Raw genomic sequence first — 1,153,433 nt, 5'->3', positions numbered from 1 at the left:
TTCCTTCGTGTAAGTTGTTTTTGGCGGTGTTTGGGTCTTTGGTGAGTGAGAGGATCAGTTGAGTGTCGTCAGCGTAAGAGATGATGTTGAGGTTGTGTTGGCGTGCGATGGTTGCGAGGGGGCTCATGTATACGTTGAAGAGGGTGGGGCTGAGTGAGGATCCTTGTGGCACGCCGCAGATGACTTCAGAGGCCTCTGACTTGAATGGAGGGAGCCGGACTCTCTGAGATCTTCCGGTAAGGAGTGAGGTGATCCATTCCAGTGCTTTTCCTTGGATTCCGATGTTTCTGAGGCGCTGTAATAGGGTGCTATGACAGACTGTGTCGAAGGCTGCGGAGAGGTCGAGGAGGATGAGCGCGACTGTGTCTCCGTTGTCCAGTAGAGTTCGAATGCCGTCTGTTGCTGCGATGAGTGCGGTCTCAGTGCTGTGCTTGGCACGGAATCCGGACTGTGAGGGGTCGAGGGATTTGTTGCTTTCGAGGAAGGCGGCGAGCTGGTTGTTGACAGCTTTCTCGATGACTTTGGCCGGGAAAGGAAGAAGCGAGATGGGGCGGTAGTTTTTGAGTTCGGTGGGGTCAGCTGTGGGTTTTTTCAGGAGGGCGCTGAGTTCTGCGTGTTTCTAGCTTTCCGGGAAGGTGGCGGAGTTGAGGGAGCAGTTAATTACGTCTCGGAGGTGTGGAGCTATGATGGAATCTGCTTTGTTGAAGATGTGGTGTGGGCATGGGTCAGTTGGGGATCCCGAGTGGATGGAGTTCATCAGGCGGATGGTGTCCTCAGTTGAGATTGGGTTCCAGTTGTTAAGGATGTTCAAGGGGGGTGAGGGTCCTGCAGTAGGTTGAGTGGGTTGGTCTCCGGGTCGGTTGTCGAAGCTGTTGTGAATGTCTGCGATTTTGTTGTGGAAGAAGGAAGCTAATGAGTCGCATAGGGCTTGGGAGGGGGTGATGTCGTTGGAGTTGGCTGATGGGTTGGTAAATTCTTTGAGGATGTTGAATAATTCCTTGCTGTTGTGGGCGTTGTTGTCTAGTCGGTCTTTGAATGCGGCTTTCTTGGCGGACCGGATTAGTTGGTGGTGTATGCGGGTGGCGTTTTTGAAGGCGTCCCTGGTGCTGGTGTTTGGGTCTTTTTTCCAGGCCTTCTCGAGGGAACGACAGAGTTTCTTGGATTCCTTAAGATCATCGTTGAACCAGGAGGCGTTTTTCCTGCCTAGCTTGGTTTGACGTTTTTTCAACGGTGCTAGGATGTTGGCGCTGTTGGATAGCCATTGGGTGAAGTTAGTGGCTGCCTGGTCGGGGTTTGAAGAGTGGACAGGAGGGTTTTGAAGGAGCGATGAGGAGATCTGGTCGACGGTGAGTTTGTTCCAGTTTCTACGCAGTGTGGGTTGAGGATGGTTATGGATTGTGGTCTTATTGTAGATAAAGTGAACGCAGCTGTGGTCAGTCCAATGAAGAGCTGTGGTGTGGCTGAAGGAGACATGTTTGCTGGAGGTGAAGATAGGGTCGAGTGTGTGACCTGCAATGTGGGTGGGGGAAGTGACAAGTTGATTGAGTCCGAGGTTGGCGAGGTTGTCCAGAAGGGTGGTGGCGCTGTTGTCATTGCTATTTTCCAGGTGAAAATTGAGGTCTCCCAATAGGATGTAGTGCTCGAAGGGGAGGGCGTGTGGGGTGATGAAGTCAGTGATGTCGTTATTGAATTGTGCACGGGGTCCCGGGGGCCGGTAGACGAGGGTGCCTCTGAGAGTGGTCTTGGGGTCGGTGTGGATCTGGAAGTGAAGGTGCTCGGCGTTGGCAAGGTTGACGTCTGAACTGGTTGAGATGCGGATGGAATTCTTATGGACGATGGCGATGCCTCCTCCTGTGTGCTTGACGCGGTCTTTACGGATGATTTTGTATCCTTCCGGGATGGCAATGGTGATGTCTGGGGCTGAGGAGGCGTTCATCCATGTTTCTGTTAGGAAGGCGACGTCCGGTGAGATATTGTCTAGTAGATTCCAGAGATCGATGGCGTGTCTGTGGACCGAGCGGGTGTTGAGCAGGATGCATTTTAGGTGGTTGGTGTCAGGTCTCTGATTGGTGTTCGTGGATGAGGAGTTGTTCTTGGTGCCGTCGAACTTGCAGGAGTTGCAAGAGAAGGGTCCATGGGTGTGTCCAGGAGCGGCTTGGACGCAGTTGGGGAAACGTCCGGGGTTAAGGGCTAGGAGGGTGGTGGCATTGTAAGTGAGGCGAGTGGACTGGGAAATCTGGGAACCAGGGGGTCTGGCGCTGGGCGCGGTCCAGGCGCGGACGGGTGTAGACGGTCTTACCTTTGGCGAACCTTCGGCGTGGCCGAAGCGCGTGGACGCTGCGCGTTGGGACATCAGACATAAATGGAGAGTGGAGGGGGGGCGGAGGATGGGAGGAGCAGCTGGGGAGGCGGGTGCGGGGCGGAGAGGAGGGGCTTGCTCCAAAGCACAAACAAACAAAATGGCAGTGGAAGAAAATACGAGCTGGGCGAGCTTGGGGCCACAAAATGATTTAAGCAAAGGAGAGAAGGCACAGATAAACGAGCATCAGTATATACGGTAAAAGCTTAACAAAGTGAGCGCAGTGCGAGATGAGATATGCAAATGTTACCAGTAAAATGCGGGCCGTTACAATGAGGACAAGCGCTGCGATGCAGGTAATGAATAGCAGTGCAAATGAGAAGCGCTACGATACCAGCCAGCAGTATTCAATCAGGGAATCACTCAGAGGGTGAGGATAGCGCTGAGGGACTCGCCAGAGAGCGAGTGAGCGGCCGCCTCTTACAGCGTAAGGGAGGTCAACAGTGGCTAGGGTGCCGCAGCACGATCCGCGAGTACCTCTGGCCCCCGTGTGTGTGGACATAGGGTTCAAGGGCAGCAGCGGCCGGCAGGCGTGGGACCCGGGCTGTGGTGTGTCGGGACCCCCGCGGCGTGAGAACTACCCATTGAGGAGCTCAGACGTGGCTAGTCACAACCAGCCTGAGACATGACCCGGGGCGGAGGGGGCAGCGGGCCCTCCAAACAAGGGCCCATCGATAAATTCACTGGGCCGAGTGGAGGTGCCGGTGCGTCGGGGGGGGGAGCCAGAGTGCAGGACCGGACAATGCAGCACTTATGGCGGCGATTACCCAATCCAGAGATATGCTCGACGCCAAGATAGGAGCGGTTGGGGCAGACGTGACCTTGCTGCGCCAGGACCTTCGCAACGCGGTTGTAGGAGAGTAGGGTCTGCAATCCTATGATCACCCAGATTTTTTGCTTTTGTTTCACTGGTTTACGACTTTCTCTGGCTGTGGGCCTGCCAATCAGACCCACAGCCTGGCTGTTCTCTTTCTAAATTACGAGATGTACCCTAGGTGCATTTACCAATTGGTACTGGGCCACCTTATCAGACCCCGTAACGCAGGGCATAGGTGTACCCAGGGCCGCCAGGGACTGCAGCATATATTATGCCACCCCTGGCTGGCCTCCTAAATTTGACACAACTGGCTGCATGACAGCTGGGGCGAAGTCGTGTAATCACCCTTTGCTTTAGATATAGTAGTCCTATATCTAACCACAATGGACACCCGAGTTCCTATCAGTCACTCCTATGGCAGGCCTTGACAATCCTGAAGGCAGAGTGCGTGGGCTCGTGTGAACTGTGCTCTGGCCCGAGCCGAGCCCGGCTGCAGCTTGCGGACAAAGAACCCAATGGCTGTTCCATGATAACGCGTGCCACATCGGTAACTTCGGTGTCGCGTTATCAAGACATGTCGAGTAAGGTGTCATACGAATCGGGATGCTGCCCTCTCACCAACCCTGGCGACGAGGTTAGCATTCCGCCCTCCTAGAGGGACACGACATGTACGTAACTGTGAACCCCGGTTAAAGTTAACGAAAGCCTCAGCTCCATAAAATGGATGCTGCCACCACAGACACGAGTCTGACCTCCTGCTGCTGGGAGTCCTTCCAGCGAGGAGCGCTTGGACAAAGGGTTTCCTGTCGAGGGCGGTGTTCGCACCGTCCCAGACAGGGTTTGTGTATTCTGGGTAGGTAGGGCTTTTGCGAGAAGGTGACTGCGGAGTGGCACCCCGGCGCTCACTACGCATCTGCCGGTTAGAACCAGTTCCAGGGGCGACAGCCCGGGCCTGGGGAAAGTCCGACAGGGGAGAGGGGTGTAACTACCCCCCTTCCTGGTCCCACCCTTAGGGCAGGACCTAGTCATGTTCCCACCCCTTTCTTTAGAATAAAGGCCGGAGCGGGGACCCTTCCAAATTAGATCATCTTTGAATCAAGAATACTTTCTACGAAAGGACTTCAAGACTCTTCTCAAGGTTTCTCCCTTGTGACTAAGGAGTAGTCACCCTGCATCAGCGGGCACCATCTAAGAACTCTGCGGTTTGCTGTAAGTCCTTCCTCAAGGAATCCGACGGCCCAGCTCGACGAGAACCGGCTTCCCTGGCACCTCTGACCTCTACCCACGTCATCAGCTCAGCTGTGATCTGTGGGTGCGACGAGACCTCGAGGGACCGGCCATCATCAGAACCTGCACGCTCTTAACCAGCACGACCATCGAGATAACTCTCTGGTGAGTGCTCTGGGGTCCGAGAAGCCCCGACCCTGAGCCGCTCCAGCACCGAAGTGCAGTCTCCCAGCATCTCCACGATCTGCGTGGGGCCCTTCTGCTCGCTGCTCAGCACGTTGTCTGGTCACTAGCCGCTGGCTTGTGCCCTTCTTTGACGACATCCGAGAATCATCACTGCTGGTCTGGTTGCTCCAGACTGGCCCTTGCTTCCATCTTTGCAAGAAGCATCCCGGACCCTCCTGGTCCACTCAAGACGCCATCTTAGGCCCACCACGTGGCCCTGAGACCTGCCAAGGCTTGTTGCCCCATCCTGGGCCCAGCGACGCCGACAGCATCATCCTTCGTGGGACAGCTCGCACCTCCACCGTGGTCGCCGACAACGCCTCCTGGTCCGTGAGACTGCAGAGCCTAGCGTCGCCCACTCACCTGGTCGAGGTGACGGCCAACCGGTGCCTTCCTGGTACCCTCTGACTACTGGCTAGTAGTACGAACTTGGTCCCCTCTGCTTTCAGGTATCATCAATCTCTGATCCAGGCTTGGATCTCTACGAACTATTCATCACTGGTCGCCGGCCAGCAACTCCTTTTCTTCCGGCTCCTGGCTCGTCAGCGAAGACCCCGACGCCTGTAAGACTTGTGCAGCCGCAGCCTTCGTGGCTAGGTAACTCGGCATTTCGGTGCCTGCATAGCCTCTTTACTCTAGGGTCCCGAGTCCCTCGCTTCCGACTTGCCTTAACCTTTCCGTGTCCCCGGACACTTGTTTTAAACTGTGCACTTGAAGTATTTGCTAAAGAGATTTGGTTTGTGCTTAGTACCCTGTCCTCATAAAGAGTACAGGGCTGTTGTGATTCTTAATAAATATACTGTTTATTTTCATAGCACTTGTGTGGTGTCCTTTCACTGGGTGTTCAAGGGGTACATGTGTGGTAAACAGCTGGCTTAACGCGCCCTCTCGAGTCTTTAGCCTTAGACTGCTCGTATCCACGCTACTAGGATAGCTGGTCTATAGGTTGACTTACAACCAAACACCATAAGGGTCGTTGGAACGATACATAGCGGTCGCTAGAATAGCGAACGTTGCATATCGGGCCAACTTCTCACATTGGTGAGCAGCGGTTGGGATTTGAGCTTGCTGTTGTTTTACCACACGTATCCTAAGAATATCTTGTTGAAAGATCGCACAAGTACTGTTAGTACATATAACTAAAGCTTAGAATACTCTGAGTTCTACTGAACCAGCTGTTGTAGCTCCTCAAGGCTTAGCACACCTTGGCTACAACTCTTAGCGAGGGAAAAGTAGGTAAACACATAGTGTAGGTAGGTGCATCACTTACACCACACTAGAAACAGTATGTCGGACAAAGGTGGAAACTCCGGGTCTCCCCTTGTGTCAGTTGACCCTCCACAGGTCATCCCGTCAAGATATACTGCGCTTAACTTCCATGAGTTACGACAAGTATGTACCTCTAGGAAAATTAAGCAAGGGGCTAACCCCACCACCTCCTTTCTGATTGGTCTCCTAGAGACTTATGATGCCAGAAAGGCTGAGAAGCTTCTTAGCCCTTCTAATCCAGAAGGAGGCATGCCTCCCCTCGAGGGAACCCGGGACGATCCTGACCTCATTCTCCTCGCAACTGAGAATGAAGATGGGGAGGAGGATGAGGATGAGGATCTCTCTGGGGATGAGGCAGATAAGGGACAGGTAGAAGTCGTCAGACTAACACGGTCCAACTTAAGCAAACACGATAGTGGTACTGGGGGACCCCCGGCGCTACTGTCAGGTGCGCTTAACATTGGGAATGGACGAGTTAGGTCTCTATCAAGAGGCTCTAACAGATCCTTCCGAACCAATGGCTCTCACAACTCTTCTCAAAGAGGGATGACGTCCCCTCAGAGGAGAGTGTACGAAGCTAAGGAAAGGGCGGCTAATCTGCGGATCGAAAGGGAAGAACTTGCCCTGGCCAAAGAGAAGCTTGCCTTTGCTAGAGAGCAACAGTTAAGTGGGGTAGTCCCCACTGGTGGCAGCAATGTACCTAGTAATAGGGAAAAGAGTTTCGATACGAAACACCTTGGGAAGATAGTGCCCCCCTTTAAACAAGGGGACGACATCCACAAATGGATTACTGCTTTGGAGAGGGCCTGCACTGTGCAGGGTGTTCCCCAGAGTCAGTGGGCAGCTATCTTGTGGCTCTCCTTTGAAGGAAAAGGAAGAGACAAGCTCCTCACCACAAGGGTGGAGGATGCCAACAATTACCAAGTCTTGAAGAATACACTCGTTGAAGGGTTCGGCCTAACCACTGAGCAGTACAGGGTGCTGTTCAGGGATACCCAGAAAACGCAGTCTCAAGATTGGTCTGATTTTGTCGATTGTGCCACTAAGGCTTTTGAGGGCTGGTTGCTGGGCAGTAAGGTTACTGATTACAAAGGATTGTACAATTTGATGATGAGAGAACAAATTTTAAACAATTGTCAGAACCAGTTGTTGCATCAGCATCTTGTCGACTCGGATCTGACCTCTCCCCAAGAATTGGGACAGAAGGCAGACAAATGGGTTCGTACGAGAGTTAAACAGAACCAGGGCCAGAATCAAGGTGGTCAGAAGAAAGCAGACCAGAAGGGTAAAGATTCTAAGGGGGAACAAAATGACCAGAAGTCTTCGACAGGTCCCCAACAACCCAAAGAGGGTGGGGGTCAGGCTCCCCAAAAGAAGAAAGAAGGCCAATCCAAAAGATGGTGCCAGTACTGTAAAAGTAAATCTCACTGGTTTAGTGAGTGCACCAAGAAAGGAGGAGGGCAGACTCCTGCCACTGCAGCCCCTAAGGCACCTGTGCCCCCTAGTACAGTCAGCAGTGGTAGTGCGCCTCCCAAGGGTTTAGTAGGGTTAACCCTGGGTTCTGAGGGGCGTGACAACTTAGTTGGCACACTCACTCAGGCTGTCCTTGTCAGTACAGGGGACGTGGACGTGTCCCCTGACGTAAGCCCCAATACGCTGGGCAAATACCGACAGACGCCTTTCATAAATGGAAAGATGGCTCAGGCCTATAGGGACACTTGTGCCAGCGTCACCATGGTGACGCCTAACTTTGTGGACCCTGGACAGATCATGCCAGGTACAGAATTCCTGGTGACCAATGCAAGCAATGTCACTACCAATCACAGTATGGCAATTGTAGCTTTCTCCTGGGGAGGGGTAACTGGCCAAAAGAAGGTTGTAGTTAGTCCAGACCTCCCAGTGGATTGTTTGTTGGGCAATGATTTGGAGTCGTCACAATGGTCAGAAGTGGAGCACCGGACTCACATGGAAATGCTAGGTTTGCCAGCACATGTGTTCGCTGTGACTAGGTCACAGGTCAGGAAATGCCCCACTGAACAGGTGCTGGATCCTGGAACAACGGACCAGACACCTCCCAAGAAAAAGAGCAGTAGGGTTAAGGCTGCGCCTTCCCCCTTGCCCCAGGTCGAGGATCAAGTCTCAGAGGAGGCTGACCTCCAGGAATTGAGGGAAACTGAGCCTCGGGAGTTCGAACTTGATCAAGTTGAATTCTTGGGCTCAGGGGGACCCTCAAGGGAAGACCTGGGGAGGGACCAGTTAGACTGCCCTTCTCTTGAACCCCTCAGACAGCAGGCTGCTGCTGAGGCTGCTGGGAACGCCACAGGTACCCACAAGGTATACTGGGAAGATGGACTCCTGTACACTGAGTCAAGAGACCCCAAGCCTGGCATGACCAGGAGGCTGGTCGTACCCTTGTCTCAGCGTGGTTTCCTACTTACCTTGGCCCACGAGATTCCCTTAGCAGGTCACTTAGGCCAGACGAAAACGTGGGACAGGCTTGTCTCGCACTTTCACTGGCCTCACATGAACGAAGATACCAAGGAGTTTTGCCGCTCCTGTGTCACTTGCCAAGCCAGTGGTAAGTCAGGTGGCACGACAAAGGCCCCCCTTATACCAATGCCTGTGGTGGGGGTGCCCTTTGAACGGGTGGGGATCGACATCGTCGGTCCCATGGAACCACCGACAGCATCAGGGCACAAGTTTATACTGGTGGTAGTGGATCATGCCACCAGGTATCCTGAAGCTATTCCCCTTAGGACCACTACAGCACCTGTTGTGGCAAGAGCCCTAGTTGGAGTATTCTCCAGAGTGGGCTTCCCTAAGGAGGTCGTCTCCGACAGAGGTGCAAACTTTATGTTGAGCTACTTAACTGCTATGTGGAAGGAATGTGGTGTCAACTACAAGTTCACCACGCCCTATCATCCACAATGCAATGGGCTTGTTGAGAGATTCAACAGGACCCTAAAAGGGATGATTCATGGACTACCGGAAAAGCTTCGGCGTAGATGGGACGTCCTGATCCCCTGCCTCTTGTTCGCCTACAGAGAAGTCCCACAGAAGGGGGTTGGCTACAGCCCTTTTGAACTTTTGTACGGGCATCCTGTAAGAGGACCCCTGTGTTTGGTGAAGGAAGGATGGGAGAGACCTCTCAAAAAGCCTGCAACCAACATAGTGGACTATGTGCTCGGCCTCCGCTCGCGGATGGCTGAATACATGGAGAAGGCATCCGAAAACCTTAAGGCCAGCCAAGAACTCCAAAAAGCTTGGCATGACCAAAAGGCTGTCTTGACTGTTTACCAGCCCGGACAGAAGGTGTGGGTGTTGGAGCCAGTGGCCCCAGCAGCACTCAAGGACAAATGGTCCGGGCCCCACACCATCCTGGAGAAAAAGGGAGAGGTCACCTACCTGGTCGACCTGGGAACTCCCCGGAGCCCCCACAGGGTGCTTCATGTCAACAGGCTAAAAGCATATGTCGACAGGAAGGACATGAGTTTGCTCATGGCCCTAGATGAGGGACAGGAAGAAGAGAGTGACCCTCTCCCCGACCTGCTCACTCAGAATCCTGACGATGGCTCGGTAGATGGTGTTGTCTTTTGTGGCAGCCTCTCCGAACATCAACAGAGCGACTGTAAACAGGTTCTTCAGTCGTTCAGGCATATGTTTTCTCTAACACCCAGTCGGACCGATTGGTGCACCCATGAGGTTGACACTGGTGACAGCCTGCCCGTCAAGAGTAAAATCTACAGGCAGCCTGATCACGTTAGAGACTGCATCAAGAATGAAGTGCAGAAAATGTTGGAGCTGGGAGTCATTGAACCCTCGGATAGCCCTTGGGCTAGTCCCGTAGTTCTAGTGCCGAAACCTCACACCCAGGGTGGTAAGAGAGAGATGAGGTTTTGCGTAGACTACAGGGGTCTCAATGCAGTCACTAAGACTGACGCCCATCCAATACCAAGGGCAGACGAGCTTATCGATAGATTGGCTTCGGCCAACTACTTAAGTACGTTTGACCTGACAGCGGGGTATTGGCAAATCAGGTTAGCTGAGGACGCCAAGCCTAAAACGGCATTTTCAACCCCTGGTGGGCATTATCAGTTCGTGGTGATGCCCTTTGGTCTGAAAAATGCACCTGCCACCTTCCAACGGTTGGTGAATCAAGTCCTTACTGGGCTGGATGACTTCTGTGCGGCGTATCTTGACGATATTGCTGTCTTTAGCTCCACCTGGGAGGATCACCTGGTCCACCTGCGGAAGACGTTAGAGGCGCTGCAAGCAGCAGGTCTCACTATCAAGGCCACCAAGTGCCAGATAGGGCAGACACAGGTTGTATACCTGGGCCACCTTGTAGGTGGAGGCCAGGTTCAGCCACTGGAGAGCAAGATACAGTCAATCAGGGACTGGGCTCCTCCAACCACCCAGACTCAGGTTCGAGCTTTCTTGGGCCTGACTGGTTACTATAGGAAGTTTGTCAGGAACTATGGTTCAATTGTGACACCATTAAACGAACTGACAAGTAAGAAAATGCCAAAAAAGGTTCAGTGGACAGCGAGCTGTCAAAAAGCATTCGATGACCTAAAGCAGGCCATGTGCACGGCGCCTATCCTCAAGAGTCCGGACTACTCCAAACCATTCATTGTCCAAACAGATGCTTCTGAGTTGGGTGTGGGAGCTGTTCTTTCTCAACTGAATTTTGATGGTCAAGACCAGCCCATTGCTTTTATAAGCAGAAGGCTGACCCCTAGAGAGAAGAATTGGTCAGCTATTGAGAGGGAGGCCTTTGCTGTGGTTTGGGCCCTGAAGAAGCTGAGGCCATACTTGTTTGGCACTCACTTCAAGATTCAGACCGACCATAAGCCCCTCTTGTGGCTAAATCAGATGAAGGGTGAAAACCCCAAACTGCTTAGGTGGTCCATTTCCCTACAGGGGATGGACTTTACAGTGGAACATAGACCTGGTACTGATCATGGCAATGCCGATGGGCTCTCCAGATATTTCCACTTAGAACAAGAAGACTCACCTGGTCAAGGTTAGCTAATTGTTCCGACGTTTGGGGGGGGGTCATGTAGGAGAGTAGGGTCTGCAATCCTATGATCACCCAGATTTTTTGCTTTTGTTTCACTGGTTTACGACTTTCTCTGGCTGTGGGCCTGCCAATCAGACCCACAGCCTGGCTGTTCTCTTTCTAAATTACGAGATGTACCCTAGGTGCATTTACCAATTGGTACTGGGCCACCTTATCAGACCCCGTAACGCAGGGCATAGGTGTACCCAGGGCCGCCAGGGACTGCAGCATATATTATGCCACCCCTGGCTGGCCTCCTAAATTTGACACAACTGGCTGCATGACAGCTGGGGCGAAGTCGTGTAATCACCCTTTGCTTTAGATATAGTAGTCCTATATCTAACCACAATGGACACCCGAGTTCCTATCAGTCACTCCTATGGCAGGCCTTGACAATCCTGAAGGCAGAGTGCGTGGGCTCGTGTGAACTGTGCTCTGGCCCGAGCCGAGCCCGGCTGCAGCTTGCGGACAAAGAACCCAATGGCTGTTCCATGATAACGCGTGCCACATCGGTAACTTCGGTGTCGCGTTATCAAGACATGTCGAGTAAGGTGTCATACGAATCGGGATGCTGCCCTCTCACCAACCCTGGCGACGAGGTTAGCATTCCGCCCTCCTAGAGGGACACGACATGTACGTAACTGTGAACCCCGGTTAAAGTTAACGAAAGCCTCAGCTCCACAAAATGGATGCTGCCACCACAGACACGAGTCTGACCTCCTGCTGCTGGGAGTCCTTCCAGCGAGGAGCGCTTGGACAAAGGGTTTCCTGTCGAGGGCGGTGTTTGCACCGTCCCAGACAGGGTTTGTGTATTCTGGGTAGGTAGGGCTTTTGCGAGAAGGTGACTGCGGAGTGGCACCCCGGCGCTCACTACGCATCTGCCGGTTAGAACCAGTTCCAGGGGCGACAGCCCGGGCCTGGGGAAAGTCCGACAGGGGAGAGGGGTGTAACTACCCCCTTTCCTGGTCCCACCCTTAGGGCAGGACCTAGTCATGTTCCCACCCCTTTCTTTAGAATAAAGGCCGGAGCGGGGACCCTTCCAAATTAGATCATCTTTGAATCAAGAATACTTTCTACGAAAGGACTTCAAGACTCTTCTCAAGATTTCTCCCTTGTGACTAAGGAGTAGTCACCCTGCATCAGCGGGCACCATCTAAGAACTCTGCGGTTTGCTGTAAGTCCTTCCTCAAGGAATCCGACGGCCCAGCTCGACGAGAACCGGCTTCCCTGGCACCTCTGACCTCTACCCACGTCATCAGCTCAGCTGTGATCTGTGGGTGCGACGAGACCTCGAGGGACCGGCCATCATCAGAACCTGCACGCTCTTAACCAGCACGACCATCGAGATAACTCTCTGGTGAGTGCTCTGGGGTCCGAGAAGCCCCGACCCTGAGCCGCTCCAGCACCGAAGTGCAGTCTCCCAGCATCTCCACGATCTGCGTGGGGCCCTTCTGCTCGCTGCTCAGCACGTTGTCTGGTCACTAGCCGCTGGCTTGTGCCCTTCTTTGACGACATCCGAGAATCATCACTGCTGGTCTGGTTGCTCCAGACTGGCCCTTGCTTCCATCTTTGCAAGAAGCATCCCGGACCCTCCTGGTCCACTCAAGACGCCATCTTAGGCCCACCACGTGGCCCTGAGACCTGCCAAGGCTTGTTGCCCCATCCTGGGCCCAGCGACGCCGACAGCATCATCCTTCGTGGGACAGCTCGCACCTCCACCGTGGTCGCCGACAACGCCTCCTGGTCCGTGAGACTGCAGAGCCTAGCGTCGCCCACTCACCTGGTCGAGGTGACGGCCAACCGGTGCCTTCCTGGTACCCTCTGACTACTGGCTAGTAGTACGAACTTGGTCCCCTCTGCTTTCAGGTATCATCAATCTCTGATCCAGGCTTGGATCTCTACGAACTATTCATCACTGGTCGCCGGCCAGCAACTCCTTTTCTTCCGGCTCCTGGCTCGTCAGCGAAGACCCCGACGCCTGTAAGACTTGTGCAGCCGCAGCCTTCGTGGCTAGGTAACTCGGCATTTCGGTGCCTGCATAGCCTCTTTACTCTAGGGTCCCGAGTCCCTCGCTTCCGACTTGCCTTAACCTTTCCGTGTCCCCGGACACTTGTTTTAAACTGTGCACTTGAAGTATTTGCTAAAGAGATTTGGTTTGTGCTTAGTACCCTGTCCTCATAAAGAGTACAGGGCTGTTGTGATTCTTAATAAATATACTGTTTATTTTCATAGCACTTGTGTGGTGTCCTTTCACTGGGTGTTCAAGGGGTACATGTGTGGTAAACAGCTGGCTTAACGCGCCCTCTCGAGTCTTTAGCCTTAGACTGCTCGTATCCACGCTACTAGGATAGCTGGTCTATAGGTTGACTTACAACCAAACACCATAAGGGTCGTTGGAACGATACATAGCGGTCGCTAGAATAGCGAACGTTGCATATCGGGCCAACTTCTCACAGCGGTGACCCGCATCGCGGAGGCGGAATCCAGGCTTTCAACCGTGGAGGATGATGTGGGGACACTGAAGCAGAAAGTGATCGCAATGGAGAAGATTCAGAGGGGCCTGGCGCTGCGTGTTGAAGATGCCGAAGGGCGGGCGCGCAGGAATAACCTTTGCTTCGTGGGATTTCCTGAGGGCTGCGAGAAGGGGAACATGGAACGCTTCCTGTCCCAGTGGTTGGAGGCCTGGTTACCCCCGGACGCGCTGTCGCGGTGCTTTGTGATAGAACGCGCCCATAGAGCCCTGACGCAGAAACCGCCGGCCGTAGAGCGGCCCAGACTGGTAATTGCTCGGATTTTGAACTTTCACGACAGAGACACCATCTTAAGGGAGGCGAGGGCGAAAGACTCTGTTATGTTCGAAAATCAGAAAATCATGATTTTTCCGGATTATACGAAGATGGTGCAGCAGCAACGGCACTCATTCATAGCGGCCAAGGCGAAACTACGTGGCTTGAAGCTCCAATATTCTTTACTTTATCCGGCCCGCCTTCGAGTGATTTTTCAATCACGGACCCACTTCTTTGACACCCCAGAGGAGGTCTTCAAGTGGACGGATGAGACGGTGAGGGTTCGGCCGCATGCTTAACCGGGCCTAGACCCGGGCTCCTCCAGGAGCTCCTCTCAGGAGCGAGCCGACCAGCGTGCCCGGGGAAAGAGACATAGGAGCTCTAGGTCGCGACAGAGCTCCTCTTCTCACACTGGGGCGATGGATGGAGCACCTACAGACTCGGACCAATACATCAAGGAACATTGAAGGACATTGGAGTGTGAGGTGACCTGTTGATGTGGTAGATTCTAGCAGTGAGTGGCCGATTGATATGCCCTGCTGCCCGGCTGGTTTGGGACTGGATACCTTGACGTATGCATGTTGGGGATGATGTGTGGCTGCGGGGTGGGGTTCGGGGTGCCTGATTTTAGGGGCTACATCCCTCCTTCATAGGCGGGTATTGGTAAGGGGGGGTTCTTAATGGTTGAGCGGGTGGTTGGGATCCATTGGTATGGTTGGCCTTGGGCGCTCTGTTTTGGGCCCGAGGTTGCCCATGCCGCGACAGATACTTCTGTGTTCTATGAGGTATAGGGGTGGGGGGCGGGGGTTGTGGGATGGGAAGTTCAGGGGGGGTTTTGGGGGGGTGCGGGTGGGGGTGTGGGGGGGGGGGCTGGTTGGTTGTGCACGTGATTCTCATGCTGAGCTAGAGCTGGCGCTATGTATTTGGGCCTGCTGTTGGGTGCCTTTGCTTTGTGTTCCCTGGGATCATGGCTGGTGCACTACCTCCGGGGCCCCAAGGGGCGCCTATGCGCATATTGAGCTGGAATGTCAGGGGCATGTTGGATAAAATTAAGAGGGGTGCCGCTCTGCGATGGGCAAAGAAGGAAGGGGCGGATGTACTGCTCTTACAAGAAACGCATATGATGGGGACGAAAGCACTTTGTCTGCAGAGATTTGGCTACCACCAGGTTTTCCATGCCGGCTTTTCGAGGGGCTCTAGGGGGGTCGCCATCTTGATCCATAGACAATTAGCTTATGTGCATGAGAGACAATGGCTAGACCCGCAGGGCCGATATATTATTGTGAAAGGGATGGTAGGTATGGAGCCTGTTGTGTTTGGGAGTGTCTATGCCCCCCCCCCTCTGCAATGGTCCCTGGCTGAAAGGCTGTTTGCGGTGTGGGTGGAAGTCCCGGAGTCCTTGGCCATGCTGGGTGGAGATTGGAACGACGTACTAGATGCGAATGTGAACCGTCGTAGGCTGCAGGGGACGCCTGCGGTGGCCGCCCCCTCCCGGTTGCGTGTGATGGTGGATGGATTGGGTTGGGTTGATGCTTGGCGACATATGCATGCTGCAGCCAGAGAGTTTACGTATGCTTCAGCGGTGCATGGCTCCTTTTCATGGCTGGATTGTGTGTTTGTACCCTGTGCGTATCTGATCAGAGTGCGAGGGGCGGCTATTCTGCCTCGGGGGTTGTCCGACCACTCTCTAGTGGCTGTAGATGTTGAGTTGTGCAGGAGGAGGCAGCCGTTCCGATGGCGAATGTCCCCGTGGCATCTTCAGCAGGCTTACTATGTCCATCATATGAGGGGGCGATAGCCCACTTTTGGCAGGAAAGCCTTGGCAAGGAGACAGAGGTGACAATTGCATGGGAAGCTATGAAGCCCACGTTGCGTGGAGTAGACATAGCGTGGTGCGCGGCGGCTCGCCGCCGACGCAGGGAGGCCATAATTGCAGCAGTGGCGCGAGTGGAGGTCCTAGAACGGCGGTGCCAGGGAGAGGGAGATGGCGGGGCTGTGCGGTTACTCCTGCAGGCGCAGCAGACCTATGCGCAAGTATTGCTTGATGAGGCCCGACAGGCATGGCTAGCCACACGCAGTAGGATTTATCAATGGGGGGACAAGTCATGCACCGATGAAACGCGGGCGGTTTTGGACCTCCCTCTTATGGTGGAGGAGCTGGGAGACGCGCTGGCGCAGCTCAACACGGGTAAGGCGCCCGGGCCGAGTGGCTTTCCGTGTGAATTCTACAAGAAATTCCAGCTCCAATTGGGGACTCACTACAAGGCGGTCCAGGAGGCTGCGCGTGAGTCGGGTCGGTTGCCTGCAGACTGGCGACATGCTGAGGTGGTGGTGTTCCAGAAACCGGGTAGGCCACCTGATAGACATGATTTGTATCGCCCCATATCGTTGCTTAACATAGAGGCTAAGCTATTAGCTAAAGCACTGGCGAACCGGCTTCTCCCTTATGTGGCGGATCTAGTTCATCCGGACCAAGCAGGCTTCATGCCGAATAGAGCGACGCAACACAACGTTAGACTGGCACAGACGGCCATAGACGCGATTGGGGCCACGACTGAGCGGGCTGCCCTGCTCCTGGCGGATATAGATAGGGCGTTCGACTCGGTGAGTTGGGTTTACCTGTTTGCTTTCCTGCCTCGCCTTAATCTGGGCCTAGTCTTCATCTAATATGTTCGGCTGCTATACACTGACTCGGGGGCAGTTTCTGCGCAGTTCCCAATTGGTCGGGGGACCCGCCAGGGCTGCCTGCTGTCCCCGTACCTATTTGCGCTTGCTATGGAACCCCTAGCCTCCTGGGTGCAAATTGACGCGCAGCTGCGGGGCTTCAGATGGGACGGGGGACGCACTGATAGGATTGCATTATATGCGGATGACGTCCTCTTCTTCCTTACAGACCTAGATAGATCGGGCCTGCGGGTGTTAGAAATTATGCGCGTCTTCGGAGAGGTGTCGGGCCTGTATCTTAACCCGTGTAAGTCCACCTTGTGGGTGCTGGGCGATGGAGCGTGTGCGGGCCCCTGGGCGTCGGCCTTAAAGGTTTGCGGTTGGAGGTCTGCTGTACCTGGGTGTGTTCTTGTCCGAGTCTGCGTCGATCTCTTGGGAGCGTAATGTGGTACCGGTCTGGGACAAAGTTCAGTCGGACCTTAAAACGTGGGCCCGGATGCCCCTTACTATATTTGGTAGGTCGGCGATCTTCAAGATGGTTGCGCTTCCGCGTCTTCTGTATCAGCTGCAGAATCACCCGCATCAGATTGCACCCAGTGGTTTCGGCAGGTTAATTCGGCGCTAGGACGCTTCTTGTGGGCTGGGAGTGCCGCCAGGGTGGCGCTGCGTACCTGTTTTCTGTCCACATACTGTGGTGGTCTTGCAACATCGGACGTGCTGTCATACTACCAGGCCTCCCACTTGTTGGTCCTAATGGTGGTATGGTGATAGAGGGGACCCGGCGTACGCCTTGGAGCGCTCGCTGATGGGGGATCACACCTTACATACGATTCTATACTTGGCCAGACTGCGGCGGCGGCTGCCCCGTGCCACACAGGTAGTATTTATGATATGGCGACAAGCGCTGCGTCGCATGGGTTGGTGGGGCAGACTGATGGCTGAGACTCACCTGTGGAATAATGGGCAACTCCCCGCATTAGCCTCGCTGTCGGGGTTTGGCGGATGGGATTCAATTGGGATCTCGTCGCTAGGAAATGTCGTGTCCGGCACGGCCCTTAAATCGTTTCAAGAGCTCAGGGTTGAGTTTCATATGCCCAACACCCAATTTTTTAAATACCTCCAGCTCCACCACGCGCTTGGACCCAGTTTGGTGGGCTTGGAGTCGCTGCCGGAGTTCAGTCCTCTGGAAGCTAAGGTCTTCACGGGAGACCTTGGCGATAAGAAAGTGTCCCGTATTTATCAAACCCTTGTCACTCATTGCTCCTCCTACCTCCTTAAATTGAAGGAAGCCTGGGAGCGGGATATTGGCCCACTTGATGAGGATGAATGGAGAGAGGCTCTGGAGTCCCCGCGAGGGACTGCTATCGCGGTGCGCCTGCGACTGATTCAATTCAAATATCTACATAGGGCCTACTATACGCGAGAGCAGTTGTGGAAGGCGGGCTTGATTGGGTCCCCGGAGTGTCTGCGATGTGGTGCTGAAATGGGTACGCTGTTGCATACTGTGTGGTCCTGTACTGGTCTGACCCGGTTCTGGAGGGGTGTATGGGGCTGTCTATCGGAGGTACTGGGATGGGATCTTCCCCAGACCCATCGTCTGGCCCTTCTCCACATGCTGGAGGGTGTTGGAGGAAACATCTACAAGCGTCATCTGTTGTTGCTGGGCTTTATCGTTGCCAAGCAAGACTTGACGCGGGAGAGGAAGAGTGATCGGGCCCCCCCGTTGAGTGCTTGGAAGGCAGGGATGGATTATTGTATGGAGTTGGAGCGTCCGGTGTTTGGAGCGAGAGGGTGCCCCCGTAAGCATTTCAAGATCTGGAAGAGGTGGGCGGAATATAGGGGTTTGACACTGGATCCCCCTGTGGAGCCGGATGACGAAGTGGTTTCGATGGACGGGCAGCAGGCCTGGAGAGACGCTGGCTCTCTTACTGGATACGAATGATTACTGGTGATCAGCAATGATTACGTGCACGGGGTTGGGGAGGGATAAGGGGTGGGTAGCGGGATCGTTGGGGGGTTCTGGGTGGTGGAGGGGCAGGGTGGGGTTGTTTCTGATTGGGTTTGGGGGGGTCAATCCAGCAGAGAGCTGTACCTGCTGTCACGCCAGCACGCCGAGAGCAGCTCCTGGGTGGGGAACGCTGTGAGTCTTGCCGCCGCTGCTCCATCCTCGCGGCTGGAGACTACAGCTCCCAGTGAGCTTTGCGGGCATTTCCTGCCTCCCGCACTCTTCGCGCCCGGAGGCGCTACAAAGAACAGACGCTCCCCCCGCGTCGCGGGACGCGTGCGGGCGACGCCGGGCGGAGCCCGGGCAGAGGGCGGGCCGTCTAAGGCCGTCCAAGGACGAACAGGGACGGGACGGGCCACATCCCTTACATCATGGGTAAGCGTAAACTAGTAACATCGGTGGTAGGTGAAGTAAAGGCTAAGGTTCCAACGTACACCACCAGCATAATCACTTATCTGACTACGAAAGTGGACGAACTCTCTACCCAGATTGCGGTGTCAGAGCGTGAGCTGGGCCTCGAAACTATTCCAGTGGGCGCAGGTACACCGAACACTTCCACCATCAACTGTATTCCGTTGGAGCCAAGGGTCATTATTGAGTCTTGCAGACCTATCATGCCTCAGTTCCCCACTGTACTTCCTATCCCGGTATTGCCAGAAACAGTGACACCTCCCATACCTGTGGTCTCTGGTGACAAAGACAGCACAGCAAGCAGTCAGCCTGGGGATCAACGTGCTATTTACATTACTGAGGAGGGAATCTCGTCTCTACTAGAAAAACTCTTCTCTGACAGACTTGAATCCGCCCTAATCCAGATTGCCACTGATATAACTGAGACTCTGAAGGATTGTGTTAAGGACCTTTTGGCGAAATGCGACCGCATTAATGATTTTTTAAATAATCAGGCCCTTACTTCGTCCACACAAATGTCGTTATGTCCTCCAGTTGTACAGGTTTCTGCACCCAAGGTTGGCGGTCCCCTGACTAACACGGTTACCAATATGGTCACTGATAACCCTGTGCATAATAAAGGAAAAGCCGAAAAGGGTATATCCAGGCCTATTTTGGAAGCTGTGCCAAGTTTAACTCCAATAGAAAGGCCTCGAGGTTTACAGGGGGGACGGGCGGGAATAGTACCCCCAGTAAATTTACCACCGGATGCAACACCGTTTGTAGCAATACTGGTAAATGTGCCCAAACTTGCTGACGTGGAGGTAGAACAACACGAAACCCTTCTTAAGCATATAAAAAAATGGTGCAATGCGAACTGTTCGGGCGAAAGTAACATTGCAGATAATATACTGACAGGTAGAAGGGTCAACTGGGTGGGCAAAACTAAGAAATGTGTTGCAGGGGACTGTGTAATAGTCAACTTTAAATCTCGCAATGTCTCTAGCTGCCTCTTTTGGGATGCTTCCCCCCTGGACCCAGTAGGTAAGGGTGTTCGCGCTATGCCTCTGGGTTTTTTCTATCCCCCAGCACATAGGACAGGAGGCAGCGGGAAAACTAGGCCGCAGCATACAAATAACGCATGGGTAGAAGATAGACTAATTTCGCCTTTACAAGTTAATCAATGGGTGACAAAGCAATCCAGGGTTGGTGGCACAGTTAATATTTCAAGGAACACGCCTATTGACGATATAATCCTGTCGAATAGATTTACGGGTCTTGCAAATCAGGCAGATATTGACTGACTAGAGCACGATCAAACAAGCAAGAAAGCCCTTGGCCGTGATAATACTAATATTATCCCATCATGTAACATACCAACTACAGCCGGTTTTCCTAAAACCTGGTCATGCTCAATCATAGTTCCTATTTTTAAAAAAGGGCAAAGAAGTGACCCCAAATGCTACCGCCCTATATCCTTGTTGGATTCTTCTATGAAGGTCCTGGGTAAAGTATTGCTTGCGAGAATTAATAAGTGGACACTGGAAAATGATATTTTATCGGATGCCCAGTACGGGTTCCGTTCAGGACGAGGTACAGAGGACCAATGTTTAAATTTACATTTGATAATCTCAAAATATACAACGGCAACAAAGGGGTCAATTTTTGTTGCCTTCATGGATCTGTCCACAGCCTTCGATTTAGTTAACAGAGCTCGGCTGTGGTCCATGTTGTTAAAATTGGGACTTGACCCTCCTCTTGTCCACTTTCTGGCTGAACTTCACAAAGACTTAAAGGCATCTATTAGAATGGATCAAGAAGGAAATTGCACAGCTTGGTTTAAATCGAGCAGGGGTGTACGGCAAGGCTGTATCCTTGCCCCCATGCTGTTCACTTTATATATAAATTCTCTGGAGAAAAATCTTTTAACTGCTTCTGTGGATACACCGCGTGCAGGAGATATTCATATTCCTGTTCTCCTGTACGCGGATGACGCTGCATTAATAGCCCGGACACACTTAGGTCTTCAGAGACTTTTAAATGCATTTAGTGAATTTATGTCCTCACTTGACCTAGTGGTAAATAATTCTAAATCCCATGTTATGGCATTTGGGGCTGTTAAAAATAACACCAAATCCTTCTATTGTAATGGTGAAGCAATCACTAGTGTCAAAGTTTTTACTTACCTTGGTGTAATTTTTGATACTAAGGGAAGCTGGATCCCACAAATAACAGCCAAAACTAAAGCGGTGAGGAGCTCGGCAAATGCAATTTTAAGCTTTTCAAGGAGACTTGGTGGGAAACCGAGCGGTGCATTATTAAGCTTGTACAGGGCAAAAACACTGGCAATAGCTAGGTACGGAGCAGGTCTGTGGGGCTATGTGAAAAGTGAAACCATCCAAAGGGAGGAGAATAAGTTCCTCCGGTCTATATTAGGGCTCCCCCAGTCGACAGCCACCTTCTCAGTTCATCAGGAGCTTGGATCAGGGTACATTACCGATATCCTTTCCATGGCACCTATTCTTTTATGGATTAGGGTTTGGATCAACAACAACTTAGGTTTGAATCATAAAATACTGATGGATTGTTTAAAACTGGACAAATTTAAAGATATTGACTGACTGTCATATATCTATAAGTGTTCATTAGAACTTGGACGCCCCGAGATATTTTCCTCCCCTCTGGGTTTGAAAAAAGCAGAACTAGATTGGGTTAAGGTTAACTTTTCGAAACTGAAGAGCTTGGAGAGAGAGGAAAATCAACTAACAAAACCCACGGTCAGAGCCCATTTTTTGACGATTACTTGTCTAGCTATTCAACCGTACCTTGCCATAGTAAACATCCCTTTTCACAGGTGGCTTCTGGTTAAATTTCGGTTTAACCAGATTTATACGTTCTCTCTGATAGCCATGGTTGGTACAAGCCTGAGGATGCACCTGTGTGTAATTGCGATAATTTTTCTCTCCAAGATAATATGCATCTAATGCTGTTCTGCCATTTTTATAATATCCCAAGACAGAAGTATTTGGTGCCTTTATTGAAGGGCAAAGCTTTTTTACAGGCAAAACCAGCTCTCCTGTATTTACAAATGTTAGAATCACCCTTGGTTATGTTTAGCGTGGCTAATTACCTTGTTGCTGCTGTCAGGATTAGGAGGAGGAGAATGCAAATGTAATATAGGGATTCGTGTTGGAGGATAAAATGTTTCTTTTTTATTCATTCGAAAATTTTATCTAGCAATTATTTTAAGCTGTTTTTAAACTGTGTATACATATTGCTATTGTTGTATGAAATATTGTATGAATTTGGATTGCCTTTTTTAATTGATTGTAGCATGCTTTTATGATTTTTAACTAAATCGAATAAAGTGGTTTTGACTTGACTTGACTTGATTGGGTTTGCATCGTGCTCCTATATGCTTGATACTGTGGCAGGGCTCTCCTGACGGTGGAGGACTGCATTTATACTTTACCTGATCAATAAAATTAAAATTTTGTTGGGGGGGGACAAAAAAAAAGCAGATCAGAATATCCTGCCGTACAGATGCATCGCTATGTTCTCCATCAGTTCTGGCACGTTACCACCTACCGCCACCCGGCCTTCGGGATGTGGGCTGATGGGCTGCGTGAAGTTTACCTGTAGACCTGCAGAGTATAGGTATTACTGATGGAACTGTCGGCACAGCTGTTTATATGCTATATGAATCTGTGACAAAAATAAAGTTTAAAAAAATAAATAAATCGGAGTATTGTAACATTGTAATTTATTAAAATCACTTAATTCATACATATACATCATATCCTTCAACATGCAGCAAGTACTACTGTAATCCCTTGATAGTTCCACCTTTTTGTGGTGCTAAGGAGGAGCATTTTTAGTGCTTACTCTGTGCACTTGAGGAACACCTTAACTTTATTCATATATTTCCCCAGAGCACAGGCTATATCTAAATTCCCCATTTCCACCAAAAGGTTAACGGCTTGCATCCTGTTCATAATCTTATAATTTTTAAAAATCGGACATAAAAACTCCTTTTGTATATCTAAAAACCTCATTTACTGACTTGTATTTGCCGTGCTTTAATTTTATCCTGAGGCATTCCACCAGTTGCCTTATTATATCCTCGTACCAGGCTATACCCTCTTCTGGTGCTAGGTTATCTAAATTAACGGTTAACTGGTGGGCACTCAGTTTCTTTATATATTCATCAGTAAATTCGCGCAGTGAGTCGCTTGGGGTATTTCACCTCTACTGGTAGTACTTTTTGTCTATGCTGGGAGCTATTTTCCTGGAGTTCTACCTGCAATGGATAATGATCACTACCCTCCACCCTGAGTATTTCAAACTGTTTGATTAAATGGAAGTTCCAGGCCTGTATAAATGCGTAATCTATAGGGCACATTTGTTGCCCTACTTGAAATGTACGATTCGCGGGCCGGTCCGCTTCCTTTCTTCCATTCGCGCAGACCAGGCCCATGGCCCCCAACAGTTGCCCAAGCTCATCATCTTGAGTTGAGATGTCGCAACTGGGGAATTGTGCAAACTCTATTTTATATACTCCTAGCAGATCCCTCAGCCAGGAGTCCTTTTTTTTTGGATTTAGTCTATGATTCAAGTCCCCCAGTATCATAAGCACATCTCTTGGATAACAATCACATAAATCCTCCAAGTCTGTTTTTAAGAATTCCAGGTCAGCCTTATACTCATTTGTTTTCCCTTTCTGTATATACACATTTATAATACATAGATTTTCACCCCTAACACATTGTTTAGGGTTCGCACTCTACTACCCAATGCCCAGTTACACTTGAGTTTGAGGGGTTCATTGTCTTTAGCATCTGACCACCAGATGGTCTACCTACTATTTTCTTTTTTGCTGGTTTTACATGGTGAGTAAAGCCTTCGGTTGCAGGGGTTTCGTCGCGCAGCCAAGTTTCCTGAAAACATACAATGTCGTTTTTCCTCAAGATGTTTTAAAGTCTTCCTGTACTAATATTCTATTATATCCGTTTATATTCCAGGACAGAATAGATAGGCTGTGTGACGACCCTACTTCCTAATCAATATTACTCATATAACCATCTTCCTCACCGTTCATGTGTTCCAACTCTCTATATCTATTCCCAGCAAGGACATCTTCAACATCCCACCTCTGATCTTTTGGTCTTATAGTGATTTCAAGGGCGTCTTTCTTACATCTACCCAGGTTAATAATTTTTATTTGTCTTTTACCCAATGCGATTCAGAAAAGGGGGGGTGGTGATGAACAGAGTGTCTGAATCAAGCAGACCACTCTTACTGGAAGGGTATACTCAGATGTGAGTCCCTAGCTCATTGCACCATCAGGATTCAAGCAAGCCGGGCCGAAGACTGCTGAAATGCCAGAAACCGATCCCCGGTAGCTTGTTTCCTTCCCAGTATAAGAATTGGCTTGGTAGTTTGGTCTGCTCTGTTTCTATGATGCACTGGGCCAGGGTCAGACTAATTTGCATATAGCCAAGTTCTGAGCTGGGATGGTGCAGTGAGCTGAAAAACGGTGATGGATCAAGCCCTGATCTTGGGACTGGGTAAGAGTGGTCTGCTTAATTCAGACACTCTGTTCATCACCACCCCCTTTTCTGAATCATTTTACCCAATGCCGCATGGTTCCTGAGGAATGATTTCCCTAGTTTGTCCAACAACACTTCCTCCCTTTTTAATATTCTAATTCCTTCCCAAAGCATCTCAGTCTCCGCCTTTTCTATTGCACCTTTTATTAGGGCTGAGTGGAGTAGGACCTTAGTTATTTCCTCCCCCTTGCTATTAACCGTAAACCCAACTTCTTTTAAATCAGCAATACTAACATATCATAGACTGGGGCACTTTGCAAATGAGGAGAGGAGCTGGGAACGATTCAAAGGGTTTAATTTCTTAATTCTTCCCCCCCCCCCTTTCCTGTCCTATTAGCTCTACAAATATCTAAGTGTATGCAGACAATTCTAGCTGCCGATGTTGAAGATTTCCATCTGGCATTTCTCCCCTTGTATGCCTGCTTACTTCTTCTCTGCCTCTTATTCTGACACCCTTCCCGTGGATTGAGTTAGTAGGCCCCACACCTGGGGACGTATCCATCCCCCATTCTGCTGCTGCGCTCTCCCTTACCCCTGGGTAATTCCTCCTGGTAACCTTTTCACTTTTTCCCATACTATTCCTTGTTTTGCGCCTCAGGTCTACTGCTACTTGCTCCTATATCTGCGAAGTTTAGCTTTTTAGTTTCTTCCCTTACTACCTTATCCGTTATCTTATGTGCAGGGGTTACCCCCCCCCCCCCCACTCCTGTTGCTTCGTGGGATGGCAATTAACTGGGACCTTTTTCCCTTTCCTTCGCTGTGTTGTATTTTGCTTTCTGTACCTCTTTTTCCCATACCTTTTTATAATCATTGGGCAGTAGGATATATATTCTGTTGGTACATCCTCTAAGGGACTGCTCGCCCTTCCCGCTACTTCCCCCTGTTCCCCCTGTCCACTTTGTTTTCCTCCTGGGCTTCTACTGGTCTTACTAGTGAGGGCATCAAGTTTTTAATCTGTGCCAACTCTCCGATTATATCTTTAAATTGGTTGCCTTGTCTTTTCAAAATGTCATTATTTAGGACTGAAACCTCTAAAATGCCCTGCAGGGTTTTCTGTAGCATTAGCATAACCTCAAGCACTACGTAGAGGCACACCTGATACATCAAATCCAACAGCATTTACATTTTCTAGTCTTTCATGTCCATTAAAGCTGGATTCCCTCCCAACAATGTTTCCTTCACCCAAGGAATTGCTACAGTTTATTCTTTCTTCATTCACCACCTCTGCTCCTATGTCCTGGGTGAATATTGACTGAAACATCCTTGGCGAAGAGGACAAGCGAGGTTCCATTGGAATCTCAGCAATATTAAAGTCAGACTGGTTCAAAGCTTCCATACTTGATGCTGCCGAGTCCTCGATGGTTTGCGGAGTCTCCAGTACACTTATCTCCTTATCTGCTGTCTCTTTCCCTTTAAAATGTTTACCAATAAAATCCTTAATGGATTTTGATACCGCCGACCCCCCTTTTGCGCCTGCTGACTTAAAGGTTGTCGGCGCTAGCTCTGGGGTTAAGCTCTGGGGGGGGGGGGCTTGGGGGTAGCTCCATTGGCTGTTGCTCTACTACCGGTAGGTGTTGCCATATCTTTATTTGCGTCGTCCGGGCCTTTCGATAAATCAGTCACATCCACCGTCCCAGATTTATTTCCTGATTTTTTTTTTTATTATTATTTTAAAACCTCTTTTTATTAAACAATAATAAGACATGACACATTACAAAAACCGACCAGAGTACGTTGAGTGACCGCCGATATATACAGTGAGAACATAGACCTCCACTAGTGATAATTTAGCAGAATAAAAATGTAAAGACGGGGCTTAGGTGTCCTCCGGCTCCATGTTGTCAGGGTCTACAGCAGGTGGGGTACAGATATCACCCCTGAAGGCATTTCAAGCTCCCCAGACTTTGCCCCACTTGCGGGGTCAGCCCCTCGACACATACACAGATCTCTTCTGGAACATGCACCAGTCGAGGTCCTCCATCCATTTCCCAACCCGAGGCGCTTAAGTCGCACCCCAGAGCTGTGCTATGTTACGTTTAGCTATCGCACAAGCAAGGGTGACCCAAAGTTTTCCATTAATCGAGAGATCGGAGGGCTCCCAGACATTCAACAAACAACGGCGCGCCTCCACCTCAATCCGCAATCCCCAGACTTCACTCATCTTCAAATGTATCCTGGTCCATAAGTCACAGACCCTCTCACACTCCCATATGATATGGAGGAACGTACCAGGCATTCCACACCCTCTCCGACAATCCCCAGATGCAGCCAACCCCATCTTCAACAAACCAGGGCCTGTAGTGTAAGAGCGGTGAAGAATCCGTAGCTGGACCAAGCAGAGTCTCATCGGGACCACCACTACCCCAGGGGATGAGACCACCTCCCTCCAATCTTCCTCGTCTAGGACCAAGCCATCTGCCACCCACTGCTCCCTTAGTCGCACCAGGGGGTCACTGGAGTGATTAATAAGTTTCCTGTAGGTCGGCGATATCGCCTTGGTGGGTAAATAACCATCTAGCAATCTATCCTCCAACGGGGAGGCCACTGGCGGCGTTACACCACTAGGAACCACAGCATGTATGGCGTGGCTGACTTGAAGGTATCTAAACCGTTCCATTTCGTGCAGCTGATACTTGGCCTGCAGCTCCTCAAAAGTCAATACCCTATCTTTACTCCACACATCTCGCACTTGAGTGATTCCAATCAAATCCCATCGGTCAAACCCCTTCGTCTTCCAGAGTACCCAACTTCTCCGCGCTCCATAGAGGCGTAGCTAGCGTTATTTGTCCTTCCCATTTGAGGGCTTGTTGGCCTCATGCCATACCCTAGTCGCCGTCAATGGAGGACCCACCAATGGGAAACGACCGCACCTCGCGTACAAAACTCTAGTATACTCTCCACCGGGTACCTGGCCACGGTCCATAGCGTAACCCAGATCAACCGGTGAGCCATAAATGGCATGATTGATAGGAGCCAGTTGAGACGCACAATAATATTTCCTGATATTAGGAAGACCGATGCCTCCATCATACCAGGGCAACATCAGTTTTGATAAGGCGATACGCGGTCTCCCCACCCACAACAAGCAGCGCTGTAGAGATTCCACCTCGTTGAAGTACGACGGAGGCACCGGGTCAAAGGAGTTTTGTAGAGCGTAAAGAAAGCGCGGGAGGGCCATCATCTTGAAAAGAACTGCACGTCCCAACATAGAAATCGGCAATTCCTTCCATCTGGCGACATCACTTCGCAATCTGGCCAAAGGGGGAAGCAGATTCAGGCTAAAACGCACCTTGGGATCTTTCGAGATATGGATCCCCAGGTAACGGAAACTAATCAATTCTAGCTTTACCGGGCAGTTCTCCGGCACCCTGGGTGGATCACTGCTTAACACAAAAAGGACCGATTTCGCCCAGTTAATGGCGAAGCCGGAGAATCCACCAAAAATGGCGAGGATATCCATAAAGACCACCAGAGAGCTGCGAGGGGAGGTCAAATACAGCAGAATGTTGTCTGCGTAAAGCGAGATTTTGTCCTCCCACTCCGGTGTCCAGCGCAGCCCTCTAATCGAGCGGTCCCATCCCACCCAAGCGGCGAGTGGCTCCAGTGCAAGGGCGAACAGTAACGGTGAGAGGGGGCAACCCTGACGAGTGCCCCTCCCAAGTGGAAAGCCACGGGATCTGTGGTTGTTAACGACTACACTAGAAAGGGGAGCAGAGTAGAGAAGGCGAACCCACCCTACAAATACTGGGACAAACCCCAACTTCTACAATACCGCAAAGAGGTACGGCCACTCCACTCGATCAAAGGTCATCGTGGCATCTAGGGACAACAACACGCGGGTTCGTGAATACGGTAAGCTCCCGCCAACACCCCGTGGAGCCGTCAAAGATTGAGGGCCGTGTTCCGGCGCGGCATAAAACCAGACTGGTCCGGATGCACCAGCGTCGTGATGACCTTCACCAGGCGGGCAGCAAGCAATTTAGCCAACACTTTAGGCTCCACATTTAACAGGGAAATCAGACGATACGAAGAGCACTCCAAACGTGGTTTGCCTTCCTTATGAATAGGTACGATGTTAGCTATGCGTTGATCATACAGTAATTCACCGAGGTCCCTGCTCTCGAGATACAGGTCTTTCAGATGCGGAGCCAGACGGTCAGCATGGAGCTTAAACAATTCAATAGGAAGACCGTTTAGGCCCGATGCCTTGCCAGAATGACCCCCCCCCCTGATGGCCATCGCTACCTCAGCGTTTGTGATGTCGGAATCCCAAAAATCTCTATGCTCAGCCGATAGCACCGGCATCGGAATATCACGGATCATGTCGGCATTTTCACCCTCTGTGAAGTCCCCCGGAGAGGCATAAACCTCCTCAAAATAACGGGCAAATTCATCTACTATTAATTGAGGGTTCGACGAGACCGCCGCACCCGCAATACGCAGTTCCGGTACCAATCGAGATCCCCAATCGCCCTTTTCCAGCCACGCTATCAACTTCCCGGCCTTGGCACCATGTTCGTATATTCAACTCTGCGTGGTGGCGTATTGCATCTTTGCTCTATCACGTGTCAGGGTCCTGTACTTATCCCGGAGCAACCTGAGGCGGTGCCCCGCCCCAGGGTCCCCCCCGGAGGAGACAGCAGCCTCCAAAGCCAATAACTCCGCCTCCACTCTATCTACCTCCGCCCTGCTCTTTTTCTTCTGCCCAGAAACAAGGGATAGGACCTCCCCCCTTGCGACAGTTTTGTAGGCCTCCCACAGAGAACACTTCGGTGTAACCGATCCCACGTTCTCCCTAAAATAGTGGTCTGTTATACGTACCAGTTCCTTCCTAACAGAGGGGTCTTTCAGACACCACGCGTTAATGGGTACCACCCTACTTACATCACCCCGTCCCATCCTCAATCAAAGCCATATCGGTGAATGATCAGACACCTCCCGTGCCAAGTGAGTCACTTCCCGAACAAAGGCCGCCTGAGACGCCGGCAACAAAACGTAGTCTATCCTGGAGAGGGAGTGATGCGCTGCAGAGGCGTGCGTATAGCTAACATCACTGGGGTGCCGAAGGCACCATCCATCCACCAGACCCGAAGCGGAAGTAAAATCTGCCAGCCATCTACGGGAGGGCAACAACACACGGGAGGGATGCCTGTCTAGCACACCATCTAGTACTGCATTGAAGTCCCCACCCAGCACCATAGTCCCAATGGGCAAAGTCAAAAACACACGGCTCAAATCACGGAAGGTATCAACCTGCAACGCTGGGGGGACATATATAGACAAAAGAGTGACAGTCCTTCCCTCCCATAACCCTGAGATTCCAACGTATCGGCCTCTGTTGTCAGACCAAGTCGACTGGATGGTGAGGGGAAAGGAGTTTTTAACCAAGATCCCCACTCCTCTCGAGCCAGATGTAAAGCCAGCATAGGCCACTAGTTTGTAGCCCCCTCTGTGAAGTGCCATACAGCGCTTACCCATGACATGGGTTTCCTGCAAAAGCACCACGTCGGGCGAATGCCTTCTAATCAGTTGACTCACCATGGTGCGCTTGATCTTATCACCCAGGCCATTCACATTCCAACTGAGGACGGAAAACCCCAAGCCCAAACTAGCGGTGGCCATTCCTATCCCCAAAAAGGTACAGGATAACCTTAGGCACCCATCGCAAGCTCTGGTCACACAAAACAAACAACCTAACAATCAAACCCTCCCAAACAACAGCCCCCCAACCCCCCTCCCTGCACCCCTGCATGTAGCAATCGCACATCCCCAACTCGCAGTGTGCCTGTCACCCCCAACTAACTACGAATATCTAAATGTAGAAAACGGAGGAGGGCCTTACAACAGGCCGCCCGCCCCCACCACTCCAAACCAACCATTGTTCCCACATTCAGCCATGTACAAAAGAAAAATTCACGGATAATAGTCCAGGAGGGAAAGATAAAAATAACCCCAACCAGCACCCCCGTGTCACCAGTAATGAATAGTACAGTGCTACGACAAGTTATTGTTCCTCCTCATCTGTCCGGGCCCGACCCGCAGGGTCCGAGCCCACGATTCGATCCAGCCAGTCCGCAGCGACCTCAGGATTGTCAAAGAACCAAGTTTTCCCCTCATGTTCAATCCAAAGACGGGCCGGAAACATCATCGAGTACTTCATCTCTCGGTCCCTCAATCGACGCTTGATGGCCATAAAGCTTTGCCGTTGCCTCTGCACCAACTGGGTGAAGTCCGTAAAAAACGATAGTGATGCGTTCTTGAAGGCCAACAGACCCGTTGATCTTGCCGTTTGCAGAATCGCATCGCGGTCTCGAAAGTTCAGGACTCGGGCTATCATGGGACGGGGGGGCGCCCCCGTCTTCGGACGACCACCGGGAACTCTGTGGGCCCTCTCGACCGTAAATAATTTACTGAGGCCCTTGGACTTAAGATGTTGCATGACGAGTTCCTCAACAAAGAGATCCGGTGTCGGCCCTTATGACCTCTCCGGTAGTCCCAGTATGCGGACGTTATTGCGGCGAGCCCGTCCTTCATAATCATCGAGCTTTCGATCAAATTGTGTCCGGGCCGCCCTTAGGTCTCGCACCTCCTTCTGTAGCTCCTAGACATCCTCGATGAGGCTCGTTGTCTTGATCTCCAAGCCCTTAACCTTCTCGGCCATTTTGGTCAGATCCGCCTGTATGAGGCCCACCTAGATCGACACCGAGTCCAATTTTGTGTCCATTTTATCCAACGATGAGTGGACCCCGGTGATCTCTGCCATTAGATCTTTCATTGTGGGGTCATCAACGACCGAATCAACGTCCCGACTGCCAGTCAGAGGACGCCTCGCCTCCACCGGGTACCCCTTGGAAAGGGCATACTTGTCAATTTTGTTGGATTGGACCTGCCTGGTATTCTTCAATGATTTCGACTGGGGCTTCTCAGAGTCTCCTTTCGACGCCATCGTCACCACCGATCGGGTCCCCGCCACTTCTTCAGCGGCGTGACCCTGAGCCAATGTAGACGAAATCAGGGCATCCGATCGAGACTCTCCCAGGATAGGCAGGTGTTGTTGCACTACACCTCGGACCCCAATAAATTCAGGGTCCCGGCTTTCACTTCCGTAGGCCACAGAATTTCAGACGATGATATTCAGCCACCGGAGCGTCCAAAAGAGCCAGAATTTCACCTAGTGACTCAGGTGCTGGTCCCCCACCTGATGGTAGGGACGGGTGACAGGATAGTATGCCAGGTGGCTAGTCCGGATGCGGCGGCCAGCGGAGCCGAGACTCAAGCGGCCATCTTGGTCGCTGGCGCGGCTCCTCCCCCATTTCCTGATTTTTTAAAGGTTTTTCAGGGCTTTACGTGGTTTAGATTTCCCTAAGGCCATTGCCTTTGCTTTTTCTTTTCTTTGAATTCTTCTTCCCGGCGTTCGCAAGATTGCGATAGGGTTTTCCTTCACCTTATTGGCTTCCACCGCTTAATGTGTGCACAACTACCCCCACTCCCTATGTACTTCCCCATATTATTTATTTTATTAAAAGGGGTAATATTGTCTCTTTCACTTACCTCTCTTTCTGTAGGGCCGCACTCTTTCCTCCACCTCTCCACTTAATTTCCGGGTTGGATACTCAGCCACTTATGTACATTTAACTGCTGCAAACTCCAGTGGCTGTATTCTCCCCTCCACGAGTCCATGCATGTGATGCTTTATCCTTCTGTTGAATTGTGCCTGCCGCTTATCGATATATTTATATTTATCTTGGGCTCTACCCAAGGCAAACCGTGTCTGGCTGCCATAGTTTTTTTACGATTTAGAAAAGGGGGTGGTGATGAACAGAGTGTCTGAGTTAAACAGACCACTCTTACCCAGTCCAAAGATCAGGGCTTGATCCATCACCGTTATTTATCTCACTGCCCCATCCCAGCTCAGAACCTGGCTATATGCAAATCAGTCTGTCCCTGGCCCAGTGCATCATGGGAACAGGGCAGACTAAACTACCAAGCCAATTCTTCACCAGAAAGGAGATAAGCTACCGGGGACCGGTTTCTGGCATTTCAGCCTTCTTCGGCCCGGCTTGCTTGAATCCTGATGGAGCAGTGAGAAAGGGACTCATGTCTGAGTATACCCTGCCACACCTATAGTGGCCAAAAACGATTTAGAAAAGGGGGTGGTGATGAACAGAGTGTCTGAGTTAAACAGACCACTCTTACCCAGTCCAAAGATCAGGGCTTGATCCATCACCGTTATTTATCTCACTGCCCCATCCCAGCTCAGAACCTGGCTATATGCAAATCAGTCTGTCCCTGGCCCAGTGCATCATGGGAACAGGGCAGACTAAACTACCAAGCCAATTCTTCACCAGAAAGGAGACAAGCTACCGGGGACCGGTTTCTGGCATTTCAGCCTTCTTCGGCCCGGCTTGCTTGAATCCTGATGGAGCAGTGAGAAAGGGACTCATGTCTGAGTATACCCTGCCACACCTATAGTGGCCAAAAACGATTTAGAAAAGGGGGTGGTGATGAACAGAGTGTCTGAGTTAAACAGACCACTCTTACCCAGTCCAAAGATCAGGGCTTGATCCATCACCGTTATTTATCTCACTGCCCCATCCCAGCTCAGAACCTGGCTATATGCAAATCAGTCTGTCCCTGGCCCAGTGCATCATGGGAACAGGGCAGACTAAACTACCAAGCCAATTCTTCACCAGAAAGGAGACAAGCTACCGGGGACCGGTTTCTGGCATTTCAGCCTTCTTCGGCCCGGCTTGCTTGAATCCTGATGGAGCAGTGAGAAAGAGACTCATGTCTAAGTATACCCTGCCACACCTATAGTGGCCAAAAACGATTTAGAAAAGGGGGTGGTGATGAACAGAGTGTCTGAGTTAAACAGACCACTCTTACCCAGTCCAAAGATCAGGGCTTGATCCATCACCGTTATTTATCTCACTGCCCCATCCCAGCTCAGAACCTGGCTATATGCAAATCAGTCTGTCCCTGGCCCAGTGCATCATGGGAACAGGGCAGACTACATTTTGTCCACCCTAAGCGTGGAAGGGTATTCTCAGATGTGAGACCCTTGCTCTTTGCACCATCAGGATTCAAGCAAACCGGGCCGAAGACGGCTGTAATGCCAGAAACCGGTCCCCGGGAGCTTGTTTCCTTCCCAGTGTAAGAATTGGCTTTTGTAGTTTGGTTTGCCCTGTTCCCATCATGCACTGGGACAGGAACAGACTAATTTGCATACAGCCAGGTTCTGAAACTGGGATGGTGCAGTGAGCTAAAAAACGGTGTTGGATCTAGCCCTGATCTCTTGACTGGGTGAGAGCTTTCTGCTTAATTCAGAGACTCTGTCCCTCACCACCCCTTGTTGTAAATAATGTTGTCCACTCTAAGCGTGGAAGGGTATTCTCAGATGTGAGACCCTTGCTCATTGCACCATCAGGATTCAAGCAAACCGGGCCGAAGACGGCTGTAATGCCAGAAACCGGTCCCCGGGAGCTTGTTTCCTTCCCAGTGTAAGAATTGGCTTTTGTAGTTTGGTTTGCCCTGTTCCCATCATGCACTGGGACAGGAACAGACTAATTTGCATACAGCCAGGTTCTGAAACTGGGATGGTGCAGAGAGCTAAAAAACGGTGTTGGATCTAGCCCTGATCTCTTGACTGGGTGAGAGCTTTCTGCTTAATTCAGAGACTCTGTCCCTCACCACCCCTTGTTGTAAATATAGTTTTTTTACAACGCACGCGCCCCGCGCTCCATACCTCCTGCGGTGCAGTTCTTTCCTGCGCTTCTCGTGCTGTGATTTGTCTGGCTCTCTATCAGCCGCGGGGGGGTGCGGGCGCCGCGCCCTCTCAAACCCCCACAAACACAGCTCGTCGCGGCTCCTGCACTTGCCGCTATTGCTCAAAATCTGTGCTCCGTCCTTCGTGCGGCGGCGGTCAATGCGGCTGGCAATCCGGAAGTCGGTGTGAATGCTGGACGTGCTGGGAAGTGGGAGGTTCTGTGGGAGGTTCGGCTAGTGCTCGTGATCGGGCAGAAACAGAGACTTTCTGTTGTTGTTCAGACTAACCCTTGTGTCAGACTTCTGTCCCAAGTGATTGAAATTCCAATGGGAAGAACCTCCCAATTTGAGCTGCAGGGCACTATGAGCACTATTTGTGCAAGGGAGCACTTCAAAGTCAACTGCTAAACGCCATAGCTCTGGACCCTATAGGACATAATCAATTCTGCTGTGCTGGGACCCCTTGAAAATGAGTGAGCTCACTTTAGATCTGACAGAAACCTTCCATTGCATGCATAAATACCATCATTTAGAATTAGTGTAAACAGTTGCATCACTACCAGTGGCCAAGAGGAAAGGGAATGAATCTCAAGAGAAGGCATGCCTCTGGCCCCGTCTTCCAAACTAAAGCCGGTGACAAACCATCCAGTGGTTTGAAGATGACATTGAAATCTCCTGCAGTAACCAACAGACAGCGACCATATCTCAAAGATACCAGATATGCCAATTTGTGTAGAGTAGGAGATTCATTGTTGAAGGGAGATGAACAATTACAAACATTGTATATGTCAACCTTGGTTCCTTTACGGCTTCTCAAAGAGAGATCCAGAATATCATTACTATGGGTTACAGTTCTTTAACAGTTAAGTCCAAGGAATTCTTGATATTTGTTAGCGGAGCACTCCTAACTCTACCTTTTCCAAACTAACTGTTCCTATGACCTTAGCGTGCTACATTGGTGGGCATGATGTCAAGCATGCCAAATCTAATCACAATCATATGTCTAGTACTAGTACTTGCCCAATGTGCACTGTTGCAAGAAACTAATGTTTTCCTCAAATATTGAATTTTAAATAATCATCAGTTTCTTCAAATACGTTTCATTTCAGATCATCATACATTATTAACAAATTACGAGTACAGTTTCTCAGAGAGTACATTAACACTTTTTCATTCGCTTCACATCACAGAAGTTTAATCTTCCGATAATTCACGTAGAAATATTCTGTTCATCGTCCACGCCCAATGCATTTCGGGACATGTGTCCCTTCACCAGGGGCCCAAATCTATGAATAACAACATCTTAAATGACAATGTGCAGGGAGTCACATTCTTCCTTCATACGAAACAGAACCCCAATTTATCATTTCGCCAAACATCTCAAATGCATTTAAAAGGGTGCCGTCATGTCCTTAGTATCATCGAGCCAATCCCAATGTGCCAATGTGTCAGTTACAAAGATATGCGTGCTGCACCTCGTGCATATCAGAATCTATAATAAAAATATGTGTGAAGATTAGTACTAGCACTGAGCTTTACACGCCACTGGTAGTTAGACATGATCTAACTTGTTCAAAACACCAGTCCTGCGCTAAAATGATGACAATCGGCGCAATCAATAAATCAACTAAATCAAAAAATTATCATGATTGCAAGTTCATCTGAGTAGTAAACATCCCTAAACGCAAATGAATGTGTTCTTCTGTAATGTAAATTGTGCTCCAGCCATGTTGTCGAGTTTGCGCTATATAATATTGCAAGGAAAAATAAAGTAGGGAAACTCGAGTTCACACACTACTGAACGCGCACTCTTAAGTGCATCAGCAGTGCACTGTGAATCGAAGTGTTTCACAGGCCTGTCACAGATAAGAAATGCTATCTAAACGAAATCCTACAAAACAATATACTACTGGCCGGCAGCAATTCATACCCGGACAACGTCGGGACGGGCTGCTAGTATATATATATATATATATATATATATATCGATAGATAGATATATACACACATGGTGGAGGTGCGGGCGGTTGCCAAATAAACCCGTTTTTGCACAGGAATTTTGGTCTGCCTTTCGTTTATTCTGGGACGGATTTGAATGGGAAATCGTTCCGTGAATGCGAGCAGTTGACACACACACATATATACATATATATTCACTTGAAAAAAACAAAGGTTACAGAGACATTATAGTTAGGAAAAATAATTTGAAAAACCTTAGAAATTCACTTAAAAACCAAAGGTTAAAGGGATATTAAAGTTAGGAAATAGATTTTTTTTTAAATGTTGTAATTTAATGAAAACAAATGGTACAGGGATGTTATATTTAGGCTCAGATTTCACTTGTACAAAACCAGTCAAATTTGGCAGCTGAGCTAACTATAAATTACACCCCCCCGGAATGCACTGCTAGTGACCTGACATATTACATCACTCATGACATGCTCAGTGACATCACTCATGACATCTTAAATGAAGTCACTGATGGCATCACTGCTGACACCATCCACAGAACCACTTACACACCTACGCACATCCCCATACAACCTCTCGAACGCCCACTCACTCACCCGCACAACCACTCACACCCATTCACAGACCCATACCAGCACTCACATATAGTTATCCAGAATTACCTGAAGAAGTTTATTGTAAGTACTACGGTGGAGGCTGAAGGACACGCCCAAACAGCCACTAGCTTTAGGTGACATGAATATTCCATGGGGCTGAGGCAAGATATAATAGACACATTCTTAAGCCAGTGGTTAAAGAGGCTGGTTGAAGAAAACCAATGGTTGAAAGGGACGAACCCAATGCCCCAGGCTATGTATATTGTTAGGAGTAGGTATGTTTGACTGCTGCACTGTCAAAACACAGACCTAAAAGGGTTCAGATGCAATGTTTTCTATGAAACATTGTATGAAGGACAGAGCTAAACGAAAATAAAGCTTCAAAAGGAAAATATTTCGTTAGACAAAGTAGATAAGGAGCCACAGATTGTCCTCCTCTTTCCACAAAGTAAAAATCAGCACTCTGTAACTGGTGTTGTATTGCATAGTATGATGATGCTGAACCCTCCGGCCTTCAGCTGATAGCGCCATATATTGGTCTTCAAAAGAGGTTGTTACCTATTTTGATTCCCTTCCTGTTTTTTTCCCTCTAAAAACATGCCTAAAGTTTTTATCCACTTGTAGCTTAGTGAACATTATAATTCTAACAGGGAAAAACTAAAATGTTGTCTTAAGGTAAACAACTTAATTGTATTTATTTTTAAAAGACAATTTTCTCTTTGAATGAAACAATTAAGTGACTTCCGGCTGTGGCAGAGATACTTGGTTTCTGATGATTCCTATTAAAGTAAGTCTTTGAAATTAATCCTCATAATGTTGGCGCCTAGATGATGATTATTATAAATGTTGGGCCATTGAGGATTATTTTATTTCAGGTTCTAGATAACTATACTGATAAATGTTGGAACATTGTTAATAATTCCTTAATGAAGGACCCCTATTAATGGTCTCACTAATGATAACTAGGAATAGTGCAGATTATTATTATTGGGTCCTGATAATGATTCTTGTTAATGGTGGGCTTCTGATGATAACTGGATTCTTTATAGTGATTTATTAATGCCAGATCCTAGCTGATGATGATTGTTAATAATGCTGGTCTTTGTACTCTCTCTCTCTCTCTTCCCAGCTTTTCCCACGCCTCAAGCCTTTCCGCAGTTCCGTAATGCGCCCTTACCATTACCTACCATGAATTTTCGGGTTGGTGGCAAGCACACTACTTTGTGGTTTGATTACAGTGATGACAACACTGATCGGATCGCCGAGATCAGCAAACTTATTGGCGAGAGACCGAAATACTTGTTCTTCGGTAAGATGAGCGCACGTGGCCTTCCTGTATTCCTCTCCTTGGTGTTAACCTACTTCTGTTCACTGCCTGCTCTTTATTGCTCCATTCATGGTTCACAGTGGTCCAGGTTTTCAAGGAACAGACTTTTCAGGCTTTCCCCACTTTAGCACTTTACCTTAGAGTCTCAAGAAGTCTCACCACAAATGTCTTTCCCTTTGAAGAGGCTGCCCTGAGCAAATGGATGGCTTAGGCCTGAAAATGTATCATTATTTTTAAAAAGATAAGACATTCCTTCAGAAAAAGAACAGTTGATTTCTGACCTCATCCAACCTATTACAAGTCGAGTTGTCGCATCAAAAAACATTTTGAACCAGCACTGTCTCATGTCCTTGGTGCCAAGTGAACCTGCATTAAGTGCAAGCACCTTTCCCACCACCTTATCATGAAGCAGATTTCTGGAGCTAGTAATGTATGACAAGAATGATTGTGCATATTTGCCGTCTTGCATTTTGCAGTAGTGGTGATGTGCTCTGTCAGGCCTGTCTCTAGGTTGGTGCGACCGGTACCACCGCACCGGTGCCGACTTCAGGGGGCGCCATGGTTCCAAGGTTATTTTGGTTTTAAAAGCACCTGCTGCAGGGTTTTATTTTGGTTTTAAAAGCACCTGCTACTGCGTTCCTTGCCTCCAGCAATTTCCACGCAACAATTCAAATGTCAAGATAACTCTGGTGATTAATGCTCTTCCTGGGAAGAGATCAGAGTTTTGACTAGTTGAGGTTTTGACTGATCATAAAATAGCACAGAAGAATTACATGCCTGCTGCACACAGCATATACCATGCAGATCTCAAAGTGCATATAATGTAAATAGGTCAGTGAGCTACTGCTTTTCCAAGAGACATCCTTTTGTTACTTTCAGTTTATAAATTACAATCCTAATATGGAACAGTGAATTATTAACTGTCATCAAAGAATTGCATGCACACTGCAAAGTATAGATCAGAGCATAGATGAACGTTGCAAAAAGAGCACAATTGGGTAGAAATCGATTCTTATTACTAAAGAGACCACCCAACTATGGTGTTCAGCTTTCAATTCTGTGTTTGTGCTTCTCCAGACCAAGCACTCTTAAACTATACTGCCAACCAGTATGGATGCCATGTCACTCCTACACCTTGTATTCCTCTGGCTTATGCAACATTTCCTATACACTTATTTACACATGTATGATTAACCCCTTCACTGCGACGGCTATTCCGCGCGACGGCCGCATGCTGGTGACGGAACTGCTCCATCATCAGCCTCGGTTGAGCTGTGCTCATGACGGAGCGGTTCCGTCATGGCCCGCCCCGCTCAATAGAACGCTCAGCGCAGGCGCGGAATTCGTGCCACGCAGGCGTTCCGAGCAGGCCATGACGGAACCGCTCCGTCATCAGCACATCGCACCCGCAGCTGATGACGTAGCGGTTCCGTCATCAGCGTCCAAGGGTTTAAGTGTCTCTGTGTAATGTGTGTGTGATGCAAAGTGCTCTGACACCCTGCAGTGGTATAAGTGGTGCTATATAACTACTGAAAGAGAGTGGTTATGGAGACTTGAGGGGCACTGTTAAAAGGTGGTGGTGAGGGAATCCTTGGTGGAAGTGGTCAGCACCACGGATGGAGGGGCGCCAACAAACATTGTTGCACTGGTGCCACCAGCGCTAAAGCCCTGTGCTCTGCTGTTGTTTGTTCTGTTTCATGCTATGTTTGTAAAATGTTGTACGGTGGTTGTTGTATTGTGATCTGTTTTGACCGTTTCCGTTTTGCTGCGCCCTACTATGTTTTGGTGTGTTATGTTACTTTGTGTACTTTCTAAAGTTTAATTTACGTATGTCAATAAATGCTGCCATTACTTATAACTTCCTAGAGCGGGAAAATAGAGCCAGTTGTTCAACTATTTAAGCCGAAGGTGAGTCCAAAACTGTGGCAAAAGCCATGTCCTAAATGAGCATTATTAGTGTATCCTTTATGTGATTCTGCCCCAGATTTGCAATAGGTGTTCAGTCCCCGGCTTCAATACACTTTGGCACAGCAGCATACATTCTTTCCTTGCAGTTCAGTTTTAATCACTCTACTTCCTGAACAATAAATACAGAGCGTTGCAAAATTATCTATGTATTTTCTCTCTCTCTCTCTCTCTCTCTCTCTCTCTCTCTCTCTCTCTCTCTCTCTCTCTCTATATATATATATATATATATATATTACCTACTGGCGGTCGCCAGTAGGTATATATAGTTAGGATTTTTTCCCTATGGGATTTTTGAAAATTCTATGTCTAATAACTTTGGCGTTTGTGGACGGAATCGGCTGAAATTTTCAGGAAAATGGCACATTTTGTTTCTGAGCAGCTCCTGGAAATTTGGGGGGTGTTCGTCGAGGGGGGGCCGAGAAAAAAGGGGGGTCCCAAAACGCGTTTTTCCCATGTTAATTTCCGTAGGACGGTTGGACTCACTTTTAGCTCGATCGGCTGAATGGATTTGCACGAAACTTGGCAAAATTGTAGGGACTGTTAGCCCGATGTGCCTTTGCTAGGTCTCAATATATGTGCTTCAGTGGATTTTGAGAAATTAACGTTCAAAAAAAGATATATATCTGTAACAGCGCTCCGGGCAGCGATCCGGTTCGCGTACTTTTAGCGTAACGGAACTTTGCGATGCGAAGTTGATTGGCTCTCCGGTGTCTGTCAACATTCTAAACAGTCCGGAGCGGCCGCCATCTTGTCTCTCGGTAGGATCGAGAGACAAGAGGAGGCCAAAACAAAGGGGGAAATTACCATAAGGGGGCATAGTAGATCCTCGTTGACCCCCTAGGTTTTATGTGGAGGTTTTAAAAGGGCCCAGCAGGGTCCAAAAAAAAAAAAATTTTTTTTTTTTTGCGTGGTGAGCGCCAAGTTCGCGAACCGGGAAGCGTTCTGGGCAGCGTACTATAAGGAAAAAAGAATGATAGACTTTTCAAATACTGTATGTTAATTGTTTGTTGTTTTTGTTGTTTTTTTTTGTTTTCTTTATTTTTAAAGCTTTTTTTTTTATTTTGTTTCTGTTTCATAATTTATTAAACTTTCTAACATTTCAGTGTCTGAAATGTCATTATTTTCTTGGAATATTGTTTGCAATCTGTGAGGTTGTAAAATGTCCTCATTTTCAAGGAGGTCATCTACTGCTTGGACACATTGCAGTAGTTCTTTGTCCAAAGTTTCGTCCATAAATTCAATGTCAATTTGATCAATTGGATCAATCAATTCTTGGCTGCTCTCTTGCAGGTCCATTTCAAAAGAAACTTGGTTTTCGCCTTCCATTTTGCCTGAAATTTGGATTTAAAAAATATATATTAGTAGAGATAGGGCACTGTTGGGATTAATTTTAGATAGGCATTTTTTATCAGTGAATTTATCTTTGGGCAGTGTATAGTATCAGAGTGGAAGTAGGAATATAAAAAAGTGTATGTGATTTAATGTAAGAAAATGTATAATTATACAAGAGAAGTCTAAGTCCATCCATAACTATAACAGAGAAGTCTATCTAAATGTATAACTACTACAGAGGGATAGTATATAACTATTTGAAAAAGTTTACCATATTTACTTATAGTGCACAATATACTTCAGTTTTAAAAATAACAACTTACCTTTAGAAACAAGTTGAAGTGATTAGTGATATTCCAAATGACATATACAACAAGAAGTAGTAGTCAAAATGGCTGTGTTTCCTTATCTTCCTTTATATATATTCAGGTATATAACCAATCAAATGTCAGGTAATAAAAGTAGAAAATGAAAGTAACATTTTCATTGGTTGTCAATTCCAACACTTCAGATGTGTTTTGTGAAGTAATTTACCTCACGGTATTTAGAGAGGTCTACAGGCTAAATGGCTAAATGGAATTTCAATCAAATTTGTGAAAATAAAAGGGATTGTTATGTAGTATGAGCTAATCTATATTTGGTGAGAGTGTCTCTAGTCGTTTTTCTGTAAATTACTTTCCCACCTTTTTTTTGGACCGCTTCCCGGGAAGCGGCTCGGACCGCGAACCTTAAGCGTCACGGGAGTCCTCCATTTTGTGTTTTGGTCGCATTAAGATACAAGATGGAGGGCAAATAATGTTCAGAATGGGTAGAAGGGGGCATGGTAGATTTATTTTGACCCCCTAGGTTTTCTGAGGGTGGCTGAGGAGGCTTATATGTGCGGAAAAAAACATTTTTTTTAAAAATTCCGCGAGGTTAGCTTTCGGTTAGCGAACCGGGTAGCGCCCCGGGGAGCGTATTTTGTGGAAAATTAGTGAAAAAAGTTAGAAAAAAATAATAATTGTGAGTGATCAGATGAAGGGTAGCTCTGAGAAGAGCTTTTGGGTTTATGGTACATTTAGGTACTTATAAGTAGGTACCAATGCACAGTCTTAAATTCAGAATGAAAATTCTGTTACCCTCATCTGAGTAGTGAACTCCATCTCCTCTGTAGATATCTTGCATGTAGTAACGCAAGTTATTGTTGTACAAGGAGCCCATTCCATGGTCTCTCATGTAAGCTGAAACAGATTTGTTTACATGCTTCCTCGCTTTCTCAATTTGTGGACAAAATTGGTTGGACCACCTCCATTTCTGTCTTTGGCATATATTGGAATATACCAAGGCAGTTTGAGGAAAAAGTGCCATTAATTGCTCAAAGCATTTCCAGACCTACCCCAGTCAAAGTGCCCAAATCATTACCTCCACAGTGCACAATTAACAGGTCAGGTTTTGGCAAATGCATAAAGGTTTTCACCAATGGTATTAATTGGTGACATTTTAATCCTCTTTGGCCCAACCACTTAATTTCCACATCTTGTAAATTGAGGTTAGGTAAATTTCTGTTCTCAGCATACCTTTGAGCCCAGTGGATGTAACTATGTCCAACAATCCAGACATTAAACATGGTGGGAGAAGGTTGTGCTGCAGTCAGATGAAGTGTGGTAATGTAAGGGCAGTTGAAACAGTAGGAGTTTGTAAAGAAAAAAAACTGTGGATTTCTAGTGCTAATGATTCATTAGCAGTGATTGGTGCATTTCCATTTCTGAAAACAGAAAGTTAGGGTGCATGGATGTGTTCTTTGAAAGATGTAATTTGAATGGTCAAGGAAGAAACATTTAATGAAAGATTGCACTGGATACGCAGGTGCACTGAGAGTTCAGAGTTCAATTGAAACATTGTTGTGTGAATTTGCAAACATGAGAGGTCTTCCAGGAGGTGGTTGCTATGGAAAAAAGGCAGAGAGGGCAGAGGGGGGAAGGGTTTTGATTTGAAAAAAGTGAGGGAAGAGTTATGATTGGCTAATATGAGAGATATGTGTAAAGAATATCTGTATTTCTGTGCTTTCAATAGCTGCAGCCTCTGGAGTGCATCCTCTTTCTTCTGCTGAAGACAATTTGGTGTATTTCTGAGACTGTTTTGAAACTCAAAAAGTATTTGCTAAGGTGAGAAAAGATTTATTTAATTTAGATAGAGAATAGTATGATTTAAGGAGAAAATGATGAAGAAAGCTGTGTTTTTAAAATGTGGCTTTGTCTCAAGTGATATACAAATAGATTTTGGTTTAAAATTTTAATTGCATTTTCGGTGTAGCGTTATTGTTGTACATGGAGCCCATTCCATGCTCTCTCATGTAAGCTGAAACAGATATGTTGTTTTTAAAAACGATTTTTGAAAACAATTACATTCCGGGATATGTACTGCTAGAGCTTCATAGGTTGTATATATTTATAAGGCATTTGAGTGTCTATGATGTTATTTTTCCCTTTTTAAATGGAAAGCGTTCCTCATGGTGCAAGTTTCTTGTAAATACGCTCCCACCTGTGCTTGGCAAATTTAGATTTTGATTATGGGAGTTACATAGCCATGTTAATAATGTCCCAAAAATGGTGCTAGGGCATTCCAAAAAACGCTTTCATGTGTCTCAAGGACATTTTCAGTCATTTCCTCTTGAATGCAGGTATACGATTGATTTATATGCTGTGTTTAAAAACGATTTTTTGAAATGAATTACATTTCTGGATATGTACTGCTAGAGCTTCATAGGTTGTTTTGGGTCATATTTATAAGGCATATGAGTGTCTATTATGTTATTTTACCCTTTTTAAATGGAAAGCGTTCCTCATGGGGCAAGTTTCTTGTAAATACGCTCCCACCTGTGGTTGGCAAATTTAGATTCTGATTATGGGAGTTACATAGCCATGTTAATAATGTCCCAAAAATGGTGCTAGGGCATTCCAAAAAACGCTTTCATGTGTCTCAAGGACATTTTCAGTCTTTTCCTCTTGAATGCAGGTATACAATTGATTTATATGCTGTGTTTAAAAACGATTTTTTGAAATGAATTACATTTCTGGATATGTACTACTAGAGCTACATAGGTTGTTTTGGGTCATATTTAAAAGGCATATGAGTGTCTATGATGTTATTTTTCCTTTTTAAATGGAAAGCGTTCCTCATGGTGCAAGTTTGTTGTAAATACGCTCCCACTTGCGGTTGGCAAATTTAGATTTTGATTATGGGAGTTACATAGGCATGTTAATAATGTCCCAAAAATGGTGTAAGGGCATTCTAAAAAACTCTTTCATGTGTCTCAAGGACATTTTCAGTCCTTTCCTCTTGAATGCAGGTATATAATTGATTTATATGCTGTGTTTAAAAACGATTTTTGAAATGAATTACATTTCTGGATATATACTGCTAGAGCTACATAGGTTGTTTTGGGTCATATTTATAAGGCATATGAGTGTCTATTATGTTTTTACCCTTTTTAAATGGAAAGCGTTCCTCATGGGGCAAGTTTGTTGTAAATACGCTCCCACCTGTGCTTGGCAAATTTAGATTTTGATTATGGGAGTTAAATAGCCATGTTAATAATGTCCCAAAAATGGTGCTAGGGCATTCCAAAAAACGTTTTCATGTGTATTAAAGATATTTTAAGTCAATGAGGAAACACAGGTGATGTAATTCTGATATGAGGAAAATAAACTCCACATTTTTCAATTACATCACTAGTGTTTCCTAAGTTTATGAATGACATTGTGCAGATGAAGTTTAGGTGTGACCACAGATTCAAAAGAGGTCTGCCCTTTGTTCAAGAGTGAAGAGGACATGACTTACTTCATTGGTAGGCCTTTACATGTATTATCTCCTTTGTTTTCTTCAGTGAAAATCTTATCTGCAACCATGTGTTGGCCTCACCTCAAACAAACAAAACAGGTGATGGACCGAATGTGGATCAATGACACACATTCACCCCAGTCCAAAGATCTGGGCCTAAACAAACCTTTAGATAGGCCACACCTTATCGTCATCCTGAATTAATCATTTGAAATGTTAGGGAGAGATTTATGATTGTTGTATGCCTGTTTTGTAACACTGTGTGTCATTTTTGTGACGCAGTGCTGGTGCAAAAGATTTGCTATGTTAAATAATAAGTAGGGCATTAAGTTTTTGATGACTGTTATTTATTTACTGTTTGGTAATAGTGGTTAATAACATTTTTTATTATATTTTTCCACAGATTCAACTGCAGATCTTTTCTAAATTTGAAAAATGCCAACAAAGAATCGAATTAGAAAGGCTAGAAAACGTCAAAGACAGCAGGATGATCTTTTATTGCAGCAGTCCTCTCCCCAAAATACTTTTAAAATCACCAAGAAAGCTCCGGGTAAGAGCACGAAATCATTCTTAAGAAATATTTGTAGTAAAAAAAGTATTTATCCAAAAAATGTTTCAGTTCAGAAAAAGAAAAGCAAATTAAATGGAAAGGAAAGACCAATCAAAAATGTTACTGGTAGAGCAAGAGATAACTCTGTGCATGATAGTAGAAGGAAACAACAGTTTAGGGACATTCGAAAACGAATGTTCCGCAATAGGATAATAGTTAATTTATTAAAAAATATTAAGAAAGGCCAACAGAAAGTGGCATTTTATAAGAAGAAGAAAAATGTAGAGAAAATTATTGATCATGCTTTTGAAATTAAGCAAAAGTTGTTTATTTTGGTAATCAATAGAATTAGGAAACTAAGCAAGGTAATTTCTGATTTCAAAACAAAAAGTAAATCGTAGTAACTTTTGTGAAGTTTTTTCCGGAGAATGGATGCATAGTTCAAGTTGTGAGGCATTTTTTAATGAGGAGAGTTATTTTCAGGATAATGATTTGGTGTTTGCAGTTGACACCAGTGGTCGAGCTTATGAAGTGAAGGATGGTTGTCCAGTTGAAAAAGAAAAACTTGTGACAACAGAGACAGATGAGGTGTTGGGTCATGAGGTTTTAGGAAGACGTCCTAAGGGTCCTGTGTACATTTGGAAGTGTAGTTCTATTTGCAGTGTGCGACAGGTTTCCATCAATTTGCTTTGTGATTTTATACGGACATTTAATAAGAAAAGTTTGAAGCAGAAAATGAAGTTGTTGCAAGATTTAGATCCTTGCAGAGTGAGACAAATGACAGGTTTGCGTGGTCATTCACTGGCTTGTCTTTCCAGGAGAGTATGCCAGAGTGTTTTTCATCATTTCAGGATGCTAGCAGTGCATCATAATAAAGTGAGAAAATTAGTGAGAATGTTGTATTATGCTAAGAGTCCAGCAATTATGCTTAAACAATTATGTGCTGCTCTTTTGCATGGTTCTGAAATAGATGTGAAGAATATTTGTGAAGAAATTGAGTTTTGTTACTTTGGTAGTAAAGATGAGAATGTTCAAATTGACTCAGAAGTAGAGGGTAATGTTGAAGATAATGTACAGGTTTCCAGTACAGATAATTTTCAGAAGGAAATTGCCACGTTTCAGATGAAATCAAGTGAGAGGCCTAATTTCACTTGTGTGTGTTGTCGACGCACTTATTATAAGAATCAGACTAAGTTAGTGGATTTATATGCAGAAAGGGAAAATAATAGTGAATGGAAGGATTTTGCCACATACTTGATGGTAGAAAATTCTTTTAATTTGGGATCGGATCAACGTGTGTGTACTTATTGTTGTAACAAATTAAACAAAAACCAGATGCCTGCTAGGGCGGTTCATAATAATCTTGAACTAGTTGAGATTCCTTCTGAATTGAAGTATTTAAATACTTATGAATCTATTTTGATTCAAAGTATTCATCCTTTTCAGGCTATTGTAAGAATGGAGCCAAAGACAGGGAAGTTGCCTCCAGCAGATTTACAGAGAGGATTAAAGGGAAGAGTTGTTTATTTGCCTCTAGATTTGAACAAAAACATTAACACAATTGGAGTAGAAAAAGTGGAAGAGGAACCTCTGGTTATCTTGGTTAATGGGGTTCCGACAAAGAATAAGAAAATATGGCAAGATTTAGTGGATGTTAGGAAAGTCAAAAAGGCAACAGTGTATTTAAAGACAAATTATAAGTACTATAAGAATGTATATGTTGCAGAAGAGGAAGTAAGTGATGAAGAGGATAGCGATTTGTGTGCTGGTCAAATTGAGAAAGTAGAGGCCTCTAAAAGTGAAGAAATATATGAACATTATAGTGTTCATCCTTTGCATTCCAAGGAAGTCATGGGGAATGCTATTGAGTTGTTTCAAATGAAACAAGCCAAAGGGAGTCCCATTAGTGTTTGGGAGGAAAGTTTGGAAGCTCGGTGTTTCCCACAGCTATTTCCCACAGGTCGAGGAGGAAGATATGATGAGCGACCTCATCAAATTCCTGCGTCTGAATACCAGACTTTACGGTTGTATGCAGAAGATCCTAGGTTTCGTCAATGCATTCCCTATTTGTTTCATCTCCTGTTTGAAAGCGATCTGTCTGGACTGTCATATGCAGTGAACCACATCTTAAAAAGTGGTATACAGATGCGAAACATCTCGGCAAGTGACTTTATGCATAAAGTCAATGTCCAAGACAGTATTTTGGATTCTCACCTAATTAATCTCATGGCGTGTCAGCGTGGTACTAATGAGTATTGGTACCGTCGTCATGGTGATTTAAAATGTATGCTGAGGAACTTAGGAACTCCAACATGGTTCCTCACTCTGAGCTGTGCCGAGTATGGCTGGGAAGACTTACTTGAATTTCTACGAGAGGCAAATGGAAATATTGAAAACATTGAATTCAAGACACCTGGAGAACTGTGTTCTTTGGATCCAGTGAATGTATGCAGGTACTTCAATCATAGATTTGAAGCTATGATGTCTTTCATCACAAATAAGAAGAATCCACCTCTTGGAGAGGTGTTGGATTTCTTCTGGAGAAAGGAGTACCAAGCAAGAGGTGCTCCTCATATACATATGTTGCTGTGGATCAAGGATGCACCTAAATTTGGAACAGATCCGGATGACTTAGTGATAAATTTCATAGAACAGTATTCTACGTGTGCTGTTCCAAACGCAACGGAGAAGAAAAGCCTAAGAGAACAAGTTCTACGTTTCCAAAGCCATCGTTGTGGAAAGTACTGTCGTCGTAAATTCAGAAACAAGGACAAGTTCTACACCAAATGTCGTTTCAACTTTCCACGACCGGTGATATCTAAAGGAAGAGTGAACAGTTTGATGTCTTCGCTGCGACATAATGTGACGAGGAAATCACCCAAAAATACATACAATTTGAAAAGGAACGAAGAGTCCAAGTACATCAACGACTACAACCCAGTGATTTTGTCCATGTGGAATGCTAACATGGATATACAGTTTGTGGCTGACAACTGTATGGCTGTGGCTCGGTATGTACAACAGGGTATTGGTGGGGCGCACTACACGTGTTGTTCCTATGTTGGTTAGGTTGTTCGGTGCTCTGGAGTATCACTCTCTGACATGGAGTGTATTTAATAATAGGTGGAATATGTCCCCCAGGCTCCGTAAATGCCTTCAGATAAGAAGGTTTGTCCTTATGTAATAAACTGTTGGAAACATATGTTTAAGTTTGCTTTATTTCACAATGATCTTGTTGTATTTCACAAGATTTCTTTTGTACTGCATGTCAGTAATTCCATCACATATCCATTATTTCATTCTGTGATTCCCAATGCATTTCGGCATTAGATGCCTTCATCTGGGGATTTTTCTAAAGAAAAACGAGGAATGTTGCTTTAGCACTCTCATATGAGGAATAATAAAAACTAAAAATTACACGAGTGCATAAATATGAGTAGAACGGTGAAAAAATGGTGCTCCCCAAGATGTGTGAATAAGGATGAGCAAAACTTACGTATAACGGAGTTAAGAGGTTATTATCTAAACACGAGGTGAAATCGACTAGGTGAGTCAGTGAGGTCTTGAGCAGTGATTGTTCATGCCGACTTCGTGAATAGACGGGCCGTGCAATTAACTAGGTTCCGAGTTGTGGACACTGTGCTGTATATAAGTCCCTTGGTAGTGAAGTCTTAACAAAAAGCATGCATAAGCGTTAACTTAAAAAACATACCGGGTTTAAAAGCGGAGATTAGCTTACCGCAAAGTTAGTTGAAACGTCTGTTCGCGAGTAACACGGAAGTTGCATGAATATCCTCGGAAGTGTAAACCGAGTCTAAATACGGAAGTGAGGGCGTGAAGTGTAAGGGCATAAAGCTAAATAACGGACTATGCGACTGGAATTAATGGAAATCGGTGCTATCATAACAGTGGTGACGTTCGGTCAAGACAAGGTGCGCAAAAGAATAACGATGTGAAAATAATGTGTCAGCATAAATGAAAAATGAATAACAAGTCAATAATCAATGAAAATAACCACATAGTGACATATAATGCTGATAGTGAACCCATAGAGTTAAATGTTCAGATATGTGACATCTTACATCACCAAAAAAGAAAAGACAGAATTGAAGGATATGTGGGAGGACATTTCCCATGAAAAGAGCCTCAGCAAGAAGTTGTACAGTTTCAGTCTGAAGATGTTGTCGCATCGAGAAATCGAAGCTTACGAATGTTGTGACCGGTTGTCTTCAGCAAGTCTCTATGCCAAATCCAGGAGTATCGTTTGGGCGAGTCTTGGTCTTGCTGCAACGCGAAATCGAGTTCTAAAACCTGTCCGGGAAATTGAGTATTTGGCAGAAAAGGAACCAAACAGTACCGACATTTTGAAGACCAACATGTTGGATACATATTATCCAAATTGAAGCAGTCACCTTGAGAATGTTTGTCTATATGAGGTTCTACAAAATTATATATTCAAGAGGAACATCAAAGAAGATATTGAGAAAGGAGTGTATGCTGTAATTGGAAGTGAGGGATGTCTGGTCAAGCAAAGAAAATGCCAATTAGTAAACCATTGAAAATTGAGTGGCGAATCTCCAGAAAAAAAGGAGTTTTTCTATTTAGCACTTTTGCAACTTTTTAAGCCTTGGCGTGCAGAAGAGGAACTGCTTGGAGATTTCCTCTGTTACGAAGACTCTTTCACTGCTGCTAAGGAGACCATAGAATGTCCTGCTTTTCCCAAATATCAAGAAATGTTGACTTTGGAAATTGAGCAGGAAGCAACGATTGCAGCTGAGATTGCTAGAGACAGTTCTCAGGACAGTCAGAGTTCTCTTTCATTGAGTCAGGATCCACTAGGAGGACCTATTATCGAAAATGAAGCTGCCACTGCTATTAATGAAGTGGAAAGAGCCATGGCACATGCTCTGGAGGATTCAGTTAACTTAGAAGACTTGGAAAAACAACTCAACGTTGAGCAGAGGAAAATATATGATGAAGTTACCAAGCAAATTGAGCATGGATTAAGTCATGAGAAGAAAGAGTGCTCATGTACATCGTTGAAGCCTGTCCGACTGTACGTGAGTGGAGAAGCGGGAACTGGAAAAAGTTTCCTCATTAAAGCAATTTCTTGTTATCTGCAGGAAAGGACTGAGTCATCGCTGTCTTGTGTTGTCACCGCTCCAACTGGACTGGCTGCACATAACATTAAAGGGATTACTTTGCATCGTCTACTGATGCTGCCGGTGGAGCATGACAACAAATTACAATACCACAAGTTATCTGGAGATGCTTGTTGTGAAGTTTCAAGAGTCTTGAGGAAAATGAAACTTCTTATCATTGACGAAGTAAGCATGGTTTCCAATGTCATGCTTGCCTTTGTGCATTTGAGAATGCAAGAAGTTCTTAAAACTGAATATGATGTGTTATTTGGTGGCAAACACATCATTGTTTTCGGAGACCTTCTGCAGCTGACACCAGTAAAAGGACAACCTGTGTTCAAAATACTCACGCATGAAGATACCAGGAAGTACCTAGGGAGCATTGGCAACGTCAATATATGGTTAAATTTCAATTATGCTGAACTGCATGAAAATATGCGTCAGGCGAAGGATGAAGATTACAAGAATATTCTACAAGATGTTAGAATTGGAAAAGTGACTGAGCATGGGAAAGAAGCTTTACATGCACGATTACTGTCAAATTTATATCCCGAACAAGACGTTGTGCCTGAGAATATTTTTCAGAAAATTACTGAGAAGAAATCTGGAATATGTTTGATGCCAACTCTTGCAGAATGTGCCATCTTCAACAACAAAATGTTGAATTTAGAAAAGCAAGAGATTGTGAAACTTGAAGCTATTGACAAAATAGAGCATATGGGATCAACAATTATTTTGTCTGAGAATTTGAAATCAAAATTGGATTCATTAGAGAAGACTATATCTAAAACAGCGGGTTTTGAAAAGACTTTGAATGTGTGTTTAAATTGCCGAATCATTTTGAGAAGGAATTTACATGTTGAAAGAGGTCTGGTAAATGGATCAATGGGTAATGTTGTTGATTTTGAGAAATACAGAAGTAGAGATGGAATTGAATTTTTAAAAATTAAATTTGATGGCATTGAGGAAGTACAGCTAATTGGTCGTTGTTCTGCTAGGTTTTTGCTTGTTAAAGATTTATATGTTCGCCGTAAACAGTTTCCTGTTTGCTTGGCATATGCGGTGACAATCCATAAATCGCAAGGTTTAAATGTAGATACTGCATTGGTGAATATTGGCAGTTCTGTGTTCAAGGAGGGTATGGCATATGTGGCATTGTCACGAGTTAGAACTTTATCGGGATTGTACCTGATTGACTGTGATGTCACAAACATTTGTGCGGATCTAGATTGTGTTAAAGAATACAATAGGTTAAATAAAGAGTATGCGCCACATTTGCCTCAATATCCTTTGTTTGAGAAACGTGTGGTAGGCCGGAAACGAAGAAATATCAGTAATAGTAGGGAGGTTGTAGCAAAAAGCCCAAAAGACGATGAACCGAAAATTGTATGCAGAAAGAAAGTGGATTCTGTTGAAGATGTTGTCGGTTTTCAATTTGAAAACAGTTCTGGTGTCAACTGCTATGCAAATGTAGTGGTTAATGTTCTCTTTTCACTAGAGACTTTGAAAGAACAGATTGTGTTCAATTCGGAACAAAGTTTATGCTGTTTGTTGAATTCTGTGTTAGAGAAATGTAGCACTGATCGAACAAAAGTAGAAAGTGTGTCTGAAGTTCGTTATCTGTTAGATGAATGTTCAGGTCAAACAGACTTCTCTGAAAATAATCAGCAGGATTGTCAGGAGTTTGTAATGTATATGCTTGATGTATTGCAAGATGAGGGTGTAGATGTAGATCACCTGTTTGGGCTTTCTTATCAATGGCAGCATGACTGCGAGAACTGTATGGTATCAAGTACTACTAGTGTAGATTCAGAAAGATTTATATATTTAACTTTGCCAGACAGTAAATCAGTCTCCTTTAATAAGCTAGTAAATGCAGCGGATCACAACATGGAGTGTAGCCAATGTAAATCTGAAATGATGTCAACATTATTTATACAAAGATATGGCCAGTATGTCATTTTAATGATCCAACGATGTAGGCCTGATGGATCAAAATTGTCAACTTTAATAAAAAAATGTGTTGCTTCTCAGCTGTCAATATCAGGAAGGACTTTTGTAACTGTAGCAATTATCTATCACGATGGTCCTTCAACAACATCAGGACATTACACAGCTTATTTAAAGTCTCGAAATGGCTGGTCATTCTGCAACGATTCTGTTGTAACTTTCAAAAAAAAATTGCCGTTTGACCTTAAAAATTCTTACCTGGTGTTTTTAAAACCAAAATTTTAAGGAAAGAATCTTGGGATTTCCTCTGAGGAATTGCAAAACGTTCATGAAGTAGAGGGAATGTAAGTCTGCAATGCTGTCTAGATTATTGGTCCAAAACTTTTAATTATAATGTCAATTTAAAAATCCAACTATATAAACCTGATGCAAGTAAGTCTGCTTCATAGTAAGCAGTATCAGTGTCATAGGAAAAGGAGAACATGAGTGAGAAAGAAGGGTAAGATATTAGTAGTCCAGAATTGTGAAAATAATCTTAAATGTTTTCTTTTTGAAAGTAGCGAAAATAGAAAATGACGGGATTTGATTGGAAGAATTACAAGAGTTGTGAATCGCTGCAACATGATTTGGCCAAGTGGAAACATGTGGTAGAATGTGAGAAGTGTTTTATTGTATGTAACATATTTTTCAAAACGATGGAGGTTTTCTTTCAGAAAGTGGCGGGCTGAAAATATTTATAGCACAACAGAGTGGACGCTGTTCATAGGACATCCTTCGACGTTATGGAAAGTAAGTTAATTTTAAGGAGTTTTGAATTCAGATTTCTTAGGTTGTATGGGTTTTTTAAACACAATCATTTTGATTGTGTTTTTTTTTCCCCGCTGTTACATGATGAATACCTTCAAGTCACTGATTTAAGTGAAATTTGATACATTCTGAGAACAGCAAAAATAAACCATTTAATATGTATAGTTAATGTTCTACTTTTTGTACTTATGATATACATTTAGAAATGTAAGGTAGATATAGAGAAACTGAGTCTTCTGTAAGTGTCAAAGTTAATGCTTACAGTGCAGTACTTCTGGGTACTGTTTTTATTAAAAAAAACTGAATAGGCCTCACCTCAAAGAAACCTCTTGAAAGGACACATCTTATTTCCATTCTGAAACAATCATTTACAATGTTAGACACAATTTTATGATGGCTTTACATCTCTTTTGCGCTGCTATTGCATCACTATTGTGAGACATCAGCAGTGCAAAAGAAGCACCATGTTCCAAAATAGGCCTCACTTCATCAGCATGAAGATACTGTTTGTTTAAAATATATATCTTTAGGATTGTGTAGGGGACGTAGAGAAGCAGAGGCTTCTGTAAATGTCAAAGTTGTTGAAAAACAGTTTGTTTTTTAACCTTTTCCCTTCTCTTTTCTAATTTTTAAATACATGTTTTAATATTTTTGGAAATGTTTGTTCTCTCTTTTACAGATTGAAAGTATGAAAAAATATTTTTAAAAGTTTACAAGAATTTTAAGGTAAATGTTTTCTACTCTTTTTACCCGCAATGCACTGCTGATGATGTCACTGACCATGTCATGAATGATGTAATAAGAGGACATGACTTACTTCATTGGTAGGCCTTCACATGTATTATCTCCTCTGTATTCTTCAACAAGCGTAAAATTGATCTGTAACCCTGAGTAGGTCTCACCTTAAACAAACCTCAGGAGACACCACACCTTATCGTCATCCTGAATTAATTATTTAAAATGTTAGGGACAGATTTATGATATATGTATGCCTCTTTTGCGCCACTGTGCGTCAGTTTTGTGACGCAGTGGCGGTGCAAAAGATATGTTATGAGGCGTCAAAATTACAAATTGATGCATTTAGGCAAATGTATTATGCTGTTTTAAAACCGTGCCACATGAAACCGATGCAGCACTGATGAAAAAGATGCACCATGTTGCAAGACAGGCCTCACTTGGAGTCATATGTATCAAGCTAATTAGAATGCTTTGGCGACATATTTCTGCTGATAAAAAAAGCAAAACTTTTATTGCCTATGTTGATGATGTGGCTCTATGTTATTTACATTTCTTTGCTGTTTCAATTAATCTTTTTCAGTTATTTTTTCTTTTCTGTTTTCTATTTTTTCTCTCTGTTATTCCACATGTTTTAATCTTATTTTGAACATTCACTCACATTCTCCAAGAAACTCTTCTTTGTTATTGTTCTACTCTCTTTTTTTTCTTTCACTTCCTTATCCATTTTGTTTTTCGCAATTATACCCTCTTCCATCTTTTCTTCGTTAAATAGATCTATTAAACAGTATCTCTGGTTTACTCCCTATAGCTGTCTTTCTTTTAACATTACTCTCTGTTTACTTCCCTTATACTAACTCTTCTTTTTAAAAAAAAGAAAAATTTTTGGTTCGCTTCTAGTTCGCGAACCGGGCAGCTAACGGGAAAGCGAACCAAAAGAAATAGAGCTTGCCAGAGTGCTAAACATTCTAGCAATTTTATTTGAAAGGGGAGGTAGTTCTGAAAAGAACTTTTTTTTAAATGTTTTTGTTGTTTTTTTTTTTTTTTTTCTAAACATTTTTTGATTTTTTTGTATTTTTGAACAGTTTTATGTTTTTTTTTTGTTTTTGAAGGAGGGGAAACAACAAAAAACAGGCATTGAAAAGGGCTCAACAGGAGCAAAAAAAAAAATTATTGTCTGGGTTGGTTAGGGCAATTGTGGTTTTCGAAAGCAATGTTCATTAAGTTTATGCTCATGTTCCCACATGAAAGTAATGCCCCGCAATACAAGCAGGTTAGTTTCATGTGTTTAAAGTTCTTTTGAATGTTTGGCACGGTTTCCTGTGCCTCTCCTCCAGTCAAAGAGATATGCAAGGTTGACCTGGCCACAGGAGTTGTTGGGGGATTATCCTGCAGGTCACGCAACTCTGCACGGCTGTAGTTGAGTGGATGCCACCTGGTCATATGGCGATGCAAAGTATAGTTTCCCATGCTATACTTTTTTTCAGTGCCTCTTGATAGCCTTTGTTTACAGATAAGGCAGGTGGCATATTTTGCATTGACTTTCTTCTCCCCTTGAGGGATTGAAAAAAACTGCCAGATAAAACTAGTTTTCCGACGGGAAACACGGGGCAACTCCTGTAAGAACTCTTGTTCTTCTCTCTCCTCTTCCTCAAGTTCATCCTCTTCCTCCTCCTCTGTGTTGGCGATGAACCGAGATGATGGTCCTCTCTTCTCATGAGGAGGTGGAGGTGGTGGTGGGGGTGCACCAGCTGAAGCAAGTACAGAAGCCATTGCTCAATTATAGGTAAATGGTCTTTCTCTCACCAAGATGAAAGTCAGAGTGAGGAAAGAAGGAGGGGTTTTCATCATTTGGGAAAAGCAAAAGTTCTAAACCAATGAAAAGTGTTATTCTTAGGTCATATGACCTAGTCTTACATCATTTGGAAACTAAAAGTGAAATGAACCAATGAAAAGTTTTATAAACAAGTCACATGACTTGTTCCGCTCACGATACGCGGTGCGCGCCGCGTCCCGGATCGCTTCCGGTTCGCTGTCCGGAGCACTTCCGGGAGCGCTAACGCGGCGCGTCATAAGACACATTACGCGACAAAGTGATACGTCGCGCTTCCGCTACGCGTCACAGTTGCGCAAACGAAACGTTTACCGGTTCGCGGACTAGGTCGCGGCATCAAGATGAGCTAACGGACAGCTTCCCGGTTCGCGAACTGGAAGGGAAGAAAAAAAATATTAAAAAAAAAAATATCAATAAACATCTAAAATATATTTTTGGATTTAAAGAACAATACATTTTACAGCTACAGATGTTAGCTTTTAAAAAACCAATGAAATTCACTGAAAAAACCATAGGTTATAGACCATATATAGTTAGGAATAAGCATTTACAAAACCTTATTTTACTCGCATAAAACCATTGAAATTCCATATATAGTTAGTTGCACTAACTATATATCGCGCACCCGCAATCCACTGCTGATGATGTCACATATTACATCATTCATGACATGGTCAGTGACATCACTGATGACATCACTGATGACATCTCAAATGACATCACTGATGACATCACTGATGACATCTCATTTGTCTTTACTGATCATATCACTGATGATATCATTCATGTGATAATACGTTGAACCTCTTCAGACTCTAATATAACCTACATACACTCAGTGTAAACAGACACTCACAGACTGTCACTCATCCATGGAGTTACTCACACACCTAGTCAGTCATGCCAAGTGTCAATCACACCTCCATTTCCTCAACTATACAGTTATACACACCTTACTTATTCAAACATATACTAACACATATTTACTCTTTTATACAATCCTTGATTGAAGTTCACAATGATCCATACAGCCACTCACACATTCACTGGCTCTTATCCACAGGTATTTATATATGTCAACTCTCACATGTACTGTGTTTTACATATGTACTTACTTTGACATGTAGCACTGAGATATCCATTCACTCACCAATACACTCATGCACACAGTCAACTGCCCATACAGCTGTTTCCACCTGCACTTTTGAACCCATACATCTAGTGAATCAAAAGAGCCCAAATGTAGCCCAAATATCAGCCAGATGTAGCCCAACTATAGCCCAAAGACCGAATGTCCCAGAGTGTTCTAAAGAACAACTAGAACGCTAACAGTCTTACTTATGACAAAAGTATGGCACACCTGAAGTCATCTTGATTGGAATAAAGTGGTAACACTTAATACATTTAATTTGAAAAGGAACAAAATGAGGGGTTTCATTTTGCCATAGAAATGTGTTATATATATATATATATATATATATATATATATATATATATATATATATATATATATATATATATATATATATATATATATATATATATATTACCTACTGGCGGTCGCCAGTAGGTATATATAGTTAGGATTTTTTCCCTATGGGATTTCTGAAAATTCTATGCCTAATAACTTTTGCGTTTGTGGACGGAATTGGCTGAAATTTTCAGGAAAATGGCACATTTTGTTTCTGAGCAGCCCTTAAAAATTTGGGGGGGTTTTGTGGAGGGGGGGCCGAGAAAAAAGGGGGGTCCCAAAACGCCTTTTTCCCATGTTAATTTCCATAGGGCGGTTGGCCTCACTTTTAGCCCGAACGGCTGAATGGATTTTCACGAAACTTGGCAAAATTGTAGGGACTGTTAGCCCGATGTGCCTTTGCTAGGTCTCAATATATGTGCTTCAGTGGATTTTGAGAAATTAACGTTTAAATCAAGATATATATCTGTAACAGCGCTCCGGGCAGCGATCCGGTTAGCGAACCTTTCGCGTATCGGAACTTTGCGATGCGAAGCTGATTGGCCCTCCGGTGTCTGTCAACATTCTAAACAGTCCGGAGCGGCCGCCATCTTGTCTCTCGGTAGGATCGAGAGACAAGAGGAGGCCAAAACAAAGGGGGAAATTACCATAAGGGGGCATAGTAGATCCTCGTTGACCCCCTAGGTTTTATGTGGAGGTTTTAAAAGGGCCTAGGAGGGTCCAAAAAAAAAAAAAAAAAATTTTTTTTTGCGTGGTAAGCGCCAAGTTCGCGAACCGGAAAGCGTTCTGGGCAGCGAACTTTATGGATAAAAGAATGAAAGACTTTTCTAATACTGTATGTTAATTGTTTGTTGTTTTTCTTGTTTTTTTTTGTTTTCTTTTTTTTAAAGTGTTTTTTTTATTTTGATTCTTTTTCATAATTTATTAAACTTTCTAACATTTCAGTGTCTGAAATGTCATTATTTTCTTGAAATATTGTTTGCAATCGGTGAGGTTGCAAAATGTCCTCATTTGCAAGGAGGACATCTACTGCTTGGACACATTGCAGCAGTTCATTATCCAAGCTTTCATCCATAAATTCCATGTCAATTTGTTCATTTAATTCTTGGCTGCTCTCTTGCAGGTCCATCTCAAAAGAAACTTGCTGCTCGCCTTCCATTTTGCCTGAAATTTGGATTAAAAAAAATATATATTAGTAGAGATAGGGCACTGTTGGGATTAATTTTAGATAGGCAGTTTTTATCAGTGAATTTATCTTTTGGCAGTGTATAGTATGAGAGTGGAAATAGGACTATAAAAAAGTGTATGTGATTTAACCAAGACAAGCCTTACTCCATTCATAACTATAACAGAGAAGTCTATCTAAATACATTACTACTACAGAGGGATAGTGTATATCTAGCAGAAAAAGCCTACTATATTAAGTTATAGTGCACAATATATTAAATTATAACTTACCTTCACAAAGAAGTTGAAGTTTTTTGAAGCTATTGAAATAGGAGGTACAACAAGAAGTAGTAGTCAAAATGGCTGTGTTTCCTTCTCTCCCTTTATATATATACAGGTATATAACCAATCAAATGTCAGGTAATAAAAGTAGAAAATGAAAGTAACATTTTCATTGGTTGTCAATTCCAACAATTCAGATGTGTTTTGTGAAGTAATTTACCTCACGGTACTTGGAGAGGTCTACAGGCTAAATTGCTAAATGAAATTTCAATGAAATTTGTGAGAATGGAAGGGATTGTTATGTAGTATGAGCTAATCTATATTTGGTGAGAGTGTCTCTAGTCGTTTTTCTGTAAATTACTTTCCCACCTTTTTTTGGACCGCTTTCCGGGAAGCGGCCCGGTTAGCGAACCTTAAGCGTCACGGGAGTCCACCATTTTGTGTTTCGGTCGCATTAAGATACAAGATGGAGGGCAAATAATGTTTAGAATGGGTAGAAGGGGTCATGGTAGACTTATCTTGACCCTCTAGGTTTTCTGAGGGTGGCTGAGGAGGCTTATATGTGCGGAAAAAAACATTTTTTTTAAAAATTCCGCGAGGTTAGCTTTCGGTTCGCGAACCGGGTAGCGCCCCGGGGAGCGAATTTTGTGGAAAATTAATGAAAAAAGTTAGAAAAAAATAATAATTGTGAGTGATCAGATGAAGGGTAGCTCTGAGAAGAGCTTTTGGGTTTATGGTACATTTAGGTACTTATAAGTAGGTACCAATGCACAGTCTTAAATTCAGAATGAAAATTCTGTTGCCCTCATCTGAGAAGTGAACTCCATCTCCTCTGTAGATATCTTGCATGTAGTAACGCAAGTTATTGTTGTACAGAGAGCCCATTCCATGGTCTCTCATGAAAGCTGAAACAGATTTGTTTACATGCTTCCTCGCTTTCTCAATTTGTGGACAAAATTGGTTGGACCACTTCCATTTCTGTCTTTGGCATATATTGGAATATACCAAGGCAGTTTGAGGAAAAAGTGCCATTAATTGCTCAAAGGTGTCCTTTAAAAGCATTTCCAGACCTACCCCTGTCAAAGTGCCCAAATCATTACCTCCACAGTGCACTATTAATAGGTCAGGTTTTGGCAAATGCATAAAGGTTTTCACCAATGGTATCAATTGGTGACATTTTAATCCTCTTTGGCCCAACCACTTAATTTCCACATCTTGTAAATTGAGGTTAGGTACATTTCTGTTCTCAGCATACCTTTGAGCCCAGTGGATGTAACTATGTCCAACAATCCAGACCTTAAACATGGTGGGAGAAGGTTGTTCTGCAGTCAGATGAAGTGTGGTAATGAAAGGGCAGTTGAAACAGTAGGAGTTTCTAAAGAAAAAAAACTGTGGATTTACAATGCTAATGATTCATTAGCAGTGATTGGTGCATTTCCATTTCTGAAAACAGAAAGTTAGGGTGCATGGATGTGTTCTTTGAAACATGTAATTTGAATGGTCAAGGAAGAAACATTTAATGAAAGATTGCACTGGATACGCAGGTGCACTGAGAGTTCAGAGTTCAATTGAAACATTGTTGTGTGAATTTGCAAACATGAGAGGTCTTCCAGGAGGTGGTTGCTATGGAAACAAGGCAGACAGGGCAGAGGGGGGAAGGGTTTTGATTTGAAAAAAGTGAGGGAAGAGGTATGATTGGCTAATATGAGAGATATGTGAAAAGAATATCTGTATTTCTGTGCTTTCAATAGCTGCAGCCTTTGGAGTGCATCCTTTTTCTTCTGCTGAAGACAATTTGGTGTATTTCTTAGACTGTTTTCAAAACTCAAAAAATATTTGCTAAGGTGAGAAAAGATTTATTTAATTTAGATAGAGAATAGTATGATTTAAGGAGAAAATGATGAAGAAAGCTGTGTTTTTAAAATGTGGTTTTGTCTCTAGTGATAGAGTAATAGAATTAGTTTCATAGAGAAATTGTAATTGCATATTTGGTGTAACATTCTGGCATGCAGTAACACAAGTTATTGTGGTACATGGAGCCCATTCCATGGTCTGTTATGTAAGCTGAAACAGATATGTTGCTTTTAAAAACGATTTAAGAAATCAATTACATTTCTGGATATGTACTGCTAGAGCTTCATAGGTTGTTTTGAGCCATATTTATAAGGTATTTGAGTGTCTAAGATGTTATGTTTTCCTTTTAAAATGTAAAGTGTTCCTCATGGGGCAAGTGTCTTGTAAATACGCTCCCACTTGTGCTTGGCAAATTTAGATTTTGATTATGGGAGTTACCTAGCCATGTTAATAGTGTCCCAAAAATGGTGCTAGGGAATTGCAGAAAACACTTTCATGTGTCTCAAGGACATTTTTAGTCATTTCTTCATGAATGCAGGTATACAATTGATTTATATGCTGTGTTTAAAAACGAATTTTGAAATTAATTAAATTTCAGGATATGTACTGTTAGAGCTTCATAGGTTGTTTGGGGTCATATTTAGAAGGCATTTTAGTGTCTTTGATGTTATTTTTCCCTTTTTAAATGGAAAGCGTTCCTCATGGGGCCCTGAGCAGTTCTTAGCCATGTTATTTAATAGGAAGTGGATAACATGGCTAAGAGCATTTGCTGGAAAATGCATGAATATCGCTGACTTTTCTGCGATGTTATGTTTACCTTTTTAAATGGAAAGTGTTCCTCTTGGGGCAAGTGTCTTGTAAATACGCTCCCACTTGCGCTTGGCAAATTTAGATTTTGATTATGGGAGTTACCTAGCCATGTTAATAGTGTCCCAAAAATGGTGCTAGGGCATTCCAGAAAACACAATCATGTGTCTCAAGGACATTTTTAGTCATTTTTTCATGAATGCAGGTATACAATTGATTTATATGCTGTGTTTAAAAACGAATTTTGAAATCAATTAAATTTCAGGATATGTATTGTTAGAGGTTAATAGGTTGTTTGGGGTCATATTTAGAAGGCATTTTAGTGTCTTTGATGTTATTTTTCCCTTTTTAAATGGAAAGCGTTCCTCATGGGGCCCTGAGCAGTTCTTAGCCATGTTATTTAATAGGAAGTGGATAACATGGCTAAGAGCATTTGCTGGAAAATGCATGAATATCGCTGACTTTTCTGCGATATTCATGCATTGCGGCCGTTTTTTTTTCGCATTTGCGAGCAGTTCTTAGCCATGTTATCCAATGGGAGGTGGATAACATGGCTAAGAGCATTTGCTGGATAATGCATGAATATCGTTGACTTTTCAGCGATATTCATGCATTGCGGCTGTTTTTAATCGCATTTGTGATAAACAATTACATTTCTTGATATGTACTTTTAGAGCTTCATAGGTTGTTTGGGGCCATATTTAGAAGGCATTTTAGTGTCTTTGATGTTATGTTTACCTTTTTAAATGGAAAGCGTTGCTCTTGGGGCAAGTGTCTTGTAAATACGCTCCCACTTGCGCTTGGCAAATTTAGATTTTGATTATGGGAGTTACCTAGCCATGTTAATAGTGTCTCAAAAATGGTGCTAGGGCATTCCAGAAAACACAATCATGTGTCTCAAGGACATTTTTAGTCATTTCTTCATGAATGCAGGTATACAATTGATTTATATGCTGTGTTTAAAAACGAATTTTGAAATCAATTAAATTTCAGGATATGTACTGTTAGAGCTTCATAGGTTGTTTGGGGTCATATTTAGAAGGCATTTTAGTGTCTTTGATGTTATTTTTCCCTTTTTAAATGGAAAGCGTTCCTCATGGGGCCCTGAGCAGTTCTTAGCCATGTTATTTAATAGGAAGTGGATAACATGGCTAAGAGCATTTGCTGGAAAATGCATGAATATCGCTGACTTTTCTGCGATGTTATGTTTACCTTTTTGGACCCAGATCTTTTGACTGGGGGAGTGTGACATTGATCCACATTCAGTCCATCACTTGTTTTTTTGCGATAACATGCATTGCGGCCGTTTTTTTTCACATTTGCAAGCACTTCTTAGCCATGTTATCCAATGGGAGGTGGATAACATGGCTAAGAGCATTTGCTTCAAAGGTTGTTTGGGGTTATACGCCATTTTTGGGAAATTATTAACATGCCTATCTAACTCCCATAATCAAAATCTAAATTTGCCAACCGCAGGTGGGAGCGTATTTACAATAAATTTGCACCATGAAGAACGTAAAATAGCATACTAGACACTCAAATGCCTTATAAATATGACCCAAAACATCTTATGAAGCACTAGTAGTGCATATTTCCAGAAATGTATTGGTTTTCATTTAATGATTTACTTCATTGGTAGGCCTTCACATGTTTTTTTACCTTGGTTTTTTTCAGTGAAAATCTTATCTGCAACCATGTGTTGGCCTCACCTCAAATAAACAAAACAGGTGATGGACTGAATGTGGATCAATGACACACATTCACCCCAGTCTAAAGATCTGGGCCTAAACAAATCTTTAGATAGGTTACATCTTATCGTCATCCTGAATTAATGATTTAAAATATTAGGGAGTGATTTATGAGTGTTGTATGCCTGTTTTGTACCATTGAGTGTCATTTTTGTGATGCAGTGCTGGTGGAAAATATTTGCTATGTTAAATAATTAGTACGGCATTAAGTTTTAGATGACTGTTATTTATTTACTGTTTGCTAATAGTGGTTAATAACATTTTATATTATATTTTTCCACAGATTCAACTGCAGATTCTTTCATAGTTTGTAAAATGCCTTCCAAAAGTAGAATAAGAAAGGCTCGAAAACGTCAAAGACAGCAGGATGATGTTTTATTGCAGCAGTCCTCTTCCCCAAATACTTGTCAAAACACCAAGAAAGGTCCGGGTAAGAGCACAAAATCATTCTTAAGAAATATTTGTAGTAAAAAAAGTTTTGCTCAAAAAAATGTTTCAGTTCACAAAAAGAAAAGTAATTTAAATGGAAAGGAGAGACCCATCACAAATGTTACTGGTAGAGGAAGAGATAACTCTGTGCATGATAGTAGAAGGAAACAACAGTTTAGGGACATTCGAAATCGAATGTTCCGTAATAGGATATTAGTTAATTTATTGAAAAATATTAAAAAGAAAGGCCAACAGAAAGCGGCATTTTATAAGAAGAAGAAAAATGTAGAGAAAATTATTGATCATGCTTTTGAAATTAAGCGAAAGTTGTTTATTTTGGTAATCAATAGAATTAGGAAACTAAGCAAGGTCATTTCTGATTTCAAAACAAAAAGTAGATGGAAGAGAGTAGTAAATCGTACTAACTTTTGTGAAGTTTTTTCCGGAGAATGGATGCATAGTTCAAGTTCTGAGGCATTTTTTAATGAGGAGACTTATTTTCAGGATAATGATTTGGTGCATGCAGTTGACATCAGTGGTCGAGCTTATGAAGTGAAGGATGGTTGTCCAGTTGAAAAAGAACAACTTGTGACAACAGAGACAGAAGAGGCGCTAAGTGATGAGGTTTTAGGAAGACGTCCTAAGGGTCCTGTGTACATTTGGAAGTGTAGTTCTATTTGCAGTGTGCGACAGGTTTCCATCAATTTGCTTTGTGATTTTATGCGGACATTTAATAAGAAAAGTTTGAAGCAGAAAATGAAGTTGTTGCAAGATTTAGATCCTTGCAGAGTGAGACAAATGACAGGTTTGCGTGGTCATTCACTGGCTTGTCTTTCCAGGAGAGTATGCCAGAGTGTTTTTCATCATTTCAGGATGCTAGCAGTGCATCATAATAAAGTGAGAAAATTAGTGAGAATGTTGTATTATGCTAAGAGTCCAGCAATTATGCTTAAACAATTATGTGCTGCTCTTTTGCATGGTTCTGAAATAGATGTGAAGAATATTTGTGAAGAAATTGAGTTTTGTTACTTTGGTAGTAAAGATGAGAATGTTCAAATTGACCCTGAGGTAGAGGGTAATGTGGAAGATAATGTACAGGTTTCCAGTACAGATAATTTTCAGAAGGAAATTGCCACGTTTCAGATGAAATCAAGTGAGAGGCCTAATTTCACTTGTGTATGTTGTCGACGCACTTATTATAAGAATCAGACTAAGGTAGTGGATTTATATGCAAAAAGTGAAAGGGAAAATAATAGTGAATGGAAGGATTTTGCCACATACTTGATGGTAGAAAATTATTTTGATTTGGGATCGGATCAACGTGTGTGTACTTATTGTTGTAATAAATTAAACCAAAACCAGATGCCTGCTAGGGCAGTTCATAATAATCTGGAATTGGTTGAGATTCCTTCTGAATTGAAGGATTTAAATACTTATGAATCTATTTTGATTCAAAGTATCCATCCCTTTCAGGCTATTGTAAGAATGGAGCCAAAGACAGGGAAGTTGCCTCCAGCAGATTTACAGAGAGGATTAAAGGGAAGAGTTGTTTATTTGCCTCTAGATTTGAACAAAAACATTAACACAATTGGAATAGAAAAAGTGGAAGAGGAACCTCTGGTTATCTTGGTTAATGGGGTTCCGACAAAGAATAAGAAAATATGGCAAGATTTAGTGGATGTTAGGAAAGTCAAAAAGGCAACAGTGTATTTGAAGACAAATAATAAGTACTATAAGAATGTATATGTTGCAGAAGAGGAAGTAAGTGATGAAGAGGATAGCGATTTGTGTGCTGGCCAAATTGAGAAAGTAGAGGCCTCTAAAAGTGAAGAAATATATGAACATTATAGTGTTCATCCTTTGCATTCCAAGGAAGTCATGGGGAATGCTATTGAGTTGTTTCAAATGAAACAAGCCAAAGGGAATCCCATTAGTGTTTGGGAGGAAAGTTTGGAAGCTCGGTGTTTCCCACAGCTATTTCCCACAGGTCAAGGAGGAAGATATGATGAGCGACCTCATCAAATTCCTGCGTCTGAATACCGGACTTTACGATTGTATGCAGAAGATCCTAGGTTTCGGCAATGCATTCCCTATTTGTTTCATCTCCTGTTTGAAAGCGATCTGTCTGGACTGTCATATGCAGTGAACCACATCTTAAAAAGTGGTATACAGATGCGAAACATCTCGGCAAGTGAGTTTATGCATAAAGTCAATGTCCAAGACAGTATTTTGGATTCTCACTTAATTAATCTCATGGCGTGTCAGCGTGGTACTAATGAGTACTGGTACCGTCGTCATGGTGATTTAAAATGTATGCTGAGGAACTTAGGAACTCCAACATGGTTCCTCACTCTGAGCTGTGCCGAGTATGGCTGGGAAGACTTACTTGAATTTCTACGAGAGGCAAATGGAAATATTGAAAACATTGAATTCAAGACACCTGGAGAACTGTGTTCTTTGGATCCAGTGAATGTATGCAGGTACTTCAATCATAGATTTGAAGCTATGATGTCTTTCATCACAAATAAAAAGAATCCACCTCTTGGAGAGGTGTTGGATTTCTTCTGGAGAAAGGAGTACCAAGCAAGAGGTGCCCCTCATATACATATGTTGTTGTGGATCAAGGATGCACCTAAATTTGGAACAGATCCGGATGACTTAGTGATGAATTTCATCGAACAATATTCTACGTGTGCTGTTCCAAACGCAACGGAGAAGAAAAGTCTAAGAGAACAAGTTCTACGTTTCCAAAGCCATCGTTGTGGAAAGTACTGTCGTCGTAAATTCAGAAACAAGGAGAAGTTCTACACCAAATGTCGTTTCAACTTTCCACGACCGGTGATTTCTAAAGGAAGAGTGAACAGTTTGATGTCTTCGCTGCGACATAATGTGACGAGGAAATCACCCAAGAATACATACAATTTGAAAAGGAACGAAGAGTCCAAGTACATCAATGACTACAACCCAGTGATTTTGTCCATGTGGAATGCTAACATGGATATACAGTTTGTGGCTGACAACTGTATGGCTGTGGCTCGGTATGTGACATCTTACATCACCAAAAAAGAAAAGACCGAACTGAAGGATATGTGGGAGGACATTTCCCATGAAAAGAGCCTCAGCAAGAAGTTGTACAGTTTCAGTCTGAAGATGTTGTCGCATCGAGAAATCGGAGCTTACGAATGTTCTGATCGATTGTCTTCAGCAAGTCTCTATGCCAAATCCAGGAGTCTCGTTTGGGCGAGTCTTGGTCTTGCTGCAACGCGAAATCGAGTTCTAAAACCTGTCCGGGAAATTGAGTATTTGGCAGAAAAGGAACCAAACAGTACCGACATTTTGAAGACCAACATGTTGGATACATATTATCCAAATCGAAGCAGTCACCTTGAGAATGTTTGTCTATATGAGGTTCTCCAAAATTATATATTCAAGAGGAACATCAAAGAAGATATTGAGAAAGGAGTGTATGCTGTAATTGGAAGTGAGGGATGCCTGGTCAAGCAAAGAAAATGCCAATTAGTAAAACATCGAAAATTGAGTGGTGAATCTCCAGAAAAAAAGGAGTTTTTTTATTTAGCACTTTTGCAACTTTTCAAGCCTTGGCGTGCAGAAGAGGAACTGCTTGGAGATTTCCTCTGTTACGAAGACTCTTTCAATGCAGCCAAGGAGTCCATAGAATGTCCTGCTTTTTCTAAATATCAAGAAATGCTAACTTTGGAAATTGAGCAGGAAGCAACGATTGCAGCCGAGATTGCCAGAGACAGTTCTCAGGACAGTCAGAGTTCTGTTTCATTGAGTCAAGATCCACTTGGAGGACCTATTATCGAAAATGAAGCTGCCACTGCTATGAATGAAGTAGAAAGAGCCATGGCATATGCTCAGGAGGATTCAGTTAACTTAGAAGACTTGGAAAAACAACTCAACGTTGAGCAGAGGAAAATATATGATGCAGTTACCAAGGAAATTGAGCACGGATTAAGTCATGAGAAGAACAAGTGCTCATGTACATCGTTGAAGCCTGTCCGACTGTACGTGAGTGGAGAAGCGGGAACTGGAAAAAGTTTCCTCATTAAAGCAATCTCTTGTTATTTGCAGGAAAGGACTGAGTCATCGCTGTCTTGTGTTGTCACCGCTCCTACTGGACTGGCAGCACATAACATTAAAGGTATTACTTTGCATCGTCTACTGATGCTGCCGGTGGAGCATGACAACAAATTACAATACAACAAGTTATCTGGAGATGCTTGCTGTGAAGTTTCAAGAGTCTTGAGGAAAATGAAACTACTTATCATTGACGAAGTAAGCATGGTTTCCAATGTCATGCTTGCCTTTGTGCATTTGAGAATGCAAGAAGTACTTAAAACTGAATATGATGTGTTATTTGGTGGGAAACACATCATTGTTTTCGGAGATCTTCTGCAGCTGACACCAGTGAAAGGTCAACCTGTGTTCAAAATACTCACGCATGAAGATACCAGGAAGTGCCTAGGGAGCATTGGCAACGTCAATATATGGTTAAACTTCAATTATGCAGAACTGCATCAAAATATGCGTCAGGCAAAGGATGAAGATTACAAGAATATTCTACAAGATATTAGAATTGGAAAAGTGACTGAGCATGGGAAAGAAGCTTTAAATGCACGATTACTGACAAATTTATATCCCAAACAAGAGATTGTGCCTGAGAATATTTTTCAGAAAATTACTGAGAAGAAATCCGGGATATGTCTCATGCCAACTCTTGCAGAATGTGCCATCTTCAACAACAAAATGTTGAATTTAGAAAAGCAAGAGATTGTGAAACTTGAAGCTATCGACAAATTAGAGCATATGGGATCAACAATTATTTTGTCAGACAATTTGAAATCAAAATTGGATTCATTAGAGAAGACTATATCTAAAACAGCGGGTTTTGAAAAGACTTTGAATGTGTGTTTAAATTGCCGAATCATTTTGAGAAGGAATTTACATGTAGAAAGAGGTCTGGTAAATGGATCAATGGGTAATGTTGTTGATTTTGAGAAATACAGAAATAGAGATGGAATAGAATTTTTAAGAATTAAATTTGATGGCATTGAGGAAGTACAGCAAATTGGTCGTTGTTCTGCTAGGTTTTTGCTTGTTAAAGACTTATATGTTCGCCGTAAACAGTTTCCTGTTTGCTTGGCATATGCGGTGACAATCCATAAATCGCAAGGTTTAAGTGTAGACTGTGCATTGGTGAATATTGGCAGTTCTGTGTTCAAGGAGGGTATGGCATATGTGGCATTGTCACGAGTTAGAACTTTATCGGGATTGTACTTAATTGACTGTGATGTCAGAAACATTTCTGCGGATCTAGATTGTGTTAAGGAATACAATAGGTTAAGAAGAGAGTATGCGCCACATTTGCCTCAATATCCTTTGTTTGAGAAACGTGTGGTAGGCCGGAAACATAGAAATAGCAGTAATAGTAGGGAGGTTGTTGCAAAAAGACTAAAAGTCAATGAACCAAAAATTGTTAGCAGAAAGAAAGTGGATTCTGTTGAAGATGTTGTTGGTTTTCAATTTGAAAACAGTTCTGGTGTCAACTGCTATGCAAATGTAGTGGTTAATGTTCTCTTTTCACTAGAGAGTTTAAAAGAACAGATTCTGTTGAATTCAGAACAAATTTTATGCTGTTTGTTGAATTCTGTTTTCGAGAAATGTAGCAGTGATCGAACAAAAGTAGAAAGTGTGTCTGAAGTTCGTTATCTGTTAGATGAATGTTCAGGTCAAACAGACTTCTCTGAAAATAATCAGCAAGATTGTCAGGAGTTTTTAATGTATATGCTTGATATATTGCAAGATGAGGGTGTAGATGTAGATCAACTGTTTGGGCTTTCTTATCAATGGCAGCATGACTGCGAGAATTGTAGGGTATCAAGTACTACTAGTGTAGACTCAGAAAGATTTATATATTTAACTTTGCCAGACAGTAAATCAGTCTCCTTTAATAAGCTAGTAAATGCAGCTGATCACAACATGGAGTGTAGCCAATGTAAATCTGAAATGATGTCAACATTACTTATACGTAGATATGGCCAGTATGTCATTTTAATGATGCAACGATGTAGGCCTGATGGATCAAAATTGTCAACTTTAATAAAAAAATTTGTGGCTTCTCAGCTTTCAATATCAGGAAGGACTTTTGTAACTGTAGCAATTATCTATCACGATGGTCCTTCAACTACTTCAGGACATTATACAGCTTATTTAAAGTCTCGAAACGGCTGGTCATTCTGCAATGATTCCGTTGTAAGTTTCAAAAAAAAATTGCCATTTGACCTTAAAAATTCTTACCTGGTGTTTTTAAAACCAAAATTTTAAAGAAAGAATCTCGAGATTTCCTATGAAGAATTGGAAAAGGTTCATCAAGTTGAGGGAATGTAAGTCTGCAATGCTGTCTAGATTATTGGTCCAAAACTTTTAATTATAATGTTATTTTGTAAAATCCGACTATATAAACCTGATGCAAGTAAGTCTGCTTCATAGTAAGCAGTATCAGTGTCATAGGAAAAGGAGAACATGAGTGACAAAGAAGGGTAAGATATTGGTAGTCCAGGATTGTGAAAATAATTTTAAATGTTTTCTTTTTGAAAGTTGCGAAAACAGAAAATGTCGGGATTTGATTGGAAGAATTACAAGACTTGCGAATCGCGGCAACATGATTTGGCCTAATGGAAACATGTGATAGAATGAGAGAAGTCTTTTCTTGTATGTAACATATTTTTCGAATCGATCGAGGTTTTCTTTCAGAAAGTGGCGGGCTGAAAATATTTATAGCACAACAGAGTGGAAGCTGTTCATAGGAGATCCTTCGACGTCATTGAAAGTAAGTTAATTTTAAGGAGTTTTGAATTCAGATTTCTTAGGTTGTATGGGTTTTTTAAACACAATCATTTTGATTGTGTTTTTTTTTCCCCGCTGTTACATGATGAATACCTTGAAGTCACTGATTTAAGTGAAATTTCATACATTCTGAGAACAGCAAAAATAAACCATTTAACATGTATAATTAATATTCTGCTTTTTGTACTTATGAAATACATTTAGAAATGTGAGGTAGATATGGAGAAACTGAGTCTTCTGTAAGTGTCAATTTTAATCCTTACAGTGCTGTACTTCTGGGTACTGTTTTTTTAAAAAAAAAAATGAATAGGCCTCACCTCAAAGAAAGTTCTTGAAAGCACACATCTTATTTGCATCCTGAAACAATCATTTAAAATGTTAGACACAATTTTATGATGGCTTTACATCTTTTTTGCGCTGCAATTGCATCACTATTGTGAGACATTAGCAGTGCAAAAAAAGCACCATGTTCCAAAATAGGCCTGAGTTCATCAACATCAAGATACATTTTCTTTAAAATATATATATTTAGGATTGTGTAGGGGACGTAGACAAGCAGAGACTTCTGTAAATGTCAAAGTTGTTGAAAAACTGTTTGTTCTTGAACCTTTTCCCTTGTCTTTTCTAATTTTTAAATACATGTTTTAATATTTTTGGAAATGTTTGTTCTCTGTTTTACAGATTGAAAGTATGAAAAAATATTTTAAAAGGGTAACAAGAATTATAAGGTAAATGTTTTCTACTCTTTTTACCCGCAATGCACTGCTGATGATGTCACTGACACTATCTCTCATTTACTCTCTGTAGCTCTCTTTCTTTTTACATTATTCTGTTTACTTCCCTTATACTAACTCTTCTTTTTTTAAAAAAAATATTTTTTTAGTTCGCTTCCAGTTCGCGAACCGGTCAGCGAACTTGAAGCGAACCAAAAGAAATAGAGCTTGCCAGAGTGATAAACATTCTAGCAATTTTATTTGAAAGGGGAGGTAGTTCTGAAAAGAACTTTTTTTTTTGTTTTTGTTGTTTTATATATATATTTTTTTTTTCTGAACATTTTTTGATTTTTTTGTATTTTTAGAACAGTTTTATGTTTTTTTGTGTTTTTTATGGAGGGGAAACAACAAAAAAACAGGCATTGAAAACGGCTCAACAGGAGCAAAAAAAAAATTACTGCTTGGGTGCATTAGGGCACTTATGGTTTTCGAACACCATATTAATCAAGTTGACGCTCATGTTCCCATACGACAACATAGCACCACAATATATACAAGTAAACCTCATATGTCTAAAATTTGGTTGAATGTTTGGCACAGTTTCCTGTGCCTCTCTTCCTGTTAACGACATTGTTGAGGTAGATCTGGCCACAGGAGTTGTCGGGGGATTGTCTTGTAGGTCCCTTAACTCAGCCCGGCTGTAATTTAAGGGATGCCACCTGGTCATATGTCGATGCATAGTATAGTTCCCCATACTATATTTCTTCTCTGTGCCTCTAGACAATCTGTAATCACAGATGAGGCAGGTGGCATATTTCGCATTCACCTTCTTCTCCCCTGGAGGGATGGAAAAAAACTGCCAGATAAAACTTGTTTTTCTCTTTGAAACACGGGGCAACTCAGGGATAAATTGTGGTTGATCTGTATCCTCTTCTTCTTCTTCCTCCTCTTCCTGCTCTCTGTTAGAGGTAAATTGACTTGGTGGTCCTCTCTTCTTATGAGGAGGTGGAGGTGGTGGTGGGGGTGCACCAGCTGCAGCAACTATGGAAGCCATTGTTGAACTCCAGGTAAATGGTCTTTCTCTCACCAAGATGAAAGTCAGAGTGAGGAAAGAAGGAGGGGTTTACATAATTTGGGAAAAGCAAAAGTTCTGAACCAATGAAAAGTGTTATTTTAAGGTCACATGACCTAGTCATACATCATTTGGAAACCAAAAGTGAAATGAACCAATGAAAAGTTTGATAAACAAGTCACATGACCTGTTCCGCTTACGTTACGCGGTGCGCGCCGCGTCCCGGATAGCTTCCGGTTCGCGGTCCGGAGCACTTCCGGGAGCGCTAACGCAGCGCGTCATTAGACGCATTACGCGACAACGTGATACGTCGCGCTTCCGCGACGCGTCACAGTTCCGCTAACGTAACGTTGACCGGTTCGCGGACTAGGTCGCGGCATCAAGATGAGCTAACGGAAAGCTTCCCGGTTCGCGAACTAGAAGCGAAGAAAAAAAATATTAAAAAAAAATTATTAATAAACATCTAAAATATAATTTAAGATTTAAAGAAGAATACATTTTACAGCTACAGATGTTAGCTTTTAAAAAACCAATGAAATTCACAGAAAAAACCATAGGTTATAGACTATATATAGTTAGGAATTTGCATTTACAAAACCTTGAAAATTCACTGAAAAAACCATAGGTTATAGACCATATATAGTTAGGGATTTGCATTTACAAAACCTTATTTTACTCGCATAAAACCATTGAAATTCCATATATAGTTAGTTGCGCTAACTATATATCGCGCACCCGCAATCCACTGCTGATGATGTCACATATTACATCATTCATGACATGGTCAGTGACATCACTGATGACATCACTGATGACAACATCCAGTGACTGTATGTTTCTGTAAAGTGTAAATATGTCTTACATATTGAAGAATGAGTGGATGTATAAGTGTCTGGATGAAGGATTTAGTAGGTGCATGACTGACTGTATGAGTGAGTGATTAAATATGTCTCACTGAGTGCATGGGTTAGTGACTAAACTGTCTTAATTTGTGCATTATTATGTCTGTTGTTCTGTAAACTGCAGCATGTGTTGATAAGTAGCTATATGAGTAACTATATGGGTTATTGATTGGTAGCTCAGGTATTTGTATGGGAGACTGAGTGTGTGTGGGGGTGGCTGGGAGGTGTATGACTCTGTCCATAGATGTGTGAGCAGTTGATTCACTAGATGTATGGTTTCAAAAGTGCATGTGGAAACAGCTGTATGGGCGGTTGACTGTGTGCATGAGTGTATTGGTGAGTGAATGGATATCTCAGTGCTACATGTCAAAGTAAGTACATATGTAAAACACAGTACATGTGAGAGTTGACATATATAAATAACTGTGCATAAGAGCCAGTGAATGTGTGAGTGGCTGTATGGATCATTGTGAACTTGTATCAGGGATTGTATAAGAGAGTAAATATGTGTTAGTATATGTTTGAATAAGTAAAGTTTGTATAACTGTATAGTTGAGGAAATGGAGGTGTGATTGATTCTTTGCATGACTGACTAGGTGTGTGAGTAACTCCATGGATGAGTGACAGTCTGTGAGTGTCTGTTTACACTGATTGTATCTACGGTTATATTAGAGTCTGAAGAGGTGCATCGCATTATCACATGAATGATATCATCAGTGATGTGATCAGTAATGTCAAATGAGATGTCATCAGTGATGTCATCAGTGATGTCATTTGAGATGTCTTCAGTAATGTCATTTGAGATGTCATCAGTGACGTCATTAGAGATGTCATCAGTGATGTCATCAGTGATGTCACTGACCATGTCATGAATGATGTAATATGTGACATCATCAGCAGTGGATTGCGGGTGCGCGATATATAGTTAGCGCAACTAACTATATATGGAATTTCAATGGTTTTATGCGAGTAAAATAAGGTTTTGTAAATGCAAATCCCTAACTATATATGGTCTATAACCTATGGTTTTTTCAGTGAATTTTCAAGGTTTTGTAAATGCAAATTCCTAACTATATATGGTCTATAACCTATGGTTTTTTCTGTGAATATATATATGTATATATTACCTACTGGCGGTTGCCAGTAGGTATATATAGTTAGGATTTTTTTGAATAGGGATTTCTGAAAATTCTATGTTGAATAACTTTGGCGTTGATGTACGGAATTGGCTGAAATTTTCGGGAAAATGGCACATCTTGTTTCTGAGCGTCCCCTGAAAGTTTGGGGGGGGGGGGGGTTCGTCAAGCGGGGGCCGAGAAAAAAAGGGGGTCCCAAAACGTGTTTTTAACATTGAGTTTTCCATAGGGCGGTTGGACTCACTTTTAACTCGAACGGCTGAATGGATTTCCACAAAACTTGGCAAAATTGTAGGGACTGGTAGCTCGATGTGCCTTTGCTATGTCTCAAGATATATGCTCCAGTGGTTTTTACGAAAATTAACTTTGAAAAATATATATTGGGCTACATTGGGCTATATATATGTTAGAGCCCAAATGTAGCCCAATGTAGCCCAAAGATGGCCACCAGAGACAAAAAAAACAAATGTAGCCCAAATATCAGCCAGATGTAGCCCAACTATAGCCCAGTGACAGAATGTCCCAGAGTGTTCTAAAGAACAACTAGAGCGCTAACAGTCTTACTTATGACAAAAGTATGGCACACCTGAAGTCATCTTGATTGGAATAAAGTGTTAACACTTAAAACATTTAATTTGCAAAGGAACACAATGAGGGGGTTCATTTTGCCATAGAAATTATGATTAGTGCTGAAGAAAGAAAAATTAGGGCACATTTTGAGTGACTTCTCAAATCCTCTTATATTTCATTTAACAAATTCTGATATGCAGTCTCCCAAGATGGCCACCAGAGACAAAAGAGCCCAAATGTAGCCCAAATATCAGCCAGATGTAGCCCAACTATAGCCCAATGACAGAATGTCCCAGAGTGTTCTAAAGAACAACTAGAACGCTAACAGTCTTACTTATGACAAAAGTATGGCACACCTGAAGTTATCTTGATTGGAATAAAGTGGTAACACTTAATACATTTAATTTGAAAAGGAACAAAATGAGGGGTTTCATTTTGAGATAGAAATGTTATATATATATATATATTCACTGAAAAAACCATAGGTTATAGACCATATATAGTTAGGAATTAGCATTTACAAAACCTTGAAAATTCACTGAAAAAACCATAGGTTATAGACCATATATAGTTAGGAATTCGCATTTAGAAAACCTTATTTTACTCACACAAAACCATTGAAATTACATATATAGTTAGTTGCACTAACTATATATCGCGCACCCGCAATCCACTGCTGATGATGTCACATATTACATCATTCATGACATGGTCAGTGACATCACTGATGACATCACTGATGACATCTCAAATGACATCTCAAATGACATCACTGATGACATCACTGATGACATCTCATTTGACATTACTGATCACATCACTGATGATATCATTCATGTGATAATACGATGAACCTCTTCAGACTCTAACATAACCTTAGATACAATCAGTGTAAACAGACACTCACAGACTGTCACTCATCCATGGAGTTACTCACACACCTAGTCAGTCATGCAAAGAATCAATCACACCTCCATTTCCTCAACTATACAGTTATACAAACTTTACTTATTCAAACATATACTAACACATATTTACTCTCTTATACAATCCCTGATACAAGTTCACAATGATCCATACAGCCACTCACACATTCACTGGCTCTTATGCACAGTTATTTATATATGTCAACTCTCACATGTACTGTGTTTTACATATGTACTTACTTTGACATGTAGCATTGAGATATCCATTCACTCACCAATACACTCATGCACACAGTCAACCACCCATACAGCTGTTTCCACATGCACTTTTGAAACCATACATCTAGTGAATCAACTGCTCACACATCTATGCACAGAGTCATACACCTCCCAGCCACCCACACACACACTCAGTCTCCCATACAAATACTTGGGCAACCAATCAATAACCCATATAGTTACTCATATAGCTACTTATCAACACATGCAACAGTTTACAGAACAACAGACATAATGATGCACAAATTAAGACAGTTTAGTCACTAACCCATGCACTCAGTGAGACACATTTAATCACTCACTCATACAGTCAGTCATGCACCTACTAAATCCTTCATCCAGACACTTATACATCCACTCATTCTTCAATATGTAAGACATATTTTAACTTTACAGAAACATACAGTCACTGGATGTTGTCATCAGTGATGTCATCAGTGATGTCATTTGAGATGTCATCAGTGATGTCATCAGTGATGTCACTGACCATGTCATGAATGATGTAATATGTGACATCATCAGCAGTGGATTGCGGGTGCGCGATATATAGTTAGTGCAACTAACTATATATGGAATTTCAATGGTTTTGTGTGAGTAAAAGAAGGTTTTCTAAATGCGAATTCCTAACTATATATGGTCTATAACCTATGGTTTTTTCAGTGAATTTTCAAGGTTTTGTAAATGCTAATTCCTAACTATATATGGTCTATAGCCTATGGTTTTTTCAGTGAATATATATATATACATACATATATAAACATATATCATCTGTATATCTATATAAATACAAACATAAATGCATGCATACATATACTTATATGCATACAGATGCATGTTATTTACATGAAAGTTGAAAAAACACTAATAAAAGCAAAGCTAAAAAGCCACCTCATTACAAACAGAATGGCTTTAACTTAAACGAGGGCGAGATCTATTGCATTTTCAATGCTTGTTTACTTTGGTTCCATCAAGAAGGCATTCAGATGTGTCACACATTTGCCATAAATTCTGAATGTTAGCACTCTAGTTGCACATTAGATCACTGTAGTAAAGCTACTGCTCACCAGGGACGTCTGCTGCTGGTATTCAAAGTGCATGTTTCAGTCTGCATGTCAGAATTTTTTTAATGAAATAGAAGAGGATTTGAGAAGTCACTCAAAATGATCCCTAATTTTTCTTTCTGAAGCACTAATCATACTTTCTATGGCAAAATTAACCCCCTCATGTAGTTCCTTTTTAAATTGAGTGTTTTCAGACTTACCACTTCATTCCAATCAAGATGGCTTCTGGTGTGCCATACTTTTGCCATAAGTAAGACTGTTAGCGCTCTAGTTGTTCTTTAGAACACTCTGGGACATTCTGTCATTGGGCTATACTTGGGGTACATCTGGGTGATATTTGGGCTACATTTAGGCTCTTTTGTCTCTGGTGGCCATCTTGGGAGACTGTATGTCAGAATTTTTTAATGAAATTGAAGAGGGTTTGAGAAGTCACTCAAAATGTGCCCTAATTTTTCTTTCTGCAGCACTAATCATAATTCATATGGCAAAATATACCCCCTCATTTTGTTCCTTTTTAAATTAAATGTTTTAAGAGTTACCACTTTATTCCAATCAAGATGGCTTCAGGTGTGCCATACCTTTGTAATAAGTAGGACTGTTAGCGCTCTAGTTGTTCTTTAGAACACTCTGGGACATTCTGTCATTGGGCTATACTTGGGCTACATCTGGGTGATATTTGGGCTACATTTGGGCTCTTTTGTCTCTGGTGGCCATTTTGGGAGACTGCATGTCAGAATTTTTTAATGAAATAGAAGAGGATTTGAAAAGTCACTCAAAATGTGCCCTAATTTTTCTTTCTGCAGCACTAATAATACCTTCTATTGCATAATATACCCCCTCATTTTGTTCCTTTTTAAATAAAATGTTTTAAGAGTTACCACTTTATTCCCATCACGATGGCTCCAGGTGTGCTATACCTTTGTAATAAGTAGGACTGTTAGCGCTCTAGTTGTTCTTTAGAACACTCTGGGACATTCTGTCATTGGGCTATACTTGGGCTACATCTGGGTGATATTTGGGCTACATTTGGGCTCTTTTGTCTCTGGTGGCCATTTTGGGAGACTGCATGTCAGAATGTTTTAATGAAATAGAAAAGGATTTGAGAAGTCACTCAAAATGTGCCCTAATTTTTCATTCTGCAGCACTAATCATACTTTCTATGGCAAAATATACCCCCTCATGTTGTTTCTTTTTAAATTAAATGTTTTAAGAGTTACCACTTTATTCCAATCAAGATGGCTGTGTTCCATACCTTTGTAATAAGTAGGACTGTTAGCGCTCTAGTTGTTCTTTAGAACACTCTGGGACATTCTGTCATTGGGCTATACTTGGGCTACATCTGGGTGATATTTGGGCTACATTTGGGCTCTTTTGTCTCTGGTGGCCATTTTGGGAGACTGCATGTCAGAATGTTTTAATGAAATAGAAAAGGATTTGAGAAGTCACTCAAAATGTGCCCTAATTTTTCATTCTGCAGCACTAATCATACTTTCTAATGCAAAATTTACCCCCTCATGTTGTTTCTTTTTAAATTAAATGTTTTAAGAGTTACCACTTTATTCCAATCAAGATGGCTTCAGGTGTGCCATACCTTTGTAATAAGTAGGACTGTTAGCGCTCTAGTTGTTCTTTAGAACACTCTAGGAGGCTGCAGTAGAACACAAAGGGATCAACTGACAGTCTCTGTCCTTGTTGGATGTACATGTTTTACTGAGAATGTCAGACTTCATTTTCACATGACTGAGAAAGATAATGTGAATTTACAGAAAATATGCTTTCAGTTTAGCTTATAGATCCCCTTCCAAACCACTGTGGGAAAATCATGAGATATTAGTTTTCTTTCAAACAATATTCATGATATCACAGCAGAAGGTTTTTTCACATGGTAAAATCACCTTAGAACCCACCACAATTCCTAAAACGAGTATGGTACCATCAACAAATGATTTATAATGTAACTAAAGTCCTAAAACCCTCTATTAACTACAATGCTTTTTAATGAGGTGCTATCATGTATATTGGTCCCAAGATGGCTGCCAACACTTCTTGGATGAAGTGCTGACAGCCAATCAGATCAGATGTGTGGTTAGGCTCCGCCCAGATATATATCTTTTTTTGAACCTAAATTACTCAAAATCCACTGGAGCACATATATTGAGACCTAGCAAAGGCACATCGGGCTAACAGTCCCTACAATTTTGCCAAGTTTCGTGCAAATCCATTCAGCCGTTCGAGCTAAAAGTGAGGCCAACCGCCCTATGGAAATTAACATGGGAAAAACGCGTTTTGGGACCCCCCTTTTTTCTCGGCCCCCCCTTGACGAAACCCCCCCAAATTGTCAGGGGCTGCTCAGAAACAAAATGTGCCATTTTCCTGAAAATTTCAGCCGATTCCGTCCACAAACGCCAAAGTTATTAGACATAGAATTTTCAAAAATCCCATAGAGAAAAAATCCTAACTATATATACCTACTGGCGACCGCCAGTAGGTAATATATATATATATATATATATATATATATATATATATATATATATATATATATATATATATATATATACACACACATTACCTACTGGCGGTCGCCAGTAGGTATATATAGTTAGGATTTTTTTGAATAGTGATTTCTGAAAATTCTATGTTGAATAACTTTGGCGTTGATAGACGGAATTGGCTGAAATTTTCAGGAAAATGGCACATTTTGTTTTTGAGTGTCCCCTGAAAGTTTGGGGGGGTTTCGTCAAGCAGGGGCCGAGAAAAAAGGGGGGTCCCAAAACTTGTTTTTAACATTGAGTTTTCCATAGGGCGGTTGGACTCACTTTTAACTCGAACGGCTGAATGGATTTCCACAAAACTTGGCAAAATTGTAGGGACTGGTAGCCCGATGTGCCTTTGCTATGTCTCAAGATATATGCTCCAGTGGTTTTTACGAAAATTAACTTTGAAAAATATATATTGGGCTACATTGGGCTATATATATGTTAGAGCCCAAATGTAGCCCAATGTAGCCCAATGTAGCCCAAAGATGGCCACCAGAGACAAAAAAAACAAATGTAGCCCAAATATCAGCCAGATGTAGCCCAACTATAGCCCAGTGACAGAATGTCCCAGAGTGTTCTAAAGAACAACTAGAGCGCTAACAGTCTTACTTATGACAAAAGTATGGCACACCTGAAGTCATCTTGATTGGAATAAAGTGTTAACACTTAAAACATTTAATTTGCAAAGGAACACAATGAGGGGGTTCATTTTGCCATAGAAATTATGATTAGTGCTGAAGAAAGAAAAATTAGGGCACATTTTGAGTGACTTCTCAAATCCTCTTATATTTCATTTAACAAATTCTGATATGCAGTCTCCCAAGATGGCCACCAGAGACAAAAGAGCCCAAATAAAGCCCAAATATCAGCCAGATGTAGCCCAACTATAGCCCAATGACAGAATGTCCCAGAGTGTTCTAAAGAACAACTAGAACGCTAACAGTCTTACTTATGACATAAGTATGGCACACCTGAAGTCATCTTGATTGGAATAAAGTGGTAACACTTAATACATTTAATTTGAAAAGGAACAAAATGAGGGGTTTCATTTTGCCATAGAAATGTTATATATATATATATATTCACTGAAAAAACCATAGGTTATAGACCATATATAGTTAGGAATTAGCATTTACAAAACCTTGAAAATTCACTGAAAAAACCATAGGTTATAGACCATATATAGTTAGGAATTCGCATTTAGAAAACCTTATTTTACTCACACAAAACCATTGAAATTCCATATATAGTTAGTTGCACTAACTATGTATCGCGCACCCGCAATCCACTGCTGATGATGTCACATATTACATCATTCATGACATGGTCAGTGACATCACTGATGACATCACTGATGACATCTCAAATGACATCACTGATGACATCTCAAATGACATCACTGATGACATCACTGATGACATCTCATTTGACATTACTGATCACATCACTGATGATATCATTCATGTGATAATACGATGAACCTCTTCAGACTCTAACATAACCTTAGATACAATCAGTGTAAACAGACACTCACAGACTGTCACTCATCCATGGAGTTACTCACACACCTAGTCAGTCATGCAAAGAATCAATCACACCTCCATTTCCTCAACTATACAGTTATACAAACTTTACTTATTCAAACATATACTAACACATATTTACTCTCTTATACAATCCCTGATACAAGTTCACAATGATCCATACAGCCACTCACACATTCACTGGCTCTTATGCACAGTTATTTATATATGTCAACTCTCACATGTACTGTGTTTTACATATGTACTTACTTTGACATGTAGCATTGAGATATCCATTCACTCACCAATACACTCATGCACACAGTCAACCGCCCATACAGCTGTTTCCACATGCACTTTTGAAACCATACATCTAGTGAATCAACTGCTCACACATCTATGCACAGAGTCATACACCTCCCAGCCACCCACACACACACTCAGTCTCCCATACAAATACTTGGGCAACCAATCAATAACCCATATAGTTACTCATATAGCTACTTATCAACACATGCAACAGTTTACAGAACAACAGACATAATGATGCACAAATTAAGACAGTTTAGTCACTAACCCATGCACTCAGTGAGACACATTTAATCACTCACTCATACAGTCAGTCATGCACCTACTAAATCCTTCATCCAGACACTTATACATCCACTCATTCTTCAATATGTAAGACATATTTTAACTTTACAGAAACATACAGTCACTGGATGTTGTCATCAGTGATGTCATCAGTGATGTCATTTGAGATGTCATCAGTGATGTCATCAGTGATGTCACTGACCATGTCATGAATGATGTAATATGTGACATCATCAGCAGTGGATTGCGGGTGCGCGATATATAGTTAGTGCAACTAACTATATATGGAATTTCAATGGTTTTGTGTGAGTAAAAGAAGGTTTTCTAAATGCGAATTCCTAACTATATATGGTCTATAACCTATGGTTTTTTCAGTGAATTTTCAAGGTTTTGTAAATGCTAATTCCTAACTATATATGGTCTATAACCTATAGTTTTTTCAGTGAATTTTCAAGGTTTTGTAAATGCTAATTCCTAACTATATATGGTCTATAGCCTATGGTTTTTTCAGTGAATATATATATATACATACATATATAAACATATATCATCTGTATATCTATATAAATACAAACATAAATGCATGCATACATATACTTATATGCATACAGATGCATGTTATTTACATGAAAGTTGAAAAAACACTAATAAAAGCAAAGCTAAAAAGCCACCTCATTACAAACAGAATGGCTTTAACTTAAACGAGGGCGAGATCTATTGCATTTTCAATGCTTGTTTACTTTGGTTCCATCAAGAAGGCATTCAGATGTGTCACACATTTGCCATAAATTCTGAATGTTAGCACTCTAGTTGCACATTAGATCACTGTAGTAAAGCTACTGCTCACCAGGGACGTCTGCTGCTGGTATTCAAAGTGCATGTTTCAGTCTGCATGTCAGAATTTTTTTAATGAAATAGAAGAGGATTTGAGAAGTCACTCAAAATGATCCCTAATTTTTCTTTCTGAAGCACTAATCATACTTTCTATGGCAAAATTAACCCCCTCATGTTGTTCCTTTTTAAATTGAGTGTTTTCAGACTTACCACTTCATTCCAATCAAGATGGCTTCTGGTGTGCCATACTTTTGCCATAAGTAAGACTGTTAGCGCTCTAGTTGTTCTTTAGAACACTCTGGGACATTCTGTCATTGGGCTATACTTGGGGTACATCTGGGTGATATTTGGGCTACATTTAGGCTCTTTTGTCTCTGGTGGCCATCTTGGGAGACTGTATGTCAGAATTTTTTAATGAAATTGAAGAGGGTTTGAGAAGTCACTCAAAATGTGCCCTAATTTTTCTTTCTGCAGCACTAATCATAATTCATATGGCAAAATATACCCCCTCATTTTGTTCCTTTTTAAATTAAATGTTTTAAGAGTTACCACTTTATTCCAATCAAGATGGCTTCAGGTGTGCCATACCTTTGTAATAAGTAGGACTGTTAGCGCTCTAGTTGTTCTTTAGAACACTCTGGGACATTCTGTCATTGGGCTATACTTGGGCTACATCTGGGTGATATTTGGGCTACATTTGGGCTCTTTTGTCTCTGGTGGCCATTTTGGGAGACTGCATGTCAGAATTTTTTAATGAAATAGAAGAGGATTTGAAAAGTCACTCAAAATGTGCCCTAATTTTTCTTTCTGCAGCACTAATAATACCTTCTATTGCATAATATACCCCCTCATTTTGTTCCTTTTTAAATAAAATGTTTTAAGAGTTACCACTTTATTCCCATCACGATGGCTCCAGGTGTGCTATACCTTTGTAATAAGTAGGACTGTTAGCGCTCTAGTTGTTCTTTAGAACACTCTGGGACATTCTGTCATTGGGCTATACTTGGGCTACATCTGGGTGATATTTGGGCTACATTTGGGCTCTTTTGTCTCTGGTGGCCATTTTGGGAGACTGCATGTCAGAATGTTTTAATGAAATAGAAAAGGATTTGAGAAGTCACTCAAAATGTGCCCTAATTTTTCATTCTGCAGCACTAATCATACTTTCTATGGCAAAATATACCCCCTCATGTTGTTTCTTTTTAAATTAAATGTTTTAAGAGTTACCACTTTATTCCAATCAAGATGGCTGTGTTCCATACCTTTGTAATAAGTAGGACTGTTAGCGCTCTAGTTGTTCTTTAGAACACTCTGGGACATTCTGTCATTGGGCTATACTTGGGCTACATCTGGGTGATATTTGGGCTACATTTGGGCTCTTTTGTCTCTGGTGGCCATTTTGGGAGACTGCATGTCAGAATGTTTTAATGAAATAGAAAAGGATTTGAGAAGTCACTCAAAATGTGCCCTAATTTTTCATTCTGCAGCACTAATCATACTTTCTAATGCAAAATTTACCCCCTCATGTTGTTTCTTTTTAAATTAAATGTTTTAAGAGTTACCACTTTATTCCAATCAAGATGGCTTCAGGTGTGCCATACCTTTGTAATAAGTAGGACTGTTAGCGCTCTAGTTGTTCTTTAGAACACTCTAGGAGGCTGCAGTAGAACACAAAGGGATCAACTGACAGTCTCTGTCCTTGTTGGATGTACATGTTTTACTGAGAATGTCAGACTTCATTTTCACATGACTGAGAAAGATAATGTGAATTTACAGAAAATATGCTTTCAGTTTAGCTTATAGATCCCCTTCCAAACCACTGTGGGAAAATCATGAGATATTAGTTTTCTTTCAAACAATATTCATGATATCACAGCAGAAGGTTTTTTCACATGGTAAAATCACCTTAGAACCCACCACAATTCCTAAAACGAGTATGGTACCATCAACAAATGATTTATAATGTAACTAAAGTCCTAAAACCCTCTATTAACTACAATGCTTTTTAATGAGGTGCTATCATGTATATTGGTCCCAAGATGGCTGCCAACACTTCTTGGATGAAGTGCTGACAGCCAATCAGATCAGATGTGTGGTTAGGCTCCGCCCAGATATATATCTTTTTTTGAACCTAAATTACTCAAAATCCACTGGAGCACATATATTGAGACCTAGCAAAGGCACATCGGGCTAACAGTCCCTACAATTTTGCCAAGTTTCGTGCAAATCCATTCAGCCGTTCGAGCTAAAAGTGAGGCCAACCGCCCTATGGAAATTAACATGGGAAAAACGCGTTTTGGGACCCCCCTTTTTTCTCGGCCCCCCCTTGACGAAACCCCCCCAAATTGTCAGGGGCTGCTCAGAAACAAAATGTGCCATTTTCCTGAAAATTTCAGCCGATTCCGTCCACAAACGCCAAAGTTATTAGACATAGAATTTTCAAAAATCCCATAGAGAAAAAATCCTAACTATATATACCTACTGGCGACCGCCAGTAGGTAATATATATATATATATATATATATATATATATATATATATATATATATATATATATATATATATATATATATATATATATACACACACATTACCTACTGGCGGTCGCCAGTAGGTATATATAGTTAGGATTTTTTTGAATAGTGATTTCTGAAAATTCTATGTTGAATAACTTTGGCGTTGATAGACGGAATTGGCTGAAATTTTCAGGAAAATGGCACATTTTGTTTTTGAGTGTCCCCTGAAAGTTTGGGGGGGTTTCGTCAAGCAGGGGCCGAGAAAAAAGGGGGTCCCAAAACGTGTTTTTTACATTGAGTTTTCCATAGGGCGGTTGGACTCACTTTTAGCTCGAACGGCTGAATGGATTTCTATGAAACTTGGCAAAATTGTAGAGACGGTTTGCCCGATGTGCCTTTGCTAGGTCTCAAGATATGTGCTCCAGTGGATTTTGAGAAATTAACGTTCCAAAAAAAATATATATCTGTTTCAGCGGCCCGGTTAGCGCCCCGGTTCGCGTACCAGACGCGTAATGGAACTTCGCGAGGAGAAGCGGATTGGCTCTCCGGTGACTGTCAACATTCTAAACAGACCGGAGCGGCCGCCATCTTGTCTCTCGGTAGGATCGAGAGACAAGAGGTGGAAATAAACGAAGGGGGAAATGAATGAAAGGGGGCAAGGTAGACCCCTCCTGACCCCCTAGGATTGATGTGGGGGCTATTAAAGGGCCCCGTGGGGCATAAAGATAAAATATTTTTTTTTCGCGGTGGAAGCGCTACCCGGTACGTGAACCGGGTAGCTCACCGGTAGCGTAACGGGAGTCCGCCATCTTGTGTTTCGGACGAATTTAGTCACAAGATGGAGGATAAACAATGTTGGGAATGGGTATAAGGGGGCACGGGAGACATATCCTGACCCCCTAGGTTTTCTGAGGGTGGCTGAGGAGGCCCATATATGTAAAAAAAAATAACCTTTTTTTTTCAGATTTTCGCACGGTTAGCGCCCGGTCCGCGCACCGGGTAGCGTTCCGGAAAGCGTAACAAGGGGAAAACCAAGGGAAATAGTAAAATAATATTTTAGAGTGCTTTGAGGTAGGGTAGCTCTGAATAGAGCTGTTGTGTTGTGTGGGTGATGTAAGTACCAACATGTAGGTACCAATGAAGAGTCTAAAATTCAATGTACACCGTCTCCTCTGTAGATATTTTGTATTGTCTAATATGGGTTATTTAAATGTAAATATGTGGAAAAGCACTTCATGCTTTAAAGCAATTGTATTTTTGAACTGATTGTTCTTTCCTCTTAGTCCTCCTCTTTGTTTTTTTTCCCCACACTCTTCTTCAGCATGATAGTTGATAAATTCGTTCCCTCAAAAAATTTATATACATAAAAAAATTATATTAAATACATATAAAATATATTTTTCCTTTAAAAGAAGAATACATTTTACAGCTTTTGATATTTGCTATTAAAAAACCATTGAAATTCACTGAAAAAACCATAGGTTATAGACCATATATAGTTAGGAATTAGCATGTACAAAACCTTGAAAATTCACTGAAAAAACCATAGGTTATAGACCATATATAGTTAGGAATTAGCATTTACAAAGCCTTATTTTACTCACACAAAACCATTGAAATTCGCATATATAGTTAGTTGCACTAACTATATATCGCGCACCCGCAATCCACTGCTGATCATGTCACATATTACAACATTCATGACATGGTCAGTGACATCACTGATGACATCACTGATGACATCTCAAATGACATCACTGATGACATCACTGATGACAACATCCAGTGACTGTATGTTTCTGTAAAGTTAAAATATATCTTACATATCGAAGAATGAGTGGATGTATAAGTGTCTGGATGAAGGATTTAGTAGGTGCATGACTGACTGTTTGAGTGAGTGATTAAATGTGTTTCACTGAGTGCATGGGTTAGTGACTAAACTGTCTTAATTTGTGCATCATTATGTCTGTTGTTCTGTAAACTGCTGCATGTGTTGATCAGTAGCTATATGAGTAACTATATGGGTTATTGATTGGTTGCCCAAGTATTTGTATGGGAGACTGAGTGTGTGTGTGGGTGGCTGGGAGGTGTATGACTCTGTGCATAGATGTGTGAGCAGTTGATTCACTAGATGTATGGGTTCAAAAGTGCATGTGGAAACAGCTGTATGGGCGGTTGACTGTGTGCATGAGTGTATTGGTGAGTTAATGGATATCTCAGTGCTACATGTCAAAATAAGTACATATGTAAAACACAGTACATGTGAGAGTTGACATATATAAATAACTGTGCATAAGAGCCAGTGAATGTGTGAGTGGCTGTATGGATCATTGTGAACTTGTATCAGGGATTGTATAAGAGAGTAAATATGTGTTAGTATATGTTTGAATAAGTAAGGTGTGTATAACTGTATAGTTGAGGAAATGGAGGTGTGATTGATTCTTTGCATGACTGACTAGGTGTGTGAGTAACTCCATGGATGAGTGACAGTCTGTGAGTGTCTGTTTACACTGAGTGTATCTAAGGTTATATTAGAGTCTGAAGAGGTTCATCGTATAATCACATGAATGATGTCATCAGTGATGTGATCAGTAATGTCAAATGAGATGTCATCAGTGATGTCATCAGTGATGTCATCAGTGATGTCATTTGAGATGTCATCAGTGATGTCATTTGAGATGTCATCAGTGATGTCATCAGTGATGTCATTTGAGATGTCATCAGTGATGTCATCAGTGATGTCACTAACCATGTCATGAATGATGTAATATGTGACATGATCAGCAGTGGATTGCGGGTGCGCGATATATAGTTAGTGCAACTAACTATATATGCGAATTTCAATGGTTTTGTGTGAGTAAAATAAGGTTTTGTAAATGCTAATTCCTAACTATATATGGTCTATAACCTATGGTTTTTTCAGTGAATATATATATATATATATATATATATATATATATATATATATATATATTACCTACTGGCGGTCGCCAGTAGGTAGTTATAGTTAGGATTTTTTTCAATGTTAAATCTGAAAATTCTATTTGGAATAACTTTTGCGCCGGTTGACGAATCTGCCTGAACATTTCCTGAAAATGGCCTCGCGGCGTTCCGGTCCTTCCCTGAAAGTTTGGGGGGGATTCGTCAAGCGGGGGCCGAGATAAAAGGGGGGTCCCAAAACGCGTTTTCCCCATGTTAATTTCCATAGGGCGGTCGATTTCACTTTTAGCCCGAACGGCTGAATGGATTTGTACGAAACTTGGCAAAATTGTAGGGACTGTTAGCCCGATGTGCCTTTGCTATGTCTCAAGATATGTGCTCCAGTGGATTTTGAGTAATTTATGTTCAAAAAAATATATATATCTATAGCAGCGCTCAGGTATGCGCACCGGGGAGCGCTCCAGGCGCGCCACGCGACTTGCGCGCAGAAGGCTGATTGGCTCTCAGTTGTCTGTAAACATTCTAAACAGTCCGGAGCGGCCGCCATCTTGTCTATCGGTAAAATCTAGTCATAAGAGGTGGCAAAAACAAAGGGGGGAATTGACCATAAGGGGGTAGGGTAGACCCCCCCTGACCCCCTAGGTTTGATGTGGGGGCCATTAAAGGGCCCCGCGGGGCCTCAAAAAAAAATTTCTTTTTTGCGTTTTTCGCGGGGGAAGCGCCCGGTACGCGCACCGGGGAGCGCTCAAAGGAGGGTACTTTGGAAAAATAATCACTTTAAAAAATTGTATGTTTATTAATTGTTTTTTTTATTTTTTGTAAGTACCTACATGTAGGTACCAATGCAGAGACTTTAATTTAATGTACACCATCTCCTCTGTAGATATCTTGCATGTTGTTATTGTATTTCTTGTGGTATATGGAAGTTATAACATAGTCTGTCTGGAAAGCAGAAACAGATCTTTTAAGCACTCCCTGAGAATTTCTAGGGGATCATGAGTAGTCTATCCTGCTCCCTTATGAAAAAGAGGTGTAAAATATACATAGGAGATACTATAGTGTGAGAAAGGTAGTAACTATGAGTAAACTTACTATGTAATAGAAAAATAGTTGAACAGTATACTATAAGTCTCACTTTATATTTTAAAAATTTTTCGTAATACTTTATGAATTACATATAAAAATGAATATTGTCTCAAACAATTTGAAATTATTAAATATAAATTTATTCCTCTGATTCTTTTTCATAATTTAATAAAATTTCTAACATAATATTGTCCGGAATTTCCTCATAATTATAAGTACATGATTCCATTTGTTCCAAACATTCTATAAACTGTTCATCCAAAGAGTCATCCATGAAATCAACTTCTTTTTTTTGATCTTCTGGTTTTTCCACCTTTACTTTGATAGAAGTATCATTTGCCTGATTTTCTCCTTCCATTTTCTTTCTGAAAATTGCATACAAATTAACTATATTAGTAGAGTTAGGGTACTGTATACCAGAGAAGCCTAACTCAATCCATAACTATTACAGAGAAGTCTATCTCTATCTCTAACTATTAAAGAGGGATAGCATATAACTAACAGAATATTTTTTCAGAAATTAACTTAAAGTGTACAATATACTTCCATAATTAGAACTTTCCTTAGAGAAATCAGTTGAAGTTGTCAGTGATATTTGTTTTCAAATGTATTTCTGGAAGCAGTAGTCAAAATGGCTGTGTTTCCCTCTCTTCTTTTATATATATTCTTGTACTTAACCAATCAAACGTCAGGAAATAATCGTAGAAAATGAAAGATACTTTTTAATTGGTTGTAAATTCTAACATTACAAGTGTGTTTTTGTCATGTAATTTACCTCAGGATATTTAGACAGGCCTGTAGCCTAAATGTCTCAATGGAATTTCACCAAATTTGGGCAAATGGTAGGGACTGCTATGTAGTAGGGCCTATTCTATATTTGATGAAAGTGTCTCCATTGGGTTTTCCGTAATTTACTTTCCCTCCCTTTTTTATTGTGCGCTTACGGGTGCGCGCTCCGGTACGCGCACCGGCAGCGTAACGGGAGCCCTCCATTTTGTGTTTCGGGACAATCGAGTCACAAAATGGAGGGCAATCAATGTTCGGTATGGCTAGAAGGGGGCACAGTAGAGACTTCTTGACCCTCTACGTTTTCTGAGGGGGTCTTAGGAGGCTCATAATGGTAAAAAAAAAAAAAAATATGTGGTATTTTTCGCGGGGGAAGCGCCCGGTACGCGTACCGGGAAGCGTACTTTGGTGAAAAATAGTGAAAAAAGTAAAAAAAAAATAAACGTTTCGAATGATCAGAGGTAGGGTAGCTCTGAAAAGAGCTTTTGGGTTCTGTGATTGATTTAGGTACCTACAAGTAGGTTCCAATGCACATTCTTAAATTCAGGAGGAATACTCTATTCCCTTCATCTGAGAAGTGCACTCCATCTCCTCTGTAGATGTCTTGCATGTTGTAACGCAAGTTATTATTGTATATTGAACCCATTCCATAGTCTCTCATGTAAGCAGAAACAGATTTATTCACATGTTTCCGTGCTTTCTCAAATTGTGGACAAAATTGGTTGGACCAGTTCCATTTCTGTCTTTGGCATATATTGGAATATACCAAGGCAGTGTGGGGAAAAAGTATCATCAATTGATGAAAGGTGTCCTTTAAAAGCATATATATATATATATATATATATATATATATATTACCTACTGGCGATAGCCAGTAGGTATATATAGTTAGGATTTTTTTCCTATGGGATTTTTGAAAATTCTATGTCGAATAACTTTGGCTTATGAGGACAGAATTGGCTGAAATTTTCAGGAAAATGGAACATTTTGTTTCTGAGCAGCCCCTGAAAATTTGGGGGGGTTTCGTCAAGGGGGGGCCGAGAAAAAAGGGGGGTTCCCAAAACGTGTTTTTCCCATGCAATTTTCCATAGGGCGGTTGGCCTCACTTTTAGCCTGAACGGCTGAATGGATTTACACCAAACTTGGCAAAATTGTAGGGACTGGTAGCCCGATGTGCCTTTGCTATGTCTCAAGATATAGGCTCCAGTGGTTTTTACGAAAATTAACTTTGAAAAATATATATTGGGCTACATTGGGCTATATATATGTTGGAGCCCAAATGTAGCCCAATGTAGCCCAATGTAGCCCAATGTAGCCCAAAGATGGCCGCCAGAGACAAAAAAAAACAAATGTAGCCCAAATATCAGCCAGATGTAGCCCAACTATAGCCCAATGACAGATTGTCCCAGAGTGTTCTAAAGAACAACTAGAGTGCTAACAGTCCTACTTATTACAAAGGTATGGCACACCTGAAGCCATCTTGATTGGAATAAAGTGGTAACTCTTAAAACATTTAATTTAAAAAGGAACAAAATGAGGGGGTTCATTTTGCCATAGAAAGTATGATTAGCGAATATATGACGAAATCCCGCATACCATCAGTCCGCAAAAAAAATCCCGCATGTACTATTAGGCCACAAATTAAAATAACGAAAACTTTTAAAACGAATATGCCTTTAGCATACACTAAACAACTAAACTACCCTAAACCCTAAAACACTACCCCCAGCATGACCCTACACTACACAAACACTACAACACTACCCTAAACCCTAAAACACTACCCCCAGCATGACCCTACACTACACAAACACTACAACACTACCCTAAACCCTAAAACACTACCCCCAGCATGACCCTACACTACACAAACACTACAACACTACCCTAAACCCTAAAACACTACCCCCAGCATGACCCTACACTACAAAAACACTACAACACTACCCTAAACCCTAAAACACTACCCCCAGCATGACCCTACACTACGCAAACACTACAACACTACCCAAAACCCTAAAACACTACACCCCAGCATGACCCTACACTACGCAAACACTACAACACTACCCTAAACCCTAAAACACTACCCCCAGCATGACCCTACACTACACAAACACTACAACACAACCCTAAACCCTAAAACACTACCCCCAGCATGACCCTACACTACGCAAACACTACAACACAACCCTAAACCCTAAAACACTACCCCCAGCATGACCCTACACTACGCAAACACTACAACACTAACCTAAATCCTAAAACACTACCCCCAGCATGACCCTACACTACGCAAACACTACAACACTACCCAAAACCGTAAAACACTACACCCCAGCATGACCCTACACTACGCAAACACTACAACACTACCCTAAACCCTAAAACACTACCCCCAGCATGACCCTACACTACGCAAACACTACAACACTACCCAAAACCCTAAAACACTACACCCCAGCATGACCCTACACTACGCAAACACTACAACACTACCCTAAACCCTAAAACACTACCCCCAGCATGACCCTACACTACGCAAACACTACAACACTACCCTAAACCCTAAAACACTACCCCCAGCATGACCCTACACTACGCAAACACTACAACACTACCCTAAACCCTAAAACACTACCCCCAGCATGACCCTACACTACGCAAACACTACAACACTACCCTAAACCATAAAACACTACCCCCAGCATGACCCTACACTACGCAAACACTACAACATTACCCTAAACCCTAAAACACTACCCCCAGCATGACCCTACACTACGCAAACACTACAACACTACCCAAAACCCTAAAACACTACCCCCAGCATGACCCTACACTACGCAAACACTACAACACTACCCAAAACCCTAAAACACTACCCCCCAGCATGACCCTACACTACGCAAACACTACAACACTACCCAAAACCCTAAAACACTACCCCCAGCATGACCCTACACTACGCAAACACTACAACACTACCCTAAATCCTAAAACACTACCCCCAGCATGACCCTACACTACGCAAACACTACAACACTACCCAAAACCCTAAAACACTACACCCCAGCATGACCCTACACTACGCAAACACTACAACACTACCCTAAACCCTAAAACACTACCCCCAGCATGACCCTACACTACGCAAACACTACAACACTACCCAAAACCCTAAAACACTACACCCCAGCATGACCCTACACTACGCAAACACTACAACACTACCCTAAATGCCTAAAACACTCCCCCCAGCATGACCCTACACTACGCAAACACTACAACACTACCCTAAACCCTAAAACACTACCCCCAGCATGACCCTACACTACGCAAACACTACAACACTACCCTAAACCCTAAAACACTACCCCCAGCATGACCCTACACTACGCAAACACTACAACACTACCCTAAACCCTAAAACACTACCCTCAGCATGACCCTACACTACGCAAACACTACAACACTACCCAAAACCCTAAAACACTACCCCCAGCATGACCCTACACTACGCAAACACTACAACACTACCCAAAACCCTAAAACACTACCCCCCAGCATGACCCTACACTACGCAAACACTACAACACTACCCAAAACCCTAAAACACTACCCCCAGCATGACCCTACACTACGCAAACACTACAACACTACCCAAAACCCTAAAACACTACCCCCAGCATGACCCTATACTACGCAAACACTACAACACTACCCAAAACCCTAAAATACTACACCCCAGCATGACCCTACACTACGCAAACACTACAACACTACCCAAAACCCTAAAACACTACCCCCAGCATGACCCTACACTACGCAAACACTACAACACTATCCTAAACCCTAAAACACTACGCCCAGCATGACCCTACACTACGCAAACACTACAACACTACCCTAAACCCTAAAACACTAGCCCCAGCATGACCCTACACTACGCAAACACTACAACACAACCCTAAACCCTAAAACACTACCCCCAGCATGACCCTACACTACACAAACACTACAACACTACCCTGAACCCTAAAACACTACCCCCAGCATGACCCTACACTACGCAAACACTACAACACAACCCTAAACCCTAAAACACTACCCCCAGCATGACCCTACACTAAACAACCACCACAACTCTACACTACACTAACACAACACTACACTACACAACACTACACTACACTACACAATCACTAACCCACGAAAAAATTAACACAAACCCACTTACCTCTCTCGTCATCGTGGTTTTCACAACGCAAATGGATTTACCATACATGCCTTTAAAACGTAATTCTTTGTAAAGGCATGCGCGATAAATGCACATGCGTTTTGAAAAAATGCGGGATAATGGTATGCGAGCTCAATGACCTTGCGGGATAATGGTATGCGGACTGAAAGTCTGCTGGATAAAAAATGCGGGAAAATGGCTGCAAACCATGATTAGCAGCAGACTTCCCTGGTGAGCACTAGCTTTACTACAGTGATCTAATGAGCAACTAGAGTGCTAACATTCAGAATTTATGGCAAATGTGTGACACATCTGAATGCCTTCTTGATAGAACCAAAGTAAACAAGCATTGAAAATGCAATAGATCTCGCCCTCGTTTAAGTTAAAGCCATTCTGTTTGTAATGAGGTGGCTTTTTAGCTTTGCTTTTATTAGTGTTTTTAAAACTTTCATGTAAATAACATGCATATGTATGCATATATGTATATGTATGCATGCATTTATATTTATATAGATATGCAGATTACATATGTTTATATATGTATATTACCTACTGGCGATAGCCAGTGGGTATATATAGTTAGGATTTTTTCTCTATGGGATTTCTGAAAATTCTATGTCTAATAACTTTGGCGTTTGTGGACGGAATTGGCTGAAATTTTCAGGAAAATGGCACATTTTTTTGTCTGAGCAGCCCCTGAAAATTTGGTGGGGTTTCGTCAAGGGGGGGCCGAGAACAAAGGGGGGTCCCAAAACGCGTTTTTCCCATTCATTTTTCCATAGGGCGGTTGGACTCACTTTTAGCTCGAACGGCTGAATAGATTTACATGAAACTTGGCAAAATTGTAGATATGGTTTTCCCGACGTGCCTTTGCTATGTCTCAATATATGTGCTCCAGTGGATTTTGAGAAATTAACGTTTAAAAAAATATATATATCTGTGACAGCGCTCCGGTTAGCGCCCCGGTTCGCGTACCTGACGCGTAACGGAACTTCGCGAAGCGAATCTGATTGGCTCTCCGGTGTCTGTCAACATTCTAAACAAACCGGAGCGGCCGCCATCTTGTCTCTCGGTACGATCGAGAGACAAGATGTGGTGAAAAACGAAGGGGGAAATGAAGGAAAGTGGGCAAGGTAGACCACTCCTGACCCCCTAGGATTGATGAGGGGGATATTAAAGTGCCCCGCGGGGCAAAACATTTTGCGATTTTACGCCATAGAGGCGCGTCCCGGTACGCGAACCGGGCAGCTCACCGGGCAGCTAACCAGGCAGCTAACCGGCAGCGTAGCTGTCAACATTGTAAACAGTCCGGAGCGGCCGCCATCTTGTCTCTCGGTAGGTTCGAGAGACAAGATGTGGTGAAAAAAGAAGGGGGAAATGAAGGAAAGGGGGCAAGGTAAACCCCTCCTGACCCCCTAGGATTGATGAGGGGGATATTAAAGTCCCCCGCGAATTTTCGCGGTACAGGCGCTTCCCGGTACGCGAACCGGGCAGCTAACCGGCAGCGTAACGGGAGTCCGCCATCTTGTGTTTTTGGAGCGTCCGGTTCGCGTACCGGGTAGCGTCCCGGTAAGCGTAACAAGGGGAAAACCAAGAGAAACAGTAAAAAAAAAATTAAGGGAATAGATTTCCAGCAAACTTGGCAAAATTGTAGGGACTGTTTGTTTGATGTGCCTTTGCAAGGCCTCAAGATATGTGCACGTGTGGATTTTGTCTAATTAAGGTTAAAAAAAATATATATATCTGTAAGCGTGCTCCGGCACGCTTACGTTACGGGTTTTGTTTGCGCTGCAGAACCGATACGTCACGGTTATGCGACGCGTCATGAGGTGTCTCACGTGGCTACGTGATACGTCACGTAATAAAGAATATATTTTACAGCAATAGATATTAGCTTTTAAAAAACCAATGAAATTCACTGAAAAAACCATAGGTTATAGACCATATATAGTTAGGAATTTGCATTTACAAAACCTTGAAAATTCACTGAAAAAACCATAGGTTAGAGACCATATATAGTTAGCTGGACATTTTATTGACATAAAACCAATGAAATTCCATATATAGTTAGTTTCACTAACTATATATCGCGCACCCGCAATCCACTGCTGATGATGTCACATATTACATCATTCATGACATGGTCAGTGACATCACTGATGACATCACTGATGACATCTCAAATGACATCACTGATGACGTCACTGATGACATCTCAAATGACATCAGTGATGACATCATGACACACCAATACCAGTTACTACATACGCACTCACTGATTTCTACGTCTACACACACATTCACTCATTCACCCATACAATCACTCATACATACAGTCACTCATTATTACAACACTATCATATGCACTCATACACCTATGCAGACACTCACACACTGCCACTCATCCATGGAGTTACTCACACACCTAGTCAGTCCTGTAAAGAATCAATCACACTTCCATTTCCTCATCTATACAGTTAAACACAGAACACCATACTTCAGTGACATCACTGATGACATCACTGATGACATCTCAAATGACATCACTGATGACATCTCAAATGACATCACTGATGACATCATGACACACCAATACCAGTTACTACATACACACTCACTGATTCCTACGTCTACACACACATTCACTCATTCACCCATACAATCACTCATACATACAGTCACTCATTATTACAACACTATCATATGCACTCATACACCTAGTCAGTCCTGTGAAGAATCAATCACACTTCGATTTCCTCATCTATACAGTTAAACACAGAACACCATACTTTTCACACATATACTAACACATACTTACTCTCTTATACAATCACTGATACAAGTACACATTGATATGCACAGAGTCACACACCTCCCAGCCAGCCACACACACACTCAGTCTTCCATACATCCACTCATTCTTCAATATGTAAAACATATTTAAACTTTACAAAAACACACAGACACTAGATGATGTCATCAGTGATGTCATTTGAGATGTCATCAGTGATGTCATCAGTGATGTCATTTGAGATGTCATCAGTGATGTCATCAGTGATGTCACTGACCATGTCATGAATGATGTAATATGTGACATCATCAGCAGTGGATTGCGGGTGCGCGATATATAGTTAGTGCAACTAACTATATATGGAATTTCATTGGTTTTATGTCAATAAAATGTCCAGCTAACTATATATGGTCTCTAACCTATGGTTTTTTCAGTGAATATATATATATATATATATATATATATATATATATATATATATATATATTCACTGAAAAAACCATAGGTTTCACACCAGTTATAGTTAGGAATTAGCATTTAAAAAACCTATGAAATTCACTGAAAAAACCATAGGTTTCACACCAGTTATAGTTAGGAATTAGCATTTAAAAAACCTATTAAATTCACTGAAAAAACCATAGGTTTCACACCAGTTATAGTTAGCTGGAAATTTTACTGATATAAAACCATTGAAATTCCCACGTTATAGTTAGTCGGACTCACTATAACTTGCGCGTGCAATGCACTGCTGATGACATCACATATTACATCACTCATGACATGGTCAGTGACATCACTCATGACATCACTGATGACACCATCCAGTGAATGTGTGTCTTTCTGAAAAATAAATATGTTTTATATATGTATATGTAAAGGTCGATGGGAGAATAAATCTTTAAATAAAAGTCTAAATGGATGGTTTTAAAAAAAAAAAAATATTGAATAACTGGCTTATTAAGTGTATCTTAGTGAATACATATATTAGTGAGTAATGTTTAAATATTTAAATATATGTATCAGTGTTTCACTTTGTGTATAAGTGGCTGCATGGGTTGGTGAGTAGCTACATATGTGTGTATATGGGTTATTAGATGTTTTTTTAGTATCAGTATAAGTGTCTGTATGATTTGGTGGGAGTGTTACTTAGCACATAGATGCATAAATGACTGACTCACTGTTTGTATGTGTTTTGAAGACAGCATATGTGCCGGACTTTATGGGTGAATGAGTGTGTATATGTATGTGTTAGTAAGTCAATGACTGTCTTACTAGTGTCTTTATCAGTAACTACATATGTTTTAATCTAGTATATGTGAGTATTGATGTATATAAGTGAGTATATATGAGAGTGAGAGATTGAAAGAATTCTTGTTTTAATAAGTATGTGTTTCTATAAGTGATTTTTTAAGAGAGTAAGTATGTGTAAGTTTCTTTAGAAGTAAGGTGGTAGTGTGTGTATAGCTGTATATGCAAAAAAATGGATGTTCAATAGTTTATTTGCATGTGTGAGTATGTGTGTGAGCAACTTTTGGAAGACTGTCGGTGTGTTAACGGATGTATAGGTGTCTCACTACATATGATGAGTGAGTATATGTATGACTGACTATATAGAACTGTTGATGAATGAGTGGATGTGTATATAAATGGTGGAATTACTGAATTGGTTGTTGCAACTGGTATAGATATCTCCACTTTTTTGAAAATGTTAGTTTCTATTTTTGAATATGTGTTTCAAGGGTTACTTTACAGTGAAAGGAGGTCAGTCACTCTGTCACAAGGACGGTGTCATCAGTGATGTCATGAGTGATGTCACTGACCATGTCATGAGTGATGTAATATGTGATGTCATCAGCAGTGCATTGCACGCGCAAGTTATACTGAGTCCGACTAACTATAACGTGGGAATTTCAATGGTTTTATATCAGTAAAATTTCCAGCTAACTATAACTGGTGTGAAACCTATGGTTTTTTCAGTGAATATATATATATATATATATATATATATATATAGAGAGAGAGATATAGAGATATATAGATATATAGATAGATAATATTGCAAAGCTCTGTATTTATTGTTCAGGAAGTAGAGTTATATATATATATATTCACTGAAAAAACCATAGGTTATAGACCATATATAGTTAGGAATAAGCATTTACAAAACCATATTTTACTCACACAAAACCATTGAAATTTCATATATAGTTAGTTGCACTAACTATATATCGCGCACCCGCAATCCACTGCTGATGATGTCACATATTACATCATTCATGACATGGTCAGTGACATCACTGATGACATCACTGATGACATCTCAAATGACATCACTGATGACATCACTGATGACAACATCCAGTGACTGTATGTTTCTGTAAAGTTAAAATATGTTTTACATATTGAAGAATGAGTGGATGTATAAGTGTCTGGATGAAGGATTTAGTAGGTGCATGACTGACTGTATGAGTGAGTGATTAAATGTGTCTCACTGAGTGCATGGGTTAGTGACTAAACTGTCTTAATTTGTGCATCATTATGTCTGTTGTTCTGTAAACTGTTGCATGTGTTGATAAGTAGCTATATGAGTAACTATATGGGTTATTGATTGGTTGCCCAAGTATGTGTATGGGAGACTGAGTGTGTGTGTGGGTGGCTGGGAGGTGTTTGACTCTGTGCATAGATGTGTGAGCAGTTGATTCACTAGATGTATGGTTTCAAAAGTGCATGTGGAAACAGCTGTATGGGCGGTTGACTGTGTGCATGAGTGTATTGGTGAGTGAATGGATATCTCAGTGCTACATGTCAAAGTAAGTACATATGTAAAACACAGTACATGTGAGAGTTGACATATATAAATAACTGTGCATAAGAGCCAGTGAATGTGTGAGTGGCTGTATGGATCATTGTGAACTTGTATCAGGGATTGTATAAGAGAGTAAATATGTGTTAGTATATGTTTGAATAAGTAAAGTTTGTATAACTGTATAGTTGAGGAAATGGAGGTGTGATTGATTCTTTGCATGACTGACTAGGTGTGTGAGTAACTCCATGGATGAGTGACAGTCTGTGAGTGTCAGTTTACACTGATTGTATCTAAGGTTATATTAGAGTCTGAAGAGGTTCATCGTATTATCACATGAATGATATCATCAGTGATATCATTTGAGATGTCATTTGAGATGTCATCAGTGATGTCATCAGTGATGTCACTGACCATGTCATGAATGATGTAATATGTGACATCATCAGCAGTGGATTGCGGGTGCGTGATATATAGTTAGTGCAACTAACTATATATGAAATTTCAATGGTTTTGTGTGAGTAAAATATGGTTTTGTAAATGCTTATTCCTAACTATATATGGTCTATAACCTATGGTTTTTTCAGTGAATTTTCAAGGTTTTGTAAATGCGAATTCCTAACTATATATGGTCTATAACCTATGGTTTTTTCAGTGAATTTCATTGGTTTTTTAAAAGCTTACATCTGTAGCTGTAAAATGTATTCTTCTTTAAATCCAAAAATATATTTTAGATGTTTATTAATAATTTTTTTTTAAATATTTTTTTTCTTCGCTTCCGATTCGCGAACCGGGAAGCTTTCCGTTAGCTCATCTTGATGCCGCGACCTAGTCCGCGAACCGGTAAACGTTTCGTTTGCGCAACTGTGACGCGTCGCGGAAGCGCGACGTATCACTTTGTCGCGTAATGCGTCTTATGACGCGCCGCGTTAGCGCTCCCGGAAGTGCTCCGGACAGCGAACCGGAAGCGATCCGGGACGCGGCGCGCACCGCGTAACGTGAGCGGAACAAGTCATGTGACTTGTTTATAAAACTTTTCATTGGTTCATTTCACTTTTGGTTTCCAAATGATGTAAGACTAGGTCATATGACCTAAAAATAACACTTTTCATTGGTTTAGAACTTTTGCTTTTCCCAAATGATGAAAACCCCTCCTTCTTTCCTCACTCTGACTTTCATCTTGGTGAGAGAAAGACCATTTTCCTATAGTTGAGCAATGGCTTCTGTAGTTGCTTCAGCTGCTGCACCCCCACCACCACCTCCACCTCCTCATGGGAAGAGAGGACCACCATCTCAGTTCATCACCAACACAGAGGAGGAAGAGGATGAACTAGAGGAAGAGGAGACAGAAGAACCACAGTTCTTACAGGAGTTGCCCCGTGTTTCCAGTCGGAAAACCAGTTTCATCTGGCAGTTTTTTTCAATCCCTCGAGGGGAGAAGAAAGTGAATGCAAAGTATGCCACCTGCCTTATTTGTAAACAAAGGTTATCAAGAGGCACTGAAAAAAAGTATAGCATGGGAAACTATACCATGCATCGCCATATGAGCAGGTGGCATCCACTGAACTACAGCCGTGCAGAGTTGCGTGACCTGCAGGATAATCCACCAACAACTCCTGTGGCCAGGTCAACTTTGCAAATATCGTTGACAGGAGGAGAGGCACAGGAAACCGTGCCAAACATTCAGAAGAACTTTTTACATATGAAAGTAACCTGTTTGTATTGCCGTGCATTGCTTTCATGTGGTAACATGAGAATAAAGTTAATGAATATTGCTTATGAAAATCACAATTACCCTAACCAACCCAGACAGTAATTTTTTTTTTGCTCCTGTTGAGCCCTTTTCAATGTCTGTTTTTTGTTGTTTCCCCTCCATCAAAAACAAAAAAAACCATAAAACTGTTCAAAAAATACAAAAAAAACAAAAAATGTTTAAAAAATAAATAAATAAATAAAACAACAAAAACATTAAAAAAAAGTTCTTTTCAGAACTACCCTCCCCTTTCAAATAAAATTGCTAGAATGTTTAGCACTCTGGCAAGCTCTATTTCTTTTGGTTCGCTTTCCCGTTAGCTGCCCGGTTCGCGAACTAGGAGCGAACCAAAACATTTTTTTTTTTAAAAAAGAAGAGTAAGTATAAGGGAAGTAAACAGAGAGTAATGTTAAAAGAAAGACAGCTATAGGGAGTAAACCAGAGATACTGTTTAATAGATCTATTTACCGAAGAAAAGATGGAAGAGGGTATAATTGCGAAAAACAAAATGGATAAGGAAGTGAAAGAAAAAAAGAGAGTAGAACAATAACAAAGAAGAGTTTCTTGGAGAATGTGAGTGAATGTTCAAAATAAGATTAAAACATGTGGAATAACAGAGAGAAAAAATAGAAAACAGAAAAGAAAAAATAACAGAAAAAGATTAATTGAAACAGCAAAGAAATGTAAATAACACAGTTTTTTTCTTTACAAACTCCTACTGTTTCAACTGCCCTTTCATTACCACACTTCATCTGACTGCAGCACAACCTTCTCCCACCATGTTTAATGTCTGGATTGTTGGACATAGTTACATCCACTGGGCTCAAAGGTATGCTGAGAACAGAAATTTACCTAACCTCAATTTACAAGATGTGGAAATTAAGTGGTTGGGCCAAAGAGGATTAAAATGTCACCAATTGATACCATTGGTGAAAACCTTTATGCATTTGCCAAAACCTGACCTGTTAATTGTGCACTGTGGAGGTAATGATTTGGGCACTTTGACTGGGGTAGGTCTGGAAATGCTTTTAAAGGACACCTTTGAGCAATTAATGGCACTTTTTCCTCAAACTGCCTTGGTATATTCCAATATATGCCAAAGACAGAAATGGAGGTGGTCCAACCAATTTTGCCCACAAATTGAGAAAGCGAGGAAGCATGTAAACAAATCTGTTTCAGCTTACATGAGAGACCATGGAATGGGCTCCTTGTACAACAATAACTTGCATTACTACATGCAAGATATCTACAGAGGAGATGGAGTTCACTTCTCAGATGAGGGCAACAGAATTTTCATTCTGAATTTAAGACTGTGCATTGGTACCTACTTATAAGTACCTAAATGTACCATAAACCCAAAAGCTCTTCTCAGAGCTACCCTTCATCTGATCACTCACAATTATTATTTTTTTCTAACTTTTTTCACTAATTTTCCACAAAATACGCTCCCCGGGGCGCTACCCGGTTCGCTAACCGAAAGCTAACCTCGCGGAATTTTTTAAAAAAATGTTTTTTTCCGCACATATAAGCCTCCTCAGCCACCCTCAGAAAACCTAGGGGGTCAAGATAAATCTACCATGCCCCCTTCTACCCATTCTGAACATTATTTGCCCTCCATCTTGTATCTTAATGCGACCAAAACACAAAATGGAGGACTCCCGTGACGCTTAAGGTTCGCGAACCGAGCCGCTTCCCGGGAAGCGGTCCAAAAAAAAGGTGGGAAAGTAATTTACAGAAAAACGACTAGAGACACTCTCACCAAATATAGATTAGCTCATACTACATAACAATCCCTTTCATTTTCACAAATTTGATTGAAATTCCATTTAGCCATTTAGCCTGTAGACCTCTCTAAATACCGTGAGGTAAATTACTTCACAAAACACATCTGAAGTGTTGGAATTGACAACCAATGAAAATGTTACTTTCATTTTCTACTTTTATTACCTGACATTTGATTGGTTATATACCTGAATATATATAAAGGAAGAGAAGGAAACACAGCCATTTTGACTACTACTTCTTGTTGTATATATCATTTGGAATATCACTAATCACTTCAACTTGTTTCTAAAGGTAAGTTGTTATTTTTAAAACTGAAGTATATTGTGCACTATAAGTAAATATGGTAAACTTTTTCAGATAGTTATATACTATCCCTCTGTAGTAGTTATAGATTTAGATAGACTTCTCTGTTATAGTTATGGATGGACTTAGACTTCTCTTGTATAATTATAAATTTACTTACATTAAATCACATACACTTTTTTATATTCCTACTTCCACTCTGATACTATACACTGCCCAAAGATAAATTCACTAATAAAAAATGCCTATCTAAAATTATTCCCAACAGTGCCCTATCTCTACTAATATATATTTTTTTAATCCAAATTTCAGGCAAAATGGAAGGCGAAAACCAAGTTTCTTTTGAAATGGACCTGCAAGAGAGCAGCCAAGAATTGATTGATACAATTGATCAAATTGACATTGAATTTATGGATGAAACTTTGGACAAAGAACTACTGCAATGTGTCCAAGCAGTAGATGACCTCCTTGAAAATGAGGACATTTTACAACCTCACAGATTGCAAACAATATTCCAAGAAAATAATGACATTTCAGACACTGAAATGTTAGAAAGTTTAATAAATTATGAAACACAAACAAAATAAAAAAAAAAGCTTTAAAAATAAAGAAAACAAAAAAAAATCAACAAAAACAACAAACAATTAACATACAGTATTTGAAAAGTCTATCATTCTTTTTTCCTTATAGTACGCTGCCCAGAACGCTTCCCGGTTCGCGAACTTGGCGCTCACCACGCAAAAAAAAAAAAAATTTTTTTTTTGACCCTGCTGGGCCCTTTTAAAACCTCCACATAAAACCTAGGGGGTCAACGAGGATCTACTATGCCCCCTTATGGTAATTTCCCTCTTTGTTTTGGCCTCCTCTTGTCTCTCGATCCTACCGAGAGACAAGATGGCGGCCGCGCCGGACTGTTTAGAATGTTGACAGACACCGGAGAGCCAATCAGCTTCGCTTCGCAAAGTTCCGATACGCGAAAAGTTCGCGAACCGGAGCGCTACCCGGAGCGCTGTTACAGATATATATCTTGTTTTAAACATTAATTTCTCAAAATCCACTGAAGCACATATATTGAGACCTAGCAAAGGCACATCGGGCTAACAGTCCCTACAATTTTGCCAAGTTTCGTGGAAATCCATTCAGCCGTTCGGGCTAAAAGTGAGGCCAACCGCCCTATGGAAATTAACATGGGAAAAACGCGTTTTGGGACCCCCCTTTTTTCTCGGCCCCCCCTTGACGAACCCCCCCCCAAATTTCCAGGAGCTGCTCAGAAACAAAATGTGCCATTTTCCTGAAAATTTCAGCCGATTCCGTCCACAAACGCCAAAGTTATTAGACATAGAATTTTCAAAAATCCCATAGGGAAAAAATCCTAACTATATATACCTACTGGCGACCGCCAGTAGGTAATATATATATATATATATATATATATATATATATATATATATATATATATATATATTACCTACTGGCGATCGCCAGTAGGTATATATAGTTAGGATTTTTTCCCTATGGGATTTCTGAAAATTCTATGCCTAATAACTTTTGCGTTTGTGGACGGAATTGGCTGAAATTTTCAGGAAAATGGCACATTTTGTTTCTGAGCAGCCCTTGAAAATTTGGGGGGGTTTTGTGGAGGGGGGGCCGAGAAAAAAGGGGGGTCCCAAAACGCCTTTTTCCCATGTTAATTTCCATAGGGCGGTTGGCCTCACTTTTAGCCCGAACGGCTGAATGGATTTTCACGAAACTTGGCAAAATTGTAGGGACTGTTAGCCCGATGTGCCTTTGCTAGGTCTCAATATATGTGCTTCAGTGGATTTTGAGAAATTAATGTTTAAATCAAGATATATATCTGTAACAGCGCTCCGGGCAGCGATCCGGTTAGCGAACCTTTCGCGTATCGGAACTTTGCGATGCGAAGCTGATTGGCCCTCCGGTGTCTGTCAACATTCTAAACAGTCCGGAGCGGCCGCCATCTTGTCTCTTGGTAGGATCGAGAGACAAGAGGAGGCCAAAACAAAGGGGGAAATTACCATAAGGGGGCATAGTAGATCCTCGTTGACCCCCTAGGTTTTATGTGGAGGTTTTAAAAGGGCCTAGGATGGTCCAAAAAAAAAAATTAAAAATTTTTTTTTTTTGCGTGGTAAGCGCCAAGTTCGCGAACCGGAAAGCGTTCTGGGCAGCGAACTTTATGGATAAAAGAATGAAAGACTTTTCTAATACTGTATGTTAATTGTTTGTTGTTTTTCTTGTTTTTTTTTGTTTTCTTTTTTTTAAAGTGTTTTTTTTATTTTGATTCTTTTTCATAATTTATTAAACTTTCTAACATTTCAGTGTCTGAAATGTCCTTATTTTCTTGAAATATTGTTTGCAATCGGTGAGGTTGCAAAATGTCCTCATTTGCAAGGAGGACATCTACTGCTTGGACACATTGCAGCAGTTCATTATCCAAGCTTTCATCCATAAATTCCATGTCAATTTGTTCATTTAATTCTTGGCTGCTCTCTTGCAGGTCCATCTCAAAAGAAACTTGCTGCTCGCCTTCCATTTTGCCTGAAATTTGGATTAAAAAAAATATATATTAGTAGAGATAGGGCACTGTTGGGATTAATTTTAGATAGGCAGTTTTTATCAGTGAATTTATCTTTTGGCAGTGTATAGTATGAGAGTGGAAATAGGACTATAAAAAAGTGTATGTGATTTAACCAAGACAAGCCTTACTCCATTCATAACTATAACAGAGAAGTCTATCTAAATACATTACTACTACAGAGGGATAGTGTATATCTAGCAGAAAAAGCCTACTATATTAAGTTATAGTGCACAATATATTAAATTATAACTTACCTTCACAAAGAAGTTGAAGTTTTTTGAAGCTATTGAAATAGGAGGTACAACAAGAAGTAGTAGTCAAAATGGCTGTGTTTCCTTCTCTCCCTTTATATATATACAGGTATATAACCAATCAAATGTCAGGTAATAAAAGTAGAAAATGAAAGTAACATTTTCATTGGTTGTCAATTCCAACAATTCAGATGTGTTTTGTGAAGTAATTTACCTCACGGTACTTGGAGAGGTCTACAGGCTAAATTGCTAAATGAAATTTCAATGAAATTTGTGAGAATGGAAGGGATTGTTATGTAGTATGAGCTAATCTATATTTGGTGAGAGTGTCTCTAGTCGTTTTTCTGTAAATTACTTTCCCACCTTTTTTTGGACCGCTTTCCGGGAAGCGGCCCGGTTAGCGAACCTTAAGCGTCACGGGAGTCCACCATTTTGTGTTTCGGTCGCATTAAGATACAAGATGGAGGGCAAATAATGTTTAGAATGGGTAGAAGGGGTCATGGTAGACTTATCTTGACCCTCTAGGTTTTCTGAGGGTGGCTGAGGAGGCTTATATGTGCGGAAAAAAACATTTTTTTTAAAATTTCCGCGAGGTTAGCTTTCGGTTCGCGAACCGGGTAGCGCCCCGGGGAGCGAATTTTGTGGAAAATTAATGAAAAAAGTTAGAAAAAAATAATAATTGTGAGTGATCAGATGAAGGGTAGCTCTGAGAAGAGCTTTTGGGTTTATGGTACATTTAGGTACTTATAAGTAGGTACCAATGCACAGTCTTAAATTCAGAATGAAAATTCTGTTGCCCTCATCTGAGAAGTGAACTCCATCTCCTCTGTAGATATCTTGCATGTAGTAACGCAAGTTATTGTTGTACAGAGAGCCCATTCCATGGTCTCTCATGAAAGCTGAAACAGATTTGTTTACATGCTTCCTCGCTTTCTCAATTTGTGGACAAAATTGGTTGGACCACTTCCATTTCTGTCTTTGGCATATATTGGAATATACCAAGGCAGTTTGAGGAAAAAGTGCCATTAATTGCTCAAAGGTGTCCTTTAAAAGCATTTCCAGACCTACCCCTGTCAAAGTGCCCAAATCATTACCTCCACAGTGCACTATTAATAGGTCAGGTTTTGGCAAATGCATAAAGGTTTTCACCAATGGTATCAATTGGTGACATTTTAATCCTCTTTGGCCCAACCACTTAATTTCCACATCTTGTAAATTGAGGTTAGGTACATTTCTGTTCTCAGCATACCTTTGAGCCCAGTGGATGTAACTATGTCCAACAATCCAGACCTTAAACATGGTGGGAGAAGGTTGTTCTGCAGTCAGATGAAGTGTGGTAATGAAAGGGCAGTTGAAACAGTAGGAGTTTCTAAAGAAAAAAAACTGTGGATTTACAATGCTAATGATTCATTAGCAGTGATTGGTGCATTTCCATTTCTGAAAACAGAAAGTTAGGGTGCATGGATGTGTTCTTTGAAACATGTAATTTGAATGGTCAAGGAAGAAACATTTAATGAAAGATTGCACTGGATACGCAGGTGCACTGAGAGTTCAGAGTTCAATTGAAACATTGTTGTGTGAATTTGCAAACATGAGAGGTCTTCCAGGAGGTGGTTGCTATGGAAACAAGGCAGACAGGGCAGAGGGGGGAAGGGTTTTGATTTGAAAAAAGTGAGGGAAGAGGTATGATTGGCTAATATGAGAGATATGTGAAAAGAATATCTGTATTTCTGTGCTTTCAATAGCTGCAGCCTTTGGAGTGCATCCTTTTTCTTCTGCTGAAGACAATTTGGTGTATTTCTTAGACTGTTTTAAAAACTCAAAAAATATTTGCTAAGGTGAGAAAAGATTTATTTAATTTAGATAGAGAATAGTATGATTTAAGGAGAAAATGATGAAGAAAGCTGTGTTTTTAAAATGTGGTTTTGTCTCTAGTGATATAGTAATAGAATTAGTTTCATAGAGAAATTGTAATTGCATATTTGGTGTAACATTCTGGCATGCAGTAACACAAGTTATTGTGGTACATGGAGCCCATTCCATGGTCTGTTATGTAAGCTGAAACAGATATGTTGCTTTTAAAAACGATTTAAGAAATCAATTACATTTCTGGATATGTACTGCTAGAGCTTCATAGGTTGTTTTGAGCCATATTTATAAGGTATTTGAGTGTCTAAGATGTTATGTTTTCCTTTTAAAATGTAAAGTGTTCCTCATGGGGCAAGTGTCTTGTAAATACGCTCCCACTTGTGCTTGGCAAATTTAGATTTCATTTTTAGTCATTTTTTCATGAATGCAGGTATACAATTGATTTATATGCTGTGTTTAAAAACGAATTTTGAAATCAATTAAATTTCAGGATATGTATTGTTAGAGCTTCATAGGTTGTTTGGGGTCATATTTAGAAGGCATTTTAGTGTCTTTGATGTTATTTTTCCCTTTTTAAATGGAAAGCGTTCCTCATGGGGCCCTGAGCAGTTCTTAGCCATGTTATTTAATAGGAAGTGGATAACATGGCTAAGAGTATTTGCTGGAAAATGCATGAATATCGCTGACTTTTCTGCGATATTCATGCATTGCGGCCGTTTTTTTTTCGCATTTGCGAACAGTTCTTAGCCATGTTATCCAATGGGAGGTGGATAACATGGCTAAGAGCATTTGCTGGATAATGCATGAATATCGTTGACTTTTCAGCGATATTCATGCATTGCGGCTGTTTTTAATCGCATTTGTGATAAACAATTACATTTCTTGATATGTACTTTTAGAGCTTCATAGGTTGTTTGGGGCCATATTTAGAAGGCATTTTAGTGTCTTTGATGTTATGTTTACCTTTTTAAATGGAAAGCGTTGCTCTTGGGGCAAGTGTCTTGTAAATACGCTCCCACTTGCGCTTGGCAAATTTAGATTTTGATTATGGGAGTTACCTAGCCATGTTAATAGTGTCTCAAAAATGGTGCTAGGGCATTCCAGAAAACACAATCATGTGTCTCAAGGACATTTTTAGTCATTTCTTCATGAATGCAGGTATACAATTGATTTATATGCTGTGTTTAAAAACGAATTTTGAAATCAATTAAATTTCAGGATATGTACTGTTAGAGCTTCATAGGTTGTTTGGGGTCATATTTAGAAGGCATTTTAGTGTCTTTGATGTTATTTTTCCCTTTTTAAATGGAAAGCGTTCCTCATGGGGCCCTGAGCAGTTCTTAGCCATGTTATTTAATAGGAAGTGGATAACATGGCTAAGAGCATTTGCTGGAAAATGCATGAATATCGCTGACTTTTCTGCGATGTTATGTTTACCTTTTTGGGCCCAGATCTTTTGACTGGGGGAGTGTGACATTGATCCACATTCAGTCCATCACTTGTTTTTTTGCGATAACATGCATTGCAGCCGTTTTTTTTCACATTTGCAAGCACTTCTTAGCCATGTTATCCAATGGGAGGTGGATAACATGGCTAAGAGCATTTGCTTCAAAGGTTGTTTGGGGTTATACGCCATTTTTGGGAAATTATTAACATGCCTATCTAACTCCCATAATCAAAATCTAAATTTGCCAACCGCAGGTGGGAGCGTATTTACAATAAATCTGCACCATGAAGAACGTAAAATAGCATACTAGACACTCAAATGCCTTATAAATATGACCCAAAACATCTTATGAAGCACTAGTAGTGCATATTTCCAGAAATGTATTGGTTTTCATTTAATGATTTACTTCATTGGTAGGCCTTCACATGTTTTTTACCTTGGTTTTTTTCAGTGAAAATCTTATCTGCAACCATGTGTTGGCCTCACCTCAAATAAACAAAACAGGTGATGGACTGAATGTGGATCAATGACACACATTCACCCCAGTCTAAAGATCTGGGCCTAAACAAATCTTTAGATAGGTTACATCTTATCGTCATCCTGAATTAATGATTTAAAATATTAGGGAGTGATTTATGAGTGTTGTATGCCTGTTTTGTACCATTGAGTGTCATTTTTGTGATGCAGTGCTGGTGGAAAATATTTGCTATGTTAAATAATTAGTACGGCATTAAGTTTTAGATGACTGTTATTTATTTACTGTTTGCTAATAGTGGTTAATAACATTTTATATTATATTTTTCCACAGATTCAACTGCAGATTCTTTCATAGTTTGTAAAATGCCTTCCAAAAGTAGAATAAGAAAGGCTCGAAAACGTCAAAGACAGCAGGATGATGTTTTATTGCAGCAGTCCTCTTCCCCAAATACTTGTCAAAACACCAAGAAAGGTCCGGGTAAGAGCACGAAATCATTCTTAAGAAATATTTGTAGTAAAAAAAGTTTTGCTCAAAAAAATGTTTCAGTTCACAAAAAGAAAAGTAATTTAAATGGAAAGGAGAGACCCATCACAAATGTTACTGGTAGAGGAAGAGATAACTCTGTGCATGATAGTAGAAGGAAACAACAGTTTAGGGACATTCGAAATCGAATGTTCCGTAATAGGATATTAGTTAATTTATTGAAAAATATTAAAAAGAAAGGCCAACAGAAAGCGGCATTTTATAAGAAGAAGAAAAATGTAGAGAAAATTATTGATCATGCTTTTGAAATTAAGCGAAAGTTGTTTATTTTGGTAATCAATAGAATTAGGAAACTAAGCAAGGTAATTTCTGATTTCAAAACAAAAAGTAGATGGAAGAGAGTAGTAAATCGTACTAACTTTTGTGAAGTTTTTTCCGGAGAATGGATGCATAGTTCAAGTTCTGAGGCATTTTTTAATGAGGAGACTTATTTTCAGGATAATGATTTGGTGCATGCAGTTGACATCAGTGGTCGAGCTTATGAAGTGAAGGATGGTTGTCCAGTTGAAAAAGAACAACTTGTGACAACAGAGACAGAAGAGGCGCTAAGTGATGAGGTTTTAGGAAGACGTCCTAAGGGTCCTGTGTACATTTGGAAGTGTAGTTCTATTTGCAGTGTGCGACAGGTTTCCATCAATTTGCTTTGTGATTTTATACGGACATTTAATAAGAAAAGTTTGAAGCAGAAAATGAAGTTGTTGCAAGATTTAGATCCTTGCAGAGTGAGACAAATGACAGGTTTGCGTGGTGATTCACTGGCTTGTCTTTCCATGAGAGTATGCCAGAGTGTTTTTCATCATTTCAGGATGCTAGCAGTGCATCATAATAAAGTGAGAAAATTAGTGAGAATGTTGTATTATGCTAAGAGTCCAGCAATTATGCTTAAACAATTATGTGCTGCTCTTTTGCATGGTTCTGAAATAGATGTGAAGAATATTTGTGAAGAAATTGAGTTTTGTTACTTTGGTAGTAAAGATGAGAATGTTCAAATTGACCCTGAGGTAGAGGGTAATGTGGAAGATAATGTACAGGTTTCCAGTACAGATAATTTTCAGAAGGAAATTGCCACGTTTCAGATGAAATCAAGTGAGAGGCCTAATTTCACTTGTGTATGTTGTCGACGCACTTATTATAAGAATCAGACTAAGGTAGTGGATTTATATGCAAAAAGTGAAAGGGAAAATAATAGTGAATGGAAGGATTTTGCCACATACTTGATGGTAGAAAATTATTTTGATTTGGGATCGGATCAACGTGTGTGTACTTATTGTTGTAATAAATTAAACCAAAACCAGATGCCTGCTAGGGCAGTTCATAATAATCTGGAATTGGTTGAGATTCCTTCTGAATTGAAGGATTTAAATACTTATGAATCTATTTTGATTCAAAGTATCCATCCCTTTCAGGCTATTGTAAGAATGGAGCCAAAGACAGGGAAGTTGCCTCCAGCAGATTTACAGAGAGGATTAAAGGGAAGAGTTGTTTATTTGCCTCTAGATTTGAACAAAAACATTAACACAATTGGAATAGAAAAAGTGGAAGAGGAACCTCTGGTTATCTTGGTTAATGGGGTTCCGACAAAGAATAAGAAAATATGGCAAGATTTAGTGGATGTTAGGAAAGTCAAAAAGGCAACAGTGTATTTGAAGACAAATAATAAGTACTATAGGAATGTATATGTTGCAGAAGAGGAAGTAAGTGATGAAGAGGATAGCGATTTGTGTGCTGGCCAAATTGAGAAAGTAGAGGCCTCTAAAAGTGAAGAAATATATGAACATTATAGTGTTCATCCTTTGCATTCCAAGGAAGTCATGGGGAATGCTATTGAGTTGTTTCAAATGAAACAAGCCAAAGGGAATCCCATTAGTGTTTGGGAGGAAAGTTTGGAAGCTCGGTGTTTCCCACAGCTATTTCCCACAGGTCAAGGAGGAAGATATGATGAGCGACCTCATCAAATTCCTGCGTCTGAATACCGGACTTTACGATTGTATGCAGAAGATCCTAGGTTTCGGCAATGATTTCCCTATTTGTTTCATCTCCTGTTTGAAAGCGATCTGTCTGGACTGTCATATGCAGTGAACCACATCTTAAAAAGTGGTATACAGATGCGAAACATCTCGGCAAGTGAGTTTATGCATAAAGTCAATGTCCAAGACAGTATTTTGGATTCTCACTTAATTAATCTCATGGCGTGTCAGCGTGGTACTAATGAGTACTGGTACCGTCGTCATGGTGATTTAAAATGTATGCTGAGGAACTTAGGAACTCCAACATGGTTCCTCACTCTGAGCTGTGCCGAGTATGGCTGGGAAGACTTACTTGAATTTCTACGAGAGGCAAATGGAAATATTGAAAACATTGAATTCAAGACACCTGGAGAACTGTGTTCTTTGGATCCAGTGAATGTATGCAGGTACTTCAATCATAGATTTGAAGCTATGATGTCTTTCATCACAAATAAAAAGAATCCACCTCTTGGAGAGGTGTTGGATTTCTTCTGGAGAAAGGAGTACCAAGCAAGAGGTGCCCCTCATATACATATGTTGTTGTGGATCAAGGATGCACCTAAATTTGGAACAGATCCGGATGACTTAGTGATGAATTTCATCGAACAATATTCTACGTGTGCTGTTCCAAACGCAACGGAGAAGAAAAGTCTAAGAGAACAAGTTCTACGTTTCCAAAGCCATCGTTGTGGAAAGTACCGTCGTCGTAAATTCAGAAACAAGGAGAAGTTCTACACCAAATGTCGTTTCAACTTTCCACGACCGGTGATTTCTAAAGGAAGAGTGAACAGTTTGATGTCTTCGCTGCGACATAATGTGACGAGGAAATCACCCAAGAATACATACAATTTGAAAAGGAACGAAGAGTCCAAGTACATCAATGACTACAACCCAGTGATTTTGTCCATGTGGAATGCTAACATGGATATACAGTTTGTGGCTGACAACTGTATGGCTGTGGCTCGGTATGTGACATCTTACATCACCAAAAAAGAAAAGACCGAACTGAAGGATATGTGGGAGGACATTTCCCATGAAAAGAGCCTCAGCAAGAAGTTGTACAGTTTCAGTCTGAAGATGTTGTCGCATCGAGAAATCGGAGCTTACGAATGTTCTGATCGATTGTCTTCAGCAAGTCTCTATGCCAAATCCAGGAGTCTCGTTTGGGCGAGTCTTGGTCTTGCTGCAACGCGAAATCGAGTTCTAAAACCTGTCCGGGAAATTGAGTATTTGGCAGAAAAGGAACCAAACAGTACCGACATTTTGAAGACCAACATGTTGGATACATATTATCCAAATCGAAGCAGTCACCTTGAGAATGTTTGTCTATATGAGGTTCTCCAAAATTATATATTCAAGAGGAACATCAAAGAAGATATTGAGAAAGGAGTGTATGCTGTAATTGGAAGTGAGGGATGCCTGGTCAAGCAAAGAAAATGCCAATTAGTAAACCATCGAAAATTGAGTGGTGAATCTCCAGAAAAAAAGGAGTTTTTTTATTTAGCACTTTTGCAACTTTTCAAGCCTTGGCGTGCAGAAGAGGAACTGCTTGGAGATTTCCTCTGTTACGAAGACTCTTTCAATGCAGCCAAGGAGTCCATAGAATGTCCTGCTTTTTCTAAATATCAAGAAATGCTAACTTTGGAAATTGAGCAGGAAGCAACGATTGCAGCCGAGATTGCCAGAGACAGTTCTCAGGACAGTCAGAGTTCTGTTTCATTGAGTCAAGATCCACTTGGAGGACCTATTATCGAAAATGAAGCTGCCACTGCTATGAATGAAGTAGAAAGAGCCATGGCACATGCTCAGGAGGATTCAGTTAACTTAGAAGACTTGGAAAAACAACTCAACGTTGAGCAGAGGAAAATATATGATGAAGTTACCAAGGAAATTGAGCACGGAATAAGTCATGAGAAGAACAAGTGCTCATGTACATCGTTGAAGCCTGTCCGACTGTACGTGAGTGGAGAAGCGGGAACTGGAAAAAGTTTCCTCATTAAAGCAATCTCTTGTTATTTGCAGGAAAGGACTGAGTCATCGCTGTCTTGTGTTGTCACCGCTCCTACTGGACTGGCAGCACATAACATTAAAGGTATTACTTTGCATCGTCTACTGATGCTGCCGGTGGAGCATGACAACAAATTACAATACAACAAGTTATCTGGAGATGCTTGCTGTGAAGTTTCAAGAGTCTTGAGGAAAATGAAACTACTTATCATTGACGAAGTAAGCATGGTTTCCAATGTCATGCTTGCCTTTGTGCATTTGAGAATGCAAGAAGTACTTAAAACTGAATATGATGTGTTATTTGGTGGGAAACACATCATTGTTTTCGGAGATCTTCTGCAGCTGACACCAGTGAAAGGTCAACCTGTGTTCAAAATACTCACGCATGAAGATACCAGGAAGTGCCTAGGGAGCATTGGCAACGTCAATATATGGTTAAACTTCAATTATGCAGAACTGCATCAAAATATGCGTCAGGCAAAGGATGAAGATTACAAGAATATTCTACAAGATATTAGAATTGGAAAAGTGACTGAGCATGGGAAAGAAGCTTTAAATGCACGATTACTGACAAATTTATATCCCAAACAAGAGATTGTGCCTGAGAATATTTTTCAGAAAATTACTGAGAAGAAATCCGGGATATGTCTCATGCCAACTCTTGCAGAATGTGCCATCTTCAACAACAAAATGTTGAATTTAGAAAAGCAAGAGATTGTGAAACTTGAAGCTATCAACAAATTAGAGCATATGGGATCAACAATTATTTTGTCAGACAATTTGAAATCAAAATTGGATTCATTAGAGAAGACTATATCTAAAACAGCGGGTTTTGAAAAGACTTTGAATGTGTGTTTAAATTGCCGAATCATTTTGAGAAGGAATTTACATGTAGAAAGAGGTCTGGTAAATGGATCAATGGGTAATGTTGTTGATTTTGAGAAATACAGAAATAGAGATGGAATAGAATTTTTAAGAATTAAATTTGATGGCATTGAGGAAGTACAATGCAGGAGTGCAGCAAACTATGTGACTGTGTGTGGAAAAGGGACACAATTCCTGAACCCCAAGTATCCTTGGTGAAAAAGTGTTCCCATCAGATACCCGTCCTGTACCGCCCTACATCACTTGGGATCCTTCACCCGAAGGAAGTGGAAAGGACCACTTAGGATTAGGTAGAGTGTAACCTAATCAAAGTAGGAAGGAATGTGAAGTGTGTGGGTTTGAACTGAGTGTAGGTATCAGGGCAGTCATTAATTGTCCAACTCACGGATGTGACATAGATAGGGTGTGATTGAGTAGAGGAGCTCTCTCAGAGCATAAATCTGAACATCACCACATTTACTATGGCCACTAATCTAGGATTAGCTTTTGACGAGGATGAAATTCAGACCTTACTTGCAGACAATCCAAGCATGCTGGACATGCTGACTTCTACACCCTCTACCTCAACTAGTTCTGAAGATGGCTGGGCAAAGGTCTTGACTTTAAAAAAGAATCACGCTAGAGTGTGTGTACACGGGATTATTATGGCAGATTACCTAAGGAACAATTGTGCACCAATCGGCCTCATAGTAGGTAACGTTCCTCGTCTATTTTTAGACGATAAAACCTTCCTCCATGATTGGTACCTAATAGCGTGGAAATGCACGCGAGATTGGCTGTGCCTAATCATAAAAACGGCTAAAAAAACCGCCGACAGAATATTGATAGAGATCCAGACCTTGGAAGGTCAAATAAAAACAACAATCTCTTCAAGCAAGATATTCACCAAACACCAGGAGGACGGCAATAAGACCAGTAAAGAATTTAGAGACACGATATTGTTTACTAAATTAGAAAAATTCAAAAAGGATCTGGCTAAGTTTTCTGTTGAAAAAATATACCCATATACAAGCGATACTTTTTGTTCCACCAATCAGAAATCTGGAAACAAAAGTGGTTCCAGCTATGGAAGCTCCAGTTCGGACGGAGCCTCAAGTGATTCCGACACCAGTCAATCTTCCTCTAGACAACAAAGGGGTAGAGGAGGTAATAGGAGAGGGTGGAGAGGATTTAATCCCGCTTTCCCACAACCACAATTTCCACCTTGGTGGCAACCATCGCCATGGGGACAAGCCCCTTTCCCACCCATGATGAACCCATACGGCCCACCTCAATTCTACGGTGATCAAAATCAACAGCCTTTTTTAGGAGGGGGCCGGAGGAGCCGGGGCCGTCAAAGAACCCCCAGAGTAGGACAGGTCCGCTGGAATATACCACCCCAGACAATGGATCTGAGGAGTGGGAAAAAGATCCCACAGGAACCAACGACAACCGCAGCGGAACAAGTCTAGTGATTAATCTTAGCTCCCAACAACTTTCTGCAACCCAAGAGCAAGTGCTAAACAAAGGTCTGGGTTTTGTGGCAACAAACCACACGGATCCTTTTCAGGCCCAAATTGAACTTAGCAAACTTTATCGTAAGATCAGGCTGCACTTTTTGTTTGCGAATAAAAATAGTGGTATTACTCAAGAACCCACTAGCAGCAATACCGGTTTGAAGAAACCCTCGTCATTCAATCCTACAACGCTGGGCCAACCACCAAAGGTGTTAACGTTTGAGGGAGCGGTTAACCATGATGTTAAAGAACTCTTTTCTCACAAACAGAAAATTTTCTCCAATTTGTCCAAAGTGGAGAAACTTGCAATTAAAGAACTCACTGAGAACCCCCTAATTGTAATTAAACCAGCAGATAAGGGGGGTGGAGTGGTCATTCTGGATGCGGATGCATATCGGAATGAGTGCCTTCGCCAACTTAATGATGTGCGTTCCTACAGAAAACTCAAAGAGGATCCCACGGCTAGATTAACCAACATCATAGCTAACATAGTAGAAGAAGCATTAGCCGAAGGCTGGCTAACCCCCAAAGAGGGTCAATATCTGCAGGTATCACACCCGGTTATTCCATACTTCTACCAGCTGCCTAAAATACATAAGGCCCAACGTCCACCTCCTGGCAGACCCATAATTTCAGGGTTAGGTTCGATATTAGAACCGTTATCAACCTTCGTTGATATATTTTTGCAGCCAATGGTACGTGAGATGCCATCATATTTAAAAGATACCAAAGACGTATTAAGACTGTTGCCCGAGATTGAGTATGACATCAAAACAGATTTATTGGTATCATTTGATGTGGAAAGCCTATACACCTCTATACCGCAGACCGAGACACTCCAAGTAATAGAAGATCTGCTATTGTCTCGAGAACTCAATTCCATCACCCCTGTTAGACTCATCATGAACCTCGCTACCGTGGCCATGACGGAGAACTTCTTCGCTTTCGAAGACTCCTTGTATCTACAGATTAGCGGGACCAGCATGGGCAGCGTTTTTGCCCCAAGTCTCGCTAATCTGTATGTACATCATTTTGAACAACAGCACATTCTCGTAGACACCAACCCCTATCTTCAGTGTCTGCGTGCGTGGAAACGCTACATAGATGATATTTTGGTGGTGTGGCGAGGCACAGAAACTGAATTAAAAGAGTTTCATGAGTGGCTGAACCTCAGAAATCAGTTCTTAAAATTCACCATGGAATTTGATAAAGAAAGACTGGCATTTCTGGATTTAATGTTAATAGGCACTGCGGAGGGTTTGAAGTCTGAATTGTATCAAAAGCCCATGGCTCGCAATTCCCTTTTGAACTACCATAGTTGTCACCCAAAGGCCCTTCGAGACAATCTGCCATATGGGCAGTTTCTCCGTATACACCGAAATTGCTCAGACAAAGGTTCTTTTGAAAACCATGCTAACAACTTAAAAAAAGACCTCCTCGAGAAAGATTACCCCAAAAAATTGATAAATCGCTCCAAAAAAAGAGCACAAAATAACAATAGAGCGAGCCTCCTAGAGAATACAACACCAAAAGGCAAAATTGAAAGAATGACGTGTGTAACAACATTTGGCACAATGTCCAATCAGATAACTAGCGTCATTAAAAAACATTGGGGCATCTTGAACACGGGGAATGACACAATACCGGTCCCCCTTTTTGCCTTTAAACGGGGACCCAGCCTTAGGGACAAATTGGTCCATACAAGACCTAAAACTGAAATCCCTAGAAACATAGGCACCCTATGGGACTTGCCAGCTGTGACCGGACACCATCCTTGTGGACAATGTACAGCGTGTCCTCAAACCCGCAAATCCACAACACTTGATATTGGCACAGAATATCCCTGGGAACAGCGGAGGTTCACGAACTGTAACAGTTCGAACCTCATCTATCTAATAAACTGTCCCTGTGGTAAGAAATACGTGGGGATGACCACGAGAAAGGTAAAGATAAGGATCTCTGAGCACAAGAGCTCAATACGGTGTAACAAACAAACTACCCGTATGACCAAACACTTTTTGGAGGCACATCATACACCAACAGACCTCCAATGGACTGTGCTTGAACAGCCTATGATCCCCAAACACATTACTGATGTCAGTACATTTTTACACCGCAGAGAACAGAGGTGGGTGTACAAACTCAAAACGGACATCACGGGTTTAAATGAAGATATCCCGTGGATGTCCCTATAAATGTTGAGACCAAGAGCACAGGGCCAACTGTATTCAATCATCCAATAATGCCAGTTTGCCATTAGCCATCATCTTGATTCCAGTCAGATTATAAAGAATAAAATATTGGTCTAGAAAAAACTACATCATGGCACAGACCTAGAGCTGTAATAGATACAGACAAAATCTCTGACCTTTCTCAATTAAAATAATCTTTTTAAAAAAAACCACTTCCAACAAACCAGACATTCTTTGGGTTAATTAAATTACATAGTGATTGAACACCACTATTGCACTACAAATTCCATTAGCTTTTGTAGTCTCAACATTTATTATGCTCTGCTCCTAATACACGAAGGATGCCCGAACTACAAATTCCACCAGATTTGTAGTCCTCGCGCTACACCACATAGTGATCAAAAACGGAGCATGCGCGTTACCGCGTGGCTACGTTTAGCCAACCAGCGGATAGTTAACACCAGCTTGTTGGTAGAGGCGCCGGATGACGCGAAGCCCACGTGGAGCGCACCGGACCAACAAACATACAGATAAGTAGTTCGCTTCCTGTCCAGTCGGTACCTCCCACAAGTCAGCCTAGAGGAAGGCGAGGAGTACCGACGGACAGGTAAGCGCCATGGGGAGCAAGGGAGGAATCTTTTGTGCAGTCCAGGCTTCCCCGGGTGGAACCGCCGTCAGGCGAACGAGTCTTGGTGCGCGTTAATTAAAAACGAGGAGAACGCCAATGCAATGGGGGCAGACTCGAAGAAGCGTTTATATAGCGAAAGGCTGTTTTTCCGTTTTTGTGGTGTCGGTAATAAGGACACTGAAGCCGTTTGCTTGGGCAAATATAATTTGTTCGTTTTTGTGAACGCTACATAAATAGTCCAATACAGAACCCTGGCGGCAGTATGGCATTCCGGAAAACTCATGGTATACCATGTCAAGGCGAGTTTTTCTGGGCATATGTAGAGCTAGATGTTGTTCTGAGCCACGCTTCTTTCTATAGCAGAGCAGCATTAAACGGGCAGTTATAGACTCAACAGAGCAATCAGTGCATAATCGAAATGTGAGTTGTTCTCTACCTAATATCTCTGAGTGGAAACTTTCAGGGTGGTATAAATCACGTCACCTTGTGTAAAGCAATACTCAATAATGGAGTGGATAGGGTGCCGGATGGAGTTCTGGTGATCTCTTCCTCTTTCATGTTGTCCTTTTTCTGTCTCACATCCAATAGAGCGGTGCTCCATTTGTACCTGAGCTGTTGCCGGGTGAGGTGGAGAACGCATTCCCCAGAACTTGGGTGAGTGAAACAACTAGATCCAAGCCCAGGATGTATGCACCTGGTCCATACATTTGATTGATATGACAAATACTGACCATGAACTGTGTGGCATATTAATACTTCACGAGCATATCTCTGTGTTTTGCAGCAACTTTTTAATAACTGTGTGTGTTTTTCTCTATGTATGTTTGTCTATTGCCTATTTGTTCGGACCATATCCATTGGCGCATGCAGGTGATATGACTCTTTTCATACATTTATAATCATTGTTAATAGCAGTTGCACTTGAACATTACTAAGGTCCTGATGAAGCAGAATGGTATCTCTTGAACCAACTCACTGCAGAAACATGTCGACCCAGTTACCATCTGAGTAGTTATTTGTTACCACTACTTGCACTGTTTTTTTAACCTTGGGTGTGGGTAGGACTCCATTAAATTCTAATTTCCACTCCTACAACCCAATATTAACTTTTTCACTTCTAGTTGCCACATTGAGCACTTTATGCACTGCTTTTTTGTTAATTCTTTGTACCCCCTGATACCTACACTCAGTTCAAACCCACACACTTCACATTCCTTCCTACTTTGATTAGGTTACACTCTACCTAATCCTAAGTGGTCCTTTCCACTTCCTTCGGGTGAAGGATCCCAAGTGATGTAGGGCGGTACAGGACGGGTATCTGATGGGAACACTTTTTCACCAAGGATACTTGGGGTTCAGGAATTGTGTCCCTTTTCCACACACAGTCACATAGTTTGCTGCACTCCTGCATTGACCCATTGTTGCACATTGTTTGTTGAGTAGTTATAGGGACCGCAACAATGCAAGGTCATTAAATATTTTCCCATCCTTGCCCCCCTTATTGTATTATTGAGGAAGTACAGCAAATTGGTCGTTGTTCTGCTAGGTTTTTGCTTGTTAAAGACTTATATGTTCGCCGTAAACAGTTTCCTGTTTGCTTGGCATATGCGGTGACAATCCATAAATCGCAAGGTTTAAGTGTAGACTGTGCATTGGTGAATATTGGCAGTTCTGTGTTCAAGGAGGGTATGGCATATGTGGCATTGTCACGAGTTAGAACTTTATCGGGATTGTACTTAATTGACTGTGATGTCAGAAACATTTCTGCGGATCTAGATTGTGTTAAGGAATACAATAGGTTAAGAAGAGAGTATGCGCCACATTTGCCTCAATATCCTTTGTTTGAGAAACGTGTGGTAGGCCGGAAACGTAGAAATAGCAGTAATAGTAGGGAGGTTGTTGCAAAAAGACTAAAAGTCAATGAACCAAAAATTGTTAGCAGAAAGAAAGTGGATTCTGTTGAAGATGTTGTTGGTTTTCAATTTGAAAACAGTTCTGGTGTCAACTGCTATGCAAATGTAGTGGTTAATGTTCTCTTTTCACTAGAGAGTTTAAAAGAACAGATTCTGTTGAATTCAGAACAAATTTTATGCTGTTTGTTGAATTCTGTTTTCGAGAAATGTAGCAGTGATCGAACAAAAGTAGAAAGTGTGTCTGAAGTTCGTTATCTGTTAGATGAATGTTCAGGTCAAACAGACTTCTCTGAAAATAATCAGCAAGATTGTCAGGAGTTTTTAATGTATATGCTTGATATATTGCAAGATGAGGGTGTAGATGTAGATCAACTGTTTGGGCTTTCTTATCAATGGCAGCATGACTGCGAGAATTGTAGGGTATCAAGTACTACTAGTGTAGACTCAGAAAGATTTATATATTTAACTTTGCCAGACAGTAAATCAGTCTCCTTTAATAAGCTAGTAAATGCAGCTGATCACAACATGGAGTGTAGCCAATGTAAATCTGAAATGATGTCAACATTACTTATACGTAGATATGGCCAGTATGTCATTTTAATGATGCAACGATGTAGGCCTGATGGATCAAAATTGTCAACTTTAATAAAAGATTTTGTGGCTTCTCAGCTTTCAATATCAGGAAGGACTTTTGTAACTGTAGCAATTATCTATCACGATGGTCCTTCAACTACTTCAGGACATTATACAGCTTATTTAAAGTCTCGAAACGGCTGGTCATTCTGCAATGATTCCGTTGTAAGTTTCAAAAAAAAATTGCCATTTGACCTTAAAAATTCTTACCTGGTGTTTTTAAAACCAAAATTTTAAAGAAAGAATCTCGAGATTTCCTATGAAGAATTGGAAAAGGTTCATCAAGTTGAGGGAATGTAAGTCTGCAATGCTGTCTAGATTATTGGTCCAAAACTTTTAATTATAATGTTATTTTGTAAAATCCGACTATATAAACCTGATGCAAGTAAGTCTGCTTCATAGTAAGCAGTATCAGTGTCATAGGAAAAGGAGAACATGAGTGACAAAGAAGGGTAAGATATTGGTAGTCCAGGATTGTGAAAATAATTTTAAATGTTTTCTTTTTGAAAGTTGCGAAAACAGAAAATGTCGGGATTTGATTGGAAGAATTACAAGACTTGCGAATCGCGGCAACATGATTTGGCCTAATGGAAACATGTGATAGAATGAGAGAAGTCTTTTCTTGTATGTAACATATTTTTCGAATCGATCGAGGTTTTCTTTCAGAAAGTGGCGGGCTGAAAATATTTATAGCACAACAGAGTGGAAGCTGTTCATAGGAGATCCTTCGACGTCATTGAAAGTAAGTTAATTTTAAGGAGTTTTGAATTCAGATTTTTTAGGTTGTATGGGTTTTTTAAACACAATCATTTTGATTGTGTTTTTTTTTCCCCGCTGTTACATGATGAATACCTTGAAGTCACTGATTTAAGTGAAATTTCATACATTCTGAGAACAGCAAAAATAAACCATTTAACATGTATAATTAATATTCTGCTTTTTGTACTTATGAAATACATTTAGAAATGTGAGGTAGATATGGAGAAACTGAGTCTTCTGTAAGTGTCAATTTTAATCCTTACAGTGCTGTACTTCTGGGTACTGTTTTTTTTAAAAAAAAAATGAATAGGCCTCACCTCAAAGAAAGCTCTTGAAAGCACACATCTTATTTGCATCCTGAAACAATCATTTAAAATGTTAGACACAATTTTATGATGGCTTTACATCTTTTTTGCGCTGCAATTGCATCACTATTGTGAGACATTAGCAGTGCAAAAAAAGCACCATGTTCCAAAATAGGCCTGAGTTCATCAACATCAAGATACATTTTCTTTAAAATATATATATTTAGGATTGTGTAGGGGACGTAGACAAGCAGAGACTTCTGTAAATGTCAAAGTTGTTGAAAAACTGTTTGTTCTTGAACCTTTTCCCTTGTCTTTTCTAATTTTTAAATACATGTTTTAATATTTTTGGAAATGTTTGTTCTCTGTTTTACAGATTGAAAGTATGAAAAAATATTTTAAAAAGGTAACAAGAATTATAAGGTAAATGTTTTCTACTCTTTTTACCCGCAATGCACTGCTGATGATGTCACTGACACTATCTCTCATTTACTCTCTGTGGCTCTCTTTCTTTTTACATTATTCTGTTTACTTCCCTTATACTAACTCTTCTTTTTTTAAAAAAAATATTTTTTTAGTTCGCTTCCAGTTCGCGAACCGGTCAGCGAACTTGAAGCGAACCAAAAGAAATAGAGCTTGCCAGAGTGATAAACATTCTAGCAATTTTATTTGAAAGGGGAGGTAGTTCTGAAAAGAACTTTTTTTTTTGTTTTTGTTGTTTTATATATATATTTTTTTTTTCTGAACATTTTTTGATTTTTTTGTATTTTTAGAACAGTTTTATGTTTTATTTTGTGTTTTTTATGGAGGGGAAACAACAAAAAAACAGGCATTGAAAACGGCTCAACAGGAGCAAAAAAAAAATTACTGCTTGGGTGCATTAGGGCACTTATGGTTTTCGAACACCATATTAATCAAGTTGACGCTCATGTTCCCATACGACAACATAGCACCACAATATATACAAGTAAACCTCATATGTCTAAAATTTGGTTGAATGTTTGGCACAGTTTCCTGTGCCTCTCTTCCTGTTAACGACATTGTTGAGGTAGATCTGGCCACAGGAGTTGTCGGGGGATTGTCTTGTAGGTCCCTTAACTCAGCCCGGCTGTAATTTAAGGGATGCCACCTGGTCATATGTCGATGCATAGTATAGTTCCCCATACTATATTTCTTCTCTGTGCCTCTAGACAATCTGTAATCACAGATGAGGCAGGTGGCATATTTCGCATTCACCTTCTCCCCTGGAGGGATGGAAAAAAACTGCCAGATAAAACTTGTTTTTCTCTTTGAAACACGGGGCAACTCAGGGATAAATTGTGGTTGATCTGTATCCTCTTCTTCTTCTTCCTCCTCTTCCTGCTCTCTGTTAGAGGTAAATTGACTTGGTGGTCCTCTCTTCTTATGAGGAGGTGGAGGTGGTGGTGGGGGTGCACCAGCTGCAGCAACTATGGAAGCCATTGTTGAACTCCAGGTAAATGGTCTTTCTCTCACCAAGATGAAAGTCAGAGTGAGGAAAGAAGGAGGGGTTTACATGATTTGGGAAAAGCAAAAGTTCTGAACCAATGAAAAGTGTTATTTTAAGGTCACATGACCTAGTCATACATCATTTGGAAACCAAAAGTGAAATGAACCAATGGAAAGTTTGATAAACAAGTCACATGACCTGTTCCGCTTACGTTACGCGGTGCGCGCCGCGTCCCGGATAGCTTCCGGTTCGCGGTCCGGAGCACTTCCGGGAGCGCTAACGCAGCGCGTCATTAGACGCATTACGCGACAACGTGATACGTCGCGCTTCCGCGACGCGTCACAGTTCCGCTAACGTAACGTTGACCGGTTCGCGGACTAGGTCGCGGCATCAAGATGAGCTAACGGAAAGCTTCCCGGTTCGCGAACTAGAAGCGAAGAAAAAAAATATTAAAAAAAAATTATTAATAAACATCTAAAATATAATTTAAGATTTAAAGAAGAATACATTTTACAGCTACAGATGTTAGCTTTTAAAAAACCAATGAAATTCACAGAAAAAACCATAGGTTATAGACCATATATAGTTAGGAATTTGCATTTACAAAACCTTGAAAATTCACTGAAAAAACCATAGGTTATAGACCATATATAGTTAGGGATTTGCATTTACAAAACCTTATTTTACTCGCATAAAACCATTGAAATTCCATATATAGTTAGTTGCGCTAACTATATATCGCGCACCCGCAATCCACTGCTGATGATGTCACATCATTCATGACATGGTCAGTGACATCACTGATGACATCACTGATGACAACATCCAGTGACTGTATGTTTCTGTAAAGTGTAAATATGTCTTACATATTGAAGAATGAGTGGATGTATAAGTGTCTGGATGAAGGATTTAGTAGGTGCATGACTGACTGTATGAGTGAGTGATTAAATATGTCTCACTGAGTGCATGGGTTAGTGACTAAACTGTCTTAATTTGTGCATTATTATGTCTGTTGTTCTGTAAACTGCAGCATGTGTTGATAAGTAGCTATATGAGTAACTATATGGGTTATTGATTGGTAGCTCAGGTATTTGTATGGGAGACTGAGTGTGTGTGGGGGTGGCTGGGAGGTGTATGACTCTGTCCATAGATGTGTGAGCAGTTGATTCACTAGATGTATGGTTTCAAAAGTGCATGTGGAAACAGCTGTATGGGCGGTTGACTGTGTGCATGAGTGTATTGGTGAGTGAATGGATATCTCAGTGCTACATGTCAAAGTAAGTACATATGTAAAACACAGTACATGTGAGAGTTGACATATATAAATAACTGAGCCAGTGAATGTGTGAGTGGCTGTATGGATCATTGTGAACTTGTATCAGGGATTGTATAAGAGAGTAAATATGTGTTAGTATATGTTTGAATAAGTAAAGTTTGTATAACTGGATAGTTGAGGAAATGGAGGTGTGATTGATTCTTTGCATGACTGACTAGGTGTGTGAGTAACTGCATGGATGAGTGACAGTCTGTGAGTGTCTGTTTACACTGATTGTATCTACGGTTATATTAGAGTCTGAAGAGGTGCATCGTATTATCACATGAATGATATCATCAGTGATGTGATCAGTAATGTCAAATGAGATGTCATCAGTGATGTCATTTGAGATGTCTTCAGTAATGTCATTTGAGATGTCATCAGTGACGTCATTAGAGATGTCATCAGTGATGTCATCAGTGATGTCACTGACCATGTCATGAATGATGTAATATGTGACATCATCAGCAGTGGATTGCGGGTGCGCGATATATAGTTAGCGCAACTAACTATATATGGAATTTCAATGGTTTTATGCGAGTAAAATAAGGTTTTGTAAATGCAAATCCCTAACTATATATGGTCTATAACCTATGGTTTTTTCAGTGAATATATATATATATATATGTGAACTACTTCTAGGAAAACCAGCGATATGCCTTTTTATGTCAAAATCATCACATTTGGCAATGAACTATTAAGACTGATTCTGCTTCCTTTGAGGCAGTTTTCTTTCCTTATCTTCTGTGAATCCTGAGACAACCTGAGGCTCGTGGTTGTTATTAAATTGGCCTGACAGTCTATTCAGTAGAGCCTCCTGCTGCAGACTGGCACCAGTTGTCTCTAGATAGGACGTCAACCTATACTCTTGTCTCTTCACCCTCACATCTCCTAGTCTCTCCTTTTACTCACCACAGCCATATGCTACAGCTCAGGTTAAAGGTAGTATCTTCCAGACAATATGGAGCAATGTGAAGTCTAAGTAAACATAATGACATGTTTATTTGGAACCCTAATGAGTAGGGTGGGAATACTTCATTTTGAGCAGAACTCCTCAACAAGCATTGGCAAAGCCAATAGGTCTGGGTTTAATGTGCTAATATAGAACTAGAGTGTAAGCTAAAGGATACCAACAGTCGATAACATAAGATAAGCCATAAACACTTCTCTGGGCTGAAATAAGACAAGGCTGACAAGGTTTCAGCCAATGGTTTAAAGAGGTTGGTCAAAGAAAACTAGTGATTGAAATGGGCGGACCAAAACCTCGCCCTATGTTTATTGGTAATGACAGTCCTGTTTGACAGCTATGCTGTAAAAACCCAGACTAAAAAATGTATTATCTTGCCACATATTCTCCCCAGGCATTTGGGTGAGTTAAATAGTCTCAGTCCTATTTAAAATGTGAACTTTGCCACGAACACAATGATATTTTTCTGCTTATTAATTAACACAGAGTAGAAAAAAGGATAACTTTTTTTAACACATGAACATTCGTCACCAGCTTTGCAGGAGCACCAGTCTGTGTAAAAATTATACTGATCCTGGTTTTATTGTAGAATAGTTCATATGAAAATCTGCTGAAAGAAGCAATGGTGCTTGTGAAGTCACGTTATTTTAGAAAGCAGACTCAACTATAATGTAAATGAAAAGTTTTTTTTTTTAAAAGGTTGATATTTTGCAATTTTTTCTTTCGTTTCTCCCGGCCAAAGTATTGTTAATTTGAGTACAAGTTAATAGGAAATTGATACTGACTTTCTTCCTCAAAATCCACCTCATGATTGTTCCCAACTCACCAGCTGAAACAATTTACATCATCGTGTTTATGCCTGGAAGATGTTCAAGAAAATATTTTCAGATTGACTTGTAATCTTCACAGGGGAATCTATGTACAATTATGTAATCTGCTGGGGACAGATTCACTAAAGTTTTTCTTTAAGTTATTGTTTCTTAATACGGGTGCCGCTCGCAAGCCGTATTGTTTGACTTTGATTGCTGCTGCTCTCTGAAGCCCGTGGACTGAGAAACCTGCGTCGAGGATCCCGGGGAGAGACTTCTGTCAGTCCGGTCAGTGGGTGTGGGACTGCGAGTCCCAGCAGGAATAGCGCGTGAGGCACCACCGCACCTGCGACTCTTCCCGCCCCACTCCTCCCTCTCCTGTTCATAACGGCTCGCGGCCCCCGCTTCGCGGGAGCCGCTCGCAGCCGTATTGTTTGACTTTGATTGCTGCTGCTCTCTGAAGCCCGTGGACTGAGAAACCTGCGTCGAGGATCCCGGGGAGAGACTTCTGTCAGTCCGGTCAGTGGGTGTGGGACTGCGAGTCCCAGCAGGAATAGTGCGTGAGGCACCAGCGCACCTGCGACTCTTCCCGCCCCACTCCTCCCTCTCCTGTTCATAACGGCTCGTGGCCCCCACTTCGCGGGAGCCGCTCGCAGCCGTATTGTTTGACTTTGATTGCTGCTGCTCTCTGAAGCCCGTGGACTGAGAAACCTGCGTCGAGGATCCCGGGGAGAGACTTCTGTCAGTCCGGTCAGTGGGTGTGGGACTGCGAGTCCCAGCAGGAATAGCGCGTGAGGCACCAGCGCACCTGCGACTCTTCCCGCCCCACTCCTCCCTCTGACGTAGATAACCCCCTGTACTTAACTCCTCCTAATCTCGCGGACGCGGGACGCGCGCGGGACGGAGCACGGGGCGAAGCCCGGGCAAAGGGCGGGCCCTCTGAGGCCCTCAGAGACCGAGTGAGGCCGGGCAGGGCCTACTATTTTCCATCCATTGACTTTTATAGCTATTAGGCTCTGCGGTGGCTCAAAGATCGGGCCTATTACCTTCTGAGAAGGCTGGGTGTAGTTTCAACGGCCCCCTTGACAACTATTTTACAAAGGCTCTCAATGATCCAGTAAGGGAGAAAACTTTGGCAGAGCGTAGGGCAGATCGTCGTCGCTCTGTCGAAAGCATGAAGAACAAGGTTTCTGCCGATTCCACGCTCAATGCCCTTCCCCTTACTCTTGGATGTACTTCTACTAATGATGATCCCTTATCTTTGGAAAGCTTCCTACTTTTGTTACATGACTGTACTCCAACATCCTTGGGTCATATTGACCAGCCCGCAAATTATATCTCTCTCTCTAGTTCGATATTGCTTGATGCTGACTTGACTACCCGGACCCTGTCAAAGGCCAAACCTGCCCAAAATAAATTGAAAAAAACAGTGCAGGTAATGAGTCATGGCCCACCGCCTGCAAAAAGAAGACGGAAGGGGGGGCTCCCCACAAACCAAAGATTAGTCATTTGGACTTTGGGAAATCTTCCAAACCCACTATTAGAACTGCTCAGGCCCCAGTGGTTGCTCAAGATAACACGCGAACCCTGGCTCCTTCGCCACCAGCTGCACAAATTGTGAAAACCAATGTCCCAATCGATATTCCGGATGACCCCTCCCAAATGTATGGTTCTACTGTCGCCTCATTGGATAACAAGGAACACCTAATTAGGTCTTTCATTTTACCCATTATAGAGAGGCTGAGGAGGGTGGAGAAAAAGCTTGAAGCGATTGAAGCTGCAGTCAATAATCACCAGGGACTATCTAAGGTAGTGGTGAGTGGGGTTTCAGTTTCAGTGCCGCCAGCCGTGGTGGCTTTGAGCACCCCGTGCATTTTGAAAGGTACTTCTCAATCCATCAAACTAACGAACCCCAAACAAAAGAAGGTTCCCTCCCCTAAACTGAATAACATCTCGGTCCCCATACCAGCTAGTGTAGCCGCAACAGGTCCTGGAAAACCTTCTGTCAGGATTGCACAGCACACCACAAGGGGTCTTACTAGACATACCAGGTCACCCTCTCGAAGAAGCCCTCAAGCAGAATTGCCCCCCGAAGCTGCCCCGTATGCGGTTGTTCTGTCGGCGGTCCCTACCTTGCCAGTAAATAAGAGGGAGGGCTTCTTTCAGCTTAAATCTAAAATCATGCACTGGCTCGCCCAATTTAGACCACTTGCACATAACATCAATGGCGATATTGTGCATGTTCGCGACTCCCTTGGTTGGGTAGTGACGGAGATCTGGTTGTCATTAATTTCAGAGACCCCTGAGCAGTCACTTATATACTAAATTGGCCTCAGGGCAGAGGCAGTAACTCTATTGTCCCGCGCCCCTTGACTTATTTCTACCCTAGATCCCTGGTGTTTCCACCTAGCTACATTGGTGGTCAAATTCCTAACCAGATTGCTCCCTTATTGTCCTACAACACTGGATATCCGACACAACCCCCTCATCTCCACCATGCTGCTGACCCCTTTGGGTGGAACACGGTACCTTTTAGGTCCAATAGAAATCCTAATAAGAGAATGGAACACTTGAGACCCTTCACACCCCTGGAGACAGCAAACAGGTTTGATGTCTTCTCTGGTCTGGATAACTGCGACTGAAGATCACTGTCCAACCACTGTATGGGTGGTCAAACAAACGTAATGGGTGAGGGTTTGACCATTGGGGAGGCTCAATTTATTGAACCCCTTTCTGAGTCATTAGCTATCATTGTGGCTCCATTAGCTGATCCCACTGTGCTTTGTACTAGTAAGCGTACATCCTGGCTGTCTAGTCTCTCCTGGAATCTAGCAGGTCTCCAGGGCAAAATAGACTACCCAGATTGGGGGTCTTTTATTGATACCCAAGATGTTTGTATGTTTCAGGAGACATGGGCGCGGGAGGACAAATGGCGTTCAGGCTATGCGAGCTTTTCAATTCCAGCCCAATGGGAGGGGAGAGGACGGCCCTCGGGGGGCCTTTGCATATGGGTGGCAGTACATCGGGGTTGTAAGGCCAGGGCCCTTAACACCAACTCACTGGATGTTCAGTGCGTATTGTTGGATTGGCAGAACCACACACAACTCGCCCTGATAAATGTATATTCGAGACCAGTGGGTATAACAAGGCCATCACCCACCTTTGAGGAGCTTTCTGCATTTCTTCCTAAACTACCCAAGGGTGCTGTGATCTTGGTGGGGGGAGATTTTAATTGTCAGTTCGAGCCGCTATCTCTGACTATGGAGGAAGCACTCATGGAGGAGGATGAACAGTGGGGAATACCGCAACTTGTTGGCCCCCCGGCTAAGCCATGGACTCCCCTTGCAACACAAATTCTGGCAATTACCCGTAACAATTCTCTGAGGGCCTGCAATGGTAGAACTAGGAGCGATATTCCTCCAAAACCTACCTTCAATAAACCTGGGCAGGAGTCCCATTTGGACTACATCTTGGTCCAGACTGGGGACTGGAATAAGGTTCTGGACTTTGAAGTAGTCCAAAGAAGCGACAGCGATAACAATGCGCTGACTCTCTCGCTGGTTTCACCCTGTGACGTCAAGGATGACCAGCTGGTTGAGGCTGCCCCAGATCATAATCTAACTCTAACCAATGACAGGCGCAGAGTACGATGGACTAAGCTCTTGGATGATCCTGCCTGCATTTCTGAGCTCTATGCCCGGATACTCCCCACATTAGAATCCGTAGGGACAATCATTGACCAATCCTTTTTAGAAGATCTTTTCCCTAAGTTGGGCACCCTCCATATGGACTTGGTGGATACCCTTGGTGAACTTTTGAATCCAGTTGTAAGGAAAGGGATCCGCAGAGCCCAAAGACCTTCATGGTTCAACCCAGTCTGTAGGAAGGCAAAGGCCAATCTGCTCGCCGCACTGAAGCACCCCAGGGATATAGAGGTAATTAAGACAAGGAGGGTGGAGCTGAAGCAAGCCATCCACCATGCAAAGGTCGATTGGGACTACTCCAATTGGGAAAATATGCTGGCCTCTTTGCAGGTCACAGACGCTCGTAAATTTTGGCAGATAGTGAGAACAGGATCTGCCGAGCCGACTCAAGCTGTTGAGGCCAACATAGCGGCTTCGGTGTGGGAAGATCATTTCCGCTGTCTTTACGAAGAGGTCAACTCTGGTCTGCTGAAGCCCCGAGCCGGTTCTTCGTATGAACACCTTTTTTCCCCCGGGTGGGCCAACCGCGCAATCTTTATCGTTCGAGGGCGCCGAGTCTTTGCAATTCTCTTTAGAGGAGGTTTCCAATGCAATATCCAAATTACCATCAGGAAAAGCCCAGGGGTTAGATAAGATCCTGGGAGATCTATTTAAGCACCAACTAGGGTTTGGGTTCCCTATTTGCTATTAGTGTTCAATGCAATCCTTGCGGGAATGGCGGTACCCAGTACTTGGCTGGGAGCAGAGATTGTACCTATCTTCAAGAAGGGCTCTCCTCTGCTCCCAGCCAACTATAGGCCTATCAGCCTCATTGATGTTTCGCAAAAACGTTTTGCGAGGCTGATTCTTGACCGCCTCCAGGAATGGATGACGGATCAGTCAATCTTAAGTACGTTCCATGGGTGTTGCTGTGGGTGTTCCCATGCAACACCGATGGAATCTAAAGCGTTCCCAAATTTATGAGAAATCGTAAACCTGGAAATCCGTCAGACTCTAACGCCACCCCAGGGGTGGTGTTAGGAAGGCATAGCAAGGAGAAATATTTTAATTTCTTCTCGTCTTTTTCTTTTTCTATGTGTGCTGCATTCTGCAATACACATAGAAAGCGGAAACTACCTGAATTGATTGATTTTGTGCAGGAAAGTGTCCCTTCCTGCACAAAACCAATCAGCCCTGCAGCGCAGGCACCATTGCACCACGGTGCGAAAGTGTCTGCGATGGCGCACTGCAGTCCATTGTGCGCCGGCGCAGCGGAAAAGGACAGGAATGCACCATATCACATAGATACAGCGCATTCCTGCCTTTTAGTTTTGATGCAGGGCTGCGCAGCAATATTCCTTGTGGTGATGCCCTGCTCTAAAGCCTCATAAATGAGGAATGAATGTGCAAGCTGTTTTTTTCCGGTGGATTCTGCGCGGGATTCCTAATTTCGAGTCCAATAACACTTACATTTACCACCTGCTCTGAGCTTATTGTAGGTGCGGGCAGGGGTCAGTGTGGGTTGACAGTTAGAGGCGGTGGGGTGGGGGATGGGGAAGAGTGGTGAGATAAGGGGAGAGGGTGGCTTAGCAGGAGGGTCATTGCATGCTCCCCCCTTACCTATGAAGGGAGTTGGGCAGGTGTGAGTATTGGGCCGGGCTGGGCTTTCAGCTCATTCCCAAATCGATTTTGCCAGCCAGTAAAATCGGTTCTGCTGTTCCAGCACATGGGAACTCTGGGGACCCCGCTCTGCTCAACTTAGTACCAGTCACTCTAGAAACAAGCATTGGCAAGTCCAATTGTTTTTGGCAATTCCAGAGGTATTGGCGTTGTAAATGTCTTTTAGCCGTGTTTAGCCATTGACCCTCTGACAGTTAACTTTTTAGCTATGTTTCAAGCTGCTTAAAACTGGTAGGATATTAAACAGTAAGTGCTTAAATGAATTAAAAATTAATAGATAGATAAAAGACAGATAGATAGATAGATAGATAGATAGATAGATAGATAGATAGATAGATAGATAGATAGATAGATAGATAGATAGATAGATAGATAGATAAAATAAAGATAGGTAGAAGATAGACAGATAAAAGATAGATAGAAGAAGGATAGGTAAAATATAGGTAGATGGATACAAGATAGATAGATAGATAGATAGATAGATAGATAGATAGATAGATAGATAGATAGATAGATAGATAGATAGATGACTGACAAATGGAAGGCCCCTGGGATTGCCAGCAGCAAGCTATTTTACCATATTTCCAATAAGGCAGATTTACAATACTATGTTCTCAATTGTGAACGGTATATGAAAGGTTTATAAGAACGTTTGAACGGTTCTAAGAGGGTTAACTAAAAAAAACATTCAAAAGCAGTATGAGTATGTTTAATACTTTTTATAATTTCATGAAAAGTCCATAGAACTATCTAGTTAATGGGGTCCTGTTCATTTATACACAACTCTGATGTCACAAAAAGCAGCCAGTTAGTGATTAACAAAAAAAAAGATAATTACAATAGATTGCGAAATTGCTATTTTGGCTATAAGCCATAAAAACACATAAGATTTTTAAAAAAACATGCAATTAAAACAGTTAGGATGTGTCATATAAAATGTGCAATATTATAGACATTATGACAGCCACTACCCCCTTACTATTTAGGCAAGCTCCTGCAACCGGGTACTTTTATGCAATATGCCAAGTAGTGCAAGGTATCTCCCTGACTGATGATGTTCATTAATCCTAAAACTGCACAACAAGCTGTACATAAATTAGTACACACTAAGGTAGTTTGGCCAGCCACTAAAGGTTAAAATACATAAATACTCTAAAAAGGTTTCTATAATATTTAAATAAATGTTGCACATCCTATTCTCTAACAGTAATATCTCTTACCGTTTTACAGATCGCCACTATACAAATTTTTATGGGAAATGCTCATCTTACGCCTTACTCTCCACACACCCATCAGAAAATGAGAGAGAGCAAAAATGATGTACATATCTCAGAATCCTGAGTGCTTCTTTGTATTCCCTAGTTTACAAATTCCCACAGAATTTAGCATTTTTGCCCTCAGATGTGATCTAGGCGGCCAAGTTCCAACCTCAAATAAATATTTACAGTTCTTTTAATTTTTTTCTTCTTTCACAAAATATTGGCAAGCCTGTCTCTGAAAATTTAGCATGACAGTATGTCTCACAATGAGCAATGTGATTGGGTGACGCATAACTGATGATGGTTTCTGTTTATTCTTTTTTTTTTTTTTGGATAAACAATTTTTATTAAGGAAAGAAAAAGACAAACATAATGCAATGTCAAGACAATAATTGGGTCTACAGTATGGTTTTACACATCACAATGCAAACGGGTTCTGAAAACTCCAATACACTCCCCCCTGGTTAGACGTAGCAAGAATTGTCCAGTACAGCCACCATGCAGCCATTACAGGAATGGTAAAATGTGGAAATTGGGCACCCACACCAGTTGACACTTAGTAGTCGATAAATCACATTAATCAGTCCCGGGCGCGGGCACCTGGTCGAGCTCAAGGAGGTCCAGTAATGCATGTTGTTCACGCTGTAATTCAACTGTAGGAGATAAACAGATTGTGCCTCTGTATCTATTCCACTTCCCCCATTTGTGGTCCCATTTCTTGGGGCACCCCCTTGCTTGAATACATCTTTCTCAGCAATCACTGCTCTGTCCATGTCAACCGCCCAATCCCGTCTGGTCGGGCTGCCCCCACCGCTCACTTTTGTGCAATATTACGTTTGGCGATGGCCCACCCTAGTGAGGCCAATGTTTTCTCCATTTGTGTTAGATCTGTGGCATCCCAGACATTTAAGACACAACTGGGGGAAGGTGTTCAAAGTCTTACCACCCGCTCTCTTCATCTGCTCAGAAACTCTATCCCAATATTTTCGCACTATTGGGCAATCCCATAGAATATGAAAGAAGGTTCCCGGTTGACGGCACCGTCGGAGACAGAGGGGGTCCGCTCTCCTACCCATTTTAGCCAAGGTCTTCGCATCTAAGTAGACACGGTGGAGGATCTTCAGTTGGACTAGGTGCAGTCACATGGGAATGGCCACCACTCGAAGGAGAAGCCAAGGAGTCGCACCAGTCCTCCTTGTCGAATTCCTCTAGGTCCGCCTCCCAGAGTTGCCGCAGGCGCAGCATGGGGTCCGGGCGATCGTTTAACAGCTTTTTATATGTGAGGGATATGGCTTTATTGGGCATAAGGTCTAGTAACAGCCTGTCCTCCAGCGGAGAGGACTCGGGCAGAGGCACATCTTTGGGTAAAGCAGCTGTGATTGCATGGCTAATCTGCAAATGCCTAAATGTCTCAGTATGCGCTAATTGATATTTGGTTTGTAGTCCGCAAAAGTAGCCAGTTTCCCCTTCACCCATATGTCCCCCACTGTCGAGATGACTATCATGTCCCACCTGTCAAACCTGAGGCATTTACTAAGCTGACCCAGTGTGTCTGATTCCCAGAGCGGTGTGGCTTTCGTAAGTTTATTATGCCAGCCCCAGTTCTTATTTATTACTGCCAAATCTCCACTGTACGGGCAGTGGGTCCCGTGAGGCGAAGCTTACCGGGGTTTGTGTAGAGTGCTCTATTGTAACCACCTTTCCCTATTTTCTGTGTGAAAATTGGGGTCATTGTATTCTCCATGCACCCATTTGTTAATGCCAACCAACTGGGACGCTTGATAATATAGTCACATGTCGGTAGGGCGATGCCCCCATCGTACCATCCCATAGTCAGTTCTCCCATGGTTTTGCGTGGGGCTCGACAATCCCACAACAGGCCCCGCACCACAAGGTCAATACTGGTAAAATAGGTGTTGGGAATCTCATTGGAGGTGTTCTGTAATGCATAAAGGAATTGCGGCAGCGCCAACATCTTAAACAGAGCCGCCCGTCCCAGGAGAGTAAGGGGGAGGGAATGCCAATGCTTGACACCGGACCGGAGTCGAGTCAGGGGTCCCAGCAAATTCGATTAATAGATTAAGGTCGGGTTTGGTGTAACATATATACCAAGGTATTTGAAGCCCTGGGATGCCACTGGTATATCAAAGCCCCTAGGGCTGTATGGAGGTGCTCCCCACAACACTTAGAGTTGGGACTTAGTCCAATTAATCACATACCCTGGGAGGGCACCAAAAATATGGAATATATGGAGGACCCTTCGGAGGTACACCGAGGGCGAGGCCAAATATAAGAGGATGTCCTCGGCATAGAACGAGATACGGTCCTCGTGATCCTCTGTCCATTTCAACCCTCTAATCTCAGGGTCCCCCCTGACCCAAACAGCCAAGGGCTCCAGCACCAGGGCAAAGAGCAGGGGCGACAGGGGGCACCCCTGTCTAGTGCCCCTCTACAACGGGATTTGCCTAGAGACGTGGTTATTAACTGTCACATTAGCCGTCAGCTGGGCTTAGAGCAATTGGATCCACTTGATAAAGTTGGGCCCAAATCCCATCCTTGCCAGTACAGCAAAAAGATAGTCCCACTCAATGGTATTAAACGCCATAGATGAGTCCAAAGACAGCAGCACCGCATCGTCCCTGATTGAGTCACACCTACCCAGGACCCCATGCAGTTGCCTCAAATTCAAGGATGTGTTCCTCCCTGGCATAAACCCGGATTGATCCAGATGCACAAGGTGAGTAAGATAGGGAATGAGCCTATTGACCAATAGTTTAGCTAAGATTTTAGCCTCTGCTGTGATAAGTGAAATGGGACGATAGGCCCCACAATCATCATCAGGTTTGCCCGGCTTGTGAATGACCACTATGGAGGCAGTACTAACATCAGCTGGCAGGACCCCGACTTCTAAACTTTCGGTATACATTTGCAAAAGGTGGGGTGAGAGCTTTTGAAGCCTTTGGCTTTAAGAACTCTATTGGGAGCCCAGTGGGTCGCATGGCTTTACCGAACAGCACATCTTGAATTGCCTTCGGGATTTTGGCCTCTGTGATATCGCTCTTCAGGGAGTCTCTGTCTTGTGTAGACAGACAGGCTACTTTGAAGGTTGCGGGAAGGTCCACCGCCATGGAAGAATGGGACGTCTCGGAGGACGAATATACCAATGAGAAGTGAGAAGCAAACGCTTGGGTGATTTGCTGGGGATCAGTGATCTTGTCTCCGTTGGTCCCACAAATGGAGGGAACCAACCTAGATAACTGTTCTTTCTTCTCCAGCCATGCCAAAACCATGTTCATATATATTGTGGCGTGTGGCGTTATATCTCGCTTTGGCCTCTTCTGTCAGCAGTTGGTGATAGTCAAGGCGCACCATCACTAGCGAGTGTTGAATGTCAGGATCAAGGGTGCAGGCGAGAGCCTTTTCCCTGGCCAGAATCTCCTTCTCAAGCTCCGTTATGCGCTTGGTAAGTTCCCTTTTGTGCCTGACCATTGGCGCCAGGGCTCTGCCTTTCATCACGGCTCCAAACGTCCCCCACAACATACAGGCTGAGGTAACCGACCCACCATTTTCCTTAAAATAATAATCATTTCATGTAAGCAAAGTTTCCCTAATATGTGGTACTTTAAGTGCCCAAGGATTTATTGAGAGGGTAGTTCGACGTTTAGGCAGTCCGAGTGTGAAGGTCGCTAAGACAGGGAAATGGTCAGAGACTCCACGCGCAAGGAATCTAGAGTCAGTGAAAACCTGTATATCCTGGGCATGCGTGAACAGATGGTCAATGCGCAATTGACTATTGTGAGCCCCAGAATGAAACGTAAACTGTGTGGTGGTGGGGTTAAGCCATCTCCAGATATCCAACAAACTCACAACTGCCAAGAATTCAGCCAATTGAGACCCTCGAGGGGAGTCCCCGCGAGGCGGTAGGCGGTCCCTAGAGCCGCCTACAGTCAAGTTAAAGTCTCCCCCAGCACCAATAGCCCTAAGGGCAAATCAAGCAAACATGCCCGAGGTCTTGCAGCGTGAGACGCTGCAGCCCAGGGGGGGGCATAGCCTGATATGACGTTGAGAGTCTGCCCCTCCCAGGTCCAGAGAGCACCACATATCTGCCCTGCTCATCCGACCAAGTCTGATGGATTATATATGGACAACACCTACGTAGGAACACACCAGCTTTAAGTGAACCCGAAGTAGCGAGTGAGCGACTAGTCGATATCGCCATCTATTCAATGCCTGACATGAGTTGCCTTCTGATTGCGTCTCCTGGAGGAAAACAATATCTGGCACCTGGCGCTTCCAGTACTGGAGATCTATGCCCCGTTTAATTTTGTCTCCCAAGCCATTAACATTCCACGTGAGGAATTCAAGTGCTACGTGAGGCCCCACTGGTGCATAGGCACGTAAGTAATACCGAGACAAAAGACAAGGGGCATGCTCATAGCTGAACCACAGGTGAAGGGGATGCTCACAGGCCTGCAGTGTATCAGAAAATCAGACCGTGTGGCCATAGAGTCTAGAAATGGTCACGTGGACTGGTCCAAAAGTACTTCATGCGCCGTCCATGGTGGTGCAGTGGAACCCTGAGTGTTAACTAATCATGTCACAGAGGAGGTAAAGTGCTGTACAGTATAACGTGACCCATCAATAAAAAAGCCAGTTGACATTAGCATTGCATGAAAATAAAACCAAAAAACTGAACCCAAACCTTCCTCCCCCAACACCCAACTTTCACCTGCCTCCCTGCATAACGGGTTGAAACCACCCACCAACCCCAACTTGCATGTCGCCCACCCTCAACAGTACTGAGAACGTGATCCAACCCCTCTCCCTGGGGCATCGTTTCATGAAAACCTAGCATCCCCAGCAATCAACCCCGCATTTTCAAGTCAGATTTTTTTAAATAAGAACTATCAATAGGCAAAGGAATACAGGGGCATAGCTGCAGGAGGCCAAAAACCGCACAAAAATCCAGACTTATATGCACTCCAGCACGCTAGATGTCGTGTGGTATACGGTGAATACTAAAACAGCATGTCTTCCTCAAATTGGCACTCAAGAAGTCATTGAAACCAATGGGCAGTCTCCCGAATTTGCGGCCACCAACCTATATCCAGTAGGACTGTGCGTCATCAAGCTACCATCTGGCGGGGACCCCTGCTGCTGATGTTGTCTGCCAGCCTTACCATTGTCACCCACAAGTTTATGGGAACGTTTACCAACAGTCTGCCAGCCCTCGAGTCAGTCCCATGCGTCTTCGCGTTTAGTGAAAAAACATAATTTCCCTTCTGACTCAACCCGCACCTTAGCAAGGAACAGCATAGCATATTTCATTTATTGGTCTCTCATAGCACGCTTCACATCCAGGAAGCTGAAGGCTGTTTCTGGACTCGAAGGGTGAAGTCTGGAAAGAAGGTGACTTTGCTGTTGTAGATCGCCAGCGGTGGGGCCGTCCTCGCAGTCTATAGTATAACGTCCCTTTTTCAAAAGTTGAACCCCCTAGCCAGGAGAGGCCGGGGAGGCGCACCAGGCTTGGGCCTACCCCCAGGGACTCGTTCAATAGAGAAACATTTGGAGAGGCCCCACGGTTGGAGTTTTTGGAGTACCAGTTCCTCGACTAAAAGGTCAGCCGCCTGCCCCTCGGCCCGTTCTGGCTCCCCCAAAATGTGTATGTTATTACGCCTCATGCAGCCTTCATAGTTGAGTCGTCAAGTTGAAGGGCCATTGCCTCTTCCGTAACTTGGAGGTCAGCCACATGGCATTTAAGCAGGTCTGTATCATTCAACAGTTCTTTGGCAGTGCTTTCAACGGCACTGATTTTTCTCATGTCTGCCCTAATCAGGGAGACCTCTGTAGAGACCCTATCGATGCGGGCTTCCACTAAGGTACGCACCGTGGTTATGGCGGTTAAGATGTCCTGCAACGTGGGGCCCGATGGAGTCCCACTCAATTTGGGGTTAGCTTGTGTCTCATCCTGGCTCTTCTGCCAAGCAAATTTTTCCAATTTCGTTTGCGTGGCACTTCGGCCGCTGCGGCCACTCGCCATCACGTTGCCAGTGGGTACAATAGAGCAGATAGAGGCCTAGCCATACCAGCTACTCACCGCCACCTGCAGTGAGCACAAGCCCACAACAGCCTGTCGGTTTCCGCCAGCAGGGCCCAGGCCACAAAATAGCAGAGTCACAAGAGAGTCCCACAACTGTAAGATAGAAGGGAGGGGGGAGGAAAGACACCCAAGGAGCCAGGAGGGGTCAATAGCACCTGGCCTGTGGGCAGCACAATAGAGAGCCTTGACTGTGGCGCACCAGGGGACTCCAGTTGGGGTGGGAGCTGATATCCAACTTTCCTGCCCTCTGCAGAGAGATTATCTGTCCACAATAGTCTTGCCTCCAGGCTGTCCTCCCACGTTGGGGCCGGCGACTAGGCACGGGCAAAGGGCACACCACACTCTTGCAGCGTGCCTCACCGGTACTCCAACCATCCACACTCAGCCGCAAAGCCCACACCTTAGGCTCAGCTCAACTCCATGGTGCGGTAGTATGGATGTAACGGCGCCGCCGGGCGTCGCACTCTTGTGGCTCACAGTCCCACATTAACAAGGCCCAGCTAATGGAATGGGCCAGGAGTGATGCGCCGATGCAAGGCCATCAATCCTCCTATGGCCCCCGGGGACCCCCAAGGTGAGGCGCTGCTCGAAGTGGCTTTTTCTTTTTAATGTGCCAATACAGGCTCGCTCAAGCCTGCCACCTTCATAGACGGAGCACATTGGCTGCCGATGTCCCATTGGGCTGCCCAGCACCCAGGGCACCCAGGAGGGCAGCCGGCTCGAAACAATGTCTGTTGCTGGAGTGGTGCACTCACCGCCGGTATAGCCGCTCCCAGAATCGCCGCTCAGCCTCCTCAGTTCAGGCGGCGGCCCTTACAATGCACCACGGCGCAGATTAGTATGTACAGCCGGGGAGAGTCGGGGCATGCCCAGGACCGCCGGAGCCACTGTAACTCGCAGGCCAAAGATCCCTTATACAGACGCCTCTGATCGAGGCGAGATGTCGCACAGATGATGGGCACGATGCCAGAGCCAGGTAGGCACAGTCCCATGTAAGTGTAGCCGGGGCAGGATGCTGCAATGCGGATTTATCTGGAGTGGCACAGCGGAGCTAGGCTACTGTGCGGCCATTTCCCTCCGCAGTTGGCCACGCCCCAGTTTGCCGAGATTCTATCTCTCCGTGAGCCCGTTTGTTTTTTTCGGCTGCATGCATAGGCTGTCAGCATATTGCGCCTAGCCAGCTTATGCATGCATGGTTACCCCCACTTTTTGCTGATGTCACACTGTTTTCTGGACTAGTCTGACTGAGATCCAGCTATTCAGGACCCCAGTCTATCTGCTTTCTCCCTTAAATTGCTAAGTATGTACTTTAGTACGCTACAGATTGGATTCTGGGGTACCCTTATCAGTCCCCAGTATATGGTACCCTATGTACCCAGGGCATAGGTACCCCAGAGGCATCCCATGCACTGAAGCAAGTATTACACCACCCCTGAGAGGCCATTCAAATTGACAAGACTAGCCTGCTACAACAGACTGTAAGCTGGTGCTTGCACCACTTTCTTAAGATATAGGTTAACTATATCTATCTAAATCACTACACTTAAATACCTATCAGTCACCCCTATGGCAGGCCTAAACAGTCCTGAAGACAGGGTGCTGGGTTGTATGTGAGAGGGTTTAAGTGCATTATAACCTCATGGTAAATGCTAACTTTAAAATGGCTGCTTAGAAACATGTTGTGTTTGGTGTCAAACACCTTGGAATCATACCTCCACGACAGTAACTGGTGTGGGAGGTATGATTCCACACTTCCAAAGGGACATACATGGGTCACCGGTCTACTGGTACCTGCTTCCTCGACTAGGGCAGCACAAAATGGGCTCTGCCAGCCACAGACACGATTCTGCTCTCCTGCTACTGAGCCAAGCTCAAGCAGAGGAAGGTATGACAATAGGCATCCTGTCACATGGAGGTGTGATCGCTTCCCAGACAGGATTTAGTGTATTGGGGCTGGGTGAGTGCACTCTCAGAGTGCCAGAAAGTCTGCACTGGGGGCACATTTGGTGTCCCTGTGCATAGTCTAGCTCAAACCAGTTCTGGGAGCCATTGGCTCCTGCTCTGGTGTGAAACTGGACAAAGGACATGGGTGTAGCCACCCCTTTGTCCTGTCCCTCCCCTAGGAGGGTCCACAGAATCTTTCCACCCCTTCCCATGTGTATAAAGTGGGTTACCTGGCTACAGGACTTTAGATTTTACCTGGGCAAGATTCTGCTAAGAATAAACCAAGTATTTTGACTGCCTGCACGACTCTGGATGAGTGAAGAATCTCCCTTGGAGTAAAGGAGTTACTCCCCTGCAAAAGCAGGCACCTAAACGTGACTGACCAGTTTGCTTCTCCTAAGCTCCTGAGGACTCCGAAGATTTCCGCAACACAGGAGGTAAGTTCCCGAAGGCCCCTAAGGTCAATCTGCCCTCTCAGTGATTCTGAGACCAGTATCCCTCATGAGGAAGGTGCAGCCTGAACCCCTGGGCACCTCGTACATTTGCAGTTGCATATGTTTGTTGACAATTCCCAAGCTTGGGCTTTGGACTCTGTGTAGTCTTGACCTAGAGCAGTATTTGCATCAAAGATTTCAGGTCTCTACTCCTCGAGTGTCTTGTGGGCTGGTACTTTGCAAACTTGCTTGAGGTCTCCTCGTGATCCCTGGTCCGTTGGCCTGTGGGTCCTAGCAAGGGTCACATTGTTTGTTCTTGGGCTTACCTGGTTGCTCCAGATGTGCCCTGACTTTCCAGTGCTTGCAGAGTCCCCTGGACCTTGCTGGTCTACAATGTAACCTGTTTCCTCTGATTGCATAGGTTGCATTTGCCAAGGCTTGTTGGTACTCCAGCCAGACATCAACCCCTCAGCTGTCGTTATCCTTTGTGGGACAGCTCACCTCCAGACTCTGGCTGTCCTCAACATCTCCGGGTCCCCGTGGCTGCAGAGTCAAGCAACCCTTCTTCACTCCTGAAGCACTCGACCTCGGTGGGCATTCGACTACTGAGCCCCTGGTCACCTGAAGTAACTCAGAATCTCTCCCCTCTGCTTTCATGTTCTTCTCACCTCAAATACAGGCTTGGATTCCACCAGACACTCTTCACTCTCCTGGCATTAAAAACAACAAAGGTTTCTGACACCACTTGACCCCTATGCACCCGGCGGCTCCTCTGGGATAGGTAACACTGTTACTGCAGTACTCACTGGTGGGTTGGCCTTAGAACCTCCTATGTTCCAAAGGGTTTGCTTGAAGTCCTCTTAGAAGTGTTTTTAACTTGTAATTTAACAACCAAAACATTCCCATAGAGTTGTACGGAGCACACATCCGTGTTTCCACACTGCACCCGTCCTCCGTGGACTTCCTGTGTCCCTCCTCTGCGTGGTTCTTTGGGGTCTCAGGGATTGTACGTGCTCTAGGCACTGTGTTTAGTCAAGACTTTGTTGTTATACTATTTTTTAGTATATGGTTTGGTCTCTCCCTGTAGCCCACAGAGTATTGTGCTGTTTACGAATGTTCTATTGATTCAGTAATGTGTACTTTGTGCACTAGTCCTGTATAGAGACTAGTAGAGAGTGTTATATTAATAAATACATAATTTTATATAAACACTGTGTGGTTCTCCTTTCATTTAGTCATTTAGGAGGTGATATTTTGGTAAAACAAGCTGCTTTACATTCCTTCAAAATTAAGCCTGAAAGCTGCTCTCCACAGCTACCACTAGGATAGCTTTCTAAAGTTTATCTCTGACCTCATACATCATAAGGGTCGTGTGGACTGGTACAGGGTGCCCACTTTAAATAGTGGACAGCATATACTAGGCCACCTTCTCACAAAGTGTATCAAATTCATGGAATGCATCTGCATACAAGGTGTGCAGGGATCTGGGCTTGAACTTCCAAAGGAAGCATGAGAAACAGGAGTCGAAGAGCAAAATACTCTTATGTTTTAAACTAATCCTTTTATTGAAAAAAAGGAGTACTACTAAACAAATTTCCTGAAAAACTATCAGTTCAAATTTGCTGGCTTCCAATAGATGAACACATACTTTATTACAATGTAATTTTGTACCTCGGGGATAAGAAGGCCATGTTTAAAGATCACCTGAGGGAGATAAAGAGGCCATGTTTGCTTACTCAGGGGCATATTATCAAGAACGGCGTTAAACATTATCGCCGGTTTAGCGGCAGAAAACTGCAGCTAAAGCGGCGATAATGGGCTTGATAATATGTCCTTGGGAATTCCAATAGAAGTCCATGTTCTGGTGTGAACATGGACTTCTATTGGAATTCTCAAGGGCATATTATCAAGCCCATTATCGCCGGTTTAGCAGCAGTTTTCTGCCGCTAAACCGGCGATCATTTTAATGCCGTCCTTGTAATATGCCCCTCAGTGCTGTAAAATTAACTCTTATGGCCCCTCCGCTCCTCCCACCCAAAGGAGCATTGTAAAAGGCTGACATGAAAGCAGTGGAAATGCACTGCAAATGAGCTTGATCTTTACATCACGCGGGCATCGACATAGCTCTAGCTCAAGGAGACTCACAGGTACATGCATCATTGAATGGTTTTACTATTCCTTATTAGAGATTTTTAAGGAATTGCAAATAAGGAATCGCAAAACGGAATGCATGAAAAAATTTGCACATTTTTAAGGAATCGGTAAAATTCGCAGAAAAAATTGCGATTTCCCAATTTGCGAAATCGCAAATAGCGAAATCGCAATTTGCGAATTCGCAAATTGCGAGGTCGCACATTGATGCATGTTGATGACATCACAACCAGGAAATGTGCTGTCCAAGCCTCATTGTTATTCCTGAGGCTCAGGGAGAAGGAGGGAGCTGGCTCTGGGAGCAGAGGAGAGTGAGAGGGAGAGAGACTGTGTTACACCTGGAAAGAACTGCAAAATGGAAGCTGACAACCAAGCACAGGACAGCCAAAGTTCAAGGAAGAGAAAAATGAAATTCTCTGAAAAAGAACTAGAGACTCTAATTGAGGGTGTAGTGCACAGCAATGACAAGCTGTTTGGGAAAGCCTCACTGAAGGTTCCAGAGCAGGAAAAAACGCAAAATATGGATCCGGATTCAGAACCAAGTAAATGCCATTGGGGTCACTCACCGTTCAACAGAGGAACTTAAGAAGAGATGGTACGATTTACGCAGTCGTGCCAAGGCGAGCATTGCAGACCGTATGAAGTTGGCACAGAAGACAGGAGGGGGCACACCACCACACACAGGAAACACTCCCATGGAGGATTTGGTGGAGTCTACCATCCAGCCTGAAGCAGTTGTTGGAGTCACGCAGCTGGACACCTCCAGAGCTGCACACACCTCAGGAGGTAAGAGAAATGCATGTGTCAATAGCCCCAAGTACATAAGTCAGGATGACAGCAGAGCACAGCATAAGCACGCACTGTAAAGCCTGTATACTATTAGATTACTGAGGAAAATGCATCATGGGAGTTGTAGTCAGGCTAAGTACTGACAATGACACACACACAGTAATGCCCGAAACTGTAAGAAATAGTGTAGCAGATGTTCAGAATATGTAGAATTTTATTAAATTAGAACTGTGACATGACCTCACAAGCATACATTGATGCCGTTTTGCACTGTTTCACCTCACAGTTGCAGAACTCAATGAGGCCGGGGACATTGATGGTCAGGAAATGCAACACAGCAGCGCATCAGAACATGAGGACACACCAGCTCTGCCAACTACGCAGTCACGTGTGCCTCATTCCCGTAGGGCACCTGTCCCAACACTGCGTCCCATGGCTTCCGATGATGAGGGCAATGCTGCACCTGCAGTCCGTGTACGGCAAACAGACATCGCAACACCCACACCAACACAGATCCGGAGAGGCTTTTGTAGATCGCAAAGGAGAAGACGCAGAGCACGCAGACCACAGCAGGTGGAGGCGAGAAATCCAGTCTGGGGTGGCTTGGAGGGACAGATGCTCCGCTCACATCGCCTGCAGAGCAAGAAAACTCGGTTAGTCAAGGAGGAAATTGCACAGATGTCAGGCAACATTGCTGTACTGGCCAGTAGTGTCCAGGAACTCACCAAGGTCATGCAGGAGGGGGATGCAGCATGCAACAGACAGCACCGCCAACTGATGCAGCAACTCAAACACCAAGGAAAGACCAGCAATAGTCTGGCCACAGCCACAACACTGCTGGCACATAGATCAGTGACTTTGCAGATGGAAATGTGTCACTGTAGTGGAGATGTTGCCAAAGCACTGCATCAAGTGACTAATGCAGTAGACCTGATGACTGCATCCGGTAGGCAACTGCACATGACTGCACAGGATGACAGTAGTGAGTGTGCCACAAGCATGAGCAGTACCACAGTGCCTGTTGCAATTGCTGTGAGACGCACTACTCGCAGCGCTACCCCATCCACTGCCAACGAAAGGCAAGAAGATGCAGCGCAAGACAGACGTCTGGGTGTTCGAGGGAAAAAAACCTAGTCTCCCATCCTGACATTTTGGGTGAAATGGTGATTTAACCATTGACACGCTGTGACCATATCACTGACTTTCAAGTACATTTGATTTAAATATTTATCTTTATTTTCGAATTCCAATGAGTATTGTGACATTAGTCACTTTTGGCTGTTTGCTTATGTTCACCGGTCACAATACATTTACATAAAGTATACTTAGCATTTCATTGAATGTGTTTGTGTCTTCATTACTCACCTCAGAAGTAATTCTGTGTAATCTCCATTCTGCGCCTGCGGCCAGCTACTGCGCCGGTGCCTTGTTGGGCAGGGTGGTGTGGCACTTGTTGGTTTCCGTCCTCCGAGTCACTGTCAGACAGCTCCACTTCCAGACCTCCCTTTGTTGCAATGTTGTGCAGCATGGCACATGCTGCCACTATCTTGCAGCATTTGACAGGACTGTATTTCATTGCACCTCCGGTCTTATGGAGGCGTCTGAATCGGCTCTTGAGTAGGCCAAATGTGCGCTCAATCACGTTCCTCGTAGAGATATGTGCTGCATTGTATCTCCTTTGTGCTGCTGTGGCTGGATTTAGATATGGTGTCAGCAGGTAATTTCACAAGGCGTATGCGCTGTCACCTACATGAGAGGGTAGAAAGGCTGTCAGTGGTTGTTTGAGTTTTACATTTGTACAAGGAATGGAAAGATGTTTTGCACATAATTACCTAGCAAATGTCCCTCTCCAAACTCTCCCCTTGCTAGACGGGTCTGAATGCCACTTTTCCTGAAGATATACGAATCATGTGCACTGCCAGGGAATTGTGACACGATGTTCGTTATAATGTTCTTTGCATTGCACACCACCTGAATATTCAGGGAATGATAACTTTTCCTATTGCGATACATATATTGATGAGCTGCTGGGGGACATATCGCCACATGGGTGCAATCAATACAACCCAGTACTTGGGGGAAGCCAGCAATTTGATAGAACTCCTGCTTGGTGCAAGCTATTTCATGGGCTGTGGTAGGAAAATGTATGTGGTTGTGTATCCGTACCATCAGAGCATCTAGAAAATCAGCCAATATTCGTGACATTGCACTTTGAGACACACCTCCTGCTGCTGCTATGACTCCCTGAAAAGTGCCTGACGCCAGTAGATGTAGGCAACATAATACCTGCACATGCGTTGGGATTGCATTGGTCCTATAGGTCTGTCGTTGCAGGATAGGGTCCAGTTCATGGATCAGATCATGTATCATTTGGCCATTCAGCCTACACTTGTCATATATTTCATCATCCTCCTGACCAAGCAGAGTGACGCGTACTCTGAAGATGCGCTCATTAATTTGCCTCCCTCTCTGTTGAGCCGCTTGCAGCCTCATCCTCCTCGCCATCAGGTACAGAGCAGCCATTTTGGAAACTGGGGCCTCATTGTGGGTGTGTTTATATATGTTTCTATTGGTCTTCAGCTGTTTCTGATTTGCACTCATTTTTACCACCTGGTTGGGTCCCTTCTTAAATTGCAATTGCAAAATAGCGATTTTCAAGAAAATCGCTAATTGCGATTTTTCATGCATTTGGATTGCGATTCCTTATTTGCGATTCTTTACTTGCGAATCGCAAACGGGAAATCACAATGGTTTTCGCAGAATTTTTTAGCGATTCCTTAATTTTGCGAAAATTTACAGATTTTCGCAAAATTAAGGTTCATGCATTTCTACTCTTCAAATTGCGATCGCAAATGCCATATTTTAGCGATTCGCTATTTTACCGATTTCTAAAACGCTTGATGCATGTGCCTGTCAGTGTTTAACAAGCTGGCTGCTGAAACCAGTTCCTTACCTCCAGGCATCTAACAGAACATTTCTATCCCCCTTCCAACAGCCAAGTTGGCACCGAAAGAGGCAGGAAGTGATGAAACCTGAAGGCCACAGAGCGGCTGTAAACACAAACGAGTAAAAAAAACACAGAGCACTAGTGTATCACTTCCCCTGAAGGCGTAGGCACAATAGAATGCTGATTACTTGCTGCACGTCTCAAACTCTGCTAATAATTAAAATAAAAGGAAGAAAACAATGAGGAATGGGATGGGGCCTGGACACCCTCTGAAAACAGCATCTAACATTTGAGCTGGTCTTTAAATGTTCAGAAAATGTGATGAGAAAAGGATTAACAAACACAAACAAGGACTGATGTGTGCCATGTGCAGGAAACAAAGAAAAAAATAGTCCCACAAAACGAATACATAAACAACCAAAGTGTAAAGATACATTCATTGTTTTTGTCATTCATTTAAGTTTTATTTCGACTTTTCAAGTCATAAAAGCTACAAAAGACATACATAATAAAAGACAGTTAAAAATGTGAAAGAAAAAAATGTTGAACAAGGCATACCACAATAGACATGCGAAAACTTTGTATCACAAAATTGTTGTTTGACGGCAAATTGCCTGCATGGCGAAAATATGTGAGACCAATATAAAAAAATTACATAGGATGATCAGTTCAACTACCCGCAACAATTAAAATTGAAAACAAAACCATGTATCAGCCGGCAAATAGATACCATGTCTGTTCAGCAGCAGCCAATTGATAGTTATGCATCATAAGATCTTTCATACATTTAACAATAGGATTCATTGATTAAAAGCTAGTGTAAAATGTAAAAAACGAATAAAAGATAACAAAAACATCTAACAGAGCATGTCACAAGTTTGACCTAAGGGTCCTCCCCAGCAATCAAGTTGTGCAATCTTCAATAAAGTGCCTGTGCAACATCTAGCCAAGTGAGGGTAACCTAAATTCAGTCCCTGGGACCCGAAGAACAACTCAGACTAGGGGTCAACCTGGCCATTGCTGAGGTGCTCTCATGAGTGCCTTCCTTCTAATGCCCTACATGTGGCTTAAAAACGTAGCCAAAGCGCAGGCAAAGAGGGGCCTGGTGTCCGACTTCAGTACGCGCAGTGCATCCCAGTGGTTTCGTGTGCCCAATTGTCGGCAGACGGGTTTGAGCCACTTGTCCCTGGGCTGCGCATAAGCAGGGCATGCGAATAACACGTGGGCTACGGACTCCACCAGGGCATTGCAACCTGGGCAATTGCTTAAACTTGGAGAGTTAGGGTGCCACTTAGCTGTAACCTCACCCACAGGAAGGGTAACACACCTAAATTGAATATATAACATCCTGTCCTGGGGGATTTGGATTGTATCTAGGTAGGGTTCCAACGATCCAACCTGTTTATGGTGCAGGAATTCCTCAGTGAGTTTCCCCTGATTAGGCTTGATAGACTCGCGTTGGTCAACCCAATTCCAGTAGTATTGCTTCAGGACCTCTTTTCCAAGCAGGGTGGGGTCTGGATTATCCCAAAGACTCTGGAGCACGACATCTTTGTGAGAAGCCAGAACCCACCCTGCTTTGGTAAACATTCAGTACTTGGGCAATGCACCGTGGGAGAAAACAAAACACAAAAGGGAGGGACAAAGAAGAAGCATTCACCACGAGCAAATAGGCATTTTAAAGGAAAATGAAAGGAACAAATAAAAAAGCACTGGTTGGGCTGTTAGCCCACGATGTTTATACAACATGCCCCAAAGAGGCAGCACAAGCGCTGTCTAGCCGAGCCCTAAAATGGTATGTACAATGTTTTGTGTTATTTTCACTCATCTTGTGCACTATAGGCAGGGTAGCAGGTAAGGTAGTTCAGTGTGTTGTGCGACTACTGGAGAGAGATGCTTGTAGCCTGCCAATCCTGGTAGGGCTGACACAGTGTGTTATTAATCTGAGGACAGTAAAATGCAATAGCTGCAAGTTGGAAGAAAAGGCCTGTGTTTTATGTTAAATAATTTAGTGGCTAAGGCAGGGGGTTTCAATCACAAACAACACAAAGCCCTTGTTACATATTACACATGAACCTCAGAGCTCTAAGGAATCCCCCATGATTTCTTCTTTTTCGTGGGATAGGGTTTGATGTCTAATCAGATGTGTATCTTTTGAAGACAATAGAAGCATGCCGGTGTACCACAGTGGTGCTTGTTCAAAAAAATATGTGATGTGTCTAGGAGGTGCCTCACATAAGCAACAATCTGGGAGCTGTTGGCAGGTACTCACCAATGTGCTCACGGTTTCAACATCAGCACTTCCCTGACAGAAACGGAAACCAACCTCCAAAAATATGTGAGAGGAAAACTGTGCGTAAACTAAAGCAATATTTGTGCTCATACAAATAGTACGTTCCCTAAGGACCCCCCATTGAAGAAGGAGGCAAGCTCTGGCACTCTAAAGGTTAAACTTGAGTTTGAGGGAAACACAAAATATCTATCTTTAATTTGTTGTGCGCCCGTACTCATTTAAAAAATATTCTCATGTTTAGCCCATTTTAACCTGAACGGCCGTTCACAAATATTGCTTTAGTTTACACATAATTTTCCTCTCACTTTATTTTTGGGAGTTGGTTTTCTAGACAAATCACATTTGTTGTTTGAACACTTATCAAGCAACACTGTGGGAGACTGGCCTGCTTCTATTATTTTTTAATCAATATATATCTTTATCCGGTAAATCAAATCACCATAAAAGAGTACAAATCCATATAATAAAATCAAATTCATAAAATGACAATAAAAATAAGCAATACAGTTGCTTATAAAAACAGGAAACACATAGCGCAGTTAATCATGTCTCGATTACCTTGACGCCCAGACTGCCCATAAAAAGGATAAAACTGTAAAAATCCCCTAGACCGTGGGCACCATCTGTAAATCCAACAAGGCAGGAAAGACTTGTTTAAAGTGCAACAATTTAAGCAGAGGGATTATAAATCGCTTCCTAGGCCAACTGTAGTAAGAACAAAACATTGTAAAGTGAAGCAAAACCTGTGGAGACACGTTGTTGCAGCCACAGGTTTCCCTTCCCTCTAGCTGAACCCACCCACGCGCGGAAGCCAGAAAATGGTGCAATTGATTAAATCTGAACCTGCCCAATCAAAACCTATCATGCTGCGAGCGAACCAGGACTAGGTATGGCTCCAACCCCTGTATGGTTTTTAGAAGCATATGGCCCCTAACTGCTGGCTTCTAGAGTTCTAGGCTTTCTCTTTTCAAACGGGAGCGTTCCAGAAACAATTTTTAACACTCCCCAGCTCAAGGGCCGAGAGAGCAGTTGGATTCAGAAAAGTGTCAGGACTACCTAAAGAAAAAAAGGAAGCCTTAACATAAACTAACCATGGGATACTCAATGTCTGGTCCAGAGACAAACAGTCCTCAAGAATCAGTTGGCTTAACTGCAGCTCCTTCCTGCTCCAGATCTTAATCCAGCAAATTAGCAGGTTTAAGGTGACTAGGTCTGAAACATACGGTACAAAAGGGGGTGGTGATGGACGGAGCATCTGAATCAATCAAACACTCACACCCAGTCAAAAGATCTGGGTTTAATCCATCACCGTTCTTTAGCCCACTCTGCCACCCCAGTTCAGACATGGCTATATGCAAATCAGTCTGACCCTGTGCCTCATGGGAACAGTCCAGCCCGAACTGCCAAGCCATGTCTTCCCTGGACCGGAAACAAGCTTCCGAGGACCGGTTTCTGGCATTTCAGCCGTCTTCAGCCCGGCTTGCTTGAATCCAGTGGCAAAGTGAGCAAGGGACTCACGTCTGAGCATACCCTGCCACACTTATGGCGGCCAAAAGCGGTACAAAAGGGGGTGGTGATGGACGGAGCATCTGAATCAATCAAACACTCACACCCAGTCAAAAGATCTGGGTTTAATCCATCACCGTTCTTTAGCCCACTCTGCCACCCCAGTTCAGACATGGCTATATGCAAATCAGTCTGACCCTGTGCCTCATGGGAACAGTCCAGCCCGAACTGCCAAGCCATGTCTTCCCTGGACCGGAAACAAGCTTCCGAGGACCAGTTTCTGGCATTTTTAGCCGTCTTCAAGCCCCAGTTCCCCATGTACACAAAAAGCTGGGGTGGACTGGGGGACTTGGACCAGCTTGCGCAGGAAATTATTCTCCATTACCTGGTGCTAATCCACCTTAGTGTATCCCCAAACCTCATTCCCATATCGCAGCTGTGCAATACACTTAGATTGATACATTTTTAAAAGGTCCCTAGGTGCCCTGGAGCCAAACCTCTAACTGAAAACAGCCCCCATGGTTTTAACAGACTCTGATCTTTTAGCCTCCACCAGGGGTTTCCAGCAATTTTTGGCATCAAACAGAACTCCCAGATAAGGGAAAGCATTGACTTTGGGAAGGGTAAAGTTAGATGCCTTAAAGGTCTTACTGCTAGTTATTTCAGGGCCCACTACCATTACATGAGACTTAAAAAAATTGACCAAGAGGTCCAGGAGTCTCATGAAAGAGACATATTTGGCTAGTAGTAAATCCAACCCCTGTGCGGTCTGAACCATTAGGAACGCATAGTCTGCATATAACAAAACAGGGAGAATTGTGTTCTTAATCTTGGAACAGTGGGTCGATACTGATAGGAGCGCGAACTCCAACCCATTCACACACAAAGTAAACAAAAAGGGTGCGAGTATGCACCCTTGGCGAACCCCACCGCTTGTTGAAAATTATCGGATGCAAGCTGCTCTTTGAGAAAAATGAACTGAGGCTGAGGTCGTTGAGTGCAGATCAGATAATTGTGCCACAATACTGGAATGGACCCCCAGCTCACTAAGCAGTGCCCACAGTTTGACTCGAATCACCAAGTCCATAAACGCAAGATGTAGGAATTCAGACCGAGTCACCATGTATTTATTGATAACTAGATTGAAGTTGAAGCATTGGTCGGCTGTCAACCTCCCTTCCCTAAATCCATACTGGACGTCATTCATATGTTATTATCTTCTGTCCAGTCAGACAGCCTATTTAAAACTGCCCTCCCTAGAACCGTGACCGTGACATCCAATAATGAGACTTGTCCCCCTTCTTGAATATGGGGACAATCACAGCAGTAGACCAGGAGGGCTGCAACCCCTCCTGTGCAGCCTCTTTAAAACCTGCGTTAATAGTGGGGCCCAAACCTCAATAGTAGCTTTAAACAAATCTGGGGGTATACTATCAGGGCCGGGGTCTTGCTTCTGATCAAGGCAAGGATTCACTGCTGAATTTCATCTAAGGTGAAAACCACTCAGTTGCCGATTTTTGCCAGTTGTCCCAGGGGTTTTGCCGCCCAGCCCCTCCTTATGGTTATAGTAACCTTCAAAATGAACCATCCACTGTTGCTCCGGGATGTGATGATATAAAAGCAGGCCAGAATCCTCAGAGAAATAAAGCCTGTTTACAACACTCCAAAAAAGGCGACCATCCCCATGTCACAGACTCGCCAAAGCTCTTCCCAGGTGGTCTCCTGTAACTGTCGTGCTCTACAGGATGCGCTGCCTGTGGCAGCACTTCCTCTCATGCTTGAACACGTGGGCATGAGCCCCGCCTGCTGTTTTCTGTCAGCGAGCGAGTGCGACGCCTGTGGAGTACTTAACCCCTTCCATGCTCGTGAAGGAACCACTCCGTCACTAGCCACGAATGCGCTGTGCTGGTGACGGAGTGGTTCCGTCACGGCGAGGCCGTCCCGCCCACGCTGCAGCGATTCTGCGCCTGCGCTGCGGTTTAATTGAGCGGGCGGGGCCGTGACGGAACCACTCCGTCACAAGCATAGCGTGCCTGTGGCTCGTGATGGAGTGGTTCCGTCACGAGGATGGCGGCGCCGCACGCCCCCCCTCCCCCCCAGCGCCGCAGCGGAATTACCACCGCGGCCAAGGGATTAAGGGAGGGATCCGCATTGGTAACGCGCTTCATGTTCCAGCACGGATCCCGCCTGGCCTCCTCTGCTTAATGCTGCTGCTCTTACCTGATCTTTGAGCGCAGTTGGCTGTTTGGCATCGCTTCACTCTCGGTTGCAGGGCCTCTCCTCTAACCTTCTTCTTCTTGGGTGCTCTGGTGCTCTTCCAGAGCATTTTGTTTCGTAGCCTCTTTCCAGCATGCATGACTGTTTCTTGAAAGTCTCTTAACCCTTGGCTTCTTGGCAGCTTGTTGCTGTAATACAAAGAATAGCAAGGGTTGAAAAGAATCTCAGTTTCTTCGTTTCTAGTGTTATTTTGCTTATTTGATATAGATGGAAAGTCAATCTCATCTGATGGTCCTGTGATTAGAGGTGTGATTCTAATGGTCTTCTTAGTTTCTGTTAAATCTCTTCTTGCTGCAAAGGGAAAAGAGAGTTTATATTAATAGTATTGGATATCCAACTTTTGTTTTGTTTAAAGTGACCCAGCACTTTTTGCCCTATTTTTCCTGTGCTCTCTCCTGTCCAGGGAAATGGGTTTTTGGGTTTTTCCCTAATTCAGGAGTAACAGATATTTATTTTAAAGGGTTCTATTTACTCCTGTGCTTCTTCCAACATAGGTTTGTTTGTATATTATGGTTAATCTCTTGTTTAATGTCAAACTTCTGCAGTCCTTCCACATACTGAACATTGTCCTTCCATTTAGACACTGGGAGTATTCTACAGCCCATGGGAGTTGTTCCCCCCTCAAGTACTTGGCATATATTCATTTACAGGTATCTCATTAGAAATAGGGGGTTAACATACAGCCAGTTACTTGTATTCTTGAATAGTACGTACCTTGTGTTTTCTCCTCCAGGAGTCCTGGAGATCACCCCACAGAAGATCCAGTGGATGTCTACCCCTTCTTCCTTCCCTTGTTTGTTTTCCCTCCTTCCAAATATTCCCTCTTTTGCTTTTACCTAGTTGGGCGAAAGAGGTAGGTGAGGGAGGTTGAGACGTAGCATGGCTTCCATTAATTTCGTCCCTGTAGTAAATCCAGGTGAGCCTCACAGTAACTTGTACCCAGTGGTGGCTGGTGACATTTGAAAGTGGTGAGGCGTAAGCTTTGTCGGAGTGCGTCGGAGTGCACTGGGGTGCATTTTCAAGCAAATTTGAGAAACAAAAAGGTTAATAAAGTAATTGTGAAAGTGCACTTATACATTAATAAAGGGATGTCATACAACATGTAATAGAAACATTTCTGATGCTAGACCCTGCCAGTACCACGCACCTCTGAGCAATATACACTCTGTGTGCCAGCAGGGCCTAGCATCAGAAACATTTCTATTGTTACGTTTTTGAAGCTAGGCCCAGTTCTGGCACTCAGTTGTGTTTGATTCCCAGACAAAATTAAGTACCACAAATTCCCAATAAAAAGTGACTCGTAAAAACTTGTTGCCGCGTACATTAACAAAGCGCTATCGATTTTTTAAAATCTTTACACCTTTGAAGCTGTGGGCCCAGAAATAGGTTATTAAGCTTCCAGCGTTAAATTAGTGTTACCAAAGTGTTACAGCAAGAAAAGCTGCTTACGAAACAAATAAGAAATATAGCTGACCGTTTTTTTTACCCTCCAGCTTATCAAAAATAGATTGTGAGGGAAATGGTGACACGTAGAACGCTACAAAGCACTTAAATAGGCAAAAGGTGTCCCTGTGTCAACATGCAAGTATTGAGCAAGGCACACAGCAGTGAACATGCTGTCCTTGGTGATTGCGTCTATGAATGTGCTGGGTGATTTGTTCCTTGTTTACGTCCCAGCGGCAGGGCCATCCCGCAAGTCAAGTGTCCGCATCCAGAAACATTTCTACCAGCAGCAGAGGGACAAAAAACCTTTCAAACACTCATTTACCTTGCTAAGGTGAGGGAGGGAACACGGAAACAGACTCTGAGAAGACACTCTAAGGCTTAGAGTCTAAGCGGTGCAGGGTGCTTTTTTACTTAATATACATTATATAGTAATGAAAATGTGCTAACAAAGTAATCCGTGTCTGTTGTTCCGCTGTGTGGCACACATCCACCTCATAGCCTGAATGTAAAGAAAGAAGCGGGTGGAAGGTACGCTGGGTAGCCCTTGTCATCCGAAAGTTTTATATTTAAGCCACTACCTATCAGAAAGCCATACTCTGCTTCAGACCATCGGACTCACGGGGCACCCACCGTGGCCCATGTGCTTATGCAGCAGAGTCGTGTTCATTATGCATCAGCGCTTCCGCTCACCTTGCAGAGAAAAATGCTTTTTTCGAGATTTAAACCCGATCTGGAGGTGAGTAGAGAGGGGTCGAATCCATTGAGCTGTTCAAGCAGCGCTCACTCACACAAACCTTCTCCTGTGTGTTATTCGGTAGTTTTTCAATTGTGTCTTTGAAATAAGCTAGGTAATATTGACGAGTTATTTTCTTGTGTCAAAAGCATATCAAATATTCAGACATTGTTGTACACGAGGAGCTAACACAATTTTTGTACTGTAAACAGTTTATTGCAAAATACATCTCCTCGCTACCGAAATGAAAAGTGTCTACAATTAAACTTAGGGGAAGATTTGCTTTAATGAAACACATAAAAGAAATATTTCGAAAAACAAACCATGGCTCAAGTCTATACTCCGCACTTATTCATGATACACACTGGGAGGTATAACCACAGTACCACGACCAGAGCCCTACCTGACAGCGCCTCAACGAGGGAGCGCTCGGAGAGCAATACTTTGCGGACCAGCCAACAACACCGGATTCCCGCCACCAGTCGCGCCGCCGCCTCGGGACTGCGTTTCCCATCAGGCTCAGCGGCGGCGCGTTCCCCGACGCGGCAAAAGCGCCGGGAGGGGCACTACTAATCTGTAAGCCCTCGGTGGAGCGGGGGGAGGTATAACCACAGTACCACGACCAGAGCCCTACCTGACAGCGCCTCAACGAGGGAGCGCTCGGAGAGCAATACTTTGCGGACCAGCCAACAACACCGGATTCCCGCCACCAGTCGCGCCGCCGCCTCGGGACTACGTTTCCCATCAGGCTCAGCGGCGGCGCGTTCCCCGACGCGGCAAAAGCGCCGGGAGGGGCACTACTAATCTGTAAGCCCTCGGTGGAGCGGGGGGGAGGTATAACCACAGTACCACGACCAGAGCCCTACCTGACAGCGCCTCAACGAGGGAGCGCTCGGAGAGCAATACTTTGCGGACCAGCCAACAACACCGGATTCCCGCCACCAGTCGCGCCGCCGCCTCGGGACTACGTTTCCCATCAGGCTCAGCGGCGGCGCGTTCCCAGACGCGGCAAAAGCGCCGGGAGGGGCACTACTAATCTGTAAGCCCTCAGTGGAGCGGGGGGGGAGGTATAACCACAGTACCACGACCAGAGCCCTACCTGACAGCGCCTCAACGAGGGAGCGCTCGGAGAGCAATACTTTGCGGACCAGCCAACAACACCGGATTCCCGCCACCAGTCGCGCCGCCGCCTCGGGACTACGTTTCCCATCAGGCTCAGCGGCGGCGCGTTCCCCGACGCGGCAAAAGCGCCGGGAGGGGCACTACTAATCTGTAAGCCCTCGGTGGAGCGGGGGGGAGGTATAACCACAGTACCACGACCAGAGCCCTACCTGACAGCGCCTCAACGAGGGAGCGCTCGGAGAGCAATACTTTGCGGACCAGCCAACAACACCGGATTCCCGCCACCAGTCGCGCCGCCGCCTTGGGACTACGTTTCCCATCAGGCTCAGCGGCGGCGCGTTCCCCGACGCGGCAAAAGCGCCGGGAGGGGCACTACTAATCTGTAAGCCCTCGGTGGAGCGGGGGGGAGGTATAACCACAGTACCACGACCAGAGCCCTACCTGACAGCGCCTCAACGAGGGAGCGCTCGGAGAGCAATACTTTGCGGACCAGCCAACAACACCGGATTCCCGCCACCAGTCGCGCCGCCGCCTCGGGACTACGTTTCCCATCAGGCTCAGCGGCGGCGCGTTCCCCGACGCGGCAAAAGCGCCGGGAGGGGCACTACTAATCTGTAAGCCCTCGGTGGAGCGGGGGGGAGGTATAACCACAGTACCACGACCAGAGCCCTACCTGACAGCGCCTCAACGAGGGAGCGCTCGGAGAGCAATACTTTGCGGACCAGCCAACAACACCGGATTCCCGCCACCAGTCGCGCCGCCGCCTCGGGACTACGTTTCCCATCAGGCTCAGCGGCGGCGCGTTCCCCGACGCGGCAAAAGCGCCGGGAGGGGCACTACTAATCTGTAAGCCCTCGGTGGAGCGGGGGGGAGGTATAACCACAGTACCACGACCAGAGCCCTACCTGACAGCGCCTCAACGAGGGAGCGCTCGGAGAGCAATACTTTGCGGACCAGCCAACAACACCGGATTCCCGCCACCAGTCGCGCCGCCGCCTCGGGACTACGTTTCCCATCAGGCTCAGCGGCGGCGCGTTCCCCGACGCGGCAAAAGCGCCGGGAGGGGCACTACTAATCTGTAAGCCCTCAGCGTCGCGGGACGCGAGCGGGACGCCCGGGGCGAAGCCCGGGCAAAGGGCGGGCCCTCTACGGCCCTCAAAGGCCAGATAAGGCCGGGCTGGGCCATATTCCTTTGCAGCTAGGATCATGCCTACATCAGGCTCTGACGTTCTAATACCTGCAGCAGAGATCCCTATCCTCGGACCCCTTGATAAATTCTTCTTCAAGGCAACAGGTGAAATTGACAGAGACCTGGCCCTGGCAGAGCGCCGTATTGCACGGCGTCAATCCATAGAGTTATTAAAAAACATCACTCTACTACCAGATCCGACTCTTACTCCTGAGCCCCTTCCTCTTAACTCGACCCTAAAAAACATAGATGAAGATCTAATGAACACGGACAATGTTCCCTCAGTGTTCCGATCCTACTTTCCACCAAAAAATGGATCTTCTCTCCCATCCCCATTAAAATCCGCTCACAATACTACCTCTGCACCCCCTGATCTTATTGATTTGGTTACTCCAAATTTGCCAAAGATTGCAGAGTTCGTCCCTTCCGAAATAATTGAAATCCCTTCTTCTTTGGCCACCCAAAAAGTAACCACATTTCAACCTTTGCCACTTGTTTTAAAGTTAGACAAACCCCCACTTTCAAAAAATCAACCCAATAAGAAACAGGTTACTATTAGATCTCCACCTAAAAAACGACGCAAAAAAGCTGCTATGAAAAGTATTCCTAAAATCCAAACATCGGCTAAAGATCTACTGACCAAAGAACTACTACAAATTGCGGAAGGAACATCCAGACCATCTAGGGAAAGCTTTACTTCCTGCGTGCCCCCTACGATTAAAGATTTTGTAGACGCCATGGAACACCTTGTTAAGGCATTGTTAATACCCATACACGAGAGAGTCAAAAGAATAGCTACCCAACTTGACACTCTCTCAGAATCACTGACCCAAAAACAACCAACTAAGGGGGCCGCAAATGCAGTCTCAAATTTAACAGTTGGTAACAAACCTAGTTATGATCTAGAACTTAAAACTCCAAATACAAAACTCACTACTTCGGCTGATGGGGGAACAAATTCAAAAATAGAAAAAATGTCCAAAGCACAGAAATCTAACAAGCAATCTATGGCTTCAAATCAGCAAAAAACCCACCCCCCAGCCCCAACAAAAAAGACAGTAACCACTCATAATCCTGTTCCCCCTCCAAAAGTGTCTTCTGATACTCACCCAACACAAATTAATTCCCTCATAGCCTCAGCAAAAATGGGCAAGGCACAAACCACTTCTGAAAAAACGCAGTCCGCAGCCCCACAGGAAAAACGTCCACCCAAAAGATATGTTGACTTACCCCCTGCCGCAGCACAGAACGTTATCGTTCTGACGGGAGTGTTACCATTACCTCCTACAGGAGGCTATGAAAACCATCACAGCCTAAAAAATAAGGTGATTTTTTGGCTTAGAGAAAATAGGCCCCTACCCCCTCACATAAATGGTGACATAATAATGGTCAAAAGAACCCATTGGATTGGGATCCGCCCCAAAGATATTGAAGGGGACGTAGTAATTGTTACTTTCAAAGACCCGAGGGTCATCACGCACATTATAGACTGGTTTTCGGGTTTTAACAGGGGTCCAATTTCACCAAAACCCCTAGCCTATTTTTATCCTGAGGCATTAATGCACCCTAAATTACACCAATCAAAACCTTACTACGATAATCCCACGTCTGTGCATTACAGGAATTACAACCGAAGGAATGGAATAAGAGAACAGCCATTTTTTCCTCTGATTGACTACACTCATCTGCCGACTCCACGGCATTTCCCAGAGGGGTTCCTTCAACCCCCCCCGTTCGTTAATCCAACATGGAACTTACCTTGCCATAACCACTATGAGACACTCTACGGGATGGACGACGTAGAATGACTCAATCAACACAAGGAACTAAATCATGATAGGGGGAGTCGGGATCATATAATTACTTATACTGATGCCATACAGGACGATCCAGTAGATGGGTCCATTAAAAACCTTACAGAAAACAAGTCTAGAAACAGAGTAACAATTCTAGAAAGGGGCAATCCCACAAGTCTATCCTGTCTTTCCTTAAATACATCTGACAACCTAATCTCCATCCACAAGGCAGACCGAGACAATACGCTCATCCTCCAATTCCTTTCATGGAATTTGGCAGGACTTTCTTCAAAAACTACAATACCGGACTGGCTACAGGTTGTTAACCAGTATTCCATCTTGTGTTTTCAGGAAACCTGGGCGATTTCTCCCATCCATCTCCAAGGTTTTCAGACATTTGACTCCCCGGCTGCCATGAGTAAACAGGGCAGACATAAAGGGGGGCTATGCTCTTATATTAGCGTAGAAGTCGGTCATAGGATCAGGAAAACAATACTGAGAGACTCTTTTCAGGTAATTGTAATGGACATTGCCCCGTCACTGTCATTGTTAATTGTCAACTTCTACAACAATCTCCCGGTAGAAAAATTGGGGGCTGACTTGGAAAATCTTCATCAAGCGTTGCAAAATATTAAAGAATCATCTGGCGGAGAGTGTGCAATAGCCTTCTTGGGCGATCTAAATTGCCATATTTGCCCACACATTGTTAGAGACGATTGTGACATCTTCGTGACATATGATTCAGACTCTGGCAACGCTACTTTTAACCATTTTTTGCACACAATACCTGGGGATCTTTTCAATAATTTTGTGACCTCATTTAATCTACGTTTTGTAAATGAGCTTCTTCACACTCCGCGACCTCACAAATCAACCTTTCATGGCAGAGGTTTAAATACCACCATAGATTTTATTCTATTCTCAAAAACACACGCAACGTTAATACAAAACTGGAACACCCTCGACCACCTATACAGTGACCACTATCCTTTGTCCATGTCCATCGAGCTACCGGGTTCTATGAAAAATCAAAGACCACACAAGGTTAATTATCAACAACCTATTAAAATGGGAGCTACAAATGGATATTGTGTTAAATGGTCCAAAATCAATCCAAATAACCTTCTTAAAAACTTAGTCGACAAGAGGAAGGGGGACATCTATACCTGTCTTACTATTAATAACAACCCCGATGACATCTGTAAAGCCTTCATTAAAATTCAGGATACCCTGAAAGAACTTCTAACAAGACAGTTTAAACCAGGTCCCATTGAACATAAAGGATGGTTTGATGCAAATTGTTCAAAGGCTTTGAAATATCTAAAAAACTTACTGCATGTCATACCCAAACCCCAAACAGAAATACGTTTGGCAAGGATTCAATACCGTTTAGCCATAAAAAATAGAAAAAGGACACTAAAACAGGAAGCATGGCAGAACTTGGTCATAACATCAGAAATGGGTGATATGTCAGCCTTCTGGAGACTTATTAATTCCCCCTTACCATGGGTGAAAATACCTGAAAGGAACCTGGATATGGCAATAAGTGGAGAGACGTGGGTGGAACACTTCCAGAAGTTATATTCAAATCCCACATGCTCGAATACTCTGGAATTAGAATGCCTCTCTTTATTAAAGTCAAACCCACAGCAAGAAAGTCCTCGGATAACCCCTTTTTCACTTGAGGAGGTGGAACTGGCGATCGCAGAAAGTTCTGCAGGGAAGGCACCTGGACCGGATGCAATTCCTGCAGACGTATACAAGGCGGAAATGGAATTTTGGGTACCTCTTCTGACCTCTGTCCTAAACTCGATAAATATGGTCGATCTCCTTCCAACATGGGGAGAGGCAATTGTAATTCCAATTTTTAAAAAAGGAGACAGACATTCGCCATCATGTTATCGGCCTATATCCCTCCTCGATACCCTGATGAAAATCGTCGGACGAATAATTCTGAAAAGACTCACCATCTGGCTGGAGGAAAAAAACGTATTGTCGCAGTTACAATATGGCTTTCGGACAGGCCGAGGGACGATTGAACAGGTCCTCAATCTGCATCTAATTAAATCCAAATACATCGATATTAAAAAACGCAGCCTGTACATAACGTACATAGACCTCACGTCAGCATATGACTGCGTCCAGCATGACCTACTATGGGACACATTACAACAATTTGGGATAGATCCATCAATCCTACTATTCATTAAGGCGCTGTACAGAGAAGCCGGAGCCAGAGTTAGATTTGGTCTGAGGGGAGAGTGCTCGCCACGTTTTAATATCAATAGAGGGGTCAGACAGGGGTGCATTTTGGCACCTCTGCTCTTCTCCCTCTATATAAATGCGATTGGCGAGCATCTCAAAAACATCGAGTGTGATTTCCCAAAAATAGGAGGACAACCGATTCCAATCCTGCTATATGCAGACGATGCCGCAATCCTCTCCCAGACTAGAATGGGCCTACAAAAGGCAGTCTCAGAGTTTACGGTTTTCATGAAGATCAAGGGTCTCAAGGTGAATATAGGAAAATCTTACTCCATGCTAAGCAATAAAGGACATAAAAAAATCCCCTGCCCTATCTACATCGAGGGCCAAAAATTGGAAACAGTGGAGGTATTCACCTACTTGGGTATCTGCCTTCATAGAAAGTTATCCTGGAAGGCGGCAATAGACAAGAGGAAACTTGCTTTTGTGAGTGCAATTGGCGGGCTCCGTGATTTCGCAAGTAAAATAGGGGGAAGACCGGTGAAACAATTATTAACAGTATATAAAGCAAAATGTGTTAGCACTGCTACATATGGGGCAGGCCTTTGGGGAATTGAAAAAAACCTCTCGCCAATACAAATTGTGGAAAATAATTTTGTTAGGTATCTCCTGGCCTCCTCAAAGGCAACTTCGGTGTATCAGATGCACATCGAATTGGATCTACCGTATATATCAAATGTCATAAAATCTGAACCTCCCCTTCTTTGGCACAAAATTTGGACCACGCCTGAGACTGATTTTAATAGAGAGGTGATACAAGACATTTTGAAATTGGAAGGGGCTAAACATTCTCTACCAAAATGGTTGGCCTACGTGAAAAAGTTCTTTCTGGAAATTGGGCGCCAAGAATGGTTTACAGATCCTTCTTCATTAGAAAATATCTCACGGAAAGGCCTAAGAAAGACGCTAATGGCCCACCTGGAAACAGCCAGATGGAACAAACAGAAGCACTGTGATACTATTCTGGCATATCAAAGGGTGACACCACACAAGGGCCTTCAGCTTTACCTTTCAACAGACTTCTCGTGTTACTCAAGGATGCTGCTTACCAGATTCAGACTGGGTTCTTTTTTTCGTTATGTAACATTTCCATTATGTAATGATTGGTCTCGGACTCTTTGCTCCTGCCCCTGTGATAACATATCTCAACAAACTAATATCCATACCATTCTTTTCTGTAAATACTATGGGTTATTGAGAAAAGCTTTATTATTACCCCTGCTCAAAAGATGGAATCTCAGGTCGTGTAAACTTGCCTTTGAGCGTTTACAGGAACTCGAAGACAGGGAGGTGATAACAAAAATGGAGCAGTTTCTAAAATTATTGATAAAATTTAGGAATACTTTAGACTAATATCGGAGAAAACAATCAGTCTTGTTTTTAACTGTTGTTTTTTATTAATTTTTAATAGTCTTTGTACTAATGCTTTTTAATTTGTTTTCGACCATTGGATGATTTTTTATCTCTTCTATTTTTAATGCTTTACAAATTTGTATAACAATGTATGCTTATATGATATTTGTTTGAATATCGAATAAAGCTTATTTTGAACCTTTGAACCTTTGATACACACTGCTCAATGCTTACAGGCACGAAAGTGGTGAGAACCTACTGTTCATTAAGCACATACATTTGTAAACGTGTGCGACTGTACAACGCCTACAGTAGCGACAATAACAGCAAAGGTGCCTGTTCCCTTCACATGCAAACCTAAAACTCTAGGAGCGCAGGTGTACCACCGAAATCCACCCCTGTCCTATTTGCGCCGAATGAACCACACACAGAGAGTGAAACCGCCGTCACTCACAGGGGACACTGATAATAAACACCTCTCATCTGCGTGAGTACTCCTTCCTGCACAGAGGCAGTCAGGGGTCACGGAAGGGGTTAGTTTAAAATTAAAAGAAAACTTACCTGTTCATGCCGCCTCTGCGCCGGTGTCCCGCGTTCTGAACAGGAAGTTCAGGAACGTGCAAGGTGCAGCGCCCTCCCCTACCGGAAGCCAATCACAATGCTGTGATTGGTAAGAAGTCCCGGACGGCACCCAGCTGGGCTGCATGCAGCTCCAGGATTGGTTAGGGGGGCACATATACCATTTGCCCTTTTGACCACGGGGCTGCGGCCCTGGCTGCTGGAAACAGCACCCTTGGGTCGTGGTGGGTCTCACTCTTATTGAGGAAGGTATAGTATGCTCATGCTTGGGCTTGTGAGAGCCCAAAAATGCACATGCGCACTACTGCTGCAGCTGAGTGTGGACTGTCACTCAAGCTGCAGCAGCCCAGCCCAGCCCAGCCCCACCCCTAGCGCACTCCAATTGTGTCGGACGTATCCCGGGGGCCGAAGCGCAGTGCGTCCACGGGTGGGGCTATGCCCCTACGCCCCAATGGACGCACCGCGCCTGCCTGTACCTGCACTCCTTTTGGCTCGCCTTATAGGCTTGCCTACAATACCTAATCAGTTGCCCGCCCCGCATGGACTGCTTCAAGGCTACCTTCAAATGGCGCAGGGTTTGTGAACATTCCCTGTCGAACCATTTTGGGGATTGTGACTTGTGTGCTATTTGTTGCAACTTGTCAAGAGTTTACTGACCCCTGGACTATGCCTTCATATGCTTCTAGTACCTCCCCTCATGTCGATATTCAAGCAAGTGTTAAAATCCTGCAAACAGGAAGAGAAAAGAGACCTTTGTAGGCGCTGAGGGTCCACCTGAGCCCAGTTAAGCCTTCTCCCGTTATCCATAATGGACAAGCTCGTGAGGGTCGCCCTTGCATTGGCTGTAATTTTGGGCCCACAGCAATGTCCAAGGTTAGGGATAATGGATTGTGATCACTGAAAGGACTAAATAAAATACAGCAATTTAAGATCAGGAGGTGTAATGATGCAGAGAGAATGATACAATCAATAAGGGAACCTCTACCCCCCCTTTTTTAAGATGGACAAATAACAGCGTTCACGGAATTCAACAATTTCCCCATGGAGAAGGTCAGGTTGTAAACATCTAGGAGCTCTATTTTCTTCAAAAGATGCACATGGGTGGTGTATGAGTAGACATCAACCCCTGCCCAATGAAAAAGACGAAACTGTGGGGCACCCCTTAGAATCCTGATGTTCATGTGTAGTGTGTGACTAGGGCTCTGTGTTTTTTGTTGATATTGAGTGGAGGGAGCCCTTTGTTTATTTTCCCCTTAAATCTCCTCTTTTGTATTATGTTTTTAATCACAAACCAAGTGTGGCCTGAGCTCCTCCCTCTCTTCTTCAGGTCAGTTCTACGAGCTTGTGCAGGATCTGCTGGTGTTAGGTGTCGGTCTGCTGCTGCTGTTTTTCTTTTGGAAAATCTTCCAATCAGCGTGAGTATCAAAACAGCACTACTGCAGAACAGCCTCCTACACTTCAACACTATGAAAGCACTGTTTGCAACGACAGCATTACCAATCGGTGAATCCTGCAGCATGGAGAGTAGTTAGTACAGCTCTGTACCCGGCACAACTACAGCTTGACTAGCATGCCAGGCACTACTCCAACCCACACCATGCAACTGCTGAACTGCAGCAACATCTTGTTATTATCTGCACTACCAAAGCTGGACCCCTACTTGTACAGCGCAACCGGGCATCCTGCAGCATGGCTAGTACTTAGTACATCCTCAACAGCAGTACCACAGCACAAACAGCACTACTCTAACATGACCAGCACTCATGTATGACATTCAGTGTGACAATTACTACTACGGCCCAACCATGTTAATACAGCCCGCCAAATCTATTACAGCAGCTGTACTGTACTACCTGCACTGCTACTGGATGGTGAGCACTACTACAGCCTGACCAGCCCAGGGCTACTACGACAGCATGATGAACAGCAAAACAACAAGACCAGCACGACTGCAGCACGGCCAACACTATTACAGCAACACTGGTGTTATTAAAACACCATCGACACTACTACACAACAGTTTGCACTACTACAGCATGAACAGCACTTGCACAGCACATCACAGCCTGAGAGGCACTACCACATTCCAGCGCATGCGCCTACAACTAAGACTTAGCTCTTACAGCCTCTATGCACTATCACATGCATGTCCAGTGGCACTACAACAACATGATCAGCACAATAATGACTACTTCATCACAATCAATAATACTACAAGGTTGGCAACATTAGTGTTGCACACCCACCACAAATGCAGTATATGACTGCACAACCAACACTATCTCAGCAGAAGTGATACTACTTCAGTATATCAAGAGCACCACTACTCCACAACATGCATTACTGCATTTCCACGAGCAGAAGCAATGTTTTTGTGACCTTCGGTTTGTCTTTTTTGCAGATTGGTTGCTTATCGGAAATGATGCTCCTGGATCCACGGAGAACAAGTGATACTTTCAGCGCTTTTGTCTTTAACGTGTTTAATTTTCACAAATTTCCTTCTGAGTTGAGTTTTTAACAATAAAGAGGCAGATGTTATTTACCTGTATTGTTTTCCAGTCAGCAAGTGGGTCGGAGATAAAGGCGTTCTCACACTTCAGCGTACTTGGGGAAAAAAACCTTAACAAAACTAAGAAATGTCCCCTTTTCACTTTGTTAAGGTTGAACAACAATGGCCAAAAAAGCACTATTATATATATTGTTGGACCTGGATCTTTTGCGGAGCTATCCCCAAACTTAATGCCTTCTTCTTCCTATTTTTTCTGGCCTGTGTTTGTTAGGCTTTGAATTCTGGGCACTTTACTACTGCTAACCAGTGCCAAATTGCATATGCTCTCTGTCTAAATTGTATTGGTGATTGGTTTATCCATGATTGGCATATTTGAATTACTGGTTAAGTCCCTAGTAAAGTACACCCTGTTTGCCCATGGCCTGTAAATCAAATGCTACTCGTGGGCCTGCAGCACTGATTGTGCCACCGAAATGAGCAACCCTGCCCTGCCCTGCCCTGCCACTGCAGGTCTATGTGAGCATTTTTTAAACTGTCATGTCGACATGGAAAGTGCACCCACTTGCCAGGCCCAAACCTTCCCTTTTACTACATGTAAGTCACCCCTAAAGTAGGCCCAAGGCAGTCCCCGAGGGGCAGGGTGCAGTGTATTTAAAAGGTAGGACATGTACTGGTGTGTTTTAAATGTCCTAATAGTGAAACACTGCTAATTACATTTTCCTTTTAAAAGCGCCCAGGTTCTCTTGCGGAGCGCGAATGCTGAACATGCACAGAGGGAGATTTTGTCAAGTGCACTTTTAAATGAGCAACTTGAAAGTTTCTCTTGGTGCAGGACGGCCTTCAAGCTTCGTGAGAAGTCTTAGAGAAGTGTGAGGGCACACAAGGGTAGGTTGTGCAGAAACTAGCGTTTTTTGCAAACGCCACCAGCTTAGGACAGCTGCTGAGGTGCTTTTTGTAAATAATTTAAATATTGGAGGCCGGGTATTGGGCACAGTATGATGGGCCTTGTGCTGAGTAGAGATGGGCGGTCAGGGATGAGGGATGCTGATAAGGAGGAGTAAAGCAGTCCTGTGCGACTGGTGCCTAAGGGGGAGTCTGGTAAAATTAATTGGACACTTAGCAGTCGATTTGGGCATCAAATCGCGTTTTGCATGACACTGGCCTCTCAGTTTTCGAGCAGCCTACAGTGGAGTAATGGCTGAGGGGGTCTATGTGGGGTAGGTCCATTAAAAACAGTAATGTGTTCACACCAACTACTAAGTTCGTAACTGTAATGTTGCAGGTAAGAGCCATTTTCCTCAAAAATATGTACAAGAAACACAAAACGTAATATAGATCAGCAATTCAGTCACTGTTATATTTAACTTTTTTAAATTTGTGTTCCATGGTATATTCAATGCTGCTTCCTAGGAGTATTTTATTTTACCAGATGTGTTTCAGTGACTTATTTTTCCATTCAGCGTATGAATCGTGTACGGTGCATCATGCAAGCTGGATTTCCTCCCAGTGTTTGGGTGAGTTCAGGGTGTGAATGGGGTTGGCAAGATTGAGCATTCTGAAATTGTCTGAAATCCGTGTGAGTTTCTTCTAGTGCCTCTCACTGGGTCAATATGGTGTACAGAAAGCATGCTCGTGCAATCTTTGGCCTCTGTAGAGCACAGAGTGAAAGTAGCATTTGTGCCATTTGGAACAAAGGAAACACACAGCTTTGTAGATATTGACAGTGAAGTATAAGAGGTGTGAGGGTTAACCAATTAACAGGGTGGTCCGAGGCATGGGTATGACTTGGCTCTAATAGCCTGTGCACAAGCTAAGTCCTCATAATGTCTGGTGTGCAAATTATGTAACAAACACTACCCAAAAAGATGAGGAGGTCTCTTCAAAATTCAAGAAACATATTTCTTTAACATACTCAAGCATTTCCCTTTAGTAAATCAGAATATTTCACTGCGTTGAAAAGCATTTAATAAAACTGACAGTTTTTAAATATGAATTTATAAACAGTCATGCCGCCTGCCATGATAACAATGGCATTCGTGAACCAAAAGGTAAGTCAGTTGTCATGTACAACCTATGCATGGCCTATATTCGTATTGTAAGTGGAGCAACATTATAGTCAATTGAACCAAGCACAAGATATGGTTTGTACAACACAGATCCTCACCTTACATATTCCAAGATGCTCTCATATGCAATAATGAAGAAAAAAGAGGAACAGGTAAATAAAACATTTGCCTTGGATCACACAACTTGGTCAAGCAGGGAAGCCAAAATTGGTCCCAGTTTTTTCACATTGTCTAGTTCTGGCAATAGATGGGTATTTTATTCTTTCTCCTACTATACATCAAGGATTACTGTTTGTCTTCAGCATCTGACTCGAGCTTCCAATGGCTCGCCCACCTCTATGAAGTGCCAAAGGGGAGAAAACATTGTGAAGAGAGAGTGAAAGCATGATGCTTTGAGGGCACAAAGGAAAAGCATAATGGCAGAAGACATGTCCTGGAAGGGTGTGCGGTGCTCAACACTGCAGAACAATTGTTCCATAGTGATGGACAGCTAGTGATATAAGTGAAATTGCATCCCTCTTTTACAGGTCCCATGGGTTCCCTTAAGGGTAATCTAAAGTGGTTTTGCAATTCTGGAGAGGAGGACTGCTGCTGCTGTCCTTGGTGACCCTTGAAACCACCATGTCCTCTGAATTGAGTTCTACTTCACAGGTTATGAAGGGGGGCACTGCCAGAAGGGTACAGCATTGTCTGTGGAAGTGAAGAGCAGGGGAAACCAGGCCAATAAGCAGGGCATGCTACGACCCTGTTTAAAATGCTCTGAGGGCAAGTCATCCACCTTTCCAAAAACATGAGCATCATCAACGGGAATGTTCATGAGAATCAACTGGCCATCATCAAACAGCCAGTTGAGATCCTGCAGGCATAGTGATGCATGGCAATAAACAAGCCCATGGAACTCACCACAAATCCATAGTATATAGGATAGACCAGAAGTGGTTCTCTTGGCCATGGCCTGACCATCATGCAACATTATCGTAAAATGGTCCCAAAGGTGATCAGGGTGATTCAGGAGAAACATTTGTGCAATCTCCTAAATATCATGAGAGTAACAGTCTAGAAGGCAAGTCCCTTTCATGGAGCGAAAGGGCAAGGCTCGCTGAAAAGAACAACTTCTTCCCCATTTCCTCAATCCTCCTAGATTCCCTCTTGGGAGTTGAGAGGAAAGAGTCAGGATTTTGCTAGGAGTCTCCAGAAATGAGCCAGGGAAGGTTAAGGTGAAGGAAGAATGCATTGGGTAACCTGCTGATTTATCATCTGAGCAGAAACTTGTTTACTCCATGTGACCAACATTAGATCTATGAAGGCCTTGTTGAAAGGGAGCAAGAGATCCAAAGCAGAGGAGGCTGACTGCGTACTCTCTGTGGTTAGCTTTGTTTTCATCTACAGGCAAAGGCATTGAATAATCCTCAGCAATCTTGGGTAGTGCATCCATGAAGCAGGCACCCTCCTCTCTCACAAGTGTTGATGGACTCAATAAAAGTACGCAGGCCACTTGCTTTCTGCAGAGTCAAACTGTCCCCACCATCTGTGCTAATAAGGGGAAACAGATTACCCACTTCATTACCATCATTATGGTTGAAGATCTTGGCCATCTGAATGTGATCTGAGTAAGAGCCAATATCCATCCAAACATGCCAAAGTACCTATCACAAGGTGAAGGCCTGCAATGACTTCTTTCTCCATCAAATGTTGGGTATTGCACTGGGACCATATCAAAATTGCTTTCGCCTTTGGAAATTTGACACATTTTGTAACAGATCGGTGATGGTTAAAACACTAGCAGTGGATCAACTGCCAGTTCCTTTGGCAGAGGAAGAGGTGTGGCCTGTGGCATGGCAGTGTCAGAAAGAGGCTGAGCAGGGTAGACCAGTGCCAGGGCTAGAGTCTCTGGTGGAATCTTAGTTGGAAGCTGTGAGAAGTTGGCCTGGTATATGATGTCCACTAATTAAAATGGGCACCTTGTACCATTCCAAACAACCCTTATGGTGATTTAAGAGGTCAAAGATAACCTTATGAAAGCTATCAAAGTGGTAGATGTGGAGAGCAGCTTTCAGGCTTAGTCTTGAAGGAATGTTAAGCAGCTTGTTTTACCAGAATGCTATCTTACTGTATTGGTTGAATGAAAGGAGAACCACACCGTAGTTATAGGACTATATATTTATTATTTTAAAACCTTAAATACCTCACAGTATCTGCTACGTGCAGATAAACACAAAGTACACAATACCATAGCACAGAACAATCGTAAGTAACACTAATACACAGTGGGCTCCCAGTGGTATAAGAACCGTGAATCGAGTCAAGACAATGTCTAGAATGTTTAGAATTGCTCGGACCCCAAGGAACCACCCGAGGTGAGTGAGTAGGGACCCCGCGGAGGACGGGTGCAGTGTGAGAATACCACCGCGTGCTACGTGAAATTCAATAGAGAGTCGCGGTTGGGGAGGGTAAAGTACCCTTCCCAGTGGATTACGAGGAAACCCTTTGGAACATAGAAGGTTGGCGAGCCACCCCACCCCTGGATACCAAACTATCAGAGTTACCTATCCCAGGGAAGGCAGGTGCATAGGTCTATATTGGCGTCGGAAACCGCTGTTGTTCTCAATGGGAGTCTTCAAAGAAATGCCACTGCTGGGAAGAAGAAAAGTGTCCGGTGGAATCTGCAGGTGGACTCTTGCTGGAAGGAATCTGAAAGCAGAGGGGACAGAGTCTTGGTCACTCAAGAGTGACCAGGCGCTCGGTATGCGAATGCCCACCGATGTGGAGTGCTTCAGGTGTGAAGAACGAGACCTTGACTCTACAGCTGCAGGGACCAGGAGAATCCGAGAATGACCAGGAGCCAGATGCGAGCTGTCCTACGAAGGATGTCGAGTAATGAGGGGTTTGGTGTCTTGTTGGAGCACCAACAAGCCTTGGCAACGGCAACCCATGAAGGAGGTCAAGAAAGGTTACGGTTTGGCCCAGCAAGGACCGGAAGACTCACCACAGCAAGGGGAGTCAGGGCAGTCTTGGAGCAACTAGGGGAGCCCAGAAAAAGCAGTGTTGTCCCTCAAATGGACCAACAGGCCAAGGCATAGGAGTCGCAAAGGGACCTTTAGCAGTTTCCCAAAGTAAGAGCTTGCAGGACACAGAGTGCAAAAAGGCCAACGTCCTGTGAAGGAAATGTGCACAGAGGTTAGGGGTATCAAGAGCCTAATGCATGAAGTTGGGGAACACCAACAAGCATATGCAATTGCAAAAGTACACAGTGCATAGGGATTCAGGTTATACAGTCCCCACGAGGAATACTGGCCTCAAACCTGGTGAGAGGGCAGCTCAACCTCAACAAACATAGAAACCTACATCCTGTGTTGCTGGAGCCTTGGAGTATGCAGAAGTATGCAGAAGCTCAGGGTTAGCAGACCAGTCAGTTGCATTACAGGCCTCTGCTCATGCAGGAGCACCCTCTGATGTAAAACTCAGCACTCTGCCTTCAGGTTTGTTAAGGTCTGCTATAGAGGTGATATAAGTTTTAAGTGTAGTGACCTATAGATATAGTAAACCTATAGCTATTGTAAGTGGTGCAGGCACCAGCTTACACAGGCTGCAATGGCAGACCTGTGGTTCCATTTTGCATGATTTCCCATGGGTGGCATAATACATGCTTCTGCCCATGGGAGGCCTTTGGGGTACCTATGCCCTGGGCACATGTGTACCAAATACTAGGGACTTATAAGGGTACCCATGTATCCAATCTGTAGTGTACCTAAAGACATGTCAATACATTTTAGGGAGAAAGCTGATAGACTGGGGTCCTGATTAGCAGGATCCCATTCAGACTAGTCAAAAACAGTGCAACATCCAGCAAAACGTGACCATAAGAAGCAGATCCTACTTTCCTCCAGTAGCCCCAAGGACTCTTGGGGGTTTCAGGTGCACCAGAGAACGCTAGGGGATAAAAGAGCCAGTATAGGCTGGGTGAAGACACCAAACTGCAGTGTCAGTCCCAGGAGATGGCAGCTCTCTGTAGAAAGCAAGAGGCCTGGCAGCTATCCTAAGCTTGTGCAAAGAAGGGCTCTGCCTTCCACTCCTTCATGTTCTTGCAGTGCATGAAGCTGCACTTCTTACATGATCCAGAGTTATGTTTGGGCACCAGAGGCAGATAACTGTTGCTGTCCAATGTCAGGGCACGGCTAGCTTGTCTCGAGCTGTCCAACGTCAGGCATAGCTCGCTCATTCAATCCTTTTTTAACTTTGCATTCTACTGCTTGTAATCTTGATGTTATAATGTGGTGGAAAAAATACATGTTATGCAATGGGAGGAAACATCCTGTCTGAATCAGCTACTCATGACTTACATGGGAAAACCTGAGAGCTCTGTTTAATGCTTCCCCACATTATGCAAAGTAATTTACTTAATGGTACCTACATTTGAGTCCAGTCATTTCTATACCCGTTTATGCAGGTGCTGGTAGAGTAAATGTCATGGGGAACTGGTATGATCATGTTAGTGTATAATTTGTCTGACTTAAATATGATTATTACATGCAACTGAGTGGCAGAACCTACTGACTGGATGCTCACGAACTGCGATCACTTTCCAAGTGAGTTTTTGCATGCCTTTGGCGCACACAGACGTGGCTGCTATGCACAAGGAACCTTTATTGCCACACATAGAAGAAAGAAATGAGAGGGAACATTGATGAGGATTGCCTTTAAATATCCTTTAAGTGAAATTTCTCATTGGGCGCAGATAGAGATTTGGGGCCTCATTTATGAAAAGTGTTGCATTACTAGGGAAAAACAGCGATGCAACACTTTTCATTGCACCATCTTTGCAACACCATGGATGCGCCATATTTACACTACGGTGCTCCATGTTGCAAGGATTGCACAGAGATGTCAGGAATCCTGATGTATCATGTGGGGCAGTAATGATGCATTGCTGGAGTGTGCCAGTAAACTGGCGCAACTTCAACAATGTGTCCTTACACATGGGACGAGTCCTATGTAAAAGACCCTCCGTTACTCATTATGCCTGCTTGAAGAAAGGCATAAGGATTGTGACAGAGTCAAGTTGTAGGAGTGGCGTAGTGACATCTCATAGATTTCAGTGCGCAATTCTTACTAGGCTTTTTTATGTCGGAACACCCACCCTGCATACATTATACCTGACTCAGGTATAATGTAGCGAAGGGCTTTACAAATGGATGCATCTGTCTAAATTCATCATTTTGTAAGTAGGGCGCAGCAGGGCACATTGTTTACGCCGCCGCCTCATCATAAAACAGTATGCAATGGCGGTGCAAGCCCTCATAAATAAAGGCTTTGCAGTTTGGGGTCTTTGAACTCACAATTTAAAAGTACATCTTTTGGTGAGGTTGGTGTTTGAATTATAAATTTGAAAATACCACTTCTAGAAAGTGGGCATTTTCTTCCTTATCCATTCTGTGTCTCTGCCTGTCTTGGAGCTGAAGTGTGCCCTGCATATCCTGATGGTGATTACCAGGCCGATGGGGGTTCTGGAGCTAGAGTGGGAGGAGTTGTCACTAACTCTTGAATAGGGCTGTGCCTTTCCTCTCACAAAGCTGTCTACATTTCCTGGAGCCAGGTCAGGGAAAGGCAGGGTCTTGTATACAACAAAATCTTTCCTTTGAAGTTTGACTACTTCAAAGGCAGAAAGGGCTATAAGTACTGGACCTCTGACGCCTCAAATTCAGAACACTTCTGGACTGAGGGCATTCTGCTAGGATGAAGAGCTGGATGCTGTAGGAAAGACTACCATTCGGCGTATTGCTTTGTTGTGCTGGTCTGCAGCTTCTGTCCTGGAAGTGAAAGGACTGGCCTTTGTTTTCTGTGTCCGACTTCCAAAGTTCTCCAAGTGCTTGTGTTGAGCTTGCCTCTTGTTAAGAAGTCTCAGGGCCATCAAATACCTCACCTACCAGTGCCTTGGCTCCTCACTGAGAATCTTGACTTGCCAAGTGGTGCAAAATACAGTTCCTGGTCCCTAGTGATTAGAATCTGGTGATCTTAAAGAGAGAATCCATGCATCGACTCCCAGCACCTGTTTTTTTAATGCATCACTGCAAAAGATGGACGCACTGCTGTTGCCTGCCCTGAAGCGTGGTTCCTGATCGGTGCATCGACCACGGTTTGCACCACAGGCCCCATCTGGCTTTTGCAGATCGTCCGCATGAGTCCAGAGCACCATCTCATCCACGTCCAAGGCACCTGATCTGACTCTGATGCAGCACCTGCTTGTGACTGAAGAATTGACACAGCATCTGCTTCGTGGCTGGAAAATCAACACAGCACCTGCTTTGCCACAACTACGCAGTGCGTGTGGCTTTTTGACATATTGTCCCTGGAAGCCAATACTTCATCAACACTGCACCACAGTAAGAAACACGACCACGTGTCTGGAACCTGATGCATCATCTTCCCTACCAGTAAGGAACCAACGCATCACCTCCCCTGACAGTAAGGAACCGACTGATCATCTTCACTGCCCAGCTATAGGGAACAGAAGTATCACCTCCCCTGGCAGTAAGGAACCTACGCATCACCTCCCCTGTGTAGTAAGGAACCAACGCATCTCTTTTCTTTTCTGGCCCCTAACCTCCCCTGCACCTGGCACCATTTGATTTTTGGCGAATCTAAGGTACTTTGTGCTGAAATGAATACATCCATTGATTTCTATGGACTAAACAAGCTTAACAATTTAATCGTGATATTTTGACTTGTGTATTGTGAACTTTTTTCGTTTTGGTCTTATTTTACTAAGATAAATATTGGCTGCTTTTCTAAACTGGTGTGGACTCCTTTTATAGTGTTTTCATTGTTTTACTGTGTTTGTGCACAAAAGCTTTACACATTGCCTCTGAGATAAGCCTGACAGCTCTTGCCAAGCTACCAACGGGGTGAGCAGGGGTTGTCTTAGCTGTATGACTTCCTTACCCTGACTAGAGTGAGGGTCCCTACTTGACAAGGTGCAACCCACTGCCAACTAGAGACCCCATTTCTAACATATATGAACATGTTTCTTGATGCTCACATAGGTATGCTTCATGACGCTACAGCAGCCAATTGTATCTTTTTAACTTACCATTCCAAGTCTTTACCCCCGCAGGGCCGTGCACATTACTTCCCTGTCTAGAAGACAGACAGGCTTTTATGTTCTGTCATACTGTCAGTACCTCAAATAGAAAGTACAGACATTAAGTAATGCCCGTCCCATTTGGGTGACAATCAGGTGACCTTCGAGTACTGTGCGGAGCACTTCCTTTGAGTACTCTGTGGAGCACTTCCTTCCTTAGATGTGAAGAACTTGTAACTGGAACTAAGTGGGGTGATTTTGATCCCACTTTTATACACATTTTACAGACTGGGCATGTGGATCCACTCTCTTTAAATTTTAGAACTGGTTCAGGTTGGTTCTGTTTCAAATATAATTTTCTGGCCGTTACTCAGAACAGCCTTTCTGCAAGGCAATAACTCTTACAGCAGGTAGTAATGGTACTGGCTGCTGGCAAGAGAATCCAAAACAAAGGCACAATGAAATGCAAGATCGTGCCACTTCCCTGTCATCAGCGTTCCTGAAGCAGTGATCTGGTATAAAAAAAGAGCAGAAGATGCCAAGCAACTTCCTCACCCTGATCAACAGAAACTGCAATCCCGCCCCTTATCCCTCCCATCCAGAAAATGGCAGTGCTCAGGAAGAACTAACCAGCAGGGCTTTGCTAATAAGAGGCTCAATTAATTCTTAAGGGCAGTCTTGTCTCCCTTTCTCTTCACTACATTGTCTATGACTCCACCCTCAGCCTCTCTGCGGTAGCTGTATTTAACATCCATCTTGTGCCATGCTTATTCTGGGGACTTCAGAAATGGATCCCACTATACCAGTACTCAGACTTTCATGGTCCAAAGAGTCCTTTCACCACACATGTGCCACACAATCACATTACTATGGGAATGGTCACTTACTTCTATGTACACCATCTTGACAACCTTTGCTTTGGTGCACTCCTTGAATGACATCCTGTAAACCTTGCTCTTCTGCTGCAAGCTATCCTTTGTATATATATCATGCCCCCAGACAGGTGTCAACCCAGAAGTCAATGAAAGAAGATGGGGATAATTATCCCAATACTTTTCTACACTCCCTTTGCTGCTCTGGTGGCAGACCGAGGGAAATGTGTACCCCTTTTCACGGATTCAACTCCTCATGACAGTGCAATAGGTCAGCAAGTGGTTAGTTATCTTCCTTAACCTCCTCTGTCATTGCCAGGATGTTTACTGTAAAATCCCTTCCCAGGTAGGGCTTAGCCAGTTGACATGGAGCCTCCTCTTTAGCTCCATTGTGGCCCCTATATCCACCATGTAGTTCACTTCAGATACTTCCTATGCTTTCTTGTATGGTCCACATCACTTATCCCTCAAAGCTCTAGGAAAAATTATCTCCAGCACCAACAGCACCAGGACCAGCCTGGTCCCAGCTAGGGTCGCTTTTTTGTGATATTATTCCTTCATCAGTTCAAGGCTTGCCTGGAGATTGACTTCTTTTGACACATGTATTACGCCATCAACTAATCTAAGGCCAATCACATATCTTTCTGTAGTGACTTTGAAGTTCTTTGCCAACCTTCTCTGACTATGGTCAGTTGGTCATACACTGGGTGTGCTAACAAAATTTTCTGTAGAATCTCTGTGTGAGCAAACAGGAGAGTTGGCAGGAGAAGTTTCCACTTTGTTTTGAAATTCTCTGGCAGAGTTCCCATCATGTTCTTATGGGTCTTGTTAAACCATTCCATCAATCCATTGGTTTGTATTGAGAAGTGGTAGACTACACCAGTTTGCTGTCACATCTATATTATATAAGAGAAGATAAAAGTTAGTTCATGAGTCTGAAATTACTGTCTTACTAAGTCCGACCCTAGAAAATATGGCCAGGAGTGCCCTAGCTAATACTTTTGAAGTTGTGCTCCTCAGAGATACCACCTCTGGAGACTTGGTGACATGGTCCAAGATATACTTGTTGCCTCATGCTGTGGGGGTGAAATTGGCCATCAATGAACCTGCCGCTGCCACAAAGATTGCCCTGCTGTTTTGGGACCACAAGCCTCAGTATTCATCACTCCCAGGAGGGAGGGACTTATAAGCGCTAACAGACAACCGTTGCGCGGGACTCTGAACCTGCAGTTGCCACAAAGCTTGCTGTGCTGTCTTGGGACCATGAGCCCCAGAATTCATCACTCCCTGGAGGGAGGGAGGGGCTACATGCTTGTAAGAGCTAACAGACACCCGCCGCACGGAACGCCAAGAGCAGGCCTGTCCGCACCCTTCAGAGACCAGAGGAGCATGGGCTGGCCCACCCCTCTTGGCTCGCTGTTAGGACGTATTGTATAACAGCTGCAAAATACTTGCTTCCTGGTTAAAAGCTGGAAGAGGTGGACTAAAACCTGCCAGGGGGGATTTCGGTGAAGTAATTGGCCCTGCACGCTAGCTGGAATTTGGGAGGGAGGAGGGGGCAAGCCACACCGACAACCATTTGTGTGTGTAATTGGTTACTTTATTGAAACAGGTGCACATCGCAATTTATTTAAACTGGCACTTTGCTATACAAAACTAAAACCTCTCTAAACATCGATTTACCTGACCCCTTGACATTTCCTCCCCCAACCCTAAGATCTCCACATGATAAAAAACCCCACCCTGCAACATACAATGGATAACTTCCAATACATTAAATAGTACACAATCTTATCGCATAACATTAAAAACTCCTACCCTCCCAAGACCGACAATCCTATCTGCCTTCCTGCAACTGTAACTAACGAACCTCTAATGTAAACTTCCAACCTGCTTAACCTTTCCCCGCTCCTGTTCACCATCTCCCCAAACTTAACGATAAACTACCAAACTCCAGCCAAACTTGGCCAACTTGAAAAACAACTCCACCACCCAGGAAAAGGCGGGAGGGTAGGCGACTACACCGCTCCCCCTTTTACTGCCCCCCCCTGCACCCCCCTAACTCCCTGCCCTGATGAACCCTGCTAACTACCCTCTCACTCTCTGTGCACTCCCAGCAGCCTGGACAGCATTTCACGCAATTCTTACAAATAAAGATCCATACCAAGGCGTGAAAGGTGAACACCGCCGCCCCTAAACAACTCCGGCGCATCATACCGAATGTCCCTGTGCCACATCCTCGAAAAGCCTAAGTGCCAACAAAACCGAACCATTTCCACATTCACCTTCCTCCTGGCCTTACCTACTGCCTGAAGTTTCACTGCACCTCTCCACACCCGACGCAGAACAAACGACATCCAGACCACCGTGCACCCTGACCACTGTCTCTTAATCTCCTCCAGATCCTTCTTCGTGGCCCTCATCAACACCAATCCTGTCTCTCAGCCCGTTAAGCGTCGCCATCAAATCCCTCCAAAGCATACCCCCTTTTCCCGTCCAACACACATTAAAAACATTAGGATTAAACCCCAGGTTCTCTCCAAAATAACTGTACTATAATAGCATGCACCTGGGCCCTTTTTGCAAATGAATGGCCCACGATCCACACTGACATATCCCAGGCGAGGGGACCTGCCACCGAACCTGAAACGAAAAACAAGACTAAGTACAGGAGCCACATACCCAACGGCACTATCATTGGCTAGCAGCGCTGCGCACGTATCCCCTGTAGCATTCAGACAACCACCTGCCCAAGCGCATGATGTCCCCTCGCCCCCAACCCTCGGCTGTGCGCCTCCGGCGCCAAGCCGATCCGAAAGGAATGTGTGCCATAGCTCCTCCCATCCACTCCCAGCAGGACTACAGTCTTCCACAATATGGCCAGCAGCTGCGAGCCTGTAGCCTCCCGCCCATCCGCATGCATGAAAACCATCCCTTCCGCTGGCTCCCTAGCCCTCAGTCTCAATCTCCACCGCACAGGGCATTTTCCCACCGACCCACGCTCCTCTGGTCCTTCTTAGACTTTCGTAGCCAAAGGCATACCTCGGTCCCTCTAAAAGAAACCTCGGACCACAAAATCCCAGCACCTCCTCTGGATCCCAGCAACTCAGACACCCGAAAAGCCCCCGCAAACATCCACGCCATTAAGGTGGCAAACAGGCAATTTTCTCCCGCGTCCTTGCAGACCCGAGCCAAGGTCCCCAACACCCGTTCCAACAGAACCAAAGACAAAGGTTGCCTGACCCGACAAAACTTCCCACACTCCCGGGCCCAACCTTCTAGCATCCGAGAGCCGAGCTCTCCTGCAGATGGTGCGTAACCCCACAGGAGTTTACCCATAAAGGCAATCCCCGCCAGCTTTCCCGCTATAGTGATCCGTGTGAGCCCCCTCTCAATGAGCGACAGGATAAACTGTATAACATCCTCCTGCCTCTACCTCCCCAAAGCCGCCATCTCACCCCAGACGCCACAAACTCCTCCCATGCTGTCACGTAGGTCGCCATTGTCGACTCCGCCAAGGACCCTAAAACCAGCTGCAACATCCTGTGTTGCCTCCGTACCACAGTTGCGGCGGCATGCCGGTCGGGTCCTGATCCATATCCTTGGCTAACCCACGGAATCTCCCCCACTGCGAATGAGACAAAGCATCCACTATGTTATTGTCGACCCCAGGCACGTGCACCGCGCGAAAAGAAACATCATGGCGCAAACATCCCAGCACAAACACTAGCAACAGCTTCAGCACCTGCTCATCCCTGGCCGACTGCTGATTTACCACTTCCACCAACGCCATGTTATCTACATGAAATGTCACTCGTCTGTGGGCCAACAACTCCCCCCAAAGCGAGATCGCCACCACCAAAGGGAAGAGCTCCAGAAGCGCAATGCTCCTACCACCCCCGCCCACTCTGGGGGCCACTTCTCCGCATACCACTGCACACCACCGCCCCTACCAGTACAGCCGAATCCGTCGCTCCCCGCCGCGTCTGAAAATATTTGGACATCCCAGACCAGGTCATCTCCCCTCTACATGGGGACCCCGTTAAAATTCTGCAAAAAGAACTGCCACATCCTCAAGTCCTCGCGAATTCCGGCAGACAGCCACACATGATGATGCGATGGCCTCCGCCCAGCTAAGGCCCTGCCCAATATCCTACAGAAAGTCCCCCCACTTGCACCACTCTACAAGGAAAATTGAGGTGACCCAACAGCACCTGTATTTCCAAAACTGTTACTTTGTGTTGTGCCAACATGACCTCCAGCAGCCCCAACATTTGCTTCTTCTCCGCTGGTAACCGGGCCTCCATTGCCCCCAAGTCCAGCTCTATTCCCAAAAATGTCAGTGCCGTGCATGGCCCCACTGTCTTCTCCGGTGCCAGTGGCACACCCAACTCCCCCATGATCTCCTGAAACCTGTCCAGCGCAACCTGGCAGTCCATGGAGCCTGGGGTGCCGACCAAGAAAAAGTCATCCAGGTAGCGCGTTACTCCTTGGTGACCCGTCCATTCCGTGAACAACCATTGTAGGAACGTACTGAAACATTCAAACAATGCGCAAGACATCGAGCAGCCCATCAGCAACGCTTTGTCCACGTACCAGTGGCCATTAAACTGGATCCCCAGTAAGCCCCAATCGTCTGGGTGGACTGGAAGCAGCCGGAAAGCCGACTTGATGTCGCACTTTGCCATCCTCTCTGTTGCGCTCGCAGTCACCATCAAGGACATGGCTGCGTCAACAGATGAATAAGACACCGTGGTCTTCCGCTCATCAATGTAATTATTTACAGAGCCACCTTTGGGCCACGACAAATTTTGAATGAGGTCAAACTGCCTCTTTTTCTTTTTTGGCACTACCCTAATGGGAGACACAATCAAATCCACCAACGGCCAGTCTTCAAAGGGTCCAACCATGCGGCTATCACTGACTTCCTTATCCATTTTGCCCTGCACCACCTCCGGGTGCTCCTTGGCAGACCTCAAATTTTCAGCCCACCTCCGAACCTGTGGCCCCGCGTAGCCCAGCCGAAACCCCTACACAAACCCTGTCCGCAAACGATCAGCAGCCCCTTTATCCGGATAGTCCTGTAGAGCTGCTACCAAACGATCCACCCTAACTGGAGTACGAGCCCTTTGGCCCAGGCCCCTTGGTTGCTGTTGGGTCCCTGACCGAACACCCCCTGCCTGCCCCTGTTACCCCCCTGCTGCTGCCCCAAAACCTGACCAAGGGATGTCCATTTTTCCCGCAGCCCGAACATTCATGCCGAAACCGGCAATTTTCCCTAGCGCACGCCCCTTTATTGTAATCCCAACATGTTCCTGGGGAACCCGACTGAGCCTTGGCCCCTGCCCCCACCCCTCCACAGGTGGGGAGGCCCTGAAAGGGCTGGTAGATAATAGGCAGCCCGCTCGCAGTAAAGATGGTCTTTCCCGACCCAGCCAGCACCATTGTGTGTTGCCACAAATCAGAGTCAGCTCCCCTCATTTCGCTTCGGGGTCCCCTGCCATGCGGGCCCTGAACTCCTCATCATACTGGGCCCACGCGTAGCCTCCCCTCGTAATCTGGGCCTTTCTAATGCCGTCCATATACTTAAACATGGACACCGACCTCCCAGGGAACTTCTCTCAGTACACGCTGCCGAATATTAAAAAGGCCGATGTCCAATTTTTGATGGTCAGAGGCACCTTCGGCTTCTTCTGGAGTTCATACTCCTTCTCCTTGGAACCCCCCTCCGTCCTCACTTCCCGGTGTAAGAGTTTTAATATCTCCACATACACCCTTCCAGATGTGCTTCTTAGTAGACAGCGGTACAAAAGGGGGTGGTAATGGTCCGAGCATCTGAACCAATCAAACACTCACACCCAGTCAAAAGATCTGGGTTTAATCCATCACCGTTCTTTAGCCCACTCTGCCACCCCAGTTCAGACATGGCTATATGCAAATCAGTCTGACCCTGTGCCTCATGGGAACAGTCCAGCCCAAACTGCCAAGCCATGCCTTCCCTGGACCGGAAACAAGCTTCCAAGCTTGCTTGAATCCAGTGGCAAAGTGAGCAAGGGACTCACGTCCGAGCATACCCTTAGTAGACAGCATCAAATGCGCTCCCAACCATTTTGTTACCCCCATATACGGAAGCCGCTTGATTTCCAAACCTTACTCTCCAGTTTTACCACTCCCTCCCCGGTCGCACCATCACCCGCCGCGCCAGCCCCGCTCGTGGCCCCGGCTGCCCTGCCTCCGTTTGTCCCATCAACCCCGACCCCGAGGGCACAACACCCGCATCCTTGTTGTCCCCCAGCACCTTCCCAATGGGCCCGCCATCTCCTCGTCTGAGCCCACCCCTTTGTCAGACACATATTTCCCCCTCCGCAGCCAGTCCTCCCCTTCCCCTACCTCCTCCCCACCCCCACTGAGACCATGTGTGCCGCTGCCACCACTGCTCGTTTACCTGGAGCCAAGGAGGCCGCATGCCGCTCTCCACTTCGCCGATCCAGGGACGCCGTTCTCGCCTCCCAACTCGATGCCTGGGCCGCCGTCTCCAGCTGGCCCGTGACACCTGAAACACACTATCAACATGATTACTCGGCCCCCACCACCCTCACCATCTCTCAGCTCTCCTTCCTCCATACTATCATCATCCTCAATTAACTGCACATCTCTAGCAACATAACCCCTTCCGGCCGGCGGCGTGACTGCACCCTTCCCGAAACATTAAAACCAACCTGTGCATTGCTCCTCCTCCGGCGTTGCTCCCCAAGCCATAGTGGCCCTGTGGGTGTAGGGGTTGGCAAGCCCGCCACGGGCCTTCTTCTGCCGGCCGCGACGGGATCCCCCGCCGGTGCACGCCGCGGGAGGCTCAGCCCTCCCTTCTCCTTGGAGCCGATGGGCCGTCCCTAGCCCTGCCAAGTCTGGAACCCCACGGCGCACCTCCTCCTGAAAAAGAAACAGAAGGTCTGGTGTGCTGGGTACCTCGGTCTCGACCTCACCCGCACCCCCATAATAACCCCGCGCACCGGCCGCCCACGTCCCACCAACCACCCTGAGGCCCGCCTCCCCTCCCCCATCTTCCTCATCCTCACTACACGCCAATCCCCTGACCCCCGCCCCCCTCATCTGAGGAGGCCCCCCAACACCCCAATCCCCTCTGCCTGATGCCCCCTCTCCCCTCCCCCTTCCCCTACCCTTCCCCCCACCACGGGGACCCTGACACCCCACCCTCCCTCTGCGCCGTGCCCCCACCGGACCCCCACGTCTCCCTGACCCCCTCTGCCTAAGAGTCAAAGACATCCAACCCTTCCCAGTCCCTCTCGCTGCCCTCTGATTCCAAAAGCAGTAGAGACATCCCCCCAACTTCTGCCCACCAGCCCTCACTCCCCCAGACCTCTCAGCTACCCTGCCCTCCCTCCGCTCCCCCTGTGCCCCCGCTACCTTTTCCTGCCCGAGGACCCCCTCCCTTGCCCCTCCATCCACCTGTGGCCCTGTAAGACCCCTCCCGCCTCCTCCCCCACCGCCCTCCCGGGGCCACCTTGTTCCCCGTGTGCGGCCTCTGCCTGATAAGGACGGAGGAAGGGAGTGGCTCTTCCCCCTCCCCGCGCACACCACCACACTTGCTACCTTCCTCCCTTCATTACCGGGGGGTCCCGCCCGCTCCACCAGCATTACCGGGCAGCGCCTGCCCCTTCGCAGCCGCTCCGGAGATCGTGGAGCGGCCAGAAAGGACGAGCGCCCAGGGCAGGGAGGAGCACCCCACGCCTCTCCTAGACTGCTTTCCCCCGTCACCGCTCAGGCCCCCGGCTGCCCCCATAGAGGCCCGTGTGTCCTCCACCGGGACACCGCGCCCCGCCTCCCGGCCTACTATGACCGCCCGATGCCCCGGGGCAGTCAGAGAATGTCATTGCGGGCGGCAGGGAGACGCATACGGCGCTCCCCCGCCGCGACTTATGCCCGCTCGCTGCCCACCCCCCCTCACCCAGGCCTCCCACAACCAGGGCCGTGCCCCCAGCATCCGCGTGGCCCTGGCGGCTCACCTGTACCTTCACCGTCTTGCGTCGCAGCGAACAGGCCGGAACGGCTGCTGCCACGCCAGTGGACACGTGCCTCACGGGGCGCGCTCCGCACTGGGGGCCCACCAAGAGATCCATCCGACCTGCCTCGCTGAGCAGGCGGATGGCTTCAAGAACTCAGATATCCTCGCTGCCCATTACCACAAAACGCTCGCCAAACTGCAAAAGCAAGCCAAGGCCTCAGCCCACAACCGCCAAAACCCCCCGAAAACCTAACCTACAGCTCTCCCAGCCACCAGGTCACCAGAACCTAAAATGGTGGCTGGGCAGGCGCTATCCCCCTCTAAATAGCCTTGGGTTACTTCTCTAAAATTGGGCTGCCTTTGGGCTACTCCCAAGGCAGCCCAAAGCCACAAAATGGCTGCTCCCTTCTCGCCCCCTCCCAATCTGCCCAGGGGGGAGACCTTGCGATGCTCGGCTGCTCCCCAAACCCCCCTTAATTTAGTTTGACTGAGGCTTGGCTGAACTGAGCTGTATTGATAACGAAGCCACATATTTTTGTTAGTTTTTAATCAAGGACACTGCCGGGATAATATCGGGACCGTACGGGACAGTACATCTGTGACAAATAGACAACCGCGGGTATAAAAGTGAGAGAAAAGGCATCATCTTTAGCCCACTGACTTGGAAATTTGACTTCTGTCCAACCATTACAGGTTTTAAAGTCCGGTGTTGTAAAGCTGTTGGGTTGGGCTGTCTGACCCATTTTATGATAATTATTTTATTTAAAATTTTGCTTCATCATGCTTTGTTTATTTATTTTATTAAAAAAATAAACTTTTAGTAGTCAATTTCTATTCTCATATATTGCACATATATCATATATTGTATTTTATCTTGTAGGTCATGGCAGGTTATTTGGATTAAGTATGGGAAAAAGGAAACTATTAGCCAACTTAGGAAGGCTTATATCACCCAGAAAGGTCACAGATACATACACAGACCTCCACACTAAAGTTCGTATCAGGTGCTATAAGGGCCATTGAGAAGCAGATTACCAATGTTGAGAAGTCACTGTTAGTCTGCTGAGACCAAAATATGACTCCCCTGATCGCACTACAAAGTTTAGCTGATAATGATGAAATTCTTAAAACCTGTGCTGGAGGTGTGTCTGTGACGACTGATAAGGGTAGGAATGGGCTTATACAGAATATATCTGACTCTATCAACTCCTCCCAAACAGATTCCCCATTGCCTTCTAAACAGGTGAAAAAAACAGCGTACGTGTACCACAACAAGCTCCCAAAATAAAGTGCTACCCCGTAGCAAAAGGACCTAACCTCTAAGTAAGATTCTGAATAGGGTAACAATGGTACCCACTGAACAGTCCCAACAGTGTAGCGACTTAAATAATCAAAAATTAAATACAGCAGGTATATCTCTAGAGCTATTTCTGAAAAGTAGCTTAGAATCCATGAATACCCTCTTAAAAGAAATAGAAACTAAATGTGCAACATGCTTGGACCAATTGAACACTCGTTTGAAAAGTGAGTCTATTGGGAACGCAGCAGGTGGTAGTAACCTAGTTGTAACCAATATAGAAAGGCAATAAAATCACCCAAACACTCATAGCCCACTGGACACAACATCTCACGACCAAATTGGTCTAGGTTTAAACGAAGGGAATACATCCGTTAGACCCTTGCTTCTGCCTGATAACATCACACCAGTCCGCAAATACAGCCAACAGAGTTTTTAGATCTCCCACCAGCCACCACCCCATATATGATAGTCTTGTTGAATGTCCCTCCTTTACAACACAAGACTTTTGAAATCTTGGACCTCTCTCAAGATTAAGGCATTAATCTGGTTAGGGGTAAGATTGGGTTTGACCAAACACTTGTTTGCAGAACTAAAGATGGTTAGTCAAATTAAATGGGTGGGCAGGACCCAGAAATCTCTCCCAGGAGAATGCGTAGTTCTGTCTTTTAAAACACCGAGACTGGTAGAGACTGTCCTAAATAGAACTCGGCCCGCTCACGTCACTTCAAATATGATCTCTGCACTCCCATTGGGTAATTTTTATCAACCAGGCTCATTAGGGCCCTCTAATCGGTCCATGCCTCCAAGCATTTTCCCACCTGTTACCAATCAACTTTATAATGTTCCAACCTTCAACAGATATCAGGAACTAGAAAATCTTGATTACATAGATTGACCACCAGTGGTGAACGGGGAGAGAAGCGAGTGGATACACGAGAGGACAAATTAATTATATGATCCTGTAGCAGTGGGACAGATCTTATTACCAACTGGTCCAAGTATTCAACCTGGCCTCGATTTTTTACATCATACCAGCAGGTATAAAAAAGATGCAAAGTCAGTCACTAGTGCAGGGGATTCTTCCCATTCTTCAAATGAAGATATTATTTTTTTTGTTCTGGAACATGGCAGGCCTCCGGAATAAAATTAATAACCCAGAGTGGTTAGACTTTGTTGAAGGCTTTAACTTCATCGTCTCCAGGAGACCTGGCTGGAGGAACCTGTTCATATGAACATTCGATGTCCCCGCCGTTTCAACCACTCATGGTAGATATAAAGGTGGTTTATGCATTCTTCTAATTACTTACCACCTGTGCTAACGAGTTAAAAAACTAATCAACCCCTACTACCAAGTGATTGTATGTGATGGTTCAGGTTCGGCCAGGTTAGCAGTGATTAATTTGTATAACAACGCCTGAAGCGGTGATCTCCTAACACACTTGCATAAATGATATGATTACTTGGAGAAGCTGGATAATAGGAAGAAGAAAAAGCTATTGATTGTGTGGCTCACTTACCAAGAAAGTATACGGCATGAACAACCTAGATGGTTCGGGTAAATCACGCTTTACCCATAATTGTTATAGAAATAAATTAAATAAACTTATCTACACATTAGATTTAGCATTCTCGAATTAAATTTCATTCCCATGCGCTGCATTTAGGTGTACTTTAAATGGGAGAAATATTCACAGTATTATTGATTATGTTTTAACATCAAATAATCTAAGCCCCCATGTTTTTAACTTCGAAACTCACTCTATACCATTAAGTGATCATTACCCGCAATCTGTGCAAATCGCAAAGGCTCTATTAATCAGAAAACAGCATGGGCTTGGCCTGGCTCTTGGTGGGGAATTAGAGTTAGCCACCCTCAATGGTTTTTCACTGCGGTGGCACCATATTACCCGGGGGCGGGGGGGGGGGGGGGTGGGGGGGGGTCCTGGGAAAACAAATTTGCAATGCAGGGGAAGTCTTTGGGCCCTGCCTGGATGACATCTTACAACCTATGGAAATCATAAATGCTTTTTTAACCATTAGTCAGGCTGTGAATGTGAATTTGAAATCAACAACGAAAACTAATAAAGGTAGAAACGCCTGGTTTGATGCACAATATACTAAGGCAAAGAACAGGCTTAAAGAGAAACTAAATTAAAACCCTAGGCGCAAAGCTGAGGTTCAGCATTGCAGATTTGCTTATCGGCAGGCCCTAAAACAACGGAAAACCTGGTTAAGGGAGGATGCCTGGGCTGCGTTATGTGAAGCAAGTAGCAAGAATGACAATTACGCATTCTGGAAGATAGTAAATTCTTCCCAGTTGAGAAAGGATGCTGGACCTGGGATTGTGGTTGCGATTATTGAGGATGACTGGATTAAACATGTTCTGCCATCTATTCTGCACAGATCTCTAAACCTGACTCTATTGGGGCTCATAACAATAATGGTAATCTAGATCTTGAACAATCCTTCAGCATTACTCCATTTACCTCCGATGAAGTGACTGATGCAATAACTTATAGCAAAGGAGGTAAACCACCTGGCCCGATGCCATCCTGGTGAACAAAGCTAATATTCTTTTGTGGTGGCCCATTTGAATCGCTGTTTTAGGGCATGTTGTACTGCAGAATTTCTCCCTACATGGGCCCAATCTATAACAGTATCCATTTACTAAAAAGAGGATCAATATAATCCTGCCTGCTACAGACCAGATTTGTTACTCGACTCATTAGTTAGAGTAGTGGGAAGAATAATCTTGAATAGACTTCAAGAGTGGGTCGAATCTAGGGGTATTTTGGCTGACATACAATACGGGTTTCGCACTGGGGTAGGGACTATTGAACAGAGCCTTAACTTGAGTATGCTAGTAGGAAATTACACTAAGATCAAAGACGGAGACCTGTATCCAGGATTCGTAAATTTGTCCTCCACCTTTGACTGTGTTAACCACTCTAAGCTATGGGCAATTATTGTCAAGTACCCCACAAGGCTTACCTGTTGCTTGCGAAGTATTCTAACAGAGACGACATAAGCTATCGCCCCTCCTACCCACCTTACCCCTGTTACGGAGTGTACACCAACCGGGATGGAGATGGGACCAGGGAAGGAAGCCAAAGATGACAGGTATAGTGTTCAGAAGACCAGAAGAGAACCACCCTTGGTTTGGAGAAGAACCGTTAACTCCGGCTGTAAGGAAGATAGGAGACCGTGGTAAATCCGGCACAGGCAACACCCTATCTAGGTTTACCTCCTACGCACATATGGGTTTGCGCTTACCTTGTGGAGGGTAGAACCTTGCGTGGAGATGTCATCAGTAGTAACAGTAAGAAAAAGGCAGTGCTCCTGCGCAATGTTCAGGGACAATGCAAACAGCTCCACAAGGTTGGTGACACTAGCTCCAGGGAAACTTAGGCAAAGTAAATGGCAAGCGCACCAACGCGGTGAATAGGATTCACTGTCAAGCGCTATGGTGTAGTCAGGTAAGTATAGACTAAAACTCAAACATAGAAAGCAAGAAAATAAGCATGCACTCCTGCGCGGTATAGACAAACAAAACAAGCGCTCCTGCGCGGTGAGTGAATACCAAATCAAGACACAAAAGTGTGGTGTCTAGATATAACAAGCAAAACAAAAGTGCTCAAGCGTGGTGTTTCAGCAATGCAAATAAGCGCTCCAGCGCGGCATTTCAGGAATGCATATAAGCGCTCCATCGCAACATTACAGGAATGCAAACAAGCACTCCAACGCGGCCTCGGGAAATACCTGCAATGAGGTCCAGTGGGGAAGCAGGTAGGAACAGCAAAGTGTCGGCATCAATCTGAAGCGCTGAACCGGCGGAAACCGCTGTGGTTTATGCGTTTTCCCCCGAACCGCTGAGGACACATTGGGGGTTTCCGGTCGCAAGCTAGACCGTAACCCGCCTGTCAACCGGAAGAGAAGCAACTTGATCCCACATGCGCGCAAGAGGTAACGCGCTGCGGACTGTTCGGAGGTCAGACCCTGGGAACCATGACAGTACTCCCTCCCATGACAGAACCCCCCCCCCCAACCACACAGTTCAGACAGGGGTGGCAGGGCGAGGGCTCAGCAGGTGACTGATGTGGAAGGCATGGACTAGCTGGGGAGTGTGACAAACGTGGGATAGGGGTTCCCAGGACCGCTCCTCCGGACCATACCCTTTCCAGTCAACCCAGTAATAAAGCCGCCCCCGGGTACGGCGTGAACCCAGTATAGCCCTGACCTTGTATTCAAGGTGATCATCTCTGAGAATCGGGGGAGGAGGAGAGGAGACAGTGCACTCAGGGTGAACAGCACGCAGCAGGGAAACATGGAAGACTGGGAGTACTTTCATTTGGGGTGGTAATGTGAGTTTCATGGCAACAGGGTTAACCACCTTTCAGAAAAAAGACAACGGTGGAGGATTCCCAACCGAACAGCACCTGGTCAAATATTCTCACAATATTAGCTTAAACCCACACTATCATATATGGGAAAATCTGTGTGCACACTTCTAAAACACCCACCGTTACAATGTTGGTTCAAGACATGAACTATTGTATACTTTAAACAAGGTCAAGGTGCACCACTTTAGGATTTGTAGACACTGATAACTTTTGATGAGATTAACAGCAATAATCACATTAGTTTGTTACTTGTGTTCTTTTAGAGTTCTTTATTGAGTTCAGTTGAGAGTAAAAAACACACAGGAGCTACAGCCGACGCGTTTCGTCCTCTTGGGACTTCTTCAGGGCACAATAAAGGATGAGTTAATGTCCTAGTATCCTCTCCCGCAGTTATTTGGATTCGCTGTTCTTGATCTTAGGAGAGATGTATCTATTTGTAGTCTCGTTCTGCAACAGCTCTTTTATAGCGGGATTTCAAAGTTGTACATATGATTCTCATCAAGAAATGGGTGATGGTCCAAGAATAGAGCTGGAACCAGGGTAAAAAAGCCTGCTGCTACCTGACGGAGGAGGACGTTATAGTGCATGCTGCTCTAGGAACCAGGGGATGCTTTGGCTCACTTTATCAAGAGTGTCCAAGCAGGAGGACCAATAACCAATCCCTCTACAACAAGTTAACAATTACAGATAGTCAGACAGAATCTACATTCCATGCTTTTTTACCCTGGTTCCAGCTCTATTCTTGGACCATCACCCATTTCTTGATGAGAATCATATGTACAACTTTGAAATCCCGCTATAAAAGAGCTGTTGCAGAACGAGACTACAAATAGATACATCTCTCCTAAGATCAAGAACAGCGTGGTCAGATCAGATTCCTCCACAGAAAACTATTCTGTTGAACAGGATGCCTATTTGAGCACAGATTTTCGTCACAGACAATTCTACGAATCCAAATAACTGCGGGAGAGGATACTAGGACATTAACTCATCCTTTATTGTGCCCTGAAGAAGTCCCAAGAGGACGAAACGCGTCGGCTGTAGCTCCTGTGTGTTTTTTTACTCTCAACTGAACTCAATAAAGAACTCTAAAAGAACACAAGTAACAAACTAATGTGATTATTGCTGTTAATCTCATCAAAAGTTATCAGTGTCTACAAATCCTAAAGTGGTGCACCTTGACCAGGGTTAACCACCTTCTCAATGACGTAGGGTCCCACAAAGTGAGGCAGTAGCTTCTTAGGGCCATGCACGTTGAGGTTACGGACGGAGAGCCATACTCTGTCCCCTTTCTTGTACTCTGGTTCTGTCCTCCGGTGGTTGTCAGCGAATTGGTTGTAGGTTTCTTTGACTTTGGCCAGCTCGAAACGGGCTTGTTGCAAGAGGTCGCAAAGCTTGGCATGATAAGCCTGAACCGTGGGCAGCAGGCTGTGCTAATGTTTATCCCATGCTGTAGTACGAGGATGTTTTCCCTGGAGGCAATAGAAGGGAGACATGCCGATGGTGGAATGCCTGTGGTTGTTGTATGCATATTCCACCATCCACAGCACTTCGGCCCATCCCCTGTCCACCGCTTGCAGCAAGCAGCGGAGATACTGTTCCATGGTGTGATTTGTTCTTTCCGCTTGGCCGTCAGTCTGGCGATGATATGAGGACAATAAGCATACGTCCATGTCCATGAGCTTGCTTACTTCGCTCCAGAAACGGGACACGAACTGTGATCTCGAACCGGTCTGTTATCACTACAGACGGAGTACCTTGTAGCCGGATTACGTTTTGTAGGAACACTACAGCCAGTTCAGCTGCCGAAGGCAGTTTTTTCAGAGGTACAAAATGAGCCATCTTGGAGAGGTGGTCAACAATGGTAAGTATAGTGGTAAAACCTGATTCCGTGGCCGGTAACTCCACCACAAAATCTATGGAGATGGTGTGCCACGGATAAGGAGGAACAGGGATGGGATGCAACCGCCCAGTTGAGGGCACTGAAATGTTCTTTCCTTGGGCGCACACCGCACAACTAGCTATATAGGCCGCGGTGTCTGCTTCCAATGTAGGCCACCAGAAGTGCCTTTCTAGTAGTTCAGTGGTCTTGTGGCATCCCTGATGGTTGGACAGGATCTAATCATGACACATGTACAATGCTTGTTGTTGGTGAGTCCCCAACAGCAGGTAGTACTTGTCGTTCTTGTACAGGAACCTGTTCCGTGTGGTTATACCATTTAGTTTCTCCACTACGGCAGCTGGACCGGTCTGGTCTATGTCCTTCTATAGCTGGGTAAGGAACTCACAAGACAGAATCACCCCCTGGAAATGGTGCTCAGGAATAATGGACACCGGGTCTGGAGTGGATATGGTTTTGTTGGTTTCCTTCATACCAGACAGCGCATCGGCCTTAGCATTCTCCTTACCAGGTCGGTATGAAATGCTAAAGTCGAATTCATTGAAGAATAGAGTCCAGCGCAGTTATCTTGATGTAAGGGCACGGGCTGAGCGAAGGAATTGTAGGTTCCTGTGATCCGTGTAGTTGAACACGGGATGTTTGGCATCCTTCAGATATTGACGCCATTCCTCGAACGCTGTTTTTGTGGCCAGGAGCTCTCAGTCTGATATGGTGTAGTTGCGTTCGGCAGGTTGTAGTTTCCTTGAGTAGAACGCCACGGGATGAAGGAGACCCGTTCCGGCATCTCTTTGCGACAACACACCTCCCAGGGCGTCTTGTGAGGCATCGGCTTCCACAACAAACAGAAGTTCTGGGCTGGGGTGTCTTAGGATGGAAGCCTTGGTGAACCTTATTTTCAGCTCCCGAAAGGCATTTTTGGCTTCCGAGCCCCAACAAAAGATGACACCCTTGCGCAGCAACCGGGTGATAGGGGTAATGAACCTGGAAAAGCCTGTGATGAAGCGGCGGTAATGGTTGGAAAACCCTAAGAACCTCTGGACTCCTTTTATGGTGGTTGGAGATGGCCACTGCAGAATGGCTTCCACTTTTTTGTTATCTATCTGGATCCCGGCAGGAGTGATGATATGTCCAAGGAACTCGACTGCAGTGACGTGGAACACTCTTTTCTCCAGTTTCACGTATAAGCGATGGTGTTCCAGTTGCTGGAGGATGATACGTACGTGCTGGACATGTTATGTGATAGTACACAAGTATATCAGTATGTCGTCAATATACACTATACAAAAGACGTCGATATAGTTCCTGAGTACCTCATCGATGGAGTACTGGAACACTGCAGACATGTTACAGAGTCTGAAGGGCATGACCTGATTCTCAAAGAGGCCGAACTTTGACCCGGAAGGCGGTCTTCCATTTGTAACCACTTCGGACTCGGACGAGGTGATATGCCCACCGCAGGTCCAACTTAGTGTATATTGAGGCATTTTTTACCTGGTCAAACAGGTTGGAAATCAAAGGCAGGGGATACCTATTCTTCACGGTGATGGCGTTCATCACCCTGAAGTCAATGCAGGTCCTCAGATCTCCCTCCTTTGCCACAAAAAAAAGAGGAGAGGATACTGGTGATCTGAAATGGCGTATGAATCCGTTACGAAGGTATTCATCCAAGTAGGAGCGTAGGTGTTTATTCTCTTTTTCTGTGAGGGAATACATCCGACTGCAAGGAAGCGTGGAACCAGGAATGAGGTCTATCCGGCAGTCAAACGAGCGGTGAGGGGGGAGGGTATTAGCACATTTCCTGTCGAACACAGAAGCCAAGTCAAGGTATACATCTGGGAGGTTGTCCTGGGTCACCGCACCCATCCCTACAAAGGGCAGAGAGTGGGCCTGTATGGTTCTATTTCCGAAGTTCTCGGTCTGAGTGTAACAGGTAATTGTGACAATGCTCTGAATCCAGGTCAATGGTCTTGGATGCCCAATTAATCTGTGGGTTGTGATGCACTAGCCAAGGAAGGCCCAATATGACTCGAATCTGGGGTGCATCGATGACGTCAAAGCCTATGCTTTCTGTGTGGTTGTTTATAAGTGTCATTGCCATGTCCTCTGTCTGATACCGGATTAGACCGGAGGTAAGATCCGAGCCATCTACTGCCTTGACTGTTTCAGGTTTTTCCTTCGGTATAATGGCCATACCCAGGTCCTTTGAATGCTGGGTGTTAACGAAATTGCCAGTGGCTCCGGAATCAAGAAGAGCCATCACCTGCCATACCCGGCCTGATTGGGCTTGCAGTATTACATCAACACCCAGATGACGGTTGTCTTCTAAGAAGGCAGGGGTAGCTGTCTTGCAGGACGACAAACCCAGTAGCTGGACCCCACTGCCTACTGGGTTTCTCCGTTTCCCGGCTTCTCTCCTTTGGACACAGGCAGTGCAAAGGGTCTCCTTCCCCTTGCTCGTGTGGGCTTTACTGGGCATTCCCTGACAAAGTGACCATTTTTGCCACAGTATAAACACAGGTTCTGTTTCCTTCGCTTCTCTCTTTCCTCGCTGATGAGTGGTCACCGTATGCTACCTCCATAGATTCGGGTACATCACTGGCCGGAGCTGGTTCGTCCTTTGCTCTATCCCTAAAGGACAAGAACCGATTATCACCCCCTTTGGTCTTTTCAGTCTTTTGTTCCTTTATCCTGTAGTTCACCTTAATCACCAGATTGATGAATGGCCCTATTTCCTCTGGGGGGGTCAGGCATCTGCGAGATTAGATCTTTCAGCTTGTCCCATAAACCCCTATAAAAGACGGATCCTTTCTTGGATTCGGGCCAACGGGCCTCAATGACGAGTCTGCTGAACGTTGTGATGTAGTGGAGCAGGTCGGTGTTTCCTTATTTTAGATTGAGCTGTTTATTATCTGCGGCTTGTACAAAGATGTGGCGGGCAAACATCCGTTGCATTGTCTCTTTGAACATGGGTAGGTTAAATAGCATGGGGTCATCGTTTTCCACCAAGGATATGGACCACTGAGAGGCATCGCCTCCCATATAGGAAAGAATTAAGGTGACTCTGGACGCGTCGTCGGGGAAGGCCGTTGCTCTGGCCATGAAGTGTCGGTGGCACTGGTGAAGAAAGACGCTATATTTGGTGCTGTCACCATAAAAGCGTTCAGGAGGTGCTAGTTGCACTGGGTGGGGTGCTATCACGTGTATGGCATGGTCCCGGTTTAAAACAGAGGACGACTCCCCAAAGGTAAATAAGGGAGGCCATAGTATCTGTTCCTGTCTTACTCTGGAAGAAGGAGAAGGACGCCAAGTACTTGGTGCCCCAGCCGCCACCTGACCTTGTAAGGTCGTAACGTCATGGCGTAGGCTGAGGTTTTCGGCATGCATACTAGTAAGCATGGCTGCTATGTCCTGCAAGGAGATCTCGGGATCGCTCATGTCGTCCGGGTGAGATGAAACACTTGGGCTTCAGATTCTGTCAAGTACCCCACAAGGCTTACCTGTTGTTTGTGAAGTATTCTCACAGAGACGACATTAGCTATCGACCCCCGTACCCACCTTACCCCTGTTACGGAGTGTACACCAACCGGGATGGAGATGGGACCGGGGAAGGAAGCCAAAGATGACGGGGAGAGTGTTCAGGAGACCAGATGAGAACCACCCTTGGTTTGGAGAAGAACCGTCAACTCCGGATGTGAAGAAGATAGGAAGACCCTGTTAAATCCAGCACAGGCAACACCCTATCTAGGTTTACCTCCTATGCACATGGGTTCGCTCTTACCTTGTGGAGGGTAGAACCTTGCGTGGAGATGTCATCAGTGGTAACAGTAAGAAAAAGGCAGCGCTCCTGGGCAATGTTCAGAGACAACGCAAACAGCTCCACAAGGTTGGTGGCACTAGCTCCAGGGAAACTAGGCAAAGTATATGGCAAGCGCATCAGCGCGGTGAGTAGGATTCACTGCCAAGCGCTACGGTGTAGTCAAGTAAGTATAGTCTAGCTCCCCAACATGGAAAGAAAGAAAATAAGAATGCACTCCTGCGCAGTATAAACAAACAAAACAAGTGCTCCTGCGCGGTGAGTGAATACCAAATCAAGAAACAAAAGTGTGGTGTCTAGATATAACAAACAAAACAAAAGCGCTCCAGCGTGGCATTTCAGCAATGCAAATAAGCGCTCCAGCGCGGCATTTCAGGAATGCATATAAGCGCTCCAGCGCGGCGTTACAGGAATGCAATCAAGCGCCCCAGCACGGCCTCAGGAAATACCTGCAATGAGGTCCAGAGGGGAAGCAGGCAGTAACAGCAAAGTGTTGGCGTCAATCTGAAGCGCAGAACCGGCGGGAACCGCTGTGGTGTATGCGGTTTCCCTGGAAGCGCTGAGGACACATTGTAAATGTAAATGTAAATGTATTGGCATTTATATAGCGCACTACTTACCCGTAGGGTCCCAAGGCGCTTCGACCGCTGCGAAACCCTTCCTGGCTTCCCTGAGAGATGGTCCCTTAATGGGTATCTCCAGGGTGAGACCAGGCATCCCCGGCGGTCTGGTGGGGCCGTTAGTGAAGATGAGGCAAGCTAATGCCCAGAGTTGCCGAGTGTGATCACTGATCAGAGTGGGCACCGAGGCGAGAGAATTATCGAGTCCGCTGACCCTGGTCCAGAAACCTGCCGCGCCGGGAATCGAACCCTGGTCCCGGGCCGTCCTCTGCTCTCGGGTCTGCTGCCTCTAACCAGTGAGCCACACTACTTCACATTGGCGGTTTCCGGTCACAAGCTAAACCGTAACCCCCCTGCCAACCGGAAGAGAAGGAACTTGATCCCACATGCGTGCAAGAGGTAAACGTGCTGCGGACTGTTGGGCGGTCAGACCCTGGGAAACATGACAATTATGTTTTGATACAGGAGAGGACCCTTCGATCATCTCATTTCAGAGGGATCTATACTCTGGCACGAATGCCAGGATTAGATTTGGGAGTAGGGGTGAATGTACTAAGCCATGCAGCATAGGAAGAGGGGTAAGGCAGGGCTGTGTCCTTGCATCCTTTCTATTCTCGCTCTATATAAATAATGTAGGCACTACCCTGACCCTGCAACCGAAAGATCTTGCCCAGCTGGGACATCGTCCTGTGCCTGCCCTTTTCTATGCTAACAATGCTGTCTTGATGGCACGCACCCCAATTTCCATGCAGTCAGTACTCAATGATTTTGTTAATTATATGCAGGACCGTAAACCAAACTAAGACATTTATAATGAAGTGCTTCAGGAAAACTGGCAACTGCCATGTCATTAGAATCCTGGACTCCAGCATAGAATTTACCAACACTTTTTCGTACCTGGGCATTTTGTTCGATAAAGATGGCACATAGAACCATGCCATCAAGGCCAGTTCACTGCTTTTTACAAGTGCCTGAAGGCTTTACGGAAATTCGCCATAAGATTAGGTACAAATCCCCAGCAAGAGATGCTTACTATTTATAAGGCAAACTGTGTTAGTAAAGCAGTATTTGGGGCCGGAATATAGTAATATGCAAATTGTTTGGCACTGCAACTAGTGGAAAATTAGTTTTTGAGGTATTTACTTGTAACACCCAAAACTGCCCCAACTTTTGTGTGCCACGATGAGCTGGGTGTACAGTTTCTCACTGATTTAATTAAGATCCAACCTATCCTGTTGTGGCACAATGTATGGTCACCTGAGTACACCGCACTAAATCGGTCTGTTATAAGGGACTGTCTAAAATCAACCCTATACACACAAATCCCATGGTTGGGATATATAGAGTGCTTCTGTCAGGATTTGGGGATCCAGACTATTTTGCTAACCCTGAATGCCCACTTGAAATAAACAGGAAAGATCTCAAAGCTCGCTGTTTAACACATTTATAGAATATTAGGATGTCTGCTGAACTGTTAAAGCCTACTGTTCTAGGACATCAGCTTATTTTAACCAGCTACAATATGCAAATATACCTAAGAACTATTTCCTATTCACAAGCTGCATTTTCTAGTATGTTTAATTGTACTACAATAGTATTACTAAAGTAGTATAAAATGCTACTCACAAACCTACAAGTGTAAATTTACACCTCCACCTCTCCTATTTTTTATGTTGAGATTACGATGTCATTCGGAAAGGCTCCGGATAGTATTCGCCATTTCAGAACCAGATTCGGAACCCTTGTTCCAGAACGAATCGTATAGATTTCCCAACGACCGATTTCGATGCCTGGAAACCGTACGGGCAGTCCGAATCGGTTGCCAAGGGCATTGGCACAGCCTGAGTCTTTTGGAGCTCTATGGACACGGTTTCTGGACGAGCGATTACGATGACCGATTCCGACAACCTGTTCCGATTCAGGTTCTCCAAGATGAAACGGCTGCCGGAATCTGTCTCTGGGGCCTGTTACGGGCCCCCCTTCACCCGGAGACATACAAATGTAGCCTGTGGTGGTACCCAAGGGAGCCCTCTTACCAACCAATCACAATGTGGCAGGCACCACGGGATGCCCCCCACAGGGTGCAAGGTTATCTACAACCACCCTTTTTTTCAATGTGAGCCTGTGTTCTCGTTCGGAACACAGGCTCCCATTGAAGTCAATGCGATTCCGACCGAACAATGTTGGGAAGCATCGTAATCGGTCATCTGTACTCACAGGACCAGATTCGTTTGGAAACGAGTCAGGCACCGATGAGTTTGGGGCAGTTTCCTAACAACATCGTAATCTGACCCTTAGTAGTAAACATGGAAACAACTGGGGGAGTTGCTGAAAAGGGGGCATACTTACTGCTAAATGTCAGCTGTTTAGAAGGGAGTAAGGAGGACGTGCACCCACCCACAAAAGAGTAATCCTATTACTATTCACAAACTGCACTTTTAAAGTTACTACATCCATAAAGAGACCTACATAGCAGTAGCTGGAGTAAGTCCAACACCACATATGGCCAATGACTGGTACTGCAACACCCTCCGATTGAAAATAATGAAGGTATGGACTTAAAACAAAACCCCATAGGAGTCACGAGTCACAAGTCACGAGGTGCGGAGCAGACTGCGGGGCAGAGCCAATTGGCAGCAGAGGAGTAGAGGAGCAAGTTGCTGAGGTACTGAGGTCTGAAGCGTGTGTTTTTGCCAGCTAACTTAGGCAAGCACACACGGAGCGCACCCGGACCCAGACCCGGACCCAGACTCAGACCCGGAGCTGAAATTGAAACTGCAGAAGCCATGTAATGGGAGCCGTGGTACCGGGGTTAAGCCGTGAGAGCCGCGAGAGTGTGTGTCTCCCCCAACAAACACCGGCAATAAAAACTAACATCGGCAAGCTTACCTGGAGTCGGCACTGGGAGCCGCGGTATTGGGACTGAGCCGCAAGAGCATCTTTCCCAACAAAACACCGGCAAACACACCTGGCGCCGGAGCGGAAACTGCAGAATCCGCGTGTGCCCCTCTTTGCAGGAGATAGAGAACAAGCACGAAAAGGAGCAGAACAAGCAGAGAGTGAGCAGCGAGCACGCCGAGACACCGAGACCAGTGGCAAACGCCGGTGCCGAAACCGGAGTGGCAATCTTGGAGTTACGGACTGCTCCAGAGTGGCGGAGGGCGGTGGAGGGCCTTGGAAAAGCTGTGGAAAAGCTGCAGAAGGCTGCGGAAGGCCGGCGTGTGAGCACTGGCCATGAGTTTCTGTAAGGTGCTCTGTGTGAGATAGCGAGACAGCGAAGTGAGGAGGCGAGGGGGCGTTGTAGCTGAAGCCGAGCGGCAGCGGGTAACGTGGGGGGCAAACAAAAGTGGCCCTCTCCCATCATTACCGCCATTACCCGCCTTTATCGCCCTTAGTGCAGGCTACCGTAACTGCGACCAGCAAGGTAATGCTGGGTCCTGTGAGCCTGTGAGCCTGTGAGCTAATCCCGTTTTTTCCTGCTAGAGTCAGCCAGCCCTGCGGTTGGGCCATGTGGCGGGGAGCTATTGGGCGCTATTGAATTACAAGTAGTGCTGTGACTGTTGTCTATTGTTGTTTATTGAGCCATTAAGCCGTGGATTTGTGAGAGGCGAGTGGCATGGGAGCGGTGTTTGAAACACCTGTCGAGCAACTGTCGGAGGTCGAGTAGAGAGCAACGGTTGAACAGAGAGCACTGAGCTGTGGGGGAAGTAAAAAGGTAAAGAAGCATGAGGAGCCGTGACCCGAGTGGACACTACTGCCGTTTAACGCCGTGCTGAAAGGAGCCGAGAGGGGCTGTGATAAAAACCAAACACTGTTTCAAACTAATGTGTCCTTAAACTAATGTGAGTGGAAAAAGCTCCCGATAGTGGTCGGTCTAAGTTTACTTGATCATTGACATTGACATTGACCATTGTCTACTGAACATCAAATATTGAATTGTGCGCTTCAAAGTCTTTCTTACATATTTTGCTTTTGGTACTATTTTGTGTTGGGATTAGCTACTAGTTATTGTTATTTGTAGCCTTAGTAGGGGGACGGTTGATGATGAGATCTGGTCGTCAATGCGGGACTTTGCCAAAATTAAAACAACGCCTGAAGCCTGAGGTTTCAATTAATGTGGGGTCTCATGGAAAGCAAGATGAAAATGAGGGGTTCAGTGGGGCAAGCTGCGCAAGTAGAGGCTGCGCTTTATCAAGGGAGCTCCAGAACGAGTCAGTTGAGTCGAGTGCCACACCTTTATCCCCCATATATCCCATAACCCCTGGGAAGATTAAAAAAATCTCCAAGAACGATGCCCAACCGTCGATTAAGAGTTTCTTTTTTAAGTACCACCACAGTCAGACTTATAAACAAAAGAGAAATACAATTAAGAATATAGACTCTATTACGGAATGTGGAATATTTGACTCATCTTCTCCGGTACAATGTCTAAAAGGTGCTCTGCCTTGTGAAACAACTGAGTCTAAAACTGACTTGAAATGTGTAAAGTCATGCAAAGGGGCTAATTGTCCAGAAAGGGGTTTAAAATCTGATCAATTCAGTTCGGTTAAAGAGTCTAAAATTGCCCCTGGTTTATGTAAGCTGCATGTAGTAAGTGGCCTTGTGGAGAGGGGGCTAAAATTAGACAATGTGGTTCAGGATTCAGTACCCCTTCTTCCCGAATGGTTATTGAGGCAGCCTAGTAGGCCGCAGACTCAGGCGCAAGCTCAAATCCACTGCCAAAAGATTGTGGAACATCCTACCGGGTCAATCCCGGTGGAGGACACACACACTATCGGACCAGAGGAGCTCTGCAAAAAAAACTACTGAGAGCGCAAATGTTGTTTGCGCAGTAATCGATATCTCCTCTAGCTCGATTCAAAATGTGAGTGACGTGGCAGTGGTGTTGGATCATAATGCTGACAATTTAAATAATAAAGGTGGTGTGGTAGATTTAGTATCAAGTCCTATTGAACAACCTTTACCAACTGGTGATGCACGCCCTTTCAATTTGGACCAGAATACTAATGAGCAATGTCAATTCCTTAATGCAGCTGACTTATCTTTGTTAACAAAATTGGATGGAAATTTTCTTTCAAGATCTGGGGCCTTATTTATGAAGGCCTTGCGCTACCGGTGCGTCACTTTTTCCCATGTTAAAAGTGACGCACCGGCGGCGCAAGGCCTTCATAAATAAGGCCCCTGGTGTCTTTGAAAATAATTCCAATAAGCCAGAGCGTGGTGTATGGGATTGTATGCTAAACACTATGGATGCTATAATAAACCCCCTTAATTTTCACTCAGACAAACTAGACATGCAGGTGGACATTTTAAATACTTTAGCATCACATGTTGAAGGAATCGATGCAAAGTTATTTCAGCTAACTAAACTGATATCTAATGTGCAAGCAGACAAAGAGAATCAGCTAATATATTGCACATGTGCTCAATTAATTGATAGAATATCTCACTTACCTTCAATTGTTAGCTCAATGGTCCACGAAGTAAAATTGTTGTCAAGTAGAAAATTCGAGGGGTGTGATGAATCAACAATCTCGGGAATAACGTTAATAATACCCAAGTTCTGAAACTCACCCACTCACTGATTAATAATGACAAAAAAAACGCTCCCCCCGACGGTAGGTGGTAATATTTGTGTACTCCTGAGTCTGAGCAATCCTCAAATTTGAAGGAAAAATTGGAGTTGTATAAGATCTGTATTAAAGCAAGTAGAACTATAGAACCTAAAGCAGAGTCTGAGGTTTTATCAAAAAGGGCGAGAAAAAGGTTAAGGAAGACACATAATAAAGTAGTACAGGACAAAAAAATCCATAGTGGGAAAGTAAATAATAGTCCCTCTATAATCACTAATCTTAAATCTGTGGCTCTCTTCCCTATTTTTAGACCAACGAAAGTCTGATAAACTGATAAAAGGGAAAATCAATCTACTAAAGATGGCAGTAGTTTGATAAACGAAGAGTCTGATCTAAATGTGGGTCCCAAAATCCAGGCCCAAGTATTTTCAGGGATGGCAGGTGGGCTAGTTCAGCTTACTGATGAATCAGATTCCCAGTTTGGTAAGCAAAATTCTTTTAAGCAGAATCCGACTGGTTCCATGCAAGTTATAGTAGGGCCCAAAAATAATACGCCCAGAAATTCAGGGGAAATAGTGCCAGTTCGACCTAGAGACCATGGAATAATCCCACAGGGAGACCACCATATGGTTAACGTGAAAAGTGTAAATTCCATCTGTTTACATAATAACCAGTACAGTCAGAGTGAACAGCCCTGCAGCCAAGATCAAAACCCTCCTAATGAAAAATTATTAAAACCCGATTACCTACAATGTAATACAAATGAACAGGTAGATCGGCGTAGTATTCAGTTCCAACCACCCTTAAAGCCCAGTGAATATATAAACTTGCATGCTTTGGCCATGACAATGAATGATGGAATGATGGTACTAGGCGATTCAAGGGTAAGGGGAGATATAGAACCCCCTGAGGTATTGGCCAAAAAGAGAAACGTGTTTTTTTGTCCCCTCTCTTCTATACGAGGTACTCATGATGTTTTGAATAGGGGTAACATACTGAAATTACTAAAAGTAATCCCAGACCTAAAGGATGTAGTATCTGATGACCTGGATTCTGTGGAGTTTAAAATCGATGGTGGCAATAGGGAGTCAACCATCACGACTTGGCTAAACGATGACATTGTTAGAAAAATAGTACCCAATGCTAAAAACTACGAAAGTTGGGGGATTAAGGTAGAGAAACTCCAATGTCTTCAAAACCCGACCCCATTAATCCCGATTAAATTGTTGTGCGGTCCAGTAGTGAAGAAGGATGCTCTAAAACTAATTGAGACTGACCAGTTTAGAGTGTTGAAAGGCGCATCAGGACCAACTTCAGATTTAAACAAGTTATGTGGCATTAAATTCAAAAGTTATCAGCCTGGATCACGTGTGTGTGAGGAGTTAAAGAGGGTCCCGGAGGCGGTGGATGATTGGAGTTGGCTCCCATCCACAATATCTAGAAAAAATATAGTAAAGACAGACTGATGTCGGGGTTCTCTAGCTAATGTACCTTCCTTCAAACTTTGCTCCTGGAATACGAATGGTTTTAACTCACTGATAGAGGAGGTAAATGTTATAGGCTTTTTAAAAACATTTGATATGTTAATTTTGCAGGAAACATGGAATATGTGTAGTACTCCACTGATCGGCTATTATGAATACTTGAATGCGGCATCTAGGGATGCTGCTTTTGGTCGACCAAGTGGTGGTCTCTCTATATATGTTTCTTTAAGTCTTGATGTTAAACACTATGAGATTGACCTACAAGTTAAATGGAAACAGTGCGTTAAATTGATTGCTAGACATTCGTTAATTTTTTGTAATGTTTATTTAAGTACCAAAAAAAAGGTTCGATCGTTACAACTTATCCAGTTACGGGAAATGGTGAAAGTGCTATATTATGAACATATGGACTCACAGTTAATTATCTCTGGGGATTTTAATACTCGCCTTGTAAGTTATAAAAAGCGAAATATTCAATCAGATCTTCTAGCCCAATGGTCTAACTGTGAGTTTATTAAATATAATTTAAAGATTTTGTTTGATAGAGATCATATTCCAACCTTTAATAAAACTGAAAGTCCATCGATAATTGATTACACTATATTGTTAGATAAACTTTCTAATCTAGTTCAAAACTAGGAGGTGGTGCCAAGGATTGAGAGTGACAACAATCCTCAAATTGTCGTTTTTAGTTTCCCCTTTGAGTATTTGCCAGAAGCCAGAATACTAAGATCTGCCCCCGCCGCTTATAATCTCAAAAGGCTAATATGGAGTGAAAAAACTGAGAAGGATATTATTGAGTTTCTTTCTCATTAAATTCCAGAAGCCCTGGCTTCCAATTTTAAAGGGAATTCGATGGTTGCTCTTTGGCCGTCCTTATGTGATTCCCTCTTGAACAAATGTTCTAAGAGGCAAATCCCTGGGGGTGTTATCTTGAACCCGAAGAACCCTGGCTGGTTTTCTCATCGTTTATTGTATTTGAAAAGATCTCTTAACAAAACAATAAGATCTTTGTATATAAAAGCAAAAGGGACTTCCTACTTTTTAATGTCACTCAAAGTCAGAGACTTAAAGAGGGGTTATAAGAATGAAATCTGGAGGGCTAAACAATCATATTATGAAGAAACTTGGGCTAAACTTCATTTTGCTAGCAAATCTAAGGATTTGCGACTGTTTTGGGGCATTATTATCAATCTAGAAAATGGTAATTTTAGAAGTAGCATTGCCAATATAGATGAATTAAGTTGGATACTTTTTTTAGCAAATCGAAAACCGGACTATCATTCGTCGGCGAAAATCGTGTAGACCATGAAGGTTTTTTGGTTCCAGTAGGTGAGTGTGTCCCCTCAAGTATCAGTGACTCATTATCCTCCTACGATATTTAGCCATGGTTAGTTGATACAGTTAAAAAAGTATTATTTAAGATTAGATCTAATGGAGCACCTGGCCCCAAAGTTCTGCCGAATGGTATTTTTTAAGCTAAACTTACAAATTGGCCAGCGTTATTAACGCTCCTTTTTAATGAGGTTCTCAAAACTGGTCATATCCCAGATTCATGGCGGGGAAGTATTATCCAGCCGATCTATAAAAGTGGCCCTCAGGATAACCCAGCCAATTATCGCCTAATAACCCTCACAGATGTAGATGCGAAAATATTCGCAAGTTTTCTGTTAGAGCAGTTGGAATCCTGGGCGCTAAGAGAAGAACTGATTCCCATTTTTCAAACGGGATTTAGAAGGGGTGAATCAACTCTGACAAATTTGATTTTATTAACATTATTAGGCGAAAGAGCAAAATGTAGGAAACAAAAATTGTATATCTGTTTTATTGATTTAAAAGCCGCTTTTGATTCTGTTCCCAGAAATATTCTTTGGAAGAAGTTATCTAATTGGGGCATATCAAAAACTCTTCTAAAAATGATTAATTTATTGTACTTCAATACTTGGGTCCAGATTAAAATTGGCGACGGCATACACACCACCCGTCGCCTTGATACAAATGTCGGCTTGAAACAGGGGTGTGTGCTCGCTCCTTGCCTTTTTAATTTATTTATGGCCGATCTCCCAGCCCATTTTAATGATGTAATTTTGCACTCTCCAGCCGTGATGGGTAAAGAAATTAAATACTTACAGTATGCAGATGATACTATTTTACTCAGCCATACTATAATAGGCTTGAAGAGACTAATAAATTCATTTAACATATATGTTACCCAAAATGGTTTAACAATTAATGCAAAAAAAAAAAAATAATGTTAATAGGGAAGGGCAGATTAGGGGTAAAGAATTTGAATATTAATAGTCTGACTATAGACTGTGTAAAATCCTACAAGTACTTGGGTATAACATTTGACGATGGACTGTCATTTAGACAGCATTTTAATAACTTAGAGGCGAAAGGTTCCTCTCTTGCCTTTGCCTTTTGAAAACTGAGAGATAAGTTATTATGTCCCAATTATGATCATTTACTTAAAGTTATGAGAGCAAAGCTCATTACCTCCCTGGACTATGGATCAATAATTTTCAGGGGTAGGGATGCAAAATTACTAGAGGACATAGTTGTAAAGACTTATAAATCTGTTTTTAAGATACCTAGACAGATCTCGCGTGCTAATTTAAGACTGGAATATGGATTAAGGAACCAGATCTTGGTCTGCCAAGCTACTTTTTAAAAAACATTATTGGCATTATACCGAGCAGATGAGGGCACGTTAGCAAATCTGTGCTGGTGCGAGATCTCGAAAGGCCAATGTTCAAGAAGCTGGCAGGATTACCTATCTGAGTGCCTTTTATGTTTCGAATGCCCATATCTGGGCGATGAAGTGAGGAGCAATTCGGTATATAAAAAGATAATGAATTCAACCGTTGCTCTACTGTCAGAAATTATGGATAAAGATGAACTGAGAAAAAGAATCCACTTCTGGACTATAGCAAACTCTTTTGAGAAATTGTATGCCCAACCTTATTTACTTTACCATTTAAACCCCTTCTTTAAAAAGAAATGTATGTTCTTAATGTTTGGCATTTATCCAACTAAAGATGGAACTTCTAAGTGGGAGTATAAATGGTCATCAAATGTTTGTAGGCTTTGCAGGCTGTATGAGGAAACTTTGCTGCACATTGTTACACTATGCCCAAAAATGTGGCAGGAAAGGCAGACCATTTTAAAACCTATCTTTAAAGAAATAGGAGTTAGAACTGTAGATCTGCATTAATATCCTGTTTAAGTGGCATCAATGTCTATAATATACAGCAATTTATACAATTTATATTTAAAGCAGAAAAGAAATTGTGTAAGGCTGACACCCAAAGCAAATGATAAACCTGCTACGGCAGAGAATGAATGATTTTATTGTTCTTAGGGAGTATGTGGGCAATTTTAAGGCATTTTTAAATCATTTTAAAACAGTGTAATATTGGTATGCTGTTAGGCAATTTTTATAGCTGTGATCGATTGATCATGTTTATTTGGTGCTATGTTCTACAGATTAGTTTTATAATTAATCAATAACTTGTTGCTTTTAGCAAGATGCACTTTAGCTTTGTCGGTGAAAAATGTAATGCACTTTTCCGTTTTCTGCTGAAAGCACAGGTCACTTTAGTATTGATGTTGGGATACTATTGTATTTTTGCTACTAATAGTTATTGTTATTTTATAAATTATGTTATTTTTGCGGCTAGTACATTGCACCTTAATCATGTGAGCTCATTGCATGTTATCTAGAAATTATATGCTGCTATCAAATGCACTCATGCACTTTACTCCCTAACTGGAAAATGGTTAAACATTTGTTGGACATGTTAAATTTTGGCATTGTATTCATATATGTTCAATCAGACTTTGTGCCTGTCATGCATTTTCGTTTTTGTAATGATTTTAATTAATCAACAAATAAAGTACTATCTATCTATCTATCTATCTATCTATCTATCCATAGGAAATAAAGTTAGATGACATTATTTAAAATAGTCAAAAAATAAATAAATGTAATTTAAATTTTAACAAAAATCCCAAAATAAATCATATTTTTTATTTCATGATATGATTATTTAACAACCTCATTTGAATAAATAAATAATGGACCTTTCATTTTTTTGTTAAAATATAATTAAGTAATGTTTTATTTATTCTATACCTCACTTTTAATATTCATTAATGCACAATAAAAGCATGTTATTACTTTGGGTAGGAATTTATATTTAATGTAAACTTTAGAAAAATATTTTCTACTTAATTTAAGATATTTAAATTAATTAAACATTTAATACAAAATGAAGCTACTAGTGCTGTAACAATTTTTTTCACTACATTTAAAATAAATATGTAAAATTATTTTTCATTAAAATTTCACATAAAAATATTTTACTATCTTCTTTTAGTTAATTTCTTAATACATTTCCCTATACTTTACCATAGTGAGTCTTCACATTCGGGGGAGGCTCTCCGTATGGTAAAGTATAGTGAAAATTAAAAATGTTTACTAAACTTTATAATAAATTAGGCAAAATATTTTAGTATTTTCTTACTTGAGTAATCCTTTTTACTTTTCCCTATATTTTACCATGGGGAGACCCCACAGTCAGGGTGGAGATCTCTCTACAGTAAAGTATACGGAAAATTAAAAAAGTATATTAAACTTTATGTAAAGTAGTGAAAAGTATTTTAATGTTAAACATATAATGTACATTAAGTTAATATATCTCTTTCAAGTGGAGAACTAAGTATTTGAGGCTGTTGCAGTACCAGTGTTTGGCCATGTTTGGTGTTGGACACACTACTGTTTCTATTTTGGCAGCAGTAACGTGCACTTATAAATTAAGCTCCACCATCTTTTTCATTGGCTGGAGATGTATACATCTATGTTTGGAGCTACTTTACATTCAGATTTTCAGGATAGCCACAAGAAGTAAATTTATTTATAGGTACATGAGTGAATCACACATGTAAATTACTCACAAGTGTGAGATACTTTTGTAACTAGCTCCCTTAGTTACTAGCGGTAACTTTAGGGTTGTAAATACATTTTTAGGAGGCTCTACACCTCATGTAAGCGGTTACAGATTCACACCTCCACTACTAGGTACAGGTCACTACCCAGAATTGGTGACTTCCATTGAAGCAGAGATCTGTTCCTCTGTGAAAGCTGAAATCTACATATGTGTAGAACCTCACACATAGATCTCCCTTTGTGAATTGGCTCGAATCTTTCTGCAGTATGCTTTACATTTGATAAGGGCAGAGCTTCAGTATTTTACATTTGCTAGCTGTAGAGCTTGAGTATGAGCCAGTCTGACATTTGGAGACACCTTCACTCACTTTATAAATAAACTGGCAGAATGTTTCATCAGTTTACAGTGCTCTGCAGAGCTGCTAATTAACCTAAAGGCATTTTTGTTGTGAGAAAATGTGACCTTGAAATCAATTCTGATACCTAGTTTATCTTGAACAAAGAGATCAAAATATATGTGCCCGAAGAAGTCAAACTTCTCACTTTTGGCTGTGTGCCTAGCTCTGTTTATAAAGCTTTGATTGTCACCTTCAAGGTCTGTATCTTCAAAGTAGGAACATTTGCCCTTGCAGAAGAGCCTCATTGAAAATTCAGTATCCAGGGAGTTGTTGCTGTAGGTTGAAATACTTTCTAAATAAGCTGTATCAGCTTTCATGTTATTGCTTTGTGTAATGAAGCAGTCACCTAACATGAGCTTTGCTTAGTTAAAAATAGCAGCAATTGGGGGCAAGGTTGGGACTTGACTCTGCTGTGAACAGAAAACATTCCTGTGCACTCTGTTCTGCGCTGGGGAAATAGAATGCACCCTCCCTTTTGCAGTGCACACCTGTACCCCAGGAGCCTCTCTCTGAGTGGAGAGCCCAATGAGAACATGCATTGGCAAAGCCAATAGGTCTAGCTTATGCAAGAGCTATTTTGGTGTTGCCAATGTGTTTTAGCCATAAACTAGCTTGGCTGCTGTTCAGCATGGCTAAAAGTTAGTACTGTAGAAGAGTGTGGCATAGAGTGGAGTGGAGTACAGTGTTGTAGAATCGAGTAGCCAAGAGTGTCGTGTATTGGAGTGCCATTGTGTGGAGTTGTTTAGAGTGGCATATACTTGTGTGGCATAGAGTAGAGTGACTTGTGTAGGGTGCATTGGTATCGAGTGTTGCGTAGCATGGTGGCGTAGAGTGCAGTGGCATTGAGTGCAGTGTCATTAAATTAAGTGGCGTACAATGCAGCATCGTAGAATGCTGTGTCTGAGTGGTGCATAGCAGAGTGCCGTGGTGCAGAATGTAGTGGCGCAGAGTGCAGTGGTGCACAGTACAGTGAGTGGCGTAGAGTGCAGTGACATACTGTGCAGTGGCATAGAGTAAAGTGGAGAGGATTAGAGTTGAGTGATACAGAGGAGAGTTGAGTGGCATACAGTGCAGTGGCATAGAGTGGTGCAGAGTACAGTAGCACAGTGTGGTGCAGAGTAGACTATAGTGCTGTAGAGTTAAGTGGCATAGAGTGCAGAGGGGTAGAGTGGGGTAGCATTGAGTGGAGTAATGCTGAGTAGTGTTGCGTAGAGTTCAGTGGCAGAGAGTGCAGTGTTGCAGAGTAGAGTGTCAGGAGTGCAGTGGTGAAGAGTGGAGTAGAGTGGCAAATAAAGAAGTGGCAAAGACTACAGCGATGCAGAGTAGAGCACAGAGGCATAGAGTGTAGTGGCATACAGTGCAGTGGGCTAGAGTGCAGTTGTGTAGAGTGCATTGGTGTAGAGTGCAGTAGTAAAGAGTAGAGTGGCATAGAGTGCAGTGGCATACAGTGGAGTGGCAGAGAGTGGACTAGAGTGGTGTAGAGCAGATTGTTTCTGAGTATGGTGAAGTTGCTTAGAGTGGAGTGGTGCAGGGTAGAGTGTCCATTGTCCTCCTCATCCTGGGTACCCACCAATGACTACACCACACACAGAGCTTAATATTACCCATCTTTATTTGTCTGCATGTAACTGCGAACCCAACATTCTAAAACAAGCTTTGATTGCATTCTGCTCTGACACCTACGTCACACCTCTACGGATGCCATTAGGAGCCAAAAGGGTTCCATGATAAAACTTGCAAGACACTACAATCCCCCCTGTATTAAATATAAAAAATCATTTTTTTTACAAAGTGGTATATATATGTATGTATGTACAGTTACATCTCTTCTATAAACCTTTTTGGCACTATAATCATTTAAGCTGATCTGGTTGCTGGGAGCTGTCATATTCAGTGTCAGAGATTTCCGAAGATGGTGTAGAGGTAACAGCGGTCACTGAGTTTTCAGGTTCAATCTAACCTTTACCACGTCGATCTGAAGACCGATGAATCAAATGCCGAACGTAAGAAGAGTCTTTTGTAACATATTTACCATGTGCCCCTTGGTGGACACTGTGTGGATAGGTTCAGCATCATATGAAGCATCAGATTTCCTCCTTCACATTTGTCTCATAAACTAGATGTTCTTTGAAGGTGCCTCTTGTCAGCATAAGCTGTAATTATCTGCTTGTTTACTAAGTCCTTTGCATGAGCTCTTTTCATTTCCTTTTCTTTTGTTGGTCCATTGAGGTAACTTGGTTGTCCTTGCTCTCCCGAACATCAAAGGCGCAGGACTTTTGCCTATGGTCGAGTGAGGTGTTGAACGATAGGCTCGTAAGGGAGAATTCAATACAGTGTTTAAACTAAGCCTCTCAAGAGTTGCACACTGCACTGCTTTTTTTAGTGTACTCATAAAACGCTCAACTAGGCCATAAAGGTTTACTTGTGGATGAGAGATCTTCTATTAATGGAAAACATGAGTACTCGTCCACAGTTACCATGAGGTGATGTCCATTATTAGGTGGACCAATGAAATCAATGCAAATTCTCTCCCATGCATGCTTAGGGAGTTATGACAGGTTAAGAATATGTTGAGTAATATTTGTAGAAATGCAATTGCATAGATGATAGGCCTTGGGTTCCTTTTTAACCCTTTCATCTGCATATGGAAACCAAACTTGGTCTCGGAGAGCTCTTTTGATGGCAACAATACCATGATGTCCTTCATGATCTACTTCAACTATTTTCTGTAGCAGCCTTCCTGGAATTAGGATTCTCAAACCTCGCAGTATAAATCTTTCTTGAGTTATGAACAGTTCATCTTTAATGTATTTTGTATTTTTGCTGTTTACCATTACTGGTCAGCGGGTGAGTGTGTTGGTTCCATGACTGATGAGTTATTATATCATTCAACTTCAGCATGTCACTAGTATGTTTTGTTGCAGCAGTAATATGAGCTAACCATATAGCAGCTCGCATATTTGATTTTGCAACAAAATAAATGTAGGCATCAGCCGTCTTAAATGGAGTGCCCTGACCTTGCATAGGCACTTTGGAAAAGACGTAAGCAGGGTTTTGATTTTTCCCTAAACGATGCACAATAGTATAATTGTACTCTTGTAATCGTAGTCCCCACCATTCAATGCAAAGAGGCATCTTGGCTTTCGGATTGCCAAAGATAGTCAGTAAAGCTTGATGATCATTTACCAACGTAAAATGCTCTCCGTACAGAAATACCTGGAAACTTTCTTTCTCGGGTTGTCAGTAAGCACGTTCTGTCAGGGATAAACTTGGACTGGCATATGCCACAATATGCCATCAAGCATTTGGGTGTCTGCTGTGCAAGGATAGCGCCTAACCCGACTAGGCTAGAGTCAACAACAACCTCTGTACGAAGCTTTGTATTTAAGTAGCCCATTTCAGCAGCAGTTTCAATAGCTTGCTTGATTTTCTTGAAACTTCTCTCACATTCTTGTGTCCACTTGTATGAAGCATTTTTCTTTGTTAACTCTCATGGTGGAGCACTTATAGTAGCAACATCTTATATGTATCTTGAACAGTTACTGGCCATGCCAAGGAATTAACTTATCATAGAAACATCTTGTAGGGGATCAGCATTTGACAGGGCTTGTACTTTTGAATGATCAGGTGTCATACCGCCTTCTGAAAAGATGTGGCCAAAGAACTTTAACTTTCTTTTGTGGAACTCACATGTGCCTGCATTCAAAACCACATCTGCATTAGTAAGTAAATGACATACTTGTGTGAGAACTTTATCATGCTCCTTCTGTGTAGCTTTGAAAATCAATAGGTCATCACTGTAAGTGAATGCATTCAAAACAGGCTGTATGACACGTCAAACGATGACTTGGAAAAGTACTGCCGCCGATGACACACCAAAACTGAGTCTTTTGTATTGAAACAGACCAACAAGTGTAGAAATGGTTGTAATGTACCTGCCCTCTTCCTCAACTGAGGATAACCTTTACTTAAATCAAGGTGAGAGAAGACATCTGCACTATTTAATTGCATTATCATGTCAACAATGTGTGGACAATGTGTGGACCTAGATATATTTCTTGTTAAATTGCCTTGTTTGCTTGACGCATGTCAAAGCATATGCCTACAGCTCCCTTTTTGGGCACTACCACTATGGGAGGAACTCCTGGCATCGGACCCATTGAACGCTCAATAATGTCATGCTTTAATAGGGATTCAAGTTCTTTTTCAATAACTTCTTGTAAATGAAAAGCAATTTGTCTATGTCTCTGAGAACCAGGACGAACAACGAAGGGCATTGATTTACTCTTTTGTGGTGAGCATTCATATTGTAATTCACGGAAATCAGTCCAATATCAGCAGTTGTACTGAAACTGAGCAGAGAGGCACTTGATGCTGTACCTTTAAGCACATGTATGGGTGCTTGCACTTTCATTTTCCTGTGTTTTATTGTTGCTACTTATGAACCTTGACTTTTTATGGACATAAATGCAGCCCATGTGTACATTGGTTATTGATAGCGTACGTTTTGGCAATGGAGATAATTCATTGTATTTCTCTTCAGGGATTATGCTTATCAATGCGCCACTGTCGATGATAAAAGGTATCAAGCAACCATTCATTTTCAATGTAATCTTCGGACAATGTTTTTTTATATATATATTTTTATTTGCATTTTCAACCAAACAACCAATGTGGTACAGATGGATACTCCAGCGCCCAAACACTCACCCCCATTCCCACCCGCCTCCGATAACACCCACTCCGTGACATATACCCACTGAATAATCAGCTCTACAGCCAGTGACATATTTGGGAGTCTACTCCCCTCTTCATCTGTCTGCCCCCCAGGTCTAATACACACGTCCCCTAGCACACCGTCCCTGCACACAGTACGGCTCGAGAAGGCCCACATTTCACTATTAAGGGTCCAGACCCCAGCCCAGGCCATGATACTTCCTCCATTTCCCCCATACCCTATGGAACGTCCGGGGCACCCTCTCGCTGTATTTATTTATTACTGGCATTTATAGAGCGCAACCAAATACCCTTGGGTGTCTCGGTGCTAGACTGCAGTAATGTCTCTCCTTAGAAGTAGGAACAGAGGGCTGAGTGAATGTGTTACTGGTCAAATAACCACGTTTTCAATTTTTTCCTAAACTGTAGGAGTGAGGAGCTGGATTTAACGTAGTAGGGTAAGGTGTTCCAGATCTTGGAAGCTGCGACATGGAAGCGACGGTCGCCCCAAGTGACTGTCTTACTACGTGGGGTGATTAGTTGATTCAGTCCTAAGGAGCGGAGTGCTCTGACTGGTTTGTAAGGTTTTAATTGCTCTTTCAGGAAACGAGGCCCCTGATCCTGCATTACCTTGTAGACTATACACATGGCTTTAAACTTTATCCTATTTTGGATCGATAGCCAGTGATAGGATCTCAGAGTGTCCGAGATGTGAGCGAATTTGGGCGTTTTGGATAGCAGGCGTGCGGCCGCATTTTGTACCGTCTGAAGCTTTTTTGTGACTCTTTTTTGAGCGTTCAGAAAGAGGCCGTTGCAATAGTCCAGAGTAGTAAGGACCAGTGATGTGACCAGGGTCTTAGCGGCCGTGTCAGGTAGAAAAGGCAGGATTTTCCTGATCATCCTGAGTTTAAAATGGGCCGTAGAAGCTACCTTATTGGCATGGGCCATGAAGTTGAGCTGGTCATCAAACATGACTCCCAAATTTCTGACCTTAGAGGTAGGACAAGGTGGAGTGCCAAAAGTTGATGGCCACCAAGTTGTCGGCCAGGATGGTGAAAGGTTACCGAAGATGACTACCTCCGTTTTATCGGAGTTTAGCTTCAAGCAGTTACCTGCCATCCACTCACCTATGGCAGACATGCCAGATTGGAACCATTCGGCTACCTCCTGACCGTCGCCCTTAATGGCCAGCACCAGCTGCGTGTCGTCAGCGTAAGAGGTTAGGCTCATCCCATGTGCTTTGATGACACTAGCAAGGTCCGACACATAAATGTTAAAAAGTGTCGGACTTAGGGATGAGCCTTGAGGAACCCCACAGGGTAACGACCGACTGGCAGATTGAAAAGGGCCCAGTGTGATAGCCTGGGTTCTGTTAGCCAGAAAGGAGGCCAGCAAATTTCTCGCAGTGGACTGGATACCCATTTTTTCGACACGGTTGACTAAGGTCTTATGGTCAACCGTGTCGAATGCTGCGGAGAGATCTAAGAGTACCAGCAGGGCTGTCCCTCCTTGGTCTCGGATGGCTCTTATATCATCCGCTGCTTTAATAAGAGCGGTTTCCGTCCCGTGGTATTTACGGAACCCAAACTGAGTATCATCGAGCAGATTATATCTCTCTATATAATCTGACAGCTGTTGGTTCATAGCTTTCTCCGTAATTTTCGCTAAAAATGGGAGACTTGCTATAGGTCGATAGTTTTTCAGCTCTTGTCTGTCGAGATTGGCTTTTTTTAGTAAGGGCTTGATCAGAGTGTTTTTCAAGGAATCCGGATAGGATCTGGAGCACAAGATGGTATTGCAGACTAGGGTAAGGGTGGGAATGATAGTGTCTGAGACCATAGTCAACACTGACGTAGGGCAAGGGTCCAAGGCTGAACCTGATTTAACTGATTTCAGTAAGATCTTAGTTTGATCAGTAGTTAAAGGATTAAAACTTGTCAGAGAATTGCTCAGGCCAGACAGAGGAGGATGGGTGGGGATGGGAGATGGTTCTGAGGTAAAAGCTTGATATATGTCATTTACCTTCGCAAAGAAAAACTCTGACAATGCATCGCATAATGATTGCGAGGGGGGAGGTGTTAAATCAGGTGTGTTACCCGATAATGTTTTAGCAATATTGTATAACTGTTTGCTAGAGTTTTTGGCTTGTTCTATGTGTTTGGAGAAAAAGAACTTTTTTGCTGCCGTTATCATGGATTTATACGTGGCTAGAGCATCTTTATATTTGTCCTTACTTTCGCTGTCATAAGCTCGTCGCCAGTGCCTTTCCCTATTCCTTGTTAGTTGTTTTTGTGTTTTTAGCTCTTTTGTGTACCATTGGGCAGTCGGGGTACTCCTGTTTCTCGAAAGAGACTTAGTAGGTACTAGTTGCGAGGTGGCCACACTCAGCCATTCATGGAATTGGTGTGTAGCAACACTGGGGTCATTGGATAAATCCGGTCTGAGTTTGTTTAATAGCGTGTTTAAGCTATCATAGTTTAAATCCTTCCATGCTTTGAAAGGACCTGGCTTAAGGTGAGGGGTCTTTTTGCTCAGTTGTTCTTTAATGGTCATGTTGATGAAGATGGCCGAGTGGTCTGTCCAGGTCATGGGAAGAGTGTCGGTGACATGTAGGTCTTCGATGTTTGTGAATATGCCATCAAGCGTATGTCCTGCTTGATGGGTTGGGGTGTTAACCAATTGCCTGAGGCCGATTAATTCTAGGTCTGATATAAGGGAAATAGAGTCCTTGTCGTGGTTTTGTTCAAGATAGAAATTAAAATCGCCCATGATGGTGGTGGAGTCGTCTGTGGCTATGGATTCAGTTATAATCCCCAGATTGGCTAGGAACGCTGCTCTGGACCCAGGGGGTCGATATAGGAGCACTCCCTTAAAACTGAAGGAAGGGGTGAATTTTATAATGAAATGCATGGCTTCACATGCCATGGCTGGAATGGGGGAGGTGCGGATTTCAAATTGATCTCTGATTATAATGGCTAATCCTCCACCTCTGTTTTTCACCCTGTCCTGCCTGTGGACAGTGTATCCTTGTGGAACTGCCGTAACCAGGTCCGGGGCAGAAGCATCATCAGTCCATGTTTCTGTTACATACAGTACATCTAAATTATAGTCAATAATAAGGTCGGCGATCTCTTGGCAGTGTTTAGGCAAGGATCGAGCGTTGATAAGGGCCATATTAATATGCTTCGCCTTGGTGTGCTTGGTGGAATTAATGGCAGTGGTACTGTCAGTAAAGGGGATGATGGCATTACAGTGGGGACATTTTAAGTCAATACCTGTGGGCATATGTGCCAGGTCGATGAAAGAGCAGCAGGAGGTGGTCATTGGGCGGAGCCGCAGCAAGGAGCTCCGATGATATTGTAAGGGCCGGGCAGGGGTCTTGGCCCTAGGCCCGGTCCCGGCGCGGACGGGCGCAGACGGGCTTGCCTCTGGCGCGCCTCCGGCGCGCCGTCGGCGCGCCCGCTGCGCTCGTCCGCTGCGCGGACGGAAAGCCCTCTTCTTATATCCGGTGTGAGGAGGGTGGGAAGCGTCCTGCATCTGCAGCGCCACCCCTCCCTCACCCAAGATGGCCGAACCCTTCTCTCCAGGCGCCCCGGATACAATGCGCTCTGGGAGTCGGTTCGAGTGGCCAGGGACCTGGAATATGTGACCCTCTCTGCCGCCATGTAAAGGTCTAACCCCCGTCGCCATTCATCCAGCTGTGGGGGAAGCGCTGCCCCCCATGCGCAAGCCACATCCCTTTTTGTCACCACTATGCTAACAATGCAAAGATAAGTTGTGGACGACATAGGTCAACGTCATGAGATATTCCCAACAATACAAGTTTAGGGTCTAGGGAAGTGTAGTCTCAAGCACCTCATTTAACTCTCCTAATATTTGTTACCAGTACTTGAAAATTTGGGTGGGGTTTGCCCGAACTCCAGCGCCAAAACCCTGAAGACTTTAAGTTTCCCCTTGACAACCACATCCCCCAGGGTGGAGATTCCAATATCGTCCCAGTCCCTAAAGCCCTTAAGTTTGTGTAATTCCCTCAACCAGGCGCAATTCCATATCAGTGTTTGTTTTGTCGGTTTACGTTCCCATCCTATGGTCTTAGTCGCCCTGTCCCACACCTCAATGGTTATTTGCGAGGCTGGCAGGAGGCGTCTCTTACCCGCACCCCCTTATAAATAAAACAGGCATTATCGACGTAGGGTGTCCCTTTCCAATCTGTAGGTGGGATGATCCGCCGGGGCATGGAGCCAGTCATTCACCGACGCTAGATGTTCCGCCCAATAGTAGGCCTCAACGTCTGGTAATGATATCCCCCATTGTACTGGTTGCGCTGCAGTGTACTTAACTCAATCCTTGATTGTTTCCCTAGGCATAGCAGTGAACGCAGTTCTGCTGCTATCTTCTGGAACGTCTGTCGGGGAGAGGGAAGTTTTCATTTTGGAGGGCATACAGGAAGCGAGGTAGCGTTATCATTTTAAACATGACGTCTCGGCCAAGGATCGTAAGGGGGAGCGTTTTCCAACGTTGAGCATACAGTGTAAAATTCGCTATGACTCGCTGAATGTTTTTTTGGTAGGAGAGATTCCTGTCAGTGGCTATATAGATCTCCAGGTATGTGAACCCCGTCTGCGTAACCAGGAGAGCCCCTGGGAGAGGGGGCCATGTTACCTCAGGTCGGGCCTATACAGAATTGATTTATGCCAGTTGATCGTGTAGGTGCCATATTTGCTCAGGAGCCTGAATAATGTGGGGATCGTGCTATCCGGTTGAGTAACATATAACAGGATATCGTCCGCGTAGAGCGAGATCTTTTCTTCCACTAGGTCCATCTCCGTAAGTTGGAACCCCCGGTCTCCTTCGTCTGTCTGATCTCACAGGCCGCAATTTCAATGGTGAGGGCGAATAGCAAGGTGGATAGAGGACATCCCTGACTGGTTCCCCTTCTGAGGGGGAAGTCCTCTGACATGAGCCCATTCACTTTCACCCGAGTTCGTGGGTCCGTATACAGGAGTCCCACCCAGTGCATAAATTTGGGGCTGATGCAGAATTTGACCAGGACCACCTCTAAAAAGGGCCAGTGGACAGCATCAAATGCTTTTTCCGCATCTAGAGTAAGAAACATATGTGGATCCTCCCGGTCCTGTACCTCCATAAGCCAATTATGGGTCCGCCGTAGGTTCTGTCAGGCCGCCCGATCTGGCAAGAAGCCCATTTGATCTTGGCGCACCAGTCCCGAAATTGCTCTGCGTAATTGGAGGGCCAGTATCGTCGGCAGAAGTTTAACATCTATGTTGAGGAGGGAGATTGGGCGATAGGACACACCCGCTTCAGGGGGTTTCCCCATTTTATGGATAGGAATGATTGTGGCCAGTTTGAGATCCAGTGGAAAGGCACCCTCCTGGGCTGCATCGCTGAACAGATCTAACAGGTGGGCCGCCAGGAGGTCTGCCCCTTTCTTATAGAATTCCGCTGGGAGTCCGTTCGGGCCCGGGGACTTCCCAGGGTGCAATTTAGAAATCGCCTCCTTAAGTTTGGTCATCGATATGTCGGCTTCTAGATCTGCTATATCCTCTGCCTCTAGGTTCGGAAGTCTGAACCGTGTCCAGATATGCTTGTATCTCCTCCGGGGTAGCTGGGTCTGGCCGCATAAAAATCCCTAAAGAAGGAGGCAAAAAGTTGTACTATCTGTTCATCTCCCATACGCATCAGTCCCTGGGAGTCCACTATACGTTCAATCCAGCGTGCGTCAAGTTCCTTGGGGCTAAGCCAAGCAAGTATTTTGCCAGATTTATCCCCGACATCACACAGCCTATGGAGGGTCGCCTGCACTGCCTTTTGGCCTCCTCTGTTACTTGGGCTCTATAACGTCGTTGGGCATCAGTCAGCAGCCGAAGCACCTGGCAGTCGCGCCCTGTCAGATACTGTTGTTCCAACATCAGGATTTGAGCTTCCATTGGAGCTAGTTCCTCTTGCGCTTTGCGCTTCTCCCCGGCTATTCGATTTTGTGCCCTTTCTCGAAGTACCATCTTATATGCCGCCCACATGCCTGATTGCACTGAAACCACATTTTCCGCAAAGTAGACTTTCGTGTCAGCCCTCGGACCCTTTTATATCTCGGTGTTCTGCAAATCCCACGCTGCCAACCTCCAGTTACCACTGCTTGCCTTGGTGCCCCCTCCCGTCCTAACCATCAGTGGGGAATGATCAGAGATGCCGCGTGCCAAGTATTCCGCCTCGCAACCATCGCCCAGTGCCCGCCGTAAGAGAAAAACGTAGCGTCTTGTGTGCGCCAGAGTAATATGAGTAACTTCGAGTATCTGGGTTTAGATGCTGCCATATGTCAGTCAATCCCAGTCCTCCGGCGCTCGTCTTCCCGGGTCCCGGGACCCTCAGTGCGCTGCAGCTCCAGCCCGGCTCCTCCTCGGCGCCATCTTAGGTTCCTGGTCACGGCAGAGGGACAGGTCCGTGTCGCAGTCCACCAGAATCGCCGCAAGCAGTCCGCACCACCGCAGGTCGCTCGGCAGGTAAGCTGAGTTATAGCTGTGCAAATACAGGTTGTCCCTGGGTCTGCAGATTGCCAGGATATATGCCGGATACAGCTGTCTGCTGGAGCTCGGCAAAAGCACAACTCACTCGGCCATGCTGCTGGCCATGCCCCCAAATCTTCAGACAATGTTTGCATGACTTTGGTGCTTTGGCATGTCGACTGTTCTTTGACTGACATTTTTCCTCACATGCAGCCAGTCCTTAATGCGCACGTTTCTCTGAGGTAAACATCGACATGGCACAACAATCTTCCTCACTTTCACTTGATCTTCAGGCAAAAGAACTGTTCAAAGATGATTTAGATGATGATGTTCAGTGTCGATTTGCCTCAATTGATGTTGCCATTTGGCCTTGTGGGTGTGCATCAAATGTTGCTTCTGGGATGTTCTGGTGGCCATTTTGCCTTCGCGCTGTGAGGCACATACTTTTCCCTTCGCTTTACAAGTTGTCATAAAATGGTTCTCTTTCTCTCAGCCTTTACATATCTGTCAAATGGCGGGACATTTTAGTTTGTGTGGAAAAGAAAATCCACATCTAAAACATAACTTATTTTTATGTGTAGACATCACTTTATGTCCTTCAGTCTTTTGCTTTGGCTTACTTTTAATACTCATGACTGATTCACTCTGGGCACCTCCGGCCTTCATGTCAGCAGCTTGTCTTTCAGCAATCTCCTCAACTCTAGCAGCCATCAACACTCACTCGAGACTAAGAGTTTCTCTCAACGTTCTTTGTCTAAATGAATCTGAGAAGCATCCATCAATAATTCTAAGGAACATAGCTTCTTCAACATTAAATTAATTGAACTTACAGTTTTTGATCAGTGCATCGAGTCTCTCCACAAATTCATCAATGGTTACACCAACTTTTTGGTGTTCTTGACTGAAACTGTATCTTTTATAATCAATGTTTGGTACTGAGATTCAGTGTTTCTTTAAACTCTCAGTATTTGATGTCTTCATCAGTTTGCAGCATTTTCTTTGTGACTTCTTTCATACCATCACCAGCAAGATTTTTGAGATACTTGATGATCTTTTTGTTATCAGTCTCTTCAAGAACAGCAATGAAATCATCAAATGTCTCTATCCAAACAGTCCATCTATTGCAAATAGTTTGCATTTTGGCGGTATCAAAAGATGGTGGTGGTTTCAGGAACTCAGCAGTGTGGAACTTACTGACACTTCTGGTGGATCCCTGTGACTTGGTTTAGGCAACCCATCTGTGAGATCCTGTGACATGCTGGCCTCTGAATCTTCGTTAATGATAGCTGAAAATTTAACTTTCAAGGCTGCCATCTGAAACATTTCACCATTCCAAGAGTTGCTCTTGGCTCTTTATTCTTCAAAGACCTGTGATGTTGTTCTGAGCCCCAACCGGGCACTTTGTGAAAGAACCGCTTCAAGTGTGGACGGCTCCGTAAGCACAACCCTGAGGCTTTCTCCTTGAGCCACCTTCACAAGTGCCATGGTACGATGATCTCTTTAGTGTATTCTGTGTATCATTTATTTCTTCTCTTCAAATTTATGGGCCTGCTTATGGAAAGTGAGCACTTTGAAGGTTACTGTAAATAAGGTTTGGGCAAGGGAAGGTACGAATTAAAGAGAGACAACCAAAAAATACATTAAGCCAGCAAATGGAAGCAAGAAAACGTGAGTGACAAACCACAAAGCCAATGGTAAGCAATGGGCAGAAAGCCTTGCTAGGTCAACTTTCTGAATGTCCACAAGATATCTAACAAACCAGACTGGTAGGCTACGACCTAAAAATTGAGAACTGATTGGCAACAAGGTAGTTTCCACCAGGCATGCTGCACAGTAGGGAATGACAGACACTCTCTCGCCAAAAAGGGGAGTATACAAGATGGCCACCCCACGCTTAATTTAGATATAGTGATGGACCTGTATGCCTAGAAAGACAGTGTTGTGGAGCTGAACAGCACTGCAAACAGAGACAGTGACAAAGACTTTCACTTCCTGCGATAGAGGTAAGCTGATGTCTGGATTTCATCTAGGGACGTACAGGGAAATAGGTATGAGAACAAGTCTATTCATTTATGTTTGATGGATTACCAAAATACGGGGAATGAGTGGAGTCGTTGAGAACTAATTCTTGGCAGCTGCTCAAATGCACAGGGACAAGAACAGACAGTTCCAGGTCAGGGCAGGTAGAGGGAGCACAGCAACTCCTAGTCTCTATATAAAGGCCACCAGCTTGCAATATTGTGCCGTCAAACTTTTGCTTGTTACATTGCTCCTGCTCTCTAGTAGTACTTCACTGTATTGCATTAGCTCAACATTTGTTTTGTTCCTTTTACCGGTTTATGTTTTCCCTGGTCCCTTTTTGTCTTCTGAACTAATTTCCTGCTCGATCCCTAAGCTCTATGATCCTGTGATGTTTTGGTGCTACTGCTAGGGCTGCTTTGTCTGACTGTCCTCTGGGTGCTTCCGGGCAGTCAGGTGCCTTTGGGACTTGACATAGCCATCTCTTCTGAAGTACCCAGTGAGTCCACTGCCTTACCTTTATTTCTATGCTTTCATGTGCGATCCTCATATATGTATTTACTGGTCGTGTGCCACTTGTTCGTACAGGGCCTTCCGCCACAACTGTGAGATCCCTTATTATAATGCCATCCATTCTGGGTGTGCAGAGGCTTTCTCCTGTGATCGGTTCCCACTGGTGTAGTGTGCTTGTCTCTCACCTTCCCTTATAAGTGTTCTCCTCTTTCCCTGTTCTGGATTGATCCTATTTTTTTATACTATTCTTCTCTCTGGAGGTCCGAATGGAGAGATTGGTGGATTATCGTCTGAGCCCAGAGCCTGACTCTCTCTCTCGCATAAATGGGCGCAATCCTGACAGCTGGGGGTGGGTAACCTAAAGTAATGCCATTGGCCTCATATCCTATCCTATCAACTCTCAAAGACAAGCCTCTTCGAGCTGCCTGAAGTACAACCAAGTGCGGCACTTGAGGCAGAGGTTCTCCAGGGCGATGGAAGTGGCCTGTCTATACTGCAGGCAGATCTGAGGCCCAAAGAATGGATAGGCATATGACATGTCTTATATCACACCCCTGGGGGACCCTAGAAAGTGCATGAAAGCGAGGGGATAGTGGAAATAATTGAAGGGTAGACAGCCCACCAGGGGCCGTATTACATATGTGGGTCATTTTTCTGGTTAGCGTTAGTGCATCTTTCAGAAGATGGGCCCAGCACTAGCCAGGAAAATGTGCCGCATTACAGAGAATGCGCTACCCCCAAGGCAGCCACAAACTCGTGTGGTCTGGGGGCATTGCATTCAGGTGAAAAAACCGAGCGGTGGCTTTGAAGCCACTCTGTGTTTCACTGTTCAGGTGGCCTGCTCTTTAAAGGGGGATTAGAGATCCCCTTGCTGGCGGGTGCAGTCACAGGTTCAGTGAGTGACTGCACTGCCTGCAAGAGGATGTCTGGGGAGTCCATGGGACCCCCTTCCCCTCTCCAGGGGGCTACCATCAGGGGGCACACTGGCAGTGCACCACCCTTAAGGTGACGCTCTGTCAGTGCCTCTCCTGACAGCTTCTTTGCCTCTGTGCTCGTGTTTGTAATAAGGCGCAGGCGCAAAGGCAAAAGGCACTCTCATTCGCATGGGGCCACACCACCATACAAATAAGGGAACACCCTCTGATGATATCACTGGTGCTTTATGAGCGCCAGCACTATCAGTCTTACTGAAGAGTACGCACAAGCAGCCCCTTCTGTAATGCCAGAGTGCCTTGGGGGTGCGCCAAGCGGGCACAAATGCCCTTTTCGCCCAGGGGCACTCAGGTAATACGCCCTCAGGACTGCTCCAATAGCGATGAAGAGCCCTCTGAGCTATGGGTTGTGCCTGTGGTGACTGACGTGGCCGGAAAAGATCTTGCAAATGATAGCATCCTGATGGGTAGGTAAAGACTTTTGGCTCTACCCTCTGTAGAAAGACACAGTTGAAAGAGCGAGTGGTCTGGAACAGATCCCATCTTCTGTGGCAACCCTAAAATGGGATTCTATGCTGCTTGATGAGGTGGTTCCAGGAGAAGAGACCACAATACTACTTTTGGGTTTCTGTGGCACTAATGTCTGTTACATGCAAGGACATGTCTGGCTTATCCTCCTGTTGAGGGAACCCTGACAGTTTACTCAGTGGTGGGAAACTGCTGTGGTGGGATCTCTACTACAGATCTAAAAAAACTGCCAAATGAAGACAGACTTGCTTTAGTATTTAACACCTGTCAGGGTGCCAAACACTTCTTTAAAGAAGAGTACCAAATCGATATTAAGGTTGTGCCCAAATTCTGAAGATTTGACAATGGTCCTGTCAAAATTGGATCTGCAGAATAATGTGGTGCCCTTCAAGAATGAACTACACACCAACCTGCAGTAGCACTTTGCCTAAGGGTTGAAAGAAAGTAGGGACAGAGTGGGGTTTCAAAGAAAGTATTTTGATGTGATAGGTGGAGGGTGAAGGAACTGGAACCAAGGGTTAATCAAGTATGATATTATACAGATAGCTGACGAGTTATATGCATTGGCTGCAAATATGAGGAGGTGGATGCCTGCTCTAGATGCTAACAAATATGAGTAAAGGACCTGACAGAAAAAGGAGGGGACCAGAACTTTGAGGGTTCAATATGAAATTGTTATCTTTCTTACTTGGAAATAAAATGGAAACAGTTAGGCTTGATAGGGTCCAGAGAGAGGGCCAGAAGCATCCACAACATAATCAATGGCTCATAGATATTCTCAGAAAAAGGGGAGACCCTGAGGATCACTTGAGCATCCTCTCAATGTATGTGAAATAATGGAAAAAATAAAAATTGAGAAAACACATTAGAGGATACCAAATCATTGAAAAACAATTTTAAGGAAAGACAACTGTAAAGAAATACAAATAAATTGAAAATGAAAGGAATCATTTTAAAGGAACAATAATTTTAAGTAAACGTCCAAAATCACACCGTTGGGTGAAGGTGATGGGAAGTGAGGGACGTTTGGTTTTAGGGATTGGTGATGTTTTGGAGCAATAAGGTTTTCTTTAGGGTTTTAAGGGTTCAATATTGGGTGGAGTTTAGAGTGGTGAGGGTTTTTAGAGATCAGGCATGGTGGTGAGGGCTTTTTAGGGATTACAGATGAGTGGAGTTTAGGGGATACTGAGTTGTTTTTAGGACTCAGGGATGGGTGGCTGTAGATGTGTTGAGGTTTTACGGATGGATGGAGTTTAGTGCTGGGGAGTGATTTTTAAGTTCAGTGATGGGAAGAATTTTGGAGTGATGAAGGGTTTTTAGTGTTCGGGAAAGGGTAGAGTTTAGGATGGTGTGGAGTTTTAAGGGTTCAGGGATAGGTGGAGTTTATATGTAGAAAGGCTTTTTAGGGTATAGAAATTCAAGATTATAGGGTTTCGAGGGGCTTTTGGACCATGAATGGGTACTTTTCAGGGGTAGTGAGTGGTTTGCAGGGTTCAGAGATGAGTGGAGTTTAGGGGTGGTGTGTTATTTTAAGGGATTAGGGATAGGTGGGGTTTAGACATAAAAAGAGTTTTTTAGGGTTTATAAATGGGGAAGTTTAGGGGTAGTGGGGAGGTTTTAGGTCAAGAGATGGGTAGAGTTTAGGAGTACAAAGACACTTAGGAATTCAGTGATGGTTGTAGTTTAGGGGTCACAGATGAGTGTAAGTTATGCATGGGGAGGCTTCTTTAGGGGCAGCGATGGATGGTGTTTAGGGGTGGTGAGTGTCAGTGAATTACAAGCATCCAAAGTAATTGATTGAAAATGTAAATTATATAAATCTAAAATAATGTCCCCTGACATAAAGGATTGAAATAAATACCTTCAACAAACTTTTTTCATGGCAATTTGCTCCCTAAACTCCGGAAAAGCTCTGGGGCCCAATGGCCTCCCCATTGAACTATATAAATTGAGACCTGACAAACTCGCCCCATATTTGAAATCTATGTTTGAAGAGTCCAAAGAGGTAGGGGTATTGCCTAGGAAACAGAGGATGACTACCATTGTTGCCATTCCTAAGGAGGGCAAACCCAAAACGGAATGTGCCTCGTATAGGCCTATTTCCCTCCTTAACGCTGAGCCTAAAATACTAGCTAAGCTCTTATCCAATTGTTTGATTAAAGTGATCAGTGGCTTAATATACCCAGATCAGTCTGGTTTTATCCCACATAGGAACACAGCGCTCAATTTACGCAGAGTACATGGATTTCTGGATAGAGCTCACACTCTCTGTGAACCAGCTGTAATCATGTCCATGGACGTGACCATGGCATTTGATACCATTGAATGGCCTTACCTTTGGGCCGTTCTGGAAAGATGGGATTCGGCCCAAGATACATTCAATGGGTACGTCTTCTATACGCCGAACCCCTGGCCCAAGTGGTGGTAAACAGCAAGTTGTGAGCTCCATTTTTTCTTAGTCGGGGAACCCGTCAGGGTTGCCCGTTGTCTCCCCTTCTTTTTTGCCTAGCCTTGGAGCCATTGGCAGCATGGATCCATTGGGACCCAATGATACGAGGGTTGCGATGGTCCCCCAGCTGGGAGGACCGCATCTCCCTCTATGCAGATGACATTTTACTTTATTTGGCCTCCCCTAATAAATCTCTCATAGTGGTTCTAGACATACTTGCGGTGTTTGGTAGATTCTCGGGATTTACTGTCAACTGGGGTAAGTCCCTGCTATTTGTTCTAAGGGGCGAGCCACCTATCCCTCCTAGAAATTTCCCTATACAATTTAATACCACAGGGTTTTGACATTTGGGAATTTTCCTTTTGCTTAATCCCACAGCTCGTTACGCCCAAAACCTCCTCCCACCTCTTCACAAGCTTAAAAAAGATATTGCCAGTTGGAAGTCACTTCCCTGCTCCCTCTTGGGCAGGGGCGCCCTATTCAAAATGATGTCCCTCCCCAGGTTCCTCTATGCCCTGCAAAATACCCTTGATCTGGTCCCGCCAAGCTACTTTAAAGAGAGTGAGGGCCTACAAAGAGACCTACTCTGGGATGGTAAACCTTGGATTTCCCTGAGTAAATTAACATTAAATTGGTATGACGGAGGCAATAGCCTCCCAGATATCAAAAAGTACTACTAGGCATCCCATCTAGCAGCTATCAACCATGGTAAAAATGGCCGCCAGGACGATCCCGGCTACGCCATGGGTAGGTGGCTCTTACCAGGGGGCAACTACAACAGAGCGCTGTATTCCCGGCCTAAACGATTTGCACTGACTGGCTGAAGGAACCAAAATTTACAAAAGCAGGACTATACTTACCAATAGCCCATGTACATATATGTCATAAAGGAATAATAAGGCATTCGGCAATGGAGAAGGTCGAATCGTTTATTCAATCAAATACAGGCCCTGACAGGGGAGCCTCGGTCTACACGACCCACGAAGGTACGCAGGGGAGACTGACGAAATACAAGTAATACAAGGCATATATACGTTTTCACACATTCAGGTTAACACCCTACAAGGAAGAACACAAGTTGTCAGTAAGCCTGCAGGAAGAACCAATTAAGGCACTACTAATTGTTAATAGCTAAGCTGAAGCTATTCCGGGGGCAGGTCAGCGAGGCGCCCTCTCGTCTATCTTAAACCCGGGGAGTACAGAAACGGGCCCTGCTAGAAGTGCGCATCCCACAAGAAAGGCAGGTATGACCTTGGGTTTCCCTGAGCTACACACAAAAGATCAGAGAAGCAGACTGAGCAATTTAGCATGATTTCGTACCATGAGCTACACCACGTGACTTCTGGGAAACCGTACATGAATGAAGGGAAACGAAACAGAATGGCCCTGGCTATATCAATAGGTCTGAACGGGCCTACATGAATATATCATTAACGCAGCATATATTGTCTAATACTTTACGGTTATTCATGCATATATATACGGTTATATGGTACATAGTGGGCCAATCAAATATATATATAATTTTATATCTCAACAGACGGCCCTTTTGGCCTACTGTGGCCAATATAACTACTCTACTCTACAAACACTCCTTCATCGAGCTGCATGAGGTCTGTTACTTCCTTTTGAATCATTTGTTTTTCTACCATTTCCTCGTCGAGAAAGGGTCAGAGCAGTCGTTATCTTAGTAGCACAAAAGGAACAGCATGCCGGGCCACAGTGGAGGCACAAGCAGCAGGTGAAAATTATTCCAAATGCTCCTGCCAAGATCATGAATACCTTCCAACCCCAAGTAGCTAGGAGGCCCCAGAACCACCCACTAAGGGACCAAGTGCCGTTCTCTTCATGTAGCTCGCTAGCTAGTCGATGTAGTTTTTTAATAGCGAGATGTATGGTAGGGGCCGAATCAGGAATGAAAACGCAACAAGAGCTGCCGATCACGCGACAAGCTCCGCCCCTATCTGCCAGGATGACGTCTAACACCATCCGATTCTGAAGAGAAACAAGTCTTGTAGCCTGAAGCTCTATAGTGAGGTTGGTCAAAATTTCAGTTGTGGTTTGGACCACGTTTTCCACAATTCTAGACAGGCGCCTTATATTTCGACTATTGAAAATAGGACCCCAAAATGGGACCAAGCCCTTGGAAATGCCTTCAAATTGCTGTAGTGAGGTATCTGTCTGATCGGTACTATCAGTATCATAGCTCCTAATGGTCCGTTTAAATTCTATCTCTCTCTTCATTAGCTGATGAGCTTTATGATAATCAGAAGGGGCAATATAGACAGGGGGATAAAGGAAGGACAGATAACACCGTCCTGCCCAACCTCGTGGATGCCAGGTATAAGCATTTTCCCCGCACACAAAATATACGTTAGGGGGAGTAATCATCAGGGGAGTACTGTCGGTCTGCAATGTATAAGTGTAATTACATGTACTACTCCCTACCTTAATGTGACCTCTCCCCCTAATACAAAACAAAGAGGTGGAATTTATGATGGAGATTGGCAGGGCTCTATCATTGATAACATTGCGTTTTTTTAAATGCTGAAAATATAACGTGGAATTGAAAAGTTCAAAATCCTGCATTTCTTCTTGCAACCAAGTATCATTTTTGGAGTCAGTATGTTTACGTTCATACAGGCGTTTGGATCTAAGGAACCCTGACCTTCATCTCCTTCAGCATCAAATCCTTGGTGTCGCTCTATGTATTTTAAAATGGCTTCATAATCCCTTTCAGAATATATTTTAGGATTTACGACATAGTGGGAATACATCAACGATAACAATTGCCACCAGGCTTCACAACTGGCTAAATACGATAGAGGGAGAGAGATGAATAATTCATGCTGATGCATAACTGATGGTAACAAACCACAAACCCAGCAGTTTGTTTTGTTCGTGGTACTGTGGGTTTGGTGTAACATTTCAATGAAAACATTCTTCGAATAAGTTTCCCTATGCCTAGCCTTATGCGGAGGCAGAGAATAAAAGAGGTGTTCCTCTGGGGCAGGAGTTGTTTTCAACAATTTCTGTACTGGATGTTGAAATTCCAAGTATACAAACACACACATCATTATTACAGTGATTAGGATAATAAAAGCAACGAAGGCCACCTTCACTCTGGTGGGCCATCCGGAAAACAATTGCATATCATAAACATGGCGTTGAGGTGCGAGTGGTCGTTCATCTTCCATCATAAGCCGATCAAAGGGAAACATGCTCTCTAAAAGTCCAAATCTATCTCGGTCCCTTGCTAAAAGTCCACAACTAATCTTTGTATCCACAAAGCACACACACCACCAGAGGGTTTCTTCTTCCCACTAAGGGATCTTCTGACTGTGTCCATTTTTAGAGCCTCACAGGCAGACCCTTATCTCTCATCGAAGGAAAAGTAAACTTTCAGATTCCAAAAACACGATCGCGGCCCTTAACTCAGTCTTTCTTTCTGAACAGAGCCTTATTACACAATGTTCCAAGCTCTCTGCGAGTTCAGTCCAGTGTCTCGCTCAGTACCCCAATCACTCTACTCGATGTTTTTTATCACAAAGTCTTGATCTAATTTCTTCCATTAGAGAGTGGGGTACAGCGCTGTTTTTGGGGCCGCAGATCATATCGACAATGGCCAGGTCGCTCCTGGTCAGAAAACAATTCAGTGGCATGGGTAACAGACTCGGTCACCTCTTGTGGTGCCTCGGGATTGGCAGTTACTTCTGATTGAGCTATCTCACCTTCCCCTTTAGGCAACACTTAACTTGATTTCCCTTTTTCCTGAGCATCCGAAAAGGGCACAAAGCTGTGAATCAATTCTCCTTCCTGCCTCGGCACTCCGTCTTTGTTCTGCCGGTCAGCGGGCAGGGGCAGCGGGAGGCGCTTGACGTGGCTCGCATGGATCCAGTGCTTGCGGCCATGCACCTTCACTGCTGTCCGCGTCACTTGGAGAATTTGGTAGGGGCCAGACCATCTGGGCTCCAAACTCGATGTCCATTGATAATTCTTCACCAGTATCCACTGGCCAGGCTCCAAACGATGTCCATGACCCTCCGGTAGTGGCTGCAATGTGTCCGATACCTGTTGAATAGAACGCAGATCTTTAGTCAAAGCATAAAGGTAATCTGTCATCAACGGATAATCAATATCCCTGAAAGATCTGGGCCTAGGGACTCCTCACACATTCGCAGGACGGCCGAATATAACTTCGTGTGGAGACAGACCAGTCCTAGAATGAGGAGTCGTTCTAAGGGATAGCAAAGCCAATAGGAGGGCATCGGGCCACTTCAATCTAGTGTCTGCATAGATTTTGGCCATTTTGAGCTTCAAGATGCCATTATATTTTTCGACCAGGCCCGCGGATTGAGGGTTTCTAGCAGCGTGAAATTTTTGTCTTACTTTTAATCCGTCACGAACACTTTGTACAAGTAGGGCGTTAAAATGGGGCCCGTTGTCCGACCAGATAATTCGGGGCAAACAAAATCTAGGGAAAAATTCCTTAATTAGGACTTTTGGCAGTAGTGATTGCAGTGGCATCTTTGGTGGGGTAGGCCTCGACCCATTTACTAAAAGCACATACCACCACCAATACATATTTCAAATTATTCACACGTTCCATTTGTATATAATCTATCTGTAGGACTTCAAAGGGCAAGGATGGTGGGGCAAAATTGCCACTCAAAACAGACTGTCTAACTCCAGGATTATGTTGTAAACACACCGGGCAATATTTGACAACGTGGGCTGCTATTTAAGCAATATTGGGGTTATTCCATACCGGATCTAATGTGGTATTGGGTTCCCAAGGCCTACATGCTCCGTAGATAACCCACTTACACCGAAAGAACTGTTGGCACGGAAACTAAAAAGTACAAAGAACAAGTTTATTAAGACCCCATGGGGTGGTGGTACATTCCTACAGCACCCTTCGGCAATGCAAGAAGTATCACACCGAACGTTGGTGCGAATCCTTCTTTTATACATTTTTACAGGTAATAAAAGGTAGGCGGTACGAGGTTACAGAGCTTTATGTACATATATGGTCATTTTTGGAGCACAGCCAAATCATGGGAGGGGTTACAACTCCACTGGTCAGTTTGGCGGAACATTCCTGAGGGGTGACTGGTCAGTTGGGACTGCGCATGTACAGGCTTGACCGTTACTAAAAATAGCCTGTTGCTGGGCAAACTCGGATGGTCAGCGGTACGGACAAAGGACTAAAGGACATGCTGACCACGAGGCCGCTCATTCCCTAAAATGGCCGCCGTGACATACAAAATGGCGTTTTCTAATATGGCCAAGTTAAGGGAAATAACGTGTAGCAAAGCTAAGCGCTAACCCGGCCTTTGTCAAATTACGACAGACGACCCTTTTAGCGTTTAGCTGAAGCTACCTCATAGTGGACGTAGTCGGGATACTCATCTTCGATATCGATTAACATTATTTGAGCAACTTCTTTATGAAGCATCATTTCATTTTGAGCAAGGGCTCGTCTGGATGGAATACAAGCTGATAAGCACATAGAACATAAGGCAGGGCCACATTGTATACATAAACATACAAAGAACAGTATCCCAACAATGATACATAAAATCGTCAGCAGTTTCCAACCCCAAGTGGTGATCATTGACCAGAACCACCCTGAAAGAGTCCAAGTGCCATTGTCCGGGTGTATTTCAGCAGCTATTTTGTGGAGCTTTGAGATGGCATCATAAACAGAAGGCGAATTATCAGGCACGTACACGCAGCAGCTACTTCCGATGATTCTACATGCCCCCCCACGGTCAGCTAGAACCACATCTAGAACCATACGATTCAGGAGCGTAACAATCCTAGAAATCTGGAGTTCTTCTGTTATGTTCCCCAATGCAATAGCAGTGTAATTGGCTACAGCCTCGACAACACGAGTCAGTCGTCGTATTTTCCGACTATTCAAGGCAGCCCCCACAAAGGAAAACAGTCCCAAATTGAAGTCTACATATTGTTGTAAGGCGGTATCGGTCTGGTCGATGTCATCCAGAACCACAGTTCGTTTAACTCGATTTAACACAAAATCATGATAAAGCACGTAGTCATTGTGATACATTGGTGGGGCAATGAATACAGGGGGCAATACAAAAGATACGTAACATGTGCCTAACCATCCTAAAGGGAGCTGATGGTAGCCTTTATTACCACAGATAAAGTAGGTATTTCGAGATGCCACAAATGATATGCCATTCGGACTGTCAAATGTAAGTGTAATATTACATTCACTTTTCCCCACCGGGATTGTACCTTTATTGCAAATGCAGAGATCAGCCTTGGTAGTGATAACATGAATAACATGTGAACTGGACATATTAATATTCCTTTGATTACTGTAAACACGGGGTGCAGACACATTATCGGGGCGGTACTCTTCCCATTCAAATCGAGTACCCTCAGCTCGTGGATACCCTTCCTGGTCATGGTAACAAATTCTGTTCAAACGGAAGAGCAGCCCCCCTTTCGTTGGCCATCGTAAAGTGAATAGAAGAGTATACCAGGCATTGCAGGAACCATTATGCGAGAATGGGAGTGGGATGAGTGGAGTGCCCCCTTTCTTCTGATGACCAGGCAACATCCCACACACCCAACAATTTGAAGTGTTCGTCATATTGTGAGTATGATGCAAGATCTGAATGAAGCTATTGTTCAAGTAAGTCTGTCGGTGCCGTTCTTCATGGTAGGGCAAAGTGAAGTGAAAATGTTCAGATGGAGCCGGGGTAGTCGGCAGCAAGTGTTCGCGTACAGGCACCACAAGTTCTACTACCCAGGCTATTACTGCTATCACCACAATTGTCAGTATGAACAAAATGGCACCAAGAATTCTTTTATCTCATGATGCAGAAGACGCCATAGTTCAATAGTTCACAATGTCTCAAATGTTCAACTACAAAAATCAAAAACAATGGTGCTGAGCTCCGAGGTAGCCGTTGTTTTCTTCTCCGGGGTCAAGACGGGTGTCGCTACTCTTGGCAGAACTGACCCCCCCCCCCTTGAGATTCCCGGCCTCCGTTTCACAAACCCCAGAGCGGTAACCAACCAGTCTCGCACAAAAATCTTCTTCCTATCTTGGCCGCAGATCGTAGCGCTGTCGTCCAGAAACAGTGTGGTCCAGGAAGGCTCCCTCAGATTCGGCCGATGTCACAGCTGGGCTCTTTTCTTTATCCAAAATTTCTTTGTAGTCGGACAACACAGTAGGATTCACCAGATCCGGAGAGACACAGCGGCAGTGAGTTGAGTGCACCCACCGCTTTCTGTTGGTCACTCGCACAGCTGTTCGAGTTGCCAGGAGGACTTGCTCGGGGCCACGCCACCTCGGTTCCAAGCTATTCGCCCTCTCAAACGACTTCACCATCACAAAATCGCCAGGACGAAGATTGTGAGCCTCTCCAGTAGAATTGTCAGGGAGCGCTTCTCGAACCTGTTGATGAATAGAAAGCAAATCATTTGTTAATCGTGCCAAATAATCGTTCATCATTATGCAAGGCACATCATGTATCAATCGCGGCTTAGGCACTCCCCATATGTTCATAGGCCTTCCAAACACCACTTCATACGGTGTGAGGCCTGTTCGAGAGTGGGGCACTGATCTAAGAGAGAGCAATGCTAGCGGCAAGGCATCCGGCCACTTCAATGACGTGGACGCCACAATCTTAGCCAGTTTCAACTTCAACATAGCATTGTACCGCTCAACAAGACCTGCTGACTGAGGGTGGAACACGGCATGAAACTTCTGCTGGATCCCCAACCCCTTCAGTACATACCATTATCGCTCCACAAAAATTTGCAAACTCCAAATCGAGGGAAGTACTCCTTGAGCAACACCTTAGCTGTTGTCAAAGCTGTATTATCTTTCGTGGGGAAGGCCTCAACCCATTTGCTAAAGGCGCACACCACCACTAAGACATACTTAAGGTTATTGCAGCGCTCAAGCTGGATGTAATCCATTTGGAGTACCTCGAATGGTGCAGAAGGTGGAACGAACCCTCCTTTCGGAGTATGAGTCCCTTTTGCAGGATTGTGCTGTAAACATATCAGACAAGTCTGCACTACTCTCTTGGCAGTATTGGCAATCTCGGGATGCTCCCAAACTCGTGTTAACAATCGAGTGATTGCAAGAGCTCCCACGTGCGCTAATCCGTGTGTCATCTGAACCATTGCCTGTAAGTAAGCTGCAGGCAATTTCCATCTCTCCATATCCTTGCTTCTCCAACAACCCTCATCATCTAGTACCCCTTCTGCTGCCCATGCCGCAAGTTCTGATTCAGTCGCTGATTTTTGGATATCTAGTATCTCCGCTCTAGCATCATACCATTGCTCAGCCTGTGATTTTGTTACATACATGGGGGAGTCAGTTCAGGACATAGCTAATTGTCTTGCTATGCTGTCCGCAAAAGCATTGCCTTGACCCACTTTATCAGTGATCTTTTTATGTGCACTGCATTTAATTATCGCTACTTTCTTTGGACAAAGCAACGCGTTTAGGAGATCACGCACCAGTTCTCCGTGCATAATGTGTACTCCATGAGAAGTCAAAAACCCACGTTCTCTCCAGAGTAGCCCGAAATCATGCGCTACTCCGAAGGTGTACCGGCTGTCTGTGTATATGTTCAGAGTAGACAAGAAAGGTCGCTGTACTGTTCCTACTGGGAAGTATTATCTGGCATGACCGCAGATGTTAAGGTAACATCCTGGGGCATCCATTTTGTTGGATGGAATGGCCTCACACACCCCGAAGGATGTCATGCTTCATCATCGGCAGTTGCTCCTCGTCGGGGAGGCGGTGCAATCCCCGACGGGCTCACCTCAAGAGGGGCTCTTTAGCGGAGATCTTTTTCCAACTGCCTTTTGGTGAGTGGGGGTGTGTGGACAGGAATAGAAGTGATGGTGCGTGGGATTAAAATGTAGCAAGGGGTACCTGAATTCTATTTATTCTGGGGGTCCCCTGGTTACAGTTAAAAATGTGGTTAGGCTCACTAGGTGGTCAGCAGGTTAGGTCAAGAGACCCTAGTTGAGGCTAAAGGTGATGGTGGTCGACATGTTTCACGCAGTGGGTCAATTCACCCGCGATTCATCAGGACCGTGTTGTGGCACACATGCAAGTGTAATGTGTGTCTAGTGTTACCTCTATGTGGAGCTCCTATGTCTGAAGGTTAAGGACTACCTGCCACATGAGTGATCGGCGGGATAAGGACATCGGGGGAGAGCCCAAGGAGTGTGCTCTATCCTCCCGTGTCCAAGTGGTATGACCTACCCCTCTCCGCCGAGCTCGAGTATATGTTCACACATAGGCCAGCACTCAGTTCGCAGGCTCTTGTCAAGGCTATCAGCTCTGCTGCTTGAGCCGATTTCTGTGGTATTCTAGCTGTTTCTACCACTGTCTTAAATGTCGTGATCGCATATGCTGCGGAAGTCGTACCATCTGGCAGCCTCAAACACGATCCATCAACCCACAGTTCCCCATCCACATCTGGAAGTGGCATATCCTGTAAGTCGACACGACCCTTTTTCTGTTCCTCGGTCAGGAAAACACAATCGTGATGTTTTTCTTCCTGATCCTCCTCAACTGGATAGGGCAATAAAGTGGCAGGGTTCAGGGTAGCGCATCTTTTCAATGTAATGTGTGGCGCCAAAAGTGTGAGCTCATATCCTGTCAAACGTGCGCTCGTGAGATACTGTGTTTTCGTTTGATTCAACAGGGCATCTACTGCGTGAGGAACTAACACCAACAATTTGTGCGATAAAACTATTCCCTCACTCTGTCGTATAGCTACCGCTGTTGCTGCAACTGCTCGAAAACACCCAGGTAACCCTCGTGCTACAGGGTCAAGAACCGTTGAAAAGTATGCACCTGCACTAACACTGATAACGCGCACCCATCTTTCTCGTGCACGTACAACGTGAAGATCTTTGTATAATCTGGTGTACCTAACACGGGTGCAGAGCAAAGGGCTTGTCTCAATTGATCAAAAGCATTTTGACATTCATCTGTCCATTCGAGGGGCATTGGTGTAGTTTTTGACAGAAATGCTAACAAAGGTTTTATAATGTGCGAAAACCCCATGATCCACTGTCTACAAAAGGACGTTAATCCTATAAAGGCACGTACATCTCTCTGAGTGCGGGGGACTGGTGTGTCTAAAATTGCCTGAATTCGATCTGATGTTAATGCACGCCCCTCCTTAGACAAAAGATGACCGAGGTAGGTCACCTTGGGTCTACAGTATTGAAGCTTTTTCTTAGAAACTTTGTGGTTATTCTGAGCCAAGAAGGAAAGCAAAGCAAGAGTACTCTCCTCGCATTGTACATAGGTGTCTGCAGCTAACAAGAGGTCGTCAACATACTGTATAAGGGCTACTCCAGATTGCAATTCAAAAGAATCAAGCTGTCTTTTTAAAGCCTGGCTGTAGATGCTAGGACTCTCAGTGTGACCTTTTTTTTTTTTTTTTTTTTATTCCTCATATACCAGATTGGGTGTTCTAGTTAGGGCATCTCCTCCTCCCTACATTGCGATTCACGAAACTTAGAGGATTATATCCTTAGTAGGGAGGGAGGGCGAAAACCCCGCTCTAGACTTGGCTGTTTGCTATGTCCGCTCCATACCATTTCGACCTTGAAGACCCTTTCTTCGGCAGGAGAACAAGCACCAACAGTACCCAGGTGAAATCATAGGAACACTGTCATCGGTTCCGCCAAGCCACAAGAGCCGCCCAGATCTTATCTTGACTAGAACTATCACAAGCCATATCGGACTCACTCACATAAATAATATATTTCAGGCATTCCGTGAATGTAGGGGCATTCTCTGACTTCCAGGCCTTACAAATTTCACGCCTTGATAGAATAATTATATAAAAGATGAATTTAGTCATCAAATCCTGAAGCTGGTATTCTGCCCCTAACCCAAAAAAAATTATCCTAGAAGAGATCTCAAAATTTATGCCGAGTACGTCAGATATGAACTCTCCAATTCTAGTCCAAAAGGGTAACAAACTTGGACATTCTGCGAACATGTGTATATCATCTGCTGCAGGGGCCTTACAACGTGGACAGCTATATTCCAGCTTTGTAATTTTAACCAGTTTTTTTGGAGTTATATAGACTCTATTTAAGGTGAACAGATGATTGCGCTTTAAGGGGGCAGATTTCACCACTATATTTAACAATTTAAAAGAGTCTCCCCATAATGCTAGCAAGTTATCACATTGCAGGTCGTCTATCTCTCCCCAGAGTTTGTTAAGTTCATTCTCAGAGATTTCATCCTTCTCATTTAAGGCCTCATACCAAAAGGAGATCTCCTTTTTCCATCTACCCTTTCTCATCACAAATTCAAATTTTGGGTTGGTTGTGAACTCCCATGGAATGGTAGACCACCAACTTGATAACTGGTAGAATTTGAATCTGGTGAGAGTTCCATTTGTCAACCTGGAGAGTGAGTCCCACCCCAATAGCTGGGATTTATCCATAAAATCCTGCCATTGCATAAAACCGGCTGTTTTAAGAGGAATTGATAATTGGTCTCTGAGACATTCTGGCGTCCCAGGTGAATCCCATATAGGGGCCTGGGGGTTGTAATAGGGAATACCCAGTTTCTTTCTCACAAACACCCAGTTTCTCAGGGCAGTTCCTAGCACCTTTAATCTAACCTTCTTGTAGAATCTTGGATCTCCAAATTTGAACAAAAATAATTCTTGCCCTAAAGGGATACCATGTAGTAGCGCCTGAAATAGCCGTCCTAAAGAGGATGTATCGGCTTTGTCTGCCATACACCTAAAGTTTTTAAAGTGAAAAGAATGACAATAATACAAAATATCTGGCATAGCTAGTCCTCCAGCTTTCAATTTCCGTCGCAATTTTTTTAAGGAAATTCAGGGCGATTTACAATTCCAGATAAAGGATCCGATTCTTCCCTGTAGTTTGGCGATATCTTTAGGATCGAATGATAAGGGTAATGAATTAAATAGGAAAGTAACCTTTGGCAAAATAACCATCTTAATTAAATTAACCCTTCCAAAAATATTTAGTGGTAGGCCAGACCAGCGTTGTAAAGTCCAGCAGATTTCCTTGTAAACTCTGTCCATGTTCACCTTGGATGTTTCTACGATGTTCTGAACTAAGTGAATTCCAAGGTATCTCATCCGGGGTTTTGATTCCGGAAGTTTATCCACATAGTTCCATTGCATGACCTCCGTTTTTTCTTTATTGATTCTATATCCTGAGATCACCCCAAAACTTTCAGCATGACGAAATAGGCGGTGGATGGATATCTCAGGATTAGATGTATACATTAGGAGGTCATCAGCATATAGTGCGAATCTCAGGTCTAACTCATTAATCTGGAAGGGTTTAATCATAGTATCAGATCTTAACTGGTTTACCAAAGGCTCTATATAAAGATTAAACAATAAAGGAGACAGGGGGCATCCCTGTCTGGTACCCCGTGTTATATGAACCCAATCTGTTAGCAGATTATTTACAAGGAACTTGACCTTAGGACTGTGATATAGCGCTTTTATGGATGCTATAAAATTAGCTGGAATGCCAAACTTAGATAGAGCCTCCCATAAATATAACCAGTGGACCTGGTCAAAGGCCTTAGCGGCATCAATTGCTACAATAGTCAAGGGTTTTTTTTGCTCTGAAGCATAATCTATTGCAGCAATGGCTTGATATGTCAGTTCATTTAACTGCCTGCCTGGCATAAAGCCCCTCTGATCCTCATGTATTAAGGACTTAATTACTTTGGCCAATCTCGCCGCCAAAACCCCAGCAAAGATCTTATAATCTATATTTAGCAGCGAGATTGGCCTATATGACTCAATTGTCAGCGGGTCATTATTAGGCTTAGGAACTAACGTTACTGTGGCTTCCAGCCAGGTCGGTGGGATAGGCTGTCCCTCGAAATGTATCTTATTAAATAGAGATGTAAGAATTGGAACTATTATGGCAGCCCCCATTTGGTAGACTTCAACTGGAAGCCCATCTGGGCCAGCTGATTTTCCCCTGGCCATTCTTTTGAGCTGATCGTGGACCTCCCCCTCTTTAATCAAAGAGCCTAGCATCAAACTATCCTCGTTAGTTAAATATGGGAGGTTGAGCTCCTCCAGCCAGAGAGCTGCTTCTTCATTGGAAGTTTTATTGTCTGTACCTGTATATAGGTTCTGCATATATAGCTTAACTTCTTCCAATAGCTCATCATTGTTAAATGTTATTTCGCCAGAGCTCTGTATCTTTAGCCTGGTTATCTGGTTTCTAGTTCGATCGGACCTGGCCTTCCAAGCCAGAATACGACCACATTTTTCGCCATAGGAAAAGTTCTGCAATCTACTAGCATCCCACCTCTCTTTGATAGTCTTATCAAGATTTGCCTGGTATTTGACTTTTAAGTCCTCTAGCTCCTTCTGAATGGAAGGCAAGTTAATTTGTTGCTCTAGTGCGGCTCTTTGAAGCTCTTGCTCCTTTTGTTTGATTTTATACAGCGAGTCTTCCTCTATCTTCTTCCTACTTATATTTCTCTGTATCATTATGGTAGAAAGTACTCCCCTTAAGTAAGACTTAAATGCTTCCCATACAGTTTGTTCTGACGCAGTGGTGTTATTGATTTCAAAATACTCCTCTATACGCTTTAGTAGGTCATTTTCTAAACCTTCCTGTAATAGGAGGGACCTATCTAGGGTCCAACGTCTTACCTGGACACATTGAGAGAATACCACTGTTAATTCTACCATAGAATGGTCAGATAAGATAGCAGGAATGTAGGTGGTAGACACAGTCTTTGGAAGTAACCCTTGATCAATAAGGAAAAAGTCTATACGTGAGTGGTGTCTGTGTCTATGGCTATAGAACGAATAGTCTCTATTATTTGGATTCTTTACTCTCCAGATGTCTAGTAAGTTAAAATCCCTCATCATGTTTCTGAGCTCTCTTTTAGATTTATATGATGTGGCAGATATAGCTCTGGACGTACGATCCAATTTAGGATCAAATACTAAATTAAAATCGCCCCCTAATATAATAGGAGCATTTAAATTTTGAAAACTAGTTTTTAGATTAACCAGTGCTTCTGGAGAGTCCTGATTCGGTCCATAGTATATAGCACATGTCACCCGTGTGTTTTTTATAAATAAGGATGCTGTTAACCATCTACCCGTATAATCGGTTTGATGTTTTTCCACACTTATCCCACTGTTGGATCTAATAATCAAGGCCACACCTTTGGTACTACCAGTCTGTTCAGAGCAGAGAAGATCCTGAACCCACTTTTGATTTTTAAAAGCTGCCTTGCATTCCTGCTGCTCTAGGTGGGTTTCTTCTAGGAATATAATGTTAGCTCCAGACTTGTTCAAAAATTCACAAATCCTATTAAATTTCCTATTTTCCCTTAATCTATTGACATTCCAGCTAATTATCTTTGTCTTATTCTCTATCATCCAATTTTGTTATGACCAAGGAAAGAGTCTTTTGCCTCCATTTCACTCTGCTTAACAAGTCAGTTTCATCCAATACAAGTATATGAGGAAAATATTTTTTCTTTTTATCCATCCACCTCCCACCACCTCCCACCACCTCCCCCCACCCCCCATGAGGAACCCCCCCATTTCAGCCTTGGCGATTGTATCGCCATACGACAGCTCTACCCCTAACCTGGATTGTGGCCTCCCAAAAAAAAATATATATATAGTGCACCTAAACCAACACTAACACTAATCATACGTGATGAAAATATATATATATATATATTTTTTGTTATTTTTTTGTTGTTTATAGGTTATATATGAGCATTTTTTTTTTTAATCCTCTTTTTTTTTCCCTTTCTTCTTTCCTTCCCTTTTCACTCTTACTTTTTTTTTTTTTTTTTTTATCATCAATGATCTAGAAATATAGTAAGCAAAATAGGAATTATATGTTTGGCCCTTCATCTAACCCAAGTTCTGTGACCTTATCCTTATATTTCCTTCAGATATTTCGAACTTAGGCATCAATTTCGCCAAAAGATCTTCATGCATAGCTCTGAAAAAGCTCTCCAGATTTCCGTCTGCCCCTCCACCTCTCTCTTCCTCTCTATGGAGCTGTTGGCTCCCTTGATCCCTGCTTTCACCAACTACTTGGGTAGCTTCTTCCAATATAGTATCCAATATAGTATCAGCAGGAGACCCCTCCAAAACAGTCTCATGGTCTAATAACAATGGACCATATCTATTCTGGGACCCCTCGGAGGAGCTATCTCTAGTATTAGAGCTAGTACTTACATCCATGCTGATGCTGGGTTGAGAAATGGGTGTAGAATCGGAAATGGAGACAGAAATGATATCTGCCTGTAAGCCCGACTGTAAGCCCGACTGCGATGTCACCTGTTTTGTGCCCAAATCGGTGACAGTTTTCTCCATTGTTCGAAAATACGCCTTCACTGAGGGTGTTAACTTTGGCACAGCTTGAGGTTTCTTTTTTTTCGAACAATTTCTATTTTATTTCTTTCTGATGCAGGAGCTTGACCTAGAGATGTAGATGCAGTTTCAGTAGGTATATCTCTCTGGTGCAGAGAGCGAAGGAGATATCTGTTCTTAGGGACACGGGGAGCAACCGTTACTTCTTCTGATACTTTAAGCGGATCAATAGGCTCGGGATTACTGTCCTCCTTATTTAGCACACTTTCTTTTAAAGCCCCTGTGAAAAACGCAGATTTCTTAACTTTGGCGACCTCCACTATGTCCATCCCCTTTGGGCTTATAAGCACGTTCCTCACGCCCCTCACGGTGCCAGCAACATACAATGTTCTATCCCTAAGAGGGCACCAAGTTGGATTTGTATCTTTAAAGCCCTTTAATGCTTTAACTCGATATCGATATCTCACGGCGCTACCCACGGGATTCAAGGGACTACATTCCGTCCCTAACCCCGAACTGACTGAAAAGCACCCTCTCACCGCCGTAAAACTGCGTCCTCTGGGGTAGACTCTAGCTGCCGCTGATGCGATCCTTCTCCAGACTCCGGACTGACTCACCAAACCAGCCTCTCCTCGAACAGCTGAGTCGCGGAGTCTGACACGAAACTCAGCGTCTACAAACATCGGGCGAAGATCCCCAGGTCCTAGTGCCGCATAACCAGCTATCCCGCTCCGCTCCCGAAGCCGAAACAGAGCAACAAGGAAAAAAGGAGAAAAGGCACAAAGCAAAGGTTAGCGGGGATTTCCGTGCAAAATCATAAATGCCCGCATATGCTCACCGCTTTATGCTTTATGTTGTATATCGGGTGTTGTATCTTCAAAGGTGCATATTATTGCCGACCACTTTTCCAGGCCAGGACGGAGCTACCTCCCGGCCGACGTCATCCCGCCGCCATCTTCCTCTCAATCCGATGTCATAGCTCAGGCGCACTTCTATGCCTCGTGACTCTCAGTGTAACCTTGAGGAATCGTATAGATTTTGTCGTGTTCCTCAAGGTTTCTCAGTGTAACCTTGAGGAACACGACAAAATCTATACAATTTATTATTTAACGTAAAGCCAAATAAATATCTGCTATCAGGATGGATGGGGATAGAAAAGAACGCATTTTTAAGGTCAATGACACTAAATGTCATCGCCGTTGGGGGAACCAATGTGAGCAATGTCGTGATGTCGGACACCACCGGATATTGGGGAATGACAATTTTGTTAATTTCCCTCAAATCAATAATAAATCGATAGACCTTGTCGTCAGTGTCTTTCTTAAGAATCGGAAGAATAGGGCTGTTGCAAACATTGTAAGGAACCTCCTCCACTACTCCTGCAATGATCAAATCTTGAACAATGTGTGTCAGGGCAATTTCACCTTCCCTGGAAATCTTATACTGTGGTACACGTGGCAAAAGTACTCCCTCCTTTACAGTTATTCGAATAGGTGGAATAAGCATCTGTCCCACATCCGTATCTGAGGTCGCCCATTACGTGTGAGGGAGAGAGGCTAATGCTTCACTTTCTTGTATAGTGCAAAATCTGTCTGAATCTGGATAATTGTCGTTCAAAATAACTCGCACTCCCTTCGGAGCGCAACGTATCGTTGCTCGAAAATATTTGAGCAAATCGATGCCCAGAATGTTATCTGGGGTATGGGGTGACAACAAAAATTGACCAAAACTGAAAAATGTATCAAGACAAAGTGCAAGAGGTTTCGATAATGGGCTAGGAGAGGATGTGCCATCAAACCCTATACATGTTATCGTTTCGCCAGACAGGGGAGCCCTCGGAACCAAGTTTTTAGACAAAGCGCTACGAGTAGCTCCTGTGTCGACTAAAAACTGATCAGTAGAACCCAAAATGCCCGCTGATACGTATGGACCTCTCTAATCTACTGGCACTTCAACTGATTCCGTACCCCATCCTACGCAGTCCTATGCATGCACATAATCCTGATGCTCCACATTCTCACCCTCCGATATCTGATACTGGTTCCGTCTATCAAAGGTATTACGTTCATCCTGGCCACGGCCCCTCTCTTCAACCCTACCACGATCACCTCCGCCACCTCTCGCCCCCGAATAACTGTTCCTTGTCCTTCCACCTCCTCGACCACGCTGACTACGTTGCTCACGAAGTACCGGACAATCTTCAGCCCAATGCCCAAACTCCTTACAATAGGCACTTTGGTCCTCCGCTATATCCGTACGCCCATACGACGCATTACTCCCTCCTCTTCTGCCTCTATCATTCCCTCTAGATTGCGTTCCACGAACCTGTGCCAACATCACCTTCGTTTTCAATTCCTTCGCTTTCTTATCAACACTTTCTTTAGCCTCCAATTCCTGCCGCTCATAATACTGAGCCATAGTTAATAAAGACGCAGGGGTCGCCGTGGCCCAGGAACTTTCACTCGTCTTTAATCGTTTTGCAATCTCCGGTAGGAGATTAGCCACATACTTATCTACAAACAAATGCCTACCCGTATCACCGGTTAACGATTGACCACTGTAATCGTGAAACGCCTCTTCGAAACGTGTAAAGAAATCTGATACCGTTTCATCTAACTTTTGTTTGCACGAAGCTAGCATGGTCCAATCAATCTTTTTAGAAGGAACAAGCGTTTTTAGTTTAGTTAAGATAGCCGCTGGGAGTTCTAGAATCAAATCACATGGTTTACATGCAGGTTCTCTATCTAAATCAGCCTGGTTTATTTCTTTCCACGTTCCCCCAAGCATTGTTTCATCATTATTTTTACGAATCAATCTCCACATATCAGGCGGAAGAATTAACCCAAAAAACAGATCTATATCAACAAGAGTCATAACACAGGAGGAAATGGCCCCCTCCACCCCTTCATAGAATGCGGCTGGGTTTTTACGAAGATCGGGCAAGGAATTTTTCAACGCCATAACATCTGCTCTATTCCAAGGCGTATACACCCAATTATATATAAAATACCCCTTCGCATCCTTCGATGTTTTATCCTCATCTGTACCGTCCCCTTTAGGTGGAACATACAAAGGTGCAGCTTCACGCATAGGCATAACATGCACTTTAGAATTCTTATCTGAACCCCGGAGAGAACACTCCTTAATATGCTCTGTTGACCCCGGCACAGACTCCTTTTTCTTTTCTTCCCGCAACCTGGACGTCTCATCCCGTAGCGCAATCAGTTGCTTGAAAAATGCATCGACATCTGCAAGAACAAATAGACCTTTATCCAGATTCTCACGATGAACCGACACAGCCTTAGGTTCTAACGTCTCTGAATATTTACGAAATGTAGTAACAACTTCATCAGCAAGAGTAGTCAAAAAACACATCAGTTCTCGTTCTGTCCATTTACCCCTCTCGACAACAACGTCAGACACAGTCACATAATTTAAATTCAATTTACGGGCCCAACTACGCAAGTCCGCGGCTTTCTCCGCGGATAACCTGACACTGGACTTATCCCCTTTACCCGACTTATCCTGTCCTTCATCATCAGAATCTGCAGTCGGAGCCATAGGAAGAACGTACGGAGGCGGTGATCGATCTAATAACAAAAAATCATCAATTTCATTAGTAAGGACAGGATAAAGTGGTCGCCGAATAGGAAATTGACCGGTCTTTTGCAAATCACGTTCCCATTCCTCCCTCTCTTTCTTTTCCTGCGCCTCCTGTAAAGCTTTATCTCGAGCAGCCTTGCGATGCTCTTTGTCCGCCAAGGCAATCTCACGCTTCATACGCTCACGCACCGCTTTCTCCCACATTCGTACACAATCAAACATATTCTGTCTAGACCTGCGCTGAAACAAACATTGCTCCACAAACTGAACCTTTCGTAAATCAAACGACCCATGTAGTGGCCATTGCAACTCGGGATCGGTTCTGGTATATTTATGCCATAATTTACTATACAGTATAGGGGGAAGGCCGAATTTCACATACATCTCACGATTTGGAGTTCCTTCTGGGGGAGCCGGCTGTGATTCCGCAAACCTAATTGTGGTACCATTTCCAAAACAGCACATCCCTCGGAGCGTGCTTAAAACAGGCATGTTCAAAAAGTACCACGAAAGCGTGATACTATACAAATGGCACTTACAGTACTTCACACAAATGTGCCGCTCAGAATACAAAACACAGTTAGAGAAACATCTCTACATGCCTGCCTATGTGAAGTGCACTACACATATAGGTTCAAAGTTCACAAAGTCAAAATGTTAGCTAACTCAAATCATAGTCACAATCATAGAACTTCAGTAAGCGTCCGTAGACTACCTTACCGATTACAAATCTTACCCAAATCTCAAAAGTCCAGATTCCAACTGCCAAGGTCTTTAATCAAATCAGCCAAACGGCACTATCCAGCAACGCAGACGATCAAGAACTCAGTCGGAGACCGGTGCCACCTGGAAGGTCAGATCAGAAGGAAAGGAAGAAAACACCGTGGGTGCCAAGACTCGGGTCACTCGGTGGCAGCGTACGCGTCCAGGGCGAGTTTCCAATCCTTCGTCACGACCTCTCCTTCGGGCATCCGAGTCACCGATGAGTCCCTTCGTGGTCGCCAATTTGTGGTATTTGGTTCCCAAGGCCTACATGCTCCGTAGATAACCCACTTACACCGAAAGAACTGTTGGCACGGAAACTGAAAAGTACAAAGAACAAGTTTATTAAGACCCCATGGGGTGGTGGTACATTCCTACAGCACCCTTCAGCAATGCAAGAAGTATCACACCGAACGTTGGTGCGAATCCTTCTTTTAAACATTTTTACAGGTAATAAAAGGTAGGCGGTACGAGGTTACAGAGCTTTATGTACATATATGGTCATTTTTGGAGCACAGCCAACTCATGGGAGGGGTTACAACTCCACTGGTCAGTTTGGCGGAACATTCCTGAGGGGTGACTGGTCAGTTGGGACTGCGCATGTACAGGCTTGACCATTACTAAAAATAGCCTGTTGCTGGGCAAACTCGGATGGTCAGCGGTACGGACAAAGGACTAAAGGACATGCTGACCACGAGGCCGCTCATTCCCTAAAATGGCCGCCGTGACATACAAAATGGCGTTTTCTAATATGGCCAAGTTAAGGGAAATAACGTGTAGCAAAGCTAAGCGCTAACCCGGCCTTTGTCAAACTACGACACTAATACTGCGCTGATTCCTTTAGCACTAATATGGGCCGGGCCATGTGCCATAGTGACTACTGCATATACCAAAGGATTACCTGGACTGTTTGTTTGGCTTCCGTCTTTCTCACTGGGCGAGCGACCTCCTCGAGGGAATCAGCGTCCATTTCCAGCTTCCAAGGCGACATCGGACCTCGCCGGACCCGCTTCGCGGGTCCCGCAGCGCCTGTGACCTAAGGCTGCTGCCTGCTGTGCAAGGCTATCAGCGGAGGAGCGGGCAGGAAGAGCGCCGGCGGGGCTGCGAGCATAGGCAGGGACTCCAGTCTCCAGGAGCCCCTGCGCGCCCATTCCACACACCTGGGCTGCTCTCCCCGCTGGCCACGCTCCCCGCTTCAGCGCGTTCAAAACCGGGTTGCTCTAGCAGACCCGTGGATTACCTGGACTGTTTGTTTGGCTTCCGTCTTTCTCACTGGGCGAGCGACCTCCTCGAGGGAATCAGCGTCCATTTCCAGCTTCCAAGGCGACATCGGACCTCGCCGGACCCGCTTCCCGGGTCCCGCAGCGCCTGTGACCTAAGGCTGCTGCCTGCTGTGCAAGGCTATCAGCGGAGGAGCAGGCAGGAAGAGCGCCGGCGGGGCTGCGAGCATAGGCAGGGACTCCAGTCTCCAGGAGCCCCTGCGCGCCCATTCCACACACCTGGGCTGCTCTCCCCGCTGGCCACACCCCCCTGTCCACCGACCAATGAAAGATACTGTTATAGTATAATCCTCATCGCAGAACCCGCTGCGCGGGAGCGCACGGGAGGGCGCCGGGAGAAGCCCGGGACAAGGGCGGGACCGTCTGTGGCCGTCAGGGGCCAAAGGAGGCCGGGCTGGGCCACCCCCTTTACCAGCGACCCACAGTATTCATTCCAGTAAGTGACATTGACACGTTGGGTGTGACTGGTGAAGAATATGGCGATGTCTACACCGACAAGCTTTGCTAATAGCCACTTGATAACTCCCCCGGTTGAGTCTGGTCCACTGGCAATCGGCCCTCTAGATAAATTCTTCTTTAATCGCTCATTGACAATTGACAAAGAGTTATCCCTGGCAGAGAGGCACGCAGAGCGTAGATTATCAATAGAATTACTCAAGAATTCTACGGATAAGCTTTCAACTCTAGCGTATCCCACCCTGGTAACCCCTTTGTCATCAGTGAACCTTCCAGTTGCAAACGAACATTTTGAGGGCCAGGCACAAATAACAAACAAGGACTTGGTGACAGAATTGAATAATCCTTGTGGGAGTAATATTCAACCTACATTGCCCCCTGACTCTGGTGCTCAGGTTACATTGGCTCAACCTAAGCTTGGGTCTAAAAGAAAAAGACCAGCCCCAGTAAGAAAATGTAAGATGGTGGTCAAACCCCCTCAAAAGCATAGAAAGCTACACAAATCCGTGAATATTGGAGAGGTCGTCACAGAAGAAACTCAAAGTACAGAAAGTGCTTCACACATTAATCTTGCCCCTTTGGATAGCCAAGACAATGCGGCCAACTCTTGTACTGACTCTACTGTACTACATAATGAAAAAGTGTTATCACTTGTAAATGTGCTCCCTGAGTTGGAAAAACTATTTAGATTATTGCTTACCCCCATTGAGGATAGAATTGCCAAGCTTATAGATAGGCTAAATCATTTCGAACAGGCAACGCTAGATAATTTCTATTCCACAAAATCGCTGATTAAAGCGAACACCAGGGTGGATGCAAGCACAAAGTCTCAGGTCCTTAGTAACCCTGTTACCCAGGATAAGGGAAGAAGGCCCCAAAATAACTCTCCTTTACCCTCCAAGCAAAGCAATCTCACAGCCAAAACAACCGTAAAACCCGCAGATAGATCTGACAGAGCGCACGTTGGTTCTGTCCTATCCCAGCCTACCACTATGCACCCTACACAGTCCACAATTCCCCAGACACAAAATCCACCAATCGCTATGAGTGCTGAGGCAACAGCTCGTCCCCAAGCGGACAAAGCACCAACAACTGCAAAAATAAATAACAATAAGCAGATAGCCTCAAACATTCCGGTGGGAGGGAACAGGGCTAATGTATGCCCGCCGGTAGACAAAATTCTAGTACCGACCCAATCAAATAATAAACAACAGGCGTCCAAGCCTGCCCCCCAACCCGTCCCCCAAGCTCCTAAATCAATCCCACCGCCCTTGGCTAAGCCACCTCACAGAAAACCCCCGATTAATCTCACTCCAGATTCCTTCCCCTATGTAGCAGTTCTTATAAACGTACCACCATTACTCCCAGGACAGAGAGAAACTTTCCAGATGCTTAAAAACAAGATCATGCACTGGTTAAAGGAAAATCGTCCTCTGCCTGGTGATGTTGACGGGTTAATCATAGGGGTAAGGAGAATAGACTGGATGGGATATACACCGAAAACCTTGGGTGGGGACTGTATTGTGGTTAATTTCCAAGATCCAAGGGTGGCGGGATGGATAACTAGGCAGGGATGGGAAACAAACAAGGGAGGTATTGGAATTGTAGACCTTACCTTTTTTTACCCCCGACCAATCAGTGTAACGACTAGTTTGCTCAATGAACCCCTAATCCCCCCTACTGTATCATGGCAAGTCAATTCCTTACCACCTCCTCCAGTTGGTCATAATCATGCCACATACATAAATTACAACTCTCACGTAGGATGGCAGGACCCGGGATGGGGATATTGACAAACCAGCACAGATAGGACAGGAGGGAATAACAACGAGTCAAAAGGGGTTTGTGATGTTTATGTTGACACTATTGTTACAAACTTAATGGTCAATAATATTGTGACGGGGAGTTTGGTTGAAGAAGGTGATTCTAGACTGGGAATCTTAAACACCAATGTTATGATACCACTCTCAATGACAGCTAACACAATTGTAGATCCTATAGATGATCTGGCAAGGCTGATTAATTGTATTGAAAGCCCAATGACAGCTCAAGTATCTCCAAACACCAGTACTCGCGATGAGTCTGAGGCTAGCATTGGTACGCTTTTATCTTGGAATGTTGCGGGGTTGGCCAGTAAGTTGGATTCCCAATCCTGGGTGAACTATATAAGTGGGTATGATATCTGCTGTTTTCAAGAAACCTGGGCTTGCGATCCCCTTTTTTGTTTTGGTTATTTAAACTATTGTATACCAGCACTAAAAGGTAGAAGAGGGCGGCCCAAGGGAGGCCTCACTGTAGGGGTCAAACAGGACTTGCACATTAACACCAAAATGTTGGACCTGGGAAGTAGTGATCTACAAGCATTAAGAATCTCCACAGGCAAGGGTCCACTAATAGATTTGTATAATGTCTATGTGAGAGGTAACAATGTAACTAATTCACCCACCATTGAGCTGTTGTCTGCTGCCATAGAGGCCAAGTCCCAAGAAAGTATGATGATAATAGCAGGGGACCTCAACAGGACTTTTGAACCTCTGGACTGTACAAATGACCCCTTGGGGAATGAAGAGGATAATCCCTGGGGAGTACCATCTCTATGTTTAAAACCTGTAAAGAGATGGACAAAGGAGATTTTATTATTGAATGGAATTTGTATGGAACATGGTTTAAGAGCACTGAATGGTAGGACACCAGGGGACAAGGATGGCAGCTACACTTTTGACAACGGTATCAGCAGGAGCAGAATTGACTACATATTGTGTAGTTTCCAGCTGTGGAATGGGGTTGTTGACATGATTGTTAGGCCCTGGGTTGAAAGTGATCACAACCCTCTCTGTGTGACTCATAGGTGGTGGAACGCTGGGGCGGGAAACTCTTTTGAAACAAATGATGAAATTCCTGTTATGAGTAATGATGAACGCAGGTTAAAATGGCCAAAGGTGTTGGCAAATGAGGCTACTATGACCTATATCAATAATGTGGTTGATAGTGCAATTTCCGCGATGGAAGCAGCGGTTCCAGTGGTTCCAGGGGATAGTGGTATCACCGAAATCCACAATAAGTTATTCTCCCTCCTGAGACCATGTTTTTTTTCAAAAACAGGAAAGGGAAGAAAGCTAAAGATGTGGGAAGGTGGTTTGACAGTCAATGTAGATCGGCACGACTAGAACTGGGACAAGCTATAAGGAATAGGGACGGTGCTGCAGTAATAGAGAATAGGAAACTGTACAAAATGGCCATTTACCGAGCAAAAAAGAAATGGGATGAAGACCACTGGGCCGAACTAAAAGAGGCTTCAGGAAACAAAGACTCCAGTACATTTTGGAAAATCATTAAGTGGGGTAGAGGAGCTGGCCCTGCGAAGCCAGATAATAATGTAGCGGAGGATGCTTGGGTCGATTATTTTAGACCACAGTATGCTGAAGTCAACCATTTTGTGGTGGCTGACAGCATAACACCAGTTTACGCAACCGATGATCTGTTTTCCCTTAGAGAAGCGGAAATTGCCATTAGTTCCGTGAAATGTGGGAGGGCGCCAGGGTTAGACGGGATTCCCCCTGATATTTTTAAATACGATGTGAATAGATGGGCGAGGTATACCTTCCTTGTAGCAAATGCCCTAGCGAAGGGGGAAGTGGTCCCAGACCTCTGGAAAGGCGCAACTATTATCCCCATCCACAAAAAGGGTGATCGTTCACTGCCTGCTAACTATAGGCCTATAAGCTTAATAGCTACCATGCAGAAAGTAGTTGGGAGAATGGTAACAAACCAGCTCATGGACTGGGTTGATGACAACAACGCCCTTTCTCCATACCAAGCTGGATTTAGACGAGCAACCAGTACCATTGACCAGGTCTTCCGCTTCACTATATTGCGGTGGAAGACTGTTGTATTGGGAAGGGGCTGCCTGTATGTCGCGTTTGTCGATCTGCGAGCGGCATTCGACCTAGTCCCCCGGTTTAAGTTATGGTTGGTTCTGCAAAAGATGGGGATTCCTGCCGATCTGCTTACACTAATTATGCGATTGCATGAATCCAACTTTGCAAGAGTTCAGTGGGGTGGAAGCGGGGAGGTAACCCCGGATTTCCCAGTGGAAAGGGGCGTCCGGCAAGGTTGTTCCATGGCCCCTTTACTTTTCTCGTCATTTATTAACGGGATTGTTGAGAGAATGTTGAAGGCTAGTGTAGATGCCCCGTCGTTAGCGGACACCAGGGTTCCGATCCTGATGTTCGCTGACGACACTCTTATCTTGTCTAAAACCCCCATGGGGCTACAACGTGCACTAAACATTTTCGATGCTTTCTGCACAGAGCACGGGATAGAAGTGAACGTGGGAAAAACAAAATTAATGGCCTTCTCCCCAGGTCGCAGGAATTACCCCAAGATAACCTTAAACAGCAGCAGGTTAGATACTGTCGCAGAATTCACGTACCTGGGAGTACAGATCGCAGAGGGCACTGGCTGGACACATCATGTGGATAAAGTGGTCTTAAAACACCAGCAGCTCTCAGGTGCTTTAAGGGGGGAACACCGTAAATCTAAGACAAAACCTATAAAACCAGCACTTATAGTGTATGACGCGAAGGTCTTGGGTGCCACATTATATGGCGCGGAGTTATGGGCTTGGGATAGTCTCGCGGCTCTACAGACTTCTGAGAATAAGTTCTTGCGAGGGATCACAGGACTCCCACAGAACACCCCCTTAACCCCATTGTTTTTGGAGCTGGGTAGGCGTCCTATTGCCGACAGAGCCCGATTGCGCTCAGTCCTCTACTGGAGACGCCTCTGGACGGCTCCAGAAATAAGACAATATGCGGAGGGTTTTCTATGGATAATCAAGGAAGATATCTTCCACAAGATAAAATGGCTAAAACATCTGAAGTCCATGCTAGTTAACTTAGGGTTTTCAAACCTTTGGAACAACCCTGTGGGAGAAATCTTCCCTACTAAAGAAGCTCTCAAAGAACAATATTGGGATTGGGTGGGTGGTAAGCTGCTGAAAGACGCCAGGGCCGATTCTATGTCTGGTCGCTTCCTGGAGACAAAAATCTTTCCTATCCTAGAAAACTACTGGGATAACATCACGGTACCAATGGACAGGAAACTCGTCTTTCAGTTAAGATCTGGATCTATCCCCCTAAAGAAACTGACAGCTGGCTGGCACAGACCGACCAATAACTTATGTCCAGCATGTGAAAATGCTGAGGAGAGCATAGGCCATTTCTTCAGGTCTATTACAGAAAAATACTGAGCTGTGGGAGAAATCATAGTTAAAATGGCAGTTATATCAGGTACCACTGGATACTGTGGAACCACAATTTTATTAACTGCTCGAAGGTCAATCACAAAACGATATGTGTTCTTATAATCTGGGGCACCATCAACTGGTGTTTTCTTCAAGATCGGTAAAATCGGACTATTACAAGTATTCGCTGCTGTTTCTTCCACTACCCCCTTTTGAATAAGGTCACGAATAATTTAATAACATAGCCCGTTCACCTTCAGGTGAAATTTTATACTGTGGAATGCGAGGCAGCTGCACATTAGGTTTCAGGGTAATGGACACGGGGGCTATCTTTAACAGCCCAACATCAGTGTCTCCTGTTGCCCACAAAGTCTGAGGAATTGTAGAGAATTCAGGGGGAAGACGGTCGTTTTTCGCAAAATATTGAGCGTCCGTCAAAGAAGGTTTCTGCATTGTCAAATATACACCATCCGGTGAGCAATAAATCCGAGCATGCAATTTCTTTAAAATATCCAAACCCAAAAGGTTCTCTCCACAATTAGATGTCAACAGAAAAGATGACTGCATAGAAATAGGACCTACAGTAAAAGGCAAAGGTTTAGAAACAGGGCTTACCACAGGTATTCCAGAGAATCCTACTGACACAATATTTTGGCCAGACAGAGCAGCCCCTGGGACCATTGTATGAGCAACTGAACTATTCATTGATCCAGTATCCAATAGGAATTTTCCTGATGCACCCAACAGTTCCCCTTGTACATAAGGTCCCTCTTGGTCAACTGGTACTGTAATGTGGCCCCCTCTCTGTCCTTTACAAAAAACAATTTGATGGACAGAATAGAGATCAATGTCTTACATTCACCCCAGTACAAGGATCTGGGCCTAAATCCATCGTTTTTTGCACTCCACACCACCCTGGGTCAGATAATGGCTTCATGCAAATCAGCTCTGACCCTGTGCCCCATGGGAACAGTCCAGTCCGAACTTCAACAGCCATATCTTTCCCAGACCGGAATCAAGCATCCGAGGACCGGACCGGTTGGCAAGCACTGGAGTCAAGCTAGCCGGGCTGATGAGAGGTGTTACCTCGAAACCGGTCCGGTCCTCGGATGCTTGATTCCGTTCTGGGAAGGACATGGCTTTTGTAGTTCGGACTGGACTGTTCCCATGGGGCACAGGGTCAGAGCTGATTTGCATATCGCCATTGTCTAACCCAGGGTGGTGTGGAGTGCAAAAAAACGATGGATTAGGACCCAGATCTTTTGACTGGGTTGAATGTGTGACATTGATCCTCATTCGGTCCATCACCTGTTGTTTTTGCCCCCTCTCTGTCCTTGGCTGTCTCATGCATAATCTTGTCCATCATACCCGTCGACCCTGTAATTCTCATTATAGTACTGCCTATTCTGGGGACTATCAAAATAGTTCTTCCGGGAATCCTCGTTTTCCCTCCGCATGCTATTTCGATCTACATTTCCCCGGCTCCGTCCTCATCCCCTACTGGGGCCGCTTCTTTCCGTTAACAAAGGACAGTCCTCCCTCCAATGCCCCTCCTGCTTACAGTACGAACATTGATTCAGACCAATATTCGGGGGACCTCCTCTCCCTCTGCCTGCTATTCCCCTTTGGAAGGAACCACGCCCACTTCGACCCGCATTTTGTCCTCTACTAACTTGTTGCAACAAGACTCTAGTTTTTAAGTCTTTCGTTTTCGTTTCAGTCCTTTTCTTGCTTTCATTCTCTCGATGCTCATAATACTGAGCCATACTGAGAATCACGGACGGGGTGGCCGTAGTCCATGTACTCTCAGCTGCCTGGAGGCGAGACATAATCTCTGGTAACAGATTTGTCACAAATCTATTTACAAACAATCGTATTCCCCCATCTGTGTATAAATTCTGCCCACTAAAATCTATGAATGTTTTCTCAAACCTGGTGAAAAAATTTGAGACACTCTCATCCTTTTTCTGTTTACATGCGGCTAACTTATCCCAATCTATCTTCTTTGGAGGCAGGAGGGTCTGCATATATGTAATGATTTTATCCGGTACCGCTAAAATTTAATCTTGCGGTTTGTCTCCAGGTTTTCGTTCCTTATCCCAATTTTTCAGTTGATCCCATGTTCCCCCTAGCTCAGGAGCGTGATCCGTATCATGTATCTGCCTCCAAATATCAACTGGGATCAAAAGTCCAAAAATAACTCAATATCAGGTATAGTCATGATCGCGGAATTGGCAGCTTCGGCCAATTCTTTGTAATAGTCGGTTGGATTCTTACGAGGGTCTGGGAGCTGGGCTTTTAATGTAAGGACCTCGCTTCGCTTCCAAGGGGTATAGACCCATTGTTCTTGAAGCCTTGCGTCCACCCTTGCTCTGGTTACATTGCCCCTGTTATCCTTAAGTTCAGGTAATTCTGGAAAGAAGAGGATGTACCTCTCTCATAGGATTCTGTGTTCCCCAATCAGCACATTTCCGATGCATTTGTTCTCGATACTGCAAAAGGGTTGCTACATTCTGATATACTTCATCGGTCTGTAATTGGAATTTGTGGGCTCGATCTCTTATATCTCTCAATATTTGAGGAGCTAACCCCTCCTCAAAACACTGTTCCCATAGTGAAATCAATCGGATCGCCATATTTTCTAAAGCCAGTTGCTGAGCAACGGGCTCAAAATCTTTCATAGTACTCCAAATAGCCTCCATTGTATATATGGCAGTCCGTATCCATTGGGATGCCTGATTTACTATAGCCCTCCTTTTTTCCATTCCTAACGAGGATCTAGTACAGATCCGTTGGTCGCTCGAATCAGACCCAAGACGTTTGGGCGTAGTATCTAAGGTAGCCAAAGCTCGAGGGTCTATAGCACTCCGAGCCGGAGGGGAGAGAAATACTGGGTGCAGAACAGAAGGGACAACCGAATCTGGTTGTAGGGAAATCAAGGGTGAGGTAGATGGTCGGAGTGAGGGAGGGGGAAGCAGCGCACTCCGTACAGACCCATCCGGCAGGGCTGTAGCCGCTGCTCCTGCAGGGTCCTTAATGACCGATGCAGCTCCCTGGCGATCTATTCGGGCCACGGGCACTGCTGGGTATAAACCCTGTGGAGCATAAGGAGGAGGCGGATGAATCTCTAACAAATCCTCTATCTCATCTCCGGTATCAGGTCGGGCCACATAACTCTTGTCTGTCTCCAAACGGAACTGTCTGTCCATTTGGGCAATATTTTCCTCCACCTTTCTTTTATCGTAAGCTATGGCTTTTTGAGTTACAGTCTGTCCAGATTTAATATTTCCCAATTTCTCTTATCTTATTCGCCGTCGTTTAGCCTCCTTCAACCACAAGTTCAAGGAGTCAAACATTGACTGGCGACTTTTCTTCATAAACATTTTATTTTGTAAGAATTGATCTTTTTCTCATCAAACGACCCGGTTAAAGGATATTGCAATTCAGTATTATCCTTCGTATATCTGTGCCATAAAGTATTAAACAAAATTGGTGTAAGACCATGTTTAACATACATATCAAAACTGGGGCTTCCCTCTGGAGGGGCAGGCTGTCTTTCTTCCAGCCGAGCACCTCTCCGACAGCAGCACCCAAAACATATTTTACTGAGACACAGCATGATAACAATAATATCACAATTCTCATTTATACGTTCTCAATCATGTCTTTCACGCGGGCGCGCCCTCTCACCATTCACTCTCTCAAACTCTTTTATTCTTGGACCATATAAAGTGCTGCAAAGTGCATCAGGGTTTCAAAATGAGCTCAATACCAATTCAAATGCAAATGACATGTCTTCAAATACGAACAGAGCCTGTTGACTCTTGTTCGGGGAATCAATTCAAAAGGAATTCCAGACCAATCCGAAATTCAACCATGAATAAACCACTCGTTAGGAAAACCACAAACCCACTCCCTAGGTTTCCACTGGTCGCATTCCGGTTGGGCTGGTGTTTCGGAGCGAAGTGCTCACGAACCCTAGCTTACCCAGCTGCTCCCAGGGCTTCCCTGGAGTGAATTTGGCCGAGTGAGCACTCCAGGCTTCACAAGGCACCAAGTATTATTCTCAAAACAAAATCCAAAAAGGTGTCTGCCCGTGCAGCCCCTGCACCGCAACGTCAGACGCTTTGATTCCCTTGTGGACCGGCTTCCCCGACCACCAGCAAAAAGCAGACTGTTATTTCCAAATGGACACTTCTTCCAAGCATCCGTTTCCAAGTTTCTATTTCCAACTGGACACTTCTTCCAAGCGTCCGTTTCCAAGTTCAATCAAAAAGGTTCACTCACCTGGTGCACTCAGGCCGATCCCGACTTCTCCACTGCCGATTTCTAGACAGACCGACACAGTCTGTGTTTCTCTCGGGTTTAGCCCGTAGGACTCCGGCGTAGGGTCTTCAGCAGCTGGGAGGGATACTGGGCTCGAGGGCGGACTCTCCAATTGTCTAACCGTTAGCGGGGGTTTCGGATCAAAATACTACTTGCCCACCCACTCAGCCAGAACTCCTCCCTGTCCCTTCTGCTCCTGTTTACAGGAGGGGACGACCCTATCGCGGAGTCCCGGCTGAGTCGCCAACTGAAGGAACCAAAATTTACAAAAGCAGGACTATACTTACCAATAGCCCATGTACATATATGTCATAAAGGAATAATAAGGCAGTCGGCAATGGAGAAGGTCGAATCGTTTATTCAATCAAATACAGGCCCTGACAGGGGAGCCTCGGTCTACACGACCCACGAAGGTGCACAGAGGAGACTGACGAAATACAAGTAATACAAGGCATATATACGTTTTCACACATTCAGGTTGACACCCTACAAGGAAGAACGCAAGTTGTCAGTAAGCCAGCAGGAAGAACCATATAAGGCACTACTAATTGTTAATAGCTAAGCTGAAGCTATTCCGGGGGCAGGTCAGTGAGGCGCCCTCTCATCTATCTTAAACCCGGGGAGTACAGGAACGGGCCTTGCCAGAAGTGCGCATCCCACAAGAAGCGCAGGTGTGACCTTGGGTTTCCCTGAGCTACACACAAAAAATCAGAGAAGCAGACTGAGCAATTTAGCATGGTTTCGTACCATGAGCTACACCACGTGACTTCTGGGAAACCCTACATGAATGAAGGGAAACGAAACAGAATGGCCCTGGCTATATCAATAGGTCTGAACGGGCCTACATGAATATATCATTAACGCAGCATATATTGTCTAATACTTTACGGTTATTCATACATATATATATGGTTATATAGTACATAGTGGGCCAATCAAATATATATGTGTGGCTTCCGCTCTTTTCCTTGGGGAGGAGTTTTGGTGGATATTTTTCACGCTTGGCCAGTAGCGTGATACGGAGGCACCCGCATTTCAAGTTGGCCACGGCCTCAGCTTGCTGTTGCTGCTTCGGCATGTTTTCCTCTTCCGAGGGATTGGATGTACCGTGGCTCGCCTCTTCAATCCTGGATAGCTGAGGGCGGCGAAACGTAGGGCAGGCTGCATTTCACTCCTGCCTCTGCCTACAGGTCACCGGGAGCGAGGTGCTGATGCGGTATGCGGGGACTCGAGAAGACGCCACAAAGAATCTTGTTTGCAGATAACAGACATTGCCAACACTAGGGTGAGCCCTGCACTCCGCTATTCCATTGTGAGCGTTATTTTCCATTGGCAACACCTACCTGGATACTGCATTCTAGGACCAGTAGTTCCGATGAACTGCGATGGGGTGAGCCTAACATCAGAAGGGGGTGGAGCGGATCGCCACGAATGGGGAAGTGGCAGGACATACTAAAACGGGTGTTTCCAATGTCTCCTGATTATTCAAAGGCATCTGAGGAAGGCAGATGGAACTGCTGAAATGCATTATGCCACAATCTTGTATTAAATGCGTCTTCAAGCTGTTTCCCGTGTGTGGCTTCCGCTCTTTTCCTTGGGGAGGAGTTTTGGTGGATATTTTTCATGCTTGGCCAGTAGTGTGATACGGAGGCACCCGCATTTCAAGTTTGCCACGGACTCAGCTGGCTGTTGCTGCTTCGGCAGGTTTTCCTTTCCCGAGGGATTGGATGTACCGTGGCTCGCCTCTTCAATCCTGGATGGCTGAGGGCGGCGAAACGTAGGGCAGTCTGCATTTCACTCCTGCCTCTGCCTACAGGTCACCGGGAGCGAGGGGCTGATGCTGTATGCGGGGACTCGAGAAGACGCCACAAAGAATCTTGTTTGCAGATAACAGACATTGCCAACACTAGGGTGAGCCCTGCACTCCGCTATTCCATTGTGAGTGTTATTTTCCCTCGGCAACACCTACCTGGATACTGCATTCTGGGACCAGTAGTTCCGATGAACTGCGGTGGGGTGAGCCTAACATCAGAAGGCGGCGGAGCAGATCCCCACGAATGGGGAAGTGGCAGGACATACTAAAACGGGTGTTTCCAATGTCTCCTGATTATTCAAAGGCATCTGAGGAAGGCAGATGGAACTGCCGAAATGCATTATGCCACAATCTTGTATTAAATGCGTCTTCAAGCTGTTTCCCGTGTGTGGCTTCCGCTCTTTTCCTTGGGGAGGAGTTTTGGTGGATATTTTTCATGCTTGGCCAGTAGTGTGATACGGAGGCACCCGCATTTCAAGTTTGCCACGGACTCAGCTGGCTGTTGCTGCTTCGGCAGGTTTTCCTTTCCCGAGGGATTGGATGTACCGTGGCTTGCCTCTTCAATCCTGGATGGCTGAGGGCGGCGAAACGTAGGGCAGGCTGCATTTCACTCCTGCCTCTGCCTACAGGTCAACGGGAGCGAGGGGCTGATGCGGTATGCGGGGACTCGAGAAGACGCCACAAAGAATCTTGTTTGCAGATAACAGACATTGCCAACACTGGGGTGAGCCCTGCACTCCGCTATTCCATTGTGAGCATTATTTTCCCTCGGCAACACCTACCTTTATACTGCATTCTGGGACCAGTAGTTCCGATGAACTGCGGTGGGGTGAGCCTAACATCAGAAGGGGGCGGAGCGGATCCCCACGAATGGGGAAGTGGCAGGACATACTAAAACAGGTGTTTCCAATGTCTCCTGATTATTCAAAGGCATCTGAGGAAGGCAGATGGAACTGCCGAAATGCATTATGCCACAATCTTGTATTAAATGCATCTTCAAGCTGTTCCCCGTGTGTGGCTTCCGCTCTTTTCCTTGGGGAGGAGTTTTGGTGGATATAATTTTATATCTCAACATGGCCCTACTAAACACTCGGTTCAAATCTGGCATGACGCCAGCAATTCTCTTGGATGGAGATTGAAACTGACCGAAGCTACCCCCTTTCGGACTCTGAACAACTCGGCGATTTGTGGACCACGAAAGGTTTTGATAGGTGGGATCTCATTGGAATTTCATACATTAGGGATGTCTGGAGAGGTTGTGGGATTAAGTCCTTCGAGATGCTTCAGACTGAATACAAGCTTTCAGACTAGGAACACTTTCGCTATGCGCAGGTCCGGCACTGCCTTCAGTCCACTCTACCTAAAGGACTGCTCCACCAGAAGCTTCCCCCCTAGAGGACAGAATTTTAGATGGTCAACTTCCAGATAAAACTATTTCTCTAATCTATAAAAAGTTAATTAACCACATGATAGACACTCTCCATCTTTTACTCGATAAGTGGGTGGGAGATGGGCTAGATGATGTAAATGTAAATGTAAATGTATTGCGATTTATATAGCGCACGTATCACCCGAAGGCATCAAGGCGCTTGCCTTGGGAACCCGTCCTGGTATTCCCCTGTGAGATAACCCCAGCAGGGTATCCACAAGGTGAAAGCCAGGCATCCCGCCGCGAGGGGCCGTAGTGGAGATTAACCAAGCTATTGCCCAGAGTCGCAGAGTGTGAACCCGTGAGTCGAGTAGGCACCGGAACGAGAATTATCGAGTCCGTGGAATTTTGAGCCCAAGACCCGCCGAGGCAGGGAATTGAACCCTGAGGATTGGCAGGTAGTAGTATCCTCCCCCAATGGTGTGACTATTCCAACCCGCCTACGATTTGTACAGCTGAAGATTCTTCACAGGATATACATTACTGGACCTAGATTAATGCACATGGGGTGGTCTGACACCAGAGAATGCTAACGGCGCTGTGGCCTCCTGGGTACGTTCATACACATTATTTGGGAGTGTGAACATATTACCTCCTACTGGCTTAAGGTGCATGCTATAATTAACAAGGTACTGCATGTCTCCCTCCGCCCAGAGGTGAGGCGATACCTCTTGAATGTTTGGGAACCCACAGATCTCAACACTCACCAGACGCAGTGGGCCACATTGGGGTTTATGTTGTCAAAAATGAATATTGCCCAATTATGGGGGGCAAATCTCGCACCCACTCTGGAGGCCTGGGAAAGAAACCTTTACTGGTGCATGTTTAGAGAGAAGACAGTGTACTTGGCAAGGGGATGCTCGAAGAAGTGGCCTCATTTATGGGGCCCATGGAACACCTATCGTGGGGATATCTGTGTGTGTCACAGAGCTGGTTCCCACTAACCTGATTTGCCGGATGCAGCGGGAGCGATGTGCAAGGCTAGATTTCCTTTTCCCCTATATGGAACCACCTGTGAGTAATAGAACACTCACTAGATAAAACCACAATTGGGGAAGGGGAAAAAAGGGACAAAGCAAACAATAATGTTGCAGCAGTCAATAGTCGCAGATGTGCACTGATGAGAAGTAGCGCTGACCTCTCTCCCTTGTGTTAAATCAGTGTCTCCTGTATAACGATAAAACATATCACACATAATGCAGCAGACTCTATCAATGTGATATGTGTTGATTTTCACTTACTTTTTAAAGCTGCTGCATTCACTCAATACAAAAAGGCACAAAAGGTAAAATTAAAGAATTAAAAAAGAAATCAAGTAAGGTTCTTATCACTTCAGCATTCACAGATAGATGTTGTCACACTTCACAGTTAAAGAAACACGTTAGAAACCAGATAATACTTATCTGTTACCAGGCAGTCCTCTGGTATTAACCTGTCTTCTCAGAAGGGATCTTTGATTCACAACCCCAACCAAAAGGTGGAGACCAGCAATATACTAATCCGAGCCTCTTAACAGCTCCAGGGCTAAAAAGGATAATTTTCTATACTTCTCAGTATTGCTAGCATCTATTCTGTCCAGAAAAGTAAATGCGCTCCTGTGCATGAATAAACGACAGTCTGAGTGCAGAGTGCACTTCCGTGATATGGAAACAAATCTTCTCTTATATAAATTAAAGCAGGCGCCTCACGTAATGTACTTTCTTACAGGAAGGGTATTACGTGAATCTTTGTGCAGGTCAGCCCCCAGCACAAAGAAGAATAAAGCGGCAGTGAACGCTCCGCTCTAATACCGTAGTGTAGGAAAGCGCCCCAGCGCTTGACGAAATGTTTACAACAAGAACCCCAAACGTGTTCCGAAATAGCAGGCAGGGGGCTCCGGCGCGAAAGTACCTTCTCAGTATTCCGCGATGCCTGACACAACAAACACGTCCGTGAGCGCACAGTGAAAATGGGCGTTTCCTGAATCTCGCGCACAGGACGTGAGGAAGGCAATCGGCAATGTCAGAGCGTGTCTGCTCTCGCCGGTGAACGTGGAATTCCTGTTACGAAGAAGGCAACGTAGGAAAGGGTTACCAGTCTGTTAACTGGTCTGAAGATGGATTGTCTATGCAATTCAGGTGACAAGCACTGGCTTCAAGGGAGAGAGGATTATGTAGAGGGAAAAGGTAGACATAGAGACAGGACTGCATCCTCCCTAAGATTTCTGGGAGGCGTTTCCCTGCCTCCTCCCAGCACATTCCCGGCGCCTCGCGTCTCCCTTCCGCTCGTGGCTCAGGCAGTCAGGAAAGAGAAATGCGCCATTGTCTGTTGTCTGCAAACATCGGCAAAACTTTACAGTTGGTTCTCTCCCCCGGGGGTTAAATCATTAGTTGCTGGTGTGAAAAGTTGGCCTGGTATATGATGCTCACTAGTTCTAGTGATCACCTTGTACGATGCCAAGCAACCCTTATGATGATTGGTTATAAGCCAACCTTATAGACCAGCTATCCTAGAGGTAGCGTGGACAAAGCAGTCTTAGGATAAACTCTGTAAAGGCATGTGAAGCAAGCTGTTTTACCGTACACAATCCCCTTGAATACCAAATGAAAGGACACCACACAAATATATATTGAAAATATATATATATTTATTTACTACAAGTATCCCCTATACCCTTTATGAGCACAGAAGCAAATGTGTTAAAACAAAACAATGTTTAAATATACAAAAGCTGCACAATATGGATGAGCCCTAGGGGCCACCTAAACCATATACTAAAATAGTGATATGAGTACCACCAATCGAAAAGGAAGTAGGCCTAGGGCCTGGGGAATCGCTGGAGCTGTTCGGGACTAGCAGTGACTAAGTCGAGAAAGGCCTGCGGGACTCGGGTGCAGCGCTTAAAGTACACGCATACACCAATGCAAAGTCAATGGTGCGTAAAAGTTACAAAGTTACTGAAAAGGGAACCTTCCGGATGACCTAGAACCTAGCAACTTGGAACATAGACACTAGAGGTGTATTGCTACACTGGAGCACTGGAGTGCCAGGCTTACCTCACCCACAGGAAGCGGGTGCATATGTCTCAAAGTGTGTCGGGTTTCTTCGCGCTGGTCTATGGAGCCTGTAGATGAATATTCTGCAGGCGGGTCGTCGAGGAGAGTTCCGGTGTACCCAAGGGTGGATCTGAAGAGGTGAAGACCTGAAAGCAGAGGGGACAATGTTCAAAGTCACTAGCCAGTGACTTCCGTGGAACCAGGATGGAACCAGGCGATGTCGATGTCGGGTGCAAACAGGCGAAGAAGTGAAGATTGTCTCTGCAGCCACGTGGACACGAAGAGGTCGAGGATGTCCAGGCGTCGATCATGAGCTGTCCCACAAAGGCTCTAGCTGATGGCGGTGTCGGCTTCTTGATCGGAGTAAACAGGCCTTGGCTAATGCAAGCCACGCAGGAAACGATGCAAGCTTCTCACTCGGACCAGCAAGGTCAGAGGGGCTGCTCCTTTTTACAGGAGCGAGGGCCAGTCAGGAGCAACCAGACCAGCGGTGTTGATTTCGGATTTCGTTGCCAAGATGGCCACTAGCCAACGGGCCAGTAACCGGGATGAGGTGTCAAGTGGCAAAATGCAAAAGGGCCCCACGCAGATCGTGGAGATGCTGGGGGGCTGATCTTCGGTGCAGATGCTGCTCGATGGTGGGGCTCTCAAATCCCAAAGCACAGCGTCGAGGGTGCCTCGGGTGCTGCGCAGTCAGCTTCTCATGAATCTCCCAAGATGGCCGGTCCCACGTCTCTCGGTGCCTCCACGGGTCTCTTCTTTTCAGGGACTGTGGATCGGGCTCTGAGATGTCTGGGAATCCAGGTCTTGTTGGGCTCTGGGCTCGGGCTCCGGCGGGAGGCTGCGGCAAAGCAGACGTCGAGTTGCTGGATGGTGCCTGTGTTCACAGGGTTGTCACTCGGGAGATGCTCTTCAGTCCTCTGTGCAGCAGAATGTCGAAGTCCAGATTTCTTCTTAGTTTCAAGTCGAGTTCAGGATGATCTGAAGTCTTGGGACACAGCTCCTACTCTAATTCCAAATCTAGGGGCCGGATCACCTGCTAGGTCCCTCCTCTGGGTGGGACCAGGAAGGGGGGTGGTTACCCCAGTCCAGCTCCGCACCAGGACTGGGGCTGGAAAGCCCCAGCACCGGTTTGGACTGGCTTATGCACAGGGACACCTTGTGTGCCCCAGGCATGTCTCATTCTATTTAGCCCTGTCCTACCCAATACACAAAATGCTGTCTGGGGTGGTGCTCGCACCTCCCAAGGCAGGAAACCCTTTGTCCAAGCCTCCCTCGCTGGAAGGACTCCCAGCAGTAGGAGGTCAGACTTGTGTCTGTGGTGGCAGCATCCATTTTGTGATGCTGAGGCTCGAGTTAACTTTAACCGGGGTTCAGGTTATGTACATGTCGTGTCCCTCTAGAAGGGTGGAATGCTACCCCTGTTGCCAGAATTGGCGAGGGGGTAGTATCCAAATTCGTATGACACCTTACTCGACATGTTTTTATAAAGCCAAACCAAAGTTAGCAAGTAACCGCGAGGATTATGATGCACTTAAGAGTATATGGTTTGGCAATATCCCGGAACAGCTAAGGGAGTTGTTCCCGACAGCTGCAGACGGGCTCAGCTCGTGCCAGAGCACCATCTCACATGAAACCAAGCACTATGCCTCCAGGATTGTCGAGGCCTTCCATAGGAGTGGCTTATAGGTTAACATGTGTCCAGATATGTTAGATATAGATATACTATATCTAAGTAAGATGTGATTACACCAACTTACCCCAGCTGATGGATCAGCCAGTTGTGTCAAATTTGGAGGCCAGGCCAGGGGTGGCATAATACATGCTGCAGCCCCTGGTATGCCTTGGTTACACCTATGCCCTGGGTACCTGGGGTACACTGTTACAGGGGCCTATAAGGTGTACCAGTTCCAATTGTGTATGTACCTAAGGTACATGGAGTCCATTTTAAGGAGAGAGCAATTAGCCTGGGGCCCTGAATAGCAGGATCCCAGGCCAACTAAGTCAAGTCAAGTCAAGTCAAAAGATCTTTATTCGGAATAAAAAACATCCATAAAAGTACAAACAAAATACATTTTAAAAACATTCAATTCAGTAATTACAATTGGAGAATAGTCCGAGGACAAACGAGCATGATCAAAATCCATTTACAATTTCACAACTATACAAAATTTGTCCCTCATAATGATAGATTTTTAAATTTTTAAAAGAAGAGAATATTTTACAGCACTGTTTAAAAGACTCTGTTTAAAAACACTATTAAAAACCCCATTTTTAAAATCATTGTTAAAAAGGATGGGCATCACGTTGTCATAATTTTATCTATATACACATGAAATTTTTGTATCACAAAAAGTTAAAACAGGTAGATGAAAAATTCTCTAAAAAATGCAAAATAGAAAGTGCAGTGTGCAATAGTTATACCTCAATGTTAAGAGTGATTCTCGATCTAACAGCAGCTTTGAGAAAACAACTCATCCTAAAAATAACTTCATCTGATCCCAATACCAGGAAGGACCGAAGTGCCAATTTGAAATTAGTCAATCCGTTTTTCCTACAATAGGGCATAAGATAATGTCCAGTGAGTTTTTTTATAAAAACCACAAAAGAACAAGAAATGCATAAGATTTTGCTTCATGTCAGGGTTACAAGGGCAGTTTAAAGTTTCGAGGTGTTTGTTATATCCTAGCGGGAAGTTCAGTAGATTAACTATGCTCCCATCTCGGAAACGAAACAGTAAACCCCTTACCCATCTACCAAGATGCAAGCGTAGATATCTGTACGGTGGGCCAGGTTTTTTAGTGTGTGGTTCAGAATAGGCCAAATATTTTACAACCGTGTATTTAGTCAGGTTCTTTCTATCACGCTCTTCACTATATAAGTCATACAATGCCCTTAAAATAATGGTCTTATGGGAGTGATTTATTCGGTTTGGTGATGTAAACAGAGAATCCAAACCCACACTTGCAAGGCACTCTTTTACTGCTTTCAGCCATGGTATATGGTGTCCCCTATCACACTTTAGGCAGTCCAAAATAATTTCACGGGTCAGGGTAGCAGCCGTGTTGTTCCATATCTTTATCCAGAATAATGCTGGTCTGGATCTCACAAAATCCTCTATGTAAGGAATATTTAATTCGTTATGACATACATAGTTAGGAGAACAGATAACCCCCCCCAATACCTTACGACAAAATCTATTTTCTTCTATTTGAATATGGGAACAGTTGGTATAACCCCAAACTTCAGCGCCGTAAGTGCCGGTTGGCATACATTGGGTTTGATATATCTTAACCAGGGGAGTTATTACATCAGCTTGGTTGGGTTGTCTCAAGGAGGTTACACAGTTAATGGCCTTGCCCAACTTATTCCTGGCATAAGATACATGTGCATGCCACGTACCACTGTTTGAAAATAGCAGCCCTAGGTAGGGAAAAGTGCTGGTGCTTTTTAAAACATTTGACCCTGAAATGATCTGGGGGATTTTATGATTTTTTGGACCACAACTCATGATCAATGATTTTTTAAAATTAGTTGTTAGGCCTAAATCGGCCATAAAAAGGACAAAACCTGAGATTAAAATACGGAGTGCCTTGGGAGTGCGGCCCATCAGGACCGCATCGTATGCATAAAGGAGGGTGGGTATAGGGACTCCATTGATGTGAGGCACATCACTAGTTAGGGTGCTCAGAGAGCCGCTTAGCTTATTGATATACAAAATAAACAGGAGAGGGGCCAGCACACACCCTTGTCTGACCCCCCTACCAATGCTAATATCATCAGAGACTTCACCCATTTGATTCACACGTACACATGCTTTAAGGTCACGATGTAAAAAAGCTAAAAAATGTACCAAATGGTCATCTAAGCCATATTCAAGAAGGGTAGACCAGAGGCGGGAGCGGTTAACGAAATCAAAAGCCGAGCTCAAATCCATAAAACCAAAATATAAAGGGGATTTCTTAGCGATGTTATATTTTGCCATGATCAGGTTCAAATTCAAGCATTGTTCCACCGTTCCGACACTACTACGGAACCCAAGCTGGCTAGGGTGTAGGATGTTATTCTCATCAGTCCAAGTTCTTATCCTTTTAAATATGATCCGTCCCAGAACTTTCAAGGTGTTATCTATTAAGGAAATTGGGCGGTAACACCCAGGATCCAGCCTGTCGCCCTTTTTTAAGATGGGAACAATAATGCTACGTGACCATGTTTCCGGGATTTGCCCGTCGGTTAAGTTGTTAAAAACATTGCATAGCAATGGGGCCCAAAAATCGGGCTCACATTTTAACTGGTCTATAGAGAGCCCATCGGATCCGGGCGCTTTATTCCCGGCGCTTTCTAAAATAGCGTCAAATACCTCAGATGTAGAAATAGACATTGGGTGTAGAGGGGGTAACGACAAAGGAGGATTATCTGGTGTTGCGTAGATTTTACCAAAATGTGCAACCCAGGTAGGACCAGTAATGTTACAATTGATTTCGGTCAAATTAGAACCAATAGATCTTATTTCCTTTACCTCCTTCCAGAACCCAGTGGTATCTTTCAGGTCAGCAGATCGTGCCAGGGAATCCCAGTGGGTTTTAAGTAATTCATTTGATCTGGTGCGTAAAGCACGCTTGTACTCTGCTCTGAGCAACCTTACTCGTGGTATATCCCTCGGTTCAGCTTTTAAGGCAGCTCTAAGCATCCTATTTGCTTTGGAGCATGGGGCATCAAACCATCTAGGCGTTTCCTCAGCCTTACTAGAGGCTGGTCTGGAAATCTCACCTTTAATTACGTTACAGAGTTCAGAAAATGATTTAATCACGTTAGCCCCATGGTCCTCAGTGGTAAGACAATCTTTGATCAAAATTGGGTATTTTTTACAAATTCCTGCCAGGATTCCCTTATTGTCTGCTCCCTTCCAGATTACCCTCAACTTGTCTGTCGAGACTTCCAGACCCCTTGCGCCTATTTCATGTCTTGGACGCTTACCCTTCGGCAATGATAAATGGATGGCAATTGGGTAATGATCGCTGTGAATTTCACACACTACTTCTGCCCTTATTAATGCCTTTGCAACGGCGTGTGAAACGAAAACATAATCGATTGTTGTACCACCCCCATGTCCAATGAAAGTGGGAAATGGGGATGCGCGGTTTTCCATACCTGCATGCTCCATGCAATTAACAAGTTCACTAGTAGCAAGAAAATCTAACAGTTCTATACCTCTTTTACATGGGGGATTTCTTGGATGTACATGTGCGTTAAAATCCCCCCCTAAACAAATGCCATCAAATTTCCCGTGTACCTGTCCATCCATAATTTCATTAATAAAATCAAATAAGAGAATAAAATTTGGGTTAGGTTGGGACAAAAAATCATTGTTATAGAAGTTGATTAAACACAGTTTTATCCTCTGGGTATATGAGAGTGCCATGAAACAAGGACAATTTGTTTGTAGCTCGTCAATTTTAGCTTCAGCAGAAATTTTTATCCAAATGGACAATCCACCACTAGGACGACCAGCCAGAGGGACCGGAACAGTCCTGTTGTGGCAACTATACCCCTCAAACAACAGGTCCTCAACACACCAGGTTTCTTGAAACATTAATATGTCATAACAATTGACACAGTCCCTCCATGAAGGAATTCCCATCTTGGACTTCAGGCCCGCAATGTTCCAACTGAGAATTATTAGGTTATTGTTGTTATTATTCCTCAAACAAGGACCCTGGTTAATTCTTGAGGCGGGTTTAGTTGTAACATGCCCCTGTTGAACGCATAGTGTACTAGATGGGGAGATCTCCAGTGTTAACGGGGCCGCCTCTGGGGATGATTCCACTAACTGAAGTGCCTCAAAGCACACGGGAAGTAGTTCGGTGCTTTCAGAGGGCAGTCAGTCCAATGTGTCCAGGTCCTGGAATATTCCAAACCTATTCTGTAATGGAAAAACTGGAGGGGGTTGCATCATCTTGTGGGGAGGACGGTAAAAATATTTTAATGGTAGAGGGGTCACCACAGTAGATGGGCCTCTGTCGACCAGGGTTATAGTTCAACAAGAATTTTGCAGTGCCCGGGTTTCTGAAGTTAATTACAATACAGTCCCCATTGATGTTTTTGTAAAGGGGACCGACCCAGGTTATTCGCCGTGTGGTTATAATCTCTTTTGAAATATCATAGCCCACCCCCTTGTGTTTTGTTAACCAGTCTATACACTTATTGTGCAATTGAACCCATGATTCTCCTTGACCTTCCCTAAGCGGTGGGATACCAGCCAGAACTAGAACATACGGACAAGCCTCAGGTGGAAGATGTAGGGCCGGGCCTTGATGTTTGATAGGCCTGTTGTCCTCATGCATGGTCTTTTTATCGTGCTGGCTGGGGTTAACAGGACCCTTCTGTGCTAAGGTGGTCTGCATCGCTGTATTACTCTTTTTAATAGAATTAATTGATGATCCGCTTGCAGCGTTAGCAGAGACAGAGGGTTTGGACGAAGTAACATGTCCATGTGTAGGATTGCGTGGGAGTAAGGGGGTGTTGGTTAGATGGTCAGGCGGATTGCTGCCTGTTGTGCCCTTACTTTTAGTCACCTTAGGTGTAACAGACTGTGTTGGGTTAGTAGTGGCTTGTTGTTCCGCTGCCCTGATGTTACCATGGTCACCAGTAGTGGGGACACGAGTAGTGGATTCAAGGTCTTTTAGCAGACGTTCTACTCTCATTTTGTCCAAGTTCGCTATACCTTTTCTCTTTGCATCCTCGTTTTTAATTAAGTTCTCCAATTTGTCAAGTCTTTTAAAAATATTATTAAATTGTTTGATCATTTGACCTTCCAAGTTATTAAAAATAGTATCTGCAATAGTCTCAATAAGGTTCCCCTCTGACTTGGAATAATGACTGGATTTGTCAGTTCCGTAGGGGGATTCAGTCTGGGTGGAAATAGATATGTAATTTGACCCGTCGTTGTTTATAACAACGACGTCACCCAGATGCGGTTGTTCCTGTGTAGGTACTATATGTTGGACCAGCTTCTGTCTCTTCCCCTTATTCCACATACTTTGTGGAGTAGGTTGGTTAACAGTCCTTGGTGGCTGCTTCCGTTTGTTGTGGGTTATTTTAGCAGGGCCCCTCTTTCTCTTGGCTACAACTTTATCAGATACCTTATTAGCAGCCTCTGTAGATGTTATTACTGGGGCATGGCCAAGAGCCACTTCTGGTGCTATGTACGTGACAGTGTCATCATCGTCTAAGACAATTGGTACATCAACAGCGGGATGTGAGGGTCTTACAACAGTTATTTCAGGGTTTATATGGGTATTGCCATTGAGACTGCTCGTGGCATGTGGTGGATTAATGCTCATTGGACCCATAGAGAATCTTCTTTCAGTCTCAACAATCTCGTTGAATGCAGTGTCTATCAATGCCTCGAACGACGTTAGCAGTGTTACAGGGGACTCTGCGTCCTGGATAAGGATGTCAACATTATTACTTGTAGCGGTACAGTCAGCCATTGTAGAAAACCTATTAGGGGACTAACCTTATAGAGGAATGTTGGTGGGGTGGCCCGCCCGACCACTGTTGACCTCTGAGGGCCTCAGAGGGCCCGCCCTTTGCCCGGGCTTCGCCCCGCGCGTCCCGCTCACGTCCCGCGATGCGGGGGCTCTCCTTCCTTTCAAGGGCTCTGGCGCCCCCACGCAGCGCGACCCGCGTCACTGCAGACGCGCCGCCGCGAGGCCTGCCGGGATTTGTGGTCTCCCGGAGCGGCGGCGCGGAGTCCGGTGTCCAGGGACTCTTGGCGGTGGCTGGCTGCTGCTGCTGCTGGCTGCCCTCTGACTCTCGTGGCGGTGGCGGCAAAAACAGGTGAGTTTTAGTTCCCCCCGCTCTGCCGGGGCTCTCCTTCCTTTCAAGGGCTCTGGCGCCCCCACGCAGCGCGACCCGCGTCACTGCAGACGCGCCGCCGCGAGGCCTGCCGGGATTTGTGGTCTCCCGGAGCGGCGGCGCGGAGTCCGGTGTCCAGGGACTCTTGGCGGTGGCTGGCTGCTGCTGCTGCTGGCTGCCCTCTGACTCTCGTGGCGGTGGCGGCAAAAACAGGTGAGTTTTAGTTCCCCCCGCTCTGCCGGGGCTCTCCTTCCTTTCAAGGGCTCTGGCGCCCCCACGCAGCGCGACCCGCGTCACTGCAGACGCGCCGCCGCGAGGCCTGCCGGGATTTGTGGTCTCCCGGAGCGGCGGCGCGGAGTACGGTGTCTAGGGACTCTTGGCGGTGGCTGCCTGCTGCTGCTGCTGGCTGCCCTCTGACTCTCGTGGCGGTGGCGGCAAAAACAGGTGAGTTTTAGTTCCCCCCGCTCTGTCGGGGCTCTCCTTCCTTTCAAGGGCTCTGGCGCCCCCACGCAGCGCGACCCGCGTCACTGCAGACGCGCCGCCGCGAGGCCTGCCGGGATTTGTGGTCTCCCGGAGCGGCGGCGCGGAGACCGGTGTCCAGGGACTCTTGGCGGTGGCTGGCTGCTGCTGCTGCTGGCTGCCCTCTGACTCTCGTGGCGGTGGCGGCAAAAACAGGTCAGTTTTAGCCAACTAAGTCAAAAACCAACTAAACACCAGGCAAAAAGTATGGGGGTAACCATAGTCAGATATCCACCTTCCTACAGCTGGTACGGGAACTCCGGGAGCTAGTGGCTAGCACGCAGCCGCCATGTTCCCCGCCGAGCCACTAACACATTCTTATGCTCTTATACAATCACTAATACAAGCACACACTCATCCATACAGCCACTGTCAGAATCACACACTCTCACTTATAGCCATTTATATACTCCAACACACATATATACTGCCTTTCACATATGTAGTTAATCACACATGTACCACTGAGATATACATTCACTCACTAACACACCCATAGACACACTCACCCACCCATTCAGTCCATCACAGATGCATTCTTGAAACCATGCACCCAGTGAATCACCCACTCACACATCTATGCACAGAGTCACACACACCCCACCGACATAAACACACATGCACCCATACAGATACTCAGACAACCAATCAATAACACATATAGACACTCATGTAGCTGTTCACAAACCCATGTAGCCAGCTACACACCAACAGACAGATGAATACAGACATTCACACAGTTCAGTCACTAACTCATGCATTCAGTAAGATACGTTTAATCACTCCCTTATAGAGTCAGTCCTGCACCTACTAAATCATCCATTCAGACACTTCTACACCCACTCATTCTTCAATATGGTCGGAGTCCTGTGACCAGATGAAAAAACACAGCAGGATGCCCAACGCCACAATGCATCAGCCCACATGGGTTTTAATACTTTTAAAATTAACTTTGCTGCCACGCAGAACCTACTCACCTGAGGCATTATCATAAAGCACTACAAGAACCACAATTCCGTTTGGACACGCCCACATGGGCAGGCTCTTGAGTATGAAAGTGCAGGCAAGGTTCTCCGAGTGAACAGCTGCCATTGATAAAGGGAGGACGATCCCGAAACCGGTTTGGCAAGGAACATGAGAGATGCCTGTGCCGGAGTGCGTCTCATGCTGCATCTGATCCTGAATGAAATGGATGCAAATTTCCGACTGTGTTGCTGTTTCCCACAGAGGGCTCAAATAAAGTGTTGGGATGTTTTGCGGCCCGAGTCCAGCCGCGGGAATGAAGTATGCCGCTCCAGGGCGGACCCGTGATGGCACAAACCGGTGTCATCTCTACGGGAGGTCGGAGTCCTGTGACCAGATGAAAAAACACAGCAGGATGCCCAACGCCACAATGCATCAGCCGACATGGGTTTTAATACTTTTAAAATTAACTTTGCTGCCACGCAGAACCTACTCACATGAGGCATTATCATAAAGCACTACAAGAACCACAATTCCGTTTGGACACGCCCACATGGGCAGGCTCTTGAGTATGAAAGTGCAGGCAAGGTTCTCCGAGTGAACAGCTGCCATTGATAAAGGGAGGACGATCCCGAAACCGGTTTGGCAAGGAACATGAGAGATGCCTGTGCCGGAGTGCGTCTCATGCTGCATCTGATTCTGAATGAAATGGATGCAAATTTCCGACTGTGTTGCTGTTTCCCACAGAGGGCTCAAATAAAGTGTTGGGATGTTTTGCGGCCCGAGTCCAGCCGCGGGAATGAAGTATGCCGCTCCAGGGCGGACCCGTGATGGCACAAACCGGTGTCATCTCTACGGGAGGTCGGAGTCCTGTGACCAGATGAAAAAACGCAGCAGGATGCCCAATGCCACAATGCATCAGCCCACATGGGTTTTAATACTTTTAAAATTAACTTTGCTGCCACGCAGAACCTACTCACCTGAGGCATTATCATAAAGCACTACAAGAACCACAATTCCGTTTGGACACGCCCACATGGGCAGGCTCTTGAGTATGAAAGTGCACGCAAGGTTCTCCGAGTGAACAGCTGCCATTGATAAAGGGAGGACGATCCCGAAACCGGTTTGGAAAGGAACATGAGAGATGCCTGAGCCGGAGTGCGTCTCATGCTGCATCTGATCCTGAATGAAATGGATGCAAATTTCCGACTGTGTTGCTGTTTCCCACAGAGGGCTCAACTAAAGTGTTGGGATGTTTTGCGGCCGAGTCCAGCCGCGGGAATGAAGTATGCCGCTCCAGAGCGGACCCGTGATGGCACAAACCGGTGTCATCTCTACGGAAGATCGGAGTCCTGTGACCAGATGAAAAAACACAGCAGGATGCCCAACGCCACAATGCATCAGCCCACATGGGTTTTAATACTTTTAAAATTAGTTTTGCTGCCACGCAGAACCTACTCACCTTAGGCATTATCATAAAGAACTACAAGAACCACAATTCCGTTTGGACACGCCCACATGGGCAGGCTCTTGAGTATGAAAGTGCACGCAAGGTTCTCCGAGTGAACAGCTGCCATTGATAATAGGGAGGACGATCCCGAACCCGGTTTGGCAAGGAACATGAGAGATGCCTGTGCCGGAGAGCGTCTCATGCTGCATCTGATCCTGAATGAAATGGATGCAAATTTCCGACTGTGTTGCTGTTTCCCACAGAGGGCTCAAATAAAGTGTTGGGATGTTTTGCGGCCCGAGTCCAGCCGCGGGAATGAAGTATGCCGCTCCAGGGCGGACCCGTGATGGCACAAACCGGTGTCATCTCTACGGGAGGTCAGAGTCCTGTGACCAGATGAAAAAACGCAGCAGGATGCCCAATGCCACAATGCATCAGCCCACATGGGTTTTAATATTTTTAAAATTAACTTTGCTGCCACGCAGAACCTACTCACCTGAGGCATTATCATAAAGCACTACAAGAACCACAATTCCATTTGGACACGCCCACATGGGCAGGCTCTTGAGTATGAAAGTGCACGCAAGGTTCTCCGAGTGAACAGCTGCCATTGATAATAGGGAGGACGATCCCGAACCCGGTTTGGCAAGGAACATGAGAGATGCCTGTGCCGGAGTGCGTCTCATGCTGCATCTGATCCTGAATGAAAAGGATGCAAATTTCTGACTGTGTTGCTGTTTCCCACAGAGGGCTCAACTAAAGTGTTGGGATGTTTTGCGGCCCGAGTCCAGCCACGGGAATGAAGTATGCCGCTCCAGGGCGGACCCGTGATGGCACAAACCGGTGTCATCTCTACGGAAGATCGGAGTCCTGTGACCAGATGAAAAAACACAGCAGGATGCCCAACGCCACAATGCATCAGCCCACATGGGTTTTAATACTTTTAAAATTAGTTTTGCTGCCACGCAGAACCTACTCACCTTAGGCATTATCATAAAGAACTACAAGAACCACAATTCCGTTTGGACACGACCACATGGGCAGGCTCTTGAGTATGAAAGTGCACGCAAGGTTCTCCGAGTGAACAGCTGCCATTGATAATAGGGAGGACGATCCCGAACCCGGTTTGGCAAGGAACATGAGAGATGCCTGTGCCGGAGTGCGTCTCATGCTGCATCTGATCCTGAATGAAAAGGATGCAAATTTCTGACTGTGTTGCTGTTTCCCACAGAGGGCTCAACTAAAGTGTTGGGATATATATATATATATCTATATGTATATATATATATATATATATATATATATATATATATATATATATATATTACCTACTGGCTATCGCCAGTAGGTATATATAGTTAGGATTAATTCCCTATGGGATTTCTGAAAATTCTATGTCTAATAACTTTGGCGTTTGTGGACGGAATCGGCTGAAATTTTCAGGAAAATGGCACATTTTGTTTCTGAGCAGCCCCTGAAAATTTGGTGGGGTTTCGTCAAGGGGGGGGCTGAGAAAAAAGGGGGGTCCCAAAACGCGTTTTTTACATTGAGTTTTCCATAGGGCGGTTGGACTCACTTTTAGCTCGAACGGCTGAATGGATTTGCACGAAACTTGTCAAAATTGTAGGGACTGTTAGCCCGATGTGCCTTTGCTAGGTCTCAATATATGTGCTTCAGTGGATTTTGAGAAATTAACGTTTAAATCAAGATATATATCTGTAACAGCGCTCCGGGCAGCGATCCGGTCCGCTTACTTTTCGCGTTTCGGAACTTTGCGCGCAGAAAGCTGATTGGCTCTCCGGTGTCTGTCAACATTCTAAACAGTCCGGAGCGGCCGCCATCTTGTCTCTCGGTAGGATCGAGAGAGAAGAAGAGGTGAAAAACGAAAGGGGAATTTAATGAAAGGGGGCAAGGTATCCCCCTCTTGACCCCCTAGGAATGTTGTTGGGGTTATTAAAGGGTCCCGTGGGGAAAAGAAAAAAAAATGATTTTTCACGGTAGAAGCGCTTCCCGGGCCGCGAACTGGGCCGCAAACTGGTAGCGAAACGGGAATTCGCCATTTTGTGCTTCGTTTTAATTGTTTAGAGACAAAAATTATCGCCGCACATCGGCCACAATGCATGAATATCGTTGAAAAGTCAGCGATATTCATGCATTATCCAGCAAATGCTCTTAGCCGTGTTATCCACCTTCCATTGGATAACATGGCTAAAAACTGCTCTGTGCGTGAGCTTTTTTTTTTTTTTTTTTTTTTTTTTGCTGCGTGACGTTTGTTAACGTTCGATTCGATGGAAATCAGGAAGTGTTGACCACCATTTTGTCACTGCGAGTAAATATTTTGTTATAAATGAATCCTTATTGATAAACATTGTCTGCGCCATCTTGCGTTTTGTCCAATGCCACAATTTTGTCGTGCACGGCAGCCATTTTAGATGCCTTGACCAGGGCCACTCTCTGCACGCCGCCGATTCTCAGCATGGCTCCCCACCCTCGCACGCATCTCCCCCACGCAATGGTCACCCCCGCTCTCTCTCTCATGCATGGGCCATATACTTCCCCCCATCTGCGCTGCTCTTCTCTGAGAATCACACCCTGTGCCCACCCGACACCTCCCTTTCACCCTATTCACTACCGCACCCTCTGACACTCCTCTTCCTCTGTGTCCGATTGTCCAGGCCGGACCTAGGCTATCACCTAGCCCTGCGAATGTAGTTTATGGCCCCAGCTGTAGAGTATCCAGACATGCCAACCCTCCCGATTCAGGCGTGAGACTACTGATTTCAGTGCTAGTCTTTCGCTTCCCGATTCCTGCAAGGAAAAACCCGGGGGCATATTACCAACAACTAGCGGTAATTTTTGTCTCTAACTTGTTTAGAGACAAAAATTATCGCCGCACATCGGCGAATTTTATCGCACATAAACCTTGCTATTAGCAAGGTTTATCGCAAATGCGATAAAAAACGGCCGCAATGCATGAATATCGTTGAAAAGTCAGCGATATTCATGCATTATCCAGCAAATGCTCTTGGCCGTGTTATCCACCTTCCATTGGATAACATGGCTAAAAACTGCTCTGTGCGTGAGCTTTTTTTTTTTTTTTTTGCTGCGTGACGTTTGTTAACGTTCGATTAGATGGAAATCAGGAAGTGTTGACCACCATTTTGTCACTGCGAGTAAATATTTTGTTATAAATGAATCCTTATTGATAAACATTGTCTGCGCCATCTTGCGTTTTGTCCAATGCCACAATTTTGTCGTGCACAGCAGCCATTTTAGATGCCTTGACCAGGGCCACTCTCTGCACGCCGCCGATTCTCAGCATGGCTCCCCACCCTCGCACGCATCTCCCCCACGCAATGGTCACCCCCGCTCTCTCTCTCATGCATGGGCCATATACTTCCCCCCATCTGCGCTGCTCTTCTCTGAGAATCACACCCTGTGCCCGCCCGACACCTCCCTTTCACCCTATTCACTACCGCACCCTCTGACACTCCTCTTCCTCTGTGTCCGATTGTCCAGGCCGGACCTAGGCTATCACCTAGCCCTGCGAATGTAGTTTATGGCCCCAGCTGTAGAGTATCCAGACATGCCAACCCTCCCGATTCAGGCGTGAGACTACTGATTTCAGTGCTAGTCTTTCGCTTCCCGATTCCTGCAAGGAAAAACCCGGGGGCATATTACCAACAACTAGCGGTAATTTTTGTCTCTAACTTGTTTAGAGACAAAAATTATCGCCGCACATCGGCGAATTTTATCGCACATAAACCTTGCTATTAGCAAGGTTTATCGCAAATGCGATAAAAAACGGCTGCAATGCATGAATATCGTTGAAAAGTCAGCGATATTCATGCATTATCCAGCAAATGCTCTTAGCCATGTTATCCACTTCCCATTGAACAAGCGCATGGTCTTTTAAAGATTTGTGAAGTACTCGGGCGGCGGTGTGTGTGTGCCCTCTTTCAGGAGCTGGCGGGGGGGGCACTGCCAGCAATTTGCAGGCCAGGCAGTGTTCAACACGTGCATCACCCTTTCTCTGCCTGCTATTGCGCTCCATGCTTCGGAAAGGTAAGAAAAAGAACGTGCATTTGAGTTTGAAATGTCCGATCTTGTAGCAGTACACTTGCAAAGCCCACACATGACAATAACCCGATTCAAGGCCCCATTCACCCGATTTTTAAAAAAAATATAGTACTCCAAGACAGTTACATTTTAAAACTTTATTAACATTTAAATATAACGAACGCAACAAAAACTGTAAATATATTTAACCATTTTTTGAAATTAACCAGAACTATAACGATAACAACAACAATAATATAACTTTTATGCCTAAATTACGCAAACATTTAGCTAATCTGCTAAAGGGGGGAGTCGCAATTTCTTTACAATAATCAATAATGAAAAATCCACATCAATAGGGTTGCCCGTTTTCTCGATGCAGCACTATAGTGCAATATACACAGCACCTGGGGTGTCAAGAGTGAACAGGTCTTTCTTTGTTCCTTAAGATGTTATCTCCGAGAATGCTGATGCATTGGTGTCTGTACACTTCTTTGTCAATTCTGTCAAGATGATAACTGCTTTATAAACAGACGATATCTTTGTTTAGTCATTAGTGTTAAGTGTGTCTGAAACTACAGTGCCCTTCTGTTTTTTTTTCTTCAGGCTCTACAGAGTTTTGTGTGTTGTTCTTTTGAGCGACAATTATTCCAGAGGTTTCAGGTTCACTTGTTTTGTCCTGCAGTGAGTTAACAGCTTTAGAGAGTTCATGTTTATTTGCTATGTCCTGCTGTTCGTCAACTGCTTCAGAGACGTCAGCCTCATTTTTTATGTTTCAGTAGATCCTGGACCTGCCCGGCCGCGCCCAAAATGGCGCCGGTGTAAATGGGACTCGTAACTGCTTGTTCTGTACTGGTTGCCCAACCTTGATATCACGAGATACATATGCAGTTTTGAAGCACATGGCGGAGGCTTGTCTGCTGTAGTGGGGCGCCCCTTTATCGTTTCAGTCGCCATTCCGCCCGCTTTTGCTACACTGTGCCTTTTCCGCCATTCAGCTGTTTAGCGCCCGCTCTTACGGCTACAGCGTCTCGCTCACCATGTAGTTGAGTTGCTCCCACTCTTGCGGTGCAGCGATAGGCGGCTGCCACAGGACTCTTAAAATGGCGGCCGGCTCTTCGGATTTGGGCCTGGTCCAGTAAAATGGCCCTGGGACACCTTGGAACTCGGACGCTTGTCTGCCAGGGCTTGGGTTCCATTCTCGAAAGCGTCCCCTCAGCCTTGAAGATTGTACAAAAGTCTTGGGGGCCCTCAACTCCCGCAGGCTTCCGGTGGGGAGCGGCTGCCATGATTGCTTGCGGAATGGCCACGACGGAGCTACGAGATGGTGGTGCTCTCATGGTGACGCCAGCTTCAGTCTGAAACATCCAGAAACAAGGTGGGGCTTTCATCGTTTGGGGAAAAAAAATGTTTTAATCCAATGAAAAGTGTTATTTTTAGGTCACATGACCTAGTCTTACATAATTAGGAAAAGAAAAGTAAAATGAACCAATGAAAAGTTTTATTAATAAGTCACATGACCTGTTATGCTTACGTTACGCGCTGCGCGGCGCGCTCTGGATCGTTTCCGGGAAGCTGCGCCTTGCGCACCGGAGCACTTCCGGGTGCGCTAACGCGTCGCGTCATATGACGCATTACGCGACAATGCAGGTGCAGAATATAGTCAAAATGTCTCCACCAACCAGCGGTCGGAATACAACCGCTTTCAGCAGTCCAAAAAGTTCGGTCAAATCTTAAGAGCGGGAGCAACTCAACTACATGGTGAGCGAGACGTTGTAGTCGCAAGAGCGAGCGGTAAACAGCTGAATGGCGGAAGAGGCACAGAGTACCAAAAGCGGGCGGAATGGCAACTAAAACGGTAAAGGGGCGCCCTACGACAGCGTGTCTTCAGGTGAAACGGATTGTGGGACAAGGTCCAGAATGAAAGATTCTTCAAAAGGGAAAAAATTCCGCCGGACCCCGGGAGCCGGCCGCCTATGCCGGGGGCGATCTCAGGCCTCACCAGGGCAACACGACTTGGGGAGGGGGCAGGAGCCAAGCGCCCCCTCTCAGTCCGCGCCATCTCACCGCCCCTCGGGGGCCTCCGTCAAGCGGTTTAGGGAGGAACCGTATCACATTGTTTTCCAATGCAGTCAGGTCCACAAATGGACCCCACTTACTTTGAATAGTGAAGCTGCAGCAGGTGCAAATAAGGTTTAAACAGTGTTACAAGAGCTGCTTAGAACTCTGAACTATGGCACTCTACAACCAGGACTTATGCCATGTATGTAAGGCAGTGACATGGAAGCAAGTCAGGGACAAAAAGCATGAACGAACATTCACGTATGAAAATCTTATTTGGAGAAGGAGTAGAATCCAAACGCCCCCTGCCAGTTCGCGCCACTACACCGTATGTGGAAAATCTGAAGCCATCATTCTACAAACTCTCAACGCTTGTTATCAGTGCATGAGTTTCATGCTCGATCGATTGAGCTAGCCGGATCGGGCAATAAAAAGTATAAAATAGTTATGTAAATAGTTATTTAATAAAATGTTTTACTCTGTTTCTTTGCTGGTGTGTTGTGTATATTTATAATATTTGCATAGGGTTTGCCGTTATTTTGGGCGGTGTGGGTGGCGGAGTCGAGCTGTTTTGCAGCCCTCATGGTGTGGAGCTCAGTTCATTTCACTATTTTCGTATTTCTCATGAAGGGTTATTCCTAATGTTTGTATTTTACCGAGGTCAAAAAGAGATCGAATTAGTGGTCTACTGATTTTGCTCGATTACTTTTATTTTTTTACACGATTTTTCACTATCTGCAAAGACTAAACAGAGTATTGCGACTTTGTGCTTGTTTGTAAATAGAGAATGATCCAAAAAGAACCAATTGTAAAACAGTAAATGCTTGGATAATAATCAATCAAATGGAGAGACAAGCAGGTACGACAGATTACAACAGGGGTAAAGGTCTGAGTTAACTACCGTTCACTATCTGCAAAGAGAGAGTACTACTAAGAGAAAAGAGGGGAGTGGGGGGGGGCAGCGTTCAAAGCACATCAGCGTGCATAAACACGAAAACGTTTTTACCTATCACGTACTTGACATTTGACAGCTTTTGATATTTGCTATTAAAAAACCATTGAAATTCACAGAAAAAACCATAGGTTATACTCCATATATAGTTAGGAATTTGCATTTACAAAACCTTGAAAATTCAATGAAAAAACCATTGGTTGTAGGCCATATATAGTTAGGGATTTGCATTTAGAAAACCTTATTTTACTCGCATAAAACCATTGAAATTCCATATATAGTTATAAGCGCTAACTATATATCGCGCACCCGCAATCCACTGCTGATGATGTCACATATTACATCATTCATGACATGGTTAGTGACATCACTGATGACATCACTGATGACATCTCAAATGACATCACTGATGACATCACTGATAACATCTCATTTGACATGACTGATCACATCACTGATGATATCATTCATGTGATAATACCATGAACCTCTTCAGACTCTAATATAACCTTAGATATAATCAGTGTAAACAGACAGTCACTCATCCATGGAGTTACTCACACACCTAGTCAGTTATGCCAAAAATTAATCACACCTCCATTTTCTCAACTATACAGTTATACACACCTTACTTATTCAAACATATACTAACACATATTTACTTTACTCTCTTATACAATCTCTGATACATGTTCACAATGATCCATACAGCCACTCACACATTCACTAGCTCTTATGCACAGTTATTTATAGATGTCAACTTTCACATGTACTGTGTTTTACATATGTACTTAATTTGACATGTAGCACTGAGATATCCATTCACTCACTAATACACTCATGCACAGTCAACCGCCCATACAGCTGTTTCCACATGCAGTTTTGAATCTATACATATAGTGAATCAACTACTCACACATCTATGTACAGAGTCACACACCTCCCAGCCACCCATACACACACACTCAGTTTCCCATACAAATACTTGGACAACCAATCAATAACCCATACAGTTACTCATATAGCTACTGATCAACATATGCAGCAGTTTGTAGAACAACAGATATAATGATGCACAAATTAAAACAGTTTAGTCACTAACCCATGCACTCAGTGAGACACATTTAATCACTCACTCAATCAGTCAGTCATGCACCTAGTAAATCCTTCATCCAGACACTTATACATGCACTCATTCTTCAATATGTAAAACATGTTTTAACTTTACAGAAACATACAGTCACTGGATGTTGTCATCAGTGATGTCATCAGTGATGTCATTTGAGATGTCATCAGTGATGTCATCAGTGATGTCACTAACCATGTCATGAATGATGTAATATGTGACATCATCAGCAGTGGATTGCGGGTGCGCGATATGTAGTTAGCGCTTATAACTATATATGGAATTTCAATGGTTTTATGCGAGTAAAATAAGGTTTTCTAAATGCAAATCCCTAACTATATATGGCCTACAACCAATGGTTTTTTCATTGAATATATATATATATATATTACCTACTGGCTATCGCCAGTAGGTATATATAGTTAGGATTAATTCCCTATGGCATTTCTGAAAATTCTATATCTAATAACTTTGGCGTTTGTGGACGGAATCGGCTGAAATTTTCAGGAAAATGGCACATTTTGTTTCTGAGCAGCCCCTAAAAATCTGGGGGGGTTTCGTCAAGGGGGGGCCGAGAAAAAAGGGGGGTCCCAAAACGCGTTTTTCCCATGTTAATTTCCATAGGGCGGTTGGACTCACTTTTAGCTCGAACGGCTGAATGGATTTGCACGAAACTTGGCAAAATTGTAGGGACTGTTAGCCCGATGTGCCTTTGCTAGGTCTCAATATATGTGCTTCAGTGGATTTTGAGAAATTAACGTTCAAATCAAGATATATATCTGTAACAGCGCTCTGGGCAGCGATCCGGTCCGCTAACTTTTCGCAAAACGGAACTTTGCGCGCAGAAAGCTGATTGGCTCTCCGGTGTCTGTCAACATTTTAAACAGTCCGGAGCGGCCGCCATCTTGTCTCTCGGTAGGATCGAGAGAGAAGAGGTGAAAAACGAAAGGGGAATTTAATGAAAGGGGGCAAGGTATCCCCCTCTTGACCCCCTAGGAATGTTGTTGGGGTTATTAAAGGGTCCCGTGGGGAAAAAAAAAAAAAAATGATTTTTCACGGTAGAAGCGCTTCACGGGCCGCGAACTGGTAGCGAAACGGGAATTCGCCATTTTGTGCTTCGTTAATTAAATTACTAGGTATAAGTGGGTGCGGGAGACGTATCCTAATCCCCTATGTTTCCTGAGGGTGGCTGAGGAGGCTGATATATGTTGATACATCTCTTCCAGCGGCTGTGCGTGAGCTTTTTTTTTTTTTTGCTGCGTGACAGTCCGGAGCGGCCGCCATCTTGTCTCTCGGTAGGATCGAGAGAGAAGAAAAGGTGAAAAACTAAGGGGGAATTTAATGAAAGGGGGCAAGGTATCCCCCTCTTGACCCCCTAGGAATGTTGTTGGGGTTATTAAAGGGTCCCATGGGGAAAATAAAAAAAAATGATTTTTCACGGTAGAAGCGCTTCACGGGCCGCGAACTGGGCCGCAAACTGGTAGCGAAACGGGAATTCGCCATTTTGTGCTTCGTTAATTAAAGTACTAGGTATAAGGGGGTGCGGGAGACGTATCCTAATCCCCTATGTTTCCTGAGGGTGGCTGAGGAGGCTGATATATGTTGATACATCTCTTCCAGCGGCTGCGCCATCTTGCCTTTTTTCCAATGCCACAATTTTGTCGTGCACGGCAGCCATTTTAGATGCCAGGCTGGTCCCAGGCTATCACCTAACCCTGCGGATGTAGTTTATGGCCCCAGCTGTAGAGAATTCAGACATGCCAATCCTCCCGATTCAGGCGTGTGACTACTGATTTCAGTGCTAGTCTCCCGCCTCCCGATTTCTGCAAGCAAAAACCCGGGGGCATATTACGAACAACTAGTGATAACTTTTGTCTCTAACTTGTTTAGAGACAAAAATTATCGCCGTACATCGGCGATTTTTATCGCAGATAAACCTTGCTATTATCGCAGAAAAGTCAGCGATATTCATGTATTATCGAGCAAATGCTCTTAGCCATGTTATCCACCTCCCATTGGATAACATGGCTAAGAACTGCTCAGGGCAGGTGTTAGATTTTGGAGATATTCGCGCTTAGCGCGAATATCTCCAAAAGTTGGTAATAGAAGGTAGCGATGTTAGGGACTGTTTCCAGTCGCTAACATCTTGGCACGCCACTTTGCATGTCATTAGTGATAAGTATCACTGACATGCAAAGCGGGGCCCAAGATGGTCGCTATCTCCTTTTAGCTGTCACTAACTGGTGTTAGCGACAGCTTGGTAATAGGGAGATAATTTTATCTCCGCTTTCAAGGCTTTTAAAGCCAAAAAAGCGGAGATAAACCCCCTTGATAATATGCCCCACGATTCCTTGGGGGTTTCAGCTGACAGGGCTTGGTATTGTGTTACATGGTAATTTTTCCAGGAAACGTCAGAGGGTCGATGCAGGGGTTCTAGAAGAGGTGATAAACCATTTAAGCCTCATGAACAAGCGCATGGTCTTTTAAAGATTTGTGAAGTACTCGGAGCGGCGGTGTGTGTGTTTCCTCTTTCAGGAGCGGGCGGGGGGGCACTGCCAGCAACTTGCCAGGTCAGGTAGTGTTCAACACGTGCATCACCCTTTCTCTGCTTGCTATTGCGCTCCATGCTTCGGAAAGGTAAGAAAAAGAACGTGCATTTGAGTTTGAAATGTCCGATCCTGCAGCAGCACACTTCCAAAGCCCACACATGACAATAACCCGATTCAAGGCCCCATTCACCCGTTTAAAAAAAAATAGATAAAAAAAAATAGATAACACTCCAACAAAGTAAGGTTATAAAACTTTATTAACTATTAACTTTAACGAACGGAACAAAAACTAAAAACATTTAAACATTTCTCAACACAAAAAGCAACAATGGTTAGAAGCTGTCTTTTGTGCGAATAGTCCCAAGGCAGCACAACGTGCAGAGTTCTGGACGGCACCCAGGTGATGTCGCCTGGGTGCCGCACTGGTTTAGGGATCCTACAATGCTGCTCCGAAAATTGGCGTGGGGCGTCCCGGGTGGGGCGGGGGGAGGCCTCGTCAGTAGCGGTCTGTTGTGCGAATAGTCCCAAGGCAGCACAACGTGCAGAGTTCTGGACGCCACCCAGGTGATGTCGCCTGGGTGCCGCACTGGTTTAGGGATCCTACAATGCAGCACAGAAAAACAGCGTGGGGCGTCCCGGGTGGTGCTAGGGCTTGGGCTCCATTCTCGAAAAGCGTCCCCTCAGCCGTGAAGATTGTACAAAAGTCTTGGGAGCCCCCGACTCCCGCAGGCTTCCGGTGGGGAGCGGCTGCCATGATTGCTCGCCATGAATGACCACGACGGAGCCACGAGATGGTGGTGCTCTCATGCTGACGCCAGCTTCAGTCTGAATGATACAGAAACAAGGTGGGGCTTTCATCGTTTGGGAAAAAAAAATGTTCTAAACCAATGAAAAGTGTTATTTTTAGGTCATATGACCAAGCCTTCCATCTTTAGGAAACCAAAAGTAAAATGAACCAATGAAAAGTTTTATAAACAAGTCACATGACCTGTTATGCGGCATAGGGCTACAAAAAGCGTAGAAAATCCGTTGGCACGTGAGGCGGCGTCAGTAGCGGACCGATGTGCGAATAGGCCGAAGGCAGCACAACGGGCCGAGATCCGGATGGTACCGAGGTGGTGTCCAGCAAATTGCCGCACTGGTGTGGCCATCCTACAATGCTGCGCCGAAAGACGGCGTGTCCAGCTGAGTTGCGGTCACTGTTGCGGTACAGTGACTCGAACGCGCCGAGATCCGGATGGCACAGAGGTGGTGTCCAGCAAATTGCCGCACTGGTGTGGCCATCCTACAATGCTGCGCCGAAAGACGGCGTGTCCAGCTGAGTTGCGGTCACTGTTGCGGTACAGTGACTCGAACGCGCCGAGATCCGGATGGCACTGAGGTGGTGTCCAGCAAATTGCCGCACTGGTGTGGCCATCCTACAATGCTGCGCCGAAAGACGGCGTGTCCAGCTGAATTGCGGTCACTGTTGCGGTACAGTGACTCGAACGCGCCGAGATCCGGATGGCACCGAGGTGGTGTCCAGCAAATTGCTGCACTGGTGTGGCCATCCTACAATGCTGCGCCGAAAGACGGCGTGTCCAGCTGAGTTGCGGTCACTGTTGCGGTACAGTGAGTCGAACGCGCTGAGATCTGGATGGCCCCGATGTTGTGTCCAGCAAGTTGCCGCACTGGTGTGGCCATCCTACAATGCTGCGCCGAAAGTCGGCGTGGGGTGCCCCGTTGGCTTATGAGGTGATGTCAGTAGTGGACCGATGTGTGAATAGGTCGGAACCAGCACAAGGCGCCAAGATCCGAATGGCAAGTCCTGGATGTTGAGTGCCTCAGTTGAGAGTTCTGAGCAGTGCTTGTAAGACTGTCTGAAGCTTATTTGCACCTGCTGCAGCTTCACTAGGTCCGGCGGAACTTTTTTCCTTTTCCTTTCTGCTTCTTTTCCTACAATCCGTTTCATCTGAAGACACGATCAGGTCCCTGAATGTGTGCAGGGGGACGCTATTGATTGAATGAAAATGGCGGCTTGACACAAAGCTGACTCAAGCGTTACTGTTGGTGCTATACAGACAAAAATTGGTTTTCAGTTTGTACATTCTTCAGGTTTTTTTTTTTCCATCCAAGTCTGATTGAGAGTTTGTAGAAAAATGGCTTCAGATTTTCCACATACTACTCTTCAACATTCTTCCTAAATGTAACAATGTGAAACTCACTAGGAGAACGGCTGTTTCTGTTTCCTTTCAAAATGCTGCCAACAATATTTTCTGAATGGAAGACACCATCTTGTAGCATAAAGGGCCGAAAGGGGTTCTGGTCTGGCCGATGGTTGGTGGAGACATTTTGACTATATCTTGGACCTGCCCGGCCTCGCCCAAAATGGCGCCGGTATAAATTTCTGCTTCTTTTCCTACAATCCGTTTCATCTGAAGACACGATCAGGTCCCTGAATGTGTGCAGGGGGACGCTATTGATTGAATGAAAATGGCGGCTTGACACAAAGCTGACTCAAGCGTTACTGTTGGTGCTATACAGACAAAAATTGGTTTTCAGTTTGTACATTCTTCAGGTTTTTTTTTTTCCATCCAAGTCTGATTGAGAGTTTGTAGAAAAATGGCTTCAGATTTTCCACATACTACTCTTCAACATTCTTCCTAAATGTAACAATGTGAAACTCACTAGGAGAACGGCTGTTTCTGTTTCCTTTCAAAATGCTGCCAACAATATTTTCTGAATGGAAGACACCATCTTGTAGCATAAAGGGCCGAAAGGGGTTCTGGTCTGGCCGATGGTTGGTGGAGACATTTTGACTATATCTTGGACCTGCCCGGCCTCGCCCAAAATGGCGCCGGTATAAATGGGACTCGTAACTCCTTGCCCGCAAATGTATATCTAGAAAATGTTATTGTAAGTGGCCCTGTTCTATTTTAATTACAAAATGTATGTCCACCGATTCCGCAACTGTTAGACACCTTAGTTCTTGCAACCTAATGGCCCGCTCGTTACGTTCCTCTACAGTGTAAATGTCTCCTCATCATATACGATTTCAGTTTGCTCCGTGGCCGGCCCACGTGGTTATAGGCCCGTATTTGTATACTGACATTTTCACAATAAAGGTTTTTAAAACAAAACACGGTAGTAGTATTTACATTGGTAAAGTTTTTACTTTTAGTCACTGTTTTCGAATCAGTAAAAGGCAAGTGAAATAAAGCAGTCCAATTACATGACGGATAAAAGGTATAATATGTAGGAACGCCGTAAAGATAAATGGTCAAGGGCAGTTGTGTTTTTCATGTCTGCAACATAAAGTGATCGATAAGAATCTGATAATCAGGCGTATCGGCGACTAAGACAGCAGGCCGAATCTCTTTTACTCAACGGCTCCGTCATGGAAGGAAGAAACGCCCTTTTTCTCGAAAAAGGAATATATTTTACTTGCAAGACAGTTGTAAATTTTCCGGGAAAGTACATTAGCCTGGAATATTATAACATATGTTTGAAAAAAAAATATTGTTCGAAAATAATAAAAAGCGTAATTTTTAGGTCATATGACCAAGCTTTTCATCATTAAATTAACAAAAGTAAAATGAACCAATGAAAAGTTTTATTAACAAGTCACATGACCTGTTATGCTTACGTTACGCGCTGCGCGCCGCGCCTCGGATCACTTCCGGGTGCGCTAACGCGGCGTGTCATAAAACGCATTACGCGACAACGTAGGTCAAGAATATAGTCTAAATGTCTCCACCAACCAGCGTTCAGAACACAACCCCTTTCAGCAGTCCAAAAAGTTCTGTTAAATGACAACAGAGGGGACAGGCAACAAGAACCATCAGTCAAAGAGGGGAGGGCAAGTTCTTCTCTTCCGGGTCATGTTGGGGCGCTACCGGAACTGATCGAATTGGTAGTCTATAGTGTTTCTGGATGTTTCAGACTAAAGCTGGCGTCAGCATGAGACCACTACCATCTCGTAGCTCCGTCGTGGCCATTCCACGAGCAATCATGGCAGCCGCTCCCCACCAGAAGCTTGCGGGAGTCGGAGGCCCCCAAGACTTTTGTAGAATCTTCACGGCTGAGGGGACGCTTTTCGAGAATGGGACCCAAGCCCTATCAGGGAAGCGTCCGAGTTCCAAGGTGTCCCAGGGCCATTTTAGTGGACCAGGCCCAAAACCGAAGAGCCGGCCGCCATTTTGAGAGTCCTGTGGCAGCCGCCTATCGCTGCACCGCAAGAGCGGGCGCAACTCAACTACATGGTGAGCGAGACGCTGTAGTCGCAAGAGCGGGCGGTAAACAGCTGAATGGCGGAAGAGGCACAGTGTAGCAAAAGCGGGCGGAATGGCAACTAAAACGATAAAGGGGCGCCCCACTACAGCTTGTCTTCAGGTCAAACGGATTGTGGGACAAGGTCCAGAATTGAAGAGTCATCAAAAGGCAGAAAGTTCCGTCGGACCCCGGGAGCCGGCCGCCTATGTCGGGGGCGATCTCAGGCTACACCAGTGCTATAAGACTTGGGGAGGGTGTCGGAGCCAAGCGTCTTCTCCGAGTCCATGGCCATCACACCGCCCCTCAGGGGCCTCCGTCAAGCTGTTTAGGAAGGTAACATATCACATTGTTTTCTAATGCAGTCAGGTCCACAAACGACACTCACTTACTTTGAGAATAGTGAAGCTGCAGTAGGTGGAAATAAGCTTCAGACATTGTTACAAGCACTGCTCAGAACTCTTAACTATGGCACCCAACATCCAGAACTTATGCTATTTGAGAATGGCAGTGACATCGAAGCATCTCAGGGACCAAAACCATTAATGTACTTTCACGTATGAAAATCTTACTAGGGGAGGGGGCAGGAGCGAAGCGCCCCCTCCCAGTCAGCGCCACCACACCGTATGTTGAAAATCTGAAGCCATCGTTCTACAAAGTCAACCAAACTTGGATTGAAAAATCTAGAAAAATGTACAAACTGAAAACCAGTTTTGGTCTGCATAGCATCAGTAGCAACGCTTGAGTCAGCTTTGTGTCAAGCCGCCATTTTGATTCAACAAAGCACAGGCATTGAAAAAGGCTGAAATTCAGAACTCTAAACTATGGCACCCAACATCCAGGAGCTTGCCATCCGGATCTTGGAGCCTTGTGCTGCTTTCGATCTATTCACACATCGGTCCACTACTGACATCATCTTATAAACCAACATTATGTAAATAGTTTTTTAATAAAATGTTTTACCCTGTTTCTTTGCTGGTGTGTTGTCTATATTTTTAATATTTGCATAGGGTTTGTCGTTATTTTGTGCGGGATGGGTGATGGAGCTGAGCTGTCTTGCAGCCCTCATGGTGTGGAGCTCAGTTCATCTCACTATTTTCGTATTTCTCATGAAGGGTTGTTCCTAATATTTCTATTTTAGCGAGGTCAAAAAGAGATCCAATTAGTGGCCTACTGATTTTGCTCGATTACTTTTATTTTTTTACACGATTTTTCACTATCTGCAAAGACTAAACAGAGTATTGCGACTTTGTGCTTGTTTGTAAATAGAGAATGATCCAAAGAGAACCAATTCTAAAACAGTAAATGCTTGGACAACAATCAATCAAATGGAGAGACAAGGAGGCACGACGGATTACAACGGGGGTAAAGGCCTGCGTTAACTACCCTTCAGTATCTGCAAAGAGAGAGTACTACTAAGACAAAAGAGGGGAGGGGGGGGTGCAGCGTTCAAAGCACATCAGCGTGCATAAATACGAAAATGTTTTTATCTATCACGTACTTGACATTTTAAAGCTTTTCATATTTGCTATTAAAAAACCAATGAAATTCACAGAAAAAACCATAGGTTATAGTGGATATATAGTTAGGAATTTGCATTTACAAAACCTTGAAAATTCAATGAAAAAACCATTGGTTTTAGGCCATATATAGTTAGGAATTAGCATTTACAAAACCTTATTTTACTCGCATAAAACCATTGAAATTCCATATATAGTTAGAAGCGCTAACTATATATCGCGCACCCGCAATCCACTGCTGATGATGTCACATATTACATCATTCATGACATGGTCAGTGGCATCACTGATGACATCACTGATGACATCTCAAATGACATCACTGATGACATCACTGATGACAACTCAAATGACATCACTGATGACATCTCAAATGACATCACTGATGACATCACTGATGACAACTCAAATGACATCACTGATGACATCTCATTTGTCATCACTGATCACATCACTCATGTGATAATACAATGAACCTCTTCAGACTCTAATATAACCTTACATACACTCAGTATAAACAGACACTCACAGACTGTCACTCATCCATGGAGTTACTCACACACCTAGTCAGTCATGCAAAGAATCAATCACACCTCCATTTCCTCAACTATACAGTTATACACATCTTACTTATTCAAACATATAATAACACATATTTACTCTCTTATATAATCCCTGATACAAGCTCACAGTGATCGATACAGCCACTCACACATTCACTGGCTCTTATGTTCAGTTATTTATATATCTCAACTCTCACATGTATTGTGTTTTACATACGTACTTACTTGCACATGTAGCAATGAGAAATCCATTCACTCACCAACACACCCATGCACAGTCAACCGCCCATATAGCTGTTTCCACATGCACTCTTGAACTCATACTCCTAGTGAATCAACTGCTTACACATCTATGCACAGAGTCACGCACCTCCCAGCCACCCACACACACACTCAGCCTCCCATTCAAATACTTGGGCAACCAATCAATAACCCATATGGCCACTCTTATAGCTACTGATCAACACATGCAGCAGCTTACACAACAACAAACATACTGATGCACAAATTAAGACAGTTTAGTCACTAACCCATGCATTCAGTGAGACACATTCATTCACTCGCTCATACAGTCAGTCACGCACCTACTAAATCCTTCATCCAGGCACTTATACATCCACTCATTCTTCAATATGTAAAACATATTTAAACTTTACAGACACATACAATCACTGGATGATGTCATCAGTGATGTCATCAGTGATGTCACTGACCATGTCATGAATGATGTAATATGTGACATCATCAGCAGTGGATTGCGGGTGCGCGATATATAGTTAGCGCTTCTAACTATATATGGAATTTCAATGGTTTTATGCGAGTAAAATAAGGTTTTGTAAATGCTAATTCCTAACTATATATGGCCTAAAACCAATGGTTTTTTCATTGAATATATATATATATATTACCTACTGGCGGTCGCCAGTAGGTAGTTATAGTTAGGATTTTTTTCAATGTTAAATCTCAAAATTCTATTTGGAATAACTTTGGCACCGGTTGACGAATCTGCCTGAAAATTTCCTGAAAATGGCCTCGTCGAGCTCCGGTCCTTCCTTGAAAGTTTGGGGGGATACGTCAAGCGGGGGCCGAGATAAAAGGGGGGTCCCAAAACGCGTTTTCCCCATGTTAATTTCCATAGGGCGGTCGATTTCACTTTTAACCCGAACGGCTGAATGGATTTCCACCAAATTTGGCAAAAGTGTAGGGATTGGTAGCCTGATGTGCCTTTGCTATGTCTCAAGATATGTGCTGCAGTGGATTTTGAGTAATTTAGGTTACAAAAAATATATATATCTATAGCAGCGCACCGGTGCGCGCACCAGGGAGCGCTCCGGGCGCGTGACGCGAGGTGCGCATGGAAAGCTGATTGGCTCTCGGGTGTCTGTAAACATTCGAAACAGTCCAGAGCGGCCGCCATCTTGTGTCTCGGTAAAATCGAGACATAAGAGGTGGCTAAAAAAAAGGGGGAACTGACCATAAGGCGTCAGGGATAGACCCCTTTGACCCCCTAGGTTTGATGTGGGGGCTATAAAAGGGCCCCGCGGGGCATTTAAAATATTTTTTTTTTTCGTTTTGCGCGGGGGAAGCGCCCGGTGCGCGCACCAGGTAGCGCACCGGGGAGCGTAAAATGAGGGAAAAAGATGACAGAGTTTTTAAAAAAATGAAGTTTTTATTTAGAAATTGGAGGTAGTTCTAAAAAGAACTTTTTTTTTTCTTCTTTTTGTTGTTTTATATTTTTTTTGTGTTTTTTGAACTTTTTGAACTTTTTTTGGCTTTTCAAAACAGTTTTATATTTTTTTTGTATTTTTTTAGGGGGAGAAACAAAAAAAGGGAATTGAAACTGGCTCAACTGGAGCAAAAAAACAAAAAACAAAAAAAATTACTTCTTTTTGGGGCACTTGTGATTATCACCTGCAAGGACGATGAGCTTAACGCTTTTTTCGCCATAGGCGATAAGCTTGCCACATGCAGAACAAGTGATTTTAAAATCAGCAAATCTCGGCTGAATGCAAGGCATCACCTCGGATGTTTCTGGTTCTGATGAGGTGGGTTGGTTTCTATGGGAGGGGGTCCTTGATGACTGGGGGAGGTTACTGGCCAGTTCCCTGAACTCTGCACGAGAGTAGTTGTTTGGGTGCTTTCTGGTCATGTGCCGAATCATGGTATAGTTACCAAAAGAATATTTTTTGTTTGGGTTGCCCCGTGAAAGTTCATCATTGCAGATGAGGCAAGTCACCTTGGGCGCATTCACCTTTTTTTTCCCCTCTGGGATTGAAAAAAACTGCCATACAATGTGTGGTTTGGGTTTGTAAGGTGTATTTTCTTCTGGCAGCCATCTTCTTCTCCCCTCCTCCTCTTCCTCTTCCTCCTCCTCCTGTTCTTGACCACCAATATAATTTGGAGCTGGTCCTCTTGGTGGTTGTGGTGGTGGTGGTGGGGCAGATGCCCCAGCTGATGCTACTACTGAAGCCATTATTTGGAGCAAAAAAGTAGAGAGAGCAACAAACAGGTCTTCCTCAGTCAAAGGACAAAGTCAGAATAAGGAAAAAAGGTGGGGTCTTTCATCATTTAGAAAAAAAAACTGTCCTGAACCAATGAGAAGTGTTATTTTCAGGTCACAAGACCAGGGGCTTCATCATTATGAAACTAAAACTGTTATGAACCAATGAAAAGTGTTATTTTCTGCTCACATGACCCAACGCGCTTACGCTACGCGCCCGGGGCGCGCCCGGGGGCGCGCAGCGTAAGCGCGTCGGAAGTTTACGTTTTGCGATCGTATTCGCTCGAGTACTTCCGGGTGCGCTTACGCCGTGCGTATCACGCGGTCGCGGCTACGCGATACGTCACGATCATGTTTTCGTTTGCGATATTGGCGCTCACGGGACGCTCCCCGGAGCGCGCCCGGGGGCGCTTTTCGGAAATACGCTTTTCGGGGCGCACTCCGGGGCGCGCTCTGGGAGCGCTCCCCCCCAAAATTTTTTTTTTTAAAAATGGGATAATTGTAGGGACAGGTAGCCCTATTCTGAAGTGGTTTGTAAAAAAATTTACTTTATAAAAATATGTATTGTGCTACATTGGGCTTAATATATGTTAGAGCCAAACTGTAGCCCAAATGTAGCCCAAAGTAGCCCAATGTAGCCCAAAGATGGCCACCAGAGACCAAAAATTGTAAATGTAGCCCAAATTTCAACTAGATGTAGCCCAACTGTAGCCCAATGACAGAATGTACCAGAGTGTTAAAAAGAACAACTAGAGTGCTAACAGTCTTATTTATAAAGTGAAACTTATAGTTAGGAATTAGCATTAACAAAACCTATGAAATTCACTGAAAAAACCATAGGTTTCACACCAGTTATAGTTAGGAATTAGCATTTAAAAAACCTATGAAATTCACTGAAAAAACCATAGGTTTCACACCGGTTATAGTTAGGAATTAGCATTTAAAAAACCTATTAAATTCACTGAAAAAACCATAGGTTTCACACCAGTTATAGTTAGCTGGAAATTTTACTGATATAAAACCATTGAAATTCCCACGTTATAGTTAGTCGGACTCACTATAACTTGCGCGTGCAATGCACTGCTGATGACATCACATATTACATCACTCATGACATGGTGAGTGACATCACTCATGACATCACTGATGACACCATCCTTGTGACACAGTGACAGACCTCCTCTCAGTGTAAAGTAACCCTTGAGACACATATTCAAAAATAGAAACTGAAATTTTTAAAAAATGGACATACCTATATCAGTTACAACAAGCAATTCTGTACTTCCACTATCTATATACACATCCACTCATTCACCAACAGTTCTATATAGTCACTCATACATATACTCACTCATCATATGAAGAGATACACCTATACATCCTGTTACACACCGACATTCATCCAAAAGTTACTCACACACATATTCACACGTGCAAATAAACTATTGAACAACCATTTATTTGAATATAGAGTTATACACACACTTCCACCTTACTTCTATTGAAAATTACACATATTTATTCTCTTAAACAATCACTTATAGAAACACATACTTATTTAAACAGGAACTCTTACAATCTCTTACTCTCACATATACTCACTTATATACATCAATATTCATATATACTAGATTAAAACATATGTAGTTACTGATAAAGACACTAGTGAGACAGTCATTCACTCACTAACAAACACATATAGACACTCATCCACCCATACAGTCCTGTACATATGCTGTCTTCAAAACACATACAAACAAAGAGTCAGTCACTCATGCATCTATGTGCTAAGTAATACCCCCACCAAACCATATAGACACTCAAACTGATACTAATAAAAATATCAAATAACCCATATACATACGCATGTAGCTACTTATCAACACATGTAGCCACTTATACACAAAGTGAAACACTAATATATGTATTTAAATATTTAAACATAACTCACTAATATTTATTTTTCAGAAAGACACATATTCACTGGATGGTGTCATCAGTGATGTCATGAGTGATGTCACTCACCATATCATGAGTGATGTAATATGTGATGTCATCAGCAGTGCATTGCACGCGCAAGTTATAGTGAGTCCGACTAACTATAACGTGGGAATTTCAATGGTTTTATATCAGTAAAATTTCCAGCTAACTATAACTGGTGTGAAACCTATGGTTTTTTCAGTGAATATATATATATATATATATATATATATATTACCTACTGGCGATAGCCAGTAGGTATATATAGTTAGGATTTTTTTCCTATGGGATTTTTGAAAATTCTATGTCGAATAACTTTGGCTTATGAGGACAGAATTGGCTGAAATTTTCAGGAAAATGGAACATTTTGTTTCTGAACAGCCCCTGAAAATTTGGGGGGGTTTCGTCAAGGGGGGGCCGAGAAAAAAGGGGGGTCCCAAAACGTGTTTTTCCCATGCAATTTTCCATAGGGCGGTTGGCCTCACTTTTAGCCTGAACGGCTGAATGGATTTACACCAAACTTGGCAAAATTGTAGGGACTGGTAGCCCGATGTGCCTTTGCTATGTCTCAAGATATAGGCTCCAGCGGTTTTTACGAAAATTAACTTTGAAAAACATATATTGGGCTACATTGGGCTATATATATGTTGGAGCCCAAATGTAGCCCAATGTAGCCCAATGTAGCCCAATGTAGCCCAAAGATGGCCACCAGAGACAAAAAAAAACAAATGTAGCCCAAATATCAGCCAGATGTAGCCCAACTATAGCCCAATGACAGATTGTCCCAGAGTGCTCTAAAGAACAACTAGAGTGCTAACAGTCCTACTTATTACAAAGGTATGGCACACCTGAAGCCATCTTGATTGGAATAAAGTGGTAACTCTTAAAACATTTAATTTAAAAAGGAACAAAATGAGGGGGTTCATTTTGCCATAGAAAGTATGATTAGCGAATATATGACGAAATCCCGCATACGATCAGTCCGCAAAAAAAATCCCGCATGTACTATTAGGCCGCAAATTGAAATAACGAAAACTTTTAGAACGAATATGCCTTTAGCATACACTAAACAACTAAACTACCCTAAACCCTAAAACACTACCCCCAGCATGACCCTACACTACACAAACAGTACAACACTACCCTAAACCCTAAAACACTACCCCCAGCATGACCCTACACTACGCAAACACTACAACACTACCCTAAACCCTAAAACACTACCCCCAGCATGACCCTACACTACACAAACACTACAACACTACCCTAAACCCTAAAACACTACCCCCAGCATGACCCTACACTACGCAAACACTACAACACTACCCTAAACCCTAAAACACTACCCCCAGCATGACCCTACACTACGCAAACACTACAACACTACCCAAAACCCTAAAACACTACCCCCAGCATGACCCTACACTACGCAAACACTACAACACTACCCAAAACCCTAAAACACTACCCCCCAGCATGACCCTACACTACGCAAACACTACAACACTACCCAAAACCCTAAAACACTACCCCCAGCATGACCCTACACTACGCAAACACTACAACACTACCCTAAATCCTAAAACACTACCCCCAGCATGACCCTACACTACGCAAACACTACAACACTACCCAAAACCCTAAAACACTACACCCCAGCATGACCCTACACTACGCAAACACTACAACACTACCCTAAACCCTAAAACACTACCCCCAGCATGACCCTACACTACGCAAACACTACAACACTACCCAAAACCCTAAAACACTATACCCCAGCATGACCCTACACTACGCAAACACTACAACACTACCCTAAACCCTACAACACTACCCCCAGCATGACCCTACACTACGCAAACACTACAACACTACCCTAAACCCTAAAACACTACCCCCAGCATGACCCTACACTACGCAAACACTACAACACTACCCTAAACCCTAAAACACTACCCCCAGCATGACCCTACACTACGCAAACACTACAACACTACCCAAAACCCTAAAACACTACCCCCAGCATGACCCTACACTACGCAAACACTACAACACTACCCAAAACCCTAAAACACTACCCCCCAGCATGACCCTACACTACGCAAACACTACAACACTACCCAAAACCCTAAAACACTACACCCCAGCATGACCCTACACTACGCAAACACTACAACACTACCCAAAACCCTAAAACACTACCCCCAGCATGACCCTACACTACGCAAACACTACAACACTACCCTAAACCCTAAAACACTACCCCCAGCATGACCCTACACTACGCAAACACTACAACACTACCCAAAACCCTAAAACACTACCCCCAGCATGACCCTACACTACGCAAACACTACAACACTAGCCTAAACCCTAAAACACTACGCCCAGCATGACCCTACACTACGCAAACACTACAACACTACCCTGAACCCTAAAACACTAGCCCCAGCATGACCCTACACTACGCAAACACTACAACACAACCCTAAACCCTAAAACACTACCCCCAGCATGACCCTACACTACGCAAACACTACAACACTACCCTGAACCCTAAAACACTACCCCCAGCATGACCCTACACTACGCAAACACTACAAGACAACCCTAAACCCTAAAACACTACCCCCAGCATGACCCTACACTAAACAACCACCACAACTCTACACTACACTAACACAACACTACACTACACAACACTACACTACACTACACAATCACTAACCCACGAAAAAATTAACACAAACCCACTTACCTCTCTCGTCATCGTGCTTTTCACAACGCAAATGCATTTACCATACATGCCTTTAAAACATAATTCTTTTTAAAGGCATGCGCGATAAATGCACATGCGTTTTGAAAAAATGCGGGATAATGGTATGCGAGCTCAATGACCTTGCGGGATAATGGTATGCGGACTGAAAGTCTGCGGGATAAAAAATGCGGGAAAATGGCTGCAAACCATGATTAGCAGCAGACTTCCCTGGTGAGCACTAGCTTTACTACAGTGATCTAATGAGCAACTAGAGTGCTAACATTCAGAATTTATGGCAAATGTGTGACACATCTGAATGCCTTCTTGATAGAACCAAAGTAAACAAGCATTGAAAATGCAATAGATCTCGCCCTCGTTTAAGTTAAAGCCATTCTGTTTGTAATGAGGTGGCTTTTTAGCTTTGCTTTTATTAGTGTTTTTAAAACTTTCATGTAAATAACATGCATATGTATGCATATATGTATATGTATGCTTGCATTTATATTTATATAGATATGCAGATTACATATGTTTATATATGTATATTACCTACTGGCGATAGCCAGTGGGTATATATAGTTAGGATTTTTTCTCTATGGGATTTCTGAAAATTCTATGTCTAATAACTTTGGCGTTTGTGGACGGAATTGGCTGAAATTTTCAGGAAAATGGCACATTTTTTTCTGAGCAGCCCCTGAAAATTTGGTGGGGTTTCGTCAAGGGGGGGCCGAGAACAAAGGGGGGTCCCAAAACGCGTTTTTCCCATTCATTTTTCCATAGGGCGGTTGGACTCACTTTTAGCTCGAACGGCTGAATAGATTTACATGAAACTTGGCAAAATTGTAGATATGGTTTGCCCGACGTGCCTTTGCTATGTCTCAATATATGTGCTCCAGTGGATTTTGAGAAATTAACGTTTAAAAAAATATATATATCTGTGACAGCGCTCCGGTTAGCGCCCTGGTTCGCGTACCTGACGCGTAACGGAACTTCGCGAAGCGAATCTGATTGGCTCTCTGGTGTCTGTCAACATTCTAAACAAACCGGAGCGGCCGCCATCTTGTCTCTCGGTACGATCGAGAGACAAGATGTGGTGAAAAACGAAGGGGGAAATGAAGGAAAGGGGGCAAGGTAGACCACTCCTGACCCCCTAGGATTGATGAGGGGGATATTAAAGTGCCCCGCGGGGCAAAAAATTTTGCGATTTTACGCCGTAGAGGCGCGTCCCGGTACGCGAACCGGGCAGCTCACCGGGCAGCTAACCGGGCAGCTAACCGGCAGCGTAGCTGTCAACATTGTAAACAGTCCGGAGCGGCCGCCATCTACCGAGAGACAAGATGTGGTGAAAAAAGAAGGGGGAAATGAAGGAAAGGGGACAAGGTAAACCCCTCCTGACCCCCTAGGATTGATGAGGGGGATATTAAAGTCCCCCGCGATTTTTCGCGGTAGAGGCGCTTCCCGGTACGCGAACCGGGCAGCTAACCGGCAGCGTAACGGGAGTCCGCCATCTTGTGTTTTTGGAGCGTCCGGTTCGCGTACCGGGTAGCGTCCCGGTAAGCGTAACAAGGGGAAAACCAAGAGAAACAGTAAAAAATAAAATTAAGGGAATAGATTTCTAGCAAACTTGGCAAAATTGTAGGGACTGTTTGTTTGATGTGCCTTTGCAAGGCCTCAAGATATGTGCACGTGTGGATTTTGTCTAATTAAGGTTAAAAAAAATATATATATCTGTAAGCGTGCTCCGGCACGCTTACGTTACGGGTTTTGTTTGCGCTGCAGAACCGATACGTCACGGTTATGCGACGCGTCATGAGGCGTCTCACGTGGCTACGTGATACGTCACGTAATAAAGAATATATTTTACAGCTATAGATATTAGCTTTTAAAAAACCAATGAAATTCACTGAAAAAACCATAGGTTATAGACCATATATAGTTAGGAATTTGCATTTACAAAACCTTGAAAATTCACTGAAAAAACCATAGGTTAGAGACCATATATAGTTAGCTGGACATTTTATTGACATAAAACCAATGAAATTTCATATATAGTTAGTTGCACTAACTATATATCCCGCACCCGCAATCCACTGCTGATGATGTCACATATTACATCATTCATGACATGGTCAGTGACATCACTGATGACATCACTGATGACATCTCAAATGACATCACTGATGACATCACTGATGACATCTCAAATGACATCAGTGATGACATCATGACACACCAATACCAGTTACTACATACGCACTCACTGATTCCTACGTCTACACACACATTCACTCATTCACCCATACAATCACTCATACATACAGTCACTCATTATTACAACACTATCATATGCACTCATACACCTATGCAGACACTCACACACTGCCACTCATCCATGGAGTTACTCACACACCTAATCAGTCCTGTAAAGAATCAATCACACTTCCATTTCCTCATCTATACAGTTAAACACAGAACACCATACTTCAGTGACATCACTGATGACATCACTGATGACATCTCAAATGACATCACTGATGACATCTCAAATGACATCACTAATGACATCATGACACACCAATACCAGTTACTACATACGCACTCACTGATTCCTACGTCTACACACACATTCACTCATTCACCCATACAATCACTCATACATACAGTCACTCATTATTACAACACTATCATATGCACTCATACACCTAGTCAGTCCTGTGAAGAATCAATCACACTTCGATTTCCTCATCTATACAGTTAAACACAGAACACCATACTTTTCACACATATACTAACACATACTTACTCTCTTATACAATCACTGATACAAGTACACATTGATATGCACAGAGTCACACACCTCCCAGCCAGCCACACACACACTCAGTCTTCCATACATCCACTCATTCTTCAATATGTAAAACATATTTAAACTTTACAAAAACACACATACACTAGATGATGTCATCAGTGATGTCATTTGAGATGTCATCAGTGATGTCATCAGTGATGTCATTTGAGATGTCATCAGTGATGTCATCAGTGATGTCACTGACCATGTCATGAATGATGTAATATGTGACATCATCAGCAGTGGATTGCGGGTGCGGGATATATAGTTAGTGCAACTAACTATATATGAAATTTCATTGGTTTTATGTCAATAAAATGTCCAGCTAACTATATATGGTCTCTAACCTATGGTTTTTTCAGTGAATTTTCAAGGTTTTGTAAATGCAAATTCCTAACTATATATGGTCTATAACCTATGGTTTTTTCAGTGAATATATATATATATTCACTGAAAAAACCATAGGTTTCACACCAGTTATAGTTAGGAATTAGCATTAAAAAAACCTATGAAATTCACTGAAAAAACCATAGGTTTCACACCAGTTATAGTTAGGAATTAGCATTTAAAAAACCTATTAAATTCACTGAAAAAACCATAGGTTTCACACCAGTTATAGTTAGCTGGAAATTTTACTGATATAAAACCATTGAAATTCCCACGTTATAGTTAGTCGGACTCACTATAACTTGCGCGTGCAATGCACTGCTGATGACATCACATATTACATCACTCATGACATGGTCAGTGACATCACTCATGACATCACTGATGACATCTCAAATGACATCACTCATGACATCGTCCAGTGAATGTGTGTCTTTCTGAAAAATAAATATATTTTATATATGTATATGTTAAGGTCGATGGAAGAATAAATGTTTAAATAAGTGTCTAAATGGATGTTTTTTAAAAAAAAATTGATTGCGTAACTGGCTTATTAAGTGTATCTTAGTGAATACATATATTAGCGAGTAATGTTTAAATATTTAAATATATGTATCAGTGTTTTACTTTGTGTATAAGTGGCTGCATGGGTTGGTGAGTAGCTACATGTGTGTGTATATGGGTTATTAGATGCTTTTTTAGTATCAGTATGAGTGTCTGTATGGTTTGGTGGGGCTGTTATTTAGCACATAGATGCATCAATGACTGACTCACTGTTTGTATGTGTTTTGAAGACAGCATTTGTGTAGGATTGTATGGGTGGATGAGTGTGTATATGTGTGTGTTAGAGAGTGAATGCCTCTCTCACTAGTGTCTTTATGAGTAACTACATATGTTTTAATCTTGTATATATGAGAATTGATGTATATAAGTGAGTATATGTGAGAGTGAGAGATTGAAAGAGTTCCTGTTTAAATAAGTATGTGTTTCTATAAGTGATTGTTTAAGAGAGTAAGTATGTGCAAGTTTCCTTAGAAGTAATGTGCTAATGTGTGTATAGTTGTATATGCAAATAAATGGATGTTTATTAGTTTATTTGCATGTGTGAGTATATGTATGAGTAAGTTTTTGATGACTGTCGGTGTGTAACAGAATGAATAGGGGTATCACTACATATGATGAGTGAGTATATGTATGAGTGAATACATAAAACTGTTGGTGAATGTGTAAATTTGTATATAGATGGTGAAATTACTGAATTGGTTGTTGTAACTGGTATGGGTATATCCACTTTTTTTTAATGTTAGTTTCTATTTTTGAATATGTGTTTCAAAGGTTACTTTACAGTGAAAGGAGGTCTGTCACTGTGTCACAAGGATGTTGTCATCAGTGATGTCATGAGTGATGTCACTGACCATGTCATGAGTGATGTAATATGTGATGTCATCAGCAGTGCATTGCACGCGCAAGTTATAGTGAGTCCGACTAACTATAACGTGGGAATTTCAATGGTTTTATATCAGTAAAATTTCCAGCTAACTATAACTGGTGTGAAACCTATGGTTTTTTCAGTGAATTTAATAGGTTTTTTAAATGCTAATTCCTAACTATAACTGGTGTGAAACCTATGGTTTTTTCAGTGAATTTCATAGGTTTTTTTAATGCTAATTCCTAACTATAACTGGTGTGAAACCTATGGTTTTTTCAGTGAATTTCATAGGTTTTTTTAATGCTAATTCCTAACTATAACTGGTGTGAAACCTATGGTTTTTTCAGTGAATTTCATAGGTTTTTTCAATGCTAATTCCTAACTTTTTATACAGACTCATACCTATGTGTTTTTTAGTGAATTGCTAAAGTATGTTTTTGTAAAAATGAACACTATAATGTATATTGAGATAATATTTTTAATTTAAAATATTTTTTTTTATATTTCACTTTGGTGCGCTTTCGGTGCGCGCACCGGTGCGCGTACCGTCAGCGCACTTATAAAAAAAAAAGAAAAAAAAAATAATGAAGGAGGGACTGTGTAATAGATAGTAAGACAGATAAAAAGTGTAAAAGGAAGTAACTAAGAAAAGAAAAATGAATAAGAGAGCAAAAGAAAGAAGAAATAGGAAGAACACTAAAGCAGAGGTTAAGGGAGAATATAAATGGATATTGAAAGTAAAAAGAAGGACAGTTAAGTATGAGAATGACAGGTAGTGACGGAATCAGAGGAAAAGAATAGCAGTGATTGAGGGAAAGTAAATATCAGTGAATATAAGTAAAGAGGGCTGAAAGAGGGTACATATAAGTGAATAAGGGCAACACATGGGGAGTAATAGAGAGAAAGAAGAGAGAGAGTAAAAGAAAGACAAAAGGAAGAACTAACTGAACTACAGTATAATGAGTGTAAAAGAAAAAAAAGGAGAAAGAGGGTTAGGACACTAAAGCAGTGGTACTGTGAGAATATAGAAAAGATAAAAAGTGGTGGAAGGAACTGAGGAAATGCAGATAGTCCCTATTAGATTAAGAAGTTGTGAATGAAGTGCAGTAAAGAAACAGCGATGAAAAAAGAGTGTAAATTAGTAAAGAGAGGTAAATAAGGGTGAAAAAGAAAATGAGTGCATAACAATGTGAACACAATATAAATTACATAATGCAAACTACACAATAACTTCTACAATATGTTACATTATTTATTTTTGCTGTTTTCAGAATATATTGAATTCCACTTAAATTAGTGAGTTCAAAGTCTTCGTCATATAACAGCGGGAAAAAAAAACACAATCTAAAAGATTGTGTTTAAAAAAACCCTTTCAAACATACATCTCATATATGTACACTAATCTTTGATTCACTTACTTTTCCATGAGGCCAAGTAGAAGATAGTGAAGGTCCTTTTGGTAGAAAAAAAGTCTGCTGTTCCTTATAAGTTCCATTTCATCGACTTCCTATGAAAAAAGATCTAAAAACATCATACCATACACAATCCTCACGGCCAATTTGTGTCTGATATATCGGTATTTTTTACTTTGAGATCCACTTAAAGTATCTACATGAGATAAATAATTTAAAATATTAGATTAACTAACTAACTAACTAACTTTTATTAACTATTCCCGTCTTCAAAGGCCAATTCCCTTTACTAAAACTTTGGTTTTAAAAACACTAGATAAGAATTTGTAGAGTCATAAGGCAAACGTTGTTTATACGTTAAATGAGAATCATTGCAGTAACTCCATCCATTTTCAGATTTTAAGTAGCATGTATAATGTCCTGAGGTGGTCGAAGGTCCATCATGATAAATAATAGCTTCAGTTGTAAAGGTCCTTCCAGAAATTGATAACTGAGAAGCCACAAAATTTTTGATAGAAGTTGTCAATTTAGTTCCATCAGGTCTACATCGTTGCAAAACTAAAATGATATACTGCCCATACCTTTGTATAAATAATGTGGACAGCATTGTACAGTTACATTGGGTACACACCATATTATGATCTGCTGCTTTAAGTAGATTTTTAAAAGACACTGATTTACAGTCTGGTAAAGTCAAATATATAAATCTTTCAGTGTCTATTCTAGTAGTACTTGATAAACTACAATTGTGGCAGTCATGCTGCCATTGATAAGAAAGACTGAAAAGATTATCTACATCTACTCCTTCATCTTCCAAAACACCAAACATATACATTAAAAATTCCTGACAATCCTGCTGAATGTTTTGTGAAAATTTATCTTGACCAGAACACAAATCTAAAATATTTCGAATTTCCGTTACACTTTCTATTTGTGGTGTACCACTGCTACATTTCTGAAACACAGAATTCAATAAACCACACAATCTTTGATCCCGATTTTCAACAATCTGTTCTTGTAAACTTTTAAGAAAAAAAACAACATTAACCACTACATTAGCATAGCAGTTGACACCAGAACTATTTTCAAACTGAAATCCAACAACATTTTCTCCACAATTCTTTTTCTTCCTGTTTTCAATTATAGTTTTCTCTACTTTTTGTCTTTTTGCAACTACCTCACTACAATTATCCTCATTTCTTCTTTTTCGGCCTACCACACGTTTTTCAAACAGAGGATATTGAGGCAAATGTGGAGCATACTCTCTTCTTAACCTATTGTATTCTTTAACACAATCTAGATCGGCAGAAATCTTTGTCTCATCACACGCAATCAAGTACAATCCTGATAAAGTTCTGACTCGAGATAATGCCACATATGCCATACCCTCTTTAAACACAGATCTTCCAATGTTCACCAATGCACTATCTACACTTAAACCTTGAGATTTATGAATTGTCACCGCATACGCTAAACAAACAGGAAACTGTTTTCGGCGAACATATAAGTCTTTTACAAGTAAAAATCTAGCAGAACAACGACTTATTTGTTGTACTTCTTCAATGCCATCAAATTTTATTTTTAAAAATTCAATTCCATCTCTATTTCTGTAATTCACAAAATCAACAACATAACCCATTGCTCCATTTACCAGACCGCTTTCAACATTTAAATTCCTTCTCAAAATGATACGACAATTTAAACACACATTCAGAGTCTTTTCAAAACCAGCTGTTTTTGAAATACTTTTCTCCAATGAATGCAATTTAGTTTTCAAATTTTCTGACAAAACAATTGTTGCACCCATATGCTCTATTTTATCTATTGCTTCCAGTTTCACAATCTCTTCATTTTCTAAGTCTAACATTTTTTGATTGAAGATGGAACATTCTTGCAGAGTTGGCATCAAACATATCCCAGATTTCTTCTCAGTCATTTTTTTAAAAATATTCTCTGGAAGAATGTTTTCATTTGCATACAAATTTGAAATTAATCGACTATGCAAAGCTTTTTTCCCTTTCTCAGTCATTTTTCCAATTCTTACATCTTGTAGAATATTTTTATAATCTTCATCCTTGGCCTGTCGCATATTTTGAAGCAGTTCAGCATATTTAAAATTTAGCCATATATTAACATTTCCAATGCTTCCAAGGGACTTCCTGGTATCTTCATGCGTGAGCATTTTAAACACTGGTTGTCCTTTTACTGGAGTCAACTGCAATAGATCTCCAAAAACAATAATGTGTTTTCCTCCAAATAACACATCATAGTCTGTTTTAAGAATTTCTTGCATTCTCAAATGCACAAAAGCAAGCATTAGATTTGAGACCATGCTTACTTTATCTATGATAAGAAGTTTCATTTTCTTCAAGACTCTTGAAACTTCAGAACACGCATCTCCAGATAGCTTGTTGTAATGCAATTTATTATCATGTTCAACTGGCAGCATCAATAAACGATGTAGAGTAATCCCTTTAATGTTATGTGCTGCCAGACCAGTTGGAGCAGTTACAACACAAGACAGTGGTGAATCAGTCCTTTTCTGCAGATAACTTGCAACGGCTTTAATTAGAAAACTTTTTCCTGTCCCCGCTTCTCCACTTACATACAGTCGGACAGGGTCAAATAATATACATGAGCACTCTTTTTTCTCATGTCTGAATCCATGTTCAATCTGCTCTGTGACTTCATCATATATCTTTTTCTGCTCAATGTTTAGTTGCGTTACCAAATCTTCTAAGTTAACTCCATCCTCTTGAGCTTGTTCCATAGCTCTTTCCACCTCATCCATGGCAGTGGCAGCTTCATTTTGGATAATTGGTCCTCCTAGTGGATCCTGGCTCAATGAAGTAGAACTCTGACTATCTTGAGAACTGTTTCTAGCTATCTCTTCAGCAATTGTGGTTTCTTGCTCCATTTCTTCATTCAACATTTGCAGATAATTTAGAAAAATAGGACATTCTATGGTATCCTTAGTTGCATTAAAAGAGTCTTCATAACAGAGAAAATCTCCAAGTAGTTCCTCTTCTGTACGCCATGGCTTAAAGAGTTGCAAAAGAGCTAAATAGTAAAATTCTCTTTTGTCTGGAACTTCACAACTCAATTTTCGATGATTAATCAAATGGCCTTTTTTCTGCTTCACTAGACATCCTTCATAGCCAATGAGTGCATATTTTCCATTATTGATATCTTCTGTGATGTTCCTCTTATAACTGTAGTTTTGAAGAACTTCATACAAACATGTGTTCTCAAGGTGAGTACTTCTATTTGGATAGTATGTATCCAACATATTTGTCTTCAAAATATCTGTACTGTTTGGTTCTTTTTCCGCCAAATATTCAATTTCTTGTACAGATTTCAAAACTCGGTTTCGTGTTGCAGCAAGACCAAGACTCACCCAAATGATTGTTCTTGATTTGGCATAGAGACTTGCTGATGATAACCGATCAGAACATTCATATGCTCCAATTTCTCGATGCGACAACATCTTCAGACTGAAACTGTATAATTTCTTGCTTAGACTCTTTTCATGTGAAATGTCCTCCCACATTTCCTTCAGTTCTGTCTTTTCTTTTTTGGTGATGTAAGATGTCACATATCGAGCCACAGCAATAGAGTTGTCAGCAACGAACTGAATATCCATGTTAGCATTCCACATGGACAAAATCACTGGGTTGTAATCGTTGATGTACTTAGATTCTTCATTTCTTTTCAAATTATATGTGTTTTTGGGAGATTTTCTCGTCACAGTATGTCGTAGAGATGACATCAAATTATTTACTCTTCCCTTAGAAATCACTGGTCGAGGAAATGCAAAACGACATTTCGTGTAGTACTTTTCCTTGTTTTTAAATTTTCGACGACAATACTTTCCACAACGATGAGATTGAAAACGTAAAACTTGTTGCCTTAAATTGTTTTCTTCAGTAGATTTTGGAACAGCACATGTTGAATACTCTTCAATGAAACTCATCACTGTTTCATCTGAATCTGATCCAAATTTGGGTGCATCTTTAATCCACAACAACATATGTATATGAGGAGCACCTCTCGCTTGATATTCCTTCCTCCAAAAGAAATCCAAAACCTCTCCAAGGGGAGGATTTTTTTTGTTGGTAATAAAAGACATCATAGCTTCAAATCTATGATTAAAATATCTGCAAACATTCACTGGATCTAAAGAACACAGTTCTCCTGGTGTTTTCAATTCTATATTTGGTATGTTTTCATTTGCCTCTCGTAGAAATTGAAGTAAATCGTCCCATGCATACTCAGCACAGCTAAGAGTGAGGAACCATGTAGGAGTTCCTAAGTTTCTTAGCATACATTTCAATTCTCCATGACGACGAAACCAATACTCGTTGGTTCCACGTTGACATGCCATGAGATTGATTAGCTGAGATTCCAAAATACTGTCTTGCAGATTAACTTTCTCCATAAAGTCCCTTGCACAAACATTTTGCAAATGAGGTCCACTTTTTAATATATGATTAACTGCATAAGAAAGCCCAGACAAATCACTTTCAAACAGTAGATGAAATAAATATGGAATGCATTGACGAAACCTTGGATCTTCTGCATATAATCTTAGAGTCCGGTATTCAGCTGCAGGAATTTGAACTGGTCGATCATCATATCGTCCACCACAACCTGTTGGAAATAATTGTGGAAAACAACGAGCTTCCAAACTTTCTTCCCATACACTAATGGGACTTCCTTTTGCTGCCTTCATTTGAAACAAGTCAATTGCATTTCCCATTACTTCTTTGGAATGCAAAGGATGAACAGTATAATGTTCATATATTTCTTCAGTTCTAGACACATCAACTTTTTCAATTTGACCAACTGAAGAATCACTATCTTCTTCTGTAGCTGTTTCCTCTACTCCAACACTTACATTTTTGTAGTACTCATTGTTTTTAACTAAATACAACGTTGCCTTCTTGACTTTTTTAACATCCACTAAATCTTGCCAAATTTTCTTACTCTTTGTTGGAACCCCATTAACTAGAATAACTAAAGGATCTTCTTCTACTCTTTCTACACCAATTGTATTAATATTTTTCTTTACATCTAGAGGCAAATAAACAACTCTTCCCTTTAATCCTCTCAGTAAATCTGATGGAGGCAATTTCCCTGTCTTAGGCTCCATGCGTACAATAGCCTGAAAAGGATGGACACATTGAATCAAAATAGATTCATAAGTATTTAGATCCATCAATTCAGAAGGAATATCTATCAACTGAAGATTATTATAAACTGCTCTTGCAGGCATTCTATTTTCATTTAATTTTTTCAAACAATAAGTGCAAATACGCTGATCCAAACTCAAATCAAAAGAATTCTCCACCAACAAATAACTTACAAAATCCTCCCATTCACTATTATTTTCCAATTCACTTTTTGCATATAAATCAACTAACCTAGTCTGAATTTTATAATGAGTCCGTCGACAACACACACAAGTTAAATTAGGCCTCTCACTTGATTTCACCTTAAACTTGATAATTTCCTCATCAAACTTTTCAATACTTGAAATTTGTCCATTATCTTCTGCATTACCATCCATTACTATATCTATTTCTACACTGTCCTCTTTGTTCCCAAAATAACAAAACTCAATTTCTTCACAAATAGTCTTCACATCCACTTCAGATCCATGCAAAAGAGCACTATTTAACTGTTTAAGCTTAAGTGCAGGACTTTTTGCATAATACAACTTCCTCACTAATTTCCTTACGTTATTATGATGCACTGCTAACATCCTAAAATGATGAAAAACACTCCGACAAACTTTTCTAGAAAGACATGCTAGTGAATGCCCTTGCAAACCTGTGCTTTCTCTCACTCTGCAAGGATCTAACTCTTGCAGGATCTTCATTTTTTGTTTGAGACTTTTTTTACTATATGTACGTAAGAAATTTCGAAGCAAATCAATTGATTCCTGTCGCACACTACAAATACTACTGCATTTCCATGTGTACACTGGACCCTTAGTACGTCTCCCTAAAACTTCATCAGCTAACACCTCTTCTGCATCTCTAGATACAAGTTTCTCTTTTTCCATCACACAACTATCTTTCACCTCATATGCACGACCACTGGTGTCAACTGCATGCACCAAATCATTTTCCTGAAAGTAACTCTCCTCATTAAAAAAAGGCTCAGAACTTGAACTATGCATCCATTCACCAGAAAATACTTCACAAAAATTACTCCGATTAATAATTCTTTTCCATCTACTGTTCGATTTGAAAACATCCATTGCCTTATTAAGTATCCTAATTCTATTGATTATTAAAATAAATAATTTTTTCTTAACTTCAAAAGCCTGATCAACAATCTTTTCTACACTTTTCTTTTTCTTGTAAAAAGCAGCTTTTAGTTTACTTTTCTTTTCATTTTTTAGCAAATTTAAAACTACCCTATTGCGAAACATTCGCCTACGAATGTCCCTAAAAACATTTACCCTTCTATTGCTAACCATTCTCTTCTCTCCTGGTCCAATGGAAACATTTTTTGTGGGCTTCTCTTTCCTTTTTAGATTTGTTGACTTTTTCTGTATATTCACATTAGCAATTTCATTTTTTTTCCTACGACATATGTTGCGAAGAAAAGACTTAATTGGCTTACCAGAAGCTTTTCTGGTGTTTTTTGAAGTAGTTGTTGAAGAGGATTCCATAAACTCTGTTGTTGATGTTCTCCTTTTCCGTATGGTATTTTTGATATTTCTTTGCCTTGAAGGCATTCTTGCTTCCTTTTCAGAAGTTGATTTGAATCTGTTGTTCTGTTAAAAAAACACATGAAAGACCACTATTAGCAAACAACAAAGTAATGTTAAAAAGCAAACAATATAAACAATAAATTGCAACATATTTAAGTTTATACAATAGCAACTCATGGCTTTATTTTTAAAGGCCTTGCGCCACCAGTGCATCACTTATTACCCATGTTTAAAGTCAAGCATCAGCTGCACATGGCATTCATAAATAAGGGCCAAATACATATACCAATCAATTGCACCCAAAAATCGATTTTTCAATAACATGTAAGAAACACTGCGCAAAACCTAAGTACAACCACTCAATATCATCAAACAAAGTCAGGGTCTGATTTATAAAGGCCTTGCGCCACCAGTGCATAACTTATTACCCATGTTTAAAGTTTTGCATCGGCTGCACATGGCAATCATAAATAAGGGCCAAATACATATACCAATCAATTGCACCCAAAAATCGATTTTTGAATAACATGTAAGAAACACTGCGCAGAACCTATGTACAACCAATCAATATCATCAAACAAAGTCAGGGCCTTATTTATGAAAGCCTTGCGCCACCAGTGCGTCACTTATTACCCATGTTTAAAGTCATGCATCAGTTGCACATGGCAATCATAAATAAGGGCCAAATACATATACCAATCAATTGCACCCCAAAATCGATTTTTCAATAACATGTAAGAAACACGGCGCAGAACCTAAGTACAACCACTCAATATCATCAAACAAAGTCAGGGCCTTATTTATGAAAGCCTTGCGCCACCAGTGCGTCACGTATTACCCATGTTTAAAGTCATGCATCAGCTGCACATGGCAATCATAAATAAGGGCCAAATAAAAATACCATTCATTTGCACCCAAAATCGATTTTTCAATAACATGTAAGAAACACTGCGCAGAACCTAAGTACAACCACTCAATATCATCAAACAAAGTCAGGGCCTTATTTATGAAAGCCTTGCGCCACCAGTGCGTCACTTATTACCCATGTTTAAAGTCATGCATCAGCTGCACATAGCAATCATAAATAAGGGCCAAATACATATACCAATCAATTGCACCCAAAAATCGATTTTTGAATAACATGTAAGAAACACTGTGCAGAACCTATGTACAACCAATCAATATCATCAAACAAAGTCAGGGCCTTATTTATGAAAGCCTTGCGCCACCAGTGCGTCACTTATTACCCATGTTTAAAGTCATGCATCAGCTGCACATGGCATTCATAAATAAGGGCCAAATACATATACCAATCAATTGCACCCAAAAATCGATTTTTGAATAACATGTAAGGAACACTGCACAGAACCTAAGTACAACCACTCAATATCATCAAACAAAGTCAGGGCCTTATTTATGAAAGCCTTGCGCCACCAGTGCGTCACTTATTACCCATGTTTAAAGTAATGCATCAGCTGCACATGGCATTCATAAATAAGGGCCAAATACATATACCAATCAATTGCACCCAAAAATCGATTTTTGAATAACATGTAAGGAACACTGCACAGAACCTAAGTACAACCACTCAATATCATCAAACAAAGTCAGGGCCTCATTTATAAAGGCCTGGCGCCACCAGTGCATCACTTATTACCCATGTTTAAAGTGATGCATCAACTGCACATGGCAATCATAAAAAAGGCCAAATAAAAATACCATTCATTTGCACCCAAAATCGATTTTTAAATAACATGTAAAAAACACTGCGCAGGACTTATATACTAACATACAATTTCACTTCTAAAACAAAACTATCTGCTTCCAAATATTCTCCATAGAGCAAATAAATCTCTATCTAAATTAAATGAATCATTACTTACCTTTACAAATGCTTTTGGAGATTGAAAACAGTGTCAGACACACACACCAATTTTTCTTTAGCAGAGGAAAAGGTGTGCTCTCAATACACTGAAACCAAGACTGGCATAGAAAATCTCTATCTTTGTACACATATGCCTTAATTCAACCAATGAAAACTCTTCCCTCACTATTTTCAAACCAACACCCATCCCCCTCTCAAACCTTTCTATCTGTTACCATAGCAACTCCCTCCTAACTGAACTGTAAGGTTCAAAAGTTTATCTTACAATGTTGCAAATTAACTCAGCAAGGATGTTTGACCTGTCAATACAGCAGCCTATACAGGGTATTTTTGCTTTTGGTGACTTTTTTTAAACCATTCAAATTGCTTCTTTCACACAACATAACCATACACCCTAACTTTCAGTTTTCAACTATCTGAATCCACCAATCATTGCTTGTGATTCAAGAGCACAGAAACTCCACAATTATTTTTTTGTGAACTCCTACTGTTCCAACTGCCATTTCATTCCCACACTTCATCTGACTGGACCAGAACCTTCTCACATCATGTACTCTGTTTGGATTATTGGACATAGCTACATCCACTGGGCTCAAAGGTATGCAGCTAGCAGAAATTTTCATAACCTTGATTTATCAAATGTGGAAATCAAGTGGATTGGCCACAGAGGATTAAAATGTCACCAATTGATACCATTGGTGAAAACCTTTTTGCATCTGCCAGAACCTGACCTTATAATTGTGCACTGTGGTGGAAACGATCTAGGCACATTAACTGGGGTAGGTCTGGAAATGCTATTAAAGGACACCTTTCATCAATTGATGATACTTTTTCCCCACACTGCCTTGGTATATTCCAATATATGCCAAAGACAGAAATGGAACTGGTCCAACCAATTTGGTCCACAATTTGAGAAAGCACGGAAACATGTAAATAAATCTGTTTCTGCTTACATGAGAGACCATGGAATGGGTTCATTATACAATAATAACTTGCGTTACAACATGCAAGACATCTACAGAGGAGATGGAGTGCACTTCTCAGATGAGGGGAATAGAATATTCCTCCTGAATTTAAGAATGTGTATTGGAACCTACTTGTAGGTACCTAAATCAACCACAGAACCCAAAAGCTCTTTTCAGAGCTACCCTAACTCTGATCATTCAAAGCGTTTATTTTTTTCTAACTTTTTTCACTATTTTTCACCAAAGTACGATTTCGGGTGCGCTTAACGGTGCGCGCACCGGGCGCTCCCCCCGTGGAAAATTAATTTTTTTTTTTTTTTTTTTTTACGTTTATGAGCCTCCTAAGGCCCCCTCAGAAAACCTAGAGGGTCAAGAAGTCTCTACAGTGCCCCCTTCTACCCATACCGAACATTGTTTACCCTCCATCTTGTGTCTTGATTGTACCGAAACACAAAATGGAGGACTCCCGTAACGCTGCCGGTGCGCGTAAAGGAGCGCGCACCGGTAAGCGCTCGATAAAAAAAGGTGGGAAAGCAATTTACAAAAAAACCACTGGAGACACTTTCATCAAATATAGAATAGGCCCTACTACATAGCAGTCCCTACCATTTGCCCAAATTTGGTGAAATTCCATTGAAACATTTAGGCTACAGGCCTGTCTAAATATCCTGAGGTAAATTACATGACAAAAACACACTTGTAATGTTAGAATTTACAACCAATTAAAAAGTATCTCTCATTTTCTACGATTATTTCCTGACGTTTGATTGGTTAAGTACAAGAATATATATAAAAGAAGAGAGGGAAACACAGCCATTTTGACTACTGCTTCCTGAAGTACACTTGAAAACAAATTTCACTGACAACTTCAACTAATTTCTCTAAGGTAACTTCTAATTATGGAAGTATATTGTACACTTTAAGTTTATTTCTTAAAAAATATTCTGTTAGTGATATGCTATCCCTCTTTAATAGTTAGAGATAGAGATAGACTTCTCTGTAATAGTTATGGATTGAGTTAGGCTTCTCTGGTATACTAGCTCTACTAATATAGTTAATTTATATGCAATTTTCAGAAAGAAAATGGAAGGAGAAAATAAGGCAAATGATACTTCTATCAAAGTAAAGGTGGAAAAACCAGAAGATGAAAAAAAAGAAGTTGATTTCATGGATGACTCTTTGGATGAACAGTTTATAGAATGTTTGGAAGAAATTGAATCATGTACATATAATTATGAGGAAATTCCGGACAATATTATGTTAGAAATTTTATTAAATTATGAAAAAGAATCAGAGGAATAAATGTATCTTTAATAATTTCAATTGTTTCAGACAATATTCTTTTTTATATGTAATTCATGAAGTATTACCAAAAATGTTTAAAATATAAAGTGAGACTTATAGTATACTGTTCAACTATTTTTCTGTTACATAGTAAGTTTACTCATAGTTACTACCTTTCTCCCACTATATTATCTCATATGAACATTTTACACCTCATTTTCATAAGTGAACAGGATAGACTACTCATGATCCCCTAGAAATTCTCAGGGAGTGCTTAAAAGATCTGTTTCTCCTTTCCAGACAGACTATATTATGAATTCCATATACCACAAAAAATACAATAACAACATGCAAGATGTCTACAAAGAAGATGGTGAACATTAAATTTAAGTCTCTTCATTAGTACCTACATGTAGGTACTTACATAAAATAAAAAAATTAAAAAAAAACAATTAATAAACATACAATTTTTTAAAGTGATTATTTTTCCATAGTACCCTCCTTGGAGCGCTTCCCGGTGCGCGCACCGGGCGCTCCCCCCGCGAAAAACGCAAAAAAAAAAAAAAATTTTTGAGGCCCCGCGGGGCCCTTTAATGGCCCCCATATCAAACCTAGGGGGTCAGGGGGGGTCTACCCTGCCCCCTTATGGTCAATTCCACCCTTTGTTTTTGCCACCTCTTATGACTAGATTTTACCGATAGACAAGATGGCGGCCGCTCCGGACTGTTTAGAATGTTTACAGACAACTGAGAGCCAATCAGCTTTCTGCGCGCAAGTCGCGTGTCGCGCCCGGTGCGCGTACCGGTGCGCGCACCGGTGAGCGGCTACAGATATATATATTTTTTTGAACATAAATTACTCAAAATCCACTGGAGCACATATCTTGAGACATAGCAAAGGCACATCGGGCTAACAGTCCCTACAATTTTGCCAAGTTTCGTACAAATCCATTCAGCCGTTCGGGCTAAAAGTGAAATCGACCGCCCTATGGAAATTAACATGGGGAAAACGCGTTTTGGGACCCCCCTTTTATCTCGGCCCCCGCTTGACGAATCCCCCCCAAACTTTCAGGGAAGGACCGGAACGCCGCGAGGCCATTTTCAGGAAATTTTCAGGCACATTCGTCAACCGGCGCCAAAGTTATTCCAAATAGAATTTTCAGATTTAACATTGAAAAAAATCCTAACTATAACTACCTACTGGCGACCGCCAGTAGGTAATATATATATATATATATATTACCTACTGGCGGTCGCCAGTAGGTAGTTATAGTTAGGATAATTTTCAATGTTAAATCTCAACATTCTATTTTGAATAACTTTGGCGCCGGTTGACGAATCTGCCTGAAATTTTCAGGAAAATGGTCTCATGGCGGTCCGGTCCTTCCCTGAAAGTTTGGGGGGGATTCGTCAAGCGGGGGCCGAGATAAAAGGGGGGTCCCAAAACGCGTTTTCCCCATGTTAATTTCCATAGGGCGGTCGATTTCACTTTTAGCCCGAACGGCTGAATGGATTTCCACCAAACTTGGCAAAATTGTAGGGACTGGTAGCCCGATGTGCCTTTGCTATGTCTCAAGATATGTGCTCCAGTGGATTTTGAGTAATTTAGGTTCAAAAAAATATATATATCTATAGGCGCTCTCCCGTGCGCGCACGGGAGTGCGCTCCAGGCGCGACACGCGACTTGCGCGCAGGAAGCTGATTGGATCTCAGTTGTCTGTAAACATTCTAAACAGTGCGGAGCGGCCGCCATCTTGTGTCTCGGTAAAATCGAGACACAAGGGGTTTGAAAAAAAAAGGGGCAAATGACCATAAGGGGGAAGAGTAGACCCCCTCTGACCCCCTAGGTTTGATGTAGGGACTAAAATAGGGTCCTGCAGGGCATTAAAATTTTTTTTTCGTTTTGCGCGGGGGAAGCGCATGGTACGCGCACCGGAAGCACGGGGAAAATCCAGGACCATATTTATGAAGGCCTTGCGCTGTTAGTTTTGCGCTTCCTGTGCGTCAATTTTTGTGACGCACCAGCGGTGTAAAAAAATGCGCATTGTTATGCAATATTTAAAAAGTGACGCATCTATCTAGATGCGTCACTTTTTAAATATAGTGCAACGAGGTACATTTTATTACACTGCTGGTGTTATGCGTCACTTTTCTGTGCGCACTCCTTATGACATTCCAGATGTGTCATATTTAATGTATGACGAATCATGTTGCAGATACAATATGGCACAGAGTTTTAAAAAGTGACCCATGTACCTAGATGCGTCACTTTTTAAAAATAGCGTCAGGTATAATGTATGCAGAGGGGGTGTTCTCCCGCAAAAAGCTTTGTAATAGCGACGCAGTGAAATCTTTGAGATTTCACTGCGTCAGTTTTAGGATGCTGTTGCGTCAAAATCTTGTGCCTGCTTTACAGCAGGTGTTAGACTGAGGCAAGACCTTTCATATGCTGCTTTCCCCATTTGAAAGGACACATTACTGGAGTTGCGTCACTTTTGTGACGCACTCCAGCAATGCGTTACTTGGAATGTCATAAGGAGTGCGCACAGAAAAGTGACGCATTGCACCAGTAGTGTAAAAAAATGTGTTGCGTTGCGTTATATTTAAAAAGTGAGGTATCTAGGTAGATGGGTCACTTTTTAAAATCAAGCGCCACATTATATCTGCGTGAGGTATAATGCATGCAGAGGGGGTGTTCCCCCACAAAAAGCTTTGTAATAGCGACGCAGTGAAATGTTTGAGATTTCACTGCGTCACTTTTAGGATGCTGTTGCATCCTTTAAATATAGTGCAACGAGGCACATTTTATTACACTGCTGGTGTGATGCGTCACTTTTCTGTACACAGTCCTTATGACATTCCAGATGTGTCATATTTAATGTATGACGAATCATGTTGCAAGGAGTTACAGATACGTCAGTATTTCTGACATATGTGTAAACATAAAAGTGATGCGAGGCCGGCGCAAAATTTTGACGCAATAGCATCCTAAAAGTGACGCAGGGAAATCTCATAGATTTCAGTACGTTGTTATTACCAAGCTTTTTGCGAGGGATTGCCCCCTCTGCATACATTATACCTGATGCAGATACAATATGGCGCAGAGTTTTAAAAAGTGACCCATGTACCTAGATGCGTCACTTTTAAAAAAATAGTGTCAGGTATAATGCATGCAGAGGGGGTGTTCCTTGCAAAAAGCTTGGTAATAATGACGCAGTGCGTCACTTTTAGGATGCAGTTGCGCCAAAATCTTGCGCCTGCTTCACAGCAAACCTTTCACATGGTGCTTTTTCCATGTGAAAGGACACATTACTGGAGTTGCGTCACTTTTGTGACGCACTCCTGCAATGCGTTACTTTTGTGTTTACAGATATGTCAGAAATACTGACATATCTGTAACTCCTTGCGAATTGATTAGTCATATATTAAATATGACATATGTGGAATGTCATAAGGAGTGCGTCCAGATAAGTGACGCATCGCTATTTTCACGTAGCGATGCGTCACTTTTCAGAAATGAGGCCTCCAGTTTATTCACTGTGTCATAACTTTCTTTTCTAACACTCACCTTCTTTCAGTCTTCCTACTTCACTTCCTTTCACCTCTCATACCTTTCTGTTCTTTCTTACTCATTCTCCTTTCAATTATCAATGCACTATATTTCACTTACTCTTCATTTTTTAAGATTATAGCTCTTTGATGAGAATTGGAGGTAGTTCTGAAAAGAACTTTTGGTTTTCTTCTTTTAACTGAAGAGGAACAAAAACAGGGAATAGAAACTGCTCAACAGGAGCAAAAAGAAAAGAAAAAAATTAGGGGTGGGAAGGGCAGTGATGGTTCTCTAATGCCCGAACCATGAGCAGGACACTTTGCTCCCCATAGGTGAGGAGTTGATTGCAGTATCTGCATCTGACGACCCCATGGTTGAATGCAGGTTGAATGTTTGCTACCTGCCCCTGAGATTGTTCTCTTCCAGAAGAAGTTGCTCCTCCTGTTGATGTAGAGGCCCCATCTCTGGGAACCTCCTGTGCCAGAGCCCTGACACTTTCCCGGGCAAAATTCTGGGGGTGCCTGCTCTCCACATGGCGAATCATGGTGAAGTTGCCAAAAGAGTATTTTTTTTGGGGGTTACCCCGTGACAGGACCTTTTTGCAGATCCTGCACTCTACTTTTGGTGCATTCACCTTCTTCTGGTCTGCTGGAAACTTAAAAAATTTCCAGATGAAATGTTCCTTCACCTTTCGGGTAGGAGGCTCTTCATCAATGAAATCATTGGAGTCATCTTCACTGCTGGATGGTCTGGCAGCCATGATGAATCCAGGAATATGGAGCAGCAAAAAAGGCAGGTCTTTCAGTCACAAAAGTGAAAGAAGAAGTGAAGGAAATGGGTGGGGATTTCATTCATTGTAAAAAAAAACTGTTAGCAACCAATGAAAAGTGTTATTTTAGGGTCACATGACCCGACGCGTTTACGCTGCGCGCTCCGGTGCACTTCCGGGTGCGTTTACGCAGCGCGATCGTAGGCGCTTCCGGGGCGCAAACGTGGCGCGATCGTAGGCGCTTTTGCGTGCGTTTAGGCGCCGCGCACGTAGGCGCTTCCGAGGGCACGTACGTTGCGCGCCGAAGTGACGTCATCAATCTTTAATAGAAATGCATAATCATTTTCCATATTAAAAAAAACAAATTTTATTTGTATGGTACGAAATGTTTTGCATTATTATTAACTTTTCATTCATATTTTTTTTTCACGAACGACAGTTGCGCTCTGGGTGCGCTTTCAGATGAGCTCTCGGAGAAGCTTACAGGAGAGCTTAGCTGAAAGCTTCCGGGAGCGCGCACCCAGAGCGCAAAAGAAAAAAATTATAAAAAAAATGAATACTTAAAAAAAACAGCAAATTGTAAAAAAAAAAAAGGTTAGAAACTCGATATACAAAGGAATTAGCATTTAAATAACTATGAAATTCACTGAAAAAACCATAGGTTTCACACCAGTTATAGTTAGGAATTAGCATTTAAAAAACCTATGAAATTCACTGAAAAAACCATAGGTTTCACACCAGTTATAGTTAGGAATTAGCATTTAAAAAACCTATTAAATTCACTAAAAAAACCATAGGTTTCACACCAGTTATAGTTAGCTGGAAATTTTACTGATATAAAACCATTGAAATTCCCACGTTATAGTTAGATGGACTCACTATAACTTGCGCGTGCAATGCACTGCTGATGATGTCTTATTAAGCCAGTTAACCAATCAATTTTTAAAAACCATCCATTTAGACACTTATTTAAACATTTATTCTTCCATCAACTTTTACATATACATATATAAAATATATTTATTTTTCAGAAAGACACACATTCACTGGATGGTGTCATCAGTGATGTCATGAGTGATGTCACTGACCATGTCATGAGTGATGTAATATGTGATGTCATCAGCAGTGCATTGCACGCGCAAGTTATAGTGAGTCCATCTAACTATAACGTGGGAATTTCAATGGTTTTATATCAGTAAAATTTCCAGCTAACTATAACTGGTGTGAAACCTATGGTTTTTTTAGTGAATTTAATAGGTTTTTTAAATGCTAATTCCTAACTATAACTGGTGTGAAACCTATGGTTTTTTCAGTGAATATATATATATATATATATATATATATATATATATATTCACAGAAAAAACCATAGGTTATAGACCATATATAGTTAGGAATTAGCATTTACAAAACCTTGAAAATTCACTGAAAAAACCATAGGTTATAGACCATATATAGTTAGGGATTAGCATTTAAAAAACCTTATTTTACTCGCACAAAACCATTGAAATTCCATATATAGTTAGATGCACTAACTATATATCGCGGACCCGCAATCCACTGCTAATGATGTCACATATTACATCATTCATGACATGGTCAGTGACATCACTGATGACATCACTGATGACAACACCCAGTGACTGTATGTTTCTGTAAAGTTAAAATATATCTTACATATTGAAGAATGAGTGGATGTATAAGTGTCTGGATGAAGGATTTAGTAGGTGCATGACTGACTGTATGAGAGAATGATTAAATGTGTCTCACTGAGTGCATGGGTTAGTGATTAAAGTGTCTTAATTTGGCAATCATTATTTATGTTCTTCTGTAAACTGCTGCATGTTTAAATCAGTAGCTATATCAGTAACTATATGGGTTATTGAATGGTTGCCCAAGTATTTGTATGGGAGACTGAGTATGTGTGTGGGTGGCTGGGAGGTGTATAACTCTGTGCATAGATGTGTGAGCAGTTGATTCCCTTTTTTTTTTTTTAAACATTTTTATTGTTTGCAAGAAGTGACATGATTCATTACAATTCAGTAAGTGAGCAGTTGATTCCCTAGGTGTATGGGTTCAAAAGTGCATGTAGAAACAGCTGTATGGACAATTGACTGTGTGCATGAGTATATTGGTGAGTGAATGGATATCTCAGTTCTACATGTTAAAGTAAGTACATATGTAAAACACAGTACATGTGAGAGTTGACATATATAAATAACTGTGCATAAGAGCCAGTGAATGTGTGAGTGGCTGTATGGATCATTGTGAACTTGTATCAGGGATTGTATAAGAGAGTAAATATGTGTTAGTATATGTTTGAATAAGTAAGGTGTGTATTACTGTATAGTTGAGGAAATGGAGGTGGGATTGATTCTTTGCATGACTGACTAGGTGTGTGGGTAACTCCATGGATGTGTGACAGTCTGTGAGTGCCTGTTTACACTGAGTGTATCTAAGGTTATATTAGAGTCTGAAGATGTATTATCACATAAATGATATCATCAGTGATGTAATCAGTAATGTCAAATGAGATGTCAGTGATGTCATCAGTGATGTCATTTGAGATGTCATCAGTGATGTCATCAGTGATGTCATTTGATATGTCATCAGTGATGTCATCAGTGATGTCACTGACCATGTCATGAATGATGTAATATGTGACATCATTAGCAGTGGATTGCGGGTCCGCGATATATAGTTAGTGCATCTAACTATATATGGAATTTCAATGGTTTTGTGCGAGTAAAATAAGGTTTTTTAAATGCTAATCCCTAACTATATATGGTCTATAACCTATGGTTTTTTCAGTGAATTTTCAAGGTTTTGTAAATGCTAATTCCTAACTATATATGGTCTATAACCTATGGTTTTTTCTGTGAATTTCATTGGTTTTTTAAAAGCTAATATCTATAGCTGTAAAATATATTCTTTATTAAGTGACGTATCACATAGCCCGTGAGACGCCTCATGATGCATCGCATAACCGTGACGTATCGTCTCTGCAGCGCAAACCAAACCCAAAACGTAAGCGCGCCAGAACACGCTTAAAGATATATATATATTTTTTTTTAACCTTAATTAGACAAAATCCACACGTGCACATATCACAAACGTTCAAAAAACACAATATGTCGGACTCCCGTTATGCTGCCGGTTAGCTGCCCGGTAAACGTACCAGGAAGCACCTTTACCGCGAAAAATCGCAATTTTTTTTTTCACCCCCCAGGGAACTTTAATAGCCCCCTCATCAATCCTATGGGTTCAGGAGGGGTTTGCCTTACCCCTTTCATTCATTTACACCTTTTTTTTTCCACCTCTTGTCTCTCGATCCCACAGAGAGACAAGATGGCGGCCGCTCCAGACTGTTTACAATGATAACAGCCAATCAGCTTCTCCTCAGACTCCCGTTACACTGCCGGTTAGCTGCCCGGTTAGCTGCCCGGTTCGCGTACCAAGACGCGTCTCTACGGCGAAAAAAACGGATTTTTTTTTTTTTTTTTTTGGGGCCAGCGTGGCTCTATAATATCCCCTCATCAATCCTAGGGGGTCAGAAGAGGTCTACCTTGCCCCTTTCCTTCATTTCCCCCTTTGTTTTGGCCTCCTCTTGTCTCTCGATCCTACCGAGAGACAAGATGGCGGCCGCTCCGGACTGTTTACAATGTTGACAGCCAATCAGCTACTCGTCAGACTCCCGTTACACTGCCAGTTAGCTTCCCGGTTAGCTGCCCGGTTCGCGTACCAAGACGCGTCTCTACGGCGAAAAAAACGGATTATTTTTTTTTTTTTTTTTTGGGCCCAGCGTGGCTCTATAATATCCCCTCATCAATCCTAGGGGGTCAGAAGGGGTCTACCTTGCCCCCTTTCCTTCATTTCCCCCTTTGTTTTGGCCTCCTCTTGTCTCTCGATCCTACCGAGAGACAAGATGGCGGCCGCACCGGACTGTTTAGAATGTTGACAGACACCGGAGAGCCAATCGGCTTCGCTTCGCAAAGTTCCGATACGCGAAAAGTAAGCGGACCGGAGCGCAGCCCGGAGCGCTGTTACAGATATATGTCTTGTTTTAAACGTTAATTTCTCAAAATTCACTGAAGCACATATATTGAGACCTAGCAAAGGCACATCGGGCTAACAGTCCCTACAATTTTGCCAAGTTTCGTGGAAATCCATTCAGCCGTTCGGGCTAAAAGTGAGTCCAACCGCCCTATGGAAATTAACATGGGAAAAATGCGTTTTGGGACCCCCCTTTTTTCTCGGCCCCCCTTGACGAACCCCCCCCCAAATTTCCAGGTGCTGCTCAGAAACAATAGGTGCCATTTTCCTGAAAATTTCAGCCAATTCCGTCCACAAACGCCAAAGTTATTAGACATAGAATTTTCAGAAATCCCATAGGGAAAAAATCCTAACTATATATACCTACTGGCTATCGCCAGTAGGTAATATATATATATATATATATATATATTCAATGAAAAAACCATAGGTTATAGACCATATATAGTTAGGAATTCGCATTTACAAAACCTTATTTTACTCGCACAAAACCATTGAAATTCCATATATAGTTAGTTGCGCTAACTATATATCGCGCACCCGTAATCCACTGCTGATGATGTCACATATTACATCATTCATGACATGGTCAGTGACATCACTGATGACATCACTGATGACATCTCAAATGACATCACTGATGACATCTCATTTGACATCACTGATGACATCTCATTTGACATCACTGATCACATCACTGATGACATCACTCATGTGATAATACAATGAACCTCTTCAGACTCTAATATAACCTTACATACACTCAGTATAAACAGACACTCACAGACTGTCACTCATCCATGGAGTTACTCACACACCTAGTCAGTCATGGAAAGAATCAATCACACTCCATTTCCTCAACTATACAGTTATACACACCTTACTTATTCAAACATTTTCTTAAACATATTTACTCTCTTATACAATCCCTGATACAAGCTCACAGTGATCCATACAACCACTCACACATTCACTGGCTCTTATCCACAGTTATTTATATATGTCATCTCTCACATGTATTGTGTTTTACATACGTATTTACTTGCACATGTAGCACTGAGATATCCATTCACTCACCAACACACCCATGCACAGTCAACCGCCCATATAGCTGTTTCCACATGCACTCTTGAACTCATACACCTAGTGAATCAACTGCTTACACATCTATGCACAGACTCACACACCTCCCAGCCACCCACACACACACTCAGTCTCCCATACAAATACTTGGGCAACCAATGAATATCCCATATAGTTACTCATATAGGTACTTATCAACACATGCAGCAGTTTACAGAACAACAGACATAATAATGCACAAATTAAGACAGTTTAGTCACTAACCCATGCACTCAGTGAGACACATTTAATCACTCACTCATACAGTCAGTCATGCACCTACTAAATCCTTCATCTAGACACTTATACATCCACTCATTCTTCAATATGTAAGACATATTTCAACTTTACAGAAACATACAGTCACTGGGTGTTGTCATCAGTGATGTCATCAGTGATGTCATTTGAGATGTCATCAGTGATGTCATCAGTGATGTCACTGACCATGTCATGAATGATGTAATATGTGACATCATCAGCAGTGGATTGCGGGTGCGCGATATATAGTTAGCGCAACTAACTATATATGGAATTTCAATGGTTTTGTGCGAGTAAAATAAGGTTTTGTAAATGCGAATTCCTAACTATATATGGTCTATAACCTATGGTTTTTTCATTGAATTTCAATGGTTTTTTAAATGCAAATTTCTAACTATATATGGTCTATAACCTATGGTTTTTTCAGTGAATTTCATTGGTTTTTTAAAAGCTAACATCTGTAGCTGTAAAATATATTATTCTTTAAATCCCAAAATATATATAGATATTTATTGATAATTTTTTTTTAATATTTTTTTCTTCGCTTCTAGTTCGCGAACCGGGAAGCTTTCCGTTAGCTCATCTTGATGCCGCGATCTAGTCCGCGAACCGGTCAACGTTACGTTAGCGGAACAGTGACGCGTCGCGGAAGCGCGACATATCACGTTATCGCGTAATGCGTCTAATGACGCGTCGCGTTAGCGCTCCCGGAAGTGCTCCGGACCGCGAACCGGAAGCGATCTGGGACGCGGCGCGCGCCGCGTAACGTAAGCGGAACAGGTCATGTGACTTGTTTATCAAACTTCTCATTGGTTCATTTCACTTTTGGTTTCCAAATGATGTATGACTAGGTCATGTGACCTAAAAATAACACTTTTCATTGGCTCAGAACTTTTGTTTTCCCCAAATCATGTAAACCCCTCCTTATTTCCTCACTCTGACTTTCATCTTGGTGAGAGAAAGACCATTTATCTGAAGATCCACAATGGCTTCCATTCTTGCTGCAGCTGGTGCACCCCCACCACCACCTCCACCTCCTCATAAGAAGAGAGGACCACCTAGTCAAATTATGACTAACAGAGAGGAGGAAAATGAGGAAGAAGAAGAAGAGGAGAGAGAGGAACAACAATTTGTTGATGAGTTGCCCCGGGTTTCTAAACGAAAAACCAGTTTCATCTGGCAGTTTTTCACCATCCCTCCTGGAACAAAGAAAGTGAATGCAAAATATGCCACCTGCCTCATCTGTGACTACAGATTGTCGAGAGGCACAGAAAAGAAGTACAGTATGGGGAACTATACAATGCATCGTCACATGAGCAGGTGGCATCCCTTGAACTATAGCCGGGCTGAATTAAGGGATCTTGAAGACAATCCGACGGCAACTCCTGTGGCAAGATCTACATCCACATTGTCTTTGACGGGAAGAGAGGCACAAGAGACTGTGCCAAACATCCAACCTAACTTCCAGCACATAAAGTTATCTTGTGTTTACTGTGGAGATATGCTGTCATATGGCAACATGAGTGTCAAGCTCATGAACATTGCATATGAAAATCATAAATGCCCTAAAGCACCCAAGAAGTAATTTTCTTTTTTTTGCTCCAGTTGAGCCGTTTTGAAAGCCTGTTTTTTGTTGTCTCCCCTCCATAAAAAACACAAAAAAAACATAAAACAGTTCTAAAAATACAAAAAAATCAAAAAATGTTCAAAAAATAAAAAAGAAATATAAAACAACAAAAACAAAAAAAAACAGTTCTTTTCAGAACTACCTCCCCTTTCAAACAAAATTGCTAGAATGTTTATCACTCTGGCAAGCTCTATTTCTTTTGGTTCGCTTCAAGTTCGCTGACCGGTTCGCGAACTTTAAGCGAACTAAAAAAATATTTTTTTTAAAAAAAGAAGAGTTAGTATAAGGGAAGTAATCAGAGAATAATGTAAAAAGAAAGACAGCTAGAGAGAGTAAATGAGAGATAGTGTCAATGACATCATCAGCAGTGCATTGCGGGTAAAAAGAGTGGAAAACATTTACCTTATAATTCTTGTTACCTTTTTTAAATATTTTTTCATACTTTCAATCTGTAAAACAAAGAACAAACATTTCAAAAAATATTAAAACATGTATTTAAAAATTAGAAAAGACAAGGGAAAAGGTTCAAGAAGAAACAGTTTTTCAACTACTTTGACATTTACAGAAGTCTCTGCTTCTCTACGTCCCCTACACAATCCTAAAGATATATATTTTAAAGAAACTGTATCTTGATATTGCTGAACTGAGGCCTATTTTGGAACATGATGTTTTTCTTGCACTGCTGATGTCTCACAATAGTGATGCAATAGCAGCGCAAAAAAGATGTAAAGCCATAATAAAATTGTGTCTAACATTGTAAATGATTGTTTTAGGATGCGGACCGGACCGCTTTCCGGGAAGCGGTCCAAAAAAAAGGTGGGAAAGTAATTTACAGAAAAACGACTACAGACACTCTCACCAAATATAAATTAGCTCATACTACATAACAATCCCTTTCATTCTCACAAATTTCATTGAAATTCCATTTAGCCATTTAGCCTGTAGACCTCTCCAAGTACCGTGAGGTAAATTACTTCACAAAACACATCTGAATTGTTGGAATTGACAACCAATGAAAATGTTACTTTCATTTTCTACTTTTATTACCTGACATTTAATTGGTTATATACCTGTATATATATAAAGGGAGAGAAGGAAACACAGCCATTTTGACTACTACTTCTTGTTGTACCTCCTATTTCAATAGCTTCAAAAAACTTCAACTTCTTTGTGAAGGTAAGTTATAATTTAATATATTGTGCACTATGACTTAATATAGTAGACTTTTTCTGCTAGATATACACTATCCCTCTGTAGTAGTAATGTATTTAGATAGACTTCTCTGTTATAGTTATCAATGGAGTAAGGCTTGTCTTGGTTAAATCACATACACTTTTTTATAGTCCTATTTCCACTCTCATACTATACACTGCCAAAAGATAAATTCACTGATAAAAACTGCCTATCTAAAATTAATCCCAACAGTGCCCTATCTCTACTAATATATATTTTTTTAATCCAAATTTCAGGCAAAATGGAAGGCGAGCAGCAAGTTTCTTTTGAGATGGACCTGGAAGAGAGCAGCCAGGAATTAATAGAACCAATTGACATGGAATTTATGGATGAAAGCTTGGATAATGAACTGCTGCAATGTGTCCAAGCAGTAGATCTCCTCCTTGCAAATGAGGACATTTTGCAACCTCACAGATTGCAAACAATATTTCAAGAAAATAATGACATTTCAGACACTGAAATGTTAGAAAGTTTAATAAATTATGAAAAAGAATCAAAATAAAAAAAACACTTTAAAAAAAAAGAAAACAAAAAAAAACAAGAAAAACAACAAACAATTAACATACAGTATTAGAAAAGTCTTTCATTCTTTTATCCATAAAGTTCGCTGCCCAGAAAGCTATCCGGTTCGCGAACTTGGCGCTTACCACGCAAAAAAAAATTTTTTTTTTTGGACCCTCCTAGGCCCTTTTAAAACCTCCACATAAAACCTAGGGGGTCAACGAGGATCTACTATGCCCCCTTATGGTAATTTCCCCCTTTGTTTTGGCCTCCTCTTGTCTCTCGATCCTACCGAGAGACAAGATGGCGGCCGCTCCGGACTGTTTAGAATGTTGACAGACACCGGAGGGCCAATCAGCTTCTCATCGCAAAGTTCCGTTACGCGAAAGGTTCGCTAACCGGATAGCTGCCCGGAGCGCTGTTACAGATATATATCTTGATTTAAACGTTAATTTCTCAAAATCCACTGAAGCACATATATTGAGACCTAGCAAAGGCACATCGGGCTAACAGTCCCTACAATTTTGCCAAGTTTCGTGAAAATCCATTCAGCCGTTCGGGCTAAAAGTGAGTCCAACCGCCCTATGGAAATTAACATGGGAAAAAGGCGTTTTGGGACCCCCCTTTTTTCTCGGCCCCCCCTCCACAAAACCCCCCCAAATTTTCAGGGGCTGCTCAGAAACAAAATGTGCCATTTTCCTGAAAATTTCAGCCAATTCCGTCCACAAACGCCAAAGTTATTAGGCATAGAATTTTCAGAAATCCCATAGGGAAAAAATCCTAACTATATATACCTACTGGCGACCGCCAGTAGGTAATATATATATATATATATATATATATATATAATTACCTACTATATATATATATATTACCTACTGGCGGTCGCCAGTAGGTATATATAGTTAGGATTTTTTCCCTATGGGATTTCTGAAAATTCTATGCCTAATAACTTTGGCGTTTGTGGACGGAATTGGCTGAAATTTTCAGGAAAATGGCACATTTTGTTTCTGAGCAGCCCCTGAAAATTTGGGGGGGTTTTGTGGAGGGGGGGCCGAGAAAAAAGGGGGGTCCCAAAACGCCTTTTTCCCATGTTAATTTCCATAGGGCGGTTGGACTCACTTTTAGCCCGAACGGCTGAATGGATTTTCACGAAACTTGGCAAAATTGTAGGGACTGTTAGCCCGATGTGCCTTTGCTAGGTCTCAATATATGTGCTTCAGTGGATTTTGAGAAATTAACGTTTAAATCAAGATATATATCTGTAACAGCGCTCCGGGCAGCTATCCGGTTAGCGAACCTTTCGCGTAACGGAACTTTGCGATGAGAAGCTGATTGGCCCTCCGGTGTCTGTCAACATTCTAAACAGTCCGGAGCGGCCGCCATCTTGTCTCTCGGTAGGATCGAGAGACAAGAGGAGGCCAAAACAAAGGGGGAAATTACCATAAGGGGGCATAGTAGATCCTCGTTGACCCCCTAGGTTTTATGTGGAGGTTTTAAAAGGGCCTAGGAGGGTCCAAAAAAAAAAATTTTTTTTTGCGTGGTAAGCGCCAAGTTCGCGAACCGGATAGCTTTCTGGGCAGCGAACTTTATGGATAAAAGAATGAAAGACTTTTCTAATACTGTATGTTAATTGTTTGTTGTTTTTCTTGTTTTTTTTTGTTTTCTTTTTTTTTAAAGTGTTTTTTTTATTTTGATTCTTTTTCATAATTTATTAAACTTTCTAACATTTCAGTGTCTGAAATGTCATTATTTTCTTGAAATATTGTTTGCAATCTGTGAGGTTGCAAAATGTCCTCATTTGCAAGGAGGAGATCTACTGCTTGGACACATTGCAGCAGTTCATTATCCAAGCTTTCATCCATAAATTCCATGTCAATTGGTTCTATTAATTCCTGGCTGCTCTCTTCCAGGTCCATCTCAAAAGAAACTTGCTGCTCGCCTTCCATTTTGCCTGAAATTTGGATTAAAAAAATATATATTAGTAGAGATAGGGCACTGTTGGGATTAATTTTAGATAGGCAGTTTTTATCAGTGAATTTATCTTTTGGCAGTGTATAGTATGAGAGTGGAAATAGGACTATAAAAAAGTGTATGTGATTTAACCAAGACAAGCCTTACTCCATTGATAACTATAACAGAGAAGTCTATCTAAATACATTACTACTACAGAGGGATAGTGTATATCTAGCAGAAAAAGTCTACTATATTAAGTCATAGTGCACAATATATTAAATTATAACTTACCTTCACAAAGAAGTTGAAGTTTTTTGAAGCTATTGAAATAGGAGGTACAACAAGAAGTAGTAGTCAAAATGGCTGTGTTTCCTTCTCTCCCTTTATATATATACAGGTATATAACCAATTAAATGTCAGGTAATAAAAGTAGAAAATGAAAGTAACATTTTCATTGGTTGTCAATTCCAACAATTCAGATGTGTTTTGTGAAGTAATTTACCTCACGGTACTTGGAGAGGTCTACAGGCTAAATGGCTAAATGGAATTTCAATGAAATTTGTGAGAATGGAAGGGATTGTTATGTAGTATGAGCTAATCTATATTTGGTGAGAGTGTCTCTAGTCGTTTTTCTGTAAATTACTTTCCCGCCTTTTTTTAGGACCGCTTTCCGGGAAGCTGCCCGGTTAGCGAACCTTAAGCGTCACGGGAGTCCACCATTTTGTGTTTCGTTCGCATTAAGATACAAGATGGAGGGCAAATAATGTTTAGAATGGGTAGAAGGGGTCATGGTAGACTTATCTTGACCCCCTAGGTTTTCTGAGCGTGGCTGAGGAGGCTTATATGTGCGAAAAAAAAAAAATTTTAAAAAAAATTCCGCGAGGTTAGCTTTCGGTTAGCGAACCGGGTAGCGCTCCGGGGAGCGAATTTTGTGGAAAATTAGTGAAAAAAGTTAGAGAAAAATAATAATTGTGAGTGATCAGATGTAGGGTAGCTCTGAGAAGAGCTTTTGGGTTTATGGTACATTTAGGTACTTATAAGTAGGTACCAATGCACAGTCTTAAATTCAGAATGAAAATTCTGTTGCCCTCATCTGAGAAGTGAACTCCATCTCCTCTGTAGATATCTTGCATGTAGTAACGCAAGTTATTGTTGTACAGAGAGCCCATTCCATGGTCTCTCATGTAAGCTGAAACAGATTTGTTTACATGCTTCCTCGCTTTCTCAATTTGTGGACAAAATTGGTTGGACCACCTCCATTTCTGTCTTTGGCATATATTGGAATATACCAAGGCAGTTTGAGGAAAAAGTGCCATTAATTGCTCCAAGGTGTCCTTTAAAAGCATTTCCAGACCTACCCCTGTCAAAGTGCCCAAATCATTACCTCCACAGTGCACTATTAACAGGTCAGGTTTTGGCAAATGCATAAAGGTTTTCACCAATGGTATCAATTGGTGACATTTTAATCCTCTTTGGCCCAACCAGTTAATTTCCACATCTTGTAAATTGAGGTTGTGTAAATTTCTGCTCTCAGCATACCTTTGAGCCCAGTGGATGTAACTATGTCCAACAATCCAGACGTTAAACATGGTGGAAGAAGGTTGTTCTGCAGTCAGATGAAGTGTGGTAATGAAAGGGCAGTTGAAACAGTAGGAGTTTCTAAAGAAAAAAAACTGTGGATTTACAATGCTAATGATTCATTAGCAGTGATTGGTGCATTTCCATTTCTGAAAACAGAAAGTTAGGGTGCATGGATGTGTTCTTTGAAAGATGTAATTTGAATGGTCAAGGAAGAAACAATTAATGAAAGATTGCACTGGATACGCAGGTGCACTGAGAGTTCAGAGTTCAATTGAAACATTGTTGTGTGAATTTGCAAACATGAGAGGTCTTCCAGGAGGTGGTTGCTATGGAAACAAGGCAGACAGGGCAGAGGGGGGAAGGGTTTTGATTTGAAAAAAGTGAGGGAAGAGGTATGATTGGCTAATATGAGAGATATGTGAAAAGAATATCTGTATTTCTGTGCTTTCAATAGCTGCAGCCTTTGGAGTGCATCCTTTTTCTTCTGCTGAAGACAATTTGGTGTATTTCTGAGACTGTTTTCAAAACTCAAAAAATATTTGCTAAGGTGAGAAAAGATTTATTTAATTTAGATAGAGAATAGTATGATTTAAGGAGAAAATGATGAAGAAAGCTGTGTTTTTAAAATGTGGTTTTGTCTCTAGTTATATACTAATAGAATTAGTTTCATAGAGAAATTATAATTGCATATTTGGTGTAACATTCTGGCATGCAGTAACACAAGATATTGTAATACATGGAGGCCATTTCATGGTCTGTTATGTAAGCTGAAACAGATATGTTGCTTTTAAAAACGATTTCAGAAATCAATTACATTTCTGGATATTTACTGCTAGAGCTTCATAGGTTGTTTTGGGCCATATTTATAAGGTATTTGAGTGTCTAAGATGTTATGTTCGCCTTTTAAAATGTAAAGTGTTCCTCATGGGGCAAGTGTCTTGTAAATACGCTCCCACTTGTGCTTGGCAAATTTAGATTTTGATTATGGGAGTTACCTAGCCATGTTAATAGTGTCCCAAAAATGGTGCTAGGGCATTCCAGAAAACACTTTCATGTGTCTCAAGGACATTTTTAGTTATTTCTTCATGAATGCAGGTATACAATTGATTTATATGCTGTGTTTAAAAACGAATTTTGAAATGAATTAAATTTCAGGATATGTACTGTTAGAGCTTCATAGGTTGTTTGGGGTCATATTTAGAAGGCATTTTAGTGTCTTTGATGTTATTTTTCCCTTTTTAAATGGAAAGCGTTCCTCATGGGGCCCTGAGCAGTTCTTAGCCATGTTATTTAATAGGAAGTGGATAACATGGCTAAGAGCATTTGCTGGAAAATGCATGAATATCGCTGATTTTTCTGCTATATTCATGGATTGTGGCCGTTTTTTTTCACATTGCTTCATAGGTCGTTTGGGTTCATATTTAGAAGGCATTTTAGTGTCTTTGATGTTATTTTTCCCTTTTTAAATGGAAAGCGTTCCTCATGGGGCCCTGAGCAGTTCTTAGCCATGTTATTTAATAGGAAGTAGATAACATGGCTAAGAGCATTTGCTGGAAAATGCATGAATATCGCTGATTTTTTTGCTATATTCATGCATTGTGGCCGTTTTTTTTTCACATTGCTTCATAGGTTGTTTGGGTTCATATTTAGAAGGCATTTTAGTGTCTTTGATGTTATTTTTCCCTTTTTAAATGGAAAGCGTTCCTCATGGGGCCCTGAGCAGTTCTTAGCCATGTTATTTAATAGGAAGTGGATAACATGGCTAAGAGCATTTGCTGGAAAATGCATGAATATCGCTGATTTTTCTGCTATATTCATGGATTGTGGCCGTTTTTTTTCACATTGCTTCATAGGTTGTTTGGGTTCATATTTAGAAGGCATTTTAGTGTCTTTGATGTTATTTTTCCCTTTTTAAATGGAAAGCGTTCCTCATGGGGCCCTGAGCAGTTCTTAGCCATGTTATTTAATAGGAAGTGGATAACATGGCTAAGAGCATTTGCTGGAAAATGCATGAATATCGCTGATTTTTTTGCTATATTCATGCATTGTGGCTGTTTTTTTTCACATTGCTTCATAGGTTGTTTGGGTTCATATTTAGAAGGCATTTTAGTGTCTTTGATGTTATTTTTCCCTTTTTAAATGGAAAGCGTTCCTCATGGGGCCCTGAGCAGTTCTTAGACATGTTATTTAATTGGAAGTGGATAACATGGCTAAGAGCATTTGCTGGAAAATGCATGAATATCGCTGATTTTTCTGCTATATTCATGCATTGCGGCAGTTTTTTCCACATTGCTTCATAGGTTGTTTGGGTTCATATTTAGAAGGCATTTTAGTGTCTTTGATGTTATTTTTCCCTTTTTAAATGGAAAGCGTTCCTCATGGTGCCCTGAGCAGTTCTTAGCCATGTTATTTAATAGGAAGTGGATAACATGGCTAAGAGCATTTGCTGGAAAATGCATGAATATCGCTGATTTTTTTGCGATATTCATGCATTGCAGGCCTTTTTTTATCACATTTGCAAGCACTTCTTAGCCATGTTATCCAATGGGAGGTGGATAACATGGCTAAGAGCATTTGCTACAAAGGTTGTTTGGGGTTATATACCATTTTTGGGAAATTATTAACATGCCTATCTAACTCCCATAATCAAAATCTAAATTTGCCAACCGCAGGTGGGAGCGTATTTACAATAAATTTGCACCATGAAGAATGTAAAATAGCATACTAGATACTCAAATAACTTATAAATATGACCCAAAACATCTTATGAAGCACTAGTAGTGCATATTTCCAGAAATGTATTGGTTTTCATTTAATGATTTACTTCATTGGTAGGCCTTCACATGTTTTTTTACCTTGGTTTTTTTTCAGTGAAAATCTTATCTGCAACCATGTGTTGGCCTCACCTCAAATAAACAAAACAGGTGATGGACTGAATGTGGATCAATGACACACATTCACCCCAGTCCAAAGATCTGGGCCTAAACAAACCTTTAGATAGGCTACATCTTATCGTCATCCTGAATTAATGATTTAAAATATTAGGGAGTGATTTATGAGTGTTGTATGCCTGTTTTGTACCATTGAGTGTCATTTTTGTGATGCAGTGCTGGTGGAAAATATTTGCTATGTTAAATAATTAGTACGGCATTAAGTTTTAGATGACTGTTATTTATTTACTGTTTGGTAATAGTGGTTAATAACATTTTATATTATATTTTTTCACAGATTCAACTGCAGATTCTTTCATAGTTTGGAAAATGCCTTCCAGAAGTCAAATACGAAAGGCTAGAAAACGTCAAAGACAGCAGGATGATGTTTTATTGCAGCAGTCCTCTTCCCCAAATACTTGTCAAAACACCAAGAAAGGTCCGGGTAAGAGCACGAAATCATTCTTAAGAAATATTTGTAGTAAAAAAAAATTTGCTCAAAAAAATGTGTCTGTTCACAAAAAGAAAAGTAATTTAAATGGAAAGGAGAGACACATCACAAATGTTACTGGTAGAGGAAGAGATAACTCTGTGCATGATAGTAGAAGGAAACAACAGTTTAGGGACATTCGACAACGAATGTTCTGTAATAGGATATTAGTTAATTTATTGAAAAATATTAAAAAGAAAGGCCAACAGAAAGCGGCATTTTATAGGAAGAAGAAAAATGTAGAGAAAATTATTGATCATGCTTTTGAAATCAAGCGAAAGTTGTTTATTTTGGTAATCAATAGAATTAGGAAACTAAGCAAGGTAATTTCTGATTTCAAAACAAAAAGTAGATGGAAGAGAGTAGTAAATCGTACTAACTTTTGTGAAGTTTTTTCTGGAGAATGGATGCATAGTTCAAGTTCTGAGGCATTTTTTAATGAGGAGACTTATTTTCAGGATAATGATTTGGTGCATGCAGTTGACATCAGTGGTCGAGCTTATGAAGTGAAGGATGGTTGTCCAGTTGAAAAAGAACAACTTGTGACAACAGAGACAGAAGAGGCGCTAAGTGATGAGGTTTTAGGAAGACGTCCTAAGGGTCCTGTGTACATTTGGAAGTGTAGTTCTATTTGCAGTGTGCGACAGGTTTCCATCAATTTGCTTTGTGATTTTATACGGACATTTAATAAGAAAAGTTTGAAGCAGAAAATGAAGTTGTTGCAAGATTTAGATCCTTGCAGAGTGAGACAAATGACAGGTTTGCGTGGTCATTCACTGGCTTGTCTTTCCAGGAGAGTATGCCAGAGTGTTTTTCATCATTTCAGGATGCTAGCAGTGCATCATAATAAAGTGAGAAAATTAGTGAGAATGTTGTATTATGCTAAGAGTCCAGCAATTATGCTTAAACAGTTATGTGCTGCTCTTTTGCATGGTTCTGAAATAGATGTGAAGAATCTTTGTGAAGAAATTGAGTTTTGTTACTTTGGTAGTAAAGATGAGAATGTTCAAATTGACCCTGAAGTAGAGGGTAATGTGGAAGATAATGTACAGGTTTCCAGTACAGATAATTTTCAGAAGGAAATTGCCACGTTTCAGATGAAATCAAGTGAGAGGCCTAATTTCACTTGTGTATGTTGTCGACGCACTTATTATAAGAATCAGACTAAGGTAGTGGATTTATATGCAAAAAGTGAAAGGGAAAATAATAGTGAATGGAAGGATTTAGCCACATACTTGATGGTAGAAAATTATTTTGATTTGGGATCGGATCAACGTGTGTGTACTTATTGTTGTAATAAATTAAACCAAAACCAGATGCCTGCTAGGGCAGTTCATAATAATCTGGAATTGGTTGAGATTCCTTCTGAATTGAAGGATTTAAATACTTATGAATCTATTTTGATTCAAAGTATCCATCCCTTTCAGGCTATTGTAAGAATGGAGCCAAAGACAGGGAAGTTGCCTCCAGCAGATTTACAGAGAGGATTAAAGGGAAGAGTTGTTTATTTGCCTCTAGATTTGAACAAAAACATTAACACAATTGGAATAGAAAAAGTGGAAGAGGAACCTCTGGTTATCTTGGTTAATGGGGTTCCGACAAAGAATAAGAAAATATGGCAAGATTTAGTGGATGTTAGGAAAGTCAAAAAGGCAACAGTGTATTTGAAGAAAAATAATAAGTACTATAAGAATGTATATGTTGCAGAAGAGGAAGTAAGTGATGAAGAGGATAGCGATTTGTGTGCTGGCCAAATTGAGAAAGTAGAGGCCTCTAAAAGTGAAGAAATATATGAACATTATAGTGTTCATCCTTTGCATTCCAAGGAAGTCATGGGGAATGCTATTGAGTTGTTTCAAATGAAACAAGCCAAAGGGAGTCCCATTAGTGTTTGGGAGGAAAGTTTGGAAGCTCGGTGTTTCCCACAGCTATTTCCCACAGGTCAAGGAGGAAGATATGATGAGCGACCTCGTGAAATTCCTGCGTCTGAATACCGGACTTTACGATTGTATGCAGAAGATCCTAGGTTTCGGCAATGCATTCCCTATTTGTTTCATCTCCTGTTTGAAAGCGATCTGTCTGGACTTTCATATGCAGTGAACCACATCTTAAAAAGTGGTATACAGATGCGAAACATCTCGGCAAGTGACTTTATGCATAAAGTCAATGTCCAAGACAGTATTTTGGATTCTCACTTAATTAATCTCATGGCGTGTCAGCGTGGTACTAATGAGTACTGGTACCGTCGTCATGGTGATTTAAAATGTATGCTGAGGAACTTAGGAACTCCGACATGGTTCCTCACTCTGAGCTGTGCTGAGTATGGCTGGGATGACTTACTTGAATTTCTACGAGAGGCAAATGGAAATATTGAAAACATTGAATTCAAGACACCTGGAGAACTGTGTTCTTTGGATCCTGTGAATGTATGCAGGTACTTCAATCATAGATTTGAAGCTATGATGTCTTTCATCACAAATAAAAAGAATCCACCTCTTGGAGAGGTGTTGGATTTCTTCTGGAGAAAGGAGTATCAAGCAAGAGGTGCCCCTCATATACATATGTTGCTGTGGATCAAGGATGCACCTAAATTTGGAACAGATCCGGATGACTTAGTGATGAATTTCATCGAACAGTATTCTACGTGTGCTGTTCCAAACGCAACGGAGAAGAAAAGTCTAAGAGAACAAGTTCTACGTTTCCAAAGCCATCGTTGTGGAAAGTACTGTCGTCGTAAATTCAGAAACAAGGACAAGTTCTACACTAAATGTCGTTTCAACTTTCCACGACCGGTGATTTCTAAAGGAAGAGTGAACAGTTTGATGTCTTCGTTGCGACATAATGTGACGAGGAAATCACCCAAGAATACATACAATTTGAAAAGGAACGAAGAGTCCAAGTACATCAATGACTACAACCCAGTGATTTTGTCCATGTGGAATGCCAACATGGATATACAGTTTGTGGCTGACAACTGTATGGCTGTGGCTCGGTATGTGACATCTTACATCACCAAAAAAGAAAAGACCGAACTGAAGGATATGTGGGAGGACATTTCCCATGAAAAGAGCCTCAGCAAGAAGTTGTACAGTTTCAGTCTGAAGATGTTGTCGCATCGAGAAATCGGAGCTTACGAATGTTCTGATCGATTGTCTTCAGCAAGTCTCTATGCCAAATCCAGGAGTCTCGTTTGGGCGAGTCTTGGTCTTGCTGCAACGCGAAATCGAGTTCTAAAACCTGTTCGGGAAATTGAGTATTTGGCAGAAAAGGAACCAAACAGTACCGACATTTTGAAGACCAACATGTTGGATACATATTATCCAAATCGAAGCAGTCACCTTGAGAATGTTTGTCTATATGAGGTTCTCCAAAATTATATATTCAAGAGGAACATCAAAGAAGATATTGAGAAAGGAGTGTATGCTGTAATTGGAAGTGAGGGATGCCTGGTCAAGCAAAGAAAATGCCAATTAGTAAATCATCGAAAATTAAGTGGTGAATCTCCAGAAAAAAAGGAGTTTTTCTATTTAGCACTTTTGCAACTTTTCAAGCCTTGGCGTGCAGAAGAGGAACTGCTTGGAGATTTCCTCTGTTACGAAGACTCTTTCAATGCAGCCAAGGAGTCCATAGAATGTCCTGCTTTTTCTAAATATCAAGAAATGCTAACTTTGGAAATTGAGCAGGAAGCAACGATTGCAGCCGAGATTGCCAGAGACAGTTCTCAGGACAGTCAGAGTTCTGTTTCATTGAGTCAAGATCCACTTGGAGGACCTATTATCGAAAATGAAGCTGCCACTGCTATGAATGAAGTAGAAAGAGCCATGGCACATGCTCAGGAGGATTCAGTTAACTTACAAGACTTGGAAAAACAACTCAACGTTGAGCAGAGGAAAATATATGATGAAGTTACCAAGGAAATTGAGCACGGATTAAGTCATGAGAAGAAAGAGTGCTCGTGTACGTCGTTGAAGCCTGTCCGACTGTACGTGAGTGGAGAAGCAGGAACTGGAAAAAGTTTCCTCATTAAAGCAATCTCTTGTTATTTGCAGGAAAGGACTGAGTCATTGCTGTCTTGTGTTGTCACCGCTCCTACTGGACTGGCAGCACATAATATTAAAGGTATTACTTTGCATCGTCTATTGATGCTGCCGGTGGAGCATGACAACAAATTACAATACAACAAGTTATCTGGAGATGCTTGCTGTGAAGTTTCAAGAGTCTTGAGGAAAATGAAACTACTTATCATTGACGAAGTAAGCATGGTTTCCAATGTCATGCTTGCCTTTGTGCATTTGAGAATGCAAGAAGTACTTAAAACTGAATATGATGTCTTATTTGGTGGGAAACACATTATTGTTTTCGGAGATCTTCTACAGCTGACACCAGTAAAAGGTCAACCTGTGTTCAAAATACTCACGCATGAAGATACCAGGAAGTGCCTAGGGAGCATTGGCAATGTCAATATATGGTTAAACTTCAATTATGCAGAACTGCATCAAAATATGCGTCAGGCAAAGGATGAAGATTACAAGAATATTCTACAAGATATTAGAATTGGAAAAGTGACCGAGCATGGGAAAGAAGCTTTAAATGCACGGTTACTGTCAAATTTGTATCCCAAACAAGAGATTGTGCCTGAGAATATTTTTCAGAAAATTACTGAGAAGAAATCCGGGATATGTCTCATGCCAACTCTTGCAGAATGTGCCATCTTCAACAACAAAATGTTGAATTTAGAAAAGCAAGACATTGTGAAACTGGAAGCTATCGACAAATTAGAGCATATGGGATCAACAATTATTTTGTCAGATAATTTGAAATCAAAATTGGATTCATTAGAGAAGACTATATCTAAGACAGCGGGTTTTGAAAAGACTCTGAATGTGTGTTTAAATTGCCGAATCATTTTGAGACGGAATTTACATGTAGAAAGAGGTCTGGTAAATGGATCAATGGGTAATGTTGTTGATTTTGAGAAATACAGAAATAGAGATGGAATAGAATTTTTAAGAATTATATTTGATGGTATTGAGGAAGTACAGCAAATTGGTCGTTGTTCTGCTAGGTTTTTGCTTGTTAAAGATTTATATGTTCGCCGTAAACAGTTTCCTGTTTGCTTGGCATATGCGGTGACAATCCATAAATCGCAAGGTTTAAGTGTAGACTGTGCATTGGTGAATATTGGTAGTTCTGTGTTCAAGGAGGGTATGGCATATGTGGCATTGTCACGAGTTAGAACTTTATCGGGATTGTACTTGATTGACTGTGATGTCACAAACATTTGTGCAGATCTAGATTGTGTTAAGGAATACAATAGGTTAAGAAGAGAGTATGTGCCACATTTGCCTCAATATCCTTTGTTTGAGAAACGTGTGGTAGGCCGGAAACGTCGAAATAGCAGTAATAGTAGGGAGGTTGTTGCAAAAAGACTAAAAGTCAGTGAACCGAAAGTTGATAGCAGAAAGAAAGTGGATACTGTTGAAGAGATTGTTGGTTTTCAATTTGAAAACAGTTCTGGTGTCAACTGCTATGCAAATGTCGTTGTTAATGTTCTCTTTTCACTAGAGAGTTTAAAACAACAGATTGTGTTCAATTCAGAACAAAGTTTATGCTGCTTGTTGAATTCTGTGTTAGAGAAATGTAGCACTGATCGAACAAAAGTAGAAAGTGTGTCTGAAGTTCGTTATCTGTTAGATGAATGTTCAGGTCAAACAGACTTCTCTGAAAATAATCAGCAAGATTGTCAGGAGTTTTTAATGTATATGCTTGATATATTGCAAGATGAGGGTGTAGATGTAGATCACCTGTTTGGGCTTTCTTATCAATGGCAGCATGACTGCGAGAACTGTATGGTATCAAGTACTACTAGTGTAGACTCAGAAAGATTTATATATTTAACTTTGCCAGACAGTAAATCAGTGTCCTTTAATAAGCTAGTAAAAGCAGCTGATCACAACATGGAGTGTAGCCAATGTAAATGTGATATGATGTCAACATTATTGATACGTAGATATGGCCAGTATGTCATTTTAATGATTCAACGATGTAGGCCTGATGGATCAAAATTGTCAACTTTAATAAAAAATTTTGTGGCTTCTCAGCTGTCAATATCAGGGAGGACTTTTGTTACTGTAGCAATTATCTATCACGATGGTCCATCAACAACATCAGGACATTATACAGCTTACTTAAAGTCTGGAAACGGCTGGTCATTCTGTAATGATTCTGTTGTAACTTTCAAAAAAAAATTGCCGTTTGACCTTAAAAATTCTTACCTGGTGTTTTTAAAACCAAAATTTTAAGTAGAGGGAATGTAAGTCTGCAATGCTGTCTCGATTAAAAATCCAACTATATAAACCTGATGCAAGTAAGTCTGCTTCATAGTAAGCAGTATCAGTGTCATAGGAAAAGGAGAACATGAGTGACAAAGAAGACTAAGATATTAGTAGTCCAGGATTGTGAAAATAATCTCAAATATTTTATTTTTGAAAGTTGCGAAAATAGAAAATGTCGGGATTTGATTGGAAGAATTACAAGACTTGCGAATCGCGGCAACATGATTTGGCCTAGTGGAAACATGTGATATAATGAGAGAAGTTTTTTTTCTATGTAACATATTTCACGTATCGATGGAGGTTTTCTTTCAGAAAGTGGCGGGCTGAAAATATTTAAAGCACAACAGAGTGGATGCTGTTTATAGGAGATCGTTTGACGTCATTGAAAGTAAGTTAATTTTAAGAAGTTTTGAAATCAGATTTCTTAGGTTTTATGGGTTTTTTAAACACAGTCATTTTGATTGTGTTTTTTTTTCCCCGCTGTTACATGATGAATACCTTCAAGTCACTGATTTATGTGAAATTTGATACATTCTGAGAACAGCAAAAATAAACCATTTAACATGTATAATTAATGTTATGCTTTTTGTCCTTATGATATATATTTAGAAATGTGTGGTACATATGGGTAAGCTGAGTTCTGTAAATATCAATTTTAATGCTTAGAGTGCTGTACTTCTGGGTAGTGTTTTTTTTTAAAAAAAAAAAGAGGCCTCACCTCAAAGAAAGCTCTTGAAAGCACACATCTTATTTGCATCCTAAAACAATCATTTACAATGTTAGACACAATTTTATTATGGCTTTACATCTTTTTTGCGCTGCTATTGCATCACTATTGTGAGACATCAGCAGTGCAAGAAAAACATCATGTTCCAAAATAGGCCTCAGTTCAGCAATATCAAGATACAGTTTCTTTCAAATATATATCTTTAGGATTGTGTAGGGGACGTAGAGAAGCAGAGACTTCTGTAAATGTCAAAGTAGTTGAAAAACTGTTTCTTCTTGAACCTTTTCCCTTGTCTTTTCTAATTTTTAAATACATGTTTTAATATTTTTTGAAATGTTTGTTCTTTGTTTTACAGATTGAAAGTATGAAAAAATATTTAAAAAAGGTAACAAGAATTATAAGGTAAATGTTTTCCACTCTTTTTACCCGCAATGCACTGCTGATGATGTCATTGACACTATCTCTCATTTACTCTCTCTAGCTGTCTTTCTTTTTACATTATTCTCTGATTACTTCCCTTATACTAACTCTTCTTTTTTTTAAAAAAATATTTTTTTAGTTCGCTTAAAGTTCGCGAACCGGTCAGCGAACTTGAAGCGAACCAAAAGAAATAGAGCTTGCCAGAGTGATAAACATTCTAGCAATTTTGTTTGAAAGGGGAGGTAGTTCTGAAAAGAACTGTTTTTTTTTGTTTTTGTTGTTTTATATATTTTTTTTATTTTTTGAAAATTTTTTGATTTTTTTGTATTTTTAGAACTGTTTTATGTTTTTTTTGTGTTTTTTATGGAGGGGAGACAACAAAAAACAGGCTTTCAAAACGGCTCAACTGGAGCAAAAAAAAGAAAATTACTTCTTGGGTGCATTAGGGCATTTATGATTTTCATATGCAATGTTCATGAGCTTGACACTCATGTTGCCATATGACAGCATATCTCCACAGTAAACACAAGATAACTTTATGTGCTGGAAGTTAGGTTGGATGTTTGGCACAGTCTCTTGTGCCTCTCTTCCCGTCAAAGACAATGTGGATGTAGATCTTGCCACAGGAGTTGCCGTCGGATTGTCTTCAAGATCCCTTAATTCAGCCCGGCTATAGTTCAAGGGATGCCACCTGCTCATGTGACGATGCATTGTATAGTTCCCCATACTGTACTTCTTTTCTGTGCCTCTCGACAATCTGTAGTCACAGATGAGGCAGGTGGCATATTTTGCATTCACTTTCTTTGTTCCAGGAGGGATGGTGAAAAACTGCCAGATGAAACTGGTTTTTCGTTTAGAAACCCGGGGCAACTCATCAACAAATTGTTGTTCCTCTCTCTCCTCTTCTTCTTCTTCCTCATTTTCCTCCTCTCTGTTAGTCATAATTTGACTAGGTGGTCCTCTCTTCTTATGAGGAGGTGGAGGTGGTGGTGGGGGTGCACCAGCTGCAGCAAGAATGGAAGCCATTGTGGATCTTCAGATAAATGGTCTTTCTCTCACCAAGATGAAAGTCAGAGTGAGGAAATAAGGAGGGGTTTACATGATTTGGGGAAAACAAAAGTTCTGAGCCAATGAAAAGTGTTATTTTTAGGTCACATGACCTAGTCATACATCATTTGGAAACCAAAAGTGAAATGAACCAATGAGAAGTTTGATAAACAAGTCACATGACCTGTTCCGCTTACGTTACGCGGCGCGCGCCGCGTCCCAGATCGCTTCCGGTTCGCGGTCCGGAGCACTTCCGGGAGCGCTAACGCGACGCGTCATTAGACGCATTACGCGATAACGTGATATGTCGCGCTTCCGCGACGCGTCACTGTTCCGCTAACGTAACGTTGACCGGTTCGCGGACTAGATCGCGGCATCAAGATGAGCTAACGGAAAGCTTCCCGGTTCGCGAACTAGAAGCGAAGAAAAAAATATTTAAAAAAAATTATCAATAAATATCTATATATATTTTGGGATTTAAAGAATAATATATTTTACAGCTACAGATGTTAGCTTTTAAAAAACCAATGAAATTCACTGAAAAAACCATAGGTTATAGACCATATATAGTTAGAAATTTGCATTTAAAAAACCATTGAAATTCAATGAAAAAACCATAGGTTATAGACCATATATAGTTAGGAATTCGCATTTACAAAACCTTATTTTACTCGCACAAAACCATTGAAATTCCATATATAGTTAGTTGCGCTAACTATATATCGCGCACCCGCAATCCACTGCTGATGATGTCACATATTACATCATTCATGACATGGTCAGTGACATCACTGATGACATCACTGATGACATCTCAAATGACATCACTGATGACATCACTGATGACAACACCCAGTGACTGTATGTTTCTGTAAAGTTGAAATATGTCTTACATATTGAAGAATGAGTGGATGTATAAGTGTCTGGATGAAGGATTTAGTAGGTGCATGACTGACTGTATGAGTGAGTGATTAAATGTGTCTCACTGAGTGCATGGGTTAGTGACTAAACTGTCTTAATTTGTGCATTATTATGTCTGTTGTTCTGTAAACTGCTGCATGTGTTGATAAGTACCTATATGAGTAACTATATGGGATATTCATTGGTTGCCCAAGTATTTGTATGGGAGACTGAGTGTGTGTGTGGGTGGCTGGGAGGTGTGTGAGTCTGTGCATAGATGTGTAAGCAGTTGATTCACTAGGTGTATGAGTTCAAGAGTGCATGTGGAAACAGCTATATGGGCGGTTGACTGTGCATGGGTGTGTTGGTGAGTGAATGGATATCTCAGTGCTACATGTGCAAGTAAATACGTATGTAAAACACAATACATGTGAGAGATGACATATATAAATAACTGTGGATAAGAGCCAGTGAATGTGTGAGTGGTTGTATGGATCACTGTGAGCTTGTATCAGGGATTGTATAAGAGAGTAAATATGTCTAAGAAAATGTTTGAATAAGTAAGGTGTGTATAACTGTATAGTTGAGGAAATGGAGTGTGATTGATTCTTTCCATGACTGACTAGGTGTGTGAGTAACTCCATGGATGAGTGACAGTCTGTGAGTGTCTGTTTATACTGAGTGTATGTAAGGTTATATTAGAGTCTGAAGAGGTTCATTGTATTATCACATGAGTGATGTCATCAGTGATGTGATCAGTGATGTCAAATGAGATGTCATCAGTGATGTCAAATGAGATGTCATCAGTGATGTCATTTGAGATGTCATCAGTGATGTCATCAGTGATGTCACTGACCATGTCATGAATGATGTAATATGTGACATCATCAGCAGTGGATTGCGGGTGCGCGATATATAGTTAGCGCAACTAACTATATATGGAATTTCAATGGTTTTGTGCGAGTAAAATAAGGTTTTGTAAATGCGAATTCCTAACTATATATGGTCTATAACCTATGGTTTTTTCATTGAATATATATATATATATATTCACTAAAAAAACCATAGGTTATAGACCATATATAGTTAGGAATTCGCATTTACAAAACCTTATTTGACTCACACAAAACCATTGAAATTCCATATATAGTTAGTTGCACTAACTATATATCGCGCACCCGCAATCCACTGCTGATGATGTCACATATTACATCATTCATGACATGGTCAGTGACATCACTGATGACATCACTGATGACATCTCAAATGACATCACTGATGACATCTCAAATGACATCACTGATGACATCACTGATGACATCTCATTTGACATTACTGATCACATCACTGATGATATCATTCATGTGATAATACGATGAACCTCTTCAGACTCTAATATAACCTTAGATACAATCAGTGTAAACAGACACTCACAGACTGTCACTCATCCATGGAGTTACTCAAACACCTAGTCAGTCATGCAAAGAATCAATCACACCTCCATTTCCTCAACTATACAGTTATACAAACTTTACTTATTCAAACATATACTAACACATATTTACTCTCTTATACAATCCCTGATACAAGTTCACAATGATCCATACAGCCACTCACACATTCACTGGCTCTTATGCACAGTTATTTATATATGTCAACTCTCACATGTACTGTGTTTTACATATGTACTTACTTTGACATGTAGCACTGAGATATCCATTCACTCACCAATACACTCATGCACACAGTCAACCGCCCATACAGCTGTTTCCATATGCACTTTTGAAACCATACATCTAGTGAATCAACTGCTCACACATCTATGCACAGAGTCATACACCTCCCAGCCACCCACACACACACTCAGTCTCCCATACAAATACTTGGGCAACCAATCAATAACCCATATAGTTACTCATATAGCTACTTATCAACACATCCAACAGTTTACAGAACAACAGACATAATGATGCACAAATTAAGACAGTTTAGTCACTAACCCATGCACTCAGTGAGACACATTTAATCACTCACTCATACAGTCAGTCATGCACCTACTAAATGCTTCATCCAGACACTTATACATCCACTCATTCTGCAATATGTAAGACATATTTTAACTTTGAAGAAACTTACAGTCACTGGATGTTGTCATCAGTGATGTCATCAGTGATGTCATTTGAGATGTCATCAGTGATGTCATCAGTGATGTCACTGACCATGTCATGAATGATGTAATATGTGACATCATCAGCAGTGGATTGCGGGTGCGCGATATATAGTTAGTGCAACTAACTATATATGGAATTTCAATGGTTTTGTGTGAGTAAAATAAGGGTTTGTAAATGCGAATTCCTAACTATATATGGTCTATAACCTATGGTTTTTTTAGTGAATTTTCAAGGTTTTGTAAATGCTAATTCCTAACTATATATGGTCTATAACCTATGGTTTTTTCAGTGAATTTTCAAGGTTTTGTAAATGCTAATTCCTAACTATATATGGTCTATAGCCTATGGTTTTTTCAGTGAATATATATATATACATACATATATAAATATATATCATCTGTATATCTATATAAATACAAACATAAATGCATGCATACATATACTTATATGCATACAGATGCATGTTATTTACATGAAAGTTGAAAAAACACTAATAAAAGCAAAGCTAAAAAGCCACCTCATTACAAACAGAATGGCTTTAACTTAAACGAGGGCGAGATCTATTGCATTTTCAATGCTTGTTTACTTTGGTTCCATCAAGAAGGCATTCAGATGTGTCACACATTTGCCATAAATTCTGAATGTTAGCAGTCTAGTTGCACATTAGATCACTGTAGTAAAGCTACTGCTCACCAGGGACGTCTGCTGCTGGTATTCAAAGTGCATGTTTCAGTCTGCATGTCAGAATTTCTTTAATGAAATAGAAGAGGATTTGAGAAGTCACTCAAAATGATCCCTAATTTTTCTTTCTGAAGCACTAATCATACTTTCTATGGCAAAATTAACCCCCTCATGTTGTTCCTTTTTAAATTGAGTGTTTTCAGACTTACCACTTCATTCCAATCAAGATGGCTTCTGGTGTGCCATACTTTTGTCATAAGTAAGACTGTTAGCGCTCTAGTTGTTCTTTAGAACACTCTGGGACATTCTGTCATTGGGCTATACTTGGGGTACATCTGGGTGATATTTGGGCTACATTTAGGCTCTTTTGTCTCTGGTGGCCATCTTGGGAGACTGTCTGTCAGAATTTTTTTAATGAAATTGAAGAGGGTTTGAGAAGTCACTCAAAATGTGCCCTAATTTTTCTTTCTGCAGCACTAATCATAATTCATATGGCAAAATATACCCCCTCATTTTGTTCGTTTTTAAATTAAATGTTTTAAGAGTTACCACTTTATTCCAATCAAGATGGCTTCAGGTGTGCCATACCTTTGTAATAAGTAGGACTGTTAGCGCTCTAGTTGTTCTTTAGAACACTCTGGGACATTCTGTCATTGGGCTATACTTGGGCTACATCTGGGTGATATTTGGGCTACATTTGGGCTCTTTTGTCTCTGGTGGCCATATTGGGAGACTGCATGTCAGAATTTTTTAATGAAATAGAAGAGGATTTGAAAAGTCCCTCAAAATGTGCCCTAATTTTTCTTTCTGCAGCAGTAATAATACCTTCTATTGCATAATATACCCCCTCATTTTGTTCCTTTTTAAATTAAATGTTTTAAGAGTTACCACTTTATTCCCATCACGATGGCTCCAGGTGTGCTATACCTTTGTAATAAGTAGGACTGTTAGCGCTCTAGTTGTTCTTTAGAACACTCTGGGACATTCTGTCATTGGGCTATACTTGGGCTACATCTGGGTGATATTTGGGCTACATTTGGGCTCTTTTGTCTCTGGTGGCCATTTTGGGAGACTGCATGTCAGAATGTTTTAATGAAATAGAAAAGGATTTGAGAAGTCACTCAAAATGTGCCCTAATTTTTCATTCTGCAGCACTAATCATACTTTCTATGGCAAAATATACCCCCTCATGTTGTTTCTTTTTAAATTAAATGTTTTAAGAGTTACCACTTTATTCCAATCAAGATGGCTTCAGGTGTGCCATACCTTTGTAATAAGTAGGACTGTTCGCGCTCTAGTTGTTCTTTAGAACACTCTGGGACATTCTGTCATTGGGCGATACTTGGGCTACATCTGGGTGATATTTGGGCTACATTTGGGCTCTTTTGTCTCTGGTGGCCATTTTGGGGGACTGCATGTCAGAATGTTTTAATGAAATAGAAAAGGATTTGAGAAGTCACTCAAAATGTGCCCTAATTTTTCATTCTGCAGCACTAATCATACTTTCTATGGCAAAATATACCCCCTCATGTTGTTTCTTTTTAAATTAAATGTTTTAAGAGTTACCACTTTATTCCAATCAAGATGGCTTCAGGTGTGCCATACCTTTGTAATAAGTAGGACTGTTAGCACTCTAGTTGTTCTTTAGAACACTCTGGGACATTCTGTCATTGGGCTATACTTGGGCTACATCTGGGTGATATTTGGGCTACATTTGGGCTCTTTTGTCTCTGGTGGCCATATTGGGAGACTGAATGTCAGAATTTTTTAATGAAATAGAAGAGGATTTGAAAAGTCCCTCAAAATGTGCCCTAATTTTTCTTTCTGCAGCACTAATAATACCTTCTATTGCATAATATACCCCCTCATTTTGTTCCTTTTTAAATTAAATGTTTTAAGAGTTACCACTTTATTCCCATCACGATGGCTCCAGGTGTGCTATACCTTTGTAATAAGTAGGACTGTTAGCGCTCTAGTTGTTCTTTAGAACACTCTGGGACATTCTGTCATTGGGCTATACTTGGGCTACATCTGGGTGATATTTGGGCTACATTTGGGCTCTTTTGTCTCTGGTGGCCATTTTGGGAGACTGCATGTCAGAATGTTTTAATGAAATAGAAAAGGATTTGAGAAGTCACTCAAAATGTGCCCTAATTTTTCATTCTGCAGCACTAATCATACTTTCTATGGCAAAATATACCCCCTCATGTTGTTTCTTTTTAAATTAAATGTTTTAAGAGTTACCACTTTATTCGAATCAAGATGGCTTCAGGTGTGCCATACCTTTGTAATAAGTAGGACTGTTAGCGCTCTAGTTGTTCTTTAGAACACTCTGGGACATTCTGTCATTGGGCTATACTTGGGCTACATCTGGGTGATATTTGGGCTACATTTGGGCTCTTTTGTCTCTGGTGGCCATTTTGGGAGACTGCATGTCAGAATGTTTTAATGAAATAGAAAAGGATTTGAGAAGTCACTCAAAATGTGCCCTAATTTTTCATTCTGCAGCACTAATCATACTTTCTATGGCAAAATATACCCCCTCATGTTGTTTCTTTTTAAATTAAATGTTTTAAGAGTTACCACTTTATTCCAATCAAGATGGCTTCAGGTGTGCCATACCTTTGTAATAAGTAGGACTGTTAGCGCTCTAGTTGTTCTTTAGAACACTCTGGGACATTCTGTCATTGGGCTATACTTGGGCTACATCTGGGTGATATTTGGGCTACATTTGGGCTCTTTTGTCTCTGGTGGCCATTTTGCGAGACTGCATGTCAGAATGTTTTAATGAAATAGAAAAGGATTTGAGAAGTCACTCAAAATGTGCCCTAATTTTTCATTCTGCAGCACTAATCATACTTTCTATGGCAAAATATACCCCCTCATGTTGTTTCTTTTTAAATTAAATGTTTTAAGAGTTACCACTTTATTCCAATCAAGATGGCTTCAGGTGTGCCATACCTTTGTAATAAGTAGGACTGTTAGCGCTCTAGTTGTTCTTTAGAACACTCTAGGAGGCTGCAGTAGAACACAAAGGAATCAACTGACCTTGTTGGATGTACATGTTTTACTGAGAATGTCAGACTTCATTTTCACATGACTGAGAAAGATAATGTGAATTTACAGAAAATATGCTTTCAGTTTAGCTTATAGATCCCCTTCCAAACCACTGTGGGAAAATCATGAGATATTAGTTTTCTTTCAAACAATATTCATGATATCACAGCGGAAGGTTTTTTCACATGGTAAAATCACCTTAGAACCCACCACAATTCCTAAAACGAGTATGGTACCATCAACAAATGATTTATAATGTAACTAAAGTCCTAAAACCCTCTATTAACTACAATGCTTTTTAATGAGGTGCTATCATGTATATTGGTCCCAAGATGGCTGCCAACACTTCTTGGATGAAGTGCTGACAGCCAATCAGATCAGATGTGTGGTTAGGCTCCGCCCAGATATATATTTTTTTTTAACCTAAATTACTCAAAATCCACTGGAGCACATATATTGAGACCTAGCAAAGGCACATCGGGCTAACAGTCCCTACAATTTTGCCAAGTTTCGTGCAAATCCATTCAGCCGTTCGAGCTAAAAGTGAGGCCAACCGCCCTATGGAAATTAACATGGGAAAAACGTGTTTTGGGACCCCCCTTTTTTCTCTGCCCCCCCTTGATGAAACCCCCCCAAATTGTCAGGGGCTGCTCAGAAACAAAATGTTCCATTTTCCTGAAAATTTCAGCCAATTCCGTCCACAAACGCCAAAGTTATTAGACATAGAATTTTCAAAAATCCCATAGAGAAAAAATCCTAACTATATATACCTACTGGCGACCGCCAGTAGGTAATATAATTATATATATATATATATATATATATATATATATATATATTCACTGAAAAAACCATAGGTTATAGACCATATATAGTTAGGAATTAGCATTTGCAAAACCTTGAAAATTCACTGAAAAAACCATAGGTTATAGACCATATATAGTTAGGAATTAGCATTTACAAAACCATATTTTACTCACACAAAACCATTGAAATTTCATATATAGTTAGTTGCCCTAACTATATATCGCGCACCCGCAATCCACTGCTGATGATGACACATATTACATCATTCATGACATGGTCAGTGACATCACTGATGACATCACTGATGACATCTCAAATGACATCACTGATGACATCACTGATGACATCATCCAGTGACTGTATGTTGCAGTAAAGCAAAAATATGTCTTACATATTGAAGAATGAGTGGATGTTTAAGTGTCTGGATGAAGGATTTAGTAGGTGCATGACTGACTGTATGAGAGAGTGATTAAATGTGTGTCACTAAGTGCATGGGTTAGTGACTAAACTGTCTCATTTTGTGCATCATTATATCTGTTGTTCTGTATACTTCTGCATGTGTTGATCAGTAGCTATATGAGTAACTATATGGGTTATTGATTGTTTGCCCAAGTATTTGTATGGGAGAGTGAGTGTGTGTGTGAGTTGATGGAAGGTGTATGACTCTGTGCATAGATGTGTGAGCAGTTGATTCACTATATGTATGGGTTCAAAAGTGCATGTGGAAACAGCTGCATGGGCAGTTGACTGTGTGCATGAGTGTATTGCTGAGTGAATGGATATCTCAGTGCTACATGTCAAAGTAAGTACATATGTAAAACACAGTACATGTGAGAGTAGACATATATAAATAACTGTGCAGAAGAGCCAGTGAATGTGTGAGTGGCTGCATGGATCATTGAGAACTTGTATCAGTGATTGTATAAGAGAGTAAAAATATGTTAGAATATGTTTGAATTAGTAAGGTGTGTATAACTGTATAGTTGAGGAAATGGAGTTGTGATTGATTCTTTGCATGACTGAGTAGGTGCATGAGTAACTCCATGGATGAGTGACAATCTGTGAGTGTCTGTTTACACTGAGTGTATCTAAGGTTATATTAGAGTCTGAAGAGGTTCATCGTATTATCACATGAATGATGTCATCAGTGATGTCATCAGTGATGTCATTTTAGATGTCATCAGTGATGTCATCAGTGATGTCACTGACCATGTCATGAATGATGTAATATGTGACATCATCAGCAGTGGATTGCGGGTGCGCGATATATAGTTAGGGCAACTAACTATATATGAAATTTCAATGGTTTTGTGTGAGTAAAATATGGTTTTGTAAATGCTAATTCCTAACTATATATGGTCTATAAACTATGGTTTTTTCAGTGAATTTTCAAGGTTTTGCAAATGCTAATTCCTAACTATATATGGTCTATAACCTATGGTTTTTTCAGTGAATTTCAATGGTTTTTTAAAAGCTAATATCTGTAGCTGTAAAATGTATTTTTATTCTAATTCAAAAATATATTTAAATTTTTTGTAATTTAATGTTTTTAATTATATATATTTTTAATTATTTTTTTTTGTTTCGCTGCCGGTTCGCGAACCGGGAAGCTTTCCGTTAGCTCAATTTGATGCCGCGACCCGGTCCGCTAACCGGTAAACGTTCCGTTTGCGCAACTGCCGCATTAGAAATCAACATCGTGACGCGTCGCGGAAGCGCGACATATCACGTTGTCGCGTAATGCGTCTTATGACGCGCCGCGTTAGTGCTCCCGGAAGTGCTCCGGACCGCGAACCGGAAGCGATCCGGGGCGCGGCGCGCAGCGCGTAACGTGAGCGGAACAGGTCATGTGATTTGTTTATAACACTTTTCATTGGTTTATTTCACTTTTGGTTTCCTAATGATGTAAGACTAGGTCATGTGACCTAAAAATAACACTTTTCATTGGTTTAGAACTATTTTTTTTCCCAAATGATGAAAGCCCCCACCTTTTTTCTCACTCTGACTTTCAACTTTGAGAAAGGAAGACCTATTTTGCTCTGTGAAAAAAATGGCTTCAGTAGTAGCTTCAGCTGCTGGACCCCCACCACCACCACCACCACCTCCTTATAAGAAGAGTGGACCACCTCCACAGTTCCTTGGAAACCCAGAGGAGGAAGAGGATCCAGAAGAGGAAGAGGAAGAAGAGGCACCACGATTTTTGAAAGAGTTACCCCGGGTATCTCATTACAAAAATAGTTTTATCTAGCATTTTTTTTCTATTCCAGCAGGAAAGAAAAAAGTTAATGCACGCTATGTTACGTGCCTTATATGCCAAGATGAACTATCCAGGGGCACTGAAAAAAAGTACAGTTATGGGAACCACACTATGCACCGTCATATGCAGAGGTGGCATCCACTAAATTATAGCCGGGCAGAGATGCGTGACCTGCAAGAGAACCCTCCATCTTCTGTGGCCAGGACATCAGCTGATATTTCTCTGACGGTTGCAGAGGCACGAGAAACAGTGCCAAATATCAACAAAAAAATTGTTCATATGAAGTTTACTTGTTTATATTGTGGCACTTTAATTTCATGTGCTAATATGAGTGTTAAATTAATAAATTTAGCATTTGAAAAGCACCAACGCTCTAAACGCCCCAAGCAATAATTTTTTTTTTGCTCCTGTTGAGCCCTTTTCAATGCCTGTTTTTTGTTCTTTCCCTTTCAAAAAAAACAAAAAAAACAAAAAATTGTTCAAAAAATACAAAAAAAACAAATAATGTTCAAAAAAGAAAAAAAATATATAAAACAACAAAAACATTAAAAAAAGTTCTTTTCAGAACTACCTCCCCTTTATACAAAAATTGCTAGAAAGTGTAACACTCTGGCAAGCTGTTTTTTTTTTAGTTCGCTTTCCGGTTCGCTCGCCGGTACGCGAACCGGGAGCTAACCCCAAATTTGTTTAAAAAAAAATAAAGGAGTTAGTACAAGGGAAGTAAACAGAGAGTAATGTTAAAAGAAAGACAGCTATAGGGACTAAACCAGAGATGCTGTTTAATAGATTTATTTACCGAAGAAAAGATGGAAGAGGATATAATTGTGGAAAACAAAATAGATAAGGAAGTGAAAGAATCAAGCATTGAAAATGCAATAGGTCTCACAATAGAAGAGTTTGTCCTTTTGGTTTTGCAAATGGATGAGTGGCGTTGCGTGGATGAGTGGCGTTGCGTGGATGATTGGCGTTGTGTGGATGATTGGCGTTGCGTGGATGAGTGGCGTTGCGTGGATGAATTGCGTGTGTGAGTGGCGTAGTGTGTGTGAGTGATGTTGTGTGTGTGAGTGGCGTTGTGTGTGTGAGTGGCGTTGCGTGTGTGAGTGGCGTTGCGTGTGTGAGTGGCCTTGCGTGTGTGAGTGGCGTTACTGTGGGGGAGGGGGGGACGAGAAATGCACACAGCGGACAGGGGAGGGGACGGAGCAGGGACAGCGGAATGAGGGTGTAAAGCAGCCGGGGCCTTTGAAGTGAAGCTCATCTTCACTTCTAAGGTGTGGGAGGAGTGCGCCTGAGGGAACAGACGGCGATTTGGTAATGTGCACACGCATTTTAGGTCAATGCACTTGCGCATTGACCTAAAAGCCACGGGCACAGCTCCAAATTTCCACATTTAGTTAAACTTTGTTTAAAGCTCTATAGACTGAAGCCCTATAGTAGGTGAATGTGATAGAAATGTAACGAAAATAGTAGAAAACATTTACCTTAAAATTCTTGATAACTTATTCAATTTTTTTCATACTTTCAATCTGTGAAAGAGAGAAGAAACATTTGAAAAATATTAAAACATGTATTTAAAAATTAGAAAAGACAAGGGAAAAGGTTGAAGGACAAACAGTTTTTTTCAACAACTTTGACATTTACAGAAGCCTCTGCTTCTCTAGGCCCCCTACACAGTCCTAAAGATATATATTTTAAACTAACAGTATCTTGATGCTGATGAAGTGAGGCCTATTTTGGAACATGGTGCATCTTTTGCACTGCTGATGTCTCACAACAGTGATGCAATGGCAGCGCGAAAGAGATGTAAAGCCATCATAAAATTGTCCCTAACATTTTAAATGATTGTTTCAGGATGCAAATAAGATGTGTTCTTTCCAGAGGTTTGTTTGAGGTGAGGCCTGTTCAGGTTTAAAAAAAAAACAGTACCCAGAAGTGCAGCACTGTATGCATTAACTTTGACACTTACAGAAGCCTCAGTTTCTCCATGTCTACCTCACATTTCTAAATGCATATCATAAGTACAAAAAGTAGAAAATTTATTATACATGTTAAATGGTTTATTTTTGCTGTTCTCAGAATGTATCAAATTCACTAAAATCAGTGACTTGAAGGTATTCATCATGTAACAGCGGGGAAAAAAAAACACAATCAAAATGATTGTGTTTAAAAAACTCATACAACATAAGAAATCAGAATTCAAAACTCCTTAAAATTAACTTACTTTCCATGACGTCGAAGGATGTCCTATGAACAGCTTACACTCTGTTGTGCTGTTAATATTTTCAGACCGCCACTTTCTGAAAGAAAACCTCTATCGTTTTGAAAAATATGTTACATACGATAAAAGACTTCTCACATTCTACCACATGTTTCCACATGGCCAAATCATGTTAGAGCGATTTACAACTCTTGGAATTCTTGTAAGCAAATCCCGTCATTTTCTATTTTCGCAACTTTCAGAAAGAAAACGTTTAAGATTACTTTCACAATCCTGGACTACTAATATCTTACCCTTCTTGCTCACTCATGTTCTACTTTTCCTATGACACTGATACTGCTTACTATGAAGCAGACTTACTTGCATCAGGTTTATATAGTTGGATTTTTAAAATGACATTATAATCAAAATTTTTGACCAATAATCTAGACAGCATTGCAGACTTACATTCCATCTACTCCATGAACCTCTTGAAATTCCTCAGAGCACATCCCGAGATTCTTTCCCTAAAATTTTGGTTTTAAAAACACCAGGTAAGAATTTTTAAGGTCATACGGCAATTTTTTTTTGAAAGTTATAACAGAATCGTTGCAGAATGACCAGCCGTTTCTAGACTTTAAATAAGCTGTGTAATGTCCTGATGTTGTTGAAGGACCGTCATGATATATAATTGCTGCAGTTACAAAAGTCCTTCCTGATATTGACAACTGCGAAGCAACAATTTTTTTTATTAAAGTTGTCAATTTTGTTCCATCAGGCCTACATCATTGGAACATTAAAATGACATACTGGCCATATCTTCGTATAAATAATGTTGACATCATTTCAGATTTACATTGGCTACACTCCATGTTGTGATCAGCTGCTTTAACTAGCTTATTAAAGGACACTGATTTACTGTCTGGCAAAGTTAAATATATAAATCTTTCTGAGTCTACACTAGTAGTACTTGATACCCTACAGTTCTCGCAGTCATGCTGCCAATGATAAGAAAGTCCAAACAGGTGATCTACATCTACACCCTCATCTTGCAATACATCAAGCATATACATTAAAAACTCCTGACAATCCTGCTGAATATTTTCAGAGAATTCTGTTTGACCTGAACATTCGTCTAACAGATAACGAACTTCATACACACTTTCTACTTTTGTTCTATCAGTGCTACATTTCTCTAACACAGAATTCAACAAACAGCATAAACTTTGTTCCGAATTGATCACAATCTGTTCTTTTAAAGTCTCTAATGAAAAGAGAACATTAACAACTACATTAGCATAGCAGTTGACACCAGAACTGTTTTCAAATTGAAAACCGACAACATCTTCAACAGAATCCATTTTCTTTCTGCTTACAATTTTCGGTTCATCGACTTTTGGGCTTTTTGCTACAACCTCCCTACTATTACTGATATTTCTTCGTTTCAGGCCTACCACACGTTTCTCAAACAAAGGATATTGAGGCAAATGTGGCGCATACTCTCTTCTTAACCTATTGTATTCCTTTACACAATCTAGATCCGCACAAATGTTTGTGACATCACAGTCAATCAAGTACAATCCCGATAAACTTCTAACTCGTGACAATGCCACATATGCCATACCCTCCTTGAACACAGAACTGCCAATATTCACCAATGCACTGTCTACACTTAAACCTTGCGATTTATGGATTGTCACCGCATATGCCAAGCAAACAGGAAACTGCTTACGGCGAACATATAAGTCTTTAACAAGCAAAAACCTAGCAGAGCAACGACCAATTAGCTGTACTTCCTCAATGCCATCAAATTTAATTTTTAAAAATTCAATTCCATCTCTACTTCTGTATCTCTCAAAATCAACAACATTACCCATTGAACCATTTACCAGACCTCTTTCAACATGTAAATTCCTTCTCAAAATGATTCGGCAATTTAAGCACACATTCAAAGTCTTTTCAAAACCCGCAGTTTTAGATATAGTCTTCTCTAATGAATCCAATTTTGATTTCAAATTCTCAGACAAAATAATTGTTGATCCCATATGCTCTATTCTGTCAATAGCTTCCAGTTTCACAATCTCTTGCTTTTCTAAATGCAACATTTTGTTGTTGAAGATGGCACATTCTGCAAGAGTTGGCATCAAACATATTCCGGATTTCTTCTCAGTAATTTTCTGAAAAATATTCTCAGGCACAACGTCTTGTTCTGGATATAAATTTGACAGTAATCGTGCTTGTAAAGCTTCTTTCCCATGCTCGGTCACTTTTCCAATTCTAACATCTTGTAGAATATTCTTGTAATCTTCATCCTTCGCCTGACGCATATTTTCATGCAGTTCAGCATAATTGAAGTTTAACCATATATTGACGTTGCCAATGCTCCCTAGGCACTTCCTGGTATCTTCATGCGTGAGCATTTTGAACACAGGTTGTCCTTTCACTGGTGTCAGCTGCAGAAGATCTCCGAAAACAATGATGTGTTTGCCACCAAATAACACATCATACTCAGTTTTAAGAACTTCTTGCATTCTCAAATGCACAAAGGCAAGCATGACATTGGAAACCATGCTTACTTCGTCAATGATAAGAAGTTTCATTTTCCTCAAGACTCTTGAAACTTCACAACAAGCATCTCCAGATAACTTGTGGTATTGTAATTTGTTGTCATGCTCCACTGGCAGCATCAGTAGACGATGCAAAGTAATACCTTTAATGTTATGTGCTGCCAGTCCAGTTGGAGCGGTGACAACACAAGACAGCGATGACTCAGTCCTTTCCTGCAAATAACAAGAAATTGCTTTAATGAGGAAACTTTTTCCAGTTCCCGCTTCTCCTCTCACGTACAGTCGGACAGGCTTCAACGATGTACACGAGCACTCTTTCTTCTCATGACTTAATCCATGATCAATTTGCTTGGTAACTTCGTCATATATTTTCCTCTGCTCAACGTTGAGTTGTTTTTCCAAGTCTTCTAAGTTAACCGCATCCTCCTGAGCATGTGCCATGGCTCTTTCCACTTCATTCATAGCAGTGGCAGCTTCATTTTCGATAACAGGTCCTCCTAGTGGATCCTGACTCATTGAAACAGAACTCTGACTGTCCTGAGAACTGTCTCTGGCAATCTCGGCTGCAATCGTTGCTTCCTGCTCAATTTCCAAAGTCAACATTTCTTGATATTTGGGAAAAGCAGGACATCCTATGGTCTCCTTGGCAGCAGTGAAAGAGTCTTCGTAACAGAGGAAATCTCCAAGCAGTTCCTCTTCTGCACGCCAAGGCTTGAAAAGTTGCAAAAGTGCTAAATAGAAAAACTCCTTTTTTTCTGGAGATTCGCCACTCAATTTTCGATGGTTTACCAAGTGGCATTTTCTTTGCTTGACCAGACATCCCTCACTTCCAATTACAGCATACACTCCTTTCTCAATATCTTCTTTGATGTTCCTCTTGAATATGTAATTTTGTAGAACCTCATACAAACAAACATTCTCAAGGTGACTACTTCGATTTGGATAATATGTATCCAACATGTTGGTCTTTAAAATTTCGGTACTGTTTGGCTCCTTTTCCGCCAAATACTCAATTTCCCGCACAGGTTTCAGAACTCGATTACGCGTTGCAGCAAGACCAAGACTCGCCCAAACGATACTCCTGGATTTGGCATAGAGACTTGCTGAAGATAACCGGTCAGAACATTCGTAAGCTCCAATTTCTCGATGCGACAACATCTTCAGACTGAAACTGTACAACTTCTTGCTGAGGCTCTTTTCATGGGAAAAATCCTCCCACATATCCTTCAATTCTGTCTTTTCTTTTTTGGTGATGTAAGATGTCACATACCGAGCCACAGCCATAAAGTTATCAGCCACAAACTGTATATCCATGTTAGCATTCCACACGGACAAAATCACTGGGTTGTAGTCATTGATGTACTTGGACTCTTCGTTCCTTTTCAAATTGTATGTATTTTTGGGTGATTTCCTCGTCACATTATGTCGCAGAGAAGACATCAAACTGTTTACTCTTCCTTTAGAAATCACCGGTCGTGGAAAGTTGAACCGACATTTGGTGTAGAACTTGTCCTTGTTTCTGAATTTACGACGACAGTACTTTCCACAACGATGGCTTTGGACACGTAGAACTTGTTCTCTTAGGCTTTTCTTCTCCTTTGCGTTTGGAACAGCACACGTAGAATACTGTTCTATGAAACTCATCACTAAGTCATCCGGATCTGTTCCAAATTTAGGTGCATCCTTGATCCACAGCAGCATATGTATATGAGGAGCACCTCTTGCTTGGTACTCCTTTCTAGAGAAGAAATCCAACACCTCTCCAAGAGGTGGATTCTTCTTATTCATGATGAAAGACATCATAGCTTCAAATCTATGATTGAAGTACCTGCATACATTGACTGGATCCAAAGAGCACAGTTCTCCGGGTGTCTTGAATTCGATGTTTTCAATGTTTCCATTTGCCTCTCGTAGAAATTCAAGTAAGTCTTCCCAGCCATACTCGGCACAGCTCAGAGTGAGGAACCATGTCGGAGTTCCTAAGTTCCTCAGCATACATTTTAAATCACCATGACGACGGTACCAGTACTCATTAGTACCACGCTGACACGCCATGAGATTAATTAGGTGAGAATCCAAAATACTGTCTTGGACATTGACTTTATCCATAAAGTCACTTGCCGAGATGTTTCGCATCTGTATATCACTTTTCAAGATGTGGTTCACTGCATATGACAGTCCAGACAGATCGCTTTCAAACAGGAGATAAAACAAATAGGGAATGCATTGTCGAAACCTAGCATCTTCTTTGAAGTGAAGCTAATCTTCACTTCTAAGGTGTGGGAGGAGTGCGTCTGAGGGAACAGACGGCGATTTGGTAATGTGCACACGCATTTTAGGTCAATGCACTTGCGCATTGACCTAAAAGCCACGGGCACAGCTCCAAATTTCCACATTTAGTTAAACTTTGTTTAAAGCTCTATAGACTGAAGCCCTATAGTAGGTGAATGTGATAGAAATGTAACGAAAAGAGTAGAAAACATTTACCTTAAAATTCTTGATAACTTATTCAATTTTTTTCATACTTTCAATCTGTGAAAGAGAGAAGAAACATTTGAAAAATATTAAAACATGTATTTAAAAATTAGAAAAGACAAGGGAAAAGGTTGAAGGACAAACAGTTTTTCAACAACTTTGACATTTACAGAAGCCTCTGCTTCTCTAGGCCCCCTACACAGTCCTAAAGATATATATTTTAAACTAACAGTATCTTGATGCTGATGAAGTGAGGCCTATTTTGGAACATGGTGCATCTTTTGCACTGCTGATGTCTCACAACAGTGATGCAATGGCAGCGCGAAAGAGATGTAAAGCCATCATAAAATTGTCCCTAACATTTTAAATGATTGTTTCAGGATGCAAATAAGATGTGTTCTTTCCAGAGGTTTGTTTGAGGTGAGGCCTATTCAGGTTTAAAAAAAAACAGTACCCAGAAGTGCAGCACTGTATGCATTAACTTTGACACTTACAGAAGCCTCAGTTTCTCCATGTCTACCTCACATTTCTAAATGCATATCATAAGTACAAAAAGTAGAAAATTTATTATACATGTTAAATGGTTTATTTTTGCTGTTCTCAGAATGTATCAAATTCACTAAAATCAGTGACTTGAAGGTATTCATCATGTAACAGCGGGGAAAAAAAAACACAATCAAAATGATTGTGTTTAAAAAACCCATACAACATAAGAAATCAGAATTCAAAACTCCTTAAAATTAACTTACTTTCCATGACGTCGAAGGATGTCCTATGAACAGGTTACACTCTGTTGTGCTGTTAATATTGTCAGCCCGCCACTTTCTGAAAGAAAACCTCTATCGTTTTGAAAATATGTTACATACGATAAAAGACTTCTCACATTCTACCACATGTTTCCACATGGCCAAATCATGTTAGAGCGATTTACAACTCTTGGAATTCTTGTAAGCAAATCCCGTCATTTTCTATTTTCGCAACTTTCAGAAAGAAAACGTTTAAGATTACTTTCACAATCCTGGACTACTAATATCTTACCCTTCTTGCTCACTCATGTTCTACTTTTCCTATGACACTGATACTGCTTACTATGAAGCAGACTTACTTGCATCAGGTTTATATAGTTGGATTTTTAAAATGACATTATAATCAAAATTTTTGACCAATAATCTAGACAGCATTGCAGACTTACATTCCATCTACTCCATGAACCTCTTGAAATTCCTCAGAGCACATCCCGAGATTCTTTCCCTAAAATTTTGGTTTTAAAAACACCAGGTAAGAATTTTTAAGGTCATACGGCAATTTTTTTTTGAAAGTTATAACAGAATCGTTGCAGAATGACCAGCCGTTTCTAGACTTTAAATAAGCTGTGTAATGTCCTGATGTTGTTGAAGGACCGTCATGATATATAATTGCTGCAGTTACAAAAGTCCTTCCTGATATTGACAACTGCGAAGCAACAAAGTTTTTTATTAAAGTTGTCAATTTTGTTCCATCAGGCCTACATCGTTGGAACATTAAAATGACATACTGGCCATATCTTCGTATAAATAATGTTGACATCATTTCAGATTTACATTGGCTACACTCCATGTTGTGATCAGCTGCTTTAACTAGCTTATTAAAGGACACTGATTTACTGTCTGGCAAAGTTAAATATATAACTCTTTCTGAGTCTACACTAGTAGTACTTGATACCCTACAGTTCTCGCAGTCATGCTGCCAATGATAAGAAAGTCCAAACAGGTGATCTACATCTACACCCTCATCTTGCAATACATCAAGCATATACATTAAAAACTCCTGACAATCCTGCTGAATATTTTCAGAGAATTCTGTTTGACCTGAACATTCGTCTAACAGATAACGAACTTCAGACACACTTTCTACTTTTGTTCTATCAGTGCAACATTTCTCTAACACAGAATTCAACAAACAGCATAAACTTTGTTCCGAATTGATCACAATCTGTTCTTTTAAAGTCTCTAATGAAAAGAGAACATTAAAAACTACATTAGCATAGCAGTTGACACCAGAACTGTTTTCAAATTGAAAACCGACAACATCTTCAACAGTATCCATTTTCTTTCTGCTTACAATTTTCGGTTCATCAACTTTTGGGCTTTTTGCTACAACCTCCCTACTATTACTGATATTTCTTCATTTCAGGCCTACCACACGTTTCTCAAACAAAGGATATTGAGGCAAATGTGGCGCATACTCTCTTCTTAACCTATTGTATTCCTTTACACAATCTAGATCCGCACAAATGTTTGTGACATCACAGTCAATCAAGTACAATCCCGATAAACTTCTAACTCGTGACAATGCCACATATGCCATACCCTCCTTGAACACAGAACTGCCAATATTCACCAATGCACTGTCTACACTTAAACCTTGCGATTTATGGATTGTCACTGCATATGCCAAGCAAACAGGAAACTGCTTACGGCGAACATATAAGTCTTTAACAAGCAAAAACCTAGCAGAGCAACGACCAATTAGCTGTACTTCCTCAATGCCATCAAATTTAATTTTTAAAAATTCAATTCCATCTCTACTTCTGTATCTCTCAAAATCAACAACATTACCCATTGCTCCATTTACCAGACCTCTTTCAACATGTAAATTCCTTCTCAAAATGATTCGGCAATTTAAGCACACATTCAAAGTCTTTTCAAAACCCGCAGTTTTAGATATAGTCTTCTCTAATGAATCCAATTTTGATTTCAAATTCTCAGACAAAATAATTGTTGATCCCATATGCTCTATTCTGTCAATAGCTTCCAGTTTCACAATCTCTTGCTTTTCTAAATGCAACATTTTGTTGTTGAAGATGGCACATTCTGCAAGAGTTGGCATCAAACATATTCCGGATTTCTTCTCAGTAATTTTCTGAAAAATATTCTCAGGCACAACGTCTTGTTCTGGATATAAATTTGACAGTAATCGTGCTTGTAAAGCTTCTTTCCCATGCTCGGTCACTTTTCCAATTCTAACATCTTGTAGAATATTCTTGTAATCTTCATCCTTCGCCTGACGCATATTTTCATGCAGTTCAGCATAATTGAAGTTTAACCATATATTGACGTTGCCAATGCTCCCTAGGCACTTCCTGGTATGTTCATGCGTGAGCATTTTGAACACAGGTTGTCCTTTCACTGGTGTCAGCTGCAGAAGATCTCCGAAAACAATGATGTGTTTGCCACCAAATAACACATCATACTCAGTTTTAAGAACTTCTTGCATTCTCAAATGCACAAAGGCAAGCATGACATTGGAAACCATGCTTACTTCGTCAATGATAAGAAGTTTCATTTTCCTCAAGACTCTTGAAACTTCACAACAAGCATCTCCAGATAACTTGTGGTATTGTAATTTGTTGTCATGCTCCACTGGCAGCATCAGTAGACGATGCAAAGTAATACCTTTAATGTTATGTGCTGCCAGTCCAGTTGGAGCGGTGACAACACAAGACAGCGATGACTCAGTCCTTTCCTGCAAATAACAAGAAATTGCTTTAATGAGGAAACTTTTTCCAGTTCCCGCTTCTCCACTCACGTACAGTCGGACAGGCTTCAACGACTTACACAAGCACTCTTTCTTCTCATGACTTAATCCATGATCAATTTGCTTTGTAACTTCGTCATATATTTTCCTCTGCTCAACGTTGAGTTGTTTTTCCAAGTCTTCTAAGTTAACCGCATCCTCCTGAGCATGTGCCATGGCTCTTTCCACTTCATTCATAGCAGTGGCAGCTTCATTTTCGATAACAGGTCCTCCTAGTGGATCCTGACTCAATGAAACAGAACTCTGACTGTCCTGAGAACTGTCTCTGGCAATCTCGGCTGCAATCGTTGCTTCCTGCTCAATTTCCAAAGTCAACATTTCTTGATATTTGGGAAAAGCAGGACATTCTTTGGTCTCCTTGGCAGCAGTGAAAGAGTCTTCGTAACAGAGGAAATCTCCAAGCAGTTCCTCTTCTGCACGCCAAGGCTTGAAAAGTTGCAAAAGTGCTAAATAGAAAAACTCCTTTTTTTCTGGAGATTCGCCACTCAATTTTCGATGGTTTACCAAGTGGCATTTTCTTTGCTTGACCAGACATCCCTCACTTCCAATTACAGCATACACTCCTTTCTCAATATCTTCTTTGATGTTCCTCTTGAATATGTAATTTTGTAGAACCTCATACAAACAAACATTCTCAAGGTGACTACTTCGATTTGGATAATATGTATCCAACATGTTGGTCTTCAAAATGTCGGTACTGTTTGGCTCCTTTTCCGCCAAATACTCAATTTCCCGCACAGGTTTCAGAACTCGATTACGCGTTGCAGCAAGACCAAGACTCGCCCAAACGATACTCCTGGATTGGGCATAGAGACTTGCTGAAGATAACCGGTCAGAACATTCGTAAGCTCCAATTTCTCGATGCGACAACATCTTCAGACTGAAACTGTACAACTTCTTGCTGAGGCTCTTTTCATGGGAAATATCCTCCCACATATCCTTCAATTCTGTCTTTTCTTTTTTGGTGATGTAAGATGTCACATACCGAGCCACAGCCATACAGTTATCAGCCACAAACTGTATATCCATGTTAGCATTCCACATGGACAAAATCACTGGGTTGTAGTCATTGATGTACTTGGACTCTTCGTTCCTTTTCAAATTGTATGTATTTTTGGGTGATTTCCTCGTCACATTATGTCGCAGAGAAGACATCAAACTGTTTACTCTTCCTTTAGAAATCACCGGTCGTGGAAAGTTGAAACGACATTTGGTGTAGAACTTGTCCTTGTTTCTGAATTTACGACGACGGTACTTTCCACAACGATGGCTTTGGAAACGTAGAACTTGTTCTCTTAGGCTTTTCTTCTCCTTTGCGTTTGGAACAGCAAACGTAGAATACTGTTCTATGAAACTCATCACTAAGTCATCCGGATCTGTTCCAAATTTAGGTGCATCCTTGATCCACAGCAGCATATGTATATGAGGAGCACCTCTTGCTTGGTACTCCTTTCTCCAGAAGAAATCCAACACCTCTCCAAGAGGTGGATTCTTCTTATTCATGATGAAAGACATCATAGCTTCAAATCTATGATTGAAGTACCTGCATACATTGACTGGATCCAAAGAGCACAGTTCTCCGGGTGTCTTGAATTCGATGTTTTCAATGTTTCCATTTGCCTCTCGTAGAAATTCAAGTAAGTCTTCCCAGCCATACTCGGCACAGCTCAGAGTGAGGAACCATGTCGGAGTTCCTAAGTTCCTCAGCATACATTTTAAATCACCATGACGACGGTACCAGTACTCATTAGTACCACGCTGACACGCCATGAGATTAATTAGGTGAGAATCCAAAATACTGTCTTGGACATTGACTTTATTCATAAAGTCACTTGCCGAGATGTTTCGCATCTGTATACCACTTTTCAAGATGTGGTTCACTGCATATGATAGTCCAGACAGATCGCTTTCAAACAGGAGATGAAACAAATAGGGAATGCATTGTCGAAACCTAGCATCTTCTGCATACAATCGTAAAGTCCGGTATTCAGAGGCAGGAATTTGATGAGGTCGCTCATCATATCTTCCTCCTTGACCTGTTGGAAATAGCTGTGGGAAACACGAGCTTCCAAACTTTCCTCCCAAACACTAATGGGACTCCCTTTGGCTTGTTTCATTTGAAACAACTCAATAGCATTCCCCATGACTTCCTTGGAATGCAAAGGATGAACACTATAATGTTCATATATTTCTTCACTTTTAGAGGCTTCTACTTTCTCAATTTGGCCAGCACACAAATCGCTATCCTCTTCATTACTTACTTCCTCTTCTCCAACATATACATTCTTATAGTACTTATCATTTTTTTTCAAATACAATGTTGCCTTTTTGACTTTCCTAACATCCACTAAATCTTGCCATATTTTCTTATTCTTTGTCGGAACCCCATTAACTAAGATAACCAGAGGTTCCTCTTCCACTTTTTCTACTCCAATTGTGTTAATGTTTTTGTTCAAATCTAGAGGCAAATAAACAACTCTTCCCTATAATCCTCTCTGTAAATCTGATGGAGGCAACTTCCCTGTCTTTGGCTCCATTCTTACAATAGCCTGAAAGGGATGGATACTTTGAATCAAAATAGATTCATAAGTATTTAAATCTTTCAATTCAGAAGGAATCTCAACCAATTCCGGATTATTATGAACCGCCCTAGCTGGCATCTGGTTTTGGTTTAATTTGTTACAACAATAAGTACACACACGTTGATCCGATCCCAAATCAAAACAATTTTCTACCATCAAGTATGTTGCGAAATCCTTCCATTCACTATTATTTTCCCTTTCACTTTTTGCATATAAATCCACTAACTTAATCTGATTCTTATAATAAGTGCGTCGACAACACACACAAGTGAAATTAGGCCTCTCACTTGATTTCAGCTGAAACGTAGCAATTTCCTTCTGAAAATTATCTGTACTAGAAACCTGTACATTATCTTCAACATTACCCTCTACTTCTGGGTCAATTTGAACATTCTCATCTTTACTTCCAAAGTAACAAAACTCAATTTCTTCACAAATATTCTTCACATCTATTTCAGAACCATGGAAAAGAGCAGCACATAATTGTTTAAGCATAATTGCTGGACTCTTAGCATAATACAACATTCTCACTAATTTCCTCACTTTATTATGATGCACTGCTAGCATCCTGAAATGATGAAAAACACTCTGGCATACTCTCCTGGAAAGACAAGCCAGTGAATGACCATGCAAACCTGTCACTTCTCTCACTCTGCAAGGATCTAATTCTTGCAACAACTTCATTTTCTGCTTCAAACTTTTCTTATTAAATGTCCGTACAAAATCACAAAGCAAATTGATGGAATCCTGTCGCACACTGCAAATACTACTACACTTCCAAATGTACACAGGACCCTTAGGACGTCTTCCTAAAACCTCATTACCTAACACCTCTTCTGTCTCTGTTGTCACAAGTTTTTCTTTTTCAACTGGACAACCATCTTTCACTTCATAAGCTCGACCACTGGTGTCAACTGCAAGCACCAAATCATTATCCTGGAAATAACTCTCCTCATTAAAAAATGCCTCACAACTTGAACTATGCATCCATTCTCCGGAAAAAACTTCACAAAAATTACTACGATTAACTACTCTCTTCCATCTACTATTTAATTTGAAATCAGAAATTACCTTGTTTAGTTTCCTAATTCTATTGATTACCAAAATAAATAACTTTCGCTTAATTTTGAAAGCCTGATCAATAATTTTCTCTACATTTTTCTTTTTCTTATAAAATGCCACTTTCTGTTGGCCTTTCTTAATATTTTTTAACAAATTGACTATTATCCTGTTGCGGATCATTCGTTTTCGAATGTCCCTAAACTGTTGTTTCCTTCTACTATCATGCACAGAGTTATCTCTTGCTCTAGCAGTAACATTTTTGATTGGTCTTTCCTTTCCGTTTAAATTGCTTCTCTTTTTCTGGACTGAAACATTTTCTGTAGAAATACTTTTTTTACTACAAATATTTCTTATGAATGATTTCGTGGTCTTACCCGGAGCTTTCTTGGTGACTTGACAAGTTTTTTTTGTAGAGGACTGCTGCAGTAATAGATGAACCTGCTGTCTTTGACGTTTTGTAGCCTTTCTAATTCGATTCTTAGTTGGCATTTTCAAATTTTGAAATGATCTGCAGTTGAATCTGTGGTAAAATATAATAAAAATTTTTATTAACCACTGTTACCAAACAGTAAATCAATAACAGTCATCAAAAACGTAACACCCTGCTTGTTATTTTACAGCATGACACATCTGCCTAGATGCATCAAGTTGTAAATATGTCGCCACATAGCAAATCTTTTGCACCACCACTGCGTCACAAAAGTGACGCACAGTGGTACAAAACAGGCATACACCTATCATAAATCTGTCCCTAATATTTTAAATGATTGATTCAGGATGACGATAAGGTGTGGCCTATCCAGAGGTTTGTTTGAGGTGAGGCCTACTCACGGTTGCAGATGAGATTTACGCTTGTTGAAGAATACAGAGGAGATAATGCATGTGAAGGCCTACCAATGAAGTAAGTCATGTCCACTTCACTCTTGAACAAAGGCCAGATCTCTTTTGTGTCCGTGGACAGACCTAAACTTCATCTGCACAATGTTATTCATAAACTTAGGAAACACAGGTGATGTAATTGAAAAATGTGGAGTTTCTTTTCCTCAATTCACAATTACATCACCTGTGTTTCCTCAGTGACTTAAAATGTCCTTAGGACACATGAAAGCGTTTTTTGATTGCCCTTGCACCATTTTTGGGTCATTTTTAACATGACTATGTAACTCCAAGAATCAAAATCTAAATTTGCCAAGCACAGGTGGGAGCATATTTACAAGAAACTTGCCCCACGGAGAAAGCTCTTCAATTTAAATGGGAAAAAATAACATCATAGACACTCAAATGCCTTATAAATATGCCCCAAACAACCTATGAAGCTCTAGCAGTACATATCCAGAAATGTAATTGAATTCAAAAAACGTTTTTAAACACAACATATAAATTAATTGTATACCTACATTCAAGAGGAAATGCCTTAAAATGTCCTTAAGACACATGATTGCGTTTTTTGATTGCCCTTGCACCATTTTTGGGTCACTATTAACATGGCTATGTAAATCCAAGAATCAAAATCTAAATTTGCCAAGCACAGGCGGGAGCATATTTACAAGGAACTTGCCCCACGGAGAAAGCTCTTCAATTTAAATGGGGAAAAAATAACATCATAGACAATCAAATGCCTTATAAATATGACCCAAACAACCTATGAAGCTCTAGCAGTACATATCCAGAAATGTAATTGATTTCAAAAAACGCTTTTAAACACAACATATAAATTAATTGTATACCTACATTCAAGAGGAAATGACTTAAAATGTCCTTAAGACACATGATTGCGTTTTTTGATTGCCCTTGCACCATTTTTGGGTCACTATTAACATGGCTATGTAACTCCAAGAATCAAAATCTAAATTTGCCAAGCACAGGCGGGAGCATATTTACAAGGAACTTGCCCCACGAAGAAAGCTCTTCAATTTAAATGGGAAAAATAACATCATAGACACTCAAATGCCTTATAAATATGCCCCAAACAACCTATGAAGCTCTAGCAGTACATATCCAGAAATGTAATTGATTTCAACAAACGTTTTTAAACACAACATATAAATCAATTGTATACCTACATTCAAGAGGAAATGACTTAAAATGTCCTTAAGACACATGAAAGCGTTTTTTGATTGCCCTTGCACCATTTTTGGGTCACTTTTAACATGGCTATGTAACTCAGAGAATCAAAATCTAAATTTGCCAAGCACAGGTGGGAGCATATTTTCAAGGAACAAGCCCCATGGCGAAAGCTCTTAAATTAAAATGGGAAAAATAACATCAGAGATACTCAAATGCCTTATAAAGAAGCAGACACCATTTTTTCCTTGTGATAAATTTTAAAAGCATTCCTTTTCCTCAAAAACGATTTTCAAGTAATAATTTGAAAACACTGCACAGCTCCTATGTACAAAAACACCCTGACAGTGCTAATACTTCACATTATTTTCAATTACAATTTCTCAAAGAAACAAAATCTATTTGTAAAACACTTTAGACAAAGCAACATTTTAAAAACACAGCTTTCTTCATAATTTTGTCCTTAAAGCATACTATAGTGTATCTAAATTAAATAAATCTTTTCTCACCTTAGCAAATTCTTTATGAGTTTCAAAACAGTCTCAGAAATACACCAAATTGTCTTCAGCAGAACAAAGAGTATGCACTCCAGAGGCTGCAGCTATAGAAAGCACAGAAATGCAGATATTCATTACACATATCTCTCATGTTAGCCAATCAAAACTCTTCCCTCACTTTTTTCAAATCAAAACCCTTCCCCCCTCTGCCCTCTCTGCCTTTTTTTGCATAGCAACCACCTCCTGAAAGACCTCTGATGTTTGCAAGTTCACACAACAATGTTTCAATTGAACTCTGAACTCTCAGTGCACCTGCGTATCCAGTGCAATCTTTCATTAAATGTTTTTTACTTGACCATTCAAATTACATCTTTCAAAGAACACATCCATGCACCCTAACTTTCTGTTTTCAGAAATGGAAATCCACCAATCACTGCTAATTAATCATTAGCACTGAAACTCCACAGTTTTTTTTCTTTACAACCTCCTACTGTTTCAACTGCCCTTTCATTACCACACTTCATCTGACTGCAGCACAACCTTCTCTCACCATGTTTTATGTCTGAATTGTTGGACATAGTTACATCTACTGGGCTCAAAGGTATGCTGAGAACAGAAATTTACCTAACCTCAATTTACAAGATGAGGAAATTAAGTGGTTGGGCCACAGAGGATTAAAATGTCACCAATTGATACCATTGGTGAAAACCTTTATGCATTTGCCAAAACCTGACCTGTTAATTGTGCACTGTGGAGGTAATGATTTGGGCACTTTGACTGGGGTAGGTCTGGAAATGCTTTTAAAGGACACCTTTGAGCAATTAATGGCACTTTTTCCTCAAACTGCCTTGGTATATTCAAAATATGCCAAAGACAGAAATGGAGGTGGTCGAACCAATTTTGTCCACAAATTGAGAAGTCGAGGAAGCATGTAAACAAATCTGTTTCATGTAAATGAGAGACCATGGAATGGGCTCCATGTACAACAATAACTTGCGTTACTGCATGCAAGATATCTGCAGAGGAGATGGAGTTCACTTCTCAGATGAAGGTAACAGAATTTTCATTTTGAATTTAAGACTGTGCATTGGTACCTACTTATAAGTACCGAAATGTACCATAAACCGAAAAGCTCTTCTCAGAGCTACCCTACATCTGATCACTTACAATTATTATTTTACTCAAACTTTTTTCACTAATTTTCAACAAACCAACAAACTACGCTCCCCGGAGCGCTACCCGGTACGCAAACCGGAAGCTAACCGGGCGAAATTTCTAAAAAAAATGTTTTTTTCCCGCACATATGGGCCTCCTCAGCCACCCTCAGAAAACCTAGGGGGTCAAGATACGTCTACCGTGCCCCCTTCTACCCATTCTGAACATTATTTGCCCTCCATCTTGTATCTTAATTCGTCTGAAACACAAAATGGTGGACTCCCGTAACGCTGCTGGTTCGCGTACCGGGGAGCTCCCCGGGAAGCGGTCCATCAAAAAAGGTGGGAAAGTAATTTACAGAAAAACGACTGGAAACACTTTCACCAAATATAGATTAGCTCATACTACATACCATTCCCTGCCATTTTCATAAATTTGTTTGGAATTCCATTTAGCCATTTAGCCTGTAGACCTATCTAAATACCCTGAGGTAAATTACTTCACAAAACACATCTGAAGTGTTGGAATTGACAACCAATGAAAATGTTACTTTCATTTTCTTTTTTTTTTCCTGACATTTGATTGGTTATGTACCTGAATATATATAAAAGAAGAGAAGGAAACACAGCCATTTTCACTACTACTTCCTGAACTAAATTTCAAGAGCCTTTTCACCTCCCTGTGAAGTAAATTGATAATTTGTAAGTGGTACTTTAAATTAATTTGTAAAAACGTTTTTTGATAATTATTTACTGTCCCCCTGCTAGAGTTATAGATACAGATAGGCTCCTCTGTTATATTTATTGATTGACTTACACTTCTCTGCTATAATTATGAATTTACTTACTTTAACTTCACTGTTAAAAAAACAGAACTACCTGTCTGAACTTAAACCCAACAGTGCCCTAACTCTTCTAATATAATTATTTTTTGATGCAATTTACAGCAAAAAAATGAAAGGGGAGCACGAAAAAATCAATGTTTCCTTCGACATTACAACAGAAGAGATTTTAACTGAAGAAATTTTGGATGAAGATTTTATGGATGAGTCTTTTGATGAACAATTTATTGAAAGCTTACAAGACATAGAAACATGCATGTTTGAGGAGATTCCAGATGATGTAATGCTGGAAGTTTTATTGAACTATGAAAATTCTGACCAATAAATTTTTATTTAATCAAAATAAATAAATAAATAAAAATAAAAAAAAAACGAACAATCAATTAACATACAATATTTGAAAAGTCTATAATTATTTTTCTCTCATAGTACGTTCCCCGGGCCGCTTACCGGTTCGCGAACCGGGAGCTTCCCACGCAAAAAAATAAAAATATATTTATTTTTTTTTGCCCCGCGGGGCCCTTTTAAAACCTCCTCATCAAACCTAGGGGGTCAGGGAGGATCTACTATGCCCCCTTATGGTCATTTCCCCCTTTGTTTTGGCCTCCTCTTGTCTCTCGATCCTACCGAGAGACAAGATGGCGGCCGCTACGGACTGTTTAGAATGTTTACAGACACCGGAGAGCCAATCAGCTTCGCTTCGCAAAGCTCCGTAACACGAAAAGTACGCGAACCGGAACGCTGCCCGGAGCGCTGTCACAGATACATATCTTTTTTTGAACGTTAATTTCTCAAAATCCACTGGAGCACATATATTGAGACCTAGCAAAGGCACATCGGGCTAACAGTCCCTACAATTTTGCCAAGTTTCGTGCAAATCCATTCAGCCATTCGGGCTAAAAGTGAGGCCAACCGCCCTATGGCATTTAACATGGGAAAAACACGTTTTGGGACCCCCCTTTTATCTCAGCCCCCCCTTGACGAACACCCCCCAAATTTTCAGGGGCTGCTCAGAAAGAAAATGTGCCATTTTCCTGGAAATATCAGCCAATTCCATCCACAAACGCCAAAGTTATTAGACATAGAATTTTCAAAAGTCCCATAGGGAAAAAATCCTAACTATATATACCTACTGGCGACCGCCAGTAGGTAATATATATATATATATATATTACCTACTGGCGGTCGCCAGTAGGTATATATAGTTAGGATTTTTTCTCTATGGGATTTTTGAAAATTCTATGTCTAATAACTTTGGCGTTTGTGGACGGAATTGGCTGAAATTTTCAGGAAAATGGAACATTTTGTTTCTGAGCAGCCCCTGACATTTTGGGGGGGTTTCATCAAGGGGGGGGCCGAGAAAAAAGGGGGGTCCCAAAACGCGTTTTTCCCATGTTAATTTCCATAGGGCGGTTGGCCTCACTTTTAGCTCGAACGGCTGAATGGATTTGCACGAAACTTGGCAAAATTGTAGGGACTGTTAGCCCGATGTGCCTTTGCTAGGTCTCAATATATGTGCTCCAGTGGATTTTGAGTAATTTAGGTTCAAAAAAAGATATATATCTGGGCGGAGCCTAACCACACATCTGATCTGATTGGCTGTCAGCACTTCATCCAAGAAGTGTTGGCAGCCATCTTGGGACCAATATACATGATAGCACCTCATTAAAAAGCATTGTAGTTAATAGAGGGTTTTAGGACTTTAGTTACATTATAAATCATTTGTTGATGGTACCATACTCGTTTTAGGAATTGTGGTGGGTTCTAAGGTGATTTTACCATGTGAAAAAACCTTCTGCTGTGATATCATGAATATTGTTTGAAAGAAAACTAATATCTCATGATTTTCCCACAGTGGTTTGGAAGGGGATCTATAAGCTAAACTGCAAGCATATTTTCTGTAAATTCACATTATCTTTCTCAGTCATGTGAAAATGAAGTCTGACATTCTCAGTAAAACATGTACATCCAACAAGGACAGAGACTGTCAGTTGATTCCTTTGTGTTCTACTGCAGCCTCCTAGAGTGTTCTAAAGAACAACTAGAGCGCTAACAGTCCTACTTATTACAAAGGTATGGCACACCTGAAGCCATCTTGATTGGAATAAAGTGGTAACTCTTAAAACATTTAATTTAAAAAGAAACAACATGAGGGGGTATGTTTTGCCATAGAAAGTATGATTAGTGCTGCAGAATGAAAAATTAGGGCACATTTTGAGTGACTTTTCAAATCCTTTTCTATTTCACTAAAACATTCTGACATGCAGTCTCCCAAAATGGCCACCAGAGACAAAAGAGCCCAAATGTAGCCCAAATATCACCCAGATGTAGCCCAAGTATAGCCCAATGACAGAATGTCCCAGAGTGTTCTAAAGAACAACTAGAGCGCTAACAGTCCTACTTATTACAAAGGTATAGCACACCTGGAGCCATCGTGATGGGAATAAAGTGGTAACTCTTAAAACATTTAATTTAAAAAGGAACAAAATGAGGGGGTATATTATGCAATAGAAGGTATTATTAGTGCTGCAGAAAGAAAAATTAGGGCACATTTTGAGTGGCTTTTCAAATCCTCTTCTATTTCATTAAAAAATTCTGACATGCAGTCTCCCAAAATGGCCACCAGAGACAAAAGAGCCCAAATGTAGCCCAAATATCACCCAGATGTAGCCCAAGTATAGCCCAATGACAGATTGTCCCAGAGTGTTCTAAAGAACAACTAGAGCGCTAACAGTCCTACTCATTACAAAGGTATGGCACACCTGAAGCCATCTTGATTGGAATAAAGTGGTAACTCTTAAAACATTTAATTTAAAAAGGAACAAAATGAGGGGTACATTTTGCCATATGAATTATGATTAGTGCTGCAGAAAGAAAAATTAGGGCACATTTTGAGTGACTTCTCAAACCCTCTTCAATTTCATTAAAAAATTCTGACATACAGTCTCCCAAGATGGCCACCAGAGACAAAAGAGCCTAAATGTAGCCCAAATATCACCCAGATGTACCCCAAGTATAGCCCAATGACAGAATGTCCCAGAGTGTTCTAAAGAACAACTAGAGCGCTAACAGTCTTACTTATGACAAAAGTATGGCACACCAGAAGCCATCTTGATTGGAATGAAGTGGTGAGTCTGAAAACACTCAATTTAAAAAGGAACAACATGAGGGGGTTAATTTTGCCATAGAAAGTATGATTAGTGCTTCAGAAAGAAAAATTAGGGATCATTTTGAGTGACTTCTCAAATCCTCTTCTATTTCATTAAAAAAATTCTGACATGCAGACTGAAACATGCACTTTGAATACCAGCAGCAGACGTCCCTGGTGAGCAGTAGCTTTACTACAGTGATCTAATGTGCAACTAGAGTGCTAACATTCAGAATTCATGGCAAATGTGTGACACATCTGAATGCCTTCTTGATGGAACCAAAGTAAACAAGCATTGAAAATGCAATAGATCTCGCCCTGGTTTAAGTTAAAGCCATTCTGTTTGTAATGAGGTGGCTTTTTAGCTTTGCTTTTATTAGTGTTTTTTCAACTTTCATGTAAATAACATGCATCTGTATGCATATAAGTATATGTATGCATGCATTTATGTTTGTATTTATATAGATATACAGATGATATATGTTTATATATGTATGTATATATATATATTCACTGAAAAAACCATAGGCTATAGACCATATATAGTTAGGAATTAGCATTTACAAAACCTTGAAAATTCACTGAAAAAACCATAGGTTATAGACCATATATAGTTAGGAATTAGCATTTACAAAACCTTGAAAATTCACTGAAAAAACCATAGGTTATAGACCATATATAGTTAGGAATTCGCATTTACAAAACCTTATTTTACTCACACAAAACCATTGAAATTCCATATATAGTTAGTTGCACTAACTATATATCGCGCACCCGCAATCCACTGCTGATGATGTCACATATTACATCATTCATGACATGGTCAGTGACATCACTGATGACATCACTGCAAAGCGGGGTGGTCTTTGCCTCAGGTGCATGAACATCATTCCACTGGGAAAATAACATTTTTTGGCGAATGGAAAGAAGTTACATCGCCCCCACTCGGGGTCAGGACACTACAAGCACCAGAAGGCAGTGGGAGTGCCACGCCCATACGGGCAGGTGTGTTAAATGTACGGAAGTCGAGAGCGATGCTTTCACGTTCTGCTAAGCTGCCACTGATGAAGGAATATTGAATTCCAGAAACGCGTCTGGCTGATTAAATCACAAGATGCCTGCCTTGAGAAATAAAGACTGCTGGCAAGTGTTCGATTTGAAGAATAACACTCGAAGTTAAGCTGACTGCAGGTCTTCCTTACCTGTGCTTCCTGGTTTGATGAATTTTTGGGGCTTGCACGCCTAACAAGGAAGATCCACCGCCACCATCCGGGTCTGACACGGCTTCGTGTGAAGCCATGAAGTATCAGAGACAGCGGCGCGCATTGCAATTCAGGACTGCAATGTGCGCAGAGTTTGGTATCGAGCACTGCAAAGCGGGGTGGTCTTTGCCTCAGGTGCATGAACATCATTCCACTGGGAAAATAACATTTTTTGGCGAATGGAAAGAAGTTACATCGCCCCCACTCGGGGTCAGGACACTACAAGCACCAGAAGGCAGTGGGAGTGCCACGCCCATACGGGCAGGTGTGTTAAATGTACGGAAGTCGAGAGCGATGCTTTCACGTTCTGCTAAGCTGCCACTGATGAAGGAATATTGAATTCCAGAAACGCGTCTGGCTGATTAAACCACAAGATGCCTGCCTTGAGAAATAAAGACTGCTGGCAAGTGTTCGATTTGAAGAATAACACTCGAAGTTAAGCTGACTGCAGGTCTTCCTTACCTGTGCTTCCTGGTTTGATGAATTTTTGGGGCTTGCACGCCTAACAAGGAAGATCCACCGCCACCATCCGGGTCTGACACGGCTTCGTGTGAAGCCATGAAGTATCAGAGACAGCGGCGCGCATTGCAATTCAGGACTGCAATGTGCGCAGAGTTTGGTATCGAGCACTGCAAAGCGGGGTGGTCTTTGCCTCAGGTGCATGAACATCATTCCACTGGGAAAATAACATTTTTTGGCAAATGGAAAGAAGTTACATCGCCCCCACTCGGGGTCAGGACACTACAAGCACCAGAAGGCAGTGGGAGTGCCACGCCCATACGGGCAGGTGTGTTAAATGTACGGAAGTCGAGAGCGATGCTTTCACGTTCTGCTAAGCTGCCACTGATGAAGGAATATTGAATTCCAGAAACGCGTCTGGCTGATTAAACCACAAGATGCCTGCCTTGAGAAATAAAGACTGCTGGCAAGTGTTCGATTTGAAGAATAACACTCGAAGTTAAGCTGACTGCAGGTCTTCCTTACCTGTGCTTCCTGGTTTGATGAATTTTTGGGGCTTGCACGCCTAACAAGGAAGATCCACCGCCACCATCCGGGTCTGACACGGCTTCGTGTGAAGCCATGAAGTATCAGAGACAGCGGCGCGCATTGCAATTCAGGACTGCAATGTGCGCAGAGTTTGGTATCGAGCACTGCAAAGCGGGGTGGTCTTTGCCTCAGGTGCATGAACATCATTCCACTGGGAAAATAACATTTTTTGGCGAATGGAAAGAAGTTACATCGCCCCCACTCGGGGTCAGGACACTACAAGCACCAGAAGGCAGTGGGAGTGCCACGCCCATACGGGCAGGTGTGTTAAATGTACGGAAGTCGAGAGCGATGCTTTCACGTTCTGCTAAGCTGCCACTGATGAAGGAATATTGAATTCCAGAAACGCGTCTGGCTGATTAAACCACAAGATGCCTGCCTTGAGAAATAAAGACTGCTGGCAAGTGTTCGATTTGAAGAATAACACTCGAAGTTAAGCTGACTGCAGGTCTTCCTTACCTGTGCTTCCTGGTTTGATGAATTTTTGGGGCTTGCACGCCTAACAAGGAAGATCCACTGCCACCATCCGGGTCTGACACGGCTTCGTGTGAAGCCATGAAGTATCAGAGACAGCGGCGCGCATTGCAATTCAGGACTGCAATGTGCGCAGAGTTTGGTATCGAGCACTGCAAAGCGGGTGGTCTTTGCCTCAGGTGCATGAACATCATTCCACTGGGAAAATAACATTTTTTGGCGAATGGAAAGAAGTTACATCGCCCCCACTCGGGGTCAGGACACTACAAGCACCAGAAGGCAGTGGGAGTGCCACGCCCATACGGGCAGGTGTGTTAAATGTACGGAAGTCGAGAGCGATGCTTTCACGTTCTGCTAAGCTGCCACTGATGAAGGAATATTGAATTCCAGAAACGCGTCTGGCTGATTAAACCACAAGATGCCTGCCTTGAGAAATAAAGACTGCTGGCAAGTGTTCGATTTGAAGAATAGCACTCGAAGTTAAGCTGACTGCAGGTCTTCCTTACCTGTGCTTCCTGGTTTGATGAATTTTTGGGGCTTGCACGCCTAACAAGGAAGATCCACCGCCACCATCCGGGTCTGACACGGCTTCGTGTGAAGCCATGAAGTATCAGAGACAGTGGCGCGCATTGCAATTCAGGACTGCAATGTGCGCAGAGTTTGGTATCGAGCACTGCAAAGCGGGGTGGTCTTTGCCTCAGGTGCATGAACATCATTCCACTGGGAAAATAACATTTTTTGGCGAATGGAAAGAAGTTACATCGCCCCCACTCGGGGTCAGGACACTACAAGCACCAGAAGGCAGTGGGAGTGCCACGCCCATACGGGCAGGTGTGTTAAATGTACGGAAGTCGAGAGCGATGCTTTCACGTTCTGCTAAGCTGCCACTGATGAAGGAATATTGAATTCCAGAAACGCGTCTGGCTGATTAAACCACAAGATGCCTGCCTTGAGAAATAAAGACTGCTGGCAAGTGTTCGATTTGAAGAATAACACTCGAAGTTAAGCTGACTGTAGGTCTTCCTTACCTGTGCTTCCTGGTTTGATGAATTTTTGGGGCTTGCACGCCTAACAAGGAAGATCCACCGCCACCATCCGGGTCTGACACGGCTTCGTGTGAAGCCATGAAGTATCAGAGACAGCGGCGCGCATTGCAATTCAGGACTGCAATGTGCGCAGAGTTTGGTATCGAGCACTGCAAAGCGGGGTGGTCTTTGCCTCAGGTGCATGAACATCATTCCACTGGGAAAATAACATTTTTTGGCAAATGGAAAGAAGTTACATCGCCCCCACTCGGGGTCAGGACACTACAAGCACCAGAAGGCAGTGGGAGTGCCACGCCCATACGGGCAGGTGTGTTAAATGTACGGAAGTCGAGAGCGATGCTTTCACGTTCTGCTAAGCTGCCACTGATGAAGGAATATTGAATTCCAGAAACGCGTCTGGCTGATTAAACCACAAGATGCCTGCCTTGAGAAATAAAGACTGCTGGCAAGTGTTCGATTTGAAGAATAACACTCGAAGTTAAGCTGACTGCAGGTCTTCCTTACCTGTGCTTCCTGGTTTGATGAATTTTTGGGGCTTGCACGCCTAACAAGGAAGATCCACCGCCACCATCCGGGTCTGACACGGCTTCGTGTGAAGCCATGAAGTATCAGAGACAGCGGCGCGCATTGCAATTCAGGACTGCAATGTGCGCAGAGTTTGGTATCGAGCACTGCAAAGCGGGGTGGTCTTTGCCTCAGGTGCATGAACATCATTCCACTGGGAAAATAACATTTTTTGGCGAATGGAAAGAAGTTACATCGCCCCCACTCGGGGTCAGGACACTACAAGCACCAGAAGGCAGTGGGAGTGCCACGCCAATACGGGCAGGTGTGTTAAATGTACGGAAGTCGAGAGCGATGCTTTCACGTTCTGCTAAGCTGCCACTGATGAAGGAATATTGAATTCCAGAAACGCGTCTGGCTGATTAAACCACAAGATGCCTGCCTTGAGAAATAAAGACTGCTGGCAAGTGTTCGATTTGAAGAATAACACTCGAAGTTAAGCTGACTGCAGGTCTTCCTTACCTGTGCTTCCTGGTTTGATGAATTTTTGGGGCTTGCACGCCTAACAAGGAAGATTCACTGCCACCATCCGGGTCTGACACGGCTTCGTGTGAAGCCATGAAGTATCAGAGACAGCGGCGCGCATTGCAATTCAGGACTGCAATGTGCGCAGAGTTTGGTATCGAGCACTGCAAAGCGGGGTGGTCTTTGCCTCAGGTGCATGAACATCATTCCACTGGGAAAATAACATTTTTTGGCGAATGGAAAGAAGTTACATCGCCCCCACTCGGGGTCAGGACACTACAAGCACCAGAAGGCAGTGGGAGTGCCACGCCCATACGGGCAGGTGTGTTAAATGTACGGAAGTCGAGAGCGATGCTTTCACGTTCTGCTAAGCTGCCACTGATGAAGGAATATTGAATTCCAGAAACGCGTCTGGCTGATTAAACCACAAGATGCCTGCCTTGAGAAATAAAGACTGCTGGCAAGTGTTCGATTTGAAGAATAACACTCGAAGTTAAGCTGACTGCAGGTCTTCCTTACCTGTGCTTCCTGGTTTGATGAATTTTTGGGGCTTGCACGCCTAACAAGGAAGATCCACCGCCACCATCTGGGTCTGACACGGCTTCGTGTGAAGCCATGAAGTATCAGAGACAGCGGCGCGCATTGCAATTCAGGACTGCAATGTGCGCAGAGTTTGGTATCGAGCACTGCAAAGCGGGGTCGTCTTTGCCTCAGGTGCATGAACATCATTCCACTGGGAAAATAACATTTTTTGGCGAATGGAAAGAAGTTACATCGCCCCCACTCGGGGTCAGGACACTACAAGCACCAGAAGGCAGTGGGAGTGCCACGCCCATACGGGCAGGTGTGTTAAATGTACGGAAGTCGAGAGCGATGCTTTCACGTTCTGCTAAGCTGCCACTGATGAAGGAATATTGAATTCCAGAAACGCGTCTGGCTGATTAAACCACAAGATGCCTGCCTTGAGAAATAAAGACTGCTGGCAAGTGTTCGATTTGAAGAATAACACTCGAAGTTAAGCTGACTGCAGGTCTTCCTTACCTGTGCTTCCTGGTTTGATGAATATATATATATATATATATATATATTCACTGAAAAAACCATAGGTTAGAGACCATATATAGTTAGCTGGACATTTTATTGACATAAAACCAATGAAATTCCATATATAGTTAGTTGCACTAACTATATATCGCGCACCCGCAATCCACTGCTGATGATGTCACATATTACATCATTCATGACATGGTCAGTGACATCACTGATGACATCACTGATGACATCTCAAATGACATCACTGATGACATCACTGATGACATCTCAAATGACATCACTGATGACATCATCTAGTGTCTGTGTGTTTTTGTAAAGTTTAAATATGTTTTACATATTGAAGAATGAGTGGATGTATGGAAGACTGAGTGTGTGTGTGGCTGGCTGGGAGGTGTGTGATTCTGTGCATATCAATGTGTACTTGTATCAGTGATTGTATAAGAGAGTAAGTATGTGTTAGTATATGTGTGAAAAGTATGGTGTTCTGTGTTTAACTGTATAGATGAGGAAATCGAAGTGTGATTGATTCTTCACAGGACTGACTGGGTGTATGAGTGCATATGATAGTCTTGTAATAATGAGTGACTGTATGTATGAGTGATTGTATGGGTGAATGAGTGAATGTGTGTGTAGACGTAGGAATCAGTGAGTGCGTATGTAGTAACTGGTATTGGTGTGTCATGATGTCATCAGTGATGTCATTTGAGATGTCATCAGTGATGTCATTTGAGATGTCATCAGTGATGTCATCAGTGATGTCACTGAAGTATGGTGTTCTGTGTTTAACTGTATAGATGAGGAAATGGAAGTGTGATTGATTCTTTACAGGACTGACTAGATGTGTGAGTAACTCCATGGATGAGTGGCAGTGTGTGAGTGTCTGCATAGGTGTATGAGTGCATATGATAGTGTTGTAATAATGAGTGACTGTATGTATGAGTGATTGTATGGGTGAATGAGTGAATGTGTGTGTAGACGTAGGAATCAGTGAGTGCCTATGTAGTAACTGGTATTGGTGTGTCATGATGTCATCAGTGATGTCATTTTGAGATGTCATCAGTGATGTCATCAGTGATGTCATTTGAGATGTCATCAGTGATGTCATCAGTGATGTCACTGACCATGTCATGAATGATGTAATATGTGACATCATCAGCAGTGGATTGCGGGTGCGCGATATATAGTTAGTGCAACTAACTATATATGGAATTTCATTGGTTTTATGTCAATAAAATGTCCAGCTAACTATATATGGTCTCTAACCTATGGTTTTTTCAGTGAATTTTCAAGGTTTTGTAAATGCAAATTCCTAACTATATATGGTCTATAACCTATGGTTTTTTCAGTGAATTTCATTGGTTTTTTAAAAGCTAATATCTATAGCTGTAAAATATATTCTTTATTACGTGACGTATCACGTAGCCACGTGAGACGCCTCATGACGCGTCGCATAACCGTGACGTATCGGCTCTGCAGCGCAAACAAAACCCGTAACGTAAGCGTGCCGGAGCACGCTTACAGATATATATATTTTTTTTAACCTTAATTAGACAAAATCCACACGTGCACATATCTTGAGGCCTTGCAAAGGCACATCAAACAAACAGTCCCTACAATTTTGTCAAGTTTGCTGGAAATCTATTCCCTTAATTTTTTTTTTACTGTTTCTCTTGGTTTTCCCCTTGTTACGCTTACCGGGACGCTACCCGGTACGCGAACCGGACGCTCCAAAAACACAAGATGGCGGACTCCCGTTACGCTGCCGGTTAGCTGCCCGGTTCGCGTACCGGGAAGCGCCTCTACCGCGAAAAATCGCGGGGGACTTTAATATCCCCCTCATCAATCCTAGGGGGTCAGGAGGGGTTTACCTTGCCCCCTTTCCTTCATTTCCCCCTTCTTTTTTCACCACATCTTGTCTCTCGAACCTACCGAGAGACAAGATGGCGGCCGCTCCGGACTGTTTAGAATGTTGACAGACACCGGAGAGCCAATCAGCTTCGCTTTGCGAAGTTCCGTTACGCGTCAGGTATGCAAACCGGGGCGCTAACCGGAGCGCTGTCACAGATATATATATTTTTTTAAACGTTAATTTCTCAAAATCCACTGGAGCACATATATTGAGACATAGCAAAGGCACGTCGGGCAAACCATATCTACAATTTTGCCAAGTTTCATGTAAATCTATTCAGCCGTTCGAGCTAAAAGTGAATCCAACCGCCCTATGGAAAAATGAATGGGAAAAACGTGTTTTGGGACCCCCCTTGTTTCTCGGCCCCCCTCTTGACGAAACCCCCCCAAATTTTCAGGGGCTGCTCAGAAACGAAATGTGCAATTTTCCTGAAAATTTCAGCCAATTCCGTCCACAAACGCCAAAGTTATTAGACATAGAATTTTCAGAAATCCCATAGAGAAAAAATCCTAACTATATATACCCACTGGCTATCCCCAGTAGGTAATATACATATATAAACATATATAATCTGCATATCTATATAAATATAAATGCATGCATACATATACATATATGCATACATATGCATGTTATTTACATGAAAGTTTTAAAAACACTAATAAAAGCAAAGCTAAAAAGCCACCTCATTACAAACAGAATGGCTTTAACTTAAACGAGGGCGAGATCTATTGCATTTTCAATGCTTGTTTACTTTGGTTCTATCAAGAAGGCATTCAGATGTTTCACACATTTGCCATAAATTCTGAATGTTAGCACTCTAGTTGCTCATTAGATCACTGTAGTAAAGCTAGTGCTCACCAGGGAAGTCTGCTACTAATCATGGTTTGCAGCCATTTTCCCGCATTTTTTATCCCGCAGACTTTCAGTTCGCATACCATTATCCCGCAAGGTCATTGACCTCGCATACCATTATCCCGCATTTTTTCAAAACGCATGTGCATTTATCGCGCATGCCTTTACAAAGAATTACGTTTTAAAGGCATGTATGGTAAATGCATTTGCGTTGTGAAAACCACGATGACGAGAGAGGTAAGTGGGTTTGTGTTAATTTTTTTGTGGGTTAGTGATTGTGTAGTGTAGTGTAGTGTTGTGTAGTGTAGTGTTGTGTTAGTGTAGTGTAGAGTTGTGGTGGTTGTTTAGTGTAGGGTCATGCTGGGGGTAGTGTTTTAGGGTTTAGGGTTGTGTTGTAGTGTTTGCGTAGTGTAGGGTCATGCTGGGGGTAGTGTTTTAGGGTTTAGGGTAGTGTTGTAGTGTTTGCGTAGTGTAGGGTCATGCTGGGGGTAGTGTTTTAGGGTTTAGGGTTCTGTTGTAGTGTTTGCGTAGTGTAGGGTCATGCTGGGGCTAGTGTTTTAGGGTTTAGGGTAGTGTTGTAGTGTTTGCGTAGTGTAGGGTCATGCTGGGCGTAGTGTTTTAGGGTTTAGGATAGTGTTGTAGTGTTTGCGTAGTGTAGGGTCATGCTGGGGGTAGTGTTTTAGGGTTTTGGGTAGTGTTGTAGTGTTTGCGTAGTGTAGGGTCATGCTGGGGTGTAGTATTTTAGGGTTTAGGGTAGTGTTGTAGTGTTTGCGTAGTGTAGGGTCATGCTGGGGGTAGTGTTTTAGGGTTTTGGGTAGTGTTGTAGTGTTTGCATAGTGTAGGGTCATGCTGGGGGTAGTGTTTTAGGGTTTTGGGTAGTGTTGTAGTGTTTGCGTAGTGTAGGGTCATGCTGGGGTGTAGTGTTTTAGGGTTTTGGGTAGTGTTGTAGTGTTTGCGTAGTGTAGGGTCATGCTGGGGGTAGTGTTTTAGGGTTTTGGGTAGTGTTGTAGTGTTTGCGTAGTGTAGGGTCATGCTGGGGGTAGTGTTTTAGGGTTTTGGGTAGTGTTGTAGTGTTTGCGTAGTGTAGGGTCATGCTGGGGGTAGTGTTTTAGGGTTTAGGGTAGTGTTGTAGTGTTTGCGTAGTGTAGGGTCATGCTGGGGGTAGTGTTTTAGGGTTTAGGGTAGTGTTGTAGTGTTTGCGTAGTGTAGGGTCATGCTGGGGGTAGTGTTTTAGGGTTTAGGGTAGTGTTGGAGTGTTTGCGTAGTGTAGGGTCATGCTGGGGGTAGTGTTTTAGGGTTTAGGGTAGTGTTGTAGTGTTTGCGTAGTGTAGTGTCATGCTGGGGTGTAGTGTTTTAGGGTTTTAGGTAGTGTTGTAGTGTTTGCGTAGTGTAGGGTCATGCTGGGGGTAGTGCTTTAGGGTTTGGGGTAGTGTTGTAGTGTTTGCGTAGTGTAGGGTCATGCTGGGGGTAGTGTTTTAGGGTTTAGGGTTGTGTTGTAGTGTTTGCGTAGTGTAGGGTCATGCTGGGGGTAGTGTTTTAGGGTTTAGGGTTGTGTTGTAGTGTTTGCGTAGTGTAGGGTCATGCTGGGGGTAGTGTTTTAGGGTTTAGGGTAGTGTTGTAGTGTTTGCGTAGTGTAGGGTCATGCTGGGGTGTAGTGTTTTAGGGTTTTGGGTAGTGTTGTAGTGTTTGCGTAGTGTAGGGTCATGCTGGGGGTAGTGTTTTAGGGTTTAGGGTAGTGTTGTGCTGTTTGTGTAGTGAAGGGTCATGCTGGGGGTAGTGTTTTAGGGTTTAGGGTAGTTTAGTTGTTTAGTGTATGCTAAAGGCATATTCGTTCTAAAAGTTTTCGTTATTTTAATTTGCGGCCTAATAGTACATGCGGGATTTTTTTTGCGGACTGATGGTATGCGGGATTTCGTCATATATTCGCTAATCATACTTTATATGGCAAAATGAACCCCCTCATTTTGTTCCTTTTTAAATTAAATGTTTTAAGAGTTACCACTTTATTCCAATCAAGATGGCTTCAGGTGTGCCATACCTTTGTTATAAGTAGGACTGTTAGCACTCTAGTTGTTCTTTAGAACACTCTGGGACATTCTGTCATTGGGCTATAGTTGGGCTACATCTGGCTGATATTTGGGCTACATTTGTTTTTTTTGTCTCTGGTGGCCATCTTTGGGCTACATTGGGCTACATTGGGCTACATTGGGCTACATTTGGGCTCCAACATATATATAGCCCAATGTAGCCCAATATATATTTTTCAAAGTTAATTTTCATAAAAACCACTGGAGCCTATATCTTGAGACATAGCAAAGGCACATTGGGCTACCAGTCCCTACAATTTTGCCAAGTTTGGTGTAAATCCATTCAGCCGTTCAGGCTAAAAGTGAGGCCAACCGCCCTATGGAAAATTGCATGGGAAAAACACGTTTTGGGACCCCCCTTTTTTCTCGGCCCCCCCTTGACGAAACCCCCCCAAATTTTCAGGGGCTGCTCAGAAACAAAATGTTCCATTTTCCTGAAAATTTCAGCCAATTCTGTCCTCAAACGCCAAAGTTATTCGACATAGAATTTTCAAAAATCCCATAGGAAAAAAATCCTAACTATATATACCTACTGGCTATCGCCAGTAGGTAATATATATATATATATATATATATATATATATATATATATATATATATATATATATATATATATATATATATATATATATATATATATATATATATATATATATATATATATATATATATATATTACCTACTGGCGGTCGCCAGTAGGTAGTTATAGTTAGGATTGTTTTCCATAGGAAATCCTCAACATTCTATTTGGAATAACTTTGGCCCTGGTGGATGAATCTTTGTGAATTTCTCAAAGAAGGTAGCTCGGTCCGCTGCGCTCATTTCCTGAAAGTTTGGGGGGAATTGGTCAAGTGGGGGCTGAGATAAAAGGGGGGTCCCAAAACGTGTTTTCTCCATGTTATTTTCCATAGGACCTTTAGACTCGGCTACAGGTCGAACGGCTGAATGGATTTATAAGAAATTTGGCAAAACTGTAGAGTCCTGTTCGCAGATTACGCTTTTTTTTAGAATGGTGTAAATCCGTTCAGTAGTTGTTGAGAAAATTAAAGTTAAAGTCAATTATATATCTATAGGCGCGCACACGTGCGCGCACCCAAGCGGCTGCGCGTGAGCGGAATTTTTTTTTGCTGCGTGACGTCTGTTAACGTTCGATTCGAAGGAAATCAGGAAGTTTTGTCCGCCATTTTGTCACTGCGAGTTAATATATTGTTCATTTGAAAGCGTTGAAACATGGAAAGGGGAGAAGGTAGAGATTGTCTTGCTGCGTAGGTTTTCTCGGGGTGTGCAGTAAGGCCCTTAAACGCGAAAAGATATATTTTTTTTCCGGAAAAAAATACGGGGTGCGCGCACCCGGTCGCGCACACCTATTTACAAGAGTGTGAAAATGGAGATAAATCAGAAGTTTGAGTGCTTAGATATAAGGTGGCTCTGAAAAGAGCCCTTGTGTTAATTGAGTGTTTTCTGCATTTATAAGTAAGTACCGATGCAGAGCCTGATGTTGCAGAGGAAGATTGTGTTTCCCTCATTCGTGAAATGAACACCGTCTCTCCTATAGACGTCTTGCATGTGGTATCGCAAGTTGTTGTGGTAAATAGAACCCATGCTATAATCTCTGAGGAAGGCAGAAACAGATTTATTTACATGTCTCCTTGCTTTCTCAATTTGTGCACAATGTTGATTGGACAAATTCCATTTCTGTCTTTGGCATATATTGGAATATACCAAGGCAGTTCGAGGAAAAAGTGTTATCAATTGTCGAAAGGTGTCTTTTAGAAGCATTTCCAGACCTACCCCAGTGATTGTGCCTAGATCGTTCCCACCAAAGTGCACAATTATAAGGTCTGGTTCTGGGAGATGCATAAAAGTTTTCACCAATGGAATCAATTGGTGACATTTTAATCCTCTTTTGCCAATCCATGTTATGTGTACATTTGGTAAGCCGAGGTTGCAAATTCGTCTCCTTAGTGCATATTTTTCACTCCAGTGAATATAACTGTGTCCTATTAGCCAGACCTTCATTTTTAATGGATTTGTAGTCGTCGTCCGATCGGTTCTGGAAGTGGAATGGTAGTTACAAGTTGAAATTCTAAATTAAAAAAAAGGAAGAGGCTGGGTGTGCTTAATAAAATAAAAATGATTGGTTGATTATAATAAGTGGAGATTGAAGAGTACGTTGCATGTTAATGTTTATGTTAAACGAAAAGTATTATTGGGTGTGAAAAAAAGACATGTAACTGAGTTGTGGATTGGCAGGTGTTTCTGGAGGGAAAACAGTCTTCTTAGTTTGCTGTAGAACGTTGAGACATGAACTTTTGACCTGTGCCTTCAGCAAGGTGCAGAATGAGGTGTTACCATGGAAACAGCCGGAGATGGCAGTTGGTGATGGGTGTCTCTCACGTGAGTCTGAAAATATTGTGAAGGACAACCAATTGAAATGTAAATTTGATTTTACAATTTTGCGTGAGGAAATGTGATTGGTTGAAGAGAGTTATATGAGTGTGTATTGACTGGATATCTGTGCCATTGAATTTTGGTTGCAGTGATAGAAGCAATATTCAGAGTTCCGCTAACGAATATCTGTTTTGTGACTTTCACTGTTGTACATCGTTCAAAGCATTGGTAAAGGTAAGTGCGTAACTTTTTGTTTTGTCATGTATCGTATAATATAGTTTAATCAGAAACAATCATTGATTTTCCATGTGAAAACTAATTTATGGCTGTCGTAATGTGTTGTATTTGTAAAAGTAATTTCTTCCATTTAAATGTTGAATACGCAGTAAAAAATATTTTTAATATAGAGTAATTATTTTTGTAATTTTGAAGCGTTTATATATAATGAGCAAGAATTCCTGCAAGAGACAAGAGCAGCTTGTTACGCTGCTGCATAGCCTACTAGAGATTATTTCTAGCTGTACCTATCTGAATCTTTGCTTTTAAAATTTGAATTGAATTGTTTGTTGGCACTTCTGTTTTTAAAACAACATCGTTTTAAAATCCCACTTACTAGCGCACAACTAGATTGAAGCTAACCTAGACTCCTCAGCGTTTGTCACTCGCTCGATCCCTGCCGATCTAGGGCAAGGCACCGAGCATTAGGGAATACTGTGGCGGCCATCTTAGTGCGGGACAGCGCGGTGAGAGAGCGCTAGTCTCCGCCATAAAAGGAGCCCCAATCAGTGTGTTTCGAATTCCTGCAAGAGACACGAGCAGCTTGTTACGCTGCTGCATAGCCTACTAGAGATTATTTCTAGCTGTACCTATCTGAATCTTTGCTTTTAAAATTTGAATTGAATTGTTTGTTGGCACTTCTGTTTTTAAAACAACATCGTTTTAAAATCCCACTTACTAGCGCACAGCTAGATTGAAGCTAACCTAGACTCCTCAGCGTTTGTCACTCGCTCGATCCCTGCCGATCTAGGGCAAGGCACCGAGCATTAGGGAATACTGTGGCGGCCATCTTAGTGCGGGACAGCGCGGTGAGAGAGCGCTAGTCTCCACCATAAAAGGAGCCCCAATCAGTGTGTTTCGAATTCCTGCAAGAGACACGAGCAGCTTGTTACGCTGCTGCATAGCCTACTAGAGATTATTTCTAGCTGTACCTATCTGAATCTTTGCTTTTAAAATTTGAATTGAATTGTTTGTTGGCACTTCTGTTTTTAAAACAACATCGTTTTAAAATCCCACTTACTAGCGCACAGCTAGATTGAAGCTAACCTAGACTCCTCAGCGTTTGTCACTCGCTCGATCCCTGCCGATCTAGGGCAAGGCACCGAGCATTAGGGAATACTGTGGCGGCCATCTTAGTGCGGGACAACGCGGTGAGAGAGCGCTAGTCTCCGCCATAAAAGGAAACAGGCGATCTCCGCGTTAGCGGACACGTTTAGCGGTCGCACCTCGTCTTCGCCGGAGTCCAGCCAGAGTCAGCCCGTCTGTGCCCGTCCGGGCCAGGCCGGGACATAGGGCGCAAACCTCTGCTCTTCCATCTTGCTGGTATGGCGCTATCTGGGGAGGCTCTCAAAGCGCTTCGCCCCGCTAAACATGACAAATGTATAACATTGATTCCTTACAGTGGTCCAAAAACGTGCCCTGAGTGCACTATCTCTTTGTCAGATCATCAGCCATACCCTGATGTTTCTCATGGCCCCTCCCATATAAGACCTCGGCAGCAAGAACGCCCCAGTAATTTTACCTTTTATCTGGTGAACTGTCGTTCGCTACCCCAACACAAACTTGATATTTTCCACCTTCTGTTGGAAGAGAAGCCTTGCACAATCTTTCTTACAGAAACTTGGCTTCATGATAGTGCCGGCCCAGATGTGGCCATGGCACTTCCCCTGAGCTATGCCATTGTAAGGAAGGACCGTGTTGGCCAAATAGGTGGTGGCATTGCCATTATCTTTAAAAGGGACTTTGTATGCCATTTTGCACCTGCAGACATTCCGAATTGCGAAGCTGCATCTTTTAAAATTACTCTTAGTCCTAACTTTACCTTCTCTGGACTACTTATTTACCGACCTCCAACTAATAACCCTACTTGGCCAGAAAACTTAGCCAATTTCATTCTGCCTCACCACTTAAAAGCTCAAAACTTTACAGTACTCGGGGACTTGAATCTCCATCTGGACGACGAAGACAACAAGAGTTGTAAAAATCTCATGGATGATCTCATGGCTTTAGATATGACATTACGAAATAAGGGCCCTACCCATAAAGCGGGACACCTTCTCGATCCCATTATCTCTAATATAAAAGAATTGTCATGGATGAACACCACTCCCATCTGCTGGTCTGATCATTTTCTCATTCTCTTTTCAATTTCTCTTAAACCCACTAAATGCTCTTCCATTACACCCTCGGATTCTTTTAGGAGAAATTGGAGAAATTTAAATCTAGAAAATTTCAATAGGGCATTGAATAAAGACCATCCAAGCCTCGAAGGTGATATGGAAAATATAGCTGATGCTATACAAACATGGCTTAAAGATGCAGTGAACGCCAGCCTGCCATTGTCCCGCTGTAAAGGGAAAGTTCATCGTCCCCCGGCCCCTTGGTTTACAGAGGCACTCAAGAAAGAAAAATCTTCTTGCAAGAACTTAGAGAGGCAGTGGCGCAAGAAATATGACCTGCAACAAAAAGAAAGCTATCGAAAGGCCAGAAACAGCTATCATTCATCATGTATGAAAGCCAAGGCAAGCTATGTGACCACCACTATAAACACAGCTGTCAACAAAGTCCAGACGCTTTTCAATACAGTGAAGGAGCTGGCCGGAGAAAATTGTAGAGCGGAGGCGGCTCCACTTAACCCCCAGCAGTGTCAGGACCTGGCGGCTTTCTTTACTGACAAAATTGAAAAAATCGTCTCAAATATAAACATGAACAGTCCAAATGCCCAAAACCAAAATGACACTCCTCTAACCCATAAAAGTAACTGCCATCTCGATACCTGGCCCCCCATCACATCTGACCAACTGAGGAAACTTCTAAAAAACCGCGCGACCCTATTCCCATTAGCATTTTGAGTCAACTGGAGGACTCCACCATGGTGCCTATTATTGACACACTTAATGCCTCTATGGAACATGCTTCAGTTCCTGCTCTATGGAAACACGCCATAGTTAGCCCTTTGCTAAAAAAGCCGACTGCCGATCCAACGATCCTGGCCAATTATCGGCCTATATCGTTACTCCCTGCTTTTTCTAAAATACTAGAAAAGCACATCCATGGGGCACTTTCCTCTTACGTGGAGAAAAATGTTTTACTTCACCCTTCCCAGTCGGGTTTTAGGAGTGGCTACTCCACTGAAACAGCCCTGCTCGGGATAACCGAAAAGATCAGAGAGCTCAGAGATGATGGACAAATGGTAGCACTGGTCCTGTTAGACCTCAGTGCGGCCTTCGACACCATCTCTCATACCAGACTGCTTTTCAGGCTGGAAGAGTGTGGTGTCGAGGGCAGGGCGTTAGAATGGATCAAATCATACCTATCCCTACGCACCTTCCAGATCATCTCTGCTGAGGCCAGCTCCAATGTCGTCTGCTCTCCCCATGGCGTACCACAGGGATCCATCCTGAGTCCCCTATTGTTTAACTTGTATCTCCGTCCCTTAGCTAACCTTGCTGAGAATTCTGGTCTTATTTTGATGACGTATGCCGACGATTCCCAGATTGTGTTTTCTCTTTCTAAGTCGGATACGTCTGCTCCTTCTGCACTCAAAATAGGCCTCCATGAGATATTCCGCTGGATGTCGGCCAATCAACTTAAATTGAATGGGGACAAAACAGAGGTCCTCCGTCTAGGAAATAATAAGGACCTATGGAGTGATCCCCATTGGCCGACAGCATTAGGCAAGCTACCGCCTCCAGCCACCCAGGTCAGAAATCTTGGGGTCATCATCGATGACAACCTCTCAATGTCACAGCAAGCTAATAAAGTAGCGGGCATTTGTTTTACGATTCTCAGATGGCTCCGTAAAATTGTTTGGATGCTGCCACTCCCCACCCAGAAGACCGTAGTCAATGCCTTAGTAACTTCTCGGCTTGACTACGGTAACATCTTGTACCTGGGCGCAAATAAAGCAGTAGTAAGACGCTTACAACTGGTGCAAAACGCCGCAGCCAGAATGCTCTGCAGAATACCCAGACATGCCAGGATCACAAAACATCTTAGGGATCTACACTGGCTCAGAGTCGAAAACAGGATTCGTTTTAAAACGCTGAGCTATTTGTTTAAAATTAAAGCCGGGACCGCCCCCAAGTATCTCCTTGATCTTGCCAAACTCCACGTTCCCAATCGCAATCTTCGCTCAGCCACATTAGCAAAGTTTGCGGTTCCCAGGTATAAACGGGCCAAAATGGGCGGGAGATCATTCTCACATCTGGGTCCAACCCTGTGGAACACTCTGCCCATTCAAATACGCAAAGAGGAAAACTACAGGATCTTCTGGAAAAGTGTAAAGACCTGGTTGTTTGACCTATAAGTGCCCTGGATTCTCTCTCTGGTTAGCTGGGCTCGTGATCCTCCTTTTCGGCGCCGGGAAACCCTTTGTGGGTAGCTGCGCGCCTTATAAATACTATAAAATAAATAAAATAAAAAATAAATAAATGAGAGAAGTTGTTGAGGATATGAAGAAATAATATTAGCAGAGACACAGACAATGCAGAAAGAGAGAGAAATGGTAAATTACTAGTGATACCGTTGTGAAAAAATGGTAATGGTTAATGAATTCGTAAAACTTTTTGTCAGTCGACAACATTTCAGGCTGGTTGGTGGCCGTGGCCTGCACTGGTGGGGGTGGGGCGAGAGGGTCGGGGAAGGGGGTTAAAGTGGTAATGATTAAGGTATTCACAAAGTTTCTGTTAGACGTCAAAATTATAGTGCGGTTTCTGGTCGTCGTTTGCACTGGTGGGGTGAGGGAGGTGGTCGAGTGAAATAAAATGAAAAGTTTTGACCATGAGGTTGTATAGAGATTTGTGTAGTAAATGTGTTCGTACATTGAGGTTGGAAACGGAGCATAAAAATATCTCTCTCAGTTCTGCTATTTGACTCCATCTTCATGTCCCTTCTGTTTTGCATCTCCGTTGCCCTGTGTTATCTTATTGTCTGTGTGTTTGCCTTCAATCCGGCCTGAGGAAGTTTGCTGTGGAGGCACACACAGATAGTCCTATTAAAGTGATTGGAACGTTTTCAAAAAAATAATTATATAATTGCATTGGTATTTTTAAAGCGCTACTGAATGTTTTCGTTCTCAAGTACCGCTTGGTTGCTTTCTCAGAGCAGAGGGTATGTCGTATTTCACTCTTTGGTGCCTCTGCATCTGAGTCTGTTCTCTGGTGGCAGGCGGAGAACTGTTTGTTATTGTGGAGATGAAAGGGTGATAAGGAGAGAAATACGACATAGCGTCTGGCCTGTAGAAGCGTGGGAGCAGTGATTAACTCTGAGTGAAGCGGAACTGTGTCGGTGCTTGGTAACAGTAAAAAAAAAATGTTAACAGTGGTATAACTGTCTTTACAGTGCGCGACCTACTAAGAAAGAGTTCACGGGCCGTAATTGGCTTGCAGGTTCTAATATCAGTAAGTGAGGTCGAGAAAAGAAAAGATTGAGGACTTTATTTACGAAGGCCTTGCGCCACCGGTGCGTTACTTTTTCTTATTTTAAAAAATGAGGCACCGGCGGCGGAAGGTCTTCATAAATAAGGTCCTCAGTGACTACAGTTAAGGTTATGTGGAACCCATGAATAGTTTTTCAATATGAAATCATTTCAGTTGACATTATGGATTAAAAGAGAAACCGTGAATATTTGAAATGTTTATTTTGAAATGTACTGTTTTAAAGGCAAATCATTATGTAACATGAGTACAGAAATTGCAAAAAACACAGTAATTGGTATTGACAGTAGTACATGGAATACAAACGCTATAGTTGAAGAAAAATGAATATAGTTGGAAAAAAACATTGTACACTCTTATAAGGAAGTATATTATATTTTAATAAGTGGAAGAAGGTCTCTGGTCTTTTAGTTTAGGAAGGATATATGAAAATGCAAGTTGTTATACATCATTACTTTATGAATCAGCTGTCTACATGCGAAGCACTATCAAGTTTGTGTTATGTTACTGTGTGAGGTGAAAAAAAGGCGCCAAAAGCGACAAAATGGCGAGAGGTGCATGTATGTGAGGGGAAAAAAAAGGCACCAAAAGCGACAAAATGGCGAGAGGTGAATGTATGTGAGGGGGAAAAAAAGGCGCCAAAAGCGACAAAATGGCGAGAGGTGCATGTATGTAATCTGTTGCATGCTGCAGTATTGCCGGTCGTATAGGAACTCCACAGAATTAGGTTGCCGGCTATGCAGTGGAGAGGAGCATAATGACTTGATAAATGTTCTAGGAGTCTGGGGCCCGATGTAGGTAAATCCCATTTACCGATTTTGAAATACCGAATACTACCGATTCGGTATTTCAAAATCGGTAAATGGGATGTAGGTCCCAACATCTGGATTCGTTACCGAATCCTTAACAATTCTTTAATTGCCGATTCGGTAAATACCGAATCGGTAATGGCCATTCATTCCTATGGGCTTTGAAGCCCATAGGAATGATTAGGCATTACCGATTCGGTATTTACCGAATCGGTAATTAAAGAATTCACAAGGGTGCAGGGGGTGTCACTTTGACACCCTCTAGCACCCCCAAAACGGGCATGTGTGCAATGTGGCACACAGACATGCCCTAAGGGCACGTCTGTCTGTCACATGTGTACATGCACAGATGTGCATGTACACAGGAATCGGTATTTTACCATGGATTTGTATTCCATGGTAAAATACCGATTCTGTAAGCCATGTGCTGATGGTACATTGCCTACCTACATTCCATTTTCGGTAATTTTACCGATTCGTTATCATTACCGAATCGGTAAATATTACCGAATAGGTAAATTTACCGATTCGGTAATGATAACGAATCGGTAAAATTACCGAAAATGTGCCCCTACATCTCGTTAGCCCTTTACCGATCGGAAACGGCCGAAAATCAGTATTTTCGGCCGATTTGGATCGGTAAAGGGCTACCTACATCGGGCCCTAAGTCACTTAAATATTGCTAAGGAGTTTGCCACGGAAATATGTATCCATTCTCAGAGGTTTATTATATTAAGGATATATATTAACATGGTGGCTCCTGGTGTTTTGTGGTTCTGTGCAAGTGTATTGCTTGCATGTGTATAATGCTGGCCCTGTAGTTTTTCTGTATGGACATGGGGCTTTATTTATGACGGCCTTGCGCCACTAGTGCGTCACTTTTCCCATGCTAAAAGTGATGCAGTGGCGACGCAATGTTTCATTAATAAGGCTTTTTTTGTTTTGTGAGTTGGCCTTTTACTTTTAAAAGCCTACTCTTGTAGGTGCATGAATTTTAACATAAGGAAAAGTGACATATCTGTGGCAGAATGCTTTTATAAATGAGAAATTTTGTATTTATTTTTAATGGAGAGTATTTTGGGAATCTTATTACTTATGCTTGTTCAATGCTATAATGATTGTATATTGTGTAGGAAATAAGTTTGTTATAAGTTAATAAAATGTTATTCTTTCTATTCTTAGAGTGTTTGGTGCCTGTAAGGATTAACCTGTCGAAGTTATATATTGAGAATATATATTCTTTTTTTTCAGGTGAGTTTCTTTTTATGGTTTGGCAATTTCTGTGGGTGGTGATGAAAATAATAAAGAGTAATTTGTAAATGTTTTGAATATGATTTTATCTCAAATTTTTTACATGTGGTTCTATCTGCTTATAGTACATATGTTTTTTGAGATGTTCTCCATTGACAGTTCAAATTATGTTTTAATGAGCTTGGGATATGTGATCTTTTACAAGGAGTTGAGATTTAGAAATCATAGGAGTATAATTCTTTTAGGTTTGTTTTAGTAATACTTGTGAAGTGCTCATTATTTTTAAAATCTTGTTGTATTATGTTTGGTAGTGTTCCATTTTTAATTAGAGAGAGGTATTATGATATGGATCGAAATGTAATGTTTATTTTCCTGTATATCTGTGAATATACTATGTATAGGCAGTTTTTTAAATATTAATGTAGAGTTTTATTATGAGGTGGTTGTTCATGGTAAGTATGATATTTTGCATATGGTAAGACATTGACATGGTGAGTATACTGTTGTAATATAAATGGAACTGTCTCTGTGGGAAGTAGTAATCTGTAAAGTGAATTAAATGGTTTGTATAGTGTGATTCTTTTCTTTAGAGTGCATATATTTATATTGCACTTTGTAGTGATGAAATAAAAGAAATGGGTCTCTAAAAATTATTGTAGAGGTAATAAATATTTCAAATATGTAGAAAATCTAAAAATAAATTTTACAGTGAAATGTCTTTTATCAACAGTAATTATTTAATTTTAAAAAAACAAAGTGTCAATGTTTAGAGTTATATTGCCAATTTCTTTTTCAAAACAAGAGGAATGTGGTATCTTACAAATTATAGAGTTAATAAGTTAGAGATTATAAAATTATCTGTAGTTTAAAAATTAGTAAAGGTAGTTTTTAGTTATACACTTATGGAAAAAGATATAATTTAGTGTCTATATTTTTTTAAAAGGATAAAGAAGAATTTAATCAAAATAACTATGGAGAATTGGTCAGAAGAGAATGAAATTCATTTTGACATCATTAATGAACTGATGGAGGAAATTTTAGACGTGGTTGTTCAAGAGGAAGCTGATGAAAATTATTATTTTATGGACATTTCCGTAGATTCAGCCTATTTAGAGCTGATAGAAGAAGATGAGGACAATGGACTTGAAGAAGTCCCTGATGAAATAATGTTGGAAGTTCTTTTAAATTATGAAGTTTTGAATGAATAAAAAAAAAATGATAGCAAAGCATTCGTGATGACAGTTTTCTTGATATATTCGTCGATGAAGTGCTTCATGAGAGTGATAGGATATGTTCTCATGAAGTGTAAAAGAGATCGTAGAAAAAAAGATTAAAACACTTATGATGACCGATAGTTTTTGAAAAAAGTGTACTGTTTGTATGCTTTTAAATTTTTTTTAAAATTGTCTATGAAGTTTAAAGAAATATATAGTGTGATAAATTTACAAGGAAAATTCACTACAGGATTTACTACTTTGTTCAGAGATTTTCTGTTATTATGTGTATTTTATTAAAAAATGAATGTGTGGTTTTAATTTGTACGGTATATGGTAGTACTGAACTATAATATTTGTTATTTTTGTGTCTTACAGGTTCACAATCTCATCAAAATTTTAAATTAAGATGCCGACCAGAATTGAAAAAAAGAAACTCTACAAGCGGACGTACAGTTTAAAGAAGAAAACTACAGAATTACTTTCAAAGACTGAGAGGACGGTTACAAAGAAGAGTACTCCTGGTAAGCAAACTAAAAAGTTTGTGAAAAGTATTTTGGGGAGGAAAAATGTAACTATTGAAGTTCAGAAGGAGAAAATGATTTCATCATCTAAAAAGACATCTGGAGTTAAACAAACTACTATTACTGCAATTAGGAAAGATGAAAGTCAGTACAGTAAAACCCGGACCAATCAATTTAGCCAAATCAGGAAGCGTATGTTTTACAACAGAGTCGTTGCAAATTTATTACAAAAGGAATAAGTTTCTAAAAAAAGATCTGTTTTTCTTTAAAAAAAACTATACATAGAGGCTTTTGTTGAGCGCGCATTTGAGACAAAACGAAAGTTATTTATTTTAATACTTAATAGAATAAATATTTTAAATAAGGCGATTCGAGTTTTCAAAAGTAAAAGTAAATGGAAGAGACATATAAATAGGAGTAATTTTTGTATAGTGTTTTCTGGGAAGTAGATGCATACTTCAACTTCTGAGCCATTTTTTAATGAAGAGAGTTACTTTCAAAGTAACGATCTGTTGCATGCAGTTGACACCACTGGTCGAGCGTATGAGGTGAAGGATGGTTGTGTTATTGAGAAAGAGAAAATTGTGGTTAGAAATGCAGAAGATGTTATGGTTAGAGAAGCTTTACAGGGACGTCCTAATGCTCCTGTTTACAGTTGGAATTGTAGTAGCATTTGTAGTGTACGACAGGATTCAATTAATTTCTTTCGCAATTTCTTACGTAAGTACACTAAAGAAAGTCTAAAGAAAAAAATTAAAATGTTGCAAGAATTAGATGAATGCAGAGTGCGTGAGAAAATAGGTCTGCAAGGCCATTCTCTGGCTTGTCTCTCTAAAAAAATATGTCAGAGTGTATTTCATCACTTCCGGATGTTAGCAGTGCATCACACTAAAATGAGAAAATTAGTGAGAAAGTTGTACTATGCAAAAAGTCCAGCTCTTAAACTTAAACAGTTAAATAGTGCTCTTTTGTATGGATGTGAATTAGATGTTAAGCAGATTTGTGCAGAAATTGAGGTAAGTTATTTTGGTCCCGAGGAAGATAATGCAGAAGGTGATATAATTACAGAAGGAAATGTGTTAGAAAATGTTGGGCATGTAAATATTGAAAACTTTGAACAAGAAATAATAAAGTTTAAGGTAATTGCAGGTGAGAAACTAAATTTTTCTTGTGTCTGTTGTCGACGAATTCATTACAAAAGTCAAACGAGGTTAGTTGATTTATATTTAAAAAGTGAAGATGAAAGTAATGGTCAATGGAAAGATTTTGCAACTTATTTGTTGGTGGAAAACTATTTTGATTTGGGTTTTGAGCAACGTGTTTGTAAATATTGTTATAATAAATTAGATGAAAATAAAATGCCTGCTAGAGCTGTTCACAATAATTTAGAGTTGGTAAATATTCCATCTGAATTGATGAATTTAAATACTTATGAGACGATTCTGATTCAATGTGTACATCCTTTTCAGGCTATTGTTCGAATGGAGCCTAAGACTGGTAAATTAAATCCTTCAGATTTACTAAGAGGATTAAAGGGTAGAGTTGTGTATTTGCCTCTTGATCTTAAAAAAAATATGGAAACAATTGGTGTTGAAAATGTAGAAGAGGAACCTCTAGTTATTCTAGTGAATGGTGTACCCACAAAGAGTAAGAAAATCTGGCAAGATTTAGTGGATGTTAGGAAAGTGAAAAAGGCAACGTTGTATTTAGTGCAAAATAATAAGTATTACAAAGATATATACGTAGAACAAGAAGATGTAAGTGAAGAAGAGGATAGTGATTTGTGTAGTGGACAAATTGAAAAAGTTGATGTATCTAGATCTGAAGAAATTTATGAACATTACAGTGTTCATCCACTGCATTCCAAAGAAGCAATAGGGAATGCTATTGAATTATTTCAGATGAGAAAGGCGAAAGGAAATCCGATTAGTGTCTGGGAAGAAAGTTTGGAAGGTCGTTGTTTCCCACAGTTATTTCCTACAGGTGAAGGTACACGATATGATGATCGACCTATGCAGATTCCTGCATCTGAGTACCGGACAACTAGATTATATGCAGAAGATCCAAGGTTTCGGCAATGTATTCCATATCTGTTTCATCTTTTGTTTGAGAGTGACTTATCTGGTCTGTCTTATGCAGTAAATCATATCTTAAAAAGTGGTGTACATCTGCAAAATATTTCAGCAAAGGAATTTATATATAGAGTGCATCAGAAAGATAGTGTTTTGGATTCTCATTTAATAAATTTAATGGCTTGTCAGCGGGGTACTAATGAGTATTGGTACCGTCGTCATGGAGATTTAAAGTGTATGCTTAGAAACTTAGGAGCACCAACATGGTTTTTAACTCTAAGCTGTGCAGAGTATGCTTGGGAAGATTAAATTGAATTTCTTCGGGAGGCGAATGCAAATATAGAAAATATAAACTACAAGACACCTGGAGAACTGTGTTCATTAGATCCAGTTAATGTTTGCAGGTATTTTAATCATAGATTTGAAGCTATGATGTCTTTCATTACTAACAAGAAAAATCCGCCTCTTGGTGAAGTACTGGATTTCTTTTGGAGAAAAGAATATCAAGCAAGAGGTGCTCCTCATATTCATATGCTACTATGGATCAAGGATGCTCCAAAATTTGGAATAGACTCGGATGAGACTGTACTGTCTTTTATTGAACAGTATGCCACTTGTGACATACCTAATAGTACCACTGATAAGGACTTAAGAGGAAAAGTGTTACGTTTCCAAAGTCATCGCTGTGGAAAATATTGTCGGCGAAAATTCAAATCAAAGAGCAAATTTTATACCAAATGTCGCTTTAGATTTGCACGACCGGTACTTTCAAAAGGAAGAGTCAACAATTTGATGTCATGTTTGCGACATAATATCAGAAGGAGGTCACCTAAAAATACGTACAATTTAAGAAGAGGTGAAGAATCGAAATATATTAATGACTATAATCCAGTCATTTTGTCCATGTGGAATGCTAACATGGACATACAATATGTTGCAGACAACTCTATTGCTGTGGCTCGATATGTAACGTCTTACATCACGAAATCTGAAAAGACGGAACTGAAGGAGATGTGGGAAGACATTTCTCATGAAAAGAGCCTGAGCAAGAAATTATATACGTACAGTTTGAAGATGCTGTCTCATCGAGAAATTGGAGCATATGAATGTTGTGATAGATTATCATCAGCAAGTCTTTATGCGAAGTCAAGGACTATTCTCTGGGTGAGTTTGGGCCTAGCAGAAACACGAAACCGTGTTCTAAAACCTGTGCAAGAAATTGAGTACTTAGCCCAGAAAGAACCAAACAGTACAGACATTTTGAAAACAAATATGTTGGATACATACTATCCAAATAGAAGTACTCTGCTTGAAAACATTTGTCTGTATGAAATACTTCAAAATTATACTTTTAAGAGAAATGTTACCGAGAATATTGATAAAGGTGTACATGCTGTAATTGGACATGAAGGATGTCTGGTAAAACAAAGAAAAAGACACTTGATAAATCATCGGAAACTGAGGTGCGAAACACCTGATAAAAGAGAATTTTACTATTTTGCTCTTTTGCAACTCTTTAAACCATGGCGTAGAGAAGAGGAACTACTTGGAGACTTTGATAGTTATGAAGATTCATTCAACGCATCTAAAAGTACTATTGAATGTCCTGTTTTCAGCAATTATCTCCAAATGTTGAATGACGAAATAGAGCAAGAAGCAACAATTGCAGCAGAGATTGCTAGAGATAGTTCACAAGATAGTCAAAGTTCAGCATCATTAAGTCAAGATCCACTGGGACAACCAATTATTCAAAATGAAGCAGCCACCGCCATGGATGAGGTGGAAAGCTCAATGCAGCAAGGTCAAGAGCAAGTAATCGACTTAGAAGAATTAAAGAAGCAGTTTAATGTTGAGCAAAGACAGATATATGATGAAGTGACAGAGCACATTGAGCATGGCTTTCGTCATGAGAGAAAAGATTGCTCATGTATGTCATTTGAGCCTATTCGATTATATGTAAGTGGAGAAGCTGGGACTGGTAAAAGTTTCCTAATTAAAGGAATTACTGGGAGGAGGAGCCAAGATGGCGACCGGAGCGGACGTATAGGCTCCCGGCTCCACCGGCCCGTGAGCCCCGCATTGCTATCCTGTCTGAATCCTGCTCTATTTTCCCGGCTATCCGACCGGGGAATATTTGCTGACTTCGCCGATGTCCCTCCGGAGTCTCTGCTCGTCCGGAGTGCGGAGATAGCCTACTAATCGCTCCGATGCCTTGGACCCTGATGCATACCGCCGCTGGATGCCAGGCCTCGCTGGAGCGGTGATGGCCGGCCTGCCTGCATGATGCCCGGAGCCTGGGAGGAGCTGCTCACTACTGTCTCGCAGACCGCTGCGCACGGATTGCCTTGGATTGCCGTCTGCTGCACCTATCTCACGCCTGGAGGGTATAACGCACGGAAAGTACGGTCCCTTTGTTCAGCGCTGGGTGAATGCTGCTCCAACTTCGCTACGGGGCTTTCCCGGAATCGGTGGTTTGCCCTTTCGCCCTGACTATTTGTCCTTCTGGTGGCGCTTGGCTGCAGCTGATGGTGACCGGGGAAGGGGCAGCTGCTGTTTTTCTGATGCATCCCCCATGTTCCTGCAACCGGATTAATGGCATGGCGGACATATTTGCTGAATTGTGGGGAGGAGAGGATCGCCCACCCTCGCCCTGGGACTGCGGGGCCATGGTTGGGCTGGGAATCGCATCGACTATCCCCTCATGTGCTCCAGATGCTGGAGGACCACAGCTTGCCCCTTCCTATGGCGTTATCCTGACTGCCCTTGCTGATCTGCGATCGGCGCTGTCTCATGGCTCCCACAGGCTCAGCCAAAAACTAGAGGATATAATTTTCGATTCAGGACAGACGCAGAGGGACTGTTCCCAGCAGCAATTGCAAACTACCTTGTTGGTGCCTGAGTTCGCTACTGTGTTACCAACTCCCATCGACGGTGATGAGACCCGGGACGATTTGGACGCATTTGGATGGCCGTCTACCTACTCTGCCTTTGATACTTTGTTTCCCCCTCTGGGAACTGCTACTTTGTCTTCACTGCCGCTATCAGCGACGAGACTGCCGGCTACGCGACTCCTGACCCTCTCGACGGCTCTTCCATTGAAGCCTCCGCTTTCCCAGCTGTTGTACATGTATCGCCAGGATGACTCGAAGGCCCTTTTGGCTGACACCGACGAACTTTTGGATGTTTGGTACCGTTTCCTTTGGTTCTGTGGGTCTCCCCCTCCCTCTTGGCGCCCATTTTGTCTCTTTGTTACGGAGGGGGCTGGCGGTCATCGAGGGGTGTGCTCGGAGATCTATCCGAGATCGGGCCAGGGTTAGGCAGTCTCTTTATGGTACTGCTTCTTGACTTGCGGGGTTTGGGTGGTGATCTGCAAGGCAACGATTTACTATATTGAAAATGCGGTTCCTGATATGTGTTGACCCTGATCTGGATTAGCAACGGCCATTTTGTCCCTGGGCATTTCTTCATCATTGAGAGTGGCCATTTTGCCTCTTTGTTCTCACTGGAGCTGGCTATCTTCCTTTCTCTGACGCTTTCGGCTCCTCATGGGGGGCGGGTACGTGGGGCCGCCCAGGATCGGGTCCGGGCTGGGCGATTTCTTTACTGAGATGTACACATTGACGGGCGGGGACCGGGTGGGACTGCTTTTAGTCCGATTTATTTGTGCATTTTGAAATGACTCTCCCTACCTACAGACTTGCTTGCTTCCTCTGTAGTGCTGGTGATACCTGGGGTGGGGGATGTTTACGGGGCTGGTGGAGACCGGGAGTATGCTGAACTTACCTCCTCCCGACTTTTCCGAGGGTTGGAGACTGGGATGGTCTTTTCTCACTCTCTCTACTCTCTTTCCCACTTGGGGGTTCTCTAGGGGCGACAGGCATGCCTATTGGGGGGGGGTGGGCCGTGGCCTTCCGCTGGTATGCAGGGTGGGGGGATGGGACGTGTTTTATGTTTTTCTTTGTTTCTATGGCCCTCTTTCTTTTTCTTCTCTTCTTCTATTTACCTATTTCCCTCTTCTTTTCTCTTTTGGGGTCGGGGTTCCGTGTTCATTGACAGATAATAGCTATCCTGGTCGGAGATTAGCTTCGACTCCTTTCGTAGTTTTTCAAATTGAATTCGACAAAATCATAAAATTAAACCTTTCCTATCCTTGTGCTGTGGTTCCAGGTTCCACGCGATATTTTTTGTTCAGAGACTGCTTTAACGAAGTTCTGCCTAATTGGATTCTTTCTTATCCTTTTACCGTATGTCATAGCGGCCGGCCCCGCGGGGTTGTAGGCAGACGCTGTGTATTGTGTTTTTTATAAATAAAGGTTTTCAAAAAAAAAAAAAAAAAAAATTAAAGGAATTACTACATATTTACAGCAAACAACTCAATCAACACTGTCGTGTGTTGTTACTGCTCCAACTGGATTGGCAGCACATAATATAAAAGGTGAAACTTTACATCGTTTGCTGATGCTGCCAGTTGAACATGAAAATAAATTACAATATCAGAAGCTTTCTGGAGAAGCTTGTTTTGAAGTTTCTAGAGTCCTTAAAAAAATGAAACTTCTTATTATTGATGAAGTAAGCATGGTCTCTAATTTAATGCTTGCTTTTGTGCATTTAAGAATGCAACAGACACTTAAGACAGAGTATGATGTGTTATTTGGAGGTAAACATGTCATAGTTTTTGGAGATCTACTCCATCTGACTCCTGTCAAAGGACAACCTGTATTTGAAACTGTTACACATGAGGAGACCAGAAAGTGCCTGGGCAGTATTTGAAATGTAAATATATGGTCACATTTCAAATATACTGAACTGATTCAAAATATGCGACAGGCAAAGGATACTAAATATGGAAGTATTCTTCAAGATATTAGGATTGGAAAATTAACTGAAGATGCGAAACAGACTCTACGAACGCGATTACTTTCCAAGCTGTTTCCTAATGAAGATAATGTTCCTGAGAGAATATATAGTAAAGAGGCTGTAGATAAGTCAGTGATATGCTTGATGCCAACTCTGAAAGAATGTTCAGTTTTTAATGAGAAAATGTTGAATTTAGAAAAGCAAGAAATTAAGAAACTAGAAGCTAAAGATAGAATAGAGCATGAAGGTAGTACTATTGTTTTGTCTGAAAAGTTGAAATTGAAATTGGATTCTCTTCAAAAAACTATATCTACAACTGCTGGTTTAGAGAAAAATCTGTATGTATGTTTAAATTGTCGGATAATTTTAAGAAGAAATTTACATGTAGAAAGAGGATTGGTAAATGGAGCAATGGGTAATGTTGTTGGTTTTGTGAATTATACCAATAGAGATGAGATTGAATTTTTGAGGATAAAATTTGATGGGATTGATGAAGTTCAACAAATTAGTCGATGTTCAACTCGTTTTTTGCTTGTGAAAGACTTATATGTCCGTCATAAGCAATTTCCTATTTGTTTGGCATATGCAGTGACTATACATAAATCTCAAGGTTTAAGTGTAGATTGTGCTTTGGTAAATATTGGAAGTACTGTATTCAAAGAGGGTATGGCGTATGTTGCTCTGTCGCGTGTTAGAACTTTATGTGGACTTTATCTAATTGATTATGATGAGACAAAGATTAGTGCAGATTTAAATTGTGTGAAGGAGTACAATAGGTTAAGAAGAGAATATGCTCCAAGTTTACCTCAATATCCTTTAATTGAAAGGCGTATAGTTGGTCAGAAAAGGAAAAATGAGGACAAATGTGCTGAAGTAGTCCAGAAACGACGAAAAAAAGATGTAGCTGTTGTTGGTAGCTCTAGGAAAACTGTTAGTATTGAAGAGATTGTTGGATTTAAGTTGGAAAATAGGTGTGGTGTCAACTGCTATGCAAATGTAGTAGTTAATGTTGTTTTCTTTTTGAAAAATGTTAAGGAACAGATTATAGAAAATCAGGAGCATACCTTTTGTCATTCTTTAAATTCTATATTTGAAACGTGTAGTAGTGGTGATAATGAAATAGGAAGTGTTTCGGAATTAAGGAATGTTTTAGATATATGTGCAGAAGTAAATCAGTTTTCTCAGAATATACAGCAAGATTGTCAGGAATTTATTATGTATATGTTTACAGCTTTGGAAGATGAAGGTGTAGATATTGATAGTCTTTTTGGGCTTTCTTATAAATGGGAACATAAGTGTGATAATTGCTCATTTTTAAGTAGTACTGAGATACCCAGCGAAAGATTTTTATATTTGACATTACCAGACTGCAAAGAAGTGCCTTTTAATGAACTAGTTAAAGATGCGCATCAAAATATGGTCTGTTCTCAATGCAAGTCTGAAATGTTATCAACTTTATTTATCCATAGATACGGACAATATGTAATTTTAATGTTTCAACGATGCAGAGCTGATGGGAGTAAAGTATCCACTTTAATTGAAAATTTTGTGGCTTCTCAAGTTTCTATTTCTAGAAGAACATTTGTAACTGTAGCCATTATTTATCATGAAGGGCATTCTACATCATCAGGACATTATACGGCTTATTTGAAGTGTGCTACTGGCTGGACACTTTGCAATGATAGCCAATTGACTTTTAAAAAACGTTTGTCTTTTGCCTTAAGTAACTCTTATTTGTTATTTTTGGAACCCAAATTTCAGTAGAGTGGTTTGGTGTAGGAATATGTATACTATAAAGATCTGAAACTTACTAGTTTAGAAATATCATGTAAATAAGGGTGTACAAATCTATACATGAAATTTGTGTTTTGCATATTGATAACATCAGGTACAAATTTACTTAATGTTTGATGGTATAAAATATGGTACAAATTTTGATTGTAAAAGTACAGAAAATAATGGATGAGACTAAGATTACAAAATTTCAGAAAAAAACTACTTAACTCATAGTATTTGGCCACGTGGAAAAATATGAGAGAAGAAAATGAGTACTTTTGAGAATTATTTAGAAACTTATATGGACGTAAGTGTTTCGGAGAGGTATTTAATAGAGAATGAGTTAGCTTATACAATTTGGCGACGCGGAAAGGTATGAGAGAAGAAACTGTGTCTTTCAAATATATTTTTTATAGGAGATTGCTGCACGGGATTTTGTTGAGATATCATGAAAAATAAGTGGTATACTTTAATTAGGTTGTAACTGTGGAAGATGTAGTGTGCTTACTCAAGAAATTGCGAATTTGAGGAAAACATTTAAGACATGTTTTTTTCAAGTATTTATAATATGTATGCAGATTTTGTATGGGTTTTTTAAACACAATCATTTTGATTGTGTTTTTTTCCCCCGCTGTTATATGATGATTAATGTTGAAATCACTCTTGATAGTGAAAATCAATGTTTTCTGAGGACAGCAAAAATAAATCATTTAATATGTTGTTTACTTATTTTGCTACATTGCATTCAGAAATATGTATTATAACAGATTTTTTTTTACTCTCCTCCACAGATATTATATTTGTAAGGTAAGTTTAATTAATAATATCTGACAGTTTTGTTTGCACCTGTCTTATTGTTTCGTATTGTTTTTTCTATAAATAATATACTTTATAATTTTATTTTTAATTTCTTTCCACAGGTGCTACGTTTTTATAAGACATTTATTTTATTTATTTTTTTATTAGGTAAGTATATATAATAAAGAAATTTTTACAACATTGTGTTATTTATTTCTCTATCCTTCTTAAAACAATGTCATCTTTTATATTGAACACTTCCACATAGGATTGGGTGCATTGTTAGAAGGTATGGTTTAAAAGTGATTAAATAAAATGAGCGATATTTCACTGAGTGAGTTTAGGAAAAGTGATATATGAAAACGATGGTGTATATGGTATTAAATGTTACATGGTGTTCTTTGGAGGACTTTAAATCCTGTGTTGTAGTTCCAATTTTGACTCAAGATTAGGGGGCTGGGGGGCTTAGTGGGACTTGCATGGTCATGATTGAGGTACTCCTTTTATGAGTCATGGTTCAAGTGTGTTTATGATAGAGTGGTTCCGTCATGGTTCTGCTTAGTGAATAGAACGTGTTAAGGAAGCACAATGTTAGTGTTGTGCATGCATAGCGGCAAGTTCATCACAAATGTTGTTCGTCCTGAGGACAGATCAGACAATGTTCATGATGGAGCACGTTTGTGATGAGTATGGAACCATTTAACAGCTGTTAAAAAAACCTGAAGGGTTTTTATAAAGACGAGATATGTTTGTCATTCTAGAGCCCTGTATCATAAAGAACTGTTCTTCTGAACTAATACGTATTGAAATTGGTTGACTGTCATTTATGAGATTTTACTCAGTGACTTTCTGGGCCATATTCTTTCAAAACTGTACATGTGATTGCTGCGTGAAGACCTACGCCTACTTCAATTTGAATATAGAGGTATATTATGAAAGGTGTTTATCTGTGTTTTTTTTACTTTAAACGTCAAGAAAGCAGAGATAAAATTATCTCTCTATTACCTAGCAGCTGCTAACACCAGTTAGGAACACTTAGTAGAAGATAGTGAACATTTTGGGCCGCACTTTGCATGTCAGTTGCATTTATATCTAATGAGATACAAAGTGGGCGTGCCAAGATGTTACCGACTGAAAATAGTCTTTAACATCGTTATCTCTTATTACTGGCTTTTGGAGATATTTGCGCTAAGCGGGAATATTTCTAAAAGCTAAGACTTGCCTTGAGTAGTTCTTAGCTATGTTATCCAATGGGGGGGTGGATAACATGGCTAATAGCATTAGGTCGCTATCTATGAATAATCCTGATTTTTTTGTGATACTTATGCTTTGCAACGTTTTTTACTGCATTTGCGTTAAACCTTATTAATACCAAGGTTTATTTGCGGAAGAAATCGCTGCAGCGCTGCGGTAAATGTTTAGGGGCATATTACCAAGAACTAGCGATAATTTTTGTCTCTAACTTGTTTAGAGACAAAAATTATCGCCGCACATTGGCGATTTTTATCGCAGATAAACCTTGCTATTAGCAAGGTTTATCGTAAATGCGATAAAAAACGGCCGCAATGCATGAATATCGATGAAAAGTCAGCGATATTCATGAATTATCGAGCAAATGCTCTTAGCCATGTTATCCACCTCCCATTGGATAACATGGCTAAGAACTGCTCAGGGCAGGTGTTAGCTTTCGGAGATATTTGCCCTTAGCGCGAATATCTCCAAAAGTTGATAATAGGAGATAGCGATGTTAGGGACTGTTTGCAGTGGCTAACATTTTGGCATACACACTTTGCATGTCATTAGTGATAAATATCACCGACATGTAAAGCGGGGCCCAAGATGGTTGCTATCTCCTATTAGTTGTCACTAATTGGTGTTAGCGACAGCTTGATAATAGGGAGATAATTTTATCTTCGCTTTCTTGGCTTTTAAAGCCAAAAAAGCGGTGATCAACCCCCTTGGAAAGGGGCGACCACTCGGTCCCCCCGAACGTATGGCAGAGTGCCTCGATCCCCCCGGGAAGCCATTTTTGGGCGGGAGGCGCGTCTCGGCTGGTATGCCCGAAGCGGCGTAGCCGGGGCGCGCTTTTTCCCGCCCTAGAGTGGGCTGGCCTAGACACTGACGCAGCTGGCCACGCCCCTCGGGGCAGGCAGGGGCGGGTTTACGCCCGCCCTGAAGACGGATAAAAAGGGACGCAAGACCAGAAGACATCCTCTTGTTCCTGTGCTCTGAAGCTGCACCTCCTCGCTACACGTGAGCTCGAGACGGAACGAAGAGCCAATTTTGAGCGTTGTAATCTTTCTCTTGTCTTCCAGATACTTTGTCGGAGAAGATGCCCAAGAAAGGCGCGAAGAGAATGACGACTGAACAGATGGTTCGGGTCCTCATGAAGGAGATGTCCGAGCTGAAGAAGCGGGTGGCGGAGCGAGACGGGGAGGAGGGATCGGGGCGTCCATCGGCTGGAGCAGCCCCAGGAGGGAAAGCCAAGAGGCCAAGGAGGGGACCAGCCGGGGGAGACGTCCCGGTTCCCTGTACCCCGCTCGAGGCGCCGACCCCAGTACCGGCCGAGGGGAATCCGATTCCCGTGGTGGTCACCCCGATGTCCAATGAGGACATGCCGCCTGAGCTGGCAGCACAGCTCGCAGCGTGGTTGGGCGACAGTAGCGAGGGCACCACGGCTGCCGAGGCACAGGCGCTGATGAGACAATTGCGCGAAAAACGGGATGCAGCCAAGGCGTCCGCACCGGCTGCAGTGATAGACAAGCCACAAGGGACGATTGCGACCGCAGAGGCAGCGTCCGGTGCAGGTAAGCGGCCATTGCCGATCGCGAGGGATGAGTCAGCACCCTCTCGTAGAGAAAAGTTGGGGCAACATGTTCCTTTGGCGATTAAGGAAAAGATTTGGGCGGGGGAATATGTGAACATCTTCTCGTTGCTTGTCGATCATTATGAGGTGGAGCATGTTAAGGGTCAGAAGGATCTCATGCATCCGAGTGTTTGGCGCGCGAAAATGGCCGCCTTTAAAGTGAATGAGAATATTGGCAATTGGGGCAATGCATGGGGAGTTTTTACGTCAATCCTAGGGGAACGTAGGCCAGAGTTGCTTCCCGAGTTTCCAATCTATCAGTCACGAATCATGGGGTACTCGACATCACACCAAGGTAACCATTGGTTCTGTTATGATAATCTTTTCAGAAAGGCGAAGGAGCATAACAAAAGTTTAACCTGGGATTGTTATGATTCGTTGACATGGGATAAAATGAAGGAGTCAGGAATGTTAAAAATGCCTTTGGTGGGGAGCAATGTTGGCGAATCCTCCCGCCAATATGCGGGGACGCCCTTTCGGTCAGGTACGGGTACCGATGATTACTCGAAACCTGCCGGCAACACAGGAAAAAGGGGTTTCTGCTTTAATTTCAACAGAGGTAAATGTACTAGGCCCCAGGGATCGTGTAAATTCAAACACGAATGTAGTGGTTGCGGGTCGTCCCATCCTGAGTCCATGTGCAGAGCCAGAACGGGTGAGAATGGGGGTAGAGGAAGCGCCAAACAGGTCTAACGTAGTCCGAGGGGCGCCTTTACCAACCCCGATTGATACCTTAGCGATGATTCCCTGGCTCAGTGAATACCCGGATCGTACTTCTGCTGGGGTGCTGCGGAACGGATTTTCGTATGGTTTCCGCATCCCGGTAGGGGACTTTCAGGGTGTCGGGAAGTGCAAAAATCTACTTTCCGTCCTGCAGCATACGACCGTAGTACAGGATAAGATCCGGAAAGAGGTTAATCGAGGTCGGGTCGCTGGCCCGTTTAGTGTACCCCCGGTGCAGAATTTTGTTTGTTCTCCCCTAGGGGTGGTCCCCAAAAAAGACCCAGGTGAGTTTCGACTGATTCACAATTTATCAGCTCCACATGGTCGGTCCGTGAACGAGGCAATTGATCCAGAAGTGTGTTCGGTGCGGTACGCATCATTCGATGAAGCCGTAGCCATTTTGAATCGCCTGGGGCCCGGGACGCTGATGGCGAAATCAGATATCGAGTCAGCGTTCCGATTGCTCCCGGTACACCCAGACGACCAGCGTCTCCTGGGATTCATGTTTCAAGGTTTTTATTACATGGATAGGTGTATGCCGATGGGTTGCTCTATATCCTGTGCCTATTTCGAGAAATTCAGTAGTTTTCTACAATGGGTCTTCACAAAGAAGACGGGTTTCCAAAATGTAATGCATTACCTTGATGATTTTATGTTTCTTGGGGCAGCCGGGGATCTTGAATGTGGCCGGGCCTTGGCCGAATTTTGTGTGTTAATGAACCAGTTTGGCGTGCCATTGGCACCAGGTAAAACAGTGGGTCCTACGACTTGCCTCGAGTTTCTGGGGATCGAGTTGGACTCCAGCGAGGGTTGTTTTCGTTTGCCGACTGCCAAAGTGTTGAAATTCAGGGCAGCCCTACAAGTGTGTATAAATGCATCTAAAGTTACGCTGCATCAATTGCAGCAGTTGGTGGGGAAGTTGAATTTTGCCCTGAGGGTGATACCAATGGCCCGCCCCTTTTCCCGTTCGATTGCCCAAGCGATGGTCGGCCTAAAGGAGGGTCATCATCGCACGAGACTATCGGCTGAGGTCCGCCAAGACATGCGTATTTGGTTAGCATTTTTGGCGGACTTTAATGGTCGAGTAGTCTGGAACAAGCCAGCCGTGTCCTCTGAAGAGCTGGGGCTATGGACAGATTCAGCAGGAAGCATTGGCTTTGGCGCCATCTTCGGCACTAAATGGTCGTCACAAAGATGGCCCACGTGGTGGCACGATAATGGTCTGACGAGTAATATTGCTTTCCTGGAACTGTTTCCCATTTTGGTGGCCCTCAGAACCTGGCCCGAAGGGTTCAAAGATCACTCGGTCATATTTTGGTCTGACAATATGACCGTAGTGGAATGCATCAATAGTCAGGCAGCACGTTGTAAATTGATTTTGAGACTGCTCAAAGAAATTGTTTTACTTTGTATGCAACTGAACGTGATATTCAGAGCAAAACATGTCCCAGGGGTGATGAATCAGGCGGCTGACGCACTGTCTCGTTTTCAAATGCAGGCTTTCTCGGGTTTCCTTCCCTCAGCGGACCCAGAGCCGGCACCCTTTCCCGAAGCTCTCTGGTCTCTCGGTGCCCCGAACTTCGTCACCTCGTGGGAGAGAGTTTAGCACCACGGACGAGGAAGGCATATGAAGGGGCGTTTCGGGCCTATTTAGCCTTTTTGGGGATTGACAGAGAGGGGCTCTGGGGCCAGGAGGAATGGGTAGTGAATTTTCTGATGTCCTTACGTAGGGCTGGGAAATCGGTGGCTACGGCCCAGAGGCATCGTGCTGCCATTTCCTTTGTTGCCAGGGCTCATAATATCCAGGACCCGACAGCATCTTTCGTGGTACAGAAAGCGCTGCGTGGGTGGCAACGCCTTGAGGGTTGCAGAGTAGACGAGAGGCGCCCGATAGGTTTGGATAGGTTGTCCCAGTTGTTGGCCACACTCCCTGCCACATGCTCGTCTCAGTTTGAGACGGTATTGTTCCGAGCCGCTTTTACGCTTGCATTTCACGGGGCGATGAGGGTAAGCGAGCTGGTGGCGAGGAACAAACTGGATGTGGCTGGGGGTTTGTGCCAGGAACACGTTCAGATCAGGGGAGAGACGATGACTGTCTCCTTTGTCAGGTCCAAGACCGATCAGGGTGGGATGGGTGACTGCATAATCATACGCAGGATTCCCGGGTCCTCCATGTGTCCGGTAAAGTGTTTAGAAGATTACCTAGCACGAAGGGTGGCATCATGGGGGGGGACCTTGTTGAGACACGCGGACGCCACCCCACTGACGAAATTTCAGTTTCAGCGGGTGCTTGCGATGTCAATTGCCGCAGCGGGCTTGAACCCGGGCGAGTTTGGGACCCATTCCTTTCGTATAGGGGCTGCCACAGAAGCTACATCCAGGGGTCTTAATGTTGAACAAGTCAAACGAGTGGGGCGTTGGTCCTCCAATTGTTATAAGAGATATGTGCGGTTGCACATGTTGTGAAGCTGTAATAATATACTCACGCTTCTTGTTTTTGTTTGGTTTTCAGTTACGCAAGCCTACGAGGCGGGGCGGACTATGCAGTCGACCCAACACCGGGCCAGCGGTCAGACATCACCGGCTGTGAGAAAGGAGGTGTGGGTCGTGGGCCACTCATACGTGAGGCGTGCCGCAGACGTATTCAAAGCAGGTGACATGATTCACGTAGCTGGGGAATACGGGTACAGGGTGTCCTTCTACGGAAGAGGCGGTCTCTGTATTGACCAGTTTCAAACATTTTTTGAGGGTTTGTTAGGGCGGACGAGGTCACCGCCGTCTATAGTTATAGTACATTTAGGGGGCAATGATTTGGTCACCACCGGTAGACGACTTCTCCTGGAGGCAATGCTTTCCACTGTAAGTTGGTTGGCGAGGAGAGTTCCGGGGTGCACCATTGCGTGGTCCCATATGATTCCACGAAAGGTGTGGCGGGGGGCTATTTCTGTTCCTGCTTTGAACCATTCTGTTAGAAAGCTTAATAACAAAGTGAGTAGGTTGTTCCGTTCCAGGACATTGCATTCTATCCCGCATGGTTGTATTAAGGATGACAGTATGTATTTGGGGGATGGTGTGCATTTGTCTCGGGTGGGAAATGAGTTACTAATAGGAGACTTCTTAGCATGGTTAAAAACGTTAAAACATGACCTTTAGGTAGGAGTTTTGTGGGGGGTCCGGATAGCCGGTCAACTATCCGGCCTGTGGCGGTAAGGTCATGATCGGTGAGCACTAATTAGAAGATCCCTATGAGTGGGCGTCACCCAACACGGATGGGAGCGCTCGGGAGAGGTGGCCTTTGGCCCCTCAATGGGGAGGCGGTCCCTTCTAAGGATGGGTCGCCGAAAGTAAAGGAAAGGCGGTCAAGGCCCCTTCCTTTGTAGGAGGGGTTACAGCCCCCTCCTGGGGAATTTCCCGGGGCCAGTGACGTCTGCGACGGCAGATGTGGTAAGTTGTGTGGGGTTGGGGGGAGGTCTACGATACCTTCTAGATACCTCACACGAGTCTTCGAACGACCTTTAACTGGCGTCGAGTTTATAGGTGCCCCCGTCAAGTCAAGGGAAATTGGTAGTAGTTGCACTTGAGGTACGCCTCCGTGCTGTCGCCCCTCCCAAGTGGGGGGGGTATGTCTGGTTAGGGATCTTGACACCGGTTACGACCTTGCCGTTGGCCCTTAAACGTTAGGATGTACAATTTCAATATTTCAAGAGAATGTTTTTGTATGATGTTAGTTCGGCTAGGAGAACCTCTGTATTAGAGAATCTGTTAAGGTTAGCCAAACATCGCAATGTGGAATGAAATTGTACATAATATGAACTGTTTAATGTTTTAATTTTTTGTTTTAATAAATACGGCCGGGAGGGTCACTCCCTCCCACTTCCAAAAACTTCAAGAACTGTTTCCGGTTTCCCTCCTTTGGGGATTATGTTGAGAGGGGGTGGCGGGTATCTCAGCCATATGGAAAGGGGCGACCACTCGGTCCCCCCGAACGTATGGCAGAGTGCCTCGATCCCCCCGGAAAGCCATTTTTGGGCGGGAGGCGCGTCTCGGCTGGTATGCCCGAAGCGGCGTAGCCGGGGCGCGCTTTTTCCCGCCCTAGAGTGGGCTGGCCTAGACACTGACGCAGCTGGCCACGCCCCTCGGGGCAGGCAGGGGCGGGTTTACGCCCGCCCTGAAGACGGATAAAAAGGGACGCAAGACCAGAAGACATCCTCTTGTTCCTGTGCTCTGAAGCTGCACCTCCTCGCTACACGTGAGCTCGAGACGGAACGAAGAGCCAATTTTGACCCACCCACCAGCCCCTGAGGACAGCGAGTCGTTTGTAATAAAGTGATCAATAATTCTGTTTCGTTTACAGGTTGTGGTAGTATCGTGTTGATTTTGAGTGTAATAAAGAATGGTTATCTTATGTGAATTTTGTGATTAAAGTAATTCAGATATAGTGTTGATTTATAAGCATGCTTTTCGGTCATAGTGGCCAATGTAATTTTAGGTTTAGTAGCATTGTCGTATTTATTTTGGTCGGGCGGTAAGGTCATGATCGGTGAGCACTAATTAGAAGATCCCTATGAGTGGGCGTCACCCAACACGGATGGGAGCGCTCGGGAGAGGTGGCCTTTGGCCCCTCAATGGGGAGGCGGTCCCTTCTAAGGATGGGTCGCCGAAAGTAAAGGAAAGGCGGTCAAGGCCCCTTCCTTTGTAGGAGGGGTTACAGCCCCCTCCTGGGGAATTTCCCGGGGCCAGTGACGTCTGCGACGGCAGATGTGGTAAGTTGTGTGGGGTTGGGGGGAGGTCTACGATACCTTCTAGATACCTCACACGAGTCTTCGAACGACCTTTAACTGGCGTCGAGTTTATAGGTGCCCCCGTCAAGTCAAGGGAAATTGGTAGTAGTTGCACTTGAGGTACGCCTCCGTGCTGTCGCCCCTCCCAAGTGGGGGGGGTATGTCTGGTTAGGGATCTTGACACCGGTTACGACCTTGCCGTTGGCCCTTAAACGTTAGGATGTACAATTTCAATATTTCAAGAGAATGTTTTTGTATGATGTTAGTTCGGCTAGGAGAACCTCTGTATTAGAGAATCTGTTAAGGTTAGCCAAACATCGCAATGTGGAATGAAATTGTACATAATATGAACTGTTTAATGTTTTAATTTTTTGTTTTAATAAATACGGCCGGGAGGGTCACTCCCTCCCACTTCCAAAAACTTCAAGAACTGTTTCCGGTTTCCCTCCTTTGGGGATTATGTTGAGAGGGGGTGGCGGGTATCTCAGCCATATGATAATATGCCCCCTAGTCTCTAACCAAGTAGAAGGAATACTACATACTTGAATATTGTTTAGTGCTTATTTTCATTGAGATCGTCACAGAAGTTCAATGGACCCGAGACGCTGTTTTTGTGTATCTTGGCGACTGCCAAGCCTTTGTAGCAGTGGGAGTGAGGCCTCTCTAAGGGGGGCAGCGTAGCTCCTTTTGATGTTTATAATTGCAGATAGCAGGGTAGAAATGTCCGCGGAATTTATGGATGCTTAGTCACAGTATAGTGTACGTGCTGCTCTTAGCACCTCATTACGACACACAGGGGAGTCACGTTCCACAGTTGGAGATCAGAGACTTAGGAAATAAAACTTTATAATAGCAAGGGCTCTAAGCGATAGAAATCGCCCGTTGTCGGTGTACAAAATATCACCGCTATTGGTAGTATTTTCTATGGTGTTAGTGGTCGAGGGAGAATAGTAACATATGTGAAAAAAAATTCGGTAACAGGCTCAGAATTTCACATTATCACGTGAAAAGAAAAGTTTTTTTCACATACTGATAAGTCTTTTATAATTAAGGGACGGAGTGTATCTAGTGCTATTTACTACACTGCTATGTGAACGATGTCGAATGTTTCATAAGGGGAGGCTTTAAAAGTTTTTCGATAAACTGGTTTTCTAGGGAAGTGGGTGGAGTGTTCCGTGTAAATTGCAGAATAGAAACTAGTAAAAACCAATTGGAAGTGTTCTTTTAAAGTCACATGACTGCACATGCGTGTCTCGACGGCTGTACGTGATAGGTGGGTGCGCGAACCCGGTCGCGCACAAGATGAAAGCGGCGAGAAAATATCAGCTAGAAGTGTTGTTTTGAAGTCACATGACTTCACATGCAAGTCTCAGGTCCTGTACGCGATAGGAGGGTGCGCGCACCCGGTCGCGCACTACAATGAAGCGCCGAAAAAACATGTCATAAGATGCTCTTGGAGCATGTTTTTGTAGAAAAAGTTAGTTCTGAAAAGAACTTTTTTTTTTTCTTTTTTTTTGGAAACAAGTGTTATGATGCTTTAGATTTCTAAAAGTTTGTACTACATTTTTCAGTATGTAATACTATGAAAATGAAGTGAAGAAATTTATTTTTTCTTGGGGCATTTATGACTTTCAATTTTGAGTTTAATAAGAACAAGGCTCTGCTCTCCATACAAAAGAATTTCTGCACACTGGTTGCATTTCATGTGTACGTTCGCAAGATATGGTCTCAAGTCCATCTCAGCACTCGATAGAGATACAGGTCCTCCACCAGAAGATGTGCTGGCCACCTCTGATGGTAATAGCGTGGCCAGGGCTCTTGTCGATGCTTTTGCATAATGCTCAGGGTGCCTTTGTTTTACATGCCGCAGCATGGTGTGTGTATAGAAAACGAATATTTTCTATTTGGATTTCCCCTTGAGAGTTCCGTATTGCATATCGTGCAGGTTACTTTTGGCGCATTCACTTTCTTTTGATCTTCAGGATAAGTAAAAAATTGCCAAATGAAAGATTCCTTTTTTTTCTTAAAGGTGGTCGCTCGTTTCCTTCTGATTCGGAAGATGAATGCAGAACGGCAGCCATTTCAGCAAACTTTTCCAGAAGATGCTCGACGTTGTTGTCTCTTCAGAGTTGAAAACAATTGTGAGGAAAGTGGGTGGAGTGCTTCGTGTAAATTTCAGAACAGAAACTACTAAGAACCAATTGGAAGTTTTGTTTTCAAGTCACATGACTTTACATGCGCTTCTTAGGACATGTAGGCGGTGACATTATCTAGTTACGAACGTGATTTGGAAGTAGCGATGTTCTTTACTGAAGTTTAAAAACGTGAAAAGAAGTGAATTCAAATACATACGGATTTCACATATTTTTACAGCTCGATTTAAGTATACAATTAATAAATTATAAAATCTGTTATATTTTTCAAAATAAATATTAAGGTGTGTACAATCAGTCACACACGAATGATTAAAAAAAATTCGGCTTCATTTAATTAAAAAGTTTATAGGAGAAAAAAAGCCTAGGTTCAGTGTCTTTAACATACTATAAGTTTTTTCATTGGTCTATGAAGAAATTCATTAGGTTTAAATTGGAAAGCTTCATGAAATAAATAGGTGGGTGCGTGCACTCGGTTGTGCACGTAAGATTGGTATGTCGATATTTATTTCAGGTATATCTTTCATACTTAGGAACTAGCATTCAAAAAAACCTATGAAATTCACTGAAAAAACCATAGGTTTTACACACGTTATAGTTAGGAAATAGCATTTGAAAAACCTATGAAATTCACTGAAAAAACCATAGGTTTTACACACGTTATAGTTAGGAAATAGCATTTGAAAAACCTATGAAATTCACTGAAAAAACCATAGGTTTGACACCAGTTATAGTTAGCTGGAAATTTTACTGATATAAAACCAATGAAATTCTACGTTATAGTTAGTTGGACTCACTATAACTTGCGCGTGTAATGCACTGCTGATGACATCACATATTACATCACTCATGACATGGTCAGTGACATCACTCATGACATCACTGATGACACCATCCTTGTGAGAAAGTGACAGATATCATTTCAGTGTAATGCAACCCTTGAAACACATATTCAAAAATAGAAACTAACATTTTCAAAAAAATGGAGATACCTATACCAGTTACAACAACCAATTCAGTAATTCCAACATTTATATACACATCCACTAATTCACTAACAGTTCTATATAGTCACTCGTATATATGCTTACTGATTATATATAGTGATACAGCTATACATCCTATTATATACCGACAGACATCCAAAAGTAAATCACACATATATTCACACTTGGAAATAAACTACTAAACATCCATTTATTTACATATACAGATGTACACACAGTAACACCTTACTTCTAAGTAAACTTTCAGTTACTTACTCTTTTAAACAATCACTTATAGAAACACATATTTATTTAAACAGGAACTCTTTCAATCTCTCACTGTCACATATACTCAGTTATATATATCAATACTTACATAAACTACATTAAAACATATGTGGTTACTAATAAACACACTAGTGAAGCAGGTATTCACTGACTAACACACACATATACACACTCAGCCATCCATACAGTCCTGCGCATCCATTAAGACACTTATTTAAACATTTATTTTTCCATCAACCTCTACATATACATATATAAAACATATTTATTTTTTAAAAAGACACACATTCACTGAATAGTGTCATCAGTGATGTCATCAGCAGTGCATTACACGCGCAAGTTATAGTGAGTCCAACTAACTATAACGTGGAATTTCATTGGTTTTATATCAGTAAAATTTCCAGCTAACTATAACTGGTGTCAAACCTATGGTTTTTTCAGTGAATTTCATAGGTTTTTCAAATGCTATTTCCTAACTATAACGTGTGTAAAACCTATGGTTTTTTCAGTGAATATATATATATATATATATTACCTACTGGCGTGTCGCCAGTAGGTATATATAGTTAGGATTTTTTCCCTATGGGATTTTTGAAAATTCTATGTCTAATAACTTTGGCGTTTGTGGACGGAATCGGCTGAAACTTTCAGGAAAATGGCACATTTTGTTTCTGAGCAGCCCCTGAAAATTTGGGGGGGTTTCCTCAAGGGGGGGCCGAGTAAAAAGGGGGGTCCCAAAACGCGTTTTCCCCATGTTAATTTCCATAGGGCGGTTGGCCTCACTTTTAGCTCGAACGGCTGAATGGATTTGCACGAAACTTGGCAAAATTGTAGGGACTGTTAGCCCGATGTGCCTTTGCTAGGTCTCAATATATGTGCTCCAGTGGATTTTGAGAAATTAACGTTCAAAACAAGATATATATCTGTAACAGCGCTCCGGGCTGCGCTCCGGTCCGCTTACTTTTCGCGAAACGGAACTTTGCGATGCGAAGCTGATTGGCTCCCCGGTGTCTGTCAACATTCTAAACAGTCCGGAGCGGCTGCCATCTCATCTCTCGGTAGGATCGAGAGAGAAGAAGAGGTGAAAAACGAAGGGGGAATTTAATGAAAGGGGGCAAGGTATACCCCTCTTGACCCCCTAGGAATGTTGTTGGGGTTATTAAAGGGTCCCGTGGGGAAAATAAAAAAAAAAAGATTTTTCACGGTAGAAGCGCTTCTCGGGCCGCGAACTGGGCCGCAAACTGGTAGCGAAACGGGAATTCGCCATTTTGTGTTTTGTTTTAATTAAATTACTAGGTATAAGGGGGTGCGGGAGACGTATCCTGATCCCTTATGTTTTCTGAGGGTGGCTGAGGAGGCTCATATATGTTGATACATGTCTTCCAGCGGCTGTGCGTGAGCTTTTTTTTTTTTTTGCTGCGTGACGTCTGTTAACGTTCGATTCGATGGAAATCAGGAAGTGTTGACCGCCAATTTGTCAGTGCAATGAAATATTTTGTTATAAATGAATCCTTATTGATAAACATTGTCTGCGCCATCTTGCCTTTTTTCCAATGCCACAATTTTGTCGTGCACGGCAGCCATTTTAGATGCCAGGCCGGTCCCAGGCTATCACCTAGCCCTGCGGATGTAGTTTATGGCCCCAGCTGTAGAGAATCCAGACATGCCAACCCTCCCGATTCAGGCGTGAGACTACTGATTTCAGTGCTAGTCTCCCGCCTCCCGATTTCTGCAAGCAAAAACCCGGGGGCATATTACCAACAACTAGCGATAATTTTTGTCTCTAACTTGTTTAGAGACAAAAATTATCGCCGCACATCGGCGATTTTTATCGCAGATAAACCTTGCTATTAGCAAGGTTTATCGCAAATGCGATAAAAAACGGCCGCAATGCATGAATATCGCTGAAAAGTCAGCGATATTCATGCATTATCGAGCAAATGCTCTTAGCCATGTTATCCACCTCCCATTGGATAACATGGCTAAGAACTGCTCAGGGCAGGTTTATCGCAAATGCGATAAAAAACGGCCGCAATGCATGAATATCGCTGAAAAGTCAGCGATATTCATGCATTATCGAGCAAATGCTCTTAGCCATGTTATCCACCTCCCATTGGATAACATGGCTAAGAACTGCTCAGGGCAGGTGTTAGCTTTTGGAGATATTCGCGCTTAGCGCGAATATCTCCAAAAGTTGGTAATAGGAGATAGCGATGTTAGGGACTGTTTCCAGTCGCTAACATCTTGGCACGCCCACTTTGCATGTCATTAGTGATAAATATCACTGACATGCAAAGCGGGGCCCAAGATGGTCGCTATCTCCTTTTAGCTGTCTCTAACTGGTGTTAGCGACAGCTTGGTAATAGGGAGATAATTTTATCTCCGCTTTCTTGGCTTTTAAAGCCAAAAAAGCGGAGATAAACCCCCTTGATAATATGCCCCACGATTCCTCGGGGGTTTCAGCTGACAGGGCTTGGTATTGTGTTACGTGGTAATTCTTCCAGGAAACGTCAGAGGGTCGATGCAGGGGTTCTAGAAGGGGTGATAAACCATTTAAGCCTCATGAACAAGCGCATGGTCTTTTAAAGATCTGTGAAGTACTCGGGGCGGCGGTGTGTGTGTGCCCTCTTTCAGGAGCGGGCGGGGGGGGGGGCACTGCCAGCAACTTGCCAGGCCAGGCAGTGTTCAACACTTGCATCACCCTTTCTCTGCCTGCTATTGCGGTCCATGCTTCGGAAAGGTAAGAAAAAGAACGTGCATTTGAGTTTGAAATGTCCGATCCTGAAGCAGTACACTTGCAAAGCCCACACATGACAATAACCCGATTCAAGGCCCCATTCACCCGATTTTTTAAAAATATATAGCACTCCAACAAAGTAGGATTATAAAACTTTATTAACTTTTAAATATAACGAACGCAACAAAAACTGTAAAGACATTTAAACATTTTTTAACAAAAAAAAGCAACAATGGTCAGAAGCTGTCTTTTGTGCGGATAGTCCCAAGGCAGCACAACGTGCTGAGTTCTGGACGGCACCCAGGTGATGTCACCTGGGTGCCGCACTGGTTTTTGGTTTCCTACAATGCAGCTCAGAAAAACAGCGTGGGGCGTCCCGGGTGGTGCGGGGGGAGGCCTCGTCAGTAGCGGTCTGTTGTGCGAATAGTCCCAAGGCAGCAGAACGCGCTGAGATGTGGATGGCACCCAGGTGATGTCCAGTAAACTGCCGCACTGGTTTTGGTATCCTACAATGCTGCTCCGAAAATTGGCGTGGGGCGGCCCGGGGGGGGCGTGGGGGAGGCGGCGTGAACGGGCCTCCCCAGGTGGCGGCCATCCAGCTGAGTTGCGCCCGCTCTTGCGGCTACAGCGTCTCGCTCACCATGTAGGTGACTTCCGCCCACTCTTGCAGTGCAGCGATAGGCGGCTGCCACAGGACTCTTAAAATGGCGGACGGCTCTTCGGTTTTGGGCCTGGTCCACTAAAATGGCCCTGGGACACCTTGGAACTCGGACGCTTGCCTGCTAGGGCTTGGGCTCCATTCTCGAAAGCGTCCCCTCAGCCGTGAAGATTCTACAAAAGTCTTGGGGGCCCTCGACTCCTGCAGGCTTCCGGTGGGGAGCGGCTGCCATGATTGCTCGCGGAATGACCACGACGGAGCCACGAGATGGTGGTGCTCTCATGCTGACGCCAGCTTCAGTCTGAATCATCCAGAAACAAGGTGGGGCTTTCATCGTTTGGGAAAAAAAAATGTTCTAAACCAATGAAAAGTGTTATTTTTAGGTCATATGACCAAGCCTTCCATCTTTAGGAAACCAAAAGTAAAATGAACCAATGAAAAGTTTTATAAACAAGTCACATGACCTGTTATGCGGCATAGGGCTACAAAAAGCGTAGAAAATCCGTTGGCACGTGAGGCGGCGTCAGTAGCGGACCGATGTGCGAATAGGCCGAAGGCAGCACAACGCGCCGAGATCCGGATGGCACCGAGTTAGTGTCCAGCAAGTTGCTGCACTGGTGTGGCTATCCTACAATGCTGCGCCGAAAGACGGCGTGTCCAGCTGAGTTGCGGTCACTCTTGCGGTACAGTGACTCGAACGCGCCGAGATCCGGATGGCACTGAGGTGGTGTCCAGCAAATTGCCGCACTGGTGTGGCCATCCTACAATGCTGCGCCGAAAGACGGCGTGTCCAGCTGAGTTGCGGTCACTCTTGCGGTACAGTGACTCGAACGCGCCGAGATCCGGATGGCACCGAGGTGGTGTCCAGCAAATTGCCGCACTGGTGTGGCCATCCTACAATGCTGCGCCGAAAGACGGCGTGTCCAGCTGAGTTCCGGTCACTCTTGCGGTACAGTGACTCGAACGCGCCGAGATCCGGATGGCACCGAGGTGGTGTCCAGCAAGTTGCCGCACTGGTGTGGCCATCCTACAATGCTGCGCCGAAAGTCGGCGTGGGGTGCCCCGTTGGTTTATGAGGTGATGTCAGTAGTGGACCGATGTGTGAATAGGTCGGAACCAGCACAAGGCGCCAAGATCCGGATGGCAAGTCCTGGATGTTGAGTGCCATAGTTGAGAGTTCTGAGCAGTGCTTGTAAGACTGTCTGAAGCTTATTTGCACCTGCTGCAGCTTCACTATTGCCCTGGTGTGGCCAAAGATCGCCCATGACATAGGCGGCCGGCTCCCGAGGTCCGGCGGAACTTTTTTCCTTTTCCTTTCTGCTTCTTGTCCCACAATCCGTTTCACCTGAAGACACGACCAGGTCCCTGAATGTGTGCAGGGGGACGCTATTGATTGAATGAAAATGGCGGCTTGACACAAAGCTGACTCAAGCGTTGCTGTTGATGCTATACAGACAAAAATTGGTTTTCAGTTTGTACATTCTTCAGGATTTTTTTTTCCATCCAAGGCTGATTGAGAGTTTGTAGAAAAATGGCTTCAGATTTTCCACATATTACTCTTCAACATTCTTCCTAAATGTAACAATGTGAGACTCACTAGGAGAACGGCTGTTTATCTTTCCTTTCAAAATGCTGCCAACAATATTTTCTGAATGGAAGACACCATCTTGTAGCATAAAGGGCCGAAAGGGGTTCTGGTCTGGCCGATGGTTGGTGGAGACATTTTGACTATATCTTGGACCTGCCCGGCCTCGCCCAAAATGGCGCCGGTATAAATGGGACTCGTAACTCCTTGTTGTGTACTGGTTGAACAACCTTGATATCACGAGATATGAATGCAGTTTTGATGCTCATGGCGGGCGGGGATGAGAATTGATTGAATATTTCGACATCCCTATTGATATTAAGTTCTGATGTGTTATTGATTACTGTACTATTGAAAGTTCGAATTAACGTCACCCATGGTACTTGCCCGCAAATGTATATCTAGATAACTTTTTTGTAAGTGGCCCTGTCGTATTTTAATTACAAAATGTACGTCCACCGATTCTGCAACTGTTAGACACCTTAGTTCTTGCAACCTAATGGCTCGCTCGTTACGTTCCTCTATAATGTAAATGTCTCCTCATCATATACGATTTCAGTTTGCTCCGTGGCCGGCCCACGTGGTTATAGGCCCGTATTTGTATACTGACATTTTCACAATAAAGGTTTTTAAAACAAAACACGGTAGTAGTATTTACATTGGTAAAGTTTTTACTTTTAGTCACTGTTTTCGAATCAGTAAAAGGCAAGTGAAATAAAGCAGTCCAATTACATGATGGATAAAAGGTATAATACGTAGGAACGCAGTAAAGATAAATGGTCAAGGGCAGTTGTGTTTTCCACTCCTGCAACATAAAGTGATCGATAAGAATCTGATAATCAGGCGTATCGGCGACTAAGACAGCAGGCCGAGTCTCTTTTACTCAACGGCTCCGTCATGGAACGAAGAAATGCCCTTTTTCTCGAAAAAGGAATATATTTTACTTGCAGGACAGTTGTAAATTTTTCGGGAAAGTACATTAGCCTGGAATATTATAACATATATGTTTTAAAAAAAAAAGTTTGAAATCAATAAAAAGCGTATTTTTTAGGTCATATGACCAAGCTTTTCATTATTAAAATAACAAAAGTAAAATGAACCAATAAAAAGTTTTATTAACAAGTCACATGACCTGTTATGCTTACGTTACGCGCTGCGTGCCGCGCCCCGGATCACTTCCGGGTGCGCTAACGCGGCGTGTCATATAACGCATTACGCGACAACGTAGGTCAAGAATATAGTCAAAATGTCTCCACCAACCAGCGTTCGGAACACAACCCCTTTCAGCAGTCCAAAAAGTTCTGTTAAATGACAACAGAGGGGACAGGCAACAAGAACCATCAGTCAAAGAGGGGAGGGCAAGTTCTTATCTACCGGGTCACGTTGGGGCGCTACCGGAACTGATCGAATTGGTAGTCTACAGTGTTTCTGGATGTTTCAGACTAAAGCTGGCGTCAGCATGAGAGCACTACCATTTCGTAGGTCTGTCGTGGCCATTCCACGAGCAAACATGGCAGCCGCTCCCCACCAGAAGCCTGCGGGAGTCGGGGGCCCCCAAGACTTTTGTAGAATCTTCACGGCTGAGGGGACGCTTTCGAGAATGGGACCCAAGCCCTATCAGGGAAGCGTCCGAGTTCCAAGGTGTCCCAGGGCCATTTTAGTGGACCAGGCCCAAAACCGAAGAGCCGGCCGCCATTTTGAGAGTCCTGTGGCAGTCGCTTATCGTTGCATCGCAAGAGCGGGAGCAACTCAACTACATGGTGAGCGAGACGCTGTAGTCGCAAGAGCGGGCGGTAAACAGCTGAATGGCGGAAGAGGCACAGTGTAGCAAAAGCGGGCGGAATGGCAACTAAAACGGTAAAGGGGCGCCCCACTACAGCGTGTCTTCAGGTCAAACGGATTGTGGGACAAGGTCCAGAATAGAAGAGTCATCAAAAGGCAAAAAGTTCAGCCGGACCCCGGGAGCCGGCCGCCTATGTCGGGGGCGATCTCAGGCTAAACCGGTGCTATAAGACTTGGGGAGGGGGTCGGAGCCAAGCGTCTTCTCCGAGTCCGTGCCATCACACCGCCCCTCGGTGCAGTCAGGTCCACAAACGACCCTCACTTACTTTGAGAATAGTGAAGCTGCAGTAGGTGGAAATAAGCTTCAGACAGTGTTACAAGCGCTGCTCAGAACTCTGAACTATGGCACCCAACATCCAGAACTTATGCCATTTGAGAATGGCAGTGACATCGAAGCAACTCAGGGACCAAAACCATTAACGTACTTTCACGTATGAAAATCTTACTTGGGGAGGGGGCAGGAGCGAACCGCCCCCTCCCAGTCCGCGCCACCACACCGTATGTTGAAAATCTGAAGCCATCGTTCTACAAACTCAACCAACCTTGGATGGAAAAATCTAGAAAAATGTACAAACTGAAAACCAGTTTTGGTCTGCATAGCATCAGTAGCAACGCTTGCTATCAGAGTGCATGAGTTTCATGCTCGATCGATTGAGCTAGCCGGATCGGGCAATAAAAAGTATAAAATAGTTATGTAAATAGTTATTTAATAAAATGTTTTACCCTGTTACTTTGCTGGTGTGTTGTCTATATTTTTAATATTTGCATAGGGTTTGTCGTTATTTTGGGCGGGGTGGGTGACGGAGCCGAGCTGTCTTGCAGCCCTCATGGTGTGGAGCTCAGTTCATCTCACTATTTTCGTATTTCTCATGAAGGGTTGTTCCTAATATTTCTATTTTAGCAAGGTCAAAAAGAGATCCAATAAGTGGCCTACTGATTTTGCTCGATTACTTTTATTTTTTTACACGATTTTTCACGATTTTTCACTATCTGCAAAGACTAAACAGAGTATTGCGACTTTGTGCTTGTTTATAAATAGAGAATGAACCAAAGAGAATCAATTGTAAAACAGTAAATGCTTGGTTAACAATCAATCAAATGGAGAGACAAGCAGGCACGACAGATTACAATGGGGGTAAAGGCCTGCGTTAACTACTCTTCACTATCTGCAAAGAGAGAGTACTACTAAGAGAAAAGAGGGGGGGGCAGCGTTCAAAGCACATCAGCGTGCATAAACACGAAAAAGTTTTTACCTATCACGTACTTGACATTTGACAGCTTTTGATATTTGCTGTTAAAAAACCATTGAAATTCACAGAAAAAACCATAGGTTATAGACCATATGTAGTTAGGAATTTGCATTTACAAAACCTTGAAAATTCACTGAAAAAACCATTGGTTATAAACCATATATAGTTAGGGATTAGCCTTTTCAAAACCTTATTTTACTCACACAAAACCATTGAAATTTCATATATAGTTAGTTGCACTAACTATATATCGCGCACCCGCAATCCACTGCTGATGATGTCACATATTACATCATTCATGACATGGTTAGTGACATCACTGATGACATCACTGATGACATCTCAAATGACATCACTGATGACATCTCAAATGACATCACTGATGACATCTCAAATGACATCACTGATAAAATCACTGATAACATCTCATTTGACATGACTGATCACATCACTGATGATATCATTCATGTGATAATACGATGAACCTCTTCAGAATCTAATATAACCTAAGATACAATCAGTGTAAACAGACACTCACAGACTGTCACTCATCCATGGAGTTACTCACACACCTAGTCAGTCATGCAAAGAATCAATCACACCTCCATTTCCTCAACTATACAGTTATACACACCTTACTTATTCAAACATATACTAACACATATTTACTCTCTTATACAATCCCTGATACAAGTTCACAATGATCCATACAGCCACTCACACATTCACTGGCTCATATGCACAGTTATTTATATATGTCAACTCTCACATGTACTGTGTTTTACATATGTACTTACTTTGACATGTAGCACTGAGATATCCATTCACTCACCAATACACTCATGCACACAGTCAACCGCTCATACAGCTGTTTCCACATGCACTTTTGAACCCATACATCTAGTGATTCAACTGCTCACACATCAATGCACAGAGTCATACACCTCCCAGCCACCCACACACACACTCAGTCTCCCATACAAATACTTGGGCAACCAATCAATAACCCATATAGTTACTCATATAGCTACTGATCAACACATGCAACAGTTTACAGAACAACAGACATAAGGATGCACAAATTAAGACAGTTTAGTCACTAACCCATGCACTCAGTGAGACACATTTAATCACTCACTCATACAGTCAGTCATGCACCTACTAAATCCTTCATCCAGACACATATACATCCACTCATTCTTCAATATGTAAGACATATTTTAACTTTACTGAAACATACAGTCACTGGATGTTGTCATCAGTGATGTCATCAGTGATGTCATTTGAGATGTCATCAGTGATGTCATCAGTGATGTCACTAACCATGTCATGAATGATGTAATATGTGACATCATCAGCAGTGGATTGCGGGTGCGCGATATATAGTTAGTGCAACTAACTATATATGAAATTTCAATGGTTTTGTGTGAGTAAAATAAGGTTTTGAAAAGGCTAATCCCTAACTATATATGGTCTATAACCAATGGTTTTTTCAGTGAATTTTCAAGGTTTTGTAAATGCAAATTCCTAACTATATATGGTCTATAACCTATGGTTTTTTCTGTGAATATATATTACCTACTGGCGGTCGCCAGTAGGTATATATAGTTAGGATTTTTTCCCTATGGGATTTCTGAAAATTCTATGTCTAATAACTTTGGCGTTTGTGGACGGAATCGGCTGAAATTTTCAGGAAAATGGTCCATTTTGTTTCTGAGCAGCTCCTTGAAATTTGGGGGGGTTTCGTCAAGGGGGGGCTGAGAAAAAAGGGGGGTCCCAAAACGCGTTTTTAACATTGAGTTTTCCATAGGGCGGTTGGACTCACTTTTAGCTCGAACGGCTGAATGGATTTGCACGAAACTTGGCAAAATTGTAGGGACTGTTAGCCCGATGTGCCTTTGCTAGGTCTCAATATATGTGCTTCAGTGGATTTTGAGAAATTAACGTTTAAATCAAGATATATATCTGTAACAGCGCTCCGGGCAGCGATCCGGTTCGCGTACTTTTCGCTTATCGGAACTTTGCGAAGCGAAGCTGATTGGCTCTCCGGTGTCTGATGAGGGGGCTATTAAAGTTCCCTGGGGGGTGAAAAAAAAAATTGCGATTTTTCGCGGTAAAGGTGCTTCCTGGTACGTTAACCGGGCAGCTAACCGGCAGCGTAACGGGAGTCCAACATATTGTGTTTTTTGAACGTTTGTGATATGTGCACGTGTGGATTTTGTCTAATTAAGGTTAAAAAAATATATATATATCTTTAAGCGTGTTTTGGCGCGCTTACGTTTTGGGTTTGGTTTGCGCTGCAGAGACGATACGTCACGGTTATGCGATGCATCATGAGGCGTCTCACGGGCTACGTGATACGTCACTTAATAAAGAATATATTTTACAGCTATAGATATTAGCTTTTAAAAAACCAATGAAATTCACAGAAAAAACCATAGGTTATAGACCATATATAGTTAGGAATTTGCATTTACAAAACCTTGAAAATTCACTGAAAAAACCATAGGTTATAGACCATATATAGTTAGGGATTAGCATTTAAAAAACCTTATTTTATTTGCACAAAACCATTGAAATTCCATATATAGTTAGTTGCACTAACTATATATCGCGGACCCGCAATCCACTGCTAATGATGTCACATATTACATCATTCATGACATGGTCAGTGACATCACTGATGACATCACTGATGACATCTCAAATGACATCACTGATGACATCACTGATGACATCTCAAATGACATCACTGACATCTCATTTGACATTACTGATTACATCACTGATGATATCATTTATGTGATAATACATCTTCAGACTCTAATATAACCTTAGATACACTCAGTGTAAACAGGCACTCACAGACTGTCACACATCCATGGAGTTACTCACACACCTAGTCAGTCATGCAAAGAATCAATCACACCTCCATTTCCTCAACTATACAGTTATACACACCTTTCTTATTCAAACATATACTAACACATATTTACTCTCTTATACAATCCTTGATCAATCCTTGATACAAGTTCACAATGATTCATACAGCCACTCTCACATTCACTGGCTCTTATGTTCAGTTATTTATATATGTCAACTCTCACATGGAGTGTGTTTTACATATGTACTTACTTTGACATGTAGAACTGAGATATCCATTCACTCACCAATATACTCATGCACACAGTCAACTGTCCATACAGCTGTTTCTACATGCACTTTTGAACCCATACACCTAGGGAATCAACTGCTCACACATCTATGCACAGAGTTATACACCTCCCAGCCACCCACACACATACTCAGTCTCCCATACAAATACTTGGGCAACCATTCAATAACCCATATAGTTACTGATATAGCTACTGATTTAAACATGCAGCAGTTTACAGAAGAACATAAATAATGATTGCCAAATTAAGACACTTTAATCACTAACCCATGCACTCAGTGAGACACATTTAATCATTCTCTCATACAGTCAGTCATGCACCTACTAAATCCTTCATCCAGACACTTATACATCCACTCATTCTTCAATATGTAAGACATATTTTAACTTTACAGAAACATACAGTCACTGGGTGTTGTCATCAGTGATGTCATCAGTGATGTCATTTGAGATGTCATCAGTGATGTCATCAGTGATGTCACTGACCATGTCATGAATGATGTAATATGTGACATCATTAGCAGTGGATTGCGGGTCCGCGATATATAGTTAGTGCAACTAACTATATATGGAATTTCAATGGTTTTGTGCAAATAAAATAAGGTTTTTTAAATGCTAATCCCTAACTATATATGGTCTATAACCTATGGTTTTTTCAGTGAATATATATATATATATATATATATATATATATATATATATATATATATATTCACTGAAAAAACCATAGGTTTCACACCAGTTATAGTTAGCTGGAAATTTTACTGACATAAAACCATTGAAATTCCCACGTTATAGTTAGATGGACTCACTATAACTTGCGCGTGCAATGCACTGCTGATGACGTCACATATTACATCACTCATGACATGGTCAGTGACATCACTCATGACATCACTGATGACACCATCCAGTGAATGTTTGCCTTTCTGAAAAATTAATATGTTTTATATATGTATATGTAAAAGTTGATGGAAGAATAAATGGTTAAATAAGTGTCTAAATGGATGGTTTTTTTTAAAAAAAATTGATTGGTTAACTGGCTTATTAAGTGTATCTTTGTGAATACATATATTAGTGAGAAATGTTTAAATATTTAAATATATGTATTAGTGTTTCACTTTGTTTATAAGTGGCTGCATGGGTTGGTGAGTAGCTACATGTGTAGGTATATGGGTTATTAGATGTTTTTTTAGTATCAGTATGAGTGTTTGTATGGTTTGGTGGGGGTATTACTTATCACATATATGCATGAATGACTGACTCTCTCTTTGTATGTGTTTTGAATACAGCATATGTGCAGGACTGTATGGGTGCATGAATGTGTATATGTGTGTGTTACTGAGTGAATGACTGTCTCACTAGTGTCTTTATCAGTAACTACATATGTTTTAATCTAGTATATGTGAATATTGATGTATATAAGTGAGTATATGGGAGAGTAAGATATTGTAAGAGTTGCTGTTTAAATAAGTAAGTGTTTCTATAAGTGATTGTTTAAAAGAGTAAGTATGTGTAAGTTTACTTAGAAGTAAGGTGGTAGTGTGTGTTTAGCTGTATATGCAAATAAATGGATATTCAATAGTTTACTTGCATGTGTAAGTATGTGTGAGAGTAACTTTTGGATGACTGTTGGTGTGTAACAGGATGTATAGGTGGATCCCTACATATGATGAGTGAGTATATGTATGAGTGACTATATAGAACTGTTGTTGAATGAGTGGATGTGTATATAGATGGCGGAATTATTGAATTGGTTGTTGTAACTGATATGAGTATCTCCATTTTTTTGAAAATGTTGTTTTCTATTTTTGAATATGTGTTTCATGGGTTACATTACACTGAAAGGAGGTCTGTCACTCTGTCACAAGGATGATGTCCTCAGTGATGTCATGAGTGATGTCACTGACCATGTCATGAGTGATGTAATATGTGACGTCATCAGCAGTGCATTGCACGCGCAAGTTATAGTGAGTCCATCTAACTATAACGTGGGAATTTCAATGGTTTTATGTCAGTAAAATTTCCAGCTAACTATAACTGGTGTGAAACCTATGGTTTTTTCAGTGAATTTAATAGGTTTTTTAAATGCTAATTCCTAACTATAACTGGTGTGAAACCTATGGTTTTTTCAGTGAATTTCATAGGTTTTTTTAATGCTAATTCCTAACTATAACTGGTGTGAAACCTATGGTTTTTTCAGTGAATTTCATAGGTTTTTTTAATGCTAATTCCTAACTTTTTATACAGACTCATACCTATGTGTTTTTTAGTGAATTGCTAAAGTATGTTTTTGTAAAAATGAACACTATAATGTGTATTGAGATAATATTTTTAATTTAAAATATTTTTTTATTATATTTCACTTTGGTGCGCTTTCGGTGCGCACACCGGTGCGCGTACCATCAGCGCACTTATAAAAAAATAATGGAGGAGGGACTGTGTAATAGATAGTAAGACAGATAAAAAGTGTAAAAGGAAGTAACTAAGAAAAGAAAAATGAATAAGGGAGCAAAAGAAAGAAGAAATAGGAAGAAGACTAAAGTAGAGGTTAAGGGAGAATATAAATGGATATTGAAAGTAATAAGAAGGACAGTTAAGTATGAGAATGACAGGTAGTGACGGAATCAGAGGAAAAGAATAGCAGTGATTGAGGGAAAGTAAATATCAGTGAATATAAGTAAAGAGGGGTGAAAGAGGGTACATATAAGTGAATAAGGGCAACACATGGGGAGTAATAGAGAGAAAGAAGAGAGAGAAAAAGAAAGACAAAAGGAAGAACTAACTGAACTACAGTACAATGAGTGTGAAAGAAAAAAAAATGGAGAAAGAGAAAGAGGGTTAGGAAACTAAAGCAGTGGTACTAAGAGAATATAAAAAAGATAAAAAGTGGTGGAAGGAACTGAGGAAATGCAGATAGTTCCTATTAGATTAAGAAGTTGTGAATGAAGTGCAGTAAAGAAACAGCAATGAAAAAAGAGTGTAAATTAGTAAAGAGAGGTAAATAAGGGTGAAGAAGAAAATGAGTGCATAACAATGTGAACACAATGTAAATTACTGTGGGGTGTGGGATGTGGCGGGCCGGAATAACAGGCGGGGAGGCCAGATATAGTGCGCTATGTTTAGCGAGGTTTATTGTAGACACAAGTATGGAAGGCTTATAAGTCTCTGAACACAGGGCGATCGATGGAGTTTTCCTGGGAACGTCAGAGGTAGAGATGTCTTCCTGTCGGTGGGGAAAAGGGAGGGCTCCGTCCGCTCCTGGCGTCCTCTGGGTAGGGTGAGGTTTCCCTCTCGGAACTGCCGTGGGTCTTTGACTTCTGTAGGTGAGCCTCGGAGGTTTGGGGCGAGAGAAAAGATAATAGAGGACCGTTAGTCTTGCACTCCTCTCGGTCTGTACAACTATCACCGACACCGGGAGGTGGGGACACAGAAAGTGGAAAGTGAGGGGCGGGGAGGACGGGGAAGTGAAAGAGGACGAAGAATAGGAGGGAAGACCAAGGGTTAACAGGGTGTTCGAGGTGTAGGAAGGTGAGGACCTATCTATCAATATGTATACATTGCTCTCGTGCTCTAGTAGGTGCAGGGCTATATTATTTACACTTAATTACAACTATCTACAAACGGCACACGGAGATGGATGACGGTTACTCACGTGGCCCGCCGCAACTCCCTGGTGAGTTGCGGCCGCTCTCCAGCAACCTCCTGAGGACTCCACCAGTCCTCAGACCACACGTCGCCGTCGGCGTCCTCCTCCTCGTCTTTCGGTTGGAGCTCCGGCTCCTCGTCTCTCGCTCTCAGCTCCGGTTCCTTCCTTGCTGCCTCCTGCCACAAGTCCGCGGGTTGGAACCCCCTTTGTTGAGGTTCGTTGGTTTTTATACCTTCCGGGAGGTAGCCGGGGGCGGGACTTCCGGGTTCAGGTTGAACTGCATCCGGGTGTCGATCTTCCGGTCTCTGGTTTCGGCAACCCTGCAGTGGGAGAGATAGAGAAGAAGTCCTATGGAGAGGGAACAAGGCATCATCCATGTTAGACGGACCCCTCCCCGCGCGAAGATGACGCTTAGCTACGGCAGGTACAGTGACCTTTCCACATCCCCTTTCCCTAGCTGTCTTTCTTGTAGGGGGGGAAGCACAGGGGAAGCGAGAGAGGTAATCCGCATTCCCCTGTTCCGCCCCTTTCCTATGTTCGGTTGTGAACCTATAGGGCTGCAGGGAAAGGAACCATCTAAGGACCCTGTCGTTATGGCCTCGGTTGCGGGCCATCCACGCCAGAGGGGCATGGTCTGTGTAGAGCACGAATTCCCTCCCCTCTAGATAATAACGGAGACTGTCCACTGCCCACTTTATGGCTAGGGCCTCCTTCTCTACGCAGGCATAGTTCATTTCTCTGGGGTAGAGCTTCCTGCTTATATACAGAATGGGCCTTTCATTCCCACTGGGGTCTCTCTGGGACAGGACGGCCCCCAACCCCTGATCGGAGGCGTCTGTTTGGAGGATGAAAGGTTGGCTATAGTCAGGGCTTACAAGGACTGGTCTAGATACTAAGGCCTGTTTTAAGGATTCAAAGGCCTGCAGTAGGGGTACTGAGGGATGTCTTAAGGCCTCATCTGTCTTGGTACTTTTCTTCAGCAGATCGGTTAGGGGGACAGCTGTTTGGGAAAAGTTTGGTATGAACCGTCTGTAATACCCCAGGAGCCCCAGAAAAGCCCGGAGTTCGGTTTTGGACTGAGGGAAGGGTATGGAACGGATGGCCTCTATCTTGTTGTCTTGGGGTCGGATGAGACCTTCCCCCAAAAGATACCCCAGATATTTGACGCTTTGGGCGGCCAAGGTAGTTTTGGCCGGGTTTATAGTAAACCCACTGTTGCCCAGAGCGGCCACCACCGCCCGGAGGTGCCCCAAATGTTGGTCCCAGGTATTACTGTGGATCACTATATCGTCCAAATAAGCCCCAGCATAGAGGGAGTGAGGCTGTAGGACCCGGTTCATGGCCCTCTGAAACGTGGCGGGGGCGCCATGTAGGCCAAAAGGCATTACTCTGAACTGAAATAAGCCCTCAGGGGTAGAGAAGGCAGTCTTTCGTTTGTCATCCTCTTTCAGGGGTATCTGCCAATACCCCTTGCATAAGTCGAGCGTGCTGATGTATTTTGCGGCTCCTATTCTTTCCACCATCTCATCAACCCGTGGAAGGGGGTAGGAATCAAATCGCGAGACTTTGTTCACTGCTCGAAAGTCTATACAGAACCGCACCGAGCCGTCGGGTTTGGGGACTAGTACTATCGGTGAGTTCCAGCTGCTAACCGACGGCTCGATAATGCCCATCTGCAACATCTGTTCTGTTTCTTTCTTTATGATATTTCTGCGTGCTTCCGGGACCCGATAGGGCCGTTGTCGTACAGTTACCCCTGGATCAGTTTGGATTGCGTGTTCCACTAGGGTTGTACGTCCTGGCAGGGAGGAGAAGACATTCTGTACCGGAGACAACATGGATTTTAGTTCTTCTGTCAAGGACGGGGGTAGATCCGGGTCTATGCAACCCTCAAAGGACAGGGGGGTATGCACTGGTTCACCAGATAAGGCAGGTCGGGGCCCCTCCCACTTTTTTAAGAGATTGATGTGGTAGATTTGCCTAACTCCTCTGGTAGGCTCGGTCTCTATTTCGTAGGTGACAGGGGTCACCTGACGAAGGACGGTGAATGGACCCTGCCATTGCCCTAGAAGCTTGTGGTCAGAGGAGGGCAATAGCAACAACACTAAATCGCCAACAGCCAAGACCCTCTTCTTGGCTCCTTTATCGTACTGTTGTTTTTGGGATGTTTGGGCCTTTTCCATGTGTTGCCGTACAATGTCCCGGACTTGAGTGAGGTGGGTCTTTAGATTTTCCACGTATTCGGGAAGGGGCCGGGTTCGATCCGGTTCTGCCTCCCACGCCTCGCGGGCCATATCTAGGAGGGTTCTGGGAGGTCTTCCATACAATAGTTCATATGGGGAATATCCGGTGCTACTTTGGGTTTTGCACCGAATAGCGAACAGTGCCAGGGGCAACATCTCTTCCCACCGCTTGCTTTCCAATTCCAATAGCTTCTTCAGAGTAGCTTTTAGTGTGGCGTTGTAGCGTTCCACTAGCCCATCCGTCTGTGGGTGGTACGCGGAGGTTCTCAGCTGCTTGATACCTAGCTGGGAGCATACCTGACGCATCAAGGCGGACACGAACGGGGTTCCTTGGTCCGTTAGAATTTCTCGTGGAAAGCCTACCCGAGAAAAGATGGACACCAGGGCTTTCGCTATGTTCTGGGTGGTGGGATGTTTCAGAGCGACAGCTTCCGGGAAGCGGGTGGCATAGTCCACCACCACCAAAGCATACCTGCAACCGCTCCTGGAGGGCAACATGGGCCCGATAAGGTCCATTCCTACCCTGCTAAAGGGTATGTCGATGAGAGGGAGGGGCCGGAGGGGTACTCTTGGGGGTCTGTACCGGCTATTCCTCTGACAGATGGCACACTCCTTGCAATATTGTTTGATTTGGCTATATACGCCTGGCCAGTAGAATTTTTCGAGTATTGCCTGTCCTGTCTTCTCTTCCCCGAAGTGGCCACCCAGGAGATGACTGTGGGCAAGGAATAACACCTTGTCCCGGAAGGGAACCGGAATAACCAACTGTGAAGGTTTCTGTGGGTCTGCTTTTCGATACAATAGGCCCCTAGAACGGAAGAAATAGGGACCTACATGTAACGGGTCCTCGTTGTCAAGCGCCTGCCCCCAGGCGTTTTGCAGGATGGGATCTTCTTGCTGTGCCGCTCTAAATTCACGGTCCGTTTCCCAGGGATGCAGTGCCTCTTGGACTGGATATGCTTCTGTGTACCTCCTTCTTTCCTTTTTCTTTTGGTTTTTGGTTTTAGTCTGTTTCGCGGAGGAGGGACCAAAAGGGTGGTTTTGGGAGAAAGGTGCTTCCTTCCACCATTTTTCCAAGGAGTCGGTAGTGTCTTTGAGGAGAAGGGGAAGACCACTATAATCACTACCCAGAATGGCTTGTTCTGGCAAGTTAGGAATCAATCCTACATTCAGGGTTCTTCCGTGGTCAGTACTGGTTTGCACCTTGACTCGGGCTGTGGGATAGCTTTTGGTGTCCCCATGTACGCACTTGATAGCTACTGATCCCGTGAAAGGGCCGACGGGTTTCTGCAGGTCTTGAGGTCGCACTACACTGTGTCTACATCCAGTGTCGGCCAGCGCCATAAGAGGTTGGTTGTTGATTTTCACAGGACACCTAAACGGCGGGGGTGAGGTTCCCGCGGTGAGACATACATAGTTCCGAGTCACCCCGATTTCCATAGGCTCCTCCTTCTGGGGGCAGTGACGGGCAATGTGTCCAAAACCACCGCAGTGGTAACATTGGGGTCCAGGTGGGTTTGGTCGAGGCATCATAGGGTAGGGTACGAAAGGAGTAGGTTCTACTTTTCGGGGAACGGGTGGTCGAGGAGGCCGGATGTGGCTTCCATGTGAGCTCCGAGGGAGGTGTTCTTCTTTGCTCTTCTGAACTTCTTGGGCTTTGCTGTAGGCACTGGCTATCTCGACTGCTCGTTCGAGTGTCAGGTGAGCATGTTGTCGCACCCACTTTTGGGTGCTCGGATGGAGGGAGGCGAGGAATTGTTCCAGGTTGATTTTAGCGACTATTTCCTCCTTGGTTGACGTGGTAGTTTTCAGCCACCGGGACGTCAGGTCCTGAATGCGATATGAGAGGGCTCGAGGAGTTTCTTGGGGCCCCTCTCGTACTTGCCGTAGGCGGATCCTATAGGATTCATCGTCTATCCCCAGACGCTCGAGGATACATTTCTTTATGTCGGCATAGGGCGTCTGCCCCTGTATATTGGCCTGTTGATAGGCCGACTGTAGCTCCCCGGTCAACAACGGTCCCAAGTAATGACCCCAGCGGTCTTCAGGCCAATTGGCGGCTTGAGCCAGTCTTTCGAAATTCGTGAAGAAAAAGTCGGGGTCTTCCCCCGCGACATATTTCTGGAGGACGACCGATGGTAATGGAGCCAGAGGCCTCTGTTGTCCCATCGCCTCCGTGAGCTTCCCTAGAGCCTGGTCCTGTGCAGTCCCTTGCCCTTTTAGGACGTCGTGGAGTTGGCCCCGGTCATCCTCGGCGGTCTTCAGGAAGCGTTCCATCATTTGTCCGAGCTGCTCCTGGCTTTCGGCCAGCTTCTTGACTGCGGCCTCCATGCCTCCGGGAAATCCCACTTCTGACACCACTTGTGGGGTGTGGGATGTGGCGGGCCGGAATAACAGGCGGGGAGGCCAGATATAGTGCGCTATGTTTAGCGAGGTTTATTGTAGACACAAGTATGGAAGGCTTATAAGTCTCTGAACACAGGGCGATCGATGGAGTTTTCCTGGGAACGTCAGAGGTAGAGATGTCTTCCTGTCGGTGGGGAAAAGGGAGGGCTCCGTCCGCTCCTGGCGTCCTCTGGGTAGGGTGAGGTTTCCCTCTCGGAACTGCCGTGGGTCTTTGACTTCTGTAGGTGAGCCTCGGAGGTTTGGGGCGAGAGAAAAGATAATAGAGGACCGTTAGTCTTGCACTCCTCTCGGTCTGTACAACTATCACCGACACCGGGAGGTGGGGACACAGAAAGTGGAAAGTGAGGGGCGGGGAGGACGGGGAAGTGAAAGAGGACGAAGAATAGGAGGGAAGACCAAGGGTTAACAGGGTGTTCGAGGTGTAGGAAGGTGAGGACCTATCTATCAATATGTATACAGTGCTCTCGTGCTCTAGTAGGTGCAGGGCTATATTATTTACACTTAATTACAACTATCTACAAACGGCACACGGAGATGGATGACGGTTACTCACGTGGCCCGCCGCAACTCCCTGGTGAGTTGCGGCCGCTCTCCAGCAACCTCCTGAGGACTCCACCAGTCCTCAGACCACACGTCGCCGTCGGCGTCCTCCTCCTCGTCTTTCGGTTGGAGCTCCGGCTCCTCGTCTCTCGCTCTCAGCTCCGGTTCCTTCCTTGCTGCCTCCTGCCACAAGTCCGCGGGTTGGAACCCCCTTTGTTGAGGTTCGTTGGTTTTTATACCTTCCGGGAGGTAGCCGGGGGCGGGACTTCCGGGTTCAGGTTGAACTGCATCCGGGTGTCGATCTTCCGGTCTCTGGTTTCAGCAACCCTGCAGTGGGAGAGATAGAGAAGAAGTCCTATGGAGAGGGAACAAGGCATCATCCATGTTAGACGGACCCCTCCCCGCGCGAAGATGACGCTTAGCTACGGCAGGTACAGTGACCTTTCCACAATTACATAATGCAAACTACACAATAACTTCTACAATATGTTACATTATTTATTTTTGCTGTTCTCAGAATATATTGAATTCCACTTAAATTAGTGAGTTCAAAGTCTTCATCATATAACAGCGGGAAAAAAAAAACACAATCTAAAAGATTGTGTTTAAAAAAACCCATTGAAACATACATCTCATATATGTACACTAATCTTTGATTCACTTACTTTTCCATGAGGCCAAATAGAAGATAGTGAAGGTCCTTTTGGTAGAAAAAAAGTCTGCTGTTCCTTATAAGTTCCATTTCATCGACTTCCTATGAAAAAAGATCTAAAAACATCATACCATACACAATCCTCACGGCCAATTTGTGTCTGATATATCGGTATTTTTTACTTTGAGGTCCACTTAAAGTATCTACATGAGATAAATAATTTAAAATATTAGATTAACTAACTAACTAACTAATTTTATTAACTATTCCCGTCTTCAAAGGCCAAATCCCTTTACTAAAACTTTGGTTTTAAAAACACTAGATAAGAATTTGTAGAGTCATAAGGCAAACGTTGTTTATAAGTTAAATGAGAATCATTGCAATAACTCCATCCATTTTCAGATTTTAAGTAGCATGTATAATGTCCTGAGGTGGTCGAAGGTCCATCATGATAAATAATAGCTTCAGTTGTAAAGGTCCTTCCAGAAATTGATAACTGAGAAGCCACAAAATTTTTGATAGAAGTTGTCAATTTAGTTCCATCAGGTCTACATCGTTGGAAAACTAAAATGATATACTGCCCATACCTTTGTATAAATAATGTGGACAGCATTGTACAGTTACATTGGGTACACACCATATTATGATCTGCTGCTTTAACTAGATTTTTAAAAGACACTGATTTACAGTCTGGTAAAGTCAAATATATAAATCTTTCAGTGTCTATTCTAGTAGTACTTGATAAACTACAATTGTGGCAGTCATGCTGCCATTGATAAGAAAGACTGAAAAGATTATCTACATCTACACCTTCATCTTCCAAAACACCAAACATATACATTAAAAATTCCTGACAATCCTGCTGAATGTTCTGTGAAAATTTATCTTGACCAGAACACAAATCTAAAATATTTCGAATTTTCGTTACACTTTCTATTTGTGGTGTACCACTGCTACATTTCTGAAACACAGAATTCAATAAACCACACAATCTTTGATCCCGATTTTCAACAATCTGTTCTTGTAAACTTTTAAGAAAAAAAACAACATTAACCACTACATTAGCATAGCAGTTGACACCAGAACTATTTTCAAACTGAAATCCAACAACATTTTCTCCACCATTCTTTTTCTTCCTGTTTTCAATTACAGTTTTCTCTACTTTTTGTCTTTTTGCAACTACCTCACTACAATTATCCTCATTTCTTCTTTTTCGGCCTACCACACGTTTTTCAAACAGAGGATATTGAGGCAAATGTGGAGCATACTCTCTTCTTAACCTATTGTATTCTTTAACACAATCTAGATCGGCAGAAATCTTTGTCTCATCACACGCAATCAAGTACAATCCTGATAAAGTTCTGACTCGAGATAATGCCACATATGCCATACCCTCTTTAAACACAGATCTTCCAATGTTCACCAATGCACTATCTACACTTAAACCTTGAGATTTATGAATTGTCACCGCATACGCCAAACAAACAGGAAACTGTTTTCGGCGAACATATAAGTCTTTTACAAGTAAAAATCTAGCAGAACAACGACTTATTTGTTGTACTTCTTCAATGCCATCAAATTTTATTTTTAAAAATTCAATTCCATCTCTATTTCTGTAATTCACAAAATCAACAACATAACCCATTGCTCCATTTACCAGACCGGTTTCAACATTTAAATTCCTTCTCAAAATGATACGACAATTTAAACACACATTCAGAGTCTTTTCAAAACCAGCTGTTTTTGAAATACTTTTCTCCAATGAATGCAATTTAGTTTTCAAATTTTCTGACAAAACAATTGTTGCACCCATATGCTCTATTTTATCTATTGCTTCCAGTTTCACAATCTCTTCATTTTCTAAGTCTAACATTTTTTGGTTGAAGATGGAACATTCTTGCAGAGTTGGCATCAAACATATCCCAGATTTCTTCTCAGTCATTTTTTTAAAAATATTCTCTGGAAGAATGTTTTCATTTGCATACAAATTTGAAATTAATCGACTATGCAAAGCTTTTTTCCCTTTCTCAGTCATTTTTCCAATTCTTACATCTTGTAGAATATTTTTATAATCTTCATCCTTGGCCTGTCGCATATTTTGAAGCAGTTCAGCATATTTAAAATTTAGCCATATATTAACATTTCCAATACTTCCAAGGGACTTCCTGGTATCTTCATGCCTGAGCATTTTAAACACTGGTTGTCCTTTTACTGGAGTCAACTGCAATAGATCTCCAAAAACAATAATGTGTTTTCCTCCAAATAACACATCATAGTCTGTTTTAAGAATTTCTTGCATTCTCAAATGCACAAAAGCAAGCATTAAATTTGAGACCATGCTTACTTCATCAATGATAAGAAGTTTCATTTTCTTCAAGACTCTTGAAACTTCAGAACACGCATCTCCAGATAACTTGTTGTAATCCAATTTATTATCATGTTCAACTGGCAGCATCAATAAACGATGTAGAGTAATCCCTTTAATATTATGTGCTGCCAGACCAGTTGGAGCAGTTACAACACAAGACAGTGGTGAATCAGTCCTTTTCTGCAGATAACTTGCAACGGCTTTAATTAGAAAACTTTTTCCTGTCCCCGCTTCTCCACTTACATACAGTCGGACAGGGTCAAATAATATACATGAGCACTCTTTTTTCTCATGTCTGAATCCATGTTCAACCTGCTCTGTGACTTCATCATATATCTTTTTCTGCTCAATGTTTAGTTGTTTTACCAAATCTTCTAAGTTAACTCCATCCTCTTGAGCTTGTTCCATAGCTCTTTCCACCTCATCCATGGCAGTGGCAGCTTCATTTTGGATAATTGGTCCTCCTAGTGGATCCTGGCTCAATGAAGTAGAACTCTGACTATCTTGAGAACTGTTTCTAGCTATCTCTTCAGCAATTGTAGTTTCTTGCTCCATTTCTTCATTCAACATTTGCAGATAATTTAGGAAAATAGGACATTCTATGGTATCCTTAGTTGCATTAAAAGAGTCTTCATAACAGAGAAAATCTCCAAGTAGTTCCTCTTCTGTACGCCATGGCTTAAAGAGTTGCAAAAGAGCTAAATAGTAAAATTCTCTTTTGTCTGGAACTTCACAACTCAATTTTCGATGATTAATCAAATGGCCTTTTTTCTGCTTCACTAGACATCCTTCATAGCCAATGAGTGCATATTTTCCATTATTGATATCTTCTGTGATGTTCCTCTTATAACTGTAGTTTTGAAGAACTTCATACAAACATGTGTTCTCAAGGTGAGTACTTCTATTTGGATAGTATGTATCCAACATATTTGTCTTCAAAATATCTGTACTGTTTGGTTCTTTTTCCGCCAAATATTCAATTTCTTGTACAGATTTCAAAACTCGGTTTCGTGTTGCAGCAAGACCAAGACTCACCCAAATGATTGTTCTTGATTTGGCATAGAGACTTGCTGATGATAACCGATCAGAACATTCATATGCTCCAATTTCTCGATGCGACAACATCTTCAGACTGAAACTGTATAATTTCTTGCTTAGACTCTTTTCATGTGAAATGTCCTCCCACATTTCCTTCAGTTCTGTCTTTTCTTTTTTGGTGATGTAAGATGTCACATATCGAGCCACAGCAATAGAGTTGTCAGCAACGAACTGAATATCCATGTTAGCATTCCACATGGACAAAATCACTGGGTTGTAATCGTTGATGTACTTAGATTCTTCATTTCTTTTCAAATTATATGTGTTTTTGGGAGATTTTCTCGTCACAGTATGTCGTAGAGATGACATCAAATTATTTACTCTTCCCTTAGAAATCACTGGTCGAGGAAATGCAAAACGACATTTCGTGTAGTACTTTTCCTTGTTTTTAAATTTTCGACGACAGTACTTTCCACAACGATGAGATTGAAAACGTAAAACTTGTTGCCTTAAATTGTTTTCTTCAGTAGATTTTGGAACAGCACATGTTGAATACTCTTCAATGAAACTCATCACTGTTTCATCTGAATCTGATCCAAATTTGGGTGCATCTTTAATCCACAACAACATATGTATATGAGGAGCACCTCTCGCTTGATATTCCTTCCTCCAAAAGAAATCCAAAACCTCTCCAAGGGGAGGATTTTTTTTGTTGGTAATAAAAGACATCATAGCTTCAAATCTATGATTAAAATATCTGCAAACATTCACTGGATCTAAAGAACACAGTTCTCCTGGTGTTTTCAATTCTATATTTGGTATGTTTTCATTTGCCTCTCGTAGAAATTGAAGTAAATCGTCCCATGCATACTCAGCACAGCTAAGAGTGAGGAACCATGTAGGAGTTCCTAAGTTTCTTAGCATACATTTCAATTCTCCATGACGACGAAACCAATACTCGTTGGTTCCACGTTGACATGCCATGAGATTGATTAGCTGAGATTCCAAAATACTGTCTTGCAGATTAACTTTCTCCATAAAGTCCCTTGCACAAACATTCTGCAAATGAGGTCCACTTTTTAATATATGATTAACTGCATAAGAAAGCCCAGACAAATCACTTTCAAACAGTAGATGAAATAAATATGGAATGCATTGACGAAACCTTGGATCTTCTGCATATAATCTTAGAGTCCGGTATTCAGCTGCAGGAATTTGAACTGGTCGATCATCATATCGTCCACCACAACCTGTTGGAAATAATTGTGGAAAACAACGAGCTTCCAAACTTTCTTCCCATACACTAATGGGACTTCCTTTTGCTGCTTTCATTTGAAACAAATCAATTGCATTTCCCATTACTTCTTTGGAATGCAAAGGATGAACAGTATAATGTTCATATATTTCTTCAGTTCTAGACACATCAACTTTTTCAATTTGACCAACTGAAGAATCACTATCTTCTTCTGTAGCTGTTTCCTCTACTCCAACACTTACATTTTTGTAGTACTCATTGTTTTTAACTAAATACAACGTTGCCTTCTTGACTTTTTTAACATCCACTAAATCTTGCCAAATTTTCTTACTCTTTGTTGGAACCCCATTAACTAGAATAACTAAAGGATCTTCTTCTACTCTTTCTACACCAATTGTATTAATATTTTTCTTTACATCTAGAGGCAAATAAACAACTCTTCCCTTTAATCCTCTCAGTAAATCTGATGGAGGCAAGTTCCCTGTCTTAGGCTCCATACGTACAATAGCCTGAAAAGGATGGACACATTGAATCAAAATAGATTCATAAGTATTTAGATCCATCAATTCAGAAGGAATATCTATCAACTGAAGATTATTATAAACTGCTCTTGCAGGCATTCTATTTTCATTTAATTTTTTCAAACAATAATTGCAAATACGCTGATCCAAACTCAAATCAAAAGAATTCTCCACCAACAAATAACTTACAAAATCCTCCCATTCACTATTATTTTCCAATTCACTTTTTGCATATAAATCAACTAACCTAGTCTGAATTTTATAATGAGTCCGTCGACAACACACACAAGTTACATTAGGCCTCTCACTTGATTTCACCTTAAACTTGATAATTTCCTCATCAAACTTTTCAATACTTGAAATTTGTCCATTATCTTCTGCATTACCATCCATTACTATATCTATTTCTACACTGTCCTCTTTGTTCCCAAAATAACAAAACTCAATTTCTTCACAAATAGTCTTCACATCCACTTCAGATCCATGCAAAAGAGCACTATTTAACTGTTTAAGCTTAAGTGCAGGACTTTTTGCATAATACAACTTCCTCACTAATTTCCTTACGTTATTATGATGCACTGCTAACATCCTAAAATGATGAAAAACACTCCGACAAACTTTTCTAGAAAGACATGCTAGTGAATGCCCTTGCAAACCTGTGCTTTCTCTCACTCTGCAAGGATCTAACTCTTGCAGGATCTTCATTTTTTGTTTGAGACTTTTTTTACTATATGTACGTAAGAAATTTCGAAGCAAATCAATTGATTCCTGTCGCACACTACAAATACTACTACATTTCCATGTGTACACTGGACCCTTAGTACGTCTCCCTAAAACTTCATCAGCTAACACCTCTTCTGCATCTCTAGATACAAGTTTCTCTTTTTCCATCACACAACTATCTTTCACCTCATATGCACGACCACTGGTGTCAACTGCATGCACCAAATCATTTTCCTGAAAGTAACTCTCCTCATTAAAAAAAGGCTCAGAACTTGAACTATGCATCCATTCACCAGAAAATACTTCACAAAAATTACTCCGATTAATAATTCTTTTCCATCTACTGTTCGATTTGAAAACATCCATTGCCTTATTAAGTATCCTAATTCTATTGATTATTAAAATAAATAATTTTTTCTTAACTTCAAAAGCCTGATCAACAATCTTTTCTACACTTTTCTTTTTCTTGTAAAAAGCAGCTTTTAGTTTACTCTTCTTATCATTTTTTAGCAAATTTAAAACTACCCTATTGCGAAACATTCGCCTACGAATGTCCCTAAAAACATTTACCCTTCTATTGCTAACCATTCTCTTCTCTCCTGGTCCAATGGAAACATTTTTTGTGGGCTTCTCTTTCCTTTTTAGATTTGTTGACTTTTTCTGTATATTCACATTAGCAATTTCATTTTTTTTCCTACGACATATGTTGCGAAGAAAAGACTTAATTGGCTTACCAGAAGCTTTTCTGGTGTTTTTTGAAGTACTTGTTGAAGAGGATTCCATAAAGTCTGTTGTTGATGTTCTCCTTTTCCGTATGGTATTTTTGATATTTCTTTGCCTTGAAGGCATTTTTGCTTCCTTTTCAGAAGTTGATTTGAATCTGTTGTTCTGTTAAAAAAACACATGAAAGACCACTATTAGCAAACAACAAAGTAATGTTAAAAAGCAAACAATATAAACAATAAATTGCAACATATTTAAGTTTATACAATAGCAACTCATGGCTTTATTTTTAAAGGCCTTGCGCCACCAGTGCATCACTTATTACCCATGTTTAAAGTGATGCATCAGCTGCACATGGCATTCATAAATAAGGGCCAAATGCAAATACCAATCAATTGCACCCCAAAATCGATTTTTGAATAACATGTAAGAAACACAGCGCAGAACCTAAGTACAACCACTCAATATCATCAAACAAAGTCAGGGCCATATTTATGAAAGCCTTGCGCCACCAGTGCGTCACGTATTACCCATGTTTAAAGTCATGCATCAGCTGCACATGGCAATCATAAATAAGGGCCAAATACATATACCAATCAATTGCACCCAAAAATCGATTTTTGAATAACATGTAAGAAACACAGCGCAGAACCTAAGTACAACCACTCAATATCATCAAACAAAGTCAGGGCCATATTTATGAAAGCCTTGCGCCACCAGTGCGTCACTTATTACCCATGTTTAAAGTCATGCATCAGTTGCACATGGCAATCATAAATAAGGGCAAAATACATATACCAATCAATTGCACCCAAAAATCGATTTTTGAATAACATGTAAGAAACACTGCGCAGAACCTATGTACAACCAATCAATATCATCAAACAAAGTCAGGGCCTTATTTATGAAAGCCTTGCGCCACCAGTGCGTCACGTATTACCCATGTTTAAAGTCATGCATCAGCTCCACATGGCAATCATAAATAAGGGCCAAATACATATACCAATCAATTGCACCCAAAAATCGATTTTTGAATAACATGTAAGAAACACTGCGCAGAACCTATGTACAACCAATCAATATCATCAAACAAAGTCAGGGCCTTATTTATGAAAGCCTTGCACCACCAGTGCGTCACGTATTACCCATGTTTAAAGTCATGCATCAGCTGCACATGGCATTCATAAATAAGGGCCAAATACATATACCAATCAATTGCACCCAAAAATCGATTTTTGAATAACATGTAAGGAACACTGCACAGAACCTAAGTACAACCACTCAATATCATCAAACAAAGTCAGGGCCTCATTTATAAAGGCCTGGCGCCACCAGTGCATCACTTATTACCCATGTTTAAAGTCATGCATCAGCTGCACATGGCAATCATAAATAAGGGCCAAATACATATACCAATCAATTGCACCCAAAAATCGATTTTTGAATAACATGTAAGAAACACGGCGCAGAACCTATGTACAACCAATCAATATCATCAAACAAAGTCAGGGCCTTATTTATGAAAGCCTTGCGCCACCAGTGCGTCACGTATTACCCATGTTTAAAGTCATGCATCAGCTGCACATGGCAATCATAAATAAGGGCCAAATACATATACCAATCAATTGCACCCAAAAATCGATTTTTCAATAACATGTAAGAAACACTGCGCAGAACCTAAGTACAACCACTCAATATCATCAAACAAAGTCAGGGCCTTATTTATGAAAGCCTTGCGCCACCAGTGCGTCACTTATTACCCATGTTTAAAGTCATGCATCAGCTGCACATGGCAATCATAAATAAGGGCCAAATACATATACCAATCAATTGCACCCAAAAATCGATTTTTGAATAACATGTAAGAAACACTGCGCAGAACCTATGTACAACCAATCAATATCATCAAACAAAGTCAGGGCCTTATTTATGAAAGCCTTGCGCCACCAGTGCGTCACGTATTACCCATGTTTAAAGTCATGCATCAGTTGCACATGGCAATCATAAATAAGGGCAAAATACATATACCAATCAATTGCACCCAAAAATCGATTTTTCAATAACATGTAAGAAACACGGCGCAGAACCTAAGTACAACCACTCAATATCATCAAACAAAGTCAGGGCCTTATTTATGAAAGCCTTGCGCCACCAGTGCGTCACTTATTACCCATGTTTAAAGTCATGCATCAGTTGCACATGGCAATCATAAATAAGGGCAAAATACATATACCAATCAATTGCACCCAAAAATCGATTTTTCAATAACATGTAAGAAACACGGCGCAGAACCTAAGTACAACCACTCAATATCATCAAACAAAGTCAGGGCCTTATTTATGAAAGCCTTGCGCCACCAGTGCGTCACTTATTACCCATGTTTAAAGTCATGCATCAGTTGCACATGGCAATCATAAATAAGGGCAAAATACATATACCAATCAATTGCACCCAAAAATCGATTTTTGAATAACATGTAAGAAACACTGCGCAGAACCTATGTACAACCAATCAATATCATCAAACAAAGTCAGGGCCTTATTTATGAAAGCCTTGCGCCACCAGTGCGTCACGTATTACCCATGTTTAAAGTCATGCATCAGCTGCACATGGCAATCATAAATAAGGGCCAAATACATATACCAATCAATTGCACCCAAAAATCAATTTTTGAATAACATGTAAGAAACACTGCGCAGAACCTATGTACAACCAATCAATATCATCAAACAAAGTCAGGGCCTTATTTATGAAAGCCTTGCGCCACCAGTGCGTCACGTATTACCCATGTTTAAAGTCATGCATCAGCTGCACATGGCAATCATAAATAAGGGCCAAATACATATACCAATCAATTGCACCCAAAAATCGATTTTTCAATAACATGTAAGAAACACGGCGCAGAACCTAAGTACAACCACTCAATATCATCAAACAAAGTCAGGGCCTTATTTATGAAAGCCTTGCGCCACCAGTGCGTCACTTATTACCCATGTTTAAAGTCATGCATCAGCTGCACATGGCAATCATAAATAAGGGCCAAATACATATACCAATCAATTGCACCCAAAAATCGATTTTTGAATAACATGTAAGAAACACTGCGCAGAACCTATGTACAACCACTCAATATCATCAAACAAAGTCAGGGCCTTATTTATGAAAGCCTTGCGCCACCAGTGCGTCACTTATTACCCATGTTTAAAGTCATGCATCAGCTGCACATGGCAATCATAAATAAGGGCCAAATACATATACCAATCAATTGCACCCAAAAATCGATTTTTGAATAACATGTAAGAAACACTGCGCAGAACCTATGTACAACCAATCAATATCATCAAACAAAGTCAGGGCCTTATTTATGAAAGCCTTGCGCCACCAGTGCGTCACTTATTACCCATGTTTAAAGTCATGCATCAGCTGCACATGGCATTCATAAATAAGGGCCAAATACATATACCAATCAATTGCACCCAAAAATCGATTTTTGAATAACATGTAAGGAACACTGCACAGAACCTAAGTACAACCACTCAATATCATCAAACAAAGTCAGGGCCTCATTTATAAAGGCCTGGCGCCACCAGTGCATCACTTATTACCCATGTTTAAAGTGATGCATCAACTGCACATGGCAATCATAAAAAAAGGCCAAATAGAAATACCATTCATTTGCACCCAAAATCGATTTTTAAATAACATGTAAGAAACACTGCGCAGGACTTATATACTAACATACAATTTCACTTCTAAAACAAAACTATCTGCTTCCAAATATTCTCCATAGAGCAAATAAATCTCTATCTAAATTAAATGAATCATTACTTACCTTTACAAATGCTTTTGGAGATTGAAAACAGTGTCAGACACACACACCAATTTTTCTTTAGCAGAGGAAAAGGTGTGCTCTCAATACACTGAAACCAAGACTGGCATAGAAAATCTCTATCTTTGTACACATATGCCTTAATTCAACCAATGAAAACTCTTCCCTCACTATTTTCAAACCAACACCCATCCCCCTCTCAAACCTTTCTATCTGTTACCATAGCAACTCCCTCCTAACTGAACTGTAAGGTTCAAAAGTTTATCTAACAATGTTGCAAATTAACTCAGCAAGGATGTTTGACCTGTCAATACAGCAGCCTATACAGGGTATTTTTGCTTTTGGTGACTTTTTTTAAACCATTCAAATTGCTTCTTTCACACAACATAACCATACACCCTAACTTTCAGTTTTCAACTATCTGAATCCACCAATCATTGCTTGTGATTCAAGAGCACAGAAACTCCACAATTATTTTTTTGTGAACTCCTACTGTTCCAACTGCCATTTCATTCCCACACTTCATCTGACTGGACCAGAACCTTCTCACATCATGCACTCTGTTTGGATTATTGGACATAGCTACATCCACTGGGCTCAAAGGTATGCAGCTAGCAGAAATTTTCATAACCTTGATTTATCAAATGTGGAAATCAAGTGGATTGGCCACAGAGGATTAAAATGTCACCAATTGATACCATTGGTGAAAACCTTTTTGCATCTGCCAGAACCTGACCTTATAATTGTGCACTGTGGTGGAAACGATCTAGGCACATTAACTGGGGTAGGTCTGGAAATGCTATTAAAGGACACCTTTCATCAATTGATGATACTTTTTCCCCACACTGCCTTGGTATATTCCAATATATGCCAAAGACAGAAATGGAACTGGTCCAACCAATTTGGTCCACAATTTGAGAAAGCACGGAAACATGTAAATAAATCTGTTTCTGCTTACATGAGAGACTATGGAATGGGTTCATTATACAATAATAACTTGAGTTACAACATGCAAGACATCTACAGAGGAGATGGAGTGCACTTCTCAGATGAGGGGAATAGAATATTCCTCCTGAATTTAAGAATGTGTATTGGAACCTACTTGTAGGTACCTAAATCAACCACAGAACCCAAAAGCTCTTTTCAGAGCTACCCTAACTCTGATCATTCAAAGCGTTTATTTTTTTCTAACTTTTTTCACTATTTTTCACCAAAGTACGCTTTCGGGTACGCTTAAAGGTGCGCGCACCAGGCGCTACCCCCGTGGAAAATTAAAGATTTTTTTTTTTTTTTTTTACGTTTATGAGCCTCCTAAGCCCCCCTCAGAAAACCTAGAGGGTCAAGAAGTCTCTACAGTTCCCCCTTCTATCCATTCCGAACATTGTTTACCCTCCATCCTGTGTCTCGATTGTTCCGAAACACAAAATGGAGGACTCCCGTAACGCTGCCAGTGCGCGTACAGGAGCGCGCACCAGTAAGCGCTCGTTAAAAAAAGGTGGGAAAGTAATTTACGGAAAACCCAATGGAGACACTTTCATCAAATATAGAATACGCCCTACTACATAGCAGTCCCTACCATTTGCCCAAATTTGGTGAAATTCCACTGAGACATTTAGGCTACAGGCCTGTCTAAATATCCTGAGGTAAATTACATGACAAAAACACACTTGTAATGTTAGAATTTACAACCAATTAAAAAGTATCTCTCATTTTCTACGATTATTTCCTGACGTTTGATTGGTTAAGTACAAGAATATATATAAAAGAAGAGAGGGAAACACAGCCATTTTGACTACTGCTTCCTGAAGTACACTTGAAAACAAATTTCACTGACAACTTCAACTAATTTCTCTAAGGTAACTTCTAATTATGAAAGTATATTGTACACTTTAAGTTTATTTCTTAAAAAATATTCTGTTAGTGATATGCTATCCCTCTTTAATAGTTAGAGTTAGAGATAGACTTCTCTGTAATAGTTATGGATTGAGTTAGGCTTCTCTGGTATACTAGCTCTACTAATATAGTTAATTTATATGCAATTTTCAGAAAGAAAATGGAAGGAGAAAATAAGGCAAATGATACTTCTATCAAAGTAAAGGTGGAAAAACCAGAAGATGAAAAAAAAGAAGTTGATTTCATGGATGACTCTTTGGATGAACAGTTTATAGAATGTTTGGAAGAAATTGAATCATGTACATATAATTATGAGGAAATTCCGGACAATATTATGTTAGAAATTTTACTAAATTATGAAAAAGAATCAGAGGAATAAATTTATCTTTAATAATTTCAATTGTTTCAGACAATATTCTTTTTTATATGTAATTCATGAAGTATTACCAAAAATGTTTAAAATATAAGGTGAGACTTATAGTATACTGTTCAACTATTTTTCTGTTACATAGTAAGTTTACTCATAGTTACTACCTTTCACCCACTATATTATCTCATATGAATATTTTACACCTCATTTTCATAAGTGAGCATGATCCCCTAGAAATTCTCAGGGAGTGCTTAAAAGATCTGTTTCTCCTTTCCAGACAGACTATATTATGAATTCCATATACCACAAAAAATACAATAACAACATGCAAGATGTCTACAAAGAAGATGGTGAACATTAAATTTAAGTCTCTTCATTAGTACCTACATGTAGGTACTTACATAAAATAAAAAATTTAAAAAAAAACAATTAATAAACATACAATTTTTTGAAGTGATTATTTTTCCATAGTACCCTCCTCGATACGCTCCCCGGTGCGCGCACCAGGCGCTCCCCCCGCGAAAATCGAAAAAAAAAAAAAAATTTTGAGGCCCCGCGGGACCCTTTAATGGCCCCCATATCAAACCTAGGGGGTCAGGGGGGGTCTACCCTGCCCCCTTATGGTCAATTCCACCCTTTGTTTTTGCCACCTCTTATGACTAGATTTTACCGATAGACAAGATGGCGGCCGCTCCGGACTGTTTAGAATGTTTACAGACAACTGAGAGCCAATCAGCTTTCTGCGCGCAAGTCGCGTGTCGCGCCGGGAGCGCTCACCGGTGCGCGCACCGGAGAGCGCCTATAGATATATATATTTTTTTGAACGTTAATTTCTCAAAATCCACTGAAGCACATATCTTGAGACATAGCAAAGGCACATCGGGCTACCAGTCCCTACAATTTTGCCAAGTTTGGTGGAAATCCATTCAGCCGTTCGAGCTAAAAGTGAAATCGACCGCCCTATGGAAATTAACATGGGGAAAACGCGTTTTGGGACCCCCCTTTTATCTCGGCCCCCGCTTAACGTATCCCCCCCAAACTTTCAGGGAAGGACCGGAACCCCGCGAGGCCATTTTCAGGAAATTTTCAGGCAGATTCGTCAACCGGCGCCAAAGTTATTCCAAATAGAATTTTCAGATTTAACATTGAAAAAAATCCTAACTATAACTACCTACTGGCGATAGCCAGTAGGTATATATAGTTAGGATTTTTTCTCTATGGGATTTCTGAAAATTCTATGTCTAATAACTTTGGGGTTTGTGGACGGAATCGCCTGAAATTTTCAGGAAAATGGCACATTTTGTTTCTGAGCAGCCCCTGAAAATTTGGTGGGGTTTCGTCAAGAGGGGGCTGAGAAAAAAGGGGGGTCCCAAAATGCGTTTTTTACATTGAGTTTTCCATAGGGCGGTTGGACTCACTTTTAGCTCGAACGGCTGAATGGATTTGCACGAAACTTGGCAAAATTGTAGGGACTGTTAGCCCGATGTGCCTTTGCTAGGTCTCAATATATGTGCTTCAGTGGATTTTGAGAAATTAACGTTTAAATCAAGATATATATCTGTAACAGTGCTCCGGGCAGCGATCCGGTCCGCTTACTTTTCGCGTTTCGGAACTTGGCGCGCAGAAAGCTGATTGGCTCTCCGGTGTCTGTCAACATTCTAAACAGTCCGGAGCGGCCGCCATCTTGTCTCTCGGTAGGATCGAGAGAGAAGAAGAGGTGAAAAACGAAAGGGGAATTTAATGAAAGGGGGCAAGGTATCCCCCTCTTGACCCCCTAGGAATGTTGTTGGGGTTATTAAAGGGTCCCGTGGGGAAAAGAAAAAAAAAATGATTTTTCACGGTAGAAGCGCTTCACGGGCCGCGAACTGGGCCGCAAACTGGTAGCGAAACGGGAATTCGCCATTTTGTGCTTCGTTAATTAAATTACTAGGTATAAGGGGGTGCGGGAGACGTATCCTAATCCCCTATGTTTCCTGAGGGTGGCTGAGGAGGCTGATATATGTTGATACATCTCTTCCAGCGGCTGTGCGTGAGCTTTTTTTTTTTTTGCTGCGTGACAGTCCGGAGCGGCCGCCATCTTGTCTCTCGGTAGGATCGAGAGAGAAGAAGAGGTGAAAAACGAAAGGGGAATTTAATGAAAGGGGGCAAGGTATCCCCCTCTTGACCCCCTAGGAATGTTGTTGGGGTTATTAAAGGGTCCCGTGGGGAAAAGAAAAAAGAAATTATTTTTCACGGTAGAAGCGCTTCACGGGCCGCGAACTGGGCCGCAAACTGGTAGCGAAACGGGAATTCGCCATTTTGTGCTTCGTTAATTAAATTACTAGGTATAAGGGGGTGCGGGAGACGTATCCTAACCCCCTATGTTTCCTGAGGGTGGCTGAGGAGGCTGATATATGTTGATACATCTCTTCCAGCGGCTGCGCCATCTTGCCTTTTTTCCAATGCCACAATTTTGTCGTGCACGGCAGCCATTTTAGATGCCAGGCTGGTCCCAGGCTATCACCTACCCCTGCGGATGTAGTTTATGGCCCCAGCTGTAGAGAATTCAGACATGCCAACCCTCCCGATTCAGGCGTGTGACTACTGATTTCAGTGCTAGTCTCCCGCCTCCCGATTTCTGCAAGCAAAAACCCGGGGGCATATTACGAACAACTAGCGATAATTTTTGTCTCTAACTTGTTTAGAGACAAAAATTATCGCCGCACATCGGCGATTTTTATCGCAGATAAACCTTGCTATTATCGCAGAAAAGTCCGCGATATTCATGTATTATCGAGCAAATGCTCTTAGCCATGTTATCCACCTCCCATTAGATAACATGGCTAAGAACTGCTCAGGGCAGGTGTTAGATTTTGGAGATATTCGCGCTTAGCGCGAATATCTCCAAAAGTTGGTAATAGAAGATAGCGATGTTAGGGACTGTTTCCAGTCGCTAACATCTTGGCACGCCACTTTGCATGTCATTAGTGATAAGTATCACTGACATGCAAAGCGGGGCCCAAGATGGTCGCTATCTCCTTTTAGCTGTCAGTAACTGGTCTTAGCGACAGCTTGGTAATAGGGAGATAATTTTATCTCCGCTTTCATGGCTTTTAAAGCCAAAAAAAGCTGAGATAAACCCCCTTGATAATATGCCCCACGATTCCTTGGGGGTTTCAGCTGACAGGGCTTGGTATTGTGTTACATGGTAATTTTTCCAGGAAACGTCAGAGGGTCGATGCAGGGGTTCTAGAAGACGTGATAAACCATTTAAGCCTCATGAACAAGCGCATGGTCTTTTAAAGATTTGTGAAGTACTCGGGGCGGCGGTGTGTGTGTGCCCTCTTTCAGGAGCGGGCGGGGGGGCACTGCCAGCAACTTGCCAGGTCAGGTAGTGTTCAACACGTGCATCACCCTTTCTCTGCCTGCTATTGCGCTCCATGCTTCGGAAAGGTAAGAAAAAGAACGTGCATTTGAGTTTGAAATGTCCGATCCTGCAGCAGCACACTTCCAAAGCCCACACATGACAATAACCCGATTCAAGGCCCCATTCACCCATTTTTAAAAAAATAGATAACACTCCAACAAAGTAAGATTATAAAACTTTATTAACTATTAACTTTAACGAACGGAACAAAAACTAAAAACATTTAAACATTTTTCAACACAAAAAGCAACAATGGTTAGAAGCTGTCTTTTGTGCGAATAGTCCCAAGGCAGCACAACGTGCAGAGTTCTGGACGGCACCCAGGTGATGTCGCCTGGGTGCCGCACTGGTTTAGGGATCCTACAATGCAGCACAGAAAAACAGCGTGGGGCGTCCCGGGTGGTGCGGGGGGAGGCCTCGTCAGTAGCGGTCTGTTGTGCGAATAGTCCCAAGGCAGCAGAACGCGTTGAGATGTTGATGGGACTGTGTCCAGTGTCACATGGCTGACACAACATGTACGACAGGCACCCAGGTGATGTCCAGTACACTGCCGCACTGGTTTTGGTATCCTACAATGCTGCTCCGAAAATTGGCGTGCGGCGGCCCGGGGGTGGGGGAGGCGGCGTGAACGGGCCTCCCCAGGTGGCGGCCATCTAGCTGAGTTGCGCCCGCTCTTGCGGCTACAGCGTCTCGCTCACCATGTTGTTGAGTTGCTCCCACTCTTGCAGTGCAGCGATAGGCGGCTGCCACATGGCTGTCAAAATGGCGGACGGCTCCTCGGTTTTGGGCCTGGTCCACTGAAATGGCCCTGGGACACCTTGGAACTCGGACGCTTGCCTGCTAGGGCTTGAGCTGCATTCTCGAAAAGCGTCCCTTCAGCCGTGAAGATTCTACAAAAGTCTTGGGGGCCCCCGACTCCCGTAGGCTTCCGGTGGGGAGCGGCTGCCATGATTGCTCGCGGAATGACCACGACGGAGCCACGAGATGGTGGTGCTCTCATGCTGACGCCAGCTTCAGTCTGAATGATCCAGAAACAAGGTGGGGCTTTCATCGTTTGGGAAAAAAAATTTTCTAAACCAATGAAAAGTGTTAGTTTTAGGTCATATGACCAAGCCTTCCATCTTTAGGAAACCAAAAGTAAAATGAACCAATGAAAAGTTTTATAAACAAGTCACATGACCTGTTATGCGGCATAGGGCTACAAAAAGCGTAGAAAATCCGTTGGCATGTGAGGCGGCGTCAGTAGCGGACCGATGTGCGAATAGGCCGAAGGCAGCACAACGGGCCGAGATCCGGATGGTACCGAGGTGGTGTCCAGCAAATTGCCGCACTGGTGTGGCCATCCTACAATGCTGCGCCGAAAGACGGCGTGTCCAGCTGAGTTGCGGTCACTGTTGCGGTACAGTGACTCGAACGCGCCGAGATCCGGATGGCACCGAGGTGGTGTCCAGCAAATTGCCGCACTGGTGTGGCCATCCTACAATGCTGCGCCGAAAGACGGCGTGTCCAGCTGAATTGCGGTCACTGTTGCGGTACAGTGACTCGAACGCGCCGAGATCCGGATGGCACCGAGGTGGTGTCCAGCAAATTGCCGCACTGGTGTGGCCATCCTACAATGCTGCGCCGAAAGACGGCGTGTCCAGCTGAGTTGCGGTCACTGTTGCGGTACAGTGAGTCAAACGCGCTGAGATCTGGATGGCCCCGATGTTGTGTCCAGCAAGTTGCTGCACTGGTGTGGCCATCCTACAATGCTGTGCCGAAAGTCGGCGTGGGGTGCCCCGTTGGCTTATGAGGTGATGTCAGTAGCGGACCGATGTGTGAATAGGTCGGAACCAGCACAAGGCGCCAAGATCCGAATGGCAAGTCCTGGATGTTGAGTGCCTCAGTTGAGAGTTCTGAGCAGTGCTTGTAAGACTGTCTGAAGCTTATTTGCACCTGCTGCAGCTTCACTAGGTCCGGCGGAACTTTTTTCCTTTTCCTTTCTGCTTCTTTTCCTACAATCCGTTTCATCTGAAGACACGACCAGGTCCCTGAATGTGTGCAGGGGGACGCTATTGATTGAATGAAAATGGCGGCTTGACACAAAGCTGAGTCAAGCGTTACTGTTGATGCTATACAGACAAAAATTGGTTTTCAGTTTGTACATTCTTCAGGTTTTTTTTTTTTCCATCCAAGTCTGATTGAGAGTTTGTAGAAAAATGGCTTCAGATTTTCCACATACTACTCTTCAACATTCTTCCTAAATGTAACAATGTGAAACTCACTAGGAGAACGGCTGTTTCTGTTTCCTTTCAAAATGCTGCCAACAATATTTTCTGAATGGAAGACACCATCTTGTAGCATAAAGGGCCGAAAGGGGTTCTGGTCTGGCCGATGGTTGGTGGAGACATTTTGACTATATCTTGGACCTGCCCGGCCTCGCCCAAAATGGCGCCGGTATAAATGGGACTCGTAACTCCTTGCCCGCAAATGTATATCTAGAAAATGTTATTGTAAGTGGCCCTGTCGTATTTTAATTACAAAATGTATGTCTACCGATTCCGCAACTGTTAGACACCTTAGTTCTTGCAACCTAATGGCCCGCTCGTTACGTTCCTCTACAGTGTAAATGTCTCCTCATCATATACGATTTCAGTTTGCTCCGTGGCCGGCCCACGTGGTTATAGGCCCGTATTTGTATACTGACATTTTCACAATAAAGGTTTTTAAAACAAAACACGGTAGTAGTATTTACATTGGTAAAGTTTTTACTTTTAGTCACTGTTTTCGAATCAGTAAAAGGCAAGTGAAATAAAGCAGTCCAATTACATGACGGATAAAAGGTATAATATGTAGGAACGCAGTAAAGATAAATGGTCAAGGGCAGTTGTGTTTTTCATGTCTGCAACATAAAGTGATCGATAAGAATCTGATAATCAGGCGTATCGGCGACTAAGACAGCAGGCCGAATCTCTTTTACTCAACGGCTCCGTCATGGAAGGAAGAAACGCCCTTTTTCTCGAAAAAGGAATATATTTTACTTGCAACACAGTTGTAAATTTTCCGGGAAAGTACATTAGCCTGGAATATTATAACATATGTTTGAAAAAAAAATATTGTTCGAAAACAATAAAAAGCGTAATTTTTAGGTCATATGACCAAGCTTTTCATCATTAAATTAACAAAAGTAAAATGAACCAATGAAAAGTTTTATTAACAAGTCACATGACCTGTTATGCTTACGTTACGCGCTGCGCGCCGCGCCTCGGATCACTTCCGGGTGCGCTAACGCGGCGTGTCATATAACGCATTATGCGACAACGTAGGTCAAGAATATAGTCAAAATGTCTCCACCAACCAGCGTTCAGAACACAACCCCTTTCAGCAGTCCAAAAAGTTCTGTTAAATGACAACAGAGGGGACAGGCAACAAGAACCATCAGTCAAAGAGGGGAGGGCAAGTTCTTCTCTTCCGGGTCATGTTGGGGCGCTACCGGAACTGATCGAATTGGTAGTCTACAGTGTTTCTGGATGTTTCAGACTAAAGCTGGCGTCAGCATGAGACCACTACCATCTCGTAGCTCCGTCGTGGCCATTCCACGAGCAATCATGGCAGCCGCTCCCCACCAGAAGCCTGCGGGAGTCGGAGGCCCCCAAGACTTTTGTAGAATCTTCACGGCTGAGGGGACGCTTTTCGAGAATGGGACCCAAGCCCTATCAGGGAAGCGTCCGAGTTCCAAGGTGTCCCAGGGCCATTTTAGTGGACCAGGCCCAAAACTGAAGAGCCGGCCGCCATTTTGAGAGTCCTGTGGCAGCCGCCTATCGCTGCACCGCAAGAGTGGGCGCAACTCAACTACATGATGAGCGAGACGCTGTAGTCGCAAGAGCGGGCGGTAAACAGCTGAATGGCGGAAGAGGCACAGTGTAGCAAAAGCGGGCGGAATGGCAACTGAAACGGTAAAGGGGCGCCCCACTACAGCGTGTCTTCAGGTCAAACGGATTGTGGGACAAGCCATCGTTCTACAAAGTCAACCAAACTTGGATTGAAAAATCTAGAAAAGTGCACAAACTGAAAACCAGTTTTGGTCTGCATAGCATCAGTAGCAACGCTTGAGTCAGCTTTGTGTCAAGCCGCCATTTTGATTCAACAAAGCACAGGCATTGAAAAAGGCTCAAAGTCAGAACTCTGAACTATGGCACCCAACATCCAGGAGCTTGCCATCCGGATCTTGGAGCCTTGTGCTGCTTTCGATCTATTCACACATCGGTCCACTACTGACATCATCTTATAAACCAACGTTATGTAAATAGTTTTTTAATAAAATGTTTTACCCTGTTTCTTTGCTGGTGTGTTGTCTATATTTTTAATATTTGCATAAGGGTTTGTCGTTATTTTGGGCGGGATGGGTGATGGATCCGAGCTGTCTTGCAGCCCTCATGGTGTGGAGCTCAGTTCATCTCACTATTTTCGTATTTCTCATGAAGGGTTGTTCCTAATATTTCTATTTTAGCGAGGTCAAAAAGAGATCCAATTAGTGGCCTACTGATTTTGCTCGATTACTTTTATTTTTTTACACGATTTTTCACTATCTGCAAAGACTAAACAGAGTATTGCGACTTTGTGCTTGTTTGTAAATAGAGAATGATCCAAAGAGAACCAATTCTAAAACAGTAAATGCTTGGATAACAATCAATCAAACGGAGAGACAAGCAGGCACGACGGATTACAACGGGGGTAAAGGCCTGCGTTAACTACCCTTCAGTATCTGCAAAGAGAGAGTACTACTAAGACAAAAGAGGGGAGGGGGGGGTGCAGCGTTCAAAGCACATCAGCGTGCATAAATACGAAAATGATTTTATCTATCACGTACTTGACATTTTAAAGCTTTTCATATTTGCTATTAAAAAACAATGAAATTCACAGAAAAAACCATAGGTTATAGTGGATATATAGTTAGGAATTTGCATTTACAAAACCTTGAAAATTCAATGAAAAAACCATTGGTTTTAGGCCATATATAGTTAGGGATTTGCATTTACAAAACCTTATTTTACTCGCATAAAACCATTGAAATTCCATATATAGTTATAAGCGCTAACTATATATCGCGCACCCGCAATCCACTGCTGATGATGTCACATATTACATCATTCATGACATGGTTAGTGACATCACTGATGACATCACTGATGACATCTCAAATGACATCACTGATGACATCACTGAAAACATCTCATTTGACATGACTGATAACATCACTGATGATATCATTCATGTGATAATACGATGAACCTCTTCAGACTCTAATATAACCTTAGATACAATCAGTGTAAACAGACACTCACAGACTGTCACTCATCCATGGAGTTACTCACACACCTAGTCAGTCATGCAAAGAATCAATCACACCTCCATTTTCTCAACTATACAGTTATACAAACTTTACTTATTCAAACATATACTAACACATATTTACTCTATTATACAATCCCTGATACAAGTTCACAATGATCCATACAGCCACTCACACATTCACTGGCTCTTATGCACAGTTATTTATATATGTCAACTCTCACATGTACTGTGTTTTACATATGTACTTACTTTGACATGTAGCACCGTTCACTCACCAATACACTCATGCACACAGTCAACCTCCCATACAGCTGTTTCCACATGCACTTTTGAAACCATACATCTAGTGAATCAACTGCTCACACATCTATGCACAGAGTCACACACCTCCCAGCCACCCACACACACACTCAGTATCCCATACAAATACTTGGGCAACCAATCAATAACCCATATAGTTAGTCATATAGCTACTTATCAACACATGCAACAGTTTATAGAACAACAGACATAATGATGCACAAATTAAGACAGTTTAGTCACTAACCCATGCACTCAGTGAGACACATTTAATCACTCACTCATACAGTCAGTCATGCACCTACTAAATCCTTCATCCAGACACTTATATATCCACTCATTCTTCAATATGTAAGAGATATTTTAACTTTACAGAAACATACAGTCACTGGATGATGTCATCAGTGATGTCATCAGTGATGTCATTTGAGATGTCATCAGTGATGTCATCAGTGATGTCACTAACCATGTCATGAATGATGTAATATGTGACATCATCAGCAGTGGATTGCGGGTGCGCGATATATAGTTAGCGCTTATAACTATATATGGAATTTCAATGGTTTTATGCGAGTAAAATAAGGTTTTGTAAATGCAAATCCCTAACTATATATGGCCTAAAACCAATGGTTTTTTCATTGAATTTTCAAGGTTTTGTAAATGCAAATTCCTAACTATATATCCACTATAACCTATGGTTTTTTCTGTGAATATATATATATATATATATTCACTGAAAAAACCATAGGTTTCACACCAGTTATAGTTAGCTGGAAATTTTACTGACATAAAACCATTGAAATTCCCACGTTATAGTTAGTCGGACCCACTATAACTTGCGCATGCAATGCACTGCTGATGACATCACATATTACATCACTCATGACATGGTGAGTGACATCACTCATGACATCACTGATGACACCATCCAGTGAATATGTGTCTTTCTGAAAAATAAATATTAGTGAGTTATGTTTAAATATTTAAATACATATATTAGTGTTTCACTTTGTGTATAAGTGGCTACATGTGTTGATAAGTAGCTACATGCGTATGTATATGGGTTATTTGATATTTTTATTAGTATCAGTTTGAGTGTCTATATGGTTTGGTGGGGGTATTACTTAGCACATAGATGCATGAGTGACTGACTCTTTGTTTGTATGTGTTTTGAAGACAGCATATGTACAGGACTGTATGGGTGGATGAGTGTCTATATGTGTTTGTTAGTGAGTGAATGACTGTCTCACTAGTGTCTTTATCAGTAACTACATATGTTTTAATCTAGTATATATGAATATTGATGTATATAAGTGAATATATGTGAGAGTAAGAGATTGTAAGAGTTCCTGTTTAAATAAGTATGTGTTTCTATAAGTGATTGTTTAAGAGAATAAATATGTGTAATTTTCAATAGAAGTAAGGTGGAAGTGTGTGTATAACTCTATATTCAAATAAATGGTTGTTCAATAGTTTATTTGCACGTGTGAATATGTGTGTGAGTAACTTTTGGATGAATGTCGGTGTGTAACAGGATGTATAGGTGTATCTCTTCATTTTATGAGTGAGTATATGTATGAGTGACTATATAGAACTGTTGGTGAATGAGTGGATGTGTATATAGGTAGTGGAAGTACAGAATTGCTTGTTGTAACTGATATAGGTATGTCCATTTTTTAAAAATTTCAGTTTCTATTTTTGAATATGTGTCTCAAGGGTTACTTTACACTGAGAGGAGGTCTGTCACTGTGTCACAAGGATGGTGTCATCAGTGATGTCATGAGTGATGTCACTCACCATGTCATGAGTGATGTAATATGTGATGTCATCAGCAGTGCATTGCACGCGCAAGTTATAGTGAGTCCGACTAACTATAACGTGGGAATTTCAATGGTTTTATGTCAGTAAAATTTCCAGCTAACTATAACTGGTGTGAAACCTATGGTTTTTTCAGTGAATTTAATAGGTTTTTTAAATGCTAATTCCTAACTATAACCGGTGTGAAACCTATGGTTTTTTCAGTGAATTTCATAGGTTTTTTAAATGCTAATTCCTAACTATAACTGGTGTGAAACCTATGTTTTTTTCAGTGAATTTCATAGGTTTTGTTAATGCTAATTCCTAACTATAAGTTTCACTTTATAAATAAGACTGTTAGCACTCTAGTTGTTCTTTTTAACACTCTGGTACATTCTGTCATTGGGCTACAGTTGGGCTACATCTAGTTGAAATTTGGGCTACATTTACAATTTTTGGTCTCTGGTGGCCATCTTTGGGCTACATTGGGCTACTTTGGGCTACATTTGGGCTACATTTTGGCTCTAACATATATTAAGCCCAATGTAGCACAATACATATTTTTATAAAGTTAATTTTTTTACAAACCACTTCAGAATAGGGCTACCTGTCCCTACAATTATCCCATTTTTTTTTTTTTAATTTTTGGGGGGAGCGCTCCCAGAGCGCACCCCGAAGTGCGCCCCGAAAAGCGTATTTCTGAAAAGCGCCCCCTGGCGCGCTCCGGGGAGCGTCCCGTGAGCGCCAATATCGCAAACGAAAACATGATCGTGACGTATCGCGTAGCCGCGACCGCGTGATACGCACGGCGTAAGCGCACCCGGAAGTACTCGAGCGAATACGATCGTGCAACGTAGGCGTCTGACACGCTTACGCGGCGCGCCTCTGGCCGCGCCCCGCGGCGCGTCGCGTAAGCGCGTCGGGTCATGTGACCAGAAAATAACACTTTTCATTGGTTCATAACAGTTTTGGTTTCATAATGATGAAGCCCATGGTCATGTGACCTGTAAATAACACTTTTCATTGGTTCAATAATTATTTTTTTCTAAATTTAGAGAAACCCACCCATTTCTCTCACTATTGATTTGCACTTGGAGAAAGCAAGAGGTGTTTTGTGAATTTTGAACTCATACTTTCCTGATCTACAACAATGACTGCAAGGGAGTCCTCCAGCAGTGATTCAGATGGATTTGTGCAAGAGGACCCTCCTCACCAGAAAACAAAGAACCACTTCATCTGGAAATTTTATGACATCCCTGAAGGACAAAAAAAAGTTAATGCAAGTAAAGTAACTTGTAAAATATGTGGAAGTATTTTATCCAGAGGCAATCCTCTAAAAAAATACAGCTTTGGAAATGCCAATTTAATTAGGCATGTCAAAAGAAGACACCCCAACAATTACTCCAGGGAGAGTGTCAGGGAGCTGGCAGAGAAGGCACGAAGAGATGGCAGCAGCACCTCCACTGGTGGAGCAACACCTTCAGGTTCAACACGTGCAAGAATGGTCCCTAACGTCCAGCCGGTATTTGCAGGAATAACATTTTTATGCAAGGACTGTGACGAACTACTCTGTTACGGGGAGCAGAGCGTTGAACTCATTGCAATAAAGAAACAGGAACACCAATGCTCTCCCCGTCCCTAAATTTTCTCATTTTTTTGCTCCTGTTGAGCATTTTTTGAATCCCTGTTTTTGTTTTTCCCCTGAAAAAAATCCAAAAAAAATATAAAATCGTTTCAAAAAGTATAAAAAAAATATAAAACAACAAAAACAAAAAAAAGTTCTTTTCAGAACTACCTCCAATTTATAAAAAAATGCTATTTTTTTTTTTAAAAAAGTGTCATTCTTTTTCTCAATCGTACGCTCACCGGTGCGCGTACCAGGCGCTCCCTCAGCGCAAATTAAAAAAAAAAAAATTTTGGGGCCCCATACGGCTTTTTTATGACCCCCACATCAAACCTAGGGGGTCAGGGGGGGTGTACCCTGCCCCCTTTTGCTCATTTCCCCCTTTGATTTTTACCACCTCAATCCTACCGAGGTACAAGATGGCGGCCGCTGCGGACTGTTTCGAATGTTTACAGACACCCGAGAGCCAATCAGCTTTCCGTACGCAAGTCGCGTGGCGCGCTTTGAGCGCTCCCCTGCGCGCGTACCGGGGCGCGGCTCTAGATATATATATTTTTTTGAACCTAAATTACTCAAAATCCACTTGAGCACATATCTCGAGACATAGCAAAGGCACATCGGGCTACCAGTCCCTACAATTTTGACAAATTAGGTGGAAATCCATTCAGCCGTTCGGGCTAAAAGTGACATCGACCGCCCTATGGAAATTAACATGGGGAAAACGCGTTTTGGGACCCCCCTTTTATTTCGGCCCCCGCTTGACGCATCCCCCCCAAACTTTCAGGGAAGGACCGGAGCTCCACGAGGCCATTTTGAGGAAATTTTCAGGCAGATTCGTCAACCGGCACCAAAGTTATTCCAAATAGAATTTTGAGATTTAACATTGAAAAAAATCCTAACTATAACTACCTACTGGCGACCGCCAGTAGGTAATATATATATATATATATATATATATATATATATATATATATTCACTGAAAAAACCATAGGTTATAGACCATATATAGTTAGGGATTAGCATTTAAAAAACCTTATTTTATTTGCACAAAATCATTGAAATTCCATATATAGTTAGTTGCACTAACTATATATCGCGGACCCGCAATCCACTGCTAATGATGTCACATATTACATCATTCATGACATGGTCAGTGACATCACTGATGACATCACTGATGACATCTCAAATGACATCACTGATGACATCACTGATGACATCACTGATGACAACACCCAGTGACTGTATGTTTCTGTAAAGTTAAAATATGTCTAACATATTGAAGAATGAGTGGATGTATAAGTGTCTGGATGAAGGATTTAGTAGGTGCATGACTGACTGTATGAGAGAATGATTAAATGTGTCTCACTGAGTGTATGGGTTAGTGATTAAAGTGTCTTAATTTGGCAATCATTATTTATGTTGTTCTGTAAACTGCTGCATGTTTAAATCAGTAGCTATATCAGTAACTATATGGGTTATTGAATGGTTGCCCAAGTATTTGTATGGGAGACTGAGTATGTGTGTGGGTGGCTGGGAGGTGTATAACTCGGTGCATAGATGTGTGAGCAGTTGATTCCCTAGGTGTATGGGTTCAAAAGTGCATGTAGAAACAGCTGTATGGACAGTTGACTGTGTGCATGAGTATATTGGTGAGTGAATGGATATCTCAGTGCTACATGTCAAAGTAAGTACATATGTAAAACACACTCCATGTGAGAGTTGACATATATAAATAACTGAACATAAGAGCCAGTGAATGTGTGAGTGGCTGTATGAATCATTGTGAACTTGTATCAAGGATTGTATAAGAGAGTAAATATGTGTTACTATATGTTTGAATAAGTAAGGTGTGTATAACTGTATAGTTGAGGAAATGGAGATGTGATTGATTCTTTGCATGACTGACTAGGTGTGTGAGTAACTCCATGGATGTGTGACAGTCTGTGAGTGCCTGTTTACACTGAGTGTATCTAAGGTTATATTAGAGTCTGAAGATGTATTATCACATAAATGATATCATCAGTGATGTAATCAGTAATGTCAAATGAGATGTCAGTGATGTCATCAGTGATGTCATTTGAGATGTCATCAGTGATGTCATCAGTGATGTCATTTGAGATGTCATCAGTGATGTCATCAGTGATGTCACTGACCATGTCATGAATGATGTAATATGTGACATCATTAGCAGTGGATTGCGGGTCCGCGATATATAGTTAGTGCAACTAACTATATATGGAATTTCAATGGTTTTGTGCAAATAAAATAAGGTTTTTTAAATGCTAATCCCTAACTATATATGGTCTATAACCTATGGTTTTTTCAGTGAATTTTCAAGGTTTTGTAAATGCAAATTCCTAACTATATATGGTCTATAACCTATGGTTTTTTCTGTGAATTTCATTGGTTTTTTAAAAGCTAATATCTATAGCTGTAAAATATTTTCTTTATTAAGTGACGTATCACGTAGCCCGTGAGACGCCTCATGATGCATCGCATAACCGTGACGTATCGTCTCTGCAGCGCAAACCAAACCCAAAACGTAAGCGCGCCAGAACACGCTTAAAGATATATATATTTTTTTAACCTTAACTAGACAAAATCCACACGTGCACATATCACAAACATTCAAAAAACACAATATGTCGGACTCCCGTTACGCTGCCGGTTAGCTGCCCGGTTAACGTACCAGGAAGCACCTTTACCGCGAAAAATCGCAATTTTTTTTTTCTTTTGCCTCGCAGGGAACTTTAATAGCCCCCTCATCAATCCTAGGGGTTCAGGAGGGGTCTGCCTTACCCCTTTCATTCATTTACACTTTTTTTTTTCCACCTCTTGTCTCTCGATCCCACAGAGAGACAAGATGGCGGCCGCTCCAGACTGTTTACAATGATAACAGCCAATCAGCTTCTCCTCAGACTCCTGTTACACTGCCGGTTAGCTTCCCGGTTAGCTGCCCGGTTAGCTGCCCGGTTCGCGTACCAAGACGCGCCTCTACGGCGAAAAAATCGTTTTTAAATTTTTTTTTTTTGGCCCTGCGTGGCTTTATAATATCCCCCTCATCAATCCTATGGGGTCAGAAGGGGTCTACCTTGCCCTCTTTCCTTCATTTCCCCTTTTGTTTTGGTCTCCTCTTGTCTCTCGATCCTACCGAGAGACAAGATGGCGGCCGCTCCAGACTGTTTACAATGTTGACAGCCAATCAGCTACTCCTCAGACTCCCGTTACACTGCCGGTTAGCTTCCCGGTTAGCTGCCCGGTTAGCTGCCCGGTTCGCGTACCAAGACGCGTCTCTACGGCGAAAAAATCTGAATTTTTTTTTTTTTTTTTTGGCCCCGCGTGGCTCTATAATATCCCCCTCATCAATCCTAGGGGGTCAGAAGGGGTCTACCTTGCCCCCTTTCCTTCATTTCCCCGTTTGTTTTGGCCTCCTCTTGTCTCTCGATCCTACCGAGAGACAAGATGGCGGCCGCTCCGGACTGTTTAGAATGTTGACAGACACCGGAGAGCCAATCAGCTTCGCTTCGCAAAGTTCCGATACGCGAAAAGTTCGCGAACCGGAGCGCTACCCGGAGCGCTGTTACAGATATATATCTTGATTTAAACGTTAATTTCTCAAAATCCACTGAAGCACATATATTGAGACCTAGCAAAGGCACATCGGGCTAACAGTCCCTATAATTTTGCCAAGTTTCGTGGAAATCCATTCAGCCGTTCGGGCTAAAAGTGAGGCCAACCGCCCTATGGAAATTAACATGGGAAAAACGCGTTTTGGGACCCCCCTTTTTTCTCAGCCCCCCCTTGACGAACCCCCCCCCCCAAATTTCCAGGAGCTGCTCAGAAACAAAATGTGCCATTTTCCTGAAAATTTCAGCCAATTCCGTCCACAAACGCCAAAGTTATTAGGCATAGAATTTTCAAAAGTTCCATAGAGAAAAAATCCCAACTATATATACCTACTGGCTATCGCCAGTAGGTAATATATATATATTACCTACTGGCAATAGCCAGTAGGTATATATAGTTAGGATTAATTCCCTATGGGATTTCTGAAAATTCTATGTCTAATAACTTTGGCGTTTGAGGACGGAATCGGCTGAAATTTTCAGGAAAATGGCACATTTTGTTTTTGAGCAGCCCCTGAAAATTTGGTAGAGTTTCGTCAAGGGGGGGCTGAGAAAAAAGGGGGGTCCCAAAACGCGTTTTTCCCATTCATTTTTCCATAGGGCGGTTGGACTCACTTTTAGCTCGAACGGCTGAATGGATTTGCACGAAACTTGGCAAAATTGTAGGGACTGTTAGCCCGATGTGCCTTTGCTAGGTCTCAATATATGTGCTCCAGTAGTTTTTGAGAAATTAACGTTCAAACCAAGATATATATCTGTAACAGCGCTCTGGGCAGCGATCCGGTTCGCTTACTTTTCGCGAAACGGAACTTTGCGCGCAGAAAGCTGATTGGCTCTCCGGTGTCTGTCAACATTCTAAACAGTCCGGAGCGGCCGCCATCTTATCTCTCGGTAGGATCGAGAGAGAAGAGGTGAAAAACGAAGGGGGAATTTATTGAAAGGGTGCAAGGTATACCCCTCTTGACCCCCTAGGATTGTTGTTGGGGTTATTAAAGGGTCCCGTGGGGAAAATAAAAAAAAAAGATTTTTCACGGTAGAAGCGTTTCCCGGGCCGCGAACTGGGCCGCAAACTGGTAGCGAAACGGGAATTCGCCATTTTGTACTTCGTTTTAATTGTTTAGAGACAAAAATTATCGCCGCACATCGGCCACAATGCATGAATATCGTTGAAAAGTCAGCGATATTCATGCATTATCCAGCAAATGCTCTTAGCCATGTTATCCACCTTCCATTGAATAACAGAAAGCTGATTGGCTCTCCGGTGTCTGTCAACATTCTAAATAGTCCGGAGCGGCCGCCATCTTATCTCTCGGTAGGATCGAGAGAGAAGAAGAGGTGAAAAACGAAGGGGGAATTTATTGAAAGGGGGCAAGGTATACCCCTCTTGACCCCCTAGGAATGTTGTTGGGGTTATTAAAGGGTCCCGTGGGGAAAATACAAAAAAAAATATTTTTCACGGTAGAAGCGCTTCACGGGCCGCGAACTGGGCCGCAAACTGGTAGCGAAACGGGAATTCGCCATTTTGTGCTTCGTTTTAATTGTTTAGAGACAAAAATTATCGCCGCACATCGGCCACAATGCATGAATATCGCTGAAAAGTCAGCGATATTCATGCATTATCCAGCAAATGCTCTTAGCCATGTTATCCACCTTCCATTGGATAACAGAAAGCTGATTGGCTCTCCGGTGTCTGTCAACATTCTAAATAGTCCGGAGCGGCCGCCATCTTATCTCTCGGTAGGATCGAGAGAGAAGAAGAGGTGAAAAACGAAGGGGGAATTTATTGAAAGGGGGCAAGGTATACCCCTCTTGACCCCTAGGAATGTTGTTGGGGTTATTAAAGGGTCCCGTGGGGAAAATAAAAAAAAATTTATTTTTCACGGTAGAAGCGCTTCACGGGCCGCGAACTGGGCCGCAAACTGGTAGCGAAACGGGAATTCGCCATTTTGTGCTTCGTTTTAATTGTTTAGAGACAAAAATTATCGCCGCACATCGGCCACAATGCATGAATATCGCTGAAAAGTCAGCGATATTCATGCATTATCCAGCAAATGCTCTTAGCCATGTTATCCACCTTCCATTGGATAACATGGCTAAAAACCGCTCTGTGCGTGAGCTTTTTTTTTTTTTGCTGCGTGACGTTTGTTAACGTTCGATTCGATGGAAATCAGGAAGTGTTGAACACCATTTTGTCACTGCGAGTAAATATTTTGTTATAAATGAATCCTTATTGATAAACATTGTCTGCGCCATCTTGCGTTTTTGTCCAATGCCACAATTTTGTCGTGCACAGCAGCCATTTTAGATGCCTTGACCAGGGCCACTCTCTGCACGCCGTCGATTCTCAGCATGGCTCCCCACCCTCGCACGCATCTCCCCCACGCAATGGTCACCCCCGCTCTCTCTCTCATGCATGGGCCATATACTTCCCCCATCTGCGCTGCTCTTCTCTGAGAATCACACCCTGTGCCCGTTCGACACCTCCCTTTCACCCTATTCACTACCGCACCCTCTGACACTTCTCTTCTTCTGTGTCCGATTGTCCAGGCCGGACCTAGGCTATCACCTAGCCCTGCGGATGTAGTGTATGGCTCCAGCTGTAGAGTATCCAGACATGCCAACCCTCCCGATTCAGGTGTGAGACTACTGATTTCAGTGCTAGTCTTTCGTTTCCCGATTCCTGCAAGGAAAAACCCGGGGGCATATTTCCAACAACTAGCGGTAATTTTTGTCTCTAACTTGTTTAGAGACAATAATTATCGCCGCACTTCGGCGAATTTTATCGCACATAAACCTTGCTATTAGCAAGGTTTATCGCAAATGCGATAAAAAACGGCCGCAATGCATGAATATCGCTGAAAAGTCAGCGATATTCATGCATTAGTCAGCAAATGCTCTTAGCCATGTTATCCACTTCCCATTGAACAAGCGCATGGTCTTTTAAAGATTTGTGAAGTACTCGGGGCGGCGGTGTGTGTGTGTCCTCTTTCAGGAGCGGGCGGGGGGGCACTGGCAGCAATTTGCAGGCCAGGCAGTGTTCAACACGTGCATCACCCTTTCTCTGCCTGCTATTGCGCTCCATGCTTCGGAAAGGTAAGAAAAAGAACGTGCATTTGAGTTTGAAATGTCCGATCTTGTAGCAGTACACTTGCAAAGCCCACACATGACAATAACCCGATTCAAGGCCCCATTCACCCGATTTTTTAAAAAAATATAGTACTCCAAGACAGTTACATTTTAAAACTTTATTAATATTTAAATATAACGAACGCAACAAAAACTGTAAATATATTTAACCATTTTTTGAAATTAACCAGAACTATAACGATAACAACAACAACAACAATAATATAACTTTTATGCCTAAATTACGCAAACATTTAGCTAATCTGCTAAAGGGGGGAGTCGCCATTTCTTTACAATAATCAATAATGAAAAATCCACATCAATAGGGTTGCCCGTTTTGTCGATGCAGCACTATAGTGCAATATACACAGCACCTGGGGTGTCAAGAGTGAACAGGTGTTTCTTTGTTCCTTAAGATGTTATCTCCGAGAATGCTGATGCATTGGTGTCTGTACACTTCTTTGTCAATTCTGTCAAGATGATAACTGCTTTATAAACAGACGATATCTTTGTTTCATCATTAGTGTTAAGTGTGTCTGAAACTACAGTGCCCTTCTGTTTTTTTTTCTTCAGGCTCTACAGAGTTTTGTGTGTTGTTCTTTTGAGCGACAATTATTCCAGAGGTTTCAGGTTCACTTGTTTTGTTCTGCAGTGAGTTAACAGCTTTAGAGAGTTCATGTTTATTTGCTATGTCCTGCTGTTCGTGAACTGCTTCAGAGACGTCAGCCTCATTTTTTATGTTTCAGTAGATCCTGGACCTGCCCGGCCGCGCCCAAAATGGCGCCGGTGTAAATGGGACTCGTAACTGCTTGTTCTGTACTGGTTGCCCAACTTTGATATCACGAGATACATATGCAGTTTTGAAGCACATGGCGGAGGCTTGTCTGCTGTAGTGGGGCGCCCCTTTATCGTTTCAGTCGCCATTCCGCCCGCTTTTGCTACACTGTGCCTCATCCGCCATTCAGCTGTTTACCGCCCGCTCTTACGGCTACAGCGTCTCGCTCACCATGTAGTTGAGTTGCTCCCACTCTTGCGGTGCAGCGGTAGGCGGCTTCCACAGGACTCTTAAAATGGCGGCCGGCTCTTCGGATTTGGGCCTGGTCCGGTAAAATGGCCCTGGGACACCTTGGAACTCGGACGCTTGTCTGCCAGGGCTTGGGTTCCATTCTCGAAAGCGTCCCCTCAGCCTTGAAGATTGTACAAAAGTCTTGGGCGCCCTCGACTCCCGCAGGCTTCCGGTGGGGAGCGGCTGCCATGATTGCTTGCGGAATGGCCACGACGGAGCTACGAGATGGTGGTGCTCTCATGGTGACGCCAGCTTCAGTCTGAAACATCCAGAAACAAGGTGGGGCTTTCATCGTTTGGGAAAAAAAAAGTTTTAATCCAATGAAAAGTGTTATTTTTAGGTCACATGACCTAGTCTTACATAATTAGGAAAAGAAAAGTAAAATGAACCAATGAAAAGTTTTATTAACAAGTCACATGACCTGTTATGCTTACGTTACGCGCTGCGCGGCGCGCTCTGGATCGTTTCCGGGAAGCTGCGCCTTGCGCACCGGAGCACATCCGGGTGCGCTAACGCGTCGCGTCATATGACGCATTACGCGACAATGCAGGTGCAGAATATAGTCAAAATGTCTCCACCAACCAGCGGTCGGAATTCCACCGCTTTCAGCAGTCCAAAAAGTTCGGTCAAATCTTAAGAGCGGGAGCAACTCAACTACATGGTGAGCGAGACGTTGTAGTCGCAAGAGCGAGCGGTAAACAGCTGAATGGCGGAAGAGGCACAGAGTACCAAAAGCGGGCGGAATGGCAACTAAAACGGTAAAGGGGCGCCCTACGACAGCGTGTCTTCAGGTGAAACGGATTGTGGGACAAGGTCCAGAATGAAAGATTCTTCAAAAGGGAAAAAATTCCGCCGGACCCCGGGAGCCGGCCACCTATGCCGGGGGCGATCTCAGGCCTCACCAGGGCAACACGACTTGGGGAGGGGGCAGGAGCCAAGCGCCCCCTCTCAGTCCGCGCCATCTCACCGCTCCTCGGGAGCCTCCGTCAAGCGGTTTAGGGAGGCACCGTATCACATTGTTTTCCAATGCAGTCAGGTCCACAAATGGACCCCACTACTTTGAATAGTGAAGCTGCAGCAGGTGCAAATAAGGTTTAAACAGTGTTACAAGAACTGCTTAGAACTCTGAAGTATGGCACTCAATAACCAGGACTTATGCCATTTATGTAAGGCAGTGACATGGAAGCAACTCAGGGACAAAAAGCATGAACGAACATTCACGTATGAAAATCTTATTTGGAGAAGGGGTAGAATCCAAACGCCCCCTGCCAGTTCGCGCCACTACACTGTATGTGGAAAATCTGAAGCCATCATTCTACAAACTCTCAACGCTTGTTATCAGTGCATGACTTTCATGCTCGATCGATTGAGCTAGCCGGATCGGGCAATAAAAAGTATAAAATAGTTATGTAAATAGTTATTTAATAAAATGTTTTATTCTGTTTCTTTGGTGGTGTGTTGTGTATATTTATAATATTTGCATAGGGTTTGCCGTTATTTTGGGCGGTGTGGGTGGCGGAGTCGAGCTGTTTTGCAGCCCTCATGGTGTGGAGCTCAATTCATTTCACTATTTTCGTATTTCTCATGAAGGGTTATTCCTAATGTTTGTATTTTACCGAGGTTAAAAAGAGATCGAATTAGTGGTCTACTGATTTTGCTCGATTACTTTTATTTTTTTTGCACGATTTTTCACTATCTGCAAAGACTAAACAGAGTATTGCGACTTTGTGCTTGTTTGTAAATAGAGAATGATCCAAAGAGAACCAATTGTAAAACAGTAAATGCTTGGATAATAATCAATCAAATGGAGAGACAAGCAGGTACGACGGATTACAACAGGGGTAAAGGTCTGCGTTAACTACCCTTCACTATCTGCAAGGAGAGAGTACTACTAAGAGAAAAGAGGGGAGGGGGGGGGCAGCGTTCAAAGCACATCAGCGTGCATAAACACGAAAACGTTTTTACCTATCACGTACTTGACATTTGACAGCTTTTGATGTTTGCTATTAAAAAACCATTGAAATTCACAGAAAAAACCATAGGTTATACTCCATATATAGTTAGGAATTTGCATTTACAAAACCTTGAAAATTCAATGAAAAAACCATTGGTTTTAGGCCATATATAGTTAGGGATTTGCATTTACAAAACCTTATTTTACTCACACAAAACCATTGAAATTCCATATATAGTTATAAGCGCTAACTATATATCGCGCAACCGCAATCCACTGCTGATGATGTCACATATTACATCATTCATGACATGGTTAGTGACATCACTGATGACATCACTGATGACATCTCAAATGACATCACTGATGACATCACTGATAACATCTCATTTGACATGACTGATCACATCACTGATGATATCATTCATGGGATAATACCATGAACCTCTTCAGACTCTAATATAACCTTAGATACAATCAGTGTAAACAGACAGTCACTCATCCATGGAGTTACTCACACACCTAGTCAGTTATGCCAAAAATCAATCACACCTCCATTTTCTCAACTATACAGTTATACACACCTTACTTATTCAAACATATACTAACACATATTTACTTTACTCTCTTATACAATCTCTGATACATGTTCACAATGATCCATACAGCCACTCACACATTCACAAGCTCTTATGCACAGTTATTTATAGATGTCAACTCTCACATGTATTGTGTTTTACATATGTACTTAATATGACATGTAGCACTGAGATATCCATTCACTCACTAATACACTCATGCACAGTCAACCGCCCATACAGCTGTTTCCACATGCAGTTTTGAATCTATACATATAGCGAATCAACTACTCACACATCTATGTACAGAGTCACACACCTCCTAGCCACCCATACACACACACTCAGTTTCTCATACAAATACTTGGACAACCAATCAATAACCCATACAGTTACTCATATAGCTACTGATCAACATATGCAGCAGTTTGTAGAACAACAGATATAATGATGCACAAATTAAAACAGTTTAGTCACTAACCCATGCACTCAGTGAGACACATTTAATCACTCACTCATACAGTCAGTCTTGCATCTACTAAATCCTTCATCCAGACACTTATACATCCACTCATTCTTCAATATGTAAGACATGTTTTAACTTTACAGAAACATACAGTCACTGGATGTTGTCATCAGTGATGTCATCAGTGATGTCACTAACCATGTCATGAATGATGTAATATGTGACATCATCAGCAGTGGATTGCGGGTGCGCGATATATAGTTAGCGCTTATAACTATATATGGAATTTCAATGGTTTTGTGTGAGTAAAATAAGGTTTTGTAAATGCAAATCCCTAACTATATATGGCCTAAAACCAATGGTTTTTTCATTGAATTTTCAAGGTTTTGTAAATGCAAATTCCTAACTATATATGGAGTATAACCTATGGTTTTTTCTGTGAATATATATATATATATATATATACTACTTGCACTTTTGTATTTAACAAAGGGGGATGTAGTGTTTTATGAGTTAGAGATTACATAAGTGCTATGGTGTGGGGAAAGAATTCATGCTGCAGAATGTTCCATTAACGATTACATGCTGAGCAATACATACTTATCATACAGTGCTCCTTGTGTGCCATCATTATTTACATGTTCCTGTGACCCAGCTGTGTACTAGCAACAGATACTCCACTACCATATACTCACCTGGGCCCATAAACACACACACATACAATTGAGTAAACCGCTATAGTCAAAGTTTATGTTTTTCCACAAATTTGCAAGATTAGTTATTCCTCATTCCTACCTAACCTTTCACTGATCAAAAAGTTCTTTCCTCTGGTCGATGGACCCTTAGTTGAACTAGTTGATGGTGAAGATTAACACTATTTCTATCTTATTCCTTTAAGTAAATAATCACAGACTCGGGAAGTTTTAAAAACCTTTATCTAAATTAAATTCATGTGAAGTGTTGTAAATGAAGTTAGTACACAGATGCAAGGCTTAATGGTTGTTTATTAAGCACCATAGAGAAAAGCTGGTGTTCCCATCAGAAAGCAGGAGCTAACTGACAGGACAGAACATAGGAGAAGATGACATCAGGGAAAATGGAATGTAAGGCTTAAAGGGATACATAGAAACATAAGTGCAGAGAATACAACATATCCTCTTCCCTTCATATGGAGAAACATGGAACAAAAACGAAAGTAAGTTAAAAAAAAACATAATAAGACCATGCCCTTCGTTACAGAGAGAGACCTTACTTGCAAACAAAGTCACGTAAATGAACTGGGGGTCTTCTCACTCTCTGAACTCTACTAGCACGAAACTCATTGATGCCGCTTGCTCTGGGCTCGCAGGTTCTGACCGGTTCACTGGGCTCGCTGGTTCTCACCGGTTCTCGCTCGGCTTTCTTATACAGTGCCACACGCCTCAAGTTCCAACTCTCACCGTTAAATAGGGTAACAAATCTCTTGTGTACAGACTTGACCTTAAATGGACCCCTGAACTTCGTCAGTCCGACACCCACTCGACCGGGTTTGACTTTAACCCAATCATTCACAGCAAATTTACACGCGCCATTTGATTCGCAAACAGTGTCAGGCTCACCAGGACCAGCAGGAGGATCAGCGTTCAGAAGTTCTTTCATCCATGCAGCCACTAGTTTAGTACCCGCTGAACGTCCCCTCATGACAGAAAACGGGACAAGACCAGTCACACCATTTTCAGTAGTCCTGTAGGCCCACACCAGGTCATTAACCAGACTCTTCACATCTATGCGGGAAGAAATCGCCATTTGGATGGCACCTTTAATCATACGGTTGGCCCTTTCCACTATGCCATTTCCCTGGGGATTATAAAGCGAGGTCCTTGAGTGAATAATACCGCATCTTCCCAAGAAATTAGCCATCTCCAGGGAGGTGAGTTGCGTCCCATTATCAGTAATGATCTTTGTGGGGAAACCTTCCTCTCTAAAGATCTCACCCAACACGGCAATAGTGTTGCTCGTAGTGATCTCCCTCATGAATTTGACTACTAACCACTTGGAAGAGACGTCAACTACCACCAACCCAAACCTCATATCCTGGTTCAACTGGTGAAATGGGCCAATGAAGTCGAGGCATATGGTGTGCCAAGGGCACTTGGGGTCAGCTATTGAGCCACAACCAGTATGGCTACCCACCTTAAGTCTCTTTTCACTTTCCAAGCAATCGGTACATCTCTCCACCCACTGCGAGATTTCAGAGTCCATTCCGGGCCACCAAAAATTGTCCCTAATTCTCCTCTTGGTAAGGGACTGCCCTAAATGACCCTCATGACCCAGCTTAAACAAGGTAAATCGCACATCTTGTGGAGGAATGAATTTGTCATCCATTAAAATCATGAATCCCTCATTGTCCAAGATAGACAATTGATCCAGAACCTTCAAATAAGGACGAAGTGCGGGAGATAGGCAACTCTCTCTCCTTGGACCCTTCGCTATCAAATCTTTGACTTCACACAACACCACATCTTTAGTCATTGAAGTATTCCACAAACTTCTACTAATTGCCCCAGCACACATGTCTACCACTTCATCTACGGCGGCAACAGAACCCTCTGAGTTGAGAGACTCAACCCCTAACTTGTCCACCCTCTCCCAAGGTAGTGGAAGTCTAGAGAGTCCATCCGCTTGGCAATTCTTCCAACCGGGAATGTATTCTACAGTGTACAAATACTCCTGGATCCTGGCAGCGAGTCTAGCTAACCTGGCAGAGCCTTTGCCAGCGCCGCCAGGTGAAAGTATTTTAACCAGGGGTTTGTGATCTGTCAATAATGTGAATTTGAACCCCCACAAGTACATTCTATAATACTCACAACCCCATGCCGCAGCCAAGGCCTCGCGCTCGATTATAGAGTAATTTCTCTCAGCTGTAGTGAGTGTCCTTGAGGCAAACGCTACAGTTTTAAGACCAGAATCGTGTACTTGAGCAAGGACCGCACCAACACCTACAGCACTTGCATCCACTGTCAGAACTGACTTACGGTTGGTGTCAAACGGTGTTAAAATACCCGCCTCACAAATTTCCACCTTGATTCTTTTAAAGCACTCATCTTGTTCCACACCCCACACAAACTTACATCCACTCCTCAACAGCACCTTGATCTTTTCGGTTTTCTCTGCAAAGTCCCTTACAAACTTAGCGTAGTACTCGATGAGGCTGAGGAAAGACCTCAACTGATCCTTATCGCACGGAGATGGTGCATTTCTAATGGATTCTAATAAGTCTCTCTTGGGTTTTACTCCATCCACAGACAATGTATACCCAAGGTATTCGACCTCCTCCACTGCAAATTTACATTTCTCTTTCTTGAGAGTCAAACCTGCCTGTTCCATCCTTTCTAAAACGGTTTTCAAGATTACATTGTGCTCTTCAACAGTCGCTCCAAATATCAGGACATCGTCCTGAAAATACACAACATTGTGCACACCTTTTAGTACAACACCCATCATCCTTTGGAATACCCCGGCTGCAGAGGCGAGTCCAAAAGGCATTCGTGTGAATTTGTATATTCCTTCGGTTGTTATGAACGCCGTAAGTGCTTTAGAGTCTTGGTGTAGTTTTATTTGATGATAGGCGCTGCGAAGGTCTAACTTGGAAAAATACTTCCCCCCTTTCAGTGATAGCACCAACTCATTGATGTTCGGTAAGGGAAAGTTGTCGACCACAATGTTTTGGTTCAGGGTGCGAAGGTCCACACAAAAACGAAATTTTCCATCGGATTTGGTTGTAATAACTACAGGGGAAATCCAAGGTGATGTTTCGATCTGCTCTATCACACCCTGATCTAGCATTTCGTCTAACATCTTCTTCACTTCCTCACGTGCGATGAATGGAACCTTTCTGACTTTGTGTTGCATGGGTATGGCATCATCCCTCAACACAATCTTATGCACATAGCCCCTTAACTCTCCTATATGCTCTTCAAACAAACCATTCATCCCTTCCACTATCGAGTCAGTGGTTATGCTGTCTACCACCATCACTTGTTGTGCTGCTCTGGGATTTATTATTATCCCGAGGTCATACTGTTGCCCCCATCCTAAAATTGCAGGACCAGACTTGGCTACATACACCTTCCCTTCAGCTGAACGATCCTTGAATGTTATTACACACACCATAAACCCAATCACATCTATGCTTTCACCCTGAAAACCACAGGCATTAATGTCGCTAGCAGACAATTGCACATCCTTCCAATTTGCTAGGAACATATCCTTGGGAATAATGGTCCATAAAGACCCAGGGTCAACCATCAGCTGAACCTCGATTTTATCAATAAGGAACAGGGCTTTTGGTCTGAATCTCCTCCCAGGCTCACCCTCATTCGCACCGTCTCCACCTAAACACAATATTTTGTTCGCACCTTCAACACTAATGAAGTCTCTTACTTCATCCTTGTTTTCAACAACAGCAACTTTATCGACGTTTGTACTTCTACACATCTTCGAAAAGTGTCCTTTCCGCCCACATTTCCTACACATCTTGTCAACTGCAAAGCATCTCCTAAAGTCTGAATTGTGAAAAGTACTCCCACACCTACTGCACATTCTTCCTTGGAATCTATTTCTGTCATTACTTGAAAATGCATTGCTAAATCTTTTCTGACTACTTCCTCCCAGATCCACACTCCTCTTATTCACCACAGCAACTTCATCATGATCAACACATGAAACATCATTGCCTTGAGCATTGCCTTTTGCGTTATCTTTCTTTTCCATCTCTTTCATGCATGCATTCGATTCCTCAACTACTTTTGCTATATCAATGGCCATTTGTAGGGTTGGGTTTTTTGCTGCCCATAGTTTTTCTTGCATCTTTTTATTTCGGCACTGTACTATCAGCTGGTCTCTTATCATTTCATCTCTTATTTCACCAAAACTACATTTTATCGACAACTCACGTAACCTAGCCACAAACTGATCTACTGACTCTTCATTCCTTTGAGGTTGAGTGTAAAACTTGTGTCGCGCCATGACAATATTTACTTCTTTTGCATATTGTTTTTTCATCCGAGCTTTGGCTTCTGTGTAAACATTAGTTATTGCCCTACCATCTTGATTGACTGCCACAGGAAGGTATTTAAAAGAATGCTGACCCTCCTTGCCCAAAGCACTTAACAGGAGGGCTTTCTTCCTAATTGCACTGAAGTCTTTCCCATCAAGTGCTTCGATGTAGTTCTCGAAAATGTCTATCCATTCATCCCACTCGATGGGTGGATCCCCTGTGGCTTGTAAGAACAAAGGAGGTGCAATAATATTTAAATTCTCCATTTCTTAAAAAAAAACAGTATTTTTTTTTAAAATGGAGAGATGGTCAAACTGGAATGAAATGTCAGCTCTTAATAAATGCTATATGTGTGCTTCACTACTCTGCCTGAAGTCTTAAAGTCTTAAAAGAGGCTCTTCCTCTTCAAGTCTTAAAAGAGGCTCTCACTCTTCCATATCACTTGTTGATGAGGCTCTAACCCTTCAATTTATAGCTTTCACTGCGCACCGCCTAAAGTCTTTATATATAAAAAACAATTCTGTGAATGAGGCTCTCAACCCTTCAATTCCTCTTGATGATGAGGCACTCACCCTTCGATTCCTGACGCTGACGCTCGTTTCGGTTGAGATGAGGCTTTCAGCTTTCAACTTCTTCAGCTGACGCTCGTTTCGGTTTGGTGTAGTTTTTTTTTTTTTTTTTTTTTAACCACACGGTAAATTGTTTTGAGGAACAATCTCCACTTGCGATGTCTGTTGCTGGGATACGCGGTGATTCAAGATGGACGCTGCGTGATCGCGTCACTGCTGGGACGTTGCTCGCTCGACTCACGTCACTGCTGGGACATCACTTCCTGCATTGAGTGTTTCCTTGCTGACGCGGCTCGGTAGGAAGACAATGGCTGAAGATCGAACGGTGAGTCCGTTGTGCTTCTCCGCTCGAGGAGTGTGCTCGTGTGTCTTTTTAAAAGATGCAAAACGTATGCTTGGGTTGGGGTTGACTGTTTAGGCAAGATTATTTAGGCAGAGTTAAATTACGAAAGTCAAATATTAAGCCTAAATGCTGCACCAGTCATCCCGTTTTCGCTCACGTTTACATGCTCTTTAAATCTTGGAAGTGCGAAGCAGTTTCTCTTTCTTTCCCAAACGTAGCATTCTTTCCCAAACGTAGCGTTTCTTTGCCAAACACAGTCTTTAAAATTAGAGCTTACTATCACAATTAGACACACGGCATGGATTTGTTTATGTTCATTCAAACTCACCAGTTGCTTTGGAGGCTTGCAGACTTCAATTCAAAGCGTAAACTACTGAAGGTTTCAGTTTCAAGCGTTTTTCCCTTTTTTTTTTTGAAATATCTTTCTTGTCTGATTGAAGAGAAGTGTGGCAATGTATTTTCTTATTTGTTTGAAGGCTTGCGTGGTTCTTCGGAATATTTTTCTCTGTTTCTTCAGAAATTCGCGTGGTTCTTTTCACCAGTGGAGTTCTTCTCCCTCTATGGTTGTTTAGCTCCTTCTGTTCATCGTCGCCATGTGTTGTAAATGAAGTTAGTACACAGATGCAAGGCTTAATGGTTGTTTATTAAGCACCATAGAGAAAAGCTGGTGTTCCCATCAGAAAGCAGGAGCTAACTGACAGGACAGAACATAGGAGAAGATGACATCAGGGAAAATGGAATGTAAGGCTTAAAGGGATACATAGAAACATAAGTGCAGAGAATACAACATGAACCATCTCAAATACACAGTGCACACCGTCATACTTAGGATAGAAAATTCAATTAATCATCAAATACATACTTAGGACTCACGCAGTGATAAATGCTCAGAAAGGGAGAGGACAGAGAGTAAAGAGCAACTGCAAACAATGTGAAATATAATTACCAAGAATGGTGTGAGGACCACCCCCCTGGCCAAAGGGCTGGTAAGGGTCCCCCGGGAAAGATCAGGCGAAAAGACTTCAGGACAGGATAGATGATCTCTCTAACACCGACAGTTCTCTCGCCCCCCTCTCTGACACTCTCTTCCTCCTCGAGATTGTTCTGCGATCTTCTTATCTAACCCAATTAAATTAGGATAGAAGTTCTGCAAAAAGCTTCTTCATCATCATCTCACAGCATCTCTCTCAGCATCAGCATCTCCCACAGCACCGACAGGATCCCAAACTGTCGACTAACTAACGAACTAAAGCTACCTCAATTATACCTTTCGTTCATCATGTACCACCCATTAAATTTCCAATATTTGTAAAATTCGAAATCTAACTGGTCAGGCAAGGGGGCAAGATATTCACATCATGCTTACATGTCACTTTACTTCAGTTAGACCATTGTCTATAAACCCATCCCCATCATTGTATTCACATTTTTATTTCCCACCCGCATTCATGTTTCATTTGCAACATTTGTTTAAAATCTAACATTTAGTTCCATTCAGTTGAACTTTTCACCGTCCGCTCTCATGCTTGGTCATCCAGCGACCTTGGCTTTGATTCAAACTGTCTCATCGTTCCGGGTTCGCTTTCAGTACACATGCTTAGCTGTCATGTGGTTCAGCTTACTTCGGTTATACACGAGCAGCCCAAACGTGCACTTGTAATGAAGTCAGAAAGACAAATGTTTTTTTTTAAATAAATTGTTTCACTGTATACCACCCATCTCTACTCTATTCCCCTTTACTTATTAATAGTTTCCCCGCATCAGCATTAGTGAAATAGCTCATTTTCGCTTCAGCTAAGCAGGTGCCATGCACACAAGTCTTTAGTACTCCATTTTAGTGCCTTCTGCTCATGCGCAAGAATTTAACTCCAAGCATAAATTTGTCATATTGCTCAGATGCAGTTGATGCATGTGTAGTAAAGATTTTCCCAGTTAAAGCTGTATTAGTCCTTCGTTCATGTTATTAGAGTTAGCAAACACATAGGCAAGCTTCACTAACCAGCATGTTCATGTGGTGCGTATTAGTTTTTCACAGAACGTAATTAATAACATGTTAGTGAGTTAAGCGAGAGGATAGATTCCGAGCAAGTCTCTTCTTTACGAGTCCTTGCTCTATCAATCCCCTCTCTGATGGTATTTTTGAGCCATCACAAAATTACCCATCCCTAACCAGATGCCAACTTTCAGTATTTCCCATTCTCAGTCTCCTTCTTTTCAATCTCCTTTTATTGTAGATGTTTTCTCATTAATAAGTGTATCATTTTTCTTATTTGTTATCATTAATAAAGGTACTGCCACTGTAGAAATAACCATACTGAAATCACTAATAAAATACTACATATACAAGCTGTACAACATCTTCATGTTAAGCTTCATTTCAGTCACTCAGTGACTTAATTTTTTGTCATTTTAATCTGAGATGATATTTTCTCCTCTTTCTTTCTTTACCTGGGAATTTAAGCTCTTATTTCTAAGGTGGCCTCACTTTTCTTTCATCAATCTGTACAGTATCTATTTCTTCTGGTTCTTCACTGAAATCTAAATTCTCAAACTCTTCTAAAATTACGTAGGTCCTTTCAGGAGCCTTGTATTTATTGTTCACATTTCTCAGTCTTGGACTTCTTCTTGGGTTTCTTACAGCTGACTGCTTAGACTGAGTTTGACTTGTAACCTCATTCACCTGCTCTGGTCTTTCATTTGTTTTTCTCAGATAATATCTCAATCTTTTGACTCCACACAGCCAGTTATCACCTTTTCTGACAGTTGGAACTTGAATTTCATTTTCTCCCTCTGTCTTTTTCTAAGGCTCTTTTATTTTCCGTTTGTCTAGGCACAATAAGTATCACTCTCTGACTGTTCCTGTTCAGGTCTTATATTTGCTACTTCATCCAACTGAACCTGTTTTTCTTCCCCTACCTGATCCTGCTCAGGGTCACAAGTAACTTTGTTCACTTCTTCCTGAGCGTGTTCTTCTACACCTATCTGGTCCTCACAATTTTCCTGTCTCTATAATCTGGTTCTGCTTCTTGTTTGAATAACAACCTCTGGTATGTCAATCACAGGTGTCCATCCCTCCTGACTTGTGCTCGGTTGTTCTTCGTCTAGTACTTCAGAATCTATCACTCTAGATTCTTCGACTTCACAATCTTCAGCTATTTCAACTGGTTCACTCAGTTGTTGTTCTTCTTCAGTAGGGCCTGGAACTCTTTTGGTATGGCTAGCGTGAATCCAATTGGGTAAATCTGCACACTTTACTGCTGTTGTAGTGACCAGTATGACTTGACATGGTTTATCCCACCTGGGTGCTAGGCACGACTTTCTGGTGTGTTTCTTCACTACCACCCAGTCTCCAGGATTTAAATAATGCGCCTGTGCTGGCTGCCTGGCAACTGCATCTTCTCCAACCTGGTGAGAGACAGAACACACTAGGTCAGCCAATGCTTTGCAATAGTCCAATACCATATCATCAGTTATACTCATCAATTTATGTCCAGGAATAAATTCTTGTCTAGTTGCCCTTCCCATAAGTATCTCATGGGGACTCAATCCTGTTTTTCTGTCAGGAATACTTTGCAGTCTCATCAATACAAGGGGCAATGCATCTGGCCATTTTACTGATATTGATACACACACTTTTCCTAACCTTGACTTGATTGTGAAATTTAATTGCTCAACTACTCCAGAAGCCTCTGGGCGGTGTGCACAGTGCAGTTTCTGTTCTGTTCAATGTTGAATGCTTCACAGATTAATCACATTATTTCATTATTAAAATGAGGTCCTCTATCTGATTCCAAAGTGACTGGGAAACCAAAATGAGGAATCAATTCCCTCAACAGTAACTTAGCAACTGTGAGACTGTCATTTCTCCTAGTTGGGAATGCCTCCACCTACTGTGAAAACAAGCACACTATGACAAGGACATATTTAATTACATTGCTCAGAGGAAATTCTATGAAGTCAAGCTGTAGTCTTGTGAATGGCCCTTCTGCCTTCCCAATTTTTCCCCAACTGACCACTGTCTTCCTGCCTGGATTTTGCTGCTCAGAAATTAAGCATCTCTGGCAAAGACTCTCTGTGATTACCCTGAACTTTTGATTGTACCAATTCTGTCTGAATAGTCTAATCATGGGGTCCCTACCTACATGTGTGTCTCCACGATACATTCTTGCCATTTGAGAGAGTAGGCAGTCTGGCATAACTGGTCTCCCATCGGTATATACCCAAACATCATCATCTGTCTTCCTTTCACAACCTTATTTTATCCAGATTTCTTTTTCATTTGCCTCAACTTCATCCTGTAACTGTCTAACCTCATCCCATGTCTCTAGAGGTGAGAAAAACATAATTTGGCAGCTGATTTCATTTGTTTCAATTTTTCGGTTAAGCGCCATGTAATTTCTTGCACAGTATTGAGCAATTTGGTCAGCGTATCTGTTACCTGCCGCCACATAGTCATTTCCTGACTGGTGAACAGCACATTTGACCACTGCTATTTCTTTTGGCAACTGTATTGCTTCCAACCATTATTTTAAATTGTTACTGTTTCTAATAGGAGATCCTGAAGAAGTAAGTAATCCCCTCTGCATCCAGAGTAGGCCGAAGTCGTGCACAACCCCAAAACCATATTGACTATGCGTAAATATGGTTATTCTCCCATTTTTCCCAATTTTGCATGCCTTTGTTAAGGCCGCCAATTCAGCTACTTATGCAGTCTTGACTCCCGGTAAACAGGATGCTTCAATGACCCCCGATACCTTACATACAGCGTACTCTGCACTGAGTCCTCCTCCCTCTGTTCTCATGCAAGAACCATCTACAAATAGTTCATGATCTGGCTCCTTCAGGGGCTCTTCCTTTATATTGGGTCAGGGCTTGGTATACATCTCGGTCACATCCAAACAATCACTTCTTCACAACATAGGTCTGGCAATAATGTTGTACATCTAAACACTGTCACATTTTCTGCTCCCAGAATCACTCTTTCATTCTTAGTTATCTGACTAGGGATAAGATGCTGTGTTCGAGTTCTTGTTAAAAGGATCTCAACCGAATGCGGGACGTAGACTTTAACTGAATGTCCCATCACAGTTGATTCACTTTGCTCCAGACTCATACAAGTAGCAGCTACTGCTTTTAAGCAGCCAGGTAAAGCTGAAGCCACAGGATCCAAAGTAGCAGAGAAGTATGCTACTGGAAGTCAGCTCAATCCATGCCTTTGAGTCAACATTGAAAGTGCATAACTTTCTCTCTCACAACAAAACAGTGCAAATTATTTTGAATAATAAGGCATGCCTAATGCAGGGGCCTTACACACATAATCTCACAATTTGACAAAGGCTTCTATATACTCATCATTCCAGTCAATCAGGTCCTTTGCTCTTTTTGGAGTTAACTGAATCAATGGTTTTGCCAGCAGGGAAAACCCAATAATCCACTGCCTACAGCACCCAACTACTCCAATAAACATTCTCACCACCCTTTGTGGCCGAGGTAGTTGCATTCCTTTGATTATTTTTATTCTTTCTGGGGTCAAGTTTATAACTCCTCTTTCTATTATATGGCCTAAATGTTTAACTTCTTATTGACAAAACTGCAATTTTTCTGAATCCACCTTGTGTCCTCTATCGGCCAAATGATTCAGTAAAGTGATTGTGTCAGTGGCACAATCTTCTCGTGATTTTGATGCCACAAGTAGGTTTTCAATATGCTGTACCAGGACTGAATTTCTGGACATGCCTAATTTCTCTAGACACTTTTTCAGGATTTGATTAAAAATTGAGGGGCTCTCTGTATACCCTTGAGGAACTCGGCACCATGCCAAGACACGGTCTTCAAACTTAAATGCAAATAAATATTGACTGTCTGGGTACAAAGGAATAGAGAAAAAGGCTTGGCATAAATCAATCACAGTAAACCAGCTGGCATTCCAGGGTATCTGATAAAGAATCACTGCTGGATTTGGCACTATGGGACAACAAGGCACTATGATTTTGTTGATCTTTCACGTATCCTGCACCATCCTGTATTTTCCGCTAGGCTTGTTAAGTCCTATTAAGGCCGAATTACAAGGACTACCCATTAAGTCCTTTGAAATGCCTTGTTTAATCATTCGGTCAATTTCTGGAGTAACTCCTGCATTTACTTTTGGACTCATTTTGTACTGTCGGGTGTTTTAATAAACTGCACCTTCTTTCACTGTAACTTCACTGGATCATCATTTGTCATCAGCCCAATATCTTCCCCTGTAAAATCCCACACTTCTGGGCTTGCTGTTGTCATTTCATTTACTTTAGTGCCTTGCTTAGCGAGCATCATCTTATATATTACATCTTCATCAGGAGTTTGGAAAGCAACACCATCTGGTGTGCAGTAGATTGTGCAGTTCATCTTGCATAATAGATCTCTACCTCACAGATTTACTGGACTGGATTTACAGACTAAAAATGGATGCATGTCTTTCCGATATGCACTTCCATTGGCTTTGTGAGAGGTGTTATAATCTGATCATTTGATACTCCTACGACTTGGATTGATTCTCCTGAGAGGGGTAGGTTTGGGATATCTGCTGTTCTTACAGTAGACCTGGTAGCACCAGTATCCAATAGAAAAGTGATATCACTACCTTCCACTTTCCCATCAATAAATGTACCTGACTGATCTACCGTCAAGGATGTGCCAAGTATGCACTCTTCTTCCTCCCCACTCAGGCACCGCCATTGTGCATATTCCATTTTATCAGCATTGTTTTGTAAAAAATATTGTGTAACTGCAGGATTTTTCTTACCACTTTCTCTGTGAAATCCGGTGTTCACACTGTGTCTTTGAGGGTTCACAAAGTTGGGCATATGGACTGGTGGCACCTGATACTGTGGAATGACTATCTTCTGCGGTTGATTCATAATCACCTCATATTGCATCTGTGGATTTAAATTTTGATTTGGCCCATTATTATTCTGAATACTCTTGCACTCGTTCTTCCACTGTCCAAGCTTTCCACACGCATGACAAGGAAACTTCATCTTTGCTTCCTCTCTATTCATTTGCCCTCTTAATTTACCACCATTCAACGCATGATCATTCTGATTCTGTTTTTCGCCTGACTATCAGTCTGACTGTACAACTTATTTTCCTGCTGTTCTGCCAATTTCACTTGTGCCCACATCATTTTCTGTTTTAGCTTTCTATGCCTTGTCTCAATGTCATCCCCACAATACTTGTCATATTTCAAAATCTCATTAATCGTCTTGCTCTGCCAGCACAACATGTGCTGCTGAATCATCTGACTAATCTCCGGTTTCAAACCATACACAAACCAATATACAAAATGTCCCATATCCTTATCACCAATATTCTCAAAACCACTGTACTGCTTAAGTACCTGCAACAACCGCTCATAATACGCATGCACAGACTCATTTGGCTCTTGAGTTGTTCTGTCTATCTTTACCCAATCTGTCTCCTTAGGAGGAATTTTCAATTTCAGAAAAGTAATAACTTGGTGATTTTTCTTCATCACCTCCTATGATGGTGTTCCTGTTTTGGAATTTCTCTGATATTCTTCATTTGGCAAATCAACCGTAATCTTACATTCGAACCATAAATCAGCTGCTACCCCAATATTAAACAACCCATCCAGATCCTTCAACAGAACCTTTGAAATCTTCACAAACCTTTCAACCTGTTTGTACCATTCAACTGGCTTTTCTCTCAACCTAGGGAAATTGTTTGTAAATGACAAAATATCCTGTCTACTCCATGGAACATGAACATATCCACCTCCAGGAACCTCTCTTGTGGGACACAATTTTTCTGCCTTTTCTGATTCTTTTAATAAGAATGAAGAAGATGCTTCCTTTGCTTGTGCTTCCTCCTTCTTTCTTGTCCACCTAGTTTTCAAGTTGTCAATGTCTCCCCACTTTTGCAAAATACTCATTAACTCTTTTACCTGTAACTTCTTACCTGATGCATTCATATTCTCTAAATCCTTGTCAGTAAACTCCACTCGATATGGTTTCTGTAACAATTTCTATCTCCCTATATCTACTCCGATCTCTGAAGCAAGCTCTGTCAATTTCTCTTGAAACAATTTTGATTTTCTGGTTATACTCCTACATATAAACAACAACTTTTCTTCATCTTAATGGTTCGATCTTATTATTCCCACATTTCCAGCTATCATTTCTTCCAATTCCACTTTCTTTTTGTAAAAATCTAAGATATTGGGAGTTGAGCTTTGTCTTTCTATTCGCTGTGCCCACCTTTGTAAATCCTCTGGAGTAACCGCTGTTTTACTTCTGGTTCCTATAGGTACCATAGACCCTTTTTCTTTCGAACTACCGGGTGTGCTTCTTTTTGGGGTTTCAATTACAGGTTTTCCTATTGAAAGACCCATTAATGAAATGACTGAATTGCACTCACTGGCTTGATCATCAGATATCACTATTTCCTTTCTAGGATAACCCAAAGTAGCTGTTACAGCTTGGAGTTTTGGGCAGCTCGTTTTATCTCCATATAATGGGATAACAGGACCTGTGGTTACTGGTACTGTCAATGCTTCAGGGTTTATTTTCAATTGACTTATTTTCTGTATTAATTCCTCTTTGTTTCTATTTAATGCTTCTCTTTCTTTATCTTGAAGCACCCTATTTGTTGAAATATCATGTAAAATTTAAGGGATTAAGGGTGTTCCCATTACTGGTGTACTTGGGTTGACTCTACTGGGTCCTTCTTGATACGGTGGAGAATTATTAGTCAAAAAATGTCCTCTAACAATTCATTAGCTGATTCACACTGTCCTGTTACATTCATGTGTTTTGTTTTCTCCTTACACTTGCTTCCCGACTGTTCCCCAGCCATTAAAACTGGGTATAAACCTTCCGATACTATAGCTGTTCTCCATTGTTTTCATTTCATCCTTTATATCTCCCACCTCTGCATTTCTCTAGTTCATATGACTCAGTCTCCCATTCCTCTAAAGGACTCTACCACCTTTTGTATATTCTATCCAATTTTCCAACCAAACGCAAGTATGATATCTTCTTTCCATCATCATAAATGAAGCAGGTGTTTTTGGTGGCGGAATAGGAATTCCTTCTCTAGTCCACACAGGCTTATCTTTCTTAAAGAAATTTTAGATTTTCTTCATCAACAACATTTTTCTCTTTTCTCCATACATTCTAGTTGTACGATATATAAAACAATAATCCGCAAACCCTTGAGCTCTTCTATCAGTGCGACTCACACCAGCAGTCAAATCAGAGTTCAACACACACATTTTCGTCAATCAATCATAACGCGGCTTCTATAAATCAACCAATTAGACTTAGGCTCACGCTTGTGGACTGACCAATGCCAACGTGCCCTTTTTGTGATGTCAGTTCTGCTCCTCACTACTGACCCCTCCTTTACAATCTACTTCTGTCTCACTCCCGCTGTTCCCACCAATCCCAGCGCGGCTCTCTGTGACGTCAGTGCAACTCCGGCGACTGACCCTCCCTTCACAAGGTAATACAAAAACGTATTTCTTTACTTTTCCTTTCAAATGAACTCAGTTAGTAACAACATAAAAACATTTGCTACTCTGCTTGTTCCACTAAACAAAGGATAGATTTCCAACTTATTCTGGAGACTCAGAATTGCTCCTCTGGTTACCCTTCATACAAGCTCAAGAGAACCTGTTACTCCTTCAGTGTTACCCTTACTTGGAAATAAGACCAAAGTTTCACCAGCCAACCTTCTGCTATCACCCAATCTCAACTTTTATGTGAAACAGTCCCTAGTTTAATACTGCCAGCCCTACGTAGCGTCTCAGTATTATTCCATCAGACGAGTAACTTCACTGCAGGATGGCTTCTGTCACCACCCGCTATTCATTTCCCAGGAATTCTGGACAACATAGAACAAAGACGCTAACTCTTTTGTTAAACATAATCAATCATCAATACTCATCACCAAACTCGTCAACAATAACCATAACTCTGCTAGCAGAAAACTGATCCAGCGGCTTACTAACAACAGATACTCCACTACCATATACTTACCTGGACCCATAAACACACACACACAATTGAGTAAACCGCTGGAGTCAAAGTTTATGTTCTTCCACAAATTTCAAGATTAGTCATTCCTCATTCCTAACTAACCTTTCACTGATCAAAAAGTTCTTTCCTCTGGTCGATGGACCATTAGTTGAACTGGTTGATGGTGAAGATTAACACTATTTCTATCTTATTCCTTTAAGTAAATAATCACAGACTCTGGAAGTTTTAAAAACCTTTATCTAAATTTAATTCATGTGAACCATCTCAAATACACAGTGTACACCGTCATACTTAGGAGAGAAAATTCAATTAATCATCAAATACATACTTAGGACTCACGCAGTGATAAATGCTCAGAAAGGGAGAGGACAGAGAGTAAAGAGCATCTGCAAATAATGCGAAATATAATTACCAAGAATGGTGTGAAGACCACCCCCCTGGCCAAAGGGCTGGTAAGGGTCTCCCGGGAAAGATCAGGCGAAAAAGACTTCAGGACAGGATAGATGATCTCTCTAACACCGACAGTTGTGTCGCCCCCCTCTCTGACACTCTCTTCCTCCTCAAGATTGTTCTGTGATCTTCTTATCTAACCCAATTAAATTAGGATAGAAGTTCTGCATTCAGCTTCTTCATCATCATCTCACAGCATCTCTCTCAGCATCAGCATCTCCCACAGCACCGACAGCATCCCAAACTGTCGACTAACTAACCAACTAAAGCTACCTCAATTATACCTTTCGTTCATCATGTACCACCCATCAAATTTTCAATATTTGTAAAATTCGAAATCTAACTGGTCAGGCAAGGGGGGAGGATCATTACACCATGCTTACATGTCAATTTACTTCAGTTAGACCATTGTCTATAAACCCATCCCCATCATTGTATTCACATTTTTATTTCCCACCCGCATTCATGTTTCATTTGCAACATTTGTTTAAAATCTAACATTTAGTTCCATTCAGTTGAACTTTTCACCGTCCGCTCTCAAGCTTGGTCATCCAGCGACCTTGGCTTTGATTCAAACTGTCTCATCGTTCCGGGTTCGCTTTCAGTACACATGCTTAGCTGTCATGTGGTTCAGCTTACTTCGGTTATACACGAGCGGCCCAAACGTGCACTTGTAATGAAGTCAGAAAGACAAATGTTTTGTTTTTTTAATAAATTGTTTCACTGTATACCACCCATCTCTACTCTATCCCCCTTTACTTATTTATAGTTTCCCTGCATTAGCATTAGTGAAATAGCTCATTTTCGCTTCAGCTAAGCAGGTGCCATGCACATGAGTCTTTAAGACTCCATTTTAGTGCCTTCTGCTCATGCGCAAGAATTTAACTCCAAGCATAAATTTGTCATATTGCGCAGATGCAGTTGATGCATGTTCAGTAAAGATTTTTCCCGTTAAAGCTGTATTAGTCCTTCGTTCATGTTATTAGAGTTAGCAAACACATAGGCAAGCTTCACTAACCTGCATGTTCATGTGGTGCGTATTAGTTTTACACAGAACGTAATTAATAAGATGTTAGTGAGTTAAGCGAGAGAATAGATTCCGAGCAAGTCTCTTCTTTACGAGTCCTTGCTCTATCAATCCCCTCTCTGATGGTATTTTTGAGCCATCACAAAATTACCCATCCCTAACCAGATGCCAACTTTCAGTATTTCTCATTCTCAGTCTCCTTCTTTTCAATCTCCTTTTATTGTAGCTGTTTTCTCATTAATAAGTGTATCATTTTTCTTATTTGTTATCATTAATAAAGGTACTGCCACTGTTAGAAAAAACCATACTGAAATCACTAATAAAATACTACATATACAAGCTCTACAACATCTTCATTTTAAGCTTCATTTCAGTCACTCAGTAACCTAATTTTTTGTCATTTTAATCTGAGATGATATTTTCTCCTCTTTCTTTCTTTACCAGGGAATTTAAGCTCTTATTTCTAAGGTGGCCTCACTTTTCTTTCATCAATCTGTACAGTATCTACTTCTTCTGGTTCTTCACTGAAATCTAAATTCTCAACCTCTTCTAAAATTACGTAGGTCCATTCAGGAGCCTTGTATTTATTGTTCACATTTCTCAGTCTTGGACTTCTTCTTGTGTTTCTTACAGCTGACTGCTTAGACTGAGTATGACTTGTAAACTCATTCATCTGCTCTGGTCTTTCATTTGTTTTTCTCAGATAATATCTCAATCTTTTGACTCCACGCAGCCAGTTATCACCTTTTCTGACCGTTGGAACTTGAATTTCATTTTCTCCCTCTGTCTTTTTCTAAGGCTCTTTTATTTTCAGTTTGTCTCGGCACAATCTGTATCACTCTCTGACTGTTCCTGTTCAGGTCTTATATTTACTACTTCATCCACCTGAACCTGTTTTTCTTCCCCTACCTGATCCTGCTCAGGGTCACAAGTAACTTTGTTCACTTCTTCCTGAGCGTGTTCTTCTACACCTATCTGGTCCTCACAATTTTCCTGTCTCTATAATCTGGTTCTGCTTCTTGTTTGAATAACAACCTCTGGTATGTCAATCACAGGTGTCCATCCCTCCTGACTTGTGCTCGGTTGTTCTTCGTCTAGTACTTCAGAATCTATCACTCTAGATTCTTCGACTTCACAATCTTCAGCTATTTCAACTGGTTCACTCAGTTGTTGTTCTTCTTCAGTAGGGCCTGGAACTCTTTTGGTATGGCTAGCGTGAATCCAATTGGGTAAATCTGCACACTTTACTGCTGTTGTAGTGACCAGTATGACTTGACATGGTTTATCCCACCTGGGTGCTAGGCACGACTTTCTGGTGTGTTTCTTCACTACCACCCAGTCTCCAGGATTTAAATAATGCGCCTGAGCTGGCTGCCTGGCAACTGCGTCTTCTCCAACCTGGTGAGAGACAGAACACACTAGGTCAGCCAATGCTTTGCAATAGTCCAATACCATATCATCAGTTATACTCATCAATTTATGTCCAGGAATAAATTCTTGTCTAGTTGCCCTTCCCATAAGTATCTCATGGGGACTCAATCCTGTTTTTCTGTCAGGAATACTTTGCAGTCTCATCAATACAGGGGGCAATGCATCTGGCCATTTTACTGATATTGATACACACACTTTTCCTAACCTTGACTTGATTGTGAAATTTAATTGCTCAACTACTCCAGAAGCCTCTGGGCGGTATGCACAGTGCAGTTTCTGTTCTGTTCAATATTGAATGCTTCACAGATTAATCACATTATTTCATTATTAAAATGAGGTCCTTTATCTGATTCCAAAGTGACTGGGAAACCAAAATGAGGAATCAATTCCCTCAACAGTAACTTAGCAACTGTGAGACTGTCATTTCTCCTAGTTGCGAATGCCTCCACCTACTGTGAAAACAAGCACACTATGACAAGGACATATTTAATTACATTGCTCAGAGGAAATTCTATGACGTCAATCTGTAGTCCTGTGAATGGCCCTTCTGCCTTCCCAATTTTTCCCCAACTGACCACTGTCTTTCTGCCTGGATTTTGCTGCTCAGAAATTAAGCATCTCTGGCAAAGACTTTCTGCGATTACCCTGAACATTTGATTGTGCCAATTCTGTCTGAATATTCTAATCATGGCGTCCCTACCTACATGTGTGTCTCCACGATACATTCTGAGAGTAGGCATTCTGGCATAACTGGTCTCCCATCGGTGTATACCCAAACATCATGATCTGTCTTCCTTTCACAACTTGATTTTATCACGATTACTTTTTCATTTGCCTCAACTTCATCCTGTAACTGTCTAACCTCATCCCATGTCTCTAGAGGTGAGAAAAACATAAATTGGCAGCCGATTTCATTTGTTTCACTTTTTCGGTTAAGCACCATGTTATTTCTTGCACAGTAGTGAGCAATTTGGTCAGCGTATCTGTTACCTGCCGCCACATAGTCATTTCCTGACTGGTGAACAGCACATTTGACTACTGCTATTTCTTTTGGCAACTGTATTGCTTCCAACCATTATTTTACATTTTTACCGTTTCTAATAGGAGATCCTGAAGAAGTAAGCAATCCCCTCTGCATCCAGAGTAGGCCGAAGTTGTGCACAACCCCAAAACCATATTGACTATGCGTAAATATGGTTATTCTCCCATTTTTCCCAATTTTGCATGCCTTTGTTAAGGCCGCCAATTCAGCTACTTATGCAGATTTGACTCCCGGTAAACAGGATGCTTCAATGGCCTACGATACCTTACATACAGTGTACTCTGCACTGAGTCCTCCTTCCTCTGTTCTCATGCAAGAACCATCTACAAATAGTTCATGATCTGGCTCCTTCAGGGGCTCTTCCTTTATATCGGGTCAGGGCTTGGTATACATCTCTGTCACATCCAAACAATCATGATCCACTTAATCTTTCACTTCTTCACAACATAGGTCTGGCAATAATGTTGTACATCTAAACACTGTCACATTTTCTGCTCCCAGAATCACTCTTTCATTCTTAGTTATCCGACTAGGGGTAAGATGCTGTGTTCGAGTTCTTATTAAAAGGATCTCAACCGAATGCGGGACGTAGACTTTAACTGGATGTCCCATCATAATTGATTCACTTTGCTCCAGACTCATACAAGTAGCAGCTACTGCTTTTAAGCAGCCAGGTAAAGCTGAAGCCACAGGATCCAAAGTAGCAGAAAAGTATGCTACTGGAATTCGGCTCAATCCATGCCTTTGAGTCAACATTGAAAGTGCATAACTTTCTCTCTCACAACAAAACAGTGCAAATTATTTTGAATAATCAGGCATGCCTAATGCAGGGGCCTTACACACATAATCTCACAATTTGACAAAGGCTTCTATATACTCATCATTCCAGTCAATCAGGTCCTTTGCTCTTTTTGGAGTTAACTGAATCAATGGTTTTGCCAGCAGTGAAAACCCAATAATCCACTGCCTACAGTTCCCAACTACTCCAATAAACATTCTCACCTCCCTTTGTGGCCGAGGTAGTTGCATTCCTTTGATTATTTTTATTCTTTCTGGGGTCAAGTTTATAACTCCTCTTTCTATTATATGGCCTAAATGTTTAACTTCTTATTGACAAAACTGCAATTTTTCTGAATCCACCTTGTGTCCTCTATCGGCCAAATGATTCAGTAATGTGATTGTGTCAGTGACACAATCTTCTCGTAATTTTGATGCCACAAGTAGGTTATCAATATGCTTTACCAGGACTGAATTTCTGGACATGACTAATTTCTCCAGACACTTTTTCAGGATTTGATTAAAAATTGAGGGGATCTCTGTATACCCTTGAGAAACTCGGCACCATGCCAAGACACGGTCTTCGAACTTAAATGCAAATAAATATTGACTGTCTGGGTGCAAAGGAATAGAGAAAAAGGCTTGGCATAAATTAATCACTGTAAACCAGCTGGCATTCCAGGGTATCTGATAAAGAATCACTGCTGGATTTGGCACTATGGGACAACAAGGCACTATGATTTTGTTGATCTTTCACAGATCCTGCACCATCCTGTATTTTCCGCTTGGCTTTTTAAGTCCTATTATGGGCGAATTACAAGGACTACCCATTAAGTCCTTTGAAATGCCTTGTTTAATCATTCGGTCAATTTCTGGAGCAACTCCTGCGTTTACTTTTGGACTCATTTTGTACTGTCGGGTGTTTGGATAAACTGCACCTTATTTCACTGTAACTTCACTGGATCAACATTTGTCATTAGCCCAATATCTTCCCCTGGAAAAATCCCACACTTCTGGGCTTACTGTTGTCATTTCATTTACCTTAGTGCCTTGCTTAGCGAGCATCATCTTATATATTACATCTTCATCAGGAGTTTGGAAAGCAACACCATCTGGTGTGCAGTAGATTGTGCAGTTCATCTTGCATAATAGATCTCTACCTAACAGATTTACTGGACTGGAATTACAGACTAAAAATGGATGCATGTCTTTCCTTTATGTACTTCCATTGGCTTTGTGAGAGGCGTTATAATCTGCTGATTTGACACTCCTACGACTTGGATTGATTCTCCTGAGAGGGGTATGTTTGGGATATCTGCTGTTCTTACAGTAGACCTGGTAGCAACAGTATCCAATAAAAAAAGTGATATCACTACCTTCCACTTTCCCATCAATAAATGGACCTGACTGATCTACCGTCAAGGATGTGCCAAGTATGCACTCTTCTTCCTCCCCACTCAGGTATCGCCATTGTGCTTATTCCATTTCATCAGCATTGTTTTGTAAAAAGATATTGTGTAACTGCAGGATTTTTCTTACCACTTTCTCTGTGAAATCCGGTGTTCACACTGTGTCTTTGAGGGTTCACAAAGCTGGGCATAGGGACTGGTGGCACCTGATACTGTGGAATGACTATCTTCTGCGGTTGATTCATAATCACCTCATATTGCATCTGTGGATTTAAATTTTGATTTGGCCCATTATTATTCTGAATACTCTTGCACTCGTTCTTCCACTGTCCAAGCTTTCCGCTTCCTCTCTATTAATTTGTCCTCTGAATTTACCACCATTCAACGCATGATCACTCTGATTCTGTTTTTCGCCTGACTATCAGTCTGACTGTACAACTTATTTTCCTGCTGTTCTGCCAATTTCACTTGTGCCCACATCATTTTCTGTTTTAGCTTTCTATGCCTTGTCTCAATGTCATCCCCACAATACTTGTCATATTTCAAAATCTCATTAATCGTCTTGCTCTGCCAGCACAACATGTGCTGCTGAATCATCTGACTAATCTCCGGTTTCAAACCATACACAAATAAATATGCAAAATGTCCCATATCCTTATCACCAATATTCTCAAAACCACTGTACTGCTTAAATACCTGCAACAACCGCTCATAATACGCATGCACAGACTCATTTGGCTCTTGAGTTGTTCTGTCTATCTTTACCCAATCTGTCTCCTTAGGAGGAATTTTCAATTTCAGAAAAGTAATAACTTGGTGATATTTCTTCATCACCTCTGATGATGGTGTTCCTGTTTTGGAATTTCTCTGATATTCTTCATTTGGCAACTCAACCGTAATCTTACATTCGAACCATAAATCAGCTGGTACCCCAATATTAAACAACCCATCCATTTCCTTCAACAGAACCTTTGAAATCTTCACAAACCTTTCAACCTGTTTGTACCATTCAACTGGCTTTTCTCTCAACCTAGGGAAATCGTTTGTAAATGACAAAATATCCTGTCTACTCCATGGAACATGAACATATCCACCTCCAGGAACCTCTCTTATGGGACACAATCTTTCTGCCTTTTCTGATTCTTTTAATAAGAATGAAGATGATGCTTCCTTTGCTTGTGCTTCTTCCTTCTTTCTTGTCCACCTAGTTCTCAAGTTGTCAATGTCTCCCCACTTTTGCAAAATACTCATGAACTCTTTTACCTGTAACTTCTTACCTGATGCATTCATATTCTCTAAATCCTGGTCAGTAAACTCCACTCGATATGGTTTCTGTAACAATTTCTATCTCCCTATATCTACTCCGATCTCTGAAGCAAGCTCTGTCAATTTCTCTTGAAACAATTTTGAATTTCTGGTTATACTCCTACATATAAACAACAACTTTTCTTCATTGTAATGGTTCAATCTTATTATTCCCACAGTTCCAGCTATCCTTTCTTCCAATTCCACTTTCTATTTATAAAATCTAAGATATTGGGAGTTGAGCTTTGTCTTTCTGTTCGCTGTGCCCACCTTTGTAAATCCTCTGGAGTAACCGCTGTTTTACTTCTGGTTCCTATAGGTACCATAGACCCTTTTTCTTTCGAACTACCGGGTGTGGTTCTATTTGGGGTTTCAATTACAGGTTTTCCTATTGGAAGACCCATTAATGAAATGACTGAATTGCACTCACTGGCTTGATCATCAGATATCACTATTTCTTTTCTAGGATAAACCAAAGTAGTTGTTACAGCTTGGAGTTTTGGGCAGCTCATTTTATCTCCATATAATGGATAACAGGACCTGTGGTTACTGGTACTGTCAATGCTTCAGGGTTTATATTCAATTGACTTATTTTCTGTATGAATTCCTCTTTGTTTCTATTTAATGCTTCTCTTTCTTTATCTTGAAGCACCCTATTTGTTGAAATATCATGTAAAATTTAAGGGATTAAGGGTGTTCCCATTACTGGTGTACTTGGGGTAACTCTACTGGGTCCTTCTTGATACGGTGCAGAATTTTTAGTCAAAAAATGTCCTCTAACAATTCATTAGCTGATTCACACTGTCCTGTTACATTCATATGTTTTGTTTTCTCCTTACACTTGCTTCCCGACTGTTCCTCAGCCATTAAAACTGGGTATAAACCTTCCGATACCATAGCTGTTCTCCATTGTTTTCATTTCATCCTTTATATCTCCCACCTCTGCATTTCTCTAGTTCATATGACTGTGGAAATTTAGTTTGTGAGCTAAACATTATCTGCGCCAGCTTGTCACCCATGTACAACGTGCACGATCGCCATTTTAGGCATCATGGTCTCCCTGTCCACGATCGATCACCAGCGCGCCCCTCTCACCCAGCGAGCATCCTCCGCGCACCCTGGCTCCCCCTTCCTCCCCCTCATGAGCATGACCCTTCAGCATGACCCTGTCCTTGGGAGTCACGCCAGCGCCTGACCAGCATCTCCTCTCCTCCCATGAATGCCCCTCTGTTGGCGCAACCTTCCCTCCGCGCTCAATTGTCCACGCAGCACGAATACCACTCCTTTGATGACCCCTACCCCGTGTCCGACTGTCCACACAGGTCCGAGGCCATCGCCTAAGCCGGGAGATATCATTTACTGCCCTTTATTGTATGAGGTCGCTCTCCTTCAAAGGTCCCTCTATTAATCCAGGCCTCCCCACCCCCTGTGACATGATCAGGCGCACACATCCTAAGACTCGACGGAACACTCGGCTGCGTGATGACCCCCTCCTCTTATCAGCAGGTTGAGGACCTCTATTGTGAAGGTATATGGGGGGTGGGATTAACACGAGGATTACGGGGATGTTTTTTCCTTGCTTTACAAAGTTCTGACTGTAATGAAGGAAGGTCACATGCCATAAACCAGTGTATAAGAGGCCAGGCCTCCGAGAGGCTGTTAGAGCACCTCGAGACGATACCTTGTTGTCTGATCTGATGTGTTCTGCTCCGTCGGAATAAACTTCTGTTTTCCTGCCTTCTGGTCTCCGGCGCCTGCCTCATTGCTTGATAATCTGAATGGTACAAGGGCGGTTAGCGCCGGGCAAATCTTGAGAAAGGTCCTAGCCCTACCTTTTTCCACAATTGGCGTCCCAAAGCGTGGGGCCCATCAGCGACACGTGGATCCAGTGGGAGAGGTCCCGACGACAGAGTGAACGACTGCAACGATCGGGAGAGCTCGTGTCCGATAGACCCTCGTCTGACAGCCGATCATCCGACCTTCACTAGTTCTGAACAGACCTCTCTTGAGTGATCTACGGTCCTGACTGGGAACCATCAGGAGTGCCACGGGCATCACGAAGGAGAGAGGACGACCGGGCGCTGGATCCAGAGGACAGGAAACCGTCCATGCGGTCCGGGTAAGGTCGTGTAAACACGACGAATTGAGAAAAATTGTTTTTGTTTGGATAATACTAGTATTACGCTTTGTTGAAACCTCTGGAGATTCACTGTCTGCAAATGGGGAAAAACAAACAGGCTCTCTCTTTGCAAGCAGTGAAGGATAGGTAACGCAGACTTTTTGTCCCCGTTGTAATCCGTCGTGCCTATCTTCCTCCCCCACTGTTTCCCGAACTGTCGTTCGTGGATTATTGACTGGAGATTCTTTGTCTGCAAACAGGGAAGAACAAGGTCTCTCTTTGCAGGTAGAGAAAGAGTGGGTAGCGATAGCTTTTCGTGCCCACTTATTCTCCCCACTGAATTGTTTGATTGGCCGATTATTCGGTATTGGTTCGTTTGAGGTATTCACCGCCGGCAAACAACGCAGAATAGAAATATTCTGTCTAGTCTTTGCCCGCCGTGATAAGATAGGTAGTGCAGACTTTTGTCCCCGTTGTAATTCGTCATGCCTGTCTTCTCCCCACTGGTTGGTAGCCTGTTTAGCCCGGACCGCTTATTAGAGATGAACCATCCAGCTCCACTGGAGGGCACCCCTAATAAGGACATGTTCACTAAGCATGGACTAGTCGCTATAGCTTATACTAAGTTATGGCATAAATATACAAAAAAGAACCCTGAAATTCAGTGGCCACTGATAGGTTCCTTTAATGAAAATAAAATAAAAACATTAGAAATAGCGCTCCAGAAGAATAAGACTACGCCCACTATGCTCGACAGTCTCGGCATGTGGCGCAAAGAAACGGAACAACGAAAGAAAAGAGAGGAAGCAAAAATAGGGAAAGAATTATGAAAGGCAGCCCACCTAGCCGCAAAGCAACTAGAAGAAGAAATAAAAGAAAAAAAGGAAGCTACACAAAACCAAGAATTAGGGTCGACAGGCCAATGTCCTGTTAGGACCCCCTCTGTACTCTACCCTGAATTGCCCTCCAAACAACGGGCGAACGATGAGTTACTGCTAGGTCCCCCAATCATCTATATGCCCCCTCCATATGCTCCCAGTCAACAAAGCTTGCAAGCCCCGAGTGCGAGTGAAAGTAACCCTAGCGCTAGTGCACCAGCCCTCGCGGCCCCTGCACCAGCCGCATTAACAACCTCATCAGACGACCCCAAGGCTGGCAAACAACCACCAGCCAGACCAAATAGGTTGAGCAAAGATGAGCGGGATGGGATCGACAAAATAGCAAAGACATTAGTAGAACGAAGGGAGAGCGAAGATTACACAATGAGTGTATATAATTCACATGCCGACAGCCACAGACGGCATTTCATCTTGCGATTCAGCTACTACACCCTGAACGCATATGAAGATAGGTATCAAAGTAAGGGTCCCGCCAGGCTGACAACGCTGTATAGGAAGATTGACGTTGGAGATGGGACTGAATGTGAGGCGACGGAACTCTTCATGCAGATGCTTGAGGTCTTCCGCCACCTTACGGAACAAAAACCAGAAGCCAAGGTTACGGTCCCTGAAACAACCTCGGCAGAAGTAGTCAATACTATGATGCCTATCAGAGAAGCGGCTCCTTACTGGATCCCGCCACGGGGCCAGGGAACGAGCGATGATATTAATAATGAAAATGCAAAAGGGAGGGTTGTGTACAATTGGGTTTACCAACCATGGGACCGACAAGATATCCTTACCTTTAAGCAAACCCTGCCCGACTTAAGAAAGAACCCGACAGCATTTTATACCGAATTAGGCACAGCCTTGGGTTCGACAATAATGACTTTAGCAGATATTGACTTGTTCTTTGGGCTATGTCTGCCGGCTGACGTGTGGAAGCAAATCCGGAAGGCTGACCACACGGATCTGTTTGGACATACCTGGGACCAACTCGGTAAACTAGATAGACAGCGAGAGCCGGGGAGCAAACCAGTGAAAGACATACTGGAACTCCCAGATAAAATAGTCCAGAAATTAAAAACACTGGTCCCGGAAAGAAAAGTAGACTGGTCGATAGTCACGGCCTGTCGACAGAAACCCCAGGAAGATGTGTCAGAATACTTCTCCCGATTCGAGACAGTGTTCTCCGACTACAGTGGCCAGGACATGACCACTGCAACCGGACAGCACCTGTTCGTACAAAATTACGTAAAAGGCCTAACACAAGAGGTCTCCCAAAAGCTGCAGACGAGCGAGAGTAGTTGGGGAGCCTCCAAACCTGCAGCTATCCTTCAGATGGCTCAGTATTACGAGCACCAAAAGAATGAGAATGATAGGGCGTCCGAGAAAAAGAAGAAAGATTTAAAGGAAAGGGTAATGATAGCACAGATACAGGGTATAGCGCTAGGACGGGAACATCAAAGAGGGAACTACCAATCAACCACCCCCAGAGATCTACCTTCTAAAGATCACACCCCAACATCCCACACTGGACGGAGAGACATTAGCACTGACCAATGCGCCTTCTGCAAAGGGCTCGGCCATTGGAAATTCCAGTGTCCGGTTTTACTAGAGATGAATAGAAATAGGGATTCCAGGGATGTGGCAGGTGGTCCAAGGAATAGAGTACAGGGACGAGGGAACTCCAACGACACTAACAATGACAGATCAGGAAGACTGAATACATTTGACCGTCCCCGACAGAATCAATATCAGCTATCCGAAGGTGAAAATGCCCCCGATTTTGCATAGGACTGCCAGGGGCAAGGGAGGGATCCAGTCGAGCTCTGTGTTGACCAGCAAGGTCCTTATGTCACCGCTAAGGTCTTGGGTACAGAGTCTCCATTCTTGGTAGACACTGGGGCGACACGTAGTGTGTTATCAAAACGACTGATTCCGAGGGCACCCTTGTCTGGCTCACACATAACGTCGATAGGTTTCGATGGGACGCCCTCCACTAACCCCCTGTCCGTACCTATTACCTTTGACCTAGAAAACAACACTGCTGACGTGACATTCCTACTCTCCTCCAACTCCCCTGACGCCATTATGGGCATTGACTTACTGAAGCATTTTCGAGCTACCATTAGGTGTTCCCCAGATGGAATACGAGTCATCCTGTACGACAACCCAGACATGCCCCGATCCCGTCCCCCACAACACATGTGCTCCATAACTGATGCTGACCTGTCCCTGCTTGACACCCTGCCTCCGTACTTGTGGGCCACAAATGACTCTGATGTGGGGCGAATGATGATTGATCCTATTCACATAACTGTATGACAGGACGCCATACTCCCGAAGCTTCCACAATATCGGATATCCCCCGAGGGTGAGAAGGCACTGGTAGCGATCATTCAGTCTCTGGTAGATGCAGGAGTGGTTGAAGAGGTGGTTAGCAACGTCTGCAACAGCCCAATCCTACCCATTGTTAAGAAGCAAGGTGAAGGAGATGAGAAAGCGTACCGCTTCATCATCGACTTACGAGAGATTAACAAAGTGGTGGTACCCCAATATCCTGTAGTCTCTGATATCACCACCATTTTGACCCTCATCCCGTCCACTGCCACCACCTTCACTGTTATCGACCTTAAAAACGCGTTTTTCTCTATCCCCATTCATCCCGACAGCCGTTACCTCTTCGGCTTCACTTTAAAATCCCGCTCGTACCGATTCTGTAGAGCTCCCCAGGGGTACACTGAAAGTCCCAGCATTTACAGCCAGGCCCTCAAAAGACAGCTGGACGCCTTCCAGCTACCAGAAGGAGTGGTGTTGATCCAATATGTCGATGATATCCTTTTGGCGGCCGACACCACCCCGCTTGCAACGACAGCCACCGTCCAACTCCTACACTTTCTTGCAGAAAATGGCCATAAAGTCTCCAAAAAGAAGTTACAGTTCTGCCAGCCACAAGTGACTTACCTAGGCCATCTCCTGTCCAAAGAAGGGAGGAAGCTTACACCCGACCGAATACAAACCATCCTAGACACCCCCATCCCGAAAACACAAAAGCAAGTCCGCTCTTTGGTTGGCCTAACCTCTTTTTGCAGACAATGGTTGCCTAATTACAGCCTCATTGTGAACCCATTACTTGCCCTGCTGACCAAAGATGTCCCCTCCCCGCTTCCTTGGACTACTGAGTGTCAAGCCTCCTTTAAGGAATTACGGGATGCACTCTGCTCAGCGCCTGTCCTAGGAACCCCAGATTACTCCAAACCCTTCTCCCTCTTCACTCACGAAAGGGAGGGGTGTGCATTGTCTGTCCTAACTCAATCAATTGGTCCTAAGCAGCGCCCTTGTGCCTACTTCTCCGCCACTCTTGACCCTGTAGCCAGAGCCTTACCTGCCTGCCTTCGAGCGGTAGCTGCCGCTGCTGTCTCTATCCGTCAGAGCGAGGGAATCGTACTTTCCAACTCCCTCACAGTGCTGGTACCCCATGCAGTCGACACCCTCTTGAACCAGACCAAAACCCAGCACCTGACTAGCGCACGACTGACAGGGTACGAGTTGACTCTGCTTGCACCCCACATCACACTAAAGAGATGCACGACTTTGAATCCCGCCACATTGTTACCCCTGCCTGAAAATGACCCCGACATCCCTCCCATACACGACTGTGTGACCCTCACGGACGAACAGACTAGGAGTAGGGTTGACCTCCGAGACACTGCTTTTCCTGACCCCGATGGAGAGCTATGGGTAGACGGCTCATGCATCAAACTTCCAGATGGCACCACTTCAGCTGCCTATGCAGTAACGACAGCCCGAACAGTAGTTGAGACAGCCTGCATCACACAACGATCTGCCCAGGCAGCAGAGCTGATAGCCCTCACCCGAGCATGCATCATAGCCGCAGGGACCACCGCGAACGTATATACGGACAGCCAGTATGCCTTCGGAGTGGTCCACCATTTTGGGCTCCTGTGGAGGGAGAGGGGATTCCTGACGTCCCACGGTACCCCAATCCTCCACGGAGATTTAGTCTCCGCTCTGATTGAAGCAGTTCTCCTCCCCAAACGATTAGCGGTGATCAAATGTCAGGCACACAAAAGAGTGACAGACTTAGTTGGACAAGGGAATGCATTAGCCGACATCACTGCACGAACCACAGCTGAGAATAGGACGGTGACACGCATATATGTGACCAGGTCGTAAGCAGAAAAATGGAGTGACACAAGGGAAATGATCAGAGACATACAGTCGGCCAGCGCCCCTCACAAATTGACTAAGTGGGCAAGGGTGGGTTTGAAGGACGAAGAGGGTTGCTGGCGAACAAAAGATGCAAACAAATGGTTGCTGCCCGACTCATATCTGATTCCCATACTGACAATGGCTCACTCCCCCGCACACATAGGATCTGCACCCATGATCGAACTCGTTTCCAAAGTCTGGCATAACGACAAAATCCTCGACTCAGCCAGACGCCTAGTTCAGCAGTGCCTTATCTGTCTGCAACACAACCCCGGGAAAGGAACTGTAGTACCCCGGGGAGGGTTCGGGACCCCCAATCATCCCTTTGAGGTCCTTCAGATGGACTACATCCAACTAGAGAGATGCCAAAGCCTGAAGTATGTACTAGTCATCGTGTGTGCCTTCAGCAAATGGGTAGAAGCCTATCCAACCCGTGACAACACTGCCATGACTACTGCCAAAGTACTACTGAAGGAATTCTTCCCTCGCTATGGCCTTTGCCGAATTTTATGGAGCGACAATGGCCCCCACTTCATAGCTGAGGTTATCCAATTAATCCTAAAGGGGTTGGGGGTGAAGCAACGGTTTCATGCGGTCTTCCACCCCCAATCCGCCGGTCTAGTGGAACGCCATAATGCCACACTGAAGCTGAAACTGGCAAAAATAGTGGCCACCACTGGACTTAACTGGCCGGATGCCCTCCCACTGGCTTTGTTATCGATGCGCTCCACCCCCACCAAGCACCATTTGACCCCCTACGAGGTCGTGTTTGGGCGACCAATGAACCTCTGGACTGCTCCCAAACCGACCTCCATTCATGACGTCCCGGACGTCCTACTGTCTGATTATTTGTGCAAGTTAACTAAAACGTTGTCTGTCATTCATCAACAGGTGCAGCAGGCCATCCCCGATGCTTCCAGGGGCCCCGGCCACGACATCCAACCGGGAGATTTCGTATTGATACGAAATTTCCAGCGAACCAAGAGTCTGGAACCTCGGTGGACGGGCCCCTGGCAAGTGCTGATCACCACCCGAACGGCACTCCGAGTGGAGGGGAAGAAGCACTGGCTGCACGGGCATCATTGCCGAAAAGTCTCTGCAAACCTGGTCACGACAGAAAACGTCAGCACCCAAGAAGAGCTCCTGAGCAAAGACCGACCGATATTGGACTGTTATCCCGATACTGAGGCAGTCGAACTTGCAAAATTCTCTGATCCCACTGTGCCATCCAGAGAAGGGTATTTCCTGCGTCGAAAGGAGGGAGTTTCGGCTAAGTAGGCCACGGACTAAGTTAAATCTCAGAACGGTGACCGAAGCACAATCAAGGGTTACCGGGAGAGAAGCTAAACGAAGTCTGTGGTTCTGCCCACTACCGAGCTCCCTTGAAGGTGATGGAAGCGCCAGATAAGAAGATGATGGAAGCACCAGAAAAGAAGATGATGGAAGCAACAGGAAATACCCAGTATAGAAATCCAAAGACTGACAACTTGCACAAATCAAAGACAATTGCACTCTTCATTGTCTTCCTCTTCTGCCTCCTCCTCATGACCTCCTTCTGGATTCTGGAGGAAAGCACACCGGCTCATGAGACATTGCTACCTACTGCACAGCCAACACCCCTGAAAGAGCATCACCTAATATCTCTGTCGCCTCAGCTCCGAGAAAGGCGCAGGGAATTCTGGAACAATTCCTTCGTGCAACTGTTGCACCAACACAACCTTGCTGCAAATGCTACAAACTGTTGGATCTGCGGGTTGCTCCCGCATGCCACTGGACACTCCATCCCCTTCATCCCTTCACCCTTCTCAGTTCACGGCTCTTGCCTCGCCTGGCTGATCCTCATGCAAGAGAGCCACAAGGACAACGCCACCTCCAGCCGGACAGTGTCACACTTCTACTCTGGGTTCTGGCTGAACAGAACCGGAAAGACTCCTGCTGCCCTGTGTCCTGCGCTCGCAGGCGCCACCTTCATCAAAGACATTCCAGCCAAAGAACGAGTCGAAGTACAGGTGCTCCACAATCCAGCCAGGACCACCTTCTCTCATCTGCAAAAACAAACTACCGCTACACTGACTGTGGCTCTGTCTGTCATCAATGTCACAGGTCTCGTGTGTCTCGAAGGCCATGGAACGCAGCTGGTGGGTCACAGCGCCTGCCAAATCACCAGAACATTGGACTCAGCTGACCCCCCTTCCTTCGTTGCTTCTCCGAACATGTACTTTGTGTGTGGCACCAAGGCTTACACCTGGCTCCCGAAGGGTTGGAAGGGTATCTGTTACATTGCCTTCGTTCTTCCACCCACATATGTAGCCCCTGCCAACCATCACCGGCAGAGGCGTGCAGACGACCTTGGACAAGCCGACTCCACCGGAGCACAGTTCCTGGATGCAGCAAAGGGACTTGTTCCTCTGTGGGGCCCAATGGCAAACAGCCGTGCTATCCGGCACCTGACCCAGGCAGTAGAAACAACGATCAACATCACTGCTGGTATCCTCGCCAACAACACTGCGGAACTTCAGGCGGTCCGCCTTGTGACCCTTCAAAATAGACTTGTCCTAGACGTGGTCCTAGCCGACCGAGGAGGAGCATGCCGCATCATCGGGTCCAGCTGCTGCACCTACGTGCCAGACAACTCGCCTTCAGTCTACAAGGCTATTGAACACCTCCACAGACTTTCCTCAGAGGTTCACCAAGAACAGGAAGAATGGTCGATTGGGAGCTGGTTTTGGGACACTTTGAAGAACTGGGGTTGGAGGTTGTTTTCCTTCGTGCTGATACCTGTTGTGATCTTATGTGGGTGTTGCTTAGGTATCCAATGTCTGCCACCTTTGTTCGGCCTTGTTTCCAACTGTATGTGCCCAAAGACTTTGGACTTCCGAAATGAGCACATGAGTCCCCTCTATGAAGTAGAAGTACGTGGCCTTATGGGGATAAATCCAAACTGACAAGTTGGCGAGATATGTTAAAAGGGAGGACTGTGGAAATTTAGTTTGTGAGCTAAACATTATCTGCGCCAGCTTGTCACCCATGTACAACGTGCACGATCGCCATTTTAGGCATCATGGTCTCCCTGTCCACGATCGATCACCAGCGCGCCCCTCTCACCCAGCGAGCATCCTCCGCGCACCCTGGCTCCCCCTTCCTCCCCCTCATGAGCATGACCCTTCAGCATGACCCTGTCCTTGGGAGTCACGCCAGCGCCTGACCAGCATCTCCTCTCCTCCCATGAATGCCCCTCTGTTGGCGCAACCTTCCCTCCGCGCTCAATTGTCCACGCAGCACGAATACCACTCCTTTGATGACCCCTACCCCGTGTCCGACTGTCCACACAGGTCCGAGGCCATCGCCTAAGCCGGGAGATATCATTTACTGCCCTTTATTGTATGAGGTCGCTCTCCTTCAAAGGTCCCTCTATTAATCCAGGCCTCCCCACCCCCTGTGACATGATCAGGCGCACACATCCTAAGACTCGACGGAACACTCGGCTGCGTGATGACCCCCTCCTCTTATCAGCAGGTTGAGGACCTCTATTGTGAAGGTATATGGGGGGTGGGATTAACACGAGGATTACGGGGATGTTTTTTCCTTGCTTTACAAAGTTCTGACTGTAATGAAGGAAGGTCACATGCCATAAACCAGTGTATAAGAGGCCAGGCCTCCGAGAGGCTGTTAGAGCACCTCGAGACGATACCTTGTTGTCTGATCTGATGTGTTCTGCTCCGTCGGAATAAACTTCTGTTTTCCTGCCTTCTGGTCTCCGGCGCCTGCCTCATTGCTTGATAATCTGAATGGTACAAGGGCGGTTAGCGCCGGGCAAATCTTGAGAAAGGTCCTAGCCCTACCTTTTTCCACATGACTCAGTCTCCCATTCCTCTAAAGGACTCTACCACCTTTTGTATATTCTATCCAATTTTCCAACCAAACCTAAGTATGATATCTTCTTTCCATCATCATAAATGAAGCAGGTGTTTTTGGTGGCGGAATAGGAATTCCTTCTCTAGTCAACACAGGCTTATCTTTCTTAAAGAAATTTTAGATTTTCTTCATCAACAACATTTTTCTCTTTTCTCCATACATTCTAGTTGTACGATATATAAAACAATAATCCGCAAACCCTTGAGCTCTTCTATCAGACAAAATATCGAGTTTTAAATATCGAGTTTTAAATATCGATATACAATAATATCGAAGTTTAAATATCGATGGGACAAAATATCGAAGGTAAGTAATATCGACAGTCTTAATAGCGATATTAGTATGATATCAGTAATATCGAAGTTTTAAATATCGATGTCAATAATATCGAAATAAATAACTTCGATGTTACTAATATCAATTTTTAAATAAATTTAGTGTATATTATATTGTATTTATTATGTTTTATTATTTATTTTTAATGTAATTTAATTAAATATTGTCTTTTACTACTGTAGCGGGTTTTGGGTTTATAGGGGAATAGGGTGGGAAGTAATTTAATTATGTTAAATTAATTATTAATTAGTAGGAATTATTAATTAATTAATTGAGAATTAATTTTTAATTAATTTTAATTAATTGATTAATTGATAAATATGTTCTGTAGCGGGTTATGGGTTTATAGGGGAATAGGGTGGGAAGTAATTTAATAATAATTAATTAATTAATATATGTTTGTACATATTTTAATTAATAATTAATTGGTAATTAATTTATATTAATTAGTTAATTAATTAATATAATTTTGTACATATTTTTAATTATTAATTAGTCAGTAATTAATTAATATTAATTAGTTAATTACATTAATTATAGTAATTTTTTTATATATAATTTTTTGTTATTCTCAATTAATTAATTGGGAAAAATAATATTAATTATTAAATTAAAATAATTACAGCTAATGTGCTAATATATTTACTTTATTGTTATTGTTAATTAATAATTAATTGGTAATTAAATAATATTAATTAATTTTGGGTAAAGGAGTATTTTTAGGGTTCAGGGTCAGTTTTCAGTTTTTGGGTAAAGGGGTATTTTTAGGGTTCAGGGTCAGTTTTCAGTTCTTGGGTAAAGGGGTATTTTTAGGGTTCTGGGTCAGTTTTCAGTTTTTGGGTAAAGGGGTATTTTTAGGGTTCAGGGTCAGTTTTCAGTTTTTGGGTAAAGGGGTATGTTTAGGGTTCAGGGTCAGTTTTCAGTTCTTGGGTAAAGGGGTATTTTTAGGGTTCAGGGTCAGTTTTCTGTTTTTGGGTAAAGGGGTATTTTTAGGGTTCAGGGTCAGTTTTCAGTTTTTGGGTAAAGGGGTATGTTTAGGGTTCAGGGTCAGTTTTCAGTTTTTGGGTAAAGGAGTATTTTTAGGGTTCAGGGTCAGTTTTGGGTTTTTGGGGTACAGGGATATTTTTAGGGTTCAGGGTCAGTTTTGGGTTTTTGGGGTACAGGCGTACAGGGTAAAAACAAAAAAAAATTACATTAAATCAATTTAATAACATGAAAAAAAATAAAATTACATTAAATTATTAAGTGTTTTATTTATTTTAAATGTATATGTATTAGTTTTAATTTTGTTTTAATATTTATATTTAATATTTGTAAAATTATATGTATTTTAAAATTATTTTTACATTATTATTAATACATTTAAAAAAACGATATTTTTAATTCCGATATTTTTGTACTACGATATTATTTTTTCGATATTTTTGTACTTACCTTTATGAAGATATGATTCCGATATTTTTGATGTCGATATTTTTGTGCCGATATTTTTGTATTTCGATATTCTGTCTGTCGATATTATGTCAGACATTCAAGACCAAAGTTTCACCAGCCAACCTTCTGCTATCACCCAATCTCAACTTTTATGTGAAATAATACCTAGTTTAATACTGCCAGCCCTACTTAGCGTCTCAGTATTATTCCATCAGACGAGTAACTTCACTGCAGGATGGCTTCTGTCACCACCCGCTATTCATTTCCCAGGAATTCTGGACAACATAGAACAAAGACGCTAACTCTTTTGTTAAACATAATCAATCATCAATACTCATCACCAAACTAGTCAATAATAACCATAACTCTGCTAGCAGAAAACTGATCCAGCGGCTTACTAATAACAGATACTCAACTACCATATACTTACCTGGACCCATAAACACACACACACAATTGAGTAAACCGCTGGAGTCAAAGTTTATGTTTTTCCACAAATTTCAAGATTAGTCATTCCTCATTCCTAACTAACCTTTCACTGATCAAAAAGTTATTTCCTCTGGTCGATGGACCATTAGTTGAACTGGTTGATGGTGAAGATTAACACTATTTATATCTTATTCCTTTAAGTAAATAATCACAGACTCTGGAAGTTTTAAAAAGCTTTATCTAAATGAAATTCATGTGAACCATCACAAATACACAGTGCAGGCACCTTCATTCTTAGGAGAGAAAATTCATTTAATCATCAAAAACATACTTAGGACTCACGCAATGATAAATTTTTAGAAAGGGAGAGGACAGAGAGAAAAGAACATCTGCAAATAATGCGAAATATAATTACCAAGAATGGTGTGAAGACCAACCCCCTGGCCAAAGGGCTGGTAAGGGTCCCCCGGGAAAGATCAGGTGACAGACTTCAGGACAGGATTCAGGACAGGATAGATGACCTCTCTAACACCGACAGTTACGTCACCCCCCTCTCTGACAGTCTCTTCCTCCTCGAGATTCTTTTGTGATCTTATCTAATCCAATTAAATTAGGATAGAAGTTCTGCATTTGGCTTCTTCATCAGCATCTCACCGCATCTCTTTCAGCATCAGCATCTCCCACAGCACCAACAGCATCCTGAGCTCTCGACTAACGAACTAAAGCTACCTCAATTATGCCTTTCGTTCATCATGTACCACCCATTAAAATTTCAATATTTGTAAAATTCGAAATCTAATTGGTCAGGCAAGGGGGCAAGATATTCACACCATGCTTACATGTCACTTTACTTCAGTTAGACCATTGTTCATACACCCATCCCCTTAATTTTTATTCACATTTTTATTTCCCACCTGCATTCATGTTTTATTTGCAACATTTGTTTAAAATCTAACATGTAGGTCCATTCAGTTGAACTTTTCACTGTCCGTTCTCAAGGTTGGTCATCCAGCCACCTTGGCTTTGATTCAAACTCTGTCTCAAAGTTCCAGGTTCGCTTTCAGTATGCATGCTCAGCTGTCACATGGTTCAGCTTACTTCGGTTATACACGAGAGGCCCAAATGTGCACTAGTAGTAAAGGCAGAAAGACAAATGTTACTTTAAAAAATAAATGGTTTCACTGTAGTAAAATAGCTCGTTTTCGCTTCAGTTAAGCAGGTGCCATGCAGGCAAGTCTTTAATACTCCATTTTAGTGCCTTCTGCTCATGCACAAGAATGTCCCTCCAAGCATAAATTTGTCATATTGCGTAGATGCAGTTGACGCATACGCAGTAAAGATTTTCCCAGTTAAAGCTGTGTTAGTCCTTCATTCTTGTTCTTAGAGGTAGCAAACACATAGGCAAGCTACACTAACCCACGTGTTTATGTGGTGTGTATTCGTTTTACACATAACGTAATTAATAATGTGATAATATTCTGACTTTACTACTAGGGTTTAATTGGGAGCGACCCTTGACCTTGCCTGGTAGGTCACTCCCCCCCCGCTGCAGCTCCGCCTGCACACACGCTCTTGCCTGCTGCCGCCGCTGAAGTCGAGGCCCTCCACCACCCGCAGGCTACCACCTGCGCCTCATCCCTGGTGGCCAGTGGTGGCCTTAGGTTTGCATCTGCTTTCTGTTGAGCCTGTACTCTGTCTGTCCGTCTCTCTCCTGTACTCCGCTGCCCTTGTTTTGTTCACCCGTTCCTCTTCTGTGCCTGTACTCTGTCTGCCCATCTCTCTCCTGTAATCCGCTGCCCTCGTTCTGTACACCCGCTCCTCTTTTGTTACCCCCTGCCCCCCACTCGCTGCTGTGACCTCCTTTACTTTTGTGCCCCCACTGCCCGGTCTGCTCTGTGCCCCTTTTGCCTGTTTCCTACCCGTAACTGCTCCGCTTTCCTGCTCCCGTTCCCCGCTGCTGTTTCCCCTGCGGCCTCGCCCCTCTGCACCCATTCGCTGCCCCTGACACCCGCCTCTCAGCTACTCCTCTCTCCCCACCTTTCGATATATGGCGGCCGCTGTGCGTCCGCGCAGCCGACGCTCCACTGGCGTGCTGAAGGCGCACCTAAGGCAAGCCCATCTGCGCCCGTCCGCGCCTGGACCGTGCCCAGCGCCAGAACCCCAGGCCGCCACACCAGCCATGAAGACCGACTCCGCTTCGACGACAGCACCCTCATCGCTCTCAACCCAGGAAGGACCCCCACCTGCTGCAAGGACGCCCTGAAACGCACCCACGGTCCCTTCGCCTGCCGGAACTGCAGCTTCTCCTACCTCGAAGCCGCCTAGAGACACCTGTCACGACGGAACCCAACCAGCTCAGATGCATCCTGATCAACACTTGCTCCGCACGCAAACACGCCGTCGAGCTCTGGGACCTGCTCGCCACCGCATCCCCAGACGTCGCCTTCCTGACCGATACGTGGATGAACGAAGCCTCCTCTCCAGACATCGCCATAGCCATCCCCGACGGGTACAGATCACCCGCAGAGACCACACCAACGGAGCCGGACGAAGAATTACCATTGTCCAGAAGAACACCATTAGGGTCTCAACAAACACCAACGACACTCTTAGCACCGCAGAACACATGCACTTCCAGATCCACATGGACCCCAAGACCACCCTTAGAGGCACCCTCTTCTACAGACCGCCCGGACCCCGACCACAATTCTGCGACTCCATCGCCGAGCTCATCAGCACGCACACGCTGACCTCCACCGACTACATCCTCCTCGGAGACCTGAACTATCATCTGGAAAACAACAACGGCAACAACTCCTCCACCCTGATCGACAACCTCATCAACCTCGGACTAAAACAGCTCGTCACGACGCGGACCCACATCGCCGGTCACATGCTTGAGGCCATCTTCTCCTCGAGCCCCCATGTCGCCTTCAGCCATGCTTTCGAACTCATATAGACAGACCACCTTTGCATCCACTTCATCTTCCGTAAACCCCTCACACACCACCGCACCCTACAGATCCCCCGTCGATGCTGGGCAAAGTCACTGAAGAACAACTACAGCCAAAAACCTTCCACTCAACCCACCGACCAACCCCGACGATGGTGCACGCACCCTCAGATGCTGGATGGACGACTGTGCCCACACCTTAGCCCCGCTGAAAAAAACAACCAACAGAGACACAAGCAAGAGAGCCAGATGGTTCACCCCGGAACTCCAAGCATCAAAGCGCATCTGCCAGAAATTGGAGAACAAATGGCACAGCGACAAGACGCCGGACAGCCGGGCTGCCCACAAAGACGCCATACGCAACCACCACCACCTCATCAGGACCGCCAAAAGGACCTCCTTCAAAGACCGCATTGACAACAATGCACACAACAGCAAGGAGACCTGAACTATCATCTGGAAAACAACAACGACAACAACTCCTCCACCCTGATCGACAACCTCGTCCAACCTTGGACTAAAACAGCTCAACACAACGCGACCCACATCGCCGGTCACACGCTTGATGCCATCTTCTCCTCGAGCCCCCATGTTGCCTTCAGCCACGCTTACAAACTCATCTGGACAGACCACCATTGCATCCACTTTATCTTCCGTAAACCCCTCACACACCACCGCACCCTACAGATCCCCCGTCGATGCTGGGGCAAAGTCACTGAAGAACAACTACAGACAAACCTTGCACTCAACCCACCGACCAACCCCACCTACCACGACGATGGTGCACGCACCTTCAGACGCTGGATGGGCGACTGCGCCTACACCTTAGCCCAGCTGAAAAAAACAACCAACAGAGACATCAGCAGGAGAGCCAGCTGGTTCACCCAGGAACTCCTAGCATCAAAGCGCATCTGCCGGAAATTGGAGAACAAATGGCACAGCGACAAGACAACGGACAGCCGGGCTGCCCACAAAGACACCATCCGCAACCACTCATCAGGACCACCAAAGGACCTCCTTCAAAGACCGCCTTGACAACAATGCACACAGCAGCAAGGAGCTCTTCAACATCGTGAAGGAACTCTCCAACCCCAGCTCCAGCGCCAACGACATCCCGCCATCGCAAGCCCTGTGCGACTCCCTTGCCACCTTCTATCACTGCAAGATCACCGACATCCATGACAGCTTCAACCCCCGGACGACCCCTACAGCCCTCGACACGCCGGACCCACCGCACCCCATCGACCACGACTGCCTGACAACCTGGGCCAACGTGAGCATCGGGGACACAATCAAGACCATAGGCACAATCCACTCCAGCTCCCCGTCTGACCCTCTCCCACACCACATCTTCAACAAAGCCGGCAGCTCCATCGCACCCCACCTGCGCAGCATCATCAACCTCTCCTTCGAGACCGCTACCTCCCTGAGAGCTGGAAGCACGCCGAGATCAACGCCCTCCTGAAGAAACCCAAGGCGGACCCGAGCGACTTAAAGAACTTCCGGCCCATCTCCCTGCTTCCGTTCCCGGAAAAGGTCATAGAGATAGTTAATACCCAGCTCACCCGTCACCTCGAAGACAACAGCATACTTGACCCATCCCAATCAGGATTCTGCAGCAACCACAGCACCGAGACCGCCCTCATCACCGCCACAGACATAAGGATCCTGCTAGACAAAGACGAGACGGCGGCCCTCATCCTCCTTGACCTCTCTACCACCTTCGACACCGTCTGCCACCGCACACTACGCATGCGCCTCAATGACGCAGGGATGCGAGACAAGGCCTTGGAGTGGACCACCTCCTTCTTCTCCGGCAGAACTCAGAGAGTCCGCCTGAGTCCGCCTCCCCCGTTTCAGTCTGAAGCCTCCGAGATCATCTGCGGCGTCCCACAGGTATCCTCCCTCAGCCCTATGCTGTTCAACGTCTACATGGCACCACTCGCACACATCACCCACAGCATGACCTAAACATAATCTCCTACGCCGACGACACGCAGCTGATCCTCTCCCTCACCAAGGAACCCCCACCACCAAATCCAACTTCCACCAGGGAATGAAGGCTGTCGCCGACTGGATGAAGGAAAGCCGACTTACACAGAACTCAGACAAGATGGAGATCCTCATTCTCGGGCCCAACCCCTCAGCATTGGACAACTCCTGGTGGCCCGCATCACTGGGGTCACCTCCTACCAACCACGCACGCAACTTTGGAGTCATCCTCGACTCAAAACTCACCATGACCAAACAAGTCAACGCAGTCTCCTCTACCTGCTTCAACACCCTCTGTATGCTCTGCAAGATCTACAAATGGATCCCGACAGACAAGAGGAAAACAGTCACCTAGGCCCTAGTCAGCAGCAGACTGGGATACAGAAACGTCCTCTACACCGGAGCCCCGTCCAAGCTCATCAACAGACTGCAAAGAATCCAGAACGCCTCTGCACGACTGATTCTCGACGTCCCGCGCCGCAACCACATCACCCCCCACCTGAGGAACCTGCACTGGCTCCCCGTCAACAGAAGAATCTCCTTCAAGCTCCTGTTCCATGCACACAAGGAACTCCACAAGACCGGCCCAGCCTATCTGAACAGTCAACTCTCCTTCTACGTACCCAAAAGGAAACTCCACTCTGCCAACCACGCCCTGGCCACCGTCCCATGCATCCGTAGAACGACTTCCGGAGGTAGGTCCTTCTCCCACCGCGCCGCCAAGACCTGGAACACCCTCCCCCTCAACCTACGACAAACTGAAGACCTGCTGACTTTCAGGAGACGACTCAAGACCTAGCTTTTCGACCAGTAGCAACAGCACCCACCCAGCACCTTGAAACCCTTACGATAAGTAGTGCACTTTACAAGTTTACTGATTGATTGATTGATTGATTGAGTTAAACGAGAGGATTGCTTCCGAGCAAGTCTCTCCTTTACGAGTCCTTGCTCCATCACCTGGACTGGGAAGGATGCTACATACCCTCATGAAATTGTCATATTTAACATTATGTAAACATTGTGAAATTTTAAAAGATTTTGTTAGTGTAAACTTGTAAACTTGCCGATTTGTAGAGCGCGAATTGTTGCCCGGAGGCGTCCAAGCGCTAAGATAACCAGAGCCTACTGAAGGCATGGGGGGAAGGCAGGCACTTAGCAAACAGATGCAAACAAAAAGGTCTTTAGTTGCTTGCGGAATTCAGTGAGGTTAGGGTTCGCTCTAAGATGGAGTGGCAGGGTGTAACAATTTTTGTGCTTTTTGATGGCGGGAGACTGGTTTCAGCAGAAAATGTATTATCCATGACAGAAGTCGTAACGGACGGCATTTGTCCGTAATTTTAGCCTCTTCCTAAAAGATCAAAGTTCATTCCCACAATTTTGATTTGCAGGCTGACGGGAAGGAATCTCCTGTGCTGCATTCTGGAGGGAGGGGTAGACAGCTGAAAAGAGGAAAGCCTTCTTGCCAGAGTGTCTGCTTCCCCAAAGAAATGCAAATGTGTATAATCAGCAAATATAAAGGCTACTTTAGAACCAGTATTGTTTTAAATTGATGAAGTCACTTGAAACATCCTGATAATAAGCATTATCTGCTTTGCGCGAGCCCCTAACTTTAAAAATCGCTTTGAATTGCAGGGGGCCCTGTCTTAACAAGGGTCTCAGGTTGGTGTAATATTCACAAGGAAAACTGATTTTCCCCAAGACTGCGCTGCTTGTCTTCTGCCGGTCCTCAGAAGTACCAACACGTTCACTCTCTGATAGACAATAAGAGAGGGTGTTTTGAAAAGTTAGGAGTTATGACTGCAAGGCTCAGTACATTTTGTGAGAAAACCCAGACACACCGACCCATTGACACATAAAAACGGAAGCATATTTTTTTTTTAATCATTCTCACTTTCCGGCAGTTATTTGTGTTGGGTGCAATTATTTTTCCCTCTGAAGTAAAAATATTTCATGAGTGCATTATACAGAAACATTAATCACCACCTGTGCTTCACCCCCTAACACGCTGTTTTTACTTAACTGAGCTATTAACTCCTAATACGAGGTTATAGGCTTGCAACATCTGAGAGGAATGCTTGCAAGACAGCTCTTCTAATATTTCACTGATATGGTTTGAATGTCTATTTGAGTGCACCAAGAAACAAATGGAGTCTATTACAGGTTTTGTTTGGAGTAAAGTGCAGTTGCATTGTTCTTTTAATGGAGGAATGTATGTTTTTGCCTCATCGATTTCTGATGCAGGCCTCATTACCTCCTCGTCCGTCTTCCTCGCCACAGTAATTAACAGTGAGCATTCTTCTCCTACAGAAACTCCAAGTAAAAAGCCACGTACTAATCTCCCTATCCCTCCAATATGGCCCCCAGTGGCAACAACCAATCAGATAAAAGGACACAAAAGTCCCAACACAATCTGTTTTTTTGTTTCTGCACTGGTCCGAGTGCTGTTCGTGTTCCTGTTATTCGGGTGAGTTGGGGAAGGCAGTCCTGCTTTAGCGGGCTCTTGAGCCCCGTTCTGAGGGGGAGTTCTGGTTTTCATATGTGTCTTTTTTACTCCCCCTTGGTTGGCACTTTCAGAACTTTCCCCTGTCCTGCTCTAGCGAACGCTGGGCTTTGCCGTGCCTGTCTTTGTTCTACTACCGAGTCCTGCCGTAGCGGACTCGGCATCTATTAATTACTTCCAGCGTGTTTGTTTTCTTTCATTTTGCCGAGTCCTGCTTTAGTGGACTCTGCATGTTTTCTGAACAATCGCGGTTACCTCCCGCTTGTAAATATAGGACTGCGTCCTGCTTTAGCAGAGTCAGCGTGTTTCTGATTTTTAATTACGGCCAAGGGTGGGAAGCTGAGTTCACTTGCGGTTACCTCCCACTTGCACTTTTGCAGCCGAGTTCTGCTTAGGGGAATCGGCATATTTTATTAGTTTTCCTTCCCTCTCAGTGGCGCTGGTGGGTCACGTACGGGTTAATTCCTCCCACATGCCTCTCTCATGTGTGCTACAGAGTCCGACTTTAGCGGACTCAGCGTACCTTGAATCTTTCTGGCCTCCCTGTTTGCAAGCAGGTTCTCTCTCCCTCACCGCTACATGGAGGGGTGTGGCTTCATGCTGTCATCAGTAGGGGTCTTTTAACCCTAAGGAGTTAGGCCCATCGGGGCATGGGGTAGGCTGGACCCTTTTTAATGCAAAAAAGCACACAATGTGCCTACACCACCATTATTTGTACACAATCTTAGTTGTAAAGGTCAAACAACAACTTCTTTAGTTTGACCAGGTATTTTTATTTATACCATTCGTTTTTATATTTACTTTGAAAACTTTTTTTTAAACTCATTAATGCAAAAAATGAGACAACTGTACATTCAAATATTTACACTAATATACAATGCGATTTACAAACATAAGTGGAACAATACATATATACACTATATCAAATGAATTTTGAACATCATCCATCCCAAAAAGAAACCTTTAAACAAAACAAGACATTATATATTCATGTATACTTGATTTCAGAGAATAAAAGACAAAGTCAAAGAGCAAGGAGTGCAGTCAATAAATGAAACCAATCAATAATCTTTAGACCAGCTACTGCTAGTTTATACTGAAATGACCATTTTACTCCTTCAAATTTGCCGACGCGTTTCGAGACCAGGAAACCAGTTCCTAGAATCTCATCAGGGCTTTGTCATTTATCTACATGAGATGCAAAGAAAACAATAAAGTTTTATTTACAACGTTGAGGGCTCTTCTCCATAAAAGATACACTAATTCAGTTTAAAATCTATCTGATTCTATACAGATCAAACTACCAGGTTGTTACAAGAAACGAGGGGCTGTAGGAAATGCTTCCTTTACTTCAAAAAGCAATGATTCATGAATTTGAATTCGCTCCATATATGTAAATGTGCTGTTCCTGTCATGCATTGACTCTCCAGTTTATGTTCCACACACAAATCTATCAGGGAAAATAACGATCATTAGTCATTTCAGAATCGTAAAGTTTACTAATTTAGAAAAACCGACCGCATGCTTTCGTTTAGTACTTATAGTGAATGCGAGTCATTTTTAATTTGTGCTTGCCAACTAGCTACTTATCCCGGCGCTCTGCATCGCGAAACTGTTACAGATAAAATGCGGAGAAACATTTGTAACCTTTCAAAAAAAATCCCAACGCGGATTATTCTGTTTACCCAGCCATTTATGAAAACTTCAAAGTGCATACCTGTTTCTTTAATCTTGTGTACATTAAGATCAGAGCGGGCCCTATTGAAACAAAAACGATTATTAGTGTTTCTCTTGCCCAATTGCTACAATAAAAACAAAATGATCTTCGAAGTGAAGCGAAGTGGTTATCTTTTGCTCGAGTACCTTCACAGCCTGGATTCTATTACAGGACCGGAGGCTTCAGATTATGCTTCTCAAACTTTACTGCATCAACACAGCAGCCATTGAAAATATATTATTTTCGCAACAAACAATAAATTACTACGTTTCCCATGAACACCATGGTTATAGGCACGCCCCCATAGTCCATAAGAACCCTCTGCGTGCGTTACACATCCTCTTTCTTTGCTGCTCAAGTCAGAGTTAAGTGCACCTCCCCTGGGTCCCCTCACTCTGCTTGTGTTTGGGTTGTTCCTTTGGGGTTGAATGGTATTGATTTAGTATGTGTTATATGATTGAGCCATAGCTCCGAATTGAATTGTTTTATTAGTTCTGTTGGAATTGTTGTTGCACTTTTCTCTGTCCGTTTACGAACCAATTCAGAGCCGTTGACTTTGGACGTCAGTCTTTCGGTCCTCGCGCTTCTAGCGCTCAGGACAACGGGCTTTGGCCGGCAAGGGGGCCGCCGCGCTAACGCATACGAGCCCGGTACCGGCAGCCGCAAGGCGCGCAGAGGCTTCCCTCGTACGCCCTGACGCTTCTCCGGGTGGCTCTCGGCCGACGAGCGCTACCTTCACGCTTACCAATTTGGGCTAATTGGGCGGTTTTGGTAGCGTTTGGGCGGCGCGCCTCGTTCTGATCCCTTGGCTTTCTGCGAACGTATTGCACACGCGTTCCACACACCGGGGGGTCCCCTTGTGTGATCGCCAGCGCTCTTGAGCCTGTTGGTTGGAAAATCTGCGAGGCCCATAGTGCGCACACGCTCTTAGAATCAGGGGCCCAGGTCTTTGACCTTTTGACTACAGCTCTGCTGAGGTGGTTTGGGAAACGTTACCGTCGAACTTGTTCGAGTGTGCCCGGGCTGACCCCCCCGTTACCCCCTTTGTACCGGCAGTCGGCCGGCGTTCCTTCACGATGGAGGGCTGGGTTCGCTACCCAGATGAGGAACATCAGGATGAGGAGGAGATTGTGGATGGACAGCGAGAAGCTGTTCTAGAGGACAATATCGTCGAAGCCCTGGATGCCTCGGTCCAGGCTTCGGTTTCGAAAGCTATGGAGACGCAAGTCCCGCAGACGGTGCATCAGGCACTTGCAGAGGCTCTGCGCCCTATTCGGAAACAGCTCAAGGATTTTGCCAAACGCCATGGCTATGGGAAGAAGAAGAAACAGAAATCAAAACACGCAGCCACTTCTTCCGAGACGAGCTCGGCGGGTCAGCAGTGGCCGCATGCTCCGTCTCTGGCTTCCCTGCCGGCGAAAGGGCCATCGGACCAGCACTACGTGAGCGGAAAGGCCAAGTCTAAACGCCCGATACCGGTGGATACTGACACGGCTACCACGAATACGGACACGGGTACCGACACAGACACCTCGGAGGAGCACCCTCCTCCCTTTAAGAAGGACCGAACCAAATCCGGCGGAGGAGAAGATCGGGACATTCAACTTTGACCCGGCGGATATCATCCACCCCCGGTCCTCGGACTGGATCCCTCCCCCGGCGGTCGCTGAATATCTGCATGAGAACCTCCGCAAGCCTTTCAGCAGGGAGGTCCACAATCGTTTAAGGTCGGAGTGCCCCCGGCCTGAGATCCAAGATGGCGTAGCAGACACTCCGGAGATAGACGCGAGCATGCTCACGTTCTTACGTAAATTCTCCAAAGACCCGAAGAGGGGGTTGGATAGGGCCTGGCGAGGCTGCCAGGATAAGATGTTGGATGTTGTGGGGCCCCTAGCGAAAATTCTGGAAATGGTGCTAAAAGCCAAGGAGGGTCCGGACTCAGTGGACCCGGACATTCTGGCGGGCTGGGCCCAGCGCGCCATTTGCCTCGTGGGCAACGCGAACTGCGCCATCTCTTCCGAGAGGCGGAAATCCCTACTCCTTCGTATGGACAGCAACCTCACGGAGCTTGCGGAAGCGGAACCGGGGCCCCTGGCGGGGTGTTTCCTCTTTGGCGACAAGTTCGTGAAGGACGTTACTAAATATGTCGGCACCTTCACCGCCCTTGACAAAGCCCAGAGCGGTATCAAGCGAGCCCTAAGCCAAGGGGTTTTCAACAGGGCCGGACGAGGCGGGGGCCGCTCGTCAGGCCGAGGATTCCAGCAAGGCTCCCAGCGTGGAGACTTTGGCCGTGGCCGTGGAGAGTGGGACTCCACCCGCGGTGGGACCTTCTACCCTTCCAAGCGAAGATTCTCGAAGGGCCGTTTCCAGTCGGGAAACACCAGGGCCAACTTCAAGTCCAGCCAGAACTCCGGTGAGTGTTCCAGATCTTTCCATTCTTCCGTTGGGGGGACGGACGCAGCATTGCACGGCGCAGTGGCGAGCTTTGACGCAAGATGCATGGGTGCTGCAAACGATTCAGGGTTGTCACCTGGAATTTTATTCCCGCCCAGCGCAGGGTTCTCCACTTCCGCCTCTCCATTTTTCCCTACAAGATCACAATTTTATAAACGAAGAGGTGGAAGAATTGCTGAAGAAAGGGGCGATCGCAAGGGTTCAGAGGGGCCCTCGGTCTTTCTTCAGCAACGTCTTCCTTGTCCAAAAGAAAGGAGGCGGCAACAGGTTGGTTCTCAATCTCAGGGATTTCAACCAATACCTTACCTACAACCATTTAGAAATGGAGGGGATCCACCTCCTGGCAGATTTGCTGCAGGAAAGGGATTGGTTTGTCCGCCTGGACCTCAAGGACGCTTATCTGTCTATCCCGATTTTTCCACCGCATCGCAGGTTTCTGCAATTCATTTGGGGCAACCAATGTTACGAATACTTGGCACTTCCCTTCGGTCTCTCCTCGGCTCCATGGTGCTTCACAAAAGTGATGAAACCGGTGGTCGCCTTCCTCAGGGAAAGAGGGGTACGACTGATCATCTATCTAGACGATATATTAATTATGGCGCAGGATCGATTTTGTCTCTTGCGGCATCTGAACATGACCATGTCTTTACTCCAAAGCTTGGGTTTTGTAGTCAACTCAAAGAAATCGGTACTGGTTCCGACACAGTCGGTGGATTTTCTGGGGTTCACGATAGATTCTCTGTCGGCTCAACTATTCCTTCCACAAGCCAAATTGCGGGATTTGAAATCAGAGATACGGAAGTTGTTGGACAGTCAGGTGGTGACTCTCAGGACGCTGGCCAGCGTAGTTGGCATTCTGGCATCGTCCATTCAAGCAATCTTTCCAGGACCGTTACATTACAGAGCCCTTCAAAGGCTCAAGATACAACATCTACGGAGGGGCCTCTCATACACAAACTCGGTACCCCTCTCGGAGGAAGTACAGACAGAATTACAGTCGTGGTTAAGTCACGTAGATGCCTGGAATGGCAGGGCGATTTTCGGGTCGCAACCAGAGGTTGTGATCGAGTCCAACGCCAGCAGGTGGGGCTGGGGCGCGCGCTGTGGAGAAGTTTCTACAGGCGGCAGATGGTCGGCGCAAGAACTAGAAATGCACATAAATTGTCTGGAACTGTTGGCGGGGTCATTTGTGATTCGCACTTTGTCCCCGAAACAGACGTCTTGTTGCATCCTCCTCCGCTTGGACAATGTGTCGGCGGTGAGGTATATCAACAACTTGGGCGGCACGAGGTCGTCGATGCTTGTTCAAATAGCCAAAGATTTTTGGCATTATTGTCTCCAGAACCAGATTTCGGTGGTGGCGGAATATATTCCGGGCCAGGCCAATCAAGTAGCGGATTGGAATTCCAGACATCTCAGGGATTACAGCGAGTGGAAGCTGCTCCCTCGTATCTTTCGGTGGCTCCAGGCCACATGGGGCCCATTTCAGACGGACCTGTTTGCCTCCAGGCTCTCGTTTCAGATTCCCCGGTTCTTCAGCTGGAGACCGGACCCAATGGCGACGGACGCCTTTCTCCAGGACTGGTCTCAGGGGACGCAGTATGCGTTTCCTCCCTTCCTCATGATTCCCAGGGTGATGACACAGGTAATCAGACAGAAAGCGGAGATAGTCATGGTGACTCCGTGGTGGACGTCTCAGGCCTGGTTCCCCAAGCTCTTGCAGTGGAGCTGCGATTGCCCACGAATGCTTCCGGACTCGAAATGGTTGCTGCAGGGCCCTCAACGGGAACAGCACCCGTTGCTTCTGGACGGCAAGCTGTCGCTGATGGCATGGAGGCTTTCCGGGAACAGTGGCAGTTGCCGGGAATGTCGAACGAAACTGCTGAGTTTATCAGACAGGCATGGGCGCCTTCCACCAGGAAACGTTATTCCTCAGCCTGGAAAAACTGGGTGGATTGGTGCGTGGGACGACGTTTGGATCCCGTGGGGGCGGAGTTGTCCCAGGTTCTGAATTTCCTGACGGAAAAGGCCGGTTCAGGTTTAGCGTACCGGTCGGTTAATAATTTTCGGTCGGCAATTTCGGCGGGGCATGCCCAGATAGACGGGAAACCGGTGGGCATGCACCCGATGGTATGCAAGCTGTTAAAGGGCATCAGGGCTGCCAAGCCGCCCGCGCCCAAATATACAGGTTTGTGGGATGTATCCTTAGTGCTTTCTTTATTCAATACATGGCCGAGTAATGCTCTTCTGTCCAGAAAGCAGCTATCGGCAAAACTGGCTATGTTATTGTGTTTATCGTCTTGCAGACGGACTTCGGATGTGAGAGCGCTCAACGTAACAGGTAGAGTGTTCACCCCGGAGGGGGTTTCCTTTCATATTACAGGTCGCACTAAAACTTTGTCACGTCACATTTCATATAATGCTTTTCCTTCAAATGACAAATTGTGTGTGGTTCATTGCTTGAAAGCTTACGAGGAATGTACTAAGGCCTTGCGGCCGCAGGGTTGTAAACAATTGTTGATTGCCATTCAGAAACCCTTCAAGCCTATGGCTGCGGCCACGATAGCTAGATGGCTTCGTTATGTGATGGCCGAAGCTGGTGTAGATACTGGAATATTTGGTGCTCATTCTGTGAGAGGCGCAATGGCGTCGAAATCGTTTGGGTTGGGGTCAAGTATCCAAGATATCATGCGTTGTGCAGATTGGTCGTCTGAATCGACTTTTAAAACCTTTTACTATAAGCCGGTGGGAGATATTACTTCTGTTGTATTTAATCAAGCTTTGAACTAAGCATAATCTGAAGCCTCCGGTCCTGTAATAGAATCAAAAATTTGCTAGCATTCGCGCCAAGAATTTTCAATTCTATTAAGGACACGGAGGCGAGGATCATCCCACCCGGCTTAATGTCTGTATATCATGCGCTTGCCCACCCTGTATTTCAGTGATTACGGTGGTGTTATCCTTTTTTCCAGGAGCTGAGAAAAAGTCGGATTAAGAGACGATGGCCGTCAAGCTGTTGAGCTGAAGTTTTCTTCCATGTTGGAGTTCGTGTTGGTTCATGCAATGGACTTTCGCCTCAAAGAAAGAGGATGTGTAACGCACGCAGAGGGTTCTTATGGACTATGGGGGCGTGCCTATAACCATGGTGTTCATGGGAAACGTAGTAATTTATTGTTTGTTGCGAAAATAATATATTTTCATTGGCTGCTGTGTTGATGCAGTAAAGTTTGAGAAGCATAATCCTCGCCTCCGTGTCCTTAATAGAATTCAAAATTCTTGGCGCGAATGCTAGCAAATTTTTGATCCTGATCGAATCAAGATGGCGGCCGGTTGGTGTTTGCTCAGTTTGTTTAAAGTGAATGCATGGAGGAATTGTGGGACATGTAGTCACCAAATTCAGTGGCGGCTGGTCCATAGGGGCGCCGGTGCAGCGCCCCGCAAAAGAAACTGCTCACTGCAGTTCCGTCCGGCAACAGGAATGTAAGCAGACAAATTGCTTTCCAGGCCGGCCTGTGCTTCACTTGTGAAAGTGCGCACAGCGCACGCAGTCAAGCCGCTAGAGCAGAGGTCCAGAAGATGGGCCATCTGACTGCGCATGTGAGTGAGGAGCGTTGCCCCTCACTCACATTCACGACCCATTAGGTATGCTGCGCATGCCTAGTTTAGTGCAGGCGTCTAAAGATAGGCTCATGTTGGGGTAGTGACGTGTTTTTCGTAATGTCGCCCCATGCCCTATCAAATGCCAGCCGCCCGGCCCCCCCGTCGCATCCAATCTCCCGATTTGGCACTGCAGTTCGTTTCCTGTTGAGCAGCAAAAGAAAAGAGCGGGGAGAAGTTAGTTTGCGGGACCGGAGGAGATGCATGGTAAGTTCTTTTCATTAAATTAACTCGCGCCCCTTCATGCCAGCCGCGACGGGTCAGGGGGTCATTTGCATATGCTTATGGTATGAAACGTGTGTGGGTGCACACAAGGTAAGATATGTGATGAGTCGACATATAGTAATACTCCAAGATTAAACGTAAGTGCTGCCACCTTTTCCCGACTGCTGTGAACTAATAAACGCTACATCCTAGACGCCATATATTTCATTGTAACAGTGATGAGGTTTTATGGGTGACCACTGACCAGAGAGGTTTCAGAGGATTGGTTTCACATTGGTTTCCGTGTTATTTAACACCGTTAATATTTCTTGTAATGGCAAAAGTCGGCACAGCGGCACCCATTCACTTTGTTTACTTACGATAACCTTCACAGCAAAAACGGTTTATGAACTTATTACTGGGGCTCTGCAAAAATCCAGCGACCTTACATTTCAAGAGCCTGTCTGTTTTTTGTGTGTGTATCAGAAATATATGACATATAATCTTCTGCTTGTATCATTAATATGCTCCTTTAGGGGTATAAAAGAACGAGGTTTTGAGGCCCACTGAGTTATCACCAACGTAGAGAGAGAGAGACAGACGGGGCACCAGACAGATACTCAGAAAGACAGTGAAATCGACAGAATGACAGAAAGTGACAAAGTAAGGCATAAACAGGCTTACAGTGAAAGAGACAGACACAGAGATAGAAAAGCAGACACACTTAGAGTAAAATGCAAGCAACCAGTAAGATACAGGCAGGCATACGGAGTGGAATGGAAAAAGACAAACCAAGACAGACGTAACATCGGCAGAATGACTTCGAGAAAGAGAAAAATGGGAACAGTGACAGGCAGGACAGCCAGTACAGATAGAACAGTTAAACATACGTTCTGCATACGCCTCACCACTTACAAATTCCACCAGCCGCCACTGAACTTTATGACAAATTGTGTATAGGCGCAACAATAAAACACAACCAGTAAAAATCGTGTGTGATTGAAAAGGCACTTCATAAATTCAATCGATTGTATGGTCATCATTGTGTTTTTTATATAGCAGCTTCATGTGGCAACATTCTTTCTTACTCTAAAAACGCGACAGACTGGAGTCGTTTGGACTAGCCCTGATTAACCTGAAAGTGTAATGGAGCCTTATGGGGCACGTAGTTTATTAAAAAGTTGGTGTGGAAGGGACAGTAATTTTTTGAGCACAACCATGAATGTTTTTTGTAGAATTATAAGTTTACCTGTACTAGGAACCAAGACTCCTCGTGAGAAAACAGAATTAACCAAGACGGATTATGGTTATCTTGCATGACAGGTGCCTAGTTGGATACTATAGTGCGTGTGAGGCACTGGCCACGAATGTTACAAACTTGAGACACTTTATAGAAGGGTTACCTTATCTGACATCTTTTTAGATCTATAGTCTCGCTACCTCGGACAGGCTATTAAGCCCTGTCTGTGTGCTGTTGAATTTCAGAATTAGATATGCCTCTTTCTGTAATAGCACTCTATCTAGGGGTAGGGCTAGGACCACAATAACCCACAGGAGGACCTTAAAAAGGGCAGTTTTAAATGATCAGGTCATTGTCACAGCAGTTGGCGTCTCCTCCACTAATTATTTTTCTGATAATATAGGTTCAGCCCCGCTTGAATTTGTTTGGGACGCCTATAAGGCTCATATCCGAGGTCAGTTCCTTAGTTTAACTAGTTCCAGCAATAGGAAGGAGGCGGCCAAATTTAAGACGATAGAAGATAAAATCTCATCCTTGGAAGCCTTGAGATTAAGTGCCCAAGTGGATGGTATGTCACAGGTCTTGGCTGAAATAGATTGCCTATGCCTAGAATATCGAGGTCTACTTGACCAGCTCAGTGGGCTGCATACTCCATGGAAAACTATGAATATGGCGAGAGGGCTGGGGCAGTATTGGCAGGTAAGATTAGAGTGGATCGGGTCAGGAACAATGTTAACATGCTAATCATTGATGATCAGGGAACCATATCTTGCCATCAGGAGGATATGGAAAAACGTTTTTTCTCCCTCTTCTCTGAATTATATCAAGAAGAGGCTTTTCCAGGTTCCGTTAACACTCTGCGGTGGCTGGAAAGCAAGGCCCTTCCAGGCCTGGCAGAGGATGGTCGTAACATGCTTAACTGCATGCGCGCTAGCGGTTTTCCCGCTGAGCGCTGAGATTTTAAAAATCCTGCGTTACGTGACAAGGTCAACTCGTCACACGCACAGCGCAGGTAACGCCCATGACGAGCTGACCTTGTCACACACATCGAAGGGGTTAAAAGCCGCTTTACAGAGGAAGATATTAAACTACATAGAAAAAAATCAAAAATAATAAAGCAGCAGGGCCTGATGCTCTTCCATGCGAAGTCTATAAAGCGCTCCAGGACCTCCTGGTACCAAGACTCTGTTTAATTATTTAATTACATCTATAGTCCTCAAGGCAGAATTCTGCCGTCTTGGAAAGAGTCTACTATCGTGTTAATTTTAAAACCAGGGAAGGATCCCCTTAAGGCAGACTCTTATAGACCAATCTCCCTGCTAAACACGGACTATAAGATCTTTACCAGTGTTTTGGCAGGGAGATTGGCCAAGTTGGTCCCATTTTTGATCAATCCGGACCAGAAGGGTTTCATCCCTGGGCAATATATTCATGAGTTAACCTTACAGCTGATCGGTAGTATCGATCTTGCGGTGGCACGGTCGGAGCCGTTAGCGGTGGCAACTTATGACGCCGCGAAGGCTTTTGACCGTGTCAACTGGGGATTTCTGTGGGATGTTCTTACCACTATGGGGTTCGGAGCAACTTTTATTCAAACCTTGAAAGAATGCTATGAGGGAGCCTCGGCGGCGATTCTATTGAACGGTTTTCTGTCACCGCGCTTTAATATTGGAAGGGGAACAAGGCAGGGGTGCCCCATCTCGCCCCTCTTGTTCGATCTCTATATTGAGCCTCTGGCACAAGCATTGAGGTTAGATGATCAAATTACACCCTTCAAAATAAAGGACTATTGTTGCCAGCTGGCTTTATATGCAGATGATTTGTTGGTTTACACCAGCAACCCGGCAGAGGTCTTCCCCAGAGTTGAGGAGATGATGGCAGATTACGGTCGATACTCTGGCTATTTGATAAACAGCACAAAAACAGAAATAATGTGCTGAGGAGTTGACCACTGGGAGGGAGCCCAATGTAGCCCGTTTAGGTACTTAGGCGTATTAATTACATCTGACCTTAATAACATAGTGAAGGTTAATTTGAAAAAGGTGGCCAAAGACATTGATCATTTGTTTTCGAGATGGCAAAATCTTCCGTTAACAATATATGGCTGTGTCAACTTGGTCAAAATGGTCATCTTGCCCAAACTGACCTATCTATTTAACACAATACCCTTAACCTTCCATAATAAAATCTTGGGAAAGATTCAGGGGAAGATAGGCAGTTTTATCTGGGCAAATAAGAACGCCCAGATATCTTGGAAAAAACTGAAAAGAAGATTGATAAAGGGGGGTCTGGCGCTTCCAGATGTTATGTGGTATGCCTTTGCCTTTCAGCTAAAAAATATTCGAACCCTTCTAACTAGCCCGGATGATTCTCATTGGGGGCGGATTTTGAATGCGATGCTAGATCAGGAGGGGGGTGGCCCTGGATTTTTGTATAAATTTGGCGCACCAAGATTTTACAAAAAGGTCCGCCTAAAGATACTAAAATCTGCCTTGATACTTTGGAATAGAGTGAAGGGATGCTGGGGCATAAAATATTATTCGGATTTTGCCCCTATATGGGATTCCCCTGGCACACCGCTGTGTCTCCAACACAGTCTGTCTCTTTCAGTTAGGAGAGCAGTAATAGTAATCTGGTCAGACCTAGTGTCATCTGAGGGGGTACTTCCGTGAGAGATCCTGCGGTCTAGGATTGGGGATTCTTTTTCAACATTTAAATATATTCAACTCTGTTCATGGTATTCCACTGAGAAAGACAACATTGGTGGAAACTGGGACATTGAGTTGGCGCTCCAGTCCCAGAGTGGCAGGAAGAAGGAAGTGGGACTCTGGTATAGGGAACTGATTGAGGCGGATGAAATTCTAACACCCCCGTTACATCTTATTTAGAGACTCTCTGTCCTGGAGGCCCCCTCGGCTGACCTATACAATATATCTCTTCAATATTTGTATAGATTTGTCAAGTCTGCTTCTCTTAAACAGAACCACTACTACGTCATAAATAGGCTCTATTACACTCCCAAAAAAATTGCAAAATGTGTTAGTCCATCTCCTTTGTGCCCTAGATGTGATATGCCAGAGGCTGATGATATCCATGTTTTTTATGAATGCCCTATGATTGGCCCCTTCTGGGCCAATGTGGAGAGGACATTGGAGAGTGTTTATAAGATGAAGCTTACTTTGAATGTTGTAAGGGTTTTTTTGGTCTGGATATTGATCTTATTGGTGGGCTAAGGGGAACACAGGTGGCTTTATTTTACACCCTAATTCTTATTGCACGCAGAGAAATCTGTAAGGTATGGAAGGATGCTACCCCTCCCTTGCATGAAAATCGGCTTCAATCTGTTCTGAGAACCACACGTTTTGAAACTGGTACCCAACATAATAGGAACAGCATGGTTTGGCGACCTTTGTTGGAATGGGCTATAGAAGTGAGGCTGGTAACAAACCCCGAAATTGTCCAATGATTACACCTGGCCCCAGAATAAAGGGGTAGCCGGGTCGGCTCCGGGTACAACAAGAACTTCAACCCTGGGTGCTCAGGATGGAATGGGGTTGCGTGTGTTCATTTGTACGTGCCAAAGGTGAGATGAGGACAAAAAAAAACATGTCTTGTTTTGTTTAAAGGTTTCTTTTTGAGATGGATGATGTTCAAAATTCATTTGATTTAGTGTATATATGTATTGTTCCACTTTTGTTTGTAAATCGCATTGTATATTAGTCTAAATATTTGAATGTACAGTTGTCTCATGTTTTGCATTAATGAGTTTTAAAAAAAGTTTTCAAAGTAAATATAAAAACGAATGGTATAAATAAAAATACCTGGTCAAACTAAAGAAGTTGTTGTTTGACCTTTACAACTAAGATTGCGTATAAATAATGGTGGTGTAGGAACATTGTGTGTTTTTTTGTCATCTGTAGGGGTCGGCGCATGGTACGCTGCGCTTCTTTTAGGGCTCTTACTGTGAAGTGCTTGCATTGGGGCGTGCAATCCTGGCCTGGGGAATATTTTTTCTCTGGTTTCTATGGTGATGGTATGCTTTTTGAGGGCTCCTGCTTGCCGTAGTGGTGTTGCAGGTCATTCTTTGTTTGACAACTATGGAGGCTGATGCTGCGTTGGATTCTGCTGCCAAGGAGAGTTCTTCTGGTTCTCAGGACGCAACGCCTTCCCTTGCGTTGATTCAACAGATGATTAATGATGCTGTGACGGCTGCTTTGCAGGCCAAAGACTCTGTTCCTCCTTCTAATAAAGCCAGATGTGATCCTGGTCCTTCCCAGGAATCAGACGGGGAGGAGGATGTGGACGTTAAGCGTCGCTTTGTGCAGGGGTCGGATTTTAAGGATGTTCTACACCACATCCGTTCCAACCTGCTGTTTCCAGAGTCCGAGGTGAATGTGAAGGACGCTGATTTCTTTGTGCAGTATCAGAGGAAAGAGCCCACGTCAATGCCTCTCCACTCCTCTGTTTTGCATGTGTTGGAGACGAAAAGGAAGGATGTGGATAGGAGTAGCTTTCCCAGGTTTCTGGCCAAACGCTATCCTTTGCAGGACTTTACAGTTAAGTTTCCTGCCTCTGTGAAAGTGAATTCTTTGATGGCAGGCATGTCCTCTCAGGGAACTATTATTTCAGAGGATGCTTCCCTGGCTGATCTGGTTGATAAAAAGGTGGATGCTGCAGTGAAACGCACTTTTTCTGCTGTCAATTTTTCCATTAGAGCTGCTGCCTACTCATCTTATGCCATCCAATCTTTGCTCAAGGATTTTCAATCCTTGGCTGAGTTGTTAGACCAGGGCGAGGACATTTCCCCCACGCTTGCTCTGATGGAACAGCATGTTCGTCTGCTTTCTGACATCGCCTATGATTCTTTGGGGACAGCGGCTTCTGCTGCAGATCCTTCTGTGGCTGCTTGCAGCCAGTTGTGGCTCCGATCATGGAAAGCTGATTTTGCGCAAAAGGGTTTGCTCATGAAGATCCCTTTTTCTGGTGTGAAGTTGTTTGGTGCCACCTTAGAGGATATGGTCAAGAAGTCTGTGGAGGATTGTAAACTGCTGGCTCCTGAGAGGGCTGGACATTCCCACTTTTTTGGGGCTCGTAGGGCCTTTGCTCCTGCCCATCAGCGGCGGGCTCTTCAGCCCCATCGTGGAAGGGGGCGTGGCCGAGGTGCTCCTTCCTTTGGCAAGTCCCGCTTCACTGACAAGTCTTCTTCCTCTTCTGCCCACTCCAAGTCATGACTGGATTGCTCCGGGTGTGGGTCCTGTGGGGGGCTGGCTGTCTCTCTTTCTGGACGCCTGGAACCATAATGTTTAGAATCAATGGGTTCTCCAGGTGGTGTGGCAAGATTTTTCCCTTGGGTTCGTCCGGACTCCCCCAGACTGTTTTTGAGGCACTCCTTGCCCCAGGGACTCTCTGAGTGAACACAACACAACACGTATAACATATATGTACATCAACTTAAACACAATATTTACCAAATAGACGAAAACATCATTACATCAAAATACATTCACTATACACAACATTGCATCTATATCAATTTCAGACTGTTCCAAAAGGCATGTCACAATTTCTAGCCTCATTAACCATCAGTGATTTAGAATATCAGGAACAGTAGTGGACAAAGTCACAGTTAGAAGGAGATATCACGACACATGAATTATATGAGTCACTGGTTATTGATATGTCTAAGTTTTTATCTCCTGTCTGCCGACGCGTTTCGAACTCCATACAGCAGTTATGGGTTCTCCTCACCAACCAGCTCCCCTGCCTTCCCTTGCTGGGAATTGAAGTGCCTGCTGTTGAGCCGGGCCATCTGAGAGACTGCGTGTCGCTGGGAGCTGGAAGTGCGACTCAAGACGAAGAAGCGTCGCATCACCAGAGAAGAGTGTCGCTGTTGCAGCAGACGCCGTCGCATCACTGGAGTAGCGTGCTGCCTCTACCGCCGTCGCCATCGAATCACCTGAAGCACCTCGCATCACCGGAGAAGAGTGTCGTGGTTGCTGCAGACGCCGTCGCATCACCGGAGAAGCATGTCGAAGGGCATGTTGTGGCTCAGAAGAATCGTTGAGTCGCCACACGGCCATCGGGCGTGCATGCATCGTTGTCGCATCAAGAAGAAGATGCCATTATGTTTCATGGCACCAGATCTTCATCGCATCATGTTGCTGCTGGTCACATCGCCACGGAAGTGCAGTAAGAAACCCACGCATCACCTCCCCACACGCAGAAGAACCGACGCATCCCCTACGCAGCAGTAGGGACCCGACGCATCACTGTTCTTGCGTGTAAGGAACCAACGCATCACCTTCCTTGCAACACTTTCGTTGTATAGCGTAACACACCCAAAGATACATTGAACTTAAAAGTATTGCATTTTACATCTAAAGAGAACTAAGCTATTTCTACCATTTTTGAAGTACAGTATGGTGGATTTTTGTCATTTGTGGTCTTGTGTTAAGTCTATATAAAAATACTTATTTTTATACTACAACTTGTGTGGTGTCCATCTGTAGTGTTGTCACTGGGTTACTGTATATGTTCACAAATGCTTTACACACTGCATCTGAAATAAGCCTGTCTGCTCGTGCCAAGCTACCAAGGGGGTGAGCAGGGGTTATTTTAGAAATGTAGCCCCTTACCCTAGACGCAAGGGTCCCTATTTGGTAAAAGGTACCTACCTCTGCCAACTACAGACACCCAAATCTAACAGCGGGTTATTAAGATCTCTCTGTATCTGGATGATTTGTTGATCTCTGCTTCTTCTCTTTCTAAGGCAGAACTCCATGTCCAGGAAGGTCGCTGGGTACTGGAGGGTCACAGCTTTCTAGTGAATTGGAAGAAGTCCTGTCTGGTTCCTTCTCAGGATCTGACGTACATTGGAGCTCAATTCATGACTCAGTTGGGGTTGGTGTTCCTGCCTCCTGCACGGAAATTGACTCTGATGTCTGCAGTTTGATCCCTGTTGTCAGAGACTTGTCCTTCTGTGAGAATGTGGTTGAAGGTCCAGGGTCTCATGTCCGATTTCTTGTTGGTGGTTCCGTGGGCTCGTCTTCACTTATATCATATTGTGAACCACATTTTGTCTCATTGGAGCCCCTGTGGTCAGGATTTCAATCAGGGGGTTCCTGTGACAGCCCGGGTGAGGGAGGATCTGGGTTGGTGGCTGGTCGACATTCATCTGTCCCAGGGTCGTCCGTTTCTGTGTGTTCCTTCTCGTGTGGTTACGACGGATGCCAGCGGATTGGGCTGGGGGGGCTACTCTGGGCGATGCAACGGTACAGGACGAATGGTCGCAGGTTCATCGAATTACGGAGAACTGAATGTGGTTCAGTTGGATCTCTTGGCTTTCTCTACCCTGCTGATGGGTCACCATGTTCAGGTCCAGACGGACAACCGGGTGGTCATTGTGAGAAGTTGGCCCGATATGCAACGTTCGCTATTCTAGCGACCGCTATGTATCGTTCCAACGACCCTTATGGTGTTTGGTTGTAAGTCAACCTATAGACCAGCTATCCTAGTAGCGTGGATACGAGCAGTCTAAGGCTAAAGACTCGAGAGGGCGCGTTAAGCCAGCTGTTTACCACACATGTACCCCTTGAACACCCAGTGAAAGGACACCACACAAGTGTTATGAAAATAAACAGTATATTTATTAAGAATCACAACAGCCCTGTACTCTTTATGAGGACAGGGTACTAAGCACAAACCAAATCTCTTTAGTAAATACTTCAAGTGCACAGTTTTAAAACAAGTGTCCGGGGACACGGAAAGGCTAAGGCAAGTCGGAAGCGAGGGACTCGGGACCCTAGAGTAAGGAGGCTATGCGGGCACCGAAGTGCCGAGTTACCTAGCCACGAGGGCTGCGGCTGCAAGTCTTACAGGCGTCGGGGTCTTCGCTGACGAGCCAGGAGCCGGAAGAAAAGGAGTTGCTGGCCGGCGACCAGTGATGAATAGTTCGTAGAGATCCAAGCCTGGATCGGAGATTGATGAAACCTGAAAGCAGAGGGGACCAAGTTTGTACTACTAGCCAGTAGTCCGAGGGTACCAGGAAGGCACCGGTTGGCCGTCACCTCGACCAGGTGAGTGGGCGACGCTAGGCTCTGCAGTCTCTCGGACCAGGAGGCGTTGTCGGCGACCACGGTGGAGGTGCGAGCTGTCCCACGACGGATGTCGCTGTCGGCGTCTTGAGTGGACCAGGAGGGTCCGGGGTGCTTCTCGAAAAGATGGAAGCAAGGGCCAGTCTGGAGCAACCAGACCGGCAGTGTTGATTCTCGGATGTCGTCACAGAAGGACACGAGCCAGCGGCTAGTGACCAGACAACGTGCTGAGCAGCGAGCAGAAGGGCCCCACGCAGATCGTGGAGATGCTGGGAGACTGCACTTCGGTGCTGGAGCGGCTCAGGGTCGGGGCTTCTCGGACCCCAGAGCACTCACCAGAGAGTTACCTCGATGGTCGTGCTGGTTTTTAAGAGCGTGCAGGTTCTGATGATGGCCGGTCCCTCAAGGTCTCGTCGCACCCACAGATCACAGCTGAGCTGATGACGTGGGTAGAGGTCAGAGGTGCCAGGGAAGCCGGTTCTCGTCGAGCTGGGCCGTCGGATTCCTTGAGGAAGGACTTACAGCAAACCGCAGAGTTCTTAGGTGGTGCCCGCTGATGCAGGGTGACTACTCCTTAGCCACAAGGGAGAAATCTTGAGAAGAGTCTTGAAGGTCCTTTCGTAGAAAGTAGTTCTTGATTCAAAGATGATCTAATTTGGAAGGGTCCCCGCTCCGGCCTTTATCCTAAAGAAAGGGGTGGGTACATGACTAGGTCCTGCCCTAAGGGTGGGACCAGGAAGGGGGGTAGTTACACCCCTCTCCCCTGCCGGACTTTCCCCAGGCCAGGGCTGTCGCCCCTGGAACTGGTTCTAACCGGCAGATGCGTAGTGAGCACCGGGGTGCCACTCCGCAGTCACCTTCTCGCAAAAGCCCTACCTACCCAGAATACACAAACCCTGTCTGGGACGGTGCGAACACCGCCCTTGACAGGAAACCCTTTGTCCAAGTGCTCCTCGCTGGAAGGACTCCCAGCAGCAGGAGGTCAGACTCGTGTCTGTGGTGGCAGCATCCATTTTGTGGAGCTGAGGCTTTCGTTAACTTTAACCGGGGTTCACAGTTACGTACATGTCGTGTCCCTCTAGAAGGGCGGAATGCTAACCTCGTCGCCAGAGTTGGTGAGAGGGCAGCATCCCGATTCGTATGACACCTTACTCGACATGTCTTGATAACGCGACACCGAAGTTACCGATATGGTACGCGTTATCATGGAACAGCCATTGGGTCTTGATTCCGCAAGCTGCAACCGGGCTCGGCTCGGGCCAGAGCTTAGTTCACACGAGCCCATGCACTCTGCCTTCAGGATTGTCAAGGCCTGCCATAGGAGTGACTGATAGGAACTCGGGTGTCCATTGGAGGGTTAGATATAGGGCTACTATATCTAAAGCAAAGGGTGATTACACGACTTTGCCCCAGCTGTCATGCAGCCAGTTGTGTCAGATTTAGGAGGCCAGCCAGGGGTGGCATAATACATGCTGCAGCCCCTGGCGGCCCTGGGTACACCTACGCCCTGCGTTACGGGGTCTGATAAGGTGGCCCAGTACCAATTGGTAAATGCACCTAGGGTACATGGAATCCATTTTAAAGAGAGAGCAGTAGGCCTGGGGTCCTGATTGGCAGGGTCCCAGGTCGACTATGTCCAAAACCAGCTAAAACACAGGGCAAAAAGTTGGGGGCAACCATAGTCAGGATGTACCTTCCTACACAACCCCCCCCCCAAACGAAAGGAGATAAGGCTATCCTTGTCCAGGTAAGCCTCTATTACCTAAGTGGCCATATAAGGAAGGACCAGCTCTGGCTTGGTTTCCCCCTGTGTCATGGTCCACTAGGCAACCCCTCACCCTAAGGGCATCTGAGGGTCTCCACCATAGGGAATCTCTGTCTCGGGTGTGTCTTGGGAAAGAAGAAGGCTGATGCTGGGATGGAGTACTGAAGTGAGGCTCCTCTACCTTTGGGCTCAACTTCCTCCAATCACCATCCATCATGTGTGCCTTCCTTTCTTTAGCTGAGATGCACTGAGCTCTCAGGGTCAGCCTCTGGCTACCTAAAGCTGGAGGCTGAGTCCCTCTGTTTGGCTTACTGGGGGGACCGGTCAGGTCTGGGGTTTTTAGGCCCCATGTTTGGCTGTGCCCAACAGTGTCCAGCTGTGGGAGTTCCCTAACTACTTTTAAGGGGGATCCCTCAGGAGTCTGTTTCATTTTCACTTGGCTAGGTTTACCAGCTTCAGTGATCCTAATCTTTTGATTAAGGGGTTCTTTTGGACAGGGGGCCCTTTGGGGTCCACCACTGGCCTCCCTGTCCTCTTCAGCCCTGGGCTGACTGAGGCAGGGTAGAGCGGTGCAGTTTACCTGCTCCAGACTGGGTCCCACCTGGGAAGGGTCCACTACCCTCAGGGGCTCTGCCAGGCTAGGCCTGACTACCTCTGGGGCAGTTCCTTCAACAGGGGTAGAGTCAGTTCCCTGAGGAGGCTGGCTCTCACCTAGTGTCTGGGAGGGGGAAGACTCTTCTTCCTCCTCAATGCTCTCTGTTTGAGTGGAGTGATCCATTGTTTCAGGCTTCACAACCTCACTATCTGTCTGAGTAGAGGCTGAGACCATTTCAACCTTGCCAACCTTTTCAGGAGGGCACTCAGTTTGTGTTTGGGCTGTGACTGTCACAGCCCTCCTATCCTGCTCTGGAAATTCTGCCTGAGCCTGGGCAGTGGCTACCACTGCCCTTCCAACCTTTTCAGGGAGGAATGGTGCTTGGACGGGGGCTGTAGCTATTACTGCCCCACTAACCTGTCTGGATAGGCCTATCATTCTGGAATGAGTTTCTTGCTCCACCTCAGCCCATGCTGAGAGTTCCAGGTCATTCCCCAGTAAGCAATCTACAGGTAGGTTATCTGTCACTGCCACTCTCATGGGCCCTGTGACATTACCCCAGCTGAGCTTGACTACTGCCATGGGATGCCTTCTCTTCATTCCATGAATGTCTGTCACCTGATAAGTAAAACCAGGGGTCAGTTGAGCAGAGGGGACCAGATGGTCACTCACCATGGTGAGGCTGGCCCCTGTGTCTCTGAATGCCTCAACTTTCTGACCATTCACTAAAACTTCTTGTCTATACTTGCCCAAAATGTGGGGTCCAGTAGTGAAGTTGGCAAACCCCATGCCAGTCTCACAGACAAGAGTGTGGTCAGGGAACCTGGCTAGGCCATAGTCCTCCTGATTTCCCAAAGTAATGCCCACCACATTCTTGGGGGCACTCCCACCACCTGGGGGATTACCACTAGTGGTAACAGGAGGTCTAGGAGTATTACTTGGGGGTATGTTTTCCTTATTGCTATTTTTAGGGCACTTGGCATCACTTTTGTAATGGCCCACCTGTTTACAGGTATGGCAATAAGGTTTCTTCTGTTCGGAAGGAGTGTTCTGGGACCCACCACCCTTGTTGGAGTTTTGGGGCCCTTGGGAAGTCTTCTCTGTGGATTTATCCCCACCCTTCTCTTGAGGCTTGGTCGATTCCTTTTTCTGGTCACCACCCTGGTTTTTAGGCCTAACCCTGGTTCTGACCCATTTGTCTGCCCTCTTACCCAATTCCTGTGGAGAGGTCAGATCAGAGTCTACCAGGTGCTGGTGTAATAACTGGTTCTGACAATTATTTAAGATTTGCTCCCTTATAATTAGATTATACAATCCTTTAAAATCAGTAACCTTACTACCCAGTAGCCAGCCATCAAAAGCCTTAGTGGCACAATCGACAAAATCAGACCAATCTTGAGACTGCGTTTTCTGGGTATCCCTGAACAGCACCCTGTACTGCTCAGTGGTTAGGCCGAACCCTTCAACGAGTGTATTCTTCAAGACTTGGTAATTGTTAGCGTCCTCTACCCTTGTGGTGAGAAGCTTGTCTCTTCCTTTACCTTCAAAGGAGAGCCACAAGATAGCTGCCCACTGACTCTGGGGAACACCTTGCACAGTGCAGGCCCTCTCCAAAGCAGTAATCCATTTGTGGATGTCGTCCCCTTGTTTAAAGGGGGGCACTATCTTCCCAAGGTGTTTTGTATCGAAACTCTTTTCCCTATTACTAGGTTCATTGCTGCCACCAGTGGGGACTGCCCCACTTAACTGTTGCTCTCTAGCAAAAGCAAGCTTTTCTTTGGCCAGGGCAAGTTCTTCCCTTTCGATCCTCAGATTAGCTGCCCTTTCCTTAGCTTCGTACACTCTCCTCTGAGGGGACGTCATCCCTCTTTGAGAAGAGTTGCGAGAGCCATTGGTTCGAAGGGATCTGTTAGAGCCTCTTGATAGAGACCTAACTCGTCCATTCCCAATGTTAAGCGCACCTGACAGTAGCGCCGGGGGTCCCCCAGTACCACTATCATGTCTGCTTAAGTTGGACCGTGTCAGTCTGACGACTTCTACCTGTCCCTTATCTGCCTCGTCCCCAGAGAGATCCTCATCCTCATCCTCCTCCCCATCTTCGTTCTCAGTTGCGAGGTGAATGAGGTCAGGATCGTCCCGGGTTCCCTCGAGGGGAGGCATGCCTCCTTCTGGATTAGAAGGGCTAAGAAGCTTCTCAGCCTTTCTGGCATCATAAGTCTCTAGGAGACCAATCAGAAAGGAGGTGGTGGGGTTAGCCCCTTGCTTAATCTTCCTAGAGGTACATACTTGTCGTAACTCATGGAAGTTAAGCGCAGTATATCTTGACGGGATGACCTGTGGAGGGTCAACTGACACAAGGGGAGACTCAGAGTTTCCTCCTTTGTCCGACATACTGTTTCTAGTGTGGTGTAAGTGATGCACCTACCTACACTATGTGTTTACCTACTGATCCCTTGCTAAGAGTTGTAGCCAAGGTGTGCTAAGCCTTGAGGAGCTACAACAGCTGGTTCAGTAGAACTCAGAGTATTCTAAGCTTTTAGTTATATGTACTAACAGTACTTGTGCGATCTTTCAACAAGATATTCTTAGGATACGTGTGGTAAAACAACAGCAAGCTCAAATCCCAACCGCTGCTCACCAATGTGAGAAGTTGGCCCGATATGCAACGTTCGCTATTCTAGCGACCGCTATGTATCGTTCCAACGACCCTTATGGTGTTTGGTTGTAAGTCAACCTATAGACCAGCTATCCTAGTAGCGTGGATACGAGCAGTCTAAGGCTAAAGACTCGAGAGGGCGCGTTAAGCCAGCTGTTTACCACACATGTACCCCTTGAACACCCAGTGAAAGGACACCACACAAGTGTTATGAAAATAAACAGTATATTTATTAAGAATCACAACAGCCCTGTACTCTTTATGAGGACAGGGTACTAAGCACAAACCAAATCTCTTTAGTAAATACTTCAAGTGCACAGTTTTAAAACAAGTGTCCGGGGACACGGAAAGGCTAAGGCAAGTCGGAAGCGAGGGACTCGGGACCCTAGAGTAAGGAGGCTATGCGGGCACCGAAGTGCCGAGTTACCTAGCCACGAGGGCTGCGGCTGCAAGTCTTACAGGCGTCGGGGTCTTCGCTGAGGAGCCAGGAGCCGGAAGAAAAGGAGTTGCTGGCCGGCGACCAGTGATGAATAGTTCGTAGAGATCCAAGCCTGGATCGGAGATTGATGAAACCTGAAAGCAGAGGGGACCAAGTTCGTACTACTAGCCAGTAGTCCGAGGGTACCAGGAAGGCACCGGTTGGCCGTCACCTCGACCAGGTGAGTGGGCGACGCTAGGCTCTGCAGTCTCTCGGACCAGGAGGCGTTGTCGGCGACCACGGTGGAGGTGCGAGCTGTCCCACGACGGATGTCGCTGTCGGCGTCTTGAGTGGACCAGGAGGGTCCAGGGTGCTTCTCGAAAAGATGGAAGCAAGGGCCAGTCTGGAGCAACCAGACCGGCAGTGTTGATTCTCGGATGTCGTCACAGAAGGACACGAGCCAGCGGCTAGTGACCAGACAACGTGCTGAGCAGCGAGCAGAAGGGCCCCACGCAGATCGTGGAGATGCTGGGAGACTGCACTTCGGTGCTGGAGCGGCTCAGGGTCGGGGCTTCTCGGACCCCAGAGCACTCACCAGAGAGTTACCTCGATGGTCGTGCTGGTTTTTAAGAGCGTGCAGGTTCTGATGATGGCCGGTCCCTCGAGGTCTCGTCGCACCCACAGATCACAGCTGAGCTGATGACGTGGGTAGAGGTCAGAGGTGCCAGGGAAGCCGGTTCTCGTCGAGCTGGGCCGTCGGATTCCTTGAGGAAGGACTTACAGCAAACCGCAGAGTTCTTAGGTGGTGCCCGCTGATGCAGGGTGACTACTCCTTAGCCACAAGGGAGAAATCTTGAGAAGAGTCTTGAAGGTCCTTTCGTAGAAAGTAGTTCTTGATTCAAAGATGATCTAATTTGGAAGGGTCCCCGCTCCGGCCTTTATCCTAAAGAAAGGGGTGGGTACATGACAAGGTCCTGCCCTAAGGGTGGGACCAGGAAGGGGGGTAGTTACACCCCTCTCCCCTGCCGGACTTTCCCCAGGCCAGGGCTGTCGCCCCTGGAACTGGTTCTAACCGGCAGATGCGTAGTGAGCACCGGGGTGCCACTCCGCAGTCACCTTCTCGCAAAAGCCCTACCTACCCAGAATACACAAACCCTGTCTGGGACGGTGCGAACACCGCCCTTGACAGGAAACCCTTTGTCCAAGTGCTCCTCGCTGGAAGGACTCCCAGCAGCAGGAGGTCAGACTCGTGTCTGTGGTGGCAGCATCCATTTTGTGGAGCTGAGGCTTTCGTTAACTTTAACCGGGGTTCACAGTTACGTACATGTCGTGTCCCTCTAGAAGGGCGGAATGCTAACCTCGTCGCCAGAGTTGGTGAGAGGGCAGCATCCCGATTCGTATGACACCTTACTCGACATGTCTTGATAACGCGACACCGAAGTTACCGATATGGTACGCGTTATCATGGAACAGCCATTGGGTCTTGATTCCGCAAGCTGCAACCGGGCTCGGCTCGGGCCAGAGCTTAGTTCACACGAGCCCATGCACTCTGCCTTCAGGATTGTCAAGGCCTGCCATAGGAGTGACTGATAGGAACTCGGGTGTCCATTGGAGGGTTAGATATAGGGCTACTATATCTAAAGCAAAGGGTGATTACACGACTTTGCCCCAGCTGTCATGCAGCCAGTTGTGTCAGATTTAGGAGGCCAGCCAGGGGTGGCATAATACATGCTGCAGCCCCTGGCGGCCCTGGGTACACCTACGCCCTGCGTTACGGGGTCTGATAAGGTGGCCCAGTACCAATTGGTAAATGCACCTAGGGTACATGGAATCCATTTTAAAGAGAGAGCAGTAGGCCTGGGGTCCTGATTGGCAGGGTCCCAGGTCGACTATGTCCAAAACCAGCTAAAACACAGGGCAAAAAGTTGGGGGCAACCATAGTCAGGATGTACCTTCCTACAGTCATGTCTTACATCAATCTCCAGGGGGGTTGCAGAGTTCATTCCCTCAGTTGTTCCAGTCGCCAGATTTGTTCTTGGGCGGAATCGAATCTGGAGTCCTTGTCTGCACTTTATCTTCCTGGTCGGGAGAATGTTGTGGCAGACTGTCTGAGCTGGGTCTTTCACTCCATGGGGTCTTTGTCTCTGAACCCGTTGATGTTCCGGACATTGCAGCTGTTTGGGTGTCCTGTGATGTACTTATTTGCGACTCCCACCAATGCCAAAACCTGTTGCTTCTGCACGATTGCACCTTGTCGGGGCGCATGAGGGGTGGATGCAATGTCTTTCCCTTGGCCAAGGGGCCTGTTGTATGCTGTACCTCTGGTTTCCCTGATTCTGGCAGTGTTGTTGAAGATCAAGAGGGAGGGAGCTTTTGTTCTTCTGGCGGTCCCGGGTTGGTGCGGTCGCCCTTGGTTTCCTCTCTTGTTGGAGTGGGCGGTGCGCCCGGGTTGGACGTTGCCGTTTGATCTGTTTCCTTTGATGGGCCCTCTGGTTCCTCTTCCTGAGTTCCGGTCAATGGGTCTGCAGGCTTGGCTCTTGAGAGGGAATCCCTGATCGATAGTGGTTGTTCTGTGGAAGTTGCTGGTCTTATACAACAGTCCAGGCATCCCTCAACGTTGAAGTCTTATGCTAAACATTGGGACAACTTTGCTGGTTGGTGTCTTCGATGTGGTTGGTCTGTTGAGTCTTTGGAACCTGCTTTTAAGCTGGATTTTTTGAAGGAGGGTTTTGATTTGGGTTTGGCCCTTTCTACCCTTCATACTCAGTGGGCTGCCATTCGGGCCTTTCATGGGTTGCCTTTTGTGTCGGTGGAACCATTAGTGACTCGTCTTTTTAGGTCTCTTGCCTTTCAACGTCCCCGTCTGATCCTGTCTCCTCCCCCGTGGGACCTTCTGTTGGTTTTGAGGGCATTGCAGTTGGTTCCATTTGAGCCTTTAGAGTCGGTTGAGTTAAAATTTTTGACTCTGGTTGCTATTGCTTTTGCCAGGCGTGTTGGGGAGTTGGGTGCTTTCCTGCGGTCTGCTCCTTTTTTACAGTTTCTGAATGATAGGGTGGTTTTGCGTCCTCACCCTAGTTTTGTTCCTAAGGTGGCCTCTTTCTTTCATCGTTCTGCTGAGGTGGTCTTCCCTGTCTTCTTTCCTGTCCCTTCGTCGCCGGAGGAGTCTTTGTTGCAATTGTTGGATGTTAAGCGCGCCTTGGTCATTTATTTGGACCGCACCTTTTTCTTTTGTAAGGTGGACAACTTGCTTGTCACTTTTGGTATGGCTCGGCAAGGGCAGAAACTGTCTCTTTCCACTCTCAGTAGATGGATCAAGGAGGCTATTCTTTTGGCATATGATTTTCAGTCTGTGGTTCCCTTTCATCCTATTAGGGGGCGTTCTACTCGTTATGTTGCTGTTTCTTAGGCCGCCTTCAAGGGTGTTTCCATGGAGGATATTTGCAGGGCGGCCACTTGGTCTTCACCTCATACCTTCATGTCCCATTACAGGCTTGAAGCTGGGGGCGGAGCTTCTGTGGCCTTTGCTTCTTTGGTCCTGATCTGTGTGGTTTCCTGAGTTGTGTATCTCTCTCCGTTGTTGTCAATATAATGTATTTTTACACTGCCTTCCTTGTATGGGTTGTGTTACTTACATGAAGCTGTTATGCTTTGATATCGGCTCACTGTTAATTACTGTGGCGAGGAAGACGGACGAGAAGGTAATGCCCCGGTTACTTACTGGTAATCTTCATTACTCCGAGTCCTAGTTTTCCTCGCCACAATATAGTTTCCCTTCCCTCCCGGCCCTCTATGGTGGCTTCATAGCTACGGCTTTGTGTTTCAGGTCGTGTTGGGACTTTTGCGTCCTTTTATCTGATTGGTTGTTGCCACTGGGGGGCATATTGGAGGGATAGGGAGACTAGTATGAAGCTTTTTACTTGGAGTTTCTGTAGGAGCAGAATGCTCACTGTTAATTACTGTGGCGATGAAGACTAGGACTCGGAGTAATGAAGATTACCGGTAAGTAACCGGGGCATTCACTATGTACTAATCACCTCGGAACTCCACCATCTTCTTTACTTAAAGGAACCATGTAGCGTAGAAAACAAACTGTTCTCTTTGCCCAGTCCTCCATCTCTAACAACTGCCAGCAACATGGGTTATAGAGAATATTTGATGACATTGGCTGGGGTTTTGAGATCTATTGTGAGATCCTTCACGGATGGCCCGTTTAAGACTTACAAAGTGTTATGCATCAAGGGATCACTGTATCAGTTCAGATGGCGCAGTATGCTGCATACATATTCTTTCCTCTCTTTGTGTAAAGATCTCTGCACATGTTCATTTTCTATGACTATAGCACCTCTCACATATGTCTGAATCTGTGGTGAATCTGGGTTAGTGATATAATGATATGGGAAAAAATATTATAATTAACAATATGTATAAATGGCACTGTATAAACCTGCATTGATAGCCTGCAGATCTTTGGTGCAATCTTGCTAGCTCGTACCCACCAAATACCTTCCGTAAAGGAAAATTGAGAGAATAAGAGGAAGATATGATGGGAAATATGTGAACTCTAGTAATGGAAGAGACATGGAATGATATGATAAAGGTATGAATTGTATATCTATTTAATGTTGCACTAATTTTAGAATGTATACCTTTATTGATGTACTTCCTGTGACATCACCAGGATCAAAAGTCACATGGCATCAGTGCCGGGAAGACATTAAGGGCCATATGATGTTACTTCCTGTGATGTCACTGGGGTCAAAAGGCATGTGATGTTACTTTCGCTACCCCATGCATTTTGGTAAAATCTGTATATTAATGAAATATATAATTTAGAAGCACTTTTTATCTTTAACCTAAATGTATATGTGCATTTAGTAGCAGCCTATATTATACTGTGTGCAATGCTCATTTAAAATATTGACTTAAACATTCACAGTGCTTTTAGGGATCTCCTAGCACTAAAAAATACACAAAACAGGATTAAATTCTGTGGACCTCTGGTTGCACACTTCTACATCTGTAGTGAATGCATTAACCAATAAAGGTTTCATAGTCGTTAAACGTCTATGCCTCTCCTTCAATGTGTCTGTAAAACTGACCTTTTATCATAAGTTTGTGTCCTGACTTTTGACCCTTTGTCCTGAAAGTCCTGTAAAGAATCTGCATCCATGTCAGTTGGTCACTCTAGGTGGAGTTACTGTGGAAAGGGTACACAACTGTTAGAGGCACGGCGAGTAACAACGAGACCTCACCCACGGAGTTGAAGGGGCACTCAAGCTCCTTTCGAATCCTATCGTGAACCAGCGCAGAATATACACTTTGTACGAAGCTTCTCAAATTGCGAAACAAGGGCGGAAGCGAGGCAGGAGGAATGGGCGGGCGGAAAAGGCGGAAGAGATAGTTTGGGAAGGAGCTGCGTGAAGGGGGTTGGGGCTAAAGGCTGGAGAGTTTGTAATCCATTTAATTGCATTCAGCGGAGCCAGAAGTATTCGTGCGGTGTAAGGTAAGGAAAACTGAGTGGTGGGGGGAGGGCATCGGACTAGGAGGACACAACGAAAAGAGCGAGACGGGGAAAGACGACCGAGAGACCGGGTGCGAGCGAGGTGAAATACGGATCAAGAGATCTAGAGAGAGGAGTTTTCATTGACAAAACAGACATGACTGACAAAGGGGAGGCGATGAATGTAGACAGTGGGAAATGGCCAGAGGGAGAACTGAGAAAGGTAACTGAGCCAAACAAATGATCTGAGATGGAGATACGGTTCAGCGGCGCTCGACAAAGAAAGGTGTACACGCAAGTTCGAGTGCACCGAAAGATCGAGAAAAGGGAGACAAATGAGAAAGACGGGGAGACTATGAGGGATAGAAAAAGTAAGATACCCCCACCCCTTCCAGGAAGATACATTGAAAGTAAGTCAGTCAGCTAAAGTGACAGCAAAAGAAAGCAAAAATGGAGAGAGTATAAGATAGAAGAAAGAGTGGGTCTCCGAAGGGAATACATGAACAGCGGAATGAGCGGAGAGAGAAACATGGTGAATTATGTGGAGAAGGGACTGCGATGGAGAGGCGTTAGGAGGAAATAATCGATGTAGTGCCATGAAAAGGATGTTATAGGGGAGATGTCAGGGAAACAGGGATAGGTGTTCAGTGGGGAACAAGACTAGATAGATAACAGTGTAAGATATGAGAGAGAGACGAAGTGGTATTTGTGTGAGACCGGTAAAGATCCAACAGCAGCAGGGTTGTGGGACGTATACCTTTCATGCCCTTTCTCTAGACCATAGTGTTGTTCTGTGGTGAGTAAACTGGTATTAATGAGGTAAAGCTACTTTGACAGTAATAATGTATGTTAAAAAATAATAGTGCCATAGAATGTGCAGCGTTATGCAGCATAATTTGCCCTTTCTTGCAGCATAATTTAGTCATGCTGCTGCATAATTTGGCACTATATTTCCACTTACTTTCTGTGGCACTTGTTATTGTGTACCAAAACCATATATAGATTGACACTTCAAGGACATTTTGGCTAAATTCAAGAGGTACATCTCATCCTTGGTGCAAAACTCGACTAATGCAAATTTGTTAGTTCGTCCCCAATTGTTAGAGACTGGGTAGGACTTTTTCAGTGGTAGCCGCTAAATCAGGGAATAAACTGTCAGGGAAGAGGATGTAGCCTAACGGCTAGGGGCAATCAACCTCAAATCTAGGGAACCAGGTTTGAGTCTCCGCAACGACGCTCAACATTCTGTGATTCTGGGAAAATCACTTAATCTCCCAGTGCCTTACAAACATGAATGCGTCCTTATGTAAAGCAACTAGTGCTCATATAAAGCGCTCTGATACCTGATACCTTCAGGTCAAGTATGCGCTATATAAAAGAAAAGCTGTGCAAGGGTGGTCCTTCAAGTATTTGGAATGCAATAGGTCTCACATTCACGTGAGTTTGAGCTATTGGCATTGTAAATGACATTGCCATTAATTTATGTTTTGGGTTTTAAAACCTAAATAAAAGGCATTGTCATTTACAATACTAATAGCTTAAACTCTCGCAAATGTGAGACCTATAACATTGCAATAAAGGGCCTTCTCGACCGCTTGTTAGATTGTAAATATCAGAGGAAGAGACCGGCCTGCGACGTCTTTAAAGTAGTGATAAATAGTGCAATCAAGAAGGTGTGTAAGTGTTGTAAATTACACAGACACAAATTGTGAAGTGAGAGTTGCATATGATTCGAGCTATAAACACTAACAAAGCGCTCCAACACCTTTCGCTCTGTGATTACACTGTCGTTGCTCAGGAGGAAGAGCAGGAGGAGGAGCTAGTTCCTACCCTCTCTGTGATGTGAGTGTGCAGTGTGGTGTTGCATAATGTCATTGCTATCTTAGGCCTAATAAAAAACACTCCAGCTGTAGTAGGGCCCTGGCTTCACCTCCTGGTGCAGGGCGGTCTATGCTTTATGGCAGGCATGGAGGAAGGGAGGGATGGTCTTTGCTGCAGCTCCGGCCCCGTACAGTACCCCTGCTATTACTAGTGAGCGAGAGGCGGTGAGGTGGTGGTGGTATAGGTGGAGGTGGTGGTATTGTGGTAGCGGTACTGGTGGTGGTGCTATTGGTATTGGTGGTGGTGGTGGTACTGGTATTGGTATTGGTGCTGGTACTGGTACTGGTATTGGTGGTGGTGGTACTGGTATTGGTGGTGATGGTACTGGTATTCTGTTGGTGGTATTGGTGGTGGTGGTATTAGTGGAGGGGTATTGGTGCTGGTATTGGTGGTATTAGTGGTAGTGGTGGTATTGGTGGTGGCATTGGTGGTGGTGGTGACATTGGTGGTATTGGTGCTGGTGGTATTGGTGGTGGTGGTATTGATGGTGGTGGTATTGATGTTGGTATTGGTGGAGTTGGTGGTATTGGTGGCGGTGGTAGTGGTATTGGTGGTGGAGGTTGTGATATTGGTGGTGGTGGTATTTGTAGTGGTGGTGGTATTGGTGGTGGTGGTATTGAGGGTGGTAACGGTGGTGGTTTGGTGGTGGTGTTATCGGTGGTAGTATTGGTGGTGTTGGTATTGGCGGTGGTGGTATTAGTGGTGGTATTGGTGTTGTGGTGGTGGTATGGGTGGTGGTGGAGGTCGTGGTATTGATGGTGGTGGCGGTGGTGGTACATCTTTTTATAAAATGTATGTGTTTACAACATCAGCATGTAAATAAAGAGGAACAAAAAATAGGAAGGTTATAGAACATGCTGGATCAGAGATACAACCCTAAAAATTCTTACAGCCTCCCCCATTGTAAGGAGCTGCAGATCAAAGTGCATGGGGCTCATGAACAATTTGTATAACATTATCCCATGGGAAAAGAAATGTGAGCTTTCTGCTGTGCTCTGAAAGCTTTGGTTGTCAATGCCCCTCTTATAATGTTGTCGGTAGTCCCCTATCAATAGAACAAAGAAACTAGATACACTGTGGTAAGGATTTTTTGCTATTTCTGCCCCTTGTTCTACTTTCTTAGCTGCTCGGGTTGCAATGTGGGAGGGACAACTCACTGAGCTTGAGCTAAGGCTGCTAAAAATATGTCAAGCACCGGCCCAGAATTAATGTTCTGGTGTCCAGTTAACAGGGTCACAAGGGTTTTGTTGGTTGGAGATGTCAGGACCAGGTTCAGTTTAAAGGGAGACCAGTTATAGCTCTAACCAACCTCAAGCCACAGTTCCCTCAGTGGGATTACTGGTGGTCTACACAGGCTGCCAGTCACAGCAATAACTGGTCTGTATCCCAAAATCAACAGGTCCAGATCAAAAGTTTATGATAACTGCAGCTCAAACGGCCCCTGATAGAATCACTTAATAAACCCTTCCCCTTCAGCAACGGAAAACTGGGATTTAAGGGTAGGGTCCGATTATGAATTTGAATGGCTTTATCTCCAGAACTGTGGGTCATCATACAATTGTAGCTGAAACTTTTCTGGAATCAGGGCGACCGACCATAGTCAATGGGAAACACCAGTGCCACGTTGGTGCTGCTGGTTGCAGGTGGTGGGCTCTGGCATTCACTTTTAGGGACCAGGGCTTATCTTTCATCAGAGGCTTTGACCCAGCGAAAGAGAGAGGGCAGAAAAGGGAAAAAACATGCAAAAAGAGAGGAAAACAGTGACAACGGGAAAAGGTAATCGAGAAAAGATCCTCAAGAGAGAGAGAAAGATATAAAACTTTTAGAGTACTAAAAGAAAGCGGCATGAGGTGGCATGAATTCTGTGCAGCCTTGGTAATTGGCGACATCTGCATTTAGCAGCAGGCTCTGAAGAAAAACATTGGTCTCCTACACTTATTTTGTAGCAATTAAATTATGTATATAGGCAGTGCAGAGCAGATAGTACGTAAGTATAGCGCTGGTGCAGTCTAGTGATGCCTCCTGTATGTCCTTGATACTTCTGAATTTCAGGTGTCTTTCTGTTTGACCACCACTGGTAGGCATGCATAGTCCTAGTGGCACCTATGTGAGGTGAGGTGTCTTTCATATAGATTTTCAGCCATTAGGGGCTTCCTCTTTGTTTTCTTCATTACTTATGTTCCACTCCTTGCTGATTAGTCCTGGAGTCCTTCTCCGAGGCCCGCTGCAACAGCAGGGGAGTTGCGGTGCTAGGACTGGTCCCTGCTTTGGGGAAACCTAGTTACTCATGAGATCCTTTTTAAATACTTCTGCGATCTGGGCGGCTGAGCTTTAGGTTCAAAGTGAATACAATGCAATGGCTTTGGAGAATTCTGTGGGCACTGTCCGGAAACAAGGTCCAAATAAAAGGTGTAACACTTTCAAAATGATAACACTGGTCACTTAGTGCTCGGTCTATCTTCCGTGACGGTTCCTCAAAAAATGGGAGGAAGCATACACCAAGGTGAATTGGGTGTATGACTCAATAGACAAGACAGACTCCCTAAAAGAAGTCTAGTTTCAGAAAGTAGTTAGCTGAGCACAAAGAGGGGAGACAGTGGGTGCCATGGAATGTGGATGGGACCCCACACAATGCAGACAGACATTGAGCATTGGCAGGCTTGAGGAAGTGGGATTCTTAGTGAGGGACATTATGCAGATTTGCTGAGGGGCTCTGTTTATACTTCCGTGAGGATTACTATGAGTACAGATAAAAAGGCTAGCCATTAGTTCCCGCCAAGTCCTAATTTTCCCTTGTCTTGGTGAGGTGACAGTAGCCACCTTCCACTATGGATGGGACTAAACTTCGGCCCTCATTATCAGTGTCCCTCTAATCCTGATGGCAGGCAGAGGGGTTGGTGGGGTAACAGGAATTCCAGACCCCAATCGGATTACAAGATCCATGGAACACCCAGGTCAGCTGTTTTTCACCAGGATACACTTCCTGCTAAAAACAAGTGAAATGTCCAAGTGAAAATGTGGCAAGCAATGGAGAACGGCATGTGGGCACCGGTGATGAAAACATGATTCCCTTATGTTGTTCCTCCAAAACAAAGAATCAGTATTACCTCATCGTCGCTTCCCTTCATTACTACATTTAGGCAATCCTGCCTCTCCAGACACTCACACCACATAATTTTTCCATGCAATAAAAAGACCCCTCCCACTCAAACCCTCCTGTTTTTAGGTTGAGCGTAGCGAAGTACCTATTGCTGGCGTGTTCGGAGGAATGTGAGACAGCGGTCGGGCTCGTGCCTCTGCTGTCTCAGATTCCTCCTCGAGGGCGCGCACAGCGCTGTGCACTACCCCTGCCTGCCATTCACATGCTCTCACAATCACACACAGGCAAAGTCACGCATGCGCACACACATTCCCAAACGCACACACTCACCCCCCCGCCCCCGCACCCACCCCCACACGCAGGGCTTACAATCACACACAAACGCAGGGCTTACAATCACACACAAACGTGCACACACACACACCCTCCCAATCCCACTCACCGGGCACACGCAGGGCTTCCATCACTGGGGGGGGCGGGCACCGTCAATGTGCCCCGACGCCCCCCCTCACCGGGTCTGTTATACTCCTCTCGTCCTGTGTCGTCGAGTCTGTGTCCAGACTCGGCAGTCCGCTCCGTTGTTTCTCCGCCCCTTCCTTCCTTCCTTCGTACGTGTCACGCCTCTCCTTTCTCCCGGCCGGAAATCAGATTTGCGTGTCAGGCCTCGTTCTTCAGTGTGCCGAGTCTTGACGTCTTGTTTTGAATCTGTAATGCTTACTGTCCAATGGGAGTGTACAATGTCATTTACTGCACAAAGTAAAGTAGTGAAGGGGCCATGCTGCAGTCCGGCAATCGGTCTGAAACGTCCCATGTTTCAAACACGCTGCATTACGCTTAAAGGAAGAGATTTTCACCCAATATTTCGGCCTCTCACCTTGCACATCTAAGGTAACGCCAGGGAAGACATTGTTCTGTCGAGCCTTCAGTATACAAACATGCAGAAAAAACACATTCTATGTCAAGGCACAGAAGATCTCCATGCAGGGATACTGTGCCAAACGTCTATTTTCTATGCCAGCACCTGATGAAAGTACAACATACTGGCCCAAAATGTGGAATGCCATGAATGCGAGCCCAAGGCTACTTCATCAGGGTGACATGTGTTGTAGTGAATGGTATAGCACTGTGCACAAACTGCCACCACTGAACAATTACCATCTGTAAGTAATGGCAAGGATTCGCTCTGGCTCTGCAATCCGTTGCAGTTTCATACATCTTGAGCTGTTGCTTCAAAAAGGAAGATGCTTTGGCTTGAAGGACGTCAGGGAAGAGCTGCTGCAGACGACTGTTCTATATGGACCGCTGTGTTATTCCATCAATTCACATTGATTGTTTTACACGTGAGGTGCAAGGGCAAATAAAATGTCTTGCTGCAGCTGTTGCGGGAAAAGGTGCGATGGTGATGAACAGCAAATTACTTTAATGGTGCTTTTTTTACTATATAGGTTGCTATGTGGTTCTCTACTTTCCAAACAAAACGGTATTATCTATGTAATTTTAATGCTCAGTACAATGTCATTGTCATCTACATGGGCATAGTAAAGCAGCGCTGGGAGATTGGCACGCCGCCTGCGTGTTTAATAGTATTTGTAGTGACCCAGAGTCACAGTTAGCAGTCTAGTTGTTTTGTATGCCCTACACTAAACACCCACCCACCACTGATGTCACTGGTCAGGTGACACAGTTCTAATAAAAGAGGCCAAGCGCATGTGCTCTAGGCCAGTTGTATCATGTAGCCCACTGTGTCTGCGTCAATCATTGGCAGCATGAGGGCCCAGGGCCCCCAACACAACATTGGCGACGAGGCGGTAACGCAATGCCATGCGTGCCTGCTGCAAGCAGAACATCGTGGGGAAAGATGAGGGAGCTGAGAGGCTACATAGCGCCCCCTCCCCCACAAGATCGGCGACGGCCTGCAGTGAGGCCCGCGGGGCGTGTGCCGTGCCCGGGCCTGGATGCTGAACGAGGTGACCGAGAGCCCACCTCGCACCTCTCAAGCCTGCAGGAAGAACAGCGGACCGACCGGAGCCCACCCGCGTCGGCCGCGACTGACCCAGCTGAGAGGCGACCACAGCAGTGCCCACCTGCGTGGTAGAACAGGCCCGCCGGCCGGAAGTGTGCCCCAGCACGAAGCGGACCGACCGGAGCCCACCCGAGTCGGCCGCGGCAGCAGAGACCCCCACCGGAAATGAGCACTGGCCGGGCGGAGCCCACTCGCCACGTCCGCAGACAATGGGGAGGCCTGCCGGCCAGAGGTGAGCGAGCCCTGAGAGAAGCCGCGGGGAGCCGCATGAGCCAGAAGCGACCCCCCCAAAGAACTGTAAACGCTGCGGAGCCCACCCACGTACAGCATAATTGCCCCAAAGTTCAAGCACTCACTGGGCACCGTGATAAGCAGCGAGCGGCCCCGGGACGGGCGCCAGCCAGCACCCCTGCTGCGCCCCGTAGTGAAGCACCGAATGCCCGACATGCCAGGGGGCGTGTGGAGAGCCCCGTCGAAGCGGAGCCCACCCGCATAGTCAGGACGCTATGCCGCCGAAAATGAACCTTGTATGAAGCAGGACCAGCGGAGCCTACCCGCGGCCTGCCCGGAGCGTCCCCTGTCCCCGCCGCGTGTGCAAATGGAGGCGGCGGGATATACAGTCCCCGGAGAAGCGCCCGCAGCGTGTGAAGAGCTGCCGGGCCCTAATAAATAAAGCGGAGCCCACCAGCTATGAGCCACTGTGAACATTAAGTAAAGCAGGGCCAGCGGAGCCCACCTGCGGCCTGCCTGCATCGTCCCCTGTTCCCCGTGTGTGAGATGAGCGAAGCCTACCCGCCAAAATGAAACCTTCACCCCGCCGGTGGAAGCGCCAGGCTCCGGAGGAGAAGCAAGTAAGGACACGCGGGCCGGACTGCCATGATGCCGGCCTCCGCTGCAAAGGGCCGAAGAGAGAGAGTGAGGCTTGAGAGAAAGCGCCTGCAGCATGTAGAAAGCTGCCAGGCACCCATGCAATAAGCGGAGCCTACCCGCATCAAGAGGACACTCTGCCTGCCAGTAGGAGTAAGTGACTTACCGGTCTTTGTGAATAGGAGCATTCCCCGGAACAGGGGTGGCAGCGAGGCCACAAGGAGCCCAGAAGCTGCCGAGGCCGTGAGGAATGCGTACAACACTGCCACCCAGTGGTAAAGTTGCGGTAACACACCTGCTAAACAAAGAAAGGGCGGCGGGACAGAGAGAATGATGAGCACGGAGGGTGCTCGGGACATTACAGGCAGTAGTGGACATGCACAGGAGTCGGAGCACAAAGAGCTGTCCAAACAGCACCTAAGGCACTGTGTGCTACCGTGTCCCCAGCAAAGGTAAACAGAGGAGAGCCACCCTGCTTGCAAGAGGCTACGTCCCAGAACTTCAGAGCGCAGAGAGTGCAACTGCGCCACGCAGTGCCAGCACCCCGGGACACACACAGCAACGCCATACTGGCGCAGGAACGCCGTGCAGCGACAGGGAGGCCCGACCGAGGACACAATACAGCACAGCGATGCGCAGGACTGCGCAAGGAGTGAAGAAACTCCCAGCACCAGAAAAGGACGACAGAGCAGAAGCGCAGTCCGCCAGAAGCACTGACGCCACACCAACAGAAAGCACGGTGACGCCTAGTGGCCACAGGCCGTCTCCGCTGCCGGAAGAAAGTAAAGGAGCACCACCACAAGACTCCCTACCAGGCAAGTGCGACACTGAAGAAGCGCGCCGACTCTGCTCCAGGGTCCCGAGAAGAAAGCAAGCACACCCCGTGGCGCAACGGGAAGTGATTGAACACGAAGAAGCTCGGAGCGGTGACGTAACCCTCCGCACCAAAGAAGCACAGGAAGAGCACGGACAAAAGCGCGCCAATGATACAGCGCTAAAACCTTCAGGAATGTGCCAGGAGACAGCGCAGGAATGCGCCGGAAACTCCAGGGACAGCGCACAGAATCGAGAAACCCTCCCCAAGGCAAGCCTGCAGCAACCAGCAGCACAAGAGACTTGCTATATCAGAGTAGCGCCAAGCCTAACCACATAGCTTTAAGGTTACAAAGTAGACTGCGCAGAAGCGCGCCAGAAGCGGAAAAGAACTGGCTAGAAACCCTAGGAACGTGCAAGGAGTGAAGGAACTCCACACCCGCACGCCAGGACAGTGCAGCACCAGCACCGCGCCGAGATGTGCCCGGAGCGCCAGAGTGACGCTGCACAGCGACACGCCAATGCCACAGAACAGCACTAGGAACTCCACACCCCAGGACCGAACAGCACTGCGCAGGAATGCACACGGAGTGAAGGAACTCCACGCCACCACGACTGAGTGACGCAGGGATCGTGTCCTCGGAGACCTGTCAGTAGGTCACAGCGAAGATGACTTGCCAGAAAGTCACCGCCAGACGCAGACCAGTCGGATGGTCAACCGGAAAGAAAAGGAAAGAAGACGCGGACCAGTCAGTTGGTCGCCCGAAAGAAAAGGAAGAAGCTTACCAGACAGATGGTCGCCTGGAAAGAAAAGGAGAAGATGACCAGTCAGATGGTCGCCCGGAAAGAAAAGGAGAAGATAACCAGTCAGATGGTCGCCCGTAAAAGGAAAGGAGACGACGACCAGTCAGATGGTCACCCGGAAAGAAAAGGAGAAAATGACCTGACAAAAGGTCACGACTGCGAAGACTTGCCAGAAAGTCAAAGCTAAAGTAACTGAATATTCTGACATGAAGACCGATGTGAAGTTCAAGAAGAGGTCCATGGACAGGACCCAGAAGAGGTCTGATTACACCGACCCGAAGTAAAGAAGGAGCGACAGGAAGTAAGGTGCAATGCCTGGTTTTGCTCATCGGAAGAAGAGAAGGCGTGTCCTAAGGGTAGGATGCAACCAGGGAGACACGTGTGGAGTGCACTCCACACGGAGATGGCCTGGGTGGTTGAAGAAAAGAAAAGGGACCGACCACGTCGTGAAAGGAAAAGAGGAGAAGGGAAGCGAATGCCACGGTGCCACTAGAAGATCACAAGAAGAGAAGAGGTGTGACCAGCCAACTCACACAAACATCAGGAGAAGATGGCGACATGCACCAGAACACCGGAGTGCAGTGGAGAACAAGGCCTGGCAAACATCGGCGGCACAAGTCAAAGAAATCCACCTACAAGCCATCCATCCATGTGGCAATCGCAGAAGAGGGCAAGTTTGGACTGTTTGACAACAATCTACCTTTGGGGTTGAGCAGAAGATTGGATGGAGAGTGCTCACACATCCGGCTGAGGAACTGACCACTCCACACCAACCCGTTTCAGCCCAAGAAGCAAAGGCCTCAAGGGACTCTGGTGGCAGCAAGTCCCGCAAGAGAGACAGGTCCACAACGGTGCGTCTGCAAGACCCACTGAGAGGAAAGCTTTGCGTGCAAGAAAAGAGTCAACAGCGTAACCTTCAGGTGGAACTAGGACACACCGGTGAAGATCGTGGAGCGCCCCGCTCACGGCCCGAAGGCTATGGTGGAGCAACATGACCGAAAACACCAGTCCAGTGGAAGCCTGGCAAAGAGGTCCTCCCGGACATCTTGTGAGAGAGGAATACCGGCGAGAGGGACATCCTAGTGAGAGGGATGTATGCACCTACTTATTTCATCTGCCCAGAAATACTTTGAAGCCTGCCCGAGACATCACCAAGGACCATGACTGAAGAGGAGAACCGAGAAGACAATCAATACTCGGATCACGTCACCCTTCTATCTAGCTACCAACTGTCACCAGTGGTGTAAAGCAAAGACAAGGTAAATGACAACGTCCAGGCGGCGCAGACAGAAGATAGGACCCGCCGAACAATGGTAAACCATGCCACAGTGACTCATGAGTCCTGGATGTAGTAACTACACCATCTGCGACCTGCAACCCACCAAAGAGACTCATTTCAAACTACAGAGTCCAGTATTATATTGTATGTACATTTTCCTTCCCACAGGTTGAACTTTGTCGTGGGGTTTGCGAACTGCACTTTTTCTCCCATAGGTTGAACTTTCTTTTATTTTCAATTTTCCCCGAAGTTTGGGAGGGATGTAGTGACCCAGAGTCACGGTCAGCAGTCTAGTTGTTTTGTATGCCCTACACTAAACACCCACCCACCACTGATGTCACTGGTCAGGTGACACAGTTCTAATAAAAGAGGCCGAGCGCACGTGCTCTAGGCCAGTTGTATCGTGTAGCCCACTGTGTCTGCGTCAGTCATTGGCAGTAAGAGGGCCCAGGGCCCCCAACACAAAAGTATTGAACAACACGCTTTATAGTTTCAATATCTGAAATATTCAGCCAAGATTTTTCTTTGTAACTCCCAGTTTCCGTACCAGCATGTCAAACTAGCAATTTACTTGCATTCACTTTCTAAAACTGATAAATCGTACGGAAATACAGTTTGCAAGAAGTCTTTATCTGAACTCCCCAAAACATTCCATTGAATTGAATTGAATTTAAAAACATTTGTACAGCGCTCGTTTACCCAGCGGTTTCATGGCGCTAGTGGTGAACAGTGGACGGCAGCAGCTAGAGGGATTTAAGTCAGGTAGGCTTGCGTAAAGAGGAAGGTTTTAAGATTCTTCCGAAACAGAAGGTAGGAAGGTGATGTGCGCAGGGTAACCGGGAGGGAGTTCCAAAAAGTTGGAGCCAAGACAGCGAATCTCGCTCCTCCCGACCTCTGTTTTTTAAAGCGAGGAATGGTGAGGAGGGCCAAATGAGCGGAGCGAAGTTCTCTGCCGGGGCAGTAGGGCTTAATGGCCGAACAGATGAATTCAGGAGCAGTGCCCGATCTGGCCTGGTAAGTGAGGCAGCCGAGTTTGAAAAGGGCACGCTCTTTCACTGGGAGCCAATGTAATGTTTTGAGCAGTGGGGTGACCCGATGGTAATTGGGTAGGCCATGAATCAGGCGAGCCGCCTGATTCTGCACCAATTGCAAACGATGGATCGCGTAGGCGGGGGCCCCATTATAGACTATGTTACCATAGTCTATACGAGACAGTACCATGGCCAACACAATTACTTTTAAAGCAGAGGGAGAAAAAAAACGGGAAACTTTCCTGATTATTCTGAGGGAAAAAAACCAGGAGGAAACCACGGAACTAACTTGTGAATGGACAGTGAGTTGAGAATTAAGAAGGATCCCCAGTGTTTTTACTTTGGACACAGGCAGTGGGGGAACACCAAGGGAAGGGGGCCAAAAGGAGGGGGACCATGGACTGCAACCACCTCCGGTCAGGACCAACTCGGTCTTGTCCGGATTGAATTTGAGGTGGTTGCAGTTCATCCAATCTTGAATGAACGTCATTACTGTCTGGACGTTCAAGGCGGATGAAGATGGATGAGACAGGTTGAAGATTAACTGGAGGTCATCCGCGTAATTGAACACGGTGACCTTCAGTTGCTGTAACATAAAAATGAGGGGAAAGATGTATAGGTTAAACAAAAGAGGGGAAAGTGATGAGCCCTGGGGGACCCCGCACTCTACCTTGCGGGAGGCCGCAGCGAAGCCAGTCAAACGGACCGCTTGAGTTCTCCCAGCGAGAAAAGACTCTAGCCATGAGAAGGCCAAGCCTTTTATGCCCGCCGCCCTGACACGGTTGAGGAGGATGGGGTGGTCCACCATGTCAAAAGCGGCGGACAGGTCTAGGAGTATCAAGGCTTGCGGAAGGTTGGTGTCACGCAATTTGTCCATTACTGAGATGACCACTTTTTCAGTAGAGTGCAGGGGACGGAAACCGGCTTGACAGGGGGAGAGGCAATGATTTGCCTCAATGTGGGTGCTCAGAGTGGTGGTGATATGGGTTTCGAGAACTTTAGCAAGGTAAGGCAGGAGTGAAATGGGGCGGTAATTCGAGGGGGAGGATGAGTCGGCGTCCGTTTTAAAAAGAATTGGAATAACAATCGCTGATTTGTGTGAACTGGGGACAGAACCGTGTGTAAGTGAATCATTAAGAAGGGTCAGAGGTGGTGTAGGGCAGGCTGAGTAAATTTCCTTAAGGATACGAGCAGGGGCAAAATCCAGGGGAGAGCCTGATTTGACCCGGTGAAGCAGAGGAAGGAGAGTATCATTAGTTAAAAGTGGAAAGTTAGTCAATTTAACGGTAGTAGTGGGTGGGGACGGGTTAACAAAAGTGGGGGAGGGCAGGGGAATGTTGTGTTTAATTTTGGCCACCTTGTCTATAAAGAACTCATTGAGCGAGTCACACAGGGGCTGGGAGTGGCGGATGGTAACCGTGGCTCTGCTGGAAGATGCTAGTTCGTGGACAGTGGAGAAAATTTCCTTCGATTGGGACTCAGCTGTCATTATCCTGTTGGTATAATATTCGGTTTTTGCTTCAAGAATGCCCTTTTTATAAGTTTGCAAGACAGACAGATAAGTTGCCTTTAGTGCGGGGTCGTAAGTGCTTCTCCAGACTCGCTCGGCCCTCCTTGCAGCTAGTTTCATCACTTTGAGTTTGGGAGTGAACCAGCGATTGGCTGCGTGGGCCCGTTTGACTGTAAGCTGCCTTAAGGGGGCAAATTCATCACCCGCCTCAGTAAGCCAGTTGTTAATAGCGGCCAGCTGAGAGGTGGCTGCAAGGCCGGATAGATCAGGGCTGGTTTTGGCCAGGGCTGAGCAGAGAGAAGGCATGTCTGTTTTGCCCCATTTCCGAACCCAGGTGTTTTTGGGGAGCGGGGGTTTGGCCAGAGGCGCTAGAGCAAGGGAGAACGTGATGGTAGAGTGATCTGACCACGAGCAAGGGGATATAATGGGGGGTGTGGATGGAACATTCAGTGACCAGATTTGGTCTAGCGTATGACCATGTATATGGGTGGGGCTATGAATAAGCGACAGGAAGTTCAAACTATTCATAAGGCTGGTAAACTCCTTAGATTGAAGGCTTTTGGCAGGATCGTTAGGCCAAAAGTTGAGATCCCCTAAAACTAGTACAGATGAGTTATTAATTGCCAGGGTTGCCAGGAGGGTCTGAATATTGGACAGAAATGAAGGAGTGGGTTGGGGGGGGCGATTGATTAAGACAAAAGTGAGGGGAGCCTGGTAGGAAGTTGAACGAGCTACAAGGTGATCAACATCGGGGATAGGGGGGGAAGAGAGGACTTGAAAATTAAGATCAGTACAAGCTATTAGGGCCACACCTCCACCCCGCTTGCCTTCTGGGCGATCCGCTCGAATGGCGGAATATGAAGATGGTAAAGCGGCAAGCACGTTGGGCAGGGAGTCGGTCTTGAACCAGGTCTCGGTTAAAAATAAGAGATCTGGTTCATGGGAGTCGATGTAATCGAATAGTTCGTATTGGTGATTGACTGCAGACCTAGTGTTAAGGAGTGCAGCCGAAGTGCTAAATAGAGGAGCAGGAGGGGCCGGAGGTGAGGGGGAAATAGAGGAGGGTATGGAAGGTAGTGAGGCTAAATGTGATACAATCCCGGAGGGGAGTGGGGTGGGGAGATGTATAGACCAAGATACTGTAAGTAGGTCGTTGTGGAAGGGCTGATGAGGCCGGAGGCCCAATGAATGCATAGTTGGGATGGTGAGTATGAGACAAAACCGGCAGCATCTCGTGCCCCTGGCCCCATTCGGCCGCGGACGGGCGCAGACGGGATTAACTCAGGCGCAACTCCGGCGCGCCTCCGGCGCACCCGCTGCGCTCGTCCGCTGCGCTGCCTCATAATGCCTATTTAAATAGGGGCGGGGCGGCGGGGGAGTGGCAGGGCTGTGATGGGAAGTTTAGCCCAAGCTAAGATTGCGCCCGCTGCCGCTGGGAGCCCGCGAGGACACGATCAGCCCCAGCCGGCAGCTCACCCCTGGAAGCAAAATAATGTCAGGACCTGCATAAGTTTAAAAACAAGTTAGTGGCAATCTTAAAAACCAATATTCGCCGAAATGTCGCCTCCGCTCGTAGTCAGCGGGGCGAGATGCGTGGAAGCAGCAAACTCTCCAAGTATTGACCAATCAGCCCACTGCCACCGGGCCACTGGTCAGTCACGAAGGGAGAGGGAAAGCGCGCTCCTAAATAGGGGCGGGGCGGCGGGGGAGTGGCAGGGCTGTGATGGGAAGTTTAGCCCAAGCTAAGATGGCGCCCGCTGCCGCTGGGAGCCCGCGAGGACACGATCAGCCCCAGCCGGCAGCTCACCCCTGGAAGCAAAATAATGTCAGGACCTGCATAAGTTTAAAAACAAGTTAGTGGCAATATTAAAAACCAATATTCGCCGAAATGTTGCCTCCGCTCGTAGTCAGCGGGGCGAGATGCGTGGGAAGCAGCAAACTCTCCAAGTATTGACCAATCAGCCCACTGCCACCGGGCCACTGGTCAGTCACGAAGGGAGAGGGAAAGAGCGCTCCTAAATAGGGGCGGGGCGGCGGGGGAGTGGCAGGGCTGTGATGGGAAGTTTAGCCCAAGCTAAGATGGCGCCCGCTGCCGCTGGGAGCCCGCGAGGACACGATCAGCCCCAGCCGGCAGCTCACCCCTGGAAGCAAAATAATGTCAGGACCTGCATAAGTTTAAAAACAAGTTAGTGGCAATATTAAAAACCAATATTCGCCGAAATGTTGCCTCCGCTCGTAGTCAGCGGGGCGAGATGCGTGGGAAGCAGCAAACTCTCCAAGTATTGACCAATCAGCCCACTGCCACCGGGCCACTGGTCAGTCACGAAGGGAGAGGGAAAGAGCGCTCCTAAATAGGGGCGGGGCGGCGGGGGAGTGGCAGGGCTGTGATGGGAAGTTTAGCCCAAGCTAAGATGGCGCCCGCTGCCGCTGGGAGCCCGCGAGGACACGATCAGCCCCAGCCGGCAGCTCACCCCTGGAAGCAAAATAATGTCAGGACCTGCATAAGTTTAAACACAAGTTAGTGGCAATATTAAAAACCAATATTCGCCGAAATGTCGCCTCCGCTCGTAGTCAGCGGGCGAGATGCGTGGGAAGCAGCAAACTCTCCAAGTATTGACCAATCAGCCCACTGCCACCGGGCCACTGGTCAGTCATACATGCTGATAACGTGTAAGCGAGGAGATGTGGTTTTCACGAGGTCCAATGGTCACTGAACTCCCAACGTGTATCAAAGCCTAATCTAGAAGGAAGTGCGACACCGTGGCATTCCTCATTGATGACTCACTCAAGCGGAATGTAAAATCTCGGTCATTCGGTAATCTATCCGGGGAATTGACCTTTATAGTAAACAAAATGCACAATGTGGCAAATTCTGAAGTCACTCAGTGGTGCTCACCATGCAGGCTTTTATTACCCAGGCTGGGACATAACCTTCCGAACAAGTTCCCACCAATATCACATTCCTGAGAAAGACTATTCTTAGAACGAGATCAGCCAAGTGGCAGGAAAAACACATCTACCTTGTGGGTCTCGCATGTAAAGCAGATATTTCTTTGGTATTTACTCACGTGCAAGTAAGTAATGCTTGCAGGTGATCTGCAAATGCAGTGTTTTACAAATGCCAAACATATTTGTGCAAACAAAGCGATTAGTTTGGTTCTAAACCTAAATCAAATATTCAAAATGCAAATCCTCACCCCAAGTACTGTATTCATGCAATGGCAAACTAGTCAACAGAAAAAGGAGATTCCCCAAAAAGACACGTAACACCTGAAGGGCCAGCAGACCTCACCAAAGCTATTCAGGGTGCACAACTGCACCCAGCTCTACATGTCATTCAGAGGAAATCACCAAAAGAGGCTTCGCACGGGGCACAGGTATTTACAAACAATCCGCTCGAAATGTTCAGGCTGTCTCACATTTCACTCAAATCAAGTTATCTCAAACTCTACCCATCGTGTTAAAAGGAATGTTCTGGTGGATGTTTATTTACAGCTTACAACTTCAAGTGTGTGAACTACAACAGCGCCTTTCCTAGCATGCAAGTGAAAGTGAAGCTCCGATGGCCCTCAGTTTTTTTTCAGCGCTGTGTATTTATGTGAACTCCATGTACAATTTCACGCAGCTGGGATTTACTCTGCAGCCCTTTCACTGAAAAGATTTACTTGACAATGCAGGCAGTTTCACCGCGCATTAAAACCCCATCATTACCCTGAACCAATCTGTTGTCTGCAATGTAAATCAATGCCACAAACAGCCAAGTCTATTTTAACAGGCCGGGGACGAGCTTTAACTGCTATTGCCCACTGGTACCTAAGGGTTTAGTTTATTCTATTACTAACAGCAGCAAATGTATGAAAAGGCAACTTGATAAGTACAACTCTATGAGGAATAACTTTCTGGAATTACAGAGTGGAATCACTTAGTATCTACAATCCAGAAGTTTATGTATATATTGCATCAACGTCTTGCTTCATTCTGGTTCAATATCTTGATTTACATGGGTTGTTATGAAAACGGGATTCTGCTTTAATTATTTTCAAAAGATGGTACGTATGTCTATGTACTTATGTGGTTCTTAAGTCAAATTTTATAAGGTAACATTTGGAATGCCCGATTGCTTCCACCGCATCCACATCCACCACCACCACCATGTCCACCACCACCACGTCCACCACCACCACACCTACCTCCACCACCACCACGTCCACCACCACCACCACCCTCATGTCCACTACCACCACCACCACATCTACCACCACCACATCCACCACCACCACCATGTCCACCACCACCACGTCCGCCACCACTACGTCCACCACCACCACGTCCACCACCACTACCACCACACCCACCTCTTCCACCACCACGTCCACCAACACCCTACCACCACCACTTCCACCACGTCCACCACCACTACCACGTCCACCACCACCATGTCCATCACATCCACCACCACGTCCACCACATCCACCACCACCACGTCCACCACATCCACCACCACCATGTCTACCACATCCACCACCATGTCCACCACCACAGCCACCACCACCACGAGGCCACTACCACGTCCGCCACCACCACCACGTCTTCATCCACCACCACGTCCACCACCACGTCCACCACCACCACGTCCACCACCACATCCACCACCATGTCCACCACCACATCCACTACCACACCCATCACCACGTCCACCACCACGTCCACCACCACGTCCACCACCACGTCCACCACCACCACGTCCACCACCACCACGTCCACCACCACATCCACCTCCACCACCACCATGTCCACCACCACTACGTTCTCCACCACCACCACGTCCACCACCACCACCACCACACCCACGTCCACCATCACCACGTCCACCACCACATCCACCACCACCACATCCAATACCACCACGTCCACCACAAGGCCACCTCACTCTATCTATCTAACGCCCTTACTATCTATCTGTCGCACTCACTCTATCTATCTGTCGTCCTCAATCTATCTGTCGCCCTCAATCTATCTGTCGCCTTCACTATATCTATCTGTCGCCTTCACTATATCTATCTGTCGCCTTCACTATATCTATCTGTCGCCTTCACTATATCTATCCGTCGCCCTCACTCTATCTATTGGTCACCCTCACTCTATCTGTACCCTCACTCTATCTATCGCCTTCACTATATCTATCTGTCGCCCACACTCTATCTATTTGTCACCCTCACTCTATCTGTCGCCCTCACTCTATCTATGTCTCCCATCACCACGTCCACCACCACGTCCACCACCACGTCCACCACCACGTCCACCACCACCACGTCCACCACCACATCCACCTCCACCACCACCATGTCCACCACCACTACGTTCTCCACCACCACCACGTCCACCACCACCACCACACCCACGTCCACCATCACCACGTCCACCACCACATCCACCACCACCACATCCAATACCACCACGTCCACCACAAGGCCACCTCACTCTATCTATCTAACGCCCTTACTATCTATCTGTCGCACTCACTCTATCTATCTGTCGTCCTCAATCTATCTGTCGCCCTCAATCTATCTGTCGCCTTCACTATATCTATCTGTCGCCTTCACTATATCTATCCGTCGCCCTCACTCTATCTATTGGTCACCCTCACTCTATCTGTACCCTCACTCTATCTATCGCCTTCACTATATCTATCTGTCGCCCACACTCTATCTATTTGTCACCCTCACTCTATCTGTCGCCCTCACTCTATCTGTCGCCCTCACTCTATCTGTCGCCCTCACTCTATCTGTACGATCACTCTATCTGTCGCCCTCACTCTATCTATTGGTCACCCTCACTCTATTTGTCGCCCTCACTCTATTTGTCGCCCTCACTCTATCTGTCGCCCTCACTCTATCTGTCGCCCTCACTCTATCTGTCGCCCTCACTCTATCTGTCGCCCTCACTCTTATCTGTACCCTCACTCTATCTATCGCCTTCACTATATCTATCTGTCGCCCTCACTATATCTATCGGTCACCCTCACTCTATTTGTCGCCCTCACTCTATCTGTCGCCCTCACTCTATCTGTCGCCCTCACTCTATCTGTCACCCTCACTCTATCTGTCGCCCTCACTCTATCTATGTCGCCCTCACTCTATCTATGTCGCCCTCACTCTATCTATGTCGCCCTCACCCTCACTCTATCTATGTCGCCCTCACCCTCACTCTATCTATGTCGCCCTCACTCTATCTATGTCGCCCTCACTCTATCTATGTCGCCCTCACTCTATCTATGTCGCCCTCACTCTATCTATGTCGCCCTCACCCTCACTCTATCTATGTCGCCCTCACTCTATCTATGTCACCCTCATTCTATCGCCCTCACTCTATCTATCCCCCTCACTCTATCGATCGCCCTCACTCTATCTATCGCCCTCACTCAGCGCCACCACAGCATCAATCTGTGCAACCATTCAACAACAACTGGTTCAAATATGTTCTCTCAATGTTTAAAGCTTTCTGAAAAATTTCGCAAAAAGATGTTAAGATTTCACATTTGTTATTGGCTTTTCGTCACAATAAATACACTGAACATAATCTTCACAAAAGTTATTTCCAAAAGTGTAAGCTATTGCCATTATAAATTGCAATAGCTTTTATTTAAGTATTAATTATAAAAAAAAGCCATTGTTATTCGTAAAATCAATACATCTAAGTCACATAAATAAAACACATATTGCATTACAAATGCTATAGGTGTCACATTCACGAAAGTTAAAACTATTGGCATTGTAAAGGACAAAGCTATTAATTACGCTATTATCAAAACCAACACATAAATAAAATGGTGTCATTTACAATATCCGTAGCTCAAACTTTTCTAATGCGAGACCTATTGCATTGCAAATGCTTGTTACTTTGTGTTGCCAGACTGCGCGATACCGCGCCAGCGGTGTGCGGTGCTGCTGCTTTTTAGGTCTTGTCTGGCGTTAGCAGCACACATGCGCTGCTCTTGCCATGAGGACGACCTTTTGGAATCAATACGGATTCCTAAACAAAATGTGCACTCAGGGATTGAAAGCCTCACTGGCGGTGTGACACTCTGGGGAATTTTTTTTTTGCCGCCAGTAAAGCATCCAGTCCCCGCTGGATTAGGGATGAAATGCTTAAATGTGCACATTTTATTGGATTGTTTATTTTTTTAGATATGAACGTTGTAACGTTTTAAAACCAGTTTTAGTGAAATATGGGCGGACGGGTGTCAAAAGGCTCCGAAATTTTTATCTTAAATGGAATTTTTTTACGTCACCTGCTCTATAGGATTTTTGATCAAAGGCGAGACCTATTGCATTTTCAATGCTTGTTCTTCACTGTTTGTATAATGATGGACCAATTTACTGGCCAGGCACTGCGGTGATGGGCCGATCTGCTGGTTTTCTATGATGCACTGGGGATACCACTGGGCTGTCCGTGTGGCATGTTCTGAGCATGCTAATGAGACAGTGTTTTACCAGCTTTTGCGATGGTGGGGCTGCCTTTCCGGATGCCGGCCCTTTTGGGCTTCCTAGTTCCTCTCGGCCTGCGGTGCGGCTGTGATGAGGATTGCCGCCGTATTGAGGTGTGCGACTGGTCTGAGTACATTTGCCAGAGCCTGCAGATGGTACAGCGAGTGCTTGAGGTAGGAGGTGTCTGCCTGCAGTATGGCAGCGTCTTGGCCTCCTCCCTTCACTTTTCTTGTGCCTCTAGGTTGAGGTTTGCTTTGCTTTCCTCCTGTCGACAGTGGGGAGGTGCATGTAGAAGACTCTTCGGCTTCTGGTGACAGCTGTACTGCTGCTGTGTGTAGCGTCTACAGTGCTACTCCTTTTGGGTGTTGCTGTGTTTATGTGCTAATTACGGAGATACTTCCCTTGAGAAGGGTTGAATGGGTTGGCCGTGAGCCAAGACACCCCTTTGAGGTTCTAAATTCCAATTCCCCTATATTGGTACAGGAACGTTTCCTTTTATTCTCTCTTGTTAAACTCCCTGGGAGGATTCTGTCACCTTGAACTGCTCCTTGAAGTCTGTTACCCAGGATTTGGAATTCAATGTGCATTAGTTTTCTCCAACTATGCGTTTTGCTCTTCAAACTCAGGCGTATTATGCAGATTTTTTGTTTTCACCAATATAATCCACAGCTTCAAGCATCTACTGGTAATCTTTTCAAGTGTTTCTTGCTAGCTTCAGGGCTTCTGGGAGTGGTGGTCTACTCTGGTGTGTGTTGGATCTCCTGGGAGCCCGCATGGTGTTTTGGCATCTGATTGCTGTGTGGCTTACTAGGTATGGTCAGGGATTCAGCTTTTCTAGATGCTCGGAGGTCTGCGTTGCCGTAATATGGCTGGTTTAGGGTTTCTGGTTGGCTGTGGATGCAGTGCCTCCTCAGCGTCCAGCTACTCGGCCTGCAAGGCTCTCTGTGTGGGCCAGTGTAGGTGCCCTGGTTGTGGCTGCTTGTCTGGGGGCACAGCCTGCCCAGTTGTTGTTGTTTATGCTTAGTGTTTCTATTTGCTTGTAGTGCTGCACACGTTCTGCATGCCATGGGTTTTGGTCTAATATTTCTCTGCCCGTGGATGCCTGCTTGCCCCATTTTGCTCCGTTGCTTGTCAGTGCTGGTGTTCCTTCTGTTTGTTTACTTCCACGTCGATGGCTTCGTGACACTAGAGGGACTTGGCCCTGGCCTCAAGTTATGGCTTTCCCATCGCTTGTACCTTTTTTGGGCAGTGCACGGAAGGGTGTTTCTATGTTTTCAGCATTGGGCATTCTGTGCCTCTGGGGCCCTAGCCAGCTCTGTTTGTCTTTGACTGGTTGTTTCACATTGGGGCAGCTGCTATATGTGGGCTGGGAGTCATTTTTGGCTTCTTCGCTTCCCTTCGTTCTTGTATGGTTAATTTTTGGTTCAAGTCCTACTTTCTCTGTGGTTTTGACCTTGCACACTCATCCCAGGGGTTTTGGTGGTTGTAGGTTCATGTTGGTCTGCGCTGCTCTTTGGGCCCCATTTTTGTTGGTCTCCTCTTATGCCCTGCTACTTTATGTCCATGGAGCTTTAGCTCGATGGTGAGTCTTGTGCCTCTGGCAGGGCTCCCACAGGACATGGAATAAAATCCTGCCAATTCTGTTGAAGTATCCTGAAGTAGTGCGAAGTCATCCAGTGTTTTGACTGTTGTCTCTTGGATAGATTTTTGCGTGCTTTGTGGCGTTCTGTGGCTCGGATGGCTTTTGAGTGCTTTCAGACAGTTTTGGTTCTGCAGCACCATACCTACTCTGTGGCATTTTGCCTTTCTGGTTGCGGCCCATGCTGCATTATTATTTTTTTTTTTTCATGTAGGCCTTGGTGGGGTTTACTATGATCGAGTATGCTCTTCAGCTGCTCTATCTTTGGTGCCTTGCTCCCTGTCCTTTGGAATGTGGGCTCCAGGATCCAGCTGTGCTGCCTGTCCCTGGGGCCTTCCTTCCAGATATTCTGGGGTCTTGACTACTAGTCTAGGGCTTCTTTGGGACTTAGGTTGACGGGGGGCGCATTTCATTGGCGTTGCCAGGGTCTTCATGACTGCATGTGTACTTCTGGTTCCTGTGTACTTTGTAGCCCATGTTCTGGGCGTTTTGTTTTTGTTTTCCGACTCATGGCTGTTTTCGGTTGCATCTGTGGTCTGTTGGCAGTACCTGTTCTGGTGGTGTCTCTCTGGATGGCAGTGCGGGCGCTAAGGCTGCCTTGGTGCCCCATGGTCTGGTAGCACCTTGCTGTCCTCATGTGGGTCTTTTTGATTTGCTTGGTTCCTTTTGCACAGGCTTGGTCTTGCCTTCTGCCTGTGGGAAGGGTGTTTCCGGAGGGATGCTGGGCTTGTTGCTGCTGCCTTCCTGCGGCGTGGTTCTTTTTTCCCTCCAGTCCTGGTGTTGCTCATTTCTGGGGTTCTCCGAGTCTGTGGCCTGGGGGATGTGCACCAGAAGTAGTTTGGCTGGCCCTCCATTTCTTTTCCCCTCAGCTGTGGGGCACGGTCTTCTTCTTTTGGGTCGGCGTACTGACTGGCTACTCTTGGAGTTCGGCGAGGCCTCTCTGCTTGCCGGTTGTGGCCCTCTCTGTCAGGCTTCGGTTTGCTGCATACGGGGGTGTGGGCTAATTTAGCTCCATCTCTGCTTCCTTCTTGGCAATTGTCTACTCCTGGATTTTTTGTGCGGCCCTGACGTTTCTTTGGCTGTTGTTTTGGGGTGACAGAATTGACCCTTCTTCTTATGCTTCTTTGATTTGCTGGTGGTTCTGCAAGCCAGTGCTTCTTTGGCGGTTGGATGTTGCCACCCTTGGGCTTCTGTGGGCTGCTATCCTGGCTTTTGGAGGTTCTTGGTGCACTCTGTCAGGTGCGAACGTTTGATTGGTCGTCTGGTTCTGGGTTTGTTAGATGTTCTTTCTTCTCTTGGGACGCTTTCCCTTTTTGAGGTCTTCTTTAGGGTTTGGTGGTGTTTATGGTTCCTCCGTTTGAGCCCCTGTTCTCTGTTGATGTCAGATTGTTGTCTCTTTTGGCGATCTTTTTATTGGCTGTTTTTTCTGCTCCACTTTGCCTGTCCTGGGGCTTTTTCTTTCAGGCATCATTTTTTATGATGGACTGTTTTGTGGCCTCTTCTCTCTTTTTGTCCTGAGGTTGCTTCCCAGTTTCGTTGCGGACCAGGAATTGTTTTCCCCTCCTTTTTTGTGTCTCCTATTTCTAGGGATTCAATGTGGCTGCATTGTCTGGATGTCAGGAGGTCTCTTCTGGTTTCTTTGTATGGGACATCTCTTGTCAGGATTTCCGATTCCATGTTTGTGATATTTAGCCTGGTGTCTTGAGTAGTTGTGGCCTTCCTCTTTGAGTCCGTGGGTTTGGCTGTTGTTTTCACTGGCTTGCTGGGCTTTGGGTCCGGTTTTTCCTTTTTTGATTCAATTTTAATTTATGTGCTCGATGTCTTCCTCATGGGCTGTGATGTGGGGTGCTTCCTTTGCTGGAATGTGAACGGCAGCCACCCCCCCTGTATTTCGCCTCTCCTTTTTGGATTGATCAGGCTGTTGGCCAGTCTGTGGTGTTTGGGTCGCTGGTGTTGGTCCTGGAGTCACCTTTTTGGTGGTTCATTGCTTTGTCTTTTGTGTTTCCCATACTTGAATTGAATTTGTGCTTTGCCGTTTTGATTTTCCTGGTTGGCTTTGTACATCTCAATGTAGTAATGAAGGGAAGCGACGGTGAGGTAATGCTTCAGTTACTTACTAGTAATTGAGTCATCCTCCCTTGTTTCTATTAATTACGTCCCTCCCTCCCAGGTGGTCCAGGCCTACTTATTTGGGCTTGTGTCGGGTTACATGACATATTCAGGAGGATTCAAGGGGGAGAGGTCTTTTCATTGCATGGAAAAATCACGTGGTATGGGTGTCTGGTGAAGCAGGATTGCCTCAATGTAGCAATGACTAGAGGCTAGGGAAGATGACTCACTAATGCAATTACCTGTAAGTAACTGAAGCATTATTTCTGCTCCCTTACCCCCCAGGATCACTCATGCCAGTGATACTGGTAACTCTGGCAAAGTATTAGGATAGATACCAGTACATTTGAAGTGGGCCCCCAGTGTGCCTCCAATTCAACAGAGTCTGGCACTGCTGGAGGGCCATCCTCTGTGGTCTTGAAATCCAATTCCATTGACATTAAAAAATTACAGAGCAGCAAACAGCACAAAGGAGAGTCAGGATGTAACAGTCAACTATTCCTGATGAGCTTTCATCCCACAACAGGACAAATGTGGAGAAACAGAAAGATACAGAGGAAATGTAGAACTAAGAGAGACCAGTGGTATACCCTGAAAAGGTGATGTTTGCACTTGCACTCTATTTTAGGGATCAGGGGTTATTTTCTTCACTAAAAGTTTGGCCCAGAGCAATAAAAAACAATCATTTGCAATGCAACAGGTCTCGCATTTACCAGATTTTGAGCCATTGGCACTGTAAATGACAATGCCTTTTATTTATGTTTTGTTTTTAAAACAGATAACTAAAAGGCATTGTCATTTACAATGCCAATAGCTTAAACTCTTCAAATGCAAGACCTATTGCATTGCAAATGTGTTTGGCACCCTTGCTATACTTTTTTTTTTTAAGTGTTAGGAGTGACCGTGTCCGCAAAGCTATTTGAGAAAATAGTGCTCAGAAGCTGTAATTAAAACCTACTGAGTAACAACATACCTAACAGGGGTTTCACCATGTGTGGTTACAAAATGAGACCAGGCTGTACTAAGCAAGGACCACTAAGCCCTTTGACCAATAAACAGCCACAGTTTACAGTGGACAATGACAAGCCAATGAAAAATATGGGCAGAGCTTTCCCACTCACTGCACACACATTTCCATCAAACACTACGAAAATGGTGCTGTAATGCATCATTAACACAGTGACTGTGAAGTGAATTCATGTGGAGGCAGACAGCGAGCTGGCAGGCGAAATGCAGGTTCTTGTATGAGATCTTCAAAAATGGAGGGAGTGTGGCAGCCAGCCTGTACGCCACTGCAGATGCGAGCAAAGGTTGAACCTGAATTACTAAAGCTGCTCAGAGAAGTGTGGGCGCAGAAACCTGGCACAACTGGAACACAAGGACTCCTCTTTTGAAAACAGTTTCCTGAATTGAAGCACAAAAGGGCCCCGTCGAGATCTAGATAGCATTTATGAACAGAAAGCCATTTTAGCCCAGGATGTATGTAAGGACCCTGACATTTCACGTTATTAATCATTTTCAGGTAGGCAGATTTCTCCACTGTTTGCCTCTGTTCCTTGCTGTTTCAATATAAAGCTAAAGAAACAAACACACAAAAAGCATAGGCAAACACAGTAGGTTCCACCTATGAGAGATCTATCGGCTTTGTCATTTGTTTTTAGACATGTCGCACAGCCGCACAAGTTGTTTTGCAATATGGCTTAAAGACTAGAAAAATGCGCTATGATGCGGCCAGCGTTGACTGAGTCATTGAGCTTTTCTTTTTTTTCAGCATCCTACATATAAGGTCATAAGCATTAACAGAGAGCACGCATGGCCTGTAGTGAAAACAAAATTAAGGCACAAAGTTGCCAGTGGGCCAAATTAATCCCCAGGCAATATGACACTACCGTTATACAACTGAGGAAACAAGGAGAAAGTAATTCCAGTCAAGAATTGGAATGTTTTTCTGTCTGTGTCACATCAAACACTCTTCTGGAAAGGCCCATTATCATTTACAAACCTTCAACTGTGTCCACAACTGAAAAACTGAAAAACATTTGATATGCCAGTTCTTCAATGAAGTCTTTGGTCAATATTTAAAAAGCACAAGAGTCAGCTAGCAACTCATGCAAATGAAGCCAGGTCTTTAAACAGGTCTGCCCTGTTCCCATGATGCACTGGGCCAGGGACAGACTGATTTGCATATAGCCAGGTTCTGAGCTGGGATGGGGCAGTGAGATAAATAACGGTGATGGATCAAGCCCTGATCTTTGGACTGGGTAAGAGTGGTCTGCTCAATTCAGACACTCTGTTCATCACCACCCCCTTTTGTAAATCGATTTTGGCCACTATAGGTGTGGCAGGGTATACTCAGACATGAGTCCCTTTCTCACTGCTCCATCAGGATTCAAGCAAGCCGGGCCGAAGAGGCTGAAATGCCAGAAACGGGTCCCCGGTAGTTTGTCTCCTTTCTGGTAAAGAATTGGCTTGGTAGTTTAGTCTGCCCTGTTCCCATGATGCACTGGGCCAGGGACAGACTGATTTGCATATAGCCAGGTTCTGAGCTGGGATGGGGCAGTGAGATAAATAACGGTGATGGATCAAGCCCTGATCTTTGGACTGGGTAAGAGTGGTCTGCTCAATTCAGACACTCTGTTCATCACCACCCCCTTTTGTAAATCGATTTTGGCCACTATAGGTGTGGCAGGGTATACTCAGACATGAGTCCCTTTCTCACTGCTCCATCAGGATTCAAGCAAGCCGGGCCGAAGAGGCTGAAATGCCAGAAACCGGTCCCCGGTAGTTTGTCTCCTTTCTGGTAAAGAATTGGCTTGGTAGTTTAGTCTGCCCTGTTCCCATGATGCACTGGGCCAGGGACAGACTGATTTGCATATAGCCAGGTTCTGAGCTGGGATGGGGCAGTGAGATAAATAACGGTGATGGATCAAGCCCTGATCTTTGGACTGGGTAAGAGTGGTCTGCTCAATTCAGACACTCTGTTCATCACCACCCCCTTTTGTAAATAGGTCTTTAAAATGAGCATATCTCTTGTTGCACAAGTCAGTTCGTAATCTCAGATGAAACCCTGGGGAGAGGACGTGGTGTAATGGCCAGAGTTGTCGACTTTGGAACTGTGGAACCAGGTCCGAGTCAAAGTACTTTATTCGGTTTACTTGTGTAAAACCATGAAAGTTCATAATACAAAATACAGTTCTGACATAAGATTAAAATACACAATACATGTTACCCAAGTTAAAACAGTGAGGTGGTTTATACTTCTACGGTTAGAAGGGCGTCAGGTGAAAATACCAAAAAATGCTAAAACACTTTAAAAATCCAAACTTTTTCTGTACTTCATTGAACATTTCAAGAAACCGGCCACAAATGGTATACAATCAGGTTTTAGCAGTTGCAAGTAATATAAAGCGGGACGAGCTTGTACAAAATTTAACTTTTTTAAAATGGATTTTAAATAAAAAGCCCTAGGGAATTCATAATATTTACAAAAATACATGAAATGCAGCAAATCCTGAGGAGACAGATTGTCGCCGCAGCCACAGGGTGCTAACACTATCCCTTTATGACAACTCCTTGGTACTGCTAATAAAAGGTGAAAAAGATTAAGCCTAAACCTGATTAATAAAAATCGCTCATATGCTGGTAGCGGCCAGAGTACGTATAGTTCCGCTTCAAATGATGGTTTTTTTTTTTTTAAATCTTTATTTTATTTTGTTAAAGGAAACAGAAAATATGCGACATTCCCGCAAAACTTCCCACGCAGGGGGCAATCATAGAGGCAAAAAGCAGGGAGGCATGCAGTCTAGAGAACCACCATAGTCTAGCCCGGAAGGCAGTCCATAGAGCAATAAGACATCCCCAGTCTATGGTTGTAGAAGGGCCACAGAATCAAAAGCCAAGTTGGGGTGGGAATCTCCGCGAGGCCAGAAATAGCGGAACAGATACACATTGCATGTTGCGTTGGGCCTCTTTGCGCCTCAGCCCTTGTTCAGGATGCCACAATAACATGAACCAAACAATCCACCTCCAGGGGAATAGGAAGTGCCTGGAAGAGATATAAGAACTTGGGGAGAAGAACCATCTTGAGCGCATGAATTCTACCCAGCCACGATATGAACTTCGGCTTCCACGCCCCAGGTCGCCCTGAATCTTTGCTAGTAATGGGGGGAAGTTCGCGGAGTACAATTTCCCTATTGTGGGAGTCAAATGGATCCCCAAATACAGGATGGAGTCGGTCCACTTCCGCCGAAGAGAGCGTGAGGTTGAGAACATAAGATTTATCATAGTTAACCCGAAAGCCGGCCACCTCTTCGAAGCGCATCAAGACCTCCTGGACGTGAGGAAGAGAGTGAGCTGGATCCATAATAGAGAGGAGAACGTCATCCGTGAATAGGGTAATCTTGTGTTGCTCCCCTGTGAAAGGAAGTCCACGAATCTTCCCATGCCCCCGTACTGCTAGTGCCAACGGCTCAATGCTCAGAGCGAAGAGCAGGGGGGAGAGGGGCCAGCCCTGTCTGGTGCCCCGGGAGTGCGAGAAAAACGCTGATAGGTGGCCATTAACCACCACTCTAGATCGGGGCTGCTGTAGTTCGCTCTGACCATCGATAGGAATTTATCCGAGAAGCCAAAAGCTGACAAGGTGTGGAACAAGAAGCCCCAGTCCACCTGATCGAAGGCCTTTTCTGCATCCAGGCCCACCAGGACCGCTGGGATTCTGAATCTATTAGCCTTCTCTATCAGATGGATTACTCTCCTAGTATTATCATGGGTCTGGCGATCCCTTAATGAATCCAGATTGGTCTGGATGAATGAGTGCCGGAATACAGCTTGGCGTGGAGGGCAATTGGTCTATATGAGGAGCATTTGGACGGGTCCTTCCCCGATTTGGGGATAATCGACATCACGGCCTCTGCCATTGATCCCGACGTTTCCCCGGCCTCTGCTTTGTTATTAAAAAGACACTCCAAGAAATCGCATACCTCAGTTGCGAAGGTCTGGTAAAAAAGAGCGGTATAGCCATCCGGCCCAGGCGCCTTGTGGGGCTTCAGAGCTCTAATGGCTCCCAAAACTTCATCTCTAGTGAATGGAGCAGAGAGTAACTCATTCCACTCCTTGGAGACCTGGGGCTAAGGAAGATTGCCTAAGTAGTTTCGTTGTTTCTCGGGGTTAAGGGCATCTCCCGTATAGAGCGCGGCATAGAAATGTCCGAAGAGCTCAGCTTTGGCCTGGTCTTGGTGCTGCATAGTTCCTGTCGCATCTCGGATACCCCCTATGTAGTCTTTCTGTCTCTTGTGCCAGAGTTGTCGGGCCAGGTGTTTCCCCACCTTGTTCCCTTGGGAGTAGGAGAGGCGCCGAAGTTTCAGCAGGGTAAATTCCGCTCTGTTGTTATAATGAGCCCTAAGGTTCCCCCTGACTGCTGTCAGTGGGCGAAGTGTTAGTCTGGTAGGGTTCTGCTTGTGCGCTTGCTCAAGAACGGCTAGCTCCCGTTCCAACTCTTCCCGCTCCGTCCGCTGCAGCCTATTAAGGTTAGCATTGAGGGCCAAGCAGGTGCCCCGCATCGACGTCTTAAAGGCTTCCCATGTGTTGAACACCGACGTGTCGGTCACTGGGTTGAGATCAAAGAGCTTCCGGATGGCCTTACGCAGCTCCTTACATGAGGGATCGTCCCGTACAAGAGAGGCCGGGAAGTACCATTTGCATTGGCCGTCACCCCTCGCCAACCAGTGTAGACAGAGCACGAGCAGGCTGTGATCAGAGACAGAGAGCGGGAATATTCTGCCTTCCCGGACATCACCCCTAAGGGCTTGACTCAAAAAAATTTGGTCCAGGCGGGAATATGAGTGATGGACATGGGAGAAGAAGGTGAAGTCCAGAGAATGGGGATGGAGAGAACGCCACCCATCCACCAGACCCATGTCACCGATCAGCCGCTGCGTCTCAGCGGAGAACAGACCAGTATCGGATCACTGGTGATGAGAGCTATCCAACTCCCTATGCCATTCCAAATTAAAGTCCCCCATCAAAAACAGGACCCCCCTCAACAAAGTCCTCCACCCTCCGCAACAGGTCCTGGATGTAGCTATTTTGGCCTGCATTCGGGGCATACAGGACTATAAAGGTGCATAATTTACCATACAGCATAGCCTTAACCATTAGCCAGCATCCCTCCTTATCGCTACGCACACCCATGGGCTGGAAGTGGAGGACAGACCGAAAGAGAAGGGCCACCCCCTAGGCTTCGTGTGGGCAGACGATCTATAAATAAGGAGAAAATGCTTATGTTTGAGGCGGGTCTCATCCCTGCGCGCCAAATGAGTCTCCTGAAGGCCCACCACATCCAGCTGATGACCAATTACATACTTCCAAACTTTCTGGCGTTTCTGCGGGGAATTCAAACCCTTCACATTCCATGTTCCTAAGTTGAGCGGCATTACGAAGTAGAGAACCTCCCCTCGTCCATTAGCAGGCAAACACAAAACCTCTCATCCTCCCCCATCCGAAAATGCCAGCGCCCAAGTTGTGAGAATGCACCACAGCGAGTATTGCTACAGGGAGCAGGCTCTGGGAGAACGCACGACCAACATCCCGCTTTCCCCCTCCCCCCGCCCCCAAGTCTCACACCCCCCCCATGACCCAACCCTGAGCGCCCGTAGGCTCCATCCCACCACCCCGCCTCCAAACGCACCGGGACCCCAGCACCACGCATCCATCAAGACAGCGAACTCATCCTTGCGAACGCACAGTGCCCCAGAGCCCAGCCCTGGTTGGCCAGAAGGCAAGGACACATCACACCATAGGCCGGAAGCTACACAGCCCCACACATCTTGGTCACCACCACTGCCCCCCCAACTCCCCCAACCCCCCCATTAGACCACCCAGAGACCCTCCCTCCTCCTAGACCCATGAGCTCTACCAAAGAATCAACAGAACAAATTGAAGAAACGCAGAGTCTTATAAAAAAAAACACAACGAAGAACAGAGGGAACGACAGTCCCAGTATGTGGACCTCCGTAGGCACCCTCAAAGGATGGGGGGGGCGTGGCAACAGTTAATGACCCCCCAGAGGTCCGGCCCAGGGTGTCTTCCCAAAAGTACATAAGTTCCCACAGTACCTGAAAGGGAGGTGTCCCTCCGACGCCAACCAACCGGCCTTCCTAGGATCAGGCCGCTCCGGAGCTCTCCTGCGAGTGCACCACCGTTGCCGTTGTTACTGAGGCAACCGCTCCGTCTCTCTCCTATAGGCTAACCGTGGGGTCCGGCCTCCTCGAAGCAGTCGCCTGGCCCACTCTTTGCCAGGACGGGGAGCGTCGTCTCCGTCTCGACGGGGAGCTCCCTTCTCTCGGGGAGGGAGTAGCGTCATCCAAGCCCAGGAGGTCCTTGGCAGCCTGCAGGGATCTGATCTGAACCAACCTGTTTTGCCACCTGAAGATAAGGCGAAAGGGATGACCCCAAGAGTAGGCCACATTCTGGTCGCGCAAGAAGGTAGTCGCGTCTCTTTGGAAGCGTCGAGGCCGCCAGGTCTTGGAACAGCTGAGGACGATGGTCCCGAAATTGCAAGGAAGAAATCCCTTGGGCTTTCCGAAGTATGCGTTCTCTCAGTTGGAAATTGTGGATGCAAACCAGGATATCAGGGGGCGGAGCCCCCCGCCTCTCGGCAGACCAACTCTATGGACCCTGTCCATACGAATCTCGTGAAGGTCCTCTTCACCCAGGATCTGCAGGAAAAGGGACTCCACATTACCCCGCAAGTCTCCAGCCTCCCCGTCCCAGGGCACTGCTCGGATGCGGATGTTCCGGCGGGACCTGTTTTCCAAGTCCTCCGCATGGGCCTGGAGGTCTAAATTCTGCTCTGTGAGCCGAATCACATCCTGTTGGAGCTGGTGCACCTCGCCAGCCATACCCAGGTCATGATCTTCCAGTGTGGCCACCGCTCTCCAATGCTATCCACATCTCTTCTCACCTCGCGGAGATCCGAAGCAAGCTGGGAGCGGAGCTCCGAAATGTCCTCCTTTATGGCAGGGAAGAGTTCCAACATGAAGGCCTTAGTGGCGGGCGCATCATCGTCTTTCAGTTTGGGCGAGACGCTGGGACCCGGTGATGCTGTCTGCTGGGCCCCCTTCGGTGGGGCATCCTTGCCCGGCTTCTCCTTACGGGGTTTGGTGGACATTGCGCCGTTTTCGTCTGCTCCACTACACCAGACGGAGCGTCAGGTTCGATTCTTCGCCGTCGTTGTGGGTCGCCAGGAGCCGCTCCGGGGCTTCGCTGTTTCCGTTGCGCTCTACAGGCCCCAACGTCAGTGTGGTGCCGGTCACCTCGGGTGGCAGGACCAGTCAGCTCCCGCAGGGATGCGCGCTGGGTGCAAGGGGTCCCAGTTTGCCCCAGTGCTGTGTCTCAGCCAGTGTCTGTAGGCCCAACGCGTCCACTAGCCGATGTGGAGCCAGGAAGGACCCCACAGGGCGATTCAGGGAGCAGCTCAGCCCCCCCCCCAGTCCAAGAAGGCGCCAGCCGCGGTTCGGGTTACTGACACAGCCCACCGGGCCCAGGGTCCAGAGGAGCGCCGACTCACTGTTCAATCCTCCAGCTCCCCAAGGTAAGCACCGCAGCCAATGCACCCGTCGGCGCGTTCCGGATCCAGGCGGCCGTGGACACAGGCAGCAGGGATGGCGGGGGTCGCTGCATTCGTCCGTCTGGAGATCCCGGAGTGCGCGGCCGTGGCCTATGGCGAAGGCGTCGCGAGCCCAATGCTTGTTCCCAACTGAGCAGGGAGCCCAGAGCCGATATCGATCGCCCCGGAGGCGAGGGGGGGGGGAATAGGGTCAATAATAATACCACAGTCGGCTCACCTCCCAGGAGTCTGCACCACTGGGCCCAAGGCAGCCGAAGGCAGCACGGGCCGGAGATCAATGGGCTCAATTTGTGCAGTAGCCCAGGCTGGCAGCAAGGCCCGGGCGCAGTCCGTCGTCCAGTTCCCGCACTGCCGGTCTGCACGCTCCGGTCACACCCCTCGGCAATCCCGGCACCACAGCCGCGCCTCCATCCGGGCCCCGCAGGGGCTTCAAGCGGGCCTCCGGGCTCCCTCACACCACGCACGGAACCCTCCTAGGCACCGGAGCCGCGACAGGCACATCCGGCGGGAGCCGCCATCTCATTCGGGCAGGCCGCAGCACGTACTGAGCTCCGACACAGTGCAGGCAGTGGCGCCGCGCCCCAAAACGGCCCAGGTCCGCTCCGTTTAGCTTCCCACACCGGATGAGAACGGCTAGAGTCTCGGGAGGCTACTAGTACAAAGCGAAGTATGAGCTCGGCATTGGAGGGACTCAAGGTACGTCTCACTCCGTCGCCATCTTGGACAGGCCCCCTCAAATGATGTTTTAAGCGTCAAATTTAAGCGCATACTGGGCTTCATCAGTCTTTCTCCTCCCTTTCTGCTATTTTACGTAGGATGAAGGAGTGTTTTATGAGCGCCACGTCGTTTCTAGTGATACCTTCTGGTTTTAAAAATAAGTCCAGGCGATCCTCCTTGCTAAAGCTGGATTTTAGATATTTTATATAGGGAATTTTGGTCATGCAATCTAGTCTCAAAATCTCTCTTAGGAGGCTTATGTGTGAGGCCGAGATGTTTGTTAAGCCAACATTGTAGCCAAAAAGTGAGGGGGTGCAATGACAAGGTATCACTGATGAAGGGCATGCCGGTTTCTTCATGCACGGACAGATTAGGGGGTCCCCTTTGGGTATCGATATGCTCTTTGCTCGATAGATCTTTAACATGGCTGTCACGGGTCGGTTTCCCATTTTGGAGGCAAAACCGAAGAGCGCTGCATTGGCCCTAGTAACCTCTCCCCTTTTCTTGTTTAAAAGTGTGGCCCAATTTAACCGATGATCTAATAGAACTCCCAGATATGAAAAGGATGTGCATATAGGCACCCTAACTCCGTTGACCTTAAAGGGATACTGTCTTTTGGACCACTGCCCTACCTGCATCACATAGGATTTAGAGTTGTTAATGGATAGGTCTCGCCTGGCCATAAACCAGTGAAAGGCGTCAAGTAGGGTTTGTAGCCCTTTTGGGTGCGGGCCAGGAGGACGGCGTCGTCTGCGTATAGCAGAACGGGCAGTCCCCGTCGTCCCACATGAGGGTAGTCAGACCCTGTTTCTAGTAGTGATTCTTCTAGGTGATTTATGTAGAGGTTGAACAGGAAAGGGGCCAAGATGCACCCCTTTCTGACCCCCCGGCTAGTGCTGAAGTTCCTGGATACCTTAAGGTCTGCAGTGTATCTGAGGTTTTCCTTTATGTCTCTGTGCAGATCCATTAAGAAGTTCACCAAGTTTTGCTCCACACCCATGGCCTCCATGGATTGCCACAACTTTCCCCAATTGACACAGTCAAAGGCGGAAGAAAGATCCATGAAGGCCATGTAGATTGCCCCTGTGCGAGCAATGGTGTACTTCCCCAGGATCAGGTAGAGATGTAGGCATTGGGCCATGGTCAAGTGACCTGGGCGGAACCCGAACTGGATGTCGGAAATGATCTTGTTCTCTTCCGCCCAGGTGGTCAGTCTCTTTAATATAACTCCCCCTACAACTTTTACAACAGAATCGATCAGGGAGATGGGCCTATAATTTACAGTGCAATTGCGATCTCCCTTTTTAAATACTGGGACAATGGTTGAAACTCCCCATGAAGATGGGCATCCTTTTTTTGCCGCGGCATTTCCCACTGCGGCCAAAATTGGAGCCCAAAAGAGGGGGCCTTCTTATTTGTAAGATTGTTAATGCCCTCCTCCATTTCTTTTACTGTGAACACCAATACATCTGTGCCCGACGTCTTCTCAAGCAAAACTAGCTGGGTAGATGTATTTTTAAAAATATTGACATAGTGGGCCACCCATTCGTCGTCTGTGATATTGGAGCCCACTTCTTTGGCCCCCACCGCTGGAAACGGTGATCGATTGATTGTGGTCCAGAATCTGGAGCTACTCGATAAAGTCAGGGGGTCTAGAAGCTCCTTCCATAATGCATCTTTCAGCTCATCTTTCCGGTTGGTCGAACAGTTTTGTATATTATCCTCAGTGAGCTGATCAGGGATCTGTCCCTAGGAATTACTTTCAGGGCCGCCTTGAGATCTCTTGCAGCTTTGGAGCATTGATGACAGAACCATTTAGGTTCACTAGTTATACTTGATCTCCCTTGGGACGAGTAGCATTTTTCCCACCTTAGAGGCAATCCCTTCGAAGGCTTTAAGAACTCCTTCCGCCGAGGATTCACCAATAAGACAGCTTGAGAATTCTACTGCACAGTCAATCTCTAATCTATCGTGGAAAAGGGACCGGACAACTTGATTCCATTTAATCCACTGCCCTCCGTTTGTAGGTTGAAGCATATTAGTACCTGCTGCTTGGCCCTTTTTCTTCATAAGGTTCCCTCCCATCATCACACAGACTGGGTTATGATCACTGTGTGCGCTAGGGGTTATAAAAAAAACCCTGGAGCAGGGACAAAATTGTACTAGAGACCAATATATGATCTATAAAAGATCCATGTCCTCTGCCTTTTAAAGGTTGGTTCCCTTTGTGTGCTTAGCGGCGGGGCATAGCTCATCGCAGAAGATAAGTCGTGCTCATTTAACATGACATTTAGAGCATTTCCCTGTCTAGTATGCTCAAAATGAAGACCCACTATCCTAGGACAGCCCAGAGTCCCTATGGGATGTAGCTTAGTGTCGCCACATAGATGCACATTAAAGTCGCCTGCAATGAGCAAATTCTTCCTTGTTGGGCCACGACACTGTGCTATGTAATCAGTCAGTTCGGAAATCCTGCAACCCTCGTCCTTATGGATAGCGTTATAAAAGTTGACCACGCAGAGACTACTATCTTTTTTCCCCAGAACGATGGCCTGAATGTTTCTGTTATCGGAGGGAAAGGCCCTAATACTACATCTTAGGGCCAGCGATGTAAAGATAACCAGTCCTCCCGTTGCTCGCCCACTGTTTGATCTTGTCGTTGGGATAAAGAAAGCTCTATACCCCACCAGCGAAATGTTGCAGTTGACAGCCCACGTCTCTTGAAGACAAATAATTGAGTAGTGACTAACAAATTGCACCCATAAGGGGTCTGAAACCTTTCCTGCCAGCCCAGCGATGTTCCAGGAGAGTACATTATAATCCTGGATTTTCTCCTGTATACCAGAAATAGATTCTGTCAGGCAATGTTTTTTCCGGAAGATTAGCTACACATAAACCTACTTCTACTAACGAAACAGGTTTATCAGGATTAGCCACCACGGATACAGGCTCTAGCACAGGACTATCTGTTGAAGGGGAGTAAGAGGTCAAGTGGCAGGTTCTGTGAGGGGAATTTGATGTTTCTTGGTTACCACACAGTCATTAAGACCAGAGAGAGCTGTTTATCTGTTTGTGCCCACTGGAAGCGGGGAGTATCCATGTCCACCCCTCGCACGAACTCCGGTGGGCCACCGAGGTAATGTGTTCATCCCCGGTTGCCCTCTGTGATTGGGTATCTTATTGTCATTGATCCAGTTCCCAAAATCAGGACCGCCATGCAACGCAGTTCTCTAGAAAAAGCCAAGGGATAATATCTCTATACCCAGACCCTTATGAGATGTTCCCAGCTCCACTTCCCTAAATGTTATGTTATATATTTTGTTAAGCGCAACAGCTGCCCCAGCAACGGAGCGTCCCGGCGCTGACCTAACCAATACCAAAGGGGAGGGGGGAACCAGCAGAGGAATTAGATGACAGAGAAGAGATGGGTCTTGAGTGCTTTCCGGAAAGCAATCAGATTGGTTTGGGCACGGATGTGTGGAGGCAGTGAGTTCCATAGCTTAGCTCCTAGAACTTTGAAGGAACGTCCACCCTGTCTACAGAGCTTAGTTCGGGGGACCATCACGAGGTGTTGCAAAACTATCACCAAGGGGGTCCGTTGTGGGGGTAAATCAATGATGGGGAGGTTACCCTCATTCCTGTGTATCTTGTTGATATATGTGTTTCCATTAGCATGTGTAGCAGGTTGTGTGCAGTCTTTCTGGTGTTTCTTGTAGACCCCCTCCTTACTTAATTTTCCCTCGTCACCCTGCGGTTGAGTCTTGGTGTCCTCTGGGCTATGCTCCCTAGTTGCCGGGGTCCCTTTCTCCTTGGTCATAACAGATGGAATTGTGGTAGATTTTGATGAGGAGTATTGGTTAAAATCATTCCATTTGCTTTGGTTTATGACTTGTCCCCTGAATTTCATGCTAGCTGATAGGGTTTTCGGCATGTGGGTATTATCAAGTGTGGTCCGTTGTAGTTTCCCCAGATTCTCGTTGATTATCTTCAATCTCTCAATGAGAGGGAGCATAAGGGACTTTAAGATCTGTTCTACCTGTCCGACTAGACCTCCATCGCCCTGTACAGCTGGTATAGATCGTTTCGGCTGCTGGGATTGGCCGTTAGTGGTTTAGGGGGAATACCTTTTAGTGTGACAGGTGCGTTAGCTGGTATAGAGGTGCTTGGGGCAGATACGTTTCCCACTTTGTTGGAGATTTTAGGTATTTTTGAACATTTACCTTTCTGTCCACCCCGCCCCTCTTTCTTTTCCCTGATTGTGTGGTGCATGTTGCTGAAATTTTAACAGTGGGACGTGCTTGGGCCTTTGTGGGACTTGTATTGGGTGGCTCTCATACTTCAAAGGATTTATTACTACCAGATGAGCTATTCTCCAAGGTAATGATATTATGGTCATTTGATCCTATGCTGTTCTTTAGCAAGCTAGTGCCATTAAGGTCCAGGCTTGCTAGATGTTCTGGGGTTTTGGCATTCTTGATGTGACCCAAAGAGGACCGTTTTGAGCTAAGGGATTCAAGGGAGAGCCGCTTTTCTGTAAGCGCTATTTCTCGTTCAAGAACGACCGCTGCCCTTGTAATAAAATTATCTAGGGTCCCAGTGATGCTGCCCCCAACGGGGTTTGGCGCTACCCTTCCCTCTTTCCCAGGTTGAGGGAACATGGTTGTCAAATGAGGGGTTACTCGTAATGGACAAAACAAATACAAACACGGGCAACCATGTACAGCTGATGATGATAGTGGTCCTGTTCACCTGGAAGTACTTTCGCTACAGGAGTTGGCACGTTGGAGGGGTGGCCCAGCCCGGCCTCCTTCGGCCTGTGACGGCCTAGGACGGTCCTGCCCTTGTCCTGGGCTTCTCCCGGGACGCTCCTGCGTCGCAGGAATTATGGGAAGGATTTATGATGACAACCGTTATGGGCGTTTCTCAAACTCGGTCCAGGTGTGGTCAGGTGGGGAATCCTGGGGCTTGGAGTCCGCCTAAGGTGCTCCGGCGTCTCTCAACAAGCCCACAATGTCCAGATGGCTGGAGGAAACCCCTCAATACTCTTGTTGATCCCACGAACACCAGAGCAACAGGAATTCTCTACAAAGGCACCCGCACAAGCCTTGAGTGTAATCGTCAAGAAACCTCTGCGCTGCGACACCCGCGAAGCAGGTGCAGCGAGATGTAATATAGCGCCTGAGGCTGCGGCTATGGGCGTTTCTCAAACTCAGTCCAATTGTGGTCAGGTGGGGAATCCTGGGGCTTGGAGTCCGCCTAAGGTGCTCCGGCATCTCTCAACAAGCCCACAATGTCCAGATGGCAGGAGGAAACCCCTCGATACACTTGTTGATCCCACAAACACCAGGGCAACAGGAATTCTCTACAAAGGCACCCGCACAAGCCTTGAGTGAAATCGGCAAGAAACCTCTGCGCTGTGGCACCCGCGAAGCGGGTGTGGCGAGATGTAATATAGCGCCTGAGGCTGCGGCTATGGGCGTTTCTCAAACTCAGTCCAGGTGTGGTCAGGTGGGGAATTCTGGGGCTTGTGGTACGCCGAAGGTGCTCCGGCGTCTCTCAACAAGCCCACAATGTCCAGATGGCAGGAGGAAACCCCTCAATACTCTTGTTGATCCCACAAACACCAGGGCAACAGGAATTCTCTACAAATGCACCCGCACAAGCCTCGAGTGAAATCGGCAAGAAACCTCAGCATCGGCTCTACATGCTGTGCATCTGGGCAAATCACTTACTCTCCCTATGCCTACAAATAGTGAATGTGTCCTTAACAAATGTAAGTGACGCTCATGTAAAGTGCTCCAGCAACTTCAGGTTGCATTAGTGCTGTATAAAAAAACAGCCCACAAAACCTCAGTAAAGCAGCACAGTTCAATTCATGTTCTTGGTCGCGCATATCTGTGGAGTTGAGGTCACCTGACAGAAAATTATCTCTCCATCCTGCAGTAATCAAGAATAAGTATAGGGCAGCAGTCAAACACAAAGTCAACAACAGCAAACAATTGAGAGTTGATGGGTCACCAGTTATAGGTACTCAAATGTACAACTTCACGTCAATTGTAGAAACAAAAATGTTTGCAAACAAGAACTGCCAACATTCTCAACTAGTGGGACACTGTAATATGCTTTCTGATGAAGTTAAACATAACCAAACTGTTGGACTTGTGCAAATTATTAAGAGATCAGTTTGCGAATGTGTTTCCTGCAAATTAGTGCATAGGCTTAGCTTGTTTTAGTTCTGCGAAGGTAAAAAACTGAGCTAGTAAAATCGAATAGGGTAAAAGGTCACTAAGTATTAATTACCAGTGGTCTCAGCAAGGCTCTAAAGACTTCAGCAGTGTCCCCTCTAAGTGTGTTTTCTAAAAGTCATCAGACCATCCCTCTAACACGCCTGGGAGGAGCACAATCACACCAGACCATGGCTTGCATAAATCAGTACAAGCTATGCGCTGGTTGCATTTGCTGGGTGATGAGAGCGCTGTTTGCCCGAGGACTGCTACACCCAGCCTGGTTGCAACCAGGCACCAAAAGGGAAACTTCAGGACAGATAAGCGGCTCGAGAACAAACACAGCCAGAGTTGAAGGAAGCTGGCGTGTTCAACAAGATGGCTGCAGACTGTCCACTGTCCTTATATGCACACGGATGCTGTTAGGTTTGGACAAATGGCGAGAGCAGCCATCTTTGTCCATCCCTGTGCGTGCATGTAGGGCTTTCGGAGAATCGATTGCAAAAGGTACTTGCATGGCGAGGGCAGCGCATGCGCTGCTATCGCCATGTGAGACCTAAAAAGTCAGGAATTGGAGAAGGAAGGAGGAAGAGAATGATAGGAAAACAGCACAAAGGGTGAAAACAGGTGAAAAGGAACCTGCAAGAGTGAGATAAAGAGACAAGGTTTGTGGGGCAATGTAAAAAAGAAGCATGAGGTGGAATCAAGACCCAACAGTCTAGATAGCAGTTGTCAGAAATCCAGGCATTCAGCAGTGCCAGTGTTGGGCCCCTAAGAAAGTCTTTGGAATTCTTCACTTATGTTTTACGCAAATTAATCACTGAAAGAGGCGGCGCTTAGGATGGCAGTAAGTGCGGAAAAGTTTGCTCTATGGATATGATTACCTACCATGCCCTGTGGTTGCCTGCAGCATCCGCACCCTGCCATATAATCGGTCCACTGAATCCTCTATTTTCAATTTGATGGTTCAGACAAAAGTACAGAGGTGTTACTAAACAAATCTGTGAGGAGGGTGCCCCAAGTATGGAAAGAAAATTAGTTGGGCTACCAACCAATGAGGCCAAACATAAACCAGAACAAAAGTTCAATGTTTTTCATGAGAATGTATTTAATTTATGAACGTTTAAACAGGGTAATGCTATTTTATGGATTTGTCAGTCAGAAAAGGGTATGTCAAATCGTGCCATTGTCATATTTAAGCCTTTTAAAGACCTGGTATTAACAAAAAATAAATACATTTCATCCAATCATATATCTTAGCTAAAAAATTATCGTGCTTTACAGAAAAGTGGGATTAAAACAGCAGTTAAAACAGAGGAGAACAAATAATTCATTATTAATATAAGATTATATAAAGGGAGCAACCCAACCAGTGATTGCCCCCACTCCCTCATCGTTCAACCCCTGCGTAAGTAAAGAGTGGATTCGATATTATAGATCCTCAAAAGCCGTGCCAGCCACATCTGATAGGACTGGGTACTACATCTTTCCAACCGGCAGCTAGCAGTAGCCGGAGGACTGCTACAGATATAAATATGAAATCTTTGTTCTCCTTATTAAGGCCCAAGTTGCTGTTGGTTCCTATTAACATTAGGGTAGGGGATAGGTTGATCTTAAAGCCTAGGAGCCCCTCCCAAAATATTTTGATCTCCCCCCTTAATTACAATTAGCTTATCACAATAATGAAACATATGTAAGAGATTAGCTGGACCTTCAAGGCATTTGGGCATTTATCTTCCGCTCTTTTCCCCCAATCATGCAATTTGGCAGGGGTGAAATACAGATTAAAGAGTGTCTTATAGTGTTGGGCTTTCAAATTTGCAGACTGGAATACTCTATCTGATTACTGCAGAGATTTATATAAATCCACATCCAGATCAGCTAATTTGATTGCCCAAGACCTTTCACTTTTTTCCAGGTCGCCGTGTAGGCTAGAAACTAGATTACCATAGATCATTTTAATTTTAGATCCACCTTTTAGCAGATAATCAGGTTTCAGGTTTTAAAGTCTTTATTTCGATTAAAACAATCATAAAAGACAAATAATAACAAACAATAATTGACAATAAATACAAATTCATTAACTATAAAATAAGCATTAAACAGTTTAAAGACAGTCCTGAAACAAGTTTTCCTTCTAGGGAGAGAGGTTTACAAATACATTTCAAACAATAATTTATAGGAAAAGAAAAAAAGGGACAATATAGATTGGATCAAAAAAAATCATTGACAGGTACGGAAACTTTACGAGGAGAATGCTCAAACCATCAGTACATTAAAACAATCCGAGGTTGAACTATTATTTTGCCCTTAATATCCAGGCCCAGCCCAGGAATTTGGCCGTGCACACTGTAATAATTTCTAATGTGTTAGTTTTTAATACATGAATGGCCTCTTCAGATTTTCTAATGGGCAAGCGCTGAAACAGTGGTTTTAACCATTTGGCCCTTGGTGCCTGATATCTGGGGCAAGCAAACAGAAGATGACCCACGGTTTCCTTATGGCCTGGGCACCATTTGCAATGATCCGTGGTGCTTGATGGCCAATTTTTCGTAAAGGTGTTCAATGGTAATGTTCCCACCCGGAACTGGTGATAAAGTTTCCTGTCTAAGGATTTAGAAACCGTATCCCAATATTGTTCACGAGATGGGTCCAGCTTAAAGGGAAGAAACCTACCCGTGAGATTAGTGGAGCTAGAGGCATTGATTCTAATCCGACGAAGCGTAGCCCAATACAATTCTTTAAGTGCCAGTTTAGTTGGAAAGGTACTGGTGGCTGGGGATAACCAGAGCTGCTCTAAACCCATATCCATCAGGATGGATTTGACCATTTGGAACCAGGGGATTTTCCCCGATCCCCTGATTAACCTAACTTCTGCTACCCCGTTTGCAAATAAGGTGAGGTCAGGGGAGGTCCATAGGCGCCTCCAGAAGGCAACCAGTCTAAATCTGGCCATCTCATTAATCGGAGGACATCCCAAATCCAGACAAAGGGGAATGGAGGGGGGACGACTGTGGTAAACCCACCAAATTTCGGAGAAATTTACACTGTATTTTAAACAGACCCGTGAGATCCATATGGCCCCACAAGTCTGCACCATATAAAATCGCAGGATTGATTTTTGCATCATAGATTTTAAGAGCTGGGGTCACCCGCTTGGTGATAGATTTTCTTTGCTCACTAAGGAGGCAGCCAGTAAGTCGGGCAAGCTTGAGGTTTTGTGCACCGATTTGGGCTTTCCATTTCAAGCAACTATCTAACGTGACCCCCAGATATATCATATTCTCTACTTGGTCCAGTTTGACACCACCCATACTAACTGAACTCTGGACAGGGCTATTCTTTGTTAACACCATAAATTTGGTTTTTCCCACGTTCACCTTGAGGTCGCTGATGGCACAGAACTCCTCGAAGCGGTCCAAAGCCCGCTGTAGTCCGCTACGGGTTCTGGAGAGGAGTAAAGTGTCATCAGCAAAGATGAGCATTGGGAAACGCTGTCCTGCCAGCATTGGGGCATCTGTCGGGGTTGATTCGAAGAATTTGACCACTTGGTCGATGAACAATAAGAAAAGGGTGGGTGCCAGTACACACCCCTGGCGAACACCTCGGGTGACTGGGAATGGTTCTGTCACTTGACCCTGTCCTCCCCACCTTACCCTTGCAAAATTCTCCTCATGCAATTTAATTATCAAATCAAGCAGTTCTACGGGCATTCCCAAACTCCTCAAAACTCCCCACAGTTTGTCCCTCGGGACTAGATCGAAGGCGGACTCCAGATCAATGAACGCTGCGAAGATGGTACCACCGCCAAGCTGTACCACCTTCCAGTAGATCAGGCAAAATCTGAACACCTGATCGATGGTACTGGTTCCCGATCTGAAGCCCGCCTGCATTGGAGATAAGATGTCCTCCATTTCGATCCAGCCTTGGACCCTACCCAGAACCATGCGAGCGATGAGTTTTTGCATGGAGTCAATAAGACTAATCGGGCGGTAATTACCTGGGTTTGACCTACTGCCCTTTTTATAAATCGGTAAAATCTCCGCCCCCTTCCAAGATTTGGGTATTTTAGCACCTGCAGCTATGGAATTGGCCACCATGGTAATGTATGGTATCCACAGAGCGGGGTTGGCTTTAAACAAATCAGCAGGTATGAGGTCCATACCTGGCGCTTTTCCTCGGATGGTGAGGTTTAATGCCAGCTCGACCTCACCTTCTGTGAAGATGATGGTCTCACTTTGAATAGAGAGTTCGGGTGCCATTCCCACAGTACTGGGTGGCATGAGATTCGCAGCACAGAACTGGGATGAGTAAAAGGTCACCCACTCGGTGGGGGGCACATGGTTTGCGGGAATGCGTGCGTCCGGATCCTTCCCCCACTTAACTATTTCCCAGAATTTAATGGGGTTATTGGATGGGGAAGCTTCAAGTAGGTCTAACCAGTACTTGTCCTCCCACTCCAGTTTGGCTTCCCCCTGTATTTTCCTGTAGGCTAGTCTAGCCGCTTTCACTATACCCATATTCCGGGACTTAACAGCTTTAATCAGGTCAGTGTGGGCTTCCCTGCATTTTTTATTATACCATTTCTGGGGGCGAATAGGTGCTTTGGTGTTTCCCTGCCGGCGTGGTTGCGAAAGCAGAGTTTTTAAATCGTCGAAGCAACGATTATGTTGGTTTATAATAAGGTTATCTGTTTCGGGGTTATCCCCCAACTGGGCGTGGGTCAGCATTTCGTTATATGTATTATTAACCATGCTAATAACCTTATCCCTCAATACTTCGTCCACCTCAATTTTTGACCATTTCAACCTCTTCCTATCGTTTGTAAGATAAGTGTCCCCTGTCTGCGAGGTACCGGGTTCCACTAATCTCGCAAGTCCTGGCAACCTTAGTTGCAAGGTCAAAGGGTTATGGTCACTTTCTGGGCGGGAAGATACCTCCATGTCCACCAACAGGCGCCAATCTCCTACTTTCAACAGTATGTAATCAATGCGGCTTCTTCTTAACCCGTTATCAAATGTGAAGTTGGCTTCCTGGTCTGATTTTGATCGACCATTACAGGCCCGAAAGCCACTATTTAAACAGAAGGCCGTCCAATTCACCGCTGCCTCTGTTGCGGGTACCGGTTTAGCGGGCAACAGATCAGGTATACCCCATACTACATCCTCCGCGGAACCCCAACTGTCCCCTGGGTCGAGTAAAGGTTCAAAGCAGCAATTTAGGTCCCCAGCAAGGAGGAGATAATCAATCGTACTGATCTGAGCTCCTGGAGTAATCCGGGGTCTGATGTTCCTCAGTAGAACAGAAATTTGCAAGAACTTAAAACCCTGACTTGATGGAATTCCGAATCTCTGCTGTATCTCTAGGAAGCTCAGGAGATTATCTCCTTCATAAATATCTCCTATTCTTTTACCCCCCTGTTGCTCCCACAATGCACCCATCATATCATTACTGATTTGTGGAACGATACTAGAATTCCAAAGGGGTGTATAATAATTAATTTTAGTAATTGCTAACGTCTTTCGGATTCTTTTCCAGTTTTTCCATAGACTAGATTTTTTCCGGCAAGGTACCACACTCGCGGAAAGAGACAAACATCATTGTATTTCATAAGAAGGGCAAACCCAAAGAAAAACCTGGCTCTTATCGCCCAATATCCCTCATTAATTTGGACACCAAGATCTATGCAAAGGTCTTGGCCAAGAGGCTGGGGGGGTCATTGGTCGTCTGGTTTCTTCGTGGCAGCATGGGTTCATCCCAGGCCGTGGGACCACGGACCATATTAGACGCGCTATCTCATTATTTGATGTCCATGCTGCCACGGGGGACGGATGCCCATGATTCTCCTCGATGCCGAAAAGGCCTCTGATCGTGTTGCATGGAATTATTTGTGGGGGATATTGGTCCGTAGGGGCTTCGCCCCCAAAATTATGGGAGTAATTAAGGCGATGTACTCCAAGCCAAAAGCTAGGATTCAATTAATGGGAGGCTCTTCTGAACCATTTTGTATTTCAAGAGGGACACGCCAGGGGTGCTCATCCATCATCTTCGCAATGTATATAGATCCGCTGGTACGTGATCTATTAGCTTGTTTAGAAATCAAACCAGTGGTCTGTAATGGCTACGAAACAAAGCTGCTAGCTTACGCAGATAATTTGGCTATCATCACGCCAGAACCGGAGAAAGCTATGGTAGCGATTGCGGGTATAGCAAAGGAGTTTGGTCGGAGCTCAGGGTATCTCTAAATGAAAGTAAAACGCAGATAATATGGACAAATAACATCTTAAGGGCGGATCAGAGCTGTCAGGATTCAGCAGTTTATCTGGGAGTTAGGGTTAGCTCTGTGATTACGGACATCGTAAAAACTAACTTCAACCCACTGATAAAAACAATAAACGCAGAGCTCAAGAGAATAGATGTCCTTAACCTCTGTTATGTTATGTATAAAAACATATAAAGCGCACTTTCACCATGCGGTTTCTCTCCATTATAGGAAGAGTAAATGTGCTTAAAATGACCATACTCCCTAAGATATTGTATCTCTTCCGCTCAATTCCTTATCTGATTGATGAAATTACGTTAAAAACAATTGAGTCAGTTTTTATAAATTTCATCTGGCATTATGGCAAAGTCAGATGATCTGTAACATTTATGTCACTTCCTCAACAAAGGGGTGGGCTGGCAATGCCTAACATTAGATTTAATCAGTGGGCTTGCTTGTTGAGCCAGATTGCGATACTATTGGAGCCTGCAATGAAAATATCCGATACTCGCTACGATAATCAAGAAATACCATCTATATAGGAGTTGTTGCTGGGCAGAGAGGCCCTGGGACTCCTGTTACGTAAAAATAATAGGCGGTATTATAAGAAGATGCGCTATAAGGTCACATTAAGAATACTTTTCAGTTTTTGGGAAGTGCATTAGATTTCTTTTTTTTCCCATACATGATGACAATAGTTATGACACATTATACAGCAGATACTAATACATAAGCTTGACAAATGCCTATGATGAAGAAGAAAATTAAATACCAACACCTATGCCAAAGGAAAACTAAACACAGTAAGCATACTAACATTTAGAAAATAAGGAGAAAAAAAACTTATTCTTCAATCCATTTGGTTTGTGGTGCCCTTACCTTCTTGCCCCATTCCTGTTTCCTACGCCCTTTGAGTCTGTACACTGCTTGGTCCATACTATATATGGCCAGTAATCTTGCTCTCCAGTTGATAAACGATGGAGGATCGGGACTAATCCATTGAGATGTAATATTGGCTCTTAAAATGGCAATTGCTACGAATATAAAACCGGTATCTGACCTAGTCAGACACATTATGTTTTGGGCTTGATCCGTCCCCAAGATCACTAAACCAGCTGTAATTGACAAGGACTTGCTCATTACCTGGGTCAGGAAAGCCTCAATATCTCGTAGATATTCGACCAACTTAGGGCAGCTAAAAACATGTGTATTGTGTCGGCAGATAAAAGCCCACACCTTCTACATGACTTACCCCACAGCCCCGGCCATTTAGCGATTTTCCCCGGGGTATAATAAAGGTAAAATATAGACATATAAGGTTGTGCTCTCAAGCTACCGGTTATTAAGATCTGATTAGCTAATTCAATAGAGCCTTCCATATCCATACTACTCTGCCCCAATTTACTCTCCCATCTAAGAGTCTGAGTGGCCAAGTCGTCAGGAAGCATTAAGAGTAAAGTTTGATAGATTTTCTGAAGTCTGGATTTAGAAACTAAAATATCCAATAACGGAACCTTAACATAATTACCCCTCCCCTGTGTCATAGTTTTCGTCAGGAAACTTCTAATTTGTAAGAACTTAATGAAATGTCTTGTGGGCAGTCTGAATTTTTCCTGCATTTCGGAAAAGGAAACCATTTGACCCTCAGAAAAAAATCTCCCAAGACCTTAACTCCCAAGGCACCCCACCCACTAGCTATTGAATCCTGAAAAATCGGTGTCAGTAGGCCATAAGAGAGCAAAGGAGTATATGCATTTAAATTTGAAATCTCTACCTGTTGCCTCATTTTCCTCCATATTGAGAATGCTGATTGAATTATCTTGAATTTTGTTTTCTTATAGTAACTTGGTTCGATAATTCGAACCAAACAGTTTTGCGCTTCCTCACCTAATAAAAGCTCATATATTGTAGGCTTGATTGGTTCAGGGACTACCACCTTACTTCCGGCCAACAATGTCCCCATGTGCTGCAAAAAGGATGCCCAATGGTACACCCGGAGAGACGGAAGTCCCCAACCCCCCCTTGATTTTGGAAGGATTAGCCATTTTGCTGCCCTTCTGGCTTTGTCATAACTCCACAGGAATCTAATAGATTCCTTTAGCTTTCGCCATACAAGAAGCTGTAAATTCAAGAGGAATTGTCTGGAACAAGTATAGAAATTTTGGGAAAATGGACATCTTTATAACGTTACAACGCTCATGTAGTGAAAGATGAAGATGATCTAATCTTGACAATGCTTGATCTGAGCTTTTTATTAGAGGTATCATGTTCAGCTCAGGAATTCGCTCTACCTCTTTCGAGATTTTTATACCCAAGTAAGTTGCCACTGGTACTATTGGGATCTCCTGCGGTCTGACAGTATCCGAGTGCATAACCTGAGTTTTATCAGCATTTAATTTATAGCCTGGTGTAAGACCAAATTGTTTTGCTATATCATAAACCGCGGGCAGAGCAGATCTTATGTTTTTCGAAAATATAGCGACATCGTCAGCGTATGCCAGTGTTTTATATGACGTCCCATTTACCGTGGCAGCTTCGATCCGCTGATCAGCATCCAACTTGCTGAACAACAGATCTATATACAAGGCAAACAATAGTGGTGAGCTGGGGCACCCCTGGCGAGTTCGTCTGCCGATAGATAATACATTAGATTTCCGCCCGGAAATGCGAACACAGGCCTTAGTTGAAACATATAGAGCCTGAACGCTGTAACAAATTCCGGCTGGAATCCTTTGATCCTCAACATCCGCCAAACAAACCACCAGGAGATCCTGTTGAATGCTTTCTCTGCATCAAACAGGATCATCCCCAGGGGCATCCTCGCGGCCTGAGTCCAGTCGAACAGCGCTATAGCCCACCTGACATGGTCCGATGTGTCACGCCCAGGGATAAAACCATGTTGCTGTATAGAGACAAGAGGGGTAATGACCCTTTCCAACCTTAATGCTATTATTTTAGAATATATCTTACTGTCTGCACAGATTAAAGAAATGGGACAATATGAAGAGGGGCTTAGTTCCGGCTTGTCCTTTTAAAAAAAAAAAAACTAAAATAGTGGTGTAATGCCAGGAATCAGTCCCTCTGAATTTTTTATACAGCATATCATATTCGAGACCGCACTTTGCTGAATTCGTTTAGCTAGCAGTCTGCCGGTGTTCTCTCCAAATTCATATATATCAGCCTTATTTTGCTTAAATTTTATATCTAGATCATCCCCAAAGTGCTGATGTATTTTAGTTTTAGCTAAAATTTGTTTTCTATTCGCAAAACGTTGGTAAGCAGTTTGTGACCCTTTTTTGTGAATGGAAATTTTGTAAATCAGGCCCATAATGTGTTAACAGGTTTCTGAGCACATCTGCGGCATCTTGGCTCTGATGCTATGTGTGGAGCTATCCAATCGCGGCTCCTCAGCTAAGGAGGAGGAGCATTGCCACACTTCTAGGAAGCAGCAAAAGAAAGGAAAAAATAAAATGATTATAACAGAATGTTATTATCATCTGATTTTGTCCCCCTGCTGCGGCAATGCATATGGGGGCGGGGCAGGGCTGCGAGGTAGGAGTGGTAGAACTGTGCACAATGACTGTTTGTTTGGCCCTCTCGGGCCGCTCAAAACAGTCAGGAGCACTTCCCTGTTCTCCATGCGGACTGCACTACAGCCTGCATGGAGAACATGCCCACCCCTCCAGCCCCTGGCTGAATGCTGTATCACGGCGCTCAGACCAATCGCAACTCTGCATTGCAGTGTTGAGATTGGCTTAGGGGTGGGAGCCTGACTGCCTTCTTCCTGTTCCAACCTGGAGTTGGACACAGGCGAGCAGGAGAGAAGACGCGGTACCGGCGGTGGTGGCAAGGTATTATATTTGTATTTTATGCAGCCCACAGGCCCCCTCCAAGTGTCTGCCTGCCCACCCAGCTGCAACCAAAAATGATAAAGAAGCCACAATACAGTGCTTGAAAGATAGATGCCTTGCAAGATGTCTTCTAAACTGCAGAAATACCTCAAAAACACAGTTTGTATGAGTCGGTAGCTCCATCCGGTGCTACCGTGATGCTGAAAACAACAAAGTCTAACAGTTCCAGCCGACCATGTCGAAACGGGCCAGAGAAAGCGTGTACATACTTAGTAACAGTACCTTTCTTGTTGTGGCTTACACGGAGGTGCAAGCCAATTGTGGCAACCGTTGCAATTGTGTTGAAACATGGAAACGGTGCAGGGTGCAGTGCCCACTTGATGCGGTGCAGAGCAGCGGCTTGGTGATGATCATCCAGACGGTGTCGGTGAGTCCAAGGCTTACGGTGGAGGGCGAGACGGTGCTCGATGCCATGCTGGCAGGCTGTGGTGCAGAGGACATAGCTGGTTTGCGGGAGCTGGCGTCGGTTGACCCAGATGGCTGTGTGAGACAAGGCGGTGTGTTGTGAAGCTTTTAGAGCAGTGCCCCCAACCACAATACAGTTACGGGTGTCGAGTCAGAAGCAGCGACAGCGTCGTGAGACCAGGATGGCGAAGTGAAGCGAGGCTGTACAGACTGCTGTGCCCCCAGGTCTCTGTGCAAGCAGCAGGTGGGTGACAGCAGCGTCAGTCGTCATCGTCGGTAAGACCAGGGTTGCGGTGTGAGATGCAGGCGGTGTGATCTGCTGTGTCATCCGGACACAGAGCCAGCGACGGAGTTGGTCACGGTTCCCTTCTCTGTGGCAACTGAAACAGCGGTTCCAGAAGCGGTACCCAGAGGTTTGTGAAGGCTTTGCAGTCCCCGAGACTACAGAACAGGAGGCCAGCCCGATTTCAGGCCCTTGGAGATACTCCGCACAAGTAAAGAAAGTTCAGTACAGTCCTTTCACTGCCCAAGGCAGAAGCAGCAACTGCAGGCCAACCTAACAAAGAAACAACACAGCAAGGGGCAGTACTCCTCCTGGCAGCTCTTCCAGCTCTTCTTCTTGGCAGGTTTCTTGATTCCAGCAAGTTCTAATGTTTAGGGATTTGGGCCCTACTTTTTATAGCCCCAAATCCTTTGCCCTCTCAGGCAGAGTATCTGTGCCCAGCCAGAACCAGTTCTGTCCCCTCTGGTGCAGCTTCCTGGCAGGAGGTGGAGACAGCTTTGTCGGAGGCAGGTCAGGCCCATTCAAGTGAAAGGAAATCTCCTCCTCCTAATCTAAATGCAGCCCAGGTCTATTCAGCCATTTCCTGACCCATAGAGACTCTCTGGAGCCACTGCTCCTCTCCAGTCCCTGTCACCCAGGACCCAGACAGTCAGTCCACAAACCCAGCAGAGGCCTATTGGATGGCTGAGCAAGAAAATACCCACTTTCTAAAAGTGGTACTTTCAAACACAGAATGTAAAAATCACCTTCACTATAAGATGCTTCATTAGATTCTGCGTTCAGGCATACTAAACTTTATTTTCTACCTTGTTCCCAGGGGTAATTAGGTTTATAAGATGTTATAAACAAACTCCCCATTTTTCCCTATGGGAACAGGTAGCAAATTGGCAGTAATTCACTATCAGGACATGCCACACACACCAGGGAATGTCCTATCTTTCACATGCACTGCATCCTGCCCACAGGGATACTTTGGGTCTACCTTAGAGGTGACTGATGTACAAAAAGGGAAGGTTAGGGACTGGGAAGTGGGTACACTTGTCAAGTTGACATGGCAGTACCAGACTGCACACAGGCTCTGCAATGGCAGGCCAGAGTTACATTTACAGGCTGCTTGTGCGGGTGGCACAATCCAGTGCTGCTGCACACTAGCAGCATTTGGTTCACAGGCCCTGGCACACTCCGAGCACTTTACTTGGGACTGACAGGTAAATCAAATATGCCAATCATGGAAACACCAATCCATACCACAATTTACAACAGGAGCAAAAAGTCAGGGGAAACACTAACAACTTTGCATCAATATTTATAAGGGATGCCCTAAATACACCTGTGAAAAACCAGGGCTTTGTGCAGTGTCCCCCACTTTTTGCCCCCATTTTGACTACTAAATGCTGATTTTCTGGCTCTGAATGGGTCCCAGGGCATGTGCTCTGATTAAAAGTATATGGTAAGTAGATATAATTACAGTTGGTACTGACAACCTACCTGTAAGTCCCTAGTATATGGTAGGGCATGTACGTTTAGAGGCCCAGTTCACTTAATGCACTTAAGTGTGCACTAGTGTTTTGCCTGCTGTCATGTTAAAATCCAGCCCTGCCTTGAGGGCTGCTTTTAAAGTAGAATTATACGCAAATTCAACTTTGGAATTCAGTGTACTTTCAAAGTCCTAAACTACCTTATTTGTACTTGTAAGTCACCCCTAAGGTTTTCGTTTTCCCTAGGTGCCCCATGGGTAAGGTGCCAATTACAATTAAGCAGGGGTATTTTAAAATATGTTTTATATGACCTGGTGAGGGAAAACTCAGTGTTCCCTATTGTAGTGCATTAGCTCCTTAGGGTAACACAGGAATACTTTAATAAAGTATAACTGCTGGTTGGAGACAGCTAAACATATAATTAAAGGACGTACAAAAATAGCTATGATAAGTTCAATAACTTGCGACTGTTAGATTTGTTAAATATTATAGAAAATAAGCTATAGAGCTTTATTTTCTTTGAGCCTAAATCTAGCCTTCTCTGATTAGCTCAGCCTAGAATAGAATAGGCTGGCCAAAGTGTCTTAACGAGGTGTGTAGTGGCCTTCCTTGAGACAAAGGATTTCCTGTGGCAGGAGAACAATCAGCTGCAGAGCAAAAGGCAGGGTGGGGTTGAAGTGGTCAAACTGGTCTTCAAAGAGGGAATTACAGTTTGGGCAGGACACGGCCTCACCCACACATCATGCACCCCGAGCCAGACAGTAGCCCTGGTAATGTGATTAGACAAGGGACTGGAAGAGCGGTGTTAGGGAACCTTAGTCATACCAGTGTGATGGCTCAGCCAGCTGTAACCCTCCAGGGGAAGTTTTCTCCATTTTTAGATTTTGGAAGAATAGTGCTTTCTGGGTCACGAATATGCCACACGTTGGAGAGTAGTCATACACCTGGTGGCACCCTACTGTGATGCTTGACACAAATGTTGCCTCAGAAGTACCAGGAAGGTGATGCTCTTTCCACTGACTCCCCTAACTGGTTCACCACATGCCAGAATGATATCACTGAGCAATGATAGTGATGCCCGTCAGGGGAAAACAGGGAGACAAAACAAGGAAAGTGGGGGAAAAAAACACAGGTGTCTTCATACACAGGAGGAGTAACTGTTATTCCTGGGGAGCCACCAAATCTCTGAATACTGGAGTCCTATATGAATACAAAGAACAATGGTTAGTGTAGTAATAGATGAGTGGTAGTAAGAAATATGGGAATTGTGAGAAAGTTACATACTGAGCTGAGGTGAGAGAGCTGGCAACATGTTATGTTATGTTAATTATATTTTTATAGCGCACAGATGCCCCAGCCAAGGGGCGTCCTGGCGCTAGACAGGTACTATAACATAACACACAAAGGGAAAAAGAAGAAGGTGGCGGCTACTCGGAAGCGGGAAACAAAAAAGTTTTGATAGCACGCCTGAAGGTGGACAAATCATTTAGGGCTTGAATGTGCACCGGGAGCGAGTTCCACAATCCCGCAGCAAGCACCCGGTATGAGCGGCCACCCATTCTACTAAGTTTAAAACTGGGGCAAACTGCTAGGTGAAGAGCCTCAGATCTTAGAGATCTCGGAGGGATGTAGGGAGTGAGCAGGTTGGACAGTGCCGGCGGTGAAGAAAATTTCATAATTTTAAAGGCCAGACAGAGTGCCTTAAACTTAATCCGCTGTCTGACCGGTAGCCAATGTAGGGCCGAGATGGTACCCGACACAGAGCAATGTCTGGGAAGACCCACAATGGCTCGCGCCGCGGCATTTTTAACCCTTTGGAGCCTGGATGCCTCAGCCTGGTTTACCCCTATCATCAGCAAGCTACCGTAGTCCAGCCGGGATAGAATTGATGCCTGGACCACAAGCTGTTTGGTGGGGGGGGTCAAAATATTTCAAAACCGGCCTTATGCCACGCAAAATACCGTAGCAGGTAGCTGCAACCCTCTTCGTATGGTCAGTGAAGGTGAGTGCAGGATCCAGCCAAATGCCTAGGTTTTTCACTCCAGAAGCTGGGATCGGAATGATACCCAGCTCTGGAGGCCACCACTGGTTTCCCCATAGCTCGACATGTTTCCCCAAGACCAACACCTCAGTTTTGGTGGCATTCAACTGAAGGCAATTGGTACGGAGGCAACTCGCTACTGCCACAAGTCCAGCTCGGAATCTGGGGGCCTCCACTTCAGGGTCTCCACTAAGTGTCACCGCCAGCTACGTATCGTCCGCATATGAGGTCATCGTCAGACCCCCACTGTTTGACGACTGCAGCTAGCGGTTTCACATAGAGGTTGAACAATGTGGGGCTTAATGAAGAACCCTGTGGGACCCCCAGGTCCAAGGGATAGATGGTGGATTGACAGGGTGGTATTGCCACTTTAAAGGATCGATCTGAGAGAAAGGATCGAAACCACTGGAGAGCGGTGCCTGCTACTCCAGCTTCCTCTAGGCGTTGAATCAGTATCTGGTGTGACACAGTATCGAAAGCAGCGCTCGGATCTAATAGCAGGAGCGCTGCTGTACGTCCGGAGTCAAGCACCAGGCGTAAATGCTCGATGATATAGAGCAAAGCGGTCTCGGTACTGTGTCCTGGCCGGAAGCCATTCTGGCTGGGGTCCAGTATCTGATTACGAGCCAGGTGTTCGGACAGGATCGAGTTTACATGGGCTTCAGTGACTTTAGCCATCCAAGGCAATAAAGATATGGGGCGGTAGTTTTCTGGCAAAATAGGGTCGGAATTTGCCTTTTTTAGGATAGGAGTGTACATAGGGATGTATGGTCTGGTGATCAGGAATGGGAGTTTTCTGTATATCCTGCAATATGATTTAGAGTGAGTGCCCTTACTATCTGTGCTACACAGGTAAATGAGGAGAGTATAACTTTCAGCCTACCTGTGTATGGGATGAAGGAAAACCTCAAAGACTGGAACTAGAATCAACACTCCTCTAGTTCCAGGTAAACAATAACTAAGCTCCGGGACTAGTATCAATGCTCCACTAGTCCCAACAAGTATCAAGGGAAGAACACCGTCTTCCGAATCCACCTTAAGTATTGCACGCACCGCGTGGCAAATAATAACTCCAACGAAACTACAAAACAAACTAATAGCCAATTCCTTAGTAGCTCAGGGAACTGTTGCCGATGCTTTAAAGACAACACGAAATTACGCGAGGGTAATGAAACACAACCGCACCTCTCGCTCTATGGAAAGATGCTAACAAAATCAATTTTAAGTCACTAGTCTGTACTTGCCAGGCGACGACCCGACGACCGCCGAAGTCCCGACTGATCCCGCTGCTCGCCACCACCATGACCCGGACACAAACCACAATTGACCTCAGAACCGGAACGGAGCGCGAAGCGTTCAATGTAGGGAAGGGAGTGGTTAAATGCCGGGAATGATGCATCCGCGCATGCTCGGCTCTTCGCGCATGCGCCTTGATCATGCCAACCAACTGGAGGTGAGGATTGCCAACCACGTCCTCCAACACACGCACGACAGTACACCCCTCCTACTCCTACGCCAATAGGTTTGGGTTTGTTGGGATAGCGTCGATGGAAAAGGCGTAACAATCTGGGAGCATGTATCTGACTCGCAGGTTCCCAACTACATTCTTCAATACCATACCCTTTCCAATGTATCAAGTATTGCAATCTGCCTCTGCAACGTCTAGAATCAATGATCTTTTCAACTTCATACTCTTCTTCTGAATCCACCATCACCGGACTCGGTATAGGTGGGGGGCGTGTACCAGGCTCAACGGGTTTGAGGAGGGATACATGGAATACTGGGTGTATTCTCATTGATGGAGGCAGGTCTAGTTGTAGTGCTACTGGATTAATGACCTTTGCAACCTGAAAAGGCCCTATAAACTTAGGTTTAAATTTACAGGAACCACGCAAAGCAATATGTCTGGTAGATAGCCACACTCTATCCCCTGACTGATAAGTAAGTTCTGGTGTTCTATGTGCATCTGCTCCTTTCTTATAAGCCACCTTTGCTTTGTCCAGATTGTCCTGTATGGAGGTATGAACTGTCTGCAAATGTTGAACCAAAGAGGTGACTGATGGAGTGTTACATGTAACTGACAGAGGAATGGGTAATACTCTGGGATGGAAACCATGAGATCCATAAAAGGGAGTAAACAATGTAGAGAATTGATGGCTGTTATTGTACGATAGTTCTGCTAACCAGATCATTTCATCCCAATCCTGATTCGTCTGAAGGGACTGACATCTCACGAACTGTTCCAGGCTTTGATTGACCCGTTCAGTTTGTCCATCAGTCTGAGGATGATGGCTAGAGGACAACCGAACGTCAATCTGTAGTAAAGTACACAATTGCCTCCAGAATTTGGAAACAAATTATGCACCCCTGTCCGTGATAAGAACATAAGGAATGCTGTGTAGTCTGATAATATTATGTAGAAAAACTTGTGCCAGCGTGACTGATGTAGGGAGACTAGACAGAGGTATAAAATGAGCTAATTTAGTGAATAGGTCTACCACTACTAATACCGTGGTGTTTCCCTTTTTTGTGCGTGGCAATTCAACAATGAAGTCCATTGACACCGTGTGCCAAGGGCCTGGTGGAGAGGGAATAGGACATAAAAGTCCTACAGGTTTGATTTGAGAGGCCTTGCCTTGGGCACAGACAGCGCAGGTTTTGACAGTGTTGTACATCCTGATTCAGGGTTGGCCACCAACAGTAGCGTTTCACCAATTCAATAGTCTTCTTATACCCTGGATGACCTGCAACACCTTGTGCATGGCACCAATTCATAACCGTCTGTCTTTGTTGGACTTCAGGTAATTATAATCCATTATGTACATATTGTAACCATTGTTTCGTTTGAGTGTCCTGAGTCTGAAGAAAGGCAGTTGCTTCTGGCCTCTGTTGTGCGTTAGCTACTTCCTTCAGGAATTGTTCTTCCGTGAAGGCACCTCCAATTATCTTGTTGGTATCTATAATGGAGGGAGGATGTTCATCTATCGGGGCACTTTCATAACCCAAACGGGACAAAGCATCCGCTTTACCGTTTTTCCTTCCTGCTCTAAAATGGATTTCAAAATCATAGCCACCAAAGAACTGAGTCCATCGCAGTTGCCTCATGGACAAAGCTTTAGTGGTTTTGAGATACTGTAAGTTGCGATGGTCTGTTATTATGGTGACTGTGTATCTGGTACCCAATAGATATTGCCACCACCGGGAATTGCGGGGACTGACTGATATCAAAGCTAAGAGATTCCCAATGGGTGTCAGCTATGACAACTTCTAATGTCTCTGTGGTATGAGTTATGGGGCCGGATTTCAAAGAACTCCCATCGATGGTATATACCTCTTCCATGATTTTCTTTGGTATGTAGGAAAAGTGGTTCTCTTGTGCCCAATTACCATCCATAAAGTTACCGGAAGCTCCGGAATCAATCATTATTGAGACTTCTAATCGGTGAGTATTTCCTTGCAACAAAGAAGGTACAAAAAAGTGACTCTGTGAATGTGATAAGGAGGAGACTATTGATCCTGAATGACCCGATGCCTTAGTCTCTCTTGGCTTCGGGTCCTCTAGTTTTCCGACTGTCTCTTTTGTTTAGGCTTAACGGGGCATTCCCTCAGGAAATGCCCGGCTTTGCCACAATACAAACATAGTTTAAGATTCCTTCTGCGTTGTCTTTCTGCCTCACTGAGGGGTCCCTTAATGCTCCCAATCTGCATAGGTTCTGCGGTGTCTACACTTCCTTCAGTCTCAGTCTTGCTGTCTTTGAAAGGTATTTTATTGAAATCACTCCTGGTTTTATCCTTCCTTCTTTCTCCTAACCGATGATCCAGTTTCACTACTAGATCAATTAGCTCTGGACATGTATCGGGGGGGTCAACAACATGAGCTAATGCGTCTTTTAATTCATCACGCAGCCCCTTATAAAATAAGGCGCTGCGTTTCTCCTGAGGCCATTCAGCTTCTGCCACCCAACGGTGAAAAGTGGATATATATGTAGCTAGATCTTTAGAACCTTGTTTTAGTGTCAAAAGCTCAGTATCAGCTGCATGTGTGAATGTGTGTTTGTCAAATAATTTCCGCAATTCTCTCTTGAACGCGTTATAATCAAGAAGCAGGGGATCATCTCTCTCGATTAGGGGTATGGCCCAATTCGCCGCGGGACCTCCTAAATATGAAAGGACGAAAGCCACCTTAGCTTGATCTGAAGGAAAACAAGTAGCTTTACACATAAAATGTAATTGGCACTGACTAATGAATGCCGCGCATTTGGCTGGGTCTCCATTGAATCTTTCCGGGGGAGCCAAGGGTATAGGGGGAGGTGGAGTGACAACTTGTATAACAGGAGTCTGTGAGCCTGTAGCACCCGCCCCACCATCTATGTCCATTCTATCTAATCTATCGGCCAATGCTTGGGTCTCCCTCTGGAGATTACCCATCATGTTTGCCAGGTCACCTAAAGTCACCTCCATGGTACTTGGGCGGCAAATAAATAAAGGCTTCGCGTTCTGTGATGCTTGACACGAATGTTGCCTCAGAAGTACTAGGAAGGTGATGCTCTTTCCACTGACTCCCCTAACTGGTTCACCACATGCCAGAATGATATCACTGAGCAATGATAGTGATGCCCATCAGGGGAAAACAGGGAGACAAAACAAGGAAAGTGGCGGGAAAAAAAACACAGGTTTCTTCATACACAGGAGGAGTAACTGTTATTCCTGGGGAGCCACCAAATCTCTGAATACTGGAGTCCTATATGAATACAAAGAACAATGGTTAGTGTAGTAATAGATGAGTGGTAGTAAGAAATATGGGAATTGTGAGAAAGTTACATACTGAGCTGAGGTGAGAGAGCTGGCAACATGTACATAGGGATGTATGGTCTTGTGATCAGGAATGGGAGTTTTCTGTATATCCTGCAATATGTTTTAGAGTGAGTGCCCTTACTATCTGTGCTACACAGGTAAATGAGGAGAATATAACTTTCAGCCTACCTGTGTATGGGATGAAGGAAAACCTCAAAGACTGGAACTAGAATCAACACTCCTCTAGTTCCAGGTAAACAATAACTAAGCGCCGGGACTAGTATCAATGCTCCACTAGTCCCAACAAGTATCAAGGGAAGAACACCGTCTTCCGAATCCACCTGCACGCACCGCGTGGCAAATAATAACTCCAACGAAACTACAAAACAAACTAATAGCCAATCCCTTAGTAGCTCAGGGAACTGTTGCCGATTCTTTAAAGACAATGCGAAATTACGCGAGGGTAATGAAACACAACCGCACCTCTCGCTCTATGGAAAGATGCTAACAAAATCAATTTTAAGTCACTAGTCTGTACTTGCCAGGCGACGACCCGACGACCGCCGAAGTCCCGACGGATCCCGCTGCTCGCCACCACCGTGACCCGGACACAAACCACAATTGACCTCAGAACCGGAACGGAGCGGCAAGCTTTCAATGTAGGGAAGGGAGTGGTTAAATGCCGGGAATGATGCATCCGCGCATGCTCGGCTCTTCGCGCATGCGCCTTGATCATGCCAACCAACTGGAGGTGAGGATTGCCAACCACGTCCTCGAACACAAGCACGACACCTAGCGACACAAGCATTGGTCAGGGATGCCCCCTGCTTGATGCCCAGAAACCCTGAATAAATATGGAAGAGTTGCCAACCAACTCAAATCCCTGCCTGGAATAATCAAGAGACTGCCCTGCTGGAACCCCTGGTCTGACCCCAAGAGGACTGCAGTCAGAAGGACTGCACCTGCTGCACACTTCGAAATACAGCCCTAAGAACTTTGCCTAGATTCAAAAGAATGGACCCCCCCCCCCCAGATAGCAATTGGTACAAAAGAGATACAAGAGTTCCCTGCCTAACGCTACATAAGTAGAAGGACTGCCCTGCTGGAACCCTAGCCTGCACCTAAAGGATTGCACTCCTGATGACTGTCCCTGCTGTACACTTGGAACTACAGTGTTAAGGACTCTGCCTTGATTCAAAAGTGGAAGGAGTGGACTCCCCAACAGCAACAGGTTAAAAGAGAGTCATCTCCACTAAGAAGAGCCTATCTGGAGTGCGTGCAGTGGACTCTTTTAAGGATTGGGCTAGGTTTACTGTGGGAAACATAGTCCAAATATCCCAAGGACTATCTCGGAGCTTCTAGACCATTGGATTGGTGTTTTGAACACTTTGAATCCACAAGAGAAACTTTTGAAAGAAGTTCCATTAGTTTGGAGAAGTTTGGGACATTTTTTGTAAAAAGCTCTTTAAGCTGACCAGGTGCATTGTGGCAGTTGTAGTCCCAGACCTTAAGAGGCAAACCAGGGCATCTGAACCCTTGACTGGTGCTGTGGACCACTTTCCTGCATCATGAAACACTTCTGGAAGTAGGTGTAAAAGTGTTCCATCATGGGTGGCCTGAACTCTGGGGCGTGGCCAGCCAGCCAAACATGACGGACGCAAACTGCTGAAGCTCTGTCTGTATACCCCTAATTATCCTGCTGAGCATCGTTATCCCCGTCATCCAGGCGTCATCCAGTAACAGAACTGTGGCTGTGCAGCGGCAGCCTACCGTTCGTGCCTCGGTGGGAGCTGCGGAGGCGAGGACAACTGCTATTAAAAACCCCGCTGGACCTGATGATGAGGCCCTCCTCCGAGACGCAGCACTGAGGAGCACTGAAACGCTGGTCTGCACTACTGGTCTCTCCGGGGATCTGGAGCAGTAAGAGTGAGATGTCGAACCCCCCCGGCTGAGAGGACAAGACATTAGCTGCAGGAAGGGGCGGTGGACATCTGAAGTTGGCCCGGTGCTGCAACACTTCCCCGGGCCTACCATGAATTAGACGCGGGCCTCACAAGGTGCCCGCGATCGGCAGCGTGCTGAGGCCTTCAGGTACACAGAGGGCTGAGGCCGCAGGCCCCACAGAACCCAGCGATGAGGCGCTCCCGGGTGGTGTAGCACTGAGACCCGCGGACATAGCTTACGAGGCGCTGGCCTACCCCGCCGTGCTCGGCAGAGGGATGAAAGAGCGGCCGTGCAGCAACGAGCTCCCCTGCTGGGAAGGCGCTGTGATTGCTGCCAATGGGGAGCAAAGACCGCCTGATATCAACAAAGAGTGACAGCGGGAACCTGAGCCCTGTAAAGACCTTCTGGTACGCCATCGGGTGGCGGCTCACTGAGGCCTGCGGGTGCGATATGTGAGCCGGAGCCTCCAAGCCCACCGAAAAGACACCACAACGGTGGTTGGGGGAAACTCAAGGCCCCAAGACCTGAGAGAGACAACTCCTGAGGAGATCGAGCAAAGGGCCTATGCACCAACGCAGGGGCCGACGGAAGAGCAGAGAGGACATGGTGAGACACCCCCATCACAAACCCGTCTCTCCTGGACCAGCCTTTGCAGGATGGTGCGGAGCACCGGACCCACTAAAAAAGACTGCCGTAGCCACACAGAGGTGAGCGTTCCAAGGAAACCTCGCACCCCTCCCGAGCTGGTGCTGCACATTCAAGGCTGAGGCTGGCTGGCTCTAAGCGTGAGGCTTGAATAGGGTCTGGGCCACGCAACTGCATTCGAGGGAGGACACTGACTCGCTTTGGGCCGGGCCCAGCGGCCGGATCGGGCCTAGGGCGCTGGCGCACGCAGACGTTAACCACAACTGGAGGTCTTGCCTTCTTGGCAACATACACAACGCTGGGAGTACACAATCAAAGGGTCTGACCTCACCCAGCAGCATCCTGAGGGACTCCCAGTGCCTATCCTGCAGTCGGCATCGCCGCTGATGTGCGGGCACACCGGCAATGCTGCAGCCCAGGCGGAAGAAGAAAAAGCAAGCCCGCCCTATACCAGGTACACGAGCTGAGCCAAGCACGGTCTTCCGGTGTGCGAGCAGCCACCCATATCGCCCGGTGATGCTCGATGACACCCACGTGTATATCAACAGGCCTATAACTGTGCGGTAGAGAGGTTACACACTGACATTAGCCCACCTCACCCTAGAAACGAGTCCTTATCGTGACACAGAGGTGGAGGCACAAAATAGACAACAAGAGACGTGAGAGTGCTGTTGTATGGCGTTTTAGGATCCGAGTGAACATTTCCTGATTCATGCCCTTATATAGGCACAATTCACATTGCCCTAATATAGGCATAGAAATCATACCCTTATTTAGACATAGCCCATACAGTCCAAATACAAGCATGGCTACTTCCACCCGTACCAAAATGTCACAACGATTTCTTGGAAAATCAGCTTAAGTAGTAAGGGACCTTCCCTTGCTTGAATATTGATTTGTCCAAGAACTCATGTACTTTACAAATAACTACTATTCCCTTGGGGTTCTTTACTGACGTCATTATGCCCGACTTTACGTCAAACTAGGCACCTTCAAGGTATTAATATGCCTTCACTCACCCTTATAAGACACGGTGGTTCGGAACAGTTCAACTATCTACTTGCCCGACGCAGCTCGCTACAGCAAGTGCCGAAGGAAGCCGACCCTCCAGCTGACGCACTGATCGAGAAGCTGTCCTTTCTCTCGCTAAGAATCCAGCTCCAGTGTTTCCAAGCTCCCCTTGCGGGATGTTGGGAAATCAAGTCCCGAGACAGAGATACCAGACCTCCTTCATTCTAAACTAAGGTATGGAGCTGATTAGAACCTATGAGAAATCTTGGATAGATTCTTGGCAAAGAAAACCAAACCTATGCTACACAATACTTACTCCCTCCCGCGTACTAGACTTAGGTTAGGTACATTGGGGTAGGCGTATTTTAGAAGCACTAGTTGAGTATTTTAGTCATTGTTATTTATGTATGTATTTTTATGGCTTAGAAACCATACAATGCTTTTACAGTATTATTTCATAATACTATTCTCGCTCTTCGCTGTATACTTTGCAGCCTGCATTATGATTGTAGCAGTTCGTTTCCTTAGCATGGGAAAGAAGCGAATGCCGTCTCTCTATTTCTCTGCACCTCTGTTGAAACGAAGCATGCACGAATGACTGAGTGAAATATTTATCTATTGTTTCCACGACTAGAGATACATTTCTTATTCTTGGGAAACAAAGTTGTCATGTTTATGCGGTTGTCAGAAACTAATTCCTTCTTGTGAATTCGAGAAAGTTACCACTGACCTCTGAGCTAGCTGGGACTCACTATTAAATGTAATATATTCAATAGAGACCTAGACGACCTCAGTCCTACATCTAATCTATAGGATACATTATTCCAATGCGCAGAGCCTAATCGGAATATAGGAACTACAAAACATGGCGCCCAACGTTTGGCAAGGCACTAATTTAACGCTAGATACTTAAGTTGTTTCTCAGAGACCCCTTTTTTCCTGTAAAATACTCCAATGGATGTCTGGAGTGGGTAAAAGGATAAAATATCCACCGTAACAGAGTAGGATGAGAATCCTATGTATTCGTTTTTGGTTTTGTTCAACGTTGAAGGATACAGTGTTCCAAAATATTGTGCACCTTATCTTTGTTTCCTTGAATCTTGCTCTGCAAAACTTTCAGCCATCAAAATGACTGAAAGAGAGAACAGCGGGGCTGCAGCAAAACCAGCAGCCTTTGATGTTACAGGTTTCCAAGAAACCGACCCGGATGCTATAATCATCCCGGAGAATTTAAGGAAAACCATCACTATAAAACTTTAACAAATGGCCTATCATCAAGAGGTGGTAGGGTGAATTCTGTCATAGAGGCACATGAATATTGGCAGATATAGGTATTCTATTCATGGATTATCTTCCCTGAAGCAAATCCAGTAACACATGTGTTTCACTTCTACAAAGAAGAGGAACATCCAACGGAATACACTCCTTTCAAGGATGTTGAAATTCCATTAACATACCAAGAGCATGCGCTCTGGTTTAAAAACACCCTACATCATCAAAATCACATTACCAGGCTCGGTCCATTAGGTAGACCAGGAGCAACATGGCCGGTATTAGCCAGCTATACACCACATCCTGCCATTGAATAAATGACAGATGCAGAACTATTAGTTCAACTGAAACAACTAATCTAAATCCATAGACAATTGGTTCAATATGTCATGCGGACTCTAACAGTTGAACGTCTTATAAGGATTCCACAGCACACCCCTTACCAGGAGAACACAAATAAAATTACACCACAGACTATACAATCAGTCATTGGTAAATTTCCCGCAGAAATTGAACAAATTCCTTTCGGGATAGCTCAAAAAATTACTCAAATCGAGACAGTATTTCCTTATACTACCTCATGAGAAACACAGGATTTTAACAATCTGTTTACCAATGGGGATCACACCAAACCTGGAGGACTGTGACACTTGGGGTACAGTCTTTGCTGCAATCTACACAAAAACACATGGTGTTCCGTACATGGCGGTAATACCATACGTCCTGAAACAGATTCAAAATGAACACAGGGCAGAGCCTGCTTTAAATCTAGATATGAAACTACTGAAAGATTTCAAACAGGTCTCAACAATAATATTAGCTTATATTAAAGGTGAAGCAGCATCTGTGGCGATCCGCCAAAAGCTAAGAGGATTTGATGTAACTGAGCAACCATATGAACTGGCCAGAATAATTGAAAAACCATATGAAGAACTAGGTAGAGACAGTTTGGGTGGGAAACCGGTTAAACCCCAACTAACTGAAAGTCCTGAAAAGGTCTTTATTAAAAACACTCTTACTCTTCCAAAGAAGAAGTGGGAGACTACTAAACAAACTTTTAAAGATGAGCGTTCTCAATCCAGAGGTAGGTCTCCTCAAAAGAAGCCCTCTGAAAGGAGGTATAACCTCAGGAATAGGGATAATTTGAGAAAGCCTGATAAATATCAAGACACTGATACACGTTCCTCTTGCACCTTTCAGACTTCCTCACAGAAATCTAAAAGAAAAGGACGATCAGAACAAGAGGGAGAACGCGTGAAGTCCAAAGACGATCAACACGTTCCAAAAAATAAGAAAACTCAGTTCACCAAAAAGAAGGTAGCAGGTCTAAAAATCAGACATGCTGATGATCTTGAGGACACAACTCAAGAACGGGCAGTGGGCTCAGACAATGCTGGACAGCGCAGCAGAAGTAACCATAGCTCGCAAGATCTTGAAGGATCATCTGGAGAAAGTGGACTTGAATGAGTACATCCAAGTTGAAACTGCTGATACCAGGGTTAGTGTCCCACATAGGTTATAAGAAGTAACACTCCGGATGGAGGGGGATGTGGTTTTACCAGTGTTTCCAAGCTCCCCTTGCGGGGTGTTGTGAAATCAAGTCCCGAGACAGAGATACCACACCCCCTTCAATCTAAACTAAGGTATGGAGCTGATTAGAACCTAAGAGAAATCTTGGATAGATTCTTGGCAAAGAAAACCAAACCTATGCTACACAATACTTACTCCCTCTCGTGTACTAGACTTAGGTTAGGTACATTGGGGTAGGCGTATTTTGGAAGCACCAGTTGAGTATTTTAGTCATTGTTATTATGTATGTATTTTTATGGCTTAGAAACTATACAATGCTTTTACAGTATTATTTCATAATCCTATTCTCGCTGTAAGCATTATACTTTGCAGCCTGCATTACGATTGTAGCAGTTCATTTCCTTAGCATGAGAAAGAAGACTGTTCAATAAACCTTTTATTGAAGAATGCCAATCTTTTATCTATTGTTTCCACGACTCTATAGATGCATATCTTATTCTTGGGAAACAAAGTTGTCATGTTTATGCGGTTGTCAGAAACTGATCCCTTCTTGTGAATTTGAGAAAGTTTCCTCTGAGCTAGCTGGCACTCACTATTAAGTTTAATATATTCGATTGAGACCTAGTCGACCTCAGTCCTACGTCTAATCTATAGGATATATTATTCCAATTCGCAGAGCCTATTGGGAATATAGGAACTACACTACAGTGCAGACGCGGATGCCCTCTCCGACACCTGTCAGCCCAACACGACGACTGTGCCGCCCCTTAACAGGCTTAAACCTCCTGTGCAGGAGAGCCTAGGATCCCACGCCAGACATCAAACGCACACGCTGGGGACGAATGCGGACAGCACAGTGGTTAGTGATGGGCTGTCTTCGCACAACACTCAACAGTTAAATGCATGACCTGGCAGCTCAGACCCGGCAACCGAGGAAAAGGACACTACTGCGGATATGCCATACGGAGCACTCACAGCCAAGATGGACTCTGTTCTGACAGCGGTAGAGAAAATAGGAACCACATTAGAACAAACTCGCTCCTCATTGGAGTCCAAAATGGACAGGATTACCTCTGAATTCACTTCTGCGGGCTGACCACCATAAACTTGGGGACAAAGTGTACTCACAAACACATTAAGATTTAGAAAGAAGGGGGGTCCTAGGGAAAGTTTAAAGACCAGCACAGTTATAGTCCCCAATATACTACTATAGGATAACTATGGGTCTAATATGTTCATTCTAACCTGCTGACTAGTGTCTTCTATGTAGTGTATATAGCCTACAAGAGGACTATCATCCGTGCGAAAAGATTCCCATCAGATACGTAAACTGTGCCGCCCTTTTATCATCATTTGGGTCAGCTGCACAGAGCTATGAGTCCCCGTTGCAGACGAAAACAGATTTTACTTCATGTGGTGTCTGGCTAGCTGTAGAAGGGACTCTTTCTGTGTGTATAGTAACTGAAAAAGCAGTGCAAGACTCAAAATAATATGAGTGAAAAAAGTGCTCTATTAAAATTTTGGTAATGGATGCAACAACAACATTATTCATGAGCCATCCACTCCCAAATATTAAAACATAAATTGTGCAAAGAAACAGTAGTTTCTAACACATATCTACTGTGTAAGATGTTAGGTCGACATGTTTCTGCAGATTTATTGATCCAACTGGTATCTACTGCTTCCTCAGGACCGTGTACTATCTTTGCTACTGCTAACATAAAGTGTATATAAAGAAAAACAACAGGTGAGAAGTAACAATTAATTTTATATCACCTCATCAAGTCCTCTCACTCCTTTGTCCATGTAGGTGGGTGTTATGTTGGCAGGAGATTAACCAGAGGAACAGGAGGAATCCATAGAAAGCAGGGAGAGAAAAAACAGACAAGAGATAACACATAGCATATTAGATATGGTTATCCAACTTGTAGAGGCTAAATTGTTCTGAGCCCCTTCCAGGTTATTTCTTAGAGGATTATAATAACCTAGTCCATATTTTACGGACCATGCTAAAACTCACCTTAAGTGTGAGAGGCATACTCATCACCTCACCTGGCTACAGCTCAGGATCAGGGAGCACCGCTCTGTTAGTAAGGAGGAAAGAAGGAGGGAAAAATAAGGCTTCACGACTACTAGAACAAGAGATTACGTTTTTAGAGTTTGGATTATATGGACAGAAAAGCACTCTGAAGTGTGAATGCGACTTGTCTAATTGTATTGAGATATAAAATCTCCTATTCTAAGACTCTAACTGGAATTGCTTTAAAAAATCCATTCTTATTTGTATTTTAGCAAGAATACACATTCATTCTTCTAAGACACAGAAGCAACCCTTGTCTTCGCATGCCTATAGACGGATGTATTCAAATAAACATTAGCACTCAGTCTAAGAAAGAAAATCACGCTCGACCTAAGCAAAATCAAGTAACCTCGGTAACGTTAGGTTGATTGAGTATCGTTTATATTAAGTGAGCGTACACTTTCTTTAATCCGGTTGCTGGAAAGACATACACACATATGTTGTACTTACATGAGCAGTCGATCACAGAACTCAAGCTAGTCATGCAAAGCCACACAGCTGCCCTACAGGCCTTTATAGATCATGTATATGCCCTAGAAGACAAGAGAGGAGGATGTAGAAGGACACTCACACCGCAACAACATTCGCATCATGGGTCTTCCGGAAGGCGAGGAGGAGCAACAACCAGAGGAATATGCTAAAAAATGGATCAGGGAATTGCTCCCCCCTGTGGCCCTGTCCTCTCCGTTCGTGGTCGAAAGAGCTCACTGAGTCCCCGTGCAAAGTCCTCCGCCAGGATCCCGCCTGGGCCCATTCCTGTTCAGGGTCCTCAACTACAGGGATAGAGACCTGATACTCTGTGTGGCCTTGGCTTAAGTTATTTGCTACTATTTCCTGCCAGGCTGCGTGTGGATGCAAAAGTATCAACGCACTTCTTTGACTCACCCGACAAAGTGTGGGGCTGGTGAGGATGGGACCCAAGCCACCCGTGGGGGAAGAGCCCAGAAAGTTCAACAGGAAGGGACACTACCATCGGGGTCGCAACCATTACCAAACAGGTGCCTCTGCAGCCTCCACTGCCCCAAACCCAGAGCAAAGGAGAGCGGTGAGACAAGCTGCTCTACATGTGGCTGCGACTTTGGGAGCTGCAACACAACCTTTGGATCACATATCAGGCTCGCCCGGTAGATTGGAAGCTGGTAGCTCTACGCCTTCCAGGCTCGATGACGCAGAGGAGTTCCAGCCACCAGATGTTACTCTGCAAATGGCAGACAACATCATATGAACTTTCTTTGTGAACCCCGCACCCGGCTGGATGCAGTCCACGCAAGTACCCACTGTGCTTGCACCACAATGATTTGTGACATTATGTAGCAATAGCAACACTCAGATACCTGTAAAAGTGCACACGACCGCACATAGCGTACTCTTCACACTGTGACATGGAACGGTTGGAGGGATACATAAGCACAAGCCGGCAACAAGGGGCGAGCATCCCCTGCTACTCCCATGCTACAACCCCCCCTACCACATGTCAGTTTGACGAAGTTCAAGCCTTAAATGGCACTATAGTTTGGACGAATACCAATCCGGTCCCCGCCCTCCTAGTTATGCATAGTATAGTTTATATCAGCACCTTGTTGTTAGAAGCACTGAGCTGGAGTGCGCTCACATGGACCCAAGCATGCAGCACCTGCTCCCTCCACACACAGTTTTGGTTAAGATACAAGGGAAGCATGGTACAGGTTAACATAGTCACATGGAACGTGCATGGTCTGCACATCCCATCACGCAGATATTCGATCTATGCATACCTACGGTGCAGGGCCACTGATATTGCGCTACTACAGGAGACCCACATGACTCATATAGAACTGGGGCGTTTACACACTGGCTACTCAGCTCATGCGCAATGGGTGTCCTGAACTCTGGACTTTGTCCCAGTCCAGTGCGACCATTTTTAACCCTTTGAGTGCAATTTGCTTATAATCGCTTGTTTTACTTTTAACCTTTTGAAAATTCATATTTCTGGTTCCCTATATAGGATTTTTGTCGTTTTGGTGTTATTTTAATCATAAAAATATTTCCTATGTTATAAAATAGGGTTGGATTTTTATTATGTGTTGTGTCTTATTTAATGTATTGGTGTTTTTTTTTTTAAACAAATTTTATTCATCAAAATAACACATATAATGCAGACCTCCGAATCCCAGAGACAACTGCTGCATGTACCATACAAATGATATCGACTTTGACCATTTTACTCATTTAAATAGGAGAATCTGAAATGCGATACATATAGAATCAACCCCTGCAAAGCCCCAACTCCCCCCCACCCCCATCGCCCCCATGCACAGTCTCCTCATTCCTGAAAAGTATATCTCTAAACCCAACTGCCCCTGCTCAACTTGAAAGCCCAATGTTAAAAAATCGGCTCCTGCCATGGAGATAAGGGCAACCCTTGAAGGATCAAAAACAACGAAGAAGGCACCCAGATCACACTAAATCCCGGATCCGGCGCCCTCCCACCACAGTTCCAATTCCAAGCAACGATAATCCACTCAGCGCTTCCAGATCTTATAGTGCTTACAGGGGCAACCCCTAGCTTCAAAGATAGGAATTTCAAAACTCACACAGAAGTCCAAACCTCTCTTCCAAACCGAGATCGAGGGAGCCACCACCACCTTCCCGGCTCTAGCTACATCTCTCTTCGCTAAGGTGAAGCCTAATAACATAAGGTGGTGCTTATAAATATTGCCCTGATCCCTTCCATCACATGAAGGACGACAAGTTTCGGCGAACTAGGAAGCTCCCACCCCAGAACCTCGGAAAGGTAGACTAGGTCCCCCCTCCAAAATCGGGCGAATGCTGTGCAGTGCCAGATAGTGTCTAGCAAGGTCCCTTCCTCGAGCCCACAACGAAGACACACCGGGGAAGCCACCAAGCCTGCCCTCCAGAACCTAACCCTGGTGAAGTAGACCCTATGAAGGTATTTGAACTGGATAAGCCACAGGCCTATGGCAATTGCCGCCCCACGCGGGGAGGCCAATGCTTCTGTCCAGTCCTCTTCCTCCATCTGACCCACATCACCCTCTCATGCTTCACGCAGATGGTGCAAGGAGGGGGAGCAATGCATAACCAGGGATTGATACATTTTAGAGATCTTACAGTCTAAGAGGTCTCCCATGAATACCTTAGCCTCTACGGGGCTAAACTCCTGCAGGGAGTCGAGACCCTCCAAGCTGGGGGATATTGCGTGTCTAAACTGTAGATATTTGAAGAATTGGGTTTTGGGCATTTGGAAATTCTTCTTGATATCCTTAAAAGATTTTAGAACCGTGCCCTGCAAGACGTTCCCCAGGGTAGATATTCCAATGTTGTTCCAATCACGAAACCCGGAGAGAGACATCGACTGCGGGAAATGGCCATTGTGCCAAAGTGGGGTCTCCCGGGTAAGCCTATTCTACCAGCCAATTCTCCGCAGAACCTGCCTCCAAAATCTCGGAGGTAGCCAGGCCCCCACAATACGTAGATAGAAAGCACGTCCGCACTGCCACCCTCACCGCTCCCCCATCCCAAAGAAACTGACCTAGGGCAGAGTTCACCTGCCGTAACCACCGCAGGGGAATCGGGTAGGGATGATTTTGCAATTGATACAATAGGCCCGGGAGCGATACCATCTTAAAAATGGCAGACCGGCCGTATATAGACAGGGACATGTGGGACCAGGTCTTGATATCCTCACGCACACGCTACCAAACAGGTGCGATATTACGCTCCCAGGCCGTAGTAGGAGAGTCTGACAAAAATACCCCCAAATATTTCATGCCCCCATGTACCACCTGAATCGACGATGCCCAATGGCTGAGCTCACCCCGCCCTCCCAATACCCACAAGGTGGACTTTCGAGGGTTCATATATAGAGCTGAGGTTTCCCCAAAGATCTGCATGATCCGCATCAATCGGGGGCTTGTGCGTTCCAGACTGGTCAGGAAAAACAATACATCGTCCGCATGAAGGGCGATGCGATCAGAAAGCCCATGTGCCCACTTAAAGCCAGACACCTGAGCGTCCATCCGCATCCAAGCAGCCAGAGGCTCCATTGCTAATGCAAAGAGATACGGGGAGAGCAGACACCCCTGCCTGGTGCCCCGCCCAAAGGAAAAGCCAGCAGAAGCGAAGACAGCCACCCGCACTGAGGCCGTCAAATCTGTGTACAACAAGGTTAAATAGGACAAGAAATGCGGACCGAAATTCAGCCGCCGCAGGAGTTCAAATAAATAGACCCAGCTCATGGAGTCAAAGACCCTGTCCATATCCGCCAACAGAAGCGCTGCCATCTGCCCCAATCCATGGACCGTCGCGACCGCCACATGAGCCCGCCGAATATTATGGCGGGTGGCTCGCTGGGGCATTAACACTGCCTGGTCCAGTGCACAAGTAGAGCAATATGAGGGCAGAGGCGATTCGCCAATGCTAGTATCTTAGCCTCTACATTCAGGAGGGAGATAGGGTGATATGAGGCGGGGTGTTACGTGATCTACCAGGTTTGTGTTTCCAGTCTACTGGCAAATGTCCCCTGTCCCTGGCCTCCTCCATCCCCCTGTGGTAGTGGGGCCCCAGCTGTCGGAAGTGTTTCTTAAAAAATGTGCAGGTAAAGCTATTAGGGCCCGGGGCCTTGCCCAAGTTCAACTCCCCCAGGGCCACCCCCAGCTCCTCATCAATTTCTCAGCGTAGCTCATCCGGAAGTGCCCTCGGCGGAGGATCGCCAAAAAAGCAATCAGTAACTTCCGCCGGGAGGAAATCCCTGGGGATATATAACTGAGCATAAGATTCCGCAAAGAACGCACCAGATAAAGGTAACCCATCGGACCCCACCATTCCCGGGAGAACCTGGGGGTGAAGCGACCCCTGGCATGGCCGATGTAACATTTTACTAGATTTGTTGCCCCACTGGTAAATCCTACTATGGGGAGCCGGCCAGGCCTGGCGAGCCTCATCCAGAAGAATACGAGAATATTCCTGCTGCGCCAGAAGTAGCTGATGTAAAACCAATCATCCTCCCTCTTCCCTGCCGCGGACCTCCAACTACAGAACACTAGCTTCCGCCCGGACCAGTGCCTCTCTACGCAGACGTCGGTCCGTAGCGCAATATGAGATGTCTACCCCCCAATAGTGGGCTTCAAGGCCTCCCAAAGAGTATCGGCCCCCGGGACCGAACCCAAATTAATGGCCAGATATTTATCAATGGCATCATCCATCTGGACACCATAATCCTCCAGACTGATAGGCGCCAACGGAATGGCCCACTAGCCCCCCCTCCCCCCCTTGCTTGCACTGTAATGGCCACTGGAGAGTGATCGGACAGCCCTCGCAGGAGAATGTCCGCCACCGTCACCCTACTGTCGAAGGCCCGCGGAACAAACAAATAGTCCAGACGGGAAAAGGAACCATGAACTGACGAGAAATATGTGTAGCCCTGTGTACCACCATGTATCCTACGCCAGGGGTCCACCCGATCCAGGCTCATCACCAAGGAGCATAATTTAGTGGGAGGCGAATATCAGATACCGCACTGGACCTCCACCTTTCCCTGGCCACCTCCATCACTTCATTCCTGTAGCCCCCCCCCCCCCCCCCCCCCCCCCGACGACTGCTAGGCCCTCAGGTATATCTGCCCACTGGGTCGTAATTTTCTCTGCCAGTCCCCAGGAAAGAGGTGGGGGGCGTAGACACTCCCAGAACCAAGATCTCCCCATCCACAATGCCCTGTACAAATATATACCTGCCCTAAAGGTCCCCTCAGGTCTTGACATGCGCGTAGGCAAATTGATGTTTTTAAATGCTTTACATAACAGTCTCATAAGTTAAGCCTGCCTGCTCGTTGCCAGCTACTAAGGGTTAAAAACCAAAATGCAACAGTTGGTTCTGTCAGCTAGAACAATTTCTTAGTATGCCTCATTTAATATGAGCAAAAGAAAACCCATCAAACTAACTTAATTCAAGTAATTTGAACAGTTAAATTATTATTTCAGTTTGTAAATATGACTGTCACAAGAACGTTAGACAAATTTGTTTTGAGAAATAGGTGACATTTTGTGGATATGTGAATTGAGTGAGTAAAGTGACAATAATAACAATGTGTTATTATACAACGAGGGGGACGGTACAATAGTAAAATGAGTAAATCAATAATATCTCTCCTTTATAAATTGTTTTACATGTTTTCATATTATCCTAGCATGCCACTTATTTTATGCTTTGGGGCGATTAAACCATAGGACATGAGTGGGTGCCAAGCGTCAACGTTTGGACCCTGAAAGGCGAGTTAATTAAGCAAAAGGTCGCAGCAGGTCTTCCTCAGGACGATAAAGGGGGAGTGCACAGTTGTTTAGAAAAATAATTGGGTGTGTTTCAAGAATAGTTAAAATAAAAACAGAAACTAGCAGAAGTAGATGGTCACTGAGACCTACCAGATACTGTAGTATACACGTTGTTGAGCTGGTTCAGCGAACAGCATCATACACTGAAGACTTATGTAGACACAAGGTGCTTGGGTGAGTCGGCAAGTAGCAATATAAGTGCATAATTAGGGGCAAGGCCTAGATGTTTAGTATGTTTCAGATTTATTTAAACCGTGTCCATTGATTATGATTGCATGTTACACCACATGTGCTACAAATTACAGTTTTCGTTTGAGCTCCCCGCTACGTGATGTGTATGAATATCCTTAAATGAAATGTGTTTACAACTACCATAATTCCTCATGTGAGTTGCTTATTTTAAGATTTGGTGAGTAATTAATTCTTTAAATACTCCCTGTCAAAACCTGACACGCTCTCTTCTGTCATTCATTGACGCGAGCACCATCAGGTAAGACGCACGATCCCTCATGCGTGTTTCTTCTACTTTGTATAGCTTCCTGTATGACCTTAAATTACTGTTTCTCTTATCTACTTCAACCCAGATATACATGGACTGGTTTCACTATTTGGGAACTTTAAATTAACAAATGGCAGTTCCCGAACTAAGGTTATATTATGCTATTAGTAGTTTTGTAACGCGCTCAATTACTCAGGAGTATCCTGGCGTGTAGAAATGCAGATGGGCAGCAGAAAACTAGACTAATTACAGTGACATTTTAAATAGGTGGGTTTTAAGTCTTTTCTTAAAAAGATTGAACTCCTGAGTAGCGCGAAGCAGCAGGGGAAGGCATTCCACGCAACGGCTGCTTTCACGGTTATAGACTGTCCCCCAAAGCGGGAGCGATTATAGCGTGGAACAGTCAGGAGATGTTGGGTGGCTGACCGTAGGGGACGGTTGGGTAGGTACCAGAGGAAACGCTTCCTCAGGTACGCCGTCCCCTGACTGTGGATGGCCTTATGAGCAAAAGTGAGGGATTTAAACACAACCCGTTGTGCGACAGGGAGCCAGTGTAGACTACGCAGATGCTGTCGAATGCTGGACTGCCGTGAGATGTTGAAAAGGAGTCTAGCCGCTGCGTTTTGTATAATCTGAAGACGATTGGTAAGATACACAGGAATGCCAGTGAACAGGGCGTTAGCGTAGTCGAGGCGAGAGAGGATGAGAGCCCTTGCCACTGTTTCTTTGGACGTCCTCGGGAGTAGGGGAAAAAACCTACGCAGGGCTTTAAGGGTGCTGAAGCAACCACACATGAGTTTTTTAATATGCTCATCAAATTTTAGGTTTTCCCCAAACCAAACCCCCAGGTTCTTAGCTGGTTTGCCAACAGAGCTAGGGTATGGAACATCAGACGGCCATAGAGATTCTCTAAAATTAGGTCGAAACTGCCCATAGAGAAGTATTTCAGATTTGTCTTCATTGCATTTAAGCTGGGCGAGAGCGAGCCAGTTGAAGACAGAGGAGAGGCAGATCTGGACCGATTAAGTGTCCAAATCCATACCCAGCCAGGTGAACAGCAGCTGCGTGTCGTCTGCGTGAGCAATTATTTTTGCACCTAATTCTTCGGCCAAGAAGATCAGGGGGGTCAGATAGATGTTAAACAGCAGGGGGCTTAATGTGGACCACTGTGGTACCCCAGTAAAAAGCAGCTTGGCCGAGGAAGAATAAGGAGGCATCCACACTTGCTGAGTCCGGCTGGTCAAAAATGAGGTCAGCCATTCTAAAGCAGAACCAGTGATGCCAATGGATGCAATCCGGGCGATAAACAGCTGATGGGGAACCGTGTTGAAGGCGGCAGAGAGGTCTAACATAATCAGAGCCTCTCTGCCGACAGTGTCCAGGCAATCCCTGATGGCCTCAGACATTTCCACATTTCCACCAGTGCTGACTTAGTGCTATATGCCGCGCGAAACCCAGATTGGGCAGGGTGAAGACCGTGAGAAGCTTCAACAAAAGCATCCAGCTGGCGAAATACAATTTTCTCCCATACTTTGGCTAGCACCGGTAGCAGGGAGATAGGCCGATAATTGGCTGGGACTGCTGAGTCTAATCCTTATTTTTTAAGAAGCAGCAGCAGTTTAGCTTGTTTCCAACAGTCAGGGACTGTGTGGCAGTCCTAAACGAGAGGCTAATGATCTCAGCCACCTCGGAACAGACCACCTCCGCCACCCCTCCTAAAACACGGGCCGGACAAGGGTCAGTAGGGGACCCGGACTTCATAGATTTGAGGACAGCTAGAGTGTCGGCCTCAGTGGGAGAGGAAAATACATTGAAGGCATGAGTAAAAGAGGGAAAAGGAGTGGGGTAGACCATATCCTGGTTGCTCTGACCCAGACAAATTGTGCACACGCTGTCCTGAATCCCAGCTATTTTGTCTATAAAAAAAAGAGAGGATAAAACCTCACACCATTGTAAGGACGAAGGAACAATAGGTTGTTCAGCACAAGGGAAGAAAAAACTTTTTACAATAGAGAAGATTTCCTTGCTGTTATTATTGGCCCTAGAAATCCTGCCTGCATAGTGCTCAATCTTGGCCGTCCTAATGGCGGCATAAAATTCCATCTGAGCCCCCTTGGCAGTGGGACAGTTTGCGCATCTCCAGCCTCTCTCCAGCTTTTTGCAATTAAGCTTTAGTTCTTTCAGGGCGTGTGAAAACCAGGGCTTGAATGGGGTAGAACGCTTGTTTGAGCCAGTGCTCTGTTTCGCAACGGCCCCCACCCCGAGCAGATCCAGGTGTTAAACTGCTGCACGGCAGCGGGAAGCTCGGAACCTAGTAATAGACGACCCTGCTGAAGAGCGTTGGTCAGAGCAGGCAGATTGATCTTCTGATGGTGGGTACTAGGCAGATTAGCGCAGGATAATTTGGCTAGGCACCAGGAAAACTTGATCAGCATATGGTCCGTCCAGGAGAGAGCTTCGGGGTCAGATAATGTTAGGGCAAAGTTACAGCAAATTACTTCCAAAAGATGGCCCCCCGGTGCGTAGGCAGTTTTACCCACTGAGAAAGCTGGGCTAAGTCTAGGGATTCCAGCAGACTTATTGAGTCTGGCGACTCGCCCTCATCTACATGAATATTGAGGTCCCCCATAAGGAGAAACTTAGGGAACCTCAAAGCCCGGGGCACGATCACGTCCTCCTGCGCTTTAAGGAAAGATCCAGAAGGACCTGGGGGACGGTAAATCAACGGGCCACCCAACGTAAAATGGGGCGAGAGGACGAAGGAGAAGTGAAGAATCTCCCCCTCGCCTAGTTCGCTGGAAGTCTCGCTATGAAAAGACCATGAATCTCTAAAAACAACAGCGGACACCCCGCCTCTCCAAGCTGCGCGATCAGCCCTAATAATTTTGAAGCCTCTCGGGATGGCAAATTCAACCACAGGGGCGCAGGAGCTGTTTAAGCACGTCACTGTGATGAACAAGATATCAAAATTGCCATCGGATAACAGCTCAAAAATATCAGCAGCATGTTTCACCATAGAGCGAGCATTTATTAAGGCTGCAGTTATTGTATGTTTGTTGTCACATATAGGGGCAAGAGCAACCGGAGTAAGGGGGGAGGTGAAGTTACAAAGGGGACAGATTTTATGGGAGCAGTCAGAGACATCCCACGACTGGAACCCTCTGCAATCGGCGGTATTAAGTGCCAATAGCTCCTCCTGCGAGTATCTTAGGTCTAAGGTAAGATGCCCATGGCGTCCTATTCCAACCGTGCCTTTCATTTCTCTAGTTTTACCCAGTATTCACACAGCCTGACGCAACGTAATTTGTTTTTCAATTCAGACCACACCGTAACCTGTATTTGCCTTAAATTAAGATTTCAATCCTTGATGATGGAACTCTTCTAACGTTTAGGCCACCTCTAAATCAGAAGTATGATTTGTTTGGGTATATATTTTTATGCATGGCAGCATTTTGTAGATCTCGCCTGCGTTGCAACGCATGCCCAGCTCGCTGGTGAGAAATTTTGTGAGAGAGGGATTTCAGAAAGGGGTTTTAAGCCCCGCTCCTCATTTCCATTGGCTGGCGTCACCGTTTATGCTAAACAGTGGCCAGCCATTGGAAATGAGGGGGTTTTGGTGAAGTCCTTTCTCCTCCGATCTGGACAGGGTCGCCTTCTTTGCTGCTATCGCAAATCATTTTCTTATCTTTATGGGGCCATGTGTTTCTAATTAGCGTGGAGGACCGCACTGCCCCAACCTTTCCACGCTAATTAGAAACACATGACCCCATAAAGATAAGATCAATGCTTGTTGATTCTGCCTTTATTTTTAATTGTTTCTTTCCTGATGCTTGTTTTATGAATTGAGCAGTAGGCGCAGTTTTTTTTTTGTGTGACTGAGGCAGGACCAAGTGGGGTTCTGCCGGACGTCAGTATGCTCTGCGGCGAGAGACGGGTAACTCCTCCCTGGCCATTAGAATCCAGCAATTTTGAGGGTAATATGTCTTTTTGATACTTGATGAACGCAGGGTACTTTTCATATTGTAATGAACTGGTCCGTGTTTGTTTTATATCACAAATGTTTATGTTGCGCTGATCAGTGGCAAGTATTGGAGTACACACACACGCATGTATGTTAGAGAGAGACAGAGAGAGGGGCAGACAGAGGGGACAAGGGGGTGTACGGGTGGATAGGGGAGCAGTAAGTCGGGATGAAAACATAGTGCAATGTGTGTGTGCGTGTTCCTCTGGGGATGTGTGCTTCCCCTGGCTGTGCTCCGTATGTGTACTGTGTGTGTTCTTTTTTGTGTGTTTTATGCATGTGTGCTTTCGTGTACGAGTGTTCACTTCTGTCACTGGCCATGTGCATTTGTATGTGGGCTTTAACGTAATCTAGTTTGAATGAGTTTGTATGTTTCTGTGTTTGTGTGCTATTTTTTATACGTAAGTAGAAATTGGGTTAAATAATAATAATAATAATCTTTATTCTGCATATAAAATAATACCATAAGAGATACAATTTTTTTTAAAATACAGCATCAAGTAAACAAAAAATCTCTAGAGAGTTTACCACATGCCAGACAATAACCAGGTATATACACTTTCATTATCCCTCCTATGTCACATATTAGCATAGTGGATCCAGCCCATTCTGATAATAATGAAAAATGATTATTTAAATATTCAGCAAAAACTTATACAGCAGCGGGTCATAGTGCAAAGTTGCAACAAAAGCAAATTTCTCTGGGATTCAAACACCCCTCGTGCTTCTTAACTTTAAAGCAGCTCTTAGGAAATTGGAAATACAGGAAAGTGTCAAAACATCTGATGACAATTTTAAAAACAGGGCTACACATGCTTGTCTAAATCTGGCTCTTTTTAAAAGGCCCTTCAGAATTTTTTTTTCTAAGATATGCATAAAACGGGCAAAGTAGGACGAAGTGTAGGATATCCTGTGGAGACCTATTGTCACAGCCACAGGGTCCTCTATCTTCTATATTCACTATAAAATCCTCAGGAGTGGCCAATAAAAAAGGAAATAAGTTTAATCTAAAACGCGTCAATAAAAATCTGCTGTGTGCGCAGGTTGTGAACAATAAATAAGGTTCTATTCCCTGTGTTGATTTAACTAACACATGCTCTCCCACCGTGGGCTTGGAGAGTTCTATAGCCTTGCGTTGCTCCGTAACATACTTAAAATACAGGTCTTTAATGAGTACTGTATCCTTAGTTCTCGCGTTCTCAGGATTTAGGAAGAATTCAACACGACCTAGTCTCGATAGGGAGTCCTTCACATATTTTAGCGAGGAAATTTTGAGCGCGTGCTCAAGCGAGAGACAACCCCAGATCCCCCTCCTACTGAAGCCCGCCTCTTCGTTTGTCCAGACTTTTGCCCACCCTACTAACGGCTTAACTGCCACCATATCAGAAATGTAGTTAAGCCCAAGTTCTTCGTGAACAATGTATGCAAGGATACTTTGAGGTACTTTCAACATACGCCTCAAATATTTATTCTTTTCTGTTTGAAGTTTATTAGCCTCAATAAAACCCCAGACCTCCCTTCCATAGAAAACCTTGCGCAACAGATGGAATTATATGACTTTAAAATCGTTCCTGGGGTCCAGCGTCCTAGTCTATGTGCAAAATTGGCAATTGATCCTATAGACCTACTCAGGGCAAAACACTTCTTCCCTAACAAATATTTAAAATTCCAGTGTCCATCAAATAATATGCCCAAATAGTTAAAGGGCGGGACTTTACCTAAGAGTTGTGTCCCTATTGTATAATTGTAGGATTTGCTAGGCTTCTTTCCAATTTCCATAATATACAATTTTGTGAGATTGGGTGACGTCCAAATTGTTCATGAAGGTCACAAAGCCATCTATTAAAAGCTGCAGACCCTTTGGCGTACGAGTGAGTAATACCGCGTCACCTGCGTAAAGCAGAACAGGAACCGCTCTTCCTCGCCTCCGGGTGTCTGCATGTAACAAACTCAGGGCGACATTGAAACCGTTGATATATAAAGTAAATAAAACCGGCGCTAGTCTGCAGCCCTGTCTAACTCCACTGGAGCTTTTACCTTTCTATCCTTCATAGAACTAACTTTCGCCATGGTCTTAAAATATAATGACTTTAAAATATTAATTATTCCTTGTTCCACCCCAAGCTCACTCAAAATTATCCACAGTTTGCAACGGTTCACTCTGTCAAAGGCCGCACTCAGATCCATAAAGGCAAGGTACATTGCCCCTGGCTTGGCTACTGTGTATTTTGCGATGATATGATACATTGTTCGGTCGTGGGCTTCCCCGGGCGAAACCCATATTAGACATCCGTTATAATTTGGTTTGCCTCTGCCCATTACATCAGTCTATTTAAAATGACCCGCCCCAAAACCTTCACTGACACATCGATAAGGGATACGGGGCAATAACAATGTGGGCTATCCTATCGCCTTTCTTGAAAATAGGCATAATTGTGACAGTATCCCAGGATGGTGGCATTACTGACCTTACTGCTCATTTAGCACCCTGGTGAAAAGCAGAGCCCATACACCTATTTTACTACGAAAGAGGTCTGGAGAGATTCCATCCATTCCGGGCGCCTTATTCCTTGCAAGTCCCTCGATTCCTGTTCTTACCTCATCCAAAAAGAAAATAATGGGGGGAGAGTTTTGTACTGAAGTTGGGGTCTGCGGATATTTTGGTCTATGGGGCTGATTATACAGACCCTTAAAATGTTGCTGCCATTGCTCTGGTAGGATATTATTACTTAATCCAGGTCTATTCGCGTCTTTAAAGCATGGGTTATTAATAACTTTACAGAAGCGGGTAGAGACCTTCAGCTCTGCTGCCTCTGAGAGCTCCTCCCAGGCTTTCTGTTGAAGTTGTGCCTTTCTCTCCTTGACGGCTTGCTTATAGACTATACGAGAAGCCGCCACCCAATCCCTATCTCTCGGGGAATGCTTAAGGGCCGCTTTCATCTCTCTTAAGGCCCGTGAGCACAGGCTGTCGAACCATCTGGGGGCTCCCATGGGGGACGACTGAGCAGGGGCTCTCAAAAGACTATCCGCTACCTGAGCAATATTCCTGAAGGGCTCTATTAATTCCACTCCTTGCACATCTAAATCAAGGCATGTCTCGATATCCTGCTTAGCTCTATTAAACAAAGAAACATTTAAAAGCAATGGGTTGACCTGGGCCCAATGCAACCTCCTACCTTGATCGGTAGCAGCAATCTTTGTCCCCCCTGTTAATCTATGTGGAACTATATCATATTGTGCCGCAGTCAAACATAAACTCAGCGGGTTATGGTCACTAAACGCTCTATGTTGAATATTAAAAGAAGTTCTGCACCTTATCAATGTGATAAAAACAAAAATATAATCGATAAACGAATAACATTCTCTCCCTTTAAAGGTCAGATTGACCGGTCTACCCTGGCTGGTGGCAATCTGATTCATCGTGTGGGATAGCCCGTAAGTATTTAAAATGTCACTCAATTCCCGCCCCTACTGCGTATGCTGCATATGTGGTCCCTCTCTTAAATTGCAAGATGACCAATCACCCTGGGACACCCTCATACTTGGGCACAGATGACATTTGAATTTACACCAAAGAATCAGCTGTAACTGTGCCAGCCCTCTCTCTCTCATATGCTCCATCAATGAATTTCATTCTTTGTGACTATTCGAACCATGCAATTGTGATCTAGCATTATAAAAATGTATTAAAACAAACCTGTACATGTTGTTAGGTAATTTGAGACCCAGGGCAACATCCGAGTCCCAAGCCAGATTCTTCCAACTACCCTGAATTCCCAGATCTATAAACCTAGTCAGGCCCCCCTTGCTCGTCCTGAGCCCAACCTTACTGCTGGGCAGAAGAAGGTTTTACATCCTTCCATGAAAAAATGATTTCCTGTCTCCCATGTCTCCTGTAGACATATTATTTGAAACATCCTCACATACAGGAGCCATTGCTCATCCTTAAATTTACTTGATAGGCTTGCTATATTCCATGACATTATTTTTATGTCGCCCCCTGAGCTCCCTGCCCTAGGGTCCTCACTCGGTACACTGCTAGGCATGTTAACAGCCCTCTCTGTGTTATTTAACCCCTGGTTTCTATCGTCTCCGTAATTCTGTATAATTTGCGGTGTTGTCCCATGGGTGAGCTCCTCTTTCCTCCCTACTATACCACGAATAGCTACTGGGGTGTCAGTGACTCTTTCCTCCGCCTCCTCAAGTCGTAGTCAGTCAATATCATTCAGGTCCCTCAATGGGGCAAACGCGTTGCGCAAGGCAACCTGCCTGCCCCCCCCCCCCCCCCCAAGTTATTTCCTCCCCCTGTGTAATGGCTGGATTTTCTGTTTAGATGGGATCAGCCCCCAGGGGCCCCTGTGACCCAGCCAAAACGTACTCACCTTCCCTTCTTAGATCGTATTCACAATGAGTAGATATACAGATAAATATACAGGTTGCACCTAAGAATGGGGAATGACAGTATACATATACGGATTTTCTACAATATCTTATTCACATCAGTTGGCCTCGCGGTCACCCCGACCCAGACCGTTCTACCCTAGGGCAGATCTGACACACAATCCGGTGTGTCTACACACGGGCCTGCAGAACCCAATGCTCCCTTTTCCAAATTGTTCGCGATCCTGCGAAACTACGCGTCATTGTCCTTCCTGACGTTCTCACTTATTCAAGCCACAATCTGGTGGATTTACACGTCGGTATCCTCCCCGACGCTCTCATTAACGCCGCATATCAACGACGACCACATTCCTATGAACCATTATTGGGATGATATTTCGACAATCTACTTGGGACAAAACTAAAATAATAACTTTGAATATGGGTCCAGATTGTATAGTGTACTTCTTGCTCTTGGCATCAAAGGTCCACTCACTCCCTCTTTATTCGATTACCACTTGCCTGATCGGGATTTCTCATCCGTTCACCTAAATAGCGCTCGACTAGGAATGTCGTTTACCCAGATTGAACATAAGCACCAGGTACACGATAATTCTATATGAATTAGGATATTTATTAACAATAGACATAAATCACATTACTATGCAGCATTACATTTGCAAAGGGAATAAAAGATAAAGGTTAGAGTGCACATACTACAGGAATTGGTCGGACATCACCTGGTTAATGGGAAATCTGGACTCGGCAGTCATCTAGGCTCCTGTCTCGTCTCTGGGTCCTGGCTCGCCTTGCAGTCACCCTCAGCCGTCACAAGTACACGTCTGCACCGCTAGGCTCAACCTCGTCTGCTCTCCCTCAGGACCTCGGAACCTTGCTGTTAATTAACTACCGTCTCTCTCTCTCTGTATTAGTGCGCTCCGCGCCACTTCTCGTTCAGTCTATCTCAGAGAGTTTCGGTCTTAAATCTTTCTCCGACTTCAAAGATGGCGACTTGTCCACCATGAAAATGAATAATGGCAGAGATGCTAACGGCTAGATGCCGCCTACGGACTAACTCACTAAAAGACTAACACCTTCGCTAATATCAAAGCCCGTTCCTTCATGGAAATTCACGGCCAGTAACCTGCCGCCCACCAAATTCTTGTACCTCCCCGTACCAAGGACACTTTCCCAGCCGGCCGGCCTGAAGTTGTGTCTTCGGAGTGGAGAAAAATACATTCCTTCGATAAGGGTCAGCCTGAACCGGTTCTCTCCAAGCGAACAACAGCTTGAAACTAAAACATTACTCTTGACCTAGAAAGCCTTCTCGAGCTACCGGGCAGAAATCAAAATGGAGTCTGTCTCGTTTAAGGCCTACGGAGCCCATAATATGCATAGCTCCATGAAAAACAGATCGGCATGTTAGCAAATGAGTGAATCATGACTAATACTTATATATCTAACCCCTCACTTAAATTCATAAGCCTTACTCTAAGGGAAGTAACACGCAAATGCCTTTATATATATATGACAGGGTCCCTGTCTATCAGGCCTAATCCCTATGCTATGGGGGTGATAGGCTGGAGTCACTCTCCATCACTCTCCTTCTCCAGAGAGCTAGCAAAAAGACAGCCATAACATTACACCCCTTGACTCCAGTCTATTAACCACAAACTAAATGGAACTAACGTCAGTAGACGAATAATATGAAACAAAACTAACTGATCTACGAGCCTTAGTAATTCTAAAAAATTGTAGTAGGGAAGGGATACACTGAATAAAGCAACAAATTGCTATAAGGATACAAACAGCAACAATAACCCCTCCCAAAATTTGTCGTAAAAAATGCATGTCAGGGAGCCAGTTAAAAAGCCAGTCAAAGAAACCCTGATCTATATGTTCTCTAATTTCTGCAGTCAAGTCGTGGAGTTTATTAATATGGGATTGGATATCTTTAGAATGGTCAGATAAATTAAAACAGCATAGACCTTCAAATTCAGAGCATTCGTGCCCATGTTTTAACAACAAATAATCGATTGCTGCACGGTTTTGCAAAATAGCTCTACGTTCACCTTGGGAATCTAATAATAAATCTGATAAAACAGTAGACGTTTGGTTGATCGATTTGACCATCCAGCAGGCCATTTTGCCGATTGTTTTGGCATTATAAACGGCCAATGCCGGAACACCAATAATAGAAAAAGCTAAACCAAGATATTCTGATCTAGAAAAAAGATGAACAGAGGAATCACAGTCTTCATGTAATGACATAGAGTCTCGAACAATACGAGAATGGGAAGGAGGATGTGAAGAAAACATTTGCAAACTTAATCTAGTGATGGCACATGGGCCACCAGAAATATTCGCAGGAATATAGGGCCAAGATGAATTCCCGCAGGAAAAGAGCCATCCAGCTGGTAACAACATTGAACGATAATGGCTAGTGGCTACAACTAAACTTTTACAGGTCATATTGTTTTTCACTGAAAGGCATGAATTAGGAAGTCTCTTTGAACATAGCAAACGTTGATGAAATGAAAAAGTAGTAGCGGCTTGGAGTTTCAACCGCAGACACTCAGAGATGGCCTTAGGGTTGCAGGTCATCATAAAACAAAGATCACCAGGGGTAATATTAAAAGTAGTAATTCTGGAATTAATAGGGACATCCAGGTCTGGAAGAAGAGTACATGAGGGACAGAATTCATGGGCCGCGAAATCGTCCAGAATAACATTAGGTCGGGCATTGGATACATTAAACACATGGTGCAAAGTTTCAGTAGATGCAGGGACAGCAACCAAACAGGTCGCTAAAATGTCAGTGACGGACTTCATGGGGGTAAGGCAAAAATGCGGAGAGTTCGTCACCCGCTTCGCGAGTGTGATCCAAAAATTAGAAGATTTCTGCCACGCAGACCGCGCGGCTCTTATTATCCCATCACTCGGCGTCGGTGGATCCTCTCCTCTCCCGGCGTAGCAAGCCAAAAGGAGTCCAACGCCGACACATCCTGCAGCAGCAGTCCAAAGAATGATCTGAAAGAATACAAACACAGGCCTTAATCATTCTCGTAAGTCATCTCTACGTCTGCTAGAACCACGATCATCTCTTCCCCTCTCACGATCATCCTCTCTCCCCCTCCCAGCACTACGACGGGGGGAACTACCACGTTCCTGGCGCCGATCATCACGGCGATCAGAATTCACACGTCGTCTCTCATCACCACTGTCATCCGAACCACGATCATACTCATTCTTTCGCACACGACGGGCACCTTCCTTTCGGTCCAAACCACGCTTACGAAACATATCCCATAGGATATTATTAGGTTCACCATCAATCTCTTCCCTTTTGACACCATCAGCAATGAGAGCAAGAAACATGTCACGTCTAGAGAACTTATAGTCCCCACCAGTACGACCCTCAGGTCGGGATTGTCTTTCAGGTTTAAACCATTCACCCAGCTCACCCAGCTGACGAACAGACTCGAGCACAGCAGACAAAGGATTGCCAGTTTGGTTAATCAATAATGTCATCATGACCTGCTTGTAAGCAACAGGAGAAGTACGTATAATGCGGTTACGCACAGAAGATGTTAAAAGACCATCCAATAACCTGTCAGCAGTACTAAGGAAGATACACGTTTTCATGACTTCTTCCTTTAAACGTTGCGACGCATCGCGCAGAGTGTACCACGGCTTTTCATCAGAGGGCCAATCAGACTCTGTTGGATATTTATGATTACAGCCATCAGACGCAAGCTGGAGCAAAGAAGTTTGGACATTACCATTATAATTCCGAAAATGGTCCTGAATAGTAGAATCAGAACTCAAAGAGCAAAATCGTAAGCAATCAACAGCATCGAGCATAATACCGGAAGCGCCAAGCTCATAAAGACGCACCATCCAGGTAAGCAAGGTCTCACCAGGCCGTTGTTTAAATCGTTGCAGGATGTCACTGATCTCCTGCTGAGTAAAATCTTCAATACAGTCAAGAGCGATACCACCCGGATTACCAGGGGCTTGTTGTAATTTCCGTCGAAAGATCGGGTGAGCAGAAACTGCGGGAAGAGCTTCCGAGGAAGCCCGCATCTTAGATTTAACAGAACAATCAGGGCAAGCTACGTCATCCGCACGGGAAGAACGAGCACGGTCACCATCGGGAGTCAAATCAATGCATGAAGCAGATTTACAATCACGTCCGGAGCGAGAAGACTCGCGCTTGTCACCCTCCTCTGCCGAGGAGTCAGAAGTATGAGAATCCCAGATATTACCGTCCCACTCATCGGGGTTCCAATCCATTCCAGCTTTTGCTACAATCATACGCACTTTGCGGGAAGACACACGCCCACGACGATGTTTATATTTATATCGTGCAATACGGACCGCAGCTCTTTCGGCAATGGTCTGATATGTTTCAAGTTTGTCGGCAAGCAGTTTATTTTGACAACGCAATAAAGTATGCGCATTTTGCAACTCAACACACTGTCCTTCCGTATCTTTAAACTGTTTCTGTAGTTGAACAAACCTCTCATGCAATATTCTGTATGCATTAAGAACAATCCACCCTCTGCGTCCTAAAATAGGAAGCTCATCACCCTTCACTACTGGCGCTTTCTGTAGGCATAAAACCACATCGGCAGGCTCCGCCTGCTCCAAGCATGAAGACCAATTTTCACTCAAACCAGTAGAATCAGCCCACTCACGGGCCAAGGCCTCGTAAGGCGTAGACTCCCAGCCGGGAATCTGGATCGGTAATTTGAAAACCGACGATGATTTTTTCGCAAACATAATGACACGCAAAAAATTATATACACAATTATAAACAAAATTTTATACGTACAAGCCGAGCGCAAACCAACGAGATTAAAACAACACAATGCACACAGGCTTCGTAAACAGTTCGTGACGCCAGATGTAATGGCTGGATTTTCTGTTTAGATGGGATCAGCCCCCAGGGGCCCCTGTGACCCAGCCAAAACGTACTCACCTTCCCTTCTTAGATCGTATTCACAATGAGTAGATATACAGATAAATATACAGGTTGCACCTAAGAATGGGGAATGACAGTATACATATACGGATTTTCTACAATATCTTATTCACATCAGTTGGCCTCGCGGTCACCCCGACCCAGACCGTTCTACCCTAGGGCAGATCTGACACACAATCCGGTGTGTCTACACACGGGCCTGCAGAACCCAATGCTCCCTTTTCCAAATTGTTCGCGATCCTGCGAAACTACGCGTCAGTGTCCTTCCTGACGTTCTCACTTATTCAAGCCACAATCTGGTGGATTTACACGTCGGTATCCTCCCCGACGCTCTCATTAACGCCGCATATCAACGACGACCACATTCCTATGAACCATTATTGGGATGATATTTCGACAATCTACTTGGGACAAAACTAAAATAATAACTTTGAATATGGGTCCAGATTGTATAGTGTACTTCTTGCTCTTGGCATCAAAGGTCCACTCACTCCCTCTTTATTCGATTACCACTTGCCTGATCGGGATTTCTCATCCGTTCACCTAAATAGCGCTCGACTAGGAATGTCGTTTACCCAGATTGAACATAAGCACCAGGTACACGATAATTCTATATGAATTAGGATATTTATTAACAATAGACATAAATCACATTACTATGCAGCATTACATTTGCAAAGGGAATAAAAGATAAAGGTTAGAGTGCACATACTACAGGAATTGGTCGGACATCACCTGGTTAATGGGAAATCTGGACTCGGCAGTCATCTAGGCTCCTGTCTCGTCTCTGGGTCCTGGCTCGCCTTGCAGTCACCCTCAGCCGTCACAAGTACACGTCTGCACCGCTAGGCTCAACCTCGTCTGCTCTCCCTCAGGACCTCGGAACCTTGCTGTTAATTAACTACCGTCTCTCTCTCTCTGTATTAGTGCGCTCCGCGCCACTTCTCGTTCAGTCTATCTCAGAGAGTTTCGGTCTTAAATCTTTCTCCGACTTCAAAGATGGCGACTTGTCCACCATGAAAATGAATAATGGCAGAGATGCTAACGGCTAGATGCCGCCTACGGACTAACTGACTAAAAGACTAACACCTTCGCTAATATCAAAGCCCGTTCCTTCATGGAAATTCACGGCCAGTAACCTGCCGCCCACCAAATTCTTGTACCTCCCCGTACCAAGGACACTTTCCCAGCCGGCCGGCCTGAAGTTGTGTCTTCGGAGTGGAGAAAAATACATTCCTTCGATAAGGGTCAGCCTGAACCGGTTCTCTCCAAGCGAACAACAGCTTGAAACTAAAACATTACTCTTGACCTAGAAAGCCTTCTCGAGCTACCGGGCAGAAAGCAAAATGGAGTCTGTCTCGTTTAAGGCCTACGGAGCCCATAATATGCATAGCTCCATGAAAAACAGATCGGCATGTTAGCAAATGAGTGAATCATGACTAATACTTATATATCTAACCCCTCACTTAAATTCATAAGCCTTACTCTAAGGGAAGTAACACGCAAATGCCTTTATATATATATGACAGGGTCCCTGTCTATCGGCCTAATCCCTATGCTATGGGGGTGATAGGCTGGAGTCACTCTCCATCACTCTCCTTCTCCAGAGAGCTAGCAAAAAGACAGCCATAACACCCTGTCCTGTGTGCGGTTGTAGAACATTGGGAGTAGATGTGGGCCTATAAAGAAAGCCCAACGGTAAAGTTTTAATACCTGTCTCTACTGCAAATGCACTAGGAGGATAAGAAAGAATCTTATGTGCTAATTCGCGATTTCTAAGTGTGACAATCACACTATCTCCTGGAAAGGCTTTCCTCGACCTCCCAATCCATGATACCCTCCTTGCCATCACAATGTGGTGATGCTCTGTTATGTTAAACACCGGGTACTTGCACATCCAGTGCTCTACTTTATTAACTAAGCAGTAGATTCAACGTGCATTCTTGTGCGCAGGTACATCTGTCAGAACCACTGTATATGGGCAGCAGGCAGGCGAAATGTCTATTACTGGGAGGTCTCGACTACTAGATGCAGCTACAATGGACTCCCCTCTCGGTTGCTGGTACTCACTATGTCCCCTGAGGGCCCTTTATCCACCCTCCCTCCGCGCAATGTCTGACCCCAACGCCCCTGTCCCATGGGTCTTTAAGCCCAAATTCCCAATCCCAGCCTCAGGCCCTGTTACCTCCCTGTTAATTTGGGAGGTATAAGTTGCTGTCTCAACACAGAAGACCTCTCTTGGATTAGGACCCCCCGAAGACGGTATCCCTGATATCCCAGGTGCCAACCCTCCCAACGCAGGTGGTATATAGGCCTTGGTCGCTGGGACTTGATCTGAACAGTTACATCGGCACACCCCCTGGTTCTGTGATGTTCTAGTTGCCATTTCGATTATAGACCGTTTTTCCTCTATAATTAATAATTTACATAGTAGAGTATTCAAAAGAACAGACACCAGAGTCTCAAGTCTTTTCCACTGGTCAGCGTTACAATCAGAGTCCAACGGTGTTTGGGTACTACTCATAGGCATAGTAATCATTCTTGGATCTTGTGTAAGTTCCGCCGCCCTGGTTTAAAGTTTAGATGCTTTGGCTATTTGCTGCTTTGGTTTTGTCTTATCACGGCATCTTCCCTGCGTCATTCAGCCGGAGGTTCATTGTTACTTGCTATTATCTACCTTTCCAGGTTACCCCTTGCTGATTAGGGCTCGCCCCTTTCCTATTCCGCAGGAATAGGAAAAAGAGCCCTAATGCAGCGGAACCACTTTAGGCCAAGGGCTCTCCTCAAGAGGATTTTGGACAGTTCACGTGAATCACAATCACGTGACCTGCTCTCATGCACGAGCCTTCCCCCTGGCAGCAGCATTTCTCCTTTCACGGCCGCCAGGCCACATCAAAGGGTTCCGCTGCCCCGCCCCCTGCTTCACGGCCATCTGTTCCTCTCCCTGCACACAGCCTTACTCGGATTTCTCCTCCCCCCTCTCTTTCATCACTGGTCACCCAGGGGCCTCCCATGATTGTGTGACCTCGACCAGCACAGCCATCGGCAGCAGGCTTCCCCCTCCTTCTCTTACATTGGGGCCGTCGCCAGCAGATTTCCCTGTGCTGCTTGTTTTTAATGTTGCCCCTCTTGCTACATTTTCACATCGCATGCAGTATCTTCCTCTCTTTATATCGCATGAAGTATCTTCCTCTCTTTATATCGCATGGAGTATCTTTCTCTCTTTGATCTCCTCTTTTCTCCTGCTGCAGTGTCCCCTTTGTATGCAGCTGCTGTGCACAGACGAGTGTTCTGTCAATTCAGCCTCTTCCCTTTCATTATTAATGCACTCGGCTTTGCCTCATTTCCGGAGCATAATTACTAGTTTTATGTGCGTTTCTTCGACAAGCAGTTTTTTTTTATTCAGACTTTTGTTCCCTTCTGTTGTGATGTTTGCACAGCTCTGTGCACAGCCATAACTCTAGTCTTGTGTTGACTTTAGACAGTGCTGGGTGTGATAAGCTGGAGCGTTACCATGACAATGCTCCTTCAGTGGTCGGTGTGCTGTTGATGACACTCCCCCGGCTTTAGAGATAAGAGGCGGGAACGGCCAGGTTTGTTTTTCATTGAACCTCTGGGGCGCTGGGTATACAGAAAGGAGCTGTTGTACTTTGTTTTTTTAATGTTGCCCCTCTTGCTGCATTTTCACCTTTTATAATCGCTGTAAATTGCAGGTGTTAATGTTAACTAATGTAATGATACCCATTTTACCGACCTCGGAAAGATGGAGAGCTGACTAGGCCTCTTCCACAGTCTGGTACCTGCAAAGGCGCCTCGCTTAAGTAAGCGTCTCCATTAGTGCGAAGGGAGCAGCCGGGGTCACGAGAAGACGAGCCCCGCTGAGAGCTCAGGAGATCAGGGTAGGTCAAAGTAATAATAATTATCTACAGCGCGCTCGAGACTCTCCATTGCCTCAGCAGTAAACGAGATTCACTTCTGGATGAAATGCGGAGTCTATGCATCCCTGTGAGGTGGACTCATAAAAGGTGCAGCATTTACAAATATATATATATATATATATATATATATATATATTCAATGAAAAAACCATAGGTTATACTCCATATATAGTTAGGAATTAGCATTTACAAAACCTTATTTTACTCGCATAAAACCATTGAAATTCCATATATAGTTAGATGAGCTAACTATATATCGCGCACCCGCAATCCACTGCTGATGATGTCACATATTACATCATTCATGACATGGTCAGTGACATCACTGATGACATCACTGATGACATCTCAAATGACATCTCAAATGACATCACTGATGACATCACTGATGACATCTCATTTGACATGACTGATCACATCACTGATGATATCATTCATGTGATAATACGATGAACCTCTTCAGACTCTAATATAACCTTAAATACAATCAGTGTAAAAAGACACTCACAGACTGTCACTCATCCATGGAGTTACTCACACACCTAGTCAGTCATGCAAAGAATCAATCACACCTCCATTTCCTCAACTATACAGTTATACACACCTTACTTATTCAAACATATACTAACACACATTTACTCTCTTATACAATCCCTGATACAAGTTCACAATGATCCATACAGCCACTCACAAATTCACTGGCTCTCATGCACAGTTATTTATATATGTCAACTCTCACATGTACTGTGTTTTATATATGTACTTACTTTGACATGTAGCACTAAGATATCCATCCACTCACCAATAGACTCATGCACACAGTCAACCGCCCATACAGCTGTTTCCACATGCACTCTTGAACCCATACATCTAGTGAATCCACTGCTCACACATCTATGCACAGAGTCACACACCCCCCAGACACCCACACACACACACTCGCTCTCCCATACAAATACTTGGGCAACCAATCAATAACCCATATAGTTACTCATATAGGTACAGAATAACACATGCAGCATCTTATACAACAACAGACATACTGATGCACACATTCAGACAGTTTAGTCACTAACCAATGCACTCAGTGAGACACATTTAATCACTCTCTCATACAGTCAGTCATGCACCTACTAAATCCTTCATCCAGACACTTATACATCCACTCATTCTTCAATATGTAAGACATATTTTAACTTTACAGAAACATACAGTCACTGGGTGTTGTCATCAGTGATGTCATCAGTGATGTCACTGACCATGTCATGAATGATGTAATATGTGACATCATCAGCAGTGGATTGCGGGTGCGCGATATATAGTTAGCGCATCTAACTATATATGGAATTTCAATGGTTTTATGCGAGTAAAATAAGGTTTTGTAAATGCTAATTCCTAACTATATATGGAGTATAACCTATGGTTTTTTCATTGAATTTCAATGGTTTTTTAGAAATATTTCTATCTGTAAAATGTATTTTTCTTAAAATTCAAAGCCGCGACTTGGTGCGCGAGCCGGTAATCGCTCCTTAAGCGTGACTGTTACGTTATCATGACGTTTTGCGTTGTCGCGTAATACGTTATCCGACGCGCCAAGTTAGCGGACTCGAAAGCGGATTGGATAGCGGCGCAAAGCGCGAAACGTAAAGACAGCAGGTCATGTGACTCTAATAACACTTTTCATTAGTTCATTTCACTTTTGGTTTCCTAATGATGTAATACTAGGTCATGTGATCTAAAATTAACACTTTTCATTGGTTTAGAACTTTGGCATTTCCCAAATGATGAAAACCCCTCCTTCTTTCCTCACTCTGACTTTCATCTTGATGAGAGAAAGACCTTTGTACAATCCAGGGAAATGGCTTCTGTTGTTGCTTCTGGTAGTGTTCCCCCACCACCACCTCCACCTCCTCATGGAAAGAAAGGACCACCAACTCAACCAATCTTTCAAGAAGAGGAAGAGCGGGAAGAGGAGGAAGAGTCTGAATATTTGCCTGAGGAGCCCAGGAGATACAACAGGAAGGAAAATTTCATTTGGCAATTTTTCAAATTTCCTCCAGGGCAAAAGAAAGTGAACGCCAGGTATGTCTTTTGCCGAATCTGTGATGAACGTCTTTCTAGAGGCATGGATAAAAAATATAGTTATGGGAATTTCACTATGCACAGACACATGAGCAGGTGGCACCCAAATAACTACAGTGCAGCTCAGCTTCGAGACGAACAACAGAATTCACCAGCAATAGCCAGAAGATCGGTTGTGCCAGAAGTTACGGGACCTGAAGCAAGGGAGCTGATCCCAAATATTCAAATGGACATGGGGGAAGTCAAACAAGTTTGTGTGAGGTGCAATCAAACATTATGCTACTGCGAAAGTAGTATAACTCTTATCATTAGAGCCATCAAAAATCATGTATGTCCAAAACGCCCCCAAAAATAAATTCTTCTTTTTTTTGTTGCTCCTGTTGAGCCCTCTTCGATGAATCATTTTTGTTTCCCCCCTCCCCCCCAAAAATAAAAAAAAATACAAAATGTTCAGAAAAAAACAAAAAAATATAAAAAATGTTCAGAAAACTAATAAAAAAAATTTAAAAGAACAAAAACAAAAAAAAGTTCTTTTCAGAACTACCTCCCCATTATTAAAAAAAATTGGTAGAATTCTTTGAACTCTGCCAAGCTCTATTTGTATTAGTTCGCTCCCAGTTCGCACTCCGGTACGCGAACTTTGAGCGCACCCAAAAAATTTTTTTTTAAAAAAGGAACAGTAAGTATAAGGAAAGAAAACAGACAGCTATGTTACTATAAAGATAGCTATAGGGAGTAAAGAAAAGATACTGTGACCCGCAATTCACTTCTGATCATGTCATATATTACACTATTTTTCACATAGTCAGTGACATCATCAGCAGTGGATTGCGAGTAACAGTTTTTTTTGTTTACGTCCTATAGCTGTCTTTTTTGTAACATAACTGTCTGTTTCCTATCCTTAAACTTACTGTTCGTTTTTTTAACGAGATAACAGATATGCCCAATTATTATATCATTCATAACATAGTCAGTGACATCATCAGCAGTGGAATGCAGGTTAAAAAAGTAGAAAACATTTACCTTATAATTCTTGTTAATTTTTTAAGAAAATTTTTCATACATTCAATCTGTAAAAGAGAGAACAAACATTTCCAAAAATATTAAAACATGTATTTAAAAATTAGAAAAAAGAAGGGAAAAGGTTCAAGAAGAAACACTTTTTAAACAACTTTGACACTTATAGAAACCTCTACTTCTCTACGACCCCTACACAATCCTAAATATATTTATTTTCAACAAACAGTATCTTCATGCTGATGAAATGAGGCCTATTTTGAAATATGATGCTTCTTTTGCATTGCTTATGTCTCACAATAGTGATGCCATAACAGCGCAAAAGAGATGTGAAACAATCATAAAATTGTGTCTAACATTTAAAATGATTATTTTAGGATGCAAATAAGACGTGTGCTTTCAAGAGCTTTCTTTGAGGTGAGGCCTCTTTTCTTTTTTTTAAAAAAAACAGTACCCAGAAGTACAGCACTGTAAGCATTAAAATTGACACTTACAGAAGACTCAGCTTACCCATATGTACCTCACATTTCTAAATGTATATCATAAGTACAAAAACCATAACATTAATTATACATGTTAAATGGTTTATTTTTGCTGTTCTCAGAATGTATCAAATTTCACTTAAATCAGTGACTTGAAGGTATTCCTCATGTAACAGCGGGGAAAAAAAAACACAATCAAAATGACTGTGTTTAAAAAACCCATACAACCTAAGAAATCTGATTTCAAAACTCCTTAAAATTGACTTACTTTCAATGACGTCGAATGATCTCCTATAAACAGCATCCACTCTGTTGTGCTATAAATATTTTCAGCCCGCCACTTTCTGAAAGAAAACCTCCATCGATACGTAAAATATGTTACATAGAAAAAAAAACTTCTCTCATTCTATCACATGTTTCCACTAGGCCAAATCATGTTGCCGCGATTCGCAAGTCTTATATTTCTTCCAATCAAATCCCGACATTTTCTATTTTCGCAACTTTCAAAAATAAAATATTTGAGATTATTTTCACAATCCTGGACTACTAATATCTTACTCTTCTTTGTCACTCATGTTCTCCTTTTCCTATGACACTGATACTGCTTACTATGAAGCAGATCGACTTGCATCAGGTTTATATAGTTGGATTTTTAATCTAGACAGCATTGCAGACTTACATTCCCTCTACTTAAAATTTTGGTTTTAAAAACACCAGGTAAGAATTTTTAAGGTCAAACGGCAATTTTTTTTTTAAACTTACAACGGAATCATTACAGAATGACCAGCCGTTTCCAGACTTTAAGTAAGCTGTATAATGTCCTGATGTTGTTGATGGACCATCATGATAGATAATTGCTACAGTTACAAAAGTCCTCCCTGATATTGACACCTGAGAAGCCACAAATTTTTTTATTAAAGTTGACAATTTTGATCCATCAGGCCTACATCGTTGGATCATTAAAATGACATACTGGCTATATCTACGTATAAATAATGTTGACATCATATCACATTTACATTGGCTACACTCCATGTTGTGATCCGCTGCATTTACTAGCTTATTAAAGGACACTGATTTACTATCTGGCAAAGTTAAATATATAAATCTTTCTGAGTCTACACTAGTAGTACTTGATACCATACAGTTCTCGCAGTCATGCTGCCATTGATAAGAAAGCCCAAACAGGTGATCTACATCTACACCCTCATCTTGCAATACATCAAGCATATACATTAAAAACTCCTGACAATCTTGCTGATTATTTTCAGAGAAGTCTGTTTGACCTGAACATTCATCTAACAGATAACGAACTTCAGACACACTTTCTACTTTTGTTCGATCAGTGCTACATTTCTCTAACACAGAATTCAACAAGCAGCATAAACTTTGCTCCGAATTGAACACAATCTGTTCTTTTAAACTCTCTAGTGAAAAGAGAACATTAACCACTACATTTGCATAGCAGTTGACACCAGAACTGTTTTCAAATTGAAAACCGACAACATCTTCAACAGAATCCACTTTCTTTCTGCTAACAACTTTCGGTTCATTGACTTTTAGTCTTTTTGCAACAACCTCCCTACTATTACTGATATTTCTACGTTTCTGGCCTACCACACGTTTCTCAAACAAAGGATATTGAGGCAAATGTGGCGCATACTCTCTTCTTAACCTATTGTATTCCTTAACACAATCTAGATCCGCACAAATGTTTGTGACATCACAGTCAATCAAGTACAATCCCGATAAAGTTCTAACTCGAGACAATGCCACATATGCCATACCCTCCTTGAACACAGAACTGCCAATATTCACCAATGCACAGTCTACACTTAAACCTTGCGATTTATGGATTGTCACCGCATATGCCAAGCAAACAGGAAACTGTTTACGGCGAACATATAAGTCTTTAACAAGCAAAAACCTAGCAGAACAACGACCAATTTGCTGTACTTCCTCAATGCCATCAAATTTAATTCTTAAAAATTCGATTCCATATCTATTTCTGTATTTCTCCAAATCAACAACATTACCCATTGATCCATTTACCAGACCTCTTTCTACATGTAAATTCCTTCTCAAAATGATTCGGCAATTTAAACACACATTCAAAGTCTTTTCAAAACCCGCTGTTTTAGATATAGTCTTCTCTAATGAATCCAATTTTGATTTCAAATTGTCTGACAAAATAATTGTTGATCCCATATGCTCTAATTTGTCGATAGCTTCAAGTTTCACAATCTCTTGCTTTTCTAAATTCAACATTTTGTTGTTGAAGATGGCACATTCTGCAAGAGTTGGCATGAGACATATCCCGGATTTCTTCTCAGTAATTTTCTGAAAAATATTCTCAGGCACAATCTCTTGTTTGGGATATAAATTTGACAGTAATCGTGCATTTAAAGCTTCTTTCCCATGCTCGGTCACTTTTCCAATTCTAATATCTTGTAGAATATTCTTGTAATCTTCATCCTTTGCCTGACGCATATTTTGATGCAGTTCAGCATAATTGAAGTTTAACCATATATTGACGTTGCCAATGCTCCCTAGGCACTTCCTGGTATCTTCATGCGTGAGTATTTTGAACACAGGTTGACCTTTTACTGGTGTCAGCTGCAGAAGATCTCCGAAAACAATGATGTGTTTGCCACCAAATAACACATCATATTCAGTTTTAAGTACTTCTTGCATTCTCAAATGCACAAAGGCAAGCATGACATTGGAAACCATGCTTACTTCGTCAATGATAAGTAGTTTCATTTTCCTCAAGACTCTTGAAACTTCACAGCAAGCATCTCCAGATAACTTGTTGTATTGTAATTTGTTGTCATGCTCCACCGGCAGCATCAGTAGACGATGCAAAGTAATACCTTTAATGTTATGTGCTGCCAGTCCAGTAGGAGCGGTGACAACACAAGACAGCGATGACTCAGTCCTTTCCTGCAAATAACAAGAAATTGCTTTAATGAGGAAACTCTTTCCAGTTCCCGCTTCTCCACTCACGTACAGTCGGACAGGCTTCAACGACGTACATGAGCACTCTTTCTTCTCATGACTTAATCCGTGCTCAATTTCCTTGGTAACTTCATCATATATTTTCCTCTGCTCAACGTTGAGTTGTTTTTCCAAGTCTTCTAAGTTAACTGAATCCTCCTGAGCATGTGCCATGGCTCTTTCCACTTCATTCATAGCAGTGGCAGCTTCATTTTCGATAATAGGTCCTCCAAGTGGATCTTGACTCAATGAAACAGAACTCTGACTGTCCTGAGAACTGTCTCTGGCAATCTCGGCTGCAATCGTTGCTTCCTGCTCAATTTCCAAAGTTAGCATTTCTTGATATTTAGGAAAAGCAGGACATTCTATGGACTCCTTGGCTGCATTAAAAGAGTCTTCGTAACAGAGGAAATCTCCAAGCAGTTCCTCTTCTGCACGCCAAGGCTTGAAAAGTTGCAAAAGTGCTAAATAGAAAAACTCCTTTTTTTCTGGAGATTCACCACTCAATTTTCGATGGTTTACTAATTGGCATTTTCTTTGCTTGACCAGGCATCCCTCACTTCCAATTACAGCATACACTCCTTTCTCAATATCTTCTTTGATGTTCCTCTTGAATATATAATTTTGGAGAACCTCATATAGACAAACATTCTCAAGGTGACTGCTTCGATTTGGATAATATGTATCCAACATGTTGGTCTTCAAAATGTCGGTACTGTTTGGCTCCTTTTCCGCCAAATACTCAATTTCCCGGACAGGTTTAAGAACTCGATTTCGCGTTGCAGCAAGACCAAGACTCGCCCAAACAATACTCCTAGATTTGGCATAGAGACTTGCTGAAGACAATCGATCTGAACATTCGTAAGCTCCGATTTCTCGATGCGACAACATCTTCAGACTAAAACTGTACAACTTCTTGCTGAGGCTCTTTTCATGGGATATGTCCTCCCACATATCCTTCAGTTCTGTCTTTTCTTTTTTGGTGATGTAAGATGTCACATACCGAGCCACAGCCATGCAGTTGTCACCCACAAACTGTATATCCATGTTAGCATTCCACATGGACAAAATCACTGGGTTGTAGTCGTTGATGTACTTGGACTCTTCGTTCCTTTTCAAATTGTATGTATTTTTGGGTGATTTCCTCGTCACATTATGTCGTAGTGAAGACATCAAACTGTTCACTTTTCCTTTAGAAATCATCGGCCGTGGAAAGTTGAAACGACATTTGGTGTAGAACTTGTCCTTGTTTCTGAATTTACGACGACAGTACTTTCCACAACGATGGCTTTGGAAACGTAGAACTTGTTCTCTTAGGCTTTTCTTCTCTGTTGCATTTGGAACAGCACACGTAGAATACTGTTCTATGAAATTCATCACTAAGTCATCGGGATCTGTTCCAAATTTAGGTGCATCCTTGATCCACAACAACATATGTATATGAGGAGCACCTCTTGCTTGGTACTCCTTTCTCCAAAAGAAATCCAACACCTCTCCAAGAGGTGGATTCTTCTTATTTGTGATGAAAGACATCATAGCTTCAAATTTATGATTGAAGTACCTGCATACATTCACAGGATCCAAAGAACACAGTTCTCCAGGTGTCTTGAATTCAATGTTTTCAATATTTCCATTTGCTTCTCGTAAAAATTCAAGTAAGTCTTCCCAGCCATACTCGGCACAGCTCAGAGTGAGGAACCATGTCGGAGTTCCTAAGTTCCTCAGCATACATTTTAAATCACCATGACGACGATACCAGTACTCATTAGTACCACGCTGACACGCCATGAGATTAATTAAGTGAGAATCCAAAATACTATCTTGGACATTGACTTTATGCATAAAGTCTCTTGCCGAGATATTTCGCATCTGTATACCACTTTTTAAGATGTGGTTCACTGCATATGACAGTCCAGACAGATCGCTTTCAAACAGGAGATGAAACAAATAGGGAATGCATTGACGAAACCTAGGATCTTCTCCATACAATCGTAAAGTCCGGTATTCAGACGCAGGAATTTGATGAGATCGCTCATCATATCTTCCTCCTCGACCTGTGGGAAATAGCTGTGGGAAACACTGAGCTTCCAAACTTTCCTCCCAAACACTAATGGGACTCCCTTTGGCTTGTTTCATTTGAAACAACTCAATAGCATTCCCCATGACTTCCTTGGAATGCAAAGGATGAACACTATAATGTTCATATATTTCTTCACTTTTAGAGGCCTCTACTTTCTCAATTTGGCCAGCACACAAATCGCTATCCTCTTCATCACTTACTTCCTCTTCTGCAACATACACATTCTTATAATACTTATTATTTTTCTTCAAATACACTGTTGCCTTTTTGACTTTCCTAACATCCACTAAATCTTGCCATATTTTCTTATTCTTTGTCGGAACCCCATTAACCAAGATAACCAGAGGTTCCTCTTCCACTTCCTCTACTCCAATTGTGTTAATGTTTTTATTCAAATCTAAAGGCAAATAAACAACTCTTCCCTTTAATCCTCTCTGTAAATCTGCTGGAGGCAACTTCCCTGTCTTTGGCTCCATTCTTACAATAGCCTGAAAGGGATGGATACTTTGAATCAAAATAGATTCATAAGTATTTAAATCCTTCAATTCAGAAGGAATCTCAACCAATTCAAGATTATTATGAACTGCCCTAGCAGGCATCTGGTTTTGGTTTAATTTATTACAACAATAAGTACACACACGTTGATCCGATCCCAAATCAAAATAATTTTCTACCATCAAGTATGTGGCCAAATCCTTCCATTCACTATTATTTTCCCTTTCAGTTTTTGCATATAAATCCACTACCTTAGTCTGATTCTTATAATAAGTGCGTCGACAACAAACACAAGTGAAATTAGGCCTCTCACTTGATTTCATCTGAAACGTGGCAATTTCCTTCTGAAAATTATCTGTACTGTAAACCTGTACATTATCTTCCACATTACTCTCTACTTCAGGGTCAATTTGAACATTCTCATCTTTACTACTAAAGTAACAAAACTCAATTTCTTCACAAATATTCTTCACATCTATTTCAGAACCATGCAAAAGAGCAGCACATAATTGTTTAAGCATAATTGCTGGACTCTTTGCATAATACAACATTCTCACTAATTTTCTCACTTTATTATGATGCACTGCTAGCATCCTGAAGTGATGAAAAACACTCTGGCATACTCTCCTGGAAAGACAAGCCAGTGAATGACCACGCAAACCTGTTATTTGTCTCACTCTGCAAGGATCTAAATCTTGCAACAACTTCATTTTCTGCTTCAAACTTTTCTTATTAAATGTCCGTATAAAATCACAAAGCAAATTGATGGAAACCTGTCGCACACTGCAAATAGAACTACACTTCCAAATGTACACAGGAACCTTAGGACGTCTTCCTAAAACCTCATCACTTAGCGCCTCTTCTGTCTCTGTTGTCACAAGTTTTTCTTTTTCAACTGGACAACCATCCTTCACTTCATAAGCTCGACCACTGATGTCAACTGCATGCACCAAATCATTATCCTGAAAATAAGTCTCCTCATTAAAAAATGCCTCAGAACTTGAACTATGCATCCATTCTCCGGAAAAAACTTCACAAAAGTTAGTACGATTTACTACTCTCTTCCATCTACTGTTTGTTTGGAAATCAGAAATTACCTTGCTTAGTTTCCTAATTCTATTGATTACCAAAATAAACAACTTTCGCTTAATTTCAAAAGCATGATCAATAATTTTCTCGACATTTTTCTTCTTCTTATAAAATGCCGCTTTCTGTTTGCATTTCTTAATATTTTTCATTAAATTAACTATTATCCTATTACGGAACATTCGTTGTCGAATGTCCCTAAACTGTTCTTTCCTTCTACTATCATGCACAGAGTTATCTCTTCCTCTACCAGTAACATTTTTCATGGGTCTTTGCTTTCCATTTAAATTACTCTTGTTTTTCTGAACTGAAACATTTTGGCGAGAAATACTTTTTGTACTACAAATATTTTTTAAGAAAGATTTTGTGCTCTTACCCGGAGCTTTCTTGGTGTTTTGATAAGTATTTAGGGAAGAGGACTGCTGCAATAAAACATCACTGTGCTGTCTTTGACGTTTTCGAGCCTTTCTAATTCTATTTCTGGTAGGCATTTTCCAAACTATGAAAGAATCTGCAGTTGAATCTGTTGAAAAATTTAATAAAAAATGTTAATAACCACTATTACCAAACAGTAAATGAATAACAGTCATCAAAAACTTAATGCCCTACTTATTATTTAACATAGCAAATCAAGGCATATGACTGTGTATGATGTTATTTTTCTTTTTTAAATGGAAAGCGTTCTTCATGGTGCAAGTTTCTTGTAAATACGCTCCCACCTGCGAAACGGAACTTTGCGTGCAGAAAGCTGATTGGCTCTCCGGTGTCTGTCAACATTCTAAACAGTCCGGAGCGGCCGCCATTTTATCTCTCGGTAGGATCGAGAGAGAAGAAGAGGTGAAAAACGAAGGGGAAATTTAATGAAAGGGGGCAAGGTATACCCCAGTTGACCCCCTAGGAATGTTGTTGGAATTTTTAAAGGGTCCCCTGGGGAAAATAAAAAAATATATATTTTTCACGATAGAACCGCTTCCCAAACACCGAACTAGGCCGCAAACTGCACGAGAATACGCCATTTTGTGCTTCGTTTTAATTAAATTACTAGGAATAAGAAGGTGCGGGAGACGTATCCTAATCCCTTATATTTTCTGAGGGTGGCGGAGGAGTCTCATATATGTTGATACATGTGTTCCAGCGGCTGTGCGTGAGCTTCTTTTTATTTTTGCTGCGCGACATCTGTTAACATTCGATTCGAAGGAAATCAGGAAGTGTTGACCACCAATTTCTCAGTGCGATAAAATATTTTGGGGCATATTATCAAGCCTACGCGCTAAAATTATCGCCGATAAAGCGGCGACAATGGGCTTGATAATATGCTCTGTGGAATTCCAATCGAAGCCCATTTTAGATGTCTTCACATCTAGCATGTGCTTCGATTTGAAATCCATAGAGCATATTATCAAGCCCATTATCGCCGCTTTATCGGTCGTTTTCGGCCGATAAAGCGGCGATAATTGAAGCGCACAGGCTTGAAAAAATACCACATTGTTATAAATGAATCCTTATTGAGACACAATGTCTGCGCCAACTTGCCTTTTTTACAATGCCACAATTTTGTCATGCACGGCAGCCATTTTACATGCCAGGCTGGTCTCAGCCTATCACCTAGCCCTGCGAATGTAGGGAAATATTATCAAACCTGTACACTAAAATTATCGTCGCATTATCGGCCGAAAACGGCCGATAAAGCGGCGATAATGGGCTTCATAATATGCTCTGTGGAAATCCAATCGAAGCCCATGTTGGATAACATGGCTAAAAACTACTCAGCACCATTGTTTGGACATTATTAACATGGCTATGTAACTCCCATAATCAAAATTTAAATTTGCCAAGAACACTTGTGTTACTGCATGCCAGAATGCTACACCGAATATGCAATTACAATTTCGCAAAGTAACAAAATCTATTTCTATATCACTACAGACAAAGCCACAATTTAAAAACACAGCTTTCTTCATCATTTTCTCCTTAGCGATAAAAAGCGGTAGCAATGCATGAATATCACGCTGAAAAATCAGCGATATTCATGCATTATCCTGCAAATGCTCTTAGCCATGTTATCCACCTCCCATTGGATAACATGGCTAAGAACTGCTCGCAAATGCGAAAAAAAACGGCCGCAATGCATGAATAACGGTGAAAAGTCAACGATATTCATGCATTATTCAGCAAATGCTCTTAGCCATGTTATCCACCTCCCATTGGATAACATGACTAAGAACTGCTCAGAGCCCCATGAGGAACGCTTTCCATTTAAAAGAGAAAAAATAACATCATAGAAAAGAATCGTTTTTAAACACAGCATATAAATCAATTGTATACCTGCATTGTATACCACATTTTAAAAACACAGCTTTCTTCATCATTTTCTCCTTAAATCATACTATTCTCTTTCTAAATTAAATAAATCTTTTCTCACCTTAGCAAATACTTTTTGAGTTTCAAAACAGTCTCAGAAATACACCAAATTGTCTTGAGCAGATCAAACAGGATGCACTCCAGAGGCTGCAGCTATTGAAAGCACAGAAATACAGATATTCATTTCACATATCTCTCATATTAGCCAATCATAACTCTTCCCTCACTTTTTTCAAATCAAAACCCTTCCCCCCTCTGCCCTCTCTGCCTTTTTTCCATAGCAACGACCTCCTGGAAGACCTCTCATGTTTGCAAATTCACACAACAATGTTTCAATTGAACTCTGAACTCTCAGTGCACCTGCGTATCCAGTGCAATCTTTCATTAAAAGTTTCTTCGTTGACCATTGAAATTACATCTTTCAAAGAACACATCCATGCACCCTAACTTTCTGTTTTCAGAAATAGAAATGCACCAATCACTGCTAATGAATCATTAGCATTGGAAATGCACAGTTTTTTTTCTTTACAAACTCCTACTGTTTCAACTGCCCTTTCATTACCACACTTCATCTGACTGCAGCACAACCTTCTCCCACCATGTTTAACGTCTGGATTGTTGGACATAGTTACATCCACTGGGCTCAAAGGTATGCTGACAACAGAAATTTACACAACCTCAATTTACAAGATGTGGAAATTAAATGGTTGGGCCAAAGAGGATTAAAATGTCACCAATTGATACCATTGGTGAAAACCTTTATGCATTTGCCAAAACCTGACCTGTTAATAGTGCATTGTGGAGGTAATGATTTGGGCACTTTAACAGGAGTAGGTCTGGAAATGCTTTTAAAGGACACCTTTGAGCAATTAATGGCACTTTTTCCTCAAACTGCCTTGGTATATTCCAATATATGCCAAAGACAGAAATGGAGGTGGTCCAACCAATTTGGTCCACAAATTGAGAAAGCGAGGAAGCATGTAAACAAATCTGTTTCAGCTTTCATGAGAGACCACGGAATGGGCTCCCTGTACAATAATAACTTGCGTTACTACATGCAAGATATCTACAGAGGAGATGGAGTTCACTTCTCAGATGAGGGCAACAGAATTTTCATTCTGAATTTAAGACTGTGCATTGGTACCTACTTATAAGTACCTAAATGGAACATAAACCCAAAAGCGCTTCTCAGAGCTACCCTTCATCTGATCACTCACAATTAATACTTTTCTCTAACTTATTTCTGTAATTTTCAACAAACTACGCTCAAAGAGCGCTACCCGGTACGCGAACTGGAAGCTAACCGCCGAAAATTATTTTAAAAATGTTTTTTCTCCGCACATATGGTCCTCCTCAGCCACCCTTAGAAAACCTGGGGGGTCAAAATACTTGTACCGTGTCCCCTTCTACCCTTTCTGAACATTATTTAACCTCCATTTTATATGTTAATTCGACCGAAACACAAAATGGTGGACTCTCGTTACGCTTCTAGTTCGCGGACTAAACTGCTTCCCGGGAAGCGGCCCAAAGAAAAGGTGGGAAAGTAATTCACAAAAAAAAAGAACTGGAGACACTCTCACCAAATATAGATTAGCTCATACTACATAACAATCCCTTTCATTTTCACAAATTTGATTGAAATTCCATTTAGCCATTAAGCCTGTAGAACTCTCTAAATACCTTGAGGTAAATTACTTCACAAAACACATCTGAAGTGTTGGAATTGACAACCAATAAAAATCTTACTTTCATTTTCTACTTTTATTACCTGATATTTGATTGGTTATATACCTGTATATATATAAAGGAACAGAAGAAAACACAGCCATTTTGACTGCTACTTCTTGTTGTACATCACATTACAAAACGTACCTAAGACTTCAACTTGTTTCTGAAGGTAAGTTGTTATTTTTGAAAATGAAGTATATTGTGCACTATAACTTGATATGGTACACTTTTTCTTAAACACATACACTATCCCTCTGTAGTAGTTATGGATTTAGATAGACTTCTCTGTTATAGTTAGGAATGGAGTTAGGCTTCTCTTCGTTAAATCACATACACTTTTTTATAGTCATATTTCCACTCTGATACTATACACTGCCAAAAGACAAATTCACTGATAAAAACTACCTATCTAAAATTAATCCCAACAGTGCCCAATCTCTACTAATATATATTTTTTTATTCAAAATTTCAGGCAAAATGGAAGGCGAACAACAAGTTACATTTTCAATTGAACTGAAGGAGAACAGCCAAGACAAAATTGATGACTTTATGGATGACAGTAGAGACCACGAACTTCTACAATGTGTTGAAGCAGTGGACAACCTGCTTCAAAATGAAAAAAAACTTACACCCTATAATAAATTATGACATTTCTGACAATGAAATGTTAGAAAATTTAATAAAGTATGAAACACAATCATAATAAAAAAAAAAATAAAATAAAGAAAACAAAAAAAACCCAACAAAAACAACAAATAATTAACATACAGTATTAGAAAAGTATCATTCTTTTATCCTTATAGTACGCTGCCCAGAGCGCTTCCCGGTTCGCGTACTAGGAGCTCACCACGCATAAATAATTTTTTTTTTTTTTTTTTTTTTGCCCTGCAGAAACCTTTTACAACCTCCACATAAAACCTAGGGGGTCAGGGAGGATCTACTATGCCCCCTTATCGAAATTTCCCCCTTTGTTTTGGCCTCCTCTTATCTCTCGATCCTACCGAGAGACAAGATGGCGGCCGCACCGGACTGTTTAGAATGTTGACAGACACCAGAGAGCCAATCAGCTTCGCTTCGCATAGTTCCGATAAGCGAAAAGTACGCGAACCGGATCGCTGCCCGGAGCGCTGTTACAGATATATATCTTGATTTAAACGTTAATTTCTCAAAATCCACTGAAGCACATATATTGAGACCTAGCAAAGGCACATCGGGCTAACAGTCCCTACAATTTTGCCAAGTTTCGTGCAAATCCATTCAGCCGTTCGAGCTAAAAGTGAGTCCAACCGCCCTATGGAAAACTCAATGCAAAAAACGCGTTTTGGGACCCCCCTTTTTTCTCGGCCCCCCCTTGACGAAACCCCCCCAAATTGTCAGGAGCTGCTCAGAAACAAAATGTGCCATTTTCCTGAAAATTTCAGCCGATTCCGTCCACAAACGCCAAAGTTATTAGACATAGAATTTTCAGAAATCCCATAGGGAAAAAATCCTAACTATATATACCTACTGGCGACCGCCAGTAGGTAATATATATATATATATATATATATATATTCACTGAAAAAACCATAGGTTATAGACCATATATAGTTAGGAATTCGCATTTACAAAACCTTATTTTACTCACACAAAACCATTGAAATTCCATATATAGTTAGTTGCACTAACTATATATCGCGCACCCGCAATCCACTGCTGATGATGTCACATATTACATCATTCATGACATGGTCAGTGACATCACTGATGACATCACTGATGACATCTCAAATGACATCACTGATGACATCTCAAATGACATCACTGATGACATCACTGATGACATCTCATTTGACATTACTGATCACATCACTGATGATATATATCATGTGATAATACGATGAACCTCTTCAGACTCTAATATAACCTTAGATACAATCAGTGTAAACAGACACTCACAGGCTGTCACTCATCCATGGAGTTACTCACACACCTAGTCAGTCATGCAAAGAATCAATCACACCTCCATTTCCTCAACTATACAGTTATACAAACTTTACTTATTCAAACATATACTAACACATATTTACTCTCTTATACAATCCCTGATACAAGTTCACAATGATCCATACAGCCACTCACACATTCACTGGCTCTTATGCACAGTTATTTATATATGTCAACTCTCACATGTACTGTGTTTTACATATGTACTTACTTTGACATGTAGCACTGAGATATCCATTCACTCACCAATACACTCATGCACACAGTCAACCGCCCATACAGCTGTTTCCACATGCACTTTTGAAACCATACATCTAGTGAATCAACTGCTCACACATCTATGCACAGAGTCATACACCTCCCAGCCACCCACACACACACTCGGTCTCCCATACAAATACTTGGGCAACCAATCAATAACCCATATAGTTACTCATATAGCTACTTATCAACACATGCAACAGTTTACAGAACAGACATAATGATGCACAAATTAAGACAGTTTAGTCACTAACCCATGCACTCAGTGAGACACATTTAATCACTCACTCATACAGTCAGTCATGCACCTACTAAATCCTTCATCCAGACACTTATACATCCACTCATTCTTTAATATGTAAGACATATTTTAACTTTACAGAAACATACAGTCACTGGATGTTGTCATCAGTGATGTCATCAGTGATGTCATTTGAGATGTCATCAGTGATGTCATCAGTGATGTCACTGACCATGTCATGAATGATGTAATATGTGACATCATCAGCAGTGGATTGCGGGTGCGCGATATATAGTTAGTGCAACTAACTATATATGGAATTTCAATGGTTTTGTGTGAGTAAAATAAGGTTTTGTAAATGCGAATTCCTAACTATATATGGTCTATAACCTATGGTTTTTTCAGTGAATTTTCAAGGTTTTGTAAATGCTAATTCCTAACTATATATAGTCTATAACCTATGGTTTTTTCAGTGAATTTTCAAGGTTTTGTAAATGCTAATTCCTAACTATATATGGTCTATAACCTATGTTTTTTTCAGTGAATATACATATATACATACATATATAAACATATATCATCTGTATATCTATATAAATACAAACATAAATGCATGCATACATATACTTATATGCATACAGATGCATGTTATTTACATGAAAGTTGAAAAAACACTAATAAAAGCAAAGCTAAAAAGCCACCTCATTACAAACAGAATGGCTTTAACTTAAACGAGGGCGAGATCTATTGCATTTTCAATGCTTGTTTACTTTGGTTCCATCAAGAAGGCATTCAGATGTGTCACACATTTGCCATAAATTCTGAATGTTAGCACTCTAGTTGCACATTAGATCACTGTAGTAAAGCTACTGCTCACCAGGGACGTCTGCTGCTGGTATTCAAAGTGCATGTTTCAGTCTGCATGTCAGAATTTTTTTAATGAAATAGAAGAGGATTTGAGAAGTCACTCAAAATGATCCCTAATTTTTCTTTCTGAAGCACTAATCATACTTTCTATGGCAAAATTAACCCCCTCATGTTGTTCCTTTTTAAATTGAGTGTTTTCAGACTTACCACTTCATTCCAATCAAGATGGCTTCTGGTGTGCCATACTTTTGTCATAAGTAAGACTGTTAGCACTCTAGTTGTTCTTTAGAACACTCTGGGACATTCTGTCATTGGGCTATACTTGGGGTACATCTGGGTGATATTTGGGCTACATTTAGGCTCTTTTGTCTCTGGTGGCCATCTTGGGAGACTGTATGTCAGAATTTTTTAATGAAATTGAAGAGGGTTTGAGAAGTCACTCAAAATGTGCCCTCATTTTTCTTTCTGCAGCACTAATCATAATTCATATGGCAAAATATACCCCCTCATTTTGTTCCTTTTTAAATTAAATGTTTTAAGAGTTACCACTTTATTCCAATCAAGATGGCTTCAGGTGTGCCATACCTTTGTAATAAGTAGGACTGTTAGCGCTCTAGTTGTTCTTTAGAACACTCTGGGACATTCTGTCATTGGGCTATGCTTGGGCTACATCTGGGTGATATTTGTGCTACATTTGGGCTCTTTTGTCTCTGGTGGCCATTTTGGGAGACTGCATGTCAGAATGTTTTAATGAAATAGAAAAGGATTTGAGAAGTCACTCAAAATGTGCCCTAATTTTTCATTCTGCAGCACTAATCATACTTTCTATGGCAAAATATACCCCCTCATGTTGTTTCTTTTTAAATTAAATGTTTTAAGAGTTACCACTTTATTCCAATCAAGATGGCTTCAGGTGTGCCATACCTTTGTAATAAGTAGGACTGTTAGCGCTCTAGTTGTTCTTTAGAACACTCTGGGACATTCTGTCATTGGGCTATCATTGGGCTACATCTGGGTGATATTTGGGCTACATTTGGGCTCTTTTGTCTCTGGTGGCCATTTTGGGAGACTGCATGTCAGAATGTTTTAATGAAATAGAAAAGGATTTGAGAAGTCACTCAAAATGTGCCCTAATTTTTCATTCTGCAGCACTAATCATACTTTCTATGGCAAAATATACCCCCTCATGTTGTTTCTTTTTAAATTAAATGTTTTAAGAGTTACCACTTTATTCCAATCAAGATGGCTTCAGGTGTGCCATACCTTTGTAATAAGTAGGACTGTTAGCGCTCTAGTTGTTCTTTAGAACACTCTAGGAGGCTGCAGTAGAACACAAAGGAATCAACTGACAGTCTCTGTCCTTGTTGGATGTACATGTCTTACTGAGAAAGTCAGACTTCATTTTCACATGACTGAGAAAGGTAATGTGAATTTACAGAAAATATGCTTTCAGTTTAGCTTATAGATCCCCTTCCAAACCACTGTGGGAAAATCATGAGATATTAGTTTTCTTTCAAACAATATTCATGATATCACAGCAGAAGGTTTTTTCACATGGTAAAATCACCTTAGAACCCACCACAATTCCTAAAACGAGTATGGTACCATCAACAAATGATTTATAATGTAACTAAAGTCCTAAAACCCTCTATTAACTACAATGCTTTTTAATGAGGTGCTATCATGTATATTGGTCCCAAGATGGCTGCCAACACTTCTTGGATGAAGTGCTGACAGCCAATCAGATCAGATGTGTGGTTAGGCTCCGCCCAGATATATATCTTTTTTTGACCCTAAATTACTCAAAATCCACTGGAGCACATATATTGAGACCTAGCAAAGGCACATCGGGCTAACAGTCCCTACAATTTTGCCAAGTTTCGTGCAAATCCATTCAGCCGTTCGAGCTAAAAGTGAGGCCAACCGCCCTATGGAAATTAACATGGGAAAAACGTTTTGGGACCCCCCTTTTTTCTCGCCCCCCCCTTGATGAAACCCCCCCAAATTGTCAGGGGCTGCTCAGAAACAAAATGTTCCATTTTCCTGAAAACTTCAGGCAATTCCGTCCACAAACGCCAAAGTTATTAGACATAGAATTTTCAAAAATCCCATAGAGAAAAAATCCTAACTATATATACCTACTGGCGACCGCCAGTAGGTAATATATATATATATATATATATATATATATATATATATATATATATATATATATATATATATAATATATATATATATATATATATATAATATATATATATATATATATATGTATATATATGTATATATTTATATGTATGTAACTGGTAACCATCAACTTTCTAGCTGGCACTGGTCGAGTTACTAATCCTGGCAGTATCGGTCCTGCAAAGGTTTGCTGGTCACCTTTCAGTTGGTTACAGCTGTATTTGGCGTTCATCTGCTACCAATAAGGTGAAGTCTTTGCATAAGTTGTGTAATATTTAGACAGCACTAAATAATTAATACTACAGTGTCACATAATTTGCTTTTTCATGCAGTATTTGAGCCATAGGTTGCTTAATCTCCCAAACGGCCCCCAGCGCCTTGAGACCCTCAGGGGTGATTAGTTTGCTTATTACAAATACCAGGGTATTTAAAGAACTACAAACCTAGAGGCATATAATCATACATGTTTACATATAAAGGCATATTATGTACATTAGTGTTGGAGTATGGGGTTTATGAAGGAAAGAGGCAACTCTTGTAATCTTCCCAAGATAATGTTGTTGTGCGTGTACCTTACGTTTAGTAATGAATCCCCGAGTTTGGTTGCTTTGCTTAAACAGGCAAAGAAGTACCTCCTGTGGGCTTTAAACCCTTGACTGCTCCAATCTTGCTTTAAAAAGTATCGTTTCTGGATGCTCTGCACCAACGGTTAAACATTCTTCCAATTAGAAGATTGAACAGCAGAGTCAGTCCCACGGGCATTCAAACTTGTGACCTGCAGATCAACTTGTTCCTGCACAAATATTCAACCCACTGGGCACTCCTCCCTGTTGTCATTACTTAACAAGCATTTTTATAGACTTCCTAGCTACCCATGCACAACATACCAGCAAGCCACTCACTCCGCCTCAGCCCGTTTGTTTCCTCTCAATAGTCATTAGGGCGGATTTAAAAATGTGTGTAAACCAGTTTGGCATGGCAGGCTGCAAGAGCCATTGGGGGCCCCGTTACATAGATGACGACACGGGAAAGGCACAGCAGGGAGCTAGCAACACAGAGGCTGTCTTGCAGCTACCAATTAAAGCCATCTGCAGCGAAACAGTTTATTATCATAGGAGGGCCTTCAAATACGTGCATTCTGGATATGCGCTGAACCAAAACCTCTCTCATATTTGATTTTATAACACATTGCTCTAACTATAATACTAATAATGTGATGCACTAAGGTGAAACACGTGCGTGTGTTACAGAAATAAACACATACTTACATTTTCAAAAACACCTTTGCTGCAATGATTTAAATCCCAGCTGTTTTCATGGGTCCGCACGTGGACGGACTCTTAACACCTGCGCCTCAACTTTTACACTTAATTTGTTGACTCTCCCTCCAGACAGTAATGATATGTCTAGCCCAGGGCTTTCCTTTTAAAACGCTCGGCTGTCGGGTGTTAGTGCAATTGAAATAAAACAAGACTATACTTCCCAGAATGCATTGCGTCATAAAATCAAAGTCAAGGGATTTGATATGGATAACCAAACAGTCTGGTTCCCAAGACTAAAGGGGTGACTATGTATGGTGGCTTGTACGAGGCTTGAAAAAATTATTGCAAAGAAAAGCTCAGTTATTAGAGCACGCTCCAAAGTGTGCTGAATAAGGTCCAGCATGTGTTTAATTTTAATTATTAGCACACAGCACCACTCAGCACCACTCAGCACCACCACAGCACCACCACAGCACCACAACCACAGCATCACTCAGCACCACCACAGCACCACCACAGCACCACTAGGCATCACCAGAGCGTCACTCAGCACCACCACAGCGTCACTCAGCACCACCACAGCGTCACTCAGCACCACCACAGCATCACTCAGCACCACCACAGCACCACCACAGCACTACTCAGCACCGGAGCATCACTCAGCACCACCACAGCGTCACTCAGCAGCACCACAGCATCACTCGGAACCACCACAGCACCACTCAGCACCACCACAGCACCACTCAGCACCACCACAGCACCACTCAGCGCCACCACAGCACCACTCAGCACCACCACAGCACCACTCAGCACCACCACAGCACCACTTAGCACCACCACAACACCACTCAGCAGCACCACAGCACCACCACAGCACCACTCAGCACCACCCCAGCACCACTCAGCACCACCAAAGCACCCCTCAGCACCACCACAGCATCACTCAGCACCACCACAGCAGAACTCAGCACCACAACAGCAGAACTCAGCACCACAACAGCATCACTCAGCACCACCACAGCATCACTCAGCACGACCACAGCATCACTCAGCACCCCCACAGCACCACTCAGCACCACCACAACATCAGTCAGCACCACCACAGCACCACTCAGCACCACCACAGCATCACTCAGCACCACCACAGCATCACTCAGCACCACCACAGCACCACTCAGCACTACCACAGCATCACTCAGCGCAACTCCAGCATCACTCAGCACCACCATAGCATCACTCAGCGCCACCACAGCATCACTCCGCGCCATTACAGCATCAATCTGTGCAACCATTCAACAACAATTGGTTAAAATATGTTCCTCAATGTTTCAAGCTTTATTACAAATGTCACTGTTCTTGGATTTTCATCACAATAAAATACACTGAACATAATCTTCACAAACGCTATTTACAAAAGTTTAAACTATTGCCATTATAAATTACAATCACTTTTATTTAAGTATTAATTATTTTTAAAAAATTAAAGCCATTGTTATTTGTAATATCAATACATCTAAGTCACGTAAATACAAAATATGTTGCATTACAAATGCTATAGGTGTCACATTTGCGAAAGTTATAACTATTGACATTGTAAATGACAAAGCTATTAATTTAGCTATTTTCAAAACCAACACATAAATAAAAAAATTGTCATTTACAAGACCAATAGCTCAGACTTTCATAATGCGAGACCTATTGCATTGCAAATGCTTGTTTTTTAGATGATACTGATACTGATAATGTTGTTGTGGGAGCCAGGACTACCAGAGGGGCGTCGTGGGGTACAAAGCCACAGATGAGATAGCCACTTCCCACACTGGAACTGGCTCTGACTCAATCTCACCCCCCTCTAGTGACTAAGTCTGTACTCAGGGGCGCAACTAGGTCTTAATTTCGGGGGGGGGCTAACATGGCAGATGAAGGGGCGTGGCTAATGTAAATCAATGGGGCGGAGCTAAAATGGCAGATAATCAGGATCGGTTAATGCTCAGGTCAAGCTGAGAAAAAAATGTGGTGAATTCTGCATTTGAAACTGGACAACAATTAAAGCACACATTTTTGTTAGCTTGATGCATTGCCCCCCAAAACCCATACTCACCCTGAATCTTAAAATTACCCCTGGCACACCAAAACACATACCCACGCTGAACCCTAAAATGAACCCCCTCACACCCTAAAACCCATACCCGCCCTGAAATCTATAATTACCCCTGGCACCCCAAAACCCATACCCATCCTATCCCTAAAATTATCCCTCCCGGCACCCCAAAACCCATACCCACCCCACACTCTAAAATTACCCCCTGGCACCCCAAAACCCAATACCACCCTGAACCCTAAAATCACCCCCCTGGAGCCCCAAAACCCATACCCGCCCTGAACCTTAAATTACCCCTGGCACCCCAGAAACCATACCCATGCTGAACCATAAATTCCCCCTTGCCCCCCAAAACCCAAACCCACCCTCAACCTTAAAATTACCCCAGGCACCCCAAAACCCATACCCATACCCATGCTGAACCATAAATTCCCATCTGGCACCCCATAACCCATACCCACCATGAACCCTAAAATAGCCCCCTGACATCCCAAACCCACACCTGCCCTAAACCCTAAAATTACCCCTGGCACTATAAAACACATACCCACGCTGAACCCTAAAATTAATCCCATGGCACCCCAAAACCCACACCTACCCTGTACCTTAAAATTACCCCTGGCACCCCAAACCCCATACCCATGCTGAACCATAAATTCCCCCCCCGGCACCCCATAACCCATACCCACCCTGAACCATAAATTCCCCGCTGGCACCCCATAACCCATACCCACCCTGAACCCTAAAATTTCCCCCTGACACCCCAAAACCCACACCTGCCCTGAAACCTAAAATTACCCCTGGCACACCAAAACACATACCCATGCTGAACCCTAAAATGTCCCCTGGCACCCCATACCCACCCTAAACCCTAAAATAGCCCCCTGACATCTGAAAACCCACACCTGCCCTAAACCCTAAAATTACCCCTGGCACCCCAAAACCCATACCCATGCTGAAACATAAATTCCCCCGGCACCCCATAACCCATACCCACCCTGAACCATAAATTCCCCCCTGGCACCCCATAACCCATACTCACCCTGAACCCTAAAATTGCCCCCTGACACCCCAAAACCCACACCTGCCCTGAACCCTAAAATTACCTCTGGCACACCAAAACACATACCCACGCTGAACCCTAAAATGTCCCCTGGCACCCCAAAACCCATACCTACCCTGAACCCTAAAATTGCCCCCTGGAATCCCAAAACCCATACCCGCTCAGAACCCTAAAATTACCCCCTGGCACCCCAATCCGTAACCCACCCTGAACCATAAAATTACTCACTGGCACCCTAAAACCCACACCCACCCTGAACTCTAAAATTACCCACTAGCACCCCAAAAAAAAATAAACACTACAAACTTACACTACATTTGCATATTTGGAGGGGACTGTCCTCTTTGACGTTTCTATGTATGTAAGTCAAGAACAACATTCACAGTAACCTAGATATGCAGGCAGTAGGTAATGCTGTGCTGAAAAATGCATTAAAGTTACTGGAACTTACACAAAAAACTGCTGCCTGCTCTTCTGATACTATACTGTGGAGTCTGGCTGATCAGCAGCACTGTGTCCTGGCATCCCGCCCCTCCCGAAGGTCTCACTGTGTAGATCAATGTGGGTCAAATGCACAGTCAGCAGGGGGAAAGGGATGGCCAGTGCAGGTGAAGCTTTTCCTTTGTAAATTAATTCCTGCTGGCACCATAGCCCAGGGTTTGCTGTCTGTGCACTTGTATGGAATACACATCTATACCAGTGCACAGACAGCACACCCTGTGCTAAGATGCCAGCAGAAATTCCTTTACAAAGGAAAAGCATCACCTTTACTGGCCATGCCTTCCCCCTGCTGTGCACATCTTCACACCCCATGCTCACAACCCATCAAGTGCTTAGGTGAAATCCCTGCCTTCAGGCAAGGATTTCACCTCTGCGCCACTCTAAAGGAAACACAAGAGGTCAGGGCAGGGGGGTCGGTTCACTCACTGAAACTTTTCAGAGGCTCGCTGTCTGGCTCGGGCTGCTGGGCCTCTCAGAAATCATTAAAACAATCACATTCTCGGATCGGATGCGCAGCCTTCTTGCACCATTTCAGTGGGTATCATCTTAGCCCGGGCAGAGGAGGCGACGGGGGGGGGGGGGGGTTAGGGGGGAGGTGGTCGTTGGGGGCTGAAGCCCGGTGAGCCCAATGGGTGTTGCGCGCCTGTCTGTACTGGCAAGTTCATCCCTAATATCAAGGACCAGCTTTGCCTGAGTTGGGGTGAAGTCTACTGACATTTTGGACCTGCCCTATCTTGGACAATTGGCGTGCTGCTGCTCAGTGGGAGATCGTAGGCGCGCTGGGGATTTGGCCATACATATACGGCCTATCGAGAAAAGCTTCTATGTGGCCAGAGTGTCCAAAGAAAGTCTCTTTTCCATGAGCTGGATTTCATGTGTCAGAACTGACTCAGCTTTTTTTAGGAAAGCATCAAGGGCTCCCACAATACCACCCTGAGGCTGTGCTGGTACCCCTACGCTTCCCCATCCTTCTTAGTACTAATCACTTTTATTAGCAGAAATCTCTAGCCAATACCTTAGTTTGGGGAGTCCTCCCGATGACCCGACGACAGAGAGTGGGCCTAGCCCAGCCTCCTCCTGCCTTTGACCGGCGCCAACGCGGGGGCCGGCGGCAGAGCAGAGAGGGCGTGGTGAGACACCCCTATCACAAACCCGCCTCTCCTGGAACAGCCTTTGCAGGACGGCGTGGAGCACGGACCCGCTAATAAAGACTGCCGTAGCCACAGGGAGGTGAGCGATCCAAGAACACCTCCCCCCCTCCTTCCCCCCACCCAAGATGGTGCTGCACATGAGAGGCGGCGGCGGGCTGGCTCTGAGCGTGAGGGCTGAATCGAATAGGGCCTGGGCTACACAGCGTAGCGTCGACGTTTGGACCTTAAAAGGAGAGTTATTTAAGCAAAAGGTCGCAGCAGGTCTTCCTCAGGACGGTAGAGTAGAGAGTGAGAGCCCAAAAAAAAGAGGGGGGGCACAGTTGTTTAGAAAAATTATTGGGTGTGTTTCAAGAATTGTTAAAATTAAAACTGAAACTAGCAGAAATAGATGGTCACTGGGACCTACCAGATGCTGTAGTATACATGTTGTTGAGCTGGTTCAGCAAACTGCGTCATACACTGAAGACTTATGTATACACAAGATGCTTGGGTGAGTCTGCAAGTAACAATATAAGCGCATAATTAGGGGCAAGGCCTAGATGTTTAGTATGTCTCATATTTATTTGAAACAGTGTCCATTGATTATGATTGCATGTTACCCACATGTGCTACAAATTACAGTTTACGTTTGAGCTCCCCGCTACGTGTATTACTATCCTTAAATGTAATGTCTTTAAAACAACCATAATTGCTCATATAGGTTGCTTATTTTAAGATTTGTTGGGTAATTCATTCTTTAAATTTTCCCTGTCAAATCCTGACACGCTCTCTTCTGTCATGCGCACCATCAGGAAAGAAGTGCGATCCCTCGCGCGCGTTTCTTTTACTTTGCATAGCTTCCTGTATGACCTTAAATTACCGTTTCTCTTAACTACTTCAACCCAGATATACACAGACTGGTTTCACTAATTGGGAACTTTAAATTAACAAATGGCAGTTCCAGGACTAAGGTAAGATGCCCATGGAGTCCTATTCCAAACGTGCCTTTCATTTCTCTAGTTTTACCCAGTTTTCACACTGCCTGATGCAACGTAATTTGCTTTTCAATTCAGACCACACAGTAACCTGTATTTGCCTTCAATTAGATTCCAATCCTTGATGATGGAATTCTTCGAACGTTTAAGCCGCCTCTAAATCAGAAGTATGTTTTGTTTGGGTATATATTTTTACTCATGGCAGCCTTTTTAGGCCTTGCCAGCGTTGCAGCTCATGTGCAGCTCCCTGGCACAGACATTTTGTAAGAGAGGGATTTTAGAAAAGGGCTTTAAGCCCCGCCCCTCATTTCCATTGGCGAGTGTCACCGTTTATGCTAACCGGTGGCCTGCCATTGGAAAGAGGGTTTTTTAGTGACTCCTTTCGCCTCGGATGTGGACTGGGTCGCTCTCTTTGCTGCTGTCGCAAAGCATTTTCTTACCATTATGGGGGCATGTTTCTAATTAGCATGGAGGAGCGCACTGCCCGACCTCTCCAAGCTATTAGAAACACATGGCCCCATAAAGATAAAAGATCGATGCTTGTTGATCCTGTTTTCTACTTTACATTGTTTTTTTCCTGATGCTTGTTTTATGAATCGAGCGGTAGGCAGAGTTGTTGTTTTTTGTGAATGAGGCAGGACCACGTGGGGTTCTGCCTGACGCCATTGTGCTCTGCAGCGAGAGACAGGTCACTCCTCCCTGGCTATTAGAACCCAGCAATTTTGAAGGTAATATGTCTTTTTGATACTTGGTGAACGCAGGGTACTTTTCATATTTGTAATGAACAGGTCCGTGTTTTTTTTATATCACAGTAATGTTTATGTTGTTCTGAACAGTGACAATTACGAGAGTACACACACACGCATGTATGTGAGAGAAAGACAGATAGAGGGGACAGACAGAGGGGACAAGGGGTTGTGCGGATGGATAGGTGAGCGGTAAGCCTGGGTAAAAGCTTAGTGCAATTTGTGTGTGCATGTTCCTCTGAGGATGTGTGCTTCCCCTAGCTGTGTTCTTATGTGTACTCTATGCGTTCGTTTTGTGTGTGTTTTATACACGTGTGCTTTTGTGTACGAGTGTTTGCTTCTGTCACTGGCCATGTGCATTTGCATGTGCTTTTGTAGGTGGGCTTCAACGTAATCTAGTTTTAATGAGTTTGTATCTTTGTGTTTGTGTGCTATTTGTGTATGTAAGTGAATATTATGTTATTAATATTAATAATAATAGTAATAATCTTTATTCAGCATATAAAATAAGACCATAAAAAATACATATATTTTTTAAAACTACAGCATCAAGTAAACAAAATATCTGTAGAGAGGTTACCACATGCCAGACAATAACCAGGTATATACACTCTCATTATCCCTCCTATGTCGCATATTATCATAGTGCATCCAGCCCATTCTGATACCAATTAAAAATTATTATTTAAAATATTCCTCTAAAACTTATGCAGCAGCAAGTCATAGTGCAATGTCGCAAAAAAAAAACGCTGGGATTCAAACACCCATCGTGTTTCTTAACTTTAAAGCAACTCTTAGTAAATTGGAACTACAGAAAAGCGTAACAACATCTGATGACAATTTAAAAAACATCAGGGCTACAGGTGCTTGTCTAAATCTGTCTCTTTTTAAACACCCTTCAAAAACATTTTTCTAGGATATGCATGAAATGGGCAAAGTAGCATGAAGTGTAGGGTATCCTGTGGATACCTATCGTCGCAGCCACAGGGTCCTCTATCTTCTATATTCAATTTAAAACTCTAAGGAACGGGCAATAAATAATTAAATAAGTTTAATCTAAAAAGCGTCAATAAAAAGCTGTTGTGTGCTCTGGTCGTGAATAATAAATAAGGTTCTATTCCCTGTGTTGATTTAACTAATACATGTTCGCTCACCGTGGGCTTGGAGAGTTCTATAGCCTCGCGTTGCCCTGTAACATACTTAAAATACAGGTCTTTAATGAGTGTCTTATCCTTGGTTCTCGCTGTCTCAGGATTTAGGACAGGTGTAATATCACTGATGTTAGATTGCTGAACAGTCTCCTTACATATGTCCTTTTTTCTTATGCATACACTTTTTTTGACATCCTCCAGAATTGATTTCATGACCTCCGGTATTGTTACCAGTTTGTTGATTATTGGGGAACATGAGCACCCGATGTTGCTTGGTGGGGATGCCTTTTGTGCTTTTATGATTAGATTATTTAGTTCAGCTAGTTTATTCTCAATTCCGGCAACTGCGTTGGCCATGAATCCCAAAATATCTATTTGAATGTCCATTTTGTTAGATTGTGCTGCTAGTGCCTCAAGAGTTAATACTGAAGTTTTGTAGTGTATATCCCATATTGTTCCTGCGTCCATTTTTTCTTGTTCTTTTGTTTTGTTGTTCCCATTTGTTTCTTTGAGATCTGACGTGTTATGGGTATCTTCGTGATTATTTTCTCTCTCTAGAGCTCTTTGTCTGCAATTGTTGATACATATTTTGTCGCTGGAACCCTGATATTGTTATTGGGATTTTTTGTTATAGTTACAAAGTCATCTGTCGAAACTAGTAGATCATTACTACTTATCATGTTGTTAGTGTTAGGTGGTGTCTGTAGTTGGTTAAGATTCACCTGTTGTAAATGTTCTTTAATTCTGTGGCTTTGTACTATATTATTTTCTCTGCCAACTTTTGTTTGTGAGGTTAGACCATGTTCCAGTTTAGTTAATCCAATATCTGCTTGTTGTTTACCTTGTACATACTCAATTTTTTCCTGCTAGCAGTTCTCTCTGTGCCCTGCTGGTAAAGCTGGAAGATATTCATTTGATATATTATCCTGAATGAATGAAATTTGATTTATAAAGCGCATGGCTGCCCGGAAGCGTCCCAGCATCCTGATGTTTTCTAATGACCACTTTGGCCTCTAATGGGATTGGAGCCCCTTCATTAATTGTGATCTTGGTAGTATCAAGGTTGTTGGGATCCTTTGCTCTTTCATCTGTGTATTCATTAAGTATAGCGAATTGTCCTTCGCTTTGCCCGCTCCCAATGTTTACTTGTTGGTTTAAAATGTGGTCACTGACCCCATCTTCGTCAGATAGGTCCAAGTTCTCTTTAGATATATTTATTGGTTTGATTGGTTTGATTGGAGACTGTAACGTTTTTAGTTCTGGCTCTAATTACATTGACATAAGTGTTGTAGCTGGATCTTTCATGAAGTCAAATTTCTGTGGGATTTTTGTAGACCTTTCAAACATCCTCGCTATAGGTGAAATTAGCATCTGTATCGCCCTCCTCATTTCTTCCTTAGCCATAGATTTCTTTAGTGCCTTGGGTGCTTGGTTTTTCCTGGTGCGTTTCTTTGGACTACCCACAGATGTTTATTTGCCTGGTCGCATTTCTAATTGATACCTCACTTTGTAAATGGGTGAAACCTGTGTTGTAGAGGTGTTATGCTGTGCTTACTGTGTGCGCGCAGAGTACCTGTCAAGGATAACACTAGTCTCCTGCTTTCAGATTTCCTGCTTCCTGTTCTCGTGCTCTCTGTCACCACTACCAACAGATACCGTGGCTTCTTACCCCTCTTGTTAAAACACTAGGTGTTTCAACCGGTCTCTTCGGCCTGGTTGTGTGAGAAGCCAGTAAATCGCGCACAGGCTCAGCGTAACTCCATGTCTTCGCAATCCCGTGTGCCCACTGCAGACCGTTCTACCTCCCCAGCCTGTCTACTCGCTGCCGTGCACCCCGCCCTCAATCGCCAGAGAAGAACCGCCAAGCAGTGGCACTGACAACCTCTCAGCACGACACGACACAGTTTGGCGGTGGGACGCAATGGCAGTAGGCATGTACTGACAGCAGCCAGGAGCAGCAGCCGTCGGGGATAGGGAAGTGGTACTAACAGTAGGTGAGTCAGCTCACCTTAACACAACAAACCAATCAAGTGGTGGGTTCATGTTTTCATGTAATTGGTCTCCTCAGGAAAGTATTCCCTCTGCTACCAGATTTCACCAGGAGAACGCTGGTCCAGTCACTAGTGTTAAGTAGGCTGGACTACTGCAATGGTCTGTTGCTGGGTGCCAATGAGGGTATCTTGGCTAGATTACAAGTTGTGCAAAACACTGCTGCTCGACTAGTTTTAAACGCCCCGCCTCGTACTCCCTCAAAACCATTGTTGGCCAAACTGCACTGGCTTCCGGTAAGGCAGAGGGTGATGTTTAAGATCTGCTGTGTCATCCATAAATGCCTTATAGGTAAGGGTCCCGGTTACCTCACTGAAAAATTCATCCCTTATGTCCCATCTAGATCCTTGAGATCAGGAGAGCAGGAATTGTTATGTGTTCCTAGGGCCATGAAAGCTAGAAAGGGGGGTAGGGCCCTTTCTGTAGCCGGCCCTAAGTTGTGGAACCAACTCCCTAAGGAAATCAGAGTATGCAGGGAACATCTCCCTTTTAGGAAGAAACTCAAAACTTTCCTTTTTAATTATTAGCTGGTTTAGGGCTTGAATTGGATCATGACGAGTTGCTGTTCTTTAGTTGCTGCCAAAGGCGCGGAGATACTCCTTCGGGAGTCGATTCGCAGCGCCATAAAAACATGCAAATAAATAAATAAATAAAACCCTTACAGTGTGGAAAGTATGGAAAATGCAGGAGCTCCGTATTTCAACGTTTATGCTGGTCTCACTGCAACTTACGGTGTCGCGGTCTCAGTCTCAGTCTCAGTGACAGAGGCACGTCTCTTTGGGTGTGGTTATATAGATGTATTGGCTGTGGCTGTGGTGTAAAGCTTGTTTATTAGGTTTAACTATTTTAACTACTTTAACTACTTAGTGGCTGTTTGTGTTTCATTAGGCTTCCAGGTCTAGAGTACAAGACAACCTCGCGTCTCCAAAGCAGGGATTCAGCTGGATGTTGGTTAAGAATCCCGCAGCAACACGCTATAGAAACTGGGTGCTCACGTGGTACAGTACTCACAGTACTTGCAACAATCCCTGTACAATCCCTGTTCAATCCCTGCTCAAGCAGCTCCTGCAGCTTCAGCAGAGCACCCCATTTTTTTTGCAATTTTGCAGTTTTTTCATTTTTTTTCCTTGGAGCTCAGTGCTCGGTGCTCAATGCGGTATGGGATCACTGGCCCCACTGCTTCCCCCTGCCAGCGGTATCGCAGCTTGTCGGCATTTTTTTCCCCGTAGTGCCTCAGGACCGCCTCTCACCTCTTCTCTTCTCCGGACCGTCCACCCCTCCAAGCTCTGCCGCTGCTCTTCCGGTTCCAGTCCTGGTCCCGGTCTCACTCCCGCTGCAGATCCGCCGAAGGTCAGATGAGATGCTGCCGTAGCTTTCCCGTAGCTTTCCCGTAGCCTCTCCCTCCTTGCTGCTACTTGGACGCCAGTGGCGGCTTGCTGTGGCGTTTGGCGTTTGCAGCTCTCTGCTGCACTCTACTGGAAAGTATAGAGCTTTTCAACCAACACAGATCCAGTGTCATAAACTACTGCGTTTGTGGTCTTACACTCCTTTAAATCCAGTCAGTTATAGCAGACCAAATCTTAACTCCCAGGGCCCTCTTTCTTCAGCCTTTAGTCTTATATATAGCCAATTCCAAGTTACACATTGCTAATAATCTCGCACGCCAGCTTAAAAAGGAAGGAGGATCTGGTCTGATCCAATCATTCGTGATGCATGCACGTGCTACAGCCATACAGATAATTACAAATACAAAATATCTGGATCTTATGTGAGCAGATGTATCTGAGCTAACACCTATCAAAACCAATTCTCCAGTTATAGTTATTGGTAAGCCCATGATTGATCCTAAAAATTGTTTAATAGAGGAAAATAATTCAGATAATTTGGGGCAAGAAAAAAACATATGAACAGCGTCAGCAGCGAACTGACCACATCTGCTACATTTAGTCCCAGCAGCAGTACCCCATTTAGATATCTTTCTTGGAGTGTAATACAAATCATATAAGGCCATGTAATGCTGCGTATGCATCCTCCCTGTCATCAAAACCTGATCCGCTAGACTTAATGATTCAGCAATATTACCTCCCTCTACACTTAGCTTAGTTACCCACTTATTTTGGCAATTTTCAAGATCATCTGGCAGTGCTGTAATAAGATAAGTGTAAACTTGCCCTATCAGTGTTTTTTAATCCATACTCTCGATAAGGGGAGATTTCCTCAATTGACGTTCCATCTCAGGGCCTAACATGTTCAAGTAACTGCGAATTTGGAGGAACTTAAAAAAATCGTGTTTAGCCACACCAACCTTCCTTTGAAGCTCAGTAAACAATGTTAAATGTCCGTCTTACAACAAATCACCTAAACATTGAATTCCTTTAGAGAACCATCTGTTAGCGATTTGATCCCGAAAGATAAAGGGTAGTATCTCAGGCGCTGCAAACGGAGTGTACGCATTTACCTTCGGGACCCCCAACTGCCGCTTAACAATTCTCCATGCCCTATAGGCTGCTTTAAGAATTTAAAATTTCGTTTTTTTGAAGTAGCAGGGTCTACAATTTTAACCAAACAACCCCTAATCACCTCACCCAACCCAAGTTCATAAATTGAAGGAGCGTGGCAAGGCAAAATTCGGGCCCTATCCCCACTACCAACAGGCTAATGAATTCCAACACGGCTGCCAGATAATAAAACATAAAATAGGGTATACCCCAACCACCACAATCTTTTGTGAACACCATCTTTTTAAATGCCCTTCTTTGCCGCTTATATCCCCACAAAAATCTGGAGGAAATCCTCTCTAATCTCTTAAAGCAACTAGCTAGGAATTCTAGCGGAATCGTTTGAAACATGTACAAAAACTTAGGTAGTACCAGCATTTTTAAAACATTTGATCTTCCGTATAAAGATATATGCAAGTGATCTAGACTCTCCAGCATTGGGTTTACTTTAATCAAAACAGAATTCATGTTTAACTCGGGGATATTAGAGACTGGAAGTGAAATTTTAATTCCTAGGTAGGTGACTTCTGAGACGGTAATTACATTTTCCGGAGGAACCTCATCTACAAAAAGAATCTGGGTCTTAGAGATGTTTAACTTATAACTTGAGAAAGATCCAAATCGAGCTGCCAATTCATCAATAGCTGGCAATGCATTGCCAATATCCCTGGTGACAACTACGATGTTGTCCGCGTAGGCGAGGGCTCTATAATCTATATGACACATATGAATGGGTTTGATATTCTCAGCCTCGTTCAGTTTGTTTAAAAAAGATCTATGTATAAGGCAAATAAAAGCTACGAGCACGGACACCCTTGCCGTGTTCCACGAAAAATTGTAAAAAAAGCGGACTCCTGGACGGCTAGACGGATACAAGCAGTTGGGGAAAAATAGAGAACCTTCAGTGCCAGCAGCATCTTAGGGCCAAATCCCTTCAATCATAAGACATCCCACATATATGGCCAGGAAACCCTGTCGAATGCCTTTTCGGCATCCAACAGGGTTACCCCCATTGTAGAGTTAGTTGCCTGTGCCCAATCCACAAAAGCAATCAACCACCGAACATGGTCGGTTGTATCGTGTTCAGGAATAAATCTGTGCTGAAATTTTGAGACAAGAGATGAAATTATGACAGATAACCGCAATGCTAAAATCTTTGAGTAGATTTTGATATCAGCGTTGAGAAGCGAAACAGGCAGATATGAAGAGGGCCAAAGGGGTGGCTTGTCTTTTTTTTTTTAAAACTGTAATTGTGGATTTCCGCCAGGACAAAGGTGCATTCCCCTTCTGTGCTTCCAAATAAACTAGCATGAGGTCTTTCTTCAGAACCTGCGGAAAGATCCTAAAAAACTCACGAGGTAAGATGGCGGACACGGCTGTGTCCGAGTGAGGCAGGCGATGTGTGCTCTCTGCCGATAATCACTCCTGTCCCCTCTGGCAGCTTCGCACATTGAAAATGGAGGGAACGACTACCGCTACGATTGCACGCCGTCCCTGAAAGCCTTTCTGTCCCGCGCTTTGATTGCTACAATGCTTGGGGGTACCTCGCTATGCTTCTGGATTGGGTCCGTATTTATCGAGTTCATCGGAGTCTTCCAGTCCCGCGCTTGGTTGCTGGCGCGTCAGCACGGACATCAGAGGCTTGCTGCCGGCTCCCGATCTCGGGTGGGGGGAGAGGCGGCAGTGGAGCAGACAGCGGGTTGTTTGAAAGACCTGAGCTGGACACGAGTAATCAAGAACGCCAGTCATGCAGCAAAGGGGCCAAAGACTCGGGCAGCGTCTGCCGTCACAGGAGGAGCCTCTGAAAACTTGGAACATTCCCCGATCTCTAGTACGAAGACTGAGGACGGTGGTGGTGGCGTGCGGGGCACCTCTAACTTTGTGCAAGGAGCTTCTTCCCCGGCCCTCACCAGAGTGGAGGAGGAGGTTGGGGGCAACGTTAAAATCCCTGGGATATTTAAAAAAGAGAACTCAGCTTAAAGGTAAGTCCCATGTCTTGGCTGAAGTGAACACTCAGCAAAATGATAACTCCAGTGTTAATTCTGAACCAGTTACAGCTACTGATAAAATCGAATCATTATTAAGGGCAGATTCTTTTCTTTCTGCAAAAGGGCTATCCCCCCTACCACGTACAACACAGACGAACTGAGAGCCCTTAATCACAACCCCTTATGCAAAGGCGCCCACTGGAACGTCTTAGACTCCACTTCACGAACCTGTCCGAGATGTCTTTTTAAATTTAACCCCTCTGATCCTTCCTTCCCCCAGTTTAACACAGAGGGTGAGTCACCTATTCAGGCTGCTCTTATCAATGCCCGCTCCCTATCAAAGCATTCAGAGGAAGTATATGAATTTATCATCGACAAGGACCTTGATATCTTATTTATCACGGAGACGTGGCTAAACGAGAGCTGCGCCCCAGTGGTCGAGCTGGCTGTCCCCAGAGGGTTTAAGATCACCAGACTGGACCGTGATAAAGGTAGGGGAGGAGGTCTAGCCGTGATTTATAAGGAGAAGTGGTCACTGAGGAAAGAATGCACAGGGAGGATAGAGGATGGAGAAGCTTTGGAATTCTCCCTTGCACTGTCCCCCCAATTTACCTTAGGGGGTCTGTTGATTTATCGCCCACCGGGTCCTCTGGGCACTTTTATCAAATCCCTGGAGGAGGTCGTCATCCAACGAGCGCTCAGATTCCCACACTTCCTAATGTTGTGAGACTTTAACTTACATATGGATACGAGCCTTGCTCCCGGAGTAAAAGAGCTGAAAGAGATTTGTAGTCTGGCCCAGATGGCTCAACAGGTGCGATCTGCCACTCATGTAGGGGGTCATTGTTTAGATCTGGTATTTATTTATTTATTTATTTATTTATTTATGGGTTTCTATAGCGCTGGAATCGACTCCAACCGGAGTATCTCTGCGCTGTGATACCAAATAGAGTCCAACAAATATGCAGATGAGGGATAAGGTCTAGATTTTATCAGTGAACAGCAGAGTTTTCAGTTGCTTCCTGAACTTTAAATGGTCTGTGCAGAGCCTAAGGGCCAGAGGCAGTTTGTTCCACAGTGTGGGCCCCGCAACAGATAGGGCTTTCCCTCCATGTCTGGTTTTTTTTGCACGAGGTACAGCCAACAGAAAATTCTCACTAGATCTCAGCGATCTGGAGGGAGTGTAGAGGGTAAATTTCTGCTCCAGATATGTGGGGCCATTTCCATTTAGGCATTTATGAATGATGCAACATATCTTGAACTTGGCTCTTTGTCGAACGCTCAACCAGTGTAGTTTCTGTAATAGGGGTTTTGATGCTGTTCTTGGGGGAGCATTTAGGACAAGGCGAGCTGCCGTGTTCTGGACCACCTGGAGCCTGTCCAGAACTCCTTCATTGGCAGAAAGGAGCAGCCCGTTACAGTAGTCAATACGACTCAGTATAAGGGCTTGCACCAAAGTTTTTCTGAAGGAGTCCGGTAGCAGAGGGAATATTCTGCGCATCATGCTGATGGTGTGGAAGCATGAGCCAGCTACCATATTACAGTGCTGTTTGAGAGAAAGATCGTGATCAAGGCGTATCCCTAGATTTTTGACAATCTGTTTGGGCTCTGGAACCGTACCCAGATCAGATGGCCACCAGTCAGGGGTCCACAGTAATTTGGCGTCTCCAAACAGCATTACTTCCGTCTTGTTGACATTGCACTGTAGGAAGTTGGTGGACATCCACTGTGCGACGGCTTTCATGCCAGCGGAGAAGGAGTTTCTTATTTCTGTGGTGAGATTTTGAAAGGGGAAGAGGAGCTGCGTGTCATCCGCATATGACACGGGGATGAAACCAAATTTGCGCATCACTCTTGCCAGGGGTGCCACGTAGATGTTAAAGAGTGTTGGGCTCAAACAGGAGCCCTGTGGCACCCCTTTCGTAATCTCTACCTCAGTTGATCTGTATTTACCCATGGTGACAGTCTGGGTCCGATCCGTAAGAAAACTCCTTAGCCAGGCAAGGGCCTTGTTCTTGACCCCTACGTTCGACAACCGGTCACTGAGGATGTTATGTGACACGGTGTCGAACGCGGCTGAAAGGTCTAACAACACCAAGATTACTGATATACTCTAACTTTAACATCTCTGCTGATCCACCCTACCCTATCACATGGTCAGACCACTATCCAGTTCACTTTTCTTGGGATATTAACAACACCCGTATGTTACCCACACCCAAGCCTGGGGAACTCCCTAGAAGAATTAATATTCCGGATTTGGTGGAGGTCCTCACCCACTCCAACCCAATGAAAGCACAAAATTTGGATGAAGCCGTAGACAATTTTTCATCCTGGATAGACTCTTCCATTAGGTCACTTCCAGAGAGCAAAGGAAAAAACAACCATAGGGCCACCCCACATCCCCCTGCTATACTGAACAATTAAAGATTTTAAAAGTAGGATGTAAGGCACGAGAGCGAGTATGGAGAAAGAGGTATTGTCCCACTGCTAAATCGGAACTCCGTGCAGCCCAAAAAAGCAACTACGCAGCGATTAAAACAGCTAAGGGGGAATTCTACGCGGCTAGAATTCTCAAAGCCAAGAACAACAGCCGAGACATTTTCTCCATAGTTAAAAGTTTCACATCCCCGGTAGCAGAAAAGATATCAGCCCCGATCTCCACAGACTGGTGTGAGCAACTATCCACTTTTTTCATTGAGAAAATACAAAAAATTCAAGACAGCTTGCATACCTCCGATCAGCCACCTTCCCCGCAAATCAATCAATTTTCAATTAACCAACCACCCTCACCTTCACTATGCCAAGTAACAATGGTTAAAGCTGAGATGACCAAATTTACTTACGTTGAAGAGATGGATGTGATGACCATATTAAAAACTCTGAAGTCAGGGTCCCCTGCAGATCCTTGCCACGCGAGGGTCCTGAGTGGAGTGGCCGAAGTAATTACCCCTATGGTCACTGCCCTGGTTAATGAGTCCCTAGCTTCAGGAATGGTGCCCTCCAAGTGGAAGCAAGCCAAACTCCTCCCTTTGATAAAAAAACCCACCGCAGATCCATTGATTGCATCTAACTACAGGCCCATATCCCTTCTCCCAGCCCTTGCCAAAGTTTGCGAGAAGGCCGCATTCCGGCAACTGGAGAGGTTCGTGGAATTCTCAGAGGCACTTCACCCTGCCCAATCAGGGTTCCGTTCCTCTTTTAGTACAGAGACTGCACTTGTGGAGATGGCAGAGGCCATCAGGGAGTGCCTAGACGGAGGCGGCAGAGCGGCCCTAATCTTATTGGACCTCTCTGCCGCGTTCGACACAGTGCCCCACCTCCAGCTCCTATCTAGGCTGGAGGATATCGGCATCTCGGGCACGGCACTAGGATGGATCAGGTCTTTTCTATCTGAACGGCCCCAACAGATCTGGCTACCTCCATATCACTCTTCTAACCGAAGGGTAGAGACTGGAGTACCATAATGGTCGACCTTGAGTCCCCTTCTATTCAATGTTTATTTAACACCTCTGATCCGGCTGGCAGAGAACTTGGGAGCAAAGATTATGGCATATGCAGACGACACCCAACTTCTCTTCACCTGGAAAAAGGAGAACATCTGTACTTCAGGAGTCCGCCATTGCCTATCCTCTGTATTTGCTTGGCTAGCTAGAGCATGCCTCAAATGCAACGAGGACAAATCAGAAATCCTGCTCTACGGCCAATTTCCCACTGACTTTAAGGAGTCCATTTGGCCCAGCGAATCAACATGCCCCACGGGAGAGAGTGGGATTGCCAAGAATCTGGGTATCTGGTTTGGAGCCGACTTGTGTTTTCGTGACCAGATCTCGAGACTGGTGGGGCCTTGCTTTGGAACCCTGACCACTCTTCGCAGATTCTTTCCCCTTCTCCCCCAAACGGCCAAAGAAACGGTAGCCAGAGCACTGGTGCTCTCCCGTCTGGACTACTCGAACTACATCGGGGCACCTGACTTCCTGGTTAGAAAGCTACAGGTAGTCCAGAATGCAACGGTGAGACTCATCTATAACATCCCGAGGAGACTCAGCGTTCGCAAACAACTGAGGGAGCTTCACTGGCTTCCAGTGGCCCAAAGAGTGCGCTTTAAAACTCTGGTCCTCGTCTATAAAGCCCTGCATGGACCATGCCCTCCCTACCTTGCCAAAAGATTCACCTTCTACCTACCGACCCGACAGCTGCGATCTACCTCCAGAAAGCAGGTGGTCGTCCCCAGATTCAACAGAGTTCGCCTGGGGGGGACAATCTCTGACGGTAAAGGGAGCTCAGATGTAGAACGCCCTGCCTGATGCTATTAGGCATGCTCCCAACCTGATCAATTTTAAAAAACTGCTAAAAACTCACCTTTTTATAGATCATGAATAGCTGTTTCCACAATACTCTGATTCAGTTTCTTCCCCGCGCCAGGACAGTCTTGACTAACGGAGCGCGTTATAAATCTATATATAACATAACATAACATAACAAAAGAACGGGAGACTTTGGAGGAAATTGGGGAAGATATTGCCAATGGTGCTATTGATAATATGGCTGAGGGTGTTGCTGAGGATGTCACCCCAGGGATTCCTTCAGAAAAGGTTGTATCCTATCTGTCATCTACAGGGAAAGCAGGCTCTGCGCTGTGTAGCCAAAAGGCCCTAGTAACAGCTGGGGCCCGCGCAAAGCTAGATAAAACCTTTCAAGGTGTCGGGACTATGAGTGAAGTGACAATTGAGGTGGACTCTGGTGACTCAGCCAGCAAGTTTTATTCCATTTTTTTTTTTGTTAAACCGTTTTTATTGCAGATCCATTTACACAGTATTTCAAGCAGGAGAAGTATCATTAATGTGAAATCCTCCCTCCCATAAACATGTACCCGCCTATTGCACACAGCCTTTCAGCCCACAGCCCGGAGGTTGGGCGTCAAAAATCACGAATCAGTGAAGTCCTCACAATCGGCAGTCGCTGTGCAGGGCATTTGGGGAGGTCCACCGTCTGCTTTTAATTTTTTGCGAACCCTACCCCCCCCACCCCCCCAGTGGTGTCTTATAAATGGTCGCCTCAACAATACTACTGGTTATAGGAGTCCCCCCGTTCCCTTCTGATCCCCCCCCCCTCCCCCCATGTGTCATCATTCGCTCCCGGCCAAGAATGTGGGCTGTATGACTGCAAGCAGGAGGTCTTAATCATCTAATGAGTGAGTGTGACTGGTGAGGGTGCTGTCACTATATGTGTGTCGGTGGCGTCAGCTGGAGCTTCCCTTTCGTCCTCCCCCTCTTCTATTGTGCTATCTCGCAGTGCTTGCACTAAAAGTTCCCACTACATCGCCGCCTCCAAGGCCCGCTCGTCTGCCCTTCTACGTGCCAACTGGTACCTAATCGTGCTCTCGCTTGCTGCCCATTTCAAGAGCTCAGTGAGCCATCTCCGATGGGTTGAGCCTGTCTTCGACTTCCACCCCTTAGTCACTTCCCGTTTGGCCAAGAGGAGGCCCATATCAATGAACCTGCTCGACATCTTATTTTTGGGTGTGTGCGGGAACCAGTGCAGGACACTGACGGCCGTAGTATATTGGAGGTCCCTGTCTGCTGCTTCATTCAAGGTGTCGCCAATTTCCCTCCAGTAGTCCTGTAAGTGAGGGCAATCTCTGAGCATGTGTGTCAGATCCGCCCCTAATGTATTACAGCACGGGCAAGCGGCCTCCTCCGCTCCGAAGTATTTCTGTATTTTACTCGGGTGAAGGTAGGCCCTGTGGAGAATGTAAAAGTGGATTAGCTGAAAACGTGCGTTCCTCGTGCTCTTTCTAGCACGCCCCACCAGTTGCATCCACTTGGTTTCAGGAATCTCTGTCTGTAGGTCTAATTCCCATTTGGCCTTCAGAGTGGTCAACGGCTGCAGGGTTTCCCTCAGCATTCTCGAGTAAAGGCATGTGACCGCTTTATAGGTGCATGCCGACATTATAGTGTACTGGCAGGCCTGTGCTGTCGGCGGCTCCTCGAGCCCCTTACCCCAGTGAGCCTGTATGGCTCGCACCACTGCCGCATGCAATAGGTAGTCGCCTCGTGGAAGGTCATAACGCTCTTGTAGCGTCTGATACGGGGCCAGTGTCCCATCTTCGAATAAGTCCCCCACCACCTGTAGTCCTGCCTCCTCCCAGCCCTGCAAGTGCGACCAAACTCCCCCGTGTGGAAGTGCTGTTATCATGCCCAGAGGGATCTCGGGCGCGTATGGGTGTTTAATCCCTGCACGTCTAGACGATCGGTTCCAGCACAGGCGAAAAGTTCTCTCCTCCAAGGATAGGTCCCTGAGTGGCAATCTTTGTCGCAGGGCTATAAAAGCTAGCACGTGTCGGGGGTGCCGCTGTCTCGTTCCTGCTCTGGGCCGCGATACACCCTCGCGATTTCTTGCGTTAGGGTCTGAACCTGGGCTGCCAGGTAGTAGAGTTCAAAGTCTGGGACCGCTAGGCCTCCCTCATCCTTCGGGCGGGTCAGAGTGGACAGTGCAATTCTGCGCCTGCCCGTGCCCCACAAAAAGGAGATGATCATTGAACGCAGCTGTCGAAAAATCGCAGCTGGCACCCAAATAGGCAAGGTACGGAAGTAATACAGCAATCGGGGTAAGGCTATCATCTTGAGCAGGGATATGCGGCCCGTTACTGATAACGGGAGAGTGGCCCAGAAGGTCATATTGCCTTTCAAAGCACGGAGACAGCGTCCCACGTTTCGCCCCAGCATATCCGCCTCTTCATGGTATATATGTACTCCTAGATACTCCAAGCAGTCAGGCTCCCATCTAAGTAACGGCCGGAGGAAGGGCTGGAGCTCGTGTTTACGTAGAGGAACCAGGCAGGTCTTGGCCCAGTTAACTCTCAGGCCAGATATCTCCCCGAAGCGCGCGAGGAGTCTTTCCGCTCCCGCCACTGCGTCATTGGCATCTTCCAGAAAGAGGAGGAGGTCGTCCGCGTACAGCGAGATAAAGTGGCGAGTTCCCCAGTGAGCTAGGCCCTCATAGTAGTCACCCCTCCTAGCCATCGCCGCAAGAGGTTCCACCGCCAGGGCAAACAGCAGCGGGGACAGCGCGCACCCCTGCCTGGTGCCGCGGAGCACTTTGAATTGGTCCGATATCAGGGTGCCTATCCTCACTCTTGCTCTCGCCTCGGTATACAGTACTTTCGTCCATCGTATGTAGCCCTCCCCGAGCCCAAAGCAGCGCAGCACTCTATAAAGGTATTCCCACTCCAGGCTGTCAAAAGCCTTTTCTATATCAACTGCCAGCACTAAGGGAGCTCTCGCCTCCAGCGGCGGGCTGCCCAATAAACGGGTCAGTCTCCTGATATTGTGGGTGGTGTTGCGCTTGGGAATAAACCCGGATTGGTCCTTATGGACCAGTGCCTGCATGTGTTGCAGTAGCCTGGACGCTAGCACTGTGCTCAGCATCTTATAGTCGGTACTCAACATTGACAGCGGACGGTGGGACGCGGTGTCGGTGCTCTCCCTCCGCGGTTTCAACAGGGGGACCATTAGGGCTTCACGCATGGAGCATGGTAGCCGCCCCTTGACCTTAGCCTCGGTATAAATGGCTTGGAGCCGCGGGGCTAGCTGGTCTATATATCGCCCATAAAACTCAATCGGCAGTCCGTCCAGTCCTGGGGTCTTATTACGGGCCATATGCTTCACCACTCCCCTGATTTCCGCAAGTTCTATTGGGCCACCCAAGGCATTCGCTTGAGGCCTGGTCTAATCGCGGTAGCTGCAGGTCCGCTAGGAAGGCATCTATATCCCTCTCTTTGTCACCGAGCTCGCTCTTGTATAGCTTTTCATAGTAGGATCTAAAGCTATCAAGGATTGCCGAATGCGTGGTACGCATGCGGCCTTCCCCCTCTGATATGGCCAGAATCGGGTGTCTGCGTCTGGTGGGGTTGGCAAACCAAGCCAACAGGGTCCCCGCCTTATCCCCCTCAGCGTGCGTTTTCATCAGATAAGTCTTGTAGTCATAACTGCGAAGGCGTTCCAGTTCCACCGCCATCGCTTCTCTCGCCACGCAGAGGTCCCCCTGGAGCTCAGGCCGGTCAGGGCGCGCCAGTTCAACCTCCCGTAGCTTGCGTTCTGCCCTATCTAAGTCATCTAGCAGCGTTTTGCGGGCCCCTGCGAATTTTCCGATGCAATGTCCTCGTACCACCAATTTAAGGGCGTCCCATTCCGTGGCTCTGGAGTCGGTGGACCCTTCATTCTCCATAAAATATTGATCGATTCTGTTCCCGGAATGGTGGGTCATCTAGTGTGTCTGGTCGAAGCTGCCATGTGGGGACCTTAGGAATTTCAGTCATCCAGTCAAGCGATAGTAACAGGCGGTTATGATCCGAGATCGTGCGTGCCAGGCAGCAAGTTTTATTCCATGTCGGATCTTTCTAATGCTTCTGATATCGAGAGTGCTGAAGGTGACTGGCTAGATGACAGAAGCTTGACAAGCTCAGCGCCACTGGAGGATGATAAAAAAATAGCATGTTAACAGGGGAGGAAAGGAGCACTGTGCGCAAAGCTAAAGAAGAAAGGGTCTTGCCTAACCCTCTTCCCAGAGAAGGCTTTGAGAATGACGGATCCCCTATACTGGGTTACTCTTCTGTGGAACTAGAATCCGGTATAATAGCCGAGTCCAGGGGTGGCTATGTAGACACTTGCCCGAAAGAACATATAGAGAGCGAGACCACTTTAGCCACTATTTATCAAGCCATCATGTCGCACCACGAGGAGACAAAGGCAGAAAGCTTGTGGATGCAAGGGGCGGTTCGTAAGCTTCAAAATACGGTGCGCCGAGTGGTTAAAACCTGTAATGAGATGGCTGCCAGGATTGGGGAGGCAGAAGGCAGAATCTCCTTAATCGAAGATGAAATGGTGCAGCAGAAAGCGGATGTCTCCTCCCTGAGTTCTTTTCGGGAAGACATCAATTGGAAACTAATTGACCTTGAGAACCGATCTAGGAGAATCAATGTGCAAGTCCTAGGTGTTCCGGAAGGGGCTGAAGGCAACAACATTCATCAATTTATCATTGAGCTGTTCTCAAAAGCCTTCCCTGAACTGACCCAATGGAAATGAGAAGTTGAACTACAGAGAGTGCACCGATTCCCCTTTTATAAGCGGAATGAAACCCAGAGCGATATTGATTTATTTAAACAATTTTTTGTCACTGGAAGCTTTATATGATTTAGCAAGGCCAGACCGCAAGAGAAAGGGGAAGGGGGTTGAATTTTTCATACGCCCAGATTATTGCCAGGCCACGGTACAGCAGAGATGGCATCTGCGTCAACTTATACCATTGTTTCAAGCTAAAGGTGCACAGGCATATTTACTTAGTCCCTCCAAGCTTAAAATTATTTATAAGGAGAAAACACAATTCCTTATGTCTGAGATTTTTGCTAAGGATTTTTTAGGTACAATTTAGTGTGGTGACATGAGTTTAAATCGCTATATAGATAAATTCTTATTGCGTTTTTATTTCTTTCTGTGTCAGGAGGACAGGGCTGACCGGCGAAGGGCATCCAGCCTTTCTCTCCATCACTAAGGGGGACTATTCAGCCCCTTTGCCTCATTTGGGTGGGTGTATGGGTGGGTGAGGGTGGTTTTCAGGGTAGGAAGGTTGAGGTGGGATGGGGGGGTAGTGGGACAAGGAATAGTAGAGTTGTGTTTTCGAGTGCAAATAGAAGCCAACACTTGGTAAATAAAGATTCTAAAATTGTATATCCTGTTTTAGCTGTGTAAAGTGTCCCAGCTAGGTATCACGTTTCCGTTTTTGTAAAACACCTTTATCGTGAGCATGGGTAAATTTAAGATCTGTTCTTGGAATATTTGTGGGCTGAATGATAGAAAGAAAAGAGGGATAATGGCCCAAATTCTTAATTCTATGAGGGTGCATTTATTGTGTGTCCAGAAGACTCACATTGCATGGAATAACAGGCGCTGGCTTAAAGACCTGGGTATGGAATTAGTGGGATGTACACCCCAAGGTACAACAACAAGAGGTGTGGCTATATTGAAAAGATATGGTTGGGGGACATGTAAGCAGGTAAAAGAAGATTCTTTCAGTCGGTGGGTGATTTGTGAGCTATGCTTGGAAGGTCTTTCTTGTACCATTTGCTCAATTTATGGTCCTAACTTAGATGACCCAGATATGTTGAATCAGCTTTGAACTTGCGGCCTGGCCATCACCCTTAATTTTATGTGGAGATTTTAATCTCCACTTGGATGGGCAGGTGGATATAACCAGTGACTACATCTATGAAGGAAAGAAAAACAAAGTTTTCAATGTCCACCAGAGGAGTTATTAAAGAATTTGGGTTAGCCGATGTAGGGCATGTGAAAGGATTGGGAGCTCCAGGGAGCACTTTTTACTCTGGTCCTCATAAAAAACATGTCCGATTAGATTATTTTTTTGTTACAGATGGATATGTTAATAATGCCAGGTTTGATATCCTCCCTAATTTCTGATCATAACCCCATCACTTTAGAATTAGACATTAGTTTCAGCACTCCTTTAAGGGCTTGGACTTTTGAGCGTAAATTATCAGTTGATCCACTCTATGTCGAACAAATGGAGAATTGGATAGTAGAATTCTTCAGAATAAATCGTGGATCCGCTTCTACTCATATGGTCTGGGATGCTTTTAAGTCAGGGGTACGGGGAGAAACATTAAGTTACTCAATTAATAAACAATGGAAAACACGAGAAGTGCTAGCGGCTGAGACAAAGAAACCTCAAGAGATAGAAGCGCAACTTATGGTGGCTGTCAGTTGCGGTCAGGACACTGACCAAATTTTGAGTGACTTAGCCATTCACAAACTGCAGTGTGCAGATCAGAGATTTATGAGGTGGGAGAAAATTCGGCCGTATACTGGCTAAAAGACTGCGTCAGAATGAGGTTGCCAAAAGGATAGACAGTATTCAGGACGAGTCAGGGCAAATTCATGATAAACTGGCAGATGTTTTAGAGGCTTTCTGCAAATTTTACAGTAAACTCTACATGGAGTAAATATCATGTGGTGCTGAAGAAAATGTATCGGACTTCAGTGCTGATATGAAAAACTCCACACTAACACTTGATCAGACTGAAGAATTGGATACAGACATCACATGGGAAGAAGTGGAGGCAGCTGTATTATCATTGGAGGTTGGCAAGGCGGTGGGCCCCGATGGCATCCCCCTTGAGTTTTTTAGGGTTTTTCGATGGAAATTAAATTAAATGAAAAGTGAGTCTTCTATAGCGCAACTGCCACTCCTACCGGAGTCTCCTGGCGCTGTAAGTGACAAGGATTAGCTGTATAGAGCAAGACCCAAATAAGGTCTAGACAGCAAGCATCAGTTATTCCAAAGATCCATGTCTTTAATGCTTTTCTGAAGTGTCCCTCCTGTTCAATTACTCGAAGTTCCTTTGGCATACAATTCCATAAGCTACCAGGAGCTGTCTTAAGCTTCTCCTTCTTAGCCATGCAATCACATAAAAGCATCACTTTGCAATTTTTGTGTCCTTTTCCGAATGATGCCATTCAACCTCCCTTTGATCTCACAGTGCTGCCTTCATACCAAGAGGCGTTCAATAAGTAGTGGCTGCGGAAGGTGGGTAATTTGATGACCTGATACTAGTAACACGTCAGATAAAAGCGGCTCTAACCTGGTGAGATCAATGAAAGAAAACCTCAGTCAACTTATCTTTTCTCAGAAGAAAGCTATTTCCCAATGACAAGAGATGCCTCACTAGATTTTGTGGCACTCACTTGCAAGAGTTACAGGTTAGCAGCAAGTGGTGTCCAAAGAAAGCTCAACTGCACATCAATATCCTCTAACAGAAAGCAATCACTTTAGGACTGCACTGTTTCCTTTTAAATATAGCCATTATAAAAAACGGGGTAACCCAAAACGGTTGTTGGACCTGGGTAGTCAGTATTATCAAAAAACAATGGCCCAACCCGTACTTGTTGGTTGGATCAATCAATCATATGCTCACAGTTTATCACTTCTAAAATTCAGCGAGGATTAAAGCTATTTACCTCCAAAATGATTAAATCATAAAATGTTAATTCTATTGGAAAAGCAACCACCTATCACAACTCATTTATTTACAAAAGAGGGAGTTTTAATAGAGTACTCCAAATACAGCGAAACATTTATTTATATACATTTTTACAATATTCACAGCGAACGGTAAAGGAAAGAGCTAGTGCTTCTATAAGGGTGCCAGAAAAAAGAAAAAAGTGGTGGTTTAAAGGAAAGGGGTGTAAGCCTCAAATGAAAAAGTGACATAAGATTTAATTAACTTAAGAGAAAGGCTGGTATTTATCCAGCATATTAAGTAAACAGGCCACTGTTGGTATCAATCCAATTATTTAGACAATCATACAGTCTTGACTGGCATGTATAATGTTCAAAGGGATAGTGGTCCTGATGGTTGAAAAGGGGAGCGTCGACGTTTCGACCCGTCTTGTGGTGCTAGGGTAACTGGGGACCTCGACCTGCGGGTCTTCCTCAGGACGTAAAAGGCAAAGCCTTTGTACCGTAGCTAAAACGCTGTATGCCCAAATTGCTTTGATGGGAGATTCACAATCCTCGTGTGTCTAGAAGGACGTGAAGGGAATGGCCACAGTCGCACTCCTAAATATTTGTCGCAAACTGGCAACAATGAAGCGAAACAGTCGAAGGCTGTTCTCAAGCGCGAGCTTGCTTGTTACTGCAAATGTTCATGTATGCGTGTCCCCGTGTGGAAAGAAGAATACAGGGTCGTCCTGGCGATTCTCTTTACTTTTCAATGGACGTTATCACATAAAAGCATCACTTTGCAATTTTTGTGTCCTTTTCCGAATGATGCCATTCAACCTCCCTTTGATCTCACAGTGCTGCCTTCATACCAAGAGGCGTTCAATAAGTAGTGGCTGCGGAAGGTGGGTAATTTGATGACCTGATACTAGTAACACGTCAGATAAAAGCGGCTCTAACCTGGTGAGATCAATGAAAGAAAACCTCAGTCAACTTATCTTTTCTCAGAAGAAAGCTATTTCCCAATGACAAGAGATGCCTCACTAGATTTTGTGGCACTCACTTGCAAGAGTTACAGGTTAGCAGCAAGTGGTGTCCAAAGAAAGCTCAACTGCACATCAATATCCTCTAACAGAAAGCAATCACTTTAGGACTGCACTGTTTCCTTTTAAATATAAGCAATTCTTTCTAGTTGATATGAGTGGACCACACAACAGGTATGTGCTAGATCAACAGAGAAAGGTGGAACACAGTTCTGCCAACTATCCAAGGAAGCTCATAACAACTAAGGAGTGTCATGAGTGGGAGTGAAAACAAACCCAGTTGGAGGACATATTTTGTCGCTGGGGCAAATCAAAACTGTATCAGTGCGCAACCAACAGGAACCAAAAATGCCAGTCCTCTGCCAGCACGCACCTCCTTCCATGGACTTGGGGCAATACTTTTTTGATGAATTGTTCAAGGACTTATGCCTACACCTTTTCTTTACTTTTTCAGATTCCAAAAAACCATACCATCTTATTTTGATCGCATCACTCTGGTGCAGATCTGGCTCAAGAAACAAATTCTCTCAGAAAAGGTACACATTCATTGGAAGTCAATTTCAAACCTGTCTCGGAGCAACAGGCTGTTTCTCCGCCAAGATCTACTTTCTCTGAACTTGTTGCCCTGGCTCCTGAAAACAATGAATTCAACCTTCTAGAAACTCCAGAGTAATGCATGGAAATTCTAGCCTGAGCATTATCCACCAATAAGAGGTATGCAGCAAAATGGAAATATTGTTGCATCTGCTGGACTGAGCACACTTTAAACTGTTCATCATTCCTTCCTCAGAAGATATTACCATATCTTCTACATCTAGTAACAATATCAGGGCAGTGTCACACCTCAGTCAGAATCCATTGGCTGCCATTTCATGTTACAGTAGAACATTCAATCAACTGTCACTTTGGTTTATTAGGCTTTTTAAGGAGTTAAAGGTGTTTTTGGAGTGTCTCTGCCAATAAGGCATTGTCCATCCTATAAGCAGCATAAGGTGGTGCTTTCCCAAATAACGAAGAGTCCTTTCAAGCCAATACATAGGGCAAAACCTTTGTCCAATCAACAAATTCAATCTTCTGAGCTAAACAATTACACTTTGATGGTACCCAGGGTTACTCTTAGGACCTGCATGCATCTCTGAGGATTCAAAGTATTTTTCTTTGTTTAGCAAAAACCCTAGCCTGCTGTGGAACCTGCTGTATGTGATTTCAGAGAAAAACAGTTTCCTAGAATACTATTACTAAGAAACCAGTCTACCTTAACTGTTTAATTGCAAGATGAAAAGCAAATACAATTTTATAAAAACTATTTATACAATGTTTTTTGTACAAAATTGACTTTTGAATACCTATTTTTTTAAAGTGGAATAAGAATGCTAGTATCCATATAACTAGTTTTTCTGTGAAGAAGACGGCGTACGGCTGGTTGGCAAAGAGCTCAACTACACACCCTGCCAAAGTTATGCCAATGAGGCTCACTGTCTTGAATGTGAGAAGCCGCAAATGACAGATGTGAAGCGGCTCAAAGGGCGTACACATCAAAAATATGGGGACGAGTTAAAGTACCACTGTGGCATGACAATGGAAGAGGTAGGAAACATGTTGTAGACCTTTCAAAAAATGCATCACAACAGATGATTTCTTTAATGAGGGCTGATTCGGCAACCACAAAAAATACCTAAAAGATACCTTTTGACTGTGCCCAGATCAAAGCTGTACTTAGCGAGGGACACAACAAACAACAAAATGTCAGATAGCATATTCTGGAGTGGGTCAATCTGCTGTGTGCCGTATCAAACAAGACATTTGTCTCAACGACAGGAGAATACCATCTTTGTAGAGGGATGCCTGGCTGCTAAGATTACATCAACCACCTCTGAAATAAGTTTAAAGGTGTTCATCTGCTTCTCAAAGGCAAGTGAAATAAAGCAGTCCAATTACATGACGGATAAAAGGTATAATACGTAGGAACGCAGTAAAGATAAATTGTCAAGGGCAGTTGTGTTTTCCACTCCTGCAACATAAAGTGATCGATAAGAATCTGATAATCAGGCGTATCGGCGAGTAAGACAGCAGGCCGAGCCTCTTTTACTCAACGGCCCCGTCATGGGACGAAGAAACGCCCTTTTTCTCGAAAAAGGAATATATTTTACTTGCAGGACAGTTGTAAATTTTACGGGAAAGTACATTAGCCTGGAACATTACAACATATATGTTTAAAAAAAATAATGTTCGAAACCAATAAAAAGCGTAATTTTTAGGTCATATGACCAAGCTTTTCATCATTAAAATAACAAAAGTAAAATGAACCAATGAAAAGTTTTATTAACAAGTCACATGACCTGTTATGCTTACGTTACGCGCTGCGCGCCGCGCCCCGGATCACCTCCGGGTGCGCTAACGCGGCGTGTCATATAACGCATTACGCGACAACGTAGGTCAAGAATATAGTCAAAATGTCTCCACCAACCAGCGTTCGGAACACAACCCCTTTCAGCAGTCCAAAAAGTTCTGTTAAATGACAACAGAGGGGACAGGCAACAAGAACCATCAGTCAAAGAGGGGAGGGCAAGTTCTTCTCTACCGGGTCATGTTGGGGCGCTACCGGAACTGATCGAATTGGTAGTCTACAGTGTTTCTGGATGTTTCAGACTGAAGCTGGCGTCAGCATGAGAGCACCACCATCTCGTGGCTCCGTCGTGGTCATTCCGCGAGCAATCATGGCAGCCGCTCCCAACCGGAAGCCTGCAGGAGTCGAGGGCCCCCAAGACTTTTGTAGAATCTTCACGGCTGAGGGGACGCTTTCGAGGATGGAGCCCAAGCCCTAGCAGGCAAGCGTCCGAGTTCCAAGGTGTCCCAGGGCCATTTTAGTGGACCAGGCCCAAATCCGAAGAGCCGTCCGCCATTTTAAGAATCCAATGGCAGCCGCCTATCGCTGCACCGCAAGAGTGGGCGCAACTCAACTACATGGTGAGCGAGACGCTGTAGCCGCAAGAGCGGGCGATAAACAGCTGAATGGAGGATGAGGCACAGTGTAGCAAAAGCGGGCGGAATGGCAACTGAAACGGTAAAGGGGCGCCCCAGTACAGCAGACGAGCCTCCACCTGGGGACGCCCGTTCACGCCGCCTCCCCCACGCCCCCCCCCGGGGCGCCCCACGCCGTTTTTCGGAGCAGCATTGTAGGATACCAAAACCAGTGCGGCAAGTTACTGGACATCACCTGGGTGCCATCCACATCTCAGCGCGTTTTGCTGCCTTGGGACTATTCGCACAACAGACCGCTACTGACGAGGCCTCCCCCCGCACCACCCGGGACGCCCCACGCTGTTTTTCTGAGCTGCATTGTAGAAAACCAAAAACCAGTGCGGCACCCAGGTAACATCACCTGGGTGCCGTCCAGAACCCAGCACGTTGTGCTGCCTTGGGACTATTCGCACAAAAGACAGCTACTGACCATTGTTGCTTCTTTTTGCCAAAAAATGTTTAAATGTATTTACAGTTTTTGTTGCGTTCGATATATTTATAAAGTTAATAAAGTTTTATAATCCTACTTTGTTGGAGTACTATATATTTTTTAAAAATCGGGTGAATGGGGCCTTGAATCGGGTTATTGTCATGTGTGGGCTTTGGAAGTGTGCTGCTACAGGATCGGACATTTCAAACTCAAATGCACGTTCTTTTTCTTACCTTTCCGAAGCATGGAGCGCAATAGCAGGCAGAGAAAGGGTGATGCAAGTGTTGAACACTGCCTGGCCTGGCAAGTTGCTGGCAGTGCCCCCCCCCCCCCGCCCGCTCCTGAAAGAGGGCACACACACACACCGCCGCCCCCCCGAGTACTTCACATATCTTTAAAAGACCATGCGCTTGTTAATGAGGCTTAAATGGTTTATCACCCCTTCTAGAGCCCCTGCATCGGCCCTCTGACGTTTCCTGGAAGAATTAGCACGTAACACAATACCAAGCACTGTCAGCTGAAACCCCCGAGGAATCGGGTTTTTGCTTGCAGGAATCGGGAGGCGGGAGACTAGCACTGAAATCGGTAGTCTCACGCCTGAATCGGGAGGGTTGGCATGTCTGGATTCTCTGCAGCTGGGGCCATAAACTACATCCGCAGGGCTAGGTGATAGCCTGGGACCGGCCTGGACAATCGGACACAGAGGAAGAGGAGTGTCAGAGGGTGCGGTAGTGAATAGGGTGAAAGGGAGGTGTCGGACGGGCACAGGGTGTGATTCTCAGGGAAGAGCAGCGCAGATGGGGGGAAGTTTATGGCCCATGCATGAGAGAGAGAGCGGGGGTGACCAGTGCGTGGGGGAGATGCTTGCGAGGGTGGGGAGCCGTGCTGAGGATCGGCGGCGTGCAGAGAGTGGGTCTGGTCAAGGCATCTAAAATGGCTGCCGTGCACGACAAAATTGTGGCATTGGAAAAAAGGCAAGATGGCGCAGACAATGTTTATCAATAAGGATTCATTTATAACAAAATATTTTATCGCAGTGACAAATTGGCGGTCAACACTTCCTGATTTCCATCGAATCGGAAGTTAACAGACGTCACGCAGCAAAAAAAAAAAACAAATCACGCACTGCCGCTGGAAGACATGTATCAACATATATGAGCCTCCTCAGCCACCCTCAGAAAACATAAGGGATCAGGATACTTCTCCCGCACCCCCTTATACCTAGTAATTTAATTAAAACGAAACACAAAATGGCGAATTCCCGTTTCGCTACCAGTTTGCGGCCCAGTTCGCGGCCCGAAAAGCGCTTCTACCGTGAAAAATCATTTTTTTTTAATTTTCCCCACAGGACCCTTTAATAACCCCGACATCATTGCTAGGGGGTCAAGAGGGGTCTACCTTGCCCCCTTTCATTAAATTCCCCCTTCGTTTTTCACCTCTTCTTCTCTCTCGATCCTACCGAGAGATAAGATGGCGGCCGCTCCGGACTGTTTAGAATGTTGACAGACACCGGAGAGCCAATCAGCTTCGCATCGCAAAGTTACGTTTCGCGAAAAGTAAGCGGACCGGAGCGCAGCCCGGAGCGTTGTTACAGATATATATCTTGTTTTGAACGTTAATATCTCAAAATCCACTGGAGCACATATATTGAGACCTAGCAAAGGCACATCGGGCTAACAGTCCCTACAATTTTGCCAAGTTTCGTGCAAATCCATTCAGCCGTTCGAGCTAAAAGTGAGGCCAACCGCCCTATGGAAATTAACATGGGGAAAACGCGTTTTGGGACCCCCCTTTTTTCTCGGCCCCCCCTTGACGTAACTCCCCCAAATTTTCAAGGGCTGCTCAGAAACGAAATGTGCCATTTTCCTGAAAATTTCAGCCGATTCCGTCCACAAACGCCAAAGTTATTAGACATAGAATTTTCAAAAATCCCATAGGGAAAAAATCCTAACTATATATACCTACTGGCGAGACGCCAGTAGGTAAGATATATATATATATATATATATATATATATATATATATATATATTACCTACTGGCGGTCGCCAGTAGGTATATATAGTTAGGATTTTTTTCCTATGGGATTTCTGAAAATTCTATGTCGAATAACTTTGGCGTTTGTGAACGGAATTGGCTGAAATTTTCAGGAAAATGGCACATTTTGTTTCTGAGCAGCCCCTGAAAATTTGGGGGGGGGTTCTTCAAGGGGGGGGCCAAGAAAAAAGGGGGGTCCCAAAACGCGTTTTTCCCATTCCACTTGTGGGACACCCCCGCGCCGCACGGCCACCAGCTGCTGCGTGTGCCCCTTGCCCTGCCTCTACTGCCTCGCTGACGCTGACCATGCCCCACCTCCGAGCGGCGTGGTCCGTGCTCGCCTGTAGGCTGCCTTCGCCTTTCATTGCTTTTGCCCTTGTTTTTGCTGCAATTTGTGCTTGTTTGTTAGTATTTTTGTATTAACGTTTTCCTTCCTGTTTGCCCGCCTACCTCGCCGCCCTCCGCTCTCCCTCCCCGCTTCCCGCCACCGCCGATTACCACGCCCCTTTTTTCTTCTGTACCCTCCCCGCTCCCGCCTCCCAGCTGCTCCGCCCACCCGCGCACTTGGCCTTATATGGAGACCGTGCGACGCAGGTGAGTGTGACCCACTTGTGGGACACCCCCGCGCCGCACGGCCACCAGCTGCTGCGTGTGCCCCTTGCCCTGCCTCTACTGCCTCGCTGACGCTGACCACGCCCCTCCTCCGAGCGGCGTGGTCCGTGCTCGCCTGCCGGCAGCCTTCGCCTTTCATTGCTTTTGCCCTTGATTTTGCTGCAATTTGTGCTTGTTTGTTAGTATTTCTGTATTAACGTTTTCCTTCCTGTTTGCCCGCCTACCTCGCCGCCCTCCGCTCTCCATCTCCGCTTCCCGCCACCGCCGATTACCACGCCCCTTTTTTCTTCTGTACCCTCCCCGCTCCCGCCTCCCAGCTGCTCCGCCCACCCGCGCACTTCGCCTTATATGGAGACCGTGCGAACGCGCAGCGGTCACGCGCAGCGGGTGCGCCGAAGGCGCGCCAAAGGTAAGCCCGTCTGCGCCCGTCCGCGACCGGATCGCGACCAGCGCCAGGACCCCTGGCCCACGAAGACCCCGACCTACCCGCCTGACGTACTCCGCCGCCACCCTCATCGCACTCAACACCGGCCGACTCCCAGAATGCCACCAAGCCTCACCACGACGCACCCACGGACCTTTCAGCTGCCACGCCTGCAAATTCACCTGCACCCGGACCTGCCTCGCACCAGCACCCGCCAAGTCGAACACCAGCAGCACCCACCTCTAGTGCATCCGCTCCGTCCACAGACACGCCATCGAACTCTGGAACCTCCTAGACGCCACAGCCCCTGACGTCGCCTTCCCCACGGAGACCTGGATGAACGCCTCTTCAGCTCCCGACATCGCCATCGCTATCCCAGAGGGCTACAAGATCGTCCGGAGGGACCGCAACGCCAACCAGATGGGAGGAGGCATCGCCATCATCCACAGGAACACCATCCGTCTCACGACCAGCACCGACAACACCCTGACCACCGCCGAACACCTGCATTTCCAGATCCACACCGACCCGAACACCACCCTCAGAGGCACCCTGATCTACCGACCCCCGGGACCACGCACACAATTCAGCGAGGACATCGCCGACTTCGTCAGCCCGCATGCCCTCCCCTCCGCTGACTACATCCTCCTGGGGGACCTCAACTTCCACCTGGAGAACAACAACGACCGCAACACCAGCTCCCTGCTCGACAACCTCGCCAATCTTGGACTCAAACAGCTGGTGTCCACCCCCACCCACCTCGCCGGACACACACTCGACGCCGTCTTCTCTTCCAGCACAGACATCGACTTCAGCCACGCCACAGAGCTTCAATGGACGGACCACAGCTGCGTCCATTTCACCTTCAAGAGAACGACGACCCACCAGCAACAGGCCGCCCGCAGAAGCTGGAACAAGATCACAGCAGACCAGCTCGCCACCTCCCTGAGCCAGCACCCTCCTGCCAGCTCAGCGAACCCCAGCCAGGCGGCCGACAACCTCACGAAGTGGATCAGCATCTGCGCGGACGAGCTCGCCCCGCTGAGGACCCCGCCCAGCAGACCCGGCAGCAAGAAAGCCCCGTGGTTCACCGACGAACTCAAGAGCTCCAAGAAGAACTGCCGAGCCCTCGAGAAAGTCTGGAGAAGGGAACCTACACCGGACAACAGGACCACCTTCAAGCTGGCCACCCGGAAGCACCACCAGCTGATTCGCGCCGCCAAGAAAACTGCATTCAAGGACCGTCTGGACAACAACGCACACAACTGCAAGGAACTCTTCAACATCGTGAAAGAGCTATCCAACCCCAGCGCAGGAAACAACGACATCACCCCATCGTAAGACCTCTGCAACTCCCTCGCTTCATACTTCCACAACAAGATCGCAGACATACACAACAGCTTCAACAACCAACCAACGCACACCAAGACCGAACAACAACCCCACACCACCACCCTCCACGCCTGGACCCCGATCAGCACCGAAGACACCATCCGCACGATGAACTCCATCCACTCCGGATCACCGACCGACCCCTGCCCTCACCACGTCTTCAACAAGGCCGACGCTGTCATCGCACCCCACCTGCGAGACATCATCAACACATCCTTCGACACCGCCACCTTCCCTGAGAGCTGGAAGCACGCCGAACTCAGCGCTCTACTCAAGAAACCCACAGCGGACCCCACCGAACTCAAGAATTACCGCCCCATCTCGCTCCTCCCGTTTCCAGCCAAAGTCATCGAGAAGACTGTCAACAAGCAGATGGCCGCCTTCCTCGAGACGAATGGATCCCTCGACCCCTCACAGTCCGGCTTCCGAGCCAATCACAGCACCGAGACCTCCCTCATCGCCGCCACCGATGACATCCGAGCCCTGATGGACAACGGAGAAACAGCGGCCCTCATCCTCCTAGACCTCTCCGCGGCATTCGACACTGTCTGCCACCGCACCCTAGTACAGCGCCTCAGCAACGTCGGAATCCAGGTCAAGGCGCTGGAATGGATCATCTCCTTCCTCGACGGAAGAACACAGAGAGTCCGCCTACCACCGTACAAGTCAGAGGCCTCCGAAGTCATCTGCGGCGTCCCTCAAGGATCCTCTCTGAGCCCCACCCTCTTCAACGTCTACATGAGCCCCCTCGTGGCCATCGCACGCCAACACAACCTCAGCATAATCTCCTACGCCGACGACACCCAGCTGATCCTCTCCCTGACCAACGACCCCGCCGCCACCAGAGCCAACCTGCACGAAGGGATGAAAGAGGTAGCCGAGTGGATGACGACCAGCCGCTTGAAACTGAACTCGGACAAGACGGAGGTCCTCATCCTGGGCTCTTCACCCTCCGCCTGGGACGACTCCTGGTGGCCTCCCGCCCTGGGCACCGCACCCAAACCAACAGACGATGCACGCAACCTGGGCTTCATCCTGGACTCCTCCCTCTCCCTCTCCATGACCAGGCAAGTCAACAACGTCTCCTCGGCGTGCTTCAACATCCTACGCATGCTACGGAAGATCTTCTGGTGGATCCCCACCGAGACCAGGAAGACCATCACCCAGGCCCTCGTCACTAGCCGACTGGACTACGGCAACGCCCTCTACGCCGGTACCACCGCCAAGCTCCAGAAGAGACTCCAGCGGATCCAGAACGCCTCTGCCAGACTCATCCTCGACATCCCACGAACCAGCCACATCTCCGGTAATCTGAGAGACCTCCACTGGCTCCCCGTCAACAAAAGAATCACCTTCCGCCTCCTCACCCACGCACACAAAGCCCTACACGACCAAGGCCCGAGCTACCTCAACAGCCGAATCAACTTCTACGCTCCCAAACGCCACCTCCGATCAGCCAACCACGCCCTCGCCGCCGTCCCCCGCATCCGAAGAGCGACTACAGGAGGAAGGTCCTTCTCCTACCTGGCCGCCAAGACCTGGAACTCCCTCCCGACCGACCTGCGCCTGACCCAAGACCACCTCTCCTTCAGGAAGAAGCTGAAGACCTGGCTGTTCGAGCAGTAGCGGCTCCCCCCCTCCCCCAGCGCCTTGAGACCCTACGGGTATGTAGTGCGCTCTATAAATGTCATTGATTGATTCATTTTTCCATATGGCGGTTGGAATCACTTTTAGCTCGAACGGCTGAATGGATTTACACAAAACTTGGCAAAATTGTAGATATGGTTTGCCCGACGTGCCTTTGCTATGTCTCAGTATATGTGCTCCAGTGGATTTTGAGAAATTAACGTTTTAAAAAAAATATATATCTGTGACAGCGTCCAGGTTAGCGCCCCGGTTCGCGTACCTGACGCGTAACGGAACTTTGCGAGGAGAAGCGGATTGGCTCCCCGGTGACTGTCAACATTCTAAACAGTCCGGAGCGGCCGCCATCTTGTGTCTCGGTAGGATCGAGACACAAGAGGTGGCAAAAACAAAGGGGGAAATGAGCATTAGGGGGCAGAGTACATCCTCCCCGACCCCCTAGGTTTGATGAGGGGGCTTTAAAAGGGCCCCACGGGGCAAAAAAAAATAAAATTATTATCGTTTTTTTTGCGGGGGAGCGCCCGGTACGCGCACCGGGAAGCGGTCCGGGGAGCGTAATATACGGAAAAAAGAATGAAAGAATGTTCAAATATTGTATGTTTATTGATTGTTCTTTTTGTTGTATTTTTTTAAAATTTTTTTTATTTAAGTACCAACATGTAGGTACCAATGCAGAGTCTAGAAATAAATATACACCGTTTCCTTTGTAGATATCTTGCATGTTGTCAGAAGTTATTGTGGTATATGGAATTCATAGCATAGTCTGTGAGGAAAGCAGAAAGAACATGGAGGCAGGAGATGATAAAGAGATGTTAAATACACATTGGAGATAATATAGTAGGAGAAAGGAAGTAACTATGAGCAAACTTACTATGTAACACAAAAAAGTTGCACAGTATATTTTAAGTCTCAGTTTATATTTTATCTTTTTGGGTCCTATTTCATAATTTTCATATTAAAAAGAATAATGTCTCAAACAATTTTAACTTTTAAAATTTAAATTTATTGTTCTGATTTTTCAAAATCTAAGAGAATTTGTAACATTAAATCATCAGGAATGTCCTCCTTTTCATTCCAAGAATCACATTCACATTCTTCAGCACATTTTAATAATTCTTGGTCTACTGATTCATCCATTAAGTCTAGTTCTTCTTTTTCTTGGTTTGGATTGCTTTTAATCTTAATTTCAAATGAAATTGTATTTTCTTTTGGCTGTGCTTCCATTTTCTTGCTGTAAATTGCATTAAAAAATATATCAGTGGAGATAGGGCACTGTTGGGTTTAAGTTCAGACAGGTGCTTGTGAGTTTTTAACAGTGAAGTAATCTTTGGGCAGTGCATGGTTTCAGGCAGGAAGTAGAACTATTAAAAAGTGCCTGTGATGAAGCCTAAGTAAATTCATAATTATACCACAGAAGCCTAACTCAATCAATAATTTAAATAATTAAGTCTTTCTCAATGACTAACTCTTATAGAGGGACAGTATGTAACTATCTAAAAACGTTTTCCTTATTTAATTTAAAGTGCATAACATAGTTCTCCTTTCAAATTTTTAAAATTATATCTTACCTTTGAAAAAGAAGTTAAAGTTGACAGTCAAAATGCTCTTGAAATGTACTTCAGGAAGTAGTAGTCAAAATGGCTGTGTTTCTCTCTTTCTTTATATATATTCAGGTACATAACCAATCAAATGTCTTGAAATAATAGTAGAAAATGAAAGTAACATTTTAATTGGTTATCAATTATAACACTTCATATGTGTTTCTGTCATGTAATTTACCTCAGGATATTTAGTCAGTCCTACAGCATAATTTTCTCAATGGAATTCCATCAAATTTGGGTAAATGGTAGGGACTGCTATGTAGTAGGGCCTATTCTATATTTGATGAAAGTGTCTCCAGTGGTTTTCCTGTAAATTACTTTCCCACCTTTTTTTAGCGAGCGCTCACCGGTGCGCGCCCCGGTACGTGTACCGGCAGCGTTACGGGAGTCCTCCATTTTGTGTATCGGTAGAAATGAGACACAAGATGGAGGGGAAACAATGTTCGGAATGGGTAGAAGGGGGCACGGTAGACACTTTCTGACCCTCTAGGTTTACAGAGGGGGGCTTAGGACGCTCATATAGGCAAAAAAATAAATAAAAAAAATTTGCGCTGGGAGCGCCCGGTACGCGCACCGTTAAGCGAACCGGGGAGCGTACTTTGGTGAAAAATAGTGAAAAAAGTTCGAAAAAGATAAACGTTTTGAATGATCAGAGGTAGGGTAGCTCTGAAAAGAGCTATTGGGTTCTGTGGCTGATTTAGGTACCTACAAGTAGGTTCCAATGCACAGTTTTAAATTCAGGAGGAATATTCTATTCCCCTCATCTGAGAAGTGCACACCATCTCCTCTGTAGATGTCTTGCATGTTGTAACGCAAGTTATTGTTGTATATTGAACCCATTCTAAAGTCTCTCTTGTAAGCAGAAACCGATTTATTCACATGTTTCCGTGCATTTTCAAATTGTGGACAAAATTGGTTGGACCAGTTCCATTTCTGTCTTTGGCATATATTGGAATATACCAAGGCAGTTTGGGGAAAAAGTGTCATCAATTGATGAAAGGTGTCCTTTAAAAGCATTTCCAGACCAACCCCAGTCATAGTCACAAAATCATTTCCACCACAGTGCACTATTAAGAGGTCAGGGTTTGGCAGATGCATAAAAAAATTATAATAAAAACATATAAAATATATTTTTCATTTAAAAGAAGAATACATTTTACAGCTTTTGATATTTGCTATTAAAAAACCATTGAAATTCACTGAAAAAACCATAGGTTATAGACCATATATAGTTAGGAATTAGCATTTACAAAACCTTGAAAATTCACTGAAAAAACCATAGGTTATAGACCATATATAGTTAGGGATTAGCATTTACAAAACCTTATTTTACTCACACAAAACCATTGAAATTCGCATATATAGTTAGTTGCACTAACTATATATCGCGCACCCGCAATCCACTGCTGATGATGTCACATATTACATCATTCATGACATGGTCAGTGACATCACTGATGACATCTCAAATGACATCACTGATGACATCACTGATGACATCTCAAATGACATTACTGATGACATCACTGATGACATTTCATTTGACATTACTGATCACATCACTTATGATATCATTTATGTGATAATACAATGAACCTCTTCAGACTCTAATATAACCTTAGATACAATCAGTGTAAACAGACACTCACAGACTGTCACTCATCCATGGAGTTACTCACACACCTAGTCAGTCATGCAAAGAATCAATCACACCTCCATTTCCTCAACTATACAGTTATACACACCTTACTTATTCAAACATATACTAACACATATTTACTCTCTTATACAATCCCTGATACAAGTTCACAATGATTCATACAGCCACTCACACATTTACTGGCTCTTATGCACAGTTATTTATATATGTCAACTCTCACATATACTGTGTTTTACATATGTACTTACTTTGACATGTAGCACTGAGATATCCATTCAATCACCAATACACTCATGCACACAGTCAACCGCCCATACAGCTGTTTCCACATGCACTTTTGAACCCATACATCTAGTGTATCAACTGCTCACACATCTATGCACAGAGTCATACACCTCCAAGCCACCCACACACACACTCAGTCTCCCATACAAATACTTGGGCAACCAATCAATAATCCTTATAGTTACTCATATAGCTACTTATCAACACATGCAGCAGTTTACAGAACAACAGACATAATGATGCACAAATTAAGACAGTTTAGTCACTAACCCATGCACTCAGTGAGACACATTTAATCACTCACCCATACAGTCAGTCATGCACCTACTAAATCCTTCATCCAGACACTTATACATCCACTCATTCTTCAATATGTAAGACATATTTTAACTTTACAGAAACATACAGTCACTGGATGTTGTCATCAGTGATGCCATCAGTGAAATCATTTGAGATGTCATCAGTGATGTCATCAGTGATGTCACTGACCATGTCATGAATGATGTAATATGTGACATCATCAGCAGTGGATTACGGGTGCGCGATATATAGTTAGTGCAACTAACTATATATGCGAATTTCAATGGTTTTGTGTGAGTAAAATAAGGTTTTGTAAATGCTAATCCCTAACTATATATGGTCTATAACCTATGGTTTTTTCAGTGAATTTTTTTTACAGCACAGACTCCTCACCGCCGTCGCTCCTCGCAGTCCCGGGTGCTTGGTCAGCGGTGGTGAGCCGTAATGTATTCCAAAACGATCCACTCCAATTCGGCTAGAAAGATGACCAGCACACGATACCATAGATTGTGATTTACTTTAATTCAAGCCCCTACCCCCACAACAGACGCGTTTCGCCAGAAGGCTTCGTCAGTGTTCACCTGTGCAAAGTTACACGGCGCCATTTAAAGCCATATTCCTTATTTACATCAACAACATAAATGACGGTTCTATTGTAATAAGAAAACTTTTACAGCGGCCATCTTTTAGTGTGCAAATACGCAGACCAATTCATTTTCTCAACAAGGCGTTGTGTATAATAAAGTGCTACAGTGCATGTTAAAAACAATTTAGCAACAAGTTACTCTTTTATAACAGAATGCGTGCATACTGAGAGATATTTCACGAGCATATTTCTCAAAAGGCTACGGTATTTACAGCAATGTATTTAATAAACATATGTCTATTTGTACACCGTAACCTCGACTTTCTGATAGAAATACTGCCCTGAATGGGCCTAGCCAAGCTATTATTTTGGACAGCTTGATTGAGCCCTGGATGGGCAATCTAAGTCATAGAGAACAGTCGGGCATTGCTCAAATGTATACTTTGGAGGTAAGCACCTGCATGAGGGATTGGGGTACTCCAAGGTGTTGTTTCTAATATAGTTGTTGAATTAGAACCCAATTGTGTCTACAGATGTACCCACATTTCTTCATTATTGCTTAATCCCCAGGGGACCATTGTCTTTAGACCGATGATATATTTTGACTCAAGAGTACGAAGTAATCTTTCTCTATCACCTCCTCTTTTGGTACGTTCCACTTGATCAATACAATAAAAGCTGAGTAGGTCCCTGTCGCTTTTGTGGAATTCTGCGAAGTGTCGTGCCACGGGGTACGACTTATCTTTGTTCGCAATCGCCCGCATGTGTTCAAGGATTCGCATCTTAGTAGGCTTGATTGTGTTGCCTATATAGCGTTTCCCACACGGACAGAGGAGGCAGTAGATAGTGTACTCAGAATTACAGTGAAACAGGTGTCAAAACAAGAGGAAATTCCCAGAATGATCACAACCTTTAATGTGAAGTCAGGAAGGATCATGCACATATTTCAAAAAAATTGGCATATCCTTGACACTGACCACATAATCAAAAAAGTCATCACAGAGAGACCTGTAATTACATACAAGCGCAGTCAATCTCTGGTGGACCATCTTGTCCATAGTCATTTTACGTCCAAGAAAAAATCTGTGCAACTCTCAAAATCAAAAGGATTTTTTCCTTGTCGAGCCTGTAAGGCCTGCAAAACTAGCAAAATAACAAAAACATACCCAGGAAGAACCGATGAGAATGAGCCTGAAAAAAATATCAAAAAACTACTCAACTGTAATTCTGAGTACACTATCTACTGCCTCCTCTGTCCGTGTGGGAAACGCTATATAGGCAGTACAATCAAGCCCACAAGGACCCCCCAAAAATTCTTGTGTCGAAAAATCGCGGGGTACGCTTACGTACGTGTACATATGTGTACCCAGTGGAAAAAACAGTCTGCTTTTTTACAAATTACCCCCCGGGGGGAATAAATCCAGGGGGCATAGTGAAAAAGAAGTGTGGGGGGGCCCCAATCCCCCCCACACTGTCCCGGGGACCGCCACCCCCGGGGAAAAGTACACATTTCTGCAACGCAGCCACCTGGCGCATACTGGATGTTCCAGGTGGGCTAGTTGGCCCCCATGGACACCCAGTATGCAAGGGGAATTAGTTCCCCCTCTGCAAACGCACCAGGGGGCTGCGTTGCAGAGAGGTGTAAAAAGGGGCGTGGCCTCATTACACCTCTCTGCAATGCAGCCCCCTGGCGCATACTGGAGATTCCTGGTGGGCTAGTTGGCCCCCAGGGACCCCCAGTATGCAAGGGGAATTAGTTCCCCCTCTGCAAATGGGCCCGGGGCTGCGTTGCAGAGAGGTGTAAAAAGGGGTGTGGCCTCATTACACCTCTCTGCAACGCAGCCTCCTGGCGCATACTGGAGGTTCCTGGTAGCCTCGTTGGCCCCCAGGGACCCCCAGTATGCAAGGGGGTCCCTTGCTTTACTATTGAGCAAAATATTCCTGTAAATTCTGCCGAACTACAAATTCCAATTTACTCACCTGTTATCACAAGAAACGTTAGTGCTGCATCTTTGAGCGCACTGCTGATCCTCAAAAGTAATTCTAACCATACTTACAGTAACTTGAATTGCCTTCCATAGGCTAACATTGACTGGTTTCACTTGGAAATTTTTCTAAGTGTGGAGTTTTGGAACTTCAAAAAATTCCTCTAAAATCAGCCGAACTACGAATTCCGATTTACTCACCAGTTATCAGGAGAGACCTCAGTGCTGCATCTTTCAGCTCACTACTATTCCTGAAAAGTAAATTTAACTGTACTTGCCAGTTACTTGAATTTCCTTCCATAGGATATCATTGCCTGATATATAATATTATATATAAATAAAAAAAATATTAAATAAAACAAAATTACAATTTCAATATTTTTTTACAAACATATTTTTCAAATAATATAAAAAATGTGTAATTTAATATAAAAAATAAAATATCTCAAAATAAATAAGTTAAAATAATGTAGTAAATCAGTATAAAAAAATATAACAATTTATACATTTAAAAATTATCATTTACAAAACCTTTGAAATTCACTGAAAAAACCATAGGTTTCTGCCACGTTATAGTTAGGAATTAGCATTTAAAAACCTTAGAAATTCACTGAAAGAACCATAGGTTTCAGCCACGTTATAGTTAGGAATTAGCATTCAAAAAAACCTTAGAAATTCACTAAAAAACCATAGGTTTCACACATGTGATAGTTGGCTGGACATTTCACTCATACAAAACCATTCAAATTCCCCCGTTATAGTTAGTTCAGCTAACTATAATTTGCGCGCCCGCAATGCACTGCTGATGATGTCACATATTACATCACTCATGACATGGTCAGTGACATATCTCATGACAACCTATGGTTTTTTCAGTGAATATATATATGTATATATATGTCATGTCATTGAGATGCTCACTTGAGCAAAATTGTTATCAAGCAAATAAATGGATGGAAAGCGTGGCATGCTGTAATTGCCGCTAATTGGCCCGTGAGCAAGGATTGAAAAGTTTGAAACACGTTGGGCCTCATCACAAAATATTACCTGGATTGTTTGAATATTGACAAGGAATGCCGCTTGGAGTTGAGTGCATCTCCATACTCTTTGGCAGAGGTGTGTATTTTGAATATACCATCGAAATTCCTCCGTTATAGTTAGTTGTACTAACTATAACTCGCGCTCCCGCAATCCACTGCTGATGATGTCATATATTACATCATTCATGACATGGTCAGTGACATCACTGATGACATCTCAAATGACATCACTGATGACTTCATCCAGCGAATGTGATTTGGTTCGATATTTAAGTAAGGATTATTTATATAGCAATCTGCGTTAAAGACTGAGTGTTTTTGTGGGTGTCTGGATGGAGGATTTAGAAGCACTATGATTGACTGTTTAATTGACTTTTTTAAAGTGTCTCACTAAATATATGAGATAGTGATTAAACTGTGCGAATATCTGTTACACTCTATCTCTTATTGTGCAAACTACTACATAAGTTGGTTACTAGCTATGTGAAAGTCTATATTCGTAATAATTAGCTAAGTGAGTATCGGTATTGAATAGTGAATGAGTGTGTGGTTCGGGGGGGAGGTGTGTGACTGTCCAAAGATGTGTAAATAGTTGATTTAGTAGGTATATGAGGTTATGACTGCACGTGGAAACACTTGTTTGGGTGAGTGAATCTCCATATGGGTGTGGTGATGAGTAACTATATTTCTCAATGATACATGTCCAACAAAGTAGAAATATAAAAGGCAGTGTATGTGAGTATACTTAAGACTCAGTGATTGTATGAGTGATTGTATCGAAAACTGTATACTTGTAATAGTGATTTTATAACACACTAAGTATGAGTTACTATCTATATGAATAAAGTGGTGTTTGTATAAGTGTGTAGCTTAGTAAATATAAGTATGATCAATTGTTTGCATAAGTGAGTAGGATGACTGCATAAGTGAATAGGATGTGTGCTGGTATGTAATGTCGATGTAGGTGTATAAGTATATTTAATAGTATTCTATTGATCTTTGTTAACATGTATGAGTGAATCTATAGGTAAGTGTTTAGATGTGTGTATAGATGTAGGAATCTCTGAGTGGGTTTTTAGAAACTTGGATTGGTGTGTCAAATCATTCAAATATGGTACGCTATATTTTATAATGAGTGTTAAAAGGTTATGCTAGTGTATGATGAGGTGTATCAGACTGTCACGTGGATGATGGCATCAGTGATGTCCTGGGATATGTCATCAGTGATGTCATTAGTGATGTCACTGACCATGTCATGAATGATGTAATGTGTGATCTCATCAGCAGTGGATTGCGAGCGCGCGAGTTATAGTCAGTACAACTAAGAGCACTCCTGCTATGACTATACATACCTTGTAGCTGTTCTCCATATAGTGTGACACTGTCAACCAGCCCTGAACTGTAAGCCAATTGCCAGCATGTTCCATCCAGGGATTTTATAATATTGCTGTTAAGCATGTTCACGATTCTCGGTATTCTAAGTGCTATTAGATAAAAGAAATCCAAGTATTGTCTAAGTTCTTATCCATGAGAAGAAATAAAATGGCAGCTACTGTAGTCAATTATGGTAGGAATGCTGATTACCCCACAACGTATGATCGTGAGCCATGGTAGGAGCTGTGTCGCTGCTGAGCAGAACAATGTCAAGTGTGGCATTTTCAGTCAGTCCTTTCTTTATATCTAGCTGACCTTTACATGCTGAGACTTTTTGGCCTAGATTTGTAAGGGCAAATTTCCTCATTGCGAAGTGAGGTTGAAAGGTCGGCACCACCTGATGTTGTCATGAATGATATGAGGACACATGGCAGCCATGGCTTTAGGGCATATAGGAGGTAGTAGGAAGAGTGAAGAAAATAGTGTGAGGGGATAGGGGTAGAGGAATTAAAAATTAAGAGAGCTGTTTGGAATTATGAAAAACTTTCACAGTGTAGGAGCTCTAGTATATACTCATTAACACAACACTATTTTCATGTTTTTTTAGCATCTCTGGTCATCGACCCACAGCAGCTCAATCTGATACCGGGACTTCCACTGGGGATCTGCACTTGCACCTGTGACTCGTACCTGCCCCTGTGACCCGTCCCTCCACCCGTTAACTACATCACCACAAACAGGATTACGCAGCCTCAGCATGGACCCGGAGATGATGGAGAGTCTGAAGGAGATGCTGCAAACCCGCCCGGAATATGGGGAGGTAGAGGGCATCCCGTTGGTCAAAACTACCTGCGATATATGGGACCAGATCTGGAGATTCAAGGCCCGGTCGGATGACTTGCTAATTTGTACCTACCCCAAAGCAGGTGAGACTTGTCCCAAGAGAGGCAGGGAATGGGTGATAAAGATAACTGGTTAAACATTTTAAAAAATGGGGAAGTCAGAAAAGGTAATTTCATGAAGGAGTGTAGAGTGTGAAGGAAATTTTGTTCAACCTACCATAACAGTGCTTTAAGCTTTTGAAAACACTTGGAGAAAGGAAACAAGAAATCACAACACTGTAAGTGAAGTTATTAGATAGTTACAGCAAAAAGCATAAAATAAATAATATGTTGGAGGGTTGGTGCCAAGAACATCCGGCCAGTTCCCCAGATATTACAAGGAGACCCAATGTTATTAACCACCCTGTCTTCTCCAGTACCATTCAATTTAACATAGGTTCTGGGCATATTCAGAGGAGCGACTGTAGAACACAATATTCTTATGGATTGTCCTTCAAAGGCATAGGCTGTAGCAGATACAATTCAGCCATGTAATACTAACTTGTTTTTATAAATAGCATGTGTAAGTGTTACCTAATTTAATGTTATTCAGTTTTCCTACCTTAGAATGACGGAAAATTGAGGCGATCAGGTCAGGATTCACAATGACATCAGAGCCTGCAGACCACAGGAAATCTTAGAACCTACAATTTAACTTACTAAGAAGAATAACTTACCTGTCATAGTAACTTGTAGATATGCCTCATTTTTGCCAACCAGTTGATGTTCTCCCTGCATAGTAGGGTGCTGGAGCACATTTGGACAGCTTAACACTCAATTTCTCAAGTCTTGTCTAAGACACCATATGCACTGTCGCTAGTGCAAACTTTTGTTACCTTACAGAGAGCTTAGAAGCTACCCATTACTTACTTCTGGTTGGCTTTATTGTCCTCTAATTTGCTTACTTCTTGTCACCTTCCATAGACTTCCTTCCTCTTCGCCAGCGCCGGCTTTAGGGGGGTGCAACTGGTGTGGCTACACTGGGTGCTGACCTCGAGGGGGGGCACTGTCCTCACCGGAGGGGTCGCAGTGTTTAGCAGTAATGTAGGATTTTAGAGCACCTGCTGCAAAGTTCCTTGTGCGTCCAGCTTTCAAGCAGCAATAAAAATGTAATGACAACTCTTGTTATTAATGTTCCTGCTAGAGAGAGAGAAAGATCAGCGTTTTATCAAGTGTCAGTTTTGACTCACCATAAAGTATTCCTGAGGGTAAATTTGCCTGCTGCAAAGTACAGATCTGTATTTTATGGGGATAGCTGCGTGGGTTTGTAAAGCCAGCCTTTACCAATGAAATGTATTTCAGAGAGATGCTATGGAGAGATGAGGGGCTCTTTTACAGGGTGGGAATGAGGGAGTTCGAGAAGATGGTCATATGGAGGGGCACCAAAAAAGATTGTCACCAGCACTAAAGCCAGCCCTGCTGTTCTTCTGTTCATCCTTCCCTTGGAGCATGGACACATTACTTCTGTCCTTTCACTGCTCATGTTCCAGGTGCTATTTTTTCATTTTATTTAAGCGCTCTACAAGAGTGCATGTGTTTTTCTGTGATCTCTCTTCTGTACCTCTCCCCCTCCATATTTCTTCCCAGTCCCTCACCCACCCTCTGTTTTCCGCATGCTTGCCCTAGACCCTCCTGCCAAGTCTCCGTTGTTTGTGTGCTTGCCTCCAAGGCAGGCCATTGTCAGACTTCCCTATGGCTGTAAAACCCCATGGTGCAGTGATGCCATCTAGTCTTTCAAGGACTCGTTTTTGTGTAGATCTTCAATTAATGGAAATCGTGAATACTATCACCAGCAGGTGATGTCTATTGTCAAGTGGATCATAAAAGTCTATGGCTATTCCCTCCCATGCATGCTTTGAGAGTTCTGACATGGTCAAGGTGTGATGAGTTGATTCTTTGCAGAAAGGCAGTTGCATAGATACCAGGCCTTTAATTTCAGACATGGTCTAGGAGAGCTTGTTTTGTAGAAACAATTACACAATGTCCTTCATGGGCCACTTCAATTATTTTCTGTCTCAGACTCTCTAGAATCAGAATTCTCAATCATCGTAGGATAATTCTTCCCTGAGTTATAGACAGTTAATTTTTTTAATTTTTTTTTGTAAGACGTTTATTAGCATTTGTAAGCAGTACACAGCATGGAGCCTACAACCCTGGGGCCGGCTGCGACACATCAATAAGTAAGGATAGAACTTATACACAGCTCTTCAGCCAATAGCGTCAGACCCGGCAGCATAGAAAGTATTATATGCATCACGTGTACTAACATTTCGTATTTACATTCAAATGACGTCTTATTTTTACATTTTACTACAAAAATAACCAAATCAATAGACTCAACAGTTCTTGTCCATTTTACACAGAAATTCGGTATTATCGACGAGGTAGTACACCGGTATCCGCAGTACGGATACATATGGTAGTCCAATATAGACCCTCTGATTATCTCCGCTCACGTCAGACGGTCAGCGTGCCTGCCTTGACTCAAACTATATCAGCACCCCCCTGTCAATCAGCTAAAGCAACTCAATCGTCCCCCCCCCTCATCATCTGAACCTTCAGTATTATCTTCTTGCATTCATTTGGAAAATTATTATACAGGTTGCTTCTTTTCCTTTGCAAAATACGAATCCATGTTAGGAACCTAATGTCACTTTTTTCACTATGATTTGTTGGAATATGTTTAGTTTTTTTGCCAGAATCTATTCACTTGGGACACAATTACACTGTTTTGAAATTGTACAAATGTATATAAATGTGCGAATTGTTTACATGTGTATCTATTTTTGCTGGTATTTAATATATTCTTCCAGTGCATATACCACTTACTTGCCTTTCGTCTTCTTTCATATCACCCATATTGCCATTGTGCATTTATACTATTATAACTAACCTTAAGTACGGCCAGCGGGAACAATGCCGTGAAGATTAGTTTCCCAACCTCCCTCAAACACTGATCTCACCACAATGAAATAACACACTATGGGAAGAGAAGTATCCAGGGAAAAGGGAAGGGAAGGGGAGAAAACAATAAAAGATGTCCTGTTTCTGTACAGGATTTGGTAACAGTCTCTTGGCACCCTCAGGGACCCCTGCAGATAATAGAAAGCAAGAATAGTATGAGAAGCACCACATACATTCAACATACATATACTACCGGATAGCACTTACAAAATACACTTACAGGAGTTATGTCAGCAGAATACCTCTTTACCAACAAAGCGTTCCCTGGTATAGGATGCAAAGGTAAGTAATTCCCAGCTTGTAATGGATCTCGCACACCATATGATAAGCACAACTCAAAAGTATTGAAGATGTTTACAATATAGCGTGGCTTCCTGTAGAAACAAAGTAAGGAAAAAGTAATACTGCGTCACAAGAGGAGAGCGCCTTTATGCGCAGTCTCCGACTCTCATGAGTGATACGTAATACCTGTGTTATTCTGATGCCTGGATATCCTGGTGGTGAGGGAGGAGTGCTGAGGGTAGATGGTGTATTTCGTTAGAGAGGAGAGCGCCTTCATGCGGGGTCTCCGACTCTCTTACGTGACTCTCCTATATCCTTGTAGACTTTTTCCCCGAAATATGCTCAGGCTCCACAGAGGTATTAAACTTGACAAATAAAGTAGATTTGCGCTTAGCTCCAAAAGTGCTGAGAAATGAAGCGTCCCAAGCACGGTACAAGTAAACAGTGTTTTTACTTGCTGCACACGCCGGACACTGGAATCCAGAAAGCGCTTCACGCGCTTCTTTAGAAATGCAGGTGAAGGGAGTAATGCGTAGTCCTTGAAGCGAGAGCCTCCTCGCTCCGCTCTGATTGAAGGACAAAACAGGAAACAAAATCTCGGACGAGTTCGAAATAGCGCTAAAGAACGCTACTGGGGAAGGAAATGCCGCAGCTTTACCTTGCAGCAACTCACGGCGGGAAAGGAAGAGTGCGGCAAGACGGGTCGGTAGAAAGGCTCCGAAGGCAGTTTGGCAAGCCCCGTTGTTGGCGGATGCAGGGCTTAAGTAGGAACTAATCCTGTCTAACGCCTACTTCTGGTAGCCTAGCCCCTAAGCTTCTTGGGACTTGTAGTTCCCAGGTAAATTCTACTCCTTGTATTTGTGCCATTCACAGCCAGGGAAAGTGATGTGTGCCTGTAGTATAAATGTGTGCCTTTCCTGTTAGGGGTACCCATTATCGCTACCCTTTGAAGGAGTTCTGTCAACTTATATAGGTACTCAGGAAAAGTAGTCAGCAGGGTTTTGATCTTTCCCTGGACGATGCTCACTGGTGTAACTATGCTCTTGCAATCGTAGTCCCCATCATTCAATGCATCGATGCATTTTGGCCTTAGGCTTTCCAAATATGGTGACTAGCATAAAAGGCTTTCCATACAGGATGACATGAAAATGTTCACAAGCGCATAACACAGCTAAGCTTTCTTTTCAGGTTGTGAGTGAGTACATTCTGATTGAGGCAAACTGTTACTTGCATATGCATCAATATGCCTTTGAAGATTCATGTGTCCACTTTGCTGTGCAAGGATAGCTCCTAACCTGAAGGGGCTAGCACTCAATAACTAACTCTGTATGAAGCTTATGATTGAAGTACGCCATTTCCATAGCATTCTCAATGGCTGGTTTGATTCTTTAGAAGCTTTTCTTACATTAATTAAATAAAATAAAAAAATGTTGTCAAGTCTTTCAACAGTGCACTAACAGTGGCAGAGTCTTGTTTTTAGCTGGACACACCATAGAAACATCTTGTGGGGATCAGTATTTGACAGCACTTTTTCTTTAGAAGGATCTGGTGACATACCCCTATCCGAAAAGATATGGCCCAAGAATTTTAGCTTTGTCTTATGGAACTCACTCTTGTCTGCGTTAAAAGTCAAACCTGCATCAGCAAGCAAAAGACATCATTGTGTAAGAGCTTTAGCATGTATTTTTTGTGTTGCTCCGAAAACCAATCTGTCATCGCTGTAATTGAATGCATTCATGACAGGCTGTAGGATAGGTTGAATGATGTCTTTAAACAGTTCAACAGCCGATGGCACATCAAAACGTAGTCTTTTGTTTCGAAACAGACCAGCATATATAGAAAAGGTTGTAATGTACCTGGAATTCTCTTCAGGTTCTAACTGATGGTAACCTTTATTTAATTCAAGGCGAGAGAAGACCTTTGCACCATTTAATTGCGCTATTATGTCAGCAATATCTGGACCTGGATGTTGTTCTCATTTAATTGCCTTGTTTGCCTGACTCATGTCAACACATATGCGTACAGCTCCCTCACTGTCCGATTTAGGCACTACCACTATGGGAGAAACCCATGACGTTGGACAAGTTGAATGCTCAATAATGTCATGCTTAAGTAACACTTCAACTTCTTTTTCAACAGCTTCTTGCAAATCAAAAGCAATTTGTCGAAGTCTCTGAGCAACTGGACGGATGCCTTCATTAATATGCAACTTTACTTTCGTAATCTTAACTTTTCCCAAACCATGAAATAACGATTGCAACTGACGTACTAATTTGTAATGAGCATTCATGTTTAAATTCACAGAAATCAATCCCATATCAGCGACTGTACATAAACTCAGCTGAAAAGCACTTGATGCTGAGTCTTGAAGCACATGGAAGGGTGCTTGTACCTTAGTTTTCTTTTGTATCATTGTCGCTACAAATTAACCGTAACTGTTTAGCGACGTTGATGCAGCCCAAGTGTATAATTTTGTTTGCGAAGGCGTAAGTTGTATCAATGGAGTTGTGCCCCAGGACAGTAAACTTGAGCAGGCCTATTTCTCATTACTGTTGTGAAGTTTACATTATAAGATTAGGAGCATATGCACTGCTTGTTATGCTGTGGCAGTTGTTTCCCCGAGTGTTGCACACAAGATAGTATGTCAGGTAACAACTATAATTGAATATTCACAGTTTTGTGCTTGTATTTCGGCTACAATTAAACCGGTCCTTAGTTTAGTAGACTACAGTTATAGGTTACGAAATGCCCATTGATTAGCAGCTAACAATGTAACTTCCTAATATTTTATCATATCTGGCTCGCAAAAAATATACACACTTTCAGCTGCACCCTGGAATTTGCTGCTACGTTCTACAGAAGAAGACACACAACTGGGTTATTCATTGCATTAAGATGGGTGGGGGCTTTGCATGGCAGCCAAAGATGGTGGCAGGTGCTTCGCACCGGCCAGCAAAATATTCTGCCTATCGGACGCCTGGACCCTGTCACCGGGTGGAGGGCACTACGGAAGCAAAAAGCTCCCCCCCCCAAACCCCCCCCCACACCCGGTTCAGATTTGAGGTGGGTGACTGCCCGGGAGAAGGCGGGCGACCGAACCTGACGTGAAATGCTCCGGACGGCGCAGGCCAATGCTGGAGGCGCAGCGCCGTGCATTACGCAGCAGCCTGCCCTGACTAAAGGAAGTCGAGTGCAGGAGCCCAGGTGAGAGGGGCCGGGAAATGTTGAAGTCCCCCCCCCCCCCCCCCCCCCCATGAGCCGCAAGGAGGTGTGTGACAGCGGGAGCCTGAGCGGGGACACAGTCCCGACCACGATCGAGGCAGGGAGGAAGGGCAGCGTGGGGCACCCGAACTGTGGAGCAGATCGAAGTGCTGTAGAGAATGGGAGCAGATCTCTCTCACGGGGCACAGTTCGGGGTTGTTAAGCATGCTGAATAGATGGTGGCTGGTGAGATTGGACGGGGGCACCTCTGGGGAGTCAAGCAGAGTGAGGCAATGCCGCCCGGGAGTGAGCGAGTCTGAGAGGCCGCCTCCCCATAACTGCTGCATGGAATGTAGAGGGACAACAGGAGCAGCCGAAAGTGAGCGGGTTGAGTAGAGAAGCAGATCGGGACGCCGTTGAGCCGACGGTGGATTGTGTTTTAACATCCCCTGCTTGCAATAGGAGAGCAGCAGTGGTGGAATTGGACAGACAGTGCCCGGACCTGGGAACAGAACTCCCTGAGCAAAAAAGTTGGACCCCTGACCTGAGGAGGTGCACCGAGTTAAACTGTATTGCCCCGCTATTGGGCGGGGGCGGTGGCACTTGCCTGTCATGGAGTCACCCCAACAGACTTGCCGGCAACATCTATACAGACCTAGCACCCGTTGGGGGAGCATGACAAGTGGAGGAGGCCGCTGGGCAGGGGTTGCCTGCTGAGGTGCAGGACGATGGGAGCAGCTGTGAACCGAGACTGAAGACTCTTAAAGGAGGCCTGGATCCTCCTATGGAAGGCATGTGGGAACTGCTTAACAGTGACTAGCTGGGGCCAAATACACGGGCCCTGTTCAGGCTAGTTCTGAGAGTTGCATCAACAGATGGACTTGGGACAGGGGAAATATTGGCCCAAGTGGACAAATATCAAATTAAGCAGAGCAGCACCACGTGCTGGGCGTTAGACAAGGGGAAAAGAGAATACCCCCTAACCGTTGCATTGTCCATGTGATCAGGACTACGAGCACACTGAAAGGGAAAAATACTATGTAGACCCTAAAGGTGGTGTCTCCTCGAGGAAGAATGGTGTGCCCTGCTAGGGCCAGTACAGTTGAACTATCCCGATCTATGTGTAGCTGGCATCGCCCATCAAGACCCTCAATATTAGGGGATAGACTTGTAGGATAGATACCTCCCAGCAGCATACATTTGATGAGTGATAAGGAGGGAAATATCCCTTACAATATGGGTAAGCCCAGAGCAAGACAAACGGGGCCTCCCCAGGAGCAAGAGGAACCTAGCAGGTTGGGATGCAGGCCAAGCAGGCTGATCCGGTACAGCTGCAGTTGACTAAGATCCTGTAGGCAATCACAGATTCGAAGGCCACACTGCACCAGGATATCAGCACAGTGTCTGTTGGACTGGGTCTCCTCCCAGTGGCGCACGCAAAACTGACCGAGAGAGTGAATCAAACAAAATCTACACTTGTGGAATTGGCTCCAGCACAGTGGGCACTGACCGTATATGTGGGAAAGCTGAAGAAAAGAGTATGCTCGATGGAGAAAAGGACCAAAGATGCTGAAGGCAGGAATGGGAGAACATACATCAGGGTGCTCGGCCTACCTGAAGGAGTGGAAGGTAAAGACATGGCGCCCTACCTGGAATGGTGACTGTGGACGGCGGTTGCGTCGGAGTGCCTGTCTGCCTTCTACACCCTGGAGAGGGCGCACCGTGTACTGCCCAAGCCTCTGACCCCGGGGTGGCCACCACGCCTGGTGGTAGCTGGACTCCTCCACTTCAGAGAAGGGGATTTGCTCCTGCAGAAAGCTTGGACGGAGGGCCCGTACGGGATAGACAACAGCAGAGTCTCTATTTTTTTCCAGACTATAATCTGGAGGTTCATAGGAGGCGCACCTCTTTCCTTGAGGTCTAGAAGGTATAGAGGGAAGAAGGAATCCAGAATTTCTTTATATTCCCGGCCCAATTGCGCATAATTGTAGGTGGGAATGCCCACTTTCATGATGATCCTAGTTCCTCCTGGGAATGGGTTCAGACCTACAAATCTGGAGGCCTGCTGGCTCGACGGGGCGCTCACTGACAGCCCGGGGCCCGCAAACCCAGAAAACGTTCAAGGAACCGGTTGAGGCGTAGGGTCCCGAAGAAACAGAGCTTGTCACAAACACAAAAAGAAAGTGCTGCAGGCTGTGGTGACCATTATGCGGGAAAGGAAGACCACATCAGAGTCTGGGACCCTCTCTTCGAGGTAAACTAAGGGGATTGAATCTGACTCTTCTCACTCTGTTGGATATCCGCTGCCGGTGGTGACTCCGAAGACAGCAGATGAGATCGTTTAGCACTGGAATATGGCCTGCGATGCTGTGACCCCCTGGATGATGGAGGCCTCTGGAGATTCACCCGGGGTCCGGACTGGCATAGACAGTCTAAGACCGGAGCACCTTAAGCACCTCATATCCTTTTTGGCCAAGCTTGGGAACTGCTGCATCCCCCTAGGATCCTTACCCGGTGAGGTTTGGGTCTTCCTTAGCGCTTAATGTTGTATGTGAAGTTTGGGCAGTCGACGTTGCTGGACTGCTCTGGGACATGGGGGTTGTTCAACATGGGGGTTTTGTTTTTAAATTCTGTTATATTGTTTGCAGATTTGGGTGGAAACGGTTTCTGAGGAGATTTACCAATGAGGGGGTGGCGTGCTGAGGTCTTTGAGTGTTGTACTACAACTATGTCTTCTACAAATAACTCATTGACAGATAGCGAAGGCAGATACTTCCTCCTGTTGGGAAGGTTAGCGGTACAGGAGATAATGCTGGGTAACACTTGTGCCCCTAACCTGGATCAGGTTGCTTTCCTTACTTCCTTCTCGGTCAAGATGGAAGGGCAGATGGCGGTCCAGTGATATTGGGTGGAGATTTCAATTGTGTAGCAGATGTTATGGTTGACTGATCCCTCCCCCTCGTGGGTGCACAGTCACACCTACTGCTGCTGGGTTTTGGGACTGGATGAGCCGCTGGGGACTGGAATGTAGTATGCAGCATCCAGCAGACAGAGAGTATACTTTCTTCTCCCAAGGTCCATACTAGAATTGACACTTTCATGTGTACCACGACCCTCAGTGGCTCTAATGTTGACACTGAATATTTGGGGTGCACTGTTTCCGACCACAGCCCATTACTGCTGATGCATCGGCCCCTAGAGAGGCATTCCCCAATCCCTTCATGGAGGCTCAACCTGTTGACCCAGGAGGATGTCCCATTTAGGGCCCCACTGAACATGCTTGTTGAATCTTACTTCCTCACTAATGCCCACACAGCTACATTAGTACTAGTCGAGGGGGAGGTACTTAAAGTGGTGGTGAGGAGACACTGCATGGGCCAGTCCATTGGGATACAAAGAGGTATCCATCAAGAGATATTTGATTTAGAGGGACAGCTACAGCAACTGGACAATGTCCAGGGTTTTGAAACTGCAGGAAACATGGGTGAGCCACAATGCAATATTGGAAAGGCTGAGATGTCACAATTCTAAGGCTCATCTGGATAGGGTACAGAAGGAGGAGGGGAGAGCTGGTCGCCTCTTGGCCTGCCTGATCACAGGAGAGACCCGTGGGTCGCCGATTACACAGCTCAGGGCAGAGTCAGGGGATCTAGTGTACCTGAGGAAATTAACATTTTAATCCAAGAGTATTATGGGAGATTGTATGCTGCCCGGAGAGAGGTTCCCCTAACATCTATAGGGGACTTCTTAGAACCCCTGCAGCTCCGGACGGTAGACAGGCGGGTTCAGGAGGAACTGGGAGGGCCTGTGACTCAGCATGAGGTACATGCAGCCATTGCAGACATGGCTCCCAGTATGACTCTCGGACCGGATGGCCTTTTGGCAGAATTTTACAAGAGATACAGTGCCACTCTGGCACTGAGTTTAGTGACCCTCCACAAAACTAAGAACACAGGTGCCCAGGTGGCAGATTTTTGGCCTCTCTCCATGCTCAACCTTGATTTTAAAATTCTTAGCAAGATTCTAGAGAGTAGACTGTGTCCCCACATGACCAGAACGGCTTTGTCCCCTCCCGCAATACCTCCTACAACTGGCGTCGGCTCTACTCCATCCTTTATCATCCAGAGGCGACTTCTTGGTAACAGGCAGCAGTACTTTCCATTGATTTGGAAAGATCATTTGATACAGTTTGCTGGGAATACCTGTTTGAAACCATGTTGCGATGCAAATAGGCCTTGGGAGCAGGTTGGTGAAGTGGGTGCAGCTCATATATGAGGTGCTGACGGCTCGGGTTGAGACGGTTAAAACAATCTCCTGTCAATACCAGATCTTCCGAAGAACCTGGCAGGGCTGCCTCCTCTCCTGTTTGACTTAGCTATTTAACCATTGGCTGAGAGGGTACGCCAGGGAGATGTGTGGATGGGCCTTAGAGTGGGAGCGCAGGTCCACACTATTTCCCTCTATGCAGATGACCCGCTGATCTATCTGGAGGAGTCGGTGACTGGTACTGCCACGTCCATACAGCTCTTGGAGGGATTTGCTGGTATATCAGGCCTCTGGGTCAATAGAGCCAAGATGTACTTGTTCCAAGTGGCGGGTCCCATATCTAGGCCGAGTATCTTGATGCAGGGCATTAATTGGGCCCCCATTTTTTAAATATTTGGGTATACATGTCTTCCGTTCAGTAGACAATTTGAGGGAAGGAAACCTGGACAGAGCCTTGAAAGTTCTTAGATCCTGTGTCAGTTTCTGGGGCACCCTACAGTTGCCCATAATGGCTATGATCTCCCTGTCTAAAAGGACTTCTCTATTTTTTTTGTCAATCTCTAAGTCCTGATGCCCCCAGGGTAGTTTCGTTTGCTGAATTCTCTTCTATGTGATTTAGCGTGGGGAGACGAGTGCAGGAGAGTGTCACTGAAGATGCTCCAATGTCCTTTGACAGAAAGGGGACTGGGGGTGCCGAATTTTAAGCTCAATATGTTAGCAGCCCAGCTACAATAGTTTTTTTTTTTTTTTTAGAAACTAAGGAGTTAGGTCCGTACAAGGAGTGGGGGAGGCTGGACCCTATTCTGAATTGACAAAACACATTGCAAACACCCACCTATTTCTATGGAAAGAAGCAAATTATTAAGAGGAATGGGACAAACACGATTTCTTACCTGGTAGGTTTATTTATTCCCGTCTACTTCAGTATATTTCTGATATTTTTATAGTTTATACAAAGAAGGAAAAAACATACATTTACTTATTCACAATTAAATCTATACCATACCATTTACAAGACAAGGAAATATATACAGTTCAATTATACAATTGTCATACATTCTACATGTGATACAAAAAACAAACAAAAATAATTTAGGAAACTGTTTAACTAATAGAACTAATCTATATTCATAAAAAAGAAGGAAAAGGGACAAAGTCAAGGAGGAAAGAGCAAGAACTTCTGTTTGGAAACTACTTAACAACCGGCATTTGCCAGTTATAACGCTTGTTGTTACAAATAGCTCCCTCCGATGTGCCGACGCGTTTCTAGTCCCTTGAAACCAGTTAATGGACTGTCATCAGGGCTCTGGGTGACAAATGCAAAAACTACAGTTGATGGACAGAATGCAGAACAATGTCATACATTCACCCCAGTACAGGGATCTGGGCCTAAATCCATCGTTTTTTGCACTTTTTTTAGGTATGCTCAGACGTGAGTCCCATGCTCCCCACACCACTGAAGTCAAGCTATCCTGGCTGAAGACGGCTGATAGCCAGAAACCGGTCCTAGGATGCTTGATTGCGGACCAGGAAAGACCTGGCTTGGCAGTTCGGGCTGGACTGTTCCCATGAGGCACAGGGTCAAGGCTGATTTGCATATGGCCATGTCTGAACTGGGGTGTGTGGAGTGCAAAAAAACGAAGGATTTAGGCCCAGATCTCTGTACTGGGGTGAATGTATGACATTGTTCTGCATTCTGCCCATCAACTGTTGTTTTGCATTCGTCACCCCGAGTGGGATGGGTTTGCTTAGACGTGAGTCCCATGCTCTCCACACCACTGGAGTCAAGCTATCCTGGCTGAAGACGGCTGATAGCCAGAAACCGGTCCTAGGATGCTTCATTCCGGTCCAGGAAAGACATGGCTTGGAAGTTCGGGCTGGACTGTTCCCATGAGGCACAGGGTCAAGGCTGATTTGCATATGGCCATGTCTGAACTGGGGTGTGTGGAGTGCAAAAAAACTATGGATTTAGACCCAGATCTCTGTACTGGGGTGAATGTATGACATTGTTTAGCATTCTGTCCATCAACTGTTGTTTTGCATTCATCACCCCAAGTGGGATGGGTATGCTTAGACGTGAGTCCCATGCTCTCCACACCACTGGAGTCAAGCTATCCTGGCTGAAGACGGCTGATAGCCAGAAACCGGTCCTAGGATGCTTCATTCCGGTCCAGGAAAGACATGGCTTGGCAGTTCGGGCTGGACTGTTCCCATGAGGCACAGGGTCAAGGCTGATTTGCATATGGCCATGTCTGAACTGGGGTGGTGTGGAGTGCAAAAAAACTATGGATTTAGACCCAGATCTCTGTACTGGGGTGAATGTATGACATTGTTCTGCATTCTGTCCATCAACTGTTGTTTTGCATTCGTCACCCCGAGTGGGATGGGTATGCTCAGACGTGAGTCCCATGCTCTCCACACCACTGGAGTCAAGCTATCCTGGCTGAAGACGGCTGATAGCCAGAAACCAGTCCGAGGATGCTTGATTCCGGTCCAGGAAAGACATGGCTTGGCAGTTCGGGCTGGACTGTTCCCATGAGGCACAGGGTCAAGGCTGATTTGCATATGGCCATGTCTGAACTGGGGTGGTGTGGAGTGCAAAAAAACGATGGATTTAGGCCCAGATCTCTGTACTGGGGTGAATGTATGACATTGTTCTGCATTCTGTCCATCAACTGTTGTTTTGCATCAGGGCTCTGTCACTTATCTGTGTCAACATGCAGAAAAACAATAAAGATTTATTATTTTACTGCATCCATCTTTTATATTTAAATCACACCACCAATTATTCGCACTGAAAAGTACCTGTCCATTTCTGAAATCCCGGCCACATTTGATGCTCGCCAGGTCAGGATATTCTATACTGCTGTGCTATATCTTTGAGTAGAGGACGGGACCGCCTACAAGAAGGGGAGGAGTTGAGGGCTTAAATTACCTCTCAAAAAATACATCATAGAACCCATTGAAGGTGGAAATAACAACTATATTCTACCTTTCTCATCAAAGGATTCAATTCCAATAGCGGCTGTCGATCAGCATTTGTGTCCGTTTTATAAAGTTAATTCTGCCAATAACAAGTAACCTTATTAGAGCCCTCGAATTGGTGTTATCGCATTTAAATCATAACAGACTGCTTCCTAAAAACACGTACCTTCATCCAGAAGATACGCGAGGATCTTTGTTTAAAAGCACTCAGTCCTGCATCTTCTCCTCACGGGTCGTTTACCGCGCAGGGCATGCTGCGCTTTTTTAATTACTGCAAACGTGTTCCAAACGCGTGGGTCCTCTTTAACGGCGTCTAGGGATAAAACAAATATTACTATTTGGGGGTTCTTAACACTACAGTACGACTCCCAATACGCCCGGTTCTATAACGCGGCACGTACCTGTATCTCTACAACCTCTCAGGGAGGAGTTCACTCGATACTGATGTAACAGGGGCCATTTTGGGATATCCATATACATTTATCTTGGTTGCTCCGTGGAATTGTGGGACATGTAGTTTCTGTTCATTAAATAGGCTGTTTCTAATTACATGCAACTTTGATAAGGCTCAAATTAAAAAGGTCAAAAACCAAAGCTAGAACAATTAAAAAAGGGAACTAGCTTGCTCATTTTAGATGACACTCACTGGTCATGGCAGGGACACAACTAATTGTGAACTCAATTAGTATGTAAAAACCGCTCTCATATTTACAGTCGTGATATTTCGGACAAGTTGTTAAGTCCTGTTAATGTACTATTAAATTTGAGGATAAGGTACGCCTCCTTCTGTAGCAAAAATCTATCCACATCTGTTGGGCATTTTGTCTGACTGGTAGAAAAAAAGGATAGTCCATTTAAAATCATTCTCACTGTGGCTATTCTCTATGAAATGCTCAACCATAGGGGCTGTCAGCACTTTCTTCTTTATTCGTGACCTGTGCTGGCAGATTCTCAAATTCTCTTGTTGGTTTGTTTTACCAATGTAAATTTTATTGCACGGGCATATTATCACATACACCACGTTTTTCGTCTTACAGGTTGTGAATCCGAATGTTTCCACTTCGTGTCCAAATTGGTGGCAGTTTGGAACAAGGACTTGATTAATTGGGCTAGGGCTGAGGGGAGAGTGCTACAATGGGAGGAGGCTAGGGGAATGCGGCAATGCCCTATAGCAGAGCTATGGAACGAGACGGCAATGTGGGAGACACCCGCACAAACTAGTGGAGAGGAAGAACTAAGCTAAAATGGGTAGGAACAACAAGACACATAGGGCTGCAATGCTCACGTCCCAACAGCGAGATAACAGATTTCGAAATGTAAACTTAGCTTTAAATTAGCCAGGAGACGTTGGAAGACCGTAGGTTACCAGAGCAGACCAGGTGGCCTTAGTAGCTCACCCGGGCACACAGAATTAGGCACAGCAGTCAGAGGAGCCCAAGTACACATACATACAAAAACCTACACCCTTCTGCATAAGTTTTAGTTAATGTTTGTGGTTATTTTGTCTTTCCTATATAAGCATGGAAATCATGTTGCGACCTACTGCAATAGACTGATACCTACCTAACAGTTTCTAAATAGAATGTGAATTACATAGCGGAGTGGATAGGAACACTCTTAGGGGCGGTCCATATGCATAAGAATTGTGATTGGACAACTGAATGTATTAGCAAGAAGTTAGACAGTTACCATGTGAACTTCTAACAGTATAATGTGCTGCAGTTCCATACAATGCCTATAATTGTAACTGAAATACAGAATACACATGTACGAGAAGTGTATTCCTGCTTTATACAAATTACAAATAAAAATATGCTTTAAAAAAAAAAATAAGGAAGGGAGGGCTTATCCTTACCAAGTGCGTTAATGTTTGCTGTTTACATCATGTAATGTGTAATTTTAAAAGTATTATTAATAGGCATTTTTGTACCATGGTAGGCAGCCCTCAAAAGCACACCACATCATTAAACTCCACTCCGCAACACAAAATACCATTCCACATAATTACACTCCAAAACACACAATCCCACTCCACATAATTCCAGTACACTAGAAAAAACATAATTACAATCCACATAATTCCACAGCATGCCACATAATTCCAATACACAAATCGACACCACACCACACAATCCCACTCCACACAATTACACAAATAACTAATTCAGTCCAACTCAAATAATTCCACAACACACCACATACATACACTTCATAACACACAGGTGAAAAACATTGCCATTTACAATGCCAATAGCTCCAAAAAATTCAAGACCTATTGCATATGTAAAAAACATTGCCATTTACAATCCCAATAGCTCCAGCTCCAACAAATGCGGTACCTATTGCATTTGCAGTGCTTGCTAAAAATTGGGAGGATAACTGCTGAATGCCAGGACTGAGGAAATCCTATTTCACACTCAATACGGTTTGTCGAGAGTGATGCGCAGAACTCAACATCCTTTTTACGGAGGTGCATCGGAAAACTGTCTGGTCCCAGTGCCTTTTTAGAAGGACTTTTATTAATGGTTATTGTCTCTTCCTCAAAGGACAATGTTATGTCAATAGGAAATTGTAGTGCTTCTATACTATTAAAATCCCATTCACTGTCTTGGGGACAATAAATCCTGCTGAAGCGAAGTACACAATCTTCTGAACCCATGTTGGAACCCAAAAATTTCCTGGGCATTTTGGAGAATTTGTTTGAATTAACTGCCTGCTAAAGCAGCTGTGTATCTTTGAGCTTACATGAGAAAACTATGTTTTCTTATGTCGCAAGCTGTAAATAAGATTTCCAATTTGTTGGGCCTTTTTATATTCTTTCCTGCAGATCGTTATATCATTTCTGTTCCTAGGAGAAGGTTTTGGTGCATTTCACTGCCTTTTTTTTTTAGCTCTTAGACCTCATCAAACCAAAACCCATCACTATCCCCATTAGTTTCACAAATAGGGCCTCTGTCTTAATACCCAAATTGCAAAGGTTTCAACAATAAGAGTAGTTTTGATATCAGGTGATAAGCAACTATAGTTGAGGTCCAGATTCCTTACCATTAGTTGACATAATACTTTTCCCATGTTAAGACATTTCCAGATCAGCCTTCACCCATTATCTTTAATGGAGAGTTTAAATCGATCCTGAGACAGTACCTTAGATCTACTTTAGGAGGTTATAATAGAGACACAAGGGGATTGTCGTTGTAAAGTAGTGGGTCCCAAGGCCCACATACTTAGTAAATGAGTACATGGACACTGAGTGTATGGTTATTAAACTGAGACACAAACCCAAGGTGTTGGGTTCTGGGACCTAGTTCGTGGTTTTAGGCTACTGGCCACTATGGTCAGAAAACAGCCAAAAAAGAAAGAGATATTTCTTTCTTGATTCCCCTCACTCACCAGGGTTTCCCCATGGTGACATGCTTCATCATTGGGGCCATCCCAGCTCTCTACAAACTGGGGCGTGCTACGACTTGCGAAGTTACGTAGGAGCACTTTTTGGAGGAATATGTGTTGTGCAATGTGAAGTGGAGTGGGGGTTGGTGATTTGAAAAAACCATTCAAGTGGACCTAAAATAATTTTTATTCCTGCTCCTAGGTGGATATGGTTAAAAGTGGGGTAGACTCTGTGTACCAATCTATAATGAGAAGGGAATCAGAGTATGGTCGACATGTTTCGAGCTTCCCCTAGCTCTTCCTCAGGACCACACAGGGACCAGCCATGTGTTTGCCACTCCTAATTGAACCTTAATAAGAAATCAAACATAAACAAAGAATTGGAATGACAATGAACGCTGCTAGTAATAAAAGCATGTATTTAAATACATAAGATTCCTATTTCTCGTAGTATATCTGAAAATATAAATGGAAAGAAATTAGAAATAAACCTCTCTCCTTTGAGCGGGGCTACACATTATTACTCCAAAATTTCATATCAATATGGGTGGATTGCTCCATATTGGTGCGTGCAGGATTTCAACGTTCCAGTAAGTGTGCCTAGAAAAATAGGTGGCGGTGCATGGTGTGAATTCACACATAAAAACAACACAGGACTTAATATGACAGTTAAAACACACACGTTATTTCACACACACGACAACATGATTCCATAATTGTAGCGAGAATTATTACTTGTCAATGTGCCTAATAGCACCTGATGGTCTCGGCGGGTGGCGGTGTCTCCTATGAATCAATCCTGTTATGAAGGATAAAATGGGGACAGAAAGAAATGGAAAAACGGCTGTGATTGTTTGCCGTTTTTTAAAAGGGAAGAACTCTGTAATGAATCTTCTAAGCTTGTGCTGGCTGTGAGCGTGTTGCCTAGACCCTCGTATGTTGTGCAAACTATTCGGAAGGAAGGAACTTACTTCAAACTCTAAGACGCTGCGCACGAGCACCTAGTCAGCTTCCCTGCCGGACCACATCTTAGCGTGTCCGGGGGCGGGAGAGCTTAAAAGACTTCCGCGTTCTGTGTTTGCCGCGTGTGGCGGCAAGCATAGACCGTTAGTTGGTTAGTATTGGCCGCCACCCTTTGGCAAGTGTGGCGGCCATCTTGGGTTGGTCGCGGTAAAATCCCGATCATGGTTGGGAAATAGATGGTGATTTTTTGGCGGAGCTTAATAAATTAAACACATAAATATTGTGATTTTTGGCGGAGCTTAATTATTTAAACATATAAATATTGCGATTTTGGGAATTTGCCCTGTTGGTGATGACATCAGGGCCACCCTTGGGCTGGCATAGGAGTTTACGTAAAAATAAGTATTTGTCTCGGATTTGTTTTAGACAATACCTAGGATAGATTACTTTCTAGTGGTGATCAAACATTGTGTATACATCTACCGCAGTAGATCGACAAGATTGTTGTATTATGGGTTAGTTATCGTACCTCTGGGAGCATTGTGTAGTGTTAACCTACCCAGTGTCTGGTTTTTTGGAAATACCAAATATTATTCCATAGGTTTTATCGGGGCACGGTGTTAGCTATAGATGGTATTGTGGGGTTGCGGGCAGCACCCTACATTGTGCCCTTAGTGCGGGTGCAGAGTATGGGATGTTTTTACAGGAGGGTACAGATTTGAGAAAGGGAAGGCAATTCTGGATCTGTTTTTTAGGAGAAAGCTCCCTAAGGTATATCGTCATTGAGTCCTTGCGTGTCGGTGTGGAGTTAAAACACCCATCGCTGTTCGCGTTCATGTAGTGTTTTCTCAAGGTTCTCTTTCTGCTTAATGTGTTCCAACACTACCCTTTTGAGATCATTGGGTGTGTGTTGTTTCTCAATGAAGTGACTTGTCATTCTTGTGGTTGTACGTTTGCATCGAATGTTGCTTCTGTGCTCCACTATACGTGTGCTCACCTTCCTCGTCGTCATTCCTACATAGTGTAGGTTGCATGTGCAGGTAATCAAATAGATCTCTCCTGTTGTATTGCAGTTGCTAAACTGACGTAATTCCCACGTTGTATTGTTATTTAGGGTAACTTTTTTGGTGGCTGTGGTCAGGTGGCACACACTGCAATTACTGCAGGGGTGATGTCCTGCTGGTAAAGGGTGTAGTCTCTGGGTGTTATTTTCTTGTGTGCCTGTGGGTCTTGGTCTAGTGTGTACCAGTTGATTTTTCAAGTTCATTCCACGTCTGTGGCTGAACATAGGCCTAGGTATATCAAGTCCGCCACTGTTCAGAGTCTTCCAATGTTTTTTCACTATCTTGGTGATTTGGTCAGATGCTGTGTTAAGGTGGTGATGCATATGGGTCTTTTGTTTACTGTGTCATTGGTTACTTTAGGTTCCAGAAGGGCTTCTCTATTATTGTTGCCTGCTCTCTTTTTTGCTTTTGTAACAAGGTGTTTTGGGTAGTTGCGGGTTATGAGTTTGTTGCTCAGGTCCTTAGCCTGTGTTATGTAGTCCTGTTTGTCATTGCAATTCCTTCTAAGTCTAAGTAATTGTCCGAATGGAAGGTTCTGTTTGAGGTGTCTGGGGTGGAAGCTGTCGTATGTCAAAAGGCAGTTCCTAGCAGTGTGTTTGAAATGTGTCGTGGTAGCTAGCATACCTTGTCTAGCCAAGATGTTGAGGTCCAAAAACACTAGATGTGACCTGCTCATTGTGTATGTGAATTTCAAATAGCTGTCTTGTGTGTTGAGCCAAAGGAAGAACCTATTTGCATCATCTTTAGTGCCTTGCCAAATCAATAGAACATCATCTATATATCTCTTCCACATTTTAATATGCTGTAAGTGGGGGTTATTGGCATTCAGGATCTTAGGTTTTTCAAGATGGTATACATATAGACCCGCCACAATTGGCGCAAATGTGCTACCCATGCTCGTGCCATGCTGTTGGCGGAACAGGGTGTCCTCAAAACGAAAAAGTTTTCTGTTAGTGCTAATCTACAACATTCAAGTACCACATGTCTGGGTGTGTGATAAGGTCAGTCTACATCAAAGAGAACCTCTTCCAGGATCACCAGGGTTTCTTTATGGGGAGGCTGGTATAAAGACACTCCTCATCTAAACTGATCAATATGTTCGATGTGGGGTCAAAACCTAGGTCTTTTAAGAGACACAAGACCGCTTTTGTATCTTGTGGGTAGGTGTCTGTTTGTTGAACAATTGGTTTTAAAAAGGTATCAGCAAATTTCGATAAAGGTTCTAAAATTGAGCCTATGCCAGACACAATGGGTCTCCCTGGTGGTTTGTCTAGATTTTTGTGGATTTTCCGGATGGTGTAGAAGTTGGTAGTGATTGGTTTGCTGTTGTTTAGTAATTCAGCTTCGTTTTTACTCAACCAATCATTGGTTGTTGATTCCTCAATGAGGAAGTCAATGTTGATCCAGGGTCGTTCCGTTGGGTCCTCTGTGATGCGGACATAGTTCCTTTCGTCTGCTAACAAGCGGAGACATTCATTTCTGTAGTCCTGTGAGTTCTGGAGGACTATCGCTCCTCCCTTATCCGCTGGTTTAATAGTAATGGTTTCATTGTGGGCAAGTTTTGTATAGCTGCACGTTCGGTGTTGCTTGTGTTTTGGAATACCTTGATCTGGATTTTACCGCGACCAACCCAAGATGGCCGCCACACTTGCCAAAGGGTGGCGGCTATTACTAACCAACTAACAGTCTATGCTTGCCGCCACATGTGGCAAACACAGAAAGCAGAAGTCTTTTAAGCTCCCCTGCCGTCAGACACGCTAAGATGCTGTCCGTCAAGGAAGCTGATTAGGTGCTCGTGCGTGGCGTCTTCGAGTTTGAAGTAAGTTCCTTCCTTCCGAACAGGTTGCACAACATACGACGGTCTAGGCAACACCCTCACAGCACAAGCTTAGAAGATTCATTACCGAGTTCTTCCTTTTAAAAAAACGGCAAACAATCACAGCCGTTTTTCCATTTCTTTCTCTCCTCATTTTATCCTTCATAACAGGATTGATTCATAGGAGACACCGCCACCCGCCGAGACCATGAGGTGCTATTAGGCACATTGACAAGTAATAATTCTCGCTACACTTATGGAATCATGTTGTTGTGTGTGTGAAATAACGTGTGTGTTTTAACTGTCATATTAAGTCCTGTGTTGTTTTTATGTGTGAGTTCATACCATGCACCGCCACCTATTTTTTTAGGCACACTCACTGGAACTTTGAAAGCCTGCACGCACCAATATGGAGCAATCCACCCATATTGATATGCAATTTTGGAGGAATAATGTGTACTCCCGTTCAAAGGAGAGGGGTTTATTTCTAATTTCTTTCCATTTATATTTTCAGATATACTACGAGAAATAGGAATCGTATGTATTTAGACGCATGCTTTTATTAGTAGCAGCGTTCATTGTTATTCCAATCCTTTGTTTATGTTTGATTTCTTATTAAGGTTCAATTAGGAGTGGCAAATACAGGGCTGGTCCCTGTGTGGTCCTGATGAATAGCTAGGGGAAGCTCGAAACATGTCGACCATACACTGATTCTCTTCTCATTATTGATTGGTACACAGTGTCTGCCCCACTTTTAACCATACCCACTTAGGAGCAGGAATAAAAATTATTTTAGGCCCACTAGAACAGTATTTTTAAATCACCAACACCCACTCCACTTCACATTGCACAACACATAGTCCTTCAAAAAGTGCTCCTACATAACTTCGCAAGTCGTAGCATGCCCCAGTTCGTAGATTGCTGGGATGGCCCCAATGATGAAGCATGTCACCATGGGGAAACCCTGGTGAGTGAGGGGACTCAAGAAAGAAATTTCTCTTTCTTTTTTGGCTGTTTTCTAACCATAGCGGCCAGTAACCTAAAACCATGAACTAGGTCCCAGAACCCAACACCTTGGGTTCGTGTCTTACTATACGTTCTTGGAGGGCGACCTAGGGCCAGATGTAGGTATCCAAATACCAGTCGGTAACGGCCAAAAATACCGATTTTCGGCCGTTACCGACCGGTATTTGGATACTGAGATGTAGGGCGTCTCAAAATACAGATTCGATAATTTTACCAATTCGGTAAAAATACCGAATTTGTATTTTGAGATGTAGGTGGCACTGTAAACAGTGCCACAGGGCTTTAAGGATCTGTTATTTACCACCATCTATCAGTTGGTGGTAAATAACGAATACCTGTGTGTATGCAAATCTGTGCATGTACACCTGTGCCATGTGGCACAAATACATGCCCTTAGGGCATGTATGTGTCCCACATGACACACAAGCCCTAATCAGGGGTGCAACAGGGTGTCAAAGTGACACCCTGCCACCCTTGAATTTTTCGGTATTTACTGAATCGGTAAATACTGATTCGGTATTTGACATTCATTCCTATGGGCCTACAGGCCCATCGGAATCAATGGCAAATAATAATATAATAATTCGGTAAAAAATACCGAATCCTACCGATTCAATATTTTTTACCGAATTATTACCTACATTGGATTTACCGATTCATAAATACCGAATCGGTAAAATTCGGTATTTATGATCGGTAAATTCAAATTACCTACATCTAGCCCCATGTCCTTATCCTCCTTCTCCCCCATCTTTATGTACTGGTTACTAAACTGACCATGAGCACGTGCCCTTGAGCCCTTTAATTAACAGGTCCACGTCTCTGGTGACGCTTGTGTTGGATGGGTGTGGCGTCTAAGTGTGGATAGATCTCGAGGGAGTGGCTGATAATTTCAGGTCCTAATCAGACACTAGAACGTGTCCAGCAGGACACTACAGTGGTCACTATGTATGCTTGCTTGTATAGCCCTTTCTAATATCAGGGTAGACAAGCTACTTATGATGAATATGTAGTCGATAGTAGCACCGAAACCTCTGACTGTAAGTGTTGCTAATTGTGTTTTTTAAGTTTAAGGCAGTACAGAAATCACAACCTAATAAGAAATCATACAACATTTTCCCTGTGAGCCCTGAGTTGCTGTGATATCTGTTGCATTAATGATACTAAAAGGGTAGGGTGATAATGTAATGGACACATCTCTCAAATGAGCATTAAAATCAACTTGATTGAACAAGTAAGCAAGACCTTAAACCAAGTTGTTTAACCTGCCAAAGCCTTGCCAGAGATCGAGGGTAGGGGAGAAATGTATGACAATGAAGCAGTTGCAAATAACATCTTCAATGGCCATCCCCTCTTGGAGCAAAACAGTATCAAACATGGTAATGTATTTAACCCATTTTGCCTGACCTAGTTTAGCAGTTAGACCCGCTTTATTGCAACCTAATACTTTAATTGCAATATTCTTATATAATGAGGCAGGAACCTCTTGGGCTTCAAAGTGCACCAATGTGAGAAGACTGTTTACTGTAGGACTAACATCCGAATCAATAGTGTAGGTACTAGTGTTAGCCAATGTTTCCGCGAGTACTGTCTGAGTGGGGGCTTGGATACAGTCCCCATTAGTCAGTCGTTCTCAGCTAAATTTGACAAAACCAAGAAACAATTAACAGACAAAAAAATCAGCTGTATCCGAAACAGAAATGGTTTTGGGCCATCCAAAGTTGCATTATAACTGGCCTCAGATGGCAGTAAAAAACACATTCGATGGCTGTTAAAAAAAACAACGGCAACAGCTTTATCGGGTCTGTACACATTAAGACAAAATTTGATTGTTGTACCAGCCCTTCAACCATGTCCTAGTGTCTACAATTCGCAATTATGAAGTACCCATAAAAGCATTCATGGTCTTATTTGGAGTTTGACGGATATGTCCATTACAAACGTGACAGATATCCAGATATCGTATTACAAGAGCATTACATCCTATGGCACTTGTGATACAGCAGATGGGGTATCCAATCTGTTTTTGGCAGAGTATTCATCTGCCAAACTCTACATCAGGCCCTTAGTCAGATGGCCTACCCAGCCTACCCTATTCAACAATAAAATGTTGTTATAAAAGCCAGAGTGAATTTTGGCATTTCTACTCATCCAATATATGGCCTTATATTTCAGTTGCTCTGTAGATTCTGCAGCCTAGAGGACTAAAGGAGGGACAGTTGCCAGGATTGCAACATAAGTTCAGGTTGCAGCTGGCAGATGGACTTCTTTCCTGTGCAGCTGGGTTTCAAATGAGCTCTATAGACCCAAAACAGTTCTAAGGGGCCCACCTCTTCCGCCCACTCCTGCCCACTGAGTCCTGGGATAGGTAGCCCGGCAGAGGATATTTCTGTGAGGCAAAACATTCATTCCCTGGGGCCCCCAGGGATAGGTTAGTTGTTGGCACCCTCACCTCTGATGGGGGCAATGTTGAGATTAACAGATTGCACTGGAGATCGTATTGGAGCACCCAAATGCTCACAGGCTTTCTGGAGGTTACTATGCAATAACGCTCGAGGTCTTTTGATGTGACAGTGCCCGTGTCTTCTCAGTCAACAACTGCAGCTGCAAAGATCCTGCACACAAGTGGAAGTTACTTCAAAGGATAGCTCTAGCCCCAGGCCATAGATTTCCACTGGGTGTGCATCTTTTTGCTCCTATTACTGGAGTTTAATCACAAGTACCACCTTCCTGAGGCCCCCCGACACTATTTGGCTTACATTTTCTTGGTCCTTAATGACCAGCTGGGCTCACCTTTTTGAGGCACCATCCTCTACAGAGAGCTTTAGCAGCATCTATTCACTGAAGTGAGTTTCACCTCTTCTCGCAGATCACAGACAGAATTTCAGAACCAAGAATATTGTGTCAAAAATATCGGGGACCAAAATATTGAGATGGTGAGTGCAACTAGGTAAGTAGAGATTTACTATTCTTAACTCCACATCTAAATACCTTGAAGAAATATATCATCAGGGGACATATATGTGGAGTTAGGTATAGTAAAACTTTACTTACCTACAGAAACTTACCTTCACAATATTTTTGTCTTCAATATTATTGACACAATATTTTGCCCCACAATATATTTAGTTCCGATAGTCTGTCTAAACGCCCTTCCTGCAAGGCATATGCAACTTCTCCAGCAGGTCTTCAGCCGAAGTCTCTTGCACACCTTAATCATAAGGAAGCTTACTAATGTCTCTACAAGGCATTCAGCTCTTCTGGAGCATGTGGTTCAACAAACCTGTTTCTCCAGCAGGTAGCTTCTCCTTTTCTCCAGACAGTCTAAAGCAGCCCCTAGCACGGGTCTTTCTCAGGTTGTCCCTAACTGGACATATGACTCTGGTAGAAACATATCTACGACTTCAGAGCAGAGGGGCTATCCTCCCTACCAGGAGAACAAATGTATCTAGGGAGACGACAATGGAATGCAAAACATAAAAACGTTCATGTCCTGCATAGATCCTGCACAAGCCAACCATCTTTTGGAAGCGTGAGAGCACCTACACACAAGCGCACACAGTCCAATAGACTCCAGCAAGGCATACCTTTACACCTCACATTTAAACAAAACTATACCACAAGTACGGCTTTCTTCCAGGAATGTTTCAGGCTTGATGGAGGTAAAGCAGCCTGGTCACAGTGAATAAACAGCACTTCTACCTGGAGAGGGCAGATAGACACTTCCTCTACAGAGTGCAGCAGAAAAGTTTGTACCTATATCACTGAAAATGCTGCTACTACCACCACTAGTCTCTCGCAGTTTAGGTAGAGAGGGCAGTAGCCAGTACCAGTGAAATGAGAGTACCCTCGGGAGGCCTGCATGATTGTTCAGCTCACTGAGACTAAAAGAAAAAACAGCCTGAGGTGTGGCAACACCGCTCTCTTGAGCCATGCACATGGTTCATTGATTGTTGAATGTGACCATCCTGACCGCTGCTTGGTGCCATTTTGTGCCCCAGCCCATCTCCTCCTCCCCGCTTCCCGATCCCTGCCGCTGCTCTCCCGCTGCCCCACCCCCACTCCCTACAGAATTCACAAGCGATCCCTTCCCCACTCGCCACCCCGCTCCCGCCTCCCAGCTGCTCCTCCCTCCCACTGTAACATAAGGACAGACCAGAGCGGTGAAGAGCTGTGACCATCCTGACCCTGTCAGAACCGGTCGCTCCACCCGCTCCTGACCGTCCTCGCATTTCTTCCTCACAGTGTCCCCTCCTTTCATCCTCACTGTGTGCCCAGCTCCGTGTGGTATCGTATTTGCTGCCTAATTAGCATCTCTGTGCCCTGCTCTGTGTTTTATCGTATTTTCTGCCGTCCTCGCATTTCTTCCTCACTGTATGCCCTCATTTCATCCTCACTGTGTGCCCAACTCCGTTTGGTATCGTATTTGCTGCCTATTTAGCATCTCTGTGGCCCGCTCCGTGTTGTATCGTATTTGCTGCTTTTTTTAGCATCTGTGCCAGCCTGTGCCCCGATCTCGCCCGCATTGTTTTTTGTTGTTGTTGCTTGGTGTCATTTTGTGCCCCAGCCCATCTCCTCCTCCCTGCTCCCCGATCCCTGCCGCTGCTCCCCCGCGGCCCCACCCCCTCTCCCTACAGAATTCACAAGCGATCCCTTCCCCACTCGCCACCCCGCTCCCGCCTCCCAGCTGCTCCTCCCTCGCTCCGCCCCCTCCACTATCCACTTATGTCAGATGCACCTACGCGCAGCCGTCACGCGCAGTGGACGCGCCCTATGCACGCCGAAGGTGCGCCAAAGGTAAGCCCGTCTACGCCCGTCCACGCCTGGACCGCGCCCAGCACCAAACCCCCTGGCCCCCGCGAAACCCACTCCACCCACCTAACGTACGACGCCGCAACCCTCTCCGCACTCAACACCGGCCGCCTCCCCGACTGCCACCAAGCCGCCCCAGGACGCACCCATGGACCCTTCACCTGCCAATCCTGCAAGTTCGACTGCATCAAGACCCACACTACATCCACAAATGCCAAACAGAGCCCCAACAACAACCACCTGAAGAGCTTCCTGCTCAACACCCGCTCAGTCCACAGACACGCCATTGAACTATGGAACCTACTAGACAACACCACGCCGGACGTCGCCTTTCTCACAGAAACTTGGATGAAAGCCTCATCAGCACCCGACATCGCCATAGCCATCCCGGATGGTTACAAGATCATCCGAAAGCACCGCATCAACCAGACAGGAGGAGGCATCGCCATCGTCCACAAGAAAACCATCCGCATCACGACCAGCTCCGACTACACCCTCACAACAGCCGAACACCTCCACTTCCAGATACACACCGACCCCAAAACCACACTTAGAGGCACCCTCATCTACAGACCACCAGGACCCCGCGCACAATTCAGCGAAGACATCACTGACTTCATCAGCCGACACGCCCTCCCCACCGAGGACTACATTCTCCTAGGGGACCTCAACTTCCACCTGGAAAATAACAACAACAGCATCACCATCTCCCTTCTGCACAACCTCGCCAATCTCGGACTCAAACAACTGGTGAATACCCCCACACACTACGCCGGACACACGCTCGACCCAATCTTCTCCTCCAGCAAACACGTCTCCTTCAATCACACCACAGGACTCCACTGGACGGACCACAGCTGCGTCCACTTCAACTACAGAAAGACCACGACCCACCACCACCCACAACAAGTCCCCCGCAGAAACTGGAACAAACTTACCACCGACCAGATCACCACATCGCTAAACAAAAACCCTCCCACCAAATCATCGGACCCAAATCAAGCAGCCATCAATCTGGCACAATGGATCACCCACTGCGCCGATGAATTAGCACCCTTGAAAAAGCAACACAACAAGCCAGGTAGCAAAAAAGCCTCCTGGTTCAATGACGACCTCAAGAACTCCAAAAAGATCTGCCGCACCCTCGAGAAAACCTGGCGAAAAAACCCAACCACAGACAACATGGCCGCCCTCAAGGATGCCACCCGCAAACACCACCAGCTGATCCGATCCACCAAGAAATCAGCATTCAAGGACCGACTCGACAACAACGCCCACAACAGCAAGGAACTCTTCAGCATCGTCAAAGAACTTACCAATCCCAGCGCCGACACCAACGACATCACTCCCTCTCAAGACCTCTGCGACTCTCTAGCCTCGTTCTTCCACAGAAAAATCGCGGACATACATAACAGCTTCGGCGACCAGTCCACCCCCCCTTACCACCGAACTGAAGCCCCCCACCACCACCCTTTGTGCCTGGAACCCGATCAGCACCGAAGACACCATCCACTTGATGAACTCCATTCACTCCGGATCACCAACCGACCCATGCCCCCACCACATCTTCAACAAGGCCGACTCCATCATCGCCCCCCACCTTCGGGATATCATCAACTGATCCCTCAACACCGCTACCTTCCTGGAAAGCTGGAAACATGCCGAACTCAGTGCCCTCCTGAAGAAACCTACAGCAGACCCCACTGAACATAAGAACTACCGCCCCATCTCGCTCCTCCCTTTCCCTGCCAAAGTCATAGAGAAGACCGTCAACAATCAGCTCGCCGCCTTACTCAAGTCTAGCGGCTCCCTCGACCCCTCACAGTCCGGCTTCCGAGCCAAACATAGCACCGAGACCGCCCTCATCGCAGCCACAGACGACATCCGAACACTACTCGACAACAGGGAAACAGCTGCCCTCATCCTTCTGGACCTCTCCGCAGCGTTCGACACGGTCTGCCATGGCACCCTTGTACAACGCCTCAACAACATCGGAATTCAAGGTAAAGCATTGGATTGGATCATATCGTTCCTCGCCGGGAGAACCCAGAGAGTCTGCCTCCCCCCTTTCAGATCAGAGGCCACCGAAGTCATCTGCGGCGTTCCCCAAGGCTCCTCGCTCAGCCCCACCCTCTTCAACGTCTACATGAGCCCCCTTGCATCCATCGCACGTGAACACAACCTCAACATCATCTCCTACACTGATGACACACAGCTGATACTCTCTCTCACCAAAGACCCTATCACCGCCAAAATCAACCTACACGAAGGGATGAAAGACGTAGCCGAGTGGATGAAGAACAGCCGCTTAAAACTAAATTCAGACAAGACGGAAGTCCTCATCCTAGGATCACCCCCCTCAGCATGGGACGACTCATGGTGGCCACCGGCCCTAAGCAGCGCGCCCAAACCAATGGACCATGCTCGCAACCTGGGATTCATTCTAGACTCCTCCCTCTCGATGACCAGACAAGTCAACGCCATCTCATCATCATGCTTTAACATATTACGCATGCTCAAAAAGATCTTCCGATGGATCCCCACCGACACAAGAAAGACGGTCACCCAAGCACTTGTCACAAGCCGACTGGACTACGGAAACACCCTCTACGCCGGAACCACAGCCAAATTACAGAAAAAAGTCCAACGCATTCAGAACGCCTCCGCCAGACTCATCCTAGACATACCCCGCCACGATCACATTTCCGGTCACGTGAGAGACCTTCATTGGCTCCCCGTCAACAAGAGAATAACGTTCCGTCTCCTCACCCACGCACACGAAGCCCTCTACGACCTAGGACCCAAATACCTCAACTCACGCCTGACCTTTTACACCCCCACCCGCCAACTACGATCGTCCAATCAAGCCCTCGCCGCGATTCCACGCATCCGAAGAACCACCATGGGAGGCAGATCTTTCTCCTAAGTCAAGTCAAGTCAGAGAATTTATATAGCGCACTACATACCCAGAGGGTCTCAAGGCGCTTAGGGAGGGGTGGGGGATTACTTGTCAAATATCCACGTTTTAAGTTGCTTTCTGAATGCTAGGTGGTTCTGGGTAAGGCGAAGGTAAGTGGGAAGTGAGTTCCATGTTTTAGCTGCCAGGTAGGAGAAGGATCTACCTCCCATGGTGGTTTTGTTGATGCGAGGCACAGTGGCGAGGGCTTGGTTGGAAGATCGTAGTTGGCGGGAGGGGGTGTAGAAGGACAGTCGTGTGTTGAGGCATTCTGGTCCGATTTCGTAGAGTGCTTTGTGTGCGTGGGTTAGGAGCCGGAAAGTGATCCTCTTATTGACAGGAAGCCAGTGGAGGTTTTTCAGGTGGCCAGAGATGTGTTCTTTACGTGGGATGTCTAATATGATCCTGGCTGAGGCGTTTTGGATTCGTTGGAGTTTTTTCTGGAGTTTAGCGGTAGTACCTGCGTAGAGGGTGTTTCCGTAGTCCAGTCGGCTCGTGACCAGAGCGTGGGTGACCGTTTTCCTAGTTTCGGTGGGGATCCAGCGAAATGTTTTTCTGAGCATGCGCAGAATGTTGAAGCAGGATGAGGAGACGGCGTTGACTTGTCTGTTCATTGAAAGTGAGGAATCCAGGATGACGCCTAGGTTCCGTGCGTGGTCTGTCGGGATGGGTGCTTTTCCAAGGGCTTCTGGCCACCAAGAGTCGTCCCATGCGGAGGGGGATGTACCTAAGATGAGGACTTCTGTTTTATCTGAGTTCAGTTTCAGACGGCTGTGTTTCATCCATTCGGCAACTTCTTTCATTCCTTCGTGTAGGTTAGTTTTGGCGGTGCTAGGGTCATTGGTGAGTGATAGGATCAGTTGAGTGTCATCCGCGTAGGAGATGATGTTGAGGTTGTGTTGGCGGGCGATGGTCGCGAGGGGGCTCATGTATACGTTGAAGAGGGTGGGGCTGAGTGAAGATCCTTGTGGTACACCGCAGATGACTTCAGTGGCCTCTGACTTGAATGGTGGAAGGCGGACTCTCTGGGTTCTTCCGGTGAGGAACGAGGTGATCCATTCAAGTGCTTTTCCTTGGATTCCGATGTTTCTGAGGCGCTGTAGAAGGGTGCTATGGCAGACTGTGTCGAAGGCTGCGGAGAGGTCGAGGAGGATGAGGGCGACTGTGTCTCCATTGTCCAGTAGAGTTCGAATGTCGTCTGTTGCTGCGATGAGGGCGGTCTCAGTGCTGTGTTTTGCTCGGAAGCCGGACTGTGAGGAGTCGAGGGATTTGTTGGCTTCGAGGAAGGCGGCGAGCTGGTTGTTGACAGCTTTTCGATGACTTTGGCCAGGAATGGAAGGAGCGAGATGGGGCTGTAATTTTTGAGTTCGGTGGGGTCCGCTGTGGGTTTTTTCAGAAGGGCGCTGAGTTCAGCGTGTTTCCAGCTTTCCGGGAAGGTGGCAGAGTTGAAGGAGCAGTTGATGACGTCTCGGAGGTGCGGTGCTATGATGGAGTCTGCTTTGTTGAAGATGTAGTGAGGGCATGGGTCTGTGGGGGATCCTGAGTGGATGGAGTTCATCAGGCGGATGGTGCCCTCAGTGGAGATTGGGTTCCAGTCGTTAAGGATGTTCAAGGGGGGTGAATGTTCAGCATATGGTTGGGTGGGTTGGTCTTCGGGTTGGTTGTCGAAGCTGTTGTGGTTGTCTGCAATTTTGTTGTGGAAGAATGAAGCTAGGGAGTCGCAGAGGGCTTGAGAGGGGGTGATGTCGTTGGAGTTGGCCGAGGGATTGGTAAATTCCTTGACGATGTTGAAAATTTCCTTGCTGTTGTGGGCGTTGTTATCTAGTCGATCCTTGAAGGCAGTTTTCTTGGCCTTTCGGATTAGTTGGTGGTGTATGCGGGTGGCGTTTTTGAATGCGTCCTTGGTGTTGGTGGTTGGGTATTTTTTCCAGGCCTTCTCAAGGGAGCGGCAGAGTTTCTTGGACTTCTTAAGATCATCGTTGAACCATGAGGCCTTCTTGCTGCCAGGTTTGCTTTGTCGTTTTTTCAGTGGTGCTAGGATGTCGGCGCTGTTGGATAACCATAGGGTGAGGTTGGTGGCGGCTTGGTCGGGGTTTGAAGAGTGGGCTGGGGGGTTTAGAAGGAGCGATGAGGAGATCTGGTCGATGGTGATTTTGTTCCAGTTTCTTTGCAGAGTTGGTTGGGGGTGGTTGATGGGTTTGGGCTTGTTGTAGGTAAAGTGAACGCAGCTGTGGTCAGTCCAGAGGAGAGCCGTAGTGTGGCTGAAGGAGACGTGATTGCTGGAGGTGAAGATAGGGTCGAGAGTGTGACCTGCGATGTGGGTGGGGGAAGTGACCAGTTGTTGAAGTCCGAGGTTGGCGAGGTTGTCCAAGAGGGTGGTGGTGTTGCGGTCGTTGTTCTTTTCAAGGTGAAACTTGAGGTCTCCCAGAAGGATGTAATCTTTGGAGGGGAGCGCGTGTGGAGTGATGAAGTCCGTGATGTCTTCACTGAATTGTGCGCGGGGTCCTGGTGGCCTGTAAAGGAGGGTGCCTCTGAGTGTGGTCTTGGGGTCGATGTGGATCTGGAAGTGAAGGTGTTCAGAGTTGGCGAGATTGACGTCAGAGCTGGTTGAGATGTGGATGGATTTTTTATGGACGATAGCGATTCCTCCTCCTGTGTGGCCGGTACGGTCCTTGCGTATGATCTTATAATCTTCTGGGATGGCAATGGTGATGTCTGGGGCGGAGGAAGCGTTCATCCATGTTTCTGTTAGGAAGGCGACGTCTGGAGAGATGGTGTCTAGTAGATTCCATAGGTCAATGGCGTGCGTGTGGACCGATCGGGTGTTGAGAAGGATGCATTGTAGGTGGTTGGGGTCGGGAATCTGAGGTGTGAGCGTAGCGGAGTTGGTGACGGTACCGATGAATTTGCAGGAGTAGCATGAGAAAGGTCCATGGGTGTGTCCAGGAGCGGCTTGGACGCAGTTGGTGGAGCGGCCGGGGTTGAGGGCTAGGAGGGTGGAGGCATCGTAGGTAATGCGGGAGGGCTGGGCAATGTGAGGGCCAGGGGGTCTGGCGCTGGGCGCAGTCCAGGCGCGGACGGGCGTAGACGGGCTTACCTTTGGCGCACCTACGGCGCGGATTGGGCGCGGTCGCTGCGCGCGGGAACAACTGTCATATATGGATGGTGGAGGGGGAGGGGCGAGGGCGGCTCAGCTGGGAGGCGGGGCGGGCTCACGAGGACGACAACAACAAACAAAATGGAGTCGGAGGGGGGAGCACAGCGGAGCGCTAGAGGCAAACGCGCTAACAAAGTAAAAACAACAGAATTAAATAGTCAAAGTGCAAATGAAGCAAAGCGGCAATCAGGCAGACAGCAGGCAATACGATTTGGCAATTTTACAAGCAATGCAGCACTACGATACCAAATGTCTCCAAGGGACACTGGGAGCGACCACTCAGCCCGAGAGAGAAAACCTGGAACTCTCTCCCCACCCACCTTCGCCTCACACAGAACCACCTCTCCTTCAGAAACCAACTCAAAACTTGGCTATTCGATAAGTAACGAAACCCCCCTCCCCCCCTCAAGCGCCTTGAGACCCTCCGGGTGAGTAGTGCGCTATACAAATTTTTGACTTGACTTGACTTGTTATATTTCTTACTTAAGCAATTTCACTTAATGGCGTATTGGTACTAAGAATCAAGTATTAAAGCATTAATAACTTAAAACAGTCACATAGCTAGAGGCAGGAACATCATCACATATGAAAAAGCATGGGTTTGGGAGGTTGAGGGCAATGTTTTCCTACCACAATGAAAAAATATGTTACTCCTTCTTACCATCTGACAGTGTTGTAGAAGCAAGAGACTGCTCTGGTTCACCTTTGACTAACTGCTCTGGTGGTTTTGCAATGCCCGTCTTAACAAAGCCAACTAAACACTACTACACTAATCAAGGTCTGATACTAGGAAAGCATTCATGACCAATATAGATGGCTTGGAAATTATAATGCAGCGTTCTATATCAAAGATGGTAAAAGCAACTCCTTGCAGCTGCACCAATTTATTTATGGAGTGAAAACTCATGAATGTGCACTGATGAAACTCAAGGTTTCATGCACACAGACATCTAGTATGACTGGGATGAATGATACAGACTGAGAGAACCACTTCTATCTTAGGTCCAACAAACATGTCTACCTCAAGGTATTTTATCACTCACCGTACCTTTCTTCTGCATCCATTTGGCTCCGTCCCCCAACAATGACGTAATTGGTGACTCCCCCAACTGGTGACAGTATAGGGCACTGACTATGTGGCAGGCCTATGTCTAGAAAAGACCTAACTTGCAGGATATTAGTGCCGAATGTCTTAAATGAGGAGATTGGTGTTGTAAGTGGAAATAAGCTTTCAGGAAACTCCACGCAGGTAGGTAAGTAAGTTTATTGGAGAGTAGGAAGAACACCACATCTCTCCAGCTGACCAGACTCTAACTGACCAAACTGGAACCCTCAAGCCTAGATGACAAGCAAGAGAACATTCAGGGTTCTACAATACGGATCTAAAGATGAACACAAAGAAAGAGCTAAATAGAACTGTGGACAAAAGAGATTGATATTTAGAACACATTTCCTTCCCTTGGAGTGTATTGACACTTAAATTATAAAAATAACTAAAACAGATAATCATTCAGATAAGCAGGAGGTCGGCAAGACCTTACACTCCTGACATTGTTAGACCCCGGGAAATCATTTACATTTGAGTCTGTGTGTGATACTAACCCACTCAGATGATGTGAAGCATCGCCATCACCTTCCTCCCTCCTACATCTTGAAGAATTAAAATTAACAAGATCATCTTGTGATGACAACATATATCCACTATTGCACATTGTACTGTCACTTTTCTCAACATTTCCCTTCTGGTACAAAGCAACTCTTCTATAATTCCATTTTCCCCATTTCTTAACACAACATAGTGTGGATGGACTTGTTCAACAAAAAACGGTCCCCTGTATTTAGAAAGACCTTTTGAAATTTTACCTGGCTTTACTTTAACCAAATCACCCACTGATTTTGAAACAGGGTACAACTTTTGATTATCGCTACATGAGATTTCTGCATCATAATTCTTCAACCAAGAGGGAACTAGTTCAGTTCCAGGTCTTCTTCCCCGCATAATCTCAAAAGGAGATTTTGTGTCTGGTTTGTGTGTGATGGATCTGTATGCCCAAATCGTTTCTTGCGAGAAAACACCACTTAGCAACGGCACAGCTTGCCACAAGCTTGTATTGAATAAAATAGATGCATGTGCCGCTAACAAATTAACCTGACAACTTTTTGGTCACAACATATGATCAAAACAATATGTTTGTTGGTTTTAATTCCAATTATTTTATTTGCTTTTTATTTTATGATTTACTCTTCTATTTGAATATGTGTTTTATCAAATTTTACCCAATTATTTAAGACCTTATGTACACAACAAAAAATTACAATCTTTTTGTCAAAAACAACTTTCCTATTTACAACAATGCATTCAACAGTTATTCATTGAAACCTCACTCATCCGTCAATCATACCAGTACAAACAAAACAAAGATACATCAATGATTCAATATATGCTGGAATCTGAATATTCACAACACAAGCCAATATGTGTTTTAAACCAAAAAATTATATATACAATTTACTGTTTCCTATTACTTTTTAGTTCTTTGATTTTTGGCTTATTTCTGAAAATCTACGCGTTTCGAACTCGAATAAATAAGGAGTTCTCATCAGGACAAATATCTGTAATGGAGAACAAAAATAGCTTCTTAGAATTCAAGTTTGTTGTCTCTCAGCTGCCTCTCCCCAAAACTACAAGTCTCCAGACCTTACCTCTTGCTCATCAAAGTGTAACTGGAATGTCCACGACGTCAAACTGCAAGAAATGCAGGAAACCACAATCACAAAACCTATTCAGACCATGTACTCCAACTTTCTATTGTATGCATATCAGCAATAACTTACTTGTTGTGTCATTTTAGCGTCTATATGTTCGAGGCATGTGGGCTGCTGAATTCATATCTGTGCATAGATCGCCGCCTAGTGTTGTGTCCGGATGATTGCACATTGTTGTCCTGGAAGAGTCTTCGAAGTATCACGAGATAGGTGGCTCCTCCCCTGGACTAAAGTGCGCATGGGCATCGACTCCATCCTCAGATTGTTTTTTTCCGCCATTGGGTTCGGATGTCTTTGAATTCCCTCTTGTCAGAATCGATAAAAACTTTCTTAAGACCAAAAGGTCTTTAGTCTAATACGTCGGTATAGTCTTGCGTTCGGTCTTAGTTCTTCCAGCTCGGTTCCGAGCCGGATTCTCTACACCCACGTGCTTTCGACGCGGAAGGCCCAGTCGACGCTTCAGACCTTATCGACCGTCCATCATGGACCGAAGTCCATTCAAGAGATGTCCCGTCTGCAACTCGAAGTATCCCCACATCGACGTCCACCCGGTGTGCAACAAGTGCCTGTCTCCGGACCACGATGAAGCCAAGTGTATGGCTTGTTCACGCTTCAGGTCCAAGAAGACGCTTAAGCTTCGATGAGCTGCGCGCCAGGAGGCCCAGCATGCTGCACCGGCGCCTGTGGACATCTTCGATGCAGGGGATGTCGAGGACGAATCTATCCAGGACCTTACTGAGTCGAACCCCGCGTCGGACGTCGACTACGACTACGATGCGGATGCAGAGATGTTCGAGGCCGAACGGGGCCCTCGGGGCCATGGAGCATAGCTCGGACGAGGAGCTTCCTCAAACTGACTCTGGGGCCGTGCCAATTCATAAGGCTCAGGTAGAGGGATCGCCTTCGGGCCTTACCCAAGATCTTACCATGGGTTCTATAGCCCCGCCTTCGGGCTCGGCCACGGACATTGCTGTTGAGCCGCACCCTGGCAAAAAGAAACCAAAAGTGAAACCTATGGTCTCGACTCCAGACACTACGCAGGTGCTGTCCTCGAAACCGAAAGTGCGCATCGCTTTGGTCGGCTCCAAGGCCTCGGAGCCCTCGGCGCCGAAGAAGCCGAAGGTTGCTGTCGAGCCGAAGGCTCAAGTCAAGGGCGTCGAGACAAAGTCTGCCGCGCCAAAGACTAAAGTAAAGGTGGTCGAGCCGAGCACGTCGGCGCCGAAGACGGTCGACACCAGCAAAGGCCTCGGCGACCCAAAGAAGGCTATCGGCGACCCGAAGAAAGCTCTCGGTGACCCGAAGAAACGGCTCGATGACCCGAAGGTTCTCGCGACTCCGCGTCAACAGGACAAGGCCAAGGGCAGCACACCCCGAGAGTCGACTCCAGGTGAGGCCTTGAGGGATTCCGTTGAACTGGCGCGCCCATCCGCCGCGTTCACCAAGAAGGTGACGGACTCCCTGCAGCGCATCAGGGACGGGACCGCATTGGTCGGTCCGAAGGATCCTCCGCCTACAAGACCGGTGGAGAAACTGCTTAAGGCGTCCACGCCCATCCATTTTACGTTGCCGCCGAAGACGGCGCCGAAGGCTTTCGCTCTTGGGGCGGTCGCCAGCGTTCCCGAGAAGATCTCCTCGACTCCAAAGTCGTCAGTGGTGGTCCCCGGCTCACAGCCTCGACGACTTGCAGTGGACGAGCATCAGGAACACTTCATTGATGCCGAAACGGGCAGGCTTTCCCTCCACAAGCGGAAAATCGCCCCTGAACGCCCAATGGAGTCCTACAAGATCCGTATAAGGAAAAAGACGGACTCTCCTTTCACTCCTGTCTTGGTGGAACCACTTTCCCCACAGACTCATGATGTTTCGCCCACTTACTCTGATGTGGACGCTGGAGAGGGAGATGATGAGGATGAGTACAGTTATCCTGTCTATACAGACCCTGAGGATACTAACGAACCCTGGGCCGCGGGTGCTGACCCGGGTGATCCTCAATCAGGACAAGACCCTCAACTATTTTCTGCAAAAACGTCTCCTACAAAAGACTCTGCAGCTTTCAATGCCCTCATTGAGCGGGCAGCTACCAATCACAACGTCCAGCTCCATGCTGACCCTGTGGATGTCGACTTCCTTTTTGATACCTTCTCAGTCTCAGAAAGAACTGTTAAGACTCTGCCTATGCTGAAAAGTGTTTTAAAACATGCTGGCGAGATCTTTAAAGAACCTACCAGGGCGAGGGTGATAAACCCTAGGATTGAGAAGAAATACAAGTCCGCGCCTACTGATCCTACCTACATCAAAGGACAGTTGCCGCTGGACTCCCTTGTCGTCTCGAATGCCCGGAAGAGGGCTAATTCTCACACTACGGGTGATGCTCCTCCCCAAGAAAAAGAATCCAAGGTCTTTGAGGCAGCGGGGAAGAGGGTAGCAGCACAGGCAGCCAACATCTGGCGCATTTCAAATACACAAGCGCTTCTGGCGAGGTATGACAGGGCACACTATGACACGCTGGAGCCCTGTTGCAGCACCTGCCTGATGAATACAAGGAGGCGGCTGAGATGCTGATTCAGGAAGGGAAGCTGATCTCTAATGCTTCAATTAAGTGCGCTCTGGACGCGGCTGATACCGCTGCCAGGGCTGTAAACACTAGTGTTATGCTACGGCGACATGCCTGGCTGAGAATCTCTGGATTTAAGCCGGAAATCCAAACCACCATCCTTAATCAAACAGTCAACCCAGATCACCTGTTTGGCCCGGAGGTTGACGCCACCCTAGAAAAAATTAAAAAGGACACGGAAACTGCGAAATCCATGGGTGCCTTACAGTCCCAGCAGTTTCGGGGTGCGTCTTTTCTTCGCTCAAGCACTAGAGGCGTTTCCAGAGGCCAGCTCTCCCAGTCCACGCAGTACTACAAGGGCAACACTCAGTCCACATACACCAACAAGAGTCGAGGTGGATATCGTGGTAACAGCGCCAAGGGCAGAGGCCGTGGAAACAACAGCTCCAGATCCTCTGCCACCAACAAACAGTGACGCCTTGTCACTGCCCCCCGACCACACAACACCGGTCGGGGGGAGACTACAGCAGTTCCTGCCAGTCTGGAAGTCCATCACCACGGGCAGGTGGGTCAGGAAACTTGTACAATACGGTTATTGTCTGGAGTTAACCTCCACTCCACCCAACATGCCCCCAAGACACTGTCCTATGTCGGCCGAGCATTTGCACTTATTGCAGCAGGAGGTCGCCGTTATGCTGCAAAAAGGAGCAATAGAGCTTGTGCCTGTGCAGGAAAGAGGCACAGGTGTCTACTCCCTGTACTTCTTAATACCAAAAAAGGACGGGTCCCTCAGGCCCATCCTGGACCTCAGGCCACTCAACCATTACATCCTGTCGGAGCACTTCCATATGCTGACCCTGCAGTAAGTGCTCCCGTTGCTCAGTCAGGGGGATTTTCTCGCAACTTTAGACCTAAAGGATGCGTACTTTCACATTCCACTGCACCCTTCACACAGGAAGTACCTCTGGTTCACCATACAAAACCAGCACTACCAGTTCAAGGTTTTGCCTTTCGGTGTCACCACGGCACCCAGGGTGTTCACAAAGTGCCTGACGACAGTGGCGGCGCACCTCAGGAGACGGAACATCCACGTCTACCCTTATCTGGACGACTGGCTCATCCAGGCAAAGTCAGCCCAGCAGTGTGCCGCCCACATGTCCCACACCATTCACCTCCTGCACGACTGAATTACCCAAAATCCCACCTCCAGCCCGCCCACATACGGCAGTATCTGGGTGCGACGATAAACACTCTGGCGGCCACAGCACAGCCGAATTCAGTGAGGGTCAGCAGCATTCAATCGCTGATACAAAAATTCAGACCTCAACACTCGCTTCCAGCAAGAGTGTTCATGCATGATGGCCTCCTGCATCTCCATAGTCCCGCACGCAAGACTACATATGCGCCCGCTTCAGGAGTGCTTAGCACGTCAGTGGACTCAGGCTCACGGGCAGTTGAAAGACCTAGTGTTGGTGAGCGGTCGGGCATACAACTCTCTGCATTGGTGGAATCCACGAAACCTTTGCAAGGGACGACCGTTCCAAGAGCCTGTGCCACAGATCATCCTGACGACGGACGCCTCTCTCCAGGGATAGGGAGCTCATGTACTCCATTACACTGTGCAGGGACTATGGACGCAACAGCAACGGAAGATGCACATCAATGTTCTGGAACTGATGGCGATCTTCATGGCACTCAAAGCCTTCAAAGTACATCGCTGCAACAAGGTTGTGTTGATCCGGACGGACAACATGACGGCCATGTACTACATTCAAAAGCAGGGAGGAACTCACTCTCCGCAGCTGTCTCATCTGGCTCAGAGCATGTGGAAGTGGGCCATTCAGAGGAACATCTTCCTCATGGCGGAACACCTCCCGGGCAAGAACAATCAGATGGCGGACCTGCTCAGCAGGCACAGCCACCAAATGCACGAGTGGGAGATACATCCATCAGTACTCCAACCGTACTTCCAAAGGTGGGGTCATCCAGAGATAGACCTTTTCGCCACAAGGGAGAGCGCAAAATGCCAAAGCTTCGCCGCCAGGTTCCCACACCCACAGTCGCAGGGCAATGCGATATGGATGAACTGGTCAGGCAAATTTGCGTACGCTTTTCCCCCAGCACCTCTTATACCGCTGGTGGCACGCAAGATCAGGCAGCACTCGATGACTCTCATCCTGGTTGCTCCAACGTGGGCTCGCCAACCATGGTACACCACGTTTCTAGAACTGTCCGTGGTACCACATCAGAGGCTACGCCTCACACCCAGCCTTCTGACGCAGAGCCATGGCGACATTCAGCATCCAGATCCACAACAGCTCAACCTGGCGATCTGGCTCCTGAAGTCTTAGAGTTTGGCTACCTACACTTGCCTCCTGACTGTATGGACATCATCCGGGAGGCAAGGAATCCCACCACAAGAGCATGCTATGCGGCAAAGTGGAAGCGGTTTGTCATTTATTGTGCAGACCACAACATTAACCCGCTAGATGCATCTATTCAGAACATCATTTGTTACCTTTTCCATCTGTACAAATGTAATCTGGCCTATACTTCCATTCACATACATCTATCCGCAATGGCCGCTTATCTCCAGAACAGGCAGCACCTCTCACTTTTCAGGGTGCCTGCCATTAAGCAAACAACAACAAACATAGGGGTCTAAATTAAGGATTCAACCGTAATCCTCTACTCTTCAAAACCTTGTCAATAGTACAGAGGTATGAATACAATATGCTAACAAACCAGATCACCAGATGTGAAGAACCAGTAACGTGAGTCCCCCCTGGTGTAGGATTCCCATCAACGGTCTTGTGATGATCAATATTATCATTTGGTAGTCCTAATCGGGTATTGTGTCTCTAGATCATTGAGACCGGCATACCCCGATAACCAGATAAGGGGTAGCGACCCACAATCACTTGGTACTACCACATGTTGTTGATGTGGTGGGAAGTGCAGTGTAAAAATATAGTAAGTGGTGATTTAAAAAAGGATAGGGAGCTCAACCCAGAGAACTTTAATAATTGTTTGCCCCTTCCTTGCTAAAAACAAGAACAGTGTAATATTGTCATCGCAGTACAAACAAAGAGCTGCGAGGAGACCAACATGTTTCAGCCACTCAGGGATTAGTCCTTCGGCTTTCGTCAGGGTCTATGTTCTATACCAATACTACTGCATTAGTCGTGAATAAGGTGTGAAAAAAATATATGAAAAAAACACACAAGTGAAAAAACCAGCAAAGGATACAATTTTCCTTCAGCTGTTTCAACTCCTCTCTTCGGCACCTGGTTGACTATGTACTATTTAGAGAGGACCAACGTACAGGAAAAACACAATCTATTACCCTGGTCTGTATACAACATATTAAATTCTTTAACAAAAATGTATATACCAGCTTATTTACTCACCCAGAGTGTCCGGGGAGTGGACCTCACCTCTTCCTGGACCTGGCTCAGGATATGTGAGACCCCGCTCTACAATAACAAAAACCGACTACGTCAGCTACACAAACCGGGCAACCAACCATGCAGCTACTCTGGTAGTGTATATGTCTACGTAATCCAAGGTATTCTGTATATGGAGTCAATTGGCCCCCATCGATAGGTTCACACCACACCTACCCTCCACCTCTCTGCAAACTACAGGCTGAAGTGCACAAGGGTTCACACAGTTACAAATATGTAGCATATAGCTAACACAATGGCATGCCCATAACGTCTAGCTGATAAGGCAGGTCATCATACCTGTCCGTCGGTGTCCCGGGCCGTGACTGAGTCAGGGGGAGGCACAGTCCCCGAAGCACTCTGACTTCTTCACAGTTTGGCCGAGGAACACTCATCCAATCAAAACCGGTGAGGGAGGGGCTGGCCACATCGCAGCCTCCTCATATATCACCCTGTATCTGGCCCGACTGGGAAGCCACTCGGTCCTGAGTTTAGGCGGCCTATGTGACACCGCTCTGGGCAACGCTAGAAACAACAATCCGGAATTACATCCGCATTGTTGACAAGAACTACAAACACCCATGACGTGATGTCATTTTGCAGTTCTAGACCGGCCCGTTCTCGCGAGAGGACGCGCTCAGGGCCTCGTTTCGAGTGTAAACACCGCGCGGGACAGATATGGTATCTTGTCCTGGAATTAACGGCGGGCATTAACAATGAGGTACGCGGCAATTGTATTACTATAATACCTATACAGGGTGATATATGAGGAGGCTGCGATGTGGCCAGCCCCTCCCTCACCGGTTTTGATTGGATGAGTGTTCCTCGGCCAAACTGTGAAGAAGTCAGAGTGCTTCGGGGACTGTGCCTCCCCCTGACTCAGTCACGGCCCGGGACACCGACGGACAGGTATGATGACCTGCCTTATCAGCTAGACGTTATGGGCATGCCATTGTGTTAGCTATATGCTACATATTTGTAACTGTGTGAACCCTTGTGCACTTCAGCCTGTAGTTTGCAGAGAGGTGGAGGGTAGGTGTGGTGTGAACCTATCGATGGGGGCCAATTGACTCCATATACAGAATACCTTGGATTACGTAGACATATACACTACCAGAGTAGCTGCATGGTTGGTTGCCCGGTTTGTGTAGCTGACGTAGTCGGTTTTTGTTATTGTAGAGCGGGGTCTCACATATCCTGAGCCAGGTCCAGGAAGAGGTGAGGTCCACTCCCCGGACACTCTGGGTGAGTAAATAAGCTGGTATATACATTTTTGTTAAAGAATTTAATATGTTGTATACAGACCAGGGTAATAGATTGTGTTTTTCCTGTACGTTTGTCCTCTCTAAATAGTACATAGTCAACCAGGTGCCGAAGAGAGGAGTTGAAACAGCTGAAGGAAAATTGTATCCTTTGCTGGTTTTTTCACTTGTGTGTTTTTTTCATATATTTTTTTCACACCTTATTCACGACTAATGCAGTAGTATTGGTATAGAACATAGACCCTGACGAAAGCCGAAGGACTAATCCCTGAGTGGCTGAAACATGTTGGTCTCCTCGCAGCTATTTGTTTGTACTGCGATGACAATATTACACTGTTCTTGTTTTTAGCAAGGAAGGGGCAAACAATTATTAAAGTTCTCTGGGTTGAGCTCCCTATCCTTTTTTAAATCACCACTTACTATATTTTTACACTGCACTTCCCACCACATCAACAACATGTGGTAGTACCAAGTGATTGTGGGTCGCTACCCCTTATCTGGTTATCGGGGTATGCCGGTCTCAATGATCTAGAGACACAATACCCGATTAGGACTACCAAATGATAATATTGATCATCACAAGACCGTTGATGGGAATCCTACACCAGGGGGGACTCACGTTACTGGTTCTTCACATCTGGTGATCTGGTTTGTTAGCATATTGTATTCATACCTCTGTACTATTGACAAGGTTTTGAAGAGTAGAGGATTACGGTTGAATCCTTAATTTAGACCCCTAAGTTTGTTGTTGTTTGTAGGATTCCTTTGGGGGATAATACTTAGGCTTGGTCGATAAACATCCCTCTAGCCCTGCATTAACTCGTATTTTTTCATGCCTGCCATTAAGGCCTTTCTAGAAGGACTCAAACGAGTCATTCCTCCGCGGACTCCACCAGCTCCGGAGTGGAACCTCAATGTGGTCCTCACCCGGCTGATGGGTCCTCCCTTTGAACCACTGCATTCCTGGGAGATTCAATTCTTGATGTGGAAAGTGGCTTTCCTCATAGCGATTACATCGCTGCGACGAGTTAGTGAGCTACAAGCACTAACTATCCAAGAGCCATTTATTCAAATTCACTCTAACAGGGTGGTGCTTCTCACTAACCCTAAATTCCTTCCTAAGGTTGTGTCTCAATTCCATATTAACCAAACTATTGAATTGCCTGTTTTCTTCCAAAATCCTGAGTCATTGAAGGAGAGAATGCTCCACACCCTTGACGTCAAAAGGGCCCTGATGTATTACATTGATAGGACCAAGGATTTTAGGAAAACTAAACAACTTTTTGTTGCCTTTGCGCCACAACACAAAGGTAACCCCATTTCCAAGGCTGGTATAGCTAGATGGATCGTTAAATGTATTCAGATCTGCTATCTCAAAGCCAAGCGTACTCTCACAATTCCACCAAGGGCCCACTCCACCAGAAAGTTGGGGGCCTCCATGGCTTTCCTTGGAAATATTCCTTTGGAGGACATATGTAGAGCAGCCACATGGTCTACCACACACACATTTACAAAGCATTATTGTGTTGATGTTCACTCCAAACAGCAGGCAGCTGTAGGGCAGGCTGTTCTAAAAACAATTTTCCAGACTGCTGCAGCTGGCACTGGCGGCCGCCGTTAATGGAGGGACTGCTATGTATTCTATGCACAGATATGAATTCAGCAGCCCACATGCCTCGAACCGAATATGCTACTTACCAGTATGCATCTGTTCTTGGCATGTAGGGCTGCTGACATTCATATTGCCCGCCCTCCTCCCCGGCGCCTGTAGCAGCTGCAGAATTTACATATACTTCTAGCATGGTCATCCTTCACTTAGTTTCACTCCATCTTGGCCACAATGGCTAAAAACAATCTAAGGATGGAGTCGATGCCCATGCGCACTGTAGTCCAGGGGAGGAGCCACCTATCTCATGATACTTCGAAGACTCTGTAGGAGAGTAGGGTCTGCAATCCTATGATCACCCCAGATTTTTGCTTTTTGCTTCACTGGTTTACGACTTCTCTGGCTGTGGGCCTGCTAATCAGACCCACAGCCTTGCTGTTCTCTCACTAAATTGACACAATGTACCTTAGGTGCATTTACCAATTGGTACTGGGCCACCTTATCAGACCCTGTAACTCAGGGCATAGGTGTACCCAGGGCCTACCAGGGGCTGCAGCATGTATTATGCCACCCCTGGCTGGCCATCTAAATCTGACACAACTGGCTGCACGACAGCTGGGGCAAGGTGGTGTAAACACCCTTTGCTTTAGATATAGTATACCTATATCTAACCTTAAAATGGACACCCGTATTCCTATCAGTCACTCCTATGGCAGGCCTTGACAATCCTGAAGGCAGAGTGCTTGGAATCGTGTGAGATGGTGCTCTGGCATGAGCTGAGCCCGTTTGCATCTTGCGGAACCAAGTCCTAATAGCTGTTCCATGATAACGCATACGATATACTCTTAAGTGCATTATAATCCTCGCGGTTAAATGCCAACTCTGGTATCGCTTTATCAAAACATGTCGAGTAAGGTGTCATACGAATTGGAATACTAACCCCTCGCCAATTCTGGCGACGGGGTTAGCATTCCACCCTCTAGAGGGACACAACATGTATGTAACTGTGAACCCCGGTTAAAGTTAACTCAAGCCTCAGCATCACAAAATGGATGCTGCCACCACAGACACAAGTCTGACCTCCTGCTGCTGGGAATCCTTCCAGCGAGGGAGGCTTGGACAAAGGGTTTCCTGTCAGGGGCGGTGCTAGCACCATCCCAGACAGGGTTTTGTGTATCCTGGGTAGGCAGGGCTTTAGAGGAAGGTGACTGCAAGTGGCACCCCGGTGCTCACTATGCATCTGCCGGCTAGAACCAGTTCCAGGGGCACACCAGCCCCTGAGCTGGGGAAAGTCCGGCATGGGAGAGGGGTGTAACCACCCCCCTTCCTGGTCCCACCCATGGGCAGGACCTAGTCGCGTGCCAGCCTCTTTTCCTAGTATAAAGATAGGAGCGGGCCCCCTTCCAAATTAGATCATCTTTGAATCCTGAAACTACTTTCTACGAAAGGAACTCTCGACTTCTTCCCAAGATTTCTCCCTTGTGACTAAGGAGTAGTCACCCTGCATCCGCAGGCACCATCCAAGCATCGCGGTCTGCTGTAAGTCTCTACTCCGGATCAAGACTGCCCAGCTCGACGAGAACCGGCTTCCCTGGCACCTCTGACCTCTACCCACATCGTCAGCTCAGCTGAGATTCGTGGGTGTGACGAGACCTCGAGGGACCGGCCATCTTCAGGACTGCACGACGCTTGCCCAGCACGACCACCAAGGAATCCTCGAGTGGGTGCTTTGGGGTCCGAGAAGCCCCAACCCTGAGCAGCTCCAGCACCGAAGTTCAACCTCCCAGCCTCCACGAGATCTGCGTGGGGCCCTTCTGCCTGTTTGCTGCTCACCGCGTTGTCTGGCTATTAGCCCGCTGGCTTGTGGCCTTCCCGACGACGAACGACGACATCAACTCCGCTGGTCTGGTTGCTCCAGACTGGCCCTAGCTCCCCTCCCAAAGAGGAGCCCCCCGGACCCTCCTGGTCCACTCCAGACGCCATTTTGAGTCCACCGCGTGGGCTTGAATTTGCCAAGACTTGTTGCCCCAATCCTGCGTCCAGCGACATCGACAGCAGCAACCATCGTGGGACAGCTCGCACCTCCATCCTGGTCGCCGACAACGCCTCCTGGTCCGTGAGACTGCAGAGCCCAGCATCGCCCACTCACCTGGTCGAGGTGACTCCATCCGGTGCCATCCTGGTGCTCATCTAATCACTGGCTAGTGATTCAGAACTTGGTCCCCTCTGCTTACAGGTGTCCTCCATCTTCGATCCAGGCTTGGATCCATCCGTATCTCTTCACTGGTCGCCTGCCAGCAACTTCTTCTTTCAGGCTCCATAGACTGCAACGAGGATTCCCGACGTCTTTCCAGACCTATGCAGCCGCAGCCCCTGGGCTAGGTAACTTCGGCATTTCGGTGCCCCAGCATAGCCTCACTATCCAAGGGTCCAGATCCTTTTTCGTTTCAGCTCTACCTAGTCGGATTCGTCCGATAACACTAACTTTGTAAATTCCTAGCAACCATAGACTTTGTCCCGCATCCCGCATGAGAGTGCACACTCTGCACCCGATCTCCCTAGGCCTCCTGCTAGTAATCTGAAGGTTCAGTAGTCAAGCCCTAGCGATCCCAAAGCCTATTAGCGTAGTACTTACCTGCTAGTAATTTTGCATTCCACTTTTAGAGTATATGGTTTTTCGTGCCCCTCTGGCATTTGTGTAAATTGTGCAACTTTGCGTATTTTCTTAAGAGCTTTGTATTGTGCTTAGCACCCTGTCCTCATAAAGAGTCTAGGGTTGTTGTGTTCTAAATAAATATACTTTATTTTCATAACACCTTGTGTGGTGTCCTTTCACTTGGTGTTCAAGGGGTATATGTGATGGTATAACAGCTGGCTTAACACGCCCTCTAGAGTCTAGCCTAAAGACTGCTCTTGTCCACGCTACTAGGATAGCTGGTCTACGGTTGACTTACAACCAATCATCAATAAGGGTTGTTTGGACTGATACAAAGTGCTCACTAGAATAGTGAACATTATATATCAGGCCAACTTCTCACATTGGTGAGCAGCGGTTGGGATTTGAGCTTGCTGTTGTTTTACCACACGTATCCTAAGAATATCATTGTGAAAGATCACATAAGTATTAAGGTACATATAACTTAGCTTAGAGTACTCTGAGCTCTACTGAACCAGCTGTTGTAGTTCAACAGGGCCTAGTACACCCTGACTACAACTCTAGCAAGGGATCAGTAGGCAAACAAATAGTGTAGGTAGGTGCATCACTTACACCACACTAGAAAAGCATGTCAGACAAAGGAGGAAACTCTGAGTCTCCTCTTGTGTCAGTTGACCCTCCACAGGTCATGTCCAGATATGCAGCTCTTAGCTTCCAGGAGATGAGACAATTGTGTACCTCCAGGAAGCTAAAACAGGGTTCTAACCCTACCATTCACTTTCTGATTGGTCTCTTAGAGACTTATGATGCCTGGAGAACTGCTAACCCAGATTCTTCAAATCCAGATGGGAATATGCCCCCCTTAGAGGGAACCACTGGTGACCCTGACCGCCACCTCCAGGCAGCAGATGATGCTGAGGAGGAGGAGGAAGAGGAGTTATCAGAGGATGAGGCAGACAAAGGTCAGGTAGAAGTCAGTAGACTCACTAGGACCAACTTAAGTAGGCATGAAAATGGATTTGGGGGACCCCCAGGGCCACTCTCAGGCAGACTTAACATTGGGAATGGACGAGTTAGGTCTCTATCCAGAGGCTCTAACAGATCCATTCGAACCAATGGCTCTCAGACCTCTTCTCATAGAGGGATGTCATCCCCTAAGAGAAGGGAGCATGAAGCTAAGATGAGGGAAGCCAATCTGAGGATTGAAAGGGAAGAACTTGCCCTGGCCAAAGAGAGGCTTGCCTTTGCTAGAGAGCAAAAGTTAAGTGGGTTATATCTCACTGGTGGCAGCGTTCTCCCAAGAGAAAAAGACAGGAGTTTAGACAATAGACACCTGAGTAAGATAGTGCCCCCCTTTAAACAAGGGGATGATATCCACAAATGGATAACTGCTTTGGAGAGGGCCTGCACTGTCCAGTGCGTCCCCAAGAGTCAGTGGGCAGCTGTCTTGTGGCTCTCCTTTGAAGGCAAAGGTAGAGATAAGCTCCTCACTACTAGAGCTGAGGATGCTAACAATTACCAAGTCCTGAAAAGTACACTGATAAATGGGTTTGGCCTAACCACTGAGCAGTACAGGTTGCTGTTCAGGGATACCCAGAAAACTCAGTCTCAGGATTGGTCTGATTTTGTAGATTGTGCCACTAAGGCTTTGGAGGGCTGGTTGCTGGGCAGTAAGGTTACTGATTATACAGGATTGTACAATCTGATCATGAGGGAACAGATTTTAAACAATTGTCAGAACCAGTTGTTGCATCAGCACCTTGTTGACTCAGATCTGACCTCTCCCCAAGAGTTGGGAAAGAAGGCAGACAGATGGGTCAGAACAAGGGTTAAGCAGAACCAGGGCCAGAACCAGGGTGGTCAGAAGAAAGCAGACCAGAAGGGTAATAATACCAAAGGTGAACAAAATGACCAGAAGTCTTCGACAGGTCCCCAACAAACCAAAGAGGGTGGGGGTCAGGCTTCCCAGAAGAAGAAGACTCAAGAAGGCCAGTCTAAAAGGTGGTGCCAATACTGTAAAAGTAAAACTCACTGGTTTAGTGAGTGCACCAAGAAAGGAGGGCTAACTCCTGCCACTGCAGCCCCTAAGGCACCTGCACCCCCTAGTACAGTCAGCAGTGGTAGTGCTCCTCCCAAGGGATTAGTTGGGTTAACCTTGGGTTCTGAGGGGTATGACAACTTAGTTGGCACACTCACTCAGGCTGTCCTTGTCTGTACATGGGATGTGGATATATCCCCTGATGCCAGTCCCAATACTTTGGGCAAATACAGACAGACACATTTTATCAATGGCAAGATGGCTCAGGCCTACAGGGACACTTGTGCCAGTGTCACAATGGTAACACCTTAATTTGTGGACCCTGGACAGATCATGCTAGGTCCAGAGTACCTAGTGACCAATGCCAGCAATGTCACTACCCACCATAGTATGGCAATTGTTGATTTCTCCTGGGGAGGGGTAAGTGGCCAAAAGAAGGTTGTTGTTAGTTCAGACCTCCCAGTTGAATGTTTGTTGGGCAATGATTTGGAGTCATCCCTATGGTCAGAAGTGGAGCAGAGGACTCACATGGAAATGTTAGGCTTGCCAGCACATGTGCTTGCTGCCAGAAGATGCCCCACTGAACAGGTGCTGGATCCTGAAACAATGGACCAGACACATTCCAAGAAGAAGAGCAGGAGGGTTAAGGCATTGCCTTCCCCCTTGCCCCAGGTTGAGGATCAAGTCTCAGAGGAGGCTGACCTCAAAGAGCTGAGGGAAACTGAGCCTAAAGAACTTGAACCTGATCAGGTTGAGTTTCTGGGTTCAGGGGGACCCTCCAGAGAAGACCTGGGGAAGGAACAGTTAGCCTGCCCTTCTCTTGAACCCCTCAGACAGTAGGCTGCTGCTGAGGCTGCAGGGAACGCCACAGGTGCCCACAAGGTATACTGGGAAAATGGACTCCTGTACTCTGAGTCAAGAGACCCCAAGCCTGGTGCAACCAGGAGGCTGGTCATCGCCTTGTCTCTGAGAGGTTTCCTTCTCACCTTGGCCCATAAGATTCCCCTTGCAGGACACTTAGGCCAGAATAAGACTTGGGACAGAATTGTCTCACACTTTCACTGGCCTCACATGAATGAAGATACCAAGGAGTTTTGTCGCTCCTGTGTCACTTGCCAAGCCAGTGGTAAGTCAGGTGGCACAACAAAGGCCCCCCTTATACCAATGCCTGTGGTGGGGGTGCCCTTTGAAAGAGTGGGGATTGACATTGTTGGTCCAATGGAACCCCAGACAGCATCAGGGCACAAGTTTATACTGGTGGTGGTGGACCATGCCACCAGGTATCCTGAAGCTATTCCCCTTAGGACCACTACAGCACCTGTTGTGGCAAGAGCCCTAGTTTGAGTGTTCTCCAGAGTGGGCTTCCCTAAGGTGGTTGTCTCTGACAGAGGTTCAAACTTCATGTCAGGATATTTGACTGCTATGTGGAAGGAATGTGGTGTCAACTACAAGTTCACTACACCCTATCTTCCACAATGCAATGGGCTTGTTGAAAGGTTCAACAGGACCCTAAAAGGGATGATTCATGGACTACCTGAAAAGCTCAGGCGTAGATGGGATGTCCTGATACCCTGCCTTTTGTTTGCTTACAGAGAGGTCCCACAGAAGGGGGTTGGCTTCAGCCCTTTTGAACTTCTGTATGGGCATCCTGTGAGAGGACCCCTATGTTTGGTGAAGGAAGGATGGGAGAGACCTCTCAAAAACCTGCAACCAACTTGGTTGTCTATGTACTTGGTCTCCGCTCCAGCATGGCTGAGTACATGGAAAAGGCTTCTAAAAACCTTGAGGCAAGCCAAGAACTCCAAAAAGCTTGGCATGACCAAAAGGCTGTCCTGACTGTGTACAAGCCTGGACAGAAGGTGTGGGTGCTGGAGCCAGTGGCCCCAGCTGCTCTCAAAGACAAATGGTCTGGGCCCCACACAATCCTTGAGCAAAAGGGAGAGGTCACCTACCTGGTGGACCTTGGAACTCCCAGGAGCCCCCACAGGGTGCTCCATGTGAACAGGCTCAAAGCATATGTTGACAGGAAGGACATGAGCTTGCTCATGGCCACAGATGAGGGACAGGAGGAGGAGAGTGACCCTCTCCCAGACCTGCTCACTCAGAATCCTGATGATGGATCAGTAGATGGTGTTGTCTTTTGTGGCAGCCTCTCTGACCATCAACAGAAGGATTGTAAACAGGTTCTTCAATCCTTCAGACATATGTTATCTCTGACACCCAGTCAACCAATTGGTGTACCCATGAGGTTGACACTGGTGGCAGCCTGCCAGTCAAGAGTAAAATCTACAGGCAGCCTGATCATGTTAGAGACTGCATTAAGACAGAAGTGCAAAAAATGGTGGAGCTGGGAGTCATTGAGCCCTCAGATAGCCCTTGGGCTAGTCCAGTAGTTCTAGTGCCAAAGCCTCACACCCAGGGTGGTAAGAAAGAGATGAGGTTTTGCGTAGACTACAGAGGCCTCAATGCAGTCACTAAGACTGATGCCCACCCAATACCAAGGGCAGATGAGCTTATAGATAGATTGGCTTCTGCCAACTAATTAAGTACATTTGACCTGACAGCTGGGTATTGGCAAATCAGGTTAGCTGAGGATGCCAAGCCCAAGACAGCATTTTCAACCTCTGGTGGACATTATCAATTTGTGGTAATGCCCTTTGGTCTGAAAAATGCACCTGCCACCTTCCAAAGGCTGGTGAATCAAGTTCTCACTGGGCTGGATGACTTCTGTGCAGCATATCTTGATGATATAGCTGTCTTTAGTTCCACCTGGGAGGATCACCTGGTCCACCTGAGAAAAGTGTTAGAGGCACTGCAAGCAGCAGGTCTCACTATCAAGGCCACGAAGTGCCAGATAGGGCAGACACAGGTTGTATACTTGGGCCACCTTGTAGGTGGAGGCCAAGTTCAGCCACTGGAGAGCAAGATACAGTCCATCAGGGACTGGGCTCCTCCAACCACCCAGACTCAGGTTCGAGCTTTCTTGGGCCTGACTGGTTATTACAGGAAATTTGTCAGAAATTATGGATCAATTGTGACTCCACTTAATGAACTGACAAGTAAAAAGATGCCAAAGAAAGTTCAGTGGACAGCAAGCTGTCAAAAAGCATTCGATGACCTAAAGCAGGCCATGTGCACAGCACCTATCCTAAAGAGTCCAGACTACTCCAAACCATTCATTGTCCAAACAGATGCTTCTGAGTTGGGTGTGGGAGCTGTTCTTTCTCAACTGAATTTTGATGGTCATGGTCTTGAATTTGCCAAGACTTGTTGCCCCAATCCTGGGTCCAGCGACATCGACAGCAGCAACCATCGTGGGACAGCTCGCACCTCCATCCTGGTCGCCGACAACGCCTCCTGGTCCGTGAGACTGCAGAGCCCAGCGTCGCCCACTCACCTGGTCGAGGTGACTCCATCCGGTGCCATCCTGGTGCTCATCTAATCACTGGCTAGTGATTCAGAACTTGGTCCCCTCTGCTTACAGGTGTCCTCCATCTTCGATCCAGGCTTGGATCCATCCGAATCTCTTCACTAGTAGCCGGCCAGCAACTTCTTCTTTCAGGCTCCATAGACTGCAACGAGGATTCCCGACGTCTTTCCAGACCTATGCAGCCGCAGCCCCTGGGCTAGGTAATGCGGGGAACGGGATTTTGATATCAATTTATGATTATGATAAATTTAATAAAGAATCCCATTCATCTGTTTTGGACCGATAATATCTGTCATTGAGGAAAGGACCACCCCCGCATTGGTTAGACAAACCCCATTAACTGACGCCACTCTTAAGAACCACTTACAACTGGTGAAGTTTCAAAAGTTTATATAAAGATTAATTTGAATACGATACAATCCACTCAGGATAAAATCTCAAAGTATGCAATACAAAATCAATTAAAATATCAGTGGCTTTAAGCTTCGGTGTGAAATGGTTCCTTCTGCGTCATCTGCAGTAAGACAAAACAATAATCAAGTTAAAACTGTCCCTACTCTAGGCTATGTGACAATCCTACTTTGCAAGTTTCTTCCCTAAAAAGGTGTCAGCAGTTTGACTCCCTAAGAAGTTCAAACTCTCTCTAGCCTCTAAAGGAAATCTTAAGTTTCAGAAGCAGTACCCTATCTGCCTACCCATCTGCTCTCTAAGGGTCCTCGGCCTACTGCTCCCTTGCGCTGTGATGTCTCAGCGCATCTGCTCAAGGCATCTACCCTCGCCCTTGTTCTGAGCAATTCGTCTCGCTGTTCCTAATCTCCCAATTGCTACCTCCTCCCCGGGGTGCTGTCCCTAAAATACACAATCACCGTGTGAGTGGAACGCCCCTTGACGCCCACCACGGACTTCCCCCGATGATGTCAACTTCCTGCTTCTTCCATTGGTCCACTCTTCGCGTCGTCCGTTAAGTTGACCCTTCTCCTTTGGATGTCATCTTCATCATTTCATCGTCGACATTTATTGACTCTCTCAGCTCAAGTGTCATAGGAACTTGGACAAGGCCTTAACTTATCTGTACACTTCTTAACCTTCTAGATCATATGAATGGTCTTGTCAAAACATAGTCCACTTCAACGTATACCTCTCCTCACGTTCGAACAACAAGTTCCGTCCGGCATTGTCACCTTAAATCTAACAAGTGCTAGACTTCTCGGCTCTCACGTTCACATCAACTATTTACGACCTTCACAAGACCACTAAATTACATTCATGTGATTATGCTCCTTCGGACTCTTGGTCAGTCAGGTTAGAAACACAAATGACCCAAGCTCTTCCAACATTCCTATAGAAACTCTCTTGACGGTATAACCCTTGGCCTACATTCATATATTCGTACTTTAACAAAAAGCCCTAGTTATACTTAAACACATTCTACATTAGACATATACTTATATAGAATACGACTACATAGAACATAACTTATGCATTTTCCTTGGTTACATCTTTATGTAAGTTCTCTTATACATTTATCCACGTTTACGTCTTTCCACGTTATTTCCTCGCCGCTTCTCTCAATGTAAAGTTACACATTTTAAGTTACACACGTACACGAATTCTACTGTGCACGCTCTATATTTCATAAGCATTTATACACATTTCTATACAATTGCCCTTCATGTATACGGGGTTTCTAAACTTAATGCATTTTAACGTGTGAATACATTTACATTTCCTATCCCATGTTATCACATTCGTTGGCCCTTATGCTATAGTTGCCAACTTTACATTACGATGTGCGTTTCATTCCTACGTTTATAACATATAAGTCTAAATATGGCTACTATATACCTTTCGTTCAAATTGCGCTCTCTCAGTTCCCCCCTTTGATGACTTTTAGGAGTCATCACTAAAAGCAATTTGAATACATAGTTTATACTGAACTAGTTACATCTGTTCCTCTTTTTATCGATTCAAGCGTTCTCAGACTTTTATACTGTTGATCTTGTAAAACAGCTAGTCTCCTTTCTTGGTCTCTCATCGATCTTTGTAACTTGTTCGACCTATACCATTTATACAATTTTACTAATCCTAATAATATAATTATACAAATTACTACTATTAATACAGGCTTTAAAATGTACCAGACTATACCCTTGCTTATATTAGCAAACCAACTTCCAACCTTGCCTACTCCATTTCCTACTTTTTCCCAAACATTTATTTTTGATAAATCTTCAATTTCTTGATGAATCTGTGTAATGTTCTGTATGACTTTCTCAAGTGGTTTTGAATTATCAGGAATATAAGTACAACATTCCTGAACTTTCAAAGCCTTACAAACTCCGCCTTCCTTTGCTAATATTACATCTAAAGCAAGTCTGTTTTGTAATACCATTGCTCTAATCGACTGCATTTCACCTTCTACTAACATTAAAGATCTTGCAGTGCTGGCAGACAATCTATCCACGACTGTCGCTAACCTTCTAATCTTAACATCGTTAAGAATCAAACCTAACAATGGAAACATCGCTCCAAATACATCTCCTACTACTTCTGCATCTCCTACTTCTCTTTTCGTTCTCCTCGAAGCCTTTCCTTCTATGACCGCCAAATCCTTTGCATGATATATTTTGGGGAAGACAATTGCCAAGTAACACGAACCATACCAATTATCTGGAAGTTTTACATAGGCATTTCTCCCACATACAAAATACACATTCGGAATAGCTTGCATCCCTTTCATAAAATCCTTTGTGTAGTACTCTAACCTAAAAGAGTGCTCACAACTAACTTCACCTACAAATTCACTCTCATAATACGTTTTGCTTCGAGTTAAACATAACTTTCCTTTCTGCGTTCTATCCAATGCTATTGGACCATTACTACCTTTCTTTTTATGTGCCTTCTCTTCTTCCGTCCAGTCTATTTTCCATTGTCCTGACATTTTTAGAATCTTCTGCCGTCTGCATCGATCATCTACTTGTGCTATAAACCTTTTCTCTACTTCTGATACTTTGCAAGTCAGATTATTTCTACGTGCATATGATGTATCTAACGTATCCCAAGGAAGAAAGAATTTAGCTAGTCTATCTTCCTTTTTGTAGTAGTCCCACTTATTCATTTGCTTATAATTCGGAACTTCAGGCAGTACCGAATCATAATTCGAAAAGTAGTACTCAAATCCTTCTCTACCATAAAATATACTAAGCAGTAAACTACATGTGATCCCATAAGTCAATGGGAGATGGTGATACCTAATGCCTTCGTCTACAGAAGCCGGCAATTGCATACAAACGTAGCAATCTTTGGCCTCCATGGCATCGATATATTCATACAATAACTTGGCATATGCATTTGACCTAAAGTTTCCCTGTGACTCGTCTATGTGTAATCTACGAGCTTCATCTGCAAGTAACGCCTTTTCACGTATAACATTGCTCTCCTCCTTCTTTCCCACAAGAGCAGGTTTCAAAGTCGTTACAATTTTTACATTCGCTATTCTTTTATCGTTTTCATGGCCTGTCATGTAAGATATCGTTACTACTATGATTATGAGAAATATCACTATTGCTATAAGTGTACCTACTATACATCTAGCTTTTCTGTTTAGGTTGCCGTTCTCCATGTTATCAAAACAGCGTCCCTCGTTCTCCAGCGAAAGTTCTCTTTCCAGTCTTTGGTTACTTGTTTGCTTTCACAGTCTTTAAAGTGCTTGTTATCAACAGGTATCTTTTTCACCACAATGTCTTTTCTCTTCTTAGCAGCAGACAACCCTAGCCCTTCTCCGTCCTCTAAATGTAATCCCAAATTTTATTCTTCTTTCCACTCGGCGCTAGGTTATCTTCTTCTTTATAACATACGTACAGAAAGTCTTTTATGCATCAACAATTATTGACGGACCTGCAGCTTTCACAACAATAATTAACAGTTCAAAACGAATAACTTTTTCTTCTTCTTCGGTCATTTGCTGACCAACTGTTGGAAATTGTAGTCTTTTTAACACCAAATCTTGAATTTTACTCAAACGTGGGGGTCGGGGAAGTGTGAAAGTCAGTAACCCCTCAGTCTCAAGCCCAGGCGCCAACATCCATATCTCCACTGTCACGACTGGATCGAGAGTGGTTACCTTCACACTCTTCACTCTCCCAGATTTCTGTCCCCAATACATCTGCTAGATAAGTCCACTCTGGGGTGGCGTACCTTCTGCAGGGCACACGTACCCTCCTTGATCTTCGTGGACTCTCAGTTCCTGAATCTGTCGTCTCTTCCTCCTGATCCGATTCTTCAGCGATCGGGGCAAGAGTTCTTTCCTTTTTCCTTTCCGAAGTTGGCCTTTTCCTTCTCTCCGGCCAACTAGCTTCTTTGTTTTCCCTCTTCCCGCTCTTTGTTACAGGACCCGTCTCCTGGTCACTCTCAACTTGTTCAGTTTCTGATTCGGTCTCCCAGTTACTGTCTTCTCCTGAGACGACTTCGGTCCCGCTAGTGTCCCGACCTTCGTCGCCCTGTTCCAACACAGTTTCAGTTTCTTCGCTCACCTCCACAGCTTGGCTTTCCCCCTCTATGGCTTCTCCGCTTCCCGCCGGATTCTCATCCGAGAGAGGAGCTGTGTCTTCTGGAGGTGTTGGCACTCTTCGGGTGTGTGAGGCATGTATCCAGTTTGGCAGCCCTCCACACTTCACTGCAGTATTCGTTACAAGTATGACTTGAAACGGTCCTCGCCAACGCACGTCTAAGCAGTTCTTCCTGACGTGTTTCTTCACCAGGACCCAGTCCCCTGGACTCAGGTCATGGCACAAGTCTTGTATTGATGGAACCTCTGCAGCCTGGACCTGGAGGGACACAGAATTTACGGCATCAGATAGTCCCTTGCAGTAGTCCAAAATCAAATCGTCTGTGATGTTCACTAGCGCTGCAGTCGGAATCGATGGCAACCTCATAGCTCTCCCCATTAGCACTTCATGTGGAGAGAGGCCTGTTCTTCTATCAGGTGTGCTACGTATGCTCATGAGAACTACTGGAAGTGCGTCTGGCCAACTCAGGGATGTCGATGAACAAACTTTAGCCAGTCTGGACTTGATAGTACTGTTAATTTGCTCTACGATCCCTGAAGCTTCCGGTCGATAGCTGCAGTGTAACTTCTGATCGATGTTTAAAGCTGAACACAGCATCTTCACCACTTCGCTATTGAAATGAGTTCCTCTGTCCGATTCCAAAGAGGATGGCACCCCAAACCTCGGTATCAACTCTCTAAGTAACAATTTTGCTACTGTAAGTGTATCGCACCTACGTGTAGGGTAAGCCTCGACCCATCTAGAAAATACGCAAACAATCACTAGCACATATCTAAGTCTGTTGCATGGAGGCATTTCTATGAAGTCAATCTGCATCCTATTGAAAGGCCCCCCAGACCTTCCTATGTGACTCAAGGTAACTGGTGTTCTCTTACCCACATTTAGTTGCTGACAGATCGTACATCGCTGACACACTGCTTCTGCCGCTACTCTAAATTTAGGGTTAAACCACGTTTGCCTGAATACTCTCACCATAGCATCTCTTCCTATGTGAGCTGATCCATGCAATTTTCTTGCCATCGGACTAATGAGTTCATTTGGTAATACTGCCCTTCCGTCGGCAGACACCCAGAAATTAATTTCACTTTTCTCGCACCCAGCTGTTTCCCAGCCCTTTTTCTCATCATCTGGTGTATTTTCCTGTACTGCTCTCAATTCGTCCCATGTATCTATAGTATCTAATAACATGGTCAATTCAGTCATTTCCTGGATTCCCCCCACTTTTGCATCAGTGTGAGAATATCCCTGCTCTGCGCAGTAACGCGCTACCTCATCGGCATATTTATTTCCTAATGATACAAAATCCGTATTCTTTGTATGAGCTACACATTTGACCACAGCTATGGCCATTGGTTTTTGCAAAGCCTCTAACAGAAGTTTCACGAATTCTCCATTCCTAATCGGAGAACCCGAGGAGGTCATGTAACCTCTTTGAGACCACAACTGCCCGTAATCATGAACTACGCCAAATCCATACTGACTATCGGTGTATATAGTGACTCGAAGTCTTTCGCCTGCTAAGCAAGCACGAGTCAAAGCCACAATTTCAGCTACCTGTGCGGAGTGTACTCCTTCCAGGCAAGCGGCTTCTATAACTCTGGTAATCGTGCATACTGCATAAGCTGCTCTCAGCTGACCGACATCGTTTCTTACGCATGAACCATCAACGAAGAAAATTTCGTCTGGGTCTGTCAATGGCTCATCTACGATATCAGGTCTCGGTTTGGTACATAGTTCAGTCACATCGAGGCAGTCATGTTCTGTACAGTTTTCATCTTCCACTTCGTTCGGGAGTGGCATCAAGGTTGCAGGATTCAAGACAGAGCATCTTTTTAGGGTCACATTCTCGGCAGCCAGTATGACCTGCTCGTAGCGTGTGAGCCTGCTATTCGTCAGATGCTGAGTCTTCGTCTTTGTCATTAACAGTTCTACAGAATGTGGTACATACACTTCTAACGGATGACCCATAACTACGCTCTCAGATCTTTCAATGCTGACACCCGTTGCAGCTACGGATTTCAGACATCCGGGCAACGCTGCGGCTACTGGATCTAATGTAGCCGAAAAATACGCCACTGGCCTGCGCGCATCTCCATGGACCTGTGCCAATACCGCTAAAGCGCATCCCTCTCTCTCGCAGCAGTAAAGCAAAAAAGGTTTCTTATAATCCGGCATTCCTAGAGCCGGGGCGCGACATAAGTCCTCCCTCAGCTGCAAAAACGCCATCAAACAATCCTTGTCCCATGGTACCGGATCACTCACTCCTTTGTGCGTCAGTTGCAGTAACGGTTTGGCCTTCAGTGAAAAGTTTGCTATCCACTGTCGACAATAACCGACCATGCCTAGAAACATCCTGACTTCTCTTTGTGTTGTAGGCGCGTTCATTTTCATAATCGCCTCTATTCTGTCTGGAGACACCTTCCGCTTTCCCTTTTCAATCCTGTGGCCCAAGTATTGCACCTCAGTCTTACAATATTGCAATTTACTTGGAGACACCTTGTGTCCGTTCTCAGCCAAGTGATTTAACAAGGTGATGGTGTCTTCTTTGCAAGCTTCCTCAGTTTCTGACGCAACAAGGAGGTCGTCTATGTACTGGACCAGAACTGAACTCTTGGGCAGTACTAGACTCTCAAGATTTCGTTTCAATAACTGGTTAAAGATCGATGGGCTCTCTGTATACCCCTGAGGGATACGACACCATGTTAAAACGCGATCTTCCAGTTTGAAAGCGAAAAGATATTGGCTCTCTTCATCTAACGGTATCGAAAAGAAAGCCTGACACAAATCTATCACTGTGAACCATTCAGCTTGGAACGGTATCTGAAACAATATCACTGATGGATTCGGTACCACTGGACAACATGAGACAACAATGTTATTAATCTTTCGAAGATCCTGTACTATTCTGTATTTTCCACTAGGTTTCTGCAAACCCATGATCGGGGAGTTACATGGACTTCCCACGATCTCCTTCAGTATTCCCTGCTTAATCATGGATTCGATCACGGGCTTTATTCCTGCGATCGTCTCCGGTGTCAACTTGTATTGTGGTGTTCTTGGATACTCAGCATTGGGTCTTACCAAGATTTTTACCGGTTCTACTCCTTTGATCAATCCTATTTCTTCCCCAGTAAAATCCCACACCTCAGCTGAGACTTTCTCCCTCAGGTCCTGTGGAAGCTCCTCCACTGTTAAGGTGGGATAAAGTTCCACGCATTCCCTTGAGTTTACAACTTTAAAATCAGCGTCCTCATCATTGGTCTGCACTTCTACTCCTTCTGGTGTGCAATGTATCGTGCAATTCAGTTTGCACAGCAAATCTCTCCCTAATAAGCACACAGGACTAGAATCGCAGATCACGAACTGATGTTCGTCACTGTAATTCCCTATCCTCACCGACACTGGTTCGGTCAAGGGATTTGTCATCCTTTTGTTCGCAACTCCTACCACCTGTACCGTTTCTCCTGACATTGGCAGACCCGGGACTACCGCAGATCTCAACGTAGATCGAGTGGCCCCTGTATCCACCAAAAAGGTTGTAGGACATCCCGCTATTTCAGCCTCTACGTATGGTCCTCTCTGATCTACTTCCAAGGCGGCTCCTAGAGTACAGTCTTCGTCCCTACTAGCCCGCTGCCCTGTAAGAGGATCAACGTAGTAACATTCCTCTCCCCCTACAAACAATGGCATCTGTCTGTAGGTTTTTCCTCCGTTCGTGATGCGAGGTGGTTGAGGAAACGGGGCTCGAGGAGTCTGAGTCCCCCCTTTGACAAACTTGCCCTTCGGGACTGTGGCTCCCTTAACCACGTTGTTCTGAACCTCTTCCTCCTCCTGCTCTAATTCCCCTGTCTCAACGTTGTAAGGACACTCGCGTCGCCAGTGTCCCACCTCGTTACACTGATGGCATCTCGTCTTCTTTTTCAGCGTCTCGATATCCATTCTCGGTCTCGGTCTTTCTTCCTCGTCTCTGCTCTGATTATCCTGTTTCCTTGCCTGCGTCCCTGTTCCCTGCTGTCGCTGTTTATCCTTTCCAGCAGCTTGCATTTGCACTAACATTAGCTTTTCTTTAAGCTTCTTTGCCTTCGAGTCTATCTCGTCACTACAATACCTTGCATACCTCAGAATCTCGTCTAAAGGTTTGTTCTGCCAACAGATCAGATGCTGTTGGATCATTAGGCATATTTCTGGTCTTAATCCTAAGACAAACTTTGAAACAAACTGTCCTATGTCCTTGGGATCCATCACATCTAACCCGCTGTATTGCTTGAATGCTTTCAGCAACCTCTCGTAAAACTCATGCACTGTCTCTTTCGGCTCTTGGGTAGTCCGATCTATCTTTACCCAGTCTATGTCTTGTACCGGCACTTTCTCTTTTAGCCACGTTATTACCCTCTCGTACTTTTCCATGACTCTATGAGATGGACCATTCGTCCTGGCTTCTCTCGTTGGCTCACAAGTGGGCCAGTCGACACTAAGCTTGCACGCTGTCCATAAGTCTCCGGGTACTACGATGTCGAACAGTGTGTTCAAATCGACCCACAGTACCTTTGAGATCTTCACGAATCTTTCTACCTGCTTATACCACTCGACAGGATTATCTCTAAGCTTTGGGAAGGAATTGGTGAATGCCGCCAAATCCCCCCTAGTCCAGGGCACATGGACGTAGCTTCCATTCGCGACCTCTCGCAAAGGGAAGGCTTCCATTCGCATCAAATCTGTGTCCTGGGAACTCTCAAGTACACTCCGTCTAACGGAGCCCTTTCTGGACCATCTTTCCTCCCATCTATCTAGATCTCTCCATATTCTGATACTTACGATCAATTCCCTTATGTGTACTTTCAGCGCGATCGTTCTGCGATCATCCAAATCCTGATCTGTGCAAGTTAGCCTGTGGTTACTCTGTAAAGCCTTAGTTCGTGACAGGTCTACCATGTACCTGTTTGCTAAATTAGATAAGTTCTCATGAACTGACCTCGCTCTTCGAGTAATATCTTTGGATAGAAACAGTATCTCATCTGGTGTATATGAGTTTAATCTCTCTAGTTGCACTGTACCATCAATCAATTCATCCAGATCTGCCTTCAAACTCATCACATCAAGCCGTTTCGCTTTTATTTCAGCTTTCAGCATCTCAGTTCTATGTTCTTCCCTCATATCCCTCTCACCTCCACTATGCGCCCTACGCCTGAGCACAGGTGAGTTATGAGGAGCTCTGCTTCCTTCTCTTCGTTCCCACCCTTCGAGATCCCAAGCCTTTCCATCTCCACGTGGGGTATGGTGGAATAACGCTCCGTCCCCCAACCCTACATTCCGATTTCTAAGCTCGGTTTCTCCAGATGTGAGATAGGATCCACCGTTCGATTCTAACCCATTATAACTTGCTTGTTGTCTGGTGTCACTTAATAAACGATAGGGTCCGTCACGGCCCTCCATGTTCCCGTGACCTCTTTCGCGATCACCGGAGGAATGGCGAGACGTTTCGCGACTTCCTATGTTTTCGTGACTCTGACCACTATCTCCGGATGTATGTCGAGACGCTTCGCGACTCTCCATATTTCCGTGACTCCAATGTCTTTCATTCTCACCTGGGGCATGGTGTGTGCACCTGAAGGTATTCCGGTACTCCTGTGTCCTATGTTCCCCTTCACTAAAGGTGACACGAGGCACCTCGCCACACCCTGCACTTCTGTCTTCGCACATTAGCCTATTGCTGTTCTCAGTAGGATAGGTATCTCTTCTGCTCTCTTGGCTTCTTCCCTCCCACTCGGCGCTGCTTTCGCCAGCTCCACAATGAGAGAGAATCCTGTTATCCTGCTCTCTCCACTCGGATCCTGTTTCTAAACTTTTATTCCGAGCTTCTTCGGCAGCGTCCCATTCTCTCAGGTATTCCCTTAGTTCCTTATGGGTTTTCGGTTTAGGACCCCTCAAATCCATTGACCCTCTTCGACCTCGCTGTTCTACTCCGGGACCCGTTGCGGAATCAAATGGGGTACTCCGACTTATTGGTGCTCGTATCTGCCTGTGGGAATTCATTGTGGCATTCCTATTGTCCTCTTCTGCTCTTTCATTATCCCACCGTGCCTGTTCATCCTGCTGGACCCCTTCCGGGTTATAGATTGACACAATAGGACCTATGGTGACCGGAACCTGTAAAGCGTCCGGCATCTGGTATGACCTAGCGCATTGCGTCTCTGGCACGTTCTGGACCACAAGTCTTCCCACTACTCTCTGTTCCGGACTAGTTTGGGGTATCTCTACGGTCTTAGTAGCGTCCCACTCTGATACCGGGATCGACTTATACTCTCCCCACCTAGTTCCGTCTACTTGCGGTAATATGGGACTCGCAAGTTCACCGCTATATGGAGGTGGTTTATCTGTTAACAACCTGTCTATTAGATCCTCCTCCGACTCACTTTCCTCATCTTCCTGTTCTAGAGGTTTTCTTTCTCCCGTAGCCTCTATCATGGTGAACAATTTGTCCGCTTCTATCTTTTGCACCCTCCATTTCTTGGCTTCATCGTCCCATTTAGCATCCTGCACTGCCTTTACCGATCTTCTCACTCTTTCTTGTCGCCTCTTTACGCCCCTTTCGTGTGCTGTTCTAAACCACACACCAAGAGCTTCAAATTGTGTTGGCCTCGGTAGAGGTCTCATTGAAAGCATCGTCGCCTTCAGTTGGTTCAACACTTCTAATTTAAACGTTCCGAATCTTGGAAACGCCAGCTCTTTTTGCCCTTCAGTTAGCCTATGCCACTCAGAAATCCACAGTATTGAATGTAAGCCTACGTTTACTGCCATATGATATGCTGGTGTGCCTTCTGGTGGAGCTTCTTCTCCGGCATATAAATTTCTCCTTTTCTTTTTAAAGATTTTCCCTAAACCCTTAAAACACTTCATTTTGCTTGATAACAACCACCAGTCCCTGTGCGACTCTCGCTAATCAGCCTATCCCAGCACGGTTCTACGCTGACGTCACTTGTATCTTCTTCAGCAGCTTCCCTCGTTTCTTAACTCGTCTCACGATTTCGCATGCGTTTTCATTCATACATTGAAAAATGACTACTTCCGTCCAAGCGATCACTTTTCTCTGACTGTACGGCCACAGTCTAACTGTAATTGCTACCTCAACTGGCACAGCGTCTTTCCTCTTACGGTCGGACACTTGCCTCAACTGATAGGTTACTTACGCACAGTAGACGTACGACCAGCGTCCGCTACTCATTCACTCACACATACGCTCCCCCTATCATCGGTCTGTCGGGAAATCAATGGTACCTCATGACCCCCTTTCAGTGGTAGACAAATTACTCTAGGTGTTCGATACACCCGAACCACTTAAGTCCTCTGGACATAAGATTTCATCCAGTTGCGCGCGCTCACAACTTTCCCTCACTCACACTACAGGCATTCAACTCCGCTTGACATTACAACACAGGAACAACATAAAACACCGCAATCTTACAACGCATGACCCTTATACTCACTCTCGACCGATTCTGCTGCTTTTCTCTCGACGCACCGTCAGCACCGTCTTCGGCTGCAATTCTTCTTCTGGTCGACGATGGCTAGGGACCTTGGGGTAAACTAACCTGGCCTAGGTCGTCTTCCTCAAGAAGATAACCATCCTCTGCTACCAACTGCGGGGAACGGGATTTTGATATCAATTTATGATTATGATAAATTTAATAAAGAATCCCATTCATCTGTTTTGGACCGATAATATCTGTCATTGAGGAAAGGACCACCCCCGCATTGGTTAGACAAACCCCATTAACTGACGCCACTCTTAAGAACCACTTACAACTGGTGAAGTTTCAAAAGTTTATATAAAGATTAATTTGAATACGATACAATCCACTCAGGATAAAATCTCAAAGTATGCAATACAAAATCAATTAAAATATCAGTGGCTTTAAGCTTCGGTGTGAAATGGTTCCTTCTGCGTCATCTGCAGTAAGACAAAACAATAATCAAGTTAAAACTGTCCCTACTCTAGGCTATGTGACAATCCTACTTTGCAAGTTTCTTCCCTAAAAAGGTGTCAGCAGTTTGACTCCCTAAGAAGTTCAAACTCTCTCTAGCCTCTAAAGGAAATCTTAAGTTTCAGAAGCAGTACCCTATCTGCCTACCCATCTGCTCTCTAAGGGTCCTCGGCCTACTGCTCCCTTGCGCTGTGATGTCTCAGCGCATCTGCTCAAGGCATCTACCCTCGCCCTTGTTCTGAGCAATTCGTCTCGCTGTTCCTAATCTCCCAATTGCTACCTCCTCCCCGGGGTGCTGTCCCTAAAATACACAATCACCGTGTGAGTGGAACGCCCCTTGACGCCCACCACGGACTTCCCCCGATGATGTCAACTTCCTGCTTCTTCCATTGGTCCACTCTTCGCGTCGTCCGTTAAGTTGACCCTTCTCCTTTGGATGTCATCTTCATCATTTCATCGTCGACATTTATTGACTCTCTCAGCTCAAGTGTCATAGGAACTTGGACAAGGCCTTAACTTATCTGTACACTTCTTAACCTTCTAGATCATATGAATGGTCTTGTCAAAACATAGTCCACTTCAACGTATACCTCTCCTCACGTTCGAACAACAAGTTCCGTCCGGCATTGTCACCTTAAATCTAACAAGTGCTAGACTTCTCGGCTCTCACGTTCACATCAACTATTTACGACCTTCACAAGACCACTAAATTACATTCATGTGATTATGCTCCTTCGGACTCTTGGTCAGTCAGGTTAGAAACACAAATGACCCAAGCTCTTCCAACATTCCTATAGAAACTCTCTTGACGGTATAACCCTTGGCCTACATTCATATATTCGTACTTTAACAAAAAGCCCTAGTTATACTTAAACACATTCTACATTAGACATATACTTATATAGAATACGACTACATAGAACATAACTTATGCATTTTCCTTGGTTACATCTTTATGTAAGTTCTCTTATACATTTATCCACGTTTACGTCTTTCCACGTTATTTCCTCGCCGCTTCTCTCAATGTAAAGTTACACATTTTAAGTTACACACGTACACGAATTCTACTGTGCACGCTCTATATTTCATAAGCATTTATACACATTTCTATACAATTGCCCTTCATGTATACGGGGTTTCTAAACTTAATGCATTTTAACGTGTGAATACATTTACATTTCCTATCCCATGTTATCACATTCGTTGGCCCTTATGCTATAGTTGCCAACTTTACATTACGATGTGCGTTTCATTCCTACGTTTATAACATATAAGTCTAAATATGGCTACTATATACCTTTCGTTCAAATTGCGCTCTCTCAGTAACTTCGGCATTTCAGTGCCCCAGCATAGCCTCACTATCCAAGGGTCCAGATCCTTTTTCGTTTCAGCTCTACCTAGTCGGATTCGCCCGATAACACTAACTTTGTAAATTCCTAGCAACCATAGACTTTGTCCCGCATCCCGCGTGAGAGTGCACACTCTGCACCCGATCTCCCTAGGCCTCCTGCTAGTAATCTGAAGGTTCAGTAGTCAAGCCCTAGCGATCCCAAAGTCTATAAGCGTAGTACTTACCTGCTAGTAATTTCGCATTCCACTTTTAGAGTATATGGTTTTTCGTGCCCCTCGGGCATTTGTGTAAATTGTGCAACTTTGCGTATTTTCTTAAGAGCTTTGTATTGTGCTTAGCACCCTGTCCTCATAAAGAGTCCAGGGTTGTTGTGTTCTAAATAAATATACTTTTTTTTCATAACAACTTGTGTGGTGTCCTTTCACTTGGTGTTCAAGGGGTATATGTGATGGTATAACAGCTGGCTTAACACGCCCTCTAGAGTCTAGCCTAAAGACTGCTCTTGTCCACGCTACTAGGATAGCTGGTCTACGGTTGACTTACAACCAATCATCAATAAGGGTTGTTTGGACTGATACAAAGTGCTGGTTTTCTGGGTGCTCCCGCGTATCTATAAACAATGAGGGACTCCGTGTTAGCAATGTGTTGCTCCGTAAGGTTGATGAAACGGCTACTTGGGCTCACGTACGTTAAAGATTATGCTTACTTTAATGAGACGAGGCACACTGCGGCCTTCTTCGACCAGCTTTTCCTTTCCCGTATGGAGATACTTCTCAGTCGCATTCACTTCCTGGTCCGGTTAGGATCATGGGAAGTGTAGTCGGGTCAAGGTCTTTATGCGATAATTTGCAAGCATCTCGTAATGTTTTTTCTTAAACATTCCTGGTTTGATTTTACTTATAGATGTTTTACATATTCAGAGTGTGTTAATGAAAAAACGGTCGGGTTATTTTTTAGGGATATCATTCGTCTCATTATGCGATCACTGGCCGTGGTACATCGGGATTTGTAGTTTTCAAGGAGTCACATGGTGTCCCTCACAATCTTCTTTCGCCCTCTTTGTTTGTTATACATTCAATGTATTACTGAATGTATCTGCCTGTTTGAGTGGTAAAACATATTATTGTGCACATTTGGATTGAGGGTAGTTTCTTCCTTGTGTTGTGCAGTTTCGATTAATTTTTCTACAGTTAATAAATTCGAGATTGTGAAAATCCCATATTCTGTTTTCTCATTGGCGTTTGTATTGCAACGTCTGATACACCTCCTGAAATGTAAATTTAGAGTGCTGTCTTATTTGCATTTTTATTAAAAAATGTGGCACGTAACTTAATGATGTTGTCAATTTAACAGTTAACCATTTTGAAAACACATCAATCAAGACAATTGAAAAACGAGAACTAAAAGGTAGCTCATCCATGGGGCCTATAAAATCTAAACACACACTGTGCCAAGGTTTACCTCCAGAAACTATGTGACCCTCTAAATGCGGTGAAACTATTTTCAATCTCTTCTCACCTTCCTTGCAACCCAGACCATTTTCTACCCAGGAAGCCGTCTCTGAATCAATGGCAGGCCACCAAAAGTCAGCTTTCACTCTTCTTTGAGTTAATGTCTGCCCCAAATGTCCTTCATGAGCTAATTTCAAAATCTTTGATCTTTAAGAAAACGGTGGAATGAATCTATCCCCCCTCATTAAAATCCCCTCATTAACCACAGACAATTCTTCAATAATCTTGATAAATGGGCGAACTTGTGGTACAACACAACTGTCTCTTGAGAAACCACTCTTCACTAAGTCAATAACTTTAGTAAGAACAAGATCTTCTTTCATAGCCAACAACCATTCCTCCTTTGTAAATGAACCTTCGCCCAAAAATAATATGTCCTGAATTAATGCAACAGCAACCTCTTCCTCCTTTTCTTCTGACACAAAGGTACCTACAGAAACCGGAAGTCTAGACAGGCAATCTGCTTGCACATTTCTCCATCCTAGAATGTAAAACAAGTCAAAATGGTATTCCTGAAGTTTAGACGCTAGCCTTGCCAACCTTGGCGAACCCTTTCCAGCACCTCCTGGAGCAAGTATATTGACTAATGGTTTGTGATCTGAGTAAATTCTGAAAGTAGTACCCCACAAATAAGTTCTGTAATAATGCTCACCCAGGCAGCTATATAACCGAATAGTTCCTCTCTGAGGATGACAACGGTCTAGAAGCAAAACAAATGGTTTTGTCCCCATCCAAATGTTTTTGTAACACAGCACCTATACCAATATTACTTGCATCAACCATCAAAATTGACATCAGTTTCGTATCAAAAGGTGTCAATACTTTAGCTTCACAAAGTTCTTTTTTGATATTCTTGAAACAAACCATATGCTCATCTTCCCAAATACATTTTACTCCCTTTTTCAATAAACTTTTTAAAACTGCAGTCTTCTCCGAAATATTCCTCACAAACTTTGCATAAAATTTAACTGATCTTTATCTGAGGGACAAGGAGCTAAATCAATTGCCTCCAAAAGGTTTTTCTTTGGTTTGATCCCCTCTGCTGATATCTCATACCCCAGATATTCTATCTTTTTGACTAAAAACAAACACTTTTCCTTCCGTAAAGTCAAACCAGCTTCTTGAATTCTACCCAATACAGATCTAAGTGTCTCATTGTACTCTGAGATAGTGTCCCCAAATATATGTCATCTTGGAAGAAGATAGTTTTTTTTACAACTTTGAATATTTCCGTAACCATTCTCTGGAAAACACTTGCAGCCGAAATAAGACCAAAAGGTATATGGGCCGGGATGCCCGCCACCCCTCTCAACACCAATTCCCCATGGGAGGAGACAGACACAGATTTGAACTTTTGGAAGGCGGGGGGGCCTCACGACCCCCCCGGCCGTATTTATTAAAATATGAAACAAAATTTAAAACTTTAAATTAAAATGTTTCATGAATCATGTACAAATTCAACTTTAATTACATCTTGATGAAGACAGGTTTTCCAGGCTAACCTTAACAAATCTCTAATACAAAGGTTTCCTAGCCGAGTCTAGCATCCTGATAAATACATTACATTTTTGAATTTGTACAACCTAACATTAAGGGCCAACGGCAAGGTCTTAACCGGTGTCAGATCCCTATCACCAACTTCCCGCCCTCACGGTGTGAGTGGCGCATGCGCAGAGGACTTTACCCTCGCAGCCAACTGTAACTTCCCTTGTGGTGGGGGCCCCCTTTCACTCGATGCCATCTTAAGGTCGTCTGAGTTCGTGTGCGAGGTATCCGTAAGAAGGACAGCGTGGACTCCCCCCTTCCCCACACTCTCTTCCGCCGGAGCGGATATCCGGCCCCCGGGAAATTTGTGGGAGGGCGGGGCATATAGCCGACTCCCCCTGGGAAGGGCCTATGGCCGTCTCCCCCTGGGCGACCCATCCGTAGTGGGTGCCGCCCCCCCGTGGGAGGGGCCAATGGCCGCCTCCCCCCGGGCGCTCCCATCCATAATGAGTGGTGCCCCCCCTAGGGACCTTGAAATCACTGCTCACCGATCATGACCTTACCGCCACAGGCCAGATAGTTGACCGACTATCTGGCCCCCCCCATACCTCCTACAGGTCATGTCTCCTCAAACCCACTAGCCAAGCTACGAAGTCTCCTATCAGTAAGTCATTCCCAGCCCTGGACAGATGCACCCCATCATTCAAATAACAGTGATCGCCCCTGATACACCCATGCGAAATGCTTTGGAGATGAGCTGAGCGAAACAGTTTCTCTATTTTGTTGTTGACCCTCTTTATCGAGTGGTTCAACGCTGTCATAGACAAACCCCCCCCCCCGCCATATTCTCCTGGGAATCATGTGGGACCAGGCTATCGTACACCCCGGGAGCCTTTTGGCTAACCAGCTAACTACAGACAGTATGTACTCAACTAACACCCGTCTTCCCAGTCTCACCAAGTCATTGCCCACCACGTGCACTATGACTACAGATGGCGGTGACCTGTGCCGCCCTAAGAGTTCCTCCACAAAATGTTGCAATCGGTCAATACAGAGGCCGCCTTTCCCATGGAAGGTCACTCTGAACCCATATTCCTCAGATGTGTGGATCGCATCACCTGCTTGGAATATGTCCCCGGCACGCCTCACGTATGAGTGGCCCACGACCCAGACCACTTGATCTCCAGTCGATGATCCCTTCCCGCCGGTCAGCTGTTGCTGGGCCGGTCCCAATTTCCGCCCCTCGTCACAGGCTCGCGAAACTAATCCAAACAAAAGACAACAAGCGTGAGTGCATTTTCATCAGTCTTTTACAACATGTGCAGTCGCACATATCTCTTAAAACAATCCGAGGACCAACGGCCTAATTGTTTCACCTCGTCCGCCTGCAGACCCCGAGCCGTAGCTTCCGTAGCGGCCCCTATTCTAAATGAATGGGTCCCAAAATCACACGGGTTCAAGCCCGCTGCGGCAATCGTACTTGCCAGCACCCTCTGAAATTGAAATCTTGTCATAGGGGTGCCGTCCATATGTCTAAGCAGGCCCCCCCCCCATGTTGTCAACCTCTGCTTCAGGTAGGCCTCCACATGCCTCACTGGACAACCGGGATTCCCCCGAGCGCGCTGCAACATTACACTATTCCCCATGGCCTCCTGGTCCGTCTTTGACCTGGCTATCGAGATCAGCAGAGAATCCCCCCTTACTTGGACGTGATCCCTGCTTAGACCTCCTTCCACATCTTTCCTATTCCTTGCCACAAGTTCACTCACCCGCAGGGCCCCATAGAATGCCAATGCGAAAGCTGCTCGGAATAGTATTACCTCGCTGGGCGAGGAGCATGTCTCGCCCAGTTTCGGCAGTAAGGTGGTCAATCTATCAAACCCGATCGGGTGCCTGTTATCCTGTTTGGGACCCTCCAGGAGCCGCCAGCGGCGGAGGGCTTTCCTGACTAAGAAGGAGTCCGTCGGGTCCCTTAACCCGTGGAGCTGTGCCATGAATGATATGGCGGCCTTGTACCTATTGGCGGTTGCCGCCGACCGGCCTTCCTTCTGAAGTGCCACCAAAAACTGGAGCAAGGACTCCTCCCGCCCCCATCTATGCTCCCCTACCGGCCCCAGAAAGGCGCAGTACGAACGGAACGCCCCTACATAAACTTTCCTCGTCCTGGGCGCTAAACTGGCTGCCACGAGGTTTTGTAGCCCTGGGCACCGATCTGCCATAGTGCTTTGGGGAAAGGTGCCGCCACTAGCTCCGATGTGGGTAGATAATCCCTGAAAGCCTGCATTTTTGAAGGAGAGAGTGCATCAGCTGCATTATTCAGTACACCCGGCACATGTTTTGCCCTGAACTGTACGTTCAATCTCATGCATCGCAATACAATCTCTTTCAACAGTCGTAAGATCCATTTGCAGCGTGCTGCTGAGTAATGCACTCGACCACTGTCATGTTATCTGACCAAAATACCACTGAGCGGTCCCTAAAGTCTTCTGGCCATGCCACCAAAGCCCCCCAGATGGGGAATAATTCCAAGAAACCGATGTTACCTGTTAGGTCGCTTGTTCGCCACCACGCCGGCCATGTTTGTGCCGACCACCGGTTTCCGAAGATTGCGCCAAACCCCACGCTCCCCGCCGAGTCGGTCCATAAGCCGAGTTCCACCGACGAGGCTGGGGGTTTGCTCCATACCACTCGACCGTTGAAGTCCGGCAGGATTGCCAGCCAAATGAGCATGTCCTGTCGAACCTCTGACGACAGTCTAGTACGGTGGTGTCCTTCCTTAAGGCCCACCATGGATTGCGCTATGGATCGAGAGAAAGGGCGAGCCATCGGTATCACTCTCAATGCAAAGTTCAGCTGACCCACTGTCTGTTGTAACTGGTGCAGGGCCACTTTCTCCGTTCGGAGACACTGTAACAGGGAAGCCCTAAACTTGGCAACCTTTTCCAACGGCAAACGGAAACACCCCTCTTCCGAGTCTAGTTCTATACCCAGAAACTCGATTGAGGTAGCCGGCCCTACCGTCTTACCCGGTGCCAACGGGACCCCGAAACCCCGCATGAGCACGCAGAAGTCCTGCAATGCCCGTGCGCAGTCCCAAGTGCCCGGTGGGCCAAGAAAGAGGAAATCATCCAGATAATGCATCACGTCTTTGTGCCCTGTGGCCTTCATGAACACCCACTCCAAAAATGAGCTAAACATTTCAAAATAAGCACATGAAATCGAACACCCCATAGGCATGCACATATCCATGTAATATTTCCCCTGAAACGTGAAACCCAGCAGGCGCTGGTCTTGAGGATGTACTGGGAGCAATCTGAATGCAGATTCAATGTCTGACTTAGCTATCGATGGAAACCCGGTTACAGAGGAGCAGGGAGGCCGTATCAACCAGTCAAGAAAGAATATCTTCAAACAAGTCACCCTTCGAGCATCCCACCGTAGAGTGAACAAAACGGAGGAACAAATTGCTTCCTTTCTGTGATTCCAATTGAAAAAAGGAGTCCCAAATAGTACCAACAAAGAGCAACCTACTATACTAAATATCGGTGGCTCCTCTGTACCAATGTAAAAGGAAAAGGCAACTATAATAAGGTCTTACTTCATTCTAACGGACAATAGCCGTAACGAGACACCATCATAAAAGAGGGTCTTGTCAACAATGAAGTCTTCAATTCGAAGATTCTTGATGTAATTCTAGTCAAAAAACGTCCTGAAGAAGGTGAAACCATTGTAGCAACCACCGAAACGCCGCGTCGACTCTTGTCTTTTTGACTGTGCATGATTATGTACATTGTGTTACTTGTAAATCATAATAACATTGTTTTTATTGCTTTTAAAGTTTTTAATTTTAGAATGTAACCCTGCTCAAGGGAGGTACATAATAAATTGCTATATTTTTATATACACTTTAGCCTAATTTGTTCCTTTTTGCACTACCCACTACCATGAATGTTTAAATACTGCATAGAAACCCCAGTCTTTCCTGAGAGTTCATCTAAAAATCCTGATATTACACTGTCCATACAGAGCAAATCTATTGGTCAAAACGGATTGACCATTTAGCATACAGGGTCTCCCAATATTTTCTCTCTTAGCTAACAATGCCCCGGGGCCCAGGCGATTCAACATTACCACAGCGTCATCGAACGATGCATACTTCACTGAGCATATTTCGGGGTCAATCGCCTCGTTCACCGAAGCCCCCCTCGGGGCCGACAGATTGTGAATGAGCCTATACTCCCCCGGGTCCTTCTTCGGGGCCACTCCCAATGGGGAACACACAAAATCAGCCACTGGTGGGTCGCTAAATGGTCCTGCCACCCGCCACAGGCTAACCTCTTTTGCGATCTTTTTGGCGGCAACTGTTGGGTTGTGTTGAATCGACAACTGATTTCTACAGGAAGAGCTCCCCCGAAAATTGCCCGCCGGGATCCTGAAGCCATATGAGAAGCCATTCCTCAGAGTCCCGGCAGACGCATGATCAGGGTATTCGTTTAGCCAGGGGGTCAAAGCCAAGATATCCATGGGCGAAGATGTTTGCTTCCGAGGCACCACATCAATCCTGCTTGGGACCTACTTTTCCTCCTGCGCCATTGGCCTTTGATCGGCAACTGGTTTCCGGGTGTGAGGAATTCCCACAGCCCGCGCACGCATGACGGAACCTACACGTTCCATGGGGCCTGCTACAAGTTCCTTTGTTAAAGCCCCAACACACCCCTCGCTTGCTTCCGTTCCCGCCCAACTTAGGTTGGGCCTCCCCCCCAGAGCTCGCCTGAAAGGGCTGTGACTGCCTCTGAGGGAATACCCCTGAGCCGCTCGCGCTGGCCCCTGTAGTACTCGCCGGTCCTGGCAAGAGCTGCGCATGCCAGGACACTGTATCTAAACAATCCCATGTCAAGGCAGCATTAAATTCCTTCGCTTTTCTAAAGGCAATATCATAGCCTTTCCATTCATCACCCCCATACTTCGCATGGAAACTCGTTATTCTACTCTGATAACATGCCAAATCAGTCAACACCTCTGGTGTTCGTTCTCCTATAATCGCTACAAAGATGGAGAAGGCCCTGATCCAGTTCATCATCGTCTCATCGACCCTGAATTCCGCCATCTTGGCCCGCCATATACTGGGGTGCCACAAATCTTTCTGGGTCTTTGCATACTCTAATTCACGATGATCAGTCAACAGTGAAAACATGTTAATATACTTATTTGCCCAGACCATCTCTTTCGTAGCCATGGGAACATGTTGAGCTAAACTTTCCCGCCTTGAGGGTACTGCACCCTCCCCCACCATCGGTAACGATCCCTTACCAGCTTCTGCTGCGCTTCCAGCCGAATCCTTTGTTTTCTCCTGGTTGTCCGCCGCGACCACCTTCGCAACCTGCGGGGAAATAGAAGGTACATTCGCCGTCCCGGCATCCCTTGCCTGCCGCAACTGCTCGATAATTATTCTGGCTTCTTCGGCCGGGTCTCCCGCAGCCGCTGCTCCCCCTGCTCCCTTTTTTAGCCATGGTAACACCGCTGCTAACTGAAGTGCTAATTCCGGGGGCATCTGGTCATCCCCCAGTGGCGTGATAACCACGGGAATAGGCAACCCCCCATCCGGTCCCGGTACCGGGCTGGCCGCTGGCGCGACTGGAATCGGTGGAGTTACTACTGGAGCTGGGGCCTCGCTGGGACCCGCCTTCCCCTTCCTCTTCTTACCCTTATCCCCTGGGGTGACGTTCGGCAAGGCCGGTCCTATGACCCTCTTAGGCCGCCCCGAGGGGGCATTCTGGGCCTCCACCTGCTTCCTGATGGCCGCTAAGCCGCGATCTAGACGGTCAACTTTACCCAACTTTCGGTCCATCACTGCCACTTGGTTCACCAACGTGCGCAGCATCCTTTCCATCTCGGAGCTCCTTCCGGATTTCTTGCCAGGCATGTCCTTGATCGATCCGTCTGACCTGATTTAAAAAGGTGACTCGATCTCCAACCACGCCTTGATAACTGAAAGAGAAAGACAAAGATTACAAGTTCTCGAAAAAGTGCAGCTTGTTCCCTTGAGGGCTCAGGAGCGACGAGTGGCGCAGCCTTCAGAGCACAGGAACAAGAGGAAGCTTCGTTGGATTCCCGCACTATTTATCCAGCTGCGGGAGGGCGGGGCCCCGCCTCAAGCACACCCATCAGTCTACGGACTTCCGGGCGGGTGTTTAGGACAACCCCTTTTGAGCGGGAGGAGCGTGTTCCGGCCACGCCGCTTCGGGCATACCAGCCGGGACACGCCCCCCGCCCACAATGGTTTCCCTTGTGAATTGAAAAGTGCCCTCACTGGTAATAAAAGCCGTCAAATGTTTAGAGTCTTGATGGAGAAGTACTTGATGATAAGCACTTTTCAAGTCTAACTTTGTGAAATATTTTGCACCTTGTAAAGTTGTGACTAGTTCATTTATGTTTGGGAGTGGAAAGACATCCGCTACAACACATTTATTCAAAGACCTAAGGTCAACACAGAATCTTATTTTATTATCAGCTTTTTGTGTGATTACGACCGGAGAAACCCAGCTAGAAGCCTCAACCGGTTCAATAATACCTCCCTGTAGCATTTCTTCAATAACCTTTTTTACCTCCTCTCTTACCGCTAAAAGAACCCTTCTTGCGTTATGCTGTACAGGTATTGCGTTTTCCTTTAAAATACTTTTGTGTACATATCCTCTCAACTCACCTAGTTCTTCTTTAAAAACACTCTTTGCATTATCAAGGATATCAGTACTATTGTTATCATCCACCACCATGACCTGAACATCCGCTCTCGGATCAACTTTGATGTTCAAATCAAATTGGTGCATCCACTCCAAAATTGCTGGACCATCTCTCGAAATATATACTTTACCCTCCGTTGAGCAATCTTTAAAACATATTCTACTCTCAAAGTAACCTAGTACATCAATGTTTTCCCCTTGGTAACCAGTAGGATTTGGATTTGGATTTGGATTTGGATTTGGATTAGGATTTATAGAGCGCATAGCTACCCTTGGGCATCCCAGCGCTTAACGTTAAGCGCTAAGGATTTATGTCACTATCAAGCAGAGACTTGTCATTCCAAATATCCCTACATTTATGTTCAGGAATAATGTTCCATTTCGAACCTGTATCTACCATTAGTGTAACCATGTGTCCATCAATCTCAAAATCTTTTTTAGGCCTAATCTCTCTCTTTTCATTGATGATATTAACTCCTACTTCTTCAACTACTAGTATTTTGTTAGCCTCTCTCCTAATATCAATGTTAGCATCATCTATTAGAGCCACTTTCCCCTTTACTTTAGTCTTGCACATTTTTGAAAGTGACCCAATTTCCCGCATTTCAAGCACTCCTTATTATTAGCAAAGCAAAACTTAGCATCAGCCAGATGAGCATTATTGCCACACCTAGTACATTTGTTTTGCCCTTTAGTGACAAAAGGTCTCTTTTGAAAACTATTGTTCCTCTGTCTGACAAAACCTACTACACCCTCTTCACAATAGGTACCCTCATTATAATTTTTTTCTGAAATTTCAGAAATATCTTGCTGTGTATCATTCTTTTGTAATTAACTCATACACTTTTCAGATTCCTCCACCACCTTTGCCAACTCAATTGCCAATTTCAAAGGTGGATTTTTGGCAGCCCGCAATCTCTCTTGGATTTTTCTATTGTTACACTGAACAATTAATTGATCACGAATATGTTCGTCTGCCATTTGGCCAAAATTGCATTTAACAGATAACTCACGTAGCCTAGCTACAAAGTCATCTATTGATTCTTCGCTCCGCTGCTTATTTTTATAAAATTTGTAACGGTTCATTACCAAATTTTCTTCTTTTGCAAATCTGGTCTCTAATCTTTGCACTGCTTCCTTATATTCATCCAATTCTGATCCACCTCCAGACTGTAAGACTTAAGGAAGATACTTAAACACGCGTTGACCCTCCTTACCAAGAGCTGTCAATAGTAACGCTTTCTTTCTTTTAGCTGAAAATTCTTGCCCATCTAAGGCCTCAATGTAGTTGTCGAACATTACTATCCAATCTTCCCAACTTATGGTTGGATTGCCAGGTTCACTCATAAACTGTGGGGAAAGAGCTACATTAATTTGTTGCGCCATAAATCCTAAGAACAGTAAAGTAACAGTGCCTAATATGCAGGTTACTAAATTAATATCAATGAAAATGCAGATAATACTTATTACTTTCGTCACTTTTTGTCAACTTCACTCACTACTCAGAAAATTTATAAACAAATCTGTGCTAAAAATATCTATTCATATATTTAGCAAATAGTAGTAGTAGTTCATTGATATGAAATAACCTTCTTTTTTTATGTTATTGGATCAGTAACACTCTTATCTTCAACCAAGTGAGTGTATCACTGATGTATCTTGCCAAGTTAACTTCCTTTCGTGAATTATTTACTAAAGTACATACCAGCAGGTGTGTGTGTCACCGAAATTAATGCACGCTTTTTCTTTTTGAAAAATGTCCTTTTCCGTGATGTGAAGAACTCCTCGTTGTCTTCCGAAGTATGTTGCTAAGGTAACTTTCACCTTTCTTTCTTAAAATGGCCGACCACGCTCTACGTGAGGACGCACGCCACGTGAGATAACGTGATGACGATACGTCAGTACAAGGGTGAATGCACAGAAGCTGACGACTCACGTTCTCCTGTTGCCACGTCGCCTCCTGAAGACGCATGTCTATAAGCAACCTCACCTCTTGACGAGGCCTCGGCACTTAGCAACAGCAGACATTCTCAACTTCACCATTTGAAGTTATTTCAGCAGGCCCTCGCCAAATCACGCTCTGACGTCACCTCAGTTCGTCGGAGAAGCAGGAAACCTGGCTTTTCTTCACACGGCCACTGAGTCTACTCTTCACTCAGTACAAGCACACCTTCTAAATTTAAGTAGGTTCTTTCCCTTTTCCGATGTAGCGTCTATCTACCTCCTTTCCACAAATTTTCTTCTTTTCTTCCTTTTGAAGATTTTCTTCTTGTCTGGTCAGATACTGTAAAGTCGCCAAAATGTTGTAAGTGGAAATAAGCTTTCAGGAAACTCCACGCAGGTAGGTAAGTAAGTTTATTGGAGAGTAGAAAGAACGCCATATCTCTCCAGCTGACCAGACTCTAACTGACCAAACTGGAACCCTCAAGCCTAGATGACAAGCAAGAGAACATTCAGGGTTCTACAATAAGGATCTAAAAGATGAACACAAAGAAAGGGCTAAATAGAACTGGGACAAAAGAGAATGATATTTACAACAGTTGGCATTGTCTTCAAGTTGACTGTGAGCATGCTGGAGCTCTCGAGTCTCATCAATCTATCAACTTCATTTTGGTTCAATGAACCATAGAAGTATACAGTGCAAGACAATATACATACTTTAAAATATTATAAATACAAATCTCAGCTCATGACAATATAAATATGTATAACAATTATACTACATAAGTTGACAAAAAGCAGTGCTCCGACAAAAGCCAAAGGAACAAAAACCTCCAAAAAAGACCTTAGGACGTAGGACTCACATAATCATGTGGCATGGTGGACTCCTAATAAGCCCACCATTAGGGGTCCGCTATGTCACCCTGATTAAGTGAGTTAAATTTCAAATATATTAAAAAACACCAATACATAGATAAAAGGCATAGCAATCAATATACAAAAAATCCATTGAATATCCATTTAAAATTCATAAAACATCCCATAAAACAGTAGCTTCTGCTTCTCACACTGCAGGAAAGCAGAAGGGTTTGGTTGGTAGTGGGCAGGCCTGCCTTGGGGCCGGGGAGGAGTGGCTAGCCCAATGCTGTTGGCCCTGACTGTAACCAGTCATGCACACTCTCCCTTTTCTCCATATAGGCTGCATGCAGCCTACATGGAAAAATGGCCTCCCCATAGACGCGTGTGCGGTTGGCGTCCCATTAAATCACAATGCTGCCATTGTCTTAAGGGAGGGGAGGGAAGCTGCCTGCTTCTTGTTGCAGAGGATGATGCACAACCGACGATGCAGGACCAGGCCAGAAAAAGTAAGTTTTTTTAATTTTTATGAAACCTTCCCCTCCACGTGACCCCCACCCTCGAGTCATGCCGGCTGCGACTGGTTCAATATATATAGCAGCGAGAAAAGCAGATCTTAATAGTGGGCAAATGAGCAGGTAAATGAAAGCAGCTCTGCAGTCTTATAGTGACTTGTGGTTATCAGCAACTTGCATTTATTGATTTTAGAGTTGATTCCTGGTTCGAAACGTAGTCCAGAAAAGAACAGGCAGAAACAAGGATGCTGGGTTTATTTCATGGTCACTTCAAATTGGCAAATGTTCCACTGGTGCACTGAGATTTTATGTTATGGCTGATAGGAGGCAGACCACTCGAAATTCCTGATTGATCCATTCAAATGATTCACTGTGAAATGCTGCATCATTAGGTTGCTGGTAAAGTCTGAAGGCTCCGTCCTAGTCTCCTTCAGTCCAACAGTATGAATCAATGGTTAAATAACCCCACACAAGCACCCTGTCTGTACCTACAATTGCCCCAACATGCAGGCTGTTATTTATACAGACCCCCTGAGAGTGCAGTAATGCTTTATGTCCCTTCCCAACAGGCACTACCTGGGTACAAGAGATTGTTGACATGATACAGCAAAATGGAGACGTGGACAAGTGTCGACGGGCCCCTTGCTATGAGAGAGTCCCCTTCATAGACCTCACTCCTCCAAAGCCGTTTCCATCTGGTAAGTTGCAATGCGAACTTGTTCCGAGTGATTGGCTCACTTAGGGGCAGATAAAATCTCTGGAACCATTTCGAAAAAAATTATGATATTCAGCAAAGTATTTTTGAGGAGACAGAATTTGATTTACAATTTCAACCAATATGATATTCTTAATAATATTTTTGTGGCTGTCAATGTTTTCTGTTCTTGTCCAAGCAGGGCAAGGTGAGTTATTCAACTTCACCAGTTACATCTCGCCAGTCTGGGGTGAATAGCGACCTAAGCAGAAGTATTTGTCAAACTTCACATTCTCTATTGTGTTCTGCGAGCTTAATCATTTTGTACCTTGTGGTGCAGGGAATACGGGGGCTTCCGGGGATAATAGAGGTGGTAACGGGGGCCTACTGCTGCAGTGGTCATAGAGCACACAACACTGTTAGGTGGTAGTGATGACAACAACGAGCGGTTGTCGACCCCTTTATTTATAGCCTCCAGTCCGCGCATGGGCCGGCAGGCTGAAATGGCTACATTTAATTGCAGTGGACAGATGGCTCACTACATCCCTCATAACCTTTAATAAAGAAAGTCATCAAAATTGGTGAACAAAATAATCAAGTACTCCACTTTGCTGCTATCACTTCTAGCATACATAGTCTCTCAACCTCTGGCTCGGTTTATGGTTTTCTCTTGGCCGATAAGGGTCTCCATGTTGTGACAACCCCTCACACTCTCTCCCATTATCTCTTACCACACCTTCTTGTTCCCTCTCTTGTTCTTCAGTTTCCTTTGATGCTCTTTCCATCTCCTCTCTTGGCATCAAATTTACCTCCACACCCCCACTCTCGATCTCAGTCGCCTCCTGGGCTTGTAGTGAGGTTATGGGTTCACTGCGTACATTACTAAGTTAGCATAAGTTAGTATAAGCTTGGCTGCCATGTTACCTCTTTTTACACACGTATCTACATGCATTTGTTTTGCATAACTCCTCTGCTTGTGCTCGCTCACATGAGAATCGTCTACCTTTCACTTCTCTTGGGCTCTGAGGCTCTGTCTGCATAGCGTGTTAAAGGTAAAAAAACAATGTGCTCCATTAATCTGCTGTTGGTCAGTCCCATGCATGTTAGACATAATATTGCCACAGGTGCACTACTGAAAATCGGGTACTTTTAATATTGCATTGTAGGCATGTTAAGACACTTGAATCCTTCTGAAGAGAAGAGCTGTGTTTATCCGGAGATGTAATCCCTTACATCTGAACCTGGAGGTATGAGGTCCCCCTGATGTAGCCCAGCGGTCTTCTATAGTTATAATAAACTAGTTTATAGCACGGGGAGGGTGCAAAGTGCAAAGGCACGTGTAACAGAGTAGACGCGCGGGATACCCCCGTCCATGATCAAGGGACATTACAGGACGTTTTTCCACCTTCAACACCCTTCTTCTACCCTTCACAGCACATCAATACCGGAGCCAGCACTCAGGAGACCGAGGAGATACACTGGCCCTTTAATTCTGAGACAGCGGAGGAATGGGCGGGTCTGTACAATGAGGCGGAGACGTCTTATACGGAGGAATCAATCAATCAATCAAGGCATTTATATAGCGCACTACTTACCCGGAGGGTCTCAAGGCGCTTGGGGGGGGGGGGGGGGGGGGTGCCGCTACTGCTCGAACAGTCAGGTCTTGAGCTTCTTCCTGAAGGAGAGGTGGTCTTGGGTCTGGCGAAGGTCGGGAGGGAGGGTGTTCCAGGTTTTGGCGGCCAGGTAGGAGAAGGCCCTTCCTCCTGTTGTCGCTCTTCGGATGCGGGGGACGGCGGCGAGGGCGTGGTTGGTCGATCGGAGGTGACGTTTGGGAGCGTGGAAGTTGAGGCGGTTGTTGAGGTAGCCCGGGCCTTGGTCGTGTAGGGCTTTGTGTGCGTGGGTGAGGAGACGGAAGGTGATTCTCTTGTTGACGGGGAGCCAGTGCAGGTCTCTCAGATGTCCGGAGATGTGGCTGCGTCGGGGGATGTCGAGGATGAGTCTGGCTGATGCGTTCTGGATCCGCTGGAGTCTCTTCTGGAGCTTGGCGGTGGTTCCGGCGTAGAGGGCGTTGCCGTAGTCCAGTCGGCTGGTGACGAGGGCCTGGGTGACCGTCTTCCTGGTCTCAGTGGGGAGCCATCGGAAGATCTTCCGTAGCATGCGCAGGATGTTGAAACAGGACGCGGAGACGGCGTTGACTTGTCTGGTCATGGAGAGGGAGGAGTCCAGGATGAAGCCCAGGTTGCGTGCGTGGTCTGTCGGTTTGGGTGCGGTGCCCAGGGCAGGGGGCCACCAGGAGTCGTCCCAGGCGGAGGGCGAGGAGCCCAGGATGTAGACTTCCGTCTTGTCTGAGTTCAGTTTCAGGCGCTTTTCAGGCGGCTGGTCGTCATCCACTCGGCTACGTCTTTCATTCCTTCGTGGAGGTTGGTTCTGGCGGCGGCGGGGTCGTTGGTCAGGGAGAGGATCAGCTGGGTGTCGTCGGCGTAGGAGATGATGTTGAGGTTGTGTTGGCGTGCGATGGCCGCAAGGGGGCTCATGTAGACGTTGAAGAGGGTGGGGCTGAGCGAGGAGCCCTGAGGAACGCCGCAGATGACTTCCATGGCTGCAGATCTGAACGGTGGTAGGCGGACTCTCTGTGTCCTTCCAGCGAGGAAGGAGATGATCCACTCCAGTGCCTTCTCTTGGATGCCGGTGTTGCTGAGGCGCTGCACTAGGGTGCGGTGGCCGACTGTGTCGAACGCCGCGGAGAGGTCTAGGAGGATGAGAGCCGCTGTTTCACCGTTGTCTAGCAGGGCTCGGATGTCATCGGTGGCGGCGATGAGGGCGGTCTCGGTGCTGTGGTTGGCTCGGAAGCCAGACTGTGAGGGGTCGAGGGATCCATTTGTCTCGAGGAAAGCGGCCAGCTGCTTGTTGACGGTCTTCTCGATGACTTTGGCTGGGAACGGGAGGAGCGAGATGGGGCGGTAATTCTTGAGTTCGGTGGGGTCCGCTGTTGGTTTCTTAAGTAGGGCGCTGAGTTCGGCGTGCTTCCAGCTCTCAGGGAAGGTGGCGGTGTCGAAGGAGGTGTTGATGATGTCCCGCAGGTGGGGTGCGATGACAGCGTCGACCTTGTTGTAGACGTGGTGAGGGCAGGGGTCGGTCGGAGATCCGGAGTGGATCGAGTTCATCGTGCGGATGGTGTCTTCACCAGAACCAGGTGTGCTTGTTCACCCGGAGAGAAGAGGAGTTGCAGAGGGAAACTGTTGAGGAGCAGAGAACTATGGAGGTGGAGACGGAAAGAGCGGCGGAGCTAGAGTGCGGCAAAGCGGCGGCGCCAAAACGGACGAGAAGCCAGGAGGCCAACGTCTTTACGAGTCGCCCAGCCACACACCCAAGGGAGGTGTGTTGCTAACTCAGGTACGCGATACTATCCGGAACTGGGTGGGACGTATGGGTGGTTCGTCTCTTTAAACTTGATACCTCCTTGTCCCGGTGCACCCTTCCCCGAGCACTACCCTTCACATTTAGTATACCGTACCAAAGAGTGATGCACGGGTTACTGTGTCCTCACTCCTTTTCCCCTACACTTGTATATATAAGAGCACCCATCTCACGAGACATTATTTTTGTCTGCTTAATCAGAGAGTCAAAAAGGACCCGGAGGAAGGAAGGCCCGACGGAGTCCAGAAGGCTTTCGCCGACTCGACCCATCCGAACGTCACCACAGGCGGCCCAGTAGAAGTCGATCTCCACGTCAAACTACAACTTTACGGAAAACGTGTACTGATCATCTATATAGTATAATAAAGCCTGTTAAAACTAAGACCCGCTTACTGCCATTTTCTCTTGAACCCGTCACAGCACGTTAGGCCTTTTTTCCACTAGCTTTATACAATGATATCCCTGTTCATATTTTATGGAATTGTAACAATGCTCACTATATTGAGTTTATGCATTTTGCTGCAAGTATTGGCTCGTGTACTGCATTATAGAGCACGTTAGTTAAAATACACATTTTAAACTATTCTGTGTCTCTGATTACTCACATTGTGGACAAGTATAAGTGAGTTGATGAAAGGGTGTTCTTGCTGCTGTGATTACTGAGACAGTCTGAGTTACATGTTCTAGGATGTCTAATCATTGGTAGCTTCGCTGTAGTACGGAGAACGAATGAGACACTATAGCTAGTCGATTGGTGTTCCGGGCACTAAGGTGGGTGGTTGGTACACCACTGTACACCCACCTCCAGGTTTCTAGTGCGTAGTTCTGTATATGTGCAGAATCTCTGCAACAGGGCGCAACCAACGTTTGGTCTGGCTCTTATCTGCGAGACGCTCAAGTAGTGCTCGACCACAAACCCCTCGCTCCTGTTTCCAGAAACAGGTGTGACGGTGAAACCTTCTATATTGGTGTTTTTATAGGTTTCTTCAAGCTTGATGTTCCTAAAAGGTGTGTTCGAGGCATATGGGCTGCAGACCACACACTATTGCATTAGATCACCATCTGGTGGTGGGCCCGGATAATTACACTTTGTTGTTGTCTTGGAAGAGTCTTTGTCTGTTGGATGACTCCTCCCTTAGATCGTAGTGCACATGGGCATCAACTCCATCTTCAGATTGGTTTTTTCCGCCATCGGGCTCGGATGTGTGCATCGTTCGGTCCGTTTACCGATCTGTTTTCAAATTCATAAACAATCATAATACCATCGGCATCGTCTTCGACAGTGATTCCGATTACCCGCGTCGAAAAAAGGCTTCAATTCTCGATTCCAGCGTTCATCGGGGCCGTCTTGCCCAACTGCGCCATTGCTCAATTCAGACACTCTGTTCATCACCACCCCCTTTTGTAAATCGATTTTGGCCACTATAGGTGTGGCAGGGTATACTCAGACATGAGTCCCTTTCTCACTGCTCCATCAGGATTCAAGCAAGCCGGGCCGAAGACGGCTGAAATGCCAGAAACCGGTCCCCGGTAGCTTGTCTCCTTTCTGGTAAAGAATTGGCTTGGTAGTTTAGTCTGCCCTGTTCCCATGATGCACTGGGCCAGGGACAGACTGATTTGCATATAGCCAGGTTCTGAGCTGGGATGGGGCAGTGAGATAAATAACGGTGATGGATCAAGCCCTGATCTTTGGACTGGGTAAGAGTGGTCTGCTCAATTCAGACACTCTGTTCATCACCACCCCCTTTTGTAAATCGATTTTGGCCACTATAGGTGTGGCAGGGTATACTCAGACATGAGTCCCTTTCTCACTGCTCCATCAGGATTCAAGCAAGCCGGGCCGAAGACGGCTGAAATGCCAGAAACCGGTCCCCGGTAGCTTGTCTCCTTTCTGGTAAAGAATTGGCTTGGTAGTTTAGTCTGCCCTGTTCCCATGATGCACTGGGCCAGGGACAGACTGATTTGCATATAGCCAGGTTCTGAGCTGGGATGGGGCAGTGAGATAAATAACGGTGATGGATCAAGCCCTGATCTTTGGACTGGGTAAGAGTGGTCTGCTCAATTCAGACACTCTGTTCATCACCACCCCCTTTTGTAAATCGATTTTGGCCACTATAGGTGTGGCAGGGTATACTCAGACATGAGTCCCTTTCTCACTGCTCCATCAGGATTCAAGCAAGCCGGGCCGAAGACGGCTGAAATGCCAGAAACCGGTCCCCGGTAGCTTGTCTCCTTTCTGGTAAAGAATTGGCTTGGTAGTTTAGTCTGCCCTGTTCCCATGATGCACTGGGCCAGGGACAGACTGATTTGCATATAGCCAGGTTCTGAGCTGGGATGGGGCAGTGAGATAAATAACGGTGATGGATCAAGCCCTGATCTTTGGACTGGGTAAGAGTGGTCTGCTCAATTCAGACACTCTGTTCATCACCACCCCCTTTTGTAAATCAACTGCGCCATTGGGCTTTTGCCTCATGGAAAGAACACCTTGTGCCCTCGGTGTGGATACAAATTCCCTCACACCTATCTTCATGTGGTTTGCAATCTGTGCTTATCTCCAGAGCATGAGAGTCGAGACTGTGAGGCCTGCGCTTCGTTCCGGTCCATGAAAACCATCAGGGACCAGCGATCTTGAAGAGTAATGGCACAGTCATCTTCATCAACACCAGACCTCATCATAGACGAGGCTCCGATCGAGGTAGACGCCGAAGAACAGCAGCATGAAGACATTGCTTCTGAAGCAAAGGATTCAGTTTCCGGAGCAGAGGATCAATCCGAAGATGATGATCTTCCAGCTGGTCAACAGGTCGTGAGTACAAGCATCGACCTGTTCACCCCACCATACCGGGACAGGCTTCGGTTCCACCTCCACCTTCGGGTCCAGGTGCACACCGACCAAAACCTTCTGACGCCCCGCCTTCTGGCTCGGCAGCGAAGAATATAAAAAAGCCTCCAGTGGATCCGGGCTCGAGTCAGTCTGTCAGTCCCAAAATGCAGAAGGTCCTTAGCCAAAATTAATGCTGACACCAGTCGGTCGGTCCCGAAATGCAGAAGGCCCTTAAGCCAAAATTAACGCCGGCACCAAAGCATCCATCGGAACCGAAAACGGTCGAGCCGAAAGCAAGCTCGACACCGAAAGAGGTTCCCAAAGCTACCGAACCGAAGACAACCCCGGTTCTGAAAAAAGTGGACCCGAAGACTGCTCCGGTACCGAAACAAACTTCGGCTCCGAAGGTAGATGAGTCAAAACGTACTCCGGGAACAAAACACTCGGATCCAAAGAACACGATCCTAAGAAAAAACAAGATAGCAAGTCTTCGAAACCGAAAACAAAACCTGATCCAAAGACAATAGACACTGTAAAACATAAGCATTTCTGCCCCAAACAAGATAAATCGGCGGCGAAAAACAATTTACCAGTAGAAGAGCTTTTCCAACCTGACCCAAAGCAAAAGACTCTTCATATTAATCCAAAGACTGGACCTGTCACTACAGTGCCTCAAAAGAGGAAGATGGACTATCCTAAAACGCCAGTTCCTCTAAAAAAGCATGCTCAAACTTCCCCCATAAGGATTCCTTCACCAGAAGTAGAAATACCAAAAGATATTTCTCCTGTACATTCACCATCTAGTATGTATGTATGTATGTATAGGCATTTATATAGCGCACTACTTACCCGTAGGGTCCCAAGGCGCTTCGACCGCTGCAAAACCCTTCCTGGTTTCCCTGAGAGATGGTCCCTTAATGGGTATCTCCAGGGTGAGACCAGGCATCCCCGGCGGTCTGGTGGGGCCGTTAGTGAAGATGAGGCAAGCTAATGCCCAGAGTTGCCGAGTGTGATCGCTGATCAGAGTGGGCACCGAGGCGAGAGAATTATCGAGTCCGCTGACCCTGGTCCAGAAACCTGCCGCGCCGGGAATCGAACCCTGGTCCCGGGCCGTCCTCTGCTCTCGGGTCTGCCGCCTCTAACCAGTGAGGATGAGATGAGGATGATGAGGACAGTTACTCACAGGAGATATAAAGTGAACATCACTTAGACGACATTAATGACCCAGACGATATTCCTGGGCCATCAGGTTACCCGTAGGATGATTATAATGCACCAGATCTGCCACAAGATGATGTATACCCATCTAGACCATCTCCCCCAGATGATACTATTGTGTTTACGCAGCTCATTCATAGAGCAGCCACTTTCCATGGGGTAGACCTGCATACAGATCCAGTGGAAGAAGACTTCCTCATGGACACACTACAGTCGTCACATAAGACCACAACCACACTACCAATACTTAGTGGAGTGGTAAGACATGCACCCAAAATATTTAAAGACCCTGTCAGAGCCAGGGTAATTAATCCCAGACTAGAAAAAAAGTACAAAGCGGCTCCGGATGATCCAGCATATATTAAAGGACATTTGCCATTGGACTCATTAGTAGTGTCAAATGCGAGGAAAAGAGCTAACTCGCAGACAACAGGGGATGCTCCACCGCCTGACAAAGAGTCTAATCTTTTGGATGCTTCAGGAAAGCGCACCATTTGACAAGCAGCCAATGTCTGGAGGATTGCTAACACTCAGGCTTTGTTAGCAAGATATGACAGAGCCCATTATGATGAGTTAGTCACTCATGCAACACTCGCCAGAACAATATAAAACTAGGGCTTCTGACCTAATACAGGAAGGCAAGGTTATTACTAATACCTCCATAAGATATGCACTAGACACTGCAGACACAGCCTCTACATCAATAAATACAGGGGTACTGTTGCGTAGGCATGCATGGCTACGCATCTCTGGGTTCAAACCAGAAGTATAACCCAGTATCTTAAACAAACCATTTGACCAGCAAAACCTTTTTGGTCCAGCAGTCGATAATGCATAGAAAAAATGAAAAAAGATACAGATACAGCAAAATCCATGGGAGCTTTACAAACGCAAGCCCATAGACCTTCCTTTCGTCGCTCCTCATATAGGGGTGCCTCTAGGGGGTTCCAAACTGACAAATGTAAATGTAAATGTATTTGAGCTTGTATAGCGCACAGCTACCCGCAGTGGGTTTCCCGGCGCTTGCTTAGGGAACCCGTCCTGGTATTCCCCTGTGAGATAACCCCGGCAGGGTATCCACAAGGTAAAAGCCAGGCTTCCCGCCGCGAGGGGCCGTTGTGGAGATTAAGCAAGCTATTGCCCAGAGTCGCAGAGTGTGAACCTGTGAGTCGAGAAGGCGCCGGAGCGAGAATTATCGAGTCCGTGGAATTTTTGAGCCCAAGACCCGCCGAGGCGGGGAATTGAACCCTGGTCCAGGGCCGATCTCAGATTCCGGGTCTGCCGCCTCTAACCCCTGAGCCACACTTCTCCACAATACGATACCTCCTCTTCTTACAAAGCGCCCAATCAAACTCGCCCAGTAAGGGATATTATAGAGGAGGGTATAGAGGAAACAACAATAAGGGCAGAGGTAGAGGCAACAATAATCGCAACGCCTCTACTCCACAACAGTGACTTCCCTTCAATCCCCCCAGACCATTCCACTCCTGTCGAGGGGAGATTACAACAGTTCCTACCTATCTGGAACTCCATCACCACAGACAGGTGGGTAAGACAAATAATTCAGTCAGGTTATTGCCTGGAGTTCACTTCCATTCCTCCAACAATACCACCCAGACAGCGTCCCATGTCACAGGAACACCTCATACTCCTAAGACAGGAAGTGGCACCTCTACTGCAAAAGAATGCAATAGAACCAGTCCCAAAACAACATCAAAACAAAGGAGTTTATTCTCTGTATTTTCTCATACCCAAAAAGGATGGGTCCCTCAGACCTATTCTAGATCTAAGGCCCCTAAACCTGTACATACAATCAGACCACTTATGGCCACTGTGAGAAAGTGCCATCTTTCTTGTCTTGGTAAGCCCCCACTTTTTTCTGAACTGCTGATGTGCTTTGACTGAGTGTGCCCTGGGTTCCTGCCAACCACGTACCCAAGGCCTGTGCTCCTTCCCTAAAATGTGCTGAAACTAAAAACCCAATTAGCATCTCTGGCCACCTGTCAGCCCCTAGTAAATGGTCCCCTAGGTACCCAGGGCATGGTGACCAGAGAAGACCCTGAGGGCTGCAGCACTTATTGTGCCACCCTCAGGTGCCCTGTACCCTGGCACCCACACACTGCCTTTGCAGGTTGAGTGCCTAAGTATAGAACTAAACCAAGAGTCAACATGGCACACATCCCTGTGTGCCATGCCCACAGAACCCACTGCCCTAGCATACTTCAGCCACCCCTCTAGCTGGGTGCCCTATGCCAGAGGTGTGGGCACAGGTGCATGAGCCATGTGCCCCTACAGTACCCAGGGGAATTCCTTGGCACTGTAAGTGCAGTGTTGCCATTAAGAGTATTTGGTGCTGGTGTGGTATTGGGTTTCCTTAGGTCTACATACTCTGCAAAAACTCCATATCACCGTAATATAGAGATTGGCACGGAAACTGGAAATGCAAAAGACAAGTTTATTAAGACCCCATGGGGTGGTGGTACATTCCTACAGCACCTTTCGGCAATGCAAGAAGTATCACACCGAACATCGGTGCGTGACCTCTTTTATACAGTTTTACAGTAATAAAAAGGTAGGCGGAACACATTTGCCCAGTTTAGGTACATATAAGGACATTTCTGGAACACAGCCAACTCATGGGAGGAGTTTCATTACCAACGGTCAGTTTGGGGCAGCATTCCTAAGCGATGACCATCCACTAATACAGAGGGTTTGACTACGCATGTGTAAGCTTGACCAGTACTAAAAATAGCCTGTTGCTGGGCAAGTTAGATGGTCATTGGTACAGAGGAAGGACAAAAGGGCATGCTGACCACGAGGTAGCATGTTCCTGTAAATAGAAGCCATCAAGTACAAAATGGCCGCCGAAAACGTAGTCAAGATAAGAAGAAATTTGTGTAGCTGAGCTAAACGCTAACCCGATCATTGTCAAATTGCGACAGACGACCCTTTTAGCGTTTAGCTGAAGCTACCTCATAATGGACATAATCAGGATACTCATCGTCAGTATTAATTAACATAATATTCGTTATTTCTCGATTAATCATTTGCTCATTCTTAGCAATGGCTCGTTTGGATGGAATGCAAGCAGTAAGACACATAGAACATAACATGGGGCCACATTGAATGCATAGACAAAGGGAAAAGAGTACTCCAATTATTATACACAAGATAGTCAATAGTTTCCAACCCCAGGTGCTGAGCAAAGTCCAAAACCAGTTTGAAAACGTCCATGTACCATTTCCAGGGTGTATTTCAGCAGCTATTTTATGCAATTTAGAAATAGCATCATATACAGAAGGTGAATTGTCAGGAACATATACGCAACAACTACTTCCGATAATACGGCATGCACCCCCACGATCAGCTAACACTACATCTAGAACCATACGGTTCTGGAGCGTTACAATTCTAGTAATTTGAAGTTCCTTAGTCAGATTTCCTAAGGCAAAAACTGTTTCATTGGCAACAGCTTCCACAACACGTGTTAGCCGTCTTATTTTCCTACTATTCAGGGCAGCACCAACAAATGAAAAGAGATCTAAATTAAAATCAACATATTGCTGCAAGGAGGTGTCAGTTTGGTCAATCTCGTCAATTGCCAATGATCTTTTTACTCTATTTAGTATAAAATCATGATATAATACAAAATCATTATGATACATAGGTGGAGCAATAAATACAGGCGGTAATACAAAGGATATGTAACATGTTCCTAACCATCCAATAGGAAGACGGTGATAACCTTTATTTCCACAAATAAAATAAGTATTTCGTGAGGCTACAAAGGCAATACCATTTGGTGTGTCAAAGGTGAGGGTAGTATTACATTCACTTCTCCCTACTGGGATAGTACCTTTATTTCGAACACATAGATCAGCTTTGGTGTCAATAACTGTAATTATATGTAAACTTGACATATTCGTATGCCTATGATTTGTATAAACACGGGGCAATGACACATTATCTGGTCGATATTCTTCCCACTCAAATTTGGTTCCTTCTGCTTGCGCGTAACCATCTCTGTCATTATAGCAAACTTTATTGAGTCGAAAAAGCAGTCCACCTTTTGTCGGCCATCTCAAAGTAAACAGAAGAGTGTACCAAGCGTTACAGGAACCATTTTGGGAGAACGGAAGAGGAATAAGCGGAGTGCCTCCTTTCTTCTGGTGTCCAGGCAACATTCCACATACCCAACAGTTCGAAGTGTTCGTCATGTTATGGGTGTGATGCAGAATCTGAATGAAACTGTTATTCAAATAAGTCTGTCTATGTCTTTCTTCATGATAAGGCAAAGTGAAATGAAAATGTTCAGATGGGATTGGGGTAGTAGGTAATAAATATTCTCTTGCCGGGACCACTCGTTCTACAACCCAAGCTATTATGGCTATTGCTACTATGGTCGTAACAAAAAGCACTGCACCAAGAATTCTCTTATTTCTTATCGTAGTAGGTGCCATAGTTCAAAACACAAATGTCTCAAAACAAAACAACTAAAAAATAAAAATATGAGTGCTGAGCTCCGAGGTAGCCGCTGGTTTCTTCTCCGAGATTCAAGACGGGTATCGCTACACTTGGCAGAACTGATCCCCCCCTTGATATTCTCTGCTTCCGTTTTCACAAACCTCAGAGCGTTAACTCAACCAGTCTCGCACAAAACAGCTGCTTTCCTTGGCCGTAGATTGTATCTTTCTCCACCAGAAACAGTGTGGTCCGGGAAGGCTCCCTCCGATTCAGTAGACGTAGTAGCTGGGCTCTTCTCTGCGTCCAAGATGTCTCGATAATCAGACAGCACAGCGGGATTCACCAGATCCGGAGAGACACGAGGACAATGAGTAGAATGCACCCACCGCTTCTTATTCATGACTCGCACAGCCGTTCAAGTCGCCAGCAACACTTGCTCAGGGCCACGCCACCTCAGCTCCAAGCTGCTGGATCTCTCAAATGACCGGATCATTACATAATCCCCAGGACGAAGATTGTGAGCCTCTCCAATGGAATTGTCGGGGAGCGCTTCTCGAACCTGTTGATGAATAGAAAGTAAATCATTTGTTAATCGTGCCAAATAATCGTTCATCATTATACAAGGCACATCATGTAACAAACGAGGCTTAGGAACTCCCCATATATTCATAGGCCTCCCAAACACCACTTCATAAGGTGTCAGGCCAGTGCGGGAATGTGGCACTGATCTAATAGATAACAGTGCTAGAGGCAAGGCATCCGGCCATTTCAAAGACGTAGACGCCACGATCTTTGCTAGTTTCAACTTCAGAGTAGCATTATATCTTTCTACCAGACCGGCTGACTGCGGATGGAATACAAACAAAACAGGTGATGGACAGAATGTGGATCAATGTCACACATTCACCCCAGTCCAAAGATCTGGGCCAAATCCATCGTTTTTTTGCACTCCACACCACCCTGGGTTAGACAATGGCGATATGCAAATCAGCTCTGACCCTGTGCCCCATGGGAACAGTCCAGTCCGAACTACAAAAGCCATGTCCTTCCCAGAACGGAATCAAGCATCCGAGGACCGGACCGGTTTCGAGGTAACACCTCTCATCAGCCCGGCTAGCTTGACTCCAGTGGTGTTGAGTGCCTGGGACCCACGTCTGAGCATCCCCAGCGCACTTATGGCGGTAATTGCAAACAAAACAGGTGATGGACAGAATGTGGATCAATGTCACACATTCACCCCAGTCCAAAGATCTGGGCCCAAATCCATCGTTTTTTTGCACTCCACACCACCCTGGGTTAGACAATGGCGATATGCAAATCAGCTCTGACCCTGTGCCCCATGGGAACAGTCCAGTCCAAACTACAAAAGCCATGTCCTTCCCAGAACGGAATCAAGCATCCGAGGACCGGACCGGTTTCGAGGTAACACCTCTCATCAGCCCGGCTAGCTTGACTCCAGCTCCAAGCTGCTGGATCTCTCAAATGACCGGATCATTACATAATCCCCAGGACGAAGATTGTGAGCCTCTCCAATGGAATTGTCGGGAAGCGCTTCTCGAACCTGTTGATGAATAGAAAGTAAATCATTTGTTAATCGTGCCAAATAATCGTTCATCATTATACAAGGCACATCATGTAACAAACGAGGCTTGGGAACTCCCCATATATTCATAGGCCTCCCAAACACCACTTCATAAGGTGTCAGGCCAGTGCGGGAATGTGGCACTGATCTAATAGATAACAGTGCTAGAGGCAAGGCATCCGGCCATTTCAAAGACGTAGACGCCACAATCTTTGCTAGTTTCAACTTCAGAGTAGCATTATATCTTTCTACCAGACCGGCTGACTGCGGATGGAATACAGCATGAAACTTTTGTTGAATCCCCAATCCTTTCATGACGTATTCCACTACTTTCCCGACAAAATGAGGACCATTATCGCTCCACAAAAATTTACAAACACCATAGCGTGGGAAGTACTCTTTAAGCAATACCTTAGCTGTTGTTAATGCTGTTTTATCCTTCGTGGGGTAGGCCCCAATCCATTTACTGAAGGCACACACCACCACTAAGACATACTTAAGGTTATTGCAACGCTCAAGCTGGATGTAATCCATTTGTAGTACTTCAAATGGTGCAGTAGGCGGAACAAACCCTCCTTTCGGAGTATACGTCCCTTTAGCAGGATTGTACTGCAAGCATATCAGACAGGTCTGCACTACTCTTTTGGCCGTATTGGCAATCTCAGGATGCTCCCAAACTCGTGTAAGCAATTTAGTAATTGCGAGAGCTCCAACATGTACCAATCCATGTGCCATTTGAACCATTGCTTGCAAGTAAGCTGTAGGCAATTTCCATCTCTCCATATCTTTACTTCTCCAGCAACCCTTATCATCCAACACTCCCTCTGTTGCCCAGCTTGCGAGCTCTGCTTCAGACACTGATTTCTGAATGTCTAAGATCTCCTCTCTAGCATCATGCCATCGCTCAGCCTGCGATTTCACCATATACAGAGGCGAGGCATTTTGTAACATAGCAGTTTCCCTTGCTATACGATCTGCAAAAGCGTTTCCCTGTCCTACTTTGTCTGTCACTTTCTAATGTGCACTGCATTTAATTATCGCCACTTTCTTTGGACATAGTAGCGCATTCAGGAGATCACGTGCTAATTCTCCATGCATAATGTGCACTCCGTGTGAAGTCAAAAATCCACGTTCCCTCCAGAGTAGGCCAAAATCATGCACTACTCCAAAGGCGTACCGGCTATCAGTGTAGATATTCACACATAAACCAGCACTTAATTCACATGCTTTCGTTAAAGCTATCAATTCAGCTGCTTGGGCCGATTTTTGCGGTATTCGTGCTGTTTCTACCACTGTCTTAAGTGTCGTGATCGCATACGCTGCAGAAGTTGTACCATCTGGCAGCCTTAGACACGATCCATCAACGCACAGCTCCCCATCTACATCTGGAAGTGGCGTATCCTGTAAGTCGATACTACCCTTTGTTTGTTCTTCAGTCAGGAAAACACAATCATGGTGTTCTTCCTCCTGGGTCTCACCAACTGGATACGGCAATAAAGTAGCAGGGTTCAAAGTAGCACATCTCTTCAGTGTAATATGTGGCGCCAACAGTGTTAGCTCATATCCTGTTAAACGTGCACTAGTTAAGTACTGAGTTTTTGTTTGGTTTAACAGAGCGTCTACCGCATGGGGAACTAACACCAACAGTTTGTGTGACAAAACTATTCCCTCACTCTGCCGTATAGCCACTGCTGTTGCTGCAACTGCTCGAAAACACCCAGGTAATCCTCGTGCTACAGGATCAAGTACTGCTGAGAAGTACGCACAAGGTCTCTGTTTGTCTCCGTGTCTCTGCACTAAGACTGACAATGCACACCCATCTTTCTCGTGTACATATAATGTAAAGATTTTTGTATAATCTGGTGTACCTAGCACTGGTGCAGAACAAAGGGCATGTCTCAATTGTTCGAAGGCATTCTGACATTCATCTGTCCATTCAAGGGGAATCGGTGTAGTTTTGGACAACAATGCTAACAAAGGTTTTATAATGTGTGAGAACCCCATTATCCACTGCCTGCAAAAAGACGTCAAACCTATGAACGCCCGAACATCTTTCTGAGTGTGAGGGACTGGTGTATCTAAGATTGCTTGAATTCGATCAGATGTCAATGCACGTCCCTCCTTAGACAAAAGATGACCGAGGTAGGTCACCTTTGGTCTACAATATTGTAGCTTTTTCCTAGAAACTTTGTGATTATTCTGAGCAAGAAAAGAAAGCAGTGAAAGACTACTCTCTTGACATTGTTCCTGCGTGTCTGCAGCAAGTAAGATGTCATCAACGTATTGAATGAGAGCCATTCCAGACTGTAAATCAAAAGAATCAAGCTGCCTTTTTAAAGCCTGGCTATAGATGCTAGGACTTTCAGTGTAACCTTGAGGAACTCGACCAAATCTATATAATTTATTATTTAATGTGAAACTAAACAGGTATCTGCTATCAGGATGGATGGGGATCGAGAAGAAAGCGTTCTTCAAGTCGATAACAGTAAAGGTAGTGGCTGTGGGTGGAATCAAAGTAAGTAAGGTGGTAATATCAGACACCACTGGATACTGCGGCACTACTATCTTATTAATTTCCCTCAAATCAATAATAAAACGGTAAATTTTAGTGTCTGTATCTTTCTTTAAAATCGGAAGAATAGGGCTGTTACAGACATTGTAGGGGACTTCTTCCACCACACCTGCAATAATCAAGTCATGTACAATATGCATTAAAGCAATTTCACCTTCCCTGGAAATTTTGTACTGCGGTACACGGGGCAGAGACGCTCCCTCCTTTACAGTGATGCGTATGGGAGGGATAATCATCTGTCCCACATCTGTGTCCGAAGTAGCCCATAACGTTTTTGGAAGAGAGGCTAACGCCTCAATCTCTTGCATGAGGCACAATCGCTCTACATCTGGATAATTCTCATTCAAAATAACCCGCACCCCTTCAGGAGCACAGCGTATAGTTGCTCCAAAATATTTAAGCATATCCAGCCCCATGATATTATCTGGAGTGTTTGGTGACAACAAAAACGGACACGGGGCAAGAAATTTGTCAATGTGAAATGTAAGGGGTTGTGACAATGGGCTAAGAGAGGGTGTTCCATCAAACCCTATTGATGTGATTATTTTGCCAGACAGGGGAGCCCTTGGAACCAAGTGTTTGGACAGAGCACTACGAGTAGCTCCTGTATCAACCAGAAACTGATCAGTAGAACCCAAAACATGTGCTGATACATATGGACCCCTCTGATCTACTGGTACTTCAACCGATTCCACACCCCACCCTCCGCAATCCTATGCGTGTACATAATCCTGGGACTCTGCAAACTCACCCTCAGCTACCTGATACTGATTCCGTCGATCAAAAGTATTATGATCAGCCTGACCACGACCCCTCGCTTCAAACCTACCACGATCGTTCGCTCCTCCCCTCGACCCTGAATAACTATTCCGTGTCCTTCCACCTCCTCGACCACGCTGATTACGCTGCTCTCAAAGCACTGGACAGTCTAAAGCCCAATGTCCAAACTGTTTACAGGATGCTCACTGGTCTTCAGATGTATCAGAACGATCGGAAGACGTACCATAGATCCACGTCTACCCCTATCGTTCCCTCTCGGTTGTGTAGCGTAAACCTGAGCCATCATCACCTTCGTCTTTAACTCCTTTGCTTTCTTATCACTACTTTCTTTAGCCTCCAATTCCTGTCGTTCATAATACTGAGCCATAGTCAATAAAGAGGCTGGGGTCGCCGTGGTCCAGGAACTTTCACTAGTCTTTAAATGTTTTGCAATCTCCGGTAGGAGATTAGCCACATACTTGTCAACGAACAAATGCCTGCCCGTATCCTCTGTTAATAATTGCCCACTATAGTCATGGAATGCTTCCTCAAAACGCGAAAAGAAGTCAGAAACCGATTCATCCTGTTTCTGTTTACAAGAAGCTAACATGGTCCAATCAATCTTTTTAGGAAGAACAGGCGTTTTTAATTTATTCAAAATAGCCCCCGGAAGATCTAATATTAATTGGCATGGCTTGCACGCAGGCTCCCTTTCCAAATCAGCTCGAGCTAACTCTTTCCAATCTGCACCCAGAATCGCTCGATCGTCAAATTTACGAATCGCCCTCCACATATCAGGAGGCAATATTTACCCAAAGAAAAGATCAATATCGACTAATGTCATAATACACGAAGAAATAGCCCCTTCCACTCCTTCATAGAAAGCTGCTAGATTTTTACGGGGTCAGGCAAAGCAGTTTTAAGCGCCATAACATCTGTTCTATTCCACGGCGTATAAACCCAATTATATATAAAATAACCCTTTGCGTTCACAGACATTTTATCATCGTCTGTACCTTGCCCTTTAGGAGGGACATATAAAGGTGCAGCTTCACGCATAGGCATAATATGAACTTTAGAACTCTTATCTAAATTGACCATTAATTTGCAAACTACGTTCTCGTGCCTCCCTCTCTTTCTTTTCCTGCAACTCTTTTTCTCCAGCTGTAAAGCTTTATCACAAGCAGCCTTTCGCTGCTCTTTGTCCGCCAAGGCTTGTTCACACTTCATTCGCTCACGCACTGCTTTCTCCCACATACGTACACAATCAAACATATCCTGTCTAGACCTGCGCTGAAACAAACATTGCTCCACAAACTGAACCTTTCGTAAATCAAACGACCCATGTAGTGGCCATTGTAATTCATGATCAGATTTGGTATATTTATGCCACAATGTACTATACATAATAGGGGGAAGGCCAGATTTAATATACATTTCGCGATTAGGTGTCCCCTCTGGGGGAGCCGGCTGAGATTCATTTAATCGATAATTGGTACCTTTTCCAAGACAGCAAATTCCTCGAAGTGTGCTTAAAACAGGCATGTCAAAATATCACGAAAATGCAATATTACATAAAATGGCACTTAATATGTTTTACACATGGTGTGCCATTCAAACAAATACAAAGTCAGAGAAATATCTCTACATTGCCTGCCTATGTGAGGTGCACTCCACATATAACTCAAATCATAGAACCAAATGTTAGCTAACTCTAAACAAATTCAAAAAGCCACAGTAAGCATCCGTAGACTACCTTACCAATCACAAGCTTACCAAAATTCTCAAGTATCCAGATTCCAACTGCCAAGTTCTTTAATCGAATCAGCCAAACAGGCACTGTACGACAACCCAACCGATCAGGATCTCAGTCGAGGACCGGCGCCACCTGGAAGGTCAGATCAGAAGGAAAGGAAGAAAACACTGTGGGTGCCAAGACTCGGGTCACTCAGTGGCAGCGTACGCGTCCATGGCGAGTTTCCAATCCTTCGTCACGACCTCTCCTTCGGGCATCCGAGTCGCCGATGAGTCCCATCTGGGTCGCCAATTTGTGTTATTGGGTTTCCTTAGGTCTACATACTCTGCAAAAACTCCATATCACCGTAATAGATTGGCACGGAAACTGGAAATGCAAAAGACAAGTTTATTAAGACCCCATGGGGTGGTGGTACATTCCTACAGCACCCTTCGGCAATGCAAGAAGTATCACACTGAACATCGGTGCGTGACCTCTTTTATACAGTTTTACAGTAATAAAAAGGTAGGCGGAACACATTTGCCCAGTTTAGGTACATATAAGGACATTTCTGGAACACAGCCAACTCATGGGAGGAGTTTCATTACCAACGGTCAGTTTGGGGCAGCATTCCTAAGCGATGACCATCCACTAATACAGAGGGTTTGACTACGCATGTGTAAGCTTGACCAGTACTAAAAATAGCCTGTTGCTGGGCAAGTTAGATGGTCATTGGTACAGAGGAAGGACAAAAGGGCATGCTGACCACGAGGTAGCATGTTCATGTAAATGGAAGCCATCAAGTACAAAATGGCCGCCGAAAACGTAGTCAAGATAAGAAGAAATTCGTGTAGCTGAGCTAAACGCTAACCCGATCATTGTCAAATTACGACACTGGGAGGTTGTCATTACGAACTGCACAGCACCATAATGGCTACACTGAAGACTGACAAGTTTGGTACCAAACTTCTCAGCACATTAAACACACACTGATGCCAGTGTGGGATTTAATGTACAATACACCACAGGGCATCTTAGAGATACCCTCTGAAAACCCAACCTACAATCCATGTCTGGGCTGAGTGGCTGCAGAGGCTGCCACACTGCAGACATATTGCTGGACCACTGGGTGCAGAGCCCCCGCTCACCTGGGCCTGCAACAATGCACATCCTGGGTGAGGTGCTGGGTCTCCTCCCCCAGGATGGACAGGGGGAAGCTTCAAAGGCATGCCGCCTCTATGAACTGTACCCAGCAACTGGCCGCCACCAGTTCTAACCCCCACTCTGGCAGGAAGACTGGCGGGAAAAACTACGTCCGGAAGGGGGGGGTGCCAGCCTGTGCCAACCCCACCCCTCAGGTGGGGGAGACTAGGTGAAGCATGACCCTGGGCTCCGGCCATCTTGTAGATGGGGAGCCCTGCCCAATCCCAGCTAGTTCCTGCCCCCCTCCCACAGGAGAGGAGCTGGCCAGGGGGTGTACTCACCCCAGGACAGGGACCCGTTGGTCCCTGTCCTTGCCCTACCTGTAACACCCCTAAATTTAGTATTTAGGGGCTCCCTGAACCTTCCTTCCTCAGATCCCGATATGAAAAGAAGAAAGAAGATCAAGAAGAAGAAGACCCGCCGTGCAGCTGCTAACAGAACGACAAAAACTGACTTAGCCCCAGCCCTACCGGCCTGTCAATCCTGGAACCTGCTCCTGCCTAATCCTGGTGACTCCAGCGGACAGCAACCTTGGGACACCCAGAGGACCTGCCTGCCTTGACCCTCTTAAAGACTGGGACTTCCATAAGCAGAGGCTCCACTGTAACAACTCACCTGGTGCCAGCCAGGAAGCTCCGGACCAGCCCACTCTGCACCCGCCGAGCCCAGGCCGGGCCCAACCGAACCAAGACCACGAGCACGTCCCCCCGGCGACTGGGACCCGAAGTCCAGTGCCCAAAGACCCTCCTCGACGAACCAGCCGACGCCTGCAGACTCAGAACCAGGGACCACCCCAACCGCGACAAGCCGAGGGTAAGCTTTTCCAATACCCAAAGACACCCCTGCACCAGGCGCCCTACAGAACCCTGTGCCTCCCTTTGGGGAACCTACCTGTGCTCCAAGATCCCAAGTTACCTCTTGAAGTGCTGGTCGCCCCTGGAGAGTCTCCGTCCCCGAGCCAGCAGCCTTTGTTCCTTTTTGACCTTTCCTATTGGATAATATTGAGCGCCCAACGCCTCAAGAGCACCCTGCACCCAGCCGCCCGAGTGCCGCTGGCTGTGCCACCTTTGTCCTACCCTACTTCCCCCTTGCCCGGAGCAAATGACCAGGAGCCCAGCTCCCACAGCCGCATGGCCTGCTAGCCAGCAGCCACCAACCAAAGGCCCCCTTTCCCCCATTGGATATCATTGGGCCTACCTACCTCTGCACCCGGCCGGCCCTGCGCTGCTAGAGCGGAGCCGACTGTACTTACCTGACCCTGGTGGACCCCTGAGTCTACACCCGGAACCTTAACTTCACCAGCCACATACTCACCTGAAAACCGGTAACTCACTTACCTGCCGTTGGATAACATTGACCCATTTTGACTCGAAATTTTTCTAAGTGTGAAGTTTTGAAAACTGCAAATATTCACATAAAATCAGCCGAAGTCCAAATTCCGAAGTACTCACCTGCAAGTAGGTAAGAAGCCAGTACTGTACCTCGCACCCCAGTACTGAACCGCAAAAATAATCCTTACCGGGTTTACTAGTAATCTGTATTTTCTCTATAGGAACCCATTTTCTGCTTTTCTATGAAATTTCTTCTAAGTGTCTACTTTTGAAAACTTGAAATATTCTTTAAAAATCATACAAAATACTGAAACGCAATTACCTTCCTATTTTAAGTTCAGACCCAAGTGCTGGCCCTAGAAGCTCAGTACTGTCATTGAAAAGTTTCTAAGTGTGGACTTTTAAAACAGCTTTATATTCATGAAAATTCACCACAGTACCTAAAACGTTTTTGCTAATCTGGTTTCAGTTTAGACCCCAGGACTGAATCTAGGATATAGTCCTGGAACTATTAAAGTAATCTGTACTGTAATCAACTGTACTTTTAAGGTAACAATCCATTGAGCTCAATGCTAAAGTGTGTCTAGACTTGAGTTGCCTTCAGCAACTCCTGTACCTATTGTGTTCACCAAAGTTATTGCTTCCTTACAAAGTAATTACATGAGAGTTCTCATATCTAGCAAAGTATATTTTTATGTCTGTTGGTTCCAAAAATAAAACAACCATATCTTTGGATATAAAAACCATTGGCCTGGAGTTCAGTCTTTGAGTGTGTGAAATCCTTTGCTGACTGAGTGTGTACAACAAATGATTTGCACTGCCCTCTGGTACTGCCTTATTGCTCGACCAAGCTACCACTTTTGAGAGTAAGGTCAGTCCTGACTTTAACCTCTGTTATACCTTTGGGGTTTGTGGACTCTATACACACTTTACTTCATTATTGTCCAGTATGTATAGATCCACTTTCTCACAGTCACACTACAACAGGTTCTACTGTTGTTAAAGAAAGGCGACTTCCTTGCTACATTAGATCTCAAGGACGCCTACTTCTACTTTCCCATCCATCAATCGCCCAGAAAGTACATACGGTTCTTACTAAAAGGTCAACACTACCAAATCAAACTACTCCCTTTCGGAGTAACTACAGCACCTCGAGTGTTCACAAAGTGTCTAGCAGTAGTAGCAGCACACTTAAGAAGGGACAACATTCATGTCTTCCCATATCTGGACAACTGGTTAATAAAATCCAAGTCATACAACCAATGTGTGCAGCACATGCATCAAACCATCTGCCTGCTACACAAACTAGGATTCACAATAAATCAAAAGAAGTCACAACTCCAACTGTCCCTGTCTCAGCAGTATCTAGGTTCCACAATGGATATTTCCAAAGCAGTAGCGTACCCCAACCCAACAAGAATACAAAGAATGCAAAATCTCATCAAAAGATTCCAGCCACAACACTCACTATCAGCTCGAGTGTTCATGCAATCAATAGGAATTATGGCATCTTGCATTTACATAGTACCATACGCAGGACTACAAATGCAAACCCATACAGGAGTGCTTCGCAAGTCAGTGGAATCAGGCTCAGCAACAAATAACAGATCTGGTGGTGGTAGACGACCGGGCATATCGCTCTCTGCAATGGTGGAACACCAAAAACCTTTCCAAGGGACGGCCGTTTATAGAACCTGTTCCACAAATAATACTAACCACAGATGCATCTCTCACAGGATGGGGAGCGCATTTACAAAGACACACAGTACAGGGTACATGGACAATGCAACAAAAACTACTCCACATAAATCATCTGGAGTTACTAGCAATTTTTTCAGCTCTGAAATCGTTTCAGCATTACCTATCAAACAAAGCTGTACTAGTCCGGACGGACTAAATGACAGCGATGTACTACATTCAAAAACAAGGAGGAACACACTCCATACAGCTCTCCCAGCTGGCGCAGAGCATATGGAGGTGGGCCATTCCTCAGAACATTTTTCTGTTAGCAGAACATCTACCAGGAGTGTTCACAATCAAGTTGCAGATCTGTTAAGTCGTCAAAGACAACAGATACACGAATGGGAACTTCATCATCAAGTTCTTCAGCCATTTTTTCAAAAGTGGGGTCAACCAGAGATAGATCTGTTTGCTACACACCACAACTCTAAATGCCCAAGCTTCACCGCCAGATGCCCACTCCCATTATCCAAAGGCAATGCGGTATGGATGAACTGGTCATACAAATTTGCATACGCTTATCCACCTCTCCCACTAATTCCATTAGTGGTACGCAAACTACCGCAACATTCTCTCACATTGATTCTCCTAGCTCAAACGTGGGCGAGACAACCATGGTACACCACGCTACTAGAGCTCTCAGTAGTACCATATCACAAATTGAAACTCTCCCTGCATCTGCTCACATAGAACCATGGAGAGATTATGCATTATTGTTATTATTATTATTATTATTATGTTTCTTATATAGCGCCAGAATCGACCCCCGAAGGGGTATCTCCGCGCTTGCCTTGGGAACCCGTCCTGGCTTTTCCCTGTGAGATAGCCCCTACAGGGCATCCCCAAGGTGAAAGCCAGGCATCCCGCCGCGGGGGGGCCGTTGTGGAGATTAAGCAAGCTTAATGCCCAGAGTTGCAGAGTGTGAACCCATGATTAGGTCAGGCACCAAAGCGAGAATTATCGAGTCCATGGACATTTGAGCTCAAGACCCTGCCGCGTCGGGAATCGAACCCTGGTCCCGGGTCGGACCTCTGCTTCAGGGTCTGCCTGCTCTAACCAGTGAGCCACACTTCTGCATCCAGACCCAATGCAGCTCAATCTAGCGATTTGGCTCCTGAGGTCTTAGAATTTGGATATTTAAATTTACCACCTGATTGCATGAATGTCATAAAAGAAGCAAGACACCCTACCACTAGAGCATGCTATGCAGCAAAGTGGAAAAGGTTTGTTGCATATTGCACAAATAACAACATCAACAACATCAACCCTTTAGATGTTTCCATACAAAACATCATTTGCTACCTGTTACATCTGCAAAAATGTACCTCAATCAGGTTACATCTTGCTGCTATAGCAGCATATCTTCAAAACAGACAACATGTGTCATTGTTTAGAGTACCTGCAATCAAAGCCTTTATGGGAGGACTTCAAAAAATAACTCCTCCCAGGATACCAGCCTCTCCAGTATGGAATTTAAATATTGTTCTCACCAGAATTATGGCTCCTCCTTTTGAACCATTACATACGTGTGAACTACAGTTCCTTACATGGAAAGATGCTTTTTTAGTAGCTGTTACATCACTCAGAAGAGTGAGTGAGATCCAGGCATTAACAATTCAAAAACCATTTATACAACTTCATCATAATAAAGTGGTTCTTAAAACAAATCCAAAGTTTCTGCCAAAGGTCATTTCACCGTTCCATCTCAACCAATCTATTGAGTTGCCAGTATTTTTTTCCCCAACCGCAAACAGTTGCGGAAAGAGCTCTACATACATTAGATGTAAAAAGAGTGTTTCTCTACTACATTGATAGGACAAAACCATTTCAAACAACTGTTTGTGTCCTTTTCTCCCCCACATAAGGGCAATCCTATTTCAAAATCAGGCATTGCAAGATGGATTGTTAAGTGCATTCAAATTTGTTACCAAAAAGCACTCTATCCATTCCCCCTAGAGCTCATTCTACCCGTACGTTAGGGGCATCCATGGCATTCCTAGGAAATATACCATTAGATGACATCTGTAAAGCAGCTGCATTGTCTACTCCGCACACATTTACAAAACACTACTGTGTAGATGTGCAGGCAAAACAACAAGCAAGTGTGGCCCAAGCTGTACTCAAAACATTATTTCAAACTACTGCAACAGATGCGGGTGGTTCCCGCTAAGGGAGAAACTGCTGTGCAATCTATGCAATAGTGTGTGGTCTGCAGCCCATATGCCTCGAACGGAAAATGCTACTTACCAGTATGCATCTGTTCTTGGCATGTAGGGCTGCAGAACTACACACGCCCACCCACCTCCCCGGCTACCTGTATCTGTTCCAGTATTATCCTATTTAGATACACAACACATGGTCATCTTTATCTGTACTCCTACAATCCTATCATTTGCCCAATGGCGAAAACAATCTGAAGATGGAGTCGATGCCCATGCGCACTACAATCTAAGGAAGGAGTATCCAACAGACAAAGGGCCAGATGTAGGTAGCCCTTTACCGACCGGAATCGGCCGAAAATACCGATTTTCGGCCGTTTCCGATCGGTAAAGGGCTATCGAGATGTAGGGGCACATTTTCGGTAAGTTTACCGAATCGGTATCATTACCGAATCGGTAAATTTACCGATTCGGTAATATGTACCGATTCGGTAAAATTACCGAAAATGCAATGTAGGTAGGCTATTTACCTTTGGCACATGGCTGACAGAATCGGTATTTTACCATGGAATACAAATCCATGGTAAAATACCGATTCCTGTGTACATGCACATCTGTGCATGTACACATGTGCCATGTGACAGACAGACGTGCCCTTAGGGCATGTCTGTGTGCCACATTGCACACATGCCCGTTTTGGGGGTGCTAGAGGGTGTCAAAGTGACACCCCCTGCACCCTTGACAAAATCGGTATTTACCGATTCAGTAAATACCGATTCGGTATTTGAATTGAATCCTTTGGGCTTCAAAGGCCCATAGGATTCAATAGCAAATACCGATTCGGTATTTACCGAATCGGTAAATACCGAATTTGTAAGGAATCGGTAACGATTCTAGATGTTGGGACCTACATCCCATTTACCGATTTTGAAATACCGAATCGGTAGCATTCGGTATTTCAAAATCGGTAAATGGGATTTACCTACATCGGGCCCAAAGACTCTTCCAAGACAACAACAAAGTGTAATCATCCGGGCCCACCACCAGATGGTGATCTAATGCAATAGTGTGTGGTTCTGCAGCCCTACATGCCAAGAACAGATGCATACTGGTAAGTAGCATTTTCCTTTCTTTTCATAGTAACCCTCTATTGTGCTGCAGCGCATTAGGTTGTTTTCTATTCTTTGGTCCTCATGGCTGACGTAGATATACCAGCACATAGTCGCGCAGCACTCCGTCGACATTTAGCCGATTACAGGCTGCTGGATGCGGGTATTGCTCTTATATTTGTGGTTGGAGCTGATACGGCTTACCACTTTGAGGTATTTTATTCTTGGGTTACCTTTCCAGCAGTGGACCGGACCGACAACCTGTTCCATGTATACCCTCATACGGCCCTCCCTAATGTATATAGGCCTTATATGACTCTTGAAGTTCCGTTATCTGCATGGCAACACCAAATCTGGTTTAATGCACCTTCCCCCACCCAGTGACTCCGATCCCCATGGGCCCTTTATCTATTGATGGGGCCACTTGGCCTGTTTTGGCTGGGTACCCACGACATCTGGCAATTCCTATAGCGGAGCTCTGCGAATTTCACACCTCGCTAAAACGGGTGCAGAGGGCTGTCATACAATATGTGTCTCGCAACGTTCAGGTGGGACAACCTGGACTTGCTGCGCAACCAGCGGGACCTGGCGGAGTGACTATCAGTCCCGTTATGGCTAATTCCGTATTGGACAAGCGCCCTCCAAATAAGGCGGATTTACCTTATTGGCTTGCTGAAAAATTTCACCAGCTGGAAGTGGTGTCTCCAAATACCTCTCCTGTGGAGAAACACAGGCTTTTAACAATTAGTTTGCAGAAAGACTTAATACCTGAAGTCACCGATTGTAACAATAGGGAAAGGTGTTTGCCGCAGTGTATGCAAAATGTATCGGCACTCCCTCAATGACTGTACTCCCCTCCATGATTAAGCGTGTTCAGGATGAGCACGGACCAGAAGTGGCTGTTGAATTGGGAATGAGACTGGTCAGAATGTTCGACGTAGTTGCTGATCTGATCCTTGCTAATGTTAAGGGAGATGCAGTGAACTTTCAAGTAGCTAATGCTTTGGCTCTGTTCCCAGAACCGGACAGGCCACGCGCACTACTGAAAATTATCGCACAGGTTTATAAGACCATTGGCAGCAATAGTTTGGGTGTGAAGCCTTTTGCTAAGATATCAGCTCAACCGCAAACACAACAAAAAGCTCAGTCTGAGAAAGACGAGTGTCCAGTCTTTAATAAAAAGAATTGGAGAACTATGAAACAAGGTAAGCAGCAACAGACACAAGGGTCGCGTGCAATTTCACCGACACCAGAGTCTTCGGAGCACACTTATGATTTGCGCAACCACGGAAGAATTAAGTCTCCTTACAGGTTTCAGGTTCCTGCTCAGCGTTGCCCTAGTTCTTTACAGGAAACATCAGGCTCACTAGCCGGTGGCGGAGAATGTCAGGAGCGCGGCAGAGGTCGAGGCGCCCCACTAGGACGGGAAAGGAGAACAAGACAATTTTCAAAGGCAGCGCCCACAGTTTCAGAAAATGTAATAGCGAGATATGCCACAGATGGTGAGAACCTTCCTCCTGAATTTAACATGGGCAGTAATGCTGCTAGACAGCACAGCTGAGGTTACAATAGACCGCAGCACTCATTATCCTAGACCTCTCTGCCGCCTTCGGCACCTTCTGCCACAGCACACTTACGCGCACGCCTCCACACCGCAGGGATCCGAGACAAGGCTCTGGATTGGACCACCTCCTTCCTCCCCGGCAGAACCCAGAGCGTCCGCCTCCCCCCGTTCCGTTCCAAAGCCTCCGAGATCATCTGCGGCGTACGCCAGGGATCCTCCCTCAGCCCGATGCTGTTCAACATTTACATGTCCCGCTCGCACACATAGCCCGACAGCACGACCTCAACATAATCTCCTACGCCGACGACACTCAGCTGATCCTCTCCTTCACCAAGGACTCCATCACCGCCAAAGCCAACCTCCAAGAAGGAATGAAAGCCATCGCCGACTGGATGAAGACCAGCCGTCTGAAGCTGAACTCAGACAAGACGAAGGTCCTCATCCTCGGCTCCAACCCTTCAGCCTGGGACCACTCCTGGTGGCCGACCACTGGGGGCAGCCCGACACCCACTGACCACGCACGCAACCTGGCAATAATCCTCGACTCAACGCTCTCAATGACCAAGCAAGTCACGCCATCTCCTCCTCCTGCTTCAACACCCTCCGCATGCTCCGCAAGATCTACTGATGGATCCCGACAGATATAAGAAAGGCAGTCACCCAGGCCTTCGTCAGCAGCAGACTCGACTACGGAAACGCCCTCTACGTGGGAGCCCATACCAGGCTCATCAAACGACTACAACGCATCCAAAACGCCTCGGCACGACTGATCCTCGACGTACCACGCCACGGCCACATCACCCCCCGCCTGAGAAACCTACACTGGCTCCCCGTCAACAAGAGGATATCCTTCAAGTTCCTCACCTACGCACACAAGGCACTCAACAGCACTGGCCCACCCTACCTCAACAGACGGCTCTCCTTCTACATCCCCAACCGCTAGCTACGCTCCACCGACCTCTCACTCGCCGCCGTCTCGCGCATCCGAAGAACAACGACTGGTGGGAGATCCTTCTCTCTTCTCGCCGCCAAGACATCGAACACCTTACCACTGAACCTACGACAGACCCAAGACCTGCTGACCTTCAAGAGAATACTCAAGACCAGGCTATTCGTTCAGTAGCCCCCCCCCCGCGCCTTGAGACCCTCGCGGGTATGTAGTGCGCTTTATAAATGTTTGATTGATTGATTGAAAGTGGGGCAAGCACTGCATCTGTTTCTGGAGGCGACAGCAACTGACACATTTTTTTATTGAAATTTAATGTAAATGGTCTTTTATATTGCGCTGCTATCGCTCTAAGGAGCATCTAGGTGCCAATTATTAATCCAGAGATATAGGAAATAGGTTGGTAGCAGGTGATAGCTCATCCAACTATTACACTAGGGCTCTAGCGCAGGTGTCCTGTAACTTAAAGACCCAGGTTTTCAATCCTTTTCTGAAATCATTTTCCTTGTCTAATGCACATAGAAACGGGGGAAGAGTATTCCAGGCTTTTGTTCCAAGGACTGGGAGTGATTTGCCGCCTCTTGTGCTAAGCCTGAAAGTAGGAACCGACAGTAAGTTTGCATTAGACGTTCGGAGGGTGCGTGTTGGATGGTATCTGACAAATCTCCGCTGTAAGTATTTTGGGCCTAGAGCGTGTACGGCTCTGAAGGTAATGATCAATATTTTGAAAAGGACCTTCTTGGTTATTGGTAACCAATGCAGTGTGTTTAGTGCTGAGGTTCCTGGTGATTTCTTCAGCCATTTAAAGACTAGCCTAGCTGCTGCATTTTGCACCATTTGAAGCTTATGGGTAATAGTTTTGTTGGTCCCTGCATATAGACAGTTACAGTAGTCTATCCTTGATGTCACCAAGGCAACTGTTACCGTTTTTCTGGCCTCCAGCCGAAGTAGATCAAAAAACTTCCTGAGTCCTTTGATGATGGCAAAGCAAGTTCCTGCTACCTTCAGAGCCTGCTGCTTAAAAGACAGATTGCTGTCAAACGTGATCCCTAGATTCCGTGCCGACTCGGATGTGTGGGGCGGGATTTCTGCTCTTTCCGGCCACCATGTTTTGGGGACAAAGTTATTATATGGGCCCATTGGCCCGATCTCCATCTTGCCCTTGTTACATTTTAGATGGTTAGTCTTCATCCAGTTGAATGTAGCATTAAGGCAACATTTGAGGTTTTCTTCCCATTCCTGTGTCTCTTTGTCCAGGACGCGTATCAATTGAGTGTCGTCGGCATATGCCACTACATCTATTCCAAATGATGATATTAGCTTGACAAAAGGAGCTGTGTAAACATTAAACAATGTCAGGCTGAGGCTCGACCCTTGCGGCACTCCCGTCTTGATTTGCTTCTCCTTGGATCGAAATTCGCCCAGGGTGACTACTTGTCTCCTGCCACTCAGGAAGTTCTTAATCCAGTCTAAGACTGTGCCGGAGATGCCAGATGTTTTCAGCCTATCAATCAGAATGGCATGCAAGACCGTGTCGAAGGCCGCTGACAGGTCTAATAAAATCAGGACGGCCTTCTTACCCTGGTCCAGTGCCATACGAATGGTGTCAGTAGTGAACAAGAGGGCAGATTCGGTAGAATGTTGCGCCCTGAAGCCTGATTGATTGGGATGCCATGCTTCGTTATCTTCCAAAAACTTGGTGATCTGTTTATTTACACAGGCCTCTGTGATCTTACATAGCACTGGAAGTAGTGATATTGGTCGAAGATTCGATAACGTGGTGGGGTCGGGCAGTTCTTTTTTTGTAGTGGTTTGACTGCGGCTAGTTTCCATTCTGATGGAATATTTGCCGTGGCCAGGAAAGCATTTACAATTCCATTGATCACCGGGTTAGCTACTTCAACAATCATGTGTAGCAGTGCCGGGGAACATGGGTCGAAAGGAGAACCTGGAGTGGCAGCTAAAATTGCCTTAGATGTCTCCTCCATACTTATTGGGTGAAAGGTCTCCAGCTGGTTCCTTGCCCTGTTTTCGTTTTCTGCCATTGATTCGGGAGTAGTGAAGTCCTTCGTAAGGCCCAGCACTTTGTCCTCAAAGTAGTCTGCAATATTGTTACACAGACTCTCCGAGGGCGGGATTTCCTGTTCTAATATTTTGGGCTTATTAAAGCAGTTTACAATTTTGAAGATTGTTTTTTGTTTATTGCTGGCATTTTCTATTTCTGCAGTGCAAAAATTCGATTTTGCTTGTTTGACCAGTGCATGATATGCACTTGTAGCTGTTTTATATTTATTGCGATCGTCATTGCAGTAGTTTTTCCTCCATCTACGCTCAGCTCTTCGTACCTCTCCTTGTTTGTTTTTTAACATGAGGTTGAACGATGGTGCTGATTGTTTCTTTTCAGCTAACCTAAGTTTACGACTTCCCGGGGCTGCTTTCTCTTTCAGTTCTGACATCCATTTCCTGAAGATGTCATTGTCCACATCCGGTTGTCCTGACAACAATGGCTTATGTTCCTTCGCCATGTTAATTTATTCAGGGTGTTTTATTACGGCTTTCCAGTCTCCCCGACTGCAATGGGTTATTTTCCCTGCCTGTTTATTTTTTCTAATCGTCTTTAATGGGAAGACAAAAGGTATTAAAGCATGGTCTGTCCATATTTGGAATATGGGGCATTTGATTTGGAGTTCTTGTAAGTTGGTCGATATGCAGTCAATCGTATGTCCTGCCTTATGAGTGGGCTGTGTGATGCATATATTTAGTATTAAATCTGTTTATTCAGAGCAAAAAGTATACCGACCTGTGCTCGAGGGGGCACCAGCCACACCATTACAATGCTTAGGTGAAAACACAGTGGGCACAGTTAACAGTCAGAGTCATTAAACACAGCAAGCCGCCTACAACCCAGTCGGGCCGGCCGCGTCAAAAAGTGGTGCAACGTGTCGGAAGCTGAAAGTAGCTATGCCACCAAATCAAGCCCCAAACAACCCCCCCTAACAACCCCAAACGACCCCCCCTACTCCCATCCCCCACCCCCTTCTTGTCCGCTGAGTAATCCTCCCAAAACCCAAACCAGCCTAGCTGTCCGAGAGGGACAGTTCCTAAACCTTTCCACTCTGTGCTTTACGCCTGCAGGTCTTCGTCGTACGCTCAGTGAGCGGAGTGTCCGCGAGGTGCAACAGTCGCAGGTATCGGGGGCAACTCAGCTCCCGAAATTTCCCGGTGAGCAAAGACAAGAATGGCCGCCAGATATCTGCGAACTCCTCGCCCCGTCCCGCCGCTGTCAGGGACAGCTTCTCCATCCCCAAAACTGTCCAAAGTCTGTGCAGCCAGCCCAGATGAATGGGGGGCTGGGGGTCTCTCCATCGTGCTACAATGTTCTGCACCGCGGCACCTAGCGCTATGGCAATCAACCTCCCCCTCATGGATTTCAAGGGATACATTAGTGCATTCGGCAGACCGAGAAGTACATAGGCCGGGAACCTAGGGAGTTGGGTGTCTAAGTGTGCATCCACAAGGTCTAGGATGGTGTCCCAGTAGTGCCGCAGCCTCTCACAGCTCCAAAGTAGGTGTTCGAGTGTGCCCCGTTCCCCACATCCCCTCCAACATCGATCGCTGGTCTTGGGATCCCATTGATGGATACGCGCCGGGGTATGGTACCAATACATGGCCACTTTAGTCAGGGTTTCGGTGAGGCCGGTGTGGTAGGCCGAGTGTCTGGCTCTGTGATAAATCCCCTCCCACTCCTCCCGCTTGAGTTGCCTCCCCAGGTCCTCCTCCCACCTGGCTTTCCCCGGATGGTAGGTGTATATGTGAGGGAGGAGCAAGTGTTGGTACAGGTCGGAAAGTAGTTTCTTCTCGGACGTGCGCGTAAGGAGCCATTTCTCATAGGGAGTGAGGAAACGCTGCGCCCCAGGCCGAACTGAAGGTTGGAGGACCCAATGCCGGACCTATAAATACGGGAGCCTGTCCGCCTCCTGGATCCCGTAGTCCTCTTTTACTTTCTGAAAAGAGAGGATGCCTTCCAAATTGAACATGTGTCCCACCTCTCTACAGGGAGTGGACCTCCATGCTTTAAAAAGCTGCGGGTCTAGGCCCGGGGTGAAGTCGGGATTCCCGAATATGGGCGTCAGCGGGGAGGGAAACGAAGTGAGTTCTCTCCGGACAGCCACTTGATCCCAGACCTTCATTACCGTGCTCGTGATATGGGATGCGTAGAGGTTAGGGGGCCTGTGGCATCGCGGCAGGAAGGGTACACCCTGGAGAGGAAGAGCCAGTGTATGCTAGACCCCAGCTGGTACCATTCCACCAGGGTGCGCATTTGCGCCGCCTGAAAGTACAGGGTGAGATCCGGCATACCCACGCCACCATGTGCAGGGGGAAGAGTCGCTATCCGCTGCTTAAAGCGGGGGCGGCGTCCATTCCAAACATAGCGCGCCAAATCCGCTTGCGTCTTCTGGAGCCAGCCCGTCGGGGGGCGCAGGCGCAGGGTCTGGAAGATGTATAGAATTTGTGGCAGAAGGGTCATCTTGACCGCTGCGACACGTCCAAGCCAGGAGAGCGTAAGGCGGTTCCACTTCCGCAACATCTCACTTATTTGTGCGCTCAATTAGGGGACTGTGGAATCGGACCACTGCAGATCAAACTCAGCCTTGGCTCCTGCTAATACGTCGGGGGTAAGGACACATTCAGGGCCACCGACTTCCCCACGTCGATTTTAAAGCCCGAGGCCTGCGCAAAGGAGTGTAATTCAACTAGAAGTGCCCGCAAAGACTGCATAGGGTCCATCAGGGAGAGCAGAACATCGTCAGCATACAAGCTGATCTTGTGTGTGTCGCCTCCAAAGGGGATGCCCTTAATGCGTTGGTGATGTCTGACTCTCTGCGCCAGTGGCTCCATATAGAGCGCAAACAGGAGAGGGGAGAGTGGGCACCCTTTCCTGGTCCCCCTTCCTATCGGAAAGCGCAGGAAGGTGTGGCCGTTGACCCGTACCGTCGCGGTGGGCTGTCGGTAGCAATTAAATATCCCATTTCGGGGAGTCTCCCCTAGACCGAATCTCTGGAGCGCCTGATCAAGATAGGGCCAGTGCACCCGGTCGAATGCCTTCTCGGCATCGATAGCTAGGAGCATGCATCCCGGTCTCGTGCGCGAACCAGCCTCAATAAGGTGGAGGACGCGTCGGGTGTTGTCACTCGTTTGCCGCTGAGGGATGAAGCCAGCCTGGTCGGGTTCGACAAGTTGTTGCATGTATGGCGCCAGTCGGCTTGCAAGAATACCCGTATAGAGCTTAAGGTCTACATTCAGTAGAGAAATTGGCCTGTAAGATCCGCACTGAGTGGGGTCTCTACCGGCTTTGGGAATCACTGATATCGCCGCCTCTAGAAGGTCTGGGGTGATAGTCCCGGCCTGATCAAAGGTTTTGAAGAGGTCCCTCAGCAGGGGGGCCACTTGTTGGCAGAAGGTCTTATAAAAGGCCGCCGAGAACCCATCGGGCCCGGGGATTTCCCCAGCTTGAGACGGGAAATCGTGGAGATGACCTCTTCCAGACCAATGGGTCTGTCGAGGAACTGAGACTGCGCTTCGGTCAATGATGGGAGAATTGCCCCGTCTAGATACTCGCCACTGCACCCCACATCCAGCCCGTCCGCTTCATACAGATCGGCATAAAAGGACCCGAACGACGCCGCTATGGCAGCGTCCTCAGTGAGCATATCACCACGAGCAGTTCGGATGGCGTGGACATGCCTCTGCTGCCGCTGTTCCCGCAGCTTACATGCTAGCAGTCTCCCGCAGCGGTCCCCACCTGTGTAGTAGGCATGCTTCAGGCGTATAGCCGCGAATTCCGCGACGTCCTGGTCAAGTGCGGCAAGCATCTTCCGCTCTATGCAGAGCTGGCACCACGCCCTGGCCGCTCCGGTGCGTTGGTGTAGCTGCTCAAGTTCCTTTACGCGCTGCGTGAGGTCAGCCGTTTTCTGCGCGCGCTCCCTATTGTTGGCCACCGCCAGGGAAATAAACTCGCCCCGAAGGACCGCTTTTAGAGTTGCCCACTGGGTAGCTTTGGTGGTGTCACCGTTAGCATTGTGTGAGGAATTGGCTGATTGCTGCCTTGATCTTCTCCACTGTGGAGGGGTTCTGCAGCAAGCCGTCGCGTAGGCGCCAGTGACGCTGCGGGCTGGGTGTATCGGGCACTAAGAAGGATGCAGAGATCGGGGAGTGATCCGAGAGCGAGGCCGGATGTATCTCCACCTCGTGCGCGCGAGATGCCAGTTGAGCGGAGCAAAGCAGGTAGTCTAGCCACGCATAAGACTTATGGGCTGCCGAATAGTGTGTGTATGCCGTGTCGTGGGGATGAAGGCGCCTCCACAGATCCGTAAGACCCAGATCTGCAAGATGTGCATGGCCCTCTGCCGATAAAGCCCCTACCTGTCCCACCCTCTGGTTGGAGCGATCGGCGACATTGTGGAACACCAGATTTAGGTCCCCTCCCAGTAACAGGTGTTGGTTCGTGTTGGCTGTGGCTGTTTCAAGCGCAGAGTGCAAAAATCTTTCTTGTCCTTCATTAGGGGCGTATATGGAGCCTATGAGTAGTGTCTGTCCTGCCACAAGGAAGCGAAGGAGTAGAAGTCTGCCTTTTACCTCCGCCTCCTTCTGCAGTACTCGCCCCCGGAAGGATTGCGCTACCAGTATGGCCACCCCAGCTACTTTCTTGGACGCGGAGGAGAAGTGCTGCACAGGGAACGCGCGGGACCTAAGTTTGTGGTGGCAGAAGGCAGATGTCCGCCCGTGAGCGCTCTAAAAGGGAGAGGATCGCCCTGCGCTTGTTGGGGCAATTAAGTCCCCTGACATTTAGGGAAAGAATAGTCAGTGGAGGCATGCTACCAGATTTGGAGTGCGTGCGTGTTCGTGTGCAGTGCGTGTCAGTGGCTCGAGAGGTAAAGGTGCAATGAAGGCAGTCAGTTTCCGCGGACAAGAAGGTACCCCCTCCCCTCCACCCCTCCCTTCCCTTCAAAAGACACCCTAACCCCAACCAGCATGCCCCACCAAGCCCATCCCGCCCGCACCCAACCACCCTCCCCCCCACCCCCCACCCCCCCCAACAGAATCCAAACCTGGAACCAAAGAGAACAAACCATAGTCTCGGTCCCTTTGTACAACATCAGTCCATAGAAGGTCTCTGCAGGGAACGTGGCAGTGGCGGTGCCACCCCGGCCCTCTGACCCCCCTCCCGTTAAGGCAGTGTGTGATGGGCGACCCCCAGCATGCTGCTCATGGGGGAATGGCGGTGTCCCGCACCACCTCCTGGACCGCAGCCGTTTGTTCCTGGGCATTAGTCTTGGGGTCTGGCTTCAGGCGCGCCCAACGTCTGCGCCGTCGGCCCACCCTCTGCCAGTCTGCCTGGTTGCGTTGCGCCGCTCCGTTTTGAGAACCGTGGGGCAATCCATCCTCTGTGTCTGAGAGGTCTGGCAGGTCGATGTTCAAGAGGGCGCAGGTGTCTCTGAGGGAGCGGAGTTGGTGCAGCTTCCCCTGCCATTTGAAAATGATCCGGAACGGGTGGCCCCAGGAGTACGGTATCTCTTTTTCGCGCAGAAAAGCAGTCACAACTCTAAATTCGCGCCTCTTCTACAGCGTGATAGCCGACAGGTCCTGGTACAACGCCACATTCACTCCTCGAAACTGCAGAGGTTGCTTCCGTCGGGCTTCCTGGAGGATTCGCTCCTTCAACGGAAAGTCCGGGAGATAAGCTAGGATGTCAGGCGGAGGGGCCGGGGCCCGTCACGGCAGGCCCACCCTATGAGCTCGGTCAATACGAATGGGGAAGTCCTCCGCCTCACCTAGTATCTCCCGGAAGAGGTCTTGCAGGTATCCTGTGACGCTGTTCCCTTCTGCGTTCTGTGGGACATTCCTAACTCATATATTATTTCTCCGGGAGCGGTTTTCCAGATCTTCAGCGTGTGCCTGCAGGCCGACTTGTTGCTCCTGAAGACGGAGGACTTCCTGCTGCAGATGTACTAGCTCTTCACTGCGTGCGTGGCCGGTCTCCTCCACCGCCGCCACCCTCTCCCCCAGTCCATCCAGATCCCAACGGAGTTCTCGTTGTTCTCCGGCAATGTCCTGTTTAAGAGCCTGCAAGTCTTCCCTGAGGGTATTGAATAGCGATTCCATAAAGGTGCGGGTGATGGGAGCGTCGTGCTCTTCCTGGTGTTGCGTCCTGGCATCAGCCGGGGTGGAGAGGGGCGTCTGAGTCTTCCCCCCTTTGGCAGTAGGCTTGTGGAGCATATCCGTGATGGTGCGATTAGTCCTGCGACTCGCGTTGGCCATGTCGCCTCCAAGGCCCGGACCGCGTCACACGCGGGCTCAGGGGTGAGCTCGCTCTTACCCCCCAAGGGGTCACTCGGTCCACCTGTTGGCGCTGCTGCCGCCCTCCGCTTCCCTTGGTCGTCGCCTCTGATCTGGGCCCTGTCCGCTGGGTACACCGTTTCCCGCTATGAACAAGTGGTCCACTCCCAGGCCGGCCCCGCCGAGTGTCTCCTACTCCTCCCGCCGGGGACTCGAGTTCCCTGTCCCCCGAGATGTGCGGCCCAGCCCTCGCTCCGACCCGGGCCCTCTTGCACTTCAAGGCTCTCTGGGCCGCAGAGGGAGCGCGCAGGCGTCGGGCCCCGTTCCCAACGCTCCAGGGGGGGTCCCTCTCCTCCGGCACGGCCGAGGGCCCAATCCGCCCAGCCGGCACCCCCAGGCTCGGATCCCCTGCTCGCTGCCCCAACTTGCTCTCGCCAGGCTACAGGGGCTCCCCTCCGCTCGCGACCAGGTGTGTAGGCCTCAGGTCCCCCAGGCTAACGGCGCAATGTCCTGCCAAGGCCTTCGGGCCCCCAGCATGGCAGGCAGTCCCAGCGCCAGCAGCGAGGCTCCCGTCTTGCCCCCTGGGCCTGCTATAGTCTGTGCTGCTTCTGGCTGCTAGCTTCGCGCGTCCCTCAGGAGCGCGCAATCTCACCTTCTGCTCCGGTGAAGTCCTGGCCTTGCTTGCGTGGCACCGGGTGCTGTGGGAGGAACCCCTTCCTCTCCTGGGGTCTACGACGCTGTTGTCGGGCCCCTCCGGGTCTATCCAACCGCACCGCCGCACCAGGCCACCGGCGTCCGCCAAGTTCGGTTAGGCCCAAAGCCCGGGCCTCGATTTAGATCTCCTGCCAGTGGGGGGTGGGGCGGTCGCCACTCCCGGCCGCCGCTGGTGCCCCGCGGGGTTGCCGGATCTCCGCAGGTGTCTGCAGCTAGTCGGGCCACGCCGGTGAGGGCCAGGCGCGGCCGCGCCACCCGCAGGACCCTCGGCGTCCAGCCAGCAAGGCTTCGTCGGGGCCGCCCAGGCCCGGAGCCGGGGACCCGAGTGAACTAGCCCGCCGGCCGGGAATCGGGAGGCCGCCGCGCCCCACCGCCCAGAGGGCCTCCTCTCCTCTCCGGTCCTCAGCTGGGCCAGCAGCGCCTTTCGCCTGTCACTCCGCCTGCAGACCGTAGGACGGTCCTCCGCTCACGCCAGCCTGGTCTGCTCTCGGGGCCCGTCTCAATGGCCGTTTCCCGCTCCGAGCCGGAGCGGCCACTCCCTCTCCCGTCCCGCTGGTCCAGGCCGGGGGTCAGTCTCTTCGCCAGTGGTCACCTGTCGGCTCTGCTGGGCAGAAATCGCCCGTGTGGGATCTCGCCACAGCAGAGGGAAGGCGAAATCGGGATTCGGGCCGGGGAGCAGAGGCAAACCACGTCCACCTAGCCCGCCATCTTAGCCACGCCCCCCTGGTGCATATTTTAGACCTAACACGTCCATTGTGTCCCTGAAGGAAATTGCTGAAGCATCAGTTTGGGACTCAAGGTGTATATTGATGTCACCAAGTAATGTAAAGTTGGAGAAACATAAGTGCCAGGGAGCTCAGTGCCTCCCCGATACTTTCCAGAAAGCCTTTGCATGGGCCTGGAGGGCGATAAATCAGAGCCCCTGCCAACATAAAGGAATCATTAAGCTTAATAAGAAAGCCCATCCCTTCCGCTTCCTTAAGCTCCTGTAGTTTCATTATGGTACAATTAAGTGACTCTCTGTATATAATTGCTATTCCCCCACCCCGGTTGTCCTCCCTATCCATCCTCTGAATACGATATCCCAGAGGGAGGGCATGCACTATGTCTGGGGTGGACCATGATTTGAGCCACGTTTCTGTAACAAACAGGCAGTCTAAATTCCCTTCTAATATTACCTCATAGATGTTTAGTGCGTGTTTCGGTAGTGATCTGGCATTAATCAGAGCTCCTTTTAGTTCTTTATCGTTTGTTGTGTATGTGACGGTTTGAGTCCAGTGGAAGACTCTGTGACATCCTCTGCAACTCACCGGACCCTTCCATCTTGAGACGTCCTGTTTGTAACTCCAGGTAGAAGTAGTAGCCTGAATAGCCAGGAGCTCCTGTCTATTGTAAGTAATGGGTGGCATGGAAATGGCAGCATTTCCGGCCCTATGCCCGGCTCGGGCGCGGACGGGCTTACCTTTGGCGCACCTTCGGCGCGCTGTCGGCACGCCCGCTGCGCTCCCTGGTAGAAGGATCCTTTTTATATCTACGAGGGCGGGAGGGGCCGAGCACTAGACCGCTCGCCTACTCCTTCCCTCACCTAAGATGGCGGCACCTAAATGCTGTACCCCAGGTAGCACCAAAATCGGTGAAAGTATTAAAATACGGGTGCAGTGAAAATGTTACATTACATTATATTACATTACATTACATTACATTACAACATTTTATTGGCAGAGACTGACTCCCACCACCATTTGTTCTTGCTGCTCCTAAAGGGGAGGAGGTGATACTTTTGAGTTTTTCACGTAATTTCTCCAAGGAGCATGCACAGTCTTTTGTTGAGGAGTAGGCTTTGGTGCTTGCACCGGCTCTGTACCGTACGCATGTGGGTTTGGATAAAGACTCTCCGCCCCATGAGATACCATTGAGGGCTATGCCTCAGCCACAACCCCAATATCCCCTCCGGCGAGAAGCAAAAAGTCCAGTTTCTGATATTCTGACACAGTTAGAATATCAAGAAGTGATTGAGACATGTGTGTCACCAATGAATAAACCTCTTTTTACCATTACCAAACCCGATGGGTCATACCCCATAGTTTTGAATTACCGGTATTTGAACTCTCATTGGCGCACTTTTGCGGTAAAGAATACCCATAATTCTCCTCTTGTAGACAGTCTTGCTCCTAAAAGATATAAAACTACACTTGACATTTCCAATGGATTTTTCAGTCACAATCTATCCACACCATGCAGTCAATGGACCGCTTTTACAGCCGGTGGTAAACAAAAACAATTTTGGCGTTTAGCTATGGGCTATAAAAACAGCCCCGGTGTTTTCGCCACCCGTGTTGTCTCGTTACTAGACAGCACTGACCCGGATGCGTACTCGTACGTTGATGATATTTATCTCACGGACGACGAATTATGGCTGCATCTTTGCCGAGTCGACCGCATCATTGTTTTGTTTGCGGACCACGGTTACAAATTTAACTTTGCCAAATCACACATTGCAGAGTATACTGTGTTGCTCCTGGCCTATGGGCTATAAGCTCAATAATGAAGGTAGGGGCTTAGCGCCTCACTTCTTGGAGAAATGCGCACATTTGCGACCACCGACAACCCTGAAAAAACGACAATCTCTGCTGGGATTTTTGAACTTCGGACGTACATACAACCCTGAATATGCCCAACGTATCAAGCGTATCATACAACTTACTGCACTTGAAGCAGTGACAAAGGCAAGTGTACCAAACTCGAAGACCTTGCATCCACGTTGGATACAATGGGCTGCTTCTTTGACATCTTCCGATGCCACCTTTATCTTTGATTTCTCGCTACAGACACAAGAATTACTGCAGTATGAATTTGTTCATCCTCCTCCATTGTCTATGCGTCCGCTTGAGGAGTACGAATGTATAATTTACACCGATTGTTCAGCGCAACCGGCAACAGGTTCTAAGCATGTGTATTCGGCGGCCTGTGCAATTGTGGCAGGTACCATGCTGAACGGTGAGTCCAATATTGTGCAGAGACTATACCGCCCAGTTGGCGGAGTTGCGCAATTTGGTGCGTGCATTGGAGTTTGCAGATCCTAATGTGACTGGTTTAATTGTAAGTGATTCTTATTACTGTGTTCAGGTTTTCAATGACGACTCATTCTTTTGGTCTCAGAATGACTATCATGATTCTAAAGGCAGCACCATTAAGCATAAAATGCTTTGGGTTTGAGTGACAGATTTTAAACAACGTCCGCCGCTCACGCATGTTATAAATACTCCTGGCCACCAACGTGTGGGTGCGTACGCGGTTGGCAATTGTTTGGCTGATGAAGCAGCCAAATCAGCAGTAGCCAAGTATCTAGTTGCAGCCGTTACAAGATCCATGATAATGACATCTTGGCAGCAATCGCTGCTACTGAGAAGGGAGGTAATTACCCTTAAGGGTTCCCTTCAAAGTACTCTCATCATTTAAGTCCCAACAAAGTTCCATATGTAAGAATTAATGACGTTGGTGACAGGTTAATTCCCAATGCTGACCGCAGACTTTCATTGATAACAGCCGCACGTGAAGGCATGGCTTCGGCGCATGCTGGAGTGTCTGCGACAGTTTCTATTTTGCAGCAACGTTACTGGTGACTTAGTTTAAATAAAGAGACCCATAATTATGTACTTTCTTGTGACATTTGTTAACAGAATAAACCATCTACAGTCACACGTCCACCACTTACTTAGCTCTACATTTGTAATTGGCCTTTTGGCTGTGTATATCTTGATCGGTGCAGTCCGTTTTAATCAGATACTGCTTATAAGTACATCTTAGTTGCAGTTGATTCGTGCACACATTTTGTGTGGATTTGACCACAATTCAGTGCTGATGCTCGAAATATCATCAGGGATTTGCGTGTCTTGGTGGGAATTTTTGCGTGCAGCACCTTCCATTCTGACTAGGGTCAAGCACTTGCCTCTAAGGCGTACAAGGATGCTATGAGGTCTTTGGGGGTGCAGGTGGAATTTTCGTCTCAATACAGGCCAGAGGGCAATTCGGTTTTGGAGAGAATGAACTGTGTCTTAAAGCAATCCTTGACAGCTAGAGTCTTAAGTACTGGCAGGAACTAGCTAGTCCACTTGTACAGCGTGCAAATTGCACTTAATAATCTCCCTAGAAGATCTCTGGGTGGGCAGACCCCTTACAAAATGTATGTTCCGGAACTTGATGGTCTAGACATGGAGGCGGCAGCTGCACCCTTTGACGTAGATAATCTTTCTACTGTGTTACAGGACTTACAAGAAACCCATGGCAGTCTAGTAAAAAAACATTTACCCTCTGCCACTGATGCTGCACTGCAGATTCTGGAAGCTGGCTGGCTACCCAAAGTTGGATATCTGGTCTGAGAGAAGGTGGAGATTAAAAAAGAATTTGGCCCGTCTTATTGTGCATCAGTTCCAGTGCTTGGCAAGAAGGAAACGTGTACAGTCATTTTACCACCGCTTCCTGGTCGCAAAGACAAGATACATCTCAGTGGACAATGTCAAGCTACAACATCTGGCCAATCCTGAATAGTATAACACCTGCTGCATCATGTCCAGCAAAATTCAGGTATCCTGTGTTTGACGCATCTGACGACACACAACGTGACACTGCCATTGAGATTAACTCTATCACTGATCCCTTGCTGACCCCCCCAGCCTATACCTGTACTGAGGAAACTGAATATGCTTATCCCACAAGTGAGTTTTTGCCTGGTTTGCAACCAACTACCCTTAGCCAGTCACTTTTTTCTTTTGACTCGACTTCCACCTCATCATTTGTCCCTACGAAATTCAGTATTTTTGTCTCCTGGTTTAAACAGACTTATTTGGTCCCTCCTTGGACATACGTCTGGTTGGTGCTCCTCTTGATTTTTTTGTTCTTGTTCGTTGGCTTTGTGACAGTTTTTCTCTTACTCATAAATGGACATTACTTGCTGGACCACACTGCCGTTCAGTTGGTGACTGGAACTTTAGCTCCGCATTCGTCTTCTCCCATCATGAAGCGAGAACAGACTTTTGTGAACATCTCTGCCTGTCCAGTAGCTGACGGGGTTTTCTGGGATGCTGTGGATTATCAGATTTATGTTTCCGACAGAGATTATTAATGTTCCAAATGTACTTCGTGTTTCAATTGGTGATGTGGTGAAACAGAAAATTCATTCAGATGATTGGGATGTGCAAATTGTGCAATCTTTATTTTCAGATTTTAAGTTTTATGCTGCCTTTTATGCTGAAGATTTGTATTTGAATACTGCAAATTATGCTGATTTATATTGTTACAAGCCAAAGTACACAGCAGCAGATTCCACGGGGAGGAGCAGGAGACTGCGGAGACCCTATCACAGGTCCCGCACCTTAAGATCCATTTGGCAACCCGTTTGGATGCTACCCGACAACCAGCGTATGCCACCACCCCCTTCCTCTACTCCTCTACACTGAATCTTGAAGGGAGCCAGGATAAACTTTTGTTTTCCTTTCCACACACCACTGCGGTCAAATTGTGGCACTACGACCAGAAACTACTCCTGGAACGTTACTTCTATACTATCCAGGAACACTGGGATCATACTATTGATAATATTCCTTCAGCACCAACCTTGAAGGTGCGATCACACTTTGGACCATCGGATTTAAATGATCCTTTTGCATGCCCTGACAAAATTCCCAAGGCACTAAAGAGAATGAAACGCGTTGGCTGTGCCTGTGTATTTTAAGAGAAAATAAAGAACCCATTAAAGAAAGAACAGAAGATTAACAAAATCTATGAACTCTTTGTACTATTGACTTCACTGAGTGCACCTCTCAATTGTCTTGTAAAACGATTTATATTGTTACCAACATTTTGGACATCACTACCTGCATAAGGCTAATACATTTAGAGATGTTTTTAATTATACACAATGGGAACATTGCTCCTATCCATTAGCAGGCAGATCCAAATCCCTCTTGAGAAAGTTCACTTATTTTACAGATTTCGACAGGTCGGGTCCAGAGTCCTTTTATTTTAAATTGAACACGTCATCTACTCCCAAAGTGATGTTAACTCACACAAAATTGTGGTATTCCAATTATTTTTTACATAGCTTATCAATAGGTGGCTATGAGCATTGGAAGGCTACAGTTGATTTGAAATTTGTCTGTTGTTCTAGATCCTGGCAGGTTCGCGGCACTGAAGCTTTACATCGCGCGTACCTCATCCCAACCCAAATTCTATTTTTAAATCATTCTATTTATCAAACCCCCTGTTTTAGTTTAGCCACTACCAAACTGAATGCTTCTACCATTCCTAAGTTGGGCCTATATCAGAACTGGAGCATGCATACTGATTATTCCGTTGAGGAACTGCAAGCTTTAGTCTAGAATGTTATGTTTAATGTCTCTAGATTAGACCCACTGGGATGGTTAGTTTGGCAAACGGATGCTGATGCTTGCCAATTACGTTTTCATAACAGGGTCCCTGGTTACAAACAAGATAGATTAGATTCGCGTTTTGCTGATGCACATTCAGTTACCACGTATTCTGTGTGAAAATTGTGTCAAAATTGGTTATAACACTCATCCCTATTGTCCGTTAAATAACGCTTATCGCTGTTGTCCAGTAACATTGACTTGGCCAAATGTATTAAAGGCCTTCTGGCCCTAGAACTAAGACTTCTTTATGCGGCTTACAATGAAATCTGGAAGCTTTCTCAAATTGAAGCCGCATCATGTTTGAGGGAAATAGATCAAGCTAATCTAAAAAAGGTTCTTGCCGTTGTTGACAATAGTATTAACACACTATCCGGCATATGCATCAACATTCGGTAATACACGTCGGTAATAGCGAAAAATACCGAATCGCTATTAAGGACATGCAAACCGCGATGCATCAAACAAATCGGTAAAAATTACCGAATCGGTAAAAATCGCTATTAAATAGCGAAAGTACACCCGCACGAGTAGCAAATACCGAGTCAGCTAATACCGATTCGGTATTACTGAATCCGGTATTAGCGATTTCGGTAATAGCGAAAACAGGCAAATTACGCGACGCTTCGGATGCGGGCCGATGACATCACAACCAGGAAGTAGGACCGCCACGCTGCATTCTGTGTTCGGAGTTGCACTGTGGAGGAGGCAGAGCACAGGAGCTGAGGACCAAGACTGAACATGTAGCAAGCAGGACAAGGCAAGCAGGAGAAGATGGAGAAGGAGGCCCCCCAGCAGGGAAAGGACACACACCGAAAGCGCAAAAGGAAGTTTTCTGTTAAGGAGCTGGAAATCCTCATCGAGTGTGTGACCAGCAATAATGACAGACTGTTTGGCAAATTGTCCCTGAAGGTGCCAGAGGCAGAAAAACGCAAGATGTGGCTGCGCATCAAGGACAAGGTAAATGCCTGCGGAGTCACCCACCGCAGCATCGACGACCTAAAAAAACGGTGGTATGACCTAAGGAAGAGGGCCAAGGAGAAGATTGCGCAGAGGGTCAAGAATGCTGATGGCACAGGAGGGGGCACATCCAACGTGACACCAAACACTGTCCTGGAGGATCTCGTGGAGTCCACCATAGAACGGGAAGCTGTTGTGGGGGTCACACGTCTGGACACCTCTGGTGCTGCGGAAGGAGGACAAGGTAAGAAGCATGGCAGCGTAACAATGCAGCGTGTACTAAGTCCCTGCCCAATCCCCCATGCCAGACCCAGTGCCCATGTAGTGTTGCCCTAAACACATACCTTCACCAATGTGTTGCACCATGGGAGTTGTAGTACATACATGAATGGGTGCATGCCAGAGCACAGAGATTAATACAGCAGCTAAGGGCCAATTGTCAGACTGAAAATTTTATTTATTGTGAGATGCCACTGCTATTTCCACATACTATACCATGATTATAACTATGCACTGTTTCACACACAGATGCATCCCCGACGATTCAGACGACAGTGGCCGCCTCGTCATCTCTGAGACGCCAGTGTTGTCAGAAGCCGAGTGCTTACATGGAGCTGAAGCCATGTCCTCCCCTTCACCACCACGGCGGTCGACACCTCCACCATCCCTGCAGTCCAAGGCACCACCACCACCACCAGCACCAACCTCGCGGTCCAAGACACCACCAGCACCAACCTCGCGGTCCAAGACACCACCACCAGTGCGGGCCACTCCGCAGAGCCGCAGAGCTGATGTTCCCTCCCTGCCCCAGATGGAATCTGATCACAGTTCAGCACCCCCAAATGTTCCACGCCAGGCTGTCGTCACTCCAACCAGCCAAACATCATCACGACAGCGCATCAGGCAGAGGGCTGTGACCCCGGCTCGTGGTGCTGCAAGACCAGTCGATCTGTCCGGAGGGTACGGAGTTGTGGAGACCCGGATGCTGCGTGTTCAGCGCCTGCAGGGGAGACACATGGGTGCCATGAAACTCTCCATGACCAAGCTATGCAACAAACTTAGCAACATGACAGACGCTATGCGTGAGCACACCACTGCCGTAGCTGCCGGCAACAATGACATTAAGCTGTGCCTGCAAGAACTCACACGTGCCGTAGTGGCAGGCCAACAGAGTGAGCGGCGGCGTCACAGGCAGATCATGCTGGCAGTGACTTCAACCAACAAAGCCATCAATAAGCTCTGCAACAGCACGGCTGTGCTGTCCCGCAGGTCCGTGTCCCTGCAAGTGGACCTAGTTCATTACTGTGGGGATGTGGCAGGGCCCTTGAGAGGGTGTCCACCGCAGTGGAGCAACTGCAGCCTGGGTCAGCCAGTGTCAGCATACTGGGGGCGGAAGAGGGGAGTGAGGCAGCCTCCAGTGTCAGCAGCATCTCCCTATCGGACACCAGCGGGACGAGGCGCAGTGGCCGCAATGCAACTGCCACAGACTCCCATCGAGCAGAAGCCGAGGAGTCACAGGACAAGAGACTGGGGGTACGCGGCAAACGCAAGTGAACATGTGACAAAGTTACACTGTCCTTGGTGACGTAACCATGGCCAGACTTAAGTGCCGCATGCATCACACGTTCTGAGGAAGGACAATTTAAGTTTGACTTTAACTGCAGCAGCAGCATGTTTTTGTTTTGTTTCTCTGCACCACTCAGGTGTCCATGCCCATTAAACCCTTGCAAATCGAGACCTGTTGTCAAGTCTCTCTCTTACCTGTCTCAGAAATGATTCCGTGTGATGTATGTCTGCCTCCGTTGCCCTTCAGCTGTGTTGGGCACATGCGCCTGTCGGTGTTGGGGGGGGGGGGGGGGGGGGGTTGCTGTGCACATAGTTCATCCTCTCCGTCCACCTCTATGGGTATCCCCCTGGGTGTGGCGATGTTGTGCAGGATGGCACACACAGCAGTGATCTGGCAGCAGGTCACTGGGTCGTACTGCAAGGCACCTCCAGTCTTGTGCAGTATACGGAAGCGGCTCTTGAGGATGCCGAATGTACGCTCAACCACATTCCTTGTGCTGATGTGTGCTCTGTTGTAGCGCTGCTCTTGTGGTGTCGCTGGGTTCAGGTAGGGAGTGAGTAGATATTCACGCAATGCGTATGCGCTGTCACCTGCAGGATGGGGAGAGAATGGTCATCAGCATGATTGAAAATATACATGGGGGGATGGAGTGGGTGGAGAGTACTATGATGCATCAATATGTACCTAGTAGGTGTCCCTCTCCAAATTCACCGTTGATCAGGCGCCTGTGGAGGCCACAGTGACGGAATATGTAAGCGTTGTGTGTGCTCCCGGGGAATTGGACTACAAGGTCCGTAATGATGCACTTGGCATTGCACACCACCTGCACATTTATAGAGTGATATGACTTCCGGTTGCGGAAAATGTATTCGGTGGCTGATGGAGGACAGATGGGGACATGCGTGCAGTAAACACACCCTATGACATGGGGGAATTGTGCCACCTGGTAGAATTCCCGTTTGGTGTGGGTCAGCTGCTGGGGGGGGTTGTGGGGAAGGTGATGTGGCGATTAATTAATATCAGCATGGCCTCTAGGAACCGGTGGAAGAAGCGTGATAAAGCGCTTTGCGACACGCCTCCAGTCTCAGCTATTACCCCCTGGAAGCTTCCAGACGCAAGCAGGTGCAGGCAGCATAGGACCTGCACATGGGCTGGTATGGCGTTGGTCCTACGGGTCTCGTGCTGCAGTAATGGTTCCAGGTCTGCTATTAGGCGCATTATCATGGCACGGTTCAGTCTATACTTGTCGTAGACCTGTTCCTCGGTCTGCCCCAGCAAAGTGATGCGCACCCTGAAGATCCTGTCCTGGATCATCCTCCTGCGCTGGGCCTGGGCGTTGATCCTCCTCCTCCTAGCAAGCACGTACAGGGCAGCCATTTTGGAAGACATGTGGGGTTTCCCAGGGCTTTTTTGAAGGGTTACTGATTGTGAGCACCTGCTGTTGGGGGTTGTAATTTTTTTTTCTGTCCTTCCGTTTACTTTACCTCCTGATTGTGATTCCCCTTAATTTGCTCATGCTAAATAGCGATTTTTGGGTTTTTCGGTATTAGCAACTTTTCATGCATACCATTGCGATTCTTTATTACCGATTCGGTATTACCGATGGCCGCTTTGGGGGTCGGTAATTCCGATTGTCTGTTTTGCGATTCTGTATTTTACCGCGGGGGTTATTAGCGATTCTTTATTTTTTTGCGATTCATTGTTTGATGCATAGCATTTTCTGGTTTTGCGTTCGGTATCGGCCTGTTTTACCGATTCGCTGTTTTACCGGGAGGTATTTCCGTTGATGCATCTGCCAGTATCTTCTCGGATTTACACATCAGATAATATTGTTTCATCTGTTGTTGATATTGTACAAGAGGATGTCTGTGTTGTATCATGGTCGAAATCAATTTACGTTCTGTGGTGCAGTTTGCATGGACTTTGCAAACTTTAAAAATGGGAAAGGTTCCATGGAATTTATTAAACACAAGTACCTTGTTTTTACCATTTAATTTAACGGACAAACAACAGTTTATATCCATGAAGGATGCAACATACACGCTTTTACATATTGAGAAGGTTGACCCTTTACTCTTCTCTGTGGCTAAAACTGACTCTGGTGTCTGGCTCTTCCACGGGGTAATCTCATTACCATTGTCTTGTGCATGAAGCATCACCCAATAGGTCGCTATGAACCCCTGGGCATCACCTTCCTCCATGAAGTGTGTCCTTGCCTTTTACATACAGGTATTTGCCCGATGACAGAGAAGTGTACCTTACAGGGGAATCTTGTGGCTCTACGTTAGGTTGTTCCCTTGTCTGCAAAAACATACAGATACATGGGGCTTGCTGTGTTACCGCCCATATCTAGTATGTGTTTTAAAAGGTATTCCTGTACCGGCTATTAAGCCCACTTTCACCCTACTTTCTAATGGTAGCTATCTTCTTTTGAATAACGAAGAATGTTGAGGTTTGCTTGTTGGCATACCGTTCATTGTAACAGTTTCACACCGCGTGGTTTGCTGTAAAAATGTGCTTGTCCCGCCCCCGCATGAGAATTTTGAAACCTCAATTTAGCCTTGCATCCCAACTTTACAAACAGACTTCAATAAGTTGAGCAGAATAAAGGCGCTATTGTTCCAACAGGAGGTACAGCTCACATCTGCGCGCGAGACATTTGTCCTGCAAATAGCAAGTACAAATTCTAAGATTCAAGCCCTTTTAAATACAAACCTCCCACAACATTTCGGTGAACTAATTAATCGTATCTTCAATACATCTGATAAACATGGCCTGGTAAAAAATGTTTAAGCTGTGGGCTCTAGCCTTGTGGCATCTTTTCAGACTATATTTGGTGTAATCCCAGCCTTTATTAATTCTATTTTTTCCAGCATCTTTGGGGGATTACCACTGTTCCTTACCGTAGCTGCTGGTGTCCTTCTATTCATTTGCCTACTACACAATGCTTGTGGTCCTACATTACCAAGACCGGTTACAATTGCTGTGAGGCCGGATGCTTGAATGCTATGGCACGTTGTCGCTGGCTACACTCAGCGTGGCATATAGACTGTCTTTCCGCTTTGCGTACTACACTTGCGTGCAACCCGTCTTTTCATGCTTGGAATGCTCCTTTCAATGGGCGTTGGATCTCGGCCTCTCCAAAATGTCATCTCCCGAACCCGGATTATGACCTGTTGATGAGTCCCTTGGTGGCCCATGAGCAAGAATGCTCCTGGGTTGGTTTTATGGCATGCACGGCTGTGCTCGGAGTATTGACACAATGGGATATCTATGCAGCAGCGCAGGATTTCCTACAATGTAGCTACATTGAAGATCACACAAGGTGTCCAACGATGGTTCTGGATGCACCCACCTGTGAAGATCATGAATGCTTGTTCTGCCTGATAAATTGGATGGCTTCTATATTTTCAAGTGATGACAATGATTTCCTGTTGGAAGCCATTGCTGTCTACTGCTCCTACACTCTGATGGATTAGAAGAGGCTGACGCTCACCAATGCCAATTTTTATATATATATATGTTCCACCAGTTGCCCGAAAGCTTCCAGAGGTCACTCCCAGCATGCCTACCCTCCGGTTTGTTACTCCCAACTTGCTCCGAAATGCTGGTAATTATTATTTCCTGCCAACGCGTTTCGAGGGGAAAAGCCTCTTCATCATGGGCTGCTGTAACAAATGCAAAGAAGACTCGCTTTCCTTTAAGTTCTTTTTCGGCATAATAACCCTCAGGTGGGTCACGTTCAGTACGTGATTCTCGTGATGCCTTATGGGACATGTGGTCCTTTGATGCGAGTATAGAGTCACTCTTTGGTAAGTTCCGTGCACAATGTTCAATTAACCAGCAATTATTTAGTTTTATTCCTTATAGTAAGGTCCAGCTTTTCGGGACAAGTTCAATTAAGTTGGTGTGAGCCTTAATGAATGTTCCAGCAGCCCACAAAGAAGAGGCCTTGCAGCCTTGAAACGCGTTGGCAAGAATAATTACAGTTGGAGCAGAGCGACAAACTGCATTTTAATGCCTGATGCTGAAACGCTGTTTCGTGCCTTCTGAAATGCTTTAGGGCACTTTGGTTTGAAATATGGAGTTACAAAAAACAAAGGTAATGTGGCCAATCAGCGTAGAAAACAAGGCACCATGGGGGATAGTACACCCTCTTTAACGTCAACCTCTGAACAAAGCGCCACCACTGGCAGTGAAAACGAAGAGGAAGGCGGCCCGTCAAATGTGGCAAAAGATGGGGTTTTAATTATGTCGCGTGCGGAGGAAATGAATGTCCTGTGCCAAGACAGGAGGGGCACGCTAAGACCCCGGAAGAAGCAGCCACAGCAAAAAGGCACGCCAATGCCAAGCGGGGGGCAAAGAGGAGGTGCAACAGGAGGCTCAAACGTGAACAAACTGGCCAAGAAAGCCACGAAAGGCAGGTGGAATCAGAAGTAAATCTGGAGTACACCGCCAATACTGTAATCAATCTCTCTGATGTCGTCCTTAACAAGGCTGAATGTCAAATACTATCTCTTGGACTTTCTTTCTGCCCAGAGAGCAATTTTAATTATTCTGAAACCCGGATGGATGTTTTTAGATTTATTCGCAAACTGAAATTGCAAAAAACACCACAAAACAAAGGCCAAGAAAGAGAAGACCAACATCCCTCAATATCAAGTCAAGTCAAATGATCTTTATTCGGATTGTAAAACATCCATAAAAGTACAGCATAAAATCCAGCAATAATATAAAACACAGATTCCGTCCCACTTTTACAAACTCATAACAACATACAATTTAATCATGTGCAAAAGTACAATTCTTAGTGCAAAGTATACATTGTGCAATAAGCAAATGTGCAAAGAATACGCATAGTGCAAATATTTCAATCAATTAGCAGAGAAGCACGTGATCGTACAGCTGCTTTAAGGAATCTGCTCACTCTGAAGATGGCCTCATCCGTCTGTAACATTAAAATGTCTTTAAAAGCTAGATTAAAATCGGTCAGAGTGTTTTTCCTACAGTACGGAATTATAAAGTGCAAAGTTTGCATTCTGTAAAAACCGCAAAAGAAAATGAAATGGAGCAGACTTTGTGTACCACCGAGATTGCAGGGACATTTTAAGTTTTCCACACATTTATTAAAACCTAACGGAAAACAGAGTAAGTTTATAATGCTTCCGTCCCTGAATCGGAATAGATGGCTTCTCACATAACTCCATAAAGAAGGTGTATCTAATTATAGAAGATTTTGTCAAGTCACGCCTTAGCCTCTCCTTGCGGTAACATTCATAGAGAGCCCTTTTTGTTAAATTCTTATGTGTTTGATCAATCAGTTGTGGGGATGTAAAAAGGTGACCCAGGCCCACACTTGATAAACTGTTTTCTACAGCCCTAAACCAGGGTATACAGTTAGCCTTCTCACATTTTAGGCAATCCCTAATGATATCACGTGACCGGGAGGCAGCGGAATTACACCAGATTTTTATCCAAAACAGTGCGGGTCTGGATCTTATAAAATCTTCAATATAAAGGAGGTTTAATTCTCTATGGCAAATATAAGTTGGTGCACTTATAACCCCCCTAAAATCTTCCGACAAAATCTGTTTTCTTCGGTCTGTAATTGTGTGCTGTTGGAATAACCCCATATCTCGGCACCATAGGTGCCCACAGGTAGACATTGTGTTCTATAGATTTGTAAAAGTGACACAATCACGTCTGCTTGTTTGGGTTGGCGAAGGGAGGTTAAAGAGTTGATGGCCTTACTCATTTTATTCCTTCCCAAAGCGACATGGGGTTGCCAAGAGCCAGTGTTAGAAAATAACAGACCGAGATAACGGAAAGTGCAAGTGCATTTTAAAATATCATCCCCTGATTGAATATGGCTTATTTTGTAACTTTTAGGGCCGCAAGACATTATAAATGACTTTTTATAGTTAGTACAAAGGCCCAGGTCTGCCATGAATTTAACAAAGCCAAAATTAAAATTCGCAAGGCATTAGGGGTGCGGCCCATAAGGACCGCATCGTCCGCATAGAGTAATGCGGGAACAGAATTGCTATTAACTTGCAGAACATCATTAGTTAATTTGCTCAGACAAACACTCAGATCATTTATATACAGAATAAAAAGTAGGGGGGCCAGAACACAACCTTGTCTGACCCCCCTACCTATTAAAATGTCATTAGAGACTTCACCATCATTATTTATACGGACACAATCTTTCAAATCGCTATGGAGGTGTGCCAGAAAATAAACTAAAGATTCATCTAAACCATAATTTAACAGAGCTGACCATAAACGGGAACGATTAACAAAATCAAACGCAGAACTTAAATCCATAAAACTAAAATATATGGGTGATTTTTTGGCAATCGTATATTTGGCCATAAGTAGGTTAAGGTTCAAACACTGTTCCACCGTACCCACTTTACTCCTGAACCCTAGCTGGCAGGGATGTAAGATGGTATGTTCTTCCGCCCAAGTGCTAATTCTATTAAAAAGAACCCTGCCTAAGACTTTTAAAGTATTATCAATTAATGATATTGGGCGATAACAGCCAGGGTCAAGTCTGTTGCCTTTTTTAAATATGGGTACGATGGTACTACAAGACCATGTTTCCGGGACAGCAGTGGTGGATAAATTATTGAAGACATTGCATAACAAGGGTGCCCAAAAGTCAGGTTCAGATTTAATTTGATCGATGGATAAACCATCTGGGCCAGGAGCTTTGTTGCCAGCACTTTCAGTGATTGCGTCCTCAACCTCAGACAACAGAATATTTAAAGGCTGTGTAGCAGGGATAGTTGTAATTGGGTTGCCAGTCGCAGAGGCGTCATAGATCTTAGAAAAATGGTCAACCCACGCATCCCCTGTGATATTGCAATTAATGGGACAGATGTTAGAGCCCAGTAACCTAAGATTCTTAACAGCCCTCCAAAATCCTCCAACGTCTCGTAGGGCTGCAGTACGGACAAGGGAATCCAAGTGATCTTTTAATAGTTCGTCTGATCTAGTTTTTAGACAAAGTTTGTATCTGAGTCTCAAGGTCCTTACCAGAGACGGGTCTCGTGGTACTGCAGTAAGGGCAGCCCTGAGTTCCCGGTTGGCTTTGGAGCAAGAGGTATCGAACCACCTGGGATTAGTATTAGTGTGGGCTGGAACTGGTTTAGAAATTTCTCCTTTTATTACCTTGCATAGCTCACAAAAAGAGTTAACGATGTCAAGCCCCGGGCTGGTGGTTGATAGGCATACTGACACTAGAGTGGGATGTTTTTTAATGACTCTAGCCAAAACTCCTTGGTCGTCTATCCCTCTCCATGCCACCCTTAACCTGTCTGTTGATGCCATCAAGTTTTTTGCCCCAACTTCTATTCTGTTTATTGGTGTTTTGATTGATTTGAGGCAGATTAAAATTGGATAGTGGTCGCTATACGGAGATGTAATGACCTCAGATCTCAAAAGGAGATCCTCAAGGAGAGATGAAATGAAAACATAATCAATAGTGGTAGAGCTCCCACGGCCGATGTACGAAGGGGCAGGTACGTAGATCACATCCATATCCAATTTCTCCATAGCATCAACTAAATCACGTGTTGCTAGCAGGTCTAATAGTTCTTCACCTCTCCTACAAGGCAGGGAACTATGGTAAATGTGTGTGTTGAAATCGCCTCCCAGGCAAATGCCATCAAAGCTACCATATTTTTGGCCATCCGCTACTTCATCAATAAATGTAAACAAATCCAGAAAATTAATGTTGGGATGGGTTGTAAAATCATTATTATAAAAATTAATAAGGCATAACTTTAACCGTCCAGTATATTTCAATGCCATGAAATTTTTGTTGGTGGTTGGCAGTAGTTCAGTTTTAACACCAGCTGTAATTTTGACCCAAATTGACAAGCCCCCACTGGGGCGGCCAATGGGGGGAGATCGAACAATCAGATTGTGGCAGCTGTAACCCTCAAGGATTAAAGATCTTGTACACCAAGTTTCCTGCAACATTAGGACATCAAAGCTTGTTACCCAATCAATCCAAGACTTTATATTCATTTTGGCATTGAGGCCGGCAATGTTCCAACTCAAAATGGAGAATTCATCAAGGTCCATAGTAGAGGTTTGGCCAGGAACGCCTTTTTTGGGACAAAATGACATCCTACACCTGTCTGAGGAATTCAACAGAGTTGCACTAGGACAGATGGGGAAGTTGCCATCAAGGGCCTCATTGTTGGTATTTTCATTAGCTGAGGTGTAAGAAAGAGTATCTAATGGTCAGTCCAAACTCCATGTGTCAGCCAGTGCGGAGAATCTATTAAAAAGTGGGAAAGGCGACTGCGCTGGAAAAGGTTGGAAGGAATGTGGAGCAGAAAAGGCTTGCATAGGTGGGGGCCTATAAAAATAACCCAAGGGCAAGAGAGTGACAACAGTGGAAGGTCCAGTGTTGGTGCTGTTATGGTTAAGTATGTATTTGGCAGTGCCAGGGTGCCTAAAATTTAGGACGATACAGTCCCCATTGAAATCTTTGCGCAAGGGACCCATCCAACTCACACGACGGGCAGACAGAATTTCAATCCTAATGTCATAACCTACCCCCTTGTGTTTGGTCAGCCAATCAATACACTTATTATTCAACTGGACCCAGGATTCCCCTGTCCTTCTTTGAGAGGTGGGACGCCAGCCAATACTAAAACGTAAGGGCAGGCGTCAGGTGGTAAATGAAGGGTGGGTTCTTGAGATTTTCTGGGTCTACTGGCTATTGGTTGGGCGTTCCTGGTGTTATTGCTGTTTTGTGCCACATGATTTACAGAAGGGATGGTTGTGTTATGACCCTCCTGTCTTGTACTATTAGAAGTAATAGAAGGGTTAGAAGAACCTGCGACTACAGGAGGGATTGGCTTGGCTTTAGTGACAGGTTTGGTCTGCCCTGTGTTAGTGGGCCTGGGTGAGTTATTGGCTATTGGGGTACTGCTAGCAGGTTTGGAAACCTCCTTCGTGCCGCTACTGCTGATGCTAGGCGCACTGCACAAAATAACCTTACTAACAGATTCCAGATCCTTCAAAAGGCGGTCACCCCTAAGCTGGTCAAGGCGAATCACCCCTTTCCTTTTAACCTCTTCCTTTTTAACTAAATTTTCTAATTTATCTTACCTTTTAAAAACAATATTAAATTGCTTTATCATTTGACATTCCAATTGTTTAAAAACAGTATCTACGATTGTCTCGATAAGATTCCCATTGGGCTTGGGTTGAATAATACTGTCAGTCAAAAACTCAGTCTGTGTGCCCAGGGAATTGTGATCATCACTAGAAATGGTTATGGACGGGGCTAGTACATCAGTTCGGGGTGTATCAATGATGTCGATTTGATCCCCAGTTTGTTGTTGTTTCCCTCTGGTCCACATACTCTGCGTAGTTGGCTGGTTCTTATTGCGGACAGGTTGCTTCCTTTTATTAACAGTCGATTTCAAGGGGCCCCTTTTCCTTTTGCCCTCACCACCTTTGTTGTTCGTGGGCGGGGATGAAGTTATGAGCTGTACGGCACAGTCAGGCTGTGAGTCAATAGTTATGACCGGGCTGCTCTCCCCAGGCTGCCATTCCGATGATGTTAATGTAGAGGAGGGTTTCATGATGGTAATTACAGGAGATAGCGGTAGGTTGTTAGCAGGGCTTGCTTGGGGTGAGTGTGAAACAGTGTTGTTATAACCCAATGATATCCTCCTTTCTGTGTTAGCTATTTCCTCCTGGACCAGTGTTAGTGCATTTTCGAGTAGACATTCAAAGGAGGGAGGTGGGTTGGGGGAAGACGTGGGAGCAGGCACCGTAGGCGTGTTGTTTCGCTTCCCCATATAGGATTAAACCCCCGCTCACCTCTTGTAGTGGATGTTAGGGCTATGGCCCAGCCCAGCCTCCTCCGGCCTCTGATGGCCACATGGGGCCCGCCCTTTGCCCGAGCTTAGCCCGACGCTGGTCCGCGTGCGGTCCCGCGACACGGGAACTGTGTGGAGTTTAAGTGCCTCTTGGCGCTGTGGTTGCGGGCGGTGACCGCTTCCTGTTTCCTGCCGCTGTGCAGGCTGGGAGTTGTGGTTTGCCTTTGCCTGTCTCCCCTCCACTCGGCGGCCGCTGTAGGCTGGAAATGCGGTGGCGGGAGGGAGAGCGGCTGCAGGCTGGGCAGGTGCTGGCGGGAAGTGCGGGACCCAACAGGCAAGTCCGGCGAGTTCACAAATTGCCTCCCTCAATATGCAAATAGCCCACCGCTGCTTTCCGCAGGGGATGTAGATTTGTTCCTTGATCTCCAACAACTACAGGGAGACCAAAATGAGCCTACTGGTGCACTGGGATTGGAAGGTATGGATTTTGGCAGCACCATAAAGACGCCATTTAAACCAAAATTAGTCTTTTTGCCTATAATGATGCATGACAACTTGGATCGATTTCATGAACTTGTTGCCTCTGATTTAAAAGACCTATACAGAGTTACTAATCATGGTGGCACCAAAATGAACTGTAAACAACGGTGCTACATTGAACTGATGAAGAAATTACAGGCCAACGAGGAACTTGTGATAAAACAATCGGACAAGGGGGGCAACATTGTCCTGTGGCCGCGACTCATGTATATGGAGGAGGCATATAGTCAATTGAATGATGTATCTTGCTATAAACGCAGTAATTTACAAATGGTGAAATCATCTTGGTTGGATTATTATGGGAAATTGGTAGCTTGGAAAAGCAGTGGGCTTATTAGCAATGATGAATATCTATTCTTGCATAATGATTACCCTACTGTACCTTCTATATACTTTCTTCCCAAGATGCACAAGAACATCCACAAACCCCCAGGTCGCCCCATAATTTCAGCTATTGGTAGCCTAACTGAAAACACATCCAAGTACGTAGATTATTTTCTACAGGAATGGGTTGTCACATTGCCATCTTATGTCAGGGATACTTCGGACTTCTTAAGAAAAATTCATGAAAGTAACTGGTCTGATGACTTGATCTTAATTACTATGGACGTTGCGTCCCTCTACACTTCTATTGGCCATCGGGATGGGATTAAAGCGGTTGAGCATTATCTAAATCGCAGACCTGCATGTTTTATGCTTCATAATAAGATGTTGATTGATATGATCAAAATGTGTTTGGAATATAACTATTTCACTTTTGATAATACTGTTTTTCAGCAAATCAGGGGGGTTGCCATGGGGGCCTGCTTCTCCCCAAGCTATGCTTGCCTACATATGGGCTGGTGGGAGGAGCAGGTCCTGAAACAAGAACATGCGGCAACCTTGAGGACACATGTCCCTCTTTGGCTTAGGTATATAGATGACCTCTTCCTTTTGTGGAGGGGGGTCAGAGGATCTGGCCAGGGACTTTATTAACAGGCTAAACATCAATCAACTGAATTTAGAGTTCACTGCCCAAATGAGTAAGGTGTCGGTAGTCTTCCTCGATGTGGAGGTGTACATTTGTGATAATATAATGTACCAGACTGCATCGCAAAGCGACCGCTGGGAACTCAGTATTACATGCATCTAGCCACCATCCCCAACATTTGATTAATAGCATCCCATATGGGGAGATGCTGAGGATCAAACGTATCTGTAGCAGTGTGGAGGAATGTAAACTGGCCCAAAACAGCTGTAAGGACAGGTTTCTTTCAAGGGGTTACAGTACCTTTATTATAGAGAAGGCCATCCGCAAGACTGAGTCTTTGACTCGTGACAGTGCACTGGCCCCTAAAATCCCTATTGCATCCAATGGCGCTACTAATAAAGTGAGAGTCATCGTCACTTACAGTAAACAACAAGCGGCCATAAGAAAAATACTTAGGAGACATTGGGATTTGCTGTTAAAAGATCCAGTTATTGGCGAGGATTTAATTAAGAGCAATCATACCCCGCAAATTACATTTCGTAAAGCTAGATCTATGGGCAATTGCCTAGACAAATGTAATCCAGAAATCAGGCCACCCTCCAATTGGCTGTCTAAACAAAAAGGTTTTTTCAAATGCTTTACTTGTAAAGCTTGTAAACATGCAAAAAACGTTAAGGACTATACCACCCCTTTCTTGCCCCAACCAGTAAAAATTAAACGACGTCTAACATGCAAAACGGAATACGTGGTTTATGTTTTGGAGTGCCCTTGTGCACTCCGTTACATTGGCAGCACAAAATTACCCGTGCACATGAGGATTCTACAACACCTCCGGGCGATCAATAATAAAGATCAATCATACCCCGTTGCACAGCATTTTGAAGCTAAACATGGCAGTGATAACACTCTTCTTTGGTATTATGCCATTGACTGCATACCGCCGTCGCGCAAGGGTGGGGACAGAGACAGTGCCTTACGATTACTAGAGACCAAGTATATTCTGGAGCTTAACTCCAAGTCTCCTACAGGCTTAAACACCACGGAGGATTTATATACCTGTATATGAATCATTGTACCTTATACTGTGTGGAGATGGTTCTCTTTACTTTTGATGAAACCTGTGATACAGAGTATATATATATATATTTTATACATCTATGCCAAATGGGAGTTATGAATTATCTAATGAAGTCCAACTTGATATATTGCCATTTATCTTATTCTAACTCAGCAGTTAAATTCCATCTATACGTCGTACTATGATTTGAATGTATAATCTTGCGTCCTTTTGTAATGAAATAATGTATTTGTTTTTAACAACACATCTCACTTATCAGAAATTCTTTTCACACAGTGGTGTTCATATGTTTGGATCTTCATTGATTCAAATTGGGTTCACTTATCACTTTTATTTACTTTATATATCACACTATTTTGTGCCTTTGACACTTAGGCAGTTGATATAATCGATCATAAATTTTTGGGTTTGGTTGCCTATCTGAAGTGCTTGCCCACTTGGGCCTCATTTTCTCAGCAGCAATTTACAGACTGTATTTAAGTGCTTAAATTATGTGGCTACTGGAAAATTTCAGTATTTATATAGTTAAAACTTTTTAGAGAAAAGTAAAGAGTTTTTTTAACTTTATTTATAATACATATTTAAATTATTATGTATTAAGTTTTGTACATTAATGAAATTTTTGGATTGGAATTTTAGCTTTGTACATTTCTTTGTAGCCACTTTCTGCTAATATGCAGTATGTCTCATCTACATTGTAATATATATAGTCTGTTTTCCAGTTCTATAAGTGTGATTACACAGCTGCTTTGTATTTGCGAACTTTGCACTTTAAATTTGGCGCCTGCCCATGAGTAACGCGTCATGTGATCAAGGTCCAGGTCGGACCGAAACGCGTCATGGCGGCATGGGATGCAGGGCAGAAAACTGAATTAATGAAAAAGCACAAAGAAATTGGGTCCGCGTGTCTATCCGAGTCCGTGTTGCTTCATTGGATTCCTGGTGGAAAGAGTCCTGCAATATATATATATATATATATATATATATATATATATATATATATATATATATATATATATCCACACACTCCAGGTTCGTGTTCCTTTTCGAGAAAAACCAGAGTCGGAGCCCAATTGTAGAACGATGTTGTCAGAGTTTATTTGACAGACAAAAACACCCAACGCGTTTCGAGATCAGCCGATCGCTTGCTTTTTTTTTTTTTTTTTACTCTTTTCTCTCTTTTCTGAGGGCACCCATTAACGCAACCGACAATCTCTTTTATTAGCATTTTTTTCCATCTCCTGAATTCGATGGACTATTGACACTTTTAAACTCTGCTCATATTTCCTGAACTCTGTGTTCGTCTTATGACTCTATGCGACAGACTTACCAAGGGGAGGGTGTAGTGAGGTTATGGGTTCACTGCGTACATTGCATTGTTAGCATAAGTTAGTCTAAGCTTGGCTGCCATGTTACCTCTTTTTGCACACGTTTGTACATGCATTTGTTTTGCATAACTCCTCTGCTTGTGCTCGCTCACATAAGAACCGTCTACCTTTGACTTCTCTTGCTGTGCTCTGAGGCTCTGTCTGCACAGCGTGTTCAAGGTGAAAAAACAACATGCTCCTTAATCTGCTGTTGTTCAGTCCCACGCATGTTAGACATAATACTGCCACAGGTGCCCTACTGAAAATCGGGTGATTTTAATATTAGATTGTAGGCATGTTAAGACACTTGAAGAAAATCCTTCTGTAGAGAAGAGCTGTGTTTGTCCTGAGATGTAATCCCTTACATCTGAACCTGGAGGTATGGGGTCCCCCTGACAAAACCCAGAGGTCTCCTATAGTTTTAATAAACTAGTTTCTAGCACTGGGAGGGTGGCAAGGCACTTTAGGCCTTTTTTTCACTAGCTTTATAAAATGATATCCCCATTCATTTTTTTTAGGGAATTGTAACAATACTCACTATATTGAGTTTATGCACTATGGGCCAGATATAGGTAACGGCCGAAATTACCGAATTACGGCCGTTACCGACCGGCATTAGGCATTTGAGATGTAGGGGCCTAATTTAAGGATTCTGTAATTTACCGAATCGGTAATACAAGGAATCGGTAAATTACCGAATTCTTAAATACCGATTCGGTAAATTACTGAATCCTTAATTTAGGAAGCACTCAAGTGAGTGCTTTTCACTTGTAAGGATTCGTTATTTACCACCAACTACAAGTTGGTGGTAAATATCGAAAACATTAAAAAAAGCAATTTTGTGCTTTTTTCAACTGTGCCATGTGGCAGACATACATGCCCTTAGGGCATGTATGTGTGCCACATGTGCACCCATGCACTATACAGGGGTGCAACAGGGTGTCAATGTGACACCCTGCCACCCTTGTAAGTCTACCCCCTTTTACCGATTCGGTATTTACCGATTCGGTATTTACCGACTCAGTAATTCTCATTCATTCCTCTGGGCCTCCAGGCCCATAGGAATGAAAAGGGAATACCGAATCGGTAAATACTGATTCGTATTTACCAAATTTTACCGATTCGGTAAAATGTACCGAATCATTAGCTACATATCATTTACCGATTCTAAAATACCGAATCGGTAAAATTCGGTATTTTAGAATCGGTACAAGATATTTACCTACATCTGGCCCTTTGCTACTAGTATTGGCTTGTATTACACATTAGTTAAAGTAAACATTTTAAACTATACTGTGTCTCTGATTACTCACGTTGTGGACAAGTATGAGTGAGTTGATAAAAGGGTGTTATTGTTCCTGCAACTACTAAGAGAATCTGAGTTACATGTTCATGGATGTCTAATCATTGGTAGCTTCGCTGTAGTACGGAGAATGAATAAGACACTATAGCTAGTCTGATTGGGGTTCTGGGCACTAAAGTGGGCGGTTGGTACACCACTGTACACCGAGGTCCTGGTTTCTTGCGCGTAGTTCTGGATATGTGCAGAATCCCTGCAATAGGCTGCTCTTGATGCTTCACCTTCCCTCTCTCTCTCCGGAGACCAAACCTTCTTGAACCACAACACATTTCTCGCCAGTTGTTGACTCCCTATCCAGGCAGTGACCATGGTCCCTTTATCCCTTTAGTTTCCAAATGTTGCATTCAAATGGAGTTTTGAACTTTGATCCCTGATGGCAGTTCTTCCCCACTACCCGGTCTCCCACTTCCAGACAAATCCTTTGTGTTCTCCTGTGATGGTTAGCACCATTATTGTTTGTTCTCCTCTTGGCTTGAGCCAGGTCCATATTTACAGTTCCTTGTGTCCACTGCACCACATCTCTCACCGCATGTCGCATCATGAGTTCGCTTGGGGAACATCCTGTGGTGCTATGAGGCGTCTGCCGGTATGCCCTTAGTAACTGGTGCAGACATCCCTCCATCTCCACTTGCTGATCCACCCCAATTCTCAGTGTCTTCTTGCGGGTCCTCATAAAGCGTTCCACCTCCCTATTGATCTGCGACCATTGAGGAGCCACCTTTCGATGCCTGATGTTTCGATGGTGCAAGCATTCCCTAAACTCCTCTTCTTGGAAGGAAGGCTCATTGTCCGCTCGAATTTCTTCAGGTAGCCCTAACATCGCAAATGTTTTTACCAGTACGGGCTTCATGTGTTTGAATGCTGTCGACTGCACAACTTCTACCATCAGGAACTTTGAGTATTGGTCCATCATCACCAGCGTAGCACGCCCATCCAGGAACTTGCCAAAATCCATACAGATTACTGTCTATGGCCGGGTGCTAGCTTCTTCCTTTATTATTGGGTGTAGGGGCCGTTCACCTCCTGTTATGAGGCACGAGTGGCACCGTCTCACTATTTTCTCGATCATTCTGTCCACCCCCGGGGACCATACCTTGGTTCTCAGCCAGGCCTTGGTTTTGCAATTCCTTGGTGACCTTGGTGCGCTAACTCCGCTGTTCTTTTCCACATCTTCCGAGGCACCACTATCTGTGGTCCTCTGAGCACCAGGCCTTTCTCGTCTTGCTGAGCTTGTCCCGGCAACGCCACAGACAGGTTCTTGTTACTCTTTCTTCATCCGTCAGTCTTCTGACACCATCAAGGAAGTTCCTCCAATTGTGCCTTCTAGGTGCTTCTTTGACGTCCGTCCAACAGCCATCCTCCTTGCTGGCCTCCACCAGTTCTTCCAGCGACTGCGCCCAGGGACAAGCAAGTTCCGGTATCAGATTTATGAAGCTCTCAGCTCCTCTATTGACTTCCTTCTGCCCTTGAGGATCCACGGCCACCGGGTACCTTGACAGGTAATCCACTGGATTGTTCGTCCTAGCCGGTGTAGCACCTCAAAATCATATTGCTGTAGTTGTACGGCCCACCGTTCGATCCTCGGGCCCATTCCTTGCAGTTTCTCCAAAGAGTGGCACTAAGGGCTTGTGGTCTGTGAGTACTATGAACTTTTGTCTGCATAGATATATGTCAAAGTGCTGGCATGCCCACCTAATCACTAGTGCCTCTCTCTCCACTTGAGCATATTGAGTCTCGACAGCCGTTAGAGCTTTGCTGGCGTATGCAATAGGTATTCATGTTGGTCCGTTTGTTGTAGTAGCACTGTTCCTAGCCCCATCGGGCTGGCATAGACTATGAGTTCTGTCGGACTGCCTGGTTTGAAGTATGCCTCCGTTGCCCCTTTTAGGAGAACCCCTTTTACATCCTGAAATGCTTGAGCCACTGCACTTGTCCAGACCCACTTGGTATCCTTCTTTGGGAGTTTCCTCAGTGGTTCCGCAAGGGTCGCTGGGTGCGGGATAAGTCGGCCACAATAATTTGCCATCCCGAGGAAGCTTCTAATTTCTGTCGGGTTTTGAGGAATGGCCGCTGCCCTGAAGGCCTCTACTTCAGCAGGGTCCACCTGAAGTCCATCTTTCGAGAACTTGTAACCAAAGAACTCTACCTCAGTTGAGTAAAACGTACACTTATCTTTGTGCGGGGTTAGTCCTTGTTCCCTCAACCTAGTCAATGTCGCTCGCAACCTCTTGTGGTGTTCTTCTTGCGTTTGCGAGTATATCAATACGTCATCACTGATGTTGATCACTCAGATCAACCCAGACAGGGTCTCACAAAGTGCATCCTGGAAAACTTTGGCTGCCGAAGACACTCCAAAGCTCAGCCGTTTGAACCTGCATAGCCCCACATGGGTAGAAAATGTTGTGATGTACCGGCTGGCATCGTCTAAGAACAACTGGTGGTAGCTGGATTTAAGATCCACCTTTGTCAACCATCTCACACTGTTAATGTCTGGTACAATCTCATTGATAGTTGGTGTTATGTGTCTCTCCCTCCTGATGGCCTTATTGGAACGACGCATGTCCAATGGGGACACCCATGGCGTCGGTCCGACACCTTCTCAATGACTCCTGCCTTCTCGAGTTTGTCCAACTCTGCTTCCACCAATAGTCGCATAGGGAATGGCACCCTACGGTGGTGCAGAGCCACTGGTCTGACCCACCTGTCGATGTGCAACTTCACCTTAAAACCTTTTAGGCACCCCAATCCTTTAAGCAGCGTTGGGAATTCCGCCATGATGTCCGCTGCGTGCGACTGGTGAATTTGTTGCTCAGCCATGACCAGCACTAAGTCCACCGCTGCATGGCAGCCAAGCAATGTTCCAGCATGGTCCTTCGTCACATGAAACTTGGTTTGCGCTGTAATTCCGCCATGCCTGACCTCTACCACTATCACCACTTGCAGCGGAATTGGGATGTCGCCTCCCTATGTGAAAATTCTCGCCTTTTTGGGCATTAGTTGTGGTCTAGGGTTGAGTTGGTTGTGATGGCTCACATCCAGTACGTTCACAGATGCCCCTGTGTCGATGAGCGCCATCACTTGGTTGTCGCCGATTGTTATTAGGCACATCGGTGGTTGCTGTTTTTTCTTGTTATTCCTGCCCGTGACGGAGACAACCCACTCCTTGTCATCTTCCATGACCTGGAATCATTGGCATATAGTGTCTAGTTTGTCCGCCCCTCCTATTGCCCCTGTCACTTGTTTGATTTTTTTGGGCCATTTACCTTGATTTCCTGCGCCTGCTGTCGACCTTGTGCTCATGCATACTTTGGCGAAGTGCCCATTTTCCCGCACTTTAGGTGCGCCTTCCCATATGCCGGACAGCCTCTTGGCGAATGATTCTCCATCCCGCAGTTGTTGCTGCCACGTTTTCCTTGGCGTGTACTTGGGTGGCCTCTGCCTAGTCCTCCTCCTTTCTGTATGGCTTCCACACGTTTCTCCTTGATCGTCACCTGGTGTACTTGGCTGGTATCTGTCAACCTTCGTACTAGCGCCGACTCTATCTCCCCTGCTCTGACGTCTGCCAGCTCATGGGACTGTCCAAGGATTAGTATCTCATCTAGAGAGATACCTGGTTGTTGTAAAATCAATTTCCTCAGGTCAGATGACCTACACCCCTGTATAAGTTGTGCTCTTATTTCTAGTTGCTTATCTATTCCATTGCAGGAGTTCGCAGGTCTTCTCAGCCTGGCAGAGAACATATCCACTGTCTCCCCGTCCTGCTGCTTCGCCTGACGCAGCTTGAGGTTCTCGAAATCGGGGTTTCGTTGTGGATCGAAGTGTCGGGTAAGCGCAGCTAGGGTCGCCTCATAATCCTTCTTGTCTCTTGCGTTGAGAAGAACTTGAAATAATTCCTAAAGTTCATTGCCTCCCATTTGGAGCATTGTCGAACGCTTGACTGCCCCACCTGTTTCCCTTGCCGTTTGAAAATAGTTTTATAAGCGACCAATCCATTTCCTCCGTAGCCATGTTGGCCAGTTAGCTGAACAGGGGTAGTGCTGCCAAGGTGGGGTGTGACTGAGTGATGTTCTGCCCCTCCCCACCTGCAGTGCCTGCATCATCTCCTGCCTGCATTGACATTTTCCTTTCTTCTGCAGAGTCCTGTTCCTTGTGCTCAATGAGCTTTCTTGTTTCACCACTGGTTGTTGTGTGTAGCTGCCTCTCCCTGTCCCCCTCACTCTGTGGCCCGCTGTCTTATCTCTCTCTCTGTTCTTCCTTTCCCTTTTCCTCTTTTCCTTTGATCAACCCTTTTTTTTCTTTAGGATACCTATGTGGAACTACATGTGTTCTTTCTGCCACCTGGTCAGTCCTGACACGCCTTCCTGTTCGGGGGATTTTCTTCTGTGCCTCTGTGCCCCATGTGCTCTGTGACTTAACCCTCCTTCTTCATGCACGCGGTCGCACGCACCCCTTGCACACTGCCCCCCTGGTAGTTGTTTCCAGGCCCACTGGGCCTTCCACGCTCTCTGGAGGTGTTGCACAGCCACTCCTTCAGACCGCCACCCCCTTTTTTGCTGCCTCCGCCGACGCGCAGAGTGACCTGCAGCCCTGCCTGCTCGCGACCTCCTCACCTCATTTGCGCCGCACCGCTTTTCAGCCACCTTGATCTACCTCATGCCGCGTGGGTAAGGCACGCCACCATCGCTTCTCCGCACGCCACCTTCTCCGCCACGGCAACAGCAAGCCACGTCGCGGGTACAATCTTGTCTTGTCACCAATGGGGTGTGGTGAATACTGGGGCTACCAGGGATAATAGAGGTGGTAACGGGGCCTACTACTTCAGTGGTCATAGAGCACACAACATTCAGTTAGGTGGTAGTAACGACAACCATGAGCGGTTGTCGGCGCCTTCATTTATAGCCTCTGGTCTACTCCCGGGCCGGGCAGCTGAGATGGATACATTTAATTGCATTGGCTGAATGGCTCACGACATACCTCAGCAGGCGCTACGTTCTTCTCGACAAAGAGAGAGAACATCTAGGTGTGGCTTAAAACAGGCACACCACTGTCTTGTTTTCCCCATCAACTCAGCACGTCTATACTAGTGTAAGGAGACAAGAATGAAAGTACCTAAGTTGCTATTCCAAAAGCGCTGTGGTTACCCTCACCTTTCTGAGGGCAGTGTAATCTGCGATTCAAAATCAGGATGTCTGTGGAATTTAACATTCATAGGAGCAGGAAAAAGGCAGGTCCCCTTAGGTGATAAACAGGGAACTTGCTGTTAGTCCACATAAAAATGTTGTCTGAAAGAATTGTGATTGAGCTACTTTGTGTTTTTATACAAAATGGAACAATTTGTCAGAAATAGTTTGTTTAGTTGAACAAAATATATTTTTTGGGGGGGTCTCCCATTGCTTTTTCTACATTGGTGGAGGAGGGCAAGTTATTCAATCATTGATCAGGGGGAGCAAAGATTAAAATGTGTTTGGGCGCCAATACATTTTTCCATAGACTTTGTACTCATGCCTAACGGGCAAATGCCAAGGCAGAATTCCATTACATTTGACAGGATTGTAGATTATGGTGTGCAGATGATTCTTTTTGGTGTAATCGGTAAGTAGGGTAAGTATTTTTTTAAGTTATAAGACATTTAAACAGTGATATTTTTTGTTGCAGTAATTTAGTCGAATGCCGCTTTATTTAGCAGAATTTTGCAAAACTACTGTGGAACATAGCAATGATAAGGCCTTGTGCGATTGGCTAATGACTGCTTTTCCCAAAGTTAAGGGCAGCAGTGTTGTTTTAAAGCCACTTTCCCGGTGTTCTGCATTAGGACCTTAGATATAGATAAGTATTCGGTTTGATAGCCTTATTAAAGTGGTAATAGTGGTAATATTAATGTAAAATGATTTATAAGTTTCTAAATATTCTTTTTAGAAAGATGCAGAGTACTGTGGTACTGCCTTGGAAGTACAGCAGTGTATTTAACATATTTAATTATTTACAAAAAGTCTATCGTGTACAGCAGTAATACCTATAAACTACTGCTCTCCTTAAATTATTTTTTTTACAAAATTGCACAGTTCTCCGTAAACTGGTGTAAAAAATATATAGGACACTATAAATACATTTGTCTACCTATTTCCACATTAATAAAGTGGTAATAGGAAGGGAACAACAATAAAACCTACAACTTACCTATATCTAAGGCCATAATGCAGAATGCAGCAAAAGCGTGCTGAGATCTACATGGCTGCCTTTTACGTTTTGTAAACTCAAGGATTAGACAATCAGATACTGCTGTCTTACCACCATGTACCCCGATATACTGCCAAGTTACTGTGGTATACCCCGGTACAAGGTATAACTAAGTATTTTAACGCTTTTACAACACTAACACTATGTACATATACTACCAAATATTACCATCTACACCTTATGATATATTTTTATGCCACATTACATTAACATACTTTCACACTACGGTTGTTTCAAGTACCACACTCTACTCTATGCCACTCTAAGCCACTCCCCTACACACAGTTACACTCTGTGCAACTCATCTCTACGTTACTCCACTATAGGCACTACACTGTACACTAATCACTAATATTATGCTGTACGCCACTCCATTCTACAACATTCTAGTCTGCGCCACTGCATTGTATGCCCCTCCACTCTATGCTATTCCACTGTATGCAACTCCACAATACAACACTACACTTTACACGATTTCACTGTATGCCACTCCACTCAACGCCACTCACCTATATGTCACTACACTCTAAAACACTTCACTGTAGGCTATTACACTCCACACCACTCCAATCTGTTACTTCACTGTATGCCACTCTAATGTACCCCACTCCACTTTGTGCTACAACACTTCTGATACTCTACTGTATGCCACTCCAGTCTGCAGCACTCCACTGCACGCTAGCTATCTCACTGTACACTATTCCACTCTAAGCCACTCCACTTTACGCCATTTCACTCTACGCTATTCCACTGTATGCCACTCCACACCATTCTACTCTACGCTATTCCACTGTATGCCATTACATGCCAGACTACTCTACACTATTCCACTGTATGCCACTCTACTGTACACTATTCAACTACGCAACTCCATGGTATGCCACTTGACTCTACACCACTCCACTCCACGCTATTCCGCTTTACGCCGCTCCACTGTATGTCACTCTACTCTACATTGCTCCAGTCTAGGTTAATCCACTCTCCGCTATTCCACTGTGTGTAACTCAAGTCAAAGCCAACACACTGCTCTCCTCCAGGCCAATCAATTCTATGCTATTCCACTCTACCCTACTCTACTGTATGCTAGGGGTGGGCGGACATCTCCGTTCCACCCATGGAATGTGCGAAGATCTGCCCCTTGCGCAAAAAAAGCGGAGAAACTAGGCAAATTCAGGGCGGAAAAGTAGTGGGCCTCCTGCCTCCCGCCCGCCGTATTAAATTATATTTAAAAGCCTAAAATTAAACTTACCTTATGGAGGACGCATCCTTGCCCATCGCAGCTTCATCGCAGCTTCATCTGGGACCTGCGCATGCGTAGGAGCCTGCGCATAAGCATTCCTCACCAGGAATGCGCATGTGCAGGCTCCCGCGCAGGCGCAGTTACATGAAGAAGCTGCGATGGACAAGGATGCGCCCGCAATAAGGTACGTTTTATTTTTAATTTCATTTTAGGCTTTTAAATATCATTTAATATGGTGGGCGGGAGGCAGGAGGTGGGCGGCGGGCGGGAGGCGCACAACGGAAATATGCGGAGAGGCACTGAGATTGTTTCAATCTCTGTGCCTATCCGCGAAAGTCCCTTACGTGACTTCCACCCACCCCTACTGTATGCTCCTCCATTCTACACCACTCCACTGTACCCAACAACACTGTACGATACTCCATTCTACGCTATTACACTCTACCCTACTCCACGGTATTCAAATGTGTGCTACTCCACTCTACGCCATTACACTGTATGCCACTCCACTGTACGCTACTCCACTCTACGCCACTGTTCTGCATGCTGTTCCACTCTAACCCACTCAGCTCTATGTCACTACACTCTATAACATTTCACTATACGCTAAATCAACTGATGCCTGCCAAAGATCCAGAAACTGAGGAGGCACCTCTTGGGGACCAAGAACTCACTACAGTATAAGGCAGCAGGGTTCAGGAAGACCAGTTGTAGCGTCAGGAAAGTCTAGTGCAGCAGGACAGCTGGGCAGTGGCAGGGAGGCCTCTGGAGCTTGTTGTGTCCCTTTGGTTCAGCTAACCGACACTTGGAGTCACTCAGGTTATCCTGGAATATAGGGAACATGTCCAGTCTTCCTTCACAGAGAGCAGGCAATCTTCAAGCAGCAGGACAGCCCTCTGGGGGTCAAGGCAGTCCTCGAGCAGAAGGGCAGTCATCTGGTAGCAGCAAGCCAGTCCTCTGAGGAAGAAAGGCAGGCGCCAAGCAGCAGGACAGTCCTCTGGGAAGCAAGGCAGTCCTTCCTTTGTAATGTCCACAGGTCCAGGACTTCAGCAAATCAGGAGGTGGGAAGGCAAACCGTTTGGGGAATACCACACAAAGGATGCGAGGTCTAACAATCACCTTGATCTAGTTTTTCCTGATCTTCTTAAAACAGATCGATATTGTGCAGGATACTGGTAGAGCGAACACATCTATGTCCAGTATTCCATTTCATCCCAGTTTGATTTCTATGTGGTATTAGGGCTCCAGGATATTTGGAACTTGCCTCTGGGGCACACCGAGTACGCCTTTGCTGATAGAGTGATAGATGTTACCACATTTAGCAAGAGGGTTATGGTCATTCTCACTGTGGTGATAACTGTTGGCTCTTATGCTAGTCTTTGACATGAAAAAATGTATCATCTGTTCTAGATGTCTTATTCCCTATATCAAATGTAGGAACAGCCGGAATGTCTGGAGGAACTCTACTATTGAAACCTGGTAGATACTAGATCCAACACAAACACAGGTGACTACCTCACCGTTTGTGAATCACTCCGATGATTTCAGTAACTAGTTCTAAGGCATCCTCAAGGGGATAGTTAAAATCTCCCAATATCAAATGCATAACATTGCTATAGCAACCATGAAACTTACTTTTCCTAAAACCTGTTCCAAACTCAAGTGTACGTAACTGCTTACAGCCAGGACCTGGTCTGTTATAAATAACATAAATACAATAAGGAGCATAGAGGGAAGAACAGAACACAGGTCGCCCTCCACTCATAAAGTCACGCAAACAACAATGACCTGGCCACTTAGGCAATGTTTTAAACTTTTTCAACAAGTATACAACATGTTGCAATCCTTTACAACTATCTCCCCTTCCTTTAAGACCAGTGGGGTAGAGAGTACACCTGTTAACACGCCAATTTTAAAAGAACCTCAAACCCTTCTAAGACAGTCGTGATAACTGGGCCACAAACAACAATGTGTATTGTGAAAAAAATGTGAGAAAGCAAGATGACCCCTCACGGGCGAACCACCAACGGGGAACCTGGTAGGTACTCACCAGTGTAGCCCTGTTCTCATCATCGGCAGTCATCAAGCTTTAAAGAAATGTGTCCAAACAACATAGATGTGTAGGTGTAATTAAAGTGCAGTGGAAAACAGTGCAAAACAAACAACAAATAGACAGTGTAATGCGAAAAGATAGGTAACTGCAGGTATTTGTAACTTTTATTCTTTTTTCGTCCAGCCTATCTATTTAAAAAGCAGGGAGTGGTTATTTAATTTATAACCACAAACCACAAGCCAACATGTTTCATCGCCTTTTGTACTTTAGGCAATTTCTTCAGGGCATTAATTTTCTTGCCACTGCATCAATGCTGGACACACCATCCTTCACGACCCTACGATGCCAAGGTCACTCCTACCGGCCGTAAAGACAGAATTAAAACATAGGATCAACTTATTATATTTGATAGCTATAGAAATTTGCTATCAAAAAACCTTTGAAATTCACTGAAAAAACATAGGTTTGAGGCCCTATATATAGTTAGGAATTAGCATTTAAAAAACCTATGAAATTCACTGAAAAAACCATATGTTTCACACCAGTTATAGTTAGGAATTAGCATTTAAAAAACCTATTAAATTCACTGAAAAAACTATAGGTTTCACACCAGTTATAGTTAGCTGGAAATTTTACTGACATAAAACCATTGAAATTCCCACGTTATAGTTAGTTGGACTCACTATAACTTGCGCGCCTGCAATGCACTGCTGATGACGTCACATATTACATCACTCATGACATCACTGATGACACCATCCTTATGACAGAGTGACAGACCTCCTTTCAGTGTAATGTAACCCTTGAAACACATATTCACATATTCAAAAATAGAAACTAACATTTTCAAAAAAAATGGAGATACCCATACCAGTTACAACAACCAATTCAGTAATTCCACCATCTATATACACATCCACTCATTCACCAACAGTTCAATATAGTCACTCATACATATACTCACTCATCATATGTAGTGATACACCTATACATCCTGTTACACACCGACAGTCATCCAAAAGTTACTCACACACATACTCACACATGCAAATAAACTATTGAACATCCATTTATTTGCATATACAGCTATACACACACTACCACCTTACTTCTAAGGAAACTTGCACATACTTACTCTCTTAAACAATCATTTATAGAAACACATACCTATTTAAACAGGAACTCTTACAATCTTTCACTCTCACATATACTCACTTATATACATCAATACTCACATATACTAGATTAAAACATATGTCGTTACTGATAAAGCCACTAGTGAGACAGTCATTCACTCACTAACACACGCATATACACACTCAGCCACCCATACAGTTCGGCACATATGCTGTCTTCAAAACACATACGAACAGTGAGTCAGTCATTGATGCATCTATGTGCTAAGTAATACCCCCACCAAACCATACAGACACTCATACTGATACTAAAAAAAAATCTAATAACCCATATACACACACATGTAGCTACTCGCCAAACCATGCAGCCACTTATATACAAAGTGAAACACTGATACATATATTTTAATATTTAAACATTACTCGCTAATATATGTATTCACTAAGATACACTTAATAAGCCAGTTAACCAATCAATTTTTTTTTTAAAACATCAATTTAGACACTTATTTAAACATTTATTCTTCCATCGACCTTTACATATACACATATAAAACATATTTATTTTTCAGAAAGACACACATTCACTGGATGGTGTCATCAGTGATGTCATGAGTGATCTCACTGACCATGTCATGAGTGATGTAATATGTGACGTCATCAGCAGTGCATTGCAGGCGCGCAAGTTATAGTGAGTCCAACTAACTATAACGTGGGAATTTCAATGGTTTTATGTCAGTAAAATTTCCAGCTAACTATAACTGGTGTGAAACCTATGGTTTTTTCAGTGAATATATATATATATATATATAAATTCACTGAAAAAACCATAGGTTATAGACCATATATAGTTAGGAATTCGCATTTACAAAACCTTATTTTACTCACACAAAACCATTGAAATTCCATATATAGTTGCACTAACTATATATCGCGCACCCGCAATCCACTGCTGATGATGTCACATATTACATCATTCATGACATGGTCAGTGACATCACTGATGACATCACTGATGACATCTCAAATGACATCACTGATGACATCTCAAATGACATCACTGATGACATCACTGATGACATCTCATTTGACATTACTGATCACATCACTGATGATATCATTCATGTGATAATACGATGAACCTCTTCAGACTCTAATATAACCTTAGATACAATCAGTGTAAACAGACACTCACAGACTGTCACTCATCCATGGAGTTACTCACACACCTAGTCAGTCATGCAAAGAATCAATCACACCTCCATTTCCTCAACTATACAGTTATACAAACTTTACTTATTCAAACATATACTAACACATATTTACTGTCTTATACAATCCCTGATACAAGTTCACAATGATCCATACAGCCACTCACACATTCACTGGCTCTTATGCACAGTTATTTATATATGTCAACTCTCACATGTACTGTGTTTTACATATGTACTTACTTTGACATGTAGCACTGAGATATCCATTCACTCACCAATACACTCATGCGCACAGTCAACCGCCCATACAGCTGTTTCCACATGCACTTTTGAAACCATACATCTAGTGAATCAACTGCTCACACATCTATGCACAGAGTCATACACCTCCCAGCCACCCACACACACACTCAGTCTCCCATACAAATACTTGGGCAACTAATCAATAACCCATATAGTTACTCATATAGCTACTTATCAACACATGCAACAGTTTACAGAACAACAGACATAATGATGCACAAATTAAGACAGTTTAGTCACTAACCCATGCACTCAGTGAGACACATTTAATCACTCACTCATACAGTCAGTCATGCACCTACTAAATCCTTCATCCAGACACTTATACATCCACTCATTCTTCAATATGTAAGACATATTTTAACTTTACAGAAACATACAGTCACTGGATGTTGTCATCAGTGATGTCATCAGTGATGTCATTTGAGATGTCATCAGTGATGTCATCAGTGATGTCACTGACCATGTCATGAATGATGTAATATGTGACATCATCAGCAGTGGATTGCGGGTGCGCGATATATAGTTAGTGCAACTAACTATATATGGAATTTCAATGGTTTTGTGTGAGTAAAATAAGGTTTTGTAAATGCGAATTCCTAACTATATATGGTCTATAACCTATGGTTTTTTCAGTGAATTTTCAAGGTTTTGTAAATGCTAATTCCTAACTATATATGGTCTATAACCTATGGTTTTTTCAGTGAATTTTCAAGGTTTTGTAAATGCTAATTCCTAACTATATATGGTCTATAGCCTATGGTTTTTTCAGTGAATATATATATATATACATACATATATAAACATATATCATCTGTATATCTATATAAATACAAACATAAATGCATGCATACATATACTTATATGCATACAGATGCATGTTATTTACATGAAAGTTGAAAAAACACTAATAAAAGCAAAGCTAAAAAGCCACCTCATTACAAACAGAATGGCTTTAACTTAAACGAGGGCGAGATCTATTGCATTTTCAATGCTTGTTTACTTTGGTTCCATCAAGAAGGCATTCAGATGTGTCACACATTTGCCATAAATTCTGAATGTTAGCACTCTAGTTGCACATTAGATCACTGTAGTAAAGCTACTGCTCACCAGGGACGTCTGCTGCTGGTATTCAAAGTGCATGTTTCAGTCTGCATGTCAGAATTTTTTTAATGAAATAGAAGAGGATTTGAGAAGTCACTCAAAATGATCCCTAATTTTTCTTTCTGAAGCACTAATCATACTTTCTATGGCAAAATTAACCCCCTCATGTTGTTCCTTTTTAAATTGAGTGTTTTCAGACTTACCACTTCATTCCAATCAAGATGGCTTCTGGTGTGCCATACTTTTGTCATAAGTAAGACTGTTAGCACTCTAGTTGTTCTTTAGAACACTCTGGGACATTCTGTCATTGGGCTATACTTGGGGTACATCTGGGTGATATTTGGGCTACATTTAGGCTCTTTTGTCTCTGGTGGCCATCTTGGGAGACTGTATGTCAGAATTTTTTAATGAAATTGAAGAGGGTTTGAGAAGTCACTCAAAATGTGCCCTAATCTTTCTTTCTGCAGCACTAATCATAATTCATATGGCAAAATATACCCCCTCATTTTGTTCCTTTTTAAATTAAATGTTTTAAGAGTTACCACTTTATTCCAATCAAGATGGCTTCAGGTGTGCCATACCTTTGTAATAAGTAGGACTGTTAGCGCTCTAGTTGTTCTTTAGAACACTCTGGGACATTCTGTCATTGGGCTATACTTGGGCTACATCTGGGTGATATTTGGGCTACATTTGGGCTCTTTTGTCTCTGGTGGCCATTTTGGGAGACTGCATGTCAGAATGTTTTAATGAAATAGAAAAGGATTTGAGAAGTCACTCAAAATGTCCCCTAATTTTTCATTCTGCAGCACTAATCATACTTTCTATGGCAAAATATACCCCCTCATGTTGTTTCTTTTTAAATTAAATGTTTTAAGAGTTACCACTTTATTCCAATCAAGATGGCTTCAGGTGTGCCATACCTTTGTAATAAGTAGGACTGTTAGCGCTCTAGTTGTTCTTTAGAACACTCTAGGAGGCTGCAGTAGAACACAAAGGAATCAACTGACAGTCTCTGTCCTTGTTGGATGTACATGTTTTACTGAGAATGTCAGACTTCATTTTCACATGACTGAGAAAGATAATGTGAATTTACAAAAAATATTCTTTCAGTTTAGCTTATAGATCCCCTTCCAAACCACTGTGGGAAAATCATGAGATATTAGTTTTCTTTCAAACAATATTCATGATATCACAGCAGAAGGTTTTTTCACATGGTAAAATCACCTTAGAACCCACCACAATTCCTAAAACGAGTATGGTACCATCAACAAATGATTTATAATGTAACTAAAGTCCTAAAACCCTCTATTAACTACAATCCTTTTTAATGAGGTGCTATCATGTATATTGGTCCCAAGATGGCTGCCAACACTTCTTGGATGAAGTGCTGACAGCCAATCAGATCAGATGTGTGGTTAGGCTCTGCCCAGATATATATCTTTTTTTTGAACCTAAATTACTCAAAATCCACTGGAGCACATATATTGAGACCTAGCAAAGGCACATCGGGCTAACAGTCCCTACAATTTTGCCAAGTTTCGTGCAAATCCATTCAGCCGTTCGAGCTATAAAAGTGAGGCCAACCTCCCTATGGAAATTAACATGGGAAAAACGTGTTTTGGAACCCCCCTTTTTTCTCGGCCCCCCCTTGATGAAACCCCCCCAAATTGTCAGGGGCTGCTCTGAAACAACATGTTCCATTTTCCTGAAAATTTCAGCCAATTCCGTCCACAAACGCCAAAGTTATTAGACATAGAATTTTCAAAAATCCCATAGAGAAAAAATCCTAACTATATATACCTACTGGCGACCGCCAGTAGGTAATATATATATATATATATATATATATATATATATATATATATACCGGTATTAACCTATAAGTCACTCGTATGGCAGGCCTTGACAATCCTGGAGGTAGAGTGCTTAGTTTTGTGTGAGAGGGTGCCCTAGCATGAGCTGAGCCCCTCTGCAGCTTTCGGAACCATCTCCTTATAGCTGTTCTATGATATAGCCATACCATATACTCTTAAGTGCATTATAATCCTCACGGTTAATGCTAACTTTGGTTTGGCTTTATCAAAACATGTTGTGTAAGGTGTCAAACACTTTGGAATACTACCCTAGTTCTGGCGGCTGGGGTCACTTTCTACCCTTCTAGAGGGAGAAAACATGTACACACTGGTATACCCGGTTAAAATTAAATAGAGCCTCAGCATCACAAATTGGATGCTGCTACCACAGACACGAGTCTGCCCTCCTGCTGCTGGATGAAATTCCGGCAGGGGAGGCCTTGACAATAGGTTTTCTGTCCAGGGAGGTGCTAGCACCTCCACAGACAAGCTTTAGTGTATTGGGAGAGGGTGGGTTGCATTCAGTGAATGCTTTTCAGGCACTGCCTGGGCCACTCAAAGTGTTCCATGCATTTCCCAGTTCAAACCGGTTGCTGGGGCACTCAGCCCCAGCTCTGGCGCGAAACTGGACAAAGGGAAAGGGATGTAACCACCCCCTCCCCAGGTCCTCCCATAGGTGGGACCCTTGAGTTAGTCCAACCCCTAAACTTACTATAAGTATAGAACCCCAGTCCATAGGACTTTAGATTACCCTGGACGAAACTCTGCAACATATATCTTGGACATTCGACATTCCATATCGACTGGAAGACGGAAGAATTCTCCCTTGTGGTCAAGGAGTGACCACCCTGTTCAAACAGGCAACAAAAGCATCTTTGCCGGTCTGCATTTTCGAGGCTCCCGCCGGATCCCAAAGAATCTGCGACTCAAGACATGGACTTCCTGACATCTCCGACACTTACCAAAGCTCCCAGCAAAGCTGAGACCTGTAGCGGACATGAGAGATGTGGGACCGGAACTCCTGGACATCCTGCATGTTTGCAACTGCACCTACTTCCCAAAGTTGTGCTTTGGGGTATTTGAAACCCCTGCCCCGAGCATCTTTTTCACCGAAGCTCAGAGGCCTACACTCCACAAGTGTTCCATGGGCCCGCTTTGTGCATTTCCGCTCGAGGGCCCTTCGCGATTCCTAGTCCGTTAGCTAGTGAGCCCCCACGAAGGACCATCTTTGATTTCTTGAGCTTTCTTGGTTGCTCCAGACGTGCTCTCACTCCTCTCCAAAGGAGGAGAACCTCAGGCCTTGCTGGTCTGAACCAAAGACAATCTCGACATCTTGCATGGGTTGCTGTTGCCAAGGCTTGTTGGATCCAATCCGGATTCTGATGCTGCAGCACTCGACATCCTTCATGGGACAGCTCGAATCCAGCTCCTGGTAATCGTCGCCGCCTCCTGGTCCTCGTGGCTGAAGAGTCAAGCTTCACCTCTTTCACCTGAAATCACCCAACATTGGCTGGCATCTTCTCCTCGCCATCCTGGTCACTGGCTAGTGACCCAGACTCTATCCCCTCTGCTTTCAGGTTCTTCACATCTCAGATCCACCCTTAGATCCACCTGGACACTTTTCCTCTGGTCGCCTGCCGCATTTCTTTGCAGCTCTCCATTGGAATCGACGAAGAAACCCAACACCAAAAGACACCTATGCACCCGGCTTCCGTGGGTGAGGTAACTCGAGTACTCCGGTGCTCCCATGGGTCTTGACTCTCGAAGTGTCTGAGTCTAAATGGGTTCCATCGTAGTTCACCTCTAGGTGCCCTTAATTTTTAAAATTGTAACTTGTTCGTTCTCAATAGAAAGTCAATGGTGATCCGCGGTTCTGTTTAGACACTGCACACGTCCCCCGTGGGCCACCTGCGTCCCTACCTTGGGTGGTTCCTGGTAGCCCCAGCTGTTCTAGAGGCCCTAGGCCTGCTTTCTAACCCTCACATGGTTCTTATACCACTATTTTAGTATATGGTTTGTGAGGCCCCTTGGGCATAACGTATACTGTGCAACTTATCGTATGCTAATTAAGTTCCTTGTATTGTAATTTTACCTCTGACCTTACAAGGAGACCAGAGGGGTTGTGTTTCGATTAAATACATATATATTTGATATATACCTTGTGTGGTGTGCTTTCATTTGATCATTCAACAGATTATAACTGGTAAAACAACTTGCTTAACTTGCTTCTAAGTCTTAGCCTGAAGGCTGCTCTCCACAGCTACCATTAGGATAGATTTCAATAAGGTTGACTTTGCAACCTACCATCAATAAGGGTTGTGTGGACTGGTGCAAGTTGCCCACTAGAATAGTGGACATCATATACCATGCCAAATTCTCACACCTTCGGCCTGGGATGACTCCTGGTGGCCAGCCTCGCTGGGAACTGCGCCGACACCCACCGACCATGCACGCAACCTGGGGTTCATCCTGGACTCTTCGCTGTCACTGACCCAACAAGTCAACGGCGTCTCCTCCTCCTGCTTCAACTCCTCCGTATGCTTCGCAAGATCTACAGATGGATCTCCACCGAAACCAGAAGGACGGTCACCCAGGCCTCGTCACCAGCAGGCTGGACTACGGCAACGCCCTCTACACGGGAACCATGGCCAAACTCCAGAATAGACTTTAACGCATACAAAACGCCTCCGCACTCCTCATCCTCCCCCACCACAGCCACAGCAACGCCCACCTGAATGACCTGCACTTGCTTCCCATCAACAAGAGGATCACCTTCAAGCTCCTCACCCACGCTCACAAAGCAATCCACGACCCTGGACCAGCATACCTCAACAACCAACTCACCTTCTACACCCCCAACCACCAGCTCCGCTCTGCTGACCTCGCCCTCGCCACTGTCCCACGCATCCACTGAACAACCACCGGCGGCAGATCCTTCTCCCCCCTCGCCGCCAAGACATGGAAGATCCTCCCCATCCACCTATGGCAGACCGGCTGACCTTCAGAAGACTCCTCAAGACTTGGCGGTTTCATCAGTAGCTGCTCCCTCCCCCCTTTCCCTAGCGCCTTGAACCTTCACGGGTGAGTAGTGCGCTCTACAAATGTGTACTGGGGTAGGGTCTGGAGGGGAAGGAACTGAGTCCGAAGGCGGGAATAGTGCTTTTGGAGAGGGTTTTATTTTTAAGTATGCTTTTTTCCTTCGGTTTGTAAGTCTTATTCGGGCGAACTCGTCAGGCTCCGTTCTGACGCCCTTTGGGAAAACAGGGAGTTCCAGGGTGTTGCGGCGTTGGCAGGGAGGTGTTGCAGACAGAATGACGGTCTTTAACCAGCCTCCAGATGATGTTCGGGGTACGCCGACACCAAAAGAAATAAAGAAATAAAGAACAATCAGTGGGACGCCCGGAACACTTCTTGTTTAGGGACCGGGAGTGAGGGAAACCACGTGCCAAGTGTGTTTACAACAAAAACGGCAGTGTCGGTAGTGCTTGTGAGGTAGGGGAACAAGGGAGTCGTAGGCGGATTATTTACACAGTGGGCTGGCCACTCCAACCCGCCCAACTCGCAACTTTGCCCCGTACCTTTGTAAGCCACGCTCCTCCCGCGGGAGCGTGGCGGGGCGCTTTGCTGGAACGTTGGCCTCCTGGCTTTCTGGATTCAGCTGGGCTAGCCGAGGCTTCGGATTCCTCGACACTTCTCTGCTCAGCACTCCGTCTCCACTCCACACCGCACTCGTCCTCCGGGGAATCGCCGTCCGTCGTCTTCCGGGAGCCTCCTCCTTTTGGCGTGGTGACGCTCTGGATGGGCGGAGACTCGCCTTCGCGGTAATCAGTCTTAAGGGTGTAGTGTTCTTTTTCCTCCTCGCATCCCCAAGGAAACACAGAGTCAGCGGTCGGCCAATCCTCCGCAGAATGGGAAGCAGGTTGCTGGATGGATAGAGAAAGGGGCGAGAGGGGAACAGTTGACCACCAGTCACGAGCAATGGACTCCTCCTCACACTCTTTGTCCTTACAGGGGCGACCCGCCCCGTCACAAAATGATTGATTGATTGATTGATAACTGTCTGTCATAGGACCCAAGCCCTAGTGTTCGTCCCACCACTCTGGATAATAAACCACTGGTATTTGTGATAAGGAAAACAAAACTGCTTTATTTGTATGATTTGCACCAGATGGAACAGTTCCAGTGTCCAGTTAAAAGAGTCTTTCTCTTCGGTTCACCGGCGTATTTTAATTACAATGGTAGGCTTTGGGGTCTCTATCCTTAGTTCCACAAGAAGTTCGTAGCTGGCGCATCTCAGGCATAGGTTCAAAATAAAAGAAGAAAAACAAAACAAAGAAAACCAAGGTCAGGTGTCAGGGCTTTTAAATGAGCAGTGGGGTCAGGGAAAGTCAGGCCGTAAGGGAAGGAACACCGCGTCTACATGGAGTGAGAAAATCCCCGAAGATACCGAAGCAGTGACCGCCCGTCGGCCTACCCGTTCCCTCCCTGTGGCTGTACAAACCCCAGGAAGCACCCACGCACCTGTTACAGCCACCCTCCTCCGTGGGGGTGGCGGGAGATGGTGCAGTATCGGACTTCTCTGATGCTTTCTCTGCTCGTTGGAGCCGCCGCTCTGCCTCCGCTTTCTGACCCTCCTTGGAGTCCTTCTATGCTCCTGGGTTCGAATGGTTCCTCGGATCCGCTTTGCTTCAGCAGACTTCCCGCATCCTCTCGCTGTGTAGACCCAGCGTCCTCTCTCTCATCTCCTCCTGATAGGTCCCGGAGGTCTTGGTCAGAGTCTCTGGCTCTGCCTCCAGCTGGTTCTTGGTCGGGTTAAAGGGACATGTCTCGGCCCATACCTGCATGATTGGTAGAGGTACATAAGAAGGGATTTCTTCCTCTATCGCCCCGGCTCCTCCTGACACAGGCATTATAAATATCCATAAAAGCCTGTGGAACATCCACATATCGGTAGGCATTGCAGGCTGAGAAATATCTCCAGATCTTAGACTTTAAAGTTCTGCTTAAACGCTCTATAACAGCTGCTCTGTAACAGCTTTTTTCCTGGAAAGATTTTTTTGCATTAACAATGGTTGGTCTCCTCCTAAAATGCCTCCTGGCTGGCTTGCAAAGTGAATACGCCTCTTCCCCAGATATCACGGTTTTCACAGCGACCTCTTTAAATATACATTTTTATACTCAAGCCCTTTGAAACAGAGCTTCAGGGCTTCTGAAGCTTCTGGCCCCTCTTGTATCATAATAAAGCTTCCTTAACACGACCTCAGACATGTTACCCCTTGCACCACATGAAATAAAACATGGTTGTTTTGTGTAAGGGAATTTTATTAAAAATAAGGAATGTTTGCAACACATAAACAAGAAATACTTTACAATTTCGCAGTACCTGTTTGATCATTGTTGTTGGACAGTTTGCTAGCCTTTCGCTACATGTACATACTATGACACATGCTACATACATTCCTAGGAGCTCTGCAGCTAATTTGCCTCAGCGTCACAATTTTGGATATTTTTACAGATATACACTCAAAGGCTCTATGCAGGACTTCCCGCTCACCCCTCCTATAACTTTGTTCACTCAGGATACTGATGGCATTCAAACGTTTGTACAGTTCTAGACCAAACGATACAAAACCTTGATTTGAAAAAAAATCCTCAGTCAAAACCCCTATTGTTTAAAACTTGTAAATCTATTGGGTAAAACGCTTGCATAAATGTCTCTTATGAACCTGCTGAGAAAACTTGGAAGCCGATTGTTTAAAAAGTTTGCATAAGTTTGTACAATGAAAATACAGAGAAAACTTGGAAGCACATTAGTTAAAAAAGTTTGCAGAATTGTTTCCAATGAAATGGAAAATGTGGGACAAGGATTGTTTTTATTTACAAGTGAGAGATACTAATCTATGGCCTGATTCACAAGGGTAAACTGAGACGAAGGTCTAACTTTACGACTTTCGGTATTCACATAGGGCATTTTATAAAAATTAGACTTTTGTCTCAGTTTAACTTAAGACCAAAACTTAAGATAAACTGAGACAAAAGTCTAACTTTACTACTCGTAAATGCCCTTTGTGAATACCGAAAGGTGAAAAGATAGACTTTCAACTCAGTTTACCTTTGTGAAATGGCCCAATGTATGTACTCTGTAGTAGCGAAAGTTAAAACCTACTGCTTTGCAAGGCTGTACCTCTACACAGTGTATTCAGGAAGTAAAAACATTACCAACTCTTTTGGGCTGTAGCTGCATGACACATTATCACATTGTAGAACAAAAGTATGCATCAAAAAGAGAAGGATTCTCAAAGGACCCCTACAGCTTGGTAAAGAAAGGTATGCATCGTTAAGCATGAATGAACATGTGTCAGAAAGGATACAAACAAATGTGTTCAATGTTATTACTTGGCTGCCCAGCTACTAGCTCCCACTCCTGATACCAGCTAGAGTTGGGCTTCTCTCTTTCGAAAACTTAGCTGACCAAAGTCATCTAAGACTGGAGGAGGCTGCAATCGGCTGGGCCTCTTCCCTTGACGTCAGTATTTTCTTAGCTTGTGTAGGTTAACATTAATGGGAAAGAAAGCAGCCAGTGGTTTACCGTACAATAATGTCTGTAATAAGAAATCTAGGGATGCACAACAACAATCCCCTGTTAATGAAATCAAGAAATTAACTGAACTGGAGGTAACACTACCAGGCCCAAGTGTTGTTCAATCACTACCACACTAATACAACAGCATACACAAGTTGCAATAAGGTACACGTAAATGATTTAAATTAATAATCAGAACCACACTAACATAACAGCATGCATAAGTTGAAATAAGTTACCCTAAAATGAATAAACAAATATTGTTCGACATTGCAACACGATAAATTATATTGACATATGCTACCTGTCTACGTTCACAATGACTGAGTTGACTGGTTTCCAATCAGCATAGATTTATAATTAGGGCTCTTATACCCATGTGTTCTCTCACAGGTCTCGAAGAAGCAGAGGCCATGCCTTCTCCCAGGACCATCAAATCACATCTCCCAGTCCAGCTGATCCCGCCATCATTCTGGGAGCAGAACTGTAAGGTATGGTTTGCGCAGAGAGGTGAGCTGGGACAAATCAAAGCAATCTAATAAATACATATGTTATTTATGAGTTTTTTGTAACTCTGTGTTTAACATTTCGGTTAACTCAGTGTACTTTTATTGGAATAAGGGACATATGTATCAAGCCGTTTTTGAATCGCAAAGGCCGAAATTCGCTGAATTTCGGCCTTTGCGACACGCAAACGGCCGTTTTGCACATTTTAGAATGTATGAAACATTCCCAAAATAAGGAATTGCAAACTTGTGCGATTCCTTATTTTTCCATAGCATTTAGGGAATCGCAAATTTGCGATTCCTTAAATGCTATGTATGTAGCAATCTTAGCTTGCGAATTTTGTTTAAGAATTCGCAAATTACCACCAACTTTCAGTTGATGGTAACTTGCGAATTCTTCCAGAAATGCACAAATTGGCATTTTTAAAGGTGGCATATGATGCACACACATGCCCATAGGGCATGTATGTGCGCCATATGCACACACATGTTCTTTTCAGGGGTGCAGCAGGGTGTCTTTGAGACACCCCTGCACCCTTGCAATAATTCTCAAATTGCGATTAGCAAATTGCGAATTCGCAATTTGAGAATTATTTTGCATTCATTCCTATGGGCCTCCTGGCCCATAGGAATGCATTGGAAATTATTCCTTAATTGCGAATTCGCAAAATGCGAATTCGCAAATAAGGAAGCTTAAGGAATCGCAAATAAAAAGCGATTTTGTTCATACATACCATTTTGCATTTCCTAAATAGCGATTCCTTAAAATTCGCTATTTAGGAAATGCAAAATAGTTTGATGATACATAACTCACAATTAGATGTCAAGGAGGCAAAATGCATTAGCTTTGGAAGTTGCACATCACTCTTGCTCAGAGGATATTTAGAAACAGCTATTTGAGGATAAAAGTAATAACGCAAATTAAACGTGTTTTCTCTCACACACAAAGAGTTTCCATGCTGGCTGATAGCTATAAGAAGACACAGAATGAACGTCTCTGAGGCTGCCTGCGGCCCACGCAGGGGGGGCACATAGGATGGCAGCTACTTAGTGCCAGATTGGGCACAAACGCAACGGGTCTAGTGTTTGGACTTAAGTTAAATAATCACTGTATTAACTAGTGCGACCAGCGGAGGCTCACTCACCAACGCAACTGGTTAAAGGGAGAGTTCAAAGGGCACAGGAGAGGTCATGGCAGTGGCAAAGAAAACAGGTACCCATTTATCTACTGGGTCTGGTGGTGCGTTCGACCCCATGGTCATAGTTGGCGGTTGAACTCCTTGCATTTGCAGGATGCTGTGTTTAGAACGGAGATGGAGCACGAAATTAAGGAGTTTTTCACTAGGAATGTAGATTCGGTGTCAAGCCTGACAACAGTGTGGGAGGCATTTAAAGTGACTGTGTGGGGCTGGTGCATCTCCAAGGGAGTAGGGATTCTTAGGGACCATCGTAGGGAACTGCTCACGTTGGAAAGGGAGCTGAAAGCGTTGGAACATGAAATACCTGGTGCTGGAGACACAGGTGAACTGCGGGCTAAGCAGAGGGGGAAGATGACGGAGTATGTGGAAGCAGCTGATCGGGAGTGTAAGTTCTGAGGGAAGCACTGGGTGGTGAGAGTATATGGGGAGGTGGACAGACCAGGGATGGCACTGGCCAATGCGGTGTGGCCACCTACATTCCATAACTATGTGGCTGAGCTGCAGGATGAGGAGGGGCGAATGCACAGGAATCTCCCTGGGCAGATGTCCACTTTAGTAGCATATTATACCAAACTCTACACTTCGCAGAGGGGTTCTCCCTTAGATCTTCGGGGGTACTTTGAAGACACCGCACTGGCATGGCTGGGGGAAACGCAGCGTAAATTCCGGGCTCTGGACCTGGAGGTGGATGAGATAACGGACACAATTATGTCTATGTCGTCGGGGAAGGCTCCGGGGTCCGATGGCCTTCCCATTGACTTTTGCAAGACGTATGTGTCCATTTTAGCTCCCATATTGAAAGTAGTCTACTATGAGGCGTTGGAAGAAGGTAAATTGGCTACAACAATGAGGGAAGCACAGATAATGTCCCTACTGAAACCAGGCAAGTCCCCAGTCCATTGCGAATCATATCGGCCTCTGTCGCTTCTCAATTTTGACACGAAAATATTGGCGAAAGTTCTGGCGATGAGACTTAATTTACTCCTAGAAAGGTTGGTTCTACCCGATTAGTCTGGCTTTGTGCCAACCCGTGCCACTGCCCATAACCTGCGGACCCTTCTGGCTGTACTTCAGGATATTGATCCTAAAAGCGATGCAGTGGCGGTCTTTTTGGACGCCACCAAAGCGTTTGATACCGTAGAATGGGACTATGTGATGGGGACACTGAGCTATATGGGTATGCCGTACTCCTTTGTCAATTGGATTAAATTGCTTTATGCACAACCGTGTGCCAGGGTTCTCCTTAATGGCGCGCGCTCTGAGGCTTTTCAGATTACCAGAGGAACGAGGCAGGGGTGCCCGCTCTCCCCAGTCCTCTTTGCCTTGGCTATAGAACCCCTAGCTGCGAAGCTGAGACAGCACCATAACCACAGGGCTCTCATATACCCCTCTAGGAAATTACTAGTGTCTTTAGATGCGGACGACATCACGCTATACATCCACAGACCGCAGGTTAACCTCAACCCAGTCTAACGGGAGATCACGAAGTTCGGGGCCATTGCTGGGGTGCTAGTAAATCAGCAGTTTTTCCCTTGACGGACAAAACGTTGCCACACCAGCTGGACTATCCCTTAGCATGGGAGACGGGAGAATTCAAATATCTGGGCATTCATATTTCCAAGGATAGAGATGTGCTAATGCGCATTAACTACGGGCTGGCCATAGACAGGGTGACAGATAATGTTTCCAAGTGGATTAAATCGCAATGGCAGGACGAATATCTTTGATCAAGATGAATATTCTGCCCAAATTTTTATATTTATTTGTAAATATCCCTTACCACCCAGGCAAATTTTTCTTTAAAACACTCATGTTACTGTATCAATTTGGTGGATTTGATGTTCCTAATTTCGATCAGTATTATAGCGCGCAAGCACATTTTGCGATGTACTGGTTTCACCCACCCCCGTACATGCCCCATCTCGCGGTGGAAGATGGGTACATGGCCCCTGTTCCTCCAGAGGGATATGTGTTCACTCCACTTAAAGAGAGGGAATGTTATCCATCCACCGTGGACTGTACAGTGAAGTTGTGGAACTGGTTGGCACATGCTGAGGGGATGCATTTTGCGATGTACTGGTTTCACCCACCCCCGTACATGCCCCATCTCGCGGTGGAAGATGGGTACATGGCCCCTGTTCCTCCAGAGGGATATGTGTTCACTCCACTTAAAGAGAGGTAAAGTTATCCATCCACCGTGGACTGTACAGTGAAGTTGTGGAACTGGTTGGCACATGCTGAGGGGGTGCAGCTGATGTACTCCCTTAGGGTGCCATTGCGGAATTGCCCTCTGCTGCCGGTAACTACTGAAAAGTTATGCCAAAAGCTGTTAGATAAACTGCAGTATAAGACCTGGGGAGATTTGTATATTGAGGGGGAATTTCGCACTAAGGAACAGTTCTTCAGGGAGGGCGAACACTCGTTCCTGGATGTGTTCCTTTATACTAGACTTAGACAGAGCGTTAGGGGTAAGACCCCAGATTTTCCGAAAGAGCCGGAGTAGTTTGAGTCGCTTCATCTCTTATTGCAACCGGATGCTCCCGCACATGTCATTTCACTGTTATATAAGAGGGTCCGGAGTGCACCCCCCTCGCTCAGTTTGGGCCAGACGGGAGTGGGATGAGGATCTTGATAGCCCCCTGACGGACGACCAGTAGTTGGCAGCCTGCCTCCAGACAAACTCTGTTTCTAGCAGTAGTAGGCTGCGCCTTCTCCACTATAAGTTTTTACACCGGCTTTATCATACCCCGGCGAGGTTGTATAGGTTCCACCTTCGGGAAGATGACAAGTGCCTGCGCTGCAGTCCGAGTGAAGCTGATTTTATGCATTTGGTGTGGAGGTGTTCCAGGGTGTCAAATTTTTGGGAGGAGGTCTTCAGGGAGCTGACTTGCATGATAGGTATTCAGATCGAGTCCACTCCTCTTAGAGCACTATTGGGGCTAGTTAGAGACATTAAAACACCATACCGGAAATTCCTAGCGCTGGGGTTGCTTTTGGCAAAAAGGCAGGTAGCCTGTAGGTGGGGTAGGGGAAGGGCGCCTAAGTTTAAGGCCTGGATCAATAATCTAAACACATAGCAGGAGTACCTCCATGCATATGTGGAACAATTTCCGATGAAGTCCCGCCCAGGGACATCTGGGGGCCCCTGACATCATATCTCCTGAATCAGCAAACGGAGGAAGGGGATGCTGGGGCGGATGTGGTGGACTAGGAGGGGATGGGATGTGTGCAAGGGATGGTGCAAGAAAGGGTCCTATAAGACAGGATATGGAAGGCATAGGATGCCCATAGGTTGCTGCTGCTCTGGCATATTACCAACAGACTCTGTACATCTGCGGTTTTGCACAAGACATTGACTTACCTGGCGTGAGGACTCTTATGGTTTTTGAAACTTTCGACGCGTTTCGACGAAGGACTCGTCTTGATCACGGGTCAAGACGAGTCCTTCGTCGAAACGCGTTGGGTTTTTCATCCAGCTCGAAACACCATGCGCTGATAATGGAGTGGTAACATTTCTTTCTGGAGGGGAGTGCGCCAGCAATTTCTTGTTGCTTTTGTGATTGGAGAATACACGGAAAGGGCGACCTCCGACCCTTGGGCGCACCGCTGTCCTGGTGTCCCGGCTACCTCGGAGGGGGTGTGGAACTGTATATATATATATATATATATATATATATATATATATATATATATTACCTACTGGCGGTCGCCAGTAGGTAGTTATAGTTAGGATAATTTTCAATGTTAAATCTCAACATTCTATTTTGAATAACTTTGGCGCCGGTTGTCGAATCTGCCTGAAATTTTCAGGAAAATGGTCTCATGGCGGTCCGGTCCTTCCCTGAAAGTTTGGGGGGGATTCGTCAAGCGGGGGCCGAGATAAAAGGGGGGTCCCAAAACGCGTTTTCCCCATGTTAATTTCCATAGGGCGGTCGATTTCACTTTTAGCCCGAACGGCTGAATGGATTTCCACCAAACTTGGCAAAATTGTAGGGACTGGTAGCCCGATGTGCCTTTGCTATGTCTCAAGATATGTGCTCCAGTGGATTTTGAGTAATTTAGGTTCAAAAAAATATATATATCTATAGGCGCTCTCCCGTGCGCGCACGGGAGAGCGCTCCAGGCGCGACACGCGACTTGCGCGCAGGAAGCTGATTGGATCTCAGTTGTCTGTAAACATTCTAAACAGTGCGGAGCGGCCGCCATCTTGTGTCTCGGTAAAATCGAGACACAAGGGGTTTGAAAAAAAAAAGGGGCAAATGACCATAAGGGGGAAGAGTAGACCCCCTCTGACCCCCTAGGTTTGATGTAGGGACTAAAATAGGGTCCTGCAGGGCATTAAAAATTTTTTTTCGTTTTGCGCGGGGATAGGCGCTCTCCCGTGCGCGCACGGGAGAGCGCTCCAGGCGCGACACGCGACTTGCGCACAGGAAGCTGATTGGATCTCAGTTGTCTGTAAACATTCTAAACAGTGCGGAGCGGCCGCCATCTTGTGTCTCGGTAAAATCGAGACACAAGGGGTTTGAAAAAAAAAGGGGCAAATGACCATAAGGGGGAAGAGTAGACCCCCTCTGACCCCCTAGGTTTGATGTAGGGACTAAAATAGGGTCCTGCAGGGCAATAAAAAAATTTTTTCGTTTTGCGCGGGGGAAGCGCATGGTACGCGCACCGGAAGCACGGGGAAAATCCAGGACTATATTTATGAAGGCCTTGCGCTGTTAGTTTTGCGCTTCCTGTGCGTCAATTTTTGTGACGCACCAGCGGTGTAAAAAAATGCGCATTGTTATGCAATATTTAAAAAGTGACGCATCTATCTAGATGCGTCACTTTTTAAATATAGTGCAACGAGGTACATTTTATTACACTGCTGGTGTTATGCGTCACTTTTCTGTGCGCACTCCTTATGACGTTCCAGATGTGTCATATTTAATGTATGACGAATCATGTTGCAGATACAATATGGCGCAGAGTTTTAAAAAGTGACCCATGTACCTAGATGCGTCACTTTTTAAAAATAGCGTCAGGTATAATGTATGCAGAGGGGGTGTTCTCCCGCAAAAAGCTTTGTAATAGCGACGCAGTGAAATCTTTGAGATTTCACTGCGTCAGTTTTAGGATGCTGTTGCGTCAAAATCTTGTGCCTGCTTTACAGCAGGTGTTAGACTGAGGCAAGACCTTTCATATGCTGCTTTCCCCATTTGAAAGGACACATTACTGGAGTTGCGTCACTTTTGTGACGCACTCCAGCAATGCGTTACTTGGAATGTCATAAGGAGTGCGCACAGAAAAGTGACGCATTGCACCAGTAGTGTAAAAAAATGTGTTGCGTTGCGTTATATTTAAAAAGTGAGGTATCTAGGTAGATGGGTCACTTTTTAAAATCAAGCGCCACATTATATCTGCGTGAGGTATAATGCATGCAGAGGGGGTGTTCCCCCACAAAAAGCTTTGTAATAGCGACGCAGTGAAATGTTTGAGATTTCACTGCGTCACTTTTAGGATGCTGTTGCATCCTTTAAATATAGTGCAACGAGGCACATTTTATTACACTGCTGGTGTGATGCGTCACTTTTCTGTACACAGTCCTTATGACATTCCAGATGTGTCATATTTAATGTATGACGAATCATGTTGCAAGGAGTTACAGATACGTCAGTATTTCTGACATATGTGTAAACATAAAAGTGATGCGAGGCCGGCGCAAAATTTTGACGCAATAGCATCCTAAAAGTGACGCAGGGAAATCTCATAGATTTCAGTACGTTGTTATTACCAAGCTTTTTGCGAGGGATTGCCCCCTCTGCATACATTATACCTGATGCAGATACAATATGGCGCAGAGTTTTAAAAAGTGACCCATGTACCTAGATGCGTCACTTTTTAAAAAATAGTGTCAGGTATAATGCATGCAGAGGGGGTGTTCCTTGCAAAAAGCTTGGTAATAATGACGCAGTGAGTCACTTTTAGGATGCAGTTGCGCCAAAATCTTGCGCCTGCTTCACAGCAAACCTTTCACATGGTGCTTTTTCCATGTGAAAGGAGACATTACTGGAGTTGCGTCACTTTTGTGACGCACTCCTGCAATGCGTTACTTTTGTGTTTAGAGATATGTCAGAAATACTGACATATCTGTAACTCCTTGCGAATTGATTAGTCATATATTAAATATGACATATGTGGAATGTCATAAGGAGTGCGTCCAGATAAGTGACGCATCGCTATGACGCACTCCAGCAATGCGTTACTTGGAATGCCATAAGGAGTGCGCACAGAAAAGTGACGCATTGCACCAGTAGTGTAAAAAAATGTGTTGCGTTGCGTTATATTTAAAAAGTGAGGTATCTAGGTAGATGGGTCACTTTTTAAAATCAAGCGCCACATTATATCTGCGTGAGGTATAATGCATGCAGAGGGGGTGTTCCCCCACAAAAAGCTTTGTAATAGCGACGCAGTGAAATGTTTGAGATTTCACTGCGTCACTTTTAGGATGCTGTTGCATCCTTTAAATATAGTGCAACGAGGCACATTTTATTACACTGCTGGTGTGATGCGTCACTTTTCTGTACACAGTCCTTATGACATTCCAGATGTGTCATATTTAATGTATGACGAATCATGTTGCAAGGAGTTACAGATACGTCAGTATTTCTGACATATGTGTAAACATAAAAGTGATGCGAGGCCGGCGCAAAATTTTGACGCAATAGCATCCTAAAAGTGACGCAGGGAAATCTCATAGATTTCAGTACGTTGTTATTACCAAGCTTTTTGCGAGGGATTGCCCCCTCTGCATACATTATACCTGATGCAGATACAATATGGCGCAGAGTTTTAAAAAGTGACCCATGTACCTAGATGCGTCACTTTTTAAAAAATAGTGTCAGGTATAATGCATGCAGAGGGGGTGTTCCTTGCAAAAAGCTTGGTAATAATGACGCAGTGAGTCACTTTTAGGATGCAGTTGCGCCAAAATCTTGCGCCTGCTTCATAGCAAACCTTTCACATGGTGCTTTTTCCATGTGAAAGGACACATTACTGGAGTTGCGTCACTTTTGTGACGCACTCCTGCAATGCGTTACTTTTGTGTTTAGAGATATGTCAGAAATACTGACATATCTGTAACTCCTTGCGAATTGATTAGTCATATATTAAATATGACATATGTGGAATGTCATAAGGAGTGCGTCCAGATAAGTGACGCATCGCTATTTTCACGTAGCGATGCGTCACTTTTCAGAAATGAGGCCTCCAGTTTATTCACTGTGTCATAAATTTCTTTTCTAACACTCACCTTCTTTCAGTCCTCCTACTTCACTTCCTTTCACCTCTCATACCTTTCTGTTCTTTCTTACTCATTCTCCTTTCAATTATCAATGCACTATATTTCACTTACTCTTCATTTTTTAAGATTATAGCTCTTTGATGAGAATTGGAGGTAGTTCTGAAAAGAACTTTTGGTTTTCTTCTTTTAACTGAAGAGGAACAAAAACAGGGAATAGAAACTGCTCAACAGGAGCAAAAAGAAAAGAAAAAAATTAGGGGTGGGAAGGGCAGTGATGGTTCTCTAATGCCCGAACCATGAGCAGGACACTTTGCTCCCCATAGGTGAGGAGTTGATTGCAGTATCTGCATCTGACGACCCCATGGTTGAATGCAGGTTGGATGTTTGCTACCTGCCCCTGAGCTTGTTCTCTTCCAGAAGAAGTTGCTCCTCCGGTTGATGTAGAGGCCCCATCTCTAGGAACCTCCTGTGCCAGAGCCCTGACACTTTCCCGGGCAAAATTCTGGGGGTGCTTGGTCTCCACATGGCGAATCATGGTGAAGTTGCCAAAAGAGTATTTTTTTAGGGGGTTACCCCGTGACAGGACCTTTTTGCAGATCCTGCACTCTACTTTTGGTGCATTCACCTTTTTCTGGTCTGCAGGAAACTTAAAAAATTTCCAGATGAAATGTCCCTTCTTCTTTGGGGTAGGTGGCTCTTCATCAATGAAGTCATCTTCACTGCTGGATGATCTGGCAGCCATGATTATCCAAGAAATATGCAAGAGCAAAACAGGCAGGTCTTTCAGTCACAAAAGTGAAAGAAGAAGTGAAGGAAATGGGTGGGGATTTCATTCATTGTAAAAAAAAACTGTTAGCAACCAATGAAAAGTGTTATTTTAGGGTCACATGACCCGACGCGCTTACGCTGCGCGCTCAGGTGCACTTCCGGGTGCGTTTACGCAGCGCGATCGTAGGCGCTTCCGGGGCGCAAACGTGGCGCGATCGTAGGCGCTTCCGGGGCGCAAACGTGGCGCGATCGTAGGCGCTTCCGGGGCGCAAACGTGGCGCGATCGTAGGCGCTTTTGCGTGCGTTTAGGAGCCGCGCACGTAGGCGCTTCCGAGGGCACGTACGTTGCGCGCCGAAGTGACGTCATCAATCTTTCATAGAAATGCATAATCATTTTCCATATTAAAAAAAAAAAATTTTATTTGTATGGTACGAAATGTTTTGCATTATTATTAACTTTTCATTCATATTTTTTTTTCACGAACGACAGTTGCGCTCTGGGTGCGCTTTCAGATGAGCGCACGAAGAAGCTTACAGGAGAGCTTAGCTGAAAGCTTCCCCGAGCGCGCACCCAGAGCGCAAAAGAAAAAAATTATAAAAAAAATGAATACTTAAAAAAAAACAGCAAATTGTAAAAAAAAAAAGGTTAGAAACTCGATATACAAAGGAATTAGCATTTAAAAAACCTATGAAATTCACTGAAAAAACCATAGGTTTCACACCAGTTATAGTTAGGAATTAGCATTTAAAAAACCTATTAAATTCACTGAAAAAACCATAGGTTTCACACCAGTTATAGTTAGCTGGAAATTTTACTGACATAAAACCATTGAAATTCCCACGTTATAGTTAGTCGGACTCACTATAACTTGCGCGTGCAATGCACTGCTGATGACATCACATATTACATCACTCATGACATGGTCAGTGACATCACTCATGACATCACTGATGACACCATCCAGTGAATATGTGTCTTTCTGAAAAATAAATATTAGTGAGTTATGTTTAAATATTTAAATATATATATTAGTGTTTCACTTTGTGTATAAGTGGCTACATGTGTTGATAAGTAGCTACATGCGTATGTATATGGGTTATTAGATATTTTTATTAGTATCAGTATGAGTGTCTATATGGTTTGGTGGGGGTATTACTTAGCACATAGATGCATGAGTGACTGACTCTTTCTTTGTATGTGTTTTGAAGACAGCATATGTACAGGACTGTATGGGTGGATGAGTGTCTATATGTGTTTGTTAGTGAGTAAATGACTGTCTCACTAGTGTCTTTATCAGTAACTACATATGTTTTAATCTAGTATATATGAATATTGATGTATATAAGTGAGTATATGTGAGAGTAAGAGATTGTAAGAGTTCCTGTTTAAATAAGTATGTGTTTCTATAAGTGATTGTTTAAGAGAATAAATATGTGTAATTTTCAATAGAAGTAAGGTGGAAGTGTGTGTATAACTCTATATTCAAATAAATGGTTGTTCAATAGTTTATTTGCACGTGTGAATATGTGTGTGAGTAACTTTTGGATGAATGTCGGTGTGTAACAGGATGTATAGGTGTATCTCTTCATATGATGAGTGAGTATATGTATGAGTGACTATATAGAACTGTTGGTGAATGAGTGGATGTGTATATAGATAGTGGAATTACTGAATTGCTTGTTGTAACTGATATAGGTATCTCCATTTTTTTAAAAATTTCAGTTTCTATTTTTGAATATGTGTCTCAAGGGTTACATTATAGTGAAAGGAGGTCTGTCAATATGTCACAAGGATGGTGTCATGAGTGATGTCACTGACCATGTCATGAGTGATGTAATATGTGATGTCATCAGCAGTGCATTGCACGCGCAAGTTATAGTGAGTCCGACTAACTATAACGTGGGAATTTCAATGGTTTTATGTCAGTAAAATTTCCAGCTAACTATAACTGGTGTGAAACCTATGGTTTTTTCAGTGAATATATAGATATATATATATATATATATATATATATATATATATATATATATATTACCTACTGGCGGTCGCCAGTAGGTATATATAGTTAGGATTTTTTCTCTATGGGATTTTTGAAAATTCTATGTCTAATAACTTTGGCGTTTGTGGACGGAATTGGCTGAAATTTTCAGGAAAATTGAACATTTTGTTTCTGAGCAGCCCCTGACAATTTGGGGGGGTTTCATCAAGGGGGGGCCGAGAAAAAAGGGGGGTCCCAAAACGCGTTTTTCCCATGTTAATTTCCATAGGGCGGTTGGCCTCACTTTTAGCTCGAACGGCTGAATGAATTTGCACGAAACTTGGCAAAATTGTAGGGACTGTTAGCCCGATGTGCCTTTGCTAGGTCTCAATATATGTGCTCCAGTGGATTTTGAGTAATTTAGGTTCAAAAAAAGATATATATCTGGGCGGAGCCTAACCACACATCTGATCTGATTGGCTGTCAGCACTTCATCCAAGAAGTGTTGGCAGCCATCTTGGGACCAATATACATGATAGCACCTCATTAAAAAGCATTGTAGTTAATAGAGGGTTTTAGGACTTTAGTTACATTATAAATCATTTGTTGATGGTACCATACTCGTTTTAGGAATTGTGGTGGGTTCTAAGGTGATTTTACCATGTGAAAAAACCTTCTGCTGTGATATCATGAATATTGTTTGAAAGAAAACTAATATCTCATGATTTTCCCACAGTGGTTTGGAAGGGGATCTATAAGCTAAACTGAAAGCATATTTTCTGTAAATTCACATTATCTTTCTCAGTCATGTGAAAATGAAGTCTGACATTCTCAGTAAAACATGTACATCCAACAAGGACAGAGACTGTCAGTTGATTCCTTTGTGTTCTACTGCAGCCTCCTAGAGTGTTCTAAAGAACAACTAGAGCGCTAACAGTCCTACTTATTACAAAGGTATGGCACACCTGAAGCCATCTTGATTGGAATAAAGTGGTAACTCTTAAAACATTTAATTTAAAAAGTAACAACATGAGGGGGTATATTTTGCCATAGAAAGTATGATTAGTGCTGCAGAATGAAAAATTGGGGCACATTTTGAGTGACTTCTCAAATCCTTTTCTATTTCATTAAAACATTCTGACATGCAGTCTCCCAAAATGGCCACCAGAGACAAAAGAGCCCAAATGTAGCCCAAATATCACCCAGATGTAGCCCAAGTATAGCCCAATGACAGAATGTCCCAGAGTGTTCTAAAGAACAACTAGAGCGCTAACAGTCCTACTTATTACAAAGGTATGGCACACCTGAAGCCATCTTGATTGGAATAAAGTGGTAACTCTTAAAACATTCAATTTAAAAAGAAACAACATGAGGGGGTATATTTTGCCATAGAAAGTATGATTAGTGCTGCAGAATGAAAAATTAGGGCACATTTTGAGTGACTTCTCAAATCCTTTTCTATTTCATTAAAACATTCTGACATGCAGTCTCCCAAAATGGCCACCAGAGACAAAAGAGCCCAAATGTAGCCCAAATATCACCCAGATGTAGCCCAAGTATAGCCCAATGACAGAATGTCCCAGAGTGTTCTAAAGAACAACTAGAGCGCTAACAGTCCTACTTATTACAAAGGTATAGCACACCTGGAGCCATCGTGATGGGAATAAAGTGGTAACTCTTAAAACATTTAATTTAAAAAGGAACAAAATGAGGGGGTATATTATGCAATAGAAGGTATTATTAGTGCTGCAGAAAGAAAAATTAGGGCACATTTTGAGTGACTTTTCAAATCCTCTTCAATTTCATTAAAAAATTCTGACATACAGTCTCCCAAGATGGCCACCAGAGACAAAAGAGCCTAAATGTAGCCCAAATATCACCCAGATGTACCCCAAGTATAGCCCAATGACAGAATGTCCCAGAGTGTTCTAAAGAACAACTAGAGCGCTAACAGTCTTACTTATGACAAAAGTATGGCACACCAGAAGCCATCTTGATTGGAATGAAGTGGTAAGTCTGAAAACACTCAATTTAAAAAGGAACAACATGAGGGGGTTAATTTTGCCATAGAAAGTATGATTAGTGCTTCAGAAAGAAAAATTAGGGATCATTTTGAGTGACTTCTCAAATCCTCTTCTATTTCATTAAAAAAATTCTGACATGCAGACTGAAACATGCACTTTGAATACCAGCAGCAGACGTCCCTGGTGAGCAGTAGCTTTACTTTTATTCCAGAAATATCCGTTCCCCTATTGTTAATTCTGCATTGTATTATCGTGACTTTGCCTGTTCTGGCAATTTGGCAAAAATTTTAAGACTTAACACCAACCACATTCAAAAATGCCAAAGAAGAATGTTGTGATGGGGGGTAATTCTATTGAAAACTATATGGTACAAGTAGTGTCAAGGATAAATACCGATAGGAGACAATCTTTAGGTCTTAGTCATTCTCCAAATTTATCACCCTTAAGCCCTTCACCAGACTCACCTTGGTTAGATATTCCATCTCAGGCTGAGGGAAGTTTAATTTTAGATTCTGAGGCACTTGAAAATGGTCCATCAAACACGAGTATAGCTCAGGATCAAGATATAGCTACGATCAATGTCTCAGACTCACAGATAGTAGACCCTGAAGAAAATCATATTGTACAAGACAGTGAGCAGACAACCATAGAAGCCGATCCCCCTGTTCTAGCTCCAGCTGCTCGAGCGATTAGAAAATGTAGAAAAACCCAACTACCCCGCGGCGGAGTTAGTACAGGGAGGAAGAGGGCTGCGTCACCACTGAGAAGCAGGGAAAAGGGTAGGAGGAAATTAGAAGAGGACGGAAAATTAAACATGGAAGAAGAGCTTATTTCCAGGATGGTGGATTTAATTGACACTAAATTTAGAGCCTTAATTAAACCGATAGTGGCCAAACTGGATAAGTTAACCGCAGACGTAAAAAAGCTGGGAGTAGATCAAAAGAAGTTAATGGAAGAAGTGTCTAACATATCCGGTTCAGTCAAAAATCTGGCCATGCCTGTAAAAGAGGCACTTGGCCTTCAACCAGATACAGGCACAATTACCAACACCATAAGGGTAAATCTTTCAGATCAGACACCAAATACTGCATCCACCCAGTCACCGTCAAGGGTTATCCACCCCCCACAACCACGAGGAACAACCCCACCAAGAGCAGGAGAAGATACACTTCATTTCATTGAGGACGCAGCCCCTCTAGTGCTGGTTTTAGCAAATGCTCCCCCTCTAACACCGGACCAAACTGAATCACCCACGGCGCTAACAAGTAAAGCCCTGCATTGGTTATCGGGCAATATGCGGTTGGCCCCCTGGGGGAAGCAACAACTAGCTAGAGATATTAAATCAGCCAGAAGGGCCACTTGGATAGGTCAAAACCCCCAAAAATGTAAAGGCGACTGCATAATTATAAACCTTGCAAACTCTGCAGTCTTACCAAATATCCTTCCAAACATTCTACCACCACAACGAAGGAGTGGTACTATCATTCCTCTCACCCTGGAATTTTTTGGTAAAAAACAAAAGAGCATGATATACCCTAAGCCTAATCATACCTACACCAGACCAATATGGCCAGAAAAAACAAATGGTTGGGGCTTTGATGCACCTGTAAACAACTGGGGCTATAGTAGGGACGGATATGACCATCAACCACGACCATATCATACAGATCCCCATTACTTTAATATCCCCACTTCAAATAGGTATGATATTTTCTCTGCGGAGGGTGGGCTGGACGGGGTAGAATGACTACCAGAAGACGTAGGTATAGTGAATGTGAATACTTGTAGCACTGTAATCCCTACGACTAACCCTCCTGCAATAGAGAGTATGAACAGAACACAATGTGGAGGTCAAAAATGTGTGGAGGGAATTCTATTGTTATCATGGAATATAGCCGGACTCTCTGATAAAATGCAAGATAAAGACTGGCTGCATTATGTTAAAAAATATCCCATATTATGTTTTCAAGAAACTTGGGTAGTAGGGAGAAACCTGCACATTGAGGGATATCAGAGCTTTATAATTCCGGCAATACCATCTGCAAGTGGAAGAGCTAAAGGGGGTTTGGCCATTTTTGTTAGTTTGTCGCTTATATGTCAGAAGATTGAACATAAATCTGGTAACAAAAACATTCAGGTTTTGGAATTCAGAAGGGGTAAAATCCATTTTGCACTGATTAATTTTTATAATTCTGTGAACCAGGCTGGAGATTGCAATATAGAAACCTTACGTGATTTGCTAGGGGCAACTGATAGTTCTCTGCCATGCTCTAAAATTCTAGTAGGTGATTTTAACACACATTTATGTCGGAACCCTAGTGTGGGATCTGTTGGACAATTGGGCTGTAATAGTATGGAAGGAATACACTTTGAACACTCGCGGAGGGGTACAGGGTTAAACGAATTAATGAATGAAAACAATCTGTTCACGGCAATGTCGGCAGTACCTGATCAAACTGTATTCCCAATCCCTACTTTTAAGGGCCATGCCACCGGCACTTATATAGACCACATCCTTATCTCAGCTGACTTTGTTAATATCACCGAGGATTTTAGGATCCTCATGAGTATTTACAGCGACCACAACCCTTTATGCATTACTCTGGGCATGAGTCTACTTGAAAAATACATTCCTCGTGAGGACCGTGGCCTTTTAAAATGCATTAATGGGAAGCGTCGCTTAAAATGGGCTATGGTGGATTGCGATCAATTTTATACCTCTGTTAGTGCAGTTTGCAATCAAGAATTAATGATTTGTACATCCCCTGCATCAGCTCCGTCGCAAATCCTGACATCCTTCAAGGAGATAGCTAAAAAGGTGGAGTCTCTTCTAACGGTACCCAATAAGGGAAGGATAAATTCAAACTGCAATCCAAAATGGTTTGACAGCGATTGTTCTAAGGCCAGTCGCGAGCTCAAGAAAGCCTTAAATACAAAACCAAGAGACCCATTGATCATCAGGGGCTTGCGGAATGACTATAAGAAATCACTGGCTATTCGTAAAAGAGCAGTTAAAAAAAGTGTATGGGAATCGCTCCTAGAGCCCGAGACTTTAAAAAATAGCTCGAAGTTTTGGGAGATAATTAACAAACCAATATTTGACTGTCCTACCATCCCAAATGTGGGCACAAATATATCAGAGGAGGAATGGATAGACCATTTCAGCTCTATTTTTATAAATAATGAATCACAGGCAGAACACAATCCAGGTACAGCCAGAGATACTTCTCTATGTTTCTCAAATGAGGAAATAGTTAAAGGAATTAAAGGTTTGTCAAATAACAAGGCTCCTGGTCCCGATGGACTTCCGCCTGACCTCTTTAAGTCACGCGAAGCACTATGGGCGCCGGTACTCACAGCAGTACTTAATGCAGCTGTGCTTTGTGGATGCCCAAAATCATGGGGGGTATCTACAATAGTCCCTATATTTAAGAAAGGAGACCGTAGCAGTCCGGCCTGCTACAGACCGATATCTCTAATAAACTCTGTGGCAAAAGTGATAGGAGGAGTCATTTTAAATAGATTGTCTAGTTGAGCAGAGGAAAATAATATAATATCCCCAATCCAGTATGGCTTCAGGCCTGGACATTCTACCATTTCCCAATGTCTGAATTTGTATCTCATAGTCGGGAAGTACACGAAGGCACGAAGAGGTACGATCCATATGGCATTTATGGATCTCTCTTCGGCCTTCGATTGTGTGAACCGTGGGAAACTCTGGGGCGCCATGGGAAAAATGGGCGTGGACAAAAACCTAGTAAACCTATTAGAAGATATACATTCAGATACTAAAGCGAATGTTAGATACACCCAGGACCTAAAAGTGACCAAAGATTTTGGAGTGTTTCGGGGCGTCCGGCAAGGGTGTATTCTGGCCCCGTTCCTCTTCAATCTATATATTAATGACCTGGAAGAGACCCTTTTAAGTACCAACACAGACTATCCATACATTGGTCGAAAAGGTCTGCCGGTTTTATTATACGCGGATGACGCAGTCCTTTTATCTAGAACGGCCAATGGACTTCAAATTTTATTAGACTCCTTTTACACATTTATGAAGAGCAGAGATTTAAGTATTAATAATACCAAATCCTACATAATGAAGGTTGGTCAAGGTTTTAAAAAACCAAATCGCCTAAATGTAGATGGAGTGGAAATACCTGTAACGCACACATTCTCCTATCTCGGGGTCCTCTTTGACAGTCAACTTAAATGGGGTCCCGTGATTCAGAAAAAGAAGGGAGACGTTTCAAGGGTACACGCGGCTATATTGAATTTCTCTAAAAAGCTGGGAAATAGTCCAGTTGCCGCGCTACTCCAACTATACAAGGCCAAAAGTGTAACCACAGCTTGTTACGGCAGTGAAATATGGGGATATGTTCCCTTGGACGTACTCCAGATAGTTGAAAACAATTTTTTAAAACAGATTTTAAGGGTCCCAAGGGGTACAGCAAACTTCTCTGTGCATGAAGAACTGGGGGTTCCGTATGTCAGTGATAAAATTGCATTGAATCCCATGTTCTGCTGGATGAATAGCTGGTTAAATGACAATATTCCACTGACCAAGCTTATTCTAAGAGAAGCACTTACCTGGGATAACAGGTTGGAGGTTCCTTGGCTTAAATACCTATCTAAATGTTTTTCTGATTTAGGCCGTCCTGAACTCTTTTTATGTCCGGAATCCATTACAAAAATGGATCTTACTTCGGTCAAAAATGCCTTTATTGACTCAAGACAACAGGAAAGGGAATCATGTGAATTAAATAAAGAAAGTGTACGTAATCACATACTAATTAAAAGCACTTTGCTTATGGAACCCTACCTGACATGGCAAATGTCAAGCTATGACCGATTTTTGCTAACAAGGTTCAGGTTCAACCTGTTTCATCTTTTGCTGGCGGTACCTAGGGGATCTCATCGAGGTCAAGTGTTGCCAGCTTGCGGCTGCGACGATAAGTCTCCGCAAGATCTGGCACACTTCCTGTTTTTTTGCCCCTTTTATGCTGTACCAAGGAAGTTATGCTTGAAACCCTGTCTGAAAGAATTGAACTTTCATCAATATCGCCCTGCACAACATTTTTTACAGCTGCTAAATTGTGATTACACTTTATTTGTATGTAGTTTTTTAAGAATGGCGATCAAATTCAGAAACAGTATGGAAGGATAATATTACTGATACTGCTACATACAACTGTTGTTAAAGGAACATTATTTTTAAATGGTCTCCAATATCCTGATATAGTGCTGTATTTTTAATTCTGTGATTTTTATCTGTAATCGATTATGACTTTTTAAGATTATGTGTATGTCATGTTATTATCTGTAATGTAAATACTTTTATGGTTGTCAATTCGAACAACCGAATAAAGTTATTTGACTTGACTTGACAGTAGCTTTACTACAGTGATCTAATGTGCAACTAGAGTGCTAACATTCAGAATTTATGGCAAATGTGTGACACATCTGAATGCCTTCTTGATGGAACCAAAGTAAACAAGCATTGAAAATGCAATAGATCTTGCCCTCGTTTAAGTTAAAGCCATTCTGTTTGTAATGAGGTGGCTTTTTAGCTTTGCTTTTATTAGTGTTTTTTCAACTTTCATGTAAATACCATGCATCTGTAATTCATGACATGGTCAGTGACATCACTGATGACATCACTGATGACATCTCAAATTACATCACTGATGACATCACTGATGACAACATCCAGTGACTGTATGTTTCTGTAAAGTTAAAATATGTCTTACATATTGAAGAATGAGTGGATGTATAAGTGTCTGGATGAAGGATTTAGTAGGTGCATGACTGACTGTATGAGTGAGTGATTAAATGTGTCTCACTGAGTGCATGGGTTAGTGACTAAACTGTCTTAATTTGTGCATCATTATGTCTGTTGTTCTGTAAACTGTTGCATGTGTTGATAAGTAGCTATATGAGTAACTATATGGGTTATTGATTGGTTGCCCAAGTATTTGTATGGGAGACTGAGTGTGTGTGTGGGTGGCTGGCAGGTGTATGACTCTGTGCATAGATGTGTGAGCAGTTGATTCACTAGATGTATGGTTTCAAAAGTGCATGTGGAAACAGCTGTATGGGCGGTTGACTGTGTGCATGAGTGTATTGGTGAGTGAATGGATATCTCAGTGCTACATGTCAAAGTAAGTACATATGTAAAACACAGTACATGTGAGAGTTGACATATATAAATAACTGTGCATAAGAGCCAGTGAATGTGTGAGTGGCTGTATGGATCATTGTGAACTTGTATCAGGGATTGTATAAGAGAGTAAATATGTGTTAGTATATGTTTGAATAAGTAAAGTTTGTATAACTGTATAGTTGAGGAAATGGAGGTGTGATTGATTCTTTGCATGACTGACTAGGTGTGTGAGTAACTCCATGGATGAGTGACAGTCTGTGAGTGTCTGTTTACACTGATTGTATCTAAGGTTATATTAGAGTCTGAAGAAGTTCATCATATTATCACATGAATGATATCATCAGTGATGTGATCAGTAATGTCAAATGAGATGTCATCAGTGATGTCATCAGTGATGTCATTTGAGATGTCATCAGTGATGTCATTTGAGATGTAATCAGTGATGTCATCAGTGATGTCACTGACCATGTCATGAATGATGTAATATGTGACATCATCAGCAGTGGATTGCGGGTGCGCGATATATAGTTAGTGCAACTAACTATATGTGGAATTTCAATGGTTTTGTGTGAGTAAAATAAGGTTTTGTAAATGCGAATTCCTAACTATATATGGTCTATAACCTATGGTTTTTTCAGTGAATATATATATATATATATATATATATATATATATATATATATATATATATATATTACCTACTGGCGATAGCCAGTAGGTATATATAGTTAGGATTTTTTTCCTATGGGATTTTTGAAAATTCTATGTCGAATAACTTTGGCTTATGAGGACAGAATTGGCTGAAATTTTCAGGAAAATGGAACATTTTGTTTCTGAGCAGCCCCTGAAAATTTGGGGGGTTTTCGTCAAGGGGGGGCCGAGAAAAAAGGGGGGTCCCAAAACGTGTTTTTCCCATGCAATTTTCCATAGGGCGGTTGGCCTCACTTTTAGCCTGAACGGCTGAATGGATTTACACCAAACTTGGCAAAATTGTAGGGACTGGTAGCCCGATGTGCCTTTGCTATGTCTCAAGATATAGGCTCCAGTGGTTTTTACGAAAATTAACTTTGAAAAATATAAATTGGGCTACATTGGGCTATATATATGTTGGAGCCCAAATGTAGCCCAATGTAGCCCAATGTAGCCCAATGTAGCCCAAAGATGGCCACCAGAGACAAAAAACCAAATGTAGCCCAAATATCAGCCAGATGTAGCCCAACTATAGCCCAATGACAGATTGTCCCAGAGTGTTCTAAAGAACAACTAGAGTGCTAACAGTCCTACTTATTACAAAGGTATGGCACACCTGAAGCCATCTTGATTGGAATAAAGTGGTAACTCTTAAAACATTTAATTTAAAAAGGAACAAAATGAGGGGGTTCATTTTGCCATAGAAAGTATGATTAGCGAATATATGACGAAATCCCGCATACCATCAGTCCGCAAAAAAAATCCCGCATGTACTATTAGGCCGCAAATTAAAATAACGAAAACTTTTAGAACGAATATGCCTTTAGCATACACTAAACAACTAAACTACCCTAAACCCTAAAACACTACCCCCAGCATGACCCTACACTACACAAACAGTACAACACTACCCTAAACCCTAAAACACTACCCCCAGCATGACCCTACACTACACAAACACTACAACACTACCCTAAACCCTAAAACACTACCCCCAGCATGACCCTACACTACACAAACACTACAACACTACCCTAAACCCTAAAACACTACCCCCAGCATGACCCTACACTACGCAAACACTACAACACTACCCTAAACCCTAAAACACTACCCCCAGCATGACCCTACACTACGCAAACACTACAACACTACCAAAAACCCTAAAACACTACACCCCAGCATGACCCTACACTACGCAAACACTACAACACTACCCTAAACCCTAAAACACTACCCCCAGCATGACCCTACACTACACAAACACTACAACACAACCCTAAACCCTAAAACACTACCCCCAGCATGACCCTACACTACGCAAACACTACAACACAACCCTAAACCCTAAAACACTACCCCCAGCATGACCCTACACTACGCAAACACTACAACACTAACCTAAATCCTAAAACACTACCCCCAGCATGACCCTACACTACGCAAACACTACAACACTAACCTAAATCCTAAAACACTACCCCCAGCATGACCCTACACTACGCAAACACTACAACACTACCCAAAACCCTACAACACTACACCCCAGCATGACCCTACACTACGCAAACACTACAACACTACCCTAAACCCTAAAACACTACCCCCAGCATGACCCTACACTACGCAAACACTACAACACTACCCTAAACCCTAAAACACTACCCCCAGCATGACCCTACACTACGCAAACACTACAACACTACCCTAAACCCTAAAACACTACCCCCAGCATGACCCTACACTACGCAAACACTACAACACTACCCTAAACCCTAAAACACTACCCCCAGCATGACCCTACACTACGCAAACACTACAACACTACCCTAAACCCTAAAACACTACCCTCAGCATGACCCTACACTACGCAAACACTACAACACTACCCAAAACCCTAAAACACTACCCCCCAGCATGACCCTACACTACGCAAACACTACAACACTACCCAAAACCCTAAAACACTACCCCCAGCATGACCCTACACTACGCAAACACTACAACACTACCCTAAATCCTAAAACACTACCCCCAGCATGACCCTACACTACGCAAACACTACAACACTACCCAAAACCCTAAAACACTACACCCCAGCATGACCCTACACTACGCAAACACTACAACACTACCCTAAACCCTAAAACACTACCCCCAGCATGACCCTACACTACGCAAACACTACAACACTACCCAAAACCCTAAAACACTACACCCCAGCATGACCCTACACTACGCAAACACTACAACACTACCCTAAACCCTAAAACACTACCCCCAGCATGACCCTACACTACGCAAACACTACAACACTACCCTAAACCCTAAAACACTACCCCCAGCATGACCCTACACTACGCAAACACTACAACACTACCCTAAACCCTAAAACACTACCCCCAGCATGACCCTACACTACGCAAACACTACAACACTACCCTAAACCCTAAAACACTACCCCCAGCATGACCCCACACTACGCAAACACTACAACACTACCCTAAACCCTAAAACACTACCCTCAGCATGACCCCACACTACGCAAACACTACAACACTACCCAAAACCCTAAAACACTACCCCCAGCATGACCCTACACTACGCAAACACTACAACACTACCCAAAACCCTAAAACACTACCCCCCAGCATGACCCTACACTACGCAAACACTACAACACTACCCAAAACCCTAAAACACTACCCCCAGCATGACCCTACACTACGCAAACACTACAACACTACCCAAAACCCTAAAACACTACCCCCAGCATGACCCTACACTACGCAAACACTACAACACTACCCAAAACCCTAAAACACTACACCCCAGCATGACCCTACACTACGCAAACACTACAACACTACCCAAAACCCTAAAACACTACACCCCAGCATGACCCTACACTACGCAAACACTACAACACTACCCTAAACCTTAAAACACTACCCCCAGCATGACCCTACACTACGCAAACACTACAACACAACCCTAAACCCTAAAACACTACCCCCAGCATGACCCTACACTACGCAAACACTACAACACAACCCAAAACCCTACAACACTACCCCCAGCATGACCCTACACTACGCAAACACTACAACACTACCCAAAACCCTAAAACACTACCCCCAGCATGACCCTACACTACGCAAACACTACAACACTACCCAAAACCCTAAAACACTACCCCCAGCATGACCCTACACTACGCAAACACTACAACACTACCCTAAACCCTAAAACACTACCCCCAGCATGACCCTACACTACGCAAACACTACAACACTACCCTAAACCCTAAAACACTACCCCCAGCATGACCCTACACTACGCAAACACTACAACACTACCCTAAACCCTAAAACACTACCCCCAGCATGACCCTACACTACGCAAACACTACAACACTACCCTAAACCCTAGAACACTACCCCCAGCATGACCCTACACTACGCAAACACTACAACACTACCCAAAACCCTAAAACACTACCCCCAGCATGACCCTACACTACGCAAACACTACAACACTACCCTAAATCCTAAAACACTACCCCCAGCATGACCCTACACTACGCAAACACTACAACACTACCCAAAACCCTAAAACACTACACCCCAGCATGACCCTACACTACGCAAACACTACAACACTACCCTAAACCCTAAAACACTACCCCCAGCATGACCCTACACTACGCAAACACTACAACACTACCCTAAACCCTAAAACACTACCCCCAGCATGACCCTACACTACGCAAACACTACAACACTACCCTAAACCCTAAAACACTACCCCCAGCATGACCCCACACTACGCAAACACTACAACACTACCCTAAACCCTAAAACACTACCCTCAGCATGACCCCACACTACGCAAACACTACAACACTACCCAAAACCCTAAAACACTACCCCCAGCATGACCCTACACTACGCAAACACTACAACACTACCCAAAACCCTAAAACACTACCCCCCAGCATGACCCTACACTACGCAAACACTACAACACTACCCAAAACCCTAAAACACTACCCCCAGCATGACCCTACACTACGCAAACACTACAACACTACCCAAAACCCTAAAACACTACCCCCAGCATGACCCTACACTACGCAAACACTACAACACTACCCAAAACCCTAAAACACTACACCCCAGCATGACCCTACACTACGCAAACACTACAACACTACCCAAAACCCTAAAACACTACACCCATCATGACCCTACACTACGCAAACACTACAACACTACCCTAAACCCTAAAATACTACACCCCAGCATGACCCTACACTACGCAAACACTACAACACTACCCAAAACCCTAAAACACTACCCCCAGCATGACCCTACACTACGCAAACACTACAACACTACCCAAAACCCTAAAACACTACACCCAGCATGACCCTACACTACGCAAACACTACAACACTACCCTAAACCCTAAAACACTACCCCCAGCATGACCCTACACTACGCAAACACTACAACACTACCCTAAACCCTAAAACACTACCCCCAGCATGACCCCACACTACGCAAACACTACAACACTACCCAAAACCCTAAAACACTACCCCCCAGCATGACCCTACACTACGCAAACACTACAACACTACCCAAAACCCTAAAACACTACCCCCAGCATGACCCTACACTACGCAAACACTACAACACTACCCAAAACCCTAAAACACTACACCCCAGCATGACCCTACACTACGCAAACACTACAACACTACCCAAAACCCTAAAACACTACACCCCAGCATGACCCTACACTACGCAAACACTACAACACTACCCAAAACCCTAAAACACTACCCCCAGCATGACCCTACACTACGCAAACACTACAACACTACCCTAAACCCTAAAATACTACACCCCAGCATGACCCTACACTACGCAAACACTACAACACTACCCAAAACCCTAAAACACTACACCCCAGCATGACCCTACACTACGCAAACACTACAACACTACCCAAAACCCTAAAACACTACCCCCAGCATGACCCTACACTACGCAAACACTACAACACTACCCAAAACCCTAAAACACTACACCCAGCATGACCCTACACTACGCAAACACTACAACACTACCCTAAACCCTAAAACACTACCCCCAGCATGACCCTACACTAAGCAAACACTACAACACTATCCTAAACCCTAAAACACTACGCCCAGCATGACCCTACACTAAACAACCACCACAACTCTACACTACACTAACACAACACTACACTACACAACACTACACTACACTACACAATCACTAACCCACGAAAAAATTAACACAAACCCACTTACCTCTCTCGTCATCGTGGTTTTCACAACGCAAATGCATTTACCATACATGCCTTTAAAACGTAATTCTTTGTAAAGGCATGCGCGATAAATGCACATGCGTTTTGAAAAAATGCGGGATAATGGTATGCGAGCTCAATGACCTTGCGGGATAATGGTATGCGGACTGAAAGTCTGCGGGATAAAAAATGCGGGAAAATGGCTGCAAACCATGATTAGCAGCAGACTTCCCTGGTGAGCACTAGCTTTACTACAGTGATCTAATGAGCAACTAGAGTGCTAACATTCAGAATTTATGGCAAATGTGTGACACATCTGAATGCCTTCTTGATAGAACCAAAGTAAACAAGCATTGAAAATGCAATAGATCTCGCCCTCGTTTAAGTTAAAGCCATTCTGTTTGTAATGAGGTGGCTTTTTAGCTTTGCTTTTATTAGTGTTTTTAAAACTTTCATGTAAATAACATGCATATGTATGCATATATGTATATGTATGCATGCATTTATATTTATATAGATATGCAGATTACATATGTTTATAAATGTATATTACCTACTGGCGATAGCCAGTGGGTATATATAGTTAGGATTTTTTCTCTATGGGATTTCTGAAAATTCTATGTCTAATAACTTTGGCGTTTGTGGACGGAATTGGCTGAAATTTTCAGGAAAATGGCACATTTTTTTTCTGAGCAGCCCCTGAAAATTTGGTGGGGTTTCGTCAAGGGGGGGCCGAGAACAAAGGGGGGTCCCAAAACGCGTTTTTCCCATTCATTTTTCCAAAGGGCGGTTGGACTCACTTTTAGCTCGAACGGCTGAATAGATTTACATGAAACTTGGCAAAATTGTAGATATGGTTTGCCCGACGTGCCTTTGCTATGTCTCAATATATGTGCTCCAGTGGATTTTGAGAAATTAACGTTTAAAAAAATATATATATCTGTGACAGCGCTCCGGTTAGCGCCCCGGTTCGCGTACCTGACGCGTAACGGAACTTCGCGAAGCGAATCTGATTGGCTCTCCGGTGTCTGTCAACATTCTAAACAAACCGGAGCGGCCGCCATCTTGTCTCTCGGTACGATCGAGAGACAAGATGTGGTGAAAAACGAAGGGGGAAATGAAGGAAAGGGGGCAAGGTAGACCACTCCTGACCCCCTAGGATTGATGAGGGGGATATTAAAGTGCCCCGCGGGGCAAAACATTTTGCGATTTTACGCCATAGAGGCACGTCCCGGTACGCGAACCGGGCAGCTCACCGGGCAGCTAACCGGGCAGCTAACCGGGCAGCTAACCGGCAGCGTAGCTGTCAACATTGTAAACAGTCCGGAGCGGCCGCCATCTTGTCTCTCGGTAGGTTCGAGAGACAAGATGTGGTGAAAAAAGAAGGGGGAAATGAAGGAAAGGGGGCAAGGTAAACCCCTCCTGACCCCCTAGGATTTATGAGGGGGATATTAAAGTCCCCGCGATTTTTCGCGGTAGAGGCGCTTCCCGGTACGCGAACCGGGCAGCTAACCGGCAGCGTAACGGGAGTCCGCCATCTTGTGTTTTTGGAGCGTCCGGTTCGCGTACCGGGTAGCGTCCCGGTAAGCGTAACAAGGGGAAAACCAAGAGAAACAGTAAAAAAAAAATTAAGGGAATAGATTTCCAGCAAACTTGGCAAAATTGTAGGGACTGTTTGTTTGATGTGCCTTTGCAAGGCCTCAAGATATGTGCACGTGTGGATTTTGTCTAATTAAGGTTAAAAAAAATATATATATCTGTAAGCGTGCTCCGGCACGCTTACGTTACGGGTTTTGTTTGCGCTGCAGAACCGATACGTCACGGTTATGCGACGCGTCATGAGGCGTCTCACGTGGCTACGTGATACGTCACGTAATAAAGAATATATTTTACAGCTATAGATATTAGCTTTTAAAAAACCAATGAAATTCACTGAAAAAACCATAGGTTATAGACCATATATAGTTAGGAATTTGCATTTACAAAACCTTGAAAATTCACTGAAAAAACCATAGGTTAGAGACCATATATAGTTAGCTGGACATTTTATTGACAAAAAACCAATGAAATTCCATATATAGTTAGTTGCACTAACTATATATCGCGCACCCGCAATCCACTGCTGATGATGTCACATATTACATCATTCATGACATGGTCAGTGACATCACTGATGACATCACTGATGACATCTCAAATGACATCACTGATGACATCACTGATGACATCTCAAATGACATCAGTGATAACATCATGACACACCAATACCAGTTACTACATACGCACTCACTGATTCCTACGTCTACACACACATTCACTCATTCACCCATACAATCACTCATACATACAGTCACTCATTATTACACTATCATATGCACTCATACACCTATGCAGACACTCACACACTGCCACTCATCCATGGAGTTACTCACACACCTAGTCAGTCCTGTAAAGAATCAATCACACTTCCATTTCCTCATCTATACAGTTAAACACAGAACACCATACTTCAGTGACATCACTGATGACATCACTGATGACATCTCAAATGACATCACTGATGACATCTCAAATGACATCACTGATGACATCATGACACACCAATACCAGTTACTACATACGCACTCACTGATTCCTACGTCTACACACACATTCACTCATTCACCCATACAATCACTCATACATACAGTCACTCATTATTACAACACTATCATATGCACTCATACACCTAGTCAGTCCTGTGAAGAATCAATCACACTTCGATTTCCTCATCTATACAGTTAAACACAGAACACCATACTTTTCACACATATACTAACACATACTTACTCTCTTATACAATCACTGATACAAGTACACATTGATATGCACAGAGTCACACACCTCCCAGCCAGCCACACACACACTCAGTCTTCCATACATCCACTCATTCTTCAATATGTAAAACATATTTAAACTTTACAAAAACACACAGACACTAGATGATGTCATCAGTGATGTCATTTGAGATGTCATCAGTGATGTCATCAGTGATGTCATTTGAGATGTCATCAGTGATGTCATCAGTGATGTCACTGACCATGTCATGAATGATGTAATATGTGACATCATCAGCAGTGGATTGCGGGTGCGCGATATATAGTTAGTGCAACTAACTATATATGGAATTTCATTGGTTTTTTGTCAATAAAATGTCCAGCTAACTATATATGGTCTCTAACCTATGGTTTTTTCAGTGAATATATATATATATAGTAGGTAGTTATAGTTAGGATTTTTTTCAATGTTAAATCTCAAAATTCTATTTGGAATAACTTTGGCACCGGTTGACGACTCTGCCTGAAAATTTCCTGAAAATGGCCTCGCGGCGCCCCGGTCCTTCCCTGAAAGTTTGGGGGGGATTCGTCAAGCGGGGGCCAAGATAAAAGGGGGGTCCCAAAACGCGTTTTCCCCAATGTTAATTTCCATAGGGCGGCCGATTTCACTTTTAGCCCGAACGGCTGAATGGATTTGCACGAAACTTGGCAAAATTGTAGGGACTGGTAGCCCGATGTGCCTTTGCTATGTCTCAAGATATGTGCTGCAGTGGATTTTGAGTAATTTAGGTTCAAAAAAATATATATATCTATAGGCGCTCTCCGGTGCGCGCACCGGAGAGCGCTCCAGGCGCGCCACGCGACTTGCGCGCAGAAAGCTGATTGGCTCTCAGTTGTCTGTAAACATTCTAAACAGTCCGGAGCGGCCGCCATCTTGTGTCTCGGTAGGATCGAGACACGAGAGGTGGGCAAAACAAAGAGGGAAATGACCATAAGGGAGCAGGGTAGACCCCCCCTTGACCCCCTAGGTTTGATGTGGGGGCTATAAAAGGGCCCCGCGGGGCATTTAAAATATTTTTTTTTTTCGTTTTGCGCGGGGGAAGCGCCCGGTGCGCGCACCGGGGAGCGGCCCTGGGAGCGTACTATGAGGAAAAAAGGTGACAGAGTTTTTAAAAAATGAAGTTTTGATTTAGAAATTGGAGGTAGTTCTAAAAAGAACTTTTTTTTTTCTTCTTTTTGTTGTTTTATATTTTTTTGTGTTTTTGAACTTTTTGAACTTTTTTTGGCTTTTCAAAACAGTTTTATATTTTTTTTGTATTTTTTTAGGGGGAGAAACAAAAAAAGGGAATTGAAACTGGCTCAACTGGAGCAAAAAAACAAAAAACCCAAAAAATTACTTCTTTTTGGGGCACTTGTGATTATCACCTGCAAGGACGATGAGCTTAACGCTTTTTTCGCCATAGGCGATAAGCTTGCCACATGCAGAACAAGTGATTTTAAAATCAGCAAATCTCGGCTGAATGCAAGGCATCACCTCGGATGTTTCTGGTTCTGATGAAGTGGGTTGGTTTCTTTGGGAGGGGGTCCTTGATGACTGGGGGAGGTTACTGGCCAGTTCCCTGAACTCTGCACGAGAGTAGTTGTTTGGGTGCTTTCTGGTCATGTGCCGAATCATGGTATAGTTACCAAAAGAATATTTCTTGTTTGGGTTGCCCCGTGAAAGTTCATCATTGCAGATGAGGCAAGTCACCTTGGGCGCATTCACCTTTTTTTTCCCCTCTGGGATTGAAAAAAACTGCCATACAATGTGTGGTTTGGGTTTGTAAGGTGTATTTTCTTCTGGCAGCCATCTTCTTCTCCCCTCCTCCTCTTCCTCTTCCTCCTCCTCCTGTTCTTGACCACCAATATAATTTGGAGCTGGTCCTCTTGGTGGTTGTGGTGGTGGTGGTGGGGCAGATGCACCAGCTGATGCTACTACTGAAGCCATTATTTGGAGCAAAAAAGTAGAGAGAGCAACAAACAGGTCTTCCTCAGTCAAAGGACAAAGTCAGAATAAGGAAAAAAGGTGGGGTCTTTCATCATTTAGAAAAAAAAACTGTCCTGAACCAATGAGAAGTGTTATTTTCAGGTCACAAGACCAGGGGCTTCATCATTATGAAACTAAAACTGTTATGAACCAATGAAAAGTGTTATTTTCTGCTCACATGACCCGACGCGCTTACGCTACGCGTCCGGGGCGCACCCGGGGGCGCGCCCCGGGTCGCGCAGCGTAAGCGCGTCGGAAGTTTACGTTGTGCGATCGTATTCGCTCGAGTAATTCCGGGTGCGCTTACGCCGTGCGTATCACGCGGTCGCGGCTACGCGATACGTCACGATCATGTTTTCGTTTGCGATATTGGCGCTCACGACACGCTCCCCGGAGCGCGCCCCGGGGCGCTTTTCAGAAATACGCTTTTCGGGGCGCTCCCCCAAAAAATTAAAAAAAAAAAAAATGGGATAATTGTAGGGACAGGTAGCCCTATTCTGAAGTGGTTTGTAAAAAAATTAACTTTAGAAAAATATGTATTGTGCTACATTGGGCTTAATATATGTTAGAGCCAAAATGTAGCCCAAATGTAGCCCAAAGTAGCCCAATGTAGCCCAAAGATGGCCACCAGAGACCAAAAATTGTAAATGTAGCCCAAAATTCAACTAGATGTAGCCCAACTGTAGCCCAATGACAGAATGTACCAGAGTGTTAAAAAGAACAACTAGAGTGCTAACAGTCTTATTTATAAAGTGAAACTTATAGTTAGGAATTAGCATTAAAAAAACCTATGAAATTCACTGAAAAAACCATAGGTTTCACACCAGTTATAGTTAGGAATTAGCATTTAAAAAACCTATGAAATTCACTGAAAAAACCATGGGTTTCACACCGGTTATAGTTAGGAATTAGCATTTAAAAAACCTATTAAATTCACTGAAAAAAACATAGGTTTCACACCAGTTATAGTTAGCTGGAAATTTTACTGATATAAAACCATTGAAATTCCCACGTTATAGTTAGTCGGACTCACTATAACTTGCGCGTGCAATGCACTGCTGATGACATCACATATTACATCACTCATGACATGGTCAGTGACATCACTCATGACATCACTGATGACACCATCCTTGTGACACAGTGACAGACCTCCTCTCAGTGTAAAGTAACCCTTCAGACACATATTCAAAAATAGAAACTGAAATTTTTAAAAAATGGAGATACCTATATCAGTTACAACAAGCAATTCTGTACTTCCACTATCTATATACACATCCACTCATTCACCAACAGTTCTATATAGTCACTCATACATATACTCACTCATCATATGAAGAGATACACCTATACATCCTGTTACACACCGACATTCATCCAAAAGTTACTCACACACATATTCACACGTGCAAATAAACTATTGAACAACCATTTATTTGAATATAGAGTTATACACACACTTCCACCTTACTTCTATTGAAAATTACACATATTTATTCTCTTAAACAATCACTTATAGAAACACATACTTATTTAAACAGGAAATCTTACAATCTCTTACTCTCACATATACTCACTTATATACATCAATATTCATATATACTAGATTAAAACATATGTAGTTACTGATAAAGACACTAGTGAGACAGTCATTCACTCACTAACAAACACATATAGACACTCATCCACCCATACAGTCCTGTACATATGCTGTCTTCAAAACACATACAAACAAAGAGTCAGTCACTCATGCATCTATGTGCTAAGTAATACCCCCACCAAACCATATAGACACTCATACTGATACTAATAAAAATATCAAATAACCCATATACATACGCATGTAGCTACTTATCAACACATGTAGCCAATAAAACAAAAAATGAAACACTAATATATGTATTTAAATATTTAAACATAACTCACTAATATTTATTTTTCAGAAAGACACATATTCACTGGATGGTGTCATCAGTGATGTCATGAGTAATGTCACTGACCATGTCATGAGTGATGTAATATGTGATGTCATCAGCAGTGCATTGCACGCGCAAGTTATAGTGAGTCCGACTAACTATAACGTGGGAATTTCAATGGTTTTATATCAGTAAAATTTCCAGCTAACTATAACTGGTGTGAAACCTATGGTTTTTTCAGTGAATTTAATAGGTTTTTTAAATGCTAATTCCTAACTATAACCGGTGTGAAACCCATGGTTTTTTCAGTGAATATATATATATATATATATATTCACTGAAAAAAACCATAGGTTATAGACTATATATAGTTAGGGATTAGCATTTACAAAACCTTAATTTACTCGCACAAAACCATAGAAATTCGCATATATAGTTAGTTGCAATAACTATATATCGCGCACCCGCAATCCACTGCTGATGATGTCACATATTACATCATTCATGACATGGTCAGTGACATCACTGATGACATCACTGATGACATATCAAATGACATCACTGATGACATCACTGATGACATCTCAAATGACATCACTGATGACATCCCTGATGACAACATCCAGTGACTGTCTGTTTCTGTAAAGTTAAAATATGTCTTACATATTGAAGAATGAGTGGATGTATAAGTGTCTGGATGAAGGATTTAGTAGGTGCATGAGTGAGTGAGTGATTAAATGTGTCTCACTGAGTGCATGGGTTAGTGACTAAACTGTCTTAATTTGTGCATCATTATGTCTGTTGTTCTGTAAACTGCTGCATGTGTTGATCAGTAGCTATATGAGTAACTATATGGGTTATTGATTGATTGTCCAAGTATTTGTATGGGAGACTGAGTGTGTGTGTGGCTGGTTGGGAGATGTGTGACTCTGTGCAGATCAATGTATTCTTGTATCATTGATTGTATAAGAGAGTAAGTATGTGTTAGTATATGTTTGAAAATGTAAGGTACTCTATGTTTAACTGTATTGATTAGAAAATGGAAGTGTGATTGATTCTTTACAGGACTGACTAGGTGTGTGAGTAACTCCATGGATGAGTGGCAGAGTGTGAGTGTCTGTATAGGTGTATGAGTGCATATGATAGTGTTATTAAGATGAGTGATTGTATGTATGAATGATTGTATGGGTGAATGAGTGAATGTGTGTGTAGACATAGAAATCAGTGAGTGCGTATGTAGTAACTAGTATTGGTGTGTCAATGGTTTAAAAAATGATATTCTGTATTTTACACTTGATGTAACAGAGGTTATATTAAAGTGTGAGGAGATGCATTGTATTGTCTTATGAATGATATCATCAGTGATGTGACCATTGATATCAAATGAGATGTCATCAGTGATGTCATTTGTTATGTCATCAGTGATGTCATCAGTGATGTCATTTGAGATGTCATCAGTGATGTCATTTGAGATGTCATCAGTGATGTCATTTGAGATGTCATCAGTGATGTCATCAGTGATGTCATTTGAGATGTCATCAGTGATGTCATCACTGATGTCACTGACCATGTCATGAATGATGTAATATGTGACATCATCAGCAGTGGATTGCGGGTGTGCGATATATAGTTTTTGCAACTAACTATATATGCGAATTTCTATGGTTTTGTGAGAGTAAATTAAGGTTTTGTAAATGCTAATCCCTAACTATATATAGTCTATAACCTATGTTTTTTTCAGTGAATTTCAATGGTTTTTTAATAGCAAATATGAAAAGCTGTAAAATGTCAAGTACGTGGTAGGTAAAAACATTTTCGTATTTATGCACGCTGATATGCTTTGAACGCTGCCCCCCCCCCCCCCCCCTCCTCTTTTCTTTTAAAAATTGGAAGAAACAAAAAGTATTCCCTTCCATAAATAACCCAAGACTTTTATTTTGTTATGGCAAGGGAACGAAATAGAGAATAAACTATAATTGGTCACCATAGGGTTTAAAGAAGTAATGGTTCTTCACCAGATTAGATATTTTCCCAGACCTTCATTCTCCAATGTGATGAACTAGGCTAAAATTCTTCTGGTGCCTGCACCCTGTCACAGAATATCACCCTAAAACATGGAATCTCCCAAACACCAGATTGAGTTGAACCCCACAGTAAGCCTTATTTCTTCAGGGCCTCAGAATTTCTTTTGCTTTGCTCATGGAAATTGTGGGATATTGGAGAGATAAGGTGTCACCATTAAGAAAGGGTAGTATTTAAATTTGCATATCAATTATGTTAAACCTTTTAGACATATGATATGCTAGCTTGAACTTATGCTTTACATTTGAAGCCGAATTCAACAGCTTAAGTAAGTAGGTTTTCGTAGTTGTAACTTTAAAGGGTGATCTAGCAAGTTGTAAAGATTTTCTAAAACAGTGGAGCGTATTTAGTTTTTTAATGTACATGTTTCTGAAACGATTACACAAATGAAACATTTGTGAGTTTTAAATTTCCGGAGAAGTATAATTCACCAATAGCTTTCTCTGTAGATGTTTTTCCATTAACAATCCCAGTTCCATCACCCGCCCAGGATATCACTACTGTTAGTTGTCATTGTTGCTTCTGTTTTAATAAAAAATGTTTTAAGGTGTTTACTGTTTTTGTTGCGATATATATATTTATAAGTTATTAAAGTGTTATAATCCTACTAATTTTTTATCGATTATTGCTCTTTGAGATATTCCCTGTCTACAAACAGAGAAGAATAGGAATATTCTGTCTCCCTTTGCAGATAGTGACGGATAGGTAATGCGGACTTTTGTCCCCCGTTGTAATCCGTCATGCCTGTTTTTCTCCCCACTGATTGATTGATTGGCTGGACATTTATTGTTCAAGGAATAGTTCTTTCGAGGTATTCTCTGTTTGCAAATAACGTGGAATAGATATATTCTGTCTAGTGTTTGCAAGTAGTGAAGGGTGGGTAATGCGGACCTTTGTCCCCCGTTGTAATCTGTCATGCCCATCTACTCCCCACTGATTGATAAACTAGTTCCACCCGGACCATTTATTAGAGGTACATCATCTGGCTCAACCGGAGGGTACCCCTAATAAAGAAGACATATGTAAAATACGAAGTAATCACTGTATCCTGTTAAACAGAAACTTTAGCATGAAACACACTTGAAAAGGAAGGGAAAGAAATCGAACAAAATCAGTAGGCCACTGATGAGTTTTTGACTTCGCTAGAAATAAGAAACATGAAAGTGGTGAGAGAAGCCAAGCTTGACGTTACGGCAGCCACGAGGTAGCTAGGCTCCGCCACCCCCCACTGCTCTAGCATGTCTGTCCCACCGCCCGCCACGTCCAATAACGGTAACATGAAATAGATACAAATCAGCAGATACCTACCCCCATTCCGGAAACTTCCGAAGTGCAACAGGTTCGCGGCTACGCCCATCCGGAAGACGAAGCCTTCGGCTCGTGTAGGGCGAGTCCTGCTGGCAGCCGTCGGCCGGGGAGGTCGTCGCGTAAGGTGGGCCAGGAGAGGAGCCGAAGCCGACGGGATCCCTTGTCCCATCCTCTTCTTTTTTCAATAATGGCTGCGACAACGGGGGGGGGGATGTCTTGCACATGCCACCGACCCCCCCCCCCCTGGGCCAGGAGAGGAGCCGAGGCCGACGGAATCCCTCTTCTTTCTTCAATAATGTCTGCGACAACGGGGGGGGGGGATGTCTTGCACATGCCACCGACCCCCCCCCCCCCCCCCCCTGGGCCAGGAGAGGAGCCGAGGCCGATGGGATCCCTCTTCTTTCTTCAATAATGGCTGCGACAACGGGGGGGATGTCTTGCACATGCCACCAACCCCCCCCCCCTCCCCTCGTATCTCCTGGTCTGGCCCCGGCTTGGTATGGGCTCCCCGTTCGGTCCTGAAGCGGCGCCCTTCAGGCCACTGGGGGGATGTCTTGCCTCTGCCTCCGACCCCCCCCCCCTCTTATTGCCTGGTCCGGACATCACGGATATCAACGCCAGGTGTCGGCGTTGGGTGCGCTGGGAGGGAGAGGTGGCGCGAACGAGCCTCTCCCACCCCCCCAGGTGGGGGCCCCTCAGCTGCACCCCTAACGCTCCACTCACCCAACAAAAGGTCTCGTCCACTATTGCGAGGCAATGATGCTCCGCTCACCCAGCGGGGGTCTCGTCCACTGTTGCGGTGCAACGGCGCTTCTGAGTTCAGCTAGAAAATGAGTCCTGCGTCCAGAAATGTTCTCCTCAACTTTGAAGATTCTATAAGAGCTACGGGGGCCCCCGACCCCCGCAGACATCCCCGATGGGGAATGACTGCCATGATCACCCACGGAACGACCACGACGTAGCCGCGGGACGTCGGCGTGCTCATGCCGGCGCCGGCCTCAGTCTTGAAATGACCAAAATCCTGCAAGACTACCAACTTGATCAGTTCCGGTGGGACACCAGTATGACCCGGTAGGAGAGATTGTTGCCTCCCACCCCACTTTGACTGATGGTTCATGTCGCCAGTCCCCTCTGCTACCCTTCAACGAAAACTTTTGGACCACCGAAAGAGGTCCTGGTCCAACCACGAGTTGGTGGAGACATTTTGACTATACTTGGACCTTCCTGACCTCACCCAAAATGGCGCCGGTACAAATAAAACTCTCAACTCCTTGTTGTGCCCCGATTGCTCAGCCTTGATATCATGAGATATGTATGCAGTTTTTAGCACATGAATTGATATGGGATAAGACTGATTATATGTTTGGACACTGAATTGATCCGGGATGGGTATTGATTATACGTTCAAACAATTAATTGACATGGGACGGGTACTGATTACACGTTCGGACAATGAATTGATATTAAGTTCTAATGCATCATTGATTACTGTATTTATTGACGGTTCGAATTGTCGACACTTTTGGTACTTGCTCACAATGAATTATCGATATGATTTTGTTGCACTTGTCGCACTTTTTACTATGAAATCAACAACCACTGACTCTGTTATGTTTTCCACAAATAAATACCCCCCCCCCCCATTTACAGTTCCAGCCTGCTCCGTGGCCGGCCCACGGGGTTGTAGGCCCGTATTTGTGCACCAACATTTTTATTAAAGGTTTTTGAAAAAGCAAACGTAGTTGTAACGCGTAGATTGGTAAGTTTCGAATAAATGGCCACTGTTTCCGATTTAAATTTTTTTTTTTTTAAAAAGCAGGTGAAATGAACCAGCTCGATTAGTTAAGGGTTAAAAAGTATAGTACGCAGAAACATTGCAAATATGAATGGTCCAGGTTTGTTGTATGTGTTTTTCATTTTTGTACAGCATAAAGCAATCGATAAAGATCCTGGTATTTAGCCTCTACTTTATATGCTACCTGTATCAGGGAAGTTGTTTTAAATGCCCCTAAGCCACCCCGAAGGAATGTCACCTGGCTCCCCTAGTACGAATGAAAACGACCCCGCACCACTGTAGGTTATCTCTCTTCCTCAAAGGAGAGCACGAGCTCGCCCCCACTTTACACCGACTGCCCTTTGTTTTGACACTCCCCTGCACACGATCCGTAATGCCACACTTGGGCGACCTATGCTATCCACAGGTCTCCGATAATTATCTCTCCCACATTACCGGTCCCCCCTGGGCTTAAACGCCGAGATGGTAGGGACTGCATCCTGTGGAGATAGGCCGAGTATGTAGTAAGTAAAAGCCTTTCCGGGTTTATGCGCGCTGATGTGTTTTAAACGCTAAAATGGTGACTTAACAGCCGATGGGATGAGAAAAAGGGTTTGAATATGGTGCCTATACACGACGAGCAAACCATGACTATGTCTCTCTCTGAACCCAGCGCTTGGGAGGGCAGCCTGAAGCAGAAACTTGACGGGTTATTACAGGATGACAAAATATGACTTCGCTTGGCACCCCGAATAATACAACCAAGAATGACGTGCACCAATGAATAAATTCCTACGTTTAACTAAATAGGGAAAGTTTAAGGAATATTCCGAGGTGAGGTTTACCCAAGTACCCTCCGTCTGGAGGACTAGGAATGTTGCCAACGTTTAAGATTTACCACCTCCTTCTCGCACCCTCATAGACATGAAACTCAAAGCTGATTCAGAAAAGGGGGTGGTGATGAACAGAGTGTCTGAATTAAGCAGACCACTCTTACCCAGTCCAAAGATCAGGGCTTCATCCATCACCGTTTTTTAGCTCACTGCACCATCCCAGCTCAGAACTTGGCTATATGCAAATTATTCTTACCCTGGCCCAGTGCATCATGGGAACAGGGCAGACCAAACTACCAAGCCAATTCTTATACTGGGAAGGAAACAAGCTTCCGGGGACCGGTTTCTGGCATTTCAGCCGTCTTCGGCCCGGCTTGCTTGTCTCCTTTCTGGTGAAGAATTGGCTTGGTAGTTTAGTCTGCCCTGTTCCCATGGTGCACTGGGCCAGGGACAGACTGATTTGCATATAGCCAGGTTCTGAGCTGGGATGGTGCAGTGAGATAAATAACGGTGATGGATCTAGCCCTGATCTTTGGACTGGGTAAGAGTGGTCTGCTTAATTCAGACACTCTGTTCATCACCACCCCCTTTTCTGAATCGTTTTTGGCCACTATAGGTGTGGCAGGGTATACTCAGACATGAGTCCCTTTCTCACTGCACCATCAGGATTCAAGCAAGCCGGGCCGAAGACGGCTGAAATGCCAGAAACCGGTCCCCGGTAGCTTGTCTCCTTTCTGGTGAAGAATTGGCTTGGTAGTTTAGTCTGCCCTGTTCCCATGATGCACTGGGCCAGGGACAGACTGATTTGCATATAGCCAGGTTCTGAGCTGGGATGGTGCAGTGAGATAAATAACGGTAATGGATCTAGCCCTGATCTTTGGACTGGGTAAGAGTGGTCTGCTTAATTCAGACACTCTGTTCATCACCACCCCATTTTCTGAATCGTTTTTGGCCACTATAGGTGTGGCAGGGTATACTCAGACATGAGTCCCTTTCTCACTGCACCATCAGGATTCAAGCAAGCCGGGCCGAAGACGGCTGAAATGCCAGAAACCGGTCCCCGGTAGCTTGTCTCCTTTCTGGTGAAGAATTGGCTTGGTAGTCTAGTCTGCCCTGTTCCCATGATGCACTGGGCCAGGGACAGACTGATTTGCATATAGCCAGGTTCTGAGCTGGGATGGTGCAGTGAGATAAATAACGGTGATGGATCTAGCCCTGAGCTTTGGACTGGGGTAAGAGTGGTCTGCTTAATTCAGACACTCTGTTCATCACCACCCCCTTTTCTGAATCATGAAACTCAAAGCTGCCCCATTGTTCTCCCGACTGACACCTACCGTTGCCTCAGCCTGGAAACCCATTCGCTAAAAATGATTCGAAGATCCCCCCTGAGTATTAGCCCGACCAGGTTAGTTCCCGACCAATTGGCAAAGGTGTAAGTATTTGCAGCCAAAGCCACCAGCGAAGGCAGCCGACGATAAGAGAGAAGAAAAAGGTAAAAAGAGCTCAGCCCCCAGATGAATTAAGTAGGATGCTAAGGATGCACAGCATGCAGGAAGAGACCTTTTTGGCCAGCAACTGTTCTATGTTTTGTCTTGGATTTTTGTATATAATACATGTACTGTCTCCCTCCGCCCGAGTTTGTGTGTATGTATGTATGTTTTGAAATGACAGGCTCTCCTCATGAGAAATAAAACTCTGTTCTTGTGTTCCTGCTTCCAGCGCCCGTCTCTTTATTTGGTAACCGTTCAAGATGGGAACTAAGTGGCGTCTTATGCCAGCAGCCTGGGCATCGGTTGTAATCTGGGCTGAATTTTCCTCAGCACGGGGTGTGATTCTCAGGGAAGAGCAGCGCATATGGGAGGATGTTTATGGCCCATGCATGGGGGAGATGCTTGCGAAGGTGGGGAGCCATGCTGAGGATCGGCGGCGTGCAGAGAGTGGGTCTGGTCAAGGCATCTAAAATGGCTGCCGTACACAGCAAAAGTGTGGCATTGTTAAAAAAGCAAGATGGCACAGACAATGTTTATCAATACGGATTAATTTATAACAATTATTTTTAACAATATATTTACTCGCACTGACAAAATGGCGGTCAACACTTCCTGATTTCCTTCTAATCGAACGTTAATAGACGTCACGATCGGCGGCGTGCAGAGAGTGGGTCTGGTCAAGGCATCTAAAATGGCTGCCGTGCACGACAAAAGTGTGGCATTGGAAAAAAAGCAAGATGGCGCAGACAATGTTTATCAGTACGGATTAATTTATAACAATTATTTTTAACAATATATTTACTCGCAGTGTCAAAATGGCGGTCAACACTTCCTGATTTCCTTCGAATCGAACGTTAACAGACGTCACGCAGCAAAAAAAAAAAAAACGCTCACGAGCAGCCGCTGGAAGACAAGTATCAACATATATGAGCCTCCTCAACCACCCTCAGAAAACATAGGGGGTCAGGATACGTCTCCCGTACCCCCTTATACCCATTTCTCACATTATTTTTCCTCCATCTTGTAATTTAATTAAATCGAAACACAAAATCGCGAATTCCCGTTTCGCTACCAGTTTGCGACCCGGTTCGCGAACCGGGAAGCGCTTCTACCGCGAAAAATCAATTTTTTTTATTTGCCCCACGGGACCCTTTAATAACCCCAACATCATTCCTAGGGGGTCAAGAGGGGTCTACCTTGCCCCCTTTAATTAAATTCCCCCTTCGTTTTTCTCCTCCTCTTGTCTCTCGATCCTACCGAGAGACAAGATGGCGGCCGCACCGGACTGTTTAGAATGTTGACAGACACCGGAGAGCCAATCAGCTTCGCTTCGCAAAGCCCCGTTACGCGAAAAGTACAAGATCTGGAGCGCTATCCGGGACGCTGTCACAGATATATCTGTTTTTTTAAACGTTAATTTCTCAAAATCCACTGGAGCACATATATTGAGACCCAGCAAAGGCACATCGGGCTAACAGTCCCTACAATTTTGCCAAGTTTCGTGTAAATCCATTCAGCCGTTCGAGCTAAAAGTGAGGCCAAACGCCCTATGGAAAAATGAATGGGAAAAACGCGTTTTGGGACCCCCCTTTTTTCTCGGCCCCCCTTGACGAAACCCCCCCAAATTTTCAGGGGCTGCTCAGAAACAAAATGTGCCATTTTCCTGAAAATTTCAGCCGATTCCGTCCACAAACGCCAAAGTTATTAGACATAGAATTTTCAAAAGTTCCATAGAGAAAAAATCCTAACTATATATACCTACTGGCGACCGCCAGTAGGTAATATATATATATAATTTTATTTTTTTAATAGGTTTCTATAAAAAGTTACGGCAGTTATTTAAATTTGGTTGTGGAAAGTTTGCCATAAGTGCTTGATATACAGCCAGCCTTAGGGTGTGTTTATGGGTATCTCATCTGCTATATCAAAACCCACTCTCCCCTATGTTCTTTTAGTAATTTACATGCCTGGCAAGATACCTATGAGTAGTAAATAATTAGTTGTGGACGTTTCTCTGATTATATGTTTATATTTGTAAAGACTAGCTGGCAAATAAGCACAAACAAAGTATTATACAGCATGTTCAACATCCAGGGCTGTTTTTTGTTGTTTTGTTGATTTTAAAGCCGCTTTTGACCGGGTTCCCAGGGAAGTCCTATGGGAAAAGCTAAAAAAAATAGGGGATCCCGGACAAACTTTTGGAGGCAATCATTCAATTACACTCAGGATCATGGGTTCAAGTGAAGTTGGGGTCCGGCACACATCTCTCTCGGAAAATCATGACAACTAGAGGTGTCAAACAGGGATGTGTGTTGACCCCTCTTCTTTTTAATCTGTTCATAACAGACTTGTCGGCGGCTCTAAATGAAATAAACAGTCATCCACCCAAGATGGGTGGTTCGCCAATTAGCAATCTCCTGTATGCCGACGGTCTGGTTCTCTTTAGCCTCACACGGGTGGGGTTGCAAAGGCTCTTGGACAAATTATATAACTGCACCACCGCGAACAAATTAAAGGTTAACCTAAAGAAAACCCAAGTGGTCATTTTCGGAAGAAAACGTAAAGTCGACACTGGCTGGTTGTACAACAACGCGAGCCTTGCGATAGGTGGCACCTACAAGTACTTAGGGGTTAACTTTGACTCTAGGGGTAACTTTGTCAAACAGCGTAGTGAGATATCAGCAAAAGCCATGATCCTACAGGTGACCCTCTTTAAGCTCTCAAAAAACCTGGCTGGCCCAAGTTTATCACCTTTATTGGAGGTCATGAGAGCAAAAATTGGGCCGTCCTTGTCATATGGCATTGAGATTTTTAGGGGCAATTTAAACACCAACCTAAACCAACATGTGAGTAAAATTTATAAAAAAGTCCTCCATTTGCCAAAAAATGCATCGGCTGCCCAGATCAGACTAGAACTGGGCTTACTAAATTATGAACATCGGCTCGTATTTAAACCTCTGCCACAAACTTAGACAAGCACACACAGGCTCATTAGAGTCACTGGTTTGGCTAGACATCTCCAAGAAAATCCCAGGGGGCTCTTACGGTCGCCTTTTCAAGGACTCCATCCGCGAAATGTCAGCGGGCGACCTATGGGCCCTCAACCCTAGCATAACAGCATTTAAAACCAGCATTAAGAGATATGTCAGAACAAGCTCTCTTATCATTGACAAAGCCCATTTTGCCAAACGCAGACATGCATGGGCAGTTATGAAGTCTTATGGGCGGCTATCTCTTGCTATTTACCTGTCCTGTACTTACTCCCTCTATTTAAAACTTAGCTTTATGGCTATCAGACTGGGTGACTGGCAATTTTCAAAAGACTTGCCCTCTTGGCGTCGTACGTCAGAAGTTTTATTGTGCAGAGGGTGCAGCAAGATGGCTGAAACCTTGGAGCATGTGGTCTGCCTCTGCCCCGCCCTTATGCCACAGCGCAGACGCAAATTGAAAACGGAGTGGAACAGGTTGGGTATTCGGTCCTGTAGACAGACAATCATTGCAGCACCAAAACCCTGAAAACATAGCTTTAAACATAGGCCTCACAACCTACATACGCTCTATCGTATCTTTATGCATGCTTCTTCCATTTAAGCAAGAGTTAAAATTTTATTGCATTTTATTTCCAAGCTGCTAAATCCGTTTTATTTTTGGGACCGCATTTTACCACAACCTGCTGCTATTGATGTGTTGCTGCTGAGTTATATCTGATTTTATTTTGGCATAACCTGTATCTATTTGCAGAACATCTGATTGCTTTTACAAGCCCAACATTGCTAATTGTCGGTATCACATTCCTCTTCTGTTTTAATGTCTCGCTTAAACCTACGCTGACTGCGTTTTTTAATCACCCATATGCAACAAGATTCTGCTCAACGCTATTTGGAAGAATCTCTTTCAACCATTGTTGTTTTATTGGTTTGCTTTTTCGTAATAATGTGTACTGTTGTCTGAATTATCGTTGCGCTCTTTTAAGGATATATCTTTTTATCCAAATAAAGATTATTATTATTATTACCTGCTATCATGTACAATAAAGGTTTTTGAAACAAAAAAAAAACTTAAAACAAGCCAATGCCTGGGCAAGCCATCAATGAGTGTGTATATATATATATATTCACTGAAACAACCATAGGTTATAGACCATATATAGTTAGGAATTAGCATTTACAAAACCTTATTTTACTCACACAAAACCATTGAAATTTCATATATAGTTAGTTCCACTAACTATATATTGCGCACCCGCAATCCACTGCTGATCATGTCACATATTACATCATTCATGACATGGTCAGTGACATCACTGATGGCATCACTGATGACATCTCAAATGACATCACTGATGACATCACTGATGATATCTCAAATGACATCACTGATGACATCATTCATGTGATAATACGATGAACCTCTTCAGACTCTAATATAACCTTAGATACACTCAGTGTAAACAGACACTCACAGATTGTCACTCATCCATGGAATTACTCACACACCTAGTCAGTCATGCAAAGAATAAATCACACCTCCATTTCCTCAACTATACAGTTATACACACCTTACTTATTCAACCATATTCTAACACATATTTACTCTCTTATACAATCACTGATACAAATTCACAATGATCCATACAGCCACTCACACATTCACTGGCTCTTATGCACAGTTATTTATATATGTCAACTCTCACATGTACTGTGTTTTATATATGTACTTAATTTGACATGTAGCACTGAGATATCCATTCACTCACCAATACACTCATGCACACAGTCAACCGCCCATACAGCTGTTTCCACATGCACTTCTGAACCCATACATCTAGTGAATCAACTGCTCACACATCTATGCACAGAGTCACACACCTCCCAGCCACCCACACACACACACAGTCTCCCATACAAATACTTGGGCAACCAATTAATAACCCATATAGTTACTCATATAGCTACTGATCAACACATGCAGCAGTTTACAAAACAACAGACATAATGATGCACAAATTAAGACAGTTTAGTCACTAACCCATGCACTCAGTGAGACACATTTAATCACTTACTCATACAGTCAGTCATGCACCTACTAAATCCTTCATCCAGACACTTATACATCCACTCATTCATCAATATGTAAGACATATTTTAACTTTACAGAAACATACAGTCACTGGATGTTGTCATCAGTGATGTCATCAGTGACGCCATTTGAGATGTCATCAGTGATGTCATCAGTGATGTCACTGACCATGTCATGAATGATGTAATATGTGACATGATCAGCAGTGGATTGCGGGTGCGCGATATATAGTTAGTGGAACTAACTATATATGAAATTTCAATGGTTTTGTGTGAGTAAAATAAGGTTTTGTAAATGCTAATTCCTAAATATATATGGTCTATAACCTATGGTTTTTTCAGTGAATTTCAATGTTTTTTTAATAGCAAATATGAAAAGCTTTAAAATGTCAAGTACGTGGTAGGTAAAAACATTTTCGTGTCTATGCACGCTGATGTGTTTTGAACGCTACCCCCCCCCCCCTTTTTTCTTTTAGGAGTATTCTTTCTTTGCAGATAGTGAAGGGTAGGTAATGCAGGCCTTTGCCCCCATTGTAATCCGTCGTGCCTGCTTCTCTCTCCATTTGATTGATTTTTATCCAAGCATTTACTGTTTTAGAATTGGTTCTCTTTGGTTCATTCTCTAATAACAAACAAGCACAGAGTCGCAATACTCTGTTTAGTCTTTGCAGATAGTGAAAAATCGTTTAAAAAACAAAAGGAATCGAGCAAAATCAGTAGGCCACTAATGGGATCTCTTTTTGACCTCGCTAAAATAGAAAAATTAGGAACAACCCCTCATGAGAAATACGAAACTAGTGAGATGAACTGAGCTCGATGCCATTATGGCTGCAAGACAGCTCGGCTCCGCCACCCACCCCGCCCAAATTCGATCAGTTCCGGTGGAGCCCCAACGTGAACAGGTAGAGAAGAACTTGCCCTCCCCTCTTTGACTGAAGGTTCTTGTTGCCTGTCCCTTCTGTTGTCATTTAACAGAACTTTTTGGACTACTGAAAGGGGTTGTGTTCCGACCGCTGGTTGGTGGAGACATTTTGACTATATTCTGGACCTGCGTTGTCGCGTAATGCGTCATATGACGTGCCGCGTTAGCGCACCCGGAAGTACTCCGGTGCGCGAGGCGCAGCTTCCGGGAAGCGATCCAGAGCGCGGCGCGTAACGTAAGCATAACAGGTCATGTGACTTGTTAATAAAACTTTTCATTGGTTCATTTTACTTTTGTTATTCTAATGATGAAAGGCTTGGTCATATGACCTAAAAATAACGCTTTTCATTGCTTTCGAACATTTTTTTTTCTTAAACATATATGTTATAATGTTCCAGGCTAATTTATTTTCCCGGAAAATTTACAACTGTCCTGCAAGTAAAATATATTCCTTTTTCGAGAAAAAGGGCGTTTCTTCGTCCCATGAGGGAGCCATTGAGCAAAAGAGGCTCGGCCTGCTGTCTTAGTCGCTGATAGGCCTGAATATCAGATTCTTATCGATCACTTTATGTTGCAGGAGTAGAAAACACAACAGCCCTTGACCATTTATCTTTACTGCGTTCCTGCGTATTATACCTTTTATCCGTCATGTAATTGGACTGCTTTATTTCACTTGCCTTTTACTGATTCGAAAACAGTGGCTATTATTCAAAACTTTACCAATGTAAGTACTACTACCATGTTTTGTTTTAAAAACCTTTATTGTGAAAATGTCAGTATACAAATACGGGCCTATAACCACGTGGGCCGGCCACGGAGCAAACTGGAATCGTATATAATGAGGGGACATTTACACTGTAGAACAACGTAACGGGCGACCCATTAGGTTGCAAGAACTAAAGTGTCTAACATTTGAGGAATCGGTGGACGTACATTTTATAATTAAAGTACGATAGGGCCAGTTACAATAAAATTATCTAGATATACATTTGCGGGCAAGTACCATGGGTGACGTTAATTCGAACTTTCAATGGTACAGTAATCAATAACACATCAGAACTTAATGTCAATAGGGATGTCCAAATGTTCAATCAATTCTCGTCCCCGCCCGCCATGTGCTTCAAAACTGCATACGTATCTCGTGATATCAAGGTTGGGCAACCAGTACACAACAAGGAGGTACGAGTCCCATTTATACCGGCGCCATTTTGGGCGAGGCAGGGCAGGTCCAGGATATAGTCAAAATGTCTCCACCAACCAGCGGTCGGACCAGAACCCCTTTCGGAAGTCCAAAAAGGTTCTGTTAAATGACAACAGAAGAGATAGGCAACAAGAACAATCAGTCAAAAGAGGGGACGCTTTCGTGAATGGGGCCCATGCCCTAGCAGGCAAGCGTCCGAGTTCCAAGGTGTCCCAGAGCCATTTTAGTGGACCAGGCCCAAATCCAAAGAGCTGGCCGCCATTTTGAGAGTCTTGTTGCAGCCGGCTATCGTTGCACCACAAGAATAGCCGCAATTCAGCTAGATGGCGGGTGAGTCACTGTACCGCAAAAGCGGGCGGAACTCAGCTGAAAGGCGAGTGAAGCGCTAAGAGGCAACCCACTGCAGATGAGGTACCTCCACCTGGGGAGGAGGTAGAGGCCCATTTGCGCTGCCTCCCCCTCCCACCCCCCCCCCCCCCCGGGCACCCCACACCGTCTTTCGGCGCAGCATTGTAGGATGGCCACACCAGTGAAACTTGCTGGACACCACCTCGGTGCCATCCGGATCTCGGCGCGTTGTGCTGCCTTCAGCGTACTGTAGCAGCAAAAGTAACCGCAACTCAGCTGGACACGCCGTCTTTCGACGCAGCATTGTAGGATGGCCATACCAGTGCAGCAACTTCCTGGACACCACCTCGGTGCCATCCGGATCTCGGCGCGTTGTGCTGCCTTCGGCCTACTGTAGCAGCAAGAGTGACCGCAACTCAGCTGGACACGCCGTCTTTTAGCACAGCATTGTAGGATGGCCATACCAGTGCAGCAACTTGCTGGACACCACCTCGGTGCCATCCGGATCTCGGCGCGTTGTGCTGCCTTCGGCCTACTGTAGCAGCAAGTGCGGGCGCAACTCTGCTGGACGGCGTGTGAAACGCTAAGGGGCGCCGCACTGCAGATGAGGTGCCTCCACCTGGGGAGGCGGAAGAGGGCCGTTCGCGCCGCCTCCCCCCGGGCACCCCACGCCGTCTATCGGCGCAGCATAGTAGGATGGCCACACCAGTGCAACTTGCTGGACACCACCTCGTTGCCATCCGGATCTCGGCGCGTTGTGCTGCCTTCGGCCGATTCGCACATCGGTCCGCTACTGACGCCGCCTCACGGGCCAACGGATTTTGTACGCTTTTTATAGCCCAAAGCCGCATAACAGGTCATGTGACTTGTTTATAAAACTTTTCATTGGCTCATTTTACTTTTGGTTTCCTAATGATGGAAGGCTTGATCATATGACCTAAAAATAACACTTTTCATTGGATTAAAACATTTTTTTTTCCCAAACGATGAAAGACCCACCTTTTTTTTTTCTCACTCGGCAATCAAAAAAGGTTCCGTTAGATGACAACAGAGGGGACAGGCAACAAGAACCATCACTCAAAAAAGGGGAGGGCAAGTTCTTCCCTACCGGGTCACGTTGGGGCTCCACCGGAACTCATCGAATTGATAGTCTACAGTGTTTCTGGATGTTTCAGACTGAAGCTGGCGTCAGCATGAGAGCACCACCATCTCGTAGCTCCGTCTTGGCCATTCCGCAAGCAATCATGGCAGCCGCCCCCACCGGAAGCCTGCGGGAGTCTGGGGCCCCCAAGACTTTTGTAGAATCTTCAAGGCTGAGGGGACGCTTTCGAGAATGGGGCCCAAGCCCTAGCAGGCAAATGTCCGAGTTCCAAGGTGTCCCAGGACCATTTTAGTGGACCAGGCCCAAATCCGAAGAGCCGGCCGCCATTTTAAGAGCCCTGTGGCAGCCGCCTATCGCTGCACCGCAAGAGTGTGCGCAATTCAACTAGATGGTGAGCGAGACGCTGTAGCCGCAAGAGCGGGCGGTAAACAGCTGAATGGCGGATGAGGCACAGTGCAGCAAAAGCGGGCGGAAAACCGCTGAATGGCAAGTGAAACGCTAAAGGGGCGCCCCACTACAGCAAACGAGCCTCCACCTGGGGAGGCCCGTTCACGCCGCCCCCCCCTCCGGGGCGCCCCACGCCGTTTTTCGGAGCAGCATTGTAGGATGCCAAAACCAGTGCGGCAAGTGAAGGACATCACCTGGGTGCCGTCCAGATCTCAGCGCGTAGTGCTGCCTTCGGACTATTCGCACAACAGACCGCTACTGACCATTGTTGCTTCTGTTTAAATTTTTTTTTTTTACGTGTTTACTGTTTATGGTGCGTTGTATATATTTATAAGTTATTAAAGTGTTATAATCCTACTACTTTGTTGGAGTGCTATATATTTTTAATGTGACACATAATTGTGAAGACTTTGATGTACAAAAAGGCATCCCTGGAATCTTCCGCTTCAGGCTCGGTCCCACACACCCTTACAGTGAGAATCCCCTCCCCAATCACAATACAGGATCGTTATCAGATAGTAGGAACACGTGTGGTGTGACGGATCACATCGGGTGGGGGCCTTGATCTACTGTAACTCCTTTGAAGAGGGGTGATTCTTTACAGTTGGGGCCATAAACTACATCCGCACGGCTAGGTGATAGCCTGGGACCGGCCTGGACAATCAGACACAGAGGAAGAAGAGTGTCTGAGGGTGCGGTAGTGAATAGGGTGAAAGGGAGGTGTCGGGCGGGCACAGGGTGTGATTCTCAGGGAAGAGCAGCGCAGATGGGGGAGGTTTATGGCCCATGCATAAGACAGAGAGCGGGGGGGACCAGTGCGTGGGGGAGATGCTTGCGAGGGTGGGGAGCCATGCTGAGGATCGGCGGCGTGCAGAGAGTGGGTCTGGTCAAGGCATCTAAAATGGCTGCCGTGCACGACAAAAGTGTGGCATTGGAAAAAAAGCAAGATGGCGCAGACAATGTTTATCAATACGAATTAATTTATAACAATTATTTTTAACAATATATTTCCTCGCAGTGTCAAAATGGCGGTCAACACTTCCTGATTTCCTTCTAATCGAACGTTAACAGATGTCACGATCGGCGGCGTGCAGAGAGTGGGTCTGGTCAAGGCATCTAAAATGGCTGCCGTGCACGACAAAAGTGTGCCATTGGAAAAAAAGCAAGATGGCGCAGACATTGTTTTTCAATACGGAATAATTTATAACAATTATTTTTAACAATATATTTACTCGCAGTGTCAAAATGGCGGTCAACACTTCATCAGTGATGTCATGAGTGATGTCACTGACCATGTCATGAGTGATGTAATATGTGATGTCATCAGCAGTGCATTGCACGCGCAAGTTATAGTGAGTCCGACTAACTATAACGTAGGAATTTCATTGGTTTTATGTCAATAAAATTTCCAGCTAACTATAACTGGTGTGAAACCTATGGTTTTTTCAGTGAATTTAATAGGTTTTTTAAATGCTAATTCCTAACTATAACTGGTGTGAAACCTATCGTTTTTTCAGTGAATTTCATAGGTTTTTTAAATGCTAATTCCTAACTATAACTGGTGTGAAACCTCTGGTTTTTTCAGTGAATTTCAAAGGTTTTTTAAATGCTAATTCCTAACTATAACTGGTGTGAAACCTCTGGTTTTTTCAGTGAATTTCAAAGGTTTTTTAAATGCTAATTCCTAACTATAACTGGTGTGAAACCTATGGTTTTTTCAGTGAATTTCAAAGGTTTTTTAAATATTAATTTTTAACTTTTTATAGGGCTTCATACCTATGTACTTTTTAGTAAATTTCTATGCTTATTTTTTCAAAAATGTCTATAGCTGAAAAGGTATGTTTTTCTGAAAATGAACACTATAATGTATATTTAGATAATTTTTTTGTTTTTGAATTGTATTTTACTTTTTTTTATATGTGACGCAGGAGCGCTCCCGGTGCGGGTACCGGTGCGCGTTCCGTTAGCGCACTCAAAAAAAAAAGAAAAAAAAGTATGAAGGAGTGACTATGAGGAATGGGGATAGAGAGAGTGGTGTTAAGAGAAAGAGAGTTAGAGAGAGGAACACAGAGGGACTGTGTAATAGATAGTAAAACAGAGAAAAGGTATAAGAGGAAATAACTGAGAAAAGGTAAATGAATAAGGGAGCAAAAGAAGAGAAGAAATAGGAAGAAGACTAAAGCAGAGGTTCTGGGAGAATGTGAATGGATGATGAAAGTAAAAGGATGGACAGTTAAGTATGGGAATGACAGGTAGTGACGGGATCAGAGGAAAGGAATAGCAGTGACGGAGGGAAAGTAAATAGCAGTGAGTATAAGTAAAGAGGGGTGAAAGAGGGTACTTGTAAGTGAATAAGGGTAAGACATGGGGAGTAAAAGAGAGAAAGAAGAGAGAGAGTAAAAGAAGGAGTGTCACAAAGGGACTAAGTGAACCAGTAAAAAAGGTAAGTGAAGGAGTGTGCATAGGCAGAGGTACTGAAAGAAGTTGAATGTGGTAGGAAGTAAACATGGAAGAAAAGAATAAGTGAGGGAAGCAAAGTAAGGAAACGGGTGAGGTAGGGTGAGAGAAAAATAGTGAAAATAAAACAAAAGGTGATAACAAAAAACATTTTGTAAACACACTTTCCATAAAATCAATGAAAACTTGTATCTGTGAAAGATAAAAGAAAAAACATGTTATAATTACTTAAAAATATATAATAAAATAGAAGAAACAGTTCATGAGGTTTAAAAATCTACAAAAGTTTACTAAGAAATGAAGCAATAGTGAAGGATACAAAAACAGAAAGAAAGTAATGTAGAAAGAGAAAAAAAAGGAAAAAGAAATAGAAAGAGAACAAATTCCTAAAGGTAAGTAAGATACTAAAAGAATGTAAGATATCAAAACAAAATCAGTAAAGATAAGAAAGTAAAAGAAAAATGAGTGAAAAGGAGAGAAGTCTGATTGAGAAACTATAAATAAAAAAGAGGAATAGAAGATGATTGAGAGTGAGTGAAGTGAAGTCACAGAGTGAAGGGATGAAAGGAATGAGGTTATTATAGAACAATGGATAAAACAGGAGTGACAGAGTAAGTACACAGAAAAACAAAAGGAAGAACTAAGTGAACTACAGTACAATGAGTGCAAAAGAAAAAAAAATGGAGAAAAAGAAAGAGAGGGTTAGGAAACTAAAGCAGTGGTACTGAGAGAATATCAAAAAGATAAAAAGTGGTGGAAGGAACAGAGGAAATGCAGACAGTTCCTATTAGATTGAGAAGTTGTGAATGAAGTGCAGTAAAGAAACAGCGATGAAAAAAAGAGTGTAAATTAGTAAAGAGAGGTAAATAAGGGTGAAAAAGGAAAATGAGTGTGAGACAATGTGAACACAATATAAATTACACAATGCAAACTACACAATAACTTCTACGATATGTTACATTATTTATTTTTGCTGTTCTCAGAATATATTGAATTTCACTTAAATTAGTGATTTCAAAGTCTTCATCATATAACAGCGGGAAAAAAAAAACCATTCAAACATACATCTCATATATGTACACTAATCTTTGATTCACTTACTTTTCCGTGAGGCCAAATAGAAGATAGTGAAGGTCCTTTTGGTGGAAAAAAAGTCTGCTGTGCTCTATAACTTCCATTTCATCGACTTCCTATGAAAAAAGATCTAAGAACATCATAGCTTACACTTTCCTCACGGCCAATTTGTGTCAGATATATCAGTATTTTTTACTTTGAGATCCACTTAAAGTATCTACATGAGATAAATAATTTAAAATATTTGATTAACTAACTAACTAACTAACTTTTATTATCTATTCCCGACTTCAAAGGCCAATTCCCTTTACTAAAACTTTGATTTTAAAAACACTAGATAAGAATTTGTAGAGTCATAAGGCAAACGTTGTTTATAAGTTAAATGAGAATCATTGCAGTAACTCCATCCATTTTCAGATTTTAAGTAGCATGTATAATGTCCTGAGGTTGTCGAAGAACCGTCATGATAAATAATAGCTTCAGTTGTAAAGGTTCTTCCTGAAATTGATAACTGAGAAGCTACAAAATTTTTGATAGAAGTTGTCAATTTAGTTCCATCAGGTCTACATCGTTGGAAAACTAAAAGGATATACTGCCCATAACTTTGTATAAATAATGTGGACAGCATTGTACAGTTACATTGGGTACACACCATATTATGATCTGCTGCTTTAACTAGATTTTTAAATGACACCGATTTACAGTCAGGTAAAGTCAAATATATACATTTTTCAGTGTCTATTCTAGTAGTACTTGATAAACTACAATTGTGGCAGTCATGCTGCCATTGATAAGAAAGGCTGAAAAGATTATCTACATCTACACCTTCATCTTCCAAAACACCAAACATATACATTAAAAATTCCTGACAATCCTGCTGAATGTTCTGTGAAAATTTATCTTGACCAGAACACATATCTAAAATATTTCGAATTTCTGTTACACTTTTTATTTGTGCTGTACCACTGCTACATTTCTCAAACACAGAATTCAATAAACCACACAATCTTTGATCCCGATTTTCAACAATCTGTTCTTGTAAACTTTTAAGAAAAAAAACAACATTAACCACTACATTAGCATAGCAGTTGACACCAGAACTATTTTCAAACTGAAATCCAACAACATTTTCTCCACAATTCTTTTCTTCCTGTTTTCAATTACAGTTTTCTCTACTTTTTGTCTTTTTGCAACTACCTCACTACAATTATCCTCATTTCTTCTTTTTCGGCCTACCACACGTTTTTCAAACAGAGGATATTGAGGCAAATGTGGAGCAAACTCTCTTCTTAACCTATTGTATTCTTTAACACAATCTAGATCTGCAGAAATCTTTGTCTCATCACACGCAATCAAGTACAATCCTGATAAAGTTCTGACTCGGGATAATGCCACATATGCCATACCCTCTTTAAACACAGATCTTCCAATGTTCACCAAAGCATTATCTACACTTAAACCTTGTGATTTATGAATTGTTACTGCATATGCCAAACAAACAGGAAACTGTTTTCGGCGAACATATAAGTCTTTTACAAGTAAAAATCTAGCAGAACCACGACTTATTTGTTGTACTTGTTCAATGCCATCAAATTTTATTTTTAAAAATTCAATTCCATCTCTATTTCTGTAATTCACAAAATCAACAACATAACCCATTGCTCCATTTACCAGACCTCTTTCAACATTTAAATTCCTTCTCAAAATGATATGACAATTTAAACACACATTCAGAGTCTTTTCAAAACCAGCTGTTTTAGAAATACTTTTCTCCAATGAATCCAATTTAGTTTTCAAATTTTCAGACAAAACAATTGTTGTACCCATATGCTCTATTTTATCTATTGCTTCCAGTTTCACAATCTCTTCATTTTCTAACTCTAACATTTTGTTGTTGAAGATGGAACATTCTTGCAGAGTTGGCATCAAACATGTCCCAGATTTCTTCTCAGTCATTTTTTTAAAAATATTCTCTGGAAGAATGTTTTCATTTGTATACAAATTTGAAATTAATCGACTATGCAAAGCTTTTTTCCCAAGCTCAGTCACTTTTCCAATTCTTACATCTTGTAGAATATTTTTATAATCTTCATCCTTGGCCTGTCGCATATTTTGAAGCAGTTCAGCATATTTAAAATTTAACCATATATTAACGTTTCCAATGCTTCCAAGGGACTTCCTGGTATCTTCATGTGTGAGCATTTTAAACACTGGTTGTCCTTTTACTGGAGTCAACTGCAATAGATCTCCAAAAATAATAATGTGTTTTCCTCCAAATAACACATCATACTCTGTTCTAAGAATTTCTTGCATTCTCAAATGCACAAAAGCAAGCATTAGATTTGAGACCATGCTTACTTCATCAATGATAAGAAGTTTCATTTTCTTCAAGACTCTTGAAACTTCAGAACACGCATCTCCAGATTACTTGTTGTAATGCAATTTATTATCATGTTCAACTGGCAGCATCAGTAAACGATGTAGAGTAATCCCTTTAATGTTATGTGCTGCCAGACCAGTTGGAGCAGTTACAACACAAGAGAGTGGTGAATCAGTCCTTTTCTGCAGATAACTTGCAATGGCTTTAATTAGAAAACTTTTTCCTGTCCCCGCTTCTCCACTTACATATAGTCGGACAGAGTCAAATGATGTACATGAGCACTCTTTTTTCTCATGTCTGAATCCATGTTCAATCTGCTCTGTGACTTCATCGTATATCTTTTTCTGCTCAATGTTTAGTTGCTTTACCAAATCTTCTAAGTTAACTCCATCCTCTTGAGCTTGTTCCATAGCTCTTTCCACCTCATCCATGGCAGTGGCAGCTTCATTTTGGATAATTGGTCCTCCTAGTGGATCCTGGCTCAATGAAGTAGAACTCTGACTATCTTGAGAACTGTCTCTAGCTATCTCTTCAGCAATTGTGGTTTCTTGCTCCATTTCTTCATTCAACATTTGCAGATAATTTTGAAAAATAGGACATTCTATTGTATCCTTAGTTGCATTAAAAGAGTTTTCATAACAGAGAAAATCTCCAAGTAGTTCCTCTTCTGTACGCCATGGCTTAAAGAGTTGCAAAAGAGCTAAATAGTAAAATTCTCTTTTGTCTGGAGCTTCACAACTCAATTTTTGATGATTAATCAAATGGCCTTTTTTCTGCTTCACTAAACATCCTTCATAGCCAATGAGTGCATATTTTCCATTATTGATATCTTCTGTGATGTTCCTCCTATAACTGTAGTTTTGCAGAACTTCATACAAACAAGTGTTCTCAAGGTGAGTACTTCTATTTGGATAGTATGTATCCAACATATTTGTCTTTAAAATATCTGTACTGTTTGGTTCTTTCTCCGCCAAATATTCAATTTCTTGTACAGATTTCAAAACTCGGTTTCGTGTTGCAGCAAGACCTAGACTCACCCAAATGATTGTTCTTGATTTGGCATAGAGACTTGCTGATGATAACCGATCAGAACATTCATATGCTCCAATTTCTCTTTTTTTTTTTTTTTTAAACCTTTTTTATTCAGATTTTTACAACATGTTATTTAAAGCCCTTGGTTCCCACCCCCCCCCCCCCCCCCCCCACCCCCCATGAGGACAGGTATTTCTAATATTATTTACAAAGAGATTTACATTACACAAATACAAATTCCTAAAGAGGGGGTAACAGAGAACAGAAAAAAAAAAAAAAAAAAACATATTAACATCAAAACCCAATACACTATTGATCATACATTTCATTTTGCGATGATTTAATGAGACAGGTATTGGTATTCTCAATGAGGTTCAGTTGCGTTATTTGGTGGATAAATTTTTTTAGCATTTATACAAGGCATTTTTGAATCCTATATTCAATGCGCCTGTATCCAATCTAGCAAAGGTGCCCAGATTTTCATGCCTCTCTGCCGAATATTACGCCCCTTTTGTTTATAAATGGCTACCTCGAGGCTACATGTCGCAAGTAATCTAGCCTTCCATTGGGAAAAGGATGGTGGAATGGGATCGAGCCAGGCTGATGCGACACATAGTCGAAAGATTGCCATTGCCACGAAGATCACCCCTTGAACTTGTCTAGGCCGATCTTTATTAGTGATGCCCAGTATAATCTCTTCAGTTGTTATGTTAATCCCAGCGCCGGTGATATCAGCAAGAAACCCAGATATTTCATTTATTACGTTTGATAGAGTATTACATGTGGCGAACATATGCACAATGTCTGCAGCAGGAAATGCACATCGCGGGCAAGTAGTGCCCTTACCTGTCCCCCATTTAGCAATTTTATACGGTGTATAATACATCGAAAAGTATGTTTTATAGAATTGTGCCTGTAATTTTAAGGACATTAAGTAAGTAAGTGACAGGTCATATGCCATAAGTGGAATGCTAGGTGGAACTTCTAGTTTAATTTGCCATTCCGCCCCATGTTTGTCCATATCATCTGGGAGCAAGGTATTGAAGTTTTCATAAATCTCGCCAATTCTTGGGGGCGTGTTGTTGCGCATATTTTCTATGATTTGGCATATTTGAAATTTAATACGACCACCCCCTTTTTTTAGCAGGAAGTCTCTCACTTGAAGATATTTAAAGAAATCCCTGTTGTGGATGTTGTAGTCTTTTTTTAATTCATCAAATGATTTCAATCCCTGAGTAGAGTAGAAACATCCGAGTTGCTCTATCCCTAGTGTACACCAGCTCTGTATATAAGAGTCATGAAATATTTCTGGAAGATCTGAATTCTGAAGAACCGGTGTGTAATGTGAAAATCGCCCAAGACCAAGTAATTTCTTGACCTGTCTCCAGACTTTGACCACATTGTTGATGGTTTTGAATTTCACCCTTTTAAGGTGATCATCATTAACGTGCCGCCAGAGACAGCCAGTACTCCCATTCCCTAGGATAAGTTCTTGTGGTGTAGGAATACTCAAATCATCTGGGTTAGATTTTAACAATCTTGTGCTGTAATTCATAACTGTAGCCCAATAATAAAGCATGAAATTAGGTAACGCCCACCCCCCACGCTCTCTAGGTAGTGTGATCCATTTTAGTGCTCTCCGAGGTTTACTATAACCCCATAAAAATTGTGAGAACATTGAATCTATTTTCTTAAATACATGTGGTGGGAATTCCAAGCAAATTGCCCTAAAAAAATATAAAAACTTAGGAAAAAAGACCATCTTCACTAAATTTGTTCTACCTCCGATAGACAGATGTAGGTTATCTAACCGTGACAATTCTCTCTTAGTGTGTAGCATAAGTGGCTCCAGATTGTTATTTACAATATTCTCAACATTGGCACTAATGCTAACACCCAAGTATGTTGCTTTATCAGTTATTCTCGGGTCTCTCATCACAATCTTAGAATTAAGCACGAGCAGTGTCTTGCTGGAATTTAGCTTGTACCCCGAAGCTCTACCGAAGTTCTGTGCTTCATTCTCAATGAGATTCATAGCAGTTGTAGGATCCCCTGTGACAATAGCAATATCGTCAGCATACGCTAAGCATTTTGTTTCTAAACCGCGCACACTTATAGGGGCAATTAACACGTTTTTTTCGAGCCTGTGTATGAACCCATCTATGTAGATGGCAAAAAGGAGGGGCGAACAAGGGCACCCCTGTCGTGTCCCCCTGTTAATTTTAAAATTGTCGGTTAACTCCCCGTTAATCAATACCCTAGCACTGGGATCAACATATAGCTGTTGGATCGCTGTAATATATTTCTTACCTATGCCACAGTTTCGCATGGCGGCCCACAGGAACTTCCAGGAGACCCTATCAAACGCCTTCTCTGCGTCGAGCAGTATGAGCGCCATAGGGTCTCCTGTCGTTCCCGTGTAGTCAAAGAGGGATATAACTCTTTGCACATGGTCAGTTGTAGATCTCCCTGGTATAAACCCATGTTGTCTTTCAGAGACTATATTATGAATCCGAGGTGCTAGCCGTGACGCTAATAATTTGGAATATATTTTGGAATCCCCATTAATCAATGTAATAGGTCGATACGACCCCATTTCCTGGGGGTCTTTGTTTTTTTTGGGGAAAATTATTATTTTTGCATGTGACCAGGATTTCGGGGGATTCCCGCCTTCAAATATGTTTTGAAATAATTCAGTCATGATAGGCTTGAGTTGTGGTATAAATTTTATATAGAACTCAGTCGGAATCCCATCTAAGCCTGCAGCTTTTCCAGTTGCTAGGGAGTTCATAGATAGTAGGATTTCCTCCCAGCATAATGCACTATCTAAGATTTCTTGATCTTCTAATCCCAAGCCCTCTGTAATAGATGGTTCAATATAGCTCATGGGATCCTCACATGCATTCTCATCCTCATGATATAATTTCTGATAGAATATTTGAAAAGCTTTTCTAATATCTGCAGGATCTGTCTTCAAACCAAGCGTAGGATCATTAATTGCTTTAATTAGGGTACCGGATATCTCTTCCCGAGTTCTGACCGCTAGATGATGACCCATTTTCTCCCCCAATTCATAAATAGTCTCCCTACGGGTAGTTGCTCTCACAACTGCTTTCTCAATTAGAATTTCTGATATACAGTATGCTCCAATTTCTCGATGCGACAACATCTTCAGACTGAAACTGTATAATTTCTTGCTTAGACTCTTTTAATGTGAAATGTCCTCCCACATTTCCTTCAGTTCTGTCTTTTCTTTTTTGGTGATGTAAGATGTCACATATCGAGCCACAGCAATAGAGTTGTCAGCAACGAACTGAATATCAATGTTAGCATTCCACATGGACAAAATCACTGGGTTGTAATCGTTGATGTACTTAGATTCTTCATTTCTTTTCAAATTGTATGTATTTTTGGGAGATTTCCTCGTCGCAGTATGTCGTAGAGATGACATCAAATCATTTACTCTTCCCTTAGAAATCACTGGTCGAGGAAATGCAAAACGACATTTCGTGTAGTACTTTTCCTTGTTTTTAAATTTTCGACGACAGTACTTTCCACAACGATGAGATTGAAAATGTAAAACTTGTTGCCTTAAATTGTTTTCTTCAGTAGATTTTGGAACAACACATGTTGAATACTCTTCAATGAAACTCATCACCGTTTCATCTGAATCTGATCCAAATTTGGGTGCATCTTTAATCCACAACAACATATGTATATGAGGAGCACCTCTCGCTTGATATTCCTTCCTCCAAAAGAAATCCAAAACCTCTCCAAGGGGAGGATTTTTTTTGTTGGTAGTAAAAGACATCATAGCTTCAAATCTATGATTAAAATATCTGCAAACATTCACTGGATCCAAAGAACACAGTTCTCCAGGTGTTTTCAATTCTATATTTGGTATGTTTCCATTTGCCTCTCGTAGAAATTCAAGTAAGTCGTCCCATGCATTCTCAGCACAGCTAAGAGTGAGGAACCATGTAGGAGTTCCTAAGTTTCTTAGCATACATTTCAATTCTCCATTACGACGGAACCAATACTCATTGGTTCCACGTTGACATGCCATGAGATTGATTAGCTGAGATTCCAAAATACTATCTTGCAGATTAACTTTCTCCATAAAGTCCCTTGCAGAAACATTTTGCAAATGAGCTCCACTTTTTAGTATATGATTAACTGCATAAGAAAGCCCAGACAAATCACTTTCAAACAGTAGATGAAACAAATATGGAATGCATTGACGAAACCTTGGATCTTCAGCATATAATCTTAAAGTCCGGTATTCAGCTGCAGGAATTTGAACTGGTCGATCATCATATCGTCCACCACGACCTGTTGGAAATAATTGTGGAAAACAACGAGCTTCCAAACTTTCTTCCCATACACTAATGGGACTTCCTTTTGCTGCTTTCATTTGAAACAAGTCAATTGCATTTCCCATTACTTCTTTGGAATGCAAAGGATGAACAGTATAATGTTCATATATTTCTTCACTTCTAGACACATCAACTTTTTCAATTTGACCAACTGAACAATCACGGTCTTCTTCTGTAGCTGTTTCCTCTGCTCCAACACTTACATCTTTGTAGTACTCATTGTTTTTTACCAAATACAACATTGCCTTTTTGACTTTTCTAACATCCACTAAATCTTGCCAGATTTTCTTACTCTTTGTCGGAACCCCATTAACTAGAATAACTAGAGGATCCTCTTCTACTCTTTCTATACCAATTGTATCAATATTTTTCTTTACATCTAGAGGCAAATAAACAACTCTTCCCTTTAATCCTCTCTGTAAATCTGATGGAGGCAATTTCCCTGTCTTAGGTTCCATGCGTACAATAGCCTGAAAAGGATGGACACATTGAATCAAAATAGATTCATAAGTATTTAGATCCATCAATTCAGAAGGAATATCTATCAACTGAAGATTATTATGAACTGCTCTAGCAGGCATTCTATTTTCATTTAATTTTTTTAAACAATAATTACAAATACACTGATCAAAACTCAAATCAAAAGAATTCTCCACCAACAAATAACTTACAAAATCCGTCCATTCACTATTATTTTCCAATTCACTTTTTGCATATAAATCAACTAACCTAGTCTGAATCTTATACTGAGTCCGTCGACAACACACACAAGTTAAATTAGGCCTTTCACTTGATTTCACCTTAAACTTGGTAATTTCCTCGTCAAACTTTTCTATACTTGAAATCTGTCCATTGTCTTCCACATTATCATCCATTACTATATCTATTTCTACACTGTCCTCTTTGTTCCCAAAATAACAAAACTCAATTTCTTCACAAATAGTCTTCACATCCACTTCAGATCCATGCAAAAGAGCACTGTTTAACTGTTTAAGCTTAAGTGCTGGACTTTTTGCATAATACAACTTTCTCACTAATTTCCTCACCTTATTATGATGCACTGCTAACATCCTAAAATGATGAAAAACACTCTGACATACTTTTCTAGAAAGACAAGCTAGTGAATGCCCATGCAAACCTGTGCTTTCTCTCACTCTGCAAGGATCTAACTCTTGCAAGATCTTCATTTTTTGTTTGAGACTTTTCTTACTATATGTACGTAAGAAATTTCGAAGCAAATCGATTGAATCCTGTCGCACACTACAAACACTACTACACTTCCATGTGTACACTGGACCCTTAGTACGTCTCCCTAAAACTTCATCAGCTAACACCTCTTCTGCATCTCTAGACACAAGTTTCTCTTTTTCCATCACACAACCATCTTTCACCTCATATGCTCGACCACTGGTGTCAACTGCATGCACCAAATCATTTTCCTGAAAGTAACTCTCCTCATTGAAAAAAGGCTCAGAACTTGAACTATGCATCCATTCACCAGAAAATACTTCACAAAAATTACTCCGATTAATAATTCTTTTCCATCTACTGTTCGATTTGAAAACATCAATTGCCTTATTAAGTATCCTAATTCTATTGATTATTAAAATAAATAATTTTTTCTTAACTTCAAAAGCCTGATCAACAATCTTTTCTACACTTTTCTTTTTCTTGTAAAAAGCAGCTCTCAGTTTACTTTTCTTATCATTTTTTAGCAAATTTAAAACTACCCTATTGCGAAACATTCGCCTACGAATGTCCCTAAAAAGATTTACCCTTCTATTGCTATCCATTCTCTTCTCTCCTGCTCCAATCGAGACATTTTGTGTGGGCCTCTCCTTCCTTTTTAGATTTGTTGACTTTTTCTGAATATTCACATTAGCAATATCATTTTTTTTTCCTACGACATATGTTGCGAAGAAAAGACTTAATTGGCTTACCAGAAGCTTTTCTGGTGTTTTTTGAAGTAGTTGTTGTAGAGGATTCCATAAACTCTGTTGTTGATGTTCTCCTTTTCCGTATGGTATTTTTGATAATTCTTTGCCTTGAAGGCATTTTTGCTTGCTTTTCAGAAGTTGATTTGAATCTGTTGTTCTGTTAAAAAAAACACATGAAAGACCACTATTAGCAAACAACAAAGTAATGTCAAAAAGCAAACAATATAAACAATAAATTGCAACATATTTAAGTTTATACAATAGCAACTCAGGGCTTTATTTATAAAGGCCTTGCGCCACCAGTGCGTCACTTATTACCCATGTTTAAAGTGATGCATCAGTTGCACAAGGCAATCATAAAAAAGGTCCAAATGCAAATACCAATCAATTGCACCCAAAAATCGCTTTTTGAATAACATATAAGAAACACTGCGCAGAACCTATTTACAACCACTCAATATCAGCAAACAAAGTCAGGGCCTTATTTATGAAGGTCTTGCGCCACAAGAGTGTCACTTATTTCCCATGTATAAAGTGATGCACCAGTTGCATAAGGCAATCATAAATAAGGGTCAAATGAAAATACCATTCATTTGCACCCAAAATCGTTTTTTGAATAACATTTAAAAAACACTGCGCAGAACCTATGTATAAGCATAGAATATCACTTTTGAAACGTCACTGTTTCCCCAAATACAAATCCTCTATCTTTCAAATGTTGATATCAAGCATTATCAAAAATCCAAAAACAAATCAAGAGCAAACAAAGTCAGAGCCTTATTTATGAAGGCCTTGCGCCACCAGTGCGTCACTTATTACCCATGTTTAAAGTGATGCATCAGGTGCACAAGGCAATCATAAAAAAGGGCCAAATGCAAATACCAATCAATTGCACCCAAAAATCGTTTTTTGAATAACATGTAAGAAACACTGCACAGAACCTATGTACAACCACTCAATATCAGCAAACGAAGTCAGGGCCTTATTTATGAAGGTCTTGCGCCACGAGAGTGTCACTTATTTCCCATGTATAAAGTGATGCACCAGTTGCATAAGGCAATCATAAATAAGGGTCAAATGAAAATACCATTCATTTGCACCCAAAATCGTTTTTTGAATAACATTTGAAAAACACTGCGCAGAACCTATGTACAAGCACAGAATATCACTTTTGAAACGTCACTGTTTCCCCAAATACAAATCCTCTATCTTTCAAATGTTTATCAAGCATTATCAAAAATCCAAAAACAAATCAACAGCAAACAAAGTCAGGACCTTATTTATGAAGGCCTTGCGCCACCAGTGCGTCACTTATTACCCATGTTTAAAGTGATGCGTCAGCTGCACAAGGCAATCATAAAAAAGGTCCAAATGCAAATACCAATCAATTGCACCCAAAAATCGTTTTTTGAATAACATATAAGAAACACTGCGCAGAACCTATTTACAACCACTCAATATCAGCAAACAAAGTCAGGGCCTTATTTATGAAGGTCTTGCGCCACAAGAGTATCACTTATTTCCCATGTATAAAGTGATGCACCAGTTGCATAAGGCAATCATAAATAAGGGCCAAATGAAAATACCATTCATTTGCACCCAAAATCGTTTTTTGAATAACATTTAAAAAACACTGCGCAGAACCTATGTACAAGCACAGAATATCACTTTTGAAACGTCACTGTTTCCCCAAATACAAATCCTCTATCTTTCAAATGTTGATATCAAGCATTATCAAAAATCCAAAAACAAGTCAACAGCAAACAGTCAGAGCCTTATTTATGAAGGCCTTGCGCCACCAGTGTGTCACTTATTACCCACGTATAAAGTGATGCACCAGTTGCACAAGGCAATCATAAAAAAGGGCCAAATGCAAATACCAATCAATTGCACCCAATAATCGTTTTTTGAATAACATGTAAGAAACACTGCGCAGAACCTATGTACAACCACTCAATATCAGCAAACAAAGTCAGGGCCTTATTTATGAAGGTCTTGCGCCACAAGAGTGTCACTTATTTCCCATGTATAAAGTGATGCACCAGTTGCATAAGGCAATCATAAAAAGGGCCAAATGCAAATACCATTCATTTGCACCCAAAATCGTTTTTTGAATAACATTTAAAAAACACTGCGCACAACCTATGTACAAGCACAGAATATCACTTTTGAAACGGAACTGTTTCCCCAAATACAAATCCTCTATCTTTCAAATGTTGATATCAAGCATTATCAAAAATCCAATATCAAATCAACAGCAAACAAAGTCAGAGCCTTATTTATGAAGGCCTTGCGCCACCAGTGCGTCACTTATTACCCATGTTTAAAGTGATGCATCAGGTGCACAAGGCAATCATAAAAAAGGGCCAAATGCAAATACCAATCAATTGCACCCAAAAATCGTTTTTTGAATAACATGTAAGAAACACTGCACAGAACCTATGTACAACCACTCAATATCAGCAAACAAAGTCAGGGCCTTATTTATGAAGGTCTTGCGCCACAAGAGTGTCACTTATTTCCCATGTATAAAGTGATGCACCAGTTGCATAAGGCAATCATAAATAAGGGTCAAATGAAAATACCATTCATTTGCACCCAAAATCGTTTTTTGAATAACATTTAAAAAACACTGCGCAGAACCTATGTATAAGCATAGAATATCACTTTTGAAACGTCACTGTTTCCCCAAATACAAATCCTCTATCTTTCAAATGTTGATATCAAGCATTATCAAAAATCCAAAAACAAATCAAGAGCAAACAAAGTCAGAGCCTTATTTATGAAGGCCTTGCGCCACCAGTGCGTCACTTATTACCCATGTTTAAAGTGATGCATCAGGTGCACAAGGCAATCATAAAAAAGGGCCAAATGCAAATACCAATCAATTGCACCCAAAAATCGTTTTTTGAATAACATGTAAGAAACACTGCACAGAACCTATGTACAACCACTCAATATCAGCAAACGAAGTCAGGGCCTTATTTATGAAGGTCTTGCGCCACGAGAGTGTCACTTATTTCCCATGTATAAAGTGATGCACCAGTTGCATAAGGCAATCATAAATAAGGGTCAAATGAAAATACCATTCATTTGCACCCAAAATCGTTTTTTGAATAACATTTGAAAAACACTGCGCAGAACCTATGTACAAGCACAGAATATCACTTTTGAAACGTCACTGTTTCCCCAAATACAAATCCTCTATCTTTCAAATGTTGATATCAAGCATTATCAAAAATCCAAAAACAAGTCAACAGCAAACAGTCAGAGCCTTATTTATGAAGGCCTTGCGCCACCAGTGTGTCACTTATTACCCACGTATAAAGTGATGCACCAGTTGCACAAGGCAATCATAAAAAAGGGCCAAATGCAAATACCAATCAATTGCACCCAATAATCGTTTTTTGAATAACATGTAAGAAACACTGCGCAGAACCTATGTACAACCACTCAATATCAGCAAACAAAGTCAGGGCCTTATTTATGAAGGTCTTGCGCCACAAGAGTGTCACTTATTTCCCATGTATAAAGTGATGCACCAGTTGCATAAGGCAATCATAAAAAGGGCCAAATGCAAATACCATTCATTTGCACCCAAAATCGTTTTTTGAATAACATTTAAAAAACACTGCGCACAACCTATGTACAAGCACAGAATATCACTTTTGAAACGGAACTGTTTCCCCAAATACAAATCCTCTATCTTTCAAATGTTGATATCAAGCATTATCAAAAATCCAAAATCAAATCAACAGCAAACAAAGTCAGAGCCTTATTTATGAAGGCCTTGCGCCACCAGTGCGTCACTTATTACCCATGTTTAAAGTGATGCATCAGCTGCACAAGGCAATCATAAAAAAGGGCCAAATGCAAATACCAATCAATTGCACCCAAAAATCGTTTTTTGAATAACATGTAAGAAACACTGCGCAGAACCTATGTACAACCACTCAATATCAGCAAACAAAGTCAGGGCCTTATTTATGAAGGTCTTGCGCCACCAGTGCGTCACTTATTACCCATGTTTAAAGTGATGCATCAGCTGCACAAGGCAATCATAAAAAAGGGCCAAATGCAAATACCATTCATTTTCACCCAAAATCGTTTTTTGAATAACATATAAGAAACACAACACAGGACTTATATACTAGCATACAATTTGACTTCTGAAACATAACTATCTGCTTCTAAATATTCTCCATAGAGCAAACAAGTCTCTATCTAAATTAAATAATTCATTACTTACCTTTACAAATGCTTTGGGAGATTGAAAACAGTGTCAGACACACACACCAATTTCTCTTTAGCAGAGCAAAAAGTGTGCACTCAATACACTGAAACCAAGACTGGCATAGACAATCTCTAACTTTGTAGACATATGCCTTAATTCAACCAATCAAAAGTCTTCCCTCACTATTTTCAAACCAACACCCTTCCCCCTCTCAGATCTTTCTTTCTATCTGTTACCATAGCAACTCCCTCCTAACTGAACTCTCAGGTTCAAAAGTTTATTGTACAATGTTGCAAATTAACTCAGCAAGGATGTTTGACCTCTCAATACACCAGCCTATCCAGGGTATTTTAACTTTTAGTGACTTTTTTTAACCATTCAAATTGCTTCTTTAACACAACACAACCATGCACCCTAACTTTCAGTTTTCAAGTATCTGAATCCACCAATCACTGCTTGTGATTCAAGAGCAGTGAAACTCCACAATTATTTTTTTGTAAACTCCTACTGTTCCAACTGCCATTTCATTCCTACACTTCATCTGACTGCACCAGAACCTTCTCAAATCATGTATTCTGTATGGATTATAGGACATAGCTACATCCACTGGGCTCAAAGGTATGCAACAAGCAGAAATTATCACAACCTTGATTTATCAAATGTGGAAATCAAGTGGATTGGCCAGAGAGGATTAAAATGTCATCAATTGATACCATTGGTGAAAATCTTTTTGCATCTGCCAAGCCCAGACCTCTTAATAGTGCACTGTGGTGGAAATGATTTGGGCACTATGACTGGGGTTGGTCTGGAAATGCTCTTAAAGGACACCTTTCATCAATTGATGACACTTTTTCCACAAACTGCCTTGGTATATTCAAATATATGCCAAAGACAGAAATGGAACTGGTCCAACCAATTTTGTCCACAATTTGAGAAAGCACGGAAACATGTGAATAAATCTGTTTCTGCTTACATGAGAGACTATGGAATGGGTTCAATATACAATAATAACTTGCGTTACAACATGCAAGACATCTACAGAGGAGATGGTGTGCACTTCTCAGATGAAGGAAATAGAATATTCCTCCTGAATTTAAGACTGTGCATTGGAACCTACTTGTAGGTACCTAAATCAGCCACAGAACCCAAAAGCTCTTTTCAGAGCTACCCTACCTCTGATCATTCAAAACGTTTATCTTTTTCTAACTTTTTTCACTATTTTTCACCAAAGTACGCTTTCCGGTACGTTTACCGGTGCGCGTACCAGGCGCTTCCCCCGTGGAAAATTAAAGATTTTTTTTTTTTTACGTTTATGAGCCTCCTAAGCCCCCCTCAGAAAACCTAGAGGGTCAAGAAGTCTCTACCGTGCCCCCTTCTAGCCATACCGAACATTGTTTGCCCTCCATCTTGTGTCTCGATTGTACCAAAACACAAAATGGAGGACTTCCGTTACGCTGCCGGTGCGCGTTTCGGAGCGCGCACCGGTAAGCGCTCCATTAAAAAAAGGTGGGAAAGTAATTTTCAGAAAAACCACTGGAGACACTTTCATCAAATATAGAATACGTCCTACTACATAGCAGTCCCTACCATTTGCCCAAATTTGGTGGAATTCCATTGAGACATTTAGGCTACAGGCCTGTCTAAATATCCTGAGGTAAATTACATGACAAAAACATATATGAAGTGTGAGAATTTACAACCAATTAAAAAGTTTCTTTCATTGTCTACGATTATTTCCTGACGTTTGATTGGTTAAGTACAAGAATATATATAAAAGAAGAGAGGGAAACACAGCCATTTTGACTACTGCTTCCAGAAGTACATTTGAAAACAAATAACACTGACAACTTCAACTGATTTCTCCAAGGTAAGTTGTTATTTTGGAAGTATGTTGTACACTTTAAGTTAATTTAAGAAAAAATATTCTTTTAGTTATATACTATCCCTCTGTAATAGTTATAGATTAAGATAGACTTCTCTGTAATAGTTATGGATTGAATTAGGCTTCTCTGGTATACAGTACCCTAACTCTACTAATATAGTTAATTTGTATGCAATTTTCAGAAAGAAAATGGAAGGTGAAAATCAAGCAAATGTTACTTCTATCGAAGTAAAGGTGGAAAAACCAGAAGAGCAAAAAGATGAAGTTGATTTCATGGATGACTCTTTGGATAAACAGTTCATAGAATGTTTAGAACAAATGGAATCATGTACTTATAATTATGAGGAAATACCGGACAATATTATGTTACAAGTTTTATTAAATTATGAAAAAGAATCAGAGGAATACATTTATATTTAATAATTGTAAATAAAAAATTTAAAAAATCAATAAAATTAAAAAAACAACAAAAAAACAATTAATAAATGTAAAAAAAATTTAAGTGATTTTTTTCCCCATAGTACGCTCCCCGGTCCGCTCCCCGGTGCGCGTACCGGGCGCTTCCCCCGGGAAAATCGAAAAAAAAAATGTTGAGACCCCGCGGGCCTTTTAATGGCCCCCACATCAAACCTAGGGGGACAGGGGGTGTCTACTCTGCCCCCTTATAGTCTTTTACCCCTTTGTTTTGGCCACCTCTCATGTCTCGATCCTACCGAGACACAAGTAAGCGGCCGCTCCGGACTGTTTAGAATGTTTACAGACAACCGACAGCCAATCAGCTTTCCGTGCGCAAGTCGCGTGACGCGTCCGGAGCGCTTCCCGGTGCGCGTACCGGGGCGCGGCTATAGATATATATATTTTTTTGAACCTAAATTACTCAAAATCTACTGGAGCACATATCTTGAGACATAGCAAAGGCACATCGGGCTACCAGTCCCTACAATTTTGCCAAGTTTGGTGTAAATCCATTCAGCCGTTCGGGCTAAAAGTGAAATCGACCGCCCTATGGAAATGAACATGGGGAAAACGCGTTTTGGGACCCCCCTTTTATCTCGGCCCCCGCTTGACGTATCCCCCCCAAACTTTCAGGGAAGGACCGGAGCTCGACGAGGCCATTTTCAGGAAATTTTCAGGCAGATTCGTCACCCGGTGCAAAAGGTATTCCAAATAGAATTTTGAGAATTAACATTGAAAAAAATCCTAACTATAACTACCTACTGGCGACCGCCAGTAGGTAATATATATATATATATATATATATATATATATATATATATATATATATATATTCAATCACCTCCTGGAAGTTCTGAGCATACAGAAAGAACCAGAGTCGAAGCCCCAATACTGTGCAGAAGGGTTTATTAGGCACAAGGAATACTACCCAACGCGTTTCGAAGTCAGCCGACTTCTTGCTCACGGGTCCAGGTCTGTTCCATTACCATTCCATTTAAAGTGATACATTCACATAATTGTTGCGTGCATGTGACTAATTGACATAGACAACATACTCACAATGTTACAATGTTGCGAGTTTTAACCAAGTGGTTTGTTACATTGTTGCAGAGGTAATTATTTGATGACACTGTATTCTCACATGTTAAATCACATGTTTATGCATCAAATTAAATTCAATTTTGAAAACTCCGTTTTTAGAATAGTTCCAATGCTGGTTGTTGTTACCAAAATTATTTTAACATAAAATTAAAGTCACAAAATTGTGCCCCAGTGGGCATGATGCTCAAGAAATTGTTTTGCCCCAGTGGGCATATATCTTGATGTTTTTCCGGTCAGTGTCCTCACCCTGCAAAGCAAAAGAACAACATTGATATTCTTACTTGTGATAGTCTAGGTTATGTCTAATCATACTTATTAAAAACATTAAAATCCATCGGAATGGAGAAGTTGCTGCGGCGGCTGTCAGATTTAACATATCTATAAAACATTGCTAGCTGTACAGATGAATTGCCAACTCTTCACCCACATTGTGACCTTTGGGTTGTAAAGTGTCGTACTGAATGATATATTTTGACTCCAATTTGCGGAGTTCAAGCCATCTATTTCCTCCCCTTTCTCTCTTTTCAATGCAGTCAATTACTGTAAATTCTAACAGATCAGGGTCTTGTTTGTGTTCTGTAGAGAAGTGTCTTGCCATTGGGTACTGTTGATTTAAATTCTTGATTGCCCTCAGGTGTTCAAGTATTCTCATTTTTGCTGGCTTGATAGTACACCCAATATAAAATTTGTTACAAGGGCAACGAAGCGCATAAATCGCAAAATCAGTATTACAATGAAGATGTTTGTTGATTTTATGCGGTTCGTAATCCAATGACAGTTTGAGTGTTTTACACTTATGACTGTGCCTACAGGCCTTACACTTTCGACAAGGAAAAAACCCCTGAATCATGTTAGTTTTCTTAGGTTCCTTGATTAAAGTAGAAGTTAGACAGTCTTTCAATGATTTTGCCTTCTTGTAGGTTATTGCAGGTTTTTCTTTGAGGACTTCCTTTATATCACTGTCTAATCTAAGCACGTCCCAATATTTGGTAAGACTGCGCCGGACCTGCCATGCTTGGCTATCATATGTAGTGATAAATCTTATTTGTTCTTTACCTTTATCATCTGTTTTAGAGGTAAGTAGATCTTTTCTGCTAAGTGAGTCAACTCGATCCTCTGCTTGTTTTATTACGGATCGACTATATCCCCTTTCAAGAAATCTTTTGATCATACAGTTTTTTTCTCGTATATATCCTTCTGGGGTGCTACAGTTGCGCTTAGCTCTAATAAGCTCTCCTACAGGGATACTTCTAATCAAGTTAGGAGGATGGCAACTCTGCGCATGTAACAAACTGTTCCCCGCTGTGGATTTGCGGAACAGTGTACTACATAAACATTCATTCTTGACTTCTAATCTCACATCAAGGAACTCAAGTTCTTTTTGACTCATTGTACTGGTAAAAGTTAGGTTCAGAGAATTATCATTAAGGATCAATATAAATTCTTCTGCCTCCTCCAGTGTGCCATCCCAGACACAGAAAATGTCGTCAATATAGCGCGATCTGAGGACGACGTGGGCACTAAAGTGGGAGATGTTTTGTACCACTAGCTCCTCCCACCAGCCTTGGTACAATCCTGCCATTCACTGAAAAAACAATTGGTTTAACACCAGTTATAGTTAGCTGGAAATTTTACTGACATAAAACCATTGAAATTCCCACGTTATAGTTAGTTGGACTCACTATAACTTGCACGTGTAATGCACTGATGACACCATCCAGTGAATGTGTGTCTTTCAGATAAATAAATATGTTTTATATATGTATGTTAAGGTCGATGGAAGAATATTTGTTTAAATTATTGTCTTAATGGATGTTTTTAAAAAAAAAAATGATTGGATATCTGCCTTATTAAGTGTATCTTAGTGAATACATATATTAGCGAGTGAAAGTAGGTCAGTCTCTCTGTCATCAGTGATGTCATGAGTGATGTCACTGACCATGTCATGAGTGATGTAATATGTGATGTCATCAGCAGTGCATTACACGTGCAAGTTATAGTGAGTCCAACTAACTATAACGTGGGAATTTCAATGGTTTTATATCAGTAAAATTTCCAGCTAACTATAACTGGTGTTAAACCTATGGTTTTTTCAGTGAATTTGATAGGTTTTTTAAATGCTAATTCCTAACTATAACTGGTGTGAAACCTATGGTTTTTTCAGTGAATTTCATAGGTTTTTTAAATGCTAATTCCTTTCTATATCGAGTTTCTAACCTTTTTTTTTTTTTACAATTTGCTGTTTTTTTGTAAGTATTCATTTTTTTTTTATATAATTTTTTTCTTTTGCGCTCTTGGTGCGCGCTCCGGGAAGCTTTCAGCTAAGCTCTCCGGTAAGCTTTACGGTGAGCTCACCTGAAAGCGCACCCAGAGCGCTACTGTCGTTCGTGAAAAAAAATATGAATGAAAAGTTAATAATAATGCAAAACATTTCGTACCATACAAATAAAATCAGTTTATTTTTATAAGGAAAATGATTATGCATTTCCGTAAAAGTTTGATGACGTCACTTCGGCGCGCAACGTAAGTGCCCTCGGAAGCGCCTACGTTCGCGCCGCGTAAACGCACGCAGAAGCGCCTACGATCGCGCCACGTTTGCGCCCCGGAAGTGCCTACGATCGCGCCGCGTAAACGCACCCGGAAGTGCTCCGGAGCGCGCAGCGTAAACGCGTCGGGTCATGTGAGCCTAAAATAACACTTTTCATTGGTTGCTATCAGTTTTTTTTACAAAGAATGAAATCCCCACCCATTTCCTTCACTATTGCTTTGTACTTGGAGAGAGCAAGAGCTGTTCTGTGTATCTTCATCTCCTACTTTCCTGATCTACAGCAATGGCTGCAAGAGAGTCATCCAGCAGTGATTCCGAGGCATTTTTAGAGGAGGACCCTCTTAGGCAGAAGAAAAAAATCCATTTCATCTGGAAATTTTATAACATCCCTGAAGGACAAAAAAAAGTCAACGCTCCAAAAGTAACCTGCAAAATATGTGGCAGTACTTTATCCAGAGGCAATCCTCTGAAAAAATTTAGTTTTGGAAATGCCAATTTAATCAGGCATGTCAAAAGAAGACACCCAAACAACTTTGCGAGGGAGAGTGTCAGAGAGCTGGCACGGAAATTACCCACAGATGGCGGCAGCACCTCCACTGGTGGAGCAACACCTTTGGGACCATCCCGTCGAAGAATGGTCCCTAACATACAGCCAGAGTTTGCAGGCATCAAATTTCTGTGCACGGACTGTGACGAACTGCTCTGCTATGGGGAGCAGAGTGTTGAACTCATTGCCCTAAAGAAACAGCAACACCGCTGCCCTGACAGTCCCTAAATTTTCAAATTTTTTTGGTCCTGTTGAGCCGTTTTGGAATCCCTGTTTTTTGTTTTTCCCTTGACAAAAATCCCAAAAAATTATAAAATTGTTTTAAAAAGTCTAAAAAAAAATATAAAACAACAAAATAAAAAAAAAGTTCTTTTCAGAACTACCTCTAATTTATAAAAAAATGCAAATTTTTTTGTGAAAAAAAATCTGTCATTTTTTATCTCCATGGTACGCTCCCCAGTAAGCTCTCCGGTACGCGTACCGGGTGCGCCCCCCGCGGAAATCGAATTTTGTTTTATTTTTTTTACCCGCGGGACCCTTTTATGGCCCCCACATCAAAACTAGGGGGTCAGAGGGGGTCTACTCTTCCCCCTTATGGTCATTTGCCCCTTTTTTTTCAAACCCCTTGTGTCTCGATTTTACCGAGACACAAGATGGCGGCCGCTCCAGACTGTTTAGAATGTTTACAGACACCCAAGAGCCAATCAGCTTTCTGCGCGCAAGTCGCGTGTCGCGCCTGGAGCGCTCTCCGGTGCGCGCACCGGAGAGCGCCTATAGATATATATATTTTTTTTAACCTAAATTACTCAAAATCCACTGGAGCACATATCTTGAGACATAGCAAAGGCACATCGGGCTACCAGTCCCTACAATTTTGCCAAGTTTGCTGTATATCCATTCAGCCGTTCGAGCTAAAAGTGAAATCGACCGCCCTATGGAAATTAACATGGGGAAAACGCGTTTTGGGACCCCCCTTTTATCTCGGCCCCCGCTTGACGTATCCCCCCAAACTTTCAAGGAAGAACCGGAGCTCGACGAGGCCATTTTCAGGAAATTTTCAGGCAGATTCGTCAACCGGTGCCAAAGTTATTCCAAATAGAATTTTGAGATTTAACATTGAAAAAAATCCTAACTATAACTACCTACTGGCGACCGCCAGTAGGTAATATATATATATATATATATATATATCTCATCTGCTATATCAAAACCCACTCTCCCCTATGTTCTTTCAATAATTTACATGCTTGGCAAGATACCTATGAGCAGTAAATAATTAGTCGTGGACGTTTCTCTGATTATATGTTTATATTTGTAAAGACTAGCTGGCACATCAGCACAAACAAAGTATTATACAGTGTAATGGAGGTGTGCGTGTGCAATACCTTCCAGCAGCAGACAGGTACATGGTCTATGAGCCCACTTCAGTAGTCGCCCTCCATGAATGGGTTAGGTAACTACAAAAAAAGGGCATGGTTGACAGTCTCACATTTGTTACAAGTTGTGCCTTTGTGCGGTTTGCGCTGGACTCATAGAGGCAGATATACTAAGATTTTGTGTGCTGTGCAAATCCGCTTTGCGCCATGCAAAGAGGTTTTGCATGCACAAACCTTTGCATGGTTTAGTAAACACAAAGTAACAGAAGGCAGCCAAAGTGCTGTCTTGTGTTACTTTGTTTAATTATTAAATCCTTCAAACACTCTATCCTGAAAAGTCATTCCGAGACCCTGGTCTCCGACCTGCGATCCAGTGCAGACAAGGGCACAGTCATTAATGACCTCATCTTCTACTCCAGGAAAACGTCTCTATGGCGCAAAGCTTTCTCGAACCTCCTTAAGGTACACGAAGTCAGGAACATTCCATACGGCAATAAACTCACGATTGCACCATCCTCAAACCTGCATGCTGACCTCACCATCACCTTATACAACAAGCATTTGCAATGCAATAGGTCTCGCATTTACTAGAGTTTGAGCTATTGGTATTGTAAATGACAATGCCTTTTATTTACTTGTTGATTTATAAAACATAAATAAAATGCATTGTTATTTACAATACCAATAGCTGAAACTCTCACAAATGCGAGACCTGTTGCATTGCAAATGCTTGTTTTTTACTGGTACCAAAAAATAGGGCAGTACCATTTTCAGCACTGTTGAGGCCTCTGCATTACAGAATGGAACACACCGTTTTTTTTCTCCACAGGGGAATTTATGTACCAGGCACCAGTAAAACAAGTAAGCGGAACAAGCAGAGACTTTAAAACCAAGAAAAGAGTTGCACAATATACAGGAATAAAAAAATTATCACGAATAATGACCGTCTGCACCATAGATTACATGCCATTCTCAAGAGAAACAAAAAAAGTTCGAAATTGAAAAATAAAGAGCTACTCAAACTGGCTGTCGGTACGACCAGGAACAGATGAGAGTGAAAATAAGGAGACTGGATTGATTTGTCATGGAATAGCACCCGTGAAGCTGTCAGTGGCAGGGATCACACGGATTTAATGTACTAAATCCACTTTCCCACTTACTCTGCGGCACTGAAGTTCAAAGCCAATGTAATACACAGACTTGATTGCCTTTCTGAACTGCTGTCCAAGGTGTGAAAGGGATGCTGCCCAAGAAGACACACCTTCTCTGCTTACTGCATGTGTTCAAAGATTGAAAAAGAAACAAGGCACATGGATGTGGATGGTTTGGCACCGGGTGCACCAGAGAGTGCACAAAGAGCATGGGAACCCTCAAAGAGGTCTCGGGTTGCACCCTGGGGAAACGCGTGCACGCTCATTGTTTGCCTACTTATCTCAGTCTAATCTTGTATTTATAGTAGGATACTGTTTGAGGGCACGGGAAAAGTACTATATATCATGCATAGCTACCAAGGTTTGAGATTGCTATGTGTGATATTTGCATTATTTAAGTGTAATTAAGAGTGGTATTTCAGCACCTATGAGTGACACTTTCTTCCGAGCAAAATCAAGGAATGTAGACGAGGGAAACCTATAAAAAATTATCACAAATTACACCCATTCGTATACTGTGACTGCACCAGGAAAATCCCATTTTAACATAGCATAAGAGTCAGTGAAACAGTACGAGATCTTGACTTACACCATCGCTGCCACGTTTTCAAATTGGTTATGTATGACATTTCCATTGTTTCAATGCACTTCTGAGTGGCATTCAACTGCAAATTAGTGAAAGTGAGAGTGATATTGAAAAAGCTAAATTAAGAAGAAACGTAAAACTATTGAGCAGTGAGGAGGGTTAAACATTACTTGAAACTAATGCAAAACTCCTCAAAACCGTTTTCTAAGATGACCATTATCTAAAACAGTTGAGGCTTCATTGTTCATCTATATCTATACTACTATTATAAAGAGAACACAGAAACCTTTAGGCAAGGTAAACTCTGGAACCACAGCGCCAATCCACACACCCAATACATTGTTGTAATCCTCAGGGTGTGTAGATGGACATAGGCTGCATAAAATAAAAAATAAACGTAAATTAAAAAATTAAAGTTTAATAACAAAGTAGTCCCCTAAAACAAGCGCCGTCCGCGACGTAGCGCTGACCGCGACCTACACCTGCGTGATGACGACAGGCGGGGAGGAGCGGCGACGAGTGACGTGTGGCGAGGAGTGGCGCGGCGGCTTAGGTAAGGCGAGGCGGGAGGCAGGAGGCGGTCCGGGCAATGTCGGGGCGGGCGGGTTCCCGGGAGTGGGGGCTAAGTCCGGAGCGCGGCTGAGGTAAGGCAGAGGCGGGAGGCAGGAGGCAGGTGGGAGGCGGGAGGAGGGCGGGCGGCAGGCGGGCGGGCAGCGGTATAGGCAATGTCGGGGCGGGAGGGCGGGGGGCCCGGCGGGGACTAAACAAATGCTCAAAATGCAGCCCCCAGCCCCCTTCTGCCCCCGGGCAACGCCGGGGCGGGCTGCTAGTCTCGATTAAAACAGTAAGTAACTCAGCTGCATCAGCTAGTATAGACTTGCTGTGAAAACCGCACCACAGCGCTGAAGAAGACATTTTTGCATATGTCACACTCTGTCCAATTAAGCTTGCTGCAGGAATTATATTTTATCAGAAAAACATCAGTTTAACTTAGCAAACCCACCTAGACCGACAGGCCCATAAACAGACACAAATAATTATGCCATATATTGACCTGCTGTCTGGAGACCGGGTGGCGGCAGAACAGCAACTGAAAGGAAAGCTGCAACCTGCAACATCAGTGCCTCAGGGGTCAAATTACCAGGGTCTCAGATGTCTGCTGTACCCAGTGCGCGCTAACAATACCACGTGACACGAGGGCAGTAGTTTCAGCTTCATGGATGCTCAGGGCCGGCCCGCCCATCCAGCGCCGAGTTATCTCCTGACTCACCCAAGGACCAGACATTAACCCCACCCACTGTCCAGGGTGTAATAGTTGGCGGTCTAGTGGCCGCCTCAGACACCCACCGCATCCGCAGGCCAGTCGTGGCTTGCAGGGTTAAAATAAAAGAAGGGCAGCCTCTCAAGGTTGTCACTTCCCACTCGGCAGGTGGTGTAGCCTGAGTCCTTTCGTGCAGCGCTCCTGCCCCCGCGCACCGTGTAAGGCCTAACATAGGCCGATTGCCTGCCCAAAACACTGGCGACGAGTGAAGGTATTTACTACTCTCGCTCTCCGCTGACCGCACGCTGTGACTCACACACTCGCCCCACATGGGCAGCTGCATACAATGAAGCCACGCCCCCACACGAAGCCTCAGCAAGTCAAAGAGTCCACTGGGGAGCTGCTAAGAGACTTCCAGCCCACAGTGGAGCTACTAAAGGATTTTTACCCCACGGGGAGCTGCTAAGAATAATACACAGCCCACAGGGGAGCCACCAAAGACTGCCAAGTCCTGAGGGTGACCCCCCTACTGGCAAAAGGCCAACAAAAGGAGAGAGGCCTTGGCACACGACACCACATGGGTCACCCTGCGCCATCACTTTACCCCCCCCTGAGGCCTGCACTGGGAGCGTGAAGCACACCGCCCACCCCGACACTTCCAGAGTCCCCTATAACCAGACGCCTTGGGGGATGAAGACCAGGCAGCAGCGCCTGCCCGCACGCCATTCCAACATGCGGCTTCAGGGGTCCTACCCCCATTCAGTGAACTAGAAGATCCTGAGTCAGCCTCTCCCCGATGGAAGATCTGGATCGAACGCCTCAACAACTATTTTGTCGCAACCCGGGAGACCGATGGCGCGGTAAAGAGGTCCCTGCTGCTACACTACGCTGAGGATGAGATCTTCAAGCTTTTTAAGCACTTACCCAACACAGGGGCGGCTACTGACTATGACTCGGCGGAAGCGGCGGTAAATGGCCACTTTGACCCGCAACTGAACCTGGATTTCGAACAATTCAAGCTCAGACAAGCCAGCTAAAGAGAGGGAGAGTCCATGGGCACCTTCTATGCCCAACTGCACGTGCACCAAAGATGACCAACCGAAAGAAATCAGCGCGCAGCTAATCCAAGGGTGCCGTGACAAGACCTTGTGAGGCCTCATCCTGCGCCAGCCAATCACATGATCTGTCTGCAGCCAGAGCGAACGAGATGGACCAAGCCCTAATCAAACCCCAAGGGCGGTCTGACGCCATCAAGACAGAACGGGCCGATGCCATTCGAGCCAGACCAAGAGGAGATGTGTTCAAGAAGTCGAAGTCAGACACTTCCAAGTCAAGATGCGGGTACTGCGGGCATGAGCCACATGCTGCAAAAGACTGCCCTGCCCAGGGGAAGACTTGCACTAACTGTGGAATACCCAATCACTTTGCCTCTGTCTGCCGAAGACGCACCAGGGGCCAGGACTTCCGCAATCAGAGCCCCCCAACGGGGGCGTACGACAACTGTCAGTGACAGACACCATGCCACCTGAAGACACACAGAGGAGGAACAAGAAATACCTACCGACAGTGGAGGACTCTTCAGAAGACGAGGAGGAGGAAGTGTACCTGATATCATTTGCGAGGGAACTCCAGCAACGCCGCCGGCCACAACCAACGTGTACGGTCCACGTCGCGGGAACAGAAATAAAGGCGGTCATCGACACAGGAGCGACAGTGAACGTTATAGGCCTCCAGCAATACTGCTGCCTACGACCTCGCCCTCCTGTAATGCCATCTAAGACCAGGATCTACGAATATGGGGCCGACACACCACTCCCACTGAAAGGAAAGATATCAGTACCAATCAAGGCAGACAATCTCGAAGTAATTTCAACCGTCCATGTCATCGACAGGGAAGCTGATACCCTACTGAGCAGCCACACAGCGGAAAATCTTGGGCTCATCTTTTTTGCAAGGAGGATCCAGACGTACCAGGTGTAGGAGCTACTCAGCCAGTTCCCCGAACTCTTCCAGGGGCTTGGATGCATCAAGTGTGACCCAATCAAACTACACATTGACAAGAGAGTCGCACCGCCGCCTTGCGGCATAGGAGAGCCATGTTCCACCTGCTGCTGCTGGGGAAAAGGAGCTAGAAGCTCTGGAGAAGCAGGGGGTCATTGAAAAAGTATCCGGGCCCACGCCCTGGATGTCCCCGATGGTTATTGCTGAAAAGCCGAAACAACCTGGAGCCATACGCATCAGCATTGATATGAGGTTGCAGAAAAAAGCCAGCAGAAGGGAACGCCACATAACGCCAACGATGGATGACATCATAGCAAATGTCAATGGATCCAAATGTTTTTCAAAAATCGACTTGAACGCAGAGTATCATCAACTTCCCCTATCAGAAGAAAGCTGATACATCACCACCTTCATCACCCACCTAGGACTATGGAGGTACAAGCGGTTGAATTTCGCAATATCCTCGGCAGCCGAAGTGTTCCAAAACACGATACGGCAGCTGTTATCAGGCCTTCCTGGAGTATTAAATGTGAGCAACGACATTCTGATCCACTCAGCGATAGCCGCGGTTCACCACAAACACCTCAGCGGCACTCTGAGGCGCCTCAGCGAGTAGGGAGCAAAACTGCACAAGGACAAATGTCAATTCTTCCAACCATCCCTCGAGTTCTTTGGGTATGTGTTCAACCAGGAAGGCATCCAAGTGGACCGGAGGAAATCACAGGCCATCAAGGATGCCCCCGCGGCGACAACAACAACGGAAGTACGACGTTTCCTGGGTATGGCCACGTACTGCTGGAGGTTTATCCCTGGCCTGGCCACCCGAGCGGAACCGCTGCGGGCCCTCAAAAGAACAGATGCAACCTGGCAGGGGGGTCAGCGAGAGGAAGAGGCGTTCCAAGCCATAAAGGATGCCCTCCTAGGGAAGGCCACGCTGGCATACTTCGATCCGACAAAGCGAACAGAAGTTCTGGTCGATATGAGCCCAGTAGGACTTGGAGCAGTACTGGCTCAAGAACACAAACCTGGTCACTGGGCAGCTCTTGCGTTCGCCAGTAAGTCGAGCAAGAGGCCTTAGCCATCAAATGGGCTTGCAACCATTTTCATCTGTACCTCAAGGGACAACCGTTCCACATGGTCACCGACCACCAGCCCCTCATTCCCCTCTTCGAAGGGACGGCACCACACCCACCTCCGCGCATTGAGCGCTGGGCGGTTCAGCTGGAACCGTATGCAATGGAGGTAGTGTACCGACCAGGATCTAAAAACCCGTCCGACTTCCTATCAAGGCACCATGTTCCGCCAGGGGCGCAAGAGGATACGGATGATATCGAACACTATGCCCACCTAATATCTCTGGAGGTTTGCCCCCAGAGCAGGCCCCTAGAAGACGTGAAAGAGGCTGCCACCACTGATGCAGTATACACCAAGACACTGCGAGCAGTCCAAGAAGGATCCTGGACGAACTACCTTCGCCAGGCCAGTTCCTGGAGCCCAGAAGACCGCGATACCCTGGCAAAGATGTGTCAGGTACGACATGAGCTCAGCGCCACCAGTGGCGAAATCCTGCTGAGAGGGTCCAGACTGGTAATACTGCAAAGCCTTAAACATCGGGCAGTCCAACTAGCCCATGGAGGGCATCAAGAGGTGACCAAAATGAAGGCACGCATGAGAGAGAAGGTCTGGTTCCCTGAACTGGAGGACATGGTTGAGGAATATGTCCGCCGCTGTTCACCCTGTCAGTTAACAAGCCCCCCCGAGAGACCAATCCCAGTGATGACTGAGGAAGCCTGCACCGTTCCATGGTCTAAAGTGAGCGTGGACTTTGGGAGCTTTCCCAGAGGGAAACACACGCTAGTGATCGTCGGCGCATTTTCAAAGTACCCCATAGTGGAACCCGTTGTATCCACGGCAATTAACCATGTGGGACCAGTCTTAGAGAACATCTTTGCCATGTTTGGTTTTCCCCATGAAGTACGCAGCGATAATGGTCCACCGTTCCAAGGATCAGAATTTGCCATGTTCCTCAAACAGCACAGGCTTCTCTACTGTGCAGTTCTGGGGCCAGGAGGGGTGAGCTGCATCTCTTGGTACTTCAGCACCTCATGCAGATCTGTACACAGAAGCACTGCACACACAGTAACCGCCCAGATGCGCTGAATTATCTCACTGCACAGGAGTGACCCGAAGAGTGCAATTCAGTAATTTTCCTCTGTTACTATATGTAGCCCATGGTATTCGCTAAAGGGCATCTGACTGTTAACTAACGAGAAAATATTTGGGAATTCGCTGATATTCACAGCCTAGACTACTTGACAAAAGTAACATGAATAAACGCAGAAATACATGTATGGCAATTTACTGTTATCACAGAGACATGCAAAGATGACAGGGTGTGGAAGAGATAATCTAAACAAGCGGCACTGAAAGCGATCGCGTCGCGATAGCTATTGTCAAACAAGCTCGGAACACCGCCTCATCACAATTAAAAGCATCAAATATCATACTCGGACTCCAGTTCTCATACTATAAACTAGAATATTTCCATATTACTTGATTGGAGCACAGCAAGCCCTTGTCATATTCTAGGTAAAACTAAGGCTTAAAAGGACTCGGCAAAGCAAAACTACTACCTTGTGAATACACGATTCAAGAATCTTTTGATAAGATGTACTTATTCTCTGCCACACACATATTGTACATTTACAACATGTATGTGCCAGGAATTTTATTTTATGTCTGGTCTCTTCCTGCAAAGGACTCTGGCGTCAACCTAGCATGCTGTGCTCTATAAACACCCACACAAATAAAGGATAAACACCCCGAGATGTGTTGAATGCCAACTGGCTGCTGAAGTAGGTAAAGCATCAATTTGACAGCTAGCGCAACCTGTCACCAAGGTGCAGTTCAGAATATCGGAGAACAGTGGTGTTAGTAGTGTGCTCTTAGCGTAAGGGCAGTGTCTGGGGGGTGGTCTGTATAATCAAGGGCAACAGAGGCCCACTAAGTGCCTCTAGGTCGCTCGCTCGCTTACTGCCTACTACTGTGCACTGAACACTACTTAACCTCGGTTCTGGCTTTACAGTAGGATTCAAGCCCCCTGCCATGTGCCTGCCAAGCCCACCACCCATGCTGGATGAAGCAAGGTTGCTTTTAAAAGCCTCAGCCTCTCTTTAAAAAAGTCCCATCACACAAAACTGTACTTCGAAAGTAGACTACCTCCTGAAATGATAAAAATGTGGGCAGAGAGTGGGCAGAGCTTCAAGTTCTTATCTCAATACAGCATGCCTCGCAGAGCAGCACATGCGCTGCCCAGGCTCGACCTAATAAAAATCCTTTACATTGAAGCTCTCAGTCTCCAGTTTCATTACCTGTTTGTCTTCTATGGCTGCTACAGTGATCCCATTTACCATTGTAAAAACGCATAATCTGTGGGTCGGCCACACTTAGCATACCAGCTATTTGGAAAAGCGCAAGGCCTTCAGAGGACGCTCAAGTCTGAGATCAATACCCACGACGAATCACAGGTCTGTCACTATCCAAGAACAGTCACGAACCGACAGTAGAATAGTCAGTGTCTCCTAGAACCGCAGATGCCCACCCCCTGACTGTAAGCAAACTTTCTGCACAGCAATTAAAAAGCCAATATCAGAGAAAGTACTAAATTATATCAAAGGAGGAATATGATACATAGCCCAAGCTGATCAGCAGGTCCCTTCACAGGCGCCTCTATTGATGGAAGCTGTCCCTTCTTCAGACCATCACTGTTGGTCAGAAACAATGATCGCTGTGCAGTAAGCTGCCATGAGAAGGCTCCATTCCAAATTATTCCATACACACAAAGAGGCTGGTTATAAGATGCGAAAATCAGAAAAGAATAGTCTGGTCCTTTGTTTTAAAGAATTGAGCAATTGCATGTATTTTCAGAACTCTGTCCTGCTACTGTTAATTATCTCTAAGTATGGTATGAATTTCCTATTAAATTGATAATAAAACTATGCAGTGCTTTAGAGAGATAACCTTCAGCAGTTTTGGAATCGATTATCAAAAGGCCTATTCTTCAGGGAGTTTTGCCATCTGGCACAAATTAGGAACAAGTCGTCAATGAACAGTAGGAGCCCGAACAAGCAGAGGCCTGTCAAATGGGCCATGTTTACGCTGCCTTGTAGGCAAATAACCTCGTTGGAGACAGACCTCACTAAATGTAAAATACTTTATTAAGTTATCAGGCATTATGTAAACATCTCCATGTGGAAGTGTGAAACTACATGTAATGTGACCACTTAGCTTACAAACAACGCTTCGTCAATACGTTATTATTGCACTCCTTTGCACCTGCAGCACAAGTACACATGTGCGCACGCACAAAGGTACAAAAATTCAGGTGAGCAGTACGAAAAGGACACACTAGTGTTGAGCTCTTTCTAAACTCACAACTTGGCACCTTCTACCACCAAAGCAAACAGGTCCTTATGGGGTCCAACGTCTCTCCACCCAGGGCAAGGAGGGGTCACCTCGGCCTCTGACCCGGAGTCCAGATGCCGACGCACTGATGTGGACCCATGGACAGGGTGCCAGGATCCCACATCACACCCGGCAGTGGTCCTGGGCCTGGCCAGGGCAGCATTTAGTGGCCTTGTCCTGACGCACGTGAGTTTTTCAGAGTAGGGATCCGGGGTCGTGCCCTAGGAGCTTGGGTGGACCGTACTTTGTGAGTAGGAATCTGGGAGGCGGAGTGGCTGTTGGAGGGACGTGGGCTCAGCAAGATGGGCGGATGACGGGGTTGTTGGGGATTCAGTGGAAGTTAATGACTCTGAACTAGGGGAGAGACGGGGCATCGAAGTTAGGGGGGCTGTCAACTACAGGGGTTTAGTGGAAGTTTGGGTGCCGCCAATGGAAATTAATGTTTGCAAGTCGGGGGTCATACACCAGGGCCCTGGGGACAATATAAGGTGGACATTGGCAAGAGTGGGAGTGAAGTGGCAGAGCTGAGGTTAGGGTTTGACCGGGGAAGGGGGGTGCACTGGTGTTTGCAAGAAAACCAGGGGAGGCAGGAGTCAGGGGCTTTGCATGGGAGCCAGAAGTCGGTAAAAGTTTGGGGTGCCTGAAGTTGGTATATCTGCAAGAGTCCCGGAGTCGGCAGAAGTGGGGTTTCAGTGGAGCTAGATGCATGAGGGGGGGGGGACAGCCACGAGAGAGATGTTGGATACTTTCAAAGCCATGTAAATAACTTTTCTAAAGCACAACCTACTTCAATACAAAGTGACATGTGCAAGACGTTTAGGGACATACACCTGGGAGGCCAAACCCCACACGCGTTGAATATGCTCAACCAGCCCGAATTCCATAAGCATCTTGCCACAACACCAGCCAATCCCTTTAGTAAAGTCTGGGCCAATCCCAACATGGCAGACCTCTGAATTCTTGAACATTCATCCTCCTGGGCTGCGGCCCCACAGCCTCAACGGTGCTGGATACATCGCGAAGTAAACCAGGACGAACCCGCCTCCCTCTTCGGTTTCACAATAGACACAAGGTTTCTTCCACAGCTCGAACCCGCTCTCGGCGAGTTAAAAGCAAATGAATGAAGCAGCACTGAAAGTGATCGCGAAAGCAATCGCTATTGTAAAAAAAAAACATGCCTGCGAGTGGTGGGCGCGGTCCACTGCAAGGCATATGTTTTCAATTATCGCGCCTGTGTCTGGGCACGATAATTGAAAACATATGGGCTTTGGTGCGACACCAATAGGCCGTGGGCAGAGCAATGTGCCCGCCTTTGGCCTATTGCGTGCTCTGTTAAAAAAATACATGCACTGAAAGCCCAATAACAAAAGAGCAAACTAAAAACACACGCACAAGTGTGTACAATTCCAGGGTCCATTTCAGAACCCCGGACAAAAGGACTCTCGCTGTGCGAGCACTGCTGTGCAGTGCATTGCTAGGCGCAAGACCTAAAAACTGCATCATCCTAATACAAGCTCCACCCAAAGACCTCAATAAATTTGGGGACCTCTTCACCCTCCTTAAAGAATATGTGCACGACCCTCCTCCATCCACACTCCCCCGCACCATCCCTCACCCAATCTGCCAATGGTGCCTAGCCTTTCACAAACCACCCGTGCTAGGGCTCACGTCACTGGTCGGCCTAGCCCCACTACCATGCAACCAGCAGATGCCAACCGCTGCGTGCCTATATCACTGACCTCAGGCCTGCAAGCTCTCCCCTCTCTTATGGCCACTGAAACTCCCTCTAGGACTCACGTCTCTAACCGTCCTAGCCCCTCTACTATGCTACCAGCATATGCCAACAGAAGCGTCCCCAAACCCTTAACCTCCTACCAGCAAAATGTTCCCTCCCATATGGTTATTGAAATTCCTGCAAGGGCTCATGACACTGGTCGACTTAACCTCACCACTAGGCTACAAGCACATTCCATCAGAATCGCTCCCATACCATCCGCCCCCTGCCCGCAAGAGCTTCCCTCTTACAGGGATATTGATACTTTCCACCGCAGAGCTGCTGAACTAACCCTGAGCATCCACAACTACATTCTGGATTTAAAGAACCTCCTGCACCTCACCAAACTCTCTTTATCGAATCTCAGTCTCTCGCAGAACTCTACCTCCCTTACTCCTATCCCCTCTTTCACCCATTACCACTATCCCTGAGACACCTGCGCCCCCACAAGTAGCCCTGCCACCTCTCGGAGGAGGAAGTTCTGGCCCTCCTCTTTACCTACAAACCTACCCCTGTCACGCCTAGCCCTCTAGACCTCACGGAGGAAGAAGTTGTAGACCTCCTCATCAGCTACGAATCTGCCCACACAACCCCAAGCCCCTCACACCTGAGTGACGAACACCCTATCCGCACGGCTGCAACCAACCCCAACAGATCAGCTACCCTCCACAACAGAGGAGTGGTCAGTAGCAACCTAGCGCTAGTACATATCTCTGCCCCTACCCACGACAGACATTCTGACCCACTACTATCCGGCCTCCTAATTAACAGCCGCTCAACAGTAAATCATCCCTCTGATGTCGCCGATTTTATCCTGAGCCAAAATTGGACTTTGCTATCTTGACTGACTCTTGACTCAAGGAATCCTCATCGCCCTGCCTAGAACTCTAAGTCTCGACCAATTACAACATCGTAAGGCTGGACAGGCAATAAAAAAAGGGGGGGGCATTGCCTGTATCTACCACTCTAACCTCTTTGTTACTGAACTTCTGGTGATCCTACAGACTCCTGCAAATACCTTGCACTCTCCATTTGCAACACCCCCCAACTGTGCAGACTGCACATATTTTACCACCCCCCAGGCAAGAATGACACCTTCACTGACCACCTCATGGAAATCATCACAGCCAAGGCTTTCCCTAACTCTAATGACATTTTCCTTGGTGACTTCAACTTGCACTGGAATGACCCCAATGACCCTTCGGTCAACACCATCTTAGACTTCTTGGCCAACTAAGCCCTTACCCAAGCCTGCTCACTCCCTACTCACTTGAAAGGCACCACTCTAGACTGGATAATTGCTAAGGAATCAGTGGACAAACTTATCTCTATAGACCCATGTGATTGGTCTGACCACCATGCTATCTCCTTCCTTCTGCCTGGCACCCACAAGACATGGACACCACAATCTGTGATTCCCAAACGATGGGCTAGAGACAACAAGATCCTTGATCACAGGAAATTGGCTGTGCGCTGTGAGACTGACCTCTCCTCCCTCAGTTCACTTCAGTCAACAACGTCACTGAACGTTATTCCTCAATTATATTTGACATTCTCGATGACCTTGCTCCGCTAAATCTAAAAAGAACCCAGATCAAAGACAGAAATCCTTGGTTCAACGGATCCCTCAACAAGGAGAGAAGATCCCTTCGGCAGACAGAACGTAACTGGAAACAGCACTCATCAGCAGCCCATCTAAAACTTCTCCGCCAGGCCAGAAATGCCTAGAATAGGAAAATTCTCAACTTGAAAAAAGAATTTTTCAGAACAGAACTAGAGAACGCCAAGAATAGACCTTACAAGCTATTTGATTTGGTCAAACAACAATCCAAAAAACTAGCAAAAACCTCCAAAGAAACCCCTAAATCTCTAACATCATGCAAGGAATTTTCCTTTTCTTCTGCGACAAAATCTCTGCCCTAGGAAACAAACTTAAATCCGCAACTTACTCCCAAACTCCTTCCGCTCTACCTCTTCTCTCCGCGCTGCCCTCCCAGACTTCACCCAAAAACCAAGCACACTGGTCCAACTTTAAAGTCTATGACGAGCACTCTGTCTCGAAAATTCTATCCTCCTTAAACCTGAACGATCACTTCAATGATCCTCTCCCCTCTAACTGCCTAGCCGCCGCCTCTCAGGCTATCATCCCTTCTTGGACTGCAATAATCAACACATCCCTCCTACAGGGATCGATACCGGACTCTCTTAAAGCCGGCCAAGTCGTCCCCATGTTAAAAAACCTACGCAGGATCCTGCTTCCCCTGACAACAATAGACCTATATCCAACATCCCACTCCTAGGCCAACGTTCTGAAAACATGTGTGTAACAGCAGCTGAGCCTACACATCACCAACTTCCACCTACTAGACGGCTTCCAATCCGGGTTCAGACCTGGACACAGCACTGAAACCAACCCCCTCCACACCGTGGATGATGCCCACCAAGGCAAAACCTGTCTCCTTTTCCTCCTAAACCTGTCCTCGGCTTTCGATACGGTTAACGACAAAACACTTCTTGAATGCCTCAAACTCAGGATGGGTTTGGATGGCACCATTCTTGAATGATTTAGGTCCTTCCTCCAGAATCGCTCACAGAGAGTCCTAATCAACGGTAACCTATCCGCACCATTTCCGATCACGGTTGGAGCACCCCCAAGGAACAACCTTGTCCCCTACCCTCTTCAATCTTTACCTTGAACAGCTCACAGAGGTGCTACGCACTGCCAATATCTCCTACCACATGCATGCCGACGACACACAGATCTACATTAAAATCTCTTCTCCTGAGGACATTCTCTCCCTGAATGATGCCTTGAAGCTGACTGTTCACTGGCTCACCTCTAACCAGCTCAAACTTAATGCAAAAAAACTGAGTTTCTTCTAAACTCCCCACCTAAAACCAATACAGACATCCAGGAATCGATCAAGGCTATCACAGCTAAACTGCCCTCCTACCATTGTGAAGTCTGCTAAATCCCTTGGAATAACCCTAGACGGCAGCTTGAACATGCGTGGCTGTATCAACTCGATGGCCAAAACTGCAAGATTTCACCTGAGTTAGCTAAGAAACCTGAAACCTTTTCTCGACACTCCCGACCTAAAAACGGCAATTCAGGCACTAGTCATATCCAGACTAGAATATGGATGCTCTACTCTCGCAGGTCTACCCAATAACTCTCTGGTCCCATTGAAAGCCTGCTTCAACGCCGCCGCCAGACTCCTAACCGGTTCAAAGAAATTCAACCCCATCTCTCCCCACCTTAAAATTCTGAACTGGCTTCCTCTCGAGGCCAGAATCTAACTTAAGCTGGCCTGCATCACTCACAAGGCTCTATACTTCAATTCCCCTGCATTTCTCGCCCAGAAACTCGTGATATCCGGAGGAGCCAGAAACTTCCGGTCTGCCAGAGACCTTTTGCTCCAACCAGCACCCTTTCTAAAAAAAAAAAACTACAATCGAGCCTTCTCTAGGGCCGCTCCAAGAATATGGAACTCTCTCTCGCCCGCCATCAGAAGACTTTCGTCTTTGGCATGCTTTAAAAAGAAGACTAAAACCTTCCTAATGGGCAAATTCCTCGCCTAACAATCGCATTACAATCATCTCAGCGACCTTGTTCAACCCACCATTACGCCATTATCCATGGCTTTTCTGGATGATACCTTCCCGGCACTTCTGGGCATCTTAACCCGGGAGTTGAGACTGCTTGTTTTCTTGTATACTGTATCTATCTGTTTTTAGCCCAAATGTATCCGGGAATTAAGACTGCTTGTTTTTCTTGTATAATGCATTTACCTGTTTTTATCCCAATGGTATCCTCCCCTCCTAAGTCTTTTGTATACCACCTGTCAATCCTGTAAAGTGCTCTAATACCCTCACGGGTCTGGTTTGCGCTCTAGAAGACTTTAAAATAAAAATAACTTTGTGTTGGGAAGGCATTCCAGGGGTGTTCCCAACCATCCTTCCATAGATTTTAGCACATTCCCAGATTTACAAGAACTTGTAAACTTGAGAATGCGTCAAAATGCTATGCCTTCCCCAGTGAAGCATAATGAGGAGAAATATCTTTATTTCTTCACGTTATTACATCTAGCTGCGTGTTCTGAGTTTTGCAGCACACATAAAAAGAGGAAAAAACTGTTAAGGATTGTTTTGTGCAGGAAGGTGTCCCCAACATACATACAATGCATTACACATTTCTTAAGGAGACACAGCCGGGTTCAATGAGTCTGTAAATGTAAGGTTATTTACAAGGGGATTCTGATGATCTCTGTTTAGGTTTGTTCAAAGTACAGCTTTAGCAGTTTGCTGGCAGATCTATTGTTGCCAAGACATACCATCTATTTAGGTCAGCCCCATACTCATGATTGTATGGCTTTGTTGTCTTCCTCTGGTGTCCGCTCTTTAATCAATGGCTTTCCTTTCTACCACTTTTATTTGCCCCACCCACAGCATGTAAATCTCACAGTGTTCTCAATTAATGATTTGTCCCCTTTTACTACTGCATTAAATGGGCTCTTTCTCTTTATGAATCCAGAGGAGTGGATGCGTTTCTTTGTTCGCTCGCCTATAGCTGCCAAATGTTTAGATTGCTTATGTGTGACATTTCTATGCTCTTAAATGTACTTTTGAGTAATATTCTACTCGCCAAATGTGTGACACTTCGATTGCCACTTTCAGGCGAGTAAAACAGAGCAGTAAAGCCCATGTAAAGATATAAATATCTTGAGCAATGAAAAACTCTAAAAGGGCTTTGAAACTGCCGCTAAATCCCTGAAAAGGAAGGCCAGTAACCTTCTTGATGGTTAATGCTCTGCTAGAGAACTCTTAGTGCAGTCTAGTCACAGGTTTGGCTCCTCAAACAATATAGAAAGTTAAAGTGTCTGTTGCAAAGCACAATGTATGATGTTTGCATGTTGATTTGTATTGCAAGTAGAGGGGTCGGCGGGCTACTGCTTTTTCTACACAGATGATGTTATCTGCAGGTCAAAAGTCATAACCATTCTAATATAAGTCAGTGAATTATGTACTGCATCAAGGAGCTGCATGCAAACAGTAAAATATGAGTCCAGAACATAGCAATATGTGTCTCTCTTTCATTTACTAAGGTTGCTAAAGAGGGTTATTTTGAGAAGTAACAAAGATTGACAGAGTGCAACTCAATTCTGCAGTTTGAAAACTTGATTGATTTATAGCCCCCTCTTGCTCAAGCACGCTCTAAATATTGAGAATGCTTGCCCCACCATACACAGACCTGCCAAGTACCATGCAGCTTGGGTTAGACTCACTCATTGTAGTGCTGGTGACGTCATCGCCACACTAAAATGCACTAGTCACCCTTATTACAGCTCCTGGGGCTGACAAGTGTCCACTGAGGCCTGTATTCCTATAAACAGATAGATCGCTTCAGCTTACTCTGTGTTGCTGGCTGTGGGCGCAGCCGCAATGTTATCATGAGCATTTGCTGAACTACTTAGTGTTACCTGCTGAATCCAGCGACAATTGTTTATTCAATGTATAAACAAATTAGCCCAGCTTATTTGCGCCACAGGGATCAGTTGACACAATGAGCTTTTAAACACAACATTAAGCAAGCATTGGCAAAGGCGATAGGTTTCGCCTATGCAAAATATATTTACTTTGTCAAAGTTTGTGGTACAAAAGGGGGTGGTGATGGACGGAGCATCTGAATCAATCAAACACTCACACCCAGTCAAAAGATCTGGGTTTAATCCATCACCGTTCTTTAGCCCACTCTGCCACCCCAGTTCAGACATGGCTATATGCAAATCAGTCTGACCATGTGCCTCATGGGAACAGTCCATCCCGAACAGCCAAGCCATGTCTTCCCTGGACCGGAAACAAGCTTCCGAGGACCGGTTTCTGGCATTCCAGCCGTCTTCAGCCCGGCTTGCTTGAATCCAGTGGCAAAGTGAGCAAGGGACTCACGTCTGAGCATACCCTGCCACAGTTATGGCGGCCAAAAGCAGTACAAAAGGGGGTGGTGATGGATGGAGCATCTGAATCAATCAAACACTCACACCCAGTCAAAAGATCTGGGTTTAATCCAGCACCGTTCTTTAGCCCACTCTGCCACCCCGGTTCAGACATGGCTATATGCAAATCAGTCTCACCATGTGCCTCATGGGAACAGTCCAGCCCGAACAGCCAAGCCATGTCTTCCCTAGACCGGAAACAAGCTTCCGAGGACCGGTTTCTGGCATTCCAGCCATCTTCAGCCCGGCTTGCTTGAATCCAGTGGCAAAGTGAGCAAGGGACTCACGTCTGAGCATACCCTGCCACAGTTATGGCGGCCAAAAGCGGTACAAAAGGGGGTGGTGATGGATGGAGCATCTGAATCAATCAAACACTCACACCCAGTCAAAAGATCTGGGTTTAATCCATCACCGTTCTTTAGCCCACTCTGCCACCCCGGTTCAGACATGGCTATATGCAAATCAGTCTCACCATGTGCCTCATGGGAACAGTCCAGCCCGAACAGCCAAGCCATGTCTTCCCTAGACCGGAAACAAGCTTCCGAGGACCGGTTTCTGGCATTCCAGCCGTCTTCAGCCCGGCTTGCTTGAATCCAGTGGCAAAGTGAGCAAGGGACTCACGTCTGAGCATACCCTGCCACACTTATGGCGGCCAAAAGCGGTACAAAAGGGGGTGGTGATGGACGGAACATCTGAATCAATCAAACACTCACACCCAGTCAAAAGATCTGGGTTTAATCCATCACCGTTCTTTCTCCCTCTGATAAGAAAAACACACGAAGAACAACAGGAAATAGCTTGCTACAACCAATAGAAATGGAGGAAAAGTAAGTGACAAGCACACAAACAAAAAAAAGTAAGAGTAGGATTTAAGCCCCTTTTAAGATTTATAATAAATACAATGGATTTAAAAAGCCCTTCCCCTGAGCCTGAAACCTAAAAACAAGATGCTGTTTCATTTTACGGCATTTCCTGATGCCTATTGATTAGGCCAGGCAGGCAGTGTGTGTGTTTTTTGGTCTCGTGGCGTACTGCGCACATGCGCAGTCCAGCTCGCGAGATTTTATGGTTTTAGGTGGGTTACACTTGCGGGCTTTAAGCCCCTCCCCTCTTTCCCATTGGTCGGCATCACCCTTTAGGCTAAACGGTTGCCGGCCATTGGTAAAGAGCACTTGGTGACCGAAAGTTTTCTCTCATTGAGCCATCCCACTTGGACTGGCTCACTTGACTTACTCCCATCGCAAAATGATTGTTATCTTTATGGGCCATGTGTTTTCAAACACATGGCCCCATAAAGATAACAAACCTTTTATAATGGACAAAAGCGGACCGTGCGTGCTTGTTTCTAAATACTCTTGAGTCTAGCATCTTGCTGCATAGCAATGGCAAATGGCACTGATAGATCATATCTTAACTGCATCATTTGGCAGCCAATCAATGCGACTGTTCTTTAAGATGCATTCGATGGAACAACCTTCCTACTACTCAATTTGATAATATGCGCAGCGCATAAGAGTCTTTTCTAAAGTTCAAAACGTTCGGAAACTCCGAGATTCCTCCATTTGCATGAGGGTCACTTGGTCATGTAATACAGAGACAGAATTCATAGGGGGTTCCTTACACCATTGTTTTTACTTTGGCGCGCGAGGCTATAAATATTCATTCGCGGGGTCACGAGCTCTGCAGGTTAAGGAACACAAAATAAAAGCCAGTGTGTAGGAAGGGTGACTTACAAGCCAGACAAGGCTCTGCATACTCTCCCAGCAGGACATTCATGTCACATCCCGGCGCTTGTGTGAATGCGCTTTCTGTGCTCTTGCACAAAAGCGGACTGTACATCCCAACTCTGAGGGGGGCTCGCACTGAGCTAAAGATATCCTCTCGGTTGTGGCTTCACTGTTCATTGAAGCTGTGTTGACGGCGCAGTTGGCGCAACTTTCATCTCTGCGGGGAGGGTCGCGAGCTCATGTTGTCCCTGGAAAGCGTGACATCACCGCCATCCCTTAATGTAGCATGGCTGTGTAATGTTTACATATGCGGAGGGAAGTCTATGACAGCATCATCCAATGACTGGCCTTTGCAATTCAATTATGCTGTCTTGTGAAAATCACTGTACATACTGATGGGAGATCATTGACTCCTTACGTGGTGCTCAAATAAAGATGGAAAAATCAGGTCGGCAGAAGCTCGCCCCTTCAAGCGCTGGGATCAATTTAACATCAGAATTTTGTTTTGTTCTCTAGTCTTTCATAAAACGGGTTGATAGCTTAGGCGAAGACAGCTGTGTTATTGAAGGCAATTAGTCCTTTGACAGGGTAGCAGCTGATTACTGAGTCTTGGTTTCAGATTATTTCTAAAGTGCACCACACCTCCTCACTGCCCCCCTCAGTGCACAATACCTCCTTGCTGCCCCTCAACGCACAATACCTCCTCACTGCCCCCTCAGTGCACAATACCTCCTCACTGAACCCTCAACGCACCATACCTCCTCACTGCCCCCCTCAACGCACAATACTTCCTCACTGCCCCTCTCAGCTCAAATGCCTCCCTACTGTCCCTCTCAGTGCACAATGCATTCTTACTGCACCACTCAGTGCCTCGTCGGTCCTTTTGTCAATGCCTCTTCAGTACACTCCCTCAATGTCCTTAGCGCGAAGTACCCCTCACAGCTCCTCTCGGACATCTCCTCAGTGCACAATACCTCCTCAGTGCTCAGTGCCTGTTCAGTACACCCCCTCCATGTCCTTAGCACACAGTAACCCCTCAGTGCCCCTGTCGGCGCATCCCCTCAGTGCACCTCTCAGTGTACAGGGCCTCCTCAGTGCACGCCACCTCCTCAATGCCTCTCTCAGTGCACAGTACCTCGTTGATCCTTTTCTCAATGCCTCGTCAGTTCACCCCTCAGTATCCTTTGCGTACAGTACCCCTCAAAGCCTCTCTCAGCGCATTCCCTTAGTGAGCCTCTCAGTGCACAGTGCCTCCTCAATGCCACTCAGTGCACAGTCCACCTCGACATGACCGGCAAATTACCATGGTTCAATAGTAACATTGCCTTCTTTGTTATGCCCCTCTTCACTGGTGATTTAAGTTTGAATTCCTCTCTCTTTGTTTCTCGTCTAACACTCAGTTGGCTTTTTTGCACTATAATACGCAATGACGTCACTGTGCCATAGGTGACGTAGATGCCTTCTGTCGGTGGCTTCATTACTTTAGGTTAAGGAGCTGTTAGATAGCAATGGTGGAGCAGGAAGAGCCAGTTCCTCACCTTGAGTGAAAACAGCTAGTCTGGGTCCTATAGGATCAACTGGTGCAGCATTGCAGCCTTACGAACCGGCGCTTAGTTATCTCCAGGCCCTGTTGCTGGGGGAGAAACGTGGACACAGCGCGTTATTGTGTCTGGGGGCCAACGTCGCGTTCTGGTGAGTAGTAGTGTCCTCTACAGGGAAGTGACAGTCTGTGAGAGGGAGTACATTACCCACAAAAGGCATGTGTACTGTCAGTATGTAACGCGCTGCAGGCTTGTCTTCAGACATAAGGGGATATATCTACAAGCTGGCGAAAGAGTTATGTCTGACATTATAAACCCAATGAAGGGGTAGTATGTAACCCATGGAAGGGAAGCAAGTAGTTTTTTACCTATAGACGAAGAGGGAACTAACTGTTCATTACTCTTATAGGAGAGAGGATACGGTGCAGTTAGAATCTAGCGTGCAGAGTGATGTTCGCTAAATGACAGCAATGTCTGAAGGGGTAACACAAGGGCAGGCCTGCCACAAGTATTTGGGGGTGGGGGCTCAGGACCTGCTGGGAAAATGCGAGTGTGTGCTATGACATTAACACCGAGCAATTAGGGCAAGTGAGGGGATATAACGGATATGGTACTAGGGCTGATTTATGGAAGGAAAACAGGAGTATACGGAGTTGGACATTACCTACTTCTGGACCTATGATTTTATTTGAAGATAACGCCATGTGGGCGTTGTAGTCTCAGTGGAAGACGTTACTAATGTTTTAGACTTAACATGATGGCGCTAATAAATGAGCAAACAATTCTAAGTCACATCTCCACTGCAGCCGGCACAGGGAGGCATAAACACGGCACAAAACCACTTATTTTCCAACTGCGGGTTTTCGGAGAAAGCCCTCCTTGAATATGAAGGCCGCTGCCTACCCTCTTTACTCCATGGTTTCTCTCAACTATTCTCTACTACTCACTTCTACTACTCACTCTCTACTACTCACTCTCTACTACTCTCTACTGCACATGCTCTACTACATACGCTCTACTACACACTCTCTACTACAAACTCTACTACTCACTACTACACACTCTACTACACTCCACTACACACTCTCTACTACACACTCACTACTACACATTCACTACTACACACTCACTACTATCACGCTCTACTACTCACTCTCTACTACTCACTCTCTACTACACACTCTCTACTACACATTCTCTACTACACACTCTCCACTACTCTACTACTCAATCTCTACTACTCACTTTACTACTCTCTACTACACACTCTACTACACACTACTACACACTCTCTACTACACACTCTCTACTACACACTCTCTATTGCACATTCTCTACTACACACTCTCTACTACTCTACTACTCAATCTCTACTACTCACTTTACTACTCTCTACTACACACTCTCTGCTACACACTACTACACACTCTCCACTACACACTCTCTATTACACATTCTCTACTACACACTCTCTGCTCTCTACTATTCACTTTCTACTCTCTATTCTCTACCTCTCTCTCTACTGCGCTCTACCTCTCTACCTCTCTCTACCCGCACACATATGCACATATATATCTATATATATATGCAAATGCATTTATATATGTGTATATGTGTATATGTATACATACATATATATACATATGTATATCACCATATAAACACATGTATACATATACATACACATATATGCATACATATGCATGTTATGTACATGAAAGTTTGAAAAACACTAAAAAAAAGCTAAGCTAAAAAACCACCTAATTACAAACAGAATTGCTTTAACTTAAACGAGGGCGATACCTATTGCATTTTCAACGCTTGTTATAAGGAGGTGCCATTCCCCCTGTTCTTTGTGTGCATCAGCTGGTCATGCTGTTCACATGCTTGGCAGCGGAAGCAGGCTATTCCCTCCGATATAGCAAGATGGCATAATTGACCTTCTCTCCGGCCAACCCCCCTGCAGATGTCTGTGTAGGTAACCAGAGACAAACATAATTGAATCCTGGTGGGCACATTTGAGAATACTGACTTGTGAATGTATAGTGCTACAAAGCCCTAACCTACAGCTGCATATGCAAGTTGTAATTTCAAAATTGTAGTGCACACAGTATAAAATAGGCTGAAGCAAAATGTACACAGAGATTAAGTATTTAATATAAAACAACTACTGTCAATATATACATGTATAATATACAAAGGTAATTCCATATAAAATAATGTTGATGGAAAATGCACAATTTTTTTGTCACAAAACCTCAATTAGTTGATACAATCACTGCAGGTGTGTTTGTGTATAACCGTGGAGCAACAGAATGGAATCCTGTTTGGGGCAGTGGTGATTGGGCAACTTTTGTATTCATAGTGCTACATGATCCCAGCCTGCAACTAGAAGCGTTGTAAAATAAGGGCACTATGTTAGTGACCTTTCATTTTTGGAGTTTTCCACCAGTTGTAAGATCTTTTTAGAGGTTATCTATTCTTAAAAGGGTGTAATTACCCCTATGTATTTCTTTCCATAGACTTAATTGCTGTTTTTACTCACAAGAAGGTGGCACTTCAAGTGCCAGAAGTATGATGCATTTTACTGGTCACAAACGGCCCACCGGGCCTTTTGTGACTGGTAAAATGTATTTCCCTATGTACCAACCCTATTTTGTGAGTTGGTAACCTATTACCTACTCGCACCATAGGGTTTGCAAGTGTCTATTAGAAGGGGGAATGTAAAGGGCATCTATTCTAATAGCAAGTTGCACTGGCATGTATATATGATTTGCAACCGGGAATGCGGGCGCAAAACATTTGCAGATTACCACCAATTGGTGGTAACCCATTTGCAAATGCGAAAGGGTCCCCAAGGGATCCCTTCCCCTTTGTAAATTGCGGCAGCAACATTTTTTCAGAGCAGGCTGGGGTCCCACGGACCGTTGCCCACTCTAAAAAAATCAAAGTAAACTTTTCATTTTTGTTTTTGAAAGGCATCCTGTTTTCCTTTAAGGAAAACTGGCTGCATTTCAAAAAACAAAACTTTATTTTAACAAGCATTTGCAATGCAATAGGTCTCGCGTTCAAGCGAGTTTGAGCTATTGACATTGTAAATGACCATGCCTTTTATTAATGTTTTGGGTTTTAAAACATAAATAAAAGGCATTGTCATTTACAATACTAATAGCTTAAACTCTCGCAAATGCGAGACCTATTGCTTTGCGATAAAGGGCCTTCTTGACCACTTGTTAGATTGTAAATATAAGAGGAAGAGACCGGCCTGCGACGTCTTTAAAGTAGTCATAAATAGTGCAGTGAAGGAGATGTGTAAGTGTTGTAAATTACACAGACACAGAGTGCGGAGTGCGAAGGGAGAGTTACACATGATCCGAGCTATAAACACTAACATTGCACTCAAACACCTTTTGCTCTGTGCTCTGGAGAAACAATGGGAAAGGGGATATTTCCTGCCCGATCCGTGATTTGAGTGTGCAGTGTGGCATTGCATAATGTCATTGCTATCTTTGGCCAAAAAAAACCTCCAGCTGTAGTAGGGCCCTGGCTTCACCTCCTGTTGCAGGGCAGGCTGTGCTTTATGGTAGGCATGGAGGGAGGGATGGTCTCGGCTCAGGACCGGCCTTGTACAGTGCCCCTGCTATTACTAATGTGTGAGAGGCACTGATGTGGTGGTATTGGTATTGGTGGTGGTGGTGGTATTGGTGGTGGTGGATTTGGTGGTATTGGTGGTGGATTTGGTGGTATTGGTGGTGGTATTGGTGGTACTGGTATTGGTGGTGGTGGCGGCGGTATTAGTGGTGGTGGTACTGGTATTGGTGGTGGTGGTATTGGTGGTGGTGGTGGTGGTATTGGTGGTGGTGGTGGTATTGGTGGTGGTGGTATTAGTGGTGGTATTGGTGGTGGTATTGGTGGTGGTATTGATCGTGGTAGTGGTATTGGTGTTGATGGTGGTGGTGGTGGTGTTGGAGGTATTGGCAGTGGTATTGGTGGTGGTGATATTGGTGGAGGTGGTGGTATTGATGGTGGTGGCATTGGTGGTGGGGTTGTTGTTAATAAAAGAAGCTTCTTTTGAAAACAACCCATCAGGTGGCTTTAGTTCAGATGACATGTAACACAGATGTGCTGTTACCATCTTCAGCGCATAAGAACACGTTTAAATACTACCTGGAATTCACATGACTTAATTCGCTAATCATTTCTAAATCTATTTTACTTGGGGGGTTGAAACAGACATGAGATAATGCTTGTTAAGTAATTAAAAGGGCTGCTTAAAAAAACACAAGCGGTTTCAACTGAAGCAGCTCATGTCCGGCTTGCAGTAAGAGAAACTCAAAAAAGTAAATAGTGCTTACAGACTAAATAACAGGTCCCGTGTTACAACCAAAGTAAATGGGCCAGTCACCATGGGAGGGTACAAATAAAGTCAAGGCCGTACTAAGGAGGGACTAACAAGCCTATTAATGACTCCGAAGGCAGCATTTACGAAAGACAATGACATGAGCCAAAGAAAAATATGGGAGGAGAGTGGGTGCAGCTTCTCTCCCATACTCTACGACAGCAGTATCGCAGAGCGAACAGAGCACTGCTGCTAGGCTGGACCTAAAAACAGTCACAGACATGGTGGTCTACTGACCCCATCAGGCCACCATCCTTGTGAGTGCCTGCCATTTCTAATGGGTCGAAATGTTCGGCCTGCATCATGAGTAGTAATGAGGCAGATCCCTTGCGATCCATTTGGGAATTACAATCCGGTTTTGCGATCGCAAATTGCGAGTTGCTACAAATTGCAATTTGCAAGTCGCAAAACCTGACGGTCGTACCTGTGGCCCTCTGTGTCGCACATTTGGCAGTTGAATGTCACTCATGAGGGCACTGAAACTATGGAGATGTCTTTGTTTTTTGAGCAAAAAATTGCTGTTATCCAGTCTAGTCTTAGGTCCATCAGCACTATGGACACCATTTTTGATTCATCCCCTCTCTTAGGGGCATCCTCCCCTAGGTTGATGGGGTTTTTGCCACCGTCAGCTGACGACACCTTGGCAGTGGTTAAATCTTTGAAATCAGGGTCACCGTCTGACCCCTGCCCTGCGCGAGTGCTCGCCGGCGTGGCTGAGGTGGTGGGACAGGAAATCTCACATATCTTTAGCCTTTCATTCAAATCGGCCATTGTGCCACGTGAATGGAAACAGGCTAAGCTGCTGCCTCTGCTCAAAAAAGCTGGTGCTGATCCAGCAGTGCTTGCTAATTATCGGCCAATTTCATTACTCCCTGCTATGGCTAAAATTGGTGAAAAAATGGCGTTCTGGCAATTGAACGCATTTGTGGAATCTTCGGGGGCTCTCCATCCGGACCAATCGGGGTTCCGTGCTGCCCACAGCATGGAGTCTGCACTGGTGGAAATCTCCGAAGCTGTTAGGGAGTGTCTGGACAACGGCGTCAGAGCGGCTCTAATTTTATTGGACCTCTCTGCCGCGTTCGACACTGTACCTCACCAGCACTCTCTAGGTTAGCAGATATTGGGGTTACGGGCTTAGCCTTGGACTGGCTGGGTTCTTTTCTTTCAACCAGATCCCAGCAGGTCTGGCTTCCCCCGTTTTCATCTACTGCTAAACCCCTTTCGACGGGGCTCCCTCAGGGCTCCACGTTGAGCCCTTTGCTTTTTAATGTTTACCTGACCCCCTTGATAAAGATGGCCGAACAACTGGGGACCAAAATCATAACCTATGCTGATGACATGCAGCTGCTGTTTACCTGGCCCGGCGCCGTCCTGGACACGGAGAGGATTCAGTCCTGTTTATCCTCAGTTTTTAATTGGCTAGCGGCCGCACAAGTGAAATGCAATGAGGACAAAACGGAAATTCTGTTGTACGGTCTTTTTCCCCCTAGCTTCAGAGAATCACTTTGGTCGGCTGGTTTTCCGCTACCCTGTTCAGTCAATATCCCCACTAAGAATTTGGGGGTCTGGTTTGGAGAAGAGCTCCGATTTGAGGCACACATTATGAAACTGACGGGGGGCTGCTTCGGCACACTTAAGGCACTACGGAAGTTTTTCCCTTATCTTCCTTCTACAGCAAGAGAGTCCGTAACGAGAGCATTCATTCTCTCGCGCCTAGACTATGCCAACGCCTTGCTGAGTGGTTCCCCGGCCTTTCTGGTGGGGCGTCTCCAGGTAATCCAAAATACCACCGCCAGACTCTTATACAACATTTCTAGCCGTGTGAGCGTAAAGATCCATTTGCAGAGACTGCACTGGTTGCCAGTACCGCAACGGATCATTTTTAAAATCCTCACACTGGCTCACAAAGCTATAAATGGACAAGGTCCAGCTTACTTGAGGAAACGATTTAGTCACTACTCTCCAAACAGACCTTTGAGTTCTGCCGCCCAACATCTGCTGCAGGTTCCCCGTTTTCGGCGCTTCCGGCTGGGTGGGCGGTCGATTATGGTCAGAGCAGCATCCGCCTGGAATGACCTTCCTTTGTTTCTGCGAGCTCCCCTGAACTTTGGTCCTTGTAAAAAAGCTCTGAAAACCCATTTGTTTAAGATGGCCTTTTAGCTGTTCCCCGGTTCAGTTTTTCTTCCTTTCTTTTCATTCCGCGCCAGGATACTCCGGTAGTAATTAAGCGCGTAATAAAACAGCATATAACATAACATAACATAACATAACACATAATACATATGAGAACTTGGCAGCTATGCGTGAACAGCATTTTTCTATCTTCCGGTTTTGCCCCAGTAAAGAAATGGGAGTTTTTTCAGCAACCTTGTGGCAAAGGTTACCTAATGACGCATCTAACACACACAAATAAGAACAAAAAATATGCACTTAGCCGGCCAAAGCAAAACTCTCTTAATAAAGGCAAGAGGTTACAACAGTTTAACCGTGTAGCGAATGAAAATCTGGGGCATTTCAATGTTCTCAGTTGGAAGCTGGTACTCAGATAGTATTGGCACCTTGTTATTTCGAATTGAACCTTAAGAAAGGGAGCTATGAGCAGAGCTTTTGAGCAGATTGTTTCATAACGCACACACTTGATTTGCGTTTTGTGGACGATCTCTTTAAGAGGTAGCAGCTTTCGACTAACCCTGGAGAAGGTGCAACCACAAACACCTCTTGCAACACACAACCGAATGGGTTATCACTGAGGAGAAAGATACTAAGTAAACATGCCGCGCCCAGGTGATATGACTGGGAGACATAATAAAAAGTCACCTGTTTTCGGCCCTTGACCCGGCACACGTTCTTCCAGTGGCACACAGTAGATAAGCCACTCTGGCAGTGCAATTTATAGGAGGAAACTGTAGCTCCTCCAGCAATTTGGCCAGAGAGGAACATAATATGAGTGACTTTACATTTAAGTGCGGTAATGCGGGGGACAACAAAATCCAATGAGCTAAATTAACCCCAAAGCGTGGCAGGGTTGTCCCCCACTTATTTTTTTCTATTACTGAATTTTTTGGGGGGCAAAGCCGTGGCTGCTGCGACGCTAGGCCCCATGTTCCTCATTTTGACATGCCTGATTATTTCTTTTTCTTACTTTGGTTAATGATTTATTATGATTCCTTAGCTGCTACAACGTGCCTGGAAGACTGCTAGCTCATATTCTCTGCTTGGGCACACTTTGAGTTCTTGTTTTACTTTTCATGGCTATCTTTCGTTTTACAAAGTTTGATTTTTATTAAAAGGACACCTCCATGCTTTATGATGCAAGCATCACAGCACGTGTCACAATGCATACGCGCACATCCACATGCACCAAAAGGCATATGTATACAACAGCAGCAATCTTGGAATGTGTTTTCACTAACAGAAAGCCCATTGCAAGATTGCTGGCCATGTGTGTGCATATATATGTGTCTTACATACATATGTGTCTTGCATACATTGATTTCTATTGAGGCCTGAATCAAGACTATTCATGTATGGCACTTGAAAGTGTGCTGGCTGGTGCAGGATTGGATATAAGAAATACATGTTTTTGTTTTTTTCTTACTTGCCAGGAGCACAGAGAACATGCTATGGCACGTGGAGAGTGTGTGACAAAAATGTTGTACACTGGCCTGTGGGAGCAGGTTACAGGCAGTGCATACTCCGAGTCCGAGTCGCACAAGACCAGTCCCTGTAGGCTGAGGAAACCATTTTTTGAATGCAGGAATCTGGAGTCGGAAGACTAACCTTGAAATTGGTAGTCTCAGGCCTGAATCGAGAGGGTTGGCATACATGGTCTTGACCAGGATTCAAAGTGAATTAAAATAAAGTATGAGAACTGTGATCCTTAGTTCAGTGGGGGCGACGTTAAAGGCATGGCTAAAAAGAACAAACTAATCTGTAACCATTTTGTTGGTCTTTCACGTTCAAGTAACTCCATATGAAATAACACTCATTCAATGGAAAATAAAAGCAAATTAAATGTATCAGTAAGAGATGCACTATTTTACTTTGTGAAACCTCCATTCATTAATGTGATCACTACAGATATCTGTGTGTGTGTGTGTGTGTGTGTGTGTGTGTGTGTGTGTGTGTGTGTGTGTGTGTGTGTGTAACCAGACAACCACAGAATTTAACTCTGGCTGGTGCAGTGGGGAATAGTGACTTGTGTGGTTTTAGTATTACGGGTCTGAGCGTCTGACAGAAAACACTGTAAATATGTAGGTCATTATTTTAAGAACCAATCTTTTTATTAGTAGAAAGTCTAAATGGGAGAACACAGCTTCTTGTCTACATCCACTGGCCGGCAGATCGTATCCTTTGCAGCAATACACAGCTTTTGAGCCAACAACCCGGAGGCCTGCAGCGTGGAAAACGAGGTTGCTTTGTAGTAAACAACGATTTCAGAGTTTTCATGAGAAAAAACATAATAGGCTAAAGGGAGACAGAACAAGTAGGAAACATAATAGAAACAAACCCATTCCTAGACCCCTGTAACCCTCCCCCACCCTCACCCGCACCAGTTATTGCCTCCTTATTGTAGGAAGGTGGATATCTGACTATATGGTTACCCCTACTTTTTGCCTGGTGTTTTGCTGGTTTTCGACTTAGTTGGACTGGGACCCTGCTATTCAGGGCCCCAGTCTATCTGCTTTCTCTATAAAATGGACTCCAAGTACTTTAGATACATACCAGATTGGTTACTGGGTCACCCTTGTGCGCCCCTGTATATGGTACCCTAGGTACCCAGGGCATAGGTGCACCCTCGGCTAACCAGGGGCTGCAGCATGTATTGTTCCATCCCTGGTTAGCCTTCCAAACAGACACCACAGGTCTGCAGAAGCAGCCTGGGTAATGTGGTGTAATCTGCTCTTACTTAGATATAGTATACCTATATCTATATATTACCTACTGGTGGTCGCCAGTAGGTAGTTATAGTTAGGATCTAGTTTCCATAGGAAATCCACAACATTCTATTTGGAATACCTTTGGCGCTGGTGTAAGAATCTTCGCGAATTTCTCCAAGTAAATGGCCTGCTCCACTCCGCTCCTTCCCTGAAAGATTAGGGGTGATTCGTCAAGTGGGGACCGAGAAAAAAGGGGGGCCCCAAAACGTGTTTTCCCCATGCAATTTTCCATAGGGACCTTTAGCCAGGGCTACAGCTCGAACGGCTGAATGGAATTACACCAAATTTGGCAGAGAGGTAGAGTTCAGTTCCCAGATTGTGCTTTTTGTTAAATGGTGTAAATCCGTTCAATAGTTCCTGAGAAAATCAAAACTAAAATCATAGCGATATCTAGAGACGAAGTACAGCACGCGTACCGAAATCCGTACAATTACGAGCACGAGCTGCATGCTGATTGGATGTCAACTGCCTGTCAACACTCCAAACCAGGAAGTGTTGGCAGCTTCTTGTGCCTCAATAGCAAGAAAACAGTAAAACAAAGTTGAAAATAGGGAAAGGGGGCAGGGTAGAAACATGTTGACCCTCTAGGCCTGCTCAAGGGGTCCCACATGGATATTTAGGCACAAACATTTTTTTTAAATAAAAAAAATGCTTTGTACACGTATTGTACTCGTACGTGGTGGAAAAGGAAAAATAACTAGAAGTTCGTTTTATTCTTAATTAGCTCCCGGGGGGCCAAATCCCGGGGGCAACTTTTTTTCTATAATGGGGGGCTTGGAAGTGTCCAACAGGAACAAAAGATGCTACTGCTTCCTGCATTTTATCAGGTCAATAGACTGTTTCCCTTAACACAAAAGGTTATTGCAATAAATGTATAGAATTTTAACTTGAGCAAAATCAGGATGAATTTGTGGGTGTGGACTGCTTGCTGAAAATGCTGGTGCAGCAGTTGATGTGCTTGGTGTAGCAGCAGGTGGGTTGTCCTTCAACCTCTGTGTTGCAGCTCGAGCAAAGTTGTTCGGTGTAAGTTCTTCACGTGTCGTTCCATATTTGCTGTGCTAAAGGAGTATTTTTTAGATGGATCACCCCTTGAAAGAGTTTAGAAAATTTTACAGGTTACTTTTGGAGTATTAACCTTTTTTTGTACATCGGGAAAAGTAAAAAACTGCCAAATTAGAGCTTCTTTCCTCTTCTTTGGAGGTTCTTTAGGAATTAAATATTCCTCTCTTCTTTTAAAGTCACGTGGCTTTTCGTACGCTTACGCTGTGATTACGTGCTCTTACGATGCGAGTACGCATGACGTTTCGCCGTGATTTGTGTAATTGCTTTTAAAAGTAATATAGGATTATTGAAACTTAAAAAAAAATGTTTTCATAATTATCCTAGATAATGTCTTCTGTTAGCATGTTCAATAAATACATAAATATATGTTTTTAAACAATTAAAAATATTTGCGTCTTTGCGTACGGGGCGCCGTACATGACATCACACGGAAGCTTTGATGCGACGTGTAACTTGAAAGCGTATTCGTAGCGTATGCTGAGAATGATTAGCAGTACAAACTATGGTGCAATCACTCTCTCACTGTCAAATCAGAGGACAGGGTGCGCTATGAGAATGGTTAGAAGTGGTCACTCATTGGAGATCCGATTCAGCTGTGTGGTTTATCCACGGTATCATAACGTTACTTTTTAGCCTGTTTAAGTTTGAGGTTTGCATGAAATACTATGTTATAGGCAGATATGGATCTTTAGGCAGTGCTTATCTGCATGAAGCTTGGTTATTATCATTTACATATAGGTGCCTGAGGGAGGGAAAAGAAGTCTATGTGAATAGCGAGGATTTCACAATAGCACCAGATCACTCCTTAATTTGTAGACACATACAATTGCATGGCTCGTGTAATCAAGATGCGCCTAATTTGGCCTGAGTTTTGAAAGGCACTCCGACACCTGCTATCATACCAACGTTCAGTTTACTGGAAACATGAGTTATTTAATTTGAAATAATGCAGATTGTTGTGCAATGTTAGCAGGCTTCAGTTACATGATTACGGTAACTGAGCGTGTGCTTTGCTATAAAAAAGTTGTGTTTACTCCTCTGCATGGGAACCTGGATGTTTCCATCTGGCTGTCGATTCCGACCAGTCAACCAAATGCGCCGTATAAGAGCGCTATTGTCTCAAAAAGAAGTCGCTCTTACATCTGCTAGAGAAACATTTGTCCTTCATGTAGCAAACACCCGCACAGAAGTGTATGATTTATTAAATAGAGACGTGCCTCTGTATTTTGGGGAGTTCATTCAGAGTATCTTTAATGCGTCCTTGACTACGGGGTTACCTTACTTTTTTAAAGTTAGAAGCAGTGGCCTTGTGACTTCTTTTCAAAGTATATTTGGTGTCTTCTCAGGATTTTTTCATTCAATGTTTTCCAGCATCTTTGGTGAATTCCGCTTAATACTCGCATTAGTTGCCGGTGTGCTTTAATTAATTTGTTTACTTAAATATGGATGCACATCCTGCAGTACACAACAATATGTCCCAGCTGTTGCTGCTCCGCAACCGAATGCTTAGTTATTACGGAGCACTGCCTCTGGCTACATTGAGTGCAGCTTATGGATTATCGTTTCGATTTTCCTTTTTCCTTTTTCACATGCGTTCAACCTGTCTTCCATTGCCTGAGCTGCGATTTCGACTGGGCCCTGGATTGTGTCTCTGCAGTACGGTGTCTCCCAACATTACTCGCTAAGACATGTATTCACTAAGACACCCTTAATAAGTCAGTTATACAATCAATTTTACAAAAAAAAACATCCATTTAGACACTTATTTACCCATTTATTCTTTCATCGAACTTTAGATATACATATAAAAAATATTTATTTTTCAGAAAGACACACATTCACTGGATGATGTCATTAGTGATGTCATGAGTGATGTCACTGACCATGTCATGAGTGATGTAGTATGTGACGTCATTAGCAGTGCATTGCGGGTGCACGAGTTATAGTTAGCTGAACTAACTATAACAGGGGAATTTCAATGGTTTTGTATGAGTGAAATGTCCAGCAAACTATGACATGTGTGAAACCTATGGTTTTTTCAGTGAATTTCTAAGGTTTTTTAAATGCTAATTCCGAACTATAACGTGTGGGAAACTTATGGTTTTTTCAGTGAATATATATATGTATACATATATATATATATATATATATATATATATATATATATATATATATATATATATATATATATATATATATATATATATATATATATATACACATATATATATATACATATATATATATATATTACCTACTGGCTATCGCCAGTAGGTATATATAGTTAGGATTAATTCCCTATGGGATATGTCTAATAACTTTGGCGTTTGTGGACGGAATCGGCTGAAATTTTCAGGAAAATGGCACATTTTGTTTCTGAGCAGCCCCTGAAAATTTGGTGGGGTTTCGTCAAGGGGGGGCTGAGAAAAAAGGGGGGTCCCAAAACGCGTTTTTTACATTGAGTTTTCCATAGGGGGGTTGGACTCACTTTTAGCTCGAACGGCTGAATGGATTTGCACGAAACGTGGCAAAATTGTAGGGACTGTTAGCCCGATGTGCCTTTGCTAGGTCTCAATATATGTGCTTCAGTGGATTTTGAGAAATTAACGTTTAAATCAAGATATATATCTGTAACAGCGCTCCGGGCAGCGATCCGGTCCGCTTACTTTTCGCGTTCCGGAACTTTGCGCGCAGAAAGCTGATTGGCTCTCCGGTGTCTGTCAACATTCTAAACAGTCCGGAGCGGCCGCCATCTTATCTCTCGGTAGGATCGAGAGAGAAGAGGTGAAAAACGAAGGGGGAATTTATTGAAAGGGTGCAAGGTATACCCCTCTTGACCCCCTAGGATTGTTGTTGGGGTTATTAAAGGGTCCCGTGGGGAAAATAAAAAAAAAATTATTTTTCACGGTAGAAGCGTTTCCCGGGCCGCGAACTGGGCCGCAAACTGGTAGCGAAACGGGAATTCGCCATTTTGTGCTTCGTTTTAATTGTTTAGAGACAAAAATTATCGCCGCACATCGGCCACAATGCATGAATATCGTTGAAAAGTCAGCGATATTCATGCATTATCCAGCAAATGCTCTTAGCCATGTTATCCACCTTCCATTGGATAACATGGCTAAAAACTGCTCTGTGCGTGAGCTTTTTTTTTTTTTTTTTTTTGCTGCGTGACGTTTGTTAACGTTCGATTCGATGGAAATCAGGAAGTGTTGAACACCATTTTGTCACTGCGAGTAAATATTTTGTTATAAATGAATCCTTATTGATAAACATTGTCTGCGCCATCTTGCGTTTTTGTCCAATGCCACAATTTTGTCGTGCACGGCAGCCATTTTAGATGCCTTGACCAGGGCCACTCTCTGCACGCCGCCGATTCTCAGCATGGCTCCCCACCCTCGCACGCATCTCCCCCACGCAATGGTCACCCCCGCTCTCTCTCTCATGCATGGGACATATACTTCCCCCATCTGCGCTGATCTTCTCTGAGAATCACACCCTGTGCCCGCTCGACACCTCCCTTTCACCCTATTCACTACCGCACCCTCTGACACTCCTCTTCCTCTGTGTCCGATTGTCCAGGCCGGACCTAGGCTATCACCTAGCCCTGCGGATGTAGTTTATGGCCCCAGCTGTAGAGTATCCAGACATGCCAACCCTCCCGATTCAGGCGTGAGACTACTGATTTCAGTGCTAGTCTTTCGCTTCCCGATTCCTGCAAGGAAAAACCCGGGGGCATATTACCAACAACTAGCGGTAATTTTTGTCTCTAACTTGTTTAGAGACAAAAATTATCGCCGCACTTCGGCGAATTTTATCGCACATAAACCTTGCTATTAGCAAGGTTTATCGCAAATGCGATCAAAAACGGCCGCAATGCATGAATATTGTTGAAAAGTCAGCGATATTCATGCATTATCCAGCAAATGCTCTTAGCCATGTTATCCACTTCCCATTGAACAAGCGCATGGTCTTTTAAAGATGTGTGAAGTACTCGGGGCGGCGGTGTGTGTGTGCCCTCTTTCAGGAGCGGGCCGGGGGGGCACTGCCAGCAATTTGCAGGCCAGGCAGTGTTCAACACGTGCATCACCCTTTCTCTGCCTGCTATTGCGCTCCATGCTTCGGAAAGGTAAGAAAAAGAACGTGCATTTGAGTTTGAAATGTCCGATCTTGTAGCAGTACACTTGCAAAGCCCACACATGACAATAACCCAATTCAAGGCCCCATTCACCCGATTTTTTAAAATAATATAGTACTCCAAGACAGTTACATTTTAAAACTTTATTAACATTTAAATATAACGAACGCAACAAAAACTGTAAATATATTTAACCATTTTTTGAAATTAACCAGAACTATAACGATAACAACAACAACAATAATATAACTTTTATGCCTAAATTACGCAAACATTTAGCTAATCTGCTAAAGGGGGGAGTCGCCATTTCTTTACAATAATCAATAATGAAAAATCCACATCAATAGGGTTGCCCGTTTTCTCGATGCAGCACTATAGTGCAATATACACAGCACCTGGGGTGTCAAGAGTGAACAGGTCTTTCTTTGTTCCTTAAGATGTTATCTGTGTCAACCTCTTCCGAGAATGCTGATGCATTGGTGTCTGTACACTTCTTTGTCAATTCTGTCAAGATGATAACTGCTTTATAAACAGACGATATCTTTGTTTAGTCATTAGTGTTAAGTGTGTCTGAAACTACAGTGCCCTTCTGTTTTTTTTTCTTCAGGCTCTACAGAGTTTTGTGTGTTGTTCTTTTGAGCGACAATTATTCCAGAGGTTTCAGGTTCACTTGTTTTGTCCTGCAGTGAGTTAACAGCTTTAGAGAGTTCATGTTTATTTGCTATGTCCTGCTGTTCGTCAACTGCTTCAGAGACGTCAGCCTCATTTTTTATGTTTCAGTAGATCCTGGACCTGCCCGGCCGCGCCCAAAATGGCGCCGGTGTAAATGGGACTCGTAACTGCTTGTTGTGTACTGGTTGCCCAACCTTGATATCACGAGATACATATGCAGTTTTGAAGCACATGGCGGAGGCTTGTCTGCTGTAGTGGGGCGCCCCTTTATCGTTTCAGTCGCCATTCCGCCCGCTTTTGCTACACTGTGCCTTTTCCGCCATTCAGCTGTTTAGCGCCCGCTCTTACGGCTACAGCGTCTCGCTCACCATGTAGTTGAGTTGCTCCCACTCTTGCGGTGCAGCGATAGGCGGCTGCCACAGGACTCTTAAAATGGCGGCCGGCTCTTCGGATTTGGGCCTGGTCCAGTAAAATGGCCCTGGGACACCTTGGAACTCGGACGCTTGTCTGCCAGGGCTTGGGTTCCATTCTCGAAAGCGTCCCCTCAGCCTTGAAGATTGTACAAAAGTCTTGGGGGCCCTCGACTCCCGCAGGCTTCCGGTGGGGAGCGGCTGCCATGATTGCTTGCGGAATGGCCACGACGGAGCTACGAGATGGTGGTGCTCTCATGGTGACGCCAGCTTCAGTCTGAAACATCCAGAAACAAGGTGGGGCTTTCATCGTTTGGGGAAAAAAAATGTTTTAATCCAATGAAAAGTGTTATTTTTAGGTCACATGACCTAGTCTTACATAATTAGGAAAAGAAAAGTAAAATGAACCAATGAAAAGTTTTATTAACAAGTCACATGACCTGTTATGCTTACGTTACGCGCTGCGCGGCGCGCTCTGGATCGTTTCCGGGAAGCTGCGCCTTGCGCACCGGAGCACTTCCGGGTGCGCTAACGCGTCGCGTCATATGACGCATTACGCGACAATGCAGGTGCAGAATATAGTCAAAATGTCTCCACCAACCAGCGGTCGGAATACAACCGCTTTCAGCAGTCCAAAAAGTTCGGTCAAATCTTAAGAGCGGGAGCAACTCAACTACATGGTGAGCGAGACGTTGTAGTCGCAAGAGCGGGCGGTAAACAGCTGAATGGCGGAAGAGGCACAGAGTACCAAAAGCGGGCGGAATGGCAACTAAAACGGTAAAGGGGCGCCCCACGACAGCGTGTCTTCAGGTCAAACGGATTGTGGGACAAGGTCCAGAATGAAAGATTCTTCAAAAGGGAAAAAATTCCGCCGGACCCCGGGAGCCGGCCGCCTATGCCGGGGGCGATCTCAGGCCTCACCAGGGCAACACGACTTGGGGAGGGGGCAGGAGCCAAGCGCCCCCTCTCAGTCCGCGCCATCTCACCGCCCCTCGGGGGCCTCCGTCAAGCGGTTTAGGGAGGCACCGTATCACATTGTTTTCCAATGCAGTCAGGTCCACAAATGGACCCCACTTACTTTGAATAGTGAAGCTGCAGCAGGTGCAAATAAGGTTTAAACAGTGTTACAAGAGCTGCTTAGAACTCTGAAGTATGGCACTCAACAACCAGGACTTATGCCATTTATGTAAGGCAGTGACATGGAAGCAACTCAGGGACAAAAAGCATGAACGAACATTCACGTATGAAAATCTTATTTGGAGAAGGGGTAGAATCCAAACGCCCCCTGCCAGTTCGCGCCACTACACCGTATGTGGAAAATCTGAAGCCATCATTCTACAAACTCTCAACGCTTGTTATCAGTGCATGAGTTTCATGCTCGATCGATTGAGCTAGCCTGATCGGGCAATAAAAAGTATAAAATAGTTATGTAAATAGTTATTTAATAAAATGTTTTACTCTGTTTCTTTGGTGGTGTGTTGTGTATATTTATAATATTTGCATAGGGTTTGCCGTTATTTTGGGCGGTGTGGGTGGCGGAGTCGAGCTGTTTTGCAGCCCTCATGGTGTGGAGCTCAGTTCATTTCACTATTTTCGTATTTCTCATGAAGGGTTATTCCTAATGTTTGTATTTTACCGAGGTCAAAAAGAGATCGAATTAGTGGTCTACTGATTTTGCTCGATTACTTTTATTTTTTTACACGATTTTTCACTATCTGCAAAGACTAAACAGAGTATTGCGACTTTGTGCTTGTTTGTAAATAGAGAATGATCCAAAGAGAACCAATTGTAAAACAGTAAATGCTTGGATAATAATCAATCAAATGGAGAGACAAGCAGGTACGACGGATTACAACAGGGGTAAAGGTCTGAGTTAACTACCGTTCACTATCTGCAAAGAGAGAGTACTACTAAGAGAAAAGAGGGGAGGGGGGGGGGGCAGCGTTCAAAGCACATCAGCGTGCATAAACACGAAAAGTTTTTACCTATCACGTACTTGACATTTGACAGCTTTTGATATTTGCTATTAAAAAACCATTCAAATTCACAGAAAAAACCATAGGTTATACTCCATATATAGTTAGGAATTTGCATTTACAAAACCTTGAAAATTCAATGAAAAAACCATTGGTTTTAGGCCATATATAGTTAGGGATTTGCATTTAGAAAACCTTATTTTACTCGCATAAAACCATTGAAATTCCATATATAGTTATAAGCGCTAACTATATATCGCGCACCCGCAATCCACTGCTGATGATGTCACATATTACATCATTCATGACATGGTTAGTGACATCACTGATGACATCACTGATGACATCTCAAATGACATCACTGATGACATCACTGATAACATCTCATTTGACATGACTGATCACATCACTGATGATATCATTCATGTGATAATACCATGAACCTCTTCAGACTCTAATATAACCTTAGATACAATCAGTGTAAACAGACAGTCACTCATCCATGGAGTTACTCACACACCTAGTCAGTTATGCCAAAAATCAATCACACCTCCATTTTCTCAACTATACAGTTATACACACCTTACTTATTCAAACATATACTAACACATATTTACTTTACTCTCTTATACAATCTCTGATACATGTTCACAATGATCCATACAGCCACTCACACATTCACTAGCTCTTATGCACAGTTATTTATAGATGTCAACTCTCACATGTACTGTGTTTTACATATGTACTTAATTTGACATGTAGCACTGAGATATCCATTCACTCACTAATACACTCATGCACAGTCAACCGCCCATACAGCTGTTTCCACATGCAGTTTTGAATCTATACATATAGTGAATCAACTACTCACACATCTATGTACAGAGTCACACACCTCCCAGCCACCCATACACACACACTCAGTTTCCCATACAAATACTTGGACAACCAATCAATAACCCATACAGTTACTCATATAGCTACTGATCAACATATGCAGCAGTTTGTAGAACAACAGATATAATGATGCACAAATTAAAACAGTTTAGTCACTAACCCATGCACTCAGTGAGACACATTTAATCACTCACTCAATCAGTCAGTCATGCACCTAGTAAATCCTTCATCCAGACACTTATACATGCACTCATTCTTCAATATGTAAAACATGTTTTAACTTTACAGAAACATACAGTCACTGGATGTTGTCATCAGTGATGTCATTTGAGATGTCATCAGTGATGTCATCAGTGATGTCATCAGTGATGTCACTAACCATGTCATGAATGATGTAATATGTGACATCATCAGCAGTGGATTGCGGGTGCGCGATATATAGTTAGCGCTTATAACTATATATGGAATTTCAATGGTTTTATGCGAGTAAAATAAGGTTTTCTAAATGCAAATCCCTAACTATATATGGCCTAAAACCAATGGTTTTTTCATTGAATTTTCAAGGTTTTGTAAATGCAAATTCCTAACTATATATGGAGTATAACCTATGGTTTTTTCTGTGAATATATATATATATATTCACTGAAAAAACCATAGGTTTCACACCGGTTATAGTTAGGAATTAGCATTTAAAAAACCTATTAAATTCACTGAAAAAACCATAGGTTTCACACCAGTTATAGTTAGCTGGAAATTTTACTGATATAAAACCATTGAAATTCCCACGTTATAGTTAGTCGGACTCACTATAACTTGCGCGTGCAATGCACTGCTGATGACATCACATATTACATCACTCATGACATGGTCAGTGACATCACTCATGACATCACTGATGACACCATCCTTGTGACACAGTGACAGACCTCCTCTCAGTGTAAAGTAACCCTTGAGACACATATTCAAAAATAGAAACTGAAATTTTTAAAAAATGGACATACCTATATCAGTTACAACAAGCAATTCTGTACTTCCACTATCTATATACACATCCACTCATTCACCAACAGTTCTATATAGTCACTCATACATATACTCACTCATTATATGAAGAGATACACCTATACATCCTGTTACACACCGACATTCATCCAAAAGTTACTCACACACATATTCACACGTGCAAATAAACTATTGAACAACCATTTATTTGAATATAGAGTTATACACACACTTCCACCTTACTTCTATTGAAAATTACACATATTTATTCTCTTAAACAATCACTTATAGAAACACATACTTATTTAAACAGGAAATCTTACAATCTCTTACTCTCACATATACTCACTTATATACATCAATATTCATATATACTAGATTAAAACATATGTAGTTACTGATAAAGACACTAGTGACACAGTCATTCACTCACTAACAAACACTGCCCGCTCGACACCTACCTTTCACCCTATTCACTACCGCACCCTCTGACACTCCTCTTCCTCTGTGTCCGATTGTCCAGGCCGGACCTAGGCTATCACCTAGCCCTGCGGATGTAGTTTATGGCCCCAGCTGTAGAGTATCCAGACATGCCAACCCTCCCGATTCAGGCGTGAGACTACTGATTTCAGTGCTAGTCTTTCGCTTCCCGATTCCTGCAAGGAAAAACCCGGGGGCATATTACCAACAACTAGCGGTAATTTTTGTCTCTAACTTGTTTAGAGACAAAAATTATCGCCGCACTTCGGCGAATTTTATCGCACATAAACCTTGCTATTAGCAAGGTTTATCGCAAATGCGATCAAAAACGGCCGCAATGCATGAATATCGTTGAAAAGTCAGCGATATTCATGCATTATCCAGCAAATGCTCTTAGCCATGTTATCCACTTCCCATTGAACAAGCGCATGGTCTTTTAAAGATGTGTGAAGTACTCGGGGCGGCGGTGTGTGTGTGCCCTCTTTCAGGAGCGGGCCGGGGGGGCACTGCCAGCAATTTGCAGGCCAGGCAGTGTTCAACACGTGCATCACCCTTTCTCTGCCTGCTATTGCGCTCCATGCTTCGGAAAGGTAAGAAAAAGAACGTGCATTTGAGTTTGAAATGTCCGATCTTGTAGCAGTACACTTGCAAAGCCCACACATGACAATAACCCAATTCAAGGCCCCATTCACCCGATTTTTTAAAATAATATAGTACTCCAAGACAGTTACATTTTAAAACTTTATTAACATTTAAATATAACGAACGCAACAAAAACTGTAAATATATTTAACCATTTTTTGAAATTAACCAGAACTATAACGATAACAACAACAACAACAATAATATAACTTTTATGCCTAAATTACGCAAACATTTAGCTAATCTGCTAAAGGGGGGAGTCGCCATTTCTTTACAATAATCAATAATGAAAAATCCACATCAATAGGGTTGCCCGTTTTCTCGATGCAGCACTATAGTGCAATATACACAGCACCTGGGGTGTCAAGAGTGAACAGGTCTTTCTTTGTTCCTTAAGATGTTATCTGTGTCAACCTCTTCCGAGAATGCTGATGCATTGGTGTCTGTACACTTCTTTGTCAATTCTGTCAAGATGATAACTGCTTTATAAACAGACGATATCTTTGTTTAGTCATTAGTGTTAAGTGTGTCTGAAACTACAGTGCCCTTCTGTTTTTTTTTCTTCAGGCTCTACAGAGTTTTGTGTGTTGTTCTTTTGAGCGACAATTATTCCAGAGGTTTCAGGTTCACTTGTTTTGTCCTGCAGTGAGTTAACAGCTTTAGAGAGTTCATGTTTATTTGCTATGTCCTGCTGTTCGTCAACTGCTTCAGAGACGTCAGCCTCATTTTTTATGTTTCAGTAGATCCTGGACCTGCCCGGCCGCGCCCAAAATGGCGCCGGTGTAAATGGGACTCGTAACTGCTTGTTGTGTACTGGTTGCCCAACCTTGATATCACGAGATACATATGCAGTTTTGAAGCACATGGCGGAGGCTTGTCTGCTGTAGTGGGGCGCCCCTTTATCGTTTCAGTCGCCATTCCGCCCGCTTTTGCTACACTGTGCCTTTTCCGCCATTCAGCTGTTTAGCGCCCGCTCTTACGGCTACAGCGTCTCGCTCACCATGTAGTTGAGTTGCTCCCACTCTTGCGGTGCAGCGATAGGCGGCTGCCACAGGACTCTTAAAATGGCGGCCGGCTCTTCGGATTTGGGCCTGGTCCAGTAAAATGGCCCTGGGACACCTTGGAACTCGGACGCTTGTCTGCCAGGGCTTGGGTTCCATTCTCGAAAGCGTCCCCTCAGCCTTGAAGATTGTACAAAAGTCTTGGGGGCCCTCGACTCCCGCAGGCTTCCGGTGGGGAGCGGCTGCCATGATTGCTTGCGGAATGGCCACGACGGAGCTACGAGATGGTGGTGCTCTCATGGTGACGCCAGCTTCAGTCTGAAACATCCAGAAACAAGGTGGGGCTTTCATCGTTTGGGGAAAAAAAATGTTTTAATCCAATGAAAAGTGTTATTTTTAGGTCACATGACCTAGTCTTACATAATTAGGAAAAGAAAAGTAAAATGAACCAATGAAAAGTTTTATTAACAAGTCACATGACCTGTTATGCTTACGTTACGCGCTGCGCGGCGCGCTCTGGATCGTTTCCGGGAAGCTGCGCCTTGCGCACCGGAGCACTTCCGGGTGCGCTAACGCGTCGCGTCATATGACGCATTACGCGACAATGCAGGTGCAGAATATAGTCAAAATGTCTCCACCAACCAGCGGTCGGAATACAACCGCTTTCAGCAGTCCAAAAAGTTCGGTCAAATCTTAAGAGCGGGAGCAACTCAACTACATGGTGAGCGAGACGTTGTAGTCGCAAGAGCGGGCGGTAAACAGCTGAATGGCGGAAGAGGCACAGAGTACCAAAAGCGGGCGGAATGGCAACTAAAACGGTAAAGGGGCGCCCCACGACAGCGTGTCTTCAGGTCAAACGGATTGTGGGACAAGGTCCAGAATGAAAGATTCTTCAAAAGGGAAAAAATTCCGCCGGACCCCGGGAGCCGGCCGCCTATGCCGGGGGCGATCTCAGGCCTCACCAGGGCAACACGACTTGGGGAGGGGGCAGGAGCCAAGCGCCCCCTCTCAGTCCGCGCCATCTCACCGCCCCTCGGGGGCCTCCGTCAAGCGGTTTAGGGAGGCACCGTATCACATTGTTTTCCAATGCAGTCAGGTCCACAAATGGACCCCACTTACTTTGAATAGTGAAGCTGCAGCAGGTGCAAATAAGGTTTAAACAGTGTTACAAGAGCTGCTTAGAACTCTGAAGTATGGCACTCAACAACCAGGACTTATGCCATTTATGTAAGGCAGTGACATGGAAGCAACTCAGGGACAAAAAGCATGAACGAACATTCACGTATGAAAATCTTATTTGGAGAAGGGGTAGAATCCAAACGCCCCCTGCCAGTTCGCGCCACTACACCGTATGTGGAAAATCTGAAGCCATCATTCTACAAACTCTCAACGCTTGTTATCAGTGCATGAGTTTCATGCTCGATCGATTGAGCTAGCCGGATCGGGCAATAAAAAGTATAAAATAGTTATGTAAATAGTTATTTAATAAAATGTTTTACTCTGTTTCTTTGGTGGTGTGTTGTGTATATTTATAATATTTGCATAGGGTTTGCCGTTATTTTGGGCGGTGTGGGTGGCGGAGTCGAGCTGTTTTGCAGCCCTCATGGTGTGGAGCTCAGTTCATTTCACTATTTTCGTATTTCTCATGAAGGGTTATTCCTAATGTTTGTATTTTACCGAGGTCAAAAAGAGATCGAATTAGTGGTCTACTGATTTTGCTCGATTACTTTTATTTTTTTACACGATTTTTCACTATCTGCAAAGACTAAACAGAGTATTGCGACTTTGTGCTTGTTTGTAAATAGAGAATGATCCAAAGAGAACCAATTGTAAAACAGTAAATGCTTGGATAATAATCAATCAAATGGAGAGACAAGCAGGTACGACGGATTACAACAGGGGTAAAGGTCTGAGTTAACTACCGTTCACTATCTGCAAAGAGAGAGTACTACTAAGAGAAAAGAGGGGAGGGGGGGGGGGGGCAGCGTTCAAAGCACATCAGCGTGCATAAACACGAAAAGTTTTTACCTATCACGTACTTGACATTTGACAGCTTTTGATATTTGCTATTAAAAAACCATTCAAATTCACAGAAAAAACCATAGGTTATACTCCATATATAGTTAGGAATTTGCATTTACAAAACCTTGAAAATTCAATGAAAAAACCATTGGTTTTAGGCCATATATAGTTAGGGATTTGCATTTAGAAAACCTTATTTTACTCGCATAAAACCATTGAAATTCCATATATAGTTATAAGCGCTAACTATATATCGCGCACCCGCAATCCACTGCTGATGATGTCACATATTACATCATTCATGACATGGTTAGTGACATCACTGATGACATCACTGATGACATCTCAAATGACATCACTGATGACATCACTGATAACATCTCATTTGACATGACTGATCACATCACTGATGATATCATTCATGTGATAATACCATGAACCTCTTCAGACTCTAATATAACCTTAGATACAATCAGTGTAAACAGACAGTCACTCATCCATGGAGTTACTCACACACCTAGTCAGTTATGCCAAAAATCAATCACACCTCCATTTTCTCAACTATACAGTTATACACACCTTACTTATTCAAACATATACTAACACATATTTACTTTACTCTCTTATACAATCTCTGATACATGTTCACAATGATCCATACAGCCACTCACACATTCACTAGCTCTTATGCACAGTTATTTATAGATGTCAACTCTCACATGTACTGTGTTTTACATATGTACTTAATTTGACATGTAGCACTGAGATATCCATTCACTCACTAATACACTCATGCACAGTCAACCGCCCATACAGCTGTTTCCACATGCAGTTTTGAATCTATACATATAGTGAATCAACTACTCACACATCTATGTACAGAGTCACACACCTCCCAGCCACCCATACACACACACTCAGTTTCCCATACAAATACTTGGACAACCAATCAATAACCCATACAGTTACTCATATAGCTACTGATCAACATATGCAGCAGTTTGTAGAACAACAGATATAATGATGCACAAATTAAAACAGTTTAGTCACTAACCCATGCACTCAGTGAGACACATTTAATCACTCACTCAATCAGTCAGTCATGCACCTAGTAAATCCTTCATCCAGACACTTATACATGCACTCATTCTTCAATATGTAAAACATGTTTTAACTTTACAGAAACATACAGTCACTGGATGTTGTCATCAGTGATGTCATCAGTGATGTCATTTGAGATGTCATCAGTGATGTCATCAGTGATGTCACTAACCATGTCATGAATGATGTAATATGTGACATCATCAGCAGTGGATTGCGGGTGCGCGATATATAGTTAGCGCTTATAACTATATATGGAATTTCAATGGTTTTATGCGAGTAAAATAAGGTTTTCTAAATGCAAATCCCTAACTATATATGGCCTAAAACCAATGGTTTTTTCATTGAATTTTCAAGGTTTTGTAAATGCAAATTCCTAACTATATATGGAGTATAACCTATGGTTTTTTCTGTGAATATATATATATATATTCACTGAAAAAACCATAGGTTTCACACCGGTTATAGTTAGGAATTAGCATTTAAAAAACCTATTAAATTCACTGAAAAAACCATAGGTTTCACACCAGTTATAGTTAGCTGGAAATTTTACTGATATAAAACCATTGAAATTCCCACGTTATAGTTAGTCGGACTCACTATAACTTGCGCGTGCAATGCACTGCTGATGACATCACATATTACATCACTCATGACATGGTCAGTGACATCACTCATGACATCACTGATGACACCATCCTTGTGACACAGTGACAGACCTCCTCTCAGTGTAAAGTAACCCTTGAGACACATATTCAAAAATAGAAACTGAAATTTTTAAAAAATGGACATACCTATATCAGTTACAACAAGCAATTCTGTACTTCCACTATCTATATACACATCCACTCATTCACCAACAGTTCTATATAGTCACTCATACATATACTCACTCATTATATGAAGAGATACACCTATACATCCTGTTACACACCGACATTCATCCAAAAGTTACTCACACACATATTCACACGTGCAAATAAACTATTGAACAACCATTTATTTGAATATAGAGTTATACACACACTTCCACCTTACTTCTATTGAAAATTACACATATTTATTCTCTTAAACAATCACTTATAGAAACACATACTTATTTAAACAGGAAATCTTACAATCTCTTACTCTCACATATACTCACTTATATACATCAATATTCATATATACTAGATTAAAACATATGTAGTTACTGATAAAGACACTAGTGACACAGTCATTCACTCACTAACAAACACATATAGACACTCATCCACCCATACAGTCCTGTACATATGCTGTCTTTAAAACACATACAAACAAAGAGTCAGTCACTCATGCATCTATGTGCTAAGTAATACCCCCACCAAACCATATAGACACTCATACTGATACTAATAAAAATATCAAATAACCCATATACATATGCATGTAGCTACTTATCAACACATGTAGCCACTTATACACAAAGTGAAACACTAATATATGTATTTAAATATTTAAACATAACTCACTAATATTTATTTTTCAGAAAGACACATATTCACTGGATGGTGTCATCAGTGATGTCATGAGTGATGTCACTTACCATGTCATGAGTGATGTAATATGTGATGTCATCAGCAGTGCATTGCACGCGCAAGTTATAGTGAGTCCGACTAACTATAACGTGGGAATTTCAATGGTTTTATATCAGTAAAATTTCCAGCTAACTATAACTGGTGTGAAACCTATGGTTTTTTCAGTGAATTTAATAGGTTTTTTAAATGCTAATTCCTAACTATAACCGGTGTGAAACCTATGTTTTTTTCAGTGAATTTCATAGGTTTTTTAAATGCTAATTCCTAACTATAACTGGTGTGAAACCTATGGTTTTTTCAGTGAATTTCATAGGTTTTTTTAATGCTAATTCCTAACTATAAGTTTCACTTTATAAATAAGACTGTTAGCACTCTAGTTGTTCTTTTTAACACTCTGGTACATTCTGTCATTGGGCTACAGTTGGGCTACATCTAGTTGAAATTTGGGCTACATTTACAATTTTTGGTCTCTGGTGGCCATCTTTGGGCTACATTGGGCTACTTTGGGCTACATTTGGGCTACATTTTGGCTCTAACATATATTAAGCCCAATGTAGCACAATTCATATTTTTCTAAAGTTAATTTTTTTACAAACCACTTCAGAATAGGGCTACCTGTCCCTACAATTATCCCATTTTTTTTTTTTAATTTTTTTGGGGAGCGCTCCCGGAGCGCGCCCCGGGGAGCGCCCCGAAAAGCGTATTTCTGAAAAGCGCCCCGGGGCGCGCACCGGGGAGCGTCCCGTAAGCGCCAATATCGCGAACGAAAACATGATTGTGACGTATCGCGTAGCCGCGTATGCGTGAAACGCACGACCTAAGCGCACCGACGCGCTTACGCTGCACGCCCCGGGGCGCGTAGCGTAAGCGCGTCGGGTCATGTGCCCTAAAAATAACACTTTTGATTGGTTCATAACAGTTTTGGTTTCATAATGATAAAACCCCTGGTCATGTGACCTAAAATTAACACTTCTCATTGGTTCATGATATTTTTTTTTTCCAAATGAGGAAAGCCCCCACCTTTTTTTCCTTATTCTACCTTTTTGCTTTGAGAGAGGAAGACCTTTACTTTTATCTATAGAAAATGGCTACATTAGCTACAGCTGCTGGATCTTCTGGACCACCACCACCACCACCACAAGGACCTCCTCAACTTCACAGTGGTGGAGATCCAGAACAGGAGGAGGATGAGGACGAAGAGGACAGTAGATTCGTCCCAGAGGACAACATAACATACAAACCAAAAGAGCACATCATTTGGCAATTTTTTTCTATCCCGAGTGACAAAAAAAAAGTGAATGCACCTAAAGCAACCTGCCTTATCTGTCATCAGGAGATGTCAAGGGGGAATCCCAACAAGAAGTACTCCTTCGGCAACCACACAATGATTAGGCATATGGTTAGAAAACATCCCAACAACTATTCTAGGGCAGAGGTCAGGGAACTGGCCAAAAACCCTGTACAATCTTCTGCCAGCACCTCCAAAACTACTGTTCCCACCCCATCAGGACCGGAAGTTAGGGAGACATGCTCCATCATACAAACCAACTTTTCAAATTTTAAAATGGTTTGTAAATTTTGTGGTCAAACGATTTGCTATGGTGAGCAATGCATCACTCTTATTAATCGTGCTTGGGAAAACCACAAGTGCCAAAGGAAATATTAATTTGTTGCCCTTTTTTTTTTCTCCTGTGGAGCCCTTTTGAAATGCTTGGTTTTTGTTTCTCTCCTTAAAAAATACAAAAAAAACAAAAAATGTTCATAAAAACCAAAAAAAAGCAAAAAAAGTTTAAAAACTCCGAAAAAAAATATAAAACAACAAAAAGAATAAAAAAACAGTTCTTTTCAGAACTACCTCCCATTTATATAAAATGACTTAAATTTTAAAACTCTGCCATTCTCTTTTCTCCCTGGTGCGCTCCCCGGTGCGCTCCCCGGTGCGCGTACCGGGCGCTTCCCCCGCGCAAAACGAAAAAAATATATATATTTTAAATGCCCCGCGGGGCCCTTTTATAGCCCCCACATCAAACCTAGGGGGTCAGGGGGGGTCTACCCTACCCCCTTATGGTCAATTCCCCCCTTTGTTTTTGCCACCTCTTATGACTAGATTTTACCGATAGACAAGATGGCGGCCGCTCCGGACTGTTTAGAATGTTTACAGACAACTGAGAGCCAATCAGCTTTCTGCGCGCAAGTCGCGTGTCGCGCCCGGTGCGCTCCCCGGTGCGCGTACCGGAGCGCGGCTACAGATATATATATTTTTTTGAACCTAAATTACTCAAAATCCACTGGAGCACATATCTTGAGACATAGCAAAGGCACATCGGGCTACCAGTCCCTACAATTTTGCCAAGTTTGGTGGAAATCCATTCAGCCGTTCGGGCTAAAAGTGAAATCGACCGCCCTATGGAAATTAACATGGGGAAAACGCGTTTTGGGACCCCCCTTTTATCTCGCCCCCCGCTTGACGTATCCCCCCCCAAACTTTCAGGGAAGGACCGGAACGCCGCGAGGCCATTTTCAGGAAATTTTCAGGCAGATTCGTCAACCGGCGCCAAAGTTATTCCAAATAGAATTTTGAGATTTAACATTGAAAAAAATCCTAACTATAACTACCTACTGGCGACCGCCAGTAGGTAATATATATATATATATATATATATATATATATATATATATATATATATATATATTACCTACTGGCTATCGCCAGTAGGTATATATAGTTAGGATTAATTCCCTATGGGATTTTTGAAAATTCTATGTCTAATAACTTTGGCGTTTGTGGACGGAATCGGCTGAAATTTTCAGGAAAATGGCACATTTTGTTTCTGAGCAGCCCCTGAAAATTTGGTGGGGTTTCGTCAAGGGGGGGCTGAGAAAAAAGGGGGGTCCCAAAACGCGTTTTTTACATTGAGTTTTCCATAGGGCGGTTGGACTCACTTTTAGCTCGAACGGCTGAATGGATTTGCACGAAACTTGGCAAAATTGTAGGGACTGTTAGCCCGATGTGCCTTTGCTAGGTCTCAATATATGTTCTTCAGTGGATTTTGAGAAATTAACGTTTAAATCAAGATATATATCTGTAACAGCGCTCCAGGCAGCGATCCGGTCCGCTTACTTTTCGCGTTTCGGAACTTTGCGCGCAGAAAGCTGATTGGCTCTCCGGTGTCTGTCAACATTCTAAACAGTCCGGAGCGGCCGCCATCTTGTCTCTCGGTAGGATCGAGAGAGAAGAAGAGGTGAAAAACGAAGGGGGAATTTAATGAAAGGGGGCAAGGTATCCCCCTCTTGACCCCCTAGGAATGTTGTTGGGGTTATTAAAGGGTCCCGTGGGGAAAAGAAAAACAAAAAATGATTTTTCACGGTAGAAGCCCTTCACGGGCCGCGAACTGGGCCGCAAACTGGTAGCGAAACAGGAATTCGCCATTTTGTGCTTCGTTAATTAAATTACTAGGTATAAGGGGGTGCGGGAGACGTATCCTAATCCCCTATGTTTCCTGAGGGTGGCTGAGGAGGCTGATATATGTTGATACATCTCTTCCAGCGGCTGTGCGTGAGCTTTTTTTTTTTTTGCTGCGTGACAGTCCGGAGCGGCCGCCATCTTGTCTCTCGGTAGGATCGAGAGAGAAGAAGAGGTGAAAAACGAAGGGGGAATTTAATGAAAGGGGGCAAGGTATCCCCCTCTTGACCCCCTAGGAATGTTGTTGGGGTTATTAAAGGGTCCCGTGGGGAAAAGAAAAAAAAATGATTTTTCACGGTAGAAGCGCTTCACGGGCCGCAAACTGGTAGCGAAACGGGAATTCGCCATTTTGTGCTTCGTTAATTAAATTACTAGGTATAAGGGGGTGCGGGAGACGTATCCTAATCCCCTATGTTTCCTGAGGGTGGCTGAGGAGGCTGATATATGTTGATACATCTCTTCCAGCGGCTGCGCCATCTTGCCTTTTTTCCAATGCCACAATTTTGTCATGCACTGCAGCCATTTTAGATGCCAGGCTGGTCCCAGGCTATCACCTACCCCTGCGGATGTAGTTTATGGCCCCAGCTGTAGAGAATTCAGACATGCCAACCCTCCCGATTCAGGCGTGAGACTACTGATTTCAGTGCTAGTCTCCCGCCTCCCGATTTCTGCAAGCAAAAACCCGGGGGCATATTACGAACAACTAGCGATAATTTTTGTCTCTAACTTGTTTAGAGACAAAAATTATCGCCGCACATCGGCGATTTTTATCGCAGATAAACCTTGCTATTATCGCAGAAAAGTCAGCGATATTCATGTATTATCGAGCAAATGCTCTTAGCCATGTTATCCACCTCCCATTGGATAACATGGCTAAGAACTGCTCAGGGCAGGTGTTAGATTTTGGAGATATTCGCGCTTAGCGCGAATATCTCCAAAAGTTGGTAATAGGAGATAGCGATGTTAGGGACTGTTTCCAGTCGCTAACATCTTGGCACGCCACTTTGCATGTCATTAGTGATAAGTATCACTGACATGCAAAGCGGGGCCCAAGATGGTCGCTATCTCCTTTTAGCTGTCACTAACTGGTGTTAGCGACAGCTTGGTAATAGGGAGATAATTTTATCTCCGCTTTCATGGCTTTTAAAGCCAAAAAAGCGGAGATAAACCCCCTTGTTAATATGCCCCACGATTCCTTGGGGGTTTCAGCTGACAGGGCTTGGTATTGTGTTACATGGTAATTTTTCCAGGAAACGTCAGAGGGTCGATGCAGGGGTTCTAGAAGAGGTGATAAACCATTTAAGCCTCATGAACAAGCGCATGGTCTTCTAAAGATTTGTGAAGTACTCGGGGCGGCGGTGTGTGTGCCCTCTTTCAGGAGCGGGCGGGGGGCACTGCCAGCAACTTGCCAGGTCAGGTAGTGTTCAACACGTGCATCACCCTTTCTCTGCCTGCTATTGCGCTCCATGCTTCGGAAAGGTAAGAAAAAGAACGTGCATTTGAGTTTGAAATGTCCGATCCTGCAGCAGCACACTTCCAAAGCCCACACATGACAATAACCCGATTCAAGGACCCATTCACCCGTTTTAAAAAAAATAGATAACACTCCAACAAAGTAAGATTATAAAACTTTATTAACTTTTAACTATAATGAACGGAACAAAAACTAAAAACATTTAAACATTTTTCAACCCAAAAAGCAACAATGGTTAGAAGCTGTCTTTTGTGCGAATAGTCCCAAGGCAGCACAACGTGCAGAGTTCTGGACGGCACCCAGGTGATGTCGCCTGGGTGCCGCACTGGTTTTGGGATCCTACAATGCAGCACAGAAAAACAGCGTGGGGCGTCCCGGGTGGTGCGGGGGGAGGCCTCGTCAGTAGCGGTCTGTTGTGCGAATAGTCCCAAGGCAGCAGAACGCGTTGAGATGTTGATGGCACTGTGTCCAGTGTCCCATGGCTGACACAACATGTACGACAGGCACCCAGGTGATGTCCAGTAAACTGCCGCACTGGTTTTGGTATCCTACAATGCTGCTCCGAAAATTGGCGTGCGGCGGCCCGGGGGGGGGGGGGGGGGCGTGGGGGAGGCGGAGTGAACGGGCCTCCCCAGGTGGCGGCCATCTAGCTGAGTTGCGCCCGCTCTTGCGGCTACAGCGTCTCGCTCACCATGTTGTTGAGTTGCTCCCACTCTTGCAGTGCAGCGATAGGCGGCTGCCACATGGCTCTTAAAATGGCGGACGGCTCCTCGGTTTTGGGCCTAGTCCACTGAAATGGCCCTGGGACACCTTGGAACTCGGACGCTTGCCTGCTAGGGCTTGGGCTCCATTCTCGAAAAGTGTCCCCTCAGCCGTGAAGATTCTACAAAAGTCTTGGGGGCCCCCGACTCCCGCAGGCTTCCGGTGGGGAGCGGCTGCCATGATTGCTCGCGGAATGACCACGACGGAGCCACGAGATGGTGGTGCTCTCATGCTGACGCCAGCTTCAGTCTGAATGATCCAGAAACAAGGTGGGGCTTTCATCGTTTGGGAAAAAAAAATGTTCTAAACCAATGAAAAGTGTTATTTTTAGGTCATATGACCAAGCCTTCCATCTTTAGGAAACCAAAAGTAAAATGAACCAATGAAAAGTTTTATAAACAAGTCACATGACCTGTTATGCGGCATAGGGCTACAAAAAGCGTAGAAAATCCGTTGGCACGTGAGGCGGCGTCAGTAGCGGACCGATGTGCGAATAGGCCGAAGGCAGCACAACGCGCCGAGATCCGGATGGCACCGAGGTGGTGTCCAGCAAATTGCCGCACTGGTGTGGCCATCCTACAATGCTGCGCCGAAAGACGGCGTGTCCAGCTGAGTTGCGGTCACTGTTGCGGTACAGTGACTCGAACGCGCCGAGATCCGGATGGCACCGAGGTGGTGTCCAGCAAATTGCCGCACTGGTGTGGCCATCCTACAATGCTGCGCCGAAAGACAGCGTGTCCAGCTGAGTTGCGGTCACTGTTGCGGTACAGTGACTCGAACGCGCCGAGATCCGGATGGCACCGAGGTGGTGTCCAGCAAATTGCCGCACTGGTGTGGCCATCCTACAATGCTGCGCCGAAAGACGGCGTGTCCAGCTGAGTTGCGGTCACTCTTGCGGTACAGTGAGTCGAACGCGCCGAGATCTGGATGGCCCCGATGTTGTGTCCAGCAAGTTGCCGCACTGGTGTGGCCATCCTACAATGCTGCGCCGAAAGTCGGCGTGGGGTGCCCCGTTGGCTTATCAGGTGATGTCAGTAGTGGACCGATGTGTGAATAGGTCGGAACCAGCACAAGGCGCCAAGATCCGAATGGCAAGTCCTGGATGTTGAGTGCCTCAGTTGAGAGTTCTGAGCAGTGCTTGTAAGACTGTCTGAAGCTTATTTGCACCTGCTGCAGCTTCACTATTGCCCTGGTGTGGCCAAAGGTCGCACATGACATAGGCGGCCGGCTCCCGAGGTCCGGCGGAACTTTTTGCCTTTTCCTTTCTGCTTCTTTTCCTACAATCCGTTTCATCTGAAGACACGACCAGGTCCCTGAATGTGTGCAGGGGGACGCTATTGATTGAATGAAAATGGCGGCTTGACACAAAGCTGACTCAAGCGTTACTGTTGATGCTATACAGACAAAAATTGGTTTTCAGTTTGTACATTCTTCAGGTTTTTTTTTCCATCCAAGTCTGATTGAGAGTTTGTAGAAAAATGGCTTCAGATTTTCCACATACTACTCTTCAACATTCTTCCTAAATGTAACAATGTGAAACTCACTAGGAGAACGGCTGTTTCTGTTTCTTTTCAAAATGCTGCCAACAATATTTTCTGAATGGAAGACACCATCTTGTAGCATAAAGGGCCGAAAGGGGTTCTGGTCTGGCCGATGGTTGGTGGAGACATTTTGACTATATCTTGGACCTGCCCGGACTCGCCCAGAATGGCGCCGGTATAAATGGGACTCGTAACTCCTTGCCCGCAAATGTATATCTAGAAAATGTTATTGTAAGTGGCCCTGTCTTATTTTAATTACAAAATGTACGTCCACCGATTCCGCAACTGTTAGACACCTTTGTTCTTGCAACCTAATGGCCCGCTCGTTACGTTCTTCTACAGTGTAAATGTCTCCTCATCATATACGATTTCAGTTTGCTCCGTGGCCGGCCCACGTGGTTATAGGCCCTTATTTGTATACTGACATTTTCACAATAAAGGTTTTTAAAACAAAACACGGTAGTAGTATTTACATTGGTAAAGTTTTTACTTTTAGTCACTGTTTTCGAATCAGTAAAAGGCAAGTGAAATAAAGCAGTCCAATTACATGACGGATAAAAGGTATAATATGTAGGAACGCAGTAAAGGTAAATGGTCAAAAGCAGTTGTGTTTTTCATGTCTGCAACATAAAGTGATCGATAAGAATCTGATAATCAGGCGTATCGGCGACTAAGACAGCAGGCCGAATCTCTTTTACTCAACGGCTCCGTCATGGAAGGAAGAAACGCCCTTTTTCTCGAAAAAGGAATATATTTTACTTGCAAGACAGTTGTAAATTTTCCGGGAAAGTACATTAGCCTGGAATATTATAACATATGTTTGAAAAAAAAATATTGTTCGAAAACAATAAAAAGCGTAATTTTTAGGTCATATGACCAAGCTTTTCAGCATTAAATTAACAAAAGTAAAATGAACCAATGAAAAGTTTTATTAACAAGTCACATGACCTGTTATGCTTACGTTACGCGCTGCGCGCCGCGCCTCGGATCACTTCCGGGTGCGCTAACGCGGCGTGTCATATAACGCATTACGCGACAACGTAGGTCAAGAATATAGTCAAAATGTCTCCACCAACCAGCGTTCGGAACACAACCCCTTTCAGCAGTCCAAAAAGTTCTGTTAAATGACAACAGAGGGGACAGGCAACAAGAACCATCAGTCAAAGAGGGGAGGGCAAGTTCTTCTCTTCCGGGTCATGTTGGGGCGCTACCGGAACTGATCGAATTGGTAGTCTACAGTGTTTCTGGATGTTTCAGACTAAAGCTGGCGTCAGCATGAGACCACTACCATCTCGTAGCTCCGTCGTGGCCATTCCACGAGCAATCATGGCAGCCGCTCCCCACCAGAAGCCTGCGGGAGTCGGAGGCCCCCAAGACTTTTGTAGAATCTTCACGGCTGAGGGGACGCTTTTCGAGAATGGCACCCAAGCCCTATCAGGGAAGCGTCCGAGTTCAAAGGTGTCCCAGGGCCATTTTAGTGGACCAGGCCCAAAACCGAAGAGCCGGCCGCCATTTTGAGAGTCCTGTGGCAGCCGCCTATCGCTGCACCGCAAGAGCGGGAGCAACTCAACTACATGATGAGCGAGACGCTGTAGTCGCAAGAGCGGGCGGTAAACAGCTGAATGGCGGAAGAGGCACAGTGTTGCAAAAGCGGGCGGAATGGCAACTGAAACGGTAAAGTGGCGCCCCACTACAGCGTGTCTTCAGGTCAAACGGATTGTGGGACAATGTTCAGAATTGAAGAGTCATCAAAAGGCAAAAAGTTCCGCCGGACCCCGGGAGCCGGCCGCCTATGTCGGGGGCGATCTCAGGCTACACCAGTGCTATAAGACTTGGGGAGGGTGTCGGAGCCAAGCGTCTTCTCCGAGTCCATGGCCATCACACCGCCCCTCAGGGGCCTCCGTCAAGCTGTTTAGGAAGGTAACATATCACATTGTTTTCTAATGCAGTCAGGTCCACAAACGACACTCACTTACTTTGAGAATAGTGAAGCTGCAGTAGGTGGAAATAAGCTTCAGACAGTGTTACAAGCACTGCTCAGAACTCTTAACTATGGCACCCAACATCCAGAACGTATGCCATTTGAGAATGGCAGTGACATCGAAGCAACTCAGGGACCAAAACCATTAACGTACGTTCACGTATGAAAATCTTACTTGGGGAGGGGGCAGGAGCGAAGCGCCCCCTCCCAGTCAGCGCCACCACACCGTATGTTGAAAATTTGAAGCCATCGTTCTACAAAGTCAACCAAACTTGGATTGAAAAATCTAGAAAAATGTACAAACTGAAAACCAGTTTTGGTCTGCATAGCATCAGTAGCAACGCTTGAGTCAGCTTTGTGGCAAGCCGCCATTTTGATTCAACAAAGCACAGGCATTGAAAAAGGCTCAAACTCAGAACTCTGAACTCTGAACTATGGCACCCAACATCCAGGAGCTTGCCATCCGGATCTTGGAGCCTTGTGCTGCTTTCGACCTATTCACACATCGGTCCACTACTGACATCATCTTATAAACCAACGTTATGTAAATAGTTTTTTAATAAAATGTTTTACCCTGTTTCTTTGCTGGTGTGTTGTCTATATTTTTAATATTTGCATAGGGTTTGTCGGTATTTTGTGCGGGATGGGTGATGGAGCCGAGCTGTCTTGCAGCCCTCATGGTGTGGAGCTCAGTTCATCTCACTATTTTCGTATTTCTCATGAAGGGTTGTTCCTAATATTTCTATTTTAGCGAGGTCAAAAAGAGATCCAATTAGTGGCCTACTGATTTTGCTCGATTACTTTTATTTTTTTACACGATTTTTCAAGATTTTTCACTATCTGCAAAGACTAAACAGAGTATTGCGACTTTGTGCTTGTTTGTAAATAGAGAAGGATCCAAAGAGAACCAATTCTAAAACAGTAAATGCTTGGACAACAATCAATCAAATGGAGAGACAAGCAGGCACAACGGATTACAACGGGGGCAAAGGCTTGCGTTAACTACCGTTCACTATCTGCAAAGAGAGAGTACTACTAAGACAAAAGAGGGGAGGGGGGGGGGTGCAGCGTTCAAAGCACATCAGCGTGCATAAATACGAAAATGTTTTTATCTATCACGTACTTGACATTTTAAAGCTTTTCATATTTGCTATTAAAAACCCAATGAAATTCACAGAAAAAACCATAGGTTATAGTGGATATATAGTTAGGAATTTGCATTTACAAAACCTTGAAAATTCAATGAAAAAACCATTGGTTTTAGGCCATATATAGTTAGGGATTTGCATTTACAAAACCTTATTTTACTCGCATAAAACCATTGAAATTCCATATATAGTTATAAGCGCTAACTATATATCGCGCACCCGCAATCCACTGCTGATGATGTCACATATTACATCATTCATGACATGGTTAGTGACATCACTGATGACATCACTGATGACATCTCAAATGACATCACTGATGACATCACTGAAAACATCTCATTTGACATGACTGATAACATCACTGATGATATCATTTATGTGATAATACGATGAACCTCTTCAGACTCTAATATAACCTTAGATACAATCAGTGTAAACAGACACTCACAGACTGTCACTCATCCATGGAGTTACTCACACACCTAGTCAGTCATGCAAAGAATCAATCACACCTCCATTTCCTCAACTATACAGTTATACAAACTTTACTTATTCAAACATATACTAACACATATTTACTCTATTATACAATCCCTGATACAAGTTCACAATGATCCATACAGCCACTCACACATTCACTGGCTCTTATGCACAGTTATTTATATATGTCAACTCTCACATGTACTGTGTTTTACATATGTACTTACTTTGACATGTAGCACTGAGATATCCATTCACTCACCAATGCACTCATGCACACAGTCAACCGCCCATACAGCTGTTTCCACATGCACTTTTGAAACCATACATCTAGTGAATCAACTGCTCACACATCTATGCACAGAGTCATACACCTCCCAGCCACCCACACACACACTCAGTATCCCATACAAATACTTGGGCAACCAATCAATAACCCATATAGTTACTCATATAGCTACTTATCAACACATGCAACAGTTTACAGAACAACAGACATAATGATGCACAAATTAAGACAGTTTAGTCACTAACCCATGCACTCAGTGAGACACATTTAATCACTCACTCATACAGTCAGTCATGCACCTACTAAATCCTTCATCCAGACACTTATACATCCACTCATTCTTCAATATGTAAGACATATTTTAACTTTACAGAAACATACAGTCACTGGATGTTGTCATCAGTGATGTCATCAGTGATGTCATTTGAGATGTCATCAGTGATGTCATCAGTGATGTCACTAACCATGTCATGAATGATGTAATATGTGACATCATCAGCAGTGGATTGCGGGTGCGCGATATATAGTTAGCGCTTATAACTATATATGGAATTTCAATGGTTTTATGCGAGTAAAATAAGGTTTTGTAAATGCAAATCCCTAACTATATATGGCCTAAAACCAATGGTTTTTTCATTGAATTTTCAAGGTTTTGTAAATGCAAATTCCTAACTATATATCCACTATAACCTATGGTTTTTTCTGTGAATATATATATATATGAACAACAAAGACTCCGGTAATGAAAGAAGCCATCTTGCAGGGCGGTCCGTGGTCAGGGCACCGGCAGCCCTGTACACTATTGAGCCACAGCACTCCCTCACTTAGGAAGAATTACCACGGACACCTCTCATGGATTGCAGGTAGTTTATTCGTATGTAGACTGCACAGCTGTGCAGTCTACATACGAATAAACTACCTGCAATCCATGAGAGGTGTCCGTGGTAATTCTTCCTAAGTGAGGGAGTGCTGTGGCGCTATATATATATATATATATATATATATATATATATATATATATATATATATATATATATATATTACCTACTGGCGGTCGCCAGTAGGTAGTTTTAGTTAGGATTTTTTTCAATGTTAAATCTCAAAATTCTATTTGTAATAACTTTGGCGCCGGTTGACGAATCTGCCTCAACATTTCCTCAAAATGGCCTTGCGACGTTCCGGTCCTTCCCTGAAAGTTTGGGGGGGATTTGTCAAGCGGGGCCGAGATAAAAAGGGGGTCCCAAAACGCGTTTTACCCATGTTAATTTCCATAGGGCGGTCGATTTCACTTTTAGCCCGAACGGCTGAATGGATTTCCACCAAACTTGGCAAAATTGTAGGGACTGGTAGCCTGATGTGCCTTTGCTATGTCTCAAGATTTGTGCTCCAGTGGATTTTGAGTAATTAAGGTTAAAAAAAATATATATATCTATAGCCGCGCTCTGGTACGTGCACCAGTACGCGCACCGGGCACGCCACGCGAGGTGCGCACGGAAAGCTGATTGGCTCTCGGGTGTCTGTAAACATTCGAAACAGTCTGGAGCGGCCGCCATCTTGTGTCTCGGTAGGATCGAGTCACGAGAGGTGGCCAAAACAAAGAGGGAAATGATCATAAGGGGGCAGAGTAGACCCCCCCTTGACCCCCTAGGTTTGATGTGGGGGCTATAAAAGGGCCCCACGGGGCATTTAAAATATTTTTATTTCGTTTTGCGCGGGGGAAGCGCCCGGTACGCGCACCGGGGAGCGGCCCGGGGAGCGTACTATGAGGGAAAAAGATGACAGAGTTTTTAAAAAATGAAGCCTTTATTTAGAAATTGGAGGTAGTCCTAAAAAGAACTTTTTTTTTCTTCTTTTTGTTGTTTTATATTTTTTTGTGTTTTTTGAACATTTTGTACTTTTTTTGGCTTTTCAAAACAGTTTTATATTTTCTTTGTATTTTTTTAGGGGGAGAAACAAAAAAAGGGAATTGAAACTGGCTCAACTGGAGCAAAAAAACAAAAAACCCAAAAAATTACTTCTTTTTGGGGCACTTGTGATTATCACCTGCAAGGACGATGAGCTTTATGCTTTTTTCACCATAGGCGATAAGCTTGCCACATGCAGAACAAGTGATTTTAAAATCAGCAAATCTTGGCTGAATACAAGGCATCATCTCTGATGTTTCTGGTCCCGATGAAGTGGGTTGGTTTCTTTGGGAGGTGGTCCTTGACGACTGGGGGAGGTTACTGGCCAGTTCCCTGAGCTCTGCACGAGAGTAGTTGTTTGGGTGCTTTCGGGTCATATGACGAATCATGGTATAGTTACCAAATGAATATTTTTTGTTTGGGTTGCCCCGTGAGAGTTCTTCATTGCAGATTAGGCAAGTTACCTTGGCCGCATTCACTTTTTTCTTGCCCTCTGGGATTGAAAAAAACTCCCATACAATGTGTGGCTTGGGTTTGTATGGGGTATTTTCTTCAGGCAGCCATCTTCTCCTCCCCTCCTCCTCTTCCTCTTCCTCCTCCTCCTCTTCTTGACCACCAATATAATCTGGAGCTGGTCCTGTTGGTGGTGCAGATGCACCAGCTGCTGCTGCTACTGAAGCCATTATTAAGATCAAAAAGGTACAGAGATGTACAAACAGGTCTTCCTCAGTCAAAGGACAAAGTCAGAATAAGGAGAAAAGGTGGGGTCTTTCATCATTTGGAAAAAAAACTGTCCTGAACCAATAAGAAGTGTTATTTTCAGGTCACAAGACCAGGGGCTTCATCATTATGAAACTAAAACTGTTATGAACCAATGAAAAGTGTTATTTTCAGGTCACATGACCCGAAGCGCTTACGCTACGCGCCCCCGGGCGCGCCCGGGGGCGCTCCGGGTCGCGTAGCGTAAGCGCGTCGGATGTTTACGTTGCGCGATCGTATTCGCTCGAGTACTTCTGGGTGCGCTTACGCCGTGCGTATCACACGGACGCGGCTACGCGATAAGTCACGATCATGTTTTCGTTCGCGATATTGGCGTTTACGGGACGCTCCCCGGAGCGCGCCCGGGGGGCGCTTTATAAAAGTACGCTTTTCGGGGCGCTCCCCGGGAAGCGCACCGGGAGCGCTCCAAAGCAAAAAATAAAAAAAATAAATTGGGAAAAATTGTAGGGACTGGTAGTCCTATTCTTAAGTGGTTTTTACGAAAATTAACTTTGAAAAAATATATATTGTGCTACATTGGGCTATATATATGCCAAAATGTAGCCCAAATGTAGCCCAATGTAGCCCAAAGATGGCCACCAGAGACCAAAAAATCCAAATGTAGCCCAAATATCAGCTAGATGTAGCCCAATGACAGAATGTACCAGAGTGTTCTAAAGAACAACTAGAGTGCTAACAGTATTATTTATAAAGTGAGACTTATAGTTAGGAATTAGAATTTAAAAAACGTTTGAAATTCACTGAAAAAAACATAGGTTTCACACCAGTTATAGTTAGGAATTAGCATTTAAAAACCAATGAAATTCACTGAAAAAACCATAGGTTTCACACCAGTGATAGTTAGGAATTAGCATTTAAAAAACCTATTAAATTCACAAAAAAAAACATAGGTTTCACATCAGTTATAGTTAGCTGGAAATGTTACTGACATAAAACCAATGAAATTCCACGTTATAGTTAGTTGGACTCACTATAACTTGCGCGCCTGCAATGCACTGCTGATGACGTCACATATTACATCACTCATGACATGGTCAGTGACATCACTCAAGCCTAACTCCATCCATAACTAAAACAGATAAGTCTATCTTATTCTATAAGTATTACAGAGGGATAGTATATAACTATCAGAAAAAGTTTTCCTAATTAACTTAAAGTACAGAACATACTTCAGTTTTTAAAATAACATCTTACCTTTCAAATAGAAGTTTAAGTTCTCAGTTGAAATGCACTTGATATGTACTTCAGGAAGTAGTAGTCAAAATGGCTGTGCTTCTCTTTCTTTCTTTATATATATTCAGGTACATAACCAATCAAATGTCATGAAATAATAGAAGATTTTGAAAGTAGTATTTTGATTGGTTGTCAATTGTAACACTTCATAAGTGTTTTTGTTAGGTAATTTACCTCAGGATATCTAGTCAGGCTTACAGCATAATTTTCTCAAAGGAATTCCATCAAATTTGGGTAAATGGTAGGGACTGCTATGTAGTAGGGGCTATTCTATATTTGATGAAAGTGTCTCTAGTGGTTTTTCTGTAAATTACTTTCCCACCTTTTTTTTTGCGAGCGCTCACCGGTGCGCGCCCCGGTACGCGAACCGGCAGCGTAACGGGAGTCCTCCATTTTGAGTATCGGTAGAATTGACACAAGATGGAGGACAAACAATGTTCGGAATGGGTAGGGGGCACGGTAGACACTTTGTGACCCTCTAGGTTTTCGGAGGGGGGATTAGGACGCTGATACATGCAAAAATAAAAAGCGAACCGGGGAGCGTACTTTGGTGAAAAAAAAAAGTAAGAAAAAGATAAACTTTTGAATGATCAGAGGTAGGGTAGCTCTGAAAAGAGCTATTGGGTTCTGTGGCTAATTTAGGTACCTACAAGTATGTTCCAATGCACACTTTTAAATAAAGGACGAATATTCTATTCCCTTCATCGGGGAAGTGCACACCATCTCTTCTGTAGATGTCTTGAATGTTGTAACGCAAGTTATTGTTGTATATTAAACCCATTCCATAGTCTCTCATGTAAGCAGAAACAGATTTATTCTCATGTTTCCGTTCTTTCTCAAATTGTGGAAAAAATTGGTTGAACCACTTACATTTCTGTCTTTGACATATATTTGAATATACCAAGGCAGTTTGGGGAAAAAGTGTCATCAATTGAAGAAAGATGTTCTTTAAAAGCATTTCAAGACCAACCCCAGTCATAGTGCCCAAATCATATCCACCACAGTGCACTATTAAGAGGTCAGGGTTTGGCAGATGCATAAATTTTTTTTATTAAAAACATAGAAAATATATTTTTGAATTAAAATAAAAATACTTTTTACAGCTTTTGATATTTACTATTAAAAAACCATTGAAATTCACTGAAAAACCATAAGTTATAGACCATATATAGTTAGGAATTAGCATTTACAAAACCTTAAAAATTCAATGAAAAAACCATAGGTTATAGACCATATATAGTTAGGGATTAGCATTTACAAAACCATATTTTACTCGCACATAACCATTGAAATTTGCATATATAGTTAGTTGCACTAACTATATATCGTGCACCCGCAATCCACTGCTGATGATGTCACATATTACATCATTCATGACATGGTCAGTGACATCACTGATGACATCACTGATGACAACTCAAATGACATCACTGACAACATCACTGATGACATCATCCAGTGACTGTATGTTTCTGTAAAGTTAAAATATCTTACATATTGAAGAATGAGTGGATGTATAAGTGTCTGGATGAAAGATTTAGTAGGTGCATGACTGATTGTATGAGAGAGTGATTAAATGTGTCTCACTGAATGCATGGGTTAGTGACTAAACTGTCTTAATTTGTGCATCATTATATCTGTTGTTCTGAAAAATGCTGCATATGTTGATCAGTAGCTATATGAGTAACTATATGGGTTATTGATTAGTTACCCAAGTATTTGTAAGGGAGTGTGAGTGTGTGTGTGTGGGTGTCTGGGAGGTGTGTGACTATGTGCATAGATGTGTGAGCAGTTGATTCACTAGATGTATGGGTTCAAAACTGCATGTGGAAACAGCTGTATGGGTGGTTGACTGTGTGCATGAGTGTATTGGTGAGTGAATGGATATCTCAGTGCTACATGTCAAAGTAAGTACATATGTAAAACACAGTACAAGTGAGAGTTGATATATATAAATTACTTTGTATAAGAGCTAGTGAATGTGTGAGTGGCTGCATGGATCATTGAAAACTTGTATCAGTGATTGTAAAAGTGAGTAAATATGTGTTAGAATATGTTTGAATAAGTAAGGTGTGTATAACTGTATAGTTGAGGAAATGGAGGTGTGATTGATTCTTTGCATGACTGACTAGGTGTATGAGTAACTCCATGGATGAGTTACAATCTGTGAGTGTCTGTTTACACTGAGTGTATCTAAGGTTATATTAGAGTCTTAAGAGGTTCATCGTATTATCACATGAATGATGTCATATGTGACATCATCAGCAGTGGATTGCGGGTGCGCGATATATAGTTAGTGCAACTAACTATATATGCGAATTTCAATGGTTTTGTGCGAGTAAAATAAGGTTTTGTAAATGCTAATCCCTAACTATATATGGTCTATAACCTATGGTTTTTTCAGTGAATTTTCAAGGTTTTGTAAATGCAAATTCCTAACTATATATGGTCTATAACCTATGGTTTTTTCTGTGAATATATATTACCTACTGGCGGTCGCCAGTAGGTATATATAGTTAGGATTTTTTCCCTATGGGATTTCTGAAAATTCTATGTCTAATAACTTTGGCGTTTGTGGACGGAATCGGCTGAAATTTTCAGGAAAATGGCACATTTTGTTTCTGAGCAGCTCCTGACAATTTGGGGGGGTTTCGTCAAGGGGGGGCCGAGAAAAAAGGGGGGTCCCAAAACGCGTTTTTTGCATTGAGTTTTCCATAGGGCGGTTGGACTCACTTTTAGCTCGAACGGCTGAATGGATTTGCACGAAACTTGGCAAAATTGTAGGGACTGTTAGCCCGATGTGCCTTTGCTAGGTCTCAATATATGTGCTTCAGTGGATTTTGAGAAATTAACGTTTAAATCAAGATATATATCTGTAACAGCGCTCCGGGCAGCGATCCGGTTCGCGTACTTTTCGCTTATCGGAACTATGCGAAGCGAAGCTGATTGGCTCTCTGGTGTCTGTCAACATTCTAAACAGTCCGGTGCGGCCGCCATCTTGTCTCTCGGTAGGATCGAGAGATAAGAGGAGGCCAAAACAAAGGGGGAAATTTCGATAAGGGGGCATAGTAGATCCTCCCTGACCCCCTAGGTTTTATGTGGAGGTTGTAAAAGGTTTCTGCAGGGCAAAAAAAAAAAAAAAAAAAAAATTATTTATGCGTGGTGAGCTCCTAGTACGCGAACCGGGAAGCGCTCTGGGCAGCGTACTATAAGGATAAAAGAATGATACTTTTCTAATACTGTATGTTAATTATTTGTTGTTTTTGTTGGGTTTTTTTTGTTTTCTTTATTTTTTTTTTTTTTTTATTATGATTGTGTTTCATACTTTATTAAATTTTCTAACATTTCATTGTCAGAAATGTCATAATTTATTATAGGGTGTAAGTTTTTTTTCATTTTGAAGCAGGTTGTCCACTGCTTCAACACATTGTAGAAGTTCGTGGTCTCTACTGTCATCCATAAAGTCATCAATTTTGTCTTGGCTGTTCTCCTTCAGTTCAATTGAAAATGTAACTTGTTGTTCGCCTTCCATTTTGCCTGAAATTTTGAATAAAAAAATATATATTAGTAGAGATTGGGCACTGTTGGGATTAATTTTAGATAGGTAGTTTTTATCAGTGAATTTGTCTTTTGGCAGTGTATAGTATCAGAGTGGAAATATGACTATAAAAAAGTGTATGTGATTTAACGAAGAGAAGCCTAACTCCATTCCTAACTATAACAGAGAAGTCTATCTAAATCCATAACTACTACAGAGGGATAGTGTATGTGTTTAAGAAAAAGTGTACCATATCAAGTTATAGTGCACAATATACTTCATTTTCAAAAATAACAACTTACCTTCAGAAACAAGTTGAAGTCTTAGGTAAGTTTTGTAATGTGATGTACAACAAGAAGTAGCAGTCAAAATGGCTGTGTTTTCTTCTGTTCCTTTATATATATACAGGTATATAACCAATCAAATATCAGGTAATAAAAGTAGAAAATGAAAGTAAGATTTTTATTGGTTGTCAATTCCAACACTTCAGATGTGTTTTGTGAAGTAATTTACCTCAAGGTATTTAGAGAGTTCTACAGGCTTAATGGCTAAATGGAATTTCAATCAAATTTGTGAAAATGAAAGGGATTGTTATGTAGTATGAGCTAATCTATATTTGGTGAGAGTGTCTCCAGTTCTTTTTTTTGTGAATTACTTTCCCACCTTTTCTTTGGGCCGCTTCCCGGGAAGCAGTTTAGTCCGCGAACTAGAAGCGTAACGAGAGTCCACCATTTTGTGTTTCGGTCGAATTAACATATAAAATGGAGGTTAAATAATGTTCAGAAAGGGTAGAAGGGGACACGGTACAAGTATTTTGACCCCCCAGGTTTTCTAAGGGTGGCTGAGGAGGACCATATGTGCGGAGAAAAAACATTTTTAAAATAATTTTCGGCGGTTAGCTTCCAGTTCGCGTACCGGGTAGCGCTCTTTGAGCGTAGTTTGTTGAAAATTACAGAAATAAGTTAGAGAAAAGTATTAATTGTGAGTGATCAGATGAAGGGTAGCTCTGAGAAGAGCTTTTGGGTTTATGTTCCATTTAGGTACTTATAAGTAGGTACCAATGCACAGTCTTAAATTCAGAATGAAAATTCTGTTGCCCTCATCTGAGAAGTGAACTCCATCTCCTCTGTAGATATCTTGCATGTAGTAACGCAAGTTATTATTGTACAGGGAGCCCATTCTATGGTCTCTCATGAAAGCTGAAACAGATTTGTTTACATGCTTCCTCGCTTTCTCAATTTGTGGACCAAATTGGTTGGACCACCTCCATTTCTGTCTTTGGCATATATTGGAATATACCAAGGCAGTTTGAGGAAAAAGTGCCATTAATTGCTCAAAGGTGTCCTTTAAAAGCATTTCCAGACCTACTCCTGTTAAAGTGCCCAAATCATTACCTCCACAATGCACTATTAACAGGTCAGGTTTTGGCAAATGCATAAAGGTTTTCACCAATGGTATCAATTGGTGACATTTTAATCCTCTTTGGCCCAACCATTTAATTTCCACATCTTGTAAATTGAGGTTGTGTAAATTTCTGTTGTCAGCATACCTTTGAGCCCAGTGGATGTAACTATGTCCAACAATCCAGACGTTAAACATGGTGGGAGAAGGTTGTGCTGCAGTCAGATGAAGTGTGGTAATGAAAGGGCAGTTGAAACAGTAGGAGTTTGTAAAGAAAAAAAACTGTGCATTTCCAATGCTAATGATTCATTAGCAGTGATTGGTGCATTTCTATTTCTGAAAACAGAAAGTTAGGGTGCATGGATGTGTTCTTTGAAAGATGTAATTTCAATGGTCAACGAAGAAACTTTTAATGAAAGATTGCACTGGATACGCAGGTGCACTGAGAGTTCAGAGTTCAATTGAAACATTGTTGTGTGAATTTGCAAACATGAGAGGTCTTCCAGGAGGTCGTTGCTATGGAAAAAAGGCAGAGAGGGCAGAGGGGGGAAGGGTTTTGATTTGAAAAAAGTGAGGGAAGAGTTATGATTGGCTAATATGAGAGATATGTGAAATGAATATCTGTATTTCTGTGCTTTCAATAGCTGCAGCCTCTGGAGTGCATCCTGTTTGATCTGCTCAAGACAATTTGGTGTATTTCTGAGACTGTTTTGAAACTCAAAAAGTATTTGCTAAGGTGAGAAAAGATTTATTTAATTTAGAAAGAGAATAGTATGATTTAAGGAGAAAATGATGAAGAAAGCTGTGTTTTTAAAATGTGGTATACAATGCAGGTATACAATTGATTTATATGCTGTGTTTAAAAACGATTCTTTTCTATGATGTTATTTTTTCTCTTTTAAATGGAAAGCGTTCCTCATGGGGCTCTGAGCAGTTCTTAGTCATGTTATCCAATGGGAGGTGGATAACATGGCTAAGAGCATTTGCTGAATAATGCATGAATATCGTTGACTTTTCACCGTTATTCATGCATTGCGGCCGTTTTTTTTCGCATTTGCGAGCAGTTCTTAGCCATGTTATCCAATGGGAGGTGGATAACATGGCTAAGAGCATTTGCAGGATAATGCATGAATATCGCTGATTTTTCAGCGTAATATTCATGCATTGCTACCGCTTTTTATCGCTAAGGAGAAAATGATGAAGAAAGCTGTGTTTTTAAATTGTGGCTTTGTCTGTAGTGATATAGAAATAGATTTTGTTACTTTGCGAAATTGTAATTGCATATTCGGTGTAGCATTCTGGCATGCAGTAACACAAGTGTTCTTGGCAAATTTAAATTTTGATTATGGGAGTTACATAGCCATGTTAATAATGTCCAAACAATGGTGCTGAGTAGTTTTTAGCCATGTTATCCAACATGGGCTTCGATTGGATTTCCACAGAGCATATTATGAAGCCCATTATCGCCGCTTTATCGGCCGTTTTCGGCCGATAATGCGACGATAATTTTAGTGTACAGGTTTGATAATATTTCCCTACATTCGCAGGGCTAGGTGATAGGCTGAGACCAGCCTGGCATGTAAAATGGCTGCCGTGCATGACAAAATTGTGGCATTGTAAAAAAGGCAAGTTGGCGCAGACATTGTGTCTCAATAAGGATTCATTTATAACAATGTGGTATTTTTTCAAGCCTGTGCGCTTCAATTATCGCCGCTTTATCGGCCGAAAACGACCGATAAAGCGGCGATAATGGGCTTGATAATATGCTCTATGGATTTCAAATCGAAGCACATGCTAGATGTGAAGACATCTAAAATGGGCTTCGATTGGAATTCCACAGAGCATATTATCAAGCCCATTGTCGCCGCTTTATCGGCGATAATTTTAGCGCGTAGGCTTGATAATATGCCCCAAAATATTTTATCGCACTGAGAAATTGGTGGTCAACACTTCCTGATTTCCTTCGAATCGAATGTTAACAGATGTCGCGCAGCAAAAATAAAAAGAAGCTCACGCACAGCCGCTGGAACACATGTATCAACATATATGAGACTCCTCCGCCACCCTCAGAAAATATAAGGGATTAGGATACGTCTCCCGCACCTTCTTATTCCTAGTAATTTAATTAAAACGAAGCACAAAATGGCGTATTCTCGTGCAGTTTGCGGCCTAGTTCGGTGTTTGGGAAGCGGTTCTATCGTGAAAAATATATATTTTTTTATTTTCCCCAGGGGACCCTTTAAAAATCCCAACAACATTCCTAGGGGGTCAACTGGGGTATACCTTGCCCCCTTTCATTAAATTTCCCCTTCGTTTTTCACCTCTTCTTCTCTCTCGATCCTACCGAGAGATAAAATGGCGGCCGCTCCGGACTGTTTAGAATGTTGACAGACACCGGAGAGCCAATCAGCTTTCTGCACGCAAAGTTCCGTTTCGCAGGTGGGAGCGTATTTACAAGAAACTTGCACCATGAAGAACGCTTTCCATTTAAAAAAGAAAAATAACATCATACACAGTCATATGCCTTGATTTGCTATGTTAAATAATAAGTAGGGCATTAAGTTTTTGATGACTGTTATTCATTTACTGTTTGGTAATAGTGGTTATTAACATTTTTTATTAAATTTTTCAACAGATTCAACTGCAGATTCTTTCATAGTTTGGAAAATGCCTACCAGAAATAGAATTAGAAAGGCTCGAAAACGTCAAAGACAGCACGGTGATGTTTTATTGCAGCAGTCCTCTTCCCTAAATACTTATCAAAACACCAAGAAAGCTCCGGGTAAGAGCACAAAATCTTTCTTAAAAAATATTTGTAGTACAAAAAGTATTTCTCGCCAAAATGTTTCAGTTCAGAAAAACAAGAGTAATTTAAATGGAAAGCAAAGACCCATGAAAAATGTTACTGGTAGAGGAAGAGATAACTCTGTGCATGATAGTAGAAGGAAAGAACAGTTTAGGGACATTCGACAACGAATGTTCCGTAATAGGATAATAGTTAATTTAATGAAAAATATTAAGAAATGCAAACAGAAAGCGGCATTTTATAAGAAGAAGAAAAATGTCGAGAAAATTATTGATCATGCTTTTGAAATTAAGCGAAAGTTGTTTATTTTGGTAATCAATAGAATTAGGAAACTAAGCAAGGTAATTTCTGATTTCCAAACAAACAGTCGATGGAAGAGAGTAGTAAATCGTACTAACTTTTGTGAAGTTTTTTCCGGAGAATGGATGCATAGTTCAAGTTCTGAGGCATTTTTTAATGAGGAGACTTATTTTCAGGATAATGATTTGGTGCATGCAGTTGACATCAGTGGTCGAGCTTATGAAGTGAAGGATGGTTGTCCAGTTGAAAAAGAAAAACTTGTGACAACAGAGACAGAAGAGGCGCTAAGTGATGAGGTTTTAGGAAGACGTCCTAAGGTTCCTGTGTACATTTGGAAGTGTAGTTCTATTTGCAGTGTGCGACAGGTTTCCATCAATTTGCTTTGTGATTTTATACGGACATTTAATAAGAAAAGTTTGAAGCAGAAAATGAAGTTGTTGCAAGATTTAGATCCTTGCAGAGTGAGACAAATAACAGGTTTGCGTGGTCATTCACTGGCTTGTCTTTCCAGGAGAGTATGCCAGAGTGTTTTTCATCACTTCAGGATGCTAGCAGTGCATCATAATAAAGTGAGAAAATTAGTGAGAATGTTGTATTATGCAAAGAGTCCAGCAATTATGCTTAAACAATTATGTGCTGCTCTTTTGCATGGTTCTGAAATAGATGTGAAGAATATTTGTGAAGAAATTGAGTTTTGTTACTTTAGTAGTAAAGATGAGAATGTTCAAATTGACCCTGAAGTAGAGAGTAATGTGGAAGATAATGTACAGGTTTACAGTACAGATAATTTTCAGAAGGAAATTGCCACGTTTCAGATGAAATCAAGTGAGAGGCCTAATTTCACTTGTGTTTGTTGTCGACGCACTTATTATAAGAATCAGACTAAGGTAGTGGATTTATATGCAAAAACTGAAAGGGAAAATAATAGTGAATGGAAGGATTTGGCCACATACTTGATGGTAGAAAATTATTTTGATTTGGGATCGGATCAACGTGTGTGTACTTATTGTTGTAATAAATTAAACCAAAACCAGATGCCTGCTAGGGCAGTTCATAATAATCTTGAATTGGTTGAGATTCCTTCTGAATTGAAGGATTTAAATACTTATGAATCTATTTTGATTCAAAGTATCCATCCCTTTCAGGCTATTGTAAGAATGGAGCCAAAGACAGGGAAGTTGCCTCCAGCAGATTTACAGAGAGGATTAAAGGGAAGAGTTGTTTATTTGCCTTTAGATTTGAATAAAAACATTAACACAATTGGAGTAGAGGAAGTGGAAGAGGAACCTCTGGTTATCTTGGTTAATGGGGTTCCGACAAAGAATAAGAAAATATGGCAAGATTTAGTGGATGTTAGGAAAGTCAAAAAGGCAACAGTGTATTTGAAGAAAAATAATAAGTATTATAAGAATGTGTATGTTGCAGAAGAGGAAGTAAGTGATGAAGAGGATAGCGATTTGTGTGCTGGCCAAATTGAGAAAGTAGAGGCCTCTAAAAGTGAAGAAATATATGAACATTATAGTGTTCATCCTTTGCATTCCAAGGAAGTCATGGGGAATGCTATTGAGTTGTTTCAAATGAAACAAGCCAAAGGGAGTCCCATTAGTGTTTGGGAGGAAAGTTTGGAAGCTCAGTGTTTCCCACAGCTATTTCCCACAGGTCGAGGAGGAAGATATGATGAGCGATCTCATCAAATTCCTGCGTCTGAATACCGGACTTTACGATTGTATGGAGAAGATCCTAGGTTTCGTCAATGCATTCCCTATTTGTTTCATCTCCTGTTTGAAAGCGATCTGTCTGGACTGTCATATGCAGTGAACCACATCTTAAAAAGTGGTATACAGATGCGAAATATCTCGGCAAGAGACTTTATGCATAAAGTCAATGTCCAAGATAGTATTTTGGATTCTCACTTAATTAATCTCATGGCGTGTCAGCGTGGTACTAATGAGTACTGGTATCGTCGTCATGGTGATTTAAAATGTATGCTGAGGAACTTAGGAACTCCGACATGGTTCCTCACTCTGAGCTGTGCCGAGTATGGCTGGGAAGACTTACTTGAATTTTTACGAGAAGCAAATGGAAATATTGAAAACATTGAATTCAAGACACCTGGAGAACTGTGTTCTTTGGATCCTGTGAATGTATGCAGGTACTTCAATCATAAATTTGAAGCTATGATGTCTTTCATCACAAATAAGAAGAATCCACCTCTTGGAGAGGTGTTGGATTTCTTTTGGAGAAAGGAGTACCAAGCAAGAGGTGCTCCTCATATACATATGTTGTTGTGGATCAAGGATGCACCTAAATTTGGAACAGATCCCGATGACTTAGTGATGAATTTCATAGAACAGTATTCTACGTGTGCTGTTCCAAATGCAACAGAGAAGAAAAGCCTAAGAGAACAAGTTCTACGTTTCCAAAGCCATCGTTGTGGAAAGTACTGTCGTCGTAAATTCAGAAACAAGGACAAGTTCTACACCAAATGTCGTTTCAACTTTCCACGGCCGATGATTTCTAAAGGAAAAGTGAACAGTTTGATGTCTTCACTACGACATAATGTGACGAGGAAATCACCCAAAAATACATACAATTTGAAAAGGAACGAAGAGTCCAAGTACATCAACGACTACAACCCAGTGATTTTGCCCATGTGGAATGCTAACATGGATATACAGTTTGTGGGTGACAACTGCATGGCTGTGGCTCGGTATGTGACATCTTACATCACCAAAAAAGAAAAGACAGAACTGAAGGATATGTGGGAGGACATATCCCATGAAAAGAGCCTCAGCAAGAAGTTGTACAGTTTTAGTCTGAAGATGTTGTCGCATCGAGAAATCGGAGCTTACGAATGTTCAGATCGATTGTCTTCAGCAAGTCTCTATGCCAAATCTAGGAGTATTGTTTGGGCGAGTCTTGGTCTTGCTGCAACGCGAAATCGAGTTCTTAAACCTGTCCGGGAAATTGAGTATTTGGCGGAAAAGGAGCCAAACAGTACCGACATTTTGAAGACCAACATGTTGGATACATATTATCCAAATCGAAGCAGTCACCTTGAGAATGTTTGTCTATATGAGGTTCTCCAAAATTATATATTCAAGAGGAACATCAAAGAAGATATTGAGAAAGGAGTGTATGCTGTAATTGGAAGTGAGGGATGCCTGGTCAAGCAAAGAAAATGCCAATTAGTAAACCATCGAAAATTGAGTGGTGAATCTCCAGAAAAAAAGGAGTTTTTCTATTTAGCACTTTTGCAACTTTTCAAGCCTTGGCGTGCAGAAGAGGAACTGCTTGGAGATTTCCTCTGTTACGAAGACTCTTTTAATGCAGCCAAGGAGTCCATAGAATGTCCTGCTTTTCCTAAATATCAAGAAATGCTAACTTTGGAAATTGAGCAGGAAGCAACGATTGCAGCCGAGATTGCCAGAGACAGTTCTCAGGACAGTCAGAGTTCTGTTTCATTGAGTCAAGATCCACTTGGAGGACCTATTATCGAAAATGAAGCTGCCACTGCTATGAATGAAGTGGAAAGAGCCATGGCACATGCTCAGGAGGATTCAGTTAACTTAGAAGACTTGGAAAAACAACTCAACGTTGAGCAGAGGAAAATATATGATGAAGTTACCAAGGAAATTGAGCACGGATTAAGTCATGAGAAGAAAGAGTGCTCATGTACGTCGTTGAAGCCTGTCCGACTGTACGTGAGTGGAGAAGCGGGAACTGGAAAGAGTTTCCTCATTAAAGCAATTTCTTGTTATTTGCAGGAAAGGACTGAGTCATCGCTGTCTTGTGTTGTCACCGCTCCTACTGGACTGGCAGCACATAACATTAAAGGTATTACTTTGCATCGTCTACTGATGCTGCCGGTGGAGCATGACAACAAATTACAATACAACAAGTTATCTGGAGATGCTTGCTGTGAAGTTTCAAGAGTCTTGAGGAAAATGAAACTACTTATCATTGACGAAGTAAGCATGGTTTCCAATGTCATGCTTGCCTTTGTGCATTTGAGAATGCAAGAAGTACTTAAAACTGAATATGATGTGTTATTTGGTGGCAAACACATCATTGTTTTCGGAGATCTTCTGCAGCTGACACCAGTAAAAGGTCAACCTGTGTTCAAAATACTCACGCATGAAGATACCAGGAAGTGCCTAGGGAGCATTGGCAACGTCAATATATGGTTAAACTTCAATTATGCTGAACTGCATCAAAATATGCGTCAGGCAAAGGATGAAGATTACAAGAATATTCTACAAGATATTAGAATTGGAAAAGTGACCGAGCATGGGAAAGAAGCTTTAAATGCACGATTACTGTCAAATTTATATCCCAAACAAGAGATTGTGCCTGAGAATATTTTTCAGAAAATTACTGAGAAGAAATCCGGGATATGTCTCATGCCAACTCTTGCAGAATGTGCCATCTTCAACAACAAAATGTTGAATTTAGAAAAGCAAGAGATTGTGAAACTTGAAGCTATCGACAAATTAGAGCATATGGGATCAACAATTATTTTGTCAGACAATTTGAAATCAAAATTGGATTCATTAGAGAAGACTATATCTAAAACAGCGGGTTTTGAAAAGACTTTGAATGTGTGTTTAAATTGCCGAATCATTTTGAGAAGGAATTTACATGTAGAAAGAGGTCTGGTAAATGGATCAATGGGTAATGTTGTTGATTTGGAGAAATACAGAAATAGATATGGAATCGAATTTTTAAGAATTAAATTTGATGGCATTGAGGAAGTACAGCAAATTGGTCGTTGTTCTGCTAGGTTTTTGCTTGTTAAAGACTTATATGTTCGCCGTAAACAGTTTCCTGTTTGCTTGGCATATGCGGTGACAATCCATAAATCGCAAGGTTTAAGTGTAGACTGTGCATTGGTGAATATTGGCAGTTCTGTGTTCAAGGAGGGTATGGCATATGTGGCATTGTCTCGAGTTAGAACTTTATCGGGATTGTACTTGATTGACTGTGATGTCACAAACATTTGTGCGGATCTAGATTGTGTTAAGGAATACAATAGGTTAAGAAGAGAGTATGCGCCACATTTGCCTCAATATCCTTTGTTTGAGAAACGTGTGATAGGCCAGAAACGTAGAAATATCAGTAATAGTAGGGAGGTTGTTGCAAAAAGACTAAAAGTCAATGAACCGAAAGTTGTTAGCAGAAAGAAAGTGGATTCTGTTGAAGATGTTGTCGGTTTTCAATTTGAAAACAGTTCTGGTGTCAACTGCTATGCAAATGTAGTGGTTAATGTTCTCTTTTCACTAGAGAGTTTAAAAGAACAGATTGTGTTCAATTCGGAGCAAAGTTTATGCTGCTTGTTGAATTCTGTGTTAGAGAAATGTAGCACTGATCGAACAAAAGTAGAAAGTGTGTCTGAAGTTCGTTATCTGTTAGATGAATGTTCAGGTCAAACAGACTTCTCTGAAAATAATCAGCAAGATTGTCAGGAGTTTTTAATGTATATGCTTGATGTATTGCAAGATGAGGGTGTAGATGTAGATCACCTGTTTGGGCTTTCTTATCAATGGCAGCATGACTGCGAGAACTGTATGGTATCAAGTACTACTAGTGTAGACTCAGAAAGATTTATATATTTAACTTTGCCAGATAGTAAATCAGTGTCCTTTAATAAGCTAGTAAATGCAGCGGATCACAACATGGAGTGTAGCCAATGTAAATGTGATATGATGTCAACATTATTTATACGTAGATATAGCCAGTATGTCATTTTAATGATCCAACGATGTAGGCCTGATGGATCAAAATTGTCAACTTTAATAAAAAAATTTGTGGCTTCTCAGGTGTCAATATCAGGGAGGACTTTTGTAACTGTAGCAATTATCTATCATGATGGTCCATCAACAACATCAGGACATTATACAGCTTACTTAAAGTCTGGAAACGGCTGGTCATTCTGTAATGATTCCGTTGTAAGTTTAAAAAAAAAATTGCCGTTTGACCTTAAAAATTCTTACCTGGTGTTTTTAAAACCAAAATTTTAAGTAGAGGGAATGTAAGTCTGCAATGCTGTCTAGATTAAAAATCCAACTATATAAACCTGATGCAAGTCGATCTGCTTCATAGTAAGCAGTATCAGTGTCATAGGAAAAGGAGAACATGAGTGACAAAGAAGAGTAAGATATTAGTAGTCCAGGATTGTGAAAATAATCTCAAATATTTTATTTTTGAAAGTTGCGAAAATAGAAAATGTCGGGATTTGATTGGAAGAAATATAAGACTTGCGAATCGCGGCAACATGATTTGGCCTAGTGGAAACATGTGATAGAATGAGAGAAGTTTTTTTTTCTATGTAACATATTTTACGTATCGATGGAGGTTTTCTTTCAGAAAGTGGCGGGCTGAAAATATTTATAGCACAACAGAGTGGATGCTGTTTATAGGAGATCATTCGACGTCATTGAAAGTAAGTCAATTTTAAGGAGTTTTGAAATCAGATTTCTTAGGTTGTATGGGTTTTTTAAACACAGTCATTTTGATTGTGTTTTTTTTTCCCCGCTGTTACATGAGGAATACCTTCAAGTCACTGATTTAAGTGAAATTTGATACATTCTGAGAACAGCAAAAATAAACCATTTAACATGTATAATTAATGTTATGGTTTTTGTACTTATGATATACATTTAGAAATGTGAGGTACATATGGGTAAGCTGAGTCTTCTGTAAGTGTCAATTTTAATGCTTACAGTGCTGTACTTCTGGGTACTGTTTTTTTTAAAAAAAAGAAAAGAGGCCTCACCTCAAAGAAAGCTCTTGAAAGCACACGTCTTATTTGCATCCTAAAATAATCATTTTAAATGTTAGACACAATTTTATGATGGTTTCACATCTCTTTTGCGCTGTTATGGCATCACTATTGTGAGACATAAGCAATGCAAAAGAAGCATCATATTTCAAAATAGGCCTCATTTCATCAGCATGAAGATACTGTTTGTTGAAAATAAATATATTTAGGATTGTGTAGGGGTCGTAGAGAAGTAGAGGTTTCTATAAGTGTCAAAGTTGTTTAAAAAGTGTTTCTTCTTGAACCTTTTCCCTTCTTTTTTCTAATTTTTAAATACATGTTTTAATATTTTTGGAAATGTTTGTTCTCTCTTTTACAGATTGAATGTATGAAAAATTTTCTTAAAAAATTAACAAGAATTATAAGGTAAATGTTTTCTACTTTTTTAACCTGCATTCCACTGCTGATGATGTCACTGACTATGTTATGAATGATATAATAATTGGGCATATCTGTTATCTCGTTAAAAAAACGAACAGTAAGTTTAAGGATAGGAAACAGACAGTTATGTTACAAAAAAGACAGCTATAGGACGTAAACAAAAAAAACTGTTACTCGCAATCCACTGCTGATGATGTCACTGACTATCTGAAAAATAGTGTAATATATGACATGATCAGAAGTGAATTGCGGGTCACAGTATCTTTTCTTTACTCCCTATAGCTATCTTTATAGTAACATAGCTGTCTGTTTTCTTTCCTTATACTTACTGTTCCTTTTTTAAAAAAAAAATTTTTGGGTGCGCTCAAAGTTCGCGTACCGGAGTGCGAACTGGGAGCGAACTAATACAAATAGAGCTTGGCAGAGTTCAAAGAATTCTACCAATTTTTTTTAATAATGGGGAGGTAGTTCTGAAAAGAACTTTTTTTTGTTTTTGTTGTTTTAAATTTTTTTTATTAGTTTTCTGAACATTTTTTATATTTTTTTGTTTTTTTCTGAACATTTTGTATTTTTTTTTATTTTTGGGGGGGAGGGGGGAAACAAAAATGATTCATCGAAGAGGGCTCAACAGGAGCAACAAAAAAAAGAAGAATTTATTTTTGGGGGCGTTTTGGACATACATGATTTTTGATGGCTCTAATGATAAGAGTTATACTACTTTCGCAGTAGCATAATGTTTGATTGCACCTCACACAAACTTGTTTGACTTCCCCCATGTCCATTTGAATATTTGGGATCAGCTCCCTTGCTTCAGGTCCCGTAACTTCTGGCACAACCGATCTTCTGGCTATTGCTGGTGAATTCTGTTGTTCGTCTCGAAGCTGAGCTGCACTGTAGTTATTTGGGTGCCACCTGCTCATGTGTCTGTGCATAGTGAAATTCCCATAACTATATTTTTTATCCATGCCTCTAGAAAGACGTTCATCACAGATTCGGCAAAAGACATACCTGGCGTTCACTTTCTTTTGCCCTGGAGGAAATTTGAAAAATTGCCAAATGAAATTTTCCTTCCTGTTGTATCTCCTGGGCTCCTCAGGCAAATATTCAGACTCTTCCTCCTCTTCCCGCTCTTCCTCTTCTTGAAAGATTGGTTGAGTTGGTGGTCCTTTCTTTCCATGAGGAGGTGGAGGTGGTGGTGGGGGAACACTACCAGAAGCAACAACAGAAGCCATTTCCCTGGATTGTACAAAGGTCTTTCTCTCATCAAGATGAAAGTCAGAGTGAGGAAAGAAGGAGGGGTTTTCATCATTTGGGAAAAGCCAAAGTTCTAAACCAATGAAAAGTGTTAATTTTAGATCACATGACCTAGTATTACATCATTAGGAAACCAAAAGTGAAATGAACTAATGAAAAGTGTTATTATCGAGTCACATGACCTGCTGTCTTTACGTTTCGCGCTTTGCGCCGCTATCCAATCCGCTTTCGAGTCCGCTAACTTGGCGCGTCGGATAACGTATTACGCGACAACGCAAAACGTCATGATAACGTAACAGTCACGCTTAAGGAGCGATTACCGGCTCGCGCACCAAGTCGCGGCTTTGAATTTTAAGAAAAATACATTTTACAGATAGAAATATTCGCTTTCAAAAAACCATTGAAATTCAATGAAAAAACCATAGGTTATACTCCATATATAGTTAGGAATTAGCATTTACAAAACCTTATTTTACTCGCATAAAACCATTGAAATTCCATATATAGTTAGATGCGCTAACTATATATCGCGCACCCGCAATCCACTGCTGATGATGTCACATATTACATCATTCATGACATGGTCAGTGACATCACTGATGACATCACTGATGACAACACCCAGTGACTGTATGTTTCTGTAAAGTTAAAATATGTCTTACATATTGAAGAATGAGTGGATGTATAAGTGTCTGGATGAAGGATTTAGTAGGTGCATGACTGACTGTATGAGAGAGTGATTAAATGTGTCTCACTGAGTGCATTGGTTAGTGACTAAACTGTCTGAATGTGTGCATCAGTATGTCTGTTGTTGTATAAGATGCTGCATGTGTTATTCTGTACCTATATGAGTAACTATATGGGTTATTGATTGGTTGCCCAAGTATTTGTATGGGAGAGCGAGTGTGTGTGTGTGGGTGTCTGGGGGGTGTGTGACTCTGTGCATAGATGTGTGAGCAGTGGATTCACTAGATGTATGGGTTCAAGAGTGCATGTGGAAACAGCTGTATGGGCGGTTGACTGTGTGCATGAGTCTATTGGTGAGTGGATGGATATCTTAGTGCTACATGTCAAAGTAAGTACATATATAAAACACAGTACATGTGAGAGTTGACATATATAAATAACTGTGCATGAGAGCCAGTGAATTTGTGAGTGGCTGTATGGATCATTGTGAACTTGTATCAGGGATTGTATAAGAGAGTAAATGTGTGTTAGTATATGTTTGAATAAGTAAGGTGTGTATAACTGTATAGTTGAGGAAATGGAGGTGTGATTGATTCTTTGCATGACTGACTAGGTGTGTGAGTAACTCCATGGATGAGTGACAGTCTGTGAGTGTCTTTTTACACTGATTGTATCTAAGGTTATATTAGAGTCTGAAGAGGTTCATCGTATTATCACATGAATGATATCATCAGTGATGTGATCAGTCATGTCAAATGAGATGTCATCAGTGATGTCATCAGTGATGTCATTTGAGATGTCATTTGAGATGTCATCAGTGATGTCATCAGTGATGTCACTGACCATGTCATGAATGATGTAATATGTGACATCATCAGCAGTGGATTGCGGGTGCGCGATATATAGTTAGCTCATCTAACTATATATGGAATTTCAATGGTTTTATGCGAGTAAAATAAGGTTTTGTAAATGCTAATTCCTAACTATATATGGAGTATAACCTATGGTTTTTTCATTGAATATATATATATATATATATATATATATATATATATATATATATATATATATATATATATATATATATATATATATATATATATTCACTGAAAAAACCATAGGTTATAGACCATATATAGTTAGGAATTTGCATTTACAAAACCTTGAAAATTCACTGAAAAACCATAGGTTAGAGACCATATATAGTTAGCTGGACATTTTATTGACATAAAACCAATGAAATTCCATATATAGTTAGTTGCACTAACTATATATCGCGCACCCGCAATCCACTGCTGATGATGTCACATATTACATCATTCATGACATGGTCAGTGACATCACTGATGACATCACTGATGACATCTCAAATGACATCACTGATGACATCACTGATGACATCTCAAATGACATCACTGATGACATCATCTAGTGTCTGTGTGTTTTTGTAAAGTTTAAATATGTTTTACATATTGAAGAATGAGTGGATGTATGGAAGACTGAGTGTGTGTGTGGCTGGCTGGGAGGTGTGTGACTCTGTGCATATCAATGTGTACTTGTATCAGTGATTGTATAAGAGAGTAAGTATGTGTTAGTATATGTGTGAAAAGTATGGTGTTCTGTGTTTAACTGTATAGATGAGGAAATCGAAGTGTGATTGATTCTTCACAGGACTGACTAGGTGTATGAGTGCATATGATAGTATTGTAATAATGAGTGACTGTATGTATGAGTGATTGTATGGGTGAATGAGTGAATGTGTGTGTAGACGTAGGAATCAGTGAGTGCGTATGTAGTAACTGGTATTGGTGTGTCATGATGTCATCAGTGATGTCATTTGAGATGTCATCAGTGATGTCATTTGAGATGTCATCAGTGATGTCATCAGTGATGTCACTGAAGTATGGTGTTCTGTGTTTAACTGTATAGATGAGGAAATGGAAGTGTGATTGATTCTTTACAGGACTGACTAGGTGTGTGAGTAACTCCATGGATGAGTGGCAGTGTGTGAGTGTCTGCATAGGTGTATGAGTGCATATGATAGTGTTGTAATAATGAGTGACTGTATGTATGAGTGATTGTATGGGTGAATGAGTGAATGTGTGTGTAGACGTAGGAATCAGTGAGTTCGTATGTAGTAACTGGTATTGGTGTGTCATGATGTCATCACTGATGTCATTTGAGATGTCATCAGTGATGTCATCAGTGATGTCATTTGAGATGTCATCAGTGATGTCATCAGTGATGTCACTGACCATGCCATGAATGATGTAATATGTGACATCATCAGCAGTGGATTGCGGGTGCGCGATATATAGTTAGTGCAACTAACTATATATGGAATTTCATTGGTTTTATGTCAATAAAATGTCCAGCTAACTATATATGGTCTCTAACCTATGGTTTTTCAGTGAATTTTCAAGGTTTTGTAAATGCAAATTCCTAACTATATATGGTCTATAACCTATGGTTTTTTCAGTGAATTTCATTGGTTTTTTAAAAGCTAATATCTATAGCTGTAAAATATATTCTTTATTACGTGACGTATCACGTAGCCACGTGAGATGCCTCATGACGCGTCGCATAACCGTGACGTATCGGTTCTGCAGCGCAAACAAAACCCGTAACGTAAGCGTGCCGGAGCACGCTTACAGATATATATATTTTTTTTAACCTTAATTAGACAAAATCCACATGTGCACATATCTTGAGGCCTTGCAAAGGCACATCAAACAAACAGTCCCTACAATTTTGCCAAGTTTGCTGGAAATCTATTCCCTTAATTTTTTTTTTACTGTTTTCCCCTTGTTACGCTTTCCGGGACGCTACCCGGTACGCGAACCGGACGCTCCAAAAACACAAGATGGCGGACTCCCGTTACGCTGCCGGTTAGCTGCCCGGTTCGCGTACCGGGAAGCGCCTCTACCGCGAAAAATCGCGGGGGACTTTAATATCCCCCTCATCAATCCTAGGGGGTCAGGAGGGGTTTACCTTGCCCCCTTTCCTTCATTTCCCCCTTCTTTTTTCACCACATCTTGTCTCTCGAACCTACCGAGAGACAAGATGGCGGCCGCTCCGGACTGTTTACAATGTTGACAGCTACGCTGCCGGTTAGCTGCCCGGTTAGCTGCCCGGTGAGCTGCCCGGTTCGCGTACAGGGACGCGCCTCTACGCGTAAAATCGCAAAATTTTTTGCCCCGCGGGGCACTTTAATATCCCCCTCATCAATCCTAGGGGGTCAGGAGTGGTCTACCTTGCCCCCTTTCCTTCATTTCCCCCTTCGTTTTTCACCACATCTTGTCTCTCGATCATACCGAGAGACAAGATGGCGGCCGCTCCGGTTTGTTTAGAATGTTGACAGACACCGGAGAGCCAATCAGATTCGCTTCGCGAAGTTCCGTTACGCGTCAGGTACGCGAACCGGGGCGCTAACCGGAGCGCTGTCACAGATATATATATTTTTTTAAACGTTAATTTCTCAAAATCCACTGGAGCACATATATGGAGACATAGCAAAGGCACGTCGGGCAAACCATATCTACAATTTTGCCAAGTTTCATGTAAATCTATTCAGCCGTTCGAGCTAAAAGTGAGTCCAACCGCCCTATGGAAAAATGAATGGGAAAAACGCGTTTTGGGACCCCCCTTTGTTCTCGGCCCCCCCTTGACGAAACCCCACCAAATTTTCAGGGGCTGCTCAGAAAAAAAATGTGCCATTTTCCTGAAAATTTCAGCCAATTCCGTCCACAAACGCCAAAGTTATTAGACATAGAATTTTCAGAAATCCCATAGAGAAAAAATCCTAACTATATATACCCACTGGCTATCGCCAGTAGGTAATATACATATATAAACATATGTAATCTGCATATCTATATAAATATAAATGCATGCATACATATACATATATGCATACATATGCATGTTATTTACATGAAAGTTTTAAAAACACTATTAAAAGCAAAGCTAAAAAGCCACCTCATTACAAACAGAATGGCTTTAACTTAAACGAGGGCGAGATCTATTGCATTTTTAATGCTTGTTTACTTTGGTTCTATCAAGAAGGCATTCAGATGTGTCACACATTTGCCATAAATTCTGAATGTTAGCACTCTAGTTGCTCATTAGATCACTGTAGTAAAGCAAGTGCTCACCAGGGAAGTCTGCTGCTAATCATGGTTTGCAGCCATTTTCCCGCATTTTTTATCCCACAGACTTTCAGTCCGCATACCATTATCCCGCAAGGTCATTGAGCTCGCATACCATTATCCCGCATTTTTTCAAAACGCATGTGCATTTATCGCGCATGCCTTTACAAAGAATTACGTTTTAAAGGCATGTATGGTAAATGCATTTGCGTTGTGAAAACCAGGATGACTAGAGAGGTAAGTGGGTTTGTGTAAATTTTTTCGTGGGTTAGTGATTGTGTAGTGTAGTGTAGTGTTGTGTAGTGTAGTGTTGTGTTAGTGTAGTGTAGAGTTGTGGTGGTTGTTTAGTGTAGGGTCATGCTGGGGGTAGTGTTTTAGGGTTTAGGGTTGTGTTGTAGTGTTTGCGTAGTGTAGGGTCATGCTGGGGGTAGTGTTTTAGGGTTCAGGGTAGTGTTGTAGTGTTTGCGTAGTGTAGGGTCATGCTGGGGGTAGTGTTTTAGGGTTTAGGGTTGTGTTGTAGTGTTTGCGTAGTGTAGGGTCATGCTGGGGCTAGTGTTTTAGGGTTTAGGGTAGTGTTGTAGTGTTTGCGTAGTGTAGGGTCATGCTGGGCGTAGTGTTTTAGGGTTTAGGATAGTGTTGTAGTGTTTGCGTAGTGTAGGGTCATGCTGGGGGTAGTGTTTTAGGGTTTTGGGTAGTGTTGTAGTGTTTGCGTAGTGTAGGGTCATGCTGGGGGTAGTGTTTTAGGGTTTTGGGTAGTGTTGTAGTGTTTGCGTAGTGTAGGGTCATGCTGGGGTGTAGTGTTTTAGGGTTTTGGGTAGTGTTGTAGTGTTTGCGTAGTGTAGGGTCATGCTGGGGTAGTGTTTTAGGGTTTTGGGTAGTGTTGTAATGTTTGCGTAGTGTAGGGTCATGCTGGGGGTAGTGTTTTAGGGTTTTGGGTAGTGTTGTAGTGTTTGCGTAGTGTAGGGTCATGCTGGGGGGTAGTGTTTTAGGGTTTTGGGTAGTGTTGTAGTGTTTGCGTAGTGTAGGGTCATGCTGGGGGTAGTGTTTTAGGGTTTTGGGTAGTGTTGTAGTGTTTGCGTAGTGTAGGGTCATGCTGGGGGTAGTGTTTTAGGGTTTAGGGTAGTGTTGTAGTGTTTGCGTAGTGTAGGGTCATGCTGGGGGTAGTGTTTTAGGGTTTAGGGTAGTGTTGTAGTGTTTGCGTAGTGTAGGGTCATGCTGGGGTGTAGTGTTTTAGGGTTTTGGGTAGTGTTGTAGTGTTTGCGTAGTGTAGGGTCATGCTGGGGGTAGTGTTTTAGGATTTAGGGTAGTGTTGTAGTGTTTGCGTAGTGTAGGGTCATGCTGGGGGTAGTGTTTTAGGGTTTTGGGTAGTGTTGTAGTGTTTGCGTAGTGTAGGGTCATGCTGGGGGGTAGTGTTTTAGGGTTTTGGGTAGTGTTGTAGTGTTTGCGTAGTGTAGGGTCATGCTGGGGGTAGTGTTTTAGGATTTAGGTTAGTGTTGTAGTGTTTGCGTAGTGTAGGGTCATGCTGGGGGTAGTGTTTTAGGGTTTAGGGTTGTGTTGTAGTGTTTGCGTAGTGTAGGGTCATGCTGGGGGTAGTGTTTTAGGGTTTAGGGTTGTGTTGTAGTGTTTGTGTAGTGTAGGGTCATGCTGGGGGTAGTGTTTTAGGGTTTAGGGTAGTGTTGTAGTGTTTGCGTAGTGTAGGGTCATGCTGGGGTGTAGTGTTTTAGGGTTTTGGGTAGTGTTGTAGTGTTTGCGTAGTGTAGGGTCATGCTGGGGGTAGTGTTTTAGGGTTTAGGGTAGTGTTGTAGTGTTTGTGTAGTGTAGGGTCATGCTGGGGGTAGTGTTTTAGGGTTTAGGGTAGTGTTGTAGTGTTTGTGTAGTGTAGGGTCATGCTGGGGGTAGTGTTTTAGGGTTTAGGGTAGTGTTGTAGTGTTTGTGTAGTGTAGGGTCATGCTGGGGGTAGTGTTTTAGGGTTTAGGGTAGTGTTGTACTGTTTGTGTAGTGTAGGGTCATGCTGGGGGTAGTGTTTTAGGGTTTAGGGTAGTTTAGTTGTTTAGTGTATGCTAAAGGCATATTCGTTCTAAAAGTTTTCGTTATTTTAATTTGCGGCCTAATAGTACATGCGGGATTTTTTTTGCGGACTGATGGTATGCGGGATTTCGTCATATATTCGCTAATCATACTTTCTATGGCAAAATGAACCCCCTCATTTTGTTCCTTTTTAAATTAAATGTTTTAAGAGTTACCACTTTATTCCAATCAAGATGGCTTCAGGTGTGCCATACCTTTGTAATAAGTAGGACTGTTCGCACTCTAGTTCTTCTTTAGAACACTCTGGGACAATCTGTCATTGGGCTATAGTTGGGCTACATCTGGCTGATATTTGGGCTACATTTGGTGTTTTTTGTCTCTGGTGGCCATCTTTGGGCTACATTGGGCTACATTGGGCTACATTTGGGCTCCAACATATATATAGCCCAATGTAGCCCAATATATATTTTTCAAAGTTAATTTTCGTAAAAACCACTGGAGCCTATATCTTGAGACATAGCAAAGGCACATCGGGCTACCAGTCCCTACAATTTTGCCAAGTTTGGTGTAAATCCATTCAGCCGTTCAGGCTAAAAGTGAGGCCAACCGCCCTATGGAAAATTGCATGGGAAAAACACGTTTTGGGACCCCCCTTTTTTCTCAGCCCCCCCTTGACGAAACCCCCCCAAATTTTCAGGGGCTGCTCAGAAACAAAATGTTCCATTTTCCTGAAAATTTCAGCCAATTCTGTCCTCATAAGCCAAAGTTATTCGACATAGAATTTTCAAAAATCCCATAGGAAAAAAATCCTAACTATATATACCTACTGGCTATCGCCAGTAGGTAATATATATATATATATATATGAAACATATTAACCTATCAGCCAATCCTATGGCAGGCCTGGACAATCCTGGAGGCAGAGTGCTTGGTTTTGTGTGAGAGGGTGCCCTAGCATGAGCTGAGCCCCTCTGCAGCTTTCGGAACCATCTCCATATAGCTGTTCTATGATATCGCCATACCATATACTCTTAAGTGCATTATAATCCTAGCAGTTAATGCTAACTTTGGTTTGGCTTTATCAAAACATGTTGTGTAAGGTGTCAAACACATTGGTATACTACCGCCCCCCCGCCAGTTCTGGCAGTGAGGGTAGCATTCCACCCTTCTAGAGGGAGAAGACATGTAGTTACTGCTAACCCCGGTTAAAGTTAAACAGAGCCCCAGCATCACAAAATGGATGCTGCTGCCACAGATATGTGTCTGCCCTCCTGCTGCCGGATGAAACTCCAGCCGGGGAGGCCTGGACAATAGGTTTCCTGTCCAGGGAGGTAATAGCACCTCCCCAGACAGGCTTTGGTGTATTGGGGCAGGGAGGGTTGCATTCAGTGAATGCGTTTCAGACACTACCTGGGGCACACAAGGTGCTTCATGCTTTTCCCAGTTCAAAACAGGTGCTGGGGCACTCAGCCCAAGCTCTGGTGCAAAACTGGACAAAGGGAAAGGGGCGTAACCACCCCCTCCCCAGGTCCACCCATAGGAGGGACCTTCGAGTTAGTCCAACCCCTAAACTTACTATAAGTATAGAATCCCAGTCCCTAGGACTTTCGATTACCGTGGATGAAACTTTGCAACATTTATCTTGGACCTTCGACATTCCATATCGACGGGAAGATGGAAGAAATCTCCCTTGTGGTCAAGGAGTGACCACCCTGTTCAAACAGGTACCAACTGTATCTTTGTCGGTCTGCATTTTTGAGGCTCCCGCCGAATCCCGAAGAATCTGCGACACAGGGCATGGACTTCCAGACATCTCTGACACTTACCAGAGCTCCCAGCAAAGCTGAGACCTGTAGCGGACATGAGAGATGTGGGACCGGAACTCCTGGACAAAAAGAAGCCGAAAATTCATAGGGACCTGGTGATTTGCCAGTTTCAATCTAGAGATAGCCGAAATCCCCTCCTCTATGCAAATAGCAGAATCAAGTGAATCTGCCATAGTCTTGGGGAGAGGGGGAATCTCGCAGGCATTCAAGTACGCAAGCGGGTCCAGTGCCGGTGGGTACAAGGCGCCATAAAGCGAGCAGAAGGTTTCCACTATGTGCATGTCAGAACTCTGTTCATCTCCGTTGTGATCCCTGATCGATTGAATCAGAGTCGTCTGTGTTTTAGCCCGTAATCTGTGGGCCAGCAGCTTACCACACTTATCACTGCTAAGGTAGAATTTGTCGCGGAGGCGAAGAAGGGCATACTCCGCTCTGTCGAGGTCAAGATGTTTCAACAGGCGCCTGCGGTTCTCCAACTCCCTCTACACCCTTGGCGCCCCAGTTCGTTTGTGTATAGATTCGAGCTCCTCCACCCCACTCTCTAGCTCGCTGCACTTCTCTTTCAGAGTTTATTATCAGCTGCAGATATAGCGATAAATTCACCCCTCATGACTAGTTTCAATGCCTCCCATACTGCTAAAAGCGGCGCGGAACCCACATCATTAAGCTGTAAATAGTCCTCCAATTTTTGCTTGAAGCTTTGGACCGTGTCTGCGGAATGTAGGAGACTCTCCGGCAAGTGCCACCCATGGGGAATTGCGTGCGACATCTGCGCAGGGACATGTACAGTGATAAGAGCATGATCAGCCAAGGATCGGGGTTCGATCGTTGCAGTGTGCAAGTGACATGCTAAGTGTGTGGAAGCCAAAAAATGGTCAAGTCGCATGTAGGTTTTGTGGGCTGCGGAGTAGTAATTGTAACCACGAACCCCAGAGTGCTGTGTGTGCCAAACATCATGTAGTCCGTTATCCGCCAAACACTCCTGACCCTGTGAAGAAAGTGCCCCTGTTTGATGCGGTCTTTGACCCAATCTATCCAGCTCTGTGTCCATCACTAGGGGAAGGTCCCCCCTGCCAGTATCGCAGCATCTTGTGTCGTAAGGACCTCCGTGAGGGCAGTGAGAATCAAGGTCTCCTGTTGTGTATTTGGTGCATAAAGTGATGCCACTGTTAAGTGCATCCCTCCCCATTGCACTCTAATCGCTAGCAAACGCCCCTTGATCTCTGCTACAGTCGCTATGACCTTACCCGGGAAACGCGCTCCAACCAGAATCGCTACCCCATTTTTCTTAGATGGACCTGCCGACCCAAATTGCTGCGGGGAGCACCTAGTGCGTATACGTGGGGTGTCCTTCGAAAGAAGGTGTGTCTCCTGTAGGAGACAGATATCACACCCTGCGTTTTCAAGTAAAGATAGTACCGCTGTTCTTTTGACAGGAATGTTTAGGCCCGCATATTAAGGCTAACTATCTTGAGGGCCTTCCCCATCGGGTGGGTGTGAAAAAATATTGAGCTGTTGTGTCAGCATCTCGCCGACGAGGTCTATGTCGAACCAAGAGCCCCCCTCCTTTGACAGGGAGGCAGTGCTGGAGTGCTAACTGGTGCGGAGTACTCAAAAAAGAAACCACAACAACCCCAAACCTCAAAGGGAAAACAAATGTCATAACATGTGTAAAAAACAAAACATGACCATAGTTTGTCAGGGAATGGAGGACCCAGGAGGTTGTGGCTCGAACAACAGTCTGGTTCGCAGAGGGCCAAAGCTGCCCCCACCTGCCAGCGGAGAGTTTGTCAGCGAACATCGGGGATAACCACCTGTGCCCCCCCGGCAGCCCATCGTAGTACCCACCACGGTGCAGTCTAAATGTGCCCCTTAAGGGATGGACAGATGGTCCGACGGCTGTGAAAGGGAGGAAAACACTGCTTTCCTCTCCTTGGTCTTCGTAGCCTGGCCAGGCTTCAAGGCGGAGGCCAACTTGCCAACTCTCTGCCATTGTGGCGCTCAATGAGAACCCCGCTCCCTAGCCCTCTCCACCTGCTTCACTGTCGGTGTACTGTAGAGGCCGAGGACTTCAAGGGCTTCTGTGAGCGAGCGAATCTGGTGCAGCTTCCCTTGTAATTTAAAAATGATGTGGAAGGGATGGCCCCAGGAATAGGGGATGTCCTTCTCGCGTAGATGTTAGGTTACCGCCCTGAAGTCATGTCATTTGATTAGAGTGGAAGCCACCAAGGCATGAAAAATGGAGTGCGTCTGGCCCCGGAAATGAACTGGTTGGGCCTCCAGTGCTCTCCGTATTATTCGCTCTTTTAACTGGAATTTATGGATGCACACAAGAATATCCGGCAGTGGAGCATTGTTTCCTCGTGGAAGACCCACTCTGTGATCCCGGTCCATCTGGATGTTAGTCGGGCCCTCTTCTCCCAGTATCTGCTGAAACTGAGCCCCGACATAGGCCATGAGGTCATCCCCTTCCTCTCGCCACAGCACACCTCTAATTTGTATATTATTCTGCTGATAGCGGTTCTCCACCTTGATCTCCAGCATGTGCCTGGAAAACAAGGTGCTGTTCCTGGAGGCGTTGCAAAAACAACACTTAATGGATGGAATGTTGCACAATGGCACAACATTCACCCCCAGTCACAGATCTGGGTTTAATCCATCGTTATTTTGCTCACCACACCACCCCAGTTCAGACATGGCCATATGCAAATCAGTCTTGACCCTGTGCCTCATGGGAACAGTCCAGCCCGAACTGCCAAGCCATGTCTTCCCTGGACCGGAATCAAGCATCCTAGGACCGGTTTCTGGCTATCAGCCATCATCAGCCAGGATAGCTTGATTCCAGTGGCATGGAGAGCACAGGACTCACGTCTGAGCATACCCGTCCCTCGGGGTGACAACTGCAAAAACACTTGATGGAAGGAATGTTGCACAATGGCAAAACATTCACCCCCAGGCACAGATCTGGGTTTAATCCATCGTTATTTTGCTCCCCACACCACCCCAGTTCAGACATGGCCATATGCAAATCAGTCTTGACCCTGTGCCTCATGGGAACAGTCTAGCTTGAACTGCCAAGCCATGTCTTCCCTGGTCCGGAATCAAGCATCCTATGACCGGTTTCTGGCTATCAGCCATCATCAGCCAGGATAGCTTGATTCCAGTGGCATGAAGAGCACGGGACTCACGTCTGAGCATAACCGTCCTACACAGGGTGACAATTGCAAAAACAACACTTGATAAACGGAATGTTGCACAATGGCAAAACATTCACCCCCCAGTCACAGATGTGGGTTTAATCCATCCTTATTTTGCTCACCACACCACCCCAGTTCAGACATGGATGCTTGTTTCCAGTCCAGTGAGGACCTGGCTAGGCAATTCAGGCTGGACTGTTCCCATGGGGCACAGGGTCAAGACTGATTTACATATGGCTGGGTTCAAACTGGAATGGCATGGTGAGCAACAAAACTATGGATTTAGGCCCAGGTCTCTGTACTGGGGTGAATGTATGACATTGTTCTGCATTCTTTCCATCAACTGTTGTTTTTGCATTTGTCACCCCGAGTGGGACGGAATGCTCAGACGTGAGTCCTGGGCTCTCCATGCCACTGGAATCAAGTGTAAGCAGGTATCTGATGTGGGGATATAGCCACCACTCCCCATTGGGGACCCCAAATCCCTTCTTAAGCTGCTTGAAGGACATAATTCCAGCCTTATCAAGGAAGTCACTCTCCTTTCTACAGTCTGCTTCCTGCCATGTTAAGTAGTTGTCTTCTGTCAAAGCTGAGGTAAATTCAGGGTTGGTTTACAATCGAAGGTGAGGGACAAGGGATAATTGGTCATGCCCCTGAGTATTGAGACCTTGTCCCAGGCTGTCAGTATGGTCCTGATTACTCGAATGAAATATACCCCTGCGCCCCATTGCCTCTACTTCTTGTGTATCCAGGATCCCTTCCAGATGTGGACGCCTGTAATGCTCTGTTATATGAAGCACCAACCTTTATTGGTATAGACTCTGTTTAAATGTAGGGTATATCTTAATTGTATGGCTTGATAGAAATTAATGATATTTAGTGTGCCAAGGTCCCCTTGAGCTAATCCGAGATAGTTGCGCTTCTTTGCTACTCATGATTTCTCCCCCCCCCCCCCCCCCAGCCCCCCCAATAAAAGAGTTGAGAAGGAATTGGAGCTTTGATAACGTCTGGAGTGGGGGCTGCATTACAGATAGAATTTTGGGTAAATGGGTCATCTTTATTTCAGCCATTCTAACTGCCCAGGATAGACCTCTGTATTGCCTGGACTGCAGGTGCCGCCAACCTGTGGACAGGAGCACTGCATAGTTGCAATCAACTGTCTTCCCTAAGATAGGGGTTTTATTTATCTAGGTTATTTACAGCACTGTTAGGACTAAATAAGACTTAATCATAGTACCTAAACATGAGTTAAATCAGTGGCTGTTTAAATTCAAATAGAAATCATATGATGTTACCACACTAACATCCAAATTTAGCAAAAATGCTCAATGAAACACGAAACCAGGGAATATTGTCAAAAAGTTATTATTAAGCTTCGAGACAAAATATATTAATATCTGTACAAAAACAGTGAGCAATCATAAAAATAGGGTGCATACATAGATACAATGTGGATATTAAGGTCTTGGTTACTTTTCCTTGGACATATCCAGATTTAAGTCCAAACTGTTACGTCACAGTAGTTGGTTTTAACTCAAAGTCAGATGGAAATCAAAAGATGACTTGAGACAAACTAGGCAGAATTGGACTGAACAGGTCGACGTTTCGGTCTTATTATGGTTACTCCTAAGACCATCATCAGGACTATACAAGTGGTATATACAGTTGATGACCCTTTTTTTTTTGTAAGTAGAGGCGGTGTCAATGAAAGAATCTTGGTGGCACCGGTACTCACGAATAGTGGCAATACGGTCGGGCGCAAAAATGAATCAATAGCCCCAAGCGTACACTTGCAACGAGTTAAACGAAGCAGTGAATTAGATCTGACAGTCAGTCCACTTATATTTGAAGATCAGCTGTACCAGATTTGAAGTTGGAAAGAAGTCTGCAACCGAACGTCCATGTGGTACGATCAAACGCGATTCTCTTACAAACCTTGCCCAAGCCCGCAAGGGTATATTGGGTTGCTCACCTTTTTGTAAAATTCCCTAAGATAGGGCATATCATGATCCCTAAATAGTGAGCATAGTCAGGGATGCAGGTTAGTGGGTACAGACTTTTCCGATAGAAAGTCATCTGCACATAGTGTCTGTTATGGGTATGCACAAGATCAAGGCACTGGACATACCCTCCTGGCCAGGGCATCCATGTACTGACCAAATAGGAATAAGGAGAGAAGGAACCCCTGTCTGGTGCCCCTGCCCACATGGAATGGCTCCACAGGGATCTCCTTCACTGTAGCTTTACGATGGTTGTATTAAACCCACACAAGTTGATAGGAGGATGCTTGCAAGAAGTCTGCACTTTCAATTGCTCTGGTTGCATTCCAACCCATTGTTCTTTTGCCCACCATGCCTTAACAGATTAGACCTAGCCATATGCAAATCAGTCTTGACCCTGCTCCAATAGGAAAAATCCATCCCTAATTGCCAAGCCAGGCCCTCTCCAAACTGGAACACAAGCAACCCAAGACCAGTTTCACCCTGATTGGGGCTCTTCAGTCGTGTGTAGCTCAGTTCCTGTGGAACAGTGAGCCAAGAGACCCACATCTGGTCTTACCCTTGGTGGGCTGTTCGTATTAGAGCAGGGTCAAGACACATTTGCATATGGTAGGATATAATCTGAGATGCATGGTGGGAAAAATAACAGTGGGTTGGAATGCTACTCCAAGCGATTGCCAGTGGTTAGACTTATTTCATGTATTCTCCCATCCGGACTCGTTCCAGACCGGTTGCTCCCACCCTCGCTCCTCTCCCATTACTGCTACCTGCTCTTGGTGATCGCACCCCCAGCTGGACACAACGGTATCGCCTGCGCTCTGCAATCAGTATCGCCTGCGCTCTGCAATATTTACATAAGCGTCATTTTAATGCTGTTTGACATTAAGCAGACTCTGCTTTGTAACTGACCTGTAATTATAGCGCATTGAATCGGAGCGCCGCCCACCCTGCTTTGTGCATTGTACACGCGGCTTTGGGTTTATTTTCATTAGCCTGCAAGTAGTAAGATAGCACTCTCGGTGCCACAGTCGATTTGTTGCCCATGCCTCGCCTCCCCTTTGACCTCCATTTTGTTGTGTGTTGTTCTTCCCAGGCACGCCCCTCCTCCCCGCTACCGCCTCCCTGATGCTGACCCTCCCACGCTCCGCCCCCTCCACCATCTATTTATGGCCAATGCCCCCACACGCAGCGTCCACGCGCTACGGCCACGCCGAAGGTGCGCCAAAGGTAAGCCCGTCTACGCCTGGACCGCGCCCAGCGCCAGACCCCCTGCCCCTCGCACTGCCCAGCCCTCCCACATTACCTACGATGCCGCCACCCTCCTAGCCCTTAACCCCGGTCGCGCCCCCAACTGCGTCCAAGCCGCTCCTGGACACACCCATGGTCCTTTCTCTTGCTACTCCTGCAAATTCATCGGCACCGACAACATCTCCGCTACAACCACACCACAGATTCCCGACCCCAACCACCTACAATGCATCCTTCTCAACACTCGATCGGTCCACAGACACGCCATTGACCTATGGAATCTACTAGACACCATCTCTCCAGACGTCGCCTTCCTAACAGAAACATGGATGAACGCTTCCTCCGCCCCAGACATCACCATTGCCATCCCTGAAGACTATAAGATCACACGCAAGGACCGAACCGGCCACACAGGAGGAGGAATCGCTATCGTCCATAAAAAATCAATCCACATCTCAACCAGCTCTGACGTCAACCTCGCCAACTCTGAACACCTTCACTTCCAGATCCACACCGACCCCAAAACCACACTCAGAGGCACCCTCCTTTACAGACCACCAGGACCCCGCGCAAAATTCAGTGAAGACATCACGGACTTCATCACTCCACACGCGCTCCCCTCCAAAGACTACATCCTTCTGGGAGACCTCAACTTTCACCTTGAAAAGAACAACGACCGCAACACCACCACCCTCTTGGACAACCTCGCCAACCTCTGACTTAAACAACTGGTCACTTCCCCCACCCACATCGCAGGCCACACACTCGACCCCATCTTCACCTCCAGCAATCATGTCTCCTTCAGCCACACTACGGATCTCCTCTGGACTGACCACAGCTGCGTTCACTTCACCTACAACAAACCGAAACCCACCAACCACCTCCAACCAACTCTGCAAAGAAACTGGAACAAAATCACCATCGACCAGATCTCCTCATCGCTCCTTCTAAACACCCCAGCCCACTCTTCTAACCCAGACCAAGCCGCCGCCAACTTCACCCTATGGTTATCCAACACCGCCGACATCCTAGCACCACTGAAAAAACGTCAACACAAACCTAGCAGCAAGAAGGCCTCATGGTTCAACGATGATCTTAAGAAGTCCAAGAAACTCTGCCGCTCCCTTGAAAAGGCCTGGAAAAAAGACCCAACCACTAGCACCAAGGACGCCTTCAAAAACGCCACCCGCACACACCACCAACTAATCCGAAAGGCCAAGAAAACAGCACTCAAGGATCGACTAGACAACAACGCCCACAACAGCAAGGAACTTTTCAACATCGTCAAGGAATTTACCAACCCCTCGGCCAACTCCAACGACATCACCCCTTCACAAGCCCTCTGTGACTCCCTGGCTTTATTCTTCCACAACAAAATTGCAGACATCCACAACAGCTTCGACAACCAACCCGAAGACCAACCCACCCAACAATATGCTGAACATTCTCCCCCCTTGAACGCCCTTAACGACTGGAACCCAATCTCCACTGAGGACACCATCCGCCTGATGAACTCTATCCACTCAGGATCCCCCACAGACCCATGTCCTCACCACATCTTCAACGAAGCAGACTCCGTCATAGCACCGCACCTCCGAGATGTCATCAACTGCTCCTTCAACTCCGCCACCTTCCCGGAAAACTGGAAACACGCTGAACTCACCGCCCTTCTGAAAAAACCCACAGCGGACCCCACCGAACTCAAAAATTACCGCCCCATATCGCTCCTTCCTTTCCCAGCCAAAGTCATCGAGAAAGCTGTCAACAACCAACTCGCCGCCTTCCTCGAAGCCAACAAATCCCTCGACTCCTCACAATCTGGCTTCCGAGCAAAACACAGCACTGAGACCGCCCTCATCGCAGCAACAGACGACATCCGAACTCTACTGGACAATGGAGACACAGTCGCCCTCATCCTCCTCGACCTCTCTGCAGCCTTCGACACAGTCTGCCACAGTACCCTTTTACAACGCCTCAGAAACATAGGAATACAAGGAAAAGCACTTGAATGGATCACCTCGTTCCTCACCGGAAGAACCCATTGAGTCCGCCTTCCACCATTCAAATCCGAAGCCACTGAAGTCATCTGTGGCGTACCACAAGGATCCTCACTCAGTCCCACCCTCTTCAACGTATACATGAGCCCCCTTGCGGCCATCGCTCGCCAACACAACCTCAACATCATCTCCTACGCGGATGACACTCAACTGATCCTTTCTCTCACCAATGACCCCAGCACCGCCAAAACAAACCTACACGAAGGAATGAAAGAAGTTGCCGAATGGATGAAACAAAGCCGTCTGAAACTGAACTCAGATAAAACAGAAGTCCTCATCTTAGGTACATCCACCTCCGCATGGGACGACTCTTGGTGGCCGGAAGCCCTTGGAAAAGCACCCATCCCGACAGACCACGCACGGAACCTAGGCGTTATCCTGGACTCTTCACTCTCAATGAACAGACAAGTCAACGCCGTATCCTCATCCTGCTTCAACATCCTTCGCATGCTCAAAAAAACATTTCGCTGGATCCCCACCGAAACCAGAAAAACAGTCACCCATGCTCTGGTCACGAGCCGACTGGACTACGGAAACACCCTCTACGCAGGTACTACCGCTAAACTCCAGAAGAAACTCCAACAAATCCAAAACGCCTCAGCCAGGATCATATTAGACATCCCACGTAACGAACACATCTCTGGCCACCTGAAAGACCTCCACTGGCTACCCGTCAATAAGAGGATCACTTTCCGACTGCTAACCCACGCACACAAATCACTCTACGACATCGGACCAGAATGCCTCAACTCACGACTGTCCTTCTACACCCCCTCCCGCCAACTTCGTTCTTCCAGCCAAGCCCTCGCCACTGTTCCCCGCATCAACAAGACCACCATGGGAGGCAGATCCTTCTCATACCTGGCAGCTAAAACATGGAACTCACTCCCCACCTACCTTCGCCTTACCCAGAACCACCTAGCTTTTAGAAAGCAACTTAAAACGTGGATATTTGACAAGTAAGCGTCCTCCCCTCCCTAAGCGCCTTGAGACCCTCTGGGTATGTAGTGCGCTATATAAATTCTTTGACTTGACTTGACTTGACTTGACTTTGTATTTTTCTAGGATGGGAGTAGTCACTTGATATCCACTTCAGAAACCTATGACCGAGACTATATCAAGTCTTGATTACAGGAAAGACGAGTGAACGTAATCAAATGCTTTCTTTGTATTGATTGAGAAACCTGCTGCTTGGAGTGGGAAACTTTATCTATGATGTGTAAAATTTGTTTGGTGTTGTTACCACAGTCCCTCTCCGGTATAAACTCGTTGGGATTAGATCCATCAGACTCTGTGTGTACGCTTTGAGATGCCTGGGCAGGATGCCTTCAAACAACTTGGCTGTGACATTTAAAAGGGATATGGGTCTGTATGAGGAGCAGTGCAGGGGGTCTTTCTGGGGTTTGAGGATTACTGTGATGACAAATTCTATCACAATGTCTGTGTGTCTCTGTAACCCCAGAGGAGTTGGTGAGGCGCTGGGCAAAAAGTCTTGTAGAATGTCAGTGTGAACTCGTCTGTGCCTTGTGCTTTATTGTGTTGCATTTTAGCTGTGACCGAAAACACTGCTTCTATTTAGATGTCAGTCTCAAATGTAGCTTTGTGGTGGTATCTGAGCACCGTAGTGTGGGCTGCACATTGGTATGTTTCTATGCCTGACTAATTGGTATCCCGTGCCGAGTAAATATTATCATAGAAATGATTGAATGCTCTGGCAATGTCTTTGTTCGAAAGTATTTGTTCCCCTTGGGCGTTTACAATGGCTGCCACTCTATACTTATTTTGTTTGGCCCGCGAAATGCTTACTAGTAAGCTCACGGCTCTATAGTACTGTTGTTTAATACAGAGGGCATTTCCCACTTTATCCCTATCTACAACCTTAATCTGTTCTCTAGCTGCGGGGAGTTCTCTCCAGAGTTTGTGTGCCCCTGTCTGCTTGTGAATGGCATCTAGCTCCCTGAGCCTCCTCTACAGCACTTCCGTATTCTCCTTTCTGTCCCTGTTTCTTCTCACTGCCAAGGCTCTAAACTCTCCATGGACCACCGCTTCCGGAGAAGGTGGGTTTGTGGGATGCCATTGTGTTTTATTAAATCTTGGAGCAATCACCTGATATCTTTCCCTGATGGTGTCATTTAAAAAAAGATTGCCATTCATTGTCCAGTTGTGGCCAATGTGATGTGAACTTTGTGTTTTAATAATTAGGGTCATAGGGAGTGGTCCAAGAGAGCAGAAACCCCTATATCAGCCTGAGTGGTGATCGAACATGTATAGGAGAGCCTAGGAAATAGACACGTTTCTTGTACGTCTGCCCTATAGAAGAAAAGAAGAAGTCCTTAGTGCTGGGGTTTTGGAGATGCCCGACTTCCACTAGCCCCATGTCAGACAACCATTAAACTCTCTCTGAGGACAGAGCACCCATCTGGCCTCAGAGCACCCATCTGGCCTACACGCTGGGCTATTGCATCTAGTATCGGGTCCAAAACAATGTTAAAGTCTCCACCCACCTGAATATTTCTTTCCAGCGAGGTCATTAGCAAGAGGAGGGCCTCATGGAGAAACATTTCCTGGGCGTCATCCGGTGCTTAAATATTAGCCAAAGTGAAAATGGAGTACGTTATGGCGATTTTTAGAGATTGCATTCTATGGGGAGTCCCTGCTGATTGTACGTTACTCAGAAACTTAGCCAGTAACATAGCTACACCACTTTCTTACTGGGACAAGCGTAGAAGTACTGTCTAATAAACCACTTTGAGTTCAGTAGGCAGCGGTCCTTCTTAAGAAGGTGTCTTGATGGGGGCATATGTCGCTATCTGAGTCATGGAGCAATGTCAGTAGGGCAAGTTGCTTGGTGGGGCATTGAGGCTCCATACATTTAAGATTAATACCTTATGCATCAGCAGGCAAGGGTGCTGTTGTGATGCATTGGAGCTGTCCATGTTTGAAAGGTACAGGAGTCCCTGTAGGTACCTTTGGGGGTCCAATACTATTGCTCTGGACAGAGGGTTGAGGGGTGGGTGAAGATGGGGGGTAGCTATAGAGAATGCAATAGCATATACATTGTCTTCGGAACTCCATGTAAGAGAAACCTGTGTCGGTGGAGTGAAAGGAATGTGTAGGAAGGTGGCTACCTGACTATGGTTACCCCAGATTTTTTGCCTTGTGTTTAGCTGGTTTTCGACTTAGCCTGGGACCCTGATTAGCAGGGAACAATGCCAACTATCTGCTCTCTCTGTAAAATGGATTCCATGTACCCTAGGTGCATAACTAAATTGGCTTGGGTCACCTTATCAGCCCCTGTACAGAGCAATATAGGTGCCCAGGGCATAGGTGCATCCAAGGCCTACCCGGGGCTGCAGCATATCTTTTGCCACCCCTGGCTGGCTATCCAAAATTGACACAACTGGCTGATTACTCAGCTGGGGCAAGGTGGTGTAATCACCCCTTGCTTAGATATAGTATGCCTATATCTAAACCTATCTGGACACATATAAACCTATAAGCCACTCCTATGGCAGGCCTTAACAATCCTGGAGGCAGAGTGCTTGGTTGTATGTGAGATGGTGCTCTAGCATGAGCTGAGCCTGTCTGCAGCTGTCGGGACCAATTCCCTAAACTGTTCCGGGATAATGCCATACCATATACTATTAAGTGCATTATAATCCTCGCGGTTATATGTTAACTTTGGTTTGGCATTATCAAAACATGTCGTGTAAGGTGTCATACGATTTGGAATACTACCCCCTCGCCAGTCCTGGCGACGGGGGTAGCATTCCACCCCTCTAGAGGGAGACGACATGTTACTTTGCTAAAACGCAGTTGATTTTAAAAGAGCCTCAGATCCACAAAATGGATGCTCCTGCCACAGACACAAGTCTGACCTCCTGCAGCTGACCGAAACTCAGCCAAGGAGGCCTGGACAAAGGATTTCCTGTCACAGGGAGGTGTCACACCACCCCAGACAGGAGATAGTGGATTGTAGCAGGGAGGTTTGAAAGAAACCAGACAGTGCCTGGGGAGCACAAGGCTTCCCCTTGCATAATCCGGCCGAACCGGTTCTGGTGCAGACCAGCCCCAGTCCCAGCGCGGCCTGGACAAAGGGAAAGGGGTGTATCCACCCCCTTCCTGGGTCCCACCCATAGGAGGGGACCTAGCAGGTAATCCAGGCCCCTAGATTGGTATAAGAATGGGGGCAGTGCCAACGCACTTAGATTATCCTGATGAAACATTTGAAATGAAACTCTGGACCCTTCGACATCCTACACGACGTAGAAGACCGAAGAATCTCCCTTGTGGTCAAGGAGTGACTACCCTGTGCAAACAGGCACCATCCAGCACCTCGACGTCTGCTTTGTTGCAGTTCCTGCCGGAACTCGAGCAACAGAGATCGACAAGATCAAGCTTGCCTGCCTTCTACTAGCCCGATCCACAGTCCCTGCAGAGCTGAGACCCGTGGAGGCGACCGAAAGCGTGGGGCCCGCCATCTTGCAGCCCACGAGTGACCCTCGAAGCTGTACAATGGGGTTTGAGAAGCCCCAGCCCTGAGCCACTTTTGCCCCGAAGCTCACCCCTCTACACTCGACGAGTGCTGCGTGGGGCCCTTCTGCTTCTTTTGGCTCAACGCGGTGGTCCGGTCACTTGCCCGCTGGCTTGTGGCCCCTGTGCCGACAAAACTTGAAATCCGACTTGTGATTCTGGTTGCTCCAGACTTGCACCCACTCCTCTGAAAAGGAGCACCCGCTCTGACCCTCCTGGTCCGAGTGAGAAGCAATCTTCCAGTCCTGCTTGGATTGCTCTTGCCCAGTGTTGTTTGCTCCAATCTTGAAGCCGACAGCGCCGGCGGTGAGAGCCTTTGTGGGACAGCTCGTGACCCGCTCCTGGACGTTGCAGATGCCCCAGAGCCCACGTGGCAGCGGAGAGAAGCTCCTCAACAACCACCTGATTGCGCCCGACATTGCCTGGTTCCGTCCTGGTTTCACCCTGGTCACTGTTTAGTGACCTAGACTCTGTCCCCTCTGCTTTCAGGTACGTTACGACTCTGATCCACCCTTGGATCACACCGGACACTTCTCCTTCACATCGCCTGCAGCATCTTCAGCTTCAAGCACCAACAACCTGCGTGACAAAACCCAACGCCACTACGACCCTATGCACCCGCTTCCTGTGGGTGAGGTAACTCAGCAACGCCGGTGTTCCCACACTGGTACACACCTCTAGGGTCTGTGTCTAAAGTTTTATCCTTCTAGGTTGACCGGAAGTATCCTTAAACTCTAACTGTGTAACTTTTACGCACCATTGACTTTGCATTGGTGTATGCGTGTGCTTTAAGCGCTGCACCCGAATCCCGCGGGCTTTTCCCGACTTTAGCATTGCTTGTCCCGACTGCTCCCAGCGATTCCCTAGGCCTAACCACTGTTCGATTGGTATCTCTTATACCACTTTCTTAATATATGGTTTGAGTGGCCACCCGCCCTCATCCATAATTGTGCAACTTTCATATGTTATACTGTGCTTTTGTTTTAACGCTTGTGCCCCTTTGCTCATAAAGAGTACTGGGGATTATTTTAGTAATAAACACATATAATTTTATGATATATACTTGTGTGGTGTCCTTTCATTTGATATTACAGGATTGTGATTGGTAAAACAGCTCGCTTAACACGACCTCTTGAGTTTAGCCTTTCAGGCTGCTTAGTCCATGCTACCCTTAGGATAGCTTGTCTATAAGGTTGACTTACAACCAGACACCATAGGGATTGTTTGGACTGATACAAGGTGGTTCCAGAATTGGAAACATCATATATCAGGCCAACTTCTCACAGAATGCCAGAAACCAAAGGGAGTCCAACCCAGCACCAAGCCCTGCCATCTCCCTCCCGACTCAGGCTCAATAAATACAGTGACACACGTCCAGACACATTCCAGGACCAGTCATGGTCAAGTCCCAGGATGCCCCACCATGGCGTTCAGTTTGTGTGATGGTACTTTGCCTTTTGAAATCTCTCCTAATATTCCAGCTGCGGGCAAAGCAGGATTCAGGCACTACATCGGTACCCTGGTCTTCGGCAATTACAGCATTCTTCTCCACTATGACTCGATTTCTAGAGTCTAGACCTATTGACTTTGCCCAGGGATTTTTAATGACCCGTTTTAGGCTCAACTTGTTGCATAATATTTTAGCCTACCCGTCTGGTTTTACGCTAACAATTGAGCAGAAGGGTGCCTGCGGCTGCGACAATAGGTCTCCGCAGGACACCCTTCATTTTGTATTACTTTGTTCTTTTTATAAAATCCCGCGTCGAAGATTGTTGTTGAACATTTTAAAGGAATCAAAAATTAACCATGCCAAACCTTCTCTATTCTTTTTGCAAAGAGCAACTGAGATGCGTACCTTGTGTGCTATTATGTGCTTTCTAAAAATGGTGGTCAAATTAAGAAATACAAGGGGTTGATGGAGGATGAAATGTAATTTACTGCTCCCTTTCATGCTTAAAGCCTGTATTTAATAATAACAAAACTTTTTTTTAAAATCGTTTTTAATTGTGATGTTCAGTATGATTTTATGTGGTTATGTGATGATATACATTTTTATGATGGTTTTTAACCATCGAAATAAATAAAGAACTGAACTGAACTGAACAGTACGAGTGCTTTGGTGTGCAGTGCAATAGTTATCAAACATGTACAATCAGACAGTAAGTGGATGTTTTCATGTGTCATAATTATCGCCCATTATAAGTTTTACCCGCAAAATGGGACATAACATAAGACTTTTGGTGCTTATAGCACCAACATTTGCACGTCGCAGTATTTTCCGGGTATATTTATACCGGTAACTTTCAGCAGATTTGACCTGTTGAAATATAGTTGGTGGAAGGCGATTTTAACACACACAGTATTTCTAATAATTCCCATATGCGCAGTAACGGAAGTCACTGTAATGAATGAGGCCCTAAGTGGATCACATAGCAAGGAAAAAGCAAGAAAGATGACCTTTTCAGCATTAGGAAAGCAATCCAGAGGCAAAGTGCTATTTTTGCTGACACGTATCTCATCTACTTTGTGTCCCATACCTTTTTAAGTTCAGTGAAACAAAAAGTGCCCTTTCCTCATTGCACGGGACCTCCCCGTGGCCAATGGATCTTCAACCCCTAAGCCTCAGAATGTTGTAGTACACACAGAAGTTGCTGATTCTAACACAATGGTTTGGACACTGACAACCTTCCGGTGCCCCTCCCCCCTTTCCCCACGCACACATACCCCCACACCACCCTCCCAGAAAGAGGCACAGCTAAACATCTTACATTGGGATTTGAAAATAGACTTCAGGATCGAAACTACGTCTTTTTGCAGTAAAAGTTTATCACATCTATTTAAATTCTTAACTTCTTTTGACTCTTCTACACCTCTAATTTGACATGCTCTTCTTCTTCTCCTCTTTGTAGGTGATTTACGTAGCTCGAAATGCAAAGGACATCATGGTGTCTTACTACCACTTCCAGAAGATGAACAAAGGGCTGATCGAGCCAGGAACTTGGTCTGAATATTTTGATGCCTTCCAGAATGGGAAAGGTGAGAGAGTGGAGAATGCAGGCTAACGAGTGAGAGAGAGTAGCGGCAGGTGAGGGCAGGTGTTGGGTCCGATTTCACATCAGTATTCATGCATGGACAAATAGTGGGTTTAGGGGGCAACGAGTACCATAGATGTGTTGCTTTGCATGAGTGGTCAAAAAAGCCCTATACAGATTGGCAAACTAAAGTATGCAAACAAGTGATGGATGGAATACTTGAATTATTCTCAGACACTGTTAATTACTCGGGTTGTGTTAGACTTGGCATATTTTGGAATGTTTCCCCTGTCTTTTTGCTTTCTGACCTCCCGGTTTTGAGTCTGTTTTTGCTGGTTTAGTGTCACTGCCGTTCATTGTTGAAGTGCAAGTTCTCCTGTTGTAAATTGATGTTATGGATTGGTGTTTCCATGATTGGCTGATTTGATTTACTAGTCAATCCTTAGTACAGTGCACCGTATGTGCACAGGGCCTGTAAATCAAATGCCGCTGGTGGGCTTGCAGCACTGATTGTGCCACCCACACAAGCAGCCTATAAATGTATCTCTGGCCTGCCATTGCAGAGCCTGTGTGCCGTCTGGTACTGCCATGTCGACTTGGCAAGTGTACCTTCCCTTTTCTTACATATCAGTTACCCCTAAGGTAGGCCCAAGGTACCCCTGGGGGCAGGGTGCAGTGTATGTGAAAGGGAGATATAGGTCCAGTGGTATGACACAACTGCGTTGGTATCTGTGGCTTACTCTCTACGACAGAGTGTTCAGAGCAGACAGAGTGAACAAGGAGCATTTCCAGGTCCGGGTTTTGGCAATTTACAGCAGCAGCAGCAGCAGCAGCAGCAGCAGTAGCAGAGTGAGGACGCACAGTGTGAGGCTGCGAGGAGAGGGGGGTTGCCGCGGTTCCCGCTGACCGGCTCTCCGCTCTTCATTCTCCGCCGATCCTTTGCTCCCAGTCGCCGCCAGGGGGGCTTGCGGTGGGCTTTCCTCATAAAAGAAAACTGGATTTTGACCCTCACCGGACTCCCACCGGATTTGCCGTGAAGACGCCAGTCTGCAAGTTTGTGACCCGCGTGGTGGAGCTGATTTGGCAGCTCGAGGGGTTTGGAAGGCAGCGAACGCAGATGGTGTAAGCCCGGAGCGGATTTGGGAAAACGACCCAAACCCACATTCGAATCAGCGGGGAAACAGCACAGCAGTTCTGTGCCTATTTTTTGTTGATCCTTCAACACTGTGACAGCAGAAACACTTCTAGAGAAGTCCTGATAGTATAACAGCTTGGCATGTTACCACAACGCTAGTTCCAGCTGCTTTATTGCCAGTTGTGACACTTACAGCAAGTCCTGATTTTTGTTTTAAGTCAACAAGAGGCGTATGTTGAGCGATGGAAGCGCAAAATACAAAATACAAGATACTTGACTGAAAAGCCAGGGCTGACTACCTGAAGGTGCCTCGCATAGGATGAGGACATAGGGAGCCCGTTATCCTTTATAACCTTAAAACTTTCATAAACCCTCACAAACTTCAATGCTGAGGAATTGGTGGGCCGGAGACCCTGACTGCTGTCCACTGTTGGCCAAATTGCTGCCGTTGTTGAAGCTGGCTGACCGGGGACTACATCCCCCAACATCCCCCATCATCCCTTGCGTACCGCATCGCACCTGCCAGGAGGCGCTCAAGAGGGGGCCAGGGCTCCCGCAGCGTGAAGCTCGGGCCAAGGGCGGGCCCGTCAGTGCCCGTCACAGACCGGAGGAGGCCGGGCTGGCCCCACCATGACTTATATCTAAAGAAGGTACAGTGGATGGTTCTTTTAACTATACATTACCTATACATCACCCCTAAGATCACTAAGTCACCACCTCCGACTCCTTGTTTATTCATACACCTGTCATAGTGATATAACATCAAGTTGAACAAACAAGAGTGGAAGGGAAAAGGCGTGCAGCTGGGCAGGAGTATTGTGGGGACATCTGACCAATTTTTGATCAGGGCTACCTCCGTACTTGAGCATGAGATAGTGAGGACGGAACGACGCCTGTCTCTGGAACCTTTCTCTAATAAAAGATTCTCGCTGAGGGGTATGGCTGCCTTAACTACTCAGGATTGCGGACTCAGTATTTATCTAGTGAGCGAAATAGCAACTGATGTTCCTGAAACAGCCCCCGAAATACTCATCGGCTCGACACCTTGCGAGCCTGTGACTGAGCTAGAGCAAATCAGTACCACCAAAAGAATCTCAACCAGGGCATCAGGAGTGACTAAAACCTTGAGCTTGGGACCATTTCCTGACCCCGTTCCGAAGAGGAGGAGGGGGGGGGGGGGGGGGCGCAGAGACCGAAACCTGCAAAATCTGCAAAGCAGTCTAGAAGAGGAGGGGATGACACAGCCGCCTATGACACAAGAGCCCCAAGTCCTGCAGAAGTACCGAAGACTGACATCACCCAAGCATTCTGCCTGCCCCCAGACGAAGCTTTGTGGCAGGGGCAGGAAACCTTGCTATGCCATTATCTTGAGATTGGCACAGATTGAAGATAAAATAAATGGTCTTGAATCGCAGGCTAAATCAAATTTTCGTACTACAGAGGCATTATTGATCAAAAGCAGGTCCCTCCCTCTGCCAAATTAAATTGTTCAGACCCCTAAAGACACTAACCAAGAGACAAGTAAATGGGTGCTCATTCCCAACCCAACTAGACCAACAAGGATGAAGTCTGCGTCCCAAAACTTGGCACTCTCCTAAGATATTCATTCAGCCAAGACTATGGATGAAACTGATATTGCAGCTGATACATCTGGCGAATTTGCCCAAATTCCTACGAGCCCAATTGATGCCAACAAACTAAATAAATTGGCCGACGTAAATAATCCTCTAATTGCTAATACTGACAGTGTACAATACCTCCGGGGCAGGGACGCTCAGGGGTAAATAGGAAGTTTGAAAGACCTGACGGAGGAACACCAAATACTGGTACTCAGACTTTGACTCTGCGCCTTCCACTGGCGGCTGCCCCCCTGGTGATGGTACTAGGAAATGTGACATTATTGCAGGAGGGCCAGGCTGAATCCACAGCTCAGCTAAGGACCAAAGCTATGCACTGGGTGGACCAAAAGTTGAGCGGGTTGGGGGTCTGGGATGTGGATATTCAAAGACAATTGATAATGGCCAGGAGAGTAACCTGGATAGGGCCTACAAGGAAAGAAAAGGGTAGAGACTGTGTAGTCCTAAACTTTAATAATGGTTTCATTGTAAAAATTTCTTTTTGGATATTCTGTGTACCGATTTTGACAGAAATCCCAATAATATCATTGTGCTACCACTGGGCTTCTTTTACAGGCCAACTCTCCTAAAATTACCAGAGACTAACCTACAACGTCTGATACTGTAGAAACAGACCTGGGTAGCCCCAAGAGGTCCATCCATGGCATATAATCTAAGCTGTGAAAATAGATTTGCCCGTCTTTATGATTTAGAGGCCTGTGATTGACTGCAGCCAGTACAACTGCATCATATTGAGAGCAGCATGAGTCAATCTTCAATAGCTATGTCCATTGGGGATAGTGCACAGGTAGCATCATCAAATCAAATAGAGAGTAGAGGTTCCCAACTCTTTTCGGTCTCTACCGCAGGTGATAGTCTACAGTCAATAAATAGACTAAAGGGGTCCTAAAATGCGGCATTTAAAGTCAATTTTAGGAACACATTGGGAAATGACTTAAAACAGTGTGATAAATATCAGTTAGACACACAGCGACATCACAATTGTTTGACCGTATTTTCGCCTCAGCAGTCGCTAGGGGAGGCCGAAGTGAAGGGGATGAACTTATGCATCCCCTCTAACATGGAGGAAATTGTCCATCATTGTACCACAAGTACAAACACGGGAAATGGTAATCCTAAAACAAATGCAGATAAGGTTAACTTAACAGAACCTCACCATATAGAGATAGAGGATGTACTTCAGCTTGATTATACTAATAGCCCTGATAACTTGCTGATAGCTGATTCTTGAATATCCCTGATTAAAAGTATAACAATTATGTCATGGAACATAGCTGGTATTAAAAATAAAATCTATGATGTTAACTGGCAACAAATGTTGGAGGGTTCTGGTGTTGTACTACCACAAGAAACTTGGTGCCCTGAACCTTTTTATGTAAATGGGTACCAAAGTATTTGCACTAATGCAATACCATCAAGAAAGGGAAGGGCGCAGGGAGGTCTGGCTACCCTAATTCCAGTTGCCTCCCCTCTGACCATTAGGAAAACCTTCATTGAATCACAATATTACCAGTTTTTACATCTTTAGTGCAATGGAAATCAGACTTTTGTCATAATAAACTTCTATAACTAATAGTTTTTATAACACAAGGAGCACTGTAATTAACCTATTAGAGGAGGATTTGGACCAAGTTGTGAAGGGAATTCTAGGGACTTACATTTTAATTTGGGCAAGGGATTTTAATTGTGTTAAATGTGATCTTGAGCCTTGTGGGTATTGTGACGATTTTGGTGACAAGATCCCACATTTCCACCACAATAGATATGGAGAAGCCATCAATAATGCAATGCATAAATATGATTCAATAATTTTGGAACCAATCATACCAGATGGTGAAGAAAAAAATCTGTACCTTTGTGGGAACATTGTCATCTTCAAACATAGACCATATCATAATATCTTCAAATGGTAACAATTTGGTCGAGAATGTTTTGATAAATATTGGTATGGTTAGTGACCATCATTCCCTAAGCGTGAAATTAAAGGTAAACTTGTTAACAAAACAAAGGGGCAAGAATGCAGATGTTGATATTGACACCCAAGGAAATAATGGTGTCTCAATAAAATGGACAGGTGTTAATCCATCTTCATTCATGGAAACCCTCAAAGGGAAAACACAAAACGAATGAGAAATCTGTCTGGATGGTTCCTCTGCGCAAACAGCTGTTACAGCTTCTTTCACCAACATCACCAAAGACATTGCAGGTGACCTAAAATCTAAAAGAAGGAAAAAAGTGTGTGGTCTAACTCCAAGATGGTTTAACCATGAATGTACAAGGCTAAATGGCTAAACTTGTGCTTGAACAAAAACCTAGAGACCCAAGCATTTGCAATGCAATAGGTCTCTCATTAATTAAGTTTGAGCTATTGGCATTGCTAAATATTGCAACACCAATTGCAACAAAAGTCTATAAATTGTAGGCCAAAAAATGTGTGTTTATTTTTGTAGCAATGGTGGCATGTTGCGCTTTAGATGAATAGGTTTAAAAGTAAAGTTCGCCATTCTGCGATTGCTACAATAGTTAATTGTGGATGCGTTAACAATTGATGTGTGCACTGATTGCTGGGGGTGTGTGTGCCTGTAGAAATTGTGCACTGATGGCTGGTAGTGTGTGTGCCTGGTGGAAGTGTGCACTGACTGCTAGTGGTGTGTGTGCCTGGTGGTAGTGTGCACTGGAGGCTGGTGGTGTGTGGGCCTGGTGAAAGCATGCACTGACGGCTGGTAGTGTGTGTGTGCCTGGTGAAAGCGTGCACTGATGGCTGGTGGTGTGTGTGTGTGCTTGGTGAATGCGTGCACTGACGGCTGGTGGTGTGTGTGTGCCTGGTGAAAGCGTGCACTGACGGCTGGTGGTGTGTGTGCGCCTGGTGAAAGCGTGCACTGACGTCTGGTGGTGTGTGCCTGGTGGAAGCGTGCACTGACAGCTGGTGGTGTTTGTGCCCGGTGAAAGCGTGCACTGACGGCTGGTGGTGTTTGTGCCCGGTGAAAGTGTGCACTGACGACTGAAGGTGTCTGTCTGGTGAAAGTGTGCACTGAAGGTGTGGTTGTGTGTGTGTGTGTGGTTGTGCTTGTGGTTGTATGTGTGGTTGTGGTTGTGTGTGTGTGGTTGTTGTTGTGTGCATGTGGTTGTGCGTGGGATTGTATGTGTGGTTGTGTGTGGTTGTGGTTGTGTGTGTGACAGTAATACTAAAAGCATCTCAAAATAAAGGAACACAAACATAGAGTTTGTGGAAAAAGAAAGCACGTTGTAAGTCAAACGGGCAGCAGCAAAGCATTGAAACCTCTTCAATTCAGATGGGTTGGTTCAGGGTTTTGCCCTAAAATAGCTGGGATTTTTGTTTCAGTGCATGCACGTTTTAGAGAAGTGAACGTGGAGGCTAGCCCCGTGACGAAATAGCTGTGGCATCAGCAGCTGCCTATCGACTAGGTTTGTTTGCGATATACAGAACTGCTGCAATAGCAAGACAACGCAAGCAGTGTGGCATATACTGGGACAGTTAGTTTATGAAAAACCCAGCTACGCTGCGGTGGCTGTGAATAGGCACGTTCATCATGGGTGGAGGGGGGGAAAGCCTCGCAGTCCATTTGGCTCTGTTGAAGCTGCTCTGTGCCTGGGGCGGTGACCGTTCCGGGTTAGCTTGGGTTCAGGTCAGGAGGCGATAAAGGGGACAGCCTTCTGTACTCAATTCTTCTTTTTTTTTTTTTTTTTAATTGTAGAAAAATATATATTTACATGGAGCATACAGTGATGAGAAAAGAGGAAGAAAGGAAAGGGAGAGAGAAAAAAAGCGCCGGGGGGGGGGGGGGGGGGGGGGGGGGCGGTGGTGTCGGGAACATGACTGTTCGAACTGTTCGCTGCCAGTCTTATTGACGTTAGTCCGATATCCGGTCTTCCAGTTCAGATTTCCGATGTCGCCCTCGCCCCGGGAGAGAGGAGATAGACAAAGATCAAGTAGCAGATGCTGGTTGTAATCGTGTTGTGCGCACAGGACTGTCTGGGTTATCCAGCTTCACCGCCTATGGAGGTTTGTGCGACGCTAGGTAGTCATCTAGGGAGCCCCACATGTTCGACTTCCTGTGTGTCTTTGGTGTGTGCGTCGCTGTTATGTTGTCGGCCGCTCGTAGAAAGGTAATCCAGTTAAGCCATGCTTTCGGCGTGGCTTTTGCTGTGTCTTTCCAATTACTTACAACCATTTTGACAGCCGCAGTCAGCAATAGATCGATTAAGTCGCGGTTCTCTTTAGTCGTGATTGCGGAGGAGGTGAAACCGAGTGCTAGGCTCTGGAAGTCTATGTGGATGGTTACCCCTATGATCTCGTTAATTAGCACTTCAATTTTGTCCCAGAACTCTCTAATCTTAGGGCAGCTGTAGAGTAGGTGTTCTAGGTTCCCTCCCCCCTTGCCCAATTCCAGCATGAGTCGCTCTCCCGGATCTCCATGCCTGCTAGGCGGGCTGGTGTCCAGTAGGCTTTATGTATTAGCCAGAATTTGGTCTGGTTTAACGTTGCAGTTACCTTTCTCCTAGTTGTGGATCTCCATAGTTCAGCTTTCTCGCCCTCCCCTGCCCGCTACTGTACCCCAAAAGTTCATGACTTTGTCATTGAGTTTGGTTGATTTGGGACTGAGGGCTCTGTAGAGGTGTGCTACTTGGTGGCCTAGTGTATTGAGTTTGGCGGCGTGTTGTATGAGTGAAGGTATTAGGCCCTTCAGGTTTGCCTTCCTTATAGCTACCTTGATCTTCAGGAAGTTGTATAGTTCTATGCTCTGTAGGTTGTGCTCTTCCCTTAGTGTGTCAAAAGTAAGGTGCGTGCCTTGTTTCTGAAGGTCATTGGCCGTGGATATTCCGTGTCTGTACCAAGAGGGCATGTTCAGAGTCTTGTCCCTATACTTTATTGTAGGGTTGTGCCAGATGGACTCAAGTTGACAATTCCTTATGCCTGTTTCCATCAGTTTGTCCACCCTTAGTAGCGCTATTTTTGTATTCTTTAGGACTGGGTTATCCTTGACCGCTGGGTGTTTGGTGGCTGGGAGAAGGCTGATTGGGTTCATGCCTTTTAGTAATCCCCGCTCTAGTGTGAGCCATGACTCTTCAAAGATGTGCTAGATTTGATTAAGACTCCACCAGGGCAAGGGGAGACGGAGAAGAGAGAGATAGTGAGGCTGGGAGTCGATTTGTTGGTAGGCAGAGTCCAGGGCACAACGCAGGCCTTAAAACAAGGCTCTTTTGTTATGCCGCTGGGTTCTAGAGCGTTAATTGCAGTCTTAAAGTCTTCCCTATTGAGTGACCTTCCTTCCGTACTCCTTACCTCTTTATCCTTAGAAGGAGTAAGGTGAAAAGCATTGATCACTGAAGCGCTTGTGCGCCTCCGTTCTACCTAATAGTGTATTTTTTGAGTGTCTCCCCAAGGTTACCCTACGTATTTAAATGATGTGTTTGTCGATTATTTGCGTGGAGTGGGGCATATTTGTAACGTGTTTTTATCAACATCCCCTTCTCATTTAACATCCCTGTCTAACTTTTGCCTATGTGTTCCACCTTACAACCAATCACAGCCACGAAGACCCGGAACCCAGCTCAGACATTCGGGGAACGTGCGCTCTTATCTTCTCACTACAGAAAACAACCGTGTTAGATCAAGTATGCAACTACAAGGGAAAATTCACCCTAGTTTCATGTGACAGAGGTCACAAAAGTATATTTCGCAAATGTGCCTGAAAAGCACGAAATATACGAGAAACAGAGAGAAGGAAAGGGAGCAGGGTGTGAGAGAGAGAAAGAGAAGGAAGGTGGAGGGAGAGTGAGGTAGGGAGGGGAGGCAAGAGGGCGAGAGAGAGAAGGAAGGGGAGAGTGAGAAAGGGTGCGAGAGGGAGGGAAGAGGGAGAGAGAGGGACAAGGAAGGGCCGAGAGATGGAGGGAGGGAAGAGGGAAGGGGAGAGGGAGCAAAAGAGAGAGAAGGAAGGGGCGAGATTGGGTGGAGAGAGGGGAGGTAAGAAGGAGGGGGAGAAAGGGAGGGAGAGGGGAGGGAGGGAGGGAAGAGGAGAGAGGGAGAGAAAAAAAGAGAGAGCGAAGGAAGAGTGCGAGAGAGTCAGGGAAGGAGGGGCAGGAAGAGGGAATGGGAGTGGGAGAGGGAGCAAGAGAGAAAGAGGGAGAGAAAGAAGAGAGGGCGGGTCTAAAATAATGACTCTCCATCAGAAAATACTTAGAACGTCCCAAAAAGCTAGACCTATTGGCTATGCCAATGCTTGTTTTGTTTGCAGTGGGAAGAGGCTCAGAGGAAGCAGCGATGGAGGAGCTGGGTGTTGGAGATGTAAACACATGGGAGGAAAAAGCATTTGGTTGGAAGAGTAACATAGAGAAGGGGGGGCAGGGATGTGAATGGGCAAGAAGCTGATGGCGAGGAAAGACCAAAACCAGAATTGCAGAGGAGCACACAAACTGTCCCTGAGGTGAAGCCTGGCAAAGAACTCTACCATGTTTTGTCACAATCATCATCTAAGCTGGGTAGCAGTGGTTATTTATGGCGCTTAAATAGGGAGAGTCTTGCACCAGCGTTAAATGTAAATACATTATTATTTCCATAATGCTTAGTTACCGCCGACTTCCTTTGTTAACACAGAGCACACTGTCTGCTCGTCTGCAATGGAATAATTACCAACTTTCATCTCATATAAACATAGCGTACAATTCACTTTCATCAACACATAGAAGCTGCTTTTATAGGAAGCGCCTAGAAAGCAATTTTATCCATGCAAACTCTGTTTCAAAACACATGATATTTTAGATTTCCCTTGCTGCCTCTGGGCGCTAGCAGGCGAACGGAGATAAACTGCTCTCTCTACCTTCTCCCAACCTTCCTTATATCCATATGTTGACGACTCGGAAAAAGCGCCTTAGGTTGTCTTTAAGGCGGTTTGGTGAAGAGCGCTTGGGTAGTGCAGAGTTCTTCACAGGTTTATGTGTCACTGTGAGGGGAAGCACACCCGCCTGGCAAAATCTCCCATGCAAATATGATTCGATCTGTAAGGGGCTCTTTTACAGCTCCAAGCAGCGCTTGGAAGGCCTGCCAGATTCCGGGGAATTATGGGGGAGGTTAAAAGCGGTTGTTGATAAACACGTGAATGAATCGGATATCTTTTAAGGTGTGTATTATACTCTACGAAAAGGCGACCTCTTAAATTTATTTTTTCACCTATAAAGTAAAATACAGCAACAGATGTTGGTCATACAGCCGCAAACATAAAATAGGTACGTTTGTTGCATTTCCTCATGTATTCCAATGCTCAAAACATAAATGCCAAAGTACTTAGCAGTATTCGAACCGTGACATTACTAATAAACCGTTGGTTGAGTTATGATAAGACAATTTGTATTTTTTAAATACTGAATACGCAAATATTTTTGGTAAAGATGAGCGTGAGTTACTTTCTGAATCGCCTACACCTTGGCAATAGCATCATAAACATTTTGCAACACTCGGGGGTCAGGTGCCACACGCCTGCTCTCCTTGTCACCTCGGCCCTGCTAGAGCGCTGTGCGGAGGGGAGACAGGTCGACTGCTATCTGAGCTGCAATTCTTGTCTTTAAGGGCCCAAGTGACAACGTTCATATCTTCTCTTCAAGTGTTTTCATCCCTAAAGTGTCACTCAGCCCTCCCCGGAAGACCCTCACACCCCACCCACACACACACTTCCACCAGCTCTTCTGTTGTTGTGCAGATTTCCCGTCTCCAGGCAAGATGTCTGTCAGTCCCTTCCCTTCCCTGGCCTCACTGGCAAGCGGTGCGAGAGGGCAGTCAGAGCCCGAGAAACCAAAGGGGACAGAAACAAAAACAAGCATTTGCAATGCAATAGGTCTCGCATTTATGCAAGTTTGAGCTATTGACATTGCAAATAACAATGCCTTTTATTTTTGTTTTAGTTAATAAAACATAAATACGAAAAGAAAACTAAAAGCCATTGTCATTTACAATGCCAATTGCTCAAACTCGCTTAAATGCGAGATCTATTGGCTATGCCAATGCTTGTTTTATGTTTGAGTCGGACCAGAGAGGTTTTGACCAGAGAAACAGTGCATTGACGAAGTAGGAGGAGATGGTACAATCCGTTGTAAATCTGCCACGCAGTAAAGATTGTTATCAGTGTTGAAAGAAGCATCTGTGTTTTTTATTGCACCGTGACCATGTATTAGTAAATGTTCCCATTAGAAAGTGCTCGCATACAGGTGGGACGGGCGGCATGGGGGTTGGAGGTTAGAGGAAGGCTGTTTGACCATATTCAGGGACTGCAAATTGACACTTGTAGCGTTTTTTCTTTGAAAAAATTGAAGGTGTAAGCACAGTAGAAGGTCCTATAGCCTAAAAGCATTTGAATACTAAATTAACTTTGCAACAAAATTTAGGACCCTTTGGTTGCAAAGATAGTAAATTAGCAAAGCAAAAAGGGTGGAGCAGCGGGAACAGGTAGAATGCTTTGTAGTTGTGCAAAGCTATAAAGACTGCTATCCAGTGGCGGCTGGTGACATTTGAAAGTGGTGGGGCGTAAATACTGCACTGTGGCGAGCGAGTGCAGCAAGCGAGGTCGAACCACCTATGGGGGGTTCGGGGGTTCTCCCACAAGAACATTTTGAAGAAAGGGTGGGCAAATGGTGTATTCTCAAGCACATTTGAGAAAGAGGTGGCTTGGTGAATACATCCCTGGGAGTAGCCAGACAAGTCTCTTTGCACAGATACATCTCTCTCCCTGCATTCACATGGGCACAGTCACCCTGCACTCATAGACCCATTACTCACCCTTCCCTGACACATTACTAAGCCAGCAATCACCCATCCACATCACTCACTCTGGGCTCACACAGGTACACTGCTCACCCTGCACTCACACAGACATCACTCACCCTGGATTCACACAGGCACACTGTTCACCCTGCACTCACACAGGCACACTGCTCACCCTGCACTCACACAGACATCACTCACCCTGCACTCACACTGCTCACCCTGCACTCACACAGACATGACTCACCCTGCACTCACACAGGCATCACTCACCCTGGACTCACACAGGCACACTGCTCACCCAGCACTCACACACACATCACTCACCCTGGACTCACACAGGCACACTGCTCAACCTGCACTCACAAATACTCAGTCGCCCCAGAAGCAGACTGATGATGGCAGGCAGCACTTATCTACTGTAGAATAGGCAGAGCCGAGGCCTGTGTGAATAGTCCAGATGTGCACAGTGCACGTTCGGTCACAACTGGTTGTGGCGAGGGGGAAGCTGTCAGCACACACTTGCATTAGAAACGCTGTGACTGAGGCATGTTTCCATAGTGCAGAGGTGCACCTAGGCCTGTGTGTGCTGTGTGCATAGTGCACTGCAGAGATGCAAGCTCAGTTAACATCGCTACTGTAGTAGAAGAGCCGAGGCTTGTGCCTGGCTCGTGCACACGGTGCTGGGTGCACCACTGCCCTGGCCTGCACTATGCGCAGGCAGTGCCTGCGCTGGATAGCAAGCAACACCGAGGCGCCAAGGAGCAATGAAGATTGCCAGCAGCGCTATATGACTGGTCAGAAATATTGTTTTCCCATTGAGTGAAGGAGAAACCCGAAAGAGGGCGCAAGTCCTCAGAAAAATAGTGTGGGGACTAATTCAAAGGAAGTGACGCCACAAAAATCTCAATCCTCACAACGCAAAGCGCCTCTTTTACGAAAATAAGTTAACATAACCAATTTAACCATGCAAAATAAAAACAAACGTATTTGGTTTGTTTGACTATTTTATAAATCATATTTAGGTTTTCCACACATCAACCTGTAGTCGAGCCCAGAAATGGCTGAAAGGGACAGTATATTTATTCAAACGCGTGGAACTAGAGATTACATTTTAAACTGCATTTAAGACAAAAACGAAACGCGCTGATGCATTTTTTAAATAGTCTATCTTTCAGTTAATCCAAGTAGCTGCTGTGCTGAAGCACAAGGCACACCTCCAGGCAGGGGAACGGAGTCCCCGCCCTCTATAAAAAAAACTGTGGGGAGACTCAGTCCACCGCGTCCACCCGGGACTTGTGCCCGGGTTTGAAGGCACATCCAGTACCATCTCCTTCTCTTGGTTGGGGGAGTTGTGTGAGGGGGGAGGGGGTGGTCAGTGTCCGACTCGAGCACAGTGGCGGATGCTGCTCCCAGCCACTCTCTCTATAGCTCCTTTTGAGCTCTCCTCCACCTCGGGCCTCCAAGCACATATCTGAGCCTGCCCACAATCTCAGAAGGAGCCCCTTGTCATTCCGTCTTCATGACCATAAATACTGCAGAGAACATGCGCAGGGGCGTGGCAGAGCTGCAGAAATGCCCTTCCTCTACCCTCCCCTGGTTACAACCCTCACCTAGTCTACCTGTTTTTTACTCTAACCACCTTCCGCCACTCACCCTCGTAGCTGGAGACGCACGTTCTAACATATAATTGTATTCTCATATAGCGCTTTCAAGAGCTGTAAAACACGTCCCAACTGCTATCCACAGTACTCCCTTCTTCAATGCTGTATCAAGTGATTTACAGGTTACACAGAATTTAGCAGCAGGTACTCCACCTGCTGAGCTAGTGTTTTGTTTGTTTGAATAGGTTTAATTATGTTTTGCTATGCTACGTTTATATGTGTGGCGCGCATCCTGGAAACAAACAACAGATCCGTTTTTGGAATGTCATGATCTGTATAACTTACGTCACGTGGGTGCGGGACGCGATCCGGTCGTGCTAATCGATCGATGGTCCGGACCTGGATGTAGTCACTAGTCAGCAGTACTGGTAGTCAGATGATCAGATCACCACCAGGCCAGCAGATCACACGACGACTTACGCTGCTGCAGCAGCAGCAGTGAGTCAGTGCACAAACATGCACCGTGCACGCAATTGCAAGGGGCTTCTAAAGCAGGCCCGGGCCGTCCAGGCAGCAGGCGGTCCGACTGAGTCCACACCCACGCAGGCAGGCATGACGACGACCTCAATCAGTCCCACAACAGTCCTCTTCGTCGACCTCTCCTCACCCAGTCACGCGCCCCACTGACTCTCTAGTCTAGGGACTACATCACATGATCTTATCTCGACTTACTTATTGGCTAAAGAGCAGACTGAAATCTGCCCATTTTGAGACCTGGGGCCCGGGGTCAATGCCTATAACTATAGTGGTAGAGGGGGGGTGGGGTGGGAGGTCTGAAGTGTGCGCATGCGCTGGCCAGTCGAAATCTCGACAACTCCGGCCTTTTACATGCGCTCGGCACTCGCAGTACACGTCACCCTCTGCCTGCCCTGTGCGCAGGCTGCCTGCCTGTCACTCTGCGCAGCCCCACCCCCCACGGGCCGGCCCACTTCCTTATGGATGCCCGATCCTGTCGGGCTTCTCCCGGGGCCTTGGTGCGCGCGGCGCTCCGATTTTTTATCGAACTGGAATTTGCTTTAGAAAACACATTTTATTATGCTGCAGTGCAGTCGGCGGTCGTCCATCCTAGTGGGGCAACGCCCCAACGCCCCCAATGGACGCACCGCCGTCTTTCTAAGAAGCATGTCTGTGTTTTGTCGAACTGAAAACAGTTGTCTCTGAAAGGAATCAACAGGAAAACACATGGTGGGGGCTGGTGGGAACGCAGGGGAGTGGGGTTCGGGGACTTTCTGTATTTGCTATGTTGGGGTCATTGAACACGGTGTGCTGAATACGTTGGGTGCACTTCAATTATGTACAGACAGAAAAACAAAATCCCTTCCATCTGAAATAAAAACAATTTAAGCCAAAGAGCACAAAACAAATTGTAAAATAAAGCAAAGCCCTTTGGAAGAAAAAAACACGTCTGTTCCAAACAGGGAAATGAGAATTAAAAGCAGATCTAGCCAGGGAACAGAAAATATTTCTCAAAATAAAGCACAATTCCTTCACAAGAGAAAAACATGGTCCGTTCCTAACAGTGAAAACGTAACCGCTAATAAAGCACAAATCAGCCTTCTAGTGAAGATTGTTATCTTTAGGTTTACCGCATCTGTGGAATACACATTACCTAAATTAAGAGAAGCAGCAAAATGTTAAAGTTAGAAAAAAAAATGCATTTCACTGCTAAAGCCCGCAAGGCAAGCTGCAAGCACGTTTAAATCAAGCAACTCAAAACCCCTAAATAAACACGTTCCTTACAACAAATAAATATCGCAAATGCAAAAACAAACACTTCATCACACCGGTGCAAACAATGACCTCCACGCACGTTCTAATTAAGGAACCAAAAACAAAAGAGTTCCAAACGAAATACTTCATCCCACTGCTGGCAAGTTTACAGTAGTTAGGCTGTGCTGCGTGGGCGTTAACAAACAAAAAAAAAGGAGGAACTACAAAACATATAAACGACTAAAAACAAAGAGATTTTATGACACAAGCAAACTAACCAATAAAAAGCTAATAGGAGGAGTGCCAACACACTTAGTAATTACTGAAAGTCTCGGAGAGACAGTGCATGCGCTGCCTAGGCCTCGACCTAAAAAGGGAGATCAGTGAGGAGGCCTGGGAGAAATTAAACCAGGCAGTAGAGCTGAAAGATTCAGCCCTCTTCTAGAAGATAATAAATAATCCATATTTTAAAAATAATAACGTGGTGAGAATCAATACTGTAGTACCACCAGAAGACTGGGTGTAACACTTTAAAAGTATTTTTAACCCAGAAGCAACAGATATGATTGATTTGAAAAAAGAAAAATGTATAACGGTAAACCCAGTAAAAACATCACCAATCACACCAGAGGAAATAAAATCAGCACTCCAAAAAAGTGCAATTGGGAAAGCAGCAGGCTCAGATGGGGTGCCGATAGATGTTTTTAAGTATGATTTGGAATTCTGGATACCAATATCAATGAAAGTTTTTATTGCTGCTTTGGGAAGAGTATTACCAGCCACATGGATTGAAAGTATTATTGTACCCATATTTAAAAAAGGTCACAGGGAAAAGGCAAATTGCTACCGCCCAATATCCCTTCTTGATCCCTCTTCCAAGATTATGGGCCGAATTATGCTGGAGAAGCTTGAAGCTTGGGCCAGTGAAAAAAATATACTAACAGAGGCGCAGTATGGTTTCAGAAGGGGTATTGGGACGGTAGAGCAATATTTAAACCTAGAGTTGTTAATTGGGAAGTACACAATAACTAAGGAGGGGATACTTCATTTATGTTTTGTAGACCTCACCAGTGCCTTTGACTTAGTCAATCATCAAAAATTATGGCAACATTTTTAAAAGGGCTTGGTGCTTCCACAAAAATAATCTTATTTTTCTCAAAAATGTATGCATATTTAACCTCAAGGGTATGCTATGGAAAATCAGAGGGATGTACGCCTGACTTTGAGGTCAAGAGTGGTATCAGACAGGGATGCGTATTAGCTCCCCTTTTATTTTCATTGTATACATATAACTTGGACTCGTTTTTACAAAAATTGGTTGTAGACGCCCCGAAAGTTGGAACACGCCTCACCCCCGTTTTATTATACGCAGACGACGCTGTCCTAATGTCTAGAACTGCAAATGGCCTACAATGTCTAATGGAAAATTTTGCCCAATACATGAATGACATAGACTTGCAGCTGAATCTAAAGAAAACATTTGTAATGTTGTGCAGGGGGAAGAGACAAAAGTGTAGACAACATAATGTGGGAGGGGTTTTTATAAATAAAGTCCCAACATTTTCATACTTGGGGATGTTCTTTTGTAATAACAGTACATGGAAATCACATATTAAATTATGCTAAATGAAATTTAAAAAACGACTAAGGGTATATTTAGATTTTTGGCTAAATTAGGGAACAAACCGATACGAGAAATGTTAACCTTGTATAGGAGTAAGTGTGTCCCAGCAGTTAATTATGGAGCTGTAATATGGGGGAAAGCAAATACAACAATCCTACAAACTAATGAAAACAAGTTTTAAAAAAGATTATTGGCTGTTCCCAATGCAACTGCAAACATCATTGTTCATAAAGAACTGTCCGTCCCATATGTAAATGATGCTATTAATATGGCTATTCTTAGCCTCTGGCATGGCATATGGACGAAGGAAGAAACACAATTTTCGAAGGATTTAATTATTGACTGCCTAGCTCTAGAACATAGAATGAAAATACCATGGCTAGGGCACATTTTTAATCTCTTGATGAAATGCAAAGTAAATACAGTTAAGCCCTATGTATAGAGCAATACAGTAAAAGCGAACTGAAATTAAGATATATTACCACTGCAGACTACGAAAGGGAAAGGGTGGCTAACAAAAACAGACTGTGGTAGCTTATTATGAACGTCCATAAATGAGGGGTTCCCAGTTATTCCTAATTTTGGTTCAGAATATTCAGCACAGGTTTACCTAACCAGGTTAAGGATGGGTACCTTACATTATCTAATTGCATTTCCAAGTACAGAGAAATGGCAACAAATATTGCCACCCTGCCCGTGTGATGGTAAAACCTTACAGTCCACCTTGCATTTTATCCTTTTTATATGGGTATCCGGAAAACCTTTTTAAAACCCCTCTTTTAAAAAAAATATGCTTTTTAACTATAAGGATGCGTTTAACTTTATATATAGTCTGGACACTATGAAAATCATTGGCTTAGTTATTTGCTTCATACAACAATCGATTAGAAAAAGAAAAGACTACGCCTTTTTGGAAGTATTGCTGTATGAAAAAGAAGATGCGTAACATTATTTCTTTTAAATTTTACCTTCCTGCACATTCTGCACTTGCACTTTATCGTATGAATAGTGGTAGCCTGTATTTTTTGAAACCTCCGAAAATAATGTACTTGCTCCTTTATCATGTTATCCTCCCCATGAAGCCCACATTTGTAAATATCATTTTTAGTTTTAATTATTGCCTATGGTAAACTGCAAGAAAGTATTTTTAGATATGAGTATTAGTATGCTTTTATGGTGTTTTTTTCATTGTCACCGAATAAAGCTGTTTTGATTTGATTTGTGAAAGGTAGGACATGCACTGATGTGTGTGGCATGTCCTGATAGTGAATAACTGCCCAATTGATTTTTCACTAATGTCAGGCTACCTGTTCCCATAGGACAGAATGTGGAGTTTGTTTATAGCATCTTCTAAACATAAATACCCCTGAGAACAAGGTGGGAAAATAATGTTTAGTACACCTGAACTCAGAATCTAAAGATGCATCTTTTAGTAAAGGTGATTTTTACATTCTGTGTTTGAAAAAAACACTTTTAGAAAGTAGGTATTTTCTTCCTTAGCCATCCAATATGCATCTGCTGGGTTTGTGGATTGATTGTCTGGCTTTGGGATGACAGGGGCTGGGGAGGAGCTGTGGCTCCAGACAGAGAGTCTAGATAGGTCATAATGGGCAGAATAGACCTGGGCTCCATTTAGAGTAGGGGAGGAGGTTTCCTTTCACCTGAATGGGCCTGGTCTGCCTCTGACAATGCTGTTTCCACCTCCTGCCAGGAAGCGCACCTAGAGGACAGAACTGCTTCTGTCTGGGCACAGACAGTCTCTGCCTCCGGGGAACAAAGAATTTTGTGGTATAAATATTGGTGCCCAGAACTTTAGAACTCTTTTGAACCTTGAAAACTGCCAAGACGAAGAGCCGGAGAAGCTGTGAGGAGGAGCTACCACTTTGCTGAGTGCTTTACTGTGTTGGCCTGCAGTGGCTGCTTCTGTCTTGGGCAGTGAAAGGACTGGACTGAACTTTCTGTATCTTCTTTATTGAGTATCTCCAAGGGCCTGAAATAGAGCTTGCCTCCTGTTCTGAAGTCTCAGGGACGCAAAGACTTCACCAACCTCTGGATACCGCTTCTGGAACCGGTGTTTCCGCTGCCACAAAGAGGGGAAACGCAACTGACTCCGCCGCTGGCTCTGTGTCCTGAGAGCACCGCAAACCGCACCATCCGCATCTCACAACACAACCCTGGTCCCACCAACGACGACGGACGTCGCCGCCGCCACCACCGAGCTGGTGCTTGTACCATGACCAGTGGGCACAGCTCTCTGCACCGCCTCGCTTCACTTTGCCATCCTGGTCTCACTGACGCCGCTTCTGCTGCTGACTTCGACACCCGTGACCGTATCATGGGTGGAGGCACCACTCGTTAGTTTCACAACACACTGCATCTTCCAACACAGCTTTCAGGGCTGACGGACAAAAAGCTCCTGCTAACCGGCTCTGTTCCCTGCACCGTAACCTACCAGCATTACATCAAGCACTGTCTCGCCCTGCACCGTAAGCCTTAGTTTCACTGACGCCGTCTGGACGATTGTCACAGAGCCGCTGCCTGCACCGCATCGAGAGGACACTGCACCCTGCACCGCTTCCATTTTGCAACGCAACTGGTACAGTTGCCACGACCGGCTTGCGCCACCATCTCAGCCATAGCAAGAAAGGTACTGTTACTGTATCTGTTTGCGCTTTCGCTGGCCTGTGCTGATGAGGTCGGCTGAAACTGTTGGACTCAGTTGTTTTCAGCATTGCGGTAGCCCTGGATGAAACTACCGATTCGTATGAATTGTGTATTTCACGTATTCTTGCAAAGTTTACCTTTTTAAGTACTGTATTGTGAATTCTTATCGTTTTGGTATTGTTTTAAGTATATAAAATGTTGGATATTTTTCTAAACCTGGTGTGGTGTCCTTTTCTAAGTGTTTTTACTGTATTACTTTTGCTTATGTGCAAATGCTTTACACACTGCCTCTAAGATAAGCCTGACTGCTCATGCCAAGCTACCAAGGTTGAGCAGGGGTTCTTTTAGGAGTGTAACTCCCTTACCTTGACTAGGGAGAAGGGTTCCTACTTAGGCAAAGGTGCAAACCCATGCCAACTAGAGACCCCCAATTCTAACAGGCCGCATCCCAGCCCATTGTTATTTTGCATACCATGCCTGCTCAGTTTGAACCCAGCTATATGCAAATCAGTATTGCCCTACTCCAAACGGAACAGTCCAAGCCATGTCCTCCCTGAACCGGAACACAGGCAACGCATGACCGGATACCCTCTAGTTATAGACTCAACAGCTGGGTACAGCCTGATTCCAATAGCACAGTGTGCATAGACCCATGTCTGGGCATACCCATCCCACTTAGGGCAAGGTGTCAATAGTCCTTTCTATTCTGTACCCAGAGGACTTTAAAGGTATCATTTATGTTATATAGACTTGTATCGCGCACAGATACTCCAATGAGTGTCCCGGAGCGCACCTGAAAAGGAGTCTGAGTCAAAAGGCAGAGCTAGAAGAGAAAGGTTTTCAACTTTTTCTTAAAATTCACAGAATCTTTGACACTGTGCAAAGCCAATGGCAGTGCATTCCATGCCAGCGACACTATCCGGGCACAGGAGCTCCCAACAAGCCTTTGGTGGTTAAACCGAAGAATCTGCGCCAAAATTTGGGAGGAAGAACGCAGCTGTCTCCTGGAATGTAGAAAGCAAACCTCTTCTGAAAGTAAATGGGTCTCAGACCATGGAGAGCTTTGTGGGCAATTGACAGAATTTTAAATTTTATTCGGGCCTCCACTGGGAGCCAGTGCTGAGATCGCACATGAGAACAAACACTACACCTGCTAGAAAGACCCAGCAGGAGTCTGGCAGTCAAGTTTTGTATCACCTGCAATTTGTTCAAGAGGTAACCTGGGATGCCAGCATACAGAGCATTAGCGTAATCTAACTGGGAGAGAATCAGGGCGGGGACAACGGTTTCCTTTGCCGATTTTGGAAGGAGAGGGAGAAACTTCCTCAGATTTTTCACCATTTTAAAACAGGTACCGGCCAGCTTTTTGACCTGTGATGAAAAGGTTAAGTTCTCACTGAACGAAACCCATAGATTTTGGGCAGAGTCACCCTTAGAACTGGGAAAAGGGAAACCTGGGGGCCACAGCTTCTCTTTGAAGTTGGCAGCAAATGTGCTGTGTCCCTCTCCATGTCTAAGCAAGTCAACGACGTCTCCTCCTCCTGCTACAACACCCTCTGCATGCTCCGCAGGATCTACAAGTGGATTCTGACTGAAACATGAAGAACTGTGACACAGGCCCTCATCAGCAGCAGACTGGACATCGGCAACGCCAGCCAAACACATATGACGACTACAACGCATCCAAAACACCTCCGCCTGACTGATCTTCAACGTCCCCTGCTGCAGCCACATCACCCCCCCCACCTGATAGATCTACACTGGCTCCCTGTTGACAAGAGGATCACCTTCAAGCTCCTCACCGATGCACACAAAGCACTCCACAACGCCGGACCAACCCGTGGCCACTGGTTGGGGAACAGAGACACAAGGTGGAAGCCAGACCTGCAGTGAGCGACCCTCCAAGAAGGACCCGATCCAACCCCAGACTGACCCTGAAACAACAATCTCCGAAAGGCGCTCAAGAAGCAAGGTGTGGGGCACTGTATCAAATGCTGCCGAGAGGTCCAGCATAACCAGAGTTGCCCTCCTGCTGGCATCCAGACACTCACGGATCGCCTCTGACACCTCCAGTAAGGCTGATTCCGTGCTATACGAGGCTCGGAAGCCAGATTGAGCCGGGTCGAGCAAACGGTAAGTTGATTCGTGACCACCTTTTCACAAACCTTAGCCAGAATCTGCAAAAGTGAAATAGGACGGTAGTTTCCGGGAGTCAAAGGGTACAGGGACAGCTTCTTGAGGAGATGAAGGATTTGAGCCTGCTTCCAAGACACCGGGACCAGAACCTCCTGCAAAGACATGTTAATGATCTGATTATCTTCCAGATTGATAGTGTCCGCGACGGTGGCCAAAAGTCTGACTACACAGGGATCAGTTGGAGAACTCGATTTCAGAGCCTTAGAATTTTAAGGGTACTGGGCAAATCAGCTGGCAGAAAAGATGACAGAAAAGGAGTGGGGACAACTAAAGGCCGAACAAATGGACAAGCAATAGGCGCCAAGGCACAAGAGGAGAAGGCTGCTTGGATAGTGCAAATTTTGTCCAGAAAACATTTCGCAAGGGTATTACACCAGGACTCTGAGACAGGGACGGAACGTGCCAAAGCACTGGGGGACATAAAACGTTGCACAAGAGAAAACATTTATTTTGAGTTGTTAGCCTGGTCGATACGCAATGTAAAGTATCAGCTTTTGGCTGCCGCAATAGCAGCATAGTAGCTTTTCTGTTAGGTTCTAAGTGTGTGTTTCGCCGAGGGGCAGTAGCCACTGGAGCCCCACGCCCGCTCCAGTACCTTGCGCTCGTGTTTCAGGACTTTGAGCTCAGGTAGAAACAAGGTTTGGAAGGAGATTCCCTCGCAAGCTTAGACCGGCATGGTGATGAAAGTGACGACACCGAGTCAGATATCCATTTAGTAAACCCAGTCACACTCCCTTCAAGGTCTTGCTGAAGGGAGGGTCTGGAGGCAGCCAATGAGCTATTAAAGAGAAGGGGGTCAAATTTGCCAAATGTCGGGGGCGATGGTAGCAAGTCAGCCGTGCAGGCTGAGTAACCTCCCAGGAGAAACAGATAAGAAAGTGGTCCGACCAAGGGACAGGGGAGGGCTCAGCCACCTGAATAGGCAAGTTGGGACAGATGGGATCTAAGATATGGCCCCCTTGATGAGTTGAATGAGTGACCCATTGAGAGAGTTCAGCCAGTTGAAGAGAGTCAAGAAAATCAGCAGAGTCCCTAGCCTCTTGTTGATCAAGATGGAGGTTCACATCTCCCAGTACCATGTACTGGGAGAATCGCAATGCACGCTCAGCTACAGCGTCCCCACAAGATTTAAGAAAGGCAGTAGCCGGATAGGGGGGCAGTAGATTAGGGAACCACCTAATGTGAAGTGATCAGAGAAATATATACTAAAATCCATTACCTCACAGTCACCACAGAGGCTAAATATTTCACTGTGAAAAACTCAATTATCCTTGTACAGGATGGGTAAACCACCCCCTCTTCCTACTGGGTGGTCCCCTGACAAAGCTTGAAGCCTACAGGAGTAGCCAGTGCAACAACTGAGTTAGATGCGGCATCCAGCCAGGTCTTCATAACAAACAACAGGTCCAATGAATTATCAGAGACCAGGTCGAACACATCAGCATGATGCTTCCTCAATGATCTGGCATTGATGAGGGCAGCTCTAATATGCGAGGACCTCGTAAATTTGCTAGGCAGTTCGAACGAAGAGAGTTCTAATATCGGAGAAAAGCCACAAGTAGCTCAGACAAAATCAGAGTCGAAAGGCATGGCGCTGCAATAGTGAGAAAGGCAGGTAGGAGGCCAAAGTGCTTTTAAGGACTCACCAGATAACTGTTTTTTATAGCCACCTGCTGGTTCACATCGGGCAGCATAACTGGGCCTGGCTGCTGACTTGATGCTGATGGGCACAGACGGGTTTGCCTGCGGCACGCCCGCTGTGTGTTCGTGCGGAGGTCATTAAGTAGGGTTGTATGGGGACGGCGAGCAGCGTGCAGCGACTAGAGTGCTGACAGCAAATGGTGCGAGGCACAGCCAAAATGGCCACCAAGAACCAACTGGCCCCGAAAAGAGCAACGTGCAAGTAGAAAGGAGTTTAACACACTCCAAGCATTTTCAAAAGAAAATAGCAGTTCAAAGGTGATAGGAGTTTAGCACACTCAAAACGTTACAACTTGGAAGCAAGTTTAAAAATTACATCACATAACTAAATAGTTCATCCCCCAAACAGCATAAAATACAGTGACACAAATTTAGCCCCTTTTAAAATTAGCCAAAGAACAACCTTTTCAAGCGTTGCTTGCCTGAGCACAGCCCGTTAAGTAGGGTTGTATGGGGATAGCGAGCAGCATGCAGCGACTAGAGCGCTGACAGCAAATGGTGCGAGGCACAGCCAAAATGGCCACCAAGAACCAACTGGCCCCTAAAAGTGCAACGTGCAAGTAGAAAGGAGTTTAACACACTCCAAGCATTTTCAAAAGAAAATAGCAGTTCAAAGGTAAGAGGAGTAAAGCACGCTCCAAACGTTACAACTTTGAAGCAAGTTTAAAAATTACATCACATAACTAAATAGTTCATCCCCCAAACAGCATAAAATACAGTGACACAAAATTAGCCCCTTTTAAAATAAGCCAAAGAACAACCTTTTCAAGAGTTGCTTGCCTGAGCACAGCCCGTTAAGTAGGGTTGTATGGGGCTAGCAAGCAGCATGCAGCGACTAGAGCTCTGACCGCAAATGGCGTGAGGCACATCCAAAATGGCCGCCAAGAACCAACTGGCCCCTAAAAGTGCAACGTGCAAGTAGAAAGGAGTTTAACACATTCCGAGCCTTTTCAAAAGAAAATAGCAGTTCAAAGGTGAGAGGAGTTTAACACCAAACGTTAAAAATTGGAAACAAGTTTAAAAATGACATCACATAACTAAATAGTTCATCCCCCAAACAGCATAAAATACAGTGACACAAAATGTGCCCCTTTTAAAATTAGCGAAATAACAACCTTTTCAAGCCCAAAACTACAGCTACTTTTCTGTGGTCCAGGGGAGTCATCCGCAAAAGGCCCCACATCAATAAATGGACAGCAAACATTGCTTGAGGTCTTGCTCTATTTGACCCTCACTCTTTTGCTGACTCGCCCTCACCTTCTGACCAGTCTCTTTGGCCCTCTTTCTAGTTCCACTCCAAAGCACTCCCCAACTGCCGGGCCCACACCAGGCACTGAAGTCTGATACCAGCCTCACCTCTCACAGTCATCCATACTTGCCCACATTATCACTGAGCCCATCAAAACAGTGAAGCAACTCAACCCTTCAATCACTTCACGGACATCTACCATGCCACACCACCTGGCACTGCTCTCAAAGCCCACTGGAAGGATACTCTAATAGTCTAACCTCGCCCTCTACCAGACACCTCTCAACCCACCTGCCACCTAATGAGTCTACTATGGGTCATTAGCCAATTCTGACAGCAGCCACAAGCCTTCCATGTCCCCAGTCCACATCTGTAGCTGAGCATTAACGCTTAATTTAGTAAATCCTAATACTCATGACGTTTTGCTGTCCAAAAGGCCACAGCTTTACCAGGTCAACAGTCAACATAACACAAAAGAAAGGGGAAGCAGGAAGTTTTTTAAGGCAATATGACACCTTACTTAAAATGCTAAAAAAATGCTTCACCTCCATCTGCTATTGTTATGATTAATAATTAGCTCCTGCAAAGCCACAACCTGATATTAGTCGGCATCACAGTGCTTTAAGTAGTCCGGGATGTGATTATTCTAACGTTTTGATCGCAGACCAGATCTTCAGTTTTGGGGAGGTGTGTGCTCTGCAGAGTGGGTATGTCAGTTTAAATTATTATTTTTTGTGGGTGAGGTCAAAGGGCGGTTCCAAATTGCTTCCATATTTCATGATTAGTTATGTATTAAGTAGCACTAGGCAGTAGGGACATGGGAGAATTTTAGTCCATAGTCCGCTCTGATTCCAAGGAAGGGCAAATTGCTCTTGCTCCTAATATTGCACCAGAGAGCTGGATGGACCACTATCAAAACCTATATGCCGCCCTGGCTGAAGAAATTCTTCTAGTAGAACCTTCCGATCAGTTATTACCCCAAAACCTGCTCCATATCAGGTATCAGGATTATTCCACCTTCAATGAATCTCTAGAGCCCAAAATAAGTCTGAAGGAGATAGAGGTAGCTATAAATAGGCTCCCAGTAGGTAAGGTGCCTGGCCTCGACTAAATCCCCGGCGACCTTTATAAAGATCATACTGGGATAGGGGGCCCTTACCTCTATCTGCTATTTAATGCTATTTTACAGGGCGCCAAATTACCTGCCACAAGGGTTGGAGCTGAGATTATACCAGTCTTCAAAAAAGGTTCCCCTCTTCTCCCGCTCAATTATCGCGCGATCAGTCTGATCGATGTTAGACAAAAACTATTCTCACGTATCATTCTTGATCGGTCCATAATTGGATGGAAGAACAGCAGATTCTCAGCCTCTTTCAGGCGGGTTTTAGGGAAAAGACGTCCACGGTCGACCAGCTATTAAGGCTCCAACTACTTTACTGGAAGACTGTGAGAGTAGAGGGTGGCAGCCTCTACTTCATTTTCGTCGACCTCCAAACTGCCTTTGATCTGGTGCCCCGAAAAATGTTGTGGGATGTTTTGGAGGACATGAGGTTACCTACTGATCTCCTTAACATCATTAGGAGACTCCATTCAGATAACTTTGCCCAAGTCAGGAGTGGTAAATGGGGTAGCCTTACATCTAAAATCCCAGTCAATAGAGGAGTCAGACAAGGGTGCGTACTGGCACCTACTTTATTTTGTCTCTTCATTAATGCTTTGATTGCCCACCATAAAAGTGTAAAAGACATTGACGTCCCAAAAGTGAGAGGCGAACAGGTGGTGGCACTAATGTTTGCAGACGACACTCTTCTGTTGTCAAAATCTCCCATGGGAATTCAACGTGCCCTAGACAGCTTTGCGAATTTTTGCCATATAAGGAGGTTAGAGATTAATACTCAAAAAACCAAATTTATGGTCTGCAATCCAACTAAAACCAGATGTCCCAATCCCTCTTTGAATGGCGTAGCTTTGAACAGGGTCACTGTTTTTGATTACCTTGGTATCACTCTTACGGACAAAATGGACTGGGCCCCCCAAATGGCAAAGGCTAAACTGAGACTAGCCCAGATTACGGGTGGTATTTTAAAATTACATCAAGAGTCCTCATCTAAGCCAGTAGCATCGATTATTGAAATCCATAAAGCCCAAGCCAGGGGAGCAATCCTATATGGAGCAGAACTGTGGGGCCATTGCCAGGTGGGTGGTATTAGTAAGACTGAAAACCAATTTCTAAGATCTTTGCTGGCCCTCCCCCAGTTGAGAATGGACCTGGGTATTAGACCTTTAGAAGAGGAAGTTGCCCTACGCCCCATTATTTACTGGTGCAGGTTGTGGGTAACTCCTGAACTAATTCATTTTAGAACAGCTCTGGAAGAGTTATTAATCCTCCCTGGGTCAGAGAGAATACCTTGGCTTGTTTTTATAAAAAAGGAATGTGTGAGATTAGACTTGCCTGGCCTCTGGTATAATCCTCCTGTTGTCTGCGCCCAGTTGTCCCGTCTTGAATTGATCAAGCTGGATCACAGAAAAAGACTAGAAGCCATGCTTGGTAATTCTTCTCTGGGCCCACTTACAGTTCAGTTTCTTAATCTTAAAGATGCTTATATAGTGGAACCATTCTTAGATGAAATTTTCCCTCCTACAGCGAGGAAGTATTATCTTCAATTTAGATATGGAACACTTCCGGTAAGGACCGTCGACATTAAATGGTCGCCCACGAAAACGATAGAATGTCCAGCGTGTGGGGCAAATGAGAAATCTGAGTCCCATATTTTCTTTTTTTGCCCGACTTACAAAACCATACGGCAACTTAGGCTTATCCGACTCTGTAAAACTTGGGATTCAGACATTATAAAGAGGCCCTCAGAATACTCAAGAGTAATACTTCTACCCCAGTTGTATTCTCAGTTTCACGCTTTATTGACGCCATGTGGCGAAGGAGAAGATCTTATCTGTAGAGGGAAATGATTTATGTACAGTATCTAGGTGTTTTTAATGTTGTACAGTGTTTAAAATTCTTATATTTTTATTTATTATTAGTGCTCTTGAATAGTGTTTTTAAGAAATGTTTTGGATGGTTACTATGTATCTTTTATGATCTTTTGATCGAAATAAAGATTATTTGACTGACTGATTAAGTAGCTGAATGGTAGGAAGTGCTTTTGGGTGCCTTAGTAGACAGTTAATTGCATTTTTGAGCTATTATAGGTGTAATTTCAGAATTGTATCTGAATTTGAGCTGTTGTAAGGCAGTGATGTATGGCACGTCGTTATGTCTGTATGCACTGTTTCTAAAGTAAAGAGTGGGTGCACCTATTCCACGCTGTACTTGTGTGACACTGCCTAGTGTGATCTATTGTTTGTGCTTTTATTTATCATGCATGATGCTGCAAGCTCATTGATACCTAGCTGTATTGAATATGTGAGCTCTGTTGGATGGGTGTGCGGCATACTCTCTAGTCTATTGTGCGGAATGTTTGTGTATTTCTGCTCAAGGGGACCACAGTGCGACCAAGCTATGTGGTGATTCTGCACTGCTTGATGTTTGAGAGTCATTGTCCCTAGCATTTGCTTTTGGACGGAAGAGTTCAGTGTGAATTTACTGTTGCATGCCAGTTTCTGCTAGAACAGCGAGGCATTTACATTGCATCAATGTAGTCAGGCAAGCCCTGTGTGTGTGTGTGTGTATATATATACCAAAAGAAGACAATAATCAAAGGTCCAGCAGGCGCAATGCAGCCCGTCCGTAAGGGCACAGAGGGACCCGCCCACCCCACCTTTTTGCAAACATGAAGAGTGTCTGCCATGCTGAGCAAAGGTCAGCCTGACAAACACTCTTCATGTTCAGGTCAGTCAGGCAGCGAGGTGCGGTACAACTGGATGCTTGGGTTGAACTTTGCCGGCATAAAGATTTAAAAGCAATATGGACGTGACATTTGCAACCCAGCAAAGCACATAGAGGTCATTCCCCCCATGATGAGTGGACGTGTCACAGATGGATTTGGACCTGGGCGCTTCAGTTTTAAGCCCTGAAGTGCCCACGACTAACTGTCCATCAGTAATGCTCGTCACAGAGTGGGGTGGGGTCAGCAAAACTCATTGACCCCATCACAATCAGGGACTTCTGCGTCGTCTCATTAGAAGACCCATAACAAGGTCAGCCAATGAGAGGAGGTGGTAGTCCCAATCATCCAGGAACCACCAAGGCTTCCCAATCACCACCCGTAATCCTAGCTGCAGCCCAGTAAGTTTTTAATGTTTTGTGCGTGCTTGTGTGTATGTATGGAAGCAAGTGTATTTGTGCTGGCTTGCTGTGAATCGGTGTGTGTATGTGCTTGTGAATGGGTGTATGCACGCTTGTGAATGTATGGGTGTGAATGAGAGTGCATATAGATAGGCATGTGTGTGTGTGCATGTGAGGCCTGACCATGTCCTGCTTGCGCAAATTACCAGCTGCCACTGAGGTCCAGTAACTCATATGGAAACTGGGCAAGGCAGGGATAGTGCCAAAAGAGAGAAATCATACCAAATTAGCCAAATTACATACTAGGACACCAATCAGAATTACATCACAATGTTCTTGTTTCCTTTGGATAAAATATCAATATAGAGTGAGCACAACTCTTTGGAATATTTCTCTTACGAATGCAAACGTAGCATCTAGCATCCTGCCCTATACTGACAGGGGCCTAATGCAGCACACTAGAATTCTTCACTTCCACATTTCACTGGCTCTCGCCAATGCAGTCACAGAGGACTATGTTCCTTCTTGGGCATTTGTGAATGATCATCTACTCAGCTTTACATATACCAGCTGCATGCCTAAGTACATGCAAATGCCTCCTGAGGTCTCCTGTAGGCTCCATGCCTTGCTACAAACGGGAGAATGCACATTTCTCTTTAGCATTCCCTGGCCACTTTTATGTGCTGGATCCTCTCATCCACTCAACTGGCAAGCAGATCTTGGCACTGTCTTCCTTCTCATCGGCAGATTGCAAATAAAGCCTTCACAATCCAGGCTCAATGCACAATTGTTAGAGTGAAACGTACTGCAGCCATTTATTCTACTGGACTGCATCTTCTTGTTTCTACCATTGCCAGGTGAGGTGTAACATCTTAACCTGACTGCAGTTACAAATGTTCAAAGCAATAACAATGTCATATAACATAGACGTCAACACAGTTAGGTGCAAAAACAGATACAATGTTAAGCTTTCCAGTTAGAGGAACAATATACCTGGGTATTAAGTAACATACATCAACAGGAGCTCTGTTCTGCAATTTAGACCCTTCAACAGTACACTATCAGGCGTGAAACCCTCACAGTGCCTTCATTCCATGCATTCCGCTGTGAAGGGATACCCCGCTCCACACAGCTGACACTGTGCACAGAGAATACGAGACCCTGACTGGCGTAGCAGGACACTTGTGCTCTTTATTCTCTGTATTGTTTTTTTATATGATGGCAGTGCTCATGTGTTCTGATAGCGGGTTCCCAATTTCTGCGCCCCAGGCATTATATGAATAGGTGCCTGAACTACACAGAGAAAGGACTATAATCAAGGTCACTACAACTGAACATGTTTATTTTGTTTTCCTCTGCCGTGTGTTCCAGTGCCATGGGGCTCCTGGTATGACCATGTGAAGGGTTGGTGGGAAGCGAAGGACTCACGACGGATTCTATACATCTTCTATGAGGACTTGAAGGAGGTGAGGGCTTATTGCTGTTGCGGGGGTGGGCTGAGTGTGGGGCGTTACTTCTTGTATATGGTATGACATTACTGCAAAAAGTGGGAATTGCATGGTAATAAAAGAACTGAGGTTCAGGCGCTGCGGCAGGAGCAGAGGGCATGACTGCGGGTTAGGAAGAGATGCGAATGAAACAGCGGACAATTTCACTTCCATGAAAGAGGTGAGGTGCAACATTAAAAAGGAGAGTGACTGCATTGCTGCCGAAAGGCAAGGGCACGATGTAGTTGTGATTCTATTTGAGCTGTAAAGGCACACATTCTACTACAGAAAGGTGTCGGTGTGCTGTTACTGCAGGAAGTGAGACTGTGACCCTAATAAAATCAAACAGGGTGTGACCCAACTGCAGGTAAGGGTGTTGCATAATGCAACTGGAAATGGATGGTGCCATCAGTCCAGTAAGTGGGGTATTACACCACTGCACATGTGGGTGTGGCATTTTTGCTGAAATATGGCATTGTGCAAGGCAAGGCTATAATAGGGCAACACTACTGCTGACTGTGAGACAACATTTCTTATTGGTGGCTTCAGATGCAGAGCACGGTTTATTGCTGCTTCAGGTCTCATAGTCATCCATCGAGAAGTACTTGCCCTGCATTAAAACAGGCCACCAGCCTGAGCTTCCTCCTGCAGTGCCCTGTTTTTACTGATTCCACCCCATATCTTGTCTCCAGGACCCAAGAGGTGAAATCGTGAAGGTGGCGCAGTTCATGGGTCTAGAGTTAAATGAAGAGCTTCTGGAGAAGATCATCCAGCACACGACCTTCCAGGCAATGAAGGAGAATCCCATGGCCAACTACACCACGCTGCCCTCTTTCATATTTGACCAGTCGGTGTCGCCCTTCATGAGAAAAGGTACAAGGGGCTCATGCTGATCCTTCCTTATTTTATGGCAGATATTGTGTTACCGAAAAAAGTGTGCCCTCAGTGGCAGGATTAAACATCTATACTTAGGGAAGAGAAGCTGTATGAAAACAAATAAGTGTAAGATAATTGTACATTCCCAGACACCCCCCGCCACCACATTGAACCCATAGTCAGAGGCAGTGGTGGCTGGTGGAATGTATATATGGTGAGGTGGAAACTGTAGGCAGGATGAAAATGTGTGAGCTCTGCGAGACAGCCAAACTCAAAAGAGTTATGCAGGGGTAGTTCCCGCCCCCTGTCCCCCAATTTCATTTTTTTAACAAAACAGATTCAAATTGTGGATTATACAGGACATTGCCAGTCATGGAAAACTGTGCATCTTATTGTAACGCATATAACAGCAGCACAGCGGGCATTATTTTCACCTAGCCATAACTGCACACAAACACAACTATGCACTGACTTGAGAACAATTAAGATCGCAGTAGAAAACGTGTATGTGTGTAGAATATTTTCTGACAGCTGTCACTTTCTACAGTTCTTTTGTATGTTTCAGTCTTTTGGCTACTCAAAAGTGTTAGAGGCCTGACTCATACAAGCAAGCTCCCCTCATATTAAGCTTACACCACAGTGATAGCGATCCCTTTCTGCTGGCATTAATTATGTATTGCACTCTCAATGTTTTGTACCATTCATCCTTACCATTTTCCCCAGAGAACCTCCATGAAATCGAAGTTTGACAATGCAAGTGCCAAGCTTCTCAGTGTAGTCACTTGGGTACTGCCTGCTGTTGTGACCAGTGTTCATTTATTCATGGAGGCGACGGGGCCTAATGGCCACAGCTGCCACCCATACAACTCTATTCTGTCCTTGCTCCACTGTCCAGCCAAACTCTTATGTAATCCTTCTCTCCTTCCTTTGTGCTCCCATGGTCTGTCCTCTTTCTTCCATCATTTATCATTTGTTTTGTCCATCATCTTCATTCTATTCACTCTTAGACCGTTCTCTTCATGACCTGCTTCCTCTCCCCTCTAACACAGCACTTTAGCGTATATACTTTTGCCATTATCAGCTCTCTCCACTTTACCTCTTCTCTGCTCATTTATCTCTCTACCCTTTCTCAGCTGTTTTGTTTCTCTCCTTTCAATCCCTGCTTTCGTTTCCCTATTGTCAAGCCTATCTCTTGCCCTCTCCTTCACACCTAGTGTGCCTTCTCTTCCCCGCTGTATTCAGGTAGCTCTCTTCTCTCACTTATTCCCTGTTCCCTTTCATCTTTCTTTTATCTTGTTGACATTCCTTTTAGCTCTTTCACTTCTGGGTCTGCTGTCTTTCGTCTCTCACTTTGACCACTGCTCTCTCTCTCTTTCATTTCTCAGCTGGTTCAATAGGCTAACACTTTGAGGGATTGAATAAATTAAGAAAGGAAGAGGCCCACAGACACGTTGATCTCTTCCTTCAACATTTAATTTATTTTAGGGTGGTTCATATAACCCTATACTGTTAGGTAACTTAGCTCTCAACGTTGGAATCGAAGAAATGGAGGCACGAAATACTGTACCAGAAAGTGAGAAACACAATAAGAATTATCCTCTGATAGCCCCAGAGGAAAAAATAGTAACAAGAATGTAATCGTTGGTATTTACAAGTACATTTCCAACTCTAGAAAATCCACATAACCATGACATTAAAGATTCTCTCTTGAAAAGGTAAAGACTTTAAAATGAACATTACTTTTGCGTGTAATTAATTTTGAATGCAATATTTCATTTTTAATAAATGCAGAATTTAAAATGTGTCAAAATCGCAAATATTTATTTAAAAATGCCCAGAAGTATTTAAGAACTCACACGCTCCATACTTTTAAAACATGTGCTCGCAGCCGTTTTGCGTTTCTTTGACTTGGAAGCTGTTCTGTTGCCAGGGACTGCGAGGACCAGCAGCCCATTATACCCTCAGCTGTGTCCTCTTCCTGCATTGCACACGCCCACTGCCTGCACCTTGAAGACTGCTTGCGGGGGCCGCTTTCAGAGGTTTTGCGTTTATTTGACTTGGAAGCTGTTCTGTTGCCAGGGACTGCGAGGACCAGCAGCCCATTCTACCCTCAGCTGTGTCCTCTTCCCGCTTTGCACACGCCCACTGCCTGCACCTTGAAGACTGCTTGCGGGGGCCGCTTTCAGAGGTTTTGCGTTTATTTGACTTGGAAGCTGTTCTGTTGCCAGGGACTGCGAGGACCAGCAGCCCATTCTACCCTCAGCTGTGTCCTCTTCCCGCTTTGCACACGCCTACTGCTTCTGGGTATTTATTGGATTATTCCTTCCGCTTCGCGGGACCGTCTGAGGCCATCCGAGGCCGATTGAGGCTGGGCTGGGCCACCCCCCTTGTTTTTGTATTTCCAACAGTGAGACTTTGTGCTTTATACTCCTTGATTGTAATTTATTGTGGGATTAGTACATCTTTTGTAGCCTTGGTCTATTAATCAATTTTCCACGTTTGCACTTTTCATCTATTTATAATATTTATCTATTTTTAGTGCACGTAGTCAAATGGCGCTTCGTTCAGGGAAAGGTAGAAATGTTATGACTAGTGCTATCGGGGGTCAGTGAGTGGAACTTTTGATCAATTAATCACTAGGGCAGCAGTAGTATTAGAACACGAGATAGCATTAACTGAAAAAACACTATCTCTAGATAGTCTGTAGGCTTGCTTGCCTGCACCTCATTGAATACCTCTAATGAAAGCACTTCATTGTTTGAAAATAGGAGGGTAGATTCAATCTTGCCAATTCCATTAATCTCATTAAGTACAAAGGTTAATACAGAGCCGAACCCAAGGAAAGGCACAAAAGCGCAGCCGCCCAGGGGTAAAATAAAGCGTGGGGGTGGTGCCCAAAAGGGTAGAAGTGCTAAAGTTACTAAAACGGCTACCACACCACCTATTGTGGAACCTGTTACTCCTGCTATTAACAAAAGAAGTTGGAATCCTAAGCAACCACCAAGCTAAGATGTCATTATAGGAACTAACGAAGGTCTCCTGGGTCAAATTGAGTGAAATCCCTGATGTTGCCACAACTTCTTTTATGATATTTAATCTGTTTTGTAAAATGTTTGCACTGGTTTTAATTACCTATGCATAATAAAATTACCTTACCTTACCTGATGTTGCCACTATTAGAAAGAATTAAACAAATAAACGTACACCTTGGGAATTTAGAAAAAGTGGTAACGTCGAGTTCTTGTATGTCAGAAAAAGCTGTGGAAAGCATGCAGGGCCGAGGCCCTCAAATACAACATTGAGCGACCTCAGGTCCTGTGAGCTCCACTAGTGACTTCCCCCAAGATTTAGCTGGTAGCGTGGATAATTGCAAATCCAATCTAGCATTGAGCGCTGCCCTGAGTCTAGAAAGTCTAACCTTAGTAGCAGAGAGGGCTCAAAAATGACCGGTAGGGATGGCGAAGAAAAGTCTGGGATCCCGGTTGTGGCTGGGGAGATACTACCCAAAGGGAATAATGTTTTGGGTAAAACAGGTGGGTTTAAGAAGTTCCCCTGCATTGATCTCCCCCCGAGTCTGTCCCCCTTAAGGTAGAATTGACTGGTGTCCCCGGACTAAGAGAAGACATGCTGGAAACTCACAGAGTTGAAAAATAAGGTCATCTATTGGTTGAATAGGAATAGATCGCTCCCAGCCTACACTAATGCAGAGATTATCCACGTTAGAAGGGTTAGCTGGTTGGGTTGCAGACCGAAGGACAAAGAGGGGGATTGCATAATAGTGAATTTCAGGGACCCTAGGGTGGTAAGATTTATTTGTAAAGGCACAGGGTCGGGTGGGGATGGTGAAATACAACCTTTTAACTTGAATTATTTTTATGTCCGTCCACCTCTGCGCCAGTCATCCAACTCGCATACCCGGCGAGAAAAACAATTCAGCAGATCTAATCCTGAATGCTGGCAGGAGTTTTGCCCCCTCTTGTCTAACCGTTTTGACCTGCTTTCTGGTTTGGAGGGAGTGGATTGACTGGGTCAAAATCCCATAGGTACTCCAGGGGTCCAGGGTTTGGTAAATGTTAAGCCCACCTTGTACAAGCGTATTGTTAACAAAAACATTCGCTTGGAGGAGGGATCTGATCTAGTTACGGGGTTCCTCAATGGAGATCGCTCTTTGCCTTAAGAGGGTGTTGATTTGAATATTATGTACCTGTTAATGGAAAATGGGGAACCGTGTGCCGAGAATAGTGCGGGGGGTCCACTGCAGGAAAGCTGTAATTCCAAAACGGTAGCCTCCAGGCCCATAGAGAATGGGGGTCCCGGCTATCGCGGGGTGTCCTCTACAATCTCCCAACAAGTTTTGGACCCCAACCCGTCCTTGCTAACTACTTTAACGCTTAAGTTAAAAATAGTTTCTTGGAATATCGCGGGCTTAATAAGTAAAGTGTCTATAGCTGAGTGGTCCGAATTTGTGGAGCACCATGACATTTTGATCTTACGGGAAACGTGGGCTGTGGTCCCTATACACCGCCCAGGTTACCTAAATTTTTATAAAGCGGCTGTGAACGGGAAAAAAGGAAGACCATCTAGGGGCCTAACTGTTTGGGTAAGGCAATCTATTAATTATAGTCCGATGGAAATAATTGTAGACAGCCCGGACATCCTTGTTGTAAATCTGAAACGACCTGATCAGCTAGATATCCTCATTGTTAATGTGTACATTAGTGGACAGCCAGGTGGGAGGGGCTCCTTAATTTTTATAGATTTAGACACCTTCTTTGACTCGACCAGGCTAAATTGCTATACGCTTGTAGCTGGGGACTTAAACTGCTCGTTCGAACCCCTCAATACTGATGGCGAAACATTATGGGCTGAGGAGGATGCAGACTGGAATATTCCTTCTCTTGATGTGAAGCCAAATAAGAAATGGACAGAGGCAGCCCTGCAGTGGATGGGTTTTTGCCTGGAACGTGGTTTTAGGGCAGTCAAGGGACGTTCTATCTCCGACAAAATCGGTAGGGCAACATTTGATAATGGAAAAACTACTAGACGTATCGATTATATTCTCCTCAAGATTGAATATTTGTCAATACTTGATGATATGATGATTTTTGACCGCCCTGAGAGTGACCACAACCCACTTTTGTTGAGCTTAATCTTAAATGGTGGCGAAAGGAGTGTAAACCAAAATGAGATAATGACTGCGGATGCTTTATTAAGTAATGATATGCGAAGGGTCCGCTGGTCAAGGATCATTGAAGACCCAGGTGCCTTAGTTAGGATTAATACGGTGGTCTCTAGGACTTTTGTCTGCTTTGCATTCCCTTCCGTCACAGGAAGATATTATTGGAAAGACATCTGCAATTCATGAAGCACTCTTCCAGGAGTTAAAAACGTACTTATCTAAACCCAGAAAGCCCCAAAGGTCTGAATCCCAGGCCTCCAGAAAAGTTTGGTATAATAAAACCTGCCGTGAATCCTATGGCCTGCTGGCGGCAGCTATAAGGTCAGGTAACCTGCCAGCCATTAGGAAGGCTAGGATAGACTATCGTAAAGTGCAAAGCCTTGCTAAAAAAGAGTGGAATGACCATCATTGGGAGGAGCTCCTAGATGGTAAAACACAAACAATTGAAGAAGGGTCTGAGGGACATTTAAAGACCTGCCCAGTTCGTATCCCCCTAGCTCCTAGATGCCAGAAGGTTGAAAAACCAGACGAAGGTTTGGCATATAGTTAAGTGGGGAAATAACCCCCATCCCCAAGATCCAGGATATCATGTGTCTCCTGAGGATTGAGTTCGGTTTTTCGAGTCTCAGTTTAGGGGGCTCGAACTGGAAGGTGATCACCCCCCTCCTGATACAAGTCCCTTGTTCAATCGCCAAGTTTTAAAATTTGAATGTAAAGATGTGGAGGATGCACTGAGAAAGATCCAGAATGGCAAAGCTCCGGGAATGGACTGCATCCCAGCAGATCTTTTTAAATATGACCTTGAAAACTGGGTCCCATACATTGCCTTTCTTGGCAATGCAATAGCGAAGGGGGCAGGTTATTCAGACTCCTGGCGGGGAGCGGAGATCCTGCCAATTTACATAAAGGGGGACCGCTCCGGGGAACTATCGTCCAATAAGTCTGTTAGACTCTGTACAGAAGATCGTTGCAAGGATGTTGTTAGCAAAAATACAGAGTTGGATAGAACTTGAGGACATTCTGTCTCCTCTGCAGGCTGGGTTTAGGTCCTGTATAAGCACCATCAAACAGGTGTTCCGTTTTATAATGATTTATTTGCGAGTTGTTAGCCTGGGAGGTGGTACTATTTATGCCGCCTTCGTGGACCTTAAGTCTGCATTCAACTTGGTTCCTAGGACAAAGCTATGGGAGGCACTTAGTAGTATGGGGATGCCCCAGGAGCTCTTGAATTTAGTGATTAAGCTGCATAATGACAATTTTGCCCAGGTGCGCTGGGGAAAGCAGGGTCAGGTCACCAAGAGATTCCCCGTGTCTCGGGGTGTGCGCCTAGGGTGCGTAATAGCACCAACCTTGTTTTTGTTGTTCATTAACAGGGTTGTTCAGTACTTCCTAGCGTTCCCAACTGATGCCCCTACGTTGGATGGTACTAAGTTTCCGTTACTTATGTTTGCGGATGACACCCTTTTAATATCAAAAACTCATCAGGGCCTGCAGGCGGCCCTAAATAAATTTGAGGAATTTTGCCAAATCAATGACCTACAGGTGAACTTAGCCAAAACGAAATTTATGATACTTACAAAATTTAAACCTGTGGTGGGACAGGTTACAATGAATGGTATTCCGCTTGAACAGACCAATGTCATGACGTATCTAGGGGTTATTCTTGAGAATAAGCTTAGCTGGAAGCCCCAGATTGATACTCTTTCACTCAAGTTTACCCAGTTATCGGGGTGTTTAGTTAAAGAGCAGAGGTCCTCACTAACAAAAAGGATAGGTCCTGCTTTAAAGATATTTAACTCCAGGATTAGTTCAGCGATCCTGTACGGAGCGGACCTCTGGGGTTTTGCGGACTTAACCCAAATTGTTAAAATCCAAAAGCAATTTTTAAGAAATTTAACAGGCCTCCCTCGCTCTAGCCCATTGAAGCCGCTTTTAATGGACCTAGGTTGCAACTCAATTGATGATGTGGCACGGTTCAAACCGGTGACCTTTTGGAGGAGGATCTGGACTACTCCAGAACCGGCTCTTTTTGCTAAAGAAATCATGAATGTTAGATCTGTAATGGGTTCGGGTAACCTACCCTGGTTTAAAAAAGTAAGATTGCTACTAGTAGATATGGGATTAAGTAACTTGTGGTCTGACCCAGTAAACAATCGCTTCCCTTCGAAAAAAAACTTTTAAGATTTATACTGGCTTTCAGTCCGACAAAAACATCTTGCACAGATTAATACTTCATCCCTGTCAGGAATGTTCTTAGAACACAAGCTCTATCCGTCTTTAGGGGGATAGTGAGTGTGTTTACAACAGTTCTTTGTATCATCAGGCTGAATCCTTACTCATATAGATTGAGTCAAAAGTCCATTTTTATGTAGAAAAAGGATCTTTATTGATTCTAGTAAAAACATGAACAGCCGGCACGTGTTTCGTCCCCTATGGCGATTCGCGCCAGGGCTTTTTCAAGGCTGTAAAAGATCAGAGTTACATGTATATGTTTAGTAAAGGTTGCCGAAGACTGACCTTTGACCCCAATACAAGTGAGTGAAGTGTTGAAAAAGAAAAGGGAAAGTGATTAAGGTAAAGCAAAAATACTCCAATTTCATTAGTCCATTGCTTTCATGCAAAATGTGATTTATAAAGAAAAAAAGGAAAAGGAAGTGCTCTTTTGAAGATTTGTGATAACACTTACAAGTTGAAGTTTCTGATTTTTAATCAGTGTAAGGAAGAGCCATAGTGACAAGCTTAAAGCATAAGGGAAGAGGTTGATACCAAGCGGAAAGAAGCGTTCACCTATGTGGTTTTGATACTTGAGTGTTTTAAAGATTGTCTATAAAACAAACTTGTAAGTGTTATCACAAATCTTCAAAAGAGCACTTCCTTTTCCTTTTTTTCTTTATAAATCACATTTTGCATGAAAGCAATGGGTCAAAGGTCAGTCTTCGGCAACCTTTACTAAACATATACATGTAAATCTATATGAGTAAGGATTCAGCCTGATGATACAAAGAACTGTTGTAAACACACTCACTATCCCCCTAAAGACTTTACTGTTCAAAACTCAAGAGGTCCAGAGTTTTTTTGAGTGTCCCTCTTACACAAAACTACGTGAAGACTGATATAGCCTTGGATTCTCCTTTGGACCACCCCTCCTTTCTAGAAACAAGCTCGATCCGTCCCTAGAAGATTATTGGGACATTATCACTAAGATGAGTGATAGGAAGCTATACCATCAGTTTAGGATTGGTTCTTTGCCTATAAGAACGTTCACAAAAAATTGGAAAGGACAGGAGGATGATTTTTGTTTCTGGTGTGCGGATCAGAGGGAGTCTATTGGTCATATATTTTTTGCATGTCCTGCCTATGCAGCCCCCCGTAAAAAATGGCTTAAACCTATTTGTCAAAACATCGGCACTCGGGTGGAGCTGGAGGCCTTAAGGATTCTCAGGACTGATATTAGGGAATGCATTGTAATAGCAGTAGCAAAATTCCTGGGTTGGATGTGGACTATCAGGACCATCCATCAGGTTAGGGGTTGACTGGGTTTAGGATCATTGTGTTTTTAATAGATCTTAGTGATTTACTTTTTTACATTGTGTTGTTGTGGTATTGGTTCATGGTAGTAACATCCTTTTTACACAGGCACAAAAAACGGTATCACGTGTATATATTGTGCTATTTTATTGTCTTTTAAATCTTTGGTTGTGTAATTTTGGATGATGCTATTTTTATGTGTGTGTCTTTTATGATGAAATATTCGAAATAAAGGAGTATGAACTGAACTGAACGGAAAACTATTCCAAATTTCACAGATCTGTAATGCCTGGTCAGAACAGGCGTCCCTTTTATTTGATTTATGGATTTAAGAAAGTACCATCCATACTGGAGGTAGAAACACTGCCTCGACACAACAACCCCAGGGTCAGGCCCAGGCTGGACAACAGCATTTCCTTTTCATTAAGGCAAATTTTATTTGGCTATACCAGAGCATGAATGGAGGCATGCATGATTAGCAAGATCACTCTTTCCATACATGAGTCCCGTGACTGCTTGCACTGCAGACCCCTCCAGCGTCCCTTCTGTTTGTGTCTGCTGTGCTCCCCGTGCACAGCCAGGGACAGTCTGAGTCCCTGGGAGACACCACTGTACAGAAAGAATAAGAGGACAACAAGCGCAATACAGTATTGTCTGTGCCAGTAGCGGTCGGTGGTGGGAGTGCTGCCGGGCGGTGACGTGGGGCGGAGGAGGGGTTGGGTGGGGGGGTAATAAACTATGGAATACTGCCAAATACAGGTAAGTAAACATATACATAAATAAAACCAATTTTGTTGTTCACACTGCATCGAATTTGGCGATGCAGTGTGCGCAACAAAATTCCTTTTAATTTATTTATATGTTTATTTACCTGTATTTGGCCGTATTCTGTAGTTTAGTACCCCCTAGCCTGCCCCTCCCCCACCCCACATTACCGCCCGGCAGCACTCCCACCGCCGACCGCTTCTGGTCTGTGCCCGTGCTGTATGACAATACACCCTGCGCTGAGGTTTAAAAATGTAGTACTGGTGTGTGTTTCTGTCCGCCGGCACAACACAAAAGCTAAACCTATGCACCCATGCTCGTTCTCTACAGATCGAAGGGTGACTCCTGGCAATGGACCTTGCATTTCTTGGGATGCAATATATTTTTCATTACTCTACACGTAGGAACTTCCAAGCACACAAAATAACCTTTTCAAAGGAAATATACAAATGATCTCCTTGCTTGAGCAGTTCTGCCATGGTCCTTTTCCCTCAAGCAAATTACCATTCGATTTGAACCAAACAAATTATAACTTGGCCCACGAATTCTTAGAACACGTGGATCAAATGAATAGGATAATTATGAGGAAAGGCGTATATGTTTTATAGATAAAACAGGCAAATATCTATGAGCTAAGCAGTTGTATACTTTTGCTTATACATTATAAATATCAGAATTACACAAAGTAAAGAAAGCTCTCGCGCAGTATGTTCTTTGGAGTATTCTTTTTAAGTTTAAAGTTCATTGAAAGAAAAGGTATAATATACATAAGAAGAAGAATATTATGCAATAAATAGCAAAAATACAGTCTGATAATTACTAAAGGGGGAGAGGGGGAGGGCATCTTAATAAAACAGTACAAATAAGAAAATAACCTGAATCATAAATCTTAATACATCAACAAGAAACAATATCAAGTAAACTATAAAGAATAAAACATTCAAAATTACAATAATGAGAAAGATAAAAAGAGTAAGAACAAGGAGTAAATCTGAAAAATAAAGAAATAAAGACAACAAAGGAATCACGTAGGTTTCCGAACTTCATCTGGGTTAGAAGATAAACTAGCCAAAGAGGGAGCAATTGTTGTTAAGTAGGAGGATAAGGGGAGCCATAAAAGATCCCTTTTGATGGATAAAGAGATAGGAGTAACATTCTTCGTATCCAATCTATGATGAAAACAAACAGCATTCCACCAAGCTTTGAAAGTAACCTTATCAGCCTGTTTCCAATTTGAAGTGATTAAATTAAGGGCAATGGCAAGGAACAAGTCAATTAATGAGGGGTTAGACGTTGAGTGTGGCCAGGAAGGTGATAGGGAGCCTAAAAAGACGTTGGAAATGGAAAAAAGAATTTGGGTGTTAAAAATGTTATTAATTTGGGACCAAACTGATAGCCAAAAATTAGAAAGAGAGGGGCAATCAAAAATCATGTGTTTTAGATCAGCAGAGGGCTCATTACATGACCAACAATTGGAGGAAAGATCAGTAGAAAAAGAGGCTAATTTCATTGGGGTAAAAAGGAGGCGTTTATTAATAAAATAAAGAGTCTGAGAGGTATTAGCTGCTCTTGACGTTTTATGAATTTTTAACCACAATTTGTCCCAAAAAGAAGTGGACCAGCATTCAGAGAGATCTTTTTCCCAGGCCAATTCAGACTTCACTTTGATCCTGTCAGAGGAGAAGAACGAAGACTTATATAGGGAAGAAGACGATGTAGCAATAGATAATAAAGGGAAAAGAGTAGAACATCTGGCAGGTAAAATGGGCGTAGGAGATAAGGAAAGAACATATTGAGAAAGGGAAGGAAGAAGGGAATCATACTGAGATTTACAGGAAGAGGGTAGAGAGAATTTGAATTGAAGATCTGAGAAGGATAAAGGTGTATTATTAAATACCAATTGTGAAATCCAGAGTAAACCCTTAAGTCTCCAAGTTTTCCAATAAAAAGTCCGACCTTTGATGCGTAATAAGCGATTATGCCAGATAGGTTGTTGATCTGACGAGGTAAAAGAAGGGTAAGAGGATGGAAGAAGAGGAATTAATAATTTACGCGTGTGAGAGATCACTAAAGGGCGAAAAGACGAGTTGTTAGTAAAGGCAAGAACTTCATTAAAATTAAAAGGAGCTATGAAGTGTTGTTCAATCACCAAACAGAGAGGAGGATGAACAGGTTGATCCAAAAAAAGCCAACAAGAAGACTGTTTCAGAGAAAAGGCATAATGATATGATTTAAAATCCGGAAATTTAAGGCCACCAGAGTTTTTGTCTGCTTTAAGAGCGTTAAGAGCTATTCGAGGAGATTTATTTCTCCAAAGGAATTTGTTTAAAACGGAATAAATTTTCTTAAAATAAAAACCAGGAATGTGCACCGGGGTCATAGACAGGAGATAAAGAATTAGTGGAGAGAGCATCATCTTAATAGAGTCCAGGTGGCCCCACCAAGAGAGGAAAAGTGGGTGCCATCGATCAATAGATGCGGATAGACTCTTGGAAAGAACATAAACATTTTCTTTTAGGGTTTCTGGAATAGTTGGGCAAAACCATAAACCTAAATATTTAATCGTAGAAGATTTCCAAGAGAAACCAGTAGAAATAAAGTCCTGTTTTAAACAATGAACATTTAAAGGGAGAATTTCACATTTATCAGAGTTAAGACGATAACCAGATAATTGCGAGAAGGTATCAACTTGAGAAAGAAAAGCTCGGAGAAAAATAGAGGGATTCGAGCAATATAAAAGGATGTCATCAGCGTAAACTGACATCTTAACATGGGTGGTATTGAGTTTAAAACTAGTAATCCTGTCATCCATTCGAAGTTTCGTTAAAAAGGGTTCTAAAGCAATCTATAAATAAGAGGAGAAAGGGGGCAACCTTGACGGACTCCTCTGAAAAGAGGAAAATAATCAGAAGTTTTCCCATTAACAAAAATAGAAGCCTTGGGACCAGAATATAATAGTGAAATAAGAGAAATTAATTTAGCAGGGATCCCAATCCACTTGAGCGCCTGAAACATAAAATCCCATCCAATCCTGTCAAAAGCCTTCTCAGCATCCAATGCTATTGCAGCAATGGGGTAGTCGAGGCAAGAAGCCTTACTTAAGATGTTAAAGAAAACCCTGGAATTGTCGGAAGATAGGTGACCTTTGACAAATCTCGATTGTTCAGGGGCAATAATATTGGGTAAAATGGGATCAAGACGAAGCGCAAGGATCTTTGCAAAAATGTTATAGTCTAAATTAACCAATAAGATAGGACGATCATTTTTACAAAAAGAGGGATCCTTATTCTCTTTGGGAATTAAACAGATTACTGCGTCCTGAAAAGAGCCTGTAGAGGACCCTTCTGAAATAAAAAATGCATAAAGAGATAACAAATGGGGAAGTAGTAAAGACGCAAAATGGGAATAAAATTCAATGGTAAAACCGTCCGGACCTGGTGCTTTAGCCTTTTTCAGAACTGACACTGCATTTTTTATTTCAGACAAAGTAATATCTGTCTAGTGGAGTAAAATCAGTGTCATGAGTAGGGGGAGAAATTATCGATTGAAAGAATGAGGAAAGTTCAGCAGGGCATGGTTGTTGCACCTGCTTATATAAATTTTTATAGAAAGAAACAAATTCATTTAATATATCTTGGTCTTTAAATAGCGAATCTCCAGCAGAATTACGAATGGACTCTAGATTTTAGATCGTTCCCGACGTATTTTTAAGAAGTTTGCAAGAAGTTTACCCATCTTATTCTGGCCTCCATAGTAACGAGCACTGCTTTTTAAAAGATAAGATGATGCAGCTTCTGTAGAAAATGTATTAAAAGACATTTTTGCCTCAATAAGACTTTTTAAGGATGATTCAGAAGATGAGTGATATTACTCATATTCAAGTTTTTTAATATTTGCTAATAATTGAACATGTTTGGCCTCAAAAAACTTCTTCTTTCGTGAGACAAAGTTGATGAAAAAACCTCTAGCTGCCGCTTTAAAAGAGTCCCAAATCATTACTGGGGAGGAATCTGGAGTGGAATTAATAGAGAAGAATTCAGAAGCAAAAGAGGTGAATTGGACTGTGAAATTGGGATCTGATAATAGAGCATTAATAAAACGCCATCTACCGGCGTTAGGTGAAAAAGGTAGCAAGTCAAAATCTACAAAAAACTGGAGCATGGTCTGATATAAGGGCAGAACCTATCGTGGCATGTGAGACAAGTTGAGAAAGGGGAATAAAAGGTATATTCTTGTATATCTGGATTACAGAGCCTCCAAATGTCAATTAGAGCATTGCGTCGTATGGCAGTGGTAAATTGTGAGTGCATTTTAGTATTGGCGAATTTCACAGAGGAACGTCTATCTAAAATAGGGTCCAGAATTTGATTACAATCACCTCCAAAAATAACATAATCATCATTAAATAGAAGAAGCTTATCAGAAACTAGAGTCCAAAACGTATTATCAACATTAGCTGGTGCATACACATTGAATAACACTAAAGGAATGTGGTCAATAAGTAGTTTAGTAATTACCCAACGTCCATCAGGATCACATTCCTGATGTATGACTGAAGGTTGATGTTTTTTATGACACAGTATAGAGGAGCCATTTTTCTTTCCTAAAGCAGGGGATGAAAAACATGACCAACCAACCTCTTTTCAACTTGGCTGCTTCAGCTTCTGATAGATGAGTTTCTTGAAGAAAAGCATCAGTATTCAATCTAGCTAAGTGAGTTAACACACGTTGCCTTTTTATGGGATTGTTAACTCTTCCATGTTACAACTCTAAATGTGAACCATTAAAATCAAACATAGGCAATTGTTAGGAAAACAGTAAAACAAATAACTATCAAGTAAAGCATGAAATATTGTTGTACAAACATTATGAAAATTCAGGAACTTCGAATTCAATGGAAAAAAAAAGAAAAGATGTTTATGTGAGAAAATCAGGAATAAGAAGATGAAAAAAAGGAGGAAAAGAAAGGTACTGTGAAATATAGGAAAATGGGAAGAATAAGAAAAGAAGAGAAAGAGAAAAAAGAGAGAGAGAAGGAGAAAGATGAGGAGAAGAGAAACAAATTAGAAAGAGAAAAGAAATAAAGATGAGTAAACTGTCATCCAGAGTAAATGGAATAGAGAGGAAAAGGAGGACATGAAAGAAGGAGAGAAGAAAAGTAAGAAGAACAAAAAAGAAGAGAACATAGATTATATATATAGAACATGAAAAACAATATATGAAAAATTATAAAATACCAAAAAGACATACCACAGAAAGACAATGAGAGCGGGCCTGCAGGAACCACATGAGGGGGATGAACACACCGAACAGAAGACTCCAAGAGGACGCTGCAAGGGGAGATAAAGCCTCCGGGCACAAAATGAGGGAATCATACATCAAAGGGATCACAAGACCTCACCTAGTAAAAAGGAAAAGGAAACATTAGCAGGGCATCCCAAGAGATGACAAAAAACGCAGCGACAAAAGGCGGCAAATATAATAAGACAAACAGCTCAGTTAAAATTGGGGAGTGTCCATGGAGTCATCTCTGCAGGAATCGAGGAAACGTCGAAGAAGCAGGATCCTCATAATTTGTCGTATTATTATTGTAAGTCACTTTGAACAGACATGGATGAAAAAGTCCATAGAGTGCATTCAGGGAACGAAGAGCAGGTCTCATGTCCAAAAATTGTTTGCAACGATCCGCAGTAGCTTTAGCATAATCTTGAGCAAAAAAGAGATTGGAACCATTCCATGCAATTTTCCCCTATTGTTTGGCAGCTTGGATAACTTTAAGTAAGTCTCTATACTCCAGGAAATACAGGATAACGCCTCGAGGTTTCGTTGGAGATGATGAGAAGCTTGCAGAACGAGAAAGTTGACCGAGTCGATGAGCTTGTTGAATATTCAGTGAAGGAGAAGGGTGACGACCAAGAAGTGTTGGCAAAAAGGATTGAAAGAAGGAGATGGGTTAGGCCCTTCCAGGCCTTCCGCAAGGCCGTTAATACAAAGGTGGTTGCGTCGATTGCGGTTTTTCCAAATTTTCCACTTGTTGTTTAAGGGACTGTATTTCTGTACGCAATCCAGGAACTTGATCTGAAATCACCTGCACAGAAGTAACCTTCCTTTCAAGATCAGCGATCTGTAAATCTGCATGAGACCATTTGTCTTCAAGATTTTGGAGACAAGCATTTGTTTCAATCATAACTGGTTTAGGTGCACGTATTTCTTCGAGTAGAAGCTCCATGGAGATGGGCGAGGAGGTATTAGGGGGAGCAGACGGTTCGCCTTCACCCGTTTACCTGATGTGGACGGTATCTTGGAGCCAGGTTTAGTGCTTGAGTGGGCAGTAGTAGGAGAGGAGCCTTTCACTCCAAAAGAATCAGTACTGGTGTCTTCCACATCATCTTGAAGTACACTGAATGAATTAACATCAAGAACCGGCATGCAACTAGAGGACATTTGCTGCGAGTTGTTGCGTTGAGAGCGAGCCATTGTTACCCAGCGTACAAGAAAAAATATCAGGCAAGAATAAGGAGAGATAGTATCGTAGAAAATGATGCAGAAGACTTGAGAAAATCATCTACTTTGCGCCAAAAAAAAAACCTCCATCCATTCAGACTCTCCTTCGACTGAGACAAGGAAAAATGAATTACGAGTTGTGGGAAGGAGGCATCAACCAGTAAAATGGCGGCAAGTGAAGCATCAAACCATGCTGTGGAGAAGAAAACTGCTGAAAAGATGAAAAATTTGCCAACTCGCCAGAGAACTACAGTTTCGCAATGAGGGAAGGAAGTAAAAGGGTTATCATTGCTGCCACGTTATCTGAGGCGAGGAAAACAGGAGAAAAATCCGTCAAGGAACGCACAGGGAGCCGCTAAAACACAAAATGGCGGCCGCGACTTTACTGGAAGCCGCAGCCGGTAGTTAGAAGTTAAAAAGTCATCATGTGCGCTGACCCCGCATTACCACTTCTGTGACTGAGCATGCTGCAAGTATTCGGCCCAAGGAAAAAGAGAGAAACTGCCTGCAACCTCCTTATTAATTCTACGTAACTAATTCAATGAGGACCAAACAGATCCTTATTTGTGTTTAGTCAGGTACTTTAATTTGTACCAATCACTTCATTTTATTTTTCAAAAAAAAATTTCATGAATATTTAGGGCAGAAAAATATACACATTCATGTATAAACATTTACCACGTATATGTACATTTCAAACAAAACGAATACTGTATCAATTATATTCACATATTAAACAACAACACATTGAAATGACAATTATTGCATAAACATTACAAACATCGCACTGAATATTTTCTTATTCTTATTTTGGAATAAGAAAATATTCAGTGCGATGTTTGTAATGTTTATGCAATAATTGTCATTTCAATGTGTTGTTGTTTAATATGTGAATATAATTGATACAGTATTTGTTTTGTTTGAAATGTACATATACGTGGTAAATGTTTATATGTGAATGTGTATATTTTTCTGTCCTAAATATTCATGAAAAAATTTTTTTGAAAAATAAAATTAAGTGATTGGTACAAATTAAGGTACCTGACTAAACACAACTAAGGATCTGTTTGGTCCTCATTGAATTAGTTACGTAGAATTAATAAGGAGGTTGCAGGCAGTTTCTCTCTTTTTCCTTGATCCAAATAAGGTCCGGCCTGTTCCTGTCCCGTTTCGACCTAACTCCCTCAGGTTTGCAAGTATTCGGCCGGCTGTACGAAAAGTCTCGGGTCCACTAGGTCGCGATGAACGCCCGGGGAGGTCCCGTCGCTCTACACTCTCTCAGAGCGGCGGCCATTCCTCCCGGCGCCTAAGCCACCCCCCCTCTTTGGAGTATTCTAAGCATAACTTTGGGGCCTGGGTGATCTCTAAACTTGAACAAGAGTTGTCCTGCAGTCGAGGCTGTCAATCAGTCCAGACAATTAAAGGAAACACCATCATGAGAATACAGACTCACATCACATGGGCAGAAAACATGTCAGGACAAGACTCAGTGTGATTTTCCTAGCAGCGTAAAGTGGTCAATCATTCCCAGCAGCTTTTCAGTTGTGTGATCGTATAGATCCAAGCCACTCTTGCCTATGGACCACTTTCAAGATAGGCCAAAGGTACTGTGATATAAGAGCACTGTGGTAAATGCACACTTTTAAAAGTTTAAAAAATCTGATGTATTATGTCGCAACACTTCAGAAATATGGAGTTTTTATTTCAAAGACACCTTTTCATATTCTAACCTGATATTTGTTGCATGATTTCACCCCTCTTTAAAACAAAAGTTATAAAAGTGTGAAGATGTTTCAGACCTGATGCATGCTATGGGCTGGAAGGCTAGCATCTGTCGCAGGCAGATTAAGCATCAGTTCCTTCTGGGCCTCTGTTGTAAGAAGCGAGATGAGGCTCCCTCCGAAGTGACAAGTTCAGGATGCCTTCATAACGTTTGCAAAAGAGAAACCATGCTGTTTGAAGCACGTATTACAGCAAATCATTCATTCATTATTACACCCCGCCCCCTCTTGTGATGACCAATCAACTACCTCCTTGTCTCCTGTGGCCGCTGCCTGGGCAACCCCTCCCATTGAAATGAATAGAGTTTGTTAACTCCTTCCAGAGCCACTGTATTGTGCGCCCCAACAGGATCCTTGTAGATGGCAATGTAATTCACCACTCCCTCTAAAATGATGTCACTGCTGCAGCTTGTGCCTGCAGGTCGAGCAATACCTCGCCTTTCTGGCACATGACATGCGCAGCAGGACATGTCCACACTGACAATTCAACTTCTTTATTACCGAGCAGCAAGTCATCATTTTTTTTTGTAGCTGCTGTGCATTTTTGCTTGCTCATCTTGCCTCTCCCTCCGGGTAGCAGGGCAACGCCAGCTACGCCCATTAACACCAGCCGCCCCTGGTCAGAGGGAAGTTGTGAACTCAACTGAAACTTGTTCTGTGGACTGAAAAGACAGGCTTGTGAAGCAAAATGATCAGTGCATGTTGACCATTGTGAACTGGGCGTAGTGTCTCACACAAACATGACACAGCGCCTGATTCACAAAGGGCCTCCGCACTGGTGGAGGAGGCCCGCAGTCATAGGGGAGGCCCTACAGTATTAGGAGAGTCTCTGTACTCAGGTGGCCCCACAGAAGTAGCTGAGTCTCTGTACTCAGGTGATTTCTCCACAATGAGAATTCTCATCCCGCCCAGGTGTAGAGAGACCCCCAAAGCTGCGGGGACGCTGCCATGAGTGAGGATGAATCAGGTCTACAGTGATTAAACTTAAATATAGCTGGCGACGTGCTGGTTAAAATGCTAGCAAATTACATGTTGGTTCAAATGTTGCCACAGGAATTCTTTTTATTGTGTGTCTATTTCTTTGTTTTATCATTCTCTTATTGAATTAACAATAATTTAATGATGAATGTCTGAACAGCTACTCCTTTTATGTTTAAGCGGGAAGTAGGCTCTTGTATTTTTAGCTGTGGTTTAATTTTGTGATGTGATTTTAACATAGCACTCTCATCGGTCACCCAGTGTTCCTGCCACTAGGGGGAAGAATATACGGCAGAAAAGCCTTGTATGTCCTCAGCTGCTCTCGCCGGTATCCTTCCTGAATCTCCTTCTAGACCTGTGGAGAGGGAATGGCATGTGTACATGTCTGTTAACCTTTAGTACGGGATGCTTACATCTCACAGCTTATTTCTTTGCCATTACTACTATGCAGAATCCATTATTTTGTATCTTCTCACCCCTGTGTAGGCAGAAGGAAATGTGAGACTGATTCTGCTATATTTGAGCTAGATTAAAAAATTCTCTGTGATCCAAGTAGAAATGGTGCTTTTTGGGTTATTCATTCATTCACTCTAGTCTTCTAAAACGATCTTTTTCAACTAACCAGGATTAAAGCAGATTGAATTCCTTACCACTAGCCACTGCAAGCTTGTACAGACAGATAAGACCTCTTTTATGTATTACATCATGTAAAGCGGTTTAAGGCTTCACACTGTCCAGTGTAGTGCTACTGCGGTGGCACTGGAAACTCTGAAGTAAGATGGACCTGCAAGAGCAGCTTCCAGTGAATTTATAAGCTAAACTTGTCATTGCGGGAGACTTGCAATGAAGAAGCAAATCAAGAAAGTATACAATAGATCAGTTCTCCCCAAACATTTTAGAACCACAACCCAAGTTTTAGAACCACAAATTTCACGACTCACCCTGCTTTAATAGACATAATGTGGGAGTGATTTTTTAATGTAATTACAGCAATTGTTTGTAAATGTCACAACCTTGACCATGCCCTGTGATATCAGACTGAAAGCGCACAGGTGCGTGATTTACAATCTCTCATCTGATGGATCTTTTTAAGTTGACTGAGACGCAAAGGGAGTTACCAAAAATAAAACAATTCAACTTTCGTGAAGCTCGTTTGGCCACACAATAAGGACCAGAACTCAGTAATTGAAGTTAAGTAGCTTTCTAACTGATAAATGATCAGAGCAGCATATATGCATACCAAAAAAACAACAAGATACAGGATTAGAGCTAGCAAACTGAAATATCGCTGTAGATTCAGTCTCAGTAGAATAAGACATGAAATAATCACAGCAACAGCAATAAAAAAAAATTGGGGAATAGGTGTTCCTTAAAGAAACTCTCATTCTCTCTCCTAAACTTGAATACGTTCTAAAGTCATCTAATCAAGGCTCTAAGTTTAGAATTAGGATGGTTCTTTGAATAGGGTCTCAAGGAAATTCGGACGTGAAAAAAAGGTGTCAGCATAGTAAAGACTCCTGTAGAAGTCTTTCCGAATTGCAATAAGTGTTTAGCATGAAGCTTCACACTAGTAAGAATAAACAAGCAGAGCGGTCTGTACCATTCAAAGTTCAAAGGAATCTGCCTTGGCTTCTAACAGTGTGGACACTAATTAAACCAGACAGAAACTTCAGCACCAATTATATCTCTTCCCATACCACCAGGAACCAATCATTTCTCTTTTTGTGTTGTGCATTTGCAACATTACCAGACTTTCCCATCCCACAGAACTTGAACAGCTACTGCAATCTTTAACATTTTCCGTTCCGAATACACGATAAATAGGAGGCTTCATCTGCTCATTAGGTCTTCACACTTCTTGCCAAGATTTCTTTTCTTGGGTCTTACTATCAAGAACCTAGTACAGACAACAATACTACTTTTCTCTAGGCAATGAAACTTTCAGAAAACACAGCTGCAAATGAAAATAACACACTAACTAAGCAAAGTACATTTCAAAATTAAGGCCTTTAGTCAGGCTAACTTTAATTAAACATTTAAACATGCACTTCAAATACATTGTTACACTTGTGCACATGTAACTCAAGAACAAATGCAATAAGTGAGTAAAAGCACACATGATTACACATTCAAAGGTAACTTATGAATATGTCTTCATGTTAAACTGAACATTAGCACACAGTTTATAAAGTTTCTACACTAAATACATTTCAATAATGCGTTTAAATGTTCACACGTGTTAAAACAATTATGAAACACGTAAATATAATGTCACATGTAGGTACATAAGGGTATTCTGTGATGTGTAAGGGTGGAGTCTGAATTTGCGCTACTGGCCAAGATATTGATCTATCCATTTTTGCATTAAAACCAGGCCCAGTGGTGAATTTGTGAATTTTGGATATGTGCACCGAGTGTCTCCACACACGCTACTTCCAATCACCCAGGATCGGCGAAGCACAAAGAGAGAGACGGACCACAGGATCTGACTTCGGGTTAAGTTTTAATGTGCAGGTGAGGCAACAACAGCACAACGCGTTTCGGGCCCGTGGGCCCTTGGTCACATATATATATATATGTATATAAATATATATATATTTGAACAAGAGCTGCAAAGCCCGAAACGCGTCATGGTTGGTTGTACCACGATGAACTGCAAATAAACTTACCTGAAAGAAACTGTGGTCTGACTCCTGCTTCGCCGGTCCTGGGGGGATCGGAGGTGGTAATGCGGAGTTCCAGTATATATATATATATATATATATATATATATATATATCCAAATTATTGCCTCCGTGAAGAAACAACGAGGGACTCGGCGGGCAGTGCTTCAGTTAAGTTTATTTCAACAGTTCTTATGTGGCATGACACGTTTCGGGAAGTCGTCCCTCTTCAGATGCCTTCCCTCCCTGTACTGGCGCTGCACGCAGTTCTGCTCTAAAAGTCCAATGCTTCCTTCTCATTAGAGGACATCGTCGAACTGCATGTCCAAGCATCCTTCTGGCTGGATGCCGGTAACCGCTGCCAGTAATTCAAACAAAATGTTTTCTCCGGGCTGTTGTAACCTTCAAGCACCACCCAACGCCTTCTGCAGCCTCCAGTGTGTGCGCAATGTGCAGGGCGCTGTGGCAATACTGCAGGCCTCACCGTGAAGTTACAGTCCCATTCAGGTCAGAATTACGTTCACCCGTGGCATGCAGCAATCCAAGCCCATATCGATCCCTCGATCTACCTCCAAAGTGTTCCACAAATGAGCTTGGGTTGTCAGGGCGGGTCACCTGTATTGCGCTGTGGCCTCGCAAATTATATCCAAATTATTGCCTCCGTGAAGAAATAACGAGGGACTCGGCAGGCAGTGCTTCAGTTAAGTTTATTTCAACAGTTCTTATGTGGCATGACGCGATTCGGGAAGTCGTCCCTCTTCAGATGCCTTCACTCCCTGTACTGGCGCTGCATGCAGTTCTGCTCTAAAAGTCCAATGCTTCCTTCTCATTGGAGGACATCGTCAAACTGCATGTCCCAGCATCCTTCTGGCTGGATGCCGGTAACCGCTGCCAGTAATTCAAACAAAATGTTTTCTCCGGGCTGTTGTAACCTTCAAGCACCACCCAACGCCTTCTGCAGCCTCCAGTGTGTGCGCAATGTGCAGGGCGCTGTGGCAATACTCCGGGCCTCACAGTGAAGTCACAGTCCCCGTATATATATATATATACACAAAACCAAGGGTGTCCCCAATAGAGATGTCGCACGTGGTGGGGAATCCGCACACGAACCTGCGGCAGCCAGCATTCAGCTTTCTATGCAATATGCCAAACGTGTTTCAAGCCATTAGCCCTTGATCACTGGCTTGCAACAACTCCACAGAGGCAGCTTGAATTTCGGAACACCTTTATTTAATTAACACCGTCCCACCCCAATGGGTGTCATCAGGCAAGGAATTCTGGTCAAAGTAGTCCATATACCTGTGGTGACCGCAGTTCCATTAAAGCCCCAGTGGATCTTGCTGCCTCCATCCAAATGAATCCCCAGTGGGATATGTATTATTAAAAATGTTCTCCCCAGTGGGTGAAAGTTCAAGAAAGAACGCTGCCCGCTCACCAATGTAACCCGCAGGTCAGGCCCCCTCCACTTCTGAGAGCACTCAGGGTTACGAGCACAAAGAATCCGCTGTCTGGGCGGCGGGACGTCTCTGCGGCCGGACCAGCCGCTATACAAACAAAACCAAGGGTGTCCCCAATAGAGATGTCACACGTGGTGGGGAATCCGCACACAAACCTGCGGCAGCCAGCATTCATTTAGAATGTTAAAATGCTCCAGCTGAGTGTCCTGTTCTGTAAAAAGTTTTCGTGCCAGGATGCATATGTTGCCAGAAAGAAATGCAAATGCTTCTTTTTAGTTAATCTGCAAGCGTAACGAGTGCGTGAATCGTTACAAGCTAATGTAACTTGGTCTATGTCTACTAAGGGGACAGGAGAAAAGTGAATACTGGAGCTGCCCAAGCAAATTTTGACCAGCACTGTTGTAAATGTTTTTTTCTGTAAATCTTGCCTCTTGGACTGCACTGCCACTTGTTGATCGGTAGCATGTAATTTCTGATTTTACTACTTCATGTGAGTAGTCTTTTGACGGTGCTTGTGAAGCTAGAAATGCATAGCTTTAACTCAGCCAATCTAAATATTAAACCACCTGCTCTTCCTTCCCTGTTTGCACTTGTGCTTTAGATTTTACCCATTTTAAAGGGATTGGCTGCCGAATTTAGAAGTTGTCTCAAGCTTTAAATTCTCGGCCATCTTTTGGCATAAGCAAAATAAATGGCCTATTAACTGACTGATCAAGCCCGTAGGACCCTAGTTTTTTTTGTGGGGAAAAACAAGTGACTGTCAAAGTACTTATGTGAAAAGTGAATGTGACTAGCTTCATGAAGACCAACCAGGTCAATAGGCTGCAGGACGAGAGCCCATGTTGTTGACATGGTGCATGGCGTTTGAAATATAGCTAAATTAATGACAGGGTGGCCCAATATTACTAAAGTAGATTTTTTTGCTGACTCTGGCCGAAGCATTAGATTTTTAACAGTGACTACTGATTTTCTTTGCCCCTGTACCTAGTTTTCAGCGTGTTCTTTTCCTTCCTCCCAGCTCCCAAATGTAGGGTGCACTATCAAAGTCATTGTTTTAAGTGCAAATTTGGCATGGCAGAATTTTTTTGTCTCGGTCAAACCTTTGCTATACCAGTCACTTGGCTGGTGCATGCTACTTAAAGATGTCAACTTAAGCCTTACATTTCATGACAGTGATATTGACTGCAGAGTGATTCTCATAGAAAAACATTGAATTATTTTATAGGCACTTTATATTAAATAACTTCAGTTTAGTAATAGCAAAAAGCATGGTTCATGGACTCAATTCGTAATTTAAAATTTAAACCAACAGGAAACTGATTTGAAAATACTCTTGTAGCATTTTCAAACAATGATGGGACGTGTAAATTGCTTTTGCAAAGGAACAAAGGACCCTGCCTGGGGGATTGGGCTGTGCCCAACTACCATGATGGCAGCTGTAGCTCTCACCATGCCATTTTTGAAGTCGCCAGAGTGGCAGCAAAGCCAGTAGGGGAGAAAACCCTGTCACAACTCTTTTTTTTTTTTGGAAGTTAACTTCTGTAGACACCATGGGAGGAAGATTCTGACATTTAGTGTTAATCGCCCAGGAAGCGATGCATGGCTGGGTAGGGCTACCTCTCCACCCATAAACTCTAAACTGGCTACCAGCCTGAGTGCTGCTGCTACCTGAGGAAGTTGAGCACACACCTGCTGAACCAAGGGACTAGAACTCTGCACTGAGGCTACTGGTTTACCTGTGGGGAGAAACCCCAAGGGCTGGACCTGCTCCCATTTAATCCCAGGATAGAAGAGTGGATTCAAAGGGCTAGTTGGCTTGCACCCTGTTAATGCCCTAGGACAGAGGTCTTCAATTTGTGGGGCGCGACTCCCAGGGGGTGACACATCCTCCAACCTCACTTGTGCCTGGAATCCAAAACGTTTGCTTTCGTCTTAGAAAATGATGGCTAATTTTGATTGTTAAAATAATCCAGCTCAGTCTCCTGTGCTGTAAAAAGTTTTCGTGCCAGGGTACCTGGTTGCCTGAAAGAAAGGTGCCCCATTAGTTATTTGCCAGTGTAAAGGGTACTTGAGATCCGTGAATTGTTACAAGCTTTGTGATGACAAAGATTTGCTTTTTTTAGTGGTATTGAAAAGCGTTAACATCTGGATTGTGAAGTGCTTGCTTTTAATCATAACCGTATTTACACAGCGCTTAGTACACCTAAGGAAGTGCTGAAGGCACAGATATGTAAAAAAAATAGCATGACATACGCCCTGGTATTACTAAAATCTACATTTTGGATTTACCATTTTATCATAAAACTATTTACACATTTTGTACCAGTCTATCTTCTACTGTGGGTAATGCACTACAAGTATAACATAATGACTTACATATTCACAGTGCTTTTTGTCACAGGCTGTAACCTTGGAGCACTACATATACACAAGTCACTATTTTCCACTGAACCAACCATGAATTACATTTGTGGCCGTCTGGTTATACACAGACCTCTGCAGTGCATTAAAGTGCATTAACTAATAGATGTTTTATAATGTACTACAGTGCATTTCCCACTGAGTAACAACTTTTTAAAATGTATTTTTCATTACTTCGCACATTATTTTATATGTAGGTGCCTGAAAGTGAAAGACCTAACACTTTTTTTGACTCTCCCGCGGCACAAGCTTCTCAACCATACCTATGAGGCAGCACAAAGTATCTCTTTTTTTTTTTTATAACTCTCTTTATTGATTTTTCTCAACACAGCTTGGTACACATGTAGTCAAATACAGGTCACTCATATCCAAATCTTTTACAATAATTGATATCAGGCAGCAGCATAAAAATATAAATTCACATATAAAGGAATCAGAGAGCGGCAACAAGTTACACATTGATGAAAAAGATACATTAGTAATCGAGGTTTAGACTACTGCAGTACATCAGCATCGGCAAATCTTCTTGGATGTATATACACGACAAATTCTATCAACAAGGAATCGCTATTGCAAGCCAGGCAAACATCAGGACACAACATTTTAAACAGTGCAACAGGGGCCAACATCGTACTCCCGTTAATCCGCCAGTGCACCCCAGTAGGACCTCCCCCGTCCCATCCCATCCACAATCCTTTCATACATCGTGTACTCATGGAACGTGTAAGCGTGCAACCACAGTGCGCTATTCCATAGGATCAGACCCTGTCGCCCCCTGGGGGCTAGTTGTTAGTAAATAACACTTTAATGGGGCCCATATATCACCCGGTCTGGATGTCACAGGTAATAACTCCGCATAAGTCGCAAGTTGTTCTTGACAATAAATTAGATCATCTATCCATACCTTGAATTTAGGCGCTCTCCCTCTGCCCCATCTACATGCCACTCTTCTCTTAGCCAATAGTAGCGCCAGAGCAACAAATTTGCGGTGTGCCGCTTGTAGTGGTTCCACATACCCTAAGAGAGCCAGTACCAGGGAAGGCTCCATGTGGATGTTTATCATGTTGTACAGAGCAGCAAAAAATTGCTTCCAGTATGCTTGTATCCCATCACACTCCCATGCCAGGTGTAAGAAGTCAGCCTCTGGGGCATGACATCTATTCCAATTGTCCGAATCCCGTAGGTTGTATCTGTGCAGGCGAGCAGGCGTGTAGTATAAACTGTGTAGAAACTTATAATGAATTATCCTGAGTCTACTGCTAGCCAAAATCCTCTCAGTCTGCTGCGAGCAGAATTCCCACTGCCTAGCCGTCAGGGCCATGCCTAGCTCCTGGTCCCATCTCGTTTTTGCAGGCACAACAGGCCATTCCCTCTGTGTGTGCACCATCCTACATATCACAGATAACAGGTTTTTGGCTATGTCACCTTGTAGTATCAGCTGTAATGGCGCAAGGGGGTGGGGCTCGTTGGGAAAATCTGGGGTAACAGAGCGAAGCCCCTGTCGGAGACGAATATATAGAAAGGCGTCGAAAGGTGTCTGCTGTATACCTTGGAACATGTGTTCTAGTGTGCGAAATTGTCCCCATGATATAAGTCCCCCCAAGTTTTAACTTGTGTGCGTTCTGTAAACTTATGAAAAATACCCTCCTGAAGGAGGGGCATGTCCGGGTGATACACCAATGGGAGAAGCACAGAATAGAGCATTGAAATATCCAGCATCTTGCTGAGCTGTGACCAGGCATTGACTGTGCTCGACACTGTCGTTGGTGTCTTGTCTCTGCCATGGGGCGGGGCATATAATACACCCTCAATAGGAACCGGTAGGGCAAGCCAGTGTTCCGCCGCCACCTGAGGCACATACCGTGGTTGATGTGTCCAAAAGAAGGCATAGTGCGCCTGTGCACTATAATAATATAATTCAAAGTCTGGAATCCCAAACCCTCCCTGCGAGTAAGGTCTGGTGAGAACATTCCACTGGAGCCTGGGGTTCTTACCCCCCCCCCCCCCCTCCCACACCAAATGCGTCAGCTCAGACCGTAATCGTTTAAAAAAATAAGCTCCTGGATGAAACGGAATAATCATAAATAGGTAAAGTAATTGAGGTAGTATCACCAACTTAATCAAAGATGCCCTGCCCGCCATAGACAAGGGTAAAGTGATCCACTGCGATATGTTATCTGAGATTCGGACCATAGTGGTCCCGTAATTAAGGCGCATTAACTCATCTCTATCCCTCGTTATACATATCCCTAGATATTTCAACTCATCCTCGCACCACGCTATAGGGTAATCTAGCGGAAACTTAGTCATTGCAGCAGTAAGGGGAAAAAGGTACGAATTGCTCCAATTCATTTGTATACCGGAAAGCCTTCCAAAAATCATAAATTCCCTAAGGACGAGGTTCAAGTTGTGCTGGGGATCACGAATGTAGAGCGTGATATCATCAGCATATAGTGATATCAAAATTTGTCTCATATTGCATTTCAATGCTCTGTCCCTATGGTGTTGCCGCAACTTCGCCCCCAGTGGTTCCACTGCAATCGCAAAAAGTAGGGGCGATAGGGGGCAGCCCTGCATCGTGCCTCTTGAGACCGAAAATTTCTGAGACACTTTACCATTAATGGTTACTTTAGGCACTGGTGAGCAATATAATAATTTTATCGAGGAGAGAAAAATAGGGGGAAATCCCATACGCGTCATCACACCAAACACATAATCCCATTCGATGGATTCGATGGAATCTTTAGCATCCAAAAATATAACAGCCATAGGGAATTCGGAGGAGACATTATTCATGACTGTGAACAAGGTTCTAAGATTGTGACATGTTGCCATACCCAGCACAAATCCTGATTGGTCAGGTAAAATTAAGTTTTCCATAAGGAGACTAAGCCGTGTGGCAATGAGTTTAGCAAGTATTTTAACATCACAATTCAGCAATGACAGGGACCTATAAGAGTCACATTGTTGTGGTGGCTGTCCCGGTTTAAGAAGTGAGGTGATGAGGGCTTCTCTCATAGAGGGAGGGAGGTGTCCCACTTCTAGTGCATCCTCATACACTTTCCGCAATACTGTGGCCATCAAGTCTATATAAGTTTTATAAAACTCTATTGGGATGCCATCCATCCCTGTGGCCTTCCCAGATTGCATGTGCATAATTGCTTCTCGCACCTCATCCAATTCAAACGGGGTGCTTAGATTGTTGCTGCGTGTCGCTTAACCACCCTAGAGAAACATCTCCCAAATAGTCGTCCAAATTGAGCCTGTCCGTCCTCGTGGTAGTATACAGTTTAGTATAATGCTCTGTGAAGGCATTCAGTATGTTGGTAGTATCCCTATACATCAGCCCATCCAACCCCTCTAATTCCAGCACCACATTAGAGCCACAGGCCTTTCTAATTGTGTCGGCCAGTGCCTCACCCTGCCTTTTCCCTTCTCCATATCGGCGAGCTGTCCAGTATCGTCCGCGAAACCGAGATTCTCTTCGGGCCGCATCCTTATATTCCGTAAGTTTCTCTCTAATTTGTGACTGAAGAACCTTATCTGGATGGAGGGCAAGCGATGTCTTCAGCACTCGGAGTTCGGCCTCAAGCGAGCGAAGAGTGTGCAGTATGTCTTTAAGCACACCAGCCCCCTTCGCTATACAAAAGCCCCTTAACGTAACCTTAAATGCCTCCCATATGATCTCAACACAGTCAACAGTCTCTTTATTACGTGCGAAGAAATCCTGTATTTCCTCCCTAAGCTCCTCTTAAAACATAGCATCAAGTAGCATAGTAGGCTGCAACCTCCAGTTATTCCGTGGCGGGCCAAAATCCGCCGAGGACAAGGTAAGCCTCAAAAGCGCATGGTCCGAGTAAGTTCTGGCCAAGTGTTGCACTCCTGAGACCGCAGGGCATAGTCCCACCAAAAGAAAGATGTAGTCTAGTCTCGCCCACGATGCCGCATGTGCAGTGAAATGGGTACCCTCTCGTAAAGTGGGATGCAAATGTCTCCAGGAGTCAATTAAGTTATATTCCTTGAGCGAGGTGGACAGTACCTTTACGTGCCTTGTTATAACGATGGAGGGCAGGGTGTGACCTATCTACATCCGGGTTATATGTAACGTTAAAATCACCACCCCATATTATATGATTGGATCCGATATCTACAATTTGGGCCCATAGTTCTGTATAGAACTGGGGGTCATCTACATTTGGTCCGTAACAACAGGCCAGGTTGACCAAGTCGGGCCCCAGTCTCCCCAAGTCAACGCAATACCTCCCCTGTGCATCGCACCTTGCCCCGGCCAATGTGAAAGGCGTACCTCTTTTTACCAAGATCGCCATGCCTCTCGCGTACGATGAGTAGGAAGAAAATACCCTGTGTGTTGCCCACCTTCTAGCAAAGGTGTTATTAGGTTGTTGGCTAAAGTGTGTTTCTTGTAAGAGAGCCACATGCATCCGATGTCTGTCTAGATAAGATAACACTTGGCGTTTTTTACGTGGATCCCCGAGTCCCCTCACATTCCACGTAATAATGTTCAACTCACTTACAACCGCTGAGTGCATGGATCCAAGCAGTCAACATCTCTAGAGTTCATTTTACCTTGGCGATGACTAACATCTTATCGCATCGCACATGTAGTGTCAGTGATCGTGTAACATGCAGACTTGTGCCACCTCAAACCCCGTTCAGGACTACTGCTGAGACATAAACATGTAAAAGGCATGACATTCATGTGTACTTTCCGGAAACAAACCAATCCCCCACCCCAAATGTGCATCCAATCATTCAAATTCGATGCCCCCCCCCTCCACTGAAGCAACCCAAACCTGCCAGAATCCTGAACCCCCCCCTCCCTTCCCCTCAACAACTACAACCTCTCCGTTAGCATCCCTCCACCCTCTGCATCATAAACCTTTGTTGGGGAATACCCATTGGGGTACACAACTAGACAGTCGCACAGGTCCTCCACTCCCCGCAAACCTTCCCGTGCTGGTGTGGTAGGCCCGGGCTTGGGGGAGCCGGTCCTGGGATTGAATAACTTACATGCAAATAAGCCAATTGGTAAAGGTCTCACCTCTCAGTACACAGTTCAGGTCAAGTGCTACAACAGTACACACGTGTCAAATCTAAAAGTTCTAAATGCAACTTGGAGTAGCTGTTATTCCATAAGTTCCTCAACGTCGTCGCGGTCTCGTCGCTGCTGCGCCTCCTGTCCACCTCCTCCCTTATTCGTCCCTTTCGCTGAGCATAAAAAATCTTCCACTTGCTTGGGATTCGTATAAAAGTGCTGCTTCCCTTGGTGTGTCACTCTAAGTTTCGCAGGGTATAGGAGTGCATAGTCAATTTGTGCGGACCGTAATTTTCTCTTTACGTCCAAGAATTTGCGCCTATCCTCCTGCACCATAGGGGTAAAGTCGGGATATATGGAGAAGGCATTTCCTTCATAGGTCAGCGATTGCTTGTTCCTTGACGCTCTGAGGGCCACATCCCTATCACGGTAATTCAATAATCTTGCGATAATGGGACGTGGCGGGGCACCAGGAGCAGGTCTCGGCCCAAGTGATCTGTGCGCCCTTTCTACGATAAACTGAGAAGAGAAAGCATCCTGTCCAATAGTCGCCAGCAATAGTTTCTCAATATATTCCTCCATGTATCCAGTGTTTGTCGATTCTGATATACCTATAACGCGTATGTTATTGCGTCGACTGCGCGCTTCCAAGTCCTCATTCTTGGCTGCTATCGTGCTCAGGATTTTATCCGTTCTTGTAAGCTGTGTCATGTGTTGGGCACTGACGTCATCGGCCTCAGATGTGCGGGGTTCCGCCTCTTTGATGCGATCTTCGTGGCCATCTAACTTTTGTGTGATTGCGTCCATCCTGGACGACATCCGGTCCACTTTGTCCACTACTGTTGCGAAACCTTGACGGATCTCCTGCAGGATATTGCTTATGTCCGATGTTTGAGTGCCAGTGCTGCTGCTCGCCCGTGTCATTGTGTCTTGTTCCCGGCCCTCCTGCACTTGCTTAGTACTTCTTTTTCCCGCATCAAAATTCAATTTAGGTTGTTTGGCGTCAGGGCGGCCCATTGTGTAAGCGCCGCAGGGGCTCGCTTGCAGGTATTCCAGAGTTAACCAAACCGGTCTTTCAGAACCGGTACCACCAACTTCGATCCGGTGGCAATTGCCTCACGTGTGTGTATCGCAGGCTCACTTCATGCGAAGGGCTTTCTTATATGGAGGGGTCGGCACTCCTTGTCACTCCTTCCTAATACTGCATTACCTCATGTATGCGCTGACCCAGTCCTTATGTAGGTTCGTGGCATCGTACTTGTGCACGTCCCCAGTGCGGCAGGTGCAAATCCCGTGGCTCGAGCCCCCACTAGTGCCACTGCAGATGAGCGCCAAAGTTTAAAGTTGCATGCACAGTTCTCGATGGGGGGGAGGGGGGATCCAGCACCGATTAACTGGGTCAAGAGTCCACAGCCCCACTGCTGCAGGGCTCAGGCATAGATAGGAGAATGATTTGTGTTTGTCGCTTTGCGGTCTTCAATGCCACTAGGAGACCCAAGCAGACCCCCGAGACTCCAGTGGTAAACTCATTCTCCGAGCGGCCGGTGCCCTACTTCTCAGTGTCTCTCTCCTCGTAGGTTGCGGGCCTCAATCACCAGTCCGCACAGCGCCGTGGGAGGTGGCCAGGGGTCGAGGAGAGGGGTCCGCTCCACAGACCAATCTAGCAATGTTATGCGTCACGATGCAGGCCTCTTCACCACCAGGAACACCCGGCTCCCCTCTGACACTCCCACGACCGTCTGATCAGCCCGTCGCAGCATAGGCATTGAATGCGTCCTTCCATCGCGTGTGCCGCTCTATTTGCGCTACTCAAGATGGAGGGCCCCTCAGTGTGCAAACAGTCTCCCCCCTCCAGCAGTGGCTACGGGGTGTGGGGTATAGTCATCCCCAAGACTCTCGGGTGGGTTTTCTCACCTCCGTTTGCTTCCTGAGGCCATCGCTCGTCGCTGTAGGCTGGGCATTAACTTCCGGCGCCAAAGTGTAAATGCTTGATGAGGCTGGGGCCGGGCGGCCTAGCGGTCTCGTGCAAAGCCCCGGTGTTTCCTGGATGTGGCAGCTGGCACCCAGCACCTCTCCGCTTCCGAGCACAGTTGAGTCGCAGCTGCTGACGTAATCACGCGACCTGCAAGCTCCTGAATACTCTGTACTCTTCACCGGACTATTGGGGAGACTTCACCCCACATTCTCCGAAGGCCACAGGCTGGGATAAAGGGCTGAACCCAAAGTGCAGGTGCCAGCAGGATAGAACAGGTGCAGACCAGGAATTAGGACAGGTACGGACCAAATTGGTTCAGGACAGGACCACCTCAGGCTAAGACCGGCACCCACAGCTAACGTGCTACAACTGCGTCGCACACTCTCTGCAGCCAAACAGCCAAATCCCAATTAGGTCTTCGATTCTCCTTCCCAGTAACCCCGATTGGGTTATCGATTCTTCTGATAGTGTGCTCCGCCAGCACCTCTGATCACGATCGCCTATTGAGTGCGTTGGGTCAGTGACAGGTCAGCTATTCGGACAAGTCGGACAATCTTTCTAGCTAAGCCAACTCTAGATATACCATTTTCCAGGGCAGTGTTCCACCCCCCAATGTTGCAAATGTGTGAATCCCCAATTTCAATTGGACAAAAAGACGAGGAGAGGTCATCACAACATATTGATATGAGGTAACTTGCATTTTGTATTTAAATTACGTTCTCTCCCATAACTTTATTTTCCCATCCACTTTTATTCCACCCAACAATGAATGTTCTGATAGCAAATACATTGTTAAACAATTTAACAAATCATCTTCCTCTTGGAAGTTCATACGGTCGAGTTCCCAGTAAGCATGAGCGGATTTTGCGGATTGGCAATCCGCGAATTTTGCGGATTTGCGGATTCAAAATCCGCGAATTTGCGGATTTTTTTTTTTTTTGTGTTCGCCCGTGTTTCTGCCAGTTCGCGAGGGTTTTTACAATTTCGCAATTTGCGAACTTACCTGTCGGGTCGCAAGTTTTGCGAACTTGTTGTTTCTACGTGTCCAGCCTGTTTGGGACACTCTTCTTCATCACTGCCACTCTCTGTCACCACTGCCACTCTCTGACTACTCATGCCACCCTCTGGCCCACCCATGCCACCCTCTGTTTCATCACTACACCCTCTGGTTGTCCAGTGTACATTATTTTCGGCAAAGCAAAGCACACCTTCCCTGCCTCAAGTGACCTGAATTAATTTGGGGCTGATTAATGTGTCACAGAATATTTTTTTAGCTGGCACCTGCTTCCTTAGTGCGCCCTGATTAGTGATCTTTTGCACTTGCTAAGTGCTTTCATTGTTGCAAAATTAGTTACAACACCTGCCCTGCCCCAACTGACAATAATGAATTAGGGGCTGATTAATGGATTTTAACTTCCAGCCTGGCTCCTGCTTGTCTCCCTTAGCTGTAATTCAGGACCTTTGTGGCATATGTGTAACTATTCTGAGGTTCAGAGCAGGGTCACATAATAGTTTCAACTGGCAACTGAACTCTGGAGGGGCCCCTCAGGAAGCACTACAGGAAATGGCTACTAATGATGTGCCTGAACTTTTGAACCTGGTAAGTAGTTACTTTCAGTTTTGCCAAGATCGTATTTCTGCAATTTTGCACTTATTCGCGGGGCGCGAACCCACGCGAACAGTGCGAGCAGTGCGAGCAAAATCCGCTGCTCGCGGATTTGCGGATTTTGCGGGAAATTCGCAAATCTCGCGGATTGCGGATTTCCCGAAAATCCGCAAAATCCGCGAGCGGAACGGATTTTCCGCCCACGCCTAGTTCCCAGGCGCATTGCAGGCAAGACGGTCCTTGGCTTTATTTCAATGCCACTTACTTGTGGACTTGGGAGGTTTCGGTACATGCGCAGTTGCGGGACCCAAGATGGAGCAACATTGTACCTGAATGGTCCAAACACGAGCTAATAGCAAAGTCAAAGAAGAACAGTTTTAGAACAAAGAATAAATGAATGCACTGTCAGGGCTGGACTGGCCATAGCAGGCACCGGGCAATCCCCCGGTGCGCCGCACTGGTGAGGGCCGGTGGGGGCTGCAAAATCGGCCCTGTACCAAAATCGGCCGAAAACCGGACGCGCCAAAGAGCTCGGCGGCCCCTCCATCCCCCTCGAGTGGGGAGGGGGGGACGGCCTAGCACTTTGCCTGGGCCGGTTGTGGTTCCCAGTCTGGCCCTGTGCACTGTATACCACTTATCTCTATTCTATTCCCATTACTTTATTTTATCTATAGCATTAGATATTAGGCAGAACGAACGGTTTAGTAAAAGCAGCGAATTGAGCATTAGCACATTACAACACAGAGTAGCCATCTTAGTTCTAGTGCGCACAAGCAAGAATTTCCCTCCAAACAGAAAGAAAACGTCATGTCACATGAGTATGACAGACACATGTGTAGTACAGATCCCATATTGCGGCGGCCATATTAGATCACTCGAGTTACTGTTAGTAAAAGCACATAGAAAAGCTTCCCCTTGATGCTAAAATGTCGTGTGGTGCATTATTAGTAAGTCAAACAAATTATTTAATACATATTAGACTATTCTGAGAGGACTTGATCCGAGCAAGTCGCTTTACGTGTGAAACCTTGCTTCATCAGTCCCCTCTTTGATGATATTTTCTATCATCACCAATTAATGAAACAGATGCCAACTTTCACATCTTTCCCAATTCATTTTCTCCAAACTTTCTGTTTTGTTTCTTGTCATTATTCATGTGAAAGTTTTTCACTTTCTTGTACAGATTTCCATTCAACTCTTCTAACTCAATTTCATCAACATTTCTCTTCTTTCCTTTCTTGTTTACCTTATTTGTCTTTTTATGCTTGCAACAAATTGTTATCCCTAAAATCAGTAGGGCTAATCCCACCATTGGCATCAGTATTGTACCTACAAAACCTTTCCCTACATTAGTAAACCAACTACCTACAGAGGAGAGACCATCTGTTAGTCTCTTCCATGCACTATCAACCTCCAGTGGTTTGAGTTCTCTTTCCAAATGTGTAATATTCTTTACATACCCTTTAATTTCAATACTTTTGTCACGTATGTAAGTGCAACAATGTTGCGCTTTCAGCATTCTACAGACTCCGTCCTATTTTGCTAATAAGGTGTCAAGATCAAGTCGATTTTGTAAAACCATTGATCTTATCGCAACCAACTCGGTATTGATCATCAAAAATCCTGCAGCAGTGTCAGTCGATAAGCGATCCACCACTGTTGACAATTTGCATATTCTTTGAGTATTCAGAACCACTCCCACTGAAGGTATCAATGCACTAAATATATCACCAACAATTTCAGAAAAACTAGCTCTTTTACTACGTATTAGTCCATGTGATCGTGGGCTGTGTGCGGACCGGAATAACAGGCGTGGAGGCCATATATAGTGGGCTATTTCTGAGCCGGTTTTTATTAAGGTACACAGAGGTTTTAGTTCGTGAAGAAAGGAAAGACAAAGATGGCTTTGAAGTGCTGTTAGGTGGTAAGCCGTTCCCGAAGGGCTGGTTCCTGGGTAGGCGTTGCTTGGGCTCGTCCAGCGGTCCAGTTGGTTGTTCGTCGTGACGGTGGTTCCTCGGAGGTGAAAGAGAGACACAGAACGGGCCGTTAGTTACACAGTTGTATGATGACTTGATACCGAATACCGTCACCAGGTGTGGGGGTAAGAACGGACCGTGAGGAGGGTCGGGAACGGGAGAAGATGGAGGGGAAAAGAGTATCAAGGAGAAAGAGGGGTTGGTGTTGCCGTGAATAAGTGTCGGGGGGGTTTCTGTACACTGGCGTCCGTGACGAAACGTGAACTATACAGTACATACAGTGATAAGTGCAAACGTGCAGTCGTGACTGTTTTACGGGACGGCTATTTACACTCTTCAATAATACAAGGGGTTCGTTACTCACATGCCCCGCCGCAACTCTCCCGTGAGTTGCGGCCGCTCTCCAGCGGACTCCACCAGTCCTCGGTCCAGACTTTCTCGTCTTCCTCGACTTCACCGATGGTCTTCGGAGGTTCAGCGTCAGTCGTCTCCTGCCACGAGTCCAACTCCTTGACTATTTGCCGTCTTCGCATCCGGCTTTTCCGTGTTCCGGCTCCGAGTCTGGGGATGGACTTCCGGGGTTACTCGGGAGTCCTTCCAGTTTTTCGCTTGTTCTGATTGGGTCCTGCAAAGAAGGAGAGAAGGGTGGAGTCCGAGATGCTTGAGAGGGTGTAGGATCGGTCGAAGATGTCCGGGATCTAGAGCAACATGGCAACCTAGGCGAGGTAGGGGGCGTGTCCCGTTCACATCCCCTTCCCCTAGCTGTCCTTCTTGATCTGGGTGGAGGGGGAGGATAACGGGAGAGGTAGTCAGCATTTCCTTGCTCAATGCCTTTTCTATGTAGAGTCTTGAACTTATAAGGTTGTAGGGACAAAAACCAACGAAGGACGCGATCATTGTGTCCTTTGTTGCGGGCCATCTATTCCAGTGGGGCGTGGTCGGTGTACAAAACAAATTCTCGCCCCTCTAGATAATATCGGAGACTTTCCACCGCCCATTTGATGGCCAGGGCCTCCTTTTCATCTACGGCATAGTTCATTTCTCTAGGGAATAGCTTCCTGCTCAGGAAAAGAATGGGCTGTTCTTCTCCGTTGTGATCCTTCTGCGACAGCCAGCTCCCAAAACCTGTTCCGATGCATCAGTCTGCAGAATGAAGGGTAGGGAGTAGTCCGGGCTGAGGAGCACAGGACCAGACATCAGGGACTGCTTCAGTTGCTGAAATGCTTGTAGCATACGGGGGTCAGGGTGTTTGAGAGAGTCCTCTGTTTTCGTAGACTTTTTCAAAAGATCAGTCAGGGGTGCTGCAGTCGGTGAAGTTAGGTAAGAACCTCCTATAGTATCCCAGGAGCCCTAGAAATGCTCAGAGTTCTTTTCTTGTTTGTGGAAAGGGGATTGCCTGTATAGCTGTGATTTTTTTTGTTCTGGGGACGGATAACACCCTCGCCTAGAAGGTAACCGAGGTACTTGACTGTTTGGGCAGCTAACGTGGTTTTTGCAGGGTTAATAGTAAACCCATAGGAACCCAGGGAGGAGACTACCTCTTGTAAATGATGTAGATGTTGCTCCCAATCATCGCTGTAAATGATTATGTCATCCAAATAGGCACCTGCATATTGGGAATGAGGCCGTAACACATGATTCATGGCCCTCTAGAAAGTAGCAGGAGCACTGTGAAGGCCGAAAGGCATCATGGTGAATTGATACAGACCATCAGGAGAGGAAAATGCAGTTTTCTTTTTGTCCTCATCCCTTAATGGGATCTGCCAATAACCTTTACAGAGGTCGAGGGTACTGATATATTTGGCCCTCCTTATGCGTTCGATCATCTCGTCCACACGAGGCAAGGGGTATGTATCAAAGGACGAGATCTTATTCACCTCACGAAAATCAATACAAAACCTAATCGACCTGTCGGGTTTTGGGACCAAGACTATGGGTGAATTCCAACTACTGATAGACGGTTCTATGACGCCCAAACGCATCATCTGGTCAATTACTTCCTTGATGACAACTCTTCGGGCCTCAGGGACCCGATAGGGTTGTTGTCGTACTGTTTTCCCAGGTTCGGTTATGATGGAGTGTTCAATCACAGAGGTACGACCGGAGTAGGATGAGAAAATCTGTTTGAGCGGGGTCAGGGATTTACGGAGCTCCTGTCTCTGTTTCTCTGTCAGATCCTGATCCATACAGACTTCATATGACAGAGTCTTCTCGGGCCCTGTGCTGGACAGTACGGGAGGAGGACCTACCCATTTTTTCAGTAGATTTACATGGTAAATCTGGGAGGTATGTCGGTTAGGGTCTGTTTCCACTTCATATGTAACCGGGTTACTTGTCGTAGGACAGAGAAAGGACCCTGCCACTGACCTAGTAATTTATGGTCTGAAGAAGGCATTAAGAGAAGAACCAGATCTCCTGGGAGAAAAGACTGTGGTTTCATACCCTTATCCTATTGATGTTTCTGGTTTGCTTGTGCGGTTACTAAACTCTGCCGCACGATATCCCGTATCTGGCCTAAATGGGTCTTGAGGTTTTCCACATACCCGGGGAGGGGTTTGGTTCTGAAAGGTTCAGCCTCCCATGCTTCTTTGGCCATATCTAGGAGGGTTCGTTGGGGTCGCCTGTATAGGAGTTCATAAGGAGAATATCCGGTGCTGCTTTGTACCTTGCAGCGGATCGCAAACAGGGCTAGGGGTAACATTTCTTCCCACCTCCTACTCTCAAGGGCTAACAATTTTTTCAAAGTGGTTTTCAGGGTGGCGTTGTAACGCTCAACAAGTCCATCCGTTTGGGGGTGGCAAGCAGATAACGCCTAGTTGAGAACACACCTGCCTCATGAGGGCGGACACAAAGGGAGTTCCCTGGTCTGTTAGTAAATCTCTGGGGAAACCTACCCTAGCGAAGATTGATATCAACGCTTTGGCTATGTTTTGTGCTGTGGGTTGTCTTAAAGGGGCAGCTTCCGGAAAACGAGTGGCGTAGTCCACCAAGACTAAAGCATACCGACACCCGGTTCTGGAGGGTAAGAGGGGGCCTATGATGTCCATCCCTACCCTACTAAAGGGTATGTCAATAACAGGTAGGGGTTGCAAAGGGACTTTGGGGGGTCTGTATCTGCTATTCTTTTGACATATTGGGCATGCACGACAATCTTGTTTAATTTGCTGATAAACACCTGGCCAATAAAACGAAGTAGGGACCTACTTGTAGAGGGTCTTCGTTGTCGAGGGCCCGCCCCCATGCATCTTGAAGGACGGGATCTTCCTGTTGTGCAGCACGGAATTCCCTGTCTGTTTCCCAAGGGTGTTCTTCTACTCGAACAGGGCAAACTGTTGCGTAGCTTCTTTTTTCTTTCTTCTTCTGATTTTTGGTTTTATGAGGTCTGCTTGATGTCTCTGAAGATGGTTGTCCGTGGGGAAATGGTGCTTCCGACCACCATTTTTCTAAAGACTCGGTGGTCTCATGAAGAAGACGGAGAAGTCCTGAGTAGTCACTGCCCAATATTGCTTGTTCCGGTAAGTTGGGTATGAGACCAACAGTTAGTGAGCTTCCTTGATCTGCAGGATGTTGAACCTTAACTCGGGCGGTTGGATACAGTTTTGTGTCCCCGTGTACACACTGAATGGCCACTGTACCGGTCACTGGTCCCACGGGGTTTGGGAACTCCTGGGGTCGGAGTACGCTTTGTCTACAGCCCGTGTCAGCAAGGGCTAGTACCGGGTGTCCATCTATTTTAACCGGGCAATGAATCTTGGGAGGACTAGAGTCGGCACTGAGACACAAAAAGTTCCGAGCGAGACCCACTTCCATTGGTTCTTCTTTCTGGGGCATACTCGAGCGATGTGTCCATATCCTCCACAGTGGTAGCACTGAGAACCGGGAGGTGGTGCTCGGGGAATAACAGGATAAGGGAGAACCGGTATTGGATCCGGCTTTTTCGGTAGTGGAGGTCTCGGAACCCGGTTCGCGGTATGGGGCTTGGGACGGTGTGCTGGTTCATCCTTGGGTTTTTGTAATTCTTGTGCTCGGCTATACGCACTGGCGATCTCTATCGCGTTCTCGAGGGCGTGTTAGCGAACCCATTTCTGTGTGGAGGGATGTAGGGATGCCAGAAACTGTTCCAAGTAAATTTTAGAAAGGATTTCTTCCATTGAGGCAGTGGCGGGTCGCAGCCAACGGTCTGCCAAATCCTTAATACGAAAAGACAAAGCCCTAGGCGTTTCTTGGGGTCCCTCTCTGGCCTGTCGTAGCTTCAACCTGTAGGTTTCGTCGTCTATGCCTAGACGTTCGAGAATGCATGTTTTAATATCAGCGTAAGGGGTTTGCCCTTGAATGTTGGCCTGCTTGTAGTTCGCCCGTTAGCAGTGGACCCAGATAATGACCCCAACGATCAGGTGGCCAGGCAGCAGCTTGGGCCAGGCGCTCAAAATTAGTAAAGAAAAAGTCCGGGTCTTCTCCGGGGACATACTTCTGGAGAACCACCGAGGGGAGTGATGCGATAGGTCTTTGATGGCCTAGTACATCGGTGAGGCGGCCCATAGCTTGATCCTGAGCTGCCCCTTGGCCTTTCACGACATCGTGTAACTGTCCCCGGTCGTCTTCGGCGGTTTTCAAAAACTGTTCCATCATTTTTCCCAGCTGCTCCTGGGTCTCCGCCAGCTTCTTTACAGCGGCCTCCATGCTTCCGGACGATCCCACTTCTGACACCACCTGTGATCGTGGGCTGTGTGCGGACCGGAATAACAGGCGTGGAGGCCGTATATAGTGGGCTATCTGAGCCTGTTTTTATTAAGGTACACAGAGGTTTTAGTTTGTGAAGAAAGGAAAGACAAAGATGGCTTTGAAGTGCTGTTAGGTGGTAGGCCGTTCCCGAAGGGCTGGTTCCTGGGTAGGCGTTGCTTGGGCTCGTAAAGCAGTCAAGTTGGTTGTTCGTCGGGACGGTGGTTCCTCTGAGGTGAAAGAGAGACACAGAAAGGGCCGTTAGTTACACAGTTGTATGATGACTTGATACCGAATACCGTCACCAGGTGTGGGGTTAAGAACGGACTGTGAGGAGGGTCGGGTACGGGAGAAGATGGAGGGGAAAAGAGTATCAAGGAGAAAGAGGGGTTGGTGTTGCCGTGAATAAGTGTCGGGGGGGGTTTCTGTGCACTGGCGTCCATGACGAAACGTGAACTATACAGTACATACAGTGATAAGTGCAAACGTGCAGTCGTGACTGTTTTACACTACGGCTATTTACACTCTTCAATAATACAAGGGGTTCGTTACTCACATGCCCGCTGCAACTCTCCCGTGAGTTGCGGCCGCTCTCCAGCGTCCTCCAGCGGACTCCACCAGTCCTCGGTCCAGACTTCCTCGTCTTCCTCGACTTCACCGTTGGTCTTCGGAGGTTCATCGTCAGTCGTCTCCTGCCACGAGTCCAACTCCTTGAACGACTTGCCGTCCTCGCATCCGGCATTTCCGTGTTCCGGCTCCGAGTCTGGGGATGGACTTCCGGGGTTACTCGGGAGTCCTTCCAGTTTTTCGCTCGTTCTGATTGGGTCCTGCAAAGAAGGAGAGAAGGGTGGAGTCCGAGATGCTTGAGAGGGTGTAGGATCGGTCGAAGATGTCCGGGATCTTGAGCAACATGGCAACCTAGGCGAGGTAGGGGGCGTGTCCCGTTCACAGTCCATTAATTTCTTCATTGCTTACAGTGATTGTCTTCACATGGTATACCTTTGGGAATACTATTCCTAAATAGCAACTCCCATACCCATGATCAGGCAGTTTGTAATATGCTTTGTTTCCACATATATAATAAATTCCTGGAAACACAGGTTCAGTTCCATCTTTGAATCCCCAACCCCCAATTACCTTATAATTGTGTTCACATTCACTGTAACCAATGAATATATTGTTATAATAACTTGTTCTCTCTCTATGGAGACAGAGTTTCCCTTTCTTTTCAAAATCCAGCTTGAGTCTTGCCATGCATGGTAAACTCTTTATTCTCAGCCCATTTAGGAATCTTTCGTTTCTGATCAGAGGCTTTTCTTTAGAAAATCTTGTCTCCTTTTCTCAACTAAATTCAGAAACATGTTCTCCTTCTCACGTAAAATGCATGTTAGATTATCTTTGTGTGCTTCAGCTATATCTATAGGTTTCATTGCTAGGAAATATTCACCCATATAACTAATTACATCACTTTTAGGATGTACAGGGTTTAGGTAACTACGTATAGGAAGTTCAGAAAATACTACATCTGAGTTAGAATAATAATAGTGTAATGGTCCTTTCTTATAAAACAAACTGGCTCAAATACTACAGGAAATACCATATGTCATGGGCAAATGGTGATAGGTCACACCTTCGGCTACAGAGGTTGGTAATTTCATACAAACATAACAGCCACTAACTTCCATAGTTTCTACATAATGTACTGACAGATTAGCAAACACATTTAAAGGAGTTTCATTCTTAACTTTATTATAGTGTAATCCTTCCTCATCTGATGCTTCTAAATCTACCTTTTGTTGTCTGAGACTATTTACCCTTTCATGTGTATCTAACTTTTCAGGTGTATCTACCTTCTCATGTATACTAGTGTCATTCTGTTTGTTTTTACTCATTAGATAAGGAATACCTATTGTCAGTCCTAACCATACAATGAGTACTATCACTATGCTACATATGCATATTCTACAGCACCTCTTTAGACACTTTCTTTTCGATTTTCCATTAACATTATGGTCAACCATTTCTGACTAAGGAGAATTTTCCCCTCTTTGTGAATTGCAACAAACTTTGACCTGTAATTTTTCTTATCAAGTAGGTCTCACTTCTTCGCCAGTCTGATCAGCAATCACCTCGTCATCACTTTCACTTATTTCTAAGTTCTCAAAATCTTCAAGGATTACGTAAATTCATTCAGGACCTTTGAATTTATTGTTCAGTCTCTTAAGTCGTGGACTCCTTCTAGGCTTTTCTGAGGACTGTCCTGATTGACTTGAAATTTCATTCACTTGGTCTGGTTCTTCATTTATTGTTTTAAGGCCAAATTTCAGTCTTTTTACGAACCCAGGCCACTTATCTCCTTTTCTGAGCTTTTTAGCTTGTACTGTGTTTTGTTCTCCTTCAATTGCTATTTTATTTTCATTTAGTTGTGGCACCATTTGTTCGTTTCATCTTCTATACCCTTTCTATCTGACTTGGTCCAGGTCTTATTTCTGTTTCTTCTGCCTGGATACTAATCTGGCCTTGTTCAGGATGGTGCTGAATTTGATGTTGACTTGGTTTGCCTTCTTCTTCGTGAACACGATTTTCTATCCTATTCTGGTCCTGCTCAGGTAACTCGATCTCTTGTTCTACTTCTTTTTTCTGAGCCTTCGCCCTAGTACCTATCTGTCCCTCCCAGACTCTGGAGTTGTGACAGGTATGCTGAATGTCTGAGTATATTGATCTAACCCTATATGTTCCTCCTCAGAAATACTATTGGCTTTGTTATCTGTAATCTGAGTACCTTCTTCTATTCCTGACTTATCCTCACTATCACTCTGTCTATCTAGATAGGTTTGACTTCTGGTTCTCACAAAATCTGCAGGGATGTCGATCACTGGAATCCATTCATCCTGACTGGTGCTTGGTTGTTCCTCATCACTACTTCGGGATCAACTTCTAGAGACCCCTCAGCTGCACAACCTTCAGCATCGCCTTCATCAGGTTCTGTCGCCCTTTTAGTGTGACTTGCATGGATCCAGTTTTGGATTCCCTGGCACTTTACAGCTGTGGTGGTAAGAGATATTACTTGTTTTGGTCTTCCCCACCGCGTTGCTAGGCAAGATTCTCGAGTGTTCTTTTATCAGTACCCAGTCACCTTGAATCAGATCATGTGCTGGAGTTGATTGTCTGGCGACAGCGTCTTGTCCAACCTGGTAAGAGATAGACGGCACTTGGTCAGCCAGTTCTTTACAGTACTCGAGCACTAAATCATCAGATATATTTATCAGCTTGTGTCCTGGCACCCATGCCTGCCTCATTGCTCTTTCCATGAGTATCTTATTGGGACTTAAGCCTTTATTTCTGTCTGGAATGCTTCGGAGTCCCATCAGAACAAGAGGTAAAGTATCAGGCCATTGCAATCGAGTTGATTCATATATTTTTCCTAATCTTGATTTTATTGTGCCATTCTGTTGTTCTACTACGCCAGGAGCCTCTGGATGGTATGCACAGTGCAGCTTTTGCTCAAATATAAATGCTTCACAGAACAAACCAATTATTTTATTATTAAAATGTCTTCCTCGGTCTGACTCAATTGTTACTGGAAAACTGAAACGTGGAATGAGCTCTCCGAGTAAGAGTTTTGCTACAGTGATGCTATCATTTCTCTTGGTAGGGTAAGCCTCCACCCACTTTGAAAATAGGCAGACAATGACAAGGATGTATTTTAGTCCTCGACAAGGGGGTAATTGGATAAAATTAATCTGTAGTCGTATCAAGGGACTTTCTACCTTCCCACACTCATAAAAGGAACAAAAGAAAAGGGAAGAGTTAAACCGAGTCAAGGTGCCAGGCCAACGGGGGAGGCTCTAGCTCCAGGCCACGGTAGTCCACCCAGCGCTTCCAAATTTTAAAGTGCTTATGTGGGCACCCCCTTGCCACAAAGATAGGAACTTCCAAGTCCATACATAAGTCCAGACTGTTCTTCCACGCAGAGACGGAGGGCGCTGCCGTCGCCTTCCAGGTCTTGGCAATATCCCTTTTAGCTAGGGTAAATCCCAGAAGCATGAGATCGCATTTGTAGATATTGCCCCCAATTCCATCCATAACATGCAGGAGCACAATTTTCGGTGAACAGGGAAGGTCCCAACCCAAAACTTCAGAGAGGCAGGGCATTGCCCCCCCTCCAGAATCGCACCAATGCGGAACAGTGCCATACAGTGTGTAGCAGGGTACCCTCCTCATGCTCACATCGAAGGCACTCTGGGGAAGCCACCAACCCCGCCCTCCACAGCCTAACCCTGGTATAGTATACCCGATGGACGTATTTAAACCGGATAAGACGTAGGCTCATCACAATGACTGCCCCACGCAGGGAGGCCAGGGCCTTTGTCCAGTCTTCCTCCTCCATCTGGCCTACGTCTCCCTCCCAAGTCTCCCTAAGATCCTGCAGTGAAGGAGAGCTATGCGTGACTAGGGACTGGTAGATTTTGGAGAACTTGTGATCCTGGAGATCCTCCATAAAAACCTTTGCCTCCACCGGACTAAACTCTGCCAGCGTCTCCAATCCCTCCAAGCTAGAGGAAATGGCATGTCGGAACTGTAAATATTAAATCTATTGTGTTTTTGATATAAGGAAGTCTTTTTGTATATCTTGGAAGGATTTCAAAATAAGCCCCAGCATAACATCACCCAGGGTAGATATCACTATAGTTTCCCAATCACGAAATCCAGGCATCTCCCAAGTCAACCTATGCCACCAACCCATCCTACATAGCACCTGTCTCCAGATTTGGAAAACAATCCTTGTGGCAGACGGCAGGAAGTGTCTCAACTGTGCAAAGTAGAGAATCGTGTGTAGGGTGTGGTCCCCCATGCACCTCCGTTCGACAGCGTTCGCCAGATCGGTTCTGTCCCCATACCACCATTCGTTAAGGACTAGCAGATGCGAGGCAATGTAGTATGATAGAATGTCAGAGGTTGCCAACCCCCCACAGTACGTGGGCTGAAACCAGGGCCACACTTGCCACCCCTGAGAAACTGGCTCAGGGCCGCATTAACCTGAGGGAACCACCTAGGAAAAATCGGATATGGATGTTTTTGCAGCTAGTACAACAAACGCGGGAGTGAAACCATCATGAAAATGGCCGACTGGCCATATATAGATAGGGGCATGTGGGACCAGGTTCTAATATCCTCTCTACACGGTCCCATGCCAGCACCAAATTTCTATCCCAGGATGTGGTAGGCGAATCTGATAGGATCACGCCCAGGTATTTCATCCCCCATACACCACCTGTACCGCAGATGCCCAAGAACCGAGATCCCCCTCACCACCTAGGACTCAAAGGGTAGACTTCCACGGGTTCATGTACAGGCCGGAGGTCTCCCCAAAAACCTGCATGATGTGTAACAGCCGGGGGCCTGTCCTATCCAGATTAGTAAGGAAAAACAGCACATCGTGAGAATATAGGGCAATACGATCCAATAATCTTTGTGTCCATCCGAGACCGGTCACTTGAGCGTCGATCTGTACCCAGGCAGCAAGGGGCTCCATCGCTAACGCGAACAAGTAGGGAGACAGTGGACAACCCTGTCTGGTGCCCCATCCGATGGAAAACGTAGAAAAGACAGAGCCCACTACGTGCACAGAGGTGGTTAGATCTGTATATAGGAGGGTTAGATAGGACAAGAAACGAGGTCCTATGCTCAACCTGCGAAGAAGTGCAAATAGGTACACCCAGCTCAGAGAATCAAATGCCCTATTCATATCTGCCAGTAAAAGGACAGCCTGCTCCCCCAATCCCCTGACGGTCGCAACAGCAACGTGCGCCCGGCGAATATTATGACGGGTCGCTCGTTGGGGCATAAACCCGGTCTGGTCGGGATGAACTAAGGAGGTAATGTGCGGCTGGAGGCGGTTGGCAAACGCCTTGACCAAAACCTTGGCCTTAACATTTAAGAGGGAGATAGGGCGGTACAACGCATGTTGATCGGGGTGGTCTACCTTGCTTGTGGAACACCACCACTTCTGCATGCCTCCAGTCACTAGGCAAGCAACCCGGTTCCCTGGCTTCTTCCACCACCTTGCGGTAGTGGGGACCCAGCTGCAAGAAAAACCGTTTAAAATGTGTTCGCAAAACTGTTCGGTCCCAGGGCCTTCCCGGGGTGCAAGTCCCCTAGGGCGTCTCCCAACTCGTCCTCCGTAAGTGGGCGATCTAACTCCACACTCACTTCGTCTGAGAGGGCCTTAGATGGGAGGTCATCTAAGAAGCGGCCTATCACCTCTGCCGATAAGCATTCTTTGGGGGCAAAGAGATCTGCGTAATACGTAGCAAAGCTCTCTGCAATAGCCGAGGAGGCTGAAATGGGTGACCCGTCCAGTCCCACAATATCCGGGAGAGCCCGGGGGCAGAGTGACCCCTGACACAGTCTATGCAGCAGCTTGCTAGATTTATCCCCCAATGACAGATCCTGCTCCGGGTCACCAACCATACCTGGCGGGCTTCTCTAGTAGGAGATGCGAATAACCCTTTTGCGCAAGCCCCAATTGGCGGCGGACCTGCCGCCCCATCCTCCCTACTGTGCGCCTCCAGCCCCAGAATTTCAACTTCCGCTCATACGAGGGATTCTCTACGCGTTCTATGGGCCGCAGCACAGAAGGAAATTTCCACCCCACGAATTGTGGGCTTCATTGCCTCCCAGAGAGATTCTGCCCCCTTTACCGTACCGACATTAAGCGTCAAATATTGATCAATGGCATCTTCCATATCTTCTCTGTAATTCTCCTTCTGGAGGTTCCAAGCCAAGAGGCACCATCCCCGCACGTATAGTGATGGCCACCGGCGAATGGTCCGAAAGTCCATGAGGAAGAATATCGGTTGCCACCACCCTGCTGTCAACCGCCCGGGGAACAAATAGGTAGTGGATGCGGGAATATGAGTCTTGCACTGCCGAAAGGTTGGGGCTGTGCCATGTAACCTATGCTAAGGGTCTGCCCAGTCAAGGCTCATCACAAGGGAATTACGTTTTAGTGGGGTGTTGGGCCTCCAGTGGATCCCCGGGCCTCCACCGATCTCTGGCCACATCCATCACATCATTCCATTCCCCACACACAACTGCCAGGCCATCTGGTAGATTCACCCACAAGGTCACAAAGCTCCCCAATAATCCCCAGGACAGTGGCGGGGTACACTCCCCAGTACCACAGTTTCATCACCTACTGTACCCTGCAAGAATAGGTACCTGCCCTGAGTGTCCCCCCATGAATTAACATGAGTGTATGAAACCTGGCAATGGATCAGGACTGCAACCCTCCAAGACCCCCTCACAAACCCAGAGTGGAAGGCATGTATATAGCAGTGGCAGCTGGTGAAATTTGAAACTGGCGCGGCGTATGCAGGATGAATCAACGTATGCGAGCGTAGCGAGAGAGGCCGGCGGCAATAATCCAGATATATGGCACAGCAACTGACATATTCCTAAAGCCTGTCAGTATGATTGGCTTTGTCACTGAGTGTTAGCTGTTTAACCCCTTGCGTGCTGCCGTTGGCCGACAGCAGCGCTACCTCGATAGTGCTGCCGTCGGCCAACGGCCGACACGGCCCGCCCATTTTGCGGAAGTGCCGCACTGCTGCAAAATTGCGGCAATCGGGTTAAGATAAATGAGTAACAACCATGATTTCTTATTAATAATTAACATTTAAAATGTTTAAATTCTGAACTAGTGAGTCTGTGAATTAAATAGCATTGAGGCATGTGGAAGAAGTTTTGGTCTTTATGTGTGCTTTATGTTGGATATGTAGCCTCTTTTTCTCTGCATATCTTGTCCATGTGCACATCTTCAACCCCCTCTCTTTCCTCTTCAACATCCTCTTTTTACTCTTCGCCGAATGCCCTTCCTCACATCTGTCACTTGACTTCACCCCCCCAACACGCACTGCACTCCCTCAAATATAAGCACTTTCATTTTTCTTACTTTTGCCTTGCAAGTATTTTGACATCAGTGCACCCCCTTCACACACATTTCCACAGAATTTCAGTGAATTTCAGTTGCAAATGGAATACACAAATATTGTTATGTGTGCTTTGCAGAGAGGCCAACCAACTGACAGGCTCTTTCGCTTTAGCGCCTGCTTGCTCAATCAAAGCCCCTCCTAAATACCTGGCATGGCTCAAGCCTCAAAGTATGCACAGAAAAAAATACAGATAAACAACAACATTATAAAATAGCTAACTCGTGGAAATGCAAGATCAAGTAAACCTGTAAAATAAGAGAGGAACTAAATCGCTGAAATGCATTCCCTCGACATTTTTAACATTCATTTTTTGCAAGGATCTTGCAACAAAATGTGAAGGGGTGCTGTCCATGTACAACACCAAAGCAGCCCGACTAGGGCTGCCTGGCCAACATTGTTGAGGGACATGCCCCAGTGATGCCATCCATCTGTCTTTATTGAACGTCAACCCCCCACTCCAGTGGGGCTGACCACATTTTCATCTTAACACATGGTTGTGGTGAGACTCCCGGCAAAACATTAGCCACAGAAAGAGATATGACCTCCTAAAAAGTCAACACGATGCTGAACTCTTGAGGATGAAAGGAGTGACCAGTCCAAAAGCAGAGAGAAACCAAGAGATGGCACAAAAAGGTCCAAAGCAGGAGCAGGTAAAGACATTTAAACACATTCTCCGAACACATTGACAGGGCCATTGACAGTCTGCAGGGCTCTCAGTGTCTCACTACCAATCAAAGACCTTTCTATAGTTGGATTCTCGAAGGCAATGCAGTTATATTGTATGAAACAATAGCTCATCATCTAATAAAGACAACAGACAGAGTTGATTTGCATCTGAGCTTCACCCACAGAACCATCGCGTTTAGTGAGAACACACAATTTATTGACATTTTAACTTTGCATGTTCTCTGAGTACAGGCAACAGAAGAACGCCCTGCGAGCGCACCGACCATGTCTACATCCGCTCGGGTACTCTAGCACAAGAGCATAGCATTCTGTGCTGCGCCAAGACGTTAGAGGGCACTTGTGTAACAGCAAAACCGACGTGCTGGAATACATCACAAAATGCACAGCACTTCAGAGAACCAGCGTTCCGTACTGCCTTTGTTAAACATCTCTCCAGTAATCAGAGTGTCACCTGAACATGTATGCCTTCGCTCAGCCTTTCACCCACCTATATCATACAGAAAAAAGTGATATGTAATGACAGCGCTTAGAAACCCTGAAAACAAATCACTGTAAACCACACCAGTAATCACAAGAGCTGCATGAGAGCTATCGATTCTTACAAAAATAAAGGTCACAACCCCCTCTCCCCACCTCTGTTCATGTTTGCATTAAATGACCCCCGCTTCCCACACCATTCATTCACCCTTTACACACTCCCGTCTACAAATCACTGTCATTCATTCATTAACTCGCATACTACTGCAAAGTTGTAAATTGCAGCCATTGGTCTAAACCAGTCAGCAAACATCATAGAAAAGGAGACTCATTCATATTCAGTGGGGCACAAGAATGCCCTAAAGTATTTCATTTTCAACAGGAGAGGAGAATATACCGGACGGCTCGACCTTCTCTAACAGAAGTATACAACGGTGTTTCGATTTAAATGGTGTTTGATGTCTGCCCACCTGGTTAGTTGTACAAACGAAGAAATACGTCTTTTCACATTCCCCGTGGTGGTTAAAAGATATTTCCGCGAGGCTCCCATGACATAAGTTCTCTGTGAAAGATCGGCCATTACTGATTGCTGCAGACAGTGTGCTGCTCAGAGGGTGCCTGATACGCAAATACCTACAACTACACCTCATTTACTGAAATAAAAGGACACGCATGATTGTGTGGGTTAACTTCATTTAAACATCTCGAGCTGCGCTTGTTCCCTTGAGACACTGGTGACAAGTTAACGGGCAGTTCGCGAACAGACACAAAGGCCGCTCATTGGGAGGGAAGAAGGGGGGCAAGCACACCGACTACCATTTTGTGTGTGTAAAAGGCCGCTTTATTGAAACAGGTGCACATCACATTTATTAAACTGGCCAACTGCCTTACAAAACTGAAACCTCTCTAAACATCGAGTTACCTGACCCCTTTTTGTTTTACTCCCCCCACCCCTACGATCCCCACATGATAAAATCCCCCACCCTGCAATATACAAACATATAACTCAATTACATCATAATACTATCCAGTTTTACCTCCTAACTCCAAAACCTCCCAAGACCTACATTCCTATTTGCCTTCTTGCAACTGTAACTAACTACCCTCTAATGTCAACTCCCAAACTGGTTACGCTTTCCCCGCTCCCGTTTCCCAACTCCCCAACTTCACGAGAAAGTACCGAAATCCAGCCAAACTTGACCAACATCAAAAACAACTCCGCCCGCACCTGTTCCAAGCGACAACTTACATATAAACCCCCCTGTGCACCTGTCCCAAACCCAGCCACCTGACACAAAAACCCCTCCTGTCCTTACCTTCCCAGCACAACCAAAAACCCAAGCCAAAAAACCTGGGGAGGGTGGTCGGGGACAAAAAGCTCCTGACTAAACCCGTTCCCAGCCACCAGGTCTCAGTATCTAAAATGGTGGCTGGGAACACTCGGGAACGCTATTTATGCTTTGGGCTGCAGGGCTCCTTTTGGGCTGCTTTTGGTCTGACCCCAACCAGCCCAACGTGGCAAAATGGCCGCTCGCTTGTTCTCCCCCCTTCCCCCTCCCAAATCTGCCCGGGGGGCAGACCTCGCGGCTCGGCTGCCCCCCAAACCCCCTTGGGAGGGAAGAAGGGGGGCAAGCACACCGACTACCATTTTGTGTGTGTAAAAGGCCGCTTTATTGAAACAGGTGCACATCACTTTTATTAAACTGGCCAACTGCCTTACAAAACTGAAACCTCTCTAAACATCGAGTTACCTGACCCCTTTTTGTTTTACTCCCCCCACCCCTACGATCCCCACATGATAAAATCCCCCACCCTGCAATATACAAACATATAACTCAATTACATCATAATACTATACAGTTTTACCTCCTAACTCCAAAACCTCCCAAGACCTACATTCCTATTTGCCTTCATGCAACTGTAACTAACTACCCTCTAATGTCAACTCCCAAACTGGTTACGCTTTCCCCGCTCCCGTTTCCCAACTCCCCAACTTCACGAGAAAGTACCGAAATCCAGCCAAACTTGACCAACATCAAAAACAACTCCGCCACCCAGGGAAAGGCGGAGGTTAGGTGCTTACACCGCCTCCCCCTTTTCCTGCCCCCCCCCACCCCCCTTTGTTTTGATGCAAAAATTTTGACGTCAACCGCCTGCCCCCAACTCCCGGCGCACCCCCCAATAACGGGCCTCCCTGACCCATGCAACTGAAACCATTCAGGATTGAGACACAGCTTACCACCAAGTAAGCTATCCCGTGCTTGCCACTTGGCCTTCTTTACAAACGAAAGCTCCGCCATCCAACTCAACACGTCCCGGGCTAAGAAACCATTCCCGACCTGCACTAGCAACCATTGTCAATAACTATGCCCCCTCACTTCCCGTGCGCATTCAACATTCAAAAGAAATTCGCTGAGCACATGACGCCGATACCACTGCGGATCATCGCCACCGACGCGTGAATGTCCCCCCGGCCGCCCCACCGTCCATACGTTTCCGACGCCCCACAACTCCGAAGCCGGACACGCCCTACTACTGTTATCCTCCCCCCGCCCTTACCTGAGGCTTCCACCCCGCTAACCTCCCCGACACGTACCACTCACCCCCAAAACCACAGTGTCCCCCAGCACATGAGTTTCCTACACTACCCCCATGTGCTATGCCCCCCAGAACTCTAGCAGCCCCGATATCCGCTGCTGTTTGTCTGCCGGCCACCAGGCCTCCATCAACACCCGCGTCCAACCAACCCAAATATTGACCGCGCCAAGCCGGCCCCATTGTCTTTGAATTTCCAACACTGGCACTTTGTGCCATGCCTCATCACCTTGAGCCGCCTCAACACCTGCTGCTACCTGCCTGCCGGAAACCGTGCTCCCAGTAAACACCAATACCAGCTCAATACCCAGAAGTGACAGCGCCGTGCCTGGCCCCACTGTCTTCTGACATTCCAACATTGGCACCTCGTGCCTTGCCTCCATCCCCTCTAGACGCCTCAACATCCGCCGCCTGTCTGCCAGCAACCGTGTCTCCAGCAACCCACGCCCCGCTCCATACCCAAATTCGACCATGCCATGCCGTCCCCACTGCCTTTTTACTTTCCATACTGGCACATTGTGCCTTGCCTCCATCACCTCCAGTAAGCCCCGAGACAGCTCAAAACCAAAATTGACAGCGCCGTTCCTGGCCCCACTTGTCATTTGAAATTCCACACTGGCACTGTGTTCCTTGCTTCCCTCACCCCTAGCAGCCTCCACATCCGCCGCTGCTTGTCCACCGGCAAACTTGTGTCCAGCAACACCGAGCCCAGCTCCTTCCCAAAATTGACAGCGCCGTGCCTGGCCCCACTTGTCTTTCTGAATTTCCCCACACTGCCACTTTGTGGTTTGGCTCCATCACCTCGAGCCGCCTCATCATCCGTCGCTGCTCGCTTGCCGGCAACCGTGCCTCCAGCAACAACGAGACCAGCTCCTTACACAAAGGTGACAGCGCCGTGCGTGGCCTCACTGCCTCAACCGGCGCCCATGGCACCCCAAGGACCTCCGTGATCTCCTGAAACCTGTCCAGCGCCACCTGGCAGTTCGTGAAGTCCGGGGCCCCGCCACGAAAAAGAGTCATCCAGGTAGGGCTGAAACTCCCCAGTGACCCGTTCGTTCCATAAAGCCATTGCTGGAACCTACGAAACCTTCAACCCCGCGCAGGACCTCGCGCAGCCCAACGGCAATGCCGTGTCCACCTACCTAATGAACATACATTTGGCAAAACAATATTCCCCAGGAACTGGGCCTAGTCAAAGACTATATTAAAAAGTGGCCCTTAGGGAATTATTTTAAAGTCTTTTTTTTTTTTTTTTTATACTCTTTCAACTGTGTCACCATAGTGAACAACCTTCCATAACGCTCCAGGGATTATTATCAAATCAAAATGTTGCAGTGTTCATAAGCCACCTAAGAGCCTATCTTGCGTACATCACCCATGTTAAGCCATATTTCATGCATGTCTGGCGACTCAAATATCCAAGCTACTCAGGTTTACCATGTGCGGTGTTGTTTGACCCTTTCCCCCCCACTATGTGGTCAATATGTGCCATTCGCCATATAACCTTATTCCCCCTTTATCCACCTAAACCCAATACCCTGCTCAGTAGTCTTATCCATGGAAGAGTGTCATAGCGTTGACGTTTGTTCTCACACACCATTATCCCTGATACCCTCGCCAGGACAAGCGTTGCACCATGAATCTATTGTAAAATCACAGATGCACGAACCAGAACCTATTTTCGACCCATCTCCTAAGAACCTGTATGTGTATCCTCTGCCCACCCCACACGGAATGCCCCCAAGCGCATATTCATAATGTCCCTCACCTATTCCACTCCCAACGTGTCCGAACACCACTACCCCCTCACATATTTGTGGAGTCAACGTAACCCAGGTCCCATACGGCTGTCCCCTCCGTGGTGCCGCACCATACTACTAGGCGAAATGCACCCTCCTCTAACATCCATGTTTGCTCCTCATTACTCACCAACACGCCCGGCAACGAAGACCTAACGTCTGCTCCTAAAAGGAACCAACGACCGCCACCGCAACCACATGAATTGACGTTGCGTCCTAATGCTGTGTAACCATGCACCACTCCGTATTTTATACCTTCCGCCTCTCTTTGAGCAGAAACTAAAATTGCACACATGCCCCAACAGTACCGATATTCTATCGTGTTATGAGACCTTAGCGCCCCCATGAATGAATCCAACTGTACTTGCATCCCCTGTACTTTGCCCGTGCAACCTCGCAAGGAAACCTAACGTGACAAACTAAAATAATGACCGAGTTCCGTGCATAGCGCTGTACAACCCAACAAAAAACCCCCAGCCACGGTAGAAAACTTACAGACGCATGGTTGCCTGAATCAGTCCTCCTCTCATGAAACTCGCTTCACCAATCGAGTGCTTCGCTGGTGCGGTGCAGCTACGCTATGGTCGCTCCTGCGATTACGTGACCCAACTGCACGGCAAACGTGTCGGCCTTAATGGTATGGAGTCCCGTGTCTGACTTTGCCTCTAACAAAACGGGCACGTGGCTAATAGCCCCAATATCCCCAACATCACTGCGACAACTTTGGACCACTTTAAAGGCATAGCATTACTGTCGCCGTTACCCCCGTCTAATGTCTCCCTTCCCACCCGCAATAGAGATCTCCTACGTGGCTGCATGACCAAACCTCACCGGTGATTACCACACACTCCTGCCCGACCTTGCTAGCCACAACCTCTGTATAACAACCTACCCACTGCTAACCACTCAGGGGTACTCATGATCCCCAAAAAGCCCCTTTTCCTGTCCCTTAACGCCGCTTGTCGAAAAAGGAACACTGACCATACGCTGCGTCCTTTATCTGTAAATCTCGCGATAGCTTATTCTCGTATATATTGGAACTAATGTGTCGGAAAAGAAATATACCACAACCTCCCGTCCAATGTAGTTCAACATCCACCCATAGCTTCGCATAACCACAGGCCTCCTCCATTATTCCCACAATTATACAAAATATTGTCTCAGCTAACACCACCACCTCGCTCTATCTAAGAGCGCCTTACCCTTGCTGCCCGCGTAAGGACCACCCAATCCTCCCGTTAGACTGATTGTCGCAGGTTGCCCATCCATCTTACCCTACTGGCGACATACGTTGAGGTTCCCAGAAAGCCTGATGTGGTAATGACGAACTCCTATGCTAGATATAGTACCAGTGTGCTTAAGCGTGTATAAGGAAAAGCACGTGACAATGAAATGAATATCCTCGGCCTCAAGGCATGTAAAGCTTGCACGCGAGCCCTCCACAATTGTAGCCCCCAATGTCATCTGCATTGTAATCGTGTAGAAGGAAAGCACAGGACAATGAATTGAATATCCTTGGCCCCAAGGCATGTAAAGCTTGTACGCGAGCATTCCACCATTGTAGCCCCCAATGTCACCTGCATTGTCTTAAAAAGAGGCGACGCCCTCACCAAGTCCCCCGCTGATTTGATTGGTAAACACAATTTCATCTTTGCTACCCAGACTAGTCAAGTATTCCTCTGTGCCGTTGTTCCATGGCTGCCGACGATCCCCAGGCCGCTGGGGGCCCTGTGGGTGTGAGGGACTGCCGAGCCCGCCTGGGGCCTTCTTACTCCCCAAGCCGCTGGGGGCCCCGTGGGTGGTGGGACTGGCGAGCCCGCCTGGGGCCTTCGTAACCAGCCGCGTCGAGACCCTCGCGTACTCCGGGCCTGCTGCAGGAAGCACAGCCCTCCCTTCTCCTTGGTGCCGCCGGGCCGCCCCAAGCCATACCAAGTCTGGAGCCCCACGCCGGCCGCCCCCCTGCCAAAGAAAGTACTGCTGGTGTACTGGGACCCCTAACCGCGTGCCCCCCCTCACCGCCCCCCTGTTTTCCCCCCACCTCCTCGTACCCTCTCCCTATTAACCCCCCTTACCCCCGGTGTTCATGCCTGTGCTGTGTGTTTAATGTTTTCATACAGTTACGTGGTGTTTCTAACGAGAAATACCTAATAGAATTATGTTTCCCACATCCCTGCACTAGTCAGGGTGGTCACACGAAGGGGGGCTTCACTGGCTGTGACTGACACTGGTGTCTGTGAAATGGGTGGTGTCACACAACTTCAGACTTGGGGGAAAAAAGAAAGCAGGCGGGCTTCTTTCAAAACGGATGATGATCGGGGTGTCTGACTAGGCTGCTGTTCGAGCCACCTCCCGACCTCGCGTCGTCACCCAGAGCAGACAATGTGCAAAGGTGCACTTGAGCCCTTCATATAGAAGTGGCGCAGAGTAGACATAATAGTTTCTCCCCAAAACATTCTCTCTCTCATGACAGATTGGCTATTCCTGCTTTATTTCGGGACATACGCGCCTCAGCCGGCAGTGTCTGAGGAGTACTATGAATGACGTGCATTAGCCTACACTGAATTGTGCATGCTCCGTTTACATACAATGTGCAGTCATGTCAATTCTATCACAAAACCAGAATTACAAAAATGTCCCTTGGCTCGTAACCAATACGCCGCCCTCCCCGCCGATTCCATTCCCAAAGACTGCGGGGCGCCGCTGGCAGCGCGCCTCGGCCGCCCTCCCTACATCATTTAGTTTCCCGCACCGCCTGTCCCAAACCTACCTGGGAATGCGCAAACTTCTGTGGCGGCGCGCAGGCGATGGCCGCCCGCCTCGCCCAGCCGGGTAGTGCATCGAGGGCTCGCCCCTCGCCATAAAGCCGAAATTGCAACTATGCCGAAACCGGGATTGAACCCGGGTCCCCTTAAAAATAGCGAAAGCCGCCGAAGAACTAACCATATCAATAGACTCAAGCAGAAAGACAAAAAGCTCCTGACTAAACCCGTTCCCAGCCACCAGGTCTCAGTATCTAAAATGGTGGCTGGGAACACTCGGGAACGCTATTTATGCTTTGGGCGGCAGGGCTCCTTTTGGGCTGCTTTTGGTCTGACCCCAACCAGCCCAACGCGGCAAAATGGCCGCTCGCTTGTTCTCCCCCCTTCCCCCTCCCAAATCTGCCCGGGGGGCAGACCTCGCGGCTCGGCTGCCCCCCAAACCCCCCTTCTTCACATTTAAAGAAAATAAATGATGTGCTTGTTGGTCGTTACTTTCTTTGTCTCTTTAATTGTAAGTAAAAGAGCTTAAAAATAAACAAATTAACGTTACCATTCAGATCGGGGGTCCCCGCTGCTGCAGGTTCAGCCGGTTCCCGTCGCAATGAACACAAGGCAAGTGCCGCCTGCCTCTCACCCAATCCAGACGCTGCTCTAGCAGCAGCGCCAGGATTGGCTTGAGCAGTAGTGGTGCTGATGTTCTGTGTAGTGCTTAAACATATTTGCGGCGAGGCCGACCATGCGCACTGGGCTGCTCATTAGAAGAGTGGCATGGAACAACCCTCGCTCTTCTAATGAGCAGCCTAGTGCGCATGTTTGGGCTGGTCGCAACATTTTTAAGCACTACACAGAACATGCGCACTCTTGCTGTGCTTTCCACCGTTCACCAGTGATACAAATTACCGACGATGTCATGATGACTCATCTGACACCAGCACTGAACTCTTGCTGCCCCGCCCCCTACTGCCTCCGGCGGCCTGGGACTGCAAATTGAGTGAGAGAGAATGAAGGTGTCACAGCAACGCTTGTTACTCAGCTCAACACTCGAGTGCCTCAAATTAATTAGTGGGGCAACGCCCAAGCGCCCTAATGGATGCACCGCCCATGGAAAGCATTGAAAGCACAGCACCTTCGTCCCCATGAGGTGCGTTTCCTGCAGCATTAGTATGTCTGCATGGGCGCGCTTTGCTTGTTTAACCCTGCGGTTAATCTTGTCAAGCGCCCCTCTGACGTTCCAGCTAATTATCCGAAGGGACCCAGGGGGACTGTGAACTACCCAGCATACCTGCCATTGGAGGGCTCAGTAGAGGCTAAAGACACAGATGACATCATACTAGAAGGGCGAACTAACTCTGAAGTAATGTAAGACAGTGCATTGGAAGAACAAAAACTCCCCAAAACAACCCAACAAGTCCCCCCATCCTATACCTCAATAACAGTGAAGTACTTGTTGCGGCAAGCAGAGCAGGCTGACCCCAACAGGAGGTCCCACCCCTCACCTGCCAATGGATCCCCAATTTACAGCCCATTGTCTGCTGGGCCTCTCTCTGTTTGCTAAGGTCCCACAGAGATACCGCCCTTCTTCTGTTCTCCAGGCGAAGCAGCATAACAGATACACTGAGACCATAGTCCCATCTATCAGCTGGTCCGCTGACTCATGCTGTCGTGAAGGCAACCCAGCCCGAGAGGAGGCACCGCAGGATTGGGATCGCCGTCTGGATCCGGAGCGCCTGGTGCCCCTCCCCTTCAATTTGAGCTGATTCTGGGCCACCCCACTCGAGGAAGAATCAGACTCCCTCCCGGGTGGTGTGTGGGGGCACAAACGCACCGTCCACTAGAACACCTCCTCCGGGGAGTCAAAGAAGTGAGTATGGGATCGATACACTACCCGCAACCTGGCTGGATAAAGCAAAGCATAAGGAACTTTGAGCTCACAGAGGCGGGCTTTGGCCGCCAGGAAGGACTGCTTCCGCTGCTGAACCAATTTTGTATAGTCAGGAAATTTCAGAATGCGGGCATTGTCAAGTAGTAACGGTTCTTTAGCCCTGGCCTGCTTCAGGATAGCGTCCCGATCATGATAATTGAGTAGCTTTGCAATGATGGGTCTCGGGCGATCTCCCGGCAGGGGCTTCTGCATTAAGGCCCACAAAAAAATATTTGGATAAGGGTTCCGGGGGAAGCCAGCTCTCCAGCCACTGAGTGAGGAACCGTTCCAGGTCTTCATTTTCGCATCCCTCCGGAAATCCAACGAAGCATAGATTGTTGCGCCAAGCCCTCCGCTCGGCGTCCTCCACTTTCGATTCTAGGCCACATTGGGTGGTCTCCAGAGAAGTCACCCGCTGCTGAAGGGTGGCAACTACATCTTCCACTCCCGCAATTCTTGGGTCAGTCTCAGTGATGCGTGCAACCACATTTCGTAGGTCCTGCCGAAACAGCATGACGTCGGAACCAACTGCCCCTATCTTGGCCTCGAGGACGTCCCTGGACTGTGTGTTAGCAGCCATGAGATGGCCTTGTAGGGCACGTCTCCATGCGTCCCCCATGTCGCTGCCGCAGAGGCCCCCTGGCCTGTAAATTTGCCGATCGTGCTCTGCTTGGTCGATCCTCCCCCTGGCTTATCTCTCATCATGGCAAGCAGCGCGCATCCCCTCACCCTAGACAACGTACTGTTCGTGGTCAGTGTAGCGCCATCAGGATAAGGGAGTCCATCTAGGCAGATCAGAATTCACAAGAGTATTAGAACACGGCTCGAGCAGCCTGACCTGACCGCCGATCACAACGATATTGCAGAGGAATACGGAAGAGGGTCAAGGAATCCATATTCACCAGAGGCACCCCAAGGAGGCGCTCGCGATGCCCGACTGACCGCCGATTCAGGCGCTCCGCGCAGCGGGAGGGTGCACCGTGCCGGTCCCTCACCGGAAGGCAGGATGAATAAGCAAACACGCCCGGTCCCTTGCCTGAACTTCGGGATGCTTGTACTCACCTCACAGCACCTCCAGGCGGCACCCCCCACGGCCCGACAAAGCAGCGAACCCCATACCCATTTCATGCAGGGGGGCGAAGAGAGGGAGGCACCTGGAGAACAAGAGGGGCTCTGGTAGATGAAAGGCCCCGATCCCCGAGGGCCCCAGAGTTTGCTCGTGCAGCTCGACAAGCCGCCGCTGCGAGGATGTTACTGGGCGAGAGGAGAAGGGAGGCACAAGTCGAAATCCACAGAGGGAGTTGCGCTGCCTGATGGCCCACCAATGTATGCGCTCCGCGCAGCGAGAAGGAGGAATCATGATGCCGGCCACACGCTAGGCGGCAGGATGTGGAAGCGGACGCACCCTTTACCTTGCCCGAGCTTTGGGTCTTGTATGTGTGCCCCACAGGATCTCCAGGTGCCCCCCCCCCCCCATGGCCCAGCAAAGTCGTCGAAATCCCTGGTTCGTTCCATGCAGGAGGGGGAATGCGGAGGCACCCGGATAGAAGAATGGGCACCGGACAGTGAAAGGCCCTGATCTCCGAGGGCCCCGGACGTTGCTTGTGCGGCTCACCAAGCCGCCGATGTGAGGATGCCGCTGGGCGGGGGAAGGCAGGCACATGCTGAAATCCAAGGAGGGCCGCTGGCACCAGCACGGTTCGGGACCCGACCAAGGACCGGCAACACAATGAACCGGCTGGGTGCACCTCCAGCTCCTTTCCCTCGCGGTCAGACACGACCGCCGATTGAGGAGACTCGCCCTGTAAATTCCAAGAGGTGGGGAGGCAGCCAACCCCCAGCAGGAGACACCCGGCCAGGAATCACCCTCCAGGAATCAATCAACCAGCCTCACCCACTCAGAGTGCCAGCCCAGCAGCCACAGCGCTGCATCCCACACCCATACCCCCGCAGGGTGACCCAGGCAACGCCTTACTCAAGATCCCGGCTCCCATGCTGCCTACAGGCCCTGCCTTTGGCCGTCGCCGCTCTGCCGCTCCAGGTCACGTCGCGGGTCGGGACTCAGCTCAAATGTGCAGCGCCAGTTCGCATCACTCCCGGGGCAGTCTTGAGGCGTAGAAGCGGACCCGAGAAGCAGGCTATTTTCAGTATAAAGGTCAAGGCTCGACGGAGCTCACTTAGCACACGTCCGCCATAGTGGCTCGCTAAGCTACGCCCCCCAATACACATCCCTTCTTTACCCCATTTTTTGCTGAGATTTTAGCGCTGAATGTGTTTGCTGACACCAATGCGAGACTCCATTTTTCCAATATGGGCCCTAATAGTGGGCAATCAGCCTGATCAAAAAGAGATATAAACTCATTTAGTTTAAATGGTAGTATAGGTGTGACACTGAACACTCTCTTGGTTCCACTGAGGGTTTGGATCATTGACGAGTAACCCATCATCACTAAATATTACTTTGATTTGTGCCTCAAATGCAGGAGGTGTCCATGTGGAATAGATCATATGGCAGATGTTGATCTTGTCTATGAAGTAGTTGGAATTTAAGTACAGCAGTAAAGATAGGTCTTATTGTAATGACTGAAAAATACAACCTTATGTTTGGCGGGCGTCCCAGGAAATCTCTTTTTGGTGTTGGAATGTTTTGATGGTGGGCACATTTATTTATGGCACTTTGGTTGTGCCATGTTTAAACATTAGGTCCTACATCCTCATGCTTTAGATTGTTTGCTTTGGCACTAAAAGAATTATTAAATTTCAATCTTGACTTTTGGTCATCAGAGCTTGATACTTTTCAGCTGTTCGCAGCAAATGGATTGACAGAAAAGTCTTATGCTGTGCTGGACACTTATGTGGTGGGCTGTCGTGAGGTGTGGTGAGACACTACCTCCCAGTTCTTCTCATGATGCCCAACAAAGGCCTTATTCCAGCCTTGAGTCTAACATCAGGTGTCAGAGCACACATTGCAAGTGTCCCATTAGCGTACCTCTGTCCTTTATTTCTGACCAACAAAGTTGAATGCAGCCTTGGTGTAAATGGATGTTTTCAAAGCAGCCTAGGTATTAATGGAGATTTAATTGTAGTCTTGGTGTTAATGATTTGAGTAATCCCATTTGAGAAGTCCTGATGTACCAACCTCAGCACTAATTAAGGGTATGGATTAAAAGCAACATCAGCAGGTCGCTTCTGAAGTGGAATTGTATAGGACCCTCTATGAAGGGTTGTAGGGCGGTGCATACTAGAATAATATGAAACCATCATTAAGTGAATGCTCCCCTTTTAGAGGTAAGTAATATGTGGCAGTCCGGGGGCTGATTGCATTATTCAAGAGGGAATGTTATTTTGGCACCTTCTCATCCTTGCCAGCACCCAACCCACTTCCCCAAGAGAAACTAAAGTTATAGATCCCTACCATCTATCCTTTCAGGCTTTATGCAGGACAGTGGAGGTTTGGTAGAAGGCAATGTTTTTCCACCCGCACCTCATTGCTCCTCCGGTTAGCAGATGTACAAAAACTCTTTAAACCAATAGCATTACTACATTAACACTAGTCCAATATTTAAACTGATGACAAGAGATAGTTTGGAGCTCCTGCTGCTCGGTTTTGGTGAACCTTAAAATGCTGTGTCTAGGTTATATGTGCATGTTCATCTCACAACTGTTCTTCAACAGGCCTGAGAGGCTAAGGACTGTGTGAGACTCTGGAAAGGAGGGGGAGGCAAGAAAGAATTCAGAAGAATTTAGGCTGGAGTTGCAGGGGAAGAAGGAATCTGTAACAGATTTCTTTAGATGTCATGACTTTATATACAAAAAAATATACTTTTAAGAAAGTAGTTAAACAGTGACATTTTTTATGACTTTGCAGATGGAAGTATATTCATGAACTGTCCATTCTATTTCTACTTCTTCGCAGGGATTGTAGGTGACTGGAAGAACCATTTCACTGTGGCTCAGAACGAGAGGTTTGATCAAGAGTACGAGAAGAGGATGTCCGGATCATCATTGAGATTCCGCTCTGAGCTTTGAACTAGAGGGAATGTGGGGGCTCAATAGCGGGAATGTTTTTCTAATGGGGGAGGCAATTCTCCTCTAAGTCTCTCACACTGAGAGAGAGACATTCTCCGGCTTCCCCCAGGCCCTCACCACTGCATTCCAGCAATCTGAAATGAACTGGATGGTACTAGACTGCAATAGGAGCTTCCCCTGATGGTCAGCTATAGGACATTTTGTACAATACCCCAACACATTCAAGCAGACGTTTTTAAAGTTAAATTCAGACTTACACATCATTGGTCTAGGAACATTTGCAATCATAAAATCTTGATTTGAAGTAAACCAAAGTGTGTTATAACCCAGTATAGTCTTTCTAGCCAGTTCTGACTGGGTTCTTAATCATGACCCAATCACCAACTTCAAAATCTTGTTCTTTCACCTTGTGTTTGTTATCAAAGTACTTTTTCTGAAGGTACTGTTTGTGCAAGGTAGTGTTCACTACTCTTCTTTTGTCGAGATACCTGTGGTGTTAATTGGTGTAATTAAACATGTCCAACGTTTTTGTTTCATTCACTCCTCTACTGGAGTTTTCATGGCCAAGACCATTTGAAGTCCCTCCTTCAAGAATGTGTTCATTCTTTCCACAAGACCATTAGAGGCCAGTGAATGAAGTGCAACTTGTAAGTGTTTATGTGGTGTGCTGAAATAAAGATTTTCATTTGCAAAGAAGTGAAGTGTGTGCCGTTGTCTGTAACTTGCTCTTTGGGTGAGCCCTCATTGTCAAAAACTTTAGTCAAACTCAAAATATACCCACTTGGAGTAGTATTCAATTAGAACAATGAGGTATTTTTTGTCAAGTGGTAATGGATCAAATGGTCCTGCAAAGTTAAAGGCAACTTTGTACCATGCATCTCCATGTAATGACACAGTATCTAAAGGCATATAACTTGTCTTCTATCGTTTATTAGATAAGGCATGTGTTGCAATTTTCAATCCACTTAGATACCTGAGAGTCCATTCAGGGCTACCAAAAATGCAGTTTTATGTTTCTTGAAGTAGCCCCACAGCTTGATGTCCTTCATGAGCAGTCCTAATAAGTAGCCCATGGACAGCAATGAGAGGTATGCAGAGTTCAGCAAGCACGAGGACACCTTTTACAATGGATAACACATTTGCAATTTAGGCATACAGTTTTAGAGATGACAGTAATTAATGACCTTTCCTTTGGCCACCCTTTTTAAAAATAAAAAAAATCCATGGCTTTGCACAAAATATGATCTTTTTCCATTGCAGTCATCCAATCTTTGTCCTGGAAAACGCCTGAACACTAGAAAACATCCTCCTTTGTGGCTACAGCACATTTAAACTCATCTGAATCTTCATCCTCAAATTGTGGCTGTATAGGCATTTCAATCAGCCCCGGTATTACGCCAGCCAGAAATGTATTTGATGACAGAGTTAAACTCTGGCAGGCATGACAAGAGTCTAACCAATCTGGCAGAGGCCTAGCCAGTCCCCTTACCATTAAGAAAATGTATGAGCAGTTTATGATCCGTGTACATTTCAAAACTTGTTCCCCAGAAAAAAAAAATCAACTGCCCAAGAACAGGCAAGGGCTTCTCTTTCTATTGTGCTGTGGTGGGATTTGGCTTGTTTCAAACCTCTAGAAGCAAAGACAACAGGATTTTCTTTTCTATAACCCACTGAGATAAAACTGCACCTAACCCATTCTGGCTGGTGTCCACAGTAACAAAACATTTTTATCAGCCGAGTACAGTGAAAGAGCTGGAGCCTTAATAATCAACATTTTTATCTTTTCAAATGATTCATTAGCCATGTTGTCCCAATTAAATGTCAAGTCATATTTGAGAAGATTACAAAGGGCTGTGAAACTTGAGCATAGCCACAAACAAATCTTGAGTAGTATTTACTCATTCCTAGGAATGAACTTAAGGCATCTTTAACCCTGGGAGAAGTGACTTCAAAAATGGCCTGAATAAGCGAAAATCTGGGTTTGATACCAGAATAAGTGATGCTATGACCTACATAATCCAATATAGTGATTAGAAATTGTCATTTGTCACGCTTCAGAGTGATTCCCACATTTCTAAAAACATTTAAAACTTTCTTTGAAATTAATCTGGGGCATATTAGCAAAGGCGATATCGCCGCTTTAGCAGGACTTTTTCCCGCTAAAGCGGCGATCTTTTTTCCGCACTATTAGCAAGCTGTCGCTAACAGCAGGTAGCGACAGCTTTTAGGCGATGGCTACAGGTTTGGGGCCTGTTTTGCATGTCAGCGATATTTATCGCTAATGACATGCAAAGTGGGCGTACCCAAACTGTTAGCGACTGAAAACAGTCGCTAACACAGCTATCGCCTATTAGCAAGGCAGGCGAAGCGATAAAAAAAATCGTGCTAAGCGCGATTATCGCTAGATTCTAATGCCTGCTACAAAGTTGACTTACCTGTATAGTCAATGGGGGGTGGATTATCACGTTAAGTCCCCATTGGCATTAATGCGAGAATATCGCTGGATTTCCATCTATATTCTCGCATTTCACCACTATCGCTGAATATTTTAGCACAATGGAGAAAAACGTTGCTAATATCAGGTTTTCTCCGCTAAAATATCCAGCGATAGGCAGCGATAAAAAAAAAAAAAATGGGCTAAGCGCATTTAGGGATAATTATCGCTACTCCTTGCTAAGATGCCCCTCTATGTTCAAACACTGATTCAAAAAATATCAGGATGACGTCCTGATATGCTTGAACACCATCCAGCCCTGTTAAAATGTTGTCCATAAGAATTTGAAATACGCTTGCCGTGGAAGCTAATGCAAAAGTTAATCTTAGAAACATGTAAATGGTGTAATAAACATCGTAAGGTCACACGATTTTGGTGCCAAAGGAACCTGTCGGTAGGCTGACCTTGAAGCTAACAAAGTGGCAATTTTGCAGAACAAATATTGGACAAGAAGTTCTGAATCCTTGGGAAGGGGATGACAATTACTAATTATGTTTTTTGTCAAGGGAGCATAAATTGACACACAAGTGGATGTCCCCACCTTTTTTTCGGGAATATAACGATAAAAAAAATCGCGCTAAGCGCGATTATCACTAGATTCTAACGCCTGCTACAAAGTTGACTTAACTGTAAAGTCAACGGGGGGTGGTGGGGGGGGGGATTATCACATTAAGTACCCATTGGCGTTAATGCGAGAATATCGCTGGATTTCCAGCGATATTCTCGCATTTCACCACTATCGCTGGATATTTTAGCACAATGGAGAAAAACGTTGCTAATAGCATGTTTTCTCCACTAAAATATTCAGTGATAGGCAGCGATAAAAAAAAATGCGCTAAGCGCATTTAGGGATAATTATCGCTACTCCTTGCTAAGATGCCCCTCTATGTTCAAACACTGATTCAAAAAATATCAGGATGACGTCCTAATCTGCTTGAACACCATCCAGCCCTGTTAAAATGTTGTCCATAAGAATTCGAAATACGCTTGCCGCGGAGGCTAATCCAAAAGGTAATCTTAGAAATATATAAATGGTGTAATAAACATGGTAAGGTCACACGATTTTGGTGCCAAAGGAACCTGGTGGTAGGCTGACCTTGAAGCTAACAGAGTGGCAATTTTGCAGAACCAATATTGGACAACAAGTCCTGAATTTCTGGGAAGGGGATGACAATCAATAATAATTTTGTTTTCAAGGGAGCGTAAATTGACACACAAGTGGATGTCCCCAGCCTTTTTCAAGACTATAACAATGAGGCTGACCCATTCTGAGGAGTCTGTTGTAGTTATAACCCCTACAGCAACCAGTTTATCTAGTAACAATTTGAGATCTTCACTCACACTGAGGGAGATTGTTCTAACTTTGTGTGCTCCAGGAACTGCGTCTTCTTTTAGCTTGATCAAGCGCTCAAACTTCTGAATATTGAAATTTTTGAATTGAACACCTAAGGATATTTCTTTACAATGTATCTTTATGAATGTGATCCTCATTCACCAGAGCCACACATTTGTCATTAAATTGTACAGGATTCTCTGCTCCAAGGACAAGTTTTAAGTCATTCTTTGCCCAGTCCTGCCACCCAACTATGTTTTTTCCTTTAACCCCTGCAAAAACAACAGTTGATGGACAGAATGCAGAACAATGTCATACATTCACCCCAGTACAAAGATCTGGGCCTATATGCATTGCTTTTTGCTTACCATGCCATTCCAGTTTGAACCCAGCCATATGCAAATCAGTCTTGACCTGTGCCTCATGGGAACAGTCCAGCCCGAACTGCCAAGCCAGGTCCTCAGAGGGGACAGAGTCTGGGTCACTAGCCAGTGACCAGGATGGCGAGGAGCAGATGCCAGTCGAGCTTGACTCTTCAACCACCACGTCCAGGAGGCGTCGACGACGACCAGGAGCTGGATTCGAGTTGTCCCACGAAGGATCTCGAGTGCTGCAGTATCGAAATCTGGATTGGACCCAACAAGCCTTGGCATTAGCAATCCATGCAAGATGAGAAGATTGGCTTTGGTTCAGACCCGCAAGGCCTGAGGTACTTCTCCTTTGGAGAGGAGTGCAAGCACGCCTGGAGCAACCAGGCAAGCTGAAGAAAACAAAGATGGCCCTTTGTGGGGGCTCACTAGCCAACGGACTAGGAACCAAGAAGGAGCCTCGAGCGGAAATGCACAAAGAGGGCCCACGGGACACTCGTGGAGTGTAGGCCTCTGAGCTTCGGTGCAAAAGGTGCTCGGGTAGGGGCTTCAAATACCTCAATGCACACCTTCGGGAGAGGGAAGTAGGTGCATTGCAAAGATGCAGGATGTCCAGGAGTTCCAGTCCCACATCTCTCGTGTCCGCTACAGGTCTCAGCTTTGCTGGGAGCGCAGGTCAGCGTCAGAGATGTCTGGAAGTCTGTATCCTGTGTTGCAGATTCTTCGGGATCCGGCGGGAGCCTCGAAAATGCAGAAGGGCAAAGATGCTTTTGTTGCCTGTTTGAACAGGGTGGTCACTCCTTGACCACAAGGAAGATTTCTTCCATCTTCCAGTCGATGTGGAATGTCGAAGGTCCAAGATTTATGTATCAGAGTTTCGTCCAGGGTAATCTAAAGCCCTAGGGACTGGGCTCCTATTCTTATAGTAAGTTTAGGGGTTGGACTAACTCTAGGGTCCCACCTATGGGAGGACCTGGGGAGGGGGTGGTTACACCCCTTCCCCTTTGTCCAGTTTTGTGCCAGAGCTGGGGAAGAGTGCCCCAGCAACCAGTTTGAATTGGGAAATGCATGGAGCACCTTGTGTGCCCCAGGCAGTGTCTGAAAAGCATTCACTGAATGCAACCCACCCTTCCCCAATACACTAAAGCCTGTCTGGGGAGGTGCTAGCACCTCCCTGGACAGGAAACCTATTTTCCAGGCCTCCCCTGCTGAAGTTTCGTCCAGCAGCAGGAGGGCGGACTCGTGTCTGTGGCAGCAGCATCCATTTTGTGATGCTGAGGCTCTGTTTAACTTTTACCGGGTTTACCAGTATGTACATGTCTTCTCCCTCTAGAAGGGTGGAATGTTACCCCCTGTAGTATTCCAAAGTGTTTGACACCTTACACAACATGTTTTGATAAAGATGGTTCTGAAAGCTGCAGAGAGGCTCAGCTCATGCTAGGACACCCTCCCACACAAACCCAAGCACTTTGCCTCCAGGATTGTCAAGGCCTGCCATAGGTATGACTTATAGGTTACTATGTGTCTATATATATATATATATATATATATATATATATATATATATATATATATATTTTCACTGAAAAAAACTATAGGTTATAGATCATATATAGTTAGGGATTAGCATTTACAAAACCTTGAAAATTCACTGAAAAAACCATAGGTTATAGACCATATATAGTTAGGGATTAGCATTCATAAAACCTTATTTTACTCGCACAAAACCATTGAAATTCGCATATATAGTTAGTTGCACTAACTATATATTGCGCACCCGCAATCCACTGCTGATGATGTCACATATTACATCATTCATGACATGGTCAGTGACATCACTGATGACATCACTGATGACATCTCAAATGACATCACTGATGATATCACTGATGACATCACTGATGACATTATCCAGTAACTGTATGTTTCTGTAGAGTTAAAATATGTCTTATATATTGAAGAATGAGTGGATGTATAGGTGTCTGGATGAAGGATTTAGTAGGTGCATGACTGACTGTATGAGTGAGTGATTAGATGTGTCTCACTGAGTGCATGGGTTAGTGACTAAACTGTCTTAATTTGTACATCATTATGTCTGTTGTTCTGTAAACTGCTGCATTTGTTGATCAGTAGCTATATGAGTAACTATATGGGTTATTGATTGGTTGCCCAAGTATTTGTATGGGAGACTG

The 1,153,433-nt window shown here is 44.2% G+C and overlaps 1 protein-coding gene and 1 long non-coding RNA gene across 2 annotated transcripts; both read left to right on the top strand.

Annotated features, from left to right (window-relative positions):
- Positions 1–37,888: 37,888 nt before the first annotated feature.
- On the top strand, positions 37,889–168,608 carry LOC147705736 (uncharacterized). The gene is made up of 3 exons (XR_015297603.1): positions 37,889–38,054; positions 167,430–167,517; positions 168,504–168,608. It is a non-coding gene; the product is annotated as an uncharacterized LOC147705736 (long non-coding RNA).
- A 383,247-nt stretch (positions 168,609–551,855) lies between these two features.
- On the top strand, positions 551,856–1,147,742 carry LOC147705735 (sulfotransferase 1C2-like). The gene is made up of 8 exons (XM_086932182.1): positions 551,856–552,020; positions 711,341–711,659; positions 791,769–791,897; positions 875,802–875,899; positions 1,053,093–1,053,219; positions 1,083,183–1,083,277; positions 1,083,991–1,084,171; positions 1,146,934–1,147,742. The coding sequence occupies exons 2-8, from the start codon at positions 711,491–711,493 to the stop codon at positions 1,147,044–1,147,046; spliced, it is 912 nt and encodes a 303-aa protein (XP_086788308.1). The 5' UTR covers positions 551,856–552,020; positions 711,341–711,490; the 3' UTR covers positions 1,147,047–1,147,742.
- Positions 1,147,743–1,153,433: the final 5,691 nt, after the last annotated feature.

Source organism: Lissotriton vulgaris, chromosome 7 (genome assembly GCF_964263255.1).
Source record: "Lissotriton vulgaris chromosome 7, aLisVul1.2, whole genome shotgun sequence".
Classification (NCBI taxonomy): Eukaryota; Metazoa; Chordata; class Amphibia; order Caudata; family Salamandridae; genus Lissotriton; species Lissotriton vulgaris.
Note: the sequence above shows the minus strand (reverse complement) of the source record. Positions and strands in the feature narration are given on the sequence as shown.

Coding starts and splice junctions, on each gene's coding strand:
- LOC147705735 (XM_086932182.1), top strand. CDS start 711,491: ATGGACCCGGAGATGATGGAGAGTCTGAAGGAGATGCTGCAAACCCGC. Junction 875,900..1,053,092: donor TCTGGGAGCAGAACTGTAAG/GTATGGTTTGCG, acceptor TCCTCTTTGTAG/GTGATTTACGTAGCTCGAAA. Junction 1,083,278..1,083,990: donor TCTATGAGGACTTGAAGGAG/GTGAGGGCTTAT, acceptor TCTTGTCTCCAG/GACCCAAGAGGTGAAATCGT.